Raw genomic sequence first — 1,153,433 nt, 5'->3', positions numbered from 1 at the left:
CTTCTTCACCCATTAAGAAAAAGAGGAAAACCCCAGCAGTCACAAGTTCTAGACCACGGACAAGGTCCACATCCAAAATTCCTACCCCTCCGGAAAACCCTGTCCCGAAGAAAAAGCCCTCCCGTTCAAGGAAAAGGAAAGGCAGCGATTTTGCTGCCTTCCTACCAAAAAGAAAGAGGACAAAGACTGTTGAGGCAGAATCCACTTCCATTTTCCCTAACCCTCCCACTATTGTATTGAAACCCTTATCCCCATCCCGAACTCCCCAGCCGGTCTCGTCCGAAGACACTGTCACACAAAAATCAGTGCCTCGGGATAATACGACATTGGTTATGGATCAAGGAGTGACTGCTCCACAAGAACCAGTCACTTGCCCAGTGACTGCAACACAAGAACCAGTCACTGAGGAAGAAGAATACACCAAGCAGGTCGATAATGGGAAATGCCCAGTGACTGTTCCACAAGAACCAGTCACTGAGGCAGAAGAATTTACAGAGCAGGTTGTTAGTGAAGAATGCCCAGTGACTGTTCCACAAGAACCAGTCACTGAGGCAGAAGAATTTACAGAGCAGGTTGTTAGTGAAGAATGCCCAGTGACTGTTCCACAAGAACCAGTCACTGAGGCACAAGAATTTACAAAGCAAGATGATAGTGGGAAATGCCCAGAGACTGAAATACCAGAACTGGAGATGGAAATACCAGAACTGGAGATTGAAATACTAGAATTGGAGATTGAAGTACAGGAATCCATTCCTAACCCGGTGGATGAAACACAAGAACCACCCACTGTGGTACCAGAACTGGAGACCGAAACACAGGAATCCATTCCTAACCCGGTGGATGAAACACAAGAACCACCCACTGTGGTACCAACATTAGTCACTGAGAAGCAAGAATTCATGACTGGTCCGATAGAGGAAATACAAGCACCACTCACCGTGGTATCAGAACTAGTTCCTGAGGAACAAGGATTTATTCCTGATAGAGCACGAGGACTATTTACTATGGTATCAGAACTAGTCACTGAGGAACAAGAACTTATTCTTGATGGGACACAAGGACCACTTACTATGGTATCTGATCTAGTTACTGGAGAACAAGAATCCATTCCTGGCACAATGGATGAAACACAAGAGGCACCCATTGTGGTGCAACAACCAGCTACCACTGTGCATCAGCAAAATATCCCAGCAGAAACAAGCAGCATACAAGGCCCACATACGATGACATCTCTACTGCAGGAAAATGAGTTCCTGAAGTCTGAAATAGAAGCTTACAAAGCTGAGTTAGCCATGGCTCGAGAGGCTTTTGAAAAAGAACTCAATCTCCATACATTAGCACAAGTAGCCTCAATGCAAAACAGGGAGACATGTATAGAATATATGTGCAAAGAGTGTGGCACCATTTATCAGAATGCAGGCTATAAAGTAGTTGAAATTCCACTCCCTGAGACAATTATGACAGAGGGAACACAAGAGGAATGCCCTACTGCTCCACAAGAACCAGTAGGACCCCCTATGATGCAAGAAGAAGAAGAAATCGAACAAGAGATATCTCATCCTTTGGGGACTGATGCAGCTATCCCGGCAGAAGAAACACTGCCAGAGCACACTACTATTGATTCAGATATTCCGACAGAGGAAACATTGCCAGAGAAAATGACTACTGATGCAGCTATTCCAGCAGAAGAGACACTGCCTCAGCACACTACTGATGCAAGTATCCCGACAGAAGAAAGAATGCCCCAATGCATTACCTCTGAGGCAGCCATTCAGACAGAGGAAATAGTGTCCCAACCCACTACTTCTGTTAAAAAGACACAGACTCGGCTATGGGACCCAGTGGAACAATTCAACAGATGGAAGAAGGAGCATGCTGAGAAACAGGATATAGTATTACAACAGCATAAGTTGCAATGGCAAAACTATGTATACACTAACTGGGAGAACTGGGAGCAATTACTGCTAGAGCACAGGGAATATAAGAAGGAAGCCAGACAGTCTAAGGAACGGATAGCCTTGATGTTTTCATTGGTGCGGAAGTTGATGGTTACACGTAAACCTTCTGTAAACTACGCTCTTTTTCTTGCTGAACGACTAGTTTATTTTCAAATTAAATCAATAGCACATGGTAGACCACATGAAGTACTGACTTCAGAAAAGTTTGTTGAGACCTTTAAGGAGGCCCCTGAAAGCGACCAGCATCTGCTGTGCGAACTCTACCTTCATAATGAAGCCATTCCTGAAGAAAGAAGAATTAATCTTATTCCAATTGCAGGTGATATACAAATTAGGGCATTTGCTTCATTTTTGTCTAATCAGCTCACTTGGCAGACTGCGTTCAATGCAAGCAGTCATAATGAGGAGAATAAACTCTTGTGGATTAGACCAAAGCCGGTAAGCCCAGCCATGTTTATAGCACAGTACTATGAATTCTTGCAGAAGCCAGGTATGAACGAGCACATAGAGCAATTACAGGCTTCAGTCCTTTTTAATTATCAAGAGCATATTCGAATGAAGGGTCCTGCTGCACTGAAGGCCAATGATCTCTTTTGGCAGCAATCAGATAAGGAAAGACAGGATTATCATCCTTTTAACCCTCTCAATTTTCACGCTGCATTGTATAGAGTCCCTAAGTATATTGATTGCATTCAGCATTGTGGAGTCAATTGGATTGGGTATCATTTCCGTTTTCCAATCTTATGGCTGCCTTCAGAAAAATATCAAGGTCATTACCAGTTGACTGACGAAGAGGAAGCCTCGGCGTGGCAACAGTTGCAGACCAACAGCGGGTTCCGGGCTCCTACAGACGCCACCTTCTCCAGCTACTGCTTGAGTAATTTGCATTGCCAGTCCCAGTACTCAGACTCTGATTCAGACGAAGGGGTTGCCTGAGGACATGCAACATTTTTAGCTGGGGGGGATGTTAGGACTCCAATATGTACCATTTTTGTTATATATTTTGACATCACTTTACCCTTAGAACCATGAACCTCAATGTATTTTTCATTCACTTTATCCCAAGGTATATGGAAACCTCTTCTTTATTATATGGTTAATCTGTCTTACATTTAATTCCATAATACTCTTATATTTTATCAATTATTGAAGTGCATTGTTGCTAACACAAGTCAAAGATCGCAGATAATATATGCCTTGTTGGGAACGAGCGGTCGTTGCTGAAACAGCTGAACTTCATTGCTGAAACAGCCAACTCCGTTGCTGAAACAGCTGGTCCCGTTGCTAAAACAGCTGGTCCCGTTGCTGAAACAGCTAACGCAGTTGCTGAAACAGCCGTCAAAGCACGCAACTCCCGCTATGCGTTTTTTGCGATTCTGGAAGAACTTTTTGTGGATAATAGCAGCAGCCAGAAGATACGGTTAACTGGATTATCTTGAAGATAGCATTTCTGTTGTCTCGGTTGTAACAGTATCTCTTTTTAAGAAAGAACAGAATAGTTTTGTTTAGAACAGAATCGAGATCTTCGCTCTTGTGTAAAATTGTAAATGATGTCTCCTCTTTAAAAAGAGGAGACATCATCATTAGGGGGGATCGAACTGTAATTCATAGAACAACATTGTGTGAGACAGGAGCTAGTCTCCTTTTTGTAATGTATCAGTTTCTTGACAGATGAATAAAGACTTGTTTTGAGCGTTCCAGTTTAATTCTTTCTCCCGGGGAATCTTGTGAGAAGGAAAGGGCCCGCCTTCCTCACAAGATCCACCCCTTTATTCCTGTAGTTGTTTATTTCTTATGTATTTGCATTGTATTTAATTCTGTTGCTGAAACACTAGTTACATGGTTTGTGATACTCTGTTTCTTAGCGCTACACACAACATCTTTCCTCTGTCTCGTGTCACTGATGTGGGAAAGATCATGGCCCACCTTTGATCAAGATCACTTCCTTTCGACTTCAGCTCATTATCCAAGAAGCTGATCTAGAGACTCCCTTCGGTGCCTTGGAGCCTGCATGCCTCAATGGCAGGTTCTTCGTGTTTGACGAGAGGTTTTCATCATTGGCCTCCGATCGAATGATTCTACGGGTGTTCGACGCCATCTCATTTATTCGCACGCCGTAGATTGTACCTATAGTACCTTGAGGACCATTGTCATTATTGGTGGTACCTCTCGCGTCTGTTAACAGTTTTCATCATTGACTGGTAATGAGACGATGTTCATGCATGTTCGACTTCAACTCATGTATTCGCATGCTTGAACTTGTACTCTGTTCGGGTCGAGATGGAGCGCAAGACCCTGGATTTTGTTTGTTGGGATCCAGGTTGCGATTTGTGGCTTATTATGATCATTACATGACTCATTCATTGGATGGCTGCGACCATGCCTGAGTCTATTTATCGATCCTCTCTAGATGGCTGCGTCCATACCTTGGATCTAGATCGTTATGTACTCTATTATGGATGGCTGCACCCATGCCACATACATCATGTACTTGAGATGTCAGTTGTACTTCTTTACATAGGTTCTCCGGCGGCCGTGTTTTCAGTCACGCATGTTCTTGTAAAGCATTTCATCCCTCTCTCTCGGGCCTCATGCTTTAGGGGGCATCTGTTACACAGTAATTTGTCACCGTTTGTCACCGTCCCTTTTACCCCTCACCCATACACTGGAGGACTCATTTCGGGACTTGTGAGAAGTGACATGACCTGAAACCACTTGCATCATATTCCTCTAAGTATGAGCTTCATTTGCCCTGAAGACATATCCTACAAAATCTCCATGAAAACAACTCTTTTTGCATTAGCGCGGGTCCACCGTTCACTGCCCGCGCCAATGAGGGAAATCCTCTAAAAAGGGCGCGCTATTGGCACTCTGTCCCAGAGTCGCACTCATGCCAACCGAATTGAGTAAATTTTTCAACCACCAAACTCCCAAAGGTTCTCTTCAACCCATTCACCAACTGAATCTATGTTGAGCTAGGATGGTTTGGCTTCGAATCTCCATAGAAGGGAAAGTGGTTTGCCACCTTTCATGGAAGTTTCCAAGTGATAAAGCCAATCCCATGAATAATGTGGTTGATCGTATCTCTTCCTTCTCTATCTATAAAAGTTTGCCTCTATGCCTTGAGCAAGCTAGTTACAGTAGTTCTGGTCCCAGCATAGTGATAGAGAGTTTGAAGCTGCAAGAGCCTTCTTTACACCCATAAGGCCAAATCTAAGTAAGGAAATTCTTGTCACCCAAAGAGAGAGAGGCTTGTTCCTCATCCCAACAAGCTTTGCAAGACTTGTGTAGCTGATCACCCAGCCAAAGGAGGATTTGACGTCAGAACAATGGTTGTATTCTTCTTTGTTACTTATCAATAATAGATGACTATCATTATGGTTCCACTCTCATTGTTTCATGTTTGATGTTGAGTTATATCTTTTCTGACTGATATATAATTGTATCTACTAGATTTTATGCTTGTTTTCGTGTTGTTCTTTGCATGTGTAGGTGTCCAGTCACGGAGATCATGGGGATCGTGACCGGCCGAAGCAAAGGAATGAGGGCGACATCCCTTCTACGAACACTAGCGTTGGAATCCAAGTAGGTTCTCACCATCTACTTTGTATTTGCAATTAGGAACTTGCGTGATAGCATTGTGTGATTGTTGCTAGACCCGGTCTGGGCTAGTAGGGATCGTCTCTGTCCGCAGAGAGGATTTACCTCCACAACACCAAGGCTCATCTTTATTGTACATGTATGCTTAGTTTAGATTCATAACTTAATTGTTAATTTGCTTAGTAGATGCATTACCATTACAAGTAGCGTAGATTAGATTGGTTGTGTGATAGTTTGCTTCCATTTGTGCCTTCTTTCAAGTAGCAGGTGAGCAAGGAGAAAAAGGATCACCACAAGGTTGTTAGCAGGTGTCTCAACCTCACTTCCTCCCTCTGGGACCATGAATTGAGGAATAGACCCTTCAGCAGCCCCAAAAACACAGATTTCTAGTTCTTTTATGAGCTTTGGAGTTTGTTGTCTTTAATTCAATAGTTGGTTAATGTTGCAAGGAAGATTCCATTGTAATCTTTTTCCATCTCCATTTCTACTATATGACCTCACTCATGCTTTCATTCCCTTCAACAACTTGCTTCATGCATAATATAGGCAGTTGATTCATGCTTTTCTAGGTTATGAAAATGTATCTTGTTGCATAGTTCTTTCTGGAAGACACACATGTTTTATGTAGATTAGGTACTTCAGGAGGAGACCAAGACTTCGTAACCAATAGCCACCTTCCACTTCATCCACCTTAGCCATCCCTTGTTTCACCACCACCCTCACTAGTCTTTCATCATTTTTCATTGAAATTCTCCTAAACGCATTGAGTGAATCTAGCCATCTGTTATCTTTGATATTGAACTCCTGAGTGCTCCTAGACCTTCTAACACTCAATTCCACCCATCACACACATTTCCTAAGCTTCCCAACGCCTCCAACACTTCACAATTAGCTCTCGGATGTATCTTGTAGGTTTCTTGTAATTCCTATAGGATCATCCTGTAGGTTTCTAGTACATCCTGTAGGTTTTCCTTAAACGACCTGTTTTGAGACCGAATTAATGGGAAACCTCTGGGAAGTCACAAAAATCTGCATAGGACCCCTCCACACCATCCAACCATTTCATAAACCTTATAGCCATCCTCAAACACCTTCCATCCACCTGTCATATCGACAAGAACAATTAGTTTGCATACTTGATTTTGCCTAAAAAACCAAAAAAGGGAAAACAGATTTAGTTTAGTTTCTTTGCTTGCACATTAGTATGGTTTGATGCTTTTTAATTCTACAACTTAGATAGTAGCATTTGTTTATTTTAGATTTAGAAATTCTGCTTAGCATAGCTTTTTAAATAGTTAATTAGGGAAAGGTGTGGTTTAGCATTACATGTTGGCCTTTTCCATTACTGCAGTATAGTAACTTTCTTAGAGTAGATTTTCCCTTCTTCCATCAAAGAATCAAGCTTCTTCTGACTCTATAGAAGTCTGGCTTGGAAACCCAATGGTCTTTCACTAGCTGAATAGTGACAACAAGCAGAACCATCACTTTTACTTGTGCATACAACATTGACACCTCCAAGTTTGTACGAACCCCGGGTTGATAAGTAAAGCTGGTAGCCTAGGATTTTCTTATCATTGCTGCAATACTGGCACTCATCAAGTCCTAGAAGTGGGTGGTAATGTTATGCCTTGACTGCGAAAATGTGCAAAGTGAAGTATGGTATCTTTTGTGAGAGAAAGTGTGTGACCCTACAAAATTTCAAGTGTGATACATGAACGTTCCAACACACGAAGGGAAAAGGAAGTGTGCCCCTGGAAGCCTGTAATAGTACATAGCTTTAAAGGCACACATGAGTGTATTGACATCACAAGTTAAGATGCAGAATATCCACAAGTTAAAGTGATGAATTAATACAAAATAACACATTCAACAAGATTCCCACAAATACAAAAGAAATTGTTCATAAGCATAAGCGTAAGTTAAATAACATACATTACAAATACAAAAAGAATAGTCCTACTATATTCACAATATATGCATGAAAGCATGTCGGCTCTTATTTTATTATTGTAAGTGAAAGTTCCATTCATACATACACCATTGACAAACCACTACCCCCAGTAGTGGAACATTAAAGTCAAGAAAACCTACTCCTCCAAAGAAGTATACTTGCTCTACACTATGAAGAAGACAAGACTCTTCACAATACTCCCAAGCTCCTTATAAGCCTAATCCTAGCTAAAATCTTGGCTCCTAAAATACCCTTACACGTGTTATGAGTGTAACACCCTCCTCCGACATCTACCTAAGTAGCCAACCAGCCAAGGTAAACATGTGATGAGAATTTACTATGATATTATTCAACCTCCTAAATCATGTTAAGGAAGTAGAACTAGTGGAAACACACCATACAAGCCTTCAACATAGCCAATAGGACATGTAGGAACCATCCCAACCTTTCTGCTAACCAGCCCCTGGGTCCCAATGAGATTTTAGACCACTTAACCCCCGAACTCTCCCATGATATGGGCATGACAACGTCCAGGAGGCTTTGGATGCTCCCATGACATGGCATGCCAGTGTCCAGGGGCTATTTTGTTTAGTTTAGTGCCAACATCCCTAGGATTGAGCCACTTTTTCGGGCCCAAAGCCCAAGTCACTGCCCAAAATTCAATGAAACCTTCAGAACGGAAAGATAACAAAACAATGATGATACAATTGCAATTACTTAAACAAGCACTTGAATGGAACCCTACTAGTCATGACAAGCATTTCGTCAAACATATCATGAATATGTAATCTACAGGTGTAAATAACATATTTGAGCATAGGGGTCTCATAATCATTTGAGAATCACTAAGAAGCATTGATGTCACAACACATTAGCCTCCATTTCATCCATTAGGTCATAGATACATTGTTCATTCATATACAAGTGAAAACATGATGAGAGGCATACATAGCCACTATCATAATACATATTCATAACTAGCATAATAGGGACACAAATACCAAGTAAGCAACAACCATAAAGTCCACATATAAACCAATACAATACTCATAGAATAACAAGGAGAAATAGCCTCATGTTAATGATGCAAAGGCCAACTAGTTGTGGGACTTCCACGAACCACCTGACCATTGACACGGTTGAGCTAAAACTCCCTTTAGCTAGTCACTCTCGTGCCATATTCCAAGAATGAATGTGGGATCTCATAAAACACATAAATCTAAAACCATCCAGGGCTTCAAAAGGCCAACCACCTCAACCCATCAAATAGTGATTCCACCTCATGGTCAGACATCACAAAACCATCATCATATTGGTATCTACCCAAGCCTTCTAGGGCTCCATAGCATTTGTTCTAACCAAGGCTTTGAGGACTAGTAACTCAACCCACAACTTATCCGCACTTCCAGAGTATTTTTCCAACTAGGGCTTCTAGGACTAGTGGCTCAACCCACCAAGGGCTTCCAAAGAATTTATCGAACCAAGACTTCTAGGACTAGTAACTCAACCAAAGTTGTTACAGGGCTTCCAGAGCATTTGTCCCACTAGGGCTTCCAGGAACTTGTAACTCAACCCAAGCTAAAGGAAACATGATAACCAACTAGAAAAAAAAGGAAATGAACCCACAACACCATGGCTATCTAGGAAATGGAAAGGTTAGGCAAATTCGTTGTCAATCCAGGCAATCTTCTATGCCAGTGATAAATCATGACCAATAAACCACATGCATATGCCATGGATGACAAAACTAGTGAGGAAAACATACTTGCAACTTAGTACCTACAAGAAAAACACATTGTAGTTGTTGATCATGATGTCCTCTTACACTTTCCCCCTCTTACTTTTCCTTCTTGCTCCATAACTCCAAGTATAACACACCCTCCAAGACTAATCCAAGAAATTCTAAGTTCCCAAGAGTATTAGATAGAGAATAGAGAGATAGCTCCAAAACTAAACTGACAAAGGTCTTCAATGACCAAGCCTTCCCACTGATCCTAAGAAGCCTTTTTATTAATGAGGTCCCTATTTTCTTCATTTTACTTTATTTTTCTTCAATTTCCTCCTCACATGTAACTTGTGACCTTTCACCTTCCTTTCCCCCTAATTTCAACTATTTTCATAAATAATATACCAAATACATGCCTCATGCCTTTTCAAAGCCTTTTCCATTACCTTTGCCAATTTCCTTAGCCACAATAAATTGAATGAACACCCAATAGGATGTTTTTCCCACCATTTAGCTTGGAATATGTGTCGCACAACCATGGTCTTATATATTTTGACATGGATTTTTAACCAGGGCTGTTACAGAACCCTCCTCCTTGGGGGAACACCATCCTCAGTGTTCAATTACACCTATAACTAGCAAGACCATTGAAAACAAAAAATAATGCCCATGGAGCTTTATAACATAGCTCATTTCAATATTTACAAGGACCATCTACTAAAACATGACAATCATACTGTTTACTGGAGCTTTATAAGACAACTCATTATGATATTTGCAATAATAACCACATATACACACATACACATTTGCTTCACCCAAAAAATAATCATATTGTCTATGGAGCTTTATAAATCCAACTTGATACAATATTTATAATAATACACACATATACAAATATGCACATTTTCTCAAACATCAAATAAAAGGATATTATTCTTGCATTCGCAACAAGGGAAACCTGAGTCTAACACCTCCACCCTCAAAGTAATTCCAAGATTCACCTCCTTCCCAAGAAGTCCAAAATCCTTTGCAAATTCAAAGTTGCATCTAATGTCCAGCGCTATAATCTTGCGCCACTTGTATTCTCAGTGAAAAATTATCAGCTCATTGTTCCAGGGTACACTCCCAATGTGCATTTGATTCCATTTGGAAATTCTAATGACCAAAACAAATATATCCCCAACCTTCCCTTCTTTGCGACACAATCCCTTGAAAAATCCGGTCACCCCCTTCTGTGTAGTCACACACCTTCCAAGTTTCGTTGGCACCCCCATCCCAGGTAGTCTATCCCTTGGCAAGATTTCCTTGCATCGGAAGGTCAAAAAACAAAGTCATATCCTTGACTTAAAACCATCATACCGATCATAGCATGATCAGGGAAATTAATGGACACTATTGGGTACCAGTGTCCCACAATGGCCCTGTTCCTGAATGCTTTATCAACATAATTTTGCCTATTCCAGTCTCTTTCACTGCTACTGATAATTATTTCAGTCTATTTCAACCACCCAACTAGGCATTTCTTGCTTTCTTATACCATGCACATAACTTCCATTAGATTCAAAATAAATTCAAATAACTTCAAATCATACCTCATTGGTGGCCTGTCAACAAGGTACACTTGCAATTATGTTCGCTTCCTATCACAACAAGTCAAACTAGCATCTCTGACCAAATCATCATGCATAAACATATCACATCAGGTTATCTCAAAACACAACCATCATGGATCAAAATCATAAATCACATTTAACCATCATAAACCAGAATCATAGATCACATGTAATACTCATAGACCAGAATAAAAAATCACCGGCATAATAAAGCTAAAACGAAATACTTATACTTATCATTCATGGATCCTTACTTCTGCCTTTGTTTTTTGTACACACACTGGATAGGTTACTACACTCGAAAAACACTCAGTTCCTTCTCTTCAACCATGCACATATACAAATAGTGTGAATCACACACATACAACCAAACATGACATACAACCCCATGCAATGCATGCATCTACACCTGACATACCACACATACATCTACACCTAGTGTAGAACACAATACATATAGTATAAAACAATGAAAACACATGTCGCGACACCAGGACTACACAATGCACATACGTAGTACTACTAGCACGCAAAGAAACATGTACGTCATGTGCACAATACCACATGTATACCAATACCATATGTACAACATATATAAAGTACCACCTTTACAAATCACCGCCTGCATGACATGTACACGAGACCACATGTACACAGCACAATATGTATGACATGTACATAGCACCACCTGCACATAGCACCATATGTACAACATGTACACGACACCACATGCTCACAACACCACTTGTACAATTATGCACACAACACCATATGTACATAGTACCACATGTACGACATGCACACAACACCATATGTACATAGCACTGCATTTAAAACATGTACATAACACAGTATAGACACAACATTGTTTATACAACATGCAGACAACACTGTATGCACACAACACCACATATCCATCATGCACACAGTACAATATATACACAACACCGCATATGCAATATTTGCACCACACTATATGTACCACCATGTACATAACATTGCATAAACAACATGTACAAACACTATATATACACAACACCACATGTACACAACATCACATATGCAACATGTACATCATATACAACATAAGCACAACAGTAGTACCACACATCCAAACCACACTGCCTTTAGCAAGTAACCTTACTTCTAGTGTCTCTCTTCCATCCATGCTTATCCGAGCATGCCACAAATCACATCGTTTTCATTCTGCTAATGTATTTCTCAACATTAGCCTGTCCATAACATAAACATAAACATAGTATAATTACATATTATCAATTCATACCCACATGATACTGACCTCATATATTTTTCAGGACTACTCTTCCCACTTGATTCCTCATGAACCAGGAACCTCGTCGTGTCATTCACCTGCATAAGAAATCATTCCTCCACAAGAATGATCCTTGACAACCCAGTTGGATAGTGACATAGATGCATGGATACATATATACATATACATAAACATTTGCATAAAAAAACCATGATCCATGACGACCCTATCAGACACGACATACATACATGCATACATGTAAAAATATATAAACATCGGCATAATCATGATCATAACATATTTACCAAATAGCATAAGGTGAAGGTTTAGAGAACTTCCTTTATCTGTGCACACCATGCACAACATTGAGAAAAATCGTTCCCAACATAGCCAAGACATTTGATGCCTCAGATCCATTTACTTCACCTTTCCTGTTACCTTTCTCATGATTTTTCTCCCACTATCCATTTACACCAATGGACCGAACCAATCCAACTGATTGTCATATTCATACCTTCAACTTCCCTTAGTCATGCACCGAGCTTCATTTGGGTCTTACATTACATGCTAAGTTTCATTCACCTCTCCCTGAGCTCCATTAACTTTCCTCTTTCCCAACCAATTCTCAAGAATCAAAGCATAAAAGGCAAGAACAAGAAGCAAACAAGAGAAAACCATAAAAACCAATAGCAATATTACATCACAAACAAAGTGGTATGGCCATACAATAGACATAAACAAAGCTGCAAATCAAGTGCAAACAAAGCACAAAGAATTTAAATCACGAGACTCTCAACAAACACCATGTCTCAATCCACCTGGTTCCCATTTTTCCCGAAGGAAAGCTCAACCTGAGCCTTCTTCATAATTTCATGGTAGTATATTTGCCATGCAATCACCTCCATCATATTTCCATTAGCACATAACTGTCAATACATAAATAAACATAATAACACACCAGTTACCTTACCTTTTTCTTTCAAGCATGTTGCTTTCAATTGAACACATCCATTCCATCTCTCAAGGGACTCCAATCCTTTGATGAAACTAGCCATAATAAGAACCAACAGTTATACCTATCCAATACATATTTATGAATATAACACATATCCTCATAATGTTAGACAAATTCAAGGTTAAGAAGAATTCTTGTGTGCAAAGCACTCATTCGTTTGGAATTAGGGGTTCCAAACATAGCCAAAGTATTTTTTTCACCCAATTCCTTTCTTTTACCTTTTCCTTATTGTAATTGAGTCTTACTACACACTGCCACATCACCAAATTATTAGTTATATAAAAACATCAACTATTACCTTTTCAAGCTAATACCAAGCATATTTCCCTACAACTAATCACACATGTCAGTCTCACTTCAAAATATCAAGACATTATGTATATTAATTTGAAATCAACCTTTACCAAGCCTAACAACCATGTCATACTCAACAATCAACTCACATTCACCAATCATAATCCATAACGCTACAAATATTACCTACTTGCACTTAAGTACATATCATTTATCTCAACACATATGTATTAGTATAATCATCTTAAGACAATATCATTTCGGCAAGAAATCTTATAGACAAATACTCATATCATTCAAGTAATCAAACATTCAAACAATAGATATACAACATAAGAAAACTCATATCTTAATATATCACATGGGAGGCTATATTATTTGCATAATCAAGTTAAATTAGCATGATATAACTTCACAACATATCAACTCAAACATAAATAAGTTTATGTTATCCATAATAGTCACTAGCTAACATGTTCACATCATAAAATCATAAACAATTATCATTCATACATAATAATCACATCTACACATTCAGTTTAGATTAGTATGACATAATATCACAACATATTATCTCATACCTAAATTTCATAACCCTAACCATTTTCATAGACCAATCCAACTTAGTATGATACATATAACATCAAGATCTTAGTGTAATATCCCTAATCATCAAGTAACTAGCATAAAACAACAACAAGTTATATATCATGCTCATCAACAACATATAACCTATTCATCAAGCTAACTATCATATAACAACAAGAAGTTAACCTATAGCATACTTATCTACAACATATAACATAATCATCAATTTATCTAACCTAGAACAACAATAACAATGCATACCACCACAAGTTACTATCATTCATGACTATCCGACACATGAGCATATGATTACACTAATCAACTAGCATCTATCATGTATGTAACCATAACATCAATAGAATGAAAGGTATACACATAACCATAATTCATATAACAATTCATTAACTAACATACATGCACGCCAAACATACAGTACATGTATGATGATCTTCTCTTACCCCAAGGTCTAATGCTGCAACCTCATTCTAATGATCTTCATCTTCTGCTCTATCTCATCCAACATGTCAGCATCATAACAACCAAAAACATCATGATGACCTAAAATGCATGCAATGACCTCATAATGCATGTCTAACCTCCATACATACATAACCATAACCATGAAAATGCATGCCTAACAACATATAGACACCAACATGCCTAATAAATGCATATACAACTGACATACATTCATGAATAAAGTATCCCAATAACAACATCATCGACCTTCTCATGGTGACGTCTCTACAACCATAATAATCACCATGCGAATGCAACAAGAACATGGACTAAAAGAATAAGGAATACATATGAAACCGACATGAATGCATGACCAACACACAGCGCATCCAGTCTGAGGGGTGATTTAATGACCAAAAGTCATATACGTAGTGGAAATATTTAAAATACTTTGTAGACAAAGACATCCATCGTAGGATAGTAATTGTAAATTGTATATTGTATAAGAATTGATGTACGATGATTACAAATGGGAATTAGGGTCCTGTATTTATAGCCAGGTAAGTACCCTTTCATGAACCTGCATGTATTTAGGACATGTCTTTTCATAATTAGCTAATTAATCATTAGTTAATTTACTTATTATTTATTATTATTTTTATATTATTATGATTATTATTTATTATTTATTTATTATTTATTTTTGCATAGTTTATGTTCATAACATTTTCTTCCCCTTCAAAAATCTTTGTCCTCAAATCTTGTTGATGAAAGGACTTGAACTTTGTTTCTTCTACAAATGTCTTCTGCTTGATATCTTTTCTGCTACGAATGTCTTCTCATTTCGGAAAAATCATATTTTTCGAGACAAGTTGATATGATCCTTGGAGTGATTTATAAAATTGTCATACTGAGAATGGATCAGACCATCCTAGATTGATCTTCTATCCAATCAAATTTTGTGAAGAATCATTATCATGGGATTGGATTCTACAAACATTAGTATTCCTATAAACATAAACTTGTCATTTATTCCCTGAGTGAGACTGGTACGTAGATTGATGGGAGAGTCTACTCTTGTGATCCGGATGTCGTTACATAGTTCTTTTGGTTGGACTTCCCCTTATCATTATAGTGTTCGATTCCTTATTTTTTCAGGCGTTGTTGTTTTTGAGTTGGTGGCTGAATCATCACTTCGAATGTTCATTGAAACCTCTGAGTTAGTTTTTACTTCAGTAGGATTTGGATTTGCCTGAACTATGAGATCAGTAGAATCGATGTTTATTTCTTTAGCTTGGACTACTACATCTGGGAATTTTGATGCTTACTTTGCAACAAGTTTTTCGAACCTATACATCAATGATTTCTTATCGTCCTTACGTTTTTTAATTTGTTTGAGCAGATTTTGGTTATGATTTTTTAGACGTAAGCATTCCTCATTTTCTAAGTCAACTTTATTTTGGCCTTCAAGCTTCTCATCTTTTAAACACTTGATTTATTATAACAATTTTTTGTTAAGGTCTTTTAAACTTTATTTTTCTTGTTCTAATGTGTGCTTCTTAGTTTTACAATTTTTTACTCGTGAAAGAAGTTTCTCATTATGGTTCCTCAGATGAAAAATTTCTTCATTGGATTCTGTTGATTTTGCATGAAACCGCTTTGCGAGATCTTTATATTTATTCTCTGAGGTTTCACTCTTTTATTGGAGTTTTGTGATTTTTTCTTTTAATTCTTTAATTTGCATATGGGCACTATATTGATATTCTTCTAAAGTAAACAATATTCGACATTTCGAACAAGGTATTGTGTGATTTTTATAAATCGAAAAATACAGTTTTTTTGCTCCACAAAATGGACATGTGATCCAAAATGTAGAGTTATGTATGGATTTCATAATTTATTTTTTCATATTTGAATTAGACTCTATCTTTCTTCTTTAAAATAAGTGCCCTTTTATTTGATAAACTTGAACACCTTTATAAATTCCTTTAACTTTTATTTTCCTCAATTATATATTTTTGCCCACTTTAGAATAAGTTAATATAGCTCCACTATTTAAATAAATTGCACCTTGTATTTATTATAATTCTTTTTAAAAAGTACTCTTCCTTTGTTATAACTTGTTATCTTTATGTCTCTCTATAGTTCTAGATTTAACCCTTTATTTACTTTAATATATAGATCTTTTTAGTAAAATTCTATAATAATACTCGCTTTGTACTTATATATATTTTCAATAATTTTATGACTTGAAATACACCTTTATAATACACAAATTCTCTTTACGTATCTTTTATTTTTCTTTTTGAAAAGTTACAACCCTAGTAAAACATGGTTATTCACCGCTTTGGTGTATAATATAAAATATATGTCCACTTATGTGCATTTGACTCAGTTAATTCTCTACGTAAAAAGTAAAACTTATCATTCACATATAGAGTTTTTGTATTCCTTTTGTTTTTCTTTTCCCTTGAAAATACCATGGTCAATTACCATGGGTTGCTAAAACCATGGGATTGTAAACCACTTAATGAAGAATCAAGATAATATTATACACTCTTCCTTCTCTTACATATAGTTTTAAAGATATTTGGAAACATTCCCTCTTAACTTTATCATGCACTTTTTATCAATGATGCAGAACCTTTTATATATATGTGTGTTATCCTTCAAAATTTGCATGGGACTATATTTTAACTTTATTTTCTTTTAAATTTTTTTTTTTAATCTTTATATGTACTTCTTTTATTTTATTTTTTCTTTATTTTCTTTTTTTCTTTGAATATCTTATTATTTTCTTCCTTTTTCTTTTGTTTAATGTCCAAAGCCCTGAATGGTGAAACTAGAAAAACAAAGAAACTCCAACTTTGTGTAGCGAAACACTTAAGTTGTGACAACACAAAGGTTGAGGAAGGAGTAATGGACAAAGGTCGGATCAAACTGATCCTCTTCAGCAGTTGAGCATCCAGAGGATCGAACAATGTTGAAATATGGCAACAAGAATATTCCAATTTAATTGTCCTTGAATTAAATTGTGAATTAAAATCAAATTTAGTCTTAACAGCTACTTGGAAATAATTAATTAATTTATTTTAAATTAATTAGATGGAGAAATTCAAGTTAGAAGTCTTTCTGAAGTCATGCAAGAGTTATCCCTTAAATTAAGGAGATAATATTGAGTTATATTTGAGTTGTAATTAGTTAACTTGATTTACTAAGTTAAGTCCAGTTAAATTAGTTCCTAACTGTTTGAGGAACTAATAGTGAGTTAATAGTCAGTTGATGCATTAATGCACTCAACTAGTGCTACTCCAATTAACTGAAGATTCCCTTATCAGAAACTCATGCATGTCTATTCTGAGAAAGACCTAGTTGAGATTAATGTTCAAGGACAGTGTACTATCAGTTGCATGCGTTTTCTCGTGGAGAAAACTCATGCATGTAGTCAAGGATTCATCCTTGAGGATTGTGTAGTTTTTAAGGCTCGTTTTTCCACTTAGTAATAGGCTAATCATCCACAAGGAACAACACAAGGAAATATGAGCTTGGAGGGTAGAGAGGAAGGCTGGAAAGAAGCCAAGATTGCCTATGAGCATCTGTGAGGATTGTACCAAGAGATGGCTAGCTGTGAGAGCTAAGGCTTTGTATAATTCCTATGTATTTCCACCATGTATAATAATACAATAGTGTGGGGTTTTTATTTGAGACTTTCCCCAAATTATTTTCATGTCTATTGTGCCACTGATTCTTCTTCTTCTGGTTATATTGTTCAGCTCGATCTTTAAGCTAATGCAAATTGATAGTAGAAGTAGGTTAAAGTATTATTCTTTGATTTATATTGCATTATTAGGTTAACCTATCATAGATTTTGTACATGGTATCAAAGCTGTGAACAATATACTGAGAAGAGAATTTGAAGTTTGAATTTCGGGGTTGCAGGTGCAATCGAATTCATATCATACTTCAAGCTTGGCCAATGGAATCCTATGGCTTGAGACTCGAGTATGCCTTGGAAGGTAGCTCGAATTACATAGCATGGAAATATAGAATGGAGGCTGTATTAGAAGACAATGGCTTGAAGGAATTCAATGATCAAGAAATCCCAAAGCTAGCTTCAACTAATGCACAATAGTTGGTTGAGTGGAAGAAATGTGTGGTGAAGGCGAGATAGATCATCCTTGAGGGAGTTCGAGACCATATTGTCTCGATTCTCTATGGGAAGGATACTCCATTTTCAAAGTGGAAGAAATTGAAGGACCTCTACCAGAACAGTAGCGACCAGAGGAAATTGGTGCTCAAGGAATAGCTTTGAAGAATTAAGATGGAGAAGGGCGATACTATTTCCACATATCTAAACAAGCTCACCACCTGCAGAGATGAGCTTGGCAGTGTGGGAATAACTAATATCGATGATGATATGGTGAGCCTCGCTCTCCTTGGCCTTCCAAAGAGTTGGAATATCTACCAGGACTCTGTGAATGGAAGGGAGAAACTGTTAGATTGGGAACGACTGTGGTCGAATCTTATGCAGGAGGAGATCAGGAGGAGCACACGAGATGGTTCTTCATCCAAGAATGATGATGAAGAAAATCTGGCCTTAGAAAGTAAGGCAAGGAAAGGGAAGGGGAAGGCTTCCCATTTCAAACCGAATTCTTCTCTTGGAGGGAAGAAGGGTGACATGTATAAAGTAATATGCTTTAATTGTCACAAGATGGGACATTATGTGACTAATTTCCCATCAAAGAAGTCCAAGAAGGGATCCTCGAAAGGAGCAGAAGGTGAGGTATTAGCCTCTCAATTCGAAATGGACTTCACCCTCATCACATGCATGGTGTCATTGATGATGGGTTGTGTCTAGTATCTTGACAGTGGAGCCTCATTCCACATGACTGGTGATAAAAATTTATTTAGTGTCTCGGAGGAGAAAGACCTCAATATGCGCAAAGAGATGGGTGACGATGAAAGGTATAGTGTTTCAAGAGTGGGCACAGTTTCTTTTCAGAGGGAGCATGGAGCTCCTCTCACTTTGATAGATGTGATGTATGTGCCTCGATTGAAGAAGAACTTGGTATCAGTCACGATGTTGGAGAAAAAAAGCTACGATGTTGTCTTCAGTAAAGGAAAGGAATTCCTAGGACACATAGCCATGAGTCAGACCAAGAGGATAGGCATTGGGTGAAGAATCTCTATAAACTAGAGGTAGATGATTGTGCAGCATTGAGTACAAAAGCAGAATTGGTGCAAAGCCAAGACATTGGAGAGTTGTGGCATAGGCGGTTGGGCCATTTGCATCATGGGGCTTTGAATATAATGCAACAGATATCTACAGGACTTCCCAAAGGTAAAATTGAGCAGGTTGACACATGCAAAGGTTTTACCTTGGGAAAGTACACCAAGTATTCCTTTCATGATCGAAACAGTCAAGCAGAGGCTATCTTGGAGCGAGTTCATACTGATTTGTGTGGAACATTCTCAATGGAATCCACAACGTAGCAAATGTATTATGTGATTTCATTTATGACTATTCTCGTAAATGCTAGATTTATTTCATGCAAAAGAAGGACCAAAATTTCACAAAGTTTTGTGAGTTCAAAGCTTTGGTCAAGAAAGAATCAAGGAAGAAGATCAAGGGCTTGAGAAGTGACAATGGTGGAGAATATGTCTCTCAAGAGTTTAAGGACTTCCATGCATTGGAAGGAATTAAACGAGAGTTGACAGAACCTCATAACCCACAGCAGAATGGGGTGGCCCAGAGGAAGAACATAACTATTGTAGGGGCAGTACGGGCAATGCTACATGACCAAGGCCTACCACTTCACTTGTGGGCTGAGGCATGCAACACAATGGTCTATTTTCAGAATAGAAGCTCGCATCGTATACTTGGGATGAAGACACCAGAGGAAGCCTTCTCCGGTAAGAGACTAGATGTGGGTCACTTCAAGATCTTTGGCTCATCAGTATATTTCCATGTGACAAAGGAAGCACGGAAGAAGATTGAGCTGAAAATAGAGTTGGGGATATTTTTGGGGTACACTGATACACCTCACAACTATCGAGTGTACCTACCTACGCGTCGGAGGATAGTGGTTCATAGAGATCTCAAGTTTGATGAGCAGAAGGCCATGCGAGTTTCCCTTGAGAGGGAGCTCCAACTACAGGTTGTGGAGGAACTGTTGGTTCCTAAGGAGGCAAAGTCTCAGACTAATGTAGAGCAGCCGCATGCAAAGGTTCTAGGAGTGGAGACATCCACTCAAGCAGAGTCTTCCAGAGATGGATGGAAGTGAAAAAGAGAAGCTGACAGATTGTTGGAGGATGCAAGAGAGAATGTGGGAACACCATCTTCTCAGCATAGACAGAGGAGGTCACCTAAGAGGTACATTGGATATATGGACCTTGCTAGGGAATGTGTTGAGACCGAGCCATCTTCATTTGAGGAAGAAATGTGGCAGCCGATTTGGGTTGATGCTATGGTGGAGGAGTATGACTCCATAGTTTGTAACAATGTTTGGGACATGGTTCCGAGACTAGAGAACAAGTCATTTGTGAGTTCCCGTTGGCTTTACAAGGTAAAGCAAGTAGCTGATGGTAGTGTGGAGAAGCATAAGGCAAGATTTGTTTCCCGTGGCTTTTCACAGGTTGAGGGGGTTGACTATGATGAGACTTTTGCTTGTGTCACAAGGCGCTCATCTATCAAATCTATTTTGGCACTATCAACATAGATGGGTTGGAAGATCCATCAGATGGATGTGAAGACTGCATTCCTCAATGGCCAGATTGAGGAAGAGGTGTACATAGAGCAATCATAACGTTTTGAGACCTTCGATCATGAGTCGCATGTGTGCCGACTCAAGAGAGCATTGTACAGGCTGAGCAAGCACCTCGTGCTTGGTACATCAGGAATGACAACTACTTCACTGGGTTGGGCTTCACAAAGAGTGAAGCGGATGTGAACCTGTACCACATCGTGGTGAAAGGTAAGTTGTTGATCATCGTACTTTATGTTGATGATCTCATATTGACTGGTGATGATCAGTTGATCATTTATTGCAAGGACCTTGCAAGAGAATTCAAGATGAAAGACATGGGTCTCATGCATTACTTCCTTGGCATGGAAGTGTGGCAAAAGGATGGGGAGTTGTTTGTGTCTCAGGGCAAGTATGCCAACGAGATACTCATGAGATTCCACATGGGGAAGTTCAAGCCCATGCAGACTCCCCTAGCATTTAACTGGAGGAAGGAAGTTGCTACTTCAAGAAAAGTGGTAGAGGCCACTTTGTACATGCATCTTGTGGGTTCACTGATGTACTTAATGAACACATGACCAGATTTGTGCTATGCGGTGAACTAGCTGAGTCAAGCGATGGTTCAGCCTACCAAGATGTTTTGGAAGGCAGCAAAGCATGTATTGAGATACCTCAGAGGCACATATCAGTATGGATTATGGTACAAATAGATAGAGGGAGTGAAGCTACAAGGCTTCACTGATTCAAATTGGGCAGGGAGTCCATCAAATTGGAAGAGCACATCAGGAGGGATTTTCAACCTTGGGTCAGCGGCAATTTCTTGGTACAGTAGGAAACAGATGTCAGTTTCTCTTAGCTCGATAGAGGAAGAATACATGGCTGCAAGTCAGGCAGCATGTGAGGCCATCTCGATGCAGAAAATCCTAGTTGGTTTGTTTGATCAGAGGATGGATCTAACTATGATCTTTTGTGATAATCAGAGTTCTATCAAACTCTCTGAGAATCCAGTATTTCATGATAGGTCCAAGCACATTGGCATCTAGCATCATCATCTCAGACACTGTGTAGTGAGGAGGATCATGTTGCTACAGTATATTTCAATAAAGGAGCAAGATGCTAACATTTTTACAAAGGCATTATAAAAGTGTAAATTCGAGTTCCATAGAGACAGGATCGGGGTGGAAGATAATCCCTTTTTTGTTGAGAGGGAGTGTTGAAATATGGCAACAAGAATATTCCAATTTAATTTTTCCTTGAATTAAATTTTGAATTAAAATCGAATTTAGTTTTAATAGCTACTTGGAAATAATTAATTAATTTATTTTAAATTAATTAGTTGGAGAAATTCAAGTGAGAAGTCTTTCTGAATTCATGCAAGAGTTATCCCTTAAATGAAGGAGATAAGATTAAGTTATATTTGAGTTGTAATTAGTTAACTTAGTTTACTGAGTTAAGTCTAGTTAAATTAGTTCCAAACTGTTTGAGGAACTAATAGTGATTTAACAGTCATTGGATGCATTAATTCACTCAACTAGTGCTACTCTAGTTAACTGAAGATTCCCTCATCAAAAGCTCATGCATGTCTATTCTGAGAAAGACCCAGTTGAGATTAATGTTCAAGGACAGTGTACTATCAGTTGCATGTGTTTTCTCATGGAGAAAAACTCATGCATGCAGTCAATGATTCATCCTTGAGGATTGCGCAGTTTTGAAGGCTTGTTTTTCCACTTGGTAATAGGATAATCATCGACAGGGAACATCGCAAGGAAATAGGAGCTTGGAGAGTAGAGAGGAAGGCTAGAGAGAAGCCAAGATTCCTGTGAGAATCTATGAGGATTGTACTGAGAGTTGGATAGCTGTGAGAGCTAAGGTTTTGTATAATTCCTATGTATTTCCACCATGTATGATAATACAATAGTGTGGAGTTTTTATCTGAGACTTTCCCCAAAGTATTTTCATGTGTATTATGCCATTGATTCTTCTTCTTCTAGTTATATTGTTCAGCTCGTTCTTTAAGATTCTTCAAATTGATAGTAGAAGTAGGCTATAGTATTCTTCTTTGATTTATATTGCATTATCAGGTTAACCTATCATAGATTTTCTACAAACAACTCTAATAATAACGACCAAAAGTCATATATGCAGCGGAAATATTTAAAATACTTCGTAGACAAAGACATCCATCATAGGATAGTAATTGTAAATTGTATATTGTATAAGAATTGATGTAGAATGATTAAAAATGAGAATGAGGATCCGGTATATATAGTTAGGTAAGTATCCTTTCACGAACATGCATGTCTCTAAGACATGCCTTTTCATAATTAACTAACTAATCATTAGTTAATTTATTTATTATTTATTATTGTTTTTAGATTATTATGATTATTATTTGTTATCTATTTATATTTATTTTTACATCATTTATGTTCATAATAGGTGAAACATGCTCTGATACCACTCTATAACACCCTCCTCCCAAATCTACCCAAGTAATCGGCCAATTAGGGCAAACATGTGACGAGAAGTTACCATGATATGATTTGACCTCATAAGTCATGTTAAGGAAGTGGAACTAATGGAAACACGCCATACAGAACTTCAACATCAGCAATAGAAACCCTAGGAACCATCCCAACCTTTCTGCTAACTAGGCCCTAGGTCCTACTGATATTTTAGACCACTCAACCCCGAGATGCTCCAATGATATGGGCATGATAGCATCCAAGACGCTCTAGATTCTCTCATGACATGGCATGCCAGTGTCAAGGGCTTCCCTAGGATTTGAACCACTTTTTCAAACCCAAAGCCCAAGTCACTACCGAGAATTCAATGAAACCTTCAAAACATAAAGATAAAAAAGAAATGATGATACAATTGAAATTACTTGAACAATCCCTTGATTGGACCCCTACTATCCATGACAGACATTTCATCAAACATATCATGAATATGTAATCTACATGTGTAAATAACAGATCTAAGAATAGGGTCCTCATAATCATCTGAGAACTGCTAAGAAGAATTGATGCCTTAACATATTAGCTTCCATTTGATCCATTAGGTCATAGATACATTGTTCATTCATTTATAAGTGAAAACATGATGAGATCCATACATAGCCACTCTCATAACACATATTCATAACTATCATAATAGGGATAGAAATACCAAGGAAGCAACAACCATAAAATCCACATATAAAACAATACAATACTCATAGAATAACAAGGAGAAATAACCTCATATTATTGATACAAATGCCAAACAGTTGTGGGACTTCCATGAACCACCTAACTGCAGACATGGCTGAGCCAAAACTTCATCCATTCACACTCATGCCATATTCCAATCATGAATGTGGGATCTCATAAAACACATCAATCCTAAACCATCCAGGGCTTCCAGAGGCTAGCCACCTCATCCCATCAAATATTGATTCCAGCTCACAGTCGGACATCATAAAACCATCATCATATTGGATTTTACCTAAGCCTTCTAGGGTGCATTTGTTCCAACCAAGGCTTCCAGGACTAGTAACTCAACCAAAAACTTATATGTGCTTCTAAAGTGTTTTTCCAACCAGGGCTTCCAGGACTAGAAACCCAACCCACTAAGGGATTCCAGAGCGTTTTTCCAACCAAGGTTTCCAAGACTAGTAAGTCAACCCAAGTTATTATAGGGCTTTCATAACATTTTTCCGACCATGGCTTCCAGGAACTAGTAACTCAACCCAAGTTAAAGGAAACATGAGAACCAACTAGAAAAACAAGGAAATGAACCCACAATGCCATGGCTATCCAGGAAATGGAAAGGCTAGAAAAATCCACTGTCAACCCAGGCAATCCTCCATTCTAGTGACAGATCATGACCAATAAACCACTTGCATATGCCATGCATGCCAAAACAAGTGAGGAAAGCATACATGCAACTGGGTACCTGCAAGACAAACCCATTGTAGTTGTTGATCCCGATGTCCTCTTGTGCTTTACTTCTCTTCCTTTTCCTTCTTGCTCCAAAATTCCAAGTATACCACACCCTCCAAGAATGATCCAAGAAACTCTAAGTGCCCAAGATTATGAGAGAGAGAATAGAGAGAGAGATTCGAAATTGAACTGACAAAAGTCTTCACTAACGAAGCCATCCCATTGATCCTCAAAAGCCTTTTTATTAATTAGGACTCTATTTTCTTCATTTTCCATTATTCTCCTTTTATTTCTACCTCACATGCAACTTGTGACCTTTCACCTTCATTTTCTCCTAATTTACATTATTTTCATAAATAATATGCCAAATGAATGCCTCATGCCTTTTCAAAGCCTTTTCCATTTCCTTTGCCAATTTCTTAAGCCATTAAAAACCGAATGAACACCCACTAGGATGTTTTTCCCACCATTCAGCTTGGAATACGTGTTCCATGACCATGGTCTGATATATTTTTACATGGATTTTTAACTAGGGGTTGTTACATAACCCTCCCCTTGGAGTAACATCGTCCTTGGTGTTCAATGACACCTATAACCAGCAAGATCGTTGAAATCAAAACACACTGCCAATGGAACTTTATAACATAGCTCATTGCAGTATTTACAAGGACCATCTGCTAAAACATGACAAACATATTGTTTACTGGATCTTTATAACACAACACATTTTGGTATTTACAATAATAACCACATATACACACATACACATTTGGTTCACCCAAAAAATAATCATACTGTCTATGGAGATTTATAAATCCATCTCGATACAGTATTTACAATTATACACACATATACACATATGCACATTTTCTCAACCATCAAATAAAAGGATACAATTCGTGCATCTACAACAAGGGAATCGAAAGGCTAACACCTTCACCCTCAAAGTAAATTTAGGATTCACCTCCTTCTCAAGAAGTCCAGAATCCATTGCAAAGTCAAAGTTGCATCCAATGTCCAGCATTATAATCCTACACCGCCCATCCTCTCAGTGAACAATTATCAGCTCATGTTCTAAGACACACTCCCAACGTGCATTTGATTCCATCTGGAAATTCTAATGACCAAAACAAATATATTCCTTCCCTTCCTTTCTCTTCTACAGAGTCCCTCGGGTAGTCCAGTCACCCCCTTCCAGGTAGACACACACCTTCCAAGTTCTGCTAACACCCCCATCCTAGGTACTCCATCCCTTGGGAAGGTTTCCTCGCATCGGAAGGTCAAAATACCAAGGCATATCCCTGCCTTAAAACCATCATATTCATCATAGCATGCTCATGGAAATTAATGTACACTATTTGGTACTAATGTCCCACAATGGCCCTGCTCATGAATGCTTTACCAACATACTGCTACTTGTTCCAATCTCTTGCACTGTTGCTGTTAATTCTTACAGCCTATTTAAACCACCCAACTAGGCATTTCATGATTTCCTTTACCAAGCACATAACTTCCATTAGATTCAAAATAAATTGAAATAATGTCAAATCATACCTCATTGGTGGTCTGTCAACAAGGTACACTTGCAATTATGTTCGCTTCGTGTCGCAACAAGTCAAACTAGCATCTTTGACAAAATCACCATGCATAAACATATCACATTAGATTAGCTCAAAACACAACCATCATGGATCAAAATCATAAATCACATGTAACCATCATAAACCAGAATCATAGATCACATGTAATCGTCATAGAATAGAATAAAAAATCACATGCATAATAAAACTAAAATGAAATATTGATACTTATCCTTCATTGATCCTTACTTCTGCTTTTGTCCTTTCTGTACACACATCGAATCGATTTCCACACCCAAAAAACACCCAGTTCCTTGTCTTCCACCATGTACATTACACATAGTGTGTATCACACACATACAACCACACATGACATACAACACCATGCAATGCATGCATCTTCACCTGACATACCACACATACATCTACACTCAGTGTACAACACAATACACATATGTACACATAGTTCAAAACAATGAATACACATGTCATGATGCCATGACTACCAGTACCATATGTACAACATTTAGACAGTACCACCTATAAAAACTACCACCTGGACGACATGTGCACAACATCACATATACACGACACCACCTGCACAACATGTACACAACGCCACATGTACATCGAACCACCTATACAATGTGTATGCAACTCCAAATGTACACAACAACACTTGCATGACATGTACATGAAACCACATGTACACAACGCCATATACACGACATGCACACAACACTGCATATCCATCATGCACAAAGTACAATATGTATACAACACCACATATGCAATATTCACACAACACTATTTGTACCACCACGTACATAACATTGCATAAACAACATGTACACACACTATATATACAAAACACCACATGCACACAACATCACATATGCAACATGTACAACATATGAACAATAGTAGTACCGCACATCCACATCACACTGCCTCTAACAAGAAACCTTGCTTCCAGTGTCTCTCCACCATCCATGCGTATCCTAGCATGTGCAGTCACATTAGTTTCATTCCACTAACATATCTCTCAGCATTAGCTTGTCCATAACATAAACATAAATGTATTATAATCACATAATATCAATTCATATCCACATGATACTAACCTCATAGATTTGTTAGGACTACTCTTCCCACTCAATTCCTCATGAATGTTATACAACAAAATGACCTCCTCATCAACTCAGAGGTGAAAGACAGCATGACTGAAGCAAAGACCACAATTGCAAGCCTTGACTCCACACTAACGCTAGTTTCACACTGAGAACCTGATTTATAAAGCTTGTTACCAAGCCTAAGGGTGGGTTAGTGACCCTGCTAACTCAAGTTGTTAGACCAAGGGCAGCATTACTGAAACTAAGAGAAGTTCAGTGGGTCAAACCAATGAATCTTCTCATAAATATCTAGATGTTTATCGCTAAATTTGCTCAAGAAAAGCAAGGGAATTCCAAAAAATCAAACTATTTGGGGAAATTCCAATCTGAAAAAAGAAGGCAAATGGGAAAGAGCTAGAAAATAGGGCAGGTTCATTGCTTTTTTACCTAAATGAACTCTATGAAGAGCTTGGCAACCCTAACTCAATTGCTACATAAGAAGTGAGAGGGCCATTGTGAAAGGGGTCAGAGAATTTGAAAGCATAGCCTACTAAGCTATTGTGAAGTGTCACATACTTGAAGAAGTGAGCTGAAAGAGAGAGAGAGAGAGAGAGAGAGAAGTGGAAGGGGCAAAGGAATACTGATACAACGGATGGTTGTAATCACTCTTCTCTTATTAATACAGAACTGTAGTTGTGTTCCCTATTCCATGGTGTCGGTAACCTTTGTTCATTAAGTTGTTCATTCAATACTTGTTTAGATGAGTGGTTTAGTCATATGCAAATAGATGTTCATTGTGCATTCTTATATTAGTTTTCAAGATTGTATGTTGTGATTGTGTTTGCCTTTCCTTTGTGCAGGAATTGATTTGGAGCTGGCTTTGTAAAAGTTCTTCTTGGCTACATTGAGATCTCCAAACAAATCTAGAAGGAGACTTGAGGTAATCCTATTTTCCATACTTTGTTAATTGATATTTGATAGATGAACATGTGTATAACTTGGTATCTTCTGCAGATAATTTTATAGTATGTCGAAGGCCCCGGGAAGGCCTTTGAGGGTAGTTTTCATTCTCCATACACCATGCATTTTACCCCATAGTAGAATTGGTGACTCCACTGGGGACTATACATCTAGTTCCCGGTTTACCCAAACTCTTCTCTGTTCTCTCTTCCTTCCAAGAGCTCCCTATTCTTCAGCAATCCTTTTTCTGATCCACCAAATATCTTGCTGCATCCTACTAGTATACATTCATCTCAGAAATTGATCTTGGAAACCCTTGTTGTGAAATATTTCCCACACTAACGTAGGTTACCAGGCTACACAGAGCTTTATAAAGCACTGTGCCTGTGTACAGGGAGCGTTAGTGACCCTACTAACTCTCTGTAGCCACTGTTACAGAGCGTTAGTCTCCCTTTGCCTTGATTTCCAGTAGTATTTGTGGACCAAAAGGGATGGAAAATCTTCTCATGGGCTGAAATAAGATCTGTAATTGTATTATGTCAGCAAAATTGGTGTCCTAGAAATTTATTTTTAGGAAAAAGTTTTGGTTTTTCTCTCTTAAAAAACATCTTTTCTGAAAGAAAGACTGATAATTTGTATTCATCCTTCTGTTTAAATAGTTGTGAGTTGCTTCATTTTGGTTTCAAGTAGTCGTTAGGAAATATTGGAAAAGAACATTTTGGTTATGCATGTGTTGAAAGACTATAGATGCACAAACGAATCTATGAATATGCGAAAAATATGAATATTTAGAATAAAACCTGTATGCATCAAATTGAAAAAAAAAATCAAAGCATTATTTCTACATGATTTATTGAGTCAAGAGTCTCACCATATTTCATACATCAACACCCCTACCGAAGACAATAATTAAGTACACATAAAATTTACATTAAAATCAATCAGTTACTCTTTTGAGCAAACCAGCATTAGCTAGGCTAGGATCTTGGGATAAGCATGTGAGTGAACTGCCCAAGGTTGAAAACCAAAGCTAGTGTCGTTAACGAGCGAAAAATTCCTTCTGCGCCCATATTACTGGGACCACTCCACTAACAACAGAGCGAAATGTGAGACAACATTGGACTATAATTGAAGGTAGCTTGCCTTCTCTTACAAATCCTTTGGGCATTCTATGTATTGGGGGTCCCTTCAAGGATTTCGGAACTGAGTCGGGGACTCAGGTATCCTTCCGACACATCATGTTGTCTATGACTATGTCCCCCCCAGTGATGTATGTGATTTTAGGTATCTCTAGTGGCTAAACTTCTAGGTACTTACACAAGGTAGCTGGGACAGGTTGTCCTGGTACCTAACACGGATGGATCTACTCTATCTTCAGTTTCCGGGAGAGTGCTCGTCTTCATGAGAGTACTTGGCCCCTAAATATGAGGTTTAGGCAAGGCTCTAGATTAATTGTACATTTGGCCATCCTTCTCTGTTATTCATTGAGATACCGGGTTTCATCTTCGGTGATTGGTGCTTATCAGACAAGGTAATTTCCCTCTGTTTGTTGATTGATCCATTTAGTGTATTTTTTTATATTTATTTAGGTACATGAGTGCTATCATTTGAGACTTTAAAAGAATATCACGATAAAATTTGTTTGATAAAAATTAACAGTCACCGTGGCTACATCCGGCCCTCGTTGTCACTCTAGACAATTGTTAGGACTTCCTCCACTCATTGTGGAAGATCCGTTGAGTTCCACTGAACTGGATTCCTCATCTTCAAGGGATCAGTCTCCTAGATCTCACACGGGATCTGTTTGGACAACCGACAATTCAAGTTTGCTAGAGGATTTCTTCACCGAGGGATTTCTTCCCCCCTTTAACCCTCCGCTCACAGATCCATTGGAACTTGTCTTGGCTCTCGTGTTACCTGTACTTCCTGCTTCGGTAGTTGGAACATTTCCATCTATCGAGTTGACGCCTCACAGGTTGTGGAACTTTAGGGACACTTTTGGTCCTTCACCACTCCCCCAGTCGACACTCATCACAACACTGGTAATGTGGAATCCCGCTATCCCATTTGTCCCAAGTACAACCACTCACATGACACCCTCTATGAGTGGAACCCAGTAGATGCCAAGTTCCACCCCTATGGTGCCAAGCTGCATCCCTTCGACAAGTGCCACATATAGTGCTCGATATAACACTCAATGCGGCACTATGGGCGTGGTTCCCGTTTACCAACAACATGATTGGCCGCCATTGTATAGTTCAATCCCCCAGATTCATATACCTTGGGGGGTTCCCAATATGCACATGCTGGTAGGGAACATAACAGTGCCCCCTCTGTTCTCCGGCCTGCATGGTCAGTCACTAATTGACATGAGTGTCCCCTCTATCAATCAAGGCCAAATGGTCAATTTTGTGTCAGGCGGAATCCACAAGGTTCCCAACCAGTCCATGGGGGCACCCTACTCACATACTCAAATGAGTCAAGGGGGCACCGCTTATACTGGGGGCAATTCCATAACCCAGTATCAAAATCCTCTTGGAAATCCACTCTACAACACCATACCTCAAAGCAACTACTACACCACGCAACCCATGTACACCATGGGGAACCAAATGATGGGAGGAGCGCAAAGCTCCTCAAGTCATCCGTCATCACCATGGTCCGAGTCAGGAGCACCTAACTGTCTAGCTTTTTTGGCAACGTTGGATATACCCGAATTATACAACTTGACAAACGACCCCATCTATCACAACTTACAATGGCCATCGATCCCACATAAAATGTAGGTTTTAACCCCGTATAGAAATTACCTGTATACGAATTCTAAAACACAGAAAATAAACAATGCGAGGGAATAACACATAAAACACATATACACAGAGATTTCCCCTAGATCCCAAAATCGGGACTACCAGCTTAATTTTTAATTATGTTCCTTTCAATGTTACAATACATATTTAGACATGCTGAAGCATCCAATACCACGGACCAAAAACCATTGTGTCCAAAACCATGGACCAAAAACCATCGTGTCCAAAAAACATGTGCGAAAATCATGCACAAAACCACAGGTGTCTCCGCCCAACCTAACATAGGGTCCAAAACAAAAATTTTCTGGGGCGCTACCCTAGACCCCATAAAGTGGCATTATGGGTACACCTCAAACCCCCTATGACCCCCTCCCCCTCTACACAATCGACGCAACGAAGGGGGGCTCCACCCCCCCCTCTAACCCCTCGGTTAACTATGTGGGCTAGTCATGGAAAGAATATAACACAACCCAACATTCTCCCACTCGTTTTCTTTCCATAGGGGGCCACAAGAGAGTTTAGTCATTTTTCCAGCCCTGAAATGCCCATTGTCTTTCTACACCAAGAGAACTTCCCAAAGCTCACAGATTTTGTCAATGCATCTGCAGTATTCTTCAAAGTGTCCACCTTTACCAGTAACACCTTTTTGTCTTCTATCATATCCCTCACAAAGTGATATTGAACATCAATTTTCGTTGTCTTTGAATGATATCCGGGGTTCTTTGCCAAGAAAATTGCACTTTGGCTATCACAATATATTCTTATAGCTCCCTGTACTAACCCCATACTTGAACACAATCTCTGCAACCAAACTAGTTTCTTGCTTGCATGAGTGGTTGCCACGTATTCTGTCTCTGTAGTTGATAGTGCCACTACAGATGGTTTCTTACTCATCCAACTGACTGCACCTCCAAACAGGTTAAACACATACCCACTTGTAGATCTTCTCTGATCCAGATCTCCAACCCAGTCTGCATTAACAAAGCCACAAATATCCAACATTCTGTCCAACCCTGATCTTCCTTGGTAGCACAAACCATAATCACTAGTGCCACAAATACCTGAAAACCTGCTTCACTGTTGTTCAGTGCTCCTTCCCTGGTTTTGACATAAACCTACTCAATACTCCCACTACATGTGCAATGTCTGGTCTAGTACAGACTGTGATGCATGAAATTGTTCCCTCTACGGACAGAGGCAACGCCTCTAGCCCTAGAGTGGGTCTAGTCACAGTAAGGACAAAACAAAAATTAATTCCCTTAACTAGTTATCGTTAGAGGCCTACCTCAAACTAATGGTCGATGAAGTTCCGTTGCGCTGCTCCAGCCTCCGTTTCCTTCTCCTTAACAAGCAATCAACCTGAAACACCACAAAGAAACAATAGAGCACATAACCGAGAAACAACAATGATCTATTTACTCATAAAGTCAAGAAGTCATGAGCTATCAAGTATATTACATACAAGACATAGGAAATCATCATTGATTGTATTAATAATAAACAAGAGAAAAGCTTACAACCAAGTCTTGACGTCGCAAGCCTTCTCAAAGGGTCTAGCCAGTATGTTTCTTCAAGCATTCACTCTCAAGGATGGGTCTCCTAGACAACAATATATCTCTCTCATATTCATAAACTATAACACAAAGTTAAGGGCACTCCACACCTTCTTGCAAACTATGTAGCAATCCCAAACTTGTCACACTCACACCAAAACTATCTATCAAACTCAAAAGCAGCAACACTATACAACAAAAAGAACTAGCAGATGATAGCAATGGTGAGTGATTTTATAGGAGAAGGAGTCTCCATGAAATGAGGGAGAGGGAGCTTATCCTCAGGGAAAGCAGCACAAAAGACGGAACTACCATGCCAAAGGGAGAAGGGCGACCCAAGCTGACCCAACAACCAAGTCTAGAGACATCTAAAAGGCCGATTGTTGGAACGAATTTGCCTAATATAGATCGTCGTTGGTCGTAAACTAAGCTTTAGCATTGACATCGCTAGGAAGCAATGTATGCAGACTGACTGTCGCTAAGGATAGCCAATAGCCTTGCACTAAGGCTTGAAATTTGACCATCGCTGGAAATAAGTGTACTCCCGCGACGAGGTCGCGACAAGACTGTTTATGACAGGGGTCTGTCGCATGTATTAAATGTATTCATGCAACAAGGCAGAAAAATTAGGAAAAGAGGGTCAATTGGAAACATAAGAGAGCATTTGTTTAATATGAGCATGTTTTACTAGACACATGATAGAGTAGAAGGACTCGGGTGAAGGAAGTGACAAATTACTATGTAACAGATGCCCCCTAAAGTATGAAGCCCGAGAGAGTGGGAGGGGTGAAATGCTTTACAAAACTGTCTGAACTGGAACACCACCTGGAAGAACCTGCAGACGCAAGTACAACTGATATCTCTGATAGTGAAATACATGTAGTCTAGGCATGGGCACAACCATCCAAAATACATAAAAACTTGGTCTGTGCTATGGATGCAGCCATCCAGCTAGTAAGACCATGATAATGATAAAGGCATGGTCGCAGCCATCCATGAAGACCCAAGTATGGTCACAGCCATCCATCAAAGAGTCATGTATGTAATCACAAACCAATCCACGCAACCCAAACATGTGTAATCTTAGTTCGGGGTCTTGAAACCCAACCGATCATAGTACAAATTCTAGCATGCGAACAAATGTGCTGAAGTCAAGCATGATAGAAAGTTGCTTGATGACTGGTCAATGATGAAAACCGTTAACAAGCGTGAGATAAACCACCAATAATGCCAATGGATCTCAAGATACTGCTCAGTACAATCCACCAAGTGCGAAAAATGAGCTGAAGTTGAACACTCATGGAATCACCCAATCGACGACCAATGATGAAAGTCGATCGTCAGGTGTGAAGAACTTGCCATTGAGGCATGCAAGCTCCAAGGTACCAAAGGGGATCTCTAGATCAATTTCCTAGATAATGAGCTGGCGTCGACAAGAGACGATTTGTTGCAGGAGGGCCATAATGTTTCCCCCATCAATGACATGAGATAAGGAACAAGTGGTAGATGGTGAAATAGAGTATCAGAGGAGGAGGTAAGGGTGTGAACTGTAGAAGGATTATACTCTTGAACATATCGGTGATACAACTCCAAAAGGTGGCAGCATTTAGGTACCAAGGGATCGGAGGCTCGATAGAGACAACATGGATCAGATGGAATGAGGCTAAATGGCAACCCAAAACCTAGAAAGGCCAAATGAAGATGCATGGATATCCCAACCTGACAAGAAGGAAAAGTGTCGATGTTTAAGAGTGACTAGCTGCCACAGGTAACCAATGATGACTTCCAAATTTTCCCCCACCATTGCTGGTGAGTACCCCAATTATTTTTGAAAACAAGCTTGAAGGGGATAGCATATGCTTGTAATATAAGTTTTTCTTTCAAACGAATACAACCTAGTGATGGTTTAATGAGCCCTAGGGAGGAGAAGCTCGAGTTTCGTCATGGTGATGAGTCCAATGACGTCAGGGTTTAACGAGTCCGAGATGCAGAAAACTCGGAGTCTTTTTCATGTTTAGAGAGTTTGACAAAGACATGGAAAAGAAAACTCTAGGGGCATTCTTTTTCATACATTTGTGTCCCTTGAGCCCAAAAAAGTATAAAAGAATACTCGAGAGAACTACTTGACCATTACGATCAAAGAGTACTTTTCATAATTAGTGGTCTCGATCCAAAAAAGTAGAAAAGCGATCGAAGACACATCATTTCATAACTAGTATTGAACTTGAAACGACAAAGGTCTAGCAATCTTTTCACATTTATACGGTCGGAAAAGAGCTCAAAGTAGACCACCTTTTATTCCATTTAACAAGTCAAAAGGGAACACTCGACAATCTTTTCATCTTTTAAGTTGGAAAAGAGCGTTAAAGAAGACTTTTTATAAAAAGTGGACCAAGTGTATACAAAGTATGACATAATCCCGCCACCTGTAGCTCTGCACAAAACATGTCAAACATAAGACCCATTCGACACACAAAAAGTATATGCATGGATATAGGGAAAAAAACTCAAAAACCCTAACCAAAACCCTAAAATAAAAGGAAAAACCCAAACTATATAGTGTAATTTTTTAATTTTTTGAAAGAAACACTATAAAAGGAGGTATGGTAAGTTTTATTTTTACCATTTACCTTTGTGAGTTTTACCTTGGCATTTGGAGTGCAAAACTGAGCGAATTTCTGAGCTTGATTCTGGCACCGTTGGTCAACAATTTTGCCCGAGGTCTTCACCAGGTAAGTAATCTCTCCCCTGCACTCCATTTCAAAGATTTCTTCATGTAATTTGGTGGTAGATAGGTGGTGTTTGGGGAAATTTTGAAACCCAAATTCACCTCAGGGTCGTCACGAAAGATCCGCTTGGGTTAGCGAAGACCGCAATTGTTAACACTAACTACCATCAGGATCATTGTGGGATATAGATGTACTCCTGCGATGGTTGCCAAACAAACAAAGACTGACCTCGAGCCATCGCTTGTGCTTTAAAAACAGCAGCAATGACGCCATAAAGTCAAAGATTTTTTTAATTTATGTGTTGAAGCTTATGAAACATGTTCTAATCCATTTTTCCTCTGACACAGGATAAAATGGATTTTGTGTGGCAAGAGAGAACTCATGATGACAACAATGAACAATTTTTTAATGATGCGAGGTGCCGAAGAGCCCTTCTTGAGTGCGGATTGTTAAAATTCTTCCTCACTCCTCATCTCTAGGCACAACTTGACCTTCTAGAGCTGATAATCCACTCCTGGAACCCAATGGATGGAAAGTTCGTCATTCGGGGCAAAGACATTGAATTTGATGCCACAGACATATATTTTCTGACTGGATTGTCTCGCCGTGGCGAGAGGCCGATCTTAGAGGGCCAACAAGTGCAGGGCGAGACTTTAGACATGCTGATAGCACGGGTGTGCCCAGGGGCACGCAAATCATCCACTAGTGGGAAATTACAAATCCCAACAGTGGAAGACTTGGCTCTCCATGCCGTACTATTCATGGTGACGAGGACGGTGGGCTCCCAAGCCCAACATGAGGCCACAAAGACCCATCTCTGGTTAGCTCTCGAGTGCCTTAACCCGACCATGTATAACTGGGCGGAGGCAGTGGCTGTTAACATGAAGAGACAACTAACAAGGTGTCGGCGCGGGGAGGAAAAACAGTTTGGGTATGGATCTATCCTAATCTCGCTCATGCTGGAGTGGGTACCGATTCTTCAGCTACAGGACATGGACTTATATGTACCTAGGCCACAAGAGACCCGCATCACTCGCTGGGCACATGTCATGCCGCGAGGGGGCGGTGGCCGACCGGTATCATGGGGGATGCTCTTCTGAGAGTGGCTAGACTGGCAAAAGGTCATAGTCGAGGACTGGCCATATGTAGGCACAGATTTTCGTGGAGGCCCTCACATGCTGCTTCTTGTGGGCAAGCAGTGGGACGAAGGAGGTAAACACTTTTATGTTTTGATTTTTTATAATGTTTTTGGATTTTATCATGTATATGTCTTAATAATGTCTCTTATGTTACTTGAAAATGTGGGACTAGAGAGGCCGGTAGGACTAGCTCCCAAGGCATGGAGGGACCTATAGGGCAACATGGAGCTAGCCCTGGTTTTCCCTGGTTGCAATGCAGTGGAGGAGGTAGCCTGCAACCTTGAGGGCTTGACGGACAAGATCCCAGATTACAGGGGGATCAAGGAGGTCCCCATAGAGTACCAGAGACATAATGTTCGAGTGCCACCTAGGATACATAGGCTCCTAAGACAAGTCACACGAGTAGTGGTTTGCTATAGGGAGCAAAACCCACCATAGTAGATACCTAGGTTTTAATTTCTGCTGATTTTGGAGAGACATGTGTCTCAGATGTATGGAGAGCATAGACTCTATTTTTGACATATAAACTTATTTTTTGAGCGCCTCGGTGTGCCACATGAGATATATATATACATATTTCTATGGTCCATTATTGTGTTTTGAATGCTTCTATATATTGTTTTGATTACTTGCTGTGTAAATGTATGTCTAATACATGATTTGCCAATGCATCAGTTAATGTGTTTAATATTCTTGGAATGTGTTAATATGTAATAAAATCAAAATTCCTTTCCAATAATTTAACACGTAAATACAACCTTAAAATCTGATGATCTCTGATGGAATACCACTCGTTAAGCTGGTGGACAACAAGTTGAGAATCCATATTCACAACCAATGCATGAATATCGAGGTCGATAGCGTCGGTCAGTAATTCGATGACAACACTGTATTCAGTGACATTGTTTGTGGTAAAACCTAGACAAACACCTTGAAGGTCTACTAACTCACCGTGAGGATCGTAGATCACCCATGCTGCAGAAGAAAGGTTCCGTGTACTGCGGTAGGAACCATCACCGAAACCAACGTAAGGTGTACCAGACATTTGCACAAGAAGCAAAAGACACAATAAGCAGCAATTATGCCTATACACCAAGCCAAACATGAAAACACACACTGAAAACACACGTATGTACAAATCAGATGCATGAGATTCATGCATAATATTTTTTCAGATAAAGCCCATTTCGGGGCTTACCTAGAGGATTCCCTTCGTAATTGATCAGCTCATAGGCCCCTTTTTGCAAAACACATTTTACAATATAAGGCCCATGCCACATAGGCTCGAATTTGCCTGCCCCCAGCTTATCATTTGCTTGATCATAGAGCAGGACTAAGTCTCCTTCAACGAAAGAACGAGGATTGACAGCTTGGTCGAAGTGAGTTTTCACTCTCTTCTTCTGTGCTTCAATGGCTAGAGAGGCTAGTCGACAGGTCTTGTCTAACCACTCTAAGTAAAGAAGATGTTCTTCTACTGGAGTAGTGTTTGGGAGCAATTCGATGGCTAATTTAAGAGAAGTGATCTCACACTCAATCAGAAGGGTAGCCTCCAGACAGTAAACCAATTGGAACGGGGTGAATCTGGTGGCATCCTTCACTGAAGTTCGGTAGGCCCATAAGGTGGAGGACAACATCAAATGCCAATTGGACTTATGCATGCCGATGGTGCGTTGAAGAATCATGACCAAAACTTTGTTGACAGCTTCCACTTGGCCATTGGCCTGAGGATAGTACGGTGTTGAGCTATCATGCTACAAGCCCAGCTAGGTTGTTAACTTAGTCATCATATGATTACATAAATGTTTGTCGTGATCAGTGACGATAGCCTGAGGGATTCTAAATCATGAAATGGCATGATTGAATAAAAATTGTGCCACTGTCTGACCCTCATCGGATAGTGTAGGCATCGCTTCGTCCCATTTTGTGAAATAATCAATGGCAACGATGATATACCCATGCCCCCCAGTTGAGCGAGGGTTATAGGTCATATAATCAATGCCCCATTTGGAAAAATGGCTGACGGTAATGACAGGGTGCAAAGGAGCAGGAGGTGAGTGCATCTTCCATTGGTAGATTTGGCACTCGTGACAAGAGTAGACGGCAAGAATGCAATCCTTAAAAATAGAAGGCCAAAAATAACCAGCATGGAGGATCTTCCGAGCAGTAGCATACTTAGACATATGACCACCACAGGCACTAGAGTGGTAGTCATTTAGAACTCGTTCGGCTTCCTCAAACGTCAAACAAGGGCGGAGAATAGAGTCGGTGCCAAGATGGTACATGGTGTCCCCAATAATGTGATAAGGTCGAGAATGATGGCGAATTTGTTGCCGAGCATCTTTGGAAAAATCTAGATGAAAAGAGGACGTCTGAAGATAGAAACTAATATCCCTGTAACAAGGATCGAGGGTACTAATCAAGAATAGAGATTCATCTGGAATATGGTCCTCTAACCGAGAGGGCGCGGTAACATATGGTAGGGAGAAAAGCAGCTCAGCGAAGACGAGGGACTTCTTATACTTGGTTGTAGTAAACTCCAAGTCGAACTCTTGAAGGATGACAATCCACTTTGAGTATTTCCCCCTGAGTAACTGACGTGACAAAATGTACGTCATTGGGTTGCAATCAAAAATCACTGTCGTGGTACGCAATAATAAATAGTGCCAGAAACGTTGGACAGCGCAAACGGTGGCCAATGCCAACTTCTCGACATAGGCATATCGAGTTTCCGTATCAAGTAAATTGTGACTGAGATAGTAAACGACATGCTCAGTACCATCATCATCATCTTGGACCAGAACCATGCTGATGGCGGTATCGACAACAGCTAAATACAGAGTGTAGTCACGGTGAAAATTAGGTGGCCGTAACAATGGAACAGAAACAAGGAGGGCCTTGAGGTGCTCAAATGACTCTTGTGCAGCGGTATCCCAAAGAAAAGGGATGTCCTGCTTCAATAACTATGTATATCCTTTGGCCACTTCAACATACTTCGAAATGAATCGGCGTAGAAAATTTTCTTTACCTTGTAAACACTGCAATTGCTGCAAAGAAGCAGGGGGAGGGAGATTCAGGATGGCTTCAACTTTAAGGGGATCCAGAAAGATACCCTCCCAGGAGACGATGAACCCGAGAAGTCTGCCAGATTCCACGCAGAAGACACACTTATGCAGATTAAGACAGATACGATAGTGTCGACAGTGAAGAAAAATTTTGCGAAGGTGGTTTGGATGGTCTTGGCATTTTGTTGAATGAGCTGAAAGGTCATCTAGGTAAAGCTACACAATGTGTTGAATATCATGAAACGCATAAGAAATTGCGCACTGGAAGGTAGCACCGACAGTTTTTGAACCGAACGGGAGCTGTTTATAAGAAAAAGTGCCCCCCAGACAGATAAAGTGGTCTTATGTTGATCCACAGGCGAGATATTAATCTGGTTATAACCAGAAACGCTGTCCGTGAATGACTATATCTCACTCCCAGCACACTCATCAATGAGCTGGTTAATGAAAGGTGTAGGGTAGTTGTCTTTGGGACAGGCATGATTAATGTCGCGATAATCAACACATACCCTAATAGTGCCCTGTTTTTTAGTCACATGGACAATATTAGAAACCCAATTTGTGAGCGGGATAGGGTAAATAAAGCCAACCTTAAGAAGCTTGTCGACTTCCGCTTTAATAGCTGCAGCCTTTCGGGGGTGCACAGGGCGTAGATGCTGTTGAATAGGTTTAGAACCTGGATATGTAGGTATTTTATGCACCATGATGTTAGGATCGATGCGGGGCATCTCTTCATAAGACGAAGTGAACACATCACGAAATTCATGAAAAAGATCAGTATAAAGCTGAATCTCCTCTGGAGTACAAGTCACTCCAACATGAATGTGCTTGATGATCCCTGGTTTAACAAAGATGTTGATTGGTTGAGTTTACGTAATTTTCCCCATGTTCCCTTCAGAGGAAACTTGATGAATTTGGATGGGTGTCTGAAGGGGTTGGGAGGGGAGATGTTAGCCTCCTGCTGCAGCAGGTTAATCATATTTAATGATCGACATTTTTACATGCCAAATATGTCGTACTATGCATGCTGCAATGCTCCATATTTGCTACAGTTGGCCAAAGAAGTGTCCATAAGAGTATGCTAGTCTAAGTGCCACTGCTGTGTTCCAATTTTGATAAGCAATCCATTTTTCGGTTTGAGGCAGTTTTTCAGTTGGAGGTACTCAGGCTGGACTAACCTCTCCCCTCTTCTCATCACCCCAAAGTCACTTACTAACATCCCCCAAGAGGTCAAGATCTGCTTGAGCCTCTCAGTTTCATCATTTCCATGACATGTGCCATGGTGAAGATCTGCTTCACTCAAGGATTGCTCACTTAGTGTTTGTGAGCCTTCTTTTCCCCAACAAAGCCTGAGGTCTCACACCTTAGTGCCTTCTTTTCATCTCCATATTAACTATTAACTTTATTATATAACCCCCCAACAATTTTCCCCTTTCCCCTATTTAAATCATGTATATAAATCCCCTTATGTAAATATTCCCCCTGGCAATATAGCCATATTTTTACTAAGTCAGGGAAATCACAGTCCATCTGGGACTGTTTTTAGCCCATCTATGTCCAGGGATTACTCTGACATCTGGTCAGAACCTCTTCCCTAAACCAAAAACCCCTAAAAACCTTCAAAAAACCCATTTTTTGCACCTTTTTCCCTCGTTCCGTGCATAATATATCAACCCCGCATGTCAAAAAACCCATATTTCACTCATATCCCTAAGTCCGACTCTAAATACATTAATGCGCCCTTTATTAAACCCCATAACCCACTAAACCTAAGTCTAAAACCCATCCGCCGTGCGTATCAAATTTGGAATATTCCTGCGAATATTCCCACCCGCTAACCCGTCGTTACCTCGCGATCGCCGCCAACTGTTGGATCGCCCGCCCCACAGATCAACGGCTGGTGGGCATCCCCATCCCCGACGCGCCCGGGCTTTAACGTCCGAGAGTTCGGCGGTTTTGCCGCCGTACTCCCGCCACGCGTCAAGCTCTGGGGCGTGGTGGAGCCCCCTTCCCCGAAACCACCTTTGCCCATAAGCGGTGCGCCACAAAACCGCTTACCGCCCTGTGACGTCATACCCCACGTCACCCCCTGCACAGTCCCTGCTTACGTCACCCCTTGTCCAGTCACCCGATGAGTCACCTGCCTGCGTGGCCTCCTGCCACATCACTGCCACGTGTCCCCGCCACCGTACGTGCCACGTCATCATCCGTACGTGATGACATCATGCTGACGTCATCCCACCACGTCGCCTTGCTGACGTCATGCTGACGTCACCCGCCATATAATGTTGATGTCATGCTGATGTCATCAGCGCTTTTTTGGGCGCAGAGGGGCAAAAGTCGCACTTCGGAGCCCCGGAATCCAATTCTGAGGCAGTTTTTGATGAGCGATTTGCGCCACTCATCGCAGGATTTTCTAGGCCGAAATGGAGAATCTTCAGGGAATCTTTAAGGAATCTTCTCACCATGCGGCCCCAGGAAGCCTGAAAAGGCGCAAAAATGGTCTGTTTTCTTCACAGAGCATACCAAAAGGAGCAGAAGATCATTCCAAATGATACAGAGGCCGAACAGTGGCCATTTACTGGTGATTAGACCCATAGCACATCAGATCGACAGTCCAGATTTTGTCAGAGAGTATCAGTGGAAGAAAAGACGCCAGAGAGTATCAGTCAAGATTTTTTAGGGGCTCGAGGCACCTGAACATTAATGAAGCCCCCAGAAAGTCAAATCAATAAGCATCAACCCATCCTTGCCTTCAAATCACCATCAAGGCATTCAAAGCACCAGGACAGAAAGAAAGCAGAAACCTATACTCATTTATTGCAGAAAACACTGCAGCAAGCCACCAAGGACAGCGTCATTTATTCAGTTTTGATACAACGGCCCTGAGCACGGCCCGAGATATTTTTTGCATTTATTTCTGGATAGGATTAGGTTAAGTAGCCATTTTTTATGACCTAATTAGGTCAAGATGTAATAAAGGAACTCTGCAGAGAGTTTTTGCCCTATATATACCACCCTCTGTATAGTTTTAAGGGTGGGTTAATTGATAATTTTCACTAGAGACTCGTTGTGTATACCTGAATTTTTCTGTAATCAAAGATTGCTTAAAGCTTGGAGAGTGAACTGTTTGTTGTTGATGAATGTTTTGAAGAATTGAAGATGGAATTCCTGCACTGCGGCCTGAAGCAATAAGTGCCTCTTATCTCTGTTTATGTGTTTGCCATTATCTAAATAACAGGAAAAAGGAATAGCCTAGAATTAGTTTAAATACTCTCTATGCTCAATCTCTGCTGTTTTTTGATGTTTTCCTCTAAAAGAATTGGTTATGAACATTGAATTCCTTCCGGCTCATGTTTACCCCAATTCACTTGTGTTGGCCAATTATCTAGGGATTCTTAACTGCCCCTAGGTAGCGCCCTGTTATTTTCTCTGCTAATCTGTTGGAGAGATTCTTAACTGCCTCTCTTTCTTTAGCATTCAGTTCATCCCTTAAACCTAAAGATTGCTTCAAGCTCAGCTATCTTGCTCCATGTTCCCTCACTATTATTAAGGAAACGCACCACCAGTTCCCCTCCTCGACTCCACGCCCAATGGCTTGAAAGATTCAGACTATACTCTGCCTCTTTACCTGAAAGTGTCAGTTTTCCCACCAAAACTCAATCAAAACCCCTGTGCATCATATCTAGCCTAAAATCATCCCTTTCAACAAAGCTAAATCATAAAGAGAGAGCCCTCTCTGACTGCAGGTAGGCTAGGGCCTGCAGTCCAAAGTTGGTTTGTGGTTACCTCAACCGTATCCCTTTAGGAGTCAAAAGGGACAATCTGAGTGATAACATAATGGCAACTCCACTGGGGAGTGAATCATGTGTTTATTAGTTTAAATCCTCAATTTTGACCAGTTCGCCTCGTTTTCTGGAGAAAGTGTTCCTTTTCTTCAGGGCTTTTCATGTTCGGCTCTGATCTGTGACGGTGGACAGAGATCAGGCACTTCAAGGTTGATTCATCCACCTGGCGACTCCACATCATCCTCATAATAAAGACTCTGCTGGAGAAATGAACCCAAAGGAATTATATAAGCAGATCAGGCTCTTGACTTGGACTATCATCCAAGAGATCATGTTCTTTCTCTTGCACCAGATTTTGTTGTGCATATTGTCCTTTAAAAATGATTTTATGTCAGATTTTTGTGTTTTTCCTTTGGAAAAGGTTGTTGAAAAGCCTCCTTGCACGTCAGAGCAGCAGCTTTCAAATGCTGTTGAAGATCATCATACAGCCAAGGAGGAACCAAAAATAGAGCCCAGTCGTCTAGTTCCTGTACATACCCCCGTGCCTCGTAAAGTTCCTGAAAGATATAAGCCGCTCATTTTGCCTCTTGTGCTTGCTCCTCTGCTGGCAAATCATCCTGAATATCTCCCTAGATTTGATGGAGAGAATGGTATTACTGCCCAGAAACATATCCAGGCTTTTGAAGATTATCTTAATACATTTGAAGTGGAAGATGAAGATGTCAGTCTTAGACTATTTGCCCTTTCTTTGCAAAGCGAAGCTAGGACTTGGTTTAAAGCGTTGCCTGAGGCGAGCATCTCTAAGTTTCAGCAGTGTGCCAAGCTTTTCCTTGATAGATGGATGATCAGAGGTAATCTCTTCGTGCTCATCGAAGAATACAATCATTTAGAAAGGCATCCAGATGAATCTGTTCAGCAGTTTTCAGACAGATTCAATCAAGTTTATCAGTCCATGCCTTTAAATATAAGACCTCCCCTTGATCTAGCTCTATTGCAATATCCTAGAGCATTTAAAACAGAGATGGAATTCTGTTTGAGAGAAAGATGCCCGTCCACTTTGAAACAGATGCAGGACATAGCTGTGGACGTGGAGGAAAATCTAAGAAGGAGGAAAGAACAGCGCAAAGAAGAGCAAGAAGAAAGATTTCATAGTGTGTTACAAAAGACAGAGGAAATGATGCAGCTGATCACAATGAAAGTGGAATGTTCAGAGCACCAGAACAGATCTGTTTCGCAACAAGAAAGTAGTGACATTCACGAACAAACCTGCCACAAAACAGATGACATATTCATCTAGTCATACATGATGGAGCAGCCTCCTGATATACTGTGTGAATATAATAGCTTCTGTTCTTTCAACTGTCTGCCCAAATATGATCTGTATGATGATGATTATGAGCCTAACGACCAAATCAGCCTTGCAGAGGAATCAGATCCTATTTTGGCAGGAAGCAGTGTTCAGGTTCAGCAACCTGAACACAAAGATCAGCATGCCCATCTCAGCTATGAAGAAAAGGAAGAAAACGCAGAGTGTGTTGATTTTAGTGAAGGAACTTTACCCTTTTGTTTTGAATCTTTTCAATTTATCAAGGATAACTATCATGCTATATATGATCAAGTGTCACCGCGTGTTGCTATTGACCGTCTGGAGGTTAATCAAGATATTGTTCCAAAGGTATTGCCTCTAGTTTTGCAGCCCCAAAGAGCCATTGAATATCAGATTGAGGAGGACCCAGAAGCAGCAGCATATGACCAAATGATCCAAGTGGATCCCCTGCCTCTTTGTTTTCAGCCATCTGAGTTGTTCAAAGAAGAAGAAGACCAGCAGCCTGCACAGATCAGTCAAGTCCTATTTGAGCCAGATTGTAATAAATTACAAGCACCTCTGCAAGTTCTGAATGACCTATCCGCTGGCAGGCAGAATGATGAAAGAGATCAGTGCTCTACACTATTAACAGGCTGCAAGGCTCAATATTGAGTTGTCGATGATCTCCCGACTCCAAGGCATGGTAGCGATCCTCAACCGTTGTACAGTTCTTTAATTCAGCCTAGAAATTGTATATATATGTTGCAGGACAGTTTTGTACAGTATTTAAACACCGCAAAGGAGGTCAGTAGCTTCCTGATCTTCTCAAAGATTGACAAAGCCATAACAAATTGCAAAATCTCAGTTGGTCTCAGTAGCAAGCACAAGCAGCAAAGCCCACTCATGTTATTATTGCTTAAGTGGCTGCATTGGCTAGTTCACTTCACCTAACAACAAAGTAAGTACTGGTTAGGGTAGGTAGGTAGGTAGGATCAATAAGGCAGCCAGCCAAGGGAAATTTGCAGAACACAGGAACAATTGGATACAAGGCAATCTGACCTGCTGTTCTTGGCTTTTCACAAGGAAAAGCCATCCCCAAGTGGAGCCACTGTTAGCCTCCTGCTGCAGCAGGTTAATCATCTTTCATGATCGACATTTTTACATGCCAAATATGTCGTACTATGCATGTTGCAATGCTCCATATTTGCTACAGTTGGCCAAAGAAGTGTCCATAAGAGTATGCTAGTCTAAGTGCCACTGCTGTGTTCCAATTTTGATAAGAAATCCATTTTTCAGTTTGAGACAGTTTTTCAGTTGGAGGTACTTAGGCTGGACTAACCTCTCCCCTCTTCTCATCACCCCAAAGTCACTTACTAACATCCCCCAAGAGGTCAAGATCTGCTTGAGCCTCTCAGTTTCATCATTTCCATGACATGTGCCATGGTGAAGATCTGCTTCACTCAAGGATTGCTCACTCAGTATTTGTGAGCCTTCTTTTCCCTAGCAAAGCTTGAGGTCTCACACCTTAGCGCATTCTTTTCATCTCCATATTAACTATTAACTTTATTATATAACCCCCCAACAATTTTCCCCTTTCCCCTATTTAAATCATGTATATAAATCCCCTTATGTAAATATTCCCCCTGGCAATATAGCCATATTTTTACTAAGTCAGGGAAATCATAGTCCATCTGGGACTGTTTTTATCCCATCCATATCCAGGGATTACTCTGACATCTGGTCAGAATAATAACCTCTTCCCTAAACCAAAAACCCCTAAAAACCTTCAAAAAACCCATTTTTTGCACCTTTTTCCCTCGTTCCGTGCATAATATATCAACCCCGCATGTCAAAAAACCCATATTTCACTCATATCCCTAAGTCTGACTCTAAATACATTAATGCGCCCTTTATTAAACCCCATAACCCACTAAACCTAAGTCTAAAACCCATCCGCCACGCGTATCAAATTTGGAATATTCCTGCGAATATTCCCACCCGCTAACCTGCCGTTACCTCACGATCGCCGCCAACCGTTGGATCGCCCACCCCACAGATCAACGCATGGAAGCAATCCCCATCCTCGACGCGCCCGAGCTTTAACGTCCGGGAGTTCGGCGGTTTTGCCGCCGTACTCCCGCCACGCGTCAGGCTCTGGGGCGTGGCAGAGCCCCCTTCCCCGAAACCACCTTTGCCCATAAGCGGTGCGCCACAAAACCGCTTACCTCCCTGTGATGTCATAACCCACGTCACCCCCTGCACAGTCCCTGCTTACGTCACCCCTTGTCCAGTCACCCGATGAGTCACCTACCTGCGTGGCGTCCTGCGACATCACTGCCACATGTCCCCGCCACCATACCTGCCACGTCATCGTCTGTACGTGATGACATCATGCTGATGTCATCCCGCCACATCGCCCTGTTGACATCATGCTGACGTCACCCACCGTACAATGCTGACGTCATCAGCACTTTTTTGGGCGCAGAGGCGTAAAAGTCGGACTTCGGAGCCCCGAAATCCAATTCTGAGGCAGTTTTTGATGAGCGATTTGCGCCACTCATCGCAGGATTTTCTAGGCCGAAATGGAGAATCTTCAGGGAATCTTTAAGGAATCTTCTCACCATGCGGCCCCAGGAAGCCCGAAAAGGTGCAAAAATGATCCGTTTTCTTCACAGAGCATACCAAAAGGAGCAGAAGATCATTCCAGATGATACAGAGGCAGAACAACGGCCATTTACTGGTGATTAGACCCGCAGCACATTAGATCGGCAGTCCAGATTTTGTTAGAGAGTATCAGTGGAAGAAAAGACGCCAGAGAGTATCAGTCAAGATTTTTTAGGGGCTTGAGGCACCTGAACATTAATGAAGCCCCCAGAAAGTCAAATCAATAAGCATCAGCCCATCCTTGCCTTCAAATCACCATCAAGGCATTCAAAGCACCAGGACAGCAAGAAAGCAGAAACCCATACTCATTTATTGCAGAAAACACTGCAGCAAGCCACCAAGGACAGCATCATTTATTCAGTTTTGATACAGCGGCCCTGAGCACGGCCTGAGATATTTTTTGCATTTATTTTTGGATAGGATTAGGTTAAGTAGTCATTTTTTATGACCTAATTAGGTCAAGATGTAATAAAGGAACTCTGCGGAGAGTTTTTGCCCTATATATACCACCCTCTGTATAGTTTTAAGGGTGGGTTAATTGAGAATTTTCACTAGAGACTCGTTGTGTATACCTGAATTTTTCTGTAATCAAAGATTGCTTAAAGCTTGGAGAGCGAACTGTCTGTTGTTGATGAATGTTTTGAAGAGTTGAAGATGGAATTCCTGCACTGCGGCCTAAAGCAATAAGTGCCTCTTATCTCTTTTTATGTGTTTGCCATTATCTAAATAGCAGGAAAAAGGAATAGCCTAGAATTAGTTTAATTACTCTCTATGCTCAATCTCTACTGTTTTTTGATGTTTTCCTCTAAAATAATTGGTTATGAACATTGAATTCCTTCCGGCTCATGTTTACCCCAATTCACCTGTGTTGGCCAATTATCTAGGGATTCTTAATTGCCCCTAGGTAGCGCCCTGTTATTTTCTCTGCTAATCTGTTGGATAGATTCTTAACTGCCTCTCTTTCTTTAGCATTCAGTTCATCCCTTAAACCTAAAGATTGCTTCAAGCTCAGCTATCTCGCTCCATGTTCCCTCACTATTATTAAGGAAACGCACCAGCAGTTCCCCTCCTCGACTCCACGCCTAATGGCTTGAAAGATTCAGACTATACTCTGCCTCTTTACCTGAAAGTGTCAGTTTTCCCACCAAAACTCAATCAAAACCCCTGTTCATCATATCTAGCCTAAAATCATCCCTTTCAACAAAGCTAAATCATAAAGAGAGAGCCCTCTCTGACTGCAGGTAGGCTAGGGCCTGCAGTCCAAAGTTGGTTTGTGGTTACCTCGGCCGTATCCCTTTAGGAGTCAAAAGGGACAACCTGAGTGATAACAGGAGACAAGGAGCAAACTGCTCAAGTCAAGTAAGCATTTCCCGATGGGTAGGGATAAACGAGGAACGATGGTGATGATCAGACCAAGGGGGTTCCTCAAAAGACATAGTCTCAATAATCACTTCATCAGAAGGAAAAATTTCCTGTAGAGGGTCTGAAGAAGCGCCATCTTCGAGCCAAGGGGATTGAATGTACGAGTTGAGAGCCCTGCTTGAAGGATCAGGCTCAGGAGATGAAGCCGATAGAGAAACAATTTCAACATAGTTGAGCTCGGCAGGACTCAATGGCATCACATCACCCCAGGATTCTATCTGATCAATAGGAGGAAGAACCTAAGGATCAAAGCGAACAGAAATCATATTAACGGGAGTGATGTTGGGAGGTGTGAGTGAAAAAACACCCATAAGGGCAAGATCTTTAAAGAGTCCAGCACCCGCACTCTCACATGTTACAGAGGTATGCTCCATGAAAGGCACGTTGCCATTGGAGGAGGAAGAGGTGAAGAAGGACAACTGGTTTACCATGACAATTTTCCCTTGATGAGGAAAACGAATAACACGAAATAGAGATGAAGCCATGGCTCGCATGGCATATGTCCAGCTTCGTCCTAAAAGGAGGTTGTAAGTTAAACTGGCATTGAAAACTTCGACCTCCACTTCGACTATCTTCCCTTCTAGAGTAATAGGCAGGCACTAGAATATACCATAAGGGCGAGACTCCCTCCCATCAAAGGCTTCCAAGGTCATGGGAGACTGGCTCAAAGTTGGAGAAATGATAGCCTTCCAACAAGCAATAGACGTAATTCAAGTAGAAGCGCCTTCATCAATGGTCGTGCGGTGAATAGTTTTAGAATTGATGATGACCTGAATAAGGAAGGAAATTTGGTGAGGTAGTCTTGGTACATGACTGTCTAGGTCAAAAGTGATCAAATCCGAGTCGGTTGGGTCAATACCACCGATGGCCGATAGCAAGGACTTCCTCTGAGAGGGGAAGCTCTGGAGGACCTCTAATGTAGACATAGCTGATGGAGCCTGGGCTAAGTCCTCAACGATGCTATAGTGCTGAGTAGCACGAGCATTAGGGTTGTAAGAAGACTTCCGGAGTACCCCTTTAGGAGGAGGTTGGATGACCGCCTCAGTACTAGGTCTCTCAATATGGAGGGGACCAGAGCTAGACACAGGAGCACTAGAGGGGACCTTAGTTTCCTTCCCGGCAAGCGAAGGGTACTCTTTTGACCAACTACTAATGTGGACGAGAATCATCCCAGCCATAAATACTTGAGAACCAAAGGGAGAGGAGGATTGAGATGGATCAGCCACCATTTGAGTTTGCTATGAGGGAAAAGGCTCTTTGAGCATGGCAGGAGTCCCAGAGGCACCTTTTAACAAACGACTAACTTCAAACCACCTCGGGTAGTCTTTAGTATAGTGATCCTCATCACAAATAAGGCAAGGATACTTAGGCTTGCGTTTGGCACCTTCCTCGAGTGGAGGTTTAGGGGAGTCTTACTTCGGTTGATCGGCCTTATTCTTTCCTTTTCCCTTCTTCTTTCCTTTTGAAGTTTTGTCCGCCGTGGTGGATTGAACGACATTAACCTCGGAAGTGTTACCAGAATTGGATGCAGACTGAGAAGCGTTTTCATTTGAAGCGTTCGGATTTTTCTTCCCAGGGTTCACGGAAGATTTCTTAAAGGACGTATTGACAGAACCGATGACATCGTCAACAGATGGTGTTGATGGGGCTTTGGAAGTTCCGGGTCTCGAAGCATCAAGCAAATAATCATATAGCGTACTAGACTAGGAGTAGAAAAATTCAAGGTACTAAGCACGCGCAATAGCTTGCTCTTCAGTTACACATGCCCCCATAGCAATGTCCCGGGATATCGGACCGATAAATGAGGTTGTGAACCAGTCAGTCAGAAGCTGATCGAGAATCTAGAACTTAATCAAATGGCGCCATCTCCTCCATTCATCGATATGATCGGAGATATGTGTGGGCATGTTCTGCTACAAGGATGTCAGGAGATGTGTGCCTATTTCATATCGAATTGGCAACTAAAATTGAGTTAAAAATGGCATAGCCAGTGAGTTAAAGTCTTGAAAAGATACGCGAGTTAGCTCAATATACAATTTCACGGTAGAGCCAGTGAGAGTCCACTGAAAAAGGCAGAGCCGGATTGAATAATCAAGCCATGAATTTGACAAACACCATAGATGATAAGTCATGACATGAGCTTGGGGATCTTCTCTAGCTTTACCATCAAACTTGGGACAATCACCCGGAATTTTAGTTGGAACCGGTGGCCAATACGGATTATGAAGAATAGAATCATTTGTTAGTTTGGACACATCTGGTAATTCCAACGTTGCTAAAAAGGGTAATTGAGGGTTAAAGGACATCTGAGGCCACGAGTAAGAAGTTGCACTAGAATTCCATCTAGTTCCTTGTTGGCCCCATTGATTTTGTCTAGACGGACTTGGCCCATAAGGGTTTTGTTCGTAGGGATTTTGTCCATACGGATTATAAATATAACTGGATGGTTGACCCTGGATTTGACCCCAACATTCCATTGATTACCAACTTGGCCTGCAGTAGCAACATATGGTTGCTAGAAATTCTGATAAGGATTAACTTGTGGCTGTTGATAATTTTGGTATGGGGAAAATTGAGTATGCCCTTGGGATTGCTGAAAACCATAAGGCGGATGGGCTCCAAATTGAGCCTGGGGACCAACCTACATTTGATAAGTAGATTGGGTTTGGGATCCAACCTGAATTTGGAGACCGGATTGGGTCTAGAGCCCAGACTGGGGCTAAAAACTCGGTGAAGCTTGAGAAGCAACGGGCGTTTGAGCACCCAGTTAAGCAAGCCCAGATGGATTTCCTTGAGAAAATGGAGGTTGAGCAATCTGGCTAGAAGGTTGGCCCGGTTGAGGTTGAGGTTGGACCATCTACCCAGAAGTTTGAACCTACTAGGTATTGGGTTGACCTTGCGCAACTAAAGGCTGTCCAGAATGACCAGATGGTTGAGTAGGCTGAACAATTGGTTAGCCTTGTTGAATTTGAGGCTGGCCAATTTGTCTAGAAGGGTGGCCTTTCTAGGTACCAGGTTGGCCTTGTTGAATGTAAGGTTGTCCTGGCTTAACAGAAGGTTTCCCTAAGTATGTAAAAGAAGACCCATCGAAGGCCAAAGGTTGTCCCTGAATGGGTTGTCCTTGTGGGCCGACAGGTTGCCCTGGATAAGGTTGCCCGTAATACAACTGCCCATAAGATTGTTGTTCATAAGACGATTAACCTTGATAGGGTGAACCTTGAAAATTTGAAGACTATGCTTGGCCACTGTGATAAGCCATTGTACCCCAAGCAACAGATAACAGAACCGAGACCTCAACCACAAGCTGAGATGCTATGGGTCCAGGGTGGTAGATATGGGCTCCCTGAGAATCATAATAGTGGAACGGATTTTGTGGATCCGGATTCTAAAGAGCTTGGAGATATTGATCATATGCCCCCCCTGCTGGAATGGAACCAGAAGAAGGTGGGGCACTAAGGCTAGGGTCAACAACCCCGGATATAGGTGCCGAAGGGCCACTATTTGAAGGACCTGTGGAAGGTCCGGCAATAGTGGTCACAACTGAAGATGCAGTGACGACACTAACAACGGGGGCTGAGGAAGCCACACAAACGGTTGGAATAGTTGGGACGAATGTGACAGTTACATTGTGAATCTGGGGAGTAAAGGGTCCCGAAGTTGGAGTGATAGTGCGAGACCACATGGAACTCGTAAGGGGAGACCTAGAACCCACGATATTAGCTAGAGCATTATAGCGCAGAGGCAACGTGATACCAAGAGAGGTGACATGGAAGGGTGAAGTTTCCGTAGGTATAGGGATTTCACCACTTGCCATAAAGGACTCTTCACTCATGATGGGGGTCGTCTCATCCATGTCAGAAGAAGACATTGGGACCGAAACACCAAGAGGAGTAAGGCGAAAGTATTCTTTGGAAGGCTCCCAAATGGGATTCCAATGAATATCGTAAGACTCGTCTTCTAGAGCATGAGATTTAAGCAGTTCGATACTTGGAATAACAGGAAGAGTATCACTAACTGATACCTCAGGAGCGACAGAAGATGGAGATCCTTGGTCATTTGGAACAAGGGAGGGAATTGGTGATTCTGCCAGGGTGATTTAACTCAAAAGCCCTAGGGAAAACTAATCAAGTAAGGAAAAACAACCCTATGCAAACTAAAATGCAACAAGATCTAACAGGGTAAGTGTGAACGTGACCGAATAAATTTTAAGACATAGGAACAGAACTTGACCTTTTCATCTTAAAGAGTCGAGAAAAGGATGAAAAGATGACTCTATTTGCCTTCGAATATTTAATGAGCCTGAAAGGACAAGTGCTCAGATGGATATTTTCTTTTAAGGAGTCCGAAAAGGAATGAAAGTGACTACTCTGGAGAAACTAGGAAAAAGGTTTACCAAAAATCCTGTAAAACTGCATATACACCTTGGCGATCATATGAAAACCAAGGACTTTCCGTACGGAAGTCAATCTTCCCGAATGTTATGTTCAGTGCATTACGGTTTGCAAGGCAGTAGACATGGCTTCCTAGGGATATAGGATGATAACCTAGTGGGGTCTCCCAACATATACCCGACTGTACTAGGATTGCAATTCTGTACTAGACCACTATTGAGTCATAGAAGGAGGAATCACCCAACCTTAAGTGAAAACAATAGTGACTAGGTTTAACGACGCTGGAGCATGCCTCTAGCCTAGACTTCTAAATAATGTGCTTTATGTTCCAATGCATTATTAAGTTCATTTTAGAGTTGATCTTGAATTATGTTTCAGTTTTCAGGCCTTACTGTATGTATACAAAAACCTAGGATGCAGCTAGAATGAGTAAAGCATCTTTTACTTCAATAAAGACCTACCTATAAGAGGGTAGAGAGACCATTCCCAAACGAAGAAAACCAAGATAAGCTAAGAGACACAATGAATAAACACATCAACCCTACAGTGCATGGATACTACTGATGATAGATTTTATTATTTGCTTTCCAATATGAAAACTTGAAATGCAAATACACTTTCACTTTCGTATACTAAATGAATGCAGTCTTTTGATTTTGATTGTTTTGAATTTAAAAGAAACAAATAGGAAAGTGTGAAACCGGTCGATCCAAACAATTATGATCTATGTTCGGTAGTGAAAAGAAATCAAATCAATTCCAAAGATTGGTTCAATAATTGTCACTAAAAATCAACTAGAAAGAAACAAGCAATGGAGAAGCCTCAAACAAATCAACAAGAAGGTTGCAGATGAACCTTGGGAGAAAAAGCAACCAAGCCAGGTAATTCAAAAATTTGAAAGAACAAACTAGGTCAGAAAGCCAAAAATGCAAGATCCATTCAATAAAACCAAAGAGAGTGTACCTTAACTATAAGAAATAAAAAACAAGCTAATGGGCAAGAGAAAGATAATAGGGGATCAATAGGACTGGTGAATTCATGAGGTAGAATTGAAAAAACAACTCTACAGGAATCGTCGCAGGCATAACACCAGCGACTAGGGACAATTAGCCACTAGCTGTAGCAACAGAGTGACGTTTTTGTGAGAGTACACATCTATTCCACGACAGGCCGATTTCAGGAATTTTCATGACTGTACGATAGGATTCAGTGACGCACAAAAATTTACAATAGAGACAAGGCAATGTCGGTGCGACTGTTAAACTTTTTTTAGTGACGATCTTAAAAACAATGACGGATGAATGAGAAACTCGCAAACAAAAACTAGCCTATCCTACAGATAATAGAGGGATTTCCTAGATTGACCTAGGTAACCAAAAAGACTAATAGTTTACCCCAAAATTCAAGGGACACCAAAATCAAAACAAAAACAAGAGCAAGCAAGAGAAGAAACATGCAAAGGACTCCCCATTGGAGTCGCCAACTTGTGATGCAGGAAAGTGTTCCTTCTACAGACAGAGGCAACCCCTCTAGCCCTAGAGTGGGCCTAGTCACAACAAGGACAAAACAACAATTAATTCCCTTAAATAGTCATCGTTAGAGGCCAACCTCAAACTGGTGGTCGATAAAGTTCCGTTGCACTGCTCCAGCCTCTGTTTCCTTCTCCTTAATGAGAAATCAACTTGAAACACCACAAAGAAACAACAGAGCATGTAACCGAGAAACAACAATGATCTATTTACTCATAAAGTCAAGAAGTGATGAGCTATCAAGTAAATTACATACAAGACATAAGACATCACCATTGATTGTATTAATAATAAACAAGAGCAAAGCTTACAACCAAGTCTTGATGTCACAAGCCTTCTCAAAGGGTCCAACCAGTATGTTTCTTCAAGCATTCACTCTCAAGGATGGGTCTCCCAGACAAAAATATATCTCTCTCTCATTCATAAAATCTAACACAAAGTTAAGGGCTCGCCACACCTTCTTGCAAACTATCTATCAATCCCAAACTTGTCACACTCACACCAAAACTATCTATCAAACTCAAAAGCAACAGCACTGTACAACCAAAAGAACTAGTAGATGATAGCAATGGTGAGTGATTTTATAGGAGAAGGAGTCTCCATGAAATGAGGGAGAGGGAGATTATCCTCAGGGCAAGTAGCACAAAAGACAGAACTACCATGCCAGAGGGAGAAGGGTGACCCAAAGTGACCCAACAACCAGATCTAAAGACATCCAGAAGGCCTACTGTTGGAACGAATTCGCCCAATCTGGATCGTTGCTAGTCGTAAACTAAGCTTTAGCGCTGACATCACTATGAAGCTGTTAGTGTCAGTCTTTGTAGCCTTCCTCTAGTGATCAAATATGCTCTTACAAAGTGGTCTTAGAGTATCAGGTCAAATTTTGTCATTTCAGTAAGTCTTCAAGCAAAATTTGGTCACTAGGCATTAGATCTAGGGTTTGCTTTTATTCCTGTCAAAGTTGTCCAAATGTCGGTCCATGTCACCGTTCAGCTGAGTGTACCATCATTCAGAGGGTTTTCATTATCATGTCAAGTTCCACTGGGTCATTTTACACCTTGTTCATGCTTCAGTTGTGCCTAGGTAAGGTCATTTCCCTCTCCTAGGGTTTTGAAGGCAATCTCTCTTGGACGGTCAAATCATCGGTAAAACTTGTATCCTAATGTTCACACACCTTCCTCTATCCTTAAAGTACCTTATCAAACAATTCCCATCACTTCGATCCCCGAAATTCCTCATTTTTGCACAAACCCTAGTTTCTTGCTACAACGTGGCAATTTTCTAGGTTAGACCTGTGTTTTGCCTTTTTGGACACCTTCCCCTCACTCAATCTTTGAAATTCCACTTTCCCCTACTTCTTAACATCCCTTCCTACTTCCAAGAATTTTCCCAAGAATTTAGAAGCCGCTTATCCCCTTCATTTCTCTTCATTTCGACAAATCTCTTGTTCCACACATCGGGATAGGTTTTACTCCAATGATTTTTTTGAGCAATAAAATATGAATTTGGGAAAACTAAGAGAGGTTTTTGTCCAATATAAGCAAAGGACGAAATACCTCATTCACTTTTAACACATGTGTCATGGTTTTAGAGAAATGTCAAAAATACAATTTCCTCGGGAGAATTGATGCACCTCTGAAGTGACCTTGGGAAAATCAAATTTTCTCCTAGCGTGGTTAGCCAAATGACTTGTTTGATGCGCCAAATGATAAATAGATAAAACTATCTTTCCAATGAGCTATCATGAGCTCAATTTTGAGTTGCGGAACACCTTCAAAATTTGACTGCAACAACACTCTGCCTTGAGGCAGCCTCATTTAGCACATTTTGACCAGTCTTGGGAGATTTGATTTTTGACAGGGCAAATGAACTCCAAATTGAACAATTTTGATTGGGTTGGAACGTAGACTCAAATACCTTTCCAATGCGCTATCCGGAACTCAATTTTGACACCGGGAAGGCCTCCAAAGGTCTCCTTAAAAAAGGGATACAAACAGGCTCTATGCGCCGCGCCTCAAGCCCAATGCGCCGCGCTACTTCCCTATGCACTGCGCACGTGGCGCGCGCTTATGCTAGGTAGCTCTAAATTGCAAAAAAAATATATTTTTGGATTTTGCATGAAAAATCATGACTGATGGTGCATGGCCAAGAAATTTGGGCAAGTTTTGAGTCCCCAGACCTCTCCATCAGTCGTTTGGGTGGAAAATGCAACGCTGGCAAACAGTTGGCTCTTCGGCTTCATTTCATTAATGATGATTAAAACGACTCCCTATTTTCACCAATTTTCTCATTCCTTGCGTGGATTTTCCAGAAATCCAACTATATTGCATTATAGCACAACAATTTCAAACATATTACAACAACAGTCCAAACAGTCTTGCAACCAGGATTCATTTCTCCAAGCAGTTTTCATAGCATCAATTATGTCATCTGATCATTCATCTGATTATGAGGAGGAAACTCATAGTGACCCACCCATGAAAGAACGTGCACCCTAGAGGCCTCACAAAAGTAGCAGACATGTTAGAGAAGAACCGGCTACCCTCACAGAATTGCAGGCCTACCCTTTTGCTGTCTCTTGTTTTCGGTTTCAGTCATGGTATGAGTTTTGTGAAAAGGTTGCAAATGTTCAATTCCACCATGAGTTGGCTCGCCTATTTCTTCTACATTTGCATGGTGCTCAAGTTACTTTGGTCGGTGTTACTCTCACACTTACACCGGACTCTATTTCATTAGCTATCGGCATGCCCAATATGGGAGAGCCAAGTGGAATATGAAACACCTGGAGCAGAGGAACAAACAACTTGAGGAGCGCAAGCTGAGATAGAGTTGCAACTGAGCAAGGAAAACCTGCAACACATTGTGGCAGCACGAGGTAGACCTATAGGAGTAAAGAGATGAGGACCGGGAGTATGTTTTAGAGAAAGTGAACATTCACTTGGAGCAGCTATTGGAGAAGTTTAAGAGGGAAAAAGAAATGATGAGGTGCATGACTCACCATTACATGGCCCAAAACATGAGCTCCAAAGCAAGAATGAAGAGCCTAAAGGCGAAATTGAGCAAGGTGACAAAAAGACAAAAGAGGAAATAAGAGCAATATCAGCTCCGAATCTTGGCCAAGGCTTCTTTGGTCCAGCACGACATGTGATAGAGAAGGTACAACCCAAATTTCAAGAAATTTGGAGCACATTTTTGCATTTTGAAATTTTGTGTACAAAAAAAAGGTTTTTTTCCCTGTGCGTCGCGCCACCTGGCACGAGCTTTCGCTAGGGAGATCCAAATGACAAAAGGTTTACATTTTTGGATTTTCCATGGAAAATCATGATTGTCGGTGCATGGCCAAGAAGTTTGGGCCAATTTTGAGTCCTCAGGAGGTCAAAAACACCCAAAAAATGACCTCTCTGCCCCTATTTTGACACACAGGAAGCAGTCTTGGGAGATTGCAGTTTTGGAGGGGAAAATGGCATCCAAATTCAGAAATTCCACTTGGGTTGGAAAGTAGACAGGCAGGGATTTCCAACAAGCACACTTGGGCTTAATTTGGACTTCCGAAGGTGCCTCAAAACCAGCTCCAAAGTAGCATGACACATAAAGTTTTTGGCGCGGTGCACAGAGATCCAAAGGCCAAAATCACTTCCGCTCCGCGAAATTTCGATTCGCAATTTTCTCCAAGTGGGCCCGCTCATTTACAATAAATTTTTCCCGCCATCAAAGGTAAAGTTTAAAAAGCATTTTTGGCTTCTATCCAAGTGGCCAAATGAAGGAGAACATCCACCCACAAAATCTATGCTCATATTTGCTTTTTTCTAATTGGTCTTCATAGAAAATTAAATGTAACTGCTGATGGCTGGCTCTTCATTGCCTGGGTTGATCGACCTTCTCATGGAAAAGCTTATTTATTGTATTGAGAGTAATTTTGTAAAGGGTTGGAGTTTCCGGGAAGTTTTGGGAGAGAAACTCAGTTACTCACTGTACATTTTGACAGAGAATTAATGAAAGGTTGCAGCTCTGGTTCTTGAGATTCCTGTGGCGTGAGTTTAGCAAATGTATTTTCTTTCTATTTCAAATGTATGTCATTATGTTTCACAATTAATTCATATTCATTTCCAGTGAAAGCTTCTAAGTAAGAAAAGGTAGAATTCAATTTTTGCTGCTCTGCCTTGGGAAAGTTTTCACGTTCTAATGTTTTCTTCTGTTGAAAAGGATTCATGTATTTATGCCCTTTTCACCCTCTCAAACAGTCTCTCCATTTCATGTTATTTCAAATTTAATTGCTAGACTTTCGGCCTGTCTTGCCTCATGAAATAATCTGTGTCTTTGTGTTAAATTCTCTGCTCATGTTGTTCCTTGGTCCCATACATCCCAGAAAACTCAGTCATTCATCAAAATATTTCTTTCATATTTATTTACCTAGCCTAAAATTAGTATCCATTCTAAGTCATCCTCAAAACCTATTTGCTTATTCTTCACTGAGCATGACCCAGAGAGAGCCCTCTCTTGTTCTGGTAGGGCTAGCTACTAGACTGAGTGTGGTTTGTGGTTACCCTAAATTTCGCCTTCCTTCAGCCTAAGGCAGATTTAGGTGCTAACATAGTGGCGACTCCACTAGGGACGAAAATGGTTTACCTTTAGATTGTCTTGCCCCAGTACATATCTCAAGTTCAGATCTGATGGTTGATGGTGGAAAACAATTAGACAAAAGACAACTGAAATCATTCACTTGGCGACTCCATTCACTGAAGAATCCAGTGGTCGGTGCTTCATGGTGACTCCACTGGAGGACTAACTCTTTCTTTGCAAAAATGGAAGGATCTTACACAAAGTTCGGGTATCCAAAGTGGAATGGTATTCAAGACCTACTCTGCTTTCTTGTGAATTACTTCTTTGCTGTTCTTGAAGCTTTCCTGAAAGTTTTTTAGAACTTGTTGTATGAGGAAGGTGATCAAAATCTTCAATCGACCCATTCAAAAAGCATAAATACTAAGTTTCCCTTTGATCCTGGCCTCCTTACTTTTCCTACATCTTATAATGATTCTTTGCAAAGTGATGAGCCTAAAGAAAACAAAACTGATCCTATAGCTCTTGTATATATTCCTACAGCTGTTATAATCCCAGATAGGTATAAACCTCTTGTTTTACCTTCTGTTCTTCATGGTTTCCCCAAAAACTATGATCTATACTTGCCAAGATTTGACGGTGAATGTAAGAATGTCAATGTTGAGCAACATGTGCAGAATGTTGAGACTTTTCTAGACCTTTTTGAAATTGTGAAGATGTCAGTATAAGGCTTTTTGCTCTTTCTTTGCGAGGCAAAGTCAAGAGTTGGTTCAAAGCCCTACCTGATGCGAGCATCACAGATTTACAGCAGTTCATCAAAGTTTTTCTTGACAAGTGGAGGATTGGACATAACCTTTTCCTTATCATAGAAGAGTATAATCAGCTCAAAGGACTTCCAGGGGAGACAGTACAACAGTTTTCAGCCAGATTTAATCAAGTTTATTATTCAATGCCGGTTGATATAAGACCCCCTCCTAGATCTGCTCTCTTGCACTACCCGGGTGCCTTTGATCCGAAAATGGAGTTTCAGTTGAGAGAAAAGAATGTCGCAACACTTGAAGAGATGCAGAACAATGTAGTAAATGTAGAGGCTCATTTACTGATCAGAAGGGAAAGGTTGAAAGAAGAAGAGATGAAAAACGTGGATCCAGAGATAACTACACCTTAAGAGGAAAATCTTGACATTTTGGTGAGTGCATTAGAAGAGATGGTGCGGAAAATGACTACAAAAAATGAAAATGACATTCATGAACAAGTGGCTGATCCAAAACATATTGTTTCTTATCTCAGTTGTCATAAGGACTGTTTTGTAGATCATCTTGAGGAAGAAAGACATGTTGATATGACATGTGTGCTTGATGATGTGTTTTATACTGCCTCAGTTTGATCGATATGATGATGATGATTATGTTCTCCAAATAGAAGCTAATCTTGCAGACAAACCAGCAGCAGGTTTGTGGGATGAGGAAGTTCACTTACAGCAGCTTGAGTACAGTGACCAAACAATACATATCAGCTATGACAATGACGAGGAAAGTGCAGCAAATTGGGAAGTAGGTGAAGGATCTTTACCTTTTTTCTTTGATTCATGTCAGTTCATCAGAGACAATTTCCGTGCAATCAAAAATCAGCTGTCGACTAGTCTTGATTTGGAGCCTCTTGAGGGTGATGAAAACTCAGTGCCAGACTTCTCATATTCAGATTTCCAGCCCCCAAATTCCATTAGTTGTCAAGTTGCGGATGAAGACATGGAAGCTGGCACATGCGATCAAATGATACAAGAAGATTCCTTACCTTTCTGTTTTGAATCATTTCAGTTTTTGAGAGGTAAATTGCATAGTAAATCTTCAAATGAGCAGCCTATAGGAAATCAACAATCTCTCAGTTCTAATATTGAGGATGAGACAAATGGCGAAATTCTTAAGCAAGTTGTTAATAAGAAATCTTCCCCTGAAATGATTGACGAAATCATTTTGGATATAAAACCCTCTCTATCACCAGATTCACAGCCACTAAACACAATTGAAGGTCAGATTACAGACAAAGGTGTGGCAGCCGAAGTACATGACCTAATGATGCAAGAGGATTCTATACCCTTTAGTTTCGAAATATTTCAGCTTATAAGGCAGAATCTTCGTAATATCTCTAAAGAAAAAGATGAACCACCAATAGGATGTCATACAGTTTCAATAGATACATCGCAGCAGTCCCCTCAAGTTTTTGATGATCCTTTTGCTCATGTGTTAGATTCTGTTTGCTGTAAAAATTCTTCTCCATCAACCAACCATGTGACAAAAGAGAATGTTGATAATAATATGATTCCAAGGCCACCTTCATTGTCTTGTTTAACGGATTTTTCATTACAAAGCTCAGATCAAAGTTTGCAGTCATATGAGGAGATTAATAAAGGAGGCTTTGGTTCTGTTTGGAATCAGCAACAAAGTTTGGTTCTTCACGAAATTCAGGATCCTTTTGATAGCCTACTGTTATCACCAAAGAAAGACAGCACAGATGTGAGGAAAATTTTAATATCCAGCTATGAAGATTACTTGGACCAGAACAATAATGTGTTAATGGAAATCAATGGCGATGCTTATGAAGATCCTTTTGCAGTATTCTTGAAGTCATCCATCCAATTCATGCTTTGCAAGTTTGTCATCAGTGAACTTGATTCCAAGTTTCCATGGGAGTTGCCTTTCGATTCTTCCCTCTTCTTGCGCATTAGAAAGAATTTGGGAAGAAATCAAATATCAGCCATGATACTTACCTGGTTGCATTGGTTGTTCCATCTCACTTGATCGGGTGGTGGAAAGAGTAATTAGGGTAGGTTTGCTGAATAAGCTCAAATATGAGCATCTTTCTAGTTTCTTAGTTAGGATTTAGTCATGTCTAGTTTTATTATGGTTTTCAGTTTGAGTCTTCAGTCAGAGTCCGTCTGCATAATGTCAGTTTCCGTGTTTTGATTCCATAGCCCAATGGACGAAGGCACTGTCTTCTCACCCAAAGATCTGCAGTTCTTGGCACCTCCAAGGAGCTGGAGCTACCATCCCCATTGGAGCCAATGTTAGTGTCAATCTTTGCAGCCTTCCTCTAGTGATAAAATATGCTCTTACAAAGTGGTCTCAGAGTGTCAAGGTCAAATTTTGTCATTTCAGTAAGTCTTCAAGCAAAATTTGGTCACTAGGCATTAGATCTAGGGTTTTCTTTTATTCCTGTCAAAGTTGTCCAAATGTCAGTCCATGTCACCGTTCAGCTGAGTGTACCATCATTCATAGGGTTGTCATTGTCATGTCAAGTTCCACAGGGTCATTTTACACCTTGTTCATGCTTCAGTTGCGCCTAGGTAAGGTCATTTCCCTCTCCTAGGGTTTTGAAGGCAATTTCTCTTGGATGGTCAAATCATCGACAAAACTTGTATCCTGATGTTCATACACCTTCCCCTATCCTTAAAGTACCTTATCAAACACTTCCCATCACTGAGATCCCCCAAATTCCTCATTTTTGGACAAACCCTAGTTTCTTGCTGCAACCCGACAATTTTCTAGGTTAGACCTGTGTTTTGCATTTTTGGACCCCTTCCCCTCACTCAATCTTTGAAATTTCACTTTACCCTGCTTCTTAACATCGCTACCTACTTCCAAGAATTTTCCCAAGAATTTAGAGGCCGCTTATCCCCTTCATTTCACTTCATTTCGACAAATATCTTGTTCCACACGTCGGGATAGGTTTTACTCCAATGATGTTTCTGAGCAATAAAAGATGAATTTGGGAAACCTGAGAGTGGTTTTTCTCCAAAATAAGTCAAGGACAAAAAAACTAATTCACGTTTTACACAGGTGTCATGGTTTTAGAGAAATGTCAAAAATATAATTGCCTTGGGAGAATCGATGCACCTCTGAAGTGACCTTGGGAAAATCAATTTTTCTCCTAGCTTGGTTAGCCAAATGACTTTCTTGATCTGTAAAATGATAACTAGACACAAAGATATTTCCAATGAGCTATCATGAGCTCAATTTGGAGTTGAGGAACACCTTCAAAAGTTGACTACAACAGCACTCTACCTTGAGGCAGCCTAATTTGGCACATTTTGACCAGTCTTGGGAGATTTGATTTTTGGCAGGGAAAATGAACTCCAAATTGAAAAATTTTAATTGGGTTGGAAATTAGACTCAAATGAATTTCCAACAAGCTATCCTGCGCCCAATTTGGACACCAGGAAGGCCTCCAAAAGTCTCCTACAAAAAGTGATATGCACAGGATCTATGCACCGCGCCTCAAGCCCATTGCGCCACGCCACTTCCCTATGTGCCGCACGTGGCGCGTGCTTATGCTAGGGAGCTCTGTATTGAAAAAAATTATATTTTTGTATTTGGCATGAAAAATCATGACTGATGGTGCATGGCCAAGAAATTTGGGCAAGTTTTGAGTCCCCAGACCTCTCCATCGGTCGTTTGGGTGGAAAATGCAACGCTGACAAACAGTTGGCTCTTCAGCTTCAGTTCATTAATGATGATTAAAATGACTCCCTATTTTCACCAATTTTCTCATTCCTTGTTTGGATTTTCCAAAAATCCAACTATATTGCATTACAGCACAGCAATTTCAAACATATTACAACAATAGTCCAAACAGTCTTGCGACCAGCATTCATTTCTCCAAGCAGTTTTCATAGCATCAATTATGTCATCTGATCATTCATCTGATTATGAGGAGGAAACTCATAGTGACCCACCCACGGAAGAACGTGCACCCCGGAGGCCTCACAAAAGTGGCAGACATGTTAGAGAAGAACCAGCTACCCTCACAGAATTGCAGGCCTGCCCTTTTGTCGTCTCTTGTTTTCGGTTTCAGTCATGCTATGAGTTTTGTGAAAAGGTTGCAAATGTTCAATTCCACCATGAGTTGGCTCGCCTATTTGTTCTACATTTGCATGGTGCTCAAGTTACTTTGGCCGGTGTTACTTTCACACTTACACCGGACTCTATTTCATTAGCTACCGGCATGCCTAATATTGGAGAGCCAAATGGAATATGAAATACCTGGAGCAGAGGAACAAACAACTTGAGGAGTGGCAAGCTGAGATAGAGTTGCAACTGAGCAAGGAAAACCGGCAACACATCGTGGCAGCACGAGGTAGACCTATAGGAGCAAAGAGATGAGGACCGGGAGTATGTTTTAGAGAAAGTGAACGTTCACTTGGAGCAGCTGTTGGAGAAGGCTAAGAGGGAAAAAGCAATGTTGAGGTGCATGAATCACCATTACATGGCCCGAAACATGAGCTCCAAAGCGAGAATCAGGAGCCTAAAGGCGAAATTGAGCAAGGTGACAAAAAGACAAAAGAAGCAAGAGCAATATCGGCTCCGAATTTTGGCTGAGGCTTCTTTGGTCTAGTATGACATGTGATAGAGAAGGTACAGCCCAAATTTCAAGAAATTTGGAGCACATTTTTGCATTTTGAAATTTTGTGTACAAAAAACAGGCTTTTTTTCCCTGTGTTCCGCGCCACCTAGTGCGCGCTTTCGCTAGGGAGCTCCAAATGACAAAAAGTTTACATTTTTGGATTTTCCATGGAAAATCATGACTATTGGTGCATGTCAAAGAAGTTTGAGCAAATTTTGAGTCCTCAAGAGGTCAAAAACACCCAAAAAATGACCTCTCTGCCCCTATTTTGACACACAGGAAGCAGTCTTGGGATATTGCAGTCTTAGAGGGGAAAATGGCATTCAAATTCAGAAATTCCACTTGGGTTGGAAAGTAGATAGGCAAGGCTTTCCAACAAGCACACTTGGGCTTAATTTGGACTTCAGAAGGTGCCTCAAAACCAACTCCAAAGTAGCACGACGCATACAATTTTTGGCGCAGCGCACAGAGACCCAAAGGCCAAAATCACTTCCGCTCCGGGAAATTTCGATTCACAATTTTCTCCAAGTGGGCCTGCTCATTTACAATACATTTTTCTTGGTATCAAAGGCAAAGTTTAAAAATCATTTTTGGCTTCTATCCAAGTGGCCAAATGAAGGCGAACAGCCACCCACAAAATCTATGCTCATATTTGCTTTTTTCTAATTTGTCTTCATAGAAAATTAAGTGTAACTGCTGATGGTTGGCTCTTCATTACCTGGGTTGATCAACCTTCTCATGGCAAAGCTTATTTATTGTATTGAGAGTCATTTTCTAAAGGGTTGGAGTTTCTGGGAAGCTGTGGGAGAGAAACTCAGTTACTCACTGTACATTTTGACAAAGAATTAATGAAAGGTTGCAGCTCTGGTTCTTGAGATTCCTGTGGCGTGAGTTTAGCAAATGTATTTTCTTTCTGTTTCATATGTATGTTGTTATGTTTCACAGTTAATTCATATTCATTTCCAGTGAAAGCTTATAAGTAAGAAAAGGTAGAATTCAGATTTTGCTGCTCTGTAGGAATTTACAGGGTAAGTTCCTCAGAAAGAACACCAAAAGGACACCGCTCACAACCAGATCACAGATCAATACACCAGTATTTTTGACGTGGTTAAAACCCTCAAAGAGGGAAACAGTCCACGGCCTGCGCCAACGTGGCTACTACAGGCAATTTATTAATCAAAGAATGAAAATTTACATAAGCTTCTCTCATGCACGGATTACCCGAACAATGACCCTCCATGCGCTTTAAATAGAACTCATGGACCAATCGGGTGTCCAGCCACGGATCAAGTGTCGGTAATACCGAGGAGAGAGTGAACCGTCGGATCACTACATATCGTGACCATCGGATTGTAAGTTACAAAATGTACAACGGTAAAGAAACACACTTTACCTAACTCTATACCTAACTCTACACTAGACCAAGTTGAACTTAACTATATCCTATGTGTCGGAATATCCTAACATCCCCCCTTAAGAACAACTTGGGATAGGATTGAAGGATTTACAAATATGACACAATAGGAGAAGGAAGGAGGCACTAGAGCCTATCCCCCCTTAGTGACAACTTCCTGAACTCCAAGCATATATCGAAGTTTAGTGAACTTCGCCTCTGTGAGAGCCTTTGTGAAGATGTCTGCAACCTGATCATCTATTGAACAATATTGCACTTCAAGAACATGTTCATGAATGAGCTTTCTGATGAAGTGCATGTGAGAGCCTTTGTGAAGTGCATGTGCATGTCGGAATATCCTAACATGCTCTACCTTGGGAAAGTTTTCACATTCTAATGTTTTCTTCTATTGAAAAGGATTCATGTATTTATGCCCTTTTCACCCTCTCAAACTATCTCTCCATTTCATGTTATTTCAAATTTAATTGCTAGACTTTCGGCCTGTCTTGCCTCACAAAATAATCTGCGTCTTTGAGTTAAATTCTCTGCTCATGCTGTTCCTTGGTCCCATACATCCCAGAAAACTCAGTCATTCATCAAAATATTTCTTTCATATTTATTTACCTAGCCTAAAATCAGTATCCATTATAATTCATCCTCAGACCCTATTTTCTTATTCTTCACTGAGCATGACCCGGAGAGAGCCCTCTCCTGTTCTGGTAGGGCTAGTTACCAGACTGAGCATGGTTTGCGATTACCCTGAATTTCGCCTTCCTTCAGCCTAAGGCAGATTTAGGTGCTAACATAAGCAATGTATGCAGACCAACCATTGCTAAAGATAGCCAATAGCCTCGCACCGGGGCTTGAAATCCGACCGTCGCTGGAAACAGGTGTACTCCCACGATGGGGTCATGACAAGATTGTTTATGATAGCGGTTCATCGCGTGTATTAAATGTATTTGTGCGACGAGATAGAAAACTTAGGAAAAGAGGGTCAATTGGCAACATAAGAGAGCATTTGTTTAATATGAGCATGTTTAATTGGACACATGACACAGTAGAAGGACTAGGGTGAAGGCAGTGACAAATTATTGTCTAACACAGACCATTGCATACATCAAGCTACCGACTGCACTTGCATATGGAACATGGGACATGTCATCTTCCTCTTCTTGTGTCTTGGGACACTATTCAGCAGATAACCTCACACCTATAGGAATAGGAACCTTCATTTTACTATCCTGCATATTAAACCTCCGCAATATTGTCTCAACATAATTCCTCTGGTTTAACTAGAGCTTCCTCTTTTCCCGATCTCTTTGAATTTCCATGCCCAAAATATAGTTTGCATCACCAAGATCTTTCATGTCGAATTTGGAGGACAATCGGGTCTTAAAATCCTGGATAATTTCTTTGTTATTTCCAACCAACAACATATCTTCCACATACAAGACTAGATAAATAACAAGGTCACCAATTAATTTAAAATACACACGATGATCTGCTTTGCTTCTGGTGAAGCCAAGTCCCCGTATAAATGTATCAAATTTATGATACCACATCCTTGGTGACTGTTTTAACCCATATAGAGACTTCGTTAACTTGCATACCAGTTCTTTCTTACCCTTCACCGCAAAGCCTTCAGGTTGCTTCATGTATATTTCCTCTTCTAGATCCCCATGAAGAAATGTTATCTTCACATCCATCTATTCTACCTCAAAATCAAAAGCAGCAGCAGATAAAAGTAATCTAATAGAAGTTAACTTGGCAAAAGGAGAAAAAATATCACCAAAATCAATTCCTGGCACCTGGGAATAACCTTTTTCTACCAATCGAGCTTTGTATTTCTCCACTATCCCTTCTGTATTTGTCTTCTTTTTTAATACCCATTTGCTTCCAATGGGTTTCCTTCCATCCGACAACTCCACCAGTTCCCAAGCATCATTTTTGTGCAAAGATGCCATTTCATAAACCATGGCCTCTTTCTAGAGTTTTCCATCCTTTGAATCCACTGCTTCCTTCACAGTTTTGGGATCATCATCAGTAACAGACAAAGAAAAATTTGAACAGAAAGCAGATGGACTATACCTTTCTGGTTTCCTTCTTTCTCAAACTGATCTTCTCACACCCGGAGTTTGTGGCTCTTCATCTTCTGATTCCTCCTCTGTTGTAGAGTGTGATTCTTCCTCCTTTATCTCAAACTCTATCTTCTCAGGTTCCTTTGGTTGGTCTTCATGCTTAATAACATCTTTCACCTCTCTGAACACCACATCTTGGTTGTACACAACCTTCCTTGTTACTGGGTTTCAAAGCTTATAACCCTTTAAGCCATCCTTATACCCAATAAAGATGCACTTTTCAGATTTACTATCCAACTTGGTTCTTTTCTCCTTTGGAACATGTACATATGCATCACTTCTAAATACCCTTAGATGTGAAAGAGAGGGTTTCTTACCAGTCCATACCTCTTGTGGAGTCTTATCCTCCAACACTAATGAAGGTGACCTGTTGACTAGGTAACATGCAGTATCCACCTCCTCTGCCCAGAATTCCTGTCCTAACCCGGCACCACTAAGCATGCTTCTTTCCCTTTCCATCAACGCCTTATTCATTCTTTCTGCAACTCCATTTTTCTGCGGTGTATATGGAGTAGTCTGTTGTCATGCTATACCACACTTCTTACATAATTCTTCAAATTCCTTGTTGCAAAACTCCCCACCAATATCTGTCCTCAGCACCTTTATCTTCTTCTCTGTCTGATTTTCCATGAGAGCCTTAAATTATTTAAACCTGTCAAAGGCTTCAAATTTCTTCTTAAGGAAATATATCCATGTATTCCTTGAGAAGTCATCTATAAATGATACATAGTACACATACTTACCCAGTGATGGAACCTTCACAGGTCCAAACACATCACTCTGCACAAGTTCTAATATCTATTTCACCCTCTTACTACCAGAGAGGAAACTCACCCAATTATGCCTCCCGTAAATAGAATTTTCATAGAAATCAATATACAGAGAGCTATTACTCATACCTTCTACCATACCTTTACCATGAAGTATTCGAAGGCCCTTCTCTCCAATATGTCCAAGCCTTTTATGCCATAGCATGCTCTTCTCTCCAGAGACCACTATATTTTCTGCTCCACTTTCAGGAACCACATAACTATTGCACCCATCAACAATAGTGCTACCTTGTAGCTTGTATAGAGTTCCAACCTGAACTCCCTGCATCAATACTAGTGCTCCCCGAACTATCTTGCAAGTATCCTTCTTGAACACTGTTCTTAAACCTACATCATCCAACTTGCTTACAGAAATCAGATTTCTGGCCAATGCAGGAATATGCAGAACACCCGAAAGTTTTCTAACCCTTCCACCTTGCACCTTCAACTTTAATTTTCCGTGACCAACGATTCTAGCCTTCCTGTCATGCCCCAAGAAGACATCACCACCATCGTATTTCTCATACTCGCAGAACCACTCTCTACGGGGAGTGAAGTGAAAGGATGCACCTGAGTCAATCAACCATGCCTCATGATCTACATGTGTACTTGAAGAAGCCAAGTACACATCCCCACCTTCATCTGAGGTCGTTTTCGCCTCTACAGAAGGAGCATCATCAGATCCCTTTCCTTTATCAGTAGCTTTATATTTACAGTCCCTTTTGAAGTGGCCTTCCTTTCCACATTTCCAGCACACCACCTTTACAGGTTTTCCTGGAGATTTAGATCTCCCACTTGATGACTTATTTTTGTTTCTGTTCTGGGACTGTCCTCATATAGACAAGGCATCACCATTTTGTCTCTCCATATTTTTCCATCTCATATCCTCCGTCAGCAAGGATGAGACTATTTCATCAAACTACAAGGCTGTTGCATTGCTACCTATTGCAATAACCAGACTATCCCACAAATATGGTAGAGAACACAAAAAATTGATGCACTTATCTTCATCTGAAATTTTAATATCAATAGATGCTAACTGACTTACCACAGTATTAAATGTGTTCAGATGCTTTGTCACCGAGTCTCCATCTTTCATCCTCAGGTTATATAACTTTTTCTGCAAGAACAGTTTATTCATCAGAGACTTAGATTGGTACAAAGTCCCTAACTTGTCCCACAAAGCCTTCACTGTAGCTTCCCATAATACATTCAGCAATACTAAATCTGAGACACACAATCATATTGTGCTCTTTGCCTTCCAATCCAAATTCTTCCATTCTTCATTGGACACTCCCGTTGGTTTAGTACCCAAATCTACCATGATCCACTGACCTTTATCCACCAACAGATCCTCCATCTTGAGTTTCCACAACTCAAAACTTTGACCATTAAATTTCTCAATCTCTATCTTTCCATTGCTCGCCATCTTCTTTCACCACCAAAATCGATCTCACAGATCTCCCACTGAACAGGGTCCACCACAAGCCTGAGAAAAACCCCTCAACAACAAAGGCGTCCCCTTGAAGCCAAAACTACTCTAATACCAAATGTAGATTTTAACCCCATACAGAAATTACCTGCATATGGATTCTAAAACATAGAAAATAAACAATGCGAGATAATAACACATATACACAGATATTTTCCCTTGAATCCCAAAACTGGGACTACCATCTTTATTTTTCATTATGTTCCTTTCAATGTTACAATAAATATTTATACATGCCGAAGCATCCAATACCATGGACTGAAAAATATCGCGTCCAAAACCATGGACCAAAAACCATCACGACCAAAAAAAATGTGTGAAAATCATGCACAAAACCATAGGTGGGTCCGCCCAACCTAACATAGGGTCCAAAACCAAAATTTTCTGGGGCGCTGCCCTAGACCCCATAAAGTGGGGTTACGGGTACACCTGAAACCCTTTGTGAGCCCTCCCTGTCTACATAATTGGCACAATGAAGGGGGGCTCCACCACCCCTCTAACCCCCCGGTTAACTACGTGTGCTAGTCGTGGAAAGAATATAACACAACCCAACATAAAATACCAATGGACATTGTTGATGAGGTAAATCCCCTCTACGGATAGAGGCGATCCCTACTAGCCCAGCAAGGGTCTAGCAACAATCAAACAATGCTGCTATGCATGTTCCTAATTACAATTAAACAAGAGGTAAAGAGCACCTACTTGGATTCCAGCGCTGTCGTTTGACGAAGAGATGTTGCCTTCGCTCCTTCGCTTTGGCTGGTCACAATCCTCCACGATCTCCGCGAATAGATACCTGCACACACGAAGAGGAAACAAACGCAAGCGTGAAATCTAGTAAAAGCAACCATACATCAGTCAGAAAAGATGTAATTCACATTTAACCATTGCAAGTACAAATGAGAATGGAACAATAATAGCAGTCATCTATTATTAATCAGAATAGAGAAGAGCACAACCAAATGTTCTGACGTCGGTAACCTTCTCAGGAGGGGCCAGTTAGCATGTATCTCAAGCATTCACCTTTGAGGATGATTCTCCCAAGACAAACAACTCTCTCTCACATACAAGCAACACAAAACAACCTTCCCTAAGCAATCAATCACTTCCACACCTAGCACACCAAATACCTATAGTAGCAGCAATCTGAGCACTATAAGCTCTATACAATCCAAGCTATGTCTAACTATGTCTCACTAGCTGCTCATGGTAATGGTGAGAGTTTATATAGGAGAAGGAGTCTCCTATAAGGGTGGAAGGATGAGCTTATCTTCAAGGGAAGTTGTTGGAAAGGGTCGAAAAGACATGCCATAGAAGGGAGTCAACATTCACAAAGCTAACAACCAAGCCTGGAGTTATCTGGAAGGCTGGTTGTTTGAACAAATTCGCCCAAACTGGATCAGCGCGGATTATTAGGAAACTGTCGCGCTGTCGCCGCGTCTCAATAACTGGGGTAGTCATGTCAGCGCGGAAGCACACGAAAAAGGCGTGCTGTCGACCAGCGCGGAAAAGGGATGTCCTTCCGAGCTGGCAGCGCACGGAATACACCACAGGGCGCCAGTCATCGCGGATATTTTGGGAACAAACGCGCTGATGAACAAAACTTTAGGAAAATGGGTTTTTGGGCCAGTTCAGGAAGCAGGAACTTGGTGATTGTGAATTCTGGGCACAGCAGGGTGACTGACAGGAAGGCAGTGACAAATTACTGTGTAACAGATGCCCCCTAAAGCATGAAGACCGAGAGAGTGGGAGGGGTGAAATGCTTTACAACACACGCCGAACTGGAACACCACCAGGAAGGACCGAAAATCTCTATCAATCAAATACATGCAGTCTAGGCATGGGCGCAGCCATCCAAAGGACATGCGAAAATGGTCTCTGGAATGGACGCAGCCACCCAGCTAAAGAGACCAAAAGAATGATAAGGTATGGTCGCAGCCATCCATGAAGACTCAGGTATGGGCGCAGCCATCCATCAATGAGTCATGTAATGATCATCCACAAAATCGCAGCCTGGACCGTAACAGACAGGGGTCCAGGGTCTTGCGCTCCATCTCGACCCGAACAAAGTACAAGTTCAAATATGCGAATACAGGAGTTGAAGTCGAACATGCATGAACATCGTCTGATTACCAGTCAATGATGGAAACTGTTAACAGACGCGAGAGGTACCACCAGTAATGACAATGGCCTTCAAGGTACTATAGGTACAATCCGTGGCGTGTGAATCAATGAGCTGGTGTCGAACACCCACGGAATCATTCGATCGGAGGCCAATGATGAAAACCCCGCGTCGAACACGAAGAACCTGCCATTGAGGCATGCAGGCTCCAAGGCACCTGAAGGGAGTCTCTAAGTCACCTTCCCGGATAATGAGCTGAAGTCGACAGGAAGTGACCTTGATCGAAGGTGGGCCATAATGATTCCCACATCATCGACACGAGACAGAGGTCAAAATAATTTGTGTGAGACAGCAGATGAGGTTGTACTATTGCAAAGGTCAACTTCTCTTGAACATATCGGCGGCACTATAACGGATTTGGCAGTATTTGACATCGAATGATCGGAGGGTATAGTGATGATGGCAATGAGCAGATGAGAGGTCGAATAGGATAACCCAAACCCACGGAGGCCAGTGAAAAACAAGATGAGATGGTCCCACCCAGACATGAAGCAGAGGAGTGTCATGTTCAAGAGCGACATACTGCCGACACGACTATGATTACAGTTCCATTTCCCCACCATTTCTGGCAGGTACCCCAGTTATTTTTGGATGACAAGCTTGACGGGGATAGCATGTGCTTGAAGAGTGTCATTTCGACAATTTCCGATGTCATCAAATGTTTAACGAGCCTGACAAAGGAAAAACTCGGCGTCTTTTCTTGTTTAGAGAGTCTGAAAAAACAGCAGAAAAGGAGACTCCAGGGGGGTCCTTTTTCGTACAGTTGTGTCTCTCGAGCCCAAAAAAGTATAAAACTATGCTCGAAAGAACCGCCCGACCATTACGATCGAGGATTACTTTTCATAAGTAGTGACTTCGACCCGAAAAAGTAGAAAAGCGGTCAGAAGTACGTCGTTTTGGAGCCAATAACGAGTTCGAAACGACAAAAACCCGGCAATCTTTTTGAGTTTAAACGGTCTAAAAAAGAGCTTTAAAGGCGACCGCCTCTCATTTTTTTAACAAGTCGAGAGGGGGACTCGGCAATCTTTTCATCTTTAAACGGTCAGAAAAGAGCTGAAAGCAGACCTCCATTTTTATTCTCTTTAACGAGTCAAAAAGGGAAAAATACTCGGCAATCTTTTCACATTTTACGAGTCAGAAAAGAGCTTAAAGAAGACTCGTCCTAGAGGAACGAGTGGTATAAAGGGTAGCAACTGGTTCCGGTGATGGTGGAACTGTTCAAAACATGTAATGGTTAAGAGGCTGGCTAATAAAACCACTCATCGCTACGGTTCCTCAGGAAAGGATAAACAACCAAGTGAGAGCATATGATCGGCCTAAGAGATGGTAGCAATGGAATGAAACAACCAAGGCTCATCTAGCAGAATTCAGCGGATAAAAATGGCAATCACGAGATGTAAATCAGGTATGGGTTCATTTTTACACAAGCTTGAACCATGGAGAACTCTGCTTGGATTCGGTTTCATGTTTACACAACCTTGAAATGAAAAACTATGCTTGTTATAAGTTCGCATGCCCCCAGCATAATAATGCAAATCGAGGTACATGCCCCCCAAGCTTCATTGCATTCGACAAAGTGGATGGAATGAAGGTTCACTTTCGAGATCTTGGAAAGACTCGACTGGGATTTTACGAGATCTTAATCAAAGACTCGATCTGAAAAGGGAGTTGTTTCATTTTTTTAATGAGGTTGACACAGTAAAAGAACTATCCTCATAACCCTTGTTTCATGTTTTAACGAGCTTGACACAAGATCAAGAACTATGCTCGACTAGACCCAGTTTCATTTTTTAAGGAGCTTGACACCGGAAAATAACTGTGCTCCAACAGACCTGGTTTCATCTTTTAAGGAGCTTGACACCGGAAAGGAACTATGCTCCACCAGACCTGGTTTCATTTTTTAAGGAGCTTGACACCAGAAAGGAACTATGCTCCATCCAGACTTCATCATAATGAACGGGAAGCGGAGGCCCCCAAGAAAGTGGCTCCGGAGGGAAGGCCGACATCTTGGAAATCAGGACCTAATGCCCCCAGGACACTATGTACGATGGTGTCATCACTGGGTACGGGCACGGGGTGGGTGGCCACGTAGTTGATTTGTGGCGAGGCAAATGCAACTTGTGGCTGAAAGCCAGGAGGGAAGGACGAGTGCGCCGGAGGCGCTTGTGGACGAACGAACGATAATTGATCGAACGTCACAATTCTTCCATCGTGTGGAAAGCAGACCACACGGAAAAGTGAAGAAACAAGGGCTCCCATGGCATACACATAGTCACGACCAAGGAGAAGACTGAAGTCTAAAGAACCTTGGGTAACCGAGACGTCTATATAGACGGTCTTGCCTCCCAAAGTAATAGGAAACTGTGGAAGGATCCCTAATGGTTGACTCGTTCCTCCATCAAAGGCGGTGAGATTCGGTGCGACAGGTACAAGCGATGGGGAACCCAAAGCCTGCCAAGTAGTAACGGGCATAAGACTAACCGATGTGCCTTCATCCAACACAGTGCCGGGCAGCGCCTTATTGCAAGCATAGGCGGTGACCCAGAAAGGCACATGGGACGGAAGGGGAGGGGCAGTCAAACGACTCCAATCAAAGGAGATGACCGAACTACTTGGTGGGGGAACCATATGGTTGCCCCCCTGCGCGGAAAGAACCGAATCTAAATTCTCCGAAGAGGTTTCAGGAGAACCTTTATCAAGCTCAGGAGAATCCGAGGAGACGAGAAGAACATGAGAATTTTGCTCTTCCGAAACAGAGTGGTTGAGAGGAGGTGAACTCGAATCAACACCCTTTCCAACCAACGGCGGGTCTGGAACAGGCTGGGAACAGCCAGGTTCGGGAAGAGGGGCCTGGACAAAAGGGGAATCTGAAGCGATCTCTTTGTGAACAGGGGCGCGATCTACAGCTGTAGAAAGACGTTGATAACCGGCGGGAAATGGATTTGGAGGAGCAGCAAGACTTTCCAACACAGCAGAGGCTTTATCCATGAGGGGACAAAGGTGAAGGGGATGTTTGCCTTCACAAAGTCGACAGGGGATTCGAAACTTCCCTTTCTCCTTACCATTCCCAACTGATGAGGTAGCATCGCCATGATCATTAGTGGACGATGAAGGGTGGGCCGGATCGTGAGACCAAACTTCTAATACCCTGGGAATGCCAGGACAATCACGAAGCAGATGGTCCTCCTTGCATAATCGACAAGGAAACTTGACCTTCCGCCGAGGGACAGAAGGTGACCCGACTTCTGGTATACTTGAGGGGATAGCTGGACTTGAGGGGGGGACTGTGTGTGTAAGCTCTCCCTTATGAGACTTCTTCCTCTTGGTCTTCTTCTTCTTCTTCTTAGCCACCTGGTTACCCGCACCGAGAGTTTCACCAGGAGAAGTACAAGAGGAAATAATAGAAGTAGGCGTCGAAGGGGAGAGATCCACCTTAGGATCAACATGACGTTGTTCAGGTGGAGGGACTGATGAACTAACAGCCGATACGGTAGGGACCAAAGAGGTTGAAAACAACCACACAGGCAACCCGACAGTTAACCCTGGGAGGGACAACGTCGCCATATACGGAGCACCAACATTCCCAAGAGGAGGGAATTGTCCTGGATTCCCACTAGAGGGGGAACCTGGGTTAGTGAACCCCGGAAAAGTTGCCATAGCAAACGAAAATGAAGCCTACTCAAGCTAACGCACACAAGATCTAACCAGGTGATGTTATCGTGGCCGAATAAATTTTAAGACACAAGAACCAAACTTGACCTTTTCATGTTTCAAGAGTCGAGAAAAGGACGAAAAGATGACTCCAGTCTCCTTCGAATCTTTAATGAGCACGAAGTGACAAGACGCTCATAGGCACCTTTTCATTTAGGGAGTCCGAAAAGGATCAAAAGTGACTACTCTGGAATTCTAGGTAGAGGGTGTGCCAAACTTTTCGCAAAACCACAGAATACTTTTTAGGGTACGGGTGGTCGATCTTCGTGAATGCTGTGTTCACTGCATTGCGAATCATAGGGCGGCCGACTCGGCTTCCTATGGATAAAGGATAAAAGCCTAGTGGGGTCTCCCTATATACGCGACGGTACGTGGGAGCGCAGTCCGTGTTAGACCACTATCGAGTCACAGAAGGAGGAATCACCCAACCTAATGTGAAACAACAGTGACTATGTTTAAAGACGCCGGAACACGTCTCTAACCTAGACCTCTAGATATTTGCGCTTAGTTCCAATGCGTTTTTAGATTCATTTGGTTCATTTTACAGTTGATCTTGAGATTAAGTTTCGATTTCAAGCTCTATCGTATGTTCGCTCACAATTACCTAGATGCAATCTATATGCCAAAAAATTCCGTTTTGTTCGATGAATTCTAGCTACGAGAGGGCAAGGAATTTTTAATCAAACAAAACAAGTACAAGCAAACAAGCAACTTAATGCAACTAAAGCGAGGAAAGGAAACTTTTTCTTTTTGAAGATGCAAATCAACGAAATGTTCTTTTCCTTTTCAATTTTTTAAAGCAAAGCTACTAGTTTGATTTCTTTTCAATGACACAAAGCATCTAAATGAATTTGGAGGAACCGGAACACCAAGTAAACTACTTAATGAAAGCACACAAAGTTCCCGAAACACTCAACCAAAGCTTCCAAATCAAAGGAAAACAAAATCCGCACGAGCTATGTGATCTAAGCTCTTGCAAGACAAGCGAGGATTGCAAGCAAGGAGGAAGCGAAAAACCACTCGGAAACACAATCCAAACACTCCAACAATCACTGAACAAGTGCATAAACAAATCTGAAATCGGCTGGTCGAACAAGCAAACAAGATCCCTACGGTAGGCTTGACACACACACGGCCTCTAGATGTCCTAGGGCTAGAGTGTGAAATCAATGGAGAAAAGCAAACACCCGAAGGACGAGAGTCACAACCAGTCAACTAGAGACCCAACACAATCCAGCAATTGCAAAAGTAACGATGGAAACACGAACCAAGCAGCGAAAGAAAAAAGGGAAGGTATTTGCAAACTTAAGAACTGAGCAAAAACGGAACCCTATGGAACCAAGCTCCGCAATCAAGTAGTTCAGAGTTCAGACAATGAAAAACAAGTCATCAGACAGGTGGAGAGAAGAAGGGAAAGTCACAGCAAGAGGTTCAAGAGGCCAATTTGGTCAAAAATGAATTTTACAAGATCAGCGCGGGTAGCCTTCAGCAACTCGGCGCTGAAAGGGGGAGGCCTGTAGCAACTTTGCGACGCCAGCGCGGAATGACAGGGATAAAGCACGCTGTCTCAGAAAAACGAGGTCAGCGCGGAAAGAAAGCACACAGACGCGATGACAAAAACCACAAAGAAGCGGGACCGCGATTCCAGCGCGGAAGGACACGAATAAAGTGCGCTGTCTCTGAAAACGAGGTCAGCGCGACTGTTAGACGTACAGGCGCGATGGATATAAAACCAAAGAATAGGTTCGCGATGTCAGCGCGGCTGTTCGGTTAAAACGCGCTGAGAGCAAAAACAAGCAAGGCCAAAAATAAAAACTCCCCAAACCAAAGGCAAGAGCCTTTTAACAATAAAAATGCTTCCCAGAAATACCCAGAAAGTTCATAAGCAAAGAGACAATCCCAAAAACTCGAAAAGAGATCAATCAAAGTCAAACACAAAAGTGGACTCAAGAGACAAAAAGGCTGATCCCCAGCGGAGTCGCCAAATTGTTGATGAGGTAAATCCCCTCTACGGATAGAGGCGATCCCTACTAGCCCAGCAACGGTCTAGCAACAATCAAACAATGCTGCTATGCATGTTCCTAATTACAATTAAACAAGAGGTAAAGAGCACCTACTTGGATTCCAGCGTTGTCGTTTGACGAAGAGATGTTGCCTTCGCTCCTTCGCTTTGGCTGGTCACAATCCTCCGCGATCTCCGCGAATAGATACCTGCACACATGAAGAGGAAACAAACACAAGCGTGAAATCTAGTAAAAGCAACCATACATCAGTCAGAAAAGATGTAATTCACATTTAACCATTGCAAGTACAAATGAGAATGGAACAATAATAGCAGTCATCTATTATTAATCAGAATAGAGAAGAGTACAACCAAATGTTCTGACGTCGGTAACCTTCTCAGGAGGGGCCAGTCAGCATGTATCTCAAGCATTCACCTTTGAGGATGATTCTCCCAAGACAAACAACTCTCTCTCACATACAAGCAACACAAAACAACCTTCCCTAAGCAATCAATCACTTCCACACCTAGCACACCAAATACCTATAGTAGCAGCAATCTGAGCACTATAAGCTCTATACAATCCAAGCTATGTCTAACTATGTCTCACTAGCTGCTCATGGTAATGGTGAGAGTTTATATAGGAGAAGGAGTCTCCTATAAGGGTGGAAGGATGAGCTTATCTTCAAGGGAAGTTGTTGGAAAGGGTCGAACAGACATGCCATAGAAGGGAGTCAACATTCACAAAGCTAACAACCAAGCCTGGAGTTATCTGGAAGGCTGGTTGTTTGAACAAATTCGCCCAAACTGGATCAGCGCGGATTATTAGGAAACTGTCGCGCTATCGCCGCGTCTCAATAACTGGGGTAGTCATGTCAGCGCGGAAGCACACGAAAAAGGCGTGCTGTTGACCGACGCGGAAAATGGATGTCCTTCCGAGCTGGTAGCGCACAGAATACACCACAGGGCGCCAGTCATCGCGGATATTTTGGGAACAGACGCGCTGATGAACAAAACTTTAGGAAAATGGGTTTTTGGGCCAGTTCAGGAAGCAGGAACTTGGTGATTGTGAATTCTGGGCACAGCAGGGTGACTGACAGGAAGGCAGTGACAAATTACTGTGTAACAGACATCCCATAGTTCGATGGAAAACAAGGGGAGGATCTAGGCACCCATATCACCACCTACCATCTCTGGTATGTTTCAAACTCTATGGTGGATGATAGTGTCCAGTTACGTCCTTTTCCCTGCACCCTCACTGGCAACGCAGTGAAATGGTATATTGAGTTACCACACGCGTCAGTAAAAACCTATGGCACTTTAGTGATGGAATTCCTAAAGCACTTCCAGTTACCTATTCGCTATGAGACTGGGACAGAGCTCCTCACTTCATTTCGTCAGGATACTTCCACCCACATCTCCAATCATATTCATGAATGGAGATGTAGGTGGAGGTTAGTAAAAGCTCCCATCCCAGACTTTCTCTTAACGAACTGGTTCTGTAAGTCCTTACTCCCAAAAATCGCTAGAGAGGTCGTGTTAGGTGGTGTGTTCATAGAAGACCAATCCATACGTCGTGCCCAACACTTAGATCTGATATATTCACAGTCTAGCATTCTTTACGACATAATCCCCAATGCTCCTGGTAACCCCAATGCTTCCACCACTCAGCACCCCGGAGTGCACGCTGATGGGATTGTTGGCACAACCTCTGGGGTTGCTGTAAAACAACTCAGTGGTTCCATTGCCAATCTGGCAGTGGACCCCTCTACCAATATGACTGCTCTTCCTGCCACTGCGATAAAATATGTATATTCTACACAAAAATAGAGTGGCAAGAATAAAAAGAACAAGAAAAAGACCGCTCCTTCTAAAGAGCAGTCACCAAAGAAGCTTAACCCAAAACAGAAGGCCGCTGCACCTACTGATGAGGAAAAGGATAAAACCACCAAATATCCATGCAAAATTTGTGTTGAATACCACATGACTTGGCGATGTCCGTGGCTTTAGGAATGCATAGAATACCTTGCCAAGAGGGATTTTGGTAAGGCCCCCGTTGTCCTTATAAATCCTTTTCCCAATCAACAGTGGTGAAATCTTATTGCCAACCAACCGCAACCCCCACAGGGGGTCAACGATGGTTCGCAACATCCTTCGACTGGTGAAGGATCTTCTACAATTTACACACTTGAAACGATAGAACTTGCAACAAGAGCCAAATCTTATGGAGCTCTTGTCGCTCCGATAGCAAAACCATCCTCAAGTCAAAACCCATCGCCGCCTAACGATTTGCATATTGAAAGGCTAGTTGAGGACCTTGTAATGCGACCCCCAAAAGGGGCACTTCTACACACAATGCACAATACATTTGCACGTGCTTCCCAACACTACAACATCGTAGAGGATTTGGCGCAAGCACCATCAGCTATGTTGGCGCTCGAAGTATTACAAACATGCCCAATGCAACAAAAAGCCTTGCTTTTGGCTATTGGAGGTATTGACCCAATGGATTCCATGCTTGCTATTTTCAACATGGACAAGTGTAAACCTCCCCTTTCTCACTAGCTTGCATTCCAGGTGCATATCACTTCGAAAGGTAAAGGTATACACAGAACTGTCATTGACGAAGGTGCTTTTACCTACATCATGTTAGCTTCATGTTGGCTTGCCCTGGGTTCCCCAACCCTATCCCCACTATCGAACTCCCTGAAAGCTTTTGACGGCCTCACCTTTATCCCAAAAGGATACCTAGCCAGTTTCCCCATCACTTTGTATGGTAAAACTGTAACGGTGGACGTAGAAATTGTAGAAAAAAAACTTGACTATAATCTCTTGCTGGGTCACAGTTGGACATATGCCATGATGGCTGTCGTATCTACTGTCTTTCACATCATCCAATTCCCATTGGATGGAAAGGTAGTTACAGTAGATCAGTTGCCTTTTTGTAGCCCTGATTATTCACCATTACCAAGTGACTTCGTACCCCTAGTAGGAGGTGGAACTAACTCTTATGTTAGTTTAGGTACCGGTCTACTGAAGGCTTCTTCCCTCATGGGTTGTTTTCCTCTTCAGCCTCCAAAGGTTTCATAGATGGTCAATATGCTTTCATCTATTCCTCATGAACAGACTGATCCATGGATCCTACCAACTCCTTCAGACATTGACACATACAGAGAGAAAATGCCACTGTCACCAGCTAAATCAACCTACCAAGCCATTCAATTTGCATCCAAATCTCCGGTCACTTTGGTTTCAGCCAATGGTACCACTGCCCCTCCCATAACCGCCCCTTCTTTCGATCCACTAAATCAAGTCCTACCTATGGACAAAGCTATTAGAGAGATCACGAGTTTAGAAGAGCGACTTTGGGAGGATTCATGCCATCATCTTTCAATATCTGATTTGGACATGATGCCTCTTCAAATCCTATCCTGGACATACAGGAAATCGTTTCCTCACCATATATGATCCTCCAAACTTTAGAGACAGAAGGAAACATGGGCAATATTTCAAAAACATTGCTCATCGATATTTCTATTAAGACATGCATCATGGAACACATATAGGTTGGAGCCAATCACAATCCTAAGGAGATTGTGAGCTTCACCTACCCATTTAGGGACTTCCGCAATGTTTTTCCTTGGTCTTATGAGGAAATGCATGGCATAGACCCTTCTATTGTCAAGCATGAGATCAAGGAAGATCAAGCATTCTTTTTACAGTATTTTTCTTGCTCGTTAATCTGAAAAATCCTCGAGTCTCCTTCTTCAGGCTCGTTAAACTACCATGAAGAATATTGAGCATTCTTTTTATGGTACTTTTCTTGCTCGTTAATCCGAAAAACCTCGAGTCTCCTTCTTTGGGCTCATTAAACTACTCCAACGAATAATAGAGCACTTTTTTTGATATTTTATTGCTCTTTAAAAAATATAAACATCTTCGAGTTTTCATCATTGAGCTTGTTAAATCCACATGACAATGGTCAGATCACTTTTTGTGATATTTTATTGCTCTTTAAAAAATAAGAAACATCTCCGAGTTTTCATCGTTGCACTCGTTAAATCTATATAACGATGCTCTGAGCAACTCTTTTTTGATCATTTTTCAACTCATTAAACTGAAAAAGACCAAGGGAGCATTCTTTTTAGGCACTTTTTTCTCACTCTTTAAACTAAGAAAATCCCAAGCTTTGGCTTTAGGCTCGTTAAAATTGATAAAAATGACCTGAGCATTCTTTTAGGTACTTTTCTCGCTCGTTAAAACCGAAAATTCCAGAGTTTTTGTTACCGGGCTTGTTAAAAATATACGGTAGCAACAAGAGCAATTTCTTTTTTGTGACCATTTCTTGCTCTTAAGTCAAAAAATCCCTGAGTTTTCCCCTCCTAAGAGCTCGTAAAACTATGAAGAAGGGATGAGCCATTCTTTTCCCTCTTTTTCTCACTCACTAAACTGAAAAAGATACCCTAAGTTTTCTTCATCTGACTCATTAAAAATTTTGATGAAGGTATTGAGTTTGTCATCGCGTGACTCATTAAAAATTCACGACGAAAAACGAGTTTAGTCCGTCACCTCGTACTCGTAACAAAATGAGGTCGACATCTATTGAAAATAGGTTTCTCTTTATCTGGGTTCAATAGATTAACTAACGAAAAACTAACCGATGCGGGCATACTATTAACCTTTTGTCGCACCAGGTTAACAACTATGACAAAGGGACCACCATGGAGTCTCTCTTTACGATCTTTTCAGACTCTCTAAATATGAAAATACCACTGAGTTGTCTAGTCTGGACTCTTTAAATTACACAGACAAGATATAGAGTCATTCTTTTTACGATACTTTTCAGACTCTTAAAACATGAAAAAATCGATGAGTTTTCCTATCTGGACTCATTAAACTAATTAGATAGGGCAAAGAGTCGCTCTTTTTGCGATCCTTTTCAGACTCTTTAAACATGAAAATATCGATGAGTTTACCCATTTGGACTCATTAAATTAATCAGATGGGGAAAGTGGACAATACAACTATATTATGTATTTGAAAGCGTGGTTTGGCAGCAGTCTTTCCCTTGAACAAGGCACTCCCTCAGAAAAACCTTCCTTTTAATGGCCTCTCAATATTAACCCTATCATCCTATGAGTTTTAGCCTATATACCTTGATGTAATTGTGTCTCTATATCCTAACACTCTATAGTGTTCATGAGTCTAGTGCTGTCTGGTTAAAACCGTTGGCGTGCCTTCTATTGTTCAAGGGTCACCCATTTGTTTCCTCCATCATCTGATCAAACATATCCTTTCATCATGCCCTCCGTTGTTTAGACCCAAATGCTCAAAACATTCCTCAAAAAACAAAATCATTCTTGTCCCGTTTCATGTCGACTGATGTAGGACACATTGTTGCCTACCTTTTGATAGGTTTATTCCTATCGACTTCAACACTCTATCTAGGAAGATAACCCAGAAACACATTCAATGCCTTGATACTTGCAGAAACTAGTGGCAGGTTGCCTTGTGCTTGGTTAGGGGTTCTCATTATTGGCTCTTGATTAAGAAATTCTACAGGTGTTTGATGACAAAGAAATCTTTCACACTCGCTAGTTTGTACTGTGCATCTTGGAGACCATCACCATTATCGGTGGCCTTCCTCGCATCTATTAACAGTCTCCATTATTGGCCAGTAATCAGATGATTTCATGCATGTTCGATGTCAACGCATATCTTTGCATGTATTGATCTATGTTGTTTGGTGAAGTTGAAATCAAGACCGTGGGTAGAGGCTTACATCATTTAGCCTTATTTCCTCTCCCAAGTTGCGGATATCATTTTTTGGAGACAGCTGTTTCAGGATGATTCTATTATGACACTAGACCCGCATTGTGCTTATCGACAGCCGGTATTGTCATATCTCTTTTTGAGAAAATTACTCTAACATAGCTACTGAGCATGGGAATGCCCAACTCAGGACATGATTTTAGCAGTTTTATATATATATGTGTTGTATCAGGTTTCCCTTGCCACCCAAAGCTTCTCTCTCTCTACATTTTGACAGGAAAAATTACAGTTTCAGTAAAGTATTTTGGCCATCGTCTCTGCCTCTGATCTCATACTTTAGGGGGCATCTGTTATACAACAAAATGACCTCCTCATCAACTCAAAGGTGAAAGACATCATGACTGAAGCAAAGACCACAATTGCGAGCCTTTACTCCAGACTAACGTTGGTTTCACACTGAGAACCTACTTTATAAAGCTTGTTACCAAGCCTAAGGCTGTGTTAGTGACCCTGCTAACTCAAGTTGTTAGACCAAAGGGCAGCGTTAGTGAAACTAAGATAAGTTTAGTGGGTCAAACCAATGAATCTGCTCACAAATATCTAGATATTTATCCCTAGATTTGCTGAAGAAAAGAAAGGGAATTCTCAAAAATCAAACTATTTGGGGAAATTCCAATCTGAAAAAGAAGGAAAATGCGAAAGAGCTGGAAAATAGGGCAGGTTCATTGCTTTTTCCCTAAATGAACTCTATGAAGATCTTGGTAACCCTAACTCGATTTCTACATAAGTAGTGAGAGGGGCATTGTGAAAGGGGTTAGAGCATTTGAAAGGATAGCCTACTAAGTTGTTGTGAACTGTCACATACTTGAAGAAGTGAGCTAGAGAGAGAGAGAGAGAGAGAGAGAGAGAGAGAGAGAGAGAGAGAGAAGAAGGGGTAAAGGAAGACTGATACAACAAATTGTTGTAATCACTCTTCCATTATTAATACAGAACTGAAGTTGTGTTCCCTACTCCATGGTGTCGGTAACCTTTTTTCATTAAGTTTTTCATTCGATACTTGTTTAGATGAGTGGTTTAGTTGTATGCAAATAGATGCTCATTGTGCATTCTTATATTAGTTTTCAAGATTGTATGATGTGATTGTGTTTTCCTTTCCTTTTTGCAGGAATTGATTTGGAGCTGGCATTGAAGGAGTTCTTCTTGGCTACATTGAGATATCCAAACAAATCTAGAAGGAGACTTGAGGTAATCCTCTTTCCATACTTTGTTAATTGATATTTGATAGATGAACATGTGTATAACTTGGTAGCTTCTGCAGATAATATTACAGTCTGTCAAAGGTCCCAAGAAGGCCTTTGAGGGTAGTTTTCATTCTCCACACACCATGCATTTTACCCCATAGCAATGAACCAAGAACTTCGTCATGCCATTCACCTGCATAAGAAATCATTCCTCCACAAGAATAATCCTCGACAACCTTGTCAGAAAGTGACATAGATGCATGGATACATACATACATATACATAAACATTATCATAAAACAACCATGATCCATTATGACCCTGTCAGGCATGACATACATACATACATGTATACGTATATAAACATCGGCATAATCATGATCACACAATAATTACCAGATAGCATAAGGTCAAGGTTAAGAGAACTCCCTTTATCTGTGCACACCATTCACAACATAGAGAATAATCATTCCCAACAGATGCCTCATATCCATTTAGTTCACCTTTCCTATTACCTTTCTCATGATTGTCTTGCCACTATCCATTTACACCAATGCACCAAACCAATCCAACTGATTGTCATATTCTTACCTTCAACTTTCACCGAGTTTCATTCGGGTCTTACATTACCTGCTAGGTTTCATTCAGCTCTCTCTGAGCTCCATTAACTTTCCTCTTTCCCAACCAATTCCCAAGAATCAAAACATAAAAGGGAAGAACAAGAATCAAACAAGAGAAAACCATAAAAACCAATAGCAATACGACATCACAAACAAAGTGGTATGTCCATACACTAGACATAAACAAAGCTGCAAATCAAGCACAAACAAAGCACAAAGAATTGAAATCACAAGGCTCTCAACAAACACCATGACTCAATCCCCCTGGTTCCCAGGTGCTTCCTAAGGAAATCTCAAACTCAGCCTTCTTCGGAATTTCATGGCAGTCTCTTTGCCATGCAATCCCCTACATCATATTCCCATAAACAAATAAATGGCAGTGAATATATAAACATAATAATACACCAATTACCATACCTTGTTGTGGCAAGAACATTGCTTTCAATTGAATATATCCACACCATCTCTCAAGGGACTCCAATCCTTTGACAAATCTACCCATAACTAGAACTAGCAGTTATATATGTCCAATACATATTTATGAATATAAAACATACCCTCATAATGTCAAACAAATTCAAGGTTAAGAAGACTTCATGTATGCAAAGCACTCATTCGTTTGGAATTGAAGTTTCCAAACATAACCAAAGGAAATTTTCACCTAATTCCTTTCTTTTACCTTTTCCTTGCTGCAATTGAATCTTACTATGCACTGGCACATCACCCAATTGTTTTTTATATAAACACATCAACTATTACCTTGTCAAGCTAATACCAAGCATGTTTCCCTACAACTGCTCACACATGTCAATATCACGTTCCAAATATCAAGACATCATGTATATTAATTTTAAATAAACCTTTACGAAGTCTAACAACCATGTCATACTCAACAATCAACTCATGTTCATGAGTCATAATACATAATGCTACAACAATTACCTACTTGCACTTAAGTACATATCAGTTATCTCAACACATATGTATTAATACAACCATCTTAGAACAATATCATTTTGGCAAGAAATATTATAGACACATACTCATATCATTCAAGTAATCAAACATTCAAACAACAAATAGATGACATAAGAAAACTCATACCTTACTTTATCTCAGGGGAGGATATCTTGTCTGCACAATCAAGCTAGATTAGCATGATATAACTTCACAACATATCAACTCAAACATAAATAAGGTCATGTTATCCATAATAGTCACTAACTACATTATTCACATCATAAACTCATAAACAATTATCATTCATACATAATAATCACATCTGCACATTCAATCTATATTAGTATGGCATAATATCACAACATATTAACTCATACCTGAATGTCATAACCCTAACCATCTGCACATACCAATAAAACCTAGTATGATACATATAACATCAATATCTTAGTGTAATAATCCTAATAATCAAGTTACTAGAATAAAACAACAAGAAGTTATATACCATGCTAATCAACAACATATAACCTATTCTTCAAGCTAAATATCATATAACAACAACAAGTTAACCTATAACATATTCATCTACAACATATAACATAATCATCAATTTATCTAACCTAAAACAACAATAGAAATTCATACCCCCATAGGTTACTATCATTCATGACTATCCAACACATGAGCACATGACTACACTAATCAACTAGCATCTATCATGTATGTAACCATAACATTAATAGAATAAAAGGAATACACATAACCATAATGCATATAACAATCCATTAACTAACATACCTGCATGCCAAACATAAAATACTTGTATGATGATCTTCTCTTACCCCAAGGTCTAATGCCACAACCTCATTCTGATGATCTGCATCTCTTGATCTATCTCAGCCAACACATTAGCATCATAACAACCAATAGCATCATGATGACCTAAAATGCATACAATGACCTCACAATGCATGTCTGACCTCCATACATACATAACCATAACCATGAAAATGCATTTATAACAACATATAGACATCGACATGCATAATAAATGCATATACAGTTGACATGCATTCATGACTAAACCATCGCAATAACATCATCAACCTCCTCATGGCGACATCACTACAACCATAATAATCACCATGTGAATACAACAAGAACATGAACTAAAAGCATAAGGAACACATGTGCAACCGACATGAATGCATGACAAACACATAGCCCATCCATTCCGAGGGATGAACCATATTCTGATACCACTCTATAACACCTTCCTCCCACATCTACTCAAGTAACCAGATAACTGGGGTAAACATGTGATGAGAAGTTACAATGATATGATTCGACCTCCTGAGTCACGTTAAGGAAGTGGAACTGACAAAAACACACCATACATACCTTCAAAATCAGCAATAGGACCCTTAGGAACCATCCCAAACTTTCTGCTAACCATCCCCTGGGTCCCACTGAGATTTTAGACCACTTAACCCTCGTACGCTTCCATGATATGGGCATGACAACATCTAGGAGGCTTTGGATGCTCTCATGACATGGCATGCTAGCATCCAGGGACTATTTTTCTTAGTGTTGTGCCAGCATCCCCTGGATTTGAGCCACTTTTTCAGGCCTAGAGTCTAGGTCACTACCCAAAATTCAATGAAACCTTTAGAACATAAATATAAAAAATAATTTATGATACAATTTCAATTACTTAAACAAGCCTTTGACTAGACCTCTACTAGCCATGACATGAATTTCGTCAAACATATCATGAATATGTAATATGTAGGTGTAAATAGCAATCTAAGCATAGGGCTCTCATACTCATTTGAGAATTTCTAAGAAGCATTGATGCCTCAACACATTAGCTATCATTTCATCATTAGGTCACAGATACATTGTTCATTCATTTACAAGTGAAAACATGATGAGAGCCATACATAGCCACTGTCATAATGCATATTCATAACCGGCATAATAGGGATATAAATAAAAAGGAAGCAACAACCATAAAATTCACATATAAACCAATACAATATTCATAAAATAACAAGGAGAAATAACCTCATATTAATGATGCGAAGCCCAAACAGTTGTGGGACTTCCACAAACCACCTAACCGTAGACATGGATGAGCCAAAACTCTCTTCATTCAGTCACCCTCGTTAAATATTCCAAGCATGAATGTGGGTTCTCATAAAAGACATCAATCCAAAATCATCCAGGGCTTTGAGGGGCCAACCTGCTCAACCCATCAAACAGTTATTCCACCTCACGGTTGGACATCACAAAACCATCATTAAATTGGTCTCTACCTAAGCCTTCCATGGTTCTAGAGCATTTTTCCAACCCACAGGTTATCCCAACCCATAACTTATCTCAACCCACAACTTATATGTGCTTCAAGATCATTTTTCCAAGTAGGGCTTCCAGGACTAGTAACTCAAACCAACAAGGTCTTCCAAAGCATTTTTTCCAACCAAGGCTTATGAAGTGTTTGTTCCACCAAAGCTTCCAGGAACTAGTAACTCAACCCAAGCTAAATGAAACATGAACACAACCAAAAAAAAGGAATGAACCCACAACACCATGGCTATCCAGGAAACAGAAAGGCTAGGAAAATCCACTATCAATCCAGCAAACCCTCCATTCCAGTGACATATCATGACCAATAAATCACATGCATATGCCATGCATGCCAAAACTATTGAGGAAAGGATACATGCAACTCGATACCTGCAAGAAACCCCATTATAGCTGATGATCCCAATGTCCTCTTGTGCTTTCCTTCTCTTCCTTTTCCTTCTTGATTCAAAACTCCAGGTATATCACACCCTACAAGAGTGCTCCAAGAAACTCTAAGTTCCCAAGAGTATGAGAGAGATATAGAAAGAGAGCTCCAAAACTGAACTGACACAAGTCTTCACTAACGAAGCCTACCCACTAATCCTCATAAGCCTTTTTACTAATGAGGCATTTATTTTCTTCATTTTCCATTATTTTCCTTCAATTTCCTCCTCATATGCAACATGTGACCTTTCACCTTCCTTTTCTCCTAATTTCCATTATTTTCATAAATAATATGCCAAATTAATGCCTCATGCCTTTCCAAACCCGTTTCCATTGCCTTTGGCAATTTCCGTAGCCATAACAAATGAAATGAACACCCACTAGGATGTTTTTCCCACCATTCAGCTTCGAATACGTGTCGCATGACCATGGTCTTATATATTTTTAGATGAATTTTTAAGCAGGGTTGTTACTATGGGTTCTATTTATATAAAAACGTTGTAACTCTTCAACTCCCCTTTATGACCTTTGGACTACCATCATGACTCTTCAACTTCTTTACAAAATGACTCATTACATTACGTCATGACCCTTCATATTCCAATATTGACACTTTGAATTTCACTTATAACATAATTAGAAATAATATTACATTTTACACTTGTACCCATATAAGACAAAATAGGGTAGAGACAACTTGATAACCTAACAAGACACAACGCTGATGCTTGAGTTTGGGAGAACTCTAGCTTAACAAACACCACTTGTTGCTTCTCGGTAACATATTGGTTTTGTTAGGGTCCTATAATTTATAGGATCAATTGATGATTATTTGTTTATTTTCTCCCATCAGAGGTTGTAAATAATTATTTTATTCTGCAAATTATTCTCAAAAGTTAAAAAAAAAAATGATATAAAAAAAGAGAAAAAGGAAAAGGAAAAAGAAATAAATAGGGAAAATATATATATGTGTGTGTGTGTGTTTGAACAAAAGAAAAGAAAATAAAAAAAATAGAAAATATAAAAAATAAGCCCCTATAGTGAGCCAATCAAATTGCCGCTTTAAATTCAAAAATGTCAATTCTATGTAGCATGTTTAAAACTTTGGTTATAATGTTTTATAATGTATTATGTTCAAATAATACGACAACTTTCATTTCTCATTTTTTGTTAAATAACGCGTTGACACCAATGGCTAGGATCATCTCCACCAAGATCTACGATAGAGGGGTAATTTCGCCCCCACCCCTCCCTCGCACTCCGGATGGTTGACACGAGCGAGGGGGGGGGTCCGAAAAATGGTTTCCGCCTAAACAAATTGAGCCTATGTGGCAGAATTTGGTGCATTTCATGGGGTCCCCTCATGATACCATTTACCATCTTCACCACCTCCCCGGCCCTGAAATACAATCTCTCCATTCCCACCAACTACCCATTACCTCTGCCATTCAACTCTCACCACCTGTCTTCTCATCTACCACCCACCTCCCATAAGATATCTGTTACCTACAACACTCCACTCCCGCCATCTTTCTTGCCACATCACCCCCTCCACGTCGACTAGTCGTTCAACATTTGAATATTTTCCACCAATTCCATAGTGCACTTTGTTTCATTTAGTTTCCCAGTGTTTATCCTTTTTCTCAATAAATATGCCCCTGCTCCATAATGTTAACTTTTCTGTTATGCAACTGATCGAATTTTTCTAAAAAACCCTAGAAGCATACTAATTCATTTCTTTCACAATGCCATTGATTGTGCAATTTGAAGATCGAGCTTCCACCAACTGTCAACATTGTACAATAGTTTTTCCTCGGCGACGTCAACCAAATTTCACCCAGGTAACCTTGTTCTTAGGATTTTTCTATCATGTGTGCTCTGTTAGGATTTTTTCTACCTTCCTATTGTTTCATTTCCATCATGTTGATACGCAAAGGAAAGGGGAAAGTGTCAGACCAAAATCCCATGATTCCCCCTGTCCCTGATTTTGATAAATCCCCTTGATTGACACCTAGTATAAAATTTCCCCGACCCAGTGTGAATTTAACCTTTACGAACTGCACAGCTGGGCCAAACAAAAATTCCTTAACAAAAGTGATGACCTGGACATTTGGGAATCCCTTCTCCCTTAGTTCATTTTCCCCCAAACTCATTTCTTTCCTGAATTCTCCACTTGGTGTCATCTCCGATACCTACTAATCCAAAAATTTGTTATTTCCCAAAATAATGAAGTCATCTTCTCTGTTCCCCTAAAATTATTTTCCAGGCCATATAACTTGAATACCAAGCCTCCCATCATCATTTCTCATCCGACTTATTGATGGAATTATACAAAAATCTTAGTTTCCCACAGAGAGCGCAAATCTTTGAATGTTTCCTTCCTGCAAATGTTGAACTACCCTGGACCAATCCCCCATACCTAGTCTCGATATTCCCATAAATGTCCAAACAAGTAAATTCTATGGTAACCTGACTGCTTGGGTATTCGAATTCAAGCTTTTGTGATCCATATCATAATGTATAAAGAATTTTTCGAAAGAAGTCAGATTGAAGATTTGGGTTGACGTGTTCCGAGCCAACAAGTGTGGTTCATCTTCAAGACACGATGAAGAAACATATCGAGGAAGAGGGTTAAATAGAGAGACAGGTCAACGTAACAGCTAGAAGAAGATGGTTATGTTTGAAAATGGCTATGCTTGGGTATTATAATGATCAATGGGTAGATGAAATATTTTGGGATTTTTGTCAATTTTTTCTGTTGGAAAAAAGCCATCCATTCTTTTTAATTACAGTCAATTTATGTCCAATGCAATGCATGACGAATTTGTAAATTTCAAAGCCGAAGTTGTTTTCAAATATTAGTCAGTATTAGTTTACCTTATGCTATTTCATCAGTCAGACAGGTTCAAATTCCCTTTACTGAAGATAGATAATGAGGGTAATCCTTTGTTAGCGATTCACTGGGCTTCTCTGGTTAGAAATAACTTGGAGGAGTATACTTACACTTATTTTGTTGATAAGTTTCTGCATACCTCATTATTCTTACTTTGCAGTGATGTGATCTTGAGAATTTCACCAGAGATAAAGAAGATATTGCACTTGTCAGAGCAATCAAAAGTTGGAAATTGGTATTTATACCAAAATTATACTGAAATTAGAATATATGGATCACAGTTACCTCCTTACAAGTTACCTGTGTTTGTAGCATTCATAATATTTGTATTAGAATACACTAGAGACATGTTGAATATCTATGAGTTTCACTTTGTATCCTATAAATGGAAAGCACAGTTCAAGCTAAAGGCTAATATAGGTCCTTATATTGTCAACACCAGAGTTGCAGCAAAGGAGGTGGAATCTATTTTAAGTCAAATGAAATTTAAGCCTAGTTTCTCTTGGTGTTACGATCCCCTGGGCATCACTTCAAAACTTAGATTGGAACAAAAGAGTAATTCATATGCACATACACCAAGGCCCGAAATTGAATAGTATGCTAACCAAGAGAAATGGACAGAGGGTGCTTTACAAGAAGCTGAAGAATGATTGGTTAGTCAGTCATCCATGCAAACACCTATTCCTAAGGAGAAGGAGGTCAAAAGGGGAGAGAGAGGACATGTCCCCTATTGACCCTGAAACACAAGGTGCATAATTATTGCTTTTAAAAGGAAAAGAAAGGACCCAAACAGTAATCAAAAAATAGACCCTCAAGTTGATCCTTTGGTGATTACTATCCAAGATGAATCCCCAGAAGAAAGGAATACACAATAGCCAACCACAGTAGTTTTGATAGGAACTCCTATAAATCATTTTGCTCGAGTAGAAGAAAAAATTTAGTCACCTACTATAGAACCAATAATTCAGTCTCTAGTATCTTATAGTTCTCAAGTTTCAACTCAGTAGAGTATGTTTTCAAGGTACAGGGAGATAAAGTTGAAAAATGAGGCATTAAAGGCTTAAACTTACTCAAGATTTTGGAAGAAGACAATGAAAACACAACATAGATTTCTCTCTACATTCAACTCATAGAAAGGATAGTTTGAAATGGCCTTCATGGAACCTTTATTGCCAGCCCTTCACTGAAGTAAAATTATGAGAGTGGACAATAACAATTCCTCTAGCCTAATAATGGGTCTAGCCACAACCGATACATTCTATAGAAGATTTCCTTAGGTCAAAACCAATTAAGAGGCCTACCTCTTAGTATGCTTATCTCTTTTAGTGATGACCTTGCTTGCTTGCTACAACTATCTCCCGTTTCCTTCTTCGAACACCTTAAACAAGTAAACAACAACCATGATAATAGACAAATTGTAATTCAACCTACTTAACAAGTCAAGAAACATTAAGCCATAAATATGTGAGATGACATATTATGTAGGAAATCAATCGATAGTTGCATATATATTAAATGAAGAAGAGATTACAACCATTGTCTTCATGTTGTTGTTCACCTACGACAAAACCAGGTTCCCACACACTTCGGTTAGCATTCCATGATGGCCTCAACAATGATAGTTTTAAAACTCTTCACTTTAGGCTTCACACTAAAACAAATTCACACTTCTCCCTCACACACAACTAGAGAGCTACAACTATGAATAGCCTTTTGTTTACTCAAAAATTAATTATCACTAGCACACCAACATTAACACTTCAACACTAGCTTGTGCTTGGGAAAATGCAGGTTTATATAGCATGAATGGATGGGATATGTTTCCTCTTCTCATGGGAGATGGTTCCTCTTCTCATGCGAGAAGTTCTTATCTCTTGAGGTAGTTCCATCCTTATAGGGGAAAGGAGCCCAAACTCACATCCTTGACTCCATCTGGATCAACCATTTACCAGAATTTTGTTACAAAGCTTCTAGAGCTGGAAGCTTCGACTCCTTATTTAAAAAACTTTCCAAAAGAGGATCGATGTGAATGAAATAAAGCTCAGTCGCTCCGGTCGGCGCTAGCGACAATGTTAATCCTTGCATATTGGTGTGAGGAGGACAAGGGTCATTAGCGCCAGTCTTGTAAACTGGGAAAAACATAAAATTTTGGGAAAATGGTGCAAAAGGGAATTGTTATGCTCATGAAGAGGGACACAATGGGAGTTTCTTAATGAAGGGAAAGCATATAGGGTTCATTGTAGAAGTCGTCCAGGATCAAGGAATGGGGAGTATAGGGATAGTGAAATTTTTTTATGTAATAGATGCCCCCTAAAGTGTGAAGGCCAAACTAGAGTGAGGGATGAAATGATTTATGAATCAGTGTAGGGAACTGGAGTCTGTCATCAGAAAACCTGCAAGTAAGTAAAGATACATATACATAACTGAAAACTATGTCAAATTATATATGAATTATGGCATGGAAGCAGCCATCCAGAGAATGATCATGTAAATGGATCCAGGCATGGGCACAACCATCTAATAAAAAGGATCATATTGAAACCAAGGTATGGTTGCAGCCATCCAATAATGATCCAAAACCGATTTTGGATAGACTCCTAAGTCTAAGTATTCCTCACTGAGGAAAAATGAAATTCCAAGGAAGTCCCTGGAACTAGCCCCATTGCAGAGACCATCTCATTTTGAATCTACTGCAATTTGAATGGCCAAAACTAACTCAGGATGTAGAAGTTATTATAAAATGAAGCTACTTATATCCCTTGTAAAAAGGAGCAAAATCCACTAATAATGGGACCCAAAAACATGAAGAGAACCATGAAATCGAGCCTATCGGAGGCAAAAACTTATATATCTCTCTCTCTCTCTCTCTATATATATATATATATATATATATGTATGTATGTATGTATGTATGTATTTACATTATCGGCAGCATAAACATATATATGGGTCATGTACATTATCAGCAGCATAAACCCATATTAACACTATTCAGAGCTATCAAAGGAGCAAAGGATGCGTTTAACACTATCGGGGGCCAAAAGACCCATACATATATGCATTCAACACTATCGCTGGTCAAAAACATAGGTATAGTGGAATACACTATCGGAGTGGGAAAGCTTTTATATATATCGGCACACACACACGCACACACACACACACACACACACACACACACACATATATATACACATATATATATATATATATATATATATATATATATATATATCGGTGACAACATAATCAGCAGGTTCGGTTATAGGCCATCACCCCAAAACTCCCAACTATGATGTATGTCGTGGACTCAATGGTCCGATTGCAACATGGTTCAATGCAATATTGCATCCGCATATGTATCGGATTGGCATGTGTCATAAGGGAAGACACCCGGGCCATAGCTCTGCGATATGCCGATATGCAATCAGTGATAGCACTGATGCAAAGGGGCCGATAGCGATACGATGATATTGTTGATCGGTGAACCGCTGATGCCAAGGCCATTATACATTGCGACATGCGATATGTTATCAGCTGGACCCGATGGGGTGATAAGCCAAATTTTATATATTTTCAAATTTGCCAAAAGGTGGTTTTATATGTATTTCCGCATGTTTTATTGTATTGCGAAATACAAAGGAGTAGGCCAATTTCGATATGCAATGGCGATCCCCATGCGAACCTGATGGCACTATAAAGCGAGATTATGAATGTTTGAAGTCTGATATATTGGGTTGTATGCAGATTTCCCATGTTTTCACAGCATTCTCTGTGTAAACAGAGAACAACTGTTGCTAAGGAATTTAAAGCGTTGATTGCCCTTCCATGAAAAAAAAATGGCCACCATACCTTGGGACATTATGAATGACCGTTAAACACCCTAGAAGGAAGGTGAATGGACAGTGACCGGGAGCCAGAGAGCCTGAGAGCAGAAACAAACAGACAAGCATCGATGGGCTTAAAAAGTCATTCCATGACAAAATCCAGGGATTGCATGAGTCTGAGAGCACATTTAAGAGCATCGATGGGCTTAAATTGTCTAGCTTAGGATTGACAAGAAGCCTAAGAGCCCCATTTTCATATCAGGTGGTATCAGATCTTAAGATTGATTAACCACACCTTTAGGAAGGTTATATCAGAATGCTTGATTGACAAAGCAAAGACTACTTGTCTGAAAGGTGTCTGAACAACGAAAGGCTGATTGTATGCTTGTTTTGTAGACTAACTATTTTTTGTGTTTGCAGAGGTAAAGGGAAAGCTATTGATAGCTCAGTCCAAGAAGGACAAGAAGGAGAAGGGCTGAAGGAATTCTTCTATCCCAAAGGACCTCATGAAAATCCAAAGCACAATAGGCTTGTTGCAAGAGGTTTCCTAAATAAACTCTTTATTTATCTTGTTGAAGTTTTTTTTTGTTCATTGGAATAATGATAACTTCTACAAGAGGGTCCTCAAATTTTGCTCTCTTCACAAGAATCTTTGATGAAGACATGAAGAAAGAATTATCCAGTATGATGGATATGGTGAGAGAAATGTATGAGGATGGAAGGAAGAGCAACATACTTAGAAAGCAGCTGAATTCCATGAAGGAAGAGAAGCAGTTTCTTGTTGATAGATGTTATAGACATATTTGGGCACTACAACCCCAAAATCATATGTCCATAAACTAAGGACTCCTTAAGTCCCTAAAAGTGTTGCTTCATACCATAAAGGATCATGGTCAGCTGATTATATCATTTCCTGGAAGTTCCACATGAAAAACTACTCAGAACTGGCCAAAACAGGACCATACAGGCTGCTCCATGGACAAGATGCGATGCATACTGACTGCCTAACTGGCCAGGTGTGATGCATACTGAAATGGCCTTCTGTGGGCTATGATGAGTGAGAATAAACAAATGGCAGAGACAGTTTGCAAGGTGGATGATCATGGAATCTTCCAGAAACTTATCCTGTGACACTTGCCTCTCTGAATTCACCTAGGGATGTGTTACACTAAAAAATGTCACCTTGACTACTTACAGTTAGTATGGCTCAAATCAACAGTCATGCTACCCTCTTAGGCAAGTCTCATGCCTCTGTTATCCATCTCAAACTCAAAGAAGAGAGAAAGTCTTGTAAAAATCATGTTTATCTCTGGGGTCGCAGGTTCTCTCTAGCCTTACCTGCGGGGACGCTGACCATGTTCACAAAATCTGCGTCCATGGACGCTCTGTATGTTAAGGGACAGGTGCGTCCCTCTGTAAAAGGCAAAATGCGCGAGTTTTATCTTGAAAAAGTTACTTGTGGTTACTTCTAGAACATTCTAGAGGTCGGTTTGATGAAATGGATGCGCCTCCAGTTGGTTCATGTATCTCTATTAAGGGGGAACTTATCCCATCAATAAGGGAGCTATCCCACCCATAGAGGGGGATGATCCCATTGATAGTGGACCTGAATAACCTCTTTACAGCACTATAAATAAAGGCATTGAGCCAAAAGGAGAGGAGGTTGGAGCTATACATTTTCTTTGGGTAAATGCTGCAGGATTTAGGTCTTCCATTAGAGCCTTTGTGAGGAGAGATTGTCTTCACTTGATTCTACTTGGGAGAGGGTGAGCTTTGTCAAAGTAGAGGAAAACCCTTGATGGACCCTGGGAGGAACTTGCACAACACCAAGGCCAGGTTGTAAGAGTTTCTTTGTTTCGTTATTAATACAAACTGGTTTATTTTTCTCAATAGCTTGTGTTAATGAGTTATTTCATGTGTTCCTTGGTCTGCATGTTGAATATATGTTTTATTATATGAAATACAAGTGCTTGGTAATTGTTTGATTGTTTGTGGTTGCAGGAATTGACTTGAAGGAGGAGCTCATCCGGATCGTCAAGAACGGACTTCAACAACAGCGTTTTGGAATAAGGTAAGCCTAAACACTTGTAGTTTTCATGTTGTAAAAGGTGTATTTAGAGAAAGATTACTCCATTTTGTCTTGTTTGTCATTAGAATGTCTTAGACTTCTAGGAAGGTCAGTCGTGTCCGCACCCTTGACAGATTCCGTGTGACAAATTGGCGACTCCGCTGGGGAATCCATTAATGAGAGAGTCTTTTCCTTTATATGAACTTTGCTTTGAGAAAATCATTTTTATTTTCTGGTTTTTGACTGTGAGAATTAGTATTTGGGTGGCTTAGCTGTAGATTTAGTTGGCTTTAGTTTTTCTTCCTTTTTCCAGAAGGACGCAGTCTCTGTGTGCTGCACAGTGCGTCTTTGGACGCGCTGTTGTCGACTGCACAGTGCGGGGCCGCACCTGTGACAACGGGTGGCCTGCGTCTTCCTGTAAAAGTTAAGAAAATTCCATTTTTGCTTTAAATTACTTTTAGATTTTGTTTTTTCTTAGTGTTTTCTGCCCAGATCCTTTAGTACCCTGTCAAGAATTCTCACCTGAACTAGTTTTGTGAGCTTTGAGTGTTTTAGTGGTTTTCAACGAAGTTTAGACCTAGGGTTTGATTTTTGGAAAGGCTTTGTAGTGACTTTGATAGTAGAAAGTTGTCCAGCCTTAGATATCTCTGTTTGGTCAACCTTCTTAGAAGTTGAGCCTGCCGTAAAGTCTCCTTGTTTGAGCAACTTGTCATTTGAGTTGTTTTGGGTCAAATTTCGAATTGCTTGTTTTTAAAGTATTGATTTCCATTTTCAAAAAGGACAAAAAGATTAGAATTTTGTTTTGACTAGTTTTTGGTTCTGCAATAAGCTAGTCCTTGATTTGATTGTGATCAAGTAAAACACCTTAGAAATAATCATTGTTAGTTTTGGCCTCGTTAAGATTGCTTAGAGTAAATTTGCCTTTAGTTTGCTTATGAGTGTATTTTCATAGATTTTAAGAGTTGTTAAGATTGATTTTTGGTTATATTAGATTTATTTGTTTTATTAAAAGAAAAATACAAAAACATCTTCTTAAAAAGTCTTGTTTTAAGTAGCTTTTTGTTTTCAAAAGAAGAAAAGAGTTTTTTCGTGCATGTAAAGAGAAGTTATGTTTTTATGCTTGGAAAAGAAAAACGAATTGTTTCTTTGATTGTCTTCAATTAAGAAGTTGCTTTTATAAAGATTGCATTCTCTCAACTTTTTAGTTAAGCAATTCATCGAAAAAGTAAAGTAGTGGATAAATCATTTTAGGTGCATTTTGTAGTGGTTTCGAGTCGAGTCAACACACCACTAGTTTCACTTCCATCACTTTTTGACTTAAGAAACAACCTTAAAAGTAACGCTTAAATTAAAATCAATCTAGTAATCTTTATTTTTCTAGGGCTCTGAAGCACCAACATAGCTTAGGCTAGGGTCTTGGAGTAGGTGAGTACTTAACTCTCCAAGACTACAAAACCAAACAGATAGTCTATCTTGAGTAGAACAAATCCAATTGTTTCAGTTACATTCTGGGAAAGCTCCTCTTAAAGGAGAAACACGAGCTCGTGTCCGAACCAGTGAGGGGATCATTCCTCCCTCGTTGGGAACGACGCCAGGCAGTACGTATTACAAACGGTAAACCTCGGATTAACCATTGTCGAGGAGCCAGGGGTCACTTATCGGTAAACCTTGGATTGTTGTCAAGGAGCCGGTAAGGGGATTGGAGCTTGCTACTCTGCCCTTGCGTGCTGTCGGAGTTTAGACTGTTCCCCCAGGTGTAATTGTTGTGATTGGTAACCTTAGTGGCCATAATATCTAGGATTCTACCCAAGGTGACGGTGGAGGGAAGGTCCCACTGTACCTGGAGCAGACGTCGGTTATACTCACTTGGATTTTCTGGGGGGTTCGCTTCACTTCGAGACGGTTAAAGTGGAGGAACTTGGTCCAGTCTATTCATTAAGCAGGTTGCCGGGGTAACTGTTCCACCCACTATTTCTGTACTGAATCCTGCGAGGTTGGGCCTAATCACCAACTAGCGCTTTTGGTCCGGAAGACTACTGTTTGTGTGTGGTTTGACGCTCTAGATTATTTAGGCGTGTGCTTCAAATTTGATTGGTTCTTTAGAAGACTTTAGGTGGTTTGATTTGAAATTTTTTACTTTGATTTCGTGTGTTGTAGTTAAAATCTTTAATTGTGGCGGAATTACCGAGAAGGTCCCGTCGCATTGCGGGCCAGTCTCCTGAAGTTGTTTCTGTGGCCGAATTGTTGAGAAGATCCCGTGAACTTAGGGGTTCACCTCCTCGAGACGACCCCAGTTATTTAGAGGGTTTAAAGGTCCTTGTAACTCCTAGTGGCAGTAAAGTAGGTTCACCTGAAGAAGGAGAATCTTCTTTGGTAGTCCATCCAGATTACCAAAGATTAGAAACAGGTTACAATCCCGAAGCTGTTACAGTTTCCGAGCTTGCTGGTAGTTTTTCATCTGCCAGTGAAACAGGCGAAGAACCTGAAATTTCAGAACCTGTTACTCCAACTCCTAGTGTTCCTGATTCACCAAGAATAGAAAGAATTATCACCGAAAATCTTCCTGTTGGATTAATTGCTATAGAAGAACTTGTTCCAGAGGAAGAAATAGGCGTTTCTGATTCTGAAGATCTAATTACCCTTGATCTAAGGGAGCGTGAATCCATCTTTTACAGTCCTCCTAGAAGTGAATCTTGGTACCTTGCATTAACCAATTTTTTAGACAACTCAGTAGGTTTTTCTACACCTCGTACTCCGGTTCCACCTAGAGGAATTCATTCTCCTGTAAATATGTCTGGTCAGTCATCTGTGTTTTCACCAAGTCCTGAATCATTTTTACATGGCGGTCCTTCTGTTCCTACTGGGTATCAATCACTTTCTGGTACCTTTGCGGGAGCATCTCCTCAACCTGTTGATCATGGGTTATTAGTTGGAAACAGTGGTAATGTACCATTGAGTATAGGTGAAGTTTATATGATGTCAGGTTCAACTCCCATTAACCAACCTCAAGGTGGCCAATTACCGCCTGGGGGGCAACCTTCGTTAATGCCTGGGGGGCAACCTCAAGGTACTTCATTTGTGACTGGGGGGCAACCTCAAGGGTATCAACCCCAAGGGTATCAACCCCAGCCTCAATATGTACCCCAAAGTCAACCTCAGTATCAGTATCAACCTCAAGGATGGCAACCTCAAGGATGGCAACCCCAAGGGTATCAACCCCAAGGGTATCAACCTCAAGGATACCAACCTCAAGGTCAAGGTCAACCCCAGTATTCGTATTTACCTCAAGGTTATCAACCTACGGGTCAATACCCTGGTCAAGGTTATCAACCACCTCAAGGGCAATCATATGGGACTACACCTTACAGTTATCAACCCTATCCTCAATACGGCTATGGATCTCAGTATCCTCAACCTGTTACGAGTCAATACCCTGGAATGTTAACATGGGATCCGTCACAGGGTCAACAGATGTCGCAACCAAGTATACAGTCGGTACCTCAAGCAGGACAACCTGCAGTTCCTGGTCCACCCCAGCAACCGCAACCTGTCCAGTCAAGTGTTCAGACCCCTGTAACTTCTGTAGTTACTCAGCCGCCAATTGCACCGAGTACTCCTCCTCACACGGCTGCAGCAACTACCGCTTCATCTACCATGCTTACTTCTGGAGTATCGGCAGCTCCGGTTTCTACTGTCCCTGTAACCGCTCCTCAGACATCTGTACCGTTGTCTGGACCCACGGTTCAAACCACAGTCCAGATGCCTGCAGGCCAACCTGGTACAAGTACGGTTGTTACTACTCAACCTCAATTTGTTCAACCTCCGTACCAGGGACAGTATCAACCTGGGCAAGCTGCCCAACAACCGGTTTACCAGTATCAACCGTATCCTGGGTACACTTATCAACCACCTCAGCAACCCCAGTACGGTCCGGTTAATCCTGGTTTTCCAGGAGGATATAATATCCCAAATGCGACTCCTGTTCCTAGTTATCCTGGATATCCTCCTCCTGGGGCTGGTATTGTGACTCAGAGTTTTAGAGATCCTAACCGGCAGTTACCATTTATTGCAACTTTAGATTTACCCGACTTGACGCGCCTAACGAACGATCCAATTCAATATCTTGCGTTCTGGCCGCCAATGCCAAATAAGTTGCCCAGCGATATACCCAAGTTCGAAGGTAAGTCTGGAGAGGATCCGTCTAATCACGTGATGACTTACCACCTCTGGTGTGCATCAAATTCCATCTCAGATGATTCTATCCGCTTACGTCTTTTCCAGCGTACACTCATTGGTCTCGCAGCCAAGTGGTACATTGAGTTGCCACGGGCTTCTTTTTACAACTTTAGCCAGTTAGCTACTTCATTCTTAACTCATTTTCAGTTACCAGTCAGATACGATAATGGTACAGAATTATTAACTTCGCTAAAACAATCGACATCCACGTACATTTCTGATCACATCCATGAGTGGAGACGTCGAAGAAGATTAGTGAAAGTTTTTATCCCGGACCAAATTTTAGCTGAATGGTTTGTAAAATCATTATTACCAAGAATTACTGAAGATGTAGCTAAGGCCGGCGTAGTTACTGAGGAGCAAGTCATTGCTCAGGCACAATACCTTGACTTAGTTTACACTCAGTCGGGTACGTTACACGAGAAAATTCCGGATCTTCCAAAGTCAAACCAAATCGCTGCTGCTCCTTCGGGATCTCATGCCGCTGATGGTATGATCGGTATCGTGACTACGAAGAGTAAGAAGAAGTCTTCCAAGACCTCCAATACTCCAATTATCACTTTGCCTGATTCTCCGACAGGAGAGTCTTCTCCTCCTGAACTTACCGCCGACATTCACGCTGTAGAGTCATCTACGGCCAAATCCAAAAACGGTGGAAAGAAGAAAGGAAAGAAGAAGGCTAAAGCAGACAAGGCTCCAAAGGAGAAAACGGAAAAGTCGGAAACCAATGACGAAAAGCGCAAACCTCGTTATCCTTGTCTCATTTGTGAAGAAGATCATTTTACGAGAGACTGCCCTCATCGGGCCGAGGTAGTGAAAATAGTCAAAGGTTCTCCGACTCCTGCTGTGTTAAAAAATCCATTTCCCGAGCAGGAAAATAAGATGATAGGTTCTTCTTCGAATGCCAGTGAAGAACCCATTTTGATGATGTCTCATGTCAGGATTGCGACTCGATCGCAAGATTATGGTAGTAAGGCTCCTGTTGATGGTAAAGAAGCAGAATCTTCTCACTCTAACCCATCAACCTCAGCTCCTGGTTCCGATCCACTACAGATCGAAAAACCTAACCCAGACTTAGTGATTAAGCCGCCCGCCAAGGGTGTACTTCGAAGGTCTGCTTTCAATCCACATGCGAGAGCAGCCCAGAATTACAACATTGTTGAAGACTTAGCTGTTTCACCTTCAGCAATGTCGGCACTCGAAGTGCTGCAATCATGTCCAGCGCAACGAAAATTGCTTTTGTCGGCTATTGGAGCTGTCGATGTTCAGGACCCGAACCTAATGATCTTTGATCTAGAAAGTAGTACACCGCGTCTCCCCCATCAAATGGCTTTCCAAATTCCAGTGATAGTCAAAAACAGGCCTATTCATCGGACTGTGATTGATGAGGGAGCTTCTACGTGTATTATGTCGATTCAATGTTGGAGATCGCTTGGTTCTCCTTCGTTGAACCAATCCCCCACCATCCTTAAGGCCTTTGATGGCCGTGGGTTCCGTCCGTTTGGTATTCTACAAGAATTGCCTATAGGGGTCGAAGGTAAAACCGTTAGTCTGGATGTGGAAGTGGTTGATGCCCCTCTAGACTACAACCTTCTTTTGGGTCGAAGTTGGTCATATGCTATGACAGCGGTCGTTTCATCGGTCTTCAGAGTCATTAAGTTTCCACATAACGGTAAGATCGTGACTATTGATCAGCTGACATACTTTTCATCCGACCCAACCTCTTTAGAAACTATCCAGCATGTTGGTAAAACGACAATCCCTTATAGGGACATTGGTGTAGGTTTAGTTAAGGATTCCGGTTTACTGGGAACTTTTCCTCTCCCTCCACTCAATGCAGACCCTTCGTTTGCAACAATTCATATGATCACGTCAGAAAACATTATTTATGATGATCCTTGGTATGTTCCCTCTGACTCTGAGCTAGACTCACTCGGTGATGTTATGCCGTTGAGTCCGTATGAGATTGCTTATGAAGCTCTTATGTCTTTTACCGACTTTCATTCAACCGACCAAATGAATGTGGTCAGTGAAGAGTCACTTTTCACCTCACCCTTAGAACGGATAACGTTTCCCGAAGAAGTGTCATCTGACGAACAACTTCGCGAAATCCTAAGTGTAGATGATCTACCATGGGAAGATCTCCATCACAGATCTTCGTTTTTACCTAAGGATGATGCATTTGAAAATGATTTTTCATCTATCTTTACCGCTGAATATGTCAAAGACGCTCAGGATCCAACGAAACATTCTGATTCAGAGCTGAATTTAGGGAATATTTCTCGTACTATTCCCATTGATATTTCAGTGAAGCCCGGAATCGAGGAGAACATTCATATAGGTGCCGCATGTACTGACGAAGAAATTGAAACTTACAAGGCCCTATTCCAAGAATTCCGCGACGTGTTTGCCTGGTCCTACGAAGAAATGCCAGGAATCGATCCTGCCATTGTTGTTCATGAAATCAAAACCTACCCGGATGCTAAACCCATTCGGCAACGGTTGCGTCAGATTCACCCTCGAAAAGCAGCTGCAATCAAAGCCGAAGTCGAAAAGCTGTTGAAAGCAGGTTTCATTTATCCGATCCCGTTAACGGATTGGGTATCGAATATTGTTCCCGTCAATAAAAAACAAGGAACAATAAGAATCTGTATCGATTATAGGGATATCAATCGAGCTTGTCCAAAAGACAACTATCCTACGCCTTATATCGATCAAATTATTGATGATTGTGCCGGAAGTGAGATGTTTTCCTTCATGGATGGTTTCTCAGGTTATAATCAAATCAATATTCTACCTGCCGATCAACCAAAAACGGCATTCATTTGTCCATGGGGGACATTTGCTTATTGCAAATTACCTTTTGGCCTTAAGAATGCCGGTGCTACTTTTCAACGGGCCATGTCTTATGCATTTCATGACATCAAGCACATTGTGCAACCCTATCTCGATGATTTGCCTGCTCATTCTTTACACCGAGCTGATCACCTTGTCCATTTACGAGCAATCTTTATGAGGTGTAGGCATTATCGAATTCGGTTGAATCCCCACAAGTGTGTTTTCTGTATAGAAACAGGTCGATTGCTGGGATTTGTTGTTTCCAAAACCGGCATTCGCGTCGATCCCTCGAAAGTCGAGGCTATCATCCAATTGCCTCCTCCTTCGAGTTTGCGCCAACTCCAAAGTTTGCAAGGGAAAGCAAACTTTTTACGCCGATTCATCCCTAACTACGCCGAGGTCACTAAAGGTTTTACACGGTTGTTGAAACAGAACGTACAATTCTTTTGGGACGAGATTGCCCAACAATCTTTTGATGCACTGAAACACGCGTTGACCCATGCACCGTTATTGCATCCTCCCAACTACAACCAGGACTACTTCTTATACCTCGCAGCTTCGCATTCCACCATTGGAATGGTGTTAGTTCAAGAAGATGAATTCAAGGCAGAGCATGTGATATATTACCTTAGCAGAACCTTAAATCCAACTGAGTTAAAATATTCACATGTGGAGAAATTGGCCCTGGCAGCCGTTCAAGCTGTCCAGCGTTTTCGTCACTACATTCTTCTCCGCAAAACTACTGTTATTTCGGATTGCAACCCTATGATTTATATCTTGACAAAACAACTGCTAGGGGGCAAGTACTCTAAATGGATCGTCATCCTGCAAGAGTTCGACTTGGAGTTTGAGAAGTCCAAGTCTAAGAAATCTTTAGTCTTCGCGGAATTAATGTGTGATTTCCCGAGTGCTGACACAGAGACTGTGGCAGAGGAGTCCATTGCGGACGAATCTTTGTTTCTTATTAGCACTGTAGATCCGTGGTATGGGGATATAATCATCTATCTCCAAACCCAAACCTTTCGGCCTGAAGCTTCCAAGGAAAACCGTCGAAAAATTCGGTTTCAATCCCAGCAATACAGAATTATTGGAGATACACTTTATCGCCTGGGGGCAGACTTAGTTTTTCGACGTTGTTTAACTCACGATGAGGCTGAGAGAGTTTTGAATGATTGTCACTCTGGAGCATGTGGCGGTCATATGTCTGGGTATGCCACAGCTCAGAAGGTGTTGCGCGCTGGCTATTTCTGGCCGTCTATGTTTAAAGATTGTATCCTTGCCGTCAGAAAATGCCACAACTGTCAAGTGTTTGATCGCAAGATGCGCGCTCCACCTGCTCCTCTCCACCCTATAATTGCCGCTGGTCCATTCGCCAAATGGGGCATTGACTTTATTACTTGTAACCCTCACTCGGCCGGGGGGCATGCGTATATCATCCTTGCGGTTGATTATTTTACTAAGTGGGCCGAGGCGATGCCTACATTCGACGCAAGCGGCAAGACAGCTGCACTTTTCGTATTCAATCATATCATAACTAGGTTTGGTGTCCCACAAGCAATCATTACGGACCATGGAAGCCATTTTCGAAACGTCATGATGACTGAGCTTACAAGCCAGCTTGGTTTGCGCCACGATAGCTCTACACCTTATTATCCGCAAGCCAACGGTTTGGTTGAGTCAATCAACAAAGTTCTAGTCGTCATGATTCGACGGATCATTGGTATCCATCGAACGAATTGGCATAACATGTTATTTTCGGCGCTATGGGCATATCGAACTTCAGTGAAAAATTCAACAGGTTTCACCCCTTTTCAGCTAGTTTATGGCTTAGAAGCTGTGTTACCTATTGAGTGCGAAATCCCATCACTTCAAATGGCTGTCGAATTACTTCCAGCTACTTCCGAAGAGGAGAAACGGTTGTTATACTTAGCTAAATTAGATGAGACTCGACGTGACGCTACTTTAGCTATCGAGACTCACGCGAAACGAATGAAAGCTCAGTACGATAAAAATGTAACCCCTCGAAGTTTTTCGGAAGGAGACCTAGTATTATTATATGATCAAGCTAACGATAAACTAGGTGCCGGAAAGTTCGTTCCCATGTGGCATGGGCCCTACATTGTAAAGCGAAAGCTAGCAAAAGGGGCTTATGAGTTAGTTGATTTTGATGGGGACTCTTTGGGCAAACCCAGAAATGGACTTTACCTAAAGAGGTATTATGCTTAAAATGATGGATGGAGAAATTTTTAGATAGGTTAGATTTCCTTTCTAGCTAGCAAGTGTGTTAGTTTAGTCAGTGTGCTTAGCTTAGCAAGTGTGGTTTTTCGTCATTATTTTGGCTCATCTTGGTTTTACTCTTGATATTGTAGATGTCGACGCCTCTCCAAACATACATTGGATTTGCTGATGGTGCTTGTCGTAGTACACGGAATATCTCTTCCGCAGCTTGGGTTATCTATTCACCCTCTGACGAGTTAGTTTCTATGCATGGGGTAAGCCTCGGTCAAACAACGAATAACATTGCAGAATACAGTGCAGTGGTTGAATTATTATCCGAATCTATTTCATTTGGAATTCGACGTTTGATAGTGAGGTTAGATTCTGAACTTGTTGTATTACAGCTTAATAGAGTTTATGCCATTAGAAATCCTGTGTTATTAAGGTTGTTTTTGAGAGTGCGTCTCTTGGAACGTGAATTTGATTACATTGAATATCAACATATTCCAAGGTCTTTGAATACATTAGCAGATGCAATTGCTTCTCGAGTGTTGGACAGACATTTATAATAATCATGCAAGTAAATTTAAAGACATTTCATCATACATGTTAAACAAGATAAGCCGGTAATAGTGATATATAGATATAGATAGAAGTGTGTCCAAAAATATATACATCGTCTTCGATCATAGGTTTAACACACCTTATGATCGGCAAAATGATAGTGCAAAAAGTCAAAAATGTCACATGTGACTACAAAAGTGACTAGTCAATCACTGGTGGTGCTCTCTGTACGACACCACTGCGCGGGCTATCTTGCGCAGAAATCTCCTAAACGGTCCAGGGACCGCGACTACGAAGCGCTGAAGCCTCATAGGAATATCATCCATAGTAGTCTCAGGTATATCTGCCGTGAGACGCTCTAGATCATGCTCCAAATCAGCTAGTACTTCTGCTGTCGCATCCTGTAGGACCGGTGCCGGTGCAGCTGGATGTCGTCTGTCGTAAGGCCGGAGATTGGCTGGACGCTGTGGTCCAACATCTGCATTTTTAAAATTTTACTGTTACTTTGAGACGATATATATGAAAAATAAAAAATACATAATTAGAAAACTTGTGAAAATGAAAGTACCTCTGTCATCCCATTGTTCTCCCTGTGGAAGAACCATGTCCGGATCACCTCTGAAATCCATTCCGGCATATGGAAAGTCTTGTATCACAAAAAGCTGGCCCTCTAGCCAGTCGAAGTAACTGTCCGAGAATCGAACCACTGCAGCACCCTCGTCAGGATGCCGGGCCATCACCGCAACCCATCGAACAAGCTTTGGCTCCCGAGGACCCAAGTCATCAACAGTGAGTTGCTGAGGGATCAGCATAGGAACTCTCTCCAAGGCAAAGCTCACGACTAGAGGCCCATATCCAAAAGTTTTTAGTCGTCCGTTCTTTGCCTTGGTTAGTTGGCTCTTCATATGAGCCGACACAGCTTCGCACCAGTTGAAGATGGTGCCTTGGTAACAGTCAACTGCCATCCGCATTTGGGATCCGGAGGCAATGTGCAAGGCGGCCGCGCCACAAATCCTGGTGACCGTAAATGCAATAACTCTAAGTTCCGCCAGAGCGATGTGCTTTATCTCCACGCCTTTTTTATGGCGAGTCCCTGGTCTGCACCACTCCTCGCGGAGATCATCAAGGGATTGGCCACCCGGCCTGGTCCCCGCAAGGTTGAGTTGCTCACCTCTGTTTGGCAAGCCAGTGAGAAAGTATACATCCGAGGGCTCTATCTCGAGCTGGTGCCCTCCAATGTAAAAACATTGATCTTGAACGTTCCATCGCTCAACCAGCCATTCCAAAAATCTTACCTGGCCCCTCATGCCCGGTATGGTCCAATATTTGTACAATCCACATGTTCTTAAGGCATCCAGAGAGGGTTGGTGGTTAATCGCAGCTTCATCGTCCTCTACGTGCTCTCTCTCTCTCCAGTCTAACATGTTTTAGGTCCTGCACATCAAAAGAGTCAATTAGAAATTAATTTGAGTAAATTTGGTGGTTTTTTGAGAGAGTTAGGGTTTTGAAATGCGCCCTTTGCGGAAGACGCACCCCGGCTTTGTAGCACAGGGCGTCCGGACGCAGCTCGCCTGAAGGTGGACTGCGTCCCCCGACCTTTTTCCCGTGTGCGAAAAAGTCGGGGGACGCGGGTCACCCGAAGGGCACCTGCGTCCGCCGAGGGGCGCATTTTGAACCCAAAACCCCCCCAAAAAATGAAACAGAGACCAAAAACAAAAAACTAAACGGATAAAAATGAAGAGTGGGATGTGTAAAATACCTCGGTGAAGCGGCGTTCGATTCCGACGGTTAGATTTTCCGCAGCAACCACGGGAAGTTTCTTGTCAAAAGCTCCTTTTTCAACCTCAACAGTGAAACGGTAAAAATGACATGGTAAAAGGTCTTTTTATAGGTTTTTTGGATGAATTAGTTCATTTTTTACCATGAAAAGATGTTTTCGAATGTATTTTTGCCTATTTTAAACAGGTATGAGTAATGTGTCGCTTTTGTGCAGGACGAAGGGATTTCGAGGGAAATTGTAATTTTTCACAAACAAAATTTCAGAGTCATCTTTTAAGCCCTTTTCTGACTCCTAAAACATGAAAAGATTGCCGAGTGTTTCTTTTTCACTCGTTAAAACGGAATTAAAAGACGGTCCCCTTTTAGCTCTTTTCTGACCGCAAAATCAGGAAAAGATTGCCGGGTTTTTGTCGTTTCAAACTCGATAAGGAAATAAAACGACGTGTCCTTGATCGCTTTTTACTTTTCAGGTCAACGACACTATTATGAAAGTACTCCTTGGTCGCAAGATCAAGCGGTTCCCCCAGGTATTATTTTATACTTTTTCGGGCTTGAGGGACACAAACTTACGAAAAAGTTCAACGTGGAGTTTCCTTAAGTTTTTCAGACTCTCTAAAAAAGAAAAACGCCGAGTTTCTCCTATACTGGGCTCGTTAAAACTTTTACAGTAAAGGACCTGTTCAATTACAAACAGGAACGAACCACTCCTTCCTAGGGTTCGAATTTAAACTAGGTTGGACTCGTCCGAAGGATGAGCTTATAATCAAGCATATGTTATCCTCCTCAAGCTTGTTAAAAATAAAGAGGTACTTGCCAGAAATGGTGGGGGAAAAAAAGAGAAGAATGAACCTATTTGTCACCTTTTGTCTCAGAAGAAACTTTATTACCGCTCTTGAGCACGACACTTTTTCATTTCACCTGGGTTGGGAAATCTTTTACCTCACAGTTGACCAAATCACTTTGAAAATCTTTAACCGGGTTCAGGGATCAACTTTGAGTTATTCGTCACCAAACCATCTGTTGTGTCGTTATGTGTTCAAGAGGTCTGCAAGCAAAACTTTCATCTGCAAAATACTTGTCATCCATTTGACCATCCCTGAGTCAGTCCTTACAGCAACATTTCTTCAACTTGAACAATGATTTCGTGTTGCGGGCTTGCCTGCAACGGGTCGCTTTCTATCGACATCGACACATTATCTAGAAAGATGACTTAGGAATCGACAGTACCTTGAAGTCTGCATGCATCAATGGCAGGTTTCTCGCCTTTGACGTCAGTTTACATCATTGACTTTCGATCAGAGGATTCCGTGAAGTGTTCGACATCAAAACATCTATTCACATTTCACGGGTTGTGCTTGGTACTTTGAGGACCATTGACATTACTGGTGGTTTCTCCCACGCTTGTTAACAGTTTACATCATTGACTGGTAATCAAGTGGTTTCTACCATGTTCGACATCGAATCATTTAATCACATGGTTAGAATCGTACCAATTCGGGAAGTAGAAGTGAAGACCCTGGATCTAGTTTCTAACATCCAGGCTGCGAGGAGTTTTGTATTCATTGTCTATGTAGACTTATCATAAACAGATGGCTGCGTCCATACTGTATCTACAAAAGTCTATAAAAATAATGTACTGCAAGATCATTCCTGTATCAGAATAGTTAGTCCATTAGTTAAAGTTTTGAATCTGAGTATGGGAATGCCTACCTCAGTGATGATATAATCTTATCCATGTATTTTGTGTTGAAAATTGCAGGTTCCAACCAGGCCATCCACAAGGCAATCCTTGAAATGATAAAGCGCTTCACCCTTCCTAGAATTACAAAACCCTATTCTATTCCAGGCTTCGCACTTTAGGGGGCAATCTGTTACACTAAAAAATGTCACCTTGACTACTTACAGTTAGTATGGCTCAAATCAACAGTCATGCTACCCTCTTAGGCAAGTCTCATGCCTCTGTTATCCATCTCAAACTCAAAGAAGAGAGAAAGTCTTGTAAAAATCATGTTTATCTCTGGGGTCGCAGGTTCTCTCTAGCCTTACCTGCGGGGACGCTGACCATGTTCACAAAATCTGCGTCCATGGACGCTCTGTATGTTAAGGGACAGGTGCGTCCCTCTGTAAAAGGCAAAATGCGCGAGTTTTATCTTGAAAAAGTTACTTGTGGTTACTTCTAGAACATTCTAGAGGTCGGTTTGATGAAATGGATGCGCCTCCAGTTGGTTCATGTATCTCTATTAAGGGGGAACTTATCCCATCAATAAGGGAGCTATCCCACCCATAGAGGGGGATGATCCCATTGATAGTGGACCTGAATAACCTCTTTACAGCACTATAAATAAAGGCATTGAGCCAAAAGGAGAGGAGGTTGGAGCTATACATTTTCTTTGGGTAAATGCTGCAGGATTTAGGTCTTCCATTAGAGCCTTTGTGAGGAGAGATTGTCTTCACTTGATTCTACTTGGGAGAGGGTGAGCTTTGTCAAAGTAGAGGAAAACCCTTGATGGACCCTGGGAGGAACTTGCACAACACCAAGGCCAGGTTGTAAGAGTTTCTTTGTTTCGTTATTAATACAAACTGGTTTATTTTTCTCAATAGCTTGTGTTAATGAGTTATTTCATGTGTTCCTTGGTCTGCATGTTGAATATATGTTTTATTATATGAAATACAAGTGCTTGGTAATTGTTTGATTGTTTGTGGTTGCAGGAATTGACTTGAAGGAGGAGCTCATCCGGATCGTCAAGAACGGACTTCAACAACAGCGTTTTGGAATAAGGTAAGCCTAAACACTTGTAGTTTTCATGTTGTAAAAGGTGTATTTAGAGAAAGATTACTCCATTTTGTCTTGTTTGTCATTAGAATGTCTTAGACTTCTAGGAAGGTCAGTCGTGTCCGCACCCTTGACAGATTCCGTGTGACAGGATGAGTAAGAGATCATGAAATCTCCAAGTGGAACCAAGAACTATCAGTGGAATGACACTAATCAAAAACCCAGAGCTGACTCACACCCTTGCAAGACATCTATAAATGGATCACTCATCTGAGATATCTAGAGGCTGGAATTTTGTATTTTGTAAGGAAGTGTTGTTGGTTTGTTGAGAAGAGACATTGAATTGTTGGGTGATTTGCTTGTTCATGAGCTGAAGAGGGCTTCTACAACTAGGATGATGATGCTGGATTAGATAGTTGGGTTGTAATCTTCTCTTACATTACTATTAATAAAGTTCTTTGAGTTTTCCTCCATATGATCTTGTATTTGTGAATCTTGTTGTGTATGAATGAAATTGTATGGTCAATGTGTTTCTGATTCCATATTGGATATGATGTTTTAGATAGAGATTCTTTGATAGTTTACTGTTACTTTGACTCTATAGGTACTCTTTGAAGTGGGACAAGTAGGAGAGGAGTGGCAAATTCTATCAAGGAAAGGAGAAATCAAGCTAGGATCAAAGCGAAGGATCCAGGTTGGTCCTCTATTCTTCTCTTCCATCTATCACACTTAAAGGAACTCTTTGAAAAGCTTTCATTGTTTTCTTCTAAGATAGCTACCTATCTTAGTGGGACTAGCAGTTTGAATTGACACTAGTTTTCCCTGAAACAAAATGGCAACTCCACTGGGGAATGAATAGTTTGTTTTGTTTGTTTATTGTTTGCTTTATAAACTACAGACAGAACTTGAAGTTAGCCAGCAAGCCTTCTAAATGCCTTTTCTATGGAATTGTGAAGTAGATAAACGCTGCTTCAGTCAATCTCTGGGTTGGTTTATGAATTGAACATATAACTTACAAAGCATCCTAAGTGCCCTTGTGGTAGCTCAGAACCTCATCAAATCTTACCCTTATGCTTTGTGTTTACTATCCATCATTACTTAGCCTAAATAACTGAACTTAGCTGCAAGTTTTGAGCAAAAACCAAGCTCAGTTTCACTCCCTGGCCCATCACACTATCCATAACTATGCAACCTGGATGCATCGCACCTCCCGTGTGTTGCAGGTGAGATGCATCCCTGTTTCCTTGTGTTACAGGTGTGATGATTGAGTAAACTGTGTTTTCTTCTCTGAAATTTGGTTTTTCTCTTTTTTTTCTCAGCTTTATTCAATAGTTTTGGTGTTCATGATCAATACCTTCTTGCTGTAACCATCTTCCTTCACATTATTTTAGCCTCCATCAGTTAGGAATTGTAAATTTTTTTGTGTATTTGTTGATCATTTGAAATCCTCCTTTGTCGAAAGTAGCCTAATCAAACTGTCGTTTTTTATGCAAGTGTCGTAATTGTCATTCTGAATCAAAATAAGAGTGTCATAAAGTCTTCCCCTTCTAGATAGTTGATTGTACTTTTGTCATTGTACTTGATTTTGAAATCATTAGTATTTCAAGTGTCAAAAACAGTTTTAAATTTGAAATCGAAAGGTTTTGTCTTAGTCTTCCTTTCATTTCGAAAAGAGAAAATTGTTAGTATTGTCACTTTGAAAGAAAATAGTTCAGATCTACTTAGCATTCTTTTTGTCATTCACACATTAAGAAAGCGGAAAAAAAATACATGCATGTGCACCTAAATTTTTACTGCTTGTTTTGATTTAGGAAAGTGCATTTAGTGTGTGCTCTATGCTCTTTGCTGAAAGAAAATCGTTATCTTCTTTCCTTTATAGCTAGGATTTTCATTGCTAAAAGAACCTAAATGACTGTTTATCATTTTCGATTGCATATTTAGGAATTTCACATCTACATCACGTGGTGAACCTTGAAAAACAAACTTCTAAGCAAGATCAACCATAAAATAAACCTCAATGAACATAGAAACACTTTGGAATTTAACGCAACACATCTAGAAGTCTATGCTAGAGATGTGTTAAGGCATCATAAAACCTGGTAACTATTGTTTTCATTGAAGGTTGGGTGATTCCTCCTCTTTGATACGACAAGTGCCAGTACGGACTTGTACTCCCCGTACTATCGAGTATATATTGGGAGACCACAATAGGCTATCATCCTTTATCCTTAGGAATCCGTGTCTGCGACCCTATCGATCGTAATTCATTGAACACAACATTCGGGAAGATTGACTGCCATACATAAGTCCTTGGTAATTTCTCTATCATTTATCACCAAGGTGTATTTTGCAGTTTCACCATCGATTTGGTAAACCCTCTAGATAGACTTCCAGAGCAGTCACTTTCGTTCCTTTTCGACTCCTTAAAAGAAAAGGTCCATCTGAGCACTTGTCACTTTAGGCTCATTAAAAATCGAAGGCGACTAGAGTCACCTTTATCTTTTTCTCAACTCTTAAAAATTGAAAAAGAAAGTTGCATCCAAGTATCTTTAAAATTTATTTTAAACGGAATAACATCCTTGTTCCTATGTTGATCTAAGGTTGAGATAATGGAGTCTACCAATCAAGGAATCCCCCTTGGAGGGAATCCTAGTCCTTTCTCCTCTTGGGGAGATATTGGTTCTCCATATATGGCTACATTGTTCCTTCCAGGAATCACAATCAACCTGCCAGTATGGCTTTTCTCAACCTCTGTCGTTCAAAACATTGCAATTCCTCAACAATCTAATCAGCAACCAGATGATAATGAAGTCACCCCTTCCCCTTCTTCCTCTTCGATTGGTGAAACTAGTGACACTAAAAACCAATTAGCTGAGAAGAAAAAGAAAGAGAATGAGAAGAAGAAGAATCCAGCTAAACAAGGGAACACCAAAACATCGTCTGGAAAAAATCCACACACTAAAGTTTCCAAACCAAAAAATCCATGCGCAATTTGCAAGGAGAACCATTACCATCAAGATTACCCTCTCATCCTGCAGATCTTGAGAGAATAGTCTCCCCGGTTGCACCACTCGGTGTCATCAACCCCTGACAGTCAGGTTGACAGCGCACCATCAACTAGTGAAAATGAAGTCAATTGACAGAAAGGAAAAGTTAGAGTTCCATGTAGGTTATGTGAATGTGATCACACTCTTTACCGTTGTCCTTTTCTGGATGAAGCCAAAAGCATTTTCGATAAACGTCCTGCTTCACCACAGCAGCTTCCACCTAGATACAAGAAACTCTTGCCAAGTCCTTCGCTAGTTGAAAACCTGATTGACATAACTCAATTGTCGATCGAATCACCTATCATTGAAATTGAACCTTCTAAGTCCATACTGGATCAAAGTCAACTGGTTGAGATGGCAGTCGACCCAGTCTTGCCTTCAGAAAATCCACCTTCAGATGATATAATTTCCAAAAAGGATGAGAACGACACCGTTCAAATTCTTTTTATTGATATAGAGTCTAATGAACTTGGGGGAAATCCACCCATTCCTTCACCATAGGAAGAGACTCCCCCAGTTCATGAAACTTATCCAAACATTTATCCGGTACCTCCTCTAAGCAGTCTAGTTGTTTTCTTTGATTGGAATCAACTAGCGAAACCTTGCCTTCCATCTAATGTACCATTCTGAAACATAGTACAAGTTTACAAAATGATCGTGTCTAGTACCATCATAGATGAAGGGGCTTCGGTGAGTATCCTTTCCTCAACTGCTTGGAAAGCGCTTGGTTCACCATTGCCTTTGCTTGAAAAACAAAATTTGTCGGGCTTCAACAAAGGAACCAGTCGACCATTAGGGATCCTTCCAAAGTTGCCAATAACTTTGAGAAAGAAAAATGTTTATATAAACGTGATGGTAGTCCAAGGTCCACTAGATTACAATATACTCCTTGGACATGATTATATATATAGCATGGAAGCCATTTTCTCCTCATTCTTTCGAGTGATGTGCTTTCCACATGAAGGCAGACTAGTATAGCTTGTCGACCAGCTTTCATTTCCTGGTTCAAACACAGCTATAAATCAACCATCATCCCTAAATGGTCTATTCACATCAACAATATCTCTTTCATCTTCATCCCATCCACCTAATTACCACAAGTATTTCAGTAAATGTGATGAAGATTAGGGGGCATGCACCCTAGTCTGCTTCGGCAGGTGAACTCAGAGGAAAAGATAGATTTTCTTGAAAGGTCATAATACTTAGATAGAATAACATTCCCGTAAAGGTTATGTGATCAGTCTAATGTGATTATTTCCTTTTTATGATTGTGAATGGAAGCTCATAGCATTCAAATTCGTACGTTATGTGATTGGAAGCTGATAGCAATCACCTTTGCCTATTTCGATGGACATCGCAAAGGAAGAGTTTTTGTCTCCCAACAGAAACAATCCTGCCTAACCGCAAGGACTTCTATTTGATAACCTGGAAACTCTCCTTTTACTGAAATACCTGGGGGCATGAAAACCTTTGCATGCAAGTGAAAAGAAACCTTTGATTTTCTTAGTTTGTAGGTTCTTAACCCTTTAACCTCACAACTCGGTCGTTTCTAGCTTACATAAAAAAGTCATGAGCACATGTTATAGTAGATATCAAGCTCATTAAAAAATAAATCTACCAAGAGACATTATCAAAAGACTGGTAAGAGCAATGTTCCCGCAAGGTTCAAGCTCATTAAAAAATCAACCTACACTGAGCACATGTTGGCACAAGGTTCAAGCTCATTAAAAAATAAACCCGCCTCTAGTAAATAACCTTTTGTGATCACTTTGCTATCTGCCCTTTTGAACTTTGGTTGTGTTCCTTCCATCACCTCCATTTCATTCGGTCGACCATATGCTTCCACTTGATTGTTTACCCTTTTGAGGAACATCTACGACGAGTGATTCTGATTGCCACCCTCTTCACACTACCATGTTTTGAGAAGTTCCAAACTTACCTGGAACCAACTGCTACCCAGAAATATCACTCATTCCTCAAAAACGAGTCTCTTTTAAACTATTTTTAGACTCGTTAAATATAAAAATATTGTTGATCTATTAGCCTTCCCAGCTCGTTAAAGTAAGGGGAACGCTATCCCTCTCATATATTTTAATCTTTTTGGACTTGAGGGATTATTAAACAAAAATATCGAGCGCTTGTCTTTGTCGGCTCGTTAAAACTATCGAAAAGTCATCCGTTTTGTATTATTTTACACTTTTTCGGACTTAACGATTATAACACGAAAAAGGACTGTTGGAGTCTCCTCTTCGTCCGTTTTTAGACTCTTTAAACAAGAAAAGGACCAAGTTATCTTTGTCGTTAAACTCGTTAAAATAATAGCGACAAACTTGTCCATCTAGATAAGAACGAGTCTCACTGACGCTAGGCTCGCTAAACACAATGCGATAGGTTTGCCCGAAGGGAAAATTATAGACCAAGCATATGTTATCCTCCTCAAGCTTGTCAAAAAAAAAGAGGTACTGGTCAGCAATGACTGGGGAAAAATGGGAAGAAAAGTTGAAGAACTTTATTGGTAGCAAGTCGCTCTTGAACATGACACTTTCACTCCAACACCTTGATTGAGTTGGGTTGGGTTTTCATTCACTGTCACCATTGGTCCGCCATGCCATTCATGGGGTTAATGCTACCAGTCCATATCAGTGTCACCAATATGTTCAAGAGAAGTCATTCAGAGAATTCATCATCTAGCAAATGCCTCATCCATTGCATTATATCCATGGTTCATTTTTCATGACCGCCATTCCTGAACTTCATATCATCAGATCGTTTTCACCTCCACAAAAATCATTTGCTCCGTTTCACATCGTAGATGTGGGATACATCAAGGCCCTCCTATTACAAGTCACTTTTTGTCAACACCAACTCATTATCCAAGAAGTTGACTTAGAAACAACCCTTTCAGTACTTTTAATCTTGCATGCCTCAATGGCAAGTTTCTCACATCCGGCGACAGGTTTACATCAATGACCTTCGACCGAAAGACTTTGCATGGTGTTTGACATCAGCTCATATATTCACACCACATGAATTGTACTGTAGTACCTTGGGGGTCATCATCATTATCAGTGATTCCTCCCACCTGTGTTAATAGCTTACATCATTCGCTGGTAATCAGGCGATGTCTTTCTATGTTTGACTTCAGAACATCTTTTCACATGGATCGACTTGTACATCAGGCGAAGATTGTACGAGTTTTGAAGACCCCGGATCTAGTTTCATCCATCCAGGCTGCGATATATTCAAGAAAATAAAAACATCAATTTTACACAGAAGCTGCACAGATAGTCGTCTAGCCAGGGAAGATGACTCTTCATACGAAGAACCACAAGTCTGCAACAACAGACGATTGTTTGTCCTATGTACATGAAAATGAATTTATAAAGCTTAGCATGGGAATTCCCACCTCAGCTAGATCATGAAAATAATATGATGATGATGTATTGTATTGTATCTTATGCAGGTAACCTTCCAGTTTGAATACCTCGGATCCTCATGAATAAAGCATTTCACCCGACATTAGAAGATTTACGAGCTCATGCTTTAGGGGGCATCTGTTATAGACATATTTGGGCTCTGCAACCCCAAACTCATATGTCCATAAACTAAGGACTCCTTAAGTCCCTAAAAGTGTTGCTCCATACCCTAAAGGATCATGGTCAACTAATTACATCATTTCCCGGAAGTTCCACCTGAAAAACGACTCAGAACTAGCCAAAACAGGACCATACAGGATGCTCCATGGACAAGATGTGATGCATACTGACTGCCTAACTAGCCAGGTGTGATGCATACTAAAATGGCCTTCTTTGGGGTGCGATGAGCGAGAATAGACAAATGGCAGAGACAGTTTGCAAGGTGGATGATCATGGAATCTTACAGAAACTTTTCCTGTGACACTTGCCTCTCTGAATTTGCCCAGGGATGAGTAAGAGATCATGAAATCTCCAAGTGGAACCAAGAAATATCAGTGAAATGACACTAATCAAAAACCCAGAGCTAACTCACACCCTTGCAAGACATCTATAAATGGATCAGTCATCTGAGAGATCTAGAGGCTAAAATTCTGTATTTTGTAAGGAAGTGTTGTTGGTTTGTTGAGAAGACACATTGCATTGTTGGGTGATTTTCTTGTTCACGAGGTGAAGAGGGCCTCTACAACTGGGAGGATGATGCTGGATCAGACAACTGGGTTGTAATCCTCTCTTACATTACTATTAATAAAGTTCTTTGATTTTTCCTCCATATGATCTTGTATTTGTGAATCTTATTGTTTATGAATGCAATTGTATGGTCAATGTGTTTCTGATTCCATATTGGTTATGATGTTTTAGATAGAGATGCTTTGATGCTTTGTTGTTACTTTGACTCTACAGGTACTCTTTGAAGTGGGACAAGTAGGAGAGGAGTGGCAAATTCTATCAAGGAAAGGAGAAATCAAGCTAGGATCAAAGTGAAGGATCCAAGTTGGTCCTCTATTCTTCTCTTCCATATATCACACTTAAAGGAACTCTTGAAAATCTTTCATTGTTTGTTTCTAAGATAGCTACCCGTCTTAGTGGGACTAGCAGTTCGATTCGACACTAGTTTTCCTTGAAACAACAGACTGCAGGAAATGGACTTCATATTGCAAATATGAACCTAAAAAGGATGCATGAGTTAGAGTCACAACTCTTTGTTGCCAAAGAAGCCTTAGTTAAGTATCAGCTTGAAGAAGAAGTAAGCCATTCCAGTTTGTCTCAAATTCTTTTGAGAATGCTTGTATTGGTTGTTTTGAGAAACATACTAAAGGCATAGGTTCCAATCTAATGTCCAAGATGGGCTATGAAGGAAAGGGCTTGGGAGAGCATGCATAAGGTATCATTGAACCAATCATGATTGAGGAAAGGCCTAAGCATTTGGCTCTCGGCTATAGACAGTCTTATGGAGAGAGCTCCAAAGCTGCCATGAAGGCCATTGAAACCATTCCAAGAAGGCGTTTCATTGCAAGTCCTGTATCTCAAGAGTGTGAAGATTGTGTTTAGGAGGAATGCAATGGCTTGAAACATCATTTTCACGATGTAGGTGTTCAGAAGCACACCCTTGAACCAGAGAATTGTGAAAACTCTGACAGCCTTGAAGAGATTGATGGAATTCCAAATGGAGCCACCTCTTCATTTGCTTCACCTCCCATTGAAGGCAATAAACGTGAAAGAGGCATGTATAAATCTGGTGCTAACCATAGTCATTTTAATTTTGCAAAACATGATAAATTTCCACATAGATATGGAAAAAGAGTTGCTTGTTCCTTTTGTGGTTTGGATAACGATCATGTTTCTAGATGTTGGAAGAGAATGGCCACATACAGGAAAATTTTGAAGGAAAAGAAGCAAGTAGCCAAAGGTCCATTGGACAAGGCAAATCATGTTGTCAAGAGGATGCATATGTGTTGCACTGACTGCCATAAACAAGGGTATCTTGCTGAAAGGTGTTGGACACTGAATCCAGCAATGCTTCCACTAAAGCTGAGGGAGAAGGTGGAAAGAGAAGATGGCAGAAATGGAAAGGATTATTCCATGACTGATGTGTCTCAGAATGATTCACATATTGATGCTGATGTGTAGACAAAGGAAGGACCTTTGAAATGGATTGGTAAGAAATGGTTAGAGTTCTTATCCAATTAAAAATTGTATGTCTATCGATACATCTGTTTGCATTTCTTTGTTGATAGAACGCAAGTTGCAGGTTTATACAAAAATGGTGAATGGAAAAAGTTGAGTAGGAGGCTCACTCTGTTTTTGCAACATTATGCTTATTTCAGCTTCAAAAGTACAATGTGCTTAAGCAAAAGTTGAAGGATGAAATGCATGCATGAAATGATGTGCATAAACAAAGGGATGTCAATGATTTCCTTGTATTTGAACATGTATGTGTAATTAACTTGCAGGGTTGATTGCTTTGACATGCATTTGATGCCATGTTGACTTCAAAGAAGTTATCTTGGTCTCCAAATGGAGATGATGATGAAAGTTTCATCTTTTGAAAAAGAGTCCTAATGGTGTTTTTCTACATGCTTGAAGTGAAGAGTCATTTGCTTTAAAGGAATGTTTTGTGGGTTGTTATCTAGTCCATAATTTGTATGCAAACATAAGACATGGAGGTGTTCACAAGATGTGAAATATGTTTCTTTTGTTGAAGGAAGAGTTTAGTCCATCCAGTTGTTGTTTGTATGCCTGTTGTTGTTAACAGTTGTTGTTAGCAACTTGTCAAACAGGTACAAATGAAAGTTTTGTGGAGCAAACATGCTTCACATTTGTTTGAGCCACCTTGGATCAATGATCAAGGAAAAGAAGCTCAAAACTATGTTCTATGACTGTTTCAGCAGAAATTCTACAGGAAGGCAATGAGGAATATAGTTCTTCCCAGGAAGACCAGCTCATCTAAGAAGGGAAGTGGTCAGAAACTTTGGTTCAGAGGCACTATGCAAAGGTGAGTGTAGGGAGGCTGAAAGAAAAGGGTGAGCCACTCTCGTTTACTATTCAGATAAGTAGTCAGTCTTTTGGAGACCAAAAGTTCTTTTAGTGGAGAGGCGTGATCAAAAATGGATTTTGGATAGACTCCTAAGTCTAAGTATTTCTCACTGAGGAAAATGAAAGTCCAAGGAAGTCCCTGGAACTAGCCCCATTGCAGAGATCGTCTCATTCTGAATCTACTACAATTTGAATGGGCCAAAACTGACTTAGGATGCAGAAGTTATTACAAAATGAAGCTGCTTATATCCCTTGTAAAAAGGAGCAAAATCCACTAATAATGGGACCCAAAAACATGAAGAAAACCATGAAATTGAGCCTATCGGAGGCACAGACTTATATACATACATATATATATATATATATATATATATATATATATATATATATATATATATATATATATATATGTGTGTGTGTGTGTGTGTGTGTGTATGTATGTATGTATGTATGTATGTATGTATGTATCAGCGATCGGTGATCAGCGAACCCCCGATACCACCGCCAATATACATTGCAACATGCGATATGCAATCAGCCAGACCTGATGGGGCGATAAGCTAGATTTTATATATTTTCAAATCCCCCAAAAGGAAGTTTTATATGTATTTCCGCATGTTTTATTATATTTCAAAATACAAAGGATCAAGCCAATTGCGATATACGATGGCGATCCCAGACCCAATGGCAGTATAAAGCGGTATTATGAATGTTTGAAGTACGATATATTGGATTTTATGTGGATTTCCCATGTTTTCACAACGTTCTCCGTGTAAATAGAGAAAAACTGTTACTAAGGAATTTAAAGCGTTGATTTCCCTTCCGTGCAAAACAAATGGCCACCATATCTTGGGACATTATCAATGACTGTCAAATGGCCCAAAAGGAAGGTGAAGGGACAACGACCAGGAGCTAGAGAGCTCGAGAGATAAAATGAACAAACAATCACCGATGGGTTGAAAACGTCATTCCATGACAGAATCCAGGGGTTGGCTGAGTTTGAGAGTGTGATTAAGAGGTATAAGCAGGCAGCACAGAGGTAGAAGAAGCTCCAAAAGTGTAGAGGGGCTTGACCGCTGAGAATTTTCCAAGAGGACAATCCACAGCATGAAGTGAATGTGTGAGCAGAGTTGGAGCACTGAGGAACCCATTGGGAAGCTTGGTGTGCCAGAGCGCTTGATAGGAGATAACCACCAGAGGTTGGAGAGGTAGAACTCGAGTGCTTAATAGAGTTAAGCCACCAGAGGTTGGAGGCAGCGCATAAATAATTTGGTGAAGTATCAGACAAAAAAGAGACCAAATGATCAAGTTGTTGCTATTGCTATTTGAGTTGAAGACAGAAGAAGGAATCCAGAGACAGTAAATAATTTTGAGGGATTAAGAGAAGCCAGAAGCTCAAAGGAGCTTAGGCACTGACAGAAAGAATTAGTCCAGAGAAGTTTAGATCTATTTGCAGCTAAGGGACAACCAGGGGTAAGATGGTATTCTGAGCCCATTGGTTCATTTGTAAATGATATGGAGTTGAGTCGCAGACTTGTAAAAGAATTCAGCCATAATCCCAAAGATCCTAATCGAGTTTATTAGAGCTCAAGGAGACGTAGCCCAAGATATCAGGGTGAACTCCATATTACATTGTTGTCTCATATGTTTGTTTTACTCCTACATTATACATTGTTATATGCATTTATATATATATTCAAGAACATTTGAATATCATCATACACAGCAGATTTTAAAAGCACATAACAGCCAACAATAAAAACAAGCATATGCCTATACTTTAAAGCATTTCTTAATTCTGCATTGGTTTATCATTAAAGACATGGGAATATTCAAGCTTTGGAAGTGGGAGAGGTTCTTGTAAGCTAGACAAGAAGCCTAAGAGCCCCATTTTCATATCAAATAATGAGAAAGATCACATATGATAACTCATGGTATGGTCGCAGCCATCCATCTAAGAGAGACATGCAAATCAACATAATCATGTCACATTGCCTTGCAACCTGGACTTTCATAATCTAAGCCCAGGGTCTTATGCTGCAACACAACTCGATCAAAGTACAAATTCTAACATGTGAATAGATGTGTTGACATCGAACATGCTAGGAAATTTCTTGATTACCAGTCAATGATGTAAACTGTGAACAAGTGCAAGAGAAACCACCAATTATGATAATGGTCCTTAAGGTACTAGCAGCACAATCCATGGAATGTGAATAGAGGAACTAAAGTCAAACACCCGTGAAATCACTCGATCGAAAGCGAATTATGTGAACTTGTCATTAAGTGCGAAGAACTCGCAATTAGTGCATGCAAGCTCTAAGGTACTGGAAGGGAGTCTCTCATTCAACATCCAAGATAATGGGCTAAAGTCGGCAGGAAGTGACCATGTCGAAGGAGGGCCATAATGTATCCCACATCATCAACACAAGACAAAGGGATGCAAAATGATTTTGGATGATACAGAGAATCAGAGGTAAGTGTAATTGCAGAAGGACAACTCTTGAACATATCGGCGACCCTACTAAAATTTTGGCAACTTTTGGATCCATAGGATCGGTGGTCATGATGACATGGCAAAGATCAAAGGGAAGGAAAAAAATGAACATCCCAACTGAGGGAGGTCAACGATACAAAGCAGGATATCCCATACCGACATGAAGCAAAAAGTGTATTGTTCAAGAGTGAGTTGTCAACACAACTGATTAGATTTCCAAATTTTCCCCCACCACTCTTGGTAGGTAACTCGATTATTTTTTAATCGCAAGCTTGAAGGGGATAGCATATTCTTGCATTGTAAGTTCATCCTTCGGATGAATCTGACCTAGTAAGTTTGACAAGCCCTAGGAAGGAGAAGCTCATGTTTGTCATGGTGACAAATCCAATGTCATTTAATATTTTAAGAAGTCCAACGAAGGTGTAACTCAGTATCTTTTTCATGTTTAGAGAGTTTGAAAAAGACACGAAAAAGAAAACTCCACATGGTCCCTTTTCGTATGTTTGTGTCTCTGAAGCCCGAAAATGTAAAAAAATATACTTGAGAGAATCGCTTGACCGTTTCATTCAAGGAGTACCTTTTCCATAAATAGTCCATCCCAGTCTGAAAAAGGGGTAAATGTATAATAGGCACACAAAATTTCGCATCCGTTAACGAGTTCAAAATGATAAGGGCTCGGCTATCTTTTCATTTTTAAAGGATCGGAAAAGAGTTTGAAAGAACCCCCATTTTATTCTCTTTTATGAGTCAAAAGGGAAAAATACTCGGCAATATTTTCATATGAGTTTTACAAGTCAAGAAAAGAGATGAAATGTGACTCGGCGTCATCGTCGAACATCCATCACCTATCGCTGTGAAAAAAGGTAAAGTGCATTATCCAATTCTTGAGGAAAAATAGGTCAAAACATTTACAAAACCTAATGTTTCATGAAAACTAAATAAAAGGGAGGAAAAGTAAATATTTGTTACCATTTACCATTTTACCTTGTTGTGAAAAACTTTTCACCCACTTTTTCCCTAATTGTTCTAGAGCAGATTGCAGGAGATTCGGGAGGTCATTCATCGAGCCGCGAGTTGTAGGTAAGAGCTAAATCCCTAAGCTCCATTTCCATACCATTTATTCCTATTTTCAGCCATTTTGTGGATTTTTTAGGGATATTTTGTCCAAAAAAAATCGCCCTTGGTCAACGTAAGTTCTGGGCATGGAATCGTGCCAGTCGAGGGTGATTAAAACGCTCTATTGTGCCATTGGCACAATTGTTTTTAAAATAGGCATGCCAGCACCCTAAATAAGGAAAAATTTAGTTTCCCTTCAAAACCATCGTTGGAATCCAAATTTTATTGGCCAAAAATGATTATTCACTTGAATACATGGTTTTTGCAGGAAAGAATCGTCAAAAATGGTAGACTGGAAAGAACAGAGCACAAAGATGTGGACACCCAGGCACTAACTGATCCAAATTTCTTGAATGCTTTGAGGAAATATGGGCTCCTCAAGTTCTTTCTTACACCAGGGATGTAGGCCTAACCTAATATTCTTCGATACCTGATTAGTCTCTGGGACATAAATTGGGAAATATTCATCATTGGTGATGAGGAGCTGGATTTAGAAACTTCAGACATATATTTCATCACAAGACTGTTTCGGAGAGGGGAACTAGTCAACTTATATGGGTCACAATTCATTGGGGCAAGCATATCCATGCTGCTTGCTAAAAATTTCCTTGAAGCTCTCAAATCCAAGAGCCGAAAGATTGAGATTGGCACTGTGTGAGATCTGACACTGAGAGTGCTACTGTTGACTATCAAGAGAGTGGCGGGGTCACAAGCAGTGCATGAGACTAACACATGAAAATTTCTATATGCCATTAACTGTAAAACATCGATGATCTTCAATTGGGCGGAAGCCATGACCATCAACATAAAAGCTAGCTGAAAAAAGCTAAGGCAAGGAATTTGAAGCAATTTTGCTTCAGATCCGTACTAGTGACCTTTTCTTGGAACGAGTACCACTATTCTAGTACCATCTGACTAGGGTAAATCCTTCGATGCCACATGTTGGCTTGAGGGGGCCTAACCCAGGCTCACTGTTAATTAGCCAAACAAATCCCTACACTATTGGCCCTTTCGGCATCAGCCCGTGGAGCGTGGATCAAAGTCTCACCCGAAGTAGTATGGGGGGATTCTGGAACCAAGTTTCTGCACCCTGAGATGTTCGTGATGTCATTTGATTTCTTCTATTCCTACATTCGCATAGGTGGCCTCACTCTAGGTCTTGTAAGACAAACCCTCTATTCCAGCCTTCAATACCTTTGCGAAAGTATATGATCAACCTTCATGTAGCCCTAACCCGTGGCTCAGGTACTTTTACACTGCTATGGCAGCATGCTGTGCAGATTCCTCAATTATCCTAAGTGATTTTCTTATCTTGTCAAATACTTGAAGTTATTACCACGTAAGCAGATATTCGTATTTGCATTCAATTATTCAATGTAATTGCATTCATTCATGCATCATATAAGCATAATAAAGGAAATTCATACACAAAATCTCCAAACCCATCAAGAGAACAAATACACAAAAATTGTAGAATAACACCTTTTATTAATATCTTCCAAGTGTTACAGACTTTGTCACCCTGTGCACACAGCTACACAGTTTCACGCACTCAGCTGAAGACTTCTACCCTAGGCCTCTGCGCACTCAGCTACAGAGCCTCTATCTACACTACAACCCAAGACTTAGACTTCTTGCCTCAAAGTTATCACTCTTGTTCCTTGTTCGATATATTCCCTAAACTACTTAGAGCTTATCTCTTTTTATACAATCCCATGGTCCATGGACCATGGGTTGGTCTCTTACAGCCAACTTTACTTTACAAAACTAAGGGCGAACTACCCTTATTGACACATAACACCTTTGCACTTCGCAACCACAAAATGCAGAGTCTTTACAATTATACTACAAAAAATTACTTAACATGGGCTTTTAGCCCTAAAACTTCCCTTGGGGGATCCCGCTCCCAATAGGACCCCAATACAAACATCGTGACTCACCCTCAAGTCAGTCAATAGGCACGAATATCTTTGCACAAAGCCTGTCTAGCTCGACCCTGATGAGCGCAACTTTGGTTGTGCACTGAGCTGCTTCTTGCTTCACATCTTCAACTATTTTTTTGGTTATTGCCCCTGCGCTGTCAGCCTAAAGCTGTTGTTGTCTCACTTGCAAAGTCGCAAGCTTGCCTTCAATGTTTCCTGTGACTGTGCAAGCTTCCTCCAGCCAGGGCTTTAGTCGCGCCCTCAACATTGCTTCCTTGTATACCACTGCGCCCACCTATTCCTTCAGCTGCTTGGCTTCCTGTAGCTTGGCTAACCTCTGTGTTAGCGCAATAGTTCACGTTGTGCCCTTAACTTTGTCATAGTGCTATTGGAGTTCACGCACTTCTGTTTCTAGCCTCTAGATGTTTGGGTCCTCCTCCAAGCTGGTCAGGACCTCAAACTATTGTTCGAACAATTGTGTGCAGTCTGCTACTGCACTGTCCACCGCCGCGACTATTTCTATGACAATGGCCACCCAATGTTCCTTTACCTCTAGTGGTGTTGAAGGCTGGGCCCTCAAATGGAGCTCTGTAATCTATAAGCTCAGCTCCAAATAAACCCGCTCCATCTCTGTTTGAGTTTCGTGCGCCACTATGGCCAATTTGCCTATGTGGACCTCAACTGGCTCCTCCTCCAGAATGGCCAACTGTGGGACCATTCTGTAGGCCTCCTCCATGACCTGCATGATCTTCATACTTTGGTTGGTCACCTCGACCTCAGTAGAGATGAAAACATTCCTCTATAGGGCCACTTGCTCATTGTTTATCTTTTGTTCAGAGATCACTTGGAGGGTGCGGTGCTCGCATGCCCTCAGCTCTGCAATTACTCCATCTTGCAAGAGGTGGAGTGCATCACGTGGAAGCACTGCCAGGTTTAGTCCAATGCCCTTCTAGGTGCTAATAGTGGGCTTGTCAGCCTCATTTTCCATGATAAATGCTCCATATGGCAGCACTATCGCACTAGAAGCCTTCATGCGCATCATATTGAAAACCTCTGAGGTGCCAATAGCCAAGCTAGTAGATAGTGTACCATCTTGCGACACGCAGGTCTGCAACTCCTACAACCTGGTCTAGATGGCCCCTAGGATGATCTATTGCTGCTTCTCAAATTGTTGTAGGGCCTCCGCGGTGACATCTCTAACTATTTCATCGATGTCATATAAGTCGCCCTATGTTAATGTGATGGGGTCCAGCAAGGTCTTGGTTACCTTGGATTTATTTCTGGGCCATCCCTTCTCCAGCTCTCCCAAGTGCTTAATGCAGGCAAACGTCTCCTGACGGTCCACGTCGTGCTGCTTTGTGTCCTCTTGTTCGGCCTCAAGTGAAGGCGTCTATGCCACCTGCCTATCTTCCAGCCTCTTTTCCTGCCTATTCCGTCTGTAAGATTTTCCTCTTCGCATAGTCCTAAACATCAAAGTAGCTGTATAACCCATTTTTTTCACAATATAATTTTAATCCAGGTATTCAAGATTTTATGTACTTACCTCGCGGTCCTTTGAAAAAACGTCGCTCCACCTCGTTGTAGCTGACTAACGTGTTGACCGTGAATTCATTCACAAATCCTCCTATGATGCAATCGAGGCAATGGTCGATAGCGCAGACAATCTTATCCTCCTATGCTTCCAACCTTAGCACTAGCTCCGAGGTCCACACAATAGGACCATCAAGTTTCTAACTTCCTTGGTTATCTTCTAGCTTCGCGATCCACTCGTATAACTCAATAGGGAAGGAGCTAAAATAGATCTCATGGATCTCTATATACAAGTATCTAACAACCACTGTTCCTTTGTCAATCGCGGGTTTCTGTTTTCTTGTGTCATGAATTCATGGATCTTTCTATCCAACCAGTCTCCAATCTCCTTATTAGTTGGATTCCAGTGATACGACATCACACATCTCTTATTCAGATTCCAGTCCCGGCAATGGAACCATTTGTTTGCTTGAGGGGGCTTGACCCAGGTTCAACGTTAATTAGCCAAACAAATCCCTACACTACTAGCCCTTTTGGCATCAGCCCGTAGAGCACAAACGGAAGTATCACCTGAATCAGCATGGGGGGATGTTGGAACCAAGTTTCCACACCATGAGATGATCGTGATGTCACTTGATTTCTTCTATTCCTGCCTTCACACAGGTGGTCTCACTCTAGGGCTTGTAAGAAAAACCCTCTATTATAGCCTTCAATACCTTCGTGAAAGTATATGATTGACCTTTGCGCAACCCTAACCTATGGCTCAAGTAATTTCACATTGCTATGGTAGCGTGTCATTCATATTCCTCGATTATCGTAATTGATTTGCTTATCTTTTCAAATACTTGAATTATAATCACATAAGAAGATATTTGTATTTGTGTTAAATTATTCAATGTAATTGCATTTATTCACGCATCATATAAGCATAATAAACGAAATTCATACACAAAATAACCAAACCCATCAATAGAAAAAATACATAGAAATTGCAGAATAACTCCTTTTATTAATATCTTCTAAGTGTTACAAACTCTATCATCTTGCGCACACAGCTGTAGGGGTCTGCGCACTCAATTGCGGACTTCTACCCTAGGCCTCTACGCACTTAGCTGCAAAGCCTCTATCTACACTACAACCCAAGACTTAAACTTCTTGCCTCAAGGCTATCACTCTAGTTCCTTGTTCGATCTATTCCCTAAACTACTTAGAGCTTAGCTCTTTTTATACAATCCCATGGTCCACGGACCATGAGTAGGTCTCTTACAACCAAATTTACGTTACAAAACTAAGGGTAGACTACCCTTTTTGACACATAACACCTTCATGCTCCGCAACCACAAAATTTGCAGTCTTTACAATTATATTACAGAAACTTACTTAACATGGGCTTTTAGTCCCAAAATTGCCCTTGGGGGATCCCGCTCCCAAGACCATGCGACCCACGAATGGCCCGTTGGAGCCGTTTTATGCCTAGGATCACTGGGGGCTAGCATATGTCTTACATGCTCGCCTCCTTTTCATGGCTACGATGAGAGCTGATCGTCATGGAGGATTGGCCATATAGTGGCACCGACTTCTGTGGAGATCGAGACATGCTGCTACCAGATGGAGAGGATTTTGACGACAAAGGTAACAAATCATTTTTTTATTTTTTAATATTTTAGTTGTATATATATATATATATATATATATATATATATATATATATATGTATGTATATACATGTGTGTGTGTGTGTGTGTGTTTATAACATTTTGTTTTGCCAATGTAGATGTTGGACCAGAGCATCCTACTGGAATGTCCCCAATGGTCAGGCATGTCACCTACCAGTTTTATATCGCTCCTTATCAGGAGGGGAGTGACAACGAGGAGGATATCATGAGGAACCTTGAGGGGTTGACTCATGGTATCCCAGAGTATGCTTAGGTGGGAGACATTCCTTGCCAGTACCAAAGACACACGGTGGGAGTATTGGATTGGATCCATCGATTGCTGACTCTTGTTGCACGAGACATTTCATGTTACCATGATCACCATGCTGATTAGTTCCTAGGTCTAGCATTATACATTTTTTAGGCCTGCGTGCCACGGATATATGAGGCCTACGAGCCACCGATGTTATTTGAACACACATATTATTTTTTGGGATTTTGATGTATCAAACATTATCGTATATATATATATATATATATATATGTTGTATTTTCTTGTTTACTATGGTACAAATGATTTGTTTTGTCTTTTTACATGTTTCGTAAATGTCTATCCAACACATAATTAGCTAATGCATCTGTCAATGTATTCATGTGTCTAGGAATATGATGATTTGTAATGTAATCAAAATGCCTTTCTAGTAGACGAATATGGAGATACATTCTCAATATCTGAGGGTTTCTGATGGAATATTGCCCATTGAGTTGAAGGACAACAAGCTGTGAATCCAAGTTGAAAACCAACTTGTGAATGTCAAGAGCAATGGCTTCTGACAATAGTTCGATGACTGAACTATATTCAACAATGTTATTCGTTGTGCAACCTAAACAAATACCTTGAAGATCAATCAACTCACCATGAGGGTCATAAATATCCCATGTTATGGAGGATAGATTCTGGGTACTATGGCAAGCACCATCATCAAAACCGATGTAAGGAGTCATAGACATCTGCCTAGCAAGGAAAAACATAGTAAACAAGAATGTTGTTTGAAAACTAACACACCAAACCACACTGCACAAAAATGAATGACACACTAATGTACATAAGTAACCATCCAAGATGACCTAAGCATAACACTTCTTGAGGGAGTCCATGCTGGGACTTGGATAATCAATCAACACAGATGAACACTGGATTTTTACTGTTGACATGACAAGTAAGCATCGTTGTGGCCAAATAATAGAGTAGAACTCATATAAGGTTTTTCCCCCATGTGCCATAGGCAAGGGAGGGTGGGTTACAAGGTAGATGACAACCCCATTGTAATAATGCACAATCGATAAAAACTTTGGGAGGGAGAAAAATTCTAAATCCATGAAGGGATAAAGGTGCCCTCAGTTGAAATATCTTGACCATTAACATGTCAATCAGTAGCTGAGAAGAGAACTTTGTAAGACACATAGACATGACCATCAGGTGAGGCAAGAACAAGGAATGATGATGAGTATCGTTCCAAGGTGGTTCCTCGAGAGACATTACTTCCGTGATACTTTCATCAACAAGGAAAGTATTGGCTAAGGGATCAGGAGTTTTTGAAGCACCAAGCCATGGGGATTCAGAATACGTATCAAGAGAATTCCTCGAAATAGGAGAATAAGAGGATACAGAACTTGAGACCGAAACAATATCCATGTAATTGATTTCGGCAGGACTAAGTGGCATAACCTCGCCCCAAGTATCAACAAGATCTGGTGAAGGTATGACCCAAGGGTCAGGTTTGACCGAGATCATGTTGACAGAGGCAACATGAGAAGGTGGGAGTGGAAAAATTCCCATCAAGGTAGAATCTTTAAAAATTCCTGCCCCCACACTCTCATAAGGAGCACCAGTGTGCTTGACATAGAGAACATTTCCATCCAAGGAGGAAGCGGAAAAGAAGGACAACTAGTCGATAGTGATGATATTCCCTTGATGGGGAAAAAGAATTACGTGGAATAGGGAGGAGGCTACAACATGCATGGCATGGGTTCAGCTCTGTCTGAGTAGAAGATTATAATTGAGATTACCATCAACAATCTCTACCTCGAATTGTACTGTTTTTCCCTGCAAAGTAACGACAAGGTTAGGTAAGACACTGAAGGTTCACGAATGAAAGCTTCCAAAGTGTTCGAGGATTGGTTAAAAGTAGGGGAACCAATGACCTTCCATCAGGCGATTGACATGATGCAAGTAGAAGCACCTTCATCGATGACAATCTTGTGAATGGTTTTCTCATTGATGATTACCTGAATGAGAAAGGCAATCTGATGAGTGTTATAGCTCCAAATACAACCTTATGTATTTGTGATGCTTGGTTTATGGCCTAGGGCAACCCCTCCTTCTAGACTTGGTCCAAATATTCAAAAAACAATGTTTTACTCCTTGTACACGGCTTTTCCCTGTATTAAACGCATGTACATGTAGGTCAGTCTATACCCAACCTACGTATATGTCTTAAAACACTTAAAAAAAAATAAATTTCCTTAATTATAAGTGGAGATCACGGGTTTTACTTGTTGATTACCTATTAGTGCCCGTGGACCAATTGTTCCCAACTGTTTCCCAACTAAAAAACTACTTTGGGAGAAGTATAAAAAGACTTCAAGGGGAAGGCCTTAAGGGGGAGAGAAAATAGAGAATTACTCTACTGAGATTATCCCCTGATTAAGTTTGAAGATCCCTGTGCTTCAATCACTTCCCCAAGTTCAGGAAACCCTTGTTTCCTTGAGAGTTGATATCCTTTCACTTGTTGGAGATATCCTTGTGTTGGTTATGGAAGGAGCCTTTTGAAGACTGGGACTGGACGGACCTAGAGGATGGTTCCGCTTGGAGCCGGAAGAGGAAGACTCAAGTGAACTCTTTCTATGTTTTGATTATAGTTATTTGCAATAAAAGAAACACTGTCTTGTTCCCGATATCAACTTTGTTCATGCATCTCATGTTATTGTTATGGTTTATGTATGAATGACTATTTCAATGTATAACTAACCATCTACTTATATGTTATAAAGTTGATTTCACTATAATGCTTTATTTATATGCTGTTGTGCATCTCTGAATTGGTTGCTTTGCAGGCTCAAAGAACGTGAGGAGTTGCAGAGGGTTTGAACCCTCATTGGAACTACCCAAAAAAAGGACCCCCGGGTATGTACATCCTTGCATAGTTTGCTCATTTAAGAATTTTGCCTGAGTTATTTGCTTGTTTCTTGCTGTAGATTACTCCTACTCTACTAGGGTTTTGACCCAAAGCCCTAGGGGACTTTATCCCTTAATAGAATTGGCGACTCACTGGGGGCAAAAATCTTGTTGTTCCTAGTTTGGGTTATTTAGTGCCAATCAGGGCTCAGATTTTAGTTTACTTGTTGTGATGTATTGTCTGCCCCTGTAGGAACTCAGACTTCAAGTCTGATCCTTTTCATCAGGCCTCATTTTTTTTTTTCTTGTAAACTTTTATATATGCACCTTTGTCGGGTTACAGAAGCGTATACACGCTAGTTTCTCTGAACTGAAGCCACGTACACACTGGTTTCTTTTAGCTAAAACGCATGTACACGCAGCTATGTAGAGACACAGTTGCATTTACATTTGTTTTGCATGATTTTTTCAAGTCTTTTTATCTGGAAAGATTTGTTTCTTTGCTTGTCTGCTTCCTAAGCGATCAGTTTCTGTTTTCAGATTTTAGTTTTTCAGTGAGCCTACTATTCAACTTCTCTCCTGCTTTGAAGAGTTTTTGGTCTCATTTTTCTTTACAGTGAGTGTTATCATTTGTGTTTGAACACACAAGGCTTCTTGTAGAGGCTCTTGATTTTTCTGGTTTTCTGAAACAAAAGATTGCTTGCAATCTTTGTGTCAAACTTCATTTTTATGGTTTACTTGCTTTGCTTCCCATTAAGTTTGTGGCCATTCACTTCTTTGTGCTTTTCAAAAGTTGTTGTTGACAAATTTGAAAGTGTGCTTTTCTTGATTTCTTGATCAGGGTCTCAAACCTCTTTTTTCTGCATTTGGGTCCTTTAGTGCATCTTGAAACACTTATTTTGTTAATTTTTCATTCGTATCGAATTGACAACTTGCAAAGTTTCCTAGTGATTTGCTTTCAATCTTTGAGTCTTTGGTAGCATTTTGAGTACTTTTGAAAAGTTGCTTTTATTGCTTTTTTGAAAAAGAAAAGTCCTTCAAAAACATTGTTTTTGCTTTCTTCACCAAATTTTGTGTTTGGTTTCTTTTGGTTTTTGAGAGTGATTTGGGATTTTTGTGTTTAGTCCTTCTTGTTTTGGGAAAGATTTTGTGTTCAAAATTCTTATTCCTTTCAAAACACTTCAGTTGGATTATAAAACAAATTACTTTCATTTTCTTTTTAGAGTAATCTAGAATTTTTGCATCATCATGTAAATTTTGCATTGGGGTAGTTTCACATCATTAAAGCATCAATAGTTTTTTTAAGTTTTTGTGAGTGTGAAGTCTCTTGCAAGAAAAGAAAAAGAAAAAGCTTATTTCTTTAATAGAATTTTCTTAGAACCCAAGTAGAAGTTCCTTTTCATCGAAGAACAAACAAGTGCATTGCATATAAGTTAGTTTTTCATTAATTTCTTTTGTGTCAATGAACACCATTAGTTTCACTTCCGTATTGTCCTTTTGACTTAAAAAGAACAGCCACTTAAAATCAAGCGCCAATAAAATAAACTAGAAATTTTTTGTCAATAAGTACACCAACAAGTTTTAGGTTATTTAGGGCCTTGGATTAGGCAAGAGGAAAGTAAACTCTCCAAGGTCACTCTAAATTGTCAAACATAGAAGTTTGAATAAAGAGTGAAAGTCCAATAGCGTTAGGGAGACCGGGAAAGCTCCGTGACTGGGAGTTAAGCACGAGGGTTTTTGAAGATAAGGATGAGAGATACGCCCTCTCTTACTTGTCGGAGCCTACCTCACAACTGTTCCGCCCGCCTTCTGATACAAGTTGGTATCTTTAGTTGCCTATCCTAGGGATCTACACAAGTGGCTGCGGAGGGGAATCCCGTGGCACCTGAGGTTGACGTTGCAACACTTTTAGCAATACTTATGGAGGGCACCCTTGCGAAGCTTTAGGGCTTGCACCAACAAAGGTTGTTGATTGGAGGCCAGCGTAACTTCCTTTGATACCTTCGCTAGTAGACCTGGGGCATAATTACCCCAGTCTATTTTCGGAAGGCCCTTATTATTCACTTTCTTGTATTTTGGTGTTAGGTCCTAATGACCTGGAGCATAAATACTTGGAAGTTGTTTTACTACTGAATTATTTAGGGATAATTTTAGTGTGTGTTCTATGCTCCTAGTCGGCCTAGATTTCAAATTTCTTGAGTCTTTAAGTAGATATTATTAAATAATTCAAATTGGCTGACCGATCACTTAGATGGTCCCATAGATTTTGTGGGCTTTCACCTGCGAGTCTAGAGCCTTCTCCTAGAAGGCGTAGGAGCGATTCTGCTAGTGGTTTTCAACTCGTGGCAGCTGGCACATCGAAGATTGATCGTCTGCTTGGGGGTATTAGTGTACAAGGTAGACCTGGTACTACCACAGAGCTAAAGAGGAACACGCCAGTTCTTTCTCGGGTACTCTTCTAGTCGGAAGATAATATTGAGGTAGAAAAGCTCTCAGAGTCAGTTGCGGCTCCAAATTCTCCTCTCCCTTCTAATCAGTTGGATGTATTGTTATACATTGGAACTCCTACACACAGGCCTTCAAGTCCAGGTCCACACACAAACATCCCTTCGATGACCACTACTGGAAGCATGACATCCACTGTGAGTGCTATGAGTATGCAGACTCCTATATCATTACAAGGGGGAGGAACTATTTCCATCCCTTCTACATATTTATTTGGGTCTACTGCTAGCACATCCTTGTTTGGTTCTACTTCCATTCCATCGACGAGTGGAAGTTCCCAAGCACATGCATCCAATTTTGGATTCTTCCCTTTTGGAATGCCCTCTCAAGGTATTCCTTCAATTCCATTAAGTGTACCATTAACTAACTCCACGTCCATGATGAGTGAATCAACATATTTTTAGGGTTTTCCTTTTGGAAGTGGTCGTATACCACATTCCAATCTGACGGTGGGGTCTATGCCTTTTCCTTTCACAAGTCAAGGTACTAATCCTTTTCAAAGTTGGACTAACCTTGCGGTTAGTGGAATTGGAATTGGGAATCCGCTTTTCGGCCAACCAGGGAATATGCCATACTCCTCGGTTAATTCATTTCGAAGTTTTGCACCCTTAGCTAATGCTCGGAACCCTTACCAAGGGTTGTCCACTCCATATAATAATTCGTTAGGGGGAAGCTTTGCCGTCTACGAAGATTTTTCGGTTGGAGTTAGTCAAACTCTTAGTTTTGTTGGACTGCAAGGGTCACCTTTTGGTTCAGCAGGTTCTACCAGTTACTTCGGGCAACCTGGTGCCTTTCAAAATCTAGGTCAATCTTTTCAGACTTTCAGGAACCCTGCCCAATCTGGGTGGAATCCCCAAGGTCCTCCAAGACTTTCTTTTTGGCCACGCTCAATCTGCCAGACTTGACTAAGTTAACAAACGATCCAATCAAATACAATCTAGCTTGGATTTCGATCCCAACCAAAATTCCATCAGATATCCCAAAATTCGAAGGGAAGAGTGGGGAAGACCTGGGCAACCATGTAACCACATTCCATTTATGGTGCTCATTGAACTCCCTTATTGATGATTCGATTAGGTTGAGACTATTTCAATGCACTTTAACTGGTAATGCGGCTAAGTGGTATATAGAGTTACCAGGGGGCACCTTTACATCTTTCGCTGATTTGGCTAACATTTTCTTAAACCATTTTCAGTTGCCTGTCCATTATGAAGCCCAAACTGAACTTCTGGCCAATTTTCATCAGGACACAGCCACTGACATTTCTAATCATATTCAGGAATGGAGATGGAGAAATTGGCTCATCAAAGCCAAAATTCCACCTGAATTCAGTATCAAATGGTTTTTAAAATCATTACGACCCGAGATCTCCAAGGATGTTTCTATGTCCAGAGTATATTCTGAAGAGCAGGCTATCTTTCACACCTAGCAGTTAGAACTGATGTATTCTCAATCTGGGACCCTTCAGAATATTTTTCCTGATGCTCCTAGATCCATGGTTGATGTAGCAAAACTGAAGCCAGGCCCGCATGTTGACGGTATTGTTGGATCGATTGATGCGAATGCGGTGAACCTTCTGAGCCAATTGCAGTAGTTGCCTATACAAACTGCTTCTTCCAATAAGGCTACACCATCTACTACTCCACCTTCTCAACCTTCTTCCATAAACATCGTTCAGGCTTCTAACCTCGAAGGAAATCAAAATTCTGATGGGAAGAAGAAGGGATGAGGTAGAAAGAAGAATCAAGATGGGAAAGGTAATGTGAATAAGTCCGGAAATAATGCTGGTGAGGGTGGAAAAGAGTCTAAGAAGAAAGTTAAGTTCCCATGCAAGCTATGCAGCGGAGACCATTTGACTCATCTCTGCCCAAAAATTCAAGATGCTCAATCCTTGTTAGTGTAGAAAGGGTCTTCTAGCTCCCAAGCTATCTTAACTAACCCTTTCCCCCAAGGGCAGCAGTTTCTTGCTGGCATGAATTCAAACCCTCGTACCTCTGTAGGGGACAACTAGGAGGGGGAAAATTCCTCAAATGTTTTCATGATGGGTTCTCACGTCAATGTCACCACACGGTCACGTGATTATGATGAAGCTGAAACATCCAAGGATAAATCTATTCCTGGAACTACAGATCCACTTCATATTGAGTGACCCTCTGTCGAGTCTATACCTCGAATACCGAAAGGTTTCACCAAACGTGCAACTATCAACCGTAATGCGAGGGAAGCCTAGAATTACTCCATTGTTGAGGATCTGGCTCAAATTCCATGCGCTATGTTTACTTTAGAGGTACTCCAGTCGTGTCCAACTCAACGAAGTGCTTTGCTTTCAACGATAGGGGCAGTTGATCCAAACAATTCTTTAGTGCTCACTTTTGACATGCTCAATGTCAAAAAGAGACTCCCTCATCATATGGATTTTCAAATAAATTCTACTTACCAGAAAACTAACATTTTTGAATAATTATAGATGAGGGAGCTTCCACGTGCGTCATGTCGATGTCATGCTGGAAGCCCATTGGATTGCCTTCGACTATACCTTCACCCACACTCTTGACAGCATTTGATGGTCATTCTCATAGGCCACATGCGATTATCCCGACCTTTCCTATATGTGTTGGAGGAAAGGTCGTTAACATCAAAGTAGAAATTGTTGATGCCAACCTAGATTACAATCTCCTCTTAGGACGAAATTGGATTTATGAAATGGATGCCGTTGTTTCGACTCTATTTCGAGTCCTTTGTTTTCCTCATGAAGGGAAAATTGTTAAGGTTGATTAATTGGATTATTCTCTAGTTGACCATGGTGCAAATTCAAATTCTAATGTTCCGTTGGTGGATAACCCTCGTCAACCTATCGAGAATCTAGGAGTCAAGATGTATTCTTCTTTGATGGGTACATTTGATTTTCCCGCTCCTATAGCTAGAATCAATGTCATTTCATTCTCCAAAGAGACTTCACAGGAAGAGTTCTTGCAGACTCATTACTTTTTAGACCCTTAGAGCTTGCCTTCACCTACTACCACATTAGATGAAGGACAAGTTGGTGGAATGGCATTCCCTATGTCTACAGCAAAGCTTAGATATCAGTCTATCTTTAACTCTGTAACTGACCATCCTACTCCTTTTTCAGAGGAAGAGTTAGATGGCGATGTGGCTTCAGCTTGGACCCTTGACTCTTCTTCTGCTATGGATTTCTTAGATATGGTTTTACCATCTGAGGAAACAATCTTAGAAGCAATGATGGGTGTTGATCAACCTTGGGAAGACTTACACCATCATTCATATTTTCTTCCCCCATTGCGAGAAGTCGAGTCCAGGTTCTCCAATCTGCTTACTAGCGATGTTTGTACGGTTTCAAACCCTTTGGCTCGAGCACACATCTGTGCCGAAGGTAACATGTCATTCATTTCAAAACCCGTACCGATAAACATCTCTAGGAACCCTAATATTATAGAAAATGTCTTCGTCGGAGCCAAGTGTTCCCCTGAAGAGATTCAAATTTACACCGACCTCTTTAAAGAGTAGAGTTGAGGCTTCTGTGATCCATAACAAGTTTATGATAGATTTTTCGGCGAAAATCACATGAGAAACCATTTTTCGATGCGTTTCGAACCAACCAGTGTGGTTCATCGTCAGGACAAATTGAAAAAACAGATCCAGCTTAGCATGTTAAATAGTTAGAGCAGAGTCACCAACGGTTAGCTGGGCCAAAAAATTGATATAGGACCACGGTCAAATTTAGTTATATTAGGTGTAAAAATATATATATCTATATATATATATATAAATGAGAATATATAAAATAATTATAATTGTTATTTTTATTTAATAATTAAAACTAAAAGGAAAGTAGTTATCTAACGGACCATCCCTTATATTATAAATATATTAAGAGTTATGAAAGTATATTAAAGGGATATTTAGTTAGAAAAAAAAAAATAGATAAATAATAAAGATAAAAACAAAAATAAATAAATAAAAATAAAAATTAAAAACGAATAAAATAATTATAATTGGTATCATTATTTAATACTTAAAACTAAAAGAAGTTATATACCTTACCATCCCTTATATTGTAAAAATATTAATGGGTTATGTAAAATATTAATGGGTTATTTAGTTAGTATTAATAAATAAATAATTTAGAACAAGAGAAAACAAATTAAGTTAGTAAAAAAAAATAAAAATATTAATTAATTAAATCAATAGAAAAATATGTAAAAAATTCCAGTAAATAAAAAGTATAAAAAGAAAAGGATTAAAAATAAAAATAACAATATAAATAATAAAAATAACATCAAACTATAAATATATAAAATAATTAAAATAGGTATTATTAGTTAGATGAAAGGTATTATATAATAATAACGGACCTTACCTTATAACGTAAGAATATATTAATGGGTTATTAAGATGAAAGTAAGTTAGAATTGATAAATAAACTAGAACGGGAAAATAAAAATTAAGTAACATTAAAAAAAAATTTAATTGATAAAAAATCAATAAAAATAAATAAATAAAAAGAAATAAATTATATATATATATATATATATATATATATATATATATATATATATATATATATATATATAAACATAAAAATAGTAATTAAAATAAGAGACAAGAAAAACCACTAAGAATTATTTATCAATTCTAACTTACTTTCATCTTAATAACCCATTAATATATTCTTACATTATAAGGTAAGGTCCGTTATTATTATATAATACCTTTCATCTAACTAATAATACCTGTTTTAATTATTTTATATATTTATAGTTTGATGTTATTTTTATTATTTGTATTGTTATTTTTATTTTTAATCCTTTTCTTTTTATACTTTTTATTTACTGGAATTTTTTACATATTTTTCTATTGATTTAATTAATTAATTAATTTTTTATTTTTTTTTTACTAACTTAATTTGTTTTCTCTTGTTCTAAATTATTTATTTATTAATACTAACTAAATAACCCATTAATATTTTTACAATATAAGGGATGGTAAGGTATATAACTTCTTTTAGTTTTAAGTATTAAATAATGATACCAATTATAATTATTTTATTCGTTTTTAATTTTAATTTTAATTTATTTATTTTTGTTTTTATCTTTATTATTTATCTTTTCTTTTTTTTTTTCTAACTAAATATCCCTTTAATATACTTTCATAACCCTTAATATATTTATAATATAAGGGATGGTCCGTTAGATAACTACTTTCCTTTTAGTTTTAATTATTAAATAAAAATAACAATTATAATTATTTTATATATTCTATATATATATATATATATATATATATAGATATACATACACACACCTAATATAACTAAATTTGACCGTGGTCCTATATCAATTTTTTGGCCCAGCTAACCGTTGGTGGCTCTGCTCTAACTATTTAACATGCTAAGCTGGATCTGTTTTTTCAACTTGTCCTAACGATGAACCACACTGGTTGGTTCGAAACGCGTCGATAAATGGTTTCTCATGTGATTTTCGCCGAAAAATCTATCATAAACTCTTTAAAGAGTTTCGAGATGTATTTGATTGGTCTTATGAAGAAAAGTCTAGTATTGATCCATCCATTATTCAGCATGAGATCAAGACATATGAAAACACTAAGCCAATTCATCAGAAGCTTCAGCTGATCAATCCTAGGAAAGCAGCAGCTATTAAAGCTAAAGTTGAAAAGCTGCTCAAGGTGGGTTTTATATACCCCGTTCCTCTAACATATTGGGTTTCTAATCCAGTCTCGGTTGATAAAAAAGAAGGAACGATCTATGTATGCATTGAATTTAGGAATTTGAATAAGGCTTGTCCGAAAGATAATTACCCTACACCATTTATTGATCAGATAGTGGACTAATGTGCAGGTAATGAGATTTTTTCCTTCATGGATGGATTCTCCGGTTATAATCAAATATCTATCTATCCAAAAGACCAGCATAAGACAGCTTTCATATGTCCTTGGGGTACCTTTGCGTACAAAAAGATGCCTTTTGGTCTAAAAAATGCTAGAGTGATGTTTCAGTGGGCCATGTCATACGCTTTCCAAAACATCAAACATGTCATCAAAGCATACTTCGATGACTTAGCTGCTCATTCTCGAAAGAGAATCGATCATCCTGGTCACCTTCAGTTGGTTTTCAAACAATTTCATTGTTACAATATCCATTTGAATCCAAATAAATGTGTTTTCATGGTTACATCTGGTCGGTTGTTAGGGTTCATTATGTCAACCGAAGGGATTCGAGTTGATCCCTTCAAGGTGGAGGTAATATTTCAATTGCCTCCCCCGTCTTCCATCTAACAACTTCAAAGTCTTCAACGGAAGGAAAATTTCTTGAGATGGTTTATAGCGAACTATGCTGAGATAACTAAAGGGTTTATGCATTTGCTCAGGAAAGGAGTTCCATTTTTATGGGACGACTTTTCACAACGATATTCTGATGCCTTGAAGTAGGCATTGATCTCTGCCCCACTTTTGAGTCCACCAGATTATGGTAGATATTTTCTTTTATATCCTGCAGCTGCAGAATCAACCATAGGTATGGTTCTGGTTCAGGAGGATGATGCTCTCATGGAGCATGTGATTTACTACCTGAGTCGAGGCTTGGTAGGCCCTGAATTATGCTACTCTCCGGTTGAGAAATTAACCTTGGCAGCTGTCCATGCTGTCCAGTGGCTTCGCTATTATATTCTACTACACAAAACATTTGTCTTAACGACGGTCAATCCTTTCCAATAGGCAAGCGATTGGGGGAAAATACAATCGTTGGATTGTTATTTTACAAGAATTTGATTCGAGTTCTTTTCGGCCAACTCTAATAAATCATTGGTTTTTGCGGAATTAATTTCCGAGCTGCCTTGTGGAGAGGATACTATTTATGAGGAAAGTTTTCCCAATGAACATCTGTTCCTCATCTCTTCACAACATCCTTGGTATGGAGATATCATAATCTATCTCTAGACTTCAAAGTTCCCTCCTGTTGCCTCCAAGGATGAATGTCGAAAATTACATCACCTGGCTAAGAACTATGTCATCATTAGTGATACATTATATCGCCAAGGGGTTGATTCAATCCTTAGGCGTTGTTTAACCTTAGAGGAAGCAGATTCTGTGCTTAATGATTGCCACAGTGGAGCTTGTAGTGGCCATCTTTCAGGGCTTGCTACAGCCTATAAAATCTTGTGTGCCATCTACATTTGGCCTTTGCTTTTCAAAGATTGTATTGAAGTGGTCAAACGTTGCCACCCTTGTCAAGTCTATACTCGGAAGATGTGCACACATCCAGCTCCTCTTTTCCCTATTATCACTGTCGGTCCTTTTACAAAGTGGGGTATTGAATTTACTACTTGTAATCTGCCTTCAACAGCAAATCACAAGTACATTATTGTGGTCGTAGACTACTTTACGAAGTGAGTTGAGGCCATGCCCACTTATAAAAATGATAGTGAAACAAAGGCATTGTTCCTTTTCAATCAGAGTATTTCATGGTTCGGTATCCCGAGAGAGATTGTCACTGACCATGGCACCCATTTCCAGAACCAACTGATGTCTAAATTGGCTCTTAAACTGGGCTTCTGACAGGAGCATTCGTTTCCTATTATCCTTAGGCCAATGGCCAAGTAGAAGTCATGAATAAGTTGCTCAAGATGATCCTGCAAACAATTGACAAAAATCACTCCAATTGGCATCTCATGTTGTATCCGGCTCTCTGGGTTCACTGAACTTCGGTAAATATTGCCACTGCTTTTACACCTTTTCAGTTAGTTTACGGGATGGAATATATCTTTCCTGTTGAATTTGAAATTCCATCTCTTAAGCTAGCTATTGAGCTCCTTCCAGAGACCTCTAGTCTCGAAGAGCGCCTCCTTCATTTGGAACATCTCGATGAGCAGCGTCAGGATGCTGCCACAATCAATGAGGCTCATAAGAAAAGGGTTAAAACTCGATACTATAGAGATGTTTGTCCTCGAGTCTTTTCTAAAGGCGACCTTGTCTTGGTCTATGACCAAGATAAAGACACCTTGGGGGCAGGAAAATTCAAGTCTATGTGGTATGGTCCCTTTATAGTGAAACGAGTTTTAGAAAAAGGGGCTTATGAATTAGTCTATTTTGAATGGAACAAGTTGGTGGAGCCCCGAAATGGGATCTACCTCAAGAAGTACTTTGCCTAGGTTACGATCAAGCAATGGCTTCTTTGTATATTTTGTATTTTTGTACATATATTATTGGTAGTTTTCATGATATCGACACTTTTTTATCTACTTTGGTAGGTGTTAATGGATGACATGGTCTATTTCGGATTCGTTGATGGTTCTAGTCGGCACACTCGGAACCTCGCTTCTGCAGCTTGGGTGATTTATTATCCAACTGTTCAGTTGATGGTATCAAGGGGAGTATGTATTGGTCTTGTGTCAAATAATATGGCCAAGTCTATTGCCATCATTAATTTACTATCCGAAGCTATTTCTTATGGAATCAATTCATTGGTAGTCTATCTCGATTCACAACTGGTAGTGTCACAATTGAATAACATTTATCGGGTTCAGGATCCTTGTTTATATCCCCAATATTTGAGAGTGAGGGTGTTGCAAAGATCATTTGTTTATATTACTTATTTGCACATTCCACAATCTGATAATTCATTAGAAGATTCTATCACTAGTCAAGCTTTAGATTGGCATATCATTCATTCATCAAGATAAAATCAAGCATTGAAAAGTCGGAATTGTATATATATATATACATCATAAAATCTCCAGTGTGTACATAAAGTGTGTCAAAAATAATATACAAAATCAGGACTAAAATGCCCATAATCATGTCCAGTACATCTAATGACCTGGCTCAGGATGAGCTTCTAAGTAGGTGACCACTGTTTGGCCACGTGCCGGAAAAGGCGAAGCTAGTCACGTGGCACTCCTACCACGCGGTGTTGCATATCCTCTGGTAGATCTTCTACGGCCTCCATTGGTACCCGGTGGGTCAACCTCACCATGTTTCGCTAGACCGCATATAAGACTCTCTCATTCTCCACAGCCACCTCTTTGACACTCTTCCACAACGCCTGTGCCGCCAAAATCCATCTGGTCGTACCGGACCCACATCTGGAACATACTCATTATATTAGTCATTTAATTCCATCAAAAATATCTTTAAGTTCAAATTCATATTTGAAAAACATAAAATCATAAAAGTTGACAAAACTTTAAAAAATGGTTACCTATCTCTCCCCATGCTGCATCTGGTGGTAGCACCAGATCCGGATCTCCCCTAAAATCCATGCGAGCATTGGGATAGTCATCCACAGTGATGATTTTCTACTCCCACCAGGAGAAGAAATCATTTTCAAAAGTAGTCCTCGGTACGTCTTCGTCTCCAAGGTGTTTCATCAGGTCAGCCCACCTACCCATCCGAGGATATCGGGGGCTACTGATAGGAACTGATACTCTAGGACATAACCCTGGAACCTTCTCGAAGAAGAAGGAGCACAAAATGGTCCCATATCTGAAATTATTGCTCTGTCCTTTCTGAACGGAGGATAGCTGACTCTTCATATTGGTCAGAAGAGGTGTACACTAGTCAAACACAGTAGTGACACAATCTACGGGCAAGCGCATGGATAGTCATGATGCTTGGTGCAATGAGGCTGATCTATTTACCCTGGCTATGGTAAACAATATGATCCTCAAGGAAAAACTCTCTACATGTTTGATTGGAATTTGGCTTCCAATCTTCTCCGAATGCCCCGGACAGTATATATGCACATAGTCTTCCACTGAAAGACTACCTCATGATCGTCCAGTCGAATGCACCACTTCTCCTCTCCAGGAGAGTACAGTGATAAAGTAAATATCTTCTATCTCTATCCTTAAAGACATTTGATCAATAATGAACGCATCATCTTCGATACTCCAATAGTAGATTAACATTTCAAGAAAGCGAGTGTTTGCCTTCATATTTGGCATTTTTAAGAATTTTAATAAATCGCATCCTCTCAATGCATCCAAGGCCTATTGATCATTCGTAACCTCATCATCAACAGTAGCATGCTCCCTTTCCCTCCAGGTGATTGTCATCATGAAATAAAATCAAGTTTAACTGTATGTTTTAATTTCAAACTGCATATATGCAGGTCCATTTCATACACAATTGTGTGTAGGGCCTGCGTATATGTGGGTTTCTCTTAACAAACCCGCATATACGCCACGTTGGAATTTTTAGCATAATTTCCAACGGTAAAACCTTAATTAAAACTTCTAAAACAATCACAAATTGATGGAAGCTAGATTTGGGAGTTACCTGATGATTTTGAGTCAATTTGAATGGTCGAAGTCTTCGAGGGGCAAGTTTTCTTCTTTTTCTCCACAACTTTTGCTCTCAACACAAATGGTAACAATGGTGAGTCAAAAAACCATTTTAAGCTTTGAAAATGTCAAATTTTTTCAAAACTTGATTTTGTTTCGTCTCATGTATCTTTTAACTTAGTAGCTTGGATTGTCGATAATGGGTTGTTTCTTAGGACATTTTGGACGCTTTTTCGAAAATTTCAAGTCAGTTCCATGATTGCTGACCCGTCATGGCAGGTATCGTTTACTCACTAGCATATAGGTTAGGGAAGCCTTTTTTCTGTTGCATTTTTCATACTAGCCTCCATTTGTCGATACACTTGCCATAAGATCGATCCCATCGTGTTATGGTTCATAAACCATCTTCACTCGCCAACTTTTTAAATCATGACACGATGGTAGAGCCATCCTTTTCATGGGCATCGTAGTTAGCACCTCACTAACATTGGTTTCCCATGCTGCTTTATTGAGTAGGCTCGGGAGTTCTCTCTAGTCCCACCATGACTTGTGCGTTGAAGACTCATTCCTATTTGCTTATTCGCTTCATTTTGGCCTTATACCCTAGAGGCTTCTTTGTGTTAAGTTGTACTACTACATTGCATTTTGACCATTTGCATCTTTTGGCCTTGAGTCGGCTTCACTTAGACTCGTGTTTAAGCCACTTTTTGACCATGTCTTTTGCAAAAAAGAAAAATCAAACTTGTAATCCCTTAGTTTCTACAACTTGACACACCTTCAGACCTGTGGAAGGAACTTCCCTTTGAGTTTCCTTGACTAGCTTCACCTCCTTGCATTAAGCATAGGAATGTTCCCATCCCAGGAACTAGATCATCTGTTTCACTGACACTCGTTCTTTCCACTGTACTATAACATTATTTTATTCTTTTTTAGCTTAAAGAAAAAGACAAAAAAAATTACATATTCCAAAAAAGAGTGGGAACGGGACAACATTTCCATTTATTGTTGGCAACTAGAGTCAGTCGTGTCGCCCTCAAAAAAATCACTTGAACAAAGCATCTCCTCCATTTGGGTGGGATTTAGCTTGACTTAGGTACGCCTTAACCTTGTTATAGAGTCCGTTCTCTTCTGATTGGTTATCTCTTCCAATCATATGGAGAGTTCGTTCGTGCCTCCTACATGACGAAGTTATAGAGAGTCATCATATGTTGCCACATGGTCATCATTGAGTCGTGCTTTTGTTCAAGGGAAGTAAGCCTGAGTCAGCCTCTTTGCAGTGTCTCTTGACCTATTTTTCAGTTAGCCATCCCTGGTTGTCAGTGTCTTGTCTATCATCACATCATTTATATTGGTCCTTTACTCGTGTCAGTTTGAGAAGGTCTCCATTGACTTCTTGTTGGCGGGTCTTGTCCTTATTGATGATGACATCTTGCTCTGAGGATAGACCTAGAGCCGCACCCTAGCCCTATTTTCATTATTGATAGGTCACCTTGTGCTCAGCATCGATCAGTATCATGGGTCTTTGACTAAGTGGTTTCCCTTGTGTTCGACATCAGCTTACATTATCACACATTGGGATTCGTGCAGTGCCTTGGTTTCCATTTGACCCTATTGGTGAATTCCTCGCCTCTATGTCAAATTTCATTATTGTTTGGTTCAAAGGGTTTCTATCGTGCGCTAGCTACTTCTTGTGTATGCCAAAAACATGATTTGATCTACTACATCCTTTTCATCTGATTCCTTCCACATTATTGGCCTACGGGTTACACTCACGCTAGATTGATGAAAGATGCCTTAATGCCTTCCTTCTAGCGGATCTTTCCCTATTGACTATGACTCATTACTCTGGGGAAAAGGTGTAGAGTCCATTTGGCAGTACCTTGGGGTTTGCAGTCATCATCGGCACATCCTTCACTATTAATAGTGGGAAAACATCATTGTCTCCTGATTGATAGATTATTACAGGTGTTGGACTTCAGCTCATCTATTTGCACTTGTTAGATTGTATTGGGTACCTTGACTCTCATTATCATTATCGGTGAGTAGTCTCGCATTTGTTAACAGTATACATCAATGACCAGTAATCAAACGATTTCTCACATGGTCGACTTCAGATCATTTATTCCCATTGTGTAGAAATGTACCATGGTGGTCGGTGAAGACCTCGGGTTGCATCAACATTCTTTGGTTCACTTGTTAGTTGCTCCTGTTGCTGCTAGTTGACACCATTCCATGTTATATGTTGCAGTCCTTCACAGAAACATCCTATATGTTGTCATCCAAGTTGCGATGTAGTACCATTTTATTCCATCATGTTCATTTGGTACTATTAGGATCCATTTTTGACATCAGTGATCAGCTTCATTGATCATCTTCTTATATGTGATATTTGGACATGTACTTGTTCGATCGTGATCAGATTATCCATTATGTACTTTCAGTTCCTTATACTTGTATACACAGTGGATCCACTTTTACTTGATATGCAGACATGCTTTAATTTCACTGAGCATGGGTATGCCCACCTCAGACAATTGTTTCTTTTTAATCTTCTTTTGCTGGCTTGGCAGGCTGAAATCTGGTGAAGTCTTTCCCGATTTTTGACAGGTTTCCTTTCTATATACTTAATACATTTCGGCCATCATGTTCCCCTTCTGACCTCATATATTATAGGGCATATGTTATAGCTCTAGATACCACCTTATGTATTTGTGATGCTTGGTTTATGGCCTAGGGCAACCCCTCCTTCCAGACTTGGTCCAAATATTCAAAAAGCAATGTTTTACTCCCTGTACACGACTTTGCCCTGTATTAAACGCATGTACACGTGGGTTAGTCTATACCCAACCTGCGTATATGTCTTAAAACACTTAAAAAAATTAAATTTCCTTAATTATAGGTGGATATCACGGGTTTTACCTATTGATTACCTATTAGTACCCGTGGCCCAACTATTCCCAACTGTTTCCCAACTAAAAAACTACTTTGGGAGAATTATTAAAAAACTTCATTGGGAAGGGCTTAAGGGGGAGAGAAAATAGATAATTACTCTATTGAGATTATCCCCTGATCAAGTCTGAAGATCCCTATGCTTCAAGCACTTCCCCAAGTTCAGGAAACCCTTGTTTCCTTGAGAGTTGATATCCTTTCACTTGTTGGAGATATCCTTGTGTTGGTTATGGAAGGAGCCTTTTAAATATCGAGACTGGACAGACCTGGAGGATGCTTCTGCTTGGAGCGAGAAGAGGAAGACTCGGGTGAACTCTTTCTATGTTTTGATTATAGTTATCTACAATAAAAGAAACATTGTCTTGTTCCTGATATCAACTTTGTTCATGCATCTGATGTTATTGTTATGGTTTATGTATGAATGACTATTTCAATGTATAACTAACCATCTACTTGTATGTTATAAAGTTAATTTCACTATAATTCTTTATCTATATGTTGTTATGCATCTTTGAATTGGTTTTTTTGTAGGTTCAAAGATCATCAGGAGTTTCAGAGGGTTTGAACCCTGGCTGGAGCTACCCAAACGAAGGACCCCCAGGTATGTACATCCTCGCATAGTTTGCTCATTTAAGCATTTTTCCTGAGTTATCTGCTTGTTTCTTGCTTTAGCTTACTCCTGCTCTGCTAGGGTTCTAACCCAAAGCCCTAGGGGACTTTATCCCTTAACAATGAGGCAAGGATGGAACATGGTTCTCTAGATCAAAACATATCGAATTGGAATCGGTAGGATCAATACCCCCAATAGCTAACAACAAAGATTTCCGCTGAGACAGAAAAATTTGGAGCACCTCGAGAGCTGACATGCCTGATGGTGCCTGATCCAAATCCTCAACAATACTATAGTGTTGAACGGCCTGAGCGTTGGGATTATACGAGGATTTCCTTACCACACCTCGAGAGGGTGGTCGAATAGTGGAATCTGGGTTAGGGTGCTCAATATGAAGAGGGCTGGAACTCGGGGCAGAAGAAGAATGGGTGGCCTCTTTCTCTTTCTCGGCTATCGAAGCAGGAGTTTGGTAATATTTTTATCTATTAGCCACATTAACAGGCGTACTCAGCATGAACACTTGAGATCCTAAGGAAGCAAATGATTGAGATTGGTCTACCATTTGAGTCTGTTGAGACGGAAATGGATCTTTGAGGACAGCTAGGGTCCCTTTGAGCAAGCGACTAACTTCAGATCGTCGGGGAAAATCCTTGGTATAGTGATCCTCCTTACAAATGAGGCACAGGTACTTAGGTTTCCATTGTGAAGAATCACCAGTATATGACTTAGGAGGACCCTGTTTTGGGGCATCAACTTTAGCCTTGCCTTTGCCTTTCTTATTACCTTTCGAGGATTTGTCTGCTATGGTAAACTAGACAGCATGGACCTTTGAGGTTTTACCAGGGCTAGGTGTGTCACACGGAATTGGTCAAGGGTGCGGACACGACTGACCTTCCTAGAAGTCTAAGACATTCTAATGACAAACAAGACAAAATGGAGTGATCTTTCTCTAAATACACCTTTTACAACATGAAAACTACAAGTGTTTAGGCTTACCTTATTCCAAAACGCTGTTGTTGAAGTCCGTTCTTGACGATCCGAATGAGCTCCTCCTTCAAGTCAATTCCTGCAACCACAAACAATCAAACAATTACCAAGCACTTGCATTTCATATAATAAAACATATATTCAACATGCAGACCAAGGAACACATGAAATAACTCATTAACACAAGCTATTGAGAAAAATAAACCAGTTTGTATTAATAACGAAACAAAGAAACTCTTACAACCTGGCCTTGGTGTTGTGCAAGTTCCTCCCAGGGTCCATCAAGGGTTTTCCTCTACTTTGACAAAGCTCACCCTCTTCCAAGTAGAATCAAGTAAAGACAATCTCTCCTCACAAAGGCTCTAATGGAAGACCTAAATCCTGCAGCATTTACCCAAAGAAAATGTATAGCTCCAACCTCCTCTCCCTCTGGCTCAATGTCTTTATTTATAGTGCTGTAAAGAGGTTATTCAGGTCCACTATCAATGGGATCATCCCCCTCTTTGGGTGGGATAGCTCCCTTATTGATGGGATAAGTTCCCTCTTAATAGAGATACATGAACCAACTGGAGGCGCATCCATTTCATCAAACCGACCTCTAGAATGTTCTAGAAGTAACCACAAGTAACTTTTTTAAGATAAAACTCGCGCATTTTGCCTTTTACAGAGGGACGCACCTGTCCCTTAACATACAGAGCGTCCATGGACGCAGATTTTGTGAACATGGTCAGCGTCCCCGCAGGTAAGGCTAGAGAGAACCTGCGACCCCAGAGATAAACATAGTTTTTACAAGACTTTCTCTCTTCTTTGAGTTTGAGATGGATAACAGAGGCATGAGACTTGCCTAAGAGGGTAGCATGACTGTTGATTTGAGCCATACTAACTGTAAGTAGTCAAGGTGACATTTTTTAGTGTAACAGATTGCCCCCTAAAGTGCGAAGCCTGGAATAGAGTAGGGTTTTGTAATTCTAGGAAGGGTGAAGCGCTTTATCATTTCAAGGATTGTCTTGTGGATGGCCTGGTTGGAACCTGCAATTTTCAACACAAAATACATGGATAAGATTATATCATCACTGAGGTAGGCATTCCCATACTTAGATTCAAAACTTTAACTAATGGACTAACTATTCTGATACAGGAATGATCTTGCAGTACATCATTTTTATAGACTTTTGTAGACACAGTATGGACGCAGCCATCTGTTTATGATTAGTCTACATAGATAATGAATACAAAACTCCTCGCAGCCTGGATGGTAGAAACTAGATCCAGGGTCTTCACTTCTACTTCCCGAATTGGTACGATTCTAGCCATGTGATTAAATGATTCGATGTCGAACATGTTAGAAACCACTTGATTACCAGTCGATGATGTAAACTGTTAACAAGCGTGAGAGAAACCACCAGTAATGTCAATGGTTCTCAAAGTACCAAGCACAACCCGTGAAATGTGAATAGATGTTCTGATGTCGAACACTTCACGGAATCCTTTGATCGAAAGTCAATGATGTAAACTGACGTCAAAGGCGAGAAACCTGCCATTGATGCATGCAGACTTCAAGGTACTGTCGATTCCTAAGTCATCTTTCTAGATAATGTGTCGATGTCGATAGAAAGCGACCCGTTGCAGGCAAGCCCACAACACGAAATCATTGTTCAAGTTGAAGAAATGTTGCTGTAAGGACTGACTCAGGGATGGTCAAATGGATGACAAGTATTTTGCAGATGAAAGTTTTGCTTGCAGACCTCTTGAACACATAACGACACGACAGATGGCTTGGTGACGAATAACTCAAAGTTAATCCCCGGAACCCGGTTAAAGACTTTCAAAGTGGTTTGGTCAACTGTGAGGTAAAAGATTTCCCAACCCAGGTGAATGAAAAGTGTCGTGTTCAAGAGCGGTAATAAAGTTTCTTTTGAGACAAAAGGTGACAAACAGGTTCATTCTTCTCTCTTTTCCCCCACCATTTCTGGCAAGTACCTCTTTATTTTTAACAAGCTTGAGGAGGATAACATATGCTTGATTATAAGCTCATCCTTCGGACGAGTCCAACCTAGTTTAAATTCGAACCCTAGGAAGGAGTGGTTCGTTCCTGTTTGTAATTGAACAGGTCCTCTACTGTAAAAGTTTAACGAGCCCAGTATAGGAGAAACTCGGCGTTTTTCAATTTTAGAGAGTCTGAAAAAACTAAAGGAGACTCCACGTTGAACTTTTTCGTATATTTGTGTCCCTCAAGCCCGAAAAAGTATAAAATAATACCTGGGGGGACCGCTTGATCTTGCGACCAAGGAGTACTTTCATAATAGTGTCGTCAACCTGAAAAGTAAAAAGCGATCAAGGACACGTCGTTTTATTTCCTTATCGAGTTTGAAACGACAAAAACCCGGCAATCTTTTCCTGATTTTGCGGTCAGAAAAGAGCTAAAAGGGGACCGTCTTTTAATTCCGTTTTAACGAGTGAAAAAGAAACACTCGGCGATCTTTTCATGTTTTAGGAGTCAGAAAAGGGCTTAAAAGATGACTCTGATATTTTTGTTTGTGAAAAAATTACAATTTCCCTCGAAATCCCTTTGTCCTGCACAAAAGCAACACATTACTCATACCTGTTTAAAATAGGCAAAAATACATTCAAAAACATCTTTTCATGGTAAAAAATGAACTAATTCATCCAAAAAACCTATAAAAAGACCTTTTACCATGTCATTTTTACCGTTTCACTGTTGAGGTTGAAAAAGGAGCTTTTGACAAGAAACTTCCCATGGTTGCTGCGGAAAATCTGACCGTCGGAATCGAACGCCGTCTCATCCAGGTATTTTACACATCCTACTCTGCATTTCTATCCGTTTAGAATTAATTTTTAGGTCTTAGTTTCATTTTTTGGGAGGGTTTTGGTTTTGGAATGCGCCTCTCGGCGGACGCAGGTGCCTTTCGGGTGACCTGCGTCCCCCGACTTTTTCTCATACGGGAAAACGGTCGGAGGACGCAGCCCGCCTTCAGGCCAGCTGCGTCCGGGCGCCCTGTGCTACAAAGCCGGGGTGCGTCTTCCGAGAAACGCGCATTTCAAAACCCCAACTCTCTCAAAAAACCACCAAAAATTCCCAAATCAATTTCTAATTGCTATTTTTGATATGCAGGGTATTAATCATGTTAGACTGGAGAGAAAGAGAGCATGTAGAGGAAGATGAAGCTGCAATAAATCATCAACCTTCCCTGGATGCCCTAAGAGCATGCGGATTATACAAATATTGGACCATACCGGGCATGAGGGGCCAGGTAAGATTCTTGGAATGGCTGGTTGAGCGATGGAACGTTCAAGAACAATGCTTTTACATAGGAGGTCACCAGCTCGAGATAGAGCCCTCGGATGTATACTTTCTCACTGGCTTGCCAAACAGAGGTGAGCAACTCAGTCTTGCGGGGACTAGGCCGGGTGGCCAATCCCTTGCTAGTCTCCGCGAGGATTGGTGCACACGTGGGGCTCACCATTCAAAAGGCATAGAGATAAAACACATCACTTTACCGGAACTCAAAGTCATAGCGTTCACGGTTACCAGAATTTGCGGCGCGGCCGCTTTACACATTGCTTCCGGATCCCAAATGCGGATGGCAATTGACTGTTACCAAGGCACCATTTTCAACTGGTGTGAAGCTGTGTCGGCTCATATGAAGAGCCAACTGACCAAGGCAAAGAACGGACGACTAAAGACTTTTGGATATGGGCCTATAGTCGTGAGCTTTGCCTTGGAGAGAATTCCAATGTTGATCCCTCAGCAACTCACTGTTGATATCTTGGGTCCTCGGCAGCCAAAGCTGATACGATGGGTTGCGGTGATGGCCCGGCATCCTGACGAGGGCGCGACAGTAGTTCGATTCTCAGATAGTTATTTTGACTGGTTAGAGGGCCAGCTTTTTGTGATACAGGACTTTCCGTATGCCGGAATGGATTTCAGAGGTGATCCGGACATGGTTCTTCCACAGGGAGAACAATGGGACGACAGAGGTACTTTTATTTTCACAAGTTTCCTAATTATGTATTTTTTGTATTTTTTATATATATCGTCTCAAAACTAATAGTAAAACTTTTTCAAAATGCAGATGTTGGTCCACAGCGTCCAGCCAACCTCCGGCCTTATGATAGACTACATCCAGCTGCACCGGTACCGGTCCCACAGGACGCGACAGCAGAAGTACTAGCTGAGTTGGAGCATGATCTAGAGCGTCTCACGGCAGATATACCCGAGACTACTATGGACGACATTCCTATCAGGCTTCAGCGTTTCGTAGTCGCGGTCCCTGGACCGTTTAGGAGATTTTTGCGTAAGGTAGCCCGCGCAGTGGTGTCGTACAGAGAGCACCACCAGTGATTGACTAGTCACTTTTGTAGTCACATGTGACATTTTTGACTTTTTGTACTATCATTTTGCCGATCATAAGGTGTTTTCAACCTATGATCGAAGACGATGTATATATTTTTGACACACTTCTACCTATATATATCACTATTACCGGCTTATCTTGTTTAACATGTATGATGAAATGTTTTTAAATTTACTTACATGAGTATTATAAATGTCTGTCCAACACTCGAGAAGCAATTGCATCTGCTAATGTATTCAGGGACCTTGGAATATGTTGATATTCAATGTAATCAAATTCACGTTCCAAGAGACGCACTCTCAAAAACAACCTTAATAACACAGGATTTCTAATGGCATAAACTCTATTAAGCTGTAATACAACAAGTTCAGAATCTAACCTCACTATCAAACGTCGAATTCCAAATGAAATTGATTCGGATAATAATTCAACCACTGCACTGTATTCTGCAATGTTATTCGTTGTTTGACCGAGGCTTACCCCATGCATAGAAACTAACTCGTCAGAGGGCGAATAGATAACCCAAGCTGCGGAAGAGATATTCCGTGTATTACGACAAGCACCATCAGCAAATCCAATGTACGTTTGGAGAGGCGTCGACATCTACAATATCAAGAGTAAAACCAAGATAAGCCAGAATAATGACGAAAAACCACACTCGCTAAGCTAAGCACACTGACTAAACTAACACACTTGCTAGCTAGAAAGGAAATCTAACCTATCTAAAAATTTCTCCATACCCATCATTTTAAGCATAATACCTCTTTAGGTAAAGTCCATTTCTGGGTTTACCCAAAGAGTCCCCATCAAAATCAACTAACTCATAAGCCCCTTTTGCTAGCTTTCGCTTTACAATGTAGGGCCCATGCCACATGGGAACGAATTTTCCGGCACCTAGCTTATCGTTAGCTTGATCATATAATAGTACTAGGTCTCCTTCCGAAAAACTTCGAGGGGTTACATTTTTATTGTACTGAGCTTTCATTCGTTTCGCGTGAGTCTCGATAGCTAAAGTAGCGTCACGTCGAGTCTCATCTAATTTAGCTAAGTATAATAACCGTTTCTCCTCTTCGGAAGTAGCTGGAAGTAATTCGACAGCCATTTGAAGTGATGGGATTTCGCATTCAATAGGTAACACAGCTTCTAAGCCATAAACTAGCTGGAAAGGGGTGAAACCTGTTGAATTTTTCACTGAAGTTCGATATGCCCATAGCGCCGAAAATAACATGTTATGCCAATTCGTTCGATGGATACCAATGATCCGTCGAATCATGATGACTAGAACTTTGTTGATTGACTCAACCAAACCGTTGGCTTGCGGATAATAAGGAGTAGAGCTATCGTGGCGCAAACCAAGCTGGCTTGTAAGCTCAGTCATCATGACATTTCGAAAATGGCTCCCATGGTCAGTAATGATTGCTTGTGGGACACCAAACCTAGTTATGATATGATTGAATACGAAAACTGCAGCTGTCTTGCCGCTTGCGTCGAATGTAGGCATCGCCTCGGCCCATTTTGTAAAATAATCAACCGCGAGGATGATATACGCATGCCCCCCGGCCGAGTGAGGGTTACAAGTAATAAAGTCAATGCCCCATTTGGCGAATGGACCAGCGGCAATTATAGGGTGGAGAGGAGCAGGTGGAGCGCGCATCTTTCGATCAAACACTTGACAGTTGTGGCATTTTCTGACGGCAAGGATACAATCTTTAAACATAGACGGCCAGAAGTAGCCAGCGCGCAACACCTTCTGAGCTGTGGCATACCCAGACATATGACCGCCACATGCTCCAGAGTGACAATCATTCAAAACTCTCTCAGCCTCTTCGTGAGTTAAACAACGTCGAAAAACTAAGTCTGCCCCCCGGCGATAAAGTGTATCTCCAATAATTCTGTATTGCTGGGATCGAAACCGAATTTTTCGACGGTCTTCCTTGGAAGCTTCAGGCCGAAAGGTTTGGGTTTGGAGATAGATGATTATATCCCCATACCACGGATCTAAAGTGCTAATAAGAAACAAAGATTCGTCCGCAATGGACTCTTCTGCCACAGTCTCTGTGTCAGCACTCGGGAAATCACACATCAATTCCGCAAAAACTAAAGATTTCTTAGACTTGGACTTCTCGAACTCCAAGTCGAACTCTTGCAGGATAACAATCCATTTAGAGTACTTGCCCCCTAGCAGTTGTTTTGTCAAAATATAAATCATAGGGTTGCAATCCGAAATAACTGTAGTCTTGCGGAGAAGAATGTAGTGACGAAAACGCTGGACAGCTTGAACGGCTGCCAGGGCCAATTTCTCCACATGCGAATATTTTAGCTCAGTTGGATTCAAGGTCCTACTAAGATAATATATCACATGCTCCGCTCCGAATTCATCTTCTTGAACTAACACCATTCCAAAGGTGGAATGCGAAGCTGCGAGGTATAAGAAGTAGTCTTGGTTGTAGTTGGGAGGATGCAATAACGGTGCATGGGTCAACGCGTGTTTTAATGCATCAAAAGATTGTTGGGCAATCTCGTCCCAAAAGAATTGTGCGTTCTGTTTCAACAACCGTGTAAAACCTTTAGTGACCTCGGCGTAGTTTGGGATGAATCGGCGTAAAAAGTTCGCTTTCCCTTGCAAACTTTGGAGTTGGCGCAAACTCGAAGGAGGAGGCAATTTGATGATAGCCTCGACTTTCGAGGGATCGACGCGAATGCCGGCTTTTGAAACAACAAATCCCAGCAATCGACCTGTTTCTATACAGAAAACACACTTGTGGGGATTCAACCGAATCCGATAATGCCTACACCTCATAAAGATTGCTCGTAGGTGGACAAGGTGATCAGCTCGATGTAAAGAATGAGCAGGCAAATCATCGAGATAGGGTTGCACAATGTGCTTGATATCATGAAATGCATAAGACATCGCCCGTTGAAAAGTGGCCCCGGCATTCTTAAGCCCAAAAGGTAATTTGCAATAAGCAAATGTCCCCCATGGACAAATGAAGGCCGTTTTTGGTTGATCGGCAGGTAGAATATTGATTTGATTATAGCCTGAGAAACCATCCATGAAGGAAAACATCTCACTTCCGGGACAATCATCAATAATTTGATCGATATAAGGCATAGGATAGTTGTCTTTTGGACAAGCTCGATTTATATCCCTATAGTCGATACAGATTCTTATTGTTCCTTGTTTTTTATTGACGGGAACAATATTCGATACCCAATCCGTTAACGGGATCGGATAAATGAAACCTGCTTTCAACAGCTTTTCGACTTCTGCTTTAATCGCAGCCGCTTTTCGAGGGTGAATCTGACGCAACCGTTGCCGAATGGGTTTAGCATCCGGGTAGGTTTTGATTTCATGAACAACAATGGCAGGATCAATTCCCGGCATTTCCTCGTAAGACCAGGCAAACACGTCGCGGAATTCTTGGAATAGGGCCTTGTAAGTTTGGATTACGTCTTCAGTACATGCGGCACCTATATGAATGTTCTCCTCGATTCCGGACTTCACTGAAATATCAATGGGAATAGTACGAGAAATATTCCCTAAATTCAGCTCTGAATCAGAATGTTTCGTTGGATCCTGAGCGTCTTTGACATATTCAGCGGTAAAGATAGATGAAAAATCATTTTCAAATGCATCGCCCTTAGGTAAAAACGAAGATCTGTGATGGAGATCTTCCCATGGTAGATCATCTACACTTAGGATTTCGCGAAGTTGTTCGTCAGATGACACTTCTTCGGGAAACGTTATCCGTTCTAAGGGTGAGGTGAAAAGTGACTCTTCACTGACCACATTCATTTGGTCGGTTTCGGTTGAATGAAAATCGATAAAAGACATAAGAGCTTCATAAGCAATCTCATACGGACTCAACGGCATAACATCACCGAACGAATCTAGCTCAGAGTCAGATGGAACATACCAAGGATCATCATAAATAATGTTTTCTGACGTGATCATATGAATCGTTGCAAACGAAGGGTCTGCATTGAGTGGAGGGAGAGGAAAAGTTCCCAGTAAACCGGAATCCTTAACTAAACCTACACCAATGTCCCTATAAGGGATTGTCGTTTTACCAACATGCTGGATAGTTTCTGAAGAGGTTGGGTCGGATGAAAAGTATGTCAGCTGATCAATAGTCACGATCTTACCGTTATGTGGAAACTTAATGATTCTGAAGACCGATGAAACGACCGCTGTCATAGCATATGACCAACTTCGACCCAAAAGAAGGTTGTAGTCTAGAGGGGCATCAACCACTTCCACATCCAGACTAACGGTTTTACCTTCGACCCCTATAGGCAATTCTTGTAGAATACCAAACGGACGGAACCCACGGCCATCAAAGGCCTTAAGGATGGTGGGGGATTGGTTCAACGAAGGAGAACCAAGCGATCTCCAACATTGAATCGACATAATACACGTAGAAGCTCCCTCATCAATCACAGTCCGATGAATAGGCCTGTTTTTGACTATCACTGGGATTTGGAAAGCCATTTGATGGGGGAGACGCGGTGTACTATTTTCTAGATCAAAGATCATTAGGTTCGGGTCCTGAACATCGACAGCTCCGATAGCCGACAAAAGCAATTTTCGTTGCGCTGGACATGATTGCAGCACTTCGAGTGCCGACATTGCTGAAGGTGAAATAGCTAAGTCCTCAACAATGTTGTAATTCTGGGCTGCCCTCGCATGTGGATTGAAAGCAGACCTTCGAAGTACACCCTTGGCGGGCGGCTTAATCACTAAGTCTGGGTTAGGTTTTTCGATCTGTAGTGGATCGGAACCAGGAGCTGAGGTTGATGGGTTAGAGTGAGAGGATTCTGCTTCCTTACCATCAACAGGAGCCTTACTACCATAATCTTGCGATCGAGTCGCAATCCTGACATGAGACATCATCAAAATGGGTTCTTCACTGGCATTCGAAGAAGAACCTATCATCTTATTCTCCTGCTCTGGAAATGGATTCTTTAACACAGCAGGAGTGGGAGAACCTTTGACTATTTTAACAACCTCGGCCCGATGAGGGCAGTCTCTCGTAAAATGATCTTCTTCACAAATGAGACAAGGATATCGAGGTTTGCGTTTTTCGTCATTGGTTTCCGACTTTTTCGTTTTCTCCTTTGGAGCCTTGTCTGCTTTGGCCTTCTTCTTTCCTTTCTTCTTTCCACCGTTTTTTGATTTGGCCGTAGATGACTCTACAGCGTGAATGTCGGCGGTAAGTTCAGGAGGAGAAGACTCTCCTGTCGGAGAATCAGGCAAAGTGATAATTGGAGTATTGGAGGCCTTGGAAGACTTCTTCTTACTCTTCGTAGTCACGATACCAATCATACCATCAGCGGCATGAGATCCCGAAGGAGCAGCAGCGATTCGGTTTGACTTTGGAAGATCCGGAATTTTCTCGTGTAACGTACCCGACTGAGTGTAAACTAAGTCAAGGTATTGTGCCTGAGCAATGACTTGCTCCTCAGTAACTACTCCGGCCTTAGCTACATCTTCAGTAATTCTTGGTAATAATGATTTGACAAACCATTCAGCTAAGATTTGGTCCGGGATAAAAACTTTCACTAATCTTCTTCGACGTCTCCACTCATGGATGTGATCAGAAATGTACGTGGATGTCGATTGTTTTAGCGAAGTTAATAATTCTGTACCATTATCATATCTGACTGGTAACTGAAAATGAGTTAAGAACGAGGTAGCTAGCTGGCTAAAGTTGTAAAAAGAGGCCCGTGGTAACTCAATGTACCACTTGGCTGCGAGACCAATGAGTGTACGCTGGAAAAGACGTAAGCGGATGGAATCATCTGAGATGGAATTTGATGCACACCAGAGGTGGTAAGTCATCACGTGATTAGACGGATCCTCTCCAGACTTACCTTCGAACTTGGGTATATCGCTGGGCAACTTATTTGGCATTGGCGGCCAGAACTGAAGATATTGAATTGGAGTCGCCAATTTGTCACACGGAATTGGTCAAGGGTGCGGACACGACTGACCTTCCTAGAAGTCTAAGACATTCTAATGACAAACAAGACAAAATGGAGTGATCTTTCTCTAAATACACCTTTTACAACATGAAAACTACAAGTGTTTAGGCTTACCTTATTCCAAAACGCTGTTGTTGAAGTCCGTTCTTGACGATCCGGATGAGCTCCTCCTTCAAGTCAATTCCTGCAACCACAAACAATCAAACAATTACCAAGCACTTGCATTTCATATAATAAAACATATATTCAACATGCAGACCAAGGAACACATGAAATAACTCATTAACACAAGCTATTGAGAAAAATAAACCAGTTTGTATTAATAACGAAACAAAGAAACTCTTACAACCTGGCCTTGGTGTTGTGCAAGTTCCTCCCAGGGTCCATCAAGGGTTTTCCTCTACTTTGACAAAGCTCACCCTCTTCCAAGTAGAATCAAGTAAAGACAATCTCTCCTCACAAAGGCTCTAATGGAAGACCTAAATCCTGCAGCATTTACCCAAAGAAAATGTATAGCTCCAACCTCCTCTCCCTCTGGCTCAATGTCTTTATTTATAGTGCTGTAAAGAGGTTATTCAGGTCCACTATCAATGGAATCATCCCCCTCTTTGGGTGGGATAGCTCCCTTATTGATGGGATAAGTTCCCTCTTAATAGAGATACATGAACCAACTGGAGGCGCATCCATTTCATCAAACCGACCTCTAGAATGTTCTAGAAGTAACCACAAGTAACTTTTTTAAGATAAAACTCGCGCATTTTGCCTTTTACAGAGGGACGCACCTGTCCCTTAACATACAGAGCGTCCATGGACGCAGATTTTGTGAACATGGTCAGCGTCCCCGCAGGTAAGGCTAGAGAGAACCTGCGACCCCAGAGATAAACATAGTTTTTACAAGACTTTCTCTCTTCTTTGAGTTTGAGATGGATAACAGAGGCATGAGACTTGCCTAAGAGGGTAGCATGACTGTTGATTTGAGCCATACTAACTGTAAGTAGTCAAGGTGACATTTTTTAGTGTAACAAGGTGGATTCTGGGAGGAACTATTGGAAGCAGTGTTTGAGACTGATTTTTGTTTGGAAGAAGCTTTAGTGGGGGTCTGAGACACCGAACCAATTACTCCATCAACAGGAGGTGTAGCCAGTGACTTTGCTATTGTGGGATCATATGATGGCCATGGAGCATCGGGTAATAACTCATACATAGTGCCAGACTAAGAATAAACATGATCTAAGTACTGGGCACGAGCAATGGCTTGTTCTTAAGTAACGCATCCACACATAGCTATATCACAAGAAATTAGAGCTATGAAAGACTTAGTAAACCATTCGATGAGAAACTGATTAGCAATCTCGAATTTGATCAGGCGACGTCTACGTCTACATTCATGGATGTGATCAGAAATGTGTGTCGCAGTATATTGATTAAGTGATGTGAGAAAATAGGTGCTAGTTTAATAGCGAATTGGAAACTGGAAATGCGTGAGGAAAGCCATGGCTAAATAGTTGAAGTCATGGTAAGTACTTCAAGGAAGCTCGATGTAACATTTGGCTACAGCACTTGTGAGGGTTCGTTGGAAAAGACAGAGACAAATAGAGTCATCATCGTAAGAATTCGAAGAGTACTAGAGGTGATATGTCATCACATGGGCTTGAGGATCTTCTTTTGCTTTCCCATCAAACTTATGATAATCGCTCAGGATATCGGACGGAACCAAAGGCCATTTTGGTGAATGAAGGATTGGATCATTTGTAAAGCGAGACACATCTGGAAACTCTAGTGTGGCCAAGAATGGAAATTGATTATTAAAAGGCATTGGAGGTTAATAAGCAAGTCCAACCGGAGGAGCCCATCCCTGCTAGTAAGGATTTTGGCCCCATAGTGGGGATTCTAGCCACATGGCATTTGACTCTGCCCCCATTGTGGGTTACCTTGGCTATAGGGGGGATTTTGACCTTGAACACCTTGGAACTATCCCATCATAGGTTTTTGATATGCAACATATGGGTTAAGAGGCTGTTGAGCCTGTTGACCTTAGACATATAGATATTGTACCTGTTGTCCCTGAACATACGGGTTTTGAACCTGTTTCCCCTGAACAAGAGGATTTTGGACCTATTGTCCTTGGACATAAGGATTGTACACTTGTTGCCCTTGGACATAGGGATTATCTACCTGCTTCCCTTGAGCAAAAGGATTCCATACCTGTTGACCTAGGATATTAGGGTTTTGGGCTTGCTGCTGCAGGACTTGTCCCTGGCCTTGTCCTTGGAAGGGTTGACCCTGTTTATATGTACATAAGGGTTTTTGTTGCCCGGGTTGGTTCTATTGTTGCAAGGGTTAACCTTGTGGCTGCAAAAGTTATCCCTGGGGCTGCAGAGATTGGCCCTACGAAGACAAAGCCTAGGAGGTTTGGGGAGCATACTGCATCTGTTGTTGCATGGTTTGCTGCAACTATTGCAAGGGTTTCACCTGTAGTTGTTGCAGTTGACCTTATTGCGGTATCATATACCCTTGTTGTTGCATGAACGGCTATTTTTGCAACAAAGGTTACCCTTGTTGCTGCAGAAGCTGCCCTTTCTATTGCAAGGGTACTTGAACAGTGCTTAGAAAATTTCCGAACTGAATCTGGCCATAGCCACCCTAAAAATTGGACGAGCCAAGCTTAACGTACTGCCCAGACTGAAGGACGTAAGGCGGATTGAACATTCCTTGAGAACCATATGGAACGTAAGGAGTTTGGTACTAAACCTAAGCCTCATAAGGTTATTGATACTGGAAACTGCTTGACCCAGATGGACCAACGGGATTTTGAACCTGTTGGTGCTAGAAATTGCTTGATCCAGCAGGGTTTTGAATAATGCCAGAAGAAGGTTGGTTCATGCCAACCATGTGAGCTTGTGAGCTACTCACATTTTTGTGCCTGATGTTGGAAGTAATACTGAGAGGGGGGGGTGAATCAGTATTAGCAAGTGCTGATGCCTCAAAAATCACTGCATCAACATCGGGGATAACCGCCTGGTCCGGACCTTAGAGGCAGCTCCTTTCCCGTTTGGTATGGTGGCTCTGACTGGATATAATGGGACCAGTTTCCCAATGATTGGTAGATGGGATGAATAAATGATTGATTTTCTAATATCTAACGATGATGGATGAATGATATAATTTAAAAGTAAAATATAAACAACTATTCTATCCTGGGAAATTGCTGTTTTTAGTGTAACTTTGGATGGTGTTCATTCACAAACAGGCATATAGATGACCTTTGTTGCTAAGTAAAGATGTTTATTCATATGATAATTACTAAGCCCAAATAGTTGAACAAAGAAATCAAGCAAACATTATTACACTATTTCTCATTTATATCATAGACATATACATGAGTGAAAGGATAACAGTCCTCGGACATCCAATAGTGAAAAGTACAAGGCTTGTTGTTAAAGCACATATATATATTCAATGATAGCAAAATTTAAACGAATGCAAATTTATATAAAAATGACAGAAAAGCATAGATAATAGTACCATATGTTTGTTCGAGTCACTTCCAATATCAACCGCATTCACATTCCTTTTTCCAACTTAGAAAACACTTCCACAAGAGGCAATAGTGCACAGATTATCAAAGCTTTCTTTGTCAAAAATGAGAATACTGGCCCAGTCCTTATAAAAAATAGATCAGAAGCACAATAGTGTGACTTCCTGATTTGAGTTTATACAAAAACTGAGGACCCTTTCGAATGCATTGAAAGGGCCTATAAATACTAATTAAACTAACTAATTACAAAATAAAACTGCTAATAAATTGGTACAACTATGCTATGAAGATCTCCTCAAAATCGGCTTGTCTTTAGTCGGCAGCATGATTCATTGCTTCGAATGATCTCCCTTCAGCTTGAACTGGCATATTTCTAACATCGGTTGAAACTCTGGGGGGCGGCTTAGGCGAGAATTCAGTTGAGCTGAGTATGTGGCATATTGTATCTCAGGGATCATACAACTAATAGCATCAGTTAAACACTTGAGCGTGGCCCTCTGACTGTATGGCTTGATTAGGAAAAACCAAAAGGTATCCCAAGTTAGACTTTGGATACCAGCGATTAATATTCCTTTCTTTTCCAGCTCCTGGTTGCCTGTCTGTTCCAAAGCTTTGGCCGATGTTAACATTCCAGGGTTACACTGAGAAATCATATTAGATAGATAAAGAGTGTCATTGACAAATTCAATTAAATTGCTAGTAGATAACTGACATCTCGAGGTTTCTCTTTCTGCCTTCATTAATTGAGTCTGCCACTCTAGGAACAAGATGTCTTTGTGTGCTTCCATAATTTTGGGTAGATCCGAAGCCTGTTCTTCAAGGGAGTCTTTCCAGGTGAGGAAATTGGTTAAGGTTTCATCGGCCTGTTCCAATTCCTGTCTGGCTTCAACTGATTTATCCACTATAGCTGCAGTAATTTCACAAAGAGGTTCAACCAAAGAAATTTGATGACATAGTAGTCTCAGTTGTGTAAACAATGCTTTATTGATTTGTAGAGCTTCTGTTTTGAATTCTGCTATTTGAGGAAGGCTCATGAACTTTTCCACTTCTTGCAACAGTTGAGCGATTTTGTCATCCTTAGTCTTGCTCATTTGTTCGTTCATTGCCTTTAATTTGGCCACTGCCTTAGATAGTTCCTTCTGTTTCTGCACTGCACTGGAATCTATCCTCTGTTTCTCTTTGTGTAATTGCTCAGTTAATTGGTTGTCGGTCTGCCACTGTGCTGCTAGTTGTTGTTCCAATTGATCTATTTTCCGCTGTGCTTCGGACACCTAAAACTGCAATGAATCAATCGTTTGATCTTTTTCTTGAGGAGACTGCTCACTTCCGAAGCCTTATCCATTGTGGCTTCCGAATATGCTCTGGCATACTGGTAGAGTTTTGTAAGCTCATCGGAAGGGTTCAGTTCCTCCTTCCACACCACGTTAGGCATCTTTATTTGATCTAGCAAAAGGGAAGATTGATCAAGTCTTTTCCTTTTCCTCTGTCTTTTCACCACGACCCTGTGCTTAGGGCTGTAAAAGACGTCTAGTGGTGGTATGTCTTCTACCTGTAAAACAATTTGATTCAATGGATCTCTGGGGATTATCTCTGCATCCTTACTGTTGGGTAGGCCGCTGGTTCCTTCCATTGGAACCGTAGTTGTGGTTGTTTCTTGTCTAACTATCACTTGAGGCTTGCCGAATCATGGTGGAGTCTTGGGATTATTAATAATAGAGTCAAATTGCTGCCACTCCTGAAGAAGTTTTGGATCAATTTGAGTCTCCAAATCAATGACTTCACTGTCATGCTTCTTCCCTTTTTCCTGCTCTTTTTCCTGCTCCTTTCCTTTCTCCTGCCCTGTTTCTTTTTCGGGAATTTCTTTTGTAGCGGGAGGCTCGTCAGTACTCTTCTGTCCAGGCTCGCTTGACTTAATTGTTGGTTTAGTGGCCAACAAGTCCAGAGGCAGAGTTTGCAACCTCTGCTCTCTGAGCCTATTGAATTCCACCAGTGCTTCATCATTATATCTGATTCTAGCCAATGTTTTAACCTACGACAAGGATTCTGTTGAAGAAAATAAATCATCAAATTGATCTTTTTCATGGTCAAACTTGGTGAGTTTGGCCTGTTTGAGCACATTGTAGGCAACCTTCCTGGGATCGAATTGCCTACTAGGGATGGTCGCAAGGTTGAGCACATTAATTTTGCTTGCCTCCTTCTCAACATGTTTCCAATCAAGTATGGTGTAAACACCACATCTTAAAGGGAATATAGGCCATAGCTGTTTTTTGGAAGTCCTAAGAGTTTTGGACATTCCAGCAGTTGTGATTTGGTAGGCTAATTCACGTGCCAACAGTTTATCGGGCACATATAATGGGAGAACATGGGGTTTTGTGGCACTGCCAAACACCCGTATATACGTGAATTTTTCTTCCCCGAACCAATTCCCCACTGTAGTTAAATCAATTTCGGCCTCCTCGGAAATTCTTGGGGCAGGCCTATCAAAGATAGCATAATAAATGGGCAACATAAAACCATTAAAGAATTGATATAAGTGGTCTTTGTAATGTGCCTTCCATAACATCTGATGGTAGATGTGAATTGGTTTGGGGTCCTGTGGCGTCCACCTCCACCCGAGTATCGGGTATTCAGAATTAAAACAAAGCATATCCATGACATAAGCACTGTAATAGAGGGGAGGATAGTCCAGGTAGTTTTGCGTGAATTGAATCTAAAATCAAGAATTGCAGAGGCTAATTTATCAGACAAAATATTGGCCCAATCCATGATATAACTACTAGTTGCTGCTTCCATTAAAGGAACCATTTCGATATCAAATCTTGTGGAATCATGCATCCCCCATATCCTACACATCATCGCCCCAGCGTAACAGTAAGGAGATGCTAAAAAATCCATGGAGTACTTACCCAATGACTCGTGTTTGTGCTTCTCTGGATTCTGTCTCCATTGTCTGATTGGGGCTGATTCAGTCTCATTTTCATTTGCAAATTTCTTTAGAAAAGCTTTGTTGTATTTCTTCTCCGGCTCGGGAAAATGGTACATTTTCCTCAAGTCGTCAGGCTGGAACGAATCGAAAAATATTCCATCAACCGTGCAAAAGGTCCTATTAGAAACAGGAATTTGTTCAACCACCCATCTGACCACATCAGTGTAAGGGAGAATTTTCTCCTGAGCTGCTATCCTGTGTAGAAACGAGTCGGCCAAATCCTTTAGCGAAGATTCTGATTTGTTGGTTGAGTCTACAGTCGCTTCTTCTTCTGTTTCCTCTGGTTCTTCAACCTCAATCAGATTATAAATGCTTTCCCAACTGGTATTTCCCAGGCTGAGACATGTAGTGTCTGAAATAAATCCCTTCTTGCTAGGTCCTGGGTCACTGGTGGTCTGGATAGTAACTGCAGGGGTTGTTGCCGCAATAGACCTCTTACATTTCTTCCCCATTTGCTCAAAACTTGAAACTTCGGCGGAATTCTGCACAAGGAAGGAAGACCATTGTGATACAAAGAAGCAGATAGCAAGAGCCGATATGAAAGAGTATGAATAAAAATCATGATAAAGATTGCCGCAGATGGAATCTAAGTGGAAAATCTCGGCGTTACTCCTTCATTAATTGGCTTATAAGGGAGCTTTTAAATAATCCATCATAACGTATATTGATTCAAGCGTGGTTTATATTTTGGCGGTTAAGCACATTTGATGATTGGCGTCGTGAAAAGGAGGATTTACATAATAATCCAAAATATCATTCCATCATCGAAGGTGATACAATACATGCCAAATCTTTATTATTTTAGAAATGCGCACCTATCGCAATCGGGGCAGGGCTTGGGTTCCTTTATTTGTGCCATTGCAAATCGCCGATTGCCGATAACGATACGCCTCATCCCGTCAGGGGATTTGAGGGTGGTTCAATTAACGCAACACTTACCAATGCCGATTGCCGATAGCAATGCCTTTATCGCATCAGAGGAATTGAGGATGGTTCAATTAACGCAACACTTATCAATGCTGATTGCCGATAGCGATGCCTTTATCGCATCGGAGGAATGGGGAATGCTTTATAGGTGATGTGCTTTGTCTTTCCCTAATATCCGATAGTGATTTCCCTTTTCGGATCAGAATTATTCAATGTGCCTTTACTTATGTTCCTCTTGTTATTGCGATATGCGATCTTGCGATCGCTTTATCGCAATAATAAGAGCTTTATAATTTGCTTTTTTAAAAAGGCCCTTTTCTCATTGTTTTCAAAAGGGAAATCATATTTCAATTGGGCTTTTTATGAGGGTTTTCCTAATAATAAGTAAATACCAATTTGTTCATATATCTAATCTTAAAAGGGACCCATTTCCTATTATGATTTCAAAAGAAAAATTTTATGAAATGGGGGATTGTTGTACAGCACAACAATTGGCGATTCACTGGAAGAAACAATTATCTCTGGGAAAAGTTAAAATACTTAAGCTTTTAAATCTAAAAATCTTATCTGAGTGAAAGAATCTAATATAACTAGAGCAACATAAATTCTAAATATAATGATAACTATCTCTGTTATTCTCTTCTCATGTTATAATTAAATACATTTTGTGTTTCAAACTAGACTTGATTGGTTGCTAATGATAAAACAAAAACTTCTCCAACTTAGCTTTATAATGACTCCTTTGCCATAGGTAGAGCCTCTGCTGCCAGAAAACGTCTATAGTTTCGATAGGGATACCTTTTAACCATTTGATCGTTCATTATCCCATCCATTTCAGAGTATGATTAAAAAGAATGAATCCAGAAATATGTTTTCATATTTTTGAATCATTTTCCTTTTTCTTCATTTTGTAAGATAAAAAGCCATTGTCCTGGTTTGGTAGCCAGCAGTTTGACAATTCCATTCACTGGTAATAATTTAACTGAACAAGCTGGCTCGTGATGAGACCCCTTGTCTTATAATTATAAGCCATTACCCTGTTTTGGTATGCAGTATTGGTAATGTCAGTTGAACTATTTCCTTATGACCATGGTAAGCAAGCTTGTGATAAGACCTCTTATCTTTTACCTCAAGTATATTTTAGAATTACACTCTGAGTAATTATAACCCTTGATGAATGGGATGAACAATTTTCTCCTTAGGAGAGGATGGATGACAGGATAAGAGTTGAAGATGCTAAGATTGAATCAGTATCCGTTTTGTATTGATAACCGTTTCAAGGTTGCTTAAAAACATTAGAATGGTTTATAGTATTTCTAATCTTTGAGAAGAGTTTACAGAAATAAAATGGGGTTTCAGAATCTACATATACCTAATTTCCTAGAAATCTTCCTTTCATTTAAGGTTTCCATTTTAAAAGCAAATATCATAAGAATTTGAAAGAATAACTTCGGCGTAAATCACATGTAGACAAAAATTTGTCGACGCGTTTCGAACCAACTAGTGTGGCTCATCGTCAGGACAAGTTGAAGAAATAGATCCAACTTAGCATGATAAATAGTTCGAGCAGAGTTTCCAACGGCTAAATTGACTAACGGCTAATTTTGACCTTAGGGCCGAGGTCTAATTATTTTAATATTATTATTATTATTATTCATTTTTATTTATTTATTTATTTATTTATTTTAATATTATTCCCTGCTCAAAAGTTTGGTGTTCTTAACACCCTCGCTACTCGTGCCCTTAGGATCTTTGATCGTGAGAGCTTTGATAAGGATAGATCCCATCTCCTTAATTTCTTTGTGGAGAATGGATATAGTAGAGGCCTGGGTCAAAAGGCTTTCCCTAAAGCCTCTAAAAACGCGTTGATTAAGAAAGATCCAAAAAAGCGTCGTCCAGGTGTCCATCTTCCCTATGTTCAAGGAACCACATACAAGATTGCTCGGATCCTTAAAAGGTATGATGTTCCCTCTACCTTCAGGCCCCTCAACACCATTCGCAAATCCATTGTTGGCATTATGATACAAGTGTTGTCCTTGATGGCAACTCACTCAGAGACAGGTACAAGTGATGGCAACTTGATCAGAGGACAGACCTCAGTACAGCAGGACAAGAAAGAGATATACGCAGGTTCATTAAGGAAAACCAACGTGTACACGCAGGTTGGCTTCAGTAAAAGCGCGTACATGTGAAAAGTACCTTTGGTCCGTGGCGGTTAGTCCTTGGAAGTTGTGCCTATGGTTTTGGACCATGGTGTCTCGACGGGCGTGTCGATCCCTAGTTTTGAAGTTGATGGTATTGTGTTACTATGGTTTTGGACCGTGGTATTGTGAAGGGCCTAAGGCTATATAAGGAGAATATCATTAGGCAAAAGGTGTAAGCAATGTGTGTCTGATGAAGTGAGAAGATCTGGTATTGCTGGTTATCTGTTCGGGACGCTTGGCAAGGGTCGGATCTGACAGCGAAGGTATAAGTAATTATTTCTAGATCTGCATGCGGGTTGCCTTTGGAGAAAGCGCGTATACACGCAGTTTTGGTATAGCGAAGTAGCGTATGCATAATAAGATTTGATATTTCAGGTTGCTGTTGATTCTGGTGGTTGTTGCAGAGTTCTGGGCTCTGGTTTGTGTTCTGTGTTCTTGATGACAGGGTTTCAGTGATTCAGTATTGGGTGATTTAGAGAATTATGATGCAAGTATAAGTTGATGATTGTATTGCAGCAGTGTTTGTTTTGTACTCATGGATCCAGTCTGAAAATTGATGAAACGTGGTCCCTGTAGGAAAGAAGGTTGTAGCCTTCTGTAGGGTCAGCACCTACGTACTAGTAAATGGATCGGCTAGTACAAAAGCTGAGGGGGTTGTAGCTCCCTTCCAGAAATAGTTGGAAAACGAGAGAGGGTTGTAGCCCTCTGCAGGTTGTAGCCTGCGTGCTGGTAAAGGACTGCACCAGTACATTGTAAAAGAAGTTTCTTATTAAAGAAGAAAGAGACGAATTGCAGCAGGTGGTTTTCACCCACATTGGGTTTCCACCTTATATCATGGTGTTCATGTGTGTGGCTTTTATGTGATGATCTGTTCTGTTATACTGCACCTGTTTACTGTCAATGTGGTTAATAATGTTCTGATGCATTTACTGAAGATAAGCTAACTGAAGCATAAGATTTCTGGATATACGCTAGTTGCTTTAGACACAGAAGCGTGTACACGCAGGTTCACTTAACTGAAGTAGCGTATATGTTTCTGAGCATGAAATTGGAAAGGTTTTACTGATCTGATAATACTGATTCACCTCCCCCCTCTCAGTATTATTTCCAACAATTGGTATCAGAGCAGGTCCTTCAGAGAAGCTTGATTGCTTGAAGGAGATTCGTAGAACAATGGGGAAGAAAGCACGTCAGAAGAAGAAGACAACTCAAAGGAACAATGACAACCTACCGTTGAGTGGAAGAAAGTATTCAGATCCTGAGTCACCTCAGATTGAAGATGGACAAGCAAATGAAGCATCAGATCAAATCATAGATCAGCAAGATCTACCTAGCAAAAGGGAGAATGCCCTCAAAGAAGAAATCATCATATTAAAAGATCAGTTGTAATGTGCATCCAGAATTCGATAAATGCTGCTAGCGCTGAATAAAGAGCAAGAAAACGAGATCCTTGAACTAAGGCATCAGTTGGATGAATGAAGGAAAGCTGAAGAGACCTTGAAGAAGCAATGTCTGGAAAAAGAAGAACAACATCAAGTTGAGGTAAATATCTTGAAAAGTAAATTAGAAGAAAAGGATAAACTATTATGATTTCAAGATAGTACTAAGATCTTGGATGATATTCTTAGTAGTCAAAGGTCCCCTGCTATCAAAACTGGTCTTGGTTTTCATGAGTCTATTGAAGGTGAATCTGGTTCACAAAGTAAGACAAGAATCTCTAATGCAAAATCTGAAAGGCTCTACAAGGAGATGAAAGGACAACCCCATCAACAATCAAGGAAAGAGACTCCTCAAAGAAAATTTTTTACTCCTCCCATGAATAATGTTGAATGTTATGTATGTCATAATCTTGGACATATTGCAGCCATATGTAGAAGAAGAAGGTTTCAAGACCATCATGCAGAAACATCATCACATTCAAGGTACTTTAATGGATATTGCTTTTCTTGCAATATGTTTGGCCACAAAGCTGCTGATTGCTATAGGAGGAATATGAAACATGTAAGATGCTATGCATGTAACAAGTTTGGACATAGAGCAAAGGATTGTAGGAACAAAGCTCATGATAAGAAGAAATCATCAACATGCCTGAAGATATGGAAGAAGAAGGAAGTTCAGTCAGAAAAATGTGGCACAGCACAGGGTACTCAGCACAGCACAGACATAACAGACTCAGGGGGAGCTGAAGGCATAGAACTTCAGTGTTCTAATTCTCATACGCAAGTTTAATGAAGGGAAGTCGCGTATATACGCGAGTTTCACACTGCAAAATCGCGTATATGTCAGTCTGAAGAAATGCAGTGGGGATAGGCTCAGAAAAGGGGTCTGATATGATTCAATCCAATATCTGCTCTCTTGGTTAACGTTTACAGTCTGCTGAGGATGTTTGGAAATGTTTTGATACTTGTAAGATGTTAGAAGTGTTTAATTCTAACTTGATGATGATGAGATCTTGATGCTTATTACTGATGTATGCATGATGAGATCTAACTACAGATGGCATAGGCTCAGGGGGAGCATATACTTCAAATAATGCATTGTTGGCATTATGGTTAGAATTTGTTGATAAAGTCTATGAAGCTAAATGATACATCTTGATGTTTGATCAAAGGAATGGTATTGCAGGATGTTGCTTATGGTACAGATCATATATGATGAATGATAGTCATGGTCTTGAATGAATGGCTGGTCTTAGAACTTGCATCTGCTCAGGGGGAGCATGGATGGATTGATACAACTTGGCATGTACTCAGGGGGAGCATGGATAGATTGGTACACTTTGGCATACACAAAGGGGGAGCACATTTGGAGATTTCAGCAGGTACTCAGGGGGAGTATGGACAGCAGAAGGTATACCAAAGAAGAGAATATCTTGGTCCGCCCTTTTCCCTTGATGTCAAAGGGGGAGAGTGACTTGGTGTAGTGGTTGCCATCAAGTCCAAAGGGGGAGATTGTTCGCATTATGATACAAGTGTTGTCCTTGATGGCAACTCACTCAGAGACAGGTACAAGTGATGGCAACTTGATCAGAGGACAGACCTCAGTACAGCAGGACAAGAAAGAGATATACGCAGGTTCATTAAGGAAAACCAGCGTGTACATGCAGGTTGGCTTTAGTAAAAGCGCGTACATGTGAAAAGTACCTTTGGTCTGTGGCGGTTAGTCCTTGGAAGTTGTGCCTATGGTTTTGGACCATGGTGTCTCGACGGGCGTGTCGATCCCTAGTTTTGAAGTTGATGGTATTGTGTTACTATGGTTTTGGACCGTGGTATTGTGAAGGGCCTAAGGCTATATAAGGAGAAGATCATTAGGAAAAAGGTGTAAGCAATGTGTGTCTGATGAAGTTAGAAGATATGGTATTGTTGGTTATCTGTTCGGGACGCTTGGCAAGGGTCGGATCTGACAGCGAAGGTATAAGTAATTATTTCTAGATCTGCACGCGGGTTGCCTTTGGAGAAAGTGCGTATACACGCGGTTTTGGTATAGCGAAGTAGCGTATGCATAATAAGATTTGATATTTCAGGTTGCTGTTGATTCTGGTGGTTGTTGCAGAGTTCTGGGCTCTGGTTTGTGTTCTGTGTTCTTGATGACAGGGTTTCAGTGATTCAGTATTGGGTGATTTAGAGAATTATGATGCAAGTATAAGTTGATGATTGTATTGCAGCAGTGTTTGTTTTGTACTCATGGATCCAATCTGAAAATTGATGAAATGTGGTCCCTGTAGGAAAGAAGGTTGTAGCCTTCTGTAGGGTCAACACCTATGTACTAGTAAATGTATCGGCTAGTACAAAAGCTGAGGGGGTTGTAGCTCCCTTCCAGAAATAGTTGGAAAACGAGAGAGGGTTGTAGCCCTCTGCAGGTTGTAGCCTGTGTGCTGGTAAAGGACTGCACCAGTACATTGTAAAAGAAGTTTCTTATTAAAGAAGAAAGAGACGAATTGCAGCAGGTGGTTTTCACCCACATTGGGTTTCCACCTTATATCATGGTGTTCATGTGTGTGGCTTTTATGTGATGATCTGTTCTGTTATACTGCACCTGTTTACTGTCAATGTGGTTAATAATGTTCTGATGCATTTACTGAAGATAAGCTAACTGAATCATAAGATTTTTGGATATACGCTAGTTGCTTTAGACACAGAAGCGTGTACACGCAGGTTCACTTAACTGAAGTAGCGTATATGTTTCTGAGCATGAAATTGGAAAGGTTTTACTGATCTGATAATACTGATTCACCCCCCCCTCTCAGTATTATTTCCAACAATCCGATCGGTGAAAGATCCCGTTAACCCTAAAGACATGAAGGGTGTCTTCTTGATCCCTTGTTCTTGTGGGACCCCCTATATTGGGGAAACAGGGCGCTCCATCTGTCAAAGGATCTGCGAACATGCGGCCGACCTGAGACATGGGAGATCCAAGTCTTCAGCATTCGCTGAGCATGTGGAAAAGACCAAGCATCAGGTGTGTATTGAGGAGGCCAAGGTTGTTGCCAAAGTCGCTCAATTCCACCATCGTAAATTGAGGGAAGCTATTGAGATTGAAAAGAAGCCGAGCAATCTCAATAGAGATGATGGCTGGAAAATCAGTAGGTGCTGGATTCCAGCACTCTCTTCTTAGTCGGTTTTTCTGCCCCCTCCTTCCTTTTTTTTATTTTATATATATGTATATATGCAACATTAACAATAATTAATAAATAATTTAATTAAATAAATATATTACCTTTTTAAAGCTAACCTTTGAATTATTCTATTTATTTATATAGTATTTTATCCTAACTTTATAATTTATATATACATATATTTGTTTATTAATAAATAACTATTAAATTAATTTTTTAAACTAACCATTATAAATTATTATTAAATTAATAAATGAAAATTCTCAACCTATTATTATGATATATATATATATATATATATATATATATATATATATATATATATATATATATTATATAATTTAAATAAAAATAAATTACTTCTTTAATCAACCATTAAAATTATTTTATATATTTTTAACTAATTTCCATAAATAATAATAATTAAAAATAAACTAACCATTAAGTTACTTGTCACTTAACAACCTAATATTATGATTTTAATTAATTAATATATATATATATAGCAAGATTGAGCAAATCCAGAAGTGTTTTATAACTTATAACCTGAAAATTAAAAGTAATACACCCTATCCTATTCTCCTTATAGAAGCAGGGCTTTCTCCTATTGAGAGCCTAGCTATGCTCAGGTTTCTGTTGTACAAGCACAAGCTCAATAACATAGACAATCATAGACTTCCTAAGCTAGCTTTAAATTCCAGCCAAAACCACCTAAGGCTTAACCGAGGATGGCATAAGGACACAAGGGCCTGGTTAAACTATTGGGAGATCAATGAGAATGATGCTTTGCAAAACATAAATAACATTAAAGACATTGTTACTTCTAAGTTCAAAGAAAAATTGTGGTGTGAGAAAGATTTAGCGTCTAAAAGAAAATTAAGTTATTATAAGAAGGTCATCAACCCCACCCTTGAAGATCAAAAGTATCTCTCTATTTTAACTAGCTCAAAGAAGAAAATTAATATAGCAAAGATTAAAACGAATTCTCATGAGCTCCATAGTGAAACTGGCCGTTGGGCAGTTCCTAAAACGCCATGGATGGAAAGGATCTGCCATATTTGTGAGAATAGGAGCATCGAGGATGAAAACCACTTCCTCTTAGAGTGCCCTGCATACAACCACATTAGATCTCAATTTCACAACCTTTGTTACAATACTGACCTTCCTAGCCTTTTACAATGCCAAAATTATAGTGAACTCGGGAGGCTTCTCTCCAAGCTTTTTGAGCATAGGAATAAAATCTTAAATCAAAATAAATAATTTGTCTTTTTAGGTTCGATAGATCATTATTTGGTCTCAGCGGACGTTAATCATCATCATCATCATCATCATAATAATTATGAATTAATTTAAATAAATAAATAAATTAGAAATATTATTATTATTATTATTATTATTATTTATTTATTTATTTTATATTTTATTTTATTTTATTTATTTATTTATTATTATTATTATTTTATTTTATTTTATTTTATTTATTTATTTATTTTATTTATTTATTTTATTTTATTTTATTTTATGTTATTTATTTATTTATTTTATGTTATTACTTTATTTTATTTATTTATTTATTTATTTTATTTATTTATTTATTTTAACTAACCATTGATATTATTTTACTTATTAATCCTAACCTTTGTCTTATTAACCTAATATTATAACTTTAATTTATATATATATTAATAATTAATTTAAATAAAGAATTAAATTTCTTTTTAAACCAACCATTAATGTTATTTTAGTTATGTATTTTTACCTAATTTAACTTATTTCCATAAATAATATTATAAAATAAATAAATAAATAAATAAATAAAAATAAATAATAATAATAATAATAATATTAAAATAATTAGACCTGGGCCCTAAGGTCAAAATTAGCCGTTAGTCAATTTAGTCGTTGGAAACTCTGCTCGGACTATTTATCATGCTAAGTTGGATCTGTTTCTTCAACTTGTCCTGACGATGAACCACACTAGTTGGTTCGAAACGCGTCGACAAATGTTTGTCTACATGTGATTTACGCCGAAGTTATTCTTTCAACTATTATGGATCACAGAAGCCTCAATTCAACTATCATAAGAATTTCTTTTGAGAAAACTTTTCAATGTAGTAAAGACCAATGGAAGGCTAACTTTATTCTTCTAACATCTAAAATCTAAGCTATGTACAAAAGTTTAGTTGGAAATTGAATATTTACAAAGGGAGAGAAGGGGTTACCTTCTCAATTAAAGAATTTTTTCAAGATGAGGCCGTTAACAGGAAGAGAATCTCTCTTTCCTGATAGATCCTGCAAAATGAAAGTAGAAGGGCCTATCTTCTCATTGATTTGAAATGGTCCAAGCCACATTTTCTGGAACTTTGTGTGTTTTCCTTTATCCTCATGGGCTTTGTCCCATTTCAAAACTAGATCACCAACTTGCAATTGTTTTGAACTAGTTGAAGTTGTATCAAAGGATGACTTGATAATTTGCTGATGTTTTGCATGTAGAATCCTGGCATTTTCCCTTTCTTCTTCTAATTTCAAAATTTGATCATGTCTTAGTTGAATAGAAGATGAGGGACTTTCTTCGATAAAATGCACTAAGGCTAAGGATGGAAGCACTAAGTTAGCTGGTATGACAGCTTCCTTTCCATACACTAGATTGAATGGAGAAGTGCCTATAGAGGTTTCCTGAGTTATTCTATCAGCCCAAAGTGCAAATATCAAAGATTTATGCCAGTTCTTATGATTCTGTTCAATAGTTCGTTTAGTAATTCTAATAAGGTTTTTATTGGTGGATTCTGCCAACCCATTACCCTGAGGGTAATAATTTGCAGAATACCTCAATTTAAATCCCCTTTTGATAACAAACTAAAACATAGAATTTCCAGAGAAATAAGATGCATTATCAAAAACAAGAGCATTTGGGACACCAAACCTGGTAATGATGAATTGATCTATCAATTCCATAATTGCCTCAGAATTTGTTGTATTTAAAGGAATCGCTTCAACCCACTTAGTAAAGTAATCAGTGGGAGTAAGGATATACTTATGCTGTTTGGATGAATGTGGAGTGATTTCTCCTATGATGTCCAATCCCCATTGCTCAAATGATTGCTCAATGTTGACTGGTTGCAAAGGGAAAGTTGGCTTTCTTTGTCTTCCACTGGAGGTTTGATAGCTTTGACATTTCCTTACATATTCATGAGCATCTCTAAACAAGGTGGGCCATTAGTATCCAACATGAATGATTTTGTGAGCTGTGGTGTCAGCTCCAAAATGTCCTCCTGCCGGTCCATCATGAAGTTCCTGCAAAACCTTTAATGCTTCAGGTTTTTCTAAGCATCTTAACAAAATTGAATCATAATTTCGCCTAAACAATACACCATCTATAATTGTAAAGTTTTTTGCTTTTAATCTAATGGCACGTTTGTTTTTATAGGAGAGATTGGAAGGAGCATATCCATTTCTTAGATAGAAAATCAGATCTGTATACTGTGATTCAGAACCTGTGGTACTTATCTGATTGATTTCTTCAATATCTTCTGTATTTTCAGGTTCTTGAATGTTGGATGCTCCTGCTAACAACCTGCAAAAACCTTGGCCTTTGACAATCTTTGCTGGCTTGATTTCCAAGTCATATTCTTGTAATGTTGTGACCCATTTTGCTCTCTTTTCTCCTAATTCCCTTTGAACCAGTAATTGTCTTACTGCCGAAAAAGGAACTATAGCTTTTGTATGAGCTTTTAAGAGGAAGGGCCTATAGTGTTTTATGGCTTTGTACACAGCAAAGGCTTGTTTTTCAACTTCCGAATAATTCAGTTCAGCACCTTGAAGATTTGAGCTGTAAAACGAAATTGGTGCTTCCAAGTTTTGATCATTGATTTGAGTTAATACTGCTGCATATGACGAAGCGGATGTGAGGGTATATAGTATGAAATGATTAGAAAAATTGGGAGTGCTTAAAGCAGGGGCATTAATTATTGATTGCTTGATGGAATCGAATGGCTCCTTTTCTGCAGATCCCAATTTAAACACAGAATTTTTCTTAATCATCATTTGTAATGGTAAAATAATCTGGGAAAAGTCCGGAACAAAATGTTTAACAAAGTTAATCTGACCCAAAAATGACTGCATAGATTTTTTATTATGAGGAAATGGAATTTCAGAAATCTCTTTAATTCTGTCTGGATCAATATAGATACAATCTTTTGAAACAATGAAGCTTAAAAGTTTTCCTTGATTAAGGGCAAAAAAGGACTTCTTTGGATTAAGATAGATACCATATTTTCTACACTGCTCAAAAATTTGTTTTAAATCATGTATGTGATTAGACCTTTTCTTGGAAAATACAGTAATATCATCTAAATAGACGACTACTGATTTATTAAGCAATCCTTTGAACGCTATGTCCATGGATCTCTGAAATGTGGCTCCTGCATTGATGTAATGCCCCACTTAAATCTTATCCTACAAATTGTGTTAATATTTACATTATCTGAAAATATTGAGAAATATTGGTCTAAAATAAATTTATGATTTCCATTATTCAAATTCCCCACTTACCTTCTCAATTTGAATATTGTGTAGGATATGGTCTCCTTCCATTAATTCAAAATATATTTATTCATTCACATTCCCCAATGTACCCTCACATTTAATAAGGAGAAGACAAGGTCCTCTCCATCTTATCATCAATATATATATTTATTCATTCACATTCCCCAATGTACCCTCACATTTAATAAGGAGAAGACAAGGTCCTCTCCATCTTATCATCAATATATATATTTATTCATTTCACACACCCCAATGTACCCTCACATTTAATAAGGAGAAGACAAGGTCCTCTCCATCTTATCATCAATATATATATTTATTCATTTCACATTCCCCAATGTACCCTCACATTTACTAAGGAGGAGAAATGGTCCTCCCCATGTAATTACACTTCACATTCCCAAATGTACTTCCCCATTAAATTCTCAATTTTAAATTCATATCACAATTCCAAATGTACTCTAGCTTGAAAGAGAAGTCAACCAAGGATGGGTGAGAGTTAATGACATTAATGAGAGGTGGTTGAGGAAAGAGGGTATAAAAGGGAAGGGGGAAGGAAGAAGAGGGGGGTTGGAGTTTTGCTTAGGATTGTGGGGGTTGGTTGTGATTGTTTGGCCTTGTTATGATTTTTGGGAGACCTTGGAAACCTGTGGAGGTTTCTTGGGTTGAGGGGAGGAAAGTATCATTTTCTAGTTTTGCACATTCTTCTTGAGGACACACTATACCTGGTTGGACTTGGGCACGGAGGGCTAGGGAACCTGTGGAGGTTTCCTGGGCTAGGAATTTATTTCCTAGTTGGCTGGGAGGTAAATCTAGTTGGGTCGGCCAGAAGGAGCGTTCAGCTGGAGCTATAAGACAAAGGTATCATCATCAACCGCCGGAATAGGTATTTTTCCATGGACTACTCTTGTTAAGTTGATATCAATGGAATGCTCACCTTAATTTATGTTGTTTATGATAAAATGATAAGATGTTAAATGTTTAAAGCTATGAAAGAAGGTCAGTAAGCTCCTTTTTATTACTTCAAATCAGTAGGAAAATAGATTTGTTAGTGTATAATAGATTGAGGTTCTAATATTAGGAATCAGGTTCTTACACATGGTATCAGAGCTTTAGTTCAAAACCTGGACCCAAAGCCCACTAAACCCCAAAGACCACTAAAAAGAGGGCTTGAAGGGGGAGTTACAAGATTAGAAGCTTGACAACTCTTTAGAGTTGAGATTATTGTTGCATTAGTGCATGAGACAGCTTACTGTTGTGGAACAGTTTATCTATCTGCCTTTCTTTGGGAGCATGGACAGGTTTCGATGCCATGGAAATCATTGTGCAATGTGCATTTTATTGTAAATTAATGTTTTCTCAGTCTTGTATGGAATGAACATTTTATGGAAATGAGAAAACAACCAAGAATGTGGACTTCATAATTTTATTCCTCCGTCTGGAACCGCGGGCGCTTATATGCGATTTTTTTTTCTCAGAAGGTAAGTATAGGTTTTGGGTGGCATCACACTTAGTTTAGGATTTTGTTCACATGAGTACCACGTTTCAGGGAGATGTTGGTTCGGCTGTGCTATATTGGTAGATTGTTCGCAGTCGACCACAAAAAACCCAATTTGGATTTTCAGCACAACCCGCATTTGTTCTTTACATATTTCTTCGAAGGAGTTTGGCGTTCTCCATCTCAGTCTCACTTTGAAAAAGGCAAAAACAAACAACTGATGAGTGGAGGAGTCTCCTGATACATGAAAGTCGTACATCTCAAGGACGTCTCAGAAGAAGGGACAATGCAGTTCAGATATTTCAGAACATAGAGTTTATAGCAGACCTTAAGTATGGGGAGATGGGTACTCCCCTTGCAGGTAAGGAATCACAATAGGCTCTCTGTTTGTCATTTTTCCTCATTTTCTACTCACACCCAAAACCTCGAATCAGACCTAGAGAAAGCCACTGCAATTGTATTAGAAAACAAGGGCAAGTCCCTGTTTTCAGGACTGGAACAGTCTGGAATCCGTTGGTCACCCCCATTAGTAGAAAAAGTTCTTAAAAACATACGGAATGATGGAACCCAAGCTTTACAATTCTTCAATTGGGTGGGGAAGCAAAAGAGTTTCAAGCATAGTCCAGATGCTTATAATTACATGATTGATATTCTAGGTAGAATGAAAGACTACCGAACTCTGTGGCATTTGATGTCCAATATGCAGAGGGAGGGTTGCCCCGTAACACCCAAAACATTTGCTATTATAACAGAAAGGTATATTGCAGCAGGGAGAGAGGATAAGGCAACTAGGGTGTTTTTTTTTCAATGCCTGAATATGGTTGCCCACCTGATTTACCTGCATTCAATGCTTTTCTGGATTCCTTATGTAAAGCAAAAAGGGTTTTAAGGGCTGATAGGATTTTTAGGGATTTAAAGTATAGGTTTCGTCCAGATAGCATTACCTATAATACCCTTGCCAACGGCTGGTGTATGGTGAAGAACATTCCCATGGCGCAGAGGGTTTTGAAGGAAATGGTTGGCAAGGGATTTGAACCCACACCTGTGACCTACAATACCCTCCTCCATGGTTTTTTTTTCATCACTGGTCAGGTGAAAGAGGCATGGTTGTTTTATAAGGAGATTAAGCGCAGAGGATTTTCACCGAATGTTGTGACCTATACGACAATAATATATGGAATTGGGATGGCTGGCAAGGTCGAGAAAGCGGAAAAGATCTTCGATAATATGATTGAGAATGACTGCCTTCCAAATGTCGCAACTTATAATGCGATGATTCAGGTGCTTTGCAGGAAAAAGTCTGTGACAGATGCATTTGAAGTCTTTGATGAGATGCTTGGGAGGGGATATTTCCCAATTTGACTACTTACAATATACTGATCAGAGGGCTTTGCCATTCTAAACAAATGGAGAGAGCTTTGGAGTTCAAGAATGAGATGGAAAAGAATGGTTGTCACCCCGATGTTCGGACCTTCAACATTATTATTGGATATTTTTGTGATCTAGGTCAAATTGAAAGAGCTCTGAGCATCTTGAAGGACATGGGAGCTGGACCCTGTCTTCCTAATCTAGATACTTACAACATTCTCTTGAGTGCTCTGTGTGCTACACGAAAGTCAGATAGTCTACTGGAAGCTGGAAAGCTGGTGCAGGAAATGGTACGAAAGGGTTTTTCCCCAGTGAACTGATTTTAATAAAATCTTGAGTCTGTACCGGGTGTTAAATTGTTAATGGATAGGAGACGGGTTTATTATTCTCAAGCTATATATGAAAATGTATAATCTGCATTTGACATAATGTTTTACGAATGCAAATTTTGCAGCTGTGGTCCATTTAAACCAAATTACAAATATTAGTGGACACTGTATGACATTTGAATCCACAACTTAAATCAAATAATGTTTTAGGAATGCAACCAAATTACAAATATTAGTGGACACTGTATGACATTTGCATCCACAACTTAAATCAAATAATGTTTTAGGAATGCAACCAAATTACAAATATTAGTGGGCACTAGTATAGCATTTGCATCCACAACATAAATCAGAAAGCAAAGTCTGGATGGCAGCCTTGTAATGAGCTACTTATTCTACCAACCAATTAACCGAGTCAATCATATGTTCCAGTTCATATATATCTGTCCAGGTGGTCGAATAGGTGGCTCTTGGAGGCCCAGGCCGACTTGTTCCCATGGAGGGGGCTGACTTGGCAATTTTTGGTGGACTTTGACTCAATAAAATTCAAAATTCTTTTTCTTACAAATGTCCAAATGGGACATGACTCAATAATTTCTTTTTGACTCTATATGCATGAAGAACATTCTTTGACCAAAAATAAATATAATAATGAATATAATAAATATAACAATGATTGTTTTACATTACATTATGAAGACTGACACTAGTTACATTTTTCAATAAAGTGTGCTGTCCACTCTCATCAATTGCAGGAAAGGGTCCTTTCCTGATGATAATTCAGTCATGGCCGAAACTCTCCTTTGTCCTCTTTATCCCTTGCTCTGCCATATTCTCGAAATTCAGGCCCAGACCAAAACAAACAGAAATCCTGAGATACACAGAATTTTCAGACCTTCTGTAGGAAATTATGAAGGCATGTGATGTACTGTCTCTTCCAGGCTCCCAAGGAGTTTCCAGTTTGTGGTGTTGATGATCCACATGAAAGCCCATTCATGGCAGCCACTCTTTGTCCCATGTAACTTCAAATTCCCACTCTCAGTCATTAAGGATTGAGTTGGTATTATCAAGGGCCAACATACCTAGTTCAAGGGGCCAAACATATTAATCAAAATTAAATGAGGCCTTGGAGTTGAACCCCATGTTTCCATATCCCTAAGTGGATTTACTGTTCCTGTCCTCGATATGATTTATTTTTATGAGCCAAAACTTGGCATCAATTTTTATAAAGCCTGAAAGTGATGGACACTTTCAGCAGCAAACAACAGAAATGAAAAACAAGAGTATTAATCTTTAATGCCAGCAACATCAGTTTCAACATTAAATGATAGAAACTCCAGCAGTTTTAGTAGATTTGTTAGCAGATTCTATAACGCTAACAACAGAAGAAAAACCAAGAGTAGCTACTAGTAGCAACCGACAAATGCTCCAAAACCTCTGCTCATATTGTCTAAAACTTTCCTGAGAAGGTATGAATGCCAATTCAGGCTGAAGTCCAGGCAGTTTGCAGGCTACTCTTGTCTCAGAGTGTCTCATCCACACTACCTGCAATAACACTCTTAACAAAAAATCCCTACTCTAATGTCTAAGAGCCATTTTATGGCTAGTGATCCCAATTTTCTTAAGAAAATATGAGTTACAACTCAACTCTTGATGAGTGACACTTACGGGTGGGAGTTACTAAACACTACATACAGGTGGAGTTAGAAAAGAACTCTTGAGTGGGGGACATAATTTTGAGGATGGATGATAATGACCATTAATGTCAGCATGTATTAGTAACTCGTTATGCTAAGAAAAAAAAAATAAGATGTTTCTAAGTAATATTTTTGTCCAACGGAGAAATTCGAACTTTCAGTTACAAAAAGAGAAAAAAAAAACTACATTTTGAAGGTTCGTATACACCTCATAAAAAGCGAAAAAAAAAAAAAAAAAAGTCCATAGACAGTCTATGCTAATCCTAGGCATGCATTTAATGTTGCATCTAGTTACAGTCCATGTATGGGCATCATATTACTGGTTAACAAAAATTACAACAAAAATAAGTGTGCTGTGCCTCGAAACTGACTCTCAAAAATTGAAATACTGCAAGATTTCTTAAGGATTAAGATATCCTCTTCATCATTTCCTCCTATTACCATAAACAGTGCAATTTTGGATTTTTAGGTCGCTTGAGAGCTGACAAGGAGGTATTGAATTCAGGCATATGAAAAGGCTCCTCCACCTTCCTATGATCCTCAGTCTGAAGCATACATTGCTGTCCCAACCAGTGTTGCGAATAAGGTTGCTGGTTTGTCTGATATTTTCACAATTATTCAGGTCTATGTTTATTCTTATTGATATCTTCTGATAATTGCAAATATTTTCCTTGATATTTTTGAGAAGTTTCTTTCTGGTTCATCGGTAATATATTTCCCGAAATGATATTTTCAACAATCCAACACACCCTGCTTAAAGAGCTCACTGACAACTCTATTGAACTATCTTCTTACATGTGGAAAAGAAATATCTTCAAACTCTGGTGCCACTGCCAATATCTGATCAAGGAGGGGCTTCAGAGATGTTTTGTAGATTGAAGGATCCATGGACCCATTCTATCATGAGATTGGAGTCCCCAAACACCTGCAATCTGGATAAGACCTTTTTCCACAGCTACCTTCAGCAGATTTAGAAGTGCATGAAGCTCTGCCCAATTATTTGTTTCACTGCTTGATGTTTAAAGGTGAAGTAGTATCTTTCATTGAGATACAGAATTCCTGCTCCACGAGGGCTGGGTTCCCTTGGCTGGTTCCATTGAATAATTCCCAGCTTTGGATTTGTCAATTACAGGAGGTTTGATTTCTTTTGTGCCTTCTGCATCAGATCATGTACATCCTCACAAATATACTTGATTTTTTAAACATTTCCAGGGGAGTGCAACATTTATCCTGAAATGAATGTCATATCTTGTGATCTAGATTGACCAAGAGACAATGCAGGGAAGAGCTTTATGATTCACCAATATTGAGTTTTCCCTCCATCTTTTGGAGCTTCCACCAAGGAAAGGCCTTCCCATTTACCTATCCCCCTTGTTAGAGAAAAACTTTCTTCAATGGCTCCTTTGTAAATGGGCAGTCCATCAATAAATGATTGATGTTCAGTTCATCTTTTCTACATAACATAAGAGGACCTGGTCCTTGCCAGGATCTCTTTTGAAGTACCTCCCAAGTAGATATTGCTATTTAGAGCCAGCCACATCAGTGATCTAAATGTTATTGGAGCCTTGATTTTACATAAAGGCTTTGACCACCATTCTACTCCGAACTCCTGAGTAAGAAACATGTCCTTATGACCTAAACATGCAGTGTATTCTCTGGAAGGATTCCATGAACATACTAAGGCATTCCCGTTAGTGACTATGGGTATCCCAATGCCAATTCTAATATCTTTGCGAACATGCACAGAATGGACAGGCCTGCCTCTAGTCAATAATGAAGTTCTCAACTCTTCCCAACTTTATAGGTGTGATAAGGATCATATGGACTTGGCATTTACATCAACAACTTCAGATTTTCTGCCCAAAGGTGTGAGGCACATGTCCCCATAACAGAGCCAAAAGATGACAGAAATTTCCCTAGATAAAAAAATTGCAATAAGCAATCCACTGGAGACCCTCCAACACATGTCAACCTATGAACATGTTCTTGTGACATGTACTTTCCATGACATCCTTGCAAGGAATTGCATATTAATTATTGAAAAAAAAAATCAAACATTCAATGCCAAACAAAAATAATAATTGTCCAAATGAAATTTTAACTTCTCATGCTATTTCCCATCTACTCGTACATTCATTCAATCACTACCGGAATGGAAATTACAGAATAGAAACTAATGCTGAAAAGAATAAAACATATTTTCAAACAAAATGGATGAAAGATATGTTGTGCCATGACGGGGGAGAGAGCAAAATATTGTACAAAGGTAAGTAATTGAAGAGGGAAAATCCTCTTTTAGGTACTGACATTTAGAGTTATTGAAGTATCCAATAAGGAATCTGTACAGAATAAACTTTCAAATTGAATGGCTCTGGTATTTCACTTTCTTTACCTATGTTCTTGAAATTATAAACTCAAGAGAAAGAGAGTTTACAGAGGGAGAAATCGCATTCAGAGGGAAAAATCCAGGACCAGAAACAAATCAGCTTGGAAAGCTATAATTGCACTTGCTTCCGTTGCATTTTTCCTTTCAATGTCATGTTCTTACAAATCTTGCAATTCAGTGAGGAGCTTTGGTTCAACTCTGTGGCTCGGAGATCCTGATTTTGATATATAGGTAATTTCGCGAGGCATTTGTGAAGTTTGGAATTGTTTGTAAAGATGGCATCTACTTCAAGTGAGAGAAAGGAAGTTATCATCTTTTATGGAAAAGACTAGGCACATTATCCTGGGTACTTCTATTTACTGTTATTTTATCCTCCAGTCCTTTTCGTGGATATAGTTAATATAAATGTAATGTTGATGATTGGATTCAGTAGCAGTTAATAGCAGTGGGTTGGTAATGGTAATGGATCCGAAAATGAATATATCGATATATAACTGGAATGGGAAATTGATAGTCTGGCGATTGAGATTCCCTGGGCCTCGCATGTCTCAACGACCAATTCGAGTATCGATATCAGCCTTCGAATCTAACAACTTATGGTGGCCTCAACCATGATTTATATACTGATCCATTACTTAGGAAATTTTAGATGGTTGTGTTTTATTTCTCCTAGTTCTTTTTCTAAATTTCGATGATAATTGAAGTGCTCGGTTTATGAATATATTCCTTCTTTTTATCATATATTACCAACGTAACATTTTTCATTTACTCAAACTATGGATCCTGAAACTTTATTCACAATTAAATTAGAATCGTGGAAGTTAGTTTCTAAACTTGCAGAGCTGTTTTATCTATATATGTAAAAGAGAAGTAAAAGGTATGAATAGAGAAGAAGATTATTCATCGTTATATGCAAAAGAGAAGTAAAAGGTATGAATGGAGAAGAAGATTTGGAGGCTTTTTGGTGTTTATTTTGCAGTTTTGAGATGGCTAGTAGTGTACCATAGCTTGATGGGAAAATGGTATCTGGTGCATCAAGATGAAGACTCTTTTCTACTTGTAAGAAATATATGAGATATCCAAGTGTGAAGATGATGATAATGACTGTGTGAGTTTTGCTATATTTTTTTTAATCTGATTCTATTTATTTTGAGAATGTAGTAAAAGAAAGAAAATGGTGTGATGACATGGATGAAGAAATCCAAACAATTGAGGAAACTGAGACGTGAGAGATAGTAAATCTTCTAGCAGAAAAAGGAGTTATTAGTGTGAGGTGAGTTTATAAACCCAGGAATGATGTATAATGCATAATTGAAAGGCACAAAGCACAACTTGTAGTCAAGGGTGCAAATGACAACATGGAAGAGAATATAATCAAACCTTTGCTCTTGTACAAAGAATGGAAACTGTTATAGTTGTCATGGCAATAGTAGCTCAATACAAATGATAAGTCCACCAAATGGATGTAAAATCAACTTTTCCCAATGACGTATAAGTTAAGAAAAGCATTGTGTGGGTTCAAGCAGTTGCCAAATGCTTGGTATAGCTGCATTGACTCGTAACTATTGAGCAATGGTTTTAGTAAAAGTAGCAGGAAGCCAAACAGTTTACATCAAAGTTAGCAATGAAGGTGAAATTATCAAAGTTAGCAATGAAGGTGAAATTATAATTATTTGCTTGTATGTAGATGATTTTATTTTTACAGGAAATAATCTATCCATAGAAGAATCTAGATTAGCAGTCGACAAAGAATTTGTAATAACAAAAATGGGCTTATTGAGATATTTTTTGGTATAAAGTCGAACAAACAAATGAAAGTATCTTTATATCTCGAACCAAGTATGCAGGGGTATCTTGGAAAGATTTAGGAAGTTGAATAGCAAGCTAATGCCAACAATTATTGCATGGTGCATAACAGATGGAGGCCTTACAAAGATGGTCTAGTGGGGTAGAATTTTCTAGTGAAAATATTAGGATACACATTTACCCCTATTCTAGTGTTGAATAAAAATATCGTGAAAAGTAATGTGTTGCTAGTTTTGGATAAAAAGACCCTCAACTTTCTTCGCAACTTTGTGGTCACTGGCCACTTATGAAAGGAGTAGGCATCTTTAGAAATGCGGTACCATTTAGAGGAAATACTAATAGCAACAGGGAAAAGGAGATTATTCCGTTCATTTAATTAATTTTCAATTGTCTGGTCATATTGTGAGCTGCAATATATATCACAAGATTGTTTTAGTACTAGTAAACAATGATTAAATATATAATAAATTTGAACCTTTTGACATTTACAGGACATCCCTCTCAATTTACAAAAAAAATAAAGTATGAAAATCATGTTGGAAACAGTTCTGAAGTTTGGAGTTTTTATTTTATTTTCAAGATTAATTAAATGGGTTTGGAAGATTGGGACTTATCTATTCACTAAGGTTTTAAAGAAATTATATGCATAAAACCTCCTAGTGGAATTGATAGTGCACTAATTTGTTGCTTGCTATTATCTTGGTTTTGGTACCACCTTATAGCATATACGGGTTCAAATTCTATTTTCCATGATGGACAGTTGAATCTGTTTCAACTCTAATTGTTATTGAAGGGTTCCACAAGGATGTCACATGAGCATTTATGATGCCCATTTTAACATAGATAGCCACCTATGTTAAGGTTCTATTTTGCAGTTCCATGTTATTTATGAACATTATATACATTTGGTTGGACACGTGAAAATTGATTGATGGATTGGATATTGATGATGGACATGTTGGATGTATGACCAAATGTATGACTTACTTGGTTACAATTTATCTAGTGCATGACTTGTCAAAGTTATTGTTGCATCGTATAGGCTTATATAGATATGATTTATCTAATCAATGACTTAGTGAAATTATGATTTATGTAATGTAAGATTTATTTCCAGTATGAACAACAAAAATTGACACGTGGACACTGGGCTTAATAAACATGATGTTTAAGATCATGTACCTATATCTATTTTGTGGTTGTATATATGCATGGATGAGAACTAAACTACAGGTTGGAAAGAACCATATGATAACCAAGATATACTATTCCATTGGGGAAGGTCGAGATGACCAATGAGGAAAGGTACGATGTACATTGTTCTATTACATTTGGTATCTACTTGATATGCACTTTATGCACTTGATATCTACTTGATATATACTATTCCATTGGGGAAGGTCGAGATGACCAATGAGGAAAGGTACGATGTACATTGTTCTATTACATTTGGTATCTACTTGATATGCACTCTTATGACATGAGTAAAATGCAAATGACAGGTGGCAAGACGACCTGACTGGATTATTCGATGACAAGTCCAACCAGCTCTGTAGTGTGGTCCGTGCTCTGAAGGAGGGGTGGAGGTGTTTCCCACCATGTATCCTCCGAAACCTGGAATCGTGGGGAGGACAGTTGAATGCTCCCCCTAGACGTGTGATGACGATTGCCAGATGCCTGCTGGGGAAAGTTCGGTCGAGGTATTCGACGCTTCCACCATGTCGGTTTTATCAGTGGTTAGTATGGCCGTTGCCACTGATAGAGCAGCAGAGGATGGATAGGGTGGGAACGGAAGTAGGTCAAGGTGGATAGGAAGCTAAAGATTAGTTGGAGACTCTTGATGGGAAGTAATGCCATTATCTGACTCATCGAATTTTAATGCTATAACTCTTTCTGGTTTGCTATGCTTTCAAACTCCTTGTATCTTTTCATTCTAACTTCGGGACGAAGTTTTCTGAAGGAGGGGTGTATGTAATGCCCCACTTAAATCTTATCCTACAAATTGTGTTAATATTTACATTATCTGAAAATATTGAGAAATATTGGTCTAAAATAAATTTATGATTTCCATTATTCAAATTCCCCACTTACCTTCTCAATTTGAATATTGTGTAGGATATGGTCTACTTCCATTAATTCAAAATATATTTATTCATTCACATTCCCCAATGTACCCTCACATTTAATAAGGAGAAGACAAGGTCCTCTCCATCTTATCATCAATATATATATATTTATTCATTCACATTCCCCAATGTACCCTCACATTTAATAAGGAGAAGACAAGGTCCTCTCCATCTTATCATCAATATATATATTTATTCATTTCACACACCCCAATGTACCCTCACATTTAATAAGGAGAAGACAAGGTCCTCTCCATCTTATCATCAATATATATATTTATTCATTTCACATTCCCCAATGTACCCTCACATTTACTAAGAAGGAGACATGGTCCTCCCCATGTAATTACACTTCACATTCCCAAATGTACTTCCCCATTAAATTCTCAATTTTAAATTCATATCACAATTCCAAATGTACTCTAGCTTGAAAGAGAAGTCAACCAAGGATGGGTGAGAGTTAATGACATTAATGAGAGGTGGTTGAGGAAAGAGGGTATAAAAGGGAAGGGGGAAGGAAGAAGAGGGGGGTTGGAGTTTTGCTTAGGATTGTGGGGGTTGGTGGTGATTGTTTGGCCTTGTTATGATTTTTGGGAGACCTTGGAAACCTGTGGAGGTTTCTTGGGTTGAGGGGAGGAAAGTATCATTTTCTAGTTTTGCACATTCTTCTTGAGGACACACTATACCTGGTTGGACTTGGGCACGGAGGGCTAGGGAACCTGTGGAGGTTTCCTGGGCTAGGAATTTATTTCCTAGTTGGCTGGGAGGTAAATCCAGTTGGGTCGGCCAGAAGGAGCGTTCAGCTGGAGCTATAAGACAAAGGTATCATCATCAACCGCCGGAACAGGTATTTTTCCATGGACTACTCTTGTTAAGTTGATATCAATGGAATGCTCACCTTAATTTATGTTGTTTATGATAAAATGATAAGATGTTAAATGTTTAAAGCTATGAAAGAAGGTCAGTAAGCTCCTTTTTATTACTTCAAATCAGTAGGAAAATAGATTTGTTAGTGTATAATAGATTGAGGTTCTAATATTAGGAATCAGGTTCTTACAATTGATGAGTCCAAAAGGCATCTTTTGGTAGGCATAAGTTCCCCACTTAGTTCTGAAGGTCGTTTTTAGCCTGTCATCAGGATGAACCAGTATTTGGTTATATCTTAAAAAACCGTCTAAAAAGGACATTAGTTCTGAACCAGCCACTGAATGTAATGTTTGCTCCATAGTAGGTAAAGGGAAGTTATCCTTTTGACTTTCCTTGTTAATATTTCTGAAATCAATGCAAATCCTAATATCGCCATTTTTCTTCCGAACGGGCACCATGTTGGAAACCCAGTTTGAATGTCTCACAGGAAAAATTATCTTAGCCTTTAATAGTTTATTTAATTCAGCCTTTATTTGATTCTTAAGGTTAGGATGAATATTTCTTAACTTCTGTTGTATTGGTTTTTGTTCAGAAAGCATTGGAATAGTATGTTGAATAATTGATGTATCATATGTTTTCAAATCATCATATTTCCAAGCGAAGACATACTTGTTTTTTGTTAACAGCTTAATGAATGCTGTTCTTTCTTCTATAGAAAGTCCTAGCCCCAAATTGATGTTTTGAGGGTTCTCATCAATACCTAGGTTTATCAATTCAAATCTTAAAGTGGAACTCTGGATTTTTGAATTGGTCACCTGTTTAAACTTGTCTTTAATATCATAAAGATCTTCAAGCTTGACCACTGGTTTTGGTATTGAGTTTCCCTCTTGCTTTTCCTTCATCTGAAGGTCATGATCGCTTTCATCAATGATTTGGCCATCATAGGACTTGTCGGAAGTCAAGAAGCTTAAAATGTCTTCATCATGATTGAACACTCTCCAATTGGTGACATTATCGGGGATCGATGGTCTAAAAATTAACTCTACTGAAAATCTATCTGGGCTATAATCTTTGGATGGTAGGAGTCTGGAAGCAACATTAGCTAACAGGTCTACTGCTGCATTCTGGGACCTAGGGATGGGAGAAATATTGAATGCTAAAAATTGAGAGGTGAGTTCCTGTACCAGAGACTGATAGTGTTTGAGATGACCAGAGAGGCAATGAATTGTATTTCTCACCTGTTTAATAACAATCTCTGAATCACCAAACACTTTCAAATATTGAACCTTGAGGCCAATCGCTTTGTAGAGTCCTTGGACTAGGGCCTCATATTCAGCTGTATTGTTTGTGCATTCAAATTCCAATCTGCATGATAACATAGTTTTTTCTCTCTGAGGGCTAACCAAAATACATCATGCTCCCGAGCCTTCACTAGACTTAGACCCATCAAAATATAGTGACCAAAATAAAGAATTATCAACAATTTTATTTGCAGTTTCCTCAATAATATTAAAACATCTTGACCTATCTATTTGTGAAAAAATTTTGATCTGAGATGTGAAATTATTGACTCGGAAAGGAGATGGTTGGGCGGTGAAGTTGCCAAAGAATGATTCAGATGAATAGTTCCCCAAGATATTGTTATTAAATGCTATTGGTTGGTTTTCTTGTTCAAACTCGGTAACTGTATGGGTCATGTGTTTCTCCCGATCAATCTTGATCTGATTCAGTTTTCGTTTATAAGGTAACCACATATGAGACCAATCGGTGGAAATATAGCCGTGGAGTTTTTCAGACCAATCTCTACTTAAAATCAACTCATAAAATTCAGGTATATCAGCGATCAAAATATCAATTCTTAAACTACTCTAGGATCAGCCGATAACCTGATAGTTACTGAGTTGATTTCCCCTAAAACCTGGACTTTAGCTCTATCCAACTATACAATATGAATTGTAGAATTTTGGGGTTCAATGTTCAGTTTGGAACAAACTAAAGCTGGCATTATATTAGAGGAAGCCCCTGAGTCAATCAAACAGTTGTGTAGGTTTCTATTATAGATCTCATAGGTTAAGAGGAAGGGTGGAGTATGAGAATTTGATCTATCCCCAATTAAGACTCCGTCAATAGCTTCCACTCTACTAGAAGGCAGTTGGCCTGAATCATTAGAAGCTTTGGACAATAAAGGATTGGGAAGAGGTGAAGAAGGAACGGCATTTAATTCTTTAAGAAGTAACTTCTGTTTTGTTTGAGTTTGCTAAGTTCAAACATAGTAATATTCACCTTAGTCTTCTTCATGTCTTCGATAATATTGCAGTCCATAGAATCTGGTACTACCAATGTCTTAGATGTTGAAGGTAGATTTGAAGATGATGGTTGATTTTTGGATGGTGTTGCCGAAGCTTTCTTTATAGGAATCTTTTCTTTGGTAGTAGAGGAACCTGCATTCCTTTTCTTTGAAGTTGTTTGGACAGGTTCAGGAGTGCCTTTACTCCTGGTAGTCACAGGGAGGGCTTCTTGTTCATTTTCCGTATCGGAAGTGGGCAAAATAAAATCCCACATCCCATGGCATTCGATAGTCTCTTCTTCTTTGGGTTCCTCGGATGTCAAGACTGTTTCATCTTCTTCTTCTTCCTCAAGATCTGAATCGGCATTGGATATAACATTTGGTGGTTTTGATTCAGTTTTCTTGAAATTCCTAAATGGCATTTTTGTTGAGGTTTCTGCTACTTGCTTTTTTATTTCGACCATTTCATTTGACATAGTCTTGAGGACTTTCTATAAACCTTCCATATCATATGGATCTTTAGGAGTTTTCTTCTTTGAATCATATTTGAAAGAAACGTTTTGGATTTTCTATCTTCAAGAGCAGCTTTCTTTTCTAGAGCATTAATACATTTCTCCACAGCAAGTGCTTCTTTCATGTTTTCAGCTAAAGTTGGTTTAGCAGCCCTATCTACAAAGATAGCTATATTGGAGGGTAGGGCAGTTATATACCATTCACTTCTGATTTGCTCACTTGGTTTGGAGGCTGTTGGAATCTTATTCAAGAGTTTATTGAATCTTGAGTTGAATTCTTTAATCGGTTCCTTATGCTCTATCTTAAGATTGGAGAGATCATTGATCAATGTGGCTAAAGATCTATCACCGCCATACTTAGTAAGAAACTGTTCTTGGCAAATGTTCCAACTGGTAATGGATCCAGAGGGCAGGGAAAAATACCAAGATCCCGCTGATCCTTGCAAAGTATAAGGGAAAAGCCTAACGACAAGATCTTCCTCTATTACTCCTTTCAAATTAACTGATAACATGAAGTTGTTAATATGTTCTTCGGCTTGTGTTCCAGCATCTAGATTAAACTTGGGTAACCATTTTTCAGGAGAATCAGGCAATGCATGTAATGGTGCAGGCATATTGATCGCACCGGGACTATTCCATGGATCTACCATTGAAACACCAGTAGTGGATGATATTGCTGATGAAATTCCAAATGTTTGGGAAGGAATTGATATTGAGGATTGAGCAGGTTGGGATGTTGAAGTTCCTAATCCCTGATGAACAACAATATGTAATGAAGAAGTGGATGGCTGACTTTGCACTGGGGAAGATGAGATGGAGGATGTCGATGAGAATGCTTCACTGTCAGATCCTTCAGTGTTCTTCTTTGCCCTTTTCCTTTTAGGTAAGGGCAACTTAGTAGGTTCGATGCCAAGTTTTCCGCTCTGAAGTCTGGTGAGAGGATGAGGTAGATCGAATTGCGAAGTCTCACTGCCTTGAGATACCTCAGATTTCTGTGGTGATATTGAGAAGCCTTGAAGTTTATGGATGAGTAGTTGAACTTCAGGGGACTGAGGACTTAATTGTTCTGGAGTATTGTGGGCTTGAGCAGTGGTAGTTGATTCCTCTTCTTCTCGCTTGGATACTAGAGAACCAGCATGCAATTGGGAAGTATGAGGTGATGTGGAGGGAGATTTACTCTCAGAATGGATTATAGGTTTGGTTTTGCTCACCATTCATAGTTCATGCCCTCCTTCTAGTGCCAAAAATGTTGATGCCTCGAAAATCACTGCATCAACATTGGGGATAACCACCCGGTCCGGACCTTAGAGGAAGCTCCTTTTCCGTTTGGTATGGTGGCTCCGACTGGATATAATGGGACCAGTTTCCCAATGATTGGTAGATGGGATGAATAAATGATTGATTTTCTAATATCTAACGATGATGGATGAATGATCTAATTTAAAAGTAAAATATAAACAACTATTCTATCCCGGGAAATTGCTGCTTTTAGTGTAACTTTGGATGGTCTTCATTCACAAACAGGCATATAGATGACCTTTGTTGGTAAGTAAAGATGTTTATTCATATGATAATTACTAAGCCCAAATAGTTGAACAAAGCAATCAAGAAAACATTATTACACTATTTCTCATTTATATCATAGACATATACATGAGTGAAAGGATAACAGTCCTCGAACATCCAATAGTGAAAAGTACAAGGCTTGCTGTTAAAGCACACACACACACACACACACACACACACACACACACATATATATATAGATATATTCAATGATAGCAAAATTTAAACGAATGCAAATTCATATAAAAATGACAGAAAAGCATAGATAATAGTACCATATGTTTATTCGAGTCACTTCCAATATCAACCGCATTCACATTCCTTTTTCCAACTTAGAAAACACTTCCACAAGGGGTAATAGTGCACAGATTATCAAATCTTTCTTTGTCAAAATTTAGAATACTGGCCCAGTCTTTATAAAAAATAGATCAGAAGCACAATAGTGTGACTTCCTGATTTGAGTTTATACAAAAACTGAGGACCCTTTCCAATGCATTGAAAGGGCCTATAATACTAATTAAACTAACTAATTACAAAATAAAACTGCTAATAAATTGGTACAACTATGCTATGAAGATCTCCTCAAAATCGGCTTGTCTTTAGTCAGTAGCATGATTCATTACTTCGAATGATCTCCCTTCGGCTTGAGCTGGCATATTTCTAACATCAGTTGCAGCTCTGGGGGGCAGCTTAGGCGAGAATTCAGTTGAGCTAAGTATTTGGCATCTTGTATCTCGGGGATCATACAACTGATAACATCAGTTAAACACTTGAGCGCAGCCCTCTAACTGTATGGCTTGATTAGGAAAAACCAAAAGGTATCCCAAGTTAGACTTTGGATACCAGCGATTAATCTTCCTTTCTTTTCCAGCTCCTGGTTGCCTGTCTGTTCCAAAGCTTTGGCCGATGTTAACTTTCCTGGGTTACACTGAGAAATCATATTATATAGATAAAGAGTTTCATTGACAAATTCAATTAAATTGCTAGTAGATAACCGACATCTCGAGGTTTCTCTTTCTGCCTTCATTAATTGAGTCTGCCACTCTAGGAACAGGATGTCTTTGTGTGCTTCAATAATTTTGGGAAGATCCGAAGCCTGTCCTTCAAGGGAGTCTTGCCAGGCGAGGAAATTGGTTAAGGTTTCATCGGCCTGTTCCAATTCCTGTCTGGCTTCAACTGATTTATCCACTACAGCTGCAGTAATTTCACAAAGAGGTTCAACCAAAGAAATTTTATGACATAGTAGTCTCAGTTGTGTAATCAATGCTTTATTGATTTGTAGAGCTTCTGTTATGAATTCTTCTATTTGAGGAAGGCTCCTGAACTTTTCCACCTCTTGCGACAGTTGAGCGAATTGCTCATCCTTAGTCTTGCTCATTTGTTCGTTCATTGCCTTTAATTTGGCCACTGCCTCAGATAGTTCCTTCTGTTTCTACACTGCACTGGAATCTATCCTCTGTTTCTCTTTGTGTAATTGCTCAGTTAATTGGTTGTTGGTCTGCCACTGTGCTGCTAGCTATTGTTCCAATTGATCTGTTTTCCATTGTGCTTCGGACACCTGCAACTGTAATGAATCAATTGTTTGATCTTTTTCCTTGAGGAGACTGCTCACTTCCGAAGCCTTGTCCATTGTGGCTGCCGAATATGCTCCGGCATACTAGGAGAGTTTTGTAAGGTCATCGGAAGGGTTCAGTTCCTCCTTCCACACCATGTTAGCCATCTCTATTTGATCTGGCAAAGGGGAAGATTGATCAAGTCTTTGCCTTTTCCTCTGTCTTTTCACCACAGCCCTATGTTTAGGGCTGTAAAAGACGTCTAGTGGTGGTATGTCTTCTACCTGTAAAAAAATTTGATTTGATGGATCTCTGGGGATTATCTCTACATCCTTACTACTGGGTAGGCCGTTGGTTCCTTCTATTAGAACCATAGTTATGGTTGTTTCTTGGCTGACTATCACTTGAGGCTTGCCGAATCCTGGTGGAGTCTTGGGATTATTAATAATAGAGTCAAATTGTTGCCACTCCTAGAGGAGTTTTGGATCAATTTGAGTCTCCAAATCAATGACTTCATTGTCATGCTTCTTCCCTTTTTCCTGCTCTTTTTCCTGCTCCTTTCCTTTCTCCTACTCTGTTTCTTTTTCGAGAATTTCTTTTGTAGCGAGAGGCTCGTCAGTACTCTTTTGTCCAGGCTCGCTTGACTTAATTGTTGGTGTAGTGGCCAACAAGTCCAGAGGCAGAGTTTGCAACCTCTGCTCTCTGAGCCTATTGAATTCCACCAGTGCTTCATCATTATATCTCATTCTAGCCAATGTTTTAACCTGCGACAAGGATTCTGCTGAAGAAAATAAATCATCAAATTGATCTTTTTCATGGTCAAACTTGGTGAGTTTGGCCTGTTCGAGCACATTGTAGGCAACCTTCCGGGGATCGAATTGCCTACTAGGGATGGTCGCAATGTTGAGCACATTAATTTTGCCTGCCTCCTTCTCAGCATGCTTCCAATCAAGTATGGTGTAAACACCACATCTTAAAGGGAATACAGGCCATAGCTATTTTTTGGAAGTCCTAAGAGTTTTGGACATTCCAGCGGTTGTGATTTAGTAGGCTAATTCACGTGCCAACAATTTATCGAGCACACATAATGGGAGAACATGGGGTTTTGTGGAACTGCCAAACACCCGTATATACGTGAATTTTTCTTCCCCGAACCAATTCCCCACTGCAGTTAAATCAATTTCGGCCTCCTCGGAAATTCTTAGGGCAGGCCTATCAAAGATAGCATAATAAATGGGCAACATAAAACCATTACAGATTTGATATAAGTGGTCTTTATAATGTGCCTTCCATAACATCTGATGGTAGATGTGAATTGGTTTGGGGTCCTGTGGTGTCCACCTCCACCCGAGTATCAGGTATTCAGAATTAAAACAAAGCATATCCATGACATAAGCACTGTAATAGAAGGGAGGGATAGTCCGGGTAGTTTTGCATGAATTGAATCTAAAATCAAGAATTGTAGAGGCTAATTTATCAGACAAAATATTGGCCCAATCCATGATATAACTACTAGTTGTCGCTTCCATTAAAGGAACCATTTCGATATCAAATCTTGTAGAATCATGCATCCCCCATATCCTGCACATCATCGCCCCAGCGTAACAGTAAGGAGATGCTAAGGAATCCACGGAGTACTTACCCGATGACTCGTGTTTTTGCTTTGCTGGATGTCTCCATTGTCTGATTGGGGCTGATTCCGTATCATTTTCATCTGCGAATTCCTTTAGAAAAGCTTTGTTGTATTTCTTCTCCGGCTCGGGAAAATGGTACATTTTCCTCAAGTCGTCAGGCTGGAACGAACCGAAAACTCTTCCATCAACCGTGCAAAAGGCCCTATTAGAAACAGGAATTTGTTCAACCACCCATCTGACCACATCAGTGTAAGGGAGAATTTTCTCCCGAGCTGCTATCCTGTGTAGAAACGAGTCGACCAAATCCTTTAGTGAAGCTTTTGATTTGTTGGTTGAGTCTGCAGTCGCTTCTTCTTTTGTTTCCTCTGGTTCTTCAGCCTCAATCAGATTATAAATGCTTTGCCAACTGGTATTTCCCAGGCTGAGACATGTAGTGTCTGAAATCAATCCCTTCTTGCTGGGTCCTGGGTCACTGGTGGGCTGGATAGTAACTACAGGGGTTGTTGCCACAGCGGACCTCTTAGATTTCTTTCCCATTTGCTCAAAACTTGAAACTTTGGCATAATTCTGCACAAGGAAGGAAGACCAGCGTGATACAAAGAAAAAGATAGCAAGAGACGATATGAAAGAGTATGAATAAAAATCACGATAAAGATTGCCGCAGATGGAATCTAAGTGGAAAATCTCGGCGTAACTCCTTCATTAATTGGCCGCTTCATCTATTAGTGATGATAAGGGAGCTTTTAAATAATCCATCATAACGTATATTGATTCAAGTGTGGCTTATATTTTGGTGGTTAAGCATATTTGATGATTGGCGTCGTGAAAAGGAGGATTTACACAATAATCCAAAATATTGTTCCATCACCGAAGGTGATACAATGCATGCCAAATCTTTATTATTTTAGAAATGCGCACCTATCACAATCGGGGTAGGGCTTGGGTTCCTTTATTTGTGCCATTGTGAATCGCCGATCGCTGATAGCGATACGCCTCATCACGTCGGGGGATTTGAGGGTGGTTCAATTAACGCAACACATACCAATGTCGATTTTCGATAGCGATGCCTTTATCGCATCAGAGGAATTGAGGATGGTTCAATTAACGCAACACTTACCAATGCCGATTGCCAATAGCGATGCCTTTATCGCATCAGAGGAATGGGGAATGCTTTATAGGTGATGTGCTTTGTCTTTCCCCGATATCCGATAGTGATTTCCCTTTTCAAATCGGAATTATTCAATGTGCCTTTACTTATGTTCCTTTGGTTATTGCGATATGCGATCTTGCGATCGCTTTATCGCAATAATAAAAGATTTATAATTTGCTTTTTTTTAAATGCCCTTTTCTCATTGTTTTCAAAAGGGAAATCATATTTCAATTGGGCTTTTTATGAGGGTTTTCCTAATAATAAGTAAATACCAATTTGTTCATATATCTAATCTTAAAAGGGACCCATTTCCTATTATGATTTCAAAAGAAAAATTTTATGAAATGGGGGGTTGTTGTACAACACAACAGCAAGTCAATAATATTTCTTTTCACAATTAGATTTGTATACGCTACTTTAGTTAATGAAACTTGCATATATATGCAACTGTTGTTAAGAAAACTAGCGTATATCCTACAGAATTAAAACTTAGCTAATTCATCAGATGTTGATATTTAATCTGTGTATTAGAACCATATAACAATAACCAGGTACAGAAAAAACAGAGCAGAAAATCACACACAAGAACACAAGATATAAGGTGGAAACCAAATGTGGGTGAAAGCCACCTGCTACAATTCGTCTTTATCTTATTTTAATAAGAAACTTCTTTTTACAATATTTCTGTACTGGTGCAGTCTTATATCAGTACGCAGGCTTCTACCTACAGAAGGCTACAACCTTCTCTAATTTTCCAGCTTCTCCTGGAAGGGAGCTACAACCCCCTTAGCTCTTGTACTAACTGATGTACTAGTAAGTAGGTGCTGACCTACAAAAAGCTGCAACCTTCTCTTTTCTTCTAGGGACCACGTTTCATAAATTTTTCAGATTGGATCCATCAATAACATCAATCAAACATCAAATATATATGCATCAACCAATCTCCTTTGTACCAACCAAAACTGAATCAAACAATCACTTTTCTGAAAGCTATAACCAGAACACAGTAATAGTAACCACAGAACCCAAGCAAGAACCTAGAACACTACAACAGCAAACAGAAGTAGCTAAAACATATTTTATGAGGTGTACGCTACATTAATGTGTCAAACCTACATGCATACGCACTTTTCTCAAGACAAACCTGTGTATACGCTGTTTTCAAATGCTTAACCAACGTGTACATGTGCCCTTGATGTAATGAACCTGCGTATAGATTTGTAAAAGATGATTTAACCTTTACAACCTTTCAAACATTAGTTATACCCAGATCATCAGATTTACAGATTATGACATGCGCCAACTATGTAGATAAAATATCAAAACCACATAAAGATACTTCTCTTCACGCCTTAAGATCTTGACCCATCAATAGAACTTATCCTTCTTCAAGCACTCATGTTCCTCCTTGATTCAGATCCAGCTATGCACCATAACTCTATGACCAGTATTCTAGATCTTGCTCTTCATTAGATATTCAATTACTTTTAGTGCCTTTGCCTAATGATCTCCTCCTCCTTTTATAGTCTTAGGCCTTACTCAATACCATGGTCCAAAACCACTTAGATTCAAAACCTTGGACCAAATACTTGGGGTCAACACTTCGGACAAGATACCTTGGACCAATACCATGGGTCAAAATACCATGGTCCAAATACCATGGACCAAAACCAAATTCTCCAACATGTACATGCCTTTCCTTGCGTGAAAGTGCATGTATACGCATACGTGCCTTTTGGTCGGCTAACCCCCATGTATACACAGCTTGGTTAAGGGGAAACTGCGTATATCTCTTTTTCCTTCATTCTGAGAGCCTGAACTATGATCTGTCATCTAAGTGAGTTGCCATCAAGGTCAACGCCTATGTCATAGTGCCAAACCTATGTCATAATACCAACAATCTCGCCCTTTGGACTTGATGGCAACCCCAAGTCACTCTCCCCCTTTGTCATCAAGAGCAAAGGGTTATGCTCCCCCTGAGTACATGCTAAATTCTCTGATATGTTGAAGCGTGTTGTTCATGCTCCACCTAACTATAAGCAAGGTCTACAAAAAGATGTTCTACAAGAAGAACAAGACTCTATAAATCATGAATTACCTTCCTATCACCAATGACTCATACATACATCCATCTCCCAACCAAGTGGGGATATACCAAAAGATTATACATGATAAGACAAGAAAATTACATCATCCATCCCAAGCATAGTGGGGAAACAAAATAGGTCATTACATGACTTTGATAATAAAGGATATGCATGACATAGAGACAAAATATCTAAAACAAGATAGTTATCGGCAACTATCATCAGCAGCATCTGTCAATCACCATTAGCAACCATGTAATCCCTCTGCACCTATTCCTCCTGAATCAAAAACAACTCTGAAAATGTACCAAGATCTTCTAAGATAATGCCAACAATTCATTATCAGAAGTATATGCTCCCCGTGAACCTGTGCCAGATGGTCTTTGTCAAACCCATATCAGACTCTTTTCATCTTGAGTCTGGCCCACTGTTTTTCTTCAAACCAACATATACGTGATCGTATCCATAGCAACCAGTGTATGTACGTGGATATGCTTCATGAAACTCTCATACAACCAATTTTATCTGAACCAGATAGGTTTCAACAGCAAGATTATGTATCAAATACTCCCAGCTTCTATCTGAGATATTCAAATGTCTCTCTGGGTAGAGGTTTGGTGAATATATCAGCAACCTATTCTTTGGAGGGAAAATACTCTAATTTGAACTTTTGTTCAAGCACTTGTTCATGGAGAAAATGATATTTGATAGGTATGTGCTTAGTCTTGGAATGCATGACTAGATTCTTTGAAATACTAATTGCACTTGTATTATCACATAGAATGGAGATAGGTGGAGTACATGTGCTTTGAATGTCTTGCAATGTTTGCATCATCCAAAGTAGTTGTGTGCAGCAAGATGTAGCAGCCACATATTCTGCTTCAGCTGTAGATAATGCAATTGAGCTTTGTTTCTTGCTAAAGCAAGATACTAATCTGGAACCCATATAGAATGCACCACCACTAGTGCTTTTTTTTTCATCCATGCTTCCTGCCCAATTTGCATCTGTATATGCATGAAGTGTAAGATCTGTATCCCTAGGATACCATAAACCAAAGTTTTGTGTTCCTTGAAGATATTTGAAAATCCTTTTGACTGCCTGAAGGTGTGCTTCCTTTGGATTTTCTTGGAATCTTCCAACTATTCCTACTGCATGCATGATTTCTGGTCGGGTACCTATTAGATAGAGTAGACTACCAATCATGGATTTGTAGGTTGGTTGATGTACTACTGTTGATTCATCATTTGCGCTGAGGCTGAATCCTGTTACCATAGGGGCACATACTAGTTTAGAATATTCCATGCCATGTTTCTTCAGGATCTGCTTGAGGTACTTGATTTGTGATAGAAAAATACCATCTTTATTTTGTTGACCTTGTAAACCAAGAAAATATGTGAGCTCACCAAGCAGGGACATTTCAAATTATTTCTGCATTACCAAATCAAAGTTTTGACTCATGGGTTCTTCATTGCTACCAAAAATGATATCATCAACATACACAACAAGTATTAGCAATTTATCATTTTCAATTTTTATATATAGATTGCTATCAGCTGATCCTTTTGAAAAACCTTGTTGATGAAGGTATTTGTCAAGACGATAATACCAAGCCCTTGGAGCTTGTTTTAGACCATAGAGAGCCTTTCTGAGTCGACAAACAAGTTTTGGATCATTTCCAAGGATGAATTCATCTGGTTGCTCAATATAAACTTCTTCTTATAGGTCTCCATTAAGAAAAGCAGATTTCACATCCATTTGATATACTTTGAACTTCTGAAAGCTAGAAAGAGCAAGGAACATTCTTATGGCTTCAAGTTTAGCAACAAGTGAAAAATTTTCTTCAAAGTCTATACCTTCTTGTTGAGCATACCCTTTACAAACAAGTCTGGCCTTGTTTCTAATAACTTCTCCATTTTCATTCAGCTTGTTTCTGAATATCCATTTGGTTCCTATGACATTCTTATCATGAGGTCTAGGAACTAATTCCCAAGTATTATTCTTTTCAATTTTCTCAAGCTCTTCATTCATGGCCTTGACCCAACATTCATCTTTGCATGCTTCATTTACATTTTTCAATTTGATTAAGGAAAGCAATGCTAGATAGCTTGAAGCTTCTGTAATAGTCCTTCTTGTCTGCACACCTGCCTCTTTTTGTCCCAAAATTTGAGTCTCTGGATGATTTTTCTAAACATATCTAGATGGAGTCTTTTCTTCTGCCATTATCTGCTCTTCTAGTGCTTCATTGGTTTCTTCTTCATCAACATTAGTCTGATTTGATGTGGAAGGATAACCCTCATCTTCTTCCCACTCTTTAGTTTTTACTTGCTTCGGATTTTCGCCTGCTTCATCAACCACAACATCAATACTTTCAACAATTTTCCCTAGTCTTTTATTATAATACTTGTATCCTTTACTTCGAGAAGAGTAACCAAGGAGAATGCCTTCATCTACTCTAGGTTCAAACTTGCCAAGTTTTTCATCAGTCCTTTTGATGTAACATTTGCTTCCAAAAACTTTGAAATATTTTACAGTAGGAGTCTTACCATACCAAAGTTCATGTGGAGTTTGAGTGCTATTTACCTGAATGTTTGTTGTGTTGAGAATAGTGACAGCAACAATTGTAGCTTCACCCCAGAAGCTTGCAGGAGTTCCAGACTCATCTAGAATAGCACGAGCCATTTGTTGAATAGTTATGTTCATCCTTTCTACCACTCCATTTTGCTAAGGAGTCCTTATGGTAGAGAATTCCCTTCTTATTCCATGTTCTTCACAAAAGTCGAAGAATTCATCCGAGGTAAATTCCCCTCCTCGATCAAACCTGAGGCATTTGATTTTGCGTTTTGATTCATTTTCAACCAAAGCTTTGAAGGCTTTGAAATATTCAAATGCTTCATATTTATGCTTTAGAAGTCCTATCCAACACATTCTAGAAAAGTCCTCAATGAACAATATAAAGTATTCTTCTCCACAAGGTGACTTTTTCCTTGATGGACCACATAAATTAGTGTAGACAAGTTCAAGAGGCTTGCTAGCTAATCCTTCATTCTCAAGGAAATGTGCTTTGGTTTTCTTACCAAATTGACATGATTTTCATATTGTATTTTCTAAAATCCTGATATCAGGAAGATCGTGAACAGCTTGGAATTTGCATGCTTTTCTTATCTGAGGGAAGCTTAGATGCCCCAATCTTCTGTGCCATAGCCAGTGTTCATCATTTTTGCTGAGATAGCACTGTTGCTGTCTTCCCTTGAGTATGTATAAATTATTTGGAGTTCTTATGCCTTTGATCACTGTTTCTCCTGTATCAAGCTCATGAACAACACATCCATTTGATAAAAATACTACCTCATTTCCTTGATCACACATTTGACTAACACTCAATAGATTATGCTTTAAACCATAAACATACATAGCATTCCTAGCTTTAACCTTTTCTTTTAAGAGAACAGAGCCTTTACCTTTTATGACTGTAGGAGTGTCATTTCTAAATGAGACCTTCATTTCCTTTTCTAAGGCATTATATGACTGAAAGTTTTCTTTATCACCTGTCATGTGTTTTGAGCATCCATTGTCGATGTACCATTGATTTTATTTTCCTTTTGCATATAAGGCTATACCACATTTTTCAGTTTGCGGTTCTTTCTTTCTCCATGTTTTGGGACCCAATGAAGCTTTCTCCTTCTGAGATGTTTGCTGAAATTTACTCCTGCATTCAGAGTCTTCATGACCGAAGTTGTTATAGATAGAGCATTCTGTGTCATTTTCAAGAGAAAAAAAGTTATTGTAGGTCCTCTTCACAATCCCAGTCACATTCCTTTGATTTTGTGCTTCTCTAGTCATGATGGTCTTGTAAGAAACACATTGAGCAACTTTGTGTTCAAAGTTATGATATGAAAGACATTGGCCATTAAATAAATTCCTGTGATTATCGAATCTACTGACCTGGTGATTGTAATTTCCATTGACATTCATTCTTGAAGAGAATTGAGAATGATTTACCTGTGGTTGGTGATAGCTTCTATTCATCCTTGAAGTAGATTGAACTCGATTTACCTGGTGATATGCTTTATACCTTTGCTTACGATTGTCAAATTGTTCACTTCTCCTTGCTGCATCAAGTTAGCTTTTGGAGGTTGACAGCTTCTGTGTTTGAAATGATTCTTCAGTATATCCAAGAACTGTCTTTATTAGAGAAGAACATTGCACTTTGATAATTTCATCTAAATTTTCTGATCCTTTAGCAAATCTGAGATTGAGGGCTTTTGTTTTCTCAATATCTTTTCTTAGTCCCACAATTTCACATTCTAATTTTTCATTGTGTTTTTCCCTTTTAGCAAGTTGAAATGTCAGAGTATCTATGATCATATTCTTTTCTTCTAAACAAATTTTAAGTTTAGAAATTTCTTCATAAAGACCATCTTCATCTAAAGCATCCAAGAAATCATCATCTTCAAAATACATCAGAAGTCTATAATCATTACTATTTTCATCTTCATCACTATTTTATAAACCATCACTATCTTCATGCGTATAGTAGCTCTTCTTATTTACACTTTGTTTTCTATTCAATTTTGTTGATTCCTTACCTTTACCAAGCTTATCTTTGTAAAGACATTTGGTAGTGTTAGTTTTAGTCTTTGCAGCCTTCCTCCAGTGATCAAATATGCTCTTACAAAGTGGTCTCGGAGTGTCAAGGTCAAATTTTGTCATTTCAGTAAGCCTTCAAGCAAAATTTGGTCACTAGGCATTAGATTTAGGGTTTGCTTTTATTCCTGTCAAAGTTGTCCAAATGTCGGTCCATGTCACCGTTCAGCTGATTGTACCATCATTCATAGGGTTTTCATTATCATGTCAAGTTCCACTGGGTCATTTTACACCTTGTTCATGCTTCAATTGCGCCTAGGTAAGGTCATTTCCCTCTCCTAGGGTTTTGAAGGCAATTTCTCTAGGACGGTCAAATCATCGGAAAAACTTGTATCCTGATGTTCATACACCTTCCCGTATCCTTAAAGTACCTTATCAAGCACTTCCCATCACTGAGATCCCCCAAATTCCTCATTTTCGCACAAACCCTAGTTTCTTGCTACAACCTGGCAATTTTCTAGGTTGGACCTGTGTTTTGCCTTTTTGGACCCCTTCCCCTCACTAAATCTTTGAAATTCCACTTTCCCCTACTTCTTAACATCCCTCTCTACTTCCAAGAATTAAGAAGCCGCTTATCCCCTTCATTTCGCTTCATTTCGACAAATCTCTTGTTCCACACATCGGGATAGGTTTTACTCCAATGATTTTTCTGAGCAATAAAAGATGAATTTTGGAAAAATGAGAGAGGTTTTTGTCCAGAATAAGCCACGGAAGAAAAAAATCCTTCACTTTTTACACAGTTGTCATGGTTTTAGAGAAATGTAAAAAATAAAATTTCCTCGGGAGAATTGATGCACCTCTGAAGTGACATTGGGAAAATCAATTTTTCTCCTAGCCTGGTTAGCCAAATGACTTAATTGATGATTAAAATTGTAACTAGACACAAAGCTATTTCCAATGAGCTATCATGAGCTTAATTTGGAGTTGAGGAACACCTTCAAAAGTTGATTGCAACAGCACTCTGCTTGAGGCAGCCTCATTTGGAACATTTTGACCAGTCTTGGGCGATTTGATTTTTGACAGGGCAAATGAACTCCAAATTGACAAATTCCGGTTGGGTTGGAAAGTAGACTCAAAGACCTTTCCAACAAGCTATCATGTGCCCAATTTAAAGACCAGGACGGCCTCCAAAAGTCTCCTGTAAAAATCACTATGCACAGTCTCTATGCGTCATGCCTCAAGCCCAGTGCGCCGCGCCACTTCCCTATGCGCCGCGCACGTGACGCGTGCTTATGCTAGCGAGCTCTAAATTGAAAAAAAAAAATATTTTTGGATTTTGCATGAAAAATCATGACTGATGGTGCATGGCCAAGAAATTTGGGCAAGTTTTGTGTCCCCAGACCTATCCATCGGTCGTTTGGGTGGAAAATGCAACGCTAGCAAACAGTGGGCTCTTCAGCTTCAGTTCAATAATGATGATTAAAATGACTCCCTATTTTCAACAATTTTCTCATTCCTTGGGTGGATTTGCCAGAAATCCAACTATATTGCATTATAGTACAACAATTTCAAACATATTACAACAGCAGTCCAAACAGTCTTGCGACCAACATTCATTTCTCCAAGCAGTTTTCATAACATCAATTATGTCATATGATCATTCATCCGATTATGAGGAGGAATATCATAGTGACCCACCCACAGAAGAACGTGCACCCCGAAGGCCTCACAAAAGTGACAGACATGTTAGAGAAGAACCGGCTACCCTCACAGAATTGCAAGCCTGCCCTTTTGCCGTCTCTTGTTTTCGGTTTCAGTCATGCTATGAGTTTTGTGAAAAGGTTACAAATGTTCTACATTTGCATGGTGCTCAAGTTACTTTGGCCGGTGTTACTTTCACACTTACACCGGACTCTATTTCATTAGCTACCGGCATGCCTAATATTGGAGAGCCAAATGAAATATGAAATACTTGGAGCAGAGGAACAAACAACTTGAGGAGCAGCAAGCTGAGATAGAGTTGCAACTGAGCAGGGAAAACCAGCAACACATCATGGCAGCACGAGGTAGACCTATAGGAGCAAAGAGATGAGGACCGGGAGTATGTTTCAGAGAAACTGAACGTTCACTTGGAGCAGCTGTTGGAGAAGGTTAAGAGGGAAAAAGCAATGCTGAGGTGCATGACTCACCATTACATGGCCCGAAACATGAGCTCCAAAGCGAGAATCAGGAGCCTAAAGGCGAAATTGAGGAAGGTGACAAAAAGACAAAAGAGGTAAAAAGAGCAAGATCGGCTCCGAATCTTGGCCGAGGCTTCTTTGGTCCAGCACGACATGTGATAGAGAAGGTACAGCCCAAATTTCAAGAAATTTGGAGCACTTTTTGCATTTTGAAAATTTGTGTACAAAAAACAGGTTTTTTTTCCCTGTGTGCCATGCCACCTAGCATGCGCTTTCGCTAGGGAGCTCCAAATGACAAAAAGTTTACATTTTTGGATTTTCCATGGAAAATCATGACTATTGGTGCATGGCCAAGAAGTTTGGGCCAATTTTGAGTCCTCAGGAGGTCAAAAACACCCAAAAAATGACCTCTCTATCCCTATTTTGACACACAGGAAGCAGTCTTGGGAGATTGCATTTTTTGAGGGGAAAATGGCATTCAAATTCAAAAATTCCACTTGGGTTGGAAAGTAGACAGGTAGGGCTTTCCAACGAGCACACTTTGGCTCAATTTGGACTTTAGAAAGTGCCTCAAAACCAGCTCCAAAGTGGCGCGACGCATATAGTTTTTGGCACGGTGCACAGAGACCCAAAGGCCAAAATCACTTCCGCTCCGCGAAATTTCGATTTGCAATTTTCTCCAAGTGGGCCTGCTCATTTACAGTACATTTTTCTCGGCATCAAAGGCAAAGTTTAAAAAACATTTTTGGCTTCTATCCAAGTGGCCAAATGAAGGCGAACAACCACCCAAAAAATCTACGCTCATGTTTGCTTTTTTCTAATTGGTCCTCACAAAAAATTAAATGTAACTGCTGATGGTTGGCTCTTCATTTCCTGGGTTGATCGAATTTCTCATGGAAAAGCTTATTTATTGTATTCATAGTCATTTTGTTTTTTGGTTGGAATTTCTGCAAAATTGTGGGAGAGAAAACCAGTCACTCACTGTACATTTTGACAGAGAATTAATGAAAGATTGCAGCTCTCGTTCATGATATTCCTGTGGCGTGAGTTTAGAAAATGTATCTTCTTTATGTTTCATATGTATTTCTTTATGTTTCATATTTTCATTCATATTCATTTCCAGTGAAAGCTTTCTAAGTAAAAAGGTAGAGTTTAGTGCGCTGCTCTGCCTTGGGATAGTTTTCACGTTCTATGTTTTCTTTTGTTGAAAAGGATTCATGTATTTATGCCCTTTTCACACTCTTAAACAATCTCTCCACTTCATGTTATTTCGAATCTAATTGCTAGACTTTCTGCCTGTCTTGCCTCACAAAATAATCTACTTCTTTGAGTTAAATTCTCTGCTCATGCTGTTCCTTGGTCCCACACATCCCAGAAAACTCAGTCATTTGTCAAAATACCTCTATCACATCCATTTACCTAGCCTAAAATCAGTATTCATTTTTGAGTCATCTCAGACCCTATTGTTTATTTTCTCGAGTGTGACCTGGAGAGAGCCCTCTCCTGTTTTGGTAGGGCTAGCTACCAGATCGAGCATGGTTTTTGGTTACCCTGAATGTTGCCTTCCTTCAGCCTATGGCAGATTTAGGTGCTAACATAGTGGCGACCATACTGGGGAACGAAAATGGTTTACTTGTAGATTGTCTTGCCCCAGTACATATCTCAAGTTCAGATCTGATGGTTGATGGTGGACAACGATCAGATAGAAGACGACTGAAATCATTCACCTGGCGACTCCATTCACTGAAGAATCCAGCAGTCGGTGCTTCATGGTGACTCCACTGGAGGACTAACTCTTTCTCTGCGAAAATGGAAGGATCTTACACAAAGTTCGGGTATCCAAAGTGGAATGGTATTCAGGACCTACTCTGCTTTCTTGTGAATTACTTCTTTGTTGTTCTTGAAGTTGTCCTGAAAGTTTTTCAGAACTTGTTGTATGATAAAGGTGATCAAAATCTTCAATCGACCCATTCAAAAAGCATAAATACTAAGTTTCCCTTTGATCCTGGCCTCCTTACTTTTCCTACATCTTATGATGATTCTCTGCAAAGTGATGAGCCTAAAGAAAACAAAATTGATCCTATAGCTCTTGTATATATTCCTACAGCTGTTATAATCCCAGATAGGTATAAACCTCTTGTTTTACCTTCTGTTCTTCATGCTTTCCCCAAAAACTATGATCTATACTTGCCAAGATTTGACGGTGAATGTAAGAATGTCAATGCTGAGCAACATGTGCAGAATGTTGAGACTTTTCTAGACCTTTTTGAAATCGATGAATAAGATGTCTGTATAAGGCTTTTTTCCCTTTATCTGAGAGGCAAAGTCAAGAGTTGGTTCAAAGCCCTGCCTGATGCGAGCATCACAGATTTACAGCAGTTCATCAAAGTTTTTCTTGACAAGTGGAGGACCGAACAAAACCTTTTCCTTATCGTAGAAGAGTATAATCAGCGGAAAAGACTGCCAGGGGAGACAGTACAATAGTTTTCAGCCAGATTTAATCAAGTTTATTATTCAATGCCGGTTGATATAAGACCCCATCCTAGATTTGTCTCTTGCACTACCCAGGTGCCTTTGATCCGGAAATGGAGTTTCAGCTGAGAGAAAAGAATGTCGTAACACTTGAAGAGATGCAGAACAATGCAGTAAATGTAGAGGCTCATTTACTGATCAGAAGGGCAAGGTGAAAGAAGAAGAGATGAAAAACGTGGATCCAGAGAAAACTACACCTTCAGAGGAAAATCTTGACATTTTGGTGAGTGCATTAGAAGAGATGGCATGGAAAATAACTGCAAAAAATGAAAATGACGTTCATGAACAAGTGGCTGATCCAAAACATATTGTTTCTTATCTCAGTTGTCATAAGGATTGTTTTGTAGATCATCTTGAGGAAGAAAGACGTGTTGATATGACATGTATGCTTGATGATGTGTTTTATATTGATGATTTGCCTCAGTTTGATCAGTATGATGATGATGATTATGTTCTCCAAACAAAAGCTAATCTTGCAGACAAACCAGTAGCCAGTTTGTGGGATGAGGAAGTTCACTTACAGCAGCTCAAGTAGAGTGACCAACCAATACATATTAGCTATGACAATGACGAGGAAAGTGCAGAAAATTGGGAAGTAGGTGAAGGATCTTTACCTTTTTGCTTTGATTCATGTCAGTTCATCAGAGACAATTTCCGTGCAATCAAAAATCAGTTGTCGACTAGTCTTGATTTGGAGCCTCTTGAGGGCGATGAAAACTCAGTGCCAGACTTCTCATATTCAGATTTCCAGCCCCCAAATTCCATTAGTTGTCAAGTTGCAGATGAGGACATGGAAGCTGGCACATGCGATCAAATGATACAAGAAGATTCCTTACCTTTCTGTTTTGAATCATTTCAGTTTTTGAGAGGTAAATTGCATAGTAAATCTTCAAATGAGCAGCCTATAGGAAATCAACAATCTCTCAGTTCTAATATTGAGGATGAGACAGATGGCGAAATTCTTGAGCAAGTTTTTAATAAGAAATCTTCCCCTGAAATGATTGACGAAATAATTTTGGATATAAAACCCTCTCTAGCACCAGATTCGCAGCCACCAAACACAATTGAAGGTCAGATTACAGATGAAGGTGTGGCAGCCGAAGTACATGACCTAATGATGCAAGAGGATTCTATACCCTTTTGTTTCGAAATATTTCAGTTTATAAGGCAGAATCTTCGTAATATCTCTAAAGAAAAAGATGAACCGCCAATAGGATGTCATACAGTTTCAATAGATACATCGCAACAGTCCCCTCAACTTTTTGATGATCCTTTTGCTCATGTGTTAGATTCTGTTTGCTGTAAAAACTCTTCTCCATCAGCCAACCATGTGACAAAGAGAATGTTGATAATAATATGATTCCAAGGCCACCTTCATTGTCTTGTTTAACAGATTTTTCATTACAAAGCTCATATCAAAGTTTGCAGTCATATGAGGAGATTGATAAAGGAGGCTTTGGTTCTGTTTGGAATCAGAAACAGAGTTTGGTTCTTCACAAAATTCAGGATCCTTTTGACAGCCTACTGCTATCACCAAAGAAAGACAACACAGATGTGAGGAAAATTTTAATATCCAGCTATGAAGATTACTTGGACCAGAACAGTAATGTGTTAATGGAAATCAATGGCGATGCTTATGAAGATCCTTTTGCAGTATTCTTGAAGTCATCCAGCCAATTCATGCTTTGCAAGTTTGTCAGCAGTGAACTTGATTCCAAGTTTCCATGGGAGTTGCCTTTCGATTCTTCCCTTTTCCTGCGCATCAGAAAGCATTTGGGAAGAAATCAAATATCAGCCATGATACTTACCTGGTTGCATTGGCTGTTCCATCTCACTTGATCGGGTGGTGGAAAGAGTAATTAGGGTAGGTTTGCTGAATAAGCTCAAATATGAGCATCTTTCCAGTTTCTTAGTTAGGATTTAGTCATGTTTGGTTTTATTATGGTTTTCAGTTTGAGTCTTCAGTCAGAGTCCGTCTGCATAATGTTAGTTTCCGTGTTTTGATTCCATAGCCCAATGGACGAAGGCACTATCTGCTCACCCAAAGATCTGCAGTTCTTGGCACCTCCAAGGAGCTGGAGCTACCATCCCCAATCGAGCCAATGTTAGTGTCAGTCTTTGCAGCCTTCCTCCAGTGATCAAATATGCTCTTATAACGTGGTATCAAAGTGTCAAGGTCAAATTTTGTCATTTCAGTAAGTATTCAAGCAAAATTTGGTCACTAGGCATTAGATCTAGGGTTTGCTTTTATTCCTGTCAAAGTTGTCCAAATGTCGGTCCATGTCACCGTTCAGCTGAGTGTGCCATCATTCAGATGGTTTTCATTATCATGTCAAGTTCCACTGGGTCATTTTACACCTTGTTCATGCTTCAGTTGTGCCTAGGTAAGGTCATTTCCCTCTCCTAAGGTTTTGAAGGAAATTTCTCTCGGACGGTCAAATCATAGGAAAAACTTGTATCCTGATGTTCGTACACCTTCCCCTATCCTTAAATTACCTTATCAAACACTTCCCATCACTACGATCCCCCAAATTCTTCATTTTCGCACAAACCCTAGTTTCTTGCTACAACCTGGCAATTTTCTAGGTTGGACCTATGTTTTGCCCTTTTGGACCCCTTCCCCTCACTAAATCTTTAAAATTACACTTTCCCCTACTTCTTAACATCCCTCCCTACTTCCAAGAATTTTCCCAAGAATTTAGAAGCTGCTTATCCCCTTCATTTCACTTCATTTCGACAAATCTCTTATTCCACACATCGGGATAGGTTTTACTCCAACGATGTTTCTGAGCAATAAAAGATGAATTTTGGAAGACTAAGAGAGGTTGTTGTCCAAAATAAGCCAAGGAATAAAAATGTCCTTTGCTTTTTACATAGGTGTCATGGTTTTAGAGAAATGTCAAAATACAATTTCCTCGGGACAATTGATGCACCTATGAAGTGACCTTGGGAAAATCAATTTTTCTCCTAGATTGGTTAGCCAAATGACTTGCTTGATGAGTCAAATGATAACTAGACACAAATATATTTCTAATGAGCTATCATGAGCTCAATTTGGAGTTGCGGAACACCTTCAAAAGTTGACTGCAACAGCACTCTGCCTTGAGGCAACCTCATTTGGCACATTTTGACCAGGCTTGGGAGATTTGATTTTTGATAGGGAAAATGAACTCCAAATTAAAAAATTCTGGATGGTTTGGAAAGTAGACTCAAGTACCGTTCTAACAACCTATCCTGTGCCAAATTTTGACACAAGGAAGCCCTCCAAAAGGCTCCTGCAAAAAGTGCTACGCACAGGCTCTATGCGTCGCGCCTCAAGCCCAGTGCACTGTGCCACTTCCCTATGCGCCGCGCACGTGGCGCGCGCTTATGCTGGGGAGCTCTAAATTGAAAAAAAAATTATATTTTTGGATTTGGCATGAAAAAACATGACTGATGGTGCATGGCCAAGAAATTTGGGCAAGTTTTGAGTCCCCAGACCTCTCCATCGGTCGCTTGGGTGGAAAATGCAACGCTGGCAAACAGTTGGCTCTTCAGCTTCAGTTCATTAATGATGATTAAAACGAATCCCTATTTTCACAAATTTTCTCATTCCTTGTGTGGATTTGCTAGAAATCCAACTATATTGCATTACAGCACAAAAATTTCAAACATATTACAACAGTAGTCCAAACAGTCTTGCGACCAACATTCATTTCTCCAAGCAGTTTTCATAGCATCAATTATGTCATCTGATCATTCATCTGATTATGAGGAATAATCTCATATTGACCCACCCACGGAAGAACATGCACCCCGGAGGCCTCACAAAAGTGGCAGACATGTTAGAGAAGAACTGACTACCCTCACAGAATTGCAGGCCTGCCCTTTTGCCATCTCTTGTTTTTGGTTTCAGTCATGCTATGAGTTTTGTGAAAAGGTTGCAAATGTTCAATTCCACCATGAGTTGGCTCCCTTATTTGTTCTACATTTGCATGGTGCTCAAGTTACTTTGGCCGATGTTAGTTTCACAGTTACACCGGACTCTATTTCATTAGCTACCGGCATGCCTAATATTGGAGAGCCAAGTGGAATATGAAATACCTGGAGCAGAGGAACAAACAACTTGAGGAGCGGCAAGCTGAGATAGAGTTGCAACTGAGCAAGGAAAACCGGCAACACATCGTGGCAGCACGAGGTAGACCTATAGGAGCAAAGAGATGGAGACCGGGAGTATGTTTTTGAGAAAGTGAACGTTCACTTGGAGCAGCTGTTGGAAAAAGAAATGCTGAGGTGCATGACTCACCATTACATGGCCCGAAACATGAGCTCCAAAGCGAGAATCAGGAGCCTAAAGGTGAAATTGAGGAAGGTGACAAAAAGACAAAAGAGGCAAAAAGAGCAAGATCGGCTTTGAATCTTGGCCGAGGATTCTTTAGTCCAGCACGACATGTGATAGAGAAAGTACAACCCAAATTTCAAGAAATTTGGAGCACATTTTTGCATTTTGAAATTTTGTGTACAAAAAACAGGTTTTTTTTCCCTATGCACCGCGCCACCTGGTGCGCGCTTTCGCTAGGGAGCTCCAAATGACAAAACGTTTACATTTTTGGATTTTCCATGGAAAATCATGACTGTTAGTGCATGGCCAAGAATTTTGGGCCAATTCTGAGTCCTCAGGAGGTCAAAAACACCCAACAAATGACCTCTCTGCCCCTATTTTGACACACAGGAAGCAGTCTTGGGAGATTGCAGTTTTGGAGGGGAAAATGGCATCCAAATTCAAAAATTCCACTTGGGTTCGAAAGTAGACAGGCACGGCTTTCCAACAAGAACACTTGGGCTCAATTCGGACTTCCGAAAGTGCCTCAAAACCAGCTCCAAAGTGGCGCAACGCATATAGTTTTTGGCGCGGCGCACAGAGACCCAAAGGCCAAAATCACTTCCGCTCCGCGAAATTTCGATTCGCAATTTCTCCAAGTGGGCCCACGCATTTACAACACATTTTTCCCGGCAATAAAGGCAAAGTTTAAAAAACATTTTTGGCTTCTATCCAAGTGGCCAAATGAAGGCGAACAGGCACCCAAAAAATCTACGCTCATGTTTACTTTTTTTCTAATTGGTCATCACATAAAGTTAAATGTAACTGCTGATGGTTGGCTCTTCATTTCCTAGGTTGATAGACTTTCTCATGGAAAAGCTTATTTATTGTATTCAGAGTCATTTTGTTTTTTGGTTGGAATTTCTGGGAAACTGTGGGAGAGAAAACCAATCACTCATTGTACATTTTGACAGAGAATTAATGAAATATTGCAGCATTGGTTTATGAGATTCCTGTGGCGTGAGTTTAGCAAATGTATCTTCTTTATGTTTCATACGTATTTTGTTATGTTTCATATTTTCATTCATATTCATTTCCAGTGAAAGCTTTCTAAGTAAAAAGGTAGAATTTAGTGTGTTGCTCTGCCTTGGGATAGTTTTCACGTTCTATGTTTTCTTCTGTTGAAAAGGATTCATGTATTTATGCCCTTTTCACACTCTTAAACAATCTCTCCACTTCATGTTATTTCGAATCTAATTGCTAGAATTTCCACCTATCTTGCCTCACGAAATAATCTGTGTCTTTGAGTTAAATTCTCTGCTCATGCTGTTCCTTGGTCCCACACATCCCAAAAAACTCAGTCATTTTTCAAAATACCTCTATCACATCCATTTACCTAGCCTAAAATTAGTATTCATTTTTGAGTCATCTCAGACCCTATTGTTTATTTTCCTGAGTGTGACCCAGAGAGAGCCCTCTCCTATTCTGGTAGGGCTAGCTACGAGACCGAGTGTGATTTGTGGTTACCCTGAATGTTGCCTTCCTTCAGCCTAAGGCAGATTTAGGTGCTAACATAGTGGCGACCATACTGGGGAATGAAAATGGTTTACTTGTAGATTGTCTTGCCCCAGTACATATCTCAAGTTCAGATCTGATGGTTGACGGTGGACAACGATCAGACAGAAGACAACTGAAATCATTCACCTAGCGACTCCATTCACTAAAGAATCCAGCAGTCGGTGCTTCATGGTGACTCCACTGGAGGACTAACTCTTTCTCTGCAAAAATGGAAGGATCTTACACAAAGTTCGGGTATCCAAAGTGGAATGGTATTCAGGACCTACTTTGCTTTCTTGTGAATTACTTCTTTGTTGTTCTTGAAGTTGTCCTGAAATTTTTTTAGAACTTATTGTATGATAAAGGTGATCAAAATCTTCAATCAACCCATTCAAAAAGCATAAATACTAAGTTTCCCTTTGATCCCGGCCTCCTTACTTTTCCTACATCTTATGATGATTCTCTGCAAAGTGATGAGCCTAAAGAAAACAAAACTGATCCTATAGCTCTTGTATATATTCCTATAGCTGTTATAATCCTAGATAGGTATAAACCTCTTGTTTTACCCTTTGTTCTTCATGCTTTCCCCAAAAACTATGATCTATACTTGCCAAAATTTGACGTGAATGTAAGAATGTCAATGCTGAGCAACATGTGTAGAATGTTGAGACCTTTCTAGACCTTTTTGAAATCGATGAAGAAGATGTCAGTATAAGGCTTTTTGCTCTTTCTTTTCAAGGAAAAGTCAAGAGTTTGTTCAAAGCCCTGCCTGATGCGAGCATCACAGATTTACAGCAGTTCATCAAAGTTTTTCTTGACAAGTGGAGGATCGAACAGAACCTTTTCCTTATCGTAGAAGAGTATAATCAGCTGAAAATACTGCCAGGGGAGACAGTACAATAGTTTTCAGCCAGATTTAATCAAGTTTATTATTCAATGCTAGTTGATATAAAACCCCCTCCTAGATCTACTCTCTTGCACTACCCGGGTGCTTTTGATCCGGAAATGGAGTTTCAGCTGAGAGAAAAGAATGTCGTAACACTTGAAGAGATGGAGAACAATGCAGTAAATGTAGAGGCTCATTTACTGATTAGAAGGGCAAGGTTGAAAGAAGAAGAGATGAAAAACGTGGATCCAGAGAAAACTACACCTTCAGAGGAAAAGCTTGACATTTTGGTGAGTGCATTAGAAGAGATGGTGCGGAAAATGACGTTCATGAACAAGTAGTTGATCCAAAACATATTGTTTCTTATCTCAGTTGTCATAAGGATTGTTTTGTAGATCATCTTGAGGAAGAAAGATGTGTTGATATGACATGTATGCTTGATGATGTGTTTTATACTGACGATTTGCCTCAGTTTGATCAGTATGATGATGATGATTATGTTCTCCAAACAAAAGCTAATCTTGAAGACAAACTAGCAACCAGTTTGTGGGATGAGGAAGTTCACTTACAGCAGCTCGAGTACAGTGACCAACCAATACATATAAGCTATGATAATGACGAGGAAAGTGCAGCAAATTGGGAAGTAGGTGAAGGATCTTTACCTTTTTGCTTTGATTCATGTCAGTTCATCAGAGACAATTTGTGTGCAATCAAAAATCAGCTTTCGACAACCCCCTTGGCTCTTGTACTAGTTGATGTACTAGTACATAGGTGCTAACCTACAGAAGGCTGCAACCTTCTATTTTCTTCCAGGGACCTGTTGAAGCCCCAAAAATCGGGTCTACAACAAGGGGAATACCCGCCCGATCCGGACCTTGGTTGGCAGCTGCTTTTCCATTTAGTATAGCGTGTCCGACTAGGGATATGGAACTAGTTTCCCAATTTATGTGTGTGTGTGAAAAAGATGGATATTTCTGTTTCTAACAGTTTCTAAATGGAATACTTCTACTCTAATTCTAATATAATAATAAGGAAATTATATTCTTATAAGCAGAAATATCTAAATCTACACTAACACGAGGTGTAATCTTTCTTCTATGCAATCTAAAATGATTTCAAACAACAACTGGTAATAAAGATCATTCAGCTGTTAGGAGAAAAGAATTCAATAAAGATGAACCACGTCATATAAAAAGTTAGACGAAACAGTTGTGAAAAACATATCGCATAATAAGCTATTCATACACTAAGCATAAATAAATAGCTATCAATGTACAAAAGTGCCAAATGATAACTCAAGCATTCATACATCAATATATAAATAACTGAACATGAAAATCACTTTAACACAAGGCAAAAATAGTTAAGAGATAGAAATACCATTTATAACTAGTCCTACTCATGAGCTTCAAGCGATAACGATTTATCTCTTCTTGATCAAATATCCACTAAGAGTACAAAAGTGCAACATCAGTAGCAGATATCAAATGCAAACATCAATAAATCATGTTCCTTTCATTCATCAGAACTTGCTCAGAGGGTACAAAAGTGCATGTTCTGGGGATAAGTTTTTGATAAATTTCAGGACCCCTCTCTAAATGCATGAGAAGGGTTTAAATACTACTAACTAAATCTAAAAATAAATTATTACAAAAATATAGGATGCGGTTTAAATGACCGTCTCCTTTTCAGGAAAATAAAACAAAATTAAAACTAAAATTGAATCTAAAATTAAACTACTTCTGTATTTGGTCCTTGAAATCGCATGCATGCAACATCTGTTTGAGAAGAGTCGGCTGGCCGACTTCTGATTTTAGCTGAGCTGAGAAAACATAATCAACAAGAGTTGGCGCCATCTTTTTGGCCGAATTGATGATACACTTAAGAGTCATCCATTGGCTATGTGGCTTTACCAAGTATGCCCAGTAATAATCCCAGTTCAACTTGGTTAACCCTTGGATTGCTTCTGCCTTTTATTGAGCTTTCTGCTTCCAATCTATCTCTACCGTCGTTTTCTTGCAATTTTTGGGGCTTGCAGGTGACTGGGCAATTAGCAGCTTTCTTTTTTGAGAAATTTTTCTTAGCGATGCACGATTAGCGCTAGGCGCTAATTGCGCATCGGAAACTACCTCCATTTCTTGATCTAGGTTTCCTTGATGCGTTTTTCGCCTTTTGCGCTTTTTCTTTTTAGCAGATATAAAGTTCAAAATTTGTAAAAATAATACTTCCGAAAGCTCTTGACCCTGAGTTTTAAACTGTCTGTTTCTGATATCCACGTTGTCCAGTATCCATTTAACCATGTCCGTGTATGGGAGAGTTTTGGGCCTTGCTGCTATCCGGTGTAAGAATGAGCAGGCTAACTCGGTGATGGATGCCTCAGATGAACTGTTTGAGCCTGCAGTAGCAGCAACTTCCATTACTCTTGGATTCTCCTCTTCGAGTAGATTATACATGCCTTCCCAGTAGTAATTCCTGCGTATATGTTACAGGCCGTGTCCGTATACAAGGGCGCCATTTCCTTTTCTTCAGAGCTCGGGACTTTGCTTTTCTTCCCCATTTTATCCTACATATTGCTTTGTAATGGCCTCTGTTCTCCATTCCTACAATTCACAAGTGAAGTGAAAATAATGACAAGGAAGGGTGATGGGAACGTTTTTTAAATGTTGAAGACAACATCAAGTATACCACCTTACGTGACATGATTTTTTCGATAAGCACGAACCCATATTCCATTAATAACTGGCAACTAATTCATTTATTAGCATTAAAGCACATAACTAGGTGCCAGCTTATGGAAAATGCTTTTCTTGAATAACGAGCCCGAAAGATCTGCGATGAAGCGATTTTGCGATTTTGCGATTTTCTTCACAATATCGAAGATTGCAACATCGTGAAATGATAACATCACAAAGTTGGTCGTTCGTGACATCGCATTTCGCATTGTCGTTGCATCGTGAAATCACAATATCGCAATATCGCAGATCGCAGGAACGTTATACATGACAATCTTTGTTAACCTGTTTTCTGCGAAATGCGATTTGCGATTGGCATCATCACATATCGAAAAATTAAAGTTTTTCAATGTAAATTGTGCTCAATGCGATGCGATATTTATTTATTATTGCATATCGCAATCTCGCAATATTGGAATTTGGCTCATAAGGAGGTATCCCGTTATCTTTTTTGCGATGCAATATTCCTAAGGAAAGATTTGTGTCTTACCTTATCATAAAACTTAGATTTTTGGATTTTTCAAAGGGGGGCTTCCTAAGCTTATGATGGTAGTTTTATTCGAAAAAGGAAATTTAACCACTACTTTGATTTGTAAATTTTTTGCTAAGGGTCCCCACTTATTTAGTATTAGGAATTACACTAAATAAGAAGGGGGGTTGTTGTTGGTCACAACAGGACCACGTTTCATAAATTTTTCAGACTGAATCCATCAATAACATCAATCAAACATCAAATATATCTGCTTCAACCAATCTCCTTTGTACCAACCAAAACTGAATCAAACAATCACTTTTCTGAAAGCTATAACCAGAACACAGTAATAGTAACCACAGAACCCAAGCAAGAACCTAGAACACTGCAACAGCAAACAAAAGTAGCTAAAACATATTTTATGAGGTGTACGCTACTTTAATGTGTCAAACCTACACGCATACGCACTTTTCTCAAGACAAACCTGTGTATCCGCTGTTTTCAAATGCTTAACCAGCGTGTACATGTGGCCTTGATGTAATGAACCTGCGTATAGATTTGTAAAAGATGATTTAACCTTTACAACCATTCAAACATTAGTTATACCCAGATCATCAGATTTAAAAATTACGACATGCGCCAACTATTCAGATAAAATATCAAAACCACATAAATATACTTCTCTTCACGCCTTAAGATCTTGACCCATTAATAGAACTTATCCTTCTTCAAGCACTCAGGTTCCTCCTTGATTCAAATCTAGCTATGCACCATAACTCTATGACCAGTATTCTAGATCTTGCTCTTCATTAGATATTCAATTACTTTTAGTGCCTTTGCCTAATGATCTCCTCCTCCTTTTATAGTCTTAGGCCTTACTCAATACCATGGTCCAAAACCACTTAGATTCAAAACCTTGGACCAAATACTTGGGGTCAACACTTCGGACAAGATACCTTGGACCAATACCATGGTCCAAATACCACGGACCAAAAACAAATTATCCAACATGTACATGCCTTTCCTTGCATGAAAGTGCGTGTATATGCATACGCGGCTTTTGGTCGGCTAACCCGCGTGTATACACGGCTTGGTTGAGGGGAACCTGCGTATATCTCTTTTTCCTTCATTCTGTGAGCCTGAACTGTGATCTATCATCTGAGTGAGTTGCCATCAAGGAAAACACCTATGTCATAGCACTAAACCTGTGTCATAATGCCAACACCTAACACCATAGAAACACTCAAATTCTACACCCAAGGCAGTGGCATAGCTTGGCCACTTACTGGAGGGATCGAAGAATTGACAGTAACATTCTTCGAGACCGTGGGTTGAACCGGATGGGTAACTAGGATGGATGATACAAGAGGGTTCGGAACAGTGGGTTGCACCGGGACTGAGGTAATGGCCTGTTGGGAGGTCAGGTTCACAATGAATGGACATGTAGTAGGCATGGTGCCAGATGCCCAAACTATGTTATGGTAAAGTGATGAGGCACTAGGTGTACCTAAAACCAATTGCTCCAAAGTCATATAATTAGGCTACAATTCCCGCTACACACTAATGGGAATGCTCCATGTATAGGGGAAACCTTCTTGAGGAAATGGATGTTCTTCCTCCTCGATAGTGTGTGGAGTAGAAACTTTTGACTCATCCGGAGAGGTGACTAGAGCATCGCCTTCGAGTTCCATAGTTGTGAACAAACGACGACGAACGACCGAAGAGGTATGAGGGGATAATTCCAAAGGAACACCTGGTTGATCATATGGACTGTACAGACGCTGCAGTGATATCAGAACAAGGTCAAACAAAGGATTCAGAGGATAGATAACTAATCCAAGTTGACCGTCAATAGTCAGCGAACTCTCAGGAGTTTGGATGGGATTGTCCAAAGATTCCCGGCCAAAATCAGTAGGTGACCCAATATCTGAAGTAGGCGGAGGACGGGATGAAAAAGGTTGAATGCTTAGAACGATTCTAAGTTCAACACCTTAGTCCTCAAGTGACTCTGGTAATTTAGGAAAAGGCTCCTCCGACAATATTTCAAACAGATGAGAGGAAGAGGAACTAGGTGAACCAGAGGGTTTAGCCACAATGACCTTGTCTTAGTTAATAGGAAAAGAGAGAGAAAAACTTCAAGGATTTAAAATTTTCTTTAGGGAAAACTCACAATTTGGTCTAAAAAATACTAACAAGATGTTATAAGATCATGGGCAATCAATTTTTAAAGACGCATAAGTAGACTGGTGCTTTTTCATGTTTTAGGAGTCGAGAAAGAAACAAATATGACTCTATCACTTTTGGTTGGAAACAAGCTTGAAAGGACAAGAACTCGAATGATATTTTAAGTTTAATGAGTCAAAAATATCAAATGACTACTCCAGATGATCTAGGTAATGAGGATTACTAGGAAATCGTGAACTGTAGAATACCTCCTGGCGAACTGAGAAGTATAGGTAGGCAATCTCCCTGAATGTTGTGTTCAGTGTATCATGTTTGCAAGGTGGCCAATTCAGCCTCCTATGGATAAAGGATTGTAGCCTGGAGGGGTCTCCCATTTTATACTCGACGATACGGGGAGAACAAATCCATACTAGCATTGTCTAGTGCCGAAGCTAAAGACAACTACTAGGTTTAAAGACGTCAGAACATGTCTCTAGCCTAGACCCTCTAGATGTGATCATTAGGTTTCAAATAAGCCTTAGCTTAATTGAGTTCATTTTAAAGTCTATCTTGAGTTATGTATCAGTTTTCAGACCTTAGCGATGTGACTCAAAAAACCCTAAATGCAACTAAATGAGACAAGACCCTTTCAATTCGATGAATTGTCTACACTAGAGAGGGTAGAACACACACAATCAAATGCAAACAACCAATCAACCAAAAGTAAAATGACTTTTCACTACTTCACTTTTCAAGAAATAAACTAATGAAAAATACATTCCAATTCCAAATTTCCTAATAAGTACACTTCTAATAGTCCTTTCAAAAGCAAAGAGAATTATTTTTCTTTTCAAATGCCAATACAATCCTAGTCTTCAATGATGCTAACTAGCATAACATATTGATGTAGCAATTTAGAATTTTATACTTTTCATGAAATGACAAAATGAATTTTCTCATAAAACACTTCAATGAATTTTTTTTTCAAGATAATCAATTCCCAAGAAAATGAAAACACGAAAAGAGAATCTCTTTCAAACTAATGAAGCAACAAATTTACCAAAAACAAGACAGGCAATGTGATCTATGCTAGAAAAGAAACATTTAGAGATGCAAATGAAAACTTTTCAAACTTGTGTAATGGAGGTCAAAGCCATAGAAGGACCATAAACGAAATGCAAGTAAACGCACCAACAACTTGACTTACTGAGTTCACAATCAGCTGAATGGATGACAACCTAGATTCCTTAATGCCACTAACCATCCACTGATCCAAGAAATCAAGCGAAAAGATGACAAATCAACAAAAAAACAAACCAAATGAAAAGTATCTTCCTAGTCAGGGAGAAGATAGTATAAAAAACTTACAGAGTCGAAATCATGAGAGAAAAATACACTGGTCAAGATTTGGGGTAAACCCTAATATTCACTTACAGGCATCAGTGTGACAAACAGAAGGATTGGCTCCCTAGGGGAGTTGCCAATTTGTGGTGAAGTAAAATTATGGGTGCTGACACAAATAGTTCCTCTAGCTTGATAATGGGTCTAGCCACAACCGATACATTCTATGGAAGTTTTTCTTAGGTTGGAACCAATTAAGAGGGCCTACCTCTTATTACGCTTATCCCGTTTAATGATGACCTGTCTTTCTCACTCCAGCTTCTTCGAATTCCTAAAACAAGTAAACAACAGAAAACAACAATTGTGATAATAGACAAATTGTAATTCAACCTACTTAACAAGTCACGAAACATTAAGCCATAAACATGTGAGATGACATATCATGTAGGATATCAATTGATAGTTTCATATATATTGAATCAAGAAGAGATTACAACCATTTTCTTGACGTTGATGTTCTCCTCCGACAAAACAGGTTCCCACACACTTCCGTTAGCATTCCATGATGGCCTCAACAATGATAGTTTTAAGGCTCTTCCCTTTAGGCTTCACACTAAACCAAATTCACACTTCTCCCTCACACACAACTAGAGAGCTACAACTATGAATAGCTTGTTATTTACTCCAAACATAATTAGCACTAGCACACGAACATTAACACTTCAACACTAGCCTGTGCTTGGGAAAAATGGAGGTTTATATAGCATGAATGGATGGGAGATGGTTCCTCTTCTCATGGGAGAAGGTCTTATCTCTTGAGATAGTTCCATCCTTATAGGAAAAAGTAGCCCAAACTAACATCCTCAACTCCATCTGGCTCAACCATTTACCAGACTTCCATTACGAAGCTTCTAGAGCTGGAAGCTTCAACTCCTTATTTAAAAAGAAAATCCAAGAGAGGATCGGTGCGACTAAAACAAAGCTTAGTCACTTCGATAGGCACTATGGATAGTGTTAATCCCTACATATCGATGTGAGGAGGACAAGGGTCATTAGTTTTGGTCTTGTAAACTAGGAAAAATAGAAGATTTTGGGAAAATAGTGCAAAAGGGAATTGTTCTGCTCATGAAGAAGGACACAATGGGAGTTTCTTCATGAAGGGAAATCATATAGGGTTCATTGTAGAGGTCCTCCAGGATCAAGGAACGGGGAGTACAGGGACAGTGATAAAATGTTGTGTAACAAGCCCCCAGGAGTGTTGAAGACTACAAAGCCTCCATTTTCTCAATTGATACAAAGAACACATGCGAAATCAATCAAATTGATTTACACAAGAAAATAGGGGAGTTGATCTTTTCGAAAATCACCAGTTCAGCAATGACTATTTCCAAATAACAATCATTCTTGAACAACATACATTCTTAGTTGAATATTGATAATATGTCCTCATTCGCTAAAGGTAACGGAATCAAATCTCTAGAAGATTTGATAATAAAGCTAGGACATGACCCTAGTAATATAAAGGTAGAAGAAGAGCTTATAAAGATAAAAGAGGTAGATATTCAAGAATTAAGAAAGAAATTGAAGCTACCATCCATAGAACATCCTCAATATAAAGAAGTTTCTAGCATATAAATAGAAATCTAAAATTTATTTACAATAGTTGTTGAGCATAATGCACAGATACATAAAATGGAGCAGAATATGGAAACACTGTTAACAAAAAAATAATAGTGAGAAGTAGCAGGGACATCTACATCAAGCACAAGTACAGTAGTAGAGACTTCAACAAAGGCAACATCTTCATATTCTACATAATAGCTTGCTAAATATTTGGAAGAATTATCTTCAGTTAAGGTCGAGAAAGAGAAGTTATCAACAACATCTATTGAAATGGACGAGAATAAAATTAAAGTTGATAATGCCTATTTAACAGAAGTGCAGAAGAACTTCAAGCTCATTCAACAAATTCAGAAGTATGAAGACCAGTATTTTTTCATTCAGATATTGGTAAAGGAAAAAAATATCATTTGGCATAATATAAATGCTAATATAACATATATGTGGCCATTAATTCAAATCACTTTTGAGCAGGAGGAAATCATGCAAAGAGTTAAGTCAACAATACAAAATACTAAAGTAGATTTGGAGCACAAACTAGAAGAGGCACAAAATATTATTAAGTTGTTAAACTCCAAGACCAAGGATGAATTAGAGGACCTAAACATTCCAGACAAGATAGCAATAGTAATGGAGGTTAAAAGAGTTTTAATGAAAAGGAATTTGATGATATAGCTAGAGAACAAATGTAAGGAGCTCGAGTTGCAAGTCAAAATATTAAACAAAAAGTTCACACTACTACAGAAAAATGGTCTACCTATTTTGAGGAATTCTAATGACAAATTGATTCCATTAGAAAATTACGAGGAACAACTGTGTAACATAGTTGTTGGTGCTTCAAACTTTGTAAAGGCCAAAGGAGTTATTAGTGGAGAAGAATTTATAGAGATCCTACAGTTTGATTTAAATATTCATCACCTTTTAGAAACATGGTAATATTTTCTATCCCAAATGAAGAAAGGTGAGACCAATTGCTAGAGTTGATCGAGTAAGTACAACAGAAGCCCTAAAATTGTTGTAGCATAGAAACAACATTTGTAGCAAAATAGCCACATTGAGCACCAGATTCCTTCAAATCCTAAAAAATGCAGCGAATTTTACCAGAGTTTCCTAATTTTCTTCTTCTATATCTAAAATATATGTCTTTAATAGATATTATTTTGTAAATCTATTTTATTTTGAAGTCTGATCTAAGATGTAAAAAAGTTTCTATAAATACTTAGTAAATTTAAGGACTTAGAGAGGGTTGGAACTCGTGTGAAGAAAGGAGACATATTTTGATGTAATTTGAACTAAAGTGATCATTTTGCAATAATATATAGAATTGTTTTTACAGGATTCCTGTGTCAAGCAATTGGTGATGTACTTTCTCATGTGAAATTGTTATTTTCTCAATTTTCCATATGTTTTCAATCTCTATTGTTTCAAGAAGATAAAGGATTGAATTTTCTTAAGTGTACTTTGCTCTGGCTTGTCAACAATATCTATGTTTTCATTCTAATATTAAGTATAGAATTCATCCCAGCATGCTCTATATTTAAATGAACTTAAGTCATATTCATCCTATACACTCCACAAATACTTTACAAGATCCAAAAGTTTTCCTATCCTCCCTGTTATAGTTTCTCTGTTAATTTTGTGTTTGATCATCCAAAGACTCATTACTCCATGCCCAATTGTCTTTCCCTACAATTTTGAACCACATATTTGAAAAACCAACCTCAGCACTCAATAACTAGCCTAATATCTTAAAACATAAATCTAAATAAAAAAGAGAGATCCCTCTCTAAAGCTAGAAGGGCTAGATTCCATCTTTTCAAGTGGTTTTGTGGTTACCTCTAGGTTTCTCTCCACAGCGTTGGGAAATTACGGAGTGAAAATAGGTGCCAAGCTCAATATTATGTGATGATGTCCCCAAATTGCATGATGGTTTCTGGATGAGAGAGAACTATAGCCTCCATGGCATCTGGGTACAATGTCTTGGAACCAGTTTCAAGTTCATTCTGAAGTGTGAGAAACAATGTTCTGATTTTGATAGGACCATTGATGTAATTCTACATGTTCTGTTTGTTCAACTCCAAATATTCCTTGGCGGAAATCTATCTAATTTTCTCCAAGTACTCTTCGATATATTGCTGGACTTGGTTCCTGGGTTTGGCTTTGGTGAGTGAACCGATTGATGGGATCTTGTGTGTTTTAACCAATACATCCAAACTACTAAACAACCATACATATGAGGCCTGAATGCTACTAATAAATGAGGTGATTTTTTTGTTGTTCTAAATCAACATCTGAACTCTCGCTTTCTCGAGCTTTTCCTGTTGCTTCATTTTCTTCATTAAGTCAATCGGTGCCCCTTTGTATTGCATTGTCCACTCTTGCACATAAGTAATGGAAACTTGTATGTTCTTGAGAGTTTTAACAAAATATTTTCTCTACTATTTTAGACCATGCAAATGGAAAACTACCTTATGTATGGTTAGAAACCACTCATAGAGCTTCCACGTGGTTTATCCAAGTGTTGATACTTTAGCAAGTATCGTTGCACTCCTCTCCTCCAAGTGAACATATGTAGAAACAACATTTTCTGCTACTGCGTGGAGTTTTTCTACCTCTTGTCTAGTAGTCTGCAAGTTCTATGTCAATTTCTCATTCTCGACCATCAAATACTGAATGTTTGATCTTGTTGCTCATGAAAAGGCCAAGTTGGCTTCAAAAATGGAATTTGGATGCTTCCTAGTGTCTGCTAGTGTCACCCTTTCTCCATGCTTGTACAATCCTCTTTTGGAACTCATCAAATGACAAATTATACACATCCATTACCGAATCATCATCAAGCAGAACAACATCCATTTCCTCGTTCAGGGTTGGATTTGTTGTTGGAGGTGGAGACTGAATGGTGACTTTTGGTGTGCTCAACATCAGATCAACATCTTCATTCTACGGCTCTTGTTCCATCTCCATTAATGTTACTTCAATCAAGTGCTCGATCTCTTCAATCAAGTGCTTAATCTGTTAAGCAAGCTCCTAGTACTGTATCTGTTCACCTTCCTCCTTAGCTACTGGTTGGTTCTATTCCTTCTCTTCAACTTGTATCAGTCTTGTTTCTTCTTTCATTACACCTTGCCTTTCTTCTCCCTCCAATTTCTACTTTTATTCTTCTTCCCTCCTCCTCAACTCTTATTCTTCCTTCAGTTTCTACTCTATCTCCTGCAACTTCATTATTTCTTCCTACAACCTTTTCTTTTCCCTCTTCCTCTGTTATGCTCTCTGTATCCTTTTCTTCCCCTTTTCTTCTACTACTAAAGTTTCTTTCATGATAATAGGATCTAATTTCATCTTGCAGCTTTTTTCTCCCTTTATACTCTTGGAAATATTTCTATTTCCCTTATCTTGCATAGGATTTTTGCCTTCTACTATTGTTTCTTCTGAAATTTCTATTGTTTACAAAGTATCATGTGAAATCCCTGCTAAAATAACTGACTCACTGAGTCTGGAGACATTGTATAAGTTCCTCCATGGATCCTCCTTTGGCCATTGAAATTCCCTGCTAATCCACTAAAAGTAAATTCTCACACAGTGGTCTCTACAAATACCACAGGGATCATACGGATTAAAGTGCCATGTACCGAATGAAAACTTAACTATCTCCTTTCCCTCAGTATCCACAAATTTAAAGTTCATTATCTCATATAATCCAATTTGTTAAGGAAGAGTGGGAAATGGTGCTTTCTTATTCCTCTGCAAAGTTGTTGACAATACTATGGCGGGATGATACGACACTCTGTACATGACAAACTTTTCAGTGGCATATCTGGGTAAAACATGTAGAGGATTCTCTCTACCAAACACTCTAAGGAAAGTGCCACATGGTGAGGCATACCAATATACAAGGTTTCCTGTCGCCTCCATTGCTCATCATGACATGAAAAGGTGGATTTTCTTCAAAGATAAGCTTGTAAAGCAGGATGATGATGTGGTCAATTGGTTGTTCCATTACCCCTCGACGACTGGAATCAGAAAGCAACTTGAAATAGATATTCACGACATATTCTCATGGTGTCCATGTCCAATTTGGTGAGCCCTGGTGTTATAAACATTTTTGGGCATTGCAACCCCAATCAAACATGTCCATAAACCAAGGACTCCTAAGTCCCTAAAAGTGTTGTTCCATCCCCTAAAAGAGAAAGGTCAGCTGATTACATCATCTCCCAGAATTTCTCCATGAAAAACTACTCCGAACTGGTCAAAACTAGACCATCTCACCTGCTCCATGGTCAAAGTGCGATGCATCCCACCTAATGCACACGGGAGGTGCAATGCATACTAAAAAGCCCTTCTATGGGGTGCGATGGGCGAGAGTGGACAAATGGCAGAGTCAATTTGCGAGGTGGAGGATCATGGAATGTTCCAGAAACTTCTCCTGTGACACTTACCTCTTTACATTCGCCCAGGGATGAGTAAGAGATCATCAATCTCCAAGTGGAATCAAGAACTATCAGAAAGAGGACACTAATCAAATCTCAGAAGCTGACTCACCTCCCTGCAATCATCTATATATGGATCCCTCATCCCAGAGATCCAAGGGCTGGAATTTTGTATCTTGTAAGGAAGTGCTGCTGGTTTCTTGGTGTAACATCATAGTGTTGGGTGATCTAAGCTTTTCATGAGTTGAAGAAGGGCTTTCTTGCTGAGAGGATGACGTTGGATCAGAACAATTGGTTGTAATCCTCTTTGCTATTATTGATATTAATAAAGTTATTCAAGTTTTCCTCCACGTTCTTGTATGATTGATGATATATGCATTTGTGTGGTCAATATATATCTAGTCCTATATTGTTTATGAGAGTAGATCTCTGTTCTTGGATAGTGTTATGCTGCTTTGATTCCACAGGTGCTCTTTGAAGCTGGGTAGATGAGGAAGTGAGTGGCAAAGATCTATCGGAAGGGAGAGGAATCAAGCAAGGAACCAAGCACAAGACGGAGGTTGGTCTCTTTAGTTCCCCTTTTATCTACTTCTCATAAAGGAAAACGAAAGTAGTTTTAGTTTGTTTGTTTCTAAGATAGTTACCAGTCTTAGTGGGACTAGCAGCTCTGCATAGACACTAGATTTCCCGATAACGCCTGGTATTGAACCAAGAGTTTGCAACTCTGAGAGGCTCCGTAACTTTATTTATCAACCCGAGGTGACAATGTTATATACACAATAGATGGAATTCTACTCATGCCACCCTCAACTAGGTCATTTGATCATTAGGGCTCCAAGACCATTCTTCTATTGAATTAGGGGGAATTCGCTACTGAAAGTGAAATTCAAAAGCTAGCCCTCGTGTAGAAAAAGTAAATGCTTTTCAAATCTAACTTGTAAATTCTATAAACTTGTAAATGCTACTGAATCAATTCATGAAAGAATACAAGAGTTATGCTACCTGCATAAAGGAAACTACAGTAATTGAAATCGACCATATAGCTATCAAATTCACTTGAAAACAGAAAATTATTCTACAAACTCACAACTCAACATTCCATGCATCATCTCTCTAATTCACACTTGCATATGAAGTAATGTCCACTTTTCCAAATCTATGATGAAGATTCTAATGTCATTTTCTCTTGCAATGAAGGAAAATGAATGGGGGAATGGCCTAGGTGGTACCTCTGATCATGGATTCCAAAATGAGGGGTCAACCTACTCCTCAACTAAGCCATACTAGCATTTTTATAGCTCCAAATCTCACCCTTGATATTTGTGATGTTGCATTTATGGCCTAGGGAAACCCCTCCTTCCAGACTTGGTCCAAATACTTAAAAAATATTTTTTACTTCCCTGTACGCGACATTGCCCTGAGCTAAACGCGTGCGTATGCGGGTCAGTGTATACTCAACCCACGTATATGTCTTAAAACGCTTAAAAAAATTAAATCTCCTTAAGTTTGGGCAAAAATCATGGGTTTTATCTATTGATTACTTATTAATGCTCGTGGCCCAACTGTTCCCAACGAATTCCCAACTAAAAAACTACTTTGGGAGAAGTATAAAAAGGCTTCAATGGGAAGGCTTTAAGGAGGAGAGAAGAGAGAGAATTACTCTGCTGAGATTATCCCTGATCAAGTCTGAAGATACCTGTGCTTCCAGCACTTCCCCCACTACAGGAAACCCTTGTTTCCTTGAGTTATGATGTCATTTCACTAGTTGAGATATCTTTGTGTGAGTCATAGAAGGATTCTTTTGAAGACTTGGGATTGGACAGACACGAAGGACGGTTCCGATTGGAGCCAATAAGAGGAAGATTCAGGTGATATCATTCCTTGCTTTGTTTTAGTTATCTGCAATAAAGAAACATTTGTCTTGTTCCTAAAATCAATCTTCTTTATGCATATGATGTTATTGTTATGGTTTACATACGAATAATTGTTTCAATGTATAATTAACCATTTTTCAATAAGTTATGCAGTTGATTTCTATATGATACTTTGTCTATATATGGCTATGCTTCTTTGAATTGGTTGTTTTGCAGGTTCAAGGATCGAGAAGAACTCCAAGAGGGTTTGGACCCTGGCTAGATCTACCCAAATGAAGAACCCCCAGGTGCACCTCTCTTCACATAGTTTGCTTATTTAAGTATCATGGCTGTGTGTAATGCTTGTTTTTTACTATAGATAACCCCTGCTCTGCTAGGGTGTTGACCCAAAACCCTAGGGGACTTTGTCCCTCAACAGAATTAGTGAGTCCACTGGGGACAATAGTATTGTTGTTCCTAGTTTGGGTTAATTTAAGCTAATCAAGGCTCAGCCATTGATCTTCTTGTTGTAACTGATTTGTCTGTTCCTATAGGAACTTAGGCTTTAAGTCTGAGAAATTTATTTAGACCTATTTTTTTGCTTTTTCTTGTGAACTATTATATACGCAGTTTTGTCAGTTTACAGTAACATATGTACGCAAGTTTCCCCATATGAACCTACGTATACGCAGGTTTCTTTGGGCTGAATTACCTATACATGCAACTGTGTATTGACATAGTCGCGTATACCCTAATTTTCCAAGATTTTGTCAAGTCTTTCTGTTTCAGAAGATTTGTTTGCCGGTCTGAGTATTTCCTGAGCAGTCAATTTTTATTGTCAGTCTTTGGTTTTGCAACAAGTTTCCGGTTTCGAATTCTCTCTTGTTGTGGAAAGTTTTGATCTTGTTTTTGTTTTGTTACAAGTGTCATTATTTGTGTTTGAGCAAACGAGATTTCTTTCTGAGAATCTTGGCTGTTCTGGCCTTCTACAACAGAAAGATTGGTTTCAATCTTTGTGACAAACTTTATCTTTGTGATCTTCTTGCTTTGTGTCAAAACTGCATCTTGTGGCCATTTGTTTTTCTTGCTTTTTGAAAGTTGTTGAGTGACGATTTTGAAAGTTGTCTTTCTTGGTCTTTTGATCATTGTCACAAAGCTCTTTTTGTTGCTTTTTGGTCGTTAAGAGCATCTTGAAACACCTATTTTGTTGAGTTTTCGCCCATTTTGAGTTGATAACTTGCAAAGTGTTTTTGTTGCCTATTTTTCGGTCTCAAAGTTTTCAATAGTATTTGGAGCGCTTTTGAAAAATTGTTTTTTGCTTTTGTGAAAAAAGAAAACTTCTTAAAAACTTGGTTTTAGCTTTCTTTTGCCTTGTTTTGATTTGGTTTCTTTTTGTGAGTGAAAGTGCATTTTGTTTGTCTTGAGATTTGCTTTTCGTGTTTGGACAAAAATGAGCATTAGGAACTTATATTCTATCTAAACATCTAAAGTGGCTAATCAGAAGAGATAAACAATTTACTTTCATTCTTTGCTTTAGAGTAATCTTAAGTTTTTTGCATCAACATATAATCATTGCATTAGGATAGTTTGTACATCTTTTAGGGCATTGTTGTGGTAAAAACACAACCCCCCATTTTCATTTGTTCACTTCAAATAATGGGGACCCTTTCTATAAAAATTTTGGCTAAACACCTTTTAAGATTTTTATTTAATTGATTATCTTATGTGTTGGTTAATTTTTCATTAACTTTGAATTTTTGTTTTTATAAGCTTCCCATTGATGCTTGTTTCGCTTCATTTGGTCAACTGGTTCGTAAACGGCACTCCTTTGAAATCTAATCATTTATGTCGCCTGGGTTAAAAATGCATAAAATGTACAATATTCCATTTTTTGTAAATAAATTAGTTCAATAATGCATTTATTTTAAATATTAACCCCTAGTTAGTTATTACTAACATTTTTCATTTTTTTACTTATACAGCCAAATCATGAAGCAACCAGATTTTAGTAATTCACTCCAATATTTCAAATAAATTATTAATCTCGAAAAATCAAAATGAAAAAATGCCTATAATTATTTTTTTTAGTGACTGTAGTTTAAATAATTTCATAACTTAATTAAAACTTCATTAAAATAAAACCAAAATAAAAATTGATATCAAATTTTAATTTAATTTAATTAATATATAAAATATAATTAATTAAATTAAATTAAAATTTAATACATAAAAATAATATATAAAATAAAAATTAATCACATCGAGATTTTAATCTCATCGCAACTTTCATATAGGATAAGTTTAACAAACCCCCGACACCTCCCCGGTTGCCGATCATAAAAGTCAAAGGGCATTAACCAAAAGTTTAATAATCAATTCGTTTGGGTTTTAAAACTCACTCATACGTGAGTGGAGCAAATGAAGTATGGAAGGGGAGTGTTAATATAATATTATATTTAATATTAAAATTAATATTTTATAATAATAAGTTTTATATTAATTAATGTAATTAATATATAAAATTTAATTAAGTTAATTAAATTAAAATTTAAATATTATTTAGATTAAATTAGTTATAAGTAGTTAATTATATTAAGTTAGATTAAGGTTAATTAATACTAGTTTATTTAATAATTAGTTTAGTTTATGAGTAACAATTAAATTAGATAATTAGAATTTTAATTTTGGATTTAATTTTTAATTAAAGTTTTGATTTTTTAGCCCAGCAATAGAGATTCCAGAATTGTGCCAGAATTGACTCATCAACTTTGGAGACCCATAGATTTTTTACTTGGCCAAATGAGGCCCAGGACGGCTCATTGAAAAAATAAAATTAAGAAGAACATTTCTGAGGAGGTTTCACTAGTAGATTTGGTAATTTATTGGGTCGAAAATCAGGCAAAAGATCAAGCCCGAATTAAAAAAAAAAAAAAAAAAAATCAAGTTTCTGAGTTTTATTTTCTGCGTTTTCATTTATCCAAGCCTCTTTTAAATGCAGATCCATTCGTCAATGATATCCTTGACCAATTAAACCATCACAGACATCAATAGACAGCTTATATTTTATTTTCAATTATTTATTTAAATTGAATTTGATTGGATTTATTTTAATGCCAGAAATGATATTTTGATTTTATTGTTGCATCTTAATTTATTTTGATTTCTTTTTGCAAGAAAATAGTAGAAGAGATATGAAGAAAAAGATCTTAATCAATGAGAAGGCTTCAACAACTAAATATTGGAATTTTGAGCAAATAAAATTGGATTGGGCAGATTTACCTTCAACATACTTTCCTCTCAAAAATAACTTTGAAAATATTATAAATAACAGATTGCAGAATGTAATAGGGGGCTACTCTCCTCTGCAAATTTAGACTTCTAAAAGCACTTCTATAATAGGAATTTAGAATTGTAGGAGGGAGGAGAGAAAATATCAGATCTGAGGATTAGTGAGGGTTTTTCCTTTGTATCTTGAATTATGTATGATGGATAAAGTTTGCACTATTGTGGCTCTAGCTTTGAAAGCAGAAGTTCAAGAAATGTAAAGGACTGTTGGAGACCAAGGTTAGAGAAATTGATGCAATAAATTGGTATTTCTAATACTACTGTTTCAAATATCAATTTCATTTTTATGATAACAAGAATGTGTCATTTTATTCATGTTCATGCACTTTTGTCAATATGGGTAATTTGTCTCAATATTGTTATTATGTATCTCTATTCTTGTGGATTAAATTATGATTTCTAAGTAACTACTTAATCAAAAATCTGTCTTATAGAATTGATTTATTAAATAGTAACATGTTGTGAACTATTTCTGCATATTATTGTTTAATTATTGGATTTACTGATTTGACAATCAATATCATTTTTGTGAATTTCTTCCTGAGTGTTGTTAATTGATTATTTTAGTTTAGAGGTCTCAATAGGATGTGTCTTGGTATACATAATGTCAGTTAATTGAACTACTTCGTTAGCTGGATATTCATCATAAACCAGATATATTTAAATCTCAATCATTTAAATATCTTGCCCTTGGTTGGGTTAGATCTATATCTGCCTAATTGAGATAGGATTATAATTAGTTTCCTTTTTCTTGCATTATAGAATAAGCTTCAATTTAGAGTAATTTCTACATTCTTTTAAGTCCTCTTCTCAAAGAGGCAAACTATTAGTTGTGGCTTGGCTGAACCCAGATCAGCTTAAAAGTCATTCTCTTACCTGATCAGCAAGAAGAAGTTATTTGATATCCCTAACTATTGGTTGTTGAAAATACATAATAAACCAATAGCGATGGGGAGAAGGTAGCTGGACCTAGTTAAACCAGTCGGAACCACTAATCCATAATTTTTGTTAGTTTTTGTGAGTGTGAAGCTTGTTGAAAGAAAAGAAAAGAGAAATTTATTGCTTTCTTAGAAGTTACTTAGAACCTAGTAGAAATTTCTTTCATCGAAGAATGAAACAAGTGCATTTGCATATAGTTTGGTTTTTATTAATTTCTTTTGCATCGAAGAACACCACAAGTTTCACTTCTATTTATCCCTTGACTTAAGTGTAAAGCTATAAAAAAGGGTCTCTCTCACCTCTAATTACCTCACATTAATATGTCAATCCGGGAGCGTTTTGTTATTTCAAAGAGTGTCTCAGTCTAAGGCTATCATTTGCCAGAGTAATGCTAGTAGTACAGTGTTCAGAAATACAAGAGTAAACAGATGCTTGTCTACAACTAAGCTACTCCAAAAGAGTAAATCACACACTCAGAAGACTAGCAAACTTATCAGTCAAGGGTTCGGTAGCGATAACCCATCCCTTTGGAAACTGATGGAAGGGAAATTAGAGAACAGACCATAGATCTGGGAGCCAGACAGTAAATGCCAAGGCCCACTACAGCCTTATATCGTCTCCCACACCAAAATAACAAACACTAGCAAATGGAACGACAAATAATAAATCAAACAACAAATTTGTAATGGAACAACAATTCTTAAATGGAACAACAACTATGAAATAGAATCGACAACTAAGTCTCGCGAGTAGCAACAAACTTAATTTACCAAATCAAAGGTATTAATCATAATCAAACAACAATCTTTCACTCTTAAGGCAGATCGAACAACACACACTAATGGAACAACACTGAATACTGATAAGTTATGGAACAACGCTTACAAACCATATACGCACACAACATGCTTAAAGAGTAATCTGATCCAAATATTAATCTCAGTCAAAGGGAATATGACTGCATTTCAAAATAGAAGAGCATCGTTCATCAATTCAACAATTGTAAAGAACATAACTCCGAGGATAAATTCTGTAACATGAATGAGCAAATGCACACCACAAAAGCTCTGTAATGGGATAGTAACAGTATTTTGTTAAGACTAATAATATTCAATCAACTCTGAAAGGAACAGTAATATGATGCAGAGTCAATACAATAGTTCTGTCTGTAGAAATCATAATGAATTAAACTTAACAAAGCATTTGATGTAAACTTATAAAGCATACCAGATTACCAAATAACGACGAGAAGCAAACCACGCAGAAATCAAATCGTAATAATGCAGGAGCAAGTGTCCTCCAGGGCCGGGCCCTTAGCCTCCAGGGGTACACCGCTTGAGGTTAATCCAGACTCAGAGATGAAGTAATCACCAAGTTTGTATTAATGCATGAAGCAAAATTACAATAAACCAGTTCTTAATGAGACTCGATGATCAAAGTTTTCATCTTAACAGAAATTACATAAAAGCATAATCATGTCCCCCCTTCCCGAGCTAACAATTATGTCCCCTTTATAAGGGTGACGGCGGAGATGTCTAAGTATAAAAATAGATAAAGCAGTGATCCCTCAGGATCAAGGATCCTGGGGGATTCGCCGAACTGTTAATCCTTAATCATCTCTTTTCCCTCCTGCGCCGAGCTGGTGTCTTCACCTCCTTTTTAGGGCTAATTTGCTTTGATCTGCTTAGCCTTGTTTGCATTCGGTCTTGTGTCAAAGGGACAACGGTTACCTCGTCTTTGTCCTTTCCATTGGAACATCAACTCCTCGTTTTCACCCCTTCCTGCATGAGGAAATGACAATTGTCAGCATTTTAGTCTTGCATATTAATCTCACATGTTTTGTTATAATTCTTTATCATTTTCCAAGTCCATGATGCAAAAAGGTTTACAAGTTCTACTGAAAAGTCACTGAAATGATCATCAAAAACATACCTTTTTAGTACTCCACACACCCCCCTACTTACCCTATTTCATGCCCTCATGAAAATGTTGTATTTGACATGCAAGGCAGTGAGAGAATAGGCTGGAGATGGAATCTCATGCGGAGGCCTACAACCATGATGAGTAACTAGGTAGTCAAAGAAATGGCCTGCCTGACCCTCAGGCATCTCATACAGGGCTTGGTATCGGGTGCAGGGTGCCAAATAATGGGACTTTGGAACCTATATCCTAACCAGGATGGCCCTACTCTCAAAATTCTTTCGCCATAAAGGTGCAAACGATTGGCAGCTAATTTAAATTTTTCATACTTAAATGGTTCCCTGAGCTGGATATTCGGATTAGAGATTTGATACCGAAATTTAGCCGCATCAATGGCAAGGTCTTTAATAGAAAGAAAGTATTCTAATCCCTGTCGAATGAGTGCCTCATGCATGGGTCCTAATGTTTCAATGACACCCGGAGTCTTCATGAGGTTTCTATGTGCTTTCCACAACTATACTGGGTTCCTAGGCTCAGCCCTTACCCACAAATCTAAGCCGTTTTCTTACCTCTGGAAAGTATTATAGGATTTGAGCCATTTAATCTGATTAACCCCAAATGAGATGAACGCCTGCAATTGGATGTTTCCAACAAAGGGGCTAGGGTTCAACTTAGTCTCCTGGTCTAGTACAAGGTTATGCAAATAGAACTCGCACAACAGTCTCTGGACTTTTACCCCGTAGTGTTTATAGCAGTCTATAAAATCATTGATAGTGTTAATTTGTATGGGAGCACCTGCTTTAACAGTTTTTATTTTTAATTGCAAATACCGTTCCAGTAAAAACAGGGCATAATTTTTGGCAGGGGCCCTACATGCTAAGACGTCATTGTATAAAGAACACAAGGTATCCGTCTGCTTGATAACAATATCTAGCCTACAAGTTACCTTTGCAACCTTCTCTTGTTCCTTCCGCCAACCTTCAAAAGCCTGGCTTTCAGATTGATTGACGTTCCTAAGTTGCTGCTGTAGCTCTTCATATTTTTTACGAGGGACCGTTTGCTCTCTAAGCTTTTCTGCTTCTTGCTGAGCTTGCTTCAACCCCTTGCGCAAGGTTACTATTTTTGGATCTCTTCTCCATGCAGCAGTGGAGGCCGGGAGTTTTACCTAAACTTTCTTATTGCGTTGCTTTGAGTTCAGAACCCTTATCACTCATGAAAGTGGTGCCTCCGTCTAAATTTCCTTATCACAGGTCATCATATCATCCATTTCTATTTTAACGTGGATATCAGTCTGTTGCTATTCCTTTTCAAATAGAACAACAGTCTGTTCCTCAGCATCATTTGGAACAGCAGCTGGATTTTTGACAGCGTTTTGAACAGCAGGACGAATTCTAATCCTCTGCCACTTTTCCTTGTGGGGTTTTGCTAGAGTGGTCACCTTTTTTCTTTCCTGAAGTCCTTTTTACCCTCTGCCTTGCTTTCAGGATCCTAATCTGCTGGTGGAGCTGGGCTATTATGCTCAATAATATCTACTGTTCCTTTCGCAATTCTTTAATTTCCAAAATTTCGTTAGAAGGAATAGCAGGCTATTCACTGCGACCTGGACCGTGACTAGTCCCTGGATCTTCCTTCTGGGGTGTTTCTTCATTGTTCTGCTCTGGCTGTTCTGGTGTAGGAACCCTAACTGGTTTGGTCAATTCTTGGGCAACTTTTTTTCTGCCCCTGCTTCCTCCATAATTTCTTTCGGTGTCTTCTGGTTAGGAACGGATTGTTCCTATTCAGTATCTCCTATTGTTTCTTTATCATGAACAGGCAAATTTTCTTCATCTGCCTCTTTTGCATGTGGTTTTTAGGTGCAGTTTCCTCATGGGGTTTGTCATGGAGGTCTGATGGACTGGAAGGTTGGCCATATTCACCCATATTGGCCAAGACTTTGGCCAATTCATCTTCTCCCACTGGGTCCTGTGATGGGCTACCTTCCTGCTGTTCCATTTCCTCCTCCTGCTTGGATTGTTCGGCTTCTATTTCAGAATGCTCAGCTTCTGTTTCAGACTGCTCGTCTCCTTCTTCATTTTCTTCTTCGGATTGTTCGGCCTCCTCTTCAGATTGCTCGGCCTCTTCCTTCTCTTCTCCTTCAGATTGCTCGGCCTCTTCTTCTGGCCGTGAGGGTTTCTCATCTTCAATTTCTACTGGCTGGCTGTTGTTTTCCTAGAGCTTTTCCAGCCTCCCCTCTTATTCGTGCTAATCGGACCTATTTCCTGCGTTTCTCTGGCTATTCGGGTGTACCGGTGGCATGCTTACGCTTCTCTGATTCCTTGCGTTTTTCTGGACGCTCGGATGTACTAGTGACATGTTTCTGTTTTGCTAATGCTCTGCGTTTTTCTGGATGCTCTGGTGTGCTGGTGGCATGCTTACGTTTTGGTGATGGTGCTGTCAACCCCCCTTCAATCATTGCAATTAGCTCTTCCCAGCTGCTCTGCTGCTGGGTGAGGCTATGACTGACAATTAATCGAATTAACCCACGATTACTAACAACTGACTCTACATGCTGTCCCTTTTTTAAGCTCCGTGCAACGTCATGAAGTAACGAATTCAAAAATGCAGGTAAATTTACAGAGCATTTCTGTTTTAGAACAGCTAAGAGTTTAAGATGTCGTAGTCTTACCACGTCTTTTCTACCTTCGCAGGTGATGTAGCTTTGCACGATCCTTGGCAATTCTGCCCAGGGCTCTCCTAACATTACTGGCAGAACTCCCTTTCCTTTAATTGCCAAGCTCTGGCCTTCATCTTCGAAGATTTCTATAATCTTCTATAATCTCTCATTTTTTAACGTCCATACAGTTCCAGTGGTTGGTAGTCCCGAGACTTCTGCGATTATGTCATCGGTCACTGTTATCTGTCTCCCCCTCACTGTGGAATAATCCTCCTACAAATTCTGCAGGAATTCAATTGCCACTGTCTCGTTAGACTCCTACAAGCGGTAGAGATAAGTCAACCACCCTACTCTTGCCAGGATTTCCCGGGCAGCAGCGGAAACTATCAACACCTGCGGTTCCCTCCGGATCGCTCTTCCTCCCATGGTTTCACTGTGAATTCTCAATGGAACAACAACTGTTCGTGCTGTTTGAAACACAGAAAGGGTAATAGACGCAAGACTTGTTTGAAAAAAACAGAGTATACAACAGAAATGGCTTATGAACAGCAATTCGTGTAACAAAAATAAAAATAGCATGCCGTTAAGCCATGCCATACTCTAGTACACAACTTTCCTGAATAGTGAGCTGACACGTAATCTAGGGAATAATGAGGTTAACCTCCCCCCCCGCAATGTGATAGGCTATCCCAGCCGTCAAATAAAGGAGCAGTGCCCGATTTGAAACAGAGTCATAAGGAAACAACGTATAAAAATATGCCATGTTTAGAAAAACAACAAATTATCGAAATCTAGGCGTAGAGTTGGATTGCGTATTACGCAAGAGGCTGTTGTGATATGATGCGAGGCTGAGAGGAGAGGACACCTATCGTACTTTCTAAATCACCTGCGGTCATTGTCAATTACTCTGCCATGATTGGTGATAATAGATTTTCATGTGCTATATAATTTGGGAAATGATATATGATTAATTACCAAGGTGTAAGAAACAAAAGGGTATTAATAACTCACTTATTGGTGTAAATAATGTGACTTCAATACCATTAACAGTGCTCTGCTACCGACAGGTGTCCATAACCTTGACAGAGTTGTTTATTTCACCCATATAACCATGATCCTTTGTGTATACTTTAGGGAGTGTAATGTCAAAATGTAGGCCATTATGTTGGCTTGGTAACCAGTTAACCATAATGCCATTCATGAGGAAGGAGCAAAAAGTGGGCAGGCCGGCTCGTGATGAGACCTCCTGTTCCAAGGTTTGTTTATTTGATATACCTTTTGGACCATATCCCTGGTGTGGTGGCCATTGTGAGAATTCCACTTCGCTTTCGTCCTCATGATCATGGTAGGCTGGCTCTGGATGAGACCCCCTATCCTGCATTTCACAACTTATAAGTCATGTTTTCTTTTTTTCATTCTTTTTCCCCAAATACTTTCCATTTTCTATACACAAGAGGTGGTTCAACACTCCTTAAGAGCAGGAATGGTGGAAAAAGTCTTAACATCTCAATAGGAAGATATAAAGCCTTTGCTCTTATTCCTAAATAATAATCAAAGAGGGAAAAAAAAAGGTTGTCATGATGAAGATGAACAATCATAGCAGAATTAGTAGAACAATGACAGAAAAAGATGATAAATAAGTGTGTCCTTCTTTTTGTCCTCTTACCAATGCAGAGCCTTATAAAGATAGCGATTTATGATTAGAAGACTTCAGTATGTTGAGGTTTTGTATCCATTGCATAAATGCATAGCTGTATTCTAAAAGACTTGAAAGAACATGAGCAATAAGCATCCTTAATTTAGATCAGCAAAAGGGACAAGCTGCTTCATAAGGAGAGCAAAAGCATGCAAGTGATGTACTTTTTGGAGAAAGGGCCAACAAGAAACCTCAAAATAGCAGAAAATGCAAATCTCGTTCCTTTGAAAAAGGAACAGCAGAACATTCCAATGCCGTTCCTTTGAAAAAGGAATAGAAAAATAAAAAATATGTTGTTCCTTTGAAAGAGGAACAACAAACACACGGAAATGCCATTCCTTTTGAAAAAGGAACAGCAAAATCAAAAATATTTTGTTCCTTTGGAAAAGGAACAGCAAACACATGAAAATGTCGTTCCTTTTGAAAAAGGGATAGCAAAATCAAAAATATGTTGTTCCTTTGGAAAAGGAACAACAAAGACACGGAAATGTCGTTCCTTTGGAAAAAGGAACAACAAAAATCGAAATGTTGTTTCTTTAGAAAAGGAACAGCAGAAACACACAAATGCCATTCCTTTGGAAAAGGAACGGAAAAAATCGAAAATGCTGTTCCTTTGGAAAAGGAACAACAAAACACACAAAAATAAAGTAAAAGATCCTAATTACAACAAGATGACGGCTGATCCAATAGAATTTTCTCTTTTTGAAAAAGGAACAGCTAGAAGAAAATGTTGTTCTTTTGAAAAAAAGGAATTGCAAAAATGACAGCAAAGCATTAATTCAAAAATATGTACAAAAAATGATACAAAGAAAAATAAATTATGTACAACCTGTAAAAAGAAAGGAATTCCTTAATGAATTATAGGTGAGGAAGACTTCTCTTCTTCTCCCAAAATCTCCATATCAGTGTCTCGGCGTAGCTGTTGGAAAAAAGACTCCCGAGTGAGTGGTTTGCGATACAGACGAACTCGGTGGCCATTTATCTTGAAGGCATATCCAAAACCGTCAGTAGTGATTAGAGTAAGGGTCCCATTGTCATGTACCTTCTGGATTTCGTATGGTCCCAACCAATGAGTCTGGAGTTTCCCAGGGAAGTGCTGAAACCTAGAGTCGTACAATAGAGCACAGTCTCCCTCGTGGAAGACTTTGTTTTTAATGAGAGCATTATGCCATTTAGCTCGCTGCTGTTGGATTAGGGCAGTATTTTGAAGTGCAGAGAGCATAATTTCGTCCAACTCATTGATCTGTTGCAATCGATTAATCTGTGCCTCGCTTAAATCTAAGCCAACTTCCTGTGTTGTCCGTAATGTTTGGATTTCGAATTCTATAGGGAAAATGGGTTGTTTTCCAAACACTAATTGATAAGGTGGGTAACTAGTGGTGCTTCTCCATGTTGTTCTGTAAGCCCAGAGTGCTTCAGGTAGTCTGGCAGCCCAATCACGTCTATGGGATGCAATGGTTTTCGTTAAAATTGATTCTATTATTTTATTGTTGCTTTCTACCTATCCATTCGCCTGTGGGTGGTATGGAGTAGTGATTTTATGCTGGACGTGATAATTGTTGAATGTTGCAGCTAATATGTTCCCAGCAAATTGTGGTCCATCGTCTGTAATTATTTCTCTTGGAAGGCCATAACGTACAAATAGATGGAACAGGAACTGTATGACAGAGTCCTCTGTAGCTCTAGGCAATGCTTCTGCTTCAACCCACTTGGTGACATATTCTGTTGCCACCAAAATATATGTTTTCTGATTTGATGATGGGTTGATAGGTCCAACGAAATCAAGAGCCCATCGCCCGAATGGTTCAATGACTAACTGTGATTTCAGAGGCATCTCATCAGATTGACTAGGACGTCCTGCTCGCTGGTAATTGTCACAGGCTTGGACAAATTTCTTTGTATCTTTGAAAATCGTGGGCCAGTAATACCCTGTCTGCAGCACCTTATGCCCAGTTCTGCACTCAGCGCAATGTCCCCCACGTGGTCCATCATGAGAGGCTTTAAAATGTCAAAGATTTCATCTTTTCGAACGCTTCTCCTGATATGCATGTCTGCCCCTATGTGAAACAAATAGCCCCCAATCCATGAGAATCGAGCGCTTTTCTGAATAATCTGCTTCTGCTCATTGTGGGTTAGGTGTTTTGGTAATTTACCTACTGCGAGGTAATTGGCAACATCATCATACCACGGTGTTTGAACAGCAACAGAAAACAGATGCTCGTCCGGATATTGATCTCCAACTGTTGTTGCATCAATTGGCTTTGGCATTCTTGAGATAAAACCGACTACATGGTTTTCTTTGCCAGATCGATCCTTGATTGTGATATCAAATTCCTGCAGTAGAATCAACCATCTAGTTATTCTGCCATTTGTGACAGGCTTATTTGCTAAATATTTTATGGCAGAATGATATGTATACAAGATAATAGGATATCTAGTAAATTAATATCTAAATTTATTGACAGCATGTATTACAGCTAGGAATTCGTTTTCAGTAACAATGTAATTTAATTCAGCAGGGGATAAATTTTTGCTGATGTAATAAATAGCATGTGGTTTTTTATCCTCTTCCTGCCCGAGGACTGCTCCAATGGCTATGTTTGAGCCATAAGATGATATCTGGAATGGAAAATCCCAATTTGGTCCTCGAAGGACTGGGGCTGTGGATACGGGCTTCTTCAGATCCTTGAAAGCACGTTCACATTTTTCTGTCCAAAGAAAATCAACGTTACCAGTTAGTGCATATAGAGGTGCATCAATGTGCGAATAATGTTCTATAAATCGCCTATAATAGCCAAAAAATCCAAGAAAACTACGTACCTCTGTTTGAGTAGTAGGAGTGGGAATAAGCAAAAGTATTTGGATTTTGGCTGGGTCTACCTGAATGCCAGCTACCGAAACATAGTGTCCTAGGATAAGTCCTTCAGTCATCATCATATAACATTTTTCGTGGCTTAAGCAAAGCCTGGTAGCAATGCAACGTTGTAGGACTTTTTCTAGGGTGTCTAATGCTAGACAAAATCATCTCCATATGGTGTAAAGTCATCCATGTATACTTCAAGCCCATCATTTATTAAATCTGCAAAAATACTAAGGATAGCCCTTTGGAATTTTGTAGGAGCATTGCATAAACCAAAAGGTAGAACTCGATAGGAAAATGTTCCCCAAGAACAAGTAAAAGTAGTTTTGTCTTGGTCTTCAGGGGCAATCTGAATCTGATTGTATCCACTGAAGCCATCTAGGAAAGAAAAGAATTTCTTTCCTGCTAAAGTATCTAATACTTGGTGTATGAATGGGAGAGGGAAGTAGTCTTTTTGTGTTGCTTTATTTAGCTCCTTGTAATCCACACAGATTCTCAATTTCCTATTCTTTTTTGGTACCACCACAAGCGGAGAGACCCATTTACTATCAGAGATAGGATAAATAAAATTGACATCTAAAAGTTTTTGAAGTTCAGCTTTTACCACATCTTTTAGATGAGGATTAAGTCTCCTTTGAGGTTGACAAACAGGTCTGGCATCCTTTTCTATATAAATGTGGTGTGTACATAATTGGGGTTCAATTCCTTTCATATTAGGGTAATCCCATGCAAATACTTCTTTATATTTTGTTAGCAACTGGATGAGATTCATTTCTTGTTCAGGTGTGAGGTTGGCATTAATATTTAAGGTTTTTCCCAGTTCAATGTCCACAATTTTACTATTTGCAATAGAAGTAACAGGTATTTTTTGATCATGTGTATCTTTCAGAGGATCTTCTTCTAATTCATTATCAAATGCTGCTTCTATCATGTGACACTGTGTGCAGGATCTAGTTTGACTAATAAAATTATTAATGGCATCATCTTCTATTTAGTCCTTAAAATCAAATGCCTCTTGTATAGTTAATGGAGATCTAATGTTATCAGTAAGGTATGATATAGGGTGCTTATTAGTTTTGATTATTGTGACACTTGGCTGCGCTGGAGGATATAGAACTAAATTCTTGATATTTGGTCCTTTGGTTATGGTCATATTTCCTTGCCGGCAACCAATATAAGCATCGGCAGTGGCAAGCCAAGGTCTTCCTAAAATCAGCGGGTGTCCATCAAGTTGGGTTTTGGGATTTATTATCAAGAAATCGGTTGGATATTCCCAGGAATCAACAGAGACCATGACATCATGTAGAGTACCCTCCGGCCTAACCACAGATCGGTCAGCCAATTCTAGCAAGGTGGAAGTGGGTTCTACAGATGTAATGCCCAACTTTTGGCAAGTAGTGGTTGTTAAGATATTAATTGCAGCTCCTAGATCAACTAAGGCATTAGTTAGGGTCTGACCATAAATTTGAACAGTTACAATTGGATTTCCTAGGTCTTCATATTTAATGGGTGTTCCTTTCTCTGATAGTAAGTCAGATAAAGTGCCGACTACTTGGACTCTTGGATTATTTGTTATATTCCTCCTTGGTTTCTTTATGCACAATTCTTTGATAGTTTTTGCGTATATGGGGATGTCTTGAATGGCTTGGAGGAATGGAATTTTTATGTACAGGTTTTGTAATTCTCCCAGAATGTCAAAGTCAGGATATTGTATAGGTCGAGGTATGACTAATCGTTCTGGGAACGGAGGAGAGGATGTGGTTGCTTGATTATGAGTTTGTTGTTTATTCACATCCTCTTGTGGTGACAGATGTTCTCTGGGTAACTGATCTTCAATCTGAATTGTCTTATCTCCCTTGGTTTCAATAATACGCCCAGATCTTAACTGAAGATCATTGCACTCCCTTAAATCAGCTCCTATTTCTGGTGTTTCTATAATTTGGAGAGATTGGACCAGTCTGTTATTTGGATTGGGGTTGGGTTGGGCTGGGAGTTGCGGTCTCAGATTAGACTGGGGATTTTGTTGTAAGGCTGGCAGTGTAGGTTGAGGGAGTGGAATAGTTCCTACTGGCTGATGCATCGGTTTCTGCCAGTTTGTCTGCCAGACTGAACTTTGTGAAGTAGGGAGAGTCCATTGTGGAGAATATGTGTTACCTTTCCAATATGGTGGAGTATAAGGGAAATTCGGCCAACCAGATTGGCTTACCTGATTCAGCCACGGGTTTGAAGAAGGAAACGACTGTGGTGACCAGTTTGGAAACGGAGGTTGGGATTGACTTTGCCACATATTATATTGTTGAGCATTATATTGTGGAGGCTAAAAAGAAGAAGTTGGGTCTGAAAACATACCGGATTGTCTCGGCTGCCACAACGGCGCTGGTTGATCAAATACACTGATTCTGGTTCTTCTTTCGCTTCTTTATATACCGCCTTCAATCCAAGAAGTGAGGGGCAGCTCTCCGTAAGGTGATCCTTTGTACAGATGGCACATGTTTGGACTGTATCCAGTGGGCACTCTTTATGACTATGTTTTTTCCTACGTCGAGGGCAGAAGATTGCCAAATTCTGTTCTACCTCCATTTGCTTCTGTTTAGCCTGCATAATATCAAGTTGTGTAGTTAGTGTCCCCAGAATATCAGTTTTAAAATTTTCCAATAAATTTCCAATTTCTACCCGTGTTACTCCTTCTGTTAAAATTTTATTATCTCTTACAAATCGATCATGTTCTGCCAGTTTTACTCTTGTGCTTCCTCTCGAGCTCTTGATACATAAATCAATAATGTTAGCAAAATTCTCTTGATAAATATCCCCTTTTCCCATGTTGTTTAATGTTTCGATCCATTGTTCCTTCATGCCCCCATCAATGCAGTTTTTAACACATTGTCAGGTAAAGGTAGTGATGCATAAGGAGATCTTTGTAGATTGTACTGGAAACGTTCCACATACTCCTCTAATGTTTCATTCGGTCTAGCTGTCATCTGGAATATTTCATCCTTTAGTTCTCTAGACCTGCAGTAATCCTGATATTTTTTTAGGAAAGATTCTTTCATTTGATCCCAGTTATTTATAACCTCACCACCTAATCCCATAAACCATCTTAAAGTAGCCCCTTTTAATGTAGAGGGAAATAGTTTCGGTTTCTGAGGGTCAGTGGTGTAATCATATCCCCTGCAAAACACATCAAATTCAAATAAAAATGCATCAGGGTGTTCCGATGTGAGGCCGTGAAATGTAGGGATATGCTGAAGAGGGATTGCTTTCATAGGCGCATTTGCTGCAGAATCCACTATAGGGTATTGTAATGTAGAGGTTTGAGTGTTTGGCTGATTTTGAGCCATAGGGTCGAATATATGCCAATAACCTTCTGGGATATCTAGGAGGGTATTCCTAGGTTGAGAGGGAATGGATTTGATAGGAATAGTTTTAATAGCACTTCTTCTATCTGGGATAATGAGAATTCCTGATGTCTAAGGAGATTGGGTTCCTTCAATAATGATTTTTGGAGCACTCCCCTTGTATGGGCTATTTAATGGCTGATTTATTCCAATAGGAGATCTTGGTTCCTCGGTCTCACCTGTTTCTCCTTCTCCTTCACAAAGATTGCTGAAATTCCCTTCCTGAAATAGTTCTGGAGTAGAATTTTCAATCTCTTAAAAGTCCTGCTCTTCAGTTTGACTATGCACCTCAGCAAAGGCTACAGATGGTGATCCTGTGGCCTGAAGGGAACTAGTAGGCTGTTTAGAAATAATTCTTCTGGGTCCTACTGATGGCTGAGATTCTGCTTTCTTGTAGATTTCGTCTATGAAGGTCGTTTGGCCAAGGGTCACCGACCCCTTAGCCTTTTCTGGCTTGGGTGGAGGTTTGGTATTTTTTTCTAGTTTTTTCTGCTTAGTCATGCACTCAAATGAACTACTAAATTCTATTCAAACAAAGCAACAACAAATCTGTTAGGAAAGCGGACAGAGGAGCAGGGCTTTTACATGCTCCGTACATAGCTTCTTACCTTCCATTTTTAAAATCCAACTCTTCCCTAGCAAGTTCGTACACTACTCTGAAAGAAAGACAAATGGCTACACTATTTCCCCGGCAACGGCACCAAAATGTAGAGCTATAAAAAGGGTCTCTTTCACCTCTAATTACCTCACATTAATATGTCAATCCGGGAGCATTTTGTTATTTCAAAGAGTGTCTCAATCTGAGGCTATCATTTTCTAGAGTAATGCTAGTAGTACAGTGTTCAAAAATACAAGAGTAAACGGATGCTTGTCTACAACTAAGCTACTCCAAAAGAGTAAATCACACACTCAGAAGACTAGGCAACTTATCAGTCAAGGGTTCGGTAGCGATAACCAATCCCTTTGGAAACTGATGGAAGGGAAATTAGAGAGAAGACCGTGGATCTGGGAGCTAGACAGTAAATGCCAAGGCCCACTACAGCCTTAGATCGTCTCCCACACCAAAATAACAAACACTAGCAAATGGAACAGAAAATAAGAAAATGGAACGACAAATAAGAAATCGAACAACAAATCTGTAATGGAACAACAATTCTTAAATGGAACAACAGCTGTGAAATAGAATCGACAACTAAGTCTCGCGAGCAGCAACAAACTTCATTTACCAAATCAAAGGCATTAATCATAATCAAACAGAAATCTTTCACTCTTAAGGCGGATCGAACAACACACACTAATGGAACAACACTGAATACTGATAAGTTATGGAACAACGCTTACAAACCATATACGCACACAACACGCTTAAAGAGTAATCTGATCCAAATATTAATCTCAGTCAGAGGGAATATGACTGCATTTCAAAATAGAACAACATCGTTCATCAATTCAACAATTGTAAAGAACATAACTCCGAGGATAAATTCTGTAACATGAATGAATAGATGCACAGCACAAAAGCTCTGTAATGGGATAGTAACAGTATTTTGTTAAGACTAATAATATTCAATCAACTCTGAAAGGAACAGTAATATGATGCAGAGTCAATACAATAGTTCTGTCTGTAGAAATCTTAATGAATTAAACTTAACAGAGCATGTGATGTAAACTTATAAAGCATATCAGATTACCAAATAACGATGAGAAGCAAACCACGCAGAAATCAAATCGTAATAATACAGGAGAAATTGTCCTCCAGGGCCGGCCCTTAGCCTCCAGGGGTACACCGCTTGAGGTTAATCCAGACTTAGAGATGAAGTAATCACCAAGTTTGTATTAATGCATGAAGCAAAATTACAATAAACCAGTTTTTAACAAGACTTGATGATCAAAGTTTTGATCTTAACAGAAATTGCATAAAAGCATAATCATGTCCCCCCTTCCCGAGCTAACAATGTTTTCCCTCTTATAAGGGTGACGACAGATATGTCTAAGTATAAAAATAGATAAAGCAGCGATCCCTCAGGATCAAGGATCCTGAGGGATTTGCCGAACCGTTAATCCTTAATCATCTCTTTTCCCTCCTGCGCCGAGCTGGTGTCTTCACCTTCTTTTCAGGGCTGATTTGCTTTGATCTGCTTAGCCTTGTTTGCGTTCGGTCTCCCGTCGAAGGGACAACGGTTACCTCGTCCTTGTCCTTTCCTTTGGAACATCAACTCCTCGTTTTCACCCCTTCCTGCATGAGGAAATGACAATTGCCAGCATTTTAGTCTTGCATATTAATCTCACATGTTTTGTTATAATTATTTATCGTTTTCCAAGTTCATGATGCAAAAAGGTTTACAAGTTCTACTGAAAAGTCACTGAAATGATCATCAAAAACATACCTTTTTAGTACTCCACACACCCCCTTGCTTACCCTGTTTCATGCCCTCATGAAAACGTTGTAGTTGACATGCAAGGCAGTGAGAGAATAGGCTGGAGATGGAATCTCATGCGGAGGCCTACAGCCATGATGAGTAACTAGGTAGTCAAAGAAATGGCCTGCTTGACCCACAAACATCTCATACAGGGCTTGGTATCAGGGTGCAGGGTGCCAAATAATTGGACTCCGGAACCTATATCCTAACCAGGATGGCCCTGCTCCCAAAATGCTTTCGCCATAAAAGTGCAAACGATTGGCAGCTAATTTAAAATTTTCATACTTAAACGGTTCCCTGAGCTGGATATTCGGATTAGAGATTTGATACCGAAATTTAGCTGCATCAATGGCAAGGTCTTTAATAGAAAGAAAGTATTCTAATCCCTGTCGAATGAGTGCCTCATGCATGGGTCCTAATGTTTCAATGACACCCGGAGTCTTCATGAGGTTTCTATGTGCTTTCCACAACTGTACTGGGTTCCTAGGCTCAGCCCTTACCCACAAATCTAAGCCATTTTCTTGCCTCTAGAAAGTATTATAGGCTTTGAGCCATTTAATCTGATTAACCCCAAATGAGATGAATGTCTACAATTGGATGTCTCCAACAAAGGGGCCAGGGTTCAGCTCAGTCTCCTGGTCTAGTACAAGGTTATGCAAATAGAACTCGCACAACAGTCTTTGGACTTTTACCCCGTAGTGTTTACATCAGTCTATAAAATCATTGACAGTGTTAATTTGTATGGGAGCACCTGCTTTAACAATTTTTATTTTTAATTGCAAATATCGTTCCAGTAAAAACAGGGCATAATTTTTGGCAGGGGCCCTACATGCTAAGACGTCATTGTATAAAGAACACAAGGTATCCATCTGCTTGATAACAATATCTAGTATACGAGTTACCTTTGCAACTTTCTCTTGTTCCTTCCGCCAACCTTCAAAAGCCTGACTTTCGGATTGATTGTTGTTCCTAAGTTGCTGTTGTAGCTCTTCATATTTTTTGCGAGGGACCGTTTGCTCTCTAAGCTTTTCTGCTTCTTGCTGAGCTTGCTTCAACCCCTTGCGCAAGGTTACTGTTTTTGGATCTCTTCTCCATGTAGCAGTGGAGGCCGGGAGTTTCACCTGAACTTTCTTATTCCATTGCTTTCAGTTCAGAACCCTTATCACTCCTAAAAGTGGTGCCTTCGTCTGAATTTCCCTAGCACAGGTCATCATATCATCCATTTCTATTTTAATGTGGATATCAGTCTGTTGCTTTTCCTTTTCAAATGGAACAACAGTCTGTTCCTCAGCATCATTTGGAACAATAGCTGGATTTTTGACAGGGTTTTGAATAGCAGGACGAATTCTGATCCTCCGCCACTTTTCCTTGCGGGGTTTTGCTGGAGTGGTCACCTTTTTTCTTTCCTGAAGTCATTTTTACCCTCTGCCTTGATTTCAGGATCCTAATCTGCTGGTGGAGTTTGGCTATTATGCTCAATAATCTCTGTTGTTCCTTTCGCAATTCTTTAATTTCCAAAATTTCGTTAAAAGGAACAGCAGGCTGTTCACTTCGACCTGGACCGTGACTAGTCCCTGGATCTTCCTTCTGGGGTGTTTCTTCATTGTTCTGCTCTGGCTGTTCTGGGGTAGAAACCCTAACTGGTTCTATCAATTCTTGGGCAACTTCTTTTTATGCCCCTGCTTCCTCCAAAATTTCTTCAGCTGTCTTCTGGTTAGGAACGGATTGTTCTTGTTCAATATCTCCTATTGTTTCTTTATCATGAACAGGCAGATTTTCTTCTTCCGCCTCTTTTGCATGTGGTTTTTTAGGTGCATTTTCCTCCTGGGGTTTGTCATGGAGGTCTGATGGACTGGAAGGTTGGCCATATTCACCCATATTGGCTAAGACTTCGGCCAATTCATCTTCTCCCACTGGGTCCTGTGATGGTCTACCTTCCTGCTGTTCCATTTCCTCCTCGTACTTGGATTGTTCGGCTTCTGTTTCGGAACGCTCAGCTTCTGTTTCAGACTGCTCGGCTCCTTCCTCATTTTCTTCTTCGGATTGCTCGGCCTCCTCTTCAGATTGCTCGACCTCTTCTTTCTCTTCTCCTTCAGATTGCTCGGCCTCTTCTTTTGGCCGTGAGGGTTGCTCATCTTCAATTTCTACTGGCTGGTTGGTGTTTTCCTGGAGTTTTTCCAGCCTCCCTCTTATTCATGCTAACTGGACCTATTTCCTGCGTTTCTCTGGCTGTTCGGGTGTACCGGTGGCATGCTTACCGTTTTACGATTCCTTGCGTTTTTCTGGACGCTCGGATGTACTAGTGACATGTTTCTGTTTTGCTAATGCTCTCCGTTTTTCTGGACGCTCTGGTGTGCTGGTGGAATGCTTACGTTTTGGGGATTGTGTTGTCAACCCCCCTTCAATCATTGCAATTAGCTCTTCCCAGCTGCTTTGCTACTGGGTGAGGCTATGACTGACAATTAATCGAATTAACCCATTATGACTAACAACTGACTCTACATGCTGTCCCTTTTTTAAGCTCCGTGCAACGTCATGAAGTAACGAATTCAAAAGTGCAGGTAAATTTACAGAGCATTTTTGTTTTAGAACAGCTAAGAGTTTAAGATGTCGTGGTCTTACCACGTCTTTTCTACCCTCACAGGTGATGTAGCTTTGCACGATCCTTGCCAATTCTGCCCATGGCTCTCCTAGCATTACTGGCAGAACTCCCTTTCCTTTAATTGCCAAGCTCTGGCCTTCGTCATGGAAGATTTCTATAATCTTCTGTAATCTCTCATTTTTTAACGTCCATACAGGTCCGGTGGCTGGTAGTCCCGAGACTTCTGCGATTATGTCATCGGTCACTGTTATCTGTCTCCCCCTCACTGTGGAATAATCCTCCTGTAAATTCTGTAAGAATTCAATTGCCACTGTCTCGTTAGACTCCTGCAAGCGGTTGAGATACGTCAACCACCCTACTCTTGCCAGGATTTCCCAGGCAGCAGCGGAAACTGTCAACACCTACGGTTCCCTCCGGATCGCTCTTCCTCCCATGGTTTCACTGTGAATTCTCAATGGAACAACTGGTGTTCGTGCTGTTTGAAACAAAGAGAGGGTAATAGACGCAAGACTTGTTTGAAAAAAACAGAGTATACAACAGAAATGGCTTATGAACAGCAATTCGTGTAACAAAAATAAAAATAGCATGTCGTTAAGCCATGCCATACCCTAGTACACAACTTTCCTGAATAGTGAGCTGACACGTAATCCAGGGAATAATGAGGTTAACCTCCCCCCCCGCAATGTGATAGGCTATCCCAGCCGTCAAATAAAGGAGAAACGCCTGATCTGAAACAGAGTCATAAAGGAACAACGTATAAAAATATGCCATGTTTAGAAAAACAACAAATTACCGAAATCGAGGCGTAGAGTTGGATCGCGTATTACGTAAGAGGCTGCTGTGATATGATGCGAGGCTGAGAGGAGAGGACATCTGTCGTACTTTCTAAATCTCCTACGGTCATTGTCAATTACTCTGCCATGATTGGTGATAATAGATTTTCATGCGCTATATAATTTGGGAAATGATATATAATTAATTACCAAGGTGTAAGAAACAAAAGGGTATTAATAACTCACTTATTGGTGTAAATAATGTGGCTTTCAGATTGATTGATGTTCCTAAGTTCCTGCTGTAGCTCGTCATATTTTTCGCGAGGGACCGTTTGCTCTCTAAGCTTTTCTGCTTCTTGCTGAGCTTGCTTCAACCCCTTGCGCAAGGTTACTGTTTTTGGATCTCTTCTCCATGTAGCAGTGGAAGCCGGGAGTTTTACCTGAACTTTCTTATTGTGTTGCTTTGAGTTCAGAACCCTTATCACTCCTGAAAGTGGTGCCTCCGTCTGAATTTCCTTATCACAGGTCATCATATCATCCATTTCTATTTTAACGTGGATATCAGTTTGTTGCTGTTCCTTTTCAAATGGAACAACAGTCTATTCCTCAGCATCATTTGGAACAGCAACTGGATTTTCGACAAGGTTTTGAACAGCAGGACGAATTCTGATCCTCCGCCTCTTTGCCTTGCGGGGTTTTGCTGGAGTGGTCACCTTTTTCTTTCCTGAAGTCCTTTTTACCCTCTGCCTTGCTTTCAGGATCCTAATCTGTTGGTGGAGCTGGGCTATTATGCTCAATAATCTCTGCTGTTCCTTTCGCAATTCTTTAATTTCCAAAATTTCGTTAGAAGGAACAACAGGCTGTTCACTGCGGCCTGGACCGTGACTAGTCCCTGGATCTTCCTTCTGGGGTGTTTCTTCATTGTTCTGCTCTGGCTGTTCTGGGGTAGGAACCCTAACTGGTTCTGTCAATTCTTGGGCAACTTCTTTTTCTGCCCCTGCTTCCTCCAGAATTTCTTCCGGTGTCTTCTAGTTAGGAACAGATTGTTCCTCTTCAAAATCTCCTATTGTTTCTTTATCATGAACATGCAGATTTTCTTCTTCTGCCTCTTTTGCATGTGGTTTTTCAGGTGCATTTTCCTCTTGGGGTTTGTCATGGAGGTCTGATGGACTGGAAGGTTGGCCATATTCACCCATATTGGCGAAGACTTCGGCCAATTCATCTTCTCCCACTGGGTCCTGTGATGGGCTACCTTCCTGCTATTCCATTTCCTCCTCCTGCTTGGATTGTTCGACTTCTGTTTCAGAACGCTCAACTTCTGTTTCAAACTGCTCGGCTCCTTCCTCATTTTCTTCTTCGGATTGCTCGACCTCCTCTTCAGATTGCTCGGCCTCTTCTTCTGGCCGTGAGGGTTGCTCATCTTCAATTTCTACTGGCTGGCTCATGTTTTCCTGGAGTTTTTCCAGCCTCCCTCGTATTCGTGCTAACCGGACCGATTTCCTGCGTTTCTCTGGCTATTCGGGTGTACCGATGGCATGCTTACGCTTTGCCGATTCCTTGCGTTTTTCTGGACGCTCGGATGTACTAGTGACATGTTTCTGTTTTGCTAATTCTCTGCGTTTTTCTGGATGCTCTGGTGTGCTAGTGGCATGCTTATGTTTTGGGGATGGTGCTGTCAACCCCCCTTCAATCATTGTAATTAGCTCTTCCCAGCTGATCTGCTGCTGGGTGAGGCTATGACTAACAATTAATCGAATTAACCCATGATGACTAACAACTAACTCTACATGCTGTGCCTTTTTAAAGCTCCGTGCAACGTCATGAAGTAACGAATTCAAAAGTGCAGGTAAATTTATAGAGCATTTATGTTTTAGAACAGCTAAGAGTTTAAGATGTCGTGGTCTTACCACGTCTTTTCTACCCTCGAAGGTGATGTAGTTTTGCACGGTCCTTGCCAATTTTCCCAGGGCTCTCCTAGCGTTGCTGGCAGAACTCCCTTTCTTTTAATTGCCAAGCTCTGGCCTTTGTCCTGGAAGATTTCTATAATCTTCTGTAATCTCTCCTTTTTTAAAGTCCATACAGGTCCGGTGGCTGGTAGTCCCGAGACTTGTGCGATTATGTCATCGGTGACTGTTATCTGTCTCCCCCTCACTGTGGAGTAATCCTCCTGCAAATTCTGCAGGAATTCAATTACCACTGTCTCGTTAGGCTCCTACAAGCGGTTGAGATAAGTCAGTGACCCTGCTCTTGCCAGGATTTCCCGGGTAGCAGTGGAGACTGTCAACACTTGCGGTTCCCTCCGAATCGCTCTTCCTCCCATGGTTTCACTGTGAATTCTCAATGGAACAGCAGCTATTCGTGTTGTTTGAAACACAGAGAGGGTAATAGACGCAAGACTTGTTTGAAAAAAACAGAGTATACAACAGAAATGGCTTATGAACAGAAATTCATGTAACAAAAATAAAAATAGCATGCCGTTAAGCCATGCCATACTCTAGTACACAACTTTCCCGAATAGTGAGCTGACACGTAATCGAGGGAATAATGATGTTAACCTCCCCCCCGGCAATGTGATAGGCTATCCCAGCGATCAAATAAAGGAGCAGCGCCCGATCTGAAACAGAGTCATAAAGGAAGAGCGTATAAAAATATGCCATGTTTAGAAAAACAACAAATTATCGAAATCGAGGCGTAGAGTTGGATCGTGTATTACGTAAGAGGCTACTGTGATATGATGCGAGGCTGAGAGGAGAGGATGTGGAGCGATAAAAATGTGTCTTTCGAACTCCTAATTACCTTCACATTAATTGTCAACCTAGGGACGACTTTTTATTTCAAGAGTGTACTCAGTCTGAGGCGGCTATTTACTTAAGAGTAATGTTTAGTAGTATAGCGTTCAGAGAACACAAGAGTAGACGGGTGCTAAACTATGACTAAATTACTTCAAAAGGATAAAATCACACAAGACAGCTTATCAGTCAAGGGTGCGGAAGTGATAACCCATCCCTCTAGAAACTGATGGAAAAGAAATTAGAGCATGGACCATAGGTCTGGGAGCTAAGCAGCGACTTGCTGAGGCTCACTACAGCCTTAGACCTTCTCTCACACCAAAGCAGCAAATGCAAGTAAATGGAACAGTAGAAAGTAAATGGAATAGCGATCCAATAAACTAAATCATTCACTCAAACAACCATCAATTGAGGATACAGTAGCAATAACTCATTCCTCTGGATATTGATGCAATTGAAATCAAACACACAACATTAAATAACCAATTGGAAAGTGCAAAGAATTAAATCAATCGTATTACTACAACTCGATGAAAATGAAACAATTGTGCTAATTAAAAGAATGCTGAAAGGTAAGCTTAAATAATTGCAGAAAGTAAATAAATAACAACGCTAAGTATTAGAACTAAATAGCTAAACTTATATAACTGTAATGAACAGAAATTTGTTAAATTACTGGAGTGATCAGCGCAGCTTTGAAGATGAAATGAACAGCGCAACAACATGCTGACAAAAAGCAGTGAGCTCTGTTAAGAAGGAAATGAACAGCAACGCAATTTAAGTACAGTATATAAAACATATCAGTTCATTCAGTCTGGAAATACCAATCAGTAAAATTACATGATTACGATAAGTAGAAATAAAATCAAACCATCATACAATAAAGATCATGAAATAATGGTACAAGAACGGCAAGTGAATCCACTGGGGTTGGGCCCGTAACCACCAGTGATCACTGTCGGTAGTGCTTCAGAAGATGCGAAGGAATAATAACTCTGCTTATATATTGATCATCAAATTGAATAGCATTATATTGAGTGGTGCCTTCTCAGCAGTGAGAGTCTGCAAATAAAATTACAGTTCAACATAATACTCGTTCCATCTCTCCCCCTATCCTATCACTCTTGAATCTCTAATTCTACATCCTCAATTCCATCATTCGAATCCCAAAATTCCTTCTGAAGTCATCATGAAGCCATCCTCTCTCTGATCTTTGTTTTTATTTAAATAGAGAAAGATCAGAGAGCAGTTACAACATAGATAAGTACAACATGATTTCTTTTACAAAATTGGGTTGATTCTAACCAGATGATCAACAAGAAAATATATTTCCTTTCATCTCTCAACAAAAGCAAGACGAATTTGGGTTTGCTGCTGAGATTTGGAGGACGGCCGCAACAGCAAATCTGAGAAAATCGTGCTCAAAGAACCCTACGTTTCTCTCTGTACAAGCCGAATTTGGGCAAACTGTTCTTTATCAAAGTTAATTGGGCCCGTTCTGGACAAAACCCATGTTTCGGATTTCTCAAATTCGTCTTCATTTGCTCAGAATCTCAACCTCAAAACTGTCACTCCTTAAACCAGCGAATTTCTGAGTTGGCAGATTTAAAAATCAAATCTTCAATCTGGAAGTTACCTTGGAGGCTAAAAATGGTGAATAATGTTATAACCAACTTATTAGAACTATCATTGGTAAAATAATGCATAATAATCAATTTATTAGAAATAAAGGAGAATAAATAATATAAGAGCATAAATCATCATAAAATGGATTTATATAATAAATTATAATAAATGACATGATGAAGAATGGTAGAAATGGGTGGAATAAACGTTCACAAGTGACAATAATAATGGCATATTAACGACCCAACATACCCCCACACTCAATATGTTGCATGTCCTCATGCAACGAAAACTGAATATATTGCATGTCCTCATGCAACCCAAAGACAAAAACCATGTGTTAACCAAGCAATAAAAATTTGAGAATAAATGAATGCTTCCTTAATTAATGAATATTCACTTTTAGTAATCTTGATGAAGGCATAACAATTTTTACATTGACATTCAATTATATGTATATATGAAGTTGCAACAAAATATGATATAAGTAACAGCAAACTTCATTAACCATTTTCTCAAAAACTACAAACCAGCTTTTGTCGAAATTTGGCAAGTAATTTATAATATATAAATGCCTTTATGATCCAAAAATCGGACTATTTTGATGCACGGATCATGAGATATAAACAAAATGGCTGTAGGTGAGAGTGCATGATTTCCAAAATTTTTATGAACCAATTTATCTTGAAATTATCTAGGTATGTGTATTTTAATAGTATGTTTGTGTTTCCTAGAGATCACAAGAATTGAGTTCATAGTTTTTTTAAAAAAATATTATGGAAATCAATTTCTACACTGAAATTGTATGCCTTAAATGAGAAAGAAAATAGAAAACATCCATCATGCGTAGCAATTCCTCCCCCTCTTTGAAAAATTAGCATGCCCTCATGCAATGCTAGAAAACAAATAGAGGTGGTAGCTATTATCTGTTGAATTCTATGCTTGGTGTAAAACAACATGGCATAAGGGAGGTGTTGAGAATGAATAAGAATAGCAATGGATGATAAAGAATATGAATGGCGTGGTCATAAGAAAGAAATGAATGAAAAGAACACTCCCCCACACTCGAAAATGACATGCTGCTGAAAAAGGGGAAGTGGTAAAGATGTGGAATGAAGGATGACAAATAATGCTCAAAATGGATTTTCATTAGATTCTCCTAAATTTATAATAAATTAGAAAACTATGCAATTTTACCTCAAGTTTTACCTCCAAAAATGTGGAATGACATATAAATACTGACAGTTGTTGAAGCTGATGTAGACAGAGTTGGTGCTAAAAGTGATGCAAAAGGTGGAATCCAGGGAAGCACATCATGTCTGAAGAATTGTTCACGGTCGCGAGCCTCTACTGTAAAGTGCAATAGTGTGGTCATGCTACGAATAGAATTTTGCCCATACTTGTTGTTCTCCTGTAAACAAAGCACTATTTTGCATACAATGTTCTTGAATCCATAGTGTTAGTTTTGAAGAGCAACAGATAAAATGCATGCAAAATTTCAATTAGAAAAACTTATGTATACATGCAATACTAATATGTTGTCAAATCAACAAGGTATGGCAAAGTGTAGTAATCATATCGCATGCAACCCCATAATGCATACATTCCCCCCTCCAATTGGAAAAAGGGTTCCATAACCATAAAGCATATGAGAGGGGTGGTGCGGACGGCAAGGCAATGGAATGAACAATATATCAGTAAGTGAAGCAGAGTACACTTATCAATGATAGGACGGTGAAAATTATGGTTATATTGAGAGCAAAGTGTGTAAAGATAGTTATGAATAAGAGATAGGACGCTTTGGAGTGATGATAGTTTATGCAAAACGAAAAAGGACAACAATATGCTAAAAAGATGCTTTGCTGACGGTATTCTAGCTGAAAATGATGTGATTGATCATAAAACAATTTCTCATGCATAAAGGTTCAAACAGGGAAAAAGTTAAGGAAATAACTTCTCTGATAAAAAGAAAATAAGAAAAGGGTATTATAATAATAATTGACGAAAAGATATAACTTCAATACCATAAGCAGAGCCGCTGCTGCCAGCGGGCGTCCATAGCCTCGGCAGGGTTGCTTTTTAACCCATATGAGTCAGGATCCTCAATTTATAAATGGAGAGTTTTAGTGTTGTTCTGTAGAAGAGATCAGTGTGCTGGCGTGGTAACCAGATAACCACACTGCCATTCACTAGGAGGTAGCAAAAGTGATCAGGCCAGCTCATGATGAGACCTCCTGTTCCAAGGATAATTTGGCTATCCAATGGATCATAACCCTGGTGTGGTGGCCATAATGGGAATGTCACTTTGTTACAGCCTTATGAACATGGTAGGCTGGCTCGTAATGAGACCCCCTATCTTCCATCTGTGAACAAAATTTTGTTGTTATTACACATTTTTATGATAAAAAGAGGGAGGCTCAGTACTCCTTAAGAGCAGGGATGGCGGAAGAAGTTGAACATGTCAATATATAAAAAAAATATACCCATAATCTCATTTATTACAGACAGAGAAGATTATAACCAGGAAGGGTGGAACCAGCATGGTATTAAGATGATCAATCAGTATCATGTACAGCAGAAAACAATGCAGTAAAGTAATATATAAATAATTGTGTCCCTTTTGAAAAAAATCTATCATCAAGGAGTTGTCCTGTTAAAGTTCATAACGTAAATGATAATAACTCACTTCAAAAGAATTCATAATTCCTGTCCTCATAAAAATAGTGTACTTCATGCCATGAAAGAGAATCAGGAGAATGTGGTTGAGCTGAACTATGAATAATCCCACAAGAGAAAGGAAAGGGCTGCCCTCAAAAATACTCTCAAAGTGTTGCTTTTTTGAAGGAACATCAAAAACACTAAAAAAGAAAGTGGTGTTCTGTGTAGGGAACAACAAAGAAAATGCATACAAAAAAAAAGCAAAAATACACACAAAAAATGCGAAAATGCAAATGTCGTTCCTTTTGAAAGAGAAGAATCCATGCAAGCAAATAATTGGGATGCCGTTTTCCTAAGATCATGAGTGCTTGTAAAAAAAAAATGGCCAAACTGTTGTTCTTTTTGAAAAAGGAACAGCAAAAACACCAGGTGTTGTTCCTTTTGAAAAGGGAACAACAAAAACTCGAACTGCTGTTCCTTTTGAAAAAGGAACAGCAAAAACTCAAACTGCTGTTCCTTTTGAAAAAGGAACAGCAAAAACACGCACTGCTGTTCCTTTTGAAAAAGGAACAGCAAAAACTCAAACTACTGTTCCTTTTGAAAAAGGAACAACAAAAACTCAAACTGCTGTTCCTTTTGAAAAAGGAACAGCAAAAACACGCACTGCTGTTCCTTTTCATCCTTTTGAAAAAGGAACAGCAAAAACTTAAACTGTTGTTCCTTTTGAAAAAGGAACAACAAAAACACGAACTGCTGTTCCTTTTGAAAAAAGAACAACAAAAACACACCAAATGTTGTTCCTTTTGAAAAAGGAACAGCAAAAACACACCCAACGTGAAAGTGCAGAAGTGCTGTTCCATTTCGAAAAGGAACAGCAGTTGTTCCATTTCGAAAAGGAACAGCAAAATGAACTGTGAAAAAGGAACAACAAAATGAATGGCTGAACCAAACAGTGCTATTCCTTTCGAAAATAGATAGCAAAACGAAAATGATGTCCCTTTGAAAAAGGAACAACAGGAATGACAAAAATGCACACAAATGCTGTCCCTTCAGAAAATGAACAACAAAATACACAACCATAAAATGCAAACATGCAAAGAATGAGTTAGCTGTTCACTGTATTGAAGCTGAGGATGGGTCACAGTTTGAATGAAGCAACACCTGAAACACAAAATATAAAAGAAATTAGAAAAGAAACAACATTTTATTTAAAAACAATATGTAAATTAAGTTACAACAGCTATGATATTATGTAAAAAAATGATCTTTTTAAAAAATGTTTTGGCAGCAAAGAGATGACATGAATCTTCAAATGGAAATCAATTCTTCATTTCTTCTATTATGAATCCGTTGGGTAATAAGTTGGATGAAATTCCTTTGTTTCATTTAAAAATTTCTTTCAAGAATCACTCGTCCATAAATTGACCTTCTTTATTTTCCCAAGACCTGCAAAAAACGAGTATCTACCTGCAATAAAACATTAAATCATGAAGAAAGAGAGGTGTACGGGCTCCCTTAATCCAAGAATTATGTAAAAAACTAACAAGTAGTTACTCTGTAGAACAAATCCACAGAGAAAATAACAAAGTAAAATTTATTTGTTACCTGCGGGAGAGCAGTGGCCAATCATACTAACCTGCAGTGTTTTAATCACAACTTCTTTGTTTTTCGTCGAAATTGAGTGATTCCAAAGCCAAATGAGAGCTAATTCAAAGGTTTATCTCCATTAGAAACAGGTTTTAAATATTCAATGATATGATATGTCAATTTTAGTTAGAACAACCTGCATAATAGAGTCATTGTCGATTACCCGGCTTAGACCAACAGTTGATATTTCAAGCGTAAATTTTTCGTTTGATGTCGGATTCGAATGATTCAAATTGGAAATGAAAATAGATTCATTTATTTATCTCCAATAGAAACAGGTTTTGAATACAAGAAGAATTGATAGGTCAAATACTTTAAAGAACAACTGGAAAGACAAAGTTTTAAGAGTGCTGATTTACGATAGACAGTCAGTATTTTGATCATAACTTCCCCATACGATATCGAAAATGAGTGATTCGAATTGCATTGTAAACTAGATTCATAGGGGAATCTACCATAGAAACAGATTTTAAAAATTCATTCATTTAGGCCTCCAAAAACTGACTGTCCCAACTCTGTTCCTGAGCTGCCCGCTAGACATCCGGTCAATGTGTTGACTCTAACTTTTTCGTTTCAAATCAAAATTGAATGGTTCAAATTGGATTAGAAAGTAGACGACAAGGGCTACTTGGGGTAGAAACAGGTTTTAAAAATATGTTCATTTAGGCCTCCAAAAACTGACTGTCCCAACTCTGTTCCTGAGCTGCCCGCTAGACACTCTGTCAATGTTTTGGTTCTAACTTTTTCGTTTCAAATCCAAATTGAGTGATTCAAATTGGGTTAGAAAGAAGACATCAAGGGCTACCTAGGGTAGAAACAGGTTTTAAAAATATTCACTTTTGGTCCATCAAAACATGACTGTCGCGACTGTTTTTCCAGAAAGTTCATCAAGCCCGCAAGCCAAAAAAATGAAATTCAAGCATTTTTTCAAATTGGTAATAAAAATGAAAATGAGTGTTTGTAGCACTTATTATTTCTATTATGATTCATCTACATACACAAATAGATTGAAATATTTATCACCGATGTTGATTTCGATAGCGTGTTGCAACAAAAGAAACAACTAGTTTTACAAAAAAAAATAAAAATATGTGTTTGTTTTATTTCTTTATTTATTTTATTTTCTCCACTATCCTACTCTTCTTTGAGAATTGATTATGTTTATGTATAAGAGTATTTCCAGTGGAACCATGTTAGAAATAAGGCCTCATGTATGCACATACCCAAATTCGAAAAATGCATGTTGATAAAAACTAGGGTATGAGAAGCCAACTTCCCTTGAAAAGATGGTTTCAAAAATTGTTGAAGCATAGAGTGATGTTGCAAACAAGTGATGGAGTGAAACCAATCTTCAATATATCCTTTATTTTCTTGATTTCCCATATCCATCATATCATGAAGTTCTTGAGCTTTTAAAATAGTTTGTTGATGCATAGTAAAAGAAACCTCATTTTCTTCCATAGCTTCTACAATTTTTGCATTTGAAACATTCTGAATCTCATTGTAGGTTTTCTCTAATAACACATGTGAGATAGAATGCGTGGGAAGGGTGGGTAAATTTGGCAGTTCAACATTGTAAGCATGTTGTACTGGTTTATTGTGGTGAGGGTGTGGAATTAGTTGAGCAAGAAAATGTGTAAAGAATGGAGCATTGTGATGATGTGGTTGGTTGGGTTGAGTGGATAAATTTGATATGCAAGTAGGATGTTGTGGAAGAGCTGGTGAAAAATATGGAGAATATGCTTGTGCTACAAGATGAGGGAGAGTAGTCATGCCATCATAAGATGAACCATGCCCAACTTGTAAACAAGATTGGTGGTTCTATTGAAATTGACATGGCTGCCCTAACACATTAGCATTCCATAATGGATTATGCAAGTATGACAATGGAGAAAAAAAAATGTTTTGAACCATACCTATAGGCCTTGTTGCAGCTTTCCCATCTCTTTGATATGCCACTTCCATCCTAGATAAGGAAGAGTGAGTATCTATGAGATGCTCCTTTCGGTCTTGAGGGTAAAACACTTCATCCAATTCTTGATTTTTATGAACCTGCAAAACATCCAATTTTTCATTTAGAGAGCTAATAAAATCAACTTTAAAATTTTCAAATAACACATTAATTTCAGCTCTCATGTCTCCTATTCTTGTAGCAGATTTTGAAAACAAAGAAAAAACATCTCTAGAATTCTTACCAGCCTTGGAGATTCCTCTTGAATACCTTATGCACAACTCACAAACATCATCATATGATAACTGAAAAACATCACCTTTTCCTATCAGATTTAAAAGTTCTAAAAATTTATCTTTAATTCCTCTAAGAATGAGTGTTTTTAAGATCTCTTTTTCCAAATGCTTATTCTTTGATTTTTGAAGGTTATAATGAAATCGATCTACATAATCCTCCAAACTTTCATCTTCCCCTTGTATCATATCGAAAATATCTTCATTGGCTTTGCAATAGTCTTGGTACTTCTTCAAGAATATGTTCTTCATGTCCTCCCATGATTGGATGCAATTCCCACCTAGGCTCATGAACCATCGGAGAGCTGCTCCTTTTAGAATAAGAGGAAACAATTTCAATCTTTGATCATTAGTACAATAATCATATCCTCTACAAAGTATTTCGAACTCAAATAAAAATGTATCTGGATTTTCATTTGCTAAACCATGAAAATTTGGTAAAGATGGGGGAATTATGTGCATTTGTGTCACTCCTAGATCTTTGACAGGAAATTCAAAAGTAGAAACGTGAGCCATTTATTACCATAATAGAAGATGTTCTTCATGTGTTTCTTCAAGGCTCCTTCTTCAAATGTTCCTGTCAATTAGTTAGTGAAATGGGTGGTGCTTACATCACCACTTGCGTGAGATCATGTGATTCATTTTTTTTAAAATTTCTATCTTTTTCCTAATAATTCACACAAAAATTCAAACATCTATTTCTACCCTAGGTTCTTTAACAGTCCTGCTGGAAAGCGGACGGGGGAGCAGGGCTTTTACATGCTCCGTACGCAGGTTCTTACCTTCCGTTTTTAAGATCCAACTCTTCCCTAGCAGGCACTCATCAGATTCACACTACTCTTTAGAAATGGCTACACTCTCCCCGGCAACGGCGCCAAAATGTGGAGCGATAAAAAGGTGTCTTTCGAACTCCTAATTACCTTCACATTAATTGTCAACCCAGGGACGACTTTTTATTTCAAGAGTGTACTCAGTCTGAGGCGGCTATTTACTTAAGAGTAATGTTTAGTAGTATAGCGTTCAGAGAATACAAGAGTAGACAGGTGCTAAACTATGACTAAATTACTTCAAAAGGATAAAATCACACAAGACAGCTTATCAGTCAAGGGTGCGGAAGTGATAACCCATCCCTCTAGAAACTGATGGAAAAGAAATTAGAGCATGGACCATAGGTCTGGGATCTAAGCAGCGACTTGCTGAGGCTCACTACAGCCTTAGACCTTCTCTCACACCAAAGCAGCAAATGCAAGTAATTGGAACAGTAGAAAGTAAATGGAACAACAATCCAATAAACTAAATCATTCACTCAAACAACCATCAATTGAGGATACAGTAGCAATAACTCATTCCTCTGGATATTGATGCAATTGAAATCAAACACACAACATTAAATAACCAATTGGAAAGTGCAAAGAATTAAATCAATCGTATTACTACAACTCAATGAAAATGAAACAATTGTGCTAATTAAAAGAATGTTGAAAGGTAAGCTTAAATAATTGCAGAAAGTAAATAAATAACAATGCTAAGTATTAGAACTGAATAGCCAAACTTATATAACTGTAATGAACAGAAAATTGTTAAATTACTGGAGTGATCAGCGCAGCTTTGAAGATGAAATGAACAGTGCAACAACATGCTGACAAAAAGCAGTGAGCTCTGTTAAGAAGGAAATGAACAGCAACGCAATTTAAGTACAGTATATAAAACATATCAGTTCATTCAGTCTGGAAATACCAATCAGTAAAATTACATGATTACGATAAGTAGAAATAAAATCAAACCATCACACAATAAAGATCATGAAATAATGGTACAAGAACGGCAAGTGAATCCACTGGGGTCGGGCCCGTAACCACCAGCGATCACTGCCGATAGTGCTTCAGAAGATGCGAAGGAATAATAACTCTGCTTATATATTGATCATCAAATTGAACAGCATTATATTGAGTGGTGCCTTCTCAGCAGTCAGAGTCTGCAAATAAAATTACAGTTCAACATAATACTCGTTCCATCTCTCCCCCTATCCTATCACTCTTTAATCTCTAATTCTACATCCTCAATTCCATCATTCGAATCCCAAAAGTCCTTCTGAAGTCATCCTGAAGCCATCCTCTCTCTGATCTTTGTTTTTATTTAAATAGAGAAAGATCAGAGAGCAGTTACAACATAGATAAGTACAACATGATTTCTTTTACAAAATTGGGTTGATTCTAACCAGATGATCAACAAGAAAATATATTTCCTTTCATCTCTCAACAAAAGCAAGACGAATTTGGGTTTGCAGCTGAGATTTGGAGGACGGTCGCAACAACAAATCTGAGAAAATCGTGCTCAAAGAACCCTACGTTTCTCTCTGTACAAGCCGAATTTGGGCAAACCGTTCTTTACTAAAGTTAATTGGGCCCGTTCTGGACAAAACCCATGTTCCGGATTTCTCAAATTTGTCTTCATTTGCTCAGAATCTCAACCACAAAACTGTCACTCCTTAAACCAGCGAATTTCTGAGTTGGCAGATTTAAAAATCAAATCTTCAATCTGGAAGTTACCTTGGAGGCTAAAAATGGTGAATAATGTTATAACCAACTTATTAGAACTATCATTGGTAAAATAATGCATAATCATCAATTTATTAGAAATAAAGGAGAATAAGTAATATAAGAGCATAAATCATCATAAAATGGATTTATATAATAAATTATAATAAATGACATGATGAAGAATGGTAGAAATGGGTGGAATAAACGTTCACAAGTGACAATAATAATGGCATATTAACGGCCCAACAGAGGACATCTGTCATACTTTCTAAATCTCCTGCGGTCATTGTCAATTACTCTGCCATGATTGGTGATAATAGATTTACATGCGCTATATAATTCGGGAAATGATATATGATTAATTACCAAGGTGTAAGAAACAAAAGGGTTTTAATAGCTCACCTATTGGTGTAAATAATGTGACTTCGATACCATTAATAGTGCTCTGCTGCCGACAGGTGTCCACAACCTTGGAAGAATTGTTTATTTCACCCATGGAACCATGATCCTTTGTGTATACTTTAGGGAGTGTAATGTCAAAATGTAGGCCATTATGCTAGCTTGGTAACCAGTTAACCATAATGTCATTCACGAGGAAGGAGCGAAAAGTGGGTAGGCCGGCTCGTGATGAGACCTCCTGTTCCAAGGTTTGTTTATTTGATATACTTTTTGGACCATATCCCTGGTGTGGTGGCCATAGTGGGAATGCCACTTCGCTTTCGTCCTCATGATCATGGTAGGATGGATCTTGATGAGACCCCCTATCCTGCATTTGACAACTTATAAGTCATGTTTTCTTTTTTTCTTTCTTTTTCCCCAAATACCTTCCCTTTTTTATACACAAGGGGTGGTTCAACACTCCTTAAGAGTAGGAATGGTGGAAGAAGTCTTAACATCTCAATAGGAAGATATAAACCCTTTGCTCTTATTCCTAAATAATAATCAAAGAGGGAAAAAAAGGGTCGTCATGATGAAGATGAACAATCATAGCAGAATTAGTAGAACAATGACAGCAAAAGATGATAAATAAGTGTGTCCTTCCTTTTGTCCTCTTACCAATGCAGAGCCTTATAAAGATAGCGATTTATGATTAGCAGATTTCAGTATGTTGAGGTTTTGTATCCATTGCATAAATGCATAGCTGTATTCTAAAAGACTTGAAAGAACATGAGTAATAAGCATCCTTAATTTAGATCAGCAAAAGGGACAAGCTACTTCATAAGCAGAGCAAAAGCATGCAAGTGATGTACTTTTTGGAGAAAGGGCCAACAAGAGACCTCAAAATAGCAGAAAATACAAATGTCGTTCCTTTGAAAAAGGAACAGCAGAACATTCCAATGTCGTTCCTTTGAAAAAGGAACAGCAAAATAAAAAATATGATGTTCCTTTGGAAAAGGAACAGCAAACACACAGAAACGCTGTTCCTTTTGAAAAAGGAACAGGAAAAAAAAAATGATGTTCCTTTGGAAAAGGAACAACAAATACAGGGAAATGTCGTTCCTTTTGAAAAAGGAACAGCAAAATCAAAAATATGTTGTTCCTTTGGAAAAGGAACAACAAAGACATGGAAATGTCGTTTCTTTGGAAAAAGGAACAACAGAAATCGAAATGTTGTTTCTTTAGAAAAGGAACAGTAGAAACACACAAATGCCATTCCTTTGGAAAAAGAACGGCAAAAATCGAAAATGTTGTTCCTTTGGAAAAGGAACAGCAAAACACACAAAAATAAAGAAAAAGATCCTAATTACAACAAGATGACGGCTGATCCAACAGAATTTTATCTTTTTGAAAAAGGAACAGCCGGAAGAAAATGTTGTTCTTTTGAAAAAAAGGAACAACAAAAATGACAGCAAAACATTAATTCAAAAATATGTACAAAAAATGATTCAAAGAAAAAGAACTTATGTACAACCTGTAAAAAGAAATGAATTCCTTAATGAATTACAGGTGAGGAAGACTTCTCTTCCTCTCCCAAAATCTCCATATCAGTGTCTCGGCGTAGCTGCTGGCAGAAGGACTCCCGAGTGAGTGGTTTGCGATAGAGACGAACTTGGTGGCCATTTACCTTGAAGGCATATCCAGAACCGTCAATAGTGATTAGAGTAAGGGTCCCATTGTCATGTACCTTCTGGATTTCGTATGGTCCCAACCAACGAGTCTAGAGTTTCCGAGGGAAGTCCTGAAACTTGGATTCATACAACCGAGCCCAGTCTCCCTCGTGGAAGACTTTGTTTTTAATGAGAGCATCATGCCATTTAGCTCGTTGCTATTGGATCAGGGCAGTATTTTGGAGTGTAGAGAGCCTAATTTCGTCCAACTCATTGATCTGTTGCAATCGATTAATCTGTGACTCACTTAAATCTAAGCCAACTTCCTGTGCTGTTCGTAATGTTTGGATTTCAAATTCTATAGGGAAAATGGGTTGTTTTCCAAACACTAATTGATAAGGTGAGTAACCAGTGGTGCTTCTCCATGTTGTTCTGTAAGCCCAGAGTACTTCAGGTAGTCTGGCAGCCCAATCACATCTATGGGATGCAATGGTTTTCGCTAAAATTGCTTCTATTATTTTATTGCTGCTTTCTACCTGTCCATTTGCTTGTGGGTGGTATGGAGTAGTGATTTTATGTTGGACGTGATAATTGTTGAATGTTGCAGCTAATCTGTTCCCAGCAAATTTTGGTCCACCGTCTATAATTATTTCTCTTGGAAGGCCATAACGTACAAATAGATGGAACAGGAACTGTATGACAGAGTCCTCTGTAGCTCTAGGCAATGCTTCTGCTTCAACCCACTTGGTGACATATTCTTTTGCCACCAAAATATATGTTTTCTGATTTGATGATGGGTTTATAGGTCCAACGAAATCAAGAGCCCATCTCTCGAATGGTTCAATGACTAACTATGGTTTCAGAGGCATCTCATCAGATTGACTAGGACGTCCTGCTTGCTGGAAACTGTCATAGGCTTGGACAAATTTCTTTGCATCTTTGAAAATCGTGGGCCAGTAATACCCTGTCTGCAGCACCTTATGTCCAGTTCTGCGCTCAGCGAAATGTCCCCCACATGGTCCACCATGATAGGCTTTTAAAATGTCAAAGATTTCATCTTCTCGTACGCTTCTCCTGATATGCATGTCTGCCCCTGTGTGAAACAAATAGCCCCCGATCCACGAGAATCGAGCGCTTTTCTGAACAATCTGCTTCCGCTCATTAGGGGTTAGGTGTTTTGGTAATTTACCTACTGCGAGGTAATTGGCAACATCAGCATACCAGTGTGTTTGAACAGCAACAACAAATAGATGCTCATCTGGAAATTGATCTTCAACTGCTGCTGCATCAATTGGCTTTGGAATTCTTGAGAGAAAATCGGCTACAGGGTTTTCTTTTCCAGTTCGATCCTTGATTGTGATATCAAATTCCTGTAATAGAATTAGCCATCTAGTTATTCTGCCATTTGTGATAGGCTTATTTGCTAAATATTTTATGGTAGAATGATCTGTATACAAGATAACAAGATATCCAGTAATGTAATGTCTAAACTTATTGACAACATGTATTACAGCTAGGAATTCTTTTTTAGTAACAGTGTAATTTAATTCAGCAGGGGATAAATTTTTGCTGATGTAATAAATAGCATATGGTTTTTTATCCTCTTCCTGCCCGAGGACTACTCCAATGGCTGTGTCTGAGGCATCAGATGATATCTGGAATGACAAATCCCAATTTGATCCTCGAAGGACTGGGGCTGTGGATACGAGCTTCTTCAGATCCTTGAAAGCACATTCACTTTTTTCTGTCCAAAGAAAATCAACGTTACCAGTTAGTGCATATAGAAGTGCAGCAATGTGCGAATAATGTTCTATAAATCGCCTATAATAACCAGAAAATCCAAGAAAACTATGTAACTCTGTTTGAGTAGTAGGAGTGGGAATAAGCAAAAGTATTTGGATTTTGGCCGGGTCTACCTGAATGCCAGCTGCCGAAACATAGTGTCCTAGGATAAGTCCTTCAGTCATCATCATATAACATTTTGCGTGACTTAAGCAAAGCCTGGTAGCAATGCAGCATTGTATGACTTTTTCTAGGGTGTCTAATGCTGGATCAAAATCATCTCCATATGGTGTAAAGTCATCCATGTATACTTCAAGCCCATCATTTATTAAATCTGCAAAAATACTAAGGATATCCCTTTGGAATGTGGCAGGAGCATTGCATAAACCAAAAGGTAGAACTCCATAGGCAAATCTTCCCCAAGGACAAGTAAAAGTAGTTTTGTCTTGGTCTTCAGGGGCAATCTGAATCTGATTGTATCCACTGAAGCCATCCAGGAAAGAAAAGAATTTCTTTCCTGCTAAAGTATCTAATACTTGGTCTATGAATGGGAGAGGGAAGTGGTCTTTTTGTGTTGATTTATTTAGCTCCCTGTAATCAACTAAGGCATTAGTCAGGGTCTGGTACCTTTGTAGGGGGCAACTAGGAAGGGGATAAATCATCAAATGTTTTCAAGATCGGTTCTCATGTTAATGTGGCCACTCAGTCACGTGATTATGGTGAAACTAAAACATCCAAGAACAAATCTGCTCCCGGAACTACCGACCCTCTTCATATTGAGAGACCCTCTGTTGAGACTATACCTGGGATACCGAAAGGTTTCACTAAATGTGCGACTATCAACCCTAATGCTAGGGCCACCCAGAATTACTCCATTGTTGAGGATCTCGCTTAGAGTCCATGCATTATGTCTGCTTTAGAGGTCCTCCAGTCATGTCCAACTCAACGAAGTGCTTTTCTTTCGGTGATAGGGGCAGTTGATCCAAATAATTCCTTAGTGCTCACTTTTGACATCCTTAATGTCAAAAGCCGACTTCCTCATCATATGGCTTTTCAAATCAAGTCTACTTATCAAAAAACTAATATTTTTCAAATAGTTGTAGATGAGGGAGCTTCCACATCCGTAATGTCTATATCATGATGGAAGGCCATTGGATCCCCTTCGGCTATTGCTTCACCTACCCTCCTGACAACCTTTGATGGGCATTCTCATAGGCTACATGATTATCCTTGCTTTTCCTATATGTGTGGGAAAAGTCATTAATATCGAAGTAGAGGTCATTGATGCTAACCTAGATTATAGTTTCCTCTTAGGATGGAACTCGATTTACGAAATGGATGTCGTTGTTTCGACTCTATTTCATCTCATTTGTTTTCCTCATGAGGGGAAAATTGTTAAGGTTGATCAATTGGATTATTCTCCAGTTGATCCTCGAGAAACTTTGGATTCTATTGTTCCCTTAGTGGATAACCCTCATTCGCCTATTGAGAATCTAGGAGTTGGGATGTATTCTTCATTGATGGGTACATTTGATTTTCCCTCTCCTATTGCTAGAATCAATTTCATTTCATCATCCAAGGAGTCTTCATGGGAAGTGTTCTTCCGAACTCATTATTTTTCAAACCCTTGGACCTTGCCTTTGCCTACAACTACATTAGATGAAGGACAAGTCGGTGGAATGGCATTTCCTATGTCTGCGGCAGAGCTTACATATTAGTTTATCGTCAACTTTTCATATAACCATTCTACTCCTTTCTCTATGGAGGAGTTAGATGGTGATGTGGCCCCAGCTAGGACCATTGATTCTACCTCCACTATGGACTGCTTAGATACAGTTTTACCATCAAAAGAAGCAATCTTAGAAGCAATGACTAGTGTAGATCGACCTTGGGAAGACTTACGCCATCGTTCATATTTTCTTTCTCCATTGCAGGAAGTCAAATCTAGGTTCTCCGAGCTATTTACTAGTAATGTTTGTAAGGTATCAAATCCTTTGGCTCCAGCACACATTCGTGTCGAATGTAATATGTTGGTGATTTCAAAAACTATACCTATAAACATCTCTAGGAACCCTAGTATGATCGAGAATCTATTCATCAGAGCCAAATGTTCCCCTAAAGAAATTCAAATTTACTTCGACCTTTTTAAAGAGTTTCAAGATGTATTCACTTGGTCTTATGAAGAAATGCCTGGTATTGATCCATCCATAGTTCAACATGAGATTAAGACGTATCAAAACGCTAAGCCGATTCGTCAGAAGCCTTAGCCAGTCAATCCTAGGAAAGCAGCAGCTATTAAAGATGAAGTAGAGAAGCTGCTCAAGGTGGGTTTTATATACCTTGTTCCTCTTACGAATTGGGTTTATAATCCAGTTCCAATTGATAAAAGGCAAGGAACAATCCGAGTATGCATTGATTTTAGAGACCTAAACAAAGCTTGTCCCAAAGATAATTGTTACACAGTAATTTGTCACTGCCTTCATCCCAGTCTTCCTACTGTGTCATGAGTCCAAAATAATTCATGCTCATGCTCTCTGATGTTGCCAAATGACCCACTTTACCAAAGTTTCTGCATCATCGCGTCTGTTGTCCAAATAAACGCGCTGACGAGCGCTCCAGAACAGTCCATACGTGCTGCCATCGCGAAAGTACACGTGATTCCCACGATGGTTGATTTTCATATGACAGCGCAACTGTTGCTTGTATTTTTCCACGATGACATGAAATTTTCCGCTATGCAGTAGCGATGTTAGCGCGTCAGACCAGTTATATACCCGCGATGATCCAGTTTGGGTGAGTTTGTTCTAACAGTCGACCTTCCAGATGACTCATAAAATTACCATAAATAGGGAGGTTAAACCATAATTTTTGCTATATGTATGGTCAAAATATGGTTTTTAACTATGTCCTTATACGCATTGTTCATATTATCTTGAACGGGTTTACATGTGCAGTGTTCTTTGTGCAGGATCTCAGGTGGTGGAATTACGACAGTTTTATATGCACTTGATCCCGAAAAGTTGTCTTTAAGCTCTTTACTGACTTGAAACATGAAAAGATGGCCGAGTTTTCCTCTTGACTCGTTAAAAGAAACGAGAGGCGGTCGCCTTTAAGCTCTTTTTTCGACCGTTTAAACATAAAAAGATCACCGGGTTTTTGTCATTTCAGACTCGTTATTGGTTATGAAACGGCATGCTTCTGACTGCTTTTTTACTTTTTTGGGTCGAAGTTACTACTTACAAAAAGTACTCCTCGATCATAATGGTCGGGCGGTTCTTTCGAGTATTGTTTTATACTTTTTCAGGCTCGAGAGACACAATTCTACGAAAAAGGACCCCCCTGGAGTTTTCTTTTCCGTGTCTTTTTCAAACTCTCTAAACATGAAAAAGACTCCGAGTTTCACCTATGTCGTACTCGCTAAACCCTGATGACATTGGACTCGTCACCATGACGAGACTCGAGCTTCTCCTTCCTAGGGCTCGTTAAACTATTACTAGGTTGGATTCAACAACAGGTTTATCATTGATTGTCTATGGTAGCTAGTCACTCTTGAACATCGACACTTTTGCTTTTTTTTGCGTTGGGACATCCATACATCGTCATTTGGCCTTCCGCGGGTTTGGGTTATCATTATAGCCTTATTTCATGCGATTCATTCCGTCTCCTTCATGCCTGTGATCCATTGGTGCCTGAATGTTGCCACACCCCCTTCCGGAGTTGTGTCACCGATATGTTCAAGAGTATAATCCCTCTGCAGTTTACACCCTCTTCTTCTCCTCTGGTACTCTGCTCCGCCATCTACCACTTGTTCCTTATCTCGTGTCATTGATGGGGGAAACAATATGGCCCTCCTGCAACGGGTCGTCTCCTGTCGACATCAGCTCATTATCTAGGGGATTGACCTAGAGATCCCCTTTGGTACCTTAGAGCTTGCATGCCTCAATGGAAAGTTCTTCGCACCTGACGGTCGACTTTCATCATTGGTCGTCGATTGGGTGATTCCACGAGTGTTCGACTTCAGCTCCTTTTTCACACTTCATGGATTGTGCTAGGCAGTACGTTGAGAGCCATTGGCATTATTGGTGGTTTCTCTCGCGATTGTTAACAGTTTTCATCATTGACCGGTAATCAAGTGATATTCTATCATGCTTGACCTCAGCCGGTCTATTCGCATGTTAGGATTTGTACTATGGTCGGATGGGTTCAAGACCCCGAACTCAGCTTACACATGTTCGGGCTGCATGGATTGGTTTTATGATTACATGACTCATTGATGGATGGCTGCGACCATACCTGAGTCTTCATGGATGGCTACGACCATACCTGAGTCTTCATGGATGGCTACGACCATACCTTTATTATCATCATGGTCTCATTAGCTGGGTGGTTGCGTCCATACCACAAACCTATTCCGTATGTCTTTTGGATAGATGCGCCCATGCCTAGACTACATGTAATTCATTATCAGAGATATTAGTTGTACTTGCGTGCAGGTTCTTCCAGATGGTGTTCCAGTTTAGTCAGTTTCGTAAAGCATTTCACCCCTCCCACTCTCTCGGGCTTCATACTTTAGGGGGCATCTGTTACACAGTAATTTGTCACTGCCTTCATCCCAATCTTCCTACTGTGTCATGAGTCCAAAATCATTCATGCTCATGCTCTCTGATGTTGCCAAATGACCCACTTTACCAAAGTTTCTGCATCATCGCGTCTGTTGTCCAAATAAATGCGCTGACGAGCGCTCCAGAACAGTCCATACGCGCTGCCATCAAGGAAGTACATGTGATTCCCGCAATGGTTGATTTTCATATGACAGTGCAACTGTTGCTTGTATTTTCCCGCGATGACATGACCTTCTTTGTTATGCAGTAGCGATGTCAGCGCGTCAGACCAGTTATGTACCCGCAATGATCCAGTTTGGGTGAGTTTGTTCTAACAGTCAGCCTTCCAGATGACTCCAGACCTGGTTGTTGGCCTTGTTTATGTCGCCCTCCCTTCTCTGGCATGGCTGTTCCGTCATTTGTGCTACCTTCCTTGGAGATAAGCTCATCTTCCCACCATTCATGGAGACTCCTTCTCCTATTTAATTTTTCACCATTGCTATGAGTGGCTAGTTTGGAATTCTTAGTCTTTGGAGTGTTGTTGATAGTATTGTGAGCTTGATAGGTAGCTGGTGTGACAAGTGTGGGATTGTTTGAGAGCTTGAGGAAGGTTGTGAAGTGCTTTTGATCTTATGTGAAACTTATGAGTGAGAGAGACTTGTATTGGGAGATCCATATTCAAGGGTGAATGCTTGAGGAACATGCTGGCTAGACCCTCCCGAGAAGGCTTGTGACGTCAAGACCTGGGTTGTAACCTTACTATATTTTATTTAATGAAATCAATGATGTTTTCCTATGTCTGGTATGCAATGTACTAGATAGCTCATGATTTCTTGACTTTATGGGTAAATAGTTCTTTGTTGTATCCGGTTATGTGCTTTGTTGTATTTCCTTGCTTTGTTTCAGGTTGATTACTCATTAGGAGAAGGAAGCGGAAGCTGGAGTAGTGCAACGGAACTCCATTGACCACCGGTTGAGGTAGGCCTCCAACTTGAACTATTTAAGGAGAATTGTTGTTAATTTGTCCTTGTTTGTGACTAGACCCACTCTAGGGCTAGAGGGGTTGCCTCTGTCCACAGAGGGAACACTTTCCTGCTTCATAATAACTACCCCATGCCATTTATTGATCAGATAATTGATGAATGTGTGGGTAATGAGATTTTCTCCTTCATGGAAGGATTTTCTGGTTATAATCAGATCTCTATTCGTCCTGAAGATTAGCATAAGATAGCTTTTATATGTCCCTGGGGTACCTTTGCATACAAAAAGATGCCTTTCGGTCTTAAAAATGTTGGACCTACTTACCAGCGGGCCATGTCATATTCTTTCCATGACATCAAGCATATCATCGAAGCATACATGGATGATTTAGCTGTTCATTCTCGAAAGAGAATCGATCATCCTGGTCACCTTCGATTGGTTTTTTAAAAATGTCAATTTTACAAGATCCAATTGAATCTCAATAAGTGCGTTTTCGCGGTTACATCTGGTCGGTTATTAGGGTTCATTCTGTCAAGTAAACGGATTCGAGTTGATCTCTTCAAGGTCAAGGTAATAATTCAGTTGACTCCCCCATCCTCTATTCGACAACTTCAATGTCTTCAAGGGAAGGCTAATTTATTAAGAAGGTTTATAACGAATTATGTCGAGATCACTAAAGGGTTTATGCGTTTACTGTAAAAAGGAGTTCCATTTGTATGGGACGACTGTTACACAAAATATTGTCACCATGACTATTTGCAGTCAGTATGGGTCTATCATCATTCATACTGTCCTCCTTAGCAAGTCTCAAACCTCAGCTCCTTATGTCAAGCTTTGAAAATGAGAGAAAGTCCTTAAAAATCAATAAAGCTCCAGTTCCGCAATTTCTATTACCGTTACCTACGGTCCCGCACCCCATGGTCATGTTACCTACGGACCTCCCCGCTCTGTCTCTAAAGGAGTGGGTGCAGACCCCTGTGAAAGTCAAAAAGGCGCAAGTTTATTCTTAAAAACTCACTTGTGGTTAATTCTGGATGATTCTAGAAGGAATCTTGACATGGATGGTTCGCTCCTAGGTGATTCATGCATCCCAAAACTAAAGGAGCTAATCCCTTGATGAGAGGAGCTTATCCCTTTGAAGGAGGGCTTTATCCCTTTGAAGGTGGACCTAGTAACTTCCCTCCATTGCACTATAAATTAAGGCATTGGGCTGGTTGCTAGGGAGGTTAGAAGCTGAAATTTTTTTAGGGTAAATGTTGTTGGAATTGAGCCTTCCTAGTTAAGCTTGAGAGGAGAGATTACATACCTTTTGGCTTCATTGGGAAGAGAGTGAAACTTGTCAAAGTAGAGGAGATTCTTGCTGGACCCTGGGATGAGCTTGTACAACATCAAGGCATGAAGGTTGTAAAGTTCTTCTTTGATTAAAGTTAATACAATCAGATTCATTTTTCTCAACAAATTGTCTTATGTGATTTGTTTCATGAATTCCTTGATCATCATGATAAATATGCTTTATTATATTGGCTTTTTAGGTGCTATTTTAATGTGTGTGCTTGTTTGTGTTTGCAGATTCTTGACAAGGAAGCTCATTTGGATCAAGGGAGCATGGATTCCACAAACTTGCACCGGACCCGAGGTAGGCCTAAAACACTTGTTTGCCTTCATTTATAAATTGCATATTTAGAGAAAGATAGAATTTGTTTGGTTTGCTTGTCGCTAGATATCATTAGATACTAGGGAGGTCGGTCTTGTCCACAAGAATGACTTATCTGGCTGACAAAATGGCGACTCCACTGGGGACTTGAATTTTTTATTTTTACTTTGCTTTTACTTTGACTTGAGAAACTGTATCTTTGTTTCTATTTTTGGCTTGATGTGTGTGGGATTAGGTAGGTTTAGTAGATCTTGAATTATTTTTTGTTTTTCGTACTTTTGGGAGAGGACCGCACCCTCTGCTTGTAACATAGTGCGGACATACCCGTACTTTTACTTTACACAGAGCGGTACTGCACCTGGGTGAACTGGGGGCCTGCGGACCCTGTCAAAATTTTGAAAAACTTAAAATTTTCTCTTTCAGTCAGCTTAGGATTTGTTAATGTGTTTTTAGCCTCTGCCCAGATCTGCACGTGACTTGTCAGGAACTTTTCTTAGGTTAATTCCATTGGCATTGGGGTTTTAGGTGAAATTCTGAGAAGTTTTGTGTGCAGGGCTTGATTTTCGTTTGGTCTTGTAGTAACTCAGAGCTTAGAAGCCTTAGAAGCCTCAGATCACCTTGGTTTTTATTGGCCTTCTTATGAGTCCGACTGTTTTGCAAAATCTGCCTTTGTTGAGGAATCCATCTTGTTTTTCTCTTTGCGAAACTCCTAAAGGACTTGTGTTGAAAGTTTTGGATTTCATTTTTAGAAAAGAAAACAAAAATTGGTTGTTTTTTGAGTGATTTGTGATTCTGGACAAATTAGTCCTTAGTTTTCTCATAACTAAGTAAAACATCCTTGAAAAGAAATCTTGTAAGCTTTTACTTCAAATAGTTTTCTAGAATTTATAGATCTCGAGATTAGATTTTTCAATAGTTTTGAGTGTTTTATAAAAATAAAAAATCTCTTTTGAAAAAGTTTGTTTTAGTAGTATTTGAGTGTTTGAAAAGAAAGGGAAATTTTCATGAGCATTACTAGTTGTCCCGTTTTTGAGTGTATTGAAAAATACAAAATTCTTCTTTTTATTTTGATTGTTAAGGAAAGATTTGTTTTTACAAGCATTTGCATTCTCAACTCTTTCTCTAGCTAGAAATTCATTGAAGAAAAAGGATTGTTTTTCATCTTAAGTGCATTTTTAGTGATTTAGAGTCGAGTCTTCACACCATAAGTTTCAACTCTGCACCTTTTGACTTAAGAAAAAACCAATGAAAATAACGCTTAAAGTAAAATCTATCTAGTAATATTTTTATTTCTAGGGCTCTTTATCACCAACATAGTTTAGGCTAGTATCTTGGAGTAGGGACTAATTAACTCTCCAAGATAGTAAAACAAACACGTAGCTGTATCTTGCAGTAGGAGATAAATTCCAATTGTTACATCTATGCTCTGGGAAGCCCCTCTTATAGGAGTCAAGCATGAGATCGTGTCCGTACCAGTGGGGTAATCAATCCTTCCTCATTGGGAACGATACTAGATATACACGTATTAAAAACGGTAAACCTCAGATTAACCATTGTCGAGGAGCCTGGGGTCACTTGTTAGTAAACCTTGGATTATGTCAAGGAGCCTTCAAGGGGATTGAGCTTGCTACTCTGCCCTTGCGTGTGTATCCGATCACAGAATGTTCCTCCAGGTATATTTGTTTCCGTTGGTAACCATAGTGACCATATTCTATAGGATTCTTTCCTAAGGTGACGGTGGAGGGAAGATCCCATTGTACTTGGAGCAAACGTCGGCTAGACTCACTTGGATTTTCTGAGGGGTTCTCTTCACTCGAGACGGTTTAGTAGAGAAACTTGTGCCAGTCTATTCATTAAGCAGGTTGCTGGGGTAACTGTTCCAAACACCATTTCTATATTGAATTCTGCGACGTTGGATTTCATCACCAACTAGTGTTTTTGGTACAGAAAATTACTATTTGTGTGTGGTTTGATCTCCTAGATTCTTTAGGTGTGTGATTCAAAATTTTTTGGTTCTTTAGAGGCTTTAGGTGGTTTTAATTGAGATTTTTCTTTGTTTGTATGTGAAGTAGTTAAAATATTTAATCGTGGCTAAATTACCGAGGAAGTCCCGTAGACTTCGGGGCCAACCTCCTGAGTTTTCACCGAGCCAGCTTGAAGGGCTTCGAGCCCTTGTAACTCCTAGTGACAGTAGAGTTGGGTCACCTGAAGAAGGAGAGTCTTCTTTGGTTGTACATCCTGATTACCAAGTTCAAGCACCAGAGTATATTTTAGAACCTGTTTCTTTTTCCGAAGTTACTGGTAGTTTTTCTTCTACTAGTGATTTAGCTGAGGAACCTGAAATATCTGAACCTGAAACTGAACCTGCTGCTACTCCAACATCAGGATTTGCCTCTCCAACTTCCAGTGGTCCTGGTTCACCCAGGGTAGAAAGAGTCATTACCCAAAATCTTCCTTTTGGACTTATTGCTATTGAAGAACTTGTTACTCCAGAAGAATGTATCCCTATCCCTGAAAATCAACCGGCTATAGAACTTAGGAGCGTGAATTGATCTTTTACAGTCCACCTAGGAGGGACGCTTGGTATCTTTCATTGACCAATTTTTTGGAAAACCCGGGACTAAGTTTTTCACCACCTCGCATTCCTTTTCACCCAACACCTAGGGGTTATTATCCTCCATTAAATATGTCAAGACAATCGTCCATGTTTTCTCAATCTCCAGAAACCTTTTTATATGGCGGTCCTTCTGTTCCCTCTGGGTATCAGTCACTTACTGGTACTTTTTCGGGAGCATCTCCTCAACCTATTGAACAAGGGTTATTAACTGGTACTAAGCCGTTGAGTGTAGAATATATTCACATGATGTCAGGTACCATTCCAAATCTGCAACCTCAAGGTGGCCAATTACGCCTGGGGGGTAGCCTCAAGGTCCTCAATTATCACCTAGGGGGCAACTTCAAGGTACCCAATTACCACCTCGGGGGAAACCTCAAGGACAGTACATACCTACGGGACAATACATTCCTCAAGGTCAACCCCAGACCCAGTATGTACCTCAAGGTCAACCCCAGTACCAATATGTACCTCAACGTCAACCCCAGTATCACTATGTGCCTCAAGGTTATCAACCTCAAGGTCAGTACCCAACCCAAGGTTTCCAACCACCTTCCAGTCATGGTCCTCAATATTCTCAACCTGCTATGGGTCCGTACCCTGGAATGAACTTAGTGTGGGATCCATCCCAATCTCAACAGATCTTGCAACCGAATGTGCAGTTGTCATCTCAAATTGGACAACCTTTGGTTTCTGGTTCACCCCAGCAACCTGTCCAGTCTACTATTCAAACCTCTACACCTTCTGTAGTTTCTCAGCCTGGGCCTAGTTCGCCTCGAACTCTGCCTCAAACAACTGTTGCAACATCTGTTCAATCTACCCCACCTACTTCTGGAGTATCGACAGCTTTGGTTTCTACTGTTCCTGTATCAACTCCTCAAGCATCTTTACCTCAGTCTGGATCCACAATTCAGACTTCGGTTCAAATGCCTGTAGGACAACCTGGTCCAAGTACGGTTGTCACAAGTCAACCTCAATTTACTTATCAACCGTACCAGGGACAGTACCAATTCGGTCCTGCTGTGCAGCAGCCAGTCTATCAGTATCAACCATACCCTGGATATACATATCAACAACCTCAACAACCCCAGTACGGTCTGGTTAATCCTAGTTTTCCGGGAGGATATAATATCCCAAATGCAATTCCAATTCCTAGTTATCTTGGATATCCTCCTCCTGGGGCTGGTCTCATGACCCAGGGTTTCAGGGACCCGTCGAACCATGTGATGACTTATCACCTCTGGTGTGCGTCTAACTCCATTTTAGATGATTCAATCCATTTAAGGCTTTTTCAACGCACTCTAATTAGTCTTGCGGCCAAGTGGTACATTGAGTTACCGCGAGCCACTTTTTATAACTTTAGTCAACTAGCAACTTCGTTTTTAACTCATTTTCAGTTGCCAGTCAGATATGACAATGGCACGGAATTATTAACTTCATTAAAACAGTGAACATCCACTTACATTTCAGCTCACATTCATGAATGGAGATGTCGACAACGTTTAGTGAAAGTTTTTATTCCAGATCAAATCTTAGCCGAATGGTTTGTCAAATCTTTATTACCAAAAATCATTGAGGATGTAGCTAAGGCAGGAGCCGTTACTGAAGAGCAAGTAATTTCTCAAGCTTAGTACCGTGACTTAGTTTATACGCAGTCAGGTATGTTACACGAGAAAATCCCCGACCTTCCTAAACAAAATCAAATAACTGCAGCTCCTTTAGGGTCTCATGCCACTGATGGTATGATTGGTACAGTTAATACCAAAAGTAAGAAGAAATCTTCCAAGAATTCTTCTCCTATCATAACTTTGCCAGATTCCCCGACAGGAGATTCTTTCGCGGAAATTTCTGCCGATATTCATGTTGTAGAGTCATCTACAGCCAAATCAAAATCCGGCGGTAAAAAGAAAGGGAAGAAGAAAAATAAAACAGATAAAAATTCGAAAGAGAAACCAGAAAAAACAGAATCTACTGATGAGAAACGCAAACCTCGTTATCCTTGTCTCATTTGTGATGAAGAGAATTTTACAAGAGACTGCCCTCATCGCGCCGAGGTTGCGAAAATTGTGAAAGGTTCCCAAACACCTGCTGTTTTGAAGGATCCTTTTCCTAGTCAAGACAGTAAGATGATAGGTTCTTCCTCAAATGCCTCAGAAGAACCCATAATGATGATGTCCCATGTTAGGATTGTGACTCGATCGCAAGATTATGGAAGTAAAAGTCCTATTGGTGGTAAGGAAGAAGAATCTTCTAATTCGAACCCAGCAACTTCAACTCCCGGTTCCGATCCACTATAGATCAAGAAACCTAACCCAGACTTAGTAATCAAATCGCCCGCCAAGGGTATACTTTGAAAGTCAGCTTTTAATCCACATGCGAGAGCGACTCCGAACTATAACATTGTTGAATATTTGGCTATTTCACCTTCAGCAATGTCGGCTTTGGAGGTGTTGCAATCATGTCCAGCATAGCGTAAATTGCTATTGTCGGCTATAGGAGCTGTTGATATTCAGGACTCGAACCTTATAATTTTCAATCTAGAAAATAGTACACCTCACTTACCTCATCAAATGGCTTTCCAGATTCCAGTGTTAGTCAAAAACAGACCTTGTTATAGGGCTGTGATTGATGAGGGAGCCTCAACATGTATTATGTCGATCCAGTGTTGGAGATCGCCGGGTTCTCCTACACTTAATCAATCCTTGACGATTCTAAAGGCCTTTGATGGCCGTGGGTTCCATCATTTTGGCATTTTACAGGATTTACCTATAGGGGTTGAAGGCAAAACTGTTAATCTAGATGTGGAGGTGGTTGATGCCCCTCTAGATTACAACCTTCTCTTGGGCCGTAGTTGGTCTTATGCTATGACAACTGTTGTTTCATCGGTATTTCGGCTTATAAAGTTCCCTCATAACGGAAATATCATAACTATAGACCAGCCAACTTACTTTTCATCCGACCCAGCCTCTTCTGAAAGTATTCAGCATGTCGGCAAAACAACTATCCCTTATAAGGATGTTGGAGTAGGATTAGTTAAAGATTCTAGTTTACTAGGAACTTTTCCCTTTCCTCCTCTCAACGCATCGTCTTCTACTGCAACCATTCATATGATTTCATTAGACACTATTGTTTATGATGATCCTTGGATCATACCTTCCGAATCTGAGATAGATTCATTTGGTGATGCTATGCCTTTGAGTCCATATGAAATTGCGTATCAGGCCGTGCAGACGTTTCCTGACCCTTCTTCAACCGAAATTGACTTAATGAATGTGGTCCATGAAGAATCATTTTAAACATAAAACTCAGATTCAACAACGTTTTCTGAACTTGTTCACACTGATGAGAAAATTTGTGAAATCCTGTGTGTTGATGATTTGCCATGGGAAGATCTTCATCATAGATCTTCATTTTTACATGAGATTGATCGCTTTGAAAATTATTTTTCATCTATTTTTACGACTGATTATGTCAAGGAACCTCAGAATCCAATGAAAAATCTTGATTCTAAGTTAAATTTGGGAAACATTTCTCGAACTATTCTTATTGGCATTTTGGTTAAGCCTGGAATTGTTGAAAATATTCATATAGGTGCCTCATGTATGGAAGATGAAATTCAAACATATAAGGCCCCGTTTCAACAATTCTGCGACGTGTTTGCCGGGTCATATGAGGAAATGCCAGGAATTGACCCAGCAATTGTTGTTCATGAAATCAAAACTTACCCGGATTCTAAACCCATCCGGCAACGTTTGCGTCAGATCCACCCACGAAAAGCTGCTGCTATTAAGGCAGAAATTGAAAAATTACTTAAAGCAGGTTTCATTTATCCAATTCCGTTAACGGATTGGGTATTGAATATTGTTCCTATTAACAAAAAGAAAGGAAAAATAAGAATATGTATCGATTATAGGGATATTAATCGAGCCTGTCCAAAAGACAATTACCCAACTCCCTATATCGATCAAATCATTGATGATTATGCCGGAAGTGAAATATTCTCCTTCATGGATTGTTTTTCCGGATACAATCAAATAAATATTCTACTTGCTAATCAACCAAAGACGGATTTCATTTGTCCATGGGGGACATTTGCTTATTGCAAATTACCTTTTGGACTCAAGAACACCGGGGCAACTTTTCAAAGAGTCATGTGTTATGCGTTTCATGACATCAAGCACATTGTGCAACCCTATCTCGATGATTTACCTTCTCATTCATTACATCGAGCCGATCATCTCATCCATTTACGAGCAATTTTTATGAGGTCTAGGCATTATCTAATTAGGTTGAATCCACACAAGTGTGTTTTCTATATAGAAACGGGTCGGTTACTGGGGTTTGTTGTTTCGAAAGCTAGCATTTGCATCGATCCCTCGAAGGTTGAAGCTATTGTCAAATTTCCTCCTCCTTCGAGTCTTCGCCAACCCCAAAGTTTACAAGGGAAAGAAAACTTTTTACGTCAATTCATTCCTAACTACGCCGAGATCACAAAGGGTTTTACCAGGTTGTTGAAGCATAATACTCCATTCTTTTGGGATGAAATAGCTGAGAAATCTTTTGATGCACTAAAACACGCATTGACCCATGCACTGTTATTGCATCCTCCCAACTACAACCAGGACTACTTCTTATATCTTGCCGCCTCGCATTCCACCATTGGAATGGTGTTAGTTCAGGAAGATGAATTCGGTAGTGAACATGTGATATATTACCTTAATCAAACTTTAAATCCAACTGAGCTAAAATATTCACATGTGGAGAAATTGGCATTGGCAGCTGTTCAAAATTTTCGTCATTACATTTTACTACGCAAAACTATAGTAATTTCCGATTGCAACCCTAAGATCTATATTTTGACCAAACAATTGCTAGGGGGCAAGTACTCCAAATGGATTGTGATCCTGCAGGAGTTCGACTTGGAATTTGAAAAGTCTAAGTCGAAGAAATCTTTAGTTTTTGCGGAGTTGATGTGTGACTTCCCGCGTGCTGACACAAAAACTGTGGCGGAGGAGCCCATTGCGGACGAATCCTTGTTTCTAATCAGCACTTTAGATCCATGGTATGGGGATATCATAGTTTATCTCCAAACCCAATCCTTTCGGCTAGAAATTTCAAGATCAGAGCGTCGAAAAATACAATTCCAGTCCCAACAATTCAAAATTATTGGAGATACACTTTATCCTCGTGGGACGGACTCTGTTTTCCGACATTGTTTAACTCATAAGGAAGTTGAAAGGGTTCTAAATGACTGTCACTCTGGAGCGTGTGGCGGTCATATGTCTGGGTTTGCCACAGCCCAAAAGATATTGCACGCTGGCTATTTCTAGCCGTCTTTGTTTAAAGACTGTATTAACGCAGTCCGAAAATGCCACAACTGCCAAATTTTTGATCGAAAGATACGTGCTCCACCTGCTCCTCTCCACCCTATAATTGTCATCGGTCCTTTTGCGAAATGGGGTATCGATTTTATTACATGTAACCCTCACTCGGCCGGGGGGCATGCGTATATTATCCTTGCGGTAGATTATTTTACCAAGTGGGCTGAAGCGTTTTCTACATTTGAGGCAGACGGTAAAACTGCTGCGATTTTCGTTTTCAATCATATAATTGCTAGGTTTTGTGTTCCACAAGTGATTATCACTGATCATGGGCATCATTTTCGAAATATTATGATGACTGAACTTACAGACCAACTTGGCTTGCATCACGATAGTTCAACTCCATATTATCCACAGGCCAATGGTTTGGTTGAAGCCATCAACAAAGTTCTAGTCATCATGATCCGACGAATCATTGGGATTCATAGGTCAAATTGGCATAACATGCTATTTTCAGTGCTTTGGGCGTATCGAACCTCAGTAAAAACGTCAACTGGTTTCACTCCTTTCCAACTAGTTTATGGTTTGGACGCTGTGTTACCCATCGAATGCGAAATCCCATCATTGCAAATGGCCATAGAATTACTTCCAGCCACTTCCGAAGAGGAAAAATGTTTGTTGTACTTGGCTCAGCTAGATGAGAATCAACGAGATGCTGGATTAGCAATCGAAACTCATGCCAAACGTATTAAAGCTCAGTATGATCGAAATGTTACCCCTCGTAATTTTTCGGAAGGAGACCTAGTCTTATTGTACGATCAAGAAAATGATAAATTAGGCACTGGAAATTCGTACCCATGTGGCATGGTCGTTATGTTGTTAAGCAAAAGCTAGAAAAAGGGGCCTATGAATTGGTAGACTTTGACAGGGTCTCTTTAGGTAAACCCAGAAATGGTCTTTACCTGAAGAGATATTATTCTTAAATCTGGGTGTGGAGATTTTTAGTTTAGTTAGGTTAGTTTTCTTTCTAGCTGGTGTTTTTTAGATTAAAAAGTGTGCTTAGCTTAGAGAGTGTTTTTGTCATTATTCCTGCTTATATTGATTTTACTCTTGATATTGCAGATGTCGACGTCTCTCCAAACATACATTGGTTTTGTTGATGGTGCTTGTCATAATACACGGAACATTTCTTCATCAACATGGGTTATCTATTCGCCCTCTGACGAGTTGGTATCTATGCATGGGGTAAGCCTCGGTCAAACAATGAACAACATTGTAGAGTATAGCACAGTGATTGAGTTATCATCTTAATCCATCTCATTTGGGATTCAGAGTTTGATTGTGAGGTTAGGTTCTGAACTCCTTGTATTACAGCTTAATAGAGTATATGCCATTAGAAATCTAGTGTTATTGAGATTATTTTTGAGAGTTCGTCTCTTGGAACGTGAATTTGACCATATTGAATATAAACATATTCCAAGATATTTAAATACATTAGCAGATGCAATTGCTTCTCGAATGTTAAGTAGACATTTGCAATAATCAAACAAGTAAATTTAAAAACATTCCATAACATGTTTTACAAGATAAGCCGATAATAGTGATATAGTATAGCATAGAAGTGTGTCAAATATACATCGTCTTCGATCATAGGTTGAAAAACACCTTATGATCGGCAAAAATGATAGTACAAAAAGCAAAAAATGTCATATGTGTACAACAGGCGATCATCCTATCACTGGTGATGATCACGATAAGAAACCAATGTACGGGGCACCCTACAAAGGAACCTTCTGAAAGGTCCTGGGACCCCAATAACATAGCACTGGAATTTCATCTATGCTGGTCTCCGGAATGTTTGCTGTCAAATGCTCTAGATGACTCTCCAATTCGGCCAAGGTCTCTGTAGATTCATCCTGTGGGGCTGGTGCTGCTGCAGCTAGCTATTTCCTCTCATAGGGCCGGAGAGTGGTTGGTCGCCGTGGACCTACATCTGCATTTGAAACTTTTACTATCAATTTTGGGACGAGATAAAAACAAAAAAAAAATATAAATTAGAAAATGTTGAAAATGATTTTACCTGAGTCATCCCATTGCTCTCCTGGTGGAAGAGCCATGTCTGGGTCACCACGATAATCTACCCCAGCATAAGGAAAGTCCTGAATAGCAAAAACTTGGTTCTCCAACAAATGAAAATACTCAGGAGTAAATCGAACGACTTCTGTTCCCTCCTCAGGATGATGGGCCATAACTGCAATCCAACGCATCAGTTTGGGCTCTCGGGGAAGTCTAGCTCCAATGGTAATATGCTGTGGGACTAGCATTGGGACCCTCTCTAGACCAAAGCTCACAACTAAAGCACCATATCCAAAGGTCTTCAGTTGTCCGTTCTTTGCTCTAGTCAGTTGGTCTTTCATATTAGCCAACACAGCCTCGCACCAGTTGAAGATGGTGCCTCGAAAGCAGTCTACTGCCATCTACATTTGGGATCCAGTGGCTACATGTAGTGCTGCACTTCCGTAGAGCCTGGTAACAGTAAATTCAATCACTTTGAGCTCAGGACGGGATATGGTTTTGATATCTATCCCTTTGTCTCTAGTTTGGTTGTTACAAAACTCTAGTCGGAGGCTATCGATAGACTAACCACCTGGCCTAGTCCCTAATAGAGTCAAATGTTCACCTCTCTTAGGCAAACCAGTTAAAAAGTAAATTTATTCCGGCTCCATTTCGAGCTGGTGGCCACCAATAAAGAAACACTGGTCCTGTATATTCCACCTGTCTACCAGCCACTGCAAAAAGCCCACCTGGGCCCTCATGCCAGGTATGGCCCAGAATTTGTATAAACCGCATGACTTCAATGCATCTCGAAGGTTGATGATTAATCGCGGCGAGATACACATACTCGTGCTCCCATTCCCGCCAATCAAGCATGATGTATATCCTACATTCAGTAAAAAGGCAGATTAGAATATCTAAAATCAAAATTTTTGGGTAGAATTTGAAAAATTTAGGTTTGAAAACCTATGCAGCGGGGACCGCACCCTCTCTGTTAGAGATAGTGCATAGGTCCGCACTCTGCCTTCATGGTAGGTGCGGACCCCTAACTTTTTTCATTTTACGAAAAAGTCAGGGTCCGCAGGTTTCCTATGCTATGCCTACGGACCCCCGCGCGCGGGTTTTTAACCTAAAAATTTCCTAAAAAACAAAATAAAGCCCTAAAAACAATTTTCAAACAGATAAAATGAAAGAGTATGATGATGTGGATTACTTGGAGGAGACGACATTCGATTCCAATGGATGAATTTTCCGCAATCTTCATTGGAAGTTTCTAACTAAAAGCCCTCTTTTCTCACTCTGAAGTCAAACGGTAAAAATGAATTTACAAAAGCCCTTTTTATAAGTTTTTTTGAATAAATGAGTTTTTAATTTGTTTATTTTTCACTTTAAAGAGGTAACTTTTGAAGCATTTTTATCCATTTTAAACAGGTATGAGTAATGTTTGAGTTTTTGTGCAGGATAACGAATTTTTCAGGCAAAATTGGTCATTTTTTACGAAAAACATTAGAGTCACCTTTAAGCTCTTTTCTAACTCCTAAAATATGAAAAGATTGCCAAGTTTTTCTTTTTAAGCTTGTTAAAACGGAACTAAAAGGACGGTCCACTTACAGCCCTTTTCAGACCGTAAAAACATGAAAAGTTTGCCGGATTTTTGTCGTTTCAAATTCGATATTGGTTATAAAACGACGTGTCATTGATCACTTTTTTATTTTTTTGGATCAGAGGCACTAATTATGAAAATTAATCCTTGGTCATAATGATCAAGCGGTTCTCTCAAGTATTATTTTATACTTTTTCGGGCTTGGGAGACACAAATTTACGAAAAATGACAACCATGGAGTTTTCTTAAGTTTCTTCAGACTCCCTAAAATTGAAAAACGCTGAGTTTCTCCTATACTGGACTCGTTAAAATTTAACAGTAAAGGACCTGTTCAATTACAAACAGGAACAGACCACTCCTTCTTAGGGTTCGAATTTAAACTAAGTTGGACTCATTCGAAGGATGAGCTTATAATCAAGCAAATGTTATCCTCCTCAAGCTTGTCAAAAATAAAGAGGTACTTGCCAGAAATGGTGGGGGAAAGAGAGAAAAATGAGCCTGTTTGTCATACTTAGTAACCACTCTTGAACACGACACTTTTTGTTCACCTAGGTTGGGAAATCCTTTGCCTAACAATTGATCAAACCATATTGAAAGTATTCAGCCGGTTTCTGGGTATTAATTTTGGGTCAATTGTCACCAAACCATCTGCTGTGTCGTTATGTGTTCAAGAGGTCAGTGCAAATAAACCATTCATCTACAAAATATCTGTCATCCATCTTGACTATCCCTGAGTCAGTCCTTGCAACTATATTTCTTCAAACTTGATCTATGATTTCGTGCTGTGGGCTTGCCTACGACGGATCGCTTTCTATCGACTTCAGCTCATTATCCAGAAAGATGATCTAGAAATCGTCAGTACCTTGGGATCTGCATGCCTCAATGGTAGGTTTCTCGCTTTCGATGATAGGTTGCATCATTGACCTTCGATCAAAGGATTCCATGACATGTTCGACATCAACACATATATTCACATCTCATGGATTGTACTGAGTACTTTGAGAGCCATTGACATTACTGGTGGTTTCTCTCACACTTGTTAATATTTTACATCATTGACTGGTAATCAAGTGGTTTCTACCATGTTTGACTTCTTCGACTTCGACACATTCATTCACATGGATAGAATCGTACTATTTCGGGAAGTAGAAATCAAGACCCTAGATCTAGTTTCCACCATCCAGGCTTCGAGGAATTTTGTATTCATTATACAATGGAATATTCATAAACAAATGGCTGCGTCCATACTGTGTCTACATGTGTCTATACTTGTGATGTATTATAAGATCATTCCTATATCAGAGCAGTAGTTAGTTTTCTAGTCAGTTTTAATCTGAGTATGGGAATTCCTACCTCAGCGATGATATGATCTCATATATATATATATATTGTATTGAATGTTTTTACAGGTTCCAACCGGGCTCTCCACAAGATGATCCTCGAAATGATAAAGTACTTCACTCTTCTTAGATGATAAATGAAATCCTCATCTACTACAGACTTCGCACTTTAGGGGGCAATCTGTTACACAAAATATTGTCTCCATGACTATTTGCAGTCAGTATGGGTCTATCATCATTCATATTGTCCTCCTTAGCAAGTCTCAAACCTCAGCTCTTCATGTCAAGCTTTAAAAATGAGAGAAAGACTTTGAAAATCAATAAAGCTTTGGTTCTGCACTTTCTCTTACTGTTACCTGCGGTCCTGCACCCCTTGTTCATGTTACCTGCGAACCTGCCCGCTCTGTCTCTAAAGGAGTGGGTGCGGACCCCTGTGAAAGTCAAAAGGCACAAGTTTATTCTTAAAAACTCACTTGTGGTTAATTCTGGATGATTTTAGAAAGAATCTTGACATGGATGGTTCGCTCCTAGGTGGTTCATGCATCCCAAAACTAAAGGAGCTAATCCCTTGATGAGAGGAGCTTATCCCTTTGAAGGAGGGCTTTATCCCTTTGAAGGTGGACCTAGTAACTTCCCTCCATTGCACTATAAATTAAGGCATTGGGTTGGTTTCTAGAGAGGTTAGAAGTTGAACATTTTTTAGGGTTAATGTTGTTGGAATTGAGACTTCCTAGTTAAGCTTGAGAGGAGAGATTACATACCTTTTGGCTTCATTGGGAAGAGAGTGAAACTTGTCAAAGTAGAGGAGATTCTTGCTGGACCCTGGGAGGAGCTTGTACAACATCAAGGCACTAAGGTTGTAAAGTTCTTCTTTGATTAAAGTTAATACAATCAGATTCATTTTTCTCAACAAATTGTCTTATGTGATTTGTTTCATGAATTCCTTGATCATCATGATAAATATGCTTTATTATATTGGCATTTCAGGTGCTAGTTAATGTGTGTGCTTGTTTGTGTTTGCAGATTCTTGACAAGGAAGCTCATTTGGATCAACGGAGCGTGGCTTCCACAAACTTGCACTGGACCCGAGGTAGGCCTAAAACACTTGTTTGCCTTTATTTATAAATTGCATATTTAGAGAAAGATAGAATTTGTTTGGTTTGCTTGTCGCTAGATATCATTAGATACTAGGGAGGTCAGTCTTGTCTGCAAGAACGACTTATCTGGCTGACAACGACTTTGCACAATGGTCATTTGATGCCTTGAAGAAGGAATTAGTCTTTGCCCCACTTTTGAGTCCACCAGATTATGGTAGGGATTTCCTTTTATATCTCACCACTATAGAATCAACCATAGGTATGCTTCTCGCTCAGGCAGACGATGCTCTCATAGAGCATGTGATTCATTACTTGAGCTGAGGCTTTGTAGGTCCTGAACTTCGCTATTCTCCTATTGAGAAGTTGGCCTTGGCAGCTGTCCATGCCGTCCAGCAGCTCTGCCACTATATCTTTCTACGTAAATTTTTTGTCTTAGCGGTAGTTAATCCGTTCCAATTTGTCCTTAGTAGGTGAGCGATTGGGGGAAAATACAATCAATGGATTTTCATTTTACAAGAATTTGATCTCGAGTTCTTGTCCACCAAGTCTAAGAAATATTTGGTTTTCACGGAGTTAATTTTCGAGCTACCTTGTGGAGAGGATACTGTTTATGAGGAAATTTTTCCTAACGAACATCTATTCCTCATCTCTTCACAAGACACTTAGTATGGAGATATCATTGTTTATCTCCATACGTCGAAGTTTCCCTCCACTTTCTCTAAGGATGAACGTCAAAAATTACGTCACCTGGCTAAGAACTATGTCATCATTGGTGATATGTTATATCGTCGAAGGGTTGATTCAATCCTTAGGCATTGTTTAACCTTAGGTGAAGTAGAGTCTGTGCTTAATGATTACCACTGTGGAGCTTGTGGTGGTCATCTTTCAGGACTTGTTATAGCCCAGTGTATCTTGTGTGCCAACTACTTTTGGCCTTCGCTCTTCAAAGATTTTGTTGAAGCGGTCAAACGTTGCCACCCCTGTCAAGTCTATACTCGGAAGATGCGCACACATCCAGCTCCTCTTTTCCCCGTTGTCACTGTCGGTTCTTTTACTAAGTGGGGTATTGGTTTTACTACTTGTAATATGCCTTCAACAATGAATCACAAGTACATTATAGCGGTCGTAGACTACTTCACGAAGTGGGCTGAGGCCACGCCCACTTATAAAAATGATAGTGAAACAGTGGCATTGTTCCTTTTCAATCAGATTATCTTAAGGTTCGGTATCCTGAGAGAGATTGTCACTAACCATGGCAGTCATTTCCAAAACCAACTAATGTCTGAATTGGCTCTTAAATTTCATTTCTGACAGGAGCATTCATCTCCATATTATCCTCAGGCCAATGGACAGGTCGAGGCTGTGAACAAAACCCTTAAGACAATCTTGCAAAGGACGATCAACAAAAATCGGTCCAATTAGCATCTTATGTTGTATCCAGCTCTTTGTGCATACCTAACCTCAGTAAGGACTGCCACAAGTTTTACACCCTTTCAATTAATTTATGGATTGGAATCTATATTTCCCATTGAATGTGAAATCCCATCCCTTAAACTAGTTGTCGAGCTCCTCCCCGAGACTTCAAGTCTCGAAGAGTGCCTCCTTCATTTGGAACATCTTGATGCGCAGCATCGAGATGCCACCATAATTAATGAGGCTCATAAGAAAAGGGTTAAAACTCAGTACGATAAAGATGTCCATCCTTGAGTCTTTTCTGAAGGTGACCTTGTCTTGGTCTATGACCAAGATAAAGACGCCTTGGGGGAAAGCAAGTTCAAGCCTATGTGGTACGGTCCCTTTATAGTTAAACATGTTTTAGAAAAAGGGGCATATGATTTAGTGGATTTTGAAGGGAACAAGTTGGAAGAGCCCCGAAATGGGCTCTACCTTAAGAAGTACTTTGCTTAGGTAGGAGCTAGGAAATGTCTTCTTTGTGCATTTTGTATTTTTGTACATATCTCATAGGGAGTTTTTGATATCAACACTTTTTTATCTGTTGTGGCAGGTGTTGATGGATTAGTTGGTCTATTTTGGATTCGACGATGGTGCTAGTTGGCACACTCGGAACCTTGCTTCCACAACTTTGGTGATCTACTATCCAACTGGTTAGTTGACGGTGTCAAGGAGAGTATGCATGGGTCCTGCATCAAATAATATGGCTAAGTATACTGCCGTCATTAATTTACTATCCGAAGCTATTTCTTATGGAATTGATTCGTTGGTAGTCTATCTTGATTCACAACTAATAGTGTCACATTTGAATAACATTTATCGAGTTAGGGATCCATGTTTATATCGCCAATATTTAAGAGTGAGGTTGTTGCAAAGATCATTTACTTACATTACTTATTTTCACATTCCAAAATCTCATAATTGGTTAACAGATTCTATTGCTAATCAAGCTTTAGATTGGCACATCATTCATTCATCGCGATAAAATCAAGCATCAAAAAGTCGAAAATGTATATATATATATATATATATATATATATATATATATATATATCATAAAACATAAAACATCCTGAATGTACATAAGTGTGTCCAAAATAATATACAAAAATTGAGACTCAAATGCCCATAATCATGTCCAGACTATCCATGACCCAGCTCAGGATGAGTAGCCAAGTATGTGACTACAACCTTAGCCACATGCCTAAGAGTCTGAACCCAGTCCCGTGGCATTCCAACCACATGACGTTGCATGTCTATAGGGAGATCCTCTACCATTGCCATTGGTACTCGGTGAGTTAATCTCACCAAGTTCCGTTGAAGTGTTTATAAGAATTGCTCTATATCGGCAGCTGCCTCTTTGGCACCTCGGCTACGACATCCATGCCGTGGGAAACCATCTGGTTGTACGGGCCTAATATCTGGAATATGATCATTACATTAGTCATCTAAATCTCATCAAAAATATTTTTCAAGTTCATTTTCATATTTGAAAAATCATAAAAATCATAAAATCAAAAACATTTGTTACCTATATCTCCACATGCTGCGCCTGATGGTAATGCTGGATCAAGATCTCCTTGGAAGTCCAAGCCGACAGAGGGGTAATCATCCACTACGATGATTTTTTGTTCCACCAGGAGAAGAAATCATCATCAAAAGTTGTCTATGGTACGTCCCCACCTCCTAGTCAGTTCATCAGATCATCCCACTTGCCCATCTGTGGATCTCACTGGCTACTTATCAAAATCGGTACTCTAGGGTGTAGCACTGGGACCTTTTCGAAAAAGAAGGAGCACAAAATAGTCCCAAACCCAAAGTTTTTGGTCTGGCCCTTTTTGATAGATGATAGTTGGCTCTTAAAGTTGGTGAGAAGAGGTTTACACCAATAAAATATTGTGGTGAGACAATCTACAACCAAGTTCATGGCAAGTCATGAAGCCTGGTGTAAGGAGGCTGATCCATTCACTCTAGCTATAGAGAATAGGAAGATCCGCAATGACAAAATATCTACGTGTTTGATTGGAATTTGGTTTCCAATATTTTCTGGATGGCCCGGACAGTATATATGCACATAGTCCTCAATAGAAAGGATACCTCATGATTGGATTGTAGAATGTACTACCTAGCCCCTCCAGGAAAGGCTTGTGATAAAATAGATATCCTCAATCTCTATCATCAGTGGCATTTGATCAATCATGAATGAGTTGTCCTCGACGCTCCAGTAGTGAATGATAATTTCAATCAAGCGAGTATTTGCCTTCATACTTGGCATTTTGAAAATTTTTAGCAAACCACATCCTCTTAAGGCATCCAAGGCTCTTGATCGCTCATAACCTCATCATCAATAGTGGCATTCTCCCTTTCCCTCTAGGTGATTGTCATCCTGAGAGAAAAACAAGTTTGGACCATTAGTTTTTGTTTTGAAATCAAAATGGCATATTCTCGGGTCTGTTTTATACATAGTCATGTCTAGGGCCTGCGTATATGCAGGATGCATATAGCTAACCCGCGTATATGCCGCGACAAATTTTGACATAAATTCAACGGTGAAACTTTAATTAAAATTCCTAAAAGCAATCACAAATTGATGCAAGACAAGTTTGGGGGTTACCTGGTGATTTTGGGAATATTTGAACTGTCGAATTCGGCAAAAGGCAAGCTTGCTTCTTTTTCTCCACTCCTTGTGCTCTCAACTCAAATGGTAACAATGGTGAGTCAAAAAACTATTTTATAGACTTTGAAAATGTCCAAAAATTTTCAAAACCTGATTTTGTTTTGTCTCATGTATCTTTGAACTTGCGAGCTTGGAGTGTCAAGAATGGATTGTTTTTCAGGACATTTTGGATGCTTTTTCGATAGTTTCGAGTCGGTTCCATGACTGCTGACCCATCATGGTAGGTATCGTTTTCTCACTGGAATATAGGTTAGGGAAGCCATTTTTCCATTGCATTTTTCATACTAGCCTCCATTTGTCAATACACTTTCCATAGGGTCGATCCCATCATGTTATGGTTCGTAAACCACCTTCACTCACCGTTTTTTTAAATCATGGCACAATGGTAGAGCCATCCTTTTCATGGGCATCGTAGTTAACACCTCACTGACATTGGTTGCCCATGCTGCTTTATTGCGTAAGCTCGAGAGTCCTCTGTAGTCCCGCCATGAATTATACGTTGAAGACTCATTCCTCTTTGCTCCTTTGCTTCATTTTGGCCTTATACTGTAGAGGCTCCTTTGTGTTGAGTTGTACTACTGCATTGCATTTTGACCATTTGCAACTTTTGGCCTTGAGCCGACTTCACTTGGACTCGTGTTTAAGCCACTTTTTGACCATGTCTTATGCAAAAATCAAACTTGCAATCCCTTAACTTCTGCAACTTGATTCACTATGACCCGTGGAAGGAACATACCTTTGAGTGTCTTTGACCAGCTTTTGCCTCCCTACATTGAGCATAGGATTGTTCCAATCCTAGGAACTAGATCATCTGCTTCATTGACACTCATTCTTTCCACTGTACTATAGCATTCTTTTATTCTTTTTCCAGCTTAAAAAAAAGACAAAAAAATTATATATTCCAAAAAGAGCGGGAATGGGACAATATTTCCATTTATTGTTGGCAAATAGAGTAAGTCGTGTCACCCTTGAACAAAGCACTCAAAAGAAAGTCTCTCCTCCATTTGGGCAAGATTTAGTTTGAATTAAGTATACCTTAACCTTGTTATTGATTCAATTCTCCACCAATTGGTTATCTCTTCCAATCATATGGAGAGTTCGTTCATGCCTCCTACATGACAAACTTATACAGAGTCATCATATGCTGCCACATGGTCATCATTGAGTCGTGCTTTTGTTCAAGGGAAGTTAGCCTGAGTCAGCCTCTCTACGGTGTCTCTTGACTCATTTTTCAGTCAGCCATCCCTGATTGTTAGTGTCTTGTCTATCATCACATCAGTTATATTGGTCCTTTACTCATGTCGGTTTGAGAAGGTCTCCATTGACTTCTTGCTGGCACGTCTTGTCCTTATCAATGACAACATCTTGCTCTAAGGATAAGCCTAGAGCCTCACCCTGGTCCTATTTTCATTATTGATAGGTCACCTTGTGCTCAACATCGATCAGTATCATGGGTCTTTGACTGAGTGGTTTCCCTTATGTTCGTCATCAACTTACATTATCACACATTGGGATTCGTGCAGTACCTTGGTTTCCATTTGACCCTATTGGTGGATACCTCACCTCTGTGTCAGCTTTCATTACTGGTTGGTTCAGAGGGTTTCCGTCGTGCACTAGCCACATCTTTTGTATGCCAGAAACATGCTTCGGTCGGGTTACTGCATCTGTTTCATCCGATTCCATCCACATTATTGGCTTGCAGGTTAAACTTGTGGTAGATTGATGAAGGATGCCTTAATGCCTTCCTTCTAGTAGATCTTTCCCAATCGACTATGGCTCATTACTCTGGGGCAAAGGTGTAGAGTCCATTTGGCAATACCTTGGGGTTTTCAGTCATTAGTGGCAGATCCTTTGCTCCTATTTCTGCTAGTTGATACCATTCCACCTTATATGTTGCAGTCATTCATGGCAACATTCTATATGCTGGCACCCGATTTTGTGTTGTAGTACCATCTTATTCCATCATGTTCATTTGGTACTATGGGGATCAGTCTTTGATATCATTGATCAACTTCATTGTTTAACATCATTGACATTCTTATATGTGATATTTAGACATGTACTTGTTCGATCATGATCAGATGATCCATTATGTATTTCCAGTCTTGTATACTTAGTGGATCCTCTTATACTTGATATGTGGACATGCTTTACTTTCTCTGAGCATGGATATGCCCACCTCAGACAATGTTTCTTTCTGATCTCCTTTTGTGGCTTGGCAAGCTGAAATCTGGTGAAGTCCTTCTCAGTTTTTGACAGGTTTCCTTTCCATGTACTTTGTTAGCACTTGAAATTTCACCTCAGGCTGAGAAAGGTAAACCTCAAGGCTACATCAAACCATTTAGCCTCGTAGCTAGCCCTACGGGGCAGGAGAAGGCTCTCTCCGGTCAATCTCGGCAGATCTTCAATGGGATGAGATGACCAACAAGGTAACACTGATATTAGGCTAGTAAACTAATTTAAAAGGTTGATTTGGGGTTTTTTGGGTTTTTGGTGGCAATTTGAGGAATTGCAATTTTGGGTGCGGGGATTTGACACAGTTTCTCCAGGGGGTTCCTTGGGGCGAGGTAGGAAACAGTATTGATGCCTTAAATTGAGATGGACGATCAGGAATGAAATATGAGGAGCTAAAGAGAGCAAACAATGACTTTGAATTCCCTTTAGACAGTAGAAAACATTGAAATTAAACAAATTTAAAAGCAGAGCATGGCAAGCATGAATTCTTACTTTAACACTTCATTTGTTTAATATGCAGAAGGAAAGAAAGGAGATGAATCACATAAACACACTTACAAGAAAATTAATAAACACACCATCAACACATGAGTCCACAAGAATCCCAAAGAGGACTGCAAAACCCTGGTCTTCCTTACCCAAAAATTGCAGAGATACAAGTGAAATAATACAATGATAGCTTCTCCCTCAAGAGTCCAACCTTCCAACCTCTAAAAATGACTAAGAAAATACATAATATAGGCAAGCTAACACCTTTCCTTGCTTCTAGGGGTCGAGCTCATCCTTCTAGGAGTTGTTTCAACCAATTCTAAACTGAGCACTAAAATCTAGGCAGTCAAAACAACTTGCCTCTATAAACTTGGAAACCAATTCATACATTTAATTTTTACCCTTTTCATAAATGAATCTTCTAGAAGAGTTACAAAAGGGTAAAAGTGTTTAAAAAGTGTCACAATTACATCAAAGAGGACCATCATTAACCTCAAAAAGTAAAAAAGAGTCAAATCTGCGTTTTCTGGGCTGTACAATGCATTTCTGAACAAAACTGCCTGACAGGTCGCGCCCCCCTGCCTGACGCGTCGCGCCCCTTTGGAGCCCTGTTTGAGGCACTTGTAGGTCGCCAAATTGAGCAAACGTGGGCTTGTTGGAAAGGGATATGAGCCTTCTTTCCAACCCAACTGGAGTTTTTGGATTTGTAGGTCATTTTCCCTGTCAAAACTTAATTCTCCCAAGACTGGTTTCTGCAACTCAAAAAAGGGGCAGAAAGTCAAATTTTGCATGTATTTTTTTTGACCTTTTGGGGGACCAAAACTGCACAAAATCTCAAGTCCATCCATGGGAATATGTAACTTTGCATGAAAAATCTAGAAATGCTAAGTTTTCGCCAAAAGGAGTTGCCATGATGAAGGGTCGCGCGCGGGGTGAGACCCGTTAATGGAGAAAACCTGCAAATTGCACAAAAAATTCACATTTGACAAAATTTTCTCCAAATTTCTTGAAATTTGGGCTGGGAGTCCCCAATAAGGTACCATGCTCAGTCAAAGAGGCTTTGGCCAAAATTTGGAGTGGATCGGGTGTTTTCCTTTGTTTTTGTGCTTTGGCCAACCGTCCTTGGAGCACCTTCGTTCTCGCCGGTATTTTTGACATTTCTTTAAAACCATGACACCTGTGCAAAAAGTGAAGGAGGTTTTTCTTCCTTGTCATGTTATGGACAAAAAACGCTCTCAGTTTTTCAAAATTCATCTTTTATTGCTCTGGAACATCATTTGAGTGCGACTTGTCCCGATGTGTGAAACAAGGAATTTTGTCGAAATGGAGCGAAGTGAAGGGAATAAGGGGGCTTATAAATTCTTGGGGAAATTTTTGGAAGTAGGGAGAGATGTAGGAAGTAGGGGAAAGTGTAATCTCAGAGATTGAGTGAGGGGAAGGGGTCCAAAAGGGCAAAACACAGGCCCAACCTAGAAAATTGCCAGGTTGTAGCTAGAAACTAGGGTTTGTGCAAAAATGAGGAATTTGGCGGATCTAAGGGATGGGAAGCATTTGGTAAGGTACTTTAAGGATAGGGGAAGGTGTATGAACATCTGGAAACAAGTTTTGCCAATGATTTGACCGTCCAAGAGAAATTGCCTTCAAAAACCTAGGAGAGGGAAATGGCCTTGCCTGGGCGCAACCGAAGCATGAACAAGGTGTCAAATAACTCATTAGACACTGACATGATAATGACAACCCTATGAATGATGATAGACTCATCTGAATGATGACATGGACCGACATTTGGACAACTTTAGAAGGAGTGAAAGCAAACCCTAGACCTAATGCCTAGTGACCAAATTTTGCTTGAAGACTCACTGAAATGACAAAATTTGACCTTGACACTTCAAAATCACTTTGTAAGAGCATATTTGATCACTGGAGGAAGGCTGGAAAGACTGACACTAACATTGGCTCCAATGGGGATGGTAGCTCATTGGAGGTGCCAAGAACCGCAGACCTCTGGGAGAGCAGACCAGTGCTTTCAACCATTGGGCAATGGAGTCATTATTTACACCTTTGACACAAAACTTTGACACATTTATTGAATAAAAACTTGACTGAAACTTAACTGAAGCTTGACTCAAACCGACTCGATGGCAAACTGAAATAACTTGAAAAAACTCACTCAATAGACCAAACACAAATGACTCATGACTGACTTAACTAAAACAAGAACTTACAAAGCTTATGGAAGGGCAGCAGTCCATCAAGATTTGAAATCATGATGACAACCACCTGTGTTTCTTACAAGACAATGTACATCAAACTATATCAAAATGCCAATGAAACCAATCAAGCAGATGCCTTCTTGATTGATTCTCTTGATTAGATCTTCTGGTCAACAATACAAACTGATAACTAGGCATCCAAAAACATAGCTGACCATGATCTCCTTCATCACTGAACACTGCAATAATCACTTTCACTGCTGACTGCAACAGGGCTGCCATTGGATCTTGAAAAACATGAAGATTTACCTCTTGTTGAAAGAAGAAGGTGTCCTTTGTTCCAAATTCTGATCTGCCTTCATCATGTGCTTCGGTAAAAATATGCTCATGGGCTTCAAAAAATTCTGAACAAGTAGGTGAGCAGATCTCCTCTTGGAAAAACATTTCAGCACATGAAACATATGAAGAATCTGAATGGAAATCCTGAATGTTTTGTTTTTCTATGGTGTGAATGTGCTGTAGGTCATCTTCATATGATATCACAACCAAATTATCAAGTTCCTTATTACATTCTTCAATATTATCAAGCACAGTATTATCATTTACATCGTCTGCCACAAATTCACTCAAAGAAACTTTTTCACTTGCTTGAGCAAAGATCTCACCTTGTTGTTCATGAGCAGATTGAATGACCTCCTCATGAAGACTCTGTTCTGATGAAATGGGAGTACTTAGATTTGTAACTTTGTTTTCTTCATGCCAAATGATCTCAACAACCAAGTTTTTCTTTATAGGATTCGGCACAAGGTATTCTTGGTCATCATGATCTGAATGTTGATCTGAAGTTGACTTGACTGCATCACATGAATCTTGACTAGCCTGCACGTTGTCTTCTTTTGTGGGCAGATCTGAAATAGAACCCTCTCTTTCATCATTTTCAGCCATATGGCCATCTTCAAGCTGCTGATCTTGATTCTGCTGCAAAATTTCCTGATCATCTTGATGGGTATCCACTAGGTTCTCTTCATGTTGCTGAAATGGATTCTCATACAGAGCCTCCATGATCTCAACATCCATAAAATTATCATCTTCATAATATTTCTCAAGGATTTCAATAAAACTATATGCATTATGGCAACAGTCTTGAACTAGATTTAATGATGGATAAGAGTCCTTATATCGTTCAATGAACATAGAATGAAAATACTTTAAACAGTAAATACAAGCAGGCAGAAAACTTTCATACCAGGATTGGGCTTCACCTTCCAGAGTGGCCAGGAATATCTTCATTAAGCAATCTTCAGGAAAATCCACCTTCAACTTGCGAATATGCATATGAAATCTAACTAGATGAAGAGCAGCATCCTTCTTACCATCATCATTAAATGTAGGCAAATTCCTTGACCAATCTACCTTCGAAATTTTATTCGGAAAACCTGGAATGTGATCTCGGCTCAAGGGAGCATATCTTCTTGCAATCTGATCCATCTTGAAAATCTCAAAGCTACTAGTCTTCCTGCAGTGAAGTCACCATGAAGCATTGATCTCTGGAGTTTTCAGTGAAGGAGTCGCCAGTGAATGATTTCAGCCTTTCAAGTGTCTGATCGTTGTCCACTATCAACAATCAGATCTGAACTTGATACATGTACTGGGGTAAAATGCGAATGAAGTGTTGTATTCACAAGCTCACGGAGATTGACTGAAGCAGCGTTTATCTACTAACGCTGATGTAAAACAAGAGCGTTTTTGAAGGCTACCTGGCGTAACTTCAGGCTCCGTCTAAGACTTATGAAATAACACGTCAATGAGCAAACGATTAGTGTGTTCTTCCCCAGTATGGTCGCCAGTATGTTAGTGCTTGAAATTTCACCTCAGGCTGAGAAAGGTAAACCTCAAGGCTACATCAAACCATTTAGCCTCGTAGCTAGCCCTACGGGGCAGGAGAAGGCTCTCTCCGGTCAATCTCGGAAGATATTCAATGGGATGAGATGGCCAACAAGGTAACACTGATATTAGGCTAGTAAACTGATTTAAAAGGTTGATTTGGGGTTTTTTGGGTTTTTGGTGGCAATTTGAGGAATTGCAATTTTGGGTGCGGGGATTTGACACAGTTTTTGCAAGGGGTTCCTTGGGGCGAGGTAGGAAACAGTATTGATGCCTTAAATTGAGATGGATGATCAGGAATGAAAGATGAGGAGCTAAAGAGAGCAAACAATGACTTTGAATTCCCTTTAGACAGTAGAAAACATTGAAATTAAACAAATTTAAAAGCAGAGCATGGCAAGCATGAATTCTTACTTTAACACTTCATTTGTTTAATATGCAGAAGGAAAGAAAGGAGATGAATCACATAAACACACTTACAAGAAAATTAATAAACACACCATCAACACATGAGTCCACAAGAATCCCAAAGAGGACTGCAAAACCCTGGTCTTCCTTAGCCAAAAATTGTAGAGATACAAGTGAAATAATACAATGATAGCTTCTCCCTCAAGAGTCCAACCTTCCAACCTCTAAAAATGACTAAGAAAATACATAATATAGGCAAGCTAACACCTTTCCTTGCCTCTAGGGGTCGAGCTCATCCTTCTAGGAGCTGTTTCAACCAATTCTAAACTGAGCACTAAAATCTAGGCAGTCAAAACAACTTGCCTCTATAAACTTGGAAACCAATTCATACATTTAATTTTTACCCTTTTCATAAATGAATCTTCTAGAAGAGTTACAAAAGGGTAAAAGTGTTTAAAAAGTGTCACAATTACATCAAAGAGGACCATCATTAACCTCAAAAAGTAAAAAAGAGTCAAATCTGCGTTTTCTGGGCTGTACAATGCATTTCTGAACAAAACTGCCTGACAGGTCGCGCCCCCCTGCCTGACGCGTCACGCCCCTTTGGAGCCCTGTTTGAGGCACTTGTAGGTGGCCAAATTGAGCAAACGTGGGCTTGTTGGAAAGGGCTATGAGTCTGCTTTCCAACCCCATTGGAGTTTTTGGATTTGTAGGTCATTTTCCCTGTCAAAACTTAATTCTCCCAAGACTGGTTTCTGCAACTCAAAAAAGGGGCAGAAAGTCAAATTTTGCATGTATTTTTTTTGACCTTTTGGGGGACCAAAACTACACAAAATCTCAATTCCATCCATGGGCATATGTAACTTTGCATGAAAAATCTATAAATGCTGAGTTTTCGCCAAAAGGAGTTGCCATGATGAAGGGTCGCGCGCGGGGTGAGACCCGTTAATGGAGAAAACCTGCAAATTGCACACAAAATTCACATTTGACAAAATTTTCTCCAAATTTCTTGAAATTTGGGCTGGGAGTCCCCAATAAGGTACCATGCTCATTCAAAGAGGCTTTGGCCAAAATTTGGAGTGGATCGGGCGTTTTCCTTTGTTTTTGTGCTTTGGCCAACCGTCCTTGGAGCACCTTCGTTCTCGCCGGTATTTTTGACATTTCTTTAAAACCATGACACCTGTGAAAAAAGTGAAGGAAGTTGTTCTTCCTTGTCATGTTATGGACAAAAACCTCTCTCTGTTTTTCAAAATTCATCTTTTATTGCTCTGGAACATCATTTGAGTGTGACTTGTCCCGATGTGTGAAACAAGGAATTTTGTCGAAATGGAGCGAAGTGAAGGGAATAGGGGGCTTCTAAATTCTTGGGGAAATTTTTGGAAGTAGGGAGGGATGTTAGGAAGCAGGGGAAAGTGGAATCTCAGAGATTGAGTGAGGGGAAGGGGTCCAAAAGGGCAAAACACAGGCCCAACCTAGAAAATTGCCATGTTGTAGCTAGAAACTAGGGTTTGTGCAAAAATGAGGAATTTGACGGATCTAAGGGATGGGAAGCATTTGGTAAGGTACTTTAAGGATAGGGGAAGGTGTATGAACATCTAGAAACAATTTTTTCCGATGATTTGACCGTCCAAGAGAAATTGCCTTCAAAACCCTAGGAGAGGGAAATGACCTTGCCTGGGCGCAACCGAAGCATGAACAAGGTGTCAAATAACTCATTAGACACTGACATGATAATGACAACCCTATGAATGATGATAGACTCATTTGAATGATGACATGGATCGACATTTGGACAACTTTAGAAGGAGTGAAAGCAAACCCTAGACCTAATGCCTAGTGATCAAATTTTGCTTGAAGACTCACTGAAATGACAAAATTTGACCTTGACACTTCAAAATCACTTTGTAAGAGCATATTTGATCACTGGAGGAAGGCTGAAAAGACTGACACTAACATACTTAATACATTTCGGCCATCATGTACCCCTTCTGACCTCATATATTAAGGGGCATCTGTTATAGCTCCAAATCTCACCCTTGATATTTGTGATGCTACATTTATCGCCTAGGGCAACCCCTCCTTCCAAACTTGATCCAAATACTTAAAAAATAGTGTTTTACTCCCTGTACACGACATTGCCCTGAGCTAAACACTTGTGTACGCGGGTTAGTGTATACCCAACCCGCATATATGTCTTAAAATACTTAAAAAAAATAAATCTCCTTAATTTCGGGTGGATATCATGGGTTTTACCTATTGATTACCTATTAGTGCCTATGGCCCAATTGTAACCAACGAATTCCCAACTAAAAAACTACTTTGGGAGAAGTATAAAGAGGCTTCAATGAGAAGGCCTTAAGGAGGAGAGAATAGAGAGAATTACTCTGCTGAGATTATCCCTGATCAAATCTAAATATCCCTATGCTTCCAACACTTCCCCCACTATAGGAAACCCTTGTTCCCTTGAGTTATGATGTCATTTCACTAGTTGAGATATCTTTGTGTGAGTCATGGAAGGAGCCTTTTGAAGACTTGGGATTGGACGGACCCGGAGGATGGTTCCACTTGGAGCCAGCAAGAGGAAGATTCAGGTGATATCATTCCTTGCTTTGTTTTAGTTATCTGCAATAAAGAAACATTTTTCTTGTTCCCAAAATCAATCTTCTTTATGCATATGATGTTATTGTTATGGTTTACATATAAATAATTGTTTCAATGTATAATTAACCATCTTTCAATAAATTATGAAGTTGATTTCTATATGATACTTTGTTTATATATGGCTATGCTTCTTTGAATTGGTTGTTTTTCAGGTTCAAGGATCGAGAGGAACTCCAAGAGGGTTTGGACCTGTTAGAGTTGGTCTGGTCAGCACTCCGCCAGAGATCAAAACTCTTTGTGCATTTCAATTTCAGGTGTCCCGCCCCATTCACTCAGCTGCATTTTGCTAGGGGCATGCCATGATCTAACGGAGAAAGTCATGCTAATCATTTCCCTTCATGTCTAGCTCCTACTGGCTCAAGTCATTTGTCAACAATCACCAATGTCCATGACAGTCAAGGTCTGGTCCTTTACAGGACAAAGTCATTTTCTATGTTTGGGTCTAGAAATTCATCAATTTGGTCTTTGAAACATGTCCAGTTTAGCCATGCAGGCCAGAGGGAGGCCCTTACACAGCTATGGTTCAGAGAGCTTCATCGTCACGTGGATAGACTTCGACTCTTCTTCAAAACTCTGTTTTGAAGAAAAGTCAAACAAGGTCATTTATGACAAAATTTTCCAAAAAATCGCCAGTTGACTTTTTCAGATACAGTCATGGTTTTCGTGGCCAAATACCCTGTCATATAGTCCTTGCAAAGATGTGCCGAAAATTTCATCATTTGAGCCAAAATGTCAAAGGGAAAGTGAAAATCAGTGTGTTTTAAAGTCAGTGAAAAAGTGCAAAACACAACATTAGAAAAATGGGTTTTCAAGGAAGCAAAAATTAAACCCATCTCTTCCAAGGCTATAAATACATGTTTTGACCCAAATCAAAGGAATTGTGCTATTACAAGACTTAGAGAGGACATTGCAAAGGTGTGAGTGTGAGATTGGAGCGTTTCAGTGAGTGGGAGCAGGTTTTCGAGGGCGCGGCGCACATACCCAGGAGCACGGCGCACTCACCGGGCGCGGAGCACACGCAGCCAGCTCGCAGTTGAAGGTTTACACAGGCGTGGTGCACTAGGAATTGTGCGCGGCGCACACAGACCAGGGGCCGAGAAATGTTGCCAAACCACCCAAAATTTTGGTGAAGGCTATCAAATCAAGAGGTAAGCCTTACGACCTCACCTGTTTATCAAATTTTATCAAGGATATGGTGTTTGTGGAGATGTTTGAATGTCACCAAAAAGAATAAGGTTAACCATAAGAAAATCACCAAGAAAATGATGGCTGGGGTTGTCAAAACGTGTTGTTAGTGCCAAGGTTTCACTCCACTCACCTTTTTCCCCTCACCTATCATTTTTCCCATCCTCCCTTGTCATTTTTCCTAAACCCCTGCCCTAAGTCACTACCAAACCCTCTCCCTATTCCTCCACTATTTGATCAACTCAAAATCACCATAAGACTAGCTCATTGTGCAAGCAAAGCTGTGGAAGAGGGATGCATGGTCGAAGGGTTGAAGAGTCAAATGATTAGTAGCAATTTAGGGTGATTTCAGAGCGCACGGTGCACACACCAAGGAGCGCGGCGCACTCATTGGGCACGGTGCACACAGAGCCCGTCCACTGTGTAAATCTGCCACTGGCGCGGCGCATTGGGCATTATGCGTGGCACACAAAGATATAAAGCCCAGAAAACAATTAATTTGCCTAAAAATTTTTGGATGCTCATCAAATTTGAAAGGTAGGCAACCTACCTACACTCTTGCGTCAAACTTGAAAGGAGTAGCATGGTTTTAGGACTATAAATCAAATGCAAAAATTTTTATAAAGCAAACAAAAGAAGACACAAAGAAATCATGATCCTAGGGTTTATGATACAGTGAAAGTGCTGCCAAAGTGTTTCGAACCCTACCCCATCAACACTATACCCAAACTACTCCCAAATCCCTGACAAATCTCTCCCTTGAACCCCTATTCCCATTTCATCATTCCCCTCCTAATACTCCCTGTTTTATTGTCCCCTTGCTAGCATATTTTCAGAGCAACTACCAGCTTCATTGGATTTCAATGGCAGCATAAAACTCAGGGTACAAACAGCAGTAATGGCATTCGAAGTTTCATCAGAATATGAGGAGGAGACCCACAGTGACACAACTTCAGGAGAAAGGGCCCAAAGGAGACATCACCGGAGTGGCAGACATCTTAGAGATGAGCCAAACACCCTCACCGAGTTGCAAGCATGCCCTCTTGCTATGTCTTATTTCTAGCACTTAGCATGTTTTGAATTTCGTTAGAGGGTGGCAAATGTCAGAGTTCATCATGAGTTGCCCCATCTTTTTTCACTTCACCTACATGGGGGACAGTCTATCTTGGCTGGGGTCACTTTCACATTGACACCTGAAACCATATCAGTGGCAACAGGCATACCAAACATTGGAGAGTAGTGGCACAATAAGAAGAAGGTAGAGAGGCATCATTATGAGCCTTACATCAAAGACAACTGTTTGAGATACCTCACAAGAGTTTTCCCATTCAGATTTCTAAAAGATGAGTATGCCCCACTCATGAAATTGATCATGAAATACTTCAGTTGCGAGGGGAGCTTTTCTCGCCTTTATGCATACCACATCAGGTTGCTCATGCACTTTACCAAGGTGCAGATGATGAACCTCCCATTTTTCATCTGCGGGAACATAGAGAGAATGAGAAATTTCATGTAGCACAAGACCCCTTGACAGCAGCTCAACAGTGTATATCACTTTGCCCTTATCCAGATTTTGGTGGACCATCAGTTGGGATTGCAGGGTATTTCTCGGGAGGACTTCATCTCCCGTGACTTGTTCAACGCTCCACAAGTGGTTTCAGAGGCAGAGCATGAGATAGGGGGGCCATCTCATCAGTATGAGCGACATGAGACTGCCACTATGCCAGTATACATCACCTATCAGAAAGGCAGTAGACCCTTATTTGCAGCAACAAAGCGAGTGTTATCTCCACCCGGGGTGGAAGGGGCCTCACTTCCAACATCAGCATCACAGGAGCAGGGTAAGGGTTAGGAGCCAGTGCAGGAGGAAGGGCCATCAGGTGAGCGAGAGACTGAGTTTGTTCTCATCCAGGATGATGTGACGGATGCAGAACCAACAAATGAGGAGCTTACAGAGATCATCCAGGAGCAGCAGTCAATGATTGAGTCCTTGTCCCTTGACTTGGAGAGGGCCAAGTGGAACATGAAATACCTGGAGCAGAGAAACAAACAGCTTGAGGACCAACAGACAATCATGGAGCTGCAAAATATTCATGAGCATTGCCAAGCTGCTCAAAGAAGAAGGGTTGCGCTCACATCTTTGGAACAAGCAATCAATGAGGATCGGGAGGCCAACCTTGAGAGGGTAAACATGCATTTGGAGAGGCTACTGGACAAAGCTGACTAGGACCTTGCTCTATTGAGACATATGGCTTTCCGTTACAGGTGCAAAACATGAGTGCACAGGCCCAGATAAGGAACTTGAAGGCAAAATTGAGGAAAGCAACAAGAAGGGCAAAGAAGGAAAAAGAGAAAGATCAGCTTCGAATCTTGGATGAGTCTTCCTTGGACCATCATAGCACCCCATAGAGATCCTCCAGCCCAAATTTCAAAAAATTTGGGGAAATTTTGGTCACTTGGTAATTTTTTGGGTAAAAAACAAGGATTTTCTCCCTATGCGCCACGCCACTGGCGCGACGCTAAAATTCTAGGGCTCCAAATGAGGAATGTCTTGCAGATTTGGATTCAGCATGGAAAATTATTACTACTGGTGTCTGGGCAAGAGATTTGGGCAAAATCTAGGTCTCCTAAAGGTCAAAAAACACCCAAAAATGGCCTCTCTGCCACGTTTTTGACACACAGAAAGCAGTCTTGGGAGAATGGAGATTTGGAGGGGAAAATGAGCACCAAATTTGAAAATTCTAGTTGGGTTAGGAAGTAGACAGGATAGGATTTCCAGAAAGCCCACTTGGGCACATTTTGGACACCTGAAAGTGCCCCAAAACAGGTCCCAAAGTAGCGCGATGCACAGAGGAAAAGTTTGCCAATTTGCTTTCGTTTCGCGACTTCTCCAAGTGGGCCCGCTCATCTACACTTCAGTTTTTTGGCACCAAAGGTGGCATTTAAAGATTTTTTTCTCCAGATTAGCTTCTATCCAAGTGGCGAAGGAAGGCAAACGGTCACCTCAAGCCAAATGTCACGTTTGCAGCGCTGCACCTGTAGCTGATGGTTGGCTCTCCATCTCCATTTTGTAATGATTCGAGTAACTCCCCAACCCTTGGGCATTCTATCTATTCCTCACACATTCTATATATTGTATGCAAGTTATTTGCAAAGGGTTGGTTGGCTTGTAACTTCTGGGAGACTGTGGGAAAGAAACTTTGTTTCTTCACTGTGTATTTTCGACAGAGAATTAATGAAAGGCAGCAGCTCTGTTTCATGAGATTCTTGTGGTTGTGAGTGTAAAAAATGTGTCTCTTATGTTTTCATATGTATTTCATTATGTTTCATAATTCCATTCATGTTCATTTCTAGTGAAATTTTCTGAGAGAGATTAGGTAGAATTCAATTTTATTTCTCTGCCTGTGGGAAAATTTCATGTTCAGTGTTATTCTTCTGTTGAAAAGGATTCATGTCACTATGCCCTTTTCACTTTCTTCAGCAAATCTATTCATGCCGCGGTACCTCAACTAAATTGTTACCTTTCCCGCCTACCTTGCCTCATGGAAGAATCTGTGCCTTTGTATTAAATTCTCTGTTCTTTGCTAAGCGCTGGTCCCATAACATCCCAGAAGCTCGGTCCTTTCATAAAATTGTTTCCAGAATCCCTATTCATTTACTAGCCTAAGGTGAATATTGCATTGTAAGTCATCTCAAACCGATTTTGATCATCTATTCACTGAGCGTGACTCGGAGAGAGCCCTCTCTTGCTCTGGTAGGGCTAGCTACCAGACTAAGCGTGGTTTGTGGTTACCCTAATTTTTGCCTTCCTTCAGCCTAAGGCAGATTTAGGTGCTAACATAGTGGCGACTCTGCTGGGGACAAGTTGAAATCAAATCCCCTTGTTTCATAATAATATTAAGCTTCCGGATGATGAGCTTAGGATTGGAAAGGCTGAGTAAGTTGGTTGTGTCCTGTGATTTTTCTCAATAGCACGCTGGCTTCAAGACGATATACGAGAGCCAATTCAGACCCGGATCCTCCACATATTTACGAAAACCCCAATTTGATCCCAAGACTCCTTCGTCAAGAAAGCACCATAACTCCCGTGTTCAAATCCCATTCATGTCCCGACATTTTCGAGTATCTTGAAGAGCTTGAGTTTGACGAACGGTTTGAGATATCATTGTTTGAGTCTAAATCCAAAAGGGCTATTGATTATAATGTCCCCAATCTGAAATTTCTTGTAGACCTCGAAACAGAAAGAGCTAATAGATTAATTGATAATTACATTGCAACATAGCCCCAAACTCCAATTTCAAGCCCCTTGCAAACTGTGCACACTCCTTCAACACCTCCAAGGCCAAATCCACCGAGAATGATGGCTGCCCGTTTTGCACCCCTTGTTCTACCCCAAGTTCTAGATGATATGCCAACGGATTATCAAAGTAAAATCCTGTTTTTTGATGGCACTCCTAACAGCATTGCTGCTCAGCAACATGTAGACAAAATGGCAGACTTCTATGAACTTCATGAGATTGATGCAAAGAACGTGGCAATGAGGCTCTTTGTACAGACATTTGTAGGTGATGTGAGGAAATGGTTGAGAGGTTTGCCAGCAGCAAGTATCACTACCTTGGATGAACTACAAAGACAATTTTTGAACCGGTGGGAAGTGAAAAAGAATCCCCTTCAAATTCTGGCCGAATATGAACAAATCAAACGGAACGCTGGTGAGTCGGTCCAAGACTATTGTGTTAGATTTAATGCAGTCTATAACGAAATTCCAGATCATCTAAAGCCACCTGTGGGACTAGCAATGATGAAGTTTCCATATGGTTTTGATGTTGACATGGTGTACCAATTAAGAGAGAGAGAACCGGCCACAATGGAAGACATGCAGAAAATTGCGGTCAGCGTTGAAGCAAATCTGCTGTCCAAAAGAGCTAGAGCGAAAGCAGAAAAGAAAACCACTGTGAAATAAGAATCTTCTTCAATGGATCAACTTCTCGAAAAGGTAGAGTAGATGCTTGAAAGGGCAAAACTTGACAAGTCAGAGCCACAAGTTAGGAATCCTAACTTTCGTGGCCAGTAGCAGCCACAATATAGAATAAGACAGAGAGATCAACGAACTCAAGAGCAGACAGCGCAACATCTGGTACAAACACCTTTGCAGCAGAATTTTGTGCATGGACTGGAGTTAGATGAGGACGAGAGTGTAATAGGCGAAGAAAACCACCTCTTTACTCTAGATGAGCTGCCTACTTACATTACCGAAGAGTAAGAATGTGCAGTGAATTCAGCTGCACACTAAGAAACTGATTTTATTCTAGCTAGCGACACCGTGTTGGAAGAAGAATCAGAAGAATATAAAAGGGGGTATATGAATGCTCTGTCTGCACAACAACAACGATATTCACCTAGAAACAGAGATGTGCTGGCCAAACCAATTCAGAAAAATAAGGAGGTTGAAACAACAAAAAATGATTCATCAGCTACACAAAGAAAAGGAAAGGAGGCGGTTGGTCCGGAGAGCAGCAAAGCAAAATCAGCAGAATAATCATAGCAACCAGCCACATCAAAAGAAAAGGAAAGGAAAGAGATCCCAGTCAAAGAGGTAGAAAAGACTCCCACTTTTAGCCTAGAGAATGAGATTTCTAAGTTAAAGGTATCCATTCCCTCGACTGGAATAATGAAGAACAACAGTTATAGAGGACAGATTTCTAAAATGTTGAATTTGGACCCAATGTCTGACATGGTAAATGTAGAATATGATCAGCCTGAAATGATTTTTGGACCAGCATCGAATGGTGAGTCTCCTGATAGCGATGTGCCACCCTTCTATATCAGTTTACGATTGCATGATTTTGTGTTACACAATGCCATGTTCGATTCCGGAGCTTCTCACAATCTCATGCCTAAGGCTATCATGGATAAGCTTGGTCTGGACATCACCCGGCAATATCATGATCTTTATTTATTCGATTCCAGTACAGTAAGATGTATAGGACTCATCAAAGACTTAGTTGTGAGTTTGGATCAGCTTCCTATGAAAAATGTATTGATGGATGTGGTGGTAGCAGATATTCCTCCAAGGTTTGGCATGCTTCTTTCCAGGTCTTGGGTAGCGAAATTGAAAGGGACACTACAGCTGGATTTCTCCTATGCAACAATCCTGGTGTTTGGAAAAATGAGGAAGTTATATCGGGAACAAAAAATGAAATATATGATCACAAGCAAGGAGAAACCTATAAATCATCCTATTAACTATGTACATACAGATTTAGAGTCTTTTGTTTTGTTTTCAGATAGTTTAAATGAGATAGATAGTCAGATAGTAGAAGCAGATGACATTCCAAAAATAACAGAAAATTTCAGAGAAATTTTGAAGAAAGAAAGACAAGAAAAGCAGGAAAATGTTGGGCAATCAGCTGAAAGTAATGAACAGCAAGCAGACAAGGCACGACAAACATATTTCCAGCACTTACAAGAGGAGGAAGAAGGCTTGTGGACCATGGATTTCTATGGAGTAGTAGGAAATGATGGCACTGGAATTGGAGTTTGGGTACGCAATCCTTTCTCCGCCCCAAACAAAGTGCCTAGCAGTGTGAGGGTTTGCTCTTACAAGCTGACCTTTGAGTGTTCAAACAATGAAGCTGAGTATGAAGCTCTGATTGTTGGCTTGAAGATTCTTAGAAAGCTAAATGCAAAAAGGATTTCGGTATATGGCGACTCCGAGTTGGTAATAAAACAAGTCAGAGGTGAGTATCAAGAAAAACATCCTAGGATGCGGGCCTATCGTAATGCAGTTTTAGACATCTTGAAGTTATTTTCAGAATACACCTTGACAGGTGTGCCTCGTATACAAAATAGTATTGTTGATGCTCTTGCCAAGGCAGCGAGCAGCTTGAAGATCCCCATGAACTCCAGCAATAAATTTGAAATCCATGTCAAGCATCATCCAACCATTCTAGACAATCAGCGATATTGGCGAGTGTTTCAAGATGATGAGGAGATTAAGGATTTTCTACTAAACAAAGGAAAGTTCAAAGTAACCTCAATTGATGTAGTAAACGATGAGGGAAAAGGGAATGGTATAGATGAAGTGCAGTTCAATGAAATGGACGTATTGCAGCTGAAGAATAACATCATTCCTAAAGGCTTGATACCTCTAGAGGAAATTTTTGATCAGGATGATGTAGCCCGCAAGCCAACATTGCAGCCAACAGAGAAGGGTGTAGAAGAAGTCAACATCAGTACAGCTGCCAATCCAAAGTTGGTAAAATTGTCCAAAGCATTACCGCCAAAGATCAAGGAGAAATACATCAGTTTGATGGCTTCATTTGCAGATGTGTTTGTTTGGACTACTCTGATTTAAAGACCTATGATACAAATATTATTCAGCACACAATACCCATCAAGCCCAATCAAAAACCATTTAGACAAAAGCTGAGAAGGATAAATCCAAAGTTGCTGCCATCTATCGAAAAGGAGGTAAACAGGTTGTACAAGTCAGGTATCATTGTGCCCATCAGATTTTCAGATTGGATATCTAACTTAGTTCTTGTACGCAAGAAGACTGGTGAGATCCGCCTATGCATTGATTTCAGAAATCTAAACAAAGTCTCATTGAAGGACAACTATCCACTGCCCAAGATGGACCATATACTTCAGTGAGTAGTGGGGGCATCTCATATGTTACTGCGTGATGGTTATTCCGGATATAACCAAATTTTTGTCCATGAAGATGATAGAGACAAGACAACATTCACAACTCCATGGGGAACCTTTCACTACGCCAAAATGCCCTTCGGTTTAAAGAATGCAGGTGCCTGTTGTACTGTACAACAACACCCCCCCCCCCCCCCCCCCCCCATTTCATAATTTTTTTTTTAAATCATAATATGAAATGGGTCCCTTTTTAAACATAGAGGTGTGAATAAATTGGTATTTACTTATTATTAGAAAAACCCTCATAAAAAGTCCAATTGAAATATGATTTCCTTTTTAAAACAATGAAAAAAGACTTTTTTTTTAAAACAAATGATAAAGCTTTTATTATTGCGATAAAGCGATCGCAAGATCACATATCGCAATAATAAAAGGAACATAAGTAAAGGCACATTGAATAATTCCGATCCGAAAGGGAAATCGCTATCAGATATCGGGGAAAGACAAAGTGCATCACCTATAAAACATTCCCCATTCCTCCGATGCGATAAAGGCATCGTTATCGGCAATCGGCATTGGTAAGCATTGCGTTAATTGTGCCACCCTCAAATCCCCCGACGCGATAAGGCGTATCACCATTGGCGATCAACGATTCGCAATGGCATAAATAAAGGGACCCAAGCCCTGCCCTGATTATGACGCATTAAATCAAGGCGCATGTTTCTAAACATAATAAAGGTTGGCATGCATTGTATCACCTTTGGTGATTGAACGATATTTTGGATTATTATGTAAATCCTCCTTTTCACGACGCCAATCATCAAATGCGATTAACTGCCAAAATATAAGCCATGCTTGAATCAATATATGTTATGACGGATTATTTAAAATCCCCCTTATCATCACTGACAGATGAAGCGGCCAATTAATGAAGGAGTTATGCCGAGATTTTCCACTTAGATTTTATCTGCGGCAATTTTTATCACAATCTTTTATTATTCATACCTCTTTCATATCGGCTCTTGCAATCTGTTTCTCTGTATTACGCTGGTTTTCCTTCCTTGTGCAGAATTCCATCGAACTTTCAAGTTTTAAGCAAATGGGAAAGAAATCTAAGAGGTCCGCCATGGCAGCAGCCCCTGCAGTTACTATCCAGCCCACCAGTGACCCAGGACGAAGCAAGAAGGGATTGATTTCAGACACTACATGTCTCGGCCTGGGAAATACCAGTTGGCAAAGCATTTATAATCTGATTGAGGCTCAAGAACCAGAGGAAACAGAAGAAGAAGCTACTGCAGACTCAACCAGCAAATAAGAAGCTTCGCTAAAGGATTTGGCCGACTCGTTTTTACATAGGATAGCAACTCGGGAGAAAATTCTCCCTTACACTGATGTGGTCAGATGGGTGGTTGAACAAATTCATGTTTCTAATAGGACCTTTTGCATAGTTGATGGAAGAGTTTTCGGTTCGTTTCAGCCTGACGACTTGAGAAAAATGTACCATTTTCCCGAGCCAGAGAAGAAATACAACAAAGCTTTTCTAAAGAAACTCACAGATTAAAATGAGACGGAATCAAGCCCGATTAGATAGTGGAGACAAAATCCAGCAAAGCACAAACACGATTCATCGGGTAAGTACTCCGTGGATTCATTAGCATCTCCTTACTGTTATGCTGGGGCGATGATGTGTAGGATATGGGGGATGCATGATTCTGCAAAATTTGATATCGAAATGGTTCCTTTAATGGAAGAGGCAACTAGTAGTTATATCATGGATTGGGCCAATATATTGTTTGATAAATTAGCCTCTGCAATTCTTGATTTTAGATTCAATTCACGCAAAACTTCCCAGACTATCCCTCCCTTCTATTACAGTGCTTATTTTATGGATATGCTTTGTTTTAATTCTGAATACCCGATACTCGGGTGGAGGTGGACGCCACAGGACCCCAAACCAATTCACATCTACCATCATATGTTATGGAAGGCACATTATAAAGACCACTTATATCAAATCTCTAATGGTTTTATGTTGCCCATCTATTATGCTATCTTTGATAGGCCTGCCCCAAGGATTTCCGAGGAGGCCGAGATTGATTTGACTGCTATGGGGAATTGGTTTAGGGAAGATAAATTCACGTATATACGGGTGTTTGGTGGTGCCACAAAACCCCATGTTCTCCCATTATATGTGCCCGATAAACTGTTGGCACATGAATTAGCCTACCAAATCACAACCGCTGGAACGTAAAAAACTCTTAGGACTTCCAAAAAGCAGCTATGGCCCATATTCCCTTTAAGATGTGGTGTTTACACCATACTTGATTGGAAAAATGCTGAGAAGGAGGCAGGCAAAATTAATATGCTCAACCTTGAGACCATCCCTAGCAGGCAATTCGATCCCCGGAAGGTTGCCTACAATGTGCTTGAACAGGTAAAACTCACCAAGTTTGACCATGAAAAAGATCAATTTGATGATTTATTTTCTTCAGCAAAATCTTTGTCTCAGGTTAAAACATTGGCTAGAATGAAATATAATGACGAAGCACTAGTGGAATTCAATAGGCTCAGAGAGCAGAGGTTGCAAACTCTGCCTCTAGACTTGTTTGCCACTACACCAACAACTAAGTCAAGCGAGCCTAGGCAGAAGAGTATTGACGAGCCTCCCGCTATAGAGGAAATTCCCGAAAAAGAAACAGAGCATGAGAAAGGAAAGTAGGAGGAAAAAGAGCAGGAAAAAGGGAAGAAGCATGACAGTAAAGTTATTGATTTGGAGACTCAAATTGATCCCAAACTCCTCGAAGAGTGGCAGTAATTTGACTCTATTATTAATAATCCCGAGACTCCACCAGGATTCGGCATGCCTCAAGTGACATTCAGCCAAGAAGCTACCACAACTATGGTTCCGATGGAAGAAACCAGCACCCTACCCAATAGTAAGGATGCAGAAATAATCCCCAGAGATCCATCCGATCAAATTGTTTTACAGGTAGAAGACATACCACCACTCGACGTCTTTTACAGTCCTAAACACAGGGCTATGGTGAAAAGATAGAGGAAAAGGAAAAGGCTTGATCAATCTTTCCTTTTGCCAGATCAAACAGAGATGGCTAACATGGTGTGGAAGGAGGAACTGAACCCTTCTGACGACCTTACGAAAATCTCCCACTATGCCGGAGCATATTCGGTAGCCACAATGGATAAGGCTTCGGAAGTGAGCAGTATCCTCAAGGAAAAAGATCAAATGATTGATTCATTGCAGTCGCAAGTGTCCAAAGCACAACTTAAAATAGAACAATTGGAACAAAAACTATCAACACAGCGGCAGACAAACAGCCAATTAACTGAGCAATTACACAAAGAAAAATAGAGGATAGATTCAAGTGCAATACAGAAACAGAAGGAACTATCTGAAGCAGTAGCCAAATTAAAGGCGATGAATGAACAAATGAGCAAGACTAAGGATGAGCAAATCGCTCAACTATCACAAGAAGTGGAAAGGTTCAGGAGCCTTCCTCAAATAGCAGAATTCAGAACAGAAGCTCTACAAATCAATAAGGCATTGATTACACAGCTGAAACTGCTATGTCATAAAATTTCTTTGGTTGAACCTCTTTGTGAAATTACTACATCTATAGTAGATAAATCAGTTGAAGCTAGACAGGAATTGGAACATGCTGATGAGACCATAACTAATTTTCTTGCTTGGCAAGACTCCCTTGAAGGATAGGCTTCGGATTTGCCCAAAATTATTGAAGCACACAAAGACATCCTATTCCTAGAGTGGTAGACTCAATTAATGAAGGCAGAAAGAGAAACCTCGAGATGTCAATTATCTACTAGCAATTTAATTGAATTTGTTAACGACACTCTTTATCTGTCTAATATGATTTCACAGTGTAATCCGGGAAAGTTAACATCGGCCAAAGCCTTGGAACAAACATGCAACCAGGAGCTGGAAAAGAAAGGAAGATTAATCGCTGGCATCCAAAGTTTAAATTGGGATACCTCTTGGTTTTTCCTAATCAAGCCATACAGTCAGAGGGCCACGCTCAAGTGTTTAATTGATGCTATCAGTTGTATGATCCCCGAGATACAAGATGCCACATATTTAGCTCAACTGAATTCTAGCCTAAGCTGCCCCCCAAAGTTGCAACCGATGTTAGGTATCTGCCAGCTCAAGCCGAAGGGAGATCATTCGAAGCAATGAATCATGTTGCCGACTGAAGACAAGCCGATTTTGAGGAGATCTTCATAGCATAGTTGTACCAATTTATTAGCAGTTTTATTTTGTAATTAGTTAGCTTAATTAGTATTTATAGGCCCTTTCATGCATTTGGAGAGGGTCCTCAGTTTTTGTATAAACTCAAACCAGGAAGTCACACTATTGTGCTTCTGATCTATTTTTTATAAAGACTGGGCCAGTATTCTGATTTTTGACAAAGAAAGCTTTGATGATCTGTGCACTATTGCCTCTTGTGGAAGTGTTTTCTAAGTTGGAAAAAGGAATGTGAATGCGATTGATATTGGGAGTGACTCGAATAAACATATGGTACTATTATCTATGCTCTTCTGTCATTTTTATGTGAATCTGCATTCGTTTAAATTTTGCTATCATTGAATATATATATGTGCTTTAACAGCAAGCCTTGTACTTTTCACTATTGGATGTCCAAGGACTGTTATTCTTTCACTCATGTCTATGTTTATGATATAAATGAGAAGTAGTGTAATAATGTTTGCTCGATTGCTTTGTTCAACTATTTGGGCTTAGTAATTATCATATGAATAAACATCTTTTCTTACCAACAAGGGTCATCTATATGCCTGTTTGTGAATGAAGACCATCCAAAGTTACACTAAAAGCAGCAATTTCCCGGGATAGAATAGTTGTTTATATTTTACTTTTAAATTAGATCATTCATCCATTATCATTAGATATTAGAAAATCAATCATTTATCCATCCCATTTACTAATCATTGGGAAACTGGTCCCATTATATTCAGTCGGAGCCACCATACCAAACGGAAAAGGAGCTGCCTTTAAGGTCCAGACTAGGTGGTTATCCCCAATGTTGATGCAGCAATTTTCGAGGCATCAACATTTTTGGCGCTAGAAGGAGGGTATGAACTATGAATGGCGAGTAAACCCAAACCTACAATCCATTCTGAGAGTAAATCTCGCTCCACATCACCTTGTACTTCCCAATTGCATACTGGATCTCTAGTATCCAAGTGAGAAGAGGAGGAATCAACTACCACTGCTCAAACCCACCATACTTCAGAACAATTAAGTCCTGAGTCCCCTGAAGTTCAATTACTCATCCATAAACTTCAAGGCTTCTCAATATCACCACAGAAATCTAAAGTATCTCAAGGCGGTGAGACTTCGCAATTCAATCTACCTCATCCTCTCACCAGACTTCAGAGCGGAAAGCTCGGTATAGAACCTACTGAGTTACCTTTACCTAAGAGGAAAAGGGCAAAAAAGAATACTGAAGGATCTGACAGTGAAACATTCTCATCCACATCTTCCATCTCATCTTCCCCAGTGCGAAGTCAGCCATCCACTCCCTCATTACATATTGTTGTTCATCAGGGATCAGGAACTTCAACATCCCAACCTGCTCAATCCTCAATATCAATTCCTTCCCAAACATCTGGAATTTCATCAGCAATATCATCCACTACTGGTGTTTCAATGGCAGATCCATGGAATAGTCCCGGTGCGGTCAATATGCCTGCACCATTACATGCATTACCTGATTCTCCTGAAAAATGGTTACCCAAGTTTAATCTAGATGCTGGAACACAAGCCGAAGAACATATTAATAACTTCATGTTATCAGTTAATTTGAAAGGAGTAACAGAGGAAGATGTTGTCGTTAGGCTTTTCCCTTATACTTTGCAAGGATCAGCAGGATCTTGGTATTTTTCCCTACCCTCTGGATCCATTACCAGTTGGAACATTTGCCAGGAATAGTTTCTTACTAAGTATGGTGATGATAGATCTTTAGCCACATTAATCAATGATCTCTCCATTCTTAGGATAGAGCATAAGGAACCGATTAAAGAATTCAACTCACGATTCAATAAACTCTTGAATAAGATTTCAAAGGCCTCCAAACCAAGTGAGCAAATTAGAAGCGAATGGTATATAACTGCCCTACCCTCCAATATAGCTATCTTCATAGACAGGGCTGCAAAACCAACTTTAGCTGAAAACATGAAAGAAGCACTTGCTGTGGAGAAATGTATTAATGCTTTAGAAAAGAAAGCTGCTCTTGAAGATAGAAAATCCAAAAAAGTTTCTTTCAAAGATGATTCAAAGAAGAAAACCCCTAAAGATCCATATGATATGGAAGGTTTACAAAAAGTCCTCAAGACTATGTCAAATGAAATGTTCGAAATCAAAAATCAAGTAGTAGAAACCTCAACAAAAAGGCCATTTAGGAATTTTAAGAAACCTGAATCAAAACCACCAAATGTTATATCCAACGCTGATTCAGATCCTGAAGAAGAAGAAGAAGATGAAACAGTCTTTACATTCGAGGAACCCGAAGAAGAAGAGACTGTCGAATGCCATGGGATGTGGGATTTTATTTTGCCCACTTTTGATACGGAAAATGAACAAGAAGCTTTCCCTGTGACTACTAGGAGTAAAGGTACTCCTGAACCTATCCAGACAACTTCGAAGAAAAGGAATGCAGGTTCCTCTACTACCAAAGAAAAGATTCCTACGAAGAAAGCTTCAGCAACACCATCGCAAAATCAACCATCATCTTCAAATCTACCTTCAACATCTAAGACATTGGTAGTATCATATTCTATGGACTACAATATTGTCGAAGACATGAATAAGAATAAGGTGAATATTACTGTGTTTGAACTTAACAAACTCAAACATCAGAAGAAGTTGCTTCTTAAAGAGTTAAATGTCATTCCTTCTTCACCTCTTCCCAATGTTGTATTGTCCAAAGCTGCTAATGATTCAGGCCAACCGCCTTCTGGTAGAGTGGAAGCTACTGACGCAGTCTTAATTGGGTATAGATCAAATTCTCATACTACTCCCTTCCTCTTAACTTATGAGATCTATAATAGAAACCTACACAACTGTTTGATTGACTCAGGGGCTTCCTCTAATATAATGCCAGCTTCAGTTTGTTCCAAACTGAACATTGAACCCCAAAAGTTTGCAATTCATATTGTACAGTTGGATAGAACTAAGGTCCAGGTTTTAGGGGAAATCAACTCAGTAACTATCAGGTTATCAGCTGATCCTAGAGTAGTTCAAAGAATTGATATTTTGATCGCTAATATACCTGAATTCTATGGGTTGATTTTAAGCATAGATTGGTCCGAAAAACTCCACAGTTATATTTCCACCGATTGGTCTCATATGTGGTTACCTTATAAAGGAAAACCAAATCAGATCAAGATTGAATGGGAGAAACACATGACTCATATAGTTACCGAGTTTGAGCAACAAAACCAACCAATAGCATTTAATAACAATATTTTGGGGAATTATTCATCTGAATCATTCTTTGGCAACTTCACTACCCAACCATCTCCTTTCCCAGTTAATAATTTCACATCTCAGATTGAAAACTTTTCACAAACAGATAGGTCCAGATGTTTTAATGTTACTGAGGAAACTGTAAATAAAATTGTTGATAATTTTTTATTTTGGTCACTATATTTTGACGGGTCTAAGTCTAGTAAAGGCTCAGGAGCAGGATGTATTTTGGTTAGCCCTCAGGGAGAAAAAACTATGTTATCATGCAGATTGGAATTTGAATGCTAAAACAATACAGTTGAATATGAGGCCCTAGTCCAGGGACTGTACAAAGCGATTGGCCTCAAAGTTCAATATTTGAAAGTGTTTGGTGATTCAGAGATTGTTATTAAACAGGTTAGAAATACAATTCATTGCCTCTCTGGTCATCTCAAACACTATCAGTCTCTGGTACAGGAACTCACCTCTCAATTTTTAGCATTCAATATTTCTCCCATCCTTAGGTCCTAGAATGCAGCAGCAGACCTGCTAGCTAATGTTGCTTCTAGACTCCTTGCTATAGACATTTTTGGGCACTGCAACCCCAAGCATAAATGTCCATAAACCAAGGGCTCCTTAGTCCCTAAAGGTGTTGTTCCAACCCCTAAAAGAACAAGGTCAACTGATTACAGCATCTCCCAGAAGTTCTCCATGAAAAACTACTTAGAACTGGTCAAAACTGGACCATTTCACCTGCTCCATAGGCAAAGTGCATTGCATCCCACCTAAATACACATAGTAGGTTCGTTGCATTTCAAAAATCCCTTCTATGGGGTGTGATGGGCAAGAAGGGACAAATGGAAGGGTCAATCCGCAAGGTGGAGAAGCATGGAATCTTCCAGAAACTTCTCCTGTGACACTTGCCTCTCTGAATTCGACCAAGGATGAGTAAAAGATCATCAATCTCCAAGTGGAATCAAGAACTATCAGAGGGGAGACACTAATCAAATCTCAAAAGCTAACTCACCTCCCTTGCAGACATCTATAAATGGATCCCTCATCCCAGAGATCCAGGGGGCTGGAATTTTGCATCTTGTAAGGAATTGTTGTTGGTTTCTTGAGACAACATCATATTGTTGGGTGATCTAGGCTTTTCATGAGGTGAAGAAGGGCTTACTTGCTGAGATGATGATGATGGGTCAGAACAATTGGTTGTAATTCTCTTGCCTCTTTCTTGATTATCAATAAAACTATTCAAGTTTTCCTCCATACACTTGTGTTATTGATGTTTTATGCATTTGTGTGGTTAATATACATTTGATCCTATATTTCTTATGATAATAGATCCATGTTCTCGTATAGTGTTATGTTGCTTTGATTCTACAGGTATTCTGTGAAGCTGGGTACGAAAACAAGTAGCAAAAGACTATCAGAAGAGAGAGGAATCGAACAAGGAACCAAGTGCAAGACAGAGGTTGGTCTCCTTTATTCTTCTCTCATCTATCTTTCATAAAGGAAAACGAAAGTAGTTTTAGTTTGTTTGTTTCTAAGGTAGCTACCAGCCTTAGTGGGATTAGCAGTTCTGCATAGACACTATTCCCGGTAACAAAATGGCGACTCCGCTGGGGAGCGAGTAGATTGTTTGTTCATCTACATTTGCTTACTTTATAAACTTATAGACAGAGCCTAAAGTCAAGCCAGCTAGCCTTCAAACTGCATTTGCTATGCAAGTGCAAAGTAGATCAACGCTGCTTCAGTCAATCTCCAGGTTTTGTTTATGAATTAAACATTTGATTTACAAGCTCTCTAATTGCCCTTGTGGTGGCTCTAGTAACCTCCTTAGATCTACCCCTATGATTGATTTACTGATTACCACTTGCTCGGCCTAAATCCCTGAACTGAACTGCAAACTGTGACCTGGAACCCAATCAAAGTCTCGTCCCTGGTCTAGCGCACTGTCTGTTCTGTGAACTTCAAATGCAGTGCACTTCCCGAGTGTAGTATGTGTGTTTTATTTCAGTTTCACTGTGTTACAGGTGCGCTAATCAGATAAGGCCTTGTTCCTAAATTTTGGTTTCTGTGTTCACTCTTTTCAGATCTATTCAGGTGTTTGTTTCCTGTAGTCAATACACCTCTGTTTGAAACCCCTTTTCTTGCTGTTATTCCGCTTCCATTGTGCAAAGAACTGTAAATGTTTTTATGTATTTTTTGAGTCATTTTCAGTTCTCCTTTACAAAGAAGTAGCGTAATTGTACTACCGTTTCTTGATTTTAAAGTGTCGCAAGTGTCGTTTTCAGTCATAGAAGAGAATCTGATTGTTCTTGATAGTCGATTACCCTATTACTATTTGTTACACTAAAAAATTTCACCATGACCACTTACAGTTAGTATGGCTCAAATCAACAGTCATGCTACCCTCTTAGGCAAGTCTTATGCCTCTGCTATCCATCTCAAACTCAAAGAAGAGAGAAAGTCTTGTCAAAAATATGTTTATCTCTGGGGTCGCAGGTTCTCTCTAGCCTTACCTGCGGGGACGCTGACCATGTTCACAAAAGGTGCGTCCTTGGACGCTCTGTATGTTAAGGGACAGGTGCGTCCTTCTGTAAAAGGCAAAATGCGCGAGTTTCATCTTAAAAAAGTTACTTGTGGTTACTTCTAGAACTTTCTAGAGGTCGGTTTGATGAATTGGATGCGCCTCCAGTTGGTTCATGTATCTCTATTAAGGGGGAACTTATCCCATCAATAAGGGAGCTATCCCACCCAAAGAGGGGGATTATCCCATTGATGGTGGACCTGAATAACCTCTTTACAGCACTATAAATAAAGACATTGAGCCAGAGGGAGGAGAGGTTGGAGCTATACATTTTCTTTGGGTAAATGCTGTAGGAATTAGGACTCCCATTTAGAACCTTGTGAGGAGAGATTGTCTTTGCTTGATTCTACTTGGAAGTGGGTGAGCTTTGTCAAAGTAGAGGAAAACCCTTGATGGACCCTGGGAGGAACTTGCACAACACCAAGGCCAGGTTGTAAGAGTTTCTTTGTTTCGTTATTAATACAAATTGGTTTATTTTTCTCAATAGCTTGTGTTAATGAGTTATTTCATGTGTTCCTTGGTCTGCATGTTAAATATATGTTTTATTATATGAAATGCAAGTGCTTGGTAATTGTTTGATTGTTTGTGGTTGTAGGAATTGACTTGAAGGAGGAGCTCATCCGGATCGGCAAGGACGGACTACAACAACTGCGTTTTGGAATAAGGTAAGCCTAAACACTTGTAGTTTTCATGTGTTAAAAGATATATTTAGAGAAAGATCACTCCATTTTGTCTTGTTTGTCGCTAGAGAGTTTAGACTCCTAGGGAGGTCAGTTGTGTCCACACAAACGACTTTTCGGATTGCAACCCTATGATTTATATTTTGACAAAACAACTGCTAGGGGGCAAGTACTCTAAATGGATTGTTATCCTGCAAGAGTTCGACTTGGAGTTCGAGAAGTCCAAGTCTAAGAAATCCTTAGTTTTTGCGGAATTGATGTGTGATTTCCTGAGTGCTGACATAGAGACTGTGGCAGAGGAGTCCATTGCGGACGAATCTTTGTTTCTTATCAGTACTGTAGATCCGTGGTACGGGGATATAATCATTTATCTCCAAACCCAAACCTTTCGGCCTGAAGCTTCCAAAGCGGAACGTCGAAAAATTCGGTTTCAATCCCAGCCATACAAAATTATTGGAGATACACTTTATCGCCGGGGGGCAGACTTAGTTTTTCGACGTTGTTTAACTCACGAAGAGGCTGAGAGGGTTTTGAATGATTGTCACTCTGGAGCATGTGGCGGTCATATGTCTGGGTATGCCACAGCTCAGAAGGTGTTGCGCGCTGGTTATTTCTGGCCGTCTATGTTTAAAGATTGTATCATTGCAGTCAGGAAGTGCCACAACTGTCAAGTGTTTGATCGCAAGATGCGCGCTCCACCTGCTCCTCTCCACCCTATAATTGCCGTTGGTCCATTCGCCAAATGGGGTATCGATTTTATTACTTGTAACCCTCACTCGGCTGGGGGGCATGCGTATATCATCCTTGCGGTTGATTATTTTACTAAGTGGGCCGAGGCAATGCCTACATTCGACGCAAGCGGCAAAACAGCTGCAGTTTTCGTATTCAATCATATCATAACTAGGTTTGGTGTCCCACAAGCAATCATTACTGACCATGGGAGCCATTTTTGAAATGTCATGATGACTGAGCTTACAAGCCAGCTTGGTTTGCGCCACGATAGCTCTACTCCTTATTATCCGCAAGCCAACGGTTTGGTTGAGTCTATCAACAAAGTTCTAGTTACCATGATCCGACGAACCATTGGTGTTCATCGGTCGAATTGGCACAACATGTTATTTTCAGCGCTATGGGCATACCGAACCTCAGTGAAAAATTCAACAGGGTTCACTCCTTTCCAGCTAGTTTATGGCTTAGAAGCTGTGTTACCCATTGAATGCGAAATCCCATCACTTCAAATGGCTGTCGAATTACTTCCAGCTACTTCCGAAGAGGAGACACGTTTATTGTACTTGGCTAAATTAGATGAGACTCGACGTGACGCTACATTGGCAATCGAGACTCACGCGAAACGAATGAAAGCTCAGTATGATAGAAATGTAACCCCTCGAAGTTTTTCGGAAGGAGACCTAGTACTATTATATGATCAAGCTAACGATAAGCTAGGTGCCGGAAAATTCGTTCCCATGTGGCATGGGCCCTACATTGTAAAGCGAAAGCTAGCAAAAGGGGCTTATGAGCTAGTTGACTTTGATGGGGACTCTTTGGGTAAACCCAGAAATGGACTTTACCTAAAGAGGTATTATGCTTAAATGAGGGGAATGGAGAAATTTTTAGATAGATTAGATTTTCTTTCTAGCTAGCAAGTGTGTTAGTTTAGTCAGTGTGCTTAGCTTAGAGAGTGTGGTTTTTCGTCGTTATTCTGGCTTATCTTGGTTTTACTCTTGATATTGCAGATGTCGACGCCTCTCCAAACATATATTGGATTTGCTGATGGTGCTTGTCGTAGTACACGGAACATCTCTTCCGCAGCTTGGGTTATCTATTCGCCCTCTGACGAGTTAGTTTCTATGCATGGGGTAAGCCTCGGTCAAACAACGAACAACATTGCAGAATACAGTGCAGTGATTGAATTATTATCCGAATCTATTTCATTTGGAATTCGACGTTTGACAGTGAGGTTAGATTCTGAACTTGTTGTATTACAGCTTAATAGAGTTTATGCCATTAGGAATCCTGTGTTATTAAGGTTGTTTTTGAGAGTGCGTCTCTTGGAACGTGAATTTGATTACATTGAATATCAACATATTCCAAGGTCTTTGAATACATTAGCAGATGCAATTGCTTCTCGAATGTTGGACAGACATTTACGATAATCATGCAAGTAAATTTAAAAACATTTCATCACATATGTTAAACAAGATAAGCGGTAATAGTGATATATATAGATAGAAGTGTGTCAAAAAATATATACATCGTCTTCGATCATAGGTTGAAAACACCTTATGATCGGCAAAATGATAGTACAAAAAGTCAAAATGTCACATGTGACTACAAAAGTGACTAGTCAATCACTGGTGGTGCTCTCTGTATGACACCACTGCGCGGGCTACCTTACGCAAAAATCTCCTAAACGGTCCAGGGACCGCGACTACAAAACGCTGAAGCCTGATAGGAATATCGTCCATAGTAGTCTCAGGTATGTCTGCCGTGAGACGCTCTAGATCATGCTCCAACTCAGCTAGTACGTCTGCAGCCGCGTCCTGTGGGGCCGGTACCGGTGCAGCTGGATGTAGTCTATCAAAAGGCCGGAGGTTGGCTGGACGCTGTGGACCAACATCTGCATTTTGAAAAGTTTTACTATTAGTTTTGAGACGATATATATGAAAAATTAAAAAAAAAATACATAATTAGAAAACTTGTGAAAATAAAAGTACCTCTGTCATCCCATTGTTCTCCCTGTGGAAGAACCATGTCCGGATCACCTCTGAAATCCATTCCGGCATACGGAAAGTCCTGTATTGAAAAAACCTGGTCCTCTAACCAGTGAAAGTAACTATCTGAGAATCGAACCACTGCCGCGCCCTCGTCAGGATGCCGGGCCATCACCGCAACCCATCGTATCAGCTTTGGCTCCCGAGGACCCAAGATATCAACAGTGAGTTGCTGAGGGATCAGCATTGGAACTCTCTCCAAGGCAAAGCTCACGACTATAGGCCCATATCCAAAAGTCTTTAGTCGTCCGTTCTTTGCCTTGGTCAGTTGGCTCTTCATATGAGCCGACACAGCTTCACACCAGTTGAAAATGGTGCCTTGGTAACAGTCAATTGCCATCCGCATTTGGGATCCGGAAGCAATGTGTAAAGCGGCCGCGCCGCAAATTCTGGTAACCGTGAACGCTATGACTTTGAGTTCCGGTAGAGTGATGTGTTTTATCTCTATGCCTTTTGAATGGTGAGCCCCACGTGTGCACCAATCCTCGCGGAGACTATCAAGGGATTGGCCACCCGGCCTAGTCCCCGCAAGACTGAGTTGCTCACCTCTGTTCGGCAAGCCAGTGAGAAAGTATACATCCGAGGGCTCTATCTCGAGCTGGTGCCCTCCTATGTAAAAGCATTGTTCTTGAACGTTCCATCGCTCAACCAGCCATTCCAAGAATCTTACCTGGCCCCTCATGCCCGGTATGGTCCAATATTTGTATAATCCGCATGCTCTTAGGGCATCCAGAGAAGGTTGGTGATTTATTGCAGCTTCATCTTCCTCTACATGCTCTCTTTCTCTCCAGTCTAACATGATTAATGCCCTGCATATCAAAAATAGCAATTAGAAATTGATTTGGGAATTTTTGGTGGTTTTTTGAGAGAGTTGGGGTTTTGAAATGCGCACTTCTCGGAAGACACACCCCGGCTTTGTAGCACAGGGCGCCCGGACGCAGCTGGCCTGAAGGCGGGCTGCGTCTTCCGACCGTTTTCCCGTATGAGAAAAAGTCGGGGGACGCAGGTCACCCGAAGGGCACCTGCGTCCGCCGAGAGGCGCATTCCAAAACCAAAACCCCCCCAAAAAATGAAACTAAGACCTAAAAATTAATTCTAAACGGATAGAAATGCAGAGTAGGATGTGTAAAATACCTGGATGAGACGGCGTTCGATTTCGACGGTCAGATTTTCCGCAGCGACCACGGGAAGTTTCTTGTCAAAAGCTCCTTTTTCAACCTCCAAAGTCAAACGGTAAAAATGACATGGTAAAAGGTCTTTTTATAGGTTTTTTGGATGAATTAGTTCATTTTTTACCATGAAAAGTTGTTTTTCGATGTATTTTTGCCTATTTTAAACAGGTATGAGTAATGTGTCGCTTTTGTGCAGGACAAAGGGATTTCAAGGGAAATTGTAATTTTTTCACAAATAAAATATCAGAGTCATCTTTTAAGCCCTTTTCTGACTCCTAAAAAATGAAAAGATCGCCGAGCGTTTCTTTTACACTCGTTAAAACGGAATTAAAAGACGGTCCCCTTTTAGCTCTTTTCTGACCGTAAAATCAGGAAAAGATTGCCGGGTTTTTGTCATTTCGAACTCGATAAGGAAATAAAACGACGTGTCCTTGATCGCTTTTTACTTTTCAGGTCAACGACACTATTATGAAAGTACTCCTTGGTCGCAAGATCAAGCGGTTCCCCCAGGTATTATTTTATACTTTTTCGGGCTTGAGGGACACAAATATACGAAAAAGTTCAACGTGGAGTCTCCTTTTGTTTTTTCAGACTCTCTAAAATTGAAAAACGCCGAGTTTCTCCTATACTGGGCTCGTTAAACTTTTACAGTAAAGGACCTGTTCAATTACAAACAGGAACGAACCACTCCTTCCTAGGGTTCGAATTTAAACTAGGTTGGACTCGTCCGAAGGATGAGCTTATAATCAAGCATATGTTATCCTCCTCAAGCTTGTTAAAAATAAAGAGGTACTTGCCAGAAATGGTGGGGGAAAAGAGAGAAGAATGAACCTGTTTGTTACCTTTTGTCTCAAAAGAAACTTTATTACCACTCTTGAACACGACACTTTTCATTCACCTGGGTTGGGAAATCTTTTACCTCACAGTTGACCAAACCACTTTGAAAGTCTTTAACCGGGTTCCGGGGATTAACTTTGAGTTATTCGTCACCAAGCCATCTGTCGTGTCGTTATGTGTTCAAGAGGTCTGCAAGTAAAAACTTTCATCTGCAAAATACTTGTCATCCATTTGACCATCCCTGAGTCAGCCCTTACAGCAACATTTCTTCAACTTGAACAATGATTTCGTGTTGCGGGCTTGCCTGCAACGGGTCGCTTTCTATCGACATCGACACATTATCTAGAAAGATGACTTAGGAATCGACAGCACCTTGAAGTCTGCATGCATCAATGGCAGGTTTCTCGCCTTTGACGTCAGTTTACATCATTGACTTTCGATCAAAGGATTCCGTGAAGTGTTCGACATCAAAACATTTATTCACATTTCACGGGTTGTGCTTGGTACTTTGAGAACCATTGACATTACTGGTGGTTTCTCTCACACTTGTTAACAGTTTGCATCATCGACTGGTAATCAAGTGGTTTCTAACATGTTCGACATCGAATCATTTAATCACATGGCTAGAATCGTACCAATTCGGGAAGTAGAAATGAAGACCCTGGATCTAGTTTCTACCATCCAGGCTGCGAGGAGTTTTGTATTCATTATCTATGTAGACTAATCATAAACAGATGGCTGCGTCCATACTGTGTCTACAAAAGTCTATAAAAATGATGTACTGCAAGATCATTCCTGTATCAGAATAGTTAGTCCATTAGTTAAAGTTTTGAATCTGAGTATGGGAATGCCTACCTCAGTGATGATATAATCTTATACATGTATTTTGTGTTGAAAATTGCAGGTTCCAACCAGGCCATCCACAAGACAATCCTTGAAATGATAAAGCGCTTCACCCTTCCTAGAATTACAAAACCCAAAATCTATTCCAGGCTTCGCACTTTAGGGGGCAATCTGTTACACTAAAAAATGTCACCATGACCACTTACAGTTAGTATGGCTCAAATCAACAGTCATGCTACCCTCTTAGGCAAGTCTTATGCCTCTGCTATCCATCTCAAACTCAAAGAAGAGAGAAAGTCTTGTCAAAAATATGTTTATCTCTGGGGTCGCAGGTTCTCTCTAGCCTTACCTGCGGGGACGCTGACCATGTTCACAAAAGGTGCGTCCTTGGACGCTCTGTATGTTAAGGGACAGGTGCGTCCTTCTGTAAAAGGAAAAATGCGCGAGTTTCATCTTAAAAAAGTTACTTGTGGTTACTTCTAGAACTTTCTAGAGGTTGGTTTGATGAATTGGATGCGCCTCCAGTTGGTTCATGTATCTCTATTAAGGGGGAACTTATCCCATCAATAAGGGAGCTATCCCACCCAAAGAGGGGGATTATCCCATTGATGGTGGACCTGAATAACCTCTTTACAGCACTATAAATAAAGACATTGAGCCAGAGGGAGGAGAGGTTGGAGCTATACATTTTCTTTGGGTAAATGCTGCAGGAATTAGGACTCCCATTTAGAACCTTGTGAGGAGAGATTGTCTTTGCTTGATTCTACTTGGAAGTGGGTGAGCTTTGTCAAAGTAGAGGAAAACCCTTGATGGACCCTGGGAGGAACTTGCACAACACCAAGGCCAGGTTGTAAGAGTTTCTTTGTTTCGTTATTAATACAAACTGGTTTATTTTTCTCAATAGCTTGTGTTAATGAGTTATTTCATGTGTTCCTTGGTCTGCATGTTAAATATATGTTTTATTATATGAAATGCAAGTGCTTGGTAATTGTTTGATTGTTTGTGGTTGCAGGAATTGACTTGAAGGAGGAGCTCATCCGGATCGGCAAGGACGGACTACAACAACTGCGTTTTGGAATAAGGTAAGCCTAAACACTTGTAGTTTTCATGTGTTAAAAGATATATTTAGAGAAAGATCACTCCATTTTGTCTTGTTTGTCGCTAGAGAGTTTAGACTCCTAGGGAGGTCAGTTGTGTCCGCACAAACGACTTTTTCCGCCACGACACTATTGTATTTGATCTGAATTAGTAGTTTTTCTAGTGTCGAAAGCAAGTTTTCAATTCCAAATTGCAAAGTGTTGTCATTATCCTCATTTTGTCTTCAAAAGAAACTTTTTAGTAATTGTCGCTTTGAAAAATAATTTAGATTTGCGCTTAGCTTTCTTTTTATCATTTACACATTAAGAAGGCTAAAAAACAAATACATGCATGTGCATTTGCATTTAGACTTTTTTTCGGTTTGATTTAGGACAGTGCATATAGTGTGTGCTCTTTGCTCTTTGTTGAAAGAACGCCATCTCTCTTTCCTTAGTAGCTAGGATTTTCATTTGCAAAAAAGAAGACTAAACGACTGTTTATCATCTTAGATTGCATTTTAGGAATTGTACATATACATCACATGGTGAACCTGAAAGGCAAATTTCTTAAGCAAGATCAACTATAAAATAAATTTAATGAATCTAAAAACGCTTTGGAACCTAATGCACAACATGTAGAAGTCTAGGCTAGAGATGTATTTCGGCGTCGTAAAGCCTGGTAACTGTTGTTTTCACTATTGGTTGGGTGATTCCTCCACTTTGAGACGATAAGTGCCAGTACGGACTTGTGCTCCCATGTACCGTCATGTATATTTTGGGAGACCACAATAGGCTCAATCCTTTATCCATAGGAAGCCGTGTCTGCCGCCCTATCGATCACAATGCACTGAACACAGCATTTGGGAAGATTGACTGCCATACCGTAAAAAGTATTCTGCAGTTTTGCGATTGGTTTGGTAATCCCTCTGTCTAGATTTCCAGAGCAGTCCCTTTCATTCCTTTTCAGACTCCTTAACTGAAAAGGTCCATCTAAGCACTTGTCACTTCAGGCTCATTAAAAATTGAAGGCGACTAGAGTCATCTTTTATTTTTTCTCGACTCTTGAAAATTGAAAAAACAAGTTGTGTCAAAGGGTCTAAAATTCATCTAATTCGGAAAAATACTTCCCCTTGATTTTTAGTTGATCGAGTAATCCGCAATTGTGGAGAAAGTCAATTGAAACCTCTTCATTCGCGGAGGCTTACGAGTCAACCGTCTTTGTCTCCGGAATCAAAACTATTACAGACAAAGAGAACTCGTTTAACCGGTTCCAAATCTCCTAGTAAAGTTAGAAGAAGTGTTCCAACACCATCAGAGACTTCGGTTACTCCAAACATTTCTGGTATCCCTGCCTTTACAGAAGAAGTTCAACAGCCACCGAAGGACAGTAGCACTGATCCTAGTGTAAGGGTAAACACTTGTCTTATTGAATCAGTTTCATCTACAACTGATTCGGGGGGTGTTATTCCCCAAGCACCTGTCGCTGCAGATTCCATACCTTCTTCGGCACCAGAAATATTTTATGGACCAGACGGTCTACCTCTTCCACCTGGTATGATTGCTGTAGAAGAGATTGTGGAGGATCTTCCATCTAGTACTCCATCACAATTTGGAGTTGGGATCACTCTATATCCTTCTTCATAAGAAATTAGTCTACCGCCATCGGAAGCTCCTGTAGAATCGCTAGGCAATCTTTTGGATAGAATAGAAATGTCTGAACAACCGTCGACATCAAGGACTGTGTCATCAGACACAGCGATGGCAGAACTTCCTGCTATCACTCCAACAATGTTCGCTAGTATACCATCTGTCCCAACTAGCTCTCAATCGCTAGAGGGGGCCCACTCAGGGGCTATTTCGATAGTATGGTCAGTTCCTGTTTGTTCATCTGAAATAGTATCTAGAAACTCTTATGTTGAGTCTCAACAAATTGATCCTTCAGGGTGTCAACTTAGGCAGTCCAGTCCTCAAGGGAAAACAATTCCTTTAAGTACCGGATTACCGCCGTATGGGGGGCAATATACCCTTTCATTGTCTCCTCCGAGAGGATAACCATACGGGAGTTCACAACAAAATTCAGGTTATGCTGGAATTACATATAGCAGTTGGGTGCCAATACTGCCTCAACAACCAAGAGTTGTGTATTCAATGCAACAATGCTTACCTATGTCAAATATACCGACTACGCCGACTATTGTGACAGTGTCGCAAGTACAAGCGCTTCCTGTTGTATGCCAACCTCAGGTTTCTCAGGTTGTAATGCAACAACCTCTTGACCCTGGGACTCAACCACAATCGCCAACTAGTGGAATGACACAGGCCCAAACGGGTACAATTACCCCTCATCTTGGTCAAATAGTTAGTATCGGACAACAGCACATGGCTTCGCAACCATGGCTGGTGCAATACCAACAACCGCAATTCCAACAGGTATACCAAGGATCTGAGCAACAAATATTTGCAAATAATGGGCAACCGTATATTCAAAATGGTCAAAATCAGCCATTCGACAATGGTTATGCCCATCAACCTTACCAAAGTTACCAACATCAAATGCATTATGCTGGTATGCAGAGACCAACTACTCAGGCGATCCCATCTTATCTTGGGTATGCTTCGCCTAACCTGAATCAATAGTTACCCTTCGTGGCGGCTTTAGAGTTACCGGATCTAAATCGGTTAACAAACGATCCAATCACCTACGCCCCTTGGTGGCCAGCGATTCCGCATAAACTTCCGTCAGATATTCCTAAATTTAATGGAAATCCGGGTGAAGATCCGTCGAATCATGTGATGACCTTTCATGTGTGGTGTTCATCAAACACCCTAAATGATGATTCGATTAGGCTTTGCCTTTTTCATAGGATGTTAACTGGTCCGGCAGCAAAATGGTATATCGATTTACCCAAAGCTTCGTTCGACAACTTCAGTACCCTAGCCACAACCTTTTTAACCCATTTTCAGTTACCGATAAGGTACGAAACGGGAACGAAACTTCTTACCAATTTCAAGCAAATAATGTCCACTCACATATCCGATCATATTCATGAGTGGCGACGTCATCGTAGAATGGTAAAAACGTATGTTCCTGATCAGCTTCTAGCTGAATGGTTTATTAAGTCATTATTGCCTTCCATCACGAAAGATGTGGCGAAAGGAGGAGTTGTCACCAAAGAGCAAGTTATCGCTTGTGCACAATATTTAGACTTGATTTACACTCAGTCTGGCATGCTCTACGATAAAATACCTGACGCTCCCAGACTGGAATTTTCGGTCCCCCCTCATCCTAAATCAAATAATGACTCTCATGCCGGCGATGGCATGATTGGCGCGACAGACACGAAATCGACAAAGGCTACATCTAAAAAGGCCCGTAAGATTTCCAGTCAAAATGAAAAAGAAGAACTTCTCACCTCGGAAGTAAATGCCATCTCGACTGATAAAGGCAAAGAAACCAAGCAACCAGGAGGCAAGAAGAAAAACAAAGGGAAGAAGAAGAAACAGGAGGAATCATCACCTAAAAAACCTTCTGCAAACCCTACTGGAAATAGGAAACCAAAAAATCCATGCTTTCTATGCGACGAGGATCATTGGACATCAGATTTTCCGTATAAAGCTGAGCTTACAAAATTCTTCAAGAATTCAAAAACCTCGGCAGTATTAACTAATCCATTTCTGAATCCAGGAACAAATTTGGTTGACAGTGGAAATGCTTCCCCATCCCAAGTGCTGATGTTGTCGGTTTCCAAACAGAAAAATGATGCTTTGATATCGACAAGGAACAAAGATTACGGGAATCCACAGCTATCGAACAACAAGGATAAAGATCAACCTAGTAGTTTGACAACAACTTCGACAGAAGTTGCGCCGCCCATCATTCCAGAACTGACAACAAAACCGCCAAAGGGAGTAGTACACAAGTCGACATTTAATCCTTGTGCCAGAGCAGCACAACATTATAATATAGTGGAAGATCTGGCCCAATCGCCATCCGCTATGTCGACACTTGAGGTACTGTAAAATTTCCCATCCCAAAAGCAGGCTTTATTATCAGCTATTGGTGGGATAGACCCAAAGGATTCTAATCTTGTGTCCTTTAATCATAAAGGATACGATCCTCAGTTACCAGCTCAACTAGCTTTCCTCATTCAAGTGAAAGCCCTCAACAAAACTATTCATCGAACAATTATTGATGAGGGGGCATCTACATGTATTATGTCGATGAGTTGCTGGAAAACTTTAGGATCTCCAACCTTGTCGTGATCTTCGACAACATTAAAATCATTCGACGGACGAACGTATACCCTGTATGGTATTCTAAGTAACTTTCAAGTTGAACTAGGGGGGAAAACAATAGAAATAGATGTCGAAGTAATCGACGGAAACCTCGATTACAACATCCTACTGGGAAGACCATGGATATATGCTATGGCTACTGTTGTGTCGACCTATTTCAGGAAGATTGCATTTCCTTTTCAAGGAGGGATTACAATCGTCGATCAACAAACTTTCCTCCCCAATGGTTCCCAAGTTACGGGAAGCATTCCGATGATCCATGGAAGCCCCCATTCGCTTCAAAATATCGGAGTAGGCCTACTAAAAGACCCTATATTAATGGGGACTTTTTCCCTTCCGCCTCCAATCAATCTAGTGGAAGTAGCATCAGTAGGAGCCTGCAATATGGTATCTTCGATTCAAAAGATCTCAGAAAACGATATAAACATGGATCATATGCAGGTATTGCCTCCAAGCCCAATGGAAATATTTTAGCAATCAATGTTCCTAGCATGGGAGGCAAACCCAAATCAATGCTCATCAAGCGTTTGGATAGATAGGTCTAAGGAATATGGCACCCCTTCAGATCCTTAGTCGCAAGTGCATTACACCGACGAAGGAATTGTTCAATCAATGGTAATCGAAGGGGCACCATGGGAAGATTACCACCATCGTTCCCATCTTCCGACTTGTAAAGAAGATACTCCTGATGACCTTCATCATCTATCAGTTTTTGATTTCCTATCAAATACTGTAAACACGATGGATTCCGAGCGAAACTTGTCCAATATTGAAGAGACTATCGCCATAAATATCTCGACCAAAACAGATGTTGTAGAGAACATTTATGTTGGCAAATGTTGTTCTCCTTCAGAACTGGAAATATATAACGCTCTTTTTTGCGAATTCAGAGATGTCTTTGCTTGGTCATATGATGAAATTCCAGGCATTGACTCGAGTATAGTTGAACATGAAATTAAGATGTATCCAGATGTCAAACCAGTACGACAACAGCTATGGCAGGTGCACCCCAAGAAAGCTGTTGCCATTAAGGCAGAAGTTGAAAAGCTTCTCCATGCTGGTTTCATTTACCTGGTTCCTCTAACTGATTGGGTATCCAACATTATTCCTGTCATGAAAAAACAAGGAACAATTAGAGTGTGCGTCGATTATAGGGATGTAAATCAAGCTTGTCCAAAAGACAACTACCTCACACCCTTTATTGACCAGATAATTGATGAATGTGCCAGATGCGAGATCTTTTCATTCATGGATGGATTCTCCGGGTATAATCAAATAAATATCCACCCACAGGACCAGTCAAAGACTGCATTTATTTGTCCGTGGGGCACATTCGCATATCGCAAATTACCCTTTGGTTTAAAGAACGCAGGGGCAACATTTCAGAGGGCAATGAATTATGCCTTCCATGACATCAAAAACATCGTTCAACCATATCTCGACGACCTTCCAGCTCATTCGCGAAAGCGGACTGATCATCCGCAGCATTTAAGAGCGATATTTCTACGTTGTCGACACTACAAGATACGACTCAATCCACACAAATGTGTGTTCTGTGTCAGTTCTTGTCGTTTACTTGGCTTTGTAGTCTCAAAGGACGGGATTTGTCTCAACCCATGTAAGGTTCAGGCAATCATAAATTTTCCTCCACCTTCGAATTTGCTTCAGATTCAGAAACTCCAAGGGAAAGCAAACTTTCTGATGAGGTTCATTCCAAATTACGCCGAACTTGCTAAAGGTTATACACGTCTATTGAAAAAGGAAGTGCCCTCCATCTGGGATCAGGTTGCACAAGCTTCCTTTGATGCTTTAAAGGAATCCCTAATGAAAGCATCGTTAATGTATGCTCCTAATTATCAAAAAGACTTTAACCTGTATCTGGCTACTGCGGATACAACCATCGCAATGGTTTTAGTTCAAGAAGACAACGGAATTGAACATCCTATATATTATTTAAGTAGGAACTTATATGATACAAAAAACAAATATTCTTATGTTGAAAAGCTAGCGCTCGAAGCTATTCAAGCGATACAGAGATTTTGACACTATGACCTCTTTCGAAAAACTACCATTCTGTCAGATTGCAACCCCATGACTTATATATTGTCGCGACAGTTGCTGGGGGGCAAATATTCAAAATGGATAGCAATTCTACAAGAGTTTGATCTGGAATTTGTAAAATCCAAGTCAAAGAAAGCCCTGGTTTTCGCAGAATTATTATGCGATCTCCCATCGTCATCCAACGATGAAACATCCGAAGAAACAATCGTGGATGAATCTTTGTTTCTGATATGTTCAAGCAATCCGTGGTATCGAGATATAATCATCTATCTCCAAACCCAAAAATATAGGTCTAATACCTCCCACTCTGAACAAAAACGTATTCGATACCAATCAAAAGACTACAAGATCATCGGTGATACACTTTACCGTCGTGGTGTCGATACAGTTCTGAGGAGGTGCCCCACCCATGAGGAGGCCGAAAAAGTCCTGAATGATTGCCATTCAGGCACGTGTGGGGGGCATCAATCCGGTTACGCTACGGCGCAAATTTTTTTACAAGCAGGATACTTCTGGCCAACAATGTTCAAAGATTGCATAACTGCAGTCAGAAGTTGCCATGCCTATCAAATTTTCGATAGCAAAATGAGAAGACCACCCGCACCTCTGCAACCAATAGTTGTTGTTGGGCCATTCGCCAAATGGGGCATTGATTTCATGACATGTAACCCCACCTCGACCAGGGGGCATGGGTACATCATAGTCGTAGTGGACTATTTTACCAAATGGGCCGAGGCGATGCCTACATTAGATAACATTGATGAAACAGCTACCCTTTTCTTTTTCAATCATGTAGTCGCCAGATTCGGCGTTCCACAGGCTATAGTCACAGATCATGGATCGGATTTTCGCAATCACATGATGGTTGAATTAGCTGCCAAATTAGGGTTGTCTCACGACATCTCTACTCCATACTACCCGCAGGCTAACGGACAAGTTGAAGCAATCAACAAAGTCTTGAAGCGCATGCTGCAAAGGATGATTGGAGTCCACAAAAGGAGTTGGCACCTGATCCTGTACTCAGCCTTGTGGGCATACCGAACATCGGTAAGGAATGCAACTGGGTTTACACCTTTCCAACTGGTGTATGGCCTAGAAGCAATCTTACTAGTTCAGTGTGAAATCTCGTCCCTCAAACTCGCAATCGACCTTCTCCTCGGAACTTCAGAAGTGGAGGCTCATTTCTTGGAACTAATCCAATTGGATGAAACTCGTCATGATGCCGCTTTGGCTAACGAAGCCCATAAGAAACGAGTCAAGGCGCAGTTTGACAAGAATGTCAAACCCCGTGTCTTCTCGGAAGGTGACTTGGTCTTGCTTTATGACCAGGAATCCGATAAATTGGGAGTAGGTAAATTCAAGTCTTTATGGATGGGCCCCTATATTGTTAAGCGAGTGTTAGCAAAAGGAGCCTACGAGTTAATGGATCACGACGGAATTCCACTGGCGCAACCCCGTAACGGGTTGTACCTTAAGCGTTACTATGCATGATTCAGTGTGGTAACCTATATGCTTTTGTTACATTTTTGTTTTCGCTAAGGGTAATCGTTTTGGTCAAGTAAATCCACTTTTTATATTTGTCACAGATGTCAAACCTATTGGAATCTTTTGTTGGATATGCCAACGGAGCAAGTCGTAGTTCGCAGAACCTATCTTCTGCAGCCTGGGCCATTTTTGATCCAAGCGGCAAGTTAGTAAGTTTCAGAGGGGTATGTATTGGTCGATCAACGAATAACATCGCTGAATATAGCGTGTTGATAGAACTTCTCTCTGATGCCATCACACATGGCATACGCCGACTGGTCATCAGACTAGACTCACAGTGCGTCATACTGCAACTCACTGGTATCTACTCCATATGAAATCCAGCTATCTATCACATGTTCCTAAGGGTCAAGATTTTGGAAAGGAAATTTGATTTTATTCAATATCAGCATATTTCCAGAAGCTTAAACACATTAACTGACTCATTGGCAAATTATGTGTTAGATAGGCATTTGCAACATTTATAAAAAGAAGCATCTCATCAATATTTGCATTCGGATCATGTAACTTAACCAAAATAAAACTCCGAAAATCAAATATATATATATATATATATATATATAACTGTTTATGGTTTACACATAATGTTCTGTAACCAAGACAAAATTGGTCAAATGACCCAAAAATCAAAACTCTAGGGGGCACCCTAGTCTAATGATGCTGGTGATAACAAGTCACCGCCTGTGCAATCATGCGTAAAAGCCTAGTCCATCAACTTGGCACACCAGTAGTATGTTGCTGCAGCCTCAAAGGCAGCTTGTCAGTCCTCACATCTGGAATACCGAGGTTGAGGCCCTTGACCTGATCCTGTAATGCTGAAAGAGTCTCGGCCACATCAAGGTCGCGAAGGATAGCCCTTCCCACAGCCTCTCCTGCTGGAGCGACAGCTGGCACTCTCAGGCGTACTACTGGCCAAACGGGACCAACATCTGCATGAGCACATGAGTTCTAATTAGTCTTGATAGAATAAAGCACAAGGACATTATAAAATAGAGATGATAAACATAAATATGGTCAAGAATTTACCAATGGCACCCCACTGCTCGCCAACTGGCAGTACCAAATCTGGGTCACCCCGGAAGTACATACCAGCATATGGGTACTCGGAAAAAACCATCTCCTGACGATCGAACCACCCGAAGAAGGTATCAGAAAAGGAAATCTGAGACTGATCAGCATGTCTGGACATATGGTCGACCCATCTCTGCATCCGTGGTTCAGTCGGTGGAGGTAAACCAAGTGCAATATACTGCAGCTGCATCAGTGGTATCTTTTCCAAGGCGAAGGTGGTCAAAATAGAACCATATCCAAAGTTCTTCAATCTTCCGTTTTTCACCTTGGTCAACTGTTCTTTCATCACAAGGAGTACTGCATCACACTAGTTGAACACCTTCGGTTCGAGACATTCTAAGGCGTACTACATATAAGACCGGTTGGCCACATGAAGAGCCGCACCACCAGCCATCCTACCAAAGGTGAACAGAATGGTCCTCAAAGACCTGTCAGTGACATCTTGGATGATGATCTTGCCGTCTTTACTCGGCTGAGATCCCTCTCTGCAATACCTGCGAACATAATCTCTCACAGATTCGCCTCCATGGGCCGAACCTGATAAAGAGATAGGGGCACCACGCCTCGATAAGCTGGTCAAAAAATAGATGTCCACGACAGTCAAGGGGATGGATTTGCCCCTAATCTGGAACACCTGGCTGGTAGGGTCCCAAACATCGAGCAAATACTGCAGCAAGTTGATTTGTTGGCTCATGCTAGAGAAGCAGAAAAACTTCAACAGGCCACAGTTCCGCAGTGCATTTACTGTAGCCGGATCATGTAAAGCAAGCATGTCCTCTTCTTCATGCTCACGTTCTTGCCATGTAATGGTCATTTTGCTCCAATAAATCTCTGAAAACAAACAAGAGAAGAGTAAGATCCTGATTTGGTGAGAAACAGGCAAAAATTTCCATTGAAAACTGTGCACAAATTTCCCTCCTTGCACCCATCGCACCTCTAGGAGTGTTCTGGGTGCGTTGCATGCTAACTGTCCAGTGGGTAGACCAACATGCAATGCACCTTTCGATATAGAAAGGGTGCGATGGAGCCAGGGCTAGTTTTTCAAACCCTAAAGGCTCAGAAAAACTAGAAATCAAGCTTAGAATGCAAAATGGAAAAGATGAAATGAAAGATCTGAAGTTTAGCTCCTACCTGGTCCAGACAGCGCCAAAAATCGTCCACAGAATCTCCCGGAATCATCTGGTGAAAATCAAGGGGGGAAAGCACCTCCAAAGCTCCAACAAGCCAAAGTTGAAATGAAATGGTAAAATGAGGGGTAAAAGCACTTTTAAATTACTTTTTACGTAATTCAAGTAAAATATTAGTGTCTTAACTCATTTTTCAAACATATATTGTTCATTTCTAACTAGTTTGATGAAGCAATTGAGCATGCAGTGCAATCTTTGAAGGAACAAAGCTATTAATGGTAAAGTCAAGAAATGACCGTTATATCGAGCAGTTTTATCGCATAATTCAAGCTCGTTAAAAAATAAACATAAGCAATGAGCAAATTTTTCCCCCAGCGTTTAAGCTCATTAAAAAATGAACCAATTCCAGTAAATAACCATCGTGAATGTAGTACTTCAGCCTTTGAAGCCTTGGTCGTGTTTTCATCACCACCTCCAATTTGTATTGGCCGATCATTCACCTCCACTTGATTGTTTACCCCTTTTGAGGAACAGCTGCGAAGAGTGATCCTGTTAGCCATCCTTGTAACACTGCCGTGATTGGAAAATTCCAAACCTTACCTGGAATCAGCTGCTACCCGAATTTATCACTCGTTCCTCAAAGACGAGTCTCCTTTAAGCTCTTTTCAACTGACTCGTAAAATATGAAAAGATTGCCGAGCCATTGGCCTCTCCAGCTCGTTAAAGTGACCGGAAGTGCTATCCCTCCTTTAGATTTTAATCTTTTTGGACCTGAGGGATTATTACACAAAAAGATCGAGCGCTTGTTTTGTTTGGCTCGTTAAAAGTACCGAAAATTCATCCCTTCTGTATTATTTTATACTTTTTTGGACTTAAGGGATTAGATGACGAAAAAGGATTTTTGGAGTTTCCTTTATGTCCCTTTTCAGACTCTCTAAAATTGAAAAGGACCGAGTTATCTTTGTTATTAAACTCATTAAAACCTAACATCGACAAACTTGTCCATAACAGACAAGAACGAGTTTCACTATCGCTAGGCTCGTTAAAACATAGCGATGGGGTTGCCTGAAGGGAAAATTATAGAACAAGCATATGTTATCCTCCTCAAGCTTGACAATAATAAAGAGGTATTGGTCAGCAATGACTGGGGAAAAATTGGGAATAAAACTTGAAGAAACTTTGTTGGTAGCAAGTCGCTCTTGAACATGACACTTTCACTCCGCATCCAAGTCGGGTTGGGTTGTTCCATTCACTGGTCACATCACCATGGTTCCATCACACCATCCACATTTGGGGTTAATGCTACCAATCCATCATGTCAATGTCGCCAATATGTTCAAGAGAAGTCGCTCAGAGAATTCACCTGTGTCTCACCCACTGCAATACATTTACACTCCATTCTTTCATGACCGCCACCCTGAACCTTATATCACCAGATCGTTTTCACCTCCATTAAAATCATTTGCTCCGTTCCATGTCATTGATGTGGGATTCATTAAGGCCCTCCTATGACGGATCGCTTCTTGTTGACATCAGCTCATTATCCAATAAGTCGATCTAGGAACAACCCTTTCAGTACTTTGAAGCTTGCATGCCTCAATGGCAAGTTTCTCACTTCCGGTGACAGGTTTACATCAATGGCCTTCGACCGAAAGATTTTGCGTGGTGTTTGACGCCAAGTCCCTTATTCACACCACGTGAATTGTACTGCAGTACCTTGAGGATCATTATCATTATCAATGATTCCTCTCGCGCCTATTAACAGCTTATATGATTGGCTGGTAATCAGGCGATGTCTTTCCATGTTCGACTCCAGAACATCTCTCACATGGATCGACTTGTACTTTGAGTGAAGATCGAACAAGATTGAAGACCTCGGATCTAGTTTCATCCATCCGGGCTGCGATATATATTCAGGAGAATAAAGACATCAAATGTAAATCATTGCTACACAGATAGTCATCCAATCTAAGGGATGATGGCTCTACCAGAATCATTAGTCTACACTCAGACGATTGTCTGTCCTATGTGCATGAAAATGAATTTATAAATTTGAGCATGGGAATGCCCGCCTCAGCTAGATCATGAAAATATTATGAAGATAATGTATTTTATTGTATCTTATTACAGGTCTCCTTCCAGCTTGAAAGAACTTCGGATCCTCATGATAAAGAATTTCACTCGACATCAAAAGATTAACGACCTCATGCTTTAGGGGGGCAACTGTTATAGACATTTTTGGGCACTACAACCCCAAGCATAAATTTCCATAAACCAAGGGCTCCTAAGTCCCTAAAGGTGTTGTTCCAACCCCTAAAATAACAAGGTCAACTAATTACAGCATCTCCCAGAAGTTCTCCATGAAAAACCACTCATAACTGGTCAAAACTGGACCATTTCACCTACTCCATAGGCAAAGTGCATTGCATCCCACCTAAATACACACAGTAGGTGCGCTTCATTTCAAAAAGCCCTTCTATGGGGTGCAATGGGCGAGAAGGGACAAATGGCAGGGTCAATCCGCAAGGTGGAGAAGCATGGAATCTTCCAGAAACTTCTCCTGTGACACTTGCCTCTCTGAATTCGACCAAGGGTGAGTAAGAGATCATCAATCACCAAGTGGAATAAAGAACTATTAGAGGGGAGACACTAATCAAATCTCAAAAGCTGACTCACCTCCCTTGCAGACATCTATAAATGGATCCCTCATCCCAGAGATCCAGGGGGCTGGAATTTTGCATCTTGTAAGGAATTGTTGTTGGTTTCTTGAGACAACATCATAGTGTTGGGTGATCTAAGCTTTTCATGAGGTGAAGAAGGGCTTACTTGCTGAGAGGATGATGCTGGGTCAGAACAATTGGTTGTAATTCTCTTGCCTCTTTCTTGATTATCAATAAAACTATTCAAGTTTTCCTCCATACACTTGTGTGATTGATGTTTTATGAATTTGTGTGGTTAATATACATCTGATCCTATATTGCTTATGATAATAGATCCATGTTCTCGTATAGTGTTATGCTGCTTTGATTCTACAGGTATTCTGTGAAGCTGGGTACGAAAACAAGTAGCAAAGGACTATCAGAAGAGAGAGCTATCGAACAAGGAACCAAGCGCAAGACAGAGGTTGGTCTCCTTTATTCTTCTCTCATCTATCTTTCATAAAGGAAAACAAAAGTAGTTTTAGTTTGTTTGTTTCTAAGGTAGCTACCAGCCTTAGTGGGATTAGCAGTTCTGCATAGACACTATTCCCGGTAACACATCCGAAGATTACAGCCCAGATAGATTTTCAGTAGAGTTAATTTTTAGACCATCGATTCCCGATAATGTCACCAATTGGAGAGTGTTCAATCATGATGAAGACATTTTAAGCTTCTTGACTTCCGACAAGTCCTATGATGGCCAAATCATTGATGAAAGCGATCATGACCTTCAGATGAAGGAAAAGAAAGAGGGAAACTCAATACCAAAACCAGTGGTCAAGCTTGAAGATCTTTATGATATTAAAGAAAGGTTTAAACAGGTGACCAATTCAAAAATCTAGAGTTCCACTTTAAGATTTGAATTGATAAACCTAGGTACTGATGAGAACCCTCAAAACATCAATTTGGGACTAGGAATTTCTATAGAAGAAAGAACAGCATTCATTAAGCTGTTAACTAAAAACAAGTATGTCTTCGCCTAGAAATATGATGATTTGAAAACAGATGATACATCAATTATTCAACATACTATTCCAATGCTTTCTGAACAAAAACCAGTGCAACAGAAGTTAAGAAAGATTCATCCTAACCTTGAGAGTCAAATAAAGGCTGAATTAAATAAACTCTTGAAGGCTAAGATAATTTTTCCTGTGAGACATTCAAACTGGGTTTCCAACATGGTGCCTGTTTAGAAGAAAAATGGCGATATCAGGATTTGCATTGATTTCAGAAATCTTAACAAGGCAAGTCAAAAGGATAACTTCCCTTTACCTACTATGGAGCAAACATTACATTCAGTAGCTGGTTCAGAACTAATGTCCTTTTTAGACGGTTTTTCAGGATATAACCAAATTCTGGTTCATCCTGATGACAGGCTTAAAACGACCTTCAGAACTAAGTGGGGAACTTATGCCTACCAAAAGATGCCTTTTGGACTCATCAATGCAGGAGCCACATTTCAGAGAGCCATGGACATAGCGTTCAAAGGATTGCTTAATAAATCAGTAGTTGTCTATTTAGATGATATTACTGTATTTTCCAAGAAAAGGACTAATCACGTACATGATTTAAAACAAATATTTGAATGGTGTAGAAAATATGGTATCTCTCTTAATCCAAAGAAGTCCTTTTTTGCCCTTAATCAAGGAAAACTTTTAGGCTTCATTGTTTCAAAAGATGGTATCTATATTGATCCAGACAGAATTAAAGAGATTTTTGAAATTCCATTTCCCCATAATAAAAAATCCATGTAGTCATTTTTGGGTTAGATTAACTTTGTTAAACGTTTTGTTCCGGATTTTTCCCAGATTATTTTACCATTGCAAATGATGATTAAGAAAAATTCAGTGTTTAAATGGGGATCTGTAGAAAAGGAGGAATTTGATTCCATCAAGCAATCAATAATTAATGCCCTTGCTTTAAGCACTCCCAATTTTTCTAATCATTTCATACTATATACCCTCACATCCGCTTCGTCCTATGCAGCAGTATTGACTCAAATCAATGATCAAAACTTTGAAGCACCAATTTGTTTTACAGCTCAAATCTTCAAGGTGCTGAACTAAATTATTCGGAAGTTGAAAAACAAGCCTTTTCTATGTACAAAGCCATAAAACACTATAGGCCCTTCCTCTTAAAAGCTCATACAAAAGTTATAGTTCCTTTTTCAGCAGTAAGACAATTACTGGTACAAAGGGAATTAGGAGAAAAGAGAGCAAATTGGGTCACAACATTACAAGAATATGACATGGAAATCAAGCCAGCAAAGATTGTCAAAGGCCAAGGTTTTTGCAGGTTGTTAGCAGGAGCATCCAACATTCAAGAACCTGAAAATACAGAAGATACTAAAGAAATCAATCAGATGAGTACCACAGGTTTTGAATCACAGTATACAGATCTGATTTTCTATCTAAGAAATGGGTACGCTCCTTCCAATATTTCCTATAAAAACAAACGTGCCATTAGATTGAAAGCAAAAAACTTTACAATTATAGATGGCGTATTGTTTAGGCGAAATTATGATTCAATTTTATTAAGATGCTTAGAAAAACCTGAAGCACAAAAGGTTTTGCAGGAACTTCATGATGGACCAGCAGGAGGACATTTTGGAGCTGACACCACAACTCACAAAATTATCCATGCTGGATACTATTGGCCCACCTTGTTCAGGGATACTCATGAATATGTAAGGAAATGTCAAAGCTGTCAAACCTCCAGTGGAAGACAAAGAAAGCCAGCTTTCCCTTTGCAACCAGTCAACATTGAGCAACCATTTGAGCAATGGGGATTGGACATCATTGGAGAAATCACTCCACACTCATCCAAATAGCATAAGTATATCCTTACTGCCACTGATTACTTTACTAAGTGGGTTGAAGCGATCCCTTTAAAGACAACAAATTCTGAGGCAATTATGGAATTCATATATCAATTCATTATTACCAGGTTTGGTGTCGCAAATGCTCTTGTTTTTGATAATGCACCTTATTTCTCTAGAAATTCTATGTTTGAGTTTGCTATCAAAAGGGGATTTAAATTGAGGTATTCTGCAAATTACTACACTCAGGGTAATGGTTTGGCAGAATCCACCAATAAAAACCTTATTAGAATTATTAAGTGAACTATTGAACAGAATCATAAAAACTGGCATAAATCTTTGATATTTGCACTTTGGGCTAACAGAATAACTCAGAAAACATCTATAGGCACTTCTCCATTCAATCTAGTGTATGGAAAGGAAGCTGTCATACCAGCTAACTTAGCGCTTCCATCTTTAGCTTTAGTGCAGTTTATCGAAGAAAGTCCCTCATCTTCTATTCAACTAAGACACGATCAAATTTTGAAATTAGAAGAAGAAAGGGAAAAAGCTAGGATTATACATGCAAAACATCAGCAAATTATCAAGTCATCTTTTGATACAACTTCAACCAGTTCAAAACAATTACAAGTTGGTGATCTAGTTTTGAAATGGGACAAAGCCCATGAGGATAAAGGAAAACACACAAAGTTCCAGAAAATGTGGCTTGGACCATTTCAAATCAATGAGAAGATAGGCCCTTCTACTTTCATTCTACAAGATCTATCAGGAAAGAGAGATTCTCTTCCTGTTAACGGTCTTATCTTGAAAAAATTCTTCAATTGAGAAGGTAACCCCTTCTCCCTTTGTAAATATTCAATTTCCAGCTAAACTTTTGTGCATAGCTTAGATTTTAGATGTTAGAAGAATAAAGTTAGCCTTCCATTGGTCTTTACTATATTGAAAATTTTCTCAAAAGAAATGGTTATGATGTTTGCTTTTAAAATGGAAACGTTAAATGAAAGGAAGATTTCTAGGAAGTTAGGTATATTTAGATTCTAAAACCCCATTTTATTTCTGTAAACTATTCTCAAAGATTAGAAGTACTGTAAACCATTTTAATGTTTTTAAGTAGCCTAAAAACGGTTATCAATAAAAAATAGATACTGATTCAATCTTAGCATCTTCAACTCTTATCCTATCATCCATCCTCTCTTAAGGAGAAAATTTTTCATCCCATTCATGAAGAGTTATAATTACTCAGAGTGTAATTCTAAAATATACTTGAGATAAAAGATAAGAGGTCTTATCACAAGCCTGCTTACCATGATCATAGGGAAATAGTTCAACTGAAATTACCAATACTGCATACCAAAACAGGGTAATGGCTTATAATTATAATACTTGGGGTCTCATCACGAGCCAGCTTGTTCAGTTAAATTATCAGCAGTGAATGGCATTGTCAAACAACTGGCTACCAAACCAGGACAATGGATTTTTATCTTACAAAATAAAGAAAAATGAAAATGATACAAAAATATGAAAACATATTTATGGATTCATTCTTTTTAATCGTACTCTGAAATGGATGGGATAATGAACGATCAAATGGTTAAAAGGTATCCCTATCAAAACTATAGACGTTTGCTGGCAGCAGAGGCTCTACCTATGGCAAAGGAGGCATTATAAAGCTAAGTTGGAGAAGTTTTTGTTTTATCATTAGCAACCAATCAAGGCTAGTTTGAAACACAGAATGTATTTAATTATAACATGAGAAGAGGATAGAAGAAATAGTTACCATTACATTCAGAATTTATGTTTTCCTAGTTATATTAGAATCTTTCACTCAGATAAGATTTTCAAATTAAAAAGTTTAAGTATTTTAACTTTTCCCAGAGATAACTGTTTCTCCCAGTGAATCACCAATTGTTGTGCTGTACAACAACCCCCCCCCCCCCCATTTCATAAAAATTTTCTTTAAAATCATAATATGAAATGGGTCCCGTTTTAAACATAGAGGTGTGAATAAATTGGTATTTACTTATTATTAGAAAAACCCTCATAAAAAGTCCAATTGAAATATGATTTCCTTTTTAAAACAATGAAAAAAGGTTTTTTTTTTTTAAAACAAATGATAAAGATTTTATTATTACGATAAAGCAATCGTAAGATCGCATATGCAATAATAAAAGGAACATAAGTAAAGGCACATTGAATAATTCCGATCCGAAAAGGGAAATCACTATCAGGTATCGGGGAAAGACAAAGCGCATCACCTATAAAACATTCCCCATTCCTCCGATGCGATAAAGGCATCGCTATCGGCAATCAGCATTGGTAAGCGTTGCGTTAATTGTGCCACCCTCAAATCCCCCTACGCGATGAGGTGTATCGCCATCGGCGATCAACGACTCACAATGGCATAAATAAAAGGACCCAAGCCCTACCCCGATTGCGACGCATTAAATCAGGGCGCGTGTTTCTAAACATAATAAAGATTGGCATGCATTGTATCACCTTTGGTGATTGAACGATATTTTGGATTATTATGTAAATCCTCCTTTTCACGACGCCAATCATCAAATGCAATTAATCGCAAAAATATAAGCCACGCTTGAATCAATATATGTTTTGATGGATTATTTAAAAGCCCCCTTATCATCACTGACAGATGAAGCGACCAATTAATGAAGGAGTTATGCCGAGATTTTCCACTTAGATTTTATCTGCGGCAATTTTTATCACGATCTTTTATTATTCATACCTCTTTCATATTGACTCTTGCAATCTGTTTCTCCGTATTATGCTGATTTTCCATCCTTAAGTAGAATTCCGTTGAATTTTCAAGTTTTAAGCAAATGGCAAAGAAATCTAAGAGATTCGCTGCGACAGCAGCCCCTGCAGTTACTATCCATCCCACTAGTGACACTGGACCAAGCAAGAAGGGATTGATTTCAGACACTACATGTCTCAGCCTGGGAAATACCAGTTGGCAAAGCATTTATAATCTGATTGAGGCTAAAGAACCAAAGGAAACAGAAGAAGAAGCTACTGCAGACTCAACCAGCAAATAAGAAGCCTCGCTAAAGGATTTGGTCGAATCGTTTTTACACAGGATAGAAGCTTGAGAGCAAATTCTCCCTTACACTGATGTGGTCAGATGGGTGGTTGAACAAATTCCTGTTTCTAATAGGACCTTTTGCACAGTTGATGGAAGAGTTTTCGGTTTGTTTCAGCCTGACGACTTGAGAAAAATGTACCATTTGCCCGAGCCGGAGAAGAAATACAACAAAGCTTTTCTAAAGAAATTCGCATTTGAAAATGAGACGGAATCAGCCCCGATTAGACAGTGGAGACAGAATCTAGCAAAGCACAAACACGAGTCATCGGGTAAGTACTCCATGGATTCCTTAGCATCTCCTTACTGTTACGCTGGGGCGATGATGTGTAGGATATGGGGGATGCATGATTCTGCAAAATTTGATATCGAAATGGTTCCTTTAATGGAAGCGGCAACTAGTAGTTATATCATGGATTGGGCCAATATATTGTCTGATAAATTATCCTCTGTAATTCTTGATTTTAGATTCAATTCACGCAAAAATAACCGGACTATCCCTCCCTTCTATTACAGTGCTTATGTTATGGATATGCTTTGTTTTACTTCTGAATACCCAATACTCGGGTGGAGGTGGACGCCACAGGACCCAAAACCAATTCACATCTACCATCAGATGTTATGGAAGGCACATTATAAAGACCACTTATATCAAATCTGTAATGGTTTTATGTTGCCCATCTATTATGCTATCTTTGATAGGCCTGCCCCAAGGATTTCCGAGGAGGCCGAGATTGGCTAAAAGATGGGGAGGATTATATACGTATAGATACTCACAATGTAGAGTAGAGACGAGGTGGAGAGAAGAAACAGAGAAGCGGGATTCAGGTTGTGTCGTACCTCACCCTGCCGGTTCAATTTACTTATTTGGTGGCCCCTCTCAAATAAGTAACTAAAGAGCAACTAAAGTTTCAATTTACTTATTGGGTGGGGGGGCGATGGTCGAGCCCTCACCATCGGAATAATGAGTGACTCCGTCCCTCCGATCCTCTCCCGGTGGTCTGCTGTGGGAATTGGTTTGGGGAAGATAAATTCACATATATACAGGTGTTTGGCAGTGCCACAAAACCCCATGTTCTCCCAGTATATGTGCCCGATAAACTGTTGGCACATGAATTAGCCTACCAAATCACAACCGCTGGAACGTAAAAAACTCTTAGGACTTCCAAAAAGCAGCTATGGCCCGTATTCCCTTTAAGATGTGGTGTTTACACCATACTTGATTGGAAACATGCTGAGAAGGAGGTAGGCAAAATTAATATGCTCAACCTTGCGACCATCCCTAGCAGGCAATTCGATCCCCGGAAGGTTGTCTACAATGTGCTTGAACAGGCCAAACTCACCAAGTCTGACCATGAAAAAGCTCAATTTGATGATTTATTTTCTTCAGCAGAATCTTTGTCTCAGGTTAAAACATTGGCTAGAATGAAATATAATGACGAAGCACTGGTGGAATTCAATAGGCTCAAAGAGCAGAGGTTGCAAACTCTGCCTCTGGACTTGTTGGTCACTACACCAACAGCTAAGTCAAGTGAGCCTGGGCAGAAGAGTACTGACGAGCCTCCCGCTACAGAGGAAATTCCCAAAAAAGAAACAGAGCAGGAGAAAGGAAAGGAGCAGGAAAAAGAGAAGGAAAAAGGGAAGAAGCATGATAGTGAATTTATTGATTTGGAGACTCAAATTGATCCCAAACTCCTCCAAGAGTGGAAGCAATTTGACACTATTATTAATAATCCCGAGACTCCACCAGGATTCGGCATGCCTCAAGTGACAGTCAGCCAAGAAACTACCACAACTACGGTTCCGATGGAAGGAACCAGCAGCCTACCCAGTAGTAAGGATGCAGAAATAATCCCCAGAGATCCATCCGATCAAATTGTTTTACAGGTAGAAGACATACCACCACTAGACGTCTTTTACAGTCCTAAACATAGGGCTATGGTGAAAAGACAGAGGGAAAGGAAAATACTTGATCAATCTTCCCTTTTGCCAGATCAAACAGAGATGGCTAACGTGGTGTGGAAGGAGGAACTGAACCCTTCCGATGACCTTACGAAACTCTCCCAATATGCTGGAGCATATTCGGCAGCCACAATGGATAAGGCTTTGAAAGTGAGTAGTCTCCTCAAGGAAAAAGATAAAATGATTGATTCATTGTAGTTGCAGGTGTCCGAAGCACAGCGGAAATAGAACAATTGGAACAACAACTATCAACACAGCGGCAGACAAACAACCAATTAACTGAGAAATTACACAAAGAAAAACAGAGGATAGATTCAAGTGCAGTGCAGAAATAGAAGGAACTGTCTGAAGCAGTAGCCAAATTAAAGGCAATGAACGAACAAATGAGTAAGACTAAGGATGAGCAAATCCCTCAACTGTCACAAGAAGTGGAAAAGTTCAGGAGCCTTCCTCAAATAGTAGAATTCAGAATAGAAGCTCTACAAATCAATAAGGCATTGATTACACAGCTGAAACTGCTATGTCATAAAATTTCTTTGGCTGAACCTCTTTGTGAAATTACTACATCTATAGTAGATAAATCAGTTGAAGCTAGACAGGAATTGGAACAGGCCGATGAGAACTTAACTAATTTTCTTGCTTGGCAAGACTCCCTTGAAGGACAGGTTTCGAATCTGCCCAAAATTATTGAAGCACACAAAGACATCCTGTTCCTAGAGTGGTAGACCCAATTAATGAAGGTAGAAAGAGAAACCTCGAGATGTCGGTTATCTACTAGCAATTTAATTGAATTTGTTAACGACACTCTTTATCTGTCTAATATGATTTCACAGTGTAATCCAGGAAAATTAACATCGGCCAAAGCCTTAGAACATACATGCAACCAGGAGCTGGAAAAGAAAGGAAGATTAATCGCTGGCATCCAAAGTTTAACTTGGGATACCTTTTAGTTTTTCCTAATCAAGCCATACAGTCAGAGGGCCGCGCTCAAGTGTTTAACTGATGCTATCAGTTGTATGATCCCCGAGATACAAGATGCCACATATTCAACTCAATTGAATTATCACCTAATACGCCCCCCAGAGTTGCAACCGATGTTAGATATCTGCTAGCTCAAGCCGAAGGGAGATCATTCGAAGCAATGAATCATGCTGCCGACTGAAGACAAGCCGATTTTGAGGAGATCTTCATAGCATAGTTGTACCAATTTATTAGCAATTTTATTTTGTAATTAGTTAGCTTAATTAGTATTTATAGGCCCTTTCATGCATTTGGAGAGGGTCCTCAGTTTTTGTATAAACTCAAATCAGGAAGTCACACTATTGTGCTTCTGATCTATTTTTTATAAAGACTGGGCCAGTATTCTTATTTTTGACAAAGAAAGCTTTGATGATCTGTGCACTATTGCCTCTTGTGGAAGTGTTTTCTAAGTTGGAAAAAGGAATGTGAATGCGATTGATATTGGGAGTGACTCAAATAAACATATGGTACTATTATCTATGCTCTTCTGTCATTTTTATGTGAATCTGCATTCGTTTAAATTTTGCTATCATTGAATATATATATGTGCTTTAACAGCAAGCCTTGTACTTTTCACTATTGGATGTCTGAGGATTGTTATTCTTTCACTCATGTCTATGTCTATGAAATAAATGAGAAATAGTGTAATAATGTTTGCTTGATTGCTTTGTTCAACTATTTGGGCTTAGTAATTATCATATTAATAAACATCTTTGCTTACCAACAAGGGTCATCTATATGCCTGTTTGTGAATGAAGACCATCCAAAGTTACACTAAAAGAAAAAATTTCCCGGGATATAATAGTTGTTTATATTTTACTTTTAAATTAGATCATTCATCCATTATCGTTATATATTACAAAATCAATCATTTATCCATCCCATTTACCAATCATTGGGAAACTGGTCCCATTATATCCAGTCGGAGCCACCATACCAAACAGAAAAGGAGTTGCCTTTAAGGTCCGGACCGGGTGGTTATCCCCGATGTTGATGCAGCGATTTTCGAGGCATCAACAGTGCCACATTTCAGCGGGCAATGGACTTGGCTTTTGCAAATGATAAGGATGTGTTTTTGGTGGTGTACTTGGATGATTTGACAGTATTTTCCAAATCTAATGAAGAGCACATGCATCATCTAAAAATTGTCTTTCAAAAGTGTAGGAAATATGGTCTATCGCTGAATCCTAAGAAGAGCTTGTTCGCCATGGAGGAAGGCAAATTACTTGGGAACATCATTTCAAAGTATGGCATTCGTATAGACCCAACATGTGTGCAAGCAATTCAGAAAATCGATCTGCCTAGGAACAAAAAAGAGATAAAATCATTCAATGGTAAGATGAATTTTCTGCGTCGCTTCGTGCCTAATCTTGCAGAACACTTAAGATAAATGACCAACATGCTTAAGAAGGATAGCCAGGTGAAATGGACAGAGGAAGCTGTAAAATCTTTCAACTTGGTCAAATTGGCCCTTTCTTCAACTCTAGTTCTAGTCAGCCCGAACTACACTCAGGATTTCATATTGTTTTCATTTGCTTCTGAGCACACTATGGTAGTGGTATTATTACAGAAGAGAGATGATCATGAAAGAGACCCATTGCATTATTCAGCAGGGCTATAAGGGACGCAGCTTTAAAGTACAAGATCATTGAGAAGGAAGCCCTGGCATTGGTGAAGGCATTGAAGTATTTCCGGGTATATATCCTACATTCTCACATTCTGGCCTATGTTCCTAATACTGTTGTAAAATATGTTTTAGTGCAGATCGATCCGGAAGGGAGAAGAGGCAAATGGATTGCAGCCTTGTTGGAATATGATGTGGAAATAAAGCCCACAAAGCTGGTCAAAGGACAGGGGTTGGTGAAGCTAATGGCCGAATCAAACTTGCATGCCTTGGACATAAATCTGATCACTGTCATGTCCGATGAGAATGAGGAAGGAATGTCAATTCAGGTATCCAAAATGTTTGCTTTGTCCCCATGGTATTCAGATATAATATATGTACTGAAGAATCTGTCACCACCACCCGGAATGACTAGAAACAAAGCGAGAACACTCAAATTGAAGGCTGCCAAGTTTTGTATTTTGAATTCTGCACTGTATTGGAAAGATCCAGGTGGAATTTTGTTAAATTTTTTGGTGGAAGAGGAGGCAAAGAAAGTCATGGAGGATTTCCAAAGAGGAGAGTGTGGTGGTCATCTTTTTTGGAAGTCAACAGCGAACAAAATTTTGAGAGCAGGGTACTACTGGCCTACTTTGTTTTCTGATGTGTATAATATGGTCAAGCGCTGTCATAAATGTCAGATTTTTGAAGGGAAACAGAAATTACAGCCTTTTCCACTTAAGCCTATTGAGGTGAGCGCTCCCTTCCAGCAATGGGGGTGGATTTCATTGGGAAAATTCATCCCGCCTCTTCCAGACAGCATAGATGGATCCTTACAGTGACGAACTATTTCACAAAATGGATTGAGGCAGCCCCTACCAGACAAGCCATAGACATGGTAATCATTTCATTTCTCGAAAATAACATCTTGTCTCACTTTGGTTGTCCAAACAAATTAATCACAGATAATGCAGCAGCTTTCAAATCGAAAAGGATGGTAGAATTTTGTCATAAATATCACATAATTTTGGGTCATTCAACTGCCTATCATTCGCAAGGCAATGGATTGGCGGAATCTTTGAATAAATCCTTGGTAAACATCATCAAGAAGCTGTTGGAAATAAATAAAAAGAGCTGGAATAAGAGGTTGGTCCATGTGCTTTGGGCAGATCGGATCAGTCAGAAAAAGTCTATTGGTATGTCACCGTTTGAGCTTGTTTATGGAGTTGACACAGTATTCCCCGCCTCTCTTGCTGCCCTGGTGGTCAAAATTCTTCAGGAGGCCGGCAGTGAAGAAGATCCCATGTAGAGAAGGCTGAATCAAATGATCCAATTGCAGCAAACAAGAGAAGAAGTTTTCAAGAATACATCCAAATTATAGGAGAAAATAAAGAAAATCTATGACAACAAAGAAAAAGCAGATAAATTTCGGTTGGATGATGTGGTGTTGAAGGTGGATGAAAGGAATGAAGAGAAAGGCAAGCATAGAAAGTTCGAAAATATTTGGAAAGGTCCTTTCAAGATTGCAGCATATAGGGGTCAGAATGCCTTTCTTCTAAAGGAAATGAACGGGGAAGATTGTCCTGGAGGGCCGATCAATGGTCGGCTGCTCAAGCGGTATCACTGCTAATCTATTAACGTTGCTTCCACTATCATTGTAAATACCATTTTTATTTTAGTTTGGTTTCAGTCTGTAAAGTTAGTTTTTGAGTTATTTCAATGTCAAGTTTGATTCAATTTCTTGGTCATTTCAGTTTCATAAATAAGTCAGAGTCCTGTGCTGTTTATTGAAATGATGAATCCATAGCCCAATGGACAAAGGCACTGTCTAGCTCCTCCAGAGATCTGCTGTTCTTGGCACCTCCAAGGAGCTACCATCCCCCATTGGAGCCAATGTTAGAGTCAGTCTGGTCAGCCCTCCGCCAAAGATCAAACCTCTTTGTGCATTTCAATTTTAGGTGTCCCGCCCCATTCACTCAGCTGCATTTCACTAGGGGCATGCCATGATCTGACATAGAAAGTCATGCTAATCATTTCCCTTCATGTTTGGCTCCTTCTGGCTCAGGTCTTTTGTCAAAAATCACCAAATTCCATGACAGTCAAGGTCTGGTCCTTTACAGGACAAAGTCATTTTCTATGTTTGGGTCTAGAAATTCATCAATTTGGTCTTTGAAACATGTCCGGTAAAGCCATGCAGGCTAGAGGGAGGCCCTTACATAGCTATGGTTTAGAGAGCTTCATCGTCACATGGATAGACATCAACTCTTCTTCAAAACTCTGTTTTGAAGAAAAGTCAAACAAGGTCATTTATGACAAATTTTTCCAAAAAATCACCAGTTGACTTTTTCAGATACAGTCATGGTTTCCATGGCCAAATACCCTATCATACAGTCCCTGCAAAGATGTGCGGAAAATTTCATCATTTGAGCCAAAATGTCAAAGGGAAAGTGAAAATCAGTGTGTTTTAAAGTCAGTGAAAAAGTGCAAAACACAACATTAGAAAAATGGGTTTTCAAGGAAGCAAAAATTAAACCCATCTCTTCCAAGGCTATAAATACATGTTTTGACCCAAATCAAAGGCATTGTGCTATTACAAGACTTGGAGAAGACATTGCAAAGGTGTGAGTGTGAGATTGGAGCGTTTGAGTGAGTGGGAGCAGGTTTTCGAGGGCGCGGCGCACATACCCAGGAGCATGGTGCACTCACCGGGCGCAGCGCACATGTAGCCAGCCCGCAGTTGAAGGTTTGCATAGGCACAATGCACACCCAACGCGTGGCGCACTGGGAATTGCACACGACACACACAGACCAGGGGCCGAGAAACGTTGCCAAACCAACCCAAATTTTGGTGAAGGCTATCAAATCGAGAGGTAAGCCTTACGACCTCACCTGTTCATCAAATTTTATCAAGGATATGGTGTTTGTGGAGATGTTTGAATGTCACCAAAAAGCATAAGGTCAACCATAAGAAAATCACCAAGAAAATGATGGCTGGGGTTGTCAAAACGTGTTGTTAGTGCCAAGGTTTCACTCCACTGACCTTTTTCTCCTCACCTATCATTTTTCCCATCCTCCCTTATCATTTTTCCTAAACCCCTACCCTAAGTCACTACCAAACCCTCTCCCTATTCCTCCACTATTTGATCAACTCAAAATCACCATAAGACTAGCTCATTGTGCAAGCAAAGCTGTGGAAGAGGGGTGCATGGTCGAAGGGTTGAAGAGTCAAATGATTAGTAGCAATTTAGGGTGATTTCAGAGCGCGTGGCACACACACCAAGGAGTGCGGCGCACTCATTGGGCGCGGCGCACATAGAGCTCGTCCACTGTGTAAATACGCCACTGGCGCGGCGCACAGAGATATAAAGCCCAGAAAACAATTAATTTGCCTAAAAATTTTTGGATGCTCATCAAATTTGAAAGGTAGGCAACCTACCTACACTCTTGCGTCAAAATTGAAAGGAGTAGCATGGTTTTAGGAGTATAAATCAAATGCAAAATTTTTTATAAAGCAAACAGAAGAAGACACAAAGAAATCATGATCCTAGGGTTTATGCTACAGTGACACTGCTGCCAAGGTGTTTCGAACCCTACCCCATCAACACTATACCCAAGCTACTCCCAAATCCCTGACAAATCTCTCCCTTTAACCCCTATTCCCATTTCATCATTCCCCTCCTAATACTCCTTGTTTTATTGTCCCCTTGGTGGAAGATTTTCAGAGAAACTACCAGCTTCATTGGAATTCAAGGGCAGCATAAAACTCAGGGTACAAACAGCAGTAATGGCATCCGAAGTTTCATCAGAATATGAGGAGGAGACCCACAGTGACACAGCTTCGGGAGAAAGGGCCCAAAGGAGACATCACCAGAGTGGCAGACATCTTAGAGATGAGCCAAACACCCTCACCGAGTTACAGGCATGCCCTGTTGCTATGTCTTGTTTCCAGCACTTAGCATGTTTTGGATTTTGTCAGAGGGTGGTAAATGTCAGAGTTCATCATGAGTTGGCCCGTCTTTTTGCACTTCACCTACATGGGGGACTGTCTATCTTGGCTGGGGTCACTTTCACATTGACACCTAAAACCATATCAGTGGCAACAGGCATACCAAACATTGGAGAGCAGTGGCACAAGAAGAAGAAGGTTGAGAAGCATCATTATGAGCCTTACATCAAAGACAACTGTTTGAGCCACCTCATGAGAGTTTTCCCATTCAGATTTCTAAAAGATGAGTATGCCCCGCTCATGAAATTGATCATGAAATACTTCAGTTGCGAGGGGAGGTTTTCTCGCCTTTATGCATACCACATCAGGTTACTCATGCACTGTTATATACCTAGGGGGGATAATATGGGGTACCAAGGGAGGTACCCAAGGTAATAATGTAATAATGGGATGGGCCATAGTAATAAATAAGGTGGTTAACCCATGTCATGTAAGGGACCACAAGTAGTTAATAATAATGTAATGGGCCCATGGTATTAGTTGATGGTATGAGGGAACCATGGTAATGACCCATGGTCTTGTATGTATGAGGCCTATATAGAGGCTAGAGACTCCACATGGAGGGATATGAAGAGAAGTATTCTTGTATGAACAGGCATATGGCTTGTGGAGTGTTCTCCTTCCTTAAGGAGTGAATGTATGGTGTTGCCCTACCTTAAGGGTTTGATCAATAAAGAATCATTTCATATTATTTCTGGGTTTATGTGCATTATTTTATATTTTCATATCTGATCTATAATATTCTTGGGTTAGATCTACAACAATTGGTATCAGAGCACTTTCTTGGGCAAACCGTGGAGAATTTTTTTTTATTTTTGCAGGGATTTTTGGGTGGCGAAATTGCAGATCAGATCTGTACATTTTGGTGCAAGATCTGCAAAATCTAATTGCAGATCTGTATTCCTGGTGAAAAAATAGCCGATTTCAAAAAAAAGAATCGGTTGAATCGGAGTCCGGATGAAGAAGATATCGCTAATTTAAAAATCAGTGGGGTTGTAGACAATTTTGAGAGCAGCGATTTTGCGGCGCAGATCTAGACGTCCTGGTACAAGATCTGCAAAATCTAATTGCAGATCTGGATTCTTTGGGAAATAATACCCAACTTCAAAAAAAAAAAATCAGTCGAATCGGAGTCCAGATGAGGGAGATATCACTGATTTAAAATCAACTCTTTTTTCAGAAATTTTGGGTGACGGCGGGAAAGTAGCAGCGCAGATCTGTAATTCCAGTGTCTGAATCACATGGGTAGATGCAGAATGGTTGCTCTATTTCCAAAAACAGGTTATAATAGAGATTCTGAGCAATATTGACGAAACTGTGACATTTTCAAATTTTCGCCAAGTGAATCTTTTTCAAAACCCTCTTCATGGAATACTTTGCTAGAAAAATGATAGCCCTACTATTGAAGAATTCATACAAAGCCTAAAGAAAATATATACAGAGGAGATATGGAGGTTTATGGTACCACTTTTTTTGACAGAAGAGGCCGCCATATGGTGGAACTCACTGGGCATTAGAGGCTTGTCCAAATTCTCGAATGAAGAAATGGAAAAACTCCTTATGGACAAATGGTCTCAGACTAGAAAACAAGATAAGGGGAAATATGTGGGGTTATTTCCTACTAGTATCTCCTTATTGCAGGTTCATGGATTGATTCAAAAGGAGAAAATCATTGTTTCTATAAATCCTAGTTGCAAGCATAATTTCATCAATGTTAATTTGGCAAAAAAATTGCAAGTCCCAGCAAAACAAATTGTAGATACACAGGTTGATAATGAGGATGTTCAAGTGTACAAGGATTTGAAGATTTCTATGGATAAATATGTGTTGCATGGTGATTTTTATGCTTCAGAGATGGATAATATGGATGTTGTTTTGGGATATCCTTGGATGGAATCCGTGGGTACTATCAATATTAATGTGCAGAAGAAATTCCTGAAGCTATGGTATAAAAAGAAGAAAATTACAATACAAGATATTTCCATCCATAAACAGGTAGAGCACATGGAGGCTGAAGTAGAAGATGTTCAAGGGACTGACATATCAGATGATGAGCCTTTGATGATCGATAATCAAACACAAATAGAGGCTGCAAAAGAAAAGGTTACAGGTGATGATACATCAGAGGAGGGCTCAGTGGTTGAAGTCATATTGAAAAAGAAGACACCACAACAGGCACCACAGCAGGGTGAAGTCAAGCAAAAGCCATCGTGGGTTAAAACTTCAACATATCATCACCCACATCACCCCGCAAGACAACCATCATGGAAACCAAGTAGTCACATGATGGATAGAAAGGAGAGACGATCCACCTACTATACATCAACACAGAAGAGCTGCCACGGTCAACTTCCATCTCAAGCGAGCGAGGCACCAGCGAGATCGAGGGTTCACCTTTCTCTTGGATGGATAGATGCACGTGCATGGTATCAATGGACTACTCTTTTGAGTAGATCTTATTATTTGTGTTCTTCCCATGTTTCGGGGACGAAACATGCTTAGGGGGGTGGAATGTTATATACCTAGGGGGGATAATATGGGGTGCCAAGGGAGGTACCCAAGGTAGTAATGTAATAATGGGATGGGCCATAGTAATAAATAAGGTGGTTAACCCATGTCATGTAAGGGACCACAAGTAGTTAATAATAATGTAATGGGCCCATGGTATTAGTTGATGGTATGAGGGAACCATGGTAATGACCCATGGTCTTGTATGTATGAGGCCTATATAGAGGCTAGAGACTCCACATGGAGGGATATGAAGAGAAGTATTCTTGTATGAACAGGCATATGGCTTGTGGAGTGTTCTCCTTCCTTAAGGAGTGAATGTATGGTGTTGCCCTACCTTAAGGGTTTGATCAATAAAGAATCATTTCATATTATTTCTGGGTTTATGTGCATTATTTTATATTTTTGTATCTGATCTATAATATTCTTGGGTTAGATCTACAACAATTGGTATCAGAGCACTTTCAAGGGCACTTTCTTGGGCAATTGTAGATCTAACCCAAGAATATTATAGATCAGATACGAAAATATAAAATAATGCACATAAACCCAGAAATAATATGAAATGATTCTTTATTGATCAAACCCTTAAGGTAGGGCAACACCATACATTCACTCCTTAAGGAAGGAGAACACTCCACAAGCCATATGCCTGTTCATACAAGAATACTTCTCTTCATATCCCTCCATGTGGAGTCTCTAGCCTCTATATAGGCCTCATACATACAAGACCATGGGTCATTACCATGGTTCCCTCATACCATCAACTAATACCATGGGCCCATTACATTATTATTAACTACTTGTGGTCCCTTACATGACATGGGTTAACCACCTTATCTATTACTATGGCCCATCCCATTATTACATTATTACCTTGGGTACCTCCCTTGGTACCCCATATTATCCCCCCTAGGTATATAACATGCACTTTACTAGGGTGCTGATGATGAACCTTCCATTTTTAATCTGCGGGAACATAGAGAGAATGAGAAATTTCATGCAGCACGAGACCCCTCGACAACAGCTCAACAGTGTGTATCACTTTGCCCTTATCCGGATTTTGGTGGACCATCAGTTGGGATTATAGGGTATTGCTTGGGAGGACTTCATCTCCCGTGACTTCTTCAATGCTCCACAGGTGGTTTCAGAGGCAGAGCATGAGATAGGGGGCCCATCTCATAAGTATGAATGACATGAGACTGAGAGGATGCCAGTATACATCACCTATCAGAAAGGCAGTAGACCCTTATTTGTAGCAGCAAAGTGAGTGTTATCTCCACCTGGGGTGGAAGGGGCCTCGCTTCCGACATCAGCATCATCGAAGCAGGGTAAGGGTCAGGAGCCAGTGCAGGAGGAAGGGCCATCAGGTGAGTGAGAGACCAACTTTGTTCTCCTCCAAGATGATGAGACAGATGCAAAACCAACAAATGAGGAGCTTACAGAGATCATCCAGGAGCAGCAATCAGTGATTGAGTCCTTGTCCCTTGACTTGGAGAGGGCCAAGTGAACATGAAATACCTGGAGCAGAGAAACAAACAGCTTGAGGACCAACAGACGATCATGGAGCTACAAAATATTCGTGAGCATCGCCAAGCTGCTCAAAGAAGAAGGGTTGCGCTCACATCTTTGGAGCAAGAAATCAATGAGGATCGGGAGGCCAACCTTGAGAGGGTCAACATTCATTTGGAGAGGCTACTGGAAAAAGCTGACCAGGACCTTGGTCTATTGATACATATGGCTTTCCGTTACAGGGTGTGAAACATGAGTGTACAAGCCCGGATAAGGAACTTGAAGGGAAAATTGAGGAAAGCAACAAGAAGGGAAAATAGGGAAAAAGAGCAAGATCAGATTCTAATCTTGGCTGAGGCTTCCTTGGACCATCATAGTACCCCATAGAGATCCTCTAGCCCAAATTTCAAAAAATTTGGGGAAATGATGGTCACTTGGTAATTTTTTGGGTAAAAAACAGGGATTTTCTCCCTATGCGCCGCGCCACTAGCGCGACGCTAAAATTCTAGGGCTCCAAATGAGGAATGGCTTGCAGATTTGGATTTAGCATGGAAAATTACGACTAATGGTGTCCGGGCAAGAGATTTGAGCAAAATCTAGGTCTCCTAAAGGTCAAAAAACACCCAAAAATGGCTTCTCTGCCATTTTTTTGACACACAGAAAGCAGTCTTGGGAGAATGGAGATTTGGAGGGGAAAATGAGCACCAAATTTGAAAATTCTTGTTGGGTTAGGAAGTAGACAGGACAGGTTTTCCATCAAGACAACTTGGGCACATTTTGGACACCTGCAAGTGCCCCAAAATAGGTCCCAAAGTATCGCGACGCACAGAAAAAATGGCGCGCCGCACAGAGGAAAACTTTGTCAATTTGCTTCCGTTTCGTGAAATTTCGGTTCGCGACTTCTCCAAGTGGGCCCGCTCATCTACACTTGGGTTTTTTGGCACCAAAGGCGGCATTTAAATATTTTTTTCTCCAGATTGACTTCTATCCAAGTGGCGAAGGAAGGAAAACGGTCACCCCAAGCCAAATGTCACGTTTGCAGCACTGCACCTGTAGCTGATGGTTGGCTCTCCATCTCCATTTTGTAATGATTCGAGTAACTCCCCAACCCTTGGGCATTATATCTCTTCCTCACACATTCTATATATTTTATGAAAGTTATTTGCAAAGGGTTGGTTGACTTGTAACTTCTGGGAGACTGTGGGAAAGAAACTTTGTTTCTTCACTGTGTATTTTCGACAGAGAATTAATGAAAAGCAGTGGCTTTGTTTCATGAGATTCTTGTGGTTGTGAGTGTAACAAATGTGTCTCTTATGTTTTCATAAGTATTTCATTATGTTTCATAATTCCTTTCATGTTCATTTCCAGTGAAATTTTCTGAGTGAGATTAGGTAGAATTCAATTTTATTGCTCTGCCTGTGGGAAAATTTCATGTTTAGTGTTATTCTTCTGTTGAAAGGATTCATGTCAGTATGCCCTTTTCACTTTCTTCAGCAAATCTATTCATGCCACAGTACCTCAAACTAAATTGTTACATTTCCCGCCTACCTCGCCTCACGAAATAATCTGTGCCTTTGTATTAACTTCTCTGTTCTTTGCTGAGCACCAGTCCCATAACATCCCAGAAGCTCGGTCATTTCATAAATTTTTTTCTAGAATCCATATTCACTTACTAGCCTAAGGTAAATATTGCATTGTAAGTCATCTCAGACCGTTTTCGATCATCTATTCACTAAGCGTGACTCGGAGAGAGCCCTCTCCTGCTCTGGTAGGGCTAGTACCAGACTGAGCGTGATTTGTGGTTACCCTAATTTTTGCCTTCCTTCAGCCTAAGGCAGATTTAGGTGCTAATAGGACCCTCGCTGGATCTACCCGAACGAAGGACCCCCATGTGCACCTCTCTTTGCATAGTTTTCTTATTTAAGTATCATGGCTGTGTGGAATTCTTGTTTTTTACTGTAGATAACCCCCGCTCTATTAGGGTGTTGACCTAAAACCCTAGGGGACTTTGTCCCTCAATAGGCATTACAGGTCAAAACAAGGCAAAATAGGTTGCTACAGGCATACTACAAGAAGCTACTATAGGATCCCTGTATTGCTACAGGAAGTCCTGTAATGCTACAATAAGTCTTCCAAGAGGGTTTGGAATGTAAGGATGATGTGATCAAGTTATGGAAATATGGATGAAGGTTGTAGTGGATGGATGGAAGGTGACCAACACCCCTAGCCAACCTCAACACTTCAGAAAAGCCAGTTTTGTACTAAGAGGGTTGCTCACAGTGACCTAAAAAGAAGAGAATAATAATTGTGGTTGAGATTCATCAAAAGAGAGTGGAGAAGTCCTGTGTGGAGATGGTGAAACGGTCCCTTTCCTGCAGGTCCTACAGTCTTGCAACATCACATGCACCTACTCTTCTTTTCATTTACAAAATATTATAACCAATGGTATAAAATATGAGTTGAATTTGGAAACTATATAATTGATGGTAAAAACTCTTATCTATGCAATGAATTAAACTCTAAGCTATATCAATCATATGTAAAAAAAATAACTAATGTATACCTTTTCCAAGAAATCATCACATAGTTTTTTTGGGTTGTGATTGTAGAGTCCTCTAGTTAGAGTCCCATGAGAGAGTTGAGATAGAGGCAACAATCACAAACATTTTGATGAATTATATTCTACTAAAATGCAGCAACTAATCAAACATTATAAGTTAAAATAAATATCAATACATAAGATAGACCTAAGCTATTGGGGGTTGGGCCCAAACCCAAGAGCCTTAGCCCTCTAAACTAACTATGTGATGGATCAATAAGAAACTTCTCATTATCATTATAGAAATGTCAAATACATCACATAATAAGTGAAAAATAGCAGCCACAAGTTCTTGAGCTTAATACCTTATTCATTGTAAACAAAATTTGAATCCTAATGAGTTCCTTGGCATGTTTATTTATACAAATGGGTAGCTACCAACAACTCCCTAGAAAGTAGATATGTTTATCTCCCAAAAATCAAGAAAGGTAGATCTTGATATTTCTTGAACTGCATTGGCTTGGATATCAATGACCTCTTCCTACTTTGTTTCCAATGACTCTGAGTTGATGAGAGACAAAGTGGTGATCTTGGTTGATTGAAGGAGTTAAGGATGTAGACAACTAACTAGAATCTCTCCATGTTGTCTACTCTGAACTCTTGCATTGAAATTATCTCAAAATTATCAAAATTCCTTCATTTAAACCATGTTAGGCCACATGACATAGCAACACATCTTTTGTCCTCCTCACTAAGCATACTATAACAAAAATTGTAAATAAATGTGAGAAAGAGATAATTCTAAATTTGGAGGACGACATTATGACCCTTGTGATATACCTATTGATGAGCCTTGTCATAACCCCCCTACTAAAGTTGTTGCTCATCCTTTGAGAAACTCAATCATCTATGTTCATGTCTTTCATGGCCCTAGTGGCCTCTCTGACATCCCAAGACTCTTCATATGGTGTGCCTTCTTGAGGATATATTCAGCCTACATCCTTTTCTATGTATGCCCACTACTTCCTCTTCTCTTCCTCATCCCTTCTTCCTGTAGGCCTAGCAGCAAAGGTGGAATTAGCTTGAGTCCAATCCATTTGATTTTTAATATTTGCATGTTTCCTAAACCTTTCACGAGAGTGATACTCCCTGATCTGGAAACTGTGGGGTAATGCATTCCATCTTCTCTAGCATTCTTGTTGGATTTCTATCCCTAACAGCTTGAGTGTGTCTTCAAAATGTGAGATTCCATGCTCTTGGGTGGATAGGTATATGGGTGCTAGACTAGCATCATTAGAGATGATTTTATGATTACTAATGACATCCATTGGGCTTATCTACTCTTCCCTGATATATAGTGGTTATTTTTCTTCCTATCCCATTACTTTCTTTACCTCCTCAGCTCTAACCTCCTCATGAGTCATCAAAGATGCTAGGGCCATCAGTTGCATGTCCCCCAACTTTTCATTGGGATCCAAAACATTCATATCATTTGATGTGAGGTTATCCATGTAGAACTTAGAAAATTTTTCTCTGTATTCTATGCTAATTTGGTCACATATTTCAATGAATTGTTTGTAGTCTTGAAATGGCAGGGATCCATGTTCTTCTAGGGTCTTGATTTGGAGCTACATCCACTTCTCTTTGGGAAAGAGTGCATAAGACTTGGATGGTTGTTTTCAGTATAGTGCCTCCATGGAGAGGCTTTCCATTGTATCCAGTGGGGTTTCCTTCTCTTCCAACTTCTCCCTCAACCATATATTCTCTACCTATAGTTGTTCCCTCTTTGTGGTCTCTTTCTCTCTTAGCTCACTCAAATATTGCTCATTTCAAGGAAATTATCTTCCATGAGGCCAACATCTTCCACCATTTTGGACTTAGCAATATCCATCCATATGTGGGTTCTTCCTCTTTTTGCTTCAAGTTCAAAGAAAAGTGGGATTGCAAATTTTTGGGGAATAACTCTCCCTCCTTCAATGAATTTATAATAGAATCTCAAATAAGGTTGCGGACTAGGCTCCTGTAGCTCTGGGAAGTCCTCCTCAAATTTTTCAAGAAGTTTCCCCCTCCTGTAGCTGTTGTGTTACCTTATGCCCCTCTTTTTTCTCATTCTTCCCTTCTTGTAGCACCCTTTCATCTTCCTATAACACAATCTATTTTTCTTGTAGCTTCCGTTTTCCTTTTTGTTGGAGGATGGTAGGTGTCATGGGTTGTTTAAAAGAGTTTTATCTAGTGGTGGGACTCCTCACATAAGTTATGGGAGTCTTTGATATGGCCTTTGGAGAGGTGACCTTCTCAACGTTTCTTTCAGTGGACCCTGTCAGACCAAGCAGTAACTCCTCAACCAAAATTGATTCGTGTGTTTTATTCCTTCAGGTAGGTCTTCATTATATTCATGAGGGAGAGACTGTTCACTTCATCTCATGATGACTATTCATATTACTTATTTATATTTTACATTATATTCACCCAATCTTGAGGATTAGGTTTCAACATTCCCCCCTTAATCTGAAAGGATGTTGGTGAGTCCAAGCATCATTCTGAATCATTCAAGTTTTTCTCTTCCAAGTGCTTTGGTGAAGATGTCTGCAATTTTCTCATTAGTGGAACAATGACGGAGATGGATTGTTTTGGCCTCAACATGATGACGAATCAGATGATATTTAGTATTGATGTGCTTCGTTCTATCATGGAACTTTGGGTTCTTGGCCAACTTTATTGCAGAGGTATTGTCAATCGTGAGTGGAGTTGATTGTACTTGTTTTACGTGAAAATCTTCAAGAATTTTCCTGAGCCACACAAATTATTTTGTTGCTTCAGCTACTGCCATGTATTCTACTTCTATTGTGGAATCTGTTAGAACTGATTGTTTGCGTGATTTCTAGGAGATAGCTCCTGATCCAAGACTCATAGCATATCCTGAAGTAGATACCCCAGTTTCTTTGTCTCCATCGAAGTCTGATTCAGAGTATGCAATCAAGATGAAGTCATCCACCTATGTATACTTGATTCCAAAGTCTTGAGTTCCCTTCAAGTACCTTAGAACTCCTTTTGCAGCAGACCAATGTCCCTCACAAGGCTTTTGCATAAACCTGGAGAGGATTCCAATAGCAAACGAAATGTCTAGTCTGGTAGTAGTTAGATAGGTAAGACTTCCTACAAGTTGTCTATACTTTGTTGCATCCTCAAATTCTTTTCCTTCAGTAGATGTCAGCTTTAATTTTTGTTCCATTGGAGTAGTAAGAGGATTGCATTCTTTCATGCCAAACCTGTTCAACAGATCTCCAATGTATTTCTTTTGAGAAAGAAATATGGTCTTCGGATGTTGGGTTACTTCAATGCCAAGATAGTAATGAACATAGCCCAAATCAGTCATTCAAAACTTTTCCCCAATTCCTTCTTTATGGATGCAATGTAGCTTTCATTGTTCCCTGTCATCAAAAGATCATCTACATATACCACAAGATATACAACTATTTTTCCAGCTTTCTTGACAAATAAAGTTGCATCATCAAGATCATAATGTTTGAAATTGAGTTTCAGAAGATGCTTAGTTAGTTTTTCATACCAGGCTCGCGGTGCTTGTTTGAGACCATACAAGGACTTCAGAAGTTTGCATACTTTATGTTCATGTCCTTTCACAGAAAATCCTTCAAGCTGAGACATAAAAAAATTCTCTTTTAGATCTCCATTTAAGAAAGCAGTTTTTACATCCATTTGATGGACTTTCCAACCGTTCTGAGCTGCTAGGGCAAAGAGTGTCTGGATGGTAGCCCATTCTGCTGTGGGAGAAAAATTCTCCTCATAATCGACCCCTTCCTTCTGTGCAAAACCTTTTTCCACAAGCCTAGCTTTGTGCTTGTCAAGTGAGCCATCAACTTTATACTTGTTCTTGTAGACCCACTTGCAACCAATTGGTTTGGCTCCTAATGGAGGATCAACCAGCTTCCAAGTACCATTCTTTATGAATCATACTCCTTTTGCATCGCTTCTTTCCATTCATAATGAGAAGCAACTTCTTTGAAGGAAGTTGGTTCAAAATCTGTAGACAACTTCAATTCACAATCATAAGAAACATCCATATCAACAGGTGAATTAGAGTCATCCACATCACCTCCATTCTGTCGGTTTGAATTTCTAGTTCCTGTCTTTCCAACTTCATCAGGATGAACACTTTCAAGTGTCTTTGTCAACCACTTTGGGGGACCTTTTTCAGATGGTCGAGGCTGCTCCGCTGATTGAGTTGAGACTGAATCAAGATTGAGTCTCCCAATTCTGTCAATCACATCACTTAAAGCATCATTCGTTGTTGGAGTTTCATACAGGGGAGAGTGTTCTTCAGAAGAAGATTCCACATGTTGATCTAGCATAAGAATCCCCCCTTCAATATGTGGAATCTGATTATCAAATTATTGAAATGATTTTGCTTTTGTGAATCTATCCAAGCAATCAAGTTGCCGCTCAACAACATTGTCAGTTTTGGATGATTCAAGAAAAATTACATCTCTAGATACAACAAACTTTTTATTTACTTCATCATAGAGACGGTACGCTTTGGAGGTGTTTGAATACCCTAGGAAGATACACTTACGACTTCTTGCACCAAGTTTGTTTCTATGTATCATTGGTATCAAGGCATAACAGGTGGAACCAAAGACCCTAAGATGCTTTACCGAAGGAACATGTCCAGACCACATTTCATATGGAGTATTGTTTCTAATAGCATTAGATGGACATCTATTATTTATATCAGCACATAGAATAGCATCAACCCAAAACATTATCTTTACATTTTTGAAGAAGAGCATGGATCGTACCATATTTAAGATTGTCCTATTCATTCTTTCAGCTACACCATTCTATTGGGGATTATAAGGTACAGTTGTTTGATGTTTGATCCCATGTTGGTGAAGATAGTTTTCAAATTCATTTGATGTGTATTCTTTTCCATTATCAGTGCAAATAGACCCAATATGAGATTGTGCATCAGTTTCAATCCATCTATGAAAATTCTTGAATGTTTGAAAAGCATCAGATTTGTTCTTCAATAAATAAACCCAACACATTATAGTGTAGTCATCAATAAATGTCATCATATATTTATTTCCATTTGCAGAAGGAATAGGCATTGGACCACATAAATCTAAATGAATGAGTTCAAGTTTTCTATGTGCTCTTGAATGTGAATCATGAAAAGACTGTTTGCTATGATTTCCTAGAATACAAGCATCACATTGTTTAAATTTCCTAGGAATTGTAGGCAAACCAGCAACACCATTTTTCTTCAACAAGTGGAGGCTGTCATAGTTCAAATTTCCAAATATAGCATGCCATAATAAACTTGATGGAAGTGTACCTTCTTCATGATGAAAATTTTATGAGAAATGTTGTGCACGAGTAGAGGTTCCTTGCAACTTGAGAAGCCTTTATTCTTCTATTCCCCTCATGACAAGTGAGTGGTCAGATGCTTTTCTTACCTCAAGCTTGCCATCAAACATATGAATGGAGTGACCTTGCTGGCGGATGTGGACCAAGGACAGCAAGTTTCTCTTGAGTTGTGGGAGATATAGAACATGATTCAGAAGAAAGTCTAGAAGACCAGGCAGTTTAAGCCTGATTGTGCCAAGCCCTGATGGCTTGATTTTTGATTGGTTTGCAAAGTATACTGCTCCATCAACATTGTCAGTAAATTCTTCAAAACAATATTTTCTATGATCCATGTGGCAGGTTGCTCCTAAATAAAGCAACCAATCATTTTTCAAAGAAGCAAGTGAAGCATTAAATAAAATCTTCATTTACTCCAATGTTACATTGTGCCACAACATAGTGAGCAGATTCAGGTGCTTTAACTTTGTCTGTATCATCAGTTTTACCTTTCTGTTGGTTTCTTTGCTGCTCAATTTTGTCCCATGGTAGTTTGCATGTAGAGGCATCATGTGATCCATTTCTTTTGCAGCATATGTAGTGCAAATCTGCCTTTTCTCCTTGCGAGTGTCTGCCCCCCTGCCTCTGAAATATCTTCCTCTTCCTCTTAGACCACCTCTTCCTCTTGAAGAATCTTGAGCAGGATTCTTTTCTTTATGAGCAAGGCACACAACCTCTTTAGAAGATTCAAGGGTTTTCTTCTTTCCAAAAGCTTTCTCTCTTTCAGCAAACTTTTTCACAAGAGAGTCAAAGGTGATATCTTTGAGATTTCCATTTGCTTGTAATGACTCAAGATAATTGTAGTAAGTAGGATAGAGTGCCTTGAGAAAAGCAATAAGAGGAATATCCATTTCAACCTTAGTGGATTTGATATCATGTATTGTAGACTTTACTTCAGATGAAAGAGCAAGAGGATCATTATTTTGCAGTTCAAGAGTGAAGAGTTTAATCATGAGTTGAACAACTTCAAGTGTAGAATGCGAGTCATAGAGTTCTTTCAGCTTCAAAGGCAGTTGAAAATGATGAAATATGGCAACTCACCTCTTCATTTATAGATGCTGTGATTAATGCATAAGCTTTGCTATTCTTGTTATCCTAAATGACGAGCTCTTTGTCTGAGGTAGGCTGTTCTGGTTCATTGTCTCCATCTCCGACACACACTCCTTTCCAAAAATCATAGAAAATGAGGGTGTGTTTTATCATCCGAGAACACTCAGGATAGTTCTCCTTGCCAGTGAGAACTATTCCCACAATAGATATGATTGAATGCATATTGTAAAAAAACTTCTACTGGGAAAATGTGCTTCAAAATACTACAACCTTATTCTTCCTTCTTCATTTAGTATACAAAGATCAAAACTATATTCTATGCATATAGACTATCACAACCTTTTTTTTGTATTACAATATGGTTGCAATTCAAGGGAAATAATATATAAGTTATTATGTAAGTCTTCAAACTCAGCTTCTGGACTTCGTATATATTTGAACAGCTTCTGGACTGCGTATATGGAGCAGTGTTCATATACCTTAAGCGGAGCAGCGTTCAAGTCTTCCACTGTGCCACTCTATTGTGAGGTCAGATGCAACAACATTCATGGCTGTATGCGTACCACGCTGCCCTCAAAATTGAAGACTTTAAATGGTGTCCATAGTCAAGCACACCACAGCAGGTCACATCAAAAGGAAGCCGATTGTCATCATTATGGTTGGAATGGATGCGCACCAGTGGCATGACAACGTTGTTGCATTGACTTATTACTCACACAAAGATGTCAGAAATACGAGGATATGTTTTGAATCTTGACCCTGCAGTGATGACTCTATCTTTTGCTGCTAATATCGACATTCGAGACACTGTCAAGTACAAGGAAGTAATGAAAGAGTTTAACCTCACATGAAGCATCGTGAAGATGCCATTTCCATTCACATTCCCAGCTTGACCATTACCTTCTCACGCCATTAAATTATCTCATCTATATATACAGGTACAGGCCGGTGGGAAATACTAGTAATTCAGCAGGAGCAGGTTTGCCACATTTGGTAGAAAAACAAAAATGTGTTTCTGCTATCAATTTTCAAAGTAAAGCAAAGCAATGGACAGAGAACCAGACAATCACCAGTTCCTCATCTTCATGGGAATCACTGGAGAGGCCTTTAAGATCGTTCAAGGTCCTACCAGCGGCGACATCATAATTTGGGAACCGTTTCACCTTCCAAATGTAAATGGAGACACCAAGATCAACATGAAACATGCCAATGACAGATTACAGGACCACCATCTATTCAACGTTTAGAAAAATGCAGAGAATGCTTTTAAAATGTCAGATTATAGGACCAACGTGTATTCAACATTCAGAAAAACACAGAGAATGTTTTTCGAATGTTAGATTACAAGACCAACGTGTATACAACATTCAGAAAAACGCTGCTACCAGGTCAGGGAGGTCAGTTCTGCAATATGGGTAGAAAATAGGCCAGGTAGAAAAGGGAGTTACAAGGGCAGGAATACTAAAAATAGAGCTTGCTCTGATACCAATGTCAGACCAGGCAGTAACTCCTCAACCAAAATTGATTTGTGTGTTTGATTCCTTTAGGTATGTCTTCATTATATACATGAGGGAGAGACTATTCACTTCATCTCCTGATGACTATTCATATTACTTATTTATCTATTTACATTATATTCACCCAATCTTGAGGATTAGGTGTCAATAGGCCCCACCTCATATTTTCTAATTAGGGACTCTTCAATTTTTATAGGGGCCTTTGTGGGAGTTTGAGGCCTTCGTTGCTTAATCCTCGTGCTTTTCCTGGTCTTAAAGTAGAGGGGATTTTGCCTTTTCCTCTTCCTTTTTGGTTTGACTGGGGTACTCAACGTAGCTAAGGTGGTAGCTACCTATTTTTCATTATGCCCTAGAGACAACCTTGTTTGTGATGGGGATATCCCTACTTCTATAGATTCATTAGTTCTCTCAGGGCTTGGTTTTCATGTTTCTCCCCCTCTTCCTCTTCATCTTTCTCTTTCTCTATTTCTACCTCTGGTTCTTCTTTTGTCTTCTCTACCTCTATCTCTCTTTCCTCTTCTACCTCTACCTCTTCTTCTTCTTCTTCTTTCCCCTCTCTTCCTCCAACACTAGAGGTTGGGGTCTCACCTGGTGTGAGGGTTTGAGTGTCAATGAAGGTCTCTCTATCCATATCAATGAATTTGGACCAAAGGATAGGGATACTTAGTTTTTTCAAGGAATCTACTATCATCAATTTAATGAGGCCATGGTGGCCTAGGTGGTGGTGTTTTCCCTCTCTCACTTGTTGACTCTCCCTGATGGACCGTAGGAGGAAGTATGGTGTATTGAGTCATTGGGCAAGGGGCAATTCTACTTGAAACATTAGTCCATGGAGTAATCTAAAATGGTGTTCATAGACTACACTCAGCCTTCCTTCACAAGAGATGTATTTTAGGATATGGTAAGCCACCTCATCCCATGGAAGGGTAGGCTTTCCCTCCTAACTCCATTATTTTCTTCAATATGTTTTTCAGTGACAGTGAAGAAGTTATGTTTAGCAATCACAATGGTGGTTTTGCCTTCTCTTTTCCATTGGATCCCTAAGGGAATGGTTGTCACCCTGCTAATTATCTTAGGACTGATTGAAATATCTAATCACCTCATCATAGTGGTGACACTGACCTTTTTCTAAGAGCTTAGGGCCATGGAAAATCCATATGTAATGTCATCATCATATCCCTTCAATAGCTCAAAGAATCCTAGCCACTGATTTCTTCTAAAAATTTCTAATACAAGAGGCTAAAAATAAATTCTTTTAGTGTCTAAGGGCTCCCTTCTATTGAATCCTCCCCCCATCTATTTTCTCTATTTTCAACTAAGTGAAGGAGGGATTCCTCCTCTAATAGTGTTGACAGTGTTGGACCTGCCAACATGTCAAGGGGATGTCTGTGGTAAAAAGTCTGAATTAGACCTCAGATCGTTTGGTGTAGGAGTCCTAGCAGTGTGTCGTAAAGCAATGCCTTGACTGTAATGTCGCACAGAAGCATGTAAGATAACCCTGTCAGTAGAAAAGTTGTGACTGCTGCAGTGAGTCAAGGAAGGTGTATGAGATGTTCTAACACATGGGGGGTGAGATGAGTGCACCCCTTGGCAACCTTTAACAGTACTCAACTGGGAAGGGAACACACGAGTGAAGATGCATCACAAGGTGAAAAACAAGTCAGCTGGCAATCCAAAGTGATGGTTAAACCAACTACACATATGCAACAAGATTCATATAATTTCATACAAAACAATTCATACACAACTATGTAAGTTAAACAACATACATCGCTAGCGCAACCAGAACAGTCCAACTACAATAACAACATATGCATGAAAACTTGTTGGCTCTTATTATATAAAGAAGTGTAAGTTCCAATCGTACAATACAACCATGTAAACCCGCTAGCCCCAACAGTGGAACATTATAACCACATCCGCTTTCTCCTCCAAAGAGATGTACTAGCTCTGTGCAGTGGAGAATCCAAGGCACGTTACAATCTTGTCCAAGCTTTCTCGAAGATAGTATTATTGGAAGCTTAGCTGACCAAAAGTCTATACAATGAGTTATGAGGGACTATTTATAGCAAAGGGTGGAGTGGCCCTTGACATTCCCCTTTGTGACTGTTCAACTACCCTCATGATTCTTCACCTACTCTATGACTATTACATCCAATATTGACACATGACTTACACTTGACATGACTCAAGATTACAATGCACATGTACCCATGTGAACAAAATGGATTGAGCAAGCCAAACTAAACATCACTCTAACTTAGACAACCATGGAAGTCTAACTCCTCGACATCTTCACATTGATCGACAGTAACATACTAATACCAAGATCTATAGTCCTTGATGGTGTACGTGTGTTCCGTAGTGACATCCATCTGAAACCTGACCCTTGCCTCCATAGCATCCGGTTACACTACTTGGGCTCCTCTGTCCAACTTGTCTGAAAGCATGCACATCATTATCTTTAAAGTGTCTGAACAAGCAACATACTTGTGCATGATGTCTGCACTGATGGGCAAGTTTGGGGTGGTGGAAATGTGCATCAACTCGTCGAAGTATGAGTCAAGATCTTGTCGAACCTGTTTCTTTGTCTTTGCCTAGGTGAGAGTCCCAAGTGATGGGATCGCATGTGTGTGCACCACAACATCCATACTTTTGAATACTCGTGCATAGGAAGCTTGTATGCTAGTGATGAACTATGGAAGTTCTTTGTAATTCTAGATCTGACTCCAGATACATGCTTTCAGCTCGACCACATTGAACCTCATCATCTTATGAAAGTGAGGTGGGGCTTCCTTGTACCTCATCATCCACATTTAGATGTGATCAATAGTAGCATGCAACTTCATCAAGATATGTGCTTTCAGCTTGACCGCATTGACCCTCATCATCTTAAGAAAGTGAAGTGGGGCTCCCTTGTACTTCATCATCCATGTTTAGATGTCATCAACAACAGCATGCAATTTCATCAAGATACGTGCTCTTCTGGCACATTGTTGCTACCATCCGTTGAGATGGACAACTACCTTGTGCACGGCACCAAACTTGGAGTACAATTCTCACATAACTGTGTCAAGGGATATACTTCATTTAGTATTGCCTTCTTCAGTTCAGCTCGGGTGGACATTGTCACCAGGTCTCCTCCTTGCTTGGCCATTTGTAGTTCCTTTGTCGTTCACTCATTCTAAACTAGTAGGAAGAAAACACTTGAGCTATTGACTTTGGCATACACTCTAGTTGCATCTGCCAAGGCAGTTGGATGTTTATGCACATCAATCACGATCAATCATTCTTCAACTTGTACAAGAGATGTTTGATCCTCCAGAGTTGATACCCTAAGATACTGCACAACTATATGTTGAGATTCATCGAATGAAATGCCGGCTGATCACCAAGGATCTCAGTGCCTCCTTGGTCATTCGAGACTTGCTCATCATCTGGATGCATTAAAGTGGTTGAGTTGACCTCTTTGTGGTGAGGCATGAGGTCAGTGTCCCGTTCCAACACCTGCTGCTCCATGTCTGCATCCAATTATTGAAGTGTTTGTTCTATCTCATGAGTGAAGTCTTGCCCCTGTGATGGTTCACTGTGTTCACCTAATTCCAGTTGTTCAAATGAATCAACTACTTGTATGGGCATTAATTCATCTATTTTCACATGTTGCACCCCCTGTTGTATTTGTTGTTGTTGCGCTTCCCTCTCATGTTTGCGCAACTCTTGTTGCTTTCGTAGTTTCTCCCTCAAATCATGCAACTCCTTCTCGTTTTCTTGCATTCTCTTCTTATCCTTCTGCCTTCACATGATTCGCTTGTCATGTTGCTACCTCTTTGCCTCTATAGCCACAACTTCTTTCTCTACAAGTGGATTTGCTCGAAACTTGCAGCTTTTCTCCTCCTCCATGCAATCGACAATTTTCCTCTTCCCTTTCTCGCACACTGGTATGCTTGGCTTTGATGCCAATGCTACTAATTTCGGTGCTCTCCATGGTGCTGCTTCATGTTGCTTCACTAACCACTGCACAATGAATCCGATTGGTTCATTCGGTCTAGAGAAACTGTAGCAATATCTCCATGGGTCCTCCTTGGCTCAATGACATGCCCCGTGGATCTAGTTAAATTGAACTATCGTGCAATGATCTTTCACAATGCAATGTGGGTCATAAGGGTTGTAGCTTCGGAGGTCGAATGGGTACTTCTTCATTAGTTCTTCTTCAACATCTGCTTGATTGATACTCCGGATCTCATATAACCCAATCCGCAATGGAAGAGTGGGCCAAGGTGCCTTCTTCTTCCGATGTAGTCTAGCTGTAAATCCTATCGAGATGTGATATGCTACTTCCTACATGACAAGTATGTCCAAGGCAAACTTTGGCAGAACATGTGGAGGCTTCTCCACACTGAACATTTGGATGAAAGTGTCAGACTGTGAGGCATACCAATCTACAATGCTTATCAATGCCTCCATTTCATCCTTTGACATGCAAGGTGGATCCTGTTCGAATATCACATTGTACACATGGGAGAAAATATGATCAAAAAATTGTGTGATTACTCCTTTGAAGCTCCATTCGAACAACAACTTGAAATATGTGTTCACAGCAATCTTCGTCGGTGACCATGCCCACTCCAAACCTGGGAACTCTTGTTGGGTACAGATTGCATCTAGGATGTAGGAAAACATGTAAATATCTGCATGCATACCCCCTAGTCACTGTTGAGCCTTCGTTACTTGTTCCTTCAGCTGATGAGATAATATGTCGAACTACTTACATGGTTTTCCTTCTCTAGCCAATTGGTCCAATGTAACCACCCAACTTTGTGGGAAGGTTTTCGTGCTTTCTTGGCCATACAGTCGACAAGAAAATACGATCAAGTATTGCTACACCTTCCTGTTACAGGTCTATTTGGGCACATCACTCCCATCATTCAGATCATTACTTTTAGGGCTCATCAAACCCTAATTCATTTGCTACATGCCCTACACAAGTCATCACATTGAATGCCATCATTCTTGAGAGTTTCCTGGCCTAAATACATCCTAAAATGACTCCTTGAGGGACCAGCGCAGCCTTGGTCCGGGGTAAGTGCGCTATAAAGCACTTAGGCCCATTCATGCCTGCCCTGCAGAGCACCTAGGCCCACTTTGACCTGCGCTGGGCAAGATTGAGCAAAATCTTCATAGGGTTCTGGGAATATTCTTTCATTTTAGATCATTCTAGAATATTCCCACCTCTTATCCTCTCCTATGAGCTCGAAATTGGATAGGGAATGGATCAAATCCCTTCCTCCATGGAAACTAACTCCCAAATTGGAAAGCCATTCAATGCCCAATTTATGACAAAACCACCTCCATTTCCCTATAAATTGAGCACTCATCATAGTGATCAGGGGCTAGACTTTGATAATTTGTAAGGACATATTGTTGGTGTCAGCTTTGAGATTGTAAGAAAGTATTGTTATGCTACTAGAGTGTTGGGTTTATGGTGTGATGAAGGATGGAACTCAAGCTGGATGAGTGACATGGGATCAAACTTCTTGGTTGTAGCTCTTCCTTCTACTTAATAAAGTTGTTTACACCTTTTCCCATATTCTTGTCTTTATGTATGATGATTATATGTGTAAATGCTTTCGATTCTATTTGCTTATAATAGATACATCTCTTGCTTTGATTGGTTTTTGTCCTCTGTTTATGATTGTAGGTACTTGTCGAGCAGATTTAGTATGTGAAGGAGGAACGAGAGCCATACAAAGGAGACAAAGGGAAAGTGAAAGATAACAAGTAGGTCCCTTGTCATATTTATCTTCTATAGAAAAAGGTTAAACTCTTTAAATCTGTTGTTCTCGGTGTAGCTACCCACCTAGGGAAATTGCATTTATCCGTAGACGCAAAATTCCACATAACACTTCCTCAGCATATTTGTCTTACAGATCTTGTTGGGTGTCAACCCGAATCGAACTGGCTCCTTTACCCAATTCTTCAAAATGTCTCTAGAGTTAGCACTGTTATTGGGTAAGCTAAATGGAGTCTCGATGATAGTCACAAGCTCTAACATCTAATACATCTCCTCATAATCTTGTTCCCAAAAGGTTGCAAGCTTCGTCCCACAGATACTGCTCAAGGTCATCATCTCGGTATCAGTGTGAGAGACAATCCAGTGTATCATATTCGTGCATGGGAACATAGGATATATGTATGTAGTCCAATACAAGACGGACTTGTGAGTGTTCACGTACACCTAATGGTCTTCGAGGTGTTCCCCAAAAGTGCCTGCAAATGTTTCATTGACCTCTTGCCACTTTAGTTTGATGTCCTTGTCTAGATACAACTTTGTATCTTCACAGATAGGCAGAATAGAGGACACTTGCTCAACTGCTGCTCCACCTACATTTCCATTAGTGTCCTGTGAACGTATCTCTTGGAAGCCATTAAGAAAAATGAACACCTGAAAGATCTGGAGACAAGAAACATGCATGGCAAGAAATCTGTCAGGAAAAACCAAAGAAAATTCGGGAATGACATAGCACATACCTGGGAAACTGATGGGAAATATTGCACAGTTTCTTCTCGGAGGCTGGGTGATTGGCTGACAGAATTGCGTAAAAGACAGTTTGGGTTATCTAGGAGGTAGGACTTGCTACTAGATCTATGCAATGCACAATCGAGACTGGCTGCTGGCTTCTGGGATTGCATAATTCCAGCCGGGAGTGACGGTCGGCTTAGGGACTGCATTGTGCTGGGCCAACAGTCACTGCCACTTAGAAATGCGCAAAACAGTCCTAGAGGGTAGTGTTGGGTAGAAATGCGCATTTCTGGAGGGGAAGGAAGAGCCTTCCTTCACCAGATTGCGAAATGTTGTCTCAGTGAAGGCAGAGTTCGGACCAAGGTTGGCCCGACTCGCCAACGGGAAATTGGAAGCAAATAAGACAGTGAATGCATGGTGACACTAATTGAAAGAAGAAGTGATTGACAGTGCATGCAAAACATGAATGAAAGATTCAGCAAACAAATCAACAAGCATGTGGGTGAAGTGATTCTCTGGTTTAGCAAAGGTTCATGCAAAATCGTTTCATGCATGCGAGAGCAGTGAGATAGCAATGAAAACTGAAACAAAGCTAAGAAAATCTAGTATACATGTAAAAGACAACAAGCATTCAAAGAAATCAAGAAAACAACACCCACACAAGAAAATACACAAAAGGTAAAAGAAATGCTGAAAAAGACAAGTTGAGGCCACTTACCCGTGAATAGATGAGCCAGATGTGTTGAAATGTCCTGGATGTGTTGTGGGATATCAAAGCTCCAAGATCAATGTGAAAGAATGAGCTCTAATGTGTCGAATAAATAAGTTTGGGCTCATGACGTGCATGCCACAAATCTAGGAAAAAGGGACACTTGGAGGGAAGTTTCTAAAACAACTTTGCATGTAACCCTCATCTGCTAAAAATAGCTCCCTGAATCATGGGATTCCTTTTGCTATTCTAAGAAAAAGCAACTAATGCATGCATGCAAGTCAAGTTTCCTTGGTCCCAGGTGGAATTGGTCAATCAGATTATTCATGCATGAAGCTGCTCAACTTCTTAAGAAAAATGCACATTTCTGGCTGGGAGCTTGGCTCACTGCCTAGGAGGTTTTCCCAATTTTTGGGCAGAACAATTGACTGCTACCCAGTTTTGCGCAAATTCTAGGCTGAGTAGCCCTACTAGGGAAATTTGTGTAATTCCTGCTAGTATTGTTCACTGGCAGAATTGCGCAATTCTTGAGTCGAGTAGGCTACTAGACAGAATTGCGCAATTTTTGGAGGGAAGGCTGGTTTCCCTCCAGAATTGTAGAATTTTCTTGGGGAAGTTACTCAGCCTATAGCTGGACGAAGTCCAAGTGAAAAACTTGTGAGGAAATGCATCAAGTTGTGATTGATAGGCTACCTTTGTGCATGAAAAACACTGAAGCTTGTGTACTTGATGAAACAAGACAAGGTATTGTGAAAGGTTGGTAGGGAGGCTCCAAAACAAGCTAAGGAAAAATTTTGGAGGGTGGTTGTACCTGCTACAAAAAATAGCCATGATGTCTAATTTAGTGGAAGTAGAGGGTTGAAATCCCTATTTGATGAAAATTTTCTATATTCCCTCTAATCTACAACCACAAAAGTTCTTCCAATCCACAATTTGACTGATATTTCCTATATAATTTAGGGTGCACCAACATAAAATTTATGGACAAATGAGGGAATGGATGCACTTAATTTTACCAGATGACCTTGGATAAACATAACAAATTGGAGATCAATTCAAATCTTGGTGGCTTTCTTTCACCCTTTTTAGCTTCCTGTAGCAGTTCATTAGGCTTCATGTAGCTTTTGCAGGCTTCCTATAGCTTCTTGTAGCTTCCTGTAGCTTCCTCGTGTATAAATGGAAGAGCAGGGTTCAAATCTCCTCAATGGCTCCCCAAGCACGTCCTCACCTTAGTTTTTTTTGAAATGAGCATAAATTAAAGAGAATTCAAACCCTATTACATTATATGCCATTTTTGGCTAGGGCTTGGAGTGCTATGATGACTTGGAAAAAGCATGAGGTTTCCTCTTTTGGACTATTGTTCCTACCTGGAGTAATCATTCCATCATCCCTCGTAATCACCACACACTCTCTGTGATCCTAAGTTGACTGATGTGACACCTCCACATTGCATGAGGGCTCATAATCACTTTTTGTTTACTAATGGAGGGTAGTCAAGTTAGCTAGCAACCTCCAACTTATAAAAATACCTCCTCTCAACATTTATACATTTTTCATTATTTACACATGGGGAGGAGATGAGAGGTTTCCATACCTGTGCCTACCTCATGATCGACTGATGCAAGGATGTGCATGCTAGAGATGGACCTTTGTACTATCACCAAGAGAGTTGCCCTGTTGTTTTTTTCCTTTTCACGTGTATATATTTTTCTTCTCATTTTATTTTACTATTGTTTTTGCTATGTGTTCAAGTCCTTTGTTGATTTCCCAAGTGTTGTTGTTGGTGGAGAGTCCTGCTTGGAGTGGTATGGTTACTACAGAGTGCCTCATGAGTTGGTATCACCCCCTATACTTGATGCAAAAGGAAAAAAATAGGATTATGGATTTTTGTAATGGTTGCACAGGCTGTTACATGAGGAGTAGTAGTCATTTTCTTCTCATGCAGGGTCTTTTAACTACATGGGTGTTGGGTAGGGGTACCCTAGGTCCAAGTTTTGTCTAAGTCATCTAAAGTATCTGCATTTTGATGAGCGGAGCGTGATTCACGTAGAGTTATAAGAGTCAAAGGGGCTTTAGGGTAGGTCAAAGCCCCTTATTTTGTAAAGGGGTGGGATAAATTCAATTATTTTGACCTCTGCCTATGGTTTGCAGACCATGGTATTTTAAGGGAAAAATATATATAAAGGGATGTCTTAGCAAGTCAAAGGAAATTCATGTTATGTGATGATATGATTTTGAGTTTGTAATTGATATATATTTTTGTATTAAGGCCAACGGGAAGGCTCCTCCATCTATGTGCGTGGAGACATTGGTAATTCTATAGCTGTGTGCACACGTACCTGTAGCTGCATGTGTAGGGTCAGAAAGATTATAGTTGTGAATATTTGAGATAATAAAGAAGAATTTGGAGCGGATTAGTGTATTTTTATATGTTGTGTAGTTTCTGTATTTTTGCATAATTAGGGTTCACTTTTGTATATTTCTTATATAATTTCATCGTGAATGTTAAAATATTGTTTTATATGATGAATAATGCATGTTAGACTAGTTAGGCATGGCTCACAAGTCTGTTAAGTAGGAAAACACTCTATGACTATAATGATAAGGTTAACAATTCGTGAAGGTCAGATTAAGCCCTAAACTAAAAGAAACCCTATATCCACATTGCATAGCCCCTCTAGATGCAGAAACCTGGTTCTAGCATCCCCCAATATTTCCTCAGGTGAGATTGCGGTCTGCACTACGTGGATCGTTACCAAAAGGGCCAGTAGTATATGGTTTTTTTGGTTAGTGCGGACTAACTCTAAACCTAGGTCTAAGCCCCTGAAATGAAAAAACAAGTTTTCGTTCAATCCACAAGTCACCTTTAAGGCCTTTGATAAGTGGGCGATTGACTTTGTTGGTTCGATCAAGCCATCAGGAAAGAAGACTAGTGCGAGCTACATTATTACTGCGATAGATTATCTGACCAGGTGGGCTGAAGCACAATAGGTAAAGGATTGTAGTGCAAATACTCTTGTGCACTTCATCTTTGAGTATATATTGTCGAGGTTTGGGTGCTTTAAAGATCCTGATGAGAAATAAAGGTACACAACACTATTGAAGCATTAACAGAGGAGTTTCAGGTACATCATCAGAAAAGCACATGTTATCATTCTCAGGCAAATGGCACAGTTGAGGCTTTTAACAAAATTTTGGAGAACGCTCTGACTAAAGTATGCAACATCAACATGAATGATTGGAATGTGCACATACTTGCAATTTTATGGGCATATAAGACTACTTGCAAGAAGTTGACAAGATAGACTTCGTTTAGATTGGTGTATGGATAGGAAGTTGTAATGCCTATGGAATACATAGTACCTAGTATTTGGATAGTGGCCGTTACAAATATGGAAAACAACGATATTATGGAGGAGAGATTGGAACAACTGCTCACGCTGGTAGAAGATCGCTTTCATGCCGGATTTCACCAACAAATACAGAAATCCCTAGAAAAGGCATGGCACGATTGACATATTAAGCAGAGAACTTTTAAGAATGGAGACTTAGTTCTGTTGTGCAATAGTAAGTTCACGAGGTTCCCTAGTAAGTTAAAGATGCATTGAAAAGACTAGAACCATAGGTTATCAAGGATATCTCAGATGGTGGCGCAGTTCAACTCATGAAGCTGAATGGAGAATTATTTGTTGGACGAGTAAATGGTAGTAGATTGAAAATATACAGGGACGATTCCATCCATGGGACTATGCAATGAAAATATTGATGAAGGAAAGCTTTAGCGCTACAGGCAGTTGGAAGAAAGCACGAGACTATAAAGTACTCTGCCCAAGAAGGAATTTATCGAAAAAGGAGGGTTGTGTGGTATTCAAAAGGATGGCGTAGATGGAGGCAGTTGCGATGAAGAAGGGGTAATTGCATTATAGAGAAGTTTTTGTTGTAGTTGATCCAGAATATGACCTTTCGGGTTGCTATAGTTGATTTGACAAGGAAATTTCCATTAAACGGAGTGGGGGGAATGAATTTAAGGAGCATATATGGGAAAATATTCTGCCAAATTCGCATGTATGAGGAGGATTTGAAAGTGATCGAGGAGTTTGAATTTGAATTTTTTTTATAAATACGACACCCCGCTGCACATTCTGACACTTTGCTTATTGAGAATTTCAAGTGTGATTTTTCGCCTAAGTGTGAGCTGAGCATTCTGATGCATGTCTGGTTGGAGTTGGGAGGAGATTGAGCAAGAGTTTCTTATAAAAGGGCTAGGATACATTATGGTTGTACAATGCCAACACATGCCACTGAACCAAGATCGCCTTGGACAAAGCCTACTACCATAGCAGCAACACAAGAATTAGAGGTAGCCACAAAAGCCTCTAGTTAGGCAATCACTGAGGAAAATCCCCACAGAACAATGGTTTAAGGAGAGAATGGATAAGTTGAAGAAACCAATCAAGCCCCAAGATATGGACGAGGGAGAAGTGGCCAGCAGAACAGAGGATATCAAAATAGACGAGGTGGAACCAATCTCCAGGTTTCCACCCTATATGTCGTCATAGAAGCTAACCTTAGAGGTGACCAGGGACCCAGATGCTATAAAATTTAAGGTATTTACACCCCTATTACTGGAGGAAGTGCCGATTGAGAGTGACTTGTTGGCCACGGTGCCACAATGGTGCATGGAGGACTGGGATCTTAATGATCGAAGAAAATATCCCCAGTTCAAGCCCAACAAGTATCTAAATTCAATTTACTATGAAGAATTTGGAGTCACAACGTTTGAACCACTCCCATGGGCAGCAAGAATTTAGCACATTGGTTTGTTGAATATGTTGTATATTCTGCACTTTGGGCACAGTAACATAAATACAATTTGTGTACGCCAGCTGTTGGCATTAGTGCATGATGGGTGTCTGTGGCTTGGGAAAAATATCGCCATTGGTGATATGTTAATTAGAAGGATCATTGTGTTGCCTTACCAAGGAGTGAACCTCTCTGATGCATTTTTTGGGAAGTCTCAGGAGAAAAGGATGGCTAATGAGATGTAGAACAACTTCGTTTGGTTAAGAAATCTTGGGGATATTCCATTAGCTCTACTAGTGATCTAGTTGTGCATTTTTCTACGCACATTTTGGCTGGTAAGATAATGAGAAAGTGTCAAGTGGAAGAAGAGTCAGCCCCAGTTGGATATTTGGTTATGCAGTGCAACAAGGGGGTCTCATTTAACTAGGTAGGTAATTTATGTCTGGAATTTTTGGATGACCATTGAGAAGCACAATAATATGGGAAGCAATTCCACTACACGTGGTTATTTCTCTTAATCGCACTAACATCATGGAGAATGTCGGAAGACTCACAGTTCCCCATAGTGGACCCTGATGTGTCCGAGGCTGCGAAGTATGCCTCACTATGGGCATCTAAGGAACTGACCTGAGTTACAGAAAGAAAATTGTTTTGGGTCTTATTTGAGATGGATTTGCGCACTATGATTAGCTAGAAGCCATGACTATCACCAGTTTTGTTTCAAGAATATTGTAGAATTATCGACTTTAAATCATATTTTCACCATGTATATATCCGCGCAAAGAAATAATTGGAGGGATGCTATGAGTTGTCATAGTTAGCTACTAAGGAGGACATCTTGTTAATAATAACAAAGTGGTCTAGTAATTGGCTCACTCCAATTGAAGATCCATAGCAAGCAGGCACAAGTAAAACAAAGCAACCCATTAAAGCTGCACAGACCAAAAATCCAATGTTAACGACAAATTTAAAGAAGGTGCCTCAAAATGTCACAATTGACCTTGACAAGAACATCACGCAGGAAATAGTGCATGAAGTTGAACAGGAGGAACTAGCCACCGAAGAGGGTGATCAGGTTGGTGAAGACCCTTTTATGGAAACGAAGGACTTTGATTCCCTATTTATAGTGAAAAGGTGAAAGAAGCAAAGTTTTGGAGGCGTGTTGAAGAAGCAGAAGTCAGATAGATCCAATGGCGCAGACTCGATGGTCTTCACTGAGGGGGACATCGACGATATCAGAGACATGTTCTAAGCTGTGACAAAGGACTTATGGGGAAACATTGCATATCAGTACAAGGTGGTATTAATAGAGGTCTAACATGGCCTCAAGAAGCTGGAATTTTACACTAGTGCACTTTAAGTGATCATGACTCAGGTGAGCGTGGGTCAAGCGAGAATGGAAAATTTTAGTACCACTACAGAAATCACATCTGAGCTCTAGGCTATGAAGCTACCACAGAGATATCTACATTTTGATACATCTAAAGACTAGGAGTGCGCACAACACTGGAAAAATCTGTCAAAACCTGGTGGCATGCCCCATTCAGACATTGCACGAGTTACATCAAGGAGTCTCTGACGAACTAAAGATACAGGAACAATGCACTATGTTGGTCATAAAAGAAGTGAAAAGAAACAACCAACAGATGTTCAACGATAAGAATCAATAAATACAATATTGTGATGAGGCAGCTGCATCTAGACAACAATTGTAAGAGGCTATTACTAGAGCTCGCACTGAGATTCCAAAGCTCCAGATCCAGATGCAGCTGCCTGGATGCATGCCTCAGAAGAGAAGCTTCAGACGCTTGTAGAAGTGGTCAAGGAATCAAAGGTAGAGGTGGACAAAGTCATAGTCGAGCTGCAGATGTATATTACATAACTCTAGATTAAGTTGCAGCCTACCACACCACCTGAAGTTCAAGAGCAACACGAAGCTGTAATAAAAGCCGACATGGAAAAAATAGACATTGTAGTCAAGGACTGTGATTAGATTTTTCAGGATATAATGGAGATATGGGCCTCACTGCAAGAGGACCCACATGTGTAGAATATCGAGGCAGAAATATGAGACAAGCAACTATAGATCAAAGAGCTCAAAGCAGCAGTGCAGACCTTAGCACTTGTGCAATGGTTTCCCTGTCTTTAGGAGGGAATGATTCTACAAGGACAAATTGATGAGCTGCGGTGGAAGGTACATATAATCTCCACATGGATGCAGTCTTGGGAATATGAGGCTAGTCAATTGTCACAGACAGTGGAAAGGAAGCTGAATAGCATGCAAAAAACTCATAGAACAATCGATCTAGCGACAGAAGGGTTGACGACAGAGACGCTCATAGAAGAAGTTTGACAGGCCGCAGTGTAGTGCACAGAGACACTTCATCCCTTGAAGTTGGCATACATCAACCTCAAAGAAAAGGTTCAGCATGTACCGGATGAGTGACTTGAGGATGAGTCACATCTTTGTGTTTGGGGGCTATCGAGTAGGGGTCCCCTAGGTCCAAGTTTTGTCTAAGTCATGTAAAGTCTCCGCATTTTGAGGAGTAGAGCGCGATTCACGCAAAGTTATAGGAGTCAAAGGGGATTTAGGGTGGGTCAAAGCCCCTTATTTTGTAAAGGGATGAGATAAATTCAACTATTTTGAGCTCCGCCCATGGTTTGCAAACCATGGTATTGTAAGGAAAAATATATATATAAAGGGATGTCTTAGCAAGTCAAAGGTAATTCATGTTATGTGATGATACGATTTTGAGTCTATGATTGATATATCTTTCTGTATTTTGGAGAAGGGGAAGGCACCTACATCTGTGTATGCAGAGACCTTAGCAAGTCTGTAGTTGTGTGTGCAGGCCCCTACAGCTATGTGTGCAGGGTTAGAAAGATTGTAGTTGTGAAGATTTGAGATAATAAAGAAGAATTTTGAACGGATCTATGTATTTTTATGTGTTCGTGTAGTTTCTGTATTTCTACATGATTAGGGTTCGATTTTGTATATTTCTTTTGTAATTGCATCGTGAAGGTTCAAATATTGTTTTATATGATGAATAATGCATGTTAGACTAGTTAGGCGCAGCTTGCAAGTCTGTTAAGAAGGAAACCACTCTATGACTTTAACGATAAGGTTAACGACTCGTGAAGGTAGGATTAAGCCCTAAACTAAAAGAAACCCTACATCACACTGCATAACCCCTCTAGATGCAAAAAACTAGTTCTAGCATCCCCCAATATTGCCTATTGTGAGATTATGGTCTGTGCTATGTGGATCGTTGTCGAAAGGGTCAGTAGTATAGGGTTTTTTTGGTTAGCACAGACTAACTATGAACCTGGGTCTAAGCCCCTGAAGCCAACAATGGGAGTGATGAGCAAGTATGTAAAGTCTTGGAGGATGATGCTATGGCTCTGCGGGAATAGTGTAGGTTTGTGAAAATGGAGAGGATGTGCTCTGTGTGTTTTCAAGAAATTTTTCAGGATGAGATAGAGTGGAGGGATTGTTTTTAAAAAATATTAATTTTTCTTATGAACTGTGTTGGCTTGATGGGTCTTGACCCAGGTTTGAAGTTAATTAGCCAAACAAATCCCTACACTACTAGCCCTTTCAGCATCAGCTGCGGTGCACAGACTGAAGTCTCACTCGAAGCAGTATGGGGGGATGCTGGAACCATGTTTCCACACCCTTGAGATGTATAAGGGGTCCATTTAGTCCAATTGTGCCTACCTTCGCATAGGCTACTTCGTGAACTATTCTGACCTGCGATACCTTCATGATCTGCTATAATTGTCCTTTGTGTAGCCCTAACCAGGTGGCTGAGGTGATTTCACGTTGCTATGGCAGCGATCTGCATTATTTCCCCAAGTTACACAGTGTATCTTAATCATCCTCTTATAGATGTTAGTCAACTTCGCATAACCAGATACTTGAACTCACATTTATTTAATCTACACAGCTATATATGTTTGTGCACCATATCAACAATAGAAATGCAATTTATACCCAATATATTCAATACAGAAAACATGAAATAAATACACAGAATTGATGTAAAACTTTTCTTTATTAATGCTTCAAGAGTTATAGACTCAACTCGTCCTGCGCACTCAGCTGCAGGGGTCTGCGCACTCAGCTACGGACTACTAGGCCTCTGTGCACTCAACTGCAGAGCCTTCTCCTACTCTACAACCCAAAGACTCGACTTTGCTGGAAATAATACTGAGAGGGGGGGTGAATCAATATTATTACATCAATTTTTTTCATTTCACAATCAGATTTGTATACGCTACTTTAGTTAGTAATAACCACGTATGTACACAACTACAGTTAAGGAAACTAGTGTATAACCAGCAGACTTGTAATTTAAATTATTCTTCAGATGTTAATCGTTAATCTGTGCATCAAACCGTATAAACAGTAACCAGGAACAGTAAAACAGAATAGGGGAAGTCACACATAAGAACACAAGATATAAGGTGGAAACCCAATGTGGGTGAAAACCACCTGCTGCAAATCGTCTCTATCTTCTTTTCATTAGAAACTTCTTTTTACAATGTTTTTGTACTGGTGCAGTCTTATACCAGTACACAAGCTACTTCCTGCAGAAGGCTACAACCTTCTCTCGTTCTCCAGCTTCTCCTGGAAGGGAGCTACAACCCCCTTAGCTCTTGTACTAGCTGATGTACTAGTACGTAGGTGCTGACCTATAGAAGGCTACAACCTTCTCTTTGCTTCCAAAGATCAGGTTTCATAAATTTTCAAACTGTATCCATGAATAACATCAATCAAACAGAAAGTATATTTGCATCAACCAATATCCTTTGCACCAAACAAAACTGAATCAAATAGTCACTTCTCTAAATGTTGTACCCAAAAAACAGTAATAGTAACTAGACACCAATTTTGAACCCAGAACACTGTAGTAATAAACAGAATTAGCTAAAACATAGTTCAAGAGACGTATGCTACTTCAATTTTTACAGCTATTATTCAAGCCTTAGGATATTGACCCATCAATAGAACTTATCCTTCTCTTTGTGCTTAGGTTCCTCCTTGATTCAGATTCAGCTATGCATCATAACCCAATGACTGGTATTCTAGATCTTGCACTTCATAAGATATTCAATACTTGAGTGAATCATTTTGCCCAATGATCTCCTTCCCCTTTCATAGTTTTAGGCCTTACTCAATACCATGGTCCAAAACCATAAATAATCAATACCTTGGACCAAATACCTGGGTTCAACACTTCATATGAGATACCATGGTCCAAAACCATAGGTTAAAATACTAAGGACTAAATACCATGGACCAAAAATAAGTTTTCCCACATGTACATGCTTTTCTTTGCATGAAAGTGTGTGCATATGTATACATGCCTTTTGATTGTCTATCTCGTGTGTATGTGCGCCTTGGTTAAGATGAACCTGCGTATATCTCTTTTTCCTTCATTCTGAGAGCCTAAATTGTGATCTATCATTTGAGTGAGTTGCCGTCTAGGACAACACCTGCATCATGGCACCAAACCTTTGTCATAATGCCAACAGACTTTACACTTAGATCTTCTGCTATGCTTCTATTCCATGATCACTACTTGAATTCCATTTCTATTATCTCCCAACTACTTAGAGCCTCACTCTATTTATACAATCCCATGGTCTACGGACCATGGGTAGATCTCCAAAGCTGACATTACATTTACAAAATTGAGGGTGGACAACCCTATGGCTCATTTACAACTTCGCACTCCACAGCCACAAAATGTGGAGTCTTTACATCAGATTTACACTTTTTAGCCAAAATTTGGGCTTTAAGCTCCAAAAATTTCCTTAGGGGATCTTGCACCCAATAGGCCCCCAACACAAACATTGTGACTCACCCTCAAGTCACTTTCCAGCAAACCCGTGTGGCAGCGCAGCTACCCTTGCACTGTCGTAGACCCTGTGACACCTCACTACTGCACGCAATCTTATCATTGTGCAACTCTCAGGTGCAGTAGTTTATAGTCGTGTTATAGACATTTTTGTGCCTTACAGCATAGAGCATGAAATGTCAATAATCTAAGGGATCCAAAGTCCCTAAACATGTTGTTCTTACCCTTAGAGGAACAAGGTCAGCAAACCACAGCACTGCAAATTAGTTCTCCACTGAAAAACACTCAAAAACAGGTCAATTTTGGATCATTGCAGCTGCTCCACTAGGCATCTGCGCTGCATAGCAGGTACAACAAAGGCTACCTGCGTTGCATAGCAAGTAGAACAAAGGCTACCTGCGTTGGGCGTACTTGGACATGTGGAGGAATCTTTTTCTCAAAGTGCCAGTGCCCAGGAAGCTTCTAAAAAGACACTTGATGATAAGATTCGCCTAATGATGAGTTAAGAGCTTCTAAGACTCCAAGTGGAAGACAGAAACTCCGAGTGAAGAACTGAAGAACAACTGGAGTTGAAGAGGACAACAAGTCACACATCAAGCTGACTTATCTTCACTCCAAAACTCTATATAAGGATCTCATCCCATGGGATCTAGAGGCCAGAATTTTGTGCAAAGAATTGCTGTTGGTTTACAGTTGTGAGCATTGGGTGATTGCTTGAGGGAGGTGAAGAAGAGATTTCTCTCTGTTGGGAAGGTGATGCTGGATTGGACCTCTCATGGTTGTATCACCGCCTGAACCTTACTTCCATATATTAATAAAGCATTTGAGGTTCTTCTATTCGCATGTGTTTCAATGGTGTATTGTCTTACTTGCGTCTTTGATTTATGCTAATCCTTCAATCGATTATGAATGCATGCCTCTTGTAGTTTCCTTTTCTTGTCTTATTTGCAGGATCTCGTTTAGCTGGGCCCGTGAAAAGACTTGGATCTGGGAGCAAGCGGCAAACGAAGGAGATTGGATCGACCATTTGCGCAAGACATCGGTAAGTGGATCTCTTCCTTCTATCTCTTGCATGTCATAAAGAAGAAACTTTAGATAGCTTTGCTTTCAGCTGTTGCTAAGGAACTGTCACCCTTAGAGTGGGTTAGGGTCATTCCGAGTTGGATACTTTCCCCCACAACAGACTGGCGACTCCGCTGGGGAGCGTGTCTTGTTGGTAGCTTGTGTTTCTTGCTGTTCATTTCTTAAACAAAAGAGTACCAAATCGAACTGCATGCGAGTCCTTCGAATGCAAAGTAGAGGGCAGCTACTCTAGCCCAGTGCTGGGCCTATTTATGATTTGAAGAGCAGATCCACAAGGACTCTTTTTAGCTCTTTGTGATAGTGTTCATCTTCCTTTAATCATCCTCTAGTGTATACTTGACTGACAGCCTCTGATTTGGCCAAAAACCGCTCATTTTTTAGCAAACTGTGACCCGGAATCTGAGAGAGACGTGACTTGTCTCATCAGTGCAGCTGCCACAAAGGCTACCTGCACTGCAACGCAGGTCCCGAAGGGGCTACCTGCGCTGCATCTCAGATTGACAGTGCAGCACCTGCGCTGATCCAGTTTTGCCTTGTGCAACTGGGATTCCCCACTGTCTGTTGCCCAGTTTTCAGTATTGTTTTTGCAGCCTGTTGTCAACCTGTATACCTAGCTGAAACCACTTCTCTTTGCCTTCATTCTGCCTCAGTTGTATGAAGAAACCGTGATTGTTCTTATTGTATTTCTTGCTGTCATTCACAGTTTCCCATAGCGAAAGTGAACTAGTCTTGCTATGACCTCTTGAATCTAGACCTGTGAGAAAGTGTCGTTGTGATTCTAAGAGTTAGTTTATTGCTGTTCATAGCTGCTTGAGCATTTGCTTTCGTTATATGGTTCGAATTTCAGTATTTCTTGTGTTGAAACGAGTGAATCTTAAGGTGTTCTTTTGATTGTTGGACAAACACTTGTTGCTTTCGCTTGAAATTGAATTCGAAATTATACAACAGCTTTCTTTTTGTAATACATCAACATTAAGGAAGAAGAAAAGAAATACTTGCATTGTGCATGTGCATTTTGACAGTTTGCATGTCGATTTAGGAAAAGTGCATCAGTGTGTGCTCTATGATCTGTTTGAAAAGATGACGTCTTTCTTTTCCTTCAGTAGTTAAGGTTTTCATAAGTTGAAAGAATTGAAAAAGCTTGCTTATCATTCTTAGACTGCATTTAGGAGTTGTATCATACATCACGTGGTGATCCGTAAAGGCAAACTGCTAAGCAAGATCAACCTAAAAAGAACTGAATTTATCTAACAACGCTTTGAAACATAACGAAACATAGTAGAGGTCTAGGTAGAGACGTGAACCGGCGTCGCTCGTACCGTAAAACGTATTCTGTGGTTTCGCGAAAGGTTTGGCACACCCTTGCCTAGAACTCCAGAGTAGTTTCTTTTGGCCTTTTTCAAACTCTATAACTGAAAAAGTCCATCCGAGCATTTGTCACTTCGGGCTCGTTAATACATCGAAGGAGACTAGAGTCATCTTTAGCTTTTTCTCGACTCTTAAAAAGTGAAAAAGCAAGTTGTGTCTAAAAGCGTCGTCATATAAAATTCATCTTAAACGAAACATAATCACCCCTAATTCCTACGTTGATCTTAAGGTTGAGAACATGGAACACACCAATCAAGGGATTCCACAGCATGGGACCCCTAGCCCTTTCTCCTCTTGGGGAGAAGTTGGTGCGCCCCACATGGCCACATTGTCGCTTCCAGGACTGACAATTGGCCTGCCAATTTGGCTATTCTCAACCACTGTAGTTCAGACCACCACGGTTCCTGAACAGTCGATTCAACAGTTAGACCAGTCTAGAGCTACCCTCTAGCCTTCCACTTCTTATGAACCTTCCTCCGATCCTTCTTCTTCGAAAGGTCAAGCCGCCAAAAGCGAAGCTCCCATAGAAAAGAAGAAGGAAAAGAAGAAGAAAGAAAAGAAGCAAAAGGAGCCAAAGGCGCCTGGGGGCAAGCAAAAGGCATCTAACGAAAACCCACACACAGCACGGACCGGGCCCAAATCGCCATGTGTCATATGTAGAGGAGACCACCTCCACCGTGATTGTCCCAGTATTCCCCGGATACTAAGGGACTGGTCCCCTCGTTTGCACGATTCGGAAGCGTCAACCTCTGACAACCAGGTTGAATGGTTACCGTCGACCAACGAAAGTGAAGGTCGCAGACGATGAAGAGGGATGAGATTCCCCTGCGAACTGTGTGAAGGCGATCACACCCTTCGCCGTTGTCCCTTTTTAGACGAGGCAAAGAGAGTTTTGGAAGATCAACCGGTGGCACCGGTGCTACTTCCTCCTGGATATCAAAAACTCGCGCCAGGTCCTTCGTTGGTCGAAAATATAGCTGTCTTGCTCAGAGGGCCAGCTGAAGTGTCAGTCACTGAAAGTGAACCTACTGAATCCGGACTGGACGAAAGTCCAAAGGTCGAAACGGCAGTTGACCCGGTTCTCCCTTCAGAAGTTTCATCTTCAAACACCACAGTCACTGAGGATTCATCTTCAGTTGACACCCCTGCCGAAGAGAATAAGGATGACACCGTCCATATTCTTTTCGTCAACTCCGATTCTGATGAGCATCTGGGCAAAGCGCCCACTCCTTTATCGCAGGAAGGAGCATCGTCAGGATCATATCCGGCCGTATATTCGCTCCCACCACCAAGCAACCTATTTGCGTCCTTTGATTGGAACCAACTAGGCAGACCCCGGTTACCAGGCAGTATACCATTTAGAATTATAGTCCAAATATACAAAATGGTGATGGCTGGAACTATCATTGATGAAGGGGCGTCTGTGAGTATCCTGTCCTCTATTGCTTGGAAAGCACTGGGTGGCCCGGCGCTTTTGCCCGAGACAAGGCGTCTCTCGGGTTTTGACAGGGGAACCAGTCGACCATTAGGGATTCTACCTAATGTGCCTATTACCTTGAAAGGGAAGGCCGTCAAGATGAATTTGATGGTCGTCCAAGGACCCTTGGATTATAACCTACTCCTTGGACGGGACTACATATATTGCATGGAAGCAATAGTCTCCTCACTCTTTCGAATAATGTGTTTTCCATACGAAGGAAGAATGGTCAAGCTCGTAGACCAACTTTCATTTCCGGGATCACGCATCGCAAATAGTCACATACCTATCCTCAATGGTCTATTTGATCAAGAAAGGTCTCTACCTCCGGTGCTTCTTCCTGATGAGCGCGAGTGATTCGGGAAAGGAAGGCCGGAACCCAGGGGGCATGCGTCCTGGTCTGCTCTGGAGGCAGAAAAAACCTTGGGTGTAAAGTAGAATTTCCGTGGGAGAATATGACTAGTCCGTACCCCATCCCCCCCTTCATCTTTGAGAATCTTCCTCTGAGCCATCTTCATGGAGAAGAAGGACAAGAAGAAAAAGAGAGAGATGGGCTCTCAGAAGGGGTAATTGGGATTGGGGTTGTTCTAGAATAAGATTCTTTTGTTAAAGTTATGTGGGAGGACGGGGGCCCGTTACTCACCTTTGTCTAAATAAGTAGGCTTTGCCAAAGAAGGGGATCCGTTTGCGGCAGCAAGTAGTAACCATCTTTGGATAAAAGGCAAGCCTCACCCATTAAAACAAATGTTTTAGATGATAAGTAGGGGCAGCCTCCAAAGAAAGAGATTCTATTGCTGCAACAAATTGTAACCATCTTTGTGTATCCTAATGATAGACATCGCCGAAGAAAGAGTTTCCTTTGCGCCAGCAAATAAAACCAATCTTTGGGTAACCTGAAAGAGGTAAGCCTCCCTCAAACCGACCAATGTTTTTTCTATTGAGAAGTGTTCTTCTCTTGTCGCAAAGATCAGTTAAAAACTGGGCTGACGAGAAGACAAGTACCGTGTAAGACCTGCTAAAAATAATGAGAAGACAAGTATCGTTAACATTAGGACTGACAAGACGACAAGTAGATGAGAACACCCAAAGAAAAACAGAAGTGGAGGAGAGGAGGGGCAACCTTGAAATTATACTTTATACCTGGGGGCATGCAAACCTCTTGGAATGCAAGCACGGGTGGCTATTTTGTTTTTAGTTTTTTAGGTCCTCCCTTTAAACCTGTAGGTCTAACCCGTTAAACTCGTAGGATTAGCCGATACCCAGCTTGCATAAAAAGAGGGTATGGGGCAAAGCGCAGGAAGATGAAGCTCTTTAAAAAATAGGAATCTTCCATGAGACCTTACTACTTTATGACTGGTAAAAACGAGCAGTTTTGGCAAAGTTCATGCTCGTTAAAAAATAAACGCAAAACCGAGCAGTTTTCGTAAGAGTTCATGCTCGTTAAAAAATAAACACACATGTGAGCAGGCTTCCCCCCAGTGTTCAAGCTCATTCAGAAAAAATGAACCGGTAAATAACCATTTGAGACCGTAAATTCATTAGCCATAAAAGCCTTGGTCGTGTTTGTGCACCGTCACCTCCACTTTTCCTTTGGCCGATCATTCACATCCACTTGATTGTTTACCTATTTTGAGGAACAGTTGCGAAGAGTGATCCCATTTAGCCATCCTTGTAATACTGTCGTGATTGGAAAATTCCAACCTATACCTGGAATCTGCTGCTATCCCTGTTTATCACTCGTTCCTCAAAATACGAGTCTTCTTTGAGCTCTTTTCACTGACTCGTAAAAAAATGAAAAGTTTGCCGAGTTTTGGCCTTCCAGCTCATTAAAAGGACTGGAAGAGCTATCCCTCCTCTAGATTTTAATCTTTTTGGACCTGAGGGATTATTGCACAAAAAGATCGAGCGCTTGTCTGGTTCGGCTCGATAAAGATATCGAACATTCATCCCTTCTGTATTGTTTTATACTTTTTCGGACTTAAGGGATTAGATGACGAAAAAGGACCCCTGGAGTCTACTTTATGTACCCTTTTCAGACTCTCTAAAAATGAAAAGGACCGAGTTGTCTTTGTCGCTGGGCTCGTTAAAAATGTTAGATAGCGACAAACTTGTCTTTAGACAAGAACGAGTTTCCCTATCGCTAGGCTCGTTAAAACATAGCGATGGGCTTGCCCGAAGAGCAGGTTATAGATCAAGCATATGTTATCCTCCTCAAGCTTGACAAAAATAAAGAGGTACTGGTCAGAAATGACTGGGGAAAAATTGGGAAGAACCTCAAAGCTTAATGGTAGCAAGTCGCTCTTGAACATGACACTTTTGGCCTCCGTAAATATCGGGTTGGGTTATTATCATTCATCGGTCCCTTCACCATGGTCTCACCATACCATCCATACATGGGGTAATGCTACCGATCCATCACATCAGTGTCATTATATGTTCAAGAGATGTCATTCAGAAAGTGTCAACCGGGTCCCATCCACTACCATACATCATCTTTCATCCTTCCATGACCGCCACCCTGAATCATATTTCACAGATCGTTTTCACCATCATCACTAGCTCCGTTCCGTGTCACTGATGTGGGATTCATTAAGGCCCTCCTTTGACGGATCACTTCTTGTCGACATCAGCTCATTATCCAAGAAGTTGATCTAGGAACACCCCCTCAGTACTTTGAAGCTTGCATGCCTCAATGGCAAGTTTCTCACTTCCGGCGATAGGTATACATTAATGACCTTCGACCGGGAGACTTTGCGTGGTGTTCGACGTCAGATCCTATATTCACACCACGTGAATTGTGCTGCAGTACCTTGAGGGTCATCATCATTATCGGTGATTCCTCTCGTGCTTGTTAACAGTTTACATTATTGACTGGTAATCAAGCGATGTCTTTCCATGTTCGACTTCAAGAAATTCTCACATGGATCGACTTGTACTAGAGTGAAGATCGAACAAGTTTGAAGACCCCAGATCTAGTTTCATCCATCCGGGCTGCGATATATATTCAGGAGATAAAAACATAGACATGTGCAGCAGATGAGCATCCTACTAAAAGGATGATAATTAAAAGCAGAGAATTATCCGTCTCTTATCAGACGATCGTCTGTTTATGTACGGCAAATGTATTTATAAAGCTGATCATGGGAAATGCCCGCATCAGCTAGATCATGAAAAGAAAATATGAAAAGATAATGTATTGTATTGTATTTTGTTACAGGTCACCTCCCGGCAATTGAATGAACTTCGGATCCTCCTAATAAAGCATTTCACCCGATAAACGACCTCATACTTTAGGGGGCAACTGTTATAGACATTTTTGTGCCTTACAGCATAGAGCATGAAATGTCAATAATCTAAGGGATCCAAAGTCCCTAAACATGTTGTTCTTACCCTTAGAGGAACAAGGTCAGCAAACCACAACACTGCAAATCAGTTCTCCACTGAAAAACACTCAAAAACAGGTCAGTTTTGGATCATTGCAGCTGCTCCACTAGGCATCTGCGCTGCATAGCAGGTACAAAAAAGGCTACCTGCGTTGCATAGCAAGTAGAACAAAGGCTACCTGCGTTGGGCATACTTGGACATGTGGAGGAATCTTTTTCTCAAAGTGCCAGTGCCCAGGAAGCTTCTAAAAAGACACTTGATGATAAGATTCGCCTAATGATGAGTTAAGAGCTTCTAAGACTCCAAGTGGAAGACAGAAAATCCGAGTGAAGAACTGAAGAAAAACTGGAGTTGAAGAGGACAACAAGTCACACATCAAGCTGACTTATCTTCACTCCAAAACTCTATATAAGGATCTCATCCCATGGGATCTAGAGGCCGGAATTTTGTGCAAAGAATTGTTGTTGGTTTACAGTTGTGAGCATTGGGTGATTGCTTGAGGGAGGTGAAGAAGAGATTTCTCTCCGTCGGGAAGGTGATGCTGGATTGGACCTCTCATGGTTGTATCACCGCCTGAACCTTACTTCCATATATTAATAAAGCATTTGAGGTTCTTCTATTCGCATGTGTTTCAATGGTGTATTGTCTTACTTGCGTCTTTGATTTATGCTAATCCTTCAATCGATTATGAATGCATGCCTCTTGTAGTTTCCTTTTCTTGTCTTATTTGCAGGATCTCGTTTAGCTGGGCCCGTGAAAAGACTTGGATCTGGGAGAAAGCGGCAAACGAAGGAGATTGGATCGACCATTTGCGCAAGACATCGGTAAGTGGATCTCTTCCTTCTATCTCTTGCATGTCATAAAGAAGAAACTTTAGATAGCTTTGCTTTCAGCTGTTGCTAAGGAACTGTCACCCTTAGAGTGGGTTAGGGTCATTCCAAGTTGGATACTTTCCCCCACAACAAGTCGCGCGCCTCCTTTCAGCTGCTTGGGTCACTAAGACTATCCTTCCTGTGGTTAGTCAGATGGTTGGGCCACCTATGTATAGCTTTAAAAAACTACTATTTACTTTTGCTGGAAAGAGTTCACCATTTAACTTCTCCAACTGCACCGTGCCACCATCTGTGATTTCCTTAATAACATATGGTCACATCCAATGCATTTGTAGTTTCCCTAGGAATTTATCAAACTTACTATCGCATAACAATACCAAATCATTCACCTTAAAGGTGCGTTACTTGATATGTCAATTGTGCCAAGCCTTTTTGTGCTGCTTCTGTACCTACTGATGGAATCCAGTAAAAAATTGTTCTTCTTCAAGCTCCTCCAACTGTGCAAGCCTCTCCTCTAGGTCACCATGGTCCGCCATACCTATGAGCGCTACTATGCGTAGACTACGCATGATATAATCCATCAGCATTACGTATTCTACTCCATAGAACAGTCGGAAAGGTGTCTGTCCCGTCAACTTCTTGCATGTCGTCTTGACAACGGAACCATTTGTTGGCTTGATGGGGCCTGACCTAGGTTCGGATTTAATTATCCAAAAAAATCCCTACACAACTAGCCCTTTCGGCATCAACCTACGGTGCGTGGACTGAAGTCTCACCCAAAGCAGTATGGGGGGTGCTGGAACCAAGTTTCTGCACCTTTGAGATGTTTGAGGGGTCGATTTAGTCCAACTGTGCCTACCTTCATGCAGGTTACTTCACACATTGTTTTGACCTACGATACCTTCATGATCTGTTATAATTGTCCTTTGCACAACCCTAACCAGGTGGCTGAGGTGATTTCGCGCTGTTATGGCAGTGATCTATGCTATTTCCCCAATTTACACCGTGTATCTTAATTATCCTCTTATAGATGTTAGTCAACATCGTGTAACCAGATACTTTAACTCACATTTACTTAATAGACATGGTTATATATGTTCACGCACCATATAGACAATAGAAATGCAATTTATACCTAATATGTTTGATACAGAAATAGGAAATAAATACATAGAATTGATGTAAAACTTCTCTTTATTAATGCTTCAATAATTACATAATCGACTCATCCTCCGCACTCAACTATGGACTACGAGGCCTCTAGGCACTTAGCTGCAGAGCCTTCTCCTACTATATGACCCAAAGACTCAACTTTACACTTAGATCTTCTGCTATGCTTTTATTCCATGATCACTACTTGAATTCCATTTCTATTATCTCCCAAATACTTAGAGCCTCGCTCTATTTAAACAATCCCATGGTCTGCAGAACATGGGTAGATATCCAAAGCATACATTACATTTACAAAATTGAGGGCAGACAACCCTATGACTCATTTACAACTTCACACTCCGTGCCCACAAAATGTGGAGTCTTTACATCGAATTTACACATTTTAGCCAAAATATGGACCTTAAGCCCCAAAAATTTCCTTAGAGGATCCCGCACCCAAAAAAATGGGATGGAGAAATGATGGATAGATGGTGGACCATAGTGGGAGAACGTTATTTACCTTTGGCAAGGTCATGCTTGGTGGTATTTTCATTCAAATTTTCTTCCTATAGTTTTTCAGAATCTTCCTGTAGAAATTACAGTATTCTTGTAGCAATCCAGAGAGGGTTGAAATTTGATTTTTGAGCTACTGGGATGATGAAGAGTGGTGAGAAAATGAGTTTGGATGGTGGATATGAAATGGATTGAGGGAGAAGTGGAGAGAATATTGAGGATTTTGGCCCTGTAGCTTTGGAATCTGCCATTGTCTTCAATCCTGCAAAAATGATAAAATAATTAACAGACATGTTGTTGATCCATGTCCTAAGCTTCTTCTTTATTGTTTGTTTAGACACACAGGCTACCTCAAGAGAGGTTTCCGACCTGCATGCCTGCCCTAGGCACCTCAAGAGAGGTTTTCACTAATGATCTTTATTTTTCTTCTTTTTCTTTACTCCTAAGTTGCCTCAAAGAGGTTTTCAAGCCAAGAGTTGGCCTCAGATGCCTCATAAAGGTTTTCATCCATGCCTTTTATTATTATGTTTCTTCTTTTTTTTAGAACAATACCTAAAAATGTTGTGAACTAAAAGCTACAACACTTCCAATAACATTAATGTCTCTGCTAATGGTGTTGATGAATTCTTCCTTAGATATAGGTTTTATGTATACCTTCAACTTGTAGCTATTGACAAGCAAGGGAATCCCTTCTTCATCAATGGTCCTGATTTGAACAGCTCCATTTTCATGACATTTCTCTATCAGTTATGGGCCTAACCATCTTGTCATCAATTTTCCTTTAAAATCCTTGAACTAAAATTCATATAGTAAGGCCCAGCCCCCTTCCTGAAAAAACTTGTTCTTGATATGCCTATCATGCCATATCTTCCTCTGCAATTGTAGAACTTCAGTGTGTAGGAGGGCCTACATTTTGAACTCATCCAAGCCATTTAACTGGAGAAGCCTTTCCTGCTATGCTTTGGTAACATATAAATCCAATTGGGTTGTCATTTTAAAAGTATTATACTAAAATTCAATAGAGAGTGGATATTTCTTTCCATAAACCAGATCATATGGAGTAAAAATAGTAGTTTCTTTCCAATTTTTGTTATAGGCCTAAGTGGCCTCCACTAATCTGTCTACCCAATCCCTCCTGGTGCAGCTCACAACCTTGGTGAGGATTCCCTCTAATTCTCTAGTTGTAAACCTCTACTTGTCCATTGGCTTGAGGGTGATAGGAAGTAGATTTTATGTGTTTGATATGATGTTGCCTTAATAGATTCTCGATCAGATGTGATGTGAATTGAGTTCCCTAATTGGTGACTATCTCTCTGGGGTACCCAAATTTGTAGAACACATTCTCCCTTAAGAACTCATCCACTTTCTCTTATGTTTCTACCTTGACAACCTTTGTCTCAACCCACTTTGTCAAATAATCAGTGCAAACAATGATGTACTTTTTATGCCCTAATGGTGGATCAATTGGCCCAATGAAATCCATGCCCCACTTGTCAAATTGCTCAAAATCCACCTGGGTTTGTAGGGGCATTTCATCCTTGGGGGTAGGTTTCCCCATTCTCTGGAACTGATCACATCTGTTGGTATACCTTCTTGCATCTTTATGGAGAGTGGGTCAATAATAGCCAGCTTGTAGAGATTTGAAATTTGTTCTCTTGGCACAAAATGACCTCCACAACACCCATCATGATAGAATGAGAGAATTTCAAAGACTTCTTGCTCCCTGACACATCTCCTTAATATTTGATTTGGTCCCAACTTGACGAGATTTCCCCAATCCATGTGAAAGGAGCGCTCTTCCTTACAATTCGTCTCTTCTCCCTATATGACAAATTTGGAGGAAATATTGCAGCCACTAGGTAGTTTTCTATGTCAGAAAACCATGGGGAGAGCACTTAGATAGAAAATAAGTTCTCGTCTAGGCATTGATCATCGACCATCCCTTCATCACTTGTAGGAAAAGCAAGTCTAGACAAAAAATGTGCAACTACATTTTCTTTTCCTAGCTTGTTGACGCAGTCCAATCCCTGCGATACCCAGAATCACAATCTATTCATGCACACAACGAATACATCAAAACTGTCCATATAAAATTTCAGATTGCTGACAATTGCATACACTTCAATTTGCGGAAGTATGTGATATTGATTCACAATTTCAACAGTCAGTAGTTTCAACTCCTCTCAAAAACTCTGGTTCAAACTACAATTCAGCAATCAACACACCTTTAATCGGAAACCATAATGTAATTGCCAACACCCATATATAAATTTAAATGCAACACCCTTCTATTGATCGGACTGAATATCAATTACATTTTAATTCCCACACCCATCCAGTTTTGGAAATCATCAATAATTGCGCACCCATTAACTTACCATTCGCTCTGTCAACATCCACACATCGACCTTTGGTTCATCTTCATCGTTCTCTGGCTCCGCGCAGAAACAGAGTTCTGTAAATTCACCACAGAATCGAAATGGTCTTCCTGCATTCGACCTCTATAAATTCGATTCAAGATTGATCCCTTCCACCGATTCTAAAAATCGATTGCTCCAAGGCTTTCTGCGCATATATCAGTCAACCAAATGAACGCGGGGTTGCCAGACTCAAACTTAAAACCATGTCGGAGTAGAGTCTCCTTCAGAACCATGTAATTGGTAATGCCACCATTGTGAACAACCAAAAACTCATTTTCTTTTCCAGAAGACTGTGGGTAGCCGTTTCTAGGAGAATTATTTTCATTGGGTGTGGTACAAGCTATAATGCTGCCTTGGCAACTAGATCGATTGTTGAGGAGCTTTCTGGTGTCCCCGTGACAATGGAGCTTGCAAGCGATTTACTAGATAGACAAGGACCAATTTATAGAGAAGATACCACAGTATTTGTCAGTCAATCAGGAGAAACAGCAGATACTCTGCTGGCATTAGAATATGCTTTGAGAAAAGGAGCATTGTGTGTTGGAATTACAAATACTGTGGGTAGTGCCATAGCAAGGAAAACACACTGCGGTGTTCATATCAATGCTGGGTGTGAGATTGGTGTTGCTAGTACTAAGGCTTACACAAGTCAGATAGCAGTAATTGCTATGTTGGCCCTGGCTGTTGGAGAGGATTCAATTTCGAGTCAATCACGTAGAGAGGCAATATTAGATGGACTTTTTGACTTGCCAAACAAAGTCAGAGAGGTATTGAAGCTGGATGGTGAAATGAAGGAGCTTGCGATGCTATTGATGGGTGAGCAGTCACTGCTAATGTTTGGCCGTGGATATAACTATGCCACAGCATTTGGAGGGTGCCTTGAAAGTCAAAGAAGTGGCGCTTATGCACAGTGAAGGAATTCTTGCTAGTGAAATGAAGCATGGCCCTCTAGCACTTGTCGATGAGACACTTCCGATAATTGTGATCGCGACACATGATAATTGTTTCAGCAAGCAGCAATCGGTAATTCAACACACTTCAAGCGATTTTTACACACGGAAAAGCAAATACATCCATTCTCACGAATTCATCATATATACAAACACTAATCTTATTCATATCAGAGTAACAAACAGAGTTTCGCCTTTGCTTCTATTACATAGAAATAAACTCTGTATCTAATTTAACTTACACAGTCTCCTCTAAAATCTGAGCTTTTCGCTCCACACTCAAAACTATACACACACCAGTATCGCTCTTCTCCTCCCAGCGACACACAAACTCTCATCAATCTAAAAAGAAATCCCCTGAGTTCATTACAATTTTCCTCTATTTATTCTCCTAAATTATCTAACAGAGTTTCCTATTTTTCCAAGAAAGAACAGAATTCTTCTATTCCGTTGTTTTCCAAGCACACCTAGACTAACAGCTCTATCTCAAAATCCAAAATAAGCTAATCTCCTATTTATTACAATAACAAATTATTTGAGGAATCCAACCTCCTCAGTAAATTGTTTTTTGACCAACAGTAAATAAATTTCACTGGATTTAACCACAACATGTGGACAAATCTCCACATTGCTGGCTGGGTCTAGATGCTCCTGCATCAGACTCCCAAAGTTTAAATTAACCATGATCTCCTGATCATGCATTTCTAGTTTGAGTCCTCCTGGATCCCATACTTGATTTGATAGCCTGTTCTTGATTACTGCTGCCGTTGTTTGTCCTTCAAGTCTCTGTCCACTATGTGATAATGCATCACTATCTGCTGCTGTCCTTTCCACACATATTGCTGCTGTTTTTCTCACTTTAATTTGCAATTCTTCATTCCTGGTTGACTCCCTCATCAAAAGATTCGGCTTATACAAATCTGCTATCTCATCTGGAAGTTCTCTCAAAAGTTCTGTATCATCTTTACTAACTGCGTTGTTCGCAATATTTGTCTTTAATCCTCCTGCACTTTGGCTTTCTTCAATATCAATGATCTTCAATGACTCAGTGTATCCTTTGAATTCAACAATTCTTTTGCCATCCTCCTTAGTCTGCATATGACTATGAGTAGTCTTTTCTTCAACAGTCTTCAATAACTGTTTGTCTTTCTTCAAGTTTATGTGACCTGCAAACACACAACAACCTTTAGTTTTCAAAATACAATACCTTCCATTTTCTTTTGATGCTTCAAGCACCAATCCTCCATTATAATTCTTTTTTATTTCAGCGGATCCTTTTTTCTGTGACCCCATTTCTCTGAGTCTTTCTTTCTTCAACAAATCAATATGAATTTGCCCAAGTTTCCTGAACTTATTCATCAGCTTGCCATTCCACCTCCGTTGCAATAGCTTCCACTTCACCCTTTTCTTCAGTCTCCATTTGTATCTTCGATCTTCATTTATCTTTCTTTGTACTACCAGACCAATTTCTGGTTTTTCATTCTGCTGCCAGATTCTATACTTCTGCAATTTGATGCCTTCCATAAATTCACTCTCATGTAGCTGATCATTCCTTCCAAATTCCTGGTTACTTCCATATCCATCTTGCTGAGTTAATATTTTTGTCTCCTTCACGCCTCGGAGGATGTAACTTTCTTGCTGCTCTTGATCTTTCATCTCACCTTCAAATAATCGTTGCTCAATTTCTCTGATTTCAGCATCATATTTATTAATGCTGTCTTCCACACCTTTTCCTCCGTCAGGTTCTGTAAGCTTCATTTCTCCTTTAGGTTCCTCGAGTAATCTCTCCAAGAATTCTATTTCCTTATGAAATCTCTCCAGCAGATCATCATAATTTCCATTCTCAGCTTCATTCTTTTCTTGGCAATCCCCCTGAGTTGACCTGTTTTCTACATCATCATATTGCAAGTATCTTTCATTAATTCCATTAAACAAATTCATTGGTTTACCTTTTTGTAGTCCCACTATGGAATTGTCTTTAGACTGCTGGTCTATATCAACCTCATCTGACTGTTTCATACCAAACAGGATTTCATCTATGAACTCCTTCTGTTTCAATAGATCAACGCCTTCTTCCTCTAAAAGGGATTCACCATCATACTTTACCTCAAGATCTACATTCCTGGTGACAACTTCATCAGGCTGTCCATCACCCTCTGCACTTCCTGCAAACATACACAAACTATAAGAATCAAAATCACAAGGCTTCATTGCCTCATCCACTTCCTTTGTCAACATATCCTCAAATTGTTCTGAATTCAGCCAGTAGTCCAGAAGACCTTCAGCTAACCTCTCATTATCTTCTTCTCCCAACATTTCACCTTGTTCTGGTTTGCAAATGGAGACTTCCAATTCTACCTTTGCTTCTCTAAGTTTCTCTGATTCCTCTTGAGCACTCAATATCTGCTCAATCTTTCTCAATTCTTCTACTATCTCTGACTTCACTTGCTGATTTCTCTTTTCTCGTAGCCTTGGCCACTTTACTCGTTTCCTCATGGTCCAAACACTTTTCTGCAGCATCTTCATCAATATTCCAATCTGGAAATCTATCTCAGCTTTCTCTCGGTCAAACTCTTTTTGACTCATCTTCATGCCACTTGCTTTGGCATCTTCCCTTCTGCTGTGGCTTCCTTGTGAACTTCCGCTATGACTATCTGTAGTCATTTTCTGCTCCTCTCTTTCCATGAGCTCCTTACACCTCTGCAACAAGCCTCTGCAACAGTAAGTCCTTCTTACTGCAATCTTACCTCACTGAGCTTTCCTTACTCAGTCTTTTGGTAAGCATGATCCCCTATCTGGAATCTTCTCCTGAGCAACACCTTTGCTCTTCTAGGCTTCTGCAATCTCTCACTCTCTCTTTCGAAGACACTTCAATTGTCCTCTCTGTCCAATCTCTTGTTGGAATCTTCAGGTTCACTGCCACTTCTGCTTTTAAGAACACATCTGGTTCTTCTCTCACGGCTTCCCTTGATTTATCGTGCTGCAGTCTTCACTCCTTCTAATGTTGTCATCGTGTTTTGAATGCATTTCCTCACTGCTGCAATCTGATACTAAACTTCGTTCAGAAAACAAACTTATACAATTTCAACAGAGCCAAGCTCTGATACCAAAAATTGACGCAGTCCAATCCCTGCGATACCCAGAATCACAATCTATTCATGCACACAATGAATACATAAAAACTGTCCATATAAAATTTCAGATTGCTGACAATTGCATACACTTCAATTTGCGGAAGTATGTGATATTGATTCACAATTTCAACAGTCAGTAGTTTCAACTCCTCTCAAAAACTCTGGTTCAAACTACAATTCAGCGATCAACACACCTTTAATCAGAAACCATAAGGTAATTGCCAACACCCATATATAAATTTAAATGCAACACCCTTCTATTGATCGGACTGAATATCAATTACATTTTAATTCCCACACCCATCCAGTTTTGGAAATCATCAATAATTGTGCACCCATTAACTTACCATTCGCTCTGTCAACATCCACACATCGACCTTTGGTTCATCTTCATCGTTCTCTGGCTCCGCGCAAAAACAGAGTTCTGTAAATTCACCACAGAATCGAAATGGTCTTCCTGCATTCAACCTCTATAAATTCGATTCAAGATTGATCCCTTCCACCCATTCTACAAATCAATTGCTCCAAGGCTTTCTGCGCATATATCAGTCAACCAAATGAACGCGGGGTTGCAAGACTCAAACTTAAAACCATGTCGGAGTAGAGTCTCCTTCAGAACCATGTAATTGGTAATGCCACCATTGTGAACAACCAAAAACTCATTTTCTTTTCCAGAAGACTGTGGGTGGCCGTTTCTAGGAGAATTATTTTCATTGGGTGTGGTACAAGCTATAATGCTGCCTTGGCAACTAGATCGATTGTTGAGGAGCTTTCTGGTGTCCCCGTGACAATGGAGCTTGCAAGTGATTTACTAGATAGACAAGGACCAATTTATAGAGAAGATACCACAGTATTTGTCAGTCAATCAGGAGAAACAGCAGATACTCTGCTGGCATTAGAATATGCTTTGAGAAAAGGAGCATTGTGTGTTGGAATTACAAATACTGTGGGTAGTGCCATAGCAAGGAAAACACACTGCGGTGTTCATATCAATGCTGGGTGTGAGATTGGTGTTGCTAGTACTAATACTTACACAAGTCAGATAGCAGTAATTGCTATGTTGGCCCTGGATGTTGAAGAGGATTCAATTCCGAGTCAATCACGTAGAGAGGCAATATTAGATGGACTTTTTGACTTGCCAAAAAAAGTCAGAGAGGTATTGAAGCTGGATGGTGAAATGAAGGAGCTTGCGATGCTATTGATGGGTGAGCAGTCACTGCTAATGTTTGGCCGTGGATATAACTATGCCACAACATTTGGAGGGTGCCTTGAAAGTCAAAGAAGTGGTGCTTATGCACAGTGAAGGAATTCTTGCTAGTGAAATGAAGCATGGCCCTCTAGCACTTGTCGATGAGACACTTCCGATAATTGTGATCGCGACACATGATAATTGTTTTAGCAAGCAGCAATCGGTAATTCAACACACTTCAAGCGATTTTTACACACGGAAAAGCAAATACATCCATTCTCACGAATTCATCATATATACAAACACTAATCTTATTCATATCAGAGTAACAAACAGAGTTTCGCCTTTGTTTCTATTACATAGAAATAAACTCTGTATCTAATTTACCTTACACAGTCTCCTCTAAAATCTGAGCTTTTCGCTCCACACTCAAAACTATACACACACCAGTATCGCTCTTCTCCTCCTCCCCGCGACACACAAACTCTCATCAATCTAAAAATAAATCCCCCTGATTTCATTACAATTTTCCTCTATTTATTCTCCTAAATTATCTAACAGAGTTTCCTATTTTTCCAAGAAAGAACAGAATTCTTCTATTCCGTTGTTTTCCAAGCACACCTAGACTAATAGCTCTATCTCAAAATCCAAAATAAGCTAATCTCCTATTTATTACAATAACAAATTATTTGAGGAATCCAACCTCCTCAGTAAATTGTTTTTTTTTTACCAACAGTAAATAAATTTCACTAGATTTAACCACAACATGTGGACAAATCTCCACATTGCTGGCTGGGTCTAGATGCTCCTGCATCACTTTTCAATGATAGTTAAATCAAAATTTTGTAACAATAGAAACCATCTAATGATTCTAGAATTCACATAAGGATTTTTCATCAAGTATTTAATAGTTGCATGGTTAGTATGCATAAATGTTTGGTATCTAGTGATGTAGTGTCTGAATTTTTTCAAAGAGTGTATGACAACTAGGAGTTCTTTCTCAGTTATAGTGTAGTTCAATTCAGCCTTAGACAGATTTTTACTAACAAAATAAATGGCATAAGATAACTTACCATCTATTTGTCCTAATGTTTCCCCCACAAATTTTTTAGATGGATCAGTATGGATATGGAAAGTCAGAGCCCAATTTGGTCCTCTAAGTATTGGTGCAGTGGTTAATTTCTCTTTCAAGATCTCAAAGGCCTCTTGGCAGTTATATGTCTAGTAGAATTCTGAGTCCTTGGCCAACAAAGCAAACAATGGTGAAGCCACTTTGCTGAAGTCTTTGATAAACCTCCTATAGTATCCATCTAAGCCCAAGAAACTCCTAACATCCCTCTTCGTTTGAGGAACAGGGATGCTTTTTATGATGGCAGTTTTGTTTGGGTCCACTTGTATTCCCTCTTGAGATACTGAATGGTCAAGCACAGTCCTTTCATTAATTAAGAATTCACACTTCTTAGGGCTGAGCTAGATGTTCATTTCAATGCATTTATTCATGACTTTCTCTGGGTTAGAGAAAGCCTCTAGGAAGTCACACCCATAGGGAGTGAAATCATCCATGTAGATCTCTACAGAGTCATTGACCAACATCTCAACAAAGATGCTCAGAACTTCCCTTTGAAAAGTGGCAGGGGCAGTACATAAACCAAAAGGAAGTACCATATAAGAAAAGGTACCCCAAGGATAGCTCAATGTATTTTTTTCTTGATCCATAGGGTTGATCTGGATCTGATTGTAACCACTAAATCTATCTTGGAAACAAAAGAACTTCTTCCCTACAAGACCAACTAAAACTTGATCAATGAAAGGTAAAAGGAAATGGTATTTCTTTATGGCTTTGTTCAGTTCTCTCTAATCCACACAGATCCTCCACTTCCCATTCTTCTTTGGGACCAAAACTAGAGGGGACACCCACTCACTATCTGAGATGGAGTATATGAACCTTGCATCCAAAAACTTTTGAAACTCTTCCTTTACTATGTACTTAAGGGCTAGGTTCATTCTCCTCTGAGGTTGGTGCATAGGTTTGCATCCCTCCTTGATGTAGATGTGATGAGTACAAACCGAAGGATGCACCCCTTTCATTTCTTTATAGCTCCAAGAAAAAGAATCTAAGTGTTCTCTCAACATTTTGCACAACTTCTCTTCTTGGTTGGTTGAGAGAGAGGGGTTAATCTTCAAGGTTCTAGATGGATTGAATTCTACAACTTTGACAAGAGTAGGACTTGGGTCAATTAGGCATAACTCTGTCTAAGGATTACCCTCATATTATTTCACAAGCTCAACTGGAGGCATGGTATTGGGGGGTTGGTTCTAGAGGATTTGATCAATGAGGTCATCTTCATAAGGTTTACCTCATCTTATAGAAACATATAGGGTACAAATTGGATGGGATGTTGTATGACACACTTCATATTCCTCCTTATCTTCTAACCATAGGGGTAACTCATGCTCAGTGGATGGCTAACCAAGGGGTTACAATACCAACTGTTGGATAAATTCCCATTCTTAATGGTCAAGTTCTAGACCCTACAACTTATGTAAGCATTAGTAGTCGCTAGCCATAGTCTTCCCAGGAAGATAGGATAACCATTGAATTTGGTTTTGGGCTGGAGAACCAAGAATTTAGTAGGATACTGTCAGGAGTAAATAAAGACCATTACATCCTCAACAACTTCCTCCTGAACCGCCATGAATCTATTTGCAAGTTGCAACACTGTAATGGTCTTTCTCAAGGATCCTTTTATGTTTAGTTTTAGCATGCTTTATTTATTCATCACATTGATGGCAACCACAATATCAATCAAGGTGTGAGGGATAATGATGCCATCAATGTGCACATCTACAATAGGACTTCCAGGGTCAAAATATTTTGGCCAAATCACTCTCCCCAACATTAAATCAGATAATTTCCAAATAACATTGATGATGCGGGTGTCTATTTTTCTCCTCTCTGGTGTTTGAAATGTTTCTATTTGATAAGATTATTGTAGATGGTAACATCCTTAATATCTTGGAGGAGGGGTTTTTTAACACAAATTCTTCAATTCTCCCAAAAGTGCAGTCTCTTCAGGGATGTTCTAGTTATAATGGATCAATCTCTCAGGAAAAGGAGGTGGATTTACTTGAGTGATACGCTCTCCCTTTTCCTCTTCAAACTCCTCAGATGGATATGGAGGTTGGTTATATGGAAGCACTCTTCCAGACCTAAGGTTGATTTCTTGAATCTCCACAACATAGGCAGGGTAAGATGTCTCTCCACTGTAGACCTATTGTGCTTGCTTGTTATTCAGGTTTAGATTGGGTTGGGTAGGAATATGATGTTTCTTGGGTGGAGTAGGATGAGTGAGTTATGGTTGAGATGGAGATGGAGGTAGTAAAGAAGGAGGTTGGTTGAGTTGAGACCTCCACCCTTATGATGGGTTATTCCACTGAGGATGTGGAGAAGCATATGGTTGAAATGGTTGATTGACAGGTTGGGGAGGATATTGAGGTGTATAATTTCAAGAAGGAGGTGTGGACCATGATGGATGAGTGGAAGTGTACCAAGGCAGAAAGGGTGCATTCTGGTTGGGATGGTATTAAGAGTAGGATGCACCTTGCATGCCCTACTGGTATGGCCAAGGTCCTTAAGGCCTCCTTTGATTGATAAAACATAGTTTCTTAGACCCATCTTCTTCCCCTTGGTATACATCTTTCAATCCAAACAAAAAAGGACACTTATCTGTGGCATGGTTTTCTTCACAGACTCAGCAGACCTCTATGACATTTAATGTACATTCATTTATAGGGTGCCTTCTAGTGCATTTAGGGAAAAAAATAGCTAAGTCCATATAAGCTTCCTCTTGTATCCTCTTGATCTGCATGGTATCCATTTGCAAAGAAAAGGCATGCAACATTTCAATTTTAAAGTCCTTCAACTTGTTTCCAATTTCATTCTTGATGGATGTTTTGGAGGGAGAGGAATTGACCAAAGCTTGACTAACCCTACCCTTCTTCCTAGCAACCCTAGAATGGTTTTTGAACATTGTTTTGATGTCTTCATAAGATAACTGATAGATATCTCCCCCAGACAACATGTTGAGGGTTTCCATCATGTCCTCCCTGATCCCTTAGAGAAGAACTAACTTAAGTGATTCAAGATTAAGGGTGCCTAAGGCCCTCGTATAACTAAGTTGGAATCTTTCCTCATAGTCCTCTAGGGATACATCATGTCCAAGAGTCATTCTAAGGATTTCTTCTTTGGTTTATTTGGACCTACAGTAGTCCATGTACTTGTTGTTAAAGGCTTGTTGCATTTGAGCCCATGTAGTGATGTTATCCCCAAGTAGACCCATAAAGCAGCAAATGTTGCATCCTTAAGGGTAAATGGGAATAACTTCAGCTTTTGGTCATGAGAGGTATAATTATAGGTCCTACAGAAGATAACAAATTCAAACATAAAAGTATCAAGGTCCTCAAAGGTTAATCCATGGCTGTGAGGATAGACAATAGGGCTTATAATCTTCATTCTAGCCTCTCCATTAGTTTCTCTGATAGGGAAAACCTCCTAATTCCTGTTTTTAGACATGGTTTAGGTAGGTGAAATGTGTTCTTCTTCTTCCCCAATAAGTTCTTAAAAAATATCAAGTTGTTCACTTAAGGGGTCTTCTAACTCTCGTGCAGTTAGAGAGGGAAGTTGGCAGTCACTAAAGAAGAGTGAATATTGACTATTTGATGGTGTGGAGGTGTTTGGTAAGACTTTTCCTTGAGTATCTGTATTCCTACGAGGCATGATTTTTTTTCTTTTATGTGATTTTTTAAAAACTGAATGCAAAACAGAAAGAAATGCTTAAGAATCAATATCATCTACCTAGACACCTCCCCAGAAGCAGCGCCAAAAAGTGGTGAGCCCTAGTATTGCACCAAGAGTGCTACAACTTCTAGAGGCTCCTCAACTTTATTTGTCAACCTGGGGTTCGTACAAACTTCAAGGCGACAGTTTTGTATACACAATAGATGGAATTATACTCATGCCACCCTCATCTAGGTCATGTTAGTGTTAGTATCTGCATACTTCCATCAGGGATCAAAATTCACTCTTTGCGTTTTAATTTTAGGAGTCCCATACTGAAATTTTTTGCATCATTCCATTAGGTCATGATATACTGATCCATTTATGGTTATTTTACCTTCAGCTCTTCCCTCGTAGACTATACTTGTTTTCCTTCTTCAGATTGTCTTCAGTGATGTTTCATAATTAATCTATAGTTCATTTCATTAGGTCATAGGGCATGATTTCATTAGGTCTAGGGTTTCATCACCAAGGTCAAGAAACTGATTTCAAAGTGTAAATAAAGGTAAGAAAAGGTATGAGGATGATCAATAAATCATGCATGGTGGCTTCAAAGTCATAGATACTGAAATTATTATCTTTTAACTTAATGTAATTTTCAACTCAAAAACGTGTTTTTGAGGTGAAAACATAGTGTTTTAGTTTATTTGTATTTCATATGTAATTTTAAGTTCCTATATGTAATAAGTGATCCCAGCTACATTAGATCATTTCTCCTTACTGCAAGACAAACAAGCATTGTAAAATTCAAGTCAAGATTGAGCATTCATCCACCTGTCAACAAGAAAATAGTCAGAAAATCAAGAACAATGACAAGAAAGGGTGAAAAGGTGAAAGTGACAAAACATTAGCAAAGGGGGTTTTGAGGAGAAAAAAATAAATTCAAGCATGTATAAAGGTCTTCTTGCCTTCATATCTCCTTTATTTCCATTTAACCTCCCGTTGAGCAAACCCTAGCAGAAGTTTTTCCGATTTAAGGGTCGAAATCAACAGAAACAACTTAGCGCTATGCATTTCCTTTTGGCACTGTGCACTCCCTCTATGCATTGCGCATTTGACCAGTTTCATTCATATTTGCTCTTTTACATTCCTAACATCTTCTCAGCTTTAAGCAGGTAGGTAAAACATCATTTTCCCTCTCCTCAAAGTTATTTCCTCAATGTTTGAAGAGTGAAATCAAGATTGGTGTTAGTTTCATTTGCAAAACCCTAGTTTTTCTCTTAGCCCTAATTTTCGCAAGAAATCTTATCATTTTCCATAAGATACTTGATGAATTCCCTATATTCCTCTTCAAAAACATCTATCCCTACACCCACCAGACTTCCATCTACCTTTCCCTTTTCATTTTCCTTCCCAAACACTTCCATTCCGCTACCATTTACTTAGGGTGTCATAACAAAGACACCATGGCTGATGCAGAATATAGGCCACACAGTGAAGAAGAGAGATCAAACAGAGAGAGAAACATACAGTAGAGAAGGCCTCATAAAGGAGGGAAAATTCTCAGGTTTGAACCCATAGATCTCAAAGAGATCCTAGCATCTCCTATGATAGTGACAACCTTCAAATGGTTAGGGTGTTTTGAGTTTTGTGAGCAGGTTCAAGCAGTCCAGTACCACCCTGATTTGACTAGGCTTTCATAAATAAAATTCAAGTCACTCTTGCAAGCATAACTTTCACATTGTCTGCTGCCATCATATTAGCTGCCACTGGGATTCTAGAAGTTGGGGAAAAATGGTTCAAGCAGGGTGAGATAGAAGCATGTTTTTATGAACCATACCTCAAACTTAGTTACAGAAGTCAAAGAAAAGGCTACTTCCCTTTCTCATATCTCCTTGACAGATATACGCCTATGATGAAGATTGTAATGAAATATTTTTCATGTGAGGGTAGGTTCTCTAGGGTCTATTCCTACCACATCCGGTTACTTATGCATTTCACTAGGGTTAAAATGCTCAATATACCCTACTATCTTTTCAGGAGTGTGGAGAAGATGGCTTACATTGCCCAGAGAACAGAACACAAAGATCAAATGAAGATTTTATTTCACCATTCCCTCATAAAGATCATATTTCTTTATCACCTTAAAGATCTTAACATTGCTTGGAGTACATTTATAGCTAATCCCATTTTCACTCAAGCTTCCACTCAAGACATTCCATCATCATCTCATCCACAATCCTCCATCCCTTCATCTCAGCCCATGCATTATTCATCCTCCTTTGATGAGTCAGTCATACCATCACCTCCATTATCACCACTCCATGGACTTGTTCTTTCATATGACAGAAAAGGGGATAGTGGCAAAGGACAAAGTGATCAAGGTCAAAGCAGCAAGACAAGAAGGGCTAATTTAGGTACTTTGGTGCACACTTATCAAAGAGGAAATAGGCAAGTGTTTGCCCCAGAGATTGTGGTAGGGGCCTTTCTCTCTTCATCAGCAAAGCAGGTACACAAAGGAAAGGGGAAAATGGCTGGAACAGAAATGCAAAAATAGGAAAAAGACCCCCATGAAACTGAGCAGGATTTTGATTTAGTAGGCTTAGATGAGGAAGATGGGATGACAAACACCAAAATGATATTCAAAGAGAAATATGCATTGATAGGTGGGTTACAAGTGAATATACAAAGAGAAAATTACATCATATCTTATTATGAACAGGAAAATAAGCAAATGGAGACCAAGCAAGAGCTTATGGAAGTTCAGCTCATCAAAGCTAAAAGGGAAGCTGAAAAGTTTAAAGTCCAACTTAAGGAATCCTATGGTGAATATGGTGATCCCATGGAGGAAAACGTTCCCATGAGGACACCTAGGACTAGAGGCCTAAAGCAAGCTTTGAAGCTTGAAAGAGAAAAGGAAGCTCAACTTGCCAGCCAACTCACCTTAAATGAACAATTTGGCATAATGATGAATGAGAATAGGGAATATTGGCTTGAGAGGGCTAACAAACATCTTGAGGACCTATTAGCTAAAGCCAATAGAAACACAGAAGTTCAAAGAAAAATGGCTAAATATAATGCCATGAGAAACAAAATTGCTAGAGCCAAGCTCAAAAGGGCTCATGCAAAAATTGAGGCCTTAACTCATCAAAAGGAGAAGGATAAGCCTGACCTGTTGGAGGATACTTATCCCCATGCTTAGTCAGCTTCAACATCACCTATGTCATCCATTTTTGAAGACCTTGAACTCAGTTTTGGCTTTTGGCATTTCCTGTTTTTTCCAGGCAATTTTTATATAAGTTTTTTAGCCAAACGCGCAGCTCCCTAGGCACTGCACACTTTTTGGAGGAATTATTTGGAGGAATGGCCACCACCATTAGATTCAAAAGGCCCAAGATAGTTAGGAAAACCATGTTTCCAACTTTGGAAGGCAAAACTAGTTGGTGAAAATGGCAAAAAACTAGAAAAAAATCACATTTCTGCCTTATTTTTGGACTAGGCGTTGTGCGTTTGACCAGTCTTGGGAGAATCCATTTTTTGAGGATAAAATCAATTTAATTTTGAAATTTGAAGGTAGATCTAGAAACTAGACATGATAATCTTTCCAACAATATATCCTGGGCTCAATTTAGACACCAGGAAGGCAGTCAAAAAACTCACCTTGAAGATGGCGTTGCGCATTTCCTTCGGGCACTACGCATTTGACACTGGCACTGCACACTTGACAGGCAACTAGTTCTTTCACTATTTCTTTGGTTTTTCACTTTTCACCTCTGGGATTTTGGTTTTTCACTGATGTAATTCATGATGATGATGTAATTAAAGTATATTTTTTGTTACCTAGGGTAGATACATCAGATGAATGGCCTAAGTGGCATGTAATGAGTCAATTTGCTTTATATAAGAATGAGTGAGTTTGACCACCCTAGTCTTTAGTGTTGAGAATGAAACAAGATGATGGAGCTTAGTGGAAGGGAGTCACCTTCACTAAGTGGGCCCGTAGGCAAATTATGGCGCAAAGTCTATTTTTAGACATATGGATCATGGTCTATGAGTTGCAGGATGCTGTTTATGGATGATTGGTCATGTTGGGAAAAATAGATGGACTTCTATTTTTGGATCATAGCAGGAGTGATCAAAGTCTATTTTTAGACTGCTAGTCAAAAATAGAAAAGTCAAATATTATTGTCTCATAATAATATTTAGATTGTAAACTTTATCTTATTCTCTTAGAGCACTTCAGTTTCAGCTACAGATGTGGCACATGCAGCTGTCAGAAGGAAATACGCTTTTCTTATGAGTCAGTTGAGCTATTGCATGCAGGACATCAGTTAGAACTCATGCATGTGAGTTCTGTGCAGTAGATTGTGGAGTTGATGCAGTTGTGTTCAGTTTGACTTAGTTGAACTAGTTGTATTCAGTCTAACTGGAGAATACACTAGTCATGAGTTGTGTGAATTGTTTGTTAATTAATTCACTAATTATTAACTCATAATGCAACTGTAGAATACATCAGTTAAATCAGTTGCATGTCAGTGCATGTACAGTTCAGTGGAGACAAGTGTTAGAGGTTGAGATTGTTATCAGTTGTGACTATAGTTGTGCATGAGATCTTGCACAAGCAATGTATTGAGTATGCCCATGATAATTGCGCTACATATGCCCAGTAGAATAGCCTGTGCTCATGTGATTTCCAGTGTGAGTGATTTTCACAAGGCAAATAGGATTTTAGATCAGCCATTCATCATTCATTCTCTTGTAGGGTTGTGCAGTGGAGGCAGGCAAACAGTGGAGGAGATTTGAGGCATCAGATCTGAGCTAGTTTGTGTGTAACAGGTGGAGATAGTGTTGGATACTTGAGAGGAGTATTGTACTATGTATTGTTACATGTTCTCAATCATTAATATACAGATATTGTGGGGTTTTCAGCTATAAGCTTTTCCCGGGTTACATACTGTGTTAATGTGTGCATGCGATTGATGTTTCATTGTTTTTGATGTTGCTAAATTGATGATCAACGTAGAGGAGGTTATGTATTATGCATGTATTCCGCAATAGTGTATAATCAGGATAATCTCTGTTGAATATGTGTTTATTATTCAAAATTTGTACATGGTATTGGAGCAGAGTTGATCATCAAATCTATTATTCAGAAAGTGTTTACATTTTATTTCTTCAAGCAAAGTCTGTAATCGGGCCAGGTAGCCTCTGGATTCATCCTTCTTTTGGAAGGTGATATATCTGGTGAATGCCCATACAGTCGATCTCTGTACAGGAAATACTTTGTTCTCATGAATTTTAGATTAGAAGCGGTTGAGTTTTTTGAGCTGGTGGAATTCGAATTTGCAACAGTGTTTTCTTGGTGTCAAAGTTGAAATGTCTTTCAACGGATTGCGGTTGGAGTATGCCCTTGAGGGTAGCTCGAACTATATTGCATCAAAGGACATGATGGAGGCAGTGTTAGATGATAATGGGCTGAAGGAGTTCATAGATGCGGATGTCCCAAAACCTATTGATGCTGCTCAGGTTGGGGATTGGCAAAAGAAGGCAGCAAAGTGTCGAAGGATTCTATTGGAGGGCGTGAAGGATCACATTGTGTCCAGCCTGCATGGAAAGGATTCTCCATACTTGATGTGGAAAGCATTGATAGATCTATTCTAAAGCAAGAGCGACTAGAGGAATCAGGATAAACTCAGAAACATTAAGTGTGAGAATGGAGACAGTATGCCCAGGTATCTCACAAAGTTCACCCAATGCCGAGATGAGCTAGGAAGTGTGGGGGTGACTGTCGATGATGAGGACTTGGTGAGCTTGGCTCTCCTTGGTCTTTCGAAGAGTTGGCAGTCCTATCAGGACTCTGTCAATGGTCGGGAGAAATTGCCAGGATGGGAGAGACTTTGGTCAGATCTTGTGCAGGAGGAGATCAGACGGAGCACCAGAGGCAGTTCTTCATGCATGCATGATGAGGAGAACTGTGCCTTAGCGAGTAAAGCGAAGAAGGGGAAGGAGAAGGTTTCTCTTTCCGAATCCAGTTCTTCCAATGATGGGAAGAAGTTTGACAAATCGAAAGTGAGATGCTTTCGTTGTCATGAGTTGGGTCATTATGCTACTAATTTCCCAAAGAAGAAATCCAAGAAGGGATCCGGGGAAGGATCTGAAGGTGAGGCGCTTGCTTCACAGTTTGAGTTGGATTTCACACTCTTCGCATGCATGGTTTCATCCATGGTGGGAAGTGGTTGGGTTCTTAACAGTGGAGCTTCTTTCCACATGATCGGTGACAAAAGTTTGTTCAGTACGGGAGAAAGATCTCCAAATACTCATAGCGATGGGTAATGATGAGAAGTATAGTGTCTCAGGTGTAGGCTGTTGGGTCCCTATAATACTAGTGATTACCCCATTACTATTGTATTTATACCCCTTATTAATATTTTTGTGCCCCTATTTCCCCCATATTGTTATTATTGTGCCCCATAGAATCCCTCTATTCTTATTTTTGTGGCTTTATATTATTATTGTTAGGTCGGTTGGATTATATTGTGACTCCTTAGACTCCTATATATAGAAAGGAGGTTTTGTCATTTGAATCATCCAAGAATTGTTCATTTATGTAATGTAGAGGAGGTTTCCCCCTCGAAGAGGCTGAATTATAAGGCGTTGATCTATCTTTTCTATCTTTTCTTGAGCTGGTTTCATAACATTTGGTATCAGAGCTTTGGATTCTAGGGTTTCGCTGCTCCAAACAGGTCATAGTGGAATTTTCACTATAACTTTTTTTCTGTGACATTTCAGAAGTAGCAAAAAAAACCCATTTGAGAAGAAATCACACTGAACCTTGGGTCCGAATTTCAGAGCTTGTCGCATGATATTTGTGGAGATATGATCTAAGGAAGTTGGTCTTTTTGCAGACTCTTGAATTACATTCAAAACAGGTGACCTGGGGAAAATCGTCATAACTTTCTCTCTGGGGATCGGATTGAAATTTTGTAAGAAGGTACAAAAATAGGATGGATTTTAGTTTCTTTTATGCATGTTTCCGATCCAAAGGTCGAAAGAGTGACTCGTGGCACGTCGTACAAGTTCGCTCTACTCAACTAGTCTATAAGCAAGTCACTGTGGGAGATTTCACATAACTCTTTCTTGGAGAATCCAATTTGGGTCAGACTTGTGGCATTGGAAAGAGGACACAGAGGGATACTACAGCTCACAAATTTAGAACTATATGATTGGAAAGTACAGAGATACATTAGCGGCAATATCGAGCTCCTACAAAGTGAAAAAAGGTGTGTAGATTTTCTTAAATTTTTGCTTAAGCTTGGTTTGAAAATTTATATTGAAGGAATTCAAAGGGCATAGTAGAGCATTATTATCGGTAACGGATGCCCTGAGGAAAGAAAATGCAAACACCTAGTAAGGAACCTGAAAGCTCTAGCATGACTCAGGAAGAAGAGGAAGAAATGCAACATGATATATCAAAATTACAAGACCAAGTGCAACAACTGTCCCTTGCACAAAAAGGAACAAAATCTAAGATGGATGGTTTAAAGAAAGATGTAGAAGCTAAGATGGATGGTTTAAAGAAAGGTGTAGAAGCTAAGATGGACTGTTTAAAGAAAGGCGTAGAAGCTAATATGATTGACGTGGAAGCTAAGATGGATGATTTGAAGATAGATTTGAAGACAGACATGGACGAATTGAAGATAAATATGAATAAGTTGCTATAAGAAATGGTCCCTAAGGGTGAAAGGGTACTAAAGGAAACTCATGATGAGAACAAAAGAAATTTTAATCATTATCCCATAGATGCTAATGTTGGATCGAAGACTCACCATATTCCAAAAATCGATATGAGGAAGTTTGATGGCAAGGATCCTGCCACATGGATATTACAGATGGAGCAATTCTTCGATCTCAATAATGTGCAAAACACACAAAAGGTACGTATGGCAACTTTATATTTGGAACCAAATCAGTTTGTATGGTATCAATGGATTTTCTCTTGTAAACCATTTATCACTTGGGCAATTTTTATAGAAGAATTGATAGCACATTATGAGGATACAAAAAGAAACACTTTTTTTAGCCAATTGATAAGTCTCAAACAAAAGGGTTCAATAATGGAGCACATTGCGGAGTTCCAAAAATTGAACATAAGGGTAAAATATATTCCAGAGGAGCATAGGATTGATGTGTTCATAGGGTCTTTAAAGGATAATATCCAACATGATGTTCGCCTTTGGGAACCTGATTCATTAGAGAAGGCATTCAAGTTAGCAAGAAAATGGAAAGCAAAATTATGGCAACCAGGAAGCTTACCACTCACAACTATAAAGACAGAAGTGTTGTTGCCCCTAGTCTTCCACAACCTATAAGGTTGACACCACAACAATTGGAAGAAAAAAGAGCAAAAGGGCTTTGTTACAGTTGTGATAGCAAATACACTAAAGGTCATAAGTGTGTTGAGAAGAAATTATTCTACATAGATTGTGAAGAGGAAGAAGAAAAGGAGCAAGAAAAGTCAAAAGAAGAGGATATACTCCAGGAACAAAGCCTAGATGAAGAACAAATAAATCCAACCATATCTTGTAATGCATTGGCGGGAATTACCACTCCTCAAACCATCAAGATAGAAGGACAAATCAAGAAGAAAAAGGTAATAGTGTTGATTGATTCAGGAAGCACCCACAATTTATTCATTGTAAGGTAGCAAAAGAATTGAATTGCTTCCTATATCCAGCACCAGAGTGCCAAGTGATGATTGCAAATGGAGGAACAATAAATTGCTCTGGAAAGTGCCATAATATCAAGCTATCCATGGGAGAATATGTATTGACTAGCCCAATGCTTTCCATTCCAATGGGAGGTGCTGATGTTGTACTAGGAGTCCAATGGCTACAATCCCTGGGTACAATAGCTTTTAATTTTCAAGAACTTTTCATCAAATTTTCTATGGAAGGAAAGGATGTTGAATTAAGGGGTATTGCAGGGAAACCAGGAAAGATAATCAACTCTAATAGTATGACAAAGCTTCTAAAAAAGGAGCAAAGAGGTGTAATTGCACAATTATGCTCGTTAGATGTTTCCACATCAGAATCATCTATTTCTCCATATCTCCAAAAAATCCTGGACAATCATTCCAAGGTATTTGAGACTCCCAAAGGTCTCCCACCTATGCATGATCATGATCATGCTATTCATTTGATTCCAGGAAGTGTTCCTCCAAACATCAGGTCGTACAGATATCCCTATGTCCAAAAGAGTGAAATTGAACATATGGTTGCAGAAATGATAGAGGTTGGTATAATTCAACCGAGTCAAAGTTCTTTCTCTGCTCTAGTAGTATTGGTGCACAAGAAGGATGGATCATGGCGCATGTGTCGGGATTATAGGGAGCTCAACAAGCTCACTATTAAAGATAAGTTCCCCATTCCTGCCATTGATGAATTACTGGATGAATTGCATGGATCAATTTACTTTACCAAGTTGGATCTTCGTTCAGGATATCATCAAATCAGAATGAAGACTGAAGACATTCCGAAAATAGCATTTAGAACTCATGAGGGTCATTATGAATTTTTGGTCATGCCTTTTGGCCTTACCAATGCACCTTCAACATTTCAAGGTTTGATGAATTCAATTTTCAAACCATTCCTTAGAAAATTTGTGTTAGTATTTTTTGATGATATACTAATCTACAACAAGTCTTGGAAGGATCATGTTGAACATGTTGACAAGGTGCTACAACTATTGAAGGAGAAACAATTATATGCAAAAAGATCCAAATGTTTCTTTGGAGTCCAGGAGGTGGAATATTTGGGCCATATTGTATCTCATGAAGGAGTTAAGGTAGACCGTAGCAAAATTAAAGCCATTAAGGAATGGAAAATCCCCACATCCATAAAGCATCTGCGAGGATTTCTCGGGTTGACAGGGTATTATCGCAAGCTTGTTAAGAATTATGGGAGAATAGCAGCACCTCTAACATCATTATTGAAGAAAGATGCATTTCCATGGACTCCGGAAGCAACTAAGGCCTTTGAACATCTTAAAGAGGCAATGTGCCAAGCACCGGTCTTAGCTACACCGGACTTCACAAAAACCTTTATTATGGAATGTGATGCTTCAGGAAATGGAATTGGTGTTGTTCTAATGCAAGATGAAAGACCCATTGCTTTTGAAAGTCGTCCAATCAAGGGAAAGTTTTTAAACAAATCTATTTATGAGAAGGAAATGTTGGCAATACTCCATGCACTTAAGAAATGGCGACCCTACCTAATGGGTAGACACATCAAGGTAAAAACGGATCATGATAGCCTTAAATACTTTTTACAACAAATATTATCCTCTGAAGAGCAACAAAAGTGGGTCACAAAGATGTTGGGTTATGACTTTGAAATCATCTACAAAAAAGGGAAGCAAAATGTGGTGGTAGATGCACTCTCAAGAAAGGATGAGGATGTGGAACTATTGTTGTGCGCCATTTCTATTAACCAACCAGATTGGGTAAACGAAGCAAGGGAGGAATGGAAGAATGATGAAGAAATGTGGGCACTTATTCGAAAGTTACAACAAGATTCCAGTACGTCTGGTACATTTATCTGGCAAAATGATTCGTTATGGTACAAAGATTGCTTATACCTCTGTAAGAATTCCCAGCTAAAACAAAACATTCTTATGGAATTGCACACTTCTCCCTTAGGAGGGCACTCAGGATTTTTAAAAACTTACCACAGGGTTAACAAGGAATTTTTTTGGGATGGCCTTAAATCAGATATTCAAAAGTTTGTGGTTGAATGTTTGGTTTTCCAACAAAATAAAGTTGAAGCAATTAAGACACCGGGTCTATTACAACCTTTATCCATTCCAAGCCAACGTTGGGAGGAGGTTTCAATGGATTTTATCACAGGTTTACCCAAGTCTGAGGGAAAGAGTGTCATCATGGTGGTAGTTGACAGATTTACTAAGTATGCACACTTTTGTGCATTATCACATCCATTTAAAGCCAGTACAGTTTCTACTGCATTTATGGAAACAATTAAAAAGCTACATGGAAACCCAAAGATTATTGTAAGTGACAAAGATCCCATTTTCACTGGAAATTTTTGGACAGAATTATTTTCTTGTCTTGGTACTCAGTTAGCTCATAGCTCATCTTATCATCCTCAATCTGATGGGCAAACCGAGATAGTAAAAAAATGTTTGGAAGGATATCTTCGTTGCTTTGTATCTGATAAACAGACACAATGGGTCAAATGGTTGCCTCTGGCTGAATGGTGGTATAACAATTCCTTCCATACAGCAACAAAAATGACCCCATTTATGGCACTTTATGGGTATCAACCACCATCCATCACATCATATTTAAGAGAAAATTCTAAGGTTCAGGTAGTGGAACATCACATCGAACATCAACAACAAGTCCTCCAACTCTTAAAGGATAACCTCATTTTGGCACAGAATAGAATGAAACAACAAGCAGATCAACATCGCAGTGAAAGAAGTTTTGATGTAGGTGATTGGGTATTCCTACAGCTACAACCATATAAGAAAATGTCCCTCAAGCAAGCTAAGAAGGATAAAAATTATCACCAAAGTATTATGGTCCGTACAAGGTGTTGCAAAAGATTGGTACTATGGCATACAAATTGGAGCTTCCTGCAGCTTCTCGATTGCACCCAGTTTTCCATGTTTCATGTTTAAAGAAGGTTATAGGCGACAAGCTCCCAGTTCAAATAATATTGCCAGAACTTGACGAGGAAGGAAAAATTATATTGGAACGGGAAGCAGTCACAGAAACAAGAACTCGACAGCTATGTAATCGTTCAATTTCAGAGTATCTTATCAAGTGGAAGAACTTATCCGTTGAAGATTCCACTTGGGAGGATGAGAATTTTATGCAGAAGTATCTAGAACTACTCAAGCGGTTAGGACAACACTTTTTTGAAGGAGAGGAGCATGTTGGGTCCCTATAATACTAGTGATTACCCCATTACTACTGTAGTTATACCCCTTATTAATATTGTTGTGCCCCTATTGCCCCCATATTGTTATTACTGTGCCCCATAGAATCCCTCTATTGTTATTTTTGTGGCTTTATATTATTATTGTTAGGTCGGTTGGATTATATTGTGACTCCTTAGACTCCTTTGGGAGTGCTTTTTGTTCCAAGTGTTGTTGGAGCAAGTGGAGCGGAGAATCATGTTGCATGTAGAACATTCCAGAGTTGCAAGATAGGGGTTGCTGATAATCCATATCTTGTTGAGAGGAAATGTTGAGAATGCAACAAGATGATGGAGCTTAGTGGAAAGGAGTCACCTTCACTAAGTGGGCCTGCAGGCAAATTATGGCGCAAAGTCTATTTTTAGACTATGTCTATTTTTAGACATATGGATCATGGTCTATGAGTTGCAGGATGTTGTTGATGGATGATTGGTCATGTTGGGAAAAATAGATTGACTTCTATTTTTGGATCACAGCAGGAGTGATCAGAGTCTATTTTTAGACTGCTAGTCAAAAATAGAAAAGTCAAATATTATTGTCTCATATTAATATTTAGACTATAAAATTTATCTTATTCTCTTGGAGCACTTCAGTTTGAGCTACAGATGTGGCACATGCAGCTGTCAGAAGGAAATACACTTTTCTTATGAGTCAGTAGAGCTATTGCATGCAAGACATCAGTTAGAACTCATGCATGTGAGTTCTGTGGAGTTGATGGAGTTGTGTTAAGTTTGACTTAGTTGAACTAGTTGTATTCAGTCTAACTGGAGAATACACTAGTGATGAGTTGTGTGAATTGATTGTTAATTAATTCACTAATTATTAACTCATAATGCAACTGTAGAATACATCAGTTAACTCAGTTGCATGTCAGTGCATATATAGTTCAGTGGAGACAAGTGTTAGAGGTTTAGATTGCTATCAGTTGTGACTATAGTTGTGCATGAGATTTTGCACAAGCAATGTATTGAGTATGCCCATGATAATTGCAAAACATATGCCCAATAGAATAGCCTGTGCTCACATGATTTCCAGTGTGAGTGATTTTCACAAGGTAAATATGAGTTTGGATCAGACATTCATCATTCATTCTCTTGCAGGGTTGTGCAGTGGAGGCAAGCAAACAGTGGAGGAGATTTGAGGCATCAGATCTGAGCTAGTTTGTGTGTAACAAGTGGAGATAGTGTTGGATACTTGAGAGGAGTATTGTACTATGTATTGTTACATGTTCTCAATCATTAATATACAGATAGTGTGGGGTTTTCAGCTGTAAGCTTTCCCCGGGTTACATACTGTGTTAATGTGTGCATGCGATTGATGTTTCATTGTTTTTGATGTTGCTAAATTGATGATCAACATAGAGGAGGTTATGTATTATGCATGTATTCCGCAAAAGTGTATAATCGGGATAATCTCTGTTGAATATGTGTTTATCATTCGAAATTTCCACATTTAGCTATCAGTTCAGTATTGTGTGCAACTGCTCCTCCTCTCATGGAATTTGAACCCTGAGTCTAGGATTAGTTGTTTTGAGGCCTATATCATGTATTTTCTTAGTTATTATGTGGGTTGGACTTAGTTGGATGCTCAGAGCTTGATTGTACATCATTGTAAGTAGTTTGGCAAGGCGATTAATAAGATTTGCAACTATTTTTATGGGATCCCTATGGTATGGATTTTTAGTATAGTTTCTTCTTTTGTGATCATTTGTTTGCATGTTTTATGTATGCCATCATTCATTTCATTGCTTCCAGTTGAATGTTTTCAAGTTTGATTGGTAGAATCAATTGTATCATTGCTCTGCCTTGGGAAATCAGTCAACATTTCATGTTTTCTACTGTTTAAGAAGGATCCATGATTTCCACATGCCCCTCTTAGCTCCTCATCAGTCTTAAACACCTCACATCATCAAGCCTAAAGTTCTAAAGCCTATGCCTACCTTGCCCCATAGAACACCCTGCATTTCTGACCTAATTTCCTAGACCTAAACTGCCCAGCTCCTCCTGATCCGACAAAACACCAAAAAAATTCAATCAAAACATTTGAGCTATTATACCCAGCCTAAAATCCTTTACCTGATCCAGTCATCTTGACTGAGATCCTTTCAGAGAGAGTCCTCTCCCGGCCTAGTAAGGCTAGCTACTAGGCTAAACCTGGTTTGTGGTTACCCTGGCATTGCCTCCCTTCAGCCTAAGGTCAATCTAGGTGATAACAATTCATTTGATCATTAGGGCTCCAAGACCATTCTTCTACTGAATTAGGGTGAATTAACTACTAAAAGTGAAATTCAAAATCTAGCCCTAGTATAGAAAAAGTAAATGCTTTTCAAATCTAACTTGTAAATTCTATCAACTTGTAAATTCTACTAAATCAAGTCATGAAAGAACATAAGAGTTATGTTACCTGCAGAAATGAAATTACATTAATTTCAATCAACCATCTAGCTATCAATTTCATTTAAAACAAAAAATTATTCTACCAATTCACAACTAAGTATTTCATGCATCATCTATCTAATTCACACTTTCATATGAAGTAATGTATTATTTTCCAAATCTGTGATGAAGAAATTAATGTTATTTTCTCTTGCATTGCAGGAAAAGGAATGGAGGAAATGGCCTAGGTGGTACCTCTAATCATTAAGTTCAATATGGGGGGTCAAAATACTTCTCAACTAAGTCATCCTGGAATTACAGGTCACAGCAAGGGAAAACAGGCTACTACAGGCATTCTACAAGAAGTTGCTACAAGATCCCTATATTACTACAAGAAGGCTTCTAAGAGGGTTTGGAAGGTAATGATGATGGGATCAAGGGATGGAAAGATGAGTGAAGGTTGTGGTGGATGGATGGAAGGTGACCAACACCCATAGCCAAACTCAACACTTCAGGAAAGCCAATTTTGGACTAAGGGGTTTCTCACGGTGACCTAAAAAACAAAGATGAAGAACGGTGGTTGGGATTCATCAAAAGAGAGTGGAGAAGTCCTAGGTGGAGACGGTGAAAATGTACCTTTCCTTCAGGTACAAAAATCTTGCAACATCACATGCACCTTCTCTTCTTTTCATTTACAAAATATTATAACCAATGGTGGATGAGATGAGTTGAATTTGGAAACTATCTAACTGATGCTAAAAACTTTGATCTATTCAATGAATTAACTTCTAAGCTACAACAATAATGTGTAAAAAAAGATAACTAATGCAGAACTTTTTCTAAGAAATCATAAACAAGAAATCATCACATAGTCTTTTTGGGTTATGATTGTATAGTCGTCTAATCAGGATCCCATGAGAGAGATGAGATAGAGGCAATAATCAAAGACGTTTTGAGGAATTATATTCTACTAAAATGTAGCAACTAATAAAACATTCTAATATAAAATAAATATCAATAAATAAGAGGGACTGTTGAGTTATGAAATGGGTATGTATTTACTCTTAACTCCATCACCTTTTTCCTCTTTTATTATCTCTTTCATATGTTGATACGCTAACATATGGATGGATTATGATAAGAAATAGATGAACTACTCTCAGTCAAGATTTAGCCATCGTAACTAACCTTTACTCCTTTTTATGTAGATAAACGACAAAAGGAACAGTTTTTGTTCCCTAGCGACGGAACAACATAAACCAACAAAGGTAGAATGTGGCGAGTTGGTTCAGTCAGGTCAAAGGACGAATCAGGAGGATCAACACCAAATATGATGGGTGTCTGAAGATAGCATTCAGTTGTGATTCCCTTAGGATCAGGAGATCCTGAGGGATCGCATTTATCTTTTACCTCTTTTTGACTATAAAAGCAAAAGATTGTAGGAGGGAAGGTGATCGATCTATGTTATTTCAAATTGTAATTTTAATTTACAGACTCGTGCTATTGAAGAACAAGACCGTATTGTATTGCTACTTAAGTTCAATGATTAATATATAATTGACATTATTTGCGACGTAGAATATGGGATTAGGGATCTTACGGATAATATCAAGGACACTATTAGGCAGGAATGTGCTGTCGTCCTTAGAAAGGTTGAGCCCCCTCGGAAGAACCTCAGCAATGAGGAATTCTCTGCCCTGAAATCCTTAAATCAGAATGAAGATATTGTCGTTCTGAAGGCTGATAAAGGAGGGGCTACGGTTATCCTTAACAAAGATGATTACCGTAAGAAGATGTTAGATCATCTTCACAATAGTGGCAGTTATAAAAAACTGCCCAAGAACCCTCTGAAGAAGATTTCTAGGACAGTGGCTCTCGTCATCAAGTCTAGTAGCTCAGTGAGTTCCCCGTGCCACAAACTCATTCAGAGCAGTCCCATTACTCCTAGGATCTATGGGTTACCTAAGATCCACAAGGAAGGGGCCCCTCTGAGGCCTATCGTCAACACCATTGGTGGTCCAACCTACCTTCTTGCTAAGTTCCTTGCTCTCAAACTTAAGCCCCTTGTCGTCTGCACTGAGTCCTTCGTTAACGACTCTGCTTCCTTCATTAAGGAGCTTAAAGATATTAGGTTGGACCCTGAGGACATTCTTGTCAGCTTTGATGTGGTCTCTCTTTATACTTGCATCCCTATAAAGGAGGCCTTGGAAGTAATCTATCGCCTAACAAATCTCGATACCGCGCATCTGGTTGAGATCTGTCTCACTTCCACTTTATTCTGTTTCGAGGGTGAATTTTTTGAACAGACTTGTGGTGTTGCCATGGGCTCTCCCCTTTCCCTGATTGTTGCGAATCTTTTTATGGAAGATTTCGAAGCCAAAGCTTTAGCCTCGGCTCGTCTCCTTCCGAAGTTTTGGAAAAGGTATGTGGATGACACTAACGTCATCTGGTCCCATGGCCAAGAGGAGTTGGATCACTTCTTCAATCACCTCAATGGTCAGTCCTCTGCCATTAAGTTCACCATGGAGAAAGAGGTCAATGGTTGCCTCCCTTTCCTAGATATTCTTATTTCTAAGAATAAGGACGACTATCTCTCCCACTCTGTGTTCCGGAAGAAAACGCATACTGAGCAGTATCTTCATGCCGATTCCCATCATTTCCCTGCTCAGAAGATGGGTGTCCTTAACACCCTCGCTACTCGTGCCCTAAGGATTTCTGATAATGAGAGCTTTGCTAAGGAGAAATCCCATCTCCTCGATGTCTTTGTGGAAAATGGATATAGTAGGCGCCTAGGTCAGAAGGCTTTCCTTAAAGCATCTAGAAATGCAGTTATTAGGAAAGAGCCTAAGGAGCGCCGACTAGGTGTCCACCTTCCATATGTCCAAGGAACCACGGACAAGATTGCCCGGATCCTTAAGAGGTATGATATTCCCTCTTCATTTAGACCCCTCAAAACTATTTGTAATTCCCTCCGATCGGTTAAAGATCCCGTTAACCCCAAGGACATGAAGGGTGTCTACTTGATCCCTTGTTCTTGTGGGACCCCCTACATCGGGGAAACAGGGCGCTCCATCCATCAGAGGATTAGCGAACATGCAGCTGACCTAAGACATGGGAGAACCAAGTCTTCAGCGCTAGCAGAGCATGTGGATAAGACCAAGCATCACGTTAGTATTGAGGAGGCTAAGGTTGTTGCCAAAGTTGCCATGTTCCATCATCGTAAACTCAGGGAAGCTATTGAGATCGAAAGAAGGCCTAACAATCTCAATAGAGATGACGGCTGGAAGATCAGTAGATGTTGGATCCCTGCCCTTTCATCTTAGTCTCCCCCCCCTCTTTCATCTTTTTCGCTTTCGTCGTTCCCCTGGAGCCTTCCTATCTCCTATGGTTTATCCTTCTTGCTCTGGACTCTTTCCTATCCTTCTCCTGTGTATTTTGTGTCGCTCCGTTTTTCCCTGATTGATATTGGTATTTATTATCATAAATAATATTTATTTACTTATTATTATTATTATTATTGTTTTTTTTTTTAATGAATATATATTATTATTATTTATTTATTTGCTGATTTTTATTATTATTATTTATTTGATTTAACTAGCCTCTTTCATTTACCTTGTTTGTAAAAAAGTTAGGTCCTCAATTTAACTAATTCCCACCTAACTTTTATCTTAAGAACCTAATATTATCTATATATATATATATATATATATATATATATATATATATATATATATATATATATAATTATTAATACATAATTTAAATAAATAAACTAAATTAAAGTTTTTAAAACTAACCATTAAAAATATTTTATTTACCTATATATTTCTACCTAATTTAACTTATTTCCATAACTAAGAATAATAATAATAATATTAAATTAATAAATAATAATTTGACTACTATTATTATTAATATATTAATATCAAGACTATATTACTAATATAATATTAATTATATTCAATAAATAATTTAATTAAAAAAATTTACCTACATTAAGACTATATTATTAATATATAATAATAAATAATTAAATTAAATTAAATAAATTACCTTTTCTAACTAACCATTTAAATTATTTATTTATATTTTTAACCCTAACTTTATATATATATATGATTATTAATAAATAAATAAATAAATTACTTTTTAAGCTAACCATTGAAATTATTCTCGTCCTTAACAACCTATTATTATATATGTATTATATTATTGAATAATGTAAATAAATAAGTAAATTATCTTCTTAAACTAACCTCTAAAAGTATTCTATTTTTTTTTTTTTTTTTTTTTAACCTAATATTATAACTTATATATATATATATATATATATATATATATATATATATATATATATATATATATATATTAATAATTATTAATAAATTAATTAATTTTTTAAAACTAACCATTAAAAATATTTTATGTATTAATATTAAAAATAATAATAATATTAAATTAATGAATAATAATTTGACCTGGTGTTATAGACATTTTTGTGCCTTATAGCATTGAGCATGAAATGTCCATAATCTTAGGGATCCAAAGTCCCTAAACATGTTGTTCCTACCCCTATAGGAACAAGGCTAACAAACCGCAGCAATTCACAGAAGTTCTCCACCAGAAACTGCTCAAAAACAAGTCAATTCAGGATCAATTCAATAGCTCCACTAGCTGTCTGCGCTGAATGTCAAAGCCAACACTGGCTACCTACACTGTAACGCAGGTAGAAGCACTACCAGGGTGTGTTGAGCGAGAATTGCCAAATGGCAAGTTCATTCCAAGAGGTGTCAAGACCCAGGAAGCTTCCAGAATCTTCCTCAATGACACTTGCCTCAGTGAATTTGACTAGTGATGAGTAAGAGGTTCCTAATCTCCAAGTGGAAGCAAGAACCTCCAAGTGGAATCAAGAACTGACAGAGGTGTTATAGACATTTTTGTGCCTTACAGCATGGAGCATGAAATGTCCATAATCTAAGGGATCCAAATTCCCTAAACATGTTGTTCCTACCCCTAGAGGAACAAGGCTAACAAACCACAACAATTCACAGAAGTTCTCCACCAGAAACTGCTCAAAAAACAAGTCAATTCAGGATCATTTCATTGGCTACACTAGCTGTTTGCGCTGAATGTCAAAGCCAACACTGGCTACCTGCGTTGAATGTCAACTGGAACACTCGCTACCTGCGCTGAACGAGAGTGGACATGTGGCAAGCTCATTTCTCAAGGTGTCAAAACCCAGGAATCTTCCAAAATGACACTTGCCTCAGGGAATTCGACTGGTGATGACTAAGAGGTTCCAAATCTCCAAGTGGAAGCAAGAACCTCCAAGTGGACTCAAGAACTGACAGAGGGAGAGGACACTAGTCAGATCTCAAGCTGACTCATCCTCTCTCCAAACATCTATATATGGATCTCTCCTCCATGAGATCTGGAGGCTGGAATTTTGTTATTGCAAAGAATTGCTGTTGGTTTGAGATTGGAATCATTGGGTGCTTAATGCTTTGAAAGGGGTGAAGATAGGAATTCCATTTGCTGGGAAGGAGATGCTGGATTGGAGCCCTCTGGGTTGTGTCTCTTCCTGAACCTTGTTATTCATCAATAAAGCTATCTTGGTTTCTCCTATATGCTGATGTATTTTTGATGTATGAATGCATTAGTGTATTTAGTTTATTTCTAATCCTAAACTAGTTATGAATGTGAATATCTGTCTTTGTGTAGTGTTCTTATCTTGTCGCAAGTAGCTGTTCTCTTGTCGCAAGTAGTTGTTCTCTTGTGATCTTGCAGGAACCTGTTGAAGCTGGAGGAGCAAGAAGGCAAGTAGCTGTGAACACCCAAAGAGAAGAGAGACCGGATCGAGGGACAAACGGAAGACACCGGTAAGTCTATTGATCTCTCTTCTTTCACACTTCATAAAGGAAGTAACCAGAATAGCTGTCTCTGTTTGTTGCTAAGGCACTGTCACACCTTAGGTGGATAGGATCGTCCTGCATAGGCATTTTTCCCCACAACAAATTGTTGACTCCATTGGGGAGATTTGTTTAGTCATTTTATTTGTGTTTCTATCATTGTTTGTTTCATAGACTTGACAGCAACAATCGAACTGCATCTTTCTCGGATGCAAAGTAGACAGTTGCTGCTTTGATCCAGTCACTGGACTTGTCTATGATCTGAACAATGCATTCACAAATGATTTGATGATCCTTGTAATAGATCTTAGTAGCCCTTCAAAGCATCCCTTTGATTACACCTTGCTTGTTGCTTTTATTTGGCCTAAAACAGTGAATTAAATAGCAATCTGTGACCCAGAACCTGAGGGAAACGAGAGTTTCTCCTTCAGCGCAGACCCAGTGAAGGGATTCTGCATTTCAACGCAGTTCTCGTGAAGGCTACCTGCGCTGAATGTCAAAACCCCTGTGTTGAGGTTGCGCTGAACCAGTTTTGCCTTGTGCAGCTGGGGTTCTCTGCTCTGTTTTGCCTTGTTTTGATCTCTGATTTTTGTAGCCTGTAACCAGCATAGGTACCAGTCTGATAACTCCTTTTCTTTGCTTAGATTCCGCCTCCTTTTTGTACAAAAAGACTGTGAGTGTTTTTATGTGTTTGTCGCATCATTTACAGTTTTCCTATGCATGAGTGAAATAGTCATCCTGTAGCCCTTGATTCAGATCTGTTGATTGTGATCTTAGAAGAGAGTTCATTGGCTGTTTGCAGATTGATTATACATTTACTCTTGCTTATTGGTTTGAGTTTGTCTCTTTTAAGTGTCAAAAAAAGTATTCATTTCGAAAATCGTTAAGTGTTGTAATCTCTTCTATCTTCTCTGATTTCGAAAAAGTAAACTTGTTTGTATTTGTCATTTAAAAGCAAATTCAAAGTTGTACAAAAAGCTTTCTTTGTAGGCATAAATACTAAGAAAGCGGAAAACAAACACCTGCATTGTGCATTTGCATTTTGATAGTTTGCATGTTGGATTTAGGAAAAGTGCATTAGAGTGTGCTGATTGCTCTTTGAGAAAAGATGGTGTCTTTCTTTTCCCTTAGTAGCTAGGATTTTCAAAGTTGAAAAGATATAAAGCTTGCTTATCATCTTTAGACTGCATTTAGGAATTGTATCATACATCTCGTGGTGAACCTTGAAAGGCAAACTTTAAAAATATCAACCTAAAATAAATTGAATCAACTTAACAACGCTTTGCAACATAACGCACAACATAGAGGTCTAGGCTAGAGACGTGTTCTGGCGTCGTTAAGCCTGGTGACTGTCTATCTCGTGGATGGTGGGTGATTCCTCCTGAGGGACGATAGCGCCAGTACGGATTGTGCTCTCACGTACCGTCGTGTATATATTGGGAGACCCCTATAGGCATAAAACCTTTATCCTTAGGAAGCCGTGTCGGCCACCCTACTGATCGCAATGCACTGAACACAGCATTCAGGAAGATCGACCGCCCGTACCCTAAAAAGTATTTTGCGGTTTTGCGAAAAGTTTGGCACACCCTCTGCCTAGAACTCAAGAGCAGTTCCTTTTGGCCTTTTTCAGACTCTATAACGGAAAAAGTCCATCCCAGCATTTGTCATTTCGGGCTCGTTAAAACATCAAAGGAGACTAGAGTCATCTTTAGCTTTTTCTCGACTCTTTAAAACTGAAAAAGCAAGTTGTGTCTAAGCTTCGTTAAAAATTTATTTTAAACGGAACAATCACCCTTTAATTCCTGCGTTGATCTTTAGGTTGAAAAAATGGAGCACACCAACCAAGGAATTACCCTTGGTGGAAATCCTAGTCCCTTCTCCTCTTGGGGAGATGTTGGTGCGCCCCATATGGCCACATTGTCGCTTCCAGGACTAACAATTGGCCTGCCAGTCTGGCTCTTTTCAACCAATGTCGTTCAGAACACCACCATTCCTGAACAGTCGAGTCAACAGTCAGACCAGACCAGGGTTGCCAACCAGCCTTCTACTTCATCTAACTCTTCCTCTCCTCCTTCCTCTTCGCTTGACGGAACTGGTAAAACAAAAAACCAGGTTCCTAAGGAGAAGAAGGAAAAGAAGAAGAAAGAGAAGAAGAAGAAGGAGCCAAAGGCGACTGGGGGCAAACAAGTGTCGTCTGACAAAAATCCACACACAGCACTGACCAAGCCTAAATCGCCATGTGTCATATGCAAGGGAGACCACTTCCACAGAGATTGTCCCTGCATCCCTCGGATACTAAGGGACTGGTCTCCCCATTTGCACAATTTGGTAGCATCAACCTCTGATAGCCATGTTGACTGCTCACCGTCGACTAGTGAAAGTGAAGTCCCAGGACAGAGAGGGAAAGCTAGATTTCCCTGCAAACTGTGTGAAGCCGATCACGCCATCCATCGTTGTCCCTTCTTAGAAGAGGCTAAAAGAGTTCTGGAAGATCGCCCGATTTTACGAGCGCAACTTCCTCCTGGATATGAAAAACTCGTGCCAAGTCCTTCACTAGTTGAGAACCCGGCTGGCCTGCCTAGATGGTCAGCCGAAGCACCTATCATTGAAGATGAACCGTCTGGATCCATGCCTGACGAAAGTCAAAAGGTTGAGGCGGCAGTTGACCCGGTTTTGCCTTCAGAGGCTCTATCTTCGAATGATACCATCACAGAGGAGAATAAAGACGACACCGTCCAAATTCTCTTCATCAACACTGACTCTGATGAACAAGGGGGCAATGCCCCCATTCCTTTATCGCAGGAAGGAAGTTTGTCAGAGTGATATCCGGCCGTCTATTCGGTCCCACCACCAAGCAACCTAGTTGTCTCGTTCGACTGGAACCAACTAGGCAAACCCCGTTTGCCAGCAAGCATACCATTCAGAATTATCGTTCAAATATACATAATGGTAATGGCTGGCACTATCATTGATGAGGGGGCATCTGTGAGTATCCTTTCCTCTATTTCTTGGAAAGCGCATGGTTCGCCAGCGCTTTTTTCTGAAATGAGAAATCTATCAGGCTTTGATAAAGGAACCAGTCGACCTTTAGGGATCCTCCCCAATGTGCCTATTACATTGAAAGGGAAGACCGTTCAAATGAACGTGATGGTCGTTCAAGGACCCTTGGATTATAACCTACTCCTTGGACGAGACTATATATATTGCATGGGAGCCATAGTCTCCTCACTCTTTAGAGTAATGTGTTTTCCGCATGAAGGAAGAATGGTCAAGCTCGTAGACCAACTTTCGTTTCCCGGATCATGCATTGCAAATAGTCATGTACCATCTCTAAATGGTCTATTCACGCAAGAAGTGTCTCAACCCACGGTCCGTCCTCCTGATGAGCGCGAGTAATCCGGGAGGATATGACTGGAACCCAGGGGGCATGCATCCTGGTCTGCTTTGGCAGGGAAACTTTGGGTATAGAGTAGGTTTCCGCGGGAGAATATGACTAGTCTGTACCCCGTCCGTCTAGGAAGAGGGTTATTCTAGAATAAGATTCTTTTGTCAAAGTTATGTGAGTTGGCAGGCTACGTCGCTCACCTTTGTCTATTTCGGTAGACATTGCTGAGGAAGTGTTTTGTTTGAAAGATTAACGAGACAATCTTTGGGTAACCTGAAAGAGGTAAGCCTCTCTCGTTAAAACAAATGTTTTGGCAGAAGTGAAGTAGAGGTAACCTTGAAACTCTGTTTTATACCTGGGGGCATGCAAACCTTTTGGAGTGCAAGCAAGGGGCGGCTATTTATTTTTAAAATTTTTAGGACCTCTAACCCTTTAAACTCATAGGATTAGTCGTTTCCGAACTTGCATAACGAAAGGATCCAGAGCAAAGCTTACGTAAGATCTAAGCTCCCTAAAAAATAGCATCTTCAATGAGACACTCTTATCATATGACTGGTATATTCGAGTAGTTTTAGCACAAAGTTCATGCTCGTTAAAAAATAAACGCAAGATCCGAGCAGTTTTAACGTGGACTTCATGCTCGTTAAAAAATAATCTCATCAGCCATTAAAGCCTTGGTCGTGTTTGCCCGTCACCTCCACTTTTCATTTGGCCGATCGTTCACCTCCATATGATTGTTTACCCATTTTGAGGAACAGCTGTGAAGAGTGATTTCACCTAGCCATCCTTGTTACACTGCCGTGATCGGAAAATTCCAACTTGTACCTGGAATCAGCTGCTATCCCTGTTTATCACTCGTTCCTCAAAAGATGAGTCTTCTTTAAGCTCTTTTCAACTGACTCGTAAAATATGAAAAGATTGCCGAGTTTTGGCCTTCCAGCTCGTTAAAGCGACCGGAAGAGCTATCCCTCCTCTAGATTTTAATCTTTTTGGACCTGAGGGATTATTGCACAAAAAGATCGAGCGCTTGTTTTATTCGGCTCGTTAAAACTATCGAAAACTCATCCCTTCTGTATTGTTTTTTACTTTTTCGGACTTAAGGGATTAGATGACGAAAAAGGACTTTTGGAGTTAACTTTATGTACCTTTTCAGACTCTCTAAAAATGAAAAGGACCGAGTTATCCTTGTCGTTAGACTCGTTAAAATCATTAAAATAGCGACAAACTTGTCTTTAGACGAGAACGAGTTTCACTATCGCTAGGCTCGTTAAAACATAGCAATGGGCTTGCCCGAAGGGCAGGTTATAGAACAAGCATATGTTATCCTCCTCAAGCTTGACGAAAATAAAGAGGTACTGGTCAGCAATGACTGGGGAAAAATTGGGAGAAACCAAAGAAAACTTTGATGGTAGCAAGTCGCTCTTGAACATGAAACTTTTCCTCCGTACCACAATCGGGTTGGGTTGTTTCATTCACCGGTCACATCCATGGTCTCACCATACCATCCATATTTGGGGTAATGCTACTGATCCATCGTATCAGTGTCGCCATATGTTCAAGAGAAATCGTTCAGAAAAGTCAACTGTGTCCCATCCACTGCCATACATTATCCTTCATCCTTTCATGACCGCCACCCTGAATCATATGTCACAGATCGTTTTCACCTCCATTAAAATCATTAGCTCTGTTCCGTGTCACTGATGTGGGATTCATCAAGGCCCTCCTTTGATGGATCGCTTCTTGTCGACATCAGCTCATTATCCAAGAAGTTGATCTAGGAACAACCCCTTCAGTACTTTGAAGCTTGCATGATTCAATGGCAAGTTTCTCACTTCCGGCGACAGGTATACATCAATGACCTTCGACCGAAAGATTTTGCGTGGTGTTCGACGCCAAGTCCTTTATTGACACCACGTGAATTGTACTGCAGTACCTTGAGGGTCATTATCATTATTGGTGATTCCTCTCGCGCTTGTTAACGGTTTACATCATTGACCGGTAATCAAGCGATGTCTTTCCATGTTTGACTTCAGAACATTTCTCACATGGATCGACTTGTACTTAGAGTGAAGATCGAACGAGTTTGAAGACCCCGGATCTAGTTTCATCCATCCGGGCTGCGATATATATTCAGGAAAGATAAAGACATTGATATGTACATCATTGCAACAGATAATCATCCTACTCAAAGGATGATAATTTCATCAAAATTATCAGTCTACCATCAGACGATTGTCTGTTCTATGTACAGAAAAATGAATTTATAAAGCTAAGCATGGGAATGCCCACCTCAGCTAGATCATGAAAGCAGTATGAAAAATAATGTATTGTATTGTATCTTATTACAGGTTTCCTCTTAGCATTGGATGAACTTCGGATCCTCCTGATAAAGCATTTCACCCGATAAACAACCTCATACTTTAGGGGGCAACTGTTATAGACATTTTTGTGCCTTACAGCATGGAGCATGAAATGTCCATAATCTAAGGGATCCAAAGTCCCTAAACATGTTGTTCCTACCCCTAGAGGAACAAGGCTAACAAACCACAACAATTCACAGAAGTTCTCCACCAGAAACTGCTCAAAAAACAAGTCAATTCAGGATCATTTCAGTGGCTACACTAGCTGTTTGCGCTGAATGTCAAAGCCAACACTGGCTACCTTCGTTGAATGTCAACTGGAACACTGGCTACCTGCGCTGAACAAGAGTGGACATGTGGCAAGCTCATTTCTCAAGGTGTCAAAACCCAGGAAGCTTCCAAAATGACACTTGCCTCAGGGAATTCGACTGGTGAAGAGTAAGAGGTTCCAAATCTCCGAGTGGAAGCAAGAACCTCCAAGTGGACTCAAGAACTGACAGAGGGAGAGGACACTAGTCAGATCTCAAGCTGACTCATCCTCTCTCCAAACATCTATGTATGGATCTCTCCTCCATGAGATCTGGAGGCTGGAATTTTGTTATTGCAAAGAATTGTTGTTGGTTTGAGATTGGAATCATTGGGTGCTTAATGCTTTGAAAGGGGTGAAGATAGGAATTCCATTTGCTGGGAAGGAGATGCTGGATTGGAGCCCTCTGGGTTGTATCTCTTCCTGAACCTTGTTATTCATCAATAAAGCTATCTTGGTTTCTCCTATATGCTGATGTATTTTTGATGTATGAATGCATTAGTGTATTTAGTTTATTTCTAATCCTAAACTAGTTATGAATATGAATATCTGTCTTTGTGTAGTGTTCTTCTCTTGTCGCAAGTAGCTGTTCTCTTGTCGCAAGTAGCTGTTCTCTTGTGATCTTGCAGGAACCTGTTGAAGCTGGAGGAGCAAGAAGGCAAGTAGCTGTGAACACCCAAAGAGAAGAGAGATTGGATCGAGGGACAAATAGAAGACACCGGTAAGTCTATTGATCTCTCTTCTTTCACACTTCATAAAGGAAGTAACCAGAATAGTTGTCTCTGTTTGTTGCTAAGGCACTGTCACACCTTAGGTGGATAGGATCGTCCTGCATATGCATTTTTCCCCACAACAAGAGGGAGAAGACACTATTCAGATCTCAAGCTGACTCATCCTCTCTCCAAACATCTATATATGGATCTCTCCTCTATGAGATCTGGAGGCTGGAATGTTGTTATTGCGAAGAATTGTTGTTGGTTTGAGATTGAAATCATTGGGTGCTTAATGCTTTGAAGGGGGTGAAGATAGGAATTCCATTTGCTGGGAAGGAGATGCTGGATTGGAACCCTCTGGGTTGTATCTCTTCCTGAACCTTGTTATTCATCAATAAAGCTATCTTGGTTTCTCCTATATACTGATGTATCTTTGATGTATGATTGCATTAGTATGTTTAGTTTATTTCTAATCCTGAACTAGTTATGAATATGAATCCATGTCTTGTGTAGTGTTCTCTTCTTGTGATCTTGCAGAAACCTCTTGAAGCTGGGTGAGCGAGAAGGCAAGTAGCTGGGAACCCTCAAAGAGAAGAGAGACCGGATCGGGGGACAAACGGAAGACACCAGTTAGTCCATCTATCTCTCTTCATTCTTAATTCATAAAGGAAGAGTACTAGAATAGCTGTCTCTGTTTGTTGCTAAGGCACTGTCACACCTTAGGTGGATAGGATCGTCTTGCATAGGCATTTTTCCCCACAACAAATTGGCGACTCCACTGGGGAGATCTGTTTAGTCATTTTATTTGTGTCTCTATCATTGTTTGTTTCATAGACTCAACAGCAACAATCGAACTGCATCTGCTATTCTCAGATGCAAAGTAGACAGCTGTTGCTCTGATCCAATCACTGGATTTGTCTATGATCTGAACAATGGACTCACAAATGATTTGATGATCCTTTGTGATAGATCTTAGCCCTTCCTCAAAGCATCCCTTTGATTGTACCTTGCTTGTTGCTTTGATTTGGCCTGAAACTGTAGATTAAATAGCAAACTGTGACCCAGAACCCAGTGAGAAACTCTCGTTTCTCCTTCAGCGCAGAGCCTGTGAAGAGGTCCTGCATTTCAACGTAGGTCCCGTGAAGGCTACCTGCGCTGAATGTCAAAACCCCTGTGTTGAGGGTGCGCTGGTCCAGTTAGGCCTTGTGCAGCTGGGGTTCTCTGCTCTGTTTTGCCTTGTTTTGATCTCTGATTTTTGCAGCCTGTAACCAGCATAGGTACCTGTCTGATAACTCCTTTTCTCTGCTTAAATTCCGCCTTCTTTTGTACAAAAATACTGTGAGTGTTTTTATGTGTTTGTGGTGTCATTTACAGTTTTCCTTTGCAAGAGTGAAATAATCATCCTGTAGCCCTTGATTCAGATCTGTTGATTGTGATCTTAGGAGAGAGTTCATTGGCTATTTGCAATTGATTATACATTTACTTTTGCTTTTGGTTTGAGTTTGTCTCTTTTAAGTGTCGAAGCAAGTATTCATTTCGAAAATTGTTAAGTGTTGTAATCTCTTCTACCCTTTCTGATTTCGAAAAAGTAAACTTGTTTGTATTTGTCATTTAAAAGCAAATTCAAAGTTGTACAAAAAGCTTTCTTTTTAGGCATCAATATTAAGAAAGCAGAAAACAAACACCTGCATTGTGCATTTGCATCTTGATAGTTTGCATGCTTGATTTAGGAAAAGTGCATTAGAGTGTGCTGATTGCTCTTTGAGAAAAGATGGTGTCTTTCTTTTCCCTTTGTAGCTAGGATTTTCATTGTTGAAAAAAGAGATAAAACTTGCTTATCATCTTTAGACTACATTTAGGAATTGTATCATACATCTCGTGGTGATCCAAAAAGGAAAACTTCTAAGAAAGATCAACCTAAAATAAATTGAATGAACTTAACAACGCTTTTTAACTTAACGCACAACATATAGGTCTAGGCTAGAGACGTGTTCCGGCATCGTAAAGCCTGGTGACTGTCGATCTCACTGATGGTGGGTGATTCCTCCTGAGGGACGATAGCGCTAGTACGGATTGTGCTCCCTCGTACCGTCGAGTATATATTGGGAGACCCCTATAGGCATAAAACCTTTATCCTTAGGAAGCCGTGTCGGCCGCCCTACTGATCGCAATGCACTGAACACAACATTCAGGAAGATTGACCGCCCGTACCTTAAAAAGTATTCTGCGGTTTTGCGAAAAGTTTGGCACACCCTCTACCTAGAACTCCAGAGCAGTTCCTTTTGGCCTTTTTCAGACTCTATAACGGAAAAAGTCCATCCGAGCATTTGTCACTTCGGGCTCGTTAAAGCATCGAAGGAGACTATAGTCATCTTTTGCTTTTTCTCGACTCTTTAAAATTGAAAAAGCAGGTTGTGTCTAAGCGTCGTTAAAATTTATTTTAAACGGAATAATCATCACCATTCCCTCGTTGATCTTCGAAGTTAGTCTCTTTTCATCGTAAGTTCTTGTAGAATCGCTAGAAAATCTTTTGGATAGACTAGATATGTCTGAACAACCGTCGACATCTAGGATTGTGTCATCCGACACAGCAGCGACAGAGCCTCCTACTGCTACCCCAACGATGTTCGATGGTATACCATCTGTCCCGGCAAGTTATCAACAACAAGCCGGAGTCCCATCAGGGACTGCTTCGACGACATGGTTAGTTCCTATTTCTTCATCCGGATTATCATCTGGTATTTCTTATGTTGAAACTCAACAAATTGATCCAATGTGTCTTCAAAGGCCAATCTGCCCTTTAAGTACTGGATTGCCACCATATGGAGGGTAGTATGCCTTTTCATTGTTCCCTCCCGGAGAACAACCATATGGGAGTTTACAACAAAGTTCAGGTCAAACTGGAATGACATCTAGCGGTTGGGTACCAATACTGCCTCAGCAACCAAGGGTTGTATATTCAATGCAACCAGTCCACCCTGTGTCGAATATTCCCACTATACCTGCTATGGTGACTGTGCCGCAAGTACAAACGCTACCTGTTGTATGTCAACCCCAAGTTTCTCGGGTTGCAATACAACAGCCTCTTGTCTCAACGACTCAATCACAACCTCAGGTTAGTGACTCCTTATCTGGAGCGACTCAGGCTCAAACAAGTACTGTGACTCCTCATCTTGGTCAATCATCCAGTATTGGACAACAGCAAATGGTCCAACAACCAGAGCTGGTTGAAACTCAACAACCCCCATTCCAGCAATCATATCAAGGACCTGAGCAACAAGTCTTTGTAAGTAATGGGCAATCGCATTTCCAAAGCGGTAATCGATAACCATATTATAATGGTTATGCCCATCAACCTTGTCAAAGTTGCCAGCATCAAATACATTATGTTGGTATGCAAAGACCCACTGCTCAGGCGATTCCATCTTATCCTGGGTATGCTTTGCCTAACCTGAATCAACAGTTGCCCTTTGTAGCAACTCTAGAATTACCAGATCTAAACCAGCTGACGAATGACCCAATTGCTTATGCCCCTTGGTGGCCAGCGATTCCGCATAAACTTCCGTCAGATATTCCTAAATTTAATGGAAATCCGGGTGAAGATCCGTCGAATCATGTGATGACATTTCATCTGTGGTGTTCATCAAACACCCTAAACGATGATTCGATTAGGCTTCGCCTTTTTCAGAGGATGTTAACTGGTCCAGCGGAAAAATGGTATATTGAATTGCCTAGAGCTTCGTTCAACAACTTTAGTACCTTAGCCACGACTTTCTTAACCCATTTTCAATTACCGATAAGGTATGAAACAGGAACGGAACTCCTAACCAACTTCAAACATACAACGGCCACTCACATATCTGATCATATACATGAGTGGCGACGTCGTCGTAGGATGGTAAAAACATACATTCCCGATCAGCTATTAGCTGAATGGTTTATCAAATCCTTACTTCCTACAATCACGGAAGATGTGGCAAAGGGGGGAGTCGTAACGGAAGAGCAAGTTATCGCTCGTGCGCAATATCTAGACTTGGTCTATACTCAGTCTGGCAAGAAGTAAATGCCGCGTCGACTGACAAGGGCAAACAACTGAAGCAACCAGGGGGCAAGAAGAAAAAGAAAGGGAGAAAAAGGAAACCCCCTGCGAGGTGTCATATATGCGATGAGGATCATTGGACGAGAGATTGTTCACATATAGCTGAAGTTAAGAAACTCTTTAAGAGTTCAAAAACCTCAGCAGTATTGACTGATCCGTTTCTAAGCCCGGGTACCAATCTGGTTTCTAATCAAAATGCTTCCCAATCCCAAGTGCTTATGTTGTCTATCTCAAAGCAGCAAAATGATGCTTTGGCAAGGAATAAAGATTACGGGAATCCACAGGTGTCGAATAACAAGGCTAATGAACAACCTAGTAGTTCGACAACAACTTTGACCAAAGTTGTGCCACCCACCATTCCTGAACAAATGATAAAGTCGCCAAAGGGAGTAGTGTACAAGTCGACATGTAATCCTCGTGCAAAAATAGCACAGAATTATAATATAATAGAGAACCTGGCCCAATCTCCGTCCGCTATGTCGACGCTTGAGGTACCGCAAAATTGCCTCTCCCAAGAGCAAGATTTATTATCAGCAATAGGTGAAATTGACCCAGTGGACTCCAATCTTGTGGCCTTTGATCATAAAGGATATGACCCTCAGTTACCAGCTCAACTAGCTTTCCTTATTCAAGTGAAAGCCCTCAACAAAACTATTCATCGAACAATTATTGATGAGGGGGCATCTACGTGTATTATGTCGATGAGTTGCTGGAAGAATTTAGGCTCACCACCCTTGTCGAGGTCGTCAACGACGTTAAAAGCATTTGATGGATGATCATACACTCCATACGGGATTTTAAGTAACTTGCAAGTTGAACTAGGGGGCAAAACAGTAGGAATTGATGTTGAAGTAATTGATGGAAACCTCGATTACAACATCCTACTGGGAAGGCCCTGGATATATGCCATGGCCGCAGTTTTGTCGACCTACTTCAGGAAGATTGCATTTCCCTTTCAAGGAGGAATTACAGTCGTCGACCAACAAACTTTCCTCCCCGACAGTTCACAAGTTACGGGAAGCATTCCAATGATCCATGGAAGCAATCATTCGCTTCAAAATATTGGAGTAGGTCTCCTAAAAGACCCTGCCTTAATGGGTACTTTTTCCATACCGCCTTCAAGTAATCTGGCGGAAGTGGAAACGGTGGAAACCTACAATATGAAATCTTCTATATCTAATGGATTCGGAAGATTCCTAAACATTTTGTCAGCGTGGATCATCGCCCTAATAGAAATACTGTAAATACAGTGGGCTCCGAGGACGGTTCTAATCTCGTGTCAACCTCGTTAAAAAATGAAACAAGGAGTCATGAGGATAGTTCTTTTACTGTGTCAACCTCATTAAAAAATGAAACAATCTCCTTTCCAAATCTCAAAGGTAAACCTTCATTCCAACCACCAAGTTGAATGCAATGAAGCTTGGGGGGCATGCACCTCGATTTGCGTTGTTATGCTGGGGGCATGCAAACTTATCATCGAGCAGTTTTAGCACACAGTTCATGCTCGTTAAAAAATAAACGCAAGATCCGAGCAGTTTTAGCGCATAGTTCATGCTCGTTAAAAAATAAACATAAGATCGAGCAAATGTTTCCACCCGCGTTTAAGCTTGTTAAAAAATGAACTATCCCGGTAAATAACCACAGTGAATGTAATATCATCAACCATTAAAGCCTTGGTCGTGTTTGCACCGTCACCTCCACTTTTCATTGGCCGATCGTTCACCTCCATATGATTGTTTACCCATTCTGAGGAATAGCTGCGAAGAGTGATTTCACTAGCCATCCTTGTGACACTGCCGTGATTGGAAAATTCCAACCTGTACCTGGAATCAACTGCTAACCTGTTTCATCACTCGTTCCTCAAAAGACGAGTCTTCTTTAATCTCTTTTCATCTGACTCGTAAAATATGAAAAGATTGCCGAGTTTTGGCCTTCCAGCTCGTTAAAGCGACCGGAAGAGCTATCCCTCCTCTAGATTTTAATCTTTTTGGACCTGAGGGATTATTGCACAAAAAGATCGAGCGCTTGTTTTGTTCGGCTTGTTAAAACTATCGAAAACTCATCCCTTCTATATTGTTTTATACTTTTTCGGACTTAAGGGATTAGATGACGAAAAAGGACTTTTGGAGTTAACTTTATGTATCTTTTCAGACTCTCTAAAAATGAAAAGAACCGAGTTATCTTTGTCGTTAGACTCGTTAAAATCATTAAATAGCGACAAACTTGTCTTTAGACGAGAACGAGTTTCACTATCGCTAGGCTCGTTAAAACATAGCGATGGGCTTGCCCGAAGGGCAAGTTATAGAACAAGCATATGTTATCCTCCTCAAGCTTGACAAAAATAAAGAGGTACTAGTCAGCAATGACTGGGGAAAAATTGGGAGAAACTAAAGAAAACTTTGATGGTAGCAAGTCGCTCTTGAACATGACACTTTTCCTCCGTACCAAAATCGGGTTGGGTTGTTTCATTCACCGATCACATCCATGGTCTCGCCATACCATCCATATTTGGGGTAATGCTACCGATCCATCGCATCAATGTCGCCATATGTTCAAGAGAAGTCGTTCAGGAAAGTCAACCGTGTCCCATCCACTGCCGTACATTATCCTTCATCCTTTCATGACCGCCACCCTGAATCATATGTCACAGATCGTTTTCACCTCCATCAAAATCATTAGCTCCGTTTCATGTCATTGATGTGGGATTCATTAAGGCCCTCCTTTGACGGATCGCTTCTTGTCAACATCAGCTCATTATCCAAGAAGTTGATCTAGGAACAACCCCTTCAGTACTTTGAAGCTTGCATGCCTCAATGGCAAGTTTCTCACTTCCGGCGACAGGTATACATCAATGACCTTCGACCGAAAGATTTTGCGTGGTGTTCGACGCCAAGTCCTTTATTCACACCATGTGAATTGTACTACAGTACCTTGAGGGTCATTATCATTATCGGTGATTCCTCTCGCGCTTGTTAACGGTTTACCTCATTGACCGGTAATCAAGCGATGTCTTTCCATGTTCGACTTCAGAACATTTCTCACATGGATCGACTTGTACTTAGAGTGAAGATCGAACGAGTTTGAAGACCCCGGATCTAGTTTCATCCATTCGGGCTGCGATATATATTCAGGAAAGATAAAGACATTGACATGTACATCATTGCAACAGATAATCATCCTACCCAAAGGATGATAATTTCATCAAAATTATCAGTCTACCATCAGATGATTGTCTGTTCTATGTACAGAAAAATGAATTTATAAAGCTGAGCATGGGAATGCCCGCCTCAGCTAGATCATGAAAGCAGTATGAAAAATAATGTATTGTATTGTATCCTACTACAGGTCTCCTCCCAACATTGGATGAACTTCGGATCCTCCTGATAAAGCATTTCACCCGATAAACAGCCTCATACTTTAGGGGGCAACTGTTATAGACATTTTTGTGCCTTAGAGCATTGAGCATGAAATGTCCATAATCTTAGGGATCCAAAGTCCCTAAACATGTTGTTCCTACCCCTAGAGGAACAAGGCTAACAAACCACAGCAATTCACAGAAGTTCTCCACCAGAAACGGCTCAAAAACAAGTCAATTCAGGATCAATTCAATAGCTCCACTAGCTGTCTGCGCTGAATGTCAAAGCCAACATTGGCTACCTGCACTGCAACGCAGGTAGAAGCACTACCAGGGTGCGTTGAGCGAGAATTGCCAAATGGCAAGTTCATTCCAAGAGGTGTCAAGACCCAGGAAGCTTCCAGAATCTTCCTCAATGACACTTGCCTCAGTGAATTCAACTAGTGATGAGTAAGAGGTTCCTAATCTCCAAGTGGAAGCAAGAACCTCCAAGTGGAATCAAGAACTGACAGAGGGAGAGGACACTAGTCAGATCTCAAGCTGACTCATCCTCTCTCCAAACATCTATATATGGATCTCTCCTCTATGAGATCTGGAGGCTGGAATGTTGTTATTGCAAAGAATTGTTGTTGGTTTGAGATTGAAATCATTGGGTGCTTAATGCTTTGAAGGGGGTGAAGATAGGAATTCCATTTGCTGGGAAGGAGATGCTGGATTGGAACCCTCTGGGTTGTATCTCTTCCTGAACCTTGTTATTCATCAATAAAGCTATCTTAGTTTCTCCTATATACTGATGTATCTTTGATGTATGATTGCATTAGTATGTTTAGTTTATTTCTAATCCTGAACTAGTTATGAATATGAATCCATGTCTTGTGTAGTGTTCTCTTCTTGTGATCTTGCAGAAACCTCTTGAAGCTGGGCAAGCGAGAAGGCAAGTAGCTGGGAACCCTCAAAGAGAAGAGAGACCGGATCGGGGGACAAACAGAAGACACCGGTTAGTCCATCTATCTCTCTTCATTCTTAATTCATAAAGGAAGAATACTAGAATAGCTGTCTCTGTTTGTTGCTAAGGCACTGTCACAACTTAGGTGGATAGGATCATCCTGCATAGAAATTTTTCCCCACAACACCTGGGTCCTAAGGTCAAAAGTAGTCGTTGTTCGATTTAGCCGTTGGAGTCTCTGCTCAGACTATTTAACATGCTAAGCTGGATCTGTTTCTTCAACTTGTCCTGACGATGAACCACACTTGTTGGTTCGAAACGCGTCGACAAAGGTCTTTCTATATGTGATTTATGCCGAAGCTCTTCTTATAACTGTTATGGATCAAACAAGTCTCAATTCAACAATTTACATTGTTTTTCATTCGTATTCTCTGAAGTAGCTCAAGAGTATTCGTTGGTGGCTAAGGGCCTGGCCTTTGGTGGATTCAACTACTCCCCTATGTTATATATTTCTGATTCTCGCAAGTTTGATTGGTTTGATAGTTTTCCCATTTTCTGTGAGGTTATTTGATTTGCTATTTACCGCTTTCCTGTATTGAAGTAGTACATTTTCTTTACACATTTTGTAGCATTGGCATTTGATTCTATTTACTCTTATTGTAGATCAAATTATTTAGCCATTAACATAATGGATCATATTGATTTAATTAGCTGTAAGAGTTTGGTTATTGATATTGAACTCTCAGATTGACATTATTTCCATCGGGATTGCTTCGTAGAGATTGAGTGTGATTTAGATTGAATCAGCTAAGAAGAGATTGGTTATTGCTACTATGCTCTCAGTTGATGCTATTGTTAATTGAATTGCTTATGTGAGATTTTATTACGATTTTAGCAGAGGATTAAGTCTTGATCTTTCGATGCAATATTTCCTTTAGCAGTTGCAATTTGAGTTTTATAAATGCATCCATTTAGTATTGTATCAAAGGTTTATACTTCATTTTAAGAAACATTACTCTCTGGATTCATAGCATGCACATATTGTGTACACTCTTGGAATAAAAGGACTTGCCCGGGTTGATGATTAATGTGGGGTAATTAGGAGTTCTAAAAGACACCTTTTATCAACCAACATTTTGGTGTCATTGTCGGGGAGAGTGTCTCCATATTTTTACAAAGAGTGATGTATATCTGATAATTGCTACTGTCAGGCGGAAAGAGTCGATAGTGCGGACACAACCAACCTCCCTAGGAGCCTAAGACTCTCTAGTGACAAACAAGACAAATAAGAGAAATCCTTCTCTAAACATGCATTTACTATATAAGAAATCAAGTGTTTAGATCCTACCTGTAGTCCAACGCTGTTGTAGCAGTCCAGCCTCGCTGATCCGGATGAGCTCCTCCTTCACTTCGAAACCTGCATTCACTAACAATCAAACGATTAAATAGCACTTGATAATCTCATAAAATAAAACATGTTTAACACATAGACCAAGGAGTACATGAAACAACTCATAAATAACAAGTTATTGAGAAGAATGGACTCATTTGCATTAATAGGAAACAAAAGGAACAATTACAACCTGAGCCTTGGTGTTGTGCAAGTCCCTCCCAGGGTCCATCAAGAGTTCTCCTTTACTTTGACAAAGCTCACCCACTTCCAAATAGAACAAGCAAAGATGGCAATCTCTCCTCACAAGCTTCTAAATGGGAGTCCTAATTCCAGCAACATCTACCCTTAGAAATGTTTAGCTTCCAACCTCCCCTCCTTCTAGCCCAATGCCTGTATTTATAGTGCTCAAGAGGAATTTAATCAGGTCCACCATCAATGGGATAATCCCCTCTTTGGATGAGATAGCTCCCTCATTGATGGGATAAGTTCCTCTTTGGTAGGGGTACATGAACCATCTGGAGGCGCTTCATACACGTCAAACATACTTCTAGAAGCCTCTAGAAATGACCACAAGTAACTTTTTAAAGATGAAACTTGCGCATTTTGACCTTTACAGGGGTACGCACCTGCCCCTTTACATACAGAGCGTACAAGTACACAACTTTTGTGAACATTAGGTGCGTATCCGCAGGTAAGGTTGAGAGAACCTGCGTACCCAGAGATAAATACATTTATAAATACTTTCTCTCTTTTTGGAGTTTGACATGGAGAGGAGAGGCATAAGACTTGCCCAGAAGGATAGCATGACTGTTGATAGAGCCATACTAACTGTAAATAGCCATGGTGACATTTTTTAGTGTAACAGATTGCCCCCTAAAGTGCGAAGCCTGTAGTAGATTAGGGTTTTGTATTATCTAGGAAGGGTGAAGCGCTTTATCATTTCAAGGATTATCTCGTGGAGAGCCTGGTCAGAACCTGCAATTTTCAACACAAAATACCTGTATAATATTATATCATCGCTGAGGTAGGCATTCCCATACTCAGATCAAAACTTTAACTAACAGACTAACAACTCTGATACAGGAATGATCTTGCAGTACATCATAATCATAGACTTTTGTAGACACAGTATGGGCGCAACCATTTGTTTATGATTAGTATACTTAGATAATGAATACAAAACTCTTCGCAGCCTGGATGGTGGAAACTAGATTCAGGGTCTTCATTTCTGCTTCCCGAATTGGTACGATTCTAGCCATGCGATTAAATGGGTTGATGTCGAACATGGTAGAAACCACTTGATTACCAGTCGATGATGTAAACTGTTAACAAGTGTGAGAGAGACCACCAGTAATGTCAATGGTTCTCAAAGTACCCAATACAATCCATGAGATGTGAATGAATGAGTTGATGTCGAACATTTCACGGAATCCTTCGATTGAAAGTCAATGATGTAAACTGACGTCAAAGGCGAGAAACCTGCCATTGATGCATGCAGACTTCAAGGTACTGATGATTTCTAAGTCATCTCTCTAGATAATGTGTTGATGTCGATAGAAAGCGACCCGTTGCAGGCAAGCCCACAACACGAAATCATTGTTCAAGTTGAAGAAATGTTGCTGTAAGGACTGACTCAGGGATGGTCAAATGGATGACAAGTATTTTGTAGATGAAAGTTTTGCTTGCAGACCTCTTGAACACATAACGACACGACAGATGGCTTGGTGATGAATGACTCAAAGTTAATCCCCGGAATCCAGCTGAAGACTTTCAATGTGGTTTGATCAACTATGAGGTAAAGGATTTCCCAACCCAGGTGAATGAAAAGTGTCGTGTCCAAGAGTGGTAATAAAGTTTCTTCTGAGACAAAAGATAACAAATAGGCTCATTCTTCTCTCTTTTCCCCCACCATTTCTGGCAAGTACCTCTTTATTTTTAACAAGCTTGAGGAGGATAACATATGCTTGATTATAAGCTCATCCTTCGGATGAGTCCAACCTAGTTTTGATTCGAACCCTAGGAAGGAGTGGTTCGTTCCTATTTGTAATTGAACAGGTCCTTTACTGTGAAATTTTAATGAGCCCAGTATAGGAGAAACTCGGCGTTTTTCAATTTTAGAGAGTCTGAAAAACTTAAGAAGACTCCAGGTTGAACTTTTTCGTAAATTTGTGTCCCCCAAGCCCGAAAAAGTATAAAATAATACTTGGGAGAACCGCTTGATCTTGCGACCAAGGAGTACTTTCATGATTAGTGTCTCTGACCTGAAAAGTAAAAAGCGATCAAGGACACGCCGTTTTATTTCCGTATCGAGTTTGAAACGACAAAAACCCGGCAATCTTTTCCTGATTTTACGGTCAGAAAAGAGCTATAAGGGGACCGTCTTTTAATTCCGTTTTAACGAGTGTAAAAGAAACGCTCGGCAATCTTTTCATGTTTTAGGAGTCAGAAAAGAGCTTAAAAGATGACTCTGACGTGAAAAATGATAATTTACCCTAAAGTCCCTTTGTCCTGCACAGAAACAACACATTACTCATATCTGTTTAAGATGGGCAAAAATACATCGAAAATGTCCTTTCATGGGGAAAAATAAACAAACTTAGCATTCATTCATCCAAAAAACCTATAAAAAGACTTTTTACCATGTCATTTTTACCATTTTACTGTTGAGGTTGAGAAAAGGGCTTTTAACAAGAAACTTCCCGTGGAGATTGCGGAGAATCCGACCGTCAGAATCGAACGCCGTTTCACCAGGTATTCTACAACACCCCTCTCTTGTTTTCCATCCGTTTAGAATTCATTTTTAAGCTTTTATTTGATTTTTTGGGGGTCTTGGGGTTTCAAGATGCGCACTTCGGGGTACGCAGGTCATGCACTGTTGACCTGCGTACCCCGATATTTTCCCAGTGGGAAAATTACGGGGTGTACGCACCCGGCCTTAAGGGAAGCTGCATCCGGACGCTTTGTCCTTAAAGGCCGGGGTGCGTACCCCGCAAAACACAAATTGAAACCCTTATACCTCCAAAATAGACCAAAATTTTTAAATTTTATGGATCCTAACTGATGTTTTATGATGTGCAGGGAGCACACCATGCTTGATTGGCGTGAAAGAGAGCATGAGGATGTTGATTTGGCCGCGATAGGTCACCAACCTTCCATTGATGCATTAAAAGCATGCGGACTGTACAAATACTGGGCCATACCTGGCATGAGGGGCCAGGTGCCATTTCTTGAGTGGCTGGCTGAAAGGTGGAACATTCAGGAGCAATGTTTCTACATCGAAGAGCACCAGCTCGAGATAGAGCCCTCCGACATATATTTTCTCACTGGCTTGCCTAACAGGGGCGAGCAACTTTCTCTATTCGGGACTAGGCCGGGTGGCCAATCCCTTGCTAGTCTCCGGCTAGAGTGGTGCAACAACCAAAACCATGAGAAGGGGATAGAAATCAAGTACACATCCCGACCTGAACTTATGGTGATAGCCTTTACTGTTACCAGACTTTGCGTCGCAGCCGCTTTGCACCAAGCCACAGGGTCCCAAATGCGGATGGCTATAGACTGCTTCCACGGCACCATTTTCAACTGGTGCGATGCTGTGTTGGCTAATTTGAAGGGCCAACTAACCAGGGCAAAGAGAGGACAACTGAAGACCTTTGGATATGGGCCTTTAGTTGTGAGCTTTGCCCTAGAGATAGTTCCAATGCTGGTCCCCCAGCATCTTACAGTTCCAGTTGGGGCGCCTCGGGAGCCTAAGTTGACGAGATGGGTTGCGGTAATGGCCCGACATCCTGATGAGGGCGCAACAGTTGTTCGATTTCCTGATGGTTACTTTCACTGGCTAGAGAGCCATGTCTTTGCTATTCAGGACTTTCCTTATGCCGGAATGGATTTTCGGAATGATCCGGACATGGTTCTTCCACAGGGAGAACAGTGGGACGACAGAGGTATTTCATTTTTCACGAGTTTTCAAATTATGTTTTTTTTTTTTTTTTTTTTTTTTTTTTTTATATATATATATCGCCTCAAACTGACAGCACAAATTTTCAAAATGCAGATGTAGGTCCACGGCGTCCAGCCAACCTCCGGGCTTTTGAGAGGAGAGTACCAGCTGTACCAGCACCAGCCCCATAGGATGCGGCCGCAGAGACCTTAGCCGAGTTGGAACAAGATCTAGAGCGTCTGACAGCGGATATACCAGAGACCACCATAGATGATATTCCTATTCGACTTCAGCGCTATGTGGTTGCAGTCCCAGGACCTTTTAGGAGGTTCTTGTGTAGGGTAGCGCGGGCAGTGGTCTCGTATAGAGAGCACCACCAGTGATTGACTAGTCACTTTTGTAGACACATATGACATTTTGGCTTTTTGTACTTATCATTTTTGCCAATCATAAGGTGTTTTTCAACCTATGATCGAAGACGATGTATATTTTTTGACACACTCCTATCTATATATATATCATTATTACCGGCTCATTTTGTTTAACATATGTGATGAAATGTTTTTAAATTTACTTGCATGATTATTCTAAATGTCTGTCCAACATTCGAGAAGCAATTGCATCTGCTAATGTATTTAAAGACCTTGGAATATGCTGATATTCAATGTAATCAAATTCACGTTCCAAGAGACGCACTCTCAAAAACAACCTTAATAACACAGGATTTCTAATGGCATATACTCTATTAAGCTGTAATACAACGAGTTCAGAATCTAACCTCACTATCAAACGTCGAATTCCAAATGAAATGGATTCAGACAATAATTCAACCACTGCACTGTATTCTGCAATGTTGTTCATCGTTTGACTGGGGCTCACCCCATGCATAGAAACTAACTCGTCAGAGGGCGAATAGATAACCCAAGCTGCGGAAGAGATATTCCGTGTACTACGGCAAGCACCGTCGGCAAATCCAATGTACGTTTGGAGAGGCGTCGACATCTGCAATATCAAGAGTAAAACCAAGATAAGCCAGAATAACGACGAAAAACACACTTTCTAAGCTAAGCACACTATCTAAACTAACATACATACTAGCTAGAAAGAAAACCTAACCTAACTAAAATTCTCCATACCCACCATTTAAGCATAATACCTCTTTAGGTAAAGTCCATTTCTGGGTTTACCCAAAGAGTCCCCATCAAAATCTACCAGCTCATAGGCCCCTTTTGCTAGCTTTCGCTTTACAATGTAGGGTCCATGCCACATAGGAACGAATTTTCTAGCACCTAGCTTATCGTTAGCTTGATCATATAACAGCACTAGGTCTCCCTCCGAAAAACTCCGAGGGGTCACATTTCTATCATACTGAGCTTTCATTCGCTTCGCGTGAGTCTCGATTGCAAATGCAGCGTCACGTCGAGTCTCATCTAATTGAGCTAAGTATAATAAACGTTTCTCCTCTTCGGAAGTAGCTGGGAGTAATTAGACAGCCATTTGAAGTGATGGGATTTTGCATTCAATGGGTAACACGGCTTCCAAGCCATAAACTAGCTGGAAAGGAGTGAACCCTGTTGAAGTTTTCACTGAAGTTCGGTATGCCCATAGCGCTGAAAATAACATGTTGTGACAATTCGACCGATGAATACCAATGATTCGTCGGATCATGATAACCAGAACTTTGTTGATAGACTCAACCAAACCGTTGGCTTGCGGATAATAAGGAGTATAGCTATCATGGCGCAAACCAAGCTGGCTTGTAAGCTCAGTCATCATGATGTTTCGAAAATGGCTCCCATGGTCAGTGATGATTGCTTGTGGGACACCAAACCTAGTTATAATGTGATTGAATACGAAAACTGCAGCTGTTTTGCCGCTTGCGTCGAATGTAGGCATCGCCTCGGCCCATTTAGTAAAATAATCAACCGCGAGGATGATATACGCATGCCCCCCGGCCGAGTGAGGGTTACAAGTAATAAAATCGATACCCCATTTGGCAAAAGGACCAACGGCAATTATAGGGTGGAGAGGAGCAGGTGGTGCGCGCATCTTGCGATCAAACACTTGACAGTTGTGGCATTTTCGGACCGCAATGATACAATCTTTAAACATGGACGGCCAGAAATAGCCAACGCGCAACACCTTTTGAGCTGTGGCATACCCAGACATATGACCGCCACATGCTCCAGAGTGACAATCATTCAAAACCCTCTCAGCCTCTTCGTGAGTTAAACAACGTCGAAAAACTACTTGCATGATTTAAATTTACTTGTAAGCTCAGTCATCATGATGTTTCGAAAATGGCTCCCATGGTCAGTGATGATTGCTTGTGGGACACCAAACCTAGTTATAATGTGATTGAATACGAAAACTGCAGCTGTTTTGCCGCTTGCGTCGAATGTAGGCATCGCCTCGGCCCATTTAGTAAAATAATCAACCGCGAGGATGATATACGCATGCCCCCCGGCCGAGTGAGGGTTACAAGTAATAAAATCGATACCCCATTTGGCAAAAGGACCAACGGCAATTATAGGGTGGAGAGGAGTAGGTGGTGAGCGCATCTTGCGATCAAACACTTGACAGTTGTGGCATTTTCGGACCGCAATGATACAATCTTTAAACATGGACGGCCAGAAATAGCCAGTGTGCAACACCTTCTGAGCTATGGCATACCCAGACATATGACCGCCACATGCTCCAGAGTGACAATCATTCAAAACCCTCTCAGCCTCTTCGTGAGTTAAACAACGTCGAAAAACTAAGTCTGCCCCCCGGAGATAAAGTGTATCTCCAATAATCTTGTATTGCTGGGATTGAAACCGAATTTTTCGACGTTCCGACTTTGAAGCTTCAGGCCGAAAGGTTTGGGTTTGGAGATAGATGATTATATCCCCGTACCAGGGATCTAAAGTACTAATAAGAAACAAAGATTCGTCCGCAATGGACTCCTCTGCCACAGTTTCTGTGTCAGCACGCGGGAAGTCACACATCAATTCCGCAAAAACTAAGGATTTCTTAGACTTGGATTTCTCAAATTCCAAGTCGAACTCTTGCAGGATAACGATCCATTTAGAGTACTTGCCCCCTAGCAGTTGTTTTGTCAAAATATAAATCATAGGGTTGTAATCCGAAATAACTGTAGTTTTACGGAGAAGAATGTAGTGACGAAAACGCTGGACAGCTTGAACGGCTGCCAGGGCCAATTTCTCCACATGCGAATATTTTAGCTCAGTAGGGTTTAATGTCCTACTAAGATAATATATCACATGTTCCGCTCCGAATTCATCTTCTTGAACTAACACCATTCCAATGGTGGAATGCGAAGCTGCGAGGTATAAGAAGTAGTCCTGGTTGTAGTTGGGAGGATGCAACAACGGTGCATGGGTCAACGCGTGTTTAAGTGCATCAAAAGATTGTTGGGCAATCTCGTCCCAAAAGAATTGAGCGTTCTGTTTCAACAACCGTGTAAAACCTTTAGTGACCTCGGCGTAATTTGGAATGAAACGACGTAAAAAGTTTGCTTTCCCTTGCAAACTTTGGAGTTGGCGCAAACTCGAAGGAGGAGGCAATTTGATGATAGCTTCGACCTTCGAGGGATCGACGCGAATGCCGGCTTTTGAAACAACAAATCCCAGCAATCGACCCGTCTCTATACAGAACACACACTTGTGGGGATTCAATCGAATTCGATAATGCCGACACCTCATAAATATTGCTCGTAAGTGGACAAGGTGATCAGCTCGATGTAAAGAATGAGCAGGCAAATCATCGAGGTACGGTTGCACAATGTGCTTGATGTCATGAAATGCGTAAGACATCGCCCGTTGAAAAGTGGCCCCGGCATTCTTAAGCCCGAAAGGTAATTTGCAATAAGCAAATGTCCCCCATGGACAAATGAATGCCGTTTTTGGTTGGTCGGCAGGTAGAATATTGATTTGATTATAGCCCGAAAAACCATCCATGAAGGAAAACATTTCACTTCCGGCACAATCATCAATAATTTGATCGATATAAGGCGTAGGATAGTTGTCTTTTGGACAAGCTCGATTTATATCCCTATAGTCGATACAGGTTCTTATTGTTCCTTGTTTCTTGTTGACCGGAACAATATTCGATACCCAATCCGTTAACGGGATTGGATAAATGAAACCTGCTTTCAACAGCTTCTCGACTTCTGCTTTAATCACAGCTGCTTTCCAAGGGTGAATCTGACGCAACCGTTGCCGGATGGGTTTAGCGTCCGGGTAGGTCTTTATTTCATGAACAACAATGACAGGGTCGATTCCTGGCATTTCCTCGTAAGACCAGGCAAACACATCGCGGAATTCTTGGAATAGGGCCTTGTAAGTTCGAATTTCATCTTCTGTACATGAGGCGCCTATATGAATGTTTTCCTCAATTCCGGACTTCACTGAAATATCAATGGGAATAGTGCGAGAAATATTCCCTAAATTCAACTCTGAATCAGAATGTTTCGTTGGATTCTGAGCATCTTTGACATATTCAGCGGTAAAGATAGATGAAAAATCATTTTCAAAAGCATCATCCTTAGGTAAAAACGAAGATCTGTGATGGAGATCTTCCCATGGTAGATCGTCTACACTTAGGATTTCGCGAAGTTGCTCGTCAGATGACACGACTTCGGGAAACGCTATCCGTTCTAAGGTTGATGTGAAAAGTGATTCTTCACTGACCACATTCATTTGGTCGATTTGGGTTGAACGCGAGTCGGTAAAAGACATGATGGCTTCATAAGCAATTTCATATGGACTCAAAGGCATAGCATCACCGAATGAGTCTATCTCAGATTCAGATGGGACAATCCAAGGATCATCATAAATAATGTTGTCTGATGTAATCATATGAATTGATGCAAATGAAGGGTCTGCGTTGATTGGAGGGAAAGGAAAAGTTCCCAGTAAACCAAAATCTTTAACTAAACCTACGCCAACGTCCCTATAAGGGATTGTCGTCTTACCGACATGCTGGATACTCTCTGAAGAGGCTGGGTCGGATGAAAAGTACGTCAGCTGATCAATCGTCACGATCTTACCGTTATGTGGAAACTTTATTACTCTGAAGACCGATGAAACGACCGCTGTCATAGCATATGACCAACTTCGACCCAAAAGAAGGTTGTATTCTAGAGGGGCATCAACCACTTCCACATCCAGACTAACGGTTTTGCCTTCTACCCCTATAGGCAATTCCTGTAGAATACCAAACGGACGGAACCCACGGCCATCAAAGGCCTTAAGGATGGTCGGGGATTGGTTCAACGAAGGAGAACCAAGCAATCTCCAACATTGAATCGACATAATACACGTAGAAGCTCCCTCATCAATCACAGTCCGATGAATAGGCCTGTTTTTTACTATCACTGGAATTTGGAAAGCCATCTGATGGGGTAGACGCGGTGTACTATTTTCTAGATCGAAGATTATCAGATTCGGGTCCTGAACATCAACAGCTCCGATAGCCGACAAAAGTAATTTTCGTTGTGCTGGGCATGATTGCAGCACTTCTAAAGCCGACATTGCTAAGGGTGAAACAACTAAGTCCTCAACAATGTTGTAATTCTGGGCTACTCTCGCATGTGGATTGAAAGCAGACCTTCGAAGTACACCCTTGGCGGGTGGTTTGATTACTAAGTCCGGGTTAGGTTTTTTGATCTGTAGTGGATCGGAACCAGGAGCTGAGGTTGATGGATTAGAATGAGAAGATTCTGCTTCCTTACCATCAACAAGATTCTTACTACCATAATCTTGCGATCGAGTCGCAATCTGCACATGAGACATCATCAAAATGGGTTCTTCACTGGCAGTCAAGGAAGAACCTATCATCTTACTCTCTTGCTTTGGAAATGGATCTTTTAACACAGCAGGAGTGGGAGAACCTTTGACTATTTTCACAACCTCGGCCCGATGAGGGCAATCTCTTGTAAAATGATCCTCTTCACAAATAAGACAAGGATATCGAGGTTTGCGCTTTTCGTCATTGGTTTCCGATTTTTCCGTTTTCTCCTTCGGAGCCTTGTCTGCTTTAGCCTTCTTCTTTCCTTTCTTCTTTCCACCGTTTTTTGATTTGGCCATAGATCACTCTACAGCGTGAATATCGGCGGAAAGTTCAGGAGAAGACTCTCCTGTCGGGGAATCAGGCAAAGTGATTATAGGAGTAGTAGAATTCTTGGAAGACTTCTTCTTGCTCTTTGTATTCACGATGCCAATCATACCATCAGCGGCATGAGATCCCGAAGGAGCAGCAGCGATTTGATTCAATTTTGAAAGATCTGGAATCTTCTCGTGTAACATACCCGACTGAGTATAAACTAAGTCAAGGTACTACGCCTGAGCAATGACTTTCTCCTCAGTAACTACTCCGGCCTTAGCTACATCTTCAGTAATCTTCGGTAATAATGATTTAACAAACCATTCAGCTAAGATTTGGTCCGGAATAAAAACTTTCACTAACCTTCTTCGACGTCTTCACTCATGAATGTGATCAGAAATATAGGTGGACGTTGATTGTTTTAGTGAAGTTAATAACTCCGTGTCATTATCGTATCTGACCGGCAACTGAAAGTGAGTTAAGAACGAGGTAGCTAACTGGCTAAAATTGTAAAAAGAGGCCCGTGGTAACTCAATGTACCACTTGGCCGCGAGACCAATGAGTGTACGCTGGAAAAGACGTAAGCGGATCGAATCATCCGAGATAGAATTTGAAGCACACCAGAGATGGTAAGTCATCACATGATTGGACGGATCCTCTCCAGACTTACCTTCGAACTTGGGTATATCACTGGGCAACTTATTTGGCATTGGCGGCCAGAACGGAAGATATTGAATTGGATCGTTCGTTAGGCGCGTCAAGTCTGGTAAATCCAAAGTTGCGATAAACGGTAATTGCCGGTTAGGATCTCTAAAACTCTGGGTCACAAGACCAGTCCCAGGAGGAGGATATCCAGGATAACTAGGAACAGGAGTCGCATTAGGGATATTATATCCTCCTGGAAAACCAGGATTAACCTGACCGTACTGGGGTTGTTGAGGTTGTTGATAAGTGTACCCAGGATACGGTTGATACTGGTAAACCGGCTGTTGGACAGCTTGCCCATGTTGGTACTGTCCCTGGTACGGTTGATGAACAAATTGAGGTTGAGTATTGACAACCGTACTTATACCAGGCTGACCTATAGGCATCTGGACCGTGGTTTGAATCGTAGATCCAGACAACGGTAAAGATGTCTGAGGAGTGATTGCAGAGACAGTAGAAACCAGAGCTGTCGATACTCCAGAAGTAAGTGCGGCAGATGTAGCGGTAGTTGCAGCAGCCGTTTGAGATGGAGTACTAGGTGCAATTGGCGGCTGAGTAACTACCGAAGTTACAGAAGTTTGAACATTTGACTGGACAGGTTGCGGTTGCTGGGGTGGACCAGAAACTACAGGTTGTCTAGGTTGAGGTACCAACTGTATACTTGGCTGCAACACCTATTGACCCTGTGATGGATCCCACACTATCATTCCGGGGTATTGACCTGTAACAGGTTGAGGATACTGAGATCCATAACCGGATTGAGGATAGGATTGATAATTGAAAGGTACAGTTCCCATACCTTGAACATATGATTGACCTTGAGGTGGTTGATAACCTTGACTCGAGTATTGACCTTGAGGTTGATAACCTTGAGGTAAATACGGATACTGGGGCTGACCTTGACCTTGAGGTTGATACCCTTGGGGTTGATACCCTTGAGGTAAATATTGATACTGAGGTTGACCCTGGGGTACATATTGAGGCTGGGGTTGACCTTGAGGCATGTATTGCACCATAGGTACATACTGACCTTGAGGTTGCCCCCCAGACACGATTTGTGTACCTTGAGGTTGCCCCCCAGGCGTTAACTGAGGCTGCCCCCCAGGCGGTAATTGGCCACCTTGAGGTTGGGAAACGGGAACTGAACCTGACATCATGTAAATGTCTCCTACACCCAATGGTATATTACCATTGTTTCCAGCTAATAACCCATGATCAATGGGTTGAGGAGATGCCCCCGCAAAGGTACCAGAAAGTGATTGATACCCGGTGGGAACAGAAGGACCGCCGTGTAAGAAAGATTCAGGAGGTTGAGTAAACACGGACAACTGACCAGACATATTTACAGGAGTATAAATACCTCCAGGTGGAAAAGGAGTACGAGGTGTAGAAAAACCTACCCCTGAGTTGTCTAAATAATTGGTTAACGAAAGGTACCAAGTGGTACTTCTAGGAGGACTGTAAAAGATAGATTCACGCTCCCTGAGCTCAATAGTAAGTTGATCTTCAAGGTTAGAGACGCCTATTTCTTCCTCTGGAGCAAGTTCTTCAATAGCAATCAGAACAGTAAGAAGATTTTCGGTGATAACTCGTTCTACTCTTGGTGAATCTGGAACACTAGAAGTTGGAGTAACAGGTTCAGATATTTCAGGTTCTTCGCCTGTATCACTAGTAGACGAAAAACTACTAGCAAGCTGAGAAACTGTAACAGCTTCGAGATTATAACCTGTCTCTAGACTTTGGTAATCTGGATGGACTACCAAGGAAGATTCTCCTTCTTCAGGTGAACCTACTCTACTGCCACTAGGAGGAGTTACAAGGACCTCCAAACCTTCTAGATTACTGGGGTCGTCTCGAGGAGGCTCACCCCGAAGTCTACGGGATCTCCTCAACAATTCGGCCACAGAAACAACTTCAGGAGACTGGCCCCGAAGTCTACGGGACTGTCTCGGTAATTCCGCCACAGCTAAAAAATTTAACTACTACACACGAAAACAAAGTAAAATCTCAAATCAAACCACCTAAAGTCTCTAAAGAACCAAACAAATTTGAAGCACACGCCTAAAGAATCTAGGGCATCAAACCAAGCACAAACAGTAGCCTTCCAGACCGAAAACGCTAGTTGGAGATGAAACCCAACATCGCCGGATTCAGTACAGAAGTGGCGGGTGGAACAGTTACCCCGGCAACCTGCTTAATGAATAGACTGGCACACGTTCCTCCACTTTAACCGTCTCGAGTGAAGTGAACCCCCCAGAAAATCCAAGTGAGTCTAGCCGACGTCTGCTCCAGGTACAGTGGGATCTTCCCTCCACCGTCACCTCGGTAGAATCCTAAAGATAATGGTCACTAATGCTACCAACCGCAACAAATGCACCTGGGGGAACAGTCTACACTCCGACAGCACGCAAGGGCAGAGTATCAAGCTCAATCCCCTTGCCGGTTCCTTGACAATAATCCAAGGTTTACCGACAAGTGACCCCTGGCTCCTCGACAATGGTTAATCTGAGGTTTACCGTTTGTAATACGTGCGTGTCTAGCGTCGTTCCCAACGAGGGAGGATTGATCCCCTCACTGGTTTGGACACGAGCTCGTGCTTCTCCTTTAAGAGGAGCTTTCCCAGAGTACAAATGAGACAATTGGATTTATTCTATCATAAGATAAGCTACTTGTTTGGTTTTGTTGTCTTGGAGAGTTAATTACTCTCCTACTCCAAGACACTAGCCTGATCTAAATTGGTGTTTCAGAGCCCTAGTAAATAAAAGTTACTAAGTTGATTTTACTTTAAGCGTTAATTTTATGGTTTTTCTTAAAGACAAAAGGTAGCGGAAATGAAACCAATGGTGTGTAGACTCGACTCAAACCACTACAAAGATGCACCTAAGATGATTTACGCTACTTTTCTCTTTCAATGAAATTCCTAACTAAGAGAGTTGGAAAATGCAAATTCTATAGAAAACAACTTTCTTAGTAAAGACAATCAAAGAAACAATTCTCTTTATCTTTCCAAGCATACAAACATGACCACTCCTTACGTGCACGAAAAACTCTTTTTCTTTCAAAACCCCTCAAAGCTACTTGAAACAAAACTTTTTCAAAGGAGATGTTTCTGTATTTTCTCTTATTTAATAAAGCATATAAATCTATTTTAACAAAAATCAATCTCAAAAGCTATAAAATCTATGAAAAATTGACTCACAAGCAAATCAAAAAGAAATTTATTCTAAGCAAACCTAACGAGGCAAAAGCCTACAAAGATGATTCTAGGTTGTTTTACTTGACCAAAATCAAGCCAAGGACCAGCTAATGCAGAATCAAAAGACCAGTCAAAACAAAACTCAAATCTTTTTGTTCTTTTTGTAAAATGGAATTCAATACTCAATCAACAAGCACTTCGAAATTTGCCAAAGAGACCACTCAAAGGTAAGTTGCTCTAACAGGTAGACTTTATGACAGGTCCGACTTCTAAGAAGGCTAACAAAACCAGAGAGATCTAAGGCTTGACAACTTCTACCGTCAAAGTCACTACAAGACCTCCTCAAAAATCAAACCCTAGGGCTTAAACTTCTATGAAATCCACTAAAACACTCAATTCTATCGAAACAAGTTCAGGTGAAGATATTTGACAAGAGACTAATGGATCTGGGCAGTAAAAACTAAGAAAAAGCAAAATCTAAGAGGAAAAATGTAAAAAATGGAAATTTCTTAATTTTTAGCAGGGTACGCAGGCAACCTGTTAAGACAGGAGCGGGCCTGCTCTGTGCACACAGCAACAGTGCGTACAAGTACGCACTGTGCAATACTCAGAGGGTGCGTACTACTGAAAAAACCAAGAAAAACTAAATTCAATCTGACCCTAAGCCAACCCACCCAAATACAAAGTCACAGAGCCAAAAACCAGAAAATAAATGACTTTTCTCAGATCAAAGTTGCATACAAAGGAAAAGACCTTCACATCAATGGAATCCCCAGCGGAGTCGCCATTTTGTCAGGCGGAAAGAGTCGATAGTGCGGACACAACCAACCTCCCTAGGAGCCTAAGACTCTCTAGTGACAAACAAGACAAATAAGAGCAATCCTTCTCTAAACATGCATTTACTATATAAGAAATCAAGTGTTTAGATCCTACCTGTAGTCCAACGCTATTGTAGCAGTCCAGCCTCGTTGATCCGGATGAGCTCCTCCTTCACTTTGAAACCTGCATTCACTAACAATCAAACGATTAAATAGCACTTGATAATCTCATAAAATAAAACATGTTTAACACATAGACCAAGGAGTACATGAAACAACTCATAAATAACAAGTTATTGAGAAGAATGGACTCATTTGCATTAATAGGAAACAAAAGGAACAATTACAACCTGAGCCTTGGTGTTGTGCAAGTCCCTCCCAGGGTCCATCAAGTTCTCCTTTACTTTTACAAAGCTCACCCACTTCCAAATAGAACAAGCAAAGATGGCAATCTCTCCTCACAAGCTTCTAAATGGGAGTCCTAATTCCAGCAGCATCTACCCTTAGAAATGTTTAGCTTCCAACCTCCCCTCCTTCTGGCCCAATGCCTGTATTTATAGTGCTCAAGAGGAAGTTAATCAGGTCCACCATCAATGGGATAATCCCCTCTTTGGATGGGATAGCTCCCTCATTGATGGGATAAGTTCCTCTTTGGTAGGGGTACATGAACCATCTGGAGGCGCTTCATACACGTCAAACATACTTCTAGAAGCCTCTAGAAATGACCACAAGTAACTTTTTAAAGATGAAACTTGCGCATTTTGACCTTTACAGGGGTACGCACCTGCCCCTTTACATACAGAGCGTACAAGTACGCAGCTTTTGTGAACATTAGGTGTGTATCCGCAGGTAAGGTTGAGAGAACCTGCGTACCCAGAGATAAATACATTTATAAAGACTTTCTCTCTTTTTGGAGTTTGACATGGAGAGGAGAGGCATAAGACTTGCCCAGGAGGATAGCGTGACTGTTGATAGAGCCATACTAACTGTAAATAGCCATGGTGACATTTTTTAGTGTAACAGCTACTGAGGAAGAATTGGGTATTGAAAACGAATGGTAATAACCTACGTAACGAGAAAGTAAAGTGCTTGCTCCTCCACCCACTTTTCAGCACAATTACAAAAAAGTGAAGTAGGTGTTTGATTTTTGTCTGTTGAGTGAGAACTAGGTATTAAAAATGGAAGGTAAGAATCTGCGTATGGAGCAAGTAAAATGTCTGCTTCCCCACCCACTTTCTAGCATAATTGCTAGGAATTTAAGGTAGAAATAAACATTTGAATTGTTGCATGAATGACTAAGAAGAAAAGACCAGAAAACAATACAATCCCACACCCCAAACCTGAAAAATCTAAGGGATTGGTGACCCTTGGATGATCAACTTTTATCGACGACATCTTAAGAAAAGCTTAATATCAGCCATCAATAGGTCCCCAAACCATTGCTTCTAGACAACCTACTGTCTCCCTTCGGGCCACAGGCTCACCATCTATAGCCTATGCTGAGGTCCACAGTAAAACTGAAGGGACTGAGTAGAGTTTTCAAAATATTGAAAATTCACAACCAATTCCCTCACAAGAAGGGAATTCTTGCAACATCTGTGAAGGAGAAGGAGAAACAAGGGAACTCGAGGAACCAAGATCCCCTGAGGTAGTAATTGAGCAGAGGACACTCAGTGTACCAGATCAAGGGAGTGTTGTTAGGATCATTCCTACCTCTTCTAGACATCCTAGGGATAACCCTCTAGCTTTAGAGATCCCAGAAGGGTACTGACATATCTTTGATCAAATGGCCAATAATCCACAAACACCCCAGACCTCTACATTATAGTATCCTATTATTGACACACCTATCAACGCCCCCATGAAAGCTATCCCTCTACAAAATATTCCCACCTTTCATGGACTCACTTTAGAAGATCCAGATGCATTCCTATTTGAATTCGACGTCCTATGTTGGGGTTATGATTACACCACCGAGCCCCAGATCCTGAAGTTGTTTCCATCCACTTTAAAGGGAGCAGCCCTGCGTTGGTTTATGGGACTAGGTGGGGGCACCATAAATGATTGGGACCAAATGAAAACTGCTTTCCTTAAAAAGTATCAAGATTATTGCAGATCTAGAGAACTAAAAGATGAGATATTCCAAATGGTAGCAAGGCCTAGTGAAACTTGGAAGAGTACGTGGAGCATTTCCAATATAACCTCCAAAGGTCTCCTTACACAAATCTGCCTGATAATGTGCTAAAAACCACGATGATTAAGGGGATCAAAGACCAGTGGATAGAGACATTAAATATTATGGGTAAAGGTGATATCTATCAAGAAGACTATGCTAACATTATTGATTTGTGTATTAGGTGCTCGAGGGGCAGTACAAGATTGAAACCAGCTGAATGCGATATGTTCACTAGGGACAACAAGATTTTTGGCGGAAACATTACTTGTACTGAAATCAGCAACCTACTGGAATATTTCAAAATGGATATCTTGGGAACCTTGACAACAAAATTAGACATCATGCAAGCCAAGCAGAAGCAGGCCGAAGCAGAACAGAACTTGGTTATTTTTTTCCCTCAATGTAGGAAGAAACATAGTCGTAAAGAATGCCCACTAGATATGGTACAGACCTGTGCTATATGCACTAAACAACATGCAACAAAAAATTGTGCATCGCTCCCAGGATTAAAAGCAGTCTTCAAAGAGGTAGAGGAAGAACTGAAACTAGTCTACCTATTAAATCAGCGTCGCCAATGGCAAGCACGGCAAAAAGGTATGCCTACCGACCCATCTCCATTCTTTGCCATGTAGCTCCTATGTATTGCTGAGAATTATCTACGTAGTCAGAACTTTGTCTGATTTATTATTAGGCAGAGAGATACCCGTGAAACATGAGGACCTATGGTAACCCTATTGTCACAGTACAAATAAATGGATGTTCCTTTCCTAATGCGTTAGTCGATCTAGGGGCAGCCATTAATATTCTCACAACAACAACCTGTCAAAGACTTGGCATCACAACCTTAGATCCAACTATGACCTTGCTGGAACTTGCTGACCGATCAGTTCTTAAACTAGAAGGGACAATTACAGGATGTAATGGTGTCTGTAGATTCTTGGGAGTACCCAAAAGATTTCTTGATTATTAATCCTAGAAATCGACTAGATGGACATCCTCTAATATTAGGAATACCTTGGCTAGCGACCGCAGATGCTTATATAAGCTATCGAACAGGCAATATGACTATAGCCAGACGAAACAATGTTAAGAACCTAGCTTTATATCCTCCAACTTAGCCAAGCCTAACTATAATAAAAACTAGGAAGCAACCTGTAACATATTTAACTGAAAATATTTGATCACCACTAACTGTAGTAGATTCTCTTAGATTTAAGAATCAAAACCTACATTAACCACCTAGTTGCCATTATTAAAACCTACATTAACCAACAACAACTATTTATAATAGCAAACCCATTGAAATTGAGCCAGGGAAAGTCCTAAAGATTAACAAAAGCCTGACTGATGACCAGCAATAGAGGCTTATCCAACTCCTTAGGAAATATAAAGGGGCTTTTGCTTGGGATTACCCAGATATGAAAGGGATTGACCCCCAATTATGTATGCACCACATCTACATTGAAAAAGATGCAAGACCCATTCGACAACCTCAACGAAGATTAAACCCTCACCTAAAGGATGTTTTTAAAGACAAACTACATAAACTATTAGATGTAAATTTCATCTATCCTATATCTAATAGAAAATGTGTTTCTCCATTTGTTTTGGTTCCTAAAAAGAATGGGAAATGGCGTATATGTGTCGATTACAGAGATCTTAACAAAGCAACGTAAAAAGATCATTTTCCCCTTCCATTTATTAATCAAGTTCTAGAGACAATGGTAGGTAAAAAATTCTTCTCTTTCTTGGACTGCTTCAGTGGCTACAACCAAATCCAAATTTCCCCTGAAGACCAAGATAAGACTACCTTCAACTGCCACTGGGGGACGTTTTCTTACACGGTATTACCTTTCAGACTGTGCAATGCACTTGCTACATTCTGGAGATCCATACTCAGTATTTTTGCAGACTTGATAAACGAAGGATTAGAGCTGTACATGGATGATCTTACACCCTATGGAGATGACTTTGAGCCGTTATTACAGACACTGGAGAAAGTCCTGGAAAGATGCATTGCCACTAGGCTCTGCTTAAGCCATGAGAAATGCCAAATGATGATGACCGAGGGACTGATCCTGGGTCATTACATCTCTGCAGCTGGAATTCAAGTAGATCCAGCAAAAAATCAGGTAATCCTCTTACTACCTCCCCCCTGCACTCAAACTGAGGTACGTAGTTTTTTGGGATTTTTTGGATATTATCGAAGATTCATAAAGAACTTCTCTCAAATTACTGCACCATTATATGCTTTGATAGGAAATATTGATTTTATATGGACTAACAAATGTGAAATTTCCTTTGTAGAATTAAAATGGCTAGTATCAATAGCCCCAGTACTACGAGGCCCGAACTGGGATTTACCATTCCAGATTTCATCCAATGCATCAGATACGGCCATTGGAGCAGTTCTCAGCCAAGAGGAAGACAAGAAACCCTATGCAATATACTACATCAGCAAAAATTGGACTCCTGTTGAGTTGAATTACACAGTGACCAAGAAAGAGTTTCTAGCCATAATCTATGCTATTAACAATTCATACACTATATAACAGGATACCCTGTGGTTTTGTATACTGATCACTCTGCTATCAAATATTTAGCTAATAAACCTATTACGAATGGAAGAGTGACACGATGGTTAATCCTTTTGCAGGAATTTGACATAACGATCAAGGATCAACCAGGAAAGGAAAATTTGGTTGCAGACTTCCACTCGCATGTTCCAAAAACAGATGACGCAGTGGCGGTAGAAGACTAGTTCCCAAATGAGCACCTATTTGTTGTGACCATGAAAACACCGCGGTACGTAGATGTCACGAATTACCTAGTAGTGGGAAAACTACCCAAACACCTGATGCCCAAAGAAAAAAAATTAATAGTGCAATGCAACACTCGGTTCTCCTGGATCGGAGGATACCTCTTTCGCACATGAGCCGATATGCATATACGCAGGTGTGTTAGGGAAGACGAAATCTACGATATCCTAATGGCATGCAACGATGGACCTTGCGGTGGACACTTTGCAGATCGCATGATTGGACATAAAGTCTTACACATGAGCTATTATTGGCCCACCATTTTTAAGGACACCAAGAAATTTGTTGTGGCATGCGACAGCTGCCAAAGAATGGGCCGCCCTTGCTAGTCTGATGAGATGCCCCTACATCCACAGTTAGTCATCGAACATTTTGAATGTTGGGCGTTAGATTTCATAGGCCCAATAAACCCATCAACTAATCAGAAGTCATATATACTAGTTGCAACGGAATATGTGACTAAATGGGTGGAGGAAGAAGCATTACCAAGGGCAACAGAGGACACAGTAATCTACTTTCTTTTCCAAATTTTCATGCGGTATGGCTTGCCTAGAGAAGTAATTATGGATGGAGGGCCACAATTTGTATGCCATAAGATTGTTGCTACACTAAAAAATCATCACATTTTGCACAGAATCACATCTCCATACCACCTGCAAGCAAACGACCAGGTAGAAATTACCAACAAAGTAATCAAGGCCATTCTAACAAAGACAATCGCCTCGCATAGACGTGACTGGGCTACCCTATTGCCAGAAGCCCTATGGGAATATCACATGACTTGGAGGAATACCACAAGATATGTTATGAAACCAGCTCAAGAAAAGATAGAAAAGAAAGATCAACGCCTTAGAATTCAGCCTCTTCGAGGGGGCAACCTCCTTTACATTACATAAATGAACAATTCTTGGATGATACAAATGACAAAACCTCCTTTCTATATATAGGAGTCTAAGGAGTCACAATATAATCCAGCCGACCTAACAATAATAATATAAAGCCACAAAAATAAGAATAGAGGGATTCTATGGGGCACAAAACTAACAATATGGGGGTAATAGGGGCACAACAATATAAATAAGGGTATAACTACAATAGTAATGGGGTAATCACTAGTATTATAGGGACCCAACATGCCCCTCTCCTTCAAAAAAGTGTTTTCCTCAACGCTTGAGCAGTTCTGGATACTTCTGCATAAAATTCTCATCCTCCCATGTGGAATCTTCAGCGGATAAGTTCTTCCACTTGATAAGATACTCTGAAATTGATCGATTTCGTAGCTGTCGAGTTCTTGTTTCTGTCACTGTTTCCGGTTCCAATATAATTTTTCCTTCCTCGTCAAGTTCTGGCAATATTGTTTGAACTGGGAGCTTGTCGGCTATAACCTTCTTTAAACATGAAACATGGAAAACTGGGTGCAATCGAGACGCTGCAGGAAGCTCCAATTTGTATGCCATAGTACAATCTTTTCCAACACCTTGTACGGACCATAATACTTTGGTGATAATTTATTATCCTTCTTAGCTTGCTTTAGGGACATTTGCTTATATGGTTGTAGCCGTAGGAATACCCAATCACCTACATCAAAACTTCTTTCACTGCGATGTTGATCTGCCTATTGTTTCATTCTATTTTGTGCCAACACGAGGTTATCCTTTAAGAGTTGGAGGACTTGTTATTGATGTTCGATGTGATGTTCCACTGCCTGAACCTTAGAATTTTCTCTTAAATATGATGTGATTGATGGTGGTTGGTACCCATAAAGTGCCATAAATGGGGTCATTTTTGTTGCTGTATGGAAGGAAGTGTTATACCACCATTCAGCTAGAGGCAACCATTTGACCCATTGTGTCTGTTTATCAGATACAAAGCAACGAAGATATCCTTCCAAACATTTGTTTACTATCTCAGTTTGCCCATCAGATTGAGGATGATAAGATGAGCTATGAGCTAACTGAGTACCAAGACAAGAAAATAATTCTGTCCAAAAATTTCCAGTGAAAATGGGATCTCTGTCACTTATAATAATCTTTGGGTTTCCATGTAGCTTTTGAACTGTTTCCATAAATGCAGTAGAAACTGTACTGGCTTTAAATGGATGTGATAATGCACAAAAGTGTGCATACTTGGTAAGTCTGTCAACTACCACCATGATGACACTCTTTCCCTCAGACTTGGGTAAACCTGTGATAAAATCCATTGAAACCTCCTCCCAACATTGGCTTGGAATGAATAAAGGTTGTAATAGACCCGGTGTCTTAATTGTTTCAACTTTATTTTGTTGGCAAACCAAACATTCCGCCACAAACTTTTGAATATCTGATTTAAGGCCATCCCAAAAAAATTCCTTCTTAACCCTGTGGTAAGTTTTTAAAAATCCCGAGTGCCCTCCTAAGGGAGAAGTGTGCAATTCCATAAGAATCTTTTGTTTTAGCTGGGAATTCTTACAGAGGTATAAGCGATCTTTGTACCATAACGAATCATTTTGCCAGCTAAATGTATCAGAAGTACTGGAATCTTGTTGTAGCTTTCGAATAAGTGCCCACACTTCTTCGTCATTCTTCAATTCCTCCTTTGCTTCGTTTATCCAATCTGGTTGGATAATAGAAATGGCACACAACAATGCTTCCATATCCTCATCCTTTCTTGAGAGTGCATCTGCCACCACATTTTGCTTCCCTTTTTTGTAGATGATTTCAAAGTCATAACCCAACATCTTTGTGACCCACTTTTGTTGCTCTTCAGAGGATAATCTTTGTTCTAAAAAGTATTTAAGGCTATCATGATCCGTTTTTACCTTGAAGTGTCTTCCCATTAGGTAGGGTTTCCATTTCTTAAGTGCATGGAGTATTGCCAACATTTCCTTCTCATAAATAGCTTTGCTTAAAAACTTTCCCTTGATTGGACGACTTTCAAAAGCAATGGGTCTTTCATCTTGCATTAGAACATCACCAATTCCATTTCCTGAAGCATCACATTCCACAATAAAGGTTTTTGTGAAGTCTGGTGTAGCTAAGACCGGTGCTTGGCACATTGCCTCTTTAAGATGTTTAAAGGCCTTTGTTGCTTCCGGAGTCCATGAAAATGAATCTTTCTTCAATAATTTTGTTAGAGGTGCTGCTATTCTCCCATAATTCTTAACGAACTTGCAATAATACCCTGTCAACCCAAGAAATCCTCGTAGATGCTTTATGGATGTGGGGATTTTCCATTCCTTAATGGCTTTAATTTTGCTAGGGTCTACCTTAACTCCTTCATGAGATACAATATGACCCAAATATTCCACCTCCTGGACTCCAAAGAAACATTTGGATCTTTTTGCATATAATTGTTTCTCCTCCAATAGTTGTAGCACCTTGTCAACATGTTCAACATGATCCTTCCAAGACTTGCTGTAGATTAGTATATCATCAAAAAATACCAACACAAATTTTCTAAGGAATGGTTTGAAAATTGAATTCATCAAACCTTGAAATGTTGAAGGTGCATTGGTAAGGCCAAAAGGCATGACCAAAAATTCATAATGACCCTCATGAGTTCTAAATTCCGTTTTCGGAATGTCTTCAATCTTCATTCTGATTTGATGATATCCCGAACGAAGATCCAACTTGGTGAAGTAAATTGATCCATGCAATTCATCCAGTAATTCATCAATGACAGGAATGGGGAACTTATCTTTAATAGTGAGCTTGTTGAGCTCCCTATAATCTGGACACATGCGCCATGATCCATCCTTCTTGTGCACCAATACTACTGGAGCTGAGAAAGAACTTTGACTCGGTTGAATTATACCAGCCTCTAGCATTTCTGCAACCATACGTTCAATTTCACTTTTTTGGACATATGGATATCTGTACGGCCTGATGTTTGGAGGAACACTTCCTGGAATCAGATGAATAGCATGATCATGATCACGCATAGGTGGGAGACCTTTGGGAGTCTCAAATACCTTGGAATGATTGTCCAGGACTTTTTGGAGATCTGGAGAAATAGATGATTCCAATGTGGAAACATCTAGTGAACATAATTGTGCAATTACACCTCTTTGCTCCTTTTTTAGAAGCTTTGTCATGCCATTAGAGCTGATTATCTTTCCTAGTTTCCTTGCAATACCCCTTAATTCAACTTCCTTTCCTTCCACAGAAAATTTCATGAAAATTTCTTGAAAATTAAAAGCTATTGTACCCAAGGATTGTAGCCATTGGACTCCTAGTACAACATCAGCACCTCCCATTGGAATGGAAAGCATTGGGCTAGTCAATACATATTCTCCCATGGATAGCTTGATATTATGGCACTTTCCAGAACAATTTATTGTTCCTCCATTTGCAATCATCACTTGACACTCTGGTGCTGGATATAGGAAGCAATTCAATTCTTTTGCTACCCTACAATGAATAAAATTGTGGGTGCTTCCTGAATCAATCAACACTATTACCTTTTTCTTCTTGATTTGTCCTTCTATCTTGATGGTTTGAGGAGTGGTAATTCCCGCCAATGCATTACAAGATATGGTCGGATTTATTTGTTCTTCATCTAGGCTTTGTTCCTGGAATATATCTTCTTCTTTTGACCTTTCTTGCTCTTTTTCTTCTTCCTCTTCACAATCTATGTAGAATAATTTCTTCTCAGCACACTTATGACCTTTTGTGTATTTGCTATCACAATTGTAACAAAGCCCTTTTGCTCTTTTTTCTTCCAATTGTTGTGGTGTCAATATTGTAGGTTGTGGAATACTATGGGCAACAACACTTCCGTCTTTATAGTTGTGAATGGTATGCTTCCTAGTTGCCATAATTTTTCTTTCCATTTTTCTTGCTAACCTAAATGCCTTCTCTAATGAATCAGGTTCCGAAAGGCGCACATCATGTTAGATATTAACCTTTAAAGACCCTATGAACACATCAATCCTATGCTCCTCTGGAATATCTTTTACCCTTATGTTCAATTTTTGGAACTCCTCAATGTGCTCCATTATTGAACCCTTTTGTTTGAGACTTATCAATTGGCTAAAAAAAGTGTTGCTTTTTGTATCCTCATAATGTGCTATCAATTCTTCCGTAAAAATTGCCCAAGTGATAAATTGTTTACGAGAACAAAGCCATTGATACCATACAAACTGATTTGGTTCCAAATATAAAGTTGCCATACGTACCTTTTGTGTGTTTTGCACATTATTGAGATCGAAGAATTGCTCCATCTGTAATATCCATGTGGCGGGATCCTTGCCATCAAACTTCCTCATATCGATTTTTGGAACATGGTGAGTCTTCGATCCAGCATTAGTGTCTATGGTATCATGATTAACATTTCTTTTGTTCTCATCATGAGTTTCCTTTACTACCTTTTCACCATTAGTGACCCTTTCTTGTAGCAACTTCTTCAATTCTTCCATATCTGTCTTCAAATCTATCTTCAAATCTGCCATGTCTCTCTTCAAATATGTCTTCGAATCATCCATGTTAGCTTCGATGCCCTTTATCTTATATTCCACGCCACTTATCTTAGCTTCTGTTAGCTTTTGTGAGCGTGACATTTGTTGCACTTGTTCTTGTAATTTTGATATATCATGTAGCATTTCTTCTTCTTCTTCATGAGTCATGTTAGAGCTTTCAGGTTCCTTACTAGGTGTTCGCATTTTCTTTCCTCGGGGCATCAGTTACCGATAATAATGCTTTACTATGCCCTTTGAATTCCGTTAAACCAAGCTTACACAAAAATTTAAAAAAAAAACTACACACCTTTTTTCACTTTATAGAAGTCTGATATTGAATCTGATGTATCTCTGTAATTTCAGATCATCCAGTTCTGAAATTGCTACCTGCAGTAGCCTTTTGCGTCCTCTTTCCAATGCCATAAGTCTGAGCCAAATTGGATTCTCCAAGGAAGAGTTATGTGAAATCTCCCACAGTGACTTGCTTTTAGACTGGTTCAGTAGAGCGAACTTGTACGACGTACCACGAGTCACTGTTTCAACCTTTGAATCTGAAACACACATACAAAAAGCTACAGTCCGTCCTCTTTCTATACCTATTTACGAAATTTCAATCCGATCCTCAGAGAGAGAGTTATGACGATTTTCCCCAGGTCACCTGTTTTGAATGTAATTCAGGATTCTGCAAAAAGGCCAACTTCCTCAGATCATATCGCCGAAAATATTACGTGAAAAGCTCTGAAATTAGAACCCAAGGTTCAACGCCAATTCTTCTCAAATGGGTTTTTTGTGTGACTTCTGAAACGTCCCAGAAAAAAAGTTATAGTGAAACTGCCACGATGACCTGTTTGGAGCAGCGAAACCCTAGAATCCAAAGCTCTGATACCAAATGTTATGAAACCAGCTCAAGAAAAGATAGAAAAGAAAGATCAACGCCTTAGAATTCAGCCTCTTCGAGGGGGCAACCTACTTTACATTACATAAATGAACAATTCTTGGATGATACAAATGACAAAACCTCCTTTCTATATATAGGAGTCTAAGGAGTCACAATATAATCCAGCCGACCTAACAATAATAATATAAAGCCACAAAAATAACAATAGAGGGATTCTATGGGGCACAGAAATAACAATATGGGGGTAATAGGGGCACAAAAATATAAATAAGGGTATAACTACAATAGTAATGGGGTAATCACTAGTATTATAGGGACCCAACAAGATACTCCCCATATGAGCTAGTGTTTGGCAAGGAACCTATCTTCCCCATAGAATTTGAAATTCAAACATTGAGGATAGCCCAAGAAGTAGGGCTGGATTTGAATGAAGCACAGGTTAACAGACTACATCAAATCAATGAATTGGATGAAATCTGACTATCAGCTCTTCAACATACTACACTGATTCAACAAAAAAGAGAAAAATGGCATGATTCCCTCATCAAGAAAAAGATATTCCATGAAGGTGACTGGGCACTTCTGTACGATTCTAGGTTCTAGGATTTCCCAGGCAAACTCTAGACTAGATGGTTAGGTCCCTACGAGATACAAGAGGTGCACGATAATGGCACCCTTACATTAGCCACCATTGATGGGTCTGGCTACTCTTTTAAAGAAAATGGGCATCAAGTACACCTCTGCCACAAACCTCTTACAAGGGAATCATTTTTCCAACATATACGTGAAGATTCCACGATACAAATTCTCGCTAAAGAGGGCAACTCTTTGACAGCACCAGTCCAGTGAATAATTTATTTTTGAAACTTGTACATAATATTTCTTTTCTATTTTCTTTCTATTTGATTGTATTTGCTTAGAAAAGTAGAGCTGATTGTTTGTTAGTCTTTTTTCCTATTTTCCTTTGTTGTTCCCTACAGGGGACAGCTACTATTCCCTATAGGGAACAACACTTTTTGTGTGCATTTTTCTTTGTTGTTCCCTACAGGGAACAGTTGTTGTTCCCTATAGGGAACAACACTTTTTGTGTGCATTTTCCTTTGTTGTTCCCAACAGGGAACAACTATTGTTCCCTATAGGGAAGAACACCTTTTGTGTGCATTTTTCCTTTGTTGTTCCCTACAGGGAACAGTTGTTGTTCCCTAAAGGGAATAGCTGCTATTCCCTATAAGGAACAACATTTTTTGTGTATATTTTCTTTGTTGTTCCCTACATGGAACAGTTGTTGTTCCCTATAGGGAACAACACTTTCTGCGTGTATTTTTTCTTTTTTGTTCCCTACAGGGAACAGCTACTATTCCCTATAAGGAACAACACTTTTGTCATCCGGAAAGAGTCAATTTTGCGGACAAAACTGACCTCCCTAGAAACTAAGGCTTTTCTAGTGACAAACAAAACAATCAAGCACTATCTTTCCCTAAATATGCATTTAAAATAAAAGCAACCAGGTGTTTAAGGCTTACCTTTAGTCCAACGCTGTTTGTAGCGGCCAAGCCTCTTCGATCCAGATGAGCTCCTCTCCTTGAAGCCTACATACACAAACAAGCAAACGATTACATAGCACCTGAATAACTCATATAATAAAACATATTCATGATAAAGACCAAGGCGTTTATGAAACAAATTATATATAACAACTTGTTGAGAAAATTGAACTTAATTGTATTAATTGGAAACAAAAGAAACCTTACAACCAATGCCTTGGTGTTGTGTAGGTCCCTCCCAGGGTCCAGCAAGAGTTCTCCTCTACTTTGATCAGCTCACCCACTTCCAAATGAAGCTAAGAAAGGAATGTGATATCTCCTCTCAAGCTCTATAAGGGAGTCCTAATTTCAGTAGCATCTACCCTTAGGAATGTTCAGCTTTCAACCTCTCTTGCCTCTGGCCCAATGCTTGTATTTATAATGCTTTGGAGGAAGTTAAACAGGTCCACCATCAATGGGATAAGCCCCTCTTTCAAAGGGATAGCTCCCCTCTTCATGGGATAAGTTCCTCTTTCATTGGGATGCATAAACCATCTGGAGGTGCTCAATCCACGTCAAACCATCTTCTAGAATGCTCTAGAATCGACCGCAAGTAAGTTTTTTGAAGTAAAACTTGCGCCTTTTGACTTTTACAGGGGTACGCACCCACCCCTTTACAGACAGAGCGTACAAGTACGCAGGTATTATGTACTTGAGGTGCGTGCCCACAGGTAAGAGTAAGAGAAAGTACGAAACCAGAGTTATATTGATTTTTTAAAGGCTTTCTCTCTTTTTTGGAGTTTGACATGAGGAGCAGAGGTATAAGACTTGCCAAGGAGGACAGTATGGTTATTGATGGAGCCATACTGACTGCAAATAGTCATGGTGACAAATTTTAGTGTAACAACTTTCTACATGTATTTTTTCTTTGTTGTTCCCTACAGGGAACAACTGCTATTCCCTATAGGGAACAACACTTTTTGCATGCATTTTTTGTTATTTTTCCCTATAGGGAACATCTCTTTTTTCGTGTATTCTCTCTTTGTTGTTCCCTATAGAGAACAATTGTTGTTCCCTATAGAGAACAACTGTTATTCCCTATAGGGAACAACACTTTTTGCGTGCATTTTTTGTTGTTGTTCCCCATAGGGAACAACACTTTTTGCGTGTATTTTTCCTTGTTGTTCCCTATAGGGAACAGTTGTTTTTCCCTATAGGGAACATCAATTTTTGCGTGTTTTTCCTTGTTTTTCCCTATAGGGAACAACACTTTTCATGTGTGTTTTTCCTTGTTGTTGCCTATCGGGAATAGTTATTGTTCCCTAGATGGAACAACACTTTTTGTGTGTTTTCTCCTAATGTTCCCTACAGGGAATAGCTCCTTGTGAGTATTTTTTAGAACACCATTCCTCCCCCTTGCATGATCATTCCTAGCCCATCCCAGTTCACTCTTTATGGCATAAAAGTACAATACATATTTAAGGACAACAAGTATGGATTCTACTGAAATAGGAAAATATCTTGAATATTATCATCTTTAACAAGATTGCTTTGTTATGATCGAAAAAGAAAGGACGCAATTATTTATATCATTTCACTGTCCTCATTTTCACTATAAATCAAACTGATTGACTATCTATACCATGTTGGTTCTCCACTGTCCCGTATAACTCTCTCTGTTTATTATCAATAAGACTATGGGTATATTTTTTTTCTATTGATATGTTCAAACTTCTTCCGCCATCCCTACTCTTAAGGAGTACTGAGCCACCCTCTATATATAAAATGGGGAGTGTTTAATATATATATATATATATATATATATATATAGATATATATATATATATATATATATATATATTCACTAACAATTTTATGATTTTTCCACAGAAGGAGGATAGGGGGTCTAATCACGAGCCAACCTACCATGATCATAAGGAAGGAGCGAAGTGGCATTCCCACTATGACCACCACACCAGGGATATGATCCAATGGATGCATCAAGAAACAAAGTCCTTAGAATAGGAGGTCTCATCATGAGTTGGCCTGACAACTTTTGCTACTTCAAAGTGAATGGCAATGTGTTCATCTAGTTACCATACTATCACATTGGTCTCTACTATGGACATCATAATGCACTTTTCCAATTATACATAGAGGACCATGGTTCCCAAGGGTTAGAAAGAAACTGTCGAGGCTATGGATGCCTGCAGGCAACAGAAGCTCTGCTTATGGTATTGAAGTTTTATTTTCTACATCAATAATTATTCTAATATCCTCTTCTCATGTTTCTATTTGTTCTACGAAGAGATTATGTCCCTAACTTACCTTGAACCTTTGTGCATGAGTTAATATTTTAAAATCAATCACAATAGTTTTAAGTGGAATAACGACAGAAAAGCATTATTTCCTGGATATGCTATCCTTTTTCTTTATCGCATCACCTCACATCATATTATCACTTATTGATAATTCTCATTACACGCCTTGTTTTCATTACTTCAATATCCTTTATGATCCTTTCATTAATATACATACCTTGCCACTTTCATTACCCAATCCATCACCCTTGTACTTCGCCGCCAGTGCGTCATCCTTTCATTCATTCGGTCATAGGCGACCTATCATTTTGAGAGGGGGTGAGGATCTCCAAGATATTTATGCATGCACTGTCATCTTTTCATTTTCTTTTGTAGAACAATAAGACATCCCATTATCACAGAGTGTGGCATTATAACAGTCCTGGATAATGGTATTTATGTTATAAAGCATCACCTGATAGAGCCATCACAACCATTTTCTGTTCCATCTCTCGACTTTGTTCGTTTTTGTGCTTTCTCCACTACACTAATCATTTGTGGAAGTTAAGCATCATGGGAGGAAGAATAGTGCACCAAGAGCCTTTAACACTGGTTGTCTCCGATGAAGCCAGGGAAATTCTAGCTCGTGCAAGATAGACAACATATTTTACAAGATTTCAACCCCCCAATGAGGAAATCACCATTGAATTTTTATAGCATCTACAGAATGGACAATCCTTGGTAAGAGGTAGACAAATCACTGTAATAGATGTTATGATAGCAGAAGTGTCTGGGTTTCCGGTAGAAGGACCAGTATGGGCTAGCAAGCGATTAAAGCTGCGTGACACTATTGAGGCTTTTAGGGACAAAGGACAGGAGCTAATCAAGAAGGGTAAAGGTATTCGGCCATCTTCTCTCGGAGAGCCATGGGGAGAATTGGCACGAATTTTCCAGAACTATATTACCTGTGATGGGCGTAAAGACATGGTAAGGTCACGAAAACTCAAACTTATAGCAGTTTTAAAACAAAAATGCTTTGTTAATTTGCCTGCACTATTGAATTCATTGTTGCATGACACTGCTAAGAGGTTGGGATGGTCTCAACACATAGAAACAATAGTTAGCCACCATTTTTTGATTAGGTTAATAATTAGTCACAACCTTGCCCAACAACAATCAAACTGGGATGATCTAATATTGGCCCTCGAAAGAGGTGAAGACATGCCAACACCTAACCCTGTTCCAAAAAGAAAGAGGACCGCCCTTTCAGGAAGCATACCTCACAAATGCAGACGATCTACAAGGTTGAAGTCAAAATAGGGAGTGTCTGAAAATCCTCAAGGTAGTGCTAGTCAACCCATAGAATTATCCAGCCCACTAAGTGAACAAGACTTGAAAATAGAGTCAGAAGGACAAGATAACCCTGAACTAGAACCTGAGGAAGGAGAGGGCATTCTGGCAATGAATGAAGAAATGAATTGGGACCTCCCCCAACACCAAATATGAGTTCTCAAGATGATCTATTGCACTATTTAGAGATAGGGATGGCCTAGGTCCTGGCCAACATGAATGTCTACATGCAACCTGAAGGACCGCTTAATCTTAACTTAGGAGAAACCCAATCTCCAGGGAAATTTTTCTATACCAGAATTATGTCTCCCTCAAAAGATATAAACTGTGAAGCAGAAACAGATACCGAGGCTATTCAGGAATTAGAGAACCAATCTGGTGACACGCTTCCAGTGGAAAACAACCATGAAGGTCTAGACCTAGAAAACATAGGCTAAGAAGAAGAAGTAGAGACAGAGATTATTTGGGAATCTGATAATCAATCTGGAGACACAGTCTTATTGGAACAAAGCTAGAGTGAACAACCAAGATCTTCAGAGATAAAAGCTATTAACGAGACTATCAGCAGACCAGTTACTCCTTCGAAAAGTTATAGAGCCAAAACGAAATTGAAGAAGCTAAGAAAAGAACACCAGAAGCTTCACAAGACAGACAAAAGGCTCCAAAGAAAAATAAAAGAAATCACAATTGGAAAGGTTCCAAAAAATACCCCTGAGGTAGTAAATGTGTCCATGCAAAGGGAATTTTATGAAGATAGGGCTACGGGAACTCAAACTGAGCCCATACCTACTCAAACAGACATCACTCAAGAGGAACAACATGCAGATTTAGTAGACGAAGCTACTCAAATAGGGGTTTGGACCTCCCACCACAAAGAAGTATAGACAGAAGATGTACCCTCTTATAGCATGGGATATCAGACGAAGGTTTGGACCTCCCACAGTAAAGAAACACAGAAAAAAGATAACCCTTATCATAGCATAAGCACTCAGACAGGCATACAAGCCAAAGACATCATAACACACCATGACTATTATAGACATTTTTGGGCACTGCAACCCCAAGCATAAATGTCCATAAACCAAGGGCTCCTAAGTCCCTAAAAGTTTTGTTCCAACCCCTAAATGAACAAGGTCAACTGATCACAGCTTCTCCCAGAAATTCTCCATGAAAAACTACTCAGAACTGGTCAAAACTGGATCATTTCACGTGCTCCATAGGCAAAGTGCGTTGCATCTCACCTAAATACACACAGTGGGTGCGTTGCATTTCAAAAATCCCTTCTATGGGGTGCGATGGGCGAGGAGCGACAAATGGCAGTGTCAATCCACGAGGTGGAGAAGCATGGAATCTTCTAGAAACTTCTCCTGTGACACTTGCCTTTCTGAATTCGACCAGGGATGAGTAAGAGATCATCAATCTCCAAGTGGAAGCAAGTACTATCAGAGGGAAGACACTAATCAATTCACAAGCTGACTCATCTCCCTTGCAGACATCTATATATGGATCCCTCATCCCAGAGATCTAGAGGCTGGAATTTTGCATCTTGTAAGGAATTGTTGTTGGTTTCTTGAGGCAACATCATAGTGTTGGGTGATCTGAGCTTTGCATGAGGTGAAGAAGGGCTTACTTGCTAAGAGGATGATGCTGGGTCAGAACAACTGGTTGTAACTCTCTCAGCTCTTTCTTGATTATCAATAAAGCTATTCAAGTTTTCCTCCATACTCTTGTGTAATTTATGTTTTGTGCATTTGTATGGTCAATTTACATTTGATCCTATATTGTTTATGATAATAGATCCATGTTCTTGTATAGTGTTATGCTGCTTTGATTCTACAAGTACTCTGTGAAGCTGGGTATACAAGAAAGCAAGTAGCAAAGGACTATCAGAAGAGAGAGGAATCGAACAAGGAACCAAGTGCAAGACAGAGGTTGGTCTCCTTTATTCTTCTCCCATCTATATTTCATAAAGGAAAACGAAAGTAGTTTTACTTTGTTTGTTTCTAAGGTAGCTACCCGCTTTAGTGGGATTAGTAGTTCTGCATAGACACTTTTCCCTGTAACAAAATGGCGACTCCACTGGGGAGCGACTAGGTTGATTGTTTATCTACATTTGTTTACTTTATAAACTTACAGACGGAGCCTGAAGTTGAGCTAGGTAGCCTTCGAACTGCATTTTCTATGCAAATGCAAAGTAGATAAATGCCACTTCAGCCAATCTCTGGGTCTTGTTTATGAATTAAACAACTGATTTACAAACTCTCTAATTGCCCTTGTGGTGGCTCTAGTAACCTCCTTGGATCTACCCCTGTGATTGATTTACTGATTACCACTTACTCGGCCAAAATCCCTGAACTGAACTGCAAACTGTGACCCGGAATCCAAGAAAATTCTCGTCCCTGGTCCAGTGCACTGTCTGTTCTGTGAATCTCAAATTCAGTGCACTTCCCGAGTGTAGAAGGTGCGTTGCATTTCAAATTCACTGTGTTACAGGTGTGCTCAGACTAGTCATTGTTCCTAAATTTTGGTTTCTGTGTTCACTCTTTTCTGATCTATTCAAGAATTTTTCTGCCTGTAGTCAGTACACCTCTGTTTGAAACCCCTATCCTTGTTGTTATTCTGCCTCCATTGTGCAAAGAACTGTAAATGATTTTATGTATTTGTTGAGTCATTTTCAGTTCTCCTTTACAAAGAAGTAACGTAGTTGTACTGTCGTTTCTTGATTTGAAAGTGTCGCAAGTGTCGTTTTCAGTCATAGAAGAGAATCTGATTGTTGTTGATGGTCGATTACCCTATTACTATTGTATTTGATCTGAATTAGTTGTTTTTCTAGTGTCGAAAGAAATTTTTCATTTCCAAATTGCAAAGTGTCGTCATTGTCTTCATTTTGATTTTGAAAAGAAACTTGTTAGTAATTTTCGCTTTGAAAAGTAATTCAGATTTGCGCATTAGCTTTCTTTTTATCATTCACATATTAAGAAGGCTGAAAACAAATACATGCATGTGAATTTGCATTTAGACTGTTTGATTGGTTTGATTTAGGACGGTGCATATAGTGTGTGCTCTTTGCTCTTTGTTGAAAGAATACTGTTCTCTTTCCTAAGTAGCTAGGATTTTCATTGCACAAAGAAGATAAAAAGACTGTTTATCATCTTAGATTGCATTTTAGGAATTGTACATCTACATCATGTTGTGAACCTGAAAGGAAAATTTCTTAAGCAAGATCAACTATAAAATAAATTTAATGAATCTAACAATGCTTTGGAACCTAACGCACAACATCTAGAAGTCTAGGCTAGAGACATATTCCAGCATCATAAAGCCTGGTAACTGTTGTTCTCACTGTTGGTTGGGTGATTCCTCCACTTTGAGATGATAAGTGCCAGTACGGAAATGTGCTCCCACGTACCGTCGAGTATATTTTGGGAGACCACAATAGGCTTAATCCTTTATCCATAGGAAGTCGTGTCTGCTGCCCTATCGATCGCAATGCACTGAACACAGCATTCGGGAAGATTGACTGTCGTACTGTAAAAAGTATTCTGCAGTTTTGCGATTAGTTTGGTAATCCCTATGCCTAGATTTCCAGAGCAGTCCCTTTCGTTCCTTTTCAGACTCCTTAACGGAAAAGGTCCATCTAAGCACTTGTCACTTCAGGCTCATTAAAAATAGAAGGCGACTAGAGTCATCTTTTGTTTTTTCTCGAATCCTTAAAATTGAAAAAACAAGTTGTGTCAAAGCATCTAAAATTTATTTTAAATGGAATAATCATCACCTTTCCTACGTTGGTCTTAGGCTGAGAGAATGGATTCCACCAGCCAAGGACTTACCCTTGGAGGAAATCCTAGTCCCTTCTCCTCTTGGGGAGATGTTGGTGCACCCCATATGGCCACATTGTCGCTTCCAGGATTGACAATTGGCTTGCTCGTATGGATTTTCTCAACCTTCGTCGTTCAGAACACTGCAATTCATAAACAATTGAGTCAACAACTAGACAATTCCAGAGTTACCCCCCAACCCTCTACTTCATCCAATTCTTCCTCTCCTCCTTCCTCTTTGCTTGATGAGGCTGGTAAAGCCAAAAATCAAGTACCTGAGAAGAAGAAGGAAAAGAAGAAGAAAGAGAAAAAGAAGAAGGAGCCAAAGGTGAAAAGGGGCAACCAAGCGTCGTCTAACGAAAATCCACACACTGCACCGACCAGGCCCAAATCGCCATGTGTCATTTGAAAAGGAAACCACTATCATAGAGAATGTCCCTGCATCCCTCGGATCTTAAGGGACTGGTCTCCTCGTTTGCACAAACCAGTGTCGTCAACCTCTGATGATCATGTTGAAAGCACACCGTCGACTAGTGAAAGTGAAGCCCCTGGACAAAAAGGAAAGTGAAAATTTCCTTGCAAACTGCGTGAAGGTGATCATGCCGTCCACCGTTGTCCCTTCTTAGACGAGGCTAAAAGAGTTTTGGACGATCGCCCGGTTTCACCGTTATGACTTCCTCCTGGATATAACAAACTCTTGCTGAGTCCGTCACTAGTTGAAAATCCGGCTGACCCACCGAGGTGGTCGGCCAAAGCGTCTATCATTGAAGATAAACCATCTGAACCCATACCAGACGAAAGTTAAAAGGTCGAGGTGGCAGTTGACCCGGTCTTGCCTTCAGAGGTTCCATCTTCAGATGATACAGTCACCGAAGAGAACAAGGATGACACCATCCAAATTCTTTTCGTAAACACAGACTCTGATGAACATGGGGGTGATTTACCCATTCCTTTACCGCAGGAAGGAAGTTCGTCAGAGTCATACCCGGCTGTCTAGTCGGTCCCACCTCCAAGCAACCTAGTTGTTTCCTTCGACTGGAATCAGCTAGGCAGACCCCGTTTACCGGCTAGTATACAATTCCGAATCATTGCTCAAGTATATAGAATGGTTATGGCTGGTACCATCATATATGAAGGGGCTTCTGTGAGTATCCTTTCCTCGACTGCTTGGAAAGTGCTTGGTTCACCATTGCTTTTGCCTGAGATGAGAAATCTAACAGGCTTTGACAAAGGAACCAGTGGACCGTTAGGGATCCTTCCCAATGTGCCCATAACATTAAGAGGGAAAACCATTCAAATGAACGTAATGGTAGTCCAAGGACCCCTGGATTATAATCTACTCCTTGGAAGAGACTATATTTATTGCATGGGAGCCATCGTCTCATCACTCTTTAGAGTAATGTGTTTTCCGCACGAAGGAAGAGTGGTCAAGCTCGTAGACCAGCTTTCATTCCCCGGTTCACGCATAGCAAATAGTCATGTACCATCCCTGAATGGTCTTTCCATGCAAGGAATGTCTCATCAATCCCCAGTCCGTCCACCTGATGAGCGCGAGTGATTCGGGGGACATGACTGAAACCCAGGGGACATGCACCCTGGTCTGCTTTGGCAGGAAAACTTCAGGTATAGGATAGGTTTCCACGAGAGATATATGACTAGTCTGACACTCCCATCCATGATTGGAAAAGGGGGTTGGACTAGAATAAGATTCCCTTGTTAAAGTTATGTGGGTAGAGACGTCTGCGCCACTCGCCTTTGTCTATTTCGGTAGGCATCGCCGAAGAAGTGTTTTGTTTGCGGTGCAGATAAAACAATCTTTGGTAACCTGAAAGAGGTAACCTTTCCCGATAAAACAAATGTTTTGTCAGTAGATTGAAGGGTAACCTTGAAACTCTTTTTTATACCTGGGGGCATGCAAACATTTTGGCGTGCAAGCGAAGAGCGACCATTTATTTTTTTAAATTTGTAGGTCCTCTAACCCTTTAAACTCGTAGGATTGGTCGTTTCTTAACTTGCATAAAGAAAGGATGTGGGGCAAAGATTTGAAAATTGTCGTTTTTATATATGATACATCCTTATTATACGACTGGATATATCGAGCAGTTTTAACGCGGACTTCATGCTCGTTAAAAAATAAACATAAGCAATGAGCAAATGTTTCCCCCAGCATTTAACCTCATTAAAAAATGAACCAATTTCCGGTAAATAACCGTCGTGAATGTAGTACTTCAGCCTTTAAAGCCTTGGTCGTGTTCTCATCATCACCTCCACTCTGTATTGGCTGATCATTCACCTCCATTTGATTGTTTACCCCTTTTGAGGAACAGCTGCGAAGAGTGATCCTGTTAGCCATCCTTGTAACACTGGCGTGATTAGAAAATTCCAAACCTTACCTGGAATCAGCTGCTACCCAAATTTGTCACTCGTTCCTCAAAGACGAGTCTCCTTTAAGCTCTTTTCAACTGACTCGTAAAATATGAAAAGATTGCTGAGCTATTGGCCTCTCTAGCTCATTAAAGGGACCGGAAGTGCTATCCCTCCTTTAGATTTTAATATTTTTGGACCTGAGGGATTATTACACAAAAAGATCGAGCACTTGTTTTGTTCGGCTCGTTAAAAGTATCAAAAATTCATCCCTTCTGTATTGTTTTATACTTTTTCGGACTTAAGGGATTAGATGAAGAAAAAGGATTTTTGGAGTTTCCTTTACGTCCCTTTTTAGACTCTCTAAAATTGAAAAGGACCGAGTTATCTTTGTCATTAAACTCGTTAAAACCTAATAGCGACAAACTTGTCCATAGCAGACAAGAACGAGTTTCACTATCGCTAGGATCGTTAACACATAGCGATGTGTTTGCCCAAAGGGAAAATTATAGAACAAGCATATGTTATCCTCCTCAAGCTTGACAAAAATAAAGAGGTACTGGTCAGCAATGATTGGGGAAAAATTGGGAAAAAAACTTGAAGAAACTTTGTTGGTAGCAAGTCGCTCTTGAACATGACACTTTCACTCCGCATCCAAGTCGGGTTGGGTTGTTTCATTCACCAGTCACATCACCATGGTCACATCACACCATCCACATTTGGGGTTAATGCTACCAATCCATCATGTCAGTGTCGCCGGTATGTTCAATAGAAGTCACTCAGAGAATTCACCTGTATCTCACCCGCTGCAATACATTTACACTCCATTCTTTCATGACTGCCACCCTGAACCTTATATCACCAGACCGTTTTCACCTACATTAAAATCATTTGCTCCATTCCGTGTCATTGATGTGGGATTCATTAAGGCCCTCCTATGACGGATCGCTTCTTGTCGACATCAGCTCATTATCCAAGAAGTCGATCTAGGAACATCCATTTCAGTACTTTGAAGCTTGCATGCCTCAATGGCAAGTTTCTCACTTCCCGCGACAGGTTTATATCAATGGCCTTCGACGGAAAGATTTTGCATGGTGTTCAACGCCAAGTCCTTTATTCACACCACGTGAATTATACTACAGTACCTTGAGGATCATTATCATTATCGGTGATTCCTCTCGCACCTGTTAACAGCTTACATCATTGGCTAGTAATCAGGCGATGTCTTTCCATGTTTGACTCCAGAACATCTCTCACATGGATCGACTTGTACTTTGAGTGAAGATCGAATGAGATTGAAGACCCCGGATCTAGTTTCATCCATCCGGGCTGTAATATATATTCAGGAAAATAAAGACATCAAATGTACATCGTTGCTGCACAGATAATCATCCAATCAAAGGGATGATGGCTCTACCAGAATCATCAGTCTACACTCAGACGATTGTCTATCCTATGTACATGAAAATGAATTTATAAAGGTGAGCATGGGAATGCCCGACTCAGCTAGATCATGAAAATATTATGAAGATAATGTATTGTATTGTATCTTATTACAGGTCTCCTCCCAGCTTGAAAGAACTTCGGATCCTCATGATAAAGCATTTCACCCAACATCAAAAAAGATTAACGACCTCATGCTTTAGGGGGCAACTGTTGTATGCATTTTCGGGCACTGCAACCCCAAGCATAAATGTCCATAAACCAAGGGCTCCTAAGTCCCTAAAAGTGTTTTTCCAACCCCTAAATGAACAAGGTCAACTGATTACAACTTCTCCCAGAAGTTCTCCATGAAAAACTACTCAGAACTGGTCAAAACTGGATCATTTCACCTGCTCCATAGGCAAAGTGCATTGAATCTCACCTAAATACACAGTAGGTGCATTGCATTTCAAAAATCCCTTCTATGGGGTGCGATGGGTGAGGAGAGACAAATGGCAGTGTCAATCCGCGAGGTGGAGAAGCATGGAATCTTCCAGAAACTTCTCATGTGACACTTGCCTTTCTTAATTCGACCAGGGATGAGTAAGAGATCATCAATCTCCAAGTGGAAGTAAGAACTATCAGAGGGAAGACACTAATCAAATCACAAGCTAACTCATCTCCCTTGTAGACACCTATATATGGATCCCTCATCCTAGACATCCAAAGGCTGGAATTTTTCATCTTGTAAGGAATTGTTGTTGGTTTCTTGAGGCAACATCATACTGTTGGGTGATCTAAGCTTTGCATGAGGTAAAGAAGGGCTTACTTGCTGAGTGGATGATGCTGGGTCAGAACAACTGGTTGTAACTCTCTCGGCTCTTTCTTGATTATCAATAAAGCTATTCAAGTTTTCCTCCATACTCTTGTGTAATTTATGTTTTGTGCATTTGTATGGTCAATTTACATCTGATCCTAGATTGTTTATGATAATAGATCCATGTTCTCGTATAGTGTTATGCTGCTTTGATTCTACAGGTACTCTGTGAAGCTGGGTATACAAGAAAGCAAGTAGCAAAGGACTATCAGAAGAGAGAGGAATCGGACAAGGAACCAAGCGCAAGACCGAGGTTGGTCTCCTTTATTCTTCTCCCATCTACCTTTCATAAAGGAAAAGGAAAGTAGTTTTACTTTGTTTGTTTCTAAGGTAGCTACCCGCCTTAGTGGGATTAGCAGTTCTGCATAAACACTTTTCCCTGTAACAATGACCCCATTATATTGAATCTTTAGGAAGAATTGGCACAAGCACAACTCGCATTGAAATGACTTGAACATGAAACCATTTCCCAGCAGAAATATCATGATCTGTAGAAAAAACTCCGGGAAATGAATACAACAGAGAGCAAGACTTTTGACAGATGCAGAAAGGCGAAAGACAAAATGGAGAAGATCAAGCTCAAACTAGACAAAGTCTTAAGTCAGACAAACACCATCTGCTCACTGTATACGAATGTCCTGGTATGCAGGTCTCCCACCACTAATTATGCCTTGTTTTTGTTAGAATGGTACCTATTATTGAAAATTAAAGCCGTGAGAGTTGGTAAACCAATTTAACTAAGAACAATTGAAGATTTTATAAATTGCTGCAAGAATCATGGTGTGAAGGTCCAAAGGCTTCTTTGTGAGTTTTATCTGCACAATTTTATATTAGAGAATGAGGTGGAGAAGAACCCTAACCCTTTTGTAGGAGATGTTCAATTTCGGGCTTTTATTTTGTTTGCAATTAATCAACTCAAATGGTGTAAAGCTTATAATGCATTTCAAAGGTAGGAACATGGATTGGATCTTTGGGTGAGAAGTGAACCTAAGCACCCTTTAAAAATGTTTGCCAACCATTAGAGTCTGATGAAACGAGAAGGGGTGATTAAAACTTTAGCACCCATTCACAAGGATATTGTACAGAAAGGAGTATCATATTTCCTCTCCATTCAAGAAAGCTCTCTGACTACATCTAAGCTCAGATGGATGATCTCCACTCATAGTGTGCAAGATAGGGAACCATTTAATTACAGAAATTTTAAAGCAGTTGTGGTCCATTTGGTCACCTATAGCAATCTTATTTTGAGATAAGGACCTTATTGGTTAGCATGTCGGTTTTGAAGCCCCATTATTTGGTATCCCCCTGAAGGTTATTAAGCTAACTACAAATTGCCTGAAGGAAAGGCAGGGCCCGCCTTTGCGCTCCTGGCTCAACATCATGGTTTTAGACCAATTTTTGACACTTTCCCTCCAGCCTACTCTTTAACTTCACTGCATAAGAACTACCTACTTTTCATGAGTACATGAAAGAAGGTAAGAAGGGGAGTATGTTGAGTTATGAAATGTGTATGTATCTACTCTTAATTCCATCACATTTTTCCTCTTTTCTTATTTCTTTCATATCTTGATATGTTATCATATTGATGGATTATGATAAGAAACGAATGAACTACTCTCAGTTAAGATTTAGCCATCATAACTAACCTTTACTCTCTTTTATGCAGAGAAATGATGAAAGGAACAGTTGGTGTTCCCTAGCGATGGAACAACATAAACCAACAAAGGCAGAATGGGGCGCGTTGGTTGCAGTCAAGTCGGAGGTTGAATAAGGAGGATCAACATCAAATATGATGGGGGTCTAAAGATAGAATTCAGTTGCGAATCCCTCAATATTAAGAGATCTTGAGGGATCACATTTATCTTTTATCTCTTTCTGACTATAAAAGCAAAGATTGTAGGAGGAAAGGGGATCGATCTCTGTTATTACAAATTGTAATTTTAATTTACAGACTCGTGCTGTTGGAGAACAAGACCGTATTGTAATGCTACTTAAATTCAATGATTAAAATATAAATGATGTTGTTGTTCATTCATATTCTCTGAAGTAGCTCTACAGTATTCCCTGGTGGCTAAGGGCTCGACCTCTGGAGGGTTCAATTGCTCCCTTGTGTTATGTATTTCTGATTCTCACAAGTTTGATTGGTTTGATAGTTTTCCCATTTTCTGTGAGGTTATTTGATTTTCTATTTACCGCTTTCCTGTATTGAAGTAGTACATTTTCTTTACATGTCTTGCAGCATTGGAATTTGATTCTATTTATGCTTATTGTAGATCAAATTATTTAGCCGTTAAGACAGTGGATCGTATTGATTTAATCATCTGTAAGAGTTTGGTTATTGCTATTGAACTCTTAGATTGACATCATTTCCATTTGGGTTGCTTCGTAGATATTTAGTTTGATTTAGATTGAATCAGCTAAGAAGAGATTGGTTATTGCTATTATGCTCTCAGTTGATGCTATTGTTAATTGAATTGCTTATGTGAGATTTGATCACGATTTCAGCAGAGGATTAAGTCTTGATGTTTAGATGCAATATTTCCTTTAGCAGTTGCAATTTAAGTTTTATAAATGCATCCATTTACTCTTGTATCAAAGGTTTATACTTCATTTTAAGAAACATTAGTCTCTAGATTCATAGCATGCACATATTGTGTACACTCTTAGAATAAAAGGACTTGCCCGGGTTGATGATTATTGTGGGGTAATTAGGAGTTTTAAAAGACACCTTTTATCAACCAACAGGGACCTAACCTACTGGGGTTCAGCCCAAACCCAATAGCCTCAACCCTCTGAACTAACTCTCTGATGGATCAATAGAAAACTTCTCATTATCATTGCAAAAATGTAAAATACATCACATAATAAGGCAAAAATAGTAGTCACAAGTGCTTGAGCTCAATAGCTTCTTAGATGCAGACAAAATTTGAATCCTAATGAGTTATTTAGCATGTTTATTTATACAAAAGGGTAGCTACCAACAACTCCCTAGGAAATAGAGATGTTTTCTTCCAAAACTCGAGAAAGGTAGATCTAGATCTTGCTTGAACTGCACTAGCTTAGATGTCAATGACCTCATCCTTATTGGCTACAAATGACTCTGATTTGATGCAAAGAAGGTAGTCATATTTGTTGATTGAAGGATTTAAGGAGGTAGAAAAATTCCTAGAATCTCTCCCTGTTGTCTACTGTGAGCTCCTACATTGAAGTTATCTCAAAATTGTCCCAATTCCTACATTTCAACCATGTTAGGCCACATGACATAGCAACACATATTTTATCCTCCTCTCTAAGCATAATATAACAAAAATTGTAAATAAATGTGGGAAAGAGATAATTCTAAAGTTGGAGGATGGCATTATGACCCTTGTGATATACCTATTGACGAGCCTCATCACAGTTCATGCAAGGGAATTGTTGTTGTGCACAAATTGCATCCAATAAATATGCATACATATAAAATCGTGCTTACTCACCATCGGGAGGACTTTGATTCTGTTAGAGTCGGTCTAGTAGCCCTCCGTCAGCGATCAAAGCTCTTTGCATTTGCATAAGTAGGTGTCTCATCAGTATCATCTTATTGCATTCCATTAGGCATGCCATAACCCTGATGGAGGAGCTTGTGTCATTTATTCCCCTCTTGGCATTGTTGGATCAAGTTTGTTTCAGTCAATAAATTCCTTACAGGGTCATTGGTCTTGTCTTGAAATCAAGGTCCTAGGTCTAGGGTTTAGTCCAATTTTGTCTTTTGAGGTCATGTCTTTTGAGGTCAATAAATGCCCAGCAGGCCAGAGGGATGTTCATCAAAGCATCATTTCTAATGATTTCATATTGTATAGCTAATTTCTACCTTGAGTTCAAAAACCCTGTTTTTGAAGGCAAGGTCATTTTCTCATTTTTGTAAAAATTTGTAAAAAATTCAAATTCTTCAGAAGTCGGCATGCGGCCTTGGTCTCCTTTGCCAAGACTCCTTAGAAGCTATTCCTGCAAAAATTTTCAAGAAAAAGCATCATTTCAACCAATTTCATGACAAAAGGAAACCACAAGTCAGCAGCAATTAGTTTTAAAAAGTGTCATTGCATAAATATTATAAAGTGGGTTTGAGGGGAAATAAATTTAAATCAAGCTTATAAAAGCCCCTCTCTCCTCATTTTGTAATTATTTTGCCTCCAAGACTCCAAGAGCAAGTGTGAAAGGCGATTTAGTGTGAAACTGGGCGAATTTGGTGACTGCACCTACGCGCTACGCATCAGGGCCTGCGCGCTATGCGTTGGGCGCACGCTACGCGTCAGGGCAGTCTCTGCAGTGCAAAAATTGGTCGGGCGCTATGCGTTGGGTGCGCGCTACGCTCCAGAGCCCGCGCGATACGCGTTGGGTGCGCGCTACGCTCCAGAGTCCGCGCGCTATGCGTTGGGTTTCCACCTTCAGAAATTTGCCAATGAGCCACAAATCGACTTCTTCCTCCTCAATTTCTTCAGGTAGGCCTCAAATCATTGAAGTTCTTGATTTGTAAAGATAACATGAGCGTGAAAATGTGTCAAATGCCATCAAGTTGAAATGGAAAATTCATATGTATTATGTTTTAAAAAAAATTCGAATGCATGTGAGCTAGGGTTTTACATTTGCTGCCCAAGGTCATCCTTTTTCACTCCCTCATTTCCCCACATTCCCATTATCCCCTCCCTTGTCATTTTCACCTAATCTCCCTAACAAAAAAATATATATATATATATATATCAAAAGCCCTAAAACCCTACCCCTATCCCTAAAATTCAATAAAATCTCCCTAAATCCTACCTCCTATCAAACCCCTACAAATTATGATTATGTGATGATGTATGTGTCGTAATTCCTTCCCTAAATTCCCTGTTTTATATATTTTCCCTAAATCCCCTCAAAAGTCCCCCTCCCTAACATCTCCCTTGTGTTTTTTTCCCCTTGGAGCAGCATTCAAACAGTCAAAACAACAGGTCATTTGTGCAGAAGCAGCAATACATTTCAGCCATTTTTCTCTTGAAACCATGTCAGAAACCGAAACAGATTATTAGCAAAGTGATGACCGTGAGTCAACACCGGAGGTTGAGGTGCCAAGGAGGCCTCACAGGGGTGGTAAGGGTGGTCAGCATGTGAGAGAGGAGCCCACCTCTTTGGCCTATTTACAAGCTTGTCCACTTGCAGTCACATGTTTCTGTCATCAATCATGCTATGGATATTGCAAGAGAATTTCCCAACTTCAACACCACAGGGAATTGGTCCGCTTGTTTGTTTTGCATTTGCACAACGGGCATGTGAATCTTGCAGGGGTGGATTTTACATTGTCACCTGAGGTTGTTGCTCAAGCAACAGGGATACCCAATGTTGGAGAAGAGTGGAACAAGCGCCAGCTGTTGGACAGATTCCAGTATGAGCCCTACATTAAACCTGTATATATGAGGCACCTAACTGGTGTGTTTCCTTTCAGATTCTTGAGGGATGAGTATGCGCCCTTGATGAGGCTCATCATTTGCTTTTCACCTGTGAGGGAATATTTTCACGTTTGTATTCGTATCATATCCGCTTGTTGATGCATTTCACACGGGTACGGATGATGAACATTCCTTTCTTCATGTGCTGAAATATTGAGAGGATGGTGCCCTTGGTGCAAAGAAAGAGCCCAGCACAGCAACACAGGAGCATCTACCATTATGCTTTGATCAAGATTGTGGTCATGCATCAGTTGGCCCAGCAAGGTATTCCATGGGAGGATTTCATCTCTCGAGATTTCTTCACAGCGCCACCACCACCCCCTGAGGTTGTTCATCAGGAGGGAGGACCTTCACAGCAGTATGACATCCCTGAGCCCAGACATGTCAGGTCCCCTTCATTGATCACATATCAGAGAGGCCACAGGGCCTTATTTGCATCAGCTCGGCGAGTATTTTCTCCACATCAAGTGGAAGGGGTCTCGCCTTCTTCATCAGCACCGCGAGTGTTATCTCCACACCAGGTGGAAGGGGCCTCGTTTCCAACAGCAGCACATGTATCAGAGAGGGGCAAGCGGCCCATGATTGAGGAGGGATTGTCAGGTGATCCAGATATTGACATCATTGATCTTGACACTCATTCTCCTAGCTCGGAGCTTAAGAAGATCATTCAGCAACGGGAGGCTGAAAATGACTTGTTGCAGCAAAAATTGGAGATGGCAAATTGGACAATCACATATTTAGAGCAGTGCAACAAGCAATTAGAGGATGAGCACACTCTCGATGTGTTGCGGAAGATCCATGAAGACCGCAACTTGGCTCGCAAGAGACCCGGTGATTTGGTACCCATTGAGCGAGAGGCTATGCTTCTCCGGGTCAATGCTCATTTGGAGAGGTTGTTGGCCAAGGCTAACAAAGATAAGGACATGCTCCGGAACATGAAGAATCATTATTGGGCTCGGATGTACGCATGAAAAGAAAAAATTAAGGTGCTCAAAGGACGGTTGGCCAAGGCACTAAAACGAAGAAAAAGGCCCGATCCCCTCCACATCTTGGCTGAGGCTTCCTTGAAGGAGCATGGTGCTAAATGACTTACCTCCAGCACAAATTTCAAAAAAATTTGAGCATTTTTGGTCATTTGTGATTTTTTTTTGCGCAAAAAACACGTTTTCCTCCCCAACGTGTAGCGCGCCGCGCGCTACCCTGAAGATGGGCAACTCCATTTCATGAAAACTTAGCATTTTTCGATTTTTCATGAAAAAATACACTTTCTCATCAATTTCCAAGAGATTCCATCAAGTTTTGAGCCTCCAGAAGGTCAAAAAACAAGCAAAAAATGACTTTCTGCCACCTTTTTGACACGCAGGAAGTAGTCTTGGGAGATTGCAATTTTGGAGGGGCAAATGGTCACCAAATTCCGAAATTCCACTTGGGTTGGAAAGTAGACATCCAAACCTTTCCAACAAGCCCACTTTTGCCTTATTTGGACTCTGGGCAGTGCCTCAAAAGAAGGACCAAATGCTCTCTACGAGTTGAGATTCAGGGCGCTACACATCAGGCTATTTTCACAGAAATGCACCTACAGCTCAGCAAAACGCAGTTTTGACTAGGTTTGACTTTTTGTAGTGGATTTTGATCGTCCTTGATGTAAATGATGTAATTTTATGATACTTTGACACTTATTTATCTCTTCTAGAAGATTCATTCATGAAATAGGCAAAAATTTAATGAATGAATTGGTTTCCTAGCTTATAGAGGCAAGTTGTTTTGACTGCCTAGATTTTAGTGCTCAGTTTGGAATTGGTTGAAACAGCTCCTAGGATAGTGAGATCGACCCCTAGAGGCAAGGAAATATGTTAGATTACCTATATTATGTACTTTCTTGGTCATTTTCATGGTTGGACTCTTGAGGGAGAAAGCTTTCTATTGTATTACTGATTGTATCTCTACAATTTTGGCAAAGGAAGAAAGACCAGGGTTTTGCAGTCCTTTTTTGGGATTCCTGTGGTTACATGTATTGATGGTGTGTTTCTCTTTGTACTTGTAAGTTTGTTATGTGAATCATCTTCTTACTTTTCTTTCTGCAAATTAGGCAAATGAAGTGTTAAAGTAGAATTCATGATTACCATGCTCTGCTTTTAAGTTTGCTTAATATCAATGTTTTCATCTGTTTAAGGGGAATTCAAGGTGATTGCTTGCTCTCCTTAGCTCCTCACTAGTCATTCTCATCCATCCAACTCTTTCAAAGGCATCAATACAGTCTCCTATCTTGCCCCAAAGATCCCCCTGCGAAAACTGTGTCCAATCCCCGCACCCAAAATTGCCTTTCCCCGATTTTCCACCAAAAATCCTAAAAATCTCAAATCAAACCTTTTATCAGTTTACTAGCCTAAAACCAGTGTTCTTTATTGGTTATCTCCGCCCTTTGAAGATCTTTGCCGAGATATACCGGAGAGAGCCCTCTCCTGCCCCGTAGGGCTAGCTACGAGGCTAAGTGGTTTGATGTTGCCTTGGAGTTTGCCTTTCTCAGCCTGAGGTGAAATTTCAAGCGCTAACATACTGGCGACCATACTGGGGAGAACATTCGACTTGTTGATTGTCTTGTCCCAGTACATGAAATCAAATTGCAGATCTGATGCTGATGGTGGACAACAGTCAGACACATATGCAGGCTAAACCATTCACCTGGCGACTCCAATTCGATCCAGACATTCCAATGCTTGTTGATGCACTCATGCAATGGTAGGACATGTGGCAAACCCTGCCCTGTGTGAAGCTGTAGAAGAAATAAGAAGGGAGTTAGCAGATACTGAATTTGATGAAGATGTTTTCAATGCCTTGCTTCATTGGTTGAAATATCCAAAGTTCCCTTGGTTCAAAACTAAATTTTGCGAGTTAATTGTTGAAAGAATCGAAAAGGAGATACAAGATTTAGACGAGCAAATCTAGTCATATGATTTCCAAGACCCTAAAAAGTTTTTGGAAATCCTTCCTCCTTCGCAACAAGAACTCATAGAATTGCCTACAGATGTTTACATTGACAGTGTGCAGCTGGAAGTGTGTATTTCAGAGTTGGGGCAGCCAACAGAGTCCGGCTTCCGCGATCCAATGGCAACATACATGGACACATTTTTTAGTTTGATTGATAGATCAAGCTGTTGTCTACGTGATCAGGCTCATTACGTACATGATGGGCTGCTAGCAATTACGTCTGTGTCCTGGCGGAAGCATTCTCGAGCGGCATCATTCTCAGGTTTACTTGAATGGTTGATCTGGCACTTCAGTATTACCTGATCTATTGTTTTTTACAGCAAAGTAGGGTAGATTTTGTAAATAAATAAGCAACCAAAAGGCAGCATCTTGTTCCAGTTTCATTACAGTTTAGTTTGAAGTTTGCCAAATTAGTCTTTCAATCAATTCAGTCAGTTTCCAGTTAATAAGTTGAGTCTTCAGTTGTGTTGATTTGTTGAAATAATGACTCCATTTCCCAAAGATTGAAAGGCACTGGTCTGCTCTCCCAAAGGTCTTAGGTTCTTGGCACCTCCAAGGAGCTACCATCCCCATTGGAGCTAATGTTAGAGTCGGTCTAGTAGCCCTCCATCAGCGATCAAAGCTCTTTGCATTTGCATAAGTAGGTGTCTCATCAGTATCATCTTATTGCATTCCATTAGGCATGCCATAACCCTGATGGAGGAGCTTGTGTCATTTATTCCCCTCTTGGCATTGTTGGATCAAGTTTGTTTCAGTCAATAAATTCCTTACAGGGTCATTGGTCTTGTCTTGAAATCAAGGTCCTAGGTCTAGGGTTTAGTCCAATTTTGTCTTTTGAGGTCAATAAATGCCCAGCAGGCCAGAGGGATGTTCATCAAAGCATCATTTCAAAGGATTTCATATTGTATAGCTAATTTCTACCTTGAGTTCAAAAACCCTGTTTTTGAAGGCAAGGTCATTTTCTCATTTTTGTAAAAATTTGTAAAAAATTCAAATTCTTCAGAAGTCGGCATGCGGCCTTGGTCTCCTTTGCCAAGACTCCTCAGAAGCTATTCCTGCAAAACTTTTCAAGAAAAAGCATCATTTCAACCAATTTCATGACAAAAGGAAACCACAAGTCAGCAGCAATTAGTTTTAAAAAGTGTCATTGCATAAATATTATAAAGTGGGTTTGAGGGGAAATAAATTTAAATCAAGCTTATAAAAGCCCCTCTCTCCTCATTTTGTAATTCTTTTGCCTCCAAGACTCCAAGAGCAAGTGTGAAAGGCGATTTAGTGTGAAACTGGGCGAATTTGGTGACTGCACCTACGCGTTATGCATCAGGGCATGCGCGCTACGCGTCAGGGCAGTCTCTGCAGTGCAAAAATTGGTCGGGTGCTACGCGTTGGGTGCGCGCTACGCTCCAGAGCCCGCGCGCTACGCGTTGGGTTTCCACCTTCAGAAATTTGCCAGTGAGCCACAAATCGACTTCTTCCTCCTCAATTTCTTCAGGTAGGCCTCAAATCATTGAAGTTCTTACTTTGTAAAGATAACATGAGCGTGAAAATGTGTCAAATGCCATCAAGTTGAAATGGAAAATTCATATGTATTATGTTTTAAAAAAAATTTGAATGCATGTGAGCTAGGGTTTTACATTTGCTGCCCAAGGTCATCCTTTTTCACTCCCTCATTTCCCCACATTCCCATTATCCCCTCCCTTGTCATTTTCACCTAATCTCCCTAACAAAAAAAAAAATATATCAAAAGCCCTAAAACCCTACCCCTATCCCTAAAATTCAATAAAATCTCCCTAAATCCTACCTCCTATCAAACCCCTACAAATTATGATTATGTGATGATGTATGTGTCGTAATTCATTCCCTAAATTCCCTTTTTTATATATTTTCCCTAAATCCCCTCAAAAGTCCCCCTCCCTACCATCTCCCTTGTGTTTTTTGTCCCCTTGGAGCAGCATTCAAACAGTCAAAACAGCAGGTCATTTGTGCAGAAGCAGCAGTACATTTCAGCCATTTTTCTCTTGAAACCATGTCAGAAACCGAAACAGATTATGAGCAAAGTGATGACCGTGAGTCAACACCAGAGGTTGAGGTGCCAAGGAGGCCTCACAGGGGTGGTAAGGGTGGTCAGCATGTGAGAGAGGAGCCCACCTCTTTGGCCTATTTGCAAGCTTGTCCACTTGCAGTCACATGTTTCCGTCATCAATCATGCTATGGATATTGCGAGAGAATTTCCCAACTTCAACACCACAGGGAATTGGTCCGCTTGTTTGTTTTGCATTTGCACAATGGACATGTGAATCTTGCAGGGGTGGATTTTACATTGTCACCTGAGGTTGTTGTTCAAGCAACAGGGATACCCAATGTTGGAGAAGAGTGGAACAAGCACCAGCTGTTGGACAGATTCTAGTATGAGCCCTACATTAAACCTGTATATATGAGGCACCTACCTGGTGTGTTTCCTTTCAGATTCTTGAGGGATGAGTATGTGCCCTTGATGAGGCTCATCATTCGCTATTTCACCTGTGAGGGCAGATTTTCACTTTTGTACTCGTATCATATCCGCTTGTTGATGCATTTCACACGGGTACGGATGATGAACATTCCTTTCTTCATGTGCCGGAATATTGAGAGGATGGTGCCCTTGGTGCAGAGAAAGAGCCCAGCACAACAACACAGGAGCATCTACCATTATGCTTTGATCAAGATTGTGGTCATGCATCAGTTGGCCCAGCAAGGTATTCCATGGGAGGATTTCATCTCTCGAGATTTCTTCACAGCGCCACCACCACCCCCTGAGGTTGTTCATGAGGAGGGAGGACCTTCACAGCAGTATGACATCCCTGAGCCCAGACATGTCAGGTCCCCTTCATTGATCACATATCAGAGAGGCCACAGGGCCTTATTTGCATAAGCTCGGCGAGTATTTTCTCCACATCAGGTGGAAGGGGTCTCGCCTTCTTCATCAGCACCGCGAGTGTTATCTCCACACCAGGTGGAAGGGGCCTCATTTCCAACAGCAGCACAGGTATCAGAGAGGGGCAAGCAGCCCATGATTGAGGAGGGATTGTCAGGTGATCCAGATATTGACATCATTGATCTTGACACTCATTCTCCTAGCTCGGAGCTTAAGAAGATCATTCAACAACAAGAGGCTGAAAATGACTTGTTGCAACAAAAATTGGAGATGACAAATTGGAAAATCACATATTTAGAGCAGCACAACAAGCAATTAGAGGATGAGCACACTCTCGATGAGTTGCGGAAGATCCATGAAGACCGCAACTTGGCTCGCAAGAGACCCAGTGATTTGGTACCCATTGAGCGAGAGGCTATGCTTCTCCGAGTCAATGCTCATTTGGAGAGGTTGTTGGCCAAGGCTAACAAAGATAAGGACATGCTCCGGAACATGAAGAATCATTATTGGGCTCGGATGCACGTATGTAAAGCAAAAATGAAGGTGCTCAAAGGACGGTTGGCCAAGGCACTAAAACGAAGAAAAAGGCCCGATCCCCTCCACATCTTGGCTGAGGCTTCCTTGAAGAAGCATGGTGCTAAATGACTTACCTCCAGCACAAATTTCAAAAAATTTTGAGCATTTTTGGTCATTTGTGATTTTTTTTTTTTGGGCAAAAAACAGGTTTTCCTCCCCAACGTGTAGCGCGTCGCGCGCTACCCTGAAGATGGGCAACTCCATTTCATGAAAACTCAGCATTTTTGGATTTTTCATGCAAAAATACACTTGCTCAGCAATTTCCAAGAGATTCCATCAAGTTTTGAGCCTCCAGAAGGTCAAAAAACAAGCAAAAAATGACTTTCTGCCACCTTTTTGACACGCAGGAAGCAGTCTTGGGAGATTGCGATTTTGGAGGGGAAAATGGTCACCAAATTCAGAAATTCCTCTTGGGTTGGAAAGTAGACATCCAGGCCTTTCCAACAAGCCCACTTTTGCCTCATTTGGACTCCGGAAAGTGCCTCCAAAGCAGGCCCAAAGGTGTGCTACGCGTTGAGATTCAGGGCGCTACGCATCAGGCTATTTTCACAGAAATGCACCTACAGCTTAGCAAAACGCAGTTTTGACTAGGTTTGACTTTTTGGAGTGGATTTTGATCCTCCTTGATGTAAATGATGTAATTTTATGATACTTTGACACTTATTTATCTCTTCTAGAAGATTCATTCATGAAATAGGCAAAAATTTAATGAATGAATTGGTTTCCTAGCTTATAGAGGCAAGTTGTTTTCACTGCCTAGATTTTAGTGCTCAGTTTGGAATTGGTTGAAACAACTCCTAGGATAGTGAGCTCGACCCCTAGAGGCAAGGAAAGATGTTAGATTTCCTATTTTATGTACTTTCTTGGTCATTTTCATGGTTGGACTCTTGAGGGAGAAAGCTTTCTATTGTATTACTCATTGTATCTTTGCAATTTTGGCAAAGGAAGAAAGACCAGGGTTTTGCAGTCCTTTTTTGGGATTCCTGTGGTTACATGTATTGATGGTGTGTTTCTCTTTGTACTTGTAAGTTTTTTATGTGAATCATCTTCTTACTTTTCTTTCTGAAAATTAGGCAAATGAAGTGTTAAAGTAGAATTCATGATTACCATGCTCTGCTTTTAAGTTTGCTTAATATCAATGTTTTCATTTGTTTAAGGGGAATTCAAGGTGATTGCTTGCTCTCCTTAGCTCCTCACCAGTCATTCTCATCCATCTAACTCTTTCAAAGGCATCAATACAGTCTCCTATCTTGCCCCAAAGAGCCCCCTGCGAAAACTGTGTCCAATCCCCGCACCCAAAATTGCCTTTCCCCGATTTTCCACCAAAAATCCTAAAAATCTCAAATCAAACCTTTTATCAGTTTACTAGCCTAAAATCAATGTTATTTATTGGTTATCTCCACCCTTTGAATATATTTGCCGAGATATACCGGAGAGAGACCTCTCCTGCCCCGTAGGGCTAGCTACGAGGCTAAGTGGTTTGATGTTACCTTGGAGTTTGCCTTTCTCATCCTGAGGTGAAATTTCAAGCGCTGACAGATCCTATGCTACATGGGCACTCAAATATCGAGCCAACGTATCTAGCAAGCTGAATGGATTCCCCTCGTTAACAAGTTGGTTCATTAAGAATGTCCATCCTTCAAGAAAGGTATCCATGCTCTACTAACCATGGCTCCTGCAAGCTAAGATAACTAAGAGATGGTAGCCTTCCTGAAGTACTTTATATTGTTTAAATGGATGGGTTTTTGTTGAAACTTTGATGGATATTTCACCCAGCCTTTGACAATGTCTCTTATGTTCACATAATTTCTAGTGGCAAAGGAAAATGAGTCCATGAGCTTCACTGGCTCGAGCAAGTGATACATGCACTAATAATCTTCTACTCGAAAGATAGTAAGCTTCTATCCACTGACATTGCTAAATGTCATGGTCTTATCATCAATGTGTGAGATTATCCATCTAATGACATCTGCACATGGGAAGGTTTGATATCTGCATGCAGCCTTGTGTAATCCTGACTGCCAGATACTGAGATACAAGTTTCGGTCCACTAGATCTGCCTCAAGGATCTTCATTGAAATAACTTCATTAACTTTTTTCCATGTCAGTGTTGACCCCTTTTCTATATATAACTGAGTGTATGCATACACTGGCAAGTATACTAATGTTTTCTCAACTGCTTCCCCAGTACTACTTCCAGTGGTCTCTTTTGAAGCAGCTCTCTTTGGTGCCATGGTAACAATGAATGCTGGAGAGAAGTACTTCACAAGTGTGGTACCTATGGGAAAAAAAGGACACTCATGGAAAGAAAACATTAGCTTCAAAAAATCTACCTTCAAAGCATGATCAAGAAGCAAGACGGGAAACTAGAGAGAAGGATATCACAAGTTTTATCAATAAGGAAGACTATCCAACTATGGGAACTATTTACTTGGTAGTCCCAACAGCCAAGGATGAAGCTTGATGCTTGGGATTGCACAATGTGCGGTCCCAGCCTGGGTAGAGACTAGGAGAGACTACGCATTGTGCAGTCTAAGTGTCCAAGGTGATAGGCTAACCCGTGGAACTACACAATGTGTATTGGAGCCTATCTATACTATGCATTTCACAGTTCCAGAGGCTAGTTTTGCGGCTTGAGCCTTAGGATTGAAAAGTGCCCTGCTGGGTAAGGCAATCTCTAGCCAAAGCAAGTGCAGATTTTCCTGATGGAAGTGTGTAAAATGAGCAGAAGTGATTCATGATGTGATGTTGAGTGAAAAATTGAATAAGTATGACTAAATCAATGTAGATCAAGTGCGACAATTAATTAAATAGAAGGAAAATCAAGAATGTGAGGAGAGTTTCTGCAACAACGACCATCGATGCAGATATAGGAAAATTGATATGACATTTGGGAAAGGAAAAGGAAAACTTAAAACAACACTTATACAAGTTAAAACAAGTTGAAACTCAAGAAACTATGAAGAGAAATAAGTAAAACAAAACTCACTCAAGCGAAACAAAAAAAAGCGACAGAAAAAGCTGCCAAAGACGGCAAAAGCGAAACTCACTCGGAAAAGCGATGACAATCGCAATTAAGGTTCCTTAATCTCCTTGAGAATGGTAGAGATCCATGATTGAATTTGCAAATGAGCTCTAGATGCTTCGATTAAATATATTTGAGTGAATTATGGTTTATGACATGCATGCCTAAAATCAAGGAAAAGAGAGACACTTGGTGGAAGTTTCTAAAAATAGCAAAAGTGCCTCCTTCGAGATTCTAAAAATAGATCCCTATTTTTATGGATGTTTTTAATTTTTTTTCTTTTATCTTTTTTCTTTTTCCAGGAAAAATTTCTATGCACACTTTCGGGAAATACTGCGCAAATCTAGGGAACTGGGCAACTTTTCGACTCAGTGCACTGAGGAGTTTCTGAGCTCAATGACGGATTGCATAGTTTTTGGGCTCATTGTTGGGCTACCTTCCATGACTGTTCATTTTCTAAGCTAAAGGATGACTTTCAGTCTGAACTGCACAATTCCCATCATCAAGGTTACTTACCCTCAAGGATTGCGTATTTTCTTGAGGCAAGCCCAAAACTTTTGTGAAACCAAGTTGGGAGATTAGCTTCTGAGATAGAAAGATCAGCTAAGTGTGAAAACAAGCAAGCATAAGCACAAATGAAAAATACAAGTCTCATTTGAAGCATGAATACTTGGATAAGTGCAAGATAAGCCCTTGTGGATAAGAAGGAAGGCTCGAAAATGAAAGCATACGAAAAATTTTGGAGGGTGGTTGTAGCCACTAAAACAACTATATAGCCTATGCAAGAAATAATTATGAAAGAAAAGAATTTCTTAGGAATAACTACTCTAGAAGTATGTATGGTGTTATAACCCCAAGAAACTCTCCTAGGTTGTATATCAGAGATGATCGGGAACATTACAAACTTAACAAAACTGTTGGAAGATGGTGGATGAATGAAAGAAATGTTGCATATTCAAGCCAGATGACCACTTCTACTATGCTTAACCCTAGACATGGGTGAACACCCCAGACTACAAGGCTTTAGACCACCAATTACTCACAGTTTTAAGGAAAATGTGATGATGGAGAATACTGAACACACCAGCAGATGCACAGGACCCTGTGATGGCCAGCTGCAACCAGTTAAAAGGTCTATAAATCTATTTCCTAGTGCACAGACAGGATGACAGCTCTCTGGCATTAAACAATAGAAACCTGCATACAAATTCAATGAAACTAACTAGATTCTAACACAGAGGTGGGATGACAGCCCCTCTAATGCTAAACATCAATAGCACATGAATAAATGCAAAACAGGCACAGCCTAGAACAAATAAGAAGAAGTGGAAAGTGAGTAATTGACAGCAAAAGAAGCTTGTATTAGCTGAAAATGAAGACCAGAAGCTGCAGGTGTCACAGTAGTTACAGTCTCTAGAATTTCAAGCTTACAACAGAATAACATTCATCAACCTATTACATTTTGTCTTCTGAGTATATATGGAGTTTGTTTACAAAATTGCTCTGCTGCCCTAAGCATGGAGGGGTCATAATGGACCACCAACCACATTAACAATCTAAAATGTGCCTCTGCTGCAGTCTCAGTGTCTTAATGAACAAAATCAACCTTTTTAGATAGTCTGATGTCCTTCTCTGAGCAGGTGGAACGTTGACTGAAAGAAACCCATAACTGATAAATTATGTTATCTGCTTGAGGTCATCCATTTTCTTCTCAGCCATGCTCTTCTTTAAATGCAGTTGGTGAGAAGTAATGGCATGAAGTGTTGGATCTAGCCTTCTTCCTCCTTTAGGAGCACAAAACAGGTTAAAATAGAAACTATAGTATGGCGGAGGCATGGGCGGAATGAGCAAGATCAACCGTCGGATCGCGTGGATCGATGGCAGAGATCAATTTGGAGGCTCTATCAGGAGAAGTGGGTGGAGACAATTGTCAACCGTCGAATCATATGAATCAACGAGGGAGATTGCACTGGAAGGAGGTATCGGGAGTTAGTGGATGGCGAATGTGAGCCGTCAGATCTGGACGCGGCAGATCTGACGGTGATCGGGAGCGGAATCTGCGCACAGGTTAATGGCCGGGGGACAGGTACGGTGGCGGGAAGCAGTTTCCCCACACCGCTTATGCGCTGTGGTGGTTTACATATAGGATGAGTGCGATCCAGTCATGGTGAGACACATGGCCGACGGGAAACCACTTCCCCATGGGCTAATAGTCGTGCAAGTTATGAGAGCAGGGGCTACGACTATTGTTGGATCCTGGCGAGATAAGATTGGACGTTGCAGAATGAATGCATGGGTCGACATTGATTTGAAGTGACAGGGGTGGTACAGGCGCGTGGTTAAATGATTTTATTTGTATGCGTGGCATTAATGTATTAAGACATTAGTGCCAGGTATAAAAAAATAATGGGTTATAGAGGGTTTTAAACGGGTTATGAGGGTTTTTAGAATTATACACAAAAAGTGCCCAGAAGTCGTTTTAAAGGTTTATGCGGGGTTTAATACTATTAAAACAAAAATGCCCGGGAGCCAGAAAAGGGCTTAAGCGGGGTTTAATGAAGAATGAGGAAGATGGAAATGATGGGATTTAGGGGAAATAAGGAGAACAGAAGAGGAGGTGGAAATGGAGGAATGGGGAAGGGTGCAAACGAAGTGATAAGGGAAAAGGCAAGTTATGGTGTGAGGTAACATTATCGGAGCTTTTATAAGGTTTATAAAGGCAAACACAAATAATGAAGTTAGGAAGAATAAGGAGAATGAAAGGGAAGGAAGAAATGGAGGTAGGGGGAAAATAGGGAGAGATAATGATAACCATTATAAACCATCTCTGAGCCAGCAACCGAGGACCAAACTTATTCCTTCTCTTGGAAAATCAGCAGCATGTAGTAGAGCTAACATATGGTATTAGTAGAAGAAACTCTTTTTCTTCACTAAAGGGTCTTGTTGAATGCCACATGTGCCATAACTATGGGCACAAGGCTCATGACAACAAAATTTGTCAAGTCAGAACATACACCCAAGGAAAGAAAGAATGTCCCCCTAAATTGACTATATGGAAGAAAGAAGAAAAAAAGAAAAGTGTAGCCTCATGTTGTATGCTCAAATATAGGAAATCAAATGGTATGTTGATAGTGGTTTCTCAATACACATGACAAGATATTAGAGCAAGTTCATCAAACTCAATGAGGTAGAGGGATGCAAGGTAATCCTTGGAAATACTGCATCTACAAAAATCACCATAAAATGAACTATCAACATTGATAATGGAGGAAATAAACCCAAAAATGTTTTATATGTAGAAGGACTGAAATAAAACCTCTTGAGTTTCAGTTAAATGTCGAAACAAGGGTATGATCTTACATTTAATTCCAAGATATCTGAAATCGGAAATTCAGATACAAGAAAGTTGATAGCAAGAGAAAAGAGGACCGGAGGAAATGTATACACTCTTTATGGTTCTGAAATTGAGAAATGCAACATCAAAAGGATAAACACAAGCTAGTTATGGAACAAAATGTTAGGACATATTAGTTTTGTTAATTTGGTAAAAGTGACAAGAGCACAATTCGTTAGGGACATGCCCATAATATCAAAGCCTCACATTTCCATCAGCAAAGCATGTCAATCTGGAAAATAAACTAGAGTCTTCTTCAAAACAAAACATATTCAACATCCAGGCCATTAGAAATCATCCACAGGGATATTTTTGGAATAGATATAACTCAAAATCTAAGCGGAGAGAGGCATTTTATGTTGTTTATAGATGATTTTACTAGGATGATTGGGTTAGTTTTCTTAAAGTGAAATCAGAATCCTTTGAAAAATTTAAAGCTTTCAAGTCCCTAACTGGAAATGAAATATATTTAAAGATTAAATGTCTAAGAACTTATAGAGGAGGAGAATTCACCTCCCATGAATTCAATGATTTTTGTGAACATCATGGAATCATAAGATATTTTACTATTGTAATAAATCCACAGCAGAATGGTGTGGCTGAAGGAAAGAGCATAATAGTTCAATATATGGCAAGATCTCTAGCCTTTGAAGCTTGTCTACCAAACCGATTTTAATAAGTAAGAAATATGAGATGAATATTTATTACATAGTTAAACATTTAAAAAAACATCTTAAAATTGGTTTAACTATGGATCATCCATAGTTAATCATTTTAAAAATTATGGAAGAAAATGCTACATCAAAGTGCATGAAGAAAATCTAGGGAAATTCAAACCCAGAGCTAATGAAGGAATCTTCTTAGGACATTACCTATTGAAGCAAGGGATATAGATTTTGTCAACACCCTATAATTGACATCTAGGCTGGAAAAAAAAGGATCGCAGGGGTAACCACAAACCTCTTATAGGCTAAGGTCTAGCCCCCAGCCTTGGAGAGGATTCTCTCACTGTCTCGTGCTACCAATCACCTAGGGGACTGATAGGATTTGGGTTTTAAGTTGGCTATAATGATTAGAAAATGATTTTTGGTTTGATTTGTGAAGGTGGGTGTAGAGGACAAGAACTACATTGGATCAAAGTTACAGATCCAAATGAATAAGGGATATAATGCAATTTGCAACAGGGGAAAGATAGGAAGACTTACTGGTGATTAATCAAAGTTCGTTGTAGTGGAAGGATGAGTGGGGTAGGAGAAAAAGTGACAAATTGAGCATCAAGCCACAGATGAATTTAGATTTTCCATAGAAGAAAAATAACACATATGATCAATTGAAATTAAATAGAGAAAATACATGAATTTTGAAATAAAACTTATTTCAAGCTGAGCATGAAGAAATTATAACTAGGAAATTATATTTTAGAAATAGATCTGAAAAGAAAATACATATGATTCACAAAGGGAAAACAAACCAATAAGCATGACACAAGTATCCCTGTCCAAATAGCATTCACCTTCTTCTATTCATTTGGAAAAACAATACATGCATACAAAATAGCCTTAGCCTCTCACACTTTAGACCCAACATAACCATTTTTTCATGTATTGTCCTCCTTAAATACAATAAGGAATTCGAAATTACCACTAGGTGGTTAATTCACTGCATGGAAACTAAAAAGACTAGATACAATGTATTTGTAGAAAAGGGGAAACCTACCATATAGAAGCTATCATAATTTGGAAACATCATTGTTTTAAAGCTTATAAAAATTTAGAAACATCATGTCCATACTTATCAGTTAAACTTACTTATATATTCTTATCCAAACACAAAATACACTTCTAGAATGTCCCAAAATATAAGTTTGTAAAAATAGCACTCACGAATAAACTTGCACAATAGTGTGGAATAGGCCTTCAAGCTTGACATGGTTTCATATAATTTTGGACAAAAATGAGATAATTGGTGTGCTTGAAATGGTGTTGTGTTGGTGTAGAACCCCTGAGATACTCCCTTTAGCCTTTGCAAATCTCTCAACTGACTACTCACCACTTGCGTAGCAGATGTTAAATTCTGAACCTATATTGATAATTGCTACTCAAAACGGATTGTAATGATCAACAAATCATCTAATACAACCTTATAGCACCTAAAAAACTTCCAATCAACCAAAATATCCACATTTTCATCGAAATATGACATTATATTACTACATAAGTTCAAAACTTTCAAAAATTTCAAAAATGGAAACATGAACAGAACCTCCTTATGCCACCTCAGTTTTGGGTAGCCTCAGCTAAAAGATAGTAAGGCTACCTTCTTCTCTTCTTGTTGGTTTATGGTTTGGCTTCCTTGGATTTCTTTGTAACTGTGGCTTGCTTGCTAGATGAGTGCCCAGCTTGCTTGGATTACTGCTTGATTTTCTGGAGTTATTGAGTCTAGTCTTGGCTAGCTTTTGTCTCATCAGTCTTAACCTTCTTCTCATGATCAAAATCCTTGTATAGTATCTCTTCACCTGTTTGTGTACAGGTAGAGCCCACTCCAAAACCACCTTGGATTTTTCAAGCGCATCAAGAGCTTCCAATACTTCAGCATCAAATTCCTCTTTGTCCCTTTAATTCCTTTCTAGTGCCTCATCATCCCAATGTCGGCAATCCTCAATTTTCTCAAACGGTTTCTGATACTTTTTCCATTCATCAAACTCTATATTTTATGTCACTGGAAAGGTCTATTTCATATGTTCTTTCCCTTTAACTGCTAACCTTGTCATATGCTTCCTTATTCGTACACTGGGTTCTCGTATCTCCTCTACATAAATCACTTGTTTTCCTTTATCTTGGGCTATAGGTCTAGGAGGCCTCCTGGACAACTCACTTTCTTTATGCTAGTTTACTTCTTCTGTAGTGTTCATGAGCTATCGATTCTCCTTTTATAAATAGGAAACCATAAGATGAGCTTTATCAAGGCTGTCCTACAACTCTATAATTTTAAGGTCTTTGTATTCCATTTGAACATATTTCTCACCCCATGCACCCTGTTGAGGAATATCCTCTAGTAGATCAATGGTCTTTTGAGAAGTTGGCTCCTTAATCAAATTTTTGGTAGATAATATGGTCTTGAGCTTGTGGAGAAACTGTGATTCTTCATAGGCTACTTGTATCGTACCTTTCTCTTTACTTGTTGCTCTCCTATCCCTCATTGATTTCTTAATTGTCCCTTCAGCTTTAGGCATGTTGAATACCTCTTTAGCTTTAGGTACCTCTTCATCTACTTCCATAGGAGAAGTGTTTGCATGAGCCAACAAACCTGAGGCTAACAAGAAACCATCCCAAGAACTTTTCTTTTTCTCTAACTGATTCAAAACTAATAGTTTGAATAGTGCAACGTGGAACAAGCTAGGCAAGTGTTTCTCTCCCTTGGACTGAAATCTTTTTTCCATGTTGCCCAAACTTTTGAACAGGTAATAAGGTAATTTTAGTCTCCTTTTTCCAGTGAAGTGCATGAGCATCCTAATGTGATGCTGGTACACTTTGTTGAAGCATCCTTCATAGGTAAAATACCTTTGTATCACTTTTAACGATTGGTTGTAATGGTTCAATAGGTATTTTCTTGGGAATGTAGGGCAATATTTTCCTTTCTATTGTGGTTTACAAAGTATTTATAATTTGAGGCCTCCAACTCCATGCCTTTCAACCAACTTTCACCATGTAAGGGGATCTTTGTGGCCTGGGAAATGGTTTCTTCAGAAACTTAAATTCTAAATCTCGAACCTTGACCTTGTCACCTTTAAAACTGAGGGAAACCAAACTAACAAGCTGAAAGTGGTGGACATGTTTTTGAATTTTCTCACTGATGGCTATGCATCTTTTCAGTTTGAATTATACTCATATTGCAGGGTCAGCATTTACCATCTCTAATCTTCTAGGTTCAAAACAAACTACCTCTCCTCCCTTTTCTTTCGTTTTTCTCCCTGGGCTTTCCATCTAATTATATAGACTACAACACACCCTTTCAACTTTGATCTCGTGCACAAACCAAGTCTGTGGACAAGGGGTTAAATGAAAGTGCAATGAAATGGATGACAGTGCGATGAACTAGGGTGACAATGCAATGAACAGAGCCAAATAACAATGTTTTCACAAGTTTTCAATGACTTTGGGTTTTGGGAAATATCTCATGCTCTCACAACCCTTTTACATGCCAAATCAGAAATGCAGGCATATACAAAGGAAATTAGGCCAGATTAATAGGAAATTTGACTGATATGCTATGATAGATGCATATCAACGCATACAAACCTACATACAAACCCTCAACATTTCAAAATATCTCAAACATAGACCAAAAACATGCACGCTTTTGCGGAGCAAACACAAACAGTGATTTACTAATCAATGTCTGATCAATTTTTTAAGAAACACTATGGCTGGATAGCATATTTCCTACTTCATACAACATGAAAGCTTGAGCGAAATAATTGGAAGACTAACATTGACCTCTGCATAGAGTTTGAATTAGCTACATAGCAGTTGTGCAGCCATCGTGTGGCTTAGAGTTTGCGCAACAGCCTTCTTCCACTTGAACAACACTTCCCTTCGACTTTCTTGTAGCCTTCCTTTGATGCTCTTCTATTATTCTGACCTTCTGCTCTGCAACCTATCAAAACCTCTCAAAGTGCAAGCTGCAAATGGAGAGAGAATGAGGGAAGCTTCAAAAAAATTGAAATTTTACACATCTCTATGACTTGTTTTTTCATGAAAGTGAACATTAAGTAACATGAATTATGAATTATGAATTATGATGATGAATTCTAAATTTAAGGTGTGTAATGCCATGATGATGAGATGTGAATTGAGGGGTGACATGATCATAAATGGTGCATGGAAGGAGTACATAAAGGTGAATTATGAGTTTTGAATGGTGACATGGGGATATGATGGACACTAATAATGGATCCATAGAACTTTAAATAATGGAACCAGATTGTCATGGTTTTGACTTGTGATAAATGAGACCCCATGAAATGACCCCTTGAACCCTCAATGACTCTTTTTCTCTACATGAGAACATATTTGGAAATATGACCTTATGACCCTGTCTGATCTAAATTTAAACAAGAATGCAACAAATTATATATATAACCATAAATATAGAGATGCTTCATAAATAACACTTCATTTCATGAATATCAGATATTAAAATATGCTTACAAACAGAATGGAAATAAGACTAGCTCAGGTGATGGCAACTTATCTCTGAGAAGAGAAGTGGCGGCTACATGCCTTTGAACTGTGTTACAATGAGGCTTGAGGACCTATTTATTATTGAGAAACACTTGAAAACCCCAAACATCAAAAAACCTAACCCCAGGAGATGAAGCGCCAAACTATGCGCTGCGTTAGGGTAAATTGGTACATCAACTTCTCAGGGTCGTAAATTTTGCATACGATCTATGTTTGACGCACACAACACCTTGCTAGAAATATATATCCAATGAATACAACTGCTGAAAATAGATATAAAGTTAAATACTCATATCCTCCACTGGTTATTTTCCAAAAAAACATCGTTTAGGGCCTCAAAACGACTCTAGAAGCTCAGCACCCGAAAAAATGCAAAAAATAGTGAACTATGCTGCAATTAAGGAAACTAAAAAACTGAAAGAAAAAATGGTGGGGATTTTAGAAATATTTGGGCACATCAACCCCAAACTTACATGTTGATGTATTAGGGTTCATTAACCCCTAAAATAGTTGTTTTATGCCCTAAAAGAACTAATTCATCTGAATGCCTCATTCTCCAAAAGTTCCAACTCAAAAACCATCCGGAAAGTGCCTAAAATGAATCATTGCTGAAAGCCCTGTGTGAGGGTGAGATGCATCTCAGGTATTACACTATCAAAGTGAGGTGCATCACAGTTTGGCCCTCCAATAGGTGTGAGGGTGTGTTTGAGAGTTTTTTGTTCATGGAAACTTCTAAAAACTTCTCCTGTGCCACTTGCCCTCTTGAATTCACCCAAGGATGACTAAGGGAACTGGGAAACCACATCCTATTCCCCTCTTTCATTGAACTAATTCCTAAAAATAGAATGGCATTCATCATCCCCATTGATGACTCAACTCCCTACAATCATTTATAAAACGATCTCTCATCCAAGAAATCAAGAGGCTAAATTATTATGAGTTGTAAGGAAGTGCTGCTAGTTTTAGTATTGAGGTGAGAGGATTGTGTCATTGTTGGTGTGTTCTTGTTGATTCATGAGGTGAAGAAGGCTTGAAGCTGGGAGGATGGCGCTGGATCAGACTTCTTATGGGTTGTAATTATCCTTTATATCAATAAAGTTCTTCAAGATTTTTCCCAATTGATTGTGTTAACTGTAAATGCATTCATTTGTTTATCATATTTTTGATTCTATGATGTTTATGTTGTGAAGGAGCATTATGCTTTGACAGGTCTGTGTTTCTGTAGTTGTGTAGGTACTCTCCAAGCATGTTAATTATAGGGAGGAGTTACGAGATCAGCCAAAAGAGAGGGAGATCAAGCGAGGATTCAAGCGAAAGTTATAGGTTGGTGTTTCATAATCTCTTTCTTATTTGTTACTCACAGGAAAGATATTGAATTGCTCTAACTGTTGTTTCTAGGTTAGCTACCAAACCTAGAGCGTTAGTCGTTCGACAAGACACTAATTTTCCCATAAACAAATTAGCAACTCTACTGGGGACGATGATTGTTTTTTTCTATTGCTTGCTCATGTTGGATTTTATAAACTATAGACAGAGTCTGAAGCTAGCCAGGAAGCTTTCGAACTACTTTTGTTCTATAATTGCGTAGTAGATAAATGCCACTTCAATCAATCTCTGGTTTAGTTTATATATTGAGAATTTGATTTGAAAAACCATCAAAAAACCCTTGTTGGTAGCTTAGTAACCTCATAATAAATTCCATCATACTTTTCTTATCATTGTTCATTAAAATCAAGCTTAATCCATTGAAAACTGCTACAAATTTGAGCCAAAACGCTTTCAAAAATCACTCCCTGGACCATCACATTGTATTGAACTATAAAGTGAGATGCATCTCAGTTCCCGAAAGGGAAAGGTGCTATGCATTGTACTGTCTGTCACTAGTACCTGTGATGGATGAATGAAACTCAATTTTCCCATCTAGGAGTTGAGGATTTTTTACTAGTTTTCATTCCTGCTTGGTTTCTTGCTGAATTATTCTCAGTTGTAAGGAAGTGCTGCTAGTTTTAGTATTGAGGTGAGAGCATTGTGTCATTGTTGGTGTGTTCTTGTTGATTCATGAGGTGAAGAAGGCTTGAAGATGGGAGGATGGTGCTGGATCAAACTTCTTATGGGTTGTAATTCTCCTTGATATCAATAAAGTTCTTCAAGATTTTTCCCAATTGATTGTGTTGACTGTAAATGCATTCATTTTTTTTTATCATATTTTTGATTCTATGATGTTTATGCTATGATGGATCATTATGATTTGACAGGTATTTCTTTCTTTAGCTGTACAGGTACTCTCCAAGCATGTTAAGTACGTGGAGGAGTTATGGGATCAGCCAAAAGAGAGGGAGATCAAGCGAGGATTCAAGTGAAAGTTACAGGTTGGTCTTTCATAATCTCTTTCTTATCTGTCACTCATAGGAAAGATATTGAATTTCTTTAAGTGTTGTTTCTAGGTTAGCTACCAAAGCTAGAGGGTTAGTCGTTCGACAAGACACTAATTTTCCCAGAAACATGGGGGTCCAAGTGGAATAGGCAGGTGGCCACCAATATCCACCTATATCATTCCTCCCCCCTTAGGAATCAATGGTCCCCATTGCTTTGAGTTCCTCCATGAGATGAGGAAACTTCTGTTGAACTTTGTCCCTAGTGAGCCACTTGCCCTAGTGAAGGAGTTGACCTGCTTTGACAACTCAATATAGTTCAATCCTTTGTTTTCAAGTGTTGTTGATCTGTGTGTCCATGATATGATTAGTTGTGGCTTGTTCCATGCAGTCTGGATTTAACTCTATAGGTGTGAGCTATTGTTAATGTATGTTGTGTCCAACAATGGTGGGAAGTATGGCCGAAGGCGGTCCACATTGAAAATTGGGTGCAGGCCAAGGAATGGGGGAATGCTGAGCTCAAATACATCATATCCCACAACCTTAATAATGGTGTAAGGACCATAACAGAGTGGTCTCAGTTTCTGATAGGCTCCGGTAAGGCGTTCCTTCTACAAATGCAACTAGACTTTGTCGCCCACCTGAAACTTGTGTGGCACTTGATGTTGATCATGTTACTGCTGGTACTTGGCATTTGATTTCTCCAGAATATCATGGACCTGTTGGAAGATGTGTTGGATGCATTCAATAAATATGGTCACTTTAACAACCTTAGATAGTACATGTGTGGATTCCGTCTGCATAGTCACATGAGGCATGGCAACATCAATCAGACACAATGGTTGAAATCTAAGATCCACTTAAAAGGGACTGCAACTAGTCGAGCTATGGAGAGATGTATTATAACTATGTTGCACATATGGAAGACTCTCATCCCAGGTTCAAGGTTACTTGGAGTTGTACATGTGGAGTATCTTCATTATCATACTATTGATGACCTCCATCTGGCCATTAGTCTGAGGATGGAAGACAGTAGATTTTATGATCTTGTTGTCCAATCGTGTTCAGAGGCTTGACTAGAATGTGCTTAGGGACCTGCTATCCCGATATGAAATAATGGTATACAAGATCCCAAAATGTACCCATACTCATTCAAAGAATAGTTTGGCAGTGTCCTCTACTATGATACTCTTCTTGTAGGCTACCAATATAGCCATCTTAGAAAATTTGTTCATGACCACAAATACACAGTTGTTACCATGCTTGGTAGAAGGGATGCCTGACATATATTCCATGGAGATGGACTCCCACGGTTGGCTAGGAATAGGAAAAGGAGTGCAGAGGCCTTGCTTCTTGATGGTTGGCTTGGCGATGGTGCAAGCAATGCAAAATCTGACATATTTCCCAACATCCAGTCGGAGTTTGGGCCAATAAAAGTACTTTTGTAATATAGCCACAATTTTCTCCACACCAAAGTGTCCTACTACCTTACTGTAGTGCACCTCCCAAATCAACTTGGCATGCTCTCTTGAAGGAACAAAAATGTGGCCCAGGTAGCATAATAATGTGTCCTAGAGGTGGAAATCATTAACTTTCTTTCCATCTACTAGCATCTCGTATGTGGAGGCAAACTCTGGATCATTTTTTTATAGTTGAGGCCATCCAAAGATCTCCTGACCACAAGTGTTGAGGAAAATAGTTAGTGTTGCAACTAGGGGTTGGCTAAGGCAGTCTATAACATGAATGGTGTTGCCCCTTTTTTATTTAATGTTCAAGTGGAATTGTTGCAGATATGTATACCATTTATGATGGTGATCGTTGTGTAACTTTCCCTATGTCTATATAAACTGAAGAGGTCAGTGATCGGTGTGGATGACCATCTCCTTCCTGTTGTACTGTTAACCAACCCCCCCATTTATTATATTAATAGTTAGTATTTATCAATAAATGGGGACCCTTTAAAAACTTTTCAAAAAACTTATCGAATAAGAGCTTGCCTTTTGAAACCATTTGGAATAAAACTTTGGATAAACTAAGATATCAAACCAAGTCACTTCGTGATTAGGCATTCCCGCTTTATCACAAATTGTAGGATCTAAAGTAATAAAGGTTAGTCATAAGGTAGAATCCGTGAAATGCAATACAAGAAACCCCCGTAAAAGACCCAAAGATAGCATTAAACTTTTTATAATACTTAAGGCTTAAACTATTCTTTAAAGTATTTATCGCAATCGCATCGCGGCTTTTATAAGAGCGCAAAACATACAAACCACAAGAAAATGTGAAATGTGATGTGATTCGGACCCAACAAAATATTAAAACTATTATAAAACTTCAATCGGGTCCAACATATCGTAAATATATATTTTAATGAAATAAGCCTCTGCATAAAGGAAACACGGTTTAAAAGGTAAAAAGTATGACGCTCGTCGCAAATTGCAAAAAAATCAAAGAAACTTTAAATTGGTCTACTCCCGATTTGCGATTTGCGATTTGCGATTTGTGATCTTCCTAATTTGTGATTTGTGTTATGTGATTTGTGATATGCGATATTGCGATTCATTGCAATCGCAAGATCAGTATCACGCATAATTCCAACCAATTGGAAATATCATTTTGAAACATGCGATGCAATATTTTGAATAGACATAAAGAAAATCTTGTGTAGCCCTTAATGCATAATTAATGAGGTTTAAATGCATTTATTTGTTTAACAGCTCGAGATGATAGATATCTTTCTTAATTGTGTTTGAAATAAAAGCTCCATCCTTATGTTCTTTCAGAATTTAATGTGCTAACTATGTTTTCTCTTACATTTACCGCTATGCGTTTTTATCATGTTTTCTCCATTTGCCTGAATTTCAAGAAGTTTTCAAAGAACATAGCACTCACATAAATGGTTAAGAAAGGGAAAAATGCCACAGAGGCTACTGCACCTGAGAAGTAATACATGCAAACACTCCTCTGATACCACCTATACAAGGATGGAAGAACTACATCTTGGGAGGCAATGTATAATTTACTAGAGGAAGAAAACCCAAGGCCCCTAGAAACTAAAGCAACAACAGATGCCACAAATTCATCTGACGCTTCTTACTTTGAAGAAGCATGTTATTTCCTACACAGGATTGCTGCAAGGCCGAAAATCTTACATACACGAATATGGTAAGATGGATTATTGATGATGTGGATGTTTCAGATAGAACGTTAAAAAAATCCAGGAAAGACATCATGGGATCATTCAAACCAGAAAATTTGAGCCAAATGTACCACCTTCCACAGCCACAGAAGATCTATGCTAAAGCATTTATTGAACATTTTCCCAAGTAAAATGAAGACCCAATGGACGTTATGCAGAATTGGAGGTCTGGCTCAAACAAGTTCATGTGGGAGAAAACCGGTATGAACCCCATTGTAGCTTTGTCAGCCCCACACAATTTTGCAAGTTGCAATGTTGTGTAGGCTATTCATAAAAGTTGATACCACTAATTTTTCTATTGAATGGGTTCCCTTGATTGATGCAGTTGTAAATGCTACGATTATGAACTAGAGTACTATTTTTTTGGACAATTTAGCCATGGCTATTAGAGAATACAGGCGCAATAGAATTGTCTCAACTCAGGTTATCCCTCCCTTTTACATGAGTGCTTATCTCATGGATGTTGTATGTTTTTTCTCACATTTTCCAAACATGGGCTAGAAATGGACATCAAAGGATCCTACACCCATCCATGTTTATCATAAAATCTTGTGGGAATCATAGTTTGGATCCCATTTTTATAAAAAAATTCATGGCGTCATATTGCCAATTTATCAAACCATTTTTAATAAGAAAGCCCCCAAGCTTTCAAAAGAAGCAAAGATAGACATCTTGTCAGTCGCAAGATGGTTTGGTGAGGAATTATTTACTTATATCAGAGTTTCAGGAATATTACATCTCCCCATGTTCTTCCATATTATGTTATAGATAAAATTACTGGCACGAGATATTGCTTATCAGCCAGTGGGTGATGGTATAACCAAAACCCTCAAAGAGCAGAAGAAATCCATCTAGCCAACCTTCCCGTTGCAATGTGGCACTTTCGCGTTACATGATATTGGGCATGCAACAAAAGAAATACAGAACATCACGTCTCTAAACCTAGATACCATGCCAGGCAAATAGTATGACCCTAACAAGATTGCCAAGAGTTTCACTGCTATGGTCAAAATCCAAAAATTCATTCATGAGGATGATGAGTTTGATGATCTCTTTGAGCAAGCTAAGACATTTTCACAGGTTTTACATTTAGCATCAATAAGACTAGACCCAACAGACCTCAAAGAATTCCACATATACAAAAATAGAAGGCTCAAATAGGTCCCTTTGGACTTGTTAAAAATTGACGAAGTAAGAGAACCTACTCCCAACGTAAGCCTAGATGAGAGTTCCAAGAACAATTTTGATGAGTTATCATAAGAAAAGTTAGTTCAAGGTTCAGAAGACTCTGAACACCAATCTAAGAAGAAAGAAGCCCCGAGGCAGACCCTAAACAAGAATAAGAGGAAAATATTGAAGAAACAACTAAGAAGGTCTCAACTAAAGAGCGCATGGAGACTATCTCCCCACAAGTTGAAACAAAAAGGATACCAGACGTCAATCTGGAATAGGAGTGGGAGAAATTTAATAAAAAGCTCCAAATGGAGACCAGCCTTGAAGGGACTTCTGGATTCCAAACTCTACAACACACTCAGCAGGTTGTAAATCCTGAAACAACGATACAAGAAATTGTAACTACTCAAGATATTGAAGTCATCCCAACACACCCTACTTTAGAAATTGTTTTAAAGATAGAGGAAATACCACCACTATACATATTCTACAACCCAAAACATAAGGTTGTAGTAAAAAGGCAGAGGAAGAAAAGAAAATTTGATGTATCAACAACAACTCTTGGAAGTGAATCAATGGAGGTAGTGTGGAGAGACACCCCCATTGATCCATCATAAAATCTTACAAAGCTATCACAATTTGCAGGTGCCTAGGCAACTACAACAATCGATAAGGAAGCAGAATTCAACTTTTTCGTAAAGAAAATGAAGAAATATTTCAACTTTTTCAACATCAAATTGAGCTGGAAAGACAGAGCACCAATAGGCAAGCAGGAATACAAATGGCACAACTTCAACAATATGTTGAGCAAATGACAGTACAACATCAGATAGACATTGCAGAGAAGAACACATAGATTCACCAAATGTAGGTTATACTGGACAAATTCAAGGACAATCCTCAAACAAATGAATTCACTAAAGAGGCACTTGAACTAAATTCTCTTTTGGCACAACAATAAGAAATATTCTATCAAAGAATCTCATCGATCAATCCCTATTGTGAATCAAGTGACAAATTAAACAATCAAGTAATTGATCAAAGATTAGAATATGAAGAGCTAAACAAGAGGATATCAGAATTCATTTCTTGGCAAGAATCTAAAGAAGGTAAAAAGGCTGATCTACCAAAGATCGAGGAGTACCACAAGGACATCTTATTTACAGATTAGGACATACAGTTAAAACAAGCAGAAAGGGCAGTAGAAAGAGCAGTTAGTACAACAAACAACATCATTGAGGTTGTCAGCGAAAACCTCCACACTACTAATCTTATCAGAGAATGCATGCTAGAAGCTCTCCCAGACATTAAACAATTAGAATAACAGTGGAAAGAAACTGCCCAAACAAATGCAGAGGAAATCAAGCAACTATCAGATCTTGACTGGGAAATGTAGGTTTTAACCCTGTACAGAAATTACCTGCATACGAATTCTTAAACAAAGAAAATAAACAATGTGAGAGCATAACGCATAAAACACATATGCACAGAGATTTTTCCCTGGATCCCAAAACCGGGACTACCAGCTTGATTTTTCATTATATTCCTTTCAATGTTACAATACATATTTATACATGCCGAAGCATCCAATACCATGGACCGAAAAACCATCGCGTCCAATACCATGTGCGAAAATCATGCACAAAACCATAGGTAGGTTCGCCCAACCTAATATAGGGTCCAAAAAAAGTTTTTCCCGGGGCGCTGCCCGCCCCCCTCAAACCCCCCGGACAGGGGGGGCTGCCGCCCCCCCTGTGACCCCCCCGCTGCGCAATCGGCGCAACGAAGGGGGGCTTCCGCCCCCCTCTAACCCCCCGTTTAACTACGTCGGTTAGTCGTGGAAAGAATATAACACAACCCAACAATCTCCCACTTGTTGTTTTCTTTCCACAGGGGGCCACAGGAGAGTTAGTCATTTTTCCAGCCCTGAAACACCCATTGTTTCTCTACACCAAGAGAACTTCTCAGAGCTCACATATTTTGTCAATGCATCTGCAGTATTCTTCAAAGTGTCCACCTTTACCAGCAACACCTTTTTGTCTTCTATCATATCCCTCACAAAGTGATACTGAACATCAATGTGCTTTGTCTTTGAATGATAAGCAGGGTTCTTTGCCAAGAAAATTGCACTTTGGCTGTCACAGTCTATTCTTATAGCTCCCTGTACTAACCTCATACTTGAACACAATCTCTACAACCAAACTGCTTCCTTGCTTGCATGAGTGGCTGCCATGTATTCTGCCTCTGTAGTTGATAGTGCCACTACAGATTGTTTCTTACTCATCCAACTAACTGCACCTCCAAATAGGTTAAACACATACCCACTTGTAGATCTTCTCTGATCCAGATCTCCAGCCCAGTCTGCATCAACAAAACCATGAATATCCAACAATCAGTCCAATCCTGGTCTTCCTTGGTAGCACAAACCATAATCACTAGTGCCACGCAAATACCTGAAAACCCGCTTCACTACTGTCCAGTGCTCCTTCCCAGGTTTTGACATAAACCTGCTTAATACTCCCACTACATGTGCAATGTCTGGTCTAGTACAGACCATTGCATACATCAGGCTACCGACTGTACTTGCATATGGAACACGGGACATGTCCTCTTCCTCTTCTTGTGTCTTGGGACACTGTTCAGCAGATAACCTCACACCTACAGGAATAGGAACCTTCACCGGTTTACTATCCTGCATATTAAACCTCTGCAGTATTGTCTCGACATACTTCCTCTGGTTTAACCAGAGCTTCCTCTTTACCCAATCTCTTTTAATTTCCATGCCCAAAATATAGTTTGCAGCACCAAGATCTTTCATGTCAAATTTGGAGGACAATTGGGTCTTCAAATCCTGGATAATTTCTTTGTCATTTCCAACCAGCAACATATCATCCACATACAAGACCAGATAAATAACACGGTCACCAATTAATTTAAAATACACACAATGATCTGCTTTGCTTCTGGTAAAGCCAAGTCCCCGTATAAATGTATCAAATTTCTGATACCACATCCTTGGTGACTGTTTTAACCCATACAGAGACTTCTTTAACTTGCATACCAGTTCTTTCTTACCCTTCACCGCAAAGCCTTCAGGTTGCCTCATGTTGATTTCCTCTTCCAAATCCTCGTGAAGAAATGTTGTCTTCACATCCATCTGTTATACCTCAAAATCAAAAGCAGCAGCAACAGATAAAAGTAATCTAATAGAAGCTACCTTGGCAACAGGAGAAAAAATATCACCAAAATCAATTCCCGGCACCTGGGAATAACCTTTTGCTACCAACCGAGCTTTGTATTTCTCCACCTTTCCTTCTGCATTAGTCTTCTTCTTGAACACCCATTTGCTGCCAATGGGTTTCCTTCCAGCCGGCAACTCTACCAGATCCCAAGCCTCATTTTTGTGCAAAGATGCCATTTCATCAACCATGGCCTCTTTCCAGAGCTTTCCATCCTCTGAATCCACTGCTTCCTTCACAGTTCTGGGATCATCATCAGTAACAGACAAAGCAAAATTTGAACTGAAAGCAGATGGACTATACCTTTCTGGCTGCCTTCTTTCTCGACCTGATCTTCTCACAGCCGGAGTTTGTGGCTCTTCATTTTCTGATTCCTCATCTGCTGCAGAGTCTGGTTCTTCCTCCTTTGGCTCAAACTCTATCTTCTCAGGTTCCTTTGGTTGGACTTCAGATTGAATAACATCTTTTACCTCTCTGAACACCACATCTCGGCTGTACACAACCTTCCGTGTGACTGGGTTCCAAAGCTTATAACCCTTTAAACCATCCTTATACCCAATAAAGATGCACTTTTCAGATTTACTATCCAACTTGGTTCGTTTCTCCTTTGGAACATGTACATATGCATCACATCCAAATACCCTCAGATGTGAAAGAGAGGGTTTCTTACCAGTCCATACTTCTTGTGGAGTCTTATCCTCCAACGCTGATGAGGGTGATCTGTTGATCAGGTAACGTGCAGTATCCACCGCCTCTGCCCAGAATTCCTGTCCTAACCCAGCACCACTGAGCATGCTTCTTGCCCTTTCCATCAACGTCTTATTCATTCTTTCTGCAACTCCATTTTGCTGAGGTGTATATGGAGTAGTCTTCTGCCGTGCTATACCACACTTCTTACAAAATTCTTCAAATTCCTTGCTGCAAAATTCTCCACCATTATCTGTCCTCAGCACCTTTATCTTCTTCTCTGCCTGATTTTCCACCAGAGCCTTAAATTCTTTAAACCTGTGAAAGACTTCAGATTTCTTCTTAAGGAAATATATCCATGTATTCCTTGAGAAGTCATCTATGAATGATACATAGTACACAGACTTACCCAGTGATGGAACCTTCACAGGTCCAAACACATCACTGTGCACAAGCTCTAATATCTGTTTCGTCCTCTTACCACCAGAGGGGAAACTCACTCGATTCTGCTTCCCATACACACAATTTTCACAGAAATCAAAATCCAGAGAGCTATCATTCATACCTTCTACCATACCTTTACCATGAAGTATTCGAAGGCCCTTCTCTCCAATATGTCCAAGCCTTTGATGCCACAACATGGTCTTCTCTCCAGAGACCCCTAGATTTTCTACTCCATTTTCAGGAACCATAGAACTATTGCACCCATCAACAACAATGCTACCTTGCAGCTTGTACAGAGTTCCAATCCGAACTCCCCGCATCAATATCAATGCTCCTCGAACCATCTTGCAGGTATCTTTCTCGAACACCGTCTTTACACCTGCATCATCCAACTTGCTTACAGAAATCCGATTTCTGGCCAATGCAGGAATATGTAGAACACCCGGAAGTGTTCTAACCCTTCCACCTTGCAACTTCAACTTTACTTTTCCTCGACCAATGATTCTATCCTTCCTATCATCTCCTAAGAAGACATCACCACCATCGTATTTCTCATACTCGCAGAACGACTCTCTATGGGGAGTGAAGTGAAAGGATGCACCTGAGTCAATCAACCATGCCTCATGATCTACATGTGTACTTGAAGAAGCCAAGTACACATCCCCACCTTCATCTGAGGTGGTTTTCGCCTCTGCAGAAGGAGCATCATCAGATCCCTTTCCTTTATCAGGAGCTTTAGATTTACAATCCCTTCTGAAGTGCCCTTCCTTTCTGCATTTCCAGCACACCACCTTTGTAGGTTTTCCTGGAGATTTAGATCTCCCTCTAGATTTAGATCTCCCACTCGATGACTTATTTTTGTTTCTGTTCTGGGACCATCCTCGTACAGACAAGGCATCACCATTCTGGTTGTCCATATTCTTCCGTCCCATCTCCTCCGTCAGCAAGGCTGAGACTATTTCATCAAACTGCAAAGCCGTTGCATTGCCACCTATTGCAATAACCAGACTATCCCACGAATCTGGTAGAGAACACAATAGACTGATGCACTTATCTTCATCTGAAATTTTAATATCAACAGATAATAATTGACTTACCACAGTATTAAACGCATTCAGATGCTCTGTCACCGAGTCTCCATCTTTCATCCTCAGGTTATACAACTTTTTCCGCAGGAACAGTTTATTCACCAGAGACTTAGATTGGTACAAAGTCCCTAACTTGACCCACAAAGCCTTTGCCGTAGCTTCCCCTGATAGATTCAGCAATACTGAATCTGAGACACACAATCGTATTGTGCTCTTTGCCTTCCGATCCAATTTCTTCCATTCTTCATCGGTCACTCTCGATGGTTTAGTACCCGGATCTACTGTGATCCACTGATCTTTATCGACCAACAGATCCTCCATCTTGAGTTTCCACAACTCAAAACTCTGACCATTGAACTTCTCAATCTCGATCTTTCCACTGCTCGCCATCTTCTTTCACCACCAGAATCGATCTCGCAGATCTCCCACTGAACAGGGTCTACCACAGGCCCAAGCGAAACCCCTCAGCAACAAAGGCGTCCCCTTGAAGCCAAAACAGCTCTGATACCAAATGTAGGTTTTAACCCTGTACAGAAATTACCTGCATACGAATTCTTAAACAAAGAAAATAAACAATGCGAGAGCATAACCCATAAAACACATATGCACAGAGATTTTTCCCTGGATCCCAAAACCGGGACTACCAGCTTGATTTTTCATTATATTCCTTTCAATGTTACAATACATATTTATACATGTCGAAGCATCCAATACCATTGACCGAAAAATCATCGCGTCCAATACCATGTGCGAAAATCATGCGCAAAACCATAGGTAGGTTCGCCCAACCTAATATAGGGTCCAAAAATAATTTTTCCCGGGGCGCTGCCCCGGACCCCGTAGAGGGGGGCTACCCACCCCCCTCAAACCCCCCGGACAGGGGGGGCTACCGCCACCGTTTAACTACGTAGGTTAGTTGTGGAAAGAATATAACACAACCCAACAGGAAATCTACTGGCGATTTGGTAAAACCACATAGTTATTGGATGACTCTACATTGTTTAACCAATTCTTCTCAAAAGATGGTGCCACCTCTCACTGATGTTGTATTCACAGGAAAATTGAGATCTAGAATTGGCCAACCTCCCCATGTTAAGCCAATCATAGACATCAAGGACTGAATGACTAAATAGGACCATTCAATTTGAAGAAGCTTGTCATCATTCTTTTTTATTTTAGTTTTTATTTCACTTATTCTCAGGAAGGTTTTTTGAAACCTCCTCATATTTTTACGTAATAATCTATTTTTGAAACATATGCGTATTATTTAAACATATCTCATGCATTTGAGAGAGGTCTAGAATTTTATCAAAAAACACTTTGCAAGAGCTTGCACTTATGTTCTTTAGTGAATATTTTGATGAGATAATGAGAACAAGATCTAATTTTCTTAGAGATTGAAGAACACTCTACTGAATTTTCATTTATGTACTCTTAGAGTATATTAGATTGAAGAGAAGTAGATCAATATTTTTTACCTCATGAGTAGGACCTTTCATATATGTTACTTATATCTTATGATTGTGTTTTGTTTGTAAATCGACAGTAATCTTTCTTATATTGTGTTATGTAGGAACTCTCAATTATAGTTAAATATCAAAGCACTTTTGTATAAATGTTTCAGTTGTATTTCCTTATTGAATACGTGATCAATTGATTTCCTAACTATTTAGTCAAAATAATTATCTGTAAACGATTTCTTATCTTATAGCAATTGAATGATATTTATTAACTTTTTCTTTAAGACATCTTTGTAGATCACATGATTTGAGTTATTCTCGGGTATATATTAAGATAATATTTAGAATAGATAGATGCATGTGCTTTACTGTTAAAATAGATCATTTTAGTCAAATCATTTTCCCTTATATCTTATATCAACCCAACATCATCATCATATCAATTCTTGTTGGGAAACTAGTCCCATTATCCCCAGTCAAAGCCACCACACCAAATGGAAAAGGATCTACTTTCAAGGTTCAGACCGTGTGGTTACCCCACATGTTGTTGCAATGGAATTATGGGGAATCAACATTTTAGACCTAGAAGGAGGGACATTACTGTGAATGTCAAAGATAACTTATTATAAAGAAAAAATCCATCTTAAGAGTTGCTCCCACTCTAAATCTCCTCCAACTTCTAGATCCCCATCTAAAACAACAAACCAAAGATCAGAAGTTGAGAAAACCTCTCCAAAATCTCCTAGTGAAACTCAAAACATACCCTCTTTAGATTACAACCCTAAATCCCAATAAGTTCATGATTTGATAGAGAAGTTAGATAAAATCTCTATTTCAGCTAAAAAGCTACAAGTTCTCAGTCATTTGAAGGAAGCATTTCCTCTGTTCTACAACCAAGACGAATCTTGACTCGTTCTCAAAACGAGAAGATTGGAATTCCTCCTTTTGAATTTCCCATTTCTTCTTTCCGAAAGGAAACTAAGAAGTCTAAATCACAAACATCCACTAGCAAGGTTTTGTCCAATTCTCCTCCTCAAACCCTTTCATTCCCTCCACTGATTCCAACAACTTCCATTCCAACTACTAGTGCTAGTTCTTCTAATCCAAGCACCCAACCCACCTCTTCTTCAACTCACACTCCATCCACATCCTCATTCACTCAAAACCCTCTTATCATCTCATCCAGTCAAAATCAAATGGCAAACAACCACCACCGCGAGTACACCCATGGAATAATCTCGGTGTTGTAGCAATGGCAGCTCCTCTTCACCCTCTTCCTAAGCATCCTGAAAGATGGTTTCCCAAATTTAATCTTGATCATGGACTACCAGCAAAGGAACATCTTCATAACTATATGTTGGCCATCAATTTAAATGAATTCAATGAATAATATTGCGTCGTTAGATTATTTCCATATACTCTTACAGGATCAACAGGGTGTTGGTATTTTCTATTTCATCCTCTCTCCATAACTAGCTAGGATATGTTCAAAGAACAATTCCTAGCTAAGTCTGGAGATGATGGAACCATTGCATTTCTCATCAATGAATAGCCTAATCTTAAGGCTAAAAAAGAAGAAAAGGTCAAATATTTCAACTCTCGATTCAACAAACTACTCAATAAAATTCCAACTGCTTGAGCCCCTAGTGTTGATGTTCAAATTGAGTGGTACATATCTTCCCTTCCTTCCATTATAGCCATTTTTGTAGATAGAGTGAATTTGGGCACATTGTCCGAGAACATGAAGGAATCTCTTTCTGTTGAGGAACACGTAATTTCTCTTGAAAACAAGACCTCTCAAGAAGACAGAAAATATAAAAAAGTTACTTTTAGAGATGAATCTAAGAAGAAAGCCCCAAAAGATCCTTTTGACCTTGAAGGCCTTCAAAAAGTATTGAAAACCATGTCTAAGGAAATGGTTGAAATGAAGAAAGAAGTTGTTAAATCCTCTTCTACTAAAAAACCTTTCAGATCTTTTAGGAGGAATCAGTCTTCTAGCTCTCAGCCACCAAATACCATATCTAATGTTGAGTCTGAATTAAATGGGATGTGGGACTTTATCCTTCCAAATGAAGAATAACAAGAAGTTTTTTCCATTAGCACCAGAAGTATAGGGCCTGCTGATATGACTCGGTCAAATCAAAAGTAGAAAATTTCAACTCCTGTTGCTAAGGAAAAAGAAATCAACAAAAAATCTTCTCCTAAGGATTCACAGCCAAATCCATCTTCATCAAATCTTCCATCTACCTCAAATACCCTGGTAGTTATTGATACCATGGAGTATAACATTGCGTAAGACATGAAGAAGACTACAGTTAATATTTCGCTACATGAACTTGGAAAACTAAAGCAACAATAGAAATTTTTTCCTAGAGAATTAAATGCAATTCCTACGTCGCCCCTACCTGCTGCTATTGTATCTCAAGATGCTAAAGGCCTGGGTAAACTTCCAACTCCTTCAAACAAAGTCTATCCTACGAATTCTATCCTTATCGGTGACCGATCTCTCTCACACGCACCTCCTTTCCTCTTAACTTACGAAATTTTCAATAGAAACCTTCATAATTGTTTGATTGACTCAGGAGCCTCTTCTAATATAATGCCGACAACAGTTTGCGCTAAGTTGAACGTCACTCCTCAAAAGTATGATGTTCACATAGTTCAACTTGAAAAAACTAAGGTAGAGGTCTTAGGGGAAATAAATTCAGTTAGCATTCGACTTTCCTAAAATCCCAAAGTATATCAAATAATTGATATATTGGTCGCTGACATTCCTGAATTCTATGGTCTAATTCGAAGTAGAGACTGGTGTGAGAAACTTCCTGGATATTTTGCTACAGACTGGTCTCACGTGTGGATTCCATATAATGGAAAGCCAAATCAAATTCAAGTTGACCGAGAGAAACATATGAAACATATAGTGACTGAATTTGAAGCTGATAATGAGCCGATAACATTCAATAATAATATTATTGGAAACTATTTAGCTGAGTCATTTTTAGGGAGCTTTAAAGCATGTGAATCTCCCTTCCTAGATAATGTTGTCACCTCACAGATTGAAAAGTTCTCACAGACAGATGCCTCCAAGTGTAATAAACCTATAGTTAATACTTTATTTTGGACATTATACTTTGATTGTTCCAAATCTAATGAGAGTGTAGGAGCTAGTTACATTTTAATCAGCCCAGAAGGAGAAAAAACCATGTTAGCTTTCACATTATAATTCGAATATACAAATAATATTGTAGAATATGAGGCATTGGTTCAAGGATTATACAAAGAAATTGGCATGGACATCAAATATCTGTAGGTTTTTGGAGATTTAGAAATCATAATTAAATGGGTAAGAAATACTATTCACTACCTTTCTGGACATCTTAAAAATTATCAATCATTATTCTGGGATCTTACATCTCATTTTTTGTTATTTAATATTTCTCTTGTACCTAGAATACAAAATGACAGTGCAGATCTATTGGCTAAAGTTGCATCAAAACTAATACCATCTCAGGATTATAATCCTGATAGGTTTTCCATTGAGTTAATTTTTAGACCATCCATTCTTGACAATGTCACTAATTGGCGAGCCTTCAACAACGATTATGATATTGTAAATGTTCTAACATCAGAGGGGGAATACGATGGCTAAGTATTAGATGAAAATGAGCATGACCTTCAGTTAAAGAAAAAAGTTGAGGAAAATCCAATACCTAAATCTGTAGTCAAATTAGAAGATATTTATGATCTCAAAGACAGATTTAAGAAGGTAACTAATGCCAAAATCCAAAGCTCAACCCTGAGATTTGAATCATTAAACCTTGGAACTGATGACAAGCCTCAGAACATTAATCTAGGCCTTGGTCTATCCTTGGATGAAATATGATCATTCATTCAAATTGCAGAAATACAAAGGTATCTTTGTCTGGGATTATTCTGATCTCAAAACGTATGATACTTCTGTCATAAAACACACCATTCCTATGATCTCTAATGTTAAACCAGTGTAACATAAGCTAAGGAAGATTCACCCGAACCTTGAAACTCAAATCAAATTGGAGCTGAATAAACTCCTAAAGGCCATAATTATATTTCCTATTAGGAATTCGAAATGGGTGTCCAATTTAGTGCCTGTTAGAAAGAATAATGGTGACATTCGCATATGCATAGATTTCAGAAATTTGAATAAAGCATGTCAAAAAGACAACTTTCCATTACCAAACATGGAACAAGTGCTGCAGTTAGTAGCTGGTTCCGAGCTCATGTATTTTCTTGATGGGTTTGTACGTTGTAACCAAATCCTAGTTCATCTAGATGATAGATTAAAACCACGTTCAGAACAAAATGGGGAACATATGCTTATCATAAAATGCCTTTTGGTTTAATTAATGCAGGTGCCATGTTTCAAAGAGCTATGGATATAGCCTTTAAAGGACTCATTAACAAATCAATTGTTATTTACTTGGATGATATCACTGTCTATTCGAGGAAGAGAAGCAGCCATTTGAATTACCTCAAGCAAATCTTTGAACGATATAAAAATATGGGATCTCGCTCAATCCAAAAAAGCCTTATTATTTCTTAAGCGAAGGTAAGCTTTTAGGGTTTGTCATATTAAAAAAGGGTATTTATATTGATCCAGAAAGGATTAAAGAAATTGAGAAAATCCCCTTACCCCATAATCAGAAATCCATGTAGTCCTTCTCTGGTCTATTAAATTTTGTAAAAAGATTTGTCCCTGACTTTTCACAAATAGTTTTACCCTTACAGTTTATGATTAAGAAAAATTCAGTTTTCAAGTGGGGTCACAATGAAAGAGAAGCATTTGATCTAATAAAACAAGCTATTATCAATGCTCCCTCCCAAACAACTCCCAATTTTTCCAATCCTTTTATTTTATATACATTTGCATCAGAAACATCATATGCTTTCATTTTGACACAACTCAACGATCAACAGATTGAAGCACCAATTTCGTTTTTTAGTTCAAATCTACAAGGTGCCGAGTTAAATTATTATGTTGTGGAAAAATAGGCCTTTGCTGTTTTTAAGTCAATAAAGCACTTCAAACCATTTGTCCTTAAAACTCACACCAAAATCATAGTTCCATTCCCAGCAGTAAGGTAATTATTAGTCCAAGGAGAAGTAGGAGAAAAAAGGGCCAACTGGGTAACCGCACTGCAAGAATATGATGTCGAAATCAGACCAGCTAAAATTGTTAGGGGTCAAGGATCTTGAAAAATGTTAGTTGGAGAATCCAACTTACCAACACAAGAAGATTCAGGTGATGATATACAAATATCTTAGGTAAGCCTCAATGATATTGAATCTCAATATGATGATCTCATCTTTTAATTAAAAAAATGGATATGCCCCTATGCAACTTAGTTACAAAAGTAAAAGTTCTTTGAGATTAAAACAAAAGAAAAACGAAATCATTAATGATCTTTTGTTTAGAAAGAATTATGATTCTATTTTACTAAGGTGCCTTGAAAAAACTGAGGCAGAAAAGGTTTTGCAGGAACTCCATGATGGACTAGCTGGTGGACATTTTGGAGGAGACACAACATCACATAAAATCGTGCATATTGCCTATTACTGTCCAACCTTTTTCAAATATGCACACGAATATGTAAGGAAGTGCAGAACATGTCAAGCTGATGTTGGAAGACAAAGGAAACCCGCATTTCTAATATAGGCTGTCAACATTAAACAACCATTTGAGCAATGGGGACTGGACATAATAGGTGAGATCGTTCCTCACTCTTCAAAGCAACATAGATACATCCTTACAACAACTAATTACTTTACTAATTCCACTAAGGTAACCAATTCTGAGAACATTATCGAATTTATTTATCAATTTATCATTACCAGATTTGGCCTACCAACTTCCCTGAAGTTTGATAATGCATCTTATGCACAGGCAAGACTATGACAGAATTCGCTCTCAAAAGAGGTTTTAAACTTAAGTATTTTTCTAACTCTTATACTCAGGGAAATGGTTTAGCTGAATCAACCAATAAAAACATCATTAGGATCATTAAAAGAACTATTGATCAAAGTCAAAGAAACTAGCATAAATCTCTAACATTTGCTCTATGGGCAGATCAGATAACACAGAATGCCTCAATAAGCACTTCTCCATTTAATTTGGTCTATGGGAAAGAAGTTCTCCTTCCTACAAATGTAGTTATTCCCTTTGTAGCCCTAGTTCAATTTATTGATGAAACTCCTTCTTCTTCTTTGCAAATAAGGCAATTAGAAATCCTCAAACTCAAAAAAGAAAGAGAGAAAGCCAAAATCATACATGCCCATCCAACAGTTAGTTAAATATTCCTTTGATGCAAATTCTGTAAGTCCAAAATCGAAGTGTAATAAAGCACATGAGGAAAAAGGTAAGCATACCAAATTCCAAAGAATGTGGCTTGGACCATTTCAGATTGCAGAACAAATAGGCCCATCAACATTTCTATTGCAAGATTTATCATGCAAGAGAGATCCCCTGCTCGTGAATGGGCATATTTTGAAGAAATATTTTTCATAGGAGATAACCTCTTCTATCCCTTGTACATTATCGCCTTTACTTTTCCTAGGAAAATAAAAGTTAAACCAACTAGGTTCTATCTCTCTGAAATCTGCTTGTTTCCACAAAAACTATTTATTCTTTGTGAAACCCCAACTTTATAAAGAGACTTTTTTTCTATTATCAATCAAGAAAACTATCTTCAACAAAGTAAAGACTCTTCACAGATAAGCATCTTCAACTCAATAATTGTCATCCAGAAACTCTTAAGGAGTCAATAATTCTCCCCATCCAGTGAAATAATCTCTTTTTAGAGTGTAATTCTAAAGTATACTAAAACTTAAAAGATAAGAGGTCTCATCAAGAGCCTTCTTACCATGTTCATAGGGAAAGAATAGACTGACATTACCAATACTGCATATCAAAACAAGGTAATGGCTTGAGATTATTTTAATCAAAAGACAAGGGGTCTCATCATGAGCTAGCTTGTTCAGTTGAATTATAACCAGAGAATGGTATTGTCACTATTTGGCCACCAAACCAAGACAATGACTTTTAAGTAATTAAAAAGAAAAACAAATTGAAAAAGATAAATTGTTTAAAAAAGGAAAAAGGAAGAGAATAAGTATATGATAAAGAATTTATCTCTAAAAATTGCACTCCTATCTCGATGGGACAATAAATCATTGATGGTTAAAAGGTAACCCTATCGAGGCTATGGGCATTTGCTGGCAGTAGAGGCTCTACCTGTGACAAATGAGTACATCTAAAAGTTGATCTACAAGAGCCCCCTACTTTATATTTAAATTAAGTAAAGACTAATATAGACAAAGGAATTTTCAATTTGAAGAGGATATTAAATTAATTATAATTATGTGTGTTTGTTTTTAATTTATTCACAAAAATGTTACTTATCTTAAATTTCATGCAATTCCTATTTTGTGAACTATCGTTATTTTAAAAGTTTTAGAAACTTCTAAATTATCATAGATAATTGGTTCTTCCAGTGAATGGCCAATTGTTGTACTGTTCAACAACCCCTCCGTTTATTGTATTAATAGTTAGTATTGTATAAATAAATGGGGACCCTTTTAAAAAATTTCAAAAAACTTAGCAAATACGATCTTGCCTCTTGAAACCAATTGGAATAAAACTTTGGATAAACTAAGATATCAAACCAAGTCACTTCATGATTAGGCATTCCCGCTTTATCGCAAATTGCAAGATTTGAAGTAATAAAGGTTAGTCATAAGGCAGAATCCGCGAGATGCGATAAGAGAAACCCCATAAAAGACCCAAAGATAGCATTAAACTTCTTATAATACTTAAGGATTAAACTATTCTTTAAAGTATTTATCACAATCGCATCACAACTTTTATAAGAGCGCAAAACATGCAAACCACAAGAAAATGTGAAATGCAATATGATTCAAATTCGACGAAATCTTAAGACTATTATAAAACTTCAATCACGTCCAACATATCATAAATATTTATTTTAATGAAATAAGTCGCGGGATAAAGGAAACACCCTTTAAAAGGTAAAAGTATGTCGCTCATCGCAAATAGCAAACAAATCAAAGAAACTTCAAATAGCAAACAAATCAAAGAAACTTTAAATTGTTCTACTCCCAATTTGCGATTTACAATTTGTGATTTGCGATTTGCAATATTGTGATTCATCACAATCGTAAGATCGATATCATGCATAATTCCAACCAATTGGAAATATCATTTTGAAATATGTGATGCAATATTATGACAAGACGTAAAGAAAATCTTGTGTAGCCCTTAATGCATACTTAATGAGGTTTAAATGCATTATTCATTTAATGGCTCGAGATGATAGATATATTTATTATTCGTGTTTGAAATAAAAGCTCCATCCTTACATTCTTTCAGAATTTACTGTGCTAATTGTGTTTCACATACATTTACCACTTTATGTTTTTATCTTGTTTTCTCCACTTGCCTGAATTTCAAGAAGTTTTCAAAGAACACAGCACTCACATAAATGGTTAAGAAAGGGAAAGAGGCCGCAGAGGCTACTGCGCCTGAGCATTCATACATGTAACCACTCTTCTCTAATAGCAACTGTAACAAGGATGACAGGACTACATCTTGGGAGGTAATATCTAATTTACTAGAGGAAGAAAACCCAAGGCCCCTGGAAACTAAAGAAACAACAAATGTCGTGGATTCTTCCGACGCTTCTTACTTTGAAGCAGCATGTTCTTTCCTACACAGGATTGCTTCAATTTTGAAAATATTACCATACACAGATATGGTAAGATGGATTATTAATGATGTGGATGTTTCGGATATAAAGTTTAGAAACTCCAGGAAAGATGTCATGGGATCATTCAAACTAGACAATTTGAGCCAAATGTACCACCTTCCTCAGCCACAGAAGATCTATGATAAAGCCTTTATTGACCATTTTTCCAAGGAAAATGAAGACCCAATGGCCTTTATATAGAATTGGAGGTCTGTCTCAAACAAGTTCAAGCGGGAGAAAATCAGTATGTACCCCATTGCACCTTTGTCATCCCCACACAATTTTGCAGCTGCAATGTTGTGTAGGCTATTCGGAAAATATGACACCACAAAGTTTTCTATTGAATGGTTTCCCTTGATTGATGCAATTGTAAATGCTACAATTATGAACTGGAGTAGTATTTTGTTGGACAATTTAGCCATGGCTATTAGAGAATATAGGTGTTAGGCCCCTATACTACTAGTGTAACCCTTATTGTTATTAGTAAAACCCACTTATTATATTGATGTACCCATGTAGTGCCCATATTGTTACTATTGTGCCCCATAGAAGCCCACTATTGTTATTATTGTGCCCTTACATTATTATTGTTATGTCGGCTCTGATTATGTTATGACCCCTTAGACTCCTATATATGGAAATGAGGTCTTTTCATTTGTATCATCCAAGAATTGTTCATTTATGTAATGTAAAGGAGGTTTCCCCCTCGAAGAGGCTGAATTCTAAGGCGTTCAACTATCTTTTCTATCTTTTTGTGAGCTGGTTTCATAACATTTGGTATCAGAGCTTTCGATTCTAGGGTTTCGCTACTCCAAACAGGTCATCGTGGCATTTTCGCTATAACTTTTTTTCTGTGACGTTTCAGAAGCTAAAAAAAAAACCATTTGAGAAGAAATCATGCTGAATCTCAGATCTGAATTTCAGAGCTTTTCGTGCTATATTTGAGGAGATATGATCTGCGGAAGTTGGTCTTTTTGCTAACTCCTGAATTACATTCCAAACAGGTGACCTAGGGAAAATTGTCATAACTTTCTCTCTGAGCATTGGATGGAAATTTCGTTAGAAGGTAAAGAAAGAGGACGGACTTTAGTTTCTTGTATATATTTTTCAGAGCCAAAGGTCAAAACAGTGACATGTGGCACTTCATACAAGTTCGCTCTTCTAGAAAGGTCTATAATCAGGTCATCTTGGGAGATTCTGCATAACGCTTTCTTGGAGAATCCATTTTGGATCAGACTGGTGGCATTGGAAAGAGGACACAAAGGGATAGTACAAGTCATAATTTCAGAAATTAAAGATTCGAAAGTACAGAGTTATAGTCATTTCAAGATCGAGCTCCTAAAATCAAGAAAAAGCAAGATGAGGAAGTTTGATGGCTAGGATCCGGTAAATTGGATACTTCAGATGGAGCAATATTTTGATCTACATGGTGTACCACTGTTACAAAAGGTATGTATTGCATCTTCATATTTAGAACCAGATCAATTTTTATGGTATGAATGGCTTTGTTCTCGTAAACAACTTGTTACGTGGTCAATTTTCATGGAGGAAATGATAGCACATTATGAGGATACAAAGAGCAACACCTTCTTTATAGCAACACCACAACAATTGGAAAGAGTAAAAGGGCTTTGTGACATAGTGGAAAGTAAAATTATGGAAACCAAGAAGCATACCCCTCACAACTATAAAGATGGAAGTGTTGTTTCTCCTAGCCTTCCACAACCTACAAGGGTTACACCACAACAATTGGAGGAAAAAAGAGAAAAAGGGCTCTGTTACAATTGTGATAGCAAATGCACTAAAGGTCATAAGTGTGCTGAGAAGAAATTATTTTACATAGAATATGAAGAGGAAGAAGAAAAGGATCAAGAAACATCAAAATAAGAGGATATACGCCAGGACCCCACCCCAAAGAAAGAAGAAATGAATCAGACCATATCTTGTAAAACATTGGCAAGAATTACCACTCCTCAAACTCTCAAGATAGAAGGACATATCAAGAAGAAAAAGGTGCAAGAACTGAAAGATCACATCGAGAAAGAATAAATGAATCCAACCATATTGTAATTCATTGTTCGAAATTACCACTCCTAAAACTATCAAGATAGAAGGACATATCAAGAAGAAAAATGTTCAAGAAGTGAAAGATCACATCGAGCATCAAGAAATGAATCTAACCATATCTTGTAAAGGATTGGAAGAAATTACCACTCCTCAAACTCTAGAGATAGAAGGACATGTCAAGAAGGAAAAGGTTCAAGTAGAGAAAGATCACATCGAGCATCAACAACAATTTCTCCAACTTTTAAAAGATAACGCCACTTCGGTGCAAAATCAAACGAAACAACAGGTAGATCAACATCATAGTGAAAAATGTTTTGATGTAAGTGATTGGGTATTTTTACTACTACATCTCAAGCAAGCTATTTATGAGAGGGAAATGTTGGTAATACTACATGCACTTAAAAAATGGCGACCTTACCGAATGGTGTTATAGACATTTTTGTGCCTTACAACATTGATCATGAAATGTCCATAATCTAAGGGATCCAAAGTCCCTAAACATGTTGTTCCTACCCCTAGAGGAACAAGGCTAACAAACCACAGCAATTCACAGAAGTTCTCCACCAGAAACTGCTCAAAAACAAGTCAATTCAGGATCAATTCAATGGCTCCACTAGCTGTCTGCGCTGAATGTCAAAGCCAACACTGGCTACCTGCACTGCAACGCAGGTAGAAGCACTACCAGGGTGCGTTGAGCGAGAATTGCCAAATGGAAAGTTCATTCCAAGAGGTGTCAAGACCCAGGAAGCTTCCAGAATCTTCCTCAATGACACTTGCCTCATTGAATTCGACTGGTGATGAGTAAGAGGTTCCTAATCTCCAAGTGGAAGCAAGAACCTCCAAGTGGAATCAAGAACTGATAGAGGGAGAGGACACTAGTCAGATCTCAAGCTGACTCATCCTCTCTCCAAACATCTATATATGGATCTCTCCTCCATGAGATCTAGAGGCTGGAATTTTGTTATTGCAAAGAATTGTTGTTGGTTTGAGATTGGAATCATTGGGTGCTTAAGGCTTTGAAGGGGGTGAAGATAGGAATTCCATTTGCTGGGAAGGAGATGCTAGATTGGAGCCCTCTGGGTTGTATCTCTTCCTGAACCTTGTTATTCATCAATAAAGCTATCTTGGGTTCTCCTATATACTGATGTATCTTTGATGTATGATTGCATTAGTATGTTTAGTTTATTTCTAATCCTGAACTAGTTATGAATATGAATCCATGTCTTGTGTAGTGTTCTCTTCTTGTGATCTTGCAGAAACCTCTTGAAGCTGGGCGAGCGAGAAGGCAAGTAGCTGGGAACCCTCAAAGAGAAGAGAGACCGGATCAAGGGACAAACGGAAGACACCGGTTAGTTCATCTATCTCTCTTCATTCTTAATTCATAAAGGAAGAATACTAGAATAGCTGTCTCTGTTTGTTGCTAAGGCACTGTCACACCTTAGGTGGATAGGATCGTCCTGCATAGGCATTTTTCCCCACAAAAAATTGGCGACTCCACTGGGGAGATCTATTTAGTCATTTTATTTGTGTTTCCATCATTGTTTGCTTCATAGAATCAACAGCAACAATCGAACTGCATCTGCTATTCTCAGATGCAAAGTAGACAGTCGCTGCCTTGATCCAATCACTGGATTTGTCTATGATCTGAACAATGGACTCACAAATGATTTGATGATCCTTTGTGATAGATCTTAGTACTCCCTCAAAACATCCCTTTGATTGTACCTTGCTTGTTGCTTTGATTTGGCCTGAAACTGTAGATTAAATAGCAATCTGTGACCCAGAACCAGTGAGAAACTCTCGTTTCTCCTTTAGCGCGACCCCTGTGAAGAGGTTCTGCATTTCAACGCAGGTCCCATGAAGGCTACCTGCGCTGAATGTCAAAACCCCTGTGTTGAGGTTGCGCTGATCCAGTTAAGCCTTGTACAGCTGGAGTTCTCTGCTCTGTTTTGCCTTGTTTTGATCTCTGATTTTTGCAGCCTGTAACCAGCATAGGTACTAGTCTGATAACTCATTTTCTCTGCTTAAATTCCGCCTCCTTTTGTACAAAAAGACTGTGAGTGTTTTTATGTGTTTGTGGCGTCATTCGCAGTTTTCCTTTGCATGAGTGAAATAGTCATCCTGTAGCCCTTGATTCAGATCTATTGATTGTGATCTTAGGAGAGAGTTCATTGGCTGTTTACAGTTGATTATACATTTACTCTTGCTTTTGGTTTGAGTTTGTCTCTTTTAAGTGTCAAAACAAGTATTCATTTCGAAAATCGTTAAATGTTGTAATCTCTTCTACCCTTTCTGATTTCGGAAAAGTAAACTTGCTTGTATTTGTCATTTAAAAGCAAATTCAAAGTTGTACAAAAAGCTTTCTTTGTAGGCATCAATACTAAGAAAGCGGAAAACAAACACCTGCATTGTGCATTTGCATTTTGATAGTTTGCATGTTTGATTTAGGAAAAGTGCATTAGAGTGTGCTGATTTCTCTTTGAGAAAAGATGGTGTCTTTCTTTTCCCTTTGTAGCTAGGATTTTCATAAGTTGAAAAGATATAAAGCTTGCTTATCATCTTTAGACTGCATTTAGGAATTGTATCATACATCTTGTGGTGAACCTCAAAAGGCAAACTTCTAAAAAGATCAACCTAAAATAAATTGAATGAACTTAACAACGCTTTGCAACATAACGCACAACATAGAGGTCTAAGCTAGAGACGTGTTCCGGCGTCATAAAGCCTGGTGACTGTCGATCTCGTTGATGGTGGGTGATTCCTCCTGAGGGACGATAGCGCCAGTACAGATTGTGCTCCCACGTACCGTCGCGTATATATTGGGAGACCCCTATAGGCATAAAACCTTTATCCTTAGGAAGCCGTGTCGGCCGCCCTACTGATCGCAATGCACTAAACACAGCATTCAAGAAGATCGACCGCCCGTACCTTAAAAAGTATTCTGCGGTTTTGCGAAAATTTTGGCACACCCTCTGCCTAGAACTCCAGAGCAGTTCCTTTTGGCCTTTTTTAGACTCTATAACAGAAAAAGTCCATCCAAGCATTTGTCACTTCGGGCTCGTTAAACATCGAAGGAGACTAGAGTCATCTTTAGCTTTTTCTCGACTCTTTAAAATTGAAAAAGCAAGTTGTGTCTAAGCGTCGTTAAAAATTTATTTTAAACGGAACAATCACCCTTTATTCCTGCGTTGATCTTTAGGTTGAAAAAATGGAGCCCACCAACCAAGGAATTCCCCTTGGTGGAAATCCTAGTCCCTTCTCCTCTTGGGGAGATGTTGGTGCGCCCCATATGGCTACATTGTCGCTTCCAGGACTGACAATTGGCTTGCCGGTCTGGCTCTTCTCAACCAATGTCGTTCAGAACACCACTATTCCTGAACAGTCAAATCAACAGTTAGACCAGACCAGAGTTGCCCACCAGCCTTCTACTTCATCTAATTCTTCTTCTCCTCCTTCCTCTTCGCTTGACGGAACTGGTAAAACAAAAAACCAAGTTCCTGAGGAGAAGAAGGAAAAGAAGAAGAAAGAGAAGAAGAAGAAGGAGCCAAAAGCGACTGGGGGCAAACAAGTGTCGTCTGACAAAAATCCACACACAACACTGACTAGGCCTAAATCGCCATGTGTCATATGCAAGGGAGACCACTTCCACAGAGATTGTCCTTGCATCCCTCGGATACTAAGGGACTGGTCTCCCTGTTTTCACAATTCGGTGGCGTCAACCTCTGATAGCCATGTTGACAGCTCACCGTCAACTAGTGAAAGTGAGGTCACAGGACAAAGAGGGAAAGCTAGATTTCCCTGCAAACTTTGTGAAGGCAACCATGCCATCCACCGTTGTCCCTTCTTAGACGAGGCTAAAAGAGTTTTGGAAGATCACCCGGTTTTACCAGTGCAACTTCCTCCTGGATATGAAAAACTCCTGCCAAGTCCTTCACTAGTTGAGAACCCGGCTGGCCCGCCCAGGTGGTCAGCCGAAGCACCTATCATTGAAGATGATCCGTCTGAATCCATACCTGATGAAAGTCAAAAGGTTGAGGCGGCAGTTGACCCGGTTTTGCCTTCAGAGGCTCTATCTTCGAATGATACCATCACAGAGGAGAATAAAGACGACACCGTCCAAATTCTCTTCATCAACACAGACTCCGACGAACAAAGGGGCAATTTTCCCATTCCTTTGTCGCAGGAAGGAACTTCGTCAGAGTCATACCCAACCGTCTACTCGGTCCCACCACCAAGCAACCTGGTTGTGTCCTTCGACTGGAACCGACTAGGCAGACCCCGTTTGCCAGCAAGCATACCATTCAGAGTTATCGTTCAAATATACAGAATGGTAATGGTTGGCACTATCATTGATGAGGGGGCATCTGTGAGTATCCTTTCCTCTATTGCTTGGAAAGCACTTGGTTCGCCAGCGCTTTTGCCTGAAATGAGAAATCTATCAGGCTTTGATAAAGGAACCAGCCGACCTTTAGGGATCCTCCCCAATGTGCCCATAACATTGAAAGGGAAGACCGTTCAAATGAATGTGATGGTCGTTCAAGGACCCTTGGATTATAACCTACTCCTTGGACGAGACTATATATATTGCATGGGAGCCATCATCTCCTCACTCTTTAGAGTAATGTGTTTTCCGCATGAAGGAAGAGTGGTCAAGCTCGTGGACCAACTTTCATTTCCCGGATCACGCATCGCAAATAGTCATATACCATCCCTAAATGGTCTCTTCATGCAAGAAATGTCTCAACCCACGGTCCGTCCTCCTGATGAGCGTGAGTAATCCAGGAGGATATGACTGGAACCCAGGGGGCATGCATCCTGGTCTGCTTCGGCAGGAAAACTTTGGGTATAGGGTAGGTTTCCACGGAGAATATGACTAGTCCGTACCCCGTTCGTGAGTGGAAGAGGGGTTGTTCTAGAATAAGATTCTTTTGTCAAAGTTATGTGAGTTGGCGGGCATCGTCGCTCACCTCTGTCTATTTCGGTAGACATCGCCGAGGAAGTGTTCTATTCGTGGCCGCGAATGGAGCAATTTTTGGGTAACCTGAAAGATGTAGGCCTCTCTCGGTAAAACAATTGTTTTGCCGGACTAAAGTAGGGGTAACCCTGAAACTCTGTTTTATACCTGGGGGCATGCGAACCTTTCGGAGTGCAAGCAAGGGGCGGCTATTTATTTTTTAAATTTTTAGGACCTCTAACCCTTTAAACTCGTAGGATTAGTCGTTTCCGAACTTGCATAACGAAAGGATGCGGGGCATAGCTTTGTAAGATGAGGCTCCATAAAAAATAGAATCTTAATGAGACATTCTTATCATATGAGTGGGTAATCGAGCAGTTTTAGCACACAGTTCATGCTCGTTAAAAAATAAACGCAAGATTCGAGCAGTTTTATCGTATAGTTCATGCTCGTTAAAAAGTAAACATAAGATCGAGCAAATGTTTCCACCCGCGTTTAAGCTCGTTAAAAAATGAACTATCCCGGTAAATAACCACTGTGAATGTAACATCATCAGCCATTAAATCCTTGGTCGTGTTTGCCCGTCACCTCCACTTTTCCATTGGCCGATCATTCACCTCCATATGTTTGTTTACCCATTTTGAGGAACAGCTGCGAAGAGTGATTTCACTAGCCATCCTTGTGACACTGCCGTGATTGGAAAATTCCAACCTGTACCTGGAATCAGCTACTAACCCGTTCTATCACTCGTTCCTCAAAAGACGAGTCTTCTTTAAGCTCTTTTCATCTGACTCGTAAAATATGAAAAGATTGTCGAGTCCTTGGCCTTCCAGCTCGTTAAAGGGACAGGAAGTGCTATCCCTCCTCTAGATTTTAATCTTTTTGGACCTGAGGGATTATTGCACAAAAAGATCGAGCGCTTGTTTTATTCGGCTCGTTAAAACTATCGAAAACTCATCCCTTCTGTATTGTTTTATACTTTTTCGGACTTAAGGGATTAGATGACGAAAAAGGACTTTTGGAGTTAACTTTATGTACCTTTTCAGACTCTCTAAAAATGAAAAGGACCGAGTTATCTTTGTCGTTAGACTCGTTAAAATCATTAAATAGCGAAAAACTTGTCTTTAGACGAGAACGAGTTTCACTATCACTAGGCTCGTTAAAACATAGCGATGGGCTTGCCCGAAGGGCAGGTTATAGAACAAGCATATGTTATCCTCCTCAAGCTTGACAAAAATAAAGAGGTACTGGTCAGCAATGACTGGGGAAAAATTGGGAGAAACTCAAGAAAACTTTGATGGTAGCAAGTCGCTCTTGAACATGACACTTTTCCTCCGTACCACAATTGGGTTGGGTTGTTTCATTCACCGGTCACATCCATGGTCTCGCCATACCATCCATATTTGGGGTAATGCTACCGATCCATCGCATCAGTGTCGCCATATGTTCAAGAGAAGTCGTTCAAAAAAGTCAACCATGTCCCATCCACTGCCGTACATTATCCTTCATCATTTCATGACCGCCACCCTGAATCATATGTCACAGATCGTTTTCACCTCCATCAAAATCATTAGCTCCGTTCCGTGTCATTGATGTGGGATTCATTGAGGCCCTCCTTTGACGGATCGCTTCTTGTCAACATCAGCTCATTATCCAAGAAGTTGATCTAGGAACAACCCCTTCAGTACTTTGAAGCTTGCATGCCTCAATGGCAAGTTTCTCACTTCCGGCGACAGGTATACATCAATGACCTTCGACCGAAAGATTTTGCGTGGTGTTCGACGCCAAGTCCTTTATTCACACCACGTGAATTGTACTGCAGTACCTTGAGGGTCATTATCATTATCGGTGATTCCTCTCGCGCTTGTTAACGGTTTACCTCATTGACCGGTAATCAAGCGATGTCTTTCCATGTTCGACTTCAGAAAATTTCTCACATGGATCGACTTGTACTTAGAGTGAAGATCGAACGAGTTTGAAGACCCCAGATCTGGTTTCATCCATCCGGGCTACGATATATATTCAGGAAAGATAAAGACATTGACATGTACATCATTGCAGCAGATAATCATCCTACTCAAAGGATGATAATTTCATCAAAATTATCAGTCTACCATCAGGCGATTGTCTGTTCTATGTACAGAAAAATGAATTTATAAAGCTGAGCATGGGAATGCCTGCCTTAGCTAGATCATGAAAGCAGTATGAAAAATAATGTATTGTATTGTATCTTATTACAGGTCTCCTCTCCAGCATTGGATGAACTTCGGATCCCCCTGATAAAGCATTTCACCCAATAAACGGCCTCATACTTTAGGGGGCAACTATTATAGACATTTTTGTGCCTTACAGCATTGAGCATGAAATGTCCATAATCTAAGGGATCCAAAGTCCCTAAACATGTTGTTCCTACCCCTAGAGGAACAAGGCTAACAAACCACAGCAATTCACAGAAGTTCTCCACCAGAAACTGCTCAAAAACAAGTCAATTCAGGATCAATTCAATGGCTCCACTAGCTGTCTGCGCTGAATGTCAAAGCCAACACTGGCTACCTGCACTGCAACGCAGGTAGAAGCACTACCAGGGTGCGTTGAGCGAGAATTGCCAAATGGCAAGTTCATTCCAAGAGGTGTCAAGACCCAGGAAGCTTCCAGAATCTTCCTCAATGACACTTGCCTCAGTGAATTCGACTGGTGATGAGTAAGAGGTTCCTAATCTCCAAGTGGAAGCAAGAACCTCCAAGTGGAATCAAGAACTGACAGAGGGAGAGGACACTAGTCAGATCTCAAGCTGACTCATCCTCTCTCCAAACATCTATATATGGATCTCTCCTCCATGAGATCTACAGGCTGGAATTTTGTTATTGCAAAGAATTGTTGTTGGTTTGAGATTGGAATCATTGGGTGCTTAATGCTTTGAAGGGGGTGAAGATAGGAATTCCATTTGCTGGGAAGGAGATGCTGGATTGGAGCTCTCTGGGTTGTATCTCTTCCTGAACCTTGTTATTCATCAATAAAGCTATCTTGTTCTCCTATATACTGATGTATCTTTTATGTATGTTTAGTTTATTTCTAATCCTGAACTAGTTATGAATATGAATCCATGTCTTGTGTAGTGTTCTCTTCTTGTGATCTTGCAGAAACCTCTTGAAGCTGGGCGAGCGAGAAGGCAAGTAGCTGGGAACCCTCAAAGAGAAGAGAGACTGGATCGAGGGACAAATGGAAGACACCGGTTAGTCCATCTATCTCTCTTCATTATTAATTCATAAAGGAAGAATACTAGAATAGATGTCTCTGTTTGTTGCTAAGGCACTGTCACACCTTAGGTGGATAGGATCGTCCTGCATAGGCATTTTTCCCCACAACAAATGGGAAGACTCTTCAAGGATGAGGATGTGGAAGCATTTTTTTGTGCTATTTCTATTATCCAACTAGATTGGATAAACGAAGCAAGGGATGAATGGAAGAAGGACGAAGAAGTATGGCCACTTATTCAAAAGTTGCAAAATATCCCAATTCAAACAATATTGCCAGAAATTGAAGAGGAAGGAAAAATCATATTGGAACCTGGAGCAGTCACAGAAACAAGAACATGATAGCTATGAAATCAATCAATTTTAGAGTATCTCATCAAGTGGAAGAACTTACCTGCTAAAGATTCCACATGGGAGGACAAGAATTTTATACAGAAGCCTCAAGAACTACTCAAGCGTTGAGGACAACACTTTTTGAAGGAGAGGAGCATGTTAGGCCGCTATCCTACTAGTGTAACCCCTTATTGTTATTAGTACAACCCACTTATTATATTTATGTACCCATGTAGTGCCCATATTGTTACTATCGTGCCACATAGAAGCCCACTATTGTTATTATTGTGCCCTTACATTATTATTGGTATGTCGGCTCTGATTATGTTATGACCCCTTAGACTCCTACATATAGAAAGGAGGTCTTTTCATTTGTATCATTCAAGAATTTTTCATTTGTGTAATGTAAAGGAGGTTTCCCCCTCGAAGAGGCTGAATTCTAAGGCGTTGATCTCTCTTTTCTATCTTTTTGTGAGCTAGTTTCATAACTTTTGGTATCAGAGCTTTGGATTTTAGGGTTTCGCTACTCCAAACAGGTCATCATGGCATTTTCGCTATAACGTTTTTTCTGTAACGTTTCAAAAGCTAAAAAAAAAAACCATTTCAGAAGAATTGGTGCTGAATCTTGGGTCCAAATATCAGAGCTTTTTGTGCTATATGTGTGGAGATATGATCTGAGGAACTTGGTCTTTTGGTAGACTCCTGAGTTACATTCAAACAGGTGACTTGGGGAAAATCATCATAACTTTCCCTCTGAGCATCAGATTGAAATTTCATAAGAAGGTACAGAAAGAGGACGGATTGTGGTTTCTTGTATATAGTGTTTAGAGCCAAAGGTCAAAACAGTGACACATGTCACTTCATACAAGTTCGCTCTTCTATAAAGGTCTATAATCAGGTCATCTTGGGAGATTGTGCATAACTCTTTCTTGGGGAATCCAATTTGGATCAGACTGGTGGCATTGAAAGGAGGACATAGAGGGATACTGTAGTTCACAATTTCAGAACTTAAATATTCAAAAGTACAGAGTTACAGTCATTTCAAGATCGACCTCCTAAAATCAAGAAAAAGCAAGATGAGGAAGTTTGATTGCAAGGATCCTGTAAATTGGATACTTCAGATGGAACAATATTTTGATCTACATGGTGTACCACTATTACAAAAGATATGTATTGCATCTTCATATTTAGAACTAGATCAATTTTTATGGTATGAAAGGCTTTGTTCTCGTAAAAAACTTGTTATGTGTTTTGGATTGCAGGTTTCTGTGGAGTGGTTTTTGAGAGATTGAATTCGGATAATCCACAGTGTTCATCTTATTCTTTTTTGTCGACGTTTATGTGATCAATTTTCATGGAGGAAATGATAACACATTATGAGGATACAAAGAGAAACACCTTCTTTAGAGCAACACCACAACAATTAGAAAGAGTAAAAGGGCTTTGTGACATAGTGGAAAGAAAAATTATGGAAACCAGGAAGCATACCACTCACAATTATAAAGATGGAATGTTGTTTCTCCTAGCCTTCCACAACCTACAAGGGTTACGCCACAACAATTGGAAGAAAAAAGATAAAAAGGGCTTTGTTACAATTGTGATAGCAAATGAACTAAAGGTCATAAGTGTGCTAAGAAGAAATTATTTTACATAGAATATGAAGAGGAGGAAGAAAAGGATCAAGAAACATCAAAAGAAGAGGATATACTCCAGGACCCCACCCTAGAGAAAGAATAAATGAATCATACCATATCTTGTAAAGCATTGGCAAGAATTACCACTCCTCAAACTCTCAAGATAGAAGGACATATCAAGAAGAAAAATGTTCAAGAAGTGAAAGATCACATCGAGGATCAAGAAATGAATCCGACCATATCTTGTAAAGGATTGGAAGAAATTTATACTCCTCAAACTCTAGAGATAGAAGGACATGTCAAGAAGGAAAAGGTTCAAGCAGAGAAAGATCACATCGAGAATCAACAACAAGTTCTCCAACTTTTAAAAGATAACGCCACTTCGGTGCAAAATCAAATGAAACAACAAGCAGATCAACATCGTAGTGAAAAATGTTTTGATGTAGGTGATTGGGTATTTTTATTGCTACATCTCAAGCAAGCTATTTATGAGAAGGAAATGTTGGCAATACTACATGCACTTAAAAAATGGTGACCTTACCGAATGGGAAGACTCTTCAAGGTAAAAATGGATCATGATAGTCTTAAATACTTTTTAGAACAACTATTATCTTTAGAAGAACAAAAAAAATGTGTCACAAATATGTTGGGTTATGACTTTGACATCATCTATAGAAAATGGAAGAAAATTTGTTGCAGATGCACTCTCAAGAAAGGATGAGGATGTGGAAGCATTGTTTTGTGCTATTTCTATTCCAACCAGATTGGATAAATGAAGCAAGGGATGAATGGAAGAAGGATGAAGAAGTATGGCCACTTATTCAAAAGTTGCAAAAGATCCCAATTCAAACAATATTGCCAGAAATTGAAGAGGAAGGAAAAATCATATTGGAACCTAGAGCAGTCACAGAAACAAGAACCCGACAGCTATGAAATCGATCAATTTTAGAGTATCTCATGAAGTGGAAGAACTTACCCGCTGAAGATTCCACATGGGAGGACAAGAATTTTATACAGAAGCATCAATAACTACTCAAGCGTTGAGGACAACACTTTTTGAAGGAGAGGGGCATGTTAGGCCCCTATACTACTAGTGTAACCCTTATTTTTATTAATACAACCCACTTATTATATTGGTGTACCCATGTAGTGCCCATCTTGTTACTATTGTACCCCATAGAAGCCCACTATTGTTATTATTGTGCCCTTACATTATTATTGTTATGTCAGCTCTAATTATGTTATGACCCCTTAGACTCCTATATATAGAAAGGAGGTCTTTTCATTTGTATCATCCAAGAATTGTTCATTTATGTAATGTGAAGGAGGTTACCCCCTCGAAGAGGCTGAATTCTAAGGCGTTCAATTATCTTTTCTATCTTTTTGTGAGCTGGTTTCATAACAATAGGCACAATATGATTGTCTCCACTTGGGTTATCCGTCCCTTTTACATGAGTGCTTATGTCATGGATGTTTTATGTTTTTGGTCACATTTTCCAAACATGGGTTATAAATGGACTTCAAAGAATCCTACACCCATCCATGTCTATCATAAAATCTTGTGGGAGTCACATTTTGGCTCCCACTTTTATAAAATTTGTCATGGCATCATATTGTCAATTTATCAGACCATTTTTAATAAGAAATCCCCCACGCTTTCAGAAGAAGCAAAGATAGACATCTTGTTGGTCGCAAGATGGTTTGGTGAGGAATTATTTACTTATATCAGATTTTTCAGGAGTATTATAGCTCCCCATGTTCTTCCATAGTATGTTCCAGATAAATTACTGGCACGAGAGATTTCCTATTAGACAGTGGGTGATGGTATAACCAAAACCCTCAAAGAGAAGAAGAAATCCATCTGTCCAACCTTCCCATTGCAATGTGGCGCTTTCGCATTACATGATCTTAGGCATGCAACAAAAGAAATAAAGAACATCATGTCTCTAAAATTGGATACCATGCAAGAAGAAAGTATGACCCCAACAAGATCGCCAAGAGTTTCACTGCTATGGTCAAAATCAAGCAATTCATTCATGAGGATGATGAGTTTGATGATCTGTTTGAGAAAGTTGAGACATTTTCACATATTTTACATTTAGCATCAATAAGACTAGACCCAACGTGCCTCAAATAACTCCACATATATAGAAATAGAAGGCTCAAACAGGTCCCTTTGGACATGTTAAAAAATGAATAAGTAAGAGAACCTACTCCCAGTGTAATCTTGGAGGAGAGTTCCAAGCACAATTTTGATGAGGAATCACAAGAAAAGTCAGTTCAAGGTTCGGAAGGCTTTGAACACCAATTTTAAAATAAAGAAGGAAGCTCGGAGATAGACTCTGAATAGGACACAAAGGAAAATATTGAAGAAACGACCGAGAAGGTCTCAACTGAAGAGCACATGGAGACTAGTTCCCGACAAGTTGAAACAAAAAGGATCCCAGTCATCAATCTAGAATAGGAGTGGGAGAAATTTAATAAAAAGCTCCAAACAGAGACAAGTCGTGAAGATAATTTTTGATTCCAAACTCCACAACACACTTAGCAGGTTGTAAATCTAGAAACAACGATACAAGAAATTTAACTTCTCAAGATATTGAAGTCATCCCAACACACCCTACTTCAGAAATTGTTTTAAAGATTGAGGAAATGCCACCACTAGACATATTCTATAGCCCAACACATAAGGCTGAAGTAAAAAGGCAGAGGAAGAAAAGAAAATTAGATGTATCAACAACAACTCTTGGAAGTGAATCAATGGAGGTAGTGTGGAGAGATACCCCCATTGATCCATCAAAAAAATCTTGCAAAGTTATTTCAATTTGCAGGCTCCTATGCAACTGCAACAATCAATAAGGAAGAAGAAGTTTGAATTTTGCTTAAAGAAAATGAAGAAAGAGTTCAGCTACTTGAACATTAGCTTGAGCAGGAAAGACAGAGCACCAATAGGCCAGAAGGAATACAAATGGCACAACTTCATCAAGATTTTGAGAAAATGACAATAAAACATTAGACAGACATTGCATAGAAGAACGTATGGATTCACCAAATGCAGGCTATATTGGAAAAATTCAAAGACAATCCTCAAACAGATGAATTCATTAAAGAGGAACTTGAATTAAATTATTTTTTGGCACAGAAACATGAAATATTCAATCAAAGAATCTCATTTATCAATCCCTATTTTTAATCAAGTGACAAATTAAACAATCAAGTAATTGATCAAAGATTAGAATATGAAGAGCTAAAAAAGAGGATATCAGAATTCATTTCTTGGCAAGAATATGAAGAAGGTAAAATGGCTGATCTACCAAAGATCGAGGAGTCCCACAAGGACATCTTATTTACATGTCGGGACATACAGTTAAAACAAGTAGAAAGGGCAGCAGCAAGAGCAACTAGTACAACAAACAACATCATTGAGGTTGTCAACTTAAACCTACAAACTGTCAATCTTATCAGAGAATGCAGAATAGAAGTTATCCCATACAATAAACAATTAGAATAACAATGGAAAGAAACTACCCAAACAAATCCAGAGGCAATTAAGCAACTAACAAAGCTTGATTGGGAAACCTACTAGCGATTTTTGGTAAAACTGCACAGCCATTGGATGACTCTACGTTATTTAACCAATTCTTCTCAAAATATGGTGCCACCTCCCACTGAGGTTTTATTCACAGGACAATTGAGATCTAGAATTGGCCAACCTCCCTAGGTTAAGCCAATGATAGACATCTGTGAGCTCAAGGACCGAATGGCTGAATAGGACCATTCAATTTGAAGAAGCTTGTTGTCATTTATTTTTATTTTAGTTTTTATTTCACTTATTCTGAGGGTTGTTTGAAACCTCCTTGGATTTTTATGTAATAATCTATTTTTGAAACATATGTGTATTATTTAAACCTCTCTCATGCATTTAAAAAGAGATCTAGAATTTTATAAAAAAACACTTTGCAAGATCTTGCACTTCTATACTTTTGTGAATATTTTGATGAGATAATTGGAACAAGATCTAATTTTCTTAGAGATTGAAGAACACTCTACTGAATTTGTATTTTTGTACTCTTAGAGTATATTTGATTGAAGAGAAGTAGATCAATATTGTTTACCTCATGAGTAGGACCTTTCATATCTGGTACTTCTATCTTATGATTGTGTTTTGTTTATGAATCAGCAGTAAACTTTCTTATATTGTTTTATGTAGGAAATATGAATTATAGTTTTTTTTTAACAAGATCGGGTACTTATATATTATAAAAACTACGAGGAACCAAGTCCTGTTACATATGTAAGGAGAAATGAAGAAGGAGAAATCCAAAAAGCGTTCGCAAACCCTGACTCCTTGTTGGAAGACTTGAGAAGAATAGATTGAAAAAGAAAACGGCTATATTGTCGAACATACAGACCTGCAAGAAGACAAAATTTACAAGACATAAGACAGATTGCTAAAGTTGGTTAACAGAGTCATCGAGCTGAGGTTCTTTCTTCACACTAGCTCTCGTTGAGGTCTCGACTTGCATACTCTGAGTGATAGATTTGATGTGAGCGATTGCTTCCTCCATGTGGTTACATTTTTCCTTTAAACCTTCTATCTCTGCTTTTGTATTTTTCCAACTTCTTTCTCTTTGATCTGTTGTCTGCTTGATATTCCTCTTTGAGTTCATTGAAGTGCTTGACGAATCTTGCTATCATAAAACAATGGGCTTTACATAACGTGCAACTGCTATTTGTGATCACTCGATCCAGAGGATTCTCAGCTTGATCTCTGTTTTCTGGATTCGCGGCCATATCAGGAATGCTTTTGGGGGAGGGGATGTGATAAAGGAGCAGGGAGAAGAATCTGGGGGAGTAAAGAGGGAAAGGGAGATAGGAAGAATATGAGGAGAATAACTGGAGGCGGGCACAGACCAGAGAAGAGACCACGCAGATGTATAACGACCGGGCATTGTGATTTTCCAAAATAAATGACCTCTGGTTAGCAAAGAACAGAAACAGAGCCTGGAGATTACAGAAGTTACCCCGGGAGACTTTTGAGGGCGGCCTCTCGGCTATGCTGGACTGATGGCGGCCACGCTTGCTACAGGACTCCTGGTGCTGGTTACCAAAGACTGAACCTTTACTCTTCTGCGAATTAAAGAGTGAGATTCTGATATGCACATAGAGGGAGAGATTCGGAGATATATAAAGCGGAGAGGGAGGTTGAGCAAATAGAAAAGACGAGATATACTCAAAGATCTAGCCGGGCTTGGGATCAAACTTAGGATCTTTGATGCAGTCTATGGGGATTTTGAAAGGACTCCTACCTAATTTCTGCTTGAGAGATTCATGAGAAGCCTGAGGGGTCAAGGTCCCATAATCGATCCAAGTTGTTTGTGCGACAAGCGAGGAGAAGGAAGGAACGAAGTCCAAGATGAGGCAGACTGCGTGCGGCTTGTCAAATTTGGGACAAAGAGCACAAGAGGAGATATGACTGAGGAGACTTGAGTTCAAAGACATACTGATATGACTAATCAGAGGATTTGAAAGGCAGCTAAGCCAACTACGGGATTGATTTTTCATAGATGGAGTCATTTTCTCGAACTTGACCATTCTTTCTATTGAAGGCCTTGGTGGCGTAGGAATCCGCTTCTGCATTGTTGTCTCTTAGGACATGTTTGAAAGTCGTGTCCCCCATATTTCTGATGTTGTCCACAATCCTGATTTTTATGTTATTGAGGGCCGCTTTTTTGAATTCTGCCCCCGAAACCAAGGCTGCAATAACGATGGCTGAGTTTCCCAGGATGATTGGATTCCTGATTCTCAACCGTTTCAGGATGATGGTACCTAGGAGAAGGCTGTAAGCTTCTGCCATGTTATTTGACATTTGGCCCAATCCCCATTCATAGATTACAAGAATTTTGCCTTGATGGTCCTTTATAATACCCCCTGCTCCAGCTTTCCCCGGATTGTTTTTAGAGGCTCCATCAAAATGCAGAGTGGGACGATTCTGGTCTAGAATCCATTGACTTACTTCTTCCTTGGTGCCTCTGAGCTTCCAGTGAATCCTTCTCGTGTATGCTTTGGGTTGAAATTGATGGTTATTAATGTAACTGATGCAGAATTTGTTGTACCAATCAGTCTCTTCTTTGTGCCAGCTTGATTGATCTGGGGGAGCGACGGAGTTAGCACTTATTGTTTCAGAGATGAGCGCTATAGTTTTTGCCAGTATGTGGGCTGGATTTGGCTTCTTGTTATTGAAAATACAATTATTCCTAGCTAGCCAGATTTGCCAACTGAGAGTAGCTGGGATGCATTTCCACAAGCGGATGATGTTGTTTTTGCCTTTCTTAGGAAAAGGATAACATTTCACCCAATTTTTTTGGAGAGAGGAGAGTTGGTCAAAATTCTCTCCAATTTCCATTGGTCTGATAATCTGGTTCTAGTAGCTTTGGGCGAGAGGACAGAGGAAGAAAAGATGATGACTACTTTCCTCCTCAGCACGACAGAAGCAGCAGATTGAGGGGCCCGAAATCCCTCTTTTCCTAAGATTCTCAGCTGTGAGAATCTTGCCTTTAAGAAGATTCCAATTAAAATGTTTGATCTTTGGTAGGCACTCTGATTTCCAAATAGTTGTGTGAAGGTTCCATTTGACTGTTGAAGTGGATGCCTGAAGAATTTTGTATCCCTCTTTGACAGTAAATTTTCCTCCGATGGGATCCCAGATGTACCTATCTTCAGCCCCTATGTTGGTGGGGGCAGAGCCTGAGAGAGAGACCTTAAGATTGGACCAATGATCTCTGAGTTCATTGGGAATTTGGAGGTCCTTCCAATCTTGCCAGATGTTGTGATCCCATATTGAGATATCATACAGGGAGTTTAAATTTTTAGCTTCCATCCAAATTTGCAGAGGTCTAAGGTCTTGAAGGAGGTTTCTTGGTTTGGCACCCATGATTCTATCAGACCAGATGTTTATATCCTTACCGTTTCCAGGCACTTTGGAAATGTTGTCTCTGAATTGAGGGAGAACTTTTTTGATGAGCTTCCAGACAGGAGTGCAAGATCTTTCAGCTATTTTTTCGGAGAGGAGATTAGAATTCGATCCATTGAGATATTTTCTTTTCAAGACCTCCACCCACCAAGAGCCTTTGCCAATGAGGATTCTCCAGATCAACTTGAAACCCATAGCACAGTTGGAGAGGCTCGGGATTTTAATGGCTAGGCCTCCCTTTTCGTATGGAAGAATTACTTGATCCCATTTGACAAGGCTGAATTTTTTAGACTCTTACTTTCCTCCCTGCCAGTGGAAGCTTCTAATAATTAGTTCCATATGCTTATGAATGCTGGTCGGAGCCAAAGTAACCGCATATTGATAGATGGGGAGAGCAAAGAGGATGGCCTTTATAAGGGTCGATCTGCCAGCCAAATTTAGCCAAGACACTCCCCAGCTTTGAAGGAGACCTCTCATCTTTTCTATATGTTTGGCCCAATGAATTATAGTTAAACATCAAAGAACTTTTGTATAAATGTTTCAGCTATAATTCCTTATTGAATACATGATCAATTGATATATGCGATATTTTTTTCAAAATTATTTTTCCTACCTATTTAGTCAAAATAACTATCTTTAAATGATCTCTCATCTTATGGCAATTGAATGATATTTATTATCTTTTTCTTTAAGACATCTTTGTAGATCGCATGATTTGAGTTATTCTCGGGTATATACTAAGAGAACATTTAGAATAGATAGATGCATGTGATTTACTATTTCAATAGATCATTTTAGTCAAATCATTTTTCATTATATCTTATATCAACCCAACATCATCATCATATCAATTCTTGCTGGGAAATTGATCCCAGTATCCCCAGTTGGAGCCACCACACCAAACAGAAAAGGAGTTGCTTTCAAGGTCTAGACCAGGTGGTTAGCCCCATGTTGTTTCAATGAAATTCTTGGGCACCAACACTTCCCCATAGTGTAGTTCTTCCACTACCGACAAACCTGCACGATGGAATACATATCTTTATCATAGGTGTGGTACTTATAAACTGTATCGGAAAGTGTCTCACTATGATAGGCCACTGGATGCCCATGTTTATGTGTGGAATGCACAATAGAATAGTCTAAGGTGTATATCTCGATTTCAAATGGTTGTTGTAGGTCTGGGAGTGTGAGTATTGATGCAGAGTAGAGGCGGTGCTTCAACTCAACTAACGCCTTTTGTTGGGACTCGTACCAGGAGAACTTTTCTCCCCCCCCCCCCTTAGTAATCTAACTCAAAGGCCAAGTGATATGGGAGAATCCCAACATGAACCTCCGATAAAAACCTTTGATAAAAATTTTTGAGGCCCAAAAAGCTACGAAGCTCCATTAGAGTCGTCGGGGCTGGCCAATCCTGATTTACTTGGAGCTTGGTCAGGTCCACATGCACGCCATTCTTATCTATGATGTAGGTAAGGTGGTATTGTTGGCTGATGTAGAGATCACTTCCTTGGTGAAGCCATCTAATGGTCTATGGCTATGGATGTGTTGTAGTCTATAGGCTCAGCTACTTCATGACCTCTACTGAAATGAGGTTCTTCTGGCTCCCGTTGTCAACAATGAACTGCAGTGAAGAACCCTTCACCCACATCTGTGAGTGGAGTAGGCGTTCCCCCTCTTTTGGATCTTTAGGCTCGATCTTCTCAATATTGATGGTTTCCACAGTGGCACTATGCTCCACGTTAATGATATGGTTCCATTTGTCATTCCCCTTGTCAGGTTCTAACTCAGAGTTAGAACATGTCTCAGACTCAGAAGCCTTCAACTCGGCCACCCGTGACTTCTTGGCCTGACACTCAATTATGTTGTGATTAGAGATATTATGAAACTCACAACACTTTCCCGTGTCCTTATTTGTCTTCGTGGTGTTGCTATTTTCTTTTGGCTTCGGTGGGTTATCCTAAGTTGCCCTGCCTTGGCTCTGCCCTTTTCTCTGTGGTTTGGGGGTGCCTTTCCCTTGCTTTGGATTACATATCCAAAGTATTTATTTTTCCATTTAAACTTCTGCTCAATCTTGACAATCTATCGGTACGTCATGTTGAGTGAGGAGATGTCCAAGAACTCCATCTCATCCTAGATGTACCCATGTAAGCAACCGTGGTACTTGAGTACCAAATGTTTCTCAAAATATCTGATACCCAACTTCGTGCTAAGGGTACGAAAAAAATTTATAAACTTCGGAACGTTTTGGTCCCTTCCCTAGCACAACGTGGTCCACTTTATATATTTATCCTCATAGCTCCCGATAGGGTAATACTACTCCTTGATGGAATCCCAAAAAAAATCCCAAGTGGGTGCGGCTGAAAATAGTAAGGGTGTACTTCCATCCTTCTTCTCACAGTAGGTTTCCCACTAGTCCTTGATGTGGGGGGCAACTTTGAGTAGAGAAAAATCATGAATAGAAAAATATTGTTGGGCAATGGATCCCCCCATAGCGGGGTTTTCTGGCTTAAAGCCGAGTTTTGGTCAATGTAATGTAAAGACCCCACAAAATGCGGGTGTGGAGTGTGACAGTCTAGGGTTGTCCGCCCTAAAATATTGTAATTTAATATAGAATGTGTCAGCCTACCCATGGTCTGTAGACCATGGTAATGTATAAATAGAGTGAGGTTCTACATGTAGAAGTCAATTTTTTAGTCTAATATTTGAGAAGTAATATGGTTTTGGGATAAGGAATTCACCCTGAGTCTGTAAGTCCGAGTCTTGGGTTGTAGTAGTAGGAAGAGGCTCTGCAGCTGTGTGCATAGAGGCCTGGTAAAGTCCACAGCTGTGTGTGTTGACCCCTGTAGCTAAGTGTGCAGGGCGGAGTTGGGATTGTATTGGAACAGAGGATTAATAAAAGATAAGTTGATTCTGAAATATTGTGCATCTACTCGTAGATCTATGTGTTTACGCTTCTGTTATATCTTTATATCTCTTTATAGTTTATGATTGCACACACTTGTTATGAATGTTGAATGATTGATGAGAATATTAGGGCCCCATAATTAAGTTAAGATATATAATAATAACATAGTAAGGATAAAGGATCTAGATAGTGCCTCGTCGCGCTTAGTACAGAGCTACGCGGAAGCAGTCGCATAAGTTGTGAAGGACAGACGGTTGCACGAAGTAGCACAAGTGCGCAGATTCGGTTCGCGAACTTCCCAGACTTCATCAAGACATCCATAGGGTGTGGAAACCTAGTTCCAGAACCCTCCCATACTACCTTGGGTGAGACCTCAGTCTGCGCTCCATGGACTGTTGTTGAAAGGGCCAATAGTTTCAGGATTTGTTTAGCTAAATCACTTCTGAACCTGGACTAGGCCCCAACAAGCTAACAAATGGTTCCGTTGCCGAGACTAGGATTTGCCTAAGGGATGTCTGATGTCATAACACTGGAATCCCACAAAGAAGGAAATTGAAGAGTGGTTGGATCAAAAGCTTCATGAGCTCGTGACACAAGAAAACAGAACTCCGCAGATATCCAAGAAGAGGTTCCTATATCACTATGTATATACGGAAATCCATGAGATCTTCTTTGCTTCCTTCTCTTTAGAGTTGTATGATTGGATCGCATGGTTAGCCGACATCCAGGGAAAGTATAAGCTCGATCAATCGATATTGTGGACTCCAGAGTTAGTGCGCAGACTAGAGGCATTAGAAGATAAGATCACACAAACTGTGGACCATTGGCTCGACTGGATAATAGGGGGATTTATCAATAAGTTTGTGATAGACATGACTGTGAGCTACAGCGAAGCAGAACGATGTTTTCTTAAAGGACTGCAAGGTAGGTACATTAAATCCCTGAATACCTAGATTAAGATGTTGTTATGTGAAAAGCGGGTTATGTGAATACATTAATGTTTGGAACAACATGGAGCGGAAAGATCTAAAAAGGTATCGAAGGATTAGCAAACAATCCCTTTATTTCACCTTCGCAAGAGAGCGAGGAAGAGCGCGCTCGGGTTTCTCCAAGAAGTGTGGTCAATTTGATAAGGTAGCGCATTCCGTAGCTATCACCCCCACTTACACCATCACTTGCTTCACCTACTTCACCTTCATCTTCACCCACCCCACCTCCACCAAACCCACAGTTCATCATGGTGAGTACAATCAAGCTACTCGTATTCAGAGGAGTAGGGAATGAGGATCCGGACCAGTTCTGGTTCGTGGTAAGAGTAGTGTGGGAAGCACAAGGGGTTATGGATGACAACATTAAGAAGGCCACATTGGTGAGTGCGTTGTAGGATCACGTGATGACATGGTATATCAAACACTCTAATGATCATCCAAATGCAGGAATAGAAGAGATCCAGAATGCACTGAATAAACAATTTAGCTGATCGAAATTGGAGACACAATCAATCATCGGATTTAAAAAAATTGTGACGCTTCCAGGCAAGACCCCATGGAATCTGGATAAGAGGTTGAAGAGTACGATCCGTGAGGCCAATATGATGGTGACGGATGCGTAGCACCACACATGGTTTGTGGCGTCTTTAACACCACACCTGAGGACGACGCTGTCACAGTAGAAGCTTTCAACCCAGGCCGAAGAGCTGGAGATGGCGATGAGATTGCATGAAACATCAATATAGGATCTAGGATTGGGAGTTCAACACATCCATGTGTAGCTACAGAATCTCTGCCTGGAAATGTAGAGCTTGAAGCAGGATGGAGCACCCTGACCTGAGGCATGCGAGGAAGTGTGGTGCATAAAATGCAAAGGCCAGGGCCACGAAAAGGATCATTGTCCAGTATTCGCGAACTACTTGGTAGGAGGGGGACCAATGTCATTGAGACCAGAGGCACAGGTAGGGCCAAGTGTGGCACCTGTGCTCTGGTGCATGAACTATCAGATAGAAGGAAAGAACACAACAGATAACTGTCATTTGTTGCAGAAGTCTACACACACTTCGTAGCAACTGTTTTGTAATTTCTGTAGATTAGTGGGCCATGATGAGCGCACTTGTTAGAGCTACGAGTTAATGATGGATCGGACCCTAGCCTATTGGATGTAGGCAGAAACGTGAGCCCTCGACACAGCAATGGGAATGGCGCACAGTGGATTTCAAGGGCGAGGTCGAGGACGAGGAGGAATGGGGCCAGGAAGGGACCACGGACAGTTAATCTATTACAATTGCGGAGGACCAGGGCACTACGCCCACAACTACACCAACCCAATGAGACTATCTTGTTCATATTGTGCTCAATTCGATCATGAAGCAGTAGATTGTCCTACTTTGATAGCGCAAATGCGCGAGAAAGGGGTACTTCAGCCTACTCCGACGCAGGATATTCAAATGACGAGGTCTAAACCATGCGAAGAAGACCCAAATGTGAATACGGTGCTCTGAAGTGGTGCGACTATAGGAGAAGATAAGGGGAAGTAGTCCGAGGAAGATACATGGGTTTGCAAGGCCCCTACAAAATAACCTGAGTTTGATTTGGAACATGCAAAGGAGACATTTATGGAAGCTAAGAAGAGCTTCACGGAGGCCTCCACTTCAGGTAGTAAGGATCAACAAGAGCCCGAAATGGATCCTTCTATGCTTACTACCTTTTTAGATACATGAATGAAGCTGTTGCACGATAATAGCACAGTTAAAGGACTACAAGAACTGATCACTAGGTGCGCAGGGTCGGGTGAACCGCGTGTAGTCCGGAAACTGGGAAATCGTACATTGCGCACTGGAAGGGAAATGAGATTAATGGCACAGATTGGTGAACATGAAATGGATCAGGTAATACTAGACTCGGGTTCGGATGCGAATGTGTTATCAAAGCAGACATGGGAACGCATGGGCAGGCTCGCATTACAGTGGTCCCCTATTCAATTATGGATGGTGAACCAACAAAAGGTCCTACACATGGGGAGGTTGCAAGGGGTAACAGTTGATATCGAAGGCGTGAGCACGCAGACGGACTTTGAGGTGACAGAGATTGTTGATGATAGCAACCCTTACCCCACGTTCCTAGGAATAAATTGGGCCACTGATATGAATGGAGTCATCAACCTGAAGAAGTAGAAGATGATATTTGAGAAAAAGTCTCTACACATAGTAGTTCCGCTAGATCCAACCGAAGGAACACATTACACGAAACCTATGCATGACGATGAAAGTGATGATGAGCTAGATTTCATTTACCAAATAACGGTGCAAGAACAGGATCGGGTGAACCTGACTGCAGATAGGAGAATCTCATTGGAGTGTGATAGTTCTTATACTTTGGATTCAGATGAAGAAATAGAATGCTGGCAAAACCAGTTGCACGAAGTGACAACGCTGAATTAAAACATGATGATTAGATCACTGCGGTGCATGAAGACCGAGGCAAGGGAACTACCAACATATGATGGGGTAATAGGAGTGGATGAATTCTCAGACAAATTTGAAAGTGCAGTACTGGAACAGTAGTGGTGCGGTGCGCTGGAATGGGTGTTGCGTGCGACACCACATGATGGTGGAGTACACATCAGAAGACTAATGGAAACTAGCATGAAGGTAGAGTATGAAGGCACTCATGGTTTGGAAATCCACAACATCGAATGAGAATCAGGCAGCCAGTACAAAGCAGTTTGCACGCTCACCTGTGTCGATGGGTGCGAATGTGTGCTGTGCAAGCATACCCTAGACTAAGGATCAAAAATCAGAACCCAATGTAGCAGTAGGGAACGTGATGCATGCCACAAATATTCCACGACGGGGCATTCAAAAAGCTATGTGGAATCATGAATAGAGTTCACCAGGTGAGATGAACTGACTGGGACCTGCGCATACTAGCGGTTCAATGGTTCTATAGGGCCATATGCACAAAAGGGAGTGTGGAAATGACCCCAACATTGACGAGAAGAAATGAAACTAGGAGAGCAGAGGAGAATCTCCAAACCATAGCTCTTGCAGTTGGGCTAGGATGCGAGGAACTGGGTAAAGAAATTAGGTAGTTACAGGAAGTCATTCGGCGAGGGAGCTTGAAACTTCGCGAACTCGATGAAGATTGGGCATGGCTGAGGAAGAAAAGCATGACATTGGATGAAGAAATCAGCAAAACTGAACTCCGAAGTCATGCGAGCAGGCCGCACTGAGAAACTAAGCACGATGGGACAATGTTTGGACAACCCTACTACTGCATTAGAAGAAATTGCAACCCTTCTACCATGGTTGTGACTGCACCTTACTAAACAGGGGAGTGTACCATACAAAGAAGAACGTGACACACTAACGAATGCAAGGATAGTTGAAGGGTGCCCATGGCCTGGGCTAGCAGGAAAATTGAGGCCTCGCACCGAGGGTGCAACCACCTGACTATCTTTAGGGAGTATAGTCTCAATGCTCCAAGCAGTTGAAAGAGAGTGCAGGACTATAAACAAGTGTGCAGGAGAGCTGTGCGGGAAGGAGGTTACACGAAGGATCAATATGTCACAAGGGTCGCAGTCACATAGAAGGGGTTGTGTTGCTACGCAGGTCGATTGGAAGGTGGCCATTGATTTCACTATTCATGACAAGAGGTCCAATTTAAGGCAGAAATGAGCGGGCGGTGGGCCATTAAGACAGGAATTAAGAGCTAGATTCGGGACGATCTGCTGCCAAGAAGGTATTAATGACTCAGAAGTGGAGGGAATGGTAAAATTAAAATTCAAATGATACTATAAAATCCATTGGGGTAGCCTCGAGGCAACACTTAGTTGTTTAAGTTAGTACAGAGCATTGAGCACCAAGCACCCTTACCACCCTTAGACATAATGATGGTTGTGAGAACCAAATTGCGATTCACGAAAGTTACCCAAGAGCCCCATGTGGTCCAGGAGGAGCTTGGAGAGGTGGTAGCTGCACTAGAAATTCCTAAGTCACCGCATACACCACGACCATAGAAGGACAAGCACACAATGGGACCAGTCCGTGTATCACCACGGAACCCGCAGTTTAGTAAATTGTCAATAACAGAGAAGGGAAAAGTTGTCACCTTTGAAACAGAGGAGGAGGAGGAATATTTGCAAGCCCTAATTTCCCAAATTGGAACACAGGATGATGAGGTAGAGAATGTCGCCCAAGTACCTTTGACAATAAAGTTACCCCCCTACATCCCCCTGTGGAAGGGGACAACCAAGATATCTAAGGACCTGGAGGCCACGAAGAGTGCACTCCAACCTCGCTCCTTCCATATCAAATAAGGTTTGAAGGTCCACCGACGGGAGGGGTACCTAATATAAAGTTCAAATACTGGGACCTCGCAGACAGTGAAAAGTTCCCATAGTTGGCCGCAAAGAAATTACTGCAGCAGAAATGGTTACGCATTGTGGAGAAGGTTGGGTTACTCCATCTGTGGTGGATACCCTACTACCACCATGCACCCATCACAATTTTTGTCATCCGACAACTATTGTGCCTAGTAGATGATGGGTATCTCTGGCTGGAGGAGCTGATTCCTATCACAGATAATTTAATTCACTGGATTTCTCTACTGCCCATCAAAGGAAACAATCCTACAGGCATAGCAGGAAAGAGAAATGACTTGGCCCTCGCAGAAGCTATGAAGGTGAAATATAAGCTGGAGAAGAGGAAGCAAGAGTATGTAATAGTGAGCATCAAGGACCAAGGGGTGCACGTAGCCACCCAGCTGCTGGCTGGCAAGATAATGATGAAATGCTGCGTAGACGAAGTGCTAGCATCTGTAATTGCGTTAGCAGAGCAGTGCGTAGAGGGGATCCAGTTCAACTGGGCACAGTTTCTCTGCGATGAGTTTTTGACAAATTGTCATTAGGCCCATGAGTAGGGTAAGACCTTTCACTACACGTGGTTTCTCTTATCCATCCTATTGGCTGCCAGGGAACTGCCAGAGGACAGCCAATTTCCTACCATTGAGAGGAACTTGCCCGAGGCCATGAGGTACACCTCGCTCTGGGCTACAAAGGACGCGACGGCGATTCGTGAGATAAAGGTGTTCTGGGTGTTCACGGAGGTGAGCATCTGAACATGGATCAACCACAGGTCACGCTTGTCCCCGACAATATATAACATTTTGCAAAGCACGGTAGAGTTCAAGGTGGATATGCATAATCTCTATATCAGGGCACAAAAGGATCCAGCTCGAACGTGGGTGTAGCTTCTGTTCATTGCAACAGATGATGCGATCTTTGATATGATGGCATCATGGTCTCTGAAGTGGCATGCTTCGAACTTGGTAGAACTAGAAAAGATTGCATCACAATAGTGGAAGAAGGAAACCAAGTTGCGCATCGCGAAGCTGACAAAGAGAAAGCGCCAGGAACAAGAAATGAGCACATAGTGGAAGGCGGCTAAGGCAGCGACAGTACAGATGGAAGAGACCACAACCGTGCCCAACGAAGAGACCAAGGAAGGCCAGGAAATTTCAACGGAGCAGGACATATAGGGGGAGGCTGAAATAGAGGCATGCATGGACCCTGCACCAAAATCGACCCAACTTAAGAGGCTGCACATCCATGAGAATCCAATCGCGAGGAAAAAGACAAAGGCAACAAAGACCTCCGAGGGAGACCTGGATGACATTAGTGAACCAGTTCGCGATGCCACCATGAATGCTTTTGAAGAATTCATGATGGAGCAGACAACTGTGTTGGGGGTGCTCAGAGCGTAGTTACAGGCATTACAGGTGTGACCCCTAGGAATGATGACACCACACCTTACGGAAGGTGCATCCAAAGCCAAGCAGATGTTGCATGCCAGCACAATGAACACTTTGGTGTCACCAGAAGGCACAGTCTTAGAAGAAGCCAAGGGTGACATGAGGGGCTAGGGGTTGAATTTGGTCGCCCTTCCTAGGGAAACCCTATACCAGCTGTAGGATGGGGTAATTGTTGAGCTGCGCACCAGGGAGGATTGTGCCCTTCAACTCTTGAGTGAGCATAGGTTGAATTTAGAATAGCTCAGCCTGCAACGTGACAACCTGGTCACACAAAACCAGGGATTGGAACAGGCTGTGGAGGAGGCCTATAGCAGCATACTGGAGTTGGCTATGGCGGCGGCACTCCCCACAGTTGAAAAGATCCACCAACTAGTATCTAGAGTCTGCAAGGCCTAGGAGGAGGCCGTGAAGGTTCAGTTGGAGCTGAACTTGCAGATCACGGAGCTACGACTAAAGGTGCAACCCTCAACACCCCCGGAAGTCAAAAAGCAGCACCACTGTGCCATTCAATCAAGATTGGAAGCAATATAGCACGCCGTACAAGACTACACAGGATAGTTGGATCAGCCACTCTTCACCCTCAACTCACTGCAAGAAGACCCAATGCTGCAACACTTAAAGACAGAAGTGTGGGAGTTGTAGTAGGTCTATGACAATGTCCGGGGGACCGCGTAGATGGACACCCTTACTCAGCGACTGGCCAAAATGAGGGAAGCCCAAGCTCTAAAGGAACAAGTTGACGTCATGTGATAGAAAGAAGCAGGGCTTAAAACACGCATCTAGCCTTGGCTCAAGGAAGCATTCACGGTCACTACCACGATCGAGGGAAAGTTGGCCCAAATGTAGGATACATTTGTGCTAATGCAAGAAGGTGCCTCTGACAACGATGCATCAGAGAGTCACGCACAACTGTTACAACAGACAGTGGTGGAATGTGAGGCAGACGTTAGCAAAGCACAGAAGTTGGTGGATGGACTCGACGCGAAGATCATTGCACCAGCCGAGTGACTTGAGATGAGTCACGATGATTGTATTGAGGGACTATTGGCCAGTGGATCCCCCATAGTGGGTTTTTGGGGCTTAAAGTCAAGTTTTGATCAATGTAATGTAAAGACCCCACAAAATGCGAGTGCGGAGCGTGAGAGTCTAGGTTTGTCCACCCTAAAATATTGTAATTTAATATAGAATGTGTCGGCCTACCCATGGTCTGTGGACCATGGGAATGTATAAATAGAGCAAGGCTCTAAGTGTAGAAGTCAGTTTTTTAGTCTAAGATTTGATAAGTAATATGGTTTTGGGATAAGGAATTCGCCCTCAATGTGTAAGTCCGAGTCTTGGGTTGTAGTAGTAGGAAGAGGCTTTGCAATTGTGTGTGTAGAGGCTAAGTAGAGTTTGCAGCTATGTGTGCGGACCCCTGCAGCTTAGTTTGTAGGGAAGAGTTGGGATTGTATTAGAATAGAGGATTAATAAAAGATAAGTTGATTCTGAAATATTATGCATCTACTCGTAGATCTGTGTGTTTATGCTTCTGTTATATCTTTGCATCTCTTTACAGTTTATGATTGTGCGCACTTGTTATGAATGTTGAATGATTGATGAGAATATTGGGCCCCCATAATTAATTTAAGATCTCTAATAATAACACAGTAAGGATAAAGGATCTAGACAAGCTTCATCGCGCTCGGTACAGAGCTACGTGGAAGTAGTCACATAAGTTGTGAAGGACAGACGGTTGCGTGAAGCAGCACAAGCGCACAGATTCGGTTCGCAAACTTCCTAGACTTCATCAAGACATCCCTAGGGTGTGGAAACTTGGTTCTAGAACCCTCCCATACTACCATGGGTAAGAACTCAGTCCGCGCTCCACGGACTATTGCCGAAAGGGCCGATAGTTTCCCGATTTGTTTGGCTAAATCACTTCAGAACCTGGTTCAGGCCCCAACAAGCCAATAAATATCCTTCTAACACATTTAACCATTAATCTGCAACTTCCACATCTATCTGACCCTCAAATATGGGAATGTCAAAGTTAACTTGTACCTTAAATGGTGTGGCACTTCTAGAGTAGCCGCTAGAAGTAGATGTGTCGCTCATGGGTAACCATTGAAGGATCTGGGTGAAGTTGTCCATCATCGCATTCCTTTGTTGCTCAAGGGCTTCTTCGAGCAAGATTTTGAAAGGATATCCTACCCCCTCATCTTTATTTTCTTCTGCCATGGGAGCTCTTCGGGATTTGCAAGGCTGGTCTTGCAAAGGTTCGACAAGTTAAAGCCCTAACTCCTTATATCCCAACCTCATTGGGGACATGCAAAGGAAAATAGAGAAAGAGCATACTGATCTGATACTACTAATACGAATTTAAACAGGAACACAACAAATTATAGATATAACAATAAATATAGAGATGCAATAGAAATAACACTTCATTTCATGAATATCACATACAGAAATATGCTTACAAATAGAATGGAAATAAGACTAGCTTGGGCAATGATATCTTATCTCTAAGAAGAGATGTGGCGACTACATGCCTTTGAACTGTGTTACAATGAGGCTTGAGGACCTATTTATTATTTAGAAACACTGGAAAATCCCAAACATCCAAAAACCTAACCCTAGGAGATGAAACACCAAACTATGGGCCCCATTGGTGTAAATTGGTACATCAACTTACTGGGGTCAGAACATTGGCATACGATCTTTGTTTGATGCACATGATACCTCATTAGAAAGACCTATCCAAGTAATGCAACTGTTGACATCGAATTCTGAGCTGAAAATGCAAATTTGGCACGAGTGATTTTGCAAAAAAAACGTTGTTTAGGGCCTCAAAACGGCTCCAGAAGTTCAGGACCCGGAAAACTCCCCAAAATAGTAAATTGTGCTACAATTAAGGAAACTAAAAAACTAAAAGAAACAATGGTGGGGGTCCAAATAGAGTAGGTAGGTGGCCACCAATATCCACTTGGATCACTCTCATTGACTTTAGACTCTCAAATTTAATTTTGTATTTAAAGACCCCTTTATGACTTGAAAAACGTGTAGTGACTTTAGAAAATGACCCTTTAGACTACGACATCAGTGATTCATAGGCTAAACTAACATACAAACACCTAAAATGAATAGAAAGATGCAAAGAAACTTTTATCCCTAAATTGTAAGACCCTATTATTGACTCCAATGGGGATGGCAACCTCCTAGTGAGGTGCCAAGAACACCACAGACTAGTAGGCTAACCATTGGAAAATGGAGTCAAAAATAAAAAGACTCAAATGACTATGACTGACTTGATTGTTACCTTACATATGTAAGCGAATCAATCGAAACTTAGGGCCTTCTCCTTGGGCTTCAAGTTCCAATAATGACCACCCAGATTTTACAGTAATGAAAATACAATGGTATGTACAATGGAGTGATGGATCAGCTGAATTTCAAGTGAGATAGTGTTTTAGCAAGCTCCCATTGACAGGCCCTCCTCCAAGTAGTTCATCTATTAGGTCCTTTAACAGGTAAGCATTGTTTCCATGGAAAGCAACAATTTTGAAGGGCCCCTTCCACAAATTCTCAAATTTCCCATTTTTCCTTTCTCCTCATTTATGGCATCCCATTTTAACTCTAAGTCTGCAATCTGAAAATCTTATTCCTTAGTTCTATTGTTATAAATATTTTTAATTCGGTCTTGTAATTATATCATTTGATTGATCCTCCTTTGCAAATCATTGGGTTCTGCTTCAGCCTCTTGTAGCAACTTCATCACCAAGACTCCTAATGAAGAAGGAAATAAAACATCTATTCCATAAAATAATTGGAAAGGAGAACATACCTATTGATTTTTTAGTGCTTACTCGGTCATCCCACAATGCATTCACCAGCTTCTTATGTCACTTCCTTTTGTTTTATTGCAACAAAATTTCGATGATATTGACCAAAATTTTGTTAGAGGAATTGTATAGGCCATTACCTTGGGGGTAATAGGTAATTTAGTGTCCAAGGGAGATGTTATATGTGTTACAACAATCCACCATCTTCCTTGATTTAAAAGAAGTGTTATCCGTGATAATTTTCTGAGAGCAGCCAAACCTAGATAATATATTGTTTTCCAACAAATGAATGATAACCACATTCATTCCTGCCTAGTTGGGGCTGCTTCAATCCACTTAGTAAAGTAGTCGGTAGCTTTCAAAATCCAATTATGACTTCCGGATGAGGCTAGGAGGATTTCACCTATCAAATCAAGTCCCCAAGTCTACTAAAAGGGTGACTCAATTGCAATAGGTTTTAGGGGTAGCGGGAGCATATTCCTCCTTCCTTTGAAAATCTAACATTCATGATAGATGGACACTCTTTTGTATACATTTAAACAATGTTGGCCAATAAAAACCAGCCCTTAAGATTTTGTTAGCAGTTGTCTTCCAAAACAAGTGTCCTCCACAATCTCCTTTATGAAACTCCTCTATGGTTTTGCGTGCCTCATATTCAAGTAAACAATTTAGCAACATACCATCGGGTTCTTTCCAATATAAGGACTTATTTATAACATAAAAATTGATAGCTTTTAACTTTAGGAATCTAGCTTTTGTTTTAGTCAAACCTGGGGGTGCTTGCAAGCACTGCAAAACATATATAATGTTTGTATACCAAGAATAAGAAGCAAATATTTCTGACACCTATTGAAATGGCCATGAATCATCCACTTCTGACAAACAGCCAAAAAATGAATATCAAGTGCATGCATATTTTATTTTGTGATCATATTTACTATTCCTTGCCCTTTAATCAGCGTTGTGGGTCTAATGTCCATATCATATATTTCAAGTATCACAACAATCCACTTACCTCTCTTACCTTCCAGATCATTTTGAGTGAGGATGTCCTTCACAACAGAGCTTGGCACATAGGCAATGATGTGTGAATGTAGAATGTACACCCGGAAATCCTTTAGAGCTTTCACCAAGGAAAAGGCCTGCTTCTCCATAATGTTGTATTTGAGGGCAACATCTTTGAGACTCCTACTGAAGAATTTTATTGGTTTCTCTACACCTTGATGATTCTTTTGCATTAGGACAACTATTATGTTATGCTCCAAAGCAAATGAAAATACAATAAAATCTTGAGTATAATCTGGACTAATAACTACAGGAGCACGGGACAAGGCAAATTTCACCTCATTAAAATATTTTTTGTCTTCCTTGGTCCACTTAATATTATTGTACTTCTTCAACATGTTTGTAATTTCCTTTATGATCTCTGCTAAGTTGGGGATGAACCTCCTTAAGAAGTTTATTCTTCCAAGAAAAGAATGAATTATTTTTTGTTTATTTGGTTATCCACTTTTTGAATTGCTTCTATTCTTCTAGGGTATATTCAAATGCCATATTTAGAAGTTATATGTCCTAACATCTTGCCTTCTTCCAGCCCAAACAAAGGCTTCTTAGGATTCAGAGAAATTCCATACTTTCTACACTTTTCAAACACTTCTTGGGTGTTGCAAATGGTCATCATAAAAATTTGAATACACAGTGATGTCATCGAGATATATGACTATAAATTTGTCCTTCTCATCAACAAAGGATATATCCATATCTTGTTGAAACATGGCACCTGCATTCATCAAACCAAAGTTCATTTTGGCATACATGAAGGTACCCCATGGTGTCATAAATGTCGTCTTGTCTTGATCATCCGAATTAACAAGAATTTGGTTGTATCCCAAGAAACCATTAGCAGCAACATCCTTCTCACACCTACTACCTTTTAAAGAATGTGATCCATCTTGGGAAATGGATAGTTGTCCTTGAGATACACCTTGTTTAAATTTCTAAAATCCACACACAACCTGATTTATCCCATCTTCTTCCTGACTAGAACTAAGTTAGACAACCATTTAGAAATTCTGAGAGGCACAATAATTTGAGCATCAAATAATTTTCTTACCTCTTTTTTGATCAAGGGAAGAAAATAAGGGTTTATCCTCTAAAACTTATGTTTGAATGGATTTTGGTCTTCTTTTATTGGGATAGTATGTTGGATAACGCCTTTATCATAGACTTCCAAATCATCATACCCCCATGAAAAAAAATCAGAGAATTTTTTCAAGAGATCAATGTACTTCTGCTTCATCTCCAGGCTTAAAGATTTGGACAACTTGACCATTTTGGGCTCGTCCTTTGTGCCTATGTTACACTCCTCTACCCCTGTTTTTGTAGGCATCAATTTTGGCCTTTGAGCCACATCATTTTGGTCAAAAAATTCTTCAAGTGGTACCAACCCTCTCCGAATGACATTGCATTTCAAATGCAGCACCTTTAAATTTGCCCCATGTTTGTCCAAGTGTTCTCTAATTTGATTTATAAACCTTTCCTTTTCACCTTATTCCCATCTGATGTGATTACCAACCTGCTTCTTGGAAAATTATTCCTTCATCAACTAAATTTTTTCCAGTTGCTTATCATTTTCAAAAACCTTCCAGTACTTCACATTATCCAAAACAGCAAGCTTATGCTTGACTTCAATTTTGTACTTTCCATTTGGGTGAATTGGAATTTCAAAATAACTTGTAGATGTAGCTAAGTCATATGCAACAATATTTTTTCTCCTATGGATAACTGACAAATTATACTCAGGAAAATATTGCAACAAATCTAGGACAACATTACCGTAAGCCTGCATCCGAGGGTTTTTTGTCTGGTACTCACCTTTGATCTACTTGATAATCATCTCAGAATATCCATAGATTGATATTATTTTATCCCCTAGTCTTTTCAAGGTCTGCAATCCCAAAAGGAGCGCTTCATACTCAGCTACATTATTGGTGCAGTGAAAAGGCAACGTGTAGGAACACAACTTGGATTTTCCAATTACTAGACTGATTATCCACACGCCTAAACCAACACCTTCCTTACTTGTTGCACCATCAAAATGCATGCTCCAAAGATGTTTTCCCCTTCTTCTTCATCTATCTTGTTCTTGAGCACTTTGCATTCCTCATCATGTATGTCGTTGTCTTGTTTCTTGTTTTCCTCTTCCTATATTTCTGCAATGACAACTGGATTTTTCTTCTCCTCTTCTAGGAATTTTGAGTTGAAAAAAATAAAAGAATCCAAATCAGAATGTACTGCATAAATAGGGTGATTGGTAGGATTTTCTTTACTGGTAATCATGTATGACATCAATGGTTCCCGATAAAGTCTCCTAGTTTGGCCACCAAAAACTGAAATAGTGATGTATGACATGTCAGTCTTCACATCCCCTTGCAATTTTGATACCCATGACCTTGATAAGAGAATTCCAAACTTAGGAGGTATGTCTACCACTACAATGTCCATCACCATGATTTTGGATGGAATTTGAGTTAGGGAAACCACTAGGTCCTTTATCAGTCCCAAATACTTCACTTTTCTAGAGTCAAAAGAGTACAAGTCTTTGTATGGTCTAGTTACATCAAGCCCAATCCTTTCCATGATTACCTTCAGAATCAATTTGTGGGAAGTCGTTGAATCCAGCATAGCATTATGAAGTACTAGATCATGTACATTTAGGCTTACATATAAAGGAGGAAATTCACCATCCTAACTCTTATCTTCAATATTTGGCCCAAATAAGATGGCAAGATGATCATCAGTAACATTAGCAATATCAAAAGTATTCTCAATCTTCAAAGCCTTTATAATTTGAGCCTTATACTATTCATTCTTAAGTAATTCACTTAAAGGAACGAGAATTTTAATTTTATCAAGTTCAATTTCAAAATTAAAAATAGTGTGCATCTTATCTATCTCCTTAGGAGCTAGATCCTTCTTGTTTGCCTTGTCTTGGGAAGAGTCATATTTCTTTTGAGCTCTACTACTTGATGTATCCTTTTTATGACTCTTTCCTACTATATTTTTGTTTGCAGCATTGTTACAGGGAAAAGTGTCTACACAGAACTGCTTATCCCACTAAGGTGTGATATCTACCTTAGAAACAAACAAAGTAAAGCTACTTTCGTTTTTCCTTCATGGAATATAGATGAGAGAAGAACAAAGAAGACCAACCTCTGTCTTGCGCTAATCTCCTAGTTCGATTCCTCTCTCTCTTAATAGTCTTTCGCCACTTGCTCCCTTGTACGCCCAGCTTCACAGAGTACCTGTAAGATCACAGTAGCATAGCACTATACAAGAACATGGATCTATAATCATAAACAATCTAGGAGCAGATGTAAATTGACCATACAAATGCATAAAACATAAATGACACAAGAGTATGGAGGAAAACTTGAATAGCTTTTATTGATAAACAAGAAAAAGCCAAGGGAGTTACAACCAGTTGTTCTGACCCAGCATCATCCTCTCAGCAAGTAAGCCCCTTTTCACCTCATATAAATCTTAGACCACCCAACACTCTGATGTTGTCTCAGGAAACCAACAACAATTCCTTACAATATGCAAAATTCCAGCCTCTGGATCTCTGGGATGAGGGATCCATATATAGATATCTGTAAGGGATATGAGTCAGCTTGTGATTTTATTAGTGTCTTCCCTCTGATAGTTCTTGCTTCCACTTGGAGATTGATGATCTCTTACTCATCCTTGGTCGAATTCAGAGAGGCAAGTGTCACAGGAGAAGTTTCTGAAAGTTTCCATGCCTCTCCACCTCGCGGAATGACACTGCCATTTGTCATGTCTCGCCCATCGCACCCCATAGAAGGGCTTTTTGAAATGCAACACACCCACATAGTGTATTTAGGTGAGATGCAACGCACTTTGCCTATGGAGCAGCTGAAATGATCCTGTTTTGACCAGTTCTGAGTAGTTTTTCATGGAGAAATTCTGGGAGAAGCTGTAATCAGTTGACCTTGTTCCTTTAGGGGTTAGAACAACACTTTTAGGGACTTAGGAGCCCTTGGTTTATGGACATTTCATGCTTGGGGTTGTAGTGCCCAAAAATGTCTATATCAGTTGCCCCCTAAAGCATGAGGTCATTAATCTTTTGATGTCGGGTGAAATGCTTTATTATGAGGATCCGAAGTTCTTTCAAGCTGGGAGGAGACCTGTAATAAGATACAATACAATACATTATCTTCATAATATTTTCATGATCTAGCTGAGGCGGGCATTCCCATGCTCAGCTTTATAAATTCATTTTCATGTACATAGGACAGACAATCGTCTGAGTGTAGACTGATGATTCTGGTAGAGTCATCATCCCTTTGATTGGATGATTATCTGTGCAGCAATGATGTACATTTGATGTCTTTATTTCCCTGAATATATATCGTAGCCCGGATGGATGAAACTAGATCTGGCGTCTTCAATCTCGTTCGATCTTCACTCGAAGTACAAGTCTATCCATGTGAGAGATGTTCTGGAGTCGAACATGGAAAGGCATCGCTTGATTACCAGCCAATGATGTAAGCTGTTAACAGGCACGAGAGGAATCACCGATAATGATAATGGCCCTCAAGGTACTGAAGTATAATTCACGTGGTGTGAATAAAGTGCTTGGCGTTGACAACCACGCAAAATCTTTCGGTCAAAGGTCATTGATGTAAACCTGTCGCCGGAAGTGAGAAACTTGCCATTGAGGCATGCAAGCTTCAAAGTACTAAACGGGGTGTTCCTAGATCAACTTCTTGGATAATGAGCTGATGTCGACAAGAAGTGATCCGTCACAGGAGGGCCTTAATGAATCCCACATCAATGACACGGAACGGAGCAAATAATTTTAATGGAGGTGAAAACAATCTGATGACATAAGGTTCAGGGTGACGGTCATGAAAGAATGGAGTGTAAATGTATTGTAGTGGGTGAGACACAGGTGAATTCTCTGAATGACTTCTCTTAAACATATCGGCAACACTTACGTGATGGACTGGTAGCATTAACCCCAAATGTGGATGGTGTTATGGGACCATGGTGATGTGACCGGTGAATGAAACAACCCAACCCAACTCGGATGCGGAGTGAAAGTGTCATGTTCAAGAGCGACTTGCTACCAACAAAGTTTCTTCAAGTTTTCTTCCCAATTTTTCCCCAGTCATTGCTGACCAGTACCTCTTTATTTTTGTCAAGCTTGAGGAGGATAACATATGCTTGTTCTATAATTTTCCCTTCGGGCAAACCCATCGCTATGTTTTAACGAGCCTAGCGATAGTGAAACTCGTTCTTGTCTGCTATGGACAAGTTTGTCGCTATTAAGTTTTAACGAGTTTAATGACAAAGATAACTCGGTCCTTTTCAATTTTAGAGATTCTAAAAAGGAACGTAAAGGAAACTCCAAAATTCCCTTTTCGTCATCTAATCCCTTAAGTCCAAAAAAGTATAAAACAATACAGAAGGGATGAATTTTCGATACTTTTAACGAGCCGAACAAAACAAGCGCTCGATCGTTTTGTGTAATAATCCCTCAGGTCCAAAAAGATTAAAATCTAAAGGAGGGATAGCACTTCTGGTCCCTTTAACGAGATGGAGAGGCCAATGGCTCAACAATCTTTTCATATTTTATGAGTCAGTTGAAAAGAGCTTAAAGGAGACTCGTCTTTGGAGGAACGAGTGATGAAAAGGGGTAGCAGCTGATTCCAGGTAAGGTTTGGAATTTTCCAATCACGGCAATGTTACAAGGATGGCTAGTGAGATCACTCTTCGCAGCTGTTCCTCAAAAGGGGTAAACAATCAAATGGAGGTGAATGATCGGCTGATACAGAGTGGAGGTGAAGATGAGAACACGACCAAGGCTTTAAAGGCTGAAGTACTACATTCACGATGGTTATTTACCGGGAAATAGTTCATTATTTTAATGAGCTTAAACGCGGGGAGAAACATTTGCTCATGACTTATGTTTATTTTTAACGAGCTTGAACTATGTTCTAAAACTACTCGATTAATCCAGTCGTAAAATAAGAATGTCTCATATATGAAAACGACAATTTTTAGAGTTTTGCCCCACATCCTTTCTTTATGCAAGTTAGGAAACTACCAATCCTACGAGTTTAAAGGGTTAGAGGACCCACAAATTTAAAAAATAAATAGTCGCTCTTCGCTTGCACGCCAAAAGGTTTGCGTGCCCCCAGGTATAAAATAAAGCTTCAAGGCCACCTTTTGCTCTACCGACAAAACATTTGTTTTATCAGGAAAGGTATACCTCTTTCAGGTTACCAAAGATTGTTCTATTCACAGCGCAAACAAAACACTTCCTCGGCGATGTCTACCGAAATAGACAAAGGCGAGTGGCGGAGACGACTCCACTCACATAACTTTGACGAGGGAATCTTATTCCAGTCTAACTCCCTTTTTCAGTCACGGATGAGAGTACAGACTAGTCATATATCTCTCACGAAAACCTACCCTATACCCGAAGTTTTCCTACCGAAGCAGACCAGGGTGCATGCCCCCTGGGTTTTAGTCATGTCCCCCAAATCACTCGCGCTCATCAGGTGGATGGACTGGGGATTGATGAGACATTCCTTGTGTGAAAAGACCATTTAGGGATGGTATATGACTATTTGTTATGCGTGATCCGGGAAATGAAAGCTGGTCTACAAGCTTGACCACTCTTCCTTCATGCGGAAAACACATTACTCTAAAGAGTGATGAGACAATGGCTCCCATGCAATAAATATAGTCTCGTCCAAGGAGTAGATTATAATCCAGGGGTCCTTCAACTACCATTACGTTCATTTGAACGGTTTTCCCCCTCAATGTTATGGGAACATTGGGAAGGATCCCTAACGGTCGACTGGTTCCTTTATCAAAGCCTGTTAGATTTCTCATCTTAGGCAAAAGCGGTGGCGAACCAAGCACTTTCCAAGCAGTCGAGGAAAGGATACTCACAGAAGCCCCTTCATCTATGATGGTACCAGCCATAACCATTCTATATATTTGAGCAATAATTTGGAATGGTACACTAGCCGGTAAACGGGGTCTGCCTAGTTGATTCCAGTCGAAGGAGACAACTAGGTTGCTTGGAGGTGTGACCGAATAGACGGTTGGGTACGACTCTGACGAACTTCCTTCTTGCGGTAAAGGAATGGTTAAATTGCCCCCATGTTCATCAGAGTCTGTGTTTACGAAAAGAATTTGGATGGTGTCATCCTTATTCTCTTCTGTGACTGTATCATCTGAAGATGGAACCTCTGAAGGCAAGACCGGGTCAACTGCCGCCTTGACCTTTTTACTTTCGTCTGGCATGAGTTCAAACGGTTTGTCTTCAATGATAGATGCTTCGGCTGACCACCTGGGCGGGTCAGCCGGATTTTCAACTAGTGAAGGACTCGGCAAGAGTTTTTTATATCCAGGAGGAAGTCGTAACGGTGAAACTGGATGATCGTCCAAAACTCTTTTAGCCTCGTCTAAGAAGGGACAATGGTGGACGGCGTGATCGCCTTCGCACAATTTACAAGGAAATATATATTTTCCTTTTTTCTCCTAGGGCTTCACTTTCACTAATTGACGGTGTGTTTTCAACATGATCATCAGAGGTTGACGACACCGGGTTGTGCAAACGAGGAGACCAGTCCCTTAAGATCCGAGGGATGCAAGGACAATCTCTATGATAGTGGTCTCCTTTGCAAATGACACATGGCAATTTAGGCCTGGTCGGTGCAGTGTGTGGATTTTCACTAGACGATGCTTGGTTGCCCCCTTTCGCTTTTGGCTCCTTCTTCTTCTTCTCTTTCTTCTTCTTTTCCTTCTTCTTCTCAGGTACTTGATTTTTGGCTTTACCAACCCCATCAAGTGAAGAAGAAGGAGGAGAGGAAGAATCGGAGGAAGTAGAAGGTTGGTGGGTAACTCTGGATTCGTCTAGTTGCTGACTTGATTGTTCAGGAATTGCGGTGTTCTGAGCGACAGAGGGTGAGAAGAGCCATATGGGCAAGCCGATTATCAATCCTAGAAGCAACAATGTGGCCATATGGGGTGCACCAACATCTCCCCAAGAGGAGAAGGGACTAAGATTTCCTCCAAGGGGAATTCCTTGGTTGGTGGGTTCCATTTTCTTCAAACTAAGATCAACGTAGGAAAGGGTGATGATTATTCCGTTTAAAATAAATTTTAGACGCTTTGACACAACTTGTTTTTTCAATTTTTAAGAGTCGAGAAAAAACAAAAGATGGCTCTCGTCGCCTTCGATTTTTAATGAGCCTGAAGTGACAAGTGCTCAGATGGACCTTTTCCATTAAGGAGTCTGAAAAGGAATGAAAGGGACTACTCTGGAAATCTAGGTAGAGGGATTACCAAACCAATCGCAAAACTGCAGAATACTTTTTACGGTACGGCAGTCAATCTTCCTGAATGCTGTGTTCAATGCATTGCGATCGATAGGGCGGCAGACACGGCTTCCTATGGATAAAGGATTAAGCCTATTGTGGTCTCCCAAAATATACTCGATGGTACATGGGAGCACAAGTCCGTACTGGCACTTATCGTCTCAAACTGGAGGAATCACCCAACCGTCAGTGAGAACAACAGTTACCAGGCTTTACAACCCCGGAATACGTCTCTAGCCTAGACTTCTAGATGTTGTGCGTTAGGTTCCAAAGCGTTGTTAGATTCATTAAATTTATTTTATAGTTGATCTTGCTTAATAAATTTGCCTTTCAGGTTCACCGCGTGATGTAGATATACAATTCCTAAAATGCAATCTATGATGATAAATAGTCTTTTATCTTCTTTGTGCAATGAAAATCCTAGCTACTAAGGAAAGAAAGACAGAATTCTTTCACAAAGAGCAAAGAGCACACACTAAATGCACTGTCCTAAATCAAACCAATCAAACAGTCTAAATGCAAATGCACATGCATGTATTTGTTTTCAGATTTCTTAGTATGTGAATGGTAAAAAGAAAGCTAATGAACAAATCTGAATTACTTTTCAAGCGACAATTACTTAACAAGTTTCTTTTCGAAATCAGAAATGGAGACAATCACAACATTTACGATTTGGAAATGAATACTTGCTTTTGACACTAGAAAAACTACAAATTTAGACCAAATACAATAGTAACAGGATAATCGACTATCAATAGCAACCAAACTCTTTCCTATGACTGAAAACGACACTTGTGACACTTTCAAATCAAAGGACAACAATACGATTACGTTACTTTTTGCAAAGGAGAACTGAAAATGACTCAACAAATACACAAAAACATTTACATTTCTTTTGCACAAAGGAGGCAGAATAACAGCAAGGAAAAGGGGTTTCAAATAAAGATATATTGATTACAGGTAGAAAAATTCATGAATAGAACTGGAAAGAATGAATCACAGAAACCAAAATTGAACAATGCCTAGTCTGATCAGCGCACCTGTAACACAGGGAATTTGAAATGCAGCGCACCTACTACACTCGGGAAGTGCGCTGAATTTCAGATTCACAGAACAATACCTGTTCTGGGCCAGAGATGAGACTTTTCTTGGGTTTCGAGTCACAGTTTTCAGTTCAGTTCATGGGTTTTGGCCGAGAAAATGGTAATCGGTAATGCAACAATCAGGGGTAGATCTAAGGCGGTTCTAAGAGCTACCACAAGGGCAATCAGAGAGCTTGTAAATCAGTTGTTTAAGTCATAAACAAATCCCGGAGATTGACTGAAGCAGCATTTATCTACATTGCATTTGCATAGCAAATGCAGTTTGAAAGCTACCTGGCTCGACTTCAGGCTCCGTCTGTAAGTTTATAAAATAAACAACAAGGAAGATAAACAAACAAACTAATTCGTCCCCAGTGGAGTCGCCATTTTGTTACAGGGAAAAGTGTCTACACAGAACTGCTTATCCCACTAAGGTGTGATAGCTACCTTAGAAAAAAACAAAGTAAAGCTACTTTCGTTTTTCCTTTATGGAATATAGATGAGAGAAGAACAAAGAAGACCAACCTCTATGTTGTGCTAATCTCCTAGTTCGATTCCTATCTCTCTTGATAGTCTTTCGCCACTTGCTCCCTTGTACGCCCAGCTTCACAGAGTACCTGTAAGATCATAGTAGCATAGCACTATACAAGAACATGGATCTATAATCATAAAAAATATAGGATCATATGTAAATTGACCATACAAATGCATAAAACATAAATGACACAAGAGTATGGAGGAAAACTTGAATAGCTTTTATTGATAAACAAGAAAAAGCCAAGGGAGTTACAACCAGTTGTTCTGACCCAGCATCATCCTCTCAGCAAGTAAGCCCCTCTTCACCTCATACAAAGCTTAGATCACCCAACACTCTGATGTTGTCTCAGGAAACCAACAGCAATTCCTTACAATATGCAAAATTCCAGCCTCTGGATCTCTAGGATGAGGGATCCATATATAGATATCTGTAAGGGAGATGAGTCAGCTTGTGATTTGATTAGTTTCTTCCCTCTGATAGTTCTTGCTTCCACTTGGAGATTGATGATCTCTTACTCATCCTTGGTCGAATTCAGAGAGGCAAGTGTCACAGGAGAAGTTTCTGGAAGTTTCCATGCCTCTCCACCTCGCGGAATGACACTGTCATTTGTCACTTCTCGCCCATCACACCCCATAGAAGGGCTTTTTGAAATGTAACGCACCCACATAGTGTATTTAGGTGAGATTCAACGCACTTTGCCTATGGAGCAGCTGAAATGATCCTGTTTTGACCAATTCTGAGCAGTTTTTCATGGAGAACTTCTGGGAGAAGCTGTAATCAGTTGACCTTGTTCCTTTAGGGGTTAGAACAACACTTTTAGGGACTTAGGAGCCCTTGGTTTATGGACATTTCATGCTTGGGGTTGTAGTGCCCAAAAATGTCTATAACAAGCATTGGCTCCACCATTTTTACTCCTCAAATTGTACTCCCTTTGGACCTGCATAATGGAATTTTGGTAACCTTTTCTATACTCCTCAGATTCAACCATTATGATATCATCTTGTGATTAAGAAAATAACAACTCTCCTTCCTCTATCAAGGGATTTTCAAATGGATCTTGGTCTTCCTTAATTAAAAAGACAGTTTGTTTCCCATCACCGTAGAAGTGGATTTGGTCTTCAAGTGCTTCATCTTCCTCATCTTGATCTTGTGCATAGTTATACTGGAATGGGGTCTCACCGGATGTTTTTATTGTTGTTGCAGACCTATTTTCTCCCTTTGCTTAATCTGGATCTATTGTTGCCTCCTATAGTTTGGATTCTGAATCTTTGTACCTCATTGGGGTTCTTTGGCAACAACTCTATCTGACAGTTTCATCTTCTCTATCATTTTCTCTATGGTCTTTACTAAGGTATCCAATTTTGCATCAGATGAGGTAGAAGGTTCTTCCTTAATGGTTACATTCCTCTCTAATTTCATCTTAGATTTCTTCACTAAAATATTTGCCTCCACACTAACTTCATTACTCAGCATGTCTTCAAGTGTTGTCGGATTCCTTTCTCTAAGTTGGTATCCCATCTCGAGATCAAAACCATCGGGATAATGAAGCAAGGCTAATCTAGGAGGAGGCTTTATTTTTATCTGGAATGAAGTTATAGACTTTTCTGAACCTTGTTGAAAAGTCTTGGACTATCTCACCAGACTATATTTTCAAACTATCATAATTTGCAAGGATTTGCAAAGGGTTCTTTTTCTCACCACATCTTGCAATGAGGGCATCCTCAAGTTATTGAAAAGTGGAAAACGTTTCAGCTCTTACACCTTTGCACCACATTTTCACATCCCTAGAGAAATTCCATGCCAATAGCCTCATCTTCACATCCCCCTCATCGACCTCTTCAAGATCAATAAAATCATTGACCTTTTCTACATGTTGTCTTGTGGTAAGTTCACCAGTGCCATCATACTAAGGGAGTCTCTAACCGAAATTTTTAGGTAAAGGATTTAACTGTGCAAACAAGTTCAAAGGAACATACCTTGCAACCATGGTTGGTGTTTGAGTGGATGATGAACTTGTTGTTGTATATGATAGAGGTGGTAGAAAACAATTTGTTGAAGAGTGGTTATGATAGGGGGTGTATAAACAACATATGTTATGGGAGTAGAGATGTGAGGTGGAGTCAAATAAATTGTGAATAGGAACATTAGATGAAGTAAAGGTTGCAGATGTAATAGGGACTATTTACCGGAAAAGGGTTGCGTTTTCAATAGTATATTACACTTTATTGACTAAACCCTTAATATTTTTAAGCTTTTTATATTGTTGTAATATATTCCTGCCAAATTCATTCTTTCAAGGTGGGATATAAGGACTCAATATTGATTCATCTATGTCAATTTTGGAAATAAAATATTCTTACTTAGTCTTAAACACAAAGTGTGTAGATGATAAGTGGAATTTAATGTCCTCAACTATACTCAAACTTTCATGCAGAGTGTAGGATCTTTCAAGGGGTCTATTACTCGCTTGATCTTCTTCAAGTCTTCTCTTTATTCTAAGAAAAACTTCAAGGTTGTCTAAAATCTCTAGAGGATTTGGGTCAGTATTCTATTTGGTATATCTACCTAAAGCCAGATTTTTCTCATGACTATTGCGGATCTCAACACTATTTTTCAAGGTGATTGTTGAGCCTATTGATGTCTAGTAACCTGTAACCAACAGGGCTAGGGTATAGTTCTCAAACAAAAAGTCTTCCCAGGGAATATTTGACTCTCAATCCTCGGAAACAACACCACTATGTTAGCACCCTGTAATTTACCTTTAGGCTAAGAAAAAAGTATCACAGGGGTAAACAAAACCTCTTGTAGGCTAAGTTCCATCCCCCCTAGCATTAGAGAGGGCTCTCTCACTGTCTAGTTCTACCAATCACCTAGGAGAATGATAGGATTTGGGTTTTAGGTTGGCTATGATGATTCAAAAATGATTTTTGGTTTGATTTTTTAAGTTGGGTGTAGAGGACAAGAACTACTTTAGATCAGAGTTACATATCCAAATGAATAAGGGATATAATGCAATTTGAAACAGGGGCAAGATAGGCAGACTTACTGGCGATTAATCAAAGTTAATTATAGTGGAAGGATGAGTAGAGTATTAGAAAAAGTGACAAACTGAGCATCAAGACACAGATAAACTCATACTTTCCATAGAACAAAAGTAACACATATGATCAGCTGAAATTAAATAGAGAAAATACATGAACTCTAAAATAAAACTTATTTCAAGCTAATCATGAATAACTTATAGAGTATGAAACTATATTTTATAAACATATTTGAAAAGAAAATACATATGATTCACAAAGGGAAAACAAACCAATAAGCATGACACAAGTATCCTTGTCCAAATAGCATTCACCTTCTTCTATTCATTTGGAAAAACAATACATGCATACAAAATATCCTTAGCCTCTCACACTTTAGACCCAACATAACCATTTTTTCATGTCTTTTCCTCCTTAAATATGATAAGGAATTCGAAATTACCACTAGGTGGTTGAACTCACTACATGGAAACTAAAAAGACTAGATACAATGTATTTGTCTGTGAAGAAACTATTCTTCTTCATAGGCTACTTGTATCTTATCTTTCCCTTTACTTCCTTCTCTCCTATCCCTCATTGATATCTTAACTATCCCATTAGCGTTAGGCATGCTAAAGACCTCTTCCACTTCAAGTATCTCTTCATCTGCTTCTATAGGGGAAGTGTCTGCATGAGCCAGTAAACTTGAGGCTGACAAGAAACCATCCCAAGACCTTTTCTTCTTCTCTAACTCATTCAAAACTAACAATTTAGTGCAAAGTGGAACAAATTTGGCAAGTGTTTCTCTCCCTTGGATTGAACTCTTTCTACCATCTTGCCCAATATTTTGAACAAGTAATAAGGTAAATTTAGGCTCCTTTTTCTAGTGAAGTTCATGAGTAGCCTATTGTGATATTGGTACACTTTGCTAAAGCGGAATTCATAGGTAAAATACCTATGTATCACTTTCAACATCTAATTGTAGTGATTCAACAGGTAGTTTCTTGGGCCATATTTGCCTTTGTAATGAGGTTTTATAAAATCTTTATAATGTGAGGAATCCAACTCCATGCCTTTGAACCATCTTTGACCATGTAAGGGGATCTTTGTGTCCTGGGAAATGATTTCTTTAGAAGCTGTAAATATAAATATCCAACCTTGACCTTGTCACCTTTAAAACTGAGGGCAAAAAAATTGGCAAGCTGAATGTGGTGGCCATGTGTTTGAATTTTCTCATAGAAGGCTAATAATCATGAATGTTTGAAAGATACTTAGATTTTAGGGTCAGCATTTACCATATCTAAACTTTTGGGCGCAAAATAATTTGCCTCTCCTCCCTTTCCTTTCCTTTTTCTCCCTGGGCTTTCCATTTGATTATATAGGCTACAACACACCCATTCAACTTTGATCTCCTGAAAACACCAAGTCGGTGGACAAGGGTTTAAATGAAAACACAATGAAAGGGACGACAACACGATGATGTGGGGTGACAACGCGATGAACAGAGCCAGCTAAAAGTGTTTTGACAAATTTTCAGTGACTTTGGGTTTTGGGAAATATCTCATGCTCTGACAACCCTTTTACTTGTGAAATCATAAATGTGGGTGCATACAAACGAAATTAGGCCAAATTAATAGGAAATTTGATTGATAGGCTATGCTAGACACATATCAACATATACAAACCTACATACAAACCCTCAAAATTTCAAAATATCTCAAATATAGACTAATAACATGCAAGCTTTTGCACAAAAATTACATAGCAAACACAAACAATCATTTACTAATCAACGTCTAATCGATTTCCTAAGAAAATTTATGGTTGGAGAGCATATTTCCTACCTCAGAAAACATGAAATATTGAGAGAAACAAGTGGAAGACTAACATTGACCACTACAAAGTGTTTGAATTAGTTACGTAGTAGTTGCACACTGCCTGTGTGGCTTGGAGTTTGCGCAGCAACCTTCTTCCACCTAAACAACACTTCCCTCTGACCTTCCTGCAACCTTCCTTCGACCCTCTACTATGCTTTCGACTTTCTTATCTGCAACCTATCGAAACCTCTCAGAGTGAGGGCTGAAAATGGAGAGAGAATGAGGACAACTACAAAAAAAATGAAAATTTTCACCTCCTTATGTCTTGTTTTGTCATGAAGGTGAACTTTGATTAAAGGGGGTTATGGTAACAAGAATTATGAATTATGAATTATGAGGATGAATTATAAATTTAGAGGGTGAAATGGAATGATGATGAGATTTGAATTGAGGGGTTGCATGATGATAAATGGTTCATGGAAGAAGTACATCAAGGTGAATTATGAATTTTGAATGGTGACATGGGGATATGATGGACACCATTAACAGACCCATAGAACTTTAAATAATGGAACCTCACTATCATGGTTTTGAATTTTGATAAATGAGACCCCATGAAATGACCCCTTGAACCCTCAATGACTCCTTTTAGCTATATGAGTACATATTTGGAAATATGACCTTGTGAACCTCTCATGGACATTAGACTCTCAAATTTAATTTTGTATTTAAAGGCCCCTTTATGACATGAAAAACTTGCAATCAGTTTAGACAATGACCCTTTAGACTATGAAATCAGTGATTCATAGGCTAAACTAACATACTAACCCCAAAAATGAATAGAAATAGGAAAATACACTTTGATCCCTATACCCTAGGATCCTAACATTGGCTCCAATGGGGATGGAAACCTCCTAGTGAGGTGCCAAGAACACCACAGACTAGTAGTCTAACCATTGGGAAATGGACAAAAATAAAAAGACTCAAATGACTATGATTGACTTGACTATTACCTTACATATGGCAGAATATCACTGGCACCTTAGGGCCTTCTCCTTGGGCTTCAACTTCAAATAATGACCACCCATATTTTGTAGTACTGAAAATAGAATGCAATGTACAATGGGTTGATGGATCGGTTGAGTTTCAAGTGAGATAGTGTTTTAGCAACTTGCCATTGACAGGCCCTCATCCAAGTATTTCATTTGTTAGGTCATTTAACAAGTAAGCATTGTTTCCATGGAAAGCAACAATTTTGAAGGGTCGCTTTCACAAATTCTCAAATTTCCCATGTTTTCCTTTCTCCTCATTTATGGCATCCCATTTTAACATTAAATCTCCAATTTGACAATCTTTTGCTTTAGTTCTCTTGTCATAAATCTTCTTAATCTAGTCTTGTATTGCCTAAGTATTCTTGAAAACTTCTTCCCTAGTCTTCTGCATTTGGATCATTTGATTTATCCGTCTTTGCACATCATTGGATTCTACTTTAGCCTCTCGTATCAAATTCATCACCAGGACTCCTAATGAAGAAGGAAACACAAACATATATTCCAAAAACTAGATGGAAAGGGCGGCCAAACCTAGACAAGCTATTGTTTTCCAACAACTGAATGATAACAACATCCATAGACTACCTAGTCAGGGTTGCTTCAATCCACTTAGTAAAGTAGTCGATGGCTATCAAAATCCACTTATGTTTTCTGTATGAGCTTGGGTGGATTTCTAGTCAATCTAGGTTGTTCATTAGGCGGATGATCTGACGGTAGAAGTTATGTTTAATTTAGGGTTTTTTGCCCTAGAAGGCAACCCCTCACTATATATGAGGGAATTGTATTGCATTTATGTAGATATGTATTCTGAGTGAGTAAGAGAGAGGATATTGAGAGCGAAGAGGGTGTTACAGTGGATCTGCTATAGGTTGTATCTCTTCAGTTTGCTAGATAATATAATAAAAGAAGGACTGGTCGTTTCTCCGTGGATGTAGCCCAAACTGGGTGAACCATGTATATCTGTCTCTCTTGTTTTATGCGTTTTTTTTGTTTATATTTCTGCAATATTTTATGTGTTCCATTGCTCCGTAATATATAATTTTCTAACAAAGATTTTGTTAGCATTTGTCTTCCAAAACAAGTGTCCTTCACAATCCCCTATATGAAACTCCTCTATAGTTTTATGTGCCTCATCATCAAGTAAACAGTTCAACATCATACCACTCGTTTCCTTCCAGGATAAGGACTAATTTATAACACAAAAATTTACATCATTCAACTTTAGGGATTTTCTTTCTTTTTAGTCAAACCTGCAATGCACTTCTTAGGTCAATTTCCACATTCTGTCATTTTTCATAATTTTCCATATTTTTCGACTGTGTTGCATGTGTATTGGGAAGGGTTTCTACTCTTTCGTTAATCACCCTAGGCCTATATTCTCTTATTAATTTCTCATTGAGGAATGAAAATCTGAATAGGTTTTTTAGTACACCTCCATCATTTAGGAAGAGATTTTTTGAGTTGAGTCTAGGGTACAACACTTCCAGCCACTAATTTCTAGGGTTGTGTCCAATGTTTTACTAACCTTTTTGATAGGTTTCTTCATCATTTTACTCCCTTTATAGTTTGGTGTTACCTTCCCCCTTAGGATACCCTATTGATTCCTAGGTTTTGGAGCTTCTTTCCTATTCTTTTTCAACATTTTCACCTTTGATTTTTGTTGATTGTTTGCACTATTTTAAGCAGCCTTGTGCCTTTAGAGCCTAGTCCCTTAGACATTAGATATTTTGGACATTTGCGTGTCTTTGAGTAGCTTGTTTTCCACCTCTTTTTTAGCTTCTTGATAGCCTTCTTGGGTGGACTTTTGTGTGCTTGGATTTTTCGTTCATTTTACTTTCCATTTTCAGCACTTTATTTTCAGCAGCACATGGCGTCATAAAACATGCTCAATTAACTAATCCACTTGAAATATCATTTTCACAAATACACACCCTAAGCGAATGTGAGCTTGGTTAACACCACCAAGCCAAGACTTGAAACACTACATCTTAATAATTCAACACACACATATTAATCCCACTTGGGCACCAAGGCCAAAACAATATGTGTAGTCAGGTGGAGGATCAGTGGGATAGGCTTCCAATAACACTCATCTATCACTTACATTAATACATAGAAGTTGAAATATTATGGAACTTAAAATCCTTCACCATCCCACGATCTAAATACAAAGTGTGCCAGAAACCTAATTCAGAGGGCATTAGGCTAGGTCATTGTGCAAGTCATTCTCCTCGGGGCTGCCCAACTCCCATGTGTTGGATGATCACCAATAATCTCAAGACTCGACCACCCCTGTGGGATGAAGGTAACCATAGTGACCAATCATAGGAAAAAACCCTATAGGACTGGCTTTGGGTAATAGCTAGTTCTCCACCCCACCTTTCTCTAGACAACTATGCTTGTGGGGATCAGATTCCGTCAAGTAAGAAGTCTTTTGGAAGGCCATTTGAAACAATTGATTTAGGACTTGTTTGAGTATTTATATCACCTATAGGCTAGAGATCATTTTTCTTTGATAGGATGCATTTACGTGAATTAGAGTAGCATATTAATATAGTTAGTTTACACTTAGCACCACTGCACTATGTGTTTTCTTGTTGTTTGTTGCTATTTTTCTCTTATCATCACCTTTTAGTCTATTAAGTCTTCTTTGTCTTGACATCATTGCGCCCCTAGGAATTTGTCGTGGATACTTCATGGGCTCCACCCTAGTTTCCTTTAGGACATCTTAATCCTCCCCATCGAGTTAGAGTTCATCCTCCTAGTCCACCATTGAGTCCTCATTCAGAATGGTTCTTCTGATTCATCTAGTTCTTCCTTTGATTCTGTGTATTCCCAACCCCATACCTCCACCGTGTGAGGCACCAACATGGGTGCGGGAAAGCAAGGTGGTAACGAAGGTGCTTTCCAAGGTAAGCCTATAAGCAGAACCTCTATAGGTATGGTCACTAACCTCCCATTTCTCCCATATATGGTTGGTTTGAACCTTCCAGATTTCAGCTAACTCATCAATGATCCTCTTCTCCATGACCCCAATTGGCCTACTATGCCTACCAAGCTTCCTTCCGACATCCCCATATTTGAAGGTAATCCTAGAGAAGACCTCACAAATCATGTTCACTCTTTTCACATGTGGCATTCATCTAGTTCCATCACTGAAGACTCCATTCATATTTGTATTTTCCAACACACCCTTACTCGAGATGCTACCAAGTGTTATGTGGACTAACCAGATTCCTCCCATACCACCTTCAAGACTCTAGCCAAATATTTTTTTTCATACTTCCAATTACCCCTCTGATATGACACTATTACCGAAATCTTGACCTCTTTTTGTCAAACTTTTGCCACCTGCCTATCTGACCATGTTCAAGAATGGTGCAGAAGGAGAAGCATGTGTAGGGCTCTTGAATTTGAATACCATCTCTATATGGATTGTTTCCTTTGAATTATTTTGGCCCCCATTGGTAAATATCTCGCCTCCAAATTCCCCCAGTCTGAGGAATAAGCACACCAAGTATATTTGAAATATGAACTGATCTATGCAAAATTAGAATATGATTATACTTTCCTTCCTGATCTGCCTCAACCTGATGCTACTAATGCATCAGGGGAATCTCATGCTACTGACAGTATCATTGGATCTATCTCACACCCTCAACATCCACCATATCCTCAACCTCATATGAGTTATGGTAAACCCTAGGGGAGGATTACTTCCACTTGCACCTATCCCCCTCCTTCTCCTTCCCATGGAAAAACTTACCAAGGTTCAAAAAATTCATATGCATATCCCCATCCACATCAATTGATGCAAGGGATAGTCGTCACTTCACGTGGTTATCCCAATGTTGCCACCAATTATTTCTATCCATATGCACCTCCTAGTTCTCCAGCCCCTCTAACACTAGTTCCCAAACCTCCCATGCCTCCTCCACCTCTGCCACAACAACAACCACCTCCTCAAGGTCAAGTGTATGCTTAGTAGATTGAAACCAATCCACCAACCCCAAGATAAATAATAAGGGGAAGGGTAACCAAAAATAGCCATCTCAAGGTAACCAAGGTCCACCACCTAATTCCCCTTAAGGTGACCACCCTAATCCCATAACCCAGCAACAGGGGGGACAACCCAAGAAAAATAAGGTTCTTTGTACGAATAAACCTTATGCCTATTGTGGCATATTTGGCCATTATAATCGCAAGTTTCCCCTTTTACCTCATATGTTCCAAGCATGGGAAGCTCAAGCAAGTGCTTCTAGAGGACCTCAACCCATTTCTCCACCTCCTCCCCCTCCTGCTTCATCACCGTCAGTTGTGCTTACCAATCCATTTCCCCATCAGGGATATGTAGCTGCCTAACCCACATAGGGTAATGTAGCTCCTCAACCTTGACAATCTAGCCAGAATAATTACCAAATCCTCCTAATGTATTCTAACAAATTAAACACCAAAAAAATCAACCTCTAGACTCAGTTGTGCCAATATGGCAAGCCCTTGCAAAGTCAACGACCGATTCCCAACCCAAAGTTTCCATAGAGCCTTTTTCATCACTAAATGGCACCTTATAGGTCCCTCTTCCTAAATTAAAGGTACCCTCCAATATCCCCAAAGGTCCATTATATCGCAATGTTTCTTCTTCTAAAGCCGCCCATAACTATAGCATAGTAGATGACTTGGCGCAGTCCCTTGTTTCCATGTCAATGCTAGAAATCTTCCATACGTTCCCATCCCAACAAAAATATATACTATCTACTTTAGGCCTTGTGGATCCCTCTGACAATCATCTTATTTTCTTTGACGATGACAAAGTAGACCATCCTCCCCTTCCTTCCTCTGTTTCCTTTCAAATACCAGTCTCCATAAACAATGCCACAGTCCAGCAGTGTATCATAGACAAAGGCGCCTCCACCTTTCTGATAGCTGCTAGTGTTTGTAAGCAACTTGGTTCCCCTAACCTCACCCTATCCACTATCACTCTTCGTGATTGGGATGGTCACCCCTTACAACCCCTCGATTTGTATCGCAACTTTCCCATCACCATTATCAGCAAGACTGTCTTGATTGACATCGAAGTCATTAATGCTCCATTAGATTATAACATCTTATTAGGTGATAGTTACACCTATGCCATGTTTGTTTTCACATCCATTGAATTTTGCAAGATGTTCTTCCCTCACAACAGAAAGATTTCCACTATCGATTAGTTGACTTACTATGACCCTTAGTCTCAGACACCTCCTCAAACCATCATCTCATAAATGACTAGCAATAAGACTAACACTTCCCTTACCGATGTGCCTCATGGTGTCTATAAATATTCCACATTGCTTAGGGATTATTATGGCCCAATTCCTACCCCTTTTGAGCCTAGCTTGTCCAGTGTTTGCATGCTTCAAACATCGTGGGCCACCGACAAGCGGTTTAGTATGCCTTCACAATGTTGGGTGTGGACCCTGCTTATCTTCTTTATTGAGAGGTATTGCTACATTGAACCCCAGTTCCTAACATGGCAATCATGTAGCTCGTTCAATCATTGTCAAGGGGGGTCCATGGGGGGTGATGCTGATTTTATGAGCCCCCTCTGGTGGGGGTTCAAGGGAAGCGCCCCCAAAGCTAAAAATGGATGCAAAATTGCCTTGTAAAATGTCATAATTTTGTAGTCGATTTGGGTCATTCATTAGGCGGATGATATGACGGTAGAAGTTATGTTAATTCTGGGTTTTTTTCCCTATAACAGAACCCTCGGTTTATATGATGGAATTATATTGTGTCTATGTACATGTATTTTGGGTGAAAAAGAGAGAGGATATTGTGTGATATCAAAGAGGAAATTACAATGGATTCGTTATAGGTTGTATCTCTTCATTTTGTTGGATAAAATAAAAGAAAGGATTGGATGTTTCTCCATGGACATGCCCCAAATTGGGTGAACCACATATATCTGTGTCTCTCTTGTTTAATGTGTTTTTTGTGTTTTTGTTTCTGAAATAATTTATCTGTACCATCGTTCTATAATATATAATTTTCTAACACACAACAACCAGCTCCTTCGCAACCTCCTACTCCTAGCTCAACCCAACCTTCAGGCACAATTCCTCGAGGCCAAATTCCTTCTACTAGTATCTCTCCTGGCACTTTTCAGCCTGAAACCATTCCCCTAGGTCTTAATGTTTCCTTCAGGGGCGTAGATCTAGGTTCAAAGTTAGTTGCGCTAACCAATAAAACCCTATACTACCAACCCTTCCGGCAACGATATACGTAGCGCAGACCATAGTCTCACCTGAAGCAATATTAGGGAATGCTAGAACCATTTTTCTATATCAATAAGGGTTACGCAGTATGGCTATAAGGTTTCTATCAGTTTAAGGCATAATCCGACCTTCATGAACCATTAACCTTATTATTAAGTCGTAAATAATTTTCCTACTTAACAGATGTGAGCTATACGTTACTAGTCTAACATGTATTATTCATCATATAAAACAATATTTGAACCTTCATGATGAAATTGCAGAATAAATGTAAAAAAACAAATCATAAATTGGATAAAACATAGAAACTACACAAACATAAGAAAATACACAGATCTATCTCAAATTCTTATTTATTAGTTCAAGTCTTTATAGATGCAATATTTATGACCCTGTGCACACAGCTGCAGACTTACCAAGGTCTTCATGCACACAACTGTAGGAGCCTTCCCCTTCACTCGAGTACAGAAGTATCTCACAATTATAGACTCAAAAATATATCATCTCATCCATTGATTTTATTGCCTTAGACTTGCTAAGACATTCCTTTATATATTATTTTACCCTTACAACACCATATTCTACAAACCAGGGTTGAAGCTCAAAATACTCTAGATAATCCCATTCATTTACAAAACAAGGGGCTTTGGCCTACCCTAAATCCCCTTTGACTCTTATAACCCTACGCTAATGACACTCCACTCCTAAAAATGCAAAGTTTTTACATGACTCAGATAAAACTTAGAACTCGGGACCCCTACCCAACAGGCCCCGAACACAAAGATGTGACACATCCTCGAGTCACTTAGTTGGTACGCCCTAGATATTTTCTTTCAAGCCTCTATATGCAGACTTCAATGGATGAAGTGTTTCTCTTCATTTCTCTTCGGCCTGTCGAACTTCGTCCATGAGCTTCTTTGTTTTCGGTCCTTCTGCTGCAAGCTCGATTGTCCTCTATGTTTTCTCCATGATCTTCAATTTTCCCTCTACTTCCTATGAGAGTTCGCAAGCCTCATCCTCCCAGTGCTACGTCCATGTAGATATGATCTATGTGTTCCTATGTAGCTCATCAATTTGTGCCTATAGAAGTGTTCCTTCCTGAAGACGGGTGATTGCATAGGTGCTAAGGTCAGCGTCATTGCTTTAAGTTCATCAAACTACAGTTGTTTGTCTCTGATTTCCACTTCGATCTTCTGCACATGTGGGTCCTCCTACAATGAGGCCCACACTTCCATTGTATCTTCAAAGATTTCACTACATTCATTGACTGTAGACGTTATTTGTTCCATATCAGCTTTTATGGAAGCTTCACACTGATCTTGAATTTTTGGTTCCGTTGTAGGCTACAGCTTCATCTGAAGTTCTGTAATATGCATCTGCAATTAAAATCTAACCTTTCCCACCTCTCCCTTCAATTCTTTGATTGTTTCTGCCAGTTTTTGAGTTTTTTTTGTTGAAGTTGTCTCGACTGGGATTTGGAGCTCTGGAAGCTCACTGCATACTTTGGTTGTGGCCTCTTCTAGCTGCTGGTTGCGCACAGCTACCTCGTCCCGATCCTACAATACTTTAGTATTTTCTTAGAACATCTTTTGGTTGTTGATTTTGACTTCGTTGATGACAAACATAGCTCGTTTCTCTCGTATCTTGAGCTCATCTGTGATGCCATGATGTAGCTCATGCAACGTCTGAAGGGGGAGCACCGCAAGATTGTGGCTCAGATTCATTAATTTGTGTGCGCTCTCCATTTCTTCTGTAGTCTTGACATGTAGTGATCCTTCTGGAAAATGTGCTGCTTGGAGGTCTATGGTAAGCTCTGCTATCAAAGGTATTGCGTGCTTGATTCATGCTCGGTTGAACCATGCTCGCTTGGATCACACTCGTCTGAACCTGCAATTCTTTAAGGCCTTGTTGGACCTTTGTCAATACTGCCTTGCATTGATCTTAAATATTCCTCCACATCTTCTCCGTCATAGCCTGAATGATGTCGCCAATTTCATCAAAATACCCCTCAGTGAGGACTAATGGTTTTATGCTGGCGAATTTATCTAAATTATTCTTCTTCCATGCACTGCCAACACTCTTCTTTTGTTTCTTCCTTATTATAAATGGGGAATCAACGTCCTTTGTGTCCACAATAGGATCTTCACCACCCTAATCCCCCCTCGTCAATCTCCTACTCAATTGCAAACTCAGTTTCCTGCGCAGCCTTTTCCTCAAGGTCAATTGTGACCGTCGAAGGCACCTTCTTTATATCCTTCTTCGCCGCTTATTTTTTGGCTTGCATACCTTTAGTGGTCTTACTTATTTCCACCTTCTATGTATTTGTTCCAGCTAAGGTGAGCCAATTACTTGACCACTTACTGATGACCATTAGTATGTTCTCTTTAGAAACTAAGATGGTAGTTCATAGCATACTGTTTCCGGGAAAACTAGTGTCTTTTCAATCTGCTAGTCCCACTAAGACGAGTAGCTATCTTAGAAACAAACAATCAAAGCAATTTGTGATTTCCTTTATGTATGATAGATAAGAGAGAGGCAAAGGGGACCAACCTGGATCTTCTGCTTGGCTCCTTGCTTGATTTCTCTCTCCCTTGATAAAGTTTGGAACTCCTCTCCTACTTGTCCCGCTTTAGAGAATACCTATAGAGTCAAAGTAACAAAACACCATCAAAGCACATCGATCTATAATATCATAAACAATGTAGCATTAGAAATACATTGATCATACAATTTCATTCACAAATAACAAGATTCACAAATACACGATTATATGGAGGAAAACTCAAAGAAAATTATTAATAGTAGAAGAGAGGACTACAACCCAGCTGTCTGATCCAGCATCATCCTCCCAGCATGAAAGCCCTCTTCACCTCATAAAAATCAAGATCACCCAACAATACTATGTCTCTTCTCAAATATAAATCAACAGCACTTCCTTACAAATTACAGGATTCCAGCCTCTAGATCTCTCAGATGAGGGATCCATTTATAGATGTCTTGTAAGGGTGTGATTCAGCTCTAGGTTTTTGATTAGTGTCATTCCATTGATAGTTCTTGGTTCCACTTGGAGATTTCATTGATCTCTTACTCATCCCTGGGTGAATTCAGAGAGGCAAGTGTCATGGGAGAAGTTTCTAAAAGATTCCATGAGCTTCCACTTTGCAAACTGTCTCTGCCATTTGTCCAATCTCTCTCATCACACCCTACAGAAGGCCTCTTCAGTAGGCATCACACCTGGCTAGTGTAGCAGCTAGTATGCATCGCACCTTGACCATGGAGCAGTTAGTATGGTCAAGTTTTGGCTAGTTTTAAGTGGTTTTTCAAGTGGAACTTCTGGGAAATGATGTAATTAGTTGACCATGATCCTTTAGGGTATGAAACAACACTTTTAGGGGTTAAAGACCGCTTTTTTTATCGACATATGTGACTGGGGTTGAAGTGCCCAAATATTTCTATAACAGTTGCCCCCTAAAGCATGAGGTCATAAATCTTTTGATGTCGGGTGAAATGCTTTATCATGAGGATTCGAGGTATTCGAACTGGATGGTGACCTGTATAAGATACAATATAATACATCATCATCATATTATTTTCATGATCTAGCTGAGGTGGGCATTCCCATGCTCAGCTTTATAAATTCATTTTCATGTACATAGGACAGATAATCGTTGCTGGTGCAAACTGGTGATTCTTTACATGTAGAGTCATCATCCCTTAGCTTGGATGATCATCTGTGAAGCTTCTGTGTACAATTGATGTCTTTATTTTCCGAAATATATCGTAGCTCGGATGGGTGAAACTAGATTTGGGGTCTTCAAACTCGTTCAATATTCGCCCAATGTACAAGTCGATCCATGTGAAAAGATATTCTGAAGTCGAACATCGAAAGACATTGCCTGATTACTAGTCAATAATGTAAGTCGTTAACAGGTGCGAGAGGAGTCACCAATAATGATAATGAACCTCAAGGTACTACAGTACAATTCATGTGGTGAGAATATATGAGCCGATGTCGAACACCACGCAAAATCTTTCGGTCAAAGGCCATTGATGTAAACCTATTGCCGAAAGTGAGAAACTTGTCATTGAGGCATGCAAGCTTCAAAGTACTGAAAGGGTTGTTTCTAAGTCAACTTCTTGGATAATGAGCTGATGTCAACAAGAAGTGACCCGTCATAGGAGGGCCTTGATGTATCCCACATCTACGACACGAAACGAAGCAGATGATTTTTCTGGAGGTGAAAACGATATGGTGACATAAGGTTCAGGAATGGAAGTCATGAAAAATGGAGGGTGAAGGTATTGCAATGGATGAGGCGTTAGTTGGATGGTGAATTCTCTGAATGACTTCTCTTGAACATGTTGGTGACACTGAGATGGATTGGTAGCGTTAACCCCAAAAGATGGATGGTCCGAAGGACCAATGGTGATATGACCAGCGAATTGAATAACCCAACCCAACTCAATCATGGTGATGGAGTGAAAGTGTCATGTTCAAGAGCGACCTGATACCAATAAAATTCTTCAAGTTTTCTTCCCTTTTTCCCCAGTCATTTCTGACCAGTACCTCTTTATTTTTGTCAAGCTTGAGGAGGATAACATATGCTTGTTCTATAATTTTCCCTTCGAGCAAACCTGTCGCTATGTTTTAGCGAGCCTAGCGATAGTGAAACCTGTCGCTCTTGTCTGGATGGACAAGTTTGTCGCTATTGTTTAAAAAAGTTTAATGACAATTATAACTCAGTCCTTTTCATGTTTATAGTGTTTGAAAAGGGATGAAAAGAAAACTCCAGCAGTCCTTTTTTGTAGCATAATCCCTAAAGTCCGAAAAAGTATAAAATAATACGAAAGGGATGACTTTTCGATCACTTTAGCAAGCTGAAAAAGACAAGCACTTGATCTTTTTTTGTTTGATAATCCCTCAAGTCTAAAAAGATTAAAATGTACAAGAGGGATGGCGCTTTCCCCTTACTTTAACGAGCTGGAAAGGCCAATAGCTCAACAATCTTTTTATATTTAATGAGTCTAAAAAGAGTTTAAAATAGACTCGTTTTTTGAGGAACGAGTGGTGTTTTGGGGTAGCAACTAGTTCTAGGTAAGCTTGGAACTTTTCAAAACATGGTGATGTGAAGAGAGTGGCTATTAGGACCACTCATCGCAGTTGTTCCTCAAAAGGGTAAACAATCAAGTGGAAGCGTATGATTGGCCAAAAGAATGGAGGTGACTGTAGGAACATAACCAAGGTTCAAAACACTGATCGCATGGTAATCACAAAGGTTATTTACGTAGGGTGGATTCATTTTTTAATGAGCTTGAACCAGGAGAAATTATGCTCATAGGCGGGTTTATTTTTTAACAAGCTTGCACCTTACGGAAACATTTCTCATGATAGTGGTTTAAGACGTTCAATTTACCATTTAACACGTTAGATTCTTTCCTCGGTCATTCAACCTACTCAATTGCTCCATCAAATTGATTAGAAATACATATACATGCCTCAAAAATGAATTAGAAAACTAACATTTTACTTGAAGTATGTGAATAGTAACATAAAAAGTATGGGGGTTTTACGCAGTGCATTATATTAGATATCATTTTGGGATTCAACTGCGTTAAGTAAGATCATTCACGTATGACCATTTCCATGAGAGGTAGTCGTAACTGACTAATTTCTCATGATTTTTGAATAGTTCACTTAGCACTCATTGCATCGGGTGATGCTCACAGGGGTGAAGAAGTGGGATTGAAACTAGTGAAATGTGGAGAACGAATCACATAGCATGAGTGCTAAGTGAACTATTCAAAAATCATGAGAAATTAGTCAGTTACGACTACCTCTCATGGAAATGGTCATGCGTGAATGATCTTACTTAACGCAGTTGAATCCCAAAATGATATCTAACATAAAAAGTAGTTTTACCTCTCATTTTTACCATTTCATTTCAAATTTGAGATTTTGGAGCTCTGGAGTGGACACAAAACATTTTGTAAAAACTATAAATAGTTATATATTTTCGATTTTCGGAGTTTTATTCTGGTTAAGTTATGAAATCATAATGCAAATATTAATGTGAAATGCTTTTCTTTACAAATGCTGCAAATGTCTATCTAGCACATAATTCGCTAATGAATGAATTAATGTGTTTAAGTTTCTAGAAATGTGTTGATATTGAATGGAATCAAATTGTCTTTCCAAAATCCTCACTCTTAGTAACATATGATAAATAGCTAGGTTCCGAATGGAATAGATGCCCGTAAGCTGTAGAATGAAGAGCTGTGAATCTAGCCTGACAACAAGTCGGCATATGCCATGTGAAATGGCATGAAAGAGAAGCTCAATCAACGTGCTACACTTAGCGATGTTGTTCATTTATCGACCAATACATATCCCTTTGAAACTCACTAACTCGCCACTTGGAGCAAAAATGGCCCAGGTTGCAGAAGATAGGTTCCGCGTACTACGACTAGCTCCGTTGGCGTACCCAAGGAATGATTCCAAAAGGTTCGACATCTGCAACAAATGCAAAGTGGATTACCTAACCAAAATGACAACTCTTGACGAAAACAAAAACGTAACAAAATCATATCTAAAAATAGATTACTACACTTGATCAAGCATAGTAACGCTTAAGATACAACCCATTACGAGGTTGCGATAGTGGAATCCCATCGTAATCTACTAGCTCGTAGGCTCCTTTCACTAATACTCATTTAACAATGTATAGGCCCATCCATAATGGTTCAAACTTACCTGCTCCCAATTTACCAGAGTCCTGATCATAGAGCAAGACCAGGTCACCTTCCGAGAAGACACGAGGCTTGACATTTTTGTCAAATTGCGTTTTGACACATTTCTTATGTGCTTCGTTAACCAGCGCGGCGTCATGATGGGTTTCATCCAAGTGGATTAGTTTCAAGAAATGAGCCTCTTCCTCTGAAGTTTCGAGGAATAGATCAGTTGCGAGCTTGAGAGACAATATTTTGCACTGAATTGGTAAGACCGCTTCCAGACCATACACCAACTAAAAAGGCTTAAATCCGGTCGCATTTCTCACCGAATTCCTATATGCCCACAGAGCTTAGTACAGGATTAAATTCCAATTCCGTTTGTGGACTCCAATCATTCTCTGCAGCATGCGCTTAAGGACTTTGTTGATTGCCTCATCCTGTCCATTAGCCTGCAGATAATATGGAGTAGAACTATCATGGGATAGTCCTAATTTGGAAATCAATTCAACCATCATGTGATTGTGAAAATGCGATCCATGATCTTTGACTATAGCCTATGGAACACCAAACCTAGAGACTACATGATTGAAAAATAAAAGAGCAGTTGTTTCACCGCTGTTGTTTAATGTAGGCATCGCCTCGGCCCATTTTGTAAAATATTCGACAGTGACTATGATATGCCCATGCCCCCCGGCCGAGGTGGGGTAACATGTCATGAAATCTATGCCCCATTTAGCGAATGGCCCAACAGCAACTATAGGATGCAGCGGTTAAGGTGGTAATCTAGTTTTGCGATAAAAAATCTGACAGACATGGCAACTTCTGACTGCGATTATGCAATCTTTGAATATAGTGGGCTAGAAGTAACCAGCTCGTAAGATATTTTTTGCAATGGCGTGACTAGATAAATTCCCCCCACGTGCTCCTAAATGACAGTCTTTCAAGACTTTTTTGGCCTCCTCATGCGTAAGGCACCTTCGCAGAACTATATCGACACCACGATGGTAAAGTGTATCACTGACGATCATGTAGTCTTTTGCTTGGTATTGAATATGCCGTTGATCCAAGAGAGAGGTGTTAGGCCTAAAGGTTTGGGTTTGGAGATAGATTAGTATATTTTCGTACCACGGGTCGCTTGACGATATCAAAAACAGAGTTTTATCCACGATTGATATTTTATATGTTAAATCGTTGGACGGTGATGGGAGGTCACAAAGTAACTCCGTGAAGACTAGAGATTTCTTTGATTTGGATTTGGTGAATTCAGAATCAAACTCTTGCAAAATGGCTATCCATTTGGAATATTTTCCCCCTAGCAATTGACACGACAGAATGTAGGTCATAGGCTTGCAATTTGACAAAATGGTAGTTTTTCGAAAGAGTATATAGTGTCAAAATCTCTGTATTGCTTGAACAACTGCTAAAGCCAACTTTTCAACATAGGAGTACTTGCTTTCTGTATCATTTAAGTTGTGGCTTAAATAATACATAGGATGTTCTATTCCATATTCTTCTTGTACTAAAACCATGGCGATGGTTGTATCTGTAGCGGCGAGATACAGGTTAAAATCTTTTTGATAGTCAGGAGCGTACATTAATGATGCTTTTAACCTTTTAAATCATCAAAGGAATCTTATGCAACCTGATCCAAGTTGAAGGGTACTTCTTTTTTCAAAATATGTGTATAACCTTTACCAAGTTCGGCGTAATTTGCAATGAACCTTATGTGGGTCGAGTCGAATTCCGTCCTTAGAAACTACAAAACCAAGTAACCGACCAGAACCAACACAAAACACACACTTGTGTGGATTGAGTCGTATCTTGTGGTGTTGGCAACATAGAAATATAGCTCTCAAATGTTGTGGGTGATCGGTCCACTTTCCTGAATGAGTCAGTAGATCGTCGAGATACAGTTGAACAATGTGCTTGATGTCATGGAAGGCGTAGTTCATTTCCCTCTGAAAAGTTGCCCCTGCATTCTTCAAACCGAAAGGTAGTTTACAGTACATGAATGTGCCCCATGGACATATAAATGCAGTCTTTGACTGGTCCTGTGGGCAGATATTGATTTGATTGTATCCGGAAAATCCATCCATAAATGAAAATATTTCACATCTGGCACATTCATCAATTATCTAGTCGATAAAGGGTGTAGGATAGTTGTCCTTTGGAAAAGCTTGATTTACGTCCCTATAGTCGACGCACACTCTAATCGTTCCTTGCTTTTTCATCACTGGAACAATATTTGATTCCCAATCAGTGAGAGGAACAGGGTAGATGAAACCAGCATGCAAAAGTTTTTCAACTTTCGTCTTAATGGTGGCGGCTTTCTTCGGGTGAATCGGCCGAGGTCGTTGTCTTACCGGTTTGACATCTGGATACATCTTTATTTCATGTTCAATGATGCTCAAGTCAATGCCTGGCATTTCTTCGTATGACCATGCAAAGACATCCCTGAATTCGCGAAAGAGAACGCAGTAAATTTCTAGTTCTTATGAAGAACATGATTTTCCAACATGAATATTCTCTACAACATTAGGTTTGGTCGAGATATTAATGGCTATAGTTTCTTCAATATTGGACAGATTTCGCTCGGAATCCACTATATTTACAGTATTTGATAGAAAATCAAAAACTGAAAGATGTTTAAGGTCACTTGAATAATCTTCATTGTTATCTTGAAGGTGGGAACAATGGTGGTAATCTTCCCACGACTTCTCTTCTATCATCATAGATTGAATGATTCCTTCGTCTATAGAATGTATATGAGACCAAGCATTAGAAGAGGTACCATACTCTAGAGCCCTTGTCATGCGGAAAGAGTCAATTTTGCGGACAAAACCGACCTCCCTAGAAGCTAAGGCTTTCTAGTGACAAACAAGACAATTAAGCACTATCTTTCCCTAAATATGCATTTAGAATACAAGAAATCAGGTGTTTAAAACATACCTTTAGTCCAACGTTGTTTGTAGCAGTCCAGCCTCTCCGATCCAGATGAGCTCCTCCTTCTCTTTGAAACCTGCATTCACTAACAAGCAAACGATTACATAGCACCTGAATAACTCATAAAATAAAACATATTCATCATAAAGACCAAGGAGTATATGAAACAAATTATATATAACAACTTGTTGAGAGAAATGAACTTAATTGTATTAAGTGGAAACAAAAGAAACCATTACACCCAGTGCCTTGGTGTTGTGCAAGTCCCTCCCAGGGTCCAGCAAGAGTTCTCCTTTACTTTGATCAGCTCACCCACTTCCAAATGAAGCTAAGAAAGGATGGGAATCTCTCCTCTCAAGCTCTATAAGGGAGTCCTAATTTCAGCAGCATCTACCCTTAGGAATGTTCAGCTTTCAACCTCCCCTCCCTCTGGCCCAATGCCTGTATTTATAATGCTTTGGAAGAAGTTAAACAGGTCCACCATCAATGGGATAAGCTCCTCTTTCAAAGGGATAGCTCCCCTATTCATGGGATAAGTTCCTCTTTCATTGGGATGCATGAACCATCTGGAGGCGCTCAATCCACGTCAAACCATCTTCTAGAATGCTCTAGAATTGACCGCAAGTATGTTTTTTGAAGTAAAACTTGCGCCTTTTGACCTTTACAGGAGTACGCACCCAGCCCTTTACAGACAGAGTGTACAAGTACGCAGGTATTATGAACTTGAGGTGCGTACACGCAGGTAAGAGTAAGAGAAACAGCGTAACCAGAGTTGTATTGATTTTTAAAGACTTTCTCTCGTTTTGGAGTTTGACATGAGGAGCAGAGGTATAAGACTTGCCAAGGAGGACAATATGGTTATTGATGGAGCCATACTGATTGCAAATAGTCATGGTGACAAAATTTAGTGTAACAGCCCTATCTATCCAAACATTTGCTGAGTGTTGATTTGGGTTCGCCACCCAGGCCCAGAAAATTGATTGCTACAAAGATTCTATGGGGCTTGGAGGCAACACCTCGCGATGATACTCTATCAAAATGTTCAAAGTTCTTCTTAATCTTTGATGATGTAGAAGATATCATATGACAGGTTTCCATTGTGGCCACTTCCGCCAGATTACTTGGAGGCGGGAAGGCAAAAGTACCCATTAAAGAAGGGTCTTTTAGGAGACCTACTCTGACATTTTGAAGCAATTGAGAACTTCCATGGATCAACGGAATGCTTCTAGTAACTTGCGAACTGTTGGGGAAAAATGTTAGTTGGTCAACGATTTTAATTTCACCTTGGAAGGGGAATGTAATCTTTCTAAAATATGTTGACACAACAGCAGCCATAGCATAAATCCAGGGCCTACCCAGTAGGATATTGTAGTCAAGGTTTCCATCAATGGCTTCGACTTCAATTTCTACTGTCTTTCCCCCCAGTTGAACTTGCAAGTTAATTAATATCCCATATGGCGTGTATGTTCTTCCATCGAACACTTTTAATGTCGTTGATGATCATGACAAGGGTGGCGATCCTAAAGTTTTCTAGCAACTCATTGACATAATACAGGTAGATGCCCCCTCATCAATGAATGTTCGATGAACAGTTTTTTTTCAGGGATTTTATCTGTATAAGGAAAGCGAGCTAGGTTGGTAACTGAGGTTCGTATCCTTTATGATTAAAGGCCACTATATTGGAATCCGCTGGATCAATCCCACCTATTGCTGATAACAAAACCTGCTTTTGGGAGGGGCAATTATGCAGTACTTCAAGTGTTGACATAGCAGATGGTGATTGGGCCAGATCCTCCACTATATTATAATTTTGTGCTACTCGAGCATGAGGATTAAATGTCGATTTATGTTGTACTCTCTTTGGTGGCTTTATAGTTAATTCAAGAATGATGGGTGGAACAACTTCAGGCGAAGTTGTTGTCGAACTACTAGGTTGATCTATAGCCTTGTTATTCGACGACTGTGGATTCCCATAATCTTTATTCCTTGTCGATATCAAAGCATCATTTTATTGTTTTGAGATGGACAACATAAGCACTTGGGATGGAGAAGCATGATCAATAGCAACCAGATTAGTTTCTAGGTTTGGAAACGGATCAGTCAATACCATTGAGGTACCTTAAGTCTTTAAAAACTTCGTGACCTCAGCTCAATGTGGACAATCTCTTGTATAATGGTCCTCATCACATATGAAACATGGCTGATTAGGTTTCTTTCGCCCAGTAGGGTTTCCAAAAGATTTCTCAGGAGTCGAATCTTCCTGTTTCTTCTTTTTGTTTTTCCCTTTTTTCTTGCCCCCTGGTTGCTTTGGTTCTTTGCCCTTTTCAGATCACACGGCATTAACCTCTGAGGTAAGAAGTTTATCATTTGCTTTTTTACTGGAAACTGCAAGGGCTTTACCAGATGGAGCCTTTGCGGTTTGCGTACTTGAGGTACCAATCACACCATCACTGACATGAGAGTCCCATTTTGATTTAGGAGGGGGAGGAACGGAAAATTCTAGTCTAGGAGCATCAGGAATTTTGTCGTAGAGCATGCCAGACTGAGTATAGATCAAGTATAAATATTGTGCATGAGTAATGACTTTCTCTTTGGTAACAACTCCTCCCTTCGCCACATATTTAGTAATAGAAGGAAATAATGACTTAATAAACCACTCAGCTAAAAGTTGATCAGGAACATATGTCTTTACCATTTGATGACGACGTCACCACTCATGAATATGATCAAATATGTGAGTGGCTATTATCTACTTAAAGTTGGTAAGGAGTTCTATTCCTATTTCGTACCTTATTGATAACTGAAAGTAGGTTATAAAAGTTGTGGCAAGGGTGCTGAAGATATCAAACGAGGCTGAAGGCAATTCAATATACCATTTTGCTGCCAGACCAGTTAGCGTTCACTGAAAAAGGTGAAGCCTAATCGAATCATCATTTAGGGTCTTAGATGAACAGCATAAATGAAAAGTCATTACGTGATTCGATGGATCTTCACCTGGATTTCCATTTAATTTAGGAATATCAGAGGGAAGTTTATGAGGAATCGCTGGCCACCAAGGGGTGTAAGCAATTGGATCATTCGTCAGCCGGTTTAGATCTGGTAATTCTAGAGTTGCTACAAAAGGCAACTGTTGATTCAGGTTAGGTGAAGCATACCCAGGATAAGATGGAATTGCCTGGGCAGTAGGTCTTTGCATACCAGCATAATGTATCTGATGCTAGTAAATTTGATAAGGTTGTTGATAACCGTTTTGAAAATGTTGTTGTCCATTACCTACAAAACCTTGTTGCTTAGATCCTCAGTAGGTTTGCTGGAATTTCAGTTGTTGATATTGTACCAGCCATGGTTGTTGGACCATTTGCTGTTGCCCAATACTGGATGATTGAACAAGATGCGCAGTGATAGTACTTGTTTGAGCCTGAGTCATTCCAGGTAAGGAGGCACTAACCTGAGGTTGTGATTGAGCTGCAGAGACAAGAGGCTATTGTATTGCAACCTGAGAGACTTGAGGTTGACACACAACAGGTAGTGCTTGTAATTGCAATACAGTCACAATAGCAAGTGTAGTGGTAATACTCGACACAGGTTGGACTAGTTGTATTGAATATACAACCCTTGGTTGTTGAGGCAGTATTGGTACCCAACCGTTGGATGTAATTCCAGTTTGACTTGAATTTTGTTGTAAATTCTCATATGGCTGCCCTCTAGGGGGAACAATGAAAAGGCATACTGCCCCCCATATTGTGGCAATCCAGTGCTTAAAGGATAGATCGGTCTTTGAACATTGGACTGCCCAAATTGATACTGACAAACAGGATCAATTTTTTGCATTTCAACATAATAAATACCAGATGAGACTCTGGGTGAAGAAATAGGAACAGACCATGTCATCGAAACAGTCCCTGAGTGGACTCCAGATAGTGGTTGATAACTAGCTGGGACAGATGATATACCAGTAAACATTGTCAGAATGGCAGGAAGAAGCTCTGCCATATCTATGTCAGTCGACACAGTCCTAGATGTTGGTGGTTTCTCAGTCATACTTAGTCTATCCAAAATATGTCCTAGCGATTCGTGAGGAACTTGCGATGAAAGATGATTAAAAGAACTAACTTCAGGAATAGAAGGATATAAGTGGATCCTAGTTCCAAAATGCAATGGAGTACTGGATGGAGGATCCTCTACTATCTCCTCTATGGAAACCAGTCCAGGTGGAAGAGGTAGATCGTTAGGTCCATAAAATATTTTTGGAGCCGAAGAAGGTATAGCTTCTGTAGTAACAGATACTAGAGGGGTGGCACCTTCTGAATTCTAGAACTCAACTTCTAGATGTTCAGATAAGTGAACTTCAGTCCTTGGTTCAACTCTAGATGGAGTTGTCTCAAGTATAAAAGTGTCTACCTTACACTAGGATCCGTTCTAATTTCCTCTTGTAACTGTGGAGCTTCTTCTGTAAAGGCAGATGTACCAGAAATGAACGGAGTAACTGTAGTCTCTCACGATGTTGAAACACAAGTTTCAAATAAATCAAGTGAATTGGACTCAGTTGAACGAGACTGTTTTTCCTAGAATCGTTGCGTCTCTGGAGTCAAAGATGGTTGACTCACTAGTCTCCATGAATGACGGGGTTTTGATTGACTTTCTTCTACGATTGCGGATTACTTGATCAACTCAAAATTAAGGGGAAAAAGATGTTCCGTATTAAATAAATTTTAATGATGCTTTGACACAACTTTTCTTTTTCAATTTTTAAGATTCGAGAAAAAGCTAAAGATGACTCTAGTCGCCTTTGACTTTTAATGAGCTTGAAGTGACAAGTGCTCAAATTTTATTTTAAGGAGTCGTAAAGGAACAAAAGTGACTACTCTAGCAATCTAGACAGAGGAATTACCAAACCAATCACAAAACTGCAAAATACACTTTAGTGATAAATTAAAGAGAAATTACCAAGGACTTATGTACAGCAGTCAATCTTCCCGAATGTTGTGTTCGGTGCATTGCGATCGATAGGGCGAAAGGCACAACTTCCTATGGATAAAGGATATCAGCCTATTGTGGTCTCCCAATATATACTCAACAGTACATGGAGCACAAGTCCATACTAGCACTTGTCGTATGAAAGAGGAGGAATCACCCAACCTTCGATGAAAACGATAGTTACCAAGTTTTACGACACTGGAACACGTCTCTAGCCTAGACTTCTAGATGTGTTGCGTTAGGTTCCAAAGCATTTTTATGTTCATTGAGATTTATTTTAGAGTTGATCTTGTTTAGAAGTTTGTCTTTCAAGGTTCACCGTGTGATGTAGATGTAAAATTCCTAAATATGCAATCTAAAATAATAAGCAGTGGTTTATTTTCTTTTAGCAATGAAAATCCTAGCTACTAAGGAAAGAAGATTATGACTCTTTCAACAAAGAGCAAAGAGCACACACTAAATGCACTTTTCCTAAATCATTTTAGCACACAGTCTAAATGCAAATTCAAATTCATGTATTTGTTTTTTGTTTCCTTAAAGTGAGAATGCCAAAAAGGAAAACTATGTATAGATCTAAACTATTTCCTTGAAAGCGACATTTCAACAATTTATTTTCAAAATGAAAGGAAGACTAAATGACACTTTTTGATTTCGACTAGAAAATTGCTTTCGACACTTTAAATATTAACAATTCAAATCAAATACATGAAAAAAAGTACAATCGACTATCTAGAGAAGGAAGACTTTACGACACTCTTCTTTTTGACTCAAAATGACAGTTACGACACTTTTTTGCATCAAAACGACAGTTCTATTTAAGCTACTTTTTGAAAAAGGATTCTAAATGATGGAAAAATACATAAAAAAACATTCACTAATCCTAATCAATGGAGGTTGAAATATGTACAGGAAAGAGGCTTCAGCAATGAGATACTGATCACAAGCAGCAACACAATCAAACAGAGCTGAGAACAAGGACAGAAAACCAAATTTCAAAGAGATAAATGAGATCACTCAGTCATCGCACCTGTGCTTCTCAGAAACAGGGATGCATCTCACCTGCTACACACGGGAGGTGCGATGCATACTGGTTTCCAGTTACAAACAGTGCGATGGGCCAGGGAGAAAAACTGAGTTGGGTTTTTGGTCAAATTTGCAGCTGAGTTCAGGGTTTTAGGTTGAGATATTATGAACAGTAAAGAACAAGGTGTAGGGGTATAATCTTAGGAGGTTATTGAGCTACCACAAGGGTGCTTAGAATTCTTGTAAGTCAGATGTCCAGTCCAACCCAAAGATTGACTAAAACAGCATTCATCTACTTTGCAATTGAATAGCAAGAGCAGTTCGAAGGCTATCTAGCTAACTTCAAGCTTCGTCTGTAGTTTATAAAGCAAACAAAAATAACAAACAAACAAACTATTCGCTCCCTAGTGGAGTCGCCATTTTGTTTTCGGGAAAACTAGTGTCTTTTCGATCTGCTAGTCCCGCTAAGATGGGTAGCTATCTTAGAAACAAACAACCAAAGCAATTTGCGATTTCCTTTATGTATGATAGATAAGAGAGAGGAAAAGGGGACCAACCTAGATCTTCCGCTTGGCTCTTTTCTTGATTTCTCTCTCCCTTGATAAAGTTTACAACTCATCTCCTACTTGTCCTGCTTTAGAGAATACCTATAGAGTCAAAGTAACAAAACACCATAAAAGCACCTCGATCTATAATATCATAAACAATGCAGAATTAGAAATACATTGACCATACAATTGCACTCACAAATAAAAAGATTCACAAATACACAATTATATGGAGGAAAACTCAAAGAACTTTATTAATAGTAGAAGAGAGGATTACAACCCAACTGTCTGATCTAGCATCATCCTCCTAGCATCAAAGCCCTCTTCACCTCATAAAAATCAAAATCACCCAACAATACAATGTCTCTTCTCAAAGATAAACCAACAACATTTCCTTACAAATTACAAGATTCTAGCCTCTATATCTCTTAGATGAGGCATCCATTTATAGATGTCTTGCAAGGGCGTGAGTCAGCTCTGGGTTTTTGATTAGTGTCATTCCACTGATAGTTCTTGGTTCCACTTGGAGATTTCAATGATCTCTTACTCATCCCTAGGCGATTTCAGAGAGGCAAGTGTCATGGGAGAAGTTTCTAGAAGATTCCATGAGCTTCCACTTAGCAAACTGTCTCTGCCATTTGTCCATTCTCGCTCATCGCACCTACAGAAGGCCTCTTCAGTATGCATTAGACCTAGCTAGTGTAGCAGCCAGTATGCATCGCACCTTAACCATGGAGCAGTTAGTGTTGGCATTATGTTTTCTGGTATGACTGTATGTTACAGATGTTGTACTTGATGGCAACTCCAGTGGTAAGGCTCTCAGTTTGTTGAAAATTAAGAAGGACGCAGGCAATCGGTTCAGAAAGTGCGTCCCCGCAGGTATACCATGCAGAACCCGCGTCCAGGGACGCCGGCCAGCCGTTCAGGGGGTGCGTCTACCCAGTGCACACATTTCAAGGCAGAGAAAAGCACGTGGGGGTTTCTTGTGTGGTATCTAGCCGACGGTTTTGTATTTCTATGGTGTCGGCTCATGGTATTGTTCCATGTTTTGGGGAGGAGCTTGCCTATATAAAGCAAAGGAGTTCATTTGGTTTGTGCAATTGTCTTGGGTTGAATATCTTATTTGGTGAGATCTAGTCCAGATCTAAGAGGGCGAATCTTCTAATGGACTGTGATCTCTATGGCGCATGATCAGATCTGTAGATCTGACTGTTTGGGTCTGTCCTGAAGTCTTCATATCATTTATATCTGAAGGGTCGCAGGTTCAGTGAAGGGAAAGTGCGTCGGGACGCAGGTACTGTAAAGGGCAAGTGTGCCGAGACGCAGTACAGTAGAAAGAGACCTGCGTGGGGACGCAGGGCGATCAAAGTTCAGGTGCGTCTCTGAAGCAGAAGGACGCGGCGCGATAGTGTTTTCAGGTGCGTCTCTGTAGCGAAAGACGCGGCGTGATAGTATCTTTGGGTGCGTCCCTGAAGCAACAGAACGCAGAGCAGTCAAAGGAACAGTGCGTAGGCACGCAGCAGAGCAGAAGGATATCTGCGTGTGGACACAGAGTAGCAGAAGGTTAACGACGTCTGGTCGCAGGCCATAGAAAGAAAAATTGCGTCTCTGTTTTAAGATGTTCTGTTGATTGAATTTCTCTGTTGATAAGGTGTTCTGGGTTAATTCTGCTATTGCTGATCTGATATCTGTAGTGATCTATATCTGTTATGTACTTGTTGATCATCTGATGCTTTATGAAAAGAAGTAGGGGGTTGTAGCTCCCTTCCAGGAGTAGACCTGAAAAGAGAGAGAGAGAGAGAGTTGTAGCTCTCTGCAGGTTGCAGCCTGCGTACTGGTAAAGGACTGCACCAGTACAAAATCATTGTAAAAGAAGTTTCTAAATTGAAAGAAGATAGAGACATATTGCAGCAGGTGGTTTTCACCCACATTGGGTTTCCACCTTACATCTTGTGTTCTTTGGTGTGACTATCTGTTTTTCATGCTCATTATTTTATGGTACTGACATGCTAAAATAATTCAAAGATCAAATAAGGAAGATTTATTAAATTGCTAGATAATACTGATTCACCCCCCCTCTCAGTATTATTTCCAACAATTCGTATCAGAGCAGGTCCTTCAGATAAGCTTGATCGCTTGAAGGTAGATCATTCATCATGAGCAACTACGAGAGAGAAGCATCAATCAGGCCACCAATTTTTGATGGGACAAACTTCAATTATTGGAAGGTAAGAGTTACTGCATATCTTCAATCTCTTGGTACAGAAGTTTGGGACATTGTAGAAACAGGCTATGCTTTTCCTTCAGCTACTCCTACAGATCCAGCTGAGAAAAAGAAGTATGAAACAAATGCAAAAGCAGTCAGTACTCTATTAGGAAGTATATCCCAAACAGAATTCATGAAGGTAATGCATTTCAAATCAGCAAAAGAGATATGGGACAAAAAGGTCACGAGCTATGAAGGAGATGAACAGGTAAAACAAGCTAAACTTCAAACTCTCAGGATTCAATATGAGACTCTCAAGATGTATAATGATGAAAGTGTGGCTAATTATTTTCTTCGGGTAGATGAGATTGTTAATTGTATGAAAATTTTGGGTGAAGAAATAAAAGAGGCTATAGTAGTTCAAAAGATTCTAAGATCATTATCCCCCAAGTTTGAATCTAAAGTATCTGCAATAGAAGAAAAGGAAAATCTCCGTGTTCTCACTATGTCTCAGCTACATGGAATTCTAACTGCTTATGAAATGAGAAAGGGAGGTCCATCAGACAGAAGGGAAGCTGCTTTTAAGGCATCAGGCAAAGAAGATTACTATGAAGCAAGCCATGTTCCAGAAGAAGAGGAAGAAGAATCAAATTTTGTCAGAAATCTTCAAAGGGGCTCTGGAAGGTTCAGAGGTAAGCTACCTTTCAAATACTTTGCTTGTGGAAGAGTAGGTCATTATGCTGCAAAATGTCCTTATAAGGATAAAGGAAAGGAACCTGCTAGATGGAACAAGAAACAAAGTGCAAACAAGAAAAGCTACTACACCCATGAAGATAGTGATGCCTTATCAAACAGTGATGAAGATGAACAAGGTAATAAATATAAGCTGTTAATGGCATTTGAAGATGATGATTATGAGGATGCTGTAGATGTGGATAATCTCTATGATAAAATTACTAGACTCAAGAGATGTATAGAAGAAAAGAATGTGATCATTGATACTCTGCAATTTCAAATTGATGAAAAGGAAAAACATCTTGAAAAAATAGAAGGTGAAATTGTTGGTCTCAGAAAAGAAATTGAGAAAACAAAGGCTATTAATCTTAAGTTTGTCAAAGGATCTGAAACCTTGGATGAGATTATCAATGTGCAGCGGTCTCCTCTAAACAAGACAAGTTTGGGCTATAATGGAGAAATCTCTCAAGCATCTACCTCAAAAAGTTATCTTGATGCAGCAAGAAGAAATGAGCAGAAGAACAATGAAGATAATCAGGTAAAGCAAGGACGAATTACAAATAGAAACTATCAGGGACAATCCATCTTAAGGGTGAACAAAAGCTACAACCAGCCACAGGTAAAATCTTCTCAGTTTGGTCCAAGAATAGATGAAAATAGAAATTACAATCAGTTGGCTGGTAGATTCAATAACCGCAGAAGCTTCTTCAATGGACAATGCTTTTCTTGCCATAACTTTGGTCACAAAGCAGCTCAATGTGTTGCATATAAAACAATCATGACTAGGGAAGCTCAAAAACAAAGAAGTATGACAGGGATTACAAAAAGGACCTATAACAACTTTTCGGCTCTTGAAAATGAAGTTGAATGTTCTATTTGCAATAATTTTGGTCATGAAGATTCTGAATGCAGGAGCAGGTTTCAGGAGAAAAAGGAACAAGAAAGGAAAAAGGAACAAGCCACAAGCACCAAAACATGGAGAATAAAGGAACCTCAAACAGAAAGATGTGGGATAGCATTTTATGCAGAAGGACAGGAAAATCTATGGTACATTGACAGTGGATGTTCAAAACATATGACAGGTGACAAAGAAATACTTGAATCTTATTCTACTTTAGAAAAGGGAAAGAAAGTTTCTTTTGGAAATGATACTCCTGCAACTATAAAAGGAAAAGGTATTGCTCCTTTAAAAGAAAAGGTCAAGGCTGGAAATGTTTTGTATGTTGATGGATTGAAGCATAATCTACTAAGTGTCAGCCAGATGTGTGATCAAAGAACCGAGGTTATTTTCAGATCGAATGGATGTCTTGTTCGTGATCTTGATACAGGTAAAACAGTTCTCAAAGGCAAAAGAACTCCAAATAATCTGTACATATTTGAAGAAGGACAACAACAATGCTATCTAAGCAAGGATGAAGAGCACTGGTTATGGCATCGAAGGTTGGGACATCTAAGCTTCTCACAAATAAGGAAAGCATGCAAATATCAGGCAGTTCGCGATCTTCCAGATATCAAAATTCCTAACAACACCATATGCAGATCATGTCAGTTTGGAAAACAAACCAGGACTAACTTTCCAGAGAAAGAAGGATCAGCTAGCATGCCTCTTGAGCTAGTACATACAGATACATGTGGTCCATTCAGGAAAAGAACACCCAGAGGAGAGGAATACTTGATATTATTTATTGACGATTTCTCCAGGTTTGTCTGGTTAGGACTTATGAAGCACAAAGATGAAGCATTCGAAAAATTCAAATCCTTTAAAGCCTTGGTTGAAAATGAATCAGGTCACAAAATTAAGTGCCTCAGATCCGACAGAGGTGGGGAATTTACTTCAAATGAATTTTTCGATTTCTGTGATGAACATGGGATAAGGAGAGAATTCTCTACAGCTAGAACTCCTCAGCAAAATGGAGTTGTTGAAAGAATGAACAGAACAATCCAACAAATGGCTCGTGCTATGCTTGATGAATCAGGAACTCCCGCAACTTTCTGGGGTGAAGCTGCACATGCTGCGGTTATTATTCTCAACAAGACAAATGTCCGGGTGAACAACACTCAAACTCCTCATGAGCTCTGGAGTGGTAAAACTCCTTCGGTAAAGCACTTCAAAATCTTTGGAAGCAAATGCTATATCAAGAATACTGATGAGCAGCTTGGCAAACTTGAACCTAGAGCAGATGAAGGCATTCTTCTTGGCTATTCTCCACATAGCAAAGCATACAAATGCTACAATAAAAGACTTGGCAGAATTGTTGACAGCATTGATGTAGTGGTTGATGAGAAGGGATATATTCCTAGGCAAGTACGTCATGAAGATATAGAAGAAGATGAAGGCTACCCTCAAAGACAGAATAATGAAGAAGAAGAACCCCAAGGAGAACTTCAAGAAGAACCAGAGGAGCAGACAAGAATAGAAGAGAAAACTCCATCCAGATATGTTCAGAAGAATCATCCAGAATCTCAGATTGTGGGGCAGAAAGAAGCAGGTGTACAAACAAGAAGAACAGTTGCAGAAGCCTCAAGCTATTTGGCATTACTCTCCTCTACTGAACCACAAAATGTGAAAGAAGCATGCAAAGATGAATGTTGGGTGAAAGCAATGGATGAAGAACTTGAGCAAATCGAAAAGAACAACACTTGGGAGCTGGTTCCTAGACCAAAGGATAAGAATGTTATCGGAACAAAATGGGTCTTCAAAAATAAATTGAATGAAAATGGAGAAGTAATTAGAAACAAAGCCAGACTTGTTTGTAAAGGGTATGCGCAGCAAGAAGGAATAGACTTTGAAGAAACTTTTGCTCCTGTTGCAAGACTTGAGGCCATCCGAATGTTCCTTGCTCTCTCAAGTTTTTCAAAACTTCAAAGTATTCCAAATGGACGTGAAATCAGCCTTTCTGAATGGAGACTTGGAAGAAGAAGTGTACATTGAACAGCCAGATGGGTTCATTCTTGGAAATGATCCAAATCTTGTATGCCGATTGAAAAAGGCTCTCTATGGTCTCAAACAAGCTCCAAGGGCTTGGTACTACCGGTTGGACAAATATCTTCATCAACAAGGTTTCTCAAAAGGTTCAAAAGATAGCAATCTGTATATAAAAGTTGAAAATGACAAATTGCTAATACTTGTTGTGTATGTAGATGACATTATTTTTGGCAGCAATGAAGAAGCTATGAGTCAAAGCTTTGCCTTGGTCATGCAGAAAGAATTTGAAATGTCCTTGCTAGGAGAACTGACATATTTCCTTGGTTTGCAAATCCAACAAAAGGAAGGAGGAATCTTTTTATCTCAAACCAAGTATCTCAAGCAGATTTTGAAGAAATATGGCATGGAAGACGCAAAACCAGTATGTACACCCATGGTCACAGGATGTAGTCTCAGTACAAATGATGAATCTGCAACAGTACATCAACCAACCTACAGATCTATGATTGGAAGTTTACTATATTTGACAGGTACCCGACCGGACATCATGCATGCAGTTGGAATAGTTGGAAGATTTCAGGCAAATCCGAAGGAGACTCATCTTCAGGCAGTAAAAAGAATTTTCAAATATCTTCAAGGGACTCAAAATTATGGCTTATGGTATCCTAGAGATACAGATCTTACTCTTCATGCTTATACAGATGCAGATTGGGCCGGAAGCGTGGATGACAGGAAAAGCACAAGTGGTGGTGCGTTCTTTATGGGTTCCAGACTGGTATCTTGGTTCAGCAAGAAACAAAGTTCGATTGCCTTGTCTACAGCCGAAGCAGAATATGTTGCTGCTGCATCTTGTTGCACTCAACTCCTTTGGATGATGCAGACTTTGCAGGATTTTCAAATCACTTGTACACCACCTATCCCCATCTTATGTGATAAGACAAGTGCAATCAGCATCTCAAAGAATCCGGTTATGCATTCAAAAACCACGCACATACCTATCAAGTACCATTTTCTCCGGGAACAAGTGCTTGAACAGAAAGTCAAGTTGGAGTATGTTCCTTCCAAGGAACAAGTTGCTGATATCCTCACCAAACCACTGCCCAGGGACACATTTGAATACCTCAGGCAAAAGCTGGGGGTTGTTGATGCATCATCTTATTGCTGAACATCTTCTTATTGGTGGTACAAGGCTCAGGGGGAGCACATAATGCATTGTTGGCATTATGGAGAAGGAGATCTTGGAAATAGCTGCAATATGTCTCTATCTCTTTCATGGTGGTGCGTTGCTGCAGATCTGGTTCATATTCAGGGGGAGCATGAGCTTAGGGGGAGCATACCCTTTGCCCTTGATGTCAAAGGGGGAGAATGAAGCTGAAGTTTGTGAGGTTGCCATCAAGTCCAAAGGGGGAGATTGTTGGCATTATGTTTTCTGGTATGACTGTATGTTACAGATGTTGTACTTGATGGCAACTCCAGTGGTAAGGCTCTCAGTTTGTTGAAAATTAAGAAGGACGCAGGCAATCGGTTCAGAAAGTGCGTCCCCGCAGGTATACCATGCAGAACCCGCGTCCAGGGACGCCGGCCAGCCGTTCAGGGGGTGCGTCTACCCAGTGCACACATTTCAAGGCAGAGAAAAGCACGTGGGGGTTTCTTGTGTGGTATCTAGCCGACGGTTTTGTATTTCTATGGTGTCGGCTCGTGGTATTGTTCCATGTTTTGGGGAGGAGCTTGCCTATATAAAGCAAAGGAGTTCATTTGGTTTGTGCAATTGTCTTGGGTTGAATATCTTATTTGGTGAGATCTAGTCCAGATCTAAGAGGGCGAATCTTCTAATGGACTGTGATCTCTATGGCGCATGATCAGATCTGTAGATCTGACTGTTTGGGTCTGTCCTGAAGTCTTCATATCATTTATATCTGAAGGGTCGCAGGTTCAGTGAAGGGAAAGTGCGCCGGGACGCAGGTACTGTAAAGGGCAAGTGCGCCGAGACGCAGTACAGTAGAAAGAGACCTGCGTGGGGACGCAGGGCGATCAAAGTTCAGGTGCGTCTCTGAAGCAGAAGGACGCGGCGCAATAGTGTTTTCAGGTGCGTCTCTGTAGCGAAAGACGCGGCGTGATAGTATCTTTGGGTGTGTCCCTGAAGCAACAGAACGCAGAGCAGTCAAAGGAACAGTGCGTGGGCACGCAGCGGAGCAGAAGGATATCTGCGTGTGGACGCAGAGTAGCAGAAGGTTAACGGCGTCTGGTTGCAGGCCATAGAAAGAAAAACTGCGTCTCTGTTTTAAGATGTTCTGTTGATTGAATTTCTCTGTTGATAAGGTGTTCTGGGTTAATTCTGCTATTGCTGATCTGATATCTGTAGTGATCTATATCTGTTATGTACTTGTTGATCATCTGATGCTTTATGAAAAGAAGTAGGGGGTTGTAGCTCCCTTCCAGGAGTAGACCTGAAAAGAGAGAGAGAGAGAGAGTTGTAGCTCTCTGCAGGTTGCAGCCTGCGTACTGGTAAAGGACTGCACCAGTACAAAATCATTGTAAAAGAAGTTTCTAAATTGAAAGAAGATAGAGACATATTGCAGCAGGTGGTTTTCACCCACATTGGGTTTCCACCTTACATCTTGTGTTCTTTGTTGTGACTATCTGTTTTTCATGCTCATTATTTTATGGTACTGACATGCTAAAATAATTCAAAGATCAAATAAGGAAGATTTATTAAATTGCTAGATAATACTGATTCACCCCCCCTCTCAGTATTATTTCCAACAGTTTGTATAGTCCACTTTTGGCTAGTTCTAAGTGGTTTTTCAAGTGGAACTTCTGGGAAATGATGTAATCAGTTGACCATGATCCTTTAGGATATGAAACAACACTTTTAGGGGTTAAAGAGCCCTTGGTTTATCAACATATGTGACTGGGTTTGAAGTGCCCAAATATGGCTATAACACATACCTTCTCCAAATATTTCTTGGCGCAGATAAAGACACTATGAAAATCTACTCTAAAGTCGGCAATGTCTCTATATTTTTGAAATAATGTAGGTGATAGTTGTGGCCTTTGGTTGATGACCGTGCACAGATCCATCTCAAATAAAACCCAGAACATTTTTTTCTCTGTAACCTAGGTCAATTCCTGTGATTCCCACGGTGAGGCATACTTCGCAGACTCAAAGTGGGGAACTGTGACTCCTCTGGCATTCTCCATGCTACTAATGTGATTAATAGCAATAGCCACGCGTAGTGAAATTTCTTCCCTTCTTCATGTGCTTCTCGGCAGTCATCCAAAAACTCCTAACATAGATACCTAGCCCAGTTAAAATGGACCCCCTTGCTACACTGTGTAGCCAAGGATACAACTAGGACTGGCACTTCGTTCACCTGACACTTCCTCATGATCTTACCAGCAAAATGGATAAGGAAAAATGCATAGCCTCATCATTAATAGAACTAATAGTATAGCCCCAAGACTTCTTGACTAAGCTGAAGTCATTCTTCATCTGATTGGCTAGTTTTTTCTCCTGAGGCTTCCCAAAAAATCCATTGTCAGGGTTTGCTCCTTGGAAAGGTAGTGCATTAATGCTTTGGATTAACATATCGTCAATCAAGATTGGCGTTCCGAGCCATAGACACCCATCATGTACCAATTCAAATAGTTGGCGCACATAGATTATGTTTATGTTGTTACACCCAAAGTGTGGAACATAAAGCATATTCAACAACCTATCCCTACTACCGACTTTATCAGCTTAACCCTTGTCACTCCAAATTCTTCATAATAAACAGATTGGAGGTACTTCTTGGACTCGAATTGGGGATACTTGTTGCGATAATTGAAATTCTAGTCCTCCATGCACAGTTGTCGCACCCTAGCCAACAACTCTCCTTCAATTGGCACTTCCTCTAGTAACAGTGGTGTAAATATCTTGTATTTGATATAATTTGGGTCCTTTCTCATCTTTGCAATTTGTTTTCTCAGCGACATATATGGTAGCAACCTGGAGATTGGTTCCATCTCGTATGCACTGATATCCTCAATTCCATCGGTTATTTCTTCTTCATCCATATCTTGGGGCTCCATTGGTTTCTTCCGTGTATCCATTCTCTCCTTACTCCATTTCTCTAGGGGTATTTTCCTAGGTGATTGCCTAACCAAGGTCTTTTGGGACTTCTTCCACTTCTTGGATGCTGCTACTGCGGATTAGGCTTAGTTCTTCGCAATCTTGGTGTACTAGAATGTGATGGTTGTTAAGCAGTCATGATGGATTCTAACCCTCAACTCAGAAACTCTTGCTCAAGCTCCTTCAAACTCCAACCAAACATGCAACAAAATTCTTGGCTCACACTTAGGCGTAAAATCACACAGCGAATTCTCAGCAAAAAAAGTGTCTGAATGTGTAGTTGGGTGCCATATTTATAACCTTTTTCAAATTGAAACCACTTAATTCCCTCCAGATCCTTCTCATAAATGTGAATTGGGCGGTAGATTTGCCCAGATATCTGCCTTAAATGTGTTTCCCCCACTCCTTTTAACATAAATTCTCTTGTTAAATCAACCCCAACAGTCATATTCTAGATGAACTACATCAAAGCCCTACCTGCAATGTACTTACCCCTTCTTCATCGCAGCTTTCTCCATCTGCGCCATCCTTCGGAATGTTGTGCAACCCTACTTCTACAACAAAGTCCATTTTTGGAAGAGTACTTTATAGTCTTGTGCTTCCTTCCAACTTCCTGTAGCACTAAGACTTTCCTTCGTTCATGTAGTTAATGCACAGTCCTAGGGATGGAACCATCCCTATAGATCTTCAATCGACTACCATTTAATCATCCAACAAATAATAATCCATTCAACTTCATGAGCTGAACTATGCCACCATCTAAGATATCTTTGATAATGTATGGGCCTAGCCAATATATCTTGAACTTACCAGGGAACTGCACGAAATTACTACCACACAACAAAACCAAGTCACCATTCTTAAAAGTTCATTGCTTAATATGTTGATCGTGTCAGGCCTTTTCTCGGGCTTTCTGTACTTTTTGGTGAAATCATGCAAGAAGGTGATCTTCTTTGAGTGCAATAAGTTGTTCCAATATTTCTTCCATAATATTGTTGTCTTCCATATTCCTTACTGCTATGATTCTAAGACTTGCTACTAGATATTCCATCGGCATTACAGCTTCATGTCCATACACCAGTGTAAATGGAGTATGCCTTGTCAATTTCTTTCAAGTAGTCGTCTATGCCCATAAAAATATGAGTATGCACACATCCCAATCATTCATGTTGATGTTGCATACCTTCGTCATAGAGTTCTCCAAATTTTTATTAAAAGCCTCAACCATGTCATTCGCCTTAGGATGATAAGGTGTGCTCTTCTGGTGATGTACTCAAAACTCTTTTGTTAATTATTCAATAGTGTTGTTGAGGAATTTTGTTCCTCTATTGCTCATTAGGATCTTTGAACACCCAAACCTCGACAATATATACGCAAATATGAAGTGTGCAACAGTGTTTGTGCTACAATCTTTCACCGGTCCTCTTTCCTGGTAGATTGATCAGCCCCACAAAATCAATTTCCCACTTATCAAAATCCTAGAAGGTAACTTGTGGATTCAGTGGAAATTCATCTCTACGTGGTGATATTCTGGTCCTCTAGCAAACATCGCAAGCACTACAATAGTCCTTAGAATCCTTGTGCATAGTGGGCCACCATAGTCCTACCCTCAAAATTTTCTGTGCAGTTGTTTTTCCTGTGTAGTGCCCTCCCACGACACCACCATGCACTTCTACCAAAATATTGTTGCTTTCATGCTCAGGGACATATCTGCTTAATATTTCATCAGGGCCAATTTTATATAGATGCCCAACAATCAGAGAAAAATATGTCGCTCTGACTAATAGTTCTTTCTTATGTTGCATTTTGTACTCCACAGGGGCTACTCCGGTAGTCAAAAAGTAAATAATATCTGTAAAATGTTCATTAGCAACCCTTACTACAAAGAGTTGTGCATTAGGAAATCCTTCTTCAATGCTGGTTGGTTCTTCACTGGTGTCAATTCTAGACAGATGATCCATCCCAATGTTCATTCTTCCTCACTTGACAATTACTTCAAAATCATATTCTTGGAACAACAATAGCCATCTGCAAATATTCCCCCCCAACACACGCTTTTTCACCAAGTTTTTTAATGCAAAATGGTCAGCGGACATCTTGAAGTGCGCACCCAACAAGTAATTCCTAAACTTTTGCAGTGCGTACACCATTGCCAAGCCCTCTCATTCCATCATGGAATAATTCCTCCACACCTTAGACAATTTGCATCTCGTGAACGCAATGGGGTGATCAAGATCCCCCTCTCCTAGTTGCACTAATACAGCTCCCAAAGCTATACATGATGCATCCACATGAACGTGGAACTCCTTCTTCCAATCTAGAAACACGAGGATTAGCATAGTGACCATTTTCTCCTTTAAGACATCAAGGCTATTTTGACACTCATCGTCCCAACAAAAGGTGGCATATTTCTCTAGTAATTTCTCCATCAACATAGTGATCTATGTGTATGCCTTAATGAATTTTCAATAATATCGAGTGTGTCCAAGAGTTGTGTGTCGCTGCTTCACATTCTTTGGCATATTGAAATTAATAATAACAATGATTTTTGTAGGATCTACCATCAACCCTTTCTTACAGACAACATTCCTCAATAAAATCCATAAGGTACACAAAAAATACACTTTAGGTATAATGAGATTTGATACTTCCTGCGGATATCCAACATCAAGCACAAGCTCCAGACATGCTTCTTTAATAGTCCAAAGACTGTCTAGTCATCAAAGTAAACCTCCAGAAACTTGTGAACGAATTCTTTAAAGGTTGCAACGACAACTCTGGAAAATATAATTGTTGCATTCTTCAACCCAAACGGCATGACTTTATATTGAAAGGATCCCCATTTAGTAGCAAAGGAGGTCTTACTCCTATCTTCTGACGTTATCTTAATCTGATGGTACCTGTAAAACCTATGTGTGAAGGAGCAAGCCTCTTGTCCTCCTACATTTTCCATAACTTCATCCGTGAATGGTGTTGGAAACGGGTCATGTACGCATGTGTCATTAAGCTTCCTTAAATCGACGCAGATCCATATTTCTCCCTTGGTCTTTTTCTCCTGTACTACCATTGGACTCACCCAGTTAGATTCTTCCATAAGTTCAATTATGCCAACTGTGACCATCTTCTCAAGTTCCTCCTTCACCTTCTCCTTGTATTTTGGGTTGATCATATACATTCGTTGTTTTACAGGCTTCGCATCTGGCTTCAAAGTGATTTTCATGATGCCCAACACTCCCATGATGCTTTTAACTCCATGAACTTCACTGGGAATAACTCGTCGTACTCATGTTGTAACTCAACAACATTTCCTACTGTATCTTCATCCAAGTAATCTCCTATGCATGCGAACTTGGGCTCTTCCTCTAAGCCTATGTTGACCTGCCTCGTCTTAAAAGGATGCGTTACATCAGGTATTTCAACATATTTTCCTGTCACTTCGTGTTGTCCTTCTAAATCAGGAATATTAGTGTTGCTTGGATCTTCCTCACCCTCCTCAACAGTCATATTATAGCATTCCAGTGCGTGTTTCAAATTCACGTTCCAATCAAGATGTACCCAATTCGTCTGCTCATTAAGTTTCCAAAAAATTATTTCTCTAATTTCTTGTAGGGCATCATCTATACACTGAAACCATCTTCAAAGATAAAGGTTAATATAAAACTTTCCTTCAGATCATTCCAATCAGCGGTGCCATGCCGAAGCTCTGTTTCAAGATACCAATTCATTGCTATCACATCCAAAGTGTGAACAAATACATGTACCCATTATGGTCGAGGTTCTTCCCCCCATGTCGTAGTCCAACGAGACAAATGATCTTGAGGATCATCCTTACCATTGTACTTCTCAGTGATCCTTTTGTTTTCATGACCAAACCTTAGCCTCATCAACCTTCAGTACTCCCTCCAATCTCTTATATTATCCTTATGTGTGCCCCATCAGCATGCAAGTGTAACCCTCAAAGCTATATCCAAGGCCTGAAATCATTGTTCTTTTGGTACATCCATTTCAAATTTATCCAAAAATAAGTTGACATCACCTATCCCATCATAATATGGAAAATTGCGTACCTCGGTTGATATGCGATAAAGATATTTTGTCATTTTATTACTTCTCAAAGTAGAAACTTCGTGCAATCGGTTTTGCATGTTCTCCAATTCTTCATCCAAGTCTGAATGACATGAACTATGATTCTCCCAGCTTATCCTTTCATTTGCGGTGGGGTTGATCCAATCCTTGTCGCAAGCAGTTAACTTGTAAATGTGGTCAATATCTTCATCACCATATTCTTCATGGATGGGTTTTGTATTGTTGGAAATAATACTGAGAAGGGGGGTGAATCAGTATTATCACATTAATAAAACTTTTTCATTTCCATAATCAGATTCATACATGCTACTTCCACAACTTCTTATGATTAAGTTAATTGATCTTCAATGAGTGCATTAGAACATTATCAACCATATTATCAGTTAACAGATGCAGTAACATAGAATAGATCATCACACATAAGGCACACACATGAACACCATGATATAAGGTGGAAACCCAATGCGGGAGAAAACCACCTGCTGCAAGTCATCTCAATCTTCTTCTTAATAAGAAAATCCTTTTACAATATTTGTACTGGTGCAGTCTTATACCAGTACGGGAGCTACAACACCCTTTGCTCTTGTACTAGCCGATCCATTTACTAGTACGCAGGCTACTACCTACTACAATGCTCCAAATATTTCCTTTAGCTCTTGTACTAGCTTAGATACTAGTACGTAGGCGCCGGCCTACAATCTTCTCTCCTCCAACTACCACGTTTCATCAATTTTCATACTAGATACACTGAAGCACAACACATAATCTGAAAGGCCACTTTTCATCCAATTTTCATACTGGACCCAACAACAACATTGAAGCTCATAATCAAACAACCTTCTGAATCACCCAATCACCAGATCCATACATATACAATGATATTATGAGAGTTATCAACCAGATCTAGTACATAAAGATAAGTCATTAATCATGATGTATCTGAACTCAATACCGATAACCAAACATCAGTTATGCACCCAAAACCCTGCAGAATAGTCAAAGGCAGTTAAAACAAATTTTAAGCAGGGATCGCAACTTCACTGGTATAGATCTGCGGATATCTGTACTACCTCCGCACCTGCGCCTTCTGTGGCGCCGCGACCACCGCACCTGCGCCTTCTGTGGCGCCTCTGCACTGCGCCTTCTATGGCGCCTCTGTGGCGTCTCCACACTGCGCCTTCTGTCGCGCCTCCGCATTGCGCCTTCTGTGGCGCCTCCGCACTGCGCTTTCTGTGGTGCCTCTGTGGCATCTCCGCACTGCGCCTTCTGTGGTGCCTCCGCACTGCGCCTTCTGTGGCGCCTCCGCACTGCGCCTTCTGTGGCGCCTCCGCACTGCGCCTTCTGTGGTGCCTCCGCACTGCGCCTTCTGTGGCGCCTCCGCACTGCGCCTTTTGTGGCACCTCCGCACTGCGCCTTCTGTGGCGCCTCCGCACTGCGCCTTCTGTGGCGCCTCCGCACTGCGCCTTCTGTGGCGTCTCCGCACTGCGCCTTCTGTGGCGCCTCCGCACTGCGCCTTCTGTGGCACCTCTGTGGCGTCTCCGCACTGCGCCTTCTGTGGCGTCTCCGCACTGAGCCTTCTGTGGCGCCTCCGCACTGCGCCTTCTGTGGCGCCTCTGCACTTCCGCAGCTGCAGCGCTCGAGAGATCACCCTTCACAGATTCGCTTTCAACTTCACTTTCATAGATCAAACTTTCAAAACAATAACCCAATATTTCAGATCTTAAGATATTCAATTGCAAGGATGAATTAGCCAAGTGATCTGCTTTGCTTTATATAGGCTTAGGCCTTTCACAATACCATGGGCCAAAACCATAGGATCAAAAAACTGTTGGACTAATACCATGAACCAATCATGAATGTACGTGAGATCAACACTTTTGACGAAGTACCATTGTCCCAAACCATAGGTTCAAATACCAAGGACTAACTACCATGGACCAAAGGTAAGTTCTCCAACATATACGTGCTTTTCCTCATAGGTTCAAATACCAAGGACTAACTACCATGGACCAAAGGTAAGTTCTCCAACATATACACACTTTTCCTTGCATGAAAGTGCGTGAACGTTTTCTCTACATGAAATAAACTTTTCTCTGCATAAAAGTACATGAACTTTTCTCTACATGAAATAAACTTTTCTCTGCATAAAAGTGCGTGAACGTTTCTCTACATGAAATAAACTGTTCTCTGCATATAAGTGCGTGAACTTTTCTCTACACTATAATTTGTTATTTGAGATGAGTGGGTTGCCATCAAGTACAACATATGTATCATAATGCCAACAATCTCCCCCTTTAGACTTGATGGCAACAACAACCAATCACTCTCCCCCTTTGACATCAAGGGCAAAGGGTTATGCTCCCCCTAAGAACATGCTCCCCCTGACTATAAACCAGATCTGCAAAGAAGAAACATAATCCACCAAACACCATAAATGACCATGAAAGAGATAGATTGCAGCAATAATCAAACCAGCATCCAAGATCTCCTTCTGTACGTCCTCCATAATGCCAACAATGCATTATAAGCTCCCCCTGAGTACCTGTTGAAATCTCTGAATGAGCTCCCCCTTTGTATATGTCATGGTGCACCAATCTGATCATGCTCTTTCTGAGAACAAGCTAAAATGTCTGCTCTACTATATAGTGTTGTTCATGCTCAGGCTCCCCCTGACTGTAAAGGATGTTCTACATCACAAATGACCTTCCTAAAAGATTCAATACATACATCCATCACCCAACCAAGTGGGGATATATTAGAAAAATGAAAACCAAATACATTACATCTTCATCCCAGGCATAGTGGGGAAACCAACATAGGTCGTTACATGACCTGAAGAGATGACACTATTACATCATGAGTCTTGATATGACATCACCTAAATAAGATGAACATTAGCAACAACACTTTATGATCTGCTCCATAGTATCTGTCAACAACAACTAGACCAACAACTTGTATTAGTGCATGAATCATCAAGGTATGTCCGCATCAACAGAATTTCACATTCTATGTGAGAAACATCATAGCCATCCAGATCTACATGAATCAAGTATCATCAATTGGGAATATCTGCATTAATCAACATATGTATGAAACAATCCTATCATCATATAGATAAGAGCTCATTATCATCATGTCTCCAACAATGCAACTTTGAATAATCATCCCTGTATCCAGCCAACAATCCTCATCCATTTGTGCCAAGAATGAAAGGAATCATGATCTTTATGCATATGACGACAGCAGCATATGAGTGACTCAACATCAAGAAGATGTGAATTCAAGCTAAGTGCTTCCCATGTAAGCATCATTAGAGAATCAACCATAAATCTGATCCAAGAACCATGTGAACAACTCATAACCATAGCAAGATGAATCATTTATCCATATAAGTATCATCACCAAGGACTATTAACCATAATGCCGATAATGCATTAAGTCCATATGCTCCCTCTAAACCTGTGCCATCTGTCTGATCATGCATATCAATAAGAAGTATCAAGACATCATCAATATCAAGTTAGAACCAAAACACTTCTAACCATCATATCCACACATCATTATTATTAACTAGAGCAAAACTGATCCTTCTCTTGAATTTGTCCCTACTGCCTTTCTTCAAACAATCATATACGCGACTGTCCAGTAACTAACTCGCGTATATATGCAACTTTCCTTTATGGAGTTTGCATATGAGATTCAGGACACTGAAGTTTTGTACTTTCAGTTCCCTCTGATTCTGGTATGTTTGTACGTTGTGCAGTGCCGCCTTTTTCTGATTGTACTTCCTTTTTCCTCCATATCTTCAAGCGTGATGATGACATTTTCTCCTTTTGATATGGTGCCCACACTTTGTTCCTGCATTCCTTAGCTATATATCCAAGCTTGTTACATGCATAACATCTTACATGTTTCATATTCCTCATGTAACAATCAGCAGCTTTGTGACCAAACATATTGCAAGCAAGGCAATATGCATAAAAGTACCTTGAATGTGATGATCTTTCTGCATAATAGTCTTGAACCCTTCTTCTTCTACATCTAGCTGCAACATGTCCAAGATTATGACATACATAACATTCAACATTATTCATAGGAGGAGTAAAGGATTTTCTTTGAGGAATCTCTTTTCTTGGTTGATGATGAGATTGATATTTCATTTCTTCATTGATCACTTTAGATTTCTCTTTAGAGTTCCTTGCCTCACCTTGTGAACTAGATTCACCTTCAACAGATTCATGGAAACCAAGACCAGTCTTTATAGCAGGAAACCTTTGACTACTAAGAATATCATCCAAGACTTTAGAACTATCTTGAAATCGTAAAAGCTTATCCTTTTCTTCTAGTTTACCTTTCAAGATATTTACCTCAACCTGAAGATGTTCTTCCTTTTCAAGAGATTGCTTTTTCAAATCTTCTTCAGCTTTCGTTCCTTCTTCCATTTGTTCCCTTAGTTTGAGAATCTCCTTTTCTTGTTCTTCATTCAGATCCTACTACATTTGACGAACTCGGAAGGCACATTCTAGTTGAGATTTTAAGCTGGTGACTTCGTTTTCTTGTTTTGCAATAGCTTGGAGTAGATCTGTATTCTGCTTCTTTGATTCTTCAAGATCTCCTTTTAGTGAGAGGATTGTAGCTTCAAGATTTTCATAGTAGCTGGATCTATCTTTGAGTTTCTTGATGGTTGTGCTTCTTTCGTTGACTTCTTTTCTTAATGATGTCACTTCATGCTGCAATTTTTGACATTGGTCTTCCTTGTCCTTGAGTAGCTTTCTTACCTTGTTTCCTTCTTCTAGTTGGGCCTTTAGTTTGGTAGCTTCTTCTTTGAAATCACATTCCCTTTTGTTCAATAGATCTTGTTGATCTCTAATTTTGTTTGTCAGCCTTTTAAATTCTGCCTCTATTTGATATCTTTCTTGTTCACCCATAAGAGCAAATTCAGTAGTTTCGCTATCACTTTCATCTCTTCCAAAAGGAAAGATAGCTGGAACATCAGAGGATAATATATTCATACCTGATAATGATTCTGAATCTGAAGAGCTTCTTATACCTAATCCCAATCGATTCTCCCACTGTCATAGTTCTTCTGAGATGACTTCTTTTCCTTAGGTGCTTTCTTCTTAAGCTTCTTTCCCATTGTTCCACGGATCTCCTTCAAGCGATCAAGCTTCTATCAAAGGACCTGCTCTGATACCAATTGTTGGAAATAATACTAAGAGGGGGGGTGAATCAGTATTATCACATTAATAAAACTTTTTCATTTCCATAATCAGATTCATACATGCTACTTCCACAACTTCTTATGATTAAGTTAATTGATCTTCAATGAGTGCATTAGAACATTATCAACCATATTATCAGTTAACAGATGCAGTAACATAGAATAGATCATCACACATAAGGCACACACATGAACACCATGATATAAGGTGGAAACCCAATGCGGGAGAAAACCACCTGCTGTAAGTCATCTCAATCTTCTTCTTAATAAGAAAATCCTTTTACAATATTTGTACTGGTGCAGTCTTATACCAGTACGGGAGCTACAACCCCCTTTGCTCTTGTACTAGTTGATCCATTTACTAGTACACAGGCTACTACCTACTACAATGCTCCAAAGATTTCCTTTAGCTCTTGTACTAGCTTAGATACTAGTACGTAGGCGCCGGCCTACAATCTTCTCTCCTCCGAGTACCACGTTTCATCAATTTTCATACTGGATACACTGAAGCACAACACATAATCTGAAAGGCCACTTTTCATCCAATTTTCATACTGGACCCAACAACAACATTGAAGCTCATAATCAAACAACCTTCTGAATCACCCAATCACCAGATCCATACATATACAATGATATTATGAGAGTTATCAACCAGATATAGTACATAAAGATAAGTCATTAATCATGCTGTTATCTGAACTCAATACCAGTAACCAAACATCAGTTATGCACCCAAAACCCTGCAGAATAGTCAAAGGCAGTTAAAACAAATTTTAAGCAGGGATCGCAACTTCACTGGTATAGATCTGCGGATATCTGTACTACCTCCGCACCTGCGCCTTCTGTGGCGCCGCAACCACCGCACCTGCGCCTTCTGTGGCGCCTCCGCACTACGCCTTCTATGGCACCTCTGTGGCGTCTCCGCACTGCGCCTTCTGTGGCACCTCCACACTGCGCCTTCTATGGCGTCTCCGCACTGCGCCTTCTGTGGCGCCTCCGCACTGCGCCTTCTGTGGCGCCTCTGCACTGCGCCTTCTGTGGCGCCTCTGCACTGCGCCTTCTGTGGCGCCTCCGCATTGCGCCTTCTGTGGCGCCTCCGCACTGCGCCTTCTGTGGCACCTCCCCACTGCGCCTTCTGTGGCGCCTCTGCACTGCGCCTTCTGTGGCGCCTCTCCACTGCGCCTTCTGTGGCACCTCTGTATTGCGCCTTCTGTGGCGCCTCCGCACTGCACCTTCTGTGGCGCCTCTGTGGCGTCTCCGCACTGCGCCTTCTGTGGCGCCTCCGCACTGCGCCTTCTGTGGCGCCTCTGTGGCGTCTCTGCACTGCGCCTTCTGTGGCGTCTCCGCACTGAGCCTTCTGTGGCACCTCCGCACTGCGCCTTTTGTGGCGCCTCTGCACTTCCGCAGCTGCAGCGCTCGAGAGATCACCCTTCACAGATTCTCTTTCAACTTCACTTTCATAGATCAAACTTTCAAAACAATAACCCAATATTTCAGATCTTAAGATATTCAATTGCAAGGATGAATTAGCCAAGTGATCTCCTTTGCTTTATATAGGCTTAGGCCTTTCACAATACCATGGGCCAAAACCATAGGATCAAAAAATTGTTGGACTAATACCATGAACCAATCATGAAAGTACGTGAGATCAACACTTTTGACGAAGTACCATGGTCCAGAACCATAGGTTCAAATACCAAGGACTAACTACCATGGACCAAAGGTAAGTTCTCCAACATATACGCGCTTTTCCTCATAGGTTCAAATACCAAGGACTAACTACCATGGACCAAAGGTAAGTTCTCCAACATATACGCGCTTTTCCTTGCATGAAAGTGCGTGAACTTTTTCTCTACATGAAATAAACTTTTCTCTGCATAAAAGTGCGTGAACTTTTCTCTACATGAAATAAACTTTTCTCTACATAAAAGTGTGTGAACTTTTCTCTACATGAAATAAACTTTTCTCTGCATATAAGTGCGTGAACTTTTCTCTACACTATAATTTGTTATTTGAGATGAGTGGGTTGCCATCAAGTACAATATATGTATCATAATGCCAACATGTATATCGCGCTCCTTTAGAGGGATCTAAAGGAACAACAACCCTGGTACCATTCTTTTCAAATACCATAATTATCCTTTTTGGACTTATTATGGCATCCATATCAAAAGCCCAATCGATTTCGAGTAAATCCAAATACAAATTATTGTCATCCACAATCTCAATAACTTCAAAATATGCCATTACATGTGCTCTTTCAATGTCTACAACAACGCACTGCAATTGACCCATTAGGATAATCTTCTTTTGGTTGCCCATGCACATTTGAATTGGTGACCATTTTAGCTTTGGTTGCCCCATCCCTCCCAATTTTTCTTCAGTAAGACATGTGCATCAGATTCCAAGTCCAGAATTACTTGATCCATTTAAAATTCGCCAATCTACGTAGTTAATCACATTTCCTGGTCAATTATTTTCTTATTTTTGTTGACCTTTTGTTACTGCGTGTTGTTCTGGTTGTGGCTTCTCTTTACTGCCATAGTTGTCGATCAGTTCTTGCAACCCTTCCACTTCTTTTTGGTCCCTTAAAAATTTCATACATGTATGTAGAAAGTACTTCCGAATGATCGAATCAGGGTTCTCTGTAATAGTAACTACTTCAGGAGCGTTCTTCCTTAGTACTAGTTGCATCTGTTTCCTTGACGTGGAAGCTCCTGGGTCCATGAAACTCTTCTTCGCCTCTACGAAATTTTCCTTCTCCTTTTGTAGATCGAACCCAGTACTCTTCTCTCCTTCCTTCCTAACCCATGTATCTACCACAACAGTTTTACTTTTTGCTCTATCTTCTCTAGTAGCCACACCACTTTGTGTCACTATATTAATGCTTGGATCATCCTTTTGCGGTTCAAATATCATCATTTGTAAATTCTATGCAGGCCGCTAATTCTTCTTCTCCTGCATCTTAGCCATTAAAATAGGGCAAACCTCTATCATGGGGTCAAACTGTATACAATACTGACATGAAGGGTGAGTGGGATTCTAACAATATCGCACATAATGTCCAACTTCACCTGAATAATAGCATATGATCTAACCTCGACCTCATTCAGTGCCCCCTCCTCGACCATGTCCTCGGCCTTGAAATCCTCCGCGGGTCACAGGTGACCACGATCTTCATACGCGGAGCCTTCATATTGCATCCTATACATCGGAATTCAATCCATCATCAAATCATAGCTGCGAGAATTCTTCTCATTGTGTTCTACTGATCGATAGAAGTTACAATATAATTTCCTTGGTGACTGCACATATTTTTGTAAGAAATAACAGTGATAAGTCGGGTGCTAACCTGCAACTCGGCAAATACTACACCATATGCTTGGTCCAAAACTTGGTCCAGCACTAGGCTCTGGCTTCAAAGGATTGGGACCTCCGCCAACCAAATAGTCAGGATAGATAGGACACTGATCCTTATAGTGACCTTCCGCTTTACACTTTAGACTCCAAACTTCTGAGCATACCTCCGACCGAGATTCCTTACCTTTCTTCAAGTCTTGCAACTCCATATGTAAGCTTTCCAACTCGTACTATATCTTCTAAACCCCTATGTGAGTATCTTTTACAGGAGAAGATTCTAATTTCATCGCAATTTCTAATGCTTTTGCCTATGTCCCAGTATTTTGTTGTGATACTGGTAGTTGTGGTGTGCAGCTATATACTACTATTTGTGTTATTCGTCAAAGATCTAGAAGTTGACTCATCCCAACAAACATTTTAACCTCTAATTTATATCCCAGGTAGTCTAATTGACGGCTTTCTTAATTTCTTTAATTTATATATTGCACTGTGACTATGACTTGGGCTTCTTAAACTCTATGTTCAGTGCATTCTTCATTGCAGCCAATGAAGTAGCTGGATTCATCATACTATACTTGATATATGAAGACAATACTCTATCTTGTATTTCTGTGACAAGTTGCACTTTATTCATATTGTCATCATTGATTTGTTGCGCTTTCCACACAGCTTTTGCAGAAAACCAAAATTGATCAGGATCCTCTAATCCCTGACCCTTAAAGATGGGCATCTTTACTAATAATAGCTAGTTAATAACTTTTAACTAGCTATTATCACTAATTTAAATTATTTTATTTATTTATTAAGGGATTGGTCCCCTGTATAACTTATCTCCTTATTATTATTAAAAAGTTTTGATCCCGGTCCAATAGTCAATATTAGCTATTGGTCAAATTAGCCGTTGGAGGCTCTGCTCGGTCTATTTAACATGCTAAGCTGGATCTGTTTCTTCAACTTGTCCTGATGATGAACCACACTGGTTGGTTCGAAACGCATCGACAAATGATATTTCATGTGATCTTCGCCGAAAAATCTTTTGTAAACTTGATATGGATCACAGAAGCCTCAACTCTGCATTAGCCATGTCGAATAGTGGTGGTGGTGGTGGAGCTAGAGGTGGAGGTGGAGGTGTAGGTGTATGAGGTGGATGTGAAGGTGGAGTGGATGGGTGAGGAATCCCATAAGTGCCTTGAGTTTTTGTTTGCGCTGCACCTCTAGGTGTACTAGGGTTGCTCCTTTCTTCTTCGCTTTCTAATTCACCCAATAATGGACTTTACTCACCCTCTATAAATTTGTCACGATCCACTCTAAATCTTTTTCAGCTTAATGTAGATCCAGTCTGGCTTCTTTTAAACATCAATCTATAGTCATAACACCCTTTTCACATAGCAGCATATTAATCTATAGCTTTAAGAAATTCAGATACTTACCTCGTGGACCTTTGCAAAATCTATGTTCAAATTCATTGTAGGATATTGTTGTGTCAATTGCAAATTCACTAAAGAAGCCTCCTAGGATACTATCAATCTAGTAATCAATAGATCTTGCGACCTTATTTTTAGACTCTGTTGGCAGCGGGATCCCCCAAGGGCAGTTTTGGGGCTAAAAACCCATGTTTAAGTCAATTTTTGTAATATTATTGTAAAGACTCCACATTTTGGGGTCTCGGAGCATGAAGGTGTTATGTGTCATAAAGGGTAGTCCGCCCTTAGTTTTGTAAAGTAAAGTCGGTTGTAAGAGATCTAACCATGATTTGCGGAACATGGAATTGTATAAAAAGAGCTAAGCTCTAAGTAGTTTAAGAGACAACATGTAAGATAGTCATAGCTTTAAAGCAAGAAGTCTAAGTCTTGGGTTGTAGCATAGGTAGAGGCTCTGCAGCTGAGTGCACAAAGGCCTAGGGTAGAAGTCCATAGCTAAGTGTGGGGACCCCTGCAGTTGTGTGTAGGGTGGACAAAGTTTGTAAACACTTGGGAAATATTAATAAAAGGAGTATTCTGACATTTCTGTGTATTTGTTCTGTTGATGGGTTTTTATGTATGAATTTCTTCTATTATGCTTATATGATGTGTGAATGAATGCAGTTACATTGAATAATTAAACATAATTACAAATATATGATTACGCGGTGATAACTTTAAGTATTTGGCAAGATAAACAAATAACTTAGGGTAATTGAGGAATCTGCACGACGCGCCACCACAATAGCATGAAAGTACCTGAGCCACAGGTTATGGCTACACACAGGTCGATTGTATACTTTCACGAAGGTATTGAAAGTCGGAATAGAAGGTTTGTCTTACAAGTACGAGAGCGAGATCACCTGCACGAAGGCAGGGATAGAAGAAATCAAACGACATCACAACCATCTCAGGGTGAAAAAACTTGGTTCCAACATCCCCCCATACTGCTTCAGGTGAGACTACGATTTGCGCTTTACGGGCTGATGCCGAAAGGGCCAGTAGTGTAGGGATTTGTTTGGCTAATTAACAGTGAACCTAGGTCAGGCCCCCTCAAGCCAACAAATGGTCCTGTTGTCAGGACCGGAATCTACATGAGAGATGTGTGATGTCGTATCATTGGAATCCAACTAAGAAGGATATTGGATATTGGTTGGATAGAAAAATCCATGAATTCGCGGCACAAGAGAACAAAAACCCGCGACTAACAAAAAACAGTGGTTGGATAGATACCTATATATAGAGATCCATGAGATATTTTTATTCTCCTTCCCTATCTAGCTATATGAGTGGATCGCGAAGATAACAGATAGCCAAGGAAGATGGAAACTTGACGGTCTTATTGTGTGGACCCCAGAGCTAGTGTGAAGCTTGGAAGCATCGGAGGATAAGATCGCACGTGATGTTGATCATTGGCTCGATCGCGTCATAGGAGGATTTGTGACTGAATTCGCGTTCGAGACCTTAGTTATCTATATCGAGGTGGAGCGACACTTTTTCAAAGGACCGCAAGGTAAGTACGTAAAATATTTGAATACTTGGATTACACTGTTGTTGTGTGAAAAGCAAGTTATACATATACCTTGATGTTCAGGACTGTGGGAAGCAGAAAAACTTACAAGAATGAAGGAAAAAGGATCTGGAGTATAGCCCCTTGATTTCACCTCCGTGAAGTGACGAAGAAGGGATAGCAAAGGTTTCTCCGTGAAGTGCTATTCAGTTAATAAGACAAGGATTCCCGTAAATACCACCTTTGCCCACACCACCTCCAACTTCACCACCCTCACCTCCAACTTTTCCCATACCACCTCCACCTCCACCTCCACCATGGTTTAGTATGGCAAATACAGTGAAGTTGCCTTTGTTCAAAGGCTTGGGAAATGAGGACCTGGACCAATTCTAGTTCATTGTAATGGTTGTATGGGAAGCTCAAGGTGTTACAGATGATCATATAAAGAAGGCGACACTGGTTAGTTCTCTGCAAGATTGCGCACTAACTTGGTATATTAAGTACTCTAACGATAACCTAAATGTTGGAGGGGCAGACATTAAGACAACACTAAATAGGGAATTTAGTAGGCCTAAGTCTAAGGCATAATCGATTGTGGGATTCAAAGAGATCACGATGCAACCAGGCAAGATGCCTTGGGAACTAGATCAGAGGCTGAAATGTACAATCCGCGAAGCCAACATGAATTCGATAGATGGACAGCATCGCGAATGGTTTGTGGCTTTGGTACTACCACACATAAGGAGTGTGTTGTTGCAACAGAAGATAACAACTCAGGTAGATGCCTTGGAGATTGACATGAGACTACATGAAACTCCAATGCAAGATCCTAGTCTAGGAGTTCAACTGATCCATGTGCAGCTGAAGAATCTGTGCCTTTAGATGCAAAGTCTGAAGCAGGACAGGACAGTTCGACCAGAGGTACGCGAGGAGATATGGTGCTTGAAATGCAAGAGTCAAGGTCATGACAAAGACAATTGCTCGGTATTTGAAAATTACATTGCAGGAGGAGGATCGATGCCTTTAAGGCCAGAAGCTCAAGCAGGACCTAGCATGGGGCCTACATTATGGTGCACTATCTGTCAAGTAGTCAGAAAACATGCCACAGATAACTGTCACCTGCTACAAAAGTATGTACAAGCACTGCAACCGTTGTTCTGCAACTTGTGTAGGTCGGTAGGACATGATGAGTGTACTCGCAGAAGCTATGAATTGATGATGGATAGAACTCCCGCCTATAGGGTTTAGGCCAAAACGTGGCCCCTTGACCAGAATGTAGGGATGGTGCGGACAGGATTTCAGGGGCGCGGATGAGGCCGAGGCAGAGGAGGACCTAACAGAGGTTGAGGACAGTTGATTTGCTACAATTACAAAGGACCATGACACTATGCCTGTGATTTCACTAATCCAACACATCTGTCATGAAAATATTGTACGTTGTTTGATCATGAAACAGAAGACTATCCTACGCTGATAGCTAGGATATGTGACAAAGGGGCGCTACCACCTCCGCCGAATTAGAACCTACATATGATGAGGTCTGAGCCATGCAAGGAAGATCCAAACATAAATATAGTGCTTAGAAGTGGAATCGTGACAGGAGATGACAAGGGAAACAACTAGAAGATAGTACATGGGTTCGCAAAGCCTTGGCTAAGGAGGCTGAGTTCGATTTGGAGCATGCACATGAAACCTTCATGGAAGCTAAGAAGAGATTCACTGAGGCCTCCACTTCAGGAAGCAAGGATAAGCCCGAGCAGGAGATGTACCCCTCTATGCTCACAACTTTCCTAGAAACCTATATGAAGCTACTGCGCAAAAATAAGGTTGTAAAAGGGTTAGAATAACTCACCAATAGATGTGATGGAACCGCGTCAGGTGAGCCACGTGTAGCACAAAAGATTGGCAAGCATAAAACAAGGATGGGATGGGAGATGAGATTGACCCCATAGATAGGAGAACATGAAATGGATCAGGTCATTTTGGACCTGGGGTCAAATGCAAATGTCCCACCAAAACAGACTTGGGAGAGACTGGGAAGACCTGCGTTGCAATTGGGTCTGATTTATCTAAGGATGGCGAATCAGCAGAAAATCATCCCCATGGGACGGTTGCAGTGGGTGACCATGGATATTAAGGGAGCAAACACGCTAGCTGATTTTGAAGTAATAGAGATAGTGGATGATAGAAATCCCTATCCTACGCTCCTAGGAATTGACTGGGATATTGATATGAAAGGGATAATCAATTTGAAGAAGTGAAAGATGATCTTTGAGAAGAAATCATACATGTAATAGTACCCCTCGATCCTATTGATGGATCGCGTTATACTGAACTTGTCCATGATTATGAGAGTGATGATGACCTGGATTGCATCTATAAGATAACAATGTGAGAGCAATACTGGGTGAATCCCACCGAAGATGGACGGTTTACTTAGGATCACGATATTTCCTACACTTTGGACTCTGATGAAGAAATAGAATGCTGGCAAAATCGGTTACATGAAGTAACTACACTGAATTATAACATGATGACCCGATCGTTGCACCGTGTGTCATCAGAGGTAAGAAATTTCCCTATTTATGTCAATCTAAATGAGGTAGATATATTTTTGGATGCATTTGAAAGGGAGGTACCAAAAAAGCATCACTTCTAGGCCTTAGACTAGGCACTGCGTGCTACGCCCACAAGATGGTGGGGTACGCAAAAGGGAAGCTTTGATGATTGGCAGGAATGTAGGAGAATGATGAGAACCGGATTTGGGAAGCCTAAGATGCGACTGATAGACAAGTATGATGTGTAGAAAGATCCATGCGTGCATTTGGCCAAATGGACCTAAGCTTATGGAGAAAATCCCCAACCTAAGTGGGTCCACCTGTTCTGTCATACCCTGGATGTTATCCCAATGAATTGGTATATAGAAACAAAGCTCTGTCATGGGATAGGCGAATGGGATATCCTGCATGAAGGATTCATGATGACATTCAGTTTTGAGGATGGGTTTGACAGTATTGATGAAGCGCTACAAGAGGTAAAAGCAGCTATCTTTAGGATACAGGAGGATCCTTTAGACCTGATTCAGCCTTAATGGGCTACTCAGCTGAGTCGCGTACTCAAATGTTGTAATGTCACTGCTAAAGAATCCACAGAAGATTAACATTCCAGAAATAGAAGGCCACCACGAAGTTCAGGGACCGTGGATTGACAACCCTGATATGACCGCGTCGTTGAAAACAAAACAAGTGAACATTGGTATCGAGGCAGAACCCAAATTCGTGAAGATTGGAGACTATTGGGATGATGCAGCAATGGATAAGGTCATTGAATTGCTCTGTGAATACTAAGACTTATTCCCTACCAAGTTTACAGATTTGAAAGGAATAATCGGGGAGTAAGGAATGATGAAGATCACCTTAAAACTTGAGACAAAGCTAGTTAAGCAAAGACCTTACCATCTCAATCCTAAATATAAGGAGAAGTTCTGCTTAGATCTAGACAAGGTGCTCGCGGCATGCATCATTGAGCTTGTGGAAGAATCTGATTGGGTAAGCCCAATGGTGGTGCAAGAGAAGAAGTAGAAGGATGAGATAATGATATGTGTGGATCCCAGAAAATTGAATGACGCTTGTGTGCATGATCATTTCCCGACTCTGTTCGTGGATGAAGTATTGGACAATGTAGGCGGCCATGAAGCATATTCCTTCACTGATGGGTTCTCTGGGTACCACCAAATCAAAATCGCACCGGAGGATAGGAGCAAGACAACCTTCGCAACTGAGTAGGATTGTTTTCAGTACATTGTAATGCCATTTGGATTGAACAATGCGCTTGCAATATTTTCACGCATGGTTGTTGTGACATTCAAGGAATTTATTTATAAGTTCCTAGAGGTATATTTTGATGACTGGACTATATTTGGGTTGGTTAAGCGCCATGTATCAAGCTTACACTTGATGTTGGATACCTGTCAAAAATAACAGATCGCACTCAATCTAAAGAAGTGTATGTTTTGTGTTCCTTTTGGGAACCTATTAGGGCATGTGGTTTGCAGACAAGGAGTGATGGTAGACCCTACGAAGATCACGGTGATACTGAACTTGGAAGCGTCGAGGAGTGTGAAACAATTGCGTGATACTCTGGGACATACAAGATATTATAGAAAGTTGATCAAAAGCTATGCCTAGATCACCGCACCTATGGAAAAATTCTTGAAGAAGGATGTCACATTCTGCTGGAATGATGATTGTAAGAAGAGCTTGGATATATTGAAAGAAAACATGGTTACTGTGCCAATTCTAGTCTTCCCGGACTGGAAGAAATAGTTTCATGTACATGTCGATGCGTCATGTATAGCGCTAGGAGTAGTACTAACATAGGTTGGTGGAGAAGGCTTGGACCATCCTATCGCATTCGCAAGCTGCAAATTATCCAAAGTAGAGAAGAACTATTCTACCACTGAGCATGAGGGACTAGCTATGGTGTATGCACTCCAGAAGTATAGGCATTACTTGCTAGGAGGCCATTTTAAGATGTATACGAATCACTTCACGCTAAAGTACCTCGTCAAAAAGCATATGTTGGGGGGGGAAACCTGCAGATGGCTCTTATTGTTCCAGGAGTATGATTTTGAAGTTGTTATGAAGCTTGGATAATTGAACACGAGACTAGACCATCTGTCACGCATCGAAACAGGGGAGGAACCTACTAACTTGGAAGAAGGATTGCGTGACACGCAGCTATTTGTAGTACGTGTCACAGATGGTCATTTTGAGGATATAATACACTTCCTAACAATAGGAACTGCACCTGAAGGATACTTTGTCTAGCAAAAGAAGGAATTAATGGTGCGCATAACAGATTTCTCTATCATTAATGGGCATCTATACAAGATGGGGACTGATGAGATATTGCGATGGTATGTACCTGAGTTCGAGATAAGCAGCATCCTCATGGACACTCAGGGGGGTGTTGCGGGAGGACATTATGCAAGGAGTGCAACCGCGTAGAAGATTCTATCCACAGGGTTGTGGTGGCCAACCCTTCATCAGGATTCAAAAGCATATTGCAAGGCGTGTGATGTATGTTGAACGGGTAGGCCATCGTGGAGGGATGAAATGCCTTTGAGTCCACAAATGATGTTGCAACCCTTCGAGAAGTGGGTGTTAGATTTTGTAGACCCATTTAGCCACAAGGGAAGACAGGAGCAAGGTACATTATCATTGCGATGGGGTATTTGACACGTTGGGTAGAAGCACAGCCGGTGAAGGATTGCATGGGAAAGACGCTCATGAAGTTCCTATTTGAGCATGTACTGACGTGATTTGGATGTCCAAGGATCTTGATGAGTGATCGTGGTATGCACTTCCTGAATGAGACAATCAACGCACTAATGGAGGAATTTCAGGTATATCACCAGAAGAGCACACCTTATCACTCATAGGATAACAGGACAGTGGATGCATTCAACAAAGTGATTGAAAACGCACTGACCTAGGTTTGCAATGCTCAGTGAAGTGATTGGGACCTGTTATCACTCAGAATTTTCCTTAGAAGTTATTAGAAGAAGGAAGAAATCGAGGTAACCACAAACCAATCTTTTAAGTATAGGCTCTAGCCAACCTATGACTCAAAGAGGGCTCTCTCTATAATTTATCTTTGTTTCTTATGGGATTTTAGGATAGTTCTTAGTGTTCCTTGGGGTTTTGGTTTTGATTTGAAGGTTGGGTGGTGGAATTATTAGAGTAGATGGATAGAGCTAGATCTTCAAGACATTGGGCTATGGAGTCAACAAATGGATAGCAGGACTAGACCAATTCATTAAAGGGAATGTTCACAGGGTAGGCTAGCAAAGAAAAATGCAAATATTTAGGCGTAATGGGTGAAGTAATTCTAACCAGGGTGAAATGGAACTTAAGAATCCTTAGACCGGGATCAGAATGGAGAACAGAGGATAATAATGAACAAAGGGAAATTAAGAATCCTTTGCTATAGATCGCAATAAGTCACCTAAACTAAGGAGCAATCAATAATTCCTTCACTTATATTTGTGAAGAAAACATATAATAATGCATAACAGTCAAGACAAAGTGAATTTAAGCAATTTCTAAAGTATCATTCCATGTTATAACATTTAGATTTTGGAGATACATAAGAGATTATGGAAAAAACTTAGAGAAAAACAACATTGAACGTGAGAGAATAGTTATTTGTATTTCGCTTTAAACAAGAATCCTGTAAAATATCTGATCTTTATTCCTTAATACAGCAAGCCAATCTAGTCATTGATACAATAGAATTTTTTATTTGAGAGAAAAAGTCTATAGAAATGTTTTGGAATCCACCCTACATACTTCGAATTGTGAAGTATTTATACAAAAACTTATTACAAAATATCTCAAAACAACTTGAGATTTATTCTAGGAAATACAAACATCTTCTAGCAAGAAGATAGAGACAACTAATGAACTATTTCTTGTTGTCCCTTTAATTATGGTTGTGCTGGCCTTTATGGTTGAGGTGTAGCCCTTTATGTTGGTTCATAGTTGTGGCATTTTTACGCTGGAGTCTTCTTTACTTTAATCTTTCATCTGATACTCAATGACCCTACTACTCTTTGACCTTGTTGTGTTGTTTTTACATGTTTCACTCTACTGCCTTCATTTTTATTGCATAGTAACTTTTAGCTGTTTATTTATCACAATAAATCTGTCATTGTCTCCCACCATTCTACATCTGGTAATTTCACATTTACCATTCTCCTGTAGATTTCATCAGCCTCAGTATATTTTGCAAAATTTGGCTTGGTGAGAAAAAGATGTTTGATTTCATGTTCTAGGAAGAACAAGTTTTCAAAAGTGTCATATAAGACTTTCCCTGTTGGTAATGCCCTTATGGATGAAGGGCTGGCTTGTTCCTTAGCCAACTATCTGAGATTGTTGCCATAGTCCAATTATGTCATGAGTTTATCATTGATGACCATAGGACTGGGCAGACCTTTCTCCCTCAAAATCTGAAATTTAGCCATGAACCTATCAATATCTACTTGCATATTGTGGCACTTTTCTTCCAAATTAAGCATAAGGTTCCTTTTGGAAAGGACCTTCCTTATTTCAAAAATGACAGCAGTCCTATCTTCTATATTTGTCTCTTGGAGCTCATATTTATTCTTGCTTCTGAGGAAGTGGATGAGTCTATTTGCATCCTCTGGCTTATTTCCCAACTCCTCCATTACTTTCTGGATAGCTTCTGTAGCTATCTTTACCAGCTCTGTTTGCTCAAAAATAACTTGGATTGATGGCCAAATATCATTGACAGAGTCAATGACATTGGTCCACAGCATTTCCTTGGTTTTTCCAAGTGACTTCTCAAGTGTTAAATCCTTTTCCAAGATTTTTATCCTCTCACCCGTTCTCTAGGACCTTCGTGTTTCTTCTTTCTGCTTGAGTTGGGAAAGTTTGTAGTTAGATTCCAAACTTGCCACCTTTTCCTTCAATCTTTTCATCTCTATAGCCTGGATAGACATATCTTCCATGGCTTTCACAATTTCTGCTACTTTTTCCCCTAGTGCACCTGCTATTGTAGTAGATTCTGTTGTTACTGGCAATGTTGTTGTAGGTGGGGCTGTGGGTGCCAGTGATGCTGCTAGTGTAGAAGGAACTGTTGTGGATACTGTGGGGATGACAATTCTGGAAGTTGTGGCCAAGTCATTTGCTTCGATTGAATTAAATTTTCCAACTCCTTCTCTATCTCCTTGAGTTGATCATTCAACTTCAGGACCAAGTCCATGAGCTCTTCATGTCCTTGCTGGGCTTCTAGGACCTATAATATTTGTAGATGTTGTAGCTGAGGTATCTTTAGCTACTTCTTGAGTGCATCGATATCATCATCTTTCTTCTTAATTAGCTACTCTGTGGATTTTATATCATTGGTATCGTGTCCCAATTCAATTACTAAGTCCTATAAGGACTTAATTCTTGTGTCCTTGGCCTATGAGGAGGCCTTTTCCAACTGGAATTATGCAGATATGTTTTCTAAGGAATTTTGTAGTTGGTGGGAAGCTATGGCCTTTCCAGTCAAGGTGGAGTATATCATCTCCCCTGTTTTCTTGTGTAGCTCAATATGGTCTATGGGATGGATATCCCTTGCCAGCACTTCAAAATCTACTTTCTTGAAATATGAGGTTGTTTTGGTTGTTGAATTCTAGGCTTGATAAAATTCATCTGCATTTTCCCTATTTGATATCAAAGGCTGACATTAGCCTGGTTTGATTGGTAGGGGTCATCTTCAGGTACTGGGTATAAGTTTGGACCTTAAGCTTCTCATTCCTTGCTTTTATTTCCCTGTACCTTTCCTTGATTTCTTGGTCTTTGTCAACATACATTCTGAAGGAAGATACCTCAAGACTGAGCTGCCTTTCCAACCCTTGAGTTTTTGATGTGGATGGTGTGCCTTCCAATGGGGTGATGGGCATGCTCTTGTTTCCTTCTGTGCTGGTGACTTTTGTTGTTTCCTCTGTGTGTTCTTGTTCAGAGATGGGATTCACTCTCTGTCTTTTTGCTTGCCTTGTATCTATGTAAGTCTGTGAAGTTGCCCCTGCTGATGTGGTGGCCTCCTCCCTACTTCTTTTTAGGCTCTTCTCCTCATTTAGAGGAGTCTGCACAAATAAAGGGTTATTCATGGTTGTCTCTGGTCTACTTGATTTCTCTGGCCTGTCTGACTGTTCTAGCTTGTCTGACTACTCTGGCACGTCTGACTATTCTGGCCTGTCTGACTGCTCTGGCACCTACAGGAAATAACCCTCATCAAGTTGTTTTTCAAGATTAATTAGAGCATTCTCTATGTTTATTCTGGTGATTTCTTGATCAACTAGGGTTCCTTCCACCCGTTTTGATTGGATGGCATAGGCTTCAATATAAGGTATTAGATGGTGAATAAAAGGTCCCAACTTGACCTTTTTCCTCTTCTTGGTGATGAATTCCAAAGTGTCATATCTCCAAACAAAACTTCTTTGAAACTTCATCTTCTGTAGTATCAAATCTACCTCTTTCCCAGCCCCCCTAGAGTTATATATGAAGGGGCCTAGTTGGTCTTTTATTTTGAAATTGGCCTTCTTCTTGGCATTTACAAAGTTTATATCATCTGCATTGATAATTTTCCTGTAGTATTCTAATGCAAACAACCTCATAGGGAGGTATCTTGGCAATTTGTATGGTGCAAGCATGCAACCATATATCCTGATTTTTGTGTGGTTCTGGTAAAGGTACCAGTAACCCACTTTGGTTTGGTTTGATAGTTGAAGGACTCTCTTTATTTCTAGACTAATTATTGGAGGAGGGTTTCCAGTCAACATTTTCATAACTGGATGTACAAATAAGTCAATGAAGTCTGAATAAGAGTATGGAGACTGATACTCGTGGATTAATGGGGTCCAAAAAATGACTGACCTAGGTTGACCCTTGGTGTCAAGCTTCTGAAGGGTGAATGGAAACTTATCTGATTGATAATATAAGAACATATGGTATAAAACTAAAGAGTATTTGAAGACCCTTTCATTCTCCATTCTTGTGAAATGCTCATGCATCCTGTCAGCTATGAATGTGACAAAGTCATAAATGGTTGCAGGAGGTTATCTTGGGGTATAGATGGACATGAAAACCAAGCTCATTTCTTCAATATAATCACTTGTGGAGTAACCCAAAACACAATATATCATGGCTACAATACTTCGGCCCCAAGGGGAAAATATAGTTGCTACATATGGAGGGGGGTCTTTAGGGAGGAGCTTCTATTCTCTGATGAAGGATTGGAGAAATTGGGCCAATTTTGCAGCGCTGAGTTTGGGATATAATTCCAACAGATCTCCAATTGAGAGGGGAGTTAGGTTTGGCCCTAGTTGGAGCTGCAACATTTCATTCATAGACTCGGCAGTGATGGTGAAAAGGACCTTCTGGTCATGAGACATGATGGTTCTATGACTTCAGATGTAACAAGCATGGCACATGTGCACAATTTTAGGAAAAATGTGGACTTGGGGGAACTGATACTTGGGCAAATTTGACTCCCAAAGGCCAATTTCATCAGCTTAGTTCAGGAACTTGTCCCTACTTTGGCAATGTATTTTGAGCAGGAGCTTTATGATAGTTGCATATTTTATTTGGAAATCTTTATCAGCTAGGGGAAGGTGGTCTAGGTCTAAATGGGGTGTAGAGATGGGTCTCACATCCATAGCAATTGGGACAACCATACTCAGTTCTTGTGGATTTGAGTATGGGGGGTAATTTCAAGTTTTTTAGGGCAACAGTGTTCTACAAGGAGTAGGCTTGAGCTCTTGAGTATTTTTAATTAATTTTAACTTAACTAAAAACACTCAGCAACTGGTTACTTTGAAATTGATAGGGTATTTGGTGAATTCTAGTTTAAATACCTGAAATTGGGGTGAATTGGCTCTGAGTAGGGTGGTTGGCGACTACAAATGGTTGAATGGGCTTTGTATAGGCTGCAACGCCGACTGGGTTGTCTACAATGTCTTTGGAGCAAAATTGTACATGAGTTGACAGCTTCAACGTTTACAGGTGTCGCGCATGCATACAAAAGCTTGCAGATGACAATTTAGTGAAAACGAACAATTTTGGGGCTTTTGGCTTTTAAAAACAAAAAGTTTTTTTTTTTTTTTTGCGGGTACAGGGTGAATAGTGGTTAATTTGTCACGTAGTGGGAGGGTGATAAGCGGTTCATTTCGCACTTCTTTTGGGCATTCAATGGTATTTGGGAAGGAACACCCAATTCCACTCATCAAATGACACGTAGCATTGGGGGCCAGGGGGAAAACCACTTTATTGGGTGGGTAAAGGACAGACGTCAGGTTTGGCCCAATATGGATGAGGCCAGTCAAATGAGGAGAGGGACGATCGCACGGTGATCAGGTGGAGAAGCTGCGTGGAGGCTAGTGGGGGGACCGGTGGGCACTTTATTACCGTGGTATCAGGCTTAAAGTGAGATTAGGCCATCGGGGTAATTAATGGAGGATTAAAGGGGGCTTTATTAACTTGATCGTAGATCGACCAGTTAAAGGTTTTGGTCAGGTTTTAAAGTGAAAATGATAGTTTATAATTAAACTGGGGTGTAAGGTTAATTTGTACAAAGGAGTTAAATATATACAGGAAATTGAGTTTGTATCGGGATTTAATATAATAAAGTTAGTAATTAATATGAAAATGGGCGAAAAAGGGAAAAACACTAAGAAAAATGCTATTTTGTGAATTAAATTTTTTTCACATATTTACATTAATAATTAGGGTAAAGAATTTTTGTGGGCTTTTGGTATGAAAAGTGTTTTATATGGGGGAGAATTGCTTTTCCTAGGAAAAAAGTGTTTTAACCTTAGGAAAAAGGAGTATTATTAGGAAAATGAATGAACTGAAGGGGGGGGGGGGGGGTGAACTTTTATGAGGGGAATCTAGTACTTGATATCCATAATTCTTTGAGTCAAGGGTCTGGTCCCTCCAAAAATGAGAGAAATGATCTGAGCCTCTTTGACGTAAAGGTTTTAAGTACTTTGAAATTTATTATGGGAAATTAGTTAAGCAAATAGGTGAAATGAGTGGGGCAAGTTAATTCATTGACTTTGAAATCCATTTGCATGCTTGATTGTCCATTCATATTTGGAACATATGATGAAAAATGATAAATAGACTTTTTGTCTAATCAATCATCATACTTCTGCAACCTTTCTTCTACTTACCCATCTACTTATCTTACCATTTTTTCTTCACTTTATTAGGGTGCATTTAAGCTAGCAAACCCTTATCAATATTTTCTTTTCTTTCCATATAAAACTATCTAAATCAAACCTTATATCATCCAAGGGCTCATATTAACCAATGGAGCTCCTTTTATTTACTCTACCTATCTAATTATCTGCCAATATTACATGTTTGGTCAGGTTTTATTCTCTATCTATAAACATGAAATAGCCAAGTTTAAGCATTTTGACTATTCATGGATTGTGGCATAAGTAACAAGCTACACACAATCATTTATTAAGCATAAAAAATTAAATAGTAGTGGCATTTTGACTTGCACACTTTCCATGCTCTCTTTTGTCTATTGGGGTTCATATATTTCATTTTTTTTTTGTGACCTATTTTCATTATTTTTGTCCTTTGATTATTCTTTTAGGACATACCCTATTTACATTTTTTAATTTTTTTAATATGGAAAAAATTTGCACAAAGCAAAGGTATGTACAATATTACAAGGTTTAATCTCAATCATTCTAAATTATAACTCCTATCGGTATAGGAACCTAACAGGACCTATGCACACCTACAGTACTCTAGGCTTATCGGACGACATGCAAGAATTTGATGGGACAAACCCCTTTTAGGCTTGTCTATGGTGTGGAGGTCGTAATTCCTATGGAGTACATCGTGCCTAGTCTGTGCATAGCAGCACTCATAGGTATGACGGATTGTGGAGCCCTAGAGTAGAGGCTCGTGCAGCTGGATGAGCTCGAAGAAGAAAGATTTTTGGCTAGATTTCACCAGCAGGTCCAAAAATAGAGTGAAAAGGCATGGCATGATCAACACATCAAGTCGTGCACATTTAAGGTAAATTATTAGGGCCTTATGTTATTAAGGAGATTACCGATGGAGGAGCGGTACAACTGGTCAAGTTAAATGGAGAACCCTTCCCAGGAAAGGTGAATGGTAGTCACTTGAAGCCATACAGCGGCGGTCCGGCCATGTGATTAAATGAAAGTAGCATAGCCTTAGCACTCCAGGCAACTGAAAGAAGGCATGGGACTATAAACTACATTTCCTAGGTGGGGGAGCTTGGGATTGGAAGACAGTGCGAAGCATGGATGTGTCACTAGGTTCATGGCAGTGTGGAGGAAGCTATGCTACCCAAGAAGAAATCATGCAGGTCGGCTGGAAAGTGACCATTAAAGTCATTGTTCATGAAATTATAGCAAAAGTGAGGCCAAAGTAGATGGGCGACATTTAAGACGAAATTTAAGGCTTAGATCCTTGAAAATCTGTCGCTAATCTGACATTAATGAACCGATTTTGGGGGGAACGGTCATATTTGAATTCAACATTCCCTATAAATTACAAGTGGTTTTCCAGCAAAAACACTTGGAATTTTGAGAATTGAGTTGTTGTGCTCTCAGGTGTACATGAACTGTGAATTCTTTCAAGATCTGGTAGCGAGTCTGGTGTTTGAACAATTGTCCCAGGAGACTCAAGCACTAGTGAATAGCATCATGTTGACACATGCAGGAGCTATGAACACTGAAGGAGTGATAGCCAAGGAGAATGTGTAGGAAATTGATATAGGGGTCGAAGTAGCTGCCCCATAAGTGGCTGAAGTAATGGCGGAGGTCCCTAAATCCCCAAGAATGTCGAGACTGAATCCAACCCCAACCAAGGAAACGATGAAAGACAGGAAGGGCTAGTAGCCTACCATACCACTGTGTGCCTCTCTTAGATGAAACCCACCAAAGCCCACTGCCTAGGAGAAAGGCAAGGCTATAAACCTAGAAGCAGAAGAGGAGGATATCGAAGACATCCCCATGGATGATGAGGATGTGGGAGTGGAAATAGAGGAGGTTGAAGCATAGGGTATAGACCCTATTACATGGTTTCCGAAGTATGTCCCTCCGCGCAAGCCTAAGTCCAAGGTCCTGAAGGACATTGATGAAATTAAGACTCCCCTACAAACCCCTCTACTACCAGAACCGTGTTTGGCACAGTTGCCAATTTTGAAGCTCGAACACTAGGACTTGGCGGACCATGATAAGTTCCTGCACTTGGCAACCAAACAGTTGATGTGCCACATCATTGTTATAGACATATTTGGGCACATCAACCCCAAACTCATATGTCAATGTATTAGGGCTCATCAACCCCTAAAAGAGTTGTTTCATACCCTAAAGGAACATATTCATCTGAATACATCATTCCCCAAAAGTTCCATATGAGAAATCATCTAGAAATTGCCTAAATTGAACCATACTAACTGCTACACTATCAAAGTGCAATGCATACTGACTACTACACTGTCAGGGTGCGATGCATACTGTTTAGGCCTTCTATAGGGTGCAATGGGTGAGGATGGACAAATTTCCAGGACAGTTTGTTAGTTGGTTGCTCATGGAATCTTCTAGAAACTTCTCTTATGCCACTTGCCTCTCTGAATTCACCCAAGGATGACCAAGGGAATATGGAAACCATCTCCATTTCCCCTCTCTTGTGGAACCAATTGTAACAAGTGGAATGACACTAAGCAATCCCTATAGATGATTCACACCCTTGCAAAAATCTATAAAAGGATCTCCCATTCAAGAGATCAGAAGGTTGGAATGTTGTGAATTGCAAGTAAGTGCTGATAGTTTGTAATTGAGGAGAGAGAATTGTATTCTTGTTGGTGTGATCTTGCCATTTCATGAGGTGAAGAAGGATTGAAGCTGGGAGGATGGCGTTAGATCAGAAAACTGGGTTGTAATTCCCCTTTCTATTAATAAATCTCTTCAAGTTTTCTCCCATATGATTGTGCAATTGTGATTGCTATCATTTTGTTCATTATATCTGATTCTGTAATGTTCATGTTGTAATAGATCATGATGCTTTGACGGTTCTTTGTTGTTGTACTTGTGCAGGTACTCTCCAAGTGTGTTAAGTATGGGGAGGAGTTGCAATATCTTCCAAAGGAGAGGGAGATCAAGAAAGGGATTAAGCAGAAGTTCCAAGTTGGTTCCACTATCTTTCTCTTATTTGTTACACATAGGAAAAATCATTGAATTGCTTTAAACTGTCGTTTCTAGGATAGCTGCCAAACCTAGAGGGTTAGTCATTCGACAAGACACTAATTTTCCTAGAAACAAATTGGCGAATCCGTTGGGGAAACCAAATGTTTGTTTTATGTTCAATTTTATAAACTATAGACAGAGTCTGAAGCCAGCCAAGTAGCTTTCGAACTGCTCTTGCTCTGCAATTGCATAGTAGATAAATGTTGCTTCAGTCTATCTCTGGTTTAGTTTATGAATTAAACATTTGACTTGAAAACACATCTAGATGCCCTTTTGGTAGCTCAGTAACCTCTTAGGACATTCCATCATACTTTTCTTATCATTTTTCATCAAATCCAAGCTTGATTCATTGAAAACTACTCCAAATTTGAGCCAAAACACTTTCAAAAATCGCTCCCTAGACCATCGCACTGTCTTCCACTGTGACTCAATATGCATCTCACTTCCTGAAAGGGCAGGGTGAGATGCATCTCACCCTCTTCAAAGGCTTGGTGCAATGATAATGCTATTGTCTCCAAAGGCCAGGTACGATGATTGACTAAACTCAATTTCTCATCTAGGAGTTGACAGTTTTTGACTTGTTTTCAGATTTGTTTGGTTGTTTTGCTGAATATGAACAATGTCTCTTCACTGAAGCTTACTTGCATCACTTAATTCAACCCCACTTAGACTAGGATTGTTAAAGGTTTCTTATGTATTACTTTATCATTAGCAATCTTTAGTCGAAAGTTATTTTTCTTGTCGATTGATATTTGTCCAAAGAAGTGTCATAAAGTCGGTCCTCTTTCAAATTCTGAATTTTTGTAAAGACTTCATTCATTAAAGATCAATTGATTTATATGTGCATATGATTTGTCTCTTCATTTAAAGTGTCTTATTTCTTCATCTCTTTAAAATTGAAAGTGTCATAAAGTCTTCCTTTTCGTTTAAGAGAAATTGTCGTAAATCGTTGCTTTTATGAAAAGAGATTTTTGATTGTTTGTGCATTAATTTTCCTCTCTGTATCATTCACATTAAGGGAAAATGAAAAGAAATACATGCATTTTTCATTATTCATATTAACTTTTGTGAATGCTTGATAGGAATAGCTAGGGAAATTGCATTAGATGTGCTCTTTGCTCTTTGTCAAAGATCTAATTGCTCTATCATTTAGTAGCTAAGGTTTTCATCATTCAAACTAAATCAAAAGTTTGTTTACCATGATAGTTTCATTTTAGGAATTGCGAACATAAATCACGTGGTGAACCTTCAAAGGCAAATTTTAAGCAAGATCAACTTAAAATGAACGTCAATTAACTTAACAACACTTTGGAATTTAACGCAGCACACTTAGAGGTCTAGGCTAGAGACGTGTTCTGGCGTCGTTAAAACTAGTGGCTATTGTTTTTATTGAAGTTTGGGTGATTCCTCCTTATTGATATGACAAGTGCTAGCACGGACTTGTGCTCCCCGTACCATCGCATATATATTCGGAGATTACAATAGGCTTGAATCCTTTATCCATAGGAAACCGAGTCTATCGCTTTATTGATCGCAATGCATTGAACACAGCATTTGGGAAGATTGATTGTCGTACATAAGTCCTTGGTAATTTCTCTTTAATTTACCACCAAGGTGTATATTGCAGTTTTGCAATTAGTTTGGTAAACCCTTTGTCTAGATTCTCCAGAGTAGTCACTTTCGTTCCTTTTCAACTCCTTAAAAGAAAAGGTCCATCTGAGCACTTGTCCTTTCAGGCTCATTAAAATTTGAAGGCAACTAGAGTCATCTTTAGCTTTTTCTCGACTCTTTAAAACTAAAAAAGCAAATTTGCATCTAAAGTGTCATTAAAATTAATTAATCGCAAATAACATTCCTATTCCTTAGTTGATCTTAGGTTGAGACATATGGCGACAAACTTGGAGTCCACTGATCAAGGAATCCCTTTGGATGGGAATCCTAGTCCTTGTCCCTCTTTCGGAAATATTGGTTCTCCTTATATGGCGACATTATCCCTTTCGGGATTTACCATTGGCTTGCCAGTATGGTTGTTTTCAACCTCCTTGGTTCAAAATGTCGTGATTTCTTTGCAATCGAGTAGACCTCCAACTGGAAAAAATCAACCTCCAGTCGACCCTTTGCCTTCTTCCTCATTTGTTTCTCCCTCCCCCTCTTCCTCTTCACTTGGTGAAAGTATTGGTACTAGTAACTAGGTGGCTAAGAAGAAGAAGAAGAAGCCAATTTAGCAAGGGGGCAACCAAGCGACCATTGCTCTAAATGCAACATCTGTTGAAAATTTATCCATTAAGCCTCACAAAGTAAAATATTCGTGCAAACTTTGTGCGGGAGACCATCTTCTTCAAAATTGTCCTGATATTCCTCAGATCTTAGAAGAATGGTCTTCACATTCACATCATTCCGCATCATCAACCTATGGAGATCATGTTGGTGACACACCATAAACTAGTGATAGTAAAGTTCATGGAAAGAAAGGAAAAGTTAAGTTTCCATGTAGGTTATGTAAAGGGAATCACCCCATTTACCTTTGTCCCTATCTGGATGAAGCCAAGAAAGTGTTGGATAACGGTCCTGCTGCACCGCAGCAACTTCCATCTGGTTACAAGAAACTCTCCCTAAATCCTTCACTAGTTGATGAACCAACTGACCAAAATCAACTGTCAGTCGAAACCACTCTCTCCAAAAGTGAATCCTATCAGTCTATACCCGATCCAAATCAACAGGTCGAGGTAACGATTGACCTGATTTCACCTTCAACTAATCGTACCTTTCTCGAAGAGAGTGAAAATCATACCACTCAAGTTCTTTTTGTTTCCTTAGATTCAAATGAGCTTGGGGGCGGTCCAACTATTCCATTAAGACAGGAGGAGAATCCTCCAGTTCTCATAACTCAAGGGGTTAATTCTCCCGTTTCTACGGTACCCCATCCAAGTAGCCTAGTGACTTCCTTTGATTGGAATCGATTAGCAGGATTCCGCCTTCCTTCTTATGTGCCTTTCTAGATCATAGTACAAGATTGTAAAATGATTGTATCTAGCACTATTATAGATGAAGGTGCATCAGTGAGTATCCTTTCCTCAACTGCTTGGAAAGCGCTTGGTTTTTCATTGCTTGTGCTTGTTACACAGAATCTGTTGGGCTTTAACAAAGGAACAGATCGACTGTTAGGGATCCTTCCTAAGTTACCTATTACTTTGGGAGGGAAAACCATTTATCTGAACGTGATGGTAGTCCTAGGCCCTTTGGATTACAATATACTTCTTGGGCATGACTATGTTTATAAAATGGGAGCTATTGTTTCAAAACTCTTTCGAGTTATTTGTTTCCTGCATGAAGGAAAAATTGTCACTATTGATCAAATTTCATTTCCCGGTCCAAATATAGCTTCTAGTCAACCATCGTCCCTAAATGGTCCATTTATACTAATGGTATCATCCCTGCCATGCGTTAATTACGTGGCAACTTGTTCCATACCTACATCGACTGACAATCAATTCAGTGATGTTGTACATTATGCACTGGGGGCATTGGAACCAGATCTCTCCTTCATGACCACTTATGAGTTCTGAACAAGGGTCTCCGAGGATAGTTCATTGTCTTGTGTCACCCTCATTAAAAAATGAAACCAAGGGTCTCCGAAAATAGTTCATTGTCTTGTGTCAACGTCGTTAAAAAATGAAATAAGGAATTCGATGATAGTTCTTATACTGTGTCAACCTCGCTTAAAAAATGAAACATACCTCGAAGGATAGTTCCTTGTCTTGTGTTAACCTCGTTAAAAAATGAAACAAGGAATATGAGGATGGTTCTTTTACTATGTCAACCTCGTTAAAAAATGAAACAGGCCCGCGAGGAGAGATCCTTGTCTTGTGTCAATCTCCTTAAAAAATGAACACAAGGAGCTCGAGGATAGTTCATTGTCTTGTGTCAACCTCATTAAAAAAGAAAATAAGAGTTGAAGAGAGTTCCTGATCTTGTGTCAACCTCGTTAAAAAATGAACCCAAGGATGTGAGCATAATTCCTTGTCTTTTGTCAAGCTCATTTAAAAATGAAACAAGGTCCCAAGTTCCAAGTCGAGTTTCTGATTAAATCTCATAAAATCCCAGTCAAGTCTTTCATTTGATCTCATAAAAGAACCTTCATCCCATCCACTTGATAGCCACGAGTAGTCTGCTTAGGTGAATGTAATGAAGCTTGGCAGGCATGCACCTAGTGGTAAAGATAAGTTTCCCTGTAGGTTATGTGAAGGGAATCACTCCATTCACCTTTGTCTATTTGGACGAAGCCAAAAGCTATTAGATAACCGTCCTACTTCACCGCAGTGACTTCCATCTGGTTACAGGAGACTCTCCCTTTCATCATTCTGGGGGCATGCAAACCATTTTCAAGCATATATTTTTCGTTTTAAGCTTGTGTAAACATGAAACCAAATCCAAGCATAGTTCCCCATGGTTCAAGCTTGTCTAAAAATGAACCCGTTTTCAATTTTTAACCCTTATGATTGCCATTTTGTCAACCTTTGGAGCCTTGGTTGTTTTCATCTCATCACCACCATCTCTTTGGCCGATCATATGCTTTCACTTGTTTTTTTTACCCATTTTGAGGAATAGTTGCAATGAGTGGTCTTATTAGCCAGCCTCTTCACATAAATCAACATGTTTTGAGAAGTTCCTACATCACTGGAACCAGTTGTTACCCTAGATGTTAGCACCCAGGTTGTTCCCTATGACTCCCAAGGGAATACGGCCGGGGTAACCACTAACCAATCTTTGGATTACAGTGCCTACCCACACTGTAATCAGAGAGGGCTCTCTCTTTATGATTTATCTCTGTTTGTAATGATTTTAGGCTAGCTATAAGTTCAGGTATGTTTTGAGTTTTTGCTAGGATGATAATTTCAATCAAGGTGCTTGTGTGTTTTTCAAAGAGTTCTAGTCCATTGGGCTAAGGAGTCAGTGGTCCTTAAGATGCTTGATGTGCTGCTGTGATACTGTAGTGATGCTGCAGAGCCAAATTAGTGTCTGAGAAATAACTTTTGTAATAATGATGGAATGGAGTGTATCCAGTTAGTGCAAGGCAATTAAGAATCTTACAGTTTAACTGTTTGAGTAAGACAGTGAGAATATTGACCTAGGAGCATTTTAGAATTTCTAGGTGATATTCATACATATAGAATTAACAGACACATGAGCAATTAAGAATTCATGTACATATTTAACCCTGAGGACAAACATTTACAGCAGCAAAAATTGAGCACAAGGTGTAATAAAACAAATCTTGTACTATTCTTTCTTTCTTACTGCTAGCTTAGTGTGAGATAAGTATGATTTGATAAACATAAGGAAACAAGAACAGAGTTTTGAAGAAAACTTGTTATCTCGTCAGACAGCATAGGAATTCTGCATCAACACATGGAGCATCCTCCAGACATCAAATAATTTCCGGAAATCACTGAGCTCATCCAGCCCTTTGTATTAGATAATTGAAAGTGTACAATACAAGTGTTCTCATAGAGAAAATTACCAACCCCTTATGAGTTACTCAGGGGAGTTTATATACAAAATTTACATCAAAAATATCAATGAAATGAGTTAATATCTCATTTATGATATGCTAATCTCTGAAATGCAGTAGCTGAAGGAGTGAATGCAGCCGAAATTCCTTTATGCTTCAGCTGTCAAATAGTCAGAAGATATTTGGTCTTTATAGCTGTTAGAGTCGGTTGGAGATGCGCTGTTCAAAACTTGGCTAGCTGTCATTGTCTCATGTGAAGAGTCATTACTCAGCTGCTTTTAATGCTGACTTTATCATGATGTCTGTCTTTAAAGTGACCTGGAGCTGGCAGTGGCCGAATGACTGAAGCTATCGTGGCAAAATCTGAAGCATGAATTGCCACCAATCCTCCTTAGGCATTTGATGCCTGCGTATTTTTATCAATGTTTCCTCTGCCTCTGTATGTTTGTAAAGATTGGGAGGGGTCTCAAACAGGTGGTTCACCTCATTCTCAATGAAGAACAGGCCTTCAAGTTTTTCATATATGCTCTGTCCTGTAGGAGGCCCTGCTGGTTCAGATGTACTGCCAGATGCAATAATCTAATTTTCAATAGTGGTTGCCATTCTATTGGCCATTTAATCTAGGGAGATCAGCTTTCCTGCACCACTTAGCAAGCTGGGCAGGCCTTTTGCTTGCAGCACTCCCATTTTGGCCTTATATTCCTCCACATCTGCTTGCATTTCAAAAAATTTCCTCTCTACTGTTTGTATATAGTTTCTTAGAGTTAGTGCTTTCTTGGCAGAGAGGACAGCTTCTGTTCTGTTGGGAATGCCTATGGCTGCTAATTCTTCCCTTTCCTGTCTATTCAGGAAGTCTATCATCCTGTTGGCCTGTTCTGTTTTGCTACCTAGTACTGTCTTGGCCTTCTGAATTTCCGCTTGTGCTTGGCCCATCAAATCCATCTGCTCATGTATTATTTTTATTGACCTCCACTGCTGTTTGATGGATTGGCCAATTTTAGCCCATAGGATTCTCTTTATGTTAGCCATAGTTGTCTCTAGATTCAGCTCATTTTCTAAGGCCTTTATCTTGTCTCTTTGGGCCTTTATTTCTCTGCCCTGTTCTGCTACAGTCATTTTGGAGTTGGTATACTTGGAGTCCAGTTCTGCCAATTTTTCCTTGGCCTTCTTTATTTCGTCTGCTTGGAGCTCCATTGCTTTGACGGCCTTGGTCAATTCTTCTACACTTGGACTAGCATCTGGGGCTGCTGCTGTTCCTACTGCTTCTGCTGTAGGGGGCACTGCTACCCCTGAAGTTGCTGCTGTTGTTGATGTAGTTGGAGGAGCTTGGGAAGTGGAATCTGCTTGTTTTTCCTGTAATATTCCTTCCAGCTCTTTCTCCAGTTCCCTAATCCTTTAGTCTTGCTGCATTAGGAGGTCTAGCTGGTCCTCAGCCCGTTTTTGCTTTTGGAGTTCTGTTGTTTGAGGGTGCTCTGTGGGCTGCAGCTTAAACCTCTTCTTCATTGCGTTCAAGTCATCATCTTTTTTCTTCAGGAGGGCCTTTACACCTGTTGGATCACTAGGATCATGTCCTAGATCGATGATGATCTCCTCCAGGGACTTTATCCTGTTGTCTTTGGCTTGGGATGACAATCTCTCAAAATCCAACTGGGTGTTGGTGTTTTTGAGGGACTCCTTCAGCTCATGGGCCAAGGTGGCCTTCTCTATTAGGGTCGTATAGACCATCTCTCCAGTTTGCCTGTGGAGTTCAATCTGGTCCATGGGATGTATATCCCTGGCTAGGACCTCCACCCTTGTCTTTATGAAATCTGCAGGTGTCTTAGGCTCCTGCCCCATTGGCTTGAAGTGGCTCAGGAGCAGTCTCTCCTCCTGAATGTCAAATACCGACAATAGTCTCTCTTGCTGGGCTGGTGTTGCATCAACGAATTGCTTGTAGACTTCGACCCTTAGCAGCTCATTCTGAGCTTTTATCTGTTTGAAAGAAGCCTTGGTGCTTTTGGGCTTCTTGGTCAGCTGGGAAGAGGAGGACACCTCTAAGCCATGTTGTAAAGTTTGCTCCTGCTGAAAGGAGCTTGTACCTGTGTGTTGACTGCCCTCCTTGTCTTTTCTCTCACTCTCCAAGACATCATCAGTAATGTCTTCCACCTCTGGGGAGTCTGCTCTTTGCCTTTTGGCTTCTGGCTGGTGGGAGGATCCACTGAGAGGAGTGGACTCTGCTCTTTGTCTTTTAGTTCCCCTTTCCTCATGTGCTGGGGTCTGTAAGATTGGGGCAGTTACTGGCTCTTTTTGTGGAGGTGGAATTTGCAGTGCTGGAGCTGCTGGTAGCTGAGTCTGTGGAGGGACATTTTGCCCTTGTTGCTGTTCTTGTTGCTGCCCTGTTTGCTGCTCTGTTTGCTGCTCTGCTTCAGGGGCAGGCTTTTCTTTTGTTACCTCCTCTTCTGTACCCATTATACCCTTGCCTTTATCTAACACTGGTGCTGATGTAGAAGGTGCCTGTGGTGCAGTCTTTGTAGCCGAGGTCCCTTCTCCTATTGAATAAGGCGGTCTGAAAGGTACCTGCTGCACATAGTCCAGGTCAATAGTCTTTTCAAGCTCCCTCCTACTCCTTAGCATTCTCTCTTCCTTAGTTAGATTTTCAACTAGAGTGTCCATCTGCCATTCTTGCAGGTTGGCATATTTTTCAATGTGAGGGTAATGGCAATGTTTAATGCCTATCAGCCTATACTTGTTTCTTCTGGCAGTGATGAAACCTTGAGGGTCATAATGGACCCACCGAAAGCTATAGGATAACTTGTATTTATCCTTGAGGATTAGGTCTGCCTCTTCCCACCCTTCTTTTTTGTTCATGATGAAGGGGCCTAACTCGTGTTTGAACTTGAGGTGGGCCTTCTTTTTGGCGCTGTGGAAATGGGTGAGGTCTGACTCAATCAACTGCCTGTAATATTATAAGGCAAATAACCTCATAGGTACATATTTTGGGAGCCTGTATGGACAGAGCTCACAGCCATAGATCCTAATGACAGTATGGTTCTCATATAGGTACCAGTCACCTATTTTATATTTTCTAGAAAGCTGCAGGGCTTTCTTTATCTCATTTGATACCCTGGGAGGAGGGGACTTCATCAACAGGCAGGAGACTGGGTATACAAATTGGTCAACAAATTCACAGTAAGTATAGGGTGAGTTTGTGACCTTATGAAAGACAGAGGTCCAGAAGATAACAGATCTTCTTTCCCCTTTGTGATCCATCCTTCTGATGTAGCATGGGAAGGCTTCAGAGTGGTAGTACATGAATAAGTGGTAAATATATGCTGAGTACCTGAAGACCCCCTGCCTGTCCACCTTGCTCAGCTGATCATGAATCTTATTGGCAATGAACTTAGCAAAGTTATATTTCCTGGCAGGGGGTTGCCGTGGGCTATATGCAGATAGCAATACCAGCATCGTTCAGTCCACATGCTCACTGTTTTTGTATCCCAGCACATAGGCAACCATGTCCAGTAAAAGCCTGCCTATATCATTGAAATGGATACCCAGGTAGGGAGGTGGCTCTGTAGGCTGGCACTCAGGTCTCATGAAATCTCTGGTGACCCTTTGAATTTCCTCACTGGTCATCCTTTCACCAGTCTCTATCAAATAGCTCAAGGAAAATGGGATTAGCAATTTTGTCTGATCAAAATGTAACATCTTGTTGATAGACTCAGCATTTATGTAGAAAAGGATTCTTCCAGATGGAGTGCTAACAGTTCTGTGCTGCACATTATAGTTTTCAGCACATAGGTGAATGATCTCAGGGAAGATATTTACAGCTGGGAGACAATAATATGGTAGGTTTGACTCCCATATCCCATGTGTGCCATGACCATCCTTATAGTCCTCTCTCAACTGATTGAAAGTTTGTAAGAAATCCCTGTTGCCCTCAAAGTCTTCAATAAGGCAGTCCTTGTCAACCAATGGCAAGGCCTCCAGCTCTCTATTTGTTGGATTCAATGGAGCTACACTGAGGGATGAGGATGCAGAAGCAGCCATTGTAAAGCTTGATTTGAAATAAGGTGATGGCAATTGTTAGACCAAGTCTGAAGCGTTTTTTCTCAGTGAAAATGCAAGCTGGTCTGTACAGTTTGCTGCAACCTCTCAGGGATGTGAACTGCCAGGGGTAAGTTGCAGAGGTAATGAGGTTTCTTTTGGTAAGAATGCAGGTGGCCTGTACTCGGAAAAAGGGAACAATGCCGAGCAGCTCGAGGACAATTTTACGGTTTCAGCCCGTGGAATGACCGCTCTAATGTTGAATTATAGTTCAGGGGTGGTGCAGGTTGCTTGGGCTTACTTTAGGTAACCAGCAGAGTTGAATTTAGGATTTTTACCAGTCTTTTAATGGTGAATTTACAGAGAATTGGAATGCATGGGCAAAAGTGGGGAAAAACTGGTGAAATACCTGGAACACTAGCTTGGAAGCCTGCGGGCTGGGCTGTGGAGGTTAAATGCCGTCGAATTCTGGACTTGTAGCGGTCGAAATGTTGAATTTGATGGCTGGGGACAAATTTCGCGGCAGCTGGTCGACAACGGCTACTTCTTTTGCGCGTGAAAATGACCGAAAACGGCTCATTTGGTCGTTTATAACGTTAAATTTGGAAAAAGTATGCATTTGGCGCTTTTCCGCCGATGACGTCAGCATGACGTCATGGCGGGGCCCGGGTACGGAGGTGACGTGGCTGCTGAGGTGTGAGCCAGGGTGGCAGGACACGGTGGCGGGTGAATAAGGTGGCAGGGGTACGTGGAGGATCACATGGCGCAGGGTGGGCGAAAGGTACTACGTCAGGATGACGCAATGATGACATAAGGGATGGCGGTATCGGAATAGTGGTAAGTGGGTTCCCCGCACCGCTTTTGCTGGTGAGTGGTATTGGGGAGGGGGGCTCCGAACAACCCCGGCGATTGACACGCGTCTAGGGTACGGAGCGGGAAACCACTTTCCCTGGACGCTAAAGGTCGGCAGGTCGGGGGACGAAAGTGACCGCCCACCGTTAGATCTGGGCGGTGGAGATCGGACGGCTGGCGGGTCCTCCGACGGATCGTGCAGGTTGAGGGGGGACCGCCGGCCCATTATAATATTCAATTTAATATTTCGGGTGGAGAACTATAGGAAAGGGGGTTTTTCATAGGTTTTGGGGATTTTTCTGGTTTTCAAGGGTTTGTCAAGGGTTTTTATAAGGACAAAGGGGTTTATAAGGGTGATTTTAGCAAGGAAAAGAAGGGGTTTTTTGTGTTTTTGAGCAAAGGGACGGTGATGGCTGAGGGAAGAGGTTGCTGCTCATAACCAGAGGTTATAGCAGCTCCAAGATAGGGTTGACCACAGTCCCAGATGGACTAAAGTCTCCCTTGACCATCTATTTGGCTATAGTGCCAAGAGGAGGATATGTACATAGTGCTGGGATTTATACACCTTAGTGTTATTTATAGTAGGGAAAGGGGGAGATAGGGGATTTAGATAGTAGAGTTAGTGGTTAAGATGTATGAGAGGGTAAATGAAGGGGAAACCACTAAGTTTATTTGAAATTTACTTAGTTTAGGGAGTAGATCAAAATGAAAAGAATTTTACACAGGAAATGTGGCTTTTAAATGAACAAGAATCATCATAAAACCTTAGAAATTTCTCATCAATCTCCATGGATGAGGGGATGTCAGTAAAAAGAGTGGAAGGAGAATTTGGGTAATTTAGACATGCTCCTTTGCCTTGCTTTTCTTATTTAACCAGCAAGATTCAATCTGTAATGAATACCACTTCTGCAACCCCATCTACTTACCCAGCTATTGTGCCTAGCATTTTTTATTTCTTCTCGGAGGGTGCACTTGGACTTGCAGACCCTTTCTTGCCTTTTCTTTTATTTGGCTTTTTCTTTTGTTTTTTCTATCTACTTCTACCCTTATTTCTTCCAAGGTCCCAGATTAAGCTGTTGGGAGCCTTTTCTTCTCTACCTGAACTACTTGTCTGCCAAGATTAAACAGTTTGGACAGACTTCCTTCTCTAATCTACAACTGCAAATTTAAACCATGGAATGATCCAGATTAGACTGTTGGACCATCCATCAAAATTTTAAGTCCATACCAAGCTATAAGCACAGATTGGATACTCTTGGAAATATGTGATCTTTGAATCATCAAAGCAGAGCATATTTGGACCTCTCATAGCCAATCATGAAATATGAAACCTATTGGTATAGGTAGCTAACAGTGGCTCCACAATGGGATGGTGTTTCATTTGAAAGACCAAGAACAGCAGGTCAGATTTCCTTGCTCCCTGGTTGCTCTTGCCCATTTTGTAGTTTGCTGCTTTGAAGTGCCAAAATTGTGTGCTTATCTTCTTGGTAGACCTCTGTTTCTATTTACCTTTTGCTGGCAGTCAATAAACTTGTAAAACTGCATTTTTACAATCTAAAACAGAAAACAATATATACATCTGCATATATACAAGGGAACCCAGACTGCACTCATGGGTAATATTCAAAATAGTGCTTGAGCATCCTGCCATTCACAGGACCTTCATCCAAGTCAGTTTCATTAAGGCTTTTCAGGAAATAGGTATTGTTACCTTGCACTGCTTGGACAACAAATGGTCCTCTCCATAAGGAATCAAATTTTCCATGTTTTCCTTTGTCTTCTCTTCTTGCATCCCACTTGAGGACTTTGTCTCCCACACTGAAATCTTCTGCCTTAGTTCTTCTATCAAAGGCCTTCTTTAATTTCTCTTGTAGAACTTGAACTCTGCTGAAAACTTGGTCTCTAGTTTGCTGCAGACATATGATTTGATTGATTCTTCTTTGCATATCATTTGGTTCAGCTTGGCTTTCTTGAAGAAGCTTCATAACAGGCACTCCTAGTGATGAGGGGAATTTGGCTTCTAGTCCATAAACCAACTCATATGGGCTGGTCCCAATTGATCTTTTGGTTGTTAGTCTATCTGCCCATAGGGCATTCACAAGCTTCTTATGCCAATTCTTTTTGTTCTCTTCAAGTACTTTCTTTATGATGTTTACCAGAATTTTGTTTGATGATTCAGCAAGGCCATTTCCTTGGGGATAGTAGGCAGTGGAATGGCCCAGAGTGATGTGAAATTTATGGCAGAAGTTCACCATTTTCTTAGATCTGAAAGCAGCAGCATTGTCTGTTATTATTTTGTCAGGACAGCCAAATCTAGCCAATATGTTGTTCTCCAGGAACTGAATAATTATTGAATCATTTGCTTGTCTGCATGGGGCAGCTTCAATCCACTTAGTGAAGTAGTCTGTTGTTGTTAAAATCCATCTGTGTTGGCCTGAAGATGAGGGATGAATTTCCCCAATGAAGTCCAATCCCCATTGTTGAAAAGGTCTCTCTGTTGCAATAGGCCTTAAAGGAAGTGGCAGCAACTGTCTCTTTCCCTCAAACACTTGACATTTATGACATGAGGTGATGAATTTCTTGACATCAGAGAACATGGTGGGCCAGTAGTATCCAGCCCTTAGTATCTTGTCCACAGTGGACTTCCAATACAAGTGTCCACCACAGTCACCTGCATGAAATTCTTTTATGATATTGTCAGCTTCATTTTCAATTAAACAGTGCAGCAATATACCTTCATGGTTTTTCCAAAGCAGATTGCCATCCATCACACAAAATCTTGAGGTTTTCATTTTTAAGAATCTACACTTAGCTCTGGACAGTCCTGGGGGAGCACACAGGTTTTGTAACACATAACAGATATCTGAATACCAGGGGGATTGTTCAAAGGCTACATTGATCTTTGGAGTCGCCAGCTCCGGTTCACTGTCCAGTTGGTTAATGTCTAAGGCTTGAAAATTTGTTTATGTCATTAATTTAGCCAAGCCTTGGCCTTTTATTAGTTTTGTAGGTTTTATCTCAATGTCAAATTCCAAGATGTTGGCAATCCATTTTCCTCTTCTGCCCTATAAATTTTCTTGGGTGAGAATGTCTTTGACAATAGGACTTGGCACATATGCTATAACATGGGAATAAAGGATATAAATCCTAAAGTCTTTAATTGCTTTGACTAAAGCATAAGCTTGCTTTTCCATGATTTGATACTTTAAAGGTGCATCTATAAGAGCTTTTCTAAAGAAAGCAATTGGCTTCTCATTACCTTGGTCATCTTTTTGTAATAGGACAGCAGCAATAGTATTCTGGGAGGCAAAAGAGAAAATGATAAATTCTCTGTCAAACTGAGGATTGGTCAAGACTGGGGTTTGGGTAAGGGCCAATTTTATACCTTCAGAGGCTTGATTGGCTTCAACAGTCCATTTTACTTTTGAATCTTTCTTTAGCATGTTATTTAATAATCTGATTAGCTCTGCTAAGTTTGGGATAAACCTTCTCAAGAAATTGATTTTTCCCAAGAATCCTTGCAACTCTTTGACATTTCTTGGGTGGGGCATTTGTAGGATAGCTTGTATCCTATCTGGGTCAATTCTAATGCCATCTTTAGAAATGATGTGGCCCAATAGCTTACCTTCCTCTAAACCAAATAGGGATTTCTTGGGATTTAAGGAAATTCCATATTTTCTGCATTTAAGGAAGATCTATCTCAAATGTTTTATATGTTCTTGGTCTGATTTTGAGAAAGGTGTAAGGTCATCCAGGTAAATGACTAAAAAGTCATGAATCTCTTTGGAAAAGGCAATATCCATTGCTCTTTGAAAAGTTGCCCCTGCGTTTTTCAATCCAAAAGGCATCTTTACATATTTGAAAGTTCCCCATGGGGTTGTAAATGTTGTTTTGTCCTGATCATCAGGGTGAACTAAGATCTGGTTGAAACCTGAGAATCCATCAAGTAGAGAAATTCTGGAAGCCCCCACTACTCTCTGCAAAATGTGATCCATCTTGGGTAAGGGGTAATTGTCTTTGAGGGATACTTGGTTCAGATTCCTCAAATCCACACACAGCCTAATTTCACCAGTCTTCTTTCTTGTAGGGACTAGGTTAGAGATCCATTCAGAGAATCTGATTGGTGCTATGATGCCTGCCTTGAACATTTTTTGTACCTCTTGTTCCATTGCTGGGAGAAGCATAGGATTGATTCTCCTCAGTTTTTGTTTAAAGGGCTTTTGATCAGGTTTGAGAGGGATAGTGTGCTGGATTACAGAGGTGTCATAGGACTTTAGGTCCTCATAGCTCCATGCAAAAACATCCTGGAACTCTTTGAAGAGGTCAATGTATTTGGGCTTTTGATCAGGAGGTAAGGAAGCAGATAATTTAATTATCTTGGGCTTCTCACTTGTACCTATGTTGCACTCTTCAATGGCTGCATTTAAGGGCTGCATTTTTGGTTTACTAGGGATGTCATTTGAGTCAAAGATGTCTTCTAGTGGAGTTAGGCCCGTTGGAAGAAAATTGTCTTTCAGCTCTATGATTTCAGTTTCAGCATTGGCCACCTCTTCATAGTTGATTTGTTGAATTTGCTGAATGTTTTCCTTGTTGAAAATGGTTGGACTCAGCATTAGTTTTGCAGTTCTGGGTGATATTGGGTGAGCAATCTGTTGAAACTGTATTTGTGATGGACTTGCTCCATCAAGTATTTGTGATTGACTTGCTGTCTTAGTGTCAATATTTAGTCCTGCAAATTCTTGCTGCAGAGTTAAAAAACGGTTTATTTGCTTGTCATCCTCAAATACTTGCCAATCATTAACGTTGTTTGGAATGGAGGGTCTGTGTTTTACCTCAGCTGTAAAACAATGATGGGGCTCAAAGGGCAACTTGCAGGTACTTGCAAAGGTAGCTAAACTATGAGCATGTAGATTGTGGGTTCTGGGAATTTTAGTAATTTGGAATTCAGAGAAAAAGTTTAGTACCTCAGCAACAGCAGACCTATAAGTCCTCAGTATTTTGTCATTGGTGACAAAGTTTCCCTTCACTTGTTGGATAACTAAATCTGAATCACCCATGATTGAAACCCTGGCAGCTTGTAAGAACTTTACTAACTTGAGGCCTAGTAAAAGAGCCTCATATTCTGCCATGTTATTAGTGCATCTGAAATTCAATCTATAGGCTCTGCCTTCTGCATGACTATTCTCTTTATTGTGCACCCAAACTCCAGCTCCTGCCCCTAATTTGTTGACCGAGCCATCAAATTCAAGGAACCATAGAATATCCTGTTGGAAAGGAGATTTGATGATCTGTTCATGGGCTGGCAATGTGAGTAGCAGTTGTGGTTTTTTCCCTAGCTTGTCTTCTGGGACAGTCTCATCGTTTGATTGGATGTTCTTGACAACTAAGGCAGCAGCAACATTTAGTGTTTGATTGACTGTTGTTTCATGGGTGATAATACTTTCATTTGAATCTTCCTCTTGTATGAATATCTTGGTTTCAACCTCACCTTTTGAGGGAGTTGTGGTGTCATTGAAGAGAATGTATGAGTCTATGTCTGAATGGACAGCATATATAGGAAAGTTTTGAGGCTTTTCTTCACTGCTGACCATGTATTTCATAAGTGTTTCTCTGTACAATCTTTTTGGTTGCCCAAAAACAGAGATGGTGGCGTATGACATGTCTAATTGCAGGGAACCTTGGAGTTTAGCTCCCCATGATCTTGATAACAGCATCCCATACTTAGGCGGGATATCAGCAACTACCACATCCATTAGGATTGTCTTGTTTGGGTATTGAACCAGGGACACACATAAGTCTTTTATGAGACCTAAACACTTGACTTGGCTGGAGTCAAAGGAAAACAGATCCTTATATGGTCTTGTTATGTCTAAATTCAATCTCTCCATGACTGCTTTTGGCATGAGATTGTGAGAGGCACCTGAGTCAAACATTGCATTATGTAATATTTTATCATGAATATGTAAACTGACATAGAAAGGCAGTACCCCTGTGACTACTGTTTTTCCATCCACTTCTGGGCCAAACAGGAGTTCTGGGGTGTCATCCAGCACATTGACATCATCTTTGTTACTAGTGAGTTGAAGGGACCTTTTGATCTGTAGTTTATAGATGTCATGCTTGGCAAGTTCTAAGAGAGGAATTGCTATCTTTAATTTGCCAATTTCTATTTCTAGATCAAAAGGTTTTTCAGCTTGGGTCTTGGGGTTATAGGTGACAGTCCTTTCCTTGTTTATTACATCTTCTTCTTGATTTTTGTCTTGACTTTGGGACTTATCCTTTTTACTCATCTCTTGAGGAGAAAGAGTTGAATAAGGATGAGCAGGGGGAGTGACCATAGGCTGCTGTTTTAAGGACAGTGGTTCAGTGATCTCCTCAACAATCACTTCTTCTGTATGTGAAGTCATTTTTTCATTAGGTTCTATGACTATAACTCTTTCAGGCTGCTGATTATCCTTTTTCTTTTCAGGCTGGTTAACATTCACAGTTCTGCTCCTCAGCTTGTATTGTTTATGGACTTCATAAATAGCAGTGTCATAGCCTTGTTTGAAGTCAAAGGATTCACCTGATTTAGTTTGGAACAGTTTGATTTCATCATCCTCATGATCTTCTTGTGTTAAGAAAACTTGACTTTCACCATCTAGACCCATTAAATTAATCTCAGGATCTTCATTGGGCTCTGCTGATGTGGAAGTTTCTGCATAATTTTCTTGGAAAGGGGGTCTTATGTCCTGGTCAGCACTGGTCTTGCCACTATTTGGGTTTTGAGTTCTCCTAAAATTTGGATTCCTAGGAGGGTTATTTTGTGGTGCTTCCCATGATGATTTTCTTTCAACCGATTCCACTCTATCACCCAATCTTTTCATTCCATTGAGTATTGCATCCAGTTTTTGATCAAAGGCAGAGGGTTCCTCTTTGAAAGAAGTCCTCTTTTCCAACCTTGCCCTGTTTCTTTTGGCAATTAGGTTGGCTTCCACTGTGACAGCAACCCTTTGGGCCTCTTCAAGGGATTGACAGTCTCTTTCCTTCAACTGATAGGCCATATCAGGGTCAAAACCATCAGGGAATTTGTACAAGGCTAAATCAGGAGGAGGCCTTAAATTTTGTGGAATTGAGTTATATACATTGTTAAATCTCGCACAATACTCCAAAACAGTCTCTTGGGGACCTCTTTTGATAGTGTCATATTCCCCAAGTATGTGCAGAGGATCTTTCTTCTTCTCCCATCTACTAGTAAAGGCTTGATACAGTTCAGCAGGAGTTGTAATGGAGTTTGCATTCAGGGATCTAAACCAAGTTCTTACATCCCCAGTTAGGCTTTGAACAAACATCCTCATTCTGACACTGTCATCATCTATTTCATAGGTCTCAAAATGGTCTTGCATCCTCTTGGCATGCTGGGCAGCTGTCAGAGGGCCATTGGAGTCAAAATATGAAATTTTGGTTTGGTAATCTTGGGGTAGAGCTGCAGCATTAGCTGGTATCTGCAAGGGTGCATATCTGTTAGCCATATTTACAGGATTTAGAGGATTAACAGGGGCAGCTGGGATAATAGGAACAGTGGGTATCACAAGGGTAACAAGTAGGGGTGAACCTAGAGTGTTGGTTAAGGGGATATGTGCAGTGGATGAAGATGTGAGAGGGGGACTTTGAGATGTGGATGGTGAACTAGGGGAACTAGGGGTAGACCGGAAAAGGACCTTGCATGGGGTAGATATAAGGCTAGGATGATCTGAATCTGAGGTTGAATCAGCAGGCTGCTCCTGCTTTTGCTGCCTCCTAATGTTTCTTGGGATGGTATTTGGATTATCAACAATGATAGGTGGGTTAGGGTCAGGATTTGCCCTAGTATGCCATGGATTTTTCTTAGGAGCCAGTTTCTAACTGTTTTTTAGGATTTTGTAGGAAATTTTTATATCTGAAAGGACTGGATGAAGATTTTGGAATGGCTATATATTCTCAGAGCTAAGATGAAGATTCCCTAAACAAGCTCCTCCTTAAAGCTGTTAATGTGATACAAAAACAGATTAAAGGCCTCTTGACTGATTTCAGGCTTGATAGTAGCTATGGAAAATATATAGTAATTAAAAAATCTCAAGCATCCCCAGTGGAGTCGCCAATAATGTTAGCACCCAGGTTGTTCCCTATGACTCCCAAGGGAATACGGCCGGGGTAACCACTAACCAATCTTTGGATTACAGTGCCTAGCCACACTGTAATCAGAGAGGGCTCTCTCTTTATGATTTATCTCTGTTTGTAATGATTTTAGGCTAGCTATAAGTTCAGGTCTGTTTTGAGTTTTTGCTAGGATGATAATTTCAATCAAGGTGCTTGTGTGTTTTTCAAAGAGTTCTAGTCCATTGGGCTAAGGAGTCAGTGGTCCTTAAGATGCTTGATGTGCTGCTGTGATACTGTAGTGATGCTGCAGAGCCAAATTAGTGTCTGAGAAATAACGTTTGTAATAGTGATGGAATGGAGTGTATCCAGTTAGTGCAAGGCAATTAAGAATCTTACAGTTTAACTGTTTGAGTAAGACAGTGAGAATATTGACCTAGGAGCATTTAAGAATTTCTAGGTGATATTCATACATATAGAATTAACAGACACATGAGCAATTAAGAATTCATGTACATATTTAACCCTGAGGACAAACATTTACAGCAGCAAAAATTGAGCACAAGGTGTAATAAAACAAATCTTGTACTATTCTTTCTTTCTTACTACTAGCTTAGTGTGAGATAAGTATGATTTGATAAACATAAGGAAACAAGAACAGAGTTTTGAAGAAAACTTGTTATCTCGTCAGACAGCATAGGAATTCTGCATCAACACATGGAGCATCCTCCAGACATCAAATAATTTCCGGAAATCACTGAGCTCATCCAGCCCTTTGTATTAGATAATTGAAAGTGTACAATACAAGTGTTCTCATAGAGAAAATTACCAACCCCTTATGAGTTACTCAGGGGAGTTTATATACAAAATTTACATCAAAAATATCAACGAAATGAGTTAATATCTCATTTATGATATGCTAATCTCTGAAATGCAGTAGTTGAAGGAGTGAATGCAGCCGAAATTCCTTTATGCTTCAGCTGTCAAATAGTCAGAAGATATTTGGTCTTTATAGCTGTTAGAGTCGGTTGGAGATGCGCTGTTCAAAACTTGGCTAGCTGTCATTGTCTCATGTGAAGAGTCATTACTCAGCTGCTTTTAATGCTGACTTTATCATGCTGTCTGTCTTTAAAGTGACCTGGAGCTGGCAGTGGCCGAATGACTGAAGCTATCGTGGCAAAATCTGAAGCATGAATTGCCACCAATCCTCCTTAGGCATTTGATGCCTGTGTATTTTTATCAATGTTTCCTCTGCCTCTGTATGTTTGTAAAGATTTGGAGGGGTCTCAAACAGGTGGTTCACCTCATTCTCAATGAAGAACAGGCCTTCAAGTTTTTCATATATGCTCTGTCCTGTAGGAGGCCCTGCTGGTTCAGATGTACTGCCAGATGCAATAATCTGATTTTCAATAGTGGTTGCCATTCTATTGGCCATTTGATCTAGGGAGATCAGCTTTCCTGCACCACTTAGCAAGCTAGGCAGGCCTTTTTCTTGCAGCACTCCCATTTTGGCCTTATATTCCTCCACATCTGCTTGCATTTCAAGAAATTTCCTCTCTACTGTTTGTATATAGTTTCTTAGAGTTAGTGCTTTCTTGGCAGAGAGGACAGCTTCTGTTCTGTTGGGAATGCCTATGGCTGCTAATTCTTCCCTTTCCTGTCTATTCAGGAAGTCTATCATCCTGTTGTCCTGTTCTGTTTTGCTACCTAGTACTGTCTTAGCCTTCTGAATTTCCGCTTGTGCTTGGCCCATCAAATCCATCTGCTCATGTATTATTTTTATTGACCTCCACTGCTGTTTGATGGATTGGCCAATTTTAGCCCATAGGATTCTCTTTATGTTAGCCATAGCTGTCTCTAGATTCAGCTCCTTTTCTAAGGCCTTTATCTTATCTCTTTGGGCCTTTATTTCTCTGCCCTGTTCTGCTACAGTCATTTTGGAGTTGGTATACTTGGAGTCCAGTTCTGCCAATTTTTCCTTGGCCTTCTTTATTTCCTCTGCTTGGAGCTCCATTGCTTTGACGGCCTTGCTCAATTCTTCTACACTTGGACTAGCATCTGGGGCTGCTGCTGTTCCTGCTGCTTCTGCTGTAGGGGGCACTGCTACCCCTGAAGTTGCTGTTGTTGTTGATGTAGTTGGAGGAGCTTGGGAAGTGGAATCTGCTTGTTTTTCCTGTAATATTCCTTCCAGCTCTTTCTCCAGTTCCCTAATCCTTTGGTCTTGCTGCATTAGGAGGTCTAGCTGGTCCTCAGCCCGTTTTTGCTTTTGGAGTTCTGCTGTTTGAGGGTGCTCTGTGGGCTGCAGCTTAAACCTCTTCTTCATTGCGTTCAAGTCATCATCTTTTTTCTTCAGGAGGGCCTTTACACCCGTTGGATCACTAGGATCATGTCCTAGATCGATGATGATCTCCTCCAGGGACTTTATCCTGTTGTCTTTGGCTTGGGATGACAATCTCTCAAAATCCAACTGGGTGTTGGTGTTTTTGAGGGACTCCTTCAGCTCATGGGCCAAGGTGGCCTTCTCTATTAGGGTCGTATAGACCATCTCTCCAGTTTGCCTGTGGAGTTCAATCTGGTCCATGGGATGTATATCCCTGGCTAGGACCTCCACCCTTGTCTTTATGAAATCTGCAGGTGTCTTAGGCTCCGGCCCCATTGGCTTAAAGTGGCTCAGGAGCAGTCTCTCCTCCTGAATGTCAAATACCGACAATAGTCTCTCTTGCTGGGCTGGTGTTGCATCAACGAATTGCTTGTAGACTTCGACCCTTAGCAGCTCATTCTGAGCTTTTATCTGTTTGAAAGAAGCCTTGGTGCTTTTGGGCTTCTTGGTCAGCTGGGAAGAGGAGGAAACCTCTAAGCCATGTTGTAAAGTTTGCTCCTGCTGAAAGGAGCTTGTACCTGTGTGTTGACTGCCCTCCTTGTCTTTTCTCTCACTCTCCAAGACATCATCAGTAATGTCTTCCACCTCTGGGGAGTCTGCTCTTTGCCTTTTGGCTTCTGGCTGGTGGGAGGATCCACTGAGAGGAGTGGACTCTGCTCTTTGTCTTTTAGTTCCCCTTTCCTCATGTGCTGGGGTCTGTAAGATTGGGGCAGTTACTGGCTCTTTTTGTGGAGGTGGAATTTGCAGTGTTGGAGCTGCTGGTAGCTGAGTCTGTGGAGGGACGTTTTGCCCTTGTTGCTGTTCTTGTTGCTGCCCTGTTTGCTGCTCTGTTTGCTGCTCTGCTTCAGGGGCAGGCTTTTCTTTTGTTACCTCCTCTTCTATACCCATTATACCCTTGCCTTTATCTAACACTGGTGCTGATGTAGAAGGTGCCTGTGGTGCAGTCTTTGTAGCCGAGGTCCCTTCTCCTATTGAATAAGGCGGTCTGAAAGGTACCTGCTGCACATAGTCCAGGTCAATAGTCTTTTCAAGCTCCCTCCTACTCTTTAGCATTCTCTCTTCCTCAGTTAGATTTTCAACTAGAGTGTCCATCTGCCATTCTTGCAGGTTGGCATATTTTTCAATGTGAGGGTAATGGCAATGTTTAATGCCTATCAGCCTATACTTGTTTCTTCTGGCAGTGATGAAACCTTGAGGGTCATAATGGACCCACCGAAAGCTATAGGATAACTTGTATTTATCCTTGAGGATTAGGTCTACCTCTTCCCACCCTTCTTTTTTGTTCATGATGAAGGGGCCTAACTCGTGTTTGAACTTGAGGTGGGCCTTCTTTTTGGCGCTGTGGAAATGGGTGAGGTCTGACTGAATCAACTGCCTGTAATATTCTAAGGAAAATAACCTCATAGGTACATATTTTGGGAGCCTGTATGGACAGAGCTCACAGCCATAGATCCTAATGACAGTATGGTTTTCATATAGGTACCAGTCACCTATTTTATATTTTCTAGAAAGCTGCAGGGCTTTCTTTATCTCATTTGATACCCTGGGAGGAGGGGACTTCATCAACAGGCAGGAGACTGGGTATACAAATTGGTCAACAAATTCACAGTAAGTATAGGGTGAGTTTGTGACCTTATGAAAGACAGAGGTCCAGAAGATAACAGATCTTCTTTCCCCTTTGTGATCCAGCCTTCTGATGTAGCATGGGAAGGCTTCAGAGTGGTAGTACATGAATAAGTGGTAAATATATGCTGAGTACCTGAAGACCCCCTGCCTGTCCACCTTGCTCAGCTGATCATGAATCTTATTGGCAATGAACTTAGCAAAGTTATATTTTCTGGCAGGGGTTGCCGTGGGCTATATGCAGATAGCAATACCAGCATCCTTCTGTCCACATGCTCACTGTTTTTGTATCCCAGCACATTGGAAATCATGTCCAGTAAAAGCCTGCCTATATCATTGAAATGGATACCCAGGTAGGGAGGTGGCTCTGTAGGCTGGCACTCAGGTCTCATGAAATCTCTGGTGACCCTTTGAATTTCCTCACTGGTCATCCTTTCACCAGTCTCTATCAAATAGCTCAAGGAAAATGGGATTAGCAATTCTGTCTGATCAAAATGTAACATCTTGTTGATAGACTCAGCATTTATGTAGAAAAGGATTCTTCCAGATGGAGTGCTAACAGTTCTGTGCTGCACATTATAGTTTTCAGGACATAGGTGAATGATCTCAGGGAAGATATTTACAGCTGGGAGACAATAATATGGTAGGTTTGACTCCCATATCCCATGTGTGCCATGACCATCCTTATAGTCCTCTCTCAACTGACTGAAAGTTTGTAAGAAATCCCTGTTGCCCTCGAAGTCTTCAATAAGGCAGTCCTTGTCAACCAATGGCAAGGCCTCCAGCTCTCTATTTGTTGGATTCAATGGAGCTACACTGAGGGATGAGGATGCAGAAGCAGCCATTGTAAAGCTTGATTTGAAATAAGGTGATGGCAATTGTTAGACCAAGTCTGAAGCGTTTTTTCTCAGTGAAAATGCAAGCTGGTCTGTACAGTTTGCTGCAACCTCTCAGGGATGTGAACTGCCAGGGGTAAGTTGCAGAGGTAATGAGGTTTCTTTTGGTAAGAATGCAGGTGGCCTGTACTCGGCAAAAGGGAACAATGCCGAGCAGCTCGAGGACAATTTTACGATTTCAGCCCGTGGAATGACCGCTCTAATGTTGAATTATAGTTCAGGGGTGGTGCAGGTTGCTTGGGCTTACTTTAGGTAACCAGCAGAGTTGAATTTAGGATTTTTACCAGTCTTTTAATGGTGAATTTACAGAGAATTGGAATGCATGGGCAAAAGTGGGGAAAAACTGGTGAAATACCTGGAACACTAGCTTGGAAGCCTGCGGGCCGGGCTGTGGAGGTTAAATGTCGTCGAATTCTGGACTTGTAGCGGTCGAAATGTTGAATTTGATGGTTGGGGACAAATTTCGCGGCAGCTGGTCGACAACGGCTACTTCTTTTGCGCGTGAAAATGACCGAAAACGGCTCATTTGGTCGTTTATAACATTAAATTTGGAAAAAGTATGCATTTGGCGCTTTTCCGCCGATGACGTCAGCATGACGTCATGGCGGGGCCCGGGTACGGAGGTGACGTGGCTGCTGAGGTGTGAGCCAGGGTGGCAGGACACGGTGGCGGGTGAATAAGGTGGCAGGGGTACGTGGAGGATCACATGGCGCGGGGTGGGCGAAAGGTACTACGTCAGGATGACGCAATGATGACATAACGGATGGCGGTATCGGAATAGTGGTAAGCGGGTTCCCCGCACCGCTTTTGCTAGTGAGTGGTATTGGGGAGGGGGGCTCCGAACAACCCCGGCGATTGACACGCGTCCAGGGTACGGAGCGGGAAACCACTTTCCCCGGACGCTAAAGGTCGGCAGGTCGGGGGACGAAAGTGACCGCCCACCGTTAGATCTGGGCGGCGGAGATCGGACGGCTGGCGGGTCCTCCGATGGATCGTGCAGGTTGAGGGGGGCCCGCCGGCCCATTATAATATTCAATTTAATATTTCGGGTGGAGAACTATAGGAAAGGGGGTTTTTCATAGGTTTTGGGGATTTTTCTGGTTTTCAAGGGTTTGTCAAGGGTTTTTATAAGGACAAAGGGGTTTATAAGGGTGATTTTAGCAAGGAAAAGAAGGGGTTTTTTGTGTTTTTGAGCAAAGGGACGGTGATGGCTAAGGGAAGAGGTTGTTGCTCATAACCAGAGGTTATAGCAGCTCCAAGATAGGGTTGACCACAGTCCCAGATGGACTAAAGTCTCCCTTGACCATCTATTTGGCTATAGTGCCAAGAGGAGGATATGTACATAGTGCTAGGATTTATACACCTTAGTGTTATTTATAGTAGGGAAAGGGGGAGATAGGGGATTTAGATAATAGAGTTAGTGGTTAAGATGTATGAGAGGGTAAATGAAGGGGAAACCACTAAGTTTATTTGAAATTTACTTAGTTTAGGGAGTAGATCAAAATGAAAAGAATTTTACATAGGAAATGTGGCTTTTAAATGAACAAGAATCATCATAAAACCTTAGAAATTTCTCATCAATCTCCATGGATGAGGGGATGTCAGTAAAAAGAGTGGAAGGAGAATTTGGGTAATTTAGACATGCTCCTTTGCCTTGCTTTTCTTATTTAACCAGCAAGATTCAATCTGTAATGAATACCACTTCTGCAACCCCATCTACTTACCCAGCTACTGTGCCTAGCATTTTTTATTTCTTCTTGGAGGGTGCACTTGGACTTGCAGACCCTTTCTTGCCTTTTCTTTTATTTGGCTTTTTCTTTTGTTTTTTCTATCTACTTCTACGCTTATTTCTTCCAAGGTCCCAGATTAAGCTGTTGGGAGCCTTTTCTTCTCTACCTGAACTACTTGTCTGCCAAGATTAAACAGTTTGGACAGACTTCCTTCTCTAATCTACAACTGCAAATTTAAACCATGGAATGATCCAGATTAGACTGTTGGACCATCCATCAAAATTTTAAGTCCATACCAAGCTATAAGCATAGATTGGATACTCTTGGAAATATGTGATCTTTGAATCATCAAAGCAGAGCATATTTGGACCTCTCATAGCCAATCATGAAATATGAAACCTATTGGTATAGGTAGCTAACACTAGACACCACTCGTTCCTCAAAATAGAGTCCTCTTTAAACTCTTTTCAGACTCAAAAAACATGAAAATATTGTCGAGCGCTTGTCTTTTCCAACTCGTTAAAGTATTGGAAACATCATCCCTCCTGTATTATTTTATCCTTTTTCGGACCTGAGGGATTACTTTACGAAAAAGAACTTATGGAGTTTTCTTTTTGTCCCTTTTCAAACTCTCTAAACATGAAAAGGACCTAGTTATCCTTATCGTTAAAATTGTTAAAATAATAGCGACAAACTTGTCCATCTAGACGAGACCGAGTTTCACTGTCGCTAGACTTGTTAAAACATTAAATAGCGACAGGTTTGCCCGAAGGGCGAATTATATAACAAGCATATTTTATCCTCCTCAAGCTTGACAAAAATAAAGAGGTACTAGTCAGCAATGAATGAGGAAAAAGGGGAAAAATCTTGAAGAATTTATGGTAGCAAGTCCCTCTTGAACATGACACTTTCAGTTCATCTCCATGATTGAGTTGGGTTGGGTTATTCCATTCACCAGTCATCATACCATTTGTCTTTCATACCATCCATTTTTTGGGGTTAACGCTACCAATTCATCTCAGTGCCGCAGACATGTTCAAGAGAAGTCATTCAGTTGAGAAGTCATCCAGTTAATGTCTCATACACTGCAATACCTCCAACCTTCATTTTTTCATGACCACCATTCTTGAACCTTGTGTCGTCAGTTCATTTTCACCTCCATAAATCATTTGCTTCATTTCATGTCGTAGATGTGGGATACATCAAGACCCTCCTACGACGAGTCGCTTCTTGTCGACATCAACTCATTATCCAAGAAGTTGACTTAGAAACAACCCTTTCAGTGCTTTGAAGCTTGCATACATCAATGGCAAGTTTCTCACTTCCGGCGACAAGTTGACATCAATGGCCTTCTACCGAAAGATTTTGCGTGGTGTTCGACATGAGATCATGTATTCACACCACATGAATTGCACTGTAGTACCTTGATCATTCTCATCATCGGTGATCCCTCTCGCGTTTGTTAACAGTTCACATCATTGGGTGGTAATCAGGCGATGTCTTTCCATGTTTGACTTCAGAACATCTCTTCACATGGATTGAATTGTACATCGAGTGAATATTGAACGAGTTTGAAGACCTCGGATCTAGTTTCATCCATCCGGGCTACGATATATTCAGGAATATAAAAACATCAAATGTACAAAGGCTCTACACAAATGGTCATCCTAATCATGGATTGCAGCTCTATATCTGTAGAATCACGAGTCTGTATCTACAGACGACTATCTAATCTATGTACATGAAATGAAATTTATAAAGCTAAGAATGGGAATGCCTCCCTCAGGTGGTTCATGAAAAATCATATATTATCATATATTGTATTGTAAATTGATGCAGGTCACCTTCCAATTCGAAACTTCGGATCCTCATGATAAAGCATTTCACCCAACATGAATATTTATGACCTCATGCTTTAGGGGGCAACTGTTATAGAGATATTTGGGAACATCAACCCCAAACTCATATGTCAATGTATTAGGGCTCATAAACCCCTAACAGAGTTGTTTCATACCCTAAAGGAGCATAGTCATCTGAATACATCATTCCCCAAAAGTTCCATTTGAGAAATCATCCAGAAATTGCCTAAATTGAACCATACTGACTACTACATTGTCAAAGTGCGATGTATACTGACTACTGCACTATCAAGGTGCGATGCATACTATTTAGGCCTTATATAGGGTGTGATGGGCAAGGATGGATAAATTTTCAGGACAATTTGTTAGTTGATTGCTCATGGAATCTTCTAGAAACTTCTCCTGTGCCACTTGCCTCTCGGAATTCGCCGAAGGATGACCAAGGGAATTAGGAAACCATCTCCAACTCCACTTTCTTGTGGAACCAATTGTAACAAGTGGAATGACACTAAGCAATCCCCATAGATGACTCACACCCTTGCAAAAATCTATAAAAGGATCTCCCATTCAAGAGATCAGAAGGCTCAAATGTTGTGAATTGCAAGTAAGTGTTGATAGTTTGTAATTGAGGAGAGAGCATTGTATTCTTGTTGGTCTGATCTTGCCATTTCATGAGGTGAAGAAGGATTGAAGCTGGGAGGATGGCACTGGATCAGATAACTAGGTTGTAATTCTCCTTTCTATTAATAAAGCTCTTCAAGTTTTCTCCCATATGATTGTGTAATTGTGAATGCTATCATTTTGTTCATTATATATTTGATTCTGTAATGTTTATGTTGTAATATATCACGATGCTTTGATGGTTCTTTGTTGCTGTACTTGTACAGGTACTCTCCAAGCATGTTAAGTATGGGGAGGAGTTGTAAGATCTACCAAAGGAGAGGGAGATCAAGCAAGGGATTAAGCGGAAGTTCCAGGTTGGTTACACTATCTTTCACTTATCTGTTACACATAGGAAAAATCATTGAATTGCTTTAAATTGTTGTTTCTAGGGTAGCTGTGAAGCCTAGAGGGTTAGTCATTCGACAAGACACTAATTTTCCTAAAAACAATCATAGACACAAATATGGGGGTGACTGTACTGGGGCCATGGAAGTGGCTCAGAGGAGTAGAGAAGGCAGGATTACTCAACCTACTCTGGGTGTTGCACTATAACCGCACCCCCGTGACAATGTTGGTCATCAAGCAGCTGCTATGCTTGGTGCATGAAGGGTGTATGTGGCTGGAGGAGCTGATACCCATCACCGATATGTTGATTCACCACATAACACGCCTACCGTATACAGGCAAAAACCTAGCTGTGATCCTTGGTGGCAAGGGTGGCGAGCTGGCGCTCACCGAATCAATGAAAGAGAAGTTCAAACTGGTAATGAATCCATGCGGGTATGCTATCTCCAACATATGTGACCCTGTTGTGAAGGTGGTGATGAAAATCCTTGTAGGGAAGGTGATGCAAAATTGGAGCGTTGATGAGGTATTAGTGCCTGTCATCACACTCACACAACATTGCGTGGAAGGAGTCCAGTTTAACTGGTCATACTACCTTTGCAGAGAGTTCTTGGTGAACTGTCGCGAAGCACAAGAGCAAAGCAAGATGTTCCACTATGCGTGGCTCTTGCTGTGGATTGTGCTCATAGCATGGGAGATACCACAGGAGAGCCAATTCCCCTTGGCCGTGCCAGACTTTCCTGAAGCAGCAAAGTACACTTCATTGTGGGCAACCAAGGGCTTCTGGATCTTGATGGAAATGAATATCAGGATGGATATCAACCACAATCCACAATTGTCACCCACGATATATGCTAACCTGTAGAGTTACGCTGAATTCAAATTTAATTTCCATCGGATATCAATCAGGGCGCGGAAGGACCCTGTGCAGAAGTAGTAAGATTTTTTGTACCTAGCCACATATGATGCCATCGATGCGGTGATGAATAAATGGCCAGCAGAGTGGCGCACCTCCACAAACTTGGCGGTGGGTGGGAGCAAGTCCACCGCACAAAGGAAGAAGGAAGATTCCAATTTGGAGATGGCATAGCTGGTCGAAAAGAGGAATAAGGAGGCCCCTGAGAAGTCCCAGGCAGAAAAGAAAAGAAAGGAGACAAGAAAACAGGCAGGTGGTGCAGAGCAGGGCTCTGACAAAGGCGCGTGGTTGCCTACACCTGAGACTGAAGAGGAGGACATAGAGTAGCATGGCGCGAACCCTCAAGAGACATCCAGCCGCATTAAGCGCTCAAGAGAGCTAGAGAAGGGAGGGTCTAGAAAGAAATCCAAGGCGACCAAGACCTTGTTGGACCCTATCACACTAACGGAGGGTGATTTATATGACATCGGTGACACAGTCAGAGATGTCACCACGGAGGCGCTACAGAAATTTGAGAAGCAGCAGTAGATCATCCTAGGGGCCATCCAAACTAGACTGTAGGAGTTGCAAACCCACACATCGCAAGTTGGTATAGTGTCTACTAGCTTGGCTATTGGCACATCAGAGGTTGTTGATATATTGCGCATGAAGGCTTCTAGTGTGCTAGTGCTATCGAATGGAGCACTAACCACAAAAAATGAGGTTGACAGGCCCACTGTCAGCACCTTGAATGGAGTGAGATTGAACTTTGTAGTGCTGCCACGTGAAACACTCCACCTCTTGCAGGATGGAGTAATTACAAAGCTGAGGGCCCACGAGCACTACGCCCTCAAGTGATCAGTGAACATAAAATAAAAAATGAGCAGATGGCCTTACAGAGGAATGGTGCCATCGCTGCCAAGGCCACGGCAACTAGCTAGAGCAAGAAGATCATAGAAGTCGTGGAGGAGGCATGCAGAATGGTCCCAAAATTGGCCATTCCGGAGGAGGAGCCAGTCAAGGCCACATCCGCAAATCGGCCAAAGGGGTGCGTGACACTCGGACAGAGATGGCGCAGGTTTAGTTGGAGCTGAACCTACATATTACATAGCTCCAGTTGAGGGCTCAGCCTTTATCACCATTAGAGGTAAACAAATAACAGGCGACCACTGTCACAAAAGAAGTCATAGTAGTGGAGAGTGCAGTAGCAGACTGCACACAGTTGTTCGAAGAATCATTTGAGGTCCTAACCGGCTTGCAGGTGGACCCAAACATCTAGAGGCTAGAGATGGAAGCATGCAAACTCCAACAATGCTATGACGAATTTAAGGGCATAGCGTGAACCGTCACACTGACACAGAGGTTAGCCAAGCTGCAAGAAGCCAAGCAGCTGAAGGAACAGGTGGATGCAGTGCTGCACAAGGAAGCAGTATTGAAGGCGCGACTAAAGCCCTGGCTGGAGGAAGCTTATGCAATCATAGGAAACATTGAAGACAAGCTGTCGACTCTACAAGTGACGCAACAACAGCTTCAGGCTGACAGCGCATGGGCAGTAACCGAGAAGACAGTCAAAGATGCGAAGTAGACAGTAGCTCAGTACGCAACCAAAGTTGCGGCAATCAAGGTCAAGATAGACGTGCCTTGTGCAAAGATATATGTGCCTATTGAGTGATCCAAGGGCCAGTCATGATGTTTGTGTTGGGGGGCTATTGGGGGCCTGTTAGTAGCGGGATCCCCCAAGGGAAGTTTTGGGGCTAGAATCCCATGTTTAAGTCAATTTTTGTAACATTATTGTAAATACTCTGCATTTTGGGGTTGTGGAGCGCAAATGTGTTATGTGTCATAAAGGTTATTATGCCCTTATTTTTGTAAAGTAAAGTCAGTTGAAAGAGATCTACCCATGGTCCACGGACCATGGGAGTGTATAAAAAGAGCTAAGCTCTAAGTAGTTTAAGAGACAACATATAAGATAGTCATAGCTTTACAGTAAGAAGTTTAAGTCTTGGGTTTTAGCGTAGGTAAAGGCTTTGCAGCTGAGTGAGAAGAGGCCTAGGGTAGAAGTCTGCAGCTGAGTGTGTGGACCCCTGCAGTTGTGTGCATAGGGTGGACAAAGTCTGTAAACACTTGGGAAATATTAATAAAAGGAGTATTCTGCAATTTTCGTATATTTGTTTTGTTGATGGGTTTTGAATATATTATGTATGAATTTCCTCTATTATGATTATATGATGTGTGGATGAATGCAGTTGCATTGAATGATTAAACACAATTACAAATATTTGATTACGCGGTGATAACTTTATGTATTCTACAAGATAAGCAAATCACTTAGGGTAATTGAGGAATCTGCGCGCGCTCCCATAACAGTGCGAAAGTACCTGAGCCACAGGTTAGGGTTGCACACAGGTCGATCGTATACGTTTTAGAAGGTATTGAAAGCCAGAATAGAAGGTTTGTATTACAATCCCGAGAGTGAGACCACCTGCGCGAAGGCAGCGATAGAAGAAATCAAATGACATCACAACCATCTCAAGGTGCGGAAACTTGGTTCCAGCATCTGCATACTGCTTCAGGTGAGACTTCAATCCATGCTCCATGGGCTGATGCCGAATGGGCCAGTAGTGTAGGGATTTGTTTGGCTAATTAACGTTGAACTTAGGTCAGGCCCCCTCAAGCCAATAGATTCCTCAAGTCACTTAATCAACTTTCGGGTCCACACAATGGGATTGTCATGTTTCCAATAGGTCTGGTTGTTGCTAACTTCAATAGTCACTCGTGCATCTCGTTAGCGAACGATGCGAAAAAATATATCATGTTGTTCTGTATAGATATACCTCTGTAACCACATTTTTGTTGACTGGCGCGAATTTCTTCTTTCATGTGCTGCAAATTCGTGCAACTTCCGATTTACCCAATTTTGGATATCTTTTCTAGTCAATCGCCACATCACACATCCCTCAGATAGATCCAGGTCTTAACAATGTAACCATTAGTTGGTTTCAGGGGCTTAGACCCAGTTTTGGAGTTAGTTGCGCTAACCAACAAAACCCTACACTACCATCCCTTTGGACAACAATCTATGTAGAGCAGAGCACAATCTCACTTGAGGAAATATTAGGGAATGATAGAACAAGGTTTTTGCATCCAGAGGGGTTTTACAGTGTGGCTATAAGGTTTCTATCAATTTAGGGCTTAATCCGACCTTCGCGAACCATTAACCTGATTGTTACAGTCCTAAATTGTTTTCCTACTTAACAGACTTGCAAGCTGCACATAACTAGTCTAACATGTATTATTCATCATATAAAATATTTTTTGAACTTTTGTGATTTAATTGCAAAAGAAATGTATAATAACGAATCATAAACAGGCTAAAACAAAGAAACTACGTGAACATAAGAAAATACACAGCTTTGTCTCAAATTATTCTTTATTCATTTAAGTCTTCACAAATGCAATCTTTTTGACCCTATGCACATAGCTGCAAGGGCCTGTGCACACAACTGCAGACTTACCAAAGTCTCCGTGTGCACAGCTGCAGGAGCCTTCCCCTTTGCTCGAATACAAAAATATCTCATAATTACAGACTCAAAAACATATCATCTCGTCCATTGATTTGATTGCCTTAGAATTGCTAAGACATCCCCTTATATATTCTTCTACCCTTAACATACCATGGTCTGTAAAGCATGGTTGAAGCTCAAAATACTCTAGATAATCCCATCCCTTTAAAAAATAAGGGGCTTTGACCCACCCTAAATGTTAGAAAAAATATATATTATGAAGCAATGGAACACATAAGATATATTGCAGAAATATAAACACAGAAAACACATAAAACAAGAGAGACACAAATATACATGGTTCGCCCAATTTGGGCTACGTCCACAGAGAAACAACTTGTCCTTCCTTTTATATTATCCAACAAACTGAAGAGATACAACCTACAGTGGATCTGTTGTAATTCCCTCTTCACTCTCACACAATCTCCTCCCTCTTTGTCACTCAAAATAAATATCTACATAGACACAATACAATTTCCTCATATATTGCGAGGGGTTGTCTTCTACGGAAAAAAACCCTAATTAAACATAACTTCTACCGTCAAATATCTGCCTAATGAATAGCCCAGATTGACTACAAAATTACAACATTTTACAAGGAAATTTTACATATATTTTTAGCTTCAAGGGCGCTGCCCTTGATCCCCCACCAAGGGAGGGCTCCCAAAGATTGCAACCCCCCCCCAGGACCCCCCTTGCAATGTACATTTTACAGGCAGTGTTTCCGCCACATTATGAACTAGGGTCCAATGTGGTAATACCTCTAAATAAAGAAGATAATTAGGCTCCACACCCACACTAAATCCCCTTTGAATCTTATAACCCTACACTAATCATGCTCCGCTCCTCAAAATGCGGAGTCTTTACATGACTCGGACAAAAATTAGACCTAGGGGTACCATACCCAACACATAACCATCTAGGAGTAGTTCACCAGGTCATTACCCATCTAGCCATACACCTTTCTTATTCCTACCACCTGGAATCTTTTCTACCCCGGTTATGGATACATTGAGTCTACCTAATATTACCTTGGGGATCCCAGTGTGGTACATTGATCCTCCCTCAAACACTCCGCCTAGTCAACTCAAACCTTACATAGCTTTGACCCCAGTTAAACCTATTGTTCCTACCCCTTCCATTGCTTCAGTTCCACAAAAACCTCAACAGGAAGTCCATGTTGTGAAAGCATCTGGTGAGGTGGGGGGAAGCCCAAAAAAAGGGACATAAAAACAAGGCACCCCAAACAACCCCAGTTCCTCCTAAAATGCCAAAGCCTACTCCTCCATGCACTTTGTGTGATGTTATTGGGCATGCAGCCAATAATTGTCCTGAGCTCCCTCATATCAACAATGTGGTGTCTGATACCTTTGTTGACTCTAAAATTCTTGAGGTTCCTCTCACATTACCCGATTCAGCTAAGAAGAACATATCATTGCACATGAATCACCCTTGTGCATTGTGTAATAATTATGTCCATTATTCCCATCACTGTCCCCATCTAGAATATTTTCATGATACACTTAAAGTTCTTCACAATTTAGATGTCTCTCATAGTGATTCCACTTCCCCTCTACCTGTGGGTTCTAGTCCCATTGTTATGCTATAATAGGAGGTTTCCCCACCCACCATTGTGATTCCCCCTTTTGATGTTGAGATGACGAATTGTTCTGCCCTGTTCTCTACCTATCGTCATTGATGGAATCGATCTATTAGGACTCTCTTTATTTTTCCTATTTTCATTCGATCGAACCTACTTTAACAAACACTTCGGTCTCAACATTGGTAGATCTTACATCTACATTCATTTGTCTCCCCTTTTTGATGATGCACATGTGAACCTTGTCTCTCACGAAGATGCCTCAGGTAGCTCCTCTTCATCATGTATTCTCTCTTCCTCCCATTCTGCCATATTTCATTTCAATGAATATATCATGGAAGCCATGACCACCCCTGATTATCATTGGAATTATATGTGCCAGTAGGCGTACTTCCTTCCGCAGAAAACCCATGATCAATATGCTATGGAATCTAAAGACTTCATCCATGTTGAGGTCAATTGGTTTAGAAATCCTATTCATGTACCAAATGCTTTCAAAGAAGGAAATATTGCTAACATCTCCCCTACCATCAAAATTAACATTTTGAATAATCCAAGGATCGAAGAAAATATCACCTTGGGGGCACAATGCACCCTAGAAGAAATTGATGCTTACACTAAGCTATTCAAATAATTATGTGATGTTTTCACCTGGTCTAATTTCGAGATTCCCCAACTTGATCCCACCATTGTTGAAAATCACATCGAGCTCCACATGCTCCCCTCCATCCTTTCATTGCAGCCGATCCTTTCTAAAAATGGGCTATTGAATTTGAGTGCCAACCCCCATATTCTACTAACCATAAGTATATTATGGTGGTTTTCGACTATTTCACCAAATGGGATGAAACCATGCCTACGTTCAATAACACTGCAACTACTGCAACCTTGTTTTCCTTTAACCATGTCATCACTCAATTTGGGGTTCCAAAGAAATTGGTTTTTGACCATGGCCGAAACTTCAAAGGTGAGATATGTTGTGAGTTATCCTCATTGTTGGGCTTTGAATTACAATATTCATTATCTTATTACCCCTAAGGCAATGGCCAAGTTGAAGTTGTCAATAAAATTCTTAAAACTATGCTTCAGCGGATGGTGAATAAACACAAGACCAACTGGCACCTTATGCTCTTCCCTATATTGTGGGCCTATAGAACCTTTGTAAAAAACACCACCAGGTTCACTCCTTTCCACCTTGTTTTTAGACAGGAGGCAGTCTTACCAATCAAGTGTGAAATCCCCTCCCTCCACCTTGTTGTCGAACTCCTCCCAGACACCCAACCTTTATAACAAAGACTCATCATGCTTGAGTGCACCAATGAAGACCGATGTGTTGCATTGCAACCATTGAAGCAACTAAAAATGCACCAAAGATCAGCATGACCGTAGATTCCACCCTCATACCTTTCACGAAGGTGACCTTGTTCTCATCTATGATCAAGCTCATGATGTCTTGGAGCATGGGAAGTTTGAACCATTATGGCTCAGTCCTTACATCATTTGCAAATGTTTTGGAAAGAGGGCACACCTTTTAGAGGGTCTAGAAGGTGAAATCCTTTCTAACCCTCACAATGCACTCTACCTAAAGAAATTTTACCCATAGCATTTCCCATTGAAATGCATGCCCTTTTTTCTTTATGCATTTCAGTAGCATTCAACCCCCATCATCTCATTTGTTTTGTTCTTGTGTCTTTCAGATGGATCCATCATCCACACCACATATCAGTTATGTCGATGGTTCCAGTCGCTTCTTTAGGAATCTAGCCTCGATGACTTGGGCCATTTTCACCCCTTTGCATTCGTTAGTTCACTCCAATGACATATACATTGGATCTTCCACCAATAACCACACTGAATTTGATGCAATGATAGGTTTGTTAGATGATGGCCTTGATCATCACATCCTTCACCTTCATGTTTTTCTTGATTCCTTGCTACTTGTCATGCAATTAAATGGAATCCATAATATGTGTAATCCTGTCATATTTATAAAATATCTACGAGTTAAGCTTTTGGCACATGAATTTTAATCCTTTACATTCACACATGCTCCTAGAGCACAAAATAGCTATGTATATACCATTGCAAATAACTTTTTTTGGGCAAATTATAGACTTATAATTTGACAGAAATAAATTATCGACCAGGGGTAGGTAAGCTTGTGAGATGTTGTACAAAATATATGCAGGATAATATTGTAAGTGTTGCTCTAAATAAAATCACACACACACAACTTCAAGAACTCTTTTCCTCATCAACACTTAGCAACAAAGGCTATGTAGTAGATAATTCATCTCTCTACAACACCTAGAATTACTAATGCATATCAAGAAAAGATACAAACCCAAACAACAACAATTAACTCAATTCACACTTTGCATAATAGAAATGAAAGCCTATTCAACAATTCCAAATCATTCATCAAATAAGCTCACATTTAACCATCATTCACAAGTTGTTACAAATTAGAAAAGAGAACTGCAAACTATGCACTAATTCTATTGATGCATGACCAGAATAAATGGAAATAAAACAAATCTACACTACAAGAGTTGTGAGTAAAGGACCCCCCCCCCCTTTACTCACAACCTCTTCAACTACGAAAGGATTTACTCAATGCAATTCATCATAAAATCAAGTATTATATTAACCTAGAAAATATACAGTAATACAGGTCTGATATATTCAATCTGTCCTTCTTCTCTCCAGATCCTCTTTATCCCCCTCCTAATAAACATAAAGATCTTTTATACAAATACATGGGCATAATATACCTCAAATTAGAAAATCTAACATCCTACAATTGTTGGCTAACAATATCTTGAAAAGATAGCAGAAATAAGTATGATGACTTTGATCCATGACTAAAAGCATGGATCGAACAGATTTCTTGAAGCTGTTAGAACTTCCTCTTAATATGGCCATGTGAAAAAGGAATGAAGGTTTGGACAGTTCCAATGGCAGTTCTGAGACGAAAAGTAGGACAACATCCATATTAGTGACTTTCTCAACAAAACCCATGTCTTCATTCTCCTCGAGGTTGATCGAAACATGCTCAACCATGGATATCTCTACAGGAAATTGGGGCGATTACAAGAAATCTCTGTGTCTATAGGAAATCAGCGAACTTGCAAGAAATTGCGTAGTAGCTACAGTATTCTCGGAACCACTTCTGAAAATGGTTGATCTATGCAAGATGTGGTCAACTCCTTTGACATTGTAGATGATTCAATTAGATAACGTTTTAACTTCGAAAATACTTAGAAATTAAAGTAAAATGATACATTTTAAAATAATTTACATACCTTCAATTTCACAACACCTTCTTGGTCAAAATACACAAAATATGAAAAGAGGGTGTTCAAGGATTAATAAAGGTTCAAAATAAAGGGGTTAAGGCCTCAGAAACACCATCAAAAATGATAAAATTTGGGACTCAACAAACATTATCGATTGGCATTTATCACATGCATATACAAGAAGGCATCCATAGCATAAACAAATCGTGAACCACAATCGTCACAAAAAAGATGCATAAAAATATTATGTATCATAACATCCAACATATATTGTTTGGAGTCCACTACTTTAAATAATCTGACATGCCCATAGCATGTTACATACAGAAACTAGGGGCCCACATGTTCCTATGCCTAATCATTGTCCTCTGGTGGATCCCATGCCCGTTGATCCAAAGTGGATCCAGTTTTGCCTCCAGATGAAAAGTCTTCAAATTCAGTTGAAAGTGGGATCAAGTCAAAGTTCTCAATGAGACGATTCCAACGGTGTGAACGACACAAAAATCCAAGTTCGGATGAAGAATTAAGGCCCGTCAAAGTTTCAAGGCAAACTAGGGCAAAAAGAGGAAAATTCAAAGTCAAACAGTCAAAGTCAACAGTCAACCTAGGGTGATGTCAATAAGACACCTGTCATCTCAAGAATGCACCATATGTCTAGGATGGTGTCAGCAAAGGTTGATGACGTGTCATAGTTTGATTGGTTGAAATGGGCCAATCCAGTGCTAACACGTGGCAGCTCGGATTTTCCCAATATTGGCATGCAAATCCCAAAATTTTGGGGGTCAAGGAGGATTGAACCCCTGACCTCCCGAAAGGCTACAATTTCGCTAGATTCTGCTCACCAGATGAGCTACTATGTCGCTTGTTAATGGAAAGGTTGGAGTTATATTTATGGTTTCGGGGTATGAATCCGCCAGAAAAGGGCCAAACGGTCAGGGCAACCCCATGACCACCGGTCCCTTAACACTTAATGCCAAACTAAGCGCCGGAAATATATGTAATCACAAACCATATGTATCGTGTAAACCATAGGCTCCAAATATCCCACATGCACAGCGATATCACACACACACACACACACACACACACACACACACACACACACATATATATATATATATATATATATATATATATACACACACACAGATATATATATATATATATATATATATATATATATATATATATATATCTATATATATATAGATATATATATATATATATAGATATAGATATAGATATATATAGTAACTATAAGCAATGGGATAAGGCGGAAGGGTCAGGTGGAGGTTTCGAACCACCGACCTTCCAAAACTATTATATAACAACACTTTCACATAAGTCTGCTAGCCAACATGCCATACGATGGAGCTTGGTATTCAAGCCGCCCAATATTTTTATATTGTTATGCAAATGTCGAACAAGACCAAAACCACCAGCACCCATTCCAAGGCAGGTTTTTGGATGCAGAGGTGGTTTTTCTTCCGCGGAGGAAGTTTTGTGTAGCAGAAAGGCGATTTTGCTACAGGAAGAGGTGGTTTTTGACTTTCCAGGGGGTCTAGAGGTCACTGTGGAAAAATATGGTCTAGTTTACACTCATTTGACTTGAAATTTCGAGCTGGATGTAGTGGTGATGTCCATTTTATCATCTGAGACTTTGTTTTTGAGCTCATGCCTGTAACAACATATTGAAGACAAAATAAAGAGGTCAGCACTAGAAGCGAAAGAACCAGGAGACATAGACAAAAATTCTGGTCAACTCCTTTATTAAATTTGGTTGTGTTGATGTGTTTAAATGTGTCTTCAAATTGTTTATGTGTTTATGTTATTCGTAATCTTTTCAATCTGTTGCATTAAGTAAAATAAGAAAATTCACACATAGTCTATAATAACTTTTTCATTAATGGATCAAGTGGTATCAGAGCAGCAAGGTAGTGAATCCAGATATTGGAAGAGTCTTTTCACAAAGAAGGATGGCAGATGAAACTCCACTTGGGTTAGAATGCCAATTCTTGGATAGTTTCATGACGATATGTGCCATGGTGGAAGAGATGTATCATGAGTTTAAAAAGGGTAAAGGTGAAGGCACTTCATCACCTAAACTAGACAAAGGAGCCGAGAAACCTTTTATTTTTACTCCTCTAGATAAAGAATATAAAGGAAAGGGAGAAAATCCTCCTCCATCTCCTCCATCATCATCATCATCATCATCATCATCATCGTCTTCTTCTCATAAAACTAGTTCTTCTAAGAAGAAGAAAAAGAAAGCCTCTTTGATCAAATTAATTGTAAAATTTGATTTTCCAATTTATGATGGAGAATTTAATGTTGAAAAGCTTGATAATTGGATAAGGAAAATTGATGTATATTGCAGGGTGAAAGAAAGAAGATCTAGCTTGCTAGCCTTCGACTTGGAGGAACCGCACTTGTATGGTGGGAAGGCAAGACACAAGCAGATCTCCAAAAGCATGGTAAAATCATTTCAACTTGGAATGAATTTGTTTCTGCTATTAAAAGGAAATTCTATCCATTGGCATATATGCAACAAGCAATGATGAGTTGGCAAACACTACGTCAATTAAAAGGTCAAAGTGTTCAAAGTTATACTCAGGAATTCCGTAAGAGAGCTTTAACACTAGGCATTTCATTGGACTCACTAGAAACATTGTTGAAATACATAGGTGGTCTTCATAGTTATTTGAGGAATGCCATACTTATGTTTAATCCAACTAGCTTAGATGATGTATCTTTTCAAGTAACTCATCTAGAAGCTAGAGGTTAAAATGTAACCCCAGATGTTGGGAAATCATCCAAACCTATTGCAAGCAAGAATAAAGGCAAGAAGAAACTACAATGGAAGGAGAAGAAAACAAACATTGTGAATAAAGACAAACCTTCATGCACTTATTGTAAGAAGGAAGGACATGATGAGGCACACTGATTGTCATTACATTCAGAATTGAAGCCTAAGAAGTTTGGAGGTAAAGAGCGAAAGAATGTTGCTGCTATTCAAAAGGACTTGGGATCAGATTCAAGTGATAAGACAACGGTTATAGCTACAGTTATAAAAGGTAAAGATTCTAAAGCATCTACAAGTACTTCTTCAAATTCTGTTGATAATGATAATGATGAGAGGAAAAGAAATGAGCTATTTTACATAAGAGTCATTTCCAAGCATACTAAAATTGATACTTTATTTGATAGTGGGTCACAAGTTAATTTGATTTCCAAGGCAATTGTAAAGAATTTGGGTCTAGAAACAAAAACTCATAAAAAACCATATCCATTAGGTTGGGTGTGTGATAAAACTAAGCTACAAGTTACGAAACAATGTAAACTTCGTTTTGTTATTGGGTCAAAGTTTGTAGATGAGGTTGAGTTAGACACAGTCCCATTGGACATATGTGGAATTGTATTAGGAAGTCCATACTTGTACGATAGAAATTCTATCTTCTATCGTACTGAAAATAAGTATCAACTCACTAAGGATGGAATTGAATATATTGTAAGGGCTCATAAACTCAAAGATAATTTCTCTCTCATAAATTCAAGACAGATGAAAAGAATTGTAAATGAAAGTAAACAATTTTTACTTATGATTGTAAAAGCAAAGGATATTGATAAATCCGATGCATTCCAAGGTTGTAATATTAAACAGAAAGCAAATCTAGTTAAAGTTGTTTCCGATTATAATATTTTATTTCAAGAGCCTAAAGGGCTTCCACCCAAGCAAGAGATAGAACATGAGATTTATTTGTAGCAAGATGCTCCATTACCTAACATTGGAATGTATAGGTTATCAGCTCTAGAGAATGCAGAAATAAGGAAGCAGGTACAGGAGTTGCTCGATCAAGGGTTTATTCGACCAAGCACATCACCGTGCAGATCACCTATTGTGTTAGTGTGAAAGAAAGACAATTCATGGAGAATGTGCATTGATTTTAAAGAATTAAATAAAATCACAATAAAGAATCATTGTCCTCTTCCTTGTATTGATGATCTGTTAGATTAGTTAATGATGCAGTTTACTTCTCTAAATTGGACTTGCGAAGTGGCTACCATCAGATCAGAGTTGCAAAACAGGATGTGTGGAAGACAAATTTCAAAACGAAGCAAGGACTATATGAATGGATGGTTATGCCTTTTGGCTTAACTAACGCTCCAACTACATTCATGCAAGTCATGAATGATGTATTTAGACCGTTCATTGATGATTTTGTAATAGTCTATTTAGGTGATATTCTTTTTTCAGTGGAACATGGGATGAACATTTTAAGCATGTAAAGTATATTTTAGATGTTTTGAAAAGAGAAAATCTCTATGTAAAACTGTCAAAATGTGAATTTGGAAAAACATATTTAAATTATTTTGGTTATATTGTAGGGAGTGGTGAATTGAAGATAGATCCCTCTAAGGTTGAAGTCATTGTAAATTGGCCTAAGCCCAATACTGCTACAGAAGTTGGAAGTTTCTTAGGGGCAACACAATATTGGAGAAAGTTTATTGCGAACTTTTCTTTGATTGCAACTCCTTTACATGCTTTGACAAGTGTGAAACAGGTGTTTCAATGGGGAAGCAAATAGCAAAAAGCTTTTGACACATTGAAAGAAAGGATCAGTACAGAGCCATTACTAGCACTGCCATATCTTCAGCATCCATTTGAGATCGAGACAGATGCAAGTGAATATGCCATGGGGGTAGTGTTGATGCAGCATGGAAAGCCTATATTCTTTCATTCTGATACATTCACATCAGCAGTAGTTAACTATCCTACATATGATAAAGAATTATATGCATTAGTTCAGAGTGTTAAGAAGTGGAAACATTACATAATGGGTAAAGAAACAATCATACATATAGATCATCAACCACTTCAATATTTACACTCACAAAATAAATTGCAACAATGACGACATTACAGGTGGATGGGTTTTCTACAATAATTTCATCTTGTTATCAGATATAAGAAGGCCATACATAATAAGGTTGCAGACATGTTATCAAGACCAATCATAAATGCATCCACAATACTTAAGCATAATTCACTAATTCATGAAAGTTACATTGAACAATATGCTCAAGATACAGATTTTAAGGATGTATATGCAACTTTAATTCATGGAAAGCAGGTAGAAGAATTGGATTATTACATAAAGGACAAACTCTTATATCATTTGGGAAAGTTATGCATTCCACAAACTGAAAGGGTTAACATAATTCGAGAAGCACATACTTCTCTCATATCAAGTCATTTTGGGGTAAGTAAAACAGTTGCACAATTACTAAGATTCTGCTATTAGCCACGAATGAATGAGATAGTTTCTAGATATATTAAAGGATGTACTATGTGTGCTACAAGAAAGCCAAGTAATAGAAAATTAGGCTTGTATACTCTATTGCCAATTCCTTCTCATCCTTGGGAAAGTGTTTCCATGGATTTTGTTGGGGGGTTGCCAAAGTCTAGAAAGGGTCATGATTATTTGTATGTAGTTGTGGACAGGTTCAGTAAGATGTGTATTTTGACACTGTGTAATAAATAAGTCACAATTGAACAAACTGCAAAGTTGTTATTTCAAAATGTATGGGTTCATTTTGGGTTACCCACTTCTATTGTATCTGATCGAGATTCTCGATTTGTCAGGAAAGTTTGTTCAAGTCTATGGGAGTTAATGGACACAAAGTTAAAGAGGAGCACGACATTTCATCCACAAAGAGATGGTCAAACAGAAGTGGTCAACAAGATAGTGATACAGTTGCTTCGAGGATATTGCAGGAAGCATCCCAAACTTTGGGATGAGCATTTGTGTTATGTGTAGCATGCTTACAACCATGCAAAACATTCTTATACTTAGAGATCTCCTTTTGAGACTTGTTTTGGTTTTACACCAAAGTCTCCCTTAGATTTTGTCTTTGGTAAAGACATAGCAGTTGATGGACACAATGATGTGGACAAAGCGACCAAGTTCATTGAAGAAATCCAGGAAATTTACTAGGCAGTACAGGAACAACTAGAAAGAATCCAAGCAAAGTATAAAGCGCGACATGACAAGCATCAAGTTGAGCATAGTTTTCAAGTTGGTGATCAAGTCTAGTTGTACATCAACAAGGAAAGACTATAAGGGGAAGGTAAAAAGTTGAAACCAATTATATATGGTCCTTTCAAAATACTTGATAAAATTGATGAAAATGCTTTCCGCCTAGATCTGCCAGCTTATATGCAGATCTATTCCATCGTAAATGTTGAAAACTTGAGATTGCACGAACCTTCATTGATTGAATATCCTGAAGAGCAAGGTTAGCGACCTTCCATTGAAGATCTTTTACCCGAGTATCTCAATGAGCTATAGGAGGACACAGTTCTTGACGGGAGGATAAGGACTTCGGGACGGAAAAATGTTGAGTATCTTCGAGTTGGACTCAAAGGTACAAATCCAACTAAAGGACAATGGATAGAGATTGGAAAAGTGAGGGAGCTTTGTCCTCACTTACTCGATAACTAAAACCAACTTTTGGTGGTCCAAAAGCTTCCCGTGGGGAGGAGTGATCCAAAATGGATCTAGTTTTTCCTCCGGATTAAAGTCTTCAATTTTATTTGAAAGTGGGATCAAGTCGACGTGCTTGACGAGACAATTCCAACGGAGTGAACAACATGAAAATCCGAGTTCGGGTGAAGAAGTTAAGGAGAGTCAAAGTTTCAAGGCAAACTAGGGCAAAAAGAGGAAAAGTCAAAGTCAAACAATCAAAGTCAACAGTCAATAGTCAACCCAGGGTGATGTCAGTAGGACACGTGTCATCCCGAGAATGTGCCATATGTCCATGATGATGTCAACAGAGGTTGATGATGTGTCATAAGTTGATTGGTTGAAATGGGCCAATCCGATGCTGACATGTGGCAACCTGGATTTGCCCAATATTGGCATGCAAATCCCAAAATTTTTGGGGTCAGGGAGGATCGAACCCCTAACCTCTCGGAAGGCTAAGATTTTATCGGATTCTACTCACTACATGAGCTACTATATTGCTTGTTAAGGGAAAGGTTGGAGTTATATTTATGGTTTCGGGTATGAAGCCGCTGGAAAAGGGTCGGATGGTCAAGATCAACCCCACAACCACCGTTCCCTTAACACTTAATGCAAAACTAACCACCAGAAATATATGTAATCACAAACCATATGTATTGTGTAAACCATAGGCTCCAAATATCCCACATGTGCGGGGATATCATATCTTATATGATATATCTAGATATATATATATATATATGAACTATAAGCATTGGGATAAGGCAGAAGGGTCAGGCGGAGGTTTCAAACCGCCGACCTTCCAAAACTATTATATAATAGTGCTTTCACATAAGTCCACTAGCCAACATGCCATATGGTGGAGCTTGGTATTCAAGCCACCCAATACTTTTATATTGTTATGTAGGTGCCGAACCAGACCAAAACCACCAATGTGCATTCCAAGGAAAGTTTTGGTTGCAGAGGTGGTTTTTCTTCCACAGAGGCAGTTTTATGCAGCACAAAGGCAGTTTTGCTATAGGAAGAGGTGGTTTTTGACTTTCCATGGGGTCTGGAGGCCACTGTGGCCAAATATGGTTTAGTTTACACTCATTTGATTTGAAATTTTGAACTGGACGCAGTGGTGATGTCCATTTTATCATCTAAGACTCTGTTTTTGAGCTCATGCCTGTAACAACATATTGAAGACAAAATAAAGAGGTCAGCACTGGAAGCGAAAGGACCAGGAGACATAGCCAGAAAGTTTGGTCAACTCCTTTATTAAATTTGGTTGTGTTGATGGGTTTAAATGTGTCTTCAAATTGTTTATGTGTTTATGTTATTCGCAATCTTTTTGATCCGTTGCATTAAGTAACATAAGAGAATTCATGCATAGTTTATAATACATTTTTCATTAATGGATCACCCGTGGCTCCATTCCACCTTCCTGTAAGTCTCGAACTACCTGACTAGACATAACTATGCACCTCATGATACGTCACCATTCAGAGGGAAGCCCAATTCACACATCTATATATTGATCCTCTAGCACATGCCATCTATGCTCTAACACTCCAGTCAGTAGCAAGTCAAACCTATGTTGAAGATCCTCCAGTAGTGCATCACTCTCTAATCTTTATTGCGATATCTAACCTCTCTGATCTGCAAACCTAGGTGTTGTGGCTCATCCTGCTTATCCTTTTGGCCTCACTGGTGTTATATTTGCATACCACAAGTTTGGAAATTAGTAACACATAAATATATTTCTTCTAAACTCTACATGCGACCAAAATATAACAACTATTACTTACCATATGGACCCCACTCTCATCTTGGTGGTAGTGGTAGATCAGGTTCCCCTTGAAATTTCATTCCATTATATGGATATTCATCTATGTAGAGTGGCATCTAGTCCCAATGAGTGAAGAACCTAGGTTAGAACACCCATTTGACTCCCCCTCCTCCACCTTGTCATAGTAGCTTCCCCCAGCAGCACATCCTGGGCTCATGTGTGCCCTCATCATGGATGTATACATGCGGATGGATGATAGGGATATTCTCAAAGAAGAATGATCATAAAATTGTCCCAAATGAAAAGTTAACATTTGTCCATTGCCTCCATAGTCCCAAATATCATTTCAATGACAATAACATCATTTTGGCCCACCCACAGTAGGTCCCTGCCAATACACTCTCTACAAAGCATCATTTGCCCCTAGTGATGTGATGAAAAGCATGACTACCCAAGATCTGCATCATTGTTGCGACTGTAGCCCATGTCTCCAGTATCTCAAGTCATGAATCTGGATGTTCGTACCCATTGCATGAGCACCCAATACACAATGACGTTGAACAAAATCCCTTATATGTCTCCCATAAGGCAGCACTGGATGTATCTACCCCACCATCCCCAAGGATGGTAATCCCATAAAAAAGCATATGTCCCGAACAATGATCTCGATCCTTTTCCCTTGTACCACAAAGGCCTCCCAATATGGATTCCAATAACTCATAATCCTAGATAATAGTGGTTCACTAACCCTTATCAATGGTTCTCCAAAATCTTAAGCAACCCATATCGTGCCAGAACCCCTCTGACTTCTTGGTTCCCCTCAACCTTAGCATGAAGAGTATCAAAATATCATTCTCACCATACCAACTTTAGCTCTTCCATACCTGCAAAACAACATCATGTTTTTTCAATTTAGAGTCAAAATCATCCACCTTTGGTTCTTAGCCTCAACTCAATAGAGACCCCCAAACCTACTTTTCTCGCAAGTCCACAACACAGTTTTTCCCTTCAAAATTGCATCAGACGCACTTTTTACCCTAGTTCTTGCATTCCAAAATGTAGAAAAGGGGAAAATAGGTACGTTTTGACCATGAGGAAATGAAAGTGTTTCCCCCACTAAGTTGAAGCCCTGATTTGAAAGTTTAATCCACCAAAATTGATGAGTAAGGTTAGGCCACCTACTTGCAACTTGCAGATCCGGATTTCGATGGTCAGCTTGCCTGCTACGATCTCCTCAATATTTAGGGCCTTCTCATCCTCTCCAAATTCTCTAACATCTCACTATGCAAACAAATTGGATTTGGGGGCAAGAAGCCATTTTATAAGAAAAACCCTAGTTTTTTCATCACCCATTGCGACCAAACCATAGCTCGATTTGACGAATCATCAACAACATTGGAAAGCTCTCACCGAGTTCTATAATGGGACTCTTTATTTTTTGGTAATTTGAGACTTCACCAGGAAGCCACTTTTTCCACAAGCTCTCACTTTGCTGCTTATTAAAATCAAATTTCTTCATATGAGCCGCATGTACTCTAGTACCACTTTACCTTTGCACTAGTTCACTCACGTGTCGATTATCATCATGACTAACCATTTTTCACTCATGTTTTTATGGTCTAATTTGGGTCTCCCCCATTTGGCAACATCATCGAATCACCCTTGTTCAGAGTATTAGAGATGAGTCACCCTTGCATCTATGCACTCTGTTATGAGTCCCCTTGAGTCCTACTACAATATATAATACATCCTTATGTCACATTCATCCCACTGTGCTCATATTTTGCATCCAACTATACTAATCCATCTTTGAAAAGCCTATGTCTGAGCAATTGACCACCCCCTCTAGAATCGAGTGAGTCACTGCCAGGCCAACCATGCATATCATGCTTTGACAAGGGAAGCATTAGTCAGCCTCTCATCTTGTCTCCTTCCATCATCATCCCTGGTGTCAGTCTATCAGTCACATTTTCGCTTACCCCCATGCCTTTATTGAGGAATCCTCATTGCCTCACCTCTAGCAAGCCCTCTTTTGTTGACTTCATCACATTTATTCCATGAGAGTGGTCTAGAGGGAATTGTACCTTAGTTCCAAATTTCATCATTGTTTACTGCCTCGGATCAAGTAAAGGGAATATTCATTTCCCTTTGACTTGGTTGTTTCTCACATGCTCGACTCCAACTCATTATCGCACGATCAATAATCATACACTTAATGGACCGATGACCCAGAAAATTGTACCAGTATTTCTCGAATGTATGTGAGATGTTCCAGACCTCATGATGGGGTAGTCCTTCAGGTAGCCCCCAACAGGCCCAGATGTCAACTAATTAAGATCTAGCCTCAGATGTAGTTTCATAGATTTGATTTGCTCAGTTCCCGCCGCTTGTAGCACCCATAGTATGCATGTATCATTCAGATGACCCATTCATATCTTCAGATCCCTTTCTTGTGTAGCAAGGCTTCTTTGGTTGTGATTCACCCTCACCATGTTATCTTGATGGGCATTATCTCTCATGTACTCAGTTCAACAGATGTTATTACATTCAATCCTGGCCTCTGTTTTCGAGGCACATTATGTATATGGGACTCATTGTATTATTTTATCACATTCTAATCCATTGATGCCAGTGTATCATGTACTTTGTAGCTTAGTCCCACATTACTGGGCACACCATTATTATTTCTACTTAGTTATCTTGACGGTTATGGGTATGCCTCCCCCACCTCATTTGAGATCATATACTCCAAAATAAAAGGAGACGTATATCATCTTAGTAGGTCTCGCCCCTTCCATTCCTCTGTCCTTCCTTGCATTGATTCAGTTGTCTCCCTTTCTCTCTCCCTCTGACTCCCCTTCGGTGTCTCATGGAAGTGTAACCTACAACGTAATTCAGTCATACTATTTTCTCCTGATGCTCGTACATTGGGGGGAAATCTATAATCACCTGAAAAATTATCACCTAGCGATTTCCAACTAGGTGGACTGAAATACACCATGTAGGATTAATTTTACCATAGTAAAATCACTTTCACCATAGGAAATAATCTAGTAAACCATTTTTATTAAGTTATTTCTGTTTAAAATAATAATGAAAACCCATGAGAATAATTGAATAAATCACTATTTATTCAATTTTCTCTAGAAATAAGTATTAAATCATTTTTTGATAATTATTTCTTAATACATTTGACTAAATCACCTTAGAATAATTAAATAAATCACTATTTATTTATTATTCCTTATCCTTATTTTTTGGAATAATTGTTAAACCATTATTTAATAATTATTTCAAATTCAGATTTTTCTTAATCCTTGCAAAGTGATTAATGAATAATTTTATTTGTTAATTACTTCAACCATTTTCTAAATAAAGGTATTTGACCATTTTGAATATCTTTTCCCTCTCAAAAAAATATAATAAAGTATTCCTAACAGCTAGATTTTGATTTGGTCAATAATATTTTATTATTTTCCAAATCCTAATTGAGCCCGATACTTTGTTATAAATAACAGGGTTTTCCATGATCATTATCATCGTCACCATTATCATCTCACAACATTTGAGCTCCCACTGGAGTTCCATCTAGTTTGTTTTGGGTTTTTCTGCATTTTAAGAGAGAAGAACAAGATCACTAAAGAACAAGGACATCGAAAGGCACCATCCCACAGAGGGGGATTTATAGACCCATGTTGTAAATCTTCTTCACCGAGTGTTTTAATCAAATTATAATTCATCTAAAAGCTTTTATTGGGTTATTACACTTCTCTTTTTTGTTGCTATATGTTTTAGGCTTGCATCAGATATTTTCTTGCAAGGCTTTATCATGTTTTATTGCAGATATGAAGCATAAAAGATGCCACATCTTGTTGTTAGGGTCACTTGTCATCGATGACTTAAGTGAAGTATTTTTTACACATACTAAAAATTTTCATACTAACACATTGAATGTGTTGATGTGTGTTGTAATCTAGCGAAAAGCATGCATTGTTACTAGTACACAAACATCAAGTAGTCACATAAAAATTATAAGGGAAAGAGAGACACAGTCATGGAGAACCAATGAAAGTACACTAATATATTATTATTAATAATAGAACCAGAATTGATACATTGATATGCAGGCATATATATATATATATATATATATATATATATATATATATATATATATATATATATATATATATATATATAGATAGCTTTTCGGGACAATTATAACAGTCTAACTGTCTGACTACACATCATAATTAATCCATCATTAGTTATCCTTGTGTTACATTACATGAATATCAACTCGACTTGGGCTAGTCAGCTAGACTGACTAGTCCCTCCAACATCTCCCCCGCCTTAAAATCCTTCTTCATCCCGAATAAGGGGAGAGTTAAGGTGATGCAAAAAATAATAAAAGAAAAAAAAATGTTTACATTTCATGTCACTGGTTCTTTAGGAGCAAAATTCATAATATAGAACATTAGAATAAAAGAAAATTAAGATAAGATAGTTGGTGATTCATTTCCAAGTGCTTCTTTAGCCATGGTCGAAACTTCTAGGATTGGTTTTGCTGACTGATTCACTTCTTAGTCAACTTCAACTTCATGAGGTTGTTATTTTGACACTGCAACATATGTTGAAACACTTGGTGAAAAGAACTAGTGGGAAGGTCATGGCAATTGTGATGATGCAGAATGACCTGGAAGTGGTGGAGGCGCATTTGGAATGCAATCTAATAAATCACTAGAGTGAATATCTACAAATGCTCATTGAAGATGGACCACTCACGTACTGCCAATATAGCTTTAGCACTAGATTCTTTCGGGTCTGACAAGAACTGAACTTTCTCCTCCAGGGGCGTATCCTCTGGATAAATAACATGGTCTCTTAAATTCTCAAGGCGTGATTAAGCACTCCTTTAATATATTCGTATGCATTGGAAGCTTCATATTGTGCTTTATTTCCTTCCCTTAGCCACTGGCACTTATGTCGTAGTAGCTGTGAAAATATTACTCATTCTTGCTCCAGTGTATAGTTGATTGCTTGTTGTGCTCTAGGATCCAAAGTTTGTATGGATGATAGCTCAAAGATAAGCATCTCTTTAACCATAATTTTAGTATGATTATTAGTTAGAAAAAAGGGCTAGTTATTTCGTGTAGTTGTAAGGGCAGCTCCCATCTCAAGGATGTTATCCAAAGTTTGCTTAGCTACTAGAAATTCCTCGTGAGGATTCTGAAAAATATTTAAAAAATAAGGATTTCCAACGACTGCAGGTCGAGGCTGTAGTTCTATTACCTATGCACTGAGTTAAACGTTCTAATCAATCAACTTCTTTACAAACTATTGAACAACAATGATGATCATTAATCTTGGATGAAGTGGAAAAGTGAATTTTTTATGTTGTCTGGCTTTGAAAAGCCATCCAAGTCTCCCTTTCTCGATCTTGTTGTCACTGAATCGTGTTGGTATATTTCTTAATTTTTCGCAGCCTCTTCTTAATAGCTTTAATAGACTATTCTATAACCTAAAAATTTTGTTTGTCGCAAACAAGTTTGATGTCAACATACCTGGTAGCAATGTTGACATGTTCCTTTTTATCACGTTCCTTTTTATCCATGGTTGTTGGTGCATTTGTTGTAACTTACTTGGTAGAAGGAATGTTGATCAGAACAAGATTTGTACTTGTTGTATTATTCGTGGTTGTTGTATTAGTAACTAGATCCCCAATGATTTATTTCTTTTGGGGGTAAGTCGACATGTTCGTCATCTGTTGACTATAATATTGGATTGTTTCATCAGAGTGAGTATGCTCAAATGAGTTGTCTTTTGAGTTTTCTTCAAAATTATCTTGATGGTCTGACTGGTTTTGTTCTCTTTGATTCTCCTCCAACTGATTGATCTCCAACTGGGTTTCTTATGACTAATTCCACTTAGACTGATATTGTTATGAATGATTATTCTCATATTGGTTTCGCTTTCACTGATTTTTCTCATCCAGATTCTGCTCCGACTGGTGATGCTCTTTTATAATGTGAGTCAGGGAGTTGATAGGAATGTTATCTATTAAATCAATATCTATTACTTTATTATTCTTCTAGTCGGTAGCCTACTCTTTCTGATTAGAAACATGGTATGAAATACAATTTTGTTGAGGTTGCTCAATGGAAGAATTTCCATTTTTCTTAATAATATGTTTTTATGTACCCTAAAAAATCTCCTCCATTGTTTGTTGAATGTTATAAGAAAAAATGTCTTTCGCAATTTCCATTGCATTTCGGATCTGGGCTTGGATGGTTGAGAATTGAGGCTTCCTAATCTTTTCTATTGTTTTTTCATTTGATTGCAATTGCTTGATGGATTCATCAAGTTTTTTGTTGTTGCTCAGGATCATTCATATGGATTTCCTTAAGCACCTTTTGCCACTGGGTCAAATTGGTCTTAATTGGAGTAGCCTTGGGACTACCAGACTCTTTGCGGGAATATTTATGATAATTTTTGGGTAAAGGGATTGACAAAATGAACTTTGAATGGTTGTAAATATAAAGCGATGCCTGCCTCTTCTTCTATCTCAGCATCAGCTACAGGGGTAATGATTTCATGAGATGAATAAAATACTATGGGGGGATGATGTATTTGGTATTACATTATCGATGGATCTCATCAAATATTTGTTCAATAGTGGGTTGGTACAAGAGTTATTGGGGGTTGAGTTCTGAAGAATTGTTATACCAAACTTTGGTATAGTCTAAGGATAGTTGTATATGGGAGTAGGGGGTAGGGCTCATCGGACATGCTGAGGAACTCACCAGTTATTGGAACTATTCTTGATATGGAGTAAAAAAATTATGAAAAGTTCAAGAGGTCCTAGACGTACAAATTCTGCTCTCTACACATCTTGTAGAGAAACTGTAGATTAAACTAATTATGCAATTTACTAAAGCAAAATACTTAATCTACTTCTACAATAAAACTTGTGGAAGCTTAATAGATTTTGAGCAAGATCAAACAGAACACATATAATAGAGAAGAAGATTCAATAACACATGAAACACAGAAGAATACTCTGGGAAAAGCCTTAGCTAAAAACCTCACTATCTGTATTATCATATAAGTGGAAATATCTCAAGATCACACAAAGCTTTAGCTCACAAGCTATCCAACTCTCAGTACAATCCCTCACTACTACTCATAGACAGAATAGACAACACATATGCCTTCCTTCAGTCCTCCAAGCCTCCTATTTCCTTGTGCAGTTTCTCCTGGGTCCTCCAACTACAACCTGTGTGATTTTCACCTCACACACTGCTCTAACCTCTGAAATAACTGTGCAATCCTGAAGGAATAAATTCCTTCTACATGGATGAGTTTCCTTTATCGGAAAATTCATCCAACTGATATTACAATGTGTAGAATTTTGTAGAATTTTTCTACAAATCAACTAGCTCTGATACCATGTAGAATTTTTTCTACAAATCAACTAGCTCCGATACCATGTAGAATTTTGTAGAATTTTTCCTAGTAATCAGCTAGCTCTGATACCATGTAGAACATTTTCTACAAATCAGCTAGCTCCGATACCATGTAGAAATTTCACACCTATAGAGCACCTGGTAATGCAATGTACTAAAGCAAAACACTTGATCTACTTTTACAAAAATTTAGTGGAAGCTTAATTCAACATGAGAAACATCAATCATGAACACATATAACTGATAAGAAAGAATCAATCACACATAACACAGAAGAATTTACCCGGGGAAAGCCTCAGCCTAAAACCCCAACTCTGTATTATCATACAAGTGGAAATATAGTCTGGATTACACAAAGCCTTAGCTCGGAAGCTATCCAGCTCTCAGTACAATCCCTCTACTGCTCATAGACAGTCAAAGGCTTCTCACAAACCTTCTCCTCTTCCCTCCAAGCCTCCTATTTCTTTGTGTAGTTTCCTTGGGGTCCAGTGCTGCCACCTGTGTGAATTGGCCTCTTCACACACTCACTAACCTCTGATCTAACTACACAAACCTAAAGGAGATAAATCCTCATCATGAATGAGCTTCCTTTATAGGAAAATTTTTCATCTAACTAATAGTACACTTTTCCTTTCCCTGATCTCAACTGGGTCTCTGTCTGAACTGACATGCATCAGTTATCCATGAGTGAATACATAGTTATCTGAAAATAATAGTTGTCACATGCTTGCAAGCATCAATAAACTATATCTCATTAATTTAACAACTTGTTAAATTAATCTAACTGAACTTGACTAAGTTAAACTAAGTCAACTGATCCTCTCAATATATAACTCATCTTTAATTCCTCGATCAGTGGAATAAATCAAGGACACATTCCCCAATTAGTGGAGAAATAATTGCATGTTATCACAAAGACTTCAAGTTTGCTTTTCCTTAACTAATTAACTCATGGAGAATTAATTAATTAATATTCCAAACTACTGGTAAGACCAAATTCGAATTTACTTCCTATTTTAGACTACGGATTGTCTAAAAATAGGAAGGGACCCAGAAATTCTATTTTTAGAAGATGTTATTTTTAGGGATTTCACCTCTCACCCAAGGTGGCCAAACGGCTATTTTTAGAAGTGCTATTTTTAGCAGTTTTATTTTTAGCACTTCCTAAATTTAGCATTTCTTGTTGCACACTTTTCAACACTCCCTCTCAACAAGAAAGGCTTCCTCTTGAACCCGATCCTGTAACTCTGGAATGTTCTGCATGCAACACATCTACCAAGTGCGGTTGCTCCAGCGACACTCGGAACAAAAAAACTCCCAACTGACCTCTCTGTTGGGCTAGACACATACTATGGTGCTTAAGCTCTACTTGCTGCTGACAAGTGCTCCCTCTCTGACCTCTGGGCTATTGAAACATCTCCATGCATCTCACACTGTTGCACCCTTCTCTGTGCTATCCTACACAGTGCAACACACTTGTGCCTCTCGCATTGCTATAGCCTACATGCTCTGCGCTGTCTTAGGATTCCATGCACTGTAGCTCTCTCTACTACTCCATCCGCATCTGTCTCTACCTAATCAGTCAGTTCCTGATACTCCACATAAGGGCTCCTGTAGCTAGGTCTCATCCAAAAGGTTGGGTACCTCAAGGATCCTTCCCCTCCTCCATGGCACGATCACTCTATATCGCCCCACCTCCTACCTGGAGGTATGGCTGCATATGATCCCTCTGCCCACCTAGCTCGAAGTTTCCCCCTACTGGAGGTCTCTGTATGAATATATTTCTCTACTCGATATCCTCTCAGCTTCTCTAGTTGTGGCTGCTCCACAACATCCTAAAGTTGCTGCATCAATCGTGGCTCCTCCACAATCGTCTGAGACTTCTTCTGGCACTACATGTTGAGAGGTAATTTACTTTCCCTCTCAACCACCAAGTATCTAACCATTGCCTTTTTCCTCAGGGCTTTGCATGCATCTTGTACCTCAAGTGCATACAGGTTCTTGGCTAGAACACCAATCTATTTCCACTTTCCCGTCATCACGAAAATTTTTGGAAAAAGAGCTGATTTTAAATCAGCGATATCTCCCTCATCCGAACTCCGATTCAGCCAAAAAAAAATAATTTGATTTTGGTTATTTTCACAAGGAATCCAAATCTGCTATTTGTTTCTGAAAATTTTGTGCAAAAATTTTCAGATCTGCTCTACAAACTCTCAGCCCAAAACTCAAAACTTTGAAATCTCCTCCCATTATATGGTTCTCTCCTTTGATCACCTTTGCTCTAATACGATGTAGAATTTTGTAGAATTTTTCTACAAATCAATTAGCTCTGATACCATGTAGAACTTTTTCTACAAATCAGCTAGTCTCGATACCATGTAGAATTTTGTAGAATTTTTACTATTAATCAGCTAGCTCTGATACCAGGTAAAACGTTTTCTAAAAATCAGCTAGCTCCAATACCATGTAGAAATTTCCCACCTGTAGATCACTTGGTAATGATATGTACTAAAGAAAAACACTTGATCTACTTCTACAAACAATTTAACGGAAGCTTAATTGAACATGAGGAACATCAAGCATGAACACAGATAACTGATAAGAAGGAATCAATCACACATAACACAGAAGAATTTACTCAGGGAAACCCTCAGCCTAAAACCCCAACTCTCTATTATCATACAAGTGGAAATATAGTCTGGATTACACAAAGCCTTAGCTCGGAAGCTATCCAGCTCTCAGTACAATCCCTCTGTTGCTCATAGACATTCAAAGGCTTCTTACAAACCTTCTCCTCTGCCCTCCAAGCCTCCTATTTCCTTGTGCAGTTTCTTTGAGGTCCAGTGTTGCCACCTGTGTGAATTGCCCTCTTCACACACTCACTAACCTCTAATCTAATTGCACAAACCTGAAGGAGATAAATCCTCATCATGGATGAGCTTCCTTTATAGGAAAAATATTCATCCAACTGATAATACGTTGTCCCTTCTCTGATCTCAACTGGGTCTCTGTCTGAACTGACATGCATCAGTTATCCATGAGTGAAACATAGTGATCTGAAAATAATAGTTGTCACATGCTTGCAAGCATCAACAAACTATATCTCATTAATTTAACAACTTGTTAAATTAATCTAACTGAACTTGACTAAGTTAAACTAAGTCAACTGATCCTCTCAATACAGAACTCATCCTTAATTCCTCAATCAGTGGAGTAAATCAAGGACACATTCCCCAATTAGTGGAGAAATAATTGCATGTTCTCACAAAGACTTCAAGTTTGCTTTTCCTTAACTAATTAACTCATGGAGAATTAATTAATTAATAGTCCAAACTACTAGTAAGACCAAATTCGAATTTACTTCCTATTTTAGACCAGGTACTGTCTAAAAATAGGAAGGGACCCAGAAATGCTATTTTTAGAATATGTTATTTTTAGCATTTTCACCTCTCACCCAAGGTGGCCAAAATGCTCATTGGCCAAACTGTTATTTTTAACAGTGCTATTTTTAACAATTCTTTTTTTAGCACTTCCTAAATTTAGCATTTCTTGTTGCACACTTTTCAACACAATGTCCCTATCTTTAATCTCAACTAGGTCTCTACCTAAAATGACATGCATGAGTTATTTATGAGAGAATATTTAGTTATATGGAGAAAACTAGTTGCATGCATGCATGCAATAACTAACTGAACTCACAATTAGTTCCACAAATTGTTTGGAACTAATTTAACTGGAATTAATTCAGTTAACTGAGCTAACTAATTACAACTCAAAAACAACTCATCCTTATCTCCTTAATTAAGGGATAACTTCTTCAATCAAAGGGATAACTGTTGCATGTCTTCACAAAGACTTTATGTTTGATTTTCTCCAACTAATTAACTCAAGATGAATTAATTAATTATTTTTCAAACAATTGTTGAGACTAAATTCAAAATTTAATTCTCAATTTTGATTCAAGGAGAAATCAAAATTGGAATATATCCTGAAATGCTATTTATAGCAATGCTATTTTTAGCATTTCTATTTTTTGCTATTTTCAACAGAGTTGAAGTATATCCTGAAATGCTACTTATAGAAATGCTATTTTTAGCATTTCTATTTTTAGCATTTCTTGTTGCTCTTTTCAACACTACAGACTGGGGTTTTCCCGAATAATTATGGGAGAAAATTTGAAAATTGTGCAAAAAGGGCATATATTTTTTTGTGAATTATTCCTCCCTGACTGGAGGAATAGACTTCATGGCTATCCAAATTAACAAAGAAGGGAAATACATGGCCGTAACTGAATTTTGGTAGCTTTGGAAATTTTCTTTGAGAAGGCCTGCTACATATTCAACCCATTTGTACTCCATGCCAAATTTCACTATATCACCAACAACCTCAAGCATTGTCAATTTTACATTGGATGCTCGACCAATAGTCGTGATGCATAAGGAAACTATTGTGCAACCCAATTTGGTGAATGGGTCCTAGACCTTAGTGATAACTAACCCCATCGAAATATTTCTTGATGCTCCGTCAGCAAGTTGCATGAGCCACTTAGTACTGTTTACTGTAGTCGGCACTTTTTCTCCTTTATAGGGAAGGCTTGTTATTAAATGTACAATAGTCACAGAAATTGATTATGGCTAGGCAATCCATTTTTTTTCATTGTGATATCTACTGATTAAGTACTTGGCAGCCTCCTCCTTCACCCCTTGCAGGTTTTCTACTAATGGTGCACAAAGGATATCTCTAATTCCTGCTTTTGTAATAATTTGTTCTATGAATTCCATTGGTCTCCTAATTTGGCCCATCTTAAGAAAGATTCATATTGTTTTTCCCAACATGGTTCATCTAGTTTCGCTTGCCAAATATTTTGCACACAAATTTTTAATTACGTTTTCCCGAAAAAAATGAATCTTTCCTTAGTGTGTGGCTACACTATAATTTCTTCATCTTTTGAATGAACTATGAATTTTTTCGTAGCAAAATCATTTCGGAATTCCTCAGTTCATAGGCAATCCAAGAGTTCAAAGTCATAGATTACTGGACTTGGGATATCTAGAATGTCTTCAAGGTCATAGGGAGTGTCAATTGAAACTTCGGGAAATATTTTTATCAAAAGCAAGACTTAATTGATTTTTATAGAGGATGAATTAATTGTACCATGATTATCTCTTAGGTGTTATTTGTTTAAACATCTCGTTGATTTTTTATTTGATCCTCAATCATCACTTAGTGTGTGCATGCCATCTGATTTCCACCTCCATCATGGGTGGTAAATAATTGCAGAGTGATTTGGGATGATTTATTTTGTACGTATGATAGTGATGGGATATGGGGGGCCCGAAACATGTTAGGATAAGTCATCTGTACTTGATTTCTTTGGTTTTTGAATATCACTTCTTTTCTTTTATGTGGGATATTGTCAGGGTCATGTGCCAAATATTTATTAGTAATTGATTTTTTGGAACTGCCCTCAGACGGATGGTTGAAGCTCTTGTATTGAATCTCTACTCTATCGAATCACACCTTGTGAGTTTTTTATGACAAATTTTTCTTTCTCGATTCAAGTTAGTTTCTTTCTCTGTGCTCAGTATATCATTCTACTCTAAATTGAAATCGCTTCATACTTTGTTTTTCTCTTTGAAGATTGCAAAAGTTGAGTTCTCATTTGATAATGTTATTGAATTTTCCTATTTAATTCATTAATTTTCTACCTTTATTTGGGTGTCAAACCGTTATGTCGGTCATTTTTATCACTAATTTATAACTATTTTTTTGTAAATAACTTACTAATTAAAGAATAAGAGAGACATTTTAATAATTAATAGTTTTAATATTTTAATTTAGACGTTTAATATTTTACACATAGTCGGTTAGCCTATTTACTAATAATTATAGGGCTAACCTATGCTAAATGTTGCTAAGAAATATATATTTTGAGAGGGTCACCATTAAAAACTAACTTGAAAAGGTGAACCTATAATGTCTTATGTTGAATGGCTCTAGAAGGTCGAATGTCTTCAATGATGAAAGGTCTGAGCCATGCAATTTTGAGTTCCTTCGGTTTTCCTTTTACTCTAATGTTGTATAATAAGACTAATTTACCGACTTGAAAGTGTTTAGCTTGGAGGGTCCTGTCATGCCATGTTTTTTTCCCTTCTTTACGAATTTTTTGATGATAAAGAGCATAAATCCAATCTTCCTCTAGTTGATGTATTTGTTTGAGCCATTATGTTTGTAATTTTGTATTGTATTTTAATATAGTTGAGACACTTTGTGCATTTTCCGAGCAAGGGAATGGTATGACTTATTCTCATCCACAAACAAGTTTGAATGGCGTTGATCCTATCGACTGCTTAGATTATATGCGATATGCCCATAAAGTGGTTGGAACTTTGTCATCCTAGTCGTATCTATCTATATTGAAAATCTTCGTTAGTCCTTTATGTATACTTTTATTGAATGATTCAATAACATTGTTGTCTTGTGGATGATATGTGGTAGTCTTTCAGTGTTCAATCATAAAATTCTTTGTTAATACTTGAATTGTACCATTAACAAAATGTGTGCCTCTAGCCTCTATCAATCATGGCCAATCATGGTCCAACGTCGCATTGCGATAAATATTGTATCAATATGAAAATCAACCTTGGTCAACCATGGTCCAATGTCGCATTTTGATAAATAATGTGTCAATATGAAAATCAATCTTGTTCAATCATGGACAACCATGGTCAAACTTCCCTTTCTGACAATGATTGTCTCGATAATGAAAATCAACCATCATCAACTATGGTCAACATTGTTTATTTTAGGGTTTATAATATTTATCTTTAGATTTATATACCTTGGGTTTATAATATTAATCCCTTCTGTTAAATATTATTTCCTTGGGTTCTTAATCCCTTGGGGTTTTAGTATAAATCCTTTGGGTTTATATTCCCTTAGGTCTGTAATATCAATACCTTGGGTTTATTAATCTAAGGGTTCATATTCCTAGGATTTAATATTATTCCCTTGGGTTTATTAATCTAAGCATTCATAACCATGGTCAACCATGTTTATTTTAGGGTTTACAATATTTATCTTAGGGTCTATATACCTTGGGTTTATAATATTAATCCCTTGGGTTTAATATTATTCCATTTGGTTCATAATCCCTTTGGGTTTTAGTATTAATCCCTTGGGTTTATTATTCACTTGGGTTTATAATATAAATTCATTAGGTTTATTAATCTAAGGGTTCAACCATGGTTGACCATGGTACAACGTCGCATTGCAACAAAGATTGTCTCACTATGAAAATCAACCATGGTCAACCATGTTCATATAAGGGTTTATAATTTTTGTCTTAGTGTTTATATACCTTGGGTTTATGTTATTCCCTTGGGTTTCATTTTATTCCCTTGTGTTTATATCGCTTGGATCTTTAGTATTAATCTCTTGGGTTTATTAATCCCTTAGGTTTATAATATCAATCATGGCCAACCTAAATCATGGTCAACCATGGTCAATCATGGTCAAACGTGGTCAACCATTTTTTATAAAATCAATCATGGTCAACCATGGTCAATCATTCCCAACCATGGTCCAATGTCACATTGTGACAAAGATTGTCTCAATATGAAAATAAACCTTGGTCAACCATGGTCCAATGTCGCATTGTGATAAATAATGTGTTGATATGAAAATCAATCTTGGTCAACCATGGAAAACCATGGTCCAATGTCACATTATGACAATGATTGTCTCAATATGAAAATCAATCATCTCAACTATGGTCAACATTATTTATTTTAGGGTTTATAATATTTATCTTATGATTTATATACCTGGGGTTTATAATATTAATCACTTGGGTTTAATATTATTCCCTTGCGATCATAATCCCTTAGGGTTTTAGTATACATCATTTGGGTTTATTATTCTCTTCAGCCTATAATATCAATCCCTTGGGTTTATTAATATAAGGGTTCATATTCCCAGGGTTTAATATTATTCCCTTGTGTTTATTGATCTAAGGGTTCATATTCATAAGGTTTAATATTATTCCTTTGGGTTTAATATTATTTCCTTGGGTTTATAATCCCTTAGGTTTTTAATATTAATCCCTTGGGTTTATAATATCATAGTCAACCATGGTCAATCATGATCAACGAAGGTCAACCATGTTTTTTAAAATCAATCATGGTCAATCATGGTCAGCCATGGTTCAATGTTTCAATGTGACAAAGATTGTCTCAGTATGAAAATCAACCATGCTCCAATGTCACATTGTGAGAAATATTGTCTTTATATGAAAAGAATTCATGGTCAATCATGGTCCAACGTCATGTTATGACATTGATTGTATCAATATGAAAAGTGAACATGGTCAACCATTATTTTAGGTTTTATAATATTTATCTTAGGGTTTATATACCTTGGGTTAGTCAATCATGGTCAATATGAAAATCAACCATAAACATGGTCAACCATGGTACAAAGTCACATTGTGATAAAGATTGTCCCTGTATAAAAATCTACAATGGTCAACCATGGTCTCATGTCACATTTTAACAAATATTATCTCAATATGAAAATCAACCATGTTTATTTAAGGTTTTATAACATTTTTCTTAGGGTTTATATACCTTGCACTTATTTTATTCCTGTAGTTTTAATATTATTCCCTTGGGTTTATAATCCCATGGGTTTTTAGTATTAATCCCCTGAGTTTATAATATCAATCATGGTCAACCATGATCAATCATGGTCAACAATGTTCAATCATGGTCAATCATGGTCAATCATATTTTATCAAATAAATCATGTCCCAACATCGCATTATGACAAGGATTGTCTCAATATGAAAATCAACCAAGGCCAACCATGGTTAACCATGTTATTTTAGGGTTTACAATATTTATATTAGGGTTTATATACCTTAGTTTTATAATATTAATCACTTGGGTTTAATATTATTATCCCTTGAGTTCATAATCCCTTGGGGTTTTATTATTAATCCCTTGGATTTATTAATCAAAGGATGCAACCATGGTCGACCATGGTACAACATCTCATTGCGACAAAGATTGTCTCAATACGGAAATCAACCATGGTCAACGATGTTCATGTAAGGGTTTATAATTTTTTTCTTAGGGTTTATATACCTTGGGTTTATGGTATTCCCTTGGGTTTAATATTATTCCCTTGGATTTCTAGTATTAATCCCTTGGGTTTATAATATCATTCATGGCCAAACATGATAAACATGGTCAACCATGGTCAATCATTATCAAATATGGTCAACCATAGTCAACTATTTTTTATAAAAATCAATCATGTTCAATCATGGCCAGCCATCGTCCAATGTTTCATTGTGAAAAGTGTTGTCTCAATATGAAATTCAACCTTGGTTGACCATGGTCCAATTTCACATTGTGATAAAGAATGTGTCGATATTAAAATCAATCTTGGTCAACCATGGATAATCATGGTCCAAAATCACATTATGATAATGATTATCTCAATATGAAAATCAATCATCGTCAACTACGGCAACACTGTTTATTTTATGGTTTATAATATTTATTTTACGATTTATATACCTTGGGTTTATAATATTAATCCCTTGGGTTTAATATTATTCCCTTGGGTTCATAATCCCTTTGTGTTTTAGTATAAATCCTTTGGGTTTATTATTCCCTTAGGTCTATAATATCAATCCCTTGGATTTATTAATCTAAGGGTTCATATTCCTAGAGTTTAATAGTACTCCCTTGGGTTTATTAATCTAAGGGTTCATATTCCTAGGGTTTAATATTATTTCCTTGCATTTATAATCCCTTGGGTTTTTATTATTTATCCCTTGGTTTTATTATTCCCTTGGGTTTATAATATCATGGTCAATCATGGTCAACGAAGGTCAACAATTTTTGTAAAATCAATCATAGTCGACCATCGTCAATCATGATCAACCATGGTCCAACATAGCATTATGAAAAAGATTGTCTCAATATGAAAATCAACCGTGGACAACCATGCTCCAACATGCATTGTGATTAATATTTTCTTGATATGAAAATAAATGATGGTCAACCATGGTCCAACGTCGCATTGTGACATTGATTGTCTCAATATGAAAATCGACAATGGTCAAGCATGCTTATTTTAGGGTTTATAATATTTATCTTTAGCTTTATATACCTTGGATTGGTAAATCATGGTAAATATGAAAATGAACCATGGTCAAATATGGTTAAACATGGTCAAGCATGGTCCAATATAACATTGTGACAAAGATTGCCCCTGTATGAAAAAATACAATGGTCAACCATTGTCAACCATGGTCTCACATCGTATTTTGACAAATATTGTATCAATATGGAAATAAACCATGATCAACCATGTTTATTTAAGGTTTTATAACATTTATCATGGGGCTTATATACCTTGGGTTTATGTTATTCGCTTGGGTTTAATAGTATTCCCTTGGGTTTAGTATTATTCCCTTGGGTTTTTAATCCCATGGGATTTTAGTATTAATCCCATGGGATTTTAGTATTAATCCCTTGGGTTTATTAATCCCTTGAGCTTATAATATCAATCATGGTCAACCATGATTAATCATGGTCAATCATGGTTATCCATGTTTTATAAAATCAATCATGGCCCAACATTGCATTGTGACAAGGATTGTCTCAGTATGAAAATCAACCAAGGTGAACCATGTTTATTTTAGGGTTTACAATATTTATATTAGGGTTTATATACCTTGGGTTTATAATACTAATCACTTGGGTTTAATATTATTCCATTGGGTTCATAATCCCTTGGGGTTTTAGTATTAATCCCTTGGGTTTATTAATCTAATGGTTCAACCATGGTCCACCATGGTACAATGTCGCATTGCGACAAAGATTGTATCAATATGAAAATCAACCATGGTTAACCATGTTCATATAAGGGTTTATAATTTTTGTCTTAGGGTTTATATACCTTGGGTTTATGTTATTCCCTTGGATTTATAATCCCTTTGGTTTTTAGTATTAATCCCTTGGGTTTATAATGTCAATCATGGCCAACCATGATCAATCATGGTAAACCATGGTCAAACATGGTAAACCATTTTTTATAAAATCAACCATAGTCAACCATGGTCAATCAAGGTCAATCATGGTCAATCATGGCCAACCATCATCCAACGTCACATTGTGACAAAGATTGTCTTAATATGAAAATCAACCTTGGTCAACCATGGTCCAATGTCGCATTGTGATAAAGAATGTTTTGATATGAAAATCAATCTTAGTCAACCATGGACAACCATGGTCCAACACTACATTGTGACAATGATTGTCTCAATATGAAAATCAACCAACATCAACTATGGCCAACATTGTTTATTTTAGGGTTTATATTATTTATCTTATGATTTATATACCTTGGGTTTATAATATCAATCCCTTGGGTTCATAATCCCTTGGGGTTTTAGTATAAATCCTTTGGGTTTATTATTCCCTTGGTTCTATAATATCAATCCCTTGGGTTTATTAATCTAAGGGTTCATATTTCGAGGTTTTAATATTATTCCCTTGGGTTTATTAATCTAAGGGTTCATATTCCTAGGGTTTAGTATTATTTCCTTGGGTTTTTAATATTAATCCCTTGGGTTTATAATATCATGGTCAACCATGGTCAATCATGTTTAACCATGGTCATGGTCAATGAAGGTCAATCATGTTTGTAAAATCAATCATGGTCCAACGTCGCATTGTGACAAAGATTGTCTCTATATGAAAATTAACAATGGTCAACCATGCTCCAATGTCACGTTGTGACAAATATTGTCTTGATATTGCAATCAATCATGGTCAACCATGGTCCAATGTCGCATTGTGACATTGATTGTCTCAATATGAAAATCGACCATGGTTAACCATGTCTATTTTAGGATTTATAATATTTATCTTAGGTTTTATATACCTTGGGTTGGTCAATCATAGTTAATATGAAAATCAACCATGGTCAATTATGGTTAAACATGGTCAACCATGGTCCAATGTCAGATTGTGACAAATATTATCCATATATGAAAATCTACAATGGTCAACCATTATAAACCATGGCCAACCATGGTCTCACATAACATTTTGACAAATATTTTCTCAATATGAAAATCAACCATGGTCAACCATGTTTATTTAAGGGTTTATAACATTTATCTTAGGGTTTATATACCTTGGGTTTATGTTATTCCCTTGGGTTTAATATTATTCCCTTGGGTTTATAATCCCTTGGGTTTTTAGTATTAATCCCTTGGGTTTATTAATCCCTTGAGTTTATAATATCAATCATGTTCAACCATGATCAATCATGGTCAACCATGGTCAATCAGGTCAACCATGTTTTATAAAATCAATCATGTCCTAATGTCACATTGTGGCAAGGTTTTTCTCAATAACAAAATCAACCAAGGTCAACCATGGTCAACAATGTTTATTTTAGGGTTTACAATATTTATATTAGGGTTTATATACCTTGGATTTGTAATATTAATCACTTGGGTTTAATATTATTCCCTTGGGTTCATAACCCCTTGGGCTTTTAATATTAATCCCTTGGGTTTATAATATCAATCCCTTGGATTTATTAATCTAAGGGTCCAACTATGGTCAACCATGGTACAACGTCGCATTGCGACAAATATTGTCTCAATATGAAAATCAACCATGGTCAAACATGTTCATATAAGGGTTTATAATTTTTTTCTTGGGGTTTATATACCTTGGGTTTTTTTAATTCCCTTAGGTTTAATATTATTCACGTGGGTTTATAATCACTTGGGTTTTTAGTATTGATCCCTTGGCTTTATAATATCAATCATGGCCAATCATAATCAATAATGGTAAACCATGGTCAATCATGGCTAACCATGGTCCAACGTCACATTGTGACAAATATTGTCTCCATATGAAAATCAACCTTATTCAACCATAGTCTGATGTCGCATTTGTTGTATCTCTGAGATGATAATGGTCAGCTATCCTGCCAGGGCATCTAAGATGATTGTTTTGGGGGTTTTGTTTTAATTTGGATGACCAATGTATGAAACAGATTTAAAACAGTGATGCCTAACCTTTTGAATAATATTAATATTTAAACGTAGGGCTACTATTAAAAATCATAAAGAGAGAGATGGTATGACTATCAAAGTCTTCAATTGAAAATTAAATAATCATAAGAAAGAAAACCTTTAAACTATGTTCAGAAGGTTTAACAAAATATGCTTAAGCTTATAACAAATGTTGATGATATTATGATTTAGAGGGAACTAATAAAACAAACAGTTTATATAATTCATTCTCTTTATAGATGATCACTTCAGAAGATTATAGGAATAATTGAAACACAATTACTCCTACCTGGTTATCTTTGTAAAATATAAGAAAATGAATAAAACACTGTAAAATAAAACTGGAAAAAATTACAGAAAAACGAAACTGTATGAATCAGAATTCAAAATCCATTTGATTTTGTATTAATGATTTAGGAAATTCAAGTACATTCAATGTTTAGAAATTCTTCTTAAAGGGTGCAACCCTTAGTAACTTGTGAAAGAGAGTTATTTATACAATGATAGAACTGAGAAAATATGTTATCTTAAAAAAATAGATAATTACAAAATCAGGAATATAAACTGCTAGCCGATCTGGCACTATTTTGGTGTTGAGTTGTTGATGACTATTGTTGAGAAAACTAAGAACTTTTGAACTTGTGATGATTGTTCCTGTAAAGTCTGAATGTTGTTTGATCACCCTCTAGTCAAGTAAATCAGTTAATTCTTCCCAATGTTTCTTATATGGGATAGATAACTTAGTTACTCTCCTATAAACCTCATCCATCTCTGTATACTTAGTAAAAGTGGGTTTTACTGGAAATATGTGCCTAATTTCCTCCAAGATAAAAAAAAGGAATATTTGAGTGCATTCAGCTCAACCCTTGGTGTCGTTGCACCTCTTATATTTGAAACTGAAGCAACATTAGTACTCACCTTTGTAAGCTTCAGAACATAATCCTCAATGGGCATTAATTTGTTATTGATCACAAGCATAGAGGGAAAACCCTTACTGGTCAAGGGTTCTAGCCTACTGAAAAACCTTTGAACTATAGTATTTACAGTGTTGCAGTTTTCCTCCAACTAAAGGATGAGGTTTTTCTTGGTAATGATCTTCTTTACCTCCAGTATAATTGTTGTCCTATCATTTATACCCAATTCTTCTAGCTCATATCTGTCTTTAAAATTGAGGAACTTGATTATGTCAGAAGAAATTTCGGGCATATCTTCAAGCTCTTTAGAAATAGTTTCAACAGCTTGCTCAACTTTCTCCAAGAGGTATTTTTTATCAAATACTATCTTGATATAGGGCCAGATATCCTTGACTACTTCAGTAATTTCTTTCCATAGAATTTCCTTTGCTAAACCTAGTTTATTTCCAAGGTAGGACTCTTTGATTTCCTTCTGCAATGCTTCAATCTGACCTTTTGCTCTCTACAACTCAACTGCATGTGAAGTGTCCGCAACTGCTTTCATATGTTGTAACTCCTTGAGTTCATTCTACAGCTTCTTGATTTCTCCTATCTAAGTAGATAGGTTCTAAACAGCTTCTGCAAGTTGTTCAGCTCCTTCTGTTGTACCCGTAGTTGATGTTGTGGCTAAAGTAGAAACCCTGGTTACAGGGATTGTTGCAAGGGGTACTACATCCATTAGAGTTTGAGCTCTTTTGACATCTTCCTCTTTCTCCTTGACCAGTTTCTCCATCTACTCTTCCATCTGTTTTATTTGTAGGTTTTGTTCCATGATGAGCTTCATCATGTCAAACTTCTGAGTTTTAGTTTCTTCAATCTCTTTAGCCATCGGGTCCTCAAAAGATGGTAGTTTGAGTTGCTTCCTTAATGTTGAGAGCTCATCATTTTTCTTCTTAACAAGTTCTTCTGATGTATTTATGTTGGAGGGATCATATCCCATCTTCAGCACGAGAGCTTCTAAAGATTTGATCTTTTTGTCATTTGCCAATGAGGAGACTTTCTCCAACTTGAGTTGCGACTGTGTGTTTGCTAAGGTAACCTGCAACTTTGACAAACTCATGGAAATGTTAGCAAAGTGGAAGAAATCATCTGACCAGTTTGTTTGTGCATCTCAATTTGATCAATTGGATGCACATCCTTTACATTGAATTCAAAAGACGTTTGCTTCTGATAATGTACAACAATGTTATGTTGTGGAATTTGAGCTTGCAAGAAAGCCATCTGCATCTTTCCCTTCTCAGAGTCAAAGACTGAAAGAAGTTTGGCTTAAGAGCTGGAAGAATGCTTCCAGAATTGGGTGTAGGTGTTTAACTTCAATTCTTCATTTTTCTTTTTATTCTCACTGAAAACATGAAATATATCCTCCTCCTTGTCCTTCTGAAATCTTCCACTGGTCTGAATTACCTGTTGTTCCTGAGTAGTGGAATGAGTTGGGGACTAGGAAGACTGTCCACCAGACTGTGTATAGAGAATTGTCTCTCCAAGTCCATCAAATGTGGTTTTCTAAGACTCATGTGTTGCTCCAACAATCACAGAGATCCTAGGTCTCTTTTCCCTGTGCACAATCCTAAAGCCCTAGCTTGATGCTTCAATTGTAGAGGAAGATTGTTCTTCCCTTGCTCTTTTAGCTATCTTTTCTTGTGCAAGTGGAGTTTGTACATTTTAAGTAGAAATTTCCTACTCTTTAGCTTCTTGGAGGGTGTTCTATGTCCATTTCAACTGATTTTTGTATTGTTCTATTTCAAGCCTAGCTGTGTGGTGATATGTGGTAAACTTGTTTTCCACCTTGAGTTTAGAAATCACTCCCATTGGGTCATAAGACCAAGTGAAACTAAGACCAAACTTCATTTCTTTTAGTAACATGTATACTTCTTCTCCTACTGCTCTGGTATTGCAAATGAATGGACCAACCTGAGCTTTTAGCTTGAGTGAAGGTTTCTTCTTTGCTGCCACAATGTGTACGTCATCTACATTTAACCTTTGCCTAATCTATTCCAGTGCAAAGATTCTAATAGTGAGGTACTTGGAAAGTTTGTAGCATGGAAGCTCACAACCATAAACCCTAATTTCTATGTAGTTTTGGTAAAGATACCAATCTCTCGTTTTGGCTTGATTGACTAGCTACAACACTTTCACAATTTCATCACTGATTCTTGGTACTAGAGTACTGCTCATAAGAATGATAGCTGGATGAATAAACAATTCTATGAACTTTTTATATGTAAAATCTTCTTTTTCCTTCATTCCCATTGTAGTTCAAAAAATCACTGATTGCTGGTTGCCTTCCTCATCTAGCATCTGTAAGGTGAATGGAAATTTGTCTCCTTGAAAATATATAAAAAGGTATACAAGTACTAAAGCATACTTGAATACTTCTTCAGTATTAGACTGGACAAATTGCTCATGTATAGCTTCAACTAGGAATTCGCTGAATAACAATGGGTTTGGAATCAGCAGAAAAGATAGACAAGAAACCTAGGATGGCATCATTAACATATTAATCAGAGTTATAACCAAGAAGATAGAAAAAAATAGTGGTGAATTCTTGGTTCTATCAGGGAACTTGGATGACTCATAAATAGGGTTTCTTTTAGGCAGAGGACTATAAATAGCTAGGAAAAGTTCAAGAGTCTCGGATCGTTTAGTAAAATGTAGTTTCTGAGAGGCTTCTATCAGGATTTCATGGGAAAAAGGATGGGTTGGTGCAATAGTAGGTGCCTGCAACATCTTTTCAATGGATTCAGCATTGATTAAACAGAGGATTTCTCCCGTGGGTGAAATGATTGCTCTTTGGCTGGGATGATAGGATTCATGGCATTTCCTGACAAATTCAAGTGCTCTATGTATCTGAAGGAAAATGTAGTGGGGAAGGAGGGAGTCCCAAAGTCCTATTTCACCTATCTGATCAATTAATTGATCTTCCATCCAGCAATAAGTTTCATATAAATCAAATTGAGAAGAAGTCTCAATGATTTTACAATCTCTATCGACCAGGGGGGTATGATGGAAGTCAACCTGTGTATGTACAAAAGGATTTGGGATTTCTGCAACTTCTTTTCCCTTAGGAGGCATTTTATCAAATGAATTTGCAGACTGAAAATGATAGAAATGGAAAAAATGGTCTGAAACAGAGTGATTAGAGTTAAAATAGCATGAATAGAAAAGAGACAACTGGACCTGAATGTTGGCTTTCTTCTGAACAGGAAAAAATAGCTTCCTAAGTGTGAAACTGTCTTTGAGTTGTAAGGAGGAAATCTTTGAGTGATAAATTTGGCTACAGAAATGGACTATGTAACCATTTTCATGGAGGAACAGGGTTTTTAATGGAAACATTGGAGTGGAGTTGTTGAATGAAAAATTAAATCTACATTAATTATCCAACAGGATTATTTAACAGGTCTTTAGGACATAAATTCATAGGAGTTATGAATTGAATGAATAACAGATAGTCGGCAATTGATTGGATGGAATAAGTGACATGGAGTGGACATGGACATTGACATGGAGCAGCGGTAAATAGTCACACGCAAACTGCGTTTGGGAGCAACCTGAGGCAGTGAGTTGTTTCAACATTTTAAGTCCTGAAAGACTAAAATGAGGAAAAGGTGGTTTAAGAAGGCCATTTTGGAAACTACCCATTTTGGAGCCCCCCCCCCCCCCACCTGTCGATAAATTTTGGACAGAAAATGAGGGCCGAGGAGGGATGTGGGCCATCGGATCTCGGGGGAGCATGCGTGATGAAAGGCAAGGTGGAAGGGATTTAACATGTGAGGCGGAGGTGATGGTGGGATCATGATTTTGGCAGATGTGACAATTTGTTGTTATGGCGAATGAATGTTTGAATTTAGGATATCAAGAAATACATTGGTTCTTAGAATTCATAGTTAATTTAAAATGCAACATCGTATGCACGCATTATCCAATGTTACAACTTAGGATAAAATCCTTTCATGCTCCAATTATTTCTCATATGTCTACCTACCCTTTACACTCCTAACATTTTCATTTATTCATCCTAGTGCACTTAGGCTAGCAACTCAATATTTCCTTTTAATGAATAACCTACATCTATCCCTTAATTCCTCCATTGGCTCAGACTAAACTATTGAGCCAATTTTATTTGCTACCTATTGACAAATCATTTAAATCAAATCCAACCATGATTAAACTGTATAATTGAGTTGTATGAACTAGTGTGGCATTTAAACAATCTGCACACAATTTTATTTGCAAAACTAAACTATACTAATAGTAGTGTCATTTGGATTTGCAACACTTTTAGAGTTTATTATTTTTTATTTTCTTTTCTTTTCTTTCTAACCTAACATTTTATTTTTGCCTTCATTTTTTAGGGCATCTATTCTAACATTTTTTTTGATATGGACTTATTCATCAAATATCCCTAACATTTTTTATTTAATGTTCTTTTTGTCCATATCCTAACTTAACATTTTTTGAAATATATTTTCACTTTTTTTACTAATTGATACTAACTTACCAAAACCAAAAAATGCTACAACATCATTGGGGACTACTTTCTCCTGTAGAATGCAGAGAACCTGCAGATCCATGTGCCTTCTCCTCGGGCTATGGAATCTTTGCTGTAAAAAAACTCACACTGACAGTTTGAAAAGTAAAATAAACGGGTGTTTTTACAATGGTAGTAATGAAATCTACTTAATCTTCTTAGTACTGAATGTAACGTTTGAGAAACCTTCCATTAATAGGATAAGTGGAATATATTCCCTCAAGATTTTGTAGCACAAAAGTGTTGTTTCCCTTTTCTTCAGCAATAGCTAAAGGTACAAACCATAGGTTATCAATCTTGCAATGTTCTCCATTATCTTCTCTTCTGGAATCCCATCTTAGAACTAGAGCACCCTCCTTGAAGTCCCTTTCCCTGGCTCTTCTGTAAAACAGGCTCTTCATCTTATTCTAATACTTTTTCAATTTATATTGAACTTCATCTATGTTTTCATTGAGTTCAATAATCTGATTTATTCTCCTTGAAAAATCATCAGGTTCATCATTTGAATCCTGCAGGAATTTCGAAACAGGGAAGGCCAAGTTGGTAGGGAAGATTGCATATTTCCCATAGACTAGCTGAAAAGGTGACTTTCGAGTAGGTCTCTTTGGAGTAATCATGTTTAACCATACTGCACAAATTAGATGAGAGTCCCAGATCTTTTTATGATCTGCTAAAGTCTTTTTAATCACCTTTACTAGACTTTTATTTGAGGATTCTACAAGACCATTACCTTGAGGGTAATATGGAGTCGAATGATGAAACAAAATCTAATATTTCTGGCAAAAATCAATCATTTTAACACTGGAAAATTTTGTTGCATTATCAGTAACAATTTGTGTTGGGAAACCAAACCTAGATAAGATATTTTCTTCAATGAATTTGATTACTACTGAATGAGTAGCATTTCTTACTGGAATTGCTTCCACCCATTTGGTAAAGTAGTATGTTTTAGTGAGAATCCATCTATGTTGATTTCTTGAAGTAGGATGAATATCTCCAATAAAATCTAGCCCCCATTGGAGAAAAGTTGTTGAGACTATTGTTAGTATCAGTAGAGGAGCTGCTAGTTTTTTCTTACCAACAAACATCTAACAAGGGACACAACTTCTGACCTTTTCTCCTACTTGTAAGAACAATGTGGGCCAATAAAATGATGCCCTCAATATCTTATATGTTGTTTCTCTCCAAGCATAATGTCCTCGACAAAATCCTGTATGAAACTGATCAATGATTCCTTCAGTTTCTGATTCTGTCAAACATAATAACAAGATATTTAGTGGGTCTTTCCAGTACAGATTTGCATTTATGATACAATATTTGACTTCCTTCAATTTGAGAGATTTACATTGAATTTTGGAAAATGATGTTGGACATTCAAAATGGATCAAGAAATTTACAATATCCTGATACCAATTTGATAAGAGAAATTTGTCATCAATGTGTGAAGGGACGATCTAATCTGAAGGTAAAGGTTCTTGTGGATTCTTTTCTTCAGGATGAAGGGAAGGTTCATGTGGATTATTCTCATTCAAAATTTGGGAAGGTTCTCATGGATTCTTCTTATTTGAACTTTGAGAAGGTTCTTGTGGATTCTTCCCTTGTATTTCCAAAATAGAGTTGATGCCAATAACTTTACAGTTTGATTCAGGTAGAAGCTTAGCTAATCCTGACCTTTGACTAGATTTTTAGTTTTGATAGTTAGATAAAACTCCAGTATTTGAGTGATCCATCTACCTCTCTTCCCATCAGTGTCAGGTTGGGTTAAAACAATCTTCACAAAACTATTAGGAACATAAGCAGTAATGGGTGTGTAGGACATACATCCTAAATGATCTCAGGGTTTGTATAAGGGCATAGGCTTGTTTTTCAATTATGTCATACTTAAGCTCGACATCTCTCATAACCTCACTGAAAAAGGCTATAGGTTTTTCATCGGAATCTTCATTATTTTGTAATATAAGAGTAGCAAGGGTTGTTTCAGAGGCAAAGGAAAATATACTAAATGGCTTGGTATAATTAGGACTAGCCAGGGTTGGAGCTTCAGAGATATATTTCTTGATTTGGTCAAATGCATACCTGGACAAGACAGTGCATTTAACTTCATGATCCTTTTGGAGCATATCAGTTATGTCTTTCAGAATTTTAGCATAATTTGGGATGAACCTCCTTAAAAAGTAATCTTACCTAGAAAAGCTTGGATCTCCTTCTTGTTTGTAGGTAATGACAATGTTTTTATTGCAGAAACATGTTTGGGATCAATCACCACTCCTTTTGAAATTATATGGCCTAGCATATTTCCTTCTTTAATATCAAAAAGCGACTTTTTAGGATTGAGGGATATTCCAAATTTCTTACGCCTGTCAAAAACCTTCATCAAGTGCTTTAGATGTTTCTGACCAGAATTAGAAAGAACAATTATGTCATCAAGATAAATGACTACAGATTTGTTTACCTGTCCCACAAAAGCTATATCCATAGCTCTTTGAAAATTTTCTCCAGCATTGGACAAGCCAAAGGGCATTCTAGAGTACATAAATGTACCCCAGGGTGTAGTAAAAGTTGTCTTCTCTCTGTCTGTTGGATCAACATTTATCTAATTATAACCTGAAAAATCATCAAGCATGGAAATTCTTTATGCTCCTAAAACCATCTTAAGTAACTGATCCATTTTGGGTAAAGGATAGTTATCTTTTAACGATTCTTTGTTCAAATTTATAACGTCCACACAAAGTCTGATTTCTCCATTCTTCTTTCTAACAAGAACTAAATTAGCAACCCAATTAGAATATCTAAGAGGGAGAATAATCTAGGCATCTAACATTTTCTTAATTTCATTTTCTACAGTTGGTAGAAGTGCTGTATTAATCCTTCTAAGTTTCCGTTGACAAGGTTTTCTTCTGGTTTTAAAGGAATCTTATGTTGTATCAGTGATGTATCATAAGTTTTCAGATCAGCATAGTTCCATGTAAAAATATCCTTGTATTTTTCAAATAACTTAAGGTATTGATATTTAATTCCAGGAGCTAAGGATGCACAAATTTTGAGGCTCCTAATTTCATCATTTGTTCCAATGTTTACCTCCTCTATGTCATCTTGTGGAGAAATTGACTTTGGGTTTCTAAGGACATCATTTTGATCAAACAATTTCTCTAAAGGAATGAGACCTTTGGGAATAAAATTGTTAGAAAATTGAATGATATCATGATTGGAAATTTTTGATTTGAAATCTGAATTATCATTTTCATTTGATTCTCAATTGTTTCTGTTGTATTTTCATCAATTTGTAGAACTGAAAATTCATCTATAACCTGCAGAAAAGATTTTAACTGTTCATCATCTTCAAATATCTACCAGTATTGTAGGCTATCTAGGATGGATGGTATGTATTTGACTTGTATTTGATAGAGCACATTAGTTTGATCAGGGATTTTAAATGAACTAGCAGAAATAGCTAGGGAATATGCATGAATATTCTGATCCCTTGGGATATAAGTCAAATTAAAAGCATTGAAGAAATTTTCAACTGAATCCCAAATGTAATTTCAACAGGATCTAAGTCTAGGATGTTTTGTTTGGAAAATATTTCTAATTTGTTTAACAATGAGCTCTGAGTCAGTAAAAACACTCAAATTTTGTACTTTTAAGCTCTGGCTAACTACAGTCCTAAAAGGAAAGCTTCATATTCAGCTACATTATTTGTGACTTCAAAATAAAGTTTGCATGATTGTGTAATATTTTCTTTTTTCGGTGAGATTAATACTACCCCAGCTCTTGCTCCGTCTTTTGTACAAGAACCATCAAGTAATAGCCTCTAGACATCAGTCTGATTTGGTATAAGGCTTTCAATTACATCTTCAATTTTTTCTTGAGTTTCATATGTTTGTTTTGGAGTTTGAAACAACCTAAAGCTTGATCAATTTCATATATGGGATGGTTTCTTGGCTAATCTATTTTGCAAACAGTATCCAAAAATCTGACTTCTCTATACAACCTTAGTTGATCTCCCCCATAAACTAGAAATGTGGCATAAGACATGTCCATCTGAAGAGTTCCCCCTAATTTGGCACAGGAAGACCTTCAAAGGAGCATTCCAAATTTGGGAGGGATATTTGTGACAACTATGTCTAACACTACACTCTTTACTAGGATTTGGGCGAGAGTGACTACTAAATCCTTAATCAATCCTAGACAAGGAAACATTTTGGAATCAAAGGTGTATAAATCATAATAGGATCTAGTCATGTCAAGATTTAAATGATCCATGATAGTTTCTGTCATAAGATTATGTGATGCTCCAGAATCAAGCATACAATTGTATAACATAGAATCATTTGTTTTAAGAGTTACATCGAAAGGGGGTACTATTTCATCTACCATATCTGAGCTAGGACCAAAAACAACTGATGGTTTTTCATCTTGAAGACTAATGATATCACTTTCAGCATCAACTGAGGTGTTTTGTATCCATTTGGAGAATTGATTTTTATATCCAAGGTTTTGGAAAGTTCTGAAAGTGGTATAGGGATTTTAACTCTTTCTAAATCCTTTTCAACATTAAATGCAAAGTTTTAACAGCTTTTGTTCGAGGTTCAATTTTTTGCGGTTCATGAGGGGGTCTTCCAGGACCAGGTCTAGGGCTAAGATCATATCTTTTGCTTAGCTCTGTAATTAGGAATTCAGAGAAGGCATGGTATTTGGAAGCCTGTGAGGAGTCTTGATCTTGTCGAAACTACTTTTGTTGTGAGAGAGGAATAATAGCAGTCTGACCAAAAGAGGTATCCATATTATTAATATCTTTAGTTATACTCATAGTATTGTCATCAGGCTATTGATCATCTACCAGTAAAGGAGTTGGAACCTGTTGATCATTACTAGGACTTTGAAGAATTTGTAATGGTGGATTTATTTTGTATTGACCTTGATTTTTATTTTGGGTTCGAGTGACCGTTTGTTGAATTGTTCTAGGTTGAGTCTCAATCTTGGAAATTCTATTAGACAGATTTCTAAGAAGTGAAGTTATTTCATCTATTTTAAAGTCTGTCATTTTAGTCTTAGTGTTGGGCAGCGGACCCCCCCATAGCATGTTTTTGGGGCTTAAAGCTCGAGTTTTGGTCAATGTAATGTAAAGACCCCATGAAATGCGGGCGCGAAGTGCAAGAGTCTAGGGTTGTCCACCATAAAATAATGTAATTTAACGTATAGTATGTTGTCCTGCACATGGTCCATGGACCATGGGATTTTATAAATAGAGTGAGGCTCTAATTATAAAGGTAGTTTTGAGGTTTTTGGCAAGTAATAGATAGATGCGAAGACAGGGTTAGAAGATAGAAGTGGATCTGAAGGTATTGGGTCGTAGTGGTAGGCAGAGGCTCTGCAACTGAGTGCGCAGAGGCCTAGTAGAGTCTGCAGCTGAGTGTGCAGACCCCTGCAGCTGAGTGCGCAAGGCAGAGTCGGGTCTGTAACTAAACTTGAGTATTAATAAAGATAATATTGACTGATTCAAAATATTTTGCATCTGTTTGTAGATTAGTATCTCTATGTTCTGGTTATCTTTATGCATTTATATTGTTTTCAAGTACGCACACTTATCCGAAAGTTTAATAAGTAATAAGAATATTGGGACCGCACAAACTAAGTTAAGCACTAATATAATAGCACATTAAGGATCGGATCAGAATAATACTGTATTCACAAAGGTGGTGCAGAGGTTGCGAAGAATAGAAAGTTGTGCGGAGCAGCGCAGCATGCACATTAGGATTGCGAACCTCCAGAACATTCATCAAGGCATTCCTAGGGTGCGGAAACCTGGTTCCAGCACCCTCCCATACTACTTCGGGTGAGATCTCAGTCCGCACTCTGCAAACTGTTGCCGAAAGGGCCAGTAGTATCGGGATTTGCTTGGCTAAACTCACTGTTGAACCTGGGTCAAGCCCAACGTAGCCAACAAATGGTTCCATTGTTGGGACCAGGATCTGCCTAAGGGATGTTTGATGTCGTGCCACTATAACCCAACAAAGAAGGAAACTAAAGAGTGGTTGGACAAGAAGATTCTCGAGTTCATGACACAGGAAAATAGAACTCTACAGGTATCTGAGAAAAGGTGGTCGGATCGTTACGTGTATACAGAATTTCATGAGATTTTCTTTGCATCCTTTCCCTCTGAACTGTATGAGTGGATCGTGAGATTAGCTGACAACCAGGGAAGTTGCAAGCTCAACCAACCAATAGTGTGGACTCCGGAATTAGTGTGCAGACTAGAGGCATCAGAAGACAAGATTGCATGAGTTGTGGACCATTGGATCGACCGAACAATAGGTGGATTTATCACTGAGTTTGCGATAGACATGATCGTGAGCTACAGCGAAGCAGAATGACGTTTTCTCAAGGGACCATGAGGTAAGTACATTAAATCTTTGAAAACTTGGATTAAGATGTTGTTATGCGAAAAGCGGGTTATGCGAATACATTAATGTTTGGAACAACGCGAAGCTGAAAGATCTACAATGGTAGGGGGAATTAGGAAACAGTCCCTTAATTTCACCTTTGCGAGAGAGCAAGGAAGAGCTCTCTCGGGTCTCTCCGAGAACTGCGGTCAGTTTGATAAGGTAGCGCATTCCGCAGCTACCACCTCCACCCACACCACCACCCACTTCACCTCCTTCACCTCCATCTCCACCCACTCCACCTCCAACAACCCCGCAATTTAGCATGGCGAGCGCGATCAAGCTAACCGTATTCAGAGGAGTAAGGAATGAGGATCCGAACCAGTTCTAGTTTGTGGTAAGAGTAGTATGGAAAGCGCAAGGGGTCACGGACAACAACATTAAGAAGGTTACATTGGTGAGTGCGCTGCAGGGTCGTGCATTAACATGGTATATCAAGCACTCTAATGACCACCCAAATGCAAGGATAGCAGAGATCCAAAATGTGTTTAACAGAGAATTTAGCCGATTGAAATCAGAGACACAGTCAATCATCAAGTTTAAAGAGATCATAATGCTTCCAGGCAAAACCCCTTGGGATCTAGATCAGTGGCTGAAGAGTACAATCCGCAAGGCTAATATGATGCTCACGGATGCATAGCATCACGCATGGTTTGTGGCATCCCTGACACCACACTTGAGGACAACATTGTCACAATAGAAACTTTCCACCTAGGATGAAGCATTGGAAATGGCGATGAGGTTGCATGAGGCACCGATTCAAGATTCGAGGTTGGGAGTTCAACAAATCCACGTGCAACTACAAAATATATACTTGGAAATGTAGAGCTTGAAGCAAGATAGGGCATCGCGGTGGCGTGCGAGGAAGTATGGTGCATAAAATGTAAAGGCCAAGGCCATGACAAGGACCACTGTCTAGTATTCGCGAACTACTTGGCAGGAGGGGGGCCAATGCCATTGAGACCGGAGGCACAGGCAGGGCCAAGTGCGACGCCCACGTTATGGTGCACGATTTTTCAGATAGGAGGACAACACACGATGGATAATTGTCATTTGTTGCAGAAGTATACGCAGGCTCCCTAGCAGTTGTTTTGTAATTTCTACAGGTTAGTAGGCCACGACGAGTGCACTTGTTGTAGTTGCGAGTTAATGATGGATCGAACAATAGCCTATACGATGTAGACTGAAACGCGAAGCCTCGACCCAGCTGCGGGGATGGCGTGCACTGGATTCCAGGGGCGAGGTCGAGGATGAGGAGGAATGGGACCAAGAAGGGGCCGCAAACAGTTAATTTGTTACAATTGCGGAGGACCAGCGCACTACCCCTGCGATTGTACCAACCTGATGAGAATATCCCGTTCATATTATGCTCAGTTTGATCATGAAATGGTAGATTGTTGTATGTTGATCACACAGATGCGCGAGAAAGGGGTACTCCAGCCTCCTCCAACTCAAAAATCCAAATGATGAGGTCTGAACTGTGCGAAGAAGAACCAAATGTGAACATGGTGCTCAGAAGTGGTGCGACAACAAGGGAGGATAAGGGGAAGCAGCTTAAGGAAGATACATGGATTCGCAAGGCTCCTAAAAAGGAACCTAAGTTTGAATTAGAATGTGCAAAGGAGTTGTTCATGGAAGCTAAGAAGAGCTTCGCGGAGGCCTCCACTTCAGGTAGTAAGGATCAACCAGAGCCAGGGATGGATCCTTCTATGCTTACTACCTTTTTGGATACATGCATGAAACTGTTGCATAATGATAAGGCAATAAAGGACTACAAGAGTTGATCACCAGGTGCGCAGGGTCAGGGGAACCGCGCGTAGTTCGGAAACTGGGAAAGCATGCATTGTGCACCGGGAGGGAGATGAGGTTGACTCCGCAAATTGGTGAGTGTGAAATGGATCAGGTAATCCTAGACCTGGGTTTGGACATGAATGTGTTACCAAAGAAAACCTGGGAATGCATGGGCAGGCCCGTGTTGCAGTGGTCCCCCATTCAATTACAAATGGTGAACCAGCAGAAGCTTTTGCCCATGGGGAGGTTGCAAGGGGTAATAGTTGATATCGAAGGCATGAGCACCTAGATGGAATTTGAAGTAATAGATATTGTTGATGATAGCAATCCCTATCCTGCGTTGCTGGGAATAAACTGGGCCACTGATATGAATGGAGTCATCAACCTGAAGAAGTGGAAGATGATATTCGAGAAAAAGTCCCTACGCATAGTCGTTCCACTAGACACAGGTGAAGGAGCACACTACACTGAACCAGTGCGCGATGATGAAAGTGACGATGAGCTGGATTATATTTACCAGATAATGGTGCGATACTAGGATCAGGTGAACCCGACTACAAATGGGAGAATATCGTGGGAGTGTGAAAGCTCCTGCACTTCGGATTCAGACGAGGAAGTAGAACAATGGCAGAATCAGTTGCACGAAGTGACAACACTGAATTGCAACATGATGATTAGATCATTGCACTGCGTGACAACAGAGGCAAGGGAACTTCCATCATATGATGGAGTGACAGCGGTGGATGAATTCCTGGACAAATTTGAAAGCACAGTATTGGAACAACAATGGTTCAATGCGTTGATATTAGCATTACGTGCAACACCTGCACGATGGTGGAGTACACGTCAAGGCAAGTTTGAGGACTGGCACATATGCAGAAGGATGATGTGCCTGTAGTTTAGAAGACCCCAGCTTTGACCAAGAGTCAGGCAACCAGGATGGAGCAGCTTGCACACCACCTACATCGATGGGTACCGACGTGCGATGTGAAGTCCACACAAACACACCCCAAACTAAGAATCAAAAATCGGAACAGGACGTAGTAGCAGGAAAAGTGACACACCCCACAAAGGTTCCATGTAGAAGCATTCAAGAAGGTATGCAGAATCCTCAATAGGGTTTACTAGGCGGGATGAACAGATTGGGACCTGCGCGTACTAGTGGCCCAATGGGCCTATAGGGCCATGCATAAGAACCTGAGCATAGAAATGATTTCGAAGACGACGAGCAGAGTCGAGGCCAGAATTTTGGAAAAGAATCCTCACGCAATAACTCCCATAATTGGGATAGCACACGAGGATTAGAATGAACGGATTATGCAGCCGCGTGAGGACGAACATATGAAAATTCAAGAAGCCATTCAGTGAGTGATCCTTGAGCTTCGTGAACTCGAAGAAGACCGGGTACGATTGAAGCAGAAAATCATGTTAATGGACGCGGAAATCAGAAAACTGGAAACCGAAATCGCGCAAGCATGTTGCGTCAATAGAAGGATAGGAAAAGATATAGGCAGCCATACCACCACATTAGAAGATTGTCGCTGAGAATTTTTGGCTCTGCTACCGTGGCTGCAAACGCACCTTATCAGACAAAGTAACTAGGGGAATGCATTGCATAAGGAATAACGTGAGGCGTTGACTGGCACGAGGGCCCGCGGACCGAGTTGGAAGGTGACTTGAAGCCTCATACCGGTCATCCGACCACCTGACTATCTGTAGGAAGCACATTCTAAGTGCTCCAAGTAGTTGAAAGAGAGCGCGGGACTATAAAAGAGTCGGTATGGGAGCTGCGCAACAACGAGGTTGCACGCGGGATCAGTATGACACATGAATAGCATCCACGCACAGGGGGTTGTGCTGCCGCGCGCATAGGCTGGGAAGTGATCGTTGGTGTCACTATTCATGACAAGATGTCCAATTTAAGGCAACAAGGAGTGGATGGTGAGCAATTAAGACATGAAGTTATAACTAGATTTGGGACTATCTGCCACCAATCTCACATTAATGAGCCAAAGAAGGGGGGAACAATCGAATTTGAATTCAAAAGGGCCTATAAATCGCAGATGGATCTCCACCGAACAACCCTTGGAATTTTGAGAATTTAGTTGTTGCACTATCAATTGGGTATGGACCTGATGAATTTGGAGGCCGTGACAGCAAGTTCAGTGTTTGAGACCTTGCCGAAGGATACACAGGATTTCCTGATCAGAATGATGTCAACAACAGAGGGAGCTGCACAGATCCCTATGCTACCGGTGGGGCTTGCACCAGAAATTCCTAAATCGCCCCAGACGCCAAGGCCAAAAAACGATCCACAGGTAGCAGGACTAGTCCGTATGTCTCTGTGAAATCCGCGGTTCGTTAAACTATCTATGGAAGACAAGGGCAAGACTGTTAGTATTGAGATAGATGATGAGGAGGAGGATCTCCAAGTGTTCGTAGAAGAAATCGAGGTAGATGAAGAAATGGAGGAAGACATTTAGCTAGTGCGTGCTAAAGCAAAACTACCCAAGTATGTCCCTCCACAGAAAGGGAGAGTAAAAGTACCCAAAGATTTGGATGCCATTAAAAGTGCACTCAAAACCTCGTTTCTCCCAAATGTAATTTTGTTTGAAGGATCGGTTATGGGCCACGTACCCGTGATGAAATTTGAATATTGGGACCTCACTGATAGCTAAAATTTCCCACATTTGGAGACCGTCCAACTCATGAAACAGAGCAAGGAGGGGTTAGTTACAGCACTAAATCCACAGAAATGGATGTGCAGTGTGGAGGAGGTCGGGCTACTCCACCTACTATGAATTCCACACTTTCACTAGGCACCAATCACGATTTTTGTCATTGGGTAACTGCTTTGCCTATTGCATGATGGATACTTGTGGCTAGAGGATCCTATTCCTATCACAGCAGAGCTTATTCATAGGATTTCTTAGCTTTCCTATACGGGAAGGGACCCTGTGGAAATAGCTAGAAAAAGTGGAGATTTGATGCTTGCAGAGGCCATGAAAAAGAAATACCAGTTGGAGAAGAAGTAAAGAGGCTATGTAATCAATAACATTCAAGACAAAGGGGTGCGTGTAGCAACCCAGTTGCTGGCTGGGAAGGTGATGAGAAAATGTCGCAGCAACGAGGTACCAGCAACAGTCATCGCGCTGGCTGAACAATGCACAGAGGGGGTACAGTTCAACTGGGCATAGTTCCTCTGCGAGGAGTTTCTGACGAACTGCAAGGAGGCCCAGGAGCAGGGTAAGACCTTCCACTACGCGTGGTTTCTCTTATCCATCTTGTTGGTTGTAGGGGAATTTCCTGAGGACAGTCAGTTTCCTCCTCTTGACCAGGACTTGCCAGAGGCAGCAAAATACGCATCGCTCTGGGCGACAAAGGATGCCACGCGAATCCACGAGACCAAGATCTTCTAGATACTCATGGAGGCAAGCGTCTTGATGTGGATCAAGAAAAAGGCTGAACATATCCCCCACAGTTGACGATGGTTTGCAGAGCTTTGCATACTTTAAGGCGAATATGCACAATGTGTATATCAAGGTGGGGAAGGATCTGACACAGAACTGGACCAAATTCCCTTTCATCGCAATTGATGATGCTGTTTTCACGGTGCTCGACTCATGGCCACCAAAATGGCATGCCCCAGATCTGGCAGCATGTAATGAGGCAGTGATAGAAAGATAGAAGGATGCCGCCAAGCTATTGGCACAATAGAAGCAGAACGAGAAGTTCATCGAGGAGGTAAGGGCTTCCCGCGAGGCAGCAAAGGCCGCCGCAGAGCAGACCAAGGCCGCTGAAAAAGAAACAACAGCTGGGGCCACCATGATGCAGGAGGAAAGAGGCCCAGACCTAACCATAGGATAGGGGATAGATGACATGACGGGAGGCGCAGACCCAAGCACAACATCTACACAACTGAAACAGCCATGTGGTACGAAATGAACAGGGCCATGGAAGAAGACCAAACCTTCCAAGCTAGATGGGGAACCTATTACACTGACATAGGGTGACCTATATGACATCGAAGACACAGTTCGTGAGGTCACTAGGGAAGCACTCCAGGAAGCAATGACGGAGCAGCAGAATGTGTTGGGGACCCTCAGGGCACAACTGCACGGATTTCAGGTGCGGCCCCCACAAGAAGGAACGTAGTCACCTACGGTGTTGTGGGTACATCAGCAATAGAGCAGCTATTGCGGGCCAAAATGGATAACACCGTCGAGTTGTCGGAAGGAGCACTGATAGCAGACAGCAGGGAGGATAGAGCCACGGTAGGTCGGATCAAGGGACTTGGTCTAAACCTGGCTACCCTTCCGCGGGATATATTATACCAGCTGCAGGACGGAGTGACAGCAAAACTCTGCACTAGGGAAGGACACATAGCCAAATGCTCAGTGAACAATGAATCAACATCAAGTAGCTTAGCCTACAACGCGATGAAGCATTGGCGCAGAATCAGCAAATAGAGTAGATAGTAGAGGAAGCATGTCGCCACACCCCAGAGCTAGAAATTGTGACAGACCTACCAATAGGAGTGTGGATTCACAAATTGGCCAGTGGATTCCATGAGGCAAAGGAGGAAGCAACGAGGATCCAGCTAGACCTCAACCTTTAGATTGTTGAACTCCAATTAAAGGCGCAGTCATCCACGCCCCCTGAAGTTCAAGAACAGTGCATTGACACTATCCAAAAGGGGTTGGAGGAAATAGGACGAGCAATGTAGACCTGTACAACGATGTTGGATGAATCCTTTGCGGTCCTCACTTCCCTACAAGAGGACCCCACCATACATCGCTTGGAAACAGAGGCATATGAGCTTCAAATGCAATATGATAGTGTGTGCGGGATTGCGCAGACAGTGGTCCTGACCCAGTGGCTCGCGATGCTACAGCAGGCAAAGGCATTGAAGGAACAAGTGGATGTCACATGCCAAAAAGAGGTAGTACTTAAATCACGTGTTTAGCCTTGGATTGATGAGGCCTTCCTCATCACGGCCCACATCAAAGAAAAACTCGCACAGTTGAAAGTAATGCATGACTTAAGATAGGGATTTGACCCTGACAGTGAGCATTCAGCCGAGCGAGTAGAGCAGATCCATCAGACGGTAGAGAAGTGTGTTGTAGACCTTCGCATAGCCCAGACACAGTTGGAAGGGCTTCGTGCCAAGATTGCCGCACCAGTAGAGTAACTCGGGATCAGTCACGATGATTTTGTTGGGGGCCTGTTGCACAACAGATCCCCCCATAGCATGTTTTTGGGGCTTAAAGCCCAAGTTTTGGTCAATGTAATGTAAAGACCCCGAAAAATGTGGGTGTGGAGTGCAAGAGTCTAGGGTTGTCCACCCTAAAATAATTTAATTTAACATATAGTATGTCAGCCTACCCATGGCCCGAAAACCATGGGATTGTATAAATAGAGCAAGGCTCTAAGTGTAAAGACAGTTCTAAGTTTTTTGGCAAGTAATAGATAGATGCGAAGGCATTGTTAGAAGACAGAAGTGGATCTGAAGGTATTGGGTCGTAGTGGTAGGTAGAGGCTCTGCAACTGAGTGCGTAGAGGCCTAGTAGAGTTTGCAGCTAAGTGCGCGGACCCCTGCAGCTGAGTGCATAGAGGCCTAGCAGAGTCTGCATCTAAGTGCGTGGACCCCTGCAACTGAGTGTGTATGGTAGAGTCAGATTTTTAACTGAGCTTGAGTATTAATAAGCATAAGATTGATTGATTCAGAATATTGTGTGTCTGTTTGTAGATCGGTATTTCTATATTCTAGTTATCTTTATGCATTTATATTGTTTTCGAGTACGCGCACTTATTCAAAAGTTGAATAAGTAATAAGATTATTGGGCATGCACAAACTAAGTTAAGCACTAATATAATAGCACATTAAGTATCAGATCGGAATAATACTGTATTCACAAAGGTGCGCATAGGTTGTGAAGAATAGAAAGGTGTGCACAGGTTGTGAAGAATAGAAAGCTACGTGGAGCAGCGCAATGCATAGATTAGGATCACGAACCTCCATAACCTTCATCAAGGCATCCCTAGGGTGCGGAAACCTAGTTCCAGCACCCTCCCAGACTACTTCAGGTGAGACCTCAGTCCGCGTTCCGTGGACTGTTGCCAAAAGGGCTAGTAGTACCGGGATTTGCTTCGCTAAACTCACTGTTGAACCTAGGTCAGGCCCCATGTAGCCAACACTTAGAGGAAGTTGAGGCCTCTTGACTTGATTTAAGTTTTCTTTGGGCTTTTTCCTCTTTAGCTTTTAAAGTGGCTAAGGAAAACCTATTTTCTTCCACCTCTATAGAATTATTTTGCATCTCTTCAAGAGTTCTTGAATTTCTTTCTCTTAACATCACAACAAAGTCATCTTCAAAAGATTTTGAAAACCTAAATTTAGCTTCTGCTACAGGTGGTTTGCAATCAGGGTGCGTCTTATGATAAATTTTGTTGAGCCTTTTGATAAAATCAAAGGCAGGTTCACCAACGTTTCTTTTAAGTTCTTCAAAATCAGTCAAAAGTAAAGAGCATCTTTCTTCAACCCCCATTGATTTTTGAATATATTTGTTAATTCTTCCCAGTTTCTAATGGAATTTGCAGGTAATTGCCTAAACCAAGTCCTCATATTTCCCTCAAGAGATTGAACAAACAACCCCATGTAAACATTTTCTTGTTCTATGTTCATGTTATCTGCAAAGTCTAGAAAGGCTTGAAGGTGATCCTTAGCTGAGGGACCTGTTTCTCCATTACATCTAGGAAGGTGCTTTAAATATCCATTAGGGAAAGCATCAATGACTGCAGGTAAAACTAAAGCTACATATCTTGCCTGTACAATGGGTTGAAATTCCATAGTAGGGGATGATGAATGAGATGTTTGTGAAGATCATGATAAGGAAGAGAGAGATGGTGAAAGAGGGGGAGAATTACTATGTGGGGGTGAATATGGAGGGGATAAAGAAGGCGGAGATTTCCTAAATGATTTTAAAGGAGTTTTAATAACCAACTTGTGGACCTGAGAATGAATATACTCTTCTGTTTCAAAGAGTGGATTTGAATATATAGCATAGGTCCCTTCAGTTTGTTTAGAAGTTGAAGATTCTGGTGGTTCAGAGGTGGAATGAAATAAATAAGTGGTAGGGGATATAAAGTCTGTAGGTTTTTCATCAGGTAGATGAACACCCAGGTCAGACTCAAATTTAGGTGATCTCGGTGGAAGTGGGGGATCTGGATGAGATTCAAGTGAATGAATAAGGAAAGCTGATTTGAAATCAAATCCTCTATCCAAGGGTTTATCAATCCTAGGTGATAGGTGAGTGAACTCTGGGTTGGATGGAATGTTACTATAGGGATCAAATTGTAATATATCTTCAAAGTGCAAGGCTGAAGTAGAAGAAGATGGTTTATGTCTTCTTCTAGAATTGGCATTTCTCACAAGTCTTTCTAGATTTGACAGTGAACTAACTGTGTCAGATTCAGAATGGGATATAGTGTGCTTAGAAGGTGCCAGTTTGATGCAGTGGAGTCGCCAGGTGAAAGATTTTTACCTATCTATACCTTTAATCACCTTAAAGGAATAGGAATAATATCATTGGCCCAGGAAAACTTAATGAACTTGGATTCCCCAACAACGACGCCAAATTGATGTTGTATATTTAAGATGATAATGGTCAGCTATCATGCTAGGGCATCTAAGATGATTTTTTTGGGGGTTTTGTTTTAATTTGGATGACCAATGTATGAAACATATTTAAAACAGGGATGCCTAACCTTTTGAATAATATTAATATTTAAACAGAGGGCTGCTATTAAAATTCACATAGTGATATAGCTTGCATGGTGGCGAGCAGAAATAGAGAGATTGTATGACTATCACAGTCTTCAAATTGAAAATTAAATAATCATAAGAAATAAAAACTTTAAACTATGTTCAGAAGGTTTAACAAAATATGCTTAAGTTTACAACAGATGTTGATGATATTATGATCTAGGGGGAATTAACAAAACAAACAGTTTATATCATTCATTCTCTTTATAGATGATCACTTCAAAAGCTTATAAGAATAATTGAAACACAATTAATCCTACTTGGTTATCTTTGTAAAACATAAGAACATGAAGAAAAAATTGTGAAATAAAACTAGAAAAACTTACAGAAAAATGAAATTGTATGAATTAGAATTCAGAATCCATTTGCTTTTGTATTAATGATTCAGAAAAGTCAAGTACATTCAATGTTTAGAAATGCTTCTTCAAGGGTGAAAACCTTAATAACTTGTGAAAAAGAGTTATTTATACAATGATAGAACTGAGAAAATATTTTAAGCTATTTTACAAAAATAGATAATTACAAAATCAGGAATATAAATTGTTAGCCGATCTGGCACTATTTTGGTGTTGAACTATTGATGATTGTTGCTGAGAAAACTGAGAATTGTTGAACTTGTGATGACTATTCCTATAAAGGTTGAATGTTGTTTGATCACCCTCTAGTCAAGTAAATCAGTTAATTCTTCCCAGTGTTTCTTATCTAGGATAGGTATCTTAGTTACTCTCCTATAAACTTCATCCATCTTTGTATACTTAGAAAAAGTGGGTTTTACTGGAAATATATTCCTAATTTCATCCAAGATAAAAAAAGGAATCTTATTTCATCACAACCCTTGGTGTCGTTGCACCTCTTATATTTGAAACTGAAGCAATATTAGTACCCACATCTGTAAACTTCAGAACATAATCCTCAATGGGCATTAATTTGTCATTGATCACAAGCATATAGGGCAAACCCTTGTTGGTCAAGGGTTCTAACCTACTGAAAAAAACTTTGAACTATAGTATTTACACTGCTACACTTTTCCTCCAACTGAAGGATGACGTTTTTATTGGTATTGATCTTCTTCATCTCTAGTATAGTTGTTGTCCTATCATTTATACCCAATTCTTCCATCTCATATCTGTCTTTAAAATTGAGGAACTTGATTATGTCAGAAGCAATTTCGGACGTGTCTTCAAGCTCTTTAGAAACAGTTTCAACAGCGTGCTCATCTTTCTCCAAGAGGTCTTTTTGATCAAATGCTATCTTGATATAGGGCTAGATATCCATGACTGCTTTAGTAATTTCTTCCCATAGAATTTCCTTTACTAAACCTAGTTTATTTCCAAGGTATGACTCTTTGATTTCCTTCTGCAATGCTTCAATCTGACCTTTTGCTCTCTGCAACTCAACTGCATGTGAAGTGTCTACAAATGCTTTCATATTTTATAACTCCTTGAGTTCATTCTGAAACTTCTTGATTTCTCATGTCTTAGTAGACAGGTTCTAAACAACTTCATCAAGTTGTTCTGCTCCTTCTATTGTACCTGTAGTTGATGTTGTGGCTAAAGTAGAAACACTGGTTATAGAGATTGTTGCAAGGGGTACTACATCCATTGGAGTTTGAGCTCTTTTGACAGCTTCCTCTTTCTCCTTGACCAGTTTCTCCATCTGCTCTTCCATTTGTTTTATTTTCATATTTTGTTCCATGATGAGCTTCATCATGTCAGACTTTTGAGTTTCAGTTTCTTCAATCTCTTTAGCCATCGGGTTCTCAGAAGCTAGCAGTTTGAGCTTCTTCCTTAATGCTGAGAGCTCATCCATTTTCTTCTTAACAAGTTCTTCTACTGCATTTATGTTGGAGGGATCATATCCCATCTTCAGCACCATATCTTCTAAAGATTTGATATTTGTGTCCTTTGCCAATGAGGAGAGTTTCTCCAACTTGAGCTGTGACTGTGTGTTTTCTAAGGTAACCTACAAATTTGAAAAACTCATGGCAGTGTTAGTCAAAGTGGAAGAAATCCTCTAACTAGTTTGTTTGTGCATCTCAATTTGATCAATTGGATGCACATCCGTTACATTAAATTCAACAGAGGTCTGCTTCTGATAATGTGCAGCAGTCCTAGGCTATGGAATTTGGGCTTGCAAGAAATCCATCTACATCTCTCCCTTCTCAGAGTCAAAGACTGAAATAAGTCTCGCTTGAGAGCTAGAAGAATGCTTACAGAATTGGGTGTAGGTGTTTAACTTCAATTCTTCATTTTTATTTTTAATCTCACTGAAAACATGAAAGATGTTGTCCTCCTTGTCCTTCTGAATGCTTCCACTAGTCTGAATTACTTGTTGTTCCTAATAAGTAGTGGAATTAGTTGGGGACTGGGCAAACTGTCCACCAGACTGTGTATAGAGCATAGTCTCTCCAAGTCCATCAAATGTGGTTTTCTGAGACTCATGTGTTGCTCCAACAATCATAGAGATCTTAGGTCTCTTTTTCCTGTGCACAATCCTAAAGCCCTGGCTTGATGCTTCAATTGTAGGGGAAGACTGTTCTTCCCTTGCTCTTTTAGTTGTATTTTCCTATGCAAGCGGAGTTTGTACATTTGAAGTAGAAACTGCCTACTCTTCAGCTTCTTGGAGGGTGTTCTCTGTCCATTCCAACTGATTTTTGTATTGTTCTATTTCAAGCCTGGCTATGTGGTGATATGCAGTAAACTTTCTTTCCACCCTGAGTTTAGAAATCACTCCCATTGGGTCATAACACCAACTGAAACTGAGACCAAACTCCATTTCCTTTAGTAACATGTATTCTTCTTCTCCTTCTACTCTGGTGCTGGAAATGAATGGACCAACCTGAGCTTTTAGCTTGAATTGAGATTTCTTCTTTGTTGCCACAAAGTGTACCACATCTACATTTAACCTTTTCCTAATATATTCCATTGCAAAGATTCTGATGGGGAGGTACTTGGGAAGTTTGTAGGGTGGAAGCTCACAACCATAAACCCTTATTTCTGTGTATTTTTGGTAAAGATACCAATCTCCCGTTGTGGCTTGATCGACTAGATGCAACACTTTCACAATTTCATCATTGATTCTTGGTACTAGAGTGATTCTCATAAGACTGATAGCTAGATGAATAAACAATTCTATGAACTGTTTATATGTAAACTCCTCTTTTTCCTTCATTCCCATTGTAGTCCTAAAAATCTTTGATTGTTGGTTGCCTTCCTCATCTAGCTTCTATATGGTGAATGGAAATTGGTCTCCCTAAAAATATATAAAAAGGTATACAAGTACTGAAGCATACTTGAATATTTCTTCAGTATTAAACTGGACAAATTTCTCATGTATGGCTTCAGCTAGGAATTGACTAAAATTATAACTAACAGTGAATTTGGACTCAGTAGAAAATATAGACAAGAAACCTATGATGGCATTATTAACATATTGATCAGAGTTATAACCAAGAAGATAGGACAAAATAGTGGTGATTTTCTTGGTTCTATCAGGGAACATGGATGAGTCATAAAGAGGGTTTCTTTTAGGCAGAGGACTATCAATAGCTAGGAAAAGTTAAAGAGTCTGGGATATTTTAGTAAAATCTAATTTTTGATAGGCTTCTATTAGGCTTTCATGGGAAAAAGGATGGGTTGGTCCAATTGTAGGGGCGTGCAACATCTTTTCAATGGACTTAGCATTGATTAAACAGAGGATTTCTCTTGTGGGCGAAATGATTGCTCTTTGGCTGGGATCATGGGATTCATGGCATTTCCTAACAAATTTAGGTCCTCTGTGTATGTGAGGGAAAATTTAGTGGGGAAGGAGGGAGTGCCAAAGTCCTATTTCATCTATCTGATCAATTAATTGATCTTCCATCCAGCAGTAAATTTCATATAAATCAAATTGAGAAGAAGTCTCAATGATTTTACAATCTCTTTTGACCAGGGGGGTATGATGGAAGTCAAAGTGTGGATGTACAAGAGGATTTAGGATTTCTGCAACTTATTTTCCCTTAGGAGGAATTTTATCAAATGAATTTGCATATTGAAAATGATAGAAATGGAAAAATTTGTTCGAAACAGAGTGATCACAGTAAAACCAGCATGACTAAAAAAGAGACAAGTGGACTTAGATGTCGGATTTCTTCTGAACAAGACAAAATAGCTACCTAAGTGCTGAACCGTCTTTGAAATATAAGGAGGAAATCTTTGAGTGATCAATTTGGTTACAGAATGGACTATATAACTTTTTTCATGGAGGAACAGGGTTTTTAATGGAAAAATTGGAGCGGATCTGTTGAATGAATCGTTAAATTTGCATTAATTATCCAACAGGATCAATTAATGGGTCTTTGGGACATAAATTCATGGGAGTTATGAATTGAATGAACAACAAATAGGCCAAAGTTGATTGGATGGAAGAAGTGGCATGGATCGGACATGGACATTGACATGGAGCGGCGGTAAATGGTCACATGTAAACTACGTTCGGGAGTAACTTGAGGTAGTAAGTTGTTTCGGGATTTTAAGTCCCAAAAGACTAAAATGATCAAAATTTGATTTAAGAAGGTGGTTTTGGAAACTACCCATTTCGGAGCCCCACCTCGGCCAATAAAGTTCGGATGGAAAATAAGGGCTTAGGAGGGATGTGGGCCATCGGATCTCGGGGGAGCATGTAGGATGCAAGGTAATGTGGAAGGGATTTAAAATGTGAAGCAGAAGTGATGGTGGGGTCACGATTTTGGTAGATGTGACAGTTTGGTGGTATGGTGAATGAATGTTTGAAGTTAGGATATCGCGAAATACATTGGTACTTAGAATCCATAGTTAATTTAAAATGCAACATTGTATGCACGCATTATCCAATTTACAACTTAGGATAAAATCCTTTCATGCTCCAATTATTTCTCATATGTCTACCTACCCTTTACACTCCTAACAATTTCATTTATTCATCCGAGTGCATTTAGGCTAGCAACTCAATATTTCCTTTTAAAGACTAATCTACATCTATCCCTTATGTCCTCCATTTGATCAGATTAAACTGTTGAGCCAATTTTATTTGCTACCCATTGATAAATAATTTAAATGAAATCCAACCATGATTAAATTGTATAATTGGATTGTATGAACTAGTGTGGCATTTAAACAATCTGCACACAATTTTATTTGCAAAACTAAACTATACTAAGAGTAGTGGCATTTGGATTTGAAACACTTTCAGAGTTTATTATTTTCTTTTCTTTTCTTTCTAACCTAACATTTTATTTTTGCCTTCCTTTTTTAGGGAATCTATTCTAACATTTTAATTAATATGGAATTTTTCATCAACTATACCTAACATTTTTTATTTAATATTGTTTTTGTCCATATCCTAACTTAACATTTTTTTGAAATATATTTTCATTTTTGACTAATTGATACTAACTTACCTAAACCAAAAATTGCTACAACAACATTATGATAAAGAATGTGTCGATATGAAAATCAATCTTGGTAAACCTTAGACAACCATGGTCCAACGTTGCATTGTGACAAGGATTGTCTCAATATGAAAATAAACTATGGTCAACTGTGTTATTTTAGGGTTTTGTGGTGTAGGTCAATTCTTGATGCAAATAAAGACAATTCCTCTAGCCCGAGAGAGCAGGTCTAGCCACAAACAAACAATCTATGGAAAACTTCCTTAAGCTAGAATCAAATAAGAGGGCCTAACTCTTAGAATTTTATTCTGCTTGGTAATGATCTTGCTTCCTTACTCCAGCTACTTTTCGTTTCCTTCTTTTGAATACCTTAAACAAGAAAATAAACAACAACAACAAATGTGATAACATACAAATTGCATTCAACCTACTTAAAAGGTCAAGGAATCATAAGCCATCAAATGTAAGATAACACTTAATATAGGAAATCAATCAATAGTTGTATTAATATAAGTTCAGAAAGAGATAAAAACCAAAGCCTTGATGTTGCTGGTCTCCTCCGACATATCTGGGTTCCCACAACTCTACTAGCATCTCATGGATAGCCCCAAAAATGGAAGTTTTAAGGCTTCTTCCCTTTAGTTCCAAACCAAACAAAACACACTACACACTATTCTCCCTCCACAAACATAAACTACAAGGCTACAAACTATAGATATCTTGTTGGCTATTCAAGCTCCAAAAATACTAAGACTATATTAGCTTGGAAAAGGAGTTTATATAGCTTTAACGGAGGGGATATGGTTCCTCTTATGATGGGATATGTCTTATCTCTTTGGTTTGTTTCATCTTAATAGCGGAAAGGAGCCCAAACTGACTTCCTCGGCTCCATCCAGCCCAACCATTTACCAGACTTCCGTTACGAAGCTTCTAGACCTAGAAGCTTCTACTCCATATTTAAAAAACTTTCCAAAAGAGGATCGGCGTGACTGAGAAAAATCCCATTTGTGTCATACAGTGCTAGGCCGAGTTTCAGACTCTGTAAATCGGCACGAGGAGGAAATTAGTCATTAGCACCGATCTTGTACACTGGGGTAAAAGGAAGATTCTTGGGAAAGGATGCAAAAGGGAAATGTTTTACTCATGAAGAGGGACATCATGGGAGTCTCTTCATGATGGGAAAGTATGTAGGATTCACTGTAGAGGTCCTCCAGGATAGAGGAATGGGGAGTACGAAGACAATGAGAAAATGATGTGTAATAGATGCCCCCTAAAGCATGAAGACCGAACTAGAGTGAGGGGTGAAATGCTTTACAAGTAGATGTGGGGAAATGAAGTTCATCGCTGGAAAAACTGCAAGCAAGCATAGGTACATATACATCCCTGAAACTCTCACAAATGATACATGAATTGTGGTATGGATGCAGCTATCCAAAGAAAGATCATGTAAATGGATCCAAGGCATGGGTACAACCATCCAATAATGAGAAGGATCACATATAACAACTCATGGTATGGTCGCAACCATCCATGTGAGAGAGACATGTATATTAGCATGATCATGTCACATCACCTTGCAACCTGGACATTAGTAATCTGAGCCCAGGGTCTTAGGCTCTAACACAACTCGACCAAAGTACAAATTCTAACATGTGAATAGATGTGTTGAAGTCGAACATGCTAGAAAATCACTTGATTGCCAGTCAATGATGTGAACTGTTAACAAGCGCGAGAGAAACCATCAATAATGATGATGGTGCTCAAGGTACGAGTAGCACAATCCATGGAATGTGAATAAGGAACTGAAGTCGAACACTCGTGAAATCACCCGATCAAAAGCCAATGATGTGAACTTGTCGTCTAGTGCAAAGAACTTGCTATTAAGGGATACAAGCTCTAAGGTATCAGAAGGGAGTCTCTCAAAGGAGGGACATGATGTATCAGAAGGGACTATGTCAAAGGAGGGACATGATGTACCCCACATCATCGACACGAGACGAATGGATGAAATGATAATGGATGATTCAGAGAATCAGGAATGATTCTAACTACAGAAGGACAACTCTTGAACATATCAGTGACATGACTCTGGAGTCTGGCAGCTTTTAGATCCATATGATCGGGGGTCATGATGATGCGGTAGAGACCAAATGGAAGGAAAAAATGAATCGCCCAACCGAGCAAAGTCAACGATGAAGTGAGTATATCCCAACACATCATGAAGTAGAATGTGTGATGTTCAAGAGTGAGCTACCGACACAACTGATAGAATTTCCCACTTTCCCCCACCATTTCTTGCAGGTACCCCAATTATTTTTTAATCACAAGCTTGAATGGGATAGCATATGCTTTCATTTTAAGTCCATCCTTCAGATGAACTCGACCTAGTAAGATTAATTAGCCCTAGGAAGAAGAAGCTCATGTTCACCATGGCAACGAATCTGATGTCGTTTAATGTTTTAACAAGTCCTACAAAGGTGTAACTCTATATCTTTTCAATGTTTAGAGAATTTGAAAAAGACACAGAAAAGAAAACTCCACATGGTCCCTTTTCGTACATTTCTGTCTCGTGAGCCCAAAATATTAGAAAATGATACTTGAGAGAACTGCTTGACCATTTCAATCAAGGAGTACCTTTTCCATAAATAGTTTATCCCAGCCCAAAAAAGGGGTAAATGTATACTGGGTAAACAACGTTTCACAGCCTTTAATGAGTTCAAAACGACAAGAGCTCGGCAATATTTTCGTGTTTAAAGAGTTGGAAAAGAGCTTGATAGCGGACCCCCATTTTTATTCTCTTTAACGAGTTAAAAAGGGAAAAATACTCGGCGATATTTTCATTTGAGTTTTTATGAGTCGCGAAAAAGGCTTAAACACGATTCCAGTACCATCATCACTAAAATAGGTGAAAAAAGCTTTAAAAACCATAAAATATCATGAAAAATGAATAAAAAGTGGAAAAGTAAATATTTTTTACCATTTTACCTTTTAAACTCGTGTGGAGAAATTTTCACCCATTTGTGCCCTAGATTTTCAGGAGCAGATTACGGCAGATCTGGGAGACCATTAGATGATCCGTCAGCTGCAGGTAAGAATTGAGACCCTTAGCTTCATTTCCATGCTTTTTTTTCCTGTTTTTAACCTTTTTGGATTTTTGGAGGAGATTTTAGCAACAAAAAAATCGCCCTCAGTCGGCGCGATTTCCAGCCACGGGATCACGCCGATCGAGGGTCATAAACACAATCAAGTGCATTGTCAGTGCTACTATTTTTAAAACAGTCACGTTGGTGCCATGAACATAAAAAATTCAGTTTTTTCTTGATTTCTCCACTTGAATCCAAATTTCTTCAGTCAAGGATGAATGTTGACTTGAATTTATGGTTTTTGAAGGAAAAACACAACGAAAAATGCTAAATTGGAAAGAACGCAAGCATGAGGCAATTGATTCACAAGAATTGGTAGACCCAAACTATTTGAATGCCCTGAGGAACAATGGGCTCCTCAAATTATTCTTCACACCGGGTCTTCAGGCTCAACCCAAGCTGCTGCAATATTTGATCAGTCTTTGGGATGTTAACCAAGAAATCTTTGTGATCCGGAACTAGGAATTGGATTTAGAAACTTCTGACATCTATTTCATCAATGGACTATGTGTTGGCATGATGGGCCCTGACCCAAGTTCAACGTTAGGTAGCCAAAAAAATCCCTACACTATTGGCCCTTTCGGCATCAATTCATAGGGCGCAGACCAAAGTCTCACCCAAAGCAGTATGGGGTGATGAAGGAACCAATTTTTCGCACCTTGAGATGGTTGTGATGTTGGTTTTCTATGTTAATCCTTGCCTTCGTGCAAATTGATAAGCCTTTAGGGCTTATCGATGCATTTCCTATTCTGTCTTTCAGAACCTCTGCGAAGGTATCCGACTGTCCGTCGCGCAACCCTAAACAATGATTCAAGCACTTACACGCCTCTGTGACTATGTTACTGCCCCATTCCCTACTTATCTTAGTGGTTAGCCAACTTTATCATGCAATTAAGATTACCCTCACGCAAACATACATTATTACTTACATGCAAATAATGGATAGAAATAGATACATTCGCGCATCAATTTTACATTATAATGTAAACTGAGAACTTAACATATCATAATCGCATGCAATAATCAGAGACAGAAAACACATTGATTCCATAATACTTCTCTTTATTTATGATTCAAGTTCCTAGTACAGACTCTATCCGCCCTGCGCACACAGCTGTAGGGGTCCACACACTCAGCTGTGGACTTCCACCCTAGGCCTCTGCACACTCAGCTGCAGAGCCTCTTCCTACACTAAGACTCTCACTCTTAGCTCACCCAAACTTACCAATGACTCATGACTTCTAACTTACTTACTGTACTTCCCTCCCTTTATATCTTCTAAGACTTCCCTTTTTATACAATCCCATGGTCCATGGACCATGGATAGATCTCCAAAACTGACACAACATATCTAGACTAAGGGAAGAAAACTTTTTAAACTTTAGACATCTTCACGCTCCGCAACTAAAAAATTCGGAGACTTTAGATTTCTTTACACAAAATTTGGGCCTTCTGCCTCAAAACATGGGTGTTTAACCCCAAAATTGACCCCCAGGGGACCCATTCCCAACAGGCCCCCAACAAAAACATGGTGACTTGCCCTTGAGTCACTCGGCTGGCATGGAGATCTCGTCACAAATACCTCCTAGCTTGACATGGGCAACTGCTACCTCGGCGGCGCACTTCGTTGCTGTCTGCTTTAGTACCTCAACCAACTGTTCTGTCACTGGCCCTATGCTAGCAGTCTATAGCTTCTACTGAGTCTACTACAGAGTGACCAACTTACCTTCAATGGTAGTCATGAGCTCATAGGCCTCATCTAACTAAGACTTCAAGCAAGCCTTCAGCATGGCTTCCTTGTGTTGTGTTGCGTCTACCTGTTCCTTCAGTGCCTTGGCCTCCTGCAGCTTTGCAAGCCTTTGTCTGATGACAACAGTTCACGTTGTTGCCTTAACCTCGTCATAGCGCTACTGCAGTTCTCGCACTTTTGTCTCTAGCTTCTGTACATTGGGGTCCTCTTGTAGGCTGGTGAGGACCTCGAATGACTTCTCAAAAAGTGTCGTGCAGTCCGTTACTACACTTCCTACCACATTTTCCATAGCAGTCACGCGCTGATCCATGACTTCCGGCGGAGTCGAAGGCTGGGCCTTCAACTGCAACTCTACGATCTTCAAATTCAGCTCCAACTAAACCTTTGCCAACTCTATGCATGTGTCACACACTCCCGCAACGAGTTTTCAAACCTGCACATCAATTGGCTTAGCCTCAGGGATCTCCATCTCTGAGACAGTCTGGCATGCTTCATCCATAACCTTAGTGAGGCACTGATTCTTATCTGTGATGTCAGACCAAGGTTGATGGTAGAGTCACGTTGTACTCATTGATCACTTGTAAAGTACGGTGATCACAGGCCCGAAGTTCAGCGATCACACCGTCTTGCAAAAGGTAAAGCACTTCACTAGGAAGCACTACCAGATTAAGTCCCACACCCTTGAGGGCATTGAAAATAGGTCTGTCAGCGTCAGTCATCATCATTAATGCTCCACCTGGCAACACTATGGCTCGGGGGTCCCTAGCACACAACATCTTCATGGCTTCTGAGGTCCCAATGGCCAAACTGGTCGGCGCCACACTAGTCTGCATGTGTGAGGCAGAGATCTGTAGCTCACACAAACCTATTTGAATAGCACCCAGTGTCTGCTGCTACTACTGCTTGAACTGTTGCAGTATTTCTGCGGTGGAATTGTGCACTGTATCCTATATATCATTCAAATCCTCGTCCGTCAAAGTGATCAGATCTAAAAACATCTTGCTTGCTTTGGACTTCTTCTACAGCCCTATCTTTTCTAAACCCCTCGTGTGCTTGATACGGAACAGAATCATTTCCAGGTACGCTCCTCCCTCCTCTATCTGTTTGTTTGCTTCTTCCTCTTTCTCTGGTGAGGGTGATTTCTCTTTTTCAGAACCATGCTTCTCTCCTCCTGCATGTTCATCTACCTCTTCCTCTGTCTCTAGTGAGGGAGATTTCTCTTTATCAAAGTCATGCTCCTCTCCTCCTACCTATCCACCTGTCCCCTGCATAGTAGCGCGCTCTACCTTAACCTTAGCATCAGCCTCCTTTATTCGTTTCATGGATAGTTGCTCCATATTTAGCTTGCCTTCTTCCTTCTTCCACTGCGCAACGGTCTTGCTAGATCCCACAGCCAAGTCCAAGGTAGTGCACCATTCTGTCAGCCAACTTTCAAGGACCGCTTTGATTGCATCATTTGTCACCAAGTAGGGAAAGTCGTGCCATTTTTGCTCGGGGTCCCTCCATGCCCTTATTGAGACGTGGTGGAAATCAACCTTGAATTGTACTCCTGCAATTTGTCAAAATTGGTAGGCGATAACCGTGGCTTACGGTTGATGGCCATGTGCACGTTCATCTCCATCAAGGTCCAAAATATTTTGTTGTCTTTTATCCTCTAAGGATCCTTAGTAACCCATAGTGAAGCGTACTTCGCGGCCTCTGGTAGGTCTGACAAAACCAAAGGGAACTGACTGTCTTTAGGTAGCTCCCATGCTACCAGCACTATGGACATTAAGAGCCTTGCATAGTGAAATGTCTTCCTCAGATCCTACACCTCACGGAAGTTCAGGAGGAACTCACCGCAGAGGTAGCGCACCCAATTAAACTGAACTCCCTCCGCTCATTGGGCCACCAAAGCTACGACTGGTGCCATCACTTCATTTGCACAACACTTCTGCATGACCTTCCCTGCTAAGATTTGTGTGGCTACTTTGACCGTAGGGTCACAGATGCTCAAAATGGCATAGCCATGTGGCTTCTTCACTAACTTAAATTTTTCCTTCATGGCCTCCGCGAGGACATGTTTGCTAGCCTTTCCACCAAATACCATGGCCAGATTTTTGCCTGTGTATGGTAGCCGCATGATCCTATGGATCAGTCTATCAGTGATGGTATTGGCTCCTCCACCCACAAACACCCATCATGTACCAAGCATAGTAGCTGCTTGATTACCACCATGGTGAGGGGCGTGCGGTTGTAATGCGGCACCCATAGCAGGTTGAGTAGTCCTACCTTATCCATGCCTCTCATCCACTTCCACAAATCCAACATGATTACTCCAGTGGTTTTGTGGAACACGCAATGCATGAGTTGATCTATTGCTAGGTGAGGAAACTGCTTTGTGTCCGCTAAATCCCAGTATTCTAATTTAAATAAGGGGACACGCCCCAAGTGCAGTCCTTCATACAAAATTTGGTTCGACAAGAGGGGTGTACGCAGGGTGACCTTAGTCTCGTCAATGTCTTTGGGAACCTTGGTCTTTCCCTTGCATGGAGGAACGTACTCAAGTAGCTTAGTGACGGGGTCAGACCCCACAATTTCGACATCCTCCATTTCCACCCCAACATCCTCATCATCCATTGGGATATCCTCAAACTCCTCTTCTTCTAGCTCTAGGTTAATCGTCTTACCCTTTTCCTGTGCAGTGGGCTTAACCTTTTGGGGGTGTTTCCTAGGAGATGTGTGCACCAGCTGTGGTGGCACAGCCTGCTTTCCCTTCTTGATCTTGGGACCCTCCATGCTCAAGGTAGGCCTTATCCTAGGTATTCTTGGAGACTTTGGTACTTCAGCTAGTATTTTTGCAGGCGCAAACTCCAGGGCAGCTCCTTCTACTGCCATAGCCACCTCTAGAAATGCTCCCTCGACTTTCGCTACTTCTGTGCTCATAACTTCAGTGGGCATTGACATAATGCTATGTAATAACTCCTGATTCGCCCGTGGCGATGTCTCAAACACAGAACTTGCTAGAAAAAGTTCGAAGGTTTCATGTTTCATGTGCGCCTGAGAGCTCAACAACTCAATTCTCAAAATGCCAAGTGTTTTTTGTTGGGCAGCCTCCTATAATTTATAGGCACTTTCAAATTCAAATCCGGTCGTTCCCCCCAAACTCGGTTCATTAATGCTAGGTTGACGGAAGATTTTCAGATATCTGGTCAATAAAGTTCGACCTAAATGTCGCTGCCCCCACTCCATTTGGTCGTTTTTTCACCATCAAATCATGAACAGTGACTTTAATGGTCACTTTCTGGTTGCTCTACATGGTTACTTCCTTGGTAGCGTAGACCCCTGTGCGCTTTCGTGGGCATTGTGACATATCTTCGTTCCATGCAGTTCCCTAATCATGCAGCTCTCCAACCCGGGCAATGTAGTTTATAGTCTCGCGCTTCCTTTCAGCTGCCTAGAGTGCTAAATGTTGGGCATGGAATCCTCCCATAGCATGTTTTGGGGCTCAAAGCCCAAGTTTTGGTCAAAGGTTTTGTAAGACTCCACGAATTGCGGGCATGGAGAGCAAAGTATAGGATAATTCATTGGGCTATCTGCCCTAAAGTATTGTAATGTAATGTAAAGTCATGTCGGCCTACCCATGGTTCACGGACCATGGGATTGTATAAATAGAGCGAGGATCTAAGTTGTAAAGATAGTGAATTAGAGAGAAGATAATACGAATGGTGCGAGCATAGAATTGGAGTCTAAGTGTATTGGGTCTTAGTAGTAGGAAGAGGCTCTACAGATGAGTGCGCAGAGGCCTAATAGAGTCCGTAGCTAAGTGCGTGAACCCCTGCATCTGAGTGTGCAGGACAGTGTTGAGTCTATAATCTTGAACGAAAAATAATAAAGAGAAGTTGATTCCTATTTCTATGTATCTGGTTGTGCATTGCCTTCTTTACATTTATACTGTTTTATTTATCGCACCCACTGATATGATTGCTAAATATGCTGTAATAATCATTAGTATTACACACAAAAGCTAAATAATTAGGTAATAATGGATTGAGTAAGCAAGGAACTTGGGTATTATACAGGTTATGCTCCGAGTATGGCTACACAAAAGTAGCATCACGAGTTGCGAAGGAATAACAAGTGCACGTAGCGACGTGCGGAAAGGGTCAAACTGCGAACCTCCAGAAGCTCATCAGACATCCCGAGGGTGCGAAAACCTGGTTCCAGCACCCTCCCATACTACTTCGGGTTAGACCTCAGTCGAAGCTCCACAGACTGTTGCCAAAAGGGCCTGTAGTATTGGGATTTGCTTGGATAAATCACCTCTGAACCTAGGTCAGGCCCATACAAGCCAACAAATGGTTCTGTTACCAAGACCAGGATCTGCATAAGGGATGTCTGATGTCATGCCACTGGAATCCAACAAAGAAAGAAATTGAAGAGTGGTTGGACAAGAAGATTCACGAGTTCACGGTGCAAGAAAACAGAAATCTGCGAGTATCTAAGGAACAGTGGTTGGAGTGCTACTTGTATACAAAAATCCACGAAATTTTCTTTGCATCCTTTCCTTCTGAGCTATATGAGTGGATCGCGAAGTTAGCAGACAGCCAGGGAAGGTGTAGGCTCAAAAAACCAATAGTCTGGACTCCAAAATTAGTGCGCAAACTAGAAGCGTCAAGATATAAGGTCATGCAAGCTGTGGACCATTGGCTCGACTGAATAGTAGGAGGATTTATCACTGAGCTTGCGGTAGACATGACCATCATCTATAGTGAGGTAGAGTGATGTTTCCTCAAGGGACCGCGAGGTAAGTATATTAAATCTTTGAACACTTGGATTAAGATGCTATTGTGTGAAAAGTGAGTTATGCAAATAAATTAATGTTTGGGACTACACGAAGTGGGAAGGTCTACAGAAGCGGAACTAGTGAGGAGTTCAAAACGAGTCCCTTAATTTCACCCTTGTGGGAAAGCGAGGAAGAGCTCACGAAAGTTTCTCTGAGAAGTGCAGTCAGTCTAATAAGGCAACATATTCCACGTTTACCACCTCCGCCCACACTGCCACCTATCTCACCCTCCTCACCTCCATCTCCACCAACACATTTCAGCATGGCGAGTGCGATCAAACTATCGGTATTCAAAGGAGTGGGAAATGAAGATCCGGAGCAATTCTAGTTCATGGTAAGAGAAGTATGGGAAGCACAAGGCATCGTGGATGATAATATTAAAAAGGCTACGCTGGTGAGCATGCTATAGGTTCTCGCATTCACATGGTATATCAAGCATTCTAATGACCACCCAAATGCAGGAATTGCAGAGATCCAAGCCGCAATGAACAGGGCATTTAGCAGGCCAAATCAGAAACACAATCAATCATTAGGTTTAAGCAGATCATGATGCTCTCGGGCAAGACCCCCTGGGATTTGGACAAAAGGCTGAAGAGTATGATTCGCGAAGCCAATATGACATTGACAGATGGAAAGCATCGCACATGGTTTGTAGCATCACTTACGCCACACTTAAGGACGGCGATATCACAGTAAAAAATTTCCACCCAGGCCGAAGCATTGGAGATGGCAATGAGATTACATGAGAACCCTATACAAGACCCTAGGTTGGGAGTCCAACAAATCCATGCACAACTGTAGAATCTGTGTCTGGAAATGCAAAGTTTGAAATAGGACAGGACACCTTGGCCAGAGACGCGTGAGGAAGTATGGTGCATAAAATGCAAAGGCCAAGGGCACGACAAGGACCATTGTCCAGTGTTCGCAAACTACTTGGAAGGAGGAGGGTTGATGTCATTAAGACCGGAGGCATAGGTAGGTCTGAGCATGACATCTACACTGTGGTACATGATCTGTCAGATAGGAGGAAAACACACTATGGATAATTGTCACCTATTGCAGAAGTATACACAAACATCCCAACAATTGTTTTGTAATTTCTGCAGGTCGGTAGGCCATGATGAATGCACCTATCGAAGCTACGAACTAATGATGGACCAGACTACTGCCTACATGGTGCAAACCAAAATGTGAGCCCTCAACCCTAATGCAGGGATGGCACACGCTGGATTTCAGGGGCGCGAACGAGGTCGAGGCGAAATGGGACCAGGAAGGGGTCGCGAACAACTAATTTGTTACAATTTTGGAGGACCAGGGCACTATGCTCGCGATTGTACAAACCCGACAAGAACATCATGTTGGTACTGTAGTTAGTTTGATCATGAGGTAGAAGACTGCCCTTCGCTGATAACGAGGATGTGTGAAAAGGGGGTACTTCGGCCCTCTCCAACTCAGAATTTGTAGATGATGAGTTCTGCGCCACGCGAAGAAGACCCGAATATAAACATGATGCTCAGGAGTGGTATGACCACGGGAGATGATAAAGTGAAGCAGCCAGAAGAAAGTCCATGGGTTCACAAACCTCCTACAAAGGAACCCGAATTTTATTTAGAACGCGTGAAGGAGACATTCATGGAAGCTAAGAAGAGCTTCACGGAGGCCTCCACTTCAAGTAGTAAGGATCAACTAGAACCAGGGATGGATCCTTCAATGCTCACTACCTTTCTAGAGAAATGCATGAAATTGTTGCGTAACAGCAAGGCAGTTAAAGGACTACAGTAACTTATCACTAGGTGTGTGGGGTCAGGAGAACCGCATGTGGTCCGGAAACTTGGAAATCATGCATTGCGCACATGAAGGGAAATGAGGTTAACTGCGCAAATTGGCGAGTATGAAATGGATCAAGTATTCTTGGATCTGGGTTTGGACGCGAATGTACTACCAAAGCAAACTTGGGAAGGCATGGGCAGACCCGTGTTATAATGGTCTCCTATTCACTTATGAATGGCGAACCAATAGAAGATTTTTCCCATGGGAAGATTGCAAGGGGTAACAGTGGATATTGAAGGTGCGAGCACGTAGGAGTACTTTGAAGTGATAGAGATTGTTGATGACAATAATCCCTATCCCGTGCTACTAGGAGTAGACTGGGCCACTGATATGAATGGATTCATAAATCTGAAGAAGCGCAAAATGATTTTTGAGAAAAGTCACTACGCGTAGTAGTACCGCTAGATCCAGCCAAAGGAATGCGATACACTAAATTGGTGCACCACGATGATTGTGATGATGATCTCGATTGTATTTACAAGATAACTGCGTGAGAACAAGATTGGGTGAATCTGACTGGGGATGGAAGGATTTCATGGGAGAACGAAAGCTCCTGCACTCCGGATTCAGATGAAGAAGTAGAATGATGGCAGAATCGACCGCACGAAGTAACAACGTTGAATTGCAACATGATGATTAGATCATTGCATTGCATGACAATAGAGGAAAGGGAGCTACCGACATATGATGGATTGTCAGCGGTGGATGAATTTTTGAGCAAATTTGAAAGCGCAGTACTAGAACAGCAATGATTTGATGCGCTGAAATGGGCACTACACACCACACCTACACGATGGTGGGGTACGCATCAAGGAAATCTTGAGGACTAGTGCGAATGCATAAGGATGATACGCCTATGATTTGGGAAACCACAAATACGGCTAGTAGAAAAATATGACAGACGAGATGATCCGCGCACGTACCTCGCGAAATGGACCAAGGTCTATGGGGAAGATCCGCAGCTTGAATGGGTACATTTATTCTACCATACCTTGGATGTCATACCCATGAATTGGTATACTGAGACAGAGCTCCCCCATGGTACGAGTGAATGGCATGTCTTGCGCGAGGGATTTTTATTAACATTGACGTTTGAAAATCGTTGGTCGGATACTGTTGACGATGCGCTACAAGCAGTGAAAGTCGTTATCTTCAAAATACCATAGGAGCCAATGGGAGTACTTCAGCCAGAATGGGCGACATAGTTAAGAAGCACACTAGAGTGTTATAATGTAAATGTTGAGGAGGAGGATGATGAGGACCCACGGAACGTTAAGATTTCAGAAATGGAAGGCTTTCGCGAGATTCACGAACCATCTCTTGAAGACCCCGATATCATCGCGCCGCTAGAGACAAAGCAGGTCAATATCAGAACGGAGGTAGAGCCTAAGTACGCAACGCTTGGGGAGTATTGGGATGATGCCATGGTCGATAAGGTCGCGGAGTTACTCTGCGAATACCAATACTTGTTCTCGACCAAAATTACAGACTTAAAAGGGATTGTTAGCAATTTAGGGATGACGAAGATCACCCTGAAACCCGACACGAAGCCAGATAAGCAGCGGCCTTACCGCTTGAATCCAAAATATAAAGAAAAGGTTCGCGACGAATTAGAAAAAATGATCGCAGCCAGAATTATTGAACTAGTGGAAGAATCGGAATGGGTGAGTCCTATGGTAGTACAGGAGAAAAAATAGAAGGGTGAAATAAGAATATGCGTAGACCTATGGAAGATGAATGATGCCTGTGTACATGATCCATTCCCAACACCATTCACAGATGAAGTATTGGAGAATGTTGGTGGCTAGGAAGCATACTCATTCACAGATGGGTTCTCAAGGTACCATCAAATCAAGTTCGCGCCGGAAGATAGGAGCAAAACGACCTTCACAACCGAATGGGGCTGATTTCAATACATCGTCATGCCGTTTGGACTGAAGAATGCACCAGCTATATTTTTGTGCATCGTAGTAGCCGCATTCAAAGAATACATCCATACATTTTTGGAGGTCTATCTAGATGATTAGACTATATTTGGATTAGTTAAGCATCATGTAGCGAGCTTACGCTTGATGCTGGATACTTTCCACCGACACCATATTGCGTTGAACATTAAGAAGTGCACATTCCATGTTCCCTTTGGAAACCTATTGGGACATGTGGTCTGAAAAAAAGGACTAATGGTGGACCCTGCGAAGACTGTCATTATCCTAAATTTGGAAGCATCGCGGAGTGTTAAACAACTGCACGCCCACTTGGGACACACTAGATACTATAGGAAGTTCATCAAAAGTTATGCCCAAATAACTGCACTGATGGAAAAGATATTGAAAATGGATGTTACATATTGCTAGAATGATGATTGCATGAAGAGTTTGGATGTCTGAAGGGGAAACTGGCCTCTGCTCCAATCCTGGTCTTCCCGAAATGGGATGTGGAATTTCATGTACATGTTGATGCGTCATGTATCGCGTTGGGAGTCGTACTCACACAAGAGGGCGCGGAGGGTGTGGATCACCCGATCGTGTTTGCGAGTCGAAGATTGTCCAAAGCAGAAAAGAACTACTCTACCACCGAGCACGAGGGGTTGGCAATGGTGTACATGCTCCAAAAGTACCAACACTATTTACTTGGAGGACATTTCAAGATGTATATCGTCCATTCCGTGTTGAAATACTTGGTGAACAAGCCTGTGTTGGGGGGGTGATTATGTAGATGGTTTTTACTGTTTCAAGAATATGATTTTGAGGTCATAGTCAAGCTAGGACGCCTAAACGCAGGACCAAACCACTTGTCACGAATTGAGATAGGTGAGGAACCAACAAATTTGGAGGAGAGACTACCTGATGCACAGCTCTTTGCAGTGTGCGTCGCGGACGGACACTTCAAAGATATAATCCATTTTCTAAAAATAGCCATTGCGCCAAAGGAATACTCAATCCAACAGAAGAAGGAATTGATGGTGTGCGCGGCGGACTTTTCTGTCATCACGCGGCACCTCTACAAGATGGGCAACAATGAGATATTGCAAAGATACGTACCTGAATTTGAATGAGGTCAGATCCTCATGGAAGCACATGGGGGCACTACAGTAGGACACTATGCAAGACACACGACTACACAGAAGATTCTTCGCACAGGGTTATGCTGGCCGACCCTGCACGAGGATTTGAAAGCACACTTTAAGGCCTGCAATATATGTCAAAGGACGAGAAAACCATCATGAAGGGACGAGATGCCACTAAAGCCCCAAATGACACTACAGTCATTTGAGAAATGGGCAATCGACTTTGTGGGCCTAATCAAACCCCAAGGAAAGACAGGTGTGTGCTACATCATCACTATGATGGAATACCTAACATGATGGGCGAAAGCACAACCAGTCAAGGACTACACGGCCATTACGGGCACGAAGTTTTCGTTCGAACACGTGTTGACACAATTTAGTTGTCCAAAAAGATTAATGAGTGATTACAGAACACATTTCCTCAATGAAACCATCAATGCACTCAGAGAAGAGTTCCAGGTATACCATCAGAAAAGCACACCATACCACCCACAAGCTAATGGGATAGTAGAGGCATTCACAAATATACTAGAGGCTGCACTAACCAAAGTATGTAACATGAAATGGAACAACTGGGACTTGTGCGTACCTATTTTGTTATGGGTGTACAGGACAACGTGCAAGAAATTGACAGGATAGACACCCTTCCAGTTGGTCTATGGTGCGGAAGCTGTCATGCCGATGGAATACATCATACCTAGTCTACGAATAGCAGTGCTCACGAGCGTGACGGACCGCGAAGCTCTGGAAGAAAGGCTCGCACAATTATAAGAACTCAAGGAGGAATAGTTGCTAGCTAGATTTCATCAGAAGGTACAAAAGCAGCATGAAAAGGCCTGGCAATACCACCATATCAAGTTGTGCACCTTAAAGGTAAATGACGTAGTACTACTGTATGACAGTAAGTTTGAAAATTTCTGGGAACATTCAGAATCCACTGGCTGGGACCACATGTGGTAAAGGAAGTCACAGATGGAGGTGCGGTCCAGCTAGTTAAACTAAATGGAGAACCCTTCCCAGGCAAAGTAAACAGAAGCCGCTTGAAACCCTACACGGGTGGGTCGGCTCTCTGACTAACTAGCCAAAGTATAATCTTCACAACCCGAGGAGCCAGAAAAGGGTGCAGGACTATAAACACATACACCAGATGTCGGTACCAAGGTAAGGACACGATTCAGACACGGATGCTTCAGAAGCAAGAATGCAACATGTCTAGCAAACCGCAGAACAATGCGTCACAGACCTTCGAGTAGTACGGGACCAGTTGGAGGGGATCCACACCAGGTCACCGCACCAACAGAGTGACTCGAGACGAGTCATGATGATTGTGTTGGGGGGCCTATTGGGCATGGAATCCCCCCACAGCATGTTTTGGGGCTAAAAGCCCAAGTTTTTGTCAAAGGTTTTGTAAGACTCCGCGAATTGCGGGCGCAGAGCGCGAAGTATAGGTTAATTCATAGGGATGTCCGCCCTAAAGTATTGTAATGTAATGTAAAGTCATGTCGGCCTACACATGGTCTGCGAACCATGGGATTGTATAAATAGAGAGAGGCTCTAAGTTGTAAAGATAGCGAACTAGAGAGAAGAGAATACGAATGGTTCAAGCATAGAATAAGAGTCTAAGTGTATTGGGTCATAGTAGTAGGAAGAGGCTCTGCAGCTTAGTGCACAGAGGCCTAGTAGAGTCCACAGCTGACTGCGCGAACCCCTGCAGCTGAGTGCACAAGGCGGTGTCAAGTCTGTAATCTTGAACAAAGAATAATAAAGAGAAGTTGATTCCCATTTTTGTGTATCTGGTTGTGCATTGCCTTCTTTACATTTATATTGTTTTATTTATCATGCGCACTGATATGATTGTTGAATATGTTGTAATAATCATTAGTCTTACACACAATCTAAGTAATCAGGTAATAACAGATTGAATAAGCAAGGAACTTGGGTATTATACAGGTTGCGCCCCGAGTAGGGCTGCGCGGAAGTAGCATCGCATGTTGCGAAGGAATAGCAAGTGTGCGTAGCGACATGCATGCAAGGTCAAACCGCGGACCTCTAGAAGCTCATCAGACATCCCCATGGTGTGAAAACCTAGTTCTAGCACCCTCCCACACTACTTTGGGTAAGACCTCAGTCTGCACTCAGCGGACTGTTGCCAAAAGGGCCAGTAGTATTTTCTTGGCTAAATCACCTCTAAACCTAGGTCAGGCCCATACAATCCAACACTAAGACTGTGCTTCCCTCATATAATCACCTAGATGAATCACCTGTGTATGGCTTCAATTGGCTGCCATTCACCTTCCCTGGGAAGGGTTCTCCATTCAATTTGACCAACTAAACTGCTCCACCATCGATAATCTCCTTGATAACATATGGCCCTAGCTAGTGCATCCAAAATTTCCCTGGAAATGTATCAAATTTACTGTCATATAATAAGACCAAATCATTTACCTTGAAGGTGTGCAGTTTGATGTGCCAATCCGCTCCTTTTGAACTTGTTGATGGAATCTAGCTAGAAATCAGTCCTCCTCAAGCTCTAGTAGCTACGTGAGCCTCTCTTCTAGGGCTCCACGATCCGCCATTCCGATGACTACCACTATGCGCAGACTAGGTACAATATATTCCATTGGCATCACAGCTTCTACGCCATACACGAGTCTGAAAGGCGTTTTCCTAGTCAACTTCTTACAAGTTGTTCTGTATGCCCATAGCACCGCTGGTACGTGCACATCCCAGTCACTTCTCTGAGCATTGCGGACCTTTGTAAGTGCCTTCTCCAGTATCTTATTCAATGCTTCCACTGTCCCATTGGCCTGCGGGTGATAAGGTGTGCTCTAATGATGATACACCTGACATTCTTCTGTCAATGCATTGACTCTTTCGTTAAGAAAGTGCGTACCACATTCGCTCATAAAGATCTTTTGACAACCAAATCTTGTCAATATGTATTCAAAAATAAACTTTGTCTTTGTCATTCTTGTATAGTCCTTCAAAGGTTGCACCTCCACCCACTTAGTGAAGTACTTAGTCACGGTGATGATGTACCACGCACCTGTCTTCTTTCCTGGAGGCTGAATTGGACCCACAAAGTCAATCACCCATTTCTCGAATGGTTGTAACGTCACCTGTGGAATCAAAGTAAGTTCATCCCTCCGAGATGCCCTGCCAGTCCTTTGACATGCGTCATAGGCACTACAATATGTTTTTGCATCCTTATGCAGAATTGGCCACCACAACCCAGTACGCAAAACCTTCTATGTTGTTGATTTTCCCACACAATGTCCTCCTACATCTCCTACATGAGCCTCCGTGAGAATCCTGCTTCGTTCAAAGTCAAGTACATAACATCGCAAGATTTCGTCCGACCCCATTTTGTACAAGTTCCCTGCAATGATGGAGAACTATGTTGCACGCACTACTAACTCCTTCTTCTTCTAGCTTGTAGACCCTTCTGGAGTAGCTCCCATCATTAGGAAATGTATGATATCCTCAAAGTGACCATCCGCAATGTGCACTACAAAGAGTTGTGCGTCAAGCAGCCCCTCCTCCAAGTTAGTAGGTTCCTCTCCTGTTTCAATGTGCAACAGATGATCAGGTCCCGCATTCAATCATCATGTCTTAACAATAACTTCAAATTCATACTCTTGGAACAACAACAACCATCTGTAGATCTTCCCCCCCCCCCCCAACACAAGCTTATTGACCATGTATTTCAATGCAGAAAAATCTGTATACATCTTAAAATTTCCACCCAGCAAATAGTGCACGTACACCATGCCTAGTCCTCCGCGCTCTGTAGTGGAATAGTTCTTCTTAGCCTTAGATAGCTTCCTACTCATGAATGCTATAGGATGGTCCAATTCCCCCTTGCCTTCATGTGTCAACACGACCCCCAGTGCAATACATGAGGCGTCCACATACACATGAAATTCCTTCCTCCAGTCCAAGAAGACTAGGATTGGCACAGTTACCATTTTCTCTTTCAGTACATCCAATCTCTTTTGGCATTCATCACTCCAGTAGAACATAGCATCCTTTTTCAAAAAATTCTCCATGGGCGCAGTGATCTTGGCATAGCTCTTGATGAACTTCCTATAATGTCTGGTGTGCCCTATAGTTGTGCACAGCTATTTCACATTCCTTGGCACCTCCAAGTTGATTATCACCGTGATCTTCACGGGCTCTACCATCAATCCTTGTCTACATACCACATGACCCAATAGGATCCCGAACGAGACACAAAACAGACACTTCTCTAGATTGAGCATGATCTATTATCTCCGACATATATCTAATATCAAGCACAAACTTGCCACATGACGCTTGACCAATCCAAATAGTGTCCAATCGTCAAAGTATACCTCCAGAAAAATATGAATGAAGTATTTGAATGTCGCCATGACTACACATGAAAATATTACTGGTGCATTCTTCAGCCCAAAAGGCATTACGGTGTATTGAAAACATCCCCATTTAATCACGAAGGTCTTCTTGCTTCTATCTTCATGCACGATTTTAATCTTATGGTACCTAAAGAACCCATCAGTGAAAGAGTATGCTTCTTGGTCACCTACATTATCCAGGACTTTTTCAATGAACGGGGTCAAGAAAGGATCATGCACACGAACGTCATTCAGCTTCCAAAGATCCATGCATATCCTTATTTATTCTTTCTATTTCTTTTCCTAAACCACTATCGGGCATACCCAATCAGATTCTTCCATTGGTTCTACAATTCCTGTCGCAAGCATCTTATCTAACTCAGCAGGAACCCTTTCCTTATACTTAAGATTAAGGCGGTAAGGTCTTTGTTTTACATGCTTCACATCCGATTTCAGGGTGATCTTCATGACACCTAGGTCTCCTATTATCCCTTTTAAATCAGAAAACTTCATGGGGAACAAATCCTGATATTCGCGGATGAGCTCAGCGACCTTGTCTATTGTCGCATCATCCCAATAGTCCCCAATATTTGCAAATTTCAGTTATACCTCTATGCCAATGTTGAACTGCCTAGTTTTCAATGGCACAGTTATGTCTGGATCCTCTATCTGCAGACCTTCGACCTCGCGGTGACCTTCAATTTTTGAAATATTAATCTTTCATGGATCCTGATCTTCTTCTTCAGCAGTCATGTAATAGCATTCCAACACGTGACTCAGCTAGGTAGTCCAATCAGGTTGGACTAGGTCCAAAATATATTGTGGTATCCTAAAGATTGTTGCTTTAACCACCTGTAGCATTGTGTTAATATAGTCAAACCCATCCTCAAAGTTGAACGTCATTATAAATCCCTGGCACAAGATGTCCCACTCTTCAGTTCCACGGGGGAGCTCTATTTCCAAGCACAAATTCATTGGTATGATGTCCAGGGTATGACAAAACAGATGCACCCATTCAGGTTGGGGCTCTACTCCATAAGCCTTAGTCCATTTGGCCAGGTGATCACGCAGATCATCCCTTCCATCATACTTATCTATCATCTACACTTTTGGCCTCCCAAAATGTATTCTCATCACCCTCCTATAGTCGCGCTAGTCACCAAAATTATCCTTGTGCATACCCGACCATCTTGCGGGCGTAGCACACAGTACCCAGTCTAAGGCCTTGAAGTGATGTTTCTCTGGTACTTCTCTTTAAAATGCATCCAAAAAGAAATCAACATCAGTTAGCCCATCATAGTGAGGTAGATCCCTGACTTCGGATGACACGCAGCACAATGACTTGGTCATCATATTACAACGCAGCATAGATGCTTCATGCAACCAGTTCTGCCGGTGATCTAATTCTTCTTCTGAATCTAACATGCAGGAGCTTTCATGGTCCCATGCAATAGATCTGTTCATTGTCAGATTTACCTAATCCCGGTCTCACGTCATTATCTTGTAAATCTAATCTAGTTCATCATCACTTTCATAATCTCGGACGGGCTCTGTATAGCGCGGTCCTTCCCCATGATCTAGCGGCATCACCACACAGAGTGACTTCTTTTCAAATATCATCTTTTGCTTCTTCGGGTTGATTATCCCATTCATGTCAGTGGCCCAATTGATTCCAAGGAGCATATGGTAGGGATTGATATCATCCACAATCTCTATTACTTCAAAATCCGCCAGTACGCTCGCACCCTCAATGTCAACTGTTACCCCTTGCAACCTCCCCATTGGGATAATTTTCTATTGATTCACCATTCTTAACTAGATCAAAGACCACTGGAGCACAGGTCTCCCCATTCTTTTCCAAGTCTACTTTGGCAAAACATTCGCATCGGACCCCAGATCTAGAATAACTTGGTCCATTTCGTATTCCCCTATCTACGCGCTGAGTCTCATCTCACGCCCGGTCCTTACTTTGTGCTTGCCAAGCTTCCTAATCACACATGGTTCACCAGCAACACCATCCTTTCCAGCGCACTGATTGATCAATTCCTCGAGGCCCTTTATAGCATTACTATCGCGGAGTAGTTTCATGTAGGTCTCCAAGAATGTGGTAATCATGGATGGGTCCATTTCTTCAATTGGTTTCTCCTAACTCCCAGAGGTAGAGGCCTCAGCAAAGATTTTCTTTGCTTCCATAAATTTTTCTTTTGCGCGCTCCAGATCAAACCCTATCTCTTTTTCTGGTGCTTTTCGGACCCATTCGCCTTCTGCAGGCTCCTTGCCTTTATCCTCCCTCGTCGTAGTTCCGCTTCGCAACATAGTGTTTACCCTAGGGTCCTCCTCACGAGGCTTAGCCCTCATCATCTGGAGGTTCTGCGTCGGCTACGGAGCTTGCACCCCTTTTTCAAGAATCTTAGCCAATAATATTGGGCAATCCCTAGTTGCATGGTCAAACTGAGTACAGTAGTGACATGACAATCACGTTGGATTTGGACAATCCTTTATGTAGTATCCTAGTGTTGGCTTGTATGGGCCTGACCCAGGTTCAGAGGTGATTTAGCCAAGCAAATCCTGGTACTACTGGCCCTTTCAGCAACAGTCCGTGGAGCATGGAATAAGGTCTCACCCGAAGTAGTATGGGAGGGTGCTATAACCAGGTTTCCGCACCCTGGGGATGTCAAATGAGCTTCTAGAATTTCACAATTTGACCCTATACATACGTCGCTATGCGCACCTATTAGTCTCTCGCAACCTACGATGTTGCCTCCGCACAGCCTTACTCGAGGCGCGATCCATATTATACCCAAGGTCCTTACTATTTAACCTGTTATTACCTGATTACTTAACTTATTTGTGTAAGACTAATGATAAATTAACAATATAACCAACAATCATATAAGTGTGTGCGATAAACAAAACAACATAACTGTAAAGGAGGCAATATACAAGCAGATGCACAAAAGTTGGAATGAACTTCTCTTTAATATTCTTCATTCCAAAGTACAAGCTCGACACTGCCCTACACAATCAGTTGCAGGGGTCTTCGCACTCAGCTACGGACTCTACTTAGGCCTCTGTGCACTCAACTATAGAGCCTCTTCCTACTACTATGACCCAATACCCTTAGATTCTTACTCTATGCTTGAACCATTCATATTCATCTATCGTGCTAATTCGCTCCTTCGCTATCTTTACAACTTAGAGCCTCACTCTATTTATACAATCCCATGGTCTGCAGACCATCAGTAGGCCGACATGACATTACATTACTTAAAAATACTTAGGGCGGAAAACCCTATTACTCAACCTATACTTCACACTCCGTGCCTGCAGTTCGTGGAGTCTTACAATAAATTTGACCAATACCTGGGCTTTGAGCCCCAAAACATGTTGTGGGGGGATTCCATGCCCAACAGGCCCCCAACACAATCATCATCACTCAACCCAAATCACTCTATTGTTGCAGGGATCTTGGCGCGGAGCCCCTCCAACTGGTCCCTTATTGAAGTGCCTCTTTCTGTCTTGTAGCATCCACCTACTCTTTTAGTGCCTTGGCTTGCTACATCTTTGCCAACCGTTGAGTGAGGAAAACTATCTGCGCAATTCCTCTTACACTATCGTATTGCTCTTGAAGCTCACGCACCTCTATTTCTAGGTGTTGTATGTTGGGGTCCTCCTGCAAGGATGTGAGGATGCCAAAGGCTTGGTCCAACATACCGGTACAGTCCTGCATTGCCCATCCCATTTCTTCCAATCTTTTTTGAATAGCACTAATGCACTACTCTCTAACTTCTAGAGGAGTGGAAGGCTACACCTTGAGCCTTATCTCGGCAATCTAGAGATTCAAATCCAACTGCACACGCATTGTTTCCTCGTGCGCGTTTCAGAATCCACTTGCCAGACAGTGGATCCGCATTTCTGTTGGTAGATCTATGGTGATGGACAACTCTAGGACTCCCCGGCATGCTTCATCAAATGTCTGCACTATCTATTGGTTTTGTGACACCAGTTCGTCACGCTGCAGGCTGAGTTGTTTGATATTGATCTTTTGCTCACTCATCACCTAAATCGCGTGGCCCTCCCTGGCACAGAGCTCTGCTGTTATGCCATCCTACAGTTGGTACAGTGTGTCTCGCAGAAGGGTAGCCAAATTAAGGCCAAGTCCCTTGATCCTACCCACTGCGGCTCTGTCAACCTCATTCTCTGTTGTTAGCACTCCTTCTGGTAGCACTATGGTGTTGGCCATCTTTGCGCATAGCAGCTGCTCCGCTACTGATGTGCCTACTGTGCCGTAGGTGGCTACGGTTCCTTCCTGTGGGGGCCACACCTGTAGTTCCTGCAGCTGCGCCCTTAGGGCCCCCAACACAATCTGCTACTTCGACATGGCTTCTTGGAGTGCTTCCTTGGTGACCTCGCGAACTGTGTCACCGATGTCGTAGAGGTCACCTTCTGTTAACGTGATTGGGTCGATGGCCAATTTGGATGCCTTGACCTTTTTTCGTGGACCCGATCTCTTTGTGACGCACGGCCTTTTATGTTGGGTGGAAGTTATGCCCAGGTCTGTGCCTTCTTCTACAAGGTCTGTGGCCTCCGCCTCCTATCCTGTAGACAATTTTGGGCCCTCTTCTTCTTGCATTGTTGTGGCCCCTCTTGTCTGTGTTGTTGCTGCTACTTCGGCGGCCTTTGCCTGCCCTGCGGCTGCCTCTGCTACCTCGCAGATAGCCCTTACCTCTACTACCACTTTTTCATTGCGCCTCTTCTCGGCCAACTTTGTGACGCGTGACTTGGACTCATCCTTTCTTTTCTGTGCTGTTTTCCTATCCAGCTCCGTCAAATCTGGGGTGCGCCACTCGGGAGGCCATGATTCTAATATTGAAAAAATTGCATCATCAATGGTGATGAAGGGGAGATTGGTCCATTGTTGTGCCGAATTGATCCAAATTGGATCCTGAAACTCTCTAAGTTTCATGACTATTTCAAATTATGCTAAAAGATTCAAGTCCTAGAAAAGATCGAAGCTATCAGAAGGAATCATCATAACAATTGTAGTTGTGGCTAGAGTGGAGCAATGAGGACCCTTGGTCAAGCGTGCAGACCATTGGCCCATGGTAAAGTGCAATGGCACGAAACTGGAAAAACCGGAAGCCAGATCAAGGAACGAAGGTGGATTCTGATACGTGATTAGAACAAGGTGTCCCCCCTAGTGAAGGAAAGCACCGGAACGCAGACCCAAAAACGCTATAAAACTTGGAAAAGTAACTGTTTCAATTCTGTAGCACGGATTCACCAAAACTTGCAGGATATCGGAAGGCTTCGAGGAAGTAAGCAATTTTGACTGAGTCCCGCTTGATGCCACACATCGAGCGACATGCGTCCGACAGAAGAGAGAGAGAACTGCCCGCATTGGATGGGTAAACGTCGTGCGACTTGTCCGCCCGATATGAAGGATGACCGTAGGATCTGGGGGGTCTAGATCGATGGTGGAGATACGTCCCGATGACTGACCAGATTTGACAGGTCAAAAAGCAAGATGACAGGGATTTGACATCCGATGTGGATGATGAGTTGGCAAACGATTCGTGTTTGCGGGCGATCTTGAAGCAAACAGATTTAACGGCCATTCGAGTATGATTCAGGGAATCTGACACCCAGTTCGTTAGCAAATAGGTGGCCACCTCCCTGCGAGGCGTTACCCAGTGATGATGACGCAAAGCAGAGGAATTCGAATGGATAGAGGAAAGGAAACCAGAAAGCCAGGAAGTAGAAACAAGCAGTCAAAGAGTATACTAGCTTTAAAGCCATGAACTGACAGAAGTAGAGAGGAGGGGGAAACACACAGAGATGCAGAAAGCCAATAGCAAAGAACAGAGAGTAGAATCCGAGCTGACCTAAAGGTAGCATCGAGGTAGACAGAGCCAGAGAGAATCAGAGAGTCTATGTACTCCAGTGAAGGCTTGAGAGGTTCAAGAAAGCTCCTCGACATAGGCCTGTCATACTACTATGACCCTCAGAGGTCGAGTTTAGTAAGGAGAGTTTGTGCACTCCATTCCTACTGACTTCATTCTATTAGTGAGATTTGAATCAAGCTCACTGTCGTAAAAACTCTACTTGAAAACATAATAGAGAGGCCACCACTGAAAGGTTGGACCAAGAGATGTAGCCTAGTAGCATTGCGTGAACTCCTTATTAAACTTGTTTTGTTTACATGTTTGACTGTTATGTTTTCTCTGATTGCCTCAGTGTCTATGTATTCTAGCAATCTTATCGATCCATTGCATAAGTAACATAGGCACATCCATGCATAGAATCTGTAATACCTTTCATTCTTTATCCTGGATAAATTCCAGATCAAGTGGTATCAGAGCATAGAGTTATTAAGGTTAGACAAGCTTGTGCTGGATTTTGTTGTTGAAAGCTAACTAGATCAAAGCTTAAATTAGGAGAAGGAGGATTGGCTGAAACTAACCTGGAAATTGGAAGAGTATATTCTAAGAGGAAAATGTCAGAAGAGAATCCCTTGGAATCAAACCCCCAGTTCTTGGATAATTTTATGACCCTGAAATCCATGGTGGAGGAAATGTACAGGGACTCTAAGAAACATAGAGATGAAGATGCATCAAGCTCCAAAAAAAACAAAGGAGTAGAAGAATCTCTCCTCCATGACCACTCTAAAGGAAAAGGGAAAGAAGAAAAATTCCTCACGCCTCCTAATAGCCCTGAACATAAAAAGAAGACATCTTTGATTAAATTAGATGTTAAATTTAATTTACCAATATATGATGGAGAGTTGAATGTAGAGAAGCTGGATAATTGGATCAGATAGATTGATGTTTATTGCAGAGTGTAGGGCATCGACTCAGACAAGAGTAAGATTCAGCTGGCCAACCTACGCCTCGGAGGCACTGCCTTGGTATGGTGGGAAGGTAGGACACAAGCTGACATGAAGAAACATGGTAAGATTCTTTCTATCTGGATTGAATTTGTTTCTGCAATTAAAAATCAATTCTATCCACTAGCCTAAATGCAGCAAGCCATGATGAGCTGGAAAACTCTTCGATAGATAAAAGGGAAAAGTGTACAAGGTTACACTCAAGAATTTAGGAAAAGAGCATTGATTCTAGGAATCTCTTTAGACTCACCTGAGACCCTGTTGAAGTACATAGGTGGTCTACATAGCTACATGAGGCACACTATCCTCATGTTTAATCCCACTAGTATAGATGAGGTATTCATTCAGGCTACGCATCTAGAAGCTAAAGGTAAGAATGGGAACCTAGAAGTTGGGGGATCATCCCAACCCACTGCAAGCAAAAATAAGGAGAAAAGAAAATAGAAATGGAAAGAGAGGAAGACAAACACTGTACAGAAAAGCAAGTCCTCATGCACTCTGGTGGGCTCCAGTATTGTAGCAATAATGCTACAACTCCTGGAACTCCCTTCTTTAATTTTATCAACCCGGTAGTTCGTAACAAACTTGGAAGCGACGGTGCTGTATGCACAAGTACTAGCTCTTGCCGCAACTATCACTTGGTCAACTAGCACAAGTCCAGTAGGAGCTTAAGCCAACTTATATGAGCTCTTAGAAGAAGCTTTTTAATTGATGGATGAAAGCTAACTCGAAGGAAGCTAATCAAATTGCGAAAAGAAACTGAAAGCCAAAAAGAAACGCAAACCCTAGCAAACCCTAATTCTACCAGCTAGTCCTACTGACGCAAAGGAGAGCATGCAAACTACTGAAAGAGATGCCATTACTTCTATGAAGGTAAAATACATGTGTCTATACTACCTCTATCTGAAGAAAACATATTTTTGTATTTTTGATTAAGTTGTTGGAATTATCATGCATGTGCTTTTAACTATCTTTTCACTGTACAGAGGTGGATCAAGGAGGAGAAATGCTTGGGAAAGGTTGGGAAGGTTCAGAGAGGGTCTAAGGGGTCCCTAACACCCTTCCAAAGAGTCTCACAAAGTTTGGCTGCCAAGAAACCGCGTTTATGAGCTTCTACAGGAAGTCTGTAGGGGTTCTACAGGATGTTCAAAGATTTCTACAGGATGTTCTGAAAAGAGGATTTTGGAGAATGGATGGAGGGAAAAAGGTGGAGGAACGAGTATGGAGGTGAAATAGGGGTGTAGGGGAGTTCAAGACTTGGAGGTTGGAGTTGAGGAGAAGGTGTAGATGGTGGGATTTGTTCAAGGAGGGATGAAACGATGTTGTACAAGAAGATGAGAATCATGGCAAAGTAAGCGAATGAGGTAAATGTAAGCTAAGGGTTACAAGTGAAGGGTGAAGCAGGTAGGTTGGATGGAGTATGGGTAGGTAAGGAAGGATAACAGGTACTCTGCAAGTGGTTTTTCAAACCGACCAAACAAAGACATGCAAGAAAACAAAGATCTAGTTATGAAACCTATGACCTAGTTACTTCACTCTAATCTGACCTAACAACAAAAGGAAATGAACAGAAGTTTATTTGCAGTGAAAACATGTGAAACAACTATGAAACTAAGTGATCATAAACCTAAGCATGCATCCAAACTGATATCAAGTTCTACGAACGAGATTCAAACACTAATGATTGCATGGTGAAGCAAAGCAAGTGTTTTTGTTTGGGACAGCATGGTTACTTCAACTCCAGCCCCTGATCCAATAAGGAAGAGGTGAAACCAAAAGCATTTGCTGACCCTTTTTTGGAGCTTTTTCCTGTTATTATCCTACCAATATATTCTAAACATAAACAGCTACTTTAACCATCAAAAGAAATCTAAATAACGAAGCAAGATCTAAATCTAAATAGCAGATTTTATTTTAAGAACGCAGCAAACACATAAAGAAAACGAAGGAGGTACTGGGTGCTTGAGATGAGCTGAAATCAAAGCTAATCTATTGCCTACAAATCGAATTACAAAATGACTACAATAAGGCTATGAAATGACTAACTACTAGCTACTATCTACTAGCTAACTAGCTAACATCCACTGGCTAACAAAATGACTAACTGGCTAACCAAATTGACTAACTGAAATGAGGTCTTAAGCCCTCTTATTTATACAACTTGAAGACCCAACAGTCCTCCTAAAATGTAGGGACTCGGCTGCCCAAGACTTGTAGTTAACAGCAGTCCTACTTGACTTGCTTGGCTACCCTTGTGCTGATTGATTCGATGGCCCTTGAACTCCGAGATGATGGTGGAGAATTCGAGGTAAGGGCCCATAAATGAAGGGGACACCTTCCTACAAATCCTCTATCTTGTTCTCCCACGAATTTGGCTGCCAAGTGCTCATTAAGACCTTCAATTTTGTCTCCAAGTTGACCAAAAAGGCTACAAAAAGCACCCATTAGACTTGTTGGCATAATGACTAACCAAATTCACTCTATTAACATAAATATAATCAAAAACATGTAATAAACTAATGAGAATGGTGGATTAAGTCAAATTAGGAGGTTGAATGAGCCCAAATAATTGTCCATTTTTGGGGCTCATCATCACCCCCCTACTGAAAGTGTTGCTCATCCTCTGAGCAACCAATCTCTCTCCTCATCTTTGATGGCCCTGGTGGCTTCTTTGGCTAACATCTCAGCTGATTTCTCCTTTGGCTTCCCTCTTTTCAAACTTCCTGTAGAAACAGTTCTTTGTCTTCCTGTAGAAACAGTCTGCTAACTGTTCTCTGTCTTCCTGTAGAAACAGTCTGCTAACTTCCTGTAGAAACAGTCTGCTAACAGTTCTCTGTCTTCCTGTAGAAACAGTCGGCACTGTCTTAGCCTGCTTGGCTGAGGGTGCTCTTCCTTTCAGCTGTGCTGCTGGTTACCTTGGGTGTGTCCCTACTTGTTTGGCCTTCTTCAGTTCTCTCTGCTCGTGCTTGCAACCGCTTCTCCCTTGGCATTTGTGTTATTTTACCACCCACTGTTTTGGCCTCAGCATCCTGTTTTTTTCTCCTGCTTTTCCTCTTTCTTTTCTGGCGACCTTTCCGGTGATGGTCTGCCCTGCGTTTCCTTGCCCTTAGCTAGTTTCTCTGCCTCAATTTGCTCCTTTTCCTCACTGCAAAAGGAAACAGTGGGTGCTCATTTTTACTTGGATGCAGTGAAAATGCAAATGGAGGCCTTTAGGTCTGCTTCAATGCCTGCGGCCATGAAGGATCCAAGCCAGAAACAATGCAAAGGAAGGCAAATATATGTATATGATTTTCCCAAAAGATTCAATGCAGAGCTTGTAGAGAAATTCCACAGCCTGATTCCATGGCTCAGTCTTTGTGATTATCTTAGCAATGAAGGAATGAGGAAGCCCATAGAAAATTTTTATAAGCACTGGTTTCAGACTCATCAATATGCTGATAGGCCTGATGGATATGCTGAGAAACAAATTGGTGGTGGTGCAGAGGCTGGTACTTGTGGCCTTGGACTATGATAGGAGTTCAGGCTTGGATAGTCTATTCCATAAGTTGTCTGCATTTGTGGAGATACTACAGGTTATGATGATAAATTGTCCTTCTGACCATCAACTGCAAGTTTCACAGTAACAATCCTTCCATCAATGGTTTTGTTTGGTTCCTTACGGGCTCACTTAGTAGCCTCCACAGTCTTGAAAGTCACAAATGCAAATCCCTGTTTGGTGAAAAATACATACAACATTAACCAAGACAAATACAGCCAAACAATCTAGGCCTCGGAAAAGCATGCATAAATCTCTAAGAATAGAGGCATTTTAAACTGCCCATCATAAAGAAATCTGATGTATCTTAGATTTGTAACCTAGATTTGTTGGTATTCTTATCGTATGCAACTGAACCTTCTTCCATCTCTCCATATTTGGAAAAAAACTTCTAGAATATTATCATTGGCCATGTCATATGAAATACGACCAATGTAAAGTTTCCTTTGAGCTTGATTTGCACTTTGACCAGGACCTGTTCTCACCACTGACTAATTTCTTACAGTAATCCCTCTCTTTCTTCAAGCTTCGAACTGGATGAAGAAAAAAACTTGGGCTTCTCTGCTTTTGAAAAGACTCTGCTGCACTTTCCTGTAGAAGACCCCACCCGTTTCCTGTAGAATGTGATTCTGCCTTTGAGTGAGCCCGATGCACGAGTGAAATTCGAGAACAAGTAGGAAACTGGTGGAGGATGACTTAGTTAATCATGTTGTGCAAACCTCAGTTGACGATGTGGCAAGTGCAGATGAACAACAGTTCGTGAGTTTTAGCCGAGCCTTCTTTAGTTGCTGCGTGATTTGTGGTGAGCTAGCAAAAAAAAACGTGTGTTGTCTTCATTCGAACTACAGTGATGTTATAAACTGTATGTTCTCCTCTATCTGTTAATTATTTGACGTCCTGTGCACTGGAGTTCAACTGATCTACCACTAACTGTGTTTTTCAACTTCCACGTGAATGACTTACCCATGCATGTTGCGTGATTTTTGCCTGGATGAGTGCAATCGAATATGGCTACCTTCCTAACTGAATCTCACCATCTCATTCATTCATGCAATGCTTTAGATTAGATCTATGCAAACAGATGAACAAGGTTTAGTCACGTACCTGAAGTCAAACGGCTGCTATGGCCTGTCATTTGCTGCATGCATTGGTTTTTCTGATTGCATGTGGCTTGGCTGCTAATTTTTGGTTGATTTTTGCTTTTTTCTACTTCTACCTGCAAAACTGAAATAGATTGAACTACAACTAACTATCTTGCTAAAATGAAAATGCGGAATTGAAATGAAAGCAGGAAAGGACTAATCTATTTTGCTCAAATGAAATTGCAGGAATGAAATGCTAGTCTACGCTTGCGGAATTGAAATGCTGATCTACGCTTACAGAAATGAAATTGCGGAATTGAAAAGCTAATCTATGAAAGCGGGAAATGCTAATATACTTTTGCATAAACGAAATCGCATAATGGAAATGAAATAAACTACTTAGCAGAAGATTGTAGTGGAAAATAGAAGAAAAGCGGCAATCACCAATACTCTGACGCTTCCCCGGCAACGGCGCCAAAAAGATGGTGGGCTCCAGTATTGTAGTGTCAGGCGGAAAGAGTTGATAGTACGGACACAACCAACCTCCCTAGGAGCCGAAGACTCTCTAGTGACAAACAAGACAAACGAGAGCAATCCTTCTCTAAACATGCATTTACTATATAAGAAATCAAGTATTTAGATCCTACCTGTAATCCAACGCTGTTGTAGTAGTCCAGCCTCGCTGATCCAGATGAGCTCCTCCTTCACTTCGAAACCTGCATTCACTAACAATCAAACGATTAAATAGCACTTGATAATCTCATAAAATAAAACATGTTTAACACATAGACCAAGGAGTACATGAAATAACTCATAAATAACAAGTTATTGAGAAGAATGGACTCATTTGCATTAATAGGAAACAAAAGGAACAATTACAACCTGAGCCTTGGTGTTGTGCAAGTCCCTCCCAAGGTCCATCAAGAGTTCTCCTTTACTTTGACAAAGCTCACCCACTTCCAAATAGAACAAGCAAAGATGGCAATCTCTCCTCACAAGCTTCTAAATGGGAGTCCTAATTCCAGCAGCATCTACCCTTAGAAATGTTTAGCTTCCAACCTCTCTTCCTTCTGGCCCAATGCCTGTATTTATAGTGGTCTAGAGGAAGTTATTTAGGTCCACTATCAATGGGATAATCCCCTCTTTGGATGGGATATCTCCCTTATTGATGGGATAAGTTCCTCTTTGGTAGGGGTACATGAACCATCTAAGGCGCTCAATACACGTCGAACAACCTTCTAGAATGCTCTAGAAATGACCACAAGTAACTTTTTAAAGATGAAACTTGCGCATTTTGACCTTTACAGGGGTACGCACCTGCCCCTTTACACACAGAGCGTACAAGTACGCAGCTTTTGTGAACATTAGGTGCGTATCCGCAGGTAAGGTTGAGAGAACCTGCGTACCCAGAGATAAATACATTTATAAAGACTTTCTCTCTTTTTGGAGTTTGACATGGAGAGCAGAGGCATAAGACTTGCCCAGGAGGATAGCATGACTGTTGATAGAGCCACACTAACTGTAAATAGTCATGGTGACATTTTTTAGTGTAACATGTAGCAATAATGCTACAACTCCTGGAACTCCCTTCTTTAATTTTATCAACCCGGTAGTTCGTAACAAACTTGGAAGCGACGGTGCTGTATGCACAAGTACTAGCTCTTGCCGCAGCTGTTACTTGGTCAGCTGGCACAAGTCTAGTAGGAGCTTAAGCCAACTTCTATGAGCTCTTAGAAGAAGCTTTTTAATTGATGGATGAAATCTAACTCGAAGGAAGCTAATCAAATTGCGAAAAGAAACTGAAAGCCAAAAAGAAATGCAAACCCTAGCAAACCCTAATTCTACCAGCTAGTCCTACTGACGCAAAGGAGAGCATGCAAACTACTGAAAGAGATGCCATTACTTCTATGAAGGTAAAATACATGTGTCTAGACTACCTCTATCTGAAGAAAACATCTTTTTGTATTTTTGATTAAGTTGTTGGAATTATCATGCATGTGCTTTTAACTATCTTTTCACTGTGCAGAGGTGGATCAAGGAGGAGAAATGCTTGGGAAAGGTTGGGAAGGTTCAGAGAGGGTCTAAGGGGTCCCTAACACCCTTCCAAAGAGTCTCACAAAGTTTGGCTGCCAAGAAACCGCGTTTATGAGCTTCTACAGGAAGTCTGCAGGGGTTCTACAGAATGTTCAGAGATTTCTACAGGATGTTCTGAAAAGAGGATTTTGGAGAATGGATGGAGGGAAAAAGGTGGAGGAACGAGTATGGAGGTGAAATAGGGGTGTAGGGGAGTTCAAGACTTGGAGGTTGGAGTTGAGGAGAAGGTGTAGATGGTGGTATTTGTTCAAGGAGGGATGAAACGATGTTGTACAAGAGGATGAGAATCATGGCAAAGTAAGCGAATGAGGTAAATGTAAGGTAAGGGTTACAAGTGAAGGGTGAAGCAGGTAGGTTGGATGGAGTATGGGCAGGTAAGGAAGGATAACAGGTACTCTGCAAGTGGTTTTTCAAACCGACCAAACAAAGACATGCAAGAAAACAAAGATCTAGTTATGAAACCTATGACCTAGTTACTTCACTCTAATCTGACCTAACAACAAAAGGAAATGAACAGAAGTTTATTTGCAGTGAAACCATGTGAAACAACTATGAAACTAAGTGATCATAAACCTAAGCATGCATCCAAACTGATATCAAGTTCTACGAACGAGATTCAAACACTAATGATTGCATGGTGAAGCAAAGAAAGTGTTTTTGTTTGGGATAGCATGGTTACTTCAACTCCAGCCCCTGATCCAATAAGGAAGAGGTGAAACCAAAAGCGTTTGCTGACCCTTTTTTGGAGCTTTTTCCTGTTATTATCCTACCAATATATTCTAAACATAAACAGCTACTTTAACCATCAAAAGAAATCTAAATAACGAAGCAAGATCTAAATCTAAATAGCAGATTTTATTTTAAGAACGCAGCAAACACATAAAGAAAAACGAAGGAGGTATTGGGTGCTTGAGATGAGCTGAAAGCAAAGCTAATCTATTGCCTACAAATCGAATTACAAAATGACTACAATAAGGCTATGAAATGACTAACTACTAGCTACTATCTACTAGCTAACTAGCTAACATCCACTGGCTAACAAAATGACTAACTGGCTAACCAAATTGACTAACTGAAATGAGGTCTTAAGCCCTCTTATTTATACAACTTGAGGACCCAACAGTCCTCCTAAAATGTAGGGACTCGGCTGCCCAAGACTTGTAGTTAACAGCAGTCCTACTTGACTTGCTTGGCTGCCCTTGTGCTGATTGATTCGGTGGCCCTTGAACTCCGAGCTAATGGTGGAGAATTCGAGGTAAGGGCCCATAAATGAAGGGGACACCTTCCTACAAATCCTCTAGCTTGTTCTCCCACGAATTTGGCTGCCAAGTGCTCATTAAGACCTTCAATTTTGTCTCCAAGTTGACCAAAAAGGCTACACAAAGCACCCATTAGACTTGTTGGCATAATGACTAACCAAATTCACTCTATTAACATAAATATAATAAAAAACATGCAATAAAATAATGAGAATGGTGGATTAAGTCAAATTAGGAGGTTGAATGAGCCCAAATAATTGTCCATTTTTGGGGCTCATCACACTCACTGTAAGAAGGATGGGCATGATGACAAACACCGCTAGATTCTACATCTGGAGCTGAAATCTAAGAATTTCAAGGGCAAAAAGAAGAAGATTGTTGCAGCTATTCAAAAAGATTTGGGGTCAGACTCAGGAGATGAAGCAACAATTGCAACCACTGGTATAAAAGGTAAAAATTCTAAAGCATCTACTCGTAATTTTGCACAATCTACTGATAATGAAGAAAATGAGAGCAAAAGACGTGAGATCTTTCATATTCGAGTTATTTCCAATCATAAAAAGATTGATACTTTGTTTGATAGTGGCTCACAAGTAAATTCAATTTCTTAAGCAATTGTAAAGAAGTTGGGATTACTAACCACACCTCACAAGAAACCATATCCATTAGGTTGGCTATGTGATAAAGAAAAGCTAAAAGTGACACGACAATGTAAACTTAAGTTTTCTTTTGGTTCAGCATTTGTAGATGAGGTTGAGTTAGTTATAGTTCCTTTGGATATATGTGGAATTGTTTTAATAAGTCCTTACTTGTATGATAGAAAAGATATTTTCTATAGAGCTGAGAACAAGTATCTACTCGTTACATATGGAATCGAATATATTGTAAGAGCTCATAAGCTCAAGAAGAATTATACTCTCATAAACTCAGGGCAAATGAAACGAATTGTAAATTCATGCAAACAATTTTTACTAATGGTTGTAAAGGAAAAGAAACCTGATAAAACCAATGTATTTGAGGGTTTTGATGCTAAACAACAAGCTGATTTAGAAAAAGTTGTTTCATAATATGATGTATTGTTTCAAGAACCCAAAGTTCTACCACCCAAAAAGGAAATAGTGTGTTAGAGTCGATCTGGTCAGCCCTCCGTCAGAGATCAAAGCTCTTTCTGCATTTCAATTTTAGGTGTCCCACTCCATCCACTCAGCTGCATTTCGCTAGGAACATGTCATGATCTGACGGAGAAAGTCATGCTACTCATTTTCCCTCATGTCTGGCCCCTATTGGTTCAAGTCTTGGTCCATAATCACTGAAATTCATGATAGCCAAGGTCTGGTCATATTACAGGTCAAAGTCCTTTGTATTGCTGGGTCTAGGAAATCATCAATGTGGTTTTTGAAAAAATATGTCCAGAACAAAGTCGTGCAGGCCAGAGGGAGATCTTATACAGCTATGGTTCAAGAAAGCATCATCATCACCTAAAGAGACATCGACTCTTCTTCAAAACTCTGTTTTGAAGAAAAGTCAAACAAGGTCAACTATGACAAAATTTTCCAAAAATCGACAGTTGACATTTTCAGATGCAGTCATGGATTTCAAATCCAGAGGCCCAGTCACACAGTCCCCGCAAAGAAATGCCAAAAATTTTATCATGAGAGCCAAAATTTCAAAGAAAAAGGGAAAAAGCAGAGTGTTTTAAAGTCAATAAAAAGTGCAAAACTTAAACATTATAAAGTGGGTTTTCAAAGAAGAAAAAATTGAACCCAACTCTCTCAAAGCCTATATATATTTGTTTTGACCCAAAACTAAGTCATTGTGATAAGGAAAAGCTTGAGAGAGGCATTGTTGAAGAAAAGAGAGCTAAGGAGGAGGAATTCGAGTAAGGAGGGCAGACTTCTAGGTGGTGCGGCGCATACACCAGGGCGCGCGACGCACACGGAGGGCACGACGCACCGGCAACCAACCCACAGTGAAAATCGACAAGGGCGCGACGCACTCAAGGCGCGCAGTGCACTGGGCTTGGCGTGCGACGCACATGGCCAGGAAGCTCACAAACACTTGCAAACTCATTCTATATCCCGGTTTAAGTCTAGCAAACAAGAGGTAGGCCCGAATGAAACCTCTTCTCTGTCAATTTGGTCAATAGCAGTGTTTCTAAGACATCGAGTGAGATCCAAAGCATATTGGCCATCCATGCAAATAATCACCAAAACAAAAATGATAAACGGGGTTTGTAAATTCGAAGACACCACAAGGTTTTGTTTCCCCTCCCCTTGTCCCATCACTCCTCATCATAGTCACCTCCATTCCACCTTGTCTCCTAAAGAAATCACCCAAAAACGCCCTAAAGCCCTCTCCCCTATTTTTCCAAGCAAATGAATGTCGTTGGATAGTGCACTGCGCCCACACAAGGTGGCGCGACGTACTTAGGGCACGCGGCGCTCTAGGAGCTTGGCCACAGTGTTAACACTGCACTGGTGCAGCGCATACCCGGTGTGCGGCGCACTGGGCAAAGCGCGTGGCGCACAAGCTTGTGAGCCTAAAAAAGAACCAAATCTCCCAAATTTTCATAAATGGCTCTCAAATTTGCAGAGGTGGCCATAGATCCTTTCAACATTGATCCTTAAACTCAAAGAAAAATATGTTTTGGTGACTATGAAATCAAAGGCAAATTTTTATTAAGCAAACACAAAAATGGCACAAAGAATGGAAAAAAAGCTAGGGTTTTGCTACAGTAACATGATTTCTAAATAAGCTCCTATCCTACCTTGATCAGCTAATTTCCCTATAGCATTTTCCCCTTACCATCACCCTAGCTATATTGTAATCATATCCATTCATCCCTTTTAACCATATAGCCCAAAAAATCCCAAACCCTACCGCATAAAAACCATACCCCAAACACTCCCAAATCCCTGGTAAATTTCTCCTTTAAACCCCTATTCCCCTTTTCATCATTCCCCTCCTAACACTCCTCTGTTTTATTGTCCTCTTGGTAACAGATTTTCAGAGCATTCATCAGTGTCATTGGATTCAAAGGGCAGCATTAAACTCAGGGTACAAGCAGCAGTGATGGTATCATAAAATTCATCAGATTATGAGGTAGAGACACACAGTGATACATCTTCCGGAGAGAGGACCCATAGGAGACATCACCAGAGTGGCAGACATCTCAGAGACAAGCCCAACACCCTCACAGAGCTACAGGCATGCCCACTTGCCATGTCTTGTTTCCAGCACTTGGCATGTTATGAATTTTTCCAAAGGGTGGCAAATGTTAGAGTACATCATGAGTTGGCCCGCCTTTTTTCACTTCATCTATAGGGAGGCCAATCTGTCCTAGCTGGGGTCACTTTCACCTTGACACTGGAGGCTATATCAGTGGCAACAGGGATACCTAACGTTGGGGAGAAGTGGCATAAGAAAAAGAAGGTGGAGAGGCATCACTATGAGCCCTACATCAAGAATAGCTGCTTGAGCCAGCTCACCAGAGTTTTTCCATTACGGTTTTTTAGGGATGAGTATGCCCCACTCATGAGATTGATCATGAAGTATTTCAGTTGCGAGGGGAGGTTTTCTCGCCTTTATGCCTATCACATCCGCTTGCTCATGCACTTCACCAGGGTGCGGATGATGAGCCTCCCATTCTTCATCTGCAACAACATTGAGAAGATGAAAAAATTCATGCAGTGCAAGACCCAACGACAGTAGCTAAACAGTCTCTACCATTTTTCTCTCATCTGAATTTTAGTGGACCATCAGTTGGGATTGCAAGGTATTGCTTGGGAGGACTTCATCTCCCGTGATTTCTTCAGCGCTCCACCAGTGATATCAGAGGCAGAACATGAGGTGGGAGGTCCTTCACATCAGTTTGAGCATGACACAGGAGGTCCCTCACATCAGTTTGACCGTGAGGTGGAGAGTCCTTCACATCAGTTTGAGAGCCATGAGACTGCCACCATGCCAGTTTTCATCACATATCAGAGAGGCTTCCGAAAGGCACCAAACCGTTGTTTGCAGTAGCAAAGCGAGTGTTATCTCCACCCGGGGTGGAAGGGGCCTCGCTTCCGACATCACCACCCCAGAAGCAGGGTAAGGGCAAGGACTCAGTGCAGGAGGAAGGGCCATCAGGTGAGCAAGAGACTGAGTTTGTTCTCCTCCAGGATGATGAGACAGATGCGGAACCCACCAATGAGGAGCTTATAGAGATCATCAAGGAGAAGCAATCAAAGATTGAGGACTTGACCATTTATTGAGAAAGGGCCAAGTGGAACATGAACTACCTGGAGCGGAGAAACAAACAGCTTGAAGACCAACAGACAATCATGGAGCTACAGAACATCCGTGAACAGCGCCAAGCTGCTCAAAGAAGAAGGGTTCCGCTCACCTTTTTGGAGCAAGAAATCAATGAAGACCGGGAGTCCAACCTTGAGAGAGTCAACATGCATTTGGAGAGGCTATTGGACAAAGCAAACAGGGAGAAATACATGCTGAGGCACATGACTTATCACTACCAGGCCCGCAACATGAGTTCCAAGCCAAGAATCAGGAGCCTAAAGGCAAAATTAAGCAAAGCGAGAAAAGAGGCAAAGGAGGCAAAGGAGGAAAAGGAGCAAGATCGGCTTCGAATCTTGGCTGAGGCTTCCTTGGCATAGCAAAGCACTTCATAGGGAACCTCCAGCCCAAATATCAAAAAATTTGGGCAAATTTTGGTCACAGGCAAAATTTTTGGGCACAAAACAGGAAATTTTTCCCAGTGGCGCGGCGCTAAAAATATAAAACTCAGATCGAAGAACCGCTTGCATATTTGGATTCAGAATAAAAAAAAAACATCTACTGGTGTCCAGGCTAGAAATTTTGACAAGTTTTGGGTCTCCTAAAGGTCAAAAAACACCCAAAAATGGCCTCTCTGCCACTTTTTGGACACACAGAAAGCAGCCTTGGGAGAATGAAGTTTTGGAGGGGCAAATGAGCTTCAAATTCAGAAATTTTAGTTGGGTTGGAACGTAGACAGGACAAGCTTTTCAACAAGCCCACTTGGGCACATTTTGGACACCTGCAAGTGCCCCAAAACAGGATCCAAAGTGGTGCGATGCACAGGGAATTTGGCGTGGTGCACAGGGGAAAAAACTGCCAAATCGCTCCCGTTTCGTGAAATTTCAGGTCGTAACTTCTCCAAGTGGGCCCGGTCATCTACTCTTCGGTGTTTTGGCACCAAGGGCACCTTTCAAAGAATTTTCTCTCCAAGTGAGCATCTATCCAAGTGGCAAAAGAATGCAAAGGGTCACCCCAGCCAAATGTCATGCTTGAGAGTGCTACACCTGTAGCTAATGGTTGGCTCTCCATCTCCATTTCGAAATCATTTGAGTAACTTCCCAACCCTTGGGCATTCCATCTCTTCTCCACACATTCTATATATTGTATGCATTTTATTTGCAAAAGGTTGGCTGGCTTGTAACTTCTGAGAGACTGTGGGAAAGAAACTCTGTTTCTGCACTGTGTATTTTTGACAGAGAGTTAATGAAAGGCAGCGGCTCTGTTTCATGAGATTCTTGTGGTTGTGAGTGTAGAAAATGTGTTCCTATGTTCCATATGTATATTTTTATGTTTCATAATTCATTTAATGTTTCATTTCAGTGAAATTTTCTAAGTGAGATTAGGTAGAATTCAATTTATATTGCTCTGCCTGTGGGAAAATTTCATGTGCAGTGTTATTCTTCTGTTGAAAAGGATTCATGCGACCATGCCCTTTTCACTATCTTCAGCAATCTTTCCATTCCACGTCACCTTAAGTTGAAATTACTGCGCTTCCCGCCTACCTTGCCTCACAGAATAATCTGTGCCTTCATTCTCAATTCTCTGTTCTTTGCTGAGCGCCAGTCCCATACACATCTCAGAAGTTCGGTCACTTCAAAAATATTTTCCACAATCCTTTTTCACTCACTAGCCTAAGGTAAATATCACATTGCAAGTCATCTCAGACCATTTTTCCTATCCATTCGCTGAGTGTGACTCGGAGAGAGCCCTCTCCTGCTCTGGTAGGGCTAGCTACCAGACTGAGCGTGGTTTGTGGTTACCCTAACTTTTGCCTTCCTTCAACCTAAGGCAGATTTAGGTGCTAACATAATGGCGACTCCACTGGGGAAACAAGTTGAAAATGAAATCCCCTTGTATCATAATAATTCTAGGCTTCCGGATGATGAGCTTAGGATTGGAAAGGCTGAGTAAGTTGGTTGTGTCCCGTGATTTATCCCAATAGCACGCTGGCTTCGAGACGATATACCAGAGCGAATCCAGACCCGGACCCTCCTCACATTTACGAAAATACCAATTTGATTCCAAGACTCCTTCGTCAAGAAAGCACCATAACTCCCATGTTCAAATCCCATTCATGTCCCAACATTTTTGAGTATCTTGAGGAGCTTGAGTTTGACGAACGATTTGAGATATCACTGTTTGAATCTAAATCCGAAAAGGTTGTTGATTACACCGTCCCCGATCCACAATTTCTTGTAGACATTGAGACAGAAAGAGCTAATAGATTAATTGATAACTACATTGCCACATAGCCCCAAACTCCAAGTGCAAGCCCCTTGCAAACTGTGCACACTCCTCCAACACCTCCAAGGCCACCACCAAGAATGATGGCTACCCGTTTCGCACCCCTTGTTTTGCCCCAAGTCCTAGATGACATGCCAAATGACTATCAAAGTAAAATCTTGTTTTTTGATGGCACACCTAACAGTATTACAGCTCAACAACATGTGGATAAAATGGTAGATTTCTATGAACTTCATGAGATCGATGCGGAGAACGTGGCAATGGGGCTCTTTGTACAAACATTTACAGGTGATGTGAGGAAATGGTTCAGAGGTTTGACGGCTGCAAGTATCACCACCTTGGCTGAGCTACAAAGACAATTTTTGAACAGGTGGGAAGTCAAAAAGAATCCCCTTCAAATTCTAGCTGAGTATGAACAAATCAAGCAGAATGCCATTGAGTCAGTCCAAGATTATTGTGTTAGATTTAATGCAGTCTACAACGACATCCCAGACCATCTAAAGCCACCTGTGGGACTAGCAATGATGAAGTTTCCGGATGGTTTTGATACTGACATGGCGTACCAATTGAGAGAGAGAGAACCGGCTACAATGGAAGATATGCAGAAAATTGCAGTCAGTGTTGAGGCTAACCTGCTGTCCAAAAGAGCAAGAGCGAAAGTGGAGAAGAAAACCACGGTGAAAGAAGAATCTTCTTCAATGGATCAGCTGCTCAAGAAGGTAGAACAAATTCTTAAAAGGGTAAAACTTGACAAGCCAGAGCCACAAGTTAGGAATCCTATCTTTCATGGCCAACAACAGCCACAATATAGGATAAGACAAAGAGATCAGTGGACTCAAGAGCAGACAGCACAACAGCCGGTACAAACACCTTTGCAGCAGAATTTTGTACATGGACCGGAATCAGATGAGGAAGGGAATGTAATAGGCGAGGGAAACCATCTCTTCACTCCGTATGAGCTGCCTACTTACATCACCGAAGAAGAAGAATGTGCAGTAAATTCAGATACACACTGAGACACTGATTTTATTCTAGCTAACGAAACCGTGTTGGAAGAAGAGTCAAAAGAATACCAAAGGGGGTATATGAATGCATTGTCTGCACAACAGCAGTGATATTCCCTTAGAAACAGAGATGTATCGGCCAAACCAATTCAGAAAAAGAAGGAGGGTGAAACAACAAAGAATGATCCATCAGCTACACAAAGAAAGGGAAAGGAGGCGGTTGTTCCGGAGAGCAGCAAATCAAAATCAGCAGAACAATCACAGCAACCAGCCACATCAAAAGAGAAGGAAAGAAAAGAGATCCCGGTCAAAGAGGTAGAAAAAACTCCCGCTTTCAGCCTAGAGAATGAGATTTCTAAGCTAAAGGTATCCATCCCTTTGACTGAAATCATGAAAAACAGCAGTTATAGAGGACAGATTTCTAAAATGTTGAATTTGGACCCAATGTCCGACATGGTAAACGTGGAAGATGATCAGCCTGAGATGATTTTTGGACCAGCAAAAAATGGTGAGTCTCCTGAGAGCGAGGTGCCACCCTTCTATATCAGTTTACGATTGCATGACTTTGTGCTACACAATGCCATGTTCGATTCCGGAGCCTCTCACAATCTCATGCCCAAGTCTATCATGGATAAGCTCGGTCTGGACATCACCCGGCAATATCATGATCTTTATTCATTCGATTCTAGCAGAGTAAGGTGCATAGGGCTCATCAAAGACTTAGTTGTGAGTTTAGATCAGCTTCCTATGAAAAATGTTCTGATGGATGTAGTGGTAGCAGACATTCCTCCAAGGTTTGGCATGCTTCTTTCCAGGTCTTGGGTAGCGAAATTGAAGGGGACACTACAGCTGGATTTCTCCTATGCAACAATCCCGGTGTTTGGACAAATGAGGAAGCTATATCGGGAACAAAAGATGAAATATATGATCACAAGCAAGGAGAAACCGATAAATCATCCTGTAAACTATGTACATACAGATTTAGAGTCTTTTGTTTTGTTTTCAGATAGTTTAAATGAAATAGATAGTCAGATAGTAGAAGCAGATGAAATTCCAGAGATAATAGAAAATTTTAGAGAGATTTTGAAGAAATAGGGACAAGAAAAGAAGCAAAAGATTGGGCAATCAGCTGAAAACAATGGACAACAAGCAAATAATGGACAGCAAAAAGATTTTCAGCACTTGCAAGAAGAAGAGGAAGGCTTATGGACCATGGATTTTGATGGAGCAGTAGGGAATGATGGAGCTGGTATTGGTATTTGGGTACGCAGTCCTTTCTCTTCCCCAAACAAAGTGCCAAGCAGCGTGAGAGTTTGCTCCTACAAGCTAGCCTTCGAATGTTCCAATAATGAAGCTGAATATGAAGCTCTGATTGCTAGCCTGAAGATTCTTAGAAATATGAATGCAAAGAGGATTTTAGTGTATGGCGACTCTGAGTTGGTGATAAAACAGGTCAAAGGTGAGTATCAAACAAAACATCCTAGGATGCGAGCCTATCGTAATGCAGTTTTGGACATCTTGAAGCTATTTTCCGAATACACCTTGACATGTGTGCCACGAATACAAAATAGTATTGCTGATCTCTTGCCAAGGCAAGGAGCAGCTTGAAGATCCCCATGAACTCCAGCAACAAATTTGAAATCCATGTCAAGCACCGTCCAACCATTCCAGACAATCAGCGACATTGGCAAGCGTTCCAGGATGATGAGGAGATTAAGTATTTTCTGCTCAACAAAGGCAAGTTCAAAGAAACCTTAATTGATGTGGAAAATGATGACAACAAAGGGAATGGTACGGAAGAAGTGCAGATCAATCAAATGGACGTATTACAGCTGAAGAATAACATCATTCCCAAAGGCTTGATACCCCTAGAGGAACTTTTCGATCAGGATGATGTAACCCGCAAGCCAACATTGCAGCCAACAGAGAAAGGAGTGGAAGAAGTCAACATTGGTACAGCTGCAAATCCAAAATTAGTAAAATTGTCCAAAGCATTACCGCCAACAATCAAGGACAAATATATCAGTTTGATGGCTTCATTTACAGATGTATTTGCTTGGGATTATTCTGATTTAAAGACCTATGATACGAATATCATTCAGCACACCATACCTATCAAGCCCAATCAAAAACCATTTAGACAAAAGCTGAGAAGGATCGATCCAAAGTTGTTGCCATCTATTGAAAAGGAGGTAAATAAGTTGTACAAGTCAAGCATCATTTTGCCTATCAGATTTTCAGATTGGATATCTAACTTAGTGCCTGTACGAAAGAAGACTAGTGAGATCCGCCTATGCATCGATTTCAGAAATCTAAACAAGGTCTCATTGAAGGACAATTATCCGCTGCCCAAGATGGACCATATACGTCAGCGAGTAGTAGGGGCATCTTGTATGTCACTGCTTGATGGTTATTCCAGATATAACCAAATTTCAGTCCATGAAGATGATAGGGATAAGACAGCATTCACAACTCCATGGGGAACATTTCACTATGCCAAAATGCCATTCGGTTTGAAGAATGCAGATGCCACATTTCAGCGTGCAATGGAATTGGTGTTTGCAAATGAGAAGGATGTGTTTTTGGTGGGGTACTTGGATGACTTGACAGTGTTTTCAAAATCCGATGAAGAGCATATGCATCACCTAAAAATTGTCTTTCCAAAATGCAGGAAATATGGCCTATCTCTGAATCCTAAGAGGAGCTTGTTCGCCATGGAGGAAGGAAAATTACTTTGGAATATCATTTCAAAAGATGGCATCCGCATAGACCCAGCACATGTGCAAGCAATTCAGCAAATCGATCTGCCTAGGAACAAAAAGGAGATACAGTCATTCAATGGTAAGATGAATTTTCTGCGTCGCTTTGTGCCTAATCTTGCGGAACATTTGAAAGAAATGACCAACATGCTTAAGAAGGACAGCCAGGTGAAATGGACAGATGAGGCTGTAAAATCTTTCAACTTGGTCAAGTTGGCCCTCTCTTCAGCTCCAGTTCTAGTCAGCCCGAATTACACTCAAGATTTCATATTGTTTTCATTTGCTTCTGAACACACTATGGTAGCGGTATTGTTGCAGAAGAGGGATGATCATGAAAGACCCATTGCATTCTTCAGCAGGGCTATAAGGGATCCAGCTTTGAAGTACAACATCATTGAGAAGCAAGACCTGGCATTGGTGAAGGCACTGAAGGATTTCTGGGTGTATATCTTACATTATCACATTCTAGCCTATGTTCCTAATACTGCTGTGAAAGATGTTTTAGTGCAGACTGATCTGGAAGGGAGAAGAGGCAAATGGATCGCAGCCTTGCTAGAATACGATGTGGAGATAAAGCCTACAAAGCTAGTCAAAGAACAGGGGTTGGCGAAGCTAATGGCTGAATCAAATTTGCATGCATTGGACATAAATCTGATCGCTGCCTTGTCCGAGGAGAATGATGAAGGAACTTCAGTTCAGGTATCTAAAATGTTTGCTTTGTCCCCATGGTATTCTAATATAATATATGTGCTAAAAAATCTATCACCACTGCCCGGCATGGCTAGAAACAAAGCGTGAACACTTAAATTGAACGCTGCCAAGTTTTGTATCTTGAATTCTGCACTGTATTGGAAAGATCTCGGTGGCATTTTGCTAAATTGTCTGGTGGAAGAGGAGGCAAAGAAAGTCATGGAGGACTTCCACGAAGGAGAGTGTGGTGGACATCTTTTTTGGAAGTCAACAGCGAACAAAATCTTGAGAGCGGGGTACTGCTGGACTACTTTGTTTGCTGATGCGCATAAGATGGTAAAGCACTGTCATAAGTGTCAAATTTTCGAAGGGAAATTGTTGTGGGGAAAAGTATCCAACACGGAATGACCCTATCCCACTCTAAGGGTGATAGTTCCTTAGCAACAGCCGAAGCAAAGCTATCTAAGGTTACTTCTTTATGACATGCAAAAGAGGAAAGGAAGAGATCCACTTACCGATGTCTTGCGCAAATGGTCGATCCAATCTTCTCTCTTTGTTGCTTGCTCCCAGCTCCTTGTCTTCTCACGGGCCCAGCTACACAAGATCCTGCAAACAAGACGAGAAAAGGAAACTACAAGAAGCATGCATTCATAATTGATTCAAGGATTAGCATAAATCAAATACGCAAGTAAGACAATGCATCATTGAAACACATGCGAATAGAAGAACCTCAAATGCTTTATTAATGGAAGAAAGTAAGGTTCAGGCGGTGATACAACCATAAGAGGCCCAATCCAGCATCACCTTCCCGACGGAAAGAAATCTCCTCTTCACCTCCCTCAAGCAATCACCCAATACTCTCAACTGTAAACCAACAACAATTCTTTGCACAAAATTCCGGCCTCTAGATCCCATGGGATGAGATCCTTATATAGAGTTTTGGAGTGAAGATAAGTCAGCTTGATGTGTGACTGTTGTCCTCTTCAACCCCAGTTGTTCTTTAGTTCTTGAGTCCACTCGAAGATTCTACCTTCCACTTGGAGTTTTAGAACCTCTTTACTCATCATTAGGCGAATCTTCTGATCCAAGTGTCAATTTGGAAGCTTCCTGGGCACTGACACATTGAGGAAAGATTCCTCCACATGTCAAAATTCGCTCAGCGCAGGTAGCCTTTGATGAAGTTGACATTCAGCGCAGGTACACCATGGAGCAGTTGACATTCAGCGCAGATGCCCAATGGAGCAGCTGCTTTGATCCAAAATTGACCTGTTTTTGAGTGTTTTTCAGTGGAGAACTGATCTGAAGTGCTGTGGTTTGCTGACCTTGTTCCTCTAGGGGTAGGAACAACATGTTTAGGGACTTTGGATCCCTCAGATTATTGACATTTCATGCTCTATGCTGTAAGGCACAAAAATGTCTATAATAGTTGCCCCCTAAAGTATGAGGTCATTTATCGGGTGAAATGCTTTATTAGGAGGATCCGAAGTTCATTCAATCGTCGGGAGGTGACCTGTAACAAAATACAATACAATACATTATTTTTCATACTGCTTTCATGATCTAGCTGATGCGGGCATTTCCCATGCTCAGCTTTATAAATACATTTTCTGTACATAAACAGACGATCGTCTGATAGTAGACTGATAATTCTCTGCTTAAATTATCATCCTTTTAGTAGGATGATCATCTGCTGCACATGTCTATGTCTTTATATCCTGAATATACATCGCAGCCCGGATGGATGAAACTAGATCCGGGGTCTTCAAATTTGTCCGATCTTTACTCTAAGTACAGGTCGATCCATGTGAGAATTTCTTGGAGTCGAACATGGAAAGACATCGCTTGATTACCAGTCAATAATGTAAACTGTTAACAAGCGCGAGAGGAATCACCGAAAATGATGATGACCCTCAAGGTACTGCAGCACAATTCAAGTGGCATGAATATAGGATTTGGCGTCGAACACCACGCAAAGTCTCTCGGTCGAAGGTCATTAATGTATACCTGTCGCCGGAAGTGAGAAACTTGCCATTGAGGCATGCAAGCTTCAAAGTACTGAGGGGGTGTTCCTAGATCAACTTCTTGGATAATGAGCTGATGTCGACAAGAAGCGATCAGTCAAAGGAGGGCCTTAATGAATCCCACATCAGTGACACGGAACGGAGCTAGTAATTGTGATGATGGTGAAAATGATCTGTGAAATATGATTCAGGGTGGCGGTCATGAAAGGATGAAAGATGATGTATGGTAGTGGATGGGACCCGGTTGACACTCTCTGAATGACATCTCTTGAACATATAACGACACTGATGTGATGGATCGGTAGCATTACCCCAAATGTGGATGGTATGGCGAGACCATGGTGAAGGGACCGGTGAATGAAAACAGCCCAACCCGATGTTTTTACAAAGGAAAAAGTGTCATGTTCAAGAGCGACTTGCTACCATTAAGCTTTGAGGTTCTCCCAATTTTTCCGCAGTCGTTTCTGACCAGTACCTCTTTATTTTTGTCAAGCTTGAGGAGGATAACATATGCTTGTTCTATAACCTGCCCTTCGGGCAAGCCCATCGCTATGTTTTAACGAGCCTAGCGATAGGGAAACTCGTTCTCGTCTAAAGACAAGTTTGTCGCTATTTAATGTTTTTAACGAGTCTAGCAACAAAGACAACTCGGTCCTTTTCATTTTTAGAGAGTCTAAAAAGGTACGTAAAGTTAACTCCAAAGGTCCTTTTTCGTCATCTAATCCCTTAAGTCCGAAAAAGTATAAAATAATACAGAAGGGATGAATGTTCGATATCTTTATCGAGCCGAACTAGACAAGCGCTCGATCTTTTTGTGCAATAATCCCTCAGGTCAAAAAAGATTAAAATCTAGAGGAGGGATAGCTCTTTCGGTCCTTTTAACGAGCTGGAAGGCCAAAACTCGGCAAACTTTTCATTTTTTACGAGTCAGTGAAAAGAGCTCAAAGAAGACTCGTATTTTGAGGAACGAGTGATAAACAGGGATAGCAGCAGATTCCAGGTACAGGTTGGAATTTTCCAATCACGGCAGTGTGACAAGGATGGCTAGGTGAAATCACTCTTCGCAGCTGTTCCTCAAAATAGGTAAACAATCAAGTGGATGTGAATGATCGGCCAAATGAAAAGTGGAGGTGACGGTGCAAACACGACCAACGCTTTTATGGCTGATGAATTTACGGTCTCAAATGGTTATTTACCGGTTCATTTTTTCCGGATGAGCTTGAACTCTGGGGGAAGCTTGCTCACATGTGCATTTATTTTTTAACGAGCATGAATCTCTTGCTAAAACTGCTCGGTTTTGCGTTTATTTTTTAACGAGCATGAACTTTGCCAAAACTGCTCTTTTTCTAAGATCAAATTCATATTTTACCATGACTAGCCTTTTCTTTTTCAGAGATAGTACTGTATCATCAATTGCTGCAACAAACTTAGTTAGCAATAGATATTATGAGGTAAAAATGCTAATATTTCACTTTGAACTACGTAAAAAGCAATTAAAAGATGTTTTTACCCCCAATTTTACCATTTCATTTGCATTTGGCTTGTTGGAGCTTTGGAGGTGCCTCTTCCTTTTGATTTTTCACCAGCTGATTTCGGGAGATTCTGTGGACGATTCTCAGCGCTGTCTGGACCAGGTAGGAGCTAAACCTTAGCTCTCTCTTTTCATGGTTTCATTTTCCAGTTTTGTGCCTGTTTTCTTGCCCCCATGAGCCCCTGGGGTTTCATTAGGGCGCTCTGCCATCAGCGCAGGTACCTCATTCGAAACCTGCGTTGGGGTTCATGCTATTTAAGGGCATTTTGTCCCTCAACGCAGGTGGGACCCTTCTCTACCTGCGTTGGGCGCAGAAAAGCTTCTTTGTTGCACAATTTTTCATGGAAATTTTGCCATTTTCTCACCAAGTCAGGGATCTTACTCCTCCTCTTGTTTGTTTTGCAGAGTTTATTGGAGCGGAATGACTCTTACATGGCGAGAACGAGAGCATGAAGAGGAGGACATGATTGCCCTCCATGATCCTGTCACGGTGAACGCGCTGCGGAACTGTGGCTTGCTAAAATTCTTCCGCATTTCTAGCATGAGGGCACAGATAATTTTACTGCAATACCTGCTTGATGCTTGGGATGCTGTTAACCAAGTGTTCCAGATTAGGGGCAAGTCCATCCCCTTGACCATAGTGGACATTTACTTCTTGACTGGGTTGTCAAGGCAGGGTGCCCCCATTTCTTTGTCCGGTTCGGCCCGAGGGAGTGATTCCGTGAGATACTATGTCCGTCAGTATTGTAGGGAAGGATCCCAGCCAAGCAGAGACGGCAAGGTTACTATCCGTGAGGTCACTGACAGGTCTCTCAGGTCCATTCTGTACACGATTTGTAGGATGGCCGGTAGCGCATCCCCTCATGTTGCCAACAGGTCTTATGTGCAGCATGCCCTGGAGTGTCTTCAGCCGAAAGTTTTTAACTGGTGTGATGCAGTACTGGTTCAGATGAAAGGCCAGTTGACCAAAGTAAAGGACGGGAAGATGAAGAATTTTGGTTTTGGTTCAGTTCTGACTGCCTTCGCTTCGGAGAAGATACCCCTGATGCAACCTCAGTACATTTCACTCGACTTGCCTTCTCCCACTGAGCCACGCATGCAGAGGTGGGTTGACCACATGTCCAGACATGCAGGTCAATCTCAGATTACTTTTACTGACACCTTCTTTAGGTGGTTCGAGCGGCAGGATATGGCCTTTTCCGAGTATCCATATATTGGTATGGATTTCCGAGGTGATCCGGATTTGGTGCTACCGGATGGCGAGCAGTGGGGCGATCTTGGTAAAATCTCGACCTTATCACTGTTTACTGTTTCTTTATTTATAATGTCCTTGTGCTTTACTCTATCAAGACTCTAATCAAACTCATGTGTGCATGCAGATGTTGGTCCTGTCCATCTAGCAGTTCGTCCGAGAGCTCCGGCCGCTGCCCCAGTAGGGGAGGCTCCTGGGAGAGCTATTCTCCGTGACCTTGACTTGGCCGAGACTCTTGCAGCTGTGCAGGAACAGGTCGAGGGTCTTACCCTTGGGATTCCGGATGTACGGATCGACGAGTTGCCTCTACGATTGCAGCGGCATACTGCTGGTGTTCCTAGACGATGGACTCGTCTTCTGCGCATGATTGCACAGGCCGTGGCATGCTATCATGAGCATCACTAGGCTAGGGTGCCCCCCAGCCGTTTTTGAGTTTTGGGGTCATATGACCGATTTTGTCTTGGTTACAGAACATTATATGTAAACCTTTAAACAGTTATATATATTTTTGATTTTCGGGGTTTATTCCAGTTTTTATGTGATCCATGTATGAAACATCAATGATGCTTCTCTTTTTATCAATTTTGCAAATGTCTATCTAACACATAGTTTGCTAATGAGTCGGTTAATGTGTTTAAGTTTCTGGAAATGTGTTGATATTGGATAAAATCAAACTGTCTTTCCAAGATTTTAACTCTTAGGAACTTGCGATAAATAGCTGGATTTCGGACAGAGTAGGTACCATTGAGTTGTAGTACCACGAGCTGTGAGTCTAACCTGACGACTAGCCGGCGTATGCCATGGGTGATGGCATCAGAGAGGAGCTCTATCAACGCGCTATACTCAGCGATGTTATTCGTTGATTGACCAATACATACCCCCCTGAAACTCACTAACTCGCCGCTTGGGTCAAAAATGGCCCATGCTGCAGAGGATAGGTTCCTTGAACTACGACTCGCTCCGTCGGCATATCCAACCCACGGTTCCAATGGATTTGACATCTGCAATAAGTGTAAAAAGCGGATTACTTAAACCGAAACAAACGCTCTAGCGAAAACAAAAATGTAACAAAAGCATACAGGTTACTATTAGGCATAGTAACGCTTAAGGTACAACCCGTTGCGGGGTTGCGCCAGTGGAATCCCGTCATAATCTACCAACTCATAGGCTCCTTTTGCTAATACACTCTTAACAATATAAGGGCCCATCCATAAGGACTTAAATTTTCCAGCTCCCAATTTATCGGATTCTTGGTCATAAAGCAAGACCAAATCACCTTCTGAGAAGACACGAGGTTTGACATTTTTGTCGAACTGCGCCTTGACTTGTTTCTTATGGGCTTCGTTAGCCAAAGCGGCATCACAACGGGTTTCATCCAACTGGATTAACTCCAAGAAACGAGCCTCTTCTTCCGATGTTCCGGGGAGGAGATCAATTGCGAGTTTAAGGGACGAAATTTCGCACTGGATTGGTAGGATCGCCTCCAGGCCATACACCAGTTGAAACGGTGTGAACCCAGTGGCATTCCTTACCAATGTTCGGTAGGCCCACAAAGCCGAGTACAGGATCAAATGCCATCTTCTTTTGTGAACCCCCACCATTCTTTGCAGCATGCGCTTCAGGACATTGTTGATTGCTTCAACTTGTCCGTTAGCTTGCGGATAGTACGGAGTAGAGCTGTCGTGAGACAATCCTAGTTTGGCAGTTAATTCAACCATCATGTGATTGCGAAAATGCGATCCATGATCTGTTACTATGGCCTGTGGTACGCCGAATCTGGCGACTACATGATTAAAAAAAATAGGGTTGTTGTTTCACCAGTGTTATCCAATGTAGGCATCGCCTCGGCCCATTTGGTAAAATAGTCAACTGCGACTATAATATACCCATGCCCCCCGGTCGAGGTGGGGTTACATTGCATGAAATCGATGCCCCATTTGGCGAAAGGCCCCACAGCTATTATTGGCTGTAAAGGAGCGGGGGGTCTTCTGGTTTTGCTATCAAAAATCTGACATGCATGGCAACTTCTGACTGCGGTTATGCAATCTTTGAACATGGTTGGCCAGAAGTATCCTGCTCGTAAGATTCTTTGTGCTGTAGAATATCCAGATTGATGCCCCCCACAGGTGTCTGAATGACATTCATTCAGGGCTTTTTCGGCCTCCTCATGGGTGAGGCACCTTCTCAGAACCGTATCGACACCGCGACGGTAAAGCGTATCACCGATGATCATGTAGTCTTTTGCTTGGTATCGAATGCGTTTTTGTTCTGAGTGAGAGGTGTCTAGCCGAAACTTTTGGGTTTGGAGATAAACTATTATATCTCCATACCACTCATCACTTGCTGATATCAGAAACAAACTTTCGTCCACGATCGATTCTTTGGACGTTTCATCGTTGGACGATGATGGGAGATCGCATAATAATTCTGCGAAAACTAAAGCTTTCTTTGATTTGGATTTCACAAATTCTAGATCAAACTCTTGAAGGATAGCTATCCACTTTGAATATTTTCCCCCAAGCAACTGTCGCGACAGTATATAAGTCATGGGGTTGCAATCTGACAATACGGTGGTCTTCCTGAAGAGGACATAATGCCGAAATCTTTGTATCGCTTGAACAGCAGCAAGTGCTAGCTTTTCAACATGAGAATATTTACTTTCTATATCATTTACGTTTTTACTTAAATAATATATAGGGTGTTCAATTCCGTCGACTTCTTGAACTAAAACCATTGCAATGGTCGTATCTGCTGCAGCCAGATACAGGTTGAAGTCTCTTTGATAGTCCGGGGCGTATATTAATGATGCTTTTACTAGCGCTTCTTTCAGAGCATCAAAGGAAGCTTGCGCAACCTGGTCCCAGACGAAAGGTACATCCTTTTTCAAGAGACGGGTATAACCTTTAGCAAGTTCTGCGTAATTTGGAATGAACCTCCTCAGAAAGTTTGCTTTCCCTTGGAGTTTCTGAATCTGAAGCAAGTTTGAAGGTGGAGTTAAATTAATGATTGCCTGCACCTTGCAAGGGTCGAGACGAATCCCATCCTTGGAGACTATAAAGCCAAGTAAACGGCCGGAACCGACGCAAAACACACATTTGTGCGGATTGAGTCTTATCTTGTAGTGTCGGCAACGTAGAAATACTGCTCTTAAATGGTGCCGATGATCAGTCCGCTTTTGCGAATGAGCCGGAAGATCGTCGAGATAAGGTTGAACGATGTTCTTGATGTCATGGAAAGCATAATTCATGGCTCTCTGAAATGTCACTCCTGCGTTCTTTAAACCAAAGGGTAATTTTCGATAAGCGAACGTGCCCCACGGACAAATAAATGCAGTCTTTGACTGGTCCTGTGGGCGGATATTAATTTGATTATACCCCGAAAATCCGTCCATAAAAGAAAAGATTTCACATCCGGCGCATTCATCAATTATCTGGTCGATGAAGGGTGTAGGGTAGTTGTCCTTTGGACAAGCTTGATTTACATCCCTATAATCGACGCACACTCGTATTGTTCCTTATTTTTTCATAACCGGGACAATATTTGATACCCAATCGGTTAGAGGAACCAGGTAGACGAAACCACCATGGAGAAGTTTCTCAACTTCTGCCTTAATGGCAGCGGCTTTCTTGGGGTGCACCTGCCGAAGCCGTTGTCTTACTGGTTTGACATCAGGATACATCTTAATTTCATGTTCAACGATACTCGAGTCAATGCCTGGCATTTCATCATACGACCAAGCAAAGACATCTCTAAATTCGCGGAAAAGAGCTTTATATATTTCCTGTTCTGAAGGGGAACAACCTTTGCCGACATAAATATTCTCTACAATGTTTGTTTTGGTCGAGATATTTATGGCTATAGTCTCTTCTATATTGGATAGGTTTCTCTTAGAATCCACCGTATTTACAGTATTTGTTAGAAATTCAAATACTGAAGGGTGATATAGGTCGCCTTGAGTGTCTTCCTGAGGAAGGGAACGATGGTGGTTATCATCCCATGGTGCCCCCTCAATCAACATTGACTGCAGGATTCCTTCGTCACTTGCATGCACTCGTGACCAAGGATCCAAAGGGGTACCACATTCTCCTGACCTGTCTACCCAAATGCTTGACGAGCGTTGATTTGGGCTCGCCTCCCATGCCTGAAACATTGATTGCTACAATACTTCGATTGGGCTCGGGCGCAAAACCATTGCACGATCCATGATGACTTTGTCTTTTGCGACTTTCGTGGAAGATATCATGTTGCAGGTTGCTACCAACGGTACATTTCCTATGTACATAGGGTTCGGTAGCGAGAAAGTCCCCATCATCGTGGGGTCTTTCAACAGGCCTACTCCGATATCTTGGATTGAATTGTCGTTCTCATGGATCATGGGAATGCTTCCCGTAACTTGTGAACCATTGAGGAGGAAGTTCTGTTGGTCGACGACCGTAATCCCTCCTTCAAATGGGAATGCGATCTTCCTAAAATAAGTCAACACGACAGCTGCCATGGCATAAAACCATGGTCTTCCCAGTAGGATGTTGTAATCTAGATTTCCATCTATGACTTCAACATCAATCTCTACTGTTTTTCCACCTAGTTCAACCTTCAAGTTACTTAGAATACCGTAAGGGGTATATGTCCTACCGTCGAATGCTTTTAATGTTGTCGAAGATCTTGACAAGGTTGGTGACCCTAATGTTTTCCAGCAACTCATCGACATAATACATGTAGATGCCCCCTCATCAATAATTGTTCGATGAACAGTTTTGTTGAGGGCTTTCACTTGAATAAGGAAAGCTAATTGAGCTGGTAACTGAGGGTCATATCCTTTGTGATCAAAGGACACAAGATTGGAATCCTTAGGATCAACCCCCCCTATTGCTGATAACAACGCTTGCCTTTGGGATGGACAATTTTGTAGTACCTCTAGAGTCGACATAGCGGATGGCGATTGGGCCAAATCTTCTACTATGTTATAATGTTGCGCCGCTCTGGCGCAAGGATTAAAGGTCGACTTGTGTACTACACCCTTAGGCGGTTTTATTGTTAATTCTAGCATTATGGGTGGGACAACTTCTGTCGAAGTTGTTGTCGAACTACTAGGTTGATCTTTACCTTTTTCGTTTGATAGTTGCGGATTCCCGTAATCTTTGTTCCTTGTCGAAATCAAAGCATCATTCTGCTGCTTGGAGATCGATAACACTAGCACTTGTGACGGGGAAGCATTTCCACTATCAACCATATTTTGACCTGGACTGGGAAATGGATCTGTCAACACAGCTGGGTTCTTTGGACTTTTAAAGAATCTCTTGAGCTCAGCTTTGTATGGACAATCTGTTGTCTTGTGATCTTCGTCACATATCATACAAGGCCATTTCTTTTTCCCTTTCTCAGGAGGGTTTGAAGAAGTTTTTTCAGGTGACTGATCGCCCTGTTGCTTCTTCTTCCCTTTGTTTTGCCTCTTCTTGCTTCCTGGTTGATTGGTTTCTTTGCCTTTATCTACTGATATGGCATTTACTTCCGAAGCAAGAATCTCTTCATGGGCATTTTGATCTGAAGTCTTACGGGCTTTCTGGGATGAAGCCTTTTTCGATTTCGCGCTTGCAGTGCCAATCACACCATCTCCGGCATGAGAGTCAATATTCGATTTAGGAGGTGGAGGAATTGAAAATTCAGGTCTAGGGGCGTCAGGTATTTTGTCGTAGAGCGTGCCAGACTGAGTATATACTAAGTCTAAATATTGAGCACGAGCGATGACTTGCTCCTCTGTTACGACTCCCCCCTTGGCCACATCTTCCGTTATAGCCGGAAGTAATGACTTTATAAACCATTCAGCTAATAGCTGATCAGGAACGTATGTTTTCACCATCCTACGATGGCGACGCCACTCATGTATATGATCTGATATGTGAGTAGTTGTCGTCTGTTTGAAGTTGGTCAGTATCTCGGTTCCTGTTTCATACCTGATTGGTAATTGAAAATGGGTTAAGAAAGTCGTGGCTAAGGAGCTGAAATTGTCGAAAGAGGCTCTTGGCAATTCTATATACCATTTGGCCGCCGGACCTGTCAATGTCCTCTGGAAGACGCGAAGTCTTATCGAATCATCGTTTAGAGTGTTCGACGAACACCACAGATGAAAAGTCATGACGTGATTCGACGGGTCTTCACCTGGATTTCCATTGAATTTAGGAATGTCGGAGGGAAGTTTGTGAGGAATCGCTAGCCACCAAGGGGCATAAGCAATCGGATCGTTCGTCAACCGATGTAAATCGGGTAACTCTAGAGTTGCCACGAATGGCAGCTGTTGACTCAGATTAGGCGAAGCGTACCCAGGATACGATGGGATCGCTTGAGCAGTTGGTCTTTGCATACCGGCATAATGTACTTGATGCTGGTATGATTGATACGGTTGGTGGACTACCCCACTGTAAAGTGGTTGGTTTAGACCGTTTTGCATGTACGGTTGCCCACTGTTCGCAAAAATCTGCTGCTCGGTACCTTGGTACACTTGCTGGAATTGCGGTTGTTGATACTGCACCAACCATGGTTGTGACGCCATGGGTTGTTGTGCTATACTAACCACTGGACCAAGATGAGGGGTAATGGTACCCGTTTGTGCTTGTGCCGCCCCGCCAGCCGGCGATTGTGGTTGAGTCGCAGGGTCAAAGGGCTGCTGCATTACAACCTGAGGAAACTGAGGTTGACATACAACAGGCATCATTTGAACTTGCGACACGGTTACAATCGCTGGTGTCGTCGGGATGTTCGTCATAGGCATTTGTTGTTGCATAGAATACACAACTCTTGGTTGCTGGGGTAGCATAGGTATCCAACCACTTGTAGTTATTCCAGTATAACCTGAATACGGTTGTGAACTCCCGTATGGGTAACCTCCCGGAGGGGGTAACGAAAAGGCATATTTCCCCCCATACAGTGGTGGTCCGGAACCGAAAGGGTTTACCACACCTTGAGGACCGGATTGCCCAAACTGATTTCCGAAAGGATCAATTTGATGAGTTCCAACATAGGAGTTACCGGGCATTATCCCGGGAGAACAAACAGGAACAGACCATACTGTCATCATGGCCCCCGAAGGGGTTCTCTCTAACTGTTGAGAGCTGGGGACAGATGGTATGCCGGCGAACATTGTCGGAGTGACTGTAGGGGGTTCTGCTGTCGCTGTGTCATTTGGCACAGTCCTAGATGTTGACGGTTGTTCAGACATTTTGAGTCTATCCAGTAGATTGCCTAGTGATTCTCGAGGAACCTCTCTGGGTGATAGGCTAGCTTCTGATGCAGTAGGAAATAGAGTGATCCCTGCTCCAAAATGTGTTGGAGTAGTTGCTTGCGGATCTTCTACAACTTCCTCTATTGCGATCAGACCAGGTGGAAGAGGAAGACCGTCAGGTCCGTAAAATATTTCTGGTGCCGAAGAAGGGGGTGTTTCGACAGCGACAGTTGTTTGAGGAGCAAGACTCTCTGAACCGATCACTGATGGAACTGATTCAGTAACACAAGTATTTGCTCTCAGACTAGGATCAGTGTTACCGTCCTTCTGAGGCTGTTGAACTTCTTCAATAGGGGCAGGGTTTCCAGAAATGTTTGGAGTAACCGGAACCTCAGACGTCGTTGGAACACTTGTTCTAACCGTGACAGGATATTTGGAACCAAGTGAACGAGTCCGCTTTGCCCGGGTTGTTTTCGATTCCGGAGACAAGGACGGTCGACTCGTAAGCCTCCGCGAATGACGGGTCATCGATTGACTTTCTTCCACGATTGTGGATTACTTGATCAACCAACAATACACAGGGTAAAATGTATTTTCGAATTGAATTAATTTTAGACGCTTTTAAGACACAACTTGCTTTTTCACTTTTTAAGAGTCGAGAAAAAGCTAAAGATGACTCTAGTCTCCTTCGATGTATTAACGAGCCTGAAGTGACAAATGCTCGGATGGACTTTTTCAGTTATAGAGTTTGAAAAAGGCCAAAAGAAACTACTCTGGAGTTCTAGGCAGAGGGTGTGCCAAACCTTTCGCGAAACCACAGAATACGTTTTACGGTACGAGTGGTCGATCTTCGTGAATTTTGTGTTCACTGCATCGCGATCAGTAGGACGGCCGACACGGCTTCCTATGGATAAAGGCTTTATTCCTATAGGGGTCTCCCAATATACGCGACGGTACGCGGGAGCACAAATCCGTATTAGTGCTATCGTCCCTCAGGAGGAATCACCCACCTTCGTAGAGATCGACAGTCACTATGTTTAACGACGCCGGAACACGTCTCTACCTAGACCTCTACTGTGTTTCGTTATGTTTCAAAGCGTTGTTATGTAAATTCAGTTCGTTTTAGGTTGATCTTGCTTAGCAGTTTGCCTTTATGGATCACCACGTGATGTATGATACAACTCCTAAATGCAGTCTAAGAATGATAAGCAAGCTTTTTTCAATTCTTTCAACTTATGAAAATCTTAACTACTGAGGGAAAAGAAAGACATCATCTTTCCAAACAGATCATAGAGCACACACTGATGCACTTTTCCTAAATCGACATGCAAACTGTCAAAATGCACATGCACAATGCAAGTATTTCTTTTGTCCTTCCTTAATGTTGATGTATTACAAAAAGAAAGCTGTTGTATGATTTCGAATTCAATTTCAAGCGAAAGCAAACAAGTTTTGTCCAATAATCAAAAGAACACCTTAAGATTCACTCATTTCAACACAAGAAATACTGAAATTCGAACCATATAATGAAAGCAAATGCACAAGCAGCTATGAACAGCAATAAACTAGCTCTTAGAATCACAACGACACTTTATCACAGGTCTAGATTCAAGAGGCCACAGCAAGACTAGTTCACATTCGTTATGGGAAACTGTAAATGAATATAAGAAATACAACAAGAACAATCACAGTTTCTTCATACAACCGAGGCGGAATGATGGCAAAGAAAGATAGTTTCAGATGGGTATACAGGTTGACAACAGGCTGCAAAAACAATACTGAAAATTGGGCAACAGAAAGCAGGGAACCCCAGTTGCACAATGCAAAACTGGATCAGCGCAGGTAGAACACTGTCAATCTGAAATTCAGCGCAGGTAGCCCCTTCGGGACCTGCGTTGCAGCGCAGGTAGCCTTCACTGCAGCTGCACTGAAGAGAAAACTCTCGTCTCCCTTTGGTTCCGGGTCACAGATTGCTCAAAAATCAATGGTTTTTGGCTAAATCAGAGGCTATCAGTCAAGTATACACTAGAGGATGATTAAAGGAAGATGAACACTATCACAAAGAGCTAATAAGAGTCCTTGTGGATCAGCTCTTCAAATCATAAACATGCCCAGAACTGAGCTAGAGTAGCTGCCCTCTACTTTGCCTTCGAATGTCTCGAATGCAGTTCGATTCGGTACTCCCTTTGTTTAAGAAATGAATAGCAAGAAACACAAGCTACCAACAAGACACGATCCCCAGCGGAGTCGCCAGTCTGTTGTGGGGAAAAGTATCCAACACGGAATGACCCTATCCCACTCTAAGGGTGATAGTTCCTTAGCAACAGCCGAAGCAAAGCTATCTAAGGTTACTTCTTTATGACATGCAAAAGAGGAAAGGAAGAGATCCACTTACCGATGTCTTGCGCAAATGGTCGATCCAATCTTCTCTCTTTGCTGCTTGCTCCCAGCTCCTTGTCTTCTCACGGGCCCAGCTACACAAGATCCTACAAACAAGACGAGAAAAGGAAACTACAAGAAGCATGCATTCATAATTGATTCAAGGATTAGCATAAATCAAATATGCAAGTAAGACAATACATCATTGAAACACATGCGAATAGAAGAACCTCAAATGCTTTATTAATGGAAGTAAGTAAGGTTCAGGCGATGATACAATCATAAGAGGCCCAATCTAGCATCACCTTCCCGACGGAAAGAAATCTCCTCTTCACCTCCCTCAAGCAATCACCCAATACTCTCAACTGTAAACCAACACAATTCTTTGCACAAAATTCCGGCCTCTAGATCCCATGGGATGAGATCCTTATATAGAGTTTTGGAGTGAAGATAAGTCAGCTTGATGTGTGACTGTTGTCCTCTTCAACCCCAGTTGTTCTTTAGTTCTTGAGTCCACTCGAAGATTCTACCTTCCACTTGGAGTTTTAGAACCTCTTTACTCATCATTAGGCGAATCTTCTGATCCAAGTGTCAATTTGGAAGCTTCCTGGGCACTGACACATTGAGGAAAGATTCCTCCACATGTCAAAATTCGCTCAGCGCAGGTAGCCTTTGATGAAGTTGACATTCAGTGCAGGTACACCATGGAGCAGTTGACATTCAGCGCAGATGCCCAGTGGAGCAGCTGCTTTGATCCAAAATTGACCTGTTTTTGAGTGTTTTTCAGTGGAGAACTGATCTGAAGTGCTGTGGTTTGCTGACCTTGTTCCTCTAGGGGTAGGAACAACATGTTTAGGGACTTTGGATCCCTCAGATTATTGACATTTCATGCTCTATGCTGTAAGGCACAAAAATGTCTATAACAGAAACAGAAATTACAGCCTTTGCCAGTTAAGCCTATCGAAGTGAGCGCTCCATTCTAGCAGTGGGGGTTGGATTTCATTGGGGAAATTCATCCCGCCTCTTCCGGACAGCATAGGTGGATCCTTACAGCAACAGACCATTTCACAAAATGGATTGAGGCAACACCTACCAGACAAGCAACGGACATGGTAATTATCTCATTTCTCGAAAATAACATCTTGTCTCGCTTTGGTTGTCCAAACCAAATAATCACTGATAATGCAACAGCTTTTAAATAAAAAAGGATGGTAGAATTTTGTCACAAATATCACATAATTTTGGGTCATTCAACTGCCTATCATCCGCAAGGCAATGGATTGGCAGAATCTTCGAATAAATCTTTGGTCAACATCATCAAGAAGCTACTGGAAATAAATAAGAAGAGCTGGCACAAGAGGTTGGTTCATGCACTTTGGGCAGATCGAATCAGCCGGAAAAAGTCTATTGGTATGTCACCGTTTGAGCTGGTTTATGAAGTTGACACAGTATTCCCAACCACTCTTGCTGCCCCGGTGGTCAGACTTCTTCAGGAGGCCGGCAGTGAGGAAGATCCCATGCAGAGAAGGCTGAATCAAATGATCCACTTGGAGCAAACAAGAGAGGAAGTTTTCAAAAACACATCCAAGTTGCAGGAGAGGATAAAGAAAATTTATGACAGAAAAGCTAAAGCGGACAAATTTAAGTTGGATGATGTAGTGCTAAAGTGGGATGCAAGGAATGAAGAAAAAGGCAAGTACGGAAAGTTCAAAAATCTCTGGAAAGGTCCTTTCAAGATCGCAGCATACAAGGGTCAAAATGCCTTTCTTCTGAAAGAAATGAACGGGGAAGACTGTCCTGGAGGGCCGATCAATGGTCGACTGCTCAAGCGGTATCATTGTTGATCTATTAATGCTACTTCCACTATCATTGTAAATACCATTTTTATTTCAGTTTGGTTTCAATATGTACAGTCATTTTTTGAGTTATTCCAATTGTCAAGTTTGAGTCAATTTCTTGGTTATTCCAGTTCTGTAAATAAGTCAAAGACTTGTACTGTTTATCAAAATGATGACTCCGTAGCACAATGGATCAAGAGGCACTGTCTAGCTCCTCCAGAGATATGTTTTTCTTGGCACCTCCAAGGAGCTACCATCCCCCATTGGATCCAATGTTAGAGTCGGTCTGGTCAGCCCTCCGTCAGAGATCAAAGCTCTTTCTGCATTTCAATTTTAGGTGTCCTGCTCCATCCACTCAGCTGCATTTCGCTAGGGACATGTCATGATCTGACGGAGAAAGTCATGCTACTCATTTTCCCTCATGTCTGGCCCCTGCTGGTTCAGGTCTTGGTCCATAATCACTGAAATTCATGATAGCCAAGGTCTGGTCATATTATAGGTCAAAGTCCTTTGTATTGCTAGGTCTAGGAAATCATCAATGTGGTTTTTGAAAAAACATGTCCAGAACAAAGTCGTGCAGGCCAGAGGGAGATCTTATACAGCTATGGTTCAAGAAAGCATCATCATCACCTAAAGAGACATCGACTCTTCTTCAAAACTCTGTTTTGAAGAAAAGTCAAACAAGGTCAACTATGACAAAATTTCCAAAAATCGACAGTTGACATTTTCAGATGCAGTCATGGATTTCAAAGCCAGAGGCCTAGTCACACAGTCCCCGCAAACAAATGCCGAAAATTTTATCATGAGAGCCAAAATTTCAAAGAAAAAGGGAAAAAGAAGAGTGTTTTAAAGTCAATAAAAAGTGCAAAACTTAAACATTATAAAGTGGGTTTTCAAAGAAGAAAAATTGAACCCAACTCTCTCAAAGCCTATATATATTTGTTTTGACCAAAAACTAAGTCATTGTGATAAGGAAAAGCTTGAGAGAGGCATTGTTGAAGAAAAGAGAGCTAAGGAGGAGGAATTCGAGTAAGGAGGGCAGATTTCTACGTGGCGTGGCACATACACCAGGGCGCGCGACGCACACGGAGGGCGCGACGCACCGGCAGCCAACCCATAGTGAAAAATTGACAAGGGCGCGACGTACTCAGGGCGCGCGGTGCACTGGGCTTAGCGCGCAAGGCACAGGGCAAGGAAGCTCAAAAACACTTGCAAACTCGTTCTATATCCCGGTTGAAGTCAAGCAAACAAGAGGTAGGCCCAAATGAAACCACTTCTCTGTCAATTTGGTCAATAGCAGTGTTTCTAGGACATCGAGTGAGATCCAAAGCATATTGGCCATCCATGAAAATAATCACCAAAACAAAAATGATAAACGGGGTTTGTAAATTTGAAGACACCCCCAAGGTTTTGTTTCCCCTCCCCTTGTCCCCTCACTCCTCGTCATAGTCACCTCCATTCCACCTTGTCTCCTAAAGAAATCACCCAAAAACGCCCTAAAGCCCTCTCCCCTATTTTTCCAAGCAAATGAATGTCATTGGACAGTGCGCGGCGCACACACAAGGTGGCGCGGTGCACTCAGGGCGCGCGGCGCTCTAGGAGCCCAGCCAGAGTGTTAACACTGCACTGGCGCGGCGCATACCCGGCGCGCGGCGCACTGGGAAAAACACGCGGCGCACCGGCCTGTGAGCCTAAAAAAACACCAAATCTCCCAAATTTTCATAAATGGTTCTCAAATTTGCAGAGGTGGCCATAGATCCTTTCAACATTGATCCTTAAACTCAAAGAAAAATATGTTTTGGTGACTATGAAATCAAAGGAAAATTTTTATTAAGCAAACACAAAAATGGCACAAAGAATGGAAAAAAAGCTAGGGTTTTGCTACAGTAACATGATTGCTAAATAAGCTCCTATCCTACCTTGATCAGCTAATTTCGTTGTAGCATTTTCCCCTTACCATCACCCTAGCTATATTGTAATCATATCCATTCATCCCTTTTATCCCTACAGCCCAAAAAATCCTAAACCCTACCCCATAAAAACCATACCCCAAACACTCCAAAATCCCTGATAAATTTCTCCTTTAAACCCCTATTCCCCTTTTCATCATTCCCCTCCTAACACTCCCCTGTTTTATTGTCCCCTTGGTAACAGATTTTCAGAGCATTCATCAGTGTCATTGGATTCAAAGGGCAGAATTAAACTCAGGGTACAAGCAGTAGTGATGGCATCAGAAAATTCATCAGATTATGAGGGAGATACACACAGTGATACATCTTCAGGAGAGAGGGCCCATAGGAGACATCACCAGAGTGGCAGACATCTCAGAGACGAGCCCAACACCCTCACAGAGCTACAGGCATGCCCACTTGCCATGTCTTGTTTCCAGCACTTGGCATGTTATGAATTTTTCCAAAGGGGGGCAAATGTCAGAGTACATCATGAGTTGGCGCGCCTTTTTGCACTTCATCTACAGGGAGTCCAATCTGTCCTAGCTGGGGTCACTTTCACCTTGACGCCGAAGGCTATATCAGTGGCAATAGGGATACCTAACGTTGGGGAGCTGTGGCATAAGAAAAAGAAGGTGGAGAGGCATCACTATGAGCCCTACATCAAGAACAGCTGCTTGAGCCAGCTCACCAGAGTTTTTCCATTCAGGTTTTTGAGGGATGAGTATGCCCCACTCATGAGATTGATCAAGAAGTATTTCAGTTGCGAGGGGAGGTTTTCTTGCCTTTATGCCTATCACATCCGCTTTCTCATGCACTTCACCAGGGTGCGGATGATGAGCCACCCATTTTTCATCTGCAACAACATTGAGAAGATGGAAAACTTCATGCAGCGCAAGACCCCACGACAGTAGCTAAACAGTGTCTACCATTTTGCTCTCATCCGGATTGTAGTGGACCATCAGTTGGGATTGAAGGGTATTGCTTGGGAGGACTTCATCTCTTGTGATTTCTTCAGCGCTCCACCAGTGATATCAAAGGCAGAACATGAGGTGGGAGGTCCTTCACATCAGTTTGAGCATGACACAGGAGGTCCCTCACATCAGTTTGACCGTGAGGTGGAGAGTCCTTCACATCAGTTTGAGAGCCATGAGACTGCCACCATGCCAGTTTTCATCACATATCAGAGAGGCTATCGAAAGGCACCAGACCGTTGTTTGCAGCAGCGAAGCAAGTGTTATCTCCACCCGGGGTGGAAGGGGCCTCGCTTCCGACATCAGCACCCTAGGAGCAGGGTAATGGAAAGGATTCAGTATAGGAGGAAGGGCCATCAGGTGAGCAAGAGACTGAGTTTGTTCTCCTCCAGGATGATGAGACAGATGCAGAACCCACCAATGAGGAGCTTATAGAGATCATCAAGGAGCAGCAATCAGAGATTGAGGACTTTACCATTGATTTAGAAAGGGCCAAGTGGAACATGAACTACCTGGAGCAGAGAAACAAACAGCTTGAAGACCAATAGATGATCATGGAGCTGTAGAACATACGTGAACAGCGCCAAGCTGCTCAAAGAAGAAGGGTTCCGCTCACCTTTTTGGAGCAAGAAATCAATGAAGATCGGGAGTCCAACCTTGAGAGAGTCAACATGCATTTGGAGAGGCTATTTTACAAAGCAAACAAGGAGAAAGACATGCTGAGGCACATGACTTATCACTACCAGGCCCGCAACATGAGTTCCAAGGCAAGAATCAGGAGCCTAAAGGCAAAATTAAGTAAAGCGATAAAAGAGGAAAAAGAGGCAAAGGAGGCAAAGGAGCAAGATCGGATTCGAATCTTGGCTGAGGCTTCCTTGACACAAAAAATCACTTCATATGGAACCTCCAGCCCAAATTTCAAAAAATTTGGGCAAATTTTGGTCATAAGAAAAATTTTTGGGCACAAAACAGGAAATTTCTCCTTGTGCATCGCGCCACTGGCGCGACGCTAAAAATATAAAACTCAGATCGAGGAATGGCTTGCATATTTGGATTCAGCATCGAAAAATACGTCTACTGGTGTCCAGGCTAGAAATTTTGACAAGTTTTGGGTCTCCTAAAGGTCAAAAAACACCCAAAAATGGCCTCTCTTCCACGTTTTGGACACACAGAAAGCAGCCTTGGGAGAATGAAGTTTTGGAGGGGAAAATGAGCTTCAAATTCAGAAATTTCAGTTGTGTTGGAAAGTAGATAGGATAGGTTTTCGAACAAGCCCACTTAGGCACATTTTTGACACCTGAAAGTGCCCCAAAACAGGCTCCAAAGTGGCACGACGCACAGGGAATTTGGCGCGGCGCACAGGGGAAAAAACTGCCAAATTGCTCCCGTTTCGCGAAATTTCGGGTCGTAACTTCTCCAAGTGGGCTCGGTCATCTACTCTTCGGTTTTTTGGCACCAAGGGTGCCTTTTAAATAATTTTCTCTCCAAGTGGGCATCTATCCAAGTGGCAAAATAATGCAAAGGGTCACCCTAGCCAAATGTCATGCTTGAGAGCGCTACACCTGTAGCTGATGGTTGGCTCTCCATCTCCATTTCGAAATGATTTGAGTAACTTCCCAACCCCTGGGCGTTCCATCTCTTCTCCACACATTCTATATATTGTATACATTTTATTTGCAAAGGGTTGGCTGGCTTGTAACTTCTGAGAGACTGTGGGAAAGAAACTCTGTTTCTGCACTGTGTATTTTTGACAGAGAGTTAATGAAAGGCAGCGGCTCTGTTTCATGAGATTCTTGTGGTTGTGAGTGTAGCAAATGTGTTCTTATGTTCCATATGTATCTTGTTATGTTTCATAATTCATTTCATGTTTCATTTCAGTGAAATTTTCTAAGTGAGATTAGGTAGAATTCAATTTATATTGCTCTGCCTGTGGGAAAATTTCATGTGCAGTGTTATTCTTCTGTTGAAAAGGATTCATGCGACCATGCCCTTTTCACTATCTTCAGCAATCTTTCCATTCTGCATCACTTTAAGTTGAAATTGTTGTGCTTCCCGCCTACCTTGCCTCACGGAATAATCTGTGCCTTCATTCTCAATTCTCTGTTCTTTGCTGAGCGCCAGTCCCATACACATCTCAGAAGTTCGGTCACTTCAAAAATATTTTCCAAAATTGATCCGGATTTAAACAGGAATGCAATAAAATACAGAGATAACCATCAACACAAAGATGCAGCGGAAATAATACTTCATTTCATTACTGTAAACTACTGAAATATGCTTACAACCAGAAATGGAAATAAACCAGCTAGGGCGATGGTAGCTTATCTCTTAGAAGAGATGTGCGGCTACATGCCTCTGAACTGTTCCGAACTGTGTTACAATGAGGCTCGAAGGCCTATTTATTGTTGAGAAATAATGGAAAACCCTTCACATCCTGAAACCTAACCCTAGAAGATGAAATGCCAAATTGTGGGCCCCGTTTGGGTAAATTGGTACGTCAATTTCCCGGGGTCGTAACTTTGGCATACGATCTCCGTTTGACGCGTACGATAGCTCGTTAGAAATATCTATCCGAGTATTACCACTTTGGAAGGCAACATTCATTCATGGACTCATGTTGCCCCAGATTCCAAAAAAACGTCGTTTAGGGCCTCAAAACGGCTCCGGAAGTTCAGGACCCGAAAAATTGCTAAAAATAGTAAACTGTGCTACAATTTAGGAAACTGAAAAAGCTGAAAGAGATAGTTGTGGGGGTCCAAATGGGATAGGTGGGTGGCCACCAACATCCACCTAGATCATTCCTCCCCCCTTAGGAAGCAATGGTCCCCATTGCATTGAGTTCCTCCGTGAGATGAGGAAGCTTCTGCTGAGTTGGGTCTTTGGTGAGTTGTTCTGCAATCTCTGATGTGTCCAAAAATGGTGGGAAGCAAGGTCGACGATGGTCCACATTGAAAACTCGGTGCAAGCTAGGGAATGGAGGAATGCTGTGCTTCAAAGCATTGTTGCCCGTAGCCTTGGTAGTGGTGTAAGGACCATGTCGGAGTGGTCTGAGTTTCTGATGGGTTCTGGTAAGGCGTTCTCTCTGCAGATGTAACCAAACTTTGTCGCCCACCTGAAACTTGTGTGGTACCCCTGTGGGTGAGGAGAAGTTGTTCCTGTGTCTTGTCATGACTGTATCCCTTTGCTGCTGTTGCTGCATGGAGGAACCCTTTGCGGGGGTCATGGATGTGATGACAATCTTCCCCTTACTTTGGGAGCGAACCAGACAGATGAATTTCCTGGTCTGGGAAATGAGTTTGCTGCCTTTCTTAGCGGTGATCAAAGATGTGGTGGTAGGTGGGGCTACCTCCGGTATCCTGTATAATGAATTATTCGAAGAAATAATGACAGCACGAGGCCTGGACTCATACACAGCATGTCGCCTCCAAAAGTATGGCTGGCCTAATAATACATCACAAACATCCAGAGGTGTAACATCACACAATACCTCATTTGTAAAGGGTTTGATGTTGTAGGGAAGGCGGCACTGCTGGCGAACTTTCAGATCTTGTCCTTTGTGAAGCCACCGGATACTGTATGGCTGCAGGTGCGGTGTAGTTGGTAGGCCCAACCGCTTCACGACCTCTGCTGAAATGAGGTTCTTTTGGCTGCCACTGTCGACAATGAATTGCAGCGGTGAACCCTTCACCCACATCTGTGAGTGGAAAAGACGCTCCCCCTCTTCTGGATTTGTAGGTTCATTCTTCTGGATCTTGGCAGTGGCAACAGTGGCACTGGGATCCGCATCAATGATCTGCTTCCCTTTTCCATTCCCCTTGTCAGGTTTTGGCTTAGGGTTAGAACATGCATCTGATTTGGAAGCCTTCAACTCGGCCACCAGCGACTGCTTGGTCCGACACTCACTTGTGTTATGAGTGGGACTCTTGTGGAACTCACACCACTTCCCTGTGTCCTTCTTCGGCTTCATGGTGTTGTTCTTTTCTTGCGGCTTCGATGGGTTGTCTTGGGTCACCCTGCCTTGGCTTTATCCTTTGGGCTTCAGATTTGCAGATCCAAAGTCTCGCTTCTTCTGTTTTAACTTTTGCTCGATTTTGACAGCGTATCGGTATGCTGTGCCGAGTGAGGAGATGTTCAAGAACACCATCTCTTCCTGGATGTATCTGTGTAGGCAACCACGGTATTTGAGTACCAGATGCAGCTCAGAATCTTTGATACCCAACTGTGTGCGAAGGGTATGAAAAATGTTTGTGAACTTTGGCACATCTTGGTCTCGTCCCTGCCGCAGTGTGGTCCATTTGATGTATTTGTCCTCATAGCTTCCGACAGGGTAGTACTGCTCCTTGATGGCATCCCGGAAGTCATTGCAAGTGGGTGCGGCTGAAAATAGTGAGCCTGTACTTTCATCTTTCTGCTTGCAGTAGGTTTCCCACTAGTCCTTGACGTGGGGGGCTGCTTTGAGAAGAGCGAAAACAATCTTTTCCCGACTTGAAAATTTGTGAACAGAAAAATACCCATCTAGCAGATTTAACCATTTATCTACGGCATCTGCGTCTATTTGACCCTCAAATATGGGGATTTCAAAATTAACTTGTACCTTAAACGGCGTGGAATTTCCAGAGTCGTTGTTGGAAGCCAATGCGTTGCCTCTGGGTAGCCGCTGAAGGATCTGCGCAAAGCTATCCATCATCGCGTTCCTTTGCCACTCGAGCGCTTCTTCGAGCAAGATTTTGATAGGATCTCTTGCCCCCTCGTCTTTCTTCTCATCTGCCATGGGAGGCCGTCGGGATTTGCGAGGCTAGTCTTGCAAAGGTTCGACCAGTTCAAGCCCTAACTCCTTATATCCTGACCTCGTTGGGGACATGCAAAGAAAAACAGAGAAAAAGCAAACCGCTCTAATACCGCTGATCCAGATTTAAACAGGAACGCAATAAAATATAGAGATAACCATAAACACAAAGATGCAGCGGAAATAATACTTCATTTCATTACTGTAAAATACTGAAATATGCTTACAACCAGAAATGGAAATAAACCAGCTAGGGCGATGGTAGCTTATCTCTGAGAAGAGATGTGCGGCTACATGCCTCTGAACTGTTCTGAAATGTGTTACAATGAGGCTCGAAGGCCTATTTATTGTTGAGAAACAATGGAAAACCCTTCACATCCTGAAACCTAACCCTAGAAGATGAAACGCCAAATTGTGGGCCCCGTTTGGGTAAATTGGTACATCAATTTCCCGGGGTCGTAACTTTGGCATACGATCTCCATTTGACGTGTACGATAGCTCGTTAGAAATATCTATCCAAGTACTACCACTTTGGGAGGCAACATCAATCCATGGACCCATGTTGCCCCAAATTCCCAAAAAAACGTCGTTTAGGGCCTCAAAACGGCTCCGGAAGTTCAGGACCCAAAAAAACTGCTAAAAATAGTAAACTGTGCTACAATTTAGGAAACTGAAAAAGTTGAAAGAGACAGTTGTGGGGGTCCAAATGGGATAGATGGGTGGCCACCAACATCCACCTGGATCAAAAATCCTTTTTCACTTACTAGCCTAAGGTAAATATCACATTGCAAGTCATCTCAGACCATTTTGCCTATCCATTCGCTGAGTGTGACTCGGAGAGATCCCTCTCCTACTCTGGTAGGGCTAGCTACCAGACTAAGCGTGGTTTGTGGTTACCCTAACTTTTGCCTTCCTTCAGCCTAAGGCAGATTTAGGTGCTAACATAGTGCATGATATTAATTTGCAGCAAGATTCTCCATTCCCTAACATCAAGATGTACAGGTTGTCTGCTTTAGAGAATGTAGAAATTAAGAGGCAAGGTACAGGAGTTGCTCGAGAATGGGTTCATCAGACCTAGCACATCACCATGTGGGTCTTCAATCGTTTTGGTGAAAAAGAAAGATGGCTCGTGGAGAATGTGCATTGATTACCGAGCACTGAATAAGATAACGATCAAAAATCGTTATCCCCTTCCTCGCATAGATTATCTATTAGATCAGTTAAAAAGTTGTTTATTTTTCCAAGTTAGACTTGCATAATGGCTATCATCAGGTCAGAGTTGCAGAACAAGATGCATGGAAGATTGCTTTCAAAAAAAAGTAGGGATTGTATGAGTGGTTGGTTATGCCTTTTGGCTTAAATAATGATCTTGCTACTTTCATGAGAGTAATGAATGATGTACTAAGACCTTTTTTGATGATTTTGTTATTGTATATCTGGATGACATTCTTATATTTAGCAAAACTTGGGAAGAACATTTAAAGCATGTTAAGCAGACACTAGATGTTTTCAAAAGAGAAAAACTTTATGTTAAACACTCAAAATGTGAATTTGGAAAAACATGTTTGAATTATTTGGGACATATAGTAAGGGGTGGTGAATTGAAGATATATCCCTCTAAGGTTGCAGTCATTGTAAACTGGCCTAAACCCAAATCTGCTATAGAGGTTAGAAGCTTCTTAGGAGCAGCACAATATTGGAGAAATTTTATTTCTAACTTTTCCTTAATTGTAGCTCCCTTACATGCTATAACAGGATTGAACAAGGTGTTTCAGTGGGGAGGCAAATAGCAAAAAGCCTTCGACACCTTGAAAGAAAAGATTAGTACAGCACCAGTACTAGCACTGCCCGATCTTCAAAGACCATTTGAGATTGAAACAGATGTCAGTGACTATGCCATGGTAGTAGTGTTGATGCAACACGGTAAACCCATATGTTATCATTCTGAGACATTTAATTCTGCAGTAGTTAACTATCCTACATATGATAAAGAATTGTATGCATTAGTATAAAGTGTGAAAAAGTGGAAACATTACTTAATGGGCATAGAGACAGTTATACATGCTGATCATTAACCACTTCAATATCTACACTCCCAAACTAAGTTGCAGCAATCAAGACACTATAGATGGATGGGTTTTCTACAACAATTTCATTTAGTCATCAGATATAAAAAAGGCATACACAATAAAGTTTCATATATGTTATCTAGACCAATTATAAATTCGTCTACTATACTTAAGCATAATTCAGTATTGCATGAGAGCTACATTGTAGAATATGCTCAAGATATAGATTTTAAAGATGTATATGCAACTTTAAGTCAAGGCAAACGAGTAGAAGAATTGGATTATCATATTAAGGACCAGCTCTTGAATCATTGTGGGAAGCACAAACTGAAAGAATAAAGATAATTCGAGAAGCACACACTTCTCTAATATCAAATCACTTTGGTGTAAGTAAAACAGTTGCACAGCTGCAAAGATTTTGTTATTGGCCAAAAATGAATGAGACAGTTTCTAGATATGTAAGAGGTTGTACCATGTGTGCTAAAAGCAAGCCCAACAATAGAAAACTAGGCTTGTACACTCCACTACTAGTTCCTTCTCATCCTTGGGAAAGTGTTTCCATGGACTTTGTTGGAGGACTACCTAAATCTAGGAAAGGTCATGACTATTTATATGTTGTTGTGGATAGGTTCAGCAAAATGTGTATTTTAATACCTTATAACAAACAGATTACAGTTGAACAAACTGCAAAGTTGTTCATTCAGAATGTATGGGTTCATTTCGGATTACCCACTTCCATGATATCTGATCGAGATACCCGATTTGTTGGGAAATTTTGGTCAAGCTTGTGGGAATTTATGGACACCAGGCTAAAGAAAAGCAGAGCTTTTCATCCACAAACATATGGCCAAACAGAAGTGGTCAACAGGATGGTGATCCAGTTGCTCAAACGCTATTGCAGCAAGCATCCCAAACTTTGGGAAGAACATTTATGTTATGTGCAGCATGCTTACAACTGAGCTAAACATTCTTCTACATAGAGATCTCCTTTCGAGACCTGTTTTGGTTTCACACCAAGGTCTCCCTTGGATTTTGTCTTTGGTAAAGACATAACAGTTGATGGACACAGTGATGTGGACAAAGCAACCAATTTCATTGAACAAATCCTAGAGATTCACCAGGCAGTATAGGAACAGCTGGAAAAGAGCAAAGCCAAGCACAAGGCAAGGCATGACAAGCATTGGATGGAGCATAGCTTCCAAGTTGGTGACCAAGTCTGGTTTTATATCAGCAAAGATAGGATGGAAGGTGAAGGTAAGAAGCTGAAGCCAATAAGGTATGGACCTTTCAAGATACTTGAGAAAATTGGTGAGAATGCTTTTCGCCTTGATCTACCAGCTTACATGCACATCTACTCAATTATTAATTTAGACATATTGAGACTATTTGAACCTTCTTTAATTGAATATCCTGAAGAGCAAATTCAATTGCCTTCTATTGATGATCTGTTACTTGAATATCTTAATGAGTTGCAGGAAGACGCAGTTCTAGACAAGAAGGTAAGAACAACACATAGAGGTGACGTTGAGTACCTCAGGATTGGACTCAAAGGTTCAAAGCCAAGTAGTGTGAAATGGATAGAAATTGAGCAAGCGAGAAAGCAATACCCTCACTTGATTTATGCTTGAAAGAAAACCAACTTTTGGTGGTCCAAAATATTTTTCAATGGAAAGGCCATGATCTGAATTGGATCCTAAAACTCTCTAAGTTTCATGATTGTTTCAAATTATGCTAAGAGATTCAAGTCCTAGAAAAGATCGAAGCTATCAAAAGGAATCCTCATAACAATTGCAGTTTTGGCCAGAGTGGAGCAACGAGGACCCTCGATCGAGCGCGTAGACTGTTGGCCCATGGTAAAGCGCAATGGCATGAAACTGACAAAACCGGAGGCTAGATCAAGGAACGGAGGTGGATTCTGATATGCGATTAGTGCTAATCGCGTATCGCAGGGCATCCCCCTCAATGAAGGAAAGCCCCAGAACACTCAGACCCAAAAACGCTATAAAAATCGGAAAATTAACTGTTTCGATTTTGTAGCATGGATTCCCCAAAAAAGGCAAGATATCAGAAGGCTTCGAGGCAGTAAGTAGTTTTGACTAAGTCCAACCCGATGCCACACATCGAGCGACATGCGTTAGGTGAAAGAGAGAGAAAACCGCCCGCAATGGACGGGTAAATGTCGTGCGACTTGTCCGCCCGATATGAAGGACGACCGTAGGATCTGGGGGGTCCAAATCAACGGTGGAGATACGTCCCGATGGCTGACCGGGATTGACAGTTCAAAAAGCAAGATGACAGGGATTTGACATCTGACGTGGATGATGAGTTGGCAAATGATTCATGTTCGTGAGTGATCTTGAAGAAAACATATTTAATGGCCATTCGAGTATGATTCAGGGAATCTAACACCTAGTTCATTAGCAAACAGGTGGCCACCTCCCTACGAGGCATTACCCCGTGATGATGACGCGGAGTAGAGGAATTCGAACGGACAGAGGAAAGGAAACCAGAAGGGCGGGAAGCAAAAACGAGCAGTCAAAGAGAAGACTAGATTTAAAGCCATGAACTGATAGAAGCAGAGAGGAGGGGGCAACACACAGAGACACAGAAAGCTAATAGCAGAGAACAGAGAGTAGAAGTCGAGCTGACCTGAAGGCAGCATTGAGCTAGATAGAGCCAGAGAGATTCAAAGAGTCTGTGTACTCCAGTGAAGGCTTGAGAGGTTCAAGGAAGCTCCTCAGCATAGGCCTATCATACTTCTATGAACCTCATAGGTCAAGTTCAGTAAGGAGAGTCTGTGCACTCCATTCCTACTGACTCCATTCTATTAGTGAGACTCGAATCGAGCTCACTGTTGTAAAAACTCTGCTTGAAAACATAATAAAGAGGCCACCACTAAAAAGTTGGACCAAGAGACGTAGCCCAGGAGCATTGGGTGAACTGCTTATTAAACTTGTTTTGTTTACATGTTTGACTATTATGTTTTCTCTGATTGCCTCAGTGTCTATGTATTCTAGCAATCTTATCGATCCATTGCATAAGTAACATAGGCACATCCATGCACATGAATTTGTAATACATTTCATTCTTTATCCTGGTTAAATTCCAGATCACAGATCCTTAGGCGTCTTGATGTAAATATTATGCATGTTCACCTTGAAGTTTGCAGAGCTCCGCAAACTGTTGTGCACTATAGGGGACAGGCACGACCTTCTATTGATCCACATCTGAATGCTCACCTCCATGAGCACCCAAAAGGTATTTGTCTCGTGAATCCACTTTGTGTCCTTGGTAGCCCAAAGCGACGTATACTTTATGGCCTCTAGTAAGTCTTGTTCAATACTCAAGAACTGACTGTCCTCTAGCAGTTCTCCTGTTACCAACAAAATGGACAAGAGCAACCACGCGTAGTGGAATTTCTTGCCCTGCTCCTTGGCTTCCTTATAGTTAGTCAAGAATTCCTCGTAGAGGAACTCAACCCAGTTGAATTGGACCCCCTCTATGCATTTTTCAGCCCGCGCAACTACTGGCATCAGTACCTCATCGCCGTGGCATTTTCTCATTACCTTCCCAGCCAGGAGTTGGGTGGCTACGCGCACCCCTTTATATTTGATGCTGCTAATTGTGTAACCCCTCTTTTTCTTCTCAAGTTTATATTTTTTCTTCATGGCCTCCACAAGAGCCAAAACTCCTCTTTTTTCTGCTATCGCCGCGGGGTCGTTTCCCTTATAGGGAAGTCGAGAAATTTTATGGATGAGATCTGTCGTGATGGGAATAGGCTCCTCCATCCATAAGTACCCATTGTGCACCAGGCAAAGCAGCTGCCTGATGACAAAAATAGTGATGGGCGCGCGGTGAAAGTGTGGAATCCACAATAGATGAAGCAATTCAGCCTTCTCCACACCGCGTAGCCATTTTCGTGGCTCTAATGTTTTGACTGACCCCTCCGTGCTTTGCTTCATGTGGCTCTCCATCTCTTAGTGTGGGAACTTCTCGTTGTTTGTGAGGTCACAATCTTCAAACTTCATTGTGGGCATGCGGCCCAAATCCGTGCCCTCAAACACAATTTCATCATGGAGGAGCGAGGTCTGGAGTGAGCTCTTGGTGGAATACAGATCCTTTGGTATCTTAGTTTTCCCTTTCCATGGAGGGACATACTCGGGCAATTTCACTACAGAGTGCACCGGATGGATGCCCTCTGCCATGTCCTTTGCTTCCTTTATCTCATTGACGAGAGCCTGTAGGTCCTCCTCCTCATCATCTATCTCAATGGTGACAGCCTTGCCCTTTTCTTCGATTGAGAGCTTTCCGAACCACGGATTCCTCGGGGACATAAGGACTAGTCCCGCTACCTGCTTATCTTTCTTGGGCCTTGGCGTTCGAGGTGATCTCAGGAAATCCAACGTGACCCCAATATCATCGGGAACATCATGTACTGTGGGGTCCTACGTGGCCTCGTCGGTGGTTCCTTCTGCAAATCCCAAACCTCTCCTAGTAGCTTCCATCTTGTTTGAACTGTTTGTGGTTGTTCGCGAACTTCGGGGCTCGAATATTGCTCAGCGCTCAACACTCTGTGCTCTAATCAACACCTCAAATCTCAAGTGAACAAGTGTTGTCTTGTGGCTAGCCCCTAGAGTTTTATAGCGCCTTTTGAATTCAAATTCGACCGATCCCCCAAATTCTGGGTCATCAATGCTTTCTTGGTGGCAGATTGTCCCAAATCTTACCCTTAATTCGCATCTTAAATGCGCATCGCCCGCTCCCTTTTGCCTTAAATCGGACATCTCGTCATGAACAGTGACACCAACGGTTACTTCCCAGCCTACCCATGTGGCAGCGCATCCCCTCATGTGTGGTTGCGAACCTTGTGACATGTTGATTCTGCATGCAGCTCCCTTATCGCGCACCACCCAAATAGACTCTTTTATAGTCCCGTGCTCTCTTTCAACTGCCTGGAGTGCTGAGACCGTGCTCTCTACGGCTAGTCAGGTGGTCACACCACCTGTGCGAGACTTAAACTTGCCTTCCAGTATAGTCCGTTGAAACTCCTTAATTGCCTTCGCGACAACCGGTGCCCCGCGTTCTACTATATGTAGTGTGCTCCTCTGGTTACTGCATTTGGTGAGGTGCAGTCGTAGCCATGGCAGCAGAGTCATAAATTCTCAGTGACAATCTTCTATCCAGTGGTATGATCATCTGCACCTTGTTTTGTCATCCTTGGTTTATCAACGAGCCATGCTTGCTTAACCTCATTTTCCGGCCTCTTGATCTCGACGTCCATCAAAATTCTTTTCATCCTCAGTCGTACCTGGTTTTTTTTGAGTTTGTGAAGTCTAAGGTTCCCTCGTCGAACGTCTTCCTGAATATCTATGTGTTCAACCTTGCGTAGTTGTGTGATTTATTCGTCCTGGTCTTTGCGCACTATCACAACTGCGGGAGATATTACATGCAGATTCCTCTTTGCATTCTCTTCAAAAATTACGGTCTCTACTCTTTTTCGCACCTTTGGAATCATTTCCACGGTCAGGGTTTCGCACATGGTCCTATAGGCCCATCGAACCATTGGTACGTGCAGGTCCCATTCAGTGCATCTTGCCTAGTCAACCTTGTTCAGTACTTCACACACCCTATCAGATGCTTCTTATTGGATAATTTGTAGCACGCGTCTCCTTTCTTGCTGTTGCGATTTGTTCTGATTCTCTATGCGGGGATTGGTGTCCGCTTATGCAGGCTGTACAACATATGTCTGTATCCATCGGGAAAGGTGGGCGTGTAAATCATTCTGCCCCGGCTGACTTACTCGCATTCAAAGAGCACCTATGGAATCAAAGCATCATAATACCATCGAAGAACAGAGATCTACAATCATAAACAATATTGGACCAGATGTATATTGACCACACAAATGCATATATCATCAAACATACAAGAATGTGGAGGAAAACTTGAATAGATTTATTAATATCAATAATAGCAAAGAGGATTACAATCAATTGTTCTGACCCAGCGTCATCCTCTAGCATGAAAGCCCTTCTTTCACCTCATGAAAAGCTTAGATCACCCAACACTATGATATTCCAACAAGAAACCAACAACACTTCCTTACAAGATACAAAATTCCAGCCTCTGGATCTCTGGGATGAGGGATCCATATATAGATGTTGCAGGGGGTGAGTCAGCTTCTGGGATTCTGATTAGTGTCCTCTCTGATAGTTCTTGATTCCACTTGGAGATTGATGATCTCTTACTCATCCCTGGGCGAATTCAGAGAGGCAAGTGTCACAGGAGAAGTTTCTGGAAGATTCCATGATCATACACCTCGCAAACGGCCTCTGCCATTTGTCCACTCTCGCCCATCGCACCCCATAGAAGGTATTTTTAGTATGCATCGCACCTCCCATGTGCATTAGTTTGGATGCATCGTACTTTGACCATGGAGCAGGTGAGATGGTTCAGTTTTGACCAATTCTGAGCAATTTTTCATGGAGAACTTTTGGGAGATGATGGAGAAGGAGCCCTTGGTTTATGGACATGTTTTATCAGGGTTGCAGTGCCCAAAAATGTCTATAACAGTTGCCCCCTAAAGCATGAGGTTGTTAATCTTTGATGTTGGGTGAAATGCTTTATCATGAGGATTTGAAGTTTTTTTCGAGCTAGAAGGCGACCTATAATAAGATACAATACAATACATTATCTTCATAATATTTTCATGATCTAGCTGAGGTGGGCATTTCCATGCTCATCTTTATAAATTCATTTCCATGTACATAAGACAGACAACCGTCTGTGCGGGAGACTGATGATTCTAATGGAGTCATCATCCTTTGATTCTGATGATCATCTGTGCAGCAACAATGTACATTTGATGTTTTTATTTTTCCTGAATATATCGCAGCTTGGATGGATGAAACTAGATCCGGGGTCTTCAAACTCATTCAATCTTCACTCATAGTACAAGTCGATCCATGTGAAAGATGCTCTGGGGTCGAACATGGAAAGACATCGCCTGATTACTAGCCAATGATGTAAGTTGTTAAGAGGCGCGAGAGGAATCATCGATAAGGATGATGACCCTCAAGGTACTACAGTACAATTCACGTGGTGTGAATAAGGGACTTGGCGTTGAACACCACACAAAATATTTTGGTCAAAGGCCATTGATGTAAACCTGTCGCCAGAAGTGAGAAACTTGCCATTGAGGCATGCAAGCTTCAAAGTAGTGAAAGGGTTGTCCCTAAGTCGACTTCTTGGATAATGAGCTGATGTCGACAAGAAGCGACCCACCGTAGGAGGGCCTTAATTTATTCCACATCTACGACACGGAATAGAGTAAATGATTTTGGAGGTCAAAACAATCTGATGATATAGGGTTCAGGGTGGCGGTCATGAAAGAATGGAGCATGAATGTATTGCAGCGGATGAGACACAGGTGAGATCTCTGAGCGACTTCTCTTGAACATGCCGGCGACACTGACATGATGGATTGGTAGCGTTAACCCCAAATGTGGATGGTGTGATGGACCAATGGTGATATGACTAGTGGACAGAACAACCCAACCCGACTCGGATGCGGAGTGAAAGTGTCATGTTCAAGAGCGACTTGCTACCAATAAAGTTTCTTCAAGTTTTCTTCCCAATTTTTCCCCAGTCATTGCTAACTAGTACCTCTTTATTTTTGTCAAGCTTGAGGAGGATAACATATGCTTGTTCTATAATTTTCCCTTCGGGTAAACCCGTCGCTATATTTTAACGAGCCTAGCGACAGTGAAACTCGTTCTTGTCTGTATGGACAAGTTTGTCGCTATTTGGTTTTAGCGAGTTTAACGACAAAGATAACTCGGTCCTTTTCAATTTTAGAGAGTCTAAAAAGGGACATAAAGGAAACTCAAATAATCCTTTTTCGTCATGTAATCCCTTAAGTCCGAAAAAATATAAAATAATACAAAAGGGATGAATTTTCGGTAATTTTAACGAGCCAAACAAGACAAGCGCTCGATATTTTTGTGTAATAATCCCTCAGGTCCAAAAAGATTAAAATCTAGAGGAGGGATAGCACTTCCGGTCACTTTAATGAGCTAGAGAGGCCAATCGCTCAGCAATATTTTCATATCTTATGAGTCAGGTGAAAAGAGCTTAAAGGAGACTCGTTTTTTAGGAATGATTGATAATTTCAGGTAGCAACTAATTCCATGAAAGGTTTGGAATTTTCCAATCACGGCAGTGTCACAAGGATGGCCAACAAGATCACTCTTCGCAGCTATTCCGCAAAAGGGGTAAACAATCAAATGGAGGTGAATGATCGGCTAAAACAGAGTGGAGGTGATGATGAGAACACGATCAAGGCTCAAAAGCTGATGATAATGCATTCACAATGGTTATTTACTGGAAGTTGGTTCATTTTTTAATGAGATTAAACTCTGGGGGAACATTTGCTCATTACTTATGTTTAATTTTTAACGAGCTTGAACTCCACATAAAAACTGCTCGTGCCAGTCGTATAATAAGGATGTCTCATCTAAGATGCCATTTTTTATGGAGCTTGCACCTTTCAAAGCTTTGCCCTGGATCCTTTCTTTATGCAAGTTAGGAACGACCAATCCTACGAGTTTAAAGGGTTGAGAAACTACAAACTAAGAAAATAAATGGTCGCTCTTTGCTTGCATGCCAAAAGGTTTGCATGCCCCTAGGTATAGCGAAAAATTCCCAGGTTACCATATGAAAGCTCTCCATCCGTGTTGCAGACAAAATGCTTCCTTGGTGATGTGTACCGAAATAGACAAAGGCGAGTGGTGTAGTCGCCTCCACTCACATAACTTTGACGAGGGAATCTTATTACAATCTAATCCCATTTTCCTAAACGGATGGGTGTGTCAGACTAGTCATATATCCTCTGCGGAAACCTACCTTATACCCAAGGTTTTCCTGCCGAAACAGACCAGGGTGCATGCCCCCTGGGTTTCAATCATGTCCTCCCAAATCACTCGAGCTCATCAGGTGGACAGACTGGAGATTGATGAGACATTCCTTGCATGAAAAGACCATTTAGGGATGGTATTTGACTATTTTCTAAAGAGTGAGGAGACAATGGCTCCCATGCAATAAATATAGTCACGCCCAAGGAGTAGATTATAATCCAGAGGTCCTTGGACTACCATTACGTTCATGTGAACGGTTTTCCTTCTCAATGTTATCGGCACATTGGGAAGGATCCCTAATGGTCGACTGGTTCCTTTGTCAAATCCTGTCAGATTTCTCATCTCAAGCAGAAGCAATGGCGAACCAAGCGCTTTCCAAGAAGTTGAGGAAAGGATACTCAGAGAAGCCCCTTCATCTATGATGGTACTGGCCATGACCATTCTATATACTTGTGCAATGATTCGGAATGGTACACTAGCCAGTAAACAAGGTCTGCCTAGTAGGTTCCAATCGAAGGAAACAACTAGGTTGCTTGGAGGTGGGACCGAATAGATTGCCGAATATGACTCTGAAAAACTTCCTTCCTGCGGTAAAGGAATGGGTAGACTGCCCCCATGTTCATCAGAGTCAGTGTTTACGAAAAGAATTTGAATGGTGTCGTTCTCATTCTCTTCGATGATTGTGTCATCTGAAGATGGACCTTCCAAAGGTAAGACCGAGTTGACTGCCACCTCAACCTTTTGACTTTCATCTGGTATGGGTTTGGTGGGTTTATCATCAATTACAGATGCTTCGACTAAACACAATGGCGTGTCAGTCAGATTTTCAACCAGTGATGGACTTGGCAAGAGTTTCTTATATCCAGGAGGAAGTCGTAACGGTGAAACCGGACGGTCATCCAAAACTCTTTTAGCTTCATCCAGGAAGGGAAAACGGTGGAGGGCATGATTGCCTTCACACAGTTTACAAGGAAATTTACATTTTCCTTTTTATCCAGGTGCTTCCCTTTCACTAGTTGATGGTGTACTTTCAACACGATCCTCAGAGGTTGATGACGCCGGGTTGTGCAAATGAGGAGACCCGTTCCTTAAGATCCGAGGGATGCAGGGACAATCTCGGTGGTAGTGGTCTCCTTTGCAAATGACACATGGAAATTTAGGCCTGGACGGTGCAGTGTGTGGATTTTCGCTAGACGATGCATGGTTTCCCCCTTTCGTCTTTGGCTCCTTCTCCTTCTTCTCTTTCTTCTTCTTCTCCTTCTTCTTCTTAGTTACTTGGTTTTGGCCCTTACCGGCTTTATCAATCGAAGAGGAAGGAGGAGAGGGAGAATCGGATGAAGTAGAAGGTTGGGGGGTAGCTTTTGTATCATCTAGTTGTTGACTTGATTGTTCAGGAATTATGGTGTTCTGAACGACAGAGGTTGAGAAGAGCCATATTGGCAAGCCAATCGTCAATCCTGGAAGTGACAATGTGGCCATATGAGGTGCACCAACATCTCCCCAAGAGGAGAAAGGACTAGGATTTCCTCCAAGGGGAATTCCTTGGTTGGTGGACTCCATTTTCCTCAACCTAAGACCAATGCGAGAATGGTGATATTATTCCGATTAAAATAAATTTTAGATGCTTTGACACAACTTGTTTTTTCAATTTTTAAGAGTCGAGAAAAAACAAAAGATTACTCTAGTCGCCTTCGATTTTTAATGAGATTGAAGTGACAAGTGCTCAGATGGACCTTTTCCTTTAAGGAGTCTGAAAAGGAATGAAAGAGACTACTCTGGAAATCTAGACAGAAGGATTACCAAACCAATCGCAAAACTTCAGAATACTTTTTACGGTACGGCAATCAATCTTCCCGAATGCTGTGTTCAGTGCATTGCTATCAGTAGGGCGGTAGACACGGCTTCCTATGGATAAAGGATATAGCCTATTGTGGTCTCCCAATATATACTCGACGGTACGTAGGAGCACAAGTCTGTACTGGCACTTATCGTCTCAAAGAGGAGGAATCACCCAACCAATAGTGAAAGCAACAGTTACCGGGATTTACGACACCGAAATACGTCTCTAGCCTAGACTTCTAGATGTTGTGCGTTATGTTCCAAAGCGTTTTTAGGTTCATTAAATTTATTTGACAGTTGATCTTTCTTAAGAAATTTTCCTTTCAGGTTCACCGCATGATGTAGATGTACAATTCCTAAAATGTAATCTAAGATGATAAACAATCGTTTAATCTTCTTTTTGCAATGAAAATCCTAGCTACTAAAGAAAGAGAGATGGTATTCTTTCAACATAGAGTAGAGAGCACACGCTAGATGCACTGTCCTAAATCAAACCAACAAGCAGTCTAAAAGCAAATGCACATGCATGTATTTTTTTTTAGCTTTCTTAATGTGTGAATGACAATAAGAATGCTAAGTACAAATCTGAATTATCTTTTCAAAGCGACAGTACTAACAAATTTCTCTTCAAAACGAAAGGAAGATAATGACGACACTTTACTATTTTGAATTGAAAACTACTTTCGACACTTGAAAAAACTACTAATTCAAATCAAATACAAGAGTAAATGTATAATCGACCATCAAGAATACTGGAATTCTTTTCATTTACTGAAAACGACACTTGCGACACTTTCAAATCAAAAGACGACAGCTCGACTATGCTACAACTTTGTAAAAGAGAACTGAAAATGATGGAAAATACATAAAAAAAAATTCACAGTTCTTTGCATAATTGAGGCGGAATGATGGAAAGGAAGGGGGTTTCCATAGTGGTATACTGATCACAGATAGCAAAACTCTAGAATAGAGTTGAAAAGGGTGAAGAAAAAACCAAGACCTGGAGGCAAAATTAGCCTTTTTTGATCATCGCACCTGTAACACAGGGAAACAGGGATGCATCCCACCTACTGCACACGAGAAGTGTGATGCATACAGATTTCCTTGAAGAGAGGGTGCGATGGTACCAAGACGAGACTTTACTTGGCTCTTGATCACATTTTGCAGCTCAGTTTAGAGATTTAGGCCGAGCAAATGATGTACAGTAAATAGCAATCACAGGGGCTGATCTAATGAGGTTACTAGAGCCACCACTAGGGCAATTAGAAGGTTTGGAAATCAATTGTTTAGTTTATAAACAAAACCCAGAGATAGACTGAAGCAGCATTGATCTACTTTGCACTTGCATTGCAAATGCAGTTCGAAGGCTAGCTGGCTTGACTTCAGGCTGCGTCTGTAAGTTTATAAAACAAACAAATATAGACAAACAAACAATCTATTCACTCCCCAGCGGAGTCGCCATTTTGTTATTGGGAAATCTAGTGTCCACTCAGAGCTGCTAGTCCCACTAAGACTGGTAGCTATATTGGAAACAAACAAACTAAAACTACTTTCGTTTTCCTTTATGAGAAGTAGATAAGAGGGGAATGAAGGACACCAACCTTAGTCTTGCGCTTGGTTCCTTGCTCGATTCCTCTCCCTTCTGACAAATCCTTTCTGCTTCTCCTTCGTCTACACAGCTTCAAAGAGCACCTGTGGAATCAAAGAAGCATAATACCATTGAAGAACAGAGATCTACAATCATAAACAATATAGGACCAGATGTATATTGACCACACAAATGCATATATCATCAAACATACAAGAATGTGGAGGAAAACTTGAATAGCTTTATTAATATCAAGAATAGAAAAGAGGATTACAACCAATTGTTCTGACCCAGTGTCATCCTCCAGCATGAAAGACCTTCTTTCACCTCATGAAAAGCTTAGATCACCCAACACTATGATATTCCAACAAGAAACCACCAGCACTTCCTTACAAGATACAAAATTCTAGCCTCTAGATCTTTGGGATAAGGGATCCATATATAGATGATTGCAGGGGGGTGAGTCAGCTTCTGGGATTCTGATTAGTGTCCTCTCTCTGATAGTTCTTGATTCCACTTGGAGATTGATGATCTCTTACTCATCCCTGGGTGAATTCAGAGAGGCAAGTGTCAGAGGAGAAGTTTCTGGAAGATTCCATGATCATCCACCTCGCAAACTACCTCTGCCATTTGTCCACTCTCGCCCATCACACCCCATAGAAGGGATTTTCAGTATGCATCGCACCTCCCGTGTGCATTAGGTGGGATGCATCACACTTTGACCATGGAGCAGGTGCGATGGTCCAGTTTTGACTAGTTCTGAGTAGTTTTTCATGGAGAACTTCTGGGAGATGATGTAATCAGCTGACCTTGTTATTTTAGGGTATGGAACAGCACTTTTAGGGAGTTAGGATCCCTTGGTTTATGCAAATGTTTTATTGGGGTTGCAGTGCCCAAAAATGCCTATAAAAATGGCCTTGTCATTCCTAGTAGCGTAGGATAGGGATTATTGTCATCGATAATCTCTATCACTTCAAAATCCTCCTGCGCGCCCGTGCCTTCAATATCCACTGTTACCCCTTGCAATCTTCCCATGGGCAAGATCTTATATTGGTTCACCATTCACAACTAAATAGGAGACCACTGTAGCGAGGGTCTGCCCATGTGTCTCCGTGTTTGTTTTGGCAGTACATTCACGTCTAATCCCAGATCCAGGATTACATGATCCATTTCATACTCGCCGATTTGCACAGTCAACCTCATTTCCCTTCCTGTGTGCAATGCATGCTTTCCAAGTTTCCAGACCACACACGGTTCTCCTGGCCCCACGCAATTCTCCGGCAGTCCTTTTAATGCCTTGCTATCACGTAACAGATTCATGCATGTCTCCAGAAAGGTAGTGAGCATTGAAATATCCATTCCTGGTTCTAATTAATCGATACTACCTGAAGTGGAGGCCTCTGTGAAGCTCTTCTTAGCTTCCATGAATGTCTCCTTTGTGAATTCTAAATCAAATACGTGTTCCTTTGTAGGAGCCTTGCAAACCCACGCACTTTCTTCTAGATACTTCCCTTTATCATCACAAGTAGTCACACCGCTCCTGAGCATCATGTTGACATTCAGGTTTTCTTCACGCAGTTCAAACCTCATCATCCGCAAATTCTGAGTTGGAGGGGGTTGAAGTACCCCTTTTTTGTGCAGTCTCGCTATCAGTGTAGGGCAGTCTACCTCATGATCAAACTAAGTACACTACAAACATGATGTCCTCATTGGGTGTGTACAATTGTGGCCATAGTTCCCTGGCCCTCCACAATTATAACAAATTAATTGTCCGCGACCCCTTCCTGGTCCCATTCCACCTCAACCTCAACCGCGCCCATGAAATCCAGCGTGTGCCATTCCTGCATTCAGGTCAAGGGCTCACGGCTCGCGTTTTGGTCTACACCCTGTAGGCAGGAGTCTGATCCATCATTAGTTTGTAGCTTCTGCAGGTGCACTATCATGGCCTACCGACCTGTAGAAGTTATAGAATAATTGCTGGGACGTCTGCGTATATTTCTGCAATAGATAACAATTATCCGTAGTGTGTTTTCCTCCTATCTGACAGATCGTGCACCATAATGTAGATTTTACGCTCGGTCCTGCCTATGCCTTAGGTATTAACGGCATCGGCCATCCTCCTACCAAGTAGTTTGCGAACACTGGACACTGGCCTTTGCATTTTATGCACCATACCTCCTCAGGCACCTCCGGCCAAGGTGTCCTGTATTGTTTCAAACTTTGCATTTCTAGACATAGATTTTGCAGTTGTGCATGGATTTGTTGGACTCCCAAACCAGGGTCTTGTATAGGGGTCTCATTCAATCTCATCACCATTTCTAAAGATTCAGCCTGGGTGGAAAGATTTTGCTGTGACAGTGTCATCCTTAAGTGTGGTGTCAGTGATGCTACAAGCCATGCGCGGTGTTGTCCGTCCATCAATGTCATGTTAGCTTCGCAAATCATACCCTTCAGTCATTGGTCCATATCCCAAGGGGTCTCACCCGAGAGCATCGTGATCTACTTAAACACGATGATTGATTGTGTTTCTGACTTTGGCCTGCTAAATTCCCTGTTTAGCGTGGCCTGGATTTCTGTGATTCCTGCTTTTGGATGGTCATTAGAATTCTTGATGTACCATGTTAATGCACGATCTTGCAACGCGCTCACCAGCGTAGCTTTCTTGATATTGTCATCTGCAACGCCTTGTGCTTCCCATACTGCACTTACCACGAACCAGAATTGGTCTGGATCTTCATTTGCTATTCCTCTGAATACTGATAGTTTGATCGCACTCGCCATACTGAACTGTGGTGGTGGCGGAGGTGGGGTGGTGGAGATGGAGGTGAGGATGGTGAGACGGGTGGCGGTGTAGGTGGAGGTGGTAAATGCGGAATGCGCTGCCTTAGCAAACTGACCGCACTTCTCGGAGAAACTTTCGCGAGCTCTTCCTTGCTTCCCTGCGAGGGGGAAATTAAGGGACTAGTTTCCAATTCTTCACTATTTCCGCTTCTATAGAACTTCCCACTTCATGTAGTCCCAAACATTAATTTATCTGCATAACCCGCTTTTCACACAGTAGCATCTTAATCCAAGTGTTAAAATATTTAATATACTTACCTCGCAGCCCCTTGAGGAAACGTTGCTCCGCCTCACTGTAGATGATGGTCGTATCTACCACAAACTCAATGATAAATCCTCCTATATTTCGGTCGAGCCAATGGTCCACAACTCGCACAATCTTATCTCCTGACGCTTCTAGTCTGCGCACTAATTCCGAAATCCATGCAACTGGTTTGTCAAGCCTACACCTTCCCTGAGTGTCTGTTAGCTTCGCGATCCACTCATACAACTCAGAAGGAAAGGATGCAAAGAAAATTTTATGGATTTTTTTATACAAGTAGTGCTCCAGTACTCACGGATTTTTGTTTTCCTGTGCCACGAACTCGTGAATCTTCTTATCAAACCACTCTTCAATTTCTTTCTTTGTTGGATTCTAGTGGAACGACATCAGATATCCCTTATGCAGATCCTAGTCCCGGCAATGGAACCATTTGTTGGCTTGTATGGGCCTGACCTAGGTTTGGAGGTGATTTACCCAAGCAAATCCCGGTACTACTGGCCGTTTCGGCAATAGTCCGTAGAGCATGGACTGAGGTCTCACTCGAAGTAGTATGGGAGGGTGCTAGAACCAAGTTTCTGCACCCTAGGGATGTCTGATGAGCTTCTGGCAGTTCATGGTTTGACCCTGTGCATATGTCGCTACATGCACCTATTAGTCCCTCGCAACCTACAATGCTGCCTCTGCACAGCCTTACTCGCGGCGCAATCCGTATTATACCCAAGGTCCTTACTATTTAACCTGTTATTTCCTGATTACTTAACTTATTTGTGTAAGACTAATGATAAATCAACAGTATAACCAGTAATCATATAAGTGAAAGTGATAAACAAAATAGTGTAACTATAAAGGAGGCAATATACAAGTAGATGCGTAGAAATTGGAATCAACTTCTCTTTATTATTCTTTGTTCAAGATTACAGACTCGACACTGCCCTGTGCACTCAGCTGCAGGGGTCCGCGCCCTCAGCTGCGGACTCTACTTAGTCCTCTACGCACTCAGCTACAGAGCCTCTTCCTACTACTACGACCCAATACCCTTAGATTCTTATCTATGCTTGAACCATTCATATTCATCTATCGCGCTAATTTTCTCCTTCGCTATCTTTACAACTTAGAGCCTCTCTTTATTTATACAATCCCATGGTCCGCAGACCATGGGTAGGCTGACATGACATTACATTACTTGACAATACTTAGGGCAGAAAACCCTATGACTCAACCTATACTTCACGCTCTGTGCCCACAATTCACGGAGTCTTACAATACTTTTGACCAAAACCTAGGCTTTGAGCCCCAAAACATTCTGTGGGGGGATTCCATGCCCAACACCTAGGCATCCATAATTGTAACAAATCAGTTGTCCTCGGCCTCTACCAGGCCCTCCTCCATCTCAGCCTCGGTCACGCCCCTAATAATCACCTCGCGTTCCCCCAACACCTTGGTCTAGAGGCCACATTTCTGCCTACACCCTATATGCAGGTGTCCTACCCATGATTAATTCATAACTATGGCAATTGTGCTCATAGTTACCTACTGATTGACAGAAATTGCAAAAGAGTTGTTGTGGTGTTTGCATGAATTTATGCAGCAAATGGCAATTTTCGGTCGCATGTTTCCCAGCCACCTGGCATATAGCGCACCATAGCGTGGACCCTGCACTTGGCCCTGCTGCAGCCTCTGGTTGTAAAGGCATTTGTCCCCCTGCTGCAACATAGTTCGCAAAGATTGGGTAGTGATCCTTGTCATGCCCCTACCCTTGCATTTTAGGCACCAAACTTCTTCGCATGCCTCTGGCCGAGCTATTCTGTCCTTCTTCTGGCTTTTCTTTTTGAGACAAAGGTTTTGCAACTACACATGAATTTGTTGAACCTCTAGATTAGCATCCGGCATTGGTGTCTCATGCAGCCTCATCACAATTTCCAGAGCTTCTGCCTAGGTTCCAATCTTCTGTTGTGATAGCACAACCCTCAGGTGGGGCAGGAGCGAGGCTATGAACCATTTGTGATGTTTTCCATCAGTTAGGTTCATGTTGGCCTCACGAATCATACACTTCAACCTTTGGTCGAAATCCCAGGGCATCTCCCCAGGCTTCATCATGATCTACTTGAACCCCACAATCGACTATTCTTGAGACTTAGGTCTACTGAATTCTCTATTCATCACGGCTTGGATATCTTCCAAAGTGGACGTTGGGTTGTCAGTACTGTACTTAATTTACCACGTTAGTGTGTGGTCCTGCAAAGCACTAACCAGCGTATCTTTCTTGATCTGGTCGTCTGTGATACCCTGAGCTTCCCATACAGCCTTCGTTTTGACACCTAATCTTCATGATTGGGGGAATTGTAAATAAATAAATCAGGAATGTGAACAGTCATCGGGACAGGAACTGAACAATCACTCCTAATGTATATAACAATAACCTACCTATGGAATAATCAGACGAATCAGTTTTACTGCCTTTAGAGAGTTACTGCCTGGCCTGACATGGTATCAGAGCCAGTTCTAAAAATAGTTGTAACTCCCTTCATTTTTGCCACTGCCTCTGTCCTGAGCACTGCTCTGCCTCAGTCCTGAAATAGTTTGCCACTGCCTCTGTCCTGAGCACTGCCACTGCCTCTGTCCTGAGCGCTGCCACTGCCTCTGTCCTGAGCACTGCCACTGCCTCTGTCCAGAGCGCTGCTCTGCCTCTGCCTCTGTCGCTCTCTGAACAGTCAGAGCCATGTCATAAACGTTTCAAAAAAAAAAATGCGTTATTCTGTGTACATTCCGTTGGAGAAACGGTTTCCTCTTCCGCTGCGCTACGTCAATGAATCGATTTCACGAGTTTCATGGTTTTCTTTTCGGGTTAGTTTTCCAGACATTGGCTCTCTGTGGCATGAACTTTTCATGGCACTAACTGCAGCTGTAGACCTGAGCATTGAAGCGTGCAGGCCATTCATTATTAGTAGAAGAAAAAGAAATAGAGGGTTTCTTTCTTCTGAAGCAGCAGATCGAATCACATTGACTCCAGCCTTGCATCCACCCGACTTGTCAAAGATCTGGAAGATGTTTTTAAGAAATTTGATGCTAATGGAGATGGAAAGATATCGTGGCTGGAGCTCAGGCCGATATTGAGTTCTCTATGACTGCTCTATACGCCTTGAATTTGGCTTAAATAATATGTGTCGTGCTGGAGATTTTGATATTCAAGTTTGAAATGTACTAGCGTTGGTATTAATGCTCTATACGCCTTGAATTTGGCTTAAATAATATGTGTCGTGCTGGAGCTTTTGATATTCAAGTTTGAAATGTACTAGTGTTGGTATTAATGCTCTATACACCTTGAATTTGGCTTAAATAATATGTGTCGTGCTGGAGCTCAGGTCGATCTTGAGTTCCCTTGGTTGCAAGGCAACCGAAGAAGAGGTGAAGAAGATAATCAAAGAAGCGGACCGTGACGGAGACGGTTTCATTGATTTGCAAGAATTCGTCGATTTGACTCTTGGAAGTTACGGGAGAGAATAGCGGCAAGCAAAAAAATTAAGAGGCACCGCACCATTGCAGAACTGATACTTATATACGTTGTTCCATAATACATTGTTCTATACATATATAATGCTGATATACATTGTTGTATATGAATGTTATTAACGTTGAAAGATTGGAATGTTGTTGTCGTATTGGAATGTTATTAACGCTCTTGCGTTTGGCTCTCACGCTGTCCCCCATATACCACGACAAAATAATACCTCTGTTTTTTTACAATTTCATTGTACATCAGTAGAAGTTTTTTTATCAGCAGAAGTTTTTTATCAGTAGAAGTTTTTTTATCAGCAGAAGTATTTTTTACAGAATGCATTCAATCATCTCTATGGTAGGAATAGTTCTCACTGGCAAGGAGAACTATCCTGAATGGTCCTGGATGATAAAACACACCCTCATCTTCAATGAGTTGTGGAAAGGAGTGTGTGTCGGAGAAGGAGACAATGACCTAGTGCAGCCTACATCAGACAAAGAGCTCGTCATTTGGGAAAACAAGAACAACAAAGCCTATGCATTAATCGCAGCATCTGTAAATGAAGAGGTGAGTCGCCATATTTCATCATATTCAACTGCCTTTGAAGCTTTACAAAAGCTGAAATAACTCTATGACTCACATTCTGCACTTGAAGTTGTTCAGCTCATGATTAAACTCTTCACTCTTGAACTGAAAAATAATGATCCTCTTGCTCTTGCATCTGAAGTAAAGTCTATAATGCATGATATCGAATCCACTAAGGTTGAGCTGGATATCCCTCTTATTGCTTTTCTCAAGGCACTCTATCCTACCTACTCCAATTATCTTGAGTCTTTACAAGCAAATGGAAATCTTAAAGATATAACCTTTGACTCTCTTGTGAAAAAGTTTGCTGAAAGAGAGAAAGCCTTTGGAAAGAAGACAGCCCCTGAATCTTCTAAAGAGACTGTGTGCCTTGCTCATAAAGAAAAGCATCGTGCTCAAGATTCTACAAGAGGAAGAGGTGGACGAAGAGGAAGAGGAAGATACTTCAGAGGCAGGGGGGGCAGACATTCTCAAGGAGAAAAGGCAGATCTGCATTGCATTCGCTGCAAAAGAAATGGATCACATGATGCTTCTACATGCAAGCTACCATGGGACAAAATTGAGCAGAAAAGAAACCAGCAGAAAGGTAAAACTGATGATACAGACAAAGGTAAAGCACCTGAATCCACTCACTATATTGAGGCACAATGTAACATTGGAGTAAATGAAGATTTGTTTAATGCTTCACTTGCTTCTTCGAAAAATGATTGGTTTCTTGATTCAGGAGCAACCTGTCATATGACTCATAGAAAAGATTTTTTTAAAGATTTCACTGACAATGTTGATGGAGCAGTATACTTTGCAGATCAGTCAAAAATCAAGCCATTAGGGCTTGGCACAATCAGGCTTAAACTTCCTGGTCTTCCAGACTTTCTTCTGGATCATGTTCTATATCTCCCACAGCTCAAGAGAAACTTGTTGTCCTTGGTCCACATCCGCCAGCAAGGTCACTCCATTCATATGTTTGATGGCAAGCTTGAGGTAAGAAAAGCATCTGACCACTCACTTGTCATGAGGGGAATAGAAGAAGAAAGACTTCTCAAACTACAAGGAACCTCTGCTCATACACAACATTTCTCATATATTTCTCATCATGAAGAAGGTACACTTCCATCAAGTTTATTATGGCATGCTAGATTTGGACATTTAAACTATGACAGTCTCTACTTATTGAAGAAAAATGGTGTTGCTGGTTTGCCTACAATTCCTAGGAAACATAAGCAATGTGATGCTTGCATTCTAGGAAAGCATAGCAAACAGTCTTTTCATGATTCACATTCAAGAGCACATAGGAAGCTTGAACTCATTCATTCAGATTTATGTGGTCCAATCCCTGTTCCTTCTGCAAATGGAAATAAATATATCATGACATTTATTGATGATTACACCAGAATGTGTTGGGTTTATTTATTGAAGAACAAATCTGATGCCTTTCAAACATTCAAGAATTTTCATAAATGGATTGAAAATGATGCACAGTCTCATATTGGGTCTATTCGCACTGATAATGGAAAAGAATATACATCAAATGAATTTGAAAACTATCTTCGCCAACATGGGATCAAACATCAAACAACTGTGCCTTATAATCCCCAACAGAATGGTGTAGCTGAAAGAATGAATAGAACAATCTTGAATATTGTACGATCCACGCTTTTCTTCAAAAATGTAAAGATAATGTTTTGGGCTGATGCTGTTCTATGTGCTGCATATATAAAGAATAGATGTCCATATAATGCTATAAGAAACAAGACTCCTTATGAATTGTGGTATGGACATGTTCCTTCGGTAAAACATCTCAGGATCTTTGATTCCACCTGTTATGCTTTGATACCAAAGGTACATAGAAACAAACTTGGTGCTAGAAGTCGTAAGTGTATCTTCCTGGGGTATTCAAACACCTCCAAAGCATACCGTCTTTATGATGAAGTAAATAAAAAGTTTGTTATATCTAGAGATGTAATTTTTCTTGAATCATCCAAATCTGACAATGTTGTTGAGCGGCAACTTGATCGCTTGGATAGATTTGCAAAAATGAAATCATTTCAAGAGTTTGATAATCATATTCCACATCTTGAAGGGGGGATTCCTATACTAGAACAACATGTGGAGACTCAATCTTGATTCAGTCCCAACTCAATCAACAGAGCACCCTGGACCATCTCAGAAAGGTCCCCCAAAGTGGCTGACAAAGACACTTGAAATTGTTCATCCTGATGAAATTGGAAAAACAGGAACCAGAAATTCAAACCGACAAAATGGAGGTGATGTAGATGACTCTAATTCACCTGTTGATATGGATGTTACTTATGATTGTGAATTGAACCTGTCTACAGATTTTGAACCAACTTCCTTCAAAGAAGCTGCTTCTCATGATGAATGGAAATAAGCGATGCAAAAGGAGTATGATGCCCTCATAAAGAATGGCACTTGGAAGCTGGTTGATCCTCCATTTGGAACCAAACCAATTGGCTGCAATTGGGTCTACAAGAACAAGTACAAAGCTGATGGCTCACTTGACAAGCACAAAGCTAGGCTTGTGGCAAAAGGTTTTGCACAGAAGGAAGGGGTCGATTATGAGGAAACCTTTGTCCCACAGCAAAATGGGCCACCATTCAGACACTTTTTGCACTAGCAGCTCAGAACGGTTGGAAAGTCCATCAAATGGATGTAAAAACTGCATTCTTAAACGGAGATCTAAAAGAGAATGTTTTTATGTCCCAGCCTGAAGGATTTGCTGTGAAAGGACATGAACATAAAGTATGCAAACTTGTGAAGTCCTTGTATGGCCTCAAACAAGCACCGCGAGCCTGGTATGAAAAACTAATTGAGCATCTTCTGAAACTCAACTTCAATCATTTTGATCTTGATGATGCAACTTTATTTGTCAAGAAAGTTGGCAAAACAGTTGTGTATCTTGTGGTATATGTAGATGATCTTTTAATGACAGGGAACAATGAAAGCTACCTTGCATCCATAAAGAAGGAATTGGGGAAAAGTTTTGAAATGACTGATTTGGGCTATGTTCATTACTATCTTGGCATTGAAGTAACCCAACATTCAAAATCCATATTTCTTTCTAAAAAGAAATACATTGGAGATTTGTTAAACAGATTTGCCATGACAGAGTGAAATCCTCTTTCTACTCCAATGGAACAAAACTTAAAGCTCACATCTATTGAAGGAAAGGAATTTGAGGATGCAACAAAGTATAGACAACTTGTAGGAAGTCTCATCTACCTCACTACTACCAGACCAGACATTTCATTTACTGTTGGAATCCTTTCTAGGTTCATGCAAAAGCCTTGTGAGGGACATTGGTATGCTGCAAAAAGAGTTCTAAGGTACTTGAAGGGAACTCAAGACCTTGGAATCAAGTATACACAGGTGGATGACTTCAGCTTGATTGGATACTCTGATTCAGACTTCGATGGAGACAAAGAAACCTGGGGTATCTACTTCAGGATATGCTATGAGTCTTGGATCAGGAGCTATCTCCTAGAGATCACGCAAACAATCAGTTCCAGCAGATTCCACAACAGAAGCAGAATACGTGGTAGCAGCTGAAGCAACGAAAGAAATTGTGTGGCTCAGGAAAATTCTTGAAGATTTGCAGGTAAAACAAGTACAATCAACTCCACTCATGATTGATAACACCTCTGCAATAAAGTTGGCCAAGAATCCAAAGTTCCATGATCGAACAAAGCATATCAATACTAAATATCATCTGATTCAACATCATGTTGAGGCCAAAACAATCCATCTTCGTCATTGTTCCACAAATGAGAAAATTGCAGACATCTTCACCAAAGCACTTGGAAAGGAGAAGCTTGAATGATTCAGAATGATGCTTGGACTCACCAACATCCCTTCAAATTAAGGGGGGCAATGTTGACACCTAATCTTCATGATTGGGGGAATTTGTAAATAAATAAATCAGGAATGTGAACAGTCATCGGGAGATGAACTGAACAATCACTCCTAATGTATATAACAATAACCTACCTATGGAATAATCAGACGAATCAATTTTACTACCTTTAGAGAGTTACTGCCTGGCCTGACACTTTGCAATGAACCAAAACTGGTCCAGATCTTCATTTCATACACCCTTAAATACAGGTAATTTTACGGATTTCACCATATTGAACAATGGTGAAAGGGGCAGTGGTGTGGGTGATGGTTAAGTGGTGGAGGTGAGGATGGAGGCAGTCTAGATGGATGGGATGAGGGTGGATGTGGTGTAGGTATTCGAGGGAACCCTTGTCTTATCAACTGACTAGCACTCAGGGGAAAAGTTTGTGCTGCTCCTTCATCATCACTCAATGGAGGCTCAATCAGTGGGCAATACTCAAGACCTTTTCTTCCTTCATCCCTAAAATACTTTCTATTTTGTGTAGCTCCAAACATAAAGGTAACTGCATAACCCGCTGTTCACACAAGAGCATCTTAATCCAAGTATTTAGTGACTTTAAATACTTACCTCACGGTCCTTTAAAGAAGTGTCGCTCGGCTTCGTTGTAACTGACAGAGGTATTGACCACGAACTTTGTCACAAATCTTCCTATGATGCGATCGAGCCAATGGTCGATAGCGTGCATGATATTATCTTCAAAAGCTTCCAACCTGCTTACTAACTCTGGTGTCCAAACAATCGGATTATCAAGCAACCACCTTCCTTGGCCATCTGCCAACTTCATGATCCACTCGTATAACTCAACTGGGAAGGAACAAAAGAAGATTTTGTGTATTTCTGTGTATAGGTATTTGTCCAACCATTGTTCTTTCATCAATCACGGATTCTTTTTTTCTTGCATCGTGAATTCGTGGATCTTTCTATCCAACCAGTTTTCGATCTCTTTCTTAGTTGGATTCCAAGGATACGACATCACACATCTCATTATGCAGATCCCAGTCCTAGAAACAGAACCATTTTTTGGGTTGATGGGCCTTGACCCAGGTTCAACATTAGGCAGCCAAGAAAATCCCTACACTACTGGCCCTTTCAGCATCAATCCGCGAGGCGCAGACCAAAGTCTCACTCGAGGTAGTATGGGGGGATAAAGGAACCAAGTTTCTGCACCCTCAGATGGTTGTGATGTCAGTTTTCTATCTTAATCCCTACCTTCGCACAGATCGATAAGCCTTTTAGAGCTTATCAATGTATTTCCTCTTCCGTCTTTTACAACCTCCGCGAAGGTATCCGACTGTTCTTCGCGCAACCTTAAACAATGATTCAGGAACTTACGTGCCTTTGTGACTATGTTACTGCCCCATTCCCTACTTATCTTAGTGGTTAGCCAACTTTATCATGCAATTAAGATTACCCTCGCGTAAACATACATTATTACTTGTGTGCAAATAACAGATAGAAATAGATAAAGTGGCGCATCAATTTGACATTATAACGTAAACCCAGAACTGAACATATCATAATCGCATGCAATAATTAGAGACAGAAAACACAGTGATTCCATAATACTTCTCTTTATTTATGATTCAAATTCCTAGTACAAACTCTATCTACCCTGCATACACAGCTGCAGGGGTCCACACACTCAGCTGCAGACTTCCACCCTTGGCCTCTGCGCACTCAGCTGCAGAGCCTCTTCCTACGCTAATACTCTCGCTCTTAGCTCACCCAAACTTACCAATGACTCATGAATTATAACTTACTTATTGTACTTCCCTCCCTTTAGATCTTCTAAGACTTCCCTTTTTATACAATCCCATGGTCCCCAGACCATGGGTAGATCTCCAAAGTCGACACAACTTATCTAGACTAAGGTTGGAAATCTCTTTTAACTTTAGACATCTTCATGCTCCATGACCACAAAATGCAGAGGCTTTACATTTACACAAAATTCAAGCCTTTTTCCCCAAAAATTGGGTGTTTAACCCCAAAATTGACCCCCAGGGGACCTGTTCCCAACGCTTTTCCAAAGAGGGAAACTAGTCAATCTATATGGGGCCAGGCCTATTAGGGCAAGTGTGAACATGTTGCTTGCAGAACACTACCCAGAAGCATTGAAATCAAAGAGCGGCAAGGTTGATATCATGAGTGTTAACGACCTTATATTGAAAACACTTCTCTTGACCATAAACAAAGTGGTTGGGGCTTAGGCATTGCATGGGTCCAACAAATCCAAGTTCCAATATGCTATAGACTGTACGGCAGCGACTATATTCAACTGGGTGGAAGCCATGAAGGTAAACATGAAGCGCCAATTATCCAAATCCAAGGTAGGAAACCAGGAGCAGTTCGAATATGGTTATGTTCTAGTGACCTTCATTTTGGAGCGGATCCCACAATTTCACTACTAGCTTATTGAGGTGAACCCGCAATTGCCAAGAGACCAACGGATGGTCCGTTGGAGTGAATTGATGCCTAGAATCACCGGGGGCCAACATATGTCATACAAGCCCGCCTTCTTTTTGTGGCTAAGGTAGTAGCTGATCGTAGTAGAGGATTGGCCCTATAGCGATACTGACTTCCGCCGCTATCCAGATATGTCATTCCAGAGGGAGAAGATTATGATGATGGAGGTAAACAAAATACTTTTGATTTTTTTTAATTGTTTTTTGAAATATGTGCATTCATGACATTTCGATTTTGTAAATGCAGATGTGCGACCAGAGCGACCAATCGGGATGTCCCAAATCGCCAGGTGCATTTCTCAGAAACTTGATATGGCTCCTTATGAGGAGCGAGTCGATAATGAGGAGGAAATCACACCAAACCTTGAGGGATTGACCAGAGGTATCCCAAAGTATGCCTAGGTGAGTGACATACCACTCCAATATCAGCAGCACACAGTGGGCGTATCAAACCAGATCTGCCGACTACTGACTCGTGTAGTACGAGCAATAATGTGCTATCAGGAGCACCATGTCGAGTAGTCTATAGGTTTAGCATTTTACAGTTTTGAGTCCTGCGAGCCACAAATGTAATTTTGAACACATATATTATTTTTTTGGGGTTTTGATGTATGACACTAAAACATTATTGACATATATATATGCTATAGTTTCTACTTACTATTGTACAAATGTTTTTGCTTTTTCACATATTTCGCAAATTTATGTCCAACGCATAATTAGCTAATGCATATGTTAATATATTCATATGCCTAGGAATATGATGATGTGTGATGTAATCAAAATTTCTTTCTAAGAGACGAATACGCAAATACATTCTCAATATCTAAGGGTTTCTGATGGAATATTGCCCGTTGAGTTGAAGAACAACAAGTTGTGAATAAAGGTTGACAACCAATTCCTGAATGTCAAGAGCAATGGCTTCTGACAACAATTCAATAAATGCACTACTCAGTAATGTTATTAGTTGTTCAACCTCAAAAAATACCTTGAAGATCAATAAACTCACCATGGGGGTCATAAATGGCCCATGCCACAGAAGATAGATTCCAGGTAGTATGGAAAGCACCATCAATGAAACCGATGTGAGGATTTACAGACATCTACAAAGCGGGCGAAGACATAGTAAGCAGGAAAGTTGCTTGAAAAATAGCACACCAAACCACACTGCACAAAAATGAATAACACATTATTGTACAAAAGTAGCCATGCAAGATGAGTCAGGCATAGTACTTTTTTAGATACAGCCCTTTACGGGGCTTTTCTAAGGGATTTCCCTCATAATCAATCATCTCATATGCCCCTTTTTGTAACACACATTTAACAATTTAGTGCCCATGTGTGGTGAAGTAAAATTATGAGTGTGGACACAAACAATTCCTCTAGCTCGATAATGGGTCTAGCCACAACTGATACATTCTATGGAAGATTTCCTTAGGTTAGAACCAATTACGAGTTCCAACCACTTAGTACATTTATCTCATTTGAAGATGTCCTTGCTTTCTCGCTCCAGCTATCTCTCGCTTCCTTCTTCAAACACCTGAAACAAGTAAACAATATGAAACAACAATCGTGATAATAGACAAATTGTAATTCAACCTACTTAACAAGTCAAGAAACATTAATCCATGAACATGTAAGATGAGAAATCATGTAGTAAATCAATCAATAGTTGCATATATGTTGAATCAAGAAGAGATTACAACCATTTTCTTCACGTTGCCGTTCTCCTCCGACAAAACCAGGTTCCCACATGCTTCTGCTAACATTCCATGATGGCCTCAACAATAGTAGTTTTAAGTCTCTTCCCTTTAGGCTTCACACTAAACCAAATTCACACTTCTCCCTCACACAACTAGAGATCTACAACTATGAATAGCTTTTTTTTTACTCTAAACTTAATTAGCACTAGCACACAAACATTAACACTTCAACACTAGCTTGTGCTTGGGAAAAAGGGAGGTTTATATAGGATGAAGGGATGGGAGATGGATCCTTTTCTCATGGGAGAAGGTCTTATCCCTTGAGGTAGTTCCATCATAACAGGGGAAAGGAGCCCAAATTGACATCCTCGAACCCATCCGGCCAAACCATTTACCAGACTTCCATTACGAAGCTTCTAGAGCTGGAAGCTTCAGCTCTTTATTTGAAACACTTTCCATAAGAGGACCAACGTGACTGGAACGAAGCTCAGTCGCTCTGATCGGCGCTAGGGACAGTGTTAATCCCTGCATATTGGCATGAGGAGGACAAAGGAAATTAGCGTCGGTCTTGTAAACTGGGTAAAAAAAAAAAATTTGGGGAAATGGTGCAAAGAGGGAATTGCTCTGCTCATGAAGAGGGACACAATGGGAGTTTCTTCATGAAGGGTAAGCATGAAGGGTTCACTGTAGAGGTCCTCCAAGATCAAGGAACAGGGAGTACACGGACAGTGACAAAATTTTGTGTAACATATGCCCTCTAAAGCGTGAAGGCCGAACTAGAGCAGCGGATGAAATGCTTTATGAATCCGTGCGGGGAACCGTAGTCTGCCATCGGAAAACCTGCAAGAAAGTACAGATACATATACATAATTTAGAACTCTATCAAATGATAAATGAATTGTGGCATGGATGCAACCATCTAGAGAATGATCATGTAAATGGATCCATGTATGGGCGCAGCCATCCTTCAAAGAGGATCATAATGAAACCAAGGTATGGTCGCAGCCATCCAATAATGAGAAGGATCACAGATGATAACTCATGGTATGGTCACAACCATCCATCTAGAAAAGACATGCATATCAACATAACCATGTCACATTACTTTGCAATGTGGAATTTTTGTGATCTGATCCCAGCGTCTTGCGCTCCAACACAACCCGATCAAAGTACAAATTCCAACATGTGAATAGATGTGTTGACGTCAAACATGCTAGAAATTCGCTTGATTACCAGTCAATGATGTAAACTGTTAACAAGCACGAGAGAAACCACCAATAATGATAATGGTCCTCAAGGTACTATTAGTACAATCCACAGAATGTGAATAGAGGAACAAAATTTGAACACCCGTGAAATCACTCGATCGAAAGTCAATGATGTGAACTTGTCATCAAGTGCGAAGAACTTACCATTAGGGCATGCAAGCTCTAAGGTACTGGAAGGGAGTCTCTCAGTCAACTTCCCGGATAATGAGTTGAAATCAACAGGAAGCAACCATGTCGTAGGAGGGTCGTAATGTATCCCACATCATCAACACAAGACAAAAGGATGCAAAATGATTTTGGATGATACAGAGAATCAGAGGTAAATGTAACTACAGAAGGACAACGCTTGAACATATCAACGACACGATTGGAACTTTGGAAACTTTTGGATCCATAGGATCGGTGGTCATGATGACGTGGCAAGGATCAAATGGAAGATAAAAATGAACGGCCCAACCTAGGAAGGTCAACGATACAAAGGAGGATATCCCAACCTGACACAAAGCAGAAAGTGTCATGTTCAAGAGTGAGCTACCGACACAACTGATTAGATTTCCAAATTTCCCCTCACCATTTCTAGGAGGTACCCCAATTATTTTGTAATCGAAAGATTGAAGGGGATATCATATGCTTGCACTGTAAGTTCATCCTTCGAACGAATCCGACTTAGTAATTTTAACAAGCCCTAGGAAGGAGAAGCTCATGTTCGTCATGACGATGAATCCAATGTCATTTAATATTTTAAGAAGTTCGACAAAGGTGTAACTCGACATCTTTTTCATGTTTAGAGATTTTGAAAAATACACGTAAAAGAAAACTCCACATGGTCCCTTTTCGTATGTTTGTGTCTCTCGAGCCCGAAAAGGTAGAAAGCAATACTTGAGAGAACCGCTTGACCATTTCAATCAAGGAGTACCTTTTTCGTAAATAGTGCATCCTAGCCCGAAAAAGGGGTAAACTTATACTGGGCACATGATGTTTCACATCCGTTAACGAGTTCAAAACGACAAGAGATCGTCAATCTTTTTGCTTTTAAAGAGTTAGAAAAGATCTTGAAAGTGAACCCCCCATTTTATTCTCTTTTACGAGTCAAAAGGGAAAAAACTCGGAAATCTTTTCATATGAGTTTAAAGAGTCGAGAAAAGAAATGAAACATGACTTTTCATCATCGTAGAACACCCATCACCTATCGTTGTGCAAAAAGGTAAAGTGCATTATCCAATTCTTTAGGCAAAATAGGTTAAAATATTTACAAAACCTAATATTTTCATGAAAAACTGAATAAAAAGGAGAAAAGTAAATATAGTTTTACCATTTACAATTTTACCTTGCTGTGAAGACTTTTCACTCACTTTTTCCCTAATTATTTTGGAGAAAATTGTAGGAGATCCGGGAGGTCATTCGCCAAGCGGCCAGTTATAGGTAAGAGCCAAGGCCCTGAGCTTCATTTTCATGTCTTTTATTCCTGTTTTTAACCATTTTTAGGTTTTTTTAAGGAGGTTTTATCAAAAGTTCTTCACCCTCGGTCGGCGTGACTTCTAGGCACAGAATCATGCCGGCCGAGGGTAATTAACATGGCCTATCTCACCATCAACGCAATTGTTTTTAAAACAGGAACTTCGGCACTATCAATAGGGAAAAACCCTATTTCCTCTTGATTCTTGACTCAAATCTATGGGCTTTGTAGGAAAGAATCATTGAAAAGGGTAGACTAGAAAGAACGGGAACATGAAGATGTGGAAACCTAGGCACTGAACGATCCAAATTTCTTGGAAGCTTGTGGGATCCTCAAATTCTTTCTCACACCAGGGATGCGGGCCCAACATGAGTTGCTTCGGTGCCTGATTAGTCTCTGGGACATAAATCGGGAAATATTCATCATTGGTGACCAGGAACTGGAGTTAGAAACTTCAAATAGACATTTCATTATAGGACTGTCTCGAAGAGGGGAACCAGTCAACTTATACAGGTCACGACCGATTGGGGCAAGCATATCCACGTTGCTCACTGAACATTTCCCTGAGGATCTCAAATCCAAGAGTGGGAAGATTGAGATTTCCATTGTTCAAGGTTTGACACTGAGAGTGCTTCTATTGACTATCAATAGAGTGGTGGGGTCCCAGGCAGTGCACGAGACTAACAATTTGAAGTGCTTGTATGCCATCAACTGCACAGCACCTACGATCTTCAACTAGGCAGAGGCCATGAAGATCAACATAAAGCGCTAGCTGACCAAAGCTAAGGTGGGGAAACTGAAGCAATTTTTCTTCAAATCTGTACTAGTGACCTTCGTCTTGGAATGGGTGCCACTGTTCCAATACCGGTTGACTGAGATAGATCCTCCCATGCCACGCGACCCATGGATGGCCCGCTAGAGTCGTTTGATGCCCAGGATCACTGGGCGCCAGCACATGTCATAGAGACCTACATTCTTTTCATGGCTACGACGACAAAAGATCATTGTGGAGAACTGGCCATACAGTGGCACCGACTTCCGTGGACATCCGAACATGCCATTACCAGATGGAGAGGATTTTGACAATGAAGGTAAAAAAATCAATTTTCAATTTTTTGATTTTTTTTAAATTATTTTTGGTATGTATGTTTTTATAACATTTCGCTTTGCTAATGTAGACGTTGGACCAGAGCGTCCTGTTGGGATGTCCCCAATAGCCAAGTGCGTTGCCCACCCGATTGATGTTTTCGCTCCTTATCAGGAGGGGAGTGACAACGAGGAGGAGATCGTGAGGAACCTTGAGGGATTGACTCGTGGTATCCGAAAGTATGCTCGGGTGGGAGACATTCCTCGCCAGTACCAGAGACACACGGTGGGAGTATCGGATCGAATCCGAATATTGCTAACTCTTGTTGCACGAGCTGTATCATGCTACCCAGCACTTACATTTTTTAGGCCTACGTGCCATGGATATATGAGGCCTGAGAGCCACTGATGTTATTTTGGACACACATATTATTTTTTGGGGTTTTGATGTGTCAAACATTATCACCATATATATATGTGTGTGTGTATATATATATGTGTTGTATTTTCTTGCTTACTATGGTACAAATGGTTTGTTTTATCTTTTCACATGTTTCGTAAATGTCTATCCAACACATAATTAGCTAATGCATCTGTCAATGTATTCATGCGCCTAGGAATATGATGATATGTAATATAATCAAAATGTCTTTCCAGTAGATGAATACGAAGATACATTCTCAATATTTGAGGGTTTCTGACGGAATATTTCCCATTGAGTTAAAGGATGACAAGCTGTGAATCCAGGTTGACAACCAACTCTCAAATGTCAAGAGCAATGGCTTCCGACAACAATTCTATGACCGCACTATATTCAGCAATGTTGTTAGTTGTATGACCTAAATAGATACCTTGAAAGTAAATCAACTCACTGTTAGGGTCATAAATAGCCCATGCCATGGATGATAGGTTTCGGGTACTACGGCAAGCACTATCAGTGAAATGATGTGAGGAGTCGCAGACATCTGCAAAGCAAGGAAAACATAGTAAACAGGAAAGTTGTTTGAAAACTAACACACCAAACCACACTGCACAAAAATTAATGACACACTTATGTACACAAGTAACCATGCAAAATGACCTAAGCATAGTACTTCTTAAGGGATTCCATGCCAGGACTCGAGTAATCAATCAACATATATGAAAAACAGAGTTTTACCATTGCCATGAAGAGTAAGCATCGACTCGGCCAAATAATAGAGTAGAACTCATATAAGACTTTGCCCCCATGCCCCCTGGGCAAGGGAGGGATATGAGTCAGATGAAAATCCCATTGCAATAATAGGCAATCGGTGAAAACTTGGGAAGGGAGAAAAATCCTGAATCCATGAAGGGATAAAGGTGCCCTTAGTTGAATGATCATGACCACATCAGGATAAACTGACATGTCAAAAGGCGATTGAGAAGAGAACTCTTTGAGACCAATAGACATGACTGCTAGGCGAGGCAGGAATGAGGAACAATGATGAGTATCGGTCCAAGGTGGTTCCTGGAGAGACATGAGTTCCATGATACATTCATTGGCAAGGATGATCTCGGCTAAGGGATCAAGTGATTCCAAAGCGCCAAGCCACGGGGATTGAGAATACGTATCTAGAGAGGTCTTTCAAATAGAAGAATTAGAGGATGAAAAACTCGAAGCCGAAACAATTGCCACGTAATTGATTTCGGCAAGACTAAGCGGCATAACCTTGCCCTAGGTATCAAAAAGATTTGGTGAAGGTATGACCCAACGGTCAGATTTGACCGAGACCATGTTGTCAGAGACAACATGAGGAGGTGGGAGTGGAAAATTTCCCATTAAGGCAGAATCTTTGAAAAGACCTGCCCCCATACTCTCATAGGGAGCACCAGTGTGCTTGACATACGAAACATTGCCATCCGAGGAGGAAGAGGCAAAGAAAGACAGCTGGTCGATAGTGACAACCCTCCCTTGATGGGGAAAACGAATCACGCAAAATAGGGAGGAGGCTATAGCATCCATAGAATGGGTCCAGCTCCAGCCGAGTAGAAGATTGTAATTAGGATTTGCGTCAACAATTTCTACCTCGACTTTCACTGCCTTGCCTTCCAGAGTAATGGCAAGGTTAGGTAAGACACCGAAGGGTTGTGAATCGCGCCCATCAAAAGCTTCTGAAGTGTTCAGGGATTGGTTCAAAGCAAGAGAACCAATGGCCTTCCAACATGCGATTGACATGATGCAGGTGGAAGCACCTTCATCGATGACAGTCTTGTGGATGGTCTTCTCATTGATGATTAACTAAATAAGAAAGTCAATCTGATGAGGGAGACACAGAACATGGTTCTCTAGATCAAAACATATCAAATTGGAATCGGTGGGATCAATACCCCCGATAGCTGAAAGCGAAGATTTCCGCTATGATGGGCAGCTTTGGAGCACCTCGAGAGCTAACATAGTTGATGGCACCTGAGCCAGATCTTCAACAATACTATACTATTGAGCAGCTTAAGCATTAGGATTGTACAAGTATTTTCATAGCACACCGCGAGAGGGTGGTCGTATAGCGGAATCAGGGTTAGGGTGCTCAATATGAAGAGGGCCAAAACTCGGGGCAGAAGAAGAAGGGGTGCCTTCTTTCGCTTTCCCTGCTCTCGAAGTAGGAGTTTGGTAATATTTCGATCTAGTAGCCACATTAATAGGCATACTCGTCATGAACACTTGAGATCCTGAGGAAGAAGATAATTGAGGTTGGTCTACCATTTGGGTCTGCTGAGATAGAAATGGCTCTTTGAGGACAACAGGAGTCCCTTTGAGTAGATGACTAACTTCGGACCATTGGGGACAATACTTAGTATAGTGATCCTCCTCACAAATGAGGCAGGGATACTTAGGTTTCCATTGTGAAGATTCCCCAGCAAATGATTTGGCAGGACCCTGTTTTGGGGCATCAACTTTACCCTTGCCTTTGCCTTTCTTCTTACCTTTCGATGATTTATCCATTACAGTAGACTAGATAGTGTGGACCTCTAAGGTTTTACCAGGGCTAGGAGGATCCTAGGAAGAACTATTGGGAATAGCATTCAAGACCGACTTCTATTTGGAAGAAGATTTAGTAGGGGTCTGGGATAATAAACCGATAACTCCATCAAGAGGAGGTACAACTTGTGACTTTGATGTCGTGGGATTGGATGATGGTCGTAGAGCATTGGGTAATAACTCATACAAAGTGCCAGACTAAGAGTAAACTAGATCTAAGTATTGGGCACAAGCAATGGCTTGTTCTTCAGTAAGGAATCCACCCATAGCTATATCGCGAGAAATTGGGGCCACGAATGATTTAGTGAACCATTCAATGAGTAACTGATCAACAATCTCAAATTTGATCAGGCAACGTCTACATCTCCATTCATGAATTTGATCAGAGATTTGTGTCACAGTATCTTGCTTAAGTGATGTGAGCAAATAGGTGTCAGTTTCATAGAAAACCGATAGTTGAAAATGCGTGAGGAAATCCATGGCTAAAGAGTTAAAGTAATGGTAAGTACTTCGAGGAAGCTTGATGTACCACTTGGCTACAGCGCATGTGAGGGTTCGTTGGAAAAGACGAAGATGAGTGGAATGGTCAATGTAAGAGTTCAAACAGCACCAGAGGTGATATGTCATCATGTGGGCTTAAGGATCTTCTTTTGCTTTCCCATCGAAATTTGGACAATCGCTTGGTATCTTGGACAGCACTAGAGGCCAATATGGCAAATGAAGGATTGGATCATTCATAAGGCGAGACACATCTGGAAACTCTAGTGTGGCCAATAATGGCAATTGAGTATTAAAAGGCATAGGAGGTCGGTAAGCGGGTCTAAGCGGAGGAGCCCATCCCTGCTGGTAAGGATTTTGGCCCAACAGTGGGGGATTTTGGCCATATGTCATTTGATTTTGCCCCCATTGCAAGTTACCTTGGCCATAAGGAGGATTTTGACCTTGAATACCTTGGAACTGTCTAGCCATAGGTTGCTGATAAGCAACATACGGGTTGAAAGGTTGTTCAGCTTCTTGACCTTGGACATATGGATATTGTACATGTTGTCCTTGAACATACAGGTGGTGAACCTGTTGTCCTTGAACAAGAGGATTTTGTACCGGGTGTTCTTGGGCATAAGGTTGATACACTTGTTGTCCTTGGACATAGGGATTCTATACCTACTTCCCTTAACCAAAAGGATTTTGAACCTGTTGACCTAGCGCATCAGGGTTTTGTACCTACTGCCCTTGGCCAGAAGGATTCTAAACATGTTGACCTAGGACATTATGATTTTGGGCCTGTTGTTGCAGGACTTGCCCTCGCAAGGGTTGACCCTGTTTATATGTATACAAGGGTTATTGTTGCCCGGGTTGGTTTTGCTGCTGCAAGGGTTGGCCCTACGGTTATAAAAATTGTCCCTGGGGCTGCAAAGGTTGGCCTTGCGAGGACATGGGCTGGCAGGTTTGCAAAGCATAGTGCATCTGCTGTTTCACAGTTTGTTGCAACTGTTGCAAGGGTTTCCCTTGTGGTTGTTGCAGTTGACCTTGCTGGAGGATCATTTTCCTTTTTGGTTGCATGGATAGCCCTTGTTGTAACAAAGGTTTCCCTTGCGGTAACAAATGTTGCCCTTGTTATTCTAGAAGTTGTCCTTGTTGTTGCAAGGGTACTTGAACAGTTCCCAGAAAATTTATGAACTGAATCTGGCCATAGCCACCCTAGAAAGTGGACGAGCCAAGCTGAATGTACTGCCCAGAATGAAGGGTGTAAGGTTGATTAACCATTCCTTGAGAACCATATGGAATGTAAGGAGTTTGGTATTGGACCTGAGCCTCATAGGACTGCTGATACTAGACATTGCTCGACCCAAACAGACCAATGGGATTTTGAACCTGTTGGTACTGGACATTGCTTGATCTAGTAGGATTAGCAAGGTTGTGAATAACGCCAGAAGAAGTTTGGTTCATACCAAGTATGTGATCTTGTGAGCCACTCACATTGGTGGCACCTGACACCATAGAAACATTCATGTTTTGTCCCCCAAGTGGTGGCACAACTGGCCACTAACCAGAGGGATGGAGGAATTGATAGAGACATTCCTCGAGACCGTCAGTTGAACCAGACGAGTGACTGGGACTGACGATACAAGAGGGTTCGGAACAGTGGGTTGCACAGGGACTGAGGTAACAACCTGCTGGGAGGTCGAGTTCACAATGAATAGACCTGAAGTAGGCATGGCGTCTGACGCCCAAACAAGGTTATGGTAAAGTGATGAGACACTAGGTGTACCTGAAACCAACTTTGCCAAAGACAGATAATTAGGCGACATCCTGGCGGGAATACCCCCTATATAGGGGAAACCTTCAGGAGGAAAAGGATGTTCTTCCTCCTCGACAGTGTGTGGAGTAGAAACTTCTGACTCTTTTGGAGAGGTGACTAGAGCATCGCCTTTAGGTTCCATATCCGAGAAAAAACAACGACAAATGTCTGAAGAAGTACAAGGGGATAATTCCAAGGGAACACCCGGATGATCATACGGACTGTAAGGATGCTGCAGTGATATCACAACAGGGTCAAACAGAGGATTCAAGGGATAGATAACAAGTCCAAGCTGACCGTTAGTGGTCGGTGAATTCTCAGGAGTTTGAACAGGATTGCCCAGAGATTCCAGGCTAAGATCAGCAGATGACCCAGTATCTAAAGTAGGCGAAGGAAGAGATGACAAAGTTTGAATGCTCAAAACAATTCTAAGTTCAACACCTTGGTCCTCGAGTGACTCTGGTAACTCAAGAAATAGCTCCTCAGGCAATCTTTCAGATGGAGGAGAGTAAGAGGAACTAGGTGAACTAGATGGTTCAGCCACGATGACCTTATCTTAGTTGACAGAAAAATAAACTTCAAAGCTTTAAAATGTTCCTTAAGGGAAACTCATGATTTGGTCTAGAAAAGACTAACAGGATGTTATCAGATCATGGGTAATCAATTATTAAGACTCATAAAAAGACTAGTGCTCTTTCATTTTTTAAGAGTCGAGAAACAAACAATTATGTCTCTATCGCTTTTGATTGGAAACGAGCTCGAAAGGACAAGTGCTCAAATGATCTTTTAAGTTTAATGAGTCAAAAATATCAAATGACTGCTCTATATGATCTAGGTAAATAAGATTACCAGGCAACCGTGAACTGCAGAATACATCTGGCGAACCGAGAAGTATGAGCAAGCAATCTCCCTAAATGTTGTGTTCGGTGTATCACATTTGCAAGGCAGTTGACTCAGCTTCCTAAGGATAAAGGATTGCATCCTAGAAGGGTCTCCCATTATATACTCGATGGTACGGGGAGCACAAATCCGTACTAGCGCTGTCTAAAGCCGAAGCTAATGACAGCTGCTAGGTTTAAAGACATCGGAACACATCTCTAGCCTAGACCTTCTAGATATGATCATTAGATGTCAAATGCACCTTAGGTTAATTGAGTTCATTTTAAATTTTATCTTGAGTTATGTCTAATTTTTCAGGTCTTAGCTATGTGACTCAAAAAACCTTAAATGCAACTAAATGAGACAAGACCCTTTCAATTCGATGAATTACCTACACTAGAGAGGGTAGAAACTACAAAAATCAAATGCAAACAACCAAGCAACTAGAAGAAAAATGATCTTTCACTACTTCACTTTTCGAAAAAATAAACTAATGAAAATTGCATTCCAATTCCTAATTTCTTTACAAGCACATTTCTAACAGTCCTTTCAAAAGCCAAAAAGAGTTCTTTTCTTTTTCAAATGCTAATGCAATCCTAGTCTTTAATGATGTTGACTATCGTAGCATAATGATGCAACAAACTAGAATTTCATACTTTTTCATGAAATGATGAAATGAACTTTCACATGTAACACTTCAATGAAAAAAAATTCGAGACAATTAGCTCTTCAAACAAATGAAAACACGAAAAGAGAGACTCATTCAGACTAATGAAGTACCGACTTTACCAAAAACAAGACAAGCAATGTAATCCATGCCAGAAAAGAGACGTTTAGACAAGTAAACGAAAACTTTTCAAACTTGTGTAATGGAGGTCAAAGTCATAAAAGGACCACAAACGAAATGTAAGGAGTATGTACACCTAAAACTCGACTCACTGAGTTCACAATCATCTAAATGGATGATGATCTAGATGCCCTAGTGCCACTAACCATCCAATGACTCAAGAAATCAAGCATAAAGATGATAAGCCAGCAAGCAAACAAAACCAAATGAAAAGCAGCTTTCTAGTTAGGGAGAAAACTGTCTAAAAGGCTTACAGGGTTGAAATCATGAGAGAAAAACACATTGGCCAAGATTGGGGACAAGCCCTAATATTCACTTACAGGCATCGACATGACTACCAAACTGAAAACAAGCACCAAAGACCGGTCAGCGTGATTGTTTCTCAGCATATCTTGCTGATCGGCGTGACTATTAGCGGATTAAGTGCACTGAGCGAGGGAGACAAGAAAAAAAAAAATCAAAACAGGGACCAGATCTGCTACTATGAATTTCAAACTCAAACAAGTAAGTAGAATAAAAGAAACAAAACCAAAGGGAAAAAGTGGAACTAGAAAGGTTCACACGAAATCATGAAATCTCAAACAAGACAAATAGAAGGATCTGCTTCCCTAGTATGGTCGCCAATTTGTGGTGAAGTAAAATTATGAGTGCAAACACAAACAATTCTTCTAGCCCAATAATGGGTCTAGCCACAACTAATACATTCTGTGGAAGATTTGCTTAGGTTATAACCAATTAAGAGGGCCTACCTCTTAGTACACTTATCTCATTTGATGATGTCCTTGCCTGCTCGCTCCAGCTATCTCTCGCTTCCTTCTTCAAAGACCTGAAACAAGTAAACAACAACAAACAACAACCATGATAATAGACAAATTATAATTCAACCTACTTAACAAGTCAAGAAACATTAAGCCATGAACATGTAAGATGAAAAATCATGTAGGAAATCAATCGATGGCATATATATTGAATCAAGAAGAGATTACAACCATTGTCTTGATGTCCCCGTTCTCCTCTGACAAAACCAGGTTCCCATGCGCTTCTTCTAACATTCCATGATGGCCTCAACAATATTAGTTTTAAGGCTCTTCCCTTTAGGCTTCACACTAAACCAAATTCACACTTCTCCCTCACACAACTAGAGAGCTACAACTATGAACAGCTTGTTATTTACTCTAAAATTAATTAGGACTAGCACACCAACACTAACACTTCAACACTAGCTTGTGCTTAGGAAAAAGGAAGGTTTATATAGGATGAATGGATGGGAGATGGATCACTTGAGGTATTTCCATCATAATAGGGGAAAGGAGCCCAAACTAACATCCTCAACCCCATCTAGCCAAACCATTTACCAAACTTTCATTATGAAGCTTCTAGAACTGGAAGCTTCGGCTCTTTATTTAAAAAACTTTCCATAAGAGGACCGGCATGACTGGAACAAAGCTTAGTCACTCTAGTCAGTGTTAGGGACAGTGTTAATCCCTACATATTGGCGTGAGGAGGACAAAGGTTATCAGCGTCGATCTTGTAAACTTGGAAAAATATAAGATTTTGGGGAAATGGTGCAAAAGGGAATTGGTCTGCTCATGAAGAGGGACACAATGGGAGTTTCTTCATGAAGGGTAAGCATGTATGGTTCATTTTAGAGGTCCTCCAAGATCAAGGAACGGGGAGTACAGGGATAGTGAAAAAAATTTGTGTAACACCATGCCACATGGGTTCGAATTTACCTACCCCCAGCTTATCATTAGCTTGATCATACAGTAAAACAAAATCACCCTCAGAAAATGCACGAGGGGAGACTAATTGATCAAAATGAGACTTAACCTGCTTTTTCTGTGCTTCAATGACTAACGCAGCAAGACAATGAGTTTCATCCAGTCATTCTAAGTACAAGAGGCACTCTTCTTGAGGTGAGGTCTCGAGGAGAAATTCGATAGCTAGCTTGAGTGAGGGAATTTCAAACTCAATCGGTAAAGTTGCTTCCATACCATACACGATCTGGAAAGGGGTAAATCCAGTGGCGTCTTTGGTCAAGGTTCGGTAATCCCACAAAGCTGAAAAAAGCATGAGATGCCAATTTGACTTGTGCATCCCAGTGGTGTGTTGAATCATCGTAACCAAGACTTTGTTCACAGCTTCAACTTGGTCGTTAGCCTGAGGGTAGTACAGGGTCGATCCATTAGGGCGCAAGCCCAATGTAGAAGTCAGCTCAGCCATCATGTAATCGCGAAAATGGGAGCCATGGTCGGTGAGAATGGCCTGAGGCACTCCAAACCTGGAAATAATGTGATTGAATAGAAATTGAGCTACCGTTTTACCATTAGGTGAAGTAATCCATGACAATGATAATATAACCATGCCCCCTGGTTGAACAAGGGTTACATATCATATAGTCAATCCCCATTTGGAAAAGGGACCAACGGTAATAACGAGGTGAAGGTGAGCGGGTGGGGCACGCATTTTTCGCTGATAAATCTAGCACTCATGGCATTTGCAAACAGCAAGGATGAAATCCTTGAAGTTGGAGGGCCAGAAATAACCAGCGCGGAGTAGCAGTAGCATATCACCTCCACATGCACCAAAATAGCAGTCATTCAAGACTCTCTCAGCCTCCTCGAGAGTTAGACATCGACGAAGAATTGAATCAACACCAACGCGGTATAAAGTATCTCCAATGATGTGGTAAGGTTGGGATTGATGTCGAATGCATCGGAGATCATCCTTTTTCAATGCAAACTAGAAGGTGGATGTCTGGAGATACACGATGATATCGCCGTACCAAGATTCGAGAGTGCTAATCAGAAAAAGGGTCTCGTCCAGGAGCTGCTCATCAGCACTAGCAAGAAGAGAAGTAGAGGGAAGAGAGCAAATCAACTTAGCGAAGACAAGTGATTTCTTAGATTTGGCAGTAGTGAACACCAAATTGAATTCCTAGAGGATGACAATCCACTTGAGATACTTTCCCCCAAGCAACTGACGAGTCAGGATGTATGTCATGGGGTTGCACTCGGAAATCACAGTCGTAGTGCAGAGAAGATTGTAATGCCGAAAGCATTGAACAACCTGAACGGAAGCCAAATCCAACTTCTCGAAATGAGCATAACGCGTCTCAATATCAATGAGATTGCGACTGAGGTAGTAAATAACATGTTCATTACCTTCATCATCGTATTGCACCAGCAAGGCTGCAGCTAGATAAAGGAAATAATCGCGATGATAATTAGGAGGGTGTAGCAAAGGAGCGTTAATGAGGACAACTTTTAAATCATCGAAATATTTTTGGGCAGCCTCATCCCAAACGAATGGCATTCCTTGATTAAGAAACAGGGTGAGCCCTAAAGCTAGCTCAACATAGTTCAGTACAAAATGACAGAGAAAATTTTATTTCCCTTGCAGACTCCGTAGTTGATGAAAAGAAGAGGGGGGATAAATTAACAATAGCCTCGACTTTAAGAGGATCAAGACGAATTCCTTCTTTTGAAACAATAAAGCCAAAGAGATTTTCGGATTCGACACAGAAGACACATTTATGCTGATTAAGCCAAATGATGTAGTGTCTACAGTGAAGAAAGATTTGTCGGAGATGATCAGGATTATCATGGTGCTTACATGAATGAGCGAGAAGATAATCCAAGTAAGGCTGAATGATTTTTCTAATGTTGTGGAACACATAAGACATCACTCTTTGAAATGTAGCCCCAACATTCTTGAGGCCAAAAGGGAGCTTTTTATACGCAAAATTCCCCCATGGATAGATAAAGGTTGTCTTATCCTGGTCAGCCGGTGCAATATTTATCTGATTGTAACCATAAAAATCATCCATAAAGGAAAATATTTCACTCCCAGCGCATTCATCAATGATCTAGTCTATGAAAGGAGTGGGGTAATTATCTTTTGGACAGGGACGATTCAGGTCATGGTAATCAACACAAATGCGAATAGTGCCTTGTTTCTTTGTCACTGATACGATATTAGACACCCAATCTATAAGAGGGATTGGATAAATAAATCCAAATTTAAGAAGTTTCTCAACTTCACCCTTGATGGCAGCCACTTTTTTAGGGTGCACTGGACGAAGCCGTTGGTGAATGAGATTCGCGTGAGGGTAAGTCAAAATTTCTTGCATGACTATACTTCGGTCAATGTCGGGAATTTCGAGAAGAATCATTGGGAGCAGTTTTTGAGACCAACTTCTGTTTGGAAGAATATTTTGCAGGGGTCTGGGACACTGAACCAATTACTCCATCAATAGGAGGTGTAGACGGAGACTTGGATGTCTCCAAATCAAATGATGGTCTGGGCGCATCGAGTAACATATCATATAACGTGCTAGATTGTGAATAGTTGAGTTCTAGATACTAGGCACGCACGATGGCTTATTCCTCAATGACACATCTGCCCATAGCAATGTCCTCAGCAATTTTTCTGATGAATGATTTGGTGAACCATTCGGTCAATAACTGATCAGCAATCTCAAACTTGATCAGGTGAGTATGATGTCTCCATTCATGGATGTGATCGGGGATATGGGTTTCAATGTCTTGCTTGAGTGACATTAGAAAATTGGTGTCAATTTCATAGTGAACCAGCAGCTGGAACTGTGTGAGAAAGGCCATTGCGAGAGTGCTAAAGTCATGATAGGTACTTCGACGCAGTTCGATGTACCACTTAGCTGCAGCACCTATGAGAGTTCATTGGAAAATTTGTAGAGGAATGGAATCATCAACGTACAAATTTGAGGAGCACCAAAGGTGATATGTCATCACGTGGGCTTGTGGATCCTCCTTCCTTTTCCTTCAAACTTTGGACAATCGCTCGGAATCTTGGATGGAACCAAAGGCCAATATGGCGAATGAAGAATAGGATCATTCATGACTCTAGACACATCTAGAAATTCCAATGTGGCCAAGAACGATAATTGGGTATTCAAAGGTATTTATTCAAAGGTATTTGAGGCCTATAAGCGGGCCCAGTCTGCGGAACCCATCCCTGCTTGTAAGGATTTTTTCCCCATAGTGGAGGGTTTTGTCCATATGGCATTTCATTTTGCCCCCACTGTAAGTTACCTTGCCTTTAGGGAGAACTCTGACCTTGGTAGCCTTGAAACTATCCATCCATAGGCTGCTAATAAGCAACATATGGGTTAAAAGGCTATTGAGCCTCCTGATCTTGGACATATGGATTATGTACCTACTTCCCCTGGGCGTAGGGGTGTTGAACTTGTTGCCCCTAGACATAAGGGTTTTGCACCTACTATCCTTGGACATAAGGATTATGGACCTGCTGCCCTTGGACATAAGGATTTTGCACCTACTACCCTTGGACATAAGGATTTTGAACCTGTTTCTCTTGGACAAAAGGATTTTGGGCTTGCTGCTACAGGACTTGACCTTGACCTTGTCCTTGCAAAGGTTTACCCTGTTCACATAATTATAAGGGTTGTTGATGCTCGAGTTGACCTTATTGCTACAAATGTTGACCTTACAGCTGTAAGGGTTCTCCTTGCAGCTGCAAAGGTTGACCTTGTGAAGACATAGGCTGGGAGGGTTGAGGAACATACTGCATCTGTGGCTGCAAGTTTTGTTGAGACTGTTACAAGGGTTGGCCCTGCGGTTGTTGCAATTGTCCTTGTTGTTGCACTGTTGATCCAGGTGGATGTTGGTGGCCACCCATCTATCCCATTTAGACCCCCACAACTATCTCTTTCAGTTTTCCAGGTTTCGTAGTTGTAGGACTATTTACTATTTTTAGTAGTTTTTCGGGTCGTGAACTTTCGGAGCCATTTTGAGGCCCTAAACGACATTTTTTTGGAAATATGGGAGCAACATGGGTCCATAGGATAGATCTTTCTAATGAGCTATTGTACACGTCAAATGAAGATCGGGTGCCAAAGTTACGACCCCGAGAAGTTGATGTACCAACTTACCCAAAACGGGGCCCACAATTTGGCATTTTATCTTCTAGGGTTAGGTTTTGGGATGTGAAGGGTTTTCCATTGTTTCTCAACAATAAATAGGCCTTTGAGCCTCATTGTAACACATTTCAAAGGCATGTAGCTGTCACATCTCTTCTAAGGGATAAGCTACCATCGCCCTAGCTTGTTTATGTCCATTGCTGTTTGTAAGCATATTTCAGTATTTTACATTAATGAAATGAAGTATTATTTCTGTTGCATCTCTGTGTTTATGGTTATACCTATAATTTCTTGTGTTCCTATTTAAATCTAAATCAGTGGTATCAGAGTGGTCTGCTTTTTCTCTGTTTTTCTTTGCATGTCCCCAATGAGGTCGGGATATAAGGAGTTAGGGCTTGAACTGGTCAAACCTTTGCAAGACCAGCCTCACAAATCCTGATGGCCTCCCATGGCAGATGAAAAGAAAGAAGAGGGGGTAGGAGATCCTATCAAAATCTTGCTCGAAGAATCCCTCGAGTGGCAAAGGAATGCGATGATGGATAGCTTTGTGCATATCCTTCAGCGGCTATCCAAAGGTGACGCATCGGCTTCCAACAGCTACTCTAGAAACGCCATACCATTTAAGGGTCACGTTAATTTTGAAATCCCCATCTTCAAGGGTCAAACAGATGCACATGCCGTAGATAAATGGCTAAATCTAATAGATGGGTATTTTTTGTTCATGAATTTTTGAGTCGGGAAAATATTGTTTTCGCTCTTCTCAAAGCATCCCCCCACATCAAGGACTGGTGGGAAACCTACTGCGAGCAAGAGAATGAAAGTACAGGCTCACTATTTTCAGCCACACCCACTTGGGATTCACTTCAGGATGTCGTCAAGGAGCAGTACTACCCTGTCAAAAGCTATGAGGACAAATACATCAAATGGACCACAATATGGAAGGGACAAGACCAAGATGTGTCGGAGTTCACAAACATTTTTCATACCCTTCGCACATAGTTTGGTATCAAAGATTCTGAGCTGCATCTAGTACTCAAATACCGTAGCTTCTTACACAAATACATCCAAGAAGAGATGGAGTCCCTGAACATCTCCTCACTAGGCACATCGTACCGATACGATGTCAAAATCGAGAAAAAGTTCAAACAGAAGAAGAGAGACTTTGGATCTACGAATCCAAAGACCAAAGGACAAAGCCAAGGTGGGGTGGGCCAAGACAACCCATCGAAGCTGCAAGAAAAGAACAACACGAAGAAGTCAAAGAAGGACACAGGAAAGTGGTGCGAGTTCCACAAGAGCCCCACTCACAACATAAGTGAGTGCCAGACCAAGCAGTCATTGATGGCCAAGTTGAAGGCTTCAAAATCATTTTCATGTTCTAACCCTGAGTCAGAACTCGACAAGGGCAATGGAAAAGGAAAGTAGATCATTGATGCGGAGCCCAACGTCACTGTTGCCACCGCTAAGATCCAGAAGAATGAGCCAGAAGATCCAGAGGAGGGGGAACGTCTTTTCCACTCACAGATGTGGGTGAAGGGTTCGCCGCTGCAATTCATTGTTGATAGTGGAAGCCAAAAGAACCTCATTTCAAAAGAGGTCGTGAAGTGGTTGGGCCTACCAACTGCACCACACCTGCAGTCGTATAGTATCGGGTGGCTTCATGAAGGACAAGATCTCAAAAGTTTGCCAGTAGTGTCGCCTTCCCTACAGCATCAAGCCTTTCACAAATGAGGTATTGTGTGATGTTACACCTTTGGATGTTTGTGATGTATTATTAGGCGAGCCATACTTGTGGAGGCAACATGTTGTGTATGAGTCAAGGCCTCGTGTTGTCATTATTCTTTGTGTAATTCATTATATAGGATACCAGAGGTAGCCCCACCTATCACCACCTCTTTGATCTCTACTAAGAAAGGCAGCAAGCTCATCTCCCAGACTAAGAAATTCATTTTATGTCTGGTTCGCTCCCAAAGTAAGGGGAGGATCGTCACCACATCCATGACCCCCACGAAGGGTTCCTTCACGCAGCAGTAGCAGCAAAGGGATACGATCATGACAGAACATAGGAACAACTTCTCCTCACCCATAGGGGTACCACACAAGCTTCAGGTGGGCAACAAGGTCTGATTGCATCTGTAGAAAGAACGCCTTACAAGAGCCCATCAGAAGCTCCGACCACGCCGACATGGTCCTTACACCATTACCAAGGCTACGGGAAATAATGCTTTGGAGCACAACATTCCTCCATTCCTTCGCCTGCACCAAGTGTTCAATGTGTACTGCCCTCAACCAAGCTTCCCACCATCACTGGACACATCAGAAGTTGTAGAACACTGCACTAGGGACCAAGTTCAGCAAATGGAGGAACTCAACGCAATGGGGACCATTGCTTCCTAAGGGGGGAGCAACGATCCAGATGGATGTTGGTGGCCACCCATATATCCCATTTGGACCCCCACAACTATCTCTTTTAGTTTTCCAGGTTCTGTAATTGTAGGACTATTTACTATTTTTAGTAGTTTTTTGGGTCCTGAACTTCCGAAGCCATTTTGAGGCCCTAAACGACACTTTTGTTTGGAAATATGGGAGCAACATGGGTACATAGGTTGATGTTTCTCTCCCCAAAGTTGTAGTGCTCGGATAGATATTTCTAATTAGCTATTGTACGCATCAAACGAATATCGGGTGCCAAAGTTACGACCCTAGGAAGTTGATGTACCAACTTACCCAAAACGGGGCCCACAATTTGGCGTTTCATCTTCTAGGGTTAGGTTTTGGGATGTGATGGGTTTTCCATTGTTTCTCAACAATAAATAGGCCTTCGAGCCTCATTGTAACACAGTTCAGAGGCATGTAACCGCCACATCTCTTCTCAGAGATAAGCTACCATCGCCCTAGCTGGTTTATGTCCATTGTTGTTTGTAAGCATATTTCAGTATTTTGCATTAATGAAATGAAGTATTGTTTCCACTACATCTCTGTGTTTATGGTTATCTCTATAATTTCTTGTGTTCCTACTTAAATCTTGATCAGTGGTATTAGAGCGGTCTGCTTTTTCTCTATTTTTCTTCGCATGTCCCCAACGAGGTCGAGATATAAGGAGTTAGGGCTTGAACTGGTCAAACCTTTGCAAGACCAGCCTCACAAATCCCGACAGCCTCCCATGGCAGATGAAAAGAAAGAAGAGGGGGTAGGAGATCCTATTAAATCTTGCTTGAAGAAGCCCTCGAGCGGAAAAGGAATGTGATGATGGATAGCTTTTCACATATCCTTCAACAGCTACCCAGAGGCGACGCATCGGCTTCCAACAGCTACTCTCGAAACGCCACACCGTTTAAGGTACAAGTTAATTTGGAAATCCCCATTTTCGAGGGTCAAATATACGCAGATGTCGTAGATAAATGGTTAAATCTGCTAGATGGGTATTTTTCTGTTCATGAATTTTGGAGTCGGGAAAAGATTTTTTTTTCTCTTCTCAAGGCAACCCCCCACGTCAAGGACTAGTGGGAAACCTACTGCGAGCAAAGGAATGAATGTAAAGGCTCACTATTTTTAGCCGCACCCACTTGGGATTCATTCCAGGGTGCCGTCAAGGAGCATTACTACCCTGTTAAAAGCTATGAGACAAATACATCAAATGGACCACACTACAACAGGGACGAGACCAAGATGTGCTGAAGTTCACAAACATGTTCCATACCCTTCACACATAGTTGGGTATCAAAGATTCTGAGTTGCATCTGGTACTCAAATACTGTGGCTGCTTACATAGATACATCCAAGAAGAGATGGAGTTCCTGAACATCTCCTTGCTCAGCACAGCGTACCGATACGCTGTCAAAATCGAGAAAAAGTTCAAACAAAAGAAGAGAGACATTGGATCTACGAATCCAAAGACCAAAGGACAAGGACAAGGCGGGGTGGCCCAAGACAACCTGTCGAAGCCGCATGAAAAGAACAACATCACGAATTCAAAGAAGGACACAGGAAAGTGGTGCGAGTTCCACAAGAGCCCCACTCACAACACAAGTGAGTGTCGGACCAAGCAGTTACTGGTGGCCGAGTTGAAGGCTTTAGAATCAGATGCATGTTCCGACCCTAAGTCAAAACCCAACAAGGGGAATGGCAAAGGGAAGCAGATCAATGATGCAGAGCCCAGCGTCACTTTTGCCACCTCCAAGATTCAAAAGAATGAGCCTGAAGATCTAGATGAGGGGGAACATCTTTTCCACTCACAGATGTGGGTGAAGGGTTCACCACTACAATTCATTGTCGACAGTGGTAGCCAAAAGAACCTCATTTCAGAAGAGGTTGTGAAGTGGTTGGGCCTACCAACTACACCACACCCACAGCCATATAGTATCGAGTGGCTTCATGAAGGAAGAGATCTCAAATTTCACCAGCAATGCCACCTTCCCTACAGCATCAAGCCTTTCATAGACGAGGTATTGTGTGATGTTACACCTCTGGATGTTTGTGATGTATTATTAGGCCAGCCATACTTGTGGAGGCGACATGCTGTGAATGAGTAAAGGCCTCGTGCTGTCATTATTTATTTGTGTAACTCATTATACAGGATACCAGAGGTATCCCCACCTATAGCCACCTCTTTGATCTCTACTAACAAATACAGCAAGCTCATCTCTTAGACTAGGAAATTCATTTTCTGTCTGGTTTGCTCCAAAAGTAAGGGGAAGATCGTCACCACATCCATGAACCCCGCGATGGGTTCCTTCATGCAGCAGCAGCAGCAAAGGGATACGGTCATGACAAAACATAGGAACAACTTCTCCTCACCCACAGGGGTACCACACAAGCTTCAGGTGGGCAACGAGGTCTGGTTGCATCTGCAAAAAGAACGCCTTACAAGAGCCCATCAGAAGCTTTGACCATGCCGACACGGTCCTTACACCATTACCAAGGTTGTGGGAAATAATTTTTAGGAGCACAACATTCCTCCATTCCTTTGCTTGCACCGAGTTTTCAATGTGTACCGCACTCGACCAAGCTTCCTACCATTACTAGACACATCAGAAGTTGCAGAACAACGCACTAGGGACCAAGTTCAGCAGATGGAGGAACTCAATGCAATGGGGACCATTGCTTCCTAAGGGGGGAGCAATGATCTAGGTGGATGTTGGTGGCCACCCATCTATCCCATTTGGACCCCCACAACTATCTCTTTTAGTTTTTCAAGTTCCGTAATTGTAGCACAATTTATTATTTTTAGCAGTTTTTCGGGGCCTGAACTTCTAGAGCCGTTTTGAGGCCCTAAACGAAATTTTTTGGGAAATCTGGGAGCAACATGGGTCCATGGACTGATGTTTCTCTTCCTAAAGTTGTAATGTTCGGATAGATATTTCTAACGAGCTATTGTACAGGTCAAATGAAGATCGGGTGCCAAAGTTACGACCCTGGGAAGTTGATGTAGCAACTTACCCAAAACGGGGCCCACAATTTGGCGTTTCATCTTCTAGGGTTAGGTTTTGGGATGTGAAGGGTTTTCCATTGTTTCTCAACAATAAATAGACCTTCAAGCCTCATTGTAACATAGTTGAGAGGCATGTAGCCACCACATATCTTCTCAGAGATAAGCTACCATCGCCCTAACTGGTTTATGTCCATTGTTGTTTGTAAGCATATTTCGGTATTTTACATTAATGAAATGAAGTATTATTTCCACTGCATCTCTGTGTTTATGGTTATCTTTGTAATTTCTTGCGTTCCTTTTTAAATTCAGATCAACTATCTACCCTTGTTGTTGCAAGGATGGCCCTGGCTGTTGCGAAGGTTGCCCTTGCTGCTGCAAGGGAACTTGGATAGTTCCCTAAAGGTTCCCGAATTGGATATGGCCATATCCACTAGGCGCGGTGGATGGACCAAGCAAAACACAAGGTCCAACTTGAGGGATGTAAAGCAGATGCACCATCGCTTGTGAACCATGTAGAACATAATGAGGTTGGTATTGAACCTGAGCCACATACAGTTGTTGATACTGGACATTACTTGACCCAGAAGGACCAACAGGGTTCGGTTGTGGGTACTGGACATTACACGATACAGCAAGATGATATGAAAGTGGGGCACTTAGGTTTCTTGTCTAACTTACAAGGACCTCTCCCACTTCCAGAGCTTAAATGTTCCCAAGTCTTTATGATTAACCAATGCAGAATTAAATATGTGCTTGAAAATAAGGTGTATGCTATGTCTATTTTAGAACTGTTTATGTGCCTTTAAAATTCTATTGTTATGTTGATACATCATATGTATAACAGTAAATAATGCAGCAATAAAACAAAACACACAGAACAGCAATTTAATTAGGAGTTCACCCAAAACTCTTGGGCTACGTCTCCGTGAGCTCTAGTCAACTCAACTAGGCTCTCTGGGATTATGGCAAAGTCCTTTTTACAAGCTCTTGGCTCAACTCCACTATTTTACACAAAAACAATGGGTTTAGACACCATTTTATCCATGCCTCTTGAAGCTCTCGACTTTCTGCCTCTCAGCTCTCACTCTAGCTCTCAGCTCTAGCTCTAGCTCTTGGCTCTGGCTCTTGGCTCTGGCTCTTGGCTCTGGCTCTGGCTCTTGGCTCTGGATCTAGCTCTTTGGCTCTAGCTCTAGCTCTGGCTCTGGCTCTTTGGCTCTCGCTTCTTTAGCTCTCTGCAGCTCTCTGGATTTTCACTTAACCTCCAAGTGACTCCCTCGGTAGCTCTGCGCAGTAGCTTTCACTCTCTCTCTGCTCTCTGCCTTCAGCTTGCAACTGCTTCCTCTCAATTGATCTCTTTGCCTCCTTTGAGGTACTTTTCCAACTTTTTGGCTTCCCTGACTATTTCTCTGCATATCATCATCTCTTATGCCTCTTTGGCTTCCCTGCTTCCTATCTATTAGACTGGCCATCTGGCTCTATGACTCTCTAGATTCTAGATGCATCATTGCCTAGAAAAACACCTGTTGCAGTGTGGCATGATGGTTAGGAGCGGTTACAAAAGGAATCAGGGCCGTTTCATATGAGAAAACCCGAAAACTGAGAAAACTGTATTTCACAAAGATTTCTGGAAAATACACTATCTAGCATGACTTGCGGACTTGAAATCCCATTCAATCACCCCTCAATCCCTATCAGGTCCAACATTAGGTGTTAAATTGCATTGCACAAGCATATTGGTCTAAATCCCAAATACGCGGGAAAATGATGAAAAACCTGACAAAATCCTTTTTATCGGATTTGAAAATGTATCGCATCCACTTTAATATCGCATCAGGTCTGCCTTTGGCTGCAGTCACAATCTCCACCATTGATTTGTGGGATCTCTAATCCAACAGTCCATATACGATCTCAGGCAGCTTAGGAATAGGGAGGTTACCCGCCCAAAAAGGTGGTTTTCCTCTCTCCTCCACCAGCCACGCGTTGTTCACTGTATGGGATTGAGCGGAGCAAACCTAAAACCGCTTTCCGCCTAAGGCCTGCCCAAAATCCCACCTAAGGAACTCAAATTTCATTAATCGTGCCTTTATTTCCCCTTTGGGTCCGATTTTATTGCTTTCGGGTGTTTTCCTTTGTATTTTGGTTTTATAGCAAAAATGTGTAAATGCACAGAAAATCCCCTTTTACCAAATTTCAAATTTTATGAATTGCGCTTATAAAATCCGTCGGGTTTGGCAATCGCTGATCCGATTTAATCCTAATCGTCCATTCCTCTCACGATTCAACAGCTAAGATTGCCCATCACGATCACTATTGCATATCACGTCGCATATGGTCCAGGGGTTTTGTACATCGCCGATACCAATTTGCCAATTCAATCATCAGTTATCGGCTTATCGCATGATCGCAATCACCATGTCCAGGGTCTCTATATTGCACATATGTTTGCCTTCGATCCGATACATCGGATCGTCGGATCAGAGTTTCTTCCGCCTCCGCTTAAGTCCGGCCCTTTCCCTTTTTTTTATGTGATTTCCCTTTATAAGGGTTTTTTGCCATTTTTAGGGGATTTTGCCTCTTTTTCTAAGGAATAAAGGGCATATTCTTTGAGCAATAACTTCTGCATCCTAAGTCCATTTTAGCCCATTCAAGTTCTAGTAGATTCAGAAGGAGAAATTCTCTACAATGGGGCTATTACTAGGAACTTCCTTAGACTTTCATTTTCCCCTGTGAGGAACACTTAGACTTAGGAGTCTATCCAAAATCCATTTTGGATCACGCCTTCCCACTAAAAGAACTTTTGGTCTCCAAAAGACTGACATACTGATCTGAACAGTACATGAGAGTAACAACACCCTCTTCTTTCAGCCTCCATACACTTGCCTTGCATAGTGCCTCTGAACCAAAGTCTCTGACCACTTTCCTTTCTATATGTGTTGGTTCTCCTGGGAAGGACTACCTTCCTCCTTGCCTTCATGCCGAACTTCTACTGAGATGGTCATAGAAGGTAGTTTGAACTTTTCTACCTTGATCATTGATCCAAGGTGGCTCAAACAAATGTGAAGTACATCTGATTCACAAAACTTTCATTTGTACCTGTTTGAAAAGATGTCAACAACAACAGAAACACAGACAACAACTGGATGGCCTAAACTCCTGCTTCAACAAAAGAAACATATTTTCACATCTTGTGAACACCTCCATGTCTTATATCTGCATACAAATAATGGACTAGATAACAAGCCCACAAAACATGCCTTTAAACAAATGACCCTTCAAGTCAAGCATGTAGAAAAATACCATTAGGACTCTTCATCATTATCTCCATTTGGAGACCAAGTTAACTTCTCCCAAGTCAACATGGCATCACATGCATGTCAAAGCAATCAACCCAATCCTTTTCAAAGGTACCACCTTTGTCTGCACATCAGCATCATCATGTGAATCATCCTGAGACAAATTATTCATGGAATATTCCTTGCCATTTATGCCATCTTCTCTTTCCACTTTCTTCAGCTTTTGTGGAAGCATTGCTAGATTCAGAGTCCAACATTTTGTAGCAAGATGTCCTTGCTTATGGCAGTAAGTGCACTGCATGTGCATCCTCTTCACAGCATGATTTGCCTTGTCCAATGGACCTTTGGCTTCTTACTTCTTTTCCTTCAAAAGTTTCCTGTATGTGGCCATTCTCTTCCAACATCTAGAAACATTATGGTTATCAAACCCACAAAAGGAACATGCAATTCTTTTCCCATACATATGGGGAAATTTATCATGCTTTCCACAATCAAAAGGAAAATGTTTAGAACCAGATTTCTACCTTTCTCTTTCACCTTTATTGCCTTCATGAGCAGGTGAATCAAATGAAGAAGTGGCTCCCTTTGGAACACCATCAATATCTTCAAGGTTGTTAGCATCTCCCCAACTCTCTGGTTCAAGTGTGTGCTTCTGAACACCTGCATCCTGCAAATGATGTTTCAAGCTATTGCAGTCCTCCTAAATACTTCACACTCTATAATGCAACTCCTTCTTGGAGCTCTTTCAATGGCCTTCATGGTAGCTTTGGAAATTTCTCCATAAGCTTGTCCATAGCCAAGACCCAAATACTTAGGCCTTTCCTCAATCATTAGTGGCTCAACAATACCTTGTGCATGTCTACCCAAGCCTTTTCCTTCATAGCCCATCTTGGACATTAGCTTGGAACCTATGCCTTTGGTATGTTTTTCAAAAGAACCAATATAAGCATTCTTAGAGGAGTCTTAAGACAAGCTGGAATGGTTTACCTCTTCTTCAAGCTGATACTTGACCAAGGCTTCTTGGGCAACAAGGAGTTGTGTCTCCAACTCATGCATCCTTCTCAGGTTCATATTTGCAATATGAATTTGCCTCTCCATTTCCTGCAATTTGTCAGTAAGCAACTACTTCTCTTCCTTCATGGAATTCAACTGCTCTCTAAGTATGCTGCTCTTTCTTCCATCCTCATACATTTCTCTCACCTTGTCCATCATGATGAACAAGTCTTGCTTCAAGTCTCCATCATAGAGTATTGCGAGGAAGGAGGAATTTGAGGATTCACTTGTAGAAGTTGTCATTATACCAATGAACAAAAGAACTTCAACAAGATTAATAAAGGACTTTATTAAGAAACCTTTTGCAACAAACCTCTTGTGCTTCAAGGATTGCTTTGAGGTCCTTTGGAATAGAAGAATGACTTCAGCCCTTCTTCCTTCTTGTCCTTCCTGGATGGAGCTATCAACAGCTTTCCCTTCACCTCTGCAAACTCAAACAATAGTCAGTCTGCAAACAAGCATACAATCAACCTCTAATTGTTCAAACACCTTTTAGACAAGCAATCTTTGCTCTGTCAATCAAGCATTCTGATATAACCTTCTTTGAAGGTGGGTTTAATCAATCTCAAGCTCCGATACCACCTGATCTGAAAATGGGGCACTTAGGTTTCTTGTCTAACTTACAAGGACCTCTCCCACTTCCATAGCTTAAATGTTCCCAAGTATTTATGATTAACCAATGCGGAATTAAATATGTGCTTAAAAATAAGGTGTATGCTTATGTATGTTTTAGAACTGTTTATGTGCCTTTAAAATTTTGTTGTTATGTTGATACATCATATGTATAACAGTAAACAATGCAACAATAAAACAAAACACGTAGAATAGCAATTTCATTAGGAGTTCACACAAAACTGTTGGGCTACGTCTCCGTGAGCTCTAGTCAACTCAACTAGGCTCTCTGGGATTATGAAAAAGTCCTTTTTACAAGCTCTTGGCTCAACTCCACTATTTTACACATAAAGAATGGGTTTAGACACCATTTTATCCTTGCCTCTTGAAGCTCTCGGTTTTCTAGCCCTCGGCTCTGGCTCTGGCTCTGCGCTCTTGGCTCTGGGCTCTGGCTCTTGGCTCTGGCTCTGGCTCTGTCTCTTCGGCTCTAGCTTCTTTGGCTCTCTACAGCTCTCTGGCTTTTCACTTGACCTCCAAGTGACTCCCTCGGCTGCTCTCCATAGTAGATTTCACTCTCTCTCTCTGCTCTCTACCTTCAGCTTGTAACTGCCTCCTCTTAATTGAGCTCTCTGCCTCCTTTGAGGTACCTTTCTGACTTTTTGGCTTCCCTGGTTGTTTCTCTGCATATCATCATCTCTCTGTTCCTCTTCGGATTCCCTGCATCCTGTTTGTTCGATTGGCCATCTCCCCCTACGGATCTATGGCTTCTAGATGCATCATTGCCTGTAAAAACCACTGCTGCAGGATGGCATGATGATTAGGAGTGGTTATAGAAGGAATCAGGACCGTTTCATAGGCAAAAACTTGAAAACTAAGAAAACTGTATTACACAAAGATTTCTAGAAAATAATTGTCAGGCGTGATTTGTGGACTTGAAATCCCATTCAACCCTAAATCCCTATCGGGTTCGCCATTAGGCATTAAATTGCATTGCACAGGCATATTGGTCGAAATCCCAAATACACGGGAAAACGATGAAAAACCAAACAAAATCCTTTTTATCGGATTTGAAAATGTATCGCATCCGCTTTAATATCGCATCAGGTCCACCTTCGAATGCAGTCTCAATCTCCACCATTGATATGCAGGATCTTTGATCCAATGGTCCATATAAAATCTCGGGCGGCTTAGGAATACAGAGGTTACCCGCCCGAAAAGGCGGTTTTCCTCTCTCATCCGCCAGCCACGCGTCATTCATTGTATGGGATCAGGTGGAGCTAGCTTAAAACCTCTTTCTGCCTAAGGCCCACTCGGAATCCCACCTACGGAACTCGAATTTCATTAATCATGCCTTTATTTCCCCTTTGGGTCTGATTTTATCGCTTTCGGGCATTTTCCTTTGTATTTTAGTTTTATAGCGGAAATGTGTAAATACACAGAAAATCCCCTTTTACCAGATTTAAAATTTTATGAATTGCGCTTATGAAATTCGTCGGGTCCGGCAATCACCGATCCAATTTAATCCTAGCCATCCATTCCTCTCGCGATGCGATGGCTGAGATTTCCCATCATGATCGCTATCGCATATCGTGTCACATATGGCCCAGGGGTTCTGTACATCGCCGATGTCGATTCCCCAATCCGATCATCGGCGATCAGCGTATCGCATGATCACAATCGCCAGGTCCAGGGTCCTGATATCGCACATATGTTTGCCTCCGATCCGATACATCGGATCGGCAGATCGAAGTTTCTTCCGCCTCCACTTAAGTTCGGACCTTTGCCTTTTTCCGATGCGATTTCCCTTTATAAGGGCTTTTTGCCATTTTTAGGGGATTTTGCCTCTTTTTCTAAGGAACAAAGGGCATCTTCTTTGAGCGATAACTTTTGCATCCTATGTCCATTTGATCCCATTCAAGATGCAGTAGATTTAGAAGGAGAAGATCTCTGCAATGGGGCTATTTCCACGAACTTCCTTAGACTTTCATTTTCCTCTGTGAGGAACACTTAGACTTAGGAGTCTATCCAAAATCCATTTTGGATCACAGGACCAGTAGGGTTCGAAATAACACCGGAAGAGGGTTGGTTCATTCCAACCATGTGAGTTTGTCAGCCACTCACATTGGTTGTGCCAGACATCATAGAAACATTCGGATTCTGCCCCCCAGGCAGTAGCACAGCCTATCCACTTACTGGAGGGATCGAAGAACTGACAGAGACTTGACTTCAAATCATTGGTTGAATCGGATGAGTAACTTGGACTGATGAAACAAGTGGATTCGGAACGGTGGGTTGCACTGAACTAAAGTGACTACAAAATTCACCATCAGCTGATAGGTCATGTTCTGATCGAAGGGACCTGAGGTAGGAATAGCGCCAAGTGACCAGATAGGGTTGTTGGGAGTGGGATCCCCCAAGGGCAGTTTTGGAGCTAAAATCCCATGTTTAAGTCAATTTTTGTAATATTATTGTAAAGACTCCACATTTTAGGGTCGCAGAGCATGAAGGTGTTATGTGTCATAAAGGGTAGTCCGCCCTTTGTTTGTAAAGTAAAGTTGGTTGTAAGAGATCTACCCATGGTCCGCGGACCATGGGTTAGTATAAAAAGAGCTAAGGTCTAAGTAGTTTAAGATACAACATGTAAGAGAGTCATAGCTTTAGAGCAAGAATTCTAAGTCTTGGTTTGTATCGCAGGTAGAGGCTCTGCAGCTAAGTATGAAAACGCCTAGGGTAGAAGCAAGCAGCTGAGTGCACGGACCCCTGTAGCTGTGTGCGCAGAGTGGACAGAGTCTGTAAACACTTTGGAAATATTAATAAAAGGAGTTATTCTGCAATTTCTGTGTTTTTTTTGTTGATGGGTTTTGAATATATTATGTATGAATTTCCTCTATTATGCTTATATGATGCACGAATGAATGCAGTTACATTGAATAATTAAACGCAATTACGAATATCTGATTATGCAGTGATAACTTTAAGTATTTGTCAAGATAAGAAAATCACTTAGGGTAATTTAGGAATCTGCACGTGCGTTGTTATACCTGAGCCACGAGTTAGGGCTACGCACAGGTCAATCGTATACTTTCATGAAGGTATTGAAAGCCGAAATAGAAGGTTTGTCTTACAAGCCTGAGAACAACATCACCTATGCGAAGGTAGGGATAGAAGAAATCAAACGACGTCACAAACATCTTAGGGTGCGGAAACTTGGTTCCAGCATCCCCCCATACTGCTTCGGGTGAGACTTCGGTCCACGCTCCGCAGGCTGATGCTGAAAGGGCCAGTAGTGTAGGGATTTGTTTGGCTAATTAACGTTGAACCTGGGTCAGGCCCCTTCAAGCCAACAAAACGTTCCATTGTCGGGACCGAAATCTACATAAGAGATGTGTGATATCATATCACTAGAATCCAACTAAGAAGGAGATTGGAGATTGGTTAGATAGAAAAATCCACGAATTTGCAGCACAAGAGAACAGAAACCCGCGACTGACAAAAGAATAGTGGTTGGACAGATACCTATATATAGAGATCCACGAGATATTTTTCTTCTCCTTCCCGATCGAGTTATATGAATGGATCATGACGCTAGCAGATAGCCAAGGAAGGTGGAAACTTGATGGTCCTATTGTGTGGACCCCGGAGCTAGTGCAAATCTTGGAAGCCTAATAGTATAAGATCACTCGCGCTATCAATTATTGGCTTGATCATGTCATAGGAGGATTTGTGACTGAATTCGTGGTTGACACCTCAGTTAGCTATAGCGAGGTGGAGCGATGCTTTTTCAAAGGACCGCGAGGTAAGTACGTAAAATCTTTGAATACTTGGGTTAAAATGTTGTTGTGTGAAAGACAGGTTATGCAGCTACCTTGATGTTCGGGACTACGCGAATCGGAAAAACTTACAGGAACAAAGGAAAAAAGGGTCCGTAGGATAGCCCCTTGATTTCACCTCCATGAAGTGACGAAGAAGGGATATCAAAGGTTTCTCCACGAATTGTTATTCAGTTAATAAGACAAGGATTCCCGCGAATACCACCTCTGCCCACACCACCTCCAACTTCACCACCCTCACCTCCAACTTCGTCCATACCACCTCCACCTCCACCGCGGTTAAATATGGCAAATACAGTGAAGTTGCCTTTGTTCAAAGGCTTGGGAAATGAGGACCCGAACCAATTCTGGTTCGTTGTAAGGGTTGTATGGGACACTCAAGGTGTTACAGATGATCATATAAAGAAGGCGACACTGGTTTGTGCTCTGCAAGATTGTGCACTAACCTGGTATATTAAGTACTCTAACAATAACCCGAATGCTAGAGTGACAGACATCTAGATAGCACTAAATAGGGAATTTGGTAGGCCTAAATCTGAGGTGCATTCGTTTGTGGGATTCAAAGAGATCGCAATGCAACAAGGCGAGATGCCTTGGGAACTAGAATTTGACAGATGGATAACATCGTGAGTGGTTTATGGCTTCACTACTACCACACTTAAGGAGTGCACTATCGCAACAAAAGATAACAACTCAGGCATAAGCCTTGGATATTGCCATGAGACTACATGAAACTCTGATGCAAAATCCTAATCTAAGAGCTCAGAAGATCCATGTGCAACTAAAGAATCTGTGCCTTGAGATGCAAAGTCTAAAGCAGGACAGGATGGTTCAACCAGAGGTACGTGAGGAGGTATGGTGCTTGAAATGAAAGAGTTAAGGTCATGACAAAGACCATTGCCTGATCTTTGAAAATTGCATAGCAGGAGGAGGACTGATGCCTTTAAGGCCAGAAGCTCAGGCAAGGCCAAGCGTGGGGCCTGCATTATGGTGCGCTATCTATCAGGTAGCCAGAATACATGCCACGGATAACTGTCACTTGCTACAGAAGTATGTACAAGCCCTGCAACAGATATTCTGCAACTTTTGAAGGTTGGTAAGACATTATGAGCATACTTGCAAAAGTTATGAATTGATGATGGATAGAACTCCCGCCTATAGGGTTCAAGCCAAAATGCTGCCCCTTGACCAGAATGCAGCGAGGGCACTGACAGGATTTCAAGGGCGCGAACGAGGCCAAGGCGGAGGAGGACCTAGCAGAGGTCGAGGACAGTGGATTTTCTACAATTGCGGAGGACCAGGACACTGTGACCATGATTGCACTAATCCAACATGTCCATCGTGCAAATATTGTATGATATTTTATCATGAAACAGAAGATTGTCTTACGCTGATAGCTAGGATACATGATAAAGGGGCACTACCACCTCCGCCGGCTCAGAACCTGCAAATGACAAGGTATGATCCACGTGAGGAAGATCCAAATGTAAATATAGTGCTCAAAAGTGGAATCGCGACAGGAGATGACAAGGGGAAACAACCAAGAGACAGTACATGGGTTCACAAAGCCCTGGCAAAGGATGCTAAGTTCGATTTGGAGCGTGCATGTGAAACCTTCATGGAAGCTAAGAAGAGCTTTGCTGAAGCCTCCACTTCAGGAAGCAAGGATAAGCCTGAGCAGGAGATGGACCCCTCTATGCTCACAACTTTCCTAGAAACCTGTGTAAAGTTACCGCATGACAATAAGGCTGTAAAAGGGTTACAAGAACTCATCAATAGATGTGTTGGAACCATGCTAAGTGAGCCGCGTGTAGTACGAAAGATTGGCAAGCATAAAACAAGGACGGGATGGGAGATGAGACTGACCACACAGATAGGAGAATATGAAATGGATCAGGTCATTTTGGACCTGGGGTCAGATGCAAATGTCCTACCAAAATAGACTTGGGAACGAATGGGGAGACCTGCGCTGCAATGGTCTTCGATTCAACTAAGGATGGCGAATCAACAAAAAACCATCCCCATGGGACGGCTACAGGGGGTGACCATGGATATTGAGGGAGAAAGTGCGCTAGCTAATTTTGAAGTAATAGAGATAGTGGATGACTTCAATACCTATCCTACGCTCCTGGGAATTAACTGGGCTACTAATATGAATGGGGTAATCAATTTGAAGAAGCGAAAGATGATCTTTGAGAAGAAACCATTGCACGTAATAGCACCACTTGATCCTGCTAAAGGATCACACTATACTGAACCTGTCCACGATTATGAGAGTGATGATGACCTGGAATGCATCTATAAGATAACAATGCGAGACCTGGATGGACTACCTGGGATCGTGAGAGTTCCTGCACTTCGGACTCCGACGAAGAAATATAACGCTTGTAGAATCGATTATATGAAGTAACTATGTTGAATTGCAACATGATGACCCGATTGCTACATTGTGTTTCGTCAGAGGTAAGAAATTTTCCTATTTATGATGGTCTGAATGAGGTAGATATATTTTTGGATGCATTTGAAATGGAGGTACCAGAAAAGCAATGCTTCCAGGCCTTGGACTAGTCACTGCGCGCTACGCTTGCAAGATGGTGGGGTACGCACAAGGGAAGCTTTGATCATTGGCGCAAATGTAGGAGAATGATGAGAACACAGTTTGGGAAGCCTAAGATGCGACTGACAGAAAAGTATGATGGGTGGAATGATCCGTGCGCACATCTGGCCAAATGGACCCATGCTTATGGAGAAAAGCCCCAACTTGAGTGGGTGCACCTGTTCTGTCATACCCTGGATGTTAATGAATTGGTATATAGAAACAAAGCTTTGCCATGGGACAAGTGAATGGGATATCCTGTGCGAAGGATTCATGATGACATTCATTTTTTAGGATGGCTTTGACGGTATTGATGAAGTGCTACAAGAGGTGAAAGCAACTATCTTTAGGATAACGCGGGATCCTTTAGACTTGATTCAGCTTCAATGGGCTACTCAGCTGAGTCGCATGCTCAAATGTTATAATGTAACTTCTAAAGAAGAGGACGAGGATCTACAAAAGATTAACATTCCAGAAACAGAAGGCCACCATGAAGTTCAAGGACTGCAGATTGAGAACCCTGACATGACTGCATCGTTGAAAATGAAACAAGTGAACATTAGTACGGAGGCAGAACCCAAATACGCAAAGATTGGAGACTACTGGGATGATGCAATAGTGAATAAGGTCGTTGAATTGCTCCTTGAATACCAGGACTTATTCCCTACCAATTTTACGTATCTAAAAGGAATAATCGAGTACCTAGGAATGATGAAGATCATGTTAAAACCCGACGCGAAGCCAGTTAAGATAATTCCATACCGTCTCAATCCGAAATATAAGGAGAATGTATGCTTAGAGCTAGACAAGATGCTCGTGGTAGGAATCATTGAGCCTGTGGAAGAATCTGATTAGGTAAGCCTAATGGTGGTGCAAGAGAAGAAGCAGAAGGATGAGATAAGGATATGCATGGATCTCAGAAAACTGAATGACGCTTGTGTGCATGATCCTTTCCCGACTTATTTCACGGATGAAGTATTGGACAATGTAGGTGGCCAGGAAGCATATTCCTTCACTGATGGGTTCTCTGGGTACCACCAAATCAAAATCGCGCCAAAGAATAGGAGAAAGACAACCTTCACAATTGAGTGGGGTTGTTTTCAATACACAGTAATGTCGTTTGGATTGAAGAATGTGCCTGCAATATTTTCGCGCGTGGTTGTTGCAGCATTCAATGAATTTATTTATAAGTTATTGGAGGTATATTTTGATGACTAGACTGTATTTGGGCTGGTTAAGCACCATGCAGCAAGCTTACACCTGATTCTGGACACCTGTCCGAGATACCAGATCGCACTCAATCTCAAGAAGTGTCTGTTTTGTGTTCCTTTTGGGAACTTATTGTGCCATGTGGTTTGCAGACAAGGACTGATGGTATACCTCATGAAGATCGCAGTGATACTAAACTTGGAAGCACTGAGGAGTATGAAACAACTGCACCCTACTCTAGGACATATGGGATATTACAGAAAGTTTATCAAAAGCTATGCCCAGATCACTGTGCCTATGGAAAAATTGTTGAAGAAGGATGTCACGTTCTACTGGAACGATGACTATAAGAAGAGCTTGGATATATTGAAAGAAAAGATGGTTACCACGCCGATTCGAGTCTTCCCGGACTGGAAGAAAGAGTTTCATGTACATTTTGGTGCGTCATGTATAGCGTTGGGAGCAGTACTAACACAGGCTGGCGGAGAAGGCTTGGACCATCCTATCGTGCTCGCAAGCCGCAGATTATCCAAAGCAGAGAAGAACTATTCTACCACTGAGCATGAGGCACTATCTATGGTGTATCACTCCTAAAGTATAGGCACTACTTTCTAGGAGGCCATTTTAAGATGTATACAGATCACTCTGCGCTGTAGTACCTCGTCAATAAGCCTGTGTTTGGGGGGGAAAATCTGTAGATGGATATTATTGTTTTAGGAGTACGATTTTGAAGTTGTTGTGAACCCTGGACGATTGAACATGGGACTAGAACATCTGTCGCGCAACGAAACAGGGGAGGAACCTACTAACTTGGAGGAAGGATTTCCTGACGCACAACTATTTGTAGTGCATGTCGCGGATGGTCATTTTGAGGATATAATACACTTGCTAACAATAGGAACTACACTAGAAGGATACTCTGTCCAGCAAAAGAAGGAATTAGTGGTGCGCACAACAAATTTCTTTGTCATTGCTAGGAATCTATACAAGACAGGGATTGATGAGATATTGCGACAGTATGTGTGATGAAGGAAAGTGTTCCCTCTGCGGACAGAGGCAACCCCTCTAGCCCTAGAGTGGGTCTAGTCACAAAAGAGGACAGATCAACAATAGCTTTCCTTAAACAGTCATAGTTGGAGGCCTATCTCAACCGGTGGTCAATGGAGTTCCGTTTCACTGCTCTAGCTTCTGCTTCCTTCTCCTTAACGAGTAATCAAACTTAAACAATGAAAAGGAAATACAACAAAGCATGTAACCGGAAAACAACAATGATCTATTTACTCACAAAGTCAAGAAGTCATGAGCTATCGAGTAAATTATAGGCAAGACATAGGAAAACATCATTGATTGTATTAATAATGAAATAAGAGTAAGCTTACAACCAAAGTCTTGACATCACAAGCCTTCTCAGAGGGATCCAGCCAGCATGTTCTTCAAGCATTCACTCTTTGAAGATGGATCTCCCAACATACAAGATCTCTCTCACTCATAATTTTTACACAAGATTAAGGTCACTTCACAACCTTCGACAAGCTATCAACAATCCAACACTTGTCACACTCACACCAGCTATCTAGCAAACTCACAAACACTAACAGCACTACTCAACTAGCCAACTATCAGAAACTAGCAATGCATAGCAATGGTGAGAGTTTAAATAGGAGAAGGAGTCTCCATGAAAGGTGGAAGAGTGAGCTTATCGCCAAGGAAGGTAGCACAGTTGATGGAACTTCCATGCCAGAGAAAGGATGGTGATACAAACTATGCCAACAACCAGGTCTGGAGTCATCTGGAAGGCCGACTGTTGGAACAAATTCGCCCAATCTAGATCATCGCGAAGGAATAACTGATCTTTAGCGCTGACATCGCTAGTGAGCAATGGGATGGAGGAAATCCCTCGTCTAAGAAATCCCTCGTCTTTGCTGAGTTGCTTTGCTCTTTTCCATCTCTTACCACGCCCTCTCGGTTAGAGGACCATATTCTGGACGAAACTCTATTCTTAATTAGCACCCTCCATCCCTGCTACAGGGATATCATTGTCTATCTATGGACGTCCTCTTTTCGTCCCGATGTTTCTAAGGATACTCGGCGACGGATTCGCCATCAGTCTTAGCCCTATTGTATTATTGGGGACACCCTGTACCGTCTCGACGCCGACTATGTTCTCCACCGATGCTTAACACTCGAGGAAGCTGAATGAGTCCTTAATGACTGCCATTCTGGCACTTGTGGTGGTCACATGTCTGAATATGCTACTGCTCAAAAAATCCTCCGTGCTGGTTACTTTTGGCCCTCCATCTTTAAGGATTGCATTCTTGTCATCCGCTCTTGTCACGAGTGCCAAATCTACCAGCAGAATATGTGTGCGCCTCCCGCTACATTGCACCCTGTTGTTACTGTCGGCCCTTTTGCCAAATGGTGCATTGATCATATGACCTGTAACCCTCGCTCGGCCGAGGAGCATGGGTATATCATCGTTGCCGTTGATTATTTCACAAAATGGGCCAAGGCAATGCCTACACTATTTGAAGACGGACACACAACGGCGCAATTTTTGTTTAATCATGTTATCTCACAGTTCGGAGTCCCTTAAGCTATCATCACTGATCACGGTAAGAATTTCCGTAATCATATGATGACTGAGTTAACAACCCAGCTAGGCTTTCGGCATGATAGCTCGACACCATACTATCCTCAGGCCATTGGCCAAGTCGAAGCCGTCAACAAGGTTCTAGTTACGATGCTTCAACGCACCATTGGCATGCACAAGTCCAAATGGAACTTGATGTTGTTCTCTGCCTTATGGGCCTACTGAAATTCTGTGAAAGATGCCACCGGTTTCACCTCGTTCCAATTAGTTTACAGACTGGAGGCCACCCTTCCTATCGAGTGCGAGAACATTTCTTTGAAATTAGCCGTCGAATTACTCCCCAACACTACTCCGGTAGAAGAACGCCTTCTTTACCTAGAACGGCTGGATGAGACTCGTCGACTAGCCTCTCTAGCTATTGAAGCACAAAAGAAGAGAGTGAAATCTCACTTCGATCATACTCTCCATCCTCATTCTTTTGTTGAAGGATATTTAGTCCTGCTCTACGATCAAGTAAATGATAAGCTGGGGCAGGCAAATTCTAGCCCATGTGGCACAGGCCTTATATTGTAAAGCGAGTTTTGCAAAAAGGGGCCTACGAGCTGATTGATTATGAAGGGAACCCTCTGGATAAGCCCCGGAAAGGGCTTTATCTGAAAAAATATTATGCATGAACTTCATGCACTCTGATTTGTACATACGTTTGTTTTTAGCAGGTGTGTTGTCTGTGTGTGTTTTCATGTTTTGGCTTGGTGTGTAGGCATAATTGCCGCTTATTGCGTCTTTTGCTTCTTGTGCAAATGTCTAGTGCACCTTACATTGGTTTCGCTGATGGTGCTTGCCACAGTACCCGCAACCTGTCTTCTGCGGCATGGGTGATCTACGATCCTCACGGTGAGTTGGTAGACCTTCAAGGTGTTTATCTAGGTTGTACCACGAACAATGTCGTTGAATATAGTGTTGTTATTGAGTTACTCACCGAGGCGATCAATCTCAGTATTCGTACATTGGTTGTGAACCTGGATTCTCAGCTTGTCATCCACCAGATCAATAGGCGATATTCCATCGGAGACCATTGGATTTTAAGGTTGTATTTATGTGTTAAATTGTTAGAAAGGAATTTTGATTTTATCACATATCAGCATATCCCACAAAGATTAAACATGTTAACTGATGCATTGGCAAACCATGTATTAGACAGACATTTGCGTAACATGTAATGAAAACAGCATATAAGAAGCATGTAAAACACAATAATAAACCATAGGATATATATATATATATATATATATATATATATATATATATATATATATATATATATATATATATATATATATATATATATATATATCGTGTGGCGCACCAAGACGCTCAAAAAATAAGTGTATATGTCCAAATAGCGTCTGTGTTCTCCATACATCCGAGACACATGTCTCTCAAAAATCATCAGCAGGAAATAAAACCTAGGCGTATACTGTGGTGGGTTATGCTCCCTATAGCACACCACCGCTCATGCCACCTGCCTCAACAGGCGGTGCACCCTGAGTACCACTCCTACTCTGTGGATCTGGAACGCTATGGGGACCTCCTCGACCCCCATGTAATCAGGAATCCCTACTGTCAGGCCCTCAAGATTTCGGGCCACTGTCTCCACCGAATCATCAGTGGGAGGAGCCAAGGCCAGCGCTGCAATGCCCTGTGCATCCCTCCATGCCTCTGGTGCCAGCCCTATGGGTCTCACTGATCCCACATCTGCAGATACCATAGAGTTCGTCATTAGGACATATACATGAAAAATATAGAAAACATCATAAAAAATAAAGTGCAAAAATAATGTGATCAAGTGTCTTACCACCATCATCCCACTACTCTCCAGCGGGCAGCTGCATGTCAGGATCTCCGCAGAAGTCCATGCCAGCATATGGCCAATCCTCAATGAAGATTGTTTGGCACTCCAGCCACTCTCAAAACAGTGTCCCCCACAACACTGGTCGTCCGACACCTCCTCGGGGCATAACGTGTGCCCACCATGTGGCCCTGGTCTCACGTGGTCTAGGCAAATCCAAATCCATGTCCTGTAACTACAATGCCAGCACCGGCTCCAGCATGAGCAGAACTAAGATGGACCCGTAGCCAAACTACTTCGTCTCTCCTCGACGGCAGTTGGTAAGTTGTCTCTTAATATTGGTCGTAACTGTTTCCACCTAGTTGAACATGGTCGGATTGAGACATTCAAGAGCCAGCCGGAGATGGGTCTTCGAAGCCTCGTGTTAGGCTTGGGAGCTCACTGCCTATGTCACCATAAATAGCATAGCATGGAGAACCACATCTTCCACTATCGGGATTGCCACCTTCCCGCTTCTCGATTTGCGTGCCCGTGGGCACACTTGTGCCATCAGCATCTCTAGAGAATCGCCCCCGAGTCGCTGCCCCTCTAGAATGGGCCTCTCACCATGACGGGATAGCCTGGTCAGGAAATATATGTCTTAGGCATCGAACTCGATGTCTCGGCCTCAAATTATGAATTTCCCATATGTTGGATTCGAGGCATGGATCAGTAGCTCTAGTAAAGCGGGTTGGGACCGAAGGTGCAAAGTGAGGAAGAATTTTAGCAATCCGCATGCACGTAAAGCATTTCGGCATCCAACATCAGCAAAAGCTTCCACATCGTTATCATCATGCGTTCGTTCCTGCCAGATAAACACCATTATGGCCTACATGACGAGAGAAAATGAATTAGAGCTTCGTTTGCAAATTTTAATCCATAATTTGCACAAAAAAATAATTTTGCGTCACCATCGCGACTGTTTTTAAAACAGACACGATGACGCAAGGTTACCAATTCAATTTTCTCGCAGTCATCGCGAAAGTACATCACTTTCCCACAATGATCAGAGAACGTTATGTGTAAATATTTTCGGTCATCGCGGACCTGAGCGGTATACCCGCGATGACCGAGCGACGGAGCCCGACTCAAAAAATATGCCTAAAGTAACACATCTAACGTCAAAATGCATAAAAAAGACACTGAATTGAAGCGCGGTAAGAAGTCTATTTACCTAGAAGAAGTTTTAGGATGAACGGTGGACAGATGAGGCCGAAATCAGCTCGCCAACTTTGGTGCTCCAAAACGCTCCAAGGTGAAATGAACAGTGCCAATGGTAAAAATGAATGAATTACCCCCCTTTTATAGTAATTTTTGAAAATTAAAAAAATTATATTTTATAAATGTGGGTTTTTTCTCATTTTTTATCACATGGTTAGTTAAAATTTGGCTTTTTAATTATGTTTCCATGTATATTGTTCATTTTATGTCGAATGGGTTTATGTTTGACGTGTTTTGTGTAGAGCTACAGGTAGTGGAGTTATGTCAGCTTCATGTACACTTGATCCATAAAGTCGTCTTTAATGCTCTTTTCCGACTTGGAAAATGAAAAGATAGCCGAGTTATTCCTCTTGACTCGTTAAAGAAAATAAGAGGCAGTCGTCTTTAAGCTCTTTTCCGACCGTGTAAACACGAAAAGATTGTTGGGCCTTTGTCGTTTCAAGCTCGTTATTGGTTAAGAAACGACGTGGTTTCGATCGCTTTTCTACTTTTTCGAGTTGAAGTCACTAGTTACGAAAAGTACTCCTCGATCGTAATGGTCGGGCTTTTCTTTAGAGTATCATTTTATACTTTTTTGGGCTCGAGAGACACAAATCTACGAAAAAGGACCCCCCTAGAGTTTTTTTTTCCGTGTCTTTTTCAAACTCTCTAAACATGAAAAAGACTCCGAGTTTTGCCTATGTCAGACTCGTTAAAACCTGACGACATTGGACTCATCACCATGAAGAGACTCGAGCTTCTCCTCCCTAGGGCTCGTTAAACCATTACTAGGTTGGATTCAACCAATGGTCGAACTTACACTACAAGCATATGCTACCCCCTTCAAGCTTGTTTTCAAAAATAATAGGGGTACTCGCCAACAATGGTGGGGAAATTTGGAAATCATCATTGGCAGCTAGTCACTCTTGAACATCGACACTTTCGCTTCTTCTTGGGTTGGGACATCCATACATCGTCATTTGGCCTTCCGCGGGTTTGGGTTGTCATTAGCCTCATTCCATCTAATTCACGTCGTTTCCTTCGTGCCTCTGATCTCTTGGTACCTGAATGCTGGCACCCTCCGAAGTCGTGTCACCGACATGTGCAAGAGTATAATCCTTTTGCAGTTTACACCCTTGCCTCCTCCTCTGATACTCTATTTCGCCATCTACCACTTGTTCCTTATCTCGTGTCATTAATGGGGGAAACATCATGGCCCTCCTGCGACGGGTCATCTCCTATCGACATCAGCTCATTATCCAGGACATTGATCTAGAGATCCCTTTGGTACCTTAGAGCTTGCATGCCTCAATGGCAAGTTCTACGCACCTGACGGTCGACTTTCATCATTGGTCATCGATTGGGTGATTCCACGAGTGTTTGACTTCAGCTCCTTTTTCACACTTCGTCGATTGTGCTAGATAGTATATTTGGAACCATTGGCATTATTAGTGGTTTCTCTCGCGCTTGTTAACAGTTTTCATCATTGACCGGTAATCAAGCGACTTTCTATCATGCTTGACCTCATCACCTCTATTCGCATGTTAGAATTTGTACTATGGTCAGTTGGGTTCAAGACCCCGAACTCAGATTGCACATGTTCGGGCTGCGTGGATTGGTTTGTGATTACATGACTCATTGATGGATGGCTGTGACCATACCTGAGTCTTCATGGATGGTTGTGACCATACCTTTATCATTATCATGGTCTTATTTGCTGGATGGTTGCGTCCATACCACAGACCTAGTTCGTATGTCTTTTGGATGGCTGCGCCCATGCCTAGACTACATGTACTTCATTATTAGAGATATCATTTGTACTTGCATGCAGATTCTTCCAGATGGTGTCCCAGCTCAGTCAGTTTCATAATTCATTTCACCCCTCCCACTCTCTCAGGCTTCATACTTTAGGGGGCATCTGTTACACAATAATTTGTCACTGTCTTCACTCCAGTCCTTCTACTGTGTCATGTGTCCAAGTCAAACATGCTCATATTGAACAAATGCTCTCTTGTGCTACCAAATGACCCTCTTTTTCTAAGTTATCTGCCTCATCACGACTGTGGACTTAATATACATGTTGAAAGGCGCTCATGAACATTCTAGTTGCGCTGCTAGCGCAAAAGTACATCTGATTCCCGCGATGGTCCAATTTTATGCTCCAGTGTGAGGTTACTTATTATCTTTAGCGATGATCTGACTGGCTACATTGCTCACTAGCGATTTCAGCGCTAAAGATCAGTTATTCCCCCGCGATGATCCAGATTGGGCGAATTTTCTCCAACAGTCGGCCTTCCAGATGAATCCAGACCTAGTTGTTGGCATAGTTTGTGTCACCCTCCTTTCTCTGGCATGGCAGTTCCATCAATTGTGCTACCTTCCTTGGGGATAAGCTCACTCTTCCACCTTTCATGGAGACTCCTTCTCCTATTTAAACTCTCACCATTTCTATGCATTGCTAGTTTCTGATAGTTGGCTAGTTGAGCAGTGTTGTTAGTGTTTGTGAGTTGGCTAGATAGCTGGTGTCAGTGTGACAAGTGTTGGATTGTTGATAGCTTGTGAAAGGTTGTGAAGTGCCCTTAATCTTGTGTAAAACTTATGAGTGAGAGAGATCTTGTATGTTGGGAGATCCATCTTCAAAGAGTGAATGCTTGAAGAACACGCTGGCTAGATCCCTTTGAGAAGGCTTGTGACGTCAAGACTTTGGTTGTAAGCTTACTCTTATTTCATTATTAATACGATCAATGATGTTTTCTTATGTCTTGTATGTAATTTACTTGATAGCTCATGACTTCTTGACTTTGTGAGTAAATAGATCATTGTTGTTTTCCGGTCACATGCTTTGTTGTATTTCCTTTGCATTATTTCAGGTTGATCACTCGTTAAGGAGAAGGAAGCGGAAGTTGGAGCAATGCAACAGAACTCCATCGACCACCGGTTGAGGTAGGCCTCCAACTATGACTGTTTAAGGAAAGCTATTGTTGATATGTCCTCGTTTGTGATTAAACCCACTCTAGGGCTAGAGGGGTTGCCTCTGTCTACAAAGGGAACACTTTCCTGCATCACAGTATGTACTTGAGTTTGAGAGAAGCAGCATCCTCACGGATGCTCAAGGCGGCGCCATGGGAGGACATTATGCAGGGAGAGCAATCGCGGAGAAGACTCTACACGTAGGGTTGTGGTGGCCTATTAGGTCCCTATAATACTAATGATCCCCCCATTACTATTGTATTTTTATCCCTTATTAATGTTGTTGTGCCCCTATTGTCCCCATATTGTTATTACTGTGCCCCATAGAATCCCTCTATTGTTATTTTTGTGCCTTTATATTATTATTGTTAAGATGGCTTGGTTATATTGTGACTCCTTAGATTCCTATATACAGAAAGGAGGTTTTGTCATTTGAATCATCCAAGAATTGTTCATTTATGTAATGTAAAGGAGGTTTCCCCTTCGAAGAGGCTGAATTCTAAGGTGTTGATCTATCTTTTCTATCTTTTTGTGAGCTAGTTTCATAACATTTGGATTCTACGGTTTCGCTGCTCCAAACATGTTATCTAGGCTTTGTTATCTAAGGTTTCTTCTTGGTATTGGAGCTTTGGATTCTAGGGTTTCGCTGCTCCTCAAACCATCAAGATAGAAGGGCATATCAAGAAGAAAAAGGTAATAGTGTTGATTGATTCAAGAAGTAGCCACAATTTTATTCATTGTAAGATAGCAAAAGAATTGAATTGCTTCCTATATCTAGCACCAGAGTGTCAAGTCATGGTTGCAAGTGGAGGAATAATAAATTGCTCTAGAAAGTGCCATAATATCAAGCTATCCATGGGAGAATATGTATTGAATAGCCCAATGCTTTCCATTCCAATGGGAGGTGCTGATGTTGTACTATGAGTTCAATGGCTACAATCCTTGGGTACAATAGCTTTTAACTTTCAAGAACTTTTCATGAAATTTTATGCGGAAGGAAAGGAAATTGAATTAAGGGGAATTGCAAGGAAACTGGGAAAGATAATCAGCTCTAACAGTATGACAAAGCTTCTAAAAAAGGAAGAACGAGGTGTAATTGCACAATTATGTTCGCTAGATGTTTCCACATCGAAAATCATCTATTTCTCTAGATCTCCAAAAAGTCTTGGACAATCATTCCAAGGTATTTGAGACTCCCAAAGGTCTCCCTCCTATTCGTGATCACAATTATGCTATTCATTTGATTCCAGGAAGTGTTCCTCCAAACATCAGGCCGTACAAATATCCCTATTCCCAAAAGAGTGAAATTGAACGTATGGTTGCAGAAATGCTAGAGGCTGGTATAATTCAACATAGCCAAAGTTCTCTCTTTGCTTCAGTAGTATTGGTGCATAAGAAGGATGGATCATGGCGCATGTGTCCGGATTACAGGGAGCTCAACAAGCTCACTATTAAAGATAAGTTTCCCATTCCTATCATTAACGAATTATTGGATGAATTGCATGGATCAATTTACTTCACCAAGTTGGATCTTCATTCAGGATATCATCAAATCATAATGAAGACTAAAGACATTCCGAAAACAGCATTTAGAACTCATTAGGGTCACTATGAATTTTTGGTCATGCCTTTTGGCCTTACCAATGCACCTTCTACATTTCAAAGTTTGATGAATTCCATTTTCAAACCCTTCCTTAGAAAATTTGTGTTAGTATTTTTTGATGATATACTAATCTACAACAAATCTTGGAAGGATCGTGTTGAACATGTTGACAGGGTGCTACAACTATTGGAAGAGAAACAATTATATGCAAAAAGATCCAAATGTTTCTTTGGAGTACAAGAGGTGGAATATCTAGGTCATATTGTATCTCATGAAGGAGTTAAGGTAGACGCTAGCAAAATTAAAGCCACTAAGGAATGGAAAATCCTCACATCCATAAAGCATTTACAAATATTTCTCGGGTTGACAGGGTATTATCGTAAGTTCGTTAAGAACTATGGGAAAATATCAGCACCTCTAACAACATTATTGAAGAAAGATGCATTTTCATGGACTCCGAAAGCAACAAAGGCCTTCGAACATCTTAAAGAGGCAATGTGCCAAGCATTGGTCTTAGCTACACTAGACTTCACAAAAACCTTTATTATGGAATGTGATGCTTCAGGAAATGGAATTAGTGTTGTTTTAATGCAAGATGAAAGACCCATTGCTTTCAAAAGTCGTCCAATCAAGGGAAAGTATTTACACAAAGCTATTTATGAGAAGGAAATGTTGGCAATAGTACATGCACTTAAGAAATGGCGACCCTACCTAATGGGAAGACACTTCAAGGTAAAAATGGATCATGATAGCCTTAAATACTTTTTAGAACAAAGATTATCCTCTAAAGAACAACAAAATTGGGTCACAAAGATGTTGGGTTATGACTTTGAAATCATCTACAAAAAAGGGAAGCAAAATGTTGTCGCGGATGCACTCTCAAGAAAGGATGAGGATGTGGAAGCATTTTTGTGCGCCATTTCTACTATCCAACCATATTGGATAAACGAAGCAAGGGGGGAATGGAAGAATGACGAAGAAGTGTGGGCACTTATTCGAAAGTTACAACAAGATTCCAGTACATCTGATACATTTAGCTGGAAAAATTATTCGTTATGGTACAAAGATCGCATATACCTCTGTACGAATTCCGAACTCAAAGAAAAGATTCTTTTGGAATTGCACGCTTCTCCCTTACGAGGGAACTCAGGATTTTTAAAAACTTACCACAGGGTTAAGAAGGATTTTTTTTGGGATGGCCTTAAATCAGATATTCAAAAGTTTGTGGCGGAATGTTTAGTTTGCCAACAAAATAAAGTTGAAACAATTAAGACACCAGGTCTATTACAACCTTTATCCATTCCAAGCCAACGTTGGGAGGAGGTTTCAATGGATTTTATCACAGGTTTACTAAAGTCTGAGGAAATAGTGTCATCATGGTGGTAGTTGACAAACTTACCAAGTATGCACACTTTTGTGCATTATCACATCCATTTAAAGCCAGTTTAGTTTCTACTGCATTTATGGAAACAATTCAAAAGCTACATGTAAACCCAAAGATTATTGTAAGTGACAAAGATCCCATTTTTACTGGAAATTTTTGGACAGAATTATTTTCTTGTCTTGGTACTCAATTAGCTCATAGCTCATCTTATCATCCTCAATCTTATGGGCAAACTGAGATAGTAAACAAATGTTTGGAAGGATATCTTTGTTGCTTTGTATCTAATAAACAGACACAATGGGTCAAATGGTTGCCTCTGGCTGAATGGTGGTATAACACTTCCTTCCATACTGCAACAAAAATGACCCCATTTATGGCACTTTATGGATATCATCCACCATCCATCACATCATCTTTAAGAGAAAATTCTAAGGTTCAAGTAGTGGAACATCACATCGAGCATCAACAACAAGTTCTCCAACTCTTAAAGGATAACCTTGCGTTGGCAAAGAATAGAATGAAACAACAAGCAAATCAACATCGTAGTGAAAGAAGTTTTGATGTAGGTGATTGGGTATTCCTACTGCTACAGCCATATAAACAAATGTCCCTCAAGCAAGCTAAGAAGGATAACAAATTATCACCAAAGTATTATGGTCCGTACAAGGTGTTGCAAAAGATTGGTACTATGGCATACAAATTGGAGCTTCCTGCAGCTTCTCGAGTGCACTCAGTTTTCCATGTTTCATGTTTAAAGAAGGTTATAGGCGACAAGCTCCCAGTTCAAACAATATTGCCAAAACTTGACGAAGAAGGAAAAATTATATTGGAATCGGAAGGAGTCATAGAAACAAGAACTCAACAACTACGAAATCGATCCATTTCGGAGTATCTCATCAAGTGGAAGAACTTATCCGCTGAAGATTCCACATGGGAGGATGAGAATTTTATACAGAAGCATCCAGAACTACTCAAGCATTGAGGACAACACTTTTTTGAAGGAAAGGGGCATGTTAGCTCCCTATAAGACTAATGATGCCCCCATTACTATTGAAGTTGTATCCCTTATTAATATTGTTGTGCCCCTATTGTCCCCATGTTGTTATTACTGTGCCCCATAGAATCCCTCTATTGTTAATTTTGTGCCTTTATATTATTATTGTTAGGATGGCTTGGTTATATTGTGACTCCTTAGACTCCTATATATAGAAAGGAGGTTTTTTCATTTGAATCATCCAAGAATTGTTCATTTATGTAATGTAAAGGAGGTTGCCCCCTCGAAGAGGCTAAATTCTAAGGCATTGATCTATCTTTTCTATCTTTTTGTGAGCTGGTTTCATAACATGGCCAACCCTTCATCAGGATTCAAAAGCATATTGCAAGGCGTTTGATGTATGTCAAAGAACAGGCAGGCCATCGCTGAGGGATGAAATGCCTTTGAGTCCACAAATGACGTTGCAACCCTTCGAGAAGTGAGAAATAGATTTTGTAGGACCCATTCAGCCACAAGGGAAGACAGGAGTAAGGTACATTATCATTGCGACGGAGTATTTGACTCGTTGGGAAGAAGTGAAGCAGGTGAAGGATTACACAGGCATGACAGATGTGAAGTTCCTATTTGAGCATGTACTAACACGATTTGGATGTCCAAGGATCTTGATGAGTGATCATGGTCCGCACTTCCTGAATGAGACAATCAGCACACTAACGGAGGAATTTTAGGTATATCACCAGAAGAGCACACCTTATCACCCACAGGCTAACGGGACAGTGGAGGCATTCAACAAAGTGCTTGAAAACATGCTAACCAAGGTTTTCAATGCTCAGCGAAGTGATTGGGAACTACGCATACCTGCAGTACTGTGGGCTTATCGGACAACATGCAAGAAGTTGACTGGACAAACCCCTTTTAGGCTTGTCTATGGTATGGAGCTCATAATTTCTATGGAATACATCATGCCTAGTCTGCGCATAGCAGCGCTCATAGGTATGACGGATCGTGAAGTCCTGGAGGAGAGGCTCGAGCAGTTGGATGAGCTAGAAGAAGAAAGATTTTGGGCTGGATTTCACCAGCAAGTCCAGAAGCAACGTGAAAAGGCATGGCATGATCGACACATCAAGCTGCGCACATTTAAGGTAAATGACATGGTTTTGTTATATGATAGTAAGTTTTATCAATTTCCAAGGAAATTCAGGATGCACTGGTTAGGGCCTTATGTTATGATTACAGACAGACGAGCGGTACATCCGGTCAAGTTAAATGGAGAACCCCTCCCAGGAAAGGTGAATGGAAATCGCTTGAAACCATACACCGGCGGTTTGGCCATGTGACTTGATGAAAGTAGCACAGTATTAGCGCTCTAGGCAACTGAAAGGAGGCACGAGACTATAAACTACACTGCCCAGGTGGGGAAGCTGCGTGATTTGAAGATGGTGCGAAGCATGGACGTGTCACTGGGTCCACGAGAGCGCAGAGGAAGCTACACTACCTAGGAAGAAATTGCACATGTCAACTAGACAATGATTGTTAAATTCATTGTTCATGAAAAGACAACAAAAGTGAGGCCAAATGGAGCAGGCGGCCCACATTTAAGACGAAATTTAAGGCTTAGATCCTTGAAACTTTTTCGCCAATCTAGCATTAATGAACCGATTTTGGGGGGAATGGTCATATTTGAATTCAAAATGCCCTATAAATTACAAGTGGTTGTCCAGCGAAAAACACTTGGCATTTTGAGAATTGAGTTGTTGCGCTCTCAGGTGCACATGAACTATGAATTCTTTCAAGATCTGGTAGCGAGTCTGACGTTTGAACAATTGTCACAGGAGACACAAGCACTAGTGAATAGCATCATGTTGACATGCGCAGGAGCTATGAACACTGAAGGAGTGACAGCCGAGGAGAATGTGTAGGAAATTGATATGGGGGCCGAAGTAGCTACCCCAGAAGTGGCCGAAGTATTGGCAGAGGTCCCTAAATCCCTGAGAATGTCGAGACCGAAGCCAACCCCAACCAAGGAGACCATGAAAGACAAGAAGGGCAAGCAACCTGCCATACCGGAGCGCGCATCGCCTAGATGAAACCCACCAAAGCCTACTACCCAAGAGAAAGGCAAGGCTATAAACCTAGAAGTAGAAGAGGAGGATATCAAAGACATCCCCATGGATGATGAGGATGCGGGAGTGGAAATAGAGGAGGTTGAAGACCAGGGTGCAGACCCTATTACACAGTTGCCGGAGTATGTCTCTCCATGCAAGCCTAAGTCCAAGGTCCTGAAGGACATTGATGAAAGTAAGACTCCACTACAAAGCCCTCTGCTACTAGATGAAATCACTTTTGATGGTACGCGTTTGATACTGGTGCTGATTTTGAAGCTCAAAGACTGGGACTTATCGGACCATGAGAAGTTCCCGCACCTGGAGACTGAATAGTTGATGCGCCCCATCATAGACACAAATACGAGGATGACTGCTCTGGTTGCCGCATGATAACTACACCCATGTGACAGTGTTGGTCATCAAGTAGCTTCTGTGCTTGGTGCATGATGGGTGTCTGTGGCTCGAGGAGCTGATACTATCACTGATATGTTGATTCATCACATAACGTGCCTGTCGTATACAGGAGAAAACCCAGATATGATCTTTGGCAGCAAGGGTGACGAGCTGGCGCTCATAGAATCAATGAAAGAGAATTTCAAACTGGTAAAGAAGTCACGCGGGTACGCTATCTCCAACATCTGTGACCCTGCTATGAAGGTGGTGACGTAGATCCTTGCAGGGAAGGTGATGCGGAAGTGTCGCGCTGATGAGGTACTGGTGCCTGTCGTCGCACTCACACAGCAGTGCAAGGAAGGAGTTCAGTTTAACTAGTCAAACTACCTTCGCAGAGAGTTCTTGGCGAATTGTCGCAAAGCGCAAGAGCAAAGCAAGACATTCCACTACGCGTGGGTCTTGTTGTCGATTGTGCTTGTAGGGTTGGAGCTACCAGAGGAGAACCAATTCCCCTTGGTTGTGCCAGACCTTCCTGAAGAAGCAAAGTACACTTCGATGTGGGTGACCAAGGACATGGAGTGCGTTCGGGATCTTGATGGAAATGAATATCAGGATGGCTATCAACCGCAAGTTGCGATTATCGCCCACAGTATATGATAACCTGTAGAGCTATGCTGAATTCAAAGCTGATTTCCATCGGATATCAATCGTGGCGCAGAAGAACCCTACGAAGAAGTGGTATGATTTATCGTACCTAGCCACAAAAGATGCCATCGATGTGGTGTTGAATAAGTGTCCTGTGGAGTGGCGCACATCCACGGAATTGACAGTGGGTGGGAGCAAGTCCGCTGCACAAAAAAGAAGGATGAGGCCAAGATAAAGATGGCACAGATGGTCAAAAAGAGGAAGGAGGCCGCTGAGAAGGCCCACGCAGAATAGACAGGAAAGGAGGCAAGAAAAAAGGCAGGTAGCGTACAGTGGGGCTCTGACAAAGGTGCGCAGTCGCCTTCACTTGAGACCGAAGAGGAGGAAACAGAGCAGCACGGTGTGGACCCTCAAGAGACATCCAGCCGCATTAAGCGCCCAAGAGAGCTGGAGAAGGGAGGGTCCAGAAAGAAATCCAAGGCGACCAAGACCTCGTTGGACCCTATCACACTAACAGAGGGTGACTTATATGACATCGGTGACACAGTCAGAGATGTCACCGCGGAGGCCCTACAGCAATTTGAGAAGCAATAGAAGATCATCCTAGGGGCCATCCATACTAGACTACAGGAGTTGCAGACCCGCGCGTCGCAAGTTGGTACAGTGTCTACCAGCTTGGCTATCGGCACATCAAAGGTTGTCGATATGCTACGCACAAAGGCTTCCAGTGCGCTAGTGTTGCCAGATGGAGCACTGACAATAGAAAATGAGGCTCATAGACCCACTGTCAACGCCTTGAAAGGAGTGGGATTGAACCTGGCAGCGCTTTCGTGCAAAGCACTCCACCTCTTGCAGGATGGAGTAATTGCAGAGCTGAGGGCCCGCGAGCACCGCGCCCTCCAAGTGATTAGTGAACAGAAAATAAACAATGAGCAGATGGCCTTACAGAGGAATGTTTCCGTCACCACTGAGGCGGAGGCAGCCAGCCAGAGCAAGTAGATCATATAGGTCATGGAGGAGGCATGCAGAATGGTCCCGGAATTGGCCATTCTGGAGGAGGAGCCATTCGAGGTCCACATCCGCAAATTGGCCACAGGGGCGCGTGACACTTGGACAGAGATGGCGCAGGTTCAGTTGGAGTTGAACCTGTATATTACAAAGCTCCAGTTGAGGGCTCAACCTTCAACACCGCCAGAGGTAAAGGAACAGCGGGCGACCACTGTCACAGAAGCAGTCGCGGCAGTGGAGAGTGCAGTAGCAGACTACACACAGTTTTCGAAGAATCGTTTGAGTTCCTGATCAGCTTGCAGGAGGACCCAAACATCCAGAGGATAGAGACAGAAGTGTGCAAACTCTAACAGCGTTATGATGAAGTTAAGGGCACAGCGCAAACCATTGCACTGACACAGAGGTTAGCCAAGTTGTAGGAAGCCAAGTAGCTGAAGGAACAGGTGGATGCAGTGCTACACAAGGAAGTAGTGCTAAAGGTGTGACTAAAGCCCTGGCTGGAGGAAGCTTATGTTGTCACAGGAAACATTGAAGGCAAGTGATGCAACAACAGCTTCAGGCTGATAGTGCAAGGGCAGTAATTGAGAAGACAGTCAAAGATGTGAAGCAGGCAACAGCTCAGTGCACAGCCGAAGTTGCAGTCATCAAGGTCAAGCTAGACGGGCTTCACAAAAAGATCTCTGCACCTACTGAATGACTCGAGGGCGAGTCACGATATTTGTGTTGGGGGCATGTTGGGAGCGGGATCCCCCAAGGGTAGTTTTGGGGCTAAAAGCCCATGTTTAAGTCAATTTTTGTAATATTATTGTAAAGACTCCGCATTTTTGTGTCACAGAGTGCGAAGGTGTTATTTGTAATAAAGGGTAGTCTGCCCTTAGTTTTGTAAAGTAAATTCAGCTGTAAGAGATCTACCCATGGTCCGCGGACCATGGGAATATATAAAAAGATTTAAGCTCTGTGTAGTTTAAGAGACAACATGTAAGAGAGTAATAGCTTTAGAGCAATAAGTCTAAGTCTTGGGTTGTAGCGTAGGTAGAGGCTCTGCAACTAAGTGCACAGAGGCCTAGGGTAGAAGTCCGCAGCTAAGTGTGCGGACCCCTGCAGCGGTGTGTGCAGGGTGGACAGAGTCTGTAAACACTTGGGAAATATTAATAAAAGGAGTTATTCTGCAATTTCTGTGTATTTGTTCTATTGATGGGTTTTGAATATATTATGTATGAATTTCCTCTATTATGCTTATATTATGCATGAATTAATGCAGTTACATTGAATATTAAACGCAATTACAAATATCTGATTACATAGTGATAACTTTAAGTGTTCGGCAAGATAAGAAAATCACTTAGGGTAATTGAGGAATCTGCATGACGTGCTGCCATAACAGCGTGAAAGTACCTAAGGCACAGGTTAGGGTTGTGCATAGGTCGACCATATACTTTCGTGAAGGTATTGAAATTCGGAATAGAAGGTTTGTCTTACAAGCCCGAGAGCGAGATCACCTGCGTGAAGGCAAAGATAGAATAAATCAAATGACATCACAACCATCTCATGGTGTGGAAACTTGGTTCCAGCATCCCCCCATACTGCTTTGGGTGAGACTTCGGTCCGCACTCCATGGGTTGATGCCGAAAGGGTTAGTAGTGTAGAGACTTGTTTGGCTAATTAACATTGAACCTGGGTCAGGTCCCTCAAGCCAACAAGGGTTGTGATATAATGACGAGGAACTAGGGGTGAGTGTCACCAACTGATCTAACGAAACGTAATCATGAGGTAACTCAGGATAAACACTGGCTGAAATGCTTCCTATGTAAGGGAAACCTTCAGGAGGGAATGGATATCCTTGCTCATCAACAATGTGAGGAGTGTGTGTAGCAGACACCTCCGAGTGACCGAGAGAGGAGATTGGGATCTCACCTTCTCATTCCATGGGTGGAAACGAATAGCGACAGACAAACAAAGATGTTCGAGGGGATAATTCCAAAGGAATACCCGGCCGATCGTACGGACTATATGAACATTGCGGTGATATCACAATAGGGTTTAACAAAGGATTAAGAGGATAAAAAACCAGTCCTAGCTGACCTTTAGAAGTCGGCGAACTCTCGGGAGTCTAGATAGGATTATCAAGAGATTTTGAGCCAGATTCATAAGGTGCGCTAGTATCTGAGGGAGGAGGAGGATGAGATGACAAACGTTGAATACTCAAAACAAATCCAATTTCAACACCTTAATCCTCAAGTGACTATGGAAGTTCAGGGAGAGGCTCCTAGATTATCTTTCGGACGGAGGAGATGAAGAGGAACTAGGTGGACCTGATGGTTCAACCACGATGACTTTGTCTTAAACAACAAGAAGAAAGAGATTAATTTCAAGGCTTTTAAAGTGTATTTAAAGGTATACTCACGATGTGGTCCAGAAAAAGACTAACGGGGATGTTATGTGATCGTGAGCAACAATTTTTTAAGACGCTGAAACAAACTGGTGCTTTTTCATGTTTTAAGAGTCGATAAAAAAGCAAAGATGACTCTATCATTTTCGGTTTGAAATGAGCTCAAAAGGATAAGCGCACAGTGATATTTTATATTTAGGGAGTAAAAAAGATCAAAATGACTACTCAGGATAATCTAAGCAAAAAGGATTACCAGGTGTTAGAGCCTAGATTTGCCTCAGGCTGAAAAGACAAGGTTCTAGGTCCACATCAAACCACGCTCAGCCTCGTAGCTAGCCCTACGAGGATAGGAGAGGGCTCTCTCCGGGTCAATCTCGGCACAAGATAATTGATGGGGCTCGAGATGACTGTAATAAAAGCTAATATTAGGCTAGGTATGAAGTGCAAAGGATTTGATTTAAGTTTTTGGGGATTTTGTGTTGGAAACAGGGAAAGGCAAATTGGGCTCAGGGATGAGGCACAGTTTCTGCAGAGTTCTGATTGGGGCAAGGAAGGCAATCGTTTTGATGCTTTAAATTGAGTGAATGGATAGATCGGACTGGTGAGGAGCTAAGGAGATCAAGAGAGTCTCAAGAATTCTCCTTTAACAGATGAAAACATGGAAATTTAAACAAATTCAAAGGCAGAGCATAACAGTTAATGGATTCCAACTTAATGACTCATTTGTTCAAATTTAGAGGAAAAGACAGGAAAACGATACGCATAACACTAATGAACTTACAATTACTTAGATAAGAACACCATCAAAACATAAAGCCACATGGATCCCAAACAGTGCTGCAAAACCCTGGTCTTTCCTTAGCCAAAAATGCAGAGATAGAATGTACAATGATATGCCAAAGCAATCCCAAGTGTCCAACCCTAAAAATGACTTAGGAATTACATGATATAGACTAGCCCAACCCATTCCCTTGCCTCTAGGGGTCGAGCTCATCATTCTAGGAGTTGTTTGAACCAATTCTAAACAAGGAACTCAAAACTAGGTAGTGAAACAACTTACCCCTATATGCTAGGAAACTGATTCATTCACTCACATTTCACCTTTTAGTGAATGGATCTTCTAGAACAAGTAAAAATGTGCCAATATTACATCATGGTTGTCAAATTACATCATGAAAAGTCAAGAATAACTTCAAGAAGCAAAACTGGTCAAAATTGGGCGAATTGCTAAGCTGAACAGTGAAAAACAAGCCAAAATTCTCTATGCGCAGCACCAAAATATGTATGCGTTGCGCCACTTTGGAGCTGATTTTGAGGCACTTCCTGAAGTCCAAATTGAGCCCAAGTGTGCTTGTTGGGAAGCCATGCCTGTCTACTTTCCAACCCAAGTGGAATTTCTGAATTTGGATGTCATTTGCCCCTCCAAAACTTCAATCTCCCAATACTGCTTCCTGTGTGTCAAAATAGGGACATTGAGGTCATTTTTAGGGTGTTTTTGACCCTTTAGGCAACCCAGAACTTGATGAAATCTTTCGGCCATTCCTGAGCATGCATAACTTTTCATGACAAATCCAAAAATATCAAGTTTTCTTCCAGAAGATGTCCCAATCATAATCGCGCGCCAAGTGGCGCGGCGCATTGGGCAGAAAAGCCTGGTTTTGCTCAAAAATGTCTAGTTCCACACTTTTTCTTCACATTGCCTATGGTCCCCCACTTAATGGTCATGTATCCTGCGGACCTGACCGCACCTTTTCTTTGTGACAGGTGCGGACCCCTGAGTGCGTCGCGCATTTTTGCAGATGACTTTTGGAGGCCTTCCCGGTGTCCAAATTGGGTGCAAGATAGCTCGTTGGAAAGATCTTTGAGTCTAATTTCAAAAACAACTAGAATTTTTTAATTTGGAGTTAATTTTCCCTGTAAAATATCAAATCTCCCAAGACTGGTCAAAATGTACCAAATGAAGTTGCCTCAAGGCAGAGTGCTATTGCAGTCAACTTTTGAAGGGCTTCCTCGACTCCAAATTGAGCTCATGATAGCTCATTGGAAATATCTTTGTGTTTTGTTATCATTTTACTCATCAAGCAAGTCATTTGGCCAACCAAGCTAGGATAAAACTTGATTTTACCAAGGTCACTTCAGAGGTGCATCAATTCTCCCGAGACAATTGTATTTTTGACATTTCTCTAAAACCATGACACCTGTGTAAAAATTGAAGGAGTTTTTTCTTCCTTGGACGGTTTTGGACAAAAAAATCTCTCATTTTTCCAAAATTCATCCTTTATTGCTTAGAAACATCATTTGATTGAAACCTATCCCGATGTGTGGAACAAGGGATTTGTCAAAATGAAGGCAAATGAAGGGGATAAGGGGCTTCTAAATTCTTGAGAAAATTTTGAGAAGTAGTGAGGGATATTAGGAAGTAGGGGAAAGTGGAATCTCAGAAATTGAGTGAGGGGAAGGGGTCCAAAAGGGATAAACACAGACCCAACCTAGAAAATTGCCAAGTTGTAGCAAGAAACTAGGGTTTGTGCAAAAATGAGGAATTTGGGGGATCTCAGTGATGGGAAGTGTTTAATAAGGTACATTAAGGATAGGGGAAGGTGGATGAACATCAGGATACAAGTTTTGCTGATGATTTGACCGTCCAAGAGAAATTGCCTTCAAAACCCTAGGAGAGGGAAATGACCTTACCTAAGCACAACTGAAGCATGAACAAGGTGTAAAATGACCCATTGGAACCTTACATGATGATGACAACCCTCTGAATGATGGTACACTCAGCTGAATGGTGACATGGACTAACATTTGGACAACTTTGGAAAGGGTGAAAGCAAACCCTAGACCTAATACCTAGTGACCAAATTTTGCTTGAAGACTCACTAAAATGACAAAATTTGACCTTAACACCTTAAAATCACTTTGTAAGAGCATGTTTGATCACTGGAGGAAGGCTGGAAAGACTAACACTAACACCAGGTAACTGTGAACTGCATAATACCTTCCCGTGAACCAAGAATTATGAGCAGGCAATCTCCTCGAATGATGTGTTCGGTGTATCACGTTTACAAGGCGGCGGACTCAGCTTCCAGCGGATAAAGGATTGCAAAACTAGTGGGGTCTCCCTTTATATACGTGACGGTACAGGGAGCACAAGTCTGTACTAGCGCTATCTAGTGCTAAAGAAAATGATAGCTACTAGGTTTAAAGACGCCGAAACACATCTCTAGCCTAGACCTTCTAAATGTGAGCATTAAGTTTCAAATGCACCTAGGTTAATTAAATACATTTTAAAGTTTATCTTGAAATTATGTCTTGGTTTTCAGGCCTTATCGATGTGACTCGAAAAAACTCCTATACGCAACTAAATGAGACAAAACCCTTTCAATTCGATGAATGTCTACACTAATGAGAGTAGAGAAACCAATCAATGCAACAAACAAGAAACTGAAATCAAGATGACTTTTTCACTACTTCGCTTTTGAAAACAAAATAATGAAAGTTCTTTCCACTTCCTACCTTTCCTATCAAATGCACTTCAAGTAGTCCTTTCAACAGTAAAGGGAATTCATTTCTTTTCAAATGCAAATGATGATGCAACTCTAGTTTTGAATGATGCTAGCTAGTGTAACATATTGATTCAACAAACTAGAATTATGTATTTTCAATGGGATGATAAGATGAATTTTTCACATACACTTCAATGAAAATTTACAAACAATCAACATCAATCAAATACAAAGTACAAAAAGAGAATTCTTTCTAAGCTAATGACGCAAAGACTCAAACAAAAACAAGATGAGCAATGTAATCTATGCCCAAAAAGAGACGCTTAATCAAGAGAAGAACAAACGAAACTTTTCAAACTTGTTTAATTGAAATCAAAGTAATAAAAGGACTAAAAAAAAAAATGCATGGAGCAGCTAACCAACAACTTGACTCACTGAGCACACTAACAGCTGAAAGGAAGATGACCTAGATGCCCTAGGGCTACTAACCATCCAGAGACTCAAAAAATCAAGTAAGGAAAAGGCAAACAAAACAAGCACACAAACCAATCTAATGAAACTTTCCAGTCAGGGAGAACACAGGCAAAACAGGCTAAGAGGCAAAAATTAAGAGGGCTAGACACACTAATTATGATCCAAGAGAAACCCTGATATGCACCTACAGGAATCGACGTGACTGCCTAACTAACGACAAGCACCACAAGGGGGTACGACACGACTGTTTCAAAACAATTCACGTTGATCGGCAGGATTGTCAGAAAATTAAACGCGTTGACCAAGGATTTCAAGAAAAAAATAAAAAAAATCGAAACACAAAACAAGACCTGCCACTGTAAATTTCAGACTCATAGCAGTAAACCAGGTAGAGCAGAGAAAACCAATGGGAAAAGGTGATATTACGAAAGTTCACATAAAACATGAAATGAAAATCAATTAAACAAGAGTCTGGCATCCCCAGTGGAGTCGCCAATTTGTGGGGTAGGTAAATTCTCGATGCGGACAAAGATAATTCCTTTAGCCTGAGAGAGCGGGTCTAGCCACAAACAAACAATCTATAGAAACCTTCCTTAAGCTAGAATAAAATAAGAGGGACTACCTCTTTGAACGCTATTCCACCTGATAATGATCTTGCTTCCTTACTCAAACTACTTTTCGTTTCCTTCCTTCGAATACCTGAAACAAGCAAATAAACAACAACAACAAACATGATAGCATACAAATTGCACTTATCCTACTTAAAAGGTCAAGGAATCTTAACCCATCAAATGTAAGATAACACTTAATGTAGGAAATCAATCAATAGTTGTATTCATATAAGTTCAGAAAGAGATTACAACCAAAGCCTTGACGTTGTTGGTCTCCTCCGATGTATCCAGGTTCCCACACCTCTGCTAGCATCTCATGGATAGCCCCAAAAATGGAAGTTTTAAGGCTTCTTCCCTTTAGTTCCAAACCAAACCAAACACACTATTCTCCCTCCACAAACATAAACTAGAAAGCTACAAGCTATAGATATCTTGTTGGTTATTCAAGCTCCAAAAAGACTAAGACTAGATTAGCTTGGAAAAGGAGGAGTTTATATAGTTTTGATGGAGGGGAGATGGTTCCTCTTATGATGGGAGAGGGCTTATCTCTTTGGTTTGTTCCATCTTAATAGGGGAAAGGAGCCCAACTAACTTCCTCGGCTCCATTCAACCCAACCATTTGCCAGACTTCCGTTACAAAGCTTCCAGACCTGGAAGCTTCGACTCCATATTTAAAAAACTTGCCAAAAGAGGATCAGCGTCACTAAGAAAAATCTCATTTGCGCCATACGACGCTAGGTTTAGTTTCAGACTCCGCAAATCAGATCGAGGAGGAAATGGGTCATTAGCGTCGATCTTGTAAACTAGGGTAAAAGGAAGATTATTGGGAAATGATGCAAAAGGGAAATGTTCTGCTCATGAAGAGGGACATAATGGGAGTCTCTTCATGATGGGAAAGTATGTAGGGTTCATTGTAGAGGTCCTCCAGGATCGAGGAATGGGGAGTACAGAGACAGTGACAAAATGTTGTGTAATAGTTTTATAATATTTATCTTACAGTTTATATACCTTGGGTTTATAATATTAATCCCTTGGGTTTAATTTTAATCCCTTGGGTTTAATATTATTCCCTTGGGTTCATAATCCTATGGGGTTTTAGTATTAATCCTTTGGTTTTATTATTCCCTTAGGTCTATAATATCAACCCCTTATGTTTATTAATCTAAGGGTTCATATTCCTAGGGTTTAATATTAATCCCTTGGGCTAATTATTCCCTTGGGTTTATTAATCTAAGGGTTCATATTCCTATGGTTTAATATTATTCCCTTAGGTTTATAATCTCTTGGGTTTTTAGTAGTAATCCCTTGGGTTTATTATTCCCTTGGGTTTATAATATCATGGTCAACAAAGGTCAACCATGTTTTGTAAAATTAATCATGGTCAACCATGTTCCTGTGTCACATTGTTACAAAGATTGTCTTGATATGAAAATAAATCTTGGTCAACCATGGTTCATCGTCACATTGTGAAATTGATTGTTTCAATATCAAAATTGACCATGGTGAACCATGTTTATTTTAGGGTTTATAATATTTATCTTAGGGTTTTAATACCTTGGGTTTATAATATTAATTCCTTTGGTTTAGTATTATTTCATTGGGTTCATAATCCCTTCGGGTTTTACTTTAATCCCTTGGGTTTATTATTTTTTGGGTTTATAGTACCAAACCTTTGGATTTATTAATCTAAGGGTTCAACCATGGTTTAATATTAATCCCATGCTCATCCATGATCAACCATGGTCCAACGTCGCTTTTTTTAGGGGATTAGATCTTATCCTTCATCAACGGATTTTATGTATAAATAAAGCCTCAAAGGGTAGAGGAAAGAGGTTGTTCATTATTGTAATAGAGGAGATCAATGATTAGTTTTTGGAGAGATTTAGAGAGTTGATTTGTAACAGATATTTTTGATGTGAATAAAGAATTGATGGTTGCTAAATTATGGTACATCTTCTTAGCTTGATTTGAGATTTTCTTAGCAGCACTAACCTCCTGGAAAGGGCCCCTCAGTGTAGGTAAGTGTTGCTATGCTTCATGTGTTTTGTAGATTAGTCTTACATCTAGCAATTTAGTTTTATTTTGCAATGAATTTATGTTAGATAAAACTTAGATCTATTCACTTTCATGCTTTCAATTTAGTATTTAGTACTTCTCTTTAGGTTTAAGAAGTGAATTCCATTTGATTGCATATTTTATTTTATGTTTCTTTTCAATTTTTCATTAGATTTGTATTTCGCATAGTATTAGATTTATTGCTCTATGTCCAGATCTGTTAAGTAGAACACATTATGATCAAATTAAAATTGGTTTTTCTCAGGCTTAAAGAGTCAAACAAATTTAAATTGATTTCTTAACACGTTTTAATATTCAAAATTTCAATTTACAAAATTTTCGTACTTAATTTGATACTTATTCACAATTTCAGTTTCCAGCCTTTTTGTATTTAATTCGGTACTAAGTTCTGTACTAGAACAATGTATTAAAAGAAATATGTAATTTTCAGTTAGGGTTCTTTAATTGATTGGAGCTTTGTAGCTACTCAATAAAATATTCCTACAACGAATAAGAACCTACAATATATCTCTAAGCCTGCTTAGCATTTATTTTTGATAGTTTTTTTATGCATTTCTTGTAGTTTATTTTTTTGCTTTCTTTACTTACCTCACATGCTTTTTCTTATAGTTCTCAACGTTTACTTTTTTGCAATTTACTTTTCTGCAGTGTGTTTAATGGGTTTTCATCACTATAGGGTTAAAACCACTAAAGACTCAAGACCTAATAAGCTACATGTATAAAAACCACATGAACAGTGTTAATGAAATATTATGGTTTAAAACATGATATGCATTAGAGTCCCACAATCCAATGATAAGTGATAATCCTTAGTGATTAGTTCTTTCTAGTGTTAATTGTTAGCATAGGCTAGAATAGGCCCTAGTCCTACATTTCTCGTGCTTGCATCTCTAAGCCTTACGATCCTGGATTTGATAATTAAATGTTGCAATTAGAATACATATAATTCCACCAACATTTTTGGCGTCATTTCCAGGGAGATGCTAAAGGGATTAGAGAATAGTTGCTTTCACAAGTTTTATGTGTGATCTTAGTTGCAATGAAACTAGAGGGCGAAGAAATATGGTAAAACGTGAGTGAAGAGCCACACATATGCTTTGGTTGGGGGTCACTCCAAAGTCTAGTTGTCTCTAATTTATTTTCTAGTTTCTTTTTCATATGCGTAGAATTAAAGGTAGGATCCAAAGCGTCATTTTTCCCTATATTTCTTTGCAAGTGTGTTTTCCTTTATATTAATTCATAGAAAAAATAGAAGCCTAAATTGTGTGAATAGATAACTTGGTGACAACAGGGTCTTAGTAGCATGGTGGCACTTCGAGTACATGATTGGTTTGATTGCATTTGTTTTAAGTATGTTTCCTTCTTATTTATTTAGGATTTTTAATAAGAATTCCATACACTAACCAGCAAAGCGGTATTCAATCACAATCAAGCTTTTGGAAGAACTCTCTCAAATCCTAGCAGTAAATGGGGTATCTTCTTCTCAAGAAGAAAAATATTGACAGTAGACAACAAATTATCTGCCTTCCTTGAAGTGATAGAAGAACAAAAACTCCATGAATCACATCCACACGAAGATCTTTACTCTTGCAAACTTGTTGAGGAAACTGAAGAACCATGGACTGCATTCAATGGAGAGCAAGAATTAGAACATGAGATTGAAATTTTTTTGACATGCCTATCTATAAATCCTCTAAGAACACAAGAGGATAGTCATCTCATAATGGAAGATCTATGTGGCATGGTAAAGGAGGATATGTTAAATGAGCCAAATAAAGAGGTAAACCAAGAGAATTTTGATTTTGTTGAAAGTTGATTTCAAGCAAATGTAAGGCCATACCACTCCTACATTCTTACTTACTTCTTGACATCATCATTAAAACAATTGGTTCTTCATACTCAGGTATGAATTGAATATGATATTTTAAACTTGAGTATGAATGCATTTTTACACATTTTTACACGCATGGTTACATTGGAAATACTCCTATAATTGAGGAGAGGAATTTATTTTTCTCAAGTAGATTAGGATAATAAATAAATAAATAATTATTTCATATAATAGTTATCTTAGTTCTAAAATACAGTGCAACATCTTTCTCATTGTTTTGTATAAATGGGGATGTTAATGGCCAAAACACAATTAGTTGAAAATAGGAGATCTATGTTCCTATTGCATATTTCTTTTGGGGTCTCTTTTAGTTGCGTATTATTTTAATGAAGATTTCCACACAGTCTTATTTCCAACTGCAGCATGGTTCAACTATTACTTTGTTTTCCCACTTATTATTTCTTTTTGATAGTTAAACTTATTTCTAGTTTTTCTTTTCAATAAAGTAAGCTATGATAACTTTGTTGGAATTTTATGTGAAAATAATCTCCTTGATGTCCATAGTACATATCAATTGTCTGTTACCATATTTCATCTAACTAATACCCAAAATTTTGGTACCAATTCACTATTTTGCAAGACAAAGCAAGATTCAAGGATCTTATTCATTTGGGGACACTTAAATACTGGAAGGATGTTTTCAAAAGCGGAAAATTGTTGTAGCTCTGATACCACTTGTTATAGATCTAACCCAAAAGTATATGATAATAGAAATAAACCCAAGAAATAACAAGATAAAAATAGATAGAAATGTTTCTTTATTATCAAACCCTTAAGGTAGGGCAACACCATACATTCACTCCTTAAGGAAGGAGAACACTCCACAAGCCATATGCATGTTCATACAATAATCCTTGACTATATTTCCACATGGAGTCTCTAGCCTCTATATAGGCCTCATACATACAATACCATGGGTCATTACAATGGTTCCCTCATACCATCAACTAATACCATGGGCCCATTATATTATTATTAACTACTTGTGGTCCCTTACATGATATGGGTTAACCACCTTATTTATTACTATGGCCCGTCCCATTATTACATTATTACCTTGGGTACCTCCCTTGGTACCCCATATTATCCCCCCTAGGTATATAACAAAAGTATATCTTCATCAACATAATGGAACACTTAGGGGAGTATTTGATGATATCTTTCTTCTTCCTTAAGTTGTTAAAAATTATGCATTCATGCTTTATCATTAAGACCATTATTTCACGAAGATGATCGAATAAACATTTTTTTCCATAGAAGTTGAATCAAATGATAATTCCAAACTATTCATAGCTTATATACCTTTTCTTTTTTTGGAATTTCATTTCTCTTATTCATATATATTTCTGATTATCAATACAAAACAGTTGCTCAAAATATAGTTACCAATGCATACTAAGGGGATTAAAACAAAGTTAAGAGGTCCATACAATGATACCGATGAAAAAGAAACTTGAATACTATAACAATAACACCAAATCATGATCTCTGAGAATCTTTATTAAGACTTACAAGAGAGTTGATGAAGTCTCTACTCATGGTGGAACACTACTTTAAAAGTGAAAGCATACATGGAAACTATGATTAGTAGGACTTTACGTGTATTTTGGTTATTCTTTAGTAGCCTCATCCATCTCACATTAAAAATGGATCATTCATGTTATGTCATTTGAGTACCTATGAGTACCTTATGTGTCTAAGACATTATGCAGGTAATCAAACTCACTCTAAAAGGTATCATCCTATGCCTTTAAGGGACTTTTTGAAGCCGCTCCACCATCTACAAATTGCAAAAGCAATGTTCATAATCTAAACCTAAAATGGTAGGAAAGACTAGAGCCTTCAATGTAAAATAGGTTTAAGAGGTTAACCCGTTGAGGCTATGGGTGCCTTCTGGCAACGGGTACTGACCTATGATATAATTACGAAAACCCATTTAGGTTATAGACACTCACGGGAAATGGTAATTCTACCTAAAGAAGTGTCAACCAAACCAGATCTTTTGTCTACACATACGATGGTTACTTTATGGTGTTACAATAAAAAAGGAAGCATGTGTGGATGAAGTCAAGAGTAAAAACGAACTCCATAAATTTGCTGCTAAATAATGGCCTTAAGGTAACCTTGAGTCCTCTATCATTTGATTTTCATACTATATCTAATATTTAATTGTCTTATAAGTGGGATCTATGATGAGAGAGAATTAATAGATTCAATTACAAAGCTTATCTGTAATACTTGGATGACTATAAGACTTTGAGATTTGGTTAGTAATAACTAATTTTTCACTGGTTCATCATTTGTTGTGATCATAAAAATGCCTCTTAATTACAAAGAAGGAGAGCCGCTTAAATTTATATAAGGTTTCTTTTTCTTGAGCATAAAATTGTTAAAGATTGATGAAATCATATGTAATGAGTGATTTGGAATTTCTTTTATGCTTGGTGTTAGTTTAGCATCATTTTAATAAATCTGAGATGACTTTTTTTTTTTAGTATTCATCTCATTATATATATGTATATATATATATATATATATATATATATATATATATATATATATATATATATATATATATATATATATATATATATGGTACTAGAGCCATCTCAACAACCCTCCTCGCTTCTTCAGTACCTCACCTTGTTTTCATGAGGACATGCAAAATCTCGGGCATGGGGGAGTGGTTGTTGGGATCTTTTCATCATCTTCATTTCATTCTCTTCGGCTTCCTTCAACATATCATATTGGCGCTCATCAACTCCGACTCTTCCAGATAATTCCAGACTCCCGGCTTTACTCTCTCTCATCTCCAACTTCATACAACTTCCACTGCATCCTGCAGTACAAATTAAAGTCTGAAAGGTATACTTTAGATAAAACATGTTTAAAGGCTCTTTAACTCATTAAAATTTAAGGAATATTAATGATTAATTACTTCCTATTTCTTCACCTCTCTTAAACCACCATTTCCAAATCCATTAAATTCATATTCTAGTTTCCAAGTCCATATTTATTTAGTCATCATCTTCATTGTCACCTTATATCATCCATCTTTCCTTCCTATTCCATACTTTGTTTGCATGAGCGCATGCAAAGTCTTAGGCATGGGGGAATGTTGGGTCCTAGATATGTTATTGTATTGGCTATCCCAACCTTTCATTTACAAGTCATATTCATACCCTTACAACATATTTTGTAACTGTTACATTATCAATTTTCACTAAATGCATTCATTTTACCTCGTGGTTAATTATTAATGATTTCTTGTATTTTTAATGATTAAATGAGTTTTTAATATGGTTTTATCAATGATGGTTTACTAATTTGGTTATGTGGCTAAGGATCATGTTCCACTATGAAATTTTTTATGTATGTATCAATTCAGTAGTTCGGTACTTAATTCTACACTTGCACGAATGGAGGGAAAAAATTCAAAATTATAAAATATGTTTTTATTTTCTCTAGCATGGTAAATTAGGTGTCACATGGACCTAATATGATGGTACAAGACTTGGAATATACCCAGCTCACACGTGGGATCCTAGCACATGATTTAAGTTACAACAAAAAATATGTAACAATTTTGAAATTGTCATGTTCTACCTTGATTTCCGTGCATATGATGGTGAATCTCAAGAATATGGAAAATAGGTTTTTGCACAACATAACAATTTACTTGTATCTCAAACCGTTTCCAAAAATTTGATACAGCTTGAAAGTTATAGCCGGTTCTTTGAAGCAATTTTGTACAAAATTTCCGTAAAAGCCAGATTGGCAAAACAATCTAAACAATTATCTTTGGGCATGATTTTCGAGTCCATGGAAGTGAATACGGAAATTCCAAGAGAGGTTTTGGTTTATAATATAACAAGTTAGGCTCAATAGAAACATATCCCCAAAATACATCATGGTCGAGAAGATACGGTTCTTTCTTTAACACCAATTTGTATAAATTTACACAAAAAATCAGTGTTCTGAAATTTTCCTCTAAATTTGTAAATTAATTTTCTGAGTTTAGGGGATTGGATCTTATCCTTAATCAATGGATTTTACATATAAATAAAGCCTCAAAGGGTAGAGTAAATAGGTTTTTCATTATTGTAATAGAGGAGATCAATGATTAGTTTTTGGAGAGATTTAGAGAGTTGATTTGTAACAGAGATTTTTGATGTGAGTAAAGAATTGATGGTTTCTGAATTGTGGTACATCTTCTTAGCTTGATTTGAGATTTTCTTAGCAGTGCTAACCTCATAGAAAGGGCCCCTCAGTGTGGGTAAGTGTTGTTATGCTTCATGTGTTTTTTAGATTAGTCTTACATCTAGCAATTTAGTTTTATTTTGCAAAGAATTTATGTTAGATAAAACTTAGATCTATTCATTTTCATGCTTTCAATTTAGTATTTAGTAATTTTCTTTAGGTTTATGAAGTGAATTCCATTTGATTGCATATTTTATATGATGTTTCTTTTCAATTTTTCATTATATTTGTATTTTGCATAGTATTAGATTTATTGCTTTATTTCTAGGTCTGTTAAGTAGAATGCATTATGATCAAATTCAAATTGATTTTTCTCAAGCTTAAAGAGTCAAACAAATGTAAATTGGTTTCTTAACACATTTTAATATTCAGAATTTCAATTTATAAAATTTTCATACTTAATTCGATACTTATTCAGATTTTCAATTTCCATCCTTTTTGTACTTAATTTGGTACTAGGTTATGCATTAGAACAACAAAAAGAAATATGTAATTTGCAGTTTAGGATTCTTTAATTGATTGGAGCTTTGCAGCTATTTGATACAAGATTCCTACAATGAATAAGAACCTACAATATATCTCTAAGCATGCTTAGTATTTGTTTTTGATAGTTTGTGAATACATTTCTTGTAGTTTATTGCCTTGCTTTCTTTACTTGCTTCGCATGCTTTTGCTTATAGTTGCCAACATTTACTTTTCTGCAATTTACTTTTCTGGAGTGTGCTTAATGGGTTTTCATCACTATAGTATAAAAACCACTGAAGTCTCAAGACCTAATAAGCTACATATATAAAACCACATGAACAATGTTAATGAAAGATTATGGTTTAAAACATGATAAGCATTATAGTCCCACAATCTTGTGACAAGTGATAATCCTTAGTAATTAGTTCTTTCTAGTGTTAGTTGTTAGCATATTAGGCTAGAATAGACTCTAGTCTCGCATTTCCTATGCTTGCATCTCTAAGTCTTATGATCTCGGATTCGATAATTAAATGTTGGAATTAGAATACATATAATTCCACCAACAGTAGCATATATATTATTCATAGATTTTATAATATTAATCCTTGGGTTTAATATAAATCTCTTTGGTTTACAATCATAGTCAACTACAGGCAACAATGGTCCAATGTCACATTGTGCTAAAGATTGTCTCAATATAAAAATCAAACATGGGAAACCATGGTCAGCCATGTTCCAATATAGCATTGTGACAAAGATTGTCTCAGTATGAAAATAAACGATGGTAAACCATGTTTATTTTAGGGTTTATAATAGTTATCTTAGGGTTTTTATTCATTGAGTTTATAATATTTATTCCTTGGGTTTAATATTATTCCCTTGAGTTTATAATCCCTTTGGTTTTTAGAATTAATCCCCTGGGTTTATGATATTAATCCCTTGCGTTTATTAATCTAAGGGTTCATATTCCTAGGGTATAATATTATTCATAGGGTTTATAATATTAATCTTTAGGTTTAATATAAATCCATTGAGCTTATAATCATGGTCAACCATGGTCTAATGTCACATTGTGACAACGATTTTCTCAATATGAAAATCAACCATGGTCCAACGTCACATTGTTACAAAGATTGTCTCCGTATGAAAATCAATCAAGGTTGATCAACCATTGTCCAATGTCGCATTGTGGCAAAGATTGTCTCAGTATGAAAATCAACCATTGTCAACCATGATTGTTTTACAGTTTATAATATTTATCTTAGGGTTTATACACCTTGAGTTTATAATATTGATCCTTTGGGTTTAATATTATTTCCTTGGGTTTTTAGTACCCAACGTCTCATTGTGACAAGGATTAGATTGTCTCAATATGAAAATCTATCATGGTCAACCATGATTGTTTTAGGGTTTACAATATTTATCTTAGGATTTATATACCTTAAGTCTATAATATTAATCCCTTGAGTTAAATATTATTTCTTTGGGTTTAAAATCCCTTGAATTTTTAGTATAAATATTTTGAATTTAATTAATTAACAATAATTAATATAAATTATAAAAAAATAATATTAATTAATTAATAAACCATAATAAATATATATTATAAAAAAATATATATATATATTTAATAAATATCAATCATTAATTATTAATTAATTAATTATTAACAATTATTAATTAATTAATTATTAACAATAATTAATTACATTCATAGTAATAATAATATTTTTATTCAAATAATTATTTTTGTATATTGTTATTATTTTTATTATTATATATTTATATGAATATTATTATTATTATTATTATTAGATCTTTAGTATTAAGGTTTATTAAGTTTTTAAATCACATCTATTAATATAATTTAATCGTATACGTGATTAATATATATTTGTATACTATATTAACCACATTTATTAATATAAATATATTAATAATATTTTAAATAACATAAAATTCGAAATCCAACTTTTTCTTAAATCTTCTCATAAATCATGATTTTTTTATTTTATTTTTTTTTTCAAAGTCAAACATGTTTTTTCTTGAGACTTTCCAGTAAGCTCTTCCAACATTGCGAGAGAAGTAAGTGCAGACACTTTTGGAACAAATTCTTCTCACACTCACATGATGTATATTTCTCTGTAGGGAGATTTTGTCATGCAAGAATGAATGTTTAGAGATTTGTCATGCAAGTTCTTTTCACGCTCACAGAAAGTATGTTTGTATGTATGGAGATTAGTCATAGGAGACTAGGGAATTTAGAGAATTTATATTATGATTTTTCCATCATGTATGTTAGGGAATTTAGAGAATTTGTACTATAATTCTTTTCATAATAGGAAAAGGGAAGAGGAAAAAAAAATTATTAAAAAGAAATGAAATATTTTTTTTCATAAGAACAAAATTATATAGAGAGATTTATTATATTAAAATTATATTTATTTGTTTTATTAATTTATGATATAAATTGTGAGAAAATGTAGAGTTATGTGTTTATAGTTATTAATTATTATTTTTTAATTAAAAATGAGTAGAAGAAAAATAAAACAAAGAGATTAAAAAAATATTAACTAAAGTTATATAGAAAAATGGACTCTAGTATTTAAGATTAAAAATGAATAATACATTACATAAGTAAATATTGTGCTCTAAATTGTAAACCATGAATTTCTGCATTGAGAAAACAATATGTTTTGGACTAAGGAGAATGAATGAAAATGAATTTACTTAAAAAGTCAACATGATACATGTGCTTATTTTAATATGTCTAAATAATGAGACAATAAGAAAGAACTTAGACTGAGTTTGATTTCTAGATATATAACATATTCTTCCAAAAATGAGTAAGATTTTTTAATGAAAATGACACATAAATTTGGTGTTCTTAATGAATCCAAAATTTCAAAGTCTGAATATCTCTGATATGTAATAATATAGACCATGAATCTCATAATAAGTTAAACATGAAAAAGTGAAGTGTTCTTCTAATTTTGGCTCCCTATTACACTCCTTATCCAATTAGAACAAACATTAAACTGCTTAAGATAAGATCAAATGCCATGACAACATTGAGCCATACAAGATAAATGGTAGTTTTGAAATTTAGGGATGAGTACAAAGAAATAAATTCTCAAGTATACTTTGAATATGTTGTGCATATCTCCTATGAAAATCAAATTTTAAATACTATAGAATTAAGAATAAGGACATTAGATTGTAGAAGATGTTAGATATTAAAAGTCGAAGATATATATATATATATATATATATATATATATATATCTAGCTATGAAAACAATGAGTTTTATCAAATAAATGTTTATGACAGCATTAAGCTTTGCCAGATAAATGGTAGTTTTGGAGATGAGTATAATGAAGCTAAAAAGAATGAAACTTTCAAGTAAATTTTGAATATGTTGTGCACCTCTATAATTACTTCTTCTTATTTTCGGATGAAAAGAAATATTGGATTTGTATTAATATAGAACCAGTTACATATTTAGTAGAGTCATCTACCTGCATTTTGGAGAAAAAATAACCATACATAGTTCCGAAACTTACATAAAATCATGTTGTACAATAGTTTAAAATCTGACTATCTTGATTTCCCATGAACAAAAGCAAACAGTATTCAAAAAAGACAAAAAAAATACAACATGTGCCTCGACAATGTATAAAAACCAAGATACAGTCAGACCGATTAAGGAATTGCAATGCATCCCTTTGCACTGGGTTCTCCATTAGAGAAAAATGTGTAGTGTATGAAGCCATCTAAATCTTCCAACCCCTGTTTGGATAAGTTATCAGTTGTGGTATTTTATTCCCAACCCCTGTTTGGATAAGTTATCAGTTGTGGTATTTTATTCCCAACCCCTATTTGGATAAGTTATCAGTTGTGGTATTTTATTCTCTGTAGATGTGTTGGATGTTGAAGTTGATGAGAGACAAAATGAGTGCATCCACTCTCTCCTGCCAACCCCCGAGCTATGGAGGATTAAAAGATGCAGTACCTGAAATTCCCGGTATAGCAGTCATGGAATAACCATATACATGGATGATATGTATTTGTTTTTCCATAAAAAAAAACCATAACAAGCCCCATAATGTCACCAATTATGCTCTATATTTGTCCCTAAACCGTCATACCAATTCATCTTGTAATGAGATTGTTCAGTGATTCTTATCTAGGCACCACAACCGCACCGTCCCGCTTGTGCCGCTCCATCCAAAAAATCCAGCAAGTAGCATGATCCATGTGCTTAAGTGCCTCCCCATCATATCTTTGTGATGCTTCTCCCTAATGTGAATCCATTCCGTCCCACGCAATGATCTTGGAACTAATACTGGGAGCGTTAATTTTTTGCCCTATGAAGATTTGATGATTCCCGGCCTTGCTTCTCCCCAATGTGAATTCATTCCGTCCCACGCAATGATCTTGGAACTAATACTGGGAGCGTTAATTTTTTGCCCTATGAAGATTTGATGATTACGGGCCTTCCATATTTACCAAATTACAAATAGAGGGATATAACTATATATGCCCCTCCTGCCCAACCCCCATCTAAGGCTCTGTTCCAGTGAGTTGAAGTGTCCGCTACCAATTTTGAAATATGTAAAAATAATTTCCCATTTTCCGGATGCAAAGATGCAGAGGAAGAGGAGGTGTGAAACCGTTTCCAGTGCCTCACCGCAGAGAGAACACCTCGCCAAATCCTGCAAGCATCTTCTACATAGATTATCCCAAGTCAGAATACAATTCTTCTAAGCCAGCCAGCAGAACAGTATGATTTTGAGTGGGGCCTTCAATCTCCACAACGCCATGGACTAATCCAACAATGTGGAATCTCACGCGATGGCCTAGTATAGCGTTAGAAGTCTTCACTGATGTAATGCCTCCATTGTTTCAGATGATAAAGAAATAGAATCCAGTATACCAGCAATAATTTCCCTCCCTATTGTAAATTCATACTCGTTCCCAAATGACCACCGAACTCTATGAATGAACCATTCCTTAATTTTCTGAAATCCCCTCCGTATGTATGAACCCGTTTTGATTCCAATTTCTTGTAGCTTAATCCGATGTTGGATCGGTTTGTGTAGGTGATATTTTTCTAAGATAATCTGTGCCTAGATCTCATGTCCAAATAATGCTCGCCACAATGATTTAGTAAGCAGTGAACTGACGAAAGGCGTCGTATGAAATATCCCCCAGCCTCCCAGCTCTTTTGGCTTTGCCACAGTATCCCAAGCGATCAGGTGATATTTGTTTTCTCTTCCTACCCCAGCCCATAAGAAATGAGCTATAATGGATCTGATATTGGATAACTTATGAACTGGGATGATAAAAAAATGCATCCAGTAAGTGGCGAGTTGTCGCAAGACAGGCTATATATGGACGTATCACCCTCCCAAAGAGAGCCAGTGATATGTCCACCCTCTGAGCTTCCTGTCAAATTTTTTGTATCAGCCATGTCAGTCCTCCCGTCTATACCCGGTGGGCTTTAGTGTGAAACCTAAATAGGAAAATCCCTCCTGTAAATGCCTTATGCTAACCACGAAAGTGACTGTGATGCGTTGAATTTCGGCCATGTCCCTGGATGAATAAATAAGGAAAGATTTCATACCATTCATATTGAACCCAGAAGCCTCATCAAATCGAATGAATATATTGTGCAAGGCCTACTGAGACCTGGAAATAATGACAAAAGTGAGAATATCATCAACAAAAGAAAATGTGAGTGACGCTAACCTCAGGAGTCATCTGCACTCCTTTGAAGTTCCCCAATTGTTTTTCCTGGATAATTTTCCTGTTGGTACCATCCATAACCAGGATGAAGAGGAGTGGTGATAATGAGCACCCTTGTCTTAATCCTCTCCCTGCCTTGGAGAAATCAGTAGGAAATCTGTTGATCAGAACCACAAGCCACACATATTTAACGCAAGCCATGATCCATTCCACTTTGTGTATCTCCAAACCAATCTTCAAAAGGATGATTTGGAGAAAAGCCCAGTGTACACAGTCAAGTTCCCTCCTTAAGTCAATCTCCATCGCCACTGATTCTATTTTTTTTTTTGTGTATAGTGTGAATGCATTCTTGGGAAATAGAAATAACATCATGAATTGATCTGTCTTGTAGGAAGCCGAACTGTTCTCTGGAGATGAGGACCGATAATATATACTTTATTCTCCCAGCCATGACCTTACAAATGAGTTTGTAGATGATGTTACATATGGAAATCGACCTAAAATCAGAGAAAGTGCCAGGTGTTGATACCTTTGGTATGAGAGCGATAAATTTTTCCTGTAGGAAGTCGAACTATTTTCTGGAGATATGGACCGATAATATATCCTTTACTCTCCCAGCTATGACCTTAGAAATGATTTTGTAGATGATGTTACATAAGGAAATCAACCTAAAATCAGAGAAAGTGTCAGGTGTTGATACCTGCGGTATGAGAGCGATAAAGGTCAATTTTATAGCTCTAAGAATATATCTTCTACTCCGGGATTCTTCAACCATATCTAATAGATCCTAACCCATCAATTAAAAAATATGTAGGAACAACTCAACTGTCCACCCATCTGGGCCAAGCCATTTGTCCTTGGTGAAATATTTTAATACAGAGTGTATCTCATCCATGGTGAATTGCTTTTAGAGTTTTTCATTTACTCCTCTATCAAACATTCTTGGGTATCCTTCGGCTGCCCAAGGTTGATCTTCAATATGATACCTCCTCTATATGAGAATATATCACTAGAAAAACCAACAACTGACCTTTGTATTTCTATATCAGATATCTTATAATTTCCATCAACGCTTATGATATGGCATATTGCATTGATGTTCCACCTATGACATGCATAATGATGTGAAAACTTTGTATTGTGATCCCCCTCCTATATCTAGATGGCATGACTTTTAAGCCACCATGTTTTCTCCTATAGTAGTAAGATTTGTTTTTTCCTTCCCTCTAGAAATTTTAGCCTCTCAAAAGTGCAATCAGTATGGGGGGTTTTGGAAATGTTTTCTCCAATCTCCCAGATTTCATCCAACACCAAATTTAGTTCCCGGAATAGTTCCCTTTTTTTCCTGCACTCCCATACCCAGAACCGACTCTTTAAGTCCTTAAGTTTTGCACTAATGTATCTCATAGCAGTGGTGCTCGAGCGGGTCGGGAAGGACTTCCATATTTCCTTAACCATATCATTGAAGTCACTGTCCTCCAGCGATGTCCGGTTAAACTTGAACAGAATACCCTTCCGCACCACTTCCATCCTCCAATGGAGAAAAATAGGGCAGTGGTCTGATATATATACCTTCTCCACCATTGAACGCAGGCTTCCCATGATTTCAAATAAATTTTGTTGAATCATGAAATGATCCAATCTCTTGCCAATATTTGCCTCCTCAACTTTGTCGTTATGCCAAGTGGGCACAATTGGCGTGGGATGTAGATCCACCAGGTTTTTCTTAGAAAATAGAGTGTCTAGATGCTTAGAGAGGGATTCAGGGTTTGATTTTATCACCTAGCATTCACCCCGAGATAGGACAACATTGAAGTCACCCGCAATAATCAAAGAACCAATCTTAAGAATGTTTGAGTTCTCCACCCAATTCCAGAAGAAAAGCCTGCCTTCGTAAGGAGCATATAAATTCCAAAAATGTAATTTCATAGGCAGACCATGGACATGACCCAAGAGTAATATCCCTACAAAAAATGATGGACTTTCAGTATGGGTCCCAAAGAGCAGCGAATCCCCCCGATAAGCCCATGAAGTTGGTGGCCACCATGCACCAGTGTCGAAAATAATATGAAAATATGCAAGGGATCTATCAGCATCAACCATAGTCTCTTGGATAACTTGAAGAATGTCAGGTCGAATAGTTTGGTTGAGATGTCACAGGGACAACATTTTTTCGGTGTCCCCAAGTCTGTGCATATTCAAAGAGATAATAGAGGCCATGGGTCAGCCACACGAGGCCTCTGTGCTCTAAGTGCCCCGATTGATGAGATATCCATAACCAAAATGTCAAACATGCCATTAGAATAAGGAAAAAGAGGTTTCCCTGAAGTCTTGCCCCGAAAATGTCTGCTACCCTTTCCCTCACAACGACGGGTGGTGATGTTCCTGCCTGAAGCAGGGCTAATAAATGGAGAGGTGTCAAGAGGCTTGTCATTGTGGACAGTGAGAGGAAAGGTCCATCGACATGTTGAGCAACAGGAAACCCAGGTCACTGTCCACTGAGTTGTGTAGGGATGATGGAACGAATGATTCATGCGGGGGGAGAGGGGCCATGGGGGGAGATGAAGATGAGCGGGCAGGGTTGGGAGGGGCCAGAGTGAGGATTGAACCAGAAGGGCTCAACCCAAAATCCAAATGATGCGAGGGTTCCAGGAGAGCGGATTCAGTGAAAAGGGGATTGGCAGTAGCACGATCTAGGCCCCCGGGGTCCAAATCAGATGAAACACTCTAAATCAATGGTTTAGTTCCAGAAGGCATAGAAGAAATCAAAACGTCATTAGAATTAGGATCCTCAAAGGATGAAGGGTTACCTCTGTCCAAGCCAAGGAGGGTGGAGGAATCATAAATGTTTCGCGTAGGTCGTCGATGTTCTGCAAGTCGTCGAGGCCGTGGTCCCTCCTAGAAGAGTCATGGGTATCTCTCCAATAGATGGCCTGTATGATGACACAACAAGAAATGAAAGGGTATCCCCTAATAATCAATCCTATGACTGGTGCAAAGAGAGTCCCAGTCTAGTTCTATGCATCCCAGCAGGCCCCCAAAGTAATTTACCTCCACAAGAATCCATGCAACCCTCTTGTCACAAGCCCCCAAGATCCGCAGGTCAATGTAAATGAAGTGTCCAACTGCATTCCCGATCTCCACTAGTGCCCCCCTAGTCCAATACTCAAGCGGAAGGTCGAGTAGCTTGACCCAAATGAGGTTGTTTCTAGGAGTATTTAGAAGTGGGTTAAACGCAACATATATGGACTAATGTGGAGGAAACAATGACCCTAAACCCATGGCATGACCAGTATCCTATACGCATCCTCCTTATGCAAGAAATGTACGTTGAAACACTGATTTAAAAGTTTTCTAACCTTGGGTGAATATCCCAGATTAATGGTCCATTGCATTGAAGCCCACTCTGTCAATTCCATATCCCTAGCGCTTACAAAAATCCAGCATCCAATTAGTGCCACATTTTGCAGGCTAACAATTTGATCCCATAGTATGTCGTGGCCAAAACCTAAAATCTTGGGTGTCTCCACACATTTAGCATTCTTGTGTCTACCACCTTTGTGCCTCGAATGTCCTGAATAGGTACGGCGGAAATGTGTGTCACATCCAGGATGAGAAGAGCCCGGTGTATGCAGGAGCGTTGGTGACACTTGTACCGCATGCACGGTATATGAGTGTGGAAATGACACTGGCCTGTGAGTTTTATGCCCATGTGTCTATTCCGCATCCAATGTGGCTTTGACATAGGCTTCCTGAGTTGAGACATCAACATCAGAAAGTCAAGAAAATGTTCCATCCCCGTCACACCTTTCAATTGTAACCAAGTAGAAGATTGCTAAACAAAATCGTAAGGCAACCAACAATGTAATATGTGCCATCTCAGCCCAAGTTTGCTCGCATAACAAGAGGGTCCATAAATGGTAGACTGTCAATTGCACCAAACCTCAGCATGTGTCCCAAATATGAAATAAATGTATCTTGGGATGCACATTGTACAAAAAGGAGGTTAGCAGACAAGATCGATACACCTGATATGGGTGATATCGTGGTTGAGTTAGACCCACAGAGAGAAGGCCAGCATAAATAATTAAAAAAACCTCGGGGTGGATCCGACATAACACAGAATTTGATAAGATCCCAAGAAACAACCAAAATATCCTAGCTCCTAGACAGAAATAGTCGGAAATCTCCCCAAAACACACCATGACCAAGAAACGAGGGGGAAGAGAATGTCAGGCTTCTTAAATATGCATTTCCAAAGGACATTCCCTGAGAGATAGAGCCAATCCCCAAACACCAACCTTCATAAATGTGGGAAACTGACAGGAATGTGTAGGTACGGTGGCAGAAAATAAAACTCCCCAGGAAAAAACTCCACCACCCCAGCGCCCTTACCCCGACGTCGAAATCCCGCTACTACACCAGCGCAAGAAGTCCAGTAAGAAACATTCGAAACCCTCAGCCAATACAACTCCGTTAGAGCTCGCAACAACAAAAACACCAACAACCAAAGACCCGCCACAATCTAAAACAACATTTGCATCTAATGTCCTTGAAAGGACGAGAAATGATGAAAGGATTTAACCACTTGTTCCACAATATTCTGATATCTTTCGGTTCCAGAAGTCCCCCAGGCACGGGTGCAGTCTCAGCTAGATCCCCACTAAGAGTATCTTTCCCGCGAGGCATTTGTTTTCCATCTTGGGTGTTTAGTGTGCTCTGCCCATATGAGGAAAAGTATGAAAAGAGCACAAAAAATAGTAGTGTGATGTGTAGCACCTCGATCAACGGGTACAAACACATTCACTATGAAGCATGAAAACGGTCAAGGAGATAAGTAGTGTCTTCCCAACCAGAAAAAAAAACCTTATACACGCCCACACCCAGTATCCAATCCCCTAACAAAACAGAAATATAATGTACACACCAACCAGGGTCTGTACCCAGGAAAAAACCAACAATCCAACAAAAAATGCACCAAGGAATATAGGGAATGAACACAGGAAATATAACCAAAAGCAATGATATAACGTCTATTTTCTAAATGAAAATGGGAGGAGATACCTAATAAAAGGCCCCCTACCAATGCTAGAAAAACCTATGTGCAGTGTGTCAGACAATGATGCCTTATGCCTTGATGTCAAAGACCCTGAATCAGTCCAAATGAAAGTGATCTGATAATCACCCTATGAGTGACATTAGTTAAAAATTTATTGAATAAAGGTATTACAGACTCATGTGCTGGTGTGTGTTTTGTGTTATTGAAGCAACGGATCAATCAGATTTCCAATACACAGATATTTAAATTGAAAGACAGCAGAGAAATACAGTACGCAAATACAAGAACACAAGAAATTAATAAGGAGTTCACCCTATTCTCTAAGGCTACATCTCTGGTCCAGCTCTCAGTGGTGGCCTTATTTTATTGTGTCTTAAGCAAAGAATTACAATGCAGAGACTCAAAATGAGTTCTCCTGAAGCAGATTTGCTTGGCAGGATGGTTCTTGGATTCCCCAAGCCACTTGAGTACACAGACTTCTTCTTCCTACCAGCTCTGTGGCCTTCTGGTCTACAATAGAGAGCCTAATGTGGTGCTCAGCCCGGATAGATCCTCTCTGGGATGGCTCGGATCTCTCAAGCCTCTGGTGCTCGACGCTGCCTCTGGTCAGCTCGGCCCTCTGTCCTCTTTCTGCTTTGCTTTACTACCTTCTTTCTCTGTTTTCTGTCTCTCTATGTTCAGTCCTCCTCTCGGGGTTCTATGACTGACTGACTTCACTATGTATTCTGTCTCTGCTCATGGCTTTTAGCCATTCGTTCCAAGATTGTTCGGTTCCTCTTCCGCCTCTGTCAATTCACCTTCTGTAGTTGCGCTTGGAGTTCCCTGTTCGGTGTCATCATCAACGCTCAGGGAGTGGCCACATGTCCTCCTCTAAACGTCGCCAGCCTGCTTCGTCAGTTTTTTTCTTCAGTTACGTTGTGGATGAAGTCTTCCTCCACCGTGGTGGTCAAACAGACTTCAAATCCTTCTAAAATGTGTCTCATTTCCCTTGTCAATTCCGCTTCCTCCATCGAGCACAATCTCGGCCGTCCGATTTGGGTCTCCCAGATCCGACGCCATATGCACATTTTGCACGATTGACTTGCTCGACCATTAGCACGTGATCAACGACGGTTTTATCTCACCTCCATTTGCCACGCGTCGATCATTGAGTGGCATCGCTCTGCTTTCGTCCAAAACCACTTACCATTTAAGGGTGCCCTAATCAATACCACTGGTTTCCAGAGCGCGGGTCCCGCTTTTGTACTTTTAGCACTTTTTCCTTTTTGCTCACAGTTCTCCGGCTCCCCCATGCGTCCGAGTGCTCGGGCTTCCTCCATTACGGCCCTGTTCGCCCAACGATGCACGATTAGCATCAAAAACCTCCTTATTTTCCCGATCCGGGGCTCCCAGGGGCTACTTTGACCTCCTACGCAGTCTCCATGGGCCCTGGTCAGCGTGATTTGACCGAGGTCCTCGTCATTTCACGCTGGCTGCCATTGCCAATGGTTCAAGGTGTTTTTGATCGCTGTTTTGGAATTCTTAGAATTTTGTCTGACCTGATACAGTCATGGTTCTTTGACGGTCTTTTATGGATCCAATTCGGATCGCGACCTTCCCACTAAAAAAGCTTTTGGACCACCAAAAGTTGGTTTTCAAGCATCGACTAAGTGAGGGTATTGCTTTCTCACTTGTCCAATCTCAATCCACTTCGCACTGCTTGGCTTTGAACCTTTTAGCCCAATCCTGAGGTACTCCACATCTCCCCTACGCATTGTCCTCACCTTCCTGTCCAGTACTGTCTCTTCCTGCAATTCATTAAGATATTCAGGTAGCGGGTCATCAATAGAAGGCAATTGACTTTTCTCTTTAGGGTCCTCAATCAATGAAGGTTCAAACAATCTCAAGTAGTCTGCATTTATGACTGAGTAGATGTGCATGTAAGTTGGTAAATCAAGGCAAAAATCATTTTCACCAATCTTCTCAAGTATCCTGAAGGGTCCATACCTGATAGGCTTTAGCTTTTTACCTTCACCTTGCATTCTGTCCTTGCTAATATACAGCCAGACTTGGTCTCCAACTTGAAAACTATGCTTCATATGATGCTTGTCATGCCTAGCCTTGTACTTGGCTTGGCTCTTTTCCAGTTGTTCCTGTACTGCCTGGTCGATCTCATGGATCTGTTCAATGAACCTAGTTGCCCTGTCCACATCACTGTGTCCTTCAACCATGGTATCTTTACCAAAGACAAAATCCAAAGGAGACCTTGGTGTGAAACCAAAATAGGTCTCAAAAGGAGATCTCTGTGTAGAAGAATGCTTTGCTCTATTGTAAGCATGCTACGCATAACACAAGTGTTCATCCCTGTTACACAAAATATTGTCATCATGACTATTTGCAGTCAGTATGGTTCTATCATCACTTATACTGTCTTGAGCAAGTCTCAGACCTCAGCTCTTCATTTCAAGCTTTGAAAATGAGAGAAAGACATTAAAAATCAATAAAGTTCTGGTTCCGCACTTTCTCTCACTGTTGCCTGCGGTCCTGCACCCCCTGTTCACATTACCTGCGGACCTGCCCGCTCTGTCTCTAAAGGAGTGGGTGCAGACCCTTGTGAAACTCAAAAAGGCACAAGTTTATTCTAAAAAAATCACTTTGGGTTAATTCTAGATGATTCTAGAAGGAATTTTGACGTGGATGGTTCGCTCTTAGGTGGTTCATGCATACCAAAAGAGAAGGAGCTAATCCCTTGATGAGAGGAGCTATCCCTTTGAAGGAGGTTTTTATCCCTTTGAAGGAGGACCTAGTAACTTCCCTCCATTTCACTATAAATTAAGGCATTGGGCTGGTTGCTAGGGAGGTTAGAAGCTGAACATTTTTTAGGGTAAATGCTGGTGGAATTGAGACTTCCTAGTTAAGCTTGAGAGGAGAGATCACATACCTTTTGGCTTCATTGGGAAGAGAGTGAAACTTGTCAAAGTAGAGGAGACTTCTTGTTGGACCCTGGGAGGAGCTTGTACAGCATCAAGGCACAGGTTTTAAAGTTCTTCTTTGATTTGAATTAATACAATCATATTCATTTTTCTCAACAAATCGTCTTATGTCATTTGTTTCATGAATTCCTTGATCATCATGATAAGTATGCTTTATGATATTGGCTTTTCAGGTGCTATTTAATTTGTGTGCTTGTTTTTGTTTGCAAATTCGCTACAAGGGAGCTCATTTGGATCAAAGGAGCGATACCTCCACAAACTTGCATTGGACCCAAGGTAGGCCTAAAACACTTGTCTGCCTTTGTTTATGAATTGTATATTTAGAGAAAGATAGTTTTTAATTGGCTTGCTTGTCACTAGATATCATTAGATACTAGGGAGGTCGATCTTGTCCGCAAGAACGACTCATTCCGTGTGACAAAATGGCGACTCCGCTGGGGACTTGATTTCTTGATTTGCTTTACTTTGACTTGAGAAACTGTGTTTTTGTTTCTGTTTTTGGCTTGTTGTGTGTGGAATTTGGTAGATTTAGTAGATCTTGGATTATTATTTTTTTCATAACTTTGGGAGAGGACCACACCCTCGGCTTGCAACACAGTGCGGACCTATCCGCACTTTTGCTTTTCACACAGAGCAGTACCGCACCTGTGTGAACTGTGGGCCTGCGGACCCTGTCAAAATTTTGGAAAACTTGAGATTTTCTCTTTTAGTCAGCTTAGTTTTTGTTTAGATGTTGTTATCCCTTGCCCAGACTTGCATGTGACTTGTCAGGAACTTTTCTTAGGTTAATTCCATTGGTGTTAGGGTTTTAGGTGAAATTCCTAGAAGTTTTGGTTGTCGGGCTTGGTTTTCATTTTGGTCTTGTAGTAGCTCAAAGCTTAGACGTTGTAGAAGCCTCAGATCACCTTGGTTCTTACTGGCCTTCTTATGAGTCTGACCATTTGCAAAATTTGCCTTTGTTGAGGAATCCATCTTGTGTTTCTCTTTGCGAAACTTCGAAAATACTTCTGTTAAAAGTTTGGATTTCATTTTTAGAAAAGAAAACAAAAAATTGGTTGTTTTTTGACTGATTTGTGATTCTGGACAAATTAGTCCTTAGTTTTCTTATAGCTAAGTAAAACATTCTTGAAAAGACATCTTGTAAGCTTTTACTTCAAATAGTTTTTTATAGTTTATAGATCTCAAGATTAGATTTTTCCATAGTTTTGAGTATTTTATTAAAATATAATAAATCTCTTTTGGAAAAAGTTTGTTTTTGTAGTATTCGATTGTTTGAAAGAAAAGGGAAATTTTTGTGAGCATAACTAGTTGTCTCGTTTTGAGTGCATTGGAAAAGACAAAAAGCTATTCTTTTGATTTGTTTGTTAAGAAATATTTGTGTTTACAAGCATTTGCATTCTCAAACTCTTTCCTAGCTAGAAATTCATTGAAGGGAAAAGATTGCTTATCATCTTAAGTGCATTTTTTAGTGATTTTGAGTCGAGTCTTCACATCATAAGTTTCATCTCCGCACCTCTTGACTTAAAGAAAAACCAATAAAAATAACGCTTAAAGTAAAATCTATCTAGTAATCTTTTTATTTCTAGGGCTCTATTACACCAACATAGCTTAGGCTAGTGTTTTGGAGTAGGGAGTAATTAACTCTCCAAGACAATAAAACAAACAAGTCGTTGTCTCTTGCGGTAGGAGAAAAATCCAATCGTTACATCTATGCTCTGGGAAAGCTCCTCTTAAAGGAGAAGCACGAGATCGTGTCCGAACCAGTGTGGGAATCAATCCTTCCTCATTGGGAACGACGCCAAATATTCATGTATTAAAAATGGTAAACCTCGGATTAACCATTGTCGAGGAGCCTGGGGTCACTTATAGGTAAACCTTGGATTATGTCAAGGAGCCTTCAAGGGGATTGTGCTTGTTACTCTGCCCTTGCGTGCGTATCGGATCATAGACTGTTCCCCAAGGTATATTTGTTTCCGTTGGTAACCATAGTGACCATATTCTATAGGATTCTTTCCTAAGGTGACAGTGGTGGGAAGATCCCACTGTACCTGGAGCAGACGTCGACTAGACTCACTTGGATTTTCTGGGGGGTTCTCTTCACTCGAGATGGTTTAGTGGAGAAACTTGTGCTAGTCTATTCATTAAGCAGGTTGTCGTGGTAACTGTTCCAACCGTCATTTCTGTATTGAACTCTGCGACGTTGGATTTCATCACCAACTAGTGTTTTCAGTACGGAAAGTTACTATTTGTGTGTGGTTTGATCCCCTAGATTCTTTAGGCATGTGATTCAAATTTGTTTGGTTCTTTAGAGTCTTTAGGTGGTTCTCATTGAGATTTTACTTTGTTTGCATGTGAAGTAGTTAAAATATTTAATCGTGGTTGAATTACCGAGGAAGTCCCGTAAACTTTGGGGCCAACCTCCTAAGTTTTCACCAAGCTAGCCTGAAGGGTTACGAGCCCTTGTAACTCCTAGAGACAGTAGAGTTGGGTCACCTGAAGAAGGAGAATCGTCTTTGGTGGTACATCCTGATTATCAAGCTCTAGTAGCAGATTATAATCCATAGTCTATTTCTGTTTCCAAAGTTACTGGTAGTTTTTCATCTACTAGTGATTTAGGTGAGGAACCTGAAATATCTGAACCTGAAACTGAATTTGCTGCTACTCCAACATCGGGGTTTACCTCTCCAACTTCTAGTGGTCCTGGTTCACCCAGGGTAGAAAGAATAATTACCCAAAATCTTCCTTCTGGACTTATAGCTATTGAAGAAATTGCTACTCCGGAAGAAGAAGGTATCCCTATCCCTGAAAATCAACCTGTTATAGAACTTAGGGAGCGTGAATCAATCTTTTACAGTCCACCTAGGAGCGGTGCTTGGTATCTTTCATTGACCATTTTTTTGGAAAACCAGGGACTAAGTTTTTCACCACCTCGTATTCCTTATCACCCAACACTTAGGGGTTACTATCCTTCGTTAAATATGTCGAGACAGTCGTCCATGTTTTCTCAATCTCCAGAAACCTTTTTGTATGGCAGTCCTTCTGTTCCCTCTGGGTATTAGTCACTTACTGGTACTTTTTCGGGAGCATCTCCTCAACCTATTGAACAAGGGTTATTAACTGGAAATAATGGAACTAAGCCGTTGAGTGTAGAAGATATTCTCATGATGTCAGGTACTATTCCTAATCCTCAACCTCAAGGTGGCCAATTACCACCTGGGGGGCAGCCTCAAAGTCCTCAATTATCGCCTGGGGGGCAACCTCAAGGTACCCAATTTGTGCCTGGGGGGCAACCTCAAGGACAGTACATACCTACGGGACAGTACATTCCTCAAGGTCAACCCCAGACTCAATATGTACCTCAAGGTCAACCCCAGTATCAATATGTACCTCAAGGTCAACCCCAGTATCAGTACGTGCCTCAAGGTTATCAACCTCAACCGAATGTACAGTTGTCATCTCAAACTGGACAACCCTTGGTTTCTGGTTCACCCCAACAACCTGTCTAGTCTACTATTCAAACTTCTGCACCTTCTATAGTTTCTCAGCCTGGGCCTAGTACGCCTCGTACTCCGCCTCAAACGGCTGCTGCAACTCCTGCAACATCTATTCAATCTACCCCACCTACTTCTGGAGTATCTACAGCTCCAGTTTCTACTGTTCTTGTATCAACTCCTCAGACATCTTTACCTTAGTCTGGATCCACAATTCAAACTTTGGTTCAAATGCCTGTAGGCTAACCTGGTTCAAGTACGGTTGTCACAAGTCAACCTCAATTTACTTATCAACCGTGCCAGGAACAGTACCAATTCGGTCCCGCTGTGTAGCAACCAGTCTATCAGTATCAACTGTACCCTGGGTATACATATCAACAACCTCAACAACCCCAGTACGGTCTGGTTAATCCTGGTTTTCCGGGAGGATATAATATCCCAAATGCAATTCCAATTCCTAGTTATCCTGGATATCCTCCTCCTAGGGCTGGTCTCATGACCCAGAGTTTTAGGGAACCTAATCGTCAGTTACCGTTTATCACAACTTTGGACTTGCCTGACTTGTCACACCTTACGAATGATCCAATTAACTATCTTCCGTTTTGGCCGCCAATGCCAAATAAGTTGCCTAGTGATATTCCTAAGTTTGAAGGCAAGTCAGGAGAGGACCCGTCGAACCATGTGATGACTTATCACCTCTGGTGTGCGTCTAATTCCATTTCAGATGATTCAATCCATTTAAGGCTTTTCCAGTGCACTCTAATTGGTCTTGTGGCCAAGTGGTACATTGAGTTACCGCGAGCCACTTTTTATAATTTTAGTCAGTTAGCTACTTCGTTTTTAACTCATTTTCAATTTCTAGTCAGATATGACAATGGCACGGAATTATTAACTTCATTAAAGCAGTCTACGTCCACTTATATTTCAGATCACATTCATGAATGGAGACGTCGACGGCGTTTAGTGAAGGTTTTTATTCCGGATCAGATCTTAGCTGAATGGTTTGTAAAATCTTTATTGCCAAAGATCACTGAGGATGTAGCTAAGGTCGGAGTCATTACTGAGGAGCAAGTAATTGCTCAAGCTCAGTACCTTGACTTAGTTTATACGCAGTCAGGTACGTTACACGAGAAAATCCCCAATCTTCCTAAACAAAATCAAATCGCTGCAGCTCCTTCAGGGTCTCATGCCGTTGATGGTATGATTGGTACGGTTAATACCAAAAGTAAGAAGAAATCTTCCAATAATTCTTCTCCTATCATAACCTTGCCAGATTCCTCGACAAAAGATTCTTCCGCGGAAATTTCTGCCGATATTCATGTTGTAGAGTCATCTACAGCCAAATCAAAATCCAGTGGTAAGAAGAAAGGGAAGAAGAAAAATAAACCAGATAAAAATTCGAAAGAGAAATCAGAAAAAGCGGAATCAAATGATGAGAAACGCAAACCTCGTTATCCTTGTCTCATTTGTGACGAAGAGCATTTTACAAGAGACTGCCCTCATCGTGCAGAGGTTGCGAAAATTGTCAAAGGTTCCCAAACGCCTGCTGTTTTGAAGGATCCTTTTCCAATTCAAGACAGTAAGATGATAGGTTCTTCGTCAAATGCCTCCGAAGAACCCATAATGATGATGTCCCATGTTAGGATTGTGACTCAATCGCATGATTATGGAAGTAAAAGTCCTGTTGATGGTAAGGAAGCAGAATCTTCTCATTCTAACCCATCAACCTCAGCTCTCGGTTCCGATCCGCTACAGATCGAGAAACCTAACCCAGACTTAGTAATAAAAGCACCCGCCAAGGGTATACTTCAAAAGTCAGCTTTCAATCCACATGCGAGAGCGGCTCAGAACTATAACATTGTTGAAGATTTAGTTGTTTCACCTTCAGCAATGTCGGCTTTGGAAGTGCTGCAATCATGTCCAGCACAATGTAAATTACTATTGTCGGCTATAGGAGCTGTTGACGTTCAGGACTCAAACCTTATAATTTTCGATCTAGAAATTAGTACACCGCGCTTACCTCATCAAATGGCTTTCCAGATCCCAGTGTTAGTCAAAAACAGACCTTGTTATAGGACTGTGATTGATGAGGGAGCCTCAATGTGTATTATGTCGATACAGTGTTGGAGATCGCTTGGTTCTCCTTTGCTAAATCAATCCCCGACGATTCTAAAGGCCTTTGATGGCCGTGGGTTTCAACCTTTTGGCATTCTACAGGATCTACCTATAGGGGTTGAAGGAAAAACTGTTAATCTAGATGTGGAGGTGGTTGATGCCCCTCTAGATTACAACCTTCTCTTGGGTCGTAGTTGGTCTTACACTATGACAGTTGTCGTTTCATCGGTCTTTCTGCTTATAAAGTTCCCTCATAATGGAAAGATCGTAACTATAGACCAGCTGACTTACTTTTCATCCAACCCAGCCTCTTCTGAAAGTATTCAGCATGTCGGAAAAACAACTATCCCGTATAAGGATTTTGGAGTAGGACTAGTTAAAGATTCTGGTTTACTGGGAACTTTTCCTTTTCCTCCTATCAACGCATCATCTTCTACTGCAACCATTCATATGATTTCGTCAGACACCATTGTTTATGATGATCCTTGGATCGTACCTTCTGTATCTGAGATAGACTCATTTGGTGATGTTATGCCTTTGAGTCCGTATGAACTTGTGTATCAAGCCGTGCAGTCGTTTTCCGACTTTTCTTCAACCAAAATTGACTTAATGAATGTGGTCCATGAGGAATCACTTTCAACATCAAACTCGGATTCAACAACGTTTTCCGAACTTGTTCACATTGATGAGAAAATTCGTGAAATCCTATGTGTCGATGATTTACCATGGGAAGATCTTCATCATAGATCTTCGTTTTTACCCGAGAGTGATCGTTTTGAAAATGATTTTTCATCAATTTTTACGATTGAATATGTCAAGGAACCTCAGAATCCAATGAAAAATCATGATTCAGAGTTAAATTTGGGAAACATTTCTCGAACTATTCCTATTGATGTTTCGGTTAAGCCTGGAATTGTTGAAAACATTCATATAGGTGCCTCTTGTACGGAAGATGAAATTCAAACATATAAGGCCCTATTTCAAGAATTCCGCGACGTGTTTGCCTGTTCATATGAGGAAATGCCAGGAATCGACCCCGCAATTTTTGTTCATGAAATCAAAACTTACCTGGATGCTAAACCCGTCCGGCAACGTTTGCGTCAGATCCACCCAAGAAAAGTTGTTGCTATTAAAGCAGAAGTTGAAAAATTACTCAAAGCAGGTTTCATTTATCTGATTCCGTTAATGGATTGGGTATCGAATATTGTTCCTATTAAAAAAAAGCAAGGGACAATAAGAATATGTATCGATTATAGGGATATTAATCGAGCTTGTCCAAAAGACAATTACCCAACTCCCTATATCGATCAAATCATTGATGATTGTGCCAGCAGTGAAATATTTTCCTTCATGGATGGTTTTTCCGAATACAATCAAATCAATATTCTACATGCTGATCAACCAAAAACGGCTTTCGTTTGTCCATGGGGGACATTTGCTTATTGCAAATTACCTTTTGGGCTCAAGAACGTCGGGGCAACTTTTCAAAGGGCCATGTCTTACGCGTTTCATGACATCAAGCACATTGTGCAACCCTATCTTGATGATTTACCTGCTCATTCATTACATCGAGTTGATCATCTCATCCATTTACAAGCAATGTTTATGAGGTGTAGGCATTATCGGATTAGGTTGAATCCACACAAGTGCGTTTTCTGTATAGAAACAGGTCGGTTACTGGGGTTTGTTGTTTCGAAAGCCAGCATTTGCGTCGATCCCTCGAAGGTTGAAGCTATTGTCAAATTGCCTCCTCCTTCGAGTCTTCGCCAACTCCAAAGTTTGCAAGGGAAAGCAAACTTTTTACGCCAATTCATTCCTAACTACACTAAGATCACAATGGGTTTTACCCAGTTGTTGAAACAAAATACTCCATTCTTTTGGGATGAGATAGCTGATAAATCTTTTGATGCACTAAAACACACGTTGACCCATGCACCGTTATTGCATCCTCCCAACTACAACCAGGACTACTTCTTGTATCTCGTCGCTTCCCATTCCACCATCGAAATGGTGTTAGTTCAGGAAGATGAATTCGGTACTGAACATGTGATATATTACATTAGCCGAACTCTAAATCCAACTGCCCTAAAATACTCACATGTGGAGAAATTGGCATTGGCAGCTGTTCAAGCTATCCAACGTTTTCGTCATTACATTTTACTACGTAAAGCTACAGTAATTTCTGATTGCAACCCTATGATCTATATTTTCACCAAGCAATTGCTAGGGGGCAAGTACTCCAAATGGATTGTGATCCTGCAGGAGTTCGACTTGGAATTTGAAAAGTCTAAGTCGAAGAAATATTTAGTCTTTGCGGAGTTAATGTGTGACGTCCCACGTGCTGACACGGAGACTGTGGCGGAGGAGCCCATTGCGGACGAATCCTTGTTTCTAATTAGCACTTTAGATCCATGGTATGGGGATATCATCGTTTATCTCTAGACCCAATCCTTTCGGCCAGAAATTTCAAGGTCAGAACGTCAAAAAATATGATTCCAGTCCCAACAATTCAGAATTATTGGAGATACTCTTTATTGCCGTGGGGCAGACTCTATTTTTCAACGTTGTTTAACTCACGAGGAAGCTGAAAGGATTCTTAATGACTGTCACTCTAGAGCGTGTGGCGGTCATATGTCTGGGTATGCCATAGCCCAAAAGATATTGCGCAGTGGCTACTTCTGGCCGTCTTTGTTTAAAGATTGTATTAACGCGGTCCGAAAATTCCACAACTGCCAAATTTTTTATCAAAAAATGTGTGCTCCACCTGCTCCTCTCCACCCTATAATTGCCGTCGGTCCGTTTGCAAAATGGGGTATCGATTTTATTACATGTAACCCTCACTCGGCCGGGGGGCATGCGTATATCATCCTTGCGGTAGATTATTTTACCAAGTGGGCCGAGGCGATGCCTACATTTGAGGCAGACAGCAAAACAACTGTGATTTTCATGTTCAATCATATAATTGCTAGGTTTGGTGTTCCACAAGCGATTATCACTGATCATGGGCATCATTTTCGAAACGTTATGATGACTGAACTTACAGGCCATCTTGGCTTGCGTCACGATAGTTCAACTCCATATTATCCACAAGCTAATGGTCTAGTTGAAGCCATCAACAAAGTTCTATTCATCATGATCCAACGAATCATTGGGATTCATAGGTCGAATTGGCATAACATTCTATTTTCAGCGCTTTTGGCGTATCGAACCTTAGTAAAAACGTCAACCGGGTTCACTCCTTTCCAACTAGTTTATGGTCTGGAAGTTGTGTTACCCATTGAATGTGAAATCCCGTCATTGCAAATGGCCATCGAGTTACTTCCAGCCACTTCCGAAGAGGAAAGACGTTTGTTATACTTGGCTCAGCTAGATGAGAATCGACGTGATGCTGCATTGGCGATCGGAACTCATGCCAAACGTATAAAAGCTCAGTATGATCGCAATGTTACCCCTCGAAATTTTTCGGAAGGAGACCTAGCCTTATTGTACGATCAAGCAAATAATAAATTAGGCGCTGGAAAATTCATACCTATGTGGCATGGTCCTTATGTTGTCAAGCGAAAGCTGGCAAAAGGGGCCTATGAATTGGTAGACTTTGACGGGGTCTCTTTAGGTAAACCCAAAAATGGTCTTTACCTGAAGAGGTATTATGCTTAAAAATGGGTGTGGAGATTAGTTAGGTTAGTTTTCTTTCTAGCTGGTGTGTTTTAGTTTAAAAAGTGTGATTAGCTTAGAGAGTTTTTTTCGTCATTATTCCTGCTTATCTTGGTTTTACTCTTGATATTGCAGATGTCAACGCCTCTCCAAACATACATTGGTTTTGTTGATGGTGCTTATCGTAATACACGGAATATTTCTTCCGCAGCTTGGGTTATTTATTCGCCCTCTAACGAGTTGGTATCTATGCATGGGGTAAGCCTCGGTCAAACAACGAACAACATTGCAGAGTATAGTGCAGTGATGGAGTTATAATCTGAATCTATTTCATTTGGGATTCGGCGTTTGATAGTGAGGTTAGATTCTGAACTCGTTGTATTACAGCTTAATAGAGTATATGCCATTAGAAATCCAGTGTTATTGAGATTATTTTTGAGAGTGCGTCTCCTGGAACGTGAATTTGACTATATTGAATATCAGCATATTCCAAGATATTTAAATACATTGGCAGATGCAATTGCTTCTCGAATGTTAAGTAGACATTTACAATAATCATACAAGTAAATTTAAAAACATTCCATAACATGTTTTACAAGATAAGCCGGTAATAGTGATATAGTATAATATAGGAGTGTGTCAAAATATACATTGTCCTTGATCATAGGTTGAAAAACACCTTATGATCGGCAAAAATGATAGTACAAAAAGCAAAATTGTCATATGTGTCTACAATAGGCGATCATCCTATCACTGGTGATGATCTCGATAAGAAACCACTTGTTAGAGGCAAAAGGTGTGCAACAATCAAATAAAAAATAAACACAACAAATAAAATCATGCACAGGAGACAGCAGATTAACGTGGTTCACCCAACCAATCTGGGTTACGTCCACCAAACATAGGCATCGACAATTCTTTATTATCAAACAGGAGATTACAAAATAATATTTTCCTCACAAACTCTCACCACCCAATATCTGTACGGGCATGTATTTTATAGCCAAGAGAATATAACTGACTCATAAATCCTCTCACAACAAATATAGGATACATTAACTCTTTCCCAACTACCTGGAGCTAATATAGCAACAAATCCTATTGTTGTCACACATTAGAGATTTTTGCCTATTTTGTGAAACAGAAAATCTCAACAATCTCCACCTTGACAACAATTAGCCTGATACCCTGTTTGTTTATTATTTTTATCTTTTCTGCAAGCCAAGAGAAGCCAAACACCAACGTAGCTTCTCTAACAAAACTGGTTTCGTGAACATGTCTGCACAATTCTCCTTTGTATGCACCTTTTCAAGAGAGATTCCCCTTTCAGTGATAACATGTCTTACAAAATGGTACTTGATCGGTATATGCTTTGATTTACTATGATAGGCCGGATTCTTAGCCAAATGTATTGCACTTTGACTGTCACAAAATAACTTGATGTTGTCCTGCAGCCTACCAAACTCACCAAACAAACCTTTCAACCAAATCGCTTCTTTGCAAGCATGAGAAGCAACAATGTATTCTGTTTCAGTAGTGGATAAAGCAACAATGTTCTGTAGCTTTGACATCCAGCTGATAGCTCCACCTGCAAGAGTAAAGACATACCCTGATGTTGACCTTCTCTTATCCAAATCACCTGCAAAATCGGAATCAACATATCCGCAAACAAATTCACTACTCTTATTGTAAGTGATACAATAACTATTTGTGCCTCTCAAATACCGAAGCACCCATTTCACTGTTGACTAGTGTTCTTTACCCAGATTTTCCATATACTTGCTGACAACCCCAACTACATGTGAAATATCTGGTCGTGTACACACCATCGCATACATTAAACACCCTACTACATTAGCATATGGAATTCGAGACATATAATCCTTTTCTTCATCTGAATTAGGACATAAACTCGAAGAAAGCTTGAAATGGGAAGCGAAAGGGACTGACACAGGCTTCACATTATTCATACCAAACCTCAAAAGTATTTTCTCAATATACTTTTGTTGTGATAGCCATAGCTTACCATTGCTCCTGTCTCTGAAAATCTCCATGCCCAAAATCTGTCTTGCTGCTCCTAGATCTTTCATATCAAATGTCCTTGCCATCTGAGCCTTCAACCTGTTGATTTCTTCTATGCTTTTGCTTGCTAAAAGCATATCGTCAACATACAATACCAAGATAATGAATATTCCATTATTAAATTGCTTAAAATAAACACAATGATCATATTCACTTCTAACATATTTTTGACTCAACATGAAAGAATCAAACTTCTTATACCACTGCCGAGGCGACTGCTTCAGGCCATATAATGACTTCTTGAGCCTGCAGACAAATTTCTCATTGCGATGTTGAACAAACCCTTCCGGTTGTTCCATATAAATTTCCTCATCTAAGTCTCCATGTAGAAATGCAGTCTTAACATCTAATTGCTGCAACTCTAAATCAAGCAAAGCCACTAATGCTAACACAATTCTAATTGAAACAATTTTAACCACTGGTGAAAAAATCTCATGAAAGTCAATGTCGGCTTTCTGAGAAAATCCTTTTGCAACCAGCCTTGCTTTGTACCTGTCTTTCGTATCATTCACACCCCGTTTCAGCTTGAAAACCCATTTACACCCTACAATTTTCCTGTCTTTTGGAAGCTCAACCAGATCCCATGTGCCATTCTTACCTAAGGCCATCATTTCGTCCTTCACGGCTGCTTTCTACTTGTCACCTTTCGAACCTTCTATTGCTTCCTGATAGCACAGAGGTTCATCGTCATTAGCAGTAAATGCAACTGAAGTAACATAATCATCATACCTTCTCGGTGGCCGTTTGATTCTTGTCGACCTCCTTCAGGATGTTTCTGGCGCTTCCTCAATTGGCTGACTACCATCTGTAGGAACTTCTTGATGATCAGTATCTGAGACCTGTTCATGATCTAAACCTGAACCCTGTTCATGTTCTGATTCTGAAACCTGTTCATAACTAGTATATGAACTATGGTCATCATGACTATCATTAGAAATGCTATCAAACTGAATGTGCTAAAAGTCAGATACATCATCCTGTTTCAATCTACTATCTACATCTAACTGTACAAGAGAGGATTCATTAAACTTTACATCTCTGTTGATGATGATTTTGCGGGTAGTAGGATCCCACAATCTATATCCCTTTGTTCCAACACCATACCCAACAAAGATATACCTTTTAGACTTTGGATCTAATTTAGTTCGCTGATGTTTAGGCATTAGAGCATATGCATCACAACCAAACACTCTGAGTTTAGAATAGTCACAAGGGTGTCCTTTCCATACCTCTTGAGGAATTTTGCAGCCTATCGCCATCGATGGAGAACGGTTCATCACATAACAAGCTGTTGCCACTGCTTTCGTCCACAACTCCTTTTGCAACCCAGCGTTACTCAGCATACTCCTTGCTCTCTCTAGAAGTGTCCTATTCATGCGTTCAGCAACTCCATTTTGCTGAGGAGTATAAACCGTGGTCTTATGTCTCTCAATCCCTGCATCCTTGCAATAGTTGTCAAACTCTTTGGAAGTAAACTCACCACCATTGTCAGTTCTTAAACATTTTATTGTTCTACCAGTGTTGTTTTCTACCAATGCTCTAAACTGCTTGAAAACTGAAAAAACATCAGACTTCCTTTTCAACACGTAGACCCACACTTTCCTAGAAAAGTCATCAATAAATGATACAAAATAAGACGAGCCACCATATGAGGTTGTAGGAGCTGGACCCCAAACATCTGAATGGATATAATCAAGTATGCCTTTACTAGTATGTTTTCCTGTTTTAAACTTTTGTTTACTTTGTTTTCCAAACAGACAATGCTTATAGAAATATAACTTTCCAGACTTTAGATTTGGAAGTAACTTGTGATCAGCCAAAAATTTTAACCCTCTTTCACTCATATGCCCCAATCTTTGATGCCATAAGTGAATGGAACTACTGTCATGTTCAGACACCGTAGACACATAATCTGACCCTGTACTTCCTTCTAACTGAAATAGATTTCCTACCTTCTTAGCTTTCATAACTAGTAAAATACCTTTGTAAATTTTCATTACTCCACCTTGAATTACAGTTTTATATCCATTTGAATCAAGTGCTCCTAATGAAATCAAATTTTTCCTTAAATTTGGTACATGCCTCACATCAGTTAACATTTTAGTTGTCCCATCAAACATTTGCAGTTGTATACTCCCAATTCCCACAATATTACATGTTACATCATTACCCATGTACACAACACCATCATCAATTGATTTATATGTCTTAAACCAGTCTTTATGAATACACATGTGGTTTGATGCACTGGAATCTAACAACCAATGTTTACCATGATTTGACACATTAACTGATAATACTTCATCACTCATACCTGAACCTGATGCCGAACCTGTATCTGTCATATTTGCCTCATTCTTCTCTGTCGAAGAATCTGCTTTAGAAGTTTGCTGCTGTCGCTTCCAGCAGTCTTTCTTTAAATGTCCTGATTTGCCACAAAACCAACACTTTACCTTACTCTTCTTCCCTTTCGACTTTGAACGTGAGTCGGTCGGCCTACTGGAGCATCTTTCTTTCGAACGACCTCTAACCATCATAGCTTCTGATGTAGAGGTTTCTGAATGCGACCTTCTCCTTGTTTCTTCCGATAATAAAGATGCAACTACATCATCAAACTCAATAGTTTCTGATGAAATAAGTGTCACGTGGAAAGAGTCGTTAGTGCGGACACAACTGACCTTCCTAGAAGCCTAAGACTTTCTAATGACAAACAAGACAAATAAGAGCAATCCTTCCCTAAATATGCTTTTACAATATGAGAAATCAAGTGTTTAGATCCTACCTGTAATCGAACGCTGTTGTAGTAGTCCAGCTTCGTTGATCCGGATGAGCTCCTCCTTCCCTTCGAAACCTGCATTCACTAACAATCAAATGATTAAATAGCACCTGAATATCACATAAAATAAAACATATTTAACATATAGACCAAGGAGTATATGAAACAACTCATTAATAACAAATTGTTGAGAAGAATGGACTAATTTGTATTAAAAGGTAACAAAAGGAACCATTACAACCTGAGCCTTGGTGTTTTGCAAGCTCCTCCCAGGGTACACAAGAGTTCTCCCTTACTCTGATCAGCTCACCCACCTCCCAATGGAAACAAGTAAAGATGGTAATCTCTCCTCACAAGCTTCTACAAGGAAGTCCTAATTCCAGCAGCATCTACCCTTAGGAATGTTCAGCTTTCAACCTCCCCTCCCTTTGGCCCAATGCCTATATTTATAGTGCTCTAGAGGAAGTTATTAAGGTCCACCATCAATGGGATAAGCCCCTCTTTGGATGGGATAGCTCCCCTATTGATGGGATAAGTTCCTCTTTGGTAGGGATACATGAACCATCTGGAGGCGCTTCATACACGTCAAACAAGCTTCTAGAAGACTCTATAAATGACCACAAGTAACTTTTTTGGAGTGAAACTTGCGCCTTTTGACCTTTACAGGAGTACGCACCCACCCCTTTACATACAGACCGTACAAGTACGCAGGTATTGTGAACTTGGGTTGCGTACACGCAGGTAAGGCTAAGAGAAACTGCGTACCAGAGATAATTGACTTTAAATGACTTTTCTCTCTTTCTTGAAGTTTGACATGGAGAGCAGAGGCATGAGACTTGCCAAGGAGGATATTATGACAGTGGATGGGGCCATACTAACTGTAAATAGTCATGGTGACATTTTTTAGTGTAACAGATTGCCCCCTAAAGTGCGAAGCCTGTAGTAGATTAGGGTTTTTATGATCTAGGAAGGGTGAAGTACTTTATCATTTCAAGGAGTATCTTGCGGAGGACCCGGTCAGAACCTGCAAATGTTCAACACAAAATACATATATAAGATAATATCATCGCTGAGGTAGGCATTCCCATACTCAGATTGAAAACTTTAACTAACAATCTAACTACTTCTCTGATACAAGAATGATTTTGCAGTACATCACAATCATAGAATTTTGTAGACACAGTATGGACGCAGCCATCTGTTTATGATTAGTCTACTGTATAATGAATACAAAACTCCTCGCAGCTTGGATGGTGGAAACTAGATCCAGGGTCTTCATTTCTACTTCCTGAATTGGTACGATTCTATCCATGCGAATAAATGAGTTGATGTCGAGCATGGTAGAAACCACTTGATTACCAGTCAATGATGTAAAGGGGTTTACAAGTGTGAGAGAGACCACCAGTAATGTCAATGGTTCTCAAAGTACCCAGTACAATCCATGAAATATGAATGAATGGGTTGATGTCGAACACGTCACGGAATCCTTCGATCGAAAGTCAATGATGTAAATTGTCGTCAAAGGCGAGAAACCTGCCATTGATGCATGCAGACTTCAAGGTACTGACGATTTCTAAGTCATCTTTCTAGATAATATGCTGATGTCGATAGAAAGCGACCCGTTGCAGGGAAGCCCACAACACAAAATCATTGTTCAAGTTGAAGAAATGTTGCTGTAAGGACTGACTCAGGGATGGTCAAATGGATGACAAGTATTTTGCATATGAATGGTTTATTTGCAGAGACCTCTTGAACACATAATGACACGACAGATGGCTTGGTGACGATTGACCCAAAGTTAATACCCGGAAACGGTTGAAGACTTTCAAAGTGGTTTGATCAACTTTAAGGCAAAGGATTTCCCAACCCAGGTGAATGGAAAGTGTCGTGTTCAAGAGCGGTGATAAGGTTCTTTTGTAACAAAGGATAACAAATCGGTTCATTCTTCTCTCTTTTCCCCCACCATTTCTGGCAAGTACCTCTTTATTTTTTACAAGCTTGAGGAGGATAACATATGCTTGATTATAAGCTCATCCTTCGGATTAGTCCAACTTAGTTTAGATTCGGACCCTAAGAAGGAGTGGTTCGTTCCTGTTTGTAATTGAACAGGTCCTCTACTGTGAAATTTTAACGAGTCCAGTATAGGAGAAACTCGACGTTTTTCATTTTTAGAGAGTCTGAAAAAACTAAAGAAGACTCCAAGGTGAACTTTTTCGTAAATTTGTGTCTCCCAAGCCCGAAAAAGTATAAAATAATACCTGAGAGAACCACTTGATCTTGCAACCAAGAAGTACTTTCATGATTAGTGTCTCTGACCTGAAAAGTAAAAAGCGATCAAGGACACATCGTTTTATTTCCGTATCGAGTTTGAAACGAAAAAAACCCGGCAATCTTTTCCTGTTTTTACGGTCAGAAAAGAGCTATAAGGGGACCGTCTTTTAAATTCGTTTTAACGAGTGTAAAAGAAACGCTCGGCAATATTTTCATTTTTTAGGAGTCAGAAAAGGGTTTAAAAGATGACTCTGATGTCTTGGTTTGTGAAAAATGATGATTTTACCCTAAAGTCCTTTTGTCCTGCACAAAAACGACACATTACTCATACCTGTTTAAGATGGGCAAAAATACATTGAAAAATATCTTTTCATGGTGAAAAATAAACAAACTTAGCATTCATTCATCCAAAAAACCTATAAAAAGACTTTTTACCATGTCATTTTTACCATTTTACTGTTGAGGTCGAGAAAAGGGCTTTTGACAAGAAACTTCCTGTGGACTTTGCGGAGAATCCGACCGTCAGAATCGAGCGCCGTCTCTTTCAGGTATTTCACAACATCCTCCTCTTCAATTTCATCCATTTAGAATTTCATTTCAAGTTTTAGTTTGATTTTTTGGAGGGTTTAGGGTTTTAAAGTCCGCCTTTCGGGGGACGCAGGTGCCCCATGGGCGACCTGCGTACCCCGACTTTTTCGTATATGGGAAAAAGGTCGGAGTACGCAGCCCACCTTCAGAACAGTTGCGTACCGCCGCTCTGTTTTCTGAACGCGGGGTGCGTAACCCGTGAAACGCGGATTTTCAAACCCCAAACCCCAAATTTAACCAGCCAAATTTTGTTTAATGAATTCTAATCATTTTTTTTTGGTGTGTAGGTCACTCACCATGCTAGATTGGCGTGAAAGAGAACACGAAGACGTTGATTTGGCCGCAATAGGTCATCAACCTTCTATTGATGCGTTAAAGGCATGTGGTCTCTACAAGTACTGGGCCATACCTGGCATGAGGGCCCAGGTGCCATTCTTAGAGTGGCTGGTTGAAAGGTGGAATATTCAGGATCAATGTTTTTACATCGGAGAACACCAGCTCGAGATAGAGTCCTCCGACATATACTTTCTCACTAGCTTGCCTAACAGGGGCGAGCAACTCTCTCTATTCGGGACTAGGCCGGGTGGCCAATCCCTTGCTAGTCTCCGGCTAGAGTGGTGCAACAATCAAAACTAGGATAAGGGGATAGAAATCAAATACATATCCCGACCTGAACTTATGGTAATTGCCTTTACAGTTACCAGAATTTGCGGCGCTGCCGCTTTGCACATAGCCACTGGTTCCCAAATGCGGATGGCTATAGATTGCTTCCAAGGCACCATTTTCAACTGGTGCGATGCTGTGTTGGCCAATATGAAGGGCCAACTAACCAGGGAAAAGAACGGACAACTGAAGACTTTTGGATATGGGCCTTTAGTTGTGAGCTTTGCCCTAAAGAGAGTTCCAATGCTGATCCCCCAGCATCTTACAGTTCCAGTTGGGGCTCCTCGGGAGCCTAAGTTGACGAGATGGGTTGCGGTAATGGCCCGGCATCCTGATGAGGGAGCAGCAGTTGTTCGATTTCCTGATGGTTACTTTCACTGGCTGGAGGGCCAGGTCTTTGCGATTCAGGATTTTCCTGATGCCGGAATGGATTTTCGCAATGATCCGGACATGGTTCTTCCACAGGGAGAACAATTGGACGACAGAGCTACTTCATTTTTCACAAGTTTTTTAAATTATCTATTTTTTTGTTTTTTATATATCGTCTCAAAACTGACAGCACAAATTTTCAAAATGCAGATGTAGGTCCACGGCGTCCGGCCAATCTCCGGGCTTTTGAGAGAAGAGTACCAGCTGTACCAGCACCAGCCCCACAGGATGCGGCCGCAGAGACCTTAGCCGAGCTGGAACAGGATCTAGAGCATCTGACGGCGGGTATACCAGAGACTACTATAGATGACATTCCTATCCGACTTCAGCGCTACGTGGTCGCAGTCCCAGGACCTTTTAGGAGGTTCCTGTGTAGGGTAGCGCGGGCAGTGGTCTCGTATAGAGAGCACCACCAGTGATTGGCTAGTCACTTTTGTGGACACATATGACATTTTTGGTTTTTTGTACTTATCATTTTTGCCGATCATAAGGTGTTTTTCAACCTATGATCGAAGACGATGTATATTTTTGACACACTCCTATCTATATATATCATTATTACCGGCTTATTTTGTTAAACATGTGTGATGAAATGTTTATAAATTTACATTTATGATTGTTACAAATGTCTATTTAACATTCGAGACGCTATTGCATCTGCTAATGTATTTAAAGACCTTGGAATATGCTGATATTCAATGTAGTCAAATTCACGTTCCAAGAGACGCACCCTCAAAAACAATCTTAATAACACCGGATTTCTAATGGCATAGACTCTATTAAGCTGTAATACAACAAGTTCAGAATCTAACCTCACTATCAAACTCCGAATCCCAAATGAAATAGATTCAGATAATAGTTCAATCACTGCGCTATATTCTGCAATGTTGTTTGTTGTTTGACCGAGGCTCACCCCATGCATAGAAACTAACTCGTCAGAGGGCGAATAGATAACCCAAGCTGCGGAAGAGATATTCCATGTACTACGACAAGCACCATCAGTAAATCCAATGTACGTTTGGAGAGGCGTCGACATCTGCAATATCAAGAGTAAAACCAAGATAAGCCAGAATAACGACAAAAACACACTCTTTAAACTAAGCACACAGTCTAAACTAAGCAAACATACCAGCTAGAAAGAAAATTAACCTAACTAGAACTAACTAAATCTCCATACCCACCATTTAAGCATAATACCTCTTTAGGTAAAGTCCATTTCTGGGCTTACCCAAAGAGTCCCCATCAAAATCTACCAGCTCATAGGCCCCATTTGCTAGCTTTCTCTTGACAATGTAGGGCCCATGCTACATGGGAACGAATTTTCCAGCACCTAATTTATCGTTAGCTTGATCATATAATAGCACTAGGTCTCCTTCCGAAAAATTACGAGGGGTCACGTTACGATCATACTGAGCTTTCATCCTTTTTGCGCGAGTCTCGATTGCCGAAGCAGCATCACGTCGAGTCTCATCTAATTTAGCTAAGTATAACAGACGCTTTTCCTCTTCGGAAGTAGCTGGGAGTAATTCGATAGCCATTTGAAGTGATGGGATTTCGCATTCAATGGGCAACACTGCTTCTAAACCATAAACTAGTTCGAAAGGAGTGAACCCTGTTGATGTTTTCACTGAGATTCGGTACGCCCAAAGCGCTGAAAATAACATCTTATGCCAATTCGACCGATGAATACCAATGATTCGTCGGATCATGATAACTAGAACTTTGTTGATGGATTCAACCAAACCATTTGCTTGAGGATAATAAGGAGTAGAACTATCATGGCGTAAACCAAGCTGGCTTATAAGTTCTGTCATCATAATGTTTCGAAAATGGCGCCCATGGTCAGTGATTATCGCTTGTGGGACACCAAACCTAGCAATAATATGATTGAATACGAAAATCACTACTGTTTTGCCGCTTGCCTCGAATGTAGGCATCGCCTCGGCCCACTTAGTAAAATAATCAACCGCAAGGATCATATACGCATGCCCCCCGGCCGAGTGAGGGTTACAAGTGATAAAATCGATACCCCATTTAGCAAAAGGACCAACGGCAATTATAGGGTGGAGAGGAGCAGGTGGTGCGCGCATCTTGCGATCAAACACTTGACAGTTGTGGAATTTTCGGACCGCAATGATATAATCTTTAAACATGGACGGCCAGAAATAGCCAGCACGCAACACCTTCTGAGCTGTGGCATACCCAGACATATGACCGCCACATGCTCCAGAATGACAGTCATTCAAAACCCTTTCTGCCTCTTCATGAGTTAAGCAACGACGAAAAACCAAATCCGCCCCACGACGATAAAGAGTATCTCCAATAATTCTGTATTGTTGGGACTGGAATCGAATTTTCCGGCGTTCCGACTTTGAAGCTTCGGGCCGAAAGGATTGGGTTTGGAGATAGACGATTATATCCCCATACCATGGATCTAAAGTGCTGATAAGAAACAGAGATTCGTCCGCAATGGGTTCCTCTGCCACAGTTTCCGTGTCAGCACGCGGGAAGTCACACATCAATTCCGCAAAAACTAAGGATTTCTTAGACTTGGACTTCTCGAACTCCAAATCGAACTCTTGCAGGATAACAATCCATTTGGAGTACTTGCCCCCTAGCAATTGTTTTGTTAAAATATAGATCATAGGGTTGCAATCCGAAATCACTGTAGTTTTACAGAGAAGAATGTAATGACGAAAACGCTGGACAGCCTGAACAGCTGCCAGGGCCAATTTCTCCACATGCGAATATTTTAGCTCAGTGGGATTTAACGTCCTACTAAGATAATATATCACATGTTCCGTTCTGAATTTGTCTTCCTGAACTAAGACCATTCCAATGGTGGAGTGGGAGGCGGCGAGATACAAAAATTAGTCCTGGTTGTAGTTGGGAGGATGCAGCAACGGTGCATGGGTGACCAACGCGTGCTTAAGTGCATCAAAAGATTTCTGAGCTATCTCATCCCAAGAAAATGGAGCGTTTTGTTTCAACAACCGGGTGAAACCTTTTGTAACCTCGGCATAGTTAGGAATGAATCGACGTAAAAAGTTTGCTTTCCCCTGCAAACTTTGGAGTTGGCGCAAACTCGAAGGAGGAGGCAATTTGATGATAGCTTCGACCTTCGAGGGATCAACGCGGATACCGGCCTTGAAACGACAAATCCTAGCAATCGTCCCACTTCTATGCAGAAGACACATTTGTGTGGGTTCAACCGAATTCGATAATGCCGACACCTCATAAAAATAGCGCGTAAGTGGACAAGGTGATCAGCTCGATGTAAAGAATGAGCAGGCAAATCATCGAGATACGGTTGCACAATGTGCTTGATGTCGTGAAACGCGTAAGACATTGCCCGTTGGAAAGTTGCTCCGGCATTCTTAAGTCCAAAAGGTAACTTGCAGTAAGCAAATGTCCCCCAGGGACAAATGAAGGCCGTTTTTGGTTGATCGACAGGTAGAATATTGATTTGGTTGTAACCGGAAAAACCGTCCATAAAGGAAAATATTTCACTGCCGGCACAATCATCAATTATTTGATCGATATAGGGTGTGGGATAGTTATCTTTTGGACAAGCACGATTTATATCCCTATAGTCGATACATATTCTTATTGTTCCTTGTTTCTTGTTAACCGGAACAATATTCGATACCCAATCCGTTAACGGGATCGGATAAATGAAACCTACTTTCAACAGCTTCTCGACTTCTGCTTTAATCGCAGCCGCTTTCTTAGGGTGTATTTGACGCAGACGTTGCCGAACGGGTTTAGCGTCCGGGTAGGTCTTGATTTCATGAACAACAATGGAGGGATCAATTCCTGGCATTTCCTCATAGGACCAGGCAAACACGTCGCAGAATTCTTGAAATAGGACCTTGTATGTTTGAATTTCGTTATCTGTACACGAGGCACCTATATGAATGTTTTCAATAATTCCGGTTTTGACTGAAATGTCAATGGCAATAGTTTGGGAAATGTTTCCCAAATTCAACTCTGAATCAGGATGTTTCATGGGATTCTGAGCGTCCTTGACATATTCAGCTGTAAAAATTGATGAAAAATCATTTTCAAAATCATCATCCTCAGGTAAAAATGAAGATCTATGATGAAGATCTTCCCATGGTAGATCGTATACACTTAGGATTTCGCGAAGTTGTTCGTCAGATGACACGACTTCGGGAAACGTTATCCATTCTGAGGTTGATGTGAAAAGTGATTCCTCACGGACCACATTCATTTGGTCGAATTGGGTTGAACTGAAGTCGGAAAAATACTGCACGGCCTCATAAGCAATTTCATATGGACTCAAAGGCATTGCATTACCGAATGAGTCTATCTCAGATTCAGATGGGACAATCCAAGGATCATCGTAAATAATAGTGTCTGAAGTAATCATATGAATGGATGTGAATGAAGGGTCTGCATTGATCGAAGGAAAAGGAAAAGTTCCCAGTAAACCGGAATCTTTAACCAATCCTACACCAACATCCTTGTAAGGGATAGTCACTTTACCGACATGCTGGATACTCTCTGAAGAGGCTGGGTCGGATGAAAAGTAAGCCAGCTGGTCTATCGTCACGATCTTACCATTATGTGGAAACTTTATAACTCTGAAGACCGATGACACGACCGCTGTCATAGCGTAAGACCAACTGCGACCCAAAAGAAGGTTGTAGTCTAGAGGGGCATCAACCACCTCCACATCCAGACTAACGGTTTTTCCTTCAACCCCTATAGGCAAATCCTGTAGAATGCCAAACGGATGGAACCCACGGCCATCAAAGGCCTTAAGAATCGTCGGGGATTGGTTCAGTGAAGGAGAACCAAGTGATCTCCAACACTGAATCGACATAATACACGTAGAAGCTCCTTCATCAATTACAGTCCGATGAATAGGCCTGTTTTTGACTATCACTGGAATCTGGAAAGCCATTTGATGAGGGAGACACGGTGTACTATTTTCTAGATCAAAGATTATCAGGTTCGGGTCCTGAATATCAACAGCTCCTATAGCCGACAAGAGTAATTTTCGTTGTGCTGGGCATGATTGCAACACTTCCAAAGCCGACATTGTTGAGGGTGAAACAGCTAAATCCTCAACAATGTTATAATTCTGAGCTGCTCTCGCATGTGGATTGAAAGCAGACTTTCGAAGTATACCCTTGGCGGGTGGTTTAATTACCAAGTCCGGGTTAGGTTTCTCGATCTGTAGTGGATCGGAACCGGGAGCTGAGGTTGATGGATTAGAATGAGAAGATTCTGCTTCTTTACCATCAACAGGATTCTTACTACCATAATCTTGCGATCGAGTCGCAATCCGTACATGAGACATTATCAATATGGGTTCTTCACTGGCACTCGAGGAAGAACCTATCATTTTACTCTCCTGCTTTGGAAATGGATCTTTCAAAACAGCAGGAGTTGGGGAACCTTTAACGATTTTCACAACCTCTGCCCGATGAGGGCAATCTCTTGTGAAATGATCTTCTTCACAAATTAAACAAGGATAGCGAGGTTTGCGCTTTTCGTCGTTAGATTCCGACTTCTCTTTTTTCTCCTTTGGAGCCTTGTCTGCTTTATCCTTCTTCTTGCCTTTCTTCTTACCACCGATTTTTAATTTAGCCGTAGATGACTCTACGGCGTGAATGTCGGCGGTAATTTCAGGAGAAGACTCTCCTGTCGGGGAGTCTGGTAAGGTTATTATTGGAGAAGAATTCTTTGAGGATTTCTTCTTACTTTTAGTATTCACCGTACCAATCATGCCATCAGCAGCATGAGACCCCGAAGGAGCAGCAGCAATTTGATTCGACTTAGGAAGATCTGGGATCTTCTCGTGCAACGTACCCGACTGAGTGTAAACTAAGTCAAGGTACTGGGCTTGAGAAATGACTTGCTCCTCAATAACTACTCCGGCCTTAGCTACATCTTCAGTAATCTTCGGTAATAATGATTTTACAAACCATTCAGCTAAGATTTGGTCCGGGATAAAAACTTTCACTAAACGTCTTCGACGTCTCCATTCATGAATATGATCGGAAATATAGGTGGAGGTCGACTGTTTTAATGAAGTTAATAGCTCCATGCCGTTATCGTATCTGACCGGCAACTGAAAATGAATTAGGAACGAGGTAGCTAACTGGCTAAAATTGTAAAAAGAGGCCCGTGGTAACTCAATGTACCAGTTGGCCGCGAGACCAATGAGCATACGCTGGAAAAGACGTAAGCGGATCGAATCATCCGAGATAGAATTTGAAGCACACCAGAGGTGGTAAGTCATCACGTGATTGGACGGATCCTCTCCAGACTTACCTTCGAACTTGGGTATATCACTGGGCAACTTATTTGGCATTGGCGGCCAGAATGGAAGATATTGAATTGGATCGTTCGTTAGGCGCGTCAAGTCGGGTAAATCCAAAGTCGCGATAAATGGTAACTGCCAGTTAGGATCTCTAAAACTCTGGGTCACAAGACCAGTCCCAGGAGGAGGATATCCAAGATAACTAGGAACAGGAATCGCATTAGGGATATTATATCCTCCTGGAAAACCAGGATTAACCGGACCGTACTGGGGTTGTTGAGGTTGTTGATAAGTATACCCAGGATACGGTTGATACTGGTAAACCGGTTGTTGGACAGCAGGACCGAGTTGGTACTGTTGGTAGGTAAATTGAGGTTGACTTGTTACAACAGTACTTAAACCAGGCTGCCCTACAGGCATCTGGACCGTGGTTTGAATCGTAGATCCGGAAAACGGTAAAGATGTCTGTGGAGTGGTTGCAGAGACAGTAGAAACCGGAGTTGTCGATACTCCAGAAGTAATTGCGGTAGATGTTGCGGTAGTTGCAGCAGTCGTTTGAGATGGAGTAGAAGGTGCAATTGGCGGCTGAGTAACTACCGAAGTTACAGAAGTTTGAACATTTGACTGGACAGGTTGTGGTTGCTGGGGTGAACCAGAAACTACAGGTTGTCCAGTTTGAGGTAACAACTGTATACTTGGCTGCAACACCTGTTGACCCTGTGATGGATCCCACACTATCATTCCGGGGTATTGACCCGTAACAGGTTGAGGATACTGAGATCCATAACTGGATTGAGGATAGGATTGATAACTGAAAGGCATAGTTCCCATACCTTGAACATATGACTGACCTTGAGGTGGTTGATAACCTTGACTCGAGTATTGACCTTGAGGTTGATAACCTTGGGGTAAATACTGATACTGGGGTTGACCTTGACCTTGAGGTTGATACCCTTGAGGTTGATACCCTTGGGGTTGATACCCTTGAGGTAAATATTGATACTGAGGTTGACCCTGGGGTACATATTGAGGCTGGGGTTGACCTTGAGGCATGTATTGTACTATGGGTACATACTGGCCTTGAGGTTGCCCCCCAGACACAATTTGTGTACCTTGAGGTTGCCCCCCAGGCGTTAATTGAGGCTGCCCCCCAGGCGATAATTGACCACCTTGAGGTTGAGAAACGGGAACTGAACCTGACATCATGTAAATGTCCCCTACACCCAACGGTTTATTACCATTGTTTCCAGCTAATAACCCATGATCAATGGGTTGAGGAGATGCCCCCACAAAGGTACCAGAAAGTGACTGATACCCGGTGGGAACAGAAGGACCGCCGTGTAAGAAAGATTCAGGAGATTGAGTGAACACGGACGACTGACCAGACATATTTACAGGAGTATAAATACCTCCAGGTGGAAAAGGAGTACGAGGTGGAGAAAAACCTACCCCTGAGTTGTCTAAATAATTGGTTAACGAAAGGTACCAAGTAGTACTTCTAGGAGGACTGTAAAAGATAGATTCGTGCTCCCTTAGATCAATAGTAGGTTGATCTTCAAGAATAGATACGCCTAATTCTTCCTCTGGAGCAAGTTCTTCAATAGCTATCAAACCAGTAGGAAGATTTTCGGTGATGACTCTTTCTACCCTAGGTGAATCTGGTACACTAGAAGTTGGAGTAACAGGTTTAGATATTTCAGGTTCTTCGCCTATATCACTAGTAGATGAAAAACTACCAGCAAGCTCAGAAACTTCAACTGCTTCAGGATTATAACCTATTTCTAGACTTTGGTAATCTTGATGGACTACCAACGAAGACTCTCCTTCTTCTGGTGAACCTACTCTACTGCTGCTAGGAGGAGTTACAAGGACCTTTAAACCTTCGTAATGACTTGGGACGTCTTGAGGAGGTTCACCCCAAAGTCTACGGGATTTCCTCAACAATTCGGCCACAGAAACAACCTCAGGAGACTTGCCCCGAAGTCTACGGGACTGTCTCGGTAATTCCGCCACAGTTAAAAACTTTTAACTACTGCACACGCAAACAAAGTAAAATCTCAAAGCAAACCACCTAAAGTCTCTAAAGAACCAAACAAATTTGAATCATACGCCTAAAGAATCTAGGGCGTCAAACCAAGCACAAACAGTAGCCTTCCAGACCGAAAACGCTAGTTGGAGATGAAACCCAACATCGTCGGATTCAGTACAGAAGTGGCGGGTGGAACAGTTACCCCGGCAACCTGCTTAATGAATAGACCGGCACAATTTCCTCCACTTTAACCATCTCGAGTGAAGTGAACCCCCCGGAAAATCCAAGTGAGTCTAGCCGACGTCTGCTCCAGGTACAGTGGGATCTTCCCTCCACCGTCACCTCGGTAGAATCCTAAAGATAATGGTCACTAAGGTTACCAACCGCAACAAATGCACCTGGGGGAACAGTCTACACTCCGACAGCACGCAAGGGCAGAGTATCAAGCTCAATCCCCTTGCCGGCTCCTTGACAATAATCCAAGGTTTACCGACAAGTGACCCCTGGCTCCTCGACAATGGTTAATCCGAGGTTTACCGTTTGTAATACGTGCGTGTCTGGCGTCGTTCCCAACGAGGGAGGATTGATCCCCTCACTGGTTCGGACACGATCTCGTGCTTCTCCTTTAAGAGGAGCTTTCCCAGAGTACAAATGAGACAATTGGATTTATTCTATCACAAGATAAGCTACTTGTTTGGTTTTGTTGTCTTGGAGAGTTAATTACTCTCCTACTCCAAGACACTAGCCTGATCTAAATTGGTGTTTCAGAGCCCTAGTAAATAAAAGTTACTAAGTTGATTTTACTTTAAGCGTTAATTTTATGGTTTTTCTTAAAGACAAAAGGTAGTGGAGATGAAACTGGTGGTGTGTAGACTCGACTCGCAACCACTACAAAGATGCACCTAAGATGATTTACACTATTTTTCTTTTTCAATGAATCTCCTAACTAAGAGAGTTGGAAAATGCAAATTTTATAGAAAACAACTTTCTTAGTAAAGACAATCAAAGAAACAATTCTCTTTATCTTTTCAAAACACACAACTCATGACCACTAATTACTCTACGAAATTTCCTTTTTCTCCCAAAAGTCTACAAATGCTACCAAAGCGAACTTTCTCCAAAAGATTTTTTTGTGTTTTTCCTAGATTAATAAAGCATGTAAAACTATTTTATCAAATCAAATTTAACAAATCTAATACAATCAAATCAAATTCACTCAAAAGCAAATTAAAAGGAAATTTACCTAAAAGCAAAAAATAATGAGGACAAAAGCCTACAAGGATGATTCCCAGATGTTTTACTTAGTCAAAATGCAACTAAGGATCAGTTCATGCAGAATCATAAACTAACCAAAAAACAAAATCGAAATCTTTTTGTTCTTTTTTCTCAAGAATGGAATTCAAGGCTTTAACAAACAAACTTTTCGAGATTCGCAAAGAGAAGACACAAAGGTAGGTCTCTCACTAGGGTGACTTCTATGACAGGCCCGACTCCTAAGAGGACTGATCAAAACCAGGGAGATCCAAAGTTTGACAACCTCTAACGCCAAAGTCACTACAGGACCAGTTAAAAATCAAACCCTAAGGCAAAATCCCTATGAATTCCACCAAAACCCTCGACACTAACGGGACAAGTTCAGGTGAAGATCTTTGACAGTAAACTGATGGATCTGGGCAGTAAAAACAAATTGAAAACAAAATCTAAAGAGCAAAAAAGCAAAAATTGAAATTTTCTCAAAATTGACAGGGGTACGCAGGTCATCTGTTCACACAGGCGCGGGTACGCCCTGTACACAAAGACGCAGTGCGTACAAGTACGCATTGTGTCAAACCCAGAGACTGCGTACTGCTGGCAAAGCTAAGAAAAATAAAAAACTAAATTGACTCTAAGCTAACCCACCCAAATACACAGCTAGACAACCAAAAATCAGAAAACAAGCAATTTTTCTCAGACCAAAAAATCAAATCAAAAAGAACTCAAACACATTCATGGAGTCCCTAGTATGGTCGCCATTTTGTCATGCGGAAAGAGTCGTTAGTGCAGACACAACCGACCTTCCTAGAAGCCTAAGACTTTCTAATGACAAACAAGACAAATAAGAGCAATCCTTCCCTAAATATGCTTTTACAATATGAGAAATCAAGTGTTTAGATCCTACCTGTAATCCAACGCTGTTGTAGTAGTCCAGCTTCATTGATCCGGATGAGCTCCTCCTTCCCTTCGAAACCTGCATTCACTAACAATCAAACGATTAAATAGCACCTGAATATCACATAAAATAAAACATATTTAACATATAGTGTTATAGACATTTTTGTACCTTACAGCATGAAGCATGAAATGTCGATAAACCGAGGAATCCAAAGTCCCTAAACATGTTGTTCCTACCCCTAGAGGAACAAGGTCAGCAAACCACAGCACTAAAAATCAGTTCTCCACCTGAAAACACTCAAAAACAAGCTAATTCTGGATCATGTCAACTGCTCCACTGAGCATCTGCGCTGAATGTCAATTGCTCCACTCTGTACCTGCGCTGAATGTCAAATCTAATGAAGGCTACCTGCGCTGGGCGAGATTGGCCAAGTGGCACAGTCATTCTGCAAGGTGTCAAATGCCCAGGAAGCTTCCAAAATGACACTTGGATCAAGGAATTCGCCTTGTGATGAGTAAGAGGATCTAGATCTCCAAGTGGAAGCAAGAAACTCCAAGTGGACTCAAGAACTGAAGTATAACTGAAGTGGGAGAGGACACTAGTCAGCTTCATGCCAAACTCAAGCTGACTCATCCTTTCTCCAAATCTCCTATATATAGAGCTCTCTCATGAGGTCTATGGAGGCTGGAATCTTGTGAATGTAAGGAAGTGCTGTTGGTTTGAGTATAGAACTATTGGGTGATTGCTTTGAAGGAGGTGAAGAGGAGATTTCTTTCTGCTGGGAGGTGTTGCTGGATTGGGCCTATTATGGTTATAACACTCTCAGAACTTTACTTCTTCCATTAATAAAGCATTTGAGGTTCTTCTATATGCATGTGTCTCTGTGGCATATTGATGCTTGTATATTTGATTTATTCTAATCCTTGAATCAATTATGGATGTATGCTTCTTGTAGTTTCCCTTTCTTGTGCTTTTGCAGGATCTTTGTGTAGCTGGGCCAGTGAAAGCGCAAGGAGCTAGGAGCAAGCAGCAAGGAGAGAAGATTGGATCAAACATTAGCGGAAGACAACGGTTAGTGGATCTCTTTCTCCCCTCTCTTACATCTCATAAAGAAGTAATCTTGAATAGCTTTGCATTCAGTTGTTGCTGAGGTACTATCACCCTTAGAGTGGGATAGGGTCATTCCGTATTGGATACTTTTCCCAACAACAAATTGGCGACTCCGCTGGGGATCGTATCTTGTTGGTTGTTTGTGTTTTTGCTATTCATTTCATAAACAAAGGGAGTACCGAATCGAACTGCATTTGGATCTTTCAAATGCAAAGTAGAGGGCAGCTACTCTAGCTCAGTTTCTGGGCAAGTTTATGGTTTGAAGAGCTGATCCACAAGGACTCTAATAAGCTCTTAGTGATAGCTTTTCATCCTCCTTGTCATCCCTTAGTGTTTCCTTGACTGATAGCTTCTGATTTGGCCAAAAACTGTGAATTTTTTAGCAATCTGTGACCCGGAAACCAAGAGAAACGAAAGTTTCGTTCTTCAGTGCAACTGCTGTGAAGGTTGTCTGCATTTCAGCGCAGTTCCCGAAGGGGCTACCTGCGCTGAAGGTCAAACAGACAGTGTCCCACCTGCGCTGGACCAGTCTTGCCTTATGCTACTGGGGTTTCCTGCTGTTTCTTGCCCTGTTTTCACTCTTGTTTTTGCTGCCTGTTACCAGTCAATGTGCCTATCTGAAACCAACTTTCCTTGTCACTATTCCGCCTCGGTTGTATAAAGAAACTGTGTGTGTTCTTTGTGTATTTCTTGTATCATTTACAGTTTCCCATAACGAAAGTGAACTAGTCCTGCTGTGACCTCTTAGATCTAGACCTGTGATAAAGTGTCGTTTTGATCTTAAGAGTTAGTTTGCTTGCTGTTCATAGCTGACTGAGCTTTTACTTTCGTCATTTGGTTTGAATTTATATATTTCTAGTGTCGAAACAAGTAAATCTTAAGGTGTCTTTCGATTTTGGATAAGCTTGCTTTCTTTCACTTGAAATTGAATTCAAAGTTATACAACATCTTTCTTTTTGTGTCGCACAAACATTAAGAAAGAGAAAAGAAATACTTGCATTGTGCATGTGCATTATGACAGTTTGCATGTTGATTTAGGAAAAAGTGCATTAGTGTGTGCTCTATGATCTGTGTGAAACGATGTTGTCTTTCTTTTCCCTCAGTAGTTAAGATTTTCAAAGTTGAAAGATTGAAAAGCTTGCTTATCATCTTAGACTGCATTTAGGAGTGTTACTATACATCTCGTGGTGATCCATAAAGGCAAACTGCTAAACAAGATCAACCTTAAAATAAATTGAATTTACATAGCAACGCATTGAAACATAACGCAAACACATAGAGGTCTAAGCTAGAGACGTGTTCCGGCGTCGTTAAACGTGATATCTTAGCGTTGAGTGGTTGGGTGATTCCTCCACGGTGAAGCGATAAGTATCAATACGGACTTGTGCTCCCACGTACCGTCGCGTATATATTGGGAGACCCCTATAGGAACAAAGCCTTTATCCAATAGGAAACCGTGTCGGCCGCCCTACTGATCGCAATGCAGTGAACACAGCATTCACGAAGATCGACCACCCGTACCGTAAAACGTATTCTGTGGTTTTGCGAAAGGTTTGGCACACCCTCTGCCTAGATCTCCAGAGCAGTTTCTTTTGGCCTTTTTCAAACTCTATAACTGAAAAAGTCCATCCGAGCATTTGTCACTTCGGGCTCGTTAAAACATCGAAGGAGACTAGAGTCATCTTTAGCTTTTTCTCGACTCTTAAAAAGTGAAAAAGCAAGTTGTGTCTAAAGCGTCGTTATAAAAATTTATTTTAAACGGAACATAATCACCTCCTATTCCTGCGTTGATCTGTAGGTTGAGAACATGGAACGCCCCAACCAAGGAATTCCACATGATGGAAATCCTAGTCCTTTCTCCTCTTGGGGAGAAGTTGGTGCGCCCCACATGGCCACATTGTCGCTTCCAGGACTGACAATTGGCCTGCCAATTTGGCTATTCTCAACCAATGTAGTTCAGAACACCATGGTTCCTGAACAGTCGAGTCAACAGTTAGATGAGTCTAGAGCTGCCCACCAGCCTTCTACTTCCTATAACTCTTCCTCCAATCCTTCATCTTCGCAAGGTAGAGCCGGCAAAAGCCAAGCTCCCATGGAGAAGAAGGAGAAGAAGAAGAGAGAAGAAGAAGAAGAAGGAGCCTAAGGCGACTGGGGGCAAGCAAAAGACATCTGACAAAAATCCACACACAGCACAGAGCGGGCCTAAATCGCCATGTGTCATATGTAGAGGAGACCACTTCCATAGAGATTGTCCCTGTATTCCCTGGATACTAAGGGACTGGTCCCCTCGGTTGCACAATTCGGGAGCGTCAACCTCTGATAGCCATGTTGATTGCTTACCGTCAACCAGCGAAAGTGAAGGTTCAAGACAAAGAGGGGGAGCAAGATCCCCCTGCAGACTGTGTGAAGGCGATCACGCCATCCACCGTTGTCCCTTCTTAGACGAAGCGAAGAGAGTTTTGGAAGATCGCCCGGTTTCACCGTTGAGACTTCCTCCTGGATACAAAAAACTTGTGCCAAGTCCTTCGTTGGTTGAAAATACAGCTGGCCCGCTCAAGTGGTCAGCTGAAGTGTCAGTCATTGAAAATGAACCTACTGAATCCAGACCAGACGAAAGTCTAAAGGTCGATACGACAGTTGACCCGGTTCTTCCTTCAGAGGTTTCATCCTCAAATGACACCGTCACTGAAGATTCATCTTCAAATGACACCCTCACTGAAGAGAACAAGGATGACACCATCCAGATTCTTTTCATCAACACAGATTCTGATGAGCATCATGGCAATGCGCCCATTCCTTTATCGCAGGAAGGAACATCGTCAGGGTCATATCCGGCCGTGTATTCGGTCCCACCACCAAGCAACCTGGTTGTGTCCTTTGATTGGAACCAACTAGGCAGACCCCGGTTACCAGCCAGTATACCATTCAGAATCATCGTCCAAATTTACACGATGGTAATGGCTGGAACTATCATTGATGAAGGGGCATCTGTGAGTATCCTTTCCTCTATTGCTTGGAAAGCACTGGGTTCCCCGGAGCTTTTGCCTGAGATAAGAAATCTCTCAGGTTTTGATAAAGGAACCAGTCGACCATTAGGGATCCTCCCCAATGTGCCTGTTACATTGAAAGGGAAGACCGTTCAAATGAACGTGATGGTCGTTCAAGGACCCTTGGATTATAACCTACTCCTTGGACGAGACTATATATATTGCATGGGAGCTATAGTCTCCTCACTCTTTAGAGTAATGTGTTTTCCACACGAAGGAAGAATGGTCAAGCTCGTAGACCAACTTTCATTTCCGGGATCACGCATCGCAAATAGTCACATACCAACCCTCAATGGTCTATTCACCCAAGAAATGTCTCCACCCCAAGTCCTCCTTCCCGATGAGTGCGAGTGATTCGGAAAGATGGGACTGGAACCCAGGGGGCATGCATCCTGGTCTGCTTTGGGTAGAGGAAACCTTGGGTATAAGGTAGAATTTCCGTGAAAGAATGTGACTAGTCCGTACCCCGTCCGTGGATGGAAGAGGGGTTGTTCTAGAACAGAATTCTTTTGATAAGGTTACTTGTCTGACAAAGGTCATTCACCATTGTCTACTTCGGTAGACAGTGCCGAGGAAGTGTTTTCGTTTGATGGTGTTAACAAAACAATCTTTGGGTAACCAGGAAGAGGCAAGCCTCACCCTTTAAAACAAATGTTTTATCGGATAAGTAGGGGCAGCCTTGAAATTGTACTTTATACCTGGGGGCATGCAAACCTTTTGGAGTGCAAGCTAGGAGCGGTTATTTATCTGTTTTTGGGATTAGCCGTTTCCGAACTTGCATAAAGAAAGGATGAGAGGGAGCATAGCTTATGTGAGGTGCAAGCTCTATAAAAATTGGAATCTTGCAGGAGACATTTCTTATCTTATGACTAGTATATCGAGCAGTTTTATCGCGGAATTTATGCTCGTTAAAAAATAGAAAAGCAAGATCCGAGCAGTTTTAGCGTCATAGTTCATGCTCGTTAAAAAATAAACATAATCTTTTGAGCAAGTTTAAGCTCGTTAAAAAATGAACTTCCCGGTAAATAACCATTAAGAATGTACCCTGATCAACCATAAAAAGACCTTGGTCGTGTTTTGCTGCAGCCATCACCTCCACCGTTCATTTGGCCGATCGTTTACCTCCATATGATTGTTTACCTATTTTGAGGAACAGCTGCGAAGAGTGATTTCACCTAGCCATCCTTGTGACACTGTCATGATTGGAAAATTCCAACCTGTACCTGGAATCTGCTGCTATCCCTGTTTATCACTCGTTCCTCAAAAGACGAGTCTTCTTTGAGCTCTTTTCATCTGACTCGTAAAATATGAAAAGTTTGCCGAGTTTTGGCCTTCCAGCTCGTTAAAATGACCGGAAGAGCTATCCCTCCTCTAGATTTTAATCTTTTTTGGACCTGAGGGATTATTGCACAAAAAGGTCGAGCGCTTGTTTTATTCGGCTCGTTAAAGTTATCGAAAACTCATCCCTTCTGTATTGTTTTATACTTTTTCGGACTTAAGGGATTAGATGACGAAAAAGGAATTTTGGAGTTAACTTTCTGTACCTTTTCAGACTCTCTAAAAATGAAAAGGACCGAGTTTTCCTTGTCGTTAGACTCGTTAAAATGATTAAATAGCGACAAACTTGTCTTTAGACGAGAACGAGTTTCCCTATCGCTAGGCTCGTTAAAACATAGCGATGGGCTTGCCCGAAGGGCAGGTTATAGAACAAGCATATGTTATCCTCCTCAAGCTTGACAAAAATAAAGAGGTACTGGTCAGAAATGACTGGGGAAAAATTGGGAGAACCTCAAAGCTTTAATGGTAGCAAGTCGCTCTTGAACATGACACTTTGTCCTCCGTATCACATCGGGTTGGGTTGTTTCATTCACCGGTCTCATCACCATGGTCCTCGCCAAACCATCCACATTTGGGGTAATGCTACCGATCCATCACATCAGTGTCGTTATATGTTCAAGAGATGTTGTTCAGAAAGAGTCAACCGCGTCCCATCCACTGCCATACATTATCCTTCATCCACCCATGATCGCCACCCTGAATCATATTTCACAGATTTTTTTCACCTCCACTAAAATCATTAGCTCCGTTCCGTGTCACTGATGTGGGATTCATTAAGGCCCTCCTTTGACGGATCGCTTCTTGTCGACTTCAGCTCATTATCCAAGAAGTTGATCTAGGAACAACCCCCTCAGTACTTTGAAGCTTGCATGCCTCAATGGCAAGTTTCTCACTTCCGGCGACAGGTATACATCAATGACCTTCGACCAGAAGATTTTGCGTGGTGTTCGACGCCAAGTCCTTTATTCACACCACGTGAATTGTACTGCAGTACCTTGAGGGTCATTGTCATTATTGGTGATTCCTCTCGCGCTTGTTAACGGTTTACATTATTGACCGGTAATCAAGCGATGTCTTTCCATGTTCGACTTCAGCGCAATTCTCACATGGATCGACTTGTACTTAGAGTGAAGATCGAACGAGTTTGAAGACCCCGGATCTAGTTTCATCCATCCGGGCTGCGATATATATTCAGGAAATATAAAGACATTTGATATGTACATCATTGCAGCAGATGATCATCCTACTCAAAGGATGATAATTTCAGCAGAGAATTATCAGTCTACCATCAGACGATCGTCTGTTCTATGTACCAAAATGAATTTATAAAGCTGAGCATGGGAATGCCCGCCTCAGCTAGATCATGAAAGCAGAATGAAAAATAATGTATTGTATTGTATTTTATTACAGGGCACCTCTCAGCGATTGAATGAACTTCGGATCCTCCTGATAAAGCATTTCACCCGATAAACGACCTCATACTTTAGGGGGCAACTGTTATAGACATTTTTGTGCCTTACAACATGAAGCATGAAATGTCGATAAACCGAGGAATCCAAAGTCCCTAAACATGTTGTTCCTACCCCTAGAGGAACAAGGTCAGCAAACCACAGCACTAAAAATCAGTTCTCCACCTGAAAACACTCAAAAACAAGCTAATTCTGGATCATGTCAACTGCTCCACTGAGCATCTACGCTAAATGTCAACTGCTCCACTCTGTACCTGCGCTGAATGTCAAATCTAATGAAGGCTACCTGCGCTGGGCGAGATTGGCCAAGTGGCACAGTCATTCTGCAAGGTGTCAAATGACCAGGAAGCTTCCAAAATGACACTTGGATCAAGGAATTCGCCTTGTGATGAGTAAGAGGATCTAGATCTCCAAGTGGAAGCAAGAAACTCCAAGTGGACTCAAGAACTGAAGTATAACTGAAGTGGGAGAGGACACTAGTCAGCTTCATGCCAAACTCAAGCTGACTCATCTAACTACTGCAGTACTTTGAGGGTCATTATCATTATCGATGATTCCTCTCGCGCTTGTTAACGGTTTACATCATTGACCGGTAATCAAGCGATGTCTTTCCATGTTCGACTTCAGAACAATTCTCACATGGATCGACTTGTACTTAGAGTGAAGATCGAACGAGTTTGAAGACCCCGGATCTAGTTTCATCCATCCAGGCTGCGATATATATTCAGGAAAGATAAAGACATTGACATGTACATCATTGCAGCAGATGATCATCCTACTCAAAGGATGATAATTTCATCAAAATTATCAGTCTATCATCAGACGATTGTCTGTTCTATGTACAGAAAAATGAATTTATAAAGTTGAGCATGGGAATGCCCGCCTCAGCTAGATCATGAAAGCAGTATGAAAAAAAAAATGTATTGTATTGTATTGTATTATAGGTCTCCTCCCAGCATTGGATGAACTTCGGATCCCCCTGATAAAGCATTTCGCCCGATAAACAGCCTCATACTTTAGGGGGCAACTGTTATAGACATTTTTGTGCCTTACAGCATTGAGCATGAAATGTCCATAATCTAAGGGATCCAAAGTCCCTAAACATGTTGTTCCTACCCCTAGAGGAACAAGGCTAACAAACCACAGCAATTCACAGAAGTTCTCCACCAAAAAACTACTCAAAACAAGTCAATTCAGGATCATTTCAGTGGCTACACTAGCTGTTTGCGCTGAATGTCAAAGCCAACACTGGCTACCTGCGTTGAATGTCAACTGGAACAAAGGCTACCTGCGCTGAACGAGAGTGGACAAGTGGCAGGCTCATTTCTCAAGGTGTCAAGACCCAGGAAGCTTCCAAAATGACACTTGCCTCAGGGAATTCGACTGGTGATGAGTAAGAGGTTCCAAATCTCTAAGTGGAAGCAAGAACCTCCAAGTGGACTCAAGAACTGATAGAGGGAGAGGACACTAGTCAGATCTCAAGCTGACTCATCCTCTCTCCAAACATCTATATATGGATCTCTCCTCCAGGAGATCCAGGGGGCTGGAATTTTGTTATTGCAAAGAATTGCTGTTGGTTTGAGACTGGAATCATTGGGTGCTTAATGCTTTGAAGGGGCTGAAGATAGGAATTCCATTTGCTGGGAAGGAGATGCTGGATTGGAGCCCTCTGGGTTGTATCTCTTCCTGAACCTTGTTATTCATCAATAAAGCTATCTTGGTTTCTCCTATATGCTAATGTATTTTGATGTATGAATGTATTAGTGTATTTGGTTTATTTCTAATCCTAAACTAGTTATGAATGTGAACATCTGTCTTTGTGTAGTGTTCTTCTCTTGTCGCAAGTAGCTGTTCTCTTGTGATCTTGCAGGAAGTTGTAGCTGGATAAGCAAGAAGGCAAGTAGTTGTGAACACCCAAAGAGAAGGGAGATTGGATCGAGGGACAAACGGAAGACACCGGTAAGTCTATTGATCTCTCTTCTTTCACATTTCATAAAGGAAGAAACCAGTATAGCTGTACTCGTTTTTTGCTAAGGCACTGTCACACCTTAGGTGGATAGGATCGTCCTGCATAGGCATTTTTCCCCACAACATAACCAGATCCAAATCAGCCCGGAAGACCAAGATAAGACCACCTTCACTTGTCCTTGGGGTACCTTTGCTTACCGAGTTCTTCCCTTTGGACTATGCAATGCTCCTGCCACCTTCCAGAGAGCCGTCTTGAGCATCTTTTCTGAGCTGGTCCATGATTCGGTGGAAATCTATATGGACGACTTCACTCCTTATGGGTCCAACTTCCAGGAAGCCTTGTCCAATCTGGGAAAAGTCCTAACCAAGTGCATTGAGATGAACCTGTCCCTTAGTCCTGAAAAGTGTGAATTCTTGATGACTGAAGGGACCGTGTTAGGCCATACCATTTCTTTCCAAGGGCTACAGGTGGATCCTAACAAAATTGCTCTCATTAAGAAGGTTCCACCTCCTCAGAAGGTAAGAGATGTTCGAAGTTTCTTAGGATTAGCAGGGTATTATAGGAGATTCATTAAAGACTTTAGCAAGCTAGCCTCGCCATTGTTTAGCCTCTTGGCAAAAGATGTTGAGTTTAAATGGACTGACGATTGTCAGAAGGCTCTGAATGAATTAAAGGACAAGTTGGTGTCTGCCCCAATCTTGAGAGGTCCAAACTGGGCCCTACCTTTCCACATCCACACTGATGCCTCGAACAAAGCCATAGGGGCAGCCTTAGGACAAGTTGAAAAAAAACTTCCATATGCCATCTACTTTGTCAGCAAAAACTTATCCAAGGCAGAACTGAATTACACTGTAACTGAGAAAGAATTCTTGGTCGTGGTCCATGCACTGAACAAATTCCGACATTATATCACTGGATATCAAACATTTGTACATACTGATCATGCTGCAATTAGATATTTAATGAATAAACCAGATGTGAATGCTCGTATTATTAGATGGTTACTCTTGTTGCAGCAGTTTGATTTGACTATCGTTGACAAACCAGGTAAAGAAAATGTTGTTGCTGACTTTTTGTCTAGATTGGATTTACCTGCAGGAGAGGATGGAATAGTGGATGACCAGATGCCCGATGAACATCTGTTTGCTATCTCAATACTCTCTCCATGGTTTGCTGATATAGCAAACTACCTTGTCTCAGCACAGTTTCCTCCGCACCTATCCTCAAGAGAGAAGAGCAGGATCATACGGAAGAGTGCCTTATTCACTTGGATCGGGGGCAACCTGTTCAAGCTTGGCCCTGATCAGATCTTAAGGCGTTGTGTAAGGGAGGAGGAAGTCGTTGATATCCTCCTAACCTATCATAACGGGCCTTGTGGAGGACATTTTGTAGCCAAAAGGACTGCCTTCAAAATCCTGCAGGCAGGCTACTATTGGCCCACGCTTCATCAAGATGTCAGAAGGTATATCAGCCAATGTGACCGATGCCAAAGGATGGGGAAACCGACTCCAAGGGACGAAATGCCTCTCAAACCTCAAGTGACTCTTGAGCCATTTGAGAAGTGGGGTATGGATTTTGTGGGTCCGATCAATCCTCCTTCGAGGCAAAGGTCTTACATCATTGTGTGCACAGACTACCTGACAAAGTGGGCATAAACCAAGGCAATCAAAGCAGCGACAGAAGAAAAGGTGGCCGAGTTCTTAAGAGAAAACATCTTCTACAAATTTGGCTACCCAAGAGAGTTAGTCACCGATCAAGGAAGCCAGTTCACCTCCAACTTAATTGAAGACCTACTCGCTCATCACAAAATCAAACATAGGACTTCCACCCCCTATCATCCTCAAGCAAATGGGCAAGTGGAAGTCACCAATAGAGCATTGGAAGGGATCTTGACTAAGGTGGTGAGCAGCAGCAGGAAAGATTGGGCAGATCGCCTGGTTGAGGCCACATGGGATTACAACACCACTTGGAAGACCACAACGGGCTTCACACCTTATGAGCTGGTCTATGGGAAGAAAGCTTTGCTGTCAATTGAGTTCGAATACAACACCTTGAGGATGGCAGCTCAGCTGGACCTGGATCTCAGCCATGCCCAACAAGAAAGGTTATTGCAGCTGAATGGATTGGACGAGCACCGAATGCAGGCCCTTCTCCACTCAGAAGTGGTTCAACTTCAGAGGAAGGTGTGGCATGACCAACACCTCAATGACAAGCAATTTCAGCCGGGAGATTGGGCGCTGTTGTATGATTCCAGGCATAAGGATTTCAAGGGGAAGCTGAGAACCAGATGGCTGGGACCATATGTAGTGGAAAAATGTAATGACAATGGATCTGTTCTTATTCGGACCATTGATGAGGAGGCCATCCCTATGCTTGTCAATGGGCATCGCCTAAAGATCTACAGAAAACCTCTCTCAAGACAAGAATTCATCAAAACTGTGGAAAAGTCAGTGCTGGTCATAGATCAGGGTTCTGCCTATGTTTTGGGCATACCCTGAAGATCTTAAAAAAAAAAAAAAAAAAAAAAAATAAAGATCCTTGGGTGAAAACCTTTCTGAGGCTCCCAAGGCAGATGGTAGGGGTGAAAACCTCATTGAGGCGTCCTTACTGTCTTTCTGAAAATGTTTGAAAAAGACCCTTGAGTGAAAACCTCTTTGAGGCGGTCAAGGCAGATGGTAAGGGTGAAAACCTCATGGAGGCGCCCCTGCTGTCTTTCAAAAAAAAAAAAAGAGAAGAAAAAAGAAAAACAAACAACCAAAAAAAACAGGGAAAGCAAGTTCACAATGTGGCAATGCATGCAGGTTGCAGGTATTCCATGCAGGAAAAGAGGCCCATCAACTCAAATACAAGGGTCCCTACTATGCTACCAGGTGACCTCACCAGCACTCCCTCCGGAAACACTCATTTTCTCCAAGGTCTGGGCATGATTTGATCACAGTTTAGCCTTCTACAGGAAGCTACAGGACTTTCTACAGGAAGTTCTGTATTTCTACAGGAAACTTCCTATAGAAGTTTTGGACAACCCAGAACTAATTGTGTGGGGAGATCTAACGCCCGAGGTCCGACTCGGAGGCATGCAAGCTAATGTTTTCTCCATCACGCACTGTTGTCGCCTCCTCCTACCACCCCAGTTGCCATGCAAATACCTGCACAGTCAAAACAGAACATTGAATTATCAGAGGAAGCGATTCTCAAATGGAAAAAAGGTTGCAGAGACACCATGCACTACTCATCAAAGCCATCCAAGGGTCCTGCGATCGTGACTGTGATGCCACCGTCTCCACTGTCTCAGCATGCACCCGAGGAGGAAAAACTGCTACAGGACATCCTACAGGAATCCCGTAGCAGTTCATCCAGCTAGAGTGTACACCATCAAGGCGCCTGAAACACATAGAGCGGGCACATGCACCACCCGCAGCCGAGTCACAAGCTTCGTCATCAACAGCAGTCTGCAAGGAGGAACCCCCGTGCCTGTGTATGAAGCATCAACCAGCAAATCCAATCACCCTCGTCCCAAAACCTGAAAATAATGTCGCGGCCGCACAGGTAAGTGCCTCGCCCTTTTTTTTCGTCAAATTACATGAATAATACTCTAGAATGTTTGCAAGTGTGGAAATGAACGGGTTGAGCAGTCGGGTAGCCATTCAACTGGCCACCACGACCAGTCAGATGGTCTAGTCAGATTTGGAAAGTGGTGGTCGTGGCAAGCAAAACGGGTAATGGACATGTGAGAAGCGTCCAGTCGGGGAGAAGCGGTGATTTAACGGAAATGGCGGCGGCAGATCTGCAGGGAATGATGCGGCAGTCAGGGAGATTTGCAGTGAAATGAGTAGGTGACGTCGTCCAACGGTCCGGCAGGGACAGCTCACCCCCGCGCCACGAGTTTGCCCGGGATTCAAATCCACCGGCTAGATCGTCACTCCACTCATTTATCACCAGCCGTTTTGCAGTCGAGTAGTGTCCGAATTTCTCTGAAGCTTGTTACTCCAAGTCCTCGGCTCTTTCAGACGTCTGGTGGTGGCATAGAAGGAGCAGAACCACTGACGTGCTCTCCGGAACCTGTGCGCGACTTCTACAGGAAGCTGCGCTACAAGAAGCTCGTTGCTACGAAGGAAAGTTGATCTATTCACGTCAAAGGTGGCGAATTTGAAAAGGTAAGCCTGAACCTGTTCCTCCCATGCAATTGGTTTGAAGGGTGGCAAAGTCGACGTCCTCAAAAATGTAAAACTACAGTCTTCCTTTTGCATGAAAGTTTTCATCGAAGTATATGCGGGGTTTTCTATAGGATGTGGTTTGTAATCGAGCCCCTGTCAAGGCTCATCTGTAGATAGCCCAGAATTCACGAATTGTGTGCGTGACAGAGGCGTAGTTCTACGCTCTGTCCCAAAGAAATCCGAAAGGCCATCTTTTGATACACACGCGCCACCTCCGGCTAACATAGCAGGCTTTCACTATGCCGGGCGGATTCATCAGAAAGGAACCGACAGACTCAAAGAAACTACGGGAGAACTCGGAGGTGGTAGAATTGTTCACTCGTGCGCGATGAATGTCATTCTGCGACAAGCTTCAAGGCTATGATGATGAGGTGGCAAAGGAGTTCCTGCGAGCTTTGAAGCCAAAATCAAAAATGCTGGCCATTGTTAATTTCAGGGGTTTGAATCTCAGACTCACCCCACAGCTCATCAGCAGAGTCACTGACCTCCCAATGGGGGTACTGTGGGACAAGGAGGAGAGGAAATTAGGCCAAAAGGCTAAAAAGGAGTTCTTCCCACCGGAGGAGCAATTCTCAGAGGATAAGAACGGGGTTCACAGAGCTAGCTTACAGCCACTTTGGAGTGAGGTCAGCCTCCAAATTATGAAATACATCACATGCGAAGGACGATTCAGCATTGTATATGGGTACCATTTCTGGCTACTCACAGAATTAAGGCACCAAATGGACCTACCTTCAGAAAACAAGCTAAGTATTCCTTACTTCCTCCTGCAGTCTATGACTGAATGTGCCACCAAGTTAAAAGAGGGCATGCCAAACCAGGTAGTCCATCATGGGCTCATTAAGCTCCTTGTGGAGGATGCACTCCACACCTACACAGTCCCACTCACGTGGGAAGCCTTCCGAAATCTGACTAAGTATGGCGATATCAAGATGTTGACCGAGGAGCTCACCTCCTCCAGCAGCGAGGAGAGGGAGCCAGTACACACAGAGAAGAAAGGGAAAGGCCAAGAACCCGCGGCCAAAGCACTGAAGAAAGAACAAAAGGGGAGGCAAGAGAAAACCCAGGTTGCCGAAAAGGAGGGTGACAAATCCACATTGACACCCAGAGAGAAAAGGCTACAAAGTAGGATGGAAAGAACTGAACCCGTCCACGTTAGTAAAGGCACCTCGAAAGCAGCCTCAACCAAGTCAAAAGTAAAAGCACCCTCAGTCAAACAGGCTAAAACGGTGCCACCTGTTTCTACAGGAAAACCAAAAACGGCTTCTACAGGAAGCCAGAAATCAGCTGATATAGGGCCTTCTACAGGAAGCCCTGAGAAAGGAAAACCAAAGGAGAAGAGAGCCGAAATTCTTGCAAGGGAGGCAGCAGCCGTGCTGGCCGCCCTTAGTACACATCCTAAGCCGAAGGAAAAACGAAAGAGGGAGATCCCTCTGTATTTCAAAGCCAGGAGAAGCGTGAGAATCAAAACAGGCAGGCCACAACCTCCATCCAGCAGCCCAATTACTATAGAAGATACTCCTACCTCGCCAAGGGAGAGGTCCCCCTCAAAAATATCAGTCACTTATGAGCGGGGGAGCCCGAAGACAACTACTTGGAAGGAAAGAATGGACAGGTTGGCTTCAAAAGCCCGGCTACAGGATGTTGAGGCTGCTCTACAGGAAACCTTGGCCCGGCTTAAGGAGACAGAGAGGATGGAGGGAGAGGCACCCTCATCACCACTTCGGGAAGACGAAGTAGAGCCACCGAGGGAAGAAGAGAAAGAGCATATTCCGGAACCTAGTCCCCAGCCAAGCTTGAGCTCGTACTATAACTTTTTAGAGGCTGGGAAAATTATCCCACAAAAATTCACAGTGCCGCTTTTCTTTGCATTGGAGGAAGAAAGGGTGAGAACCCACACATGGATGAAAATAGCTAGATCAAAAGGTGTGGCAGATATAGGCCCCTTGGAGGAACAACTCAAGGAGGCAAGAAAGGAATTAGCTATGGCTAAACACGTGGCAAACTGCTAGCGGGTATTCCTACAGGAAGAGAACGAGAAACTTAAATTGTAGCTACAGGAACTGAAGAGGGAAAAGGGCACATCCTCAGGGGACGCTACAGCAGAACATCAAGGCAGAGAAGGACTGCAAGTTGGTCTTGGGGAGCCAACCTCACATCTACGGGAAAGGGAACTGCAAGCACAAATCGAGATACAAGCTCTCAAACAACAGTTGCAGCAAAAAGAGGTACAACTGGCTTGCATCGCCAGTTGGGCCATGGATGCTCTACAATGCAGACAGTCGGCCAAATCCTATGGCCTGTACCTACGAGACCAGTGGCTGCAATATCAGATTAATGCATTGGCACAGAGGGGTATCTCCCAACTCCAAGACCCCCAACAGTTCACAGCGTTATGCAATAGCAGTTCATCAGAGGATAAGGCCAAACTCTCGGAGTTCTATCTCCATAATTTGGCCCTTCCTAACGTGACTACATGGGATCCCAACACAGTTGTAGGGGATATGCAATTGATGGCATTTGCATCATGGTTGAACCATGAAGAAAAGAGGGCAGCAGAAGTCAAAGAGGTCATGGACCGAGAATTACATGAGCCACTGCTGATCCGAGCAGAGCCAGGGGATCCCACTGCGTTGATATCACCCCACCAACACTTAGCCACCAACCCTCAAACTTTATTGAAATACATGGATCAGCAGGCACAGGCCATAGCACATTTCGAGGATATGGAGCGACTATTAACTGTGCTCATGCTTGCACCCGCCGATGGAACACATTGTCCCACAGCCTTAAAATCAGAGAATATCATACTCCAACTCGAATGAGGGAAGCTCTAGCATGGGTGCCCCTCTACAAGAAGGCCATACAGAACCTCCAAGCCAACTGGATTGGCCTCAAGCTAAGCCCACCTCTGCTGTTAGGATTGATGGAAGGCAACACAGAAAAAGAAGAGCATAAGCAGTGGGAAGAGGTGGAAAGGAAGGCTGGGTTCCATGCCAGTGAGGAGGAGACCACTTCAGAAGCTTGGGATGTGAGGGTGGCGGTGAAAGCAATGAAGGACGAGGAGCTGGATTAGTTGCTCAAGGATGAGAAATCATTTTAGCTGGGGAGGTGATGATGAGCCCCAAATTTGGTAACATTTTGGGCTCATTTGGCCTAACTACCTTTGCTCAATCCTTCATTTTTCATAACTTATGCATCATTTTTTAGTATGTTTATGTCATTTGTACGAATAAGGGCAGTCACTATTCCTAGGTGGCTAACACGTGCTCATTTCAGGTTTTTTGACACATGATTGGAACAAAACTGAGCAGATAAGGACCAGGAGACAGCCAAGATGGGGTTGAGGATTCGTAGGAGGGTTGTCCACAGCATTAAATGGCCTTCCTCGGGATCTTCACCCCCAACTCCGAGCTCCAGCAGCCACCACAACCGGATTTAAAGACATCCAAACAGATTTTGAGGAAGCAGCAGTTCACTCCTAGTTTGGTCAGCCAAGCCCCACTGATTTAGGAGGCCAGCTTGGGGCCTCGTGATGTATAAATGATAGGGCTTTAGCCTTCGAAAAGGACTTTTGAAACATTGTTGCACTTCTTGCACTACGAGCTGCTAGCTTAGTTTTTCTCTTTTGTAGCCATTATTGGCATGCTATTTGACTTATGATTATTATTTTTTAATGGAAAGCAGTCGGATTTGATCTCAGTTCTGAGCTTTTAAAGGAGCCATAGCTCTCGGGGTTGGGCCCAACCTGAGAGCCTAAGGCCTCCTTCTTCTGTATTGTTATCTTTTCTTTCAGCATTATGGTTTTCCTCTTTACATGCATTCGAAACACAGTTTGCTGAGTTAGATTTCTTGGTGTGGTTAAGTAGGTCATTGTTATAAGGCAGAGTTGCTTCAGCTGTTTAGAATAGAGTGAAGAGATTGGAATTGATAAAAAGTCTAGAAAAGGGTTGCCTGCACACTCAGTTTCACCTCTTTCTAGGGGCTGGAATTGCAGACAGTGCTACCCACCAAAAAAACATTGGTTTACGAATACATGCAATCTGTGGTGCAATATTTTTGTTTGTAGAAGTTTTCCATGCATTCAGACCTCTTGGAATGTTTCCTTGCTTCAGTACCATACATGATTTTCCTTAAGAATAACATTGCTGTTCATTGGTTCCATTAAACAGTTAGGAATGTTTTGATTATATGCAGGAGGTGGAAGATTTGATTCAGTTTGCACTGTGCAGTGCTACTCCCTCACTCTCTCATCCTTCTAAGCCTTGCCCACGCCAAAGACTCATCTCCCAATTAGACCCCTTGCCTCTCAGCTACTCTACTACCCACGTTATCCTCCCTTTTTGGCCTTCTATTCCCTCTACCCTCCTTTAGACAAACTAGCTTAGCACACCCCCTCATCATCTCATTTCTCTGTCCCTAAGTCATTACAAACCCCTCTCCTACCTCCCTATCCACCCATGCAGCCTCTTCCACTCACCCATCACCCAAAAATCCGATTATAGAACATCCTGTAGGAATTACTGAACATCCTGTAGAAGTTCTGAAACATCCTGTAGAACCCCTGCAGACTTCCTGTAGAAGCTCATAAACGCGGCCTTTTGGTAGCCAAACTTTGTGAAACTCTCTGGAAGGGTGTTAGGGACCCCTTAGACCCTCTCTGAACTTTCCCAACCTTTTTCAAGCCTTCCTCCTCCTTGATCCATCTCTGCACAGTAAAAAGCTAGTTAAAAGCACATGCATGATAATTCTAATAATTGAAACAAAAATACAAAAGATGTTTTCTTCAGATAGAGATAGTCTAGACACATGCATTTCACCTTCATAGAAGTAATGGCATCTCTTTCAGTAGTTTGCATCCCCATCTCTGCATCAGTAGGACTAGCTGGTAGAATTAGGGTTTGCTAGGGTTTGCGTTTCTTGTTGGCTTACAGTTCCTTTATGCAAATAGATTAGCTTCTTTTGAGATTAGCTTTCGTCCATCAGTTAAAAAGCTTCTTCTAAGAGCTCATAGAAGTTGGCTTGAGCCCCTAGCGGACTTGTGCCAGCTGACCGAGTGATAGCTACGGCAAGAGCTAGTACTTGTGCATACAACACCGTGGCTTCCAAGTTTGTTACGAACTACCGGGTTGATAAAGCTAAAGAAGGAAGCTCCAGGAGTTGTAGCATTATTGCTACAATACTGGAGCCCACCAACAGACATCGCCTAGCTACCTCCCAAATATTCTAAAACGAAATTGCTCTACCTGGAGGCAGATACTTCTCTCCTGCCATAACCCACCATATCTTGTAAATTGATACAGTGACGCAGCTGGTTAAATTCCCAAGCTACTGTGATACAGATTCAAAATCTACCTTGAACAACGATGAATGTCAACGTAACAAGCAAAAATGGTGAATACAAAAAAGATATAACTGAACAACCACGATTACATCTCATCCAAACACATAAACATGATTGCACAGAGCTGCTTGTCAAGAGAATCTTAAATCAATGGATCACTCAACCAACCATCCATCTACTTGATTTTAAAATTGTCAGAAGTTATGAAGGTCGTCTAATGAATAAAACTTAATCTAAAACTACGCACAAATATAAAAAGCAAAATCTCACCAAAACAATAATAAATAGTCCAGAACTTAGTCCAAAGTCTTCAAATACAGGAAAGGTTTTGCCAACAGAATCCAGCTACTCTTCAAGTCTGTGCAAGATCTAAGAAAGGGTTAGTTCAAAAAAACAAAAAACTTGAGTGGAGCAACCAAACTCTGAAAATGAAACTTTGATACCCTACCATCGGGGTATGGGGTATCCCGCAAATTGTGTAGCCGCCAAAAGGTAGCTCGATACAAGGCGCCCCATGTTAAAGTTGAAGAGGTGAGGATCAAAGAATAAAGGATGTGACTGTAATAATCCCTTTTAAGTGGATAGAATAATTAGAATGTGACTATAAATTTATTTATTTATTTTTTCCGTTAAATCATTTAGATCAAAGTTTTCTACATTAAAATGTCTATAGGCTCTAAGAGTTGAACCTGCTCCGATACCATATGTAACAACCCCGAAATAACAACACATAATTAATTAGATTAATCAAGTGATTTATAATCAACGAACAATTTATCAACTAGTTAAGATTAAATTACTAAAATATGAGTAAAGAGAGACAACTTACCTGTGGAATGCTAGTTGAACGCTAGTGGAATTTTGCTACCTACAACAAAGTCTTGGGGATGACTCTCCACCCAATCGTAGGCTCAATTGCACAAAATCTTGCTACAACTGGCCACCCCCGAGCCCTCAATCAACGCACTACTGCCAAGGTATCCTTGTCTTATAACACTATTCTCCCAAGAGAATGGATGATGAAATCATCGAATGATGGAATGCTAGAATGTCTCTCATCTTTCTCATCATCTACTAAATAGAGCAAACATTGGACGGGGAACCACATACACACACTCCATGTGTCCACATGCAATTTTATTGCTTTCTTGTTTTATTTCTTTTATTTTTACTTTTTAATTGCTTTACTGATTTTTAATGCTTTCTTGTTTTATTTCTATTTATATTTATTTAGAACTTTAGTATTGTTATTTATTATTTATTATTACTATTTATTATTTATTTTCTTATATTTTTAATATTATATTATTTATTATTAAAGAACATGACATAATAAAGCTAATAAATAAGTAAACTTAAAATAATTAAATAATAATAAGAAAATTAAGTAATAATAAGAAAAATACACATGAAATATACTAAAATCTTATATCAATACCAACACAAACAATTGATTTTAGATGACACATCTTGAAATTAAAATTGTACTCCACTCTCTCAAAAAGAAATTTAAAGAACACGAGCCTTAAACAAATATAAATGTTTCAATATCAAGTGTTTGTTCTTTATAATAAATGTTCATTATTGTTTTCAAAGAAAAATTTAGCTTTAACTTCTTTAAATAACTAATTGGTGGTGGTTCATAAAGAGATAAACTTTCCCTCTAAGTAATTAATATTTGGTGAATTAAATACACCGAATTTTAATAGAAAAAGTATGTTTCTTAATAATAATATTCATTATTGTTAATAAAAAAATTCAACTTCCTTAAATAACTCATTAGGGATTCGTAAAAGAATAAACTTTCACCAAATCCATTTATGTTTAGTGAATTAAATACACCGAATAATAATAGGAGGAACGCCTTTCACCGAATAATAATAGAAGGAACGCCTTTCACTCTTCCTTTTGAAGGTTTAAAGTTTTTAAAATTATGAAATATTTGTTAATTAATTTATTATTATTTCCTAACTTGGGACATTTATTTTCCAACATTTTTTTATTTATCATATTTTCCACCGAAAGTGACACTATAAATGCACCTACTTTTTAACAAGACAATTAATAAACCCATAACACGTATCAATCGAACCAGATAACTCCAATTACGTCCCGATCAAAATAAAGGAATAGAAAATCATGAAACCACCAAAATTCACATAAACACCCAAGACACCGCATGCATTCTATTAAACGCCGTCGGAAATTCCAGGCACACCGCTCAACAACTCCACGCCTCTTTTATTTCTGAAAAGAAAAAAAAAAAAAAAACCATCGAAAGTTGAAACCCCATTCAGCCCACGCGTCTGTGACGTCTGGTCTCAATTTCTTCCCTCTTCTAACTGTCACTCATTATTAAATTCCTCAGCTACTACAGCTACCCATGGGTGGTGGAAAATTCCGGTCGTTCTGGACTCAAAAGCTGTTTCTCAGAAACAGGTAGTATTGACATTTAACGAGGCCCGTATCTCTGTAACCTGAGGAAGCCGACTAACTTAATGAAGGAAAAGTACCATAACTACCCTTTAGTGACCGTTGATTCGGTCTGTAATGGACTTTTCAACTTTCAACCCCAATCATGACCAGGTGTAGATATATTTCAGGTTGTTGTTACCGCTGGTTTTGCCGCCAGGGTCAGCAAAGTTAAATGATTCTAAGATGAATCTACAAACTAAATTCTAAAATACAGTTCTTTGTCAAAAAAAATCATGGATAATTGTAAAAATCTTTATAAAATTAAAGTTCAATGATTTTATTAATAAGTGCCTAACTGCGCTCATGGTGTAGATCACTTTGTTTGCATGGGGTTTAGTGTTTGTGATGTCAATTTCATGGGACGGGTGGAAAATAAAAGTTAATTTGGGGAAATTAACTTCTCAAGTGGTATCCAGTTTCAACAGAGCCTCCACAAAACCATTTCATTATAGGTAGATTGGTCATTTTCCATCCAATAAATCTTAGGTAGATTGGTCATCTTCCATCCAATAAATCAGTGAATCAGTCTTCTTCTATCCAATAAACCCACTAGATAAAAGCTAAACTCACTCTAGTCACCACCATTTTATTGTAGGTAGACAGGTCATCTTCCAGCCAATAAACCGTAAGTAGATCAATCATCTTCCATTCAATAACCGGTGAATCAGTCTTCTTCTATCCTATAAACCCGCTAGATAAAAGCTAACCTCACCCTAGTCTTAAAAAACAAGAGTGTGAAACTGGGTTTTCAATGGCAGTGTTCCAGGTTTTGGACATACTCTGTTAAAAACAGGGGGTGATGATTTGAAAAATCCCATGAATAACTGTGACTGTTGACCTATAACAACGAAATTATTAACAGATAATTGAAGATAACTTCACGATAAGATCATAAAATTAAGAATTTAATTAAGTAATTGATAAAGTCCTGCAAGAATATAAAACACTGAACATCGATATTCCAACACATTGAAATTTTAACTAGATGCTACACACGAATTAGCGCTAACACGAAATTAATTAGAGTTACCGAAACCAATCATGCATTGAGAACTGTTGTTGAGTACCTAGAAGATTTGAGAAATTATTAACCCAATCTATCCTCAATTTAGAAATTAGTGTATCGATTGCGTGTAAGATTTGAGGAATTATTGCCCCAATCTAGCGATAAAATATTAATATTTGCTGATTATGGTTCAACTGTACATTGCAACTTTTGAATTTTTGCTGTGAGGAGAGGTGAGAGTAGGAGAGAAATGTTGTGATTCTGTAAATATTTTGTGAGTATGGTGTGAGAAAAGCAGTCGACCCACCAACCCACTTTCCACACACATTTCTCATCTTCCCTCCACCACCCAACGACAAGAGTAATTACTTGAATAGACATCGAACAAAATTGTGCGGAGTTCTTGAGAAACATTGACACACCATAAAGGAGCAACGGTGTGCTCTACAGACTGTCACAGTAAAGGCAATTCCTATGCGATTATGCCTGCCACAAACAGCTCTGCAGGCTATATATAATAAGCCAGGTCTGCAAGCAGTTATTAAGGAGATAAGGTGGATGAAGCCTGTTCCTTCTTCAGAGGCCCTGTTTCTTTAGGTTTCTGCAGACTGCCAGGCCTCTGTGGTCATCCTTGGTCTTCATTAACTAGTCTCTGCAATATCCTGCAAGATTCTACGAGAAATTATCTCTTGAAGCAGTCATCAAGAAGGAACTGCAGTATAATCGTCAACTTTGCGTGAGGCTGCAGAGGTTTGAGACTGAGGACAGGATTAAATTTGTCTCAAGTGAGGATCATTGACAGATCAGAGGATGATTATTATTGTTTAGTTTCTAAGGGGAGAACATATATACAATGAATACATACATAAGTTCTTCTTCAGTGATTTTTGATCGGTGTTTTTTGTTTAAAAAAAAAATTCATAAATGAAGATGCTCTTTCATTTACTTTATTTGTATTTTGGACTGGCAGAATTCAGGTCAGCTTGACTTCAATTGTCTTTGCATGAATTGGAACAGAGAACTAATGGCGATTTAGAAGGCTATTTTAAACTAGAGTTGGATCATCAGCTATTGGGGAACGAAATATTTGTGTGGAAGATAAGAAGGTTAGAGAACTTTATCTTCATTATTATTGTGTCATTGATGCCGTTTTTCTTTTGGGTTTTTGAATCTGTTAGTGAGATTAAGACAGATCCTGAACAAAGCTTAGGTCATCTGGAGAAAGTAGGATGGATACATACAAATGTATTTGTGTGTATCTGCTGTTTCACTATTTTTCGTTTTTATGCAGTCATGTTCTTCATTATGACAAGGCAGGCTTGATAACCACCCATGCTTGTGTAATAACAATCCCCATCTTAATTCTGTTGGAGATAATAGGATTGCCAGGCAGTTGTGTGAATGTATATGTATAAGCAGTTTGAGGTCTTAATTGCGTTGGATAGAGTAGGATTGCTAGTTGGCCATGTGTGTTGACAATTATGTGTATGAAAAAGTCAAGGTTTTATACTTCTCTGCCCTGGTTTTAACCAGGGCGCTATTTCATGTGTCTACCATGTGTGTATATATAGAGACATGGTTGGAGTAGGATTGATATTCTGTATGTGTGTATATGCAGTCATGGTCTTTCCGAGTTGCAGAATTTCGAGTATGCTAGCATAGCCTTGTATGTATGAAGTCATGGTCTTCCTTTCATGTTTAGAGATGGGATATTGGATGAATATGGTCCAACTCTTTGCTGGAATTTAATGGCTAATGAGCTTTGCTTTCACCAGGAGGAAACCAGTCTCTAATCAGTACCAGGGAAAACTGCAACTAGATCAGCCTTGAAGGGTTTTACGGTATAACGAAAGGTCAGATCAGCAGAAAACACTTACAGCAATGGAAGTTTCCACAGGGATATTGATACTTGGGGCAATAGCAGCATATATTGCATGGTTTTTGACCATGACAAATCGTTTTAGAGGTCCTAGAGTGTGGCCAGTGGTGGGAAGCCTGCCAGGACTGTTACAGAACAGGGAAAGAATGCATGACTGGATTGCAGACAATCTCCGGAAGGCAGGAGGAACATACCAGACATGTATCTGTGCCATCCCCTTCCTTGCAAGCAAACAAGGGCATGTAACGGTAACATGCAATCCAAAAAATTTAGAGCATATTCTTCGCACACGTTTTGACAACTATCCCAAGGGGCCACAGTGGCAGGCAGCATTTCATGACCTGTTAGGGGATGGTATCTTCAACAGTGATGGTGAAACATGGTTGGTGCAGAGGAAGACTGCGGCTTTGGAGTTCACTACAAGGACTCTGAGAAATGCCATGGCTCGGTGGGTTACCCGGTCGATCAAGGGCCGACTATGGCCTATCTTGGCAGAGGCCCAAGACCTACACAGAGCTGTTGATTTGCAGGATCTTTTGCTCAGGCTTACATTTGATAACATCTGTGGTCTGGCATTTGGCAAGGATCCAGAGACATTGGCCCCAGGTCTTCCTCTTAATCCCTTTGCTACTGCATTTGACAATGCCACTGAGGCTACTCTGCAGCGTTTTATATTTCCTCAAGTGATATGGAGGCTTAATAAAATGCTGGGTTGGGGCATGGAGATTGAGCTTCGTCAAAGCGTTGCCAAGGTTGAAAAATACTTGTCTGAGATTATTAAACTGAGGAGAGTGGAATTGTCTATTCAGTCCCAAGGATCCAAAGGAGGAGATCAAGCTAAAATTTCTCAACTACAACAACCACATGATGATTTGTTGTCAAGGTTTATGAGGAAGAAGGACGGGGATGGCAAAGCCTACTCGGATACTTTCCTGCAAAATGTAGCTCTGAATTTCATTCTTGCTGGTAGGGATACTTCATCTGTGGCCATGAGTTGGTTTTTCTGGTTGATAATTCATAATCCCCAGGTTGAAGACAAAGTCATTGGGGAAATTTCCGAGGTTTTAACCAAAAGTAGGGGCAAGGACACTTCAAAATGGATTGAAGAGCCCTTGGTGTTTGAAGAGGTTGATGAATTGCTTTACCTAAAGGCTGCACTAACTGAGACTCTGAGGCTCTATCCCTCTGTTCCACAGGACTCTAAATATGTTCTCAAGGATGACACCTTACCTGATGGCACATTTGTCCCTGGGGGAACTGCTATAACGTACTCAATCTATTCAGTGGGGAGGTTGGAATCCATATGGGGGCCTGACTGCTTAGAGTTCAAGCCTGAGAGGTGGATACAAAATGGCCGGTTTGAACCTCCTCAGGACTCTTATAAGTTTGTTGCATTCAATGGAGGACCTCGGATCTGCCTGGGTAAGGACTTGGCCTATTTGCAGATGAAATCCATCGTTGCTGCAATTCTACTGCGCCATCGAATTTCATTGGTTCCTGGTAATCCAGTTGAGCAGAAAATGTCACTGACTCTGTTTATGAAGCATGGCCTCAAGGTGTTTCTTGAACCGAGGAATCTTTGTGCGTACTAGAGGATATTAGTGAATTATGGACTGCACATTTACAGTTAAAATAACGTTAAAGATCAGACTTATTACCATCCTGAAGGGTTGGCAGCCTAGCTAGCTAAATGGTTGAACTATGCAACTAGGAGCAGTAGAATGAAGCTACCTGTTTCCGGTTCTGTGGATGTCATTGGGAGCTTACATTCAAGTAGCTTATTTTCAGTGTGTTCATGTGCTGCACTATCTGCAATTTAGACTGCAGATGTATGGCAAATTTCACAGAATAATATTTTGTAAGTGATGTATGGGAAATCAGACAGTCAATTTAGATCATTAAATCTTATTTTGAAGAAGGCATATTGTATTAAAGATTGCCTTCTTGTTTCTTAGCTTTTGAGATAGAAAAATTTCGTCTAGATAATTAGGTATTGAACATGCTTTTGCAATTCAGATTGCTGTATTTCATTATAAATAAAGAATTACTGAATTCATTGTTATTTTCATGGATTGTGAGTCTTGAAAACACAAAAGAGGGCGCAAAATTCATTGTGTTAAAACTTCAGGTTTCTTTATTGGTGAATTCCCAAGGCTTGAAAACTGAATATTTTGAAAGGATCTCCTCTTTGGTCATCGTTTGAAGGCCAAAATGTTCAAGTTTCAACCGCTGACCTGAACAAACCTTTGTGATTATTGCAGTCTGTCCAAATTGATCCATTCTTTAAGTGTACTCCCCTAGACAGGGTTGACAAGAACATTGGGTTCTGATAAAGTTTATAAAGTTTTCTCCGAGAATAAGACTAAAATATTTCCATTTCTTTTATTATGTAATAATGACCAATAGCAGAGATTTATTATCGTTCTGAGTCCAACAGTGCTCAGGAGGACACATTTATTTTCACAAAATGAACCACCATATGTTCCAAGTTATATAGTACCAGAGTTTAAGAATCTCTATTTATTTCCATGAACCAAATCAATTCCCACATTAGAAGAGTTCTTGCAAGTCTTGGAATCTGTATTTTCGTATGGAATAAATTCATCACCACTTTTGAATATAATCTGAAAGGGGTCCCGTGCAGATTAATTTTTGGGTGAGGGGGCATAGTTAAGCCTACATTCCCCGCAGTCCGACATTCAAAACTCTATATTTGTTTCACTACAAACTTTGTTTCTGGCTAAAAGTCCTTGTGCATTCACAGTATAATATTCCCAGTGCTGATTATTATTTCCATTAAGAACAATCAAGAACCGAACGGGGCCTAACTCATGCATTGCCCAAGAAATTTGAAGCCTGCATTGCAAGAAATCTTTGAGAAATCTCCTGGAAATATTTGGTTTATTGGCGTTGGCCGTCGTCTAATGATAATATATCATCAATGGTTTATACGTTTATATCAGCTTCTGATACAAGCTATATTATTTAATTAAATCGCCAGTTGCTATCTCAGAAAGAGATTATAGCGTAACAGCATAAATCTATGTAATTATTATCTATACTCTCGTAGTCCAGAGCAGGGCTGTTATATCCCTTGTGCTCCCTAATACTTCATGTTTTGTTATTTTGTTAAAGACTCGGATCTAGTCAGTTGTGTGTAAATCCATACTTCAATTATTAATTAATTTTAGGTAATATTTATATATGAGATGCTTTTGTCTAAATTCAGGTTATGGCCGGAGATTAAATAGAAAAACTAATTTAGAGAAACAGCTAAACAACAAATTTTGAAAAAAAAAAAAGGATTTTTTGAAAATGTTAAAATTGATTAAGTCAAATTTTGAAAAGTCAAATATTTAAATGAATAAGTTAATTTTTTTATTAAAATATAAATAAATAGGAATAAAATTGAACTATTAAATTAATATTTTATTATATTAATCAAATAATGTTTAAATGAATAAGTTAATTTTTTATTAAAATATAAATAAATAGGAATAAAATTGAACTATTAAATTAATATTTTATTATATTAATCAAATATTTATATTGAATTATATTAAAACTAGATATTATATTAAGTCAAATATTCGGATTCCAGAATTAAATTATTTGAAATAAAAATGCTATACATCATGATATAAAATAAATTATTTAGATTTAAATGATAAATTCAAGCCATATTTCATACCAAAAAAAATAAAAATAAAAACAATAATAATAAAATTCTTTGAATAAGAAGAAAATTAATATAGCCAAGATTAGAACAAACTCATCATGAGCTCCATAGTGAAACGGGTCGTCGGGCAGTTCCTAAAACACCATGGATGGAAAAGATCTGCCATAATATGAACATCGAGGATCACTTCCTCTTAGAATGCCCCGCCTACAACCACATTAGATCTCAGTTTCATAATCTTTGTTGCAACACTAACCTTCCTAGCCTTTTAGGAAGTGAAAATTATAGTGAGCTTGGGAGGCTTCTCTACAAGCTTTTTGAGCATAGGAATAAAATCTTAAATCAAACTAAATAATTGGTTTATTAGGTCCCATAGACCAAAGTTTGGTCTCATTGGACTTTAACTATCATCATCATCAATAAAAGTGAAAACCTAAAAATTAAAATCAAATCAAATAAAGCCTAAAAATTAAAATAAAATCAAATAGATTTTTAGTCTAGGTATTAAAGAAATAAAAATAATAAATTCTAGTCAAACTTAAAACAGGGCTCTTCACAAAAATAAAATAAAAATAAAAATAAATAAATAATAATAAAAAAATGAATAATAAAAGGAAAAAGCTACCAATTAAAATAAAATCAAATAGATTTTTAGTCTATCTATTAAAGAAATAAAAATAAGGTTATTGATCAATATTATTCAATTCAATTTAATTGATTTATTAATTAAATATTATATTCATTCAATTTTTTTTAGTAAATTTAATGGCTCAAAAAATATAATAATAATAAATAAAATATAATTAATTAAGAAGAAAGAATAAAGACTCAATTATGACTAATCTTCCAACTATTATCCTTGTTTAAATATAAATTTTATTTTATTTTTTTATATTCAATTTATTATGTATAATTATAATGATAGTTGTTTTTTATATTTAATTTCTTATATATATTTAGAAAAATTGTTTTTCCGGGAAAATAATAGAAATTTCGATTTTGATAAATAAGGCCAAAATCTTTAAAAATCTGTCAAATTTCAATATACCTAATGTAATGTACCCTCCATTCTAATTGTGCTAAACCCATTTTCACTATCAAAACAAAATTCAAACACACCTATTATTAAATTAAAAAAAAACAAATCTTTTAATTTATTTATATATATTCATATTTAAATAATTATAATATTATTATAATAATATTTTTGAAATCCACATAACATACTAACCCACTAACAGCTTATGCAATAAGTTCACTTTTATTCATGTATATGAGATAGGTCACAAATTAATTCATCAATAAATGTGACTTCGCCAAAGTTATGAGCATTAACTGAGTGCAATTAATCACAACATGTACTAGGGAACTCGACATCTCCTATAAAGGTAAATGTAACTGCAGGCAACATCAACTGTAAGCTGTATGCTGGTTCTAATTTAGAAATGCAAGTAAGTATCTCTGCGCTAAATGCCTTTGTTTAACTCTTTGATATCATGAGGAGCAGCAGCCTGTTGATAGTCCGTGGCTAAAATGGCTCTAGGGATAAGAGTTTGAGGCTATTTTTCCGGTGTTGGGTAATAAATAATATATAGTTTCTGTTCAGGTTTTGTTTGTCAGCGTTGACACGGATAATTGATGAGGTATAATAAATATGAACACCTAAGCGTCAGAGAGTACAATAATATGATGTCCAGGACGTTAATGCGAACAGGCAGCGTGTCATGAGAAAAGGGTGGTTGTTGCAGGGAGTCCATCAACCGAGGATTACACATTCATCTCTGAACGTACGGAATTGGTTGAAATCACTCCCTAAGTCAATCGCTTAAATGTTCGCCACCCTACCAATTCATTCATTACACACACACATTACACCTCTGTATTGGCCATGTGAGAGTGTGGTGAGACCAACTCCATGCAAAACGTAACGTAGGTAGAGAAGCCATGGGCTGAGAAACAATCCCATGGGTGAAAGCTCTTTTTTGGTCCAGCGTTGATGCATCAAATTATGATGGTGGTGGTTTTGAGGATGGTGGATCTATGTTTTCTTTAATGGGTAAATTTATTTCTCAGTCTATTTGGGTACACTTATTTCTCAGTTTATAAACTTATTAATGTTGTTTGGTTGTAAATATATTTTTTAGATTTAAATAAGTTTAAATTTAATGGTAGGTATATACAATCCTATTTCATTAATGACTTGTTAAATATTGGTTGTTTTTTGTTATGCATCATAATAGTGAAAATGGAAAAATATTTTTTTTGAGTAATTATCACACTCATTTTATTGGGAATCAATTAAGTGGTTTAATAGCTATTCATTGAATTATTTGTCTATTAAAAAGCAATGGTAAGTATTTGGAAGTTAGACTTATAGGTTTTGGTGTAACTAAAAACTTCAATTTCATATAAGAGCCTTCTCCCCAATTCAATTCCTTTAAATAGTGAGTATGACAATTATTCCAACACCCTAAACTCCATCTTACATAAAAATATTTAATATTTACATTTGTGAATAGTACCATAATCTTACAATTTTTATCCACTTCACTGAAATTTTGTTCAGAACCTTGTAATAAACAAATTAAAATCAAAATTTTATCAAATTTCAAACAAGTTTCAACTTGATATAAAACTTTATCATGACTTGTGGGTACTTTCAAGGATAAGTCTAAATGTAACACTATAATTTAAATGATTCACTAACTTCTGGTCAAAGTCAAATAATAGATATAAGTAAGTAATATCCACCACCTTGCTAGATAGCATGCTATCTTCAATGTATATAAATTTTTAAATTTAAAACTAATTTAAATCTAACAATTTATATATATGACTAGCTTATCCAAGTGTAACACTATAATTTAAATGATTCACTAACTTTTCTGTCAAAGTCAAATAATAAATATAAGTAAATAATATCGACCATCTTACTAAATAAAATAACTTTAAATGCTATCTTCAATATATAAATTTTTAACTTTAAAACTAATTTAACTCTAACAATTTATATATATATATAATTGGCTGCAACATTTAATTAGCTCAATAAATAACTTCTTGAAACTTTCAAAGATAAATTAGTTTAAATGTAACCATATAATTTATATAATTCACTATTTTATTTATGAAAATTAGATAATAAATTTATGTGGCCAATATCCACCTCATCAAACCACACAGCAGTGAGTCATTGAAGCTATATAAACTTCTGAATTTAAAAACAATTTATATCTGACAATCTATATATCAGCAATATCATCTAACCTGAATAGATGCCTAGAATTTGAATGTTCATCACAGGTGATTTGCCGATCAAATACAGTAAATTTTTTGCCATACCATTCTTTGTTAAAATGATCCAGAATTGCAGAGTAATGTTTCAAATTTCAAATTATTATTCATCATATATATATACACACTTTAAAATAATTAGAAATTGAGATGGAGCTTATGTTCAAAGTAACAAATCCGTTGGGTTTTGTACGGATCCGGCTAAAATTCTACCCTAACAATATTCAGCTCCACAAGAAAACAAATGGCAGTATGGTGAGGTATAAACGTACACCGAAGGAGGACACCAGTCACACCATCCATCTTTTCATCATAACCTTTTTCAACTCTTCTAAATCCTTCAACTTCTCAGTATTTTCTATATTTTTTTGCCCTTAAAAATTTCCAAAATCTCAATAATTTTGAACTTTTTATCTTTCTTTTTTTCGGACCCATTTCATCCTCCATCAGTTTTCCATTTTTAACTTTTTCTTTTGAACTTTTTATTTTTCTCTTTTTTTGGACCCATTTCATATTCCATCAGTTTTTCATTTTTAACTTTTTTTTCTTTCATCTATTTTGAAATTTTTTTAACCCTTTTAATTTCTTATGTAATGGAGATTCTTTCTCTCTTTTTTCTTATCTTTTCAATTTCCAACTTTTCTGTGTTAATAAAATTTGTTTTTTCTTTTTTTTTTTCATTTTTTTCAAATTTTCATTTTATTTATTTTTCTTAAATATAATTTTCTTACCAGCCCTTTTCCTTTTTGGTAAATATTTATCAATTTTCTTTTGTCGTATTTCTTTTTTAATATTTTTTCATTTCAATTTCTTTATCTATAAATTAATCTTTTTGCATTTCAATTTAAATTAATCTTTTTGCATTTCAATTTCAATATCTATAATTAAAACTAAAGTGAGTTGGAACATTCTCCATTCTTCTATATTATTGTCTTCTAAATTTTTAAAATTATTTTTCAGCTTATACATGTACTTTTAAAACTTATTTCTAATACATAAAATAAATTAAAACTATATAAATTTAATGTAGCTTTTACTCTCTATTCAATTAGGGTTATTTCACAATTTTTCTCTTAGATTGTTACACGACTTTTACTCATATCTGTACTCATTTTTATAACATTTGTCCCACTACCAACTTTCTACAAAACTACAATGATTGAGGAAAAAATCAATTTTTTTTTATAATAAAAATAACATATTAAAAGGTCACAATTAATCCCTCACTTTCTTAAAGTTTAATATATATTATATATAATTATTGATAAAATAAAAATGTTAAAATTATTAATAAAACAAAATGATAAATCCATATTTTAAAAATAAATCTAATATTATAAATACTTTACAAATATTAAAATTGATTGAGCTCTAATTTTATGAATATTTTATTTAAATAAAAGTTAAATTTAAATTAATAAACAAAAATAATGACTAATTTCTTAATTTATTAATTATTATCATCATCGATCCATTTTAACTTTGGATTTACAAAGGGTTAAAATGGATTAAAAGGGATTTACAATTGTATGAATCTTGTTGATGACCTGTTGTTGTATTAACCCATCACTTTGGATTGGATTGTGTTGTCATATTAACCCGTCACTTTGGATTGGATTGTGGACTATTCCGCTTCCAACCTATGATGTCATTCCACTCGTGTGTTCCTTTCAGGTTGCGTACTATTACAGGGTTCTAAGTGACACACTTCCTTTTCCCTCTGTGTTAGAACCCCATACATCTCACTTGACTTGCTGCAAGGTCACACACTTACTTCCGACAAAGTTATCATACTTACCTTTGCGCGCTACACCATAGTAAGGCACCACTGTACTACCCACTGCTGGGACTCCTACTCCAAACAGTCTGAGGTCTAATTGGGACTTCTTATTGGGGAGATCCCATGACATGTTGGCAGGTCTAGCATCGTCGACAATGTCATAACTGCTAAACTAATGCTATTATTAGTTAGTAAATATTAAAAGCAATGGCATTATGAGGAAGACTAACCATAGAACTAGTCTAAGAGGGCCAATGGTTGAAGAGGGTAGATGGTTGTGCGCATGAGGGCAGATAGTTGTGTGCGTAAGTGTCTGCAAAACAATAATACTAAGCAGCCAACTGGTAAAAGTAGCTATTTTGTCTGTGCACTTTGCAATTTTGTGTTACTGTCTTAGTAAAGCAAAATGCTCGGTTATCTATATTCATAGCGGCTGCAACTGTTGCCCTTTCAAGGGCTCACCACGAAATACATGATATTACCATGGCTTGCTCCAACAATTTGCTGGTTATGCTGTACCTAGAATTGGAACTACATATCCTACAATAGAGTCAAGGTATTTTCATTGTTTATGATCTTGCAACCTTCGAGGTAGGTAGTGAAGTGCAAGCAATAACAAAGACCCACATCACTACTTGGTCAAAGAATGTTGCTAGATCCATGTTCTCTTAGTCAATGGTTTCATTAAGCACAGACAGAGTAAAACAATGCAGGGTTAAGTGGCGCTGATTGAAGAGACGAAAGCTGGTATCTATATGTTCCAATAGCCTAATTGCTCGAAGCACAATTATTATAGCCGACTCTTTGCATTATTGTTGGAGCTGGGGTTATGGGTGGGATAAATAGGAGAGTAGTGGAATATCTATATTTAGTTCCAATGGATCCAATTGAATTAGTACCAAACCAAAGCAATATCAGCGGAATAAGAAACACCCATAACGCTAAGCCCGTTCCATTCCTTTTAGATCCAGTCCCAGAAGCAAAGGCATAAGAGAGATAGGCAAAAGTCACTAGAGCATCGTGAATAGAGGCAACACCTTATCTAAATAGTAGAACTATTGAATCAACTTAAATTGATGCTAGATCAACCGACTGAAAGCGAGCGGGAAGTGGGGTAGTTCATACCACAACTAATAGTCCGTGACCATTTAGCTACACTCAGAAGTGGCCACGCGTTCCATCTAAGTCGGTAAATCATTCCTCAAACCCAGTCATCTCGATCGAATGAATCAGAAAAGGCTACGACTTTGTGTAGGTAGTGCGGATGCTTCCTTGATAAGAACAACTCGAATAAAGAGAACTCCGAGTGCTTATTGCTTGTCTGCTTCAGGTGATACTTATTGATTTAATTCATGATATTCCTGTATTATTGATTGAAGTGCTTTGTCTTCTTGGATACAATTTTGGTAATTGTTTCTAGTAATGGCTTTATGGATATGATCTGGCTATATTTCATACTAGTGAAGGTGTTTTAATGAATGAATTTTTTTGGTAGTTTATTTGCTTCAAATTAACTGCATCTTGCTTATTTGGACTATTTTTTGCCTTAATAATTTTTTATTTATTCTTCTCTAAAGAATTAATGAATTAATCACAATTTTTTCCATTTAAATTTGAAGTTAATATGTGTAATAGGAGATTTTCGCCTTTCACATTACATCATAATGTTTATCTCAATTTTAAAGTATAATAAAGAAGTAAAAATGCTAGGATAACGTAGGTACGGTAAGTAGATGATGGTTGTAGAATAGATGTGTAGTGAATGGTTAAGTTTAGTGCTTAAATCTTTTGCTTTCATCACTTGGACAAAGCACAACTCACTTGGAGACAACACATAAAGGAGACAAAGTCAGATTAATTAACTTCCTTACTCCATTTTCCCAAAAAATTCACTAATTTCCCTTAAGTGCTAAAAGTACCTAAACAAGTTAGAGGGGCTCAAAGCATTTCTCCGACTTTTGGAGGGACCGGACCCTCGGTCCAATAATTTGAAATACCTAAAGCACTTAAATCCCCTTCATCAATATTCACCCCTTCATAAAGTCATTCATTCCCTTTATAAAGCTTTTCCTAAGTAAAATCCTATTTTCTTAAGAAAAATAAAAACATTCTATCTACATGAAACCCTCATTTATCATTAGCCTAAGGTATAAGTGTTGCATGATGAAATGCATTTTTGAAAAACATTAAACGTAGCGCTTTCCCATTCATTTGGTTATATTAAACACTAATGTTATTATTATGTAATTCTCGAATAAAACAACATTACCCATGCCTGTATTATTATATTATAAAAAACTCCAAATTTTTACATATCCCACCCCTTTGGTTAAAATATAACCATAATCTGTTTTAAAATAGGATTAATGAGTTAATCAGTAACCCATTAAGAACATCGGGCCCGCCTCCATTATATCCCCGTCACTTCAAAGCCCTGACAGTGGTTCGATCAGGCCCTCGAGATCTAACGGCTATTATGCATATCACACGACCATTTGTGACTGCGTGTTAGCGCGTGATCACAAAGTGGTTTTTTACACAGTACCTCTGCCACACGTCGAATGCTCTATGGAATCACTGGCTCGAGGCTAAATACCACCCTTCCCCATAAGCGGTGTGATAGAAACCGCTTACCGCCTTCTACTAAATAACAAAATTTCTCATCATTCAGTTGCCACCAATTGTCATTTTCATTCACCCGCCAATACCAACCATTTACCTGTTTAAACACAAAACCCCAATTTTTCTCATTTTTACCTGATTCTGCAGTAAAACCCTATGTAACCCAGCTGCACGACCTAAAGCCTCTATTAACTAATTCGAGCATGGTTTACCTCTCGAAAATCATTCTGGACTCACTCCACGGACCTCTCAAGCTCAAATGAAACCCTTTCGACCTCCCCTGCAAACCAGTGCTTTCTTAACAGTTTGTTTTGTTTTACAGGTGATTAGAAGACCACATCCTTGGATAAACAGTCTTAATATTAGTCATAAGACCTGTTTACTCCAAGATTGTTATCAAATCTATCCAAACAGAGATAGAAGATAAAACATACAGTAAAAAGACAAGTAGAGGAAACATGAAATTAAACGATTTACTGTTGAAATAGACAGTAAAAACCTAAAATATATAGTGAAGGTAAAAGGACACAGTAAAGAACAGTCAAAGTATATAAGGATTAAATAGTATCAGATTGAAGACCATGTCAAGTAAATAAGCTAGCATGAAGATAAACAATAGGGAAGACAGTTACAAAACAGAGTATACAAATTCATGTCAAAGTAAAGACAGATGAAAAAACAGAGCGGTAAAAGTAAAATGTAAACAGTAAACAATAAAAGTAAACATGAAGACATTAAGGGTTAAACAAAGATGAAAACACTTTCACCAGCGACAATGAATTTTATCCAAAGTAAAAGTGAAATACAATTGAAAGGAATTTAAGGTTAAAAGATGAATCATAATAGAAATGGTACACTCTTCAGAAATTTCCTGTTTAAGTCATAGTTTTTCAGAAACTATTGTGGCCACTCCAAGAAGTATTTTAAGAAACCGGAGGATTTTTTTGTTCCTAACAGGCTAGTCGATAGAAACCTCTCTCATGTTTTACACAGGTATTACCAAGAGGGAGATAAGTGCATGTCTTCACAGCCTATTTTTCAGTTTGTGCAAAGTCCTTTTTTTGACATCTTTTTGCAGAGAACATTATGAATATCTGGAGATGCATTTTGGGAAATGGAGAGAGGTTTATCTCAAAAACATTTCTATCTACAAAAACCTCTTTCAATTGTTACATATCTATTACTGATTGAGATATACAAGCGTATCATTGGACCCTAACTTTGCAGAATTTCTGGGATAGAATGCACAAAGGAAGGATGCAGTTAGTGACTGTAATGCCTCATCATCAACTAAGAGTTGCTATCAAATTCGACTTTCTCTTCTTTGTCACCATTAATCCATAGAAATAGTGCCAAATTCTTCTTTGTCACCATTAATCCATAGAAATAGTGCTAAATAGATTCATTATTTTTGAATGTCCTTTATTTAAGTTCTATTAATGTAAACAGTTGGAGATATTTGTGAAACTAATCTTGATATTTTTTCAAGATATTTTAGTTTACAATTAGTATAAATACTTCTTCATTCGAAGTATTTTGGGTGGATTCTTAGACATTGTTGTAATATTGATTATTTTGGAATAAAGTGTTGATTGGACCAACTTTTGTATGGCTTGCTGGATAAAGAATTGATGCAAAGGACTTTCCACAGATTTATTGAATCAAACACTGGATCAATAAGTCCTCTATACCTTATGTTTTAAAGTTTTCCTTGTTTATTATATCATATATGTTTGACATCTGAATGATAAGAAAAAAAAAGTAATTCAGAATATGCTTGATTGCACTCTATTTTCAATCGTTATTATTCTCTATGTTTTCTTCTGAATTATGATAAATAGTGAAATCTTAATTGCTCCTGTTTTCTAGTTCGTCCATTTTGATTATTTAGTAAAGAATACTTAACTGCTCTTTATTAATAATCATTCAAGTCCTTCTTTAAATAGGTTGAAGGATTCTTAACTTCCCTTCACCCAATTTGAGTCCATTTCATCTATCCCAAGTCTTTGTTTGTTCTCTGTTTGAACATCTTGCTTTGTGAAACCATCTTTTGTTAAGAAACCAAATCCAGTTAAGCCATCTTCTTTGAATCCATTAGCCCAATGGCCTAAATTATTTAGTCCTACTGTCACACGGAATAAGTCGATCTTGCGGACAAGATAGACCTTCCTAGAATCTAAAGAAGACCTAATGACAAGCAAACCAATCACACACTATGTTTCTATAAATATGCTTTTATAAACAAACGCAAACAAATGTTTTAGGCCTACCTTAGGTCCAACGCAAGTTTGTGGAAGCCTTCGCTCCTTCGATCCAAATGAGCTCCTTTGTCGCGAATCTGCAAACACAAACAAGCAAACAAATTAAATAGCACCTGAAAAGCCAATATCATAAAACATATTTAACATGAAAGTCAAGGAATCCATGAAACAAATGACATGAGACAATTTGTTGAGAAAAATGAGTTTGATTGTATTAATTCAAATCAAGAAGAACTTTACAACCTGTGCCTTGACGTTGTACAAGCTCCTCCCAGGGTCCAGCGACAAGTCTCCTCTACTTTGACAAGTTTCACTCTCTTCCCAATGAAGCCAAAAAGGTATGTGATCTCTCCTCTTAAGCTCAACTAGGAAGTATTAATTTCACCAGCATTTACCCTAAAAAATGTTCAGCTTCTAACCTCCTCAGCAACTAGCCCAATGCCTGAATTTATAGTGCAATGGAGGGAAGTTATTAGGTCCTCCTTTGAAGGGATAAAACCCTCCTTCAAAGGGATAGCTCTTCTCATCAAGGGATTAGCTCCTTCTCTTTTGGGATGCATGAACCACCTAAGAGCGGCCAATCCACGTCAAAATTCCTTCTAGAATCATCTAGAATTAACCCATCGTGAGTTTTTTAGAATAAAATTGCGCCTTTTTGACTTTCACAGGGGCCCGCACCCACACCTTTAGGGACAAAGTGGGCAGGTCCGAAGTTTTTGTAAACAGAAGGTGCGGGACCATAGGTAACAGTGAGAGAAAGTGCGGAACCAGAGTTTTATTGATTTTCAATGTCTTTCTCTCAATTTTAAAGCTTGACTTGAAGAGCTGAGGTCTGAGACTTGCTTAGGTGGATAGTACAAGTGATGATAGACCCATACTGACTGCAAATAATCATGGTGACGATATTTTTGTGTAAGAGATTGCCCCCTAAAGTGTGAAGTCTGTAGTAGATGAGGATTTCATTTATCATTTAGGAAGAGTGAAGTACTTTATCATTTCGAGGATCATCTTGTGGAGAGCCCAGTTGGAACCTGTAAAAACATTCAATGCAAGATATATATATGAGATCATATCATCGCTGAGGTAGGCATTCCCATACTCAGATCAAAACTGACTTAGAAAACTAACTACTGCTCTGATACAGGAATGATCTTGTAATACATCACAAGTATAGACTCATGTGGACACAGTATGGGCGCAACCATCTGTTTATGAATAGTCCATTATATAATGAATACAAAATTCCTCGCACCCTGGATTGTGAAAACTAGATCCAGGGTCTTCATTTCTACTTCCCAAAACAGTACGACTACGATTCTATCCATGCGAATGAATGTGTTGGAGTCGAACATGGTAGAAACCACTTGATTACCAGTCAATGATGTAACTATTAACAAGTGTGAGAGAAACCACCAATGATGTCAATGGCTCTCAAAGTACCTAGTACAAACCATGAGATGTGAATAAATGTGTTGATGTCGAACATGTCACGGAATCCTTTGATCGAAAACCAATGATGCAACCTGTCGTCAAAGGCGAGAAACCTGCCATTGAGGCATGCAGATCCCAAGCTACTGACGATTTCTAGATCATCTTTCTAGATAATGAGTTCAAGTCGATAGAAAGCGATCCGTCGCAGGCAAGCCCACAACACGAAATCATAGATCAAGTTGAAGAAATTTAGTTGCAAGGACTGACTCAGGGATGGTCAAGATGGATGACAGATATTTTGCAGATGAATGGCTTATTGGCAGTGACCTCTTGAACACATAACGACACGACAGATGGCTTGGTGACAATTGACCCAAAGTTAATACCCAGAAACCGGCTGAAGACTTTCAATGTGGTTTAATCAACTGTTAGGCAAAGGATTTCCCAACCCAGGTGAATAAAAGTGTCGTGTTCAAGAGTGGTTACAAAGTATGACAAACAGGCTCATTTTTCTCTCTTTTCCCCCACCATTTACGGCAAGTACCTCTTTATTTTTGACAAGCTTGAGGAGGATAACATTTGCTTGATTATAAGCTCATCCTTCGGATGAGTCCAACTTAGTTTAAATTTGAACCCTAAGAAGGAGTGCTTCGTTGCTGTTTGCAATTGAACAGGTCCTTTACTGTGAAATTTTAACGAGTCCAGTATAGGAGAAACTCAGCGTTTTTCAATTTTAGAGAGTCTGAAAAAACTTAAGAAGACTCCAGGGTTGACCTTTTTCGTAAATTTGTGTCTCCCAAGCCCGAAAAAGTATAAAATAATACTAGATAGAACCGCTTGATCTTTACGACCAAGGAGTACTTTTTATAATTAGTGCCCTTGATCCGAAAAAGTAAAAAAGCGATCAACGACACGTCGTTTTATAACCAATATCGAATTTTAAACGACAAAAATCCGGCAATCTTTTCATGTTTTTACGGTCAGAAAAGAGCTGTAAGTGGACCGTCTTTTAGTTCCGTTTTAACGAGTTTAAAAGAAAAAATCGGCGATCTTTTCATGTTTTAGGAGTCAGAAAAGAGCTTAAAGGTGACTCTAAATGTTTTTCTGTTGAAAATGATAGATTTCGCCTGAATAATCCGTTATCCTGAACAAAAACGCAAACATTACTCGTACCTATTTGAAATGGATAAAAACGTTGCAAAAATACCTTTCCAAAGTGAAACATAAACAAATTTGCAATTTATTTACTCAAAAAACTTATAAAAAGGGCTTTCGTCAATTCATTTTTACCATTTGAGTTTTGGGTGAGAAAATAGTGCTTTTGTTAGAAAACTTCCCGTGAAGATTGCGGAAAATCCGACCGTCGAAATCGAACGCCGTCTTCTCCAGGTAATCCACATCATCCTACTCTTCATTTTTAACCGTTTCATTTCTTGTTTTAGGCTTTCATTTCATTTTTTGGAGGGTTTTTAGGCTTAAAACCCGTGCGCGGGGGCCCGCAGGCGTAACATTGCCAGTTCTCGGACCCCAACTTTTTCTCAATGGGAAAAAGTCAAGGGTCCACACCTTCCATGTAGGCAAGGTGCAGACCCACACACTGTGTCTAACCCAGAGGGTGCGGTCCCTGCCGCAAGGGTTTTTAACCCAAAAATTCTCAAATTTGGCCCAAACAAATTAATTTCTAGCATTCTGATTTGTCTTTTAACTTGATGGAGAGAGTACATCATGCTAAATTGGCGTGAATGAGAGCATGAGGACGTGGATCTAGCCGCGTTGAATCACCAACCTTCAATTGATGCATTGAAGGCCTGCGGGTGGTACAAATTCTGGGCCACACCTGGCATGAAGGCCCAGGTGGATTTCTTACAGTGGCTGGTTGACAGATGGAGCATATAGGACCAGTGCTTCTTCATTGGTGGCCACCACCTCAAAATCGAGCCGGCAGACATATATTTATTGACTGGTTTGCCTAAGAGAGGCGAAGACTTGACTCTATTCGGGACTAGGCCAGGTGGCCAGTCTGCCGATAGCCTCTGGCTAGAGTTTTGCAATAGCCAGGCTAGAGACAAAGGGATAGACATAAAAACCATATCCCTTCCTGAACTCATGGTGATTGCGTTTACTGTGACCAGACTTTGCGGGAGTGCCGCATTACATATTGCCACTGGATCCCAGATGCGTATGGCAGTTGACTGCTTTCGAGGCACCATCTTCAACTGGTGCGATGCTGTGTTGGCCAATGTGAAAGGTCAACTGACCAGAGCCAAGAACGAACAACTAAAGACCTTTGGTTATGGGGCTTTGGTTGTGAGCTTTGGTCTAGAGAGGGTTCCCATGTTGATCCCGCAACACCTTAGTGTTGGAGCTGGGATTCCTCGAGAGCCCAAACTGATGCGATGGGTCACAGTTATGGCCCGTCATCCGGACGAGGGGATAGAGGTTGTTCGATTCAAACTTGAGTATTTCCAATGGTTAGAAAGCCAGGTTTTTTCTATTCAGAACTTCCCTTACACTGGGGTAGATTTTCGTGGTGACCCAGACATGGTTCTTCCCCCAGGAGAGCAATGGGATGACTCAGGTAAAATCATTTTCAACATTTTTCTTATTTTTTTTTATTTTTTATTTTTCCATCGTCCTAAAACTGATAGTAAAAGTTTCAAATGCAGATGTGGGTCCACAATGATCAGCCGCTCTCCGGCCTTACGAGAGGAAAAACCCAGTTGTAGCCGCACCAGCTCCACAGGACGAATCAGCAGAGGTTTTGGCCGAGTTGGAGGGTCATCTCAAGCGCTTGACAGGAGATATTCCGAAGACCACTATAGATGACATTCCTCGTCGACTTCAACGCTATGTGATTGGGGTCCCAGGACCTTTTAGGAGGTTCCTTTGCAAGGTGGCCCGTGCAGTGGTTTCTTATCGAGATCATCACCAGTGATAGGATGATCGCCTATTGTGGGCACATATGACATTTTTGTTTTTTGTACTTATCATTTTTGCCGATCATAAGGTGTTTTTCAACCTATGATCGAGGACGATGTATTTTTTGACACACTCCTATATATATATATATATATATATATATATCACTATTACCGGCTTATCTTGTAAATCATGTTATGGAATGGTTTTAAATTTACATGTATAATTATTGCAAATGTCTACTTAACATTCGAGAAGCAATTACATCTGCTAAAGTATTTAAAGATCTTGGAATATGCTGATATTCAATATAATCAAATTCACGTTCCAAGAGACGCACTCTAAAAAATAATCTTAATAACACTGGATTTCTAATGGGATACACTCTATTAAGCTGTAATACAACGAGTTGAGAATATAACCTCACTATCAAACTCCGAATCCAAAATGAAATAGATTCAGATAATAACTCAATCACTGCACTATACTCAGCAATGTTGTTCGTTGTTTGACCGAGGCTTACCCCATGCATAGATACTAACTCGTCAGAGGGCGAATAGATAACCCAAGCTGTGGAAGAAATGTTCCGTGTATTACGACAAGTACCATCAGCGAAACCAATGTATGTTTGGAGAGGCATCGACATCTACAATATCAAGAGTAAAACCAAGATAAGCAGGAATAATGACGAAAAAAACACTCTCTAAGCTAAGCACACTGTTTAAACTAAAACACACCAGCTAGAAAGAAAAGCTATCCTAACTAAAATCTCCATACCCATTCTTTAAGCATAATACCTCTTCATGTAAAGACCATTTCTGGGTTTACCTAAAGAGTCCCCGTCAAAGTCTACCAATTCGTAGGCCCCTTTTGCTAGCTTTCACTTGACAACATAGGGACCATGCCACATAGGAACGAATTTTCCAGCGCCTAATTTATCATTAGCTTGATCGTAAACTAAGACTAGATATCCTTCCGAAAAATTTCCAGGGGTCACATTTCGATCATACTGAGCTTTCATAAGTTTTGCGTGAGTCTCGATCGCCAATGCAGCATCACGTCGATTCTCATCTAATTGAGCCAAGTATAACAAACGCTTTTCCTCTTTGGAAGTGGCTGGAAGTAACTCAATGGCCATTTGCAATGACGGGGTTTCACATTCAATGGGTAACACAACTTCCAGACCATAGACTAGTTGGAAAGGAGTGAACCCTGTTGATGTTTTTACTGAAGTTCGGTACGCCCAAAGCATTGAAAATGGCATGTTATGCCAATTCGACCGATGAATCCCAATGATTCGTCGGATCATGATGACTAAAAAATTGTTGATGGATTCAACCAGACCATTAGCTTGTGGACAATAAGGGGTTGAACTATCGTGACGCAAACCAAGCTGGCCTGTAAGTTTGGTCATCATAACGTTTCGAAAATGACGCCCATGATCAATGATTATCGCTTGTGGGACACCAAACCTAGCAATTATATGATTGAACACGAAAATTGTAGCTGTCTTGCCGTCTGCCTCAAATGTAGGCATTGCCTCGGCCCACTAGGTAAAATAATCTACCGCAAGGATGATATACGCATGCCCCTTGGCCGAGTGAGGGTTACATGTAATAAAATCGATACCCCATTTGGAAAAAGGATCAACGACAATTATAGGGTGGAGAGGAGCAGGTGGAGCGCGCATCTTTCGATCAAAAATTTGGCAGTTGTGGCATTTTCGGACCGCAGTAATACAATCTTTAAATAAAGACGACCAGAAGTAGCCAGCGCGCAATATCTTTTGGGCTGTGGCATACCCATACATATGACCGCCACATGCTCCAGAGTGACAGTCATTTAGAACCCTTTCAGCTTCGTCGTGAGTTAAGCAACGTCGAAAAACAGAGTTCGCCCCACGGCGATAAAGAGTATCTCCAATAATCCTGAATTGTTGCGACTGGAATCATATTTTCCGACGTTCTGACCTTGAAATTTCTGGCCGAAAGGATTTGGTCTGGAGATAAACGATGATATCCCCATACCATGGATCTAAAGTGCTGATTAGAAACAAGGATTCATCCGCAATGGGATCTTCCACCACAGTCTCCGTGTCAGCACACGGGAAGTCACACATTAATTCCGCAAAAACTAAAGATTTCTTAGACTTAGATTTTTCAAATTCCAAGTCGAACTCCTGCAGGATAACAATTCATTAGAGTACTTTCCCCCTAGCAATTGCTTGGTCAAAATGTAGATCATAGGGTTGCAATCCGAAATTCCTGTAGTTTTACGTAGTAAAATGTAGTGACGAAAACGTTGGACAGCTTGAACAGTTGCCAATGCCAATTTCTCCACATGTGAGTATTTTAGCTGAGTTGGATTTAAATTTCGACTAAGGTAATATATCACATGCTCAGTTCCGAATTCATCTTCCTGAACTAAGACCATTCCAATGGTGGAATGAGAGGCGGCGAGATACAAGAAGTAATCCTGGTTGTAGTTGGGAGGATGCAATAACGGTGCATGGGTCAACGCGTGTTTTAATGCATCAAAAGATTTCTGAGCTATCTCATCCCAATAGAATGGAGTATTCTGTTTCAACAACCGGGTAAAACCCTTCGTAACCTCGGCATAGTTCGGAATGAATCGTCGTAAAAAGTTTGCTTTCCCTTGCAAACTTTGGAGTTGGCGAAGACTCGAAGGAGGAGGCAATTTGACAATAGCTTCGACTTTCGAGGGATCGATGCGAATGCCGGCTTTCGAAACTACAAACCCTAGTAATTGACCCGTTTCTATATAGAAGACACATTTGTGTGGGTTCAACCAAATCTGATAATGCCGACACCTCATAAAGATTGCTCGTAAATGGACGAGGTGATCAGCTCGATGTAATGAATGAGCAGGCAAATCATCGAGATAGGGTTTCACAATGTGCTTGATGTCATGAAATGCATAAGACATGGCCCTTTGAAAAGTTGCTCCGGAATTCTTGAGCCCAAAGGGTAACTTGCGATAAGAAAATGTCTCCCATGGACAAATGAAAGCCGTTTTTGGTTGATCGGCAAGTAGAATATTGATTTGATTGTATCCGGAAAAACCATCCATGAAGGAGAATATTTTGCTGCCGGTACAATCATCAATGATTTGATCGATATAGGGAGTTGGGTAATTGTCCTTTCGGCAGGCTCGATTAATGTCCCTATAATCGATACATATTCTATCATCCCTTGCTTTTTGTTAACCAGAACAATATTCGATACCCAATCCGTTAACGGGATCGGATAAATGAAACCTGCTTTGAGTAATTTTTCAACTTTTTCTTTAATTGCAGCAGCTTTTCTTGGGTGAATCTGATGCAAACGTTGCCGGACGGGTTTAGCGTCCGGGTAAGTCTTTATTTCATGAACAACAATCGCGGGATCAATTCCTGGCATTTCCTCATAGGACCAGGCAAACACGTCGTGGAATTCTTGAAATAGGGCCTTATATATTTGAATTTCGTCATCTGTACACGAGGCACCTATATGAATGTTCTCAACAATTCCAGGCTTAACCGAAATGTCAATTAGAATAGTTCGAGAGATGTTTCCCAAATTTAACTCCGAATCAGGATGTTTCATTGGATTATGAGATTCCTTGACAGTCGTAAAAATTGATGAAAAATCATTTTCAAAACGATCATTCTTGGGTAAAAACGAAGACCTGTGATGGAGATCTTCCCATGGTAAATCATCTACACATAGGATTTCACGAATTTTCTCATCAGAGTGAACAAGTTCAGAGAATGTGATTGAATCCGAGCTTGATGTGAAAAGTGATTCTTCACGGACCACATTCATTAAGTCAATTTTGGTTGAAGATGGGTCGGTAAACGATTGCACGGCCTCATACGCAATTTCATATGGACTCAAAGGCATGACATCACCAAATGAGTCTATCTCAGATTCAGAAGGACCAATCTAAGGATCATCATAAACAATGGTGTCTGACGTAATCATATGAATGGTTTCAAATGAAGACAATGCGTTGATCGGAGGAAAAGGAAAAGTTCCCAGTAAACCGACATCTTTAACTAGTCCTACTCCAACATCCTTATATGGGATAGTCGTTTTACCGACATGCTGAATACTTTCAGAAGAGGCTGGGTCGGATGAAAAGTAAGCCAGCTGGTCTATTGTTACGATCTTTCCATTATGAGGAAACTTTATAACCCGAAAGACCGATGAAACGACAACTGTCATAGCGTAAGACCAACTTCGACCCAAGAGAAGGTTGTAATCTAGAGGGGCATCAACCACCTCCACATCTAGATTAACGGTTTTTCCTTCAACCCCTATAGGAAAATCCTATAGAATTCCAAAAGGATGAAACCCACGGCCATCAAAGGCCTTAAGAATCATCGGGGATTGATTTAGCGAAGGAGAACCAAGCGATCTCCAACACTGTATCAACATAATACACATTGAGGCTCCCTCATCAATCACAGTCCGATGAATAGGCCTGTTTTTTACTATCACTGGAATCTGGAAAGCCATTTGATGAGGTAAACGCGGTGTACTATTTTCCAGATCGAAAATTATTAGGTTCGAGTCCTGAACGTCAACAACTCTTATAGCCGACAAAAGTAATTTACACTGTGCTGGACATGATTGCAGCACTTCCAAAGCCGACATTGTTGAGGGTGAAACAGCTAAATCCTCAACAATGTTATAGTTCTGAGCCGCTCTCGCATGTGGATTAAAAGCCGACTTTCGAAGTATACCCTTGGCGGGCGGTTTGATTACCAAGTCTGGATTACGTTTCTCGATCTGTAGTGGATCGGAACCGGGAGCTGAGGTTGATGGATTAGAATGATAAGATTCTGCTTCTTTACCATCAACAGGACTTTTACTACCATAATCATGCGATCGAGTTGCAATCCTAACATGGGACATCATCAGTATGGGTTCTTCATTGGCACTCGAGTAAGAACCTATCATCTTACTGTCTTGACTTGGAAAAGGATCCTTCAAAACAGTAGGCGTTTGGGAACCTTTGACAATCTTCACAACCTCTGCACGATGAGGGCAGTCTCTCGTAAAATGCTCATCGTCACAAATGAGACAAGGATAACGAGGTTTGTGTTTTCATCATTGGATTCCGATTTTTCAGGTTTCTCCTTTGAATTTTTGTCTGTTTTATTCTTCTTCTTCCCTTTCTTCTTCCCACCGGATTTTGATTTGGATGTAGATGACTCTACAACGTGAATATCGGCGGAAATCTCCACGGAAGAATCTCCTGTCGGGGAATCAGGTAAGGTTATGATAGGAGAAGAATTCTTAGAAGACTTATTCTTACTTTTAGTGTTAACCGTACCAATCATACCATCAGTGGCATGAGATCCCGAAGGAGCTGTAGCGATTTGATTTTGCTTGGGAAGATCGGGGATTTTCTCGTGTAACGTACCTGACTGAGTGTAGACCAAGTCAAGGTACTGTGCTTGAGCAATTACTTGCTCCTCAGTAACAACTCCGGCTTTAGCTATATCTTCAGTGATCTTTGGCAACAAAGACTTTACAAACCATTCAGCCAAGATCTGATCCGGAATAAAAACCTTCACTAAACGTCGTCGACGTCTCCATTCATGAATATGATCTGAAATGTAAGTGGACGTCGATTTATTTAACGAAGTTAAAAATTTCGTGCCATTGTCATATCGGACTGGAAACTGAAAATGAGTTAAAAACGAGGTAGCTAACTGACTAAAATTATAAAAAGTGCCTCGCGGTAACTCAATGTACCACTTGGCCGCAAGACCAATTAGAGTGCGCTGGAAAAGTCTTAGATGGATTGAATCATCTGAAATGGAGTTAGACGCACACCAGAGGTGATAAGTCATCACATGGTTCGACGGGTCCTCTCCTGATTTGCCTTCAAACTTAGGAATCTCACTAGGCAATTTATTCGGCATTGGCGGCCAAAACGCAAGATAATTAATGGGATCGTTCGTTAGGCGTGACAAGTCAGGCAAGTCCAAAGTTTCGATAAACGGTAACTGACGATTAGGGTCCCTAAAACTCTGGGTCATGAGACCAACTGCAGGAGGAGGATATCTAGGATAACTAGGAATAGGAATTGCATTTGGGATATTGTATCCTCCCGGAAAACCAGGATTAACCGGACCGTACTGGGGTTGTTGAGGTTGTTGATATGTGTACCCAGGGTACGGTTGATACTGATAGACTGGCTGTTGCACAGCAGGACCGAATTGGTACTGTCCCTGGTACGGTTGATAAGTAAATTGTGGTTGACTTGTGACAACCGTACTTGAACTAGGTTGTCCTACAAGCATCTGAACCGAAGTTTGAATCGTGGATCCAGACGGTGGTAAAGAGGTCTGAGGAGTAGATACAGGAACAGTAGAAACTGGAGCTGTTGATACTCCAGAAGTAGGTGGGGTAGATTGAACAGATGTCGCGGCAGTTGCGACAGTCGTTTGAGGCGGAGTACGAGGCGTACTAGGCCTAGGCTGAGAAACTACCGAAGGTATAGAAGTTTGAATATTAGACTGGACAGGTTGCTCTGGTGTACCAGAAACTAAGGGTTGTCCAGTTTGAGATGACAACTGTACATTTGGCTGCAATACCTGTTGAGTTTGCGATGGATCCCACACTAAATTCATTCCGTTGTACGGACCCATAACAGGTTGAGAATATTGAGGACCATAACTCGATTGAGGGTAGGATTGATAATTCAAAGGTACATTTCCCGTTCCTTGAACATATGATTGACCGGAGGGTGGTTGGAAACCTTGGTTCGTGTACTGACCTTGGGGGTGATACCCTTGAGGCACGCACTGATACTGGGGTTGACCTTGAGATATAAATTGATACTGGGGTTGACCTTGGGGTACATATTGAGTCTGGGGTTGACCTTGAGGAAAGTACTGTCCCGTAGGTATGTACTGTCCTTGAGGTTGCCCCCCAGGTGGTAACTAGCCACCTTGAGGTTGAGGATTGGGAATAGAACCTGACATCATGAGAATATCTTCTACGCTTAACGGCTTAGTACCGTTGCTTCCAGTTAATAACCCTTGTTCAATGGGTTGAGGAGATGCTCCCGTAAAAGTACTAGAAAGTGAGTGATACCCAGAGGGAACGAAAGGACCGCCGTACAAAAAGGATTCAGGCGATTGAGTAAACATGGATGACTGTCTTGACATATTTAATGGAGGATAATAACCTCTAGGTGTTGGGTGATAAGGAACACGAGGTGGTGAAAAACTTAACCCTGGGTTTTCTAAGAAATTAGTCAAAGGAAGATACCAAGTACTGCTCCTAGGTGGACTATAAAAAATTGATTCACGCTCCCTTAGCTCAATAACAGGTTGATTTTCAGGGATAGGGATGCCTACTTCTTCTTCCGGAGTAGCAAGTTCTTCGATAGCTATAAGTCCAGAAGGAAGATCTTGGGTGATTTTCTTTCTACCCTAGGTGAACTAGGACCACTAGAAACTGGAGAAGCAAACCCCGATGTCAGAGTAGCAGCAAATTCACTTTCATGTTCAGATATTTCAGGTTCCTCACCTATATCACTAGTAGACGAAAAGCTACTAGTAACTTCGGAAACAAACACTGATTGTGGATTATAATCTGCTACTAAAGCTTGAAAATCAGGATGTACCACCAAAGAAGACTCTCCTTCTTCAGGTGACCCAACTCTACTGTCTCTAGGAGTTACGAGGACTTTCAAACCTTCAAGCTGGCTCAGTGAAAACTCAAGAGGTTGGCCCGAAGTCTACGGGACTTCCTCGGTAATTCAGTCATGGTTAAAAACTTTTAACTACTTCACATGCAAACAAAGTAAAATCTCAATGAAAACCACCTAAAGCCTCTAAAGAACCAAACAAATTTGAATCACACGCCTAAAGAATCTAGGAGATCAAACACACACAAACAATAACTTTTCGTACTGAAAACACTAGTTGGTGATGAAATCCAACGTCGCAGAATCCAATACAGAAATTGCGGTTGGAACAGTTACCCCGGCAACCTGCTTAATGAATAGACTGGCACAAGTTCCTCCACTTAACCGTCTCGAGTGAAGAGAACCCCCCAGAAAATCCAAGTGAGTCTAGTCGACGTCTGCTCCAGGTACAGTGGGATCTTCCCACCACTGTCACCTTAGGAAGAATCCTAAAGAATATGGCCACTAAGGTTACCAACTGAAACAAATATACCTGGGGGAACAGTCTACGATCCGATACGCACGCAAGGGCAGAGTAGCAAGCTCAATCCCCTTGAAGGCTGCTTGACATAATCCAAGGTTTACCAACAAGTGACCCTAGGCTCCTCGACAATGGTTAATCCGAGGTTTACCGTTTTTAATACATGAATATCTGGTGTTACACAGTAATTTGTCACTGTCTCCCTGTCAGTCTCCCTACTGTCTCATGAAATCAAATGCACCATGCTCATGCTCTCTAAACTGGCCAAAAGACCCACTTTGCCTAAGTTTATTGCATCAGCGCGTCTGTTATTAAAATAACCGCGCTGACGGGCGGCTTATAGTGTAACTGGTGCGCTGCCAGCGCGGAAGCACACGGGTTTCCCGCGCTGGTCGAATTTTATGCGCCAGTGCATCCTATGAAAGTATTAAGCCGCGCTGACATAGTCTTCACTGTTATTGTGATGCGCTGTCAGCGCGTCAGTTCAGTGTTACACCCGCGCTGATCCAGTTTGGGCGAATTTGTTCCAACAGCCAGCCTTCCAGATGGTTCCAGACTTGGTTGTTGGCCTTGTGAGTATCGCCCTCCCTTCTATGGCATGTCTGTTCGTCATTTGGAACCACCTTCCTTGAAGATAAGCTTGTCCTCCCACCATTCATGGAGACTCCTTCTCTATTTAAACCTCCACCATTGCCATGAGCAGCTAGTTTGGATAGTGTGGAATTCATAGTGCTTGGATTGCTGCTGTTAGTAGGTAGTTGGTGTGACAAGTGTGGTTTTGCTAGAGGAAGCTTAAGGAAGGTTGTGAGTATTGCTTGTGTGAGAGAGATCTTTTGTGTTGGGAGAATCTACCTCCAAGGGTGAATGCTTAAGAGACTTGCTGGCTGGACCCTCAAGAGAAGGACTCAGCGTCAGAACATTGGTTGTACCTTTCTCTGTTATTGATTTAATAATAGATGACTACTGTTATGGTTCCATTCTCATTTGTCTTTGCAATGGTTAATGTGAACTACATCCTTTCTGACTGATGTATAATTGCTTTTATTAGATTTCACGCTTGTGTTTGTCTGTCTCTTCGTGTGTGTAGGTATCTATTCACGGAGATCGTGGAAGATCGTGACCGGCCAGAGCGAAGGAGCGAGAGCGGCATCTCTTCATCAAACAATAGCGTTGGAATCCAAGTAGGTGTTCTTTGCCTCTCTTTTAATTGCAATTAGGAACTTGCACAGTAGCATTGATTGATTGTTGCTAGACCCATTCTGGGCTAGTAGGGATCGCCTCTATCCGTAGAGGGGATTTACCTCTCCAACATCTGGCGTCGTTCCCAATGAGGAAGGTTTGATTCAAACACTGGTTCGGACACGATCTCGTGCTTCTCCTTTAAGAGGAGCTTTCCCAGAGCATAAATGCAACAATTGGATTTCTTCCCTACCACAAGATACATCTACTTGTTTGTTTTTACTGTCTTGGAGAGTTAATTACTCTCCTACTCCAAGACACTAACCTAAGCTATGTTGGTGTATCAGAGCCCTAGAAATAAAAATGTTACTAGATGAATTTTAGTTTAAGCGTTATTTTTATTGGTTTTTGTTTAAGTCAAAAGGTGCGGAGATGAAACTCGTGGTATGAAGACTCGACTCAAAATCACTAAAAATGCACCTAAGATGATTTAAACAATCTTTTCCCTTCGATGAACTTCTAGCTAGGAAAGAGTTTGAGAATGCAAAATACTTTGTAAAACAAAAATCTTTCTTAACAAACAAATTAAAAGAAGAGCTTTTGTCCTTTCCAATGCACTCAAAACGAGACAACTAGTTATTTCACAAAAAATTCCCTTTTCTTTTCAAAGCACTCAACCACTACAAAAACAAACTTTTTCCAAAAGAGAATTTTTTATTTTTTATAAAACACTCAAAACTATGCAAACAACTAACTTTGAGATCTATAAATTATAAAACCTTATTTGAAGTCAAAGCCTACAAGATGTCTTTTTTAAGGATGTTTTACTTAGCTAGATGTAAACGAAGGACCAATTTATGCAGAATCACAAATCAGTAAAAAACAACCAATTTTGTTTTCTTTTTAAAAATGAAAATCCAAACTTTAAACACACGCTTTTCGAAGTTTTGTAAAGAGAAAACACAAAGCGGATTCCTCAACAAGGGTAGATTTCATAAATGGTCAGACTCATAAGAAGGCTGGCAGAGACCAAGGTGATCTGAGGTTCCTACCGCTTCTAAGCTCAGAGCTACTACAAGACCAAAATGAAAAACAAACCCAACAAGCAAAACTCCTAGGAATTTCACCTAAAACCCTTACACCAATGAAATCAACCTAAGGAAAGCTTCTGACAGGTTATATGCAGGTCTGGGCAGTGGATAATAACTTCTAAACAAAAACTAAGCTGACTAACAGAAGAAATCTTAGGTTTTTCAAAATTTTGATAAGGTCCGCAGGTCCACAGTTAACACAGGTGCGGTACCGCTCTGTGCTAAAAGCAAAAGTGCGGATAAGTACGCACTGTGTCAAAAGGCTAGGGTGCAGTCCTCTCCCAAAGATATGAAAAATGAAAAATAACCCTGGATCTACAATTTCCACCCAATTCCACACACAAAAAGCCAAAAACAGAAACAAAAACACAGTTTCTCAGGTCAAAGTAAAAACAAGGAAAAAATCAAGTCCGCAGCGGAGTCGCCATTTTGTCACACGGAATAAGTTGATCTTGCGGACAAGATAGACCTTCCTAGAATCTAAAGAAGACCTAATGACAAGCAAACCAATCACACACTATCTTTCTCTAAATATGCTTTTATAAACAAAGGCAAACAAGTGTTTTAGGCCTACCTTAGGTCCAACACAAGTTTGTGGAAGCCTTCGCTCCTTCGATCCAAATGAGCTCCTTTGTCGCGAATCTGAAAACACATTAAATAGCACCTGAAAAGCCAATATCATAAAACATATTTAACATGAAAGTCAAGGGATCCATGAAACAAATGACATGAGACAATTTGTTGAGAAAAATGAGTTTGATTGTATTAATTCAAATCAAGAAGAACTTTACAACCTGTGCCTTGACGCTGTACAAGCTCCTCCCAGGGTCCAGCAAGAAGTCTCCTCTACTTTGACAAGTTTCACTCTCTTCCTAATGAAGCCAAAAAGGTATGTGATCTCTCCTCTTAAGCTCAACTAGGAAGTCTTAATTTCACCATCATTTACCCTAAAAACTGTTCAGCTTCTAACCTCCTCAGCAACTAGCCCAATGCCTGAATTTATAGTGGAATGGAGGGAAGTTACTAGGTCCTCCTTCAAAGGGATAAAGCCCTCATTCAAAGGGATAGCTCCTCTCATCAAGGGATTAGCTCCTTATCTTTTGGGATGCATGAACCACCTAAGAGCGACCAATCCACGTCAAAATTCCTTCTAGAATCATCTAGAATTAACCCAAAGTGAGTTTTTTAGGATAAACTTGCGCCTTTTTGACTTTCACAGGGGTCCGCACCCACACCTTTAGGGATAGAGTGGGCAGGTCCGTAGTTTTTGTAAACAGAAGGTGCGGGACCATAGGTAACAGTGAGAGAAAGTGCGGAACCATAGTTTTATTTATTTTCAATGTCTTTCTCTCAATTTCAAAGCTTGACTTGAAGAGCTGAGGTCTGAGACATGCTTAGGAGGACAGTACAAGTGATGATAGACCCATACTGACTGCAAATAATCATGGTGACGATATTTTTGTGTAACACCTACCCCTCTGCTATTGAATCTCACCACTCAAACTCAAACAAAACTCCTAAACTTCATAACTAGCCTAATATCTTTTAAAACCAAGCTAGATCATAAAGAGAGAGCCCTCTCTAGGTACAGATTGGCTAGATTCTTTACCTAAAAGTTGGTTTGTAATTACCTCGGACCCCTTTCCTCTTCCAACAACTTCAAGGAAGATCTAAGTGATAACATAGTGGCGACTCCACTGGGGATCTGAATAATTTGTTTGTTACCATTGTTTACTTTATAAGCTACAGACGGAGCCTGAAGTTAGCTAGGTAGCCTTTGAACTGCTCTTGCTTTGCAATTGCATAAGTAAATGAATGCTGCTTCAGTCTATCTTTGTTCTAGTTTATGGATTGAACATCTGGTTCCAAACATTCGACCAGTTCCTCATGTCAAATAAATCTTTAAGAAAGTTTGAATCTCATATTTAAAGCCTCTTAAAGAAATCATAGAAGTTGTTTTGAAAATTCATAAAAAAGCAAAATAGTCATAAAATACTCGAAATTTGGCTTCCTGGAGAACTAACTTTTTCTTCAGAATTGTTTTACAGGTTTAGATCTGATCTTTGATGGTGGACAAGGATCAGACACACAAAGGTTAAAATCATCCACCTGGCGACTCCAAAATCGATTTCACTACTAAGACTCCACTGGAGGAATGAACCTTAAAGAACAATACGAAAAGATCAGGCTTTTAACTTGGATTGTTATCTAAGACATTATGTTCTTTCTAAATTGATAGAGTTTTCCAATGTTTTTGAGAAGATTTTAGATTAATTTTTTAATTATTCTCTTTTTAAAATTGTAAATATAAAATACCCTTGCACATTTGAGCATCATTCTTCTGACTCTTTTGATGATCATTTTCCAGTCAAGAAGCCTAAAACAATCAAGACTCCATTGTTCAAATATCCAGAGCTTCAAATTTCAGAGAAATTCCACAACCGAATAATCCATATTCCAAAGAATTAATAGTGATACAGGATGACCGGGTTTGTGGAAAATCTTTCATTTGATGAAATTTTAAATGAATCCAGGGATGAGTTATCAAAATTTCAGCTTGATGAAGATTTTTTAAGAGTTTTATTTATAATTGTCAAAATTAGAAAATACTCTCATGAAACTAAAATCTGTTTTCTTAATTTAGTTGTTGAAAAATATGAAAATGAAATTAAAATTTTGCATTCTCAAATTCAGTCATATAATTTCCGAGATCCTAAAGGATTCTTACAAAATCTTCCTTCTCCAAACCATGAGGAAATTGTACTACCTTTTGATTCGCAGATTGAGGATGATTATGCTTTCAAGAGAAAGACTAAAGAAGTAGTTGTAGGGTTTAGTATTGAGGATACAGCTGATAAATTAGACAATGAAGGCCCAAAAGAAACTATCACACTTTATGCTTTTGTTGATCCTATAGCAGATTATATGGAGGTTCTTCTCAACTCAAATTCTTTAACATGTTTTCTCTATAAGGACCAAATGCATAAGCAGTGGCCTTTATATATCACAATTTTGATTATGTGGGTACATGATCAAATTATGCTTCTGATTTCACTGACAATCAGTCAAGAAGTTCATTTGTTTTTGCAGTTGCTTGATTGGCTTGATTGGAATTTTTGTATTATTTAATTCAACCTGATTTTCAAACAATATAGAGTAGGTAGGATTTAATTAGATTGTGAAATAAGTCCTAAAAGATTTGAATCCAATCAAAAGGCCCTAAGATCTTGATGATTTACTAATTTGGTTTGAAGGTTGTAGCACCTTTTAGTTTTAGGTTAGATCTCAAGTTGTGCAGGAAAAGGTTAAGAATATTTTGATAAAAATACCAAGGCTAAAAATTCCTACCTAAGTGACAAGGTGCTCAAGTGGGATTCAAGAAGGAAGAATAAAGGTTTGGTGTTGATTGGACAATAACCTGTTGGAGTTTAAGCCTGAAGAGAAGGCCCTGAGCTTCAGGAGTATCACTGTCATACATACAATAAGGCACCAAGCAGAAGGAGATTCCATAGTGCAATCAAAATCATTCAGAGGCCATCTGACTTGTTGTTCTTGACTTTCCACTAGGAAAAGCCATCCCCAAGTGGAGCCAATGTTAGGCTCCTATACCAATAGGTGTCATATATCATGATTGACTTGATGAGCTATGTAATATGTTCATACCTTTACTTGTTGCAAAGGTTTTCCATATTTGTAAAAAATCAAAAAGATTAAAAAATGTAAAGAGGGTATACCCTAAAAGAAAAATCAAAGGATGAAAAGAATGAAATGGTCAAAAAAATCAAAGAAAATGAACGCCAACAAAAGAAAGACCAAGGAAAGTGTGCAAGTCTAAATGCCACTACTTTTTACTCTTATGCAATAAACAATTGTGTGCAGCTTGTAACTTATGCTACAATTGATGAACAATCAAACAGGTTAAGCTTGGCTAGTTCGTATTTGAATTTTATGTTTTAGAGATAGAGAATAAAATCTGACCAAACAATTTAATCTTGGCAGATAAGTAGATAGGTAGAGTGAATAAAAGGAGCTCAACAGTTTAATTTGAACCCTTGGATGTAATAAGGCTATACTTAGATATATATCTACATGTAAAAGAAAAGAAAGTGTGATAAGGGTTTTCCAGTTTAAGTGCACCCTAATAAAGAAGTAAAAATGCTAAGATAATGTAGGTAGGGTAAGTAGATGATGGTTGCAGAATAGATGTGTGGTGAATGGTTAAGTTTAGCGGTTAAATCTTTTGCTTTCATCACTTGGACAAAGCACAACTCACATTGGAGACAACACCTCAAGGAGACAAAGTCAGATTAATTAACTTCCTTACTCCATTTTTCCCAAAAAATTCACTAATTTCCCCTAAGTGCTAAAAGTACCTAAACAAGTTAGAGGGGCTCAGAGCATTTATTTGACTTTTGGAGGGACCGGACCCTCAACCCAATAATTTGAAATACCTAAAACACTTAAATCCCCTTCATCAATATTCACCCCTTCATAAAGTCACTCATTCCCTTTATAAAGCTTTTCCTAAGTAAAATCCTATTTTACTTAGGAAAATTAAAAACATTCTATCTACATGAAACCCTCATATATCATTAGCCTAAGGTATAAGTGTTGTATGATGAAATGCATTTTCGGAAAACATTAAACTTAGCGCTTTCCCATTCATTTGGTCATATTAACCACTAATGTTATTATTATGTAATTCCCGAATAAAACAACATTACCCACGCCCATATTATTAAATTATACAAAACTCCACATTTTTACATATCCCACCCCTTTGGTTAAAATATAACCATAATTTGTTTTAAAATAGGATTAATGAGTTAATCAGTAACCCATTAAGAACCTCGACCCTCTGCTCCAATAAATAGGATTAATTAACCCTCATGGTTAATTAATAACCTTACCAGCCAATCCCACCGCCCCCGATGCGATTAATTCATCCTTAAATGTATCCGGCCCGCCTCCACTATATCCCCATCACTTCAAAGCCCTGATAGCCATCCTATCAGGCCCTTGAGATCTAATGGCTATTATGCATATTGCATGACCCTTTGTGACCATGCGTTAGAGCACAATCACAAAATGGTTTTTTACATAGTACCGCCGCCACGCGTCGAATGCTCTATGGAATCGCTGGCTCGAGGCTAAATACCACCCTTCCCCATAAGCAGTGTGATAGAAACCACTTACCGCATTCTACTAAATGAAAAAATGTCTCATCACTTAGTTGCCACGAATTTTCATTTTCATTCACCTGCCAATACCAACCATTTACCCGTTCAAACACAAAAGCCCCAGTTTTGCTTGTTTTTACCTGATTGTGTAGTAAAACCCTATGTAACCCAGCTGCGCCACCTGAAGCCTCTATTAACCAATTTGAGCATATTTTACCTCTCGAAAATCATTCTGGACTCACTCCACAGACCTCTCAAGCTCAAATGAAACATTTTTGACCTCCCCTGCAAACCAATGCTTTCTTAACAATTTGTTTTGTTTTATAGGTGATTAGAAGACCACATCCTTGGATAAACAGTCTTAATACTAGTCATAAGACCCGTTTAATCCAAGATTGTTATAAAATCTATTCAAACAGAATATAAGATAAAACATATAGTAAAAAGACAAGAAGAGGAAACATGAAATTAAACGATTTACTGTTGAAATAGACAATAAAAACCTAAAATATACAGTGAAGGTAAAAGGACACAGTAAAGAAAAATCAAAGTGTATTAGGATTAAAGAGTATCAGATTGAAGACCAAGTCAAGTAAATTAGCTAGCATGAAGATAAACAGCAAGGAAGATAGTTACAAAACAGAGTATACAAATTCATGTCAAAGTAAAGACAGATGAAAAAACAGAGCGGTAAAAGTAAAAAGTAAACAGTAAACAATAAAAGTAAACATGAAGACATTAAGGGTTAAATAAAGATGAAAACACTTTCACCAGCTACAATGAATTTTATTCAAAGTAAAAGTGAAAAACAGTTGAAAGGAATTTAAGGTTAAAAGATGAAATCAGAATAGAAATGGTACATTCTTCAGAAATTTCCTGTTTAAGTCATAGTTTTACAAAAACTATTGTGGCCACTCCAAGAAGTATTTTGAGAAAGTGGAGGAGGTTTTTGTTTCTAACAGGCTAATCTATAGAAACCTCTCTCACGTTTTAAACAGGTATTACCAAGAGGGAGATAAGTGCATGTCTTCACAACCTATTTTTCAATTTGTGCAAAGTATTGTTTTTGACATCTTTTTATAGAGAATATTATGAACAGTTGGAGATGAATTTTGGGAAATTGAAAGAGGTTTATCTCAAAAACATTCCTATATACAAAAACCTATTTCACTTGTTATATATATATTATGGATTGAGATATAAAAGCATATCATTGACCCTAAGTTTGTAGAATTTCTGGGGCAGAATGCACAAAGGAAGGACGCAGTTAGTGATTGGGATGCCTCATCATCAACTAAGAGTTGCCATCAAATTCAACTTTCTCTTCTTTGTCACCATTAATCCATAGAAATAGTTCCAAATAGATTCATTAGTTTTGAAAGTCCTTTATTTAAGTTCTATTAATGTAAATAGTTGGAGATATTTGTGAAACTAATCTTGATATTTTTTCAAGACATTTCAGTTTACAATTAGTATAAATACTTCTTCATTTGAAGTATTTTGGGTGGATTCTTAGACATTGCTGTAATATTGATTATTTTGGAATAAAGTGCTAATTGGACCAACTTTTGTATGGCTTGCTGGATAAAGAATTGATGCAAAGGACTTTCCATACATTTCTTGAATCAAACACTGGATTAATAAGTTCTCTATACCTTATATTTTAAAGTTTTCCTTGTTTATTATATCATCTATGTTTCACATCTGAATGATAAGCAAAAAAGAGTAATTCGGAATATGCTTGATTGCACTCTGTTTTGAATCGTTATTATTCTCTATGTTTTCCTCTGAATTAGGATAAATAGTGAAATCTTAATTGCTCTTGTTTTCTAGTTCGTCCATTTTGATTATTTAGTAAAGAATACTTAACTGCTCTTTATTAGTAATCATTCAAGTCCCTCTTTAAATAGGCTGAATAATTCTTAATTGCCCTTCACCCAATTTGAGTCCATTTCATCTATCCCAAGTCTTTGTTTATTCCCTGTTTGACCACCTTGCTTTGTGAAACCATCTTTTGTTAAGAAACCAAATCTAGTTAAGCCATCTTCTTTGACTCCATTAGCCCAATGGCCTAAACTATTAAGTCCTACCCCTCTGCTATGAATCTCACCACCAAAACTCAAACAAAACTCCTAAACTTCATAACTAGCCTAATATATTTTAAAACCAAGCTAAATCATAAAGAGAGAGCCCCCTCTGGGTACAGATTGGCTAGATTTTGTACCTAAAAGTTGGTTTGTGGTTACCTCGGACCCCTTTCCTCTTCCAACAACTTCAAGGAAAATCTGAGTGATAACACACTGAATGCGAATTCATGCTTATGCCGCTTCCGAAATATCACTTGTGGTATAATAATAATTGTATTGTGTGGGGTTTTTCAAGGCCAAAAGGCTTATGATAATAGTTTCGATAGTTCAAGAGGCTTGAATGAAGACCGATTGCGACTGTGATTGTGACGTGGCATGTGGGTCTGTCCTGATTGGTACAGTCTCTCTGTTAAACAATAAAGTCCTGTGTATGCCTATTATAATTAAAATAAAAGGGACTTTGTTACAGTTTTAACACAGAGCAGTGAGCATGAAGAGGCAGAGGAAGACACAGCGATTGAAAAGCCAGGAATCCGAAGGGCAAGCCAGCGTAGAGGAAACCGAAAATCCAAAGCACTGAAGAAGAGGGAAGCCAAAGGACAAGCAAGCGTAGAGGAAGCTAAAGCGAGCGTTGAAGAAGATGAAGAGCCATTGGGAAGCAGAAATGAACAGTCAAAGGCATCAGGAATACAAAAACAGAAAAAAACAAGGAAGTGGGGGCGAATAATCAGTGTGAGAGGAAGCCGAAGTTCAGGCAGAGGCAGTAGAGGTAGGAGAGGCAAGAGAAGCAAGAGAACATGAGTGAAGTAGAAGCTCAGTAGGTTTGGGAGTAGAGAACTATAGCAAAACAATTATACCAGGTTTGAGTTGGAGCCCACGTGTTGGAGCCTCATAACTAAAAGGATTGGAATCCTTGGGAGTTGGTGCTCCTAAGTGTAGAACTATTGCCTTGGATGAATAGGGTTGGTGCTCCAGAGGTTGGAGCCTCACAAAATTCCAAGTTGGTGCTTGGAAATTGATTGCAACAAGTTATATATTGTATTTATTTCATTGCACTATTTGTGTTAATAAAAGCATTTATTTCAGCTATCTTTTCTTGCGTTCCATATATATATCTTTTTGTGATAAAAAGAACAATTAAAAAGAAATATTGGTTCACCCCCCCTTAGTATTTACAACAATTGGTATCAGAGTGGGCTTCTTCATATTATCCTAACATCTTGAAGAAGGATTCATAGTCATGATGAGAAATCACGAAGCATCAGGAAAACCTCGTCTGTTCGACGACACTAACTTTGGTTTTTGGAAAAAGAGAATGACCTACTACTTAATGTCCCTTGGACCTGAAGTCTGGCATTTCATTCTAAATGAGTAGCAAATTCCTACCACTCTTCCAACAGATCAAGACGAGAGGAAAGCCTACATTGAAAATGCAAAAGCCTTGAACTCCATCACTAGTGGAATCATTGATTCCGAGTTTACAAAAGTAATGAATTGTAACTCTGCCAAAGAAATGTGGGATAAGCTAGTTGGCTTATATGATGGAGACTCAAAAGTCAAGAAGGCAAAGCTTCAAACTCATAGAAGGAAATTTGAAAGTCTGAAGATGGAAGATGAAGAAGATATTTCAGCATACCTCCTCCGAGTAGCTGAAGTGGTCAACTCCCTTAAAGGATTGGATGAAAAGATTGAAGAAAGTACCATTGTTCAAAAGGTCTTAAGATCTCTTCCAGACAAATTTGACTCCAAAATAAGCGCCATAGAAGAAGCAAAGGATCTAGATGCTCTCAAGATGGATGAACTCCATGGAATCCTCACTGCCTATGAGATGAGAAAAGGTGGCCCAAGCTCCAAAGATGAAACATTCAAGGCCTCAAAATCAAATAAGGGGAAAGAAAGGAATGACGGTAGCGATGACTTTGATGTGGAATCCGAATTGGCTCAATTTGTACGAAAGCTGAAGAAAGGATCTAAGCTAAAAGGTAAGTACCCTCTTATCTATTTCAAATGTGGAAAAATAGGTCATTATGCTGCAAAATGTCCTCATAAACATGATAGTGATGACGAAGGAAATTCTAAAAGAAGGGTATACAAAAATAAAGGGATCAATAAAAAGAACTTCTTCTTGAAGCAAGCTAAGTCTGATGAGGATGAATTTTTAGTCATAAAAAAGAAATTAGATGAGGAAAGTGACCATGATGAAAGCCAAGAAACATTATGCATGACATTAAAAAATGATGATGACTCAGGGCTAGAAGGAAATATAAATGAACTGTTAATAAGTGACATTGAAGAAAATGAGAAATTACAGAATAAAATCATTTCTCTCCAGGTAGAAAATGAGGAAACAAGAAGAAGATAAGATCTCTTGGAAACGAAGCTAAAAGAAAAAGAAGAGACTTGCGAAGAACGTGAAGCCGAAATAGTATCTCTGAGGAAGGAATTGGAGCAAGTTAAAAAGGGTTGGAAAAGCTCTCAAATACTTGAGACTACCCTGAAAAGTCAAAAACCTCAACATGACAAGTATGGAATAGATTTTAAAGGAGATTCATCAGGCACTAAGAATAGTGTGAAAAGCTATACCGATGCACTTTCTAGCAACCCAAAAGAAGAAAAAGTATGTCATCAAAGGCACATCCTAGATCCAAAGAATGAAGAGAGAATAACTCCAAAGAAGAATGTGGATTCGAATCATGGATACTACAACAAATACAAGCTAGTATTCCATCAAAGGCCTGTCTCAAATCCAAAGAATGAAGCGGGAGTAATTCCAAGGAGGGAAATTGACTCAAACCGTGGCTACTACATGTCAGGCCAGGGTAACTCCACATTGAACAGAAGAAAACTGAGATATTATTTCATTAGAGAACAATTGTTTATATACACAAAGGGGACGGAACAATTCATCTTCTTGATGACTGTTCACGTTCCAGTTTACCCAACCGCCTTCGGATTAGGTGTGAACATTCCCCCCCTTAATCTGAAGGGATGTTGGTGAGTCCAAGCATCGTTCTGAACTTTCAAGCTTTTCTCTTCCAAGCGCTTTGGTGAAGATGTCTGCAATTTTCTCATTTGTGGAACAATGATGGAGATGGATTGTTTTGGCCTCAACATGATGTCGGATCAGATGATATTTAGTATTGATGTGCTTAGTACGATCATGAAACTTTGGGTTCTTGGCCAACTTTATTGCAGAGGTGTTATCAATCATGAGTGGAGTTGATTGTACTTGTTTTACCTGCAAATCTTCAAGAATTTTCCTGAGCCACACAATTTCTTTCGTTGCTTCAGCTGCTGCCACGTATTCTGCTTCTGTTGTGGAATCTACTGGAACTGATTGTTTGCGTGATCTACAGGAGACAGCTCCTGATCCAAGACTCATAGCATATCCTGAAGTAGATACCCCAGTTTCTTTGTCTCCATCGAAGTCTGAATCAGAGTATCCAATCAAGCTGAAGTCATCCACCTGTGTATACTTGATTCCAAGGTCTTGAGTTCCCTTCAAGTACCTTAGAATTCTTTTTGCAGCAGACCAATGTCCCTCACAAGGCTTTTGCATAAACCTGGAGAGGATTCCAACAGCAAATGAAATGTCTGGTCTGGTAGTAGTGAGGTAGATGAGACTTCCTACAAGCTGTCTATACTTTGTTGCATCCTCAAATTCCTTTCCTTCAATAGATGTGAGCTTCAAGTTTTGTTCCATTGGAGTAGAAAGAGGGTTTCACTCTGTCATGCCAAATCTGTTTAACAAATCTCCAATGTATTTCTTTTGAGAAAGAAATATGGACTTTGGATGTTGGGTTACTTCAGTGCCAAGATAGTAATGAACATAGCCCAAATCAGTCATTTCAAAAAATTTTCCTAATTCTTTCTTTATGGATGCAATATAGCTTTCATTGTTCCCTGTCATTAAAAGATCATCTACATATACCACAAGATATACAACTGTTTTTCCAACTTTCTTGACAAATAAAGTTGCATCATCAAGATCAAAGTGATTGAAGTTGAGTTTCAGAAGATGCTCAGTTAGTTTTTCATACCAGGCTCGTGGTGCTTGTTTGAGGCCATACAAGGACTTCACAAGTTTGCATACTTTATGTTCATGTCCTTTCACAACAAATCCTTCAGGCTGGGACATAAAAACATTCTCTTTTAGATCTCCATTCAAGAATGCAGTTTTTACATCCATTTGATGGACTTTCCAACCGTTCTGAGCAGCTAGTGCAAAGAGTGTCCGGATGGTGGCCCATTTTGCTGTGGGGGAAAAAGTTTCCTCATAATCGACCCCTTACTTTTGTGCAAAACCTTTTGCCACAAGCCTAGCTTTGTGCTTGTCAAGTGAGCCATCAGCTTTGTACTTGTTCTTGTAGACCCACTTGCAGCCAATTGGTTTGGTTCCAAATGGAGGATCAACCAGCTTCCAAGTGCCATTCTTTATGAGGGCATCATACTCCTTCTGCATCGCTTCTTTCCATTCATCATGAGAAGCAGCTTCTTTGAAGGAAGTTGGTTCAAAATCTGTAGACAAGTTCAATTCACAATCATAAGTAACATCCATATCAACATGTGAATTAGAGTTATCTACATCACCTCCATCTTGTCGGTTTGTATTTCTGGTTCCTGTTTTTCCAATTTCATCAGGATGAACACTTTCAAGTGTCTTTGTTAGCCACTTTGGGGGACCTTTCTGAGATGGTCCAGGCTACTCTGTTGATTGAGTTGGGTCTGAATCAAGATTGAGTCTCCCAATTCTATCAATTACATCACTTAAAGCATCATCCGTTGTTGGAGTGTCATGCAGGGGAGATTGTTCTTCAGAAGAAGATTCCACATGTTGATCTAGTATAGGAATCCCCCCTTCAAGATGTGGAATCTGATTATCAAACTCTTGAAATGATTTTGGTTTTGTGAATCTATCCAAGTTGCCGCTCAACAACACTGTCAGATTTGGATGATTCGAGAAAAATGACATCTCTAGATAAAACAAACTTTTTATTTACTTGATCATAGAGGCGGTATGCTTTAGATGTGTTTGAATACCCCAGGAAGACACACTTACGACTTCTAGCACCAAGTTTGTTTCTATGTACCTTTGGTATTAAAGCATAACAGGTGGAACCAAAGATCCTGAGATGTTTTACCGAAGGAACATGTCCATACCACAATTCATAAGGAGTCTTGTTTCTTATAGCACTAGATGGACATCTATTCTTTATATATGCAGCACATAGAACAACATCAACCCAAAACATTGTCTTTACATTTTTGAAGAAAAGCATGGATCGTACCATATTCAAAATTGTTCTGTTCATTCTTTCATCTACACCATTCTGTTGAGGATTATAAGGCACAGTTGTTTGATGTTTAATCCCATGTTGGCGAAGATAGTGTTCAAATTCATTTGATGTATATTCTTTTCCATTATCAGTGCGAATAGACCCAATATGAGATTGTGCATCATTTTCAATCCATTTATGAAAATTCTTGAATGTTTGAAAAGCATCAGATTTGTTCTTCAATAAATAAACCCAACACATTCTGGTGTAATCATCAATAAATGTCATGATATATTTGTTTCCATTTGCAGAAGGAAGAGGCATTGGACCACATAAATCTGAATGAATGAGTTCAAGCTTCCTATGTGCTCTTGAATGTGAATCATGAAAAGACTGTTTGCTATGCTTTCCTAGAATGCAAGCATCACATTGCTTATGTTTTCTAGGAATTGTAGGCAAACCAGCAACACCATTTTTCTTTAATAAGCGAAGATTGTCATAGTTTAAATGTCCAAATCTAGCATGCCATAATAAACTTGACGGAAGTGTACCTTCTTCATGATGAGAAATATATGAGAAATGTTGTGCATGAGCAGAAGTTCCTTGCAGTTTAAGAAGTCTTTCTTCTTCTATACCCCTCATGACAAGTGAGTGGTCAGATGCCTTTCTTACCTCAAGCTTGCCATCAAACATATGAATGGGGTGACCTTGCTGGCGGATGTGGACCAGGGACAACAAGTTTCTCTTGAGCTGTGGGAGATATAGAACATGGTCCAGAAGAAAGTCTGGAAGACCAGGCAGTTTAAGCTTGATTGTGCCAAGTCCTGATGGCTTGATTTTTGACTGATCTGCAAAGTATACTGCTCCATCAACATTATCAGTGAAATCTTCAAAAAAATCTTTCCTATGAGTCATATGACAGGTTGCTCCTGAATCAAGCAACCAGTCATTTTTCGAAGAAGCAAGTGAAGCATTAAACAAGTCTTCATTTACTCCAATGTTACATTGTGCCTCAATATAGTGAGCGGATTCAGGTGCTTTACCTTTGTCTGTGTCATCAGTTTTACCTTTCTGCTGGTTTCTTCTCTGCTCTATTTTGTCCCATGGTAGCTTGCATGTAGAAGCATCATGTGATCCATTTCGTTTGCAGCGAATGCAATGTAAGTCTGCCTTTTCTTCTTGAGGGTGTCTGCCCCCCCTTCCTCTGAAATATCTTCTTCTTTCTCTTGAATGCATACTGTAAAAAATTTATGCTGATAAAGAAACAATGTTATACCTTCCACTTCTCAAGCATATAACATATTGCCATAAAAATTAATAAAATTTCATTTCACGCTCACCCCACCAATGAAAACAGCAGCATTTTGAAAATGTTATTTGACACCATTCACCATATACTATTTTCACACCTCTGTATATTGACCAGACTTTTAAAAGAGACAAAATATTATTCAGTCCAACGCGATAAATTAAAATGGTGTATAAAATGTAAATCTCAATGTCGTTGTTCTTCTTCCAGCACTGTTCTTCTTCTTCCCTGGGAAATCAAAAAACCGATTTCGTTTTGCAGGATCCGATTCAGATTCAAGAATTAGAAAAGCCCCAATTGAGGCAATCGCCAGACCTGATCGGCCCCAATCTTAATATACCAGGTAATAATGAAGAAAAACTTCAGAAGAAGGTAATAAGGAAAAATCTAACCCTGTTCACTGCAATATCCACAATCTTGCAGAAAAATTACTCAAATGTACTCTTAACCTCTAAGCCCGACACGACAAGGCCATTACATAGATCCAGGAAAAACGCGAGTTCTTGATAGTTTCCGTACTTTCTTGACTTATAAGTAAAATATTTCACAAGGAAATCTCAACCGGAATAAATATGACCGGGAAACTGCTCTTGAGAATCGAAAAATATCAGAATAAGCTGGAATTTGTCAAATCAAGATATGACCTAGCCGAGTTTTATGAGTAGCAACGGATTCTGTAGAACCCCTCTCCAGCAGTCGGTCGCTCCAGGCTCGATCCTAACCTTCCACGGACGCCGCGAGATCTATGAGATAAGCTCGGTCCACAGCGTACCGAGTTTTGGCATCATCCGGACTTGGGTTTATTTCGGATCCAACGATAACACACAAGATTGACACGGAGGGCAAAGGGCGCACACAATTTTCAGAGCAGTTTCGACGGAGGCCGTGGCGACTCAGAAAACATCCGACGGTTTGCCAGATGATTTATATAGGAGGATATCCAGGCTTGGAGATCCAAAGCGCAGTGCAGTGGATGAGTTGGAGAGATGGGTAGAATATAGGTTTGAACTGCCAGCCAGCTTCAAAGTGCCGGAGGCTACAGCAGACACTTCTGAGTAAAAAGCACAAAGGCTTGGACACATGGAAGGAGCAATTTGAATATGTTAAAACATGCAAAAGTATCTTGGATCTCGCTAGCTGCAACTAAGTCAGTATTCGCCACCATTGCGAAGGGATTACTCTGGTGCATCGACAGTGGGAGACGGTGGGAGAACGTTACATGCATCTCTGGGCAGCGACAGAGGCAGAGTAGTGTCAGGCAAACGTTTCAGGCAGATGCGTTGGCCAGGCTAACGTTCAGGCAGGCAATCAATGTGCAGAGAGACATAGGACAACAGAAATGAAGCAGAAATGAAGGAGTTACGGCTATTTTAAGAACCTGGGACCTGTGCTCTGATACCATGTCAGGCCAGGGTAACTCCACATTGAACAGAAGAAAACTGAGATATTATTTCATTAGAGAACAATTGTTTATATACACAAAGGGGACGGAACAGTTCATCTTCTTGATGACTGTTCACGTTCTAGTTTACCCAACCGCCTTCGGATTAGGTGTGAACACTACAACAGGTACAAAACTATCTTTCTTGGACATTGTTTTCATTGTAAAAACTTTGGTCATCAAGCCAAACATTGCATGGTTCACAAGAGTGAAACAAAAAGGCTAAAGGACAAAATAATCAAACCATATGGCCCCAAAAGGCAGGGACAAATCAAAACCTTCAATTCATTTGATCCCTTGACCAAATTTGATCTGATTTCCTCATTATGCTACAATAATGGACACTTTGAACAAAACTGCCCACTCAAAAGAGGAAAAACAAGTTGTGAGAATCCCAACATAGATAAATGTGGCCTGGCTCTATATGCTCAAAATAATGAAAATCATTGGTTTGTGGATAGTGGGTGCTCCAGACACATGACAAGGGACAAAATGAAGTTTGTCTCATCGAGCAAAAAGGAAGGAAATGTGTCCTTTGGAAGTGGATTTGCCAGAATTGCGAGAAAAGGAACTGTTGCTATTATCAATGGAAAAGGACTCAAGATGCTCTGCTAGTAGATAGGCTCAAACAAAACCTCCTGAGTGTCAGCCAAATCTGTGATCAGGGACATAATGTTATCTTTAGCGCCAAAGACTGTGAAATAAGGAACTCTTCCTCAGGGGAACTTGTGGCGAAAGGGGTTAGGATGCCAGACAAGATTTACATTCTGGACAAGATTCAAGAAAATAAATTCTACCTGAGTTAGACATATGAAAGTTGGTTATGGCACAAGCGACTTGGACATACAAGCTTCAAAAATCTGATCAATATCAGCAATACTAAAGCTGTACGAGACATCCCAAGGCTATTCAAACCAAATCAAGGAGTATGTGGTCCATGTCAACATGGAAAGCAAACCAGAACCAACCAAAAGACCAAGGAGCTCTCTACATCAAAGCCCTTGGAGATCATCCACGCTGATTTATGTGGACCAACTAGAAATCAGGCATCCAAGGAGAAAGGTACTCTGTTTTATTTGTTGATGACTATACTAGAATGATGTGGATATATTTTATAAAATACAAATCTGAAACATTTGAGTGTTTTAAGAATCTATAAGAACTTGTAGAAAATGAAAAGGACTCAAAAATTAAGTGCCTTAGAACAGATAGAGGGGGAGAATTCACATCAAAAGAATTTAATGATTTCTATAATATACGTGGAATAAAAAGAGAATTCTCTGTTGCTAGAACACACCAGCAAAATGGGGTAGTTGAAAGAAGAAACTAAACAGTTCAGGAAATGGAAAGAACAATGTTATTAGCAGCAGACTTGTAGCCAAAATTATGGAGAGAAGCAGTTGGGACAACTGTCTATACCTTGAATCGAACTCAATTAAGACCAAATTGTGAAAAAACTTCTTATGAATTATGGAAAGGAAGACCTGCTTCAGTAAAATACTTCAATATTGGAAGCAAGTGCTTCATAAAAATCAATGATGGCTTGCCAGGAAAGTTTGATTCTCAGGTTAATGAAGGGATATTCCTTGGATACTCTACATAGAGCAAAGCCTACAGGTGCTACAATTTTCGACTAAGGAAAATAGTGGAAAACATTGATGTAAAGATTGATGAAGACCTTCTAGAAAAAGAAATTGAAAAACATGAAGATGATCCTCTCATTGAAGAAGAAGAACCTGAAGAAGAAGAAATAGATCAGGAAGAAGAAGAAGAGGAAAAAGAACCACCTCATACCCCTTTAAAGATGAATTTTCTCCAGAAATATCATCCAGAAGAACAAATTATTGGCAATAGAGATGAAGGGATGCAAACCCGAAGAATGATGATAATTACACCAAATAGAAACGTTATTGCTCTTCTATCCATGATAAAACTAGAAACATTTTCACAAGAAAGTAAGGATCCTCATTGGGTAAAAGCCATGGAAGAAGAAATGTCCCAAATTGAGAAGAACGAGAAATGGGAGCTGGTACCATGTCCAAAGGACAAAAACATAATAGGAACCAAGTGGGTATTCAAAAATAAAATGAATGAAGATGGACAAGTTATAAAAAAATAGGCAAGGCTTGTTTGCAAAGGCTATTCACAAATTGAAGGAATTGACTTTGAAGAGACATTTGCACTAGTAGCTCGTATGGAAGTTATTAGGATGTTCTTGGCATTTTCTTGCTCAAAAGGATTCAAAATCTATCAAATGGACCTAAAATCAACATTTCTAAATGGGGAACTCAAGGAAGAAGTCTACGTGGAGCAAGCAGAAGGGTTTGATCTAACAGAAAGAAAAGACTTAGTCCGTAAACTGAAAAAGGCATTATATGGGTTGAAACAAGCTCTCAGAGCTTGGTATGCAAGATTGGATCACGATCTACAACAACAAGGATTCAAGAAGGGAGTGGTAGGAAGTAATCTCTACATAAACATAGATGAAGGTAAGTTACTAGTCACACTTGTTTATGTTGATGATCTGATTTTTGCTAGCAATAATGATGAAATGAGCCATGAATTTTCTTAAAACATGTCAAGAAAATTTGAGATGTCAATGATAGGAGAGTTATCTCACTTCCTTGGACTACAAGTATCTCAAACCAGAGCAAGATTGTTTATATCTCAAGCCAAATATCTTAAAGACATGCTTAAAAGATATGGAATGGAAGACTGTGCACCCATGAGCACACCTATGACCACAAATTGCAGATTGAGAAAAAATGATGACTCCCCTCCAGCAAATGCAACTCATTATAGGTCAATAATTTTAGCCCTTCTGTACTTAACTGCTACAAGACTCGACATAATGCAGACAATAGGAATGATGGGAAGATTTCAATATGCTCCTAAACAATTCCATTTGTTAGCTGTAAAAAGAATTCTCAGATATCTAAAAGGAACTCTTGATTTCGGTCTTTGGTACCCTAAGAGCTCAACAATGACTGTAACTACATACAACGATGTTGATTGGGCCAGAAGTGTAGATGATCTGTAAAGTACTAGTGGAAATGCATTCTTCCTGGGAGACTGTTTAGTATCTTGGCTCAGCAAAAAACATACATCCAAATCATTATCCATAGCCTAAGCTGAGTATATAGCTGCAACAAATGTTGTACTCAAATACTATGGATGAAGGAAGCTCTAAAAGATGTCAACATAGGTACAGATCAACCAATTACCATCTATTGTGATAACACAAGTGTTATCAGTCTTAGCAAAAATCCAGTGATGCACTCAAAGACCAAACATATACCAATCAAGTATCATTTCCTTCATGAACAAGTAGCTGAACAAAACATCATCTTGGAATATATCAATACTAAGGAGCAGATAGTTGATATTTTCAAAAAACCTCTTCCTTGAGAAGCATTTGAACATCTTCATCAAAAGATGGGGGTTACTTCTTTAGCATCACTCAAGTTCATTCATAAAGATGTTGCAGGATAGGGGGAGCAGTTCTACAGGGGGAGAAGTTCGATAGGGGAGTCTGTATGAATTCCTTTTCCTTTGATGTCAAAGGGGGAGAGAAGAAGAATATTTCCATCAATAGCAAAGGGAGAGATTGTTGACATAGACTGTCATTGATGTCAATATGGCAATATTGGAGGATCCAAGAGGAGCAATCAGAGCCATCAGAGGAGCAAACAGAGCTATTGAAGGAGCAAATAGTAGACAAAGCCATCAGAGGAAGCAAATAGAGCTATCGGAGCAATGAATGCCAAAGAATACACTATCGAGAGCTATCGGGAGCAATATAGCGTATATGCATGCAAATACACTATCGGAGGTCCAAACACATATATAGTCCAAATACACTATTGGAGGTGCAAACACATATATATAGGCTATATACATTATCAGAGGCAAAAATACTTATATATATGAATTTACACTATCGGAGGCAGAAGACTTAGTTATATTGGAATACATTATTGGAGTGGAGAAAGATATATATATCAGCGATATGATAATCGGTGGTTTGGTTATGTGCCATCACCCCAAACCCTCGACAACGACATATATGTGTAGACCCAATTGATCACATAAGTTCGGGTGCATAAACAGTGAAGTCCACCAAAGGTGTTCCGAAGCATGTTTTTAGTGTATTTTAGCTTTTCAGGCTCTAAGCCTTGGCACGTTAAAACATGCAAATTTGCATTATATATATAAATATCCTATAACTGCAATACATGTGGACCTGTGGAAACAATGAAATATGATTTAATATCATATCGCATCCGCCCTATCGGTAATCGCATATCACAATACACAAAGGGATGTCCTCCTGCAAGCGCCGATTGCGATGAATGTTATAGACCTGATGTAACATTACAGTTTTGTCTATTGTTATGTCGCATCCGACATATCGCAAGTGCTTAAGGCCTTTCACCTCTGAAAGTATCGATTGCAATATACACCGCGGACCCGATAAAGTTATAAATGTGGGCGTAACAAATTTGAAGTCCACCCTTTAGCGTTTTTTTCATATATTCCAGTGTATTACATTTACGACCATAAAAAGGTGGGCCTGCATTTCTTGAGAATCCGACCCTCCACAGTTGATCATCCCTTTGTAGATCCAACAGTCTACATACATTTCGGGTGGACATATAGCTCGAGGAATACCCACCCGGAAATGCGGTATCCTCTTCCTTCCCACTGCTACGCGTCTCCTGCCGAGTGGAATCGGAAGCCATCCCTTGAATATTAGTTCCCGCTTATGCCCCTTTCGAAATACCACTTGTGGTATAAGAATAATTGTATTGTGTGGGTTTTTTTAAGCCAAAAGGCTTATGATAACAGTTCTGTAGTTCAGGAGGCCTGAACGAAAGCTGATTGCGATTGAGATTGGGACGTGGCATGTGGGTCTATCCTGATTGGTACAATCTCTCCATTAAATAATAAAGTCATGTTTTTGCCTATTATCATTAAAATAAAAAAGGGCTCTATTATAGTTTTAACACGCAACAGTGAGCACAAAGAGATAGAGGAAGCCACAGCGACTGAAAAGCCAAGAAGCCAAAGGGTAAGCCAGTGTAGAGGAAACCAAAAAGCCAAAGCAATGAAGAAGAGGGAATCCAAAGGACAAGCCAGCGTAGGGGAAGCTGAAGCGAGTGTTGAAGAAGTTGAAGAGCCAGTGGGAAGTGGAAATGAACAGTTAGAGGCACCAGGAATACAAAAATAGAAAAAAACAAGGAAGTGGGGGAAAATAATTAGTGTGAGAGGAAGATGAATTTTAGGCAGAGGCAATAGAGACAGGAGGTAGGAGAAGTAGGAGAACAGGAGTGAAGCAGAAGCTCAACAGGTTTGGGAGTAGAGAACTATAGCAAAAACAGTTTATACCAGGTTTGGGTTGGAGCCTCAAAACTAAAAGTATTGGAATCCTTGGGAGTTGGTTCTCCTAAGTGCAGAACCATTGCCTTGGAAGAGCAGAGTTGGTTCTCTTGAGGTTGGAGCCTCACAAAAGTCCATGTTGGTGCTTGGCAACTGATTGAAACCAGTTATATATTGTATTTATTTCATTGCACTGTTTGTGTTAATAGAAGCATTTATTTCAGCTATCTATTTCTATGTTCCACATATATATGTTTTGGTGATAAAAAGAACAATTAAAAAGAAATACTGATTCACCCCCCAGTATTTCCAACAGAAATTATCCAGGAATTGAAGACCCAATTGTCCTCCAAATTCGACATGAAATATCTTGGTGCTGCAAACTATATTTTGGGCATGGAAATTAAACAAGATCGGGAAAAGGGAAGCTCTGGTTAAACCAAAGGAATTATGTCGAGACAATACTGCAGAGGTTTAACATGCAGGATAGTAAATCAGTGAAGGTTCCTATTATTGTAGGTGTAAATTTATATGCTGAAAAATATCCCAAGGCACAAGAAGAGGAAGAGGACATGTCCCATGTTCCATAAGCAGGTGGAGCCGGTAACCTGATAATGCAGTGGTCTATACCAAACCATACATTGCACATGCAGTGGGAGTATTGAGCAGGTTGATGTCAAAACCAGGGAAGGAACATAGGAAAATAGTGAAGCAAGTTTTCAGGTGTTTGCGTGGCACTAGTGATTATGGTTTGTGCTACCAAGGAAGACTAGGATTGGACAAAGTTTTGGAAATCTATGGCTTTGTTGATGCAGACTGAGCTCAAGCTCTGGATCAAAGACGATCTACAAGTGGGTATGTGTTTAACCTATTTGGAGATGCAGTCAGTTTGATGAGAAAGAGATAGTTTGTAGTGGAACTTTCAACCACAGAGGAAGAATACATGGCAGTCACTCATGCAAGCGAGGAAGTAGTTTGGTTGTAGAGATTGTGTTCAAGTATGGGATTAGTACAGTGAGCTATAAGGACAGAATGTGTTAGCCAAAGTTAAATTTACTTGGCAAAGAATCCTTATTATCATTCAAATACAAAGAACATTGATGTTCAGTATCACTTTGTGAGGGACATGGTTGAGGAAGAAAAAGTGTTGTTGGTAAAGGTGGACACTTTGAAGAATGTTGCAGATGCATTGACGAAGTTTTCTTGGTGTAGAGAAACAATGGGCGTTGTAGGGCTGGACCAATGACTAAGCTCTCTTGTGACCCTCTGTGTGGAAAGGAAAAGACAAGTGGGAGAATGTTGGGTGTGCGTTATATTCTTTCCACGACCCTGTATTAGGTGGGAGGACCCACCTATGGTTTCATGTATGGGTTTTTCACATGGTTTTGGGCATGATGGTCTTCTGCCCATGGTATCTGTAGATCTGGTCAAGGGAACTACAGTTATGTTCTAATTCAAGGTTAATGGATTGGGTTTTATGAATGCTTGGGCATGTATATATATGTATTGTAACACTGAAAGGAACATAATAATGAAAAATCAATTTGGTAGTCCCTATTTTGGGATCTAGGGGAAATATCTGTGTATTTTTTTGTATTCTTGTCACTGTATATTTTCTATTTTTAAGAATTCGTTTGCAAGTAATTTTTATACATGGCTTAAACTTACAAAACAAAAATCTTAAAAGATTAAATGATCATGATACAAATGTTGTACCAGTGAGACCAGATGGTCTATCGAGTCATAGGCATCTTTGAAGAGAGGCGGAGAGAGAATCAATTGAAAGAGTTCCCCTTAAGATATTGCTTCAGATAGTAAATTAATAAAGTTATTGTATTCAACCATATCATTAGAAGCATGACCAATACATATTCCTCTTGAGACTAATAACTGACCAGATGGATAATATATTACCCAAGCTACCAAAGCTAAAGTATGTGTATTCCTACTAGCACCATCAATGAATCCTAAATACACCAAATCATCCATCGAAACCTGCCAAAGCAGATAAAAAATATCATCATCACTATAAGACCCATAGATAGAAATAAAAGACTATGTATAATATTTATAAAACAAAGAAAATTCTAGGCAAGAGCCTAAGCATAATACTTCTAGAGATAGTGCTCATTTATGGGCTCCGACAACATATTTCCCTAAAATTCAAAAAATTCATATAAACCCTTTTTTAAGACCTTTTTAATGATATAAGGACCATACTGAATAGGTTTAAACTTTCCTGCCCCCAAGGTGTCTTTATCTTGCTCATAGACCAAAACAAGGTCACCTTCAAAGAAAACCCTAGGTTGTATAGTCTTATGATACTGGGATTTTACTCTTTTCTTATGAGCTTTGTTCATTGTGTCTGCATCCCAACGTTTCTTATCGAGATGTTCAAAATGATTGAGGCATTATCAAGACTTGACGTGTTTGGAGGAAGTTGAACTATAATTTGAGAGATGGAATTTCACATTCTATAAGAAAAATTTATTCCAACCCATAAACCAGTTGAAAAGGAATAAAACTTGTAGCGGTCTTTATAGACATTCGATATTCCCAAAGAGCAGGATATAGCATGATGTGCCAGTTGGACTTAGCTTGATTTATCATCCTTGGCAGAATGGTATTAAGGGATTTATTGATAGCTTCTATTTTTCCATTTTCTTGAGGATAGTAAGGAGACAAATTCTCTTGCCAAAATCCCAACTTTGAAGCCAACCCAGGCATCATCTTATTTTGGAAGTGACTTCCATGATCAATGACAATCTCCTTAAGAATATCGAAGTGTGAAATGATTTGATTGAACTGGAAAAGAGATGTTGTCTCACCGTCATTATGGAAAGTAGGCATAGCTTCAACCCACTTGGTGAAGTAGTCTATTGCTACGATGATATACTTGTGGCCCTTATCCAAAGCTAGCTTAAAAGTAGTAAAATAAATACCCCACTTGGTAAATGAACCGAAAGTGACAACAGGAAAAAGTGGAGCTGGATACACGTACATTTTCTAAGTATAAACTTGACAAGGATGTCATTTCTTGACCACTTCAATACAATCTTTGAAAATCAAGGGCCAAAAACAGCCTGCACGCAATATTTTTTGGGATTTAGCAAGCCGAGATATATGACCTCCACAAGCTTCACTATGGTAGTCATTCAAAATTGACTCAAATTCTTCTAATGTTAAAGAACGTATAAGAATTGAGTCAATCCCTCGATGATATAGACTATCACCAATGATAAGATAATTCTTTTCTAGGTGACATAACTTCCAATGTTCATACTTAGAAAAAGAGTGAGAGAACTTGGAAGTCCGGAGATATATAATTATATTTGTGTACCAAGGATCTTGTGAAGAGATAAGAAAAATATGTTCATCAAGGAATGATTCTTCATAAACAACATCTCCTTCACAAGGAAATTATGAGATCAACTCTGCAAAGAACAAATATTTATTTGACTTAGTTGACATAAACTCGAGATAAACTCTTGAAAAATGACAATCCATTTATTATATTTTCCCCCAATCACTTTACTACTAAGAACAAATTGAAATGGGTTGGTGTCAGCCAATACAAAGGTTTTTCTGAGCAGAATGTAATGGCGGAGTCACTGGACAACATGAACAACTACCACAGCCAATTTCCCTACACGAGAATACCTAATTTTAGGACCAACTAAGCCACGACTTAGATAATAAATCACATGCTACTTAAAGGAATTATCTTCTTGAACTAGAACCTTACCAATGGTTGATTCTGCTACTGCAAGCTACAAGAGGAAATATCTACTATATTCAAGCGGACTCAAAAGAGGAGCAGAGGTCAATTCCTTTGTCAAAGCATTGAAGGAGCATTGAGAAAAATCATCCCAAATAAATGGGACTCCTTTCTTGGTAAAATGCATAAACCCTTTTGTGATCTCACCATAATTTACGATAAATATCCTTAAAATTTTGGTTTTTCCTTGGACACTTGGAAGCTGACGAATACTCGACAGGGGAGGCAACTGAAGTATTGTCTCAACCTTGAAGGGGTGTACACGAATACCTTCATTAGACATGATGAATTCCAATAACCAACCAGATCAAACTGCGAAAACACACTTATTTGGGTTCAAAGGGATTTTGTATGAACAACATCTTTCAAATACTAAACGAAGGTGTTATGGATGTTCCACTCTCTTGTGAGAGTGAGTAGCTAGATCATCCAAGTATGGTTCAATTATATGCTTGATGTCATGGAAAGAATAGGCCATGACCCGCTGAAAGGTAGCCCGAACATTTCTCAGGCCAAAAGGAATTTTCCTGTATGCAAACGTACCCGAGGGGAAAATAAATATTGTCTTATGTTGGTCCTTACGACAAATTGTTAGTTTATTATATCCAGATAATTTTTCCATGAAGGAGAAAATTTCGTTTCCAGCACATGCATCCATGATATTATCGATAAATGGAGTAGGGAAATTATCTTTACAACAAGCTATTTTAAAATCCATAAAATCAATGATCACACATATTTTTCCTTGCTTTTTATCAACAGGGACTGGATTTGAAACACATTCAATCAAAGGAATAGGGTAGATGAAACCTGGCCTAAGTAGCTTCTCTACCTCAACTTTAATAGTTGCAAGTTTCCTAGGATTAACTAGTTGAAGCTTTTTCCATATAGGCTTTGCATTTTCGTAGGTCTTGATCTCATGTTGAACTATTGAAGGATCGATTCCAAACATTTCTTCCTAATACCAAGAAAATACATATATAAATTTTTTAAGGAGATCGATATATATTTTGATTTCTTTAGGCAAACATTGAGCTCCAATGAAGATATTCTCAATAACATTGGGATTCTTGGAAATGTTCACTGGAATGGTTTTTGAAATTCTAGACATGTTACCTTTGTCATAAATATGTGATGGAGCTAAAGGGTTGTGGAGATTTCCACTAAAGGAAGGACTATACAAGTTTGATTCAACTTCACGTAAGTCAGGGAGAAAATAGGACTGATGATGCAAGTAACCCTATGGTCTTTCCACACCATTCATTGCTTCTAGAATTGCCTCATCACATAGTAAAACAATATCAAGCCAATCCATAGCCAAAGTAGAATCAACTGTCCAAACCGGAGCCACATCCCCATCTTCATCCTCTAATGGGAGAGGGATGGGATCAGAATTTGTAGAATTCACAATATATTGATACACAATTTTTGCTGTAGATATTCCACATACTTGCCCCTCTTCTAATGTGGTAGTAGAAGGGGCAAGGGCCAAGGATCAGAAAAATATTAGTTTTGAAAGAACCACATTGAGGAATGATCTTGGAAGATGAAATGGCATTGACATTAGCAACAGGAGACGAAAGATCAAAAGTTCCCATCAAAGAAGAATACATTCCAACTCCTGGATTCTCAACAGGCTACTTGGTATTCTTTACCAATGGAACAGTGGATTCAAAAGATGCATTGGGACAGTTAGGACAATAAGCTAACTGAACAAGCGTAGAAATTATCCCTTCATGAGGGAAGCATAAGATGCGAAATAAGGATGATACAATGGCATCCATTGTGTAAACCCCGTTATGACCCAACAAAAGATTGTAATTGAGATTAGCATCTACTATGTCTACTTCCACATTAGCGACCTTTCCCCTATACAAATAGGGAACAAAGGTAGAATTCCATGAGGCCTATGACAATGACCATCGAATGCAGTTAAGATAATAGGAGAGGGAACAAATTTATCTGACCCAATAACCTTCCAACATGACATAAACATGATGCATGTGGAAGCCCCTTCATCAACTATAGTTCGAAAGATGGTCTTTTTTCGATATGTAGATTTAACCTATAAATCCATGTGATGAGGGAGTCTAGTCTTAACATTTGACATATCAAATGTGACTACCATATAATTATTTGGGTCTACTGCTCTAATTGCAATGAGAAAATCACTCCTTTGTGTAGGAAATTTGAGTACTTCTAAAGCTGACATGGCACAGGGGATCTGAGCTAAATATTCAACAATAGAGTAGTTCTGATCATCCCTCACATTGGGATTATAGGTTAAACGTTTTGAGGATCCTTTCGATATTCAAGGTATAGGCTCTACTATGGGCCTCTCAATATGTAGAGGTTCTGAGGTATCAGAAGCAGTGTTAGCTTTAGAAGGTTCGACCTCTCCATAATCATGAGCTCTCATTTAAATATCAACATGAGAATTAACCATATATACATTCGATGTAGACTCCCCATCCTGGTTTCCTCCTAAACGGGTTATAGCACTAGCATCCGCGCCAACAAATAATTACTGTCATTAGGGAAAAGGGTTAGTAGGCACAACCTAGGAACTAGAAGAGCCTTTTTGAGCTAACAAGCACTGAGCATCATGAAGCTTTTGGCAAAGATGGCTAAGGTGATCCCCACTGCATAACTTACATGGTAACTTGACCTTCATCTTAGATTCATTTTTTCCCTCACAATTGTCATCAATGGGTTTATTAGCATTTCCCTTCCCTTTCTTAACTTTTTTCTTCCCATGGCCCTTCTTCTTCCTATCATATTTTTTATTTCCTTTTGGATTTACGGACTAGAAAACATTAACTACTAAAGGCTGAGAAGGAGAAGATATTGATGATGTAGTTTATGTTGCAGAAGGATATTGTAAGACAACTGTTGTAATTGATTCAACAAACTATATGTATTACTATCAATCGACCATATAACACCGCCAACATGGGGAGCCGCTTTTGGTTCGGTGAGGTTGATTTTCGACCTAGGAGCATGTGGAAAGATATTATAAAGAACTCATGACTGGGAGTAGTTGAGCTCTAATTGTTGGGCTCTAAAGATAATTTGTTCTTCTGTGAACACCCCGGAAAGTGACACATCCTTAGAAGTATCTGGTTGCATTGATTTGAAAAAACATTCCAGAAGGAATTCATCAGTGATATATGCCTTAGTCATTCTCTTCCTTCTGTGCCACTCTTGGATGTGTTTAGAAATATGTGTATCCTTGTCCTACTCAAAATTAGCTAGAAGCTCAGTTCTGGTGTCGTAACAGACAAGCAACTGAAAATGGTTTAGAAACATTGTGGATAAATCACCAAACATAGAAAAAATACCCCCCCCTTAACTCAGTGTACTATTTAGCCACATTCCCAGTTAAAGTGTGTTGGAATAATCTCAACCTAATTCAATCATCAATCAGGCTGTTAGAGGAGCACCATAAATGGAAAGTGGTTATATGGTCAGTCGGATCCTTACCAGACTTTCCTTCAAATTTAGGAATATTGGATGGAAGGTTAGTAGGGACTTGAGGCCAAGCTAATTTATAACAGATCAAATCATTCGTTAATTTCAAAATATTTGGAAAGTTACGCATTTCTGGGAATGGTAATCACAGAGGAATAGGATAATTCCAAGTGGAATTTCCAATGCTCGAAAAAAGAGTACCCTCAATTTGGAGTGGCACCAGGCTTCCATGGTTTACTCATATAAATACTTGAACCATAAGTAAAACCTTTTGGTTCAGGGGTATACAAAGGGTATCCACCCCCTACTACAGGGTTACTTGTCATAGGGATACTTCCTCCTAGTGGAACATTATATTAAGGGGGAATCCCATGATAAGGATTCCATGCAATAGCCAAAGGAGGAAAAAATTGTGAAGTACTAGAAGTAGGGAAGGGAATACTCCCCTGTTGACGAAATAAATGGCAAAATTTTACTGACCCAAAACCACTGAAGGATGTGCCAAACCCTAGTGTTCTTGAAAAGGATTGATTTTTTAAGCATGATTGGAGAAAGGCATTGATCCTAAGTTCAATGATGGATTGGAAGGAGGAACATGTCCACTTCCAAATTGAAAACCTTGTAAAGGCATTGAACTAGTAGCCATTGAAGTTATAGATGTATAATACATAGAGGGTAAATTAGAAGATACAAAGGGAATTCCACTAGATGGCATCTCGAAAGGATAATATCCTGTGAAAGGATATGAAGATTGTGTGCCCCCACTCATAATCAAGATGGAGGTAGAGAAAAAAAACTATCGTACTAGGTGCAATAGTAAATATAGGAATAGTACCTCCTCCTACAATTGAGGAAGGAGTATGTACACCAGTAGTATCGGAAGAGCCACTAAGATTGGCCATTGAGAAGAAAGAAGGAGAGTGAATAGGGATAGCCAGCCTATGAGTCAGAGTACCAATGTATGAAAAAAATTAAGGAAGCTGAGAAGGAAGAGGTTCCGTAGGAGTCTCAAGAGGCTTCAAAACGTCTCTGATTTCTACTTCGTCTTCTGACTGGAAGAGAAAGCACTCTAGCATTACTGCCGAGATTATGGACTAGACTAGGTTCACCCTTTGAAATGAGAGCCCTCAGAGAAGGATCCCTCTCTATTGCGTTAGCTAACACTGGTTCAAAATCACCAACAAAAATACTCCTACACCTTCTAGGTGAAGGTTCGATACTCCCAGGTGAAAGCCCACGAAGCCTTCTAGACCGCCAAACTAATTGGTAAACCACTTTTATATATTAAGATAATTTAAAGACTCAAAACACATATGACAAGCTAGGAGCACAGAGAACTCACTAAAAATATTCTAAAGATACAACGAATAAAATAACTTTCAGGTATTTCCACTCTAGGTGATTAGGACTAGACACAAAAATATAAGAAAGTGAAGATATGGATCTCCTGAAGGTAGTTTGGGATGATGAGGGGCCAAGCTTACTAGCAAAGATATCATAAGTAGTTACGCTGACCTACAGACAATATCCTTTTTTGGTGCAAGTACCCAAGCTTTGTAAGAGCACCCTCCAGAAGTACTATGAAAGTGATGCAATGTCTGCCTTAGGTGTCACGGGTATTCCCCCTGCAATCGCCAGTGTCATAGGAAAGTTGACTAAGTTCACCGGTTTGTGATCATAATTCAAGTGTAATAGTCATGTGAGTGTGATCCAACAAGTAGGAGAGGAGGTATCTCTATTTCCTTATCTTCACACGTCCTCATGCTTAACTCATGTGTTAGAAGAGATTTCCCAGACAGTTTAAAGAGATTGGATTTCCACTCTTCAGTAAACTTCTATAGTTTCATTTCAAGTGGCTTTGGAGAGTTTACTCTCCTCACACCTATTCCAAGACCGTAATGTCCTAGACTAGTTGATGTTACTATGACAAAAATAAAAAGTCTAGTTCATTTTAATTAAGCACTTATTTTAAGTGGCTGTTATTTAGGACATAGGGTAGCGAAAGTGAAACTAATGATGTTATGATGAAAAATAACTCAATAGAAAACCTAGGCTACATGCAAATGCAACACTTCTTTTTCTTCAATGCAAGTGATTTCTACAAAGGTTCTATGAGAAAGCTATGAAATCAAAACTCTTTTTATTTTCTTTTTAGGCACTCACACATTCAATCACCTAAGAAAAAACTAAACGATGTCTACAATGCAACTTACCCTAATGCACACTAACATGTAAATCCAAGATTCAAGTAAAGCTCACAAACAAACAAAGTTGAACTCAAACAAAAAAGCCAAATTTTCAAGCAAAAAGAAGAAAATCCGAGGAAAGAAATACTTCTAATGCAAAAAGACTCTTAGCTCTAAAGCAAGAATTCACACCTTTGTCAAAGATTCAAAATTAAAAAAAAAACAAAGAAAAGAAACCCAAAGAAAATGTTTTTCTTTTTCTTCAAAAGATTTAAATACTACAAGTTTCTGAAAGTGAAAGAAAGTATCAAATTCAAGACCAACAACAAGAAAGAGACTCAAATATCACTAGTCATTAATAATCCCAAAAATTAAAAGAATAATGTGCATAAGAGACCAAACAAATCAAGTGATTTGGTTAGGAGGATACAAGGAATTGTAGAAATCAGAAAGATTCCAGAGAACTAAAATCTCTCGTTTACCCAAGAATTGCAAACACTTTTCTCAAACAAGCAACGAAAAGCAAAAAACAAGTCAACTTCAAGAATGTAAAAGAAGAAATCAAGAAAACTAGGTTATAAACAAGTTTCAAGAGCAACCAATTGTCCAAACAACATAGAACAGTCAAAAACTTTCCAAAGAAAGTTTGAAGCCAAAATTTAAGTATAAAAAGCTTCAAAAACTACAAACCCTAGGTTGGCATAGGATTTTCACCAAATAGATGGAAGAAATCAACAATAGCTAATAAAAAGACAATTCCAAGACTCATTCAAACAAGAAAGAGACAAGAAAACATTGTCAAACCCCCAACAAAAGACAAAAATGAAAAAAATCAAAATTTGCAATCTATACATGAATATGTAACTCTTGTGATGCATATGTACACAACTGTTTCGAAATAAACTAGTGTATACACATGTTTATTTAGAATAAAACCTGTATGTACCGCTTCTGTATTCAACAAAAAGAGCATATAAATGGAAAATTAGGGAAAAAATAAAAATACAATCCCTGATCCCAGAGATCAGGTTGAATGACCAGATTGGCTAAGAGTCAAGAATTCCATAAAGATAAAGAAACAACAAACAAAAACCTATATCAAAGAATTACAACCCTTCTAGGAAATACTTGAAGGTATTCCCCGCAGAGTTGCCAATTCTGTTGGCGGGAAACATTCCCTGAGGTAAGGGTTGACAACCTCAATAGAGAATAACAATACAATCAACAAAGAGCAGTCAAGCAAGCAGACCAAGCATGTGAATTACTACTGGTGGACTTGGAAACTTACTTGGAGGTCCTATGTTTGATTATGTTCCCATAGGTTCCAAACCTCTGCTTCCCTTCAGAATCGAGCAGACCTACAAGTCAATTCAGAGAAGCATATACATGATATATAATTTAATGTGGATACATAGAATATATGTTATATCATCATATATAAACATAGAAATTTTTATTCATGAGACAATAACATATCAAGAATATTACATGAGATTCTTTATTGATAATAAGCAATTTGTACAAGAAAGGTACAACCTGATCCAAGCCAAAGAACTAACGAAGTCTTCCTTTGGATCTGTCTAGCCCGAGCCATGAGGAAAACCTCTATAACAAATGCAAGGATATGTTATAAAGATGATGAACATCTCTGCAAAGGAAACCGGGGTTTCCATAAAGACTGGGAGTGCAGAAGGCACAAGAAAATCAAACTTGATCTGGGAGAAAATTGGGTATAATGTCAATAGCCCTTCTTTTATATCCTTTAGGCATACCCATCGTGTGTGAAATTAGTTAATTCAGTTTTGGGGCTCTTGTAGTTATCTTGGTGAAACCTGTGAACGCGCCTAAATAACATTTTACTATTTGTAACGTGGGATGCAGTTATAGAACCCGCGTATGTACACACTTTTGAATGGGTAAAGTCACATATGGAATTTGAAATATTGTTTTTTAATATAATATTAATTCTGCATGGGAAAAGGCTGCCCAAGTCCACACAAGAGCATAAAGTCTACAGGAGCTCTAAATGATGCTAAATGATTCTTGAATACTATGAATACCCAAAAGAACCACAAGAACAACCTTGAAACCGAAGGAAAATACCAATGTCAACAAGGTAAATTCAACTTGAAATAAACAATTAAGCACCTCAATTGGAATGAAAAAATACCAATTCACCAACCCAAAGAATTTCAAAGCCATAAACCAAAATGGTCTAAGAAAAAACGTAAATAAATGCCTACTTTCCATAGAGAGAACTAGAAACCCTTCTACTCTAATACCACACAAACAATGACCTTGTAGCAACATCTACAGACCAAAATTGGTCTGGGATAAAAAATACCTTTGAATTCACTTTCCAGTAGGGGCGAGGTCGAGTACATGACCGCCAATTTGAATATAGGCCCACGCTCTATGGAATGCAAATAAATAATGAAAAAAATCAACCCCAGACTGTAATCAACATGGACGAAACTCTAAATAGGGATAGCTCCTCACAATCAAACCTCAGTGCTTCAACATGCAAACAAAGGATTAAATATCTCATTATAGACTGAAACCAAGTGCAGGAGGTTGAGGAATGAACCTCACCTCCACTCCCTTGTGTAACATACCTCTACCATGTTGGAAAATGTAACTACGTTCAATCTTCATAATTTTTATTACACCCATGTCAATGTGTATGTTTTATGTAACAAACAAAAGAAGAAATAAAATGTATTATTTTAAAGCATGGGTTTCATGCTTGTTGTTGATGGTATTTTAGGTAAAAGCATGGTCTTCATGCTTCTAGGGTTTTTAGGTCATAGGATTTATTTTCATGGATTAAGAGAGTCAACATCATGATTATAAGACCCATATGGGCAAGATGTACCATGTAAAAGAATTTATTTTGAGTCAAAGAAGTCAAAAATAACCTCGTAGCACAAGTCAGCCCTGCCAGAGATAAGTCAGCCCAGAAAGGGGTATTTGACCTACCCATAAGAGTATAAAGAGAAGTAGTTTGACCTCATTTTCTCACCAATTCAATATGCAACGAAGGAGCTTGACTTTATGAGTAAATTTCAAGAAGAAGGTCAAGAAAAGCAAGGAAGAAGGAAGCAGAAGTTGGAAGGAAGGGAAATTGATGTTTTGGTCATGGTTTCCCTATTTTTCTCTCACATGTGTGAGGATACTCAGTTTTTGTAGGGGCCAAAGTTGTAAAACAACTGCAAGTCCAAAATATTGTTGTGTGGGGCCAAAATGTTGAGTTTGGTGTAGTTCTAGAAGGATTTGTCTCTCGTTGACTTGGTTTGAATTTGACCTAATTGGAAGGTCTTCTTGGAGGGTTGACTTGGTGTTGAAGGAGGCTTTGTTATTATAATTTGGGTCTTGATTTTCTCACTTGAAGCAAATTCTATAAGAAAAGAAGATTTTTTTTGGGTTTTCCCCTTCGAGGTGTTTTCCCTGGCTTGGAGCCTAATTTATGTGTCCATTGTCTTTACTTTTTTTCCTCTTTATAATTGTTTAATGAAGAATATATAATAAAAGAAACATAAGAAGATAAATAAAGTTTACAGGCAATTTTTAATATCAAGGATAAATTAAATTAATAAGTTCCCTAACTGCATTCTCCATCATGGTTTAGAGCTAAGGTAAATAAGAGAAGGCAACTGAAAGGACACAAATTAGAGGTTACTTGTCAAGGGGAATCATTTGTAGAAGGAAACAAAAAAAGAAGTAGAAGACGTATTGATCTAGAAGGAAGATTACTACACGGAAGAATACCTTATCATCAAGGTATCATTGGAAATTCTCTTGTATACTTCATCATCTTGATAAAGGAAGGAAGAAAAAAAGAGCCTTGGGATCACCCTTCACTCTTTGAAGTTGTTTGAAATAACTTATTGTTGAAGGCATCCTACATGACATCTAGGGCATCTTTGAAATATCTTTGGAGGTCTTGAAAACCTCAAGATATTTCGAGACGTCATTTAAAATAAAGAATATTGGTTGACAAGTAAATAGTATACTATTTTATATGTCTCAATATATAGACAACATCACTTCATTTTGAAAGGAGAGAAACAAGCTTTTTGGATCAACAGATTTCCTAGCATGGAAGAAAATAATAGAATTTGCACTCATAGAAAATGAAGTCATGGAGTATGTTCTTGGTGAAGTTACTAAACCAAGCAAAGATACGACTCAAGAACTATCAAAGTATACAATGGAGAAGTACGAGCACAAAGAATCATTAAAATGTTAGCTTGTTCCTTTTGTTGTTGTTTGAAGACATCTAAGGCTATGTATGATAAGCTATTAAAGTTGTACTCTATAAGTACACCAGGTCAAAAGGTTTCCTTAAGAAATCATCTATATAGAATAAGTAAATCTAAGGATGAATATATGGCCATCTATGTAATGAATATATTTCAAATAAGGGATCAATTGCAAGGGCTTGTGAAGATTATTTATGATTCTGAAATGACTATGTGTGTATTGAATGCTTTGCCACCTGATTGGAGTAGTTTTGCAACTAGCATCTACTCAAATAAAGATATTATACCCTTTGATGAATTATGGGCTCAATGTATCTTGAAACATTTTATAATCAAGGAAAATGAAAGATCTCAAGCCTTCATTACAAGAACGGAGAAGTTGAAGAAAGAGAAGCTTGGAAAGTCCAAGAAGAAGACAGACATGTCTAAGATTCAATGCTTTGGATACAATGAGAATGGAAACTACAAAAGGGGTTGTCCAAACATCAAAGTGGAAAAAAAAGTAAAGAAATAAGTGAAGCTAATATAGCTGAGGAAAGGGAAGAACCTGAGAAGAATCTGAAAGGAGAAGATCCGAAGGATCTTTATTATTGAAGAAAGTTTCATCTCTGTTAGGTTCTTTATGAATTTTTGTCTTTCTTTTATTTGAGTAGAAAGTAGACTAGAATGCATTATTGTAGACTCTATAGGAGTATTGATTTTTTAAAAATCATGGCATCTTAGATATAAGAACATGATAGCAGAGAGATTAATATACTTTCTTAATTTGATTTGAGAAAGATCGTCTATTTTAAATAAAGTGAGAAGTTTGGAACCATGTTGCCTATATATTAGTTCATCCAAGTATTTTCTAACATCATGTTAGAGATAGTCATTTTACAAAGAAGGATCCTTAAGATCCTATAAGACTCAAGAATCATCATTATGGAAGATTCTTGGAAGTAGCACTATGACTCGTGTATTCCATCTAGTTTGGAATCATATATCTAAAGGATGGAGGAATGCTAATGGTGAAGTAATAGAATGAAAGACATAATAAAAGTATTTCTCTTCTTGGAAAAGGAAACCTATCTTTGACAAGTATAAAGAAGCAAGCTTGTTAAAAACATGGCTATATGATTATACGAAAACAAAGGCATGTATATTCTTCCCTAGAGCAAGGTTCATATCTACAAGAATCATGGAGGAAGAGTTAGTTATGAATGTGCTTGTGATGTCTTCCATATGGTTGCATAATGCTCGAAAGAAGAAATTTGATATAGTTTAGAATGAATGGAGATCAAGACTCTCTCACAAAAAAAATTCATGGCATATAACAATGTTGATGAACATTAAGTATATTCTCTGAAAGAAAGAAAGGGAGTTAACATTGACAACTCCAAGAAATTTATTACAGCTTGGTAATCAAGCTCGATCTATGGAAACTCTGATGACTACAAAAAGAAATATTCATATGGAGATGGATCATGCAAAAGGATGTTGATCTCGAAGAAATCAAGTGAAATGATGCTTTGATAAGGAGGGCCATCATGAAAAGGTATGTTTGGTATTTAATTTTTTTGACATTGGTTGTCTGGGTAACATATTGTATTACTACTTGGTGGGATATTACAAGAATGCATAACGACAGTTGAGACAAGTTCAACTGTGGGTGTAGAACTCAAATCAACGAAGATATGAATTGAGTTGATGATATTGACAATCCTTGGAAGGTTATTTAGTCAAGGTGTTCATATCATCATCTTAGATTGAAAGGTGGTAGTGAAAGAAGATAACTTGATGTTCATAAACTAAGATCGCTTTCACGAGGAAGTTGCGACTAGCTTGAAGTTTGACAAGGTTCAACATAATACCTTCATGATGATTAGAGGAAAGTGATTTGCTAAGTTGATGGCTCGAATCTTGAAACTAGATTAAAGGAAGAATATGGATACATAATATCTAGAAAGGAAAGAAGCTCAATATGATGAGATATAAATGAAAATAAGGAGTCATGCAGTTATGAAGAATCGATAGTTGATGCATTTATGAAAACAAGCTAGAGAGATTTTGGTTATGAATTCCCAATTGAAAGGAAGTGGAAGAATCTCCTCTATATCTGAGATGGAGTAAAGGAGTCTCCTTAAATAGGAGCAAGGATCTATTCCCTAGTAAAAAGAAAAAGGATGGGGATCTACTCTCTGGTTGAGAGGGAGTGATGTTGAACATCTTGTATTTTCTCCTTCATTTGTCATGCACTTGACGAGGACTATCAGCCATAAGCCTGTGCGAAGGCCATGGAAAGAGAATGGTGGATGGAGGATTCGATAAATTTGTGACTTCCGTGAGGATAGAAAATCAAAGATATGAAATGGACCGACACTCTTTGATGATTGGATAGGTATCCAAGACAAGAGTGGTCAAAGAGGACCTACATTCTTTGATGATTGGGAATCCATGATAAGAATAGTCCTAAAAAGGCAGACCTAGTGAACATTCAAATGGGGTATGTGTCTTGTAGAGGTAGCGTGGTATCTCACGTAAAACCTCCTAGCATTATCCTCTTGTATATGAAAGATCTTGTCAATGTTAAGGCCTTACAATGTTGACAATGCTAGTCATAATGTTAATGATTAATTTGTTTACACTGCAACAAAAATTAAAAAAAAAGTTTCATATCATTAGGTAATGATATTTTGAATAATAGGTTCACCTATCAAATCAATATGGCTTAAGATCATTCAGCAACTATAAAAAATATTTTAGGATATTTATTTTAATAATACTTTTTTATTTACATAAAATTAATAAAGTAACTATAAAAATATTTCAGGATATTTATTTTAATAATACTTCTTTATTTACATAAAATTAATAAAATAATTTGGTAAGAAATTTTATTTTGTTTATGCAATTACATATTAAAAGAATAATCCAATTATCATATTAGTATTAGAGATGGATTGCATCATATTTATTTTTTAATATAATTTTATACCAATAAAATCAATATTTTATCATTGAATATTTTACTAACGTCCATAAAAAAAAAGTTATTTTATGAAGAGGATGGAGTCTACCTATCCTACCAATATAGCTTGAGATCCATCGATGACGATTCTAGAGATGAGGCCGTTGACTTTGACTTGGGAGTATTCGAAGAATCATAGCAATTATTGTTGAATCATATCCATTATTATTGTGTGGCGAAAGGTCGTCTAACAGATTGGGCCAGATCACTTCGTTAGGACAGATCAACGGAATGTTATATATATATATATATATATATATTTTTAATATAAAATTTGTGAAAATTATATTTAAAAATATGTTTTTTTTTTTATACTTCATAGATTTAAAGTTAAGATAAAATAATATTTATTATTATTAAAATGTGGTTGAATGAATTTTTTTGGATGAAGATAAAAGTTAAGATAAAATAATATTTATTATTATTAAAATGTGGTTGAATGAATTTTTTAGATGAAGATAATGATATATATGGTACAAATGATTATGATTTTTTCACTAATAAATTAGGTTATCACATACAAGTTGTTAATAAAAAAACATAGAAACCATATTTTACTTTTATACCAAATACATCAATGACTTTGTTGTTTGTCTTGAATAAGACAACATTCTCATTTTCCCATGTGAATATTTAGTATTAGTAGACCATGACTTCTTTCTCAATATTTAATACATTATTAACATCAAATAAAAATAGTTAAAAGGTACATTATTTGTTAACCATTAAAGCAAATTTATTTTTATTTTAATTTTATTAAAATGTAATATATTTATTTTTGTAAATACAAAATTTGTGAAAATTGTATTTTAAAATATTGTTTTTGATATTTCATGGATTTAGATTTAAGATAAAGTATTGCTGAAAAGTGTGCAACAAGAAATGCTTGTTGAGAATGCAACAAGATGATGGAGCTTAGTGGAAAGGAGTCGCCTTCACTAAGTGGTCCCGTAGGCAAGTTTTGGCGCAAAGTCTATTTTTAGACTATGTCTATTTTTAGACATATGGATCATGGTCTATGAGTTGCAGTTTGCTGTTTATGGATGATTGGTCATGTTGGGAAAAATAGATGAACTTCTATTTTTGGATCACAACAAGAGTGATCAGAGTCTATTTTTAGACTGCTAGTGAAAAATAGAAAGGTCAAATATTATTGTCTCATAATAATATTTAGACTATAAACTTTATCTTATCCTCTTGGAGCACTTCAGTTTGAGCTACAGATGTGGCACATGCAGCTATCAAAAGGAAATATGCTTTCTTTATGAGTCAGTTGAGCTATTGCATGCAGGACATCAGTTAGAACTCATGTGGTTGAGTTCTGTGGAGTTGATGAGCAGTTAATGGAGTTGTGTTCAGTTTGACTTAGTTGAACTAGTTGTATTTAGTCTAACTGGCCAATAGACTAAGTGATGAGTTGCGTGAATTAGTTATTAATTAATTCACTAATTATTAACTCATAATGCAACTGAAGAATACATCAGTTAACTCAGTTCATGTACAGTTTAGTGGAGACAGGTGTCAGAGGTTGAGATTGGGATTGAGTTATGCCAATGATCTCTGCGTAGTGTGGGCCAATACCAAGTGAAATATAGCTTGTGCTCACGTGATTTACAGTGTGGGTGATTTTCACAAGGTAAATAGGAGTTTGGATCAGCCATTCTCATTCATTCTCTTGTAGGATTGTGCAGTGGAGGCAGGCAAGCAATGGAGGAGATTTGGAGATCAGATCTGAGCTGTATTGTGTGTAACAGGTGGAGATAGTGCTGGATACTTGTGAGGAGTATTGTACTATGTATTGTTACATGTTCTCAATCAATATAATATATAGATAGTTGGGGTTTTTAGCGAGATGCTTTCCTCGAGAAAATACTGTGTTGATATGTGTGGTTGATGCTTCTATGTGCGCATGTTATTGTTTCTGCTTTTGCAAATTGATGATCAACGTAGAGGAGGTTATGTATTATGCATGTATTCCGCAATAGTGTATAATTGGGATAATCTCTGTTGAATATGTGTTTATTATTCAAAATTTCTACATGGTATCAGAGCGAGCTGATTTGTAGAAGAAGTTCTACATGGCATCAGAGCTATTGATCATCAGATCTACTATTCAGGAAGTGTTTACATTCTATTTCTTCAGGCAGAGTCTGTAATCGGGCCAGGTAACCTCTGGATTCATCCTTCCTTTGGAAGGTGAGATATCCGGTAAAAGCCCATACAGTCAATCTCTGTACGAGAAATACTTTGTTCTCAGGAATCTTAGATCGGAGGCGGTTGATTTTGTTGAGCTGGTGGAATTCGAATTTGCAGCAGTGTTTTCTTGGTGTCAAAGTTGAAATGTCTTTCAACAGATTTCGATTGGAGTATGCCCTTGAGGGCAGCTCAAACTATATTGCATGGAAGGACAAGATGGAGGTGGTATTAGATGATAATGGGTTGAAGGAGTTCATAGATGCGGATGTCCCAAAACCTACTGATGCTGCTCAAGTCGGGGATTGGCAAAAGAAGACAACAAAGTGTTGAAGGATTTTGTTAGAGGGCGCGAGTTATCACATTGTGTCCAGCCTCCATGGAAAGGCTTCTCCATATTTGATGTGGAAAACGTTGACAGAATTATTCCAAAGCAAGAGCGACCAGAGGAAGTTGGCGCTCAAGGATAAACTCAGAAACATTAGGTGTGAGAATGGAGACAGTATGCCTCAGTATCTCACGAAATTCACCCAATGCCGGGATGAGCTGGGAAGTGTGGGGGTAGCTGTTGAGGATGAGGATATGGTGAGTCTAGCACTCCTTGGCCTTCCTAAGAGTTGGCATAGCTACCAAGACTCAGTGAATGGAAGGGAGAAATTGCCAGGATGGGAGAGACTTTGGTTGGATCTTGTGCAAGAGGAGATTAGACAGTGCACCAGAGACAGTTCTTCATCTATGCATGATGAGGAGAACTGTGCCTTAGCGAGTAAGGCGAAGAAGGGGAAGGGGAAGGTTTCTCTTTCCGAATCCAGTTCTTCCAATAATGGGAAGAAGGTTGACAAGTCGAAGGTGAGATGCTTTTGTTGTCATGAATTGGGCCATTATGATACTAATTGCCCAAAGAAGAAATCCAAGAAGGGGTCCGCGAAAGGATTTGAAGGTGAGGCACTTGCTTCACAGTTTGAGTTGGATTTCACACTCTTCGCATGCATGGTTTCATCCATGATGGGAAGTGTTTGGTTTCTTGACAGTGGAGCTTCTTTCCACATGACTGGTGACAAGAGTTTGTTCAGTACATTGGAGGAGAAAGATCTCCAGATACACATAACGATGGGTAATGATGAGAAGTATAGTGTCTCAGGTGTAGGCACAGTTATTTTTCAGAGGGAGCATGGAGCTTGCCTTACCTTGGCTGATGTCAAGTATGTACCAGGACTGAAGAGAAACTTGGTGTCGATCACAGTGCTGGAAGATAGAGGCTATGATGTAGTCTTCAGTAAGGGAAAGGTTTTCCTTAGACACATCATCACTAGACAGGTGAAGAAGATTGGTTCACGGGTCAAGAACCTGTATGCTCTTGAGGTTCAAGATGCATGCAAAGCCTTGAGTAACGAGGCAACTGATGGAGACTTGGTGGTTGAGAGGGAGCTTATATTGCCTCTCAACATGCAGAGCCAGAAGAAGTCTCAGACGATTGTGCAAGAGCCACGATTGGTGCAACAGCTTCAGGAGGTTGTGGAGCAGCCACAACAAGGGAAGCTGAGAGGTGATCAAGTAGAGACATCTACTCATGCAGAGACCTCCAGTAGGGGGAAACTTCGAGCCAGGTGGGCTGAGGGATCGCATGCAGCCATACCTCCAGGTAGGAGGTGGGGTGATGTGGATTGATCATCCCAAGGAGGAGGGGCAGGATCCTTGGGTACCCAACCTCTTGGATGAGACCTTGCTACAGGAGCCCCAATGTGAAGTAGCAGGAACTGACTGATTAGGTAGAGACAGATGTGGATGGAGCGGCAGAGAGAGCGACAATGTAGGGAATCCCAGGACAGCGCATAGCATGTAGGCTGCAACAATGCGAGAGGCACAAGTGTTTTGCACAGTGCTAGGTGGCACAAAGAGGTGTGCAATGGTGCAAGATGCATGGATATGTTGCAGTAGCGCAGATGTCAGAGAGGGAGCACTTGTCAGCAACAGGTGGAGCTTCAGCATTAGAGTATGTTCCTAGCCCAACAGAGTGGTCAGTTGGGAGTGTTTTTTGTTCCAAGTGTTGTTGGAGCAAAGTGGATCGGGCAGATGTGTTGCATGCAGAACATTCCAGAGTTACAGGATCGGGTTTGAGAGGAACCCTTTCTTGTTGAGAGGGAGTGTTGAAAAGTGTGCAACAAGAAATGCTTGCTGAGAATGCAACAAGATGATGGAGCTCAGTGGAAAGGAGTCGCCTTCACTAAGTGGTCCCGCAGGCAAGTTTTGGCGCAAAGTCTATTTTTAGACATATGGATCATGGTCTTTGAGTTGTAGTTTGCTGTTTATGGATGATTGGTAATGTTGGGAAAAATAGATGGACTTCTATTTTTGGATCACAACAGGAGTGATCAGAGTCTATTTTTAGACTACTAGTCAAAAATAAAATGGTCATATATTATTGTCTTATAATAATATTTAGACTATAAACTTTATCTTATCCTCTTGGAGCAATTCAGTTTGAGCTTCAGATGTGGCACATGCAGCTGTCAGAAGGAAATACGCTTTCTTTATGAGTTAGTTGAGCTATTGCATGCAGGACATCAGTTAGAACTCATGTGGTTTAGTTCTGTGGAGTTGGATGACCAGTTAATGGAGTTGTGTTCAGTTTGACTTAGTTGAACTAGTTGTATTTAGTCTAACTGGCCAATAGACTAAGTGATGAGTTGTGTGAATTAGTTATTAATTAATTCACTAATTATTAACTCATAATGCAACTGAAGAATACATCAGTTAACTCAGTGCATGTACAGTTCAGTGGAGACAGGTGTTAGAGGTTGAGATTGCTATCAATTGTGCATGAGATTGTGCACATGCATGGGATTGAGTTATGCCAATGATCTCTGCGTAGTGTGGGCCAATACCAAGTGAAATATAGCTTGTGCTCACGTGATTTACAGTGTGGGTGATTTTCACAAGGTAAATAGGAGTTTGGATCAACCATTCTCATTCATTCTCCTGCAGGATTGTGCAGTGGAGGCAGGCAAGCAACGGAGGAGATTTGGAGATCAGATCTAAGCTGTATTGTGTGTAACAGGTGGAGATAGTGCTGGATACTTGTGAGAAGTATTGTACTATGTATTGTTACATGTTCTCAATCAATATAATATACAGACAATTTGGGTTTTTAGCGAGATGCTTTCCCCGGGAAAATACTGTGTTGATATGTGTGGTTGATGCTTCTATGTGCGCATGTTATTGTTTCTGCTTCTGCAAATTGATGATCAACGTAGAGGAGGTTATGTTTAAGCATGTATTCCGCAATAGTGTATAATCAGGATAATCTCTGTTGAATATGTGTTTATTATTCAAAATTTCTACAAGTATTATTTATTATTATTAAAATGTGGTTGAATGATGATTGTTTTTAGAGGAAGACAATGATGTATATGGTAATAAAATGTGGTTGAATTAAGATTTTTTTTTAGATGAGAACAATGATGTATATGGTAATAAAATGTGGTTGAATTAAGATTTTTTTTTAGATGAGAACATTGATGTATATGGTATAAATAATTATGATTTTTCAATTGATGAATTCGGTTATCACATATAAGTTGTCAATAAAAAACATAACAAGGAAACAATATTTTACTCTTATACCAAATGTATCAATGGTTTTGTTGCTTTTCTTGAAGAACACAGCGTTCTCACTTTCTCATGTGAATTATTTAGCACTATTAAAGCATGGTTTCTTTCTCTATTTTGTTGCATGAATAAACAATTGTTGTTTCAGCTAGGAGATCCAAAGAATTTTGGATTTATTAATTAAATGGGTGATATTGTTGTTGGCTTCTTTTATTCAAAGCTCCGACAAGTATTGTTTATGTTAACTAAGGATGAACTTCACACACAACTACTTCATGGGCATTCTGAGGTTGAGATGAAGATGAAAGTATACTCTCTAAAACTAATCTAATTTCATATGCCATCATTATGGAAGGAATCCAATTTTGGGAAGAAGCTTATTCGAAGGAATAGTCAGCTTTGTCAAATAGAACCAACAATCAACTAGACCTGAAAGTCCACCAAGCAAATGAGCAATCGATTATCCAATCAGATATGTTAGTAAGTTGACCACACAATAGGGTTATCAACCAAGGTAGTTAGACAATTGCAACTAGCTTGCAATTGAATCTTGAGTATAAATATGTAATAGAGAAAAAGTTGGATTGTAACTATTGTTGTGGTATCTTAAAAAAGTGCATATTGTTGTTCTTCCCACTACCTTTTTTCACTTTCATATCTTCTCTATGTGTGCTATATATTGCTATATAATACTATTTATTTCTTTATCTAAGGACTCTACTCATAAGTGCTCGTTACAAAATCTTAGGTTAGAACATCGATTTCATTATCAGTAGTTTGTAAACCTAGATGTTCAATATAATGCATATGGAAATGGTCATCCTAAAAGAGATACACAAATGGTGGGGGTGTGTTGTGGCCTTAACACTCCCATAAATTTTCAAACTTATTATGGAGACTCTTCATATAAATTTTGGTCAAATCACTCCTTTAATACTCTAGTTTTGTTCATTTTGTGAGATTTTCAATTTTCTTGGATTTTCATTTTGACTGCTTCATTATGTGCATTTTGGCACGAGCTTTCCAATAGTTCAATTTACATTTCATTTTAACTTACGTTTTGGAAATGAGACTTAGTCAAAGTTTGATCAAATTTTACCACCTAAACTTAAAATATATAAAAAATGTTTTTTACTTCTGTTTTATAACTTAAATTAATTTAAAATATGTAAATATAATTATTTAGTTAATTTCAATCAATCAAATTAATTAACTTAATTAATTTATAAATATTATTTTTAATTAAATAATTGTTTTTTCTTATTTTAATACTTGTAAAAACAACTATAACAGAGAATGTCGTAATGATAAATCCAATTTATTTTGCTGCTTTGTGGACTTTAGAAAAGCTTTCGATACGGTTCCTAGATACAACCTTTGGAATAGATTAGAAGAGCTAAAGGTCCCTTTCGAGTTGAGAGCTGCCGCTATAAGGTTATACCAGAATGTAATTGCCAAGCTAAAGAGCAATGAGGGGTGGTCGAAAGATATTAAGTGTAACATCAGAGTTAAACAAGGTTGCCCCCTCTCCCCTACCCTATTTGGCATTTACATTGATAAGCTCGAAGGCTATTTAGAGGAAGCAGGTTGTGATGGCACGATCTTAGCTAGGATAGTCGTCATCCTTCTTCTCTATGCTGATGATATTATTCTTTTGGCAAGGTGCCCATCTGATCTTGATAAGCAACTCAGGCTTCTTAAGGATTTTTGCTCTATCATGGGTATGACTGTTAACACTGATAAAACAAAAGTTATGATTATCAAATCCAAGAAGGACACTTACGCTAATTTTATGTATGACAATAATAACTTGGAGGAAGTGTATTCTTACAAGTACCTAGGAATTGATATTCATCACAAGCTCAATTAGAACCATAGCATTGAGAAAAGGATTAATGGGGGGTGGAAAGCTTATTTTGGTCTTGAAAATAATTGTAAAACAACAAACCTCGTAATGTGGGATAAAAAGAAGTTCCTCTTTGAAACTTTAGTCACTCATGTTATCTTATATGGCTGTGAGGTTTGGGGTTGCAACATCTTCAGAGAATCATGGAGAAATATTGAGCAAATCCAGAAACGTTTTATAACTTATAACCTGAAAATTAAAAGTAATACACCCTATCCTATTCTCCTTATAGAAGCAGGTATTTCCCCTATTGAGAGCCTAGCTATGATTAGGTTTTTGCTGTACAAGCACAAACTCAATAACATAGACGATCATAGACTTCCTAAGCTAGCTTTAAATTCCAGCCAAAACCACCTAAGGCTCAATCGGGGGTGGCATAAAGACACAAGGGCCTGGTTAAACTATTGGGAGATCAATGAGAATGATGCATTGCAAAACATAAATAACATTAAAGATATTGTTACTTCTAAGTTCAAAGAAAAAATGTGGTGTGAGAAATATTTAGCGGCTAAAAGAAAATTAAGTTATTATAAGAAGGTCATCAACCCCACCCTAGAAGATCAAAAGTATCTCTCTATTTTAACTAGCTCAAAGAAGAAAATTAATATAGCAAAGATTAGAATGAATTCTCATGAGCTCCATAGTGAAACAGGTCATTGGGCAGTTCCTAAAACGCCATGGATGGAAAGGATCTGCCATATATGTGAGAATAGGAACATCGAGGATGAAAACCACTTCCTCTTAGAGTGCCCCGTGTACAACCACATTAGATCTCAGTTTCACAATCTTTGTTACAATACTGACCTTCCTAGCCTTTTACAATGTCAAAATTATATTGAGCTTGGGAGGCTTCTCGCCAAGCTTTTTGAGCATAGGAATAAAATCTTAAATCAAAATAAATATTTTGTTTCTTTAGGTCCGATAGACCAATGTCTGGTCTCAACAGACGTTAACCATCATCATCATCATCATCATATAATATAAAATGTATATTAAAAGCTATAATTTATAATATAAAATGTATATTAAAAGCTATATTATAAATATAATATAATAGATATTTGATAAAATATTCAAAATATTAAAATAAAAATAAGAATAAAAATAAATCTAATTATTATATCATCTAGTTCACACCACTTTAAAGGTTAAATGTTTTTCATTTTTACATATCTCTCCTTTAATCAACCACATGATGACATGGGAGAATCCAAAAAGTGAGTTAGAGGCTTAATATTAATAATGAGATGTTATAGCTCCAAATCTCACTCTTATGGTTTGTGATGCTGTACTTATGGCCTAGGGCAACCCCTCCTTCCAGACCTGGTCCTAAAATTTAAAAAACAGTGTTTTATTCCTTATACGCGACATTGCCTTGAGTTAAACGCGTGTATACGCGGGTCTGTGTATATCCAACCCGCGTGTATGTATTAAAACACTTAAAAAAATATAAAATTCCTTCTTTTTGGGCGGAGATCGCAGGTTTTACTTGCTGATCACCTGTTAGTGCCCGTGGCCCAACTGTTCCCAACCAACTCCTAACTAAAAAAACTACTTTGGAGATGGTATAAAAAGACCTCAAAGGGAAGGCCTAAGGGAGGAGAGAATAGAGAGAAAGGTTATTACGCTGAGAGTTTTCCCTTGACCAGGTCTGAAGTCCCTTGTGCCTTCTGCACTTCCCCCATTTTGTGCAGGAAACCTTTGTTTCCTTGTGTGTTGATGTTCATCCACCATTTATGACATCATGGAGAGAGTCATGGAAGGAGTTTTGTTAGAGGCTTGAGGCTGGAACAGATCGGGAAGGAAGCTTTTCTTGGAGCCTGCTGAAGGTGACTCAGGTGAACATATTCCTTTTTATGTACTTTATTTGTCTATAATAAAAGAAACACGTGTCTTGGTTCCCGAAGTGAATCTTCTTTATGTTAATGATATTCATGTTTAGAATTCATGTGTAAATAGTTGTTTGGATTTCATCACTAACTACCTTTCTTTATACATGAAGATGGTTTCTTTATAAGTTTTTGTCCATGTACTGCTGTGTTCTTTGAATTGTTTGTTTTGCAGGACAAAAGTGAAGAAGGGAACTCCAAGAAGGGTTTGGACCCTAAAGGCCTTCTCAAACGTAGGACCAAAGGTACGTACCCTTATCATAGAATTTTCTTATAATAGCATAATGGCTATGTGAATGCATGTTTCTTTGTATAGATAACTTTCAGTCTACTAGGGTTTCAACCCAAAAAACCCTAGGGGAGTAAGTCCCTCTACCAGAATTGGCGACTCCACTGGGGACAACACTCTTGTTGTTCCTAGTTTGGGTATTTTTCAAGCCAATCAGGGCTCAGCTGCCTTGTTTGCTTGCTGTTACTGTCTGGTCTATTCTTGAACTTTAAGCTTTGCCAGTTTCTTCAGTTTTTCTTTTTTTATTTTTATTTTTATTTTTCTTGAAGCTTTTCATATACGCTGTTTTTCTTAGATATAGAGGCGTATATATGCTTGTTTCTTTGAGTGAACCCGCGTATACGCAGGTTTCCTCAAACACAGTCGCGTATACACGCAATCTGTACTACAGTACAGTCGCGTATATATTCCAATTTTCAAGATTTGTAAATCTTTTTGGCCTCTAAAGGTTTGTCTGGTGGTTTGAGTCAGTCTGAAACAGTCATTTTCTAGTATCAATTATTTTTTTTACAGCAAGCATCTCATTCCGAATTCTCTCTGATTATAAGGAGTATTGGTCTTGTTTTTGTTGATTGCAAGCGTCATCGTTTTTTTCTAAAGCACGCAAGATTTCTTGCTAGGAATCTTGGTTGCTCTGTTTCATCAGGGTAGGAAGATTGAATTCAATCTTTGTGTTAATCTTGCTTTTGGTGACTTTTTGTTTGCTTGACAAAATCACTTTTTGTGACCATCTACTTCTTTGTTTCATGAAAGTTGTTGTTTGACACTTTCTTGGAATTTGTCTTTTTGATCTTTTTGGTTTTCATTGCCAAGGCTTTCATTGCTGCTTTTGATTGTTAAGAGCGATTTCAAACACATTTATTTTTGTTGGGTTTTCATCCATTAAGTGGTGTTGATTCGCAAAAGTGTTTAATTGCCTATTCTTCAATCACAAGTTTCAGTGTTGTTGAGAGCAATTTTTGAAAAGACTTTTTTGTTTGTTGCTTTGAAGAAAATCTTTTGAAAATCTTAGTTTTGCTTTCTTGAACTTGCTTTTCATTTGATTTCCTTTTAGTGAAGTGAAAGTGCTTTATGTTTGTCTTAGAACTCGTTTTTAGTGTTTAGACGAAATGAATGGAAACATCTCATATTCCATCTAGGCATCTTAAGTGGCAAGATAAAGTTTGATAAGCAAGCAACTTTCATTTTGTTTCTAGAGTAGTTTTGAATCTTGCATCCACATATAGTTGTTGCATTAGGATAGATTTGCATCCCCTTTTTAGGCATATATAGCTTTGTTAGCTTTTGTGAGTGTGAAGTGTGCATTAACAAAAAGGAAAGGAAAATTTGTTTTATTAGAAGTACCTCTGAACCCTATAGAAATTGCTCTTCATCGAAAAACGAAAAAGTGCATGTGCATGTAGTTAAGTTTTTATTAATTTCTTTTGCATCAAAAAACACCACTAGTTTCACTTCCGTTACCTTGTGACTTAAAGAACAATCTAATAAAATCAAGCGTTAACTAAAATTCACTAGAACTTTTTGTTTTAGTCAGTTACACCAACAAGATTAGGATTTTAGGGCCTTGGATTAGGTGAGTGGAGAGTTAACTCTCCAAGGCCATATAAACGTCAAACGTAGGAGTCTGAATAACGAGAGAAAATCCGATAGCATTAGGAAGACCAGGAAAGCTCCGGATCTGGGAGTTAAGCACGAGGGTCTGTGAAGACAGGGAAGAGAGATACCCCCTCTCCTACTTGTCCGAACTTACCTCACGACTGTTTCGCCTGGCTTCTGAGACGAGTTGGTATCCATAGTTGCTACTCCTAGGGAACTACACAGGTGGCTGCGGAGTGGAATCCCGTGGCACCTGAGGTTGACGTTGCATCACTCTCGACAGTACTACTGGAGGGCACCCTTGCGAAGCTTGGGGGCTTGCACCGGCGCAGGCTGTTGTTAGGAGGTCAGCGTAACTTCCTCTGATACCTTCGCTGATAGGATTGGGCCCTCATCATCCCAGACTATCTTCGGAACGCCCCTTATTTCACTTTCTCGTATTTTGGTGTCCGGTCTTAATCACCCGGAGCGGAAATGCTTGGAAGTTGTTTGACTGGCTGTATCTTTAGGGACTTTATAGTGTGTGCTCTGTGCTCCTAGTTGGCCTAGCTTTCAATTTTTTGAGTCTTTAGTTAGATCATAACAAAAAATTCAAAGTGGCTGACCGATCTCCAAGACAGTCTCGAAGACTTCGTGGTCTCTCACCACCAAGTTTAGAGCCTTCTCCTAGAAGGCGCAGAGGCAATACTACTCGTGGGTTCCGTCCCACGCCGGTTGACGCATCGGGGATTGATCCTCCTCTCGGGGGCATTAGCGGCCAAGCAAGGCCTGGCACTTCTGACCAAGAGAGGGACACTCCAGTCCTCTCTCGAGTTCTCTTTCAAGCGAAGAATAACATAGAGGTAGAAGAACTTTCAGAGTCATTAGTGGCTCCAAATTCTCCACTACCATCTAGTCATCCAGACGTATTGCAATACGTTGGGACTCCGACGCATAGACCATCAAGTCCAGGTTATGCTACGCGCTTACCATCGATGACCACTACTGGAAGCATGGCTTCTACGAGTGCTACGACTATGAAAACCCCAACATCGGTGCAAGGGGGAGGAACCATTTCCATCTCCTCTGCTTCCTTGTTTGGATATTTTGCTAGCACATCTATAATTGGGTCTACCTCCATTCCGTCCACGAGTGGAAATGCCCAAACCAATGCTTTTGGTACTGGATTCTTCCCATTTGGCACCCACTCACAGGGTATTCCATCGGCTCCGTTTAGTGCCCCTACGTCCATGATGGGTGGATCGGCTTCATTCCAGGGTTTTCCTTTTGGAAGTGGTCATATACCACATTCCAACCCGACGGTAGGATCCATGCCTTTTTCTTCTATAGGACAAAGCAACAATCCTTTCCAAGGTTGGAATAACCCTGGGGTTAGTAGCGCGGGAACTGGGAATCCGTTTATCGGCCAACAAGGGAATAGGCCGTACTCCACGGTTAGTATGTTTCAAAGTATTCCTCCCCTTGCTTCGGCTTGGGATCCCTATCAGGGGTTATCAACTCCCTACAATCCTTTAGGAGGAAACTTTGCTGGTTATGGAGGTTATACGACCGGAGTTGGTCAAACTCCGAATTTTCCTAGACCACAAGGCTTGCCTTTTGGTTCAGCCGGTTCTACTGGTTACTTCGGGCAGCCTGGTGCCTCCCAAATTCCAGGACAATCTTTTCAGAGCTTTGGGAGTTCTGCCCAGTCTGGGTGGAATCCCCAAGGTCCTCCTAGGCTTCCGTTTCTGGCAACGTTAAACTTGCTAGATCTCACTAAGTTAACAAATGACCCAATCAAGTACAATCCGGCCTGGCCTCCAGTCCCAACCAAACTCCCTTCAGACATACCAAAATTCGAAGGGAAAGGTGGTGAAGACCCAGGCGACCATGTAACCACATTCCATTTGTGGTGCTCATCTAACTCCCTTATCGATGACTCGATTAGGTTGAGACTCTTTCAGCGCACCTTGACTGGTAATGCGGCCAAATGGTATATAGAGTTGCCAGGGGGCAGCTTTACATCGTTCGCTGACTTAGCCAATATTTTCTTAAATCACTTCCAGTTGCCTGTCCGCTATGATGCCGGAACTGAACTTCTGGCCACCTTCCGTCAGGATAAGGCAACCCACATTTCTGACCATATTCAGGAATGGAGACGGAGAAAGAGGCTCATTAAAGCCGAAATCCCTTCGGAGTACTGTCTCGAGTGGTTTTTGAAGTCTTTACAACCCGAGATCTCCAAGGATGTCTCCATGTCTGGGGTCTATTCTGAGGAGCAAGCCATTTTTAGGGCCCAGCAATTAGAATTGATCTACTCTCAGTCCAGGATCCTACAAAAGTACTTGCCATATGCTCCTGGATCCAAGGTTGATTTAGCTAAGTCGAAGCCAGGTCCGCACGCGGATGGTATCGTCGGGTCAGTAGACACAACTACCGTGAACTTGTTGAATCAACTGCAACAGTTGTCTTTGCAAACTGCTTCTAACAACCAAGTCACATCGTCTAATCCCCCCGCTTCCCAAACTTCTTCAATAAATGCCGTCCAATCTGATAATCCCAAAGGAAATCAAAATTCCAATGGGAAAAAGAAAGGACGAGGTAAGAAAAAGAACCAGGATGGGAAGCCTGATGCAAATAAATTCGGCAACAATGCTAGTGGTGGTAGAAATGAGTCGAGAAAGAAAGTCAAGTTTCCATGCAAGTTGTGAAGTGGAGACCATCTAACTCATCTCTGCCCTAATATTGAAGACGCTCAGCGCTTGTTAGGACAGCAAGGGACTTCTAGTTCTCAAGCTGTGTTAACCAACCCGTTTCCCCAAGGGTAGCAACTTCTTGCTGGCGCGAGTTCGAACCCTGGAACCTCCGCTGGGGGCAACCAGGAAGGGGAAAAATTGTCAAATGTTTTCATGATGGGTTCTAATGTCCATGTGGCTACTCGGTCACGTGATTATGGTGAAGCCGAAACTTCCAAGGACAAGACTGTTCCTGGAAGTACTGACCTTCATATTGAGCGGCCCCCTGTTGAGACTATACCACGGATACCGAAAGGTTCTGCTAAACGCGCGACGATTAATCCTAATGCTAGGGCTGCCCAGAATTACTCCATTGTGGAGGATCTGGCTCAGAGTCCGTGCGCCATGTCCGCTTTACAGGTTCTCCAGTCGTGTCCGGCTTAGAGAAGTGCTTTACTCTCCGCGATTGGAGCAGTCGATCCAGCTAACTCTTTAGTGCTCACTTTTGACATGTTAAATGTCAAAAAGCGACTCCCTCATCATATGGCTTTTCAAATAAAGTCTACATACCGGAAAATCAATATTTTTCGCACCGTAGTAGATGAAGGAGCTTCCACATGCGTTATGTCGATGTCATGCTGGAAGGCTATTGGATCACCTTTGGCTGTTCCTTCACCCACCGTTTTGACTGCATTTGACGGTCATTCTCACAAGCCACATGGGATTATCCCGGCCTTTCCTATATGTGTTGGGGGAAAGGTCGTCAATATTGAAGTAGAGGTCATAGACGCTAACCTAGACTATAATCTCCTATTAGGAAGGAACTGGGTATACGAGATGGATGCCGTTGTTTCGACTCTGTTTTGTGTAATTTGCTTTCCTCATGAGGGGAAAATCGTTAAGGTTGATCAATTGGACTATTGTCCAGTTGATCCTCAAGCAAGCTCTGACTCTACTGTCCCTTTAGTGGATAACCCTTGCCCACCGACTGAGAATTTAGGAGTAGGGATGTATTCCTCATTGATGGGTACATTTGATCTTCTCTCTCCTTTCGCTAAAATTAATGCTATTTCATCATCTAAGGAGTCTCCTCGAGAAGAGTTCTTCCGAACTCATTATTTTTCAGACCCTTGGACCTTGCCTTCACCTACAACCACATTAGTTGAAGGACAAGTAAATGGAATGGCATTCCCTATATCTGCAGTTGAGCTTAGATATCAGTCTATTGTAGACTCTGCAGACAACCATTCTACTCCTTTTTCCGAAGAGGAGTTAGATGGTCATGTGGCCCTGGCTTGGAGCCTTTATTCTACCTCTGCCTTGGACTGCTTAGATTCGGTTCTGCCTTCTGAAGAAGCAATCCTCGAAGTAATGATGGGTATAGATCGACCTTGGGAAGACTTACACCATCGTTCATACTTTCTTCCTCCATTGCAGGAAGTAGAATCTAGATTCTCCGAGCTCTTCACTAGTGATGTTTGTACGGTGTCAAACCCTTTGGCTCCAGCACACGTTCGTGCTGAAGGTAATATGTCGGTAATTTCAAAAACGATACCTATAAACATCTCTAGGGACCCTAACGTCATTGAGAATATCTTCATCGGAATTGAGTGTTCCCCTGAAGAAATTCAAATTTACACCGACCTATTCAAGGAATATCGTGATGTATTTGCTTGGTCTTATGAGGAAATGCCTGGCATTGATCCTTCTATAGTTCAACATGAGATCAAGACATATGAAAACGCGAAACCAGTTCGTCAAAGGCTTCGGCCGGTCAACCCTAGGAAAGCAGCGGCTATCAAAGCTGAGGTTGAGAAGCTGCTAAGGGCGGGTTTTATATACCCTGTTCCTCTTACTGATTGGGTTTCTAATCCAGTCCCTGTGGACAAAAAGCAAGGAACAATCCGAGTATGCATCGATTTTAGGGACCTAAACAAGGCTTGTCCGAAAGACAATTACCCCACGCCATTCATTGATCAAATTATCGACGAGTGTGCGGGTAATGAAATTTTTTCCTTCATGGATGGTTTTTCGGGTTATAATCAAATCTCTATCCGTCCTGAAGATCAACATAAGACAGCTTTTATATGTCCCTGGGGTACCTTTGCATATAGAAAGATGCCTTTTGGTCTTAAAAATGCTGGAGCCACTTTTCAGCGGGCCATGTCATACGCTTTCCACGACATCAAACATGTCATCGAGGCATACTTGGATGATCTCGCTGCTCGTTCTCGAAAGAGAACTGATCATCCTAGTCATCTTCGATTGGTTTTTGAACGTTGCCATTTTTATAAAATCCGGTTGAATCCCAACAAGTGCATTTTCGCGGTTACATCCGGTCGGTTGTTAGGGTTCATAGTGTCCAATGAAGGGATTCGGGTTGATCCCTTCAAGGTTGAGGCAATAGTTCAGTTGCCTCCCCCGTCCTCAATTCGTCAACTTCAAAGTCTTCAAGGGAAGGCTAATTTCTTAAGACGGTTTATAGCAAACTATGCCGAGATCACTAAAGGGTTCATGCGTTTGCTACAGAAAGGAGTTCCATTTGTGTGGGATGACTTTGCGCAGCGGTCGTTTGATGCTTTGAAAAAGGCATTAGTCTCTGCCCCGCTTTTGAGTCCACCGGATTATAGTAGAGATTTCCTTTTATATCTCGCTGCAGCAGAATCAACCATTGGTATGGTTCTAGTTCAGGAGGACGATGCTCTTGCCGAGCACGTGATTTATTATTTGAGCCGAGGCTTAATAGGTCCTGAACTCCGCTATTCTCCGGTTGAGAAGTTGGCCTTGGCAGCTGTCCACGCTGTCCAGAGGCACTGTCATTATATTTTGCTACGCAAAACTTTTGTCTTAGCGGCGGTCAATCCATTTCAATTTGTCCTCAGTAGGCGAGTGATTGGGGGCAAATATAATAGATGGATAGTCATTTTGCAAGAATTCGATCTCGAGTTCTTGTCTGCCAAGTCTAAGAAATCCATGGTTTTCGCAGAGTTAATTTCTGAGCTTCCTTGTGGAGAGGATACTGTGTATGAGGAAAGTTTTCCCGACGAACATTTATTCCTCATCTCTTCACTCGACCCTTGGTACGGTGATATCATTGTTTATCTCCAGACTTCGAAGTTTCCCTCTACTTTCTCCAAGGATGAACGTCGAAAATTACGTCACCTAGCTAAAAACTATGTTATCATTGGTGACACATTATACCGTCGAGGGATTGATTCAATCCTCTGGCGCTGTTTAACCTTAGAGGAAGCAGAGTCTGTGCTCAATGACTGCCATAGTGGAGCTTGTGGTGGTCATCTATCAGGGCTTGCTACAGCCCAGTGCATCTTACGTGCCGACTATTTTTGGCCTTCACTCTTTAAGGACTGTGTGTAAGCGGTAAAACGCTGTCACCCATGTCAAATTTTTACTCGCAAGATGCGCGTGCATCCAGCTCCCCTTTTTCCCGTTGTCACCGTCGGTCCCTTTACTAAGTGGGGTATTGATTTTACAACTTGTAATCCGCCTTCAGCGGCAAATCACAAGTACATTATCGTGGCTGTAGACTACTTTACGAAGTGGGCTGAGGCCATGCCTACTTATAAGAATGATAGTGACATGGCAGCTTTGTTTCTTTTCAATCAGGTTATCTCAAGATTCGGTATCCCAAGAGAGATTGTCACTGACCATGGCAGTCATTTCCAGAATCAACTAATGTCCGAATTGGCTCTTAAATTAGGTTTCCGTCAGGAGCATTCGTCCCCTTATTATCCTCAGGCCAATGGACAGGTCGAGGCGGTCAATAAAACTCTTAAGACGATACTCCAACGAACAATCGATAAAAATTGGTCCAATTGGCACATTATGTTGTATTCGGCTCTTTGGGCATACCGAACCTCCGTCAAAACGGCTACTGGTTTTACTCCTTTTCAGTTGGTTTATGGGATGGAATCTATCTTTCCAATCGAATGTGAAATTCCATCTCTTAAGTTGGCTGTTGATCTTCTTCCTGAGACTTCGAGTCTCGAAGAGCGCCTAGTTCACTTGGAACATCTCGATGAGCAGCGTCGAGATGCCGCCACGATGAATGAGGCCCATAAGAAAAGAGTTAAAACACAGTACAATAAGTCTGTCCGTCCTCGAGTCTTTTCTGAAGGTGACCTTGTCCTGGTCTACGACCAAGATAAGGACGCCTTGGGGGCAGGCAAATTTAAGCCTATGTGGTACGGTCCTTTCATTATTAAACGAGTTTTAGAAAAATGATCGTATGAGTTAATTTATTTCAAGGGAAACAAGCTGGCGGAGCCCCGAAACGGGCTCTACCTAAAGAAGTACTTTTCTTAGTTTTGACCAGGCAATGGCTTCTTTGTATTTTATGTATATTTGTACATATATCATCGAGATTTTTCTGATATCGGCACTTTTTGTCTGCTGTGGCAGGTGTTGATGGATGATTTGGTCTATTTTGGGTTCGCCGATGGTGCTAGTCGGCACACTCGGAATCTTGCTTCCGCAGCTTGGGTAATTTATTATCCAACTGGTCAATTGATGGCATCAAGAGGTGTGTGTATCGGTCCTGCTTCAAACAATATGGCCGAGTATACTGCTGTTATTAATTTATTGTCCGAGGCAATCTCTCATGGGATCGACTCGTTGGTAGTGTATCTTGATTCTCAATTGATAGTGTCTCAATTAAATAACATTTATCGGGTACGGGATCCATCTTTATATCGCCAGTATCTAAGAGTGAGGTTGTTGCAAAGGTCATTTACTTATATTAATAATTTGCACATTCCAAGATCTCATAATTTGTTAGCTGATTCTATCGCTAATCAGGCATTAGACTGGCACATCAATCATTCATCATAATAAAATCAAGCATCATAAAGTTAAACTGTATATATATCATAAAACGTCTCGGGTGTACATATGCGTGTCCAAAAAATATACAAAATTGGGACTCAAATGCCCATAATCATGTCCGGCATATCTAATGCCTCGGCTCAGGATGAGCGTCTAAGTATGTAACTATAGCATTGGCCACACGCCGAAAAATGCGAACCGAGTCACGTGGCATGCCAACCACATGACGCTGCATATCCTCAGGAAGGTCCTCTATGACGGCCATCGGTACTCGGCAGCTCAGTCTCGCCAAGTGTCGCTGGACGTTGTTTAGAGTCCGCTCTGTATCAGCAGCCGCCTCTTCGGCTCCTCGGCCACGCCGTCCATGCCGCGGGAATCCATCTGGTCGTACAGGCCCAATGTCTGGAACATGATCATCATATCAGTCATTTGAATCTCATAAAAAAAAATATTTTTCAAAATTCATCATTATATTTGAAAAATCCAAAAAATCATAAAATCAAAAATCTCACCGATCTCGCCCCATGCTGCATTCGGTGGTAACGCTAAATCAGGATCTCCTCGGAAATCCAGTCCAGCATAGGGGTAGTCATCCACGGCGATGATCTGCTGATCCCACCAGGTGAAGAAGTCATCATCGAAGGCAGTCCTTGGGACCTCCCCACCCCCCAGATGTTTCATCAGATCAGCCCACCGGCCCATGCGTGGATCACGTGGGGTGCTGATGGAAACTGCTACCCTGGGGCGGAGTGCGGGAACCTTCTCGAAAAAGAAAGTACACAAGATTCTCCCATATCCAAAGTTTTTAGTCTGACCCCTCCTGATAGAAGTGAGTTGGCTCTTCATGTTGGCCAAAAGAGGAGTACACCAGTCGAACACAGTAGTGAGACAGTCAACTGCCACGCTCATGTTTTGCCGTGATGCCTGATGCAGAGAGGATGATCCGTTCACCCGAGCCATGGTGAACAGGATTATCCTAAGTGACAAACTCGCCACATGTGTGATGGAAATCTGGCTCCCAACCTTCTTGGGATGTCCAGGGCAGTATATCTGTACATAGTCCTCTATCGAGAGACTACTCCATGTCCTGCCTCGGGACTGTACTACCTCTCCCCTTCGGGAAAGGCCCGTGATAAAATAGATGTCCTCCACTTCTACCCTGAGCGGCATCTGATCGATCATAAAAGCTTCCTCATCGACATCCCAATAATCAATGATCATCTCAAGCAATCGCGTGTTCGCTTTCATATTTGGCAATTTGAGAAATTTAAGCAAACCGCATCCCCGGAGTGCATCTAATGCTTCTGGACTGTTCATAACTTCATTGTCTACCGCTGCATGTTCTCTCTCATGCCACGTGATAGGCATCCTGAGAAAAAATCGAGTTTAAACCGTTAGTTTTTGTTTAAAAATGATTCGCGGCGTATACGCGGGTCCCTGTGCACACAGTAGCGTATAGGGCTCGCGTATACGCGGGTTCAATATTACCAACCCACGTATATGTCGCAAGCGAATTTTTGACAAAAGGTTCAACGGTGAAACATCAATCATAAATCTTAAAACCTGTCACAATCAATTGCAAGCTAAGTATAAGGGTTACCTGGAGGTATTCGACGAATTTGAACGGTTGAATCTGGCTGTGGGAAGTTTGCTCCTTTTGCTCCAAATCTTTTGCTCTCAAACTCAAATGGTAAAAATGGTGAGTCCAAAATGCTTTTTATAAGTTTTGAAAATGCAAAATTTTTTCAAAATTTTATTTTGTTTGGCCTCATGTGACTTTTAACTTGGGAGCTTGGAATGTCGAGATTGGTTTATTTTTCAGGACATTTTGGACGTTTTCGACAGTTCGAGACGGTTCCATGACTGCTGACCCGTCATGGCAGGTATCGTGTTCTCACTGGCATATAGGTTAGGAACACCATTTTTTCGTTGCATTATGCATACTAGCCTCCATTTGACTGATACATCTGCCATAGGGTCGATCCCATTGTGTTATGGTTCGCAAGCCATCTTCACTCGCCGATTCTTTAAATCATGACACAATGGTAGAGCCATCCTTTACATGGGCATCCTAGTTAGCACCTCACTGACATTTGTTGCCCATGCTGCTCTGATTTGAGTAGGCTCGGGAGTCCTCTGTAGTCCCGCCATGACTTATGCGTTGAAGACTCATTCCTCTTAGCTTCTCCGCTTTGTTCTGGCCTTATACCCTAGAGGCTCCTTTGTGTTGAGTTGTACTACTGCATTGCATGTTGACCACTTGCACCTTTTGGCCTGGAGCCGGCTTCACTTGGACTCGTGTTTAAGTCAACTTTTGACCATGACGTCTGCAAAATCAACCGTGCATATCTTTGACTTCTGCAGCTTGACACACCTTGACCCGTGGAAGGAACATACCTTTGAGTGTCACTGGCCAGTTTTCACCTCCCTGCATTGAGCATAGGAACGTTCCTTTCCCAGGAAATAGATCATCTGTTTCACCGACACTCGTTCTTCCCACTGTACCATAGCATTCTTTTTCCGGCTTAACAGAAAAAGACAAAAAAATTAAATATTCCAAAAAGAGCGGGAACGGGACATTATTTCCATTTATTGTTGGCAGCTAGAGTCAGTCGTGTCGCCCTTGAACAAAGCACTCAAAACAAAAGTCTCCTCCGCATGGGTGGGATTTAGTTTGACTTAGGTATGCCATAACCTTGTTATTGAGTCAGTTCTCCCCCGATTGGTTATCTCTTCCAATCATATGGAGGGTTCGTTCGTGCCTCCTGCATGGCGAACTTATACAGAGTCATCATATGCTGCCACATAGTCACATTGAGTCGTGCTTTTGTTCAAGGGAAGTTAGCCTGAGTCGGCCTCTCTGCGGTGTCTCTTGACTCATTTTTCAGTCGGCCATCCCTGATTGTCAGTGTCATGTCTATCATCACATTAGTTATATTGGTCCTTTACTCGTGTCGGTTTGAGAAGGTCCCCATTGACTTCTTGCTGGCGGGTCTTGTCATTATCGACGACGACATCTTGCTCTGAGGACAGGCCTAGAGCTGCACCCTGGCCCTATTTTCATTATTGATAGGTCACCTTGTGCTCAGCATCGATCAGTATCATGGGTCTTTAACTGAGTGGTTTCCCTTGTGTTCGACATCAGCTTACATTATCACACATTGGGATTCGTGCAGTACCTTGGTTTCCATTTGACCCTATTGGTGGATACCTCGCCTCTGTGTCGGCTTTCATTATTGGTTGGTTCAGAGGGTTTCTGCCGTGCGCTAGCCACATCTTGTGTACGCCGGAAACGTACTTTGGTTGGGTTACTACATCTTTTTCGTCCGATTCCTTCCACATTATTGGCCTACGGGTTACACTCGCGCTAGATTGATGGAGGATGCCTTAATGCCTTCCTTCTAGCGGATCTTTCCCTATCGACTCCGACTCATTGCTCTGGGGCAAAGATCTAGAGTCCATTTGGCAGTACCTTGGGGTTTGCAGTCATTAGTGGCAGATCCTTCGCTATCGACAGTGGGAAACCATCATTGTCTCCTGATCGATAGATTCTTACAGGTGTTCGACTCCAGCTCATCTATTCACACTTGTTAGATTGTACTGGGTACCTTGACGCTCATTATCATTATCGGTGAGTAGTCTCGCGTTTGTTAACGGTATACATCAATGACCGGTAATCAAACGATTTCTCACATGGTCGACTTCAGATCATTTATTCCCATGGTGTAGAAATGTACCACGGCGGTCGGTGAAGACCTCAGGTTGTATCAGCATTCATTGGTTCACTTGACAGTTGCTCCTGTTGCTGCTAGTTGATACCACTCCACTTTATATGTTGCAGTCAATCATGGCAACATTCTATATGCTGGCACCTGAGTTTGCAGTATAGTACCATCCTATTCCATCATGTTCAGTTGGTACCTTTTGGGATCAGTCTTTGATATCAGTGATCCGTTGTATCTTTCAGCATCATTGATAGTCTTATATGTGATATTCAGACATGTACTTGTTCATTATGATCAGATGATCCATTATGTATCTTTCAGTCATTTATACTTGTATACTTAGTGGATCCGCTTGTACTTGATATGCGGACATGCTTTACTTTTTCTGAGCATGGGTATGCCCGCCTCAGACAATGTTTCTTTCTGATCTCCTTTGGTGGCTTGGCAGGCTGAATTCTGGTGAAGTCCTCCTCGGTTTTTGACAGACTTCCTTTCCATGTACTCGCATAATATATTTCAGCCATCATGTACCCCTTCTGACCTCATATATTAGGGGGCATCTGTTATAGCTCCAAATCTCACTCTTATGGTTTGTGATGCTGTACTTATGGCCTAGGGCAACCCCTCCTTCCAGACCTGGTCCTAAAATTTAAAAAACAGTGTTTTATTCCTTATACGCGACATTGCCCTGAGTTAAACGCGTGTATACGCGGGTCTGTGTATATCCAACCCGCGTGTATGTATTAAAACACTTAAAAAAATATAAAATTCCTTCTTTTCGGGCGGAGATCGCGGGTTTTACCTGCTGATCACCTGTTAGTGCCCGTGGCCCAACTGTTCCCAACCAACTCCTAACTAAAAAAACTACTTTGGAGATGGTATAAAAAGACCTCAAAGGGAAGGCCTAAGGGAGGAGAGAATAGAGAGAAAGGTTATTATGCTGAGATTTTTCCCTTGACCAGGTCTGAAGTCCCTTGTGCCTTCTGCACTTCCCCCATTTTGTGCAGGAAACCTTTGTTTCCTTGTGTGTTGATGTTCATCCACCATTTATGACATCATGGAGAGAGTCATGGAAGGAGTTTTGTTAGAGGCTTGAGGCTGGAATGGATCCGGAAGGAAGCTTTGCTTGGAGCTTGCTGAAGGTGACTCAGGTGAACATATTCCTTTTTATGTACTTTATTTGTCTATAATAAAAGAAACACGTGTCTTGGTTCCCGAAGTGAATTTTCTTTATGTTAATGATATTCATGTTTAGAATTCATGTGTAAATAGTTGTTTGGATTTCATAACTAACTACCTTTCTTTATACATGAAGATGGTTTCTTTATAAGTTTTTGTCCATGTACTGCTGTGTTCTTTGAATTGTTTGTTTTGCAGGACAAAAGTGAAGAAGGGAACTCCAAGAAGGGTTTGGACCCTAAAGGCCTTCTCAAACGTAGGACCAAAGGTACGTACCCTTATCATAGAATTTGCTTATAATAGCATAATGGCTGTGTGAATGCATGTTTCTTTGTATAGATAACTTTCAGTCTGCTAGGGTTTCAACCCAAAAAACCCTAGGGGAGTAAGTCCCTCTACCATGAGAGAGAATCCAAAAAGTGAGTTAAGGGCTTAACATTTATACTGATAGGGTTTTATTGATATATTATAAAGTTAGTAGAGAAGGGTCTCACTCTCCACTCAAGTTTGATTCATCCACTTCATCTTCCCCTCCATAAACACCACTCTTTATTTAAGATAAACCCTTCTCTTTTTTTTTCTTTTTTATATTTACCCTGTTGAATTAATTGTTTATTACTTTCTTTCTTTTCTCTACTCTGTAGATCTAGAGATAGTAGAAAGTATCCCTTTAGCCCGTTGGGTTTTACCTTCTATAAGTCCATCAAAAGTCTATTCTGACATGTCTATCTTTTATTTGAGAGCAATCACACGGGTCACATTTAAAGAATGTGTTAGCCAGATACAAGAGAATGTTGAATCTATCCAAATGATCTCCCTTTTGAATCCAAAGAAACTACAAAAAGAGGCTCGGAGACATTGTACTTCATACTTACATCTTGGTTGTATAAGGGTAGGAATCAATGCCTTAACTCATAGAGGATTGAACACTTATGTCTTAGCAACAATCAGGGATTTAAATTGCAACAAATATACATACTCCCTAATCGGAGGTATTGTTGCTCCCATGTCAAACGATCCAGTTTTGTTTGATTGTCATTCTAACTTTTCTGTATATGTCTTTGATGAACATATCAAAGATATCTCGTAATTAAAGATCAAAACCAGTGGGTTTGACATGAAAATAAAAAGAACAAATATTGTAGTACATACTAGAGGATGTTTTAGACATACAAATACTCTCTATCCTGTCATCCTAGATACACCTAGCCAAGAATCTAAGTCAAGTACTCTTGTTATAACCAATGCTCATAACCAGAAAATTGAGCATCACACTATCAAATGGGAAGATCTAAGTTTTCCATAATATTGGTTGGTTGACCTACCACAATCTTAGAAGATTCAGAACATCACGACTGCTTAGATCCAGGAAGGGCCCTCCACAACTACTCTATCTTTTCCTAAAATGTCTATTGTTGATAGAAAACGAATTCAAGAAATTTGTACAGCTTCAAAATACCATGTTGACCATCCACCATTTGTAAATACTCCACAACTACTTGCAATTTGTTTACATGTTGATTTATTTGAGCTTGCCCAAATGTTACAATTTCCTTATTTAGAAGTCAAGTGTCCTGCCTACAAGTCATTAGTCCATCACAGTCCCTTGTTGATCTAGTAATGCATCACAACCATAATCCTAGGACTAGTTAAGCTCCTCCTACCACTTCTGCAATTCCTGTGCAAATCCTAAATGTGCAGATATACCATTTCCTCATGATACTATCATGATAATACATGAGTTACATTCCCTTGAAAATGAAGATCCATGGCTTACTGAAATGTTTAGTAAGATGTGTCCTCCTGGAACTCAATGATATGGCTTAGGATATATTGAACAACTTGATAGTCTAATTCTTTCGTCAATATTTCAAAACTTTGTTCCTTTAGATCGCAAAAATCCATCAAAACCAGAGATGTATAAATTTTTCTCTCTTATGGATGGATGCCAAAAAATTATAATTCATGCCAAATGGATGAAAAATATGCTAAATTGGGATCTGTATACTCACCCTAAGGCCCAGGAATTTGGTCTTAGTACAACTATTCAAGAGGAAAATACACTTTCACTGCAATGGAAAGACTTCATGGATAGCACCAACTCATGGATCTCCTTTTATACTTGGAGGAAATTAGGAAACCAAACATAAGTACAAATCACAGATGCAAAATCCTCATCTACACATAAACATTCTTAGACAACTTGCAATGGAAGCAAGATAGAACCAGTAGTACTTTCCCTCCATGCAAGGGAATTGTGCTAGGAGAAGCAGCAAACACTTCCAAAGCCATTTCTTTAGTGTCAAAAGATGGCTCAAACCTAGGAATAAATGGAAGGATACAGAAAGCCAGTGAATAGATCAACTGGACAAACTCTGCAATTAAGGGGCTTGAAACGAATATGGCTAAAACCACTTAGAAAAAGGAATGCTTTGATGATCTACAAGTTTTTGTAAATATTGTAAATAAGAATTTGAATGATATGAATTTTTCAGTTTTAGTTTTGAAAGGGTTTGTCAAGGAATCTTCAGCACAAATAAAAGAAATGGATAAAAGAATGGATTCAGGATTCAAATCCACTCAATATCTCATAGGAGAGATTTATGAACATTTTGACAAGCTCACTATATCTCCCAAAGATAAAAACATCCCCATTTCCATGTTGTTCAGCCATCATGTGCCCATCTAGCATTCAAAGAAATCTCTAGAGAAATTCCCTCTTCTCTTCCCCAAAGAAACACTTGAAGAACAAACTCAGTCTCTTAAAAAGTCTATTTCTTCATTCCTATAAGACATTTCCAAAGAAGAAAAACCTGACTCCTCGAGTCACCCTATTTTCCTCATCTATGAACCATTATCTAGCCAATACACCAAATATCCAGCTCTTGATTCTTAGTGGAAAAGGAAAATTCCCTCAGACACATACTTTTCAGTCTGGCTCCTATAAAGAATGGAATGTAGATGGACTAAGTGTTGCTCAAATTAGACAAATGATTGATCAGATGTATATTGAATACTAACTAATGTGTATGAGGGGAAAGTTTGAAGTTGAATCATGCAAAACCGACATACAATGTTTCACAAGCACCTTACAGAGATGGTGGGAAGTAGAGTCTTCTCCTACTCTAATAGATAAAATGGAAGTAAAAGTAGTCAAAGATGAAGGAGGAGATATAATCCATAAGGAGGATGGAGATCCCAAAGTAACATGATAGGAGCTTTAACCTCATTCATCCTCGAACACTGGTGTGGAGAAACTGTTGAAATTGCCAATAAATATGAAATGATTCTAATGAATCTAAAATGAACATGTCACAATATGAAGGATTTTACAAAGATTGGACTCAAAGAATTTATGCGGTCAAAGAAAGAAAAAACTCTTTATGGAAACAAGTCTACTTAGTAGCACTTCCATCTAAATTTGTAGAATATATCCAAAGGTAGGAATTTTTTCAAACATTTTTTGAGACATACACATGGGGAGAAATTTACTGTAACATCACAAAAACATTGGTAAGCTTATGTACTAGCATGAAAGTAAATAAGTCTCTACAAAAATTATCTAGACTACTTAACAGTAAGTCTATTTGCAACAAATATGGATTGTCAATTGATGATCCTAGTGTATAGAAAAGGAAGATTAGAAAAAATTTGAAGAAAAGACAAAAACAACCAACTAGTAATCGTCCTGAGAAAACAAGAAAACATCCTAGAAAAGGGTATTACAAGACCATGCCCAATACACAATATTTTTTGCCAAAGGATATTCACCTAAAATTACATAGGAAACAAATGTTCACCTTTTGGCTATGCGGGGAAAATGGTCATACAACAAGTAAGTGTCCTAAGGGAAGAGAATCCAGAACAAACAGAGGCAGAAAGTCACAAGAACAATTCCTTAGAAGAACTCAAAAATATGTAAGAAGACCAAAAGTTCAATTCAAAGAAGAATACACTTGATGAAACAAGACTGTTGTAGTTCACCAAAATCAACTAAGTCTAGCAATTCAGACTTAGATTATAGTGATGAACACATAAACATGTATATATAAGAGTGTGATTGCACGTACACTAATGAATGTCATCGTAGCCTCTCTAAAAATGAATCAGATTCTGATTCCGAAGAACAAGTTGAAAGAGACACAAAAAAATAAAAGGTGTGTATGGAACATACCATAGATGGTGATGAATCTAAAGTATTGTCCAACATCAAAATGCTTGTAGAAGGAGAAATGAAAGAAAAACTCCTAGAAACATTCCTACAAACCATACATAAAGGCACTGGCAGCTCTTCAAAAGGTACCATCTCTAAATCTTTGTTTGTAGATGCCCCTTACGAAAAGAATAAAAAGTCTTTTCAAAGAAACCAAAAACATAACAAGCTGAGGTCCTTGACCCTAGGGGAAGTTAGCCATGAAATTCATCATCTGAAGAAATAAATTGTTGAGATCAAAACAAGAATTTCAAAAATGGAAAAAGAGAAAGAAATAGAGCAAGAAGACTATCTGATAAATCCCAATGTAGAGATATATGAAGGGAAACAACATGAAAATTTGGGATTTGGGAATTTGAAAATAATGACCATCCAGTATAAAAAACATCATGTGTTGTTAAAAATAGATATCCAAGGGGAAATATTCACACTAAAAACATTAATAAACTCAGGAGCAGATATTAATTTTTTGAATAAAAAACTAATCCCTACAGTATTATGGACAACTACGCATTGGAAAGTTACTAGAGTAGGAACACAAGAATTTAAATATGAAGTTCCTAAAGCCAAAATCTGTTTCTCAAATTACTGTATGAATGTAAAATTTGTAGTCAGAAACATTCCCATAGATTGTATCTTAGGAAATGTTTTCCTAGCTTCCGTTGAGCCAGATGGGTCATCCATATTACCAAATGGTACGGATGGTTATTTCATATACGTCCCCAATAATAAAGGATTTATGCAGACTATTACTCTACCATTTATCTCAACACCAAGGATCTCTACAATGGTCCAAACCATGCAAGAAGTAAGTCTGAAAGCACAAAAGATAGAAGAAATGAAATATTTAAAAAACTCCTTAAGGATAAAAGAACAATTCCAATACAACATGTTGGCTTATGGGGGCTTGACCCAGGTTCAAATTTATTTAGCCAAACAAATCCTTGCACTACTGGCCCTTTTGGCATGAGCCCGTGGAGCACAGACTGAAGTCTAACCTGAAGCAGTATGGGGGGATGCTGGAACCAAGTTTCCGCACCCTCGAGATGTGTGTGGTGTTGGTTTAGTCCAACTATGCCTACCTTTGCATAGGTTACGTCGCACACTTTTTCTAACCTTCAATACCTTCGCGATCTATTATAATCATCTTTCGCGTAACCCTAACCAAGGGCTGAGATGCTTTCGCGCTGCTAGGGTAGCAGACTGCACTATTTCCCCAAACTACACCGCATATATTACTTATCTTCTTAGCAGATCTTAGTTAACTTCGCGTAAACAGACATTCTATCTTGCATTCACTTAATCAATACAATTATACACATTCACACATCATATAAACAGTAGAAGTGCAATTTATACCTAATATATTCAATGCATAAAATAGGAAATAATTACACATAATTGATATGGAACTTCTCTTTATTAATACTGTCAACTGTTACAGACTTGACTCGCCCTGCACACTCAGCTAAAGACTACTAGGCCTCTGTGCACTCAGCTATAGAGCCTTCTCCTACTCTACGACCCAAAACTAGACTTCACTCCATAGATATGACTCAACTCTTCATCCTTCTCCTGATCATTAGATTGATTGCATGCCTTAACTACTTAGAGCCTCACTCTAATTATACAATCCCATGGTACACGGACCATGGGTAGATCTCTACAACCGAAATTACATTAACAAAATTGAGGGAAAACAACCCTATGAAACTTTTATAAGCTACGCACTCCGTGCCCACAAAATGCAGAGTCTTTACATTGGAGTTACAATTTTTGACCAAAATTTGGGCTCTAAGACCCAAAACATCCCTTGGGAGATCCCATACCCAACAGGCCCCCAACACAAACATCGTGACTCACCCTCATGTCACTCTGTCGGTGTGGAGATCTTTGCACAAAGACCTCCCAATTATGCCTGGATCATTGCAAGATCGAAAGAGTACTGAGCGGCTACCTTCTATACTTCCTCTACGCACTATTCAGTGACCACTGGGGCTGAACTGCAGCCTTGAACCTTTTCCTGTGTTGCTTGCATCTGTGTGAGCTTTGCTTCAATGGAGGTTGTAATGATATATGCCTCCTCAGTCACGGGTGTAAGCATGCCTTCAAAAATGCTTCCTTATGGTGAGCATCATCTATCTATTCCTTGAGTGCTTTCACCTGTTGCATCCTCCCGAGCCTCTATGTAAGGGAAACCATCTGCGTGGTCCCTTTTACTTCGTCATATTTCTGTTGTAGCTCGTGCACCTTTGTCTCTAGGCACTGTATGTCTGGGTCCTCTTACAGGGTAGTGAAAACCTCCAACGACTGCTTGAACAACTTTGTGTAGTTTGTCACTGCACTATTAACCTCTGCTATTGCTGCTGTAATCGCGATGGCGCTCTATTCCTTAACCTCGGTGGAGTTGAAGGTTGCACCTTCAATGGTAGTTAAGCTATCTGAAGGTTCAACTCTTGCTGAACCCTGGCCATTTCTTCCTTTGCCTTGCGCACCCCTGCTACTAATTTCTAGACACGTGCCTCCATTGGTTCTTTTGCTTGGATGGCCAACTCTGGGACCATCTGGTAGGATTCCTTCACCACCTACATGATCTGCCTATTTTGTGCCACTACCTCATCGCACTGCAGGCTCAACTATCGAATGTTGATGCGCTGCTTGCTAATTATCTAGAGCGTGCGGCCCTCCCTGGTTTGTAGTTCTGTAGTGATTCCATCTTGCAAAACATAGAGCGTCTCCCGAGGGAGCGCAGCCACATTTACCCCAATTCCCTTCAACCCACTGACCATAGGCCTGTCGGCCTCATTTTCTGTAACCAGTGCAGCACTATGGTGTTCGTCATCCGAGCGTGCAGCAGTTCCTTGGTCGCGGAAATGCCTACTGCAAGGCTAGTTGACACAGTGACAGCATGTGCAGTGCGCACCTACAACTCCTGTATCTGTGCTCGGAAGGCCCCCAACATCGTCTGGTGTTCCTCCTTGAACTACTGGAGGGACTTCGCGGTGACGTCCCTCACCATCTAGCCAATTTTGTGTAGATCCTCCTCAGTGAGGGTGATCGGGCTGAAAGAAGTATTTGAAGCCTTTGAATTCTTTCACTGCCCTACCTGGTCTCTTGGGTGTGGACGTTTCAGCTGGGTGGATGTTGTCTGCAGGTCTACACCACCTTGCTCTATATCGGTCTCTGGCTCGGGTGAAGGAAACTTATGTAATTCACGCTCTTCCTTTGGTGCCTTTTTCTGCTCTTCCTCTAAATTCGCAGCGTCGCGCGCTGCCTAAGCCTTAGTTGTTGCTGTTTTGTTTCTGTGATTTTTTGCTAACTTTAAAGTAAAAATGCATCAATATTATTTTCCCTATTACCCAATGTTTTAGAGTAAAAACATACATCTATATTAAAATTATGCATATATATACTTTTTTCCACTATTCAATGACAAAGCATCTAAATTCCTTTAATATTGTGGGAAGCCAGTTTTTATATGTTGATGTTAAAATTTCAGATGAAGATAACTTCATCATTTTGTTGTGTTCCCTACTATATTCATGGGATAGTCTGGTTGTTGCAATAGGTAGAAATACAACTACCTTCTCATCCTTACTGTCAAAGGAGATGAGATGGAAAAATATGGAGTGCCAGATGTTGGGTGTGGAGCCTGGTTATCTTCTATATTCAAAGGTATCGCCACATTGGACCCCAGTTCGAAATGGGGCGGCAATGCTGCCCGTAAAATATTCACTGCTGGGGGGTCCAGGGGGGGTGGGTGCGACCTTTGGGGAGCCCCCCCCTAGCGGGGGGTTTTGGGGGCAACACCCCTGAAGCTAAAAACAGATGTAAAATTGCCTTGTAAAAGTATAGTAATTTCTAGTCAATTTGGGTTGTTCATTAGGCGGATGATCTGACAGTAGAACTTATGTTTAGTTTAGGGTTTTTTGCCCTAGAAGGCAACCCCTCTCTTTGTATGAGGGCATTGTATTGAGTCTGTGTAATATATGTGTATTCTCCGAGTGAGAAGCAGATAGGTGAGACTGTGAAAGAAAACAGAGGATATTACAGCGGATCTACTGTAGGTTGTGTCTCTTCATTTTGCTGGATAATAGAAAGGAAGGATTGGATATTCGGGGTGGACGTAGCCCAAACTGGGTGAACGACGTATATCTGTGTCTCTCTTGTTTTATGTGTTTTCTATGTTTATATTTCTGCAATATTTTATGTGTTCCATTGCTCCATAATATATAATTTTCTAACAACTCGTATCAGAGCTAAAGGTCTATTTGGCTGATAAACTCGTAGGAAAGAAGGGTTCCTCATTCGAGTGGGAGCAATGGCGGAAGATGGTAAGTTTAGGGTCAAGAAATTTAACGGCCAAAACTTCTTGCTGTGGAAGATTCAGATGGAAGATTATCTGTATCAGAAAAATCTATACCTACCATTGGGCGGAAAAACAAAGATGTTGACGAAAATGACAGATGAAGAATGGAACCTTCTTGATAGAAAGGCACTCGGAACAATACGGTTGTGCCTCGCAGCATCGGTTGCCTTCAACATTTTGAAGGAAACAACAACATAGGATTTGATTAAGGCATTGGAGAAACTATATGAAAAGCCCTCGGCCTGAAACAAGGTATTTCTTATGAAACGGTTATTTAATATGAAGATGTCGGAAGGTGGATCTGTTGCAGACCATTTAAATGATTTTAATACTGTTACAAGTCAGTTATGTTCTGTAGGGGTAAAATTTGATGATGAAGTTAGAGCTCTGTTATTCTTGTGCTCATTACCAGAAAGCTGGAATGGTTTTGTAATGGCCATTAGTAACACTGTTTCTGGATTTAGTACTTTAAAGTTTGATGATGTTGTTGGTGCTATCCTTAGCGAGGAAATGTGACGAAAAAGCTCTGGTGAGACATTAGGTAATGCTTTGAGTGTAGAGTCTAGGGGAAGAAAAATGGAAAGAGGAAAGAGCTCACGATATCGTAGTAAATCAAGGAAAGGTAGATCCAAGTCTAGATCGGGGATAGTGTGCTAGAAATGCGGAAAGAAAGGACACCTAAAGAAAGACTGTAGATCTCGGAAGGGAAAAGAAGGAGATGCACAACAAGAAAAAAATCATGAAGCAAATGTGACAGGTGAGATGTTACAAGATCCTTTGATTCTTTCTTTCGAAAATATTACTGATTCCTGGGTGGTAGATTTAGGGGCCTCATTCCATACCACAACTGATAAGAAATACTTTCATGACTATGTTCAAGGAGATTTTGGGCCAGTTCGTTTGGGAGATGATAAACCCTATAAAATTGTTAGAATGGGTAAGGTTCTTGTAAAACAACAGAATGAAACCAATGGCTACTAAAGGAGGTAAGGCATGTTCCAGATCTAAAGAAAAATCTAATTTCAACAGGGAAGTTAGGCGGTGAAGGTTGTATGACAAATTTCATAGATAAAGCTTGGAAGGTTACCAAAGGAGCCCTGGTAATAGCAAAAGGTGAAAAGGTTGGTGCATTGTATTTATGTAATGGTATTTCTAACTCTGTTAATGCTTTAACTTCCAAAGGAGAAGATGCAGCATTATGGCATCGTAGGCTCGAACACATGAGTGAAAAGGGGATGAAGATTCTTCACTCAAGGAATTTGTTACTGGGTTTGAAGAATGTTGATTTGGACTTCTGTGAAAATTGCATTATGGAAAACAGAAGAAAGTTAGATTTCTTAGAGTTGGGAAAGAAAAGAAGAGCAAAAAATTAGAGCTTGTGCATACAGATGTATGGGGACTTGCTTAGGTATCATCTCTTGGTGGCTCTCATTATTATGTTACTTTTATTGATGATGCAACTAGAAAAACTTGGATTTATTGTATTAAGAATAAATCTGATGTATTTGATACTTTCAAGAAATGGAAAGCTTTGGTTGAGATTGAGACAGGAAAGAAATTAAATTGTCTTAGATTAGACAATGGAGGTGAATATTGCAACAAAGAGTTTGATAGGTACTATTCAGAGCATGAAATTCTGAGAGAGAAGACAGTTCCAAAAACACCACAAGAAAATGGTGTGTCAGAAAGTATGAACAGAACAATCATGGAGCGTGCAAGTGCATGAGATTGCATGAAGGATTGCCTTTACAATTTTGGGCAGATGCTGTAGATACTGTTGTTTATCTAATAAACAGAGGGCCTTCAAGTTCCTTGGATGGTGGTGTTCCAGAGGAAGCATGGATAGGTAAAAAGGTAAACTACTCTTTTTTAAAGCCTTTTGGTTGTGAGGCCTTTGTCCATATTGATAAAGAAAATAGAACAAAGCTTGAGGCAAAGTCAAAGAAATGTACCTTTATTGGATATGGTGTTAATGATTTTGGTTATCGCTTATATGATTACGAAAATCACAAAATCATTAGGAGTAGAGATGTAATAGTCAATGAAAAGGTCTTGTATAAGAATCAGTTGCAGGAAAAGAAACAGAAAAATGAAAACAAGGAATACGCAGTTCTTGATGAAATCACTGAAAAAGCAAAGGTTCCTGAAAATAATAATAATCAACAACCACAAGAAAAACAACCACCACAACAGCAACAGGCACCCAAAACACTTGAAAGTGGTGTTAGAAGATCTACCAGGATAAGTAAACCCCCTGAACAATACTCTCCTTCATTATATTATTTATTGTTAGCAGATTCTGGTGAACCCGAATGTTATGAAGAAGCAATGTAGGTTGAAAGCAGGAAGAAGTGGGAGGTAGCCATGGAAGAAGATATGGACTCCTTAATGCATAACCAGACTTGGGACTTAGTCAGGTTGCCTGCAAGAAAAACTACATTGAAGAATAAATGGGTTTACAGGCTGAAGAAAGAAGATGGAGGAAAATAGAGGTACAAAGCTAGACTTGTGGTGAAGGGGTTTGTACAGAAGAAGGGTATTGATTTCGATGAAATATTTTCTCCTATTGTTAAAATGACTTCAAACAGAACTATTTTAAGTCTAGTGGCAGTTGAAGATTTGCATCTTGAGCAATTAGATGAAAAGACATCCTTTCTCCATGGGGATTTGGAGGAAGAGATATATATGCAGCAACCACAAGGATATGAAGTGAAAGGGAAGGAGAACTAGTGTGTAGGTTGAAGAAGAGCTTGTATGGCTTAAAACAGGCTCCAAGGTAGTGGTATCTAGAATTTGACAAGTTTATGTCTGAACAAGGTTATACTAGATGTCACTCTGATCATTGTGTTTATCTGAAAAAGAAAAATGATGGTAGCTATATTATATTGTTATTTCATGTAGATGACATGCTTGTTGTAGGGTCTAACATGCAGGAAATAAATGTGCTCAAAAGAAAATTGGAAAATTCATTTGCAATGAAGGATTTGGGAGCTGCAAAACAAATCCTTGGTATGAGAATAACTAGAGACAGGAAAAATCGTAAATTAACATTGTCTCAGAATGAGTACATACAAAAGGTGTTGAAAAGATTTTAATATGCACAATGCAAAACTAGTTAGTACACCTTTTGCTAGCCATTTCAAACTTAGTAAGGAACTGTGCCCAAAGACCCAAGAAGACATGGATTATATGTCTAAAGTTCCATATGCATCAGCAGTTGGAAGCTTAATGTATGCAATGGTCTGCAGAAGGCCTGATATTGCACATATAGTGGGATTTGTAAGAAAGTACATGAACAATCCAGGAAAGGAACATTGGATGGCAGTGAAATGGATTCTCGGATATTTGAAAGGTACCACAAATAAAGTATTATGATTTGGTGGTTCAAACATTTCTCTACAGGGATATGTTGACGCAGATATGCCAGGTGACAGAGATAACAGGAGGAGCACTACATGATATGTATTTACTGTTGGTGGAACAGCTGTCAGTTGGGTTTCAAAAATCGAAAGTGTTGTTTCACTTTCAACAACAGAAGCAGAGTATGTTGCTGCTACAGAGGCTAGTAAATAAATGATTTGGTTACAAAGGTTTATGGGTGAATTGGGTAAGGAGCATGATATAGGCATGTTATACAGTGATAGCCAAAGTGCCATTCATCTTGCAAAGAACTCAGCATTTCATTCCAAGACTAAACACATACAACTCAAGTACCATTTCATACGATCAATGTTGGAAGATGGAGAGTTGAAGCTGGAAAAGATACACACTAGCCAGAATCCTGCAAATATGCTAACAAAAGTTGTAACCAGGGAGAAACTGAGAATATGCTCAGTTTCAATTGGTCTTCAAGGATAACAATGAAAATGAGAAATAGCTAGGTCCAAAGAGGAGTCATTGTCCAGCAAATGAAGCAGCGATGGAGTTGTTATAATCAGTCTCCAAGTGGGAGATTGTTGGGTGTGGAGCCTAATTATCTTCTGTATTCAAAGGTATCGCCACATTGGACCCCAGTTTGAAATGGGGCAGCAACGCCGCCCGTAAAACATTCACTGCAAGGGGGGTCCAAGGGGGGGACAGTTGCGACCTTTGGGGAGCCCCCCTGCGGGGGGTTTTGGGGCAGTGCCCCCAAAGCTAAAAACAGAGGTAAAATTGCCTTGTAAAAGTATAGTAATTACTAGTCAATCTGGGCCATTCATTAGGCGGATGATCTAATGGTAGAACTTATGTTTAGTTTATGGTTTTTTGCCCTAGAAGGCAACCCCTCTCTTTGTATGAGGGCATTGTATTGAGTTTGTGTAATATATGTGTATTCTCCGAGTGAGAAGCAAATAGGTGAGACTGTGAGAGAAAACAAAGGATATTACAGTGGATCTGTTGTAGGTTCTGTCTCTTCATTTTGCTGGATAATAGAAAGGAAGGACTGGTTGTTTGGGGTGGATGTAACCCAAACTGGGTGAACCACGTATATCTGTGTCTCTCTTGTTTTATGCGTTTTCTGTGTTTATATTTCTGCAATATTTTATGTGTTTCATTGCTCCGTAATATATAATTTTCTAACACCAGAATGGAGATGCCTTGTCTATACAAGGAAGGTCCCATAATAGAAACAAAAATAAGTCCTTAAGTGGGAGATCTAAATCTAGGGGGAGATCTAAATCTCTAGGAAAACATGTAAAGGTGTATTGGAAATGCGGAAAGGAAGGGAACTTCAAAAAGGACTGTAGATCGAAAGCTCCTGAGAAAGGAAAAGGATTTGATCATGCTCCTTCTGCAAAGGTGAAAACCACCTCAGATGAAGGTGGGGATGTGTACTTGGCTTCTTCAAGTACACATGTAGGTTATCAGGCATGGTTGATTGACTCAAGTGCATCCTTTCACTTCACTCCCCATAGGGAGTGGTTCTACGAGTATGATAAATATGATGGTAGTGACATCCTATTATGGGATGACAGGAAGGCTAGAATCGTCAAACATGGAAAAATCAAGCTGAATTTGCAAGGTGGAAGGATTAGAACACTTCCTGGTGTTCTGCATATTCCTGCATTGGCCAAAAATCTGATTTTTGTAAGCAAGATGGATGATGCAGGCGTAAAAACAATGTTCGATAAAGATACCTGCAAGATGGTTCGAGGATCATTGGTATCGATGCAGGCAGTTCAAATTGGGACTCTATACAAGCTTTTTGGTAGCATTGTTATTAATGGGTGAAACAGTTGTGTGGTTCTTGAAAGTAGAGAAGAAAATCTAGTGGTCTCTAGAGAAAAGACCATGCTATAGAATCAAAGGCTTGGACATATTTGAGAGAAGGGCCTTTGAATACTTCATGGTAATGGTATGGTAGAAGGTATGTCTAATTTATCTCTAGGTTTTGATTTCTGTGAGCATTGTGCATATGGGAAGAAAAATCAGGTGAGTTTCCCCTCTAGTGCTAAGAGGGAGAAATGGATATTAAAGCTTGTGAAGAGTGATGTGTTTAGACGTGTCGGTTCTGGCACTGGGTAAGTCTATGTATTATGTATAACTTATGGATGACTTCTTAAGGAATACATGGGTATATTTTCTCAGGAATAAATCTAAAGTCTTTGATAGGTTTAAATAATTTAAGGCTCTGGTGGAAAACCAGACAGAGAAGAAGATAAAGGTCCTAAGGATAGATAATGGTGGAGAGTTCCGCTTGAAGGAATTTTAAGAGTTTTTCAAGAAGTGTCGTATAGCACGGAAAAAGAATACTCCATACACACCTCAAAAAAACAGAATTGCAAAAATAATGAACAAGGCGTTGATGGAAAAGGAAACTAACATGCTCAGTGGTGTCGGGTTAGGACAAGAATTTTGGGCAGAGGTAGTGGAGACTGCATGTTACCTGGTTAATAGATCATCTTCATCAGTGTTGGAGGATAAGAATCCATGTGAGGTATGGACTGCTAGAAATCCTCTCTTTCACATCTTATGGTATTTGGTTGTGATGCATATGTACATGTTCCAAAGGAGAAAAGATCCAAGTTGGATATTAAATCTAAAAGGTGCATCTTTATTGGCTATAAGGATGGTTTAAAAGGTTATAAGCTTTGGAACCCAGAAACAAGGAAGGTTGTGTACAACCAAGATGTGGTGTTTAGAGAGATGAAAGATGTTATTAAACATGGAGTCCTACCAAAGGAATATGAGAAGATAGAGTTTGAGCTAAAGGAGGAAGAATAAAACTCTACAGCAGAAGAGGAATCAGAAGATGAAGAGACACGAACTCCAGCTATGAGAAGATCAGTTCGAGGAAGAAGGCAACAAGAAAGGTATAGTCCATCTAATTTCTATTCAAATTTTTCGTTATCTATTACTAATGATGATCCTAGAACTGTCAGGGAGGCAGTAGATTCAGAGGATGGTAAACTATGGAAAGAGGTCATGGTTGATGAAATGGAATCTTTGGACAAAAATGAGGCTTGGGATCTTGTGGAGTTGTCAGCTGGAAGGAAATCCATTAGAAGAAAATCGGTGTTTAAGAACAAGATGAATGCAGAAGTCAAGGTGGAGAAATACAAAGCTTGGTTGGTAGTAGAAAGTTATTTCCAGGTGTCGAAAATTTATTTTGGTGACATTTTTTCTCTTGTTGCGAAGGTAGCTTCTATTAGATTACTTATATCTATTGATATTCTCTTGATATTGAGGTAGAATAGATGGATGTGAAGAAAACATTTCTTCACAGGGATATGGAAGAAGAGATATACATGAATCAACGTGAAGTTTTTACAGTGAAGGGAAAGAAAGAACTGGTATGCAGGTTAAAAAAGTCTTTGTATGGGTTAAAACAATCAACAAGAATGTGGTATCATAAATTTGATACATTTATATAGGCACTTGGCTTGAAAAAAAGCAAAGCGGATCAATGTATGTATTTTAAATTAATTGGTGACCATGTTATTTATTTGGTCTTGTATGTGGATGATATGTTGCTGATTGGAAATGACAAAGAAATTGTTGACATAGATTGCCATTGATGTCAATATGGCAATATCGGTGGAGCCAAGAGAAGCAGATAGAGCCATCAGAGGAGAAAATAGAGCTATTGGAGGAGCAAAGAGCAGACAAAGCCATCAGAGGAAGCAAACAGAGTTATCAGAGCAATGAATGCCAAAGAATACACTATCGGGAGCTATCGGGAGCAATATAGTGTATATGCATGAAAATACACTATCGAGGGCGCAAACACATATATATATGCTATATACACTATTGGAGGTAGAAAAACTTATATATATGTGTTTACACTATTGTAGGCGGAAGACTTAGTTATATTGGAATACACTATCGAAGTAGAGAAAGATATATATATCGGCAATATGATAATTGGCAGTTCGGTTATGTGGCATCACCCCAAACCCCCGACAGAGACATATATGTGCAGACCTGATGGAACGCATAAGTTGGGTTGCATAAACAGTGAAGTCCGCCAAAAGTGTTTCCAAACATGTTTCTAGTGTATTTCAGCTTTTCGGGCTCTAAGCCTTGGTGCGTTAAAACATGAAAATTTGCATTATATATATAAATATCATATAACTGTGATACATGCAGAACCACTGAAACAATGAAATATGATTTAATATCATATTGTATCTGCCCTATCGGTAACCGCATATCACAATACACAAAGGGATGTCCTCCTGCAAGCGCCAATTGCGATGAATGTTGCGGACCCGATGCAACATTATAGTTTGGTCTATTGTTATGTCACATCCGACATATCGCAAGTGCTTAAGGCCTTGCACCTCTAAAAGTGCCAATTGCGATATACACTGCAGACCCGATAAAGTTATAAATGTGGGCATAATAAATTTGAAGTCTGCCCTTTAGCGTTTTTTTCATATATTATAGTGTATTACATTTGTGACAATAAAAGGGCGGGCCCACATTTCCTGAGCATCCAACCCTCCACCATTGATCATCCCTTTGTAGATCCAACTGTCTACATATATTTCGGGTGGACATATAGCTCAAGGAATACTCGCCTGAAAAAGCGGTATCCTCTTCCTTCTCGCTGCTACGTGTCGCCTGCCGAGTGGAATCGGAAGCCATCCTCTGTGTTATGCTCCTAGACCAATAGGTGTCATATATCATGATTGACTTGATGAGCTATGTAATATGTTCATACCTTTACTTTTTGCAAAGGTTTTCCATATTTGTAAAAAATCAAAAAATTTAAAAAATGTAAAGAGGGTATACCCTAAAAGAAAAATCAAAGGATGAAAAGAATGAAATGGTCAAAAAAATCAAAGAAAATGAACCCCGAAAAAAAGAAAGACCAAGGGAAGTGTGCAATTCTAAATGCCACTACTTTTTACTTTTATGCAATAAACAATTGTGTGCAGCTTGTAACTTATGCTACAATTGATGAATAGTCAAACAACTTAAGCTTGGCTAGTTCATATTTGAATTTTACGTTTTAGAGATAGAGAATAAAATCTGACCAAACAATTTAATCTTGGCAGATAAGTAGATAGGTAGAGTGAATAAAAGGAGCTCAATAGTTTAATCTGAGCCCTTGGATGTAATAAGGCTAGACTTAGATAGATATCTACATGTAAAAGAAAAGAAAGTGTGATAAGGGTTTGCCAGTTTAAGTGCACCCTAATAAAGAAGTAAAAATTCTAGGATAACATAGGTAGGGTAAGTAGATGATGGTTGCAGAATAGATGTGTGGTGAATGGTTAAGTTTAGTGCTTAAATCTTTTGCTTTCATCACTTGGACAAAGCACAACTCACCTGGAGACAACACATCAAGGAGACAAAGTCAGATTAATTAACTTCCTTACTCCATTTTCCCCAAAAAATTCACTAATTTCCCCCAAGTGCTAAAAGTACCTAAACAAGTTAGAGGGGCTCAGAGCATTTCTCTGACTTTTGGAGGGACCGGACCCTCGGCCCAATAATTTGAAATACCTAAAGCACTTAAATCCCCTTCATCAATATTCACCCCTTCATAAAGTCACTCATTCCCTTTATAAAGTTTTTCCTAAGTAAAATCCTATTTTCTTAGGAAAATTAAAAACATTCTATCTACATGAAACCATCATATATCATTAGCCTAAGGTATAAGTGTTGTATGATGAAATGCATTTTCGGAAAACATTAAACTTATCGCTTTCCCATTCATTTGATCATATTAACCACTAATGTTATTATTATGTAATTCCCGAATAAAACAACATTACCCACGGCCGTATTATTATATTATACAAAACTCAAAATTTTTACATATCCCACCCCTTTGGTTAAAATATAACCATAATCTGTTTTAAAATAGGATTAATGAGTTAATCGGTAACCCATTAAGAACCTCAACCCTCTGCTCCAGTAAATAGGATTAAGTAACCCTCATGGTTAATTAATAACCTCACCAGCCAATCCCATCGCCCCCGATGCAATTAATTAATCCTTAAATGTATCGGACCCGCCTCCATTATATCCCCGTCACTTCAAAGCCCTGACAGTCGTCCAATCAGGTCCTCGAGATCTAACGACTATTATGCATATTGCAAGACCCTTTATGACCATGCATTAGCGCGTGATCACAAAGCAGTTTTTTACATAGTACCTCCGCCACACGTCGAATGCTCTATGGAATCACTGGCTCGAGGCTAAATACCACCCTTCCCCATAAGCATTGTGATAGAAACTGCTTACCGCCTTCTACTAAATGACAAAATTTCTCATCATTCAGTTGCGGCCAATTGGCATTTTCATTCACCCGCCAATACCAACCATTTACCCGTTTAAACACAAAAACCCCAGTTTTGCTTGTTTTTACCTGATTCTGCAGTAAAACCCTATGTAACCCAGCTGCACCACCTGAAGCCTCTATTAACAAATTCGAGCATGGTTACCTCCCAAAAATCATTCTGGACTCACTCCATAGTCCTCTCAAGCTCAAATGAAACCTTTTCAACCTCCCCTGCAAACTAATGCTTTCTTAACAATTTGTTTTGTTTTACAGGTGATTAGAAGACCACATCCTTGGATAAATAGTCTTAATACTAGTCATAAGACCTGTTTACTCCAAGATTGTTATCAAATCTATTCAAACAGAGATAGAAGATAAAACATACAGTAAAAAGACAAGCAGAGGAAACATGAAATTAAACGATTTACTGTTGAAATAGACAGTAAAAACCTAAAATATACAGTGAAGGTAAAAGGACACAGTAAAGAACAGTCAAAGTGTATAAGGATTAAAGAGTATCAGATTGAAGACCAAGTCAAGTAAATCAGCTAGCATGAAGATAAACAACAGGGAAGACAGTTACAAAACAGAGTATACAAATTCATGTCAAAGTAAAGACAGATGAAAAAGCAGAGCGGTAAAAGTAAAAAGTAAACATTAAATAGTAAAAGTAACCATGAAGACATTAAGGGCTAAACAAATATGAAAACACTTTCACCAGCTATAATGAATTTTATCCAAAGTAAAAGTGAAAAGAAATTGAAAGGAATTTAAGGTTAAAAGATGAAATCAGAATAGAAATGGTACATTCTTCAAAAATTTCCTGTCTAAGTCATAGTTTTGTAGTAACTATTGTGGCCACTCCAAGAAGTATTTTGAGAAACCGGAGGAGGTTTTTGTTCCTAATAGGCTAGTTGATAGAAACCTCTCTCATGTTTTACACAAGTATTACCAAGAGGGAGATAAGTGGATGTCTTCACAGCCTATTTTTTAGTTTTTGCAAAGTCCTGTTTTTGACATCTTTTTGCAGAGAATATTATGAATAGATGGAGATGCATTTTGGGAAACTGAGAGACTTTTATCTCACAAGAATTCCTATCTACAAAAACCTATTTCAATGGTTACATATATATTACAGATTGAGATATACAAGCGTATCATTGGACCCTAAGTTTGCAGAATTTCTGTGGCAAAATGCACAAAGGAAGGATGCAGTTAGTGACTGGGATGCCTCATCATCAACTAAGAGTTTCTATCAAATTCGACTTTCTCTTCTTTGTCACCATTAATCCATAGAAATAGTGCCAAATAGATTCATTAGTTTTGAATGTCCTTTATTTAAGTTCTATTAATGTAAACAGTTGGAGATATTTGTGAAACTAATCTTGATATTTTTTCAAGATATTTTAGTTTACAATTAGTATAAATACTTCTTCATTTGAAGTATTTTGGGTGGATTCTTAGACATTGCTGTAATATTGATTATTTTGGAATAAAGTGCTGATTGGACCAACTTTTGTATGGCTTGCTGGATAAAGAATTGATGCAAAGGACTTTCCACAGATTTCTTGAATCAAACACCGGATCAATAAGTCCTCTATACCTTATGTTTTAAAGTTTTCCTTGTTTATTATATCATCTATGTTTCACATCTGAATGATAAGTGAAAAAGAGTAATTCGGAATATGCTTGATTGCACTCTGTTTTCAATCATTATTATTCTCTATGTTTTCTTCTGAATTAGGATAAACAGTGAAATCTTAATTGCTCCTGTTTTCTAGTTCGTCCATTTTGATTATTTAGTAAAGAATACTTATCTGCTCTTTATTAATAATCATTCAAGTCCCTCTTTAAATAGGCTGAAGGATTCTTAACTACCCTTCACCCAGTTTGAGTCCATTTCATCTATCCCAAGTCTTTGTTTGTTCCCTGTTTGACCATCTTGCTCTGTGAAACCATCTTTTGTTAAGAAACCAAATCTAGTTAAGCCATCTTCTTTGACTTCATTAGCCTAATGGCCTAAACTATTCAGTCCTACCCCTCTGCTATTGAATCTCACCACTCAAACTCAAACAAAACTCCTAAACTTCATAACTAGCCTAATATCTTTTAAAACCAAGCTAAATCATAAAGAGAGAGCCCTCTCTGGGTATAGATTGGCTAGATTCTGTACCTAAAAGTTGGTTTGTGGTTACCTCAGACCCCTTTCCTCTTCCAACAACTTCAAAGAAAATCTGAGTGATAACATAGTGTCGACTCCATTAGGGATCTGAATAATTTGTTTGTTACTATTGTTTACTTTATAAGCTACAGACGGAGCCTGAAGTTAGCCAGGCAGCCTTTGAAATACTCTTGATTTGTAATTGCACAAGTAAATGAATGCTGCTTCAGTCTATCTCTGGTCTAGTTTATGGATTGAACATCTGGTTCCAAACATTCGACCAGTTCCCCATGTCAAATAAATCTTTAAGAAAGTTTGATTCTCATATTTAAAGCCTCTTAAAAAATCATAGAAGTTGTTTTGAAAATTCATAAAAAAGCAAAATAGTCATAAAATACTCAAAATTTGGCTTCCTGGAGAGCTAACTTTTTCTTCAGAATTGTTTTACAGGTTTAGATCTGATCTATGATGGTGGACAGGGATCAGGCACACAAAGGTTAAAATCATCCACCTGGCGACTCCAAAATCAATTTCCTTACTAAGACTCCACTGGAGGAATGAACCTGAAAGAACAATACGAAAAGATCAGGCTTTTAACTTGGATTGTTATCCAAGACATTATGTTCTTTCTAAATTGATAGAGTTTTCCAATGTATATTGTATTCTAGAGAGGATTTTAGATTAATTTTTTAATTATTCTCTTTTTAAAATTGTAAATATAAAATACCCTTGCACATTTGAGCATCATTCTTCTGACCCTTTTGATGATCATTTTCAAATCAAGAAGCCTCAAACAATCAAGACTCCATTGTTCAAATATCCAGAGCTTCAAATTTCAGAGAAATTCCACAACCAAATAATCCATGTTCCAAAGCATTAATAGTGAGACAGGATGACCAGGTTTATGGAAAATCTTTCATTTGATGAAATTTTAAATGAATTCAGGGATGAGTTATCAAAATTTCAGCTTGATGAAGATTTTTTAAGAGTTGTATTTATAATTGTCAAAGTAAGAAAATACTCTCATGAAACTAAAATGTGTTTTCTTAATTTAGTTGTTGAAAAATATGAAAATGAAATTAAACTTTTTCATTCTCAAATTCAGTCATATAATTTCCGAGATCCTAAAGGATTCTTACAAAATCCTCCTTCTCCAAACCATGAATAAATTGTACTACCTTTTGATTTGCAAATTGAGGATGATTATGCTTTCAAGAGAAAGACTAAAGAAGTAGTTGCAGGGTTTAGTATTGAGGATACAACTGATAAATTAGACAATGAAGGCCCAGAAGAAACTATCACACTTTATGCTTTTGTTGATCCTATAGCAGATTATATGGAGGTTCTTCTCAACTCAAATTCTTTAACATGTTTTCTCTATAAGGACCAAATACATCAGCAGTGGCCTTTATATATCACAATTTTGATTATGTGGGTACATGATCAAATTATGCTTCTGATTTCACTGACAATCAGTCAAGCAGTTCATTTGTTTCTGCAGTTGCTTGATTGGCTTCATTGGCATTTTTGTATTATTTAAATTCAACCTGATTTTCAAACAATATAGAGTAGGTAGGATCTAATTAGATTATGAAATAAATCCTAAAATATTTGAATCCAATGAAAAGACCCTAAGATCTTGATGATTTACTAATTTGGTTTGAAGTTTGCAGCACCTTTTAGTTTTAGGTTAGATCTCAAGTTGTGCAGGAAAATGTTAAGAAGATTTTGATAAAAAGACCAAGGCTAAAAATTCCTACCTAAGTGACAAGGTGCTCAAGTGGGATTCAAGAAGGAAGAATAAAGGTTTGGTGTTGATTGGACAATAACTTGTTGGAGTTGAATCTCGAAGAGAAGGCCCTAAGCTTCAGGAGTATCACTGTCATACATACAATAAAGCACCAAGCAAAAGGAGATGCCATAGTGCAGTCAAAATCATTCAGAGGCCATCTGACCTGCTGTTCTTGACTTTCCACCAAGAAAATCCATCCCCAAGTGCAGCCAATGTTATGCTCCTATACCAATAGGTGTCATATATCATGATTGACTTGATAAGCTATGTAATATGTTCATACCTTTACTTGTTGCAAAGGTTTTCCATATTTGTAAAAAATAAAAAAAATAAAAAAATATAAAGAGGGTATACCCTAAAAGAAAAATCAAATGATGAAAAGAATGAAATGGTCAAAACAATCAAAGAAAATGAACCCCAACAAAAAGAAAGACCAAGGAAAGTGTGCAAGTCTAAATGCCACTACTTTTTACTCTTATGCTACAATTGATGAACAATCAAACAAATTAATCTTGGCTAGTTCATATTTGAATTTTATGTTTTAGAGATAGAGAATAAAATCTGATCAAACAATTTAATCTTGGCAGATAAGTAGATAGGTAGGGTGAATAAAAGGAGCTCAACAGTTTAATTTGATCCCTTGGATGTAATAAGGCTAGACTTAGATAGATATCTACATGTAAAAGAAAAGAAAGTGTGATAAGGGTTTTCCAGTTTAAGTGCACTCTAATAAAGAAGTAAAAATGCTAGGATAACGTAGGTAGGGTAAGTAGATGACGGTTGCAAAATAGATGTGTGGTGAATGGTTAAGTTTAGCGGTTAAATCTTTTGCTTTCATCACTTGGACAAAGCACAACTCACATTGGAGACAACACATCAAGGAGACAAAGTCAGATTAATTAACTTCCTTACTCCATTTTTCCCAAAAAATTCACTAATTTCCCCCAAGTGCTAAAAGTACCTAAACAAGTTAGAGGGGCTCAGAGCATTTCTCTGACTTTTGGAGGGACCGGACCCTCGGCCCAATAATTTGAAATACCTAAAGCACTTAAATCCCCTTCATCAATATTCACCCCTTCATAAAGTCACTCATTCCCTTTATAAAGCTTTTCCTAAGTAAAATCCTATTTTACTTAGGAAAATTAAAAACATTCTATCTACATGAAACCCTCATATATCATTAGCCTAAGGTATAAGTGTTGTATGATGAAATGCATTTTCGGAAAACATTAAACTTAGCGCTTTCCCATTCATTTGGTCATATTAACCACTAATGTTATTATTATGTAATTCCCGAATAAAACAACATTACCCACACCCGTATTATTATATTATATAAAACTCCAAATTTTTACATATCCCACCCCTTTGGTTAAAATATAACCATAATCTGTTTTAAAATAGGATTAATGAGTTAATCAGTCATTAAGAACCTCAACCCTCTGCTCCAATAAATAGGATTAATTAACCCTCATGGTTAATTAATAACCTCACTAGCCAATCCCACCGCCCCCGATGCGATTAATTCATCCTTAAATGTATTGGGCCCGCCTCCATTATATCCCCATCACTTCAAAGCCCTGATAGTCGTTCGATTAGGCCCTCGAGATCTAATGGCTATTATTCATATCGCACGACCCTTTGTGACCGTGCGTTAGCGTGCAATCACAAAGCGGTTTTTTACACAGTACCTCCGCCACGCGTCGAATGCTCTATGGAATCGCTGGCTCGAGGCTAAATACCACCCTTCCCCATAAGCGGTGTGATAGAAACCGCTTACCTCCTTCTACTAAATGAAAAAATGTCTCATCATTCAGTTGCCACCAATTTTCATTTTCATTCACCCGCCAATACCAACCATTTACCCGTTTAAACACAAAAACCCCAATTTTGCTTGTTTTTACCTGATTGTGCAGTAAAACCATATGTAACCCAGCTGCGCCACCTGAAGCCTATATTAACCAATTCTAGCATGGTTTACCTCCCGAAAATCATTCTGGACTCACTCCACAGACCTCTCAAGCTCAAATGAAACCTTTTCGACCTTCCCTGCAAACCAATGCTTTCTTGACAAATTGTTTAGTTTTACAGGTGATCAGAAGACCACATCCTTGGATAAACAGTCCTAATACTAGTCATAAGACCCTTTTACTCCAAGATTGTTATCAAATCTATTCAAATAGAGATATAAGATAAAACATACAGTAAAAAGACAAGAAGAGGAAACATGAAATTAAACGATTTACTGTTGAAATAGACAGTAAAAACCTAAAATATACAGTGAAGATAAAAGGACACAGTAAAGAACAGTCAAAGTGTATCAGGATTAAAGAGTATCAGATTGAATACCAAGTCAAGTAAATTAGCTAGCATGAATATAAACAGCAGGGAAGACAGTTACAAAACAGAGTATACAAATTCATGTCAAAGTAGAGACAGATGAAAAAACAGAGCGGTAAAAGTAAAAAGTAAACAATAAACAGTAAAAGTAAACATGAAGAAATTAAGGGTTAAACAAAGATGAAAACACTTTCACCAGCTACAATGAAGTTTATCCAAATTAAAAGTGAAAAAATATTGAAAGGAATTTAAGGTTAAAATATGAAATCAGAATAGAAATGGTACATTCTTCAGAAATTTCCTATTTAAGTCATAGTTTTGCAGAAACTATTGTGGCCACTCCAAGAATTATTTTGAGAAAGTGGAGGAGGTTTGTGTTTCTAACATGCTAATGTATATAAACCTCTCTCACTTTTAAATAGGTATTACCAAGTGGGAGATAGGTGCATGTCTTCACAACCTATTTTTCAGTTTGTGCAAAGTCCTCTTTTTGACATCATTTTGCAGAGAATATTATGAACATCTGGAGATGAATTTTGGGAAACTGAGAGGGGCTTATATGAAAAAAATTCCTATATACAAAAACCTATTTCACTTTTTATATATCTATTAGGGATTGAGATATACAAGCATATAATTTGACCCTAAGTTTACAGAATTTCTGGGGCAGAATACACAAAGGAAGGATGCAGTTAGTGACTGGGATGCCTCATCATCAACTAAGAGTTGCTATCAAATTCAACTTTCTCTTATTTTTCACCATTAATCCATATAAATAGTCCCAAATAGATTCATTAGTTTTGAATGTCCTTTATTTAAGTTCTATTAATGTAAACAGTTGGAGATATTTGTGAAACTAATCTTGATATTTTTTCAAGATATTTCAGTTTACAATTAGTATAAATACTTCTTCATTTGAAGTATCTTGGGTGGATTCTTAGAAATTGCTGTAATATTGATTATTTTGGAATAAAGTGATGATTGGACGAACTTTTGTATGCCTTGCTGGATAAAGAATTGATTCAAAGGACTTTCCACAGATTTCTTGAATCAAACACCGGATCAATAAGTCCTCTATACCTTATGTTTTAAAGTTTTCCTTGTTTATTATATCATCTATGTTTCACATCTGAATGATAAGCGAAAAAGAGTAATTCAGAATATGGTTGATTTCATTCTATTTTCAATCGTTATTATTCTCTATGTTTTCCTCTGAATGAGGATAAACAGTGAAATCTTAATTGCTTCTGTTTTCTAGTTCGTCCATTTTGATTATTTAGTAAAGAATACTTAACTGCTCTTTATTAGTAATCATTCAAGTCCCTCTTTAAATAGGCTGAAGAATTCTTAACTACCCTTCACCCAATTTGAGTCCATTTCATCTATCCCAAGTCTTTGTTTCTTCCCTGTTTGACCACCTTGCTCTATGAAACCATCTTTTGTTAAGAAACCAAATCCAGTTAAGCCATCTTCTTTGACTCCATTAGCCCAATGACCTAAAATATTCAGTCCTACCCCTCTGCTATTTAATCTCACTACCCCAACTCAAACAAAACTCCTAAACTTCATAACTAGCCTTAAATTTTTTTAAAACCAAGCTAAATCATAAAGAGAGAACCCTCTCTGTGTACAGATTGGCTAGATTCTATACCTAAAATTTGGTTTGTGGTTACCTCGGACCCCTTTCCTCTTCCAACAACTTCAAGGAAAATCTGAGTGACAATACATTGAATGCCAATTCACGCTTATGCCGCTTCCCTATGGTCTCACTGGTACAACATTTGTATCATGATCATTTAATATTTTAAGATTTTTGTTTTGTAAGTTTAAACCCTGTACAAAAATTACCTGCAAACGAATTCCTAAAAACAGAAAATATACAGTGACAAGAATACAAACAAAATACACAGATATTTCCCCTAGATCCCAAAACAGGGACTACCAAATTGATTTTTCATTATTATGTTCCTTACAGTGTTACAATACATATATATACATGCCCAAGCATTCATAAAACCCAATCCATTAACCTTGAATTAGAACATAACTATAGTTCCCTCGACCGGATCTACAGATACCATGGGCAGAAAACCATCATGCCCAAAACCATGTGAAAAACCCATACATGAAACCATAGGTGGGTCCTCCCACCTAATACAAGGTCGTGGAAAGAATATAACACACACCCAACATTCTCCCACTTGTTTTTTCCTTTCCACACAGAGGGTCACAAGAGAGCTTAGTCATTTGTCCAGCCCTACAATGCCCATTGTTTCTCTACACCAAGAAAACTTCGCAATGCTCACAAACTTTAACATGATAGGAGCTTTAACCTCATTCATCCTCGAACGCTGGTGTGGAGAAACTATTGAAATTGCCAATAAATATGAAATGATTCTAATGAATCTAAAATGAAGAAACATGTCACAGTATGAAGGCTTTCACAGAGATTGGACTCAAAGAATATATGAGGTCAAAGAAAGCAAAAATTCTTTATCGAAACAAGTCTACTTAGCAACACTTCCATCTAACTTGTAGAATATATCCAAAGGTAGGAATTTTTTCAAACATTTTTTGAGACATACACATGGGGAGAAATATATTGTAACATCAAAAAAACATTGGTAGGCTTATGTACTATCATGAAAGTAAATAAGTCTCTACAAAAATTATCTAGACTCCCTGACAGTAAGTCTATTTGCAACAAATATGGATTGTCAATTGATGATCCTATTGTACAGAAAAGAAAGATCAGAATTTTTTTGAAGAAAAGACAAAAACAATGAATTAGTAATTGTCCTGAGAAAACAAGAAAACATCCCAAAAAAGGGTATTACAAGACCATGCCCAATACACATTATTTTGTGACAAAGGATATTCACCTACAATCACATAGGAAACACATGTTCACCTCTTAGCTATACGGGGAAAATTGGCATACAAAAAATAAGTGTCCTAAGGGAAGAGAATCCAGAACAAACAAAGGTAGAAAGTCACAAGAAAAATTCCTTAGAAGAACTCAAAGACAGGTAAGAAGACTAGAAGTTCAATTCAAATAAGAAGTAAACATGATCAAACAAGACTGTTGTAGTTCACCAAAATCAACTGAGTCTAGCAATTCAGACTCAGATTATAGTGATGAACACATAAAAATGCATATACAAGTGTGTGATTGCACATACGCTGATGAATGTCATTGCAGCCTCTCTGAAACTGAATCAGATTCTGATTCCGAGGAACAGGTTGAAAGAGCCACACAAAAAGAAAAGGTGTGTATGGCACATACCATAAATGATGATGAATCTAAAGTATTGTCCAACATCAAAATTCTTGTAGAAGGAGAAATGAGAAAAAAACTCCTAGAGACATTCCTACAAACCATACATAAAGGCACTCACAACTCTTCAAAAGGTACCATCTCTAAAGCTTTGTTTGTAGATGCCTCTAACGAAAAGAATACAAAGTATTTTCAAAGAAACCAACAACATACCAAGCCGAGGTCCTTGACCCTAAGGGAAGTCAGCCATGGAATTCATCATCTGAAGAAATAAATTGTTGAGATCAAAACAAGAATTTCAAAAATGGAAAAAAAGAAAGAAATAGAGCAAGGAGACTATCTGATAAATTCCAATGTGGAGATCTATGAAGGGAAACAACATGAAAATTTGGGATTTGGGAATATGAAAATAATGACCATCCAGTATCAACAACATCATGTGTTGTTGAAAATAGATATCCAAGGGGAAATATTCACACTAAAAACATTAATAGACTCAGGAGCATATATTAATTTTTTGAATAAAAATCTAGTCCCTGCAAAATTATGGACAACTACACACCAGAAAGTTATTGGAGTAGGAACACAAGAATTCAAATATGAAGTTCCTAAAGCCAAAATCTGTTTCCCAAATTACTATATGAATGTAAATTTTGTAGTCAGAAACATTCCCATAGATTGTATCTTAGGAAATGTTTTCGTAGCTGTCGTTGAGCCACATGGGTCATCCATATTACCAGATGGTAAGGCTGATTATTTCATATACATCACCAATAATAAAGGATTTATATATACTATTACTCTACCATTTATCTCAACACCAAGGATCTCTACAATGGTCCATGCAAGAACTAAGTCTGACAACACAAAAGATAGAAGAAATGAAATATTTCAAAAACTCCTTAAGGATAAAAGAACAACTCCAATCCAACAAATTGAAATGAAGGGTTTCAAATCTAAAAGAATATCTAGAGAAAGAATGATGTTCAGAAAATCCAAATGCTTTCTGGCACAAGAAGCAACACAAAGGCAAATTTCCCTTCAAGGACAGCTATGCAAGAAAGCCTTGCAAAAGTCGGACAATCCCTATAAACAAGGAATATCAAATATTTTGTGAGAAAGAGATTGCAGATCTATTAAAAAGAGGGTTAATCAGAGAATCTAGCAGTCCCTGGAACTGCTATGGATTTATATCAACAAACACTCAAAAAAATTATAGGAGTCCTCAGATTGGTTATAAACTATAAACCTCTGAATATTGTCCTAGCTGATGACACATATCCAATCCCCCCCAAAAGCCATTTGATAAGAAATATAGCGGACGCCAAAATCTTCTCCAAGTTCGACATTAAATTTGGGTTTTGGCAAGTTGCCATACAAGAAGAAAATAAGTTCAAAACTGCTTTTAGTATTCTTGCTAGACATTATGAGTGGAATGTCATGCTTTTTGGTTTAAAACATGCACCCTCAAAATTCTAGAAGATAATGGATCAGATTTTTAAGCCATATTTTAATTGGCTTATTGTGTATATAGACAATGTGCTCATTTTTTCAAAATCTGTTGAAGAACATTTAAGCATGTCCATAAATTTTCCCAGATAAAAAAAAATAATGGTTTAGTACTGACAAAGAGTAAAATGTAGTTGTTCCAAACAACCATAAAATTCCTTGTCCATACTATTGAAGATGGGAAGATCACACTACAGAAACATGCCTTAGATTTTGCTGACAAATTTCCTGATAAACTTAGAGATAAGATGGAGTTACAAAGTGTCGTGGCGGAAAAAGTCGTTTGTGCGGACACAACTGACCTCCCTAGGAGTCTAAACTCTCTAGCGACAAACAAGACAAAATGGAGTGATCTTTCTCTAAATATACCTTTTAAAACATGAAAACTACAAGTGTTTAGGCTTACCTTATTCCAAAACGCGGTTGTTGTAGTCCGTCCTTTCCGATCCGGATGAGCTCCTCCTTCAAGTCAATTCCTGCAACCACAAACAATCAAACAATTACCAAGCACTTGCATTTCATATAATAAAACATATATTCAACATGCAGACCAAGGAATACATGAAATAACTCATTAACACAAGCTATTGAGAAAAATAAACCAGTTTGTATTAATAACGAAACAAAGAAACTCTTACAACCTGGCCTTGGTGTTGTGCAAGTTCCTCCCAGGGTCCATCAAGGGTTTTCCTCTACTTTGACAAAGCTCACCCACTTCCAAGTAGAATCAAGAAAAGACAATCTCTCCTCACAAGGTTCTAAATGGGAGTCCTAATTCCTGCAGCATTTACCCAAAGAAAATGTATAGCTCCAACCTCTCCTCCCTCTGGCTCAATGTCTTTATTTATAGTGCTGTAAAGAGGTTATTCAGGTCCACCATCAATGGGATAATCCCCCTCTTTGGGTGGGATAGCTCCCTTATTGATGGGATAAGTTCCTCCTTAATAGAGATACATGAACCAACTGGAGGCGCATCCAATTCATCAAACCGACCTCTAGAAAGTTCTAGAAGTAACCACAAGTAACTTTTTTAAGATGAAACTCGCGCATTTTGCCTTTTACAGAAGGACGCACCTGTCCCTTAACATACAGAGCGTCCAAGGACGCACCTTTTGTGAACATTGTGAGCGTCCCCGCAGGTAAGGCTAGAGAGAACCTGCGACCCCAGAGATAAACATATTTTTGACAAGAATTTCTCTCTTCTTTGAGTTTGAGATGGATAGCAGAGGCATAAGACTTGCCTAAGAGGGTAGCATGACTGTTGATTTGAGCCATACTAACTGTAAGTGGTCATGGTGACATTTTTTAGTGTAACAGATTGCCCCCTAAAGTGCGAAGCCTGGAATAGATTTAGGGTTTTGTAATTCTAGGAAGGGTGAAGCGCTTTATCATTTCAAGGATTGTCTTGTGGATGACCTGGTTGGAACCTGCAATTTTCAACACAAAATACATGTATAAGATTATATCATCACTGAGGTAGGCATTCCCATACTCAGATTCAAAACTTTAACTAATGGACTAACTATTATGATACAGGAATGATCTTGCAGTACATCATTTTTATAGACTTTTGTAGACACAGTATGGACGCAGCCATCTGTTTATGATTAGTCTACATAGATAATGAATACAAAACTCCTCGCAGCCTGGATGGTAGAAACTAGATCCAGGGTCTTCACTTCTACTTCCCGAATTGGTACGATTCTAGCCATGTGATTAAATGATTCGATGTCGAACATGTTAGAAACCACTTGATTACCAGTCGATGATGCAAACTGTTAACAAGCGTGAGAGAAACCACCAGTAATGTCAATGGTTCTCAAAGTACCAAGCACAACCCGTGAAATGTGAATAGATGTTTTGATGTCGAACACTTCACGGAATCTTTTGATCGAAAGTCAATGATGTAAACTGACGTCAAAGGCGAGAAACCTGCCATTGATGCATGCAGACTTCAAGGTGCTGTCGATTCCTAAGTCATCTTTCTAGATAATGTGTCGATGTCGATAGAAAGCGACCCGTTGCAGGCAAGCCCGCAACACGAAATCATTGTTCAAGTTGAAGAAATGTTGCTGTAAGGACTGACTCAGGGATGGTCAAATGGATGACAAGTATTTTGCAGATGAAAGTTTTTGCTTGCAGACCTCTTGAACACATAACGACACGACAGATGGCTTGGTGACGAATAACTCAAAGTTAATCCCCGGAACCCGGTTAAAGACTTTCAAAGTGGTTTGGTCAACTGTGAGGTAAAAGATTTCCCAACCCAGGTGAATGAAAAGTGTCGTGTTCAAGAGTGGTAATAAAGTTTCTTTTGAGACAAAAGGTAACAAACAGGTTCATTCTTCTCTCTTTTCCCCCACCATTTCTGGCAAGTACCTCTTTATTTTTAACAAGCTTGAGGAGGATAACATATGCTTGATTATAAGCTCATCCTTCGGACAAGTCCAACCTAGTTTAAATTCGAACCCTAGGAAGGAGTGGTTCGTTCCTGTTTGTAATTGAACAGGTCCTTTACTGTAAAAGTTTAACGAGCCCAGTATAGGAGAAACTCGGCGTTTTTCATTTTTAGAGAGTCTGAAAAAACAAAAGGAGACTCCACGTTGAACTTTTTCGTATATTTGTGTCCCTCAAGCCCGAAAAAGTATAAAATAATACCTGGGGGAACCGCTTGATCTTGCGACCAAGGAGTACTTTCATAATAGTGTTGTTGACCTGAAAAGTAAAAAGCGATCAAGGACACGTCGTTTTATTTCCTTATCGAGTTCGAAACGACAAAAACCCGGCAATCTTTTCCTGATTTTGCGGTCAGAAAAGAGCTAAAAGGGGACCGTCTTTTAATTCCGTTTTAACGAGTGTAAAAGAAACGCTCGGCAATCTTTTCATGTTTTAGGAGTCAGAAAAGGGCTTAAAAGATGACTCTGATATTTTTGTTTGTGAAAAATTACAATTTCCCTCGAAACCCCTTTGTCCTGCACAAAAGCAACACATTACTCATACCTGTTTAAAATAGGCAAAAATACATCGAAAAACATCTTTTCATGGTAAAAAATGAACTAATTCATCCAAAAAACCTATAAAAAGACCTTTTACCATGTCATTTTTACCGTTTCACTGTTGAGGTTGAAAAAGGAGCTTTTGACAAGAAACTTCCCGTGGTCGCTGCGGAAAATCCGACCGTCGGAATCGAACGCCATCTTATCCAGGTATTTTACACATCCTACTCTGCATTTCTATCCGTTTAGAATCAATTTTTAGGTCTTAGTTTCATTTTTTGGGGGGGTTTTGGTTTTGGAATGCGCCTCTCGGCGGACGCGGGTGCCCTTCGGGTGACCCACGTCCCCCGACTTTTTCTCATACGGGAAAATGGTCGGAAGACGCGGCCCGCCTTTAGGCCAGCCGCGTCCGGGCGCCCTGTGCTACAAAGCCGGGGTGCGTCTTCCGAGAAGTGCGCATTTCAAAACCCCAACTCCCTCAAAAAACCACCAAAAAATTCCCAAATCAATTTCTAATTGCTATTTTTGATGTGTAGGGTATTAACCATGTTAGATTGGAGAGAAAGAGAGCATGTAGAGGATGATGAAGTTGCAATAAATCATCAACCTTCCCTGGATGCCCTAAGAGCATGCGGATTATACAAATATTGGACCATACCGGGCATGAGGGGCCAGGTAAGATTCTTGGAATGGCTGGTTGAGCGATGGAACGTTCAAGAACAATGCTTTTACATAGGAGGGCACCAGCTCGAGATAGAGCCCTCGGATGTATACTTTCTCACTGGCTTGCCGAACAGAGGTGAGCAACTCAGTCTTGCGGGGACTAGGCCGGGTGGCCAATCCCTTGATAGTCTCCGCGACGAGTGGTGCACACCTGGGGCTCACCATTCAAAAGGCATAGAGATAAAACACATCACTTTGCTGGAACTCAAAGTCATAGCGTTCACGGTTACCAGAATTTGCGGCGCGGCCGCTTTACACATTGCTTCCGGATCCCAAATGCGGATGGCAATTGACTGTTACCAAGGCACCATTTTCAACTGGTGTGAAGCTGTGTCGGCTCATATGAAGAGCCAACTGACCAAGGCAAAGAACGGACGACTAAAGACTTTTGGATATGGGCCTCTAGTCGTGAGATTTGCCTTGGAGAGAGTTCCAATGCTGATCCCTCAGCAACTCACTGTTGATATCTTGGGTCCTCGGGAGCCAAAGCTGATACGATGGGTTGCGGTGATGGCCCGACATCCTGACGAGGGTGCGACAGTGGTTCGATTCTCAGATAGTTATTTTCACTGGTTAGAGGACCAGGTTTTTTCGATACAGGACTTTCCGTATGCCGGAGTGGATTTTAGAGGTGATCCGGACATGGTTCTTCCACCGGGAGAACAATGGGATGACAGAGGTACTTTTATTTTCACAAGTTCTCTAATTATGTATTTTTATTTTTCATATATATCGTCTCAAAACTAACAGTAAAATTTTCAAAATGCAGATGTTGGTCCACAGCGTCCAGCCAACCTCCGGCCTTTTGATAGACTACATCCAGCTGCACCGGTACCGGCCCCACAGGACGCGGCTGCGGAAGTACTAGCTGAGTTGGAGCATGATCTAGAGCGTCTCACGGCAGATATACCTGAGACTACTATGGATGACATTCCTACCGGCTTCAGCGCTTCGTAGTCGCGGTCCCTGGACCGTTTAGGAGATTTTTGCGTAAGGTAGCCCGCGCAGTGGTGTCATACAGAGAGCACCACCAGTGATTGACTAGTCACTTTTGTAGTCACATGTGACATTTTGACTTTTTGTACTATCATTTTGCCGATCATAAGGTGTTTTCAACCTATGATCGAAGACGATGTATATATTTTTTGACACACTTCTATCTATATATATCACTATTACCGGCTTATCTTGTTTAACATATGTGATGAAATGTTTTTAAATTTACTTGCATGATTATCGTAAATGTCTGTCCAACATTCGAGAAGCAATTGCATCTGCTAATGTATTCAAAGACCTTGGAATATGTTGATATTCAATGTAATCAAATTCACGTTCCAAGAGACGCACTCTCAAAAACAACCTTAATAACACAGGATTCCTAATGGCATAAACTCTATTAAGCTGTAATACAACAAGTTCAGAATCTAACCTCACTGTCAAACGTCGAATTCCAAATGAAATAGATTCGGATAATAATTCAATCACTGCACTGTATTCTGCAATGTTGTTCGTTGTTTGACCGAGGCTTACCCCATGCATAGAAACTAACTCGTCAAAGGGCGAATAGATAACCCAAGCTGCGGAAGAGATGTTCCGTGTACTACGACAAGCACCATCAGCAAATCCAATATATGTTTGGAGAGGCGTCGACATCTGCAATATCAAGAGTAAAACCAAGATAAGCCAGAATAACGACGAAAAACCACACTCTCTAAGCTAAGCACACTGACTAAACTAACACACTTGCTAGCTAGAAAGAAAATCTAACCTATCTAAAAATTTCTCCATTCCCATCATTTAAGCATAATACCTCTTTAGGTAAAGTCCATTTCTGGGTTTACCCAAAGAGTCCCCATCAAAGTCAACTAGCTCATAAGCCCCTTTTGCTAGCTTTCGCTTTACAATGTAGGGCCCATGCCACATGGGAACGAATTTTCCGGCACCTAGCTTATCGTTAGCTTGATCATATAATAGTACTAGGTCTCCTTCCGAAAAACTTCGAGGGGTTACATTTCTATCATACTGAGCTTTCATTCGTTTCGCGTGAGTCTCGATTGCCAATGTAGCGTCACGTCGAGTCTCATCTAATTTAGCCAAGTACAATAAACGTGTCTCCTCTTCGGAAGTAGCTGGAAGTAATTCGACAGCCATTTGAAGTGATGGGATTTCGCATTCAATGGGTAACACAGCTTCTAAGCCATAAACTAGCTGGAAAGGAGTGAACCCTGTTGAATTTTTCACTGAGGTTCGGTATGCCCATAGCGCTGAAAATAACATGTTGTGCCAATTCGACCGATGAACACCAATGGTTCGTCGGATCATGGTAACTAGAACTTTGTTGATAGACTCAACCAAACCGTTGGCTTGCGGATAATAAGGAGTAGAGCTATCGTGGCGCAAACCAAGCTGGCTTGTAAGCTCAGTCATCATGACATTTCGAAAATGGCTCCCATGGTCAGTAATGATTGCTTGTGGGACACCAAACCTAGTTATGATATGATTGAATACGAAAACTGCAGCTGTTTTGCCGCTTGCGTCGAATGTAGGCATCGCCTCGGCCCACTTAGTAAAATAATCAACCGCAAGGATGATATACGCATGCCCCCGGCCGAGTGAGGGTTACAAGTAATAAAGTCGATACCCCATTTGGCGAATGGACCAACGGCAATTATAGGGTGGAGAGGAGCAGGTGGAGCGCGCATCTTGCGATCAAACACTTGACAGTTGTGGCACTTCCTGACTGCAATGATACAATCTTTAAACATAGACGGCCAGAAATAACCAGCGCGCAACACCTTCTGAGCTGTGGCATACCCAGACATATGACCGCCACATGCTCCAGAGTGACAATCATTCAAAACCCTCTCAGCCTCTTCGTGAGTTAAACAACGTCGAAAAACTAAGTCTGCCCCCGGCGATAAAGTGTATCTCCAATAATTTTGTATGGCTGGGATTGAAACCGAATTTTTCGACGTTCCGCTTTGGAAGCTTCAGGCCGAAAGGTTTGGGTTTGGAGATAAATGATTATATCCCCGTACCACGGATCTACAGTACTGATAAGAAACAAAGATTCGTCCGCAATGGACTCCTCTGCCACAGTCTCTGTGTCAGCACTCGGGAAATCACACATCAATTCCGCAAAAACTAAGGATTTCTTAGACTTGGACTTCTCGAACTCCAAGTCGAACTCTTGCAGGATAACAATCCATTTAGAGTACTTGCCCCCTAGCAGTTGTTTTGTCAAAATATAAATCATAGGGTTGCAATCCGAAATAACTGTAGTTTTGCGGAGAAGAATGTAGTGACGGAAACGCTGGACAGCTTGAACGGCTGCCAGGGCCAATTTCTCCACATGCGAATATTTTAGCTCAGTTGGATTCAAGGTCCTACTAAGATAATATATCACATGCTCCGCTCCGAATTCATCTTCTTGAACTAACACCATTCCAATGGTGGAATGCGAAGCTGCGAGGTATAAGAAGTAGTCTTGGTTGTAGTTGGGAGGATGCAATAACGGTGCATGGGTCAACGCGTGTTTAAGTGCATCAAAAGATTGTTGGGCAATCTCGTCCCAAAAGAATTGTGCATTCTGTTTCAACAACCGTGTAAAACCTTTAGTGACCTCGGCGTAGTTTGGGATGAATCGGCGTAAAAAGTTCGCTTTCCCTTGCAAACTTTGGAGTTGGCGCAAACTCGAAGGAGGAGGCAATTTGATGATAGCCTCGACTTTCGAGGGATCGACGCGAATGCCGGCTTTTGAAACAACAAATCCCAGCAATCGACCTGTTTCTATACAGAAAACACACTTGTGGGGATTCAACCGAATTCGATAATGCCTACACCTCATAAAGATTGCTCGTAGGTGGACAAGGTGATCAGCTCGATGTAAAGAATGAGCAGGCAAATCATCGAGATAGGGTTGCACAATGTGCTTGATATCATGAAATGCATAAGACATCGCCCGTTGAAAAGTGGCCCCGGCATTCTTAAGCCCAAAAGGTAACTTGCAATAAGCAAATGTCCCCCATGGACAAATGAATGCCGTTTTTGGTTGGTCGGCAGGTAGAATATTGATTTGATTATAGCCCGAAAAACCATCCATGAAGGAAAACATTTCACTTCCGGCACAATCATCAATAATTTGATCGATATAAGGCGTAGGATAGTTGTCTTTTGGACAAGCTCGATTTATATCCCTATAGTCGATACAGATTCTTATTGTTCCTTGTTTCTTGTTGACCGGAACAATATTCGATACCCAATCCGTTAACGGGATCGGATAAATGAAACCTGCTTTCAACAGCTTTTCGACTTCTGCTTTAATCGCAGCCGCTTTTCGAGGGTGAATTTGACGCAACCGTTGCCGGACGGGTTTAGCATCCGGGTAGGTCTTTATTTCATGAATAACAATGGCAGGATCAATTCCCGGCATTTCCTCGTAAGACCAGGCAAACACGTCGCGGAATTCTTGGAATAGGGCCTTGTAAGTTTGGATTTCTTCTTCAGTACATGCGGCACCTATATGAATGTTTTCCTCGATTCCGGGCTTCACTGAAATATCAATGGGAATAGTACGAGAAATATTCCCTAAATTCAACTCTGAATCAGAATGTTTCGTTGGATCCTGAGCGTCTTTGACATATTCAGCGGTAAAGATAGATGAAAAATCATTTTCAAATGCATCATCCTTAGGTAAAAACGAAGATCTGTGATGGAGATCTTCCCATGGTAGATCGTCTACACTTAGGATTTCGCGAAGTTGTTCGTCAGATGACACGACTTCGGGAAACGTTATCCGTTCTAAGGGTGAGGTGAAAAGTGACTCTTCACTGACCACATTCATTTGGTCGACTTCGGTTGAATGAAAGTCAGTAAAAGACATGAGAGCTTCATAAGCAATTTCATATGGACTCAAAGGCATAACATCACCGAGTGAGTCTATCTCAGAGTCAGATGGGACGAACCAAGGATCATCATAAATAATGTTTTCTGATGTAATCATATGAATGGTTGCAAACGAAGGATCTGCGCTGAGTGGAGGGAGAGGAAAAGTTCCCAGTAAACCGGAATCCTTAACTAAACCTACACCAACATCCCTATAAGGGATTGTCGTTTTACCAACATGCTGGATACTCTCTGAAGAGGCTGGGTCGGATGAAAAGTATGTCAGCTGATCAATAGTCACGATCTTACCGTTATGTGGAAACTTAATTACTCTGAAGACCGATGAAACGACCGCTGTCATAGCATATGACCAACTTCGACCCAAAAGAAGGTTGTAGTCTAGAGGGGCATCAACCACTTCCACATCCAGACTAACGGTTTTACCTTCAACCCCTATAGGCAATTCTTGTAGAATACCAAACGGACGGAACCCACGGCCATCAAAGGCCTTAAGGATGGTGGGGGATTGGTTCAACGAAGGAGAACCAAGCGATCTCCAACATTGAATCGACATAATACACGTAGAAGCTCCCTCATCAATCACAGTCCGATGAATAGGCCTGTTTTTTACTATCACTGGAATTTGGAAAGCCATTTGATGGGGGAGACGTGGTGTACTATTTTCTAGATCAAAGATCATTAGGTTCGGGTCCTGAACATCGACAGCTCCGATAGCCGACAAAAGCAATTTCCGTTGTGCTGGGCATGATTGCAGCACTTCGAGTGCCGACATTGCTGAAGGTGAAACAGCTAAGTCCTCAACAATGTTGTAATTCTGGGCTGCTCTCGCATGTGGATTGAAAGCAGACCTTCGAAGTACACCCTTGGCGGGCGGCTTAATCACTAAGTCTGGGTTAGGTTTTTCGATCTGTAGTGGATCGGAACCAGGAGCTGAGGTTGATGGGTTAGAGTGAGAAGATTCTGCTTCCTTGCCATCAACAGGAGCCTTACTACCATAATCTTGCGATCGAGTCGCAATCCTCACATGAGACATCATCAAAATGGGTTCTTCACTGGCATTCGAAGAAGAACCTATCATCTTATTCTCCTGCTCTGGAAATGGATTCTTTAACACAGCAGGAGTGGGAGAACCTTTGACTATTTTTACAACCTCGGCCCGATGAGGGCAATCTCTCGTAAAATGATCCTCTTCACAAATAAGACAAGGATATCGAGGTTTGCGTTTTTCGTCATTGGTTTCCGACTTTTCAGTTTTCTCCTTTGGAGCCTTGTCTGCTTTAGCCTTCTTCTTTCCTTTCTTCTTTCCACCGTTTTTTGGTTTGGCCGTAGATGACTCTACAGCGTGAATGTCGGCGGTGAGTTCAGGAGAAGACTCTCCTGTCGGAGAATCAGGCAAAGTGATAATTGGAGTAGTTGAAGCCTTGGAAGACTTCTTCTTGCTCTTCGTAGTCACGATACCAATCATACCATCAGCGGCATGAGATCCCGAAGGAGCAGCAGCGATTTGATTCGACTTTGGAAGATCCGGAATTTTCTCGTGTAACGTACCCGACTGAGTGTAAACTAAGTCAAGGTATTGTGCCTGAGCAATGACTTGCTCCTCAGTAACTACTCCGGCCTTAGCGACATCTTCAGTAATCTTCGGTAATAATGATTTGACAAACCATTCAGCTAAGATTTGGTCCGGGATAAAAACTTTCACTAATCGCCTTCGACGTCTCCACTCATGAATGTGATCAGAAATATACGTGGACGTCGATTGTTTTAGTGAAGTTAATAACTCCGTGCCGTTATCGTATCTGACCGGCAACTGAAAGTGAGTTAAGAACGAGGTAGCTAACTGGCTAAAGTTGTAAAAAGAGGCCCGTGGTAACTCAATGTACCACTTGGCCGCGAGACCAATGAGTGTACGCTGGAAAAGACGTAAGCGGATGGAATCATCTGAGATAGAATTCGAAGCACACCAGAGGTGGTAAGTCATCACATGATTGGACGGATCCTCTCCAGACTTACCTTCGAACTTGGGTATATCACTGGGCAACTTATTTGGCATTGGCGGCCAGAACTGAAGATATTGAATTGGATCGTTCGTTAGGCGCGTCAAGTCGGGTAAATCCAAAGTTGCAATAAACGGTAACTGCCGGTTAGGATCTCTAAAACTCTGGGTCACAATACCAGCCCCAGGAGGAGGATATCCAGGATAACTAGGAACAGGAGTCGCATTTGGGATATTATATCCTCCTGGAAAACCAGGATTAACCGGACCGTACTGGGGTTGTTGAGGTTGTTGATAAGTGTACCCAGGATACGGTTGATACTGGTAAACCGGTTGTTGGACAGCTTGCCCAGGTTGGTACTGTCCCTGGTACGGAGGTTGAACAAATTGAGGTTGAGTAGTCACAACCGTACTTATACCAGGCTGACCTACAGGCATCTGGACCGTGGTTTGAATCGTAGATCCAGACAACGGTAAAGATATCTGAGGTGTGGTAACAGGGACAGTAGAAACTGGAGCCGTCGATACTCCAGAAGTAAGTATGGTAGATGTAGCGATAGTTGCAGCAGCCGTTTGAGATGGAGTACTAGGTGCAATTGACGGCTGAGTAACTACCGAAGCTACAGAAGTTTGAACATTTGGCTGGACAGGTTGCGGTTGCTGGGTTGGACCAGAAACTACGGGTTGTCCAGCTTGAGGAAGCATCTGTACACTTGGCTGCAACACCTGTTGACCCTGTGAGGGATCCCACACTAACATTCCAGGGTACTGACCTGTAACAGGTTGAGGGTACTGAGATCCATAACCAGATTGAGGGTAGGATTGATAATTGTAAGGTGCAGTTCCCATACTTGGAACATATGACTGACCTTGAGGCGGTTGATAACCTTGACTTGAGTATTGACCTTGAGGTTGATAACCTTGAGGTAAATACTGATACTGGGGTTGACCTTGACCTTGAGGTTGGTACCCTTGAGGTTGATAACTTTGGGGTTGATACCCTTGAGGTTGCCATCCTTGAGGTTGCCATCCTTGAGGTTGATATTGATACTGAGGTTGACCTTGGGGTACATATTGAGGCTGAGGTTGACCTTGAGGCAAGTATTGCACCATAGGTACATACTGACTTTGAGGTTGCCCCCCAGACACGATTTGTGTACCTTGAGGTTGCCCCCCAGGCGGTAATTGGCCACCTTGAGGTTGGGAAACGGGAACTGAACCTGACATCATGTAAATGTCTCCTACACCCAATGGTATATTACCACTGTTTCCAGCAAATAACCCATGATCAATGGGTTGAGGAGATGCCCCCGCAAAGGTACCAGAAAGTGACTGATACCCAGTGGGAACAGAAGGACCGCCGTGTAAAAAAGATTCAGGACTTTGTGTAAACACGGACGACTGACCAGACATATTTACAGGAGTATGAATACCTCCAGGTGGAAAAGGAGTACGAGGTGTGGAAAAACCGACTGAGTTGTCTAAAAAATTGGTTAACGCAAGGTACCAAGAAGTACTTCTAGGAGGACTGTAAAAGATGGATTCACGCTCCCTTAGATCAATAGTAAGTTGACCTTCAAGGTGAGAGACACCTATATCTTCTTCTGGAGCAAGTTCTTCTATAGCAATCAAACCAGAAGGTAGATTTTCGGTGATAATTCTTTCTATTCTCGGTGAATCAGGGACACTAGAAGTTGGAGTAACAGGTTCGGAAATTTCAGGTTCTTCGCCTGTTTCACTGGCAGATGAAAAACTACCAGCAAGCTCGGAAACTGTAACAGTTTCGGGATTGTAACCTGTTTCTAAACTTTGGTAATCTGGATGGACTACCAAGGAAGATTCTCCTTCTTCAGGTGAACCTACTCTACTGTCACTAGGAGGAGTTACAAGGACCTTTAACCCTTCTAAATTACCCGGGTCGTCTCGAGGAGGGGATCCCCTAAGTCTACGGGATCTTCTCAACAATTCGGCCACAGAAACAACTTCAGGAGACTGGCCCCGAAGTCTACGGGACTGTCTCGGTAATTCCGCCACAATTAAAGATTTTTAACTACAACACACGAAAACAAAGTAAAAATTTCAAATCAAACCACCTAAAGTCTTCTAAAGAAGCAAACAAATTTGAAGCACACGCCTAAATAATCTAGAGCGTCAAACCACACACAAACAGTAGTCTTCCGGACCAAAAGCGCTAGTTGGTGATTAGGCCCAACCTCGCAGGATTCAGTACAGAAATGGCGGGTGGAACAGTTACCCCGGCAACCTGCTTAATGAATAGACCGGCACAAGTTCCTCCACTTTAACCGTCTCGAAGTGAAGTGAACCCCCCGGAAAATCCAAGTGAGTATAACCGACGTCTGCTCCAGGTACAGTGGGACCTTCCCTCCACCGTCACCTCGGTAGAACCCTAAAGATTATGGTCACTAAAGTTACCAATCACAACAATTACACCTGGGGGAACAGTCTAAACTCCGACAGCACGCAAGGGCAGAGTAACAAGCTCAATCCCCTTACCGGCTCCTTGACAATAATCCAAGGTTTACCGATAAGTGACCCCTGGCTCCTCGACAATGGTTAATCCGAGGTTTACCGTTTGTAATACGTACTGTCTGGCGTCGTTCCCAACGAGGGAGGAATGATCCCCTCACTGGTTCGGACACAAGCTCGTGCTTCTCCTTTAAGAGGAGCTTTCCCAGAGTATAACTGAAACAATTGGATTTAATCTACTCAAGATAAACTATCTGTTTGGTTTTGTAGTCTTGGAGAGTTAAGTACTCACCTACTCCAAGACCCTAGCCTAAGCTATGTTGGTGTTTCAGAGCCCTAGAAAAATAAAAATTACTAGATTGATTTTAATTTAAGCGTTACTTTTAAGGTTGTTTCTTAAGTCAAAAGGTGATGGAAGTGAAACCAGTGGTGTGTTGACTCGACTCGAAACCACTACAAAATGCACCTAGGATGATTTACCCACTACTTTACTTTTTCGATGAATTGCTTAACTAAAAAGTTGAGAGAATGCAATCTTTATAAAAGCAACTTCTTAATTGAAGACAATCAAAGAAACAATTCGTTTGTCTTTTCCAAGCATAAAAAACATGACCGCTCTTTACATGCACGAAAAAACTCTTTTTCTCTTTCAAAAACAAAAAGCTACTTGAAACAAGACTTTTAAAGAAGATGTTTTTATATTTTTCTTTTAATAAAGCAAATAAATCTAGTATAACCAAAAATCAATCTTAACAACTATTAAAATCTATGAAAATGCACTCATAAGCAAACTAAAAGGTAAATTTACTCTAAGCAATCTTAACGAGGCCAAAACCAACAATGATTATTCTAAGGTGTTTTACTTGATCACAATCAAATCAAGGACTAGCTTATTGCAGAACCAAAAACTAGTCAAAACAAAACTCCAATCTTTTTGTTCTTTTGTAAAATGGAAATCAACACTTTATAAACAAGTAATTCGAAATTTGACCCAAAACAACTTAAATGGCAAGCTGTTCAAACAAGGAGACTTTACGACAGGCCCGACTTCTAAGAAGGCTGACTAACCAGAGAGATCTAAGGCTGGACAACTTTCTACCGTCAAAGTCACTACAGGACCTATTGAAAAATCAAACCCTAGGCCTAAACTTCGTTGAAATCCACTAAAACACTCAAAGCTCACAAAACAAGTTCAGGTGAAAATTCTTGACAGGGTACTAAAGGATCTGGGTAGAAAACACTAAGAAAAATCAAAATCTAAAAGCAATTAAAGCAAAAAATGGAATTTTCCTAAATTTTACAGGAAGACGCAGGCAACCCGTTATAACAGGTGCGGGCCCGCTCTGTGCAAACAGCAACAGCGCGTCCAAAGACGCACTGTGCAGTACTCAGAGGGTGCGTCCTTCTGGAAAAGTTGAGAAAAACCAAATCTAACTAAATCTAAAGCTAAGCCACCCAAATACTAATTCTCACAGTCAAAAACCAGAAAATAAAAGTGATTTTCACAGAGCAAAGTTCACACAAAGGAAAAGACTCTCTCATTAATGGATTCCCCAGCGGAGTCGCCAATTTGTCGTGGCGGAAAAAGTCGTTTGTGCGGACACAACTGACCTCCCTAGGAGTCTAAACTCTCTAGCGACAAACAAGACAAAATGGAGTGATCTTTCTCTAAATATACCTTTTAAAACATGAAAACTACAAGTGTTTAGGCTTACCTTATTCCAAAACGCGGTTGTTGTAGTCCGTCCTTGCCGATCCGGATGAGCTCCTCCTTCAAGTCAATTCCTGCAACCACAAACAATCAAACAATTACCAAGCACTTGCATTTCATATAATAAAACATATATTCAACATGCAGACCAAGAAATACATGAAATAACTCATTAACACAAGCTATTGAGAAAAATAAACCAGTTTGTATTAATAACGAAACAAAGAAACTCTTACAACCTGGCCTTGGTGTTGTGCAAGTTCCTCCCAGGGTCCATCAAGGGTTTTCCTCTACTTTGACAAAGCTCACCCACTTCCAAGTAGAATCAAGCAAAGACAATCTCTCCTCACAAGGTTCTAAATGGGAGTCCTAATTCCTGCAGCATTTACCCAAAGAAAATGTATAGCTCCAACCTCTCCTCCCTCTGGCTCAATGTCTTTATTTATAGTGCTGTAAAGAGGTTATTCAGGTCCACCATCAATGGGATAATCCCCCTCTTTGGGTGGGATAGCTCCCTTATTGATGGGATAAGTTCCTCCTTAATAGAGATACATGAACCAACTGGAGGCGCATCCAATTCATCAAACCGACCTCTAGAAAGTTCTAGAAGTAACCACAAGTAACTTTTTTAAGATGAAACTCGCGCATTTTGCCTTTTACAGAAGGACGCACCTGTCCCTTAACATACAGAGCGTCCAAGGACGCACCTTTTGTGAACATTGTGAGCGTCCCCGCAGGTAAGGCTAGAGAGAACCTGCGACCCCAGAGATAAACATATTTTTGACAAGACTTTCTCTCTTCTTTGAGTTTGAGATGGATAGCAGAGGCATAAGACTTGCCTAAGAGGGTAGCATGACTGTTGATTTGAGCCATACTAACTGTAAGTGGTCATGGTGACATTTTTTAGTGTAACACAAAGGTTCATAGGATGCCTAAATTATGTTAGTAATTTCTATAAAGGGTGTGCTTTAGACCGAAGCCTACTGAACCAAAGATTGAAAAACGAACCAGTACCTTGGACTAAAGAACATATTATTGCTATCAGGAAAATAAAAGCCAAGGTAAAAATATTTCCTATTCCCTATGTTGCAGATGAAAATCTTCCAAAAATTGTAGAAAGTGATGCCAATAATATTGGATGGGGAGGAATTTTAAAAGAAATAAGGGACGGAGAAGAACAAGTTATACAACTTGCCTCAGGAACATGGAGTCCAACCGAACAAAATTATTCAAAATTTGAAAAAGAAGTCAAAGCAGCATGGAACTATATTGACAAGTTAGATTTACACCTTGTACATAAGAAATTTTTACTCAGAACTAATGCCTTTGCACTCAATTTTTTTTGACAAAAGACATTAAAAATCCTAGTGAGTCCAAATTTGCTAGATGGAAAGCATTGTTTGCAAATTTTGATTTTGATGTAGAACACATCAAAGGCCTGAAAAAATTTCTACCAAACTTCCTCAGTAGAGAATACATGAAGAAATAAGACATTCTAATGGTAATCATCACTGAATGGAATTCTAATAATCAACAGAAAGAATTGAGAAATATTCCAGAAGATACTCCTTGGAAAATTTATGTTGAAAAATGGAAACCTTCATAGCAGCTAAGAAATACAAAAGTCCTAGATGTTAATCTACAGCTACACATGGACTTACAACATCTTGTACCATAGAGGAAAGTGTATCCTAAATCAAGCAAGTGGATACATGATATGGTTTACCAAAGATCAGTAATGGCTTCACATCTTGCAGAAGAAGAACTCAGTGAAAGTTTTTAGGATATCAGTATAATATGGAATGAAGGGAGTAACCAAAAATAAAGTATTCCACAAATACTATGCCATTAACAGAACTAGATACCCAAATAATCTTGCACAACTTATGTGGCCTTAGAAAGATCCTAGTCTAGTTTTTCCCATATACAATTTATGATTTCAATAGTTATAAAAATCTTTGGTGGGATCTTCTATGCAGAGAACAACGATCAGAAATTAATTATACTTTATTAAAGTTTGGTCTAGTTTTCATTACTCAACTCTTGATGAAACCAGATTGGTTAAAAATTTGGTGGGATCGGTTCGAAGTTAAAAAAACTGGCATGGATCATAAGTATTTTGAAAGAGACTTTCAACGAAATTGTGAAGAGCGTGCAGACTATTTTCATCAAACTTGCAAAACCATAACATATATGAAAAACTTTTTTGATGACCATATACTTGATTTCTTCATGAGAGGGCATCATCAATGGCTTTTTCTCACAAATATAGAACACCAAATCATTCTTGGTAAACCAATGATCATGAGAAGAATATATACTAAAGGTTGGGATACTAGCGGTATCTATCATCATGCAAATGGTAGATTTCTTGGCACAAATCCATTAGGAACAAAAAAAAGGATTTTCGTGGGCTCCCAAAAGAAAGCCTCCACAATGTATAAGTGTTTTCTTGTCACTTGAATTTGATAGTGACAGTTTTCTGTGGGATTCTGTATAAAATCTCCACTGTGTAAAAACTTTTACTTTTTCAAGACACCAATTTTAGAGACTCGGAGCACTTCTCCAACTTCTGGTGTGATTTGATCTACATCTCAGAATCTTTTTACAAAAAAGTATGTCTGTCTGATTGTCCAGTGTTTGTCCCCTTCGTATCCTATAAAACGAGAGAAATAAGGCTCATTTGGGCATTCAGAGTTGAGAGTTTGAGGGTGAGGGTCTTTTGGTTTAAAGTTATAGATAATATTCCTACTCTGTATCTGTGAATGTCTGTGTTCGATCTGCTTGAATCACGAAGAAAGACTCTTTTTGAGTCGAGTTTGAAAAGCATGAATATCAAGGCCTAACGACCCTAGTAAGAACCTAAAGTGGTTGAACTCATTAGGTTTGATTCTGTATTGTTTCAATGAATTCAAAGGTAGAATTTGCAAAGGGCTAGGTAGCCTTTGGATTACATCTTAGTTTAAGGTGTAGCATCTGGTAAATGCCTAAGAAGTCTAGCTCTAATTGAAATTCTCAAAGTCTTCCAGCATTGTAATCCATCGTTTGAAATCAATAAAAGGGAGAAGTTTTTCTAATTTTTCCGCATGAGTTTTTGTTCTGTTATGCTATTCTAAATATTCCACGAGAGGAGAGGTTCATTTGAGGTTTGTCGGAGGTTCACCAAGGATCGAGGGACATTTTTATCATGTTGGAAGGAGGTCATTAAAGGGCGTTGTTGCGTGAATATACATAGGTTCGTGTACGGGTTCACGTAAAAGTTCGTGTATTCATCACATAGGATATAGAAATTGTATAACAAGCTTCATTTTCTCCTTCGAAGGAAGCCTTTGCTCGAAATTGGTAGTGAATGTCATTGCAACCTCTCTGAAACTAAATCAGATTTTGATTCAGAAGGCCAAGTTGAAAGAGCCACACATAAATAAAAGGTGTGTATGGCACATACCAATGATGATGATGAATCTAAAGTACTATCCAACATCAAAATTCTTGCAGAAGGATAAATGAAAGAAAAACTCCTAGAAACATTCCTACAAATTATGCACAAAGGCACTAACAACCCTTCAAAAGATACCAGCTCTAAATCTTTGTTTGTAGATGCCACTTATGAAAAGAATACAAAGTCGTTTCAAAGAAACCAACAACATACCAACCTTAGGTCCTTGACCCTAGGGGAAGTCAGCCATGAAATTCATCATCTGAAGAAAGAAAATATTGAGCTCAAAACAAGAATTTCAAAAATGAAAAAAGAGAAAGAAATAGAGCAAGGAGACTATCTAATAAATCCAATGTACATATCTATGAAGGTAAACAACATGAAAATTTAGGATTTGGGAATATGAAAATAATGACAATCCAGTATCGACAACATCATGTGTTTTTAAAAATAGATATCCAAGGAGAAATATTCACACTAAAAAAATTAATAGACTCAGGATAAGATATTAATGTTTTGAAGAAAAAACTAATCCCTACAAAATTTTGGACAGCTGCACACCGGCAATTTACTGGACAAGAATTCAAATATGAAGTTCCTAAGACCACAACATATTTCTCAAATTACTGCATGAATGTAAAATTTGCATTTGGCAACATTCCCATAGATTTTATCTTAGGAAATGTTTTCCTAGCTACCGTTGAACCACATGAGTCAACCATATTACTAGATGGTAAGGCTGGTTATTTCATATCCGTCCTCAATAATAAAGGATTTCTGCAAACTATTACTCTAGCATTTATCTCAACACCAAGGATATCTAAAATGGTCCAAACCATGCAAGAAGTAAGTCTAACAGCACAAAATATAGAAGAAATGAAAGATTTCAAAAACTCCTTAAGGATAAAAGAACAAAACCAATCCAAGAAATTGAATTGTAGGATTTCATATCTAAAAGAATATCTTGAGAAAGAATGTTGTTCAGAAAATACAAATTCTTTCTGGCATGGGAAGCAACACAAAGTCGAATTTCCCTTCAAGGAAGACTATGCAAGAAAGCCTTGCAAAAGTCAAGAAATCCTTATGAACACGGAATAGCAAGTATCATGTCAAAAGAGATTGCAAATCTCTTAAAAAGAGGGTTAATCATAGAATCTAGCAGTCCCTGGAACTGCTATGGATTTTATGTCAACAAATACTCAGAACAAATTAGAGGAGTCCCCAGATTGGTTATAAACTATAAACCTCTAAATATTGTCCTAGCTAATGACACATATCCAATCCCCCACAAAAGTAGTTTGATAAGCAAGATAGCGGGCGCCAAACTCTTCTCCAAGTATGACATTAAATTTGGGTTTTGGCAAGTTGCCATACAAGAAGAAGATAAGTTCAAAACTACTTTTAGTATTATTGTTGGACATTATGAGTGGAATGTCATGCCTTTTGGTTTAAAACATGCACCCTCAAAATTCCAAAAGATAATGGATTAGATTTTTAAGCCATATTTTGATTGCCTTATTGTGTATATAGATGATGTGCTCATTTTTTCAAAATCTGTTGAAGAACATTTTAAGCATGTCCATAAATTTTCACAGATAACAAAGAATAATGGTTCAGTACTAAGAAAGAGGAAAATGGAGTTGTTCCAAACAACCATAAAATTCCTTGTCCATACTATTGAAGATGGGTAGATCACACTACAGAAACATACCTTAGATTTTGCTGACAAATTTCCTGATAAAATTAAAGATAAGGCACAATTACAGAGGTTCTTAGGATGCCTAAATTATGTCAGTAATTTCTATAAACGGTGTGCTTCAGACCGAAGCCTACTAAACCAAAGATTGAAAAAAGAACCAGTACCTTGGACTGAAGAACATACTGCTGCAGTCAGGTAAATAAAATCCAAGGTAAAAATATTGCCTATTCTCTATGTTGCAGATGAAAATCTTCCAACAATTGTAGAAAGTGATGCCATTAATATTGGACAGGGAGGAATTTTAAAACAAATAAAGGACGGAGAAGAACACGTTATACAATTTTCCTCAGGAACATTGAGTCCAACCAAACATAATTATTCAACAATTGAAAAAGAAGTCAAAGCAGCATGGAAATGTATTGACAAGTTCGATCTCCACCTTGTACATAAGAAATTTTTACTAAGAATGATGCCTCTGCACTCAAAAAAGTTTTAACAAAAGACATTAAAAAGCCTAGTGAGTCCATATTTGCTAGATGGCGAGCACTATTTGCAAATTTTTATTTTGATGTAGAACACATCAAAGGCATAAAAAATTGTCTACTAGACTTCCTTAGCAGAGTATATGAAGAAAGAAGACATTATAATGGTAATCATCACTGAATGGAATCCTAACAATCAACAAGAAGAATTGAGAAATATTCCAGAAGATACTCCTTTTCAAATTTATGTTGAAAAATGGAAACCTTCATGGCAACTACGAAATACAAAAGTCCTAGATGCTAATCTACAACTACACATGGAATTACAACATCTTGTACCATAGAGGAGAGTGTATCCTAAACCAAGCAAGTGGATACATGATATGGTTTACCAGAGATATGTAATGGCTTCACATCTTCCAGAAGAAGCACTCAGTGAAAGTGTTCAAGATATCAATATAATATGGATTGAAGGGAGTAACCAAACTAAAGTATTCAACAAATATTATGCCATTAATAGACCCAGATATCTGGATCATCCTGCATGACTTGTATGGCCTCAGAAAGATCCCAGTCTGGTTTTTCCATAAACAATTTATGATTTCAATAGTTATAAAAATATTTGGTGGGATCTTCTATGCAGAGACCAACGATCAGAAATTCATTATAATTTTTTAAATTTTGGTCTAGTTTTCATTACTCAATTCTTGAAGAAACCAGATTGGTTAAAAATTTGGTGGGGCTAGTTCAAAGTTAACAAAACTGCCATGGATCCTAAGTATTTTGAAAGAGACATTTAGCGGAATTGTGAAGAGTGTGCGGACTGTTTTCATCAACCATGCAAATCCATAACAGATATGAAAAACCTTTCTGATGACCATATACTTGATTTCTTCATGAGAGATCATCATTAATGGATTTTTCTCACAAAGATAAAACACCAAATCATTCTTGGTAAACCAATGATCGTGAGAAGAATATATATTAAAGCTTGGGCTACCAGCGATATCTATCATCATGCAAATGGAAGATTTCCTAGTACAAATTCATTAGGAACATAATAAAGGGTTTTCGTGGGCTCCCAGACAAAAGACTCCGCAATGTGTAAGTGTTGTCTTGTCACTTGAATTTGATAGTAACATTTTTCTGTGGGATTCCCTATAAAATTTCCACTATGTAAAAAATTTTACTTTTTCAAGACACCACTATCCGAGACTCAGAGCACTTCTTTTACTTCTGATGTGATTTGATCCACATCTTGGAATCTTTGTACAAAAAAGTATGTCTGTCCGATTTATGAGTGTTTGTCCCCTTCTCATCCTATAAAAAGAGAGAAGTAAGGCTCATTTGGGCATTCGGAGTTGAGAGTTTGAGGGTGAGAGTCTTTTGGTTTGAATTTAGAGATAGTCTTCCTACTCTACATCTACAAACATCTGTGTTCGATTTGCTTGCATCATGAAGAAAGTTTCTTTGAGAATTGAATTTGAAAAGCCTACTTATCAGGGCCTAACAACCCTGGTAAGAACCTAAAGTGGTTGAACTCATTAGGTTTGAGTCTGTATTATTTCAGAGAATTCAAAGGCAAAGTCTGTAAAGGGTCAGGTAGCCTTTGGGTTACATCGTAGTTTAAGGTGTAGCATCTGGTAAATTCCCAATAAGTCTAATTCTTATTGAAAGTTCTTAAATTCTTAAAGAATTGTAATCCATCTTTTGAAATCAATAAAAGAGATAAGTTTTTCAAATTGTTCCGCATGAGTTTTTGTTCTGTTAATCTATTCTAAATATTACGTGAGAGGTGAGGTTCATCTGAGGTTCGCCGAGGATCGAGGGACATTTTGATCGCATTGGCATGAGGCCATTAAAGAGCATTGTTGCGTGAAGATCCAGAGGTTCATGTACGGGTTCGTGTAAGAGTTTGTGTATTCAGAGGAAGCCCCTGCTCCAAATCGGTATAAGAGCTAGTAACATATGGTTCATATGGGTATTTTCCATAAATATCTCTAACTAAAATGGAATTTGGAAGAAGATATGTCTCTTTCCGATAATTTCAAGTAGAAGAAAAAAAAAAGAAAATAATTTTGATATGGAAAATTTATTTCACTCTGCATCATCATCTGAAATAAACTCTCTAAATCTAGAGATAGTAGAAAGTCAGCCTTTAGCCCGTTGGGTTTTACCTTCTATAAGTCCATCAGAAGTCTATTTGACCTGTCTGTCTTTCATTTGAGAGTAATCACATGAGTCACAGTTAAAGAATGTGTTAGCCAGATACAAGAGATTATTGAATCTATCTAGAATATATCTCTCCTAAGTCCAAATAAACTACAAGAAGAGGCCCGGAGACATGAGACTTCATATTTACATCTTGGTTGTATAAGGGTGGGAATAAATGCCTTAACTCATCAACATTGAACACTTATGTCTTAGCAACTATCGGGGATTTAACTCACAAAAAATATACAGAATCCCTCTGAATCAGAGGTATTGTTGCTCCCCTGTCAAACGATCCAGTTTTCCTTGACTGTCATCCTAACTTTTCAGTATATGTCTTTGATTAACATATCAAAGATATCCTGTAATTACAAATCAAAACCAGTGTGTTTGACACGAAAAGAAAAAGATTAAATATTGCACTACATACCAGAGGATGTTTTAGACATAAAAATACTCTCTATCTTGCCATCCTACATACACCCAACAAACAATCTAAGTCAATTACTCTTGTTATAATCTATGCTCATAACCAGAAAATTGAGCATCAGACTATCAAATGGGAAGGTCTGAGTTTTCTAGAAAATTGGGTAGTTGACCTATCGCAATCTCAGAAGATTTAGAACATCACAACTGCTCAGAGCCAGGAAGGACCCTCTACAAATACTCTTATCTTTTCCTAGAATGTCCACTGTTAACAAAAAAAGAATTGAAGAAGATTGTACAGCTTCAAAATACCATGTTGACCATCCACCATTTGTAAATACTCCACAACTACCTGAAAATTGTTTAGATGTTGATATATTTGAACTCACCCAAATGTTACAATTTCTCTATTTAGAAGTCAAGTGTCCTGCCTGCAAATCGCTAGTCCATCTACAATCCCTTGCTGATCTAGTAATGCATCACAAACATAATCCTAGGACTGGTGAAGCTCCTCCTACCACTTCTAAAAATTCCTGCCCAAATCCTAAATGTGCAGATATACCATTTCCTCATGATACTATCATGATGATACATGAGGTACCTTCTCTTGAAAATGAATATCCACGGCTTACTGAAATGTTTAGTAAGGTGCGTCCTCCTAGAACTCAATGATATGGCTTAGGATATATTGAACAAATTGACAGTCTAATTCCTTCGTCAGGATTCCAAAATTTTGTTCCTTCAGATTGCAAAAATCTATCAAAACCAGAGATGTATAATTTTTTCTCTCTTATGGATGGATGCCCAAAAACTAGAATTCATGCCAAATGGATGAAAAATATTCTAAATTGGGATCTGCATACTCACCCTGAGGCCCAGGGATTTGGTCTTAGTACAACTATTCAAGAGAAAAATACACTTTCTATGCAATGGAAAGAATTCATGGATAGCGTAAACTCATGGATCTCCTTATACTTGGAGGAATTTAGGAAACCAAACAGAAGTACAAATAGCAGATGGAGAATCCTCATCTACACAGAAACATTCTTGGACAACTTGTGATGGAAGCAAGCTAGAAACCAGTAGTACTTTCCCTCCATTCAAGGGAATTGTGCTAAGAGAAGAAACAAACATTGCCAAAGCCATTCCTTTAGTGTCAAAAGATGACTCAACCCTAGGAATCGATGGAAGGATATAGAAAGCTAGTGAACAGTTCAACTGGACAAAATTTACAATTAAGGGGCTTAAAATGAATATGGCTAAAACCAATGAGAAAAAGGAATGATTTGGTACTATGCAAGTTGTTCTAAATAGTGTAAATAAGAATTTGAATGATATGAATTTTTCAGTTCCAGTTTTGAAAGGGTTTGTCAAGGAATCTTCAACACAGATAAAATAAATGGATAAAATAATGGATTCGAGACTCAAATCCACTGAAGATCTCATAGGAGAACTTTCAGAACATTTCACAAGCTCACTATAGCTCCCAAAGATAAAAACATCCCCACTTCCATGTTGTTCAACCATCATGTGCCCATCGAGCATGCAAATAAATTTGTATAGAAATTCCCTCTTCTCTTCCCCAAAGAAACGCTTGAAGAACTATTTTTTTTAATTATTTTATATTATATATTTTTTGGTCTATTTTATTTATAATTTTATTTTAAATATTTTTTAAAACAAAATATTAGAAATAAAGTGATCAAATATTTGCTCAACACTATGTTTTTCTAGCAAGCAGCTTGTTTTGGAAACCAAACTTTGATTACTAATCTCTTGAGATATATTTAGCGAAATGAGGCAAATAATAGCTCATTGGGAAGCTAATTCCATGGAAAAAGACTTGGATGTGGTTTGAGGACCATATTTGGCCATTAACCACTCCAAAAAATTAGTAGAATTTGGAGCTATGAATTTGGAACAAGAAATCAATTTTCTGAGTTTGATTTAGGAATTTTATTTGCTTCAAATATATTTTGGTTGTAAATTTGTTTCAAATTATTTATTTTTCGAGAGAGATATCCACATAGAGAAATGGAAAGCATAAATCCATTTTTTATTTTATTTGTTAATTTCAATTTTAAATTGGGAATTTATTGTGACAATTATGCATTTCCAATTTGGTGTTTGAATTTAATTGGTTTTTAATGATATTTTTGATGGGATTCTTTTAGAGAATTGTTGCAAGGAGATGAAGCCAAGGATTTAGAGAAATTACATTGCTCATTGCACCAACAAAGAAATAAAGGAAAATTTTCAGCACTAAAATAAGAGATCAAATCTGCCTTTTAACACGAGGGATTCATTAGGGAGAAATACCATACCACATGTGTTCATATTGGGGATACATATTGAGGAAAAAATGACATAATATATTCAACATATAATAAGGGGCAAAGGGTTTTTGTATTGTTAGGTATAAAAAATGGAGCTCAAAGTTAATGAAAAGGTATAAAGGGGTATAAAAATGCCAATGAAAAAGTGGATACTTACAATATCTAGTGGATGTAAGGGTTTTTTAAATTGGGAAGGTTTATTGGGTTAATATTGGTAGGGGGTTAAATAATGTGATTTTTAGAGGTATTATCCAACATGTAGTGAAATTATGGGTATTATTTAGTATGCCATGAACGCACGTGATATGTCATAGGTTCATTGAGTGAAACCCTCGTGACTTTTAACAGCTCTCCTTTTTGGGAATTTCTTTGTAATTATAAATAAATCTTTTGAGGAGAAAGGGTTCCTATTTTATGCAAGAAGGAGACTCTTAGCACTTTTATGAGGAGAATTTCTGCTGTAGATTAAAAAAAATACTTAGATCTAAGCATTGGGGGTTTTCCTTTCAAGATCTAATCTATTTTCAAGAAGGAGATCTAGCACTTTTGCAGCTCCTTTCTTTACTAGCAGAGTTGATGATTTCGAGAGGATTGTTGGAGATTCATTTTAGACTAGAAATGAGATCCAGGTTTATTGGATTTTTTTCAAATACTTTTTTGTTAATAAAATCATAATCTTTTAATGGTAGATTTGTGCTAATTATTCTATTTTTTGCACTTATATTAAATATGTGAATGGTTGTTTATTTGATCAACTATTTGATCTTGTATTTACATTGATGTGCTATTGATTTCTCAATTTGGTCCTACATTTAATCACTTTTTTGAGTAACCATTTAATCAAAAAATTGTCATCATAAACGATTTAATTGTCACTAAAAATGTTGGGAAAAACACTGGGGGAGGGGGGGGGGGGTGAATAAGTATTTTAGTTTTCACAGTAATAATTTTTTTTTTCAAACTATATACGTGATTTTACAGAAACCAAACAATGTATTTCTGCAACAATAATGAATGAAACCAGCGTATAGATAATAAACTTGTAAAACAACTAATTCATTATCTGTTGAACTTAAATCACAGTGTAATGCATTTACTAAGCAGTAGACATATATAGTAAGAACAGAATAAATCAACACACATAAGAAGCACACATGAATACCATGATTTTTCAGGTGGAAACCCAATGTGGGAAAAAACCATCGTTGTTTTTGTCTCATTATTCAATTTTCTTATTATAAAAAGTGTTTACAAGTCTTGTATTGGTGCAGACATTTTCTAGTACGCGGGCATCTACCTGATGAAGGCTACAATGTTCACTCGTTTTCCAGCTTCTACTGGAAGGGAGATCAAACCCCCTAGTTATTGTATTGGTTGATATGTTTACTAGTACGTAGGCGCCGACCTACTAAAGGCTACCACCCTAACTCTTCCTCCAAGGACCACGTTTCATAACTTTTCAGACTGAATACTCCTAGTACACATCAACACAATATGTAGCCCATGTTTCATAAAATTTTCATACTGGACCCATCAATAATATTGAATCTAATCACCACAACTATAATACAACCATCAAATACAACTATATCAACCAATCAATGAAACCCATCAACTCTGAGGAAAAACACAATCAATCAATCTGAAAAGTCAGATCACTGTCACCAGAACACAGAGCTGAACCCAGAACACTGCATCAACAACCAGAATCAACTGCAACCTCAAAAATCATATGTCAGAATGTATACACTACTTCAATGGGACCAACCTGCCTGTATATGCCACTTTCTATAACCCAACCTCTGTATACCTCTAAAGATACTGAATCATAAAGCTTCTAAAAATGTACTACCCAATGTTATTCTGAAGATCTACTACCATATTACAGAGTTCTATACAGATAGAAGTAAAAATCAATCATCTTACTCAATCAATCATTCATCCAGACTCAATCTCCTTATACAAATAATTTTACTTCAGATCTAATGAAGAAATCATTGACAAACAACATTAAAACAACAACATTGATCAGATAGATCATTCATTTCTTAACAACAAACCCTTCCTCTGCATACACTACTTGGAAGTGTGGAACTCGCGTGTATACATACCTTCACCTAGGAGAACCTGCATATAGATTTGCAGACAATGACTTATAACCTCGCTGATTTTCAAGACTTCAGATATACCCAGATCATAGCATTTAAATGATAAGAAATGTGTTAGCCTATCCATTATTAGATCATACAATGATAAGTCATTTCAGGTCTCATGATCCTGATCCAACATTGTATCCAAGGGTGCACAAGATGTTTTAGATCTATATAAAACCATATCCCTTTGTTGTGGGGAAAAGTATCCGACTCGGAATGACCCTATCCCTACTCTAAGGGTGATAGTTCCTTAGCAACAACTGAAAGTAAAGCTTTGATATTTTTCCTTTATGAAAGTACAGAGAAGGAAGAAAAGATTGACCAACCGATGTCTTTCGCTTTTGTCGATCCTGTCTTCTATCTTTGCCTCTTGTTCCCAGCTCCTTGCTCCCTTTGCCGGCCCAGCTACACAAAGATCCTGCAAAAACAAGAGAAGGAAACTACAAGAAACATGTACTCATAACTGATGCATGGATTAGAATGAATCAAATATACAGATAAAAACAATACATCATTGCAATACAAGTATATAGGAGAACATCAAAGCTTTATTGATAGAAGAAAAAGGTTCTGAGAAGGTTACAACCATAAATGGCTCCAATCCAGCAGCACCTCCCCAGCAGCAAGAAATCTCCTCTTCCCCTCTATAAAAGCAATCACCCAATAGCTCTAACTGTAAACCAACAGCACTTCCTTGCTTGCACAAAATTCCAGCCTCCTTAGACCTCATAGAAGAGCTCTATATATAGGAGATTTGGAGAAAGGATGAGTCAGCTTGAGGCTGGCATAAAGCTGACTAGTGTCCTCTCCCACTTTAGTTAATCTTCAGTTCTTGAGTCCACTTGGAGAATCTTGCTTCCACTTGGAGATCAAGACCTTCTTACTCATCATAGGGCGAATCCCTTGAACCAAGTGTCAGTTTGGAAGCTTCCTGGGCAGTTGACACCTTGCAGAATGACTGTGCCACTTGGCCAATCTCACCCAGCGCAGGTAGCCTTCATTAGTTTTGACTTTCAGTGCAGGTACAAGGAGGAGCAGTTGACATTCAGCGCAGATGCTCAGTGGAGCAGCTGACATGATCCAAAAATAGCCTGTTTTTGAGTGTTTTCAGGTGGAGAACTGATAGGAAGTGCTGTGGTTTGCTGACCTTGTTCCTCTAGGGGTAAGAACAACATGTTTAGGGACTTTGGATCCCTGTAATTATCGACATTTCATGCTCCATGCTGCGAGGCACAAAAATGTCTATAACAGTTGCCCCCTAAAGTATGAGGCCGTTTATCGGGTGAAATGCTTTATCCAGAGGGTCCGAAGTTCATTCAAGTGCTGAGAGGTGCCCTGTAATACAATACAATACAATACATTATTTTTCATTCTGTTTTCATGATCTAGCTGAGGCGGGCATTCCCATGCTCAGCTTTATAAATACATTTTGGTACATAGAACAGACGATCGTCTGATGGTAGACTGATAATTCTCTGCTGAAGTTATCATCCTTTGAGTAGGATGATCATCTGCTGCAATGATGTACATGACAAATGCTTTTATATTTCCTGAATATGTATCGCAGCCCGGATGGATGAAACTAGATCCGGGGTCTTCAAACTCGTTCCATCTTCACTCTAAGTACAAGTCGATCCATGTGAGAATTTTGCTGAAGTCGAACATGGAAAGACATCGCTTGATTACTGGTCAATGATGAAAACCGTTAACAAGCGCGAGAGGAATCACCGATAATGATAATGACCCTCAAGGTACTGCAGTGCAATTCACGTGGCGTGAATAAAGGACTTGGCATCGAACGCCACGCAAAATCTTCTGGTCGAAGGTCATTGATGTATACCTGTCGCCAGAAGTGAGAAACTTGCCATTGAGGCATGCAAGCTTCAAAGTACTGATGGGGTTGTTCCTAGATCAACTTCTTGGATAATGAGCTGAAGTCGACAAGAAGCGATCCGTCAAAGGAGGGTCTTAATGAATCCCACATCAATGACACGGAACGGAGCTAATGATTTTAGTGGAGGTGAAAACAAACTGTGATATATGATTCAGGGTGGCGATCATGAATGGATGAAGGATAATGTATGGCAGTGGATGGGACACGGTTGACACTTTCAGAATGACCTCTCTTGAACATATAACGACACTGATGCGATGGATCGGTAGCATTACCCCAAAATGTGGATGGTTTGGCGAAGACCATGGTGATGAGACCGGTGAATGAAACAACCCAACCCGATGTGGTACGGAAGAAAAGTGTCATGTTCAAGAGCGACTTGCTACCATTAAGCTTCGATGTTCTCCCAATTTTTCCCCAGTCATTTCTGACCAGTACCTCTTTATTTTTGTCAAGCTTGAGGAGGATAACATATGCTTGTTCTATAACCTGCCCTTCGGGCAAGCCCATCGCTATGATTTAACGAGCTTAGCGATAGGGAAACTCGTTCTCGTCTAAAGACAAGTTTGTCGCTATTTAATCATTTTAACGAGTCTAACGACAAGGAAAACTCGGTCCTTTTCATTTTTAGAGAGTCTGAAAAGGTACAGAAAGTTAACTCCATAATTCCTTTTTCGTCATCTAATCCCTTAAGTCCGAAAAAGTATAAAACAATACAGAAGGGATGGGTGTTCGGTACTTTTAACGAGCCGAACAAGACAAGCGCTCGATCTTTTTGTGTAATAATCCCTCAGGTCCAAAAAGATTAAAGTCTAAAAGAGGGATAGCTCTTCCGGTCCCTTTAACGAGCTGGAAGGCCAGAACTCGGCAAACTTTTCATATTTTACGAGTCAGAAAAGAGCTCAAAGATGACTCGTCTTTTGAGGAACGAGTGATAAACAGGGATAACAACTGATTCCAGGTACAAGTTGGAATTTTCCAATCACGGCAGTGTCACAAGGATGGCTAGGTGAAATCACTCTTCGCAGATGTTCCTCAAAATGGGTAAACACACAAATGGAAGTGAATGATCGGCCAAATGACGGTGGAGGTGACGGTGCACAAACACGACCAAGGCTTTTATGGCTGATGAATTTACGATCTCAAAAGGGTATTTACCGGTTCATTTTTTCTGAATGAGCTTGAACTCTAAAGGAAAGCCTGATCATAAACTTATGTTTATTTTTTAACGAGCATGAACTATGCGCTAAAACTGCTCGGATCTTGCGTTTATTTTTTAACGAGCATGAACTATGTGCTAAAACTGCTCGATATACCAGTCATAAGATAAGAATGCCTCCTCTAAGGATCCATTTTTTATAGAGCTTGCGCCTTACCACAGCTATGCTCCAACTCATCCTTCCTTTATGTAAGTTCGGAAAACGGTTAATCTTAAAACGAGATAAATAACCGCTCCTAGCTTGCACTCCAAAAGGTTTGCATGCCCCCAGGTATAGGGTAGGATTTCGAGGCTGCCCCTCCTCTCCCCCACCTCTACTTTTCTTTGGGTGTTCACAGCTACTTGTCATCTTGCCAATCTAATGTTAACGATACTAGTCTTCTCGTTATTTTAAGGGGTCTTACGCGGTACTCGGTCTTCCCGTCGGCCCAACTTTTAACGAACAGCTATTCGTGACAAGAGAAGAACACTACTCAAAGACAAAACATTGGTATTATTGAGGGAGGCTTGCCTCTTTCTTATTATCCGAAGAGGGTTCTATTTGCTGCCGCAAATCAATCTCTTTCTTCGGCGATGTCTATCATTAGGTTACTCAAAGATGGTTACCCTATGTCACAACAATAGAATCTCTTTCTTTGGAGGCTGCCCCTACTTATCCTTCAAAACATTTGTTTTAATGGGTGAGGCTTGCTTTTCCCCAAAGATGGTTACTGCTTGTCGCAATAAGGGAATTCCTACTTGGGCATTGCCCACCTCTTTAGACAAAGGTGAATGACTCTTTTGCCAAACACATAACTTTAACAAAAGAATACTATTCCAGAACAACCCCTCTTCCATCCACGGACGGGGTACGGACTAGTCATATTCTTCTGCGGAAATTCTACCTTATACCCAGGGTTTCTTCTGCCCGAAGCAGACCAGGGTGCATGCCCCCTGGGTTCCAGTCTTTCTTTCCGAATCACTCGCACTCATCGGGAAGGAGGACTGGGGGTGGAGGCGAATCTTGTTTGAACAGACCATTTAGGAATGGTATTTGACTATTTGCGATGCGAGATCCCGGAAATGAAAGTTGGTCTACGAGCTTGACCATCCTTCCTTCGTGTGGAAAACACATTACTCTAAAGAGTGAGGAGACTATCGCTCCCATGCAATAAATATAGTCACGTCCAAGGAGTAGGTTATAATCCAAGGGTCCTTGGACGACCATCACGTTCAAATTAACGGTCTTCCCTTTCAATGTAACAGGCACATTGGGGAGGATTCCTAATGGTCGACTGGTTACTTTATCAAAACCTGAGAGATTTCTTAACTCAGGTAAAAGCGTCGGGGAACCCAGTGCTTTCCAAGCAACAAAGGAAAGGATACTCACAGACGCCCCTTCATCAATGATAGTACCAGCCATAATCATTCTATAGATCTGGACAATGATTCTGAATGGTATACTGGCTGGTAACCGGGGTCTGCCTAGTTGATTCCAATCAAAGGATACAACCAGGTTGCTTGGTGGTGGGACCGAATATACGGCCGGGTATGACCCTGATGATGTTCCTTCCTGCGATAAAGGAATGGGCGCATTGCCCTGACGCTCATCAGAGTCGGTGTTAATGAAAAGAACCTGGATGGTGTCATCCTTATTCTCTTCAGTGAGGGTGTCGCATGAAGATGACTCTTCGGCGACGGTGTCATTTGAAGATGAAACTTCTGAAGGTAGAACCGGGTCAACTGCCGTATCGACCTTTGGACTTTCGTCCGGTCTGGATTCAGTAGGTTCATTTTCAGTGACTGACGCTTCAGCCGACCACTTGAGCGGGCCAGCTGTATTTTCAACCAACGAAGGACTTGGCACGAGTTTTTTGTATCCAGGAGGAAGTTTTACCGGTGAAACCGGACGATCTTCCAAAACTCTCTTCGCTTCGTCTAAGAAGGGACAACGGTGGATGGCATGACTGCCTTCGCACAACTTACAGGGGAATCTTACTCCCCCTTTTTGTCTTGATCCTTCACTTTCACTGGTTGACGGAAAGCAATCAACCTGATTGTCAGAGGTTGATGCCCCTGAATTGTGCAGACGAGGGGACCAGTCCCTTAGTATCCGGGGAATACAGGGACAATCTCTGTGGAAATGGTCTCCTCTACATATGACACATGGCGATTTAGGCCCGGTCTGTGCAGTGGGTGGGTTTTTGTCAGATGTCTTTTGCTTGCCCCCAGTCGCCTTAGGCTCCTTCTTCTTCTTTTCTCTCTTCTTCTTTTCCTTCTTCTCCTTGGGAGGCTGACTTTTGCTGGCTCTACCTTGCGAAGATGAAGGATTGGAGGAAGAGTTGTCAGAAGTAGAAGGCTGGTGGGCAGCTCTAGACTGATCTAACAGTTGACTCGATTGATCAGGAACCATGGTGGCCTGAACTACATTGGTCGAAAACAGCCAAACTGGCAGGCCTATTGTCAGTCCTGGAAGCGACAATGTGGCCATATGGGGCGCACCAACTTCTCCCCAAGAGGAGAAAGGACTAGGACTCCCATCTTGTGGACTTCCTTGGTTGGGGCGTTCCATGTTCTCAACTTACAGATCAACGTGGGAATAAGAGGTGATTATGTTCCGTTTAAAATGAATTTTATAACGACGCTTTATTAGACACAACTTTGCTTTTTCATGTTTTAAGAGTCGAGAAAAAGCTAAAGATGACTCTAGTCGCCTTCAATGTATTAACGAGCCCAAAGTGACAAATGCTCGGTTGGACTTTTTCAGTTATAGAGTTTGAAAAAGGCCAAAAGAAACTGCTCTGGAGATCTAGGCAGAGGGTGTGCCAAACCTTTCGCGAAACCACAGAATACGTTTTACGGTACGGGTGGTCAATCTTCGTGAATGCTGTGTTCACTGCATCGCGATCAGTAGGGCGGCCGACACGGCTTCCTAAGGATAAAGGCTTTATTCCTATAGGGGTCTCCCAATATACTCGACGGTACGCGGGAGCACAAGTCCGTATTGATACTTATCGCTTCACCGTGGAGGAATCACCCAACCACTCCATGCTAAGATATCACGTTTAACGACGCCGGAACACGTCTCTAGCTTAGACCTCTATGTGTTTGCGTTATGTTTCAATGCGTTGTTATGTAAATTCAATTCATTTTTATGTTGATCTTGCTTAGCAGTTTGCCTTTAAGGATCACCACGAGATGTATATATACAACTTCCTAAATGCAATCTAAGATGAGAAGCAAAACTTTTCAATCTTTCAACTTTGAAAACCTTAATCTACTGAGGGAAAAGAAAGACATCAACTTTTCACACAGATCATAGAACACACACTAAATGCACTTTTCCCTAAATCAACATGCAAACTGTCAATAATGCACATGCACAATGCAGATATTTCTTTTCTTTATCCTTAATGTTGATGTAAGACAAAAAGGAAACTGTTGTATAACTTTGAATCTAATTTCAAGCGAAAGTAAACAAGCTTGTCCAAAATCAAAAGACACCTTAAGATCGACTTGTTTAGACACTGGAAATGTATAGATTCAAACCACGAAATGAAAAACAAACAAACTCAAACAGCCATGAACAGTAATAAAACTAGCTCTTAAGATCACAAAGACACTTTTACAGTTCAGGATCTAAGAGGCCACAGCTATACTGGTTTGCTTTTCACAATGGGAAACTGTAACTGAAACAAGAAATACTGAAAGAACAATCACAGTTTCATCACACAACTGAGGCGGAATAATGTCAAGGAAAGTTGGTTTATAGCAAGTACAAATGACAAGCAATCAGCAGCAAAATAACAGTGAAAACAGGGCCAAGACTCAGTGGGAAACCTCAGGAAGACATAGCCTAACTGGTTCAGCGCAGGTTCTGGTCTGTCAAACTGACTCTCAGCGTAGTTCCCGAAGGGAGTACCTGCGCTGAAATGCAGACTGCCTTTGGACAGCCTGCACTGAGACACGAGAGTTGCGTTTACAAGGGTTTCCGGGTCATAAAAAGCTCAAAAATTCACTGTTTTTGCTGAAATAAAAAGCTATAGGTCAAGTACAAGCTAAGGGGTGATCAAGAGGATGAAAAGCTATCACAAAGAGCACAAGAGTCCTTGTGGATCAGCTCTTCAAATCATAAACTTGCTCAGAAACTGAGCCAGAGCAGCTGCCCTCTACTTTGCAATCGAAGGACTCAATTGCAGTTCGATTTGGTGCTCTCCTTGTTTATGAGATGAATAGCAAGAAACACAATAAACCAACAAGATACTAGGTTCCCCAATGGAGTCACCAGTTTGTTGTGGGGAAAAGTATCCGACTCGGAATGACCCTATCCCTACTCTAAGGGTGATAGTTCCTTAGCAACAACTGAAAGTAAAGCTTTGATATTTTTCCTTTATGAAAGTACAGAGAAGGAAGAAAAGATTGACCAACCGATGTCTTTCGCTTTTGTTGATCCTGTCTTCTATCTTTGCCTCTTGTTCCCAGCTCCTTGCTCCCTTTGCCGGCCCAGCTACACAAAGATCCTGCAAAAACAAGAGAAGGAAACTACAAGAAACATGTACTCATAACTGATGCATGGATTAGAATGAATCAAATATACAGATAAAAACAATACATCATTGCAATACAAGTATATAGGAGAACATCAAAGCTTTATTGATAGAAGAAAAAGGTTCTGAGAAGGTTACAACCATAAATGGCTCCAATCCAGCAGCACCTCCCCAGCAGCAAGAAATCTCCTCTTCCCCTCTATAAAAGCAATCACCCAATAGCTCTAACTGTAAACCAACAGCACTTCCTTGCTTGCACAAAATTCCAGCCTCCTTAGACCTCATAGAAGAGCTCTATATATAGGAGATTTGGAGAAAGGATGAGTCAGCTTGAGGCTGGCATAAAGCTGACTAGTGTCCTCTCCCACTTTAGTTAATCTTCAGTTCTTGAGTCCACTTGGAGAATCTTGCTTCCACTTGGAGATCAAGACCTTCTTACTCATCATAGGGCGAATCCCTTGAACCAAGTGTCAGTTTGGAAGCTTCCTGGGCAGTTGACACCTTGCAGAATGACTGTGCCACTTGGCCAATCTCGCCCAGCGCAGGTAGCCTTCATTAGTTTTGACTTTCAGCGTAGGTACAAGGAGGAGCAGTTGACATTCAGCGCAGATGCTCAGTGGAGCAGCTGACATGATCCAAAAATAGCCTGTTTTTGAGTGTTTTCAGGTGGAGAACTGATAGGAAGTGCTGTGGTTTGCTGACCTTGTTCCTCTAGGGGTAAGAACAACATGTTTAGGGACTTTGGATCCCTGTAATTATCGACATTTCATGCTCCATGCTGCGAGGCACAAAAATGTCTATAACACCCTTACAACATAAAATATACTTTAGATAGAAGTATTCATGAAAAACCATTTCACTTGCACCCTTAACCCTTCGATCTTCTCCTCGTTACATACTTAGACCCTTTGTCAATACCAGGCACCAAAACAACACTTAGATCCTATGGTATTCTTAGATGGGATCAAGTAACCGTTATTCTGCTCAATATTGTGGGCTAATACCATGGTATGAACCCCTAGTATTATTTAACCTTAATTTTCCATACCATACATGCTTTTCCTTCTGTGAAATTGTGTGCATACTTATATGCTTAGTTTATTTTGTGTACCTGCGTGTATACTTTACTTGGACTAGGTGAAATAATGTATACAACTGAAAACATTCTCTTTCCCTAATTTCTTGATTCTGATCTGTAATCCTTTGTCCCATCATCATGTTCTTCGGTACCATTACTCTATTACCTCTAAATTTACCTATTACAATTTGAGTTACCCTTTATGATTTATGAATTGACCTGTATATGGGTTGCCATCAAGGACAAGACAGGTACCATAATGCCAAAAATCTCCCCCTTTGGACTTGATGGAAACCATATTGGTGTTGATCACTACAAGTTGTAGAACCTGTTAGTTATGTCAAGAAACACCAAGATACTCTCCCCCTTTGACATCAAGGGCAAAGGGCGAACCAAGATATTACCCCTTAGTACATGGTGAGATCCACTATACTGTCCATGCTCTCCCTGAGAATATGCAGAGTCTGCAGAAATGTTTTTCAAAAGAATAACATGAATCTATAACTCAACTATGTGAGTATGACCCTCCTATCACCAATGAGTCATACATACATCAATCACCCAACTAAGTGGGGATACATCAAATGTTCATACATGATTGAAAATTGCAATTATTACATCATCCTTCCCATGCATACTGAGGGTACAAATTACATCATATGTCGAAAAGGACTCATTCATAATAGATTATGACAGAAAGAGACATATTATTACATCATAGTTCTTTACATGACCTTTTCATCAAATGACATTAATAACAGAGACCATAGCTAAATTCAAAAACCATGATGCCAACAACATTTTGAAGGCTAATTCTCCCCTTGAACCTATGCTACCTTTGCATTGTCAACAATTCATTCATCAAGGCACCTTCATCAATTAAATAAACATCAATGAGAAAAGCATATCAACAGCTGTATCCATCAACATCAGACTGAACAACCATGTCAAAAACTGATTTTGAGCTTGACCCACTGTTTTTTATTAGAAAACCATATATGTTATTACCAGCATAGAAACTCACGTATATATGTGACTCTACTTCATGAAATCCGCGTATAGAAAACAATCTTTTGAATCTACACAAACTGGTTTTAACATTAAAATGAGGTAGAAACAACTCCAAGTTTTTGTCTACGATATTCAAATGCTTCTTTGGAAAGAGGTTTAGTAAATATATCAACAACTTGTTCTTTGGAGGGAACATACTCCAATTTAACCTTTTGTTCAAGCACTTGTTATAGTAGAAAGTGGTACTTAATGGGTATGTGCTTGGTCTTAGAGTGCATAACCAGATTTTTCGAAATACTAATAGAAGTTGTATTATCACACAAGATGGAGATGGGTGGAGAACATTTAATTTGAATATCTTGTAATATTTGCATCATCTAAAATATTTGTGTACAACAAGATGCGACAACCACATATTCTTCTTCCACTGTAGATAAGGCAATCAAACAATGTTTGTTGCTGAACCAAGATACTAATCGCGATCTCATATAAAATGCACCTCCACTAGTGCTTTATTGGTTATCAACATTTCCAGCCCAATCCGCATTTGTATATGCATGAAGGGTGAGATCTGTATCTTTAGGATACCATAGACCAAATTCCTGAGTTCCTTGGAGATATTTGAATATTCTATTTACTGCCTGAAGATGTGATTCCTTCAGATTGGCTTGGAACCTTCCAACAATTCCTACTACATGCATGATATCTGGTCTGGTACCTATTAGATAAAGTAGAATTCTAATCACAGATCTATACTCTAGTTGATTCACTGTAAGAGAATCATCACTAGAATATAGACTACATCCTGTTGCCATTGGAGTACACACTGGTTTGGAATCTTCCATTCCATACTTCTTCAGAATCTACTTGAGATATTTAGTTTGTGAGAGAAAGATGCCATCTTTTGTTTGTTGCACTTGTAGACCAAGAAAATAGGTTAGTTCTCCAAGTAAAGACATTTCAAATTATTGCTACATAACAGAAGCAAATTTTTGACTCATAGAATCTTCATTACTGCCAAAGATGATATCATCAACATAGACAACAATAATTAGCAGTTTATCATCCTCAATTTTCGTATATAAGTTGTTGTCTACAGATCCTTTTGTGAAGCCTTGTTGTTGAAGATATTTGTAAAGGCGATAATACCATACCCTCAGAGCTTGTTTCAATCCATATAAATCCTTTTTGAGTTTGCATACAAGCTTTGCATCATTTCCCAGAATGAATCCTTCTGGTTGTTCAATGTATACTTCTTCTAAATCTCCATTAAGAAATGTAGTTTTTACATCCATTTGATAAACTTTGAATTTTCAAAAACTTGAAAGAGCAAGAAACATTCTTATGGCTTCAAGTATAGCTACAAGTGCAAAAGTTTCTTCAAAGTCTATACCTTCTTGTTCTGCATACCATTTAAAAAAAGCCTTTCTTTATTCCTAGTTACCTCTCCATTTTCATTCAACTTATTCTTGAATATCCACTTTGTTCCTATAACATTTTTATCATCAGGCCTAGGAACTAATTCGCAAGTATTATTCTTTTCAATTTGGTCAAGTTCTTCATCCATGGCCTTAACCCAACATTCAAATATGTTAGCTTCATTTACATTTTGTGGTTCTATGGAGGATAATAATGCTAGATAACTAGAACATCCTACAAGAGTTCTTCTTGTTTGTACTCTAGACCCTTTTTCTCCTAGAATTTGAGATTTTGGATGTTTCTTTTGAACATACCTGGATGGAGCCTTTTCCCTGTCAGATGTATCTTCTTCTGATACTTCATTGGTTTCTTCCTCTATATCGTTTCAATTTCATGCACGAAAGTATTCACTGTCTTCATTATTATCATCTTCGTTTGCTCATGTCACCTGTTTTGGATTTTTGCATGCTGCATTGATTACAAAATCAATGCATTCAACAATTTCTCGATGTGTCTTATTATAAAATTTGTATCCTTTACTTCTATATGAATAACCAAGAAATATTCCTTCGTTTGCTCTGGGTTCAAACTTACCAAGTTTTTCATCAGCATTTTTGATCAAACATTTGCTTCCAAAAACTCTGAAGTGTTTTATAGTGGGAGGTTTACCATACCAAAGTTCATATGGAGTTTGATCACTATTTACACGTACATGAGATTTGTTGAGAATATTTATTGTAGTATGTTGAGCTTCATCCCAGAAGGTGTCAGAAGTTCCACACTCATCAAGCATGGCTCGAGCCATTTGTTGAACTATTCTATTCATTTTTTCCACCACGCCATTTTGTTGAGGAGTTCTGGAAACATCGAAATGTCTATTTATTCCATGTTGTTCACAAAATTCAAAAAATTCATCTGATATGAATCCTCCTCCCCAATTAGATCTAAGAAATTTTATTTTTAGATCTAATTCAATTTCAACTAAAGCTTTGAAGATTTCAAAATTTTCAAATGCTTCATCTTTATGTTTTAGTAAACCAATCCAGCACATTCTAGAAAAATGATCAATGAATAAAATGTAGTTTTCTTTTCCACGATGTGACTCTTTCCTTGTTGGTCCACACAAATCAGTATGAATGAGTTCAAGAGGCTTACTTGTTGATCCCTCTTTGGCATTGAATTGAACTCTAGTTTTCTTACTAAGTTGACATGGTTTGCAGATGGTATTTTCTGGTATGATGATATTTGGAAGATCACGAACAACCTTGAGCCTGCACGATTTTTGTAGAATTTTGTAGATTTTTTCTACGAATCAGCTAGCTCTGATACCATGTAGAAATTTTTCTACAAACAACTATCTCTGATACCATGTAGAACTTTTTCTACAAATCAGCTAGCTCTAATACCATGTAGAAATTCCCACCTGTAGATCATCTGGTAATGCAATGTACTAAAGCAAAACACTTGATCTACTTCTACAAAAAATTTAACGAAAGCTTAATTGAACATGAGCAACATCAATAAGAACACATATAACTGATATGGAGAAATCAAACACACATAAAATAGAAGATATAACCTGGGGAAAGCACCAACCTAAAACCCCATCTCTGTATTATCATACAAGTGGAAATATGTCCAGATGATCCAGATTTAAGCAGGAACGCAACAAATTACAGAGATAACCATATACACAAAGATGCAGCGGAAATAATACTTCATTTCATTAATGGAAAATACTGACATATGCTTACAAACAGAAATGGCAATAAACTAGCTAGGGCGATGGTAGCTTATCTCTGAGAAGAGATGTGATGGCTACATGCCTCTGAACTGTTCTGAACTGTATTACAATGAGGCTCGAAGGCCTATTTATTGTTGAGAAACAATGGAAAACCCTTCACATACCGAAACCTAACCCTAGAAGATGAAACGCCAAATTGTGGGCCCCGTTTGGGTAAATTGGTACATCAATTTCCCGGGGTCGTAACTTTGGCATACGATCTCCGTTTGACGCATACGATAGCTCGTTAGAAAGATCTATCCGAGTACTACCACTTTGGGAGGCAACATAGGGCTCGGTCGCCCCAGAATTCCAAAAAAACGTCGTTTAGGGCCTCAAAACGGCTCCGGAAGTTCAGGACCCGAAAAACTGCTAAAAATAGTAAACTGTGCTACAATTAAGGAAACTAAAAATGCTGAGAAAGACAATGGTGGGGGTCCAGGTGGACCTGGCAGGTGGCCACCAATATCCACCTGGATCATTCCTCCCCCCTTAGGGAGCAATGGTCCCCATTGCGTTGAGCTCCTCCATGAGATGAGGAAACCTCTGCTGAACTTGTTCCCTGGTGAGCCACTTGCCCTGCTGAAGGAGTTGGCCTGCTTTGACAACTCGATACAGTTGGATATGCTGTTGGCGCGTGTTCTTGATCTGTGTGTCCATGATCCGATCAGTTGCAGCTTGTTCCATGCAATCTGGATTTAATTCTGTGGGTTTGAGCTGTTCTGCAATGTCGGATGTGTCTAGCAATGGTGGAAAGTATGGCCGAAGGCGGTCCACATTGAACACAGGGTGCAGGCCAAGGAATGGGGGAATGCTGAGCTCAAATGCATTGTCTCCCATAGCCTTAGTAATGGTGTAAGGACCATATCGAAGTGGTCTCAATTTCCGATAGGCTCCAGTAAGGCGTTCCTTTTGCAAATGCAACCAGACTTTGTCGCCCACCTGAAACTTGTGTGGCACCCGGTGTTGATCATGTCGCTGCTTGTACTTGGCATTTGATTTCTCAAGAATGTCATGGACCTGCTGGCGAATATGTTGGATGCGCTCAATGAAGCTGGTGGCCTTATCTGTTTCGGACTGGACATGAGCTGAATTCATGTGAGTAGCTGCAAGTGGCATGGCCACATCAATGGGGCATAGTGGCTGGAATCCTAAACCCACCTGAAAAGGGCTATGGCCAGTGGAGCTGTGAAGAGCTCGGTTGTAGCTGTGCTGAACATAGGGGAGGCTCTCGTCCCATGTGCGTGGATGCTTTGAGTTATACATGCGCAGAATGTGCACAATCATCCTGTTGACAACCTCTGTCTGGCCATCAGTTTGAGGATGGAAGGCTGTGGACTTCGTGAGTTTGGTGTCCAACATTGACCAGAGACTGGACCAAAATGTGCTGAGAAACCGACTGTCCTGATCTGAGATGATAGACTGTGGGATCCCAAAGTGCACCCACACTCGTTCAAAGAAGAGTTTAGCAGTGGCTTCTGCTGTGATATTCTTCTTGCAGGCCATCATAATGGCCATCTTTGAGAACCTGTCGACGACCACAAAAACACAGTCATTTCCATGCTTAGTGGAAGGAAGGCCTGACATGTAATCCATGGAGATGGATTCCCAAGGTCGACTAGGGGTAGGCAACGGGGTATAGAGGCCTTGCTTCTTAATGGTCGGTTTGGCAATGGCACAGGCAGTACATGATCGGATGTACTTCCCAACATCCTGTCGAAGATTCGGCCAATAGAAATAGTTTTGCAGTACTGCCACTGTTTTCTCGACCCCGAAATGCCCAGCAGCCCGACTGTAGTGTGCTTCCCAAATCATCTTGGCACGCTCGCTTGAAGGAACACAAAGGTGACCGAGGTGGCATAATAGGGCATCCTGGAGGTGAAAATCTGCAACCTGCCGACCCTCCAAGAGTGTCTGGTATGTGTGGCCGAATTCTGGGTTGCTTTTGTAGAGAAGTGGCCAATCAGAAGTCTCGTGCCCGCAAGAGTTGAGCACGGTGGTTAGCGCCATGATCGGTGGTCGACTGAGGCAATCTACAACATTATTGGTGCTGCCCTTTTTATACTTGATATTCAAGTGAAACTGTTGCAGGTATGTAGACCACTTCTGATGGCGATCATTCTGCAATTTCCCTTGGGTCTGTATGAATTGCAGAGGTCGGTGGTCTGTGTGGATGACCGTTTCCTTCCCCAAAATGTAATGCTTCCATTGTCGGCAGGCCTGTACAATGGAATACATCTCTTTATCATAAGTGGGGTACTTCCGGACTGTGTCTGAAAGTGTTTCACTGTGATATGCCACTGGATGTCCGTGTTGAGTAAGGACTGCCCCAATAGCATAATCAGAGGCATCTGTCTCAACCTCAAATGGTTGTTGTAAATCTGGTAACGCGAGCACTGGTGCCGTGCAGAGGCGATCCTTCAACTCCCTGAATGCCTTCTGTTGAGATTCAGACCAAAAGAATTTTGCTTTCGCCCCGCCCTTGGTGACTTGACTCAAGGGCCAAGAAATATGAGAAAATCCCAACACAAACCTGTGGTAGAAGTTGGCAAGACCTAGAAAGCTGCGGAGCTCTGTTAGAGTGGTTGGAGAGGGCCAATCCCGAATGACTTGGACCTTGGCTGGATCGACATGCACCCCCTGTTCATCAATGATGTATCCCAGATACTGGACCTCGGTCATGCCAAAAGTGCATTTCTCCAAATTGGCACATAACTTGTGTTGCCGCAGTGTTTGGAGAACCTGTCGGATGTGGTGGAGGTGCTCTTCCCAACTCTGGCTGAAGATCAGAATGTCATCCAAGTATACTACTACAAAGGAGTTGGTGAATGGCCGCAAGATGTCATCCGTTAGCCTCATAAAGGTTGCAGGAGCATTCGTCAATCCGAAAGGCATGACCAACCATTCGAAGAGGCCCTCCTTGGATTTGAAGGCAGTCTTCCACACATCTGAGGGTTCAATTGGTACCTGGTGATATCCTGACTTCAGATCGATCTTGCTGAAATATTTCGCCCCCTTTAGTTGGTCTAGGAGGTCATCAATCCGCGGGATCGGGTATCTATTACGGACAGTGATCTTGTTCAGCGCCCGATAGTCAATACAGAGTCTCCACGTCCCATCCTTCTTCTGTACCAACACTATCGGGCTCCCACAGGGCGAAGAACTCGGACGGATGTGACCTTTCTGTAGGAGCTCCTGAATCTGCCTCTTGATTTCATTGTTCTCCAGAACGGAGCGCCGATAAATTGGTCCATTGGGTAGCGGCGCACCTGGGGTCAGATCAATGGAGTGCTTGACTTGACAGTGCAGAGGAACCCCTGCCGGGGAGGTGAAGATGTCTTTGTACTCCTCCACAATCTTGTCCATTTGTAGCTGCCGTGCAGAGGGACCTCGTTTGGAGGCCGCGGCCACTGTCTTCTTCTTCCCTTGAGGGCGTATCATCAGGAAAACAAATTTCCTGGTTTTGGAAATGATCTTACTGCATTGTTTTGCAGTAATCAAAGAGATGGCGGCAGGTGGTGGTACCTCTGGTATCCTGAACAACTTATTTCCCAATGTAATAATAACAGCACGGGGCCTTGATTCATACACAGCATGTCGCTTCCACAAGTATGGTTGTCCTAGTAATACATCACAAACTTCAAGGGAAGCAATGTCACACAATACCTCATCCGTGAAGGGCTTGATGTTGTATGGAAGGCGACACTGCTGGCTCACGCGAAGATCTCGCCCTTGGTAAAGCCACCCAATGGTGTATGGTTGTGGATGTGCTGTGGTCGGTAAGCCCAACCGCTTCACGACCTCTGCCGAAATGAGGTTCTTTTGACTCCCGCTATCAACAATGAACTGTATCGGGGAGCCCTTGACCCACATCTGGGAGTGGAAGAGACGCTCCTCCTCCTCTGGATCTTCGGGTTCATTTTTCTGGATCTTTGCGGTAGCAACAGTGGCGCTGGGATCCGCATCAATGATCTGCTTCCCTTTTTCATACCCCTTATCGGGTTCTGACTCAGAGTCGGAACATGCATCTGATTCTGAAACCTTTAGCTCAGCCACCAGTGACTGTTTGGCCCGACACTCACTTGTGTTGTGAGTGGAGCTCTTATGGAACTCGCACCATTTTCCAGTGTCCTTTCTCGGCTTCGCGGCGTTGCTCTTTGCTTGCAGCTTCAGCTAGTTGTCTTGGGCTGTCCCGCCTTGGCTTTGTCCTTTGTTCTGTGGTTTAGGGGCACCTTTCCCCTGCTTTGGATTCGTAGATCCAAAGTCTCGCTTCTTTTGTTTAAACTTCTGCTCGACTTTGACGGCATACCGGTATGCTGCGCCGAGCGAGGGGATGTTTAGGAACTGTATTTCTTCCTGGATGTACTTGTGCAGGCAGCCACGGTATTTGAGTATCAAATGTTGCTCCGAATCCTTGATACCCAACTTTGTGCGAAGGGTATGGAAAAGATTGGTGAACTCTGGCACATCTTGGTCCCTTCCCTGCCGCAGCGTGGTCCACTTTATGTATTCATCCTCATAGCTTCCGACAGGGTAGTACTGCTCCTTGATGGCATCCCGGAACGAATCCCAGGTGGGTGCGGCTGAAAATAGTGAGCCAGTAATTTCATCCTTCTGCTCGCAGTAGGTTTCCCACCAGTCCTTGACGTGGGGGGCTGCTTTGAGAAGAGCAAAAACAATCTTTTCCCGACTTGAAAATTCATGAACAGAAAAATAACCCTCTAGCAGATTTAACCATTTATCTACGGCAACGGTGTCTATCTGACCCTCGAATATGGGGATTTCAAAATTAACTTGTACCTTAAAGGGTGTGGCGTTTCCAGAGGAGCTGCTGGAAGCCGATGCCCCGCTTCTGGGTAGCCGCTGAAGGATTTGCGCAAAGCTGTCCATCATCGCGTTCCGTTGTCGCTCGAGCGCTTCTTCGAGCAAGATTTTGATGGGATCTCCTGCCCCCTCGTCTTTCTTCTCGTCCGCCATGGGAGGCCATCGGGATTTGCGAGGTTGGTCTTGCAAAGGTTCAACCAGTTCAAGCCCTAACTCCTTATATCCCGACCTTGTTGGGGACATGCAAAGAAAAACAGAGAAAAAGAAGACCGCTCTGATACCACTGATCCAGATTTAAGCAGGAACGCAAAAAATTACAGAGATAACCATATACACAAAGATGCAGCGGAAATAATACTTCATTTCATTAATGGAAAATACTGACATATGCTTACAAACAGAAATGGCAATAAACTAGCTAGGGCGATGGTAGCTTATCTCTGAGAAGAGATGTGATGGCTACATGCCTCTGAACTGTTCTGAACTGTATTACAATGAGGCTCGAAGGCCTATTTATTGTTGAGAAACAATGGAAAACCCTTCACATACCGAAACCTAACCCTAGAAGATGAAACGCCAAATTGTGGGCCCCGTTTGGGTAAATTGGTACATCAATTTCCCGGGGTCGTAACTTTGGCATACGATCTCCGTTTGACGCGTACGATAGCTTGTTAGAAAGATCTATCCGAGTACTACCACTTTGGGAGGCAACATTGGGCTTGGTCGCCCCAGAATTCCAAAAAAACGTCGTTTAGGGCCTCAAAACGGCTCTGGAAGTTCAGGACCCGAAAAACTGCTAAAAATAGTAAACTGTGCTACAATTAAGGAAACTGAAAATGCTGAGAAAGACAATGGTGGGGGTCCAGGTGGACCTGGCAGGTGGCCACCAATATCCACCTGGATCACCAGATTACACAAAACCTTAGCTCAGAAGCTATCCAGCTCTCAGTACAATCCCTTTGCTGCTAATAGATAGTCAAAGTCTTCTCACAAACCTTCTCCTCTACCCTCCAAGCCTCCTATTTCTATGCACAATTTTCCTAGGTCCTCCAGCTGCAACCTGTGTGATTCTCACCTCACACACAACACTGACCTCTAAAATAACTGCACAAACCTGAAGGAGATAAATCCTCATCATGGATGAGCTTCCTTTATAGGAAAAATATTCATCCAACTGATAGTACATTTTCCCTTCTCTAATCTCAACTGGGTCTTTGTCTGAACTGACATGCATTAGTTCTCTATGAGTGAATACATAGTTATCTGAAAATAATAGTTGTCACATGCATGCAAGCATCAACAAACTATATCTCATTAATTTAACAACTTGTTAAATTAATCTAACTGAACTTGACTAAGTTAAACTAAGTCAACTGATCCTCTCAATATAGAACTCATCCTTAATTCCTCAATCAGTGGAGTAAATCAAGGACACATTCCCCAATTAGTGGAGAAATAATTGCATGTTCTCACAAAGACTTCAAGTTTTCTTTTCCTTAACTAATTAACTCATGGAGAATTAATTAATTAATATTCCAAACTATTGGTAAGACCAAATTCGAATTTACTTCCTATAGATAGACCAGGGACTGCTATAAATAGGAAGGGACCCAGAAATGCTATTTTTAGAAGATGTTATTTTTAGCAGTTTCACCTCTCACCCAAGGTGGCCAAAATGCTCATTGGCCAAACTGCTATTTTTAGAAGTGTTATTTTTAGCAGTTCTATTTTTAGCACTTCCTAAATTTAGCATTTCTTGTTGCACACTTTTCAACACTCCCTCTCAACAAGAAAGGCTTCCTCTCGAACCTGATCCTGTAACTCTGGAATGTTCTGCATGCAACACATCTACCAAGTGCGGTTGCTCCAGCAACACTCAGAACAAAAAAACTCCCAACTGACCTCTCTATTGGGCTAGAAACATACTCTGATGCTGAAGCTCTACCTGCTGCTGACAAGTGCTCCCTCTCTGACCTCTACGCTACTGCAACATCTCCATGCATCTCGCACCATTGCACCCTTCTCTGTGCTACCCTGCACTGTGCAACACACTTGTGCCTCTCGCATTGCTGCAGCCTGCATGCTCTGCGCTGTCTTGGGATTCCCTGCACTGTAGCTCTCTCTGCCACTCCATCCGCATCTGTCTCTACCCAATCAGTCAGTTCCTGCTACTCCACATCAGGGCTCCCGTAGCAAGGTCTCATCCAAGAGGTTGGGTACCTCAAGGATCCTGCCCCTCCTCCTTGGGATGATCACTCTACATCGCCCCACCTCCTACCTAGAGTTATGGCTACATGTGATCCCTAAGCCCACTTGGCTCCAAGTTTTCCCCTACTGGAGGTCTCTGCATGAGTAGATGTCTCTACTCAATCTCCACTAAGCTTCCCCTATTATGGCTTCTCCTCAACCTCCTGAAGCTGCTACACCAATCATGGCTCCTCCATAATCATCTGAGACTTCTTCTGGCGCTGCATGTTGAGAGGTAATTTACTCTCCCTCTCAACCACCAAGTATCTAACCTTTGCCTTGCTCCTCAAGGCTTTGCATGCATCTTGTACCTCAAGTGCATACAGGTTCTTGGCTAGCACACCAATCTATTTCCACTTTCCCGCCGTCATGAAATTTTCTAGAAAAGAGCTAATTTTAAATCAATGATATCTCCCTCATCCGAACTCCGATTCAGCTGTTTTTTTTTTTTTTTTTTTGGGTATTTTTCCGCAAGGAATCCAAATTTGCTATTTATTTCTAAAAATTTTGTACAAAAATTTTCAGATCTGCTCTGCAAACTCTCGGCCCAAAACTCAAAACTTTGAAATCTCCTTTAGTATATTGTTCTTCCTTGATCACCTGTGCTCTGATACCATGTAGAATTTTGTAAAATTTTTCTACAAATCAGATAGCTTTGATACCATGTAGAACTTTTTCTACAAATCAACTAGCTGTGATACCATGTAGAACTTTTTCTACAAATCATCTAGCTCTAATAGCATGTAGAAATTCCCACTTGTAGATCACCTGGTAATGCAATGTACTAAAGCAAGACACTTGATCTACTTCTACAAACAATTTAGTGGAAGCTTAATCGAACATGAGCAACATCAATAAGAACACATATAAATGATATGGAGAAATCTAACACACATAACACAAAAGATATAACCTGGGGAAAGCACCAGCCTAAAACCCCATCTCTGTATTATCATACAAGTGGAAATATGTCTGGGTTACACAAAGCCTTAGCTCTGAAGCTATCCAGCTCTCAGTATAATCCCTCTGCTGCTGATAGACAGTCAAAGGCTTCTCACAAACCATCTCCTATAACCTCCAAGTCTCCTATTTCTATGCACAATTTTCCTGGGTCCTCCAGCTGCAACCTGTGTGATTCTCACCTCACACACAACACTGACCTATAAAATAACTGCACAAACCTGAAGGAGATAAATCCTCATCATGGATGAGATTCCTTTATACGAAAAATATTCATCCAACTGACAGTACATTGTCCCTTCTCTAATCTCAACTGGGTCTTTGTTTGAACTGACATTCATCAGTTATCTATGAGTGAATACACAGTTATCTGAAAATAATAGTTGTCACAAGCTTGCAAGCATCAACAAACTATATGTCATTAATTTAACAACTTCTTAAATTAGTCTAACTGAACTTGACTAAGTTAAACTAAGTCAACTAATCCTCTCAATATAGAACTCATCCTTAATTCCTCAATCAGTGGAGTAAATCAAGGACACATTCCCCAATTAGTGGAGAAATAATTGCATGTTCTCACAAAGACTTCAATTTTTCTTTTCCTTAACTAATTAACCAAGGGAGAATTAATTAATTAATATTCCAAACTACTGGTAAGACCAAATTCGAATTTACTTCCTATAGATAGACTAGGGATTGCTATAAATAGGAAGGGACCTAGTAATGCTATTTTTAGCAGTTTCACATGTCACCCAAGGTGGCCAAAATGCTCATTGGCCAAACTGCTATTTTTTGAAGTGCTATTTTTAGCAGTTCTCTTTTTAGCACTTCCTAAATTTAGCATTTATTGTTGCACACTTTTCAACAATTTTCTTATTTGAGAAAATCTTAGATGCCCCAATCTTCTATGCCATAACCATTTCTCTTCTATTTTTCGTAGATAACATTGTTCTTGACCTTGTTTAGTATATATAGATTCCTAGGATTTCTTGTACCTTTGCTTATGGTCTTTCCTATGTCAATCTCATGAACCACACATTCTTTTGATCGAAACACTACTTCATTTCATTGATCACACATTTGACTAACACTCAATAAGTTATGATTTAAACCATCAACATACATAACATTTGTAGCTTTAACCTTTTCTTTTAGATAGAAAAAACCATTACCCTTAATGATAGCTGGTGTGTCATTTCCAAAAGAGACATTATTTTCCTTTTCTAAAGCATTGTATAAAATGTGTTTATCTTTATCACCTGTCATGTGTTTTGAGCATCTGTTATCAATGTACCACTGATTTTCTTGTCCTTCTGCAAATAGTGCTATGCCACATCTTTATGCCTGTAAATCCTTATTTTTCCATACCTTTGAGTTTGATGATGTTTTCTCCTTTCGATATCTTGGCCGAAATTTTCTCCTACATTTAGATTCTTCATGACCATAGTTATTTCAAAATGAATATTCAATTTCATCTTCAAGAGGTGAAAATTTGTTATAAGAGCTCTTCTTGATTCTTGTCACTCTCCTTTTTTCCTTGCTTCTCTAGTCATGATAGTTTGGTAAGCATCACATTGAGCTGCATTATGACTGAAGTTATGGCATGAAAAGCATTGTCCATTAAAGAAGAAATTTATGTCATCATAAAATATTTTGGTATTGTTCACCTCTTGGTTAGTGCTTCTATTGATGTTCACCCTTGGAGTAAAATGAGCATTATTTACCTAGGGAGTACCTTTAGGATTTTGCTAAGGATTGATGCATTGTTGACTGGTTCTTGCTGCATTATGATAGCTTCTGGTGATGGCTAAAGACATTTCTGATTGGGATGTTTCTCTAGTGTATCCAAGACTAGTCCTTCTAAGAAGAGAACGTTGAACCTCGATGATTTCATATAAGGTTTCTAATCCTTTAGCAAATCTAATATTCAGATATTTTGTCTCTTCAAGTTCGTTTCTTAGACCCACTACTTCACACTCTACTTTTTCATTGTGCTTTTCCCTTTCCGTGAGTTGATTCGTCAAAGTGTCTATGACTATATTCTTTTCTTCCAAGCAGATTTTGAGTTGAGTGATTTCTTCAAGAAAATCTTTCTCTTCTAATGCATCCATGAACTTATCATTTTCATAAGCCATGCAGAAAATTCTCAAATTCTCTGCAAATCTCGCTCTAAGACCATATAGAGAATCTGACTATAGATTAACCCAATAATGCAATATAACTAAAGAATAATACTATAACCTAATTCTACTATCAATTTGCAGAAGATTAAAGATCGAGCTAAACAATATAACCAGAAGAAGAAGAATCAATGCACAATACACATGAAAATACTTTGGGAGAAGCCTCAGATAAAAAACCCCACTATCTGTATTATCATACAAGGTTGAAATACAAAGGAATTATACAAAGCCTTAGCTCTTACAACTAACCAGCCCTCAGTACAATCCTCACAGATGCTCACAAGCAATCCTGGCTTCTCATAATCCTTCCTCTCTACCCTACAAGCTCCTATTTCCTTGCATTGTTCCTCTAGGATGATTCTCCTTCAACCAAGTGGAAAGCCTCTTCTAACCAGTGGATGATCACCTGATCTCACACACTCTTAGAACTGTGCAATCCTCAAGGAATTATTCCTTCTGCATGCATGAGTTTTATTTATAGGAAAAAACATGCAACTGATAGTATGGTTTCCTTGACTTTAATCTCAACCGGGTCTTTCTTAGAATAGACATGCATGAGTTTCTGATGAGGGAATCTTCAGTTAACTGGAGTACACTAGTTGAGTGCATGCATGCATCAACTAACTGTTAACTCTCTATCAGTTCCTCAAACAGCTTGGAACTAATTTAACTGGACTTAACTCAATAAACTGAGTTAGCTAATTACAACTCAAATATAACTTAATCTTATCTCCTTAATTTAAGCATTATCTCCTTAATTTAAGGGATAAATATTTCATGAATTCAGAAAGACTTCTAACTTGAATTTCTCCAACTAATTAAGTCAAAATATCTTAATTAATTATTTCCAAGTAGTTGTTAAGACTAAATTCAATTTTAATTCACAATTTAATTCAAGGACAAATTAAATTGGAATATTCTTGTTGCCAAATTTCAACACTCCCTCTCAACAAGAAAGGGATTATCTGCCACCTTGATTCTGTCTCTATGGAACTTGAATTTACACTTTGACAATGCCTTTGTCAAAATGTAAACATCTTTCTCCTCTTTCGAAATATAATGCAACAACATTATCCTCCTCGCTACACGGTCTCTGAGATGATGATACTGGATTCCAATGTGCTTGGACCTATCATGAAATATTGGATTCTCAGAGAGTTTGATACAACTCTAATTATCACAGTAGATCATAGTTAGATCCATCCTTTTATCAAACAAAGCAACTAGGATTTTCTACATCCAGATGGCCTCACATGTTGCCTGACTTGCAGCCATGTATTCTACCTCTACCAAGCTGAGTGCAACCGACCTCTGTTTCCTACTGTACCAAGAAACTGTCATTGACCCAAGGTTGAAAATCCCTCCTGATGTGCTCTTTCGATATGATGGACTCCCTGCCCAATCTGCATCAGTGAATCCTCCTAGCTTCACTCCCTCTATTCATGTGTACCATAATCCATACTGCAATGTGCCTATGAGGTATCTCAATACATGCTTTGTTTCCTTCCAAAACATCTTGTGAGGATGAAACATCACTTGACTCAGTTGGTTCACCGTATAGCACAAATTTGGTTGTGTGTTCACTAAGTACATCAGTGAACTCACAAGCTACCTGTACACAGTAGCCTCTACCACTTCTCTTGAATTAGTATCCTCCGTCCTCCAGTTACCTGCTAGAGGAGTCTGCATGAGCTTGCACTTCTCCATGTGGAATCTCTTGAGTATCTCGTTGGCATACTTGCCCTGAGACACAAAAAAATCCCCATCCTTCTACCACACTTCCATGCCAAGGAAGTAATTCATGAGACCCATGTCTTTCATCTTGAATTCTCTTGCAAGGTCCTCTTTGCAAGACACAATCAACTGATCATCACCAGTCAATATGAGATCATCAACATAAAGTATGATGATCAACAACTTACCTTCCACCACGATGTGGTACAGGTTCGCATCTACTTCACTCTTTGTGAAGCCCAACCTGGTGAAGTAGTTGTCTATCTTGGTGTACCAAGCACAAGGTGCTTGCTTTAGCCCATACAACGCTCTCTTGAGTCATAACACATGTGACTCATGATCGAAGGTCTCAAAACCTTTCGACTGCTCTATGTACACCTCTTCCTCAATCTCTCCATTGAGGAATGCAGTCTTCACATCCATCTGATGGATCTTCCAACCCATCTGTGCTGATAGTGCCAACATAGATCTGATAGATGAGTACCTTGCAACAGGAGAAAAGGTCTCATCATAGTCAATCCCCTCGACCTGTGAAAAGCCATGGGCAACAAATATTTCCTTATGCTTCTCCACACTACCATCAACATCTTTCTTTACCTTATAAATCCAATGGGAACTCACAACTAACTTGTTCTCCAGTCTTGGAACCACATCCCAAACACTGTTACGAGCTATGGAGTCATCCTCCTCCACTATAACATCAACCCAAATCGGTTGTTGCATTGCTTCCTCAAAGGAAGATGGCTCAGTCTCAACACATTACCCAGAAAGGGCCATGTATCCAGTGTATTTCTCAGGTGACCTCCTCTGTCTGCACTGAGAAAATGCTGCTCCCACATTCTCTCTCGCATACTCGAACAATCTGTTAGCTTCTCTTGTGCGCTTCCATCCATTTCTGGAAGACTCTGCTTGAGTGGATGTCTCCACTCCTAGAACCTTTGCATGTGGTTTCTCTGCATCAGTCTTAGGCTCCTCCTCCTTAGGAACCAACAGTTCCTCCATAGCCTATAGTTGGAGCTCAATCTCAAGGGAAACTTGCATGGCCTTCTGCTCATCAAACTTGAGATCTCTGTGAACCACTGTCCTCCGAATGGTAGGCAAGTACACCCAATAGTTGTGAGGTGTATCAGTGTACCCCACAAGTATCCCCAACTCTGCTATCATCTCAAGCTTCTTCTGTGCATCATTTTTCACATGGAAATATATCGATGACCCAAATATCCTGAAGTGACCCACATCTAGTCTCTTACTAGAGAAAGCTTCCTCTGGTGTCTTCATCCCAAGCATGCGATGCGAGCTTCTATTCTGCAAATAGACCGTTGTGTTGCATGCCTTAGCCCACAAGTGAAGTGGTAGGCCTTGTTCATGCATCATTAGCCGTGCTGCCCCTACAATAGTTCTGTTCTTCCTCTCGACCACCCCATTCTATTGTGGGTTATGAGGTGTCATCAACTCTTGTTTAATTCCTTCCATTGCACAGAATTCCTTAAACTCTTAAGAGACATATTCTCCACTGTTTTGGCTTCTCAAGGCCTTGATCTTCTTCCTTAACTCTTTCTCGACCAAATATTTGAACTCACAAAACTTTGTGAAGGTTTGGTCCTTCTTCTGCATGAAATAAATCCAGCATTTACGAGAATAATCATCAATGAAAATCAAAAAATACCTTTGCTTTGCTGTTAGATATATCAAGAAACACCAAGATACTCTCCTCCTTTGACATCAAGGGAAAAGTGTGGACCAATATATTCTCCCCCTTAGTACATGTTGAAATGCACTTGATCTGAAAATCACCCTATGAGTGATCTCAGTTAAAGATTTATTAGATGAAGGTATTATAGACTCATGTGCTGGTGTGTGTGTCTATGTTATTTAGGCAATGGATCAATCATATTGCAAATACACAGACACTTGAAATGGAAAACAACAGAGAAATATAGTAAGCAAATATAAGAACACAAGAATTTAATAAGGAGTTCACCCTACCCTCCAGGGCTACATCTCTGGTCTAGCTCTCAGTGGTGGCCTTCTTTTATTGTGTCTTAAAGCAAAGAATTACAATGAAGAAGCTCAATATGAGTCTCCTGAAACAGAATCTGCTTGGTAGGGTGGTTCTTGGATTCCCCAAGCCACTAGAGTGCACAGACTCTTTTCCTCACCAGCTTTTTGACCTCTCTGGTCATTAATGGAAGGAGCCCAGTGTGGTGCTCAGTCCTGACAGATCCTCTCATGAATGGCTTTAATCTCTCAAGCTCTCCGGTGCTCGACGCTGCCTTTGGTAAGCTCGGCCCTCTGTCTTCTTTCTACTTCTTTTGCTTCACTATCTTTCTTCATTTTCTCTGTCTTCTGTCTTCTTTCTTTGGTATCTTCTACTTTGTCTATTCATGGCTTTAAAGCCATTCGAGCTCATGGCTGTTTGATTCCCCTTCCACTTCTGTCAGATCACCCACTGTAGCTTCGCTTGGAGTTCCCTGTATTGGCGTCATCATCAGGCTCACAGGGAGTGGCCACTTGTCCTCCTACGAATTGCACTAGCTTTTTTCCTCGTCGGTTCAATTCTTCGATTATGTCATGGAATGAGTCCTCTGCCACCTTGGCAGTCAATTCAGACCTCAAATTCTTATAGATCGCGAATTATCTCCCTGTCAATTATGGTTTCCCCATCAGGCGCGATCTCAACCATCAGATCTGGGGCCTCCAGATCTAACACCATTCGCACATTTCACACAGTTGACTTGCTCGACTGTTAGCACGCGATGAGTGGCAGTTTTCTCTCTCCTCTACTTGCCACGCATCAGGCGCTGAGTGGAGTCACTCCATTTTCACCAAATCTGCTTACTGCCCAAGGGTGGCCCCGATAAATACCGCCAGTTTTCGGAGTGCGGGTCCCACCTTAGCCTTTAGCCTTTTCCCCATGGTTTTCCCAGTTCCCATGTGACCGAGCGCTCGGGGCCTCTCCTTCTCGAGGGGTTTTTCCCAGCGATGCGCGATTAGTGCTAATCGCAGATCAAAAACTG

General features: G+C 40.0%; 1 protein-coding gene and 3 pseudogenes across 6 annotated transcripts; all 4 read left to right on the top strand.

Annotated features, from left to right (window-relative positions):
- The first annotated feature begins 183,288 nt into the window (after positions 1–183,288).
- On the top strand, positions 183,289–184,642 carry LOC149147188 (pentatricopeptide repeat-containing protein At1g77360, mitochondrial-like; annotated as a pseudogene).
- Positions 184,643–408,882: 224,240 nt separating this feature from the next.
- Positions 408,883–409,395, top strand: LOC149147187 (glutamine--fructose-6-phosphate aminotransferase [isomerizing] 1 pseudogene; annotated as a pseudogene).
- Positions 409,396–413,355: 3,960 nt separating this feature from the next.
- On the top strand, positions 413,356–413,868 carry LOC149147186 (glutamine--fructose-6-phosphate aminotransferase [isomerizing] 1 pseudogene; annotated as a pseudogene).
- Positions 413,869–977,265: 563,397 nt separating this feature from the next.
- On the top strand, positions 977,266–980,898 carry LOC149147185 (cytochrome P450 86A22-like). 6 transcript variants are annotated; one of them, XM_089438818.1, is made up of 4 exons: positions 977,266–977,701; positions 977,969–978,057; positions 978,570–978,617; positions 978,727–980,898. In XM_089438818.1, exon 4 carries the CDS (start codon positions 978,833–978,835, stop codon positions 980,420–980,422), a length of 1,590 nt encoding a protein of 529 aa, XP_089294944.1. In that variant the 5' UTR covers positions 977,266–977,701; positions 977,969–978,057; positions 978,570–978,617; positions 978,727–978,832; the 3' UTR covers positions 980,423–980,898. The 6 variants fall into 6 exon arrangements, with proteins under 6 accessions (XP_089294944.1, XP_089294942.1, XP_089294940.1 ...); XM_089438816.1 differs by having other exon boundaries at positions 977,266–977,736; XM_089438814.1 differs by lacking the exon at positions 978,570–978,617 and having other exon boundaries at positions 977,268–977,701.
- Positions 980,899–1,153,433: the final 172,535 nt, after the last annotated feature.

Source organism: Pinus tabuliformis, chromosome 9 (genome assembly GCF_031772625.1).
Source record: "Pinus tabuliformis cultivar Carrire ecotype Pingquan chromosome 9, CPIR1, whole genome shotgun sequence".
In the NCBI taxonomy this organism is placed as follows: Eukaryota; Viridiplantae; Streptophyta; class Pinopsida; order Pinales; family Pinaceae; genus Pinus; species Pinus tabuliformis.
This window is presented reverse-complemented; position numbering and strand designations above follow the sequence as displayed.

Coding starts and splice junctions, on each gene's coding strand:
- LOC149147185 (XM_089438818.1), top strand. CDS start 978,833: ATGGAAGTTTCCACAGGGATATTGATACTTGGGGCAATAGCAGCATAT.